The sequence below is a fragment of the Polypterus senegalus genome, chromosome 1, assembly GCF_016835505.1.
Source record: "Polypterus senegalus isolate Bchr_013 chromosome 1, ASM1683550v1, whole genome shotgun sequence".
Classification (NCBI taxonomy): Eukaryota; Metazoa; Chordata; class Cladistia; order Polypteriformes; family Polypteridae; genus Polypterus; species Polypterus senegalus.
Window position 1 is genome coordinate 104,995,905 of NC_053154.1, and position 1,153,433 is coordinate 106,149,337.

General features: G+C 38.0%; 5 protein-coding genes across 13 annotated transcripts; all 5 read left to right on the forward strand.

Moving 5' to 3' along the window:
- Positions 1-202,864: 202,864 nt before the first annotated feature.
- On the forward strand, positions 202,865-725,043 carry syt7a (synaptotagmin VIIa). The gene is given in 14 exon segments (XM_039755414.1): positions 202,865-203,195; positions 509,246-509,349; positions 611,339-611,418; positions 626,260-626,391; positions 635,697-635,924; positions 647,823-648,091; positions 648,094-648,211; positions 668,783-668,905; positions 688,397-688,532; positions 705,832-706,102; positions 706,192-706,361; positions 707,466-707,580; positions 707,766-707,965; positions 718,884-725,043. Coding segments are annotated over 14 exon segments (2,082 nt in total). The 5' UTR covers positions 202,865-203,164; the 3' UTR covers positions 718,989-725,043.
- Positions 725,044-769,081: 44,038 nt separating this feature from the next.
- Positions 769,082-833,615, forward strand: LOC120530819 (transmembrane protein 216-like). Of its 4 annotated transcripts, none has more exons than XM_039755484.1 (9): positions 769,082-769,136; positions 769,394-769,410; positions 769,985-770,078; positions 779,666-779,758; positions 781,834-782,035; positions 783,283-783,363; positions 783,463-783,519; positions 818,735-818,926; positions 833,425-833,615. In XM_039755484.1, the coding sequence occupies exons 3-6, from the start codon at positions 770,063-770,065 to the stop codon at positions 783,296-783,298; spliced, it is 327 nt and encodes a 108-aa protein (XP_039611418.1). In that variant the 5' UTR covers positions 769,082-769,136; positions 769,394-769,410; positions 769,985-770,062; the 3' UTR covers positions 783,299-783,363; positions 783,463-783,519; positions 818,735-818,926; positions 833,425-833,615. The 4 variants fall into 4 exon arrangements, with proteins under 4 accessions (XP_039611418.1, XP_039611400.1, XP_039611391.1 ...); XM_039755466.1 differs by having other exon boundaries at positions 769,116-769,159; positions 783,445-783,519; XM_039755457.1 differs by having other exon boundaries at positions 769,116-769,159.
- On the forward strand, positions 818,938-855,940 carry LOC120530802 (G-protein coupled receptor 35-like). 3 transcript variants are annotated; one of them, XM_039755444.1, is made up of 3 exons: positions 819,490-819,747; positions 852,352-852,487; positions 852,654-855,940. In XM_039755444.1, the coding sequence occupies exon 3, from the start codon at positions 852,675-852,677 to the stop codon at positions 853,623-853,625; it is 951 nt and encodes a 316-aa protein (XP_039611378.1). In that variant the 5' UTR covers positions 819,490-819,747; positions 852,352-852,487; positions 852,654-852,674; the 3' UTR covers positions 853,626-855,940. The 3 variants fall into 3 exon arrangements, with proteins under 3 accessions (XP_039611368.1, XP_039611361.1, XP_039611378.1); XM_039755434.1 differs by lacking the exons at positions 819,490-819,747; positions 852,352-852,487 and adding an exon at positions 818,938-819,313; XM_039755427.1 differs by lacking the exon at positions 852,352-852,487 and having other exon boundaries at positions 819,489-819,747.
- A 43,183-nt stretch (positions 855,941-899,123) lies between these two features.
- LOC120530836 (G-protein coupled receptor 55) lies at positions 899,124-1,014,102 on the forward strand. Of its 4 annotated transcripts, none has more exons than XM_039755517.1 (3): positions 899,124-899,297; positions 1,004,921-1,005,017; positions 1,007,660-1,014,102. In XM_039755517.1, exon 3 carries the CDS (start codon positions 1,007,667-1,007,669, stop codon positions 1,008,570-1,008,572), a length of 906 nt encoding a protein of 301 aa, XP_039611451.1. In that variant the 5' UTR covers positions 899,124-899,297; positions 1,004,921-1,005,017; positions 1,007,660-1,007,666; the 3' UTR covers positions 1,008,573-1,014,102. The 4 variants fall into 4 exon arrangements, with proteins under 4 accessions (XP_039611451.1, XP_039611459.1, XP_039611433.1 ...); XM_039755509.1 differs by lacking the exon at positions 899,124-899,297 and adding an exon at positions 984,877-985,357; XM_039755525.1 differs by lacking the exon at positions 1,004,921-1,005,017.
- Positions 1,014,103-1,142,522: 128,420 nt separating this feature from the next.
- On the forward strand, positions 1,142,523-1,152,346 carry LOC120530854 (lysophosphatidic acid receptor 6-like). Its single transcript, XM_039755536.1, has 2 exons — positions 1,142,523-1,142,675; positions 1,148,724-1,152,346. The coding sequence occupies exon 2, from the start codon at positions 1,148,731-1,148,733 to the stop codon at positions 1,149,694-1,149,696; it is 966 nt and encodes a 321-aa protein (XP_039611470.1). The 5' UTR covers positions 1,142,523-1,142,675; positions 1,148,724-1,148,730; the 3' UTR covers positions 1,149,697-1,152,346.
- Positions 1,152,347-1,153,433: the final 1,087 nt, after the last annotated feature.

Consider the following 1,153,433-nt stretch of genomic DNA (forward strand, 5'->3'; position numbering starts at 1 on the left):
GTTGACCGTTATGACCGTTACGCGTAGAATTTCGAAATGAAACATGCTTAACTTTTGTAAGTAAGCTGTAAGGAATGAGCCTGCCAAATTTCAGCCTTCTACCTACACGGGAAGTTGGAGAATTAGTGACGTTGGAAAATTCAATATGACGGTTTAGCGCAGGGAAGCCACCTACCAAATTTCGTGAAGATGGGGTCAGCCTTCTACCTACACGGGAAGTTGGAAAATTAGTGACGTTGGAAAGTTCAATATGGCGGCCGACAATGGCATGATAGCATCGAAATAAGTACGTACATCGGTTTCGGTTAGCGCAGGGAAGCCGCCTACCAAATTTCGTGAAGATGGGGCCATAAATAAGAAAGTTCAACATGGCAGACATTGTTGACCGTTATGACCGTTATATGTAGAATTTCGCTTGTTATATGTAAAATTTTAGCTGTAAGGAATAAGCCTGCCAAATTTCAGCCTTCTACCTACATGGGAAGTTGGAGAATTAGTGAGTGAGTGAGTGAGTGAGTGAGTGAGTGAGTCAGTGAGTGAGTGAGTCAGTGAGGGCTTTGCCTTTTATTAGTATAGATAATATAATTTAAGATTTGGTCATTTACATGTTGCAATAAAATTATTCATAGCAAATTACTGAAGCAAACTATTTAAATCTTAATATTATGTACAGTATGCTGTTTTTTCCCCTGATTTCTGTATTTTTTTTATTCCAGCTGATGAAAAAAAAAAACATGTGTCTGTTTTTGCTTGTTGCAGCATCCCGGGTGGAACCACCTTTGGCAAATATATCAAGCAATCTGAAAAGGAAAGTAAAAAATGAAAACTAGTTGCTTTATTTATTTGTATAGAAAGATGTTTCCTGAAGCTTTAAACACAACATAGGTTTTTAAACAGTGGCAATGTTGACCTCAGCTGGGTAGAAAATAATATTTATGTAATCTTAAAAAATTGAAAACATACATCGTTTACAAGGAAGGTCTGAACTGTCATCAAGCTGTCTGCTATATTCTAATATACTGCCAAGATGATGAGAGAGTCAACGACTTCTAAACAGCTTTTGCAAATTACAGTCTTATTTTGCTATTTCGTCTTTATGTACAGTAGTTAGCATTTATCAACTGATCTTGACATCACATTACTTCAATATTGTCATCATACATTTTTCTCTCCAAAGGTTTTTATGGGTTACTGGGAACATTTATATTATTAAATAGTAGAAATCCTGGACAGCTAATTTGCATAAGTTTTTAGGCAATAAATGTACTGCTCTCACAAGGCCAGGCCATGATACCATGCACCACGGTCCCAGGGAATGGTATTTTGTACCACTGTATGCTGCAATACTGTGTATGGATGGTATGACAATAAAGCCACTTGACTTACAGTATTTCACTTGATTTGATGTCAGTGCTAGTGTCTGCTTTGTGCACTTTACTGAGGGGATTATGTATAGGGTGTAGGGAGGCTCTTAGGTGGTACTGGATGCTATGAAAAGAATGGGTGTCACCCAAAAAGCTACTGCAGGGAGAAGAGGACAAAGAGTTGTAGGACAAAATGAGTGAACCAGGAAAATGCCTTTTTAACCAGAGATAATAATGATGATGATAATGATGCCACATGGATGCAATGCCTGGTTGTTGCCTGTACAGAATTCATACCTTCTCCCTGTGATCTTGTTTTCTTGCCACATCTCAAAGATGTGATAGATTAATTGACAATGTTAAATTGTCCCTAAGTAAATAGATGCTCTAAAAAAGAGCAGATGAAAAATGTGTTCAGGACAAATGCCTAAAGAAAAAATTCACGCAGCAAAAAATGCAGCTGCTCATGGAAAAAAATGCAGGAATGGTGAAGATGGATAAAAATGACAAATCCATTGGGAGCTAAAATGTTATTAGCTTTAAGTTTAGTGACTTGTGATGACATTCCAGCTGGTTTTGAAGATCTTCTGAATACCTTAAAATTTAAAACATATTATATCACAAAATGTACAAATCTTAATTGAAAAAGAAATAGGTAGTATTGTTTTTCTCAGTGTATTACTGTCTTAAAAGCAATGTATTGCTTTGTTTCTGATCTGTGTGTAGGTTAAAAATACTCCTCTGGATGTGCAGTGGTAATGTTACCTGGGGTCTTTGGGTGTTTTATGTCTTTTAACATCATAGACCCTCACCCAAGTGACCCAGCTGGGGTAGATCAGACCCTAAACTCCATCTCAGCAGCAACAACCCACAGATTAGTACTATTAATCCAAAGCCGTGTAGTGACTTTCTCTGTGGCTTCTGACATAGATTTTATGGCTGTCCAGTTTGCAGCACTGTGTAATACCCAACAGGCTTAAAGCTCTACAAAGTGAGCATCCTGCGAAGTCCTGACTACCCACCTCTATCGGCTCTACCAGTTTCTAGTACTTGGCATGGTTTGTTTAGTTTGATTTCTCAATGCGCTTTCCTTGGTTACTGTGAGCTCCATCATGATCAGTTGTTTGGTAGCTAAGCAGGGGACAAACCTAAAACACACATCCCAGGCTTTTGAAAAACCTGAATTGAGAGAAATGTGTAAAATGTACAGTTTTGAGTTGAGTTTATCGCTGCAAGAAATAATCAATGTCATCAACAATAACTTATGATAAAAATTGCCAATAAATGTTATTATTTATTTGTTGATGTATGACTTTATTGACCACAAGTAGGTTTAATAACATTTGGAGATATGGCAGAGATGGAAGATTTAAATAGAGTGGCAGGCTAAAGAACTCAAAAGCATGGAGTCATTTCAACTTTACATCTGTGTCTTGCAAGAGCTGTAAACATGAGTTCAGTTGTTACACAACTTGAGAAGAAAACACATCTGAGCAATGCCGATTCTTCTCTCAATCACATTTAGGGATCCCCCAGAGTCACTCTCAGTGTAAACTTTCTTCTGGTTAACTTCTGGCTTTTCAGTACTCATGTTTTACTTAGATGTAATTTATAAACCTTTTTGTAGTATTGTTATGAAGGAGAGCATTGCGCAAAGAATAAAATTTGTTTATTTTCAAGTATAATGACTGCAATTTTGCATCAACATTGCAGTTAAAAAAATCAATTAAACAAAATAATAATCGGCCAATCGATTAATTAGCAAAACAAATGTTATTTGCATTCCTAGTTAAGTAAGACCATGCTTTGGACATTAGAACATTAGAACAATCTAGACGAGAACAGGCCATTCAGCCTAACAAAGCTCGTCCTATCCACTTGTATCCTCCAAGAAAACATCAAGTCGAGTTTTGAAAGTCCCTAACGTCTTACTGTCTACCACACTACTTGGTAGCTTATTCCAAGTGTCTATCGTTCTTTGTGTAAAGAAAAACTTCCTAATGTTTGTGCGAAATTTGCCCTTAACAAGTTTCCAACTGTGTCCCCGTGTTCTTGATGAACTCATTTTAAAATACAAGTCTCGATCCACTGTACTAATTCCCTTCATAATTTTAAACACTTCAATCATGTCACCTCTTACTCTTCTTTTGCTTAAACTGTAAAGGCTCAGCTCTTTTAATCTTTCCTCATAATTCAACCCCTGTAGCCCTGGAATCAGCCTAGTCGCTCTTCTCTGGACCTTTTCTAGTGCTGCTATGTTCTTTTTTGTAGCCTGGAGACCAAAACTGCACACAGTACTCAAGATGAGGCCTCACCAGTGCATTATAAAGTTTGAGCATAACCTCCTTGGACTTGTACTCCACAGATCGTGCTATATAACCTAATATTCTGTTAGCCTTCTTAATGGCTTCTGAACACTGTTGGGAATTTGATAGCTTGAAGTCCACTATGACTCCTAAATCCTTCTCATAAGGTGTACTCTCGATTTTCTGACCGCCCATTGTGTATTCAAACCTAATATTTTTACTTCCTATGTGTAATACTTTACATTTACTGACATTAAATTTCATTTGCCACAAATCTGCCCAAGCCTGTATGTTATCCAAGTCCTTCTGTAATGATATAACGGATTCCAAATTATCTGCTAATCCACCTATCTTGGTATCATCTGCAAACTTAACCAGCTTGTTACTTATATACCTATCCAAATCATTTATATATATTAAAAATAGCAGCGGCCCTAGCACTGACCCCTGAGGGACACTACTCTTAACATCGGCCAGTTCTGATGAGGTTCCTCACACCATCACCCTCTGCTTCCTGTGTTTCAGCCAATTCTGCACCCATCTAAAAACATCACCCTGAACTCCCACTTCTTTTAACTTGATGCCCATGACATTTCTGACATGTTCAGGAAAAGTATAGTTTATCTAGAGCTATCTTCTATTCACTATATGAATGTCTTATTACAATTTCCTGTCCCCAGTACTGTCTCAGATTATTTACTGATGTGTGCAATTAGAAAAAGTAATGAGGTTTCTATTAAAAAAGCATCTCATATATCATGAGATAAAAACGTTTTAAGAGCGGTTATTTTTGCAACACAAATGTAAATAATATTGTCAATATGTAAATCTCTAGAGGTCCCAATACCAAGCTTACTTCATATGTTAAATATTGTGTATTTTAGGAATAGCTATTTTTCTGATTGTCTTGGAAGGGTGCATTTCACAGTGATATCTCTACCTACTGCTATTTCCTGCACTGGCACCATATTCTAAATGGATATTAAACCACTGTATTTCTATTTAGTTGGCAGTAATTTATGATAGCTGGTGCACAAAGCAGAGCATATAGAGATGTTCTCTACATGACTAACAAGCAGGTACACTTTCATTTCTGAATATCCCTTTGATAATCTCAAAGTATGTATATTTGCAGTCCATTAGAGAACTGTCTGTGCTGCCATCTTCTTTAGATATCACTGAAGAACTGGTATTTATATCTGAGGCCTCTTTGCATCAATTAATTTTTATTTCTAGATGTTATTGATGATCTATATTGTAATGCACTGAAAGACACAGTTTTTGCAGATTATTCATTTCAAAAATATTAGCAGGTATAAGTGGTCGATGAAGTATTTTTAAAAAGTTTCATCTGGTAATTAAAGTTAAATTCAAATATGTCTGTAATTATGTTAATTGAAGTGAGACGCTAAAGAAAAATGATAACATTTAAGCTAAAGTGAGAGGAACAGGAAACAGGAAAATAAGATGAAATAATATGATTTTATTCAAAGAAATCTTGAACCATGAAATATTATACAAGTCCTGTAATACATTTATCAAATATGGAAGGAATAAGTAGAGATCAGCAATGCAGAGTGGCATGTTATCTCCAAAAAGATACATTTTCAAGTGTTTCCCTTACAATTCCAAAATCTCTGATTATTTACACAAGTAGATGGCGAGAAGTTCAATGGCAAATAAAATTAGCAATGAACAAAGTCTTTTTCTAGTTTCTTGTTCTAAATCAAAGAAATCAAAATGAATGTTATTTAAACAAATTGAAGCATTTTCACTTGTGTACAAGAGTTTATTTTATGCAGATGCAGCATATTGGAGCCAAACTCGAATCTATGGTGATTAAGCAGTCTCTCTGGACCCTGTCAAAGGCTTTTTCTGCATGTAAAATTAGCAGGTCCTTGGGGAATTCTGTTACTGTCGAGGTATTATATTATGTTGAGCATACATTAGAGATTTGATAGCAGTTGTCAGCATTTAACAGATCCAGTTTGATCTTGTGATATAATCAAATCAGCATGTTATTTATTTATTTATTAATTTATTTTTCTCTGTTTGGTCAGAACCCTTTGCCAGAATTATAATACTGATAGTTAGTAGGAAAAGTGGACAGGATTGTTCTTCTTAGAAAACAAAGAATTTGAAATATATATAGTTTTAGGTAGATTCTTTCCTGTTAAACTGTAATAGTAACAAATCTAAATTAATAAAAAGGTATCTGTTTAAATTCTGCTGGATAGCAACCTGAGACTGTAGCTTTTCTTTTGTGATTTATACTGAGATAACAAAAAATCAAAATTTGTGCCCAAGAGAATGCTAAATTGAATCAGTTCATTCATTTAACAAATTTAATTCAAAATTCAAATTACCAAAATTCTAGATTATATGTTAGTTGAGTTAAGTAGTTTTTCATTTAAATACTGTGTTACATCAGATATACTGTATATGTAAATGAAAGACCTGTGTGTGTGTGTGTGTAGTCCTCTCTGCTCATGCTCGACCACAATCACTAGATGGCACATGCCTAATCTTTGAAATTTTTTCAGCAGTTGTATGCATCTTAGTTCCCACTATGAAAGATGTGTGTGTGTAAGTGGAGCAGTCCGTTCTGTTCACACTTAACCACAGCCAAAGGAGTTGGTGTGAATGCTACGGAAGATACAGAAGCTTATACAAGTGTGACTTGCACTCGGTGAGATGGCACAGGCGCACATTTTTACATTTTTTCAGCACTTTCATGCTCCTCATGTCTTGTTCAACCAAAGCAGTCAAACTCAGCTTTGTGATACATTCAAGTTGTACGTTCACACAACGTGCTACAATATGTTTGCCAGAGACAGGTTCCAGCCTGTCCCACTTAATTTGTGCCAAAGCTGCACTCGAAAAGATATGACCTATCCCGTCCCACTTAGCTGATGCCTTAGCAAGTTCATCAATGTAATAAAACTGGTAGGGAGTCTTTGGGTTGTTTTTTATCCTGAAGACCACATACAGCTAGTGTGCATATAATCTTTAGTTCTAGTGTTTCTTCCACAAGCAGGAGTAAAGAACGCATCAGGAAAATGTGTGTTTATTATAAAATAAAATGCAGTCTTGTATTCTATTTTAATGCATTTTTGTTTGTCATAGTATTGGAGAATGTACATTTGTTGCATAATGAATATACATACAAGAATACAGTGATCCCCCGCCTATCACGGAAGTTACATTCCAGACTCATCAGCAATAGGTGAAAATCTGCGATATAGAATGAAAAGAATTAAGTACTTCAAAAATCAAAACCAGAAAATAATAGAACTATTAAAAATAAAAAGGAGGCTCAAAAGGAAAACACAGGAAAGCAATAAATTCAAAAACTGAAAGAAATTATAACAATATACACTCACCTAAAGGATTATTAGGAACACCTGTTCAATTTCTCATTAATGCAATTATCTAATCAACCAATCACATGGCAGTTGCTTCAATGCATTTAGGGGTGTGGTCCTGGTCAAGACAATCTCCTGAACTCCAAACTGAATGTCAGAATGGGAAAGAAAGCTGATTTAAGCAATTTTTAGCGTGGCATGGTTGTTGGTGCCAGACGGGCCAGTCTGAGTATTTCACAATCTGCTCAGGTACTGGGATTTTCACGCACAACCATTTCTAGGGTTTACTAAGAATGATGTGAAAAGGGAAAAACATCCAGTAGGCGGCAGTCCTGTGGGCGAAAATGCCTTGTTGATGCTAGAGGTCAAAGGAGAATGGGCCGAATGATTCAAGCTGATAGAAGAGCAACTTTGACTGAAATAACCACTCATTACAACCAAGGTATGCAGCAAAGCATTTGTGAAGCCACAACACACACAACCTTGAGGCGGATGGGCTACAACAGCAGAAGACCCCACCAGGTACCATTCATCTCCACTACAAATAGGAAAAAGAGGCTACAATTTGCACGAGCTCACCAAATTGGACAGTTGAAGACTGGAAAAATGTTGCCTGGTCTGATGAGTCTCGATTTCTGTTGAGACATTCAAATGGTAGAGTCAGAATTTGGCGTAAACAGAATGAGAACATGGATCCATCATGCCTTGTTACCACTGTGCAGGCTGGTGGTGGTGGTGGTGTAATGGTGTGGGGGATGTTTTCTTGGCACACTTTAGGCCCCTTAGTGCCAATTGGGCATCGTTTAAATGCCACGGGCTACCTGAGCATTGTTTCTGACCATGTCCATCCCTTCATGACCACCATGTACCCATCCTCTGATGGCTACTTCCAGCAGGATAATGCACCATGTCACAAAGCTCGAATCATTTCAAATTGGTTTCTTGAACATGACAATGAGTTCACTGTACTAAAATGGCCCCCACAGTCACCAGATCTCAACCCAATAGAGCATCTTTGGGATGTGGTGGAACGGGAGCTTCGTGCCCTGGATGTGCATCCCACAAATCTCCACCAACTGCAAGATGCTATCCTATCAATATGGGCCAACATTTCTAAAGAATGCTTTCAGCACCTTGTTGAATCAATGTCACGTAGAATTAAGGCAGTTCTAAAGGCGAAAGGGGATCAAACACAGTATTAGTATGGTGTTCCTAATAAACCTTTAGGTGAGTGTAGATAAGAGTAGATTCCCAAAACCAAATACTAAATCAGAAAAGCAAGTGTCAAGTTGTTGTAATTTTCTGGCCATTCAAAAATAAAATATAAAAAACTCCAAAGCCTTGTTTCCAAAAATCTATCCTAAAATCAAAAATGGGCTTTTCCCCCAAACTATTATTAGGCTTTGGCCTACACAGGTACAAAGCAGAGGAAAGGAGATAAAACAGAAAATCTGAAGATTTTATTACCAAAATATATGAAAATAAAAACCACAAAACAGACAAAGCCAAGTGAAAAGAAAAGTAAACAAACCCACTCCAAAGTCAAATATCACAAATATTCACAAAATTCAAAGCAAATAATAATAATAGTAATAATAATCATAATCATCATAATAATTAAAAAAAAAGAAAACCCACAAAGGTACTCATAACACTGATGTTTCCGTTACAATTCTCAATGATACTCTGGAGAACACCCGATCACAATATTTTCTTAGGCAGAGGGCAATTCTCAGTGTGATATGTCAAGGTAGTCCCACCTCCTGAGGCTCCACATAAAGAGAGCAGGGTACATAACAGAAAATCCATACGTACACTTCAAACATTAATAATAGATAACTGTTACACAAAACAAATTTTAAAAATAGGAACACAAATAGAATAAAATATTAATCAATAACATAATATACACAAAAATAAAATTTAAATAACACATATAGCAAATTAAAAGAACATAAAAATATAACTCTAAATCAGCGTTTCTCAACCTTTAAGTATTTGTGACCCGAGTTTTCATAACAGTTTTAATCGCGCCCCCCTTAACATATATTTTATTATACCTACTTAATTTTTATCAACATTTATCTAACTCTATATTTATTGTTCTAGTATCAGAATGTACTGTAGTTTAAGTTAATTTGTTTTGGTTTCAACAGATTTTTTTTCATATTTTTGATTCTTGTTTTCTTTTTTTCACATCTTTGCCTTTTTATTACTTCGCACTTCCCTTCCCACAGGTTGAGAACCACTGCTCTAAATAAACCACAACACCAATAGCCAAAAAAATTAAATAAAAAATTCTCAGTAATCCTATCAATTAAAAAAAATCAGAGTTCAAAAACAAAAAGAGAGATGCACAAAATGGAACCGAAAGACACATTTGTAAGCAACTAATGTGACAGAGAACTGTGTGACATGCTGTAGGCTTACATAGGACTCTCAGGTAACTGCTGTTTGAATTGATGCAGCTCCTGAAATTGGCAAAGGTTGGACTAAGGGAGAGTAGTAAAAAGACAACACAGAAAGGAAATGAAGACAAAACAAATGCAAGGTAGCAGGCAAAAAATGATTAAGCACAAAAAAGTCGAAATCCTAATATTTTCTACTATAAAATCATCCATGATCTCCAAAATTGTTAAAGATTTGTTTATCCATGATTCCTAGTATACATGATTCTGTTTTATTGAAAAAAATAATTAGCATCACTTTTATTACAATTCAGCAAATTATGCATTATATAAATATTGTAGCAGCCTTCAGAGGAACCATGAAAAATCCCAGACAAGTCTTCTAGTGAAAGCCACAACTCCTTACTTTATTAATTCAATGCAATCCCTGCTGCAGTTACTCGTCAGCCCCATGTTAAGGTCCCATGCACAGAATACAAACTAGAAAATCACAACTGCATGCAGCCTGACTGACTGATCTAGCTAGTGATGTTTTCCAGTCTTTATTGTATACTATTCCATTCCTCCTATCCTCCTGAATCTCCCAGGGTTCTGCTCCCTCTCAGTTGCCATTTATTTTGTCCTGTCCCTGACATGTTGCGCTCCCAAATGTGTTTCTTCCACTCCTGAGAGAAGATACCAGTCATTGTTACAATATCTTAAAAAATTACCTGTGATGTCACATGTTTCTGTGCTCATAAGATGACTAGACTCTCCCAGACTTAATGCTGGATGGGGACTGGGGGATTGGTTCTAATATTAGTTTTAGGTAGCATAAATGAAACCTTAACTCTGCTTCCACATTTAACAAATCCACAGGACACTATAACCATCCATCCATTTTCCAACCCGCTGAATCCTAACTACAGGGTCACAGGGGTCTGCTGGAGCAAATCCCAGGGCACAAGGCAGGAACCAATCCTGGGCAGGGTGCCAACCCACCGCAGGACACACACAAACACACCCAGGTCAATTTAGAATCGCCAATCCACCTAACCTGCATGTCTTTGGACTGTTGGAGGAAACCAGAGTGCCCGGAGGAAACCCACACAGGCACGGGGAGAACATGCAAACTCCACGCAGAGAGGACCTGGGAAGCGAACCCAGGTCTCCTAACTGCGAGGCAGCAGCGCTACCACTGCGCCACCATGCCGCCCATGACACTATAACCTCAAATTATTATTTTTTAAATCAAAAACATGAAACACAGCATTATTACTAACAGAATTTCTGACAGATACCTGAAGGTAGAAAGCAGCTTATCTCAGAGGCTGCATTTTAACTCAAGCAATCTTCCACAGTGACCAAGCTGGCTTCTTGTACTTTGTGTAAAACAAGAAGGAGACACAGAAAAAGGTTTGTGGCATGTCTGTGACCCTGCATAATGAAAATAAATAAAAAAGGCAAACATCTTTTTACCAACATAAAGTAGATGTCTGATAATGAACTGACTCAAAGATGGCTAAACTGCTGGCCATAGGGGTTCCAGGCAGGTGGGCACATACCGGAAGTGACATAAATCTGTCAATCTTCCATTCTGTACAGGAACAAAGAAAGAAAGCATTAACTACACAGTGCCAACCCCTGGTTTGGTGGGTAACTATCTTCACCAGAAACCTTAAGCTGCCTCCCAAGCACACGCCCGTGATAGTTGATAAAGATATGAGTTTCACAACCACAGATCTTGTCCATGTGACTGGTGAAAAAATGTAATGCACTGTTGTACAGCTAGCAAAGTGCAGTACGTGCAAAATTGCTCATGGTGCAATGTCTACCTAAGTTACTACACTGTGAAACTGACCATGGATTTTTAAAGAATACAGGGCTTTTCAAAATGAAACAGCAGATTTCAAAAATGTATTTCAAACAAACTGTCTAAGACAGAAACACATTGCACACATCACTGGATAGAGGAAAGTTCAAAGTTTGGTCCTATGGTCCTTGAGGTTGAATGCACTCAACAAGAGCACCACGTGTAGTGCGACAAACATCCAAACGGTAGACCATTTCTTGCCACACCCCAGTCAACTGGTCCCGAGTTACTGAATTCACAGCCTCCTCAATGCGATGTCGCAAATCTTGAAGATTAGTGGGCATAGGTGGAACAAACACTCCTTCTTTAATGTACCCCCATAGATAAAAATCACAGAGGGTAAGGTCTGGAGACCTGGGAGGCTATAGATGATGTGCAAGATCTTGTTGTCCAGCTCTTCCAATCCATCGTCCTGGAATGGTGTCGTTCAGGTAACGCCGGACTTCCAAAATGATTTCTTTTGTGGTGTTGTCGCCATTTTGCTATAAAAGAGAAACTGCGCTCAGTGCCATTCACTGGTACTTTTAGGCAGGCTTTTAAACTTTGAACTTTCCTCTATCCAGTGATGTGCGGAATGTGTTTCTGTTTTATACAATTTGTTTGAAATAAATTTTTGAAATCTGCTCTTTCATTTTGAATAGCCTGGTACTTAGGGATATAACTGTTTTGAAAAATATGTGCTCTGGTCAATCTAGTTGATACTGTTCTGAGGTTATTTTTAATGAGGTGACATGGGATATGACACAAATTGTATATATTCTGGAATTTTGCATACTTATTTAGTAACATGGGAAAAATAAGACATTTAAAATAGTTTTCAATTAAAACAGTTTGATATATAGTTTGTCTGGTGGTTTTGAGAGTTTCAGAGCATACAAATGTAACTCAAGCAAAATTGTTCTTGCTGTCTTATATCAATTGTGTGTACATTTTGTTCTGTGTTTCCAGAGGCAATTCTATCCTCTGTCAATACATGTCCCTGAAGCTAAGAGAAAACAATTTCAATGAAAAACTTAGTATAGAATACTTAAAAGGAAATGTTATATCTTAGGCAAGAAAAGTTCCTGAATACTGTCAGAAACAAACTAAAAAGTTGAATGGCTGTCATTACAAATCTTTGGCTCATGCAGCTTCTTGCAGTGATGAGTTTTATTTATTGAAAAATAAGCTGAATTGAAGGATATTTGTTGCCTGTCTCAGATGGAAGATAAGCATTTTAGAATAATATGATATGCCTTACAGATGAAGACTCTGCAGATTCTACAGCATCATTTGCTCAGGGTGTGGACAAGAGTTGCATGTTAATCATGAAATCAGTAATAAGGACATTAAAGAACAGAATGCCAGAAAACAGAAAATAGTTTCAGGAATATACACATATATAAACCAAATTATAAGTGAATGAAAATACATAATGCTAATTTTCAGTTTTATTACTCAGATTATAGATTTGCTTGAATTATTTACTGCACTCATCATTCTCAGGTTAATACATGGAAAGAAGCCTCTAGTGTGTAAACCACAGAAGCCCCTAATTGCCTTATGTAATATAACATAGTTGTTCCAAGGTAAGATTAATAATCTGTGCTAAGTACAATTCTTATTACTGTATTTAGTCTTCTTTACAGAAATAAGACTGAGTTTAATTACTGATTTACAAACAGAAAACAGCAGCAGGAAATACATTTCATGTGTATAATATAGTCACATATTTGGCCATATAAAGTAATACATTTATAAAATGCAAACTACTATAAACTTTTTTATTATTACTATTCCAAAGAGAAAAAGTAAAAAGTCATACAGTAAATCAGGATAAGAGAAAGGAATGAAGATATTGAAGTTGGCTGTGGAATAAAGGAAATAAACCTCTCCAACTGACAGTGCCGAAATGAAAATAAACCTCTGGGGCTTCACATTCCTTCAACCACCTGGCTACTTCCACCCTCACAACGGCCTACAGATACACTGTGGCGTGCGTTTGTATCCACACTGAGAATTGATTGGGGTAGTGTAGTCAGAATGCATCAGTTTGTACATGTAGTCAGTTCAGTCAGTGTAGTCATGTACATGTAGTCAGAATTTGTTTTTTGTTTGCTCTCAGTTCAATAAAGTCAGTCATGTCTACTCCTTGCCTTTACAAGCTGAAGGTATTTTATCAAAATCATGGTATACATGAATTTGTCATAGGGAATTGTGTGCTTAAATAAAACATTTTTTTATACTTTTTAACAGATACTTTGCGGTTTAAAATGAGGTGTATGGGGCATTAATGCAAATGTGAAGAAAGTCTTAAAACCTTTTCAAGCAGCAAAGGTTTTAGTGACATGCCTTTGCATTGACAACAAGTGAACACTAATTATCGATTCTGCATTTCCTGGGTTAGGGACACATTCCTGTTCAGTCATCAGTTTACAGATAGTCTCGTGGGGGGAGTTTCTATGTAAATAAGGACGTGAAACAGCACAAAGGCACATATGTATGTGAAGGTGTTTAGCTCAGGGATAAAGGGAGCCATACTGGATTAGCAATGGAAATGCTGTTTACTAATACACTGACTACCGTACAGATGTATTGCTCTTATGTAGGGTAGGAGGCTTACAATGATGCTTCACAGACTTTTCAACCTGTTCACGGGGTGTTTGCATGTTTTTTCCAAGTGAGATTTTCTTCCTCATCCTCATATATATGCAGGCTAGGTGAGTTGGCAATTCCAGATTAGCATGAGTATGGATTGGTGTATGTGTAAGTGAATATAAAATGACAATGTACTTGCTTTTGAAAACAGGTTATGAAACTGTACAAGAGCAATGAAGTAAGGCTAATGTCAGACAAGCAAAGCTGAGAAACCGCACATACTTTCATCAGAGACAAAGGAGAATCAAAAAAATCAAAGTCAAAAGGTAAGCTAAGGCTCGATTTGCTAGACAATCTTAAAAACACGCACAGTACTACAAACTTGGACAAGTTACAACTTACAAGAGGCAGCCTTGCAAAGGGACACAGAGATAACATGACTTCCAGGGACAAGCCCCTAGCAACACAGCAAAGAATCAGAATAAGTAATACACAAAATGGCACTCTTATGTAAAACAATATGGGGCTATGGGATAATTAACAAAAATAAAACAGTAAAAACAGAGTAATAATTACAATAAAATAACTTTTAATAACAAAATAATGATATTTTGCAAATTTTGTATGTTGAAAAATGCATATTAGTATTAACACTTATACAAACAAATATTTACTGGACTAAAAATACATTTTCAAATTTAGAATAAAATCACAACAAACAGTAGAAGGGGCAAACTTGAACTCATCAGTAGAGGAGTTTGGGAGCTGAATCACTGAAGTAGCCGTGACAAAAATGTCCATTCAGGAAGATTCTTCAGGCCAGATTTTGGTCTGTCACATTTCATATTTTTTGACAAACTGTAATTTTTATTCAGTTGATTATTAGTATAGAATACACATATATTGAAAGCATATACTGTATATACTGTATATTTAGGATGTTGATAGGGACAATCTTGTTTCGATAGGCACTGGCTGTTCCCGAAGTGCTCCAATCCCTCTTACCTGAAAGTCAATTGTAGGACTAAGAAAATGCGTCATGAACCATTTCCAAGGATGAAAGATTAGGGAATGTATTTTAAAATGACGGAATCTCACAAAAATATGTATTTGTTTCTGAAAATAACATGGATAAATTGCTTTACAATATGGGTGCAATCTCAAGATGTGGAACAATGCATTCTTGCCTTGAAAAAGAATGTATTCCATAAGTTTTAATGTATTTCTTTTAAGTGATAGCCCATAAACTTCTTGTTAAACCACGAAAACAAGCAAGATATATTTTTAATTTATTAAAAAATGCTTCACTTAGGAACACAAAATATCTGTGGCAAGTTAATATACAGTATAACATGGTTATGAAAAAAATAAGTGACTTGAAAATTACCGAACATATTCTTTAAGCCAGTGAAAATACAATAGTACCGAATGAGAAAGGGTAGTGAACAGTTTGCAGAATGCCTTGAGATGGGTTGCCGTGAATAAGGAGAAACTGTCACCACCTGCCCTGGATGACAAGATGATAGATGGGGTTTCTCCAAGGCCAAGGGACGACTATCGGCAGCAATTCTACATGGGGAATGATAATCGTTAGCAATTATACAAGAGGGATGGATCTTCTGGATGATATTACATGGCTGTTCTACAGGGGGAAGCATACCATGGATGATGCTGCACGGAGATTGAAAATTGTGAAGACACACAAAAGGCAACATTGGGTCACAAGAAAAAAATGCTTAAGAACAACTCTATTAGAGCCCCACTAATAATATTGGGCACTAATATATTGGTCGGATATTTGGTCTGTACATTTGCATCAGCATTGACTGAACCTACACCGATATTATGATGCTGAAACTCTTCCAAGAAAGCAAATTTATTATATTATTTTTCTATTGTAAACGGTCTGTTTGAATCTTCTTCTGACAGCTTCTTTTTTATGTTAGGCACTGTGCAACATTGTGAACTTGAGCTTGTTTCTCCCGACACGCTATGTCACTTGATCAACTTCCTTTTCTTGTTTATTCCACTGTATAAACCAACAAATAGTACGTTTTTCTTTGCCTCCACTTGGTATTCACTGAAATTCTTCTATTTTCCCTCTTGCTCTTCCCATTGCCTTTTCACAGAAAATGGAGCTTAAGGTCTATTTATATTGATTTGTGTATTCAAAGAGGCATAATTCTGTGAGGAAACAGGGCGGGAAAGAAGGCACGTGCACGTGCGTTGCTTTTCACGCTGACCGGGATTTATGTAGCGGAAGAATGTGGAAGTTGAATTACGCACAGATTCCTGCATCTGAATTTTTCTGTGCGTAAGCACATTTCAGCGTTTGTGCTTACGTCATGTTATTGTGCAAATTCTACACACTGCGTTATGCATGAGGCCCCAGGAGATTACATGAAAGAAGAGCCACCAACAACATCATGGAAGCTGCAGAGAAAGCGTCAGCGTAGTATGCTATGTGGATACAAACTGGGGACTGATCATCCCAGGCTGGGTCACCCATGTGTGGTTGCCTGATGATTAAAACAATCCATGATCCTGGGTTCATTATTGATGATGTGTCCATGCTGCACCATCCAGTGTATTAGGAAACTTACTGTGGTTGATCAAATGCTTTTAGAACAGCCACACAGAGATCTCATACTTCAAGAGCTCATTCCAATTCTGCTCATTCTACGCACTTAAAATTCTGCCAGTTTAGCCGGGCAAATGAAGGAACCTATTAAAACATCATTTGATCTTCAGGAATTAGGCTGTTTAATGTTGAAGTTGAGTTTAATAAGAACTGTAATGGATTCCATGCATATTGGGGATAAGTGAACATTTTTAATGTTCTGCATATTTTATCCCTCTCAGTTTTTTCTCTTTTTTTTCTTGTTGTTAGCCACTAATGTTTCGAGATTTTAAAGTTTACCTTTGCCTTCACCTTGAAAGAAGAGTTAAAAGAATTATCACAGTACTATAAAATATGAGAAAGGAGACAAGAGTTAAGGAGGTAAGTTTATGATGATGGAAAAAGAGATTTGATAGAAGAATTTGAAATTCTGAAGAGATGAAGTTTCAGCAGCTGAAGTCTTCTAAAGGGTAAACTGAAGTCGGATGTTAGAAAATATTTCTTTATTCAGACAGTTTTAATATATACAGTAGAAGCAGTTGCCTAGCACTGTAATTGAAAAATAACAGAAAATAACACCTTAGGGACCTTTAAATCTTCATATTGTTTTGGAAGCACTAGGCAAATGAGGAGATCATCAGCTGGGCCTCAAACGCAGTCGGAGTGCTTGGTAATCATTCAGCTGCCATTGTATTCAATGAATCATCTGCATGTGTTAAGATGTTGACAATGAGAGTAGCAACGTATTCCATATTGATTAGAACATGTAAGTAAGAATTTAACTGTATTTGGTGCGCATGACAATAAAGATTCTATAAGCATATAATGATTTTTTAAAAGATAAACAGAAATATAAACCAGAATTGTTTTATTTTCTATTTTTTCTCCTTTTCACTGCAGTTATTTGTGAATTTCCCCTTGGTATTAATAAAGTATCTATCTATCTATCTATCTATCTATCTATCTATCTATCTATCTATCTATCTATCTATCTATCTATCTATCTATCTATCTATTAAAAATTATTTGGAATAAAATACATTCCTATAAATCAAGCTGGCAGTAGATTCCTGCTTAATACCTCATACTTACTATTGCATGTTTTCTTAGTAAGAAGTCAAGTAAAATGACACATGTTATTGGCTAACTAAAAAAGATTACAATATGCAAGCTTTTGAGGCAACTCAGACCCCTTCTTCAAGCAAGATGTAATACAGAAGCTGGAGTTCCCTGTGTTTATATAGACACCAGGACAGATGCAACATTGGAAAACCTTTAAGTGAGACATCTTAAATGTAAAAAAATAATAGACCTCTTCAGGCTAAGATTCATTAAGCATGAGAGGAGAATAGTGCATAGTCAAGATCTTTGGATAAGATAACTGTCCAACAAAGTTTTGAAGTTTCTGATGAGTTTTTCAATACAAAGTGGGTCTGTAGACAGGTTGTCTGTGTCAGTCCGGGAGATGCAAACAATCCTTATATCTGGCCATAAAACACTTGCCTCTATTCAAACCATGTTTTAATGTGTTAAATTTTAGCATGGCTTTAACTTCCCATTCTTTTCTCTCTTGCTGTGTTCTGAAGTTGCCCATAAGCACTGTGACTCTCACAGTGTCCATAACTGTTGAAGTGAGCTGCTACAGGAACATCTGTGTTGCCATGTTTAATGTGGAACCTGTGTAAATTAATTTTCTGGCGGAGTGTTTGTCCAGTTTTCCCCACATAGAGTGCAGTGTCAGACCATTTCATACAGAGAATGAGGTAGACCAAATTAGATGATCTGCAGGAAAATTTTCCCTTTATGAGATTTTCTAGTCAGCAGTGTGGTATAACTACACGGTCTGTATATTACACGTGAGCACAAGTTTTACATTTTTTCTATAGGCAGGGAGTTGTGCCATTTTCTGTTGGTTCACTTAGGGAGCTTCAGACAGTTAGTTGCTGCAGGTTTGGTGGTTGTCAGTATGCCTGGAAGGGAGGTTCTGGAAATACATTTTTCAGTGTTTCATCATTGTATAGCATTGGCTGAAGTAAATTTTTTGAAGTGCTTCAAGAAGTGGGTTATAGGTGACAACAAAGGGGATACGGTTTTGTTGTCTTTGCTTCAACAACTTGGCTGTTGAAAAACGTTTCTTACGAGACGCCATTACGAGGGTAAGGCTGCGGCCTGAAGCCTATACTGTTGCTTGAATAACGATCGGGACAAATTGTGTTAGCACTTTTACAGCCAGAGTAATCCTCGGGTCAAGATGAATTTATATAGTTGCCTGAGTGACTCTGAGAAATAACACTTTTAACACTGTTTTCACAGTCCAAGTGAAGGAGGTTGAAAGTGTTAGGGAGGAAAAAGCAGTTCACAACAAACTGAAGAGAAAAATTGATAATGCACACAAATATAACTTCATGCTTCTAATGTTTCAGTTTCATGGGAGGCTGTCTTTCTCTCGAATTTCCCTCTGCCTGTCTTGTCAACATGGGTCCTGAGATCATTTTGATCCTTTAACAAAATGTAGATCAAAGGTTAATTTTTATTTGCTAACTGAAATGGAGAATTGACAAGGAAAACAGGAAGGAATGACAGCTTTTTTGCTCCACAGAACTGTTCAACAACCAAAATAAAGACAAAAGTCAAACTCCTATTCAAGTCAAGTCAAGTCAAGTTGGGGAGCATGCACTGGTAAAGTGAGTTGCTGCACCCACTACATGACAAAACAACTCGGAAGCCCGGTTGGCAACCCCCCAGGCAGACACTCAGTCCAGTCCCACCCTCCGGAAATGACCCTCTATCTGCCGCAGCCAGGTGTTACGTGGGCGACCCCTTGGCCTGGTCCAGCCACTCAGGTCCCCAACAATGAGGATCTTATGAGCTGTATCACCCTCGGGGAAATGCACCACATGGCCATAGGGCCATAACTGATGTTCCCTCACAATGCAGGTAATGTGCCTGATTTGGGACCTATGAGCAACCGCTTATTCTGCACAAAGTCAAACCAACGGTACCCAAGGATTTTCTGGAGAGACACAGTACCAAAGGAGTCCAGTCTTCATCTCAGGTCACTGGGTAGCGTCCATGTCTTGCAAACATATAGCAAGACAGGAAGCACCAGGACTCTAAAGACTTGGACCTTCGTCCTTTTGCATAGATATCGGGAGCGCCACACACCCCTTTCCAGTGACCTCATGACCCCCCTTGCTCTCCCAATCCGTCTACTGACTTCAAAGGAATAGTCACCAGAGACATGAATGTCACTGCCAAGGTAAGTAAACCTCTCAACATGGTCAACACTCTCTCCACAAACAGACACACTGCTGAAGGCTGTGCCCAAGAGGTCATTAAAGGTCTGGATCTTGGTTTTTATCCAGGGCACTCACAAGCCCAGACACTCAGACTCCTTGCTCAGTCTCTTGAGCGCCCCGATCAGAGCCTCCATTGATTCCACGAAGATCACAGCATTGTCAGCAAAGTCAAGATCCGTGAATCTTTCTTCACCAACAGATGCCCTACAGCCACTGGACCCCATGACCTTGCCCAACACCCAGTTCATACAAGCATTGAACAGAGTAGGAGCAAGAACATACCCCTGATGAACCTCAGAATCAACTGGGAAAAACTCAAAGGTTCTGCCTCCACTCTGCACAGCACTCACAGTACCAGTGTACAGGCCGGCCATGATATCCAGCAACATAGAGGGGATCCTGCAAACCCATGGGATGTCCCACAGGGCAGCTCAATCAACTGAGTCAAAAGCTTTATGAAAATCGACAAAAGCTGCAAAGAAACTCTGCCGATAATTCATGTTTGCACTCCATGAGAACATTCAGTGCCAGGATGCGGTTGATGGTAGACTTCTTAGGCATAAAACCAGACTGTTCTGGTTGCTGGTAGGTGAGCAAGTGCTAACAGATCCTATTGAGGACGACCCTAGCAAGGACCTTACCCAGCACCGAGAGCAATGTTATCCCCCTGTAGTTGCTGCAATCCAGGTGATCACCCTTCCCTTTCCAGATAGGGACAACAAGTCCTGTTTTCCAGTCAGTTGGGTTGATGCCAGTCTCCCAAATGGAAGCAACAATTGCTTAAATTGCCAGGAGGACATCCTTACCTCCAGCCTGGAGAAGTTCACCCTGAATACCACAGATCACTGCAGTCTTTCCCCCCTTCAGCTAGTTCACCACCTGTGTAATCTCAGTGAGATTGGGTGGTTCACAGCTATTCGGAGGATCAGCCTCAAGAACCGTGAACCCAGAGATATCCAACGTCCTAGCCCTCCTGCTTTGAACAGGAGGATCAGCTTCAAACTCCTCTTCAAAAAAAATAAAATTTAAAAACAAGTCATCCTTAAACAAGTTGGCTACGAAATCCATATGATCACACTCCATTGATATGTAATATAGAACATACCCCCAGCAATTGCTGGTGACATAGCAACCAAATACTAAGATGGCAATGCATGATGACATTGCTAACACACAACTAATAAATGTGAAAAACAAATAAAACTTTCAAACAAAAGAACAAAACATTAACATAAAGCTTTCCTATCATGACACACCCTGTCTATGTTACTGTGTGCCGTTCCATGGCACAGACTGGAACTGGAATAAAACCAGTTAGGTAGAATACTGAATTATTGTTATCAAAAACAAAATCCAGAGGGCTAAACCATAAGCAAAAGTTTCCAGGAGTCATTACCAAAATTATAAGAATGTCATCAGAATCAAAATGCTAAGACTATGAGCTGAATTTGGAAGTGTGAAGCTATGAGTCCTTAAACACAATACCTAACACAATGAGTTTACATCTGTAATCTTGGACAGAGAAATGAAGTGCTGTGCCGAGATGTATGGCAGACCTTTGTGATGTGATCACCTCTTGAGTGGTATTTATTAGCAATTCACCAACAAAATGCTAAAACTCTTAAATGAAAGCATGATGCACTTAAAGTTGAATAACAAAATTATTAATATCTTTGTCAAAAGAATTTATTCAAAACATATGTGCAAATAGCCATGTTACTTGAAAATAAAGCTTTACTTACATTCAAAAACAATTGGTCAGAGAAAATGTATCTGAGAAAAAAAAATCTGTCTGAGGTTTTATTGATACTTAGAAATGATGTATTCACTGTCATGATGTTCTGCATGTGATTTCTTTTGATGAGCCCAACAACCAGTCATGCTCTGGTCATGCTTACTGCATCCCATGAGGGATAACTCAGCATTGTGTCCATAAGGAGATGGTGGTTCTTTCTTATTGATCTCCTCTTTTGTCCATTGTTTCTTCACAATAAACACTCCTATTTTGCTATCTTAGATTAGTGGAAATGCTATTCTGGGTGTAGAGAGAAGCTAAAATGAGTGTGCTTTGGTGCTCCTAAATATGCACATACTGTATCTGATACACTGTATATTTTAAGGGAGTGCCAGATGGCAAAAGGTTACAGGGACAGGGGTCACTACTCAGTTGGCACAGCCATGAGCCAAGTCCTAAAGAAACTATTTGGTGGACACTTTGGCAGCAGCAGTTGTTTTGCACTTGCCATTTTAGGCATGCAGGGGACTGCTAAAAGGTGGTAAGCCCTGTCCTTGACTAGGGAGAAAGGGAGAGAGAAAAGAAGCCTGGAGGAAGAAGGAAAGTGACATAACTGCTGGAAGAGATGTGTGATCCTTTCCTAATGGAGAGAGCAAGGTCAAAAGGTATGAATTCCAAAAATGGAAATGTCTCCTGGCCACTGGAGGGGTCCCAAAACTGTATTTTGCTTCTCTTTCAGATAGTGCAGCCAGCTTTAGGAGTCTTATTGATTACTTTCAAACAGAATACCAGGATCTAAACTGAAAAAGAGAGAAGCATACAGGGATAGAGAGTGGGCAAAGGGAGTGCTTGGTGCGGCCCTGTGGTGTTCTCTCACCTGAATGACAGATGTTCAAGCCTGCTGGCAAGATTTTGGGTGCTCTGTTTAAAGTTACTGTGTAACTAACACATGTGGTAAAGTCAGGTCCACGGCTGTTTGCCATTTTAAATAAATAATTGTCACACTCGTGGCTTAAGGATTCGGTGTGGTAGTGTGGCAGGAGCGGTTCCAGAGCGAATTGCGAAAGTTATGAAGAAGAAGGGTCTGTGCTAAATGTGATGTATTTTCCAATAAAAGCCTTTAAAACTTATGAAATGTTTATAATTGTTCTTCAGTATACCATTGAAACATGTAAAAAATAATCTGAAAATGCTGCAGCAGCAAAGTTTAAAAAACACAACATGTGTGTCACTACCAAAACCTTTGGCCACTACTGTACAGTGTATAAATACATATATGAACAAATGATGAAGATGAAGCAAAAGTAACAGATGAGTCCCTTTAAATATCTCATTATATTCCCGATTTGAAGGGAGAATCTCATTTTCACAGGTCACATTAGAGCCCCCTTACATTTTATTACCAGTTAGACTTTTTACCTTTTTTAAATGCTTATCTGCTTCATTTGCTGGAAATGAAGAATGTAGTGTGAAATGAAGCAGTTTATTACTTAAAAGCATAATTTGTAGGAGGAAATCAAATTTTCACAGGTGTCACAGCTGTGAAATTGGTGTCTCTTTACATTTTGGCAGTGCTTTAAAATATTATTTACTTAATTTGAAGAGAAAACAGAAGATAATGAGATAGATTATATAAAATAATATTAGTGTAAATAATGAAATTTTCACTACCTTAGCACATCTGTGAAAATTAATACACTTCAATTTTTTTTAGAATTGCCACATCTTTATTTTTTTATGCTTATTCACTTTTTCATACTTTACAGTGAAATCCATCAGTCACATTTTAGGATTTTGTTTGGCTTGGCAAGCTTTTGTTTAAAGCAACTTATTGCTGGCTAGTAGGCAAGTGGGCCAGCCACCCTGCTGGGCAGAAGGAGGCTGAAAACCTGCATAATGAGACCCGGAGGGGCAGCAAGGGTTTCTTTTCTGTTGATTCATTTGCTTCTTGCATTCTCATGTAGTTTCTTTCTCTACTGACTATTTTACTTCAATACACCATTTTTTACAAACAGGTTACTTCTTGTGAACGTCTTTTTGGGGTTAAGGCTGCACACAGAGGTGCCTCCTTTTAAAATATATTAACACATGTACATCAAGAGCACTGTATTGTATAAAGTTTTACCATTGAAAGAAATATTTGTGTTTTTTTTCCTCCAAAGGATTAGTTAAAAAAATAGGTTGCTGTGGAGGGTTACACATCTGATGAAGGATTTCCTGGTGGTAACATATCACCATAGTGGTGCAGGACAACAGGTGGTCCCACCCAGTGTCTCAGAAAGCTCTTCACACTGTTGTCTAGAATGCCATAGGCTCTTAATATGCTATGAGTGCCCCAGAAATGATCTTTTTGATGCCACTAAAGTGCGAGAGGCTCTGGAGGACTGGAAGCCAGCCAGTACAATTCCTTTGGGCTGTCAGCTGGCAGTGGAATCATTTTGGTCTTAGCAGACACCGATCAGCACAGTAGTACCGTTAAAGTCTGGTCTCTAAGGGAGTTTAGTTATCATACTGGATCTTACCACATTCCATTGTATGCTACATACACAATACACACATCAGACCCAGTAATGACTTGAATGAAACCTTAAAGCTACACTCGACTCAATGGGACTTAGAGTCCAGATTATAGCAAGAAGGTGAAGACTGATGTACTGCTCTAATGGAGACGTAATACGAGAGGAAGAAAGAGAGTGAGCTTAATGTGAGTTTTGCATGTGAGAAAGTCGATAATCCATCCACCAGGCCATTCTGAACCTCAGCACGTTCAGGAAATCCCTAGTTGGGCAGGAGGATTACCATTGATGTTTTTTGTCAGTCCCATCACTACTTTGCATTCTTTCAATAGCAGTTTCTCCTTAATGTAATTGTTAAATGTAGTCATATTGAATAAACTTTCACACTCTTTTTTGGTATTTTTAGTTCAGCTTAGACTATCTCCTTGTATTCATACACTTTTATTATTGATGCCATTCAAAGAAACAATTCAATTTCAACAGAATCCCAGCACTGTTCATAAAATACACAAAAGCAATGCAATTTCAGAAAGAGTTCACTACTTGCAGTGCATGGCTACCTACCTCCGTAATGGCAACATACACGAGGAAATTGCACAAAGATGACAATGGAAATCAGGATAGGCAAATTGTATTGCCTGCTTTAAAAATGATGTTTAGATCAGATTTGAAGGTGGCAATGGAATTACTCTTCTCAGAAGACCAGTCTATAATGCAAGAAAATGCATTGATGTGGCATTTAGATAGCAGCATCTCCCAGGGACTCAATGCTACAGGCAATGATTTAGTCCACAGGCCCTTGGGGTAAAGTCACTAAATCAAGGGGCAAATTCTATAATAGTCTCTAACCTTGTGAGAAACAATTAAGGGGCTGCAGCCATCCAGAATGCCTGAAATGGCACCTTGATCTGTCTGACAAAAGTTCTTCTTCTGCTGCTCTTATTATTATTGTTTTTTTTGCCAATTTGAAGTAAATAAAGTCAATCATCGTGCATTAATAGCAAGGCCAAGCCTGGTCTTCTGAGATAAAATGGTGTGAGGCGTTAAAGAGGCAGTTAAAACAAAAGGGATCTTAAATGGATTTGGCTGGTCTGAAAGCAAAAGAGGTGGCAGGATATACAGGAAAGCAGAAGGAGAATTAGAAGAAACAATAATGACTAGGGGCTGAGTTCCAGCTCTCCTCTGCCTTGTGGGATGCAAATTCTTAATCTATCTGCGTAGGGGTATCTACAGACTGGGATTGGGTGGTGCTGTCAGAGATGCCATTGTGACAGCAAGTCCTGCCCACATCCTTTCTCAGACCCTGGATCAGCAAAGCCTCTGTTAATCAAATAAGACATGAAGATTATGCGCCTTGGGGCATGTCGCCCACACCTTTTTCTTCCTATTCATTAAAGATTATTTTTACAGGTACAAGTCTGCCCCACCACCCCCGCTGCCACTTCCTTCCAGATATACACCAGAACAGAGTCAGCAAAAGTCAAGTAGGCCCTCTGCTCTTAGAGAATGGGTCTGGCTATCACACGTGTCATGCCAGACAAGGTAATGTGTTGCAGAGGGCCCATTGCTGGCTGGGATTGGTCCTGGCTTTTGCAACACTGGGTGAAAGTCAGACTTATGGTTGCAATCTCCTCTGTAGCATATTACATTTAATGCATAATATACAAGGTATATCTACATATATAAAATGCTAAGGGTTGTGTCTGTCTGTCATGTTGTTACTCGTGAAACCCAGTGATCTTGGTCTTAATTGAAAGCTTATGAATTGATACACACTAGTGAAACACATCATTTGGGTAGTGGCAGCCTCCACAAAGTCATCAGGGTTTGTATCTTTCTTACGACAAACTGCCCAAGAGAGTGACATGGCACAAAGTATAAGAACAGTGGCCACATCTGCTGACCATGAACCACATTTATGAGACTGATCATAGGAAAAAGAAAAAGCTGCCGAGTGTCAAGTATGGGAAACAGACACGAGACAAACACAGACAAATGCATGTACATGTCAGGATGTGCTCCTGCCTTCACACCACACTGATCGTGATGATTGCAAACTGTGCCGTGAAGCATTAGTGCTACACACTACACACCATGATGGTGTGAAAAAGAACATCTTCTGAATGTCAAACCAAACACAGCAGGTACTTCAGTGATGAAGAACAACTAGACGTAAGCCTGAATGCAGCGCCATTGAACAGCAGGCTACTACTATAACTCATTGGCAGACAAATACCTGTGAAAATTGACCTGTGCTGAAAATTGATTATTATGATTGCAAAATACGGAGCTACACACCATCACAGCTTGATAAAGGATTCCTGAGGCGACATCTCCTTAGTGTCAAGCTAAATTCAGGAACATGAGGCTGTATAATACTGTGGCTCTTTGACAGGCCACACATACTCCAGGATAAAGAATGCAAGAATGACGAAAGACAGAGAAATGCATTCCGAATGAGTAGATCATCAAATACTCACAACTTTTGTACATAAGCAAACATTAATTTTACATCATACGTTTGCTTGTAGAGCACCACTTACAAAGGTTAAGCATCGGTGATGTGCTCACTGTGGGCACAGAGAACAAAATAAATGTTCAGCTTGCTCCACATGAACCACCGTTATTTGATGAGTGTAAGTCTGAGTGTTTCCTAATAAATAAAGATTTTAGATTATACATTACTATGGGCAGCAGATGAGGTAAATGGATGGTGACCTCAGCACACAGCAAAACAAAATAAAATCTAAGCAAGTGAAAATTATTTACTGTATACCGTGAAATTTTATCTTGATTTCCTTTTTGACTTATCAAAAAATTTGTACTTACGATTATTTAGCTTACTTTACAAAATCTTGTCAAGTAAACTTTGTGTACCTCCTTTTTTTTTGCTAAATAAAAACAAAACAACTACCAATTAAAGTTTTTTCTGTCTAGGTTTTGCATATAACTTTTTTTGCAGAGCATAATTTAAGAAAGCGTAACAGGAATGGGCACACTCCCACATCCAGAATGATACCACAAGAATTAAAAGAATGTATGTTATGGAGCACCTAGAAAATCTAGACTTAGACTTAGAATTAGAATATTTAAAAGCACAAAGGGTTAGTCAAAATACAAGCAGGCGTTAGTAAAACTGGGATGTTAAAAAATATAAGTAACAAAGAAAAATCATGGAATAAGCTAAAAGGTCCAAAATACAAAGCAAAAGGTCTGTACCAAACTAGGAAGAAAAATAGGCGCGACCAAAGCTGCCATGAAAGATGTTTCTAGAATTATTACAAAGCCAGGATGCCAGAAGCTGCACACTACCAACCTAAATAGCTGGAATGCAATGATGTAATAAATCATAGCAGATATAAACAAAATGGCTGCTGCCACAAAGGCAAGAGGCACAAAATGGCAGTGTTTTTATGACTGAAAGAGAAAACAAAACAGTGATGCGATGAACTAAGAACATTTTTGTGAAAAACAAGAAACAAATGAATAAGAATAAAATAATAAGAAATGTGTAAAAATGAATTGTTTATCCTTCAAAAATGCATTATGACAATGGGTGCTTGTCTTCTTTAAAAGACAAGAGAGGGATAGCAAAGGCATGCAAACTAGAAATGAAAGCAAAGATGAAATAAATGCTGATGTTCCTCCAGGTTTTCCTTTCCTTTCCTTTCATGTGTTATTTGATTTTAATGAAGCTCATAAAAACTAAGCTTCCCTTCATGAACAGTCGCTGGTCATTCATGTGGCATGGCTTTCCATCTTGCCCACCTTACATGTACAAGGTCAAAGCAATCCCTTCTCCAATTCTTTCTGTCTTTGCTCCAAACTCTTGACCCCACCCTCCAAATGTTTCCGAATGTGCAACTCATTCTACAACTGAACACTGGACTTCCTAACAGATTGACCAAAGATGGCAAATTTACCTAACAAAAGTTAATTCAAGGAGGTCTTTAATAGTGGTGCCCCTCCAGGCATTTGTCATACCCTATACACTACTCCTTTTTCATCATAGCTGGACAGACTAATAAAGTTATCACTCCAGCATCAAATTTGCTAACATCATAATACCAACAAGGTTGATTAACATCACAGGTGAGTCTGCATACAGACAAGAGGCTGCAGATCAGACAATAGGAAAAATGATCCTGATGTGAATGTCACTAAAACAAAAGTGACACAGAGAGAAAGAAAGCAATGTTTCATTCAGAGTGGATGGGGCAAAAGTGGAAGCTACATAAGATTATGACAATACTGAGGTCATACTGAAAAAGCAACCTGCATGCCCTTATTTCTTTGAGGTGTTTGAGCAAATATAGGATGAATACACAAAAAAAAGAATAAAATAAATTTGAACAGTAGTTAAACCACAGGGGAAAGAAAGGCCATCAGGAGGGGTATGGTGTCTATTCAAAAAGTCATAAGATCTGATTTATCTGCAGCAGAAGTCATTCAAATGAATGCCATGGCAACCAAAGCCTGTGCCACAAGAGGCTTTGCCATAACAGGACACAAGCTCTTCAAACCAGTGCAGTTTGGCAGACAGTACTGTGGTATCAAAGCTAAGAGCACCAGGCTTAGAAACAGATTTCACTCCCAAGCATTATGTGACATGAATTTTTAAAAGGACTCACTGACTTGAGTATGCTCTGTTATGTTTGAAATTGTATGGCATTTGTACTATGTTGGGAGCTGTTGATTATGATGCTGTTTTCTATACTGTGTTAATAAATACAATTTCTAGTATCTATCTATCTATCTATCTATCTATCTATCTATCTATCTATCTATCTATCTATCTATCTATCTATCTATCTATCTGTCTATCTATTGTGGCTTCTAGGGATGGTGGCACTAAGCCCCTAACCCCAGACACAATCACACAGATAAATCCCAGGTTCACAATCAATGTTTATTTAACAAGGTATCTTTCCATTGTCTCTGTTTGTTCCCTTTCTACTATTTGCTCTTCCACTCCTCCCAGACAAGTGTTGCCCTTCTCCTTTCTCAAATCTGATTCCTTGGACCAAGTGGAAGGCTCTCTTTTAACTCTGGACCTGGGAGTACTTCCCTCAAGGAAGCACTTCCGGGTCAAGCAGGACCCCAAATGTCCTTGTGACAGTAGTATGCAAAAGATCCCCCACTGAACCTGGAAGGGCAGGCTTTTGAGACCACATCTCCCATACTGTTTTGTGGGTGTCCATGTTTGGGCTCACTAGCTGGGATGCTGGCACGCAATGTATGGGGGATGCTCTGCCCATAGTAGGCAGTCACCTACTGTCCTGACTTTCCAGGTACCCAAGCCCTGGGTATAGCTACTGCCATATCATTTTTCTGTGTCCATGTCCGGGCACATTAGGGGAGTACTACCACTCCTTTGCTGGCCTTTCTTTCTCATGGACTCCTGGGGCCTCATGTATAACGCCATGCGTAGAACTCGCACTATAACATGGCGTAAGCACAAAAGCCGAAATGTGCTTACGCACAGAAAAATCCAGATGCAGGAATCTGTGCGTACTCCAACTTCCACGTTCTTCTGTTACATAAATCCCGATCAGCGTGAAAACTAACGCTCGTGCACGCGCATTATGTAACGCCCCAAATCCTCCCAGAATTACGCCTATTTGAATATGCAAATCAATATAAATCGCCCTTAAGCGCAGCCTTCTGTGAAAAGACAATGGGAAAAGCACGGGAAAATATAAGAATTTCAGCGAATACCAAGTGGAGGCAAAGGAAAAACATACTATTTGTTCAAATAAACCGTGGTATAATCAACAAAAGGAAGTAGATCGAGTGACATAGCGTGTTGGAGAAACTTGAAAGCTCACATTCACAAAATCGCACAGTGCCGGAAATAAAAAAAGTCACATATCAAAGTTGCCGTGAAAAGAAGAGTTGTAAGCCCACTGTCTGAGTGTCATATGAAAGCTTATTAGGGTACAGAGAAAAAAGGCACACGGTGGGGAAAAAGCACGAAATGTCAACTTTAATCTCGAATTTTCCACTTTAATCACGTAGTTTATTTTGTCATTAAAGTAGAACATCATAAACTTCATCTTAAAATCGTTTAATTAACCAGTTTCTAAAATCACATCGTAATTAAAGTAGCACGTTAAATGCTTTGTTTTGTATTTGATTTTCTATGTGCTCTATGTGTGTGAATCACTACTTGCTTCTTAAACTGGCTCTCTTCCTCCAACTGGACACAGAGTCCATTACATTCATGATATTACAGCTCTCTGAATAACTAAAATACTGAGATGTATACGTGATGTCATTTTCATGATGATAGGAGTTAAAGAACGTTTGTGCTCATGACACAAGCATTTAACTTTTGCCGAAATTTGTCGCTGCATTTTTAGCTGTGTTGTTATTTTATCTTTCTGTTTTATATTCAATATATATTGGCGTAGCCATCACTGCAGTCAGTGCTTTTCTTTCCCCAAGTAACCGATCAGTAAAATACAATCAGCTCTGTAATAGAAGTTAAGCCATCTGTAGGCTTAGCGCCGATTCTTCAAAACGTTTAAAGAACATTGAAATATCTTCGTAGTACATGTTTAATTATTCTATCCTTCAAGACACTCCCAGTGAAGAATATAGATTATTTAAATGAAGTTAAAGTTTTATGTGTATAATTTAACAAACATATTTTGCTGCATTTCACCTTAAAAATGATATCGTCATCATATGTAAATCGCGCTTTATAAAGTGGTTCAGGTTGTGAGATATTATAACTATAGTGCAAGTTTACAGTGGGGTGATTGTACTTATAAGTACAAACCGTTCTACAAGGAGCACTTGATTGGCTGCATTTAAAGTTCTTGGGATTAAACTGTTTCTGAACCGTGAGGTCCGTACAGGAAAGGCTTTAAAACGTTTTGCCGTGGCTGAGACAGCGTGTCCTTAATGCCGTATACCGATAATTCTCTTTCCGATCAGCTGCTGCTGTGATTCACACTCAGATACAGTGATATAAATACTCCGAGTGGTGCAGTGAGAGAAATATGGAAAATGATGATCCGCTGTGGCAACTCCTAACGGGAGGAGCTGAAAGAAGAAGAAGAAGAAGAAGAAGAAGAAGAAGAAGAAGTGAGAGTAACAACGCTAAAGCAGTTATGGCATTTGGAATACTATGGCTGTTCCCTGGACCATTATATTGTTACGAGTTAATTACAATCAGATGCATTACACTAATAAACAATATGCGGTTAGTTTCTGTGTATTTATAAAGCCGCGTCATGAAAATAATGAGTAATCACACAAGAACAGTACCATTGCTTTGATGCTGGGTGCCGCCAGTTTGCAAAACCGAGCGGAGAACTTGCGTACGACAAGGCATGAGGTACCGTGGAAAAGTGCGTGGCTTTACGCCAAGTGTAGGTTTTATACATTGCAATTTGAACGTGGAAAAGTTCTTACGCAACATTTCTGTGCGTACGCACCATTTATACATGAGGCCCCTGGCCAAGCAAGGGAGCATGATCCATTCCCACAGGGACGCTGGTTGGCCCCTCACCATATCATATAGTGCCTTTTTTTTATCTATCTATGAACTTGAACTTAGAGAAGAACTTTGAACATAAAGAAGACATACAGTAGATATGGTTTGGCTTATAAATAATTAATGCCTTTTTGGTGGTTCATTGATTAATCTTTTGCATAAACAGTGAAAAAGACTTATTTTATTGCAATCTCCATTTCTTAGTGGCAGTTTATGGCTATATAGTATCTTATTTCAAACAGCAATGCATTGTCCTTGTCAGCTGTTAGTGAGGGCAATAGAAACACAAACCTTCATGCTAAAATGCACACAAAAAAATCTTTGAAATGTGATTGGAGACCCATGGTGTACTGAAATGCGTCCCACTTTTCTTGAATCTTAACTACTGTCATTGTCTTTGTTAAATTTATTTGCCATATCTGGAATGGATCCTGTTTTGTATAGTACCTGAGAATGATGGGATAGGCGCAGTTAGAAGGCTCCCTTCCAACTTATCAGAATAAGAAGGTTTGTAAATGGTGTGTCAGAAATCAATTGGCAATATATTAAAGAAAGAAGCGTTGTCCTCAACTTAGACCTCTTTGAGTCAGGAACTAGGCAGGAAGAAGATCTCATCAAGAAGAGGGACATGGCATGGTCACAAAGTAAAAACAGAGAGTTATATTTATAGATAACTGAATTTACTAACAGTGCTGAATATAATGCTTATTCTGATTTTTTCACTTGCCTGCATTCACTCTGATTGGCTAAAAGCCATGAGATGGTTATTAACCATCTTACATACCCCAGAATAAAAGTGTTATTTCTACTACATTCTTGGTCCTTACAATACTTTTTAATACTTCTTTAGTTTCCGTGTGTGTGATATCTGTCAGGTGTTACTGGGTATATGATAGCCAGTCAACATCTTGATCCATCGCCTAGAACCTTCTTGTTCTTTGTTGTTCACTTGTCCTGTATCATATTTCATATGCTTGAACAAGTTTCTGACTTTTATTAACCCTTTTATATTACTTCTAAGATAGGTGTTATATTTTAATGTGAAAAGCACACTAAAACACTTTATGAACAATAACAATATTACCTCAAAATGACTATGTGACCCCCTAAGTCTCATTTTTCTCTCACAATGAGTACATCTGCACACTCAGCCATTAAACCTAATGATATTTTAAAGTTTGTCTGTAAAAAGTGTGAGTTCTTTTTAAGTTTCAATAGAAGGAAGGATTATTTTTCCTGTTAAGGTTAAACTATCGCCCTGAAAGATAAAGAAAGACTGCCTTTCCATACCCACGTCTGGTACTTTAAATGGATGCCTAGTGTTACAAAAACTGATACTTTCAGAAGGCAGCTCAGACCGTGTTAGCAGAGGACCTTTTCATGATTTGAAAAACCAGTTTTCCTTGCAATCAATTAGATAGCCAAAGGCTAATGCTCCTTCCCAGCTGAATCCCTGATTTAATAATAGGCCTTGCTTTCTGTTTTCTACATTCAGTCAACATGTTCAATATTTACCTGCAGGTGAAAATTTGTCAAAAGTGTATCATTATTGTGACTTTTAATGTGCAGCATGCCGAAACTTTATGTGGGCAAATGCAATAATATGAAGGATATTTAGGTACTTGTGCAGAATTATGCTTTATTTTGTATGAAACATTGATTTTTTCTTTAAATAAATGTTACATTCTTTCTCATGCTCACTTCAAAGATGCTTCCTAATATATAAAATATGTTATAATAATATATAATGTATTAATCTATAGCCCATGACACCTAACTAGCTTGTGAATTACCATCAAACAACTGTAGATTCTGATTTTTTATCTTCTTGGAAGTTGTTTTGCATGGCTCTTCTCTAGTGGTTTCACAAATGGAGGTAGGATGTGTACAGTTTCTCTCCACTTTCTAAACAACTTGTGTGTTTTAATGTTTGTTGAATTATTGAAATCAAATGTTAGGTCAGTCAGTCAATCTATAACTCCCTTATTTCAATTCACAGGGTCACAATGAATGGCTGTGATGATGGAAAATTATTTAGCAGATCGGGCTGATCCTAGTATCATTGAGTGCAAGACAGGAACCAACCCTGGACAGGATGCAATGCAATAACAGCACCCACTCACACGCACAATGACTCTCACCCTCAAATAGGGAAAACTCTGAATTGTCAATCAACCTGATGTGCATTATTTGGGAGATAAACATGAGAGCCTGAATTTAACATAGAGAAAAATGTTCAAGCTTCACACAGAAAATAGAGTGAAATTCAAACCCAGGACCCTTGATCAATGCAGCAGTACTAATCGCTGCACTGGAAAATACAGAATTTGATACATTTTAAAATCTGCATTAACATAACATGTAAGGGAATTTCATCACTGTCCAAGGTTGGTCCCTGTCTTGCACCCCATGCTGTCTGGATTCTAGACCCCTGTTGTTATAGTCAAGCCGGGGCTCTTCCCTCACTTATGTTTCATTTGCTTCTTTTTGTCTTATTTGTTCACTTTTTATTGTTGTTCATTGTTAACAATTTTTTATATATTTTCTATTCGTTTATTATTTGTCTAGTACAGGTAGTCATCAACTTACCAGCTATGCATTGTGAAGGACAGTCTGGTCCCATGCCCGACAGGGACGCCCCTGCTGCTTATGTTCCAAGGGAGCCACCATGGGCAGTCCAATATCTCCCGCGGGATGCTTGGTGGCAGCATCCCTGGCCGGCAATTCCCCAACCACCCGCAGGGCTCCATGGGAGATGGAGTCCTCCACAGCTTGGTTGGGGCCCGGGGTGGCCGCTAGGGTGGGCTGTCTGCTTCCAACAGCCCGGCTGGACAAGTCTTCAGCACCACCAATGCTTCCGGGTGGGCTATAAAAGGGCCCAGCCACCACCACTCGAGGAGCCAGAGTTGGGAGGAAGGAGATGAAGCTTGAGAAGGAGTGGTGGTAGAAGAAGAAAAGTGTGTTGTGGTTTCAGTGTGTGCTTTGGGACTGCGTTTGGGCTGTGTGGCACGTTGAAGACGTGTCCCACAGCTGAAGAAAAATAAAAGTCTTTGTACTTTTTATACGTGCCTCCGTGTCTTTCTGTGTCGGTTCAGGCGCCTATATAGCGCCTTTGTTACAGCGTCTTACGACCATTCCACTTACCGCTGCTACCGCATCTCACGGGCAAATGACAGTTTGTGCCATGGCAGCTCTGTATGCTGTGACCCATTCATCTCAATCTCAGTTTATTACCTGCAGTGGTTTTGACTACATTCAGTTACATTTGTCTTACAATTGCTGGAAAAAAAGGCAATTGATCTTGACAGAATAATGAAGATGATCAAGAAGTATGAAGGAGGAAAGAAAGTGAATGTGATCCCATTTGATTTTAAGTTATCGTATTGTAACTGATTTTCACTGCATGGTCTGGACTGTCTTTGAATCCAGTTAACCTCCAAAGCTTCTGCATTGTGACTCACAATGTGCCACTTCATTTGAACTACCACAAAGGGGTAATGAAACCATATGAACTCCTTTAACTGTTAATGTTTGTTATTAACAGGCTGAAATGTTAAAACAGAAAACATATGAGTGCTCAAACTCTGCCAGTACAACTTCCCCCTCCTCTCACAGTTAACACAATGAACACTTGGAGAAGATCACGCTGATCACATAACATAACACAGACAAAGAAAATGTTCATGAAGCTGTTAAAGGTTTGGCATCCATGCGAGCAACAGTAATAATAAAACAAAATAATAAAATGTGGACGAAGGTTCGAGGCAAACAGCAGGCAGACAGCAGATGTAAAGTAAAAAGCAATTTCTTTATTCTTGGTGGCAGAGAGACCACTCCAGCCCTGTCAGCTAGTGTCGTTGACAGTCACCAGCAATAGCCCAATCTTGGGGGGGTGAGTTTCCTTTTTATAACAGAAATTTTTACGGATATAGCCTATCACAAGACAATTTACACAATTCTTTGGGGGGGATTCAGTAATATACCCAAAAATTACAACACATTTGTTCAACCACTAAAGATGAAGTGAAAAAGTCTGTTGCTGTTGATTTTACAATCCTACATGTTTGTTAAGATTAACAGTTTCCTGAGTACAGACTAAAAGGTCAGCAGTTTGACAGAAATATTGCAAGTTTGTTTTTTCAGCTTTGCGTACACACTTAATTTTTATATGTCAGTCTTATTAATAAACAATTAATCCATACCCTACCAATACAAACTAGTAATATACTTATTTTGTTAAGATGATTATACAGGTAATGGTTTTCCTCTTTTAACAATCTTAATGCATTCATATAGTTAACACAAAGAACTCTTATACTCACAAATATATATACATATACATTTTCGTAACATAAGCTGGTTTGCATAATAACACATTTTCTTTCCACCCAAATGCACACAGATAGTAATCATCAAGGCATTTTAGACTTGTTTATCTAAGTTCAAAAATTTCATTGCACTAAGGCATAGTCACAAAATCTTCTTCCCCTTCTTTGGACTAGGTCAAAAGGTCCTCAGCCCAAGATTCTTTGTTCAACTATTATTTAATACTAGCCAACCCGCGGTGTACCATATGCCGCATAATCAGGCCGGTTTTTTAATGATTTTTAAGCACAGGGAGAAAATTAACATTTGAAAAATCGGTAATGTAATAAATCAGCAAGAAAAGCAACATTGTAACAATGCACGGAACGAACCAACAATCGTCCATGACTGAAAACTGGCGGACCGCAATCGCGCCTTCTCTTGCCAGACGGAAGGATGGGGGTGCACGGCGCGGAGTGTGGAACGGGAGGAGAGGAGAAGGACGTCCACTCCGCTCCCTCCGTCATGCTAGTCTGCTGATTTCTCGTCCAGTATGCACTGCCTTCTCATGTGCCCACCTCCAACTCGTCACTCGAGTCGTTGTCGTCTTTGTACAGTCCAGATGTACCTGTGACTGATGAAAGTTTTCATTGCTCTGTGCGGTTTTGGCTGCCTTTCTATATATAATCAACCAAGACACCCGACCACGGTAGTAGCGAGGTGGGAGGGGGGTGTGTACAAAGTGCAGGAGCATCTAAGAAGATGCATGTTTGTCACGGATGCGAATTGCTGTATGTAAAACAGTTTGCTATGGTGCACGCGGTCGTGCGTCGTAACCGAAAACTCTGTTTTTATAGACTGCTTACTTTATTGTGTATATGACTGTAGGTAAATGAAAAGATGTAACTCTGGAGAGGGCAACATACAATACAGCGTTTTACACGCTGCATACATCGATTCACATTCGCGACAAATTGTTTTACACGCTGCATACAGCGATTCACACCCGCAACAAATATGAATCTTCTTAGAGGGTACTGTCGCGTCCACCCATGCTCTCGAAGCACACACACTGCCTGGTCATGTGCCCGCTTGCAAGAGCAACTAACAGAGACTCGCCCACCAACTGTAAGACCATGGGATACCCCTTGCAAACTGCTCTACACACCGCATACAGCGATTCACATCTGCGACAAACAAACTGTTTTACACACTGCGTACAGCGATTCACATCCGTGACATGATTTTTCTTAGATGGTCCTGTCGCGTCCACCCTCGCACTCGAAGCATATACACTGCCTGGTCATGTGCCCGGTCGCAAGAGCAACTGACAGAGACCCGGCCACCAAGTCTAAAACCATGGGAAGCCCCTCGGAAACTGTTTTACACGCTGCATACAACGATTCACATCCGCGACAAACAAACTGTTTTACACGCCGCATACAGTGATTTACAAATGTGACAAACATGCCTCTTCTTAGATAGTCCTGCTGCGTCGTGTGGTGACTCTGTGTGAACCGGTCAGGCACAGAGGTGGTCAGCTGCTGAGAGAGCGTCTCAACTGTTGCAGGGCCTGCATTGGTGAAGCAGGTGATACGGTAATGAAACAGAGACACAGGGCTTATTGGTTTTTAAAGACTGCTTCGTTCATTGTGTTTTAACCTCAGTTTTAAAGGATTGTTTTAAGGATCCCATGGGATACCCCTCGCAAACCGTTTTACATGCTGCATATGGCGATTCACCTCCGCGAGAAACATGCCTCTATGAACAGTCAACGTGGCTCAGAGCTGCATGTGGACTCTACGACAGACGAACATAAATGACGCCGTTTTTCCTGTGTCGTCGTGTCCGAGTTGGTGGGCGTGATTCTGCGAGTTGTTGTCGTATCCAATGGTCTTAGAGTTGGTGGGCGTGGCTCCTTCCTGCGTGCGCCATGGGCATCTTACTTGTCGGCGGCTTAGTGAATCCACGCCCCTTCCGGCGTGCTTTCCATGGGTGTCTTGCCTTAGTGAATTATATATATAGATATTGATTACAATTTTTTTTATTCCACAAAAATTAAAAATAATTTACGAAAAAAAATTATAGAAAATCTACACAATGTGCTAAGAATAATGACAAAAAAAGATATAAAACAAACAATATGACTTAAATGACTTATTATACAGTACCATATATTTTGTATACATATACCGGTCTGTCTTCTGTCCAGAACAACCTACAACAGTTCTGTCAGAACCAAACGTAGTCACAAGTCAACAACTACCTGTATTATCTGTTAATTTTATTTTACTGTATGTAGTTATTATGTATTGTCTGTGTGTGTTTTGTGGTGCTTTTATGTTCCTTGTATTTTTCGGGTGGTTCCCCAGGAGGTGGGGCCACACATCTACCTGTCATAACAGACCACCCCCAGGCCTATAAAGGCAGGCTGGGAACTGAAGTCCAGGGTGGTGGATTTTGCTTGAGATTTGTGAGCTTTGTATTGTCTTTGATTTTCATCTCTGGCTTCTGACTATTTTTTGCTTCTGTTACTTTAATTTTCTTGTGGATTTTGTATTGGAGATTATTTGCTTTGCATTGCCTGTTATTTAAGCCCTTGTATTTTTTGCTAGATTGCCTGTTAGTTAAGTCCTTGCTATTTTTTGCTACAACTATTTTGTTGATTTTTTCCTACTTCTCCAATAAGTCCTTCTTTTATAAAGTTTCTTTGTTGCCATGTTCTGTACAAGTCAGGGTTTAACAATAGTGTCATCCTTTGTGAGGCATTTTGACTGTTTTTCAGGACATTTCATGGGATATTTTTTGAACTTTGATTTTGAAGCACATTTTGGCATGGTGTACACTAAAGCCAGCCACTCTAATGAAAACTAGGCTGGCTTCTCATACATCTCCTCTGGGCAGGCTGGTGGATTCAGGCCAGTTTCCCTGACTGTTTTTGAAGGCCTCAAACCAGTTTAGTCAGTTTGTGAGATAAATCATAACATGTGTGAACATGTAATTGGAGTAAGTAATATTTGATAATGGATAAGTCAATAAATACTTATTGCATATACTTTAATAATTCAACATTGTGTGGAGTAAGGTGACAGAGTCTCTAGATTGGTAAACTGAGGTGGTGGTCTCTTAAGAAAAGGGACCGGAGGGTGTGTTCCAGCTTTAGGGGGATTCCTCAGCCTTCCTAGGAAGTCCTATGCCAGGGTTCTGAAAAGGAGGAACTTGCTATTGGTTGAATCTCAGATACACAAGGAACAATATGTATTTTGTCTTAGAAAAACATTTTACTTTCACAAGGATTCTGGAGGGTTCATAGGAGTATGCCCAACCAATTTTTTTGTGGACTTGGAAATGGTATACAACCACATCTCTTGAGGTTTCCTGTGGGGAGGTACTTCAGACGTATGGGGTACCAGGCCTGCTATTGCAGGCTATAAAGTCCCTGTACAATGAGAGTGAAAGATTGGTTCATAGTGCTAGCAATAAATCAGACTGTTGTATATGGTACTCCATCAGGTCTTCCCTTTGTCACCAATTCTGTTCAAATTATTTATGGACAGAATTTCTATGCACAGCAAAGGATAGCAGGTGTGCAGTTTGGCGACCTCAGACTTTCATCTCTGTTTTTTTCATTTCCTGGTGGTTGTGAAACTCCTCTATGGCTGTACTTTGTCATTGGTTCTGTAATAATTTTTGGACAGAATTTCTAGGCACAGCCAAGGAATAACGTGTGTCCAATTTAGTGACCTCAGGATTGCATCTTTGCATTTTGTGGATGAGGTGCTGCCTCAACCTGCGGAGTTTAAGTAGTTCAAGGTCTTCTTCATGGGTGAAGGAAGAAGGGAGCAGGACTTCAACAGGAAGAACTGAGCAGCACCTTCAGTCATAAGAATATTGTACCAGTCAGTTGTGGTAAAGAGAGAACTGAGCCAGGTAAACCTCTAGATTTACCAGTCAATCTGCATTCCCATTTTCACCTATGGTCAGGAGCTGTGGATAGTGACTGAAAGAACAGATACAAGTGGCAGGGTGACAGGGCCCAACCTTAGAGATGAGGAGTGCAGACATTTAATAATAATAATTCTTTGCATTTATATAGCGCTTTTCTCACTACTCAAAGCGCTCAGCACTTGCAGGTTAAGGGCAATGCTCAAGGGCCCAACAGAGCAGAGTCCCTTTTGGCATTTACGGGATTCGAACTGGCAACCTTCCAATTGCCAGTGCAGATCCCTAGCCTCAAAGCCACCACTCCGTGTAGGAGGAGCATAAAGCAGAGCTGCTGCTCCACTACATCGAGAAGAGCCAGTTGTGGTGGTTTGGGCATCTAATTGGAATGCCTCCTGGATACCTCCCTGGAGAGGTATTTTGGGCATATTCAACTAGGAGAAGACCACAGGACAGACTCAGAACATCTTGGAGAGATTAAATCTCAAAGCTGGCCTGGTAACTCCTTGGTATCCCAATGAAGAGCTGGAGGAGGCAAAGGGACATCTAGGTGGCTTTGCTTAGACTGCTGTCCCCATGACCAGGACTCAGAAAAGCAGCAGAAAATGGAAGGATGGACTTGCCACATCTGGTTGAACAACATTGCCATCAGTCAAACCATCTGAACCGGCAGTTCTCTAGCTGGAGCTGTTTTCCCCATTCCAGTGTCATTGATACAACTTAATTAAAAATCCTATTTTTCCAAATAGTCCAAGTCTTCTCTGTTTCATATACTCACATGGGAAACTGGCTGTGAACTTGGGGTCTAAAAATCAGCTTGTCTGGTTGAGCTAAAGCAGAACTCCCTCATCCCAATCATCAAATGGGTTCCTAGCATCTGACAATGCTTCTTTCATAGTGGCAGCCCCCATTGTACTTGCAGCCCCCCAAGCAAATTTGAGTCTCATCAACATGTATCTCTGCAGAGGAGTTCACTCAGAGTAATAATCCCATCTCAACTTAGATGTTCTTTCTGAGATGGCACCAGTGAAACACTGTTGCACATACTGAGGGGACTCTCATTTTACATTATGTCCTGCCACTTGTCATCCCACTCCAACTATATAGGTTTGTGTGGATATTTGGTCAAAGGAAAATTTTGAATGAATCTTCCAGTAAAGTTAAAAAATCTGAAATCTTATATTTTTTTACAATCAATTTGCATTTAAATCCTACATTTAATACTCAGATTCTGCCGAGTTGTGTTTGGGCTGTGTTAGCAATCATTAATAAAATGAACAAGTACATGGAAAGTTCTCACAGCCAGCACATGAAGACGCACATGCTATTGTAACAAAGGCTCGATATGAAGAGCTTGGACCACCTGTATTGCTACAGTCTGTCAGGGACGAGCTGCCATCAGGTACCAGCATGTTGCATTAGACAGAGAGACGGATAACTGCTGAAGGTCGTTACTTGTAAAAAGTGAGCGCGCTGTCACTGGTTCAATGCCAATAAATAAATAAAAAGGCTGGCAGATCATTAGGTTACCAAATTAGAAAAGAACGATTAGTCATCTACATTTTTAAACCTTTAATTAATCATTTTCTTTCTTCATGCCCTTTATGATCTATTAAAAATATTAAAATTTAATAAAACATTCTGTTGAGAATCTAATTATCTGAAGGGTAATGCGTCACTTTAATGGAGGTGGGGGTCACATGGGCATCATCTGACCCACCCACTTGGTAACCTTGCATTTTCTTTTCTTCTGATTTTAGCCTAACTGTCTTTACTTCAGTTTTACACTGCTCATATTACAGACCTCCGTGTTGACCCACTGGTCGTCACGCTAGAGTTTTTCAGGATGACAGATTGCAGCACCACATGGAGCTGTGAACATGAAACAGTGCTGGTCTTATTTGTAACCTGCTGTCATGGTGTAATATTCAGAAAATACTTCTCTTCTTGGATGTCACACAGACTTCCAGCATATCAAAGGAGTAGCTTGTAATTGAGTGGGCATACCAGGACAAAGCAGGGTGTGAGGTGAGAGAAATGATTAGAAATCAAACAGGAGTGCTGGGAGCAGAAGGTTGCCCAGAATAAAGGAGTTGGTGCATCAGAGCAATCTTTACGTGCCTCCCTGGTAACATTCACAGGCTCAGTTGAGCACTGGGAGGCACAACAACAGCTGACTTGTTTGTAGTCCAAAGAGAGCAGGCAATCAGTAGGAAGCAAAGTAAAAAGAACAAGAAACAGAAGAGAAAGATGATGAAGGGGTGGAAACTACAACCTGCATACACAAGATAAGTCAGTTTGTGCTTGTTTTGCCACTGTAACAATACACTAGGTCTTGAGAGTTCATCACGCTCTGAGGGGCAATTTGGCAGCATTTGGATGGAAATAGGTGGATTTAATTGAGTAAAAAAAAGAGAAAGGGCTGGAAGATATTTCTGCCAGTCTAAATAGCCTTAAAATATGGACTTTCCGATAATAATTATATTCTAAAACTGAATTTTTCAATATTCAGAGAGTTAAGCACAAAGATCTGGTGAGGCAACTTTCTGTTTCTATGCATCAAACATCTGGAATACTTTACTGTTAGATATGTGCCGGGCCAGTACAGTTAAACTCTTTCCAAAAACTTCTAAAAACCCACCTCTTTAATCTGCCCTTCTTGACCACTTAAGCAATTCCTAGCATCACTAGCACTGAGGACAGGAAGAAATTAGTACTTCAAATAAAATACAGTTCAATTTGTTAAATGAAAGGGTGGTCACTAATCACAATTTTGGTGTGTTTTCTCTTTTTTTTTTTTGGTACTCAATGGTCACTATCCTCAGTGTAAAAATACTGTAGCTACCTGAGATGTTGGGAAGATGAAGAGAGCTCCACAAGAGTATCCGGTGAGTAGTGACACATTCATGGATTTTAGAATGTCCAGGGGGGGCTGGGTGGTCTTTTGTCCTTGGAACCCCCACTCAGGGGGGCACAAAGTCTCCTCAGCTCTCTGCTTACCTGGGCTGCTGTAATTGTGGGTTGTTAAAGTTGAAGAAATATCTTCACTCCCCCACTTTGTCAATGTATATTGGCTTTTATATGTAAAGCTGGTATTCACTTTACCACGGTGTGCTGACATCATCTTTGTCTGAGAGCTTCAATTTCTGCAAATGTTTTTTTTTCCATTTCTAACTTTTAAGAGGCTTTCCAAGTATTTTAAAGATTACTTACAAGGTTTTTTCATCTGTATATGAGAGTCTGACACATGGCAAAACCAATAATTCTCTAGGAGGATTTATTACTTGGTGGAAAGAGATACTACATGGGTGAAGTCACAGGTCTAAAATACTGTTGGGCAAAACAGGTACATAGCCAGATGCTTTTCAATATTTGTCCAGCTGTTCATTTTCTGTATTTACTCATGTCTCTCCTGTAGCCTCAAACACAATGCAGCATTCATCCCAAGAAAAGGGCACAGCCACAAACAACCGCTCTACAGTGACCATCACCACTTGTCTGAGCCATGGAATCACCATCCTGCTAATAAGCATTTTCTCCTACTCGAGGCTGAATAGGATTATTGGCACAATGTGGCCCTCCTTTGAGAAGAAATACACCTTGCCATACCTCTCTCCCACTTTAAGTAGGGAGGGGTGGGTTAGGGTTGATTTCACCATGCAGTATTTTTAGTCGACCAATGAGGAACATGTGTACCAAGTTTCATGAAAATCGCTCAAGCCATTTGGAAGTGATGCTGGAATATACATACTGTGCACACACATATACTGTACATTGGCTTTTATATTTACAGATAAAATTCCATTACAACGAACTCCCAGGGAGCTAAAAAACATTTCGTTATAGTGAAAATTTTGTTGTAATGAGATTCTGTATTTGTTATTATAGTGCTTTCTTTAACTTGTGCCCAGGCATTTGTAATCATTTCAATAGCTTCTTTTGTGTTAATTATAATCTCCTTCTGCATACAAGTTATGTTGACGAGAATTTTTCTCAGCATTTCCTTGCGATAATACACTTTCCAGAAGCGCAATTGCAGCATCTGTGGAAGATTGTTTGTCCGTTGCCGGGGCAGGGCAAAAACAGGCTCATAGCGCTGCAGTGAAGTGACACAGAAGCAAATCATAAAAGATCGGGGTCTCACTATAAGTCCCAGCCTTGCACCCCAAAACACAAGGCTGAGTCTCAGTACTTTAGGAAAAACAAATTTATTCAGCTTGAAACAGCAATGGCACACTTATTTATTGTAGCGTGATCTGCCACTCTGCTATACACAGATACAGCAGTCAGACTGCATCACCCATCAATATCTTTTCTGTTTGCTTTGGCTTTGAGACACAGCATAGCTGAGAAACGCAGAATATCTTTGATCCAGCTGTTGCCCCAGCAACAGATAAACAGACATCTGACTTTGCGACTCTCTTCGGCGTGTCGTCCAGTTGTGAGAGGTCCCAAGAGAGTTTAAAAACCTCACATTTTCTTGAATGAGTGCCACATTGATAGGAATGTTTCTTGAACAAGCATCACTGATCCACATAAAAACTGCTTTTTTGACGTCTTCAAATGCAGCAGTTCACATACGTTTGCAGCCCAAGATTTTTTTTCTTTGATTGCTCAGTCTTTCAAGAAAGTTGACAGTGTCGATGGCAAAATTCCGAATTCAATGGCAATGTCTTTATTTTTTTTTTTCTGCAATCGAGAGCTGCAAAAATGTAAAGTTTTTTCTTTTCTAATATGAACTGTTATCATTTTTTCGTGTCTGCCATTTCTATAGGAGTATGACAATGAGTTAAATTCCAATGGATGTTTCTTAAATGTTGATGAGCAATAAGCAAAAGGTATCACTGAAAACCGCAGGAAACAAAAAAGACAAAAAAAAAAAAAACAGTACAAGGAAAGGTCAAAGAAAGAAAAAAAATTTGCAATGTCTCTGTTTGGGAATCGTTGTGCACAACTGAGCTGTGGCCACTGAACTAGCTGCTCTGCAGATGATTCATTCAGGCATTCATTTGAGCACTACGTTATAATGAAAGTATCTGCTGAATGTACTTCGTAGTAACGAGATTTCTATAGACTCGCGTCATATGGGGAAACTGTCGGGACCATAAAAATACTTTGTTCTTATGAAAATTTCATTGTAAAGATATTCATTATAACAGAATTTTACCAGTATAGATGAAAAACGTAATTACCTTCTAGCAACCCCTTACTTTTCCACCCTGGTATGTCAAGCTACTCTCTTCTTGTTCGTGTTGGCTTAAAGATTTCATGGGGAGTTCCCTTCTGCCTGTCAAATATGCACCTGACAATATTAATTCCTTAAGTTGTTTGAATTTGGACCTGAACTTGAGGAGGTAAATTCTGTCCATGTGCAGGGTTTGGCTCAGTGATGAGAATGTTTTCTTTTAAATGGCAGTTTGGTGGAATTGTGAAAAGATGTACAGTACCCAAAATGAGCCCACCTGTACCCATTCTCACCCTAAACTTGCACACCTTTGATTACATATTGTTCCAGACAATCATTCTTTTTACCTCATTACTCTTTATTATAAATTAATATGACTGTATGCAACATTCATTGATATGTTAATCCTTCCCTTTTATATTTTGTCATACTTCAATATTTTTAGATAAGAATGAACACTAAATGAAGCACAATTCCATAGCAGACTGCAGTGATGCATACACCCAGAATGTCAAGTTATGCCCTATTTTCTATATACAATCAATGTATCATGTATATAATCTCTATCAGATGAACTATTTTTCTACACTTCATTTACCATTTTTACACCAGGCATGGCTCACTTGAAAATAAAAAGCACACTGTGTATCATGTGAAAAACCAACAAGCTTTCATGCGTGCCACGTTGACTGTTTTTTTTATCTGTAACAGCACACCATCTGTCTGACTGTTGCACTTGTAATTCAGAGAATTGCAGTAAGTTCCATATTAATATTTGACATTTAAAGCCTCCTCTTCTTTAATGTAGCAAAAGTCCTTCAAAAGAATGAACTATTTAGATAGGGAATATTTCATTATTTTCACTCGTATGGTACAAATTGCTCACAACATCTTTTCACAAGCTCAACATCACCCCTAACCAGTACCTACAAGGCTGTGGACATCTTCCTACTGATACTTGTTCATGCCATGTCCCTTTCTTTTTTTGACTCTCATTCACTTCACTATTAATTTTTGTCCTTTGACTCTCTCATGTTTTGATTTTTAAACATTGTGCAAATGGTGAATTTGTGATATTATATTTGGATGATGAATGCATTCCTTTGGGACATACAGCCCATCATCTAAGGCACTGCACTGTTTGCCTAGGCCGACTGCTATTTCACACTGACTAAGCACTCACAGCAGGGCCCTTAAGAAAATTCTGACCGACAAGCATCCTCCACCGGAATAAGGCAATATCTGGATGTGAACTGTGTAATCCTGCTGTGTATCTTTCCATCTGCAGTGAGCCTTGTATAGTCCAGGTTTATCATAAATAATACAGAATATGAAACCTTTATACTAATTAATGTGCACAAATGGAAAGCTGAAGTCATTGTATAACATGATAATGATGAAAATAGCACCCACCAAAAGAGCAAGAATAGAAATAGTAATACCCTAAAATACCCTAAAAATCTAAGAACTGTTTGCTTTAAGTCTAGAAATATTAAAAATTTGCTGTTCTTTTCAATTGAAGTGCACATTTAAAATCATTGTAATGACAGATGATTGTTATTTAGAAAAGACACCATCAAGAAGGTGAAACAGTCATCATACACAGTATGATACTTAAAAAAGTATTTAATTACAAGGCTAGGAAAAGAAAAACATGTTAGTGAGGATATGTTTGATTGTAGAAGGCTGTCAAGAGGCATATTTTTAGTACATAAAAATTATTTGGTTATGTTTGCAAATCATACCAAAGTAGGTGGATTGGCTGATAATCTGGAATCCATCAAATCATTACAGAGGGATTTGGACAGTATACAGGTTTGGGCAGATTTGTGGCAGATGAAATTTAATGTCAGTAAATGTAAAGTATGACATGCAAGAAGTAAAAAAAAAAGTTAGGTTTGAAAGCACTGTGTGCAGTTTTGGTCTTCAGGCTACACAAAGGACATAGCAGCACTAGAAAAAATCCAGAGAAGAAGGACCAGGCTGATTCCATGGTTATAGGGGACGAATTCTGAGGAAAGGTGAAAAGAGCTGAGCCTTTTCAGTTAAAGCAAAAGAAGATTAAGAGGAGACATGACTGAAGTATTTAAAATTATGAATGGAATTAGTACAGTGGATTGAGAATGTTACTTTAAAACAGAACATGGGAACAGAGCTGGAAACTTGTTAAGGGTTGTGATGGGCTGCCTCGGCCATTACCCAGCCTGGATGCCACCTGGATGGAAGGACCAAGGGAGAGAGCATCTGCAGGGGACTACTTCCCCTGGGACACTAGATGGCAGCCCTCCTGGGTGGCTGTGGCACCATGGATTCCAACAGGGCACGCCGGTACTTGGAGTATGGTAAAGTCCTGTTGGGTTCCATGGGGGCCACCAGGGGGAGCTGCAGAGCCATTGAATGGATTTTCTCACTATACCTGGGAGTAATTCCAAGTAATCCTGATGAACCACCTGGAGCACTCCCAGGTGTTGAATAAAAGGAGCCACCTCACTCCATTTGGGGAGCCAGAGTTGGGAGGAGGTGGATGAATTTTGTTGGGAGAGGAGTGGAGGTGGCAGAGAAAAAGTGAAGGAAGAAGAGGATTGAGCTTTCTGTGCTTTGTGTGATTTGTGCTTCATATAATGTATTGAGACGGGGAGTGAAGGAAAAGCTGTCCCCTAAGAAATAAACATGTGTTGCTTTGGACTCGTATCTCTGTGCCTGCCTGTGTCCGAGTTGGGTAGCTGTATGCCACTGGTATTCCACAGGGTAAATTTTGAACAAACATTTGAAATTTGAACCATAGACACATGGAATATGTTACCTGGTAGTGTGGCAGCAGTAAGACTTTAGGGTTTTTCAAAAGTTGACTTAATGTTGTTTTAGAAGAATTCAGTGGATAGGACTAGCAAGCTTAATGTTCATCCACTTAGATTTTAACCAGGGTGGACAGCAATGCCAATACAGTAAATAACGTTATAATAATATAGAGTGAGTTTAGTTGAAGACAATAATGAGTGACATTAAACATCAATAATATACCCTAAGGTAACCTAAAAATCAGCAGAACACGTGACCAGAAAGTCATTAATGCGATAAATGTTTTATAAGGTCAACAATTTTGAGCCATAACAGGTATGTCAGATGTAAACAGCCAGGTCACCCCTCTGGCCTACGTGTAAAACTTGTTATATCTTTGGTACCATACCATTTCAAAAGAGAATAATACTGTCACATTATCTAGATTCAATAACACACCCAGCAACAGTAGGTGGAAAGGAAGTCCTTCTTCTTTATTTGATTACTTACAATAGTAAGGATATTTTAAGAGAAATCAAGTGCCAAAGGTAGAGATAGTAAAAGATTTACCAACAGATGAAATACTATAATGGAGAATGATAGTGCAATCAAGGGTCAGACAAAAGGTCAAAATACCAGGAAAAAACAGAACTACCTGTCATGAGAACCAGAAAAATTAGAACCCAAAATCGATACAAAATTTTTCCCTGACTAAACCTTTACCTGCAAGATTTGCTTTTGCGGTTTTTGTCTGAAAACTAGAACGTCACATCTACCTTGACACTATGTTAAATTGCCAGTAGCTGTAATAACATGAGCCACTTGCCTGGCAATGGACTCAGTTGTTATACACAATACGGCCGTGCCTTTGGTATACCTTTGCTAATGTTAAATCTATATCAACTTTGTTTGACTCAAAGTATCTGGCTTTTCATTCATTCACCTCTCAGACCTTGCAGCTTTACTTGATGTGCCACCTTCATCATTCATATTATACATCCTTTCAACCAGTAACTGATTACGTGTCATGCATACCTTTATTCCTTTAATGATAAAATAGCTCCTTTAGAATCGTAAATGAAGGACAGCTCCTTTAACTATTAGACACATTTGCCTTTGCCATAAGTTCAACTGCACTTATAATTTTAGCAAAATCCTCTCCAGGAGAACGTCTTTGCCACTTTTGTGGTTATGTGGTTCCTCACAGAGCCATTGCTTGACAAATCACTGTTTCATTCTGGGAAGAGTTCTTTGCATGCAAAGCTGGTTTTTGTGCTTTGAAAAATGTCCTAATATGTAGAAAAAAGTTGAAATATTTAATGTATGATAGGCTAGCTAGCAGGACGTTACCAGATTAAGAAAACCTGAACAGAGCCTGTGTTGTATGCAACGCGAGTCATTTTAAAATCTTGCGCCACTGGTATTTCATAAATCAGGTGTCATCTGTTTGTGGTTATTTACTGTTGCAGATCTAAATAAATTAAGTTTCTTTCAGGAACCTTGAAGTGGTTGGGCCTTTTGGGAACCAAGAAAGATTCAACTATAACAAAGCTCAGAGAAACCACTCTGGCACCTTTATTTTTAAGAGAAAAGTATACACTGAAAAGAGTTCTTCTCATGATGTAGATCTAATTCTTTCACTTCTACTCCTCTTCCTTCAGACACATTCTTGGTGTTTTCTGTATTCACCCTCAAACCTAAGATCATACAGTTAGTTTCCATTTCTTTCTGTTTTCTTTGGGTCTGCTTTCACTTTTGTTATTGGCACCTGAGCAAAGAACCTTATGGAGCCTTTGAGGAGGCCAGCATTCAAGTGTTCATTAGGTGGCAGTGATTACAGATATACTGTTATAAGTTAGTAGGAATGATCTGAAGATGATACAATATCATGCAGGGAGCCCGTGTTGCAGAGCCAGTGCTCTTTGTCTTTGCCAGACTTCTGACAGAAGCATCAATGCCATTATTGTAACTAGTGTGGTAGTTCAGCCTGGACACAAACAGATGGACACTGAATGCTTAATTAGAAAGTCCAGCACACAACACAGTGCCCATGCACTAAGCACTTTTGTTTTGTTTGGTTCTCTCCCTTTTGGACTTCTCCTGCTGCCTTTCCACCTCTCCTCCCAAGCGTTGCCTTCTTCCTCCCGACTCCGGCCCATCTACTCTTTTACAGCCACCTGGATGTGCTCTAGGTGCTCTGTGAAGGTCTTCCGGCAGCACTTCCTGGTGTGGTGGAAGTGCCGCATGAGCACCCGGAAACACTACGGATGTCCCTGGAATTCCTTCCGGCAGCACTTCTGGGAGTGGCGGAAGTGCTGACATCCAAGGCTCTCCAATCTTCCAGGCACCCCCCTGTGGTGGCCATGAGCCCCAATGGGGTTGAGCTTCTATGCTCAGTTCCCGTGGTCCCCATACCGACCAGGGCGGCTGCCCTCTCGTGGTCCAGTGGAGGTATAGTCCTTCTCTTGGTTCTTCTAGGCATCCCGGTCATCCGTCACACTTGTTTCACCTTGACCTTAGAACTCCCAATATCATCATCCACCATCCTGACCATCATTCACTCTTCCTCATACTCCGATACTACATCATTTGAGGCTCTAGCTGTTCACTCTCAACTCACTTTCTTTCCAATGGTTTTCCTGTTTGTAAAAATATGCAATACACCTTTTTTCCATTTGCCTGCTGTTGTCAGGAAGCCAAACTGCTTTACTTTTCATTTGATTGTAATACTTCGTTGGCATAAAAGTTCATTCACTCCTGAACAGCTACCCTTCAGTGCATAACCATTTCTTTTATGAGCACAATATTTTTTTCAGTCTACCAGAATTAGTCTTTCCTTCACAACTGATCTTCTCTGGTTTGTCAGCCATTCTAAACAACAGGGTAATATATAGGGTGTCCATAAAGTCCATGTGCAATTATTTGTAACTTTGTAAGTATATGTGATAGAAAGAATCTGTAAAAAGAATTAGAAAGAAGAAACACTTACATTTTTTATTGTTCTTGTTAATTTTCAACATGTCCACCATCATTACTAATAAAAAGGGTAATACGATCCTGTAGTTCTCGGAAAACATTTTCAAGCTCATTTTCAGTAATACCAGCAATCACATCAGTTATCCTAGCTTGCAAGTCTTCTAAAGATCGAGGTTTGGTTGAATAAGCATTAGTTTTTACATGTCCTCATAAAAAGAAATCCAATGGAGTCAAACCTGGCGAACGTGGAGGCCAAGAAGATGGTCCACCTCTTCCAATCCATCTGTTAGGGAATTTCTCTTGTACAGTGGAAACTGTCTAACACACAAAACAAAGTGACAAGGAGCACCATCTTGTTGAAACACTGTATTCTCTATCAGTCCTAATTGTTCAAGTTGAGGAATAAAGTCACTTTGCAGCATTTCTAAATAGTTATCATCATTAACAACGCACCCTGCAAAAAAGAATGGCCCTATGACTCGAGCTTTTCCTAAAGCACACCACACATTAACTTTGGGAGAATCTCTTACATGTTCAACAGACTCATGTGGATTTTCAGTCCCCCAAATACGGCAAAAATAAAACTTCTAAAGATAAAAAAAAAACAAAAAACTACATACATCAAGCCTTCTAATCCTTTTTACAAATTCTTTCAATCATATATACTTACAAAGTTACAACTATTTTAAATTGCACACAGACTTTGTGGACACCCTGTATAAATACTACACAGACCAAATATTTTATTAAAAACATAAAAGAGGTATAGTTTATGCAAACTACTTTGTTGATGGAAATTGTTAACTAAACAGCTAATATAAATAACTTATTTAATATAACATTCTTAAAACTGTTTAATCCAGTTCAGGGTCATTAAGGACAAAGCCTTTCTCATCTATGAGATTTTATATTAAAAAAAAGACTTGACTTTTTAAAAAAGTGCATATATTTAGAAAATTTTGCAGTCTAACTTACATCCTTATTACTTCTTTTATCATTTCCTATATTACCGACTTCTGCTGCATATTGCATACTTAATGTAACAGTGATTGCATCATTTTTTATTGATGTCAGCATTGCCAAATTTAGAATAATTATCCCAGATAGAAGATTTAAGATCTGATTGCCAGAAGAGTAGCTCTATGAATAAAATGAAAAAAGAACTGTTGTAATTTGAAAATACGGTATAGGATAAATTATAGTGGGGTAATTTTGGACCCCCACCTGAAGCAATACCTTTCAGAGGTCCAGTTGTATTGACTGATTAATTAATTTAATTTCACTCTTCTACTTCACAGACATTGTAAGAAAAGTCACCATGTTATGCCCTTAACCTGTGTACCATATTAACATGAAAAAAGACAGAAACCAAACATTTCAGAACTACAGTTGTGTTAAGCAAGAAACACCAGGGAGGGATGTACTGCACAATAGAAAGAAATAAGTTTACTATTTAGTAAACAGCACAAAACCCAAACCTTTCCCACTGGTCCTCATTAGCTGGTGGGGTGCTGTTCTCACTTTCCACATTTCAACAGTAACGAAAAGAAAAGGAAAGAAAAAAATAAGAATTGAACGAGTCAGACTCTTAGGTGCCCTCTAGTGGTACAAGGGGCTGCAAGTAATGCTTTGCCAGTTCTCTACAAACCTGGCTCTCAGGTTCAACCCCTGTATCATTTTAGCTTTCTGCATTTAATTAGCTAGTCTTTTATTTTTCCTCTCTTGTTCTGCAGTCAGAAAAATGCAGTAGTGTTAGATATACATTTATGGTAAATTTTGAAATATGTGTATACATTTTTAACTCTTTTGTCATTTTCCTATGAATTCACCTTTTCTGTCCCTTAATGAGAAGCAGAGGAGACACAAGGACAAGCAGCACTGACTGTTAATCGCTGGTGTCCCTTCAGTGCACTGCTCATTAGTAAATAATGGCTGAAAAGAGAAAAGAAAATCAGGATTGTGATGAAAATCATACAAATTTAGATATAAAAATATTCAATTATATCTATGAATTATATAGAAATACTTGCTACATTTCAAATTTAACAAACCCAGTTTTGTAATTTCTACTTAGAAACTGGGAAACTGGTAGGAGTTCAATTAAAAAGAAAAACTGGTAGCTACAGAATGTTATGATATGGAACTTTTGTGAATTTGTTTCTCTGCCTGTGTGATTTTAAAATAAATAATATAATCTGCACCTTTATTTTTCTATTGTAACGTTGTTTCATATTCATTCATTTTGTTTCCTTTGATAATTTCATTCTCCCTTGAATCCCTTTTGTTTTTCATTTTTGTGCTGCAATTGTGGACATCCATTGCCACGATACTTGGTCCCGTTGATTCATGTGATGTCGCAGGTGCAACCAGGGCGTGAGACAGAGACACATAAGTGTTGGTACTCTCTGTTTTTGTCAGCTTCTTGGTCCTTCTCCTGATGCTTTGCAAATTTTCTTAATTGGCCACAATGTTTTATGAACATTTTATCTGAGAGTGGTGGGGTGGTGGCTTCTTCTAGGGAGTTTTGCGTCACTTTGTGGCATTCAAGACTTGTTACCCCCTTTTTGGGTAACAAATCTTTGGCAATGACTTTAGTACTGTATTTCAGGTTAGGTTTTTCAATGATGTTCAAAATTATTTGCTTTTGAACTTTGCACATTTTTATTCCAAGTCGACATCACCTCGTGGTTCTAGGTGCTTTAGGTTCTGTTTTGTCTCTTCCCTTTTTTTTAGCAGAGCACATACTTTATCCTGCTGTCCTTTGAGAACATCCTTCTACATCAGACTCTGTCACTGCATGGTTTAGTGTTCCAGGATGAAGAGACATTTGAAGCATATTTTAGCACCTTGTCATGCCATGCTCTCTTTTTCCTTCATTTGTTTAATGATTTGTTTTATTACTTTTCCTTCTTTGTTCTGTTGGTAATTTGGTATGAATGACATTACATTCATATAACATGATGGGTGCCATGTAATAATAGCAATGCAGCAAGCTGAGCACCATTGCTGTTGTTGTGTTATTTTTTTCTTTGAAGAAATCAGGATTGATAATACCTAATACCTAAAAACAAAACAAGAATAAAACGTAAAGATATATTTGTTCTGTTGTTGTGCAGCAAAATACTTTGCCTTTGCTGGGTGTGTTTTTTCATATTTTAAGTTCTTTTTGTTTTATTTTATTTTCAGGTTATAGACTGGAACATAGACCTGCTCTTTTGTTATTTTATTTGATTGTATTTTGTCTATTCTTTGGCCTGTCATCTCACTTTAAGCAGCTGCTGTTCTGTTCCTGTGTGCTGACCTGTGTACGGACCTGTGTGTTTCTGAGCAAGTGCCACCTGTTTTGTGTTTGTTCCTAAAGTGACACCTGTCTTGGAGGACAATGACTGTGAAGTCCGTTTGAAGTCACCTGAGTCTTACTAGTTTATAGCTGTCAGAAGGGGACCTTGTTTTTCGATTTTTTGGATAATCCAGTTACTGATTGTGTCAGGGTTGTCTGCAGGGTGTAGGTATTGCTGTCCGGCAAAGGAGTCACTGTTTTGAAGTCTGGCTGGTTGAGTATACAAACAATACAAAGTTGTGATAATAGACCTGCTCCTTCCTTGGAGGATGTGTGTATTTACCTGACTTGGATATTACATGTCTGATGATATTGGTTTCTAATCAGCGTATCTGTACTTATTCATGTTTGGTAACAATACATTTTGTTAACTTGTGTTTTCATTAATTGTTAAACCCAGGAAATGTAGATGTGCTATTGTTTAATCTGATTGTCCAGAACTGATAATAGCAAGGACTGAAAGAGATTTAAGCTTCTGGGCAGCAGATGGCAAGGAGAGGGACAGTCCACTGAGAAAACTGCCAAGACTCGAAGAGAGCACAAGGGGCTCACTGGCAGACTGGGGTACGAGGCTGGTGCGACGTGAGGGACCCCGAGGGAGGAAGAGACAGTTCCACAATAAGACGGTTGTGGGTCCAGCGAGCGAGCGAAGCTGCATGAAAGGACCAAGCAAAGTTGGCAGACGAGAAGTGAGGCGTGCCTAGGTCACAGCAACACAAGGAGCCCAGAGTGGAGAAAAAGAACTACGAGGAGACGCTGATCAGGATTCAACAATTTGACAAAACTTCTGTTGGGTAACGAGTGCCTGGTGAACAGAGTGTATCCATGGACAGTTGAACAATTAAGTGTTGGGGTAACACGGAGAACAAACTGGATTCTGCACCATTAAAGGTTGTATCCTCCAATTCTGTTTTTGATGGACTTTTAGAGTGTGGACTGTGTGCTTTCCTTTCTAAACAAAGAATGTTCTTCCTGATACTGTTAGATTTTGTTTATGTTCATTCATCTTTTTCATGTACTTATTATTGTCTTGTGTAATATAAGTTACTGTTGCTTTTCCTGAAATTACTGTTGTGTTTTTCATTGTGTGTTTACTCACCGCCCAATTTGAAGTCACCTGTGTGCTATTATCGGTAAATTTCAGGAGTTCCCAGTCTCTTGATAAAACTGGGTGGCGTAGTCTGATAATTAAATGGTGTCTAAGTTAGATTACCTGTAAGTGTGACCAGACACCTGTCACATAGCTCTCTAGGTCTATTGAGCAGGAGGGAATTTTTTGCTTTCGCGTGGTTTTCACTTCAGTTGAGCAGCAACTGTCATGTACTTTATCCAGATGAATGTTATATTTTGTATGAGGCAGCAGGACTGAAAAAGCCAGCTGGACCTAGAAATGAAGTTCCAAAACTTTAGTTAAAGTCAGAAGTCACTCTAAATCAAAACATGAAAAGAAAACTACTAATCAGAAGTTTTATTATTTTAGACTGAAAGCCTATATTGCTTATGAAAATGCACTAATAAGATTTGTTTTAATTTTAGAAATTTGGACAATGTGAGTGATGACATCACGTATCTGTGACTCAATGATCACATGACCACAATGCTGCACCTTTGCAAACAACAAAATAGTGGCTGCCATTGGGGCATGCACAAGATGGTGGTGACTGCATCCAAAACATTTAAAACAAAATGGTGGTGAAATGATGTTTAAAAATATGAGTTTTTTTAGTTTATTAAATAATACTATTTTAGATAAAATGTAGCTTTTTGAGTCAATAAACTGTGTGATCAAGATTATGGCTATACTATAGGACTTATAAGGGAGAACTAAGCCTGCTTTTAATCGTGTGCATTTAGCTGAGAGTTTAGTATAAAGGTGAGGATAAAGATAAATGCAGGCACAGGGCAAGAAGTGCTGACAAGTAGGTAAATTAGCTCAGTGATGACATTGTAATGTCAGAGACAGCCAGGGAAGGCTGGGGGTTGGATTTAAAATACAGGTAGGTGAAGACAGGTATTCAAGGGGCTAGTGCAGCATTTCTCAACCTTTAAGTATTCGCGACCTGAGTTTTCATAATATTTTAAAACGCGCCCCCCTAATGTTTTTTTGAAACCCTAATAAAATGTATTCCTATATTTTTTGCTACCGATACACCGCTACAAGTTTTATTATACCTACTTAACTTTTATTGACATTTATCTAATTCTATATTTATTTTTCTACTGTAGTATCAGAATGTAGTTTAAGTTAATTTGTTTTGGTTTCAATAGATGTATTCTTCATATTTTTGATTCTTGTTTTCTTTTTTTCAATACTTCGAGTCCCCTTTTTTGTTACTTCGCCCCACAGGTTCAGAACCACCAGGCTAGTGGGAAGGATCAAGTTTTAGAGCCAAGCATGAGAGACGTTTAGAAAAGGTATCCACTAGATCTGTTAATCTTCTGAACCGTTAGCTATACAAATTGATGGGAATTAAAATGCATCTTAACAAAGCATTGACATTGGCAAAAAAAAAAAAAACATATTAATAAAGAGAATTCAGGTAGAAATATGCAGGTATACAGCAAACATGTATTCTGTTATGTTTGAGCTCAGATAAACTAACCAGTGTGTATATGCCTGTAAAATTGTGAAATGGTGGCTTTTGGTTAACTTTGCCATTTAACCTGAATTTGTAATTAGCTTAAAATAACTTCAAGTTCAAAGGTAAATTCTCAATCATACAATTTTTCGCTAATGCCAGTTACTAAAAACAGCCATCAAGTCACAGTATTAAAAAAGCATCAGTTGGAGTGAGGCAGACATATAGCCATCTCTGGAGAGAGATAGACGTGAGGCATACAACATGCCTGCTTTCAAAATGGAGGAATGATGCAGGTGTTAATATGAGATCACATTGGTTGCTATGAAAAGGCAGGTTCTGAAGATGCACTGAAAATGACATGCTGTCTAAGGAGCAAAGTGCAGTGCCAGCTATGAAGGGAAAATGGAGGCAGACGAAGTCTTCTTCATTATGGTGCCTCTTTTTAAGAAACTTCTTAAAACAGACTCTTTAAATTACACAGGCATATCTCTCTTCTGGTTATGCTCAAGTGAAGCTTGATGTATGGACACTCTTCTTCTACTTTTGATTTCTAGTATTAATTGCCAGGTGTCTCTTCAAATAAACATAAGTAGTGACTAAATTAAAGGTTGAATAATTTCTCACTGAAACTTGCCTTGTTGATTGATATAATTTGCCCTAGTGTGCTTGTTTGAGGGCTTTGTTACTTGTTTAGCTCTTTCAAAGATCTGATCTTGTTGGAGTCTTTTATGTTTGTTCAGGTGTGTGCCATGCTTGTTCTGTTAAACTTGCGCAGCCCTTTTGGGGATAACAATTGAAGGGATGAAAGATATAGGTGTCTCTCCGGACCCTGGGAAGGTATTTTGAAGCTGAGGTTGCCAGCCTCAATTGCTCTGTTTGATTTATGCAGCCCTTTCAAACGTAGTTTATCTGGTGAGTCTCAGCAGGAGCACAGCTCTTGAAGTGGCTCTGTTTCTTTGCTAAGGTTTTTTTTGAAGTGTTGCCCTTTCAGAGGAAGTGCCCAGGGTCAGGGATCCCTTGGCTCCTGTAAAGGTATTCTTGCTTGCTCTGCTTTGAAGCTGAGGTCTCCAGCCTTGGCCATATTACATGATTTGATTTGTGCGTTTGAGATAAGAGTGATAATTGAATGTCAACTTGGTAAGTAATGCATGGTGTACATGTTTATCAAGACTAATACTTTAGGTATTACCTGTAGTAACTTGTCCAACAATATGAAAAAACCCTGGAGGTTAAAGTACCTTATGTGGACACTTTTAAACTGCAAAACAGGTGGCATGGAACGTAATAAAGATAATGATAACATTTTTAATAGCAACAAACTAAAAGCCAAAGTAACACAATTATTCAGAGTATAATTATACATGTTACAAGACCCTAAATTCATGATACTGTGCACCAAACAAATGTGGTTGTGGTTGTCTCTGAGTCTGCAAACCCACCACCAATCACAATCTACTTTGTCTGTTTCCTTATATAAACATAAGGAGTGTCCCATGGGTACTGGCAAAACAAAGGAATGGGGGTAGGATGGTGTACAGCTATTATTATGCTTGTATCTGTTTCAGTACTTAGAATGGAGGTGAAGCCACCAGAAGATGCCCAACCTCACTTCTGCCCAATGGCACAAGCTCTACCCCTTCTGATTCATTTCTTATATAAACCCACAGGCCACAAGAAGGTGGAATTCATTCTGGACCCTGCTTGCACTGAGGACAAAGCTCTGACTTCAGACAATCACCTTCAAAACCTTCATGTCTAGTGTGATGTGCCTTTTTATTGATTATTTGTTTTCCTGTCATTTTAACATCCAGGACATTAAATTAGGGATCCTCAGGAACCCCAACACTTTGTCTGCTTTCTTCACTTTATTTTACAATGTTCATATGCAGACTTATACTTATTTACTGCATCTGGTGGGGTCTTCTTGTTTTCATGTAAGAATTTGTGATTTTAGGCATGGCATATACTTTGATCTTGTTTCCAGCTTCAACCTGTTCAGCATTACTCCTTACTTACCTCTGACTCTTTTTGTGGTGTCACAGTTTGGTTGACATAGAAGAAAAGCATCAGGTGGCACACCAAGTTATCTAATTTGTTTCAGCAACAGATGGGTGTGACTATCTAACAGCACAGAACCAATCAAACAGCTTGCTTCACTTTCCTAATTCTATGTGTTTATTTGATTCTATGTGTTGATCTTCTCCAAAAAAACCCACAAACTTCCTGTGAGCTGCAAGGACTGTTAAGGAGGTACTCAGTGATTTGGAGAATGTAGAGAGAGGTTCTCTGGGATAAAAGTAATTCTGAAATCAAATAAATATGCAGAACCAAATAACTTGCTCAAGTTAATTAGTGATTTTATATAATAACTAGACATTAAGCCTGTTACAATAACGGGCGCTAGAACAGTAGTGCATAAACATTAGCAGGAACAATCTATATTAAATGGCAAGGGACCTTGTATTTGGCTGTAATATGCGTCACTGTATTGTGTGCCTTTAATTTTCTCTCAGTAATACTGGTTTATATTTCCATAAAATGCCTGTATTTTTGTCTGACGGTAATACAGTGGAACCTCGGCTCACGAGCATAATTCATTCCAAAACTTTGGTTGTAACCCGATTTGGTCGTGAACCGAAGTAATTTCCCCCATACGATTGTATGTAAATACAATTAATCCGTTCCGGACCGTATGAACTGTATGTAAATAAATGTTTTTTTAAGTTTTTAAGCACAAATATAGTTAATCATACCATCGAATGCACAGCGTAATAGTAAACTAAATGTAAAACTCGCTAAAAACTCTTTTTTTAATGAGTTTTAAGCACAGGGAAAAAAATGAACATTTGAAAAATCCGTAATTTAATAAACAACCAAGAAAAATAACATTGCAACAATTCACGCGCGCCTTTGTGTGTGTGTGCGTGCGTACGTGTCTGTCTCTTGCGCGGGCCTGGGTGTCTGTCTGTCTGTCTGTCTCTCGCGCGCACACACCTGTGTGTGTGTCTCTCTCTCTCTGCACAGGGAATGCACAGGAAGAGACTGAACACATGCCGTGTAGCGCCGCACATGCGCACTTCACCACAAGACACACACACGGACACCTGGACGCACACAGGGGTTTTATTAAAGAGGATAATAATAACTACAAAACTGCATTTCACAGTGTACCATGCACAATACTAGTACAGATATCACACTAAAGGGACACTAGAGAACCACACAACATGTACGTATGAACAAAAATCAATACACACGGACTCAATAAAAATAAGATGCTGCCTGGATCTCAACCCATTATTAAACAGGTTCAATGACACAATAGGAGTATAAAGCAAAAACAATCACCAGCAATACACCCTATCAAATCTATTTTATATGGACGACATAAAGATATATTCAGGATTAAATAAATAACTACAACAGTTACAAGAAATAATCAACACTTATTCATAAGGCATGGAGTTTGGATGTAACAAATGTAAAACAATTAATGTAGAAATGGGCATCCTTACAGAATGCGGGTATACCTACAGAAATGGCAACTGAGCTGTGATCTTGGTAGATTATAAACTATGCAAATAACTTGTGTTCCAACAGGACAAAGCACAACAGCACAAGCAAAAGCATTATCATGTCTTTTACGAATACTCAAAACACACCTATATCCATCCATCCATCCATTTCCTAACCCGCCAAATCCGAATAGGGTCACGGGGGTCTGCTGGAGCCAATCCCAGCCAACACAGGGCACAAGGCAGGAACCAATCCCGGGCAGGGTGCCAACCCACCGCAGGACAACACCTATATGCACACCACACAATTAAAGCCATTAACAAATACACCATACCAATATTTATGTAATCCTTCATAGTTATAAGTTAGTCAGAAATAGATCAACAGCATCTCCAAAGGAAAACATGAGCACGACTCCCAAAATACAAACACCACCACCCCAAAGCAACTACAGAACAACTCACTCTTCCACGTGCAGAGGGAAGAAAGGGTCTCATAGATATAAATAATTTCAAACACACCACTTAACCTACATACCACAGACACCATAACATAACAACCACATAACTTGGAACAAAAGCATGGACCCAGGAAACATTGTATGGCAGATGTCCACATGAACTTCATCAGTCTTGTATGGATAAGATTGTATCAAATAGCTGGCTTGAGATGTGGTAATCTGTTTGGTGAGACAGAAGAGTTTATGTTAACCATATACTGTACAGTCAAGCTATAAACACAAGAAAATACTAAAAATATATTTTTAAGGATGCTAACATTACAGAGAGTACATGCAAGGAGCAAAAAACAACGTAATACATCACATCAGACTGTAAACTAGTGACACAGACACAATGGCAAACATTAGACATCAAGAACTAGCAGTACAACACACACTTGTAGATACATGCAAACCATATTACAAGTAAACCCCAAACACACTACTAGACAATGCCGCACGTAAACTATACTGGGACAGATACTAACAGACAAAACTATCCACCATAACACACCAGACATAACACTAGTAGACACACACAATTAAACGACATATATTATTGACATTGTCATACCAAAAACACAGAACTTAGAAATACACACACAAATAAATACAGAAGTACAGAGAATTGACTGAAGACTCTTGCCACTTATGGACAATGGACAAGGTCATCATTGTGCTCATTGCTGTATCTATCACTGGGGTCATCCCACATAAGAGGTAAGTCCAAAAAGAAACCAAACTTCTTCAATAGGGTGCCATTGAGCCAAGACAGCAGACTCGTGATAGTATTGGTTTGTAGTGGTCCTTGAGCTTTAGCCTGTTACTTACTCAATCAGTCTGTCATTGAGTACATGCAGTAGAGTGAACTTGTCTCCTGTTCTCCTCAAAATCGATCATGTGCTTTTATGTATGAAGCCTCCTTGGTGACCCTAATGTCAGCAATCTGTTATACTCCATACATACAATATCACAGAATCACAGATATAGCTTTAGCTTACTAGTTTCATAAGCAGATGTGTAACCATGCAAGATTCTTCCAATTAGTTCACATTTGTCTTGTTGTATTTAAAAAAAAATTACGCAAGACAACAATAAACTGAAAACTAGCAAGTTAAATTCGACATGTACAATTTTCCCTGATATAAGTATGTGTGACGCTATAATAACTCAAAATAAAATGAGATAATGGAAAGGTACAGACAGGAAAATCACTTTACACGTGTGACAGAAATGAAACTAACTTCAATATCCCAGTGGATTCCCTTTCTATTAATTTTCAATTCATTATTGAATGGGGAATTTTAACTAACCTTAACTCCTTTCTCTCTGACAATGCCTACCATATGTTTGTTCGATCCTATTCCAATTAAATTGATTTTAAGAAATCCCTTCTGGTCTTTTCTATGCTTTTCTTTAATATCATTTAAAAAATTGCATTAGTGTGCATTGTCCTTCACCACTTCAAAGTGGTTATTGTTTGACTTTCACTCAAAAAAGAAATCTAACCTTTACCCTAATGTTCTTAAGAGCTATTGATCGGTGTCAAACCTCTTTTCTCTGTAAAATCTTACAAAAACTGCAGCACCACTACTGTAGGCTTATTTAAACACATTTAATTCATTATAAAACAGTCCGGTCCAGCTTTTACCGTGTTCACAGCACAAAAGCAGGCTTAGCAAGAAATTTGAATGTTGCATTGCTGTCCTCTGTTAAAATACCAGAATATCATGGTCTTAGAGTTAAGCTCCTCTTCAGATACAAAATATCACAGCATGCTAATTCAAGGCTTTCTAATGTCGGCAGTTTTAATGGGCAGCAGTGATGAAATGGTCTATTCAACATGATTAAAATCACATTATTAAAACTACCAAGTCTACTGTAGCCTTAAAAACCAAAATTGTCCTTCAGAATTTTTTAAAAAGATGATGAGCAATGCCTCTATCATGATTTTCTGAAACAGTGATTAACCTCATGATTTTTGTGATGTATTTGTAATTAGGTGTATACATATGTAAATAAACTGCTTAAAAAAATTAAAGGAACACTTTGAAAACACATCAGATCTCAATGGCAAAAACATCCTGCTGGATATCTTTACTGATATGGACTGTGTAATGTGTTAGGAATGAAAGGATGGCACACCATTTTAGGAAATGAAAATTATTAACCTAAAGAGGGCTGAATTCATAGACACCCCGAAAATCAAAGTGAAAATATGATGCAACAGGCTATTCCATTTTGCCGAAATTTTATTGCAGCAATTCAAAATCACACTCAGTAGTTTGTTTGGCCCCCACATGCTTGTATGCATGGCTGACAATGTCAGGGCATGCTCCTAATAAGTCAACAGATGGTGTCCTGGGGGATCTCCTTTCAGATATGGACAGTCTGAGGAGCAACCTGGCAGCGTCGGATGGACCGAAACATAATGTCCCAGAGGTGTTCTAATAGATTTGCTTCAGACGAGCATTGGGGTCAGTCAAAGGTGTCAATTTCTTTAACCTCCAGAAACTGCCTGCATACTCTTGCCACATGTGGCTGGGCATTGTTGTGCACTAGAAGGAACTCAGAACCCACTGCACCAGCGTAGGGTCTGAAAATGGGTCATTCTGATACCTAATGGCAGTCAAGGTGCTGTTGTCAAGCCAGGTCTGTGTGTCCCTCTATGGATATGCCTCCCCAGACCATCACTGACCCACCACCAAATCGGTTAGGCTGAACAATGTTACAGGCAGCATCACATTCTCCACAGCTTCTCCAGACCCTTTCACGTGCCATTGGTGGACCTGCCAATTCTGGTTTTCTATGTCAAATGCCAATCGAGCTCCACGGTTCTGGGCAGTGAGCACAGGGCCCACTAGAGAATGTCTGGTCCTCAGGCCACCCTCATGAAGTCCGTTTCTGATTGTTTGGTCAGAGTCATTCACACCAGTGGCCTGCTGGAGGTCATTTTGTAGGGCTCTGGCAGTGCTCATCCTGTTCTTCCTTGCCTAAAGGAGTAGATACTGGTCCTGCTAATGGGTTAAGGACCTTCTACGGCCATGTCCAGCTCTCCTAGAGTAACTGCTTGTCTCCTGGAATCTTCTCCATGCCACGTATTGATGTGCCATCCTGGAGAAGTTGGACTTCCTGTGCAACCTCTGTAGGGTCCAGGTATCGCCTCATGCTACCAGTAGTGACACTGACTGTAGCAAAATGCAAAATGAGCGAAAAAACAGATGAGGAGGGAAAAATGTCAGTGGCCTCCACCTGTTAAACCATTCCTGTTTTGGGGGTCGTCTCATTGTTGCCCCTCTATTGCACCTGTTGTTAATTTTATTAACACCAAAGCAGCTGAAACTGATTAACAATCCCCTCTGCTACTTAACTGATCAGATCAATAGCCCAGAAGTTTCATTGACTTGATGCTATACTCTGATTAAAAAGTCTCCTTTAATTTATTTAGCAGTATATATACAACTCTTGTATGTTTAAGCTTATTGTGCCTTTTTATCTGGGTGTTAATTCATTAGTTGTCCTGTTTCTCACTCTCAAACCTCTCTCACACCCTTTCCCACTTCCTTATGTAGAAACTGAGAGGATCTGGACGATTCCATACATAAATCTTTCCATCCCAGATGTTAGAAAATCCCAGAGGGCTTCCTTAAAATAAAACATCACAGAAAGCATTCTGCTCTTTTTAGGGATGGAGTCTGGTCATTTTTTTGTTTCAAGCTACAAATCTACACCATGGCTGCTATTCTGTTGTTAGTAATGCCCAAAAAGAGTGATCAGTAACTGGCAAAAGACCCAAATCACCGTTATGGAATTCTTTTGAACATTTTAGTTTTTTATGTGGAAAAGATTTATATTTTATTCCATTTATTGTGCTCTCTGAAGAAAGTTCTTTTAAGCCAAGACTATTGTCATTACTCCATAACCAAGACTGATAGCAGCCAAAGATAAAATGAGCCGTCATCTGAATGAAATCTTTCCCATCCAAAAGTCCTTTCTGACATATTTGAGCCCATAGTTTATAACCTATAGTATGACATGTCCATCCATTCATTTGTCACATACATAATTTCATTCACAAGGAGCTGGTACCCAGAATCAATTTTAAGGCAAGAATATGCAACATAAAATTCTGAAACGCAGTTTTTCCAGTGGAGTTTCATGGCCACCCAGACCCCTCTTAAAGCCTTGGTGATAAGGCATGAACTAACCCTGGACTGGGTGCAGGTATATTGGAGGGTACCTTAATGCATGGATACACATTTATATTCAAACAAGACCCAAACAATTTTTAACCCACAATGCTACAAAACATATCTGACTCCTTTCCTGATTTCCTCTATTTTTGCTTATTTTTAACTCCTATTTGTTTCTGATTTCCAAACTAATTCAGTGTAATACAAAAGACAACCTGAGAAAACAAAAACACAGTTTCTATGTCACCTTGTGAAAAAGCAATTGCCCCTTCCACTTAAAACTTGATTGTGCACAAACAACGGCAACTGAATGTGTCCGGTAACAGGAAATCAGTCAGGTATTTTGGCCTGCTCTTCTTTACAGAATTGTTTTAATTCAGCCACACTGTAAATCACACTTGTTTAGGGTGTGAGAATTAAACCAGTGCATGTTGGAAAAAGGCCACACAGACATGGGAAGAAACCAGTACATTCCACCCAGACATAGACATATTCACAGGCCTATCTGAATCTGTGAGGTATAACAATGACGTAGGAATTTGATCTGAAGTATACAGTACATATCATTGGAAACTGAAATGCCTGTGCTTACAGAGTGATGCTTATATAATTACTTTCCACCCACATTCATTTGTAGATAAGTTACTTTTTGCTTTTTTTGTGTTCATAAGAATTATTTATAAGCACTTTGAAATCATTTTCATTTTTTTTTGCTCATGACTCGCCAGTATGAAAAAAAAAACCCCAGACATAATATGTTGTTTGTCTTGTCTTTATGTCTAGTGTTAAACACGTGTGCATAGGAGACAGCTAAAAGGACCAAAAGAAGGTAATTCCACACCAGGCCAAACATATTCTGCATGTTTCCAATGATGTCACTTCCGGTTCTGCCCTGATAACATCACTTCTGTCTCCAGGACCAAGAATGCCACCTTCAGTTCCAGCCCCAAGAACGTCACTTCCATTTGATGCTCCAGATGACATCACTTCCACAGACCAGCCATAAAAGAAACCCAACCACCTCTTTGCAGTTAGTTCTATTTGTGGACTCAACCTGTACACTTCTGTGCATCAAAAACCTAAAATTTGCAGCCTGAATAAAGTATACATGTGGCTGCCCCAAATCTCTTTTTGGTGTCAAGGTCGATTTATTTAACTCTAGTTATGAAAGACGTCAAGCTGTTTGGGGTTCCTCACTATTTTAGGCCCTCTTGACTTGAAAGACCATCAGTTTTAGGCCATTTTAAAACAAATTTTTTTTATAAAATATATATTTTTTTATATATATTTTTTATATAATCCTACCTGACAGGGAGAAAATTTTTTGTTAGTTGTGGGAATTACAACTCGAAGACACATGATATCTGATATGGTGTTCCACAAGGCTCTATCCTGGGTCCGCTGCTCTTCTCAATCTACATGCTTCCGTTAGGTCAGATTATCTCAGGGCACAACGTGAGCTACCACAGCTATGCTGATGACACACAGCTGTACTTATCAATAGCACCTGATGACCCCGATTCTCTTGATTCGCTAACACAATGTCTGACCTGTATCTCAGAATGGATGAATAGTAACTTTCTCAAGTTAAATAAAGAAAAAACTGAAATTTTAGTGATCAGCAATAATGGATACAATGAGGCTATTAGAAATAAACTGGATACATTAGGATTAAAAGTCAAGACGGAGGTAAAAAGCTTAGGGGTGATTGTTGACTGTAATCTGAATTTTAAATCACATATTAATCAGATCATTAGGACAGCATTTTTTCACGTAAGAAACATAAGTAAAGTTAGACCGCTTATATCACTGAAAGATGCTGAGAAATTAGTTCACGCGTTTGTTTTCAGTCGACTAAATTACTGTAACGCAATCCTCTCTGGACTACCCAAAAAAGATATAAATCGTTTGCAACTAGTGCAGAATGCAGCTGCTAGAATCCTAACTAGGAAAAGAAAATCCGAACACATTTCTCCAGTTTTGATGTCACTACACTGGTTACCTGTGTCATTCTGGATTGACTTTAAAATTCTGCTTATGGTTTATAAAGCCTTAAATAATCTCGCCCCATCTTATATATCGGAAGGTCTGACACCTTATATTCCAAATCGTAACCTCAGATCCTCAAATGAGTGTCTCCTTAGAATTCCAAGAACAAAACTTAAAAGAAGTGGTGAGGCGGCCTTCTGCTGCTATGCAGCTAAAATCTGGAATAGCCTGCCAATAGGAATTCGCCAGGCTGATACAGTAGAGCAGTTTAAAACACTGCTGAACACATTACTTTAACATGGCCTTTCTATAACTTCAATTTAACTTAATTTAACTTAATCCTGATACTCTATATGTTCAATTTCCTCAAAACAACTATTCATGGTGGCTCTAAAATCGGTACTGACCCCTACTCTCTTTTCTGTTTCTTTTTCCGGTTTCTTTGTGGTGGTGGCCTGCGCCACTACCACCTACTCAAAGCTTCATGATGCTCAAACAATGATGGACGGATTAAAAGGCAGAAGTCTACGTGACCATCATCATCATCAAGCCCTTCCGTGAGAATCCTAAATCCAAAGAGGACTGTTTCATTTATATTAGGTAGAATGCCCAGAGGGGACTGGGCGGTCTCATGGTCTGGAATCCCTACAGATTTTATTTTTCTCCAGCCGTCTGGAGTTTTTGTTTTTCTGTCCCCCCTGGCCATTGAACCTTACTCTTATTCGATGTTAATTAATGTTGATTTATTTTGTTTTATAATTGTGTCTTTCATTTTTCTATTCTTTAATATGTAAAGCACTTTGAGCTACTGTTTGTATGAAAATGTGCTATATAAATAAATGTTGTTGTTGTTGTTGTTATAGGAAACGACATCCTTATGATAAAGAGTAAACCAATAGGAGTGTTTGGCAAAAATAATTAGAAGTTGTTCACAGCCAACCCCATGGGTTCACCCACAAGGGGATACGAGGGGTCAAAGTTACTTATTTTCACAAAAATTAACAAAAACAGAAATCAGTAATATTGTGACACCCCATGTAGTATGAAAGATGGCACCAGGTTACACACTGAGCGTCTTATAGTTTGGAACTGATTGGGATCAGAATTGACAGCTGGTAGACATTGAGACAGAGACACAAAAAGATGGTGTTACAAATCAAAGTGAGTTTTTATTTACAGGTAATTGGAAAACAGTATCAGGCAGGGTTTTTATGCAGTCCTCACCGCAAGTGATACACAAAACTCAAGGAGCAATGTCTCAAAAAATAGTGAAACTGTATAGTATTTACAATGTGCATTGCAAGTCCCCAAATGAAAAGAAAAAGAGAAACAATAAATGTATAAACACAAATATTTGACAGTCTTCCTAAAGAAGAATCCAATAAGAAAGATACTGAATTAAAAAAAAACAAAAAACACAGTCCCTCCAATAATACAATCCACAAAAAAATATTTACAGAGACAAATCAGTATAGGGTCACGGGGGTCTGCTGGAGCCAATCCTAGCCAACACAGGGCACAAGGCAGGAACCAATCCTGAGCAGGGTGCCAACTCACCGCAGGACACACACAAACACACCCACCACACACTAGGGCCAATTTAGAATCACCAATCCACCTAACCTGCAAGTCTTTGGATTGTGGGAGGAAACCGGAGCACCTGGAGGAAACCCACACAGACATGGGGAGAGCATGCAAACTCCACACAGGGAGGACCCAGGAAGTGAACCCGGGTCTCCTAACTGCGAGGCAGCAGCGCTACCACTGCGCCACCGTGCCGCCCACAGTATATACAATAAGACAAAAACAACAACAACAACAACATTTATTTATATAGCACATTTTCATACAAACAGTAGCTTCATGTGCTTTACATAATAAAGAATAGAAAAATAAAAGACACAATAAGAAAACAAAATAAATCAACATTAATTAACATCGAATAAAAGTAAGGTTCAATGGCCAGGGGGGACAGAAAAAACAAAAAACTCCAGACAGCTGGAGAAAAAATAAAAATAAAAAATGTGTAAAAAAAAGTGTAACACAAACCCAAATCATATAAATACCTCCACCAAAACTGCACTATAGTTAGGAGGTTATTTAAGTCTCTATGTATAAAAAGAAAATACTGTATATACAGAATAAGGTACAAGCCACTTTGCGTGATGTACTGTGAAGATTAAGCTACACCAAATTCACTCACCACCCCGTTTTTTATTTCTGTGTTAAACTAAAAGTTTTGCTCCTCGTTTCTTTTACTTCAGAGGAGGGTGGCCATGAGTTGCTGGCAAGGAACTGGCCTGCACATGGAGCCACATAGGCCTCCGTGTCTCTCTGAAACAGGAATGGACCACAATATGTAGCGTTGCCCCAATGAAGCAGCATGGAAATGTTAGCAAAAGTATTGTCTTGCCTTGTTTTCTGCTACACAACAGAGGTAATTGCTGTTCTTTTTTCAGTACTCCACCCCTTTCAATAAGCAGATACCTAAAAATTTTTATTTTTTCTCTTTGGTAATGCCCAGGCTAGCAGATCAACACAAATATGGTCATGTTAAGTGTCGTTTTATACTATTTTGAGGTTGCTGATCAAGAATACTGTAATATTTTTGATATTTGATTTTTTACTGGTGGTCTGAGCCCATTAAGGGCCTCTCCCTAAATGTTAATAATGACCAATTTCAGACACAAACATATGGGGTATGGTTTTAGACTATAGGTCAGTGATTATGAATATGTTGTAATTTTTGATTTCTGCTCCTTTATTGGGATCTAGCCCCCTATAGGCCTCCATCAGAGGAAGAAAAATCACATATTTCTATTACAATCAAGACTATTTTGACATTAAATGTTTGAATTGTGCTCCTCCCATGGGGCCTTATGTATAAATGTTGCGTATTCTCGTTTCCACGCTCAAATCGCGTTGTATAAAACCTAAACTTGGTGTAAAGCCACGCACATTTCCACGATAGCTCAAACCCTGACATACATTAGTTCTCTGCTCGGTTTTGCACCCAGCATCAAAGCAGTGCTACTGTTCCAGTGTGGTTTCCCTTTCTTTTTTAGATCCACAACCCTGACGTGGCTTTATCATATACACTGAAATTAATTGCATATCGTTTATTAGTTTAATGCATCTGATTGTAATTAACCTGTAACAATATAATGGTCTACAGAATGGTCAAACTATTACAAATATCATAGCTGCTTTAGCGTTATTACTCTCACTGCACCTTCTTCTTCTTCTTTCAGCCGCTCCCGTTAGGGGTTGCCACAGCGGATCATCTTTTTCCATATTACTCTCACTGCACCACTCAGAGTATTTATATCATTGTGTCTGAGTGGTGAATCACAGCTCTACAGCAGGTGATCGGAAAGAGAATTATCGTTATACAGCATCAAGCAGATGCCTCAGCCATGCTACCTATTTGAACTGCTCTCATATGGCAAATGCTTCAGAGCCTTTCCTATACTGACCTCGCGGTTCATAAACAGTTTCATTCCAAGAACTATAAACGCAATCAATCAGTCCAGCAAGTACTCCTTATACAACTGTTTGTACTTATAAGTACAATTACCTTACTGTAAACTTGCACTACAGTTATAATATTACACAACCTGAGCCACTTTATAAAGTGCATATTTATATATGATGACAATATAATTTTTAAGATGAAATGCAGCAAAATATGTTTATGATATTATACAGATAAAACTTTAACTTCATTTAAATAATCTATATTGTTGATAATTAAACATGTGAGGACACGGTGTTGCAGCGCAGGGCTGGCGAGACACTGCAATAATAGATGGATAGAATAATTAAACACGTACTATGAAGATATTTCAATATTCCTTAAAAGTTTTGAAGAATCACCATTCTCAGCTTACAGATGGCTTAACGTCTATTACAGAGCTGATTGTGTGGCAATTGGGTATTTGGAGAAAGAAACGGAAGGACAGGAATTGGGGGTTAGTACATTTGAAAGAGACAGTACTGCTGCAATAAATTATTTCATCGCTTGTTTTGCACAGCGCAGCAAGCATCTTGCGTGAGGCATGAACAATCTCTGGACAGTGAGCCAGCTTGTCTCTATCCCATGCTTAATGCATGCTTTAATTCCTATCATCATGAAAATTATATCAGGCATACATCTCAGTATTTCATGAATATCAAATAATAATATTATGAATGTAATGGATTCTGTGTCCTGTCGGAGGAAAAGAAAGCCCGTTTAAGGATGGCGTAGTAATTCACACACGTAGAGCACATAGAAGAACACATAGAAAACAAAACAAAGCACTTTACGTGCTACTTTAGTTACAATTGGATTTGAGAAAGTAGTAAATTAAATGATTTTAAGATGAAGTTTATGATGTTCTACTTAAATGACAAAATAAACTATGTGATTAAAGTGGAAATTTCAAGATTAAAGTTGACATTTCGAGCTTTTTTCCCACTATGTCCCTATTTTTTTGTCTTTTCTCTGTACCATAATAAGCTTTCATATGACACTCAGACGGTGGGCTACGACTCGCTTTTTCACAACAACTTTGATATCTGATAACTTTTTTTTTATTTTGGGCACTGTGCGACTTTGTGAACGTGAGCTTTCGAGTTTCTCCGACAACTTCCTTTTGTTGTTTATACCACTGTTTACACCAACAAATAGTATGTTTTTCCTTGCCTCCACTTGGTATTTGCTGAAATTATTCAATTTCCCCCTTGCTTTTGCAATTGCCTTTTCACAGAATTCTGAGATTAAAGGCTATTTATGTTGATTTTCATAGTCAAAGAGGTGTAATTCCAGGAGGAGTTTGGGGAGTGGCAGCAGGCGTGTGTATGCGCATTACTTTCACTCTGACCGGGATTTATGGAGCAGAAGAACAAGGAAGTTGTTGAATACACAGATTTAAACATCTGGATTTACAAACGTACAAACGTACAAACATTTCCGCTTTTGTCCATACGCCATGTTTTAGTGTGAATTCTACGCATGGCATTATGCATGAGGACAATGGTGTTTAACTAACTTGTATGGGTGATCCATTTTGCCATCAGCAGCAGGTACTGGAAGAGTGAAAGAGGAAAATATGCAAGTTGAAGTAACCACTTTCAAGTTAAATTTGAAACAGTAAGTCATTGTTGAAGTCACAAATACTGTAATGTTTAGCTGTTTTAAGACAGACAAGTTTGAAAATTTACCAATGCTTTCTAATATGATATTTTAAAATTCCAGAACTTTCTAATTTGTGTTATATTCAAGGTAATTCAATGATAACATAACTTTTACAAAATAATTAGTTGATGAATAAATGTACCAAGTTTCAACAGAACTGGTCCACTGGGAGCCAAGCAATGAAATGCTTCATGTGAACAGACAGGTAAACAAGACAATGACAGTGCAGGAATTTAAATAAGTGTAAAAAATAAAAACCCACAGAAACAGCATAAAATAAAAAAGTGTGCATTAAATTAACATTGAAATATTAGTGCATAAAATTATTAAATAATGCAAATGCAAAGTAAATGAAACACTGTGAAACATAATAAAAAGTCATTACATAAAATTAAAAATCAGTGTAAAATAAAGAAATACCACATTAAAGTATGAGGAAATGATGGAATGGCATTAACACCAAGAAACAAGCATGACTCTGAATTGTATTAATGCCATTCTATTAGGTGTTTTTGAGAGTATTATGTTATTTAAAGTTCATTTGCAAGTTTTGTTAGGATTAAAAATATTACAGTGTATTGCACTGTTGATGTATTAAAAAGAAGTAACTGTGACTGTAGGAGGCACCCAAAACAGAACAAGGATGGTTATTCAAAAATAAATCACACAAGGAAATGGTAATCACAGGGAGAACACAAATCAAAAAATAAACAGAAAGAAAACAAATTCATGCCAAATGTACCACGCAGGAAAGCAAAACCTTGGAGCTATAGGACAGTAACACCTTCAGCACAGAATGAAATGAATTTACCATCATCAGTTATTCTTCCATATGAAATTAATTTTTATATTGGAAGTTGAATTATTTTTAGTGATATTCTCATGCTGCCCTTTTATTTACTGGTTTCCTCTGAGCTTCCATTTTAGTTTGATTTAATGGGTACCCTCATTTTGTTTCTAGTAATGTGACAAAGATGTGGTGCGACATGTGGTATCAACACACTACCACCCTTCCTAACTTGATTAGGTTTAAGGAGCATTAAATAAACTTTAAGGAACATAAAAAACAAATACAGGTAGAGTATTCCTAATCCAAAATTTCTAAATTCAAAATGCTCCAAATTCTGCAAGTTTTTGGGACCAACATGATACCACAAGTGGAACATTTCAGACCAGCGGTCTCTTTTATAAAGCTTTGCTTGGATTGGATGATGAAAATAGTGAAAAAAGTGGATGTGAATAACATACAAAATGGATTTTTTCTTTCAGATTGAGATGGGAGTATGGGGTCCCCTGTGAAGATTACAGAACCACAAATCAAAGACACAAGACCGATAATCTGGGAGTGAGTAGGGGTGGCTTCCACCAAACATCAAGGACTACCAAGGATATGGCACCCAATCGATGATGGCAGGGGGGTAACACCGTGAAGCATTAGGCGCCGCTAACGAAACACAGTCTACAAGTTTATACCCATTTAGGGGTGGCATAATAACACATACACAGCTGTTCAAAAGTGTTGTATGGTATGTTTAAAATTGCACATGACTTGTGTATGAATGGAATGTCACTGCTTATGGTTAACAAGAGCAGCTTCATTTTCACCAGGAGCCCTTATTACAATATGAACTTGGTAAATTGTTCCAGTTATGCTAGGAAAACCATACACTTGTATGATAGCAATTCTTTTATGTTGGTAAAAATATATTATGTTTTATACATGTGTCACCTACACCATATAAAAACTGAATGTAGTGCCATGTTTCTTGGTTAATAGCTTCCAGCATAGCAGGCATCAAAGAGTGAAGGTTGACTGAGATATTCTTGACCTGTAAGTCAGTTCCCTGAGAAGTTACAATAGATAGCCGATATAAACTGATGAAAAAAAAAAAAAGTTCCTTAGTGCAAATATGAAGCACTGGCCTCTTGAAGGGTAACTAAAATACAGCTTATACATCATATTCATTACTTCTGAGGTTTAATGTGTTTGTTACATCAATGCACATTATAATAATGGCCCGGGGATATGAATTATTATACGTGTAATTCATTTAGCTAGTTTTGTTGCATTTCCCTACTTGATCAAGATATCTCCTAAGTGTATATGGAAAAATTCTAAAAAATTCAAAAATGTTCCAAAAATTGGAATTGCTTCTGGTCCCAGGTATTTTGGGTTATGGGTACTTAAATTGTATCTTGGAAAGGCCTGGGGGATTTTTAAAGTCTTTATTTACCTTTTTATTTTTGGTGCTTTGCCATTAAACATTTCTCTGCTTTGACTCTTGCAACAATCATCTTTTCCTTATTTGTTAAAGACAGACTTCATGCTATAAGTAATATTCAATCGAATTGACCGTCTCTCTTAACAATGAGTTTTGCAGTTCTGCAACACGATGTGTGAAACAGACCTTCTCACAATTAAGTGATGTATGCAAAAGATGGTGTTCCTTTTAGCTATGATGAAGACAAACACAGGAACAGACTAACCAATGCACATCTGGGCTGGCTACCAAAAACTGCTAGGACAAATACCGCTGAGGAGTATACGCACATCCACTTATATCACTTAATAATATTGTAAGTGGTCTTAGCTGCCCTAAGCTGTCTATTTCATGTTCTCATTCCAGTGTGGCTCCTCTGAAAAAACTTATGACGACTGCTTATCTTGACCCTTTGCTTTGTTTCTTGCCTCGCGTTCATCCAGGCTCTTGTCCTGATTCTGTGCTCAGTTTGTTTCTGACCATAAATATTCATCAAAGATCATACTGCCCAGTTCTGCCCGTGACCAGGGGCCTCATGTATAACGCCGTGCGTAGAACTCGCACTATAACATGGCGTAAGCACAAAAGCCGAAATGTGCTTACGCACAGAAAAATCTAGATGCAGGAATCTGTGCGTACTCCAACTTCCACGTTCTTCCGTTACATAAATCCCGATCAGCGTGAAAACTAACGCCGTGCACGCCAAGATTATGTAACGCCCCAAATCCTCCCAGAATTACGCCTATTTGAATATGCAAATCAATATAAATCGCCCTTAAGCGCAGCCTTCTGTGAAAAGACAATGGGAAAAGCATGGGGGAAAATATAAGAATTTCAGCGAATACCAAGTGGAGGCAAAGGAAAAACATACTATTTGTTCAAATAAGCCGTGGTATAATCAACAAAAGGAAGTTGATCGAGTGATATAGCGTGTTGGAGAAACATGAAAGCTCACATCCACAAAATCGCACAGTGCCGGAAATAAAAAAGAAGTCACATATCAAAGTCGCCGTGGAAAGCCGAGTTGTAAGCCCACTGTCTGAGTGTCATATGAAAGCTTATTAGGGTACAGAGAAAAAGCCACACGGTGGGGAAAAAGCACGAAATGTCCACTTCAATCTCGACATTTCCACTTTAATCACGTAGTTTATTTTGTCATTAAAGTAGAACATCATAAAATTCATCTTAAAATTGTTTAATTAACCAGTTTCTAAAATCACATCGTAATTAAATGCTTTGTTTTGTATTTGATTTTCTATGTGCTCTATGTGTGTGAATCACTACTTGCTTCTTAAACCGGCTCTCTTCCTCCAACTGGACACAGAATCCATTACATTCGTGATATTACAGCTCTCTGAATAACTAAAATACTGAGATGTATACGTGATGTCATTTTCATGATGATAGGAGTTAAAGCACGTTATTAAACATGTTTCACTTCGATGAAATAATTTATTGCAGCAGTACTCAGGGCGCTCTAAGCTTGTGGTGGCACTGGGCAGAGGAAGAATCGGCTGGCTCCTTCGCCGCCAATGTCAGTAAAGTATCTTATGCACGGTGGATGGCCACGTATGTTGCAGACACTAGCCGCCTCGTGCTCATGACACAAGCATTTAACTTTTGCCGAAATTTGTCGCTGCGTTTTTAGCTGTGTTGTTATTTTATCTTTCTGTTTTATATTCAATATATATTGGCGTAGCCGTCACTGCAGTCAGTGCTTTTCTTTCCCCAAGTAACCGATCGCCACACAATCAGCTCTGTAATAGACGTTAAGCCATCTGTAAGCTTAGCTCCCGATTCTTCAAAACGCTTAAAGAACATTGAAATATCTTCGTAGTACATGTTTAATTATTCTATCCTTAAAGACACTCCCAGTGAAGAATATAGATTATTTAAATGAAGTTAAAGTTTTATCTGTATAATTTAACAAACATATTTTGCTGCATTTCACCTTAAAAATGATATTGTCATCATATGTAAATACGCGCTTTATAAAGTGGCTCAGGTTGTGAGATATTATAACTGTAGTGCAAGTTTACAGTGGGGTGATTGTACTTATAAGTACAAACAGTTCTACAAGGAGCACTTGATTGGCTGCATTTAAAGTTCTTGGGATTAAACTGTTTTGAACCGCGAGGTCCGTACAGGAAAGGCTTTGAAACGTTTTGCCGTGGCAGAGACAGCGTGTGCTTAATGCCGTATACCGATAATTCTCTTTCCGATCAGCTGCTGCTGTGATTCACACTCAGATACAGTGATATAAATACTCCGAGTGGTGCAGTGAGAGAAATATGGAAAAGATGATCCGCTGTGGCAACTCCTAACGGGAGGAGCTGAAAGAAGAAGAAGAAGAAGAAGAAGTAGAAGTGAGAGTAACAACGCTAAAGCAGTTATGGCATTTGGAATACTATGGCTGTTCCCTGGACCATTATATTGTTACGAGTTAATTACAATCAGATGCATTACACTAATAAACAATATGCGGTTAGTTTCTGTGTATTTATAAAGCCGCGTCATGAAAATAATGAGTAATCACACAAGAACAGTAGCACTGCTTTGACGCTGGGTGCCGCCAGTTTGCAAAACCGAGCGGAGAACTTGCGTACGACAAGACATGAGGTACCGTGGAAAAGTACGTGGCTTTACGACAAGTGTAGGTTTTATACATCGCTATTTGAACGTGGAAAAGTTCTTACGCAACATTTCTGTGCGTACGCACCGTTTATACATGAGGCCCCAGGTGTATATCTAAAAAATCTTGTGGCCTTCATGGTACAATGCACTCTGATTGCTCCTGAGAATACTGCATCTTTGTATTATGGAAAAATTGGATAGAAAAGTGGCCAGTTCAAAGTGACAAAAGGAAAGGACAAGTAGATGAATAACCTGAGGGCAAACCAAAAGAACTGTAATTTTTCCAAGTAGAGGTCAGAGCCAAAGTATGAAAAGACCTATGACCAATGCTGTGCTCAGATGCACCAAAATGATGTTAGGCCTTTAAAGAAAACAAACAGTCCCAAACTATCTGACAAATATGCACTAGAGGCAAGGAAACTGTCAAATCCTGGATAGTCATGAAAGGGCAAACACAAGGTCTGTGCTAATAAAAAAAAAATATATTATCAAAAAATACTCAGTGGCATAAAAAATAACCTTAGAGGAGCACAGAGGTAAAAGGAATTGATTGAAACAATAAGGCAATAGAGAGGCCGAATACATAAATCCCAAGAATGGTCAAACAACAGAACACAGAAGTCAAAATCCAGTAATTCAATACTCAAAAAGAAGCTTTAAGTTATCAGAGAACTCACCAAAGCGAGCACATTCAATGAACTGCAAAGGACTGCTTGTTTTCCTAGCCTTCATAGGGCCCTTGACAGTGACTGGTAGGTGGCCCAGCATCTTGGGGGACCTCTCAGAAAATACATGGAACATATTAAAAAACACATAGTGTCACTCATGAGTGCATGGAGAGCAGCTTAAGGACCCGACGTGTAACATGACAAGTCATGCCAGAGGACACTGCTAGCACCACCGCCAAAATCTCACCTGGACGACTCAAAGAACCACAACACTTCCGGGTCCCTTTCTACCCTCAGGTCCCCGTTTGATGATGTCAGCTACCCATCCATTAACACGGTTTTCCCAGCATCCCACTGTTTAATTTCCGGTCCGGCCCTATAAGTTTTCCGTCTACCTGCCCTTATGTGTCTGATGATTTTGTTGAAAATTACTGACCGTGTTTTGTTTACAGTATACGGGGCTAAAAACACTAAACCTTGCAAACGTGTCCTTTGTATTTATTACAATAGATACAAAGAAATCAAATGATCAACAATATTAGCAAAAGCAGAAGAATAAAAAATTAACAAAAAAGACATAAAAAAAAGGAATTTCAAACCCAGGGGAAACATTAGGCAAAAATAAAAAAAACTTACAAAGAATATGATTAAAAATAAATAACTTGCAAAACTCACCAAAAGTGTTTAAAAAACAAAAATATATTTTTTTAACAAATAAAGCTGTTTTCGGCAGTGATCGTGTTTGTCAAATATTTTCCTAAAAATCTGCAGTCAGCTTCGAGTAACATTCTTTTCCCAGTGCCCCATAGTGCTTTGTGAAGCCAACGTGACATCGCAGAGCTATAGCAGTTTTTGTGCAGAACATTTTGAAGCATGCAGACTGCAAGATCACTGCCTAATCTGTTTCACAAACGTGTGGTGTTACAATTAACTGATACAATAGCCAGATTTTCCCCCCATTTGTGTTAAAAAAAACTTGCATCACTTTCATTTTAAGGGTATTTTATCTAACCATAGTGAGGATATTATGAGTACTGCCACTGATCCCTGTGAACTCGCTCACTCTGATGGTGCAATTATACCCCAAGAGGTGGACCCACCATGATGTAAGAGACCTCCCTCAACCTTTATATGCAGATATGTGCAGAGTGTTCTTTGCAAGAATTTTCTTAATTTTTTCTGGATTATTGTGGATTTGTATACTGTCTTTGGTTACTAATGACTGAATTGTAGATTGAACTTGATAGACTTAGGGTTACATTTTTAGGCATAGCCTTTTTGCTTTTTTTACATTTCCTTAAAATTTTTATTCCTCTGTTGTTTATTATTATGTGCCTTTGTTTTCTCATGTATGAATTTCAACAATTATCCACTCCCTTGAAGGATTTTTTTTGTGTATTTTGAGAGTTTTGAACTTTTAAAAGCCTGTGCCACAGTTTGGGCCTGTGCACGCCTCCAAGGCTGTTTTTTAAGTTTGGGGCCAGGTTACCTAGGATGAGGTCAGTTTTTGAGAAGTCCTAGTTTTGTTTTAGTTTATTTAAAAACCTGTTTTACTGTTTTTGTGCAGCTATATCACAACACTCAGTAGTGGGTGTCTACATTGGCACCTTTGCTAGTCATCACTGAATGGATATCTGCACCAAAGCCAGTGGGCATTCCATTATGGGCCATTACTATCTTGTTGTCCAGGTCCCAGAAAGACCCATTTCTGAGTCCAAAACCATGCATGTAGAAGGAGACATTTCTGAGTCCAGTGGAAGACATTAGGCTATAGCAGGTGTTCCATTAAGAGGGTTTGCATTTAAGCCTGTGTCCCAACCTGCAGAAGTTCCAGATTTATCTTCCCTGTCTCTTATAGGGACTAATATACATTTTGAATTCCTATTATTTGGACTTCATATGTTGTTACTGGGTGCCCGGAATCCAACTGATAAAGAGTGAGTTGTGTTTAGATTTTCTTTGTGTCGCGTAGACTTTTTCATTTTTTGTTCTTTTTACTGTTTTACCAGCTCCTGTTTGTTCATTGTATTTGTATTTTATGTCATATATACAAGTGCTGGTCATAAAATTAGATGTTAGAAGTTGATGTATTTCAGTAATTCCATTCAAAAAGTGAAACTTGTATATTAGATTCATTCATTACACACAGACTGATGTATTTCAAATGTTTATTTCTTTTAATTTTGATGATTATAACTGACAACTAATGAAAGTCCCAAATTCAGTATCTTGGAAAATTAGAATATCAATTAAGACCAATGCAAAAAAAGGATTTTTAGAAATGTTGGCCAACTGAAAGGTATGAACATGAAAAGTATGAGCATGTACAGCACTTGATATTTAGTTGGGGCTCCTTTGGCCTGGATTACTGCAGCAATGCGGCGTGGCATGGAGTCGATCAGTCTGTGGCACTGCTCAGGTGTTATGAGAGCCCATGTTGCTCTGATAGTGGCCTTCAGCTCTTCTGAATTGTTGGGTCTGGTGTATTGCATCTTCCTCTTCACAATACCCCATAGATTTTCTATGGGGTTAAGGTCAGGCGAGTTTGCTGGCCAATCAAGAACAGGGATACCATGGTCCTTAAACCAGGTACTGGTAGTTTTGGCACTTTGTGCAGGTGCCAGGTCCTGTTGGAAAATGAAATCTGCATCTCCATAAAGTACGTCAGCAGCAGGAAGCATGAAGTGCTCTAAAACTTCCTGGTAAATGGCTGCGTTGACCTTGGACCTCAGAAAACACAATGGACCAACACCAGCAGATGACATGGCACCCCAAACCATCACTGACTGTGGAAACTTTACACTGGACCTCAAGCAACGTGGATTCTGTGCCTCTCCTCTCTTCCTCCAGACTCTGGGACCTTGATTTCCAAAGGAAATGCAAAATTTACTTTCATCAGAGAACATAACTTTGGACCACTCAGCAGCAGTTTTGTCTTTAGCCCAGGCGAAACGCTTCTGACGCTGTCTCTTGTTCAAGAGTGGCTTGACACAAGGAATGCGACAGCTGAAGCCCATGTCTTGCATGCGTCTGTGCGTGGTGGTTCTTGAAGCACTGACTCCAGCTGCAGTCCACTCTTTGTGAATCTCCCCCACAGTTTTGAATGGGTTTTGTTTCACAATCCTCTCCAGGGTGCGGTTATCCCTATTGCTTGTACACTTTTTCTACCACATCTTGTCCTTCCCTTCGCCTCTCTATTAATGTGCTTGGACACAGAGCTCTGTGAACAGCCAGCCTCTTTAGCAATGACCTTTTGTGTCTTGCCCTCCTTGTGCAAGGTGTCAATGGTCGTCTTTTGGACAACTGTCAAGTCAGCAGTCTTCCCCATGATTGTGTAGCCTACAGAACTAGACTGAGAGACCATTTAAAGGCTTTTGCAGGTGTTTTGAGTTAATTAGCTGATTAGAGTGTGGGACCAGGTGTCTTCAATATTGAACCTTTTCACAATATTCAAATTTTCCAAGATACTGAATTTGGGCCTTTCGTTAGTTGTCACTTATAATCATCAAAATTAAAAGAAATAAACATTTGAAATACATCAGTCTGTGTGTAATGAATGAATCTAATGTACAAGTTTCACTTTTTGAATGGAATTACTGAAATAAATCAACTTTGTCATGATATTCTAATTTTATGACCAGCACCTGTAATTTTCTTGTAATTTAGATGTAACATGAAAAACCTAAACATTCTGTTTTATATACCCTTTCCCTTTTTTTGCTGTTCAGGCACTTATTGTGATTTTTCCTTTATTTTAAATTTTGGTAGTTTTTTGACCATTTGTTATTCTGACTCTCTGTTTTTTTGTTGCACTATTAGCTTTGATTCATGGTTACCTTTTTTGGTTTAATGGACTTGTTTTGGTAACGTAGAATTACTTTAAGCTTTATTAAATTCAGTTAGTAGCTTTACATTTGCTATGTTGAGTTATAGTTTTGTTAGAGAATTTTGGCTTTATGTTTGGATTTTGAAATTGGAAATCTGGAGGCTGGCAATTCTCTTTTTGGGGCTTTGTCTATTTAGGCATTTTGAATTGTTTTTAGGCTTTGTCCCTTTTTAAGAGTATAAACTTTACTTGTTTCTGAAGTATTTAAGCCGATTTGAAGTTTGTAGGCCAGAAATCTTAGAAGACTTTAGTGTTAGGACTTTATAAAATGACATACTGTAGTAGTGCTAGAAAAGGTCCAGAGAAGAACGACTGGGCTGATTCCTGGGATACAGGGGATGAATCATGAAGAAAGATTAAAAGAGCTGGGCCTTTTCAGTTTAAGCAAAAGAAGATTAAGATGTGACATGATTGAAGTGTTTAAAATCATGAAAGGAATTAGTACAGTGGATAAAAACAATACAAATGGGTTCATCAAGAACATGCGGACACTGTTGGAAACTTGTTAAGGGTAAATTTCACACAAAAATTAGGAAGTTTTTCTTTACACAAAGAACGATAGACACTTGGAATAAGCTACCAAGTAGTGTGGTAGACAGGAAGACTTTAGGGACTTTCAAAACTAAACTTGGTTTTTTTGGAAGAAATAATTGGATATGACAGGTGAGCTTTGTTTTGCTGAACGGCCTGTTCTCGTCTAGATTGTTTTAATGTTCTAATAATGAAATATACAAGAAGATGTAACGGGGTTGGAGTACCAGCCGATAACACAGTTTAATGACTGATAGAAAAGGCAAAATAAATAGCACACAAGCAGCGCTGGCTCAAGGGTACGTGGTGTCCTTGTGCTGTTTTTGGGGGAAAGCTCCCCCAGTTCTTGACATCAAAGAGAAGGTGAGGTGTCCCCCTTAGAGACTGGTTCACTCACAGCTGTAAATTAAATCAAGGGGGCGGGGTGAGGGGCTTCAGAATTGGGTGTACTAAATCTTCCTTAAAGATCACTGCATATCAGCTGAGAAGTGGAAGGAGGGCCCCTGGATGGACAATAGTGCCCCCTAATTCATGGCTTCCCTAGACTGTTGCCTCTTCGGACCTGTAGGCAAGGATGATAAAGATTTCTTCATAAGCCTCACAAAGAAACTAGGAGGAGAATTGATCCATCCAGCTCTAATGTCCTGGTGGCTGTTGGGTTATTATATTGCCAAACTGGAAGGAGTTGAAGGAAGTAAGTGGAAACTGAGTCACTGGTCTCCCAGCTGACAAGCATCTGAACTGCAGATGAAATACAAAAAAGTGTTAATCAGAGTGTCTCCTCTCAGTGCTGGGTGTTAATTCTCACAATTTGGGAGCCTCGAAGATGTTCCCCATACGTGTGTGTGTGTGTGTGTGTGTGACAGCTTCTTGCGGTGTTCTTTTTATTATGATTCTGGTTACTCTTCTGGTTTGGTTACAACTCTACCTTGGTGCTTGAAATTGTATCTGTCTCACTCTTTTTGGTCACAAACAACCGTAGTCTCATTTTTTCTTTCCACATCCAAAATCGTGACACCTATTCTTTGCTCATGCCCAGATGGTCTGACATTCAGTAATGTGCCCACCAGGATTGTAGAGGGATATTGCCCAGTTCCTCTCACACTGCAGTTCTCTTTTTCTCTTTATCTAGTCTTTATGGAAGGCCATTCTCTGTCTCCCTTTTCTCCATTGTAACACCTTACAAACCCACTGCACAATGTACATAGATCAAAAATGTATAGTTTTATAACGGTAGATAAAAAGAGGAACAAATATACAAATAACAAGAATTAATAGGTATTAGGTAAAGTAATATATACTCGTGTGTAAGTCGGGTCTTGAAACTCAAAAAATCAATCATAAAATCAGACCCCGACTTATACGTCCGTTCAAAAATACAATTTTTTTTTTACATCTTCTTGCTTCCTCCAATCTTGCACCAGTTTCTCAGACACATCGAATTCTGTTGCAGCAGCGCAGTTACCAATTTCTTTCGCCACTTCAATGACTTTTAATTTTAAACCAGCTTCATATTGTCTTCTGAATGACCGCTCCATCATAGATAAGGGATGCTCTTACGATAAACGTGTATGAGGGTGTGAGATACAAAAAACACAAATCAGTGCAAACATCATTTCAGAATAGTTTGGGTATTAACGTGTGGTCACGTAGGCACAATACATAGAAAAAGAGGGAGTGTGCTCCGTGGTTACTCTGTCTGGTGGGCGTTAGCCTATCATAATCTCTTGAACCAATAGCATGTTTGCATAAAATCGCATTCGACTTATATGACTGACATTATAAAATACTAGAAATTATATGGTAAAATCAAGCCCCGACTTATCCACAAGAGAACTTAAACGTGAGTTTATATGGTAATATAATCTTAAGTATGTTAACAAGGTACAAATACACATATAAGAAGAATTATCTATAAGTATATTAACAAAGTGTATGTATTTACTAAGTGTAAAGTGGTCACAGTTGCACATGGTTATCAGTTACAGTTTCACAGTTTGGGATGTCAGTCATTGGCACAGTATATTGCAAACAGCATCACTTAGTGGTGTCTTAGGGTTGCTTCCAGTGCTTTAGCCCCGATCTCCAAGATTTTCCAACCCCATCACATAATCTGCAGCATCCAAGCCCTGATCTTTAAGAGCCCTCCATTTTATATTCCAACATGCCTGAATGACTGCTTGAAAACCCATGGTAAATCCTACATTGTGTGAAAACCCAATGGGGACCCAACTACCTCTTTTCAAACTAACACGTGTAGGACTATCAACATTAATAGAGGAAGGGTTAAACCATAATAAGTGCTGAAGCTAGTGACACCGATGGCATCATTGTCTGTAAAGATGTCCCCACTTTATCACTTTCACGTCTTCATCATCAATGAGAACAGAGTGGGAGAAAAGTGGGTTTGACCTACCTGAAGACTTACTGATGTCTAGATGCAAGTGTTCAGATTGCACCATTCAACCAAGTCCTTCACTAGTGTCCTGTATTCATTTCTCCTGCCCACCACTGTCACACCCCAACTATATAGCTGTGTCATTGGAACATTTCTGCAGTTGACATGATTCAGTATTGAATCTACTATGTATGTAGTGATTAACTGTCAGCTACAAATGTCACAGATTTAATTTTTAAGCAGCTGAGGGATATAATTTACAAGTTTCATGTTTAAATATACAATCTGTAAAGACCCCAGTATACAGAAATGTATCAGCTAAAATATCTGCACTTGATGGCTTTGTGTCAGCTCAGTTTTGCAACGTGTTTATATCTGGCTTGTTGCAGTCACAGGATTTTCCCAATGCTGTAGTACAAGGAAATAGCAGCATTTTAAAGTCTTTTCCTGCTTGTAATAAATTTAATGTCAAGAGAAAATTTCAGTCCCCAAAGAGTGTATTGGCAGTTTTAATAGAAACAGAGCAATATTTTGATTGTTTACTGCAGTTTCAGTAGTGGTGATTTCCTTGATTTTTACATATTAAAATGTAGTGTAAGCTGCACTGTCAAATGACTTGCAAATGACAAAGACTTATGGCCCCAAGCAGGTTCCCTGTGATTTTCTCTTTTGTCTTTCTCTGTCTCTGTGCCCTCCTGCATAGAACCTCCCAGGCTGTTACACTACTGCTTTAGTATTAGTCACTTTTATGCATATATTTTTGTCTGTTTCAGGTTTTAGCCCCTTGTTGCCTAAATGTATTTACAATTATATAAAAAAAGAAATTATTTGTGTTTTGCTGCTAAACTGGAGATTGTTAATCTGAATATGGCGTGAACGGCCACACCAACACTTGGCTTCCATCAAGTTGATGTAGTTTCCACTAGGACTGCTAGATAGATAGATAGATAGATAGATAGATAGATAGATAGATAGATAGATAGATAGATAGATAGATAGATACTTTATTAATCCCAAGGGGAAATTCACATACTCCAGCAGCAGCATACTGTTAAAGAACAATATTAAATTAAAGAGTGATAAAAATGCAGGTATAACAGACAAAAATTTTGTATAATGTTAAAGTTTACCATGGGTGGAATTGAAACTGTGTGTGACCAGTGCTTCCTTGGTTCAAATATGCATAAACTGGCATTGGCAGGATACATACGCCAACTTGGCTGCATTCTGGCTGGAAGCGGTTTGAATCAATTTCACATAAATCGTCATTTCTGATATTAATTTCATGTCTGGTTTTGAATTTACAAATTTGCTTTTTGCTATTGTTTTATCTGTTTTGTTTACACAATTCCATCTTGGTACCCGTTCCATAGACTATGATCGTTGCCACAGATGACATCGGATATGATCACATAAATATGGCAGTGATAGTGCACTGCTTTATCATTTAGTGGATTTAACAACCATCATAAAAACATACTGGTAGTTAGTTTTACTCCAAGTAGTGTTAGGATTCTTTGTTTGCTTTTGACTGCTTTTTTGACTTGGACCTTTCAGTTTCTGGTTGATCAATTCTGATGGCCCTCTTATTTTCCCTGACTATGTCTTTCGGCATCCTTGTCATTCCCTAGTCTTTTGCTCTCCACAGTAATCTCAGGCACACTGTCTTGTCATTAAGAATTGTTGAATTGATGCAAAAGATTTAGTAAATGAACCAGTGGGCAGAGTCAGGGCTAGCATTAAATCCCTGCATCTTCCAGGGTCTTGATGTTGGGACTACTGAAATGTTGCATTTCTGGTGTGAGGTGGTGGTGCCGCCTTTGAATCTTTCTTCTTCAAAGTGTGTGTTTTTCTCTGGATGTTCAAGTTTTCCTCACACATCCAAAGTTAAGTCAATCAGTGGTGCTAAACTGCCACAGTATGTGTGCATGTTTATCAGTAGGCCCTGTGATGAACTGGCACCCCGCCGAGGATGGTTTCTGCCCTCTGCTCAATGCTAAGCTTAGGTCCCTCTGACACAGTTGGTTTAAGTGGATTGGAGAATGCTATGTTACTTCGTAGCAAAATGAGTTACAGACTCGTTGACCCTTCAAGCTTTCTCATTCTGCCATTATTGGATCTCTTACAAACTGTTTGCAAATAACTAAGAGTCAAGTGATCTGACTGCTGAGGTTAACGTCCACAGGCTGAGGCTAAAAACAGCTCTGTTTCAGGAAAGTCATATGAGGCACAGTAATGTAAAAACTGAAATTTAAATGCTCTTAATATAATTCCAGAGACATTTTTCTCTTTTATTAGATTAATGACCTTCTTCAATCGAACACATTGCAATTTGAAGAGCGTCTTTACTTTGCCAAGCATTGTCTCTGGTGCAGCATGCAGGCTTGTCTGCTTCAGATGAACATCGTTCATCTGTTTTCTGTTGCACAAGCACCCATCGTTGGTCAGCAAACCTTCAAATAGACATCTGCTAGAAACACAATGGAGTTTAGTGTACATTTAAGATACGCATTCAGACACACACCCAAGGATTTCATTTCAGTGCCCGATTAAACAGCAGCTGTATAAGACATCATAAAAGCACACAAAGTACAAACCATTAAAGATCAACATAAAATAAAGTTACTTAAAACAGAATAATACTGTATATAAATATATACAATGACTGAAATGAAGATATCTAAGCAGAATTAAATACTTGTTCATGTAAAATAGCCCTAAGTCTCAGCTTGAACATGTCTAAACACTGGCAACTTCTAATGCTTGGCTGTGAATTCCAGAGTTTAAGAGCATAACTTCATTCAATTATTTATTATTTATTTTCTGTGATAATTGTGCCTGTTCTGGGTACACTCATAGACATACTGACTCGAGCTCATAGATTCACCAATTAATCTGATGTCCATGTCTGTGGGATGGAATAATGGAAGACAACCCACACAGGGAGAGGTAAGGAGAACATGCAAACTGCAGAAAGGCAATCAAAGTGGCTTGAATTTGAACTCTGGGATTGTGTGCCCGTGATAAGAGGTTTGTGGCAATGTGCAGTTTTTAAATAAATATTCATGCCCCAGAGAGTGTAGGCTGCAATCAGATGTTGGTGTGCGCAAGCACGCATCACTCCAGGGTTGATTGGGTTGCTTGGCTGATCGGGCAAATGGGAATGGATCAGTCAGGTCCCAATCAGGCATGATAAAGGGGAGCCTGCACAGCAGAGAAGGAAATCAGATCAGAAAAGGAACAGAAAAAGAACGAAAAAGGAAGGAATAGAGCTTAAAGAAAAGAAGGATAGAGAAAATGGTAGTCACAGGATGGGAGGCAGTGTGATTGCGAGGGAATGAAGACAGATGGGAAAATGAGTTCGAGAGAAGAACTTGGCCAATGCAAGATCTAGACAGAAAAACTTGAAATGGGAACTGTTTTGCTTGTTATTTGGCAAACATATCTGCCAATTGGGTAAGCAAAATTGACTTGTAAAGGTTTCTTAAAGTAAGCTAAATAATCATCAATACAATTTTTTTTGATAAGTCAATAATTCTTACAATAAGGAAAACAGGTTTTAATGTCATGATGCAAATACTTTTCCACTTGCTTAGATTTCATTTTTTGCAGTGCATTCCTGATCAGCATTAATGGAGAAGGAGCAACCAAGTGCTCTGGGAGGCTTGCACAAAAGCGCAATGGACTGTGGTGTGTGGGAATCAAGGGGCAAAGCTTGTCATGGCACCCTGTAAACATGGTCAGACTGGCAACAGGGGCCTGGAAGCTGGTAGAATCCAAAAGGGGCAAGAGGAGGAGATATCGGATTTTAAAAGGAAGCAGCAAAGCTCATGGTTTTAAAAGAGATACTCACCCTTGATTTTTTTTTAACCTTGTTTTAATTAAATTATTAATCTGAAATTTTAACCTCCACATTCACTTATTTTATGGATTATTTAGTTATTGAAGATTTGTTTTTACACTGCACTGGATTTTGATTGTAATAAAAGCACTGAACACTTTTACACCAAGGCCTTGCTGAATGTATGTATCCTCTTTTGCCCAGCTCATCTCACTCTATGACTGTCAATGGTTACGGGCTGAAGAGGCTCCTGGAAGCAACCAGGGAACTTGGAGCCAACTTGGGCCATCAGCGTGCCACCCTCCTTTCACTTTAGTGTGCCATCTAAGCGGAGAGGTGTCTCTGAGGCTAGGGTTCTGCACTGGCAATCGGAAAGTTGCCGGTTCGAATCCTGTAAATGCCAAAAGGGACTCTGCTTTGTTGGGCCCTTGAGCATGGCCCGTAACCTGCAATTGCTGAGCGCTTTGAGTAGTGAGAAAAGCGCTATATAAATGCAAAGAATTATTATTTTTATCTGTCTTCAGGTCAGGGACATGATGTCTGAAGTTTACCTCTGCTCATACCACATGTAGACATTGAACAGGACGGGATTCACTCCCAGGACTCTGGAGCTGAAAGACAGCAGCACAAACCACTATACTACCATTTTTCCCATCTTTTAAGTTTAGTTGATTCTTAATTCCAGGTTAAAACTGCATAATATCAGATGAATGTATTTAAATTAAAAATGCTTATTCTATTTAACATCATAATCAACATTCATCTTAATCTCACCCTGACTGTCAATATAATTTTAATGTAACTAAACAGAGTAACAGCCTCATGTCATAAATGCGATTACAATCTACATGTTATGTATATGTGGTTATTGATGATGTGCAGTAACTCAGCATAATGTTCAAAAATCTGAGAAGAGAGAAACATTTAAACAAAATGTAGATGGTCTCAAAATATTGACTTTTCAGGTGGTTGCCACAGAGGAAAAACACAGAAGAGCAAAACAAAGGCTGTTAAGTCACTGGACCAAAGTCCTTCATGGTGTGCCTCTGTAATGACTCACTCAAGAGGAATTATTCTACTCCTCCAACCCAAACTGTGCCCCCTCCTAGCTGCAAGCGTAGCTTGGACAGGTGTGCATTTTATGGTTAAATTTACTTATGCTTACTTGATTTTCAAAATAAAGATTATGAATCATCCATGCTGGCACGGCACTTTCTAGACATCCTGAGCTCTCTTTCAACTGGCCTCTTGTATTGTTTCTGGCCCAGTAATTAGCTGCCCACTTGTAAGTTTGGACATATTTGATGGTGCTACTCTATTTGCATTGGCACCTAATATTTGACTAAGATATGCAAGCTGAATGAAGTGCTTTATTTTTAACAAGAAAACATCAAAAATCAAACACTAGGAATTCTGTCTCTGGACTAATAAACTTGTAAGAGCAAACTCCAGAGTGATTTCTACCTCTGGGATCAATAGGGAGAGGCAGCAGACTTTGTTTTCTTTTTCTCTGTGATTAAAGGGAAATTGCTTCAAGTGGTTTAAGTGAAAATGAATGGGCTTTGCTGAGCAATTCAGTAATGAGTCAATGGCTGGGCTCAGTTACAAGCAGACAGTGCTGCTGCTGAGAGCCAGGGAGGGAGAGCATTAAGTGTCACTCAGAGTTTGTGGCGAGGGTGCCAGGCGGGTAATGGAAGCCATACACTTTCCTCGTTAGCCTGAATGCTTATGCAAATTAAGCTATTCAGTTTTTTAGCTTCACTTTCAGCTCGTTTAATATGAAGTTGATAGCTATAGGCTGTTATTCTGTACATGTGAGCAACATGTGAGGAAAACGGTCTGCTCTCACTACATATGTAGCACAGAAGGTGAATGACCTGGCCTGCAATTGGGTATCAAAAGCCAACTGATAATATATAGGTAGGTAGTTGTAATATAGTTAAATACGATACAAGAGATAGATAGATAGATAGATAGATAGATAGATAGATAGATAGATAGATAGATAGATAGATAGATGTGGACAACATATGGTCACAGTTTTTAGCACTGAAGTCTCACAGTACTACAGTCCTGGTGTAGGTGGGGTTTTTACCTTCTCTGTGTGTGCTCATGTGTGGTTTTTCTCAGTGTTTCCCAGTTTTCCTGCCAACTCACAAAGATGTGCATGTTAGGTTATTTTGCATCTGTATATTCATCCCATTTGAGTAAATGTTAGTGTAGTAATAATAGTAATGGTAGACATATTTTCAGGCATACAGAGAATAGTATTTATTGCTGGGGTAGAACTGTGTTCTATAATTCAAGTAATTGTTTTCATATTTCCAGCCACAATGGAGCTAGTTAAGTAAGTTTTAATTATAATTATCAATATATGTTTGGCTGATAATTTTACCCATGGCACCTACAGCTGGAGCAAAGACAGGTTAAGGGACTTGCTCAGAATCACACATTTATGGCCAGGTCACATTACATGCCTTTTCCAGCAATTTTCAGCCATTCACTTCATTTACACAATTACAGTAATAGTAGTGTAATACGGTGTAGTCATGATTCTCCCGTGACCATCAGTTGTTTAGTCTGACATTCCCAGTGACTCAGTCCAACTATAACAGGTCTGATTTTGTCTTAGGTTGCATAAGTGGGCTCTGTATGCATGAGAGCTGATGACCAATGAGCACTCACCTTCACGTACAATGCATACTGTTTAATACAGCAACAAGGAATATGGAATGAAAGTGTTTTGGACATCAAAGAGGCTCATCTGTCTGATGTATTTTGTTTTGTGTACAACAACAGATTGGAAAAAATAAAAAATATGCTAAGATTGAGGATGAGCATTCCATACCTGTAAAGTATTTACATGGCCACTGGTCATTGGCTGTAAGAAAAAGGTCTGAGGTTGTGATACTTTGGAAATGTGAAACTGTGGTGAAAAGTCATCATACAGTCATGTAATTTGAACATTCCCAGCCATTTCTAGTTGTCCAAATTGACATCCTCGATCGATGAAGTCAGTAGAAGTTTGGTATCCCCTACAATTAGAAGTTGAGTAATGTGACATTATAAGTAAAAAAATTCACCAACTTGTGTTTTCAGGTTCAGCCGCTAACCGCTACACTAATTTAGAAAGAAACGGTAATTCAATACCTACAATAGATGATTAGATTTACATATCATACTAGCCACATTAACTGTTAAAAATAGGTAATCGAATAAATGTAAAATATTTGATTTATGATATCTCTTGATTTCTGTGTGCCATCCTACACCTTTCTTTAGTATCCTCATAAGTCTGAAGCTGTCTTGGCCGACATATCCTCTTTCGATTGCATTTCCTTAAAGTCTGCTCTCAGTCTCTGTCATTTCAAGACTCCTCGCTCACCTCCTGTCTACTTTTTGACTACCACCAATGGCAGATGTGCCCCTGTTACCCACTATGAAAGCATCATTCATATACTTCCAAATACTTCACGTCTCTGAGAGTGACTCTGTCAGCATGCCTCCTACTCCTTTTCTTAGCATCTTTGCGTGTCTCAACCTTTCTTATCAAGACTTCCTCTATCAATCATGTCACCTAAACCAAACTGATTAAATGGATGAATGCCAAACTGACCAGTCAGATTGTTTGAGGGGACCAGGGTCACGCACAGTCACAGAAAGTAGTGTTTTATTATGTAGTAGTAAAGGATAAAAAAGAAAAAATGGCTCAGATTAAGCCTTTGTGCCATCTGGGACTGGACACGAGCACCCCTATTATAAAGGAAAATTCAAGCATAATTACTTCCAAAATACACTTTGGCAAGCAGGATCAAGATAGAGAATATATATAGATTAGGCATCTGTGTCTCATGTCTCAGTAATTCTAATTTCTACTTAATAAATATCGATAAAGCAAAATAAACTCTGTCCGTTGCAGCCATTAAAAATGAACTTTTGGAACCATGCCTGAAAAAGGAGTAGTGATTCTCATATGCCTGGAAACCAAGCACACCTTCCTCTGGTCCTCTCAGTGATTAAAAACAACTTTATTAATGCAAGTTCAAGTGAATAGTTTAGTGTATCATATCATTACCTTTTTATTTCTTACTCTAATTTTTTTCTTTTTTGTCAAGGATTTGTTTAATGATAATGTGAATCAGGCCATTGATGGAGATCTTTTATTGAATTTTTCAAACAATGATGGTAGGAAGCCCTTGATAAAATACAGGTGCTGGTCATAAAATTAGAATATCATGACAAAGTTGATTTATTTCAGTAATTCCATTCAAAAAGTGAAACTTGTATATTAGATTAATTCATTACACACAGACTGATGTATTTCAAATGTTTATTTCTTTTAATTTTAATGATTATAACTGACAACTAATGAAAGTCTCAAATTCAGTATCTCGGAAAATTAGAATATCAATTAAGACCAATGCAAAAAAAGGATTTTTAGAAAAGTTGGCCAACTGAAATATATGAACATGAAAAGTATGAGCACGTACAGCACTCAATATTTAGTTGGGGCTCCTTTGGCCTGGATTACTGCAGCAGTGTGGCGTGGCATGGAGTCGATCAGTCTGTGGCACTGCTCAGGTGTTATGAGAGCCCATGTTGCTCTGATAGTGGCCTTCAGCTCTTCTGAATTGTTGGGTCTGGCGTATTGCATCTTCATCTTCACAATACCCCATAGATTTTCTATGGGGTTAAGGTCAGGCGAGTTTGCTGACCAATCAAGAACAGGGATACCATGGTCCTTAAACCAGGTACTGGTAGTTTTGGCACTGTGTGCAGGTGCCAGGTCCTGTTGGAAAATGAAATCTGCATCTCCATAAAGTTCGTCAGCAGCAGGAAGCATGAAGTGCTCTAAAACTTCCTGGTAGATGGCTGCGTTGACCTTGGACCTCAGGAAACACAATGGACCAACACCAGCAGATGACATGGCACCCCAAACCATCACTGACTGTGTAAACTTTACACTGGACTTCAAGCAACATGGATTCTGCGCCTCTCCTTTCTTCCTCCAGACTCTGGGACCTTGATTTCCAAAGGAAATACAAAATTTACTTTCATCAGAGAACATAACGGTGGACCACTCAGCAGTAATTTTGTCTTTAGCCCAGGTGAGACGCTTCTGACGCTGTCTCTTGTTCAAGAGTGGCTTGACACAAGGAATGCGACAGCTGAAACCCATGTTTTACATACGTCTGTGCGTGGTGGTTCTTGAAGCACTGACTCCAGCTGCAGTCCACTCTTTGTGAATCTCCCCCACAGTTTTGAATGGGTTTTGTTTCACAATCCTCTCCAGGGTGCGGTTATCCCTATTGCTTGTACACTTTTTTCTACCACATCTTGTCCTTCTCTTCGCCTCTCTATTAATGTGCTTGGACACTTGGAAATGTGCTGTGAACAGCCAGCCTCTTTAGCAATGACCTTTTGTGTCTTGCCCTCCTTGTGCATCAATGGTCAGGAGTCTTCCCAATGATTGTGTAGCCTACAGAACTAGACTGAGAGACCACTTATAGGCTTTTGCAGGTGTTTTGAGTTAATTAGCTGATTAGAGTGTGGCACCAGGTGTCTTCAATATTGAACCTTTTCACAATATTCTAATTTTCCGAGATACTGAATTTGGGTCTTTCATTAGTTGTCAGTTATAATCATCAAAATTAAAAGAAATAAACATTTGAAATACATCAGTCTGTGTGTAATGAATGACTCTAATATACAAGTTTCACTTTTTGAATGGAATTACTGAAATAAATCAACTTTGTCATGATATGCTAATTTTATGACCAGCACCTGTACATCCTTCATAAATGTGGGCAAAATGAGGTGAAAGTAAATTCAAACTGTACACCACACACATCTTCTTAACTTAGATTTTCATAATTATATCTGGGTCAAGACCCTATTTGTGAACAAAGTCACTGAAGCCTCCTGTTTCGGAAAGGCCCCTAATTGCTTATTGCTTATTAATCAGTCTTCCATTCACAATACTCCCTGTTTCTTCAACAGTTCTATATGGAGCAACGCCCAATGAGACATTGTAATTTACAGATTAGTCTACTGTGATAAACTAACACTGCGCCGCTAGCAGGCCTTCTAATTTTGCTAAATTGGAAGAATCTTAGCCCACCTACCTCAACATAATAGAAAATGTATTATTTTACTTAAAATTAGAAAACAAAATTCAGTTCATGAGCAACAGTTTCAATATTTTTTCAGAATCAGTCAGTCAAGTGTTGTCCTTGATTGACTGAGCATGTTGAACCCTTCTTAACCTTTCCAATATTTTTTTATCCTTGAGTAAATACCTCATATTAAGTCTTTGGAAATGTCTGTGCTCTGTACAGCTAGGTTAGGGGATTTTAAATAAGATGTAATATTGTATGTTTTGTGAACTTGTAATTTACTTATTGTAATAGTAAAATATGATGTTTCTCGGATGAACAGACAGAGTACATAAACTAACTCTTCACTAGAGCTGATATGCTACATGGGAAATCTAATAGCAGATTAGCAAAAAATCAAAAGGAGGGAGTTTCATCAGGACACCTGCGCTCTATAACTTTATTCTGGCTAAACCTAAGATGCTTGTTTTTACAGTTCTTACTATCCTTATGCATCTTTCAGTGCACATATGTCAGCTTGCATCAGCTCCCTGTGGTATTGCAAGTTCACAAGTTTAGATGAAACAGGATTAAGGCCTATCAAGATCTCAGTGGAAAAGGCACAGTTTTTCTTGTCACAAATCTCTGTCACTTTGAGTCTACAGTGAAAGGACCAATTGGTCATCTAACAGTAAGGAGCATTGACTATCAGGTCATAAGGAATTGAAAATGCTGAGTGGCTTCTACTTTCTCTGATTGATACCAGCATTTGTACATTTTTATTTTTGAGATCATCTATACACTCACTGAGCCAGTTCTTAAGACCATGTAAATAAAGCAATCAGATAGCATAACGGTTTGAGGTTTGTCTGGCCCCGTTAACTGTACAGCTTTGCAAAAGCAGAAATCAGGTCAGAAATATTATACAACATTTCAGACAGTTAAGATGGCGGAGTGGGAACGGAACTGACAGAGGAATGCTGGGAAGGAACAGAGGTGGTAGATGGGAGTCATGATGTCATCAGAGATAGACGGAAGGGAGGGAATAAATGCAGAAGTAGCAGACATGTTTACGGAACCTGTGCATTTTCATGGCAGTGTTGCTTCTTTCTTTCTGTGGGAAATAAAGAGAGAAAGGTTAGTACCCCGCTTTTCCACTTTGGCTGGAGTTTTCTCACTACCGTTCAGGTCTTTATGTGGCTCCCTATGCGCGCATGCGTGACAACCACTACATTAATATTGGATAGGACCTCCTTTTTTATTCAAAATTGCCTCAGTTCTTTGTGGCATCGATTCCATGGTATGTTGGAGACATTCCTTTGTGATCCTGGTCCATGTTTACATGATTGTGTCACACGTTTTCAGCAGATTTACCAGCTGCACACCATGTTGCTACTCTCCAAATCTCAAAGATGTTCTATTGGATATAAATCTGGGAAGTTAACTGAAAAACATTGAACTCATTGTCACATTCATGAAACCAGAGATGACTTTTGCTTTACGACATGGTGCTTTATCATGCTAGATGTAGCCATTATAAGATGGATATATTGTGGTCATGAAGGGATGCAGACGGTCAGCAACAACGTTCAAATAAGCTGTGGCATTCAAATGATCATTGATTGGTATTAATGGGCAGAAAGTGTGTGAAGAAAAAAATCCCCACACCATTACACCACCACCAACAGAGTGGACTGTAGACAAAAGGAAAGCTGGGGCATGGGTTCGTGATGTTGTGCCAAATTCTGACACTATGATCTGTGATTCTCAGAATAAGGCAAATATATGTTTTTTCAGTCATCAACTGTCTAGTTTTTAGTGAGACTGTGCTCACCGTAGCCTCAGCTTTCTGTTCTTGGCTGACAGGAGTGGAACCCGATGTGGTTTTGCTTTTGTAGCTCATCAGCCTCAAGGTTCAACATGCTGCTCAGTCCACAGTTGTACAGAGTGGTTATCTTACATACTGTAGTCTTCCTGTCAGCTTTTTTTGTATCATTCTGAGTAAACTTTAGAGACTGTTGTCCCAAAGGATCAACTATTACAGAAATACTCAAACCAGTCAGTCTGACACCAACTATCAAGCCATACTCAAAATCACTGGTGTTTGATGTGAACATTAAACTCAAGGTCCTGACCTGTATCTGCATGAGTTTATTAATTTATCTTGCAGCCACATTAGTTTATTAGATAATAGCTTAAATAAGCGAGTGTACCGATGTTCCTAATAATTTACTCAGTGTCTAATAGTTCACATCAAGTTGTGAGGCCGGGGTACTTTGAATTTGAATCTAAGGAAGAAAAGAAGTTGCTTTGTTGCTCATGTGATTATTCATAGTTAAAGGATTCTCTCACTCTCTTTCTCTGCAGCCATTTTCAGGGTTTGGTTGAGTCTTAAATTTTGGACCAGATGTTTTTATGGCTGATGCCCCTCCTGACACCAACCAACAATATGCATTGTATATTTTATTATAACTTTAGATCACAGATGCACATGAAAGGATTAACAAAAGCAATTGTTATTTTGTATTCATGAATGTCAGCTTTAAAATGCAGGAATGAGCATTGTTAAGTATTGAATTATACTACATAATATCCCTCATTATTAAACATAAAACTGTGATTCATAACAGCTTGAAGAGTTCTGTTATTTTTATGTGAAACTGAGCAATTCCATGCAGAAGTATTGTAAATGGTAATTAGGTACACACTAAATAAATGCTCACATTTGGGATTTGCATTTTAACGACAGCATACACAAGGTGTGCAAGTCTACCAGGCTCCTTCATTAGGACTCAGATGTGAGGTTTTGGACGGACTGAGCAGCATTACCACTTCAGAGTCTGCTGTGCACTTTGCCAGTTGTCAATTTGGATTGTAAGCTGTGTTGCAGACTCTCAGCTTTTAATCTAGTAGACCCTTGATGAAACTAAGTCATTACTGTGTGAACTGGAAAAAGCAGCACCAATGCTCAAAGGTGTTATGAATGCCTGGCAAAAACAGGTGCTCAGAGGAGTAAATAGTAGAAGGCGTCAGGCATGCGCAATTAGGAGGGACTCTGCTAAAAATGTCATGTGTATTCCAGACCAAGAGAGGATACAGTTAGTGACTTCTCCCTTAGTGACTGTAGACATGATCAGGAGGCAACAGAACAGCAGTGACGTAACTTCCTCTGCAATCCCAGAAAGCCCTACCTTTTCCATCTCCTCAGCCATATACTGTAGTAAAACCATAATCCAACCTGGACAACAGCTTTCACTTCAGAACCCACATCTATATGAGACACATCTACTAATCAGGAGCGTTCTTTAAAACAATGTATCCCCTGGTCCATGTGCTTCACTTTGGGTCCAACTCTAGTGTAACTTTTCATTTCATCTTTAAACATTGTAGTAGAGGTAACTCCTCAACTCTTTATCTTATTCCTCTTCTTTTTTTACTAAGGGAAATGGCTAGCAGATGGAAAACACGAAAGGAGCTGTCAGTTTTGTTCTCCAGGCATGGGCAGGGGTCAAAAAGCCAAAGAAAGAAGAAAACCTCATCGCTGGAGTCAAGAACACCAAAGCAAAAGGGTCCTAACATTAATATGTTATGGAAGAGCCTTTGAGATTCCACTATGCTCAGAGTTAATTACACTTTTGTAATGTGAAATTCATCCAATGCTTCTATAACTGGTATTGCAGACCACAATCCATTATGAAAGCAATTTTATGACATCATGATGCTGATGGACACACGGCACACAATGGGGATCGCATCAGTAAACAACATGATCATGGCTATTAGAATGAATATAACACAGTGGTGAACTCTCCAAAATTATGATGTCTCCATCAGAATGACAAAAATAAACAACAGTAAAAAATTCATGTTCATGATTCCCAAAAATAGTTCAAAATTACTTGTACTTAAATTTAGAATCTTTACTAATGTGTGGCACCATTGTGTTAATTATAAGTAGTTGACAGACAACAATTAAACTTTATCTTAATCAACCAGTGTGAGAAGATACAGCTTATACTGAATGCGATTGGTTGAATTTGTGTACAAAGAGGACTGGCCAATCCCTAAGAAATGCAGCTTATCCACAGTTATAAAGGGTGTGCATGCCTGTAAACAACATGCTGCATTAGGCGAGACCCTTTGCTTCTATGAATAGGCAACAAATGCAAAAAGCAAAGGGCCTGCTCTGCTGATGCTAGCAATGGGCTTCTCTTGGTTGCTGATAATTGGAAGTGTTGGCTATTCGCATGAAAGAACCTGCAACCCAGTGTCCTGTCATATCCTTCCTCTCTCTAGGGCAGCTGAGCTAGAATGCTCAGGAAAGAATATTTGTCAAGGGAGACTGCAAAGGAAGTATGAGGGCAGCATCTGCATAATACTGAGGTAGCCATCTGCTTCTTATAAACTCTGGATAGCACAGAGATGGAAGCCTACTTGCCATATTCAGCAGGCATGTAAGAACAAAGATAAATGAATAAATTAAATATTGAAATGCACTGAATGTGCTGCAAACTCGGATGATTTTAGCAGCAGCAGGGAGGCTACATGCAAAAAATAGCATGAAGTTTAAAACTTATAAAAGCCTGAAAAATGGAGCTAATTATGTGAGTGTTATGATCAAATTCTCATGGATTGACTTTTGTGCACAGTCCCTACATAGACAGATGTGAGTGCCTTTGTAAACATAAACTGGCTTCTAGAGAGCAATAAAAATGAACAGGAGAGTACTGATGAAAGAAAAACAGCCTTAAACAGGAAACAAGCGTCAGCACTAAAAAGGAAAATCTGGTAAAAAAATACTGGAGAAATTAATTTCCAGAATCGCAGACACAAATGGAGGACAGGAATTCAAAGGTTAAACCAGTCTATCAGTTACGAAAAGATCAGAAGAGCTGCTACTCCACGTCTTCCTTTAAACTGGAGAAAAATGTTTATCAAGGTCACATGGCCAAACCCACATGACATCATACACTGCGCACAAAATTCGATTACACGCCTCCAACGTCATATCCAGCAGCCATCTTGATCACTACCCACAGAATTGCTCTTCACCATTAGGACATTTTGTTAAGGCACAAGCAGGGGTTAGAAAGCTAAAGGAACTGCCTCCTGGGCTTATCAATATATTGCTGAATATTTGAGCATTTATTGCTTGAGGGCAGGTTCAGAATTGGTGAGTCACAGAGAAATTGAGATCATTAGGCTTCATTTTGATTAAAACAGCAAAGCAGAAATAAAAAAGCTCAAAGACAGACAAAGTTGTTTAAAAATGAAAATGAAATATGTGCCACTTGCTTTGAAAATGAAAATGACAATGACTTTGCTGAGGAGTTGTGGCTTCATGACATCAACCGAACAGACACAGTGTTGAGGATAAAACTGAAGAAGAGACCTCAAGAACAAATCCCACATCAGGACATTAGGCTTCTGACTTCAGGCATTTGTTTCAGTTTATGCAACTAAACCTACTAGTGTACCAAAAATGCAGATTCTGTGTTGGTTCAATGGTTGCTATGGCAGTGACTAGACAGAAACCCAATTTTTACACTTTTAATGATTTTTTTTTCTTCAATTCACATTGGGTGTACTGAATATTTTCATAATTGAATGCAGAAAAGAGATAATCTTATTCATTTTTGAGCTATCTAGTTTGCGCTTCTTCTTCTAGGTTGACACATTCAATAAATTAACGTAATGCAGATAATTTGGACTTCGCTTTTCTTACACTTCTGTAATTGCACATATGCTGTACCAGTAGCTGAGAAATCCTCACAAGAAAAAAAAAATTGCTCTGGAAATCATGGACCTTGTCATTCACCCCTTATATCACTGTGCAAGCAGAAACTGAATGGTTCATTATTAGTTGTTTTCTAAATTAAGCCATTGCTTAAATTCACATTCATTTCTCTACCGACTTAGGAAGTGATGTTTACATGATCATTCATAGCCTTCTGTGTTTGACAAGATCTCACTTCCTCAGTCGAAAAGAAAATAGGGCCCAAAATAACACTTGGGTATTAACATATTCCCTTACTCATTATGACACTTTCACACATTTCCAGGTTTGCATCCACGCGAGCTTTCACAGCACCTTTTTCTGTCTTATTTGTGTCGGAAGCCGTCAGAAATCTCTTTCAGGAGACTGCCTCAAACTAAAAAGAAAGTGAAAAAGAGTGAGATTGTCATCTTTGGTGCCTTCAAAAAGCTCTCAAGACATTTGCAACTTCCCGAGCACAACACTTAAGTTCTAACTTATCCTGCTGTCTCTGGGCTACATTGATGTTTGACATTAGTAAGCAAGGTATAGGCTTAAAAAGAGTGGAAGATTGGGAGAGATAGATCGAGAGAGAGAGCGGGAGAGAAAATCAAAGGAGGGAATAAGAAGTCTGTGTTTATAACTGGGGAAATATAAGGTCACTGTATTTATAAGGTTTTCAGCTGTTCAGACTGTTTTATATGAAACTGATCTGCAGTGGAAAACACATTTTTTTCTCAAGTCTTAACATTCATGTGGCCATACAACTAGAGGACAAACCTGAAGCAAATTTTAATGACAGATGGTTTTACCGCCTTTTATTAATATTTCCATCTTGTTTTGTAATGCTTTAAATCACACTTTTCTATTATAATATAGTATGTTTGGAGATCCTTCTTTGACTTCTGAGTTTAAAAGTGCCCATGCTATCATCAAGAAAGACATCTTGGAAACATCACTGTGATATGAAAATTGTATGTTTATATAAATGAATTACTGTTCATTTTTATATTTCCATGACAACATCTACTTTTTGTTACGGGCCATTTTGTGCAAGAAAGTGTATCCAATTTGCTAGGTAGCGGAGACTGAAGGTTATATTCAGTGATGTTAATTAAACCGGCTCCTCAGTACATTCACTGTCTGAACTTCACCATGCTATTTGAAATGTTTCAGGTTTTAAATTTTGTGATCTCACAGATTTATGACTTTAATTTGGGTTTATATGTTGGGTTTTGATGTTTATTAAGCTTTCCTTCCTGGGTTTGACAAAATTTGCTTATTTGCTTAATGTTTATTTTCTGACCCATTTTCAATTTTTTCTCTGTCGTCTGCCATCTTCCTTCTCTTGACAGAACACACTGTGCATGCTCATGTGTGAGTGTGAATCATTGTAGTGGCCATTTTTAGTTTTGCCAGGGATACCAAGACACAGTGTGATTGTTACTATTCTGGTGTATTTTTGTGCTCATTAGAATATAGTTCATGTAGGCAAACACTCATGACTACATAGGGTCAGGTTATCATACCCAGCCCTTGCAGACTCTACAATATGGTTATAGTTCAACCATATGCCATGTTTTGTTAAAGTTTCCTTGCCATTGCCAAGCACCCTGTTGCACAATTTTGTGTTCTCCATTTTTTTCCTTCTTTTTTCTGTGCCTACTGTCGTGCATGTGTGTCAATGCATTGCCTTCCACTCTGTCTTCCACTCTCTATGTAGTACACCCCAAAGTGAGATGGGGTGCTGTTGCTAATATTGTCACCTGTTTCTACCTCCACAGCTCAAAGAAAGTGTCCACTGAGGATGACGTCTGACTTTGACCAAAGCTAGCTACGTATACAAACCTCTATAGAGAAGGTGGAACCACTTGAATGAGCAGCATTTACTTTAAAAAAGACAAAAGTCAACCGCCTATGTGTTCAGTGTGCAGTGCTATCGCTCATCATTTTAATTTCTGTCTGACATTTCTTACTTGACCCCAGGTTTCACTATCATTCGACCACACTACTTAGTCTTGTCATTAAACACTCCCACCAAACTCCATCCCCTTTTATGCACTGCTGTGATATCTCATCCAAAATTAATTAATTCTAAATTATTTTCTCTAAATATTTCTGCTTATCCAGTGTCAGGTTTATTTACTAAAATTGCACATCTGTTAAAGCATGACTGCTTCTTGTGAAGTGTTTGACACAACATAACAAGCAGCTGGATTTATTTATTTTTTTCTGGGTCTGCCATTTAAAATACAAGAAAATTTAAAAAGCAAATATCAATCCAGCTGTTCATCTATCCATTTAGTTTGAAATTTGTAAGTGCAGGCTCTTAAGGGAATGAAACCTGAGAATCATCAGTGTAAGATAGAGAGTAATCTTGAATGGGGTGCCAGACGATCTGAGGGCACACACATGCAAACATACACACTGGGCCAGTTTACAGTTAATAATTTAAATAGCATTTTTTTTTATATATATAGGTGGACAGAAAAACCTGCACAGACACTGGGAGAATGTATAGACTCCACTGAGACAGTGACCAGATGTAAGAGTCCAGCCCAGTCTCCTGCAGTTACAAGCATCAACCTCATACATCATTTACAGATTTAACTTAATTCTTTTTAAAGTGTCCTGATTTAATGTAGCATTCACAGACTTAATTTGATTCTGGATCGTGGGGAGCCAGAGTCTATTCAGTCAGCATTACTTATAAAGCAGTTCATCAAAGGACACACTCACTCAAGAACACGGCCAGTTTAGGATCACTACTGAACGTGCAATACATTTTAGATATAGAAATAACTATCACAGGTAAAGCGACAAGTTTGATTAAAGATTATGTTTTCTGTGTAGTGTCAGCAATTCAAATGGTTCACTGAAATTTTAAACTACTGAAGTGAATATGGATTGAGTGAAGGCCTTGGTCCAAGTAATCTGTTTGTCAGGTCATTTCCCTACCTGATTGTTCTTGGCAGCAGTGAAGCTCCAGCTGATGGGAGCACAAATGAGGTATGACAAAACAGCAGTGATGCACAGCTGATGGTCATCTGTGACATCTGAAACATTGATTACTGGTAATCCAGTGGCTGAACACATTGCTTTTTACTGGCTCTTTAGGGTCATCATGATCTAAGTCACACATACAAAGTGCTTATCTCTGGATGGAATCAATCAGTGAAGGGCCCACCAGTCTCCACAGGATAAAAATACCACTTGCCTAACTGAAACATATTCTTGTGTACGGGAATAATATGAACATACCTGCAGGAAACATCAAGCACAAACTCCAGGTGGAACCCAGAACACTGGATCCTTGAGGCTGACATGACAACCAATGCACAATCCTATCCCAATTTATAAAACTTAATTTGATGTTTAAAAGAAATTCATATGAAAACAAGTACAGCTATATAAATTTAGATTTTTCAACTTTCCATATACTGTACATCAAAGGTGACACATGAATTTAATCTAACATGACATACTCAACCCTGCTAAGAACCCCCCCATAAACACGATAGAAGCAACCCACTGCAAGGGATCTGAAATTAAACAAGCTGGTTTACCTGCCTCAACAGTCAAGAGTTTGGAGGAGGTGGATGTGACTGTCAGGGAGGTGTGGAAGGCGAAGAAAACCTGTTATTGTAGTGTGCTGTCTGGAGATGAGGATTTGGAAGCCTGTTAAGGTAATCTTTTAAAAGAAAAAAAGATCTGGTATTTGAACCCTGAGACTTTTTGTGTGGTTGTGTACATTTTGCTCACACCATGTAGAAATTACAACACACATACATGGTCCATGCATATCAGGGCATCATAATGTATCACATCTCCACATCACCGAGCCAGTCTGCAGTGAGACTAAGCAAGGAAACAAGAAGCAGGTTAGGACCTTTAGAAACTGCATGGCAGTGGAGGTGAGAGAAGGCAAAGAGTGGTCACGTCGAATGTTGAGTACTTTTTTTGTTTTTTTATCTTTGTTTACTGCACTTTCTAGGCAGCTTACTGATTAATAAAAACTATTCATGCCATTATATTTATTTGAAAACATTCAAAGCATTCCTGCTTTACAGCATTTTTTCTTACGTGACATACCACAAGCACTTCAGAACAGGTCATTCACCAGAAGCCGAGCATATTTGCACCCATACTTGGATGAGAGACCATCTAGGAAAAGCATGGTTTCCTGCTGGAAGAGGTGTTGGTGAGGGCAGCACGGGGGGCTTACTCTGTCGTCTGAATGTGGATCCCAATACCCCAGTGGAGTGACACTGTGTTACAGTGACAGTAATAATGGCACTGTCCTTTGGATGAGACTTAAAATCGAGGTCCTGACTCTCTGTGGTCATAAAAGATCACTGGGCATCCTTCAGAAATAGCAGGGTGTATCTCGATGTCCATGTTAAATTGCCATCCATGGATTAATCATTCTGGCCCCCTCATCCCCTGTCTCTAATTGGCTCTCTCTCACCCCATCACCACCTAACAGTTAATTGTATTGTGTGGTGAGCGTACTGGTGAAAAAATGGCTACTGTTGCATCATCCAGCTGGATATTGCGCATCAGTGGTGGTTGAAGTGGCTCCCAGGTCTATAAAGCGTCTTGAGTAGTGAGAAAAGCACTATATAAATGTAAAAAATTACCATATTATTATTATTAAATATACAGAAAACACTTGCTCAGTGGTAAAACTGCAAACCTCAGAGAGCACTATTATACAGTCACACATACATTTAAGAATATAGATGAAAATGGTAAAAAAATAGAGAACAAAAGAGTATAAATAAAATTAGAATGCCATCTCGAAATATAATTTAGAATTTAATTAATCAGAAATCAATTAATCTAACTTGCCTATCTTTGGGGGTATGGGAGGAAAACCTGAATTTCGGGAAGAAAACCCATGGAAAGAAAATGTAAGCTCAACACAGACCAAGAATGGATGTTGAATTCAAAATAAGGATGTTGGACCTGTGTCAAGAATGGAAGTTCCAAAGCGCGTAAGTTCCAAAAGCTTTTTCAAGAATGCCAACTGGGGTAGAGTAGTGTTAAGGATCCTGTCAAAAGCACAGGCAGGATATATGAAGAGTCATGCAGAATCTTTACAAAATTAAAAAGGTTTATTTTCCTTTAACAGCTGGGAGGCACAAAAGTAAGCTCTGTGGAGCACAAAGGGCAAAACGTAATTGCCTGTAAAACAAAGGCATTCAAAAGCAAACAAGTTCCAAAACAGATTCAACAGTAAAACAGAACAGAAGCTCACCAAAATCTGGAGTTTAACAAAAAGCACAAAGCACAGTGAAAGAACCACAAACTCTCCAACTTCAGAGCGCATTCACAATGAACCACCAGGAATTGTGGGAAACCCTCCAGATTTATAGGTGGAGTGAAACTCCTGGTGGCGTCTGGCAGGTGCCCTTTCTCTTGGGAGACTGCCCACATCATCCATGAAACATGACCAAGGTACTGAAAAATAAAAACAACCAAAAGCATATAAACATTAATAAAATTAATACATACAAAAGAATAAAAAAATGAACAAAGATGACATAAAACATGAATTTGAACCATAACCAGGGGATGAACCCTGAATAAGATATAATACTGTGAGCTGGCTGTGCTACTCTTCCACCATGCCACTAAACACCGAGTTTGAATATTTCAAAGTAAATTCTCCTATCTATATATATATATAATTCACTAAGGCAAGACATCCATGGAAAGCACGCCGGAAGGGGCGTGGTTTCACTAAGCAGCCAACAAGTAAGACACCTATGGTGTACGCAGGAAGGAGCCACACCCACCAACTCCAAGACCATTGGATATGACGACAAGTTGCAGAGCCACGGCCACCAACTCGGACAGAAAAAACGCCGTCATTTATCATCTGTCGTAGAGGCCACATGCACCTCCGAGCGACATTGACTGTTCATAGAGGCAAATTTCTCGCGGAGGTGAATCGCCATATGCAGAGTGTAAAACGGTTTGCGAGGGGTATCCCATGGGATCCTTAAAACAATCCTTCACAACTGAGGTTAAAACACAATGAAGTAAGCAGTCTTTAAAAACCAAGTTTTCGGTTACGACGCACGACCTTGTGCACCATAGCAAACTGTTTTTTACACACTACATACAGCAATTTGCGCTACTACCGTGGTCGGGTGTCTTGGTGGATTATATATAGAAAAGCAGCCAACAGCGCACAGAGCAATGAAAAGTCTACGTGGGTCACAGGTGCCTGTGGACTGTGCAAAGACGACAACGACTCAAGTGACGAGTTGGAGGTGGGCACATGAGCAGGCAGGGTGCAATGGCGGTCCACCAGTTTTCAGTCACGGACGATTGTGTGTTGGTTCGTTCCGTGCATTGTTACAATGTTGCATTTCTTGCTGATTTATTACATTTCCGATTTTTCAAATGTTACTTTTCTCCCTGTGCTTAAAAATCATTAAAAAACCGGCCTGATTATGCGGCGTATGGTATGTCGCGGGTTGGCTAGTCCAAAATATTTCAATAATACTACATCAAAAATTTTAAAGACATTTAGTGAGTAAACACACTTGAATGCTGTTAAAACTCTATTATTTAATCTAGCGAAGTCCAAAGAGACATGGTCAAGTATCCTGACAAATAAAATTTATAACTCTGTTTTTTTAGGTTGCATGTCACATTTGTGTTTGATACTTTATGAATGTCAACTTAATTGGTTATTTAACAACAGAGCATGAGTGATGCCTTAAACCTAAGGATTCTGACTAAAGACTATAATATTTTACATTACAATGATTAAATATATGTTATACTACAGTGAGCAAATAGCTGTTTTTTTTTGCTATTTTATAATAATAATAATAATAAATTTTATTTGTATTGCACTTTATATTTTAGCAATCTCAAAGTGCTACAGAGTCAAAAATAAGAGTCTATTAAAATACTTTAACAAAAAGTCTTTCTAAAGAGATGAATTTTTAGGTTTTGTTTAAAAACATCAGTTGACTGTGGGGCTCTCAGGTAATCAGGGAGGGAATTCTAAAGCTTCAGCACCACAGATGAAAAAGCCCTATCACCCATGCTGCTGAGCTTAGTTCTGGGGACTTGGAGGGTGTTTATGTGTACAGAGCGGAGTGTACGTGAGGAAGTATAAGGAGTGTGAAGTTTCTGTAGGTAAAGAGGGGCATGTCCATAAATGCACTGATGGGTGAGAAGGGAGACCATGTACTCTATTCTGAGCTGGACAGGGAGCCAATGAAAAGTTTTCAGGATGGGGATGATGTGATCGTGCTTTCGCACCCTCATCAGGATCCTGGCAGCGGTGTTCTGAATATACTGAAGTCTCTGGATACTCTTACCGGGAATCCAGATGAGGAGTGCATTACAGTAATCCAGCCTGGAAGAGACAAATTCATGGACGAGCTTCTCTACATCTACCTGGGTGAGTGTTGGGCGTAGTTTGGCGATGTTCTTAAGGTGGTAAAAAGATGACTTACAGAGGTGTTTGATATGGGTGTCAAAGGTGAGTTGTGAGTCCATTTTAATACCCAAATTGGTAACAGATGTGGATAGAGGGATATTTTGACCAGAGAAAGTGATACTGGTGATAGTAGAAGAATGGAGATGGTGCAGTGTACCAACTAAGATGGCTTCTGTTTTTGATCTGTTTAGCTGAAGGAAGTTGAGCCTCATCCAAGGCTCTATCTCCTCCAGACAGGTAGTCAGTGTAGATATTGGTGGAGGAGCAATAGAGGAGGTTGGGGTAGTCCTGAGGTAAAGATGAGTGTCATCGGCATAGCAATGGAAAGATAAACCATGTCTGCTAATGACAATTCCAAGGGGGAGAATGTAGATGGTGAAAAGGATGGGGCCTAGCACAGAGCCCTGTGGGACACCACAGGTGACGTTATGGGTGTGAGATTTTGTGTTGCCCAAGGCGACATGCTCAGTTCTGCCAGTCAGGTATGATGTGAACCAGTTGTAAACATTTCCTGAGAGTCCAATAGTGTATTGCAGGTGGTGAAGGAGGATGTTATGGTCTATTGTGTCTAAAGCAGCTGTCAGATCAAAGAGAACGAGTAGAGAAGGGGAACCAGTATCTTCTGTCATCAGAAGGTCATTGGTAACCCTGACCTAGGCTGTTTTGGTGCTATGGCCAGGGCGGAAACCAGACTGAAACTTTTGGCTAATTGTGGCACTGTTATACCTTAAGAACTATGATTCGATGATTAAGCAGCAGTGGAAAATAACAAACATTTTTATAGACAAGTTATTTTAGTTCTGTATCCAATTTCTCAACTATCCACTTATGCCCACAGCACTAAAATTATATCTTACGCTACAAAGAATGAAATAAGGCCGGCAAAACTACCACTATATGCAGGTCAACAGGGCAGGACTGAATTGACAGGAAGACACAGCACTCTTCTATTAAGTCACACAAAGGTATACTTTTACAAATATGTATCTTCCTACATGATATATTTAAAAAAAAACAACAACAAAGTTTTACATACACAGACATACACACACACACACAGGGTTTGGATGCTAATATAAGACCTTGCAATTTCAACTTTCTATATACAGAAGATTAACAAAATATTCAGACCCCTTCGCTTTCAGCTATAACTTGTGTTTTAGATTTAATTTTAAAAGGATAAATTTACCATTTTTTCCCATCATTCTACATTCAAAAACCCATAATGGCAAACTGAAAGCATGCTTTTAGAAAGGTCTGCAAATTTATTGAACATTAAAAACTCAGGCCATTTGCTCTAGCACTCTGAATTGTGGTCATCCTGTTTGGTTTAATTTTCTTTGAGATATGTCTAGAACTTGATTGGAGTCCACCTGTGGCAAACTGATTTGATTGGACATTGTTTAGAAAGGCATATCCTTGTGCCTCATAATTCACACTGCATGTCAGAACTAAAAACTAATCGATGAAATCCAAGGAACTCTCTGTAGACCCCCATCATCAAATTGTGGTGAAGCATAGATCAGGACAAGCGTATAAAGCCTGAAGATTTCTAAAGCTGCTTCTAGAAGCACAGTGGCTTCAATAATTGTGCAATTGAAAAGGTTTGGAACTACCAGGACTCTGCCTAGAGTTGACCATATGGCCAAAGTTAGTAATCATTCAGGGAGGTGACCAAAAACTCAAGTGTCTCTCTAACAGAGCTTCAGATGCCCTTTGCTGAGATGGGAGAACCTGTTGGATTGATGGCTATCTCAGCAGCACTCCATCAATTAGGAATGTATGGTAGAATGGCCATACAACCAGCAAACTAGGGATTATCTTTGACTATAGTATGCCATTGAAAGCTCACATTACAAAGTTGTCTAAATCATGTTTTTTAAAAATGCTGGGAAATTAAGGTGTTTTCTAAACATGGATTCTAAGCGGGATTCTGAGAAATTAATTTATGCATGTATTTCTAGTAGAATTCATTACTGCAATTCAGTGTTCACTGGATGTTCAAGCTGTTCTTTATACAGATTCCAGTTAATCCAAAATACTGCTGCAAGAATTGTTACAAGAACAAGAAAATACGAACACATAACTCCAGTTCTTAAATCCTTACACTGGCTCTCAGTTAAGTTTAGAGCAGATTTCAAAATCCTCCTTTTAACATATAAAGCCTTAAATGGCCACGGTTGCCGGCTTAATTGTCTGAACTTATCATGACTTCCAAACCAGAGCGCACATTAAGATCTCAAGATGCCAGTCTGCTTATGATTCCAAGGATTAATAAAATAAGAGTGGGAGGTTGAGATTTTAGTTACAGGGCCCCTAAATTGTGGAATCGTCTGCCTGCTACTATAAGAGATGCCCCTTCGGTCTCAGCCTTCAGGTCCTGGCTGAAGACTCACTACTTCAGTTTAGCATACCCTGACTAGAGCTGTTGATTAACTGTGCATACTGCATCTCTGTTGTTGGTCATTAGCACTAAAACATAAGTAATATCATAGTTATAATTTGTTACTATTAGCTACTCTGTTTCTCTTCTCGGTACTCACATATGGCACTTGGTGCCACTGCTCTATTGCCTTGTTGTTTTGCCAGCCTAAGGTAAAGCCATCTCTGATGGGGGATCGCAGGAATCGTCAGGCAGAGAGGTCTTTCATTGGACTGACAGCCCCAGCACTGATTCAGCTGTGGAATGGCCAATAAGGGGAGGCAGCTTGATGGCCGAGGTCTCCAGGACTCTGAACATATCCGATTCATTTTGTGTGGTATCATCTACTGTTGAATTTTGCTCTGTACTAGCAATATTTCTTTTTTTTTTTTTTTATTTTATTAATTTTATTACAATCCATACATAGCAATCAAGTTTTTACAAAAAAAAGAATTATGTTAAGAACAGATCGATCCCCACCCTGAGAGAGAGAGCAAGCCAAACAGTGTAAAATTTAAGGCTTGTAAACATACCTAAATTAATAAATTCTCTGTGCTTTATAAACTTATTTTAAAATATTACTGATTAGATCCTGCCATGTTTTAAAAAAGTCTGTACAGATCCTCTAACTGAGTATTTCATTTTTTCCAATTTTAAATAATATAACACATCAGTTTCCCACTGACTTAAAGAGGAGAGTTTGGGTTCTTCCAGTTTATCAGAATAAGTCTGCGTGCCAACAGTGTAGTGAATGCAATCACAATTTGTTTGTCTTTCTCCACTTTAAGCCCTCTGGAAGAACCCCAAACACAGCTGTTAATGGGTTAGGAGGGATTGTGAGTCCAAGGCTGTCTGAGAGGTAATTAAAAATTTTGTCCAGAATAATGTTAATTTGGTGCAGGCCCAGAACATGTGACCTAGTGAGGCTGGGGCTTGGTTGCAACGTTCGCAGGTTGGATCATGCCCTGGAAACATTTTGGAGAGTTTTAGTGAGACAGATGTGCTCGATATATAATTTTGAGTTGTATAATTGTATGCTTTGCGCATATGGAGCTCAAGTGAATTCTCTGCATTGCTACTTTCCACTCCTTTTCTGATATATTAATTGAGAGATCTTTTTTCCCAGTGTCCTCTTGGATCTTTGAAAGGAAGGGATTGTAAAATGATTTTATATATTGTAGAGATGGAGTCTAATCCTTGAAATTGAGCAATATTTTTCCAGCGTGGATGAGGGTGCAAGATGAGGAAAATCTGGAAGGTTCTGTTTAACAAAGTTCCTGATTTGAAGATAGTGAAAGAAATGTGTAGCTGGAATGTTAAATTTGGAATGTAATTGTTCATAGGATGCAAAGACGTTGTCTATATAAAGATCTCTAAGCAAGTTAATTCCAAATTTTTCCAGATATTAAAACTGCATATGTTTGTGAAGGTTGAAAGAGGTGGTTCTCTTGCAGGAGTGCCACAGATAGAAGCTTCTCCGTCTTAAAATGCTTTCTACATTGGTTCCAGATTCTAAGTGAGTGGAGCACAATTGGGTTATTAGTGTATTGCCGATAACGTGTGTTTATTGGAGCGCAGAGCAAGGAATACAAAGAAGTACTGCAGGATTTTACTTCTATTGCGGTCCAAGCCTGTGTATGTTCTTCTATTTGTGTCCAGGTTCTTATCGCTGTATATTTGCGCCCAGTAATAAAACTGGAAGTTAGGTAGAGCCATGCCGCCTTCTGCCTTTTGTCTTTGTAGGGTCGCTCTTTTGATGCGTGGATGTTTTGAATTCCAAATAAATGAGGTTATTGTTGAATCTAATTGCTTAAAGAATGATTTATTAATGTATATTGGTATGTTTTGAAATAAAAAAAGGAGCTTAGGAAGAATATTCATCTTAACAGTGTTAATTCTTCCAGCTAGTGTGAGATGAAGGGTTGACCATCTATGCAAGTCTTGTTTAATTTTTTCCATGCAGACGACGAAATTTTGTTGATAAAGAGCTTTATGTTTACTTGTGATGTTTACCCCTAGGTATTTAAACTGTTCTGCAATGATAAAAGGTAGGGTGTCTAATCTAATATTATATGCTTGAGAATTCACTGGAAAGAGTACACTTTTATTCAGATTAATTCTGAGACCAGAGAGCTTTTGAAATTCTGTGAGTGCTGCTAAGACTGCAGGCACAGAATTTTCTGGGTCCGATATATACAGTACCATGTCATCTGCATATAATGAGATTTTCTGTTCCAGTCCTTCTCTGCTAATCCCCTTTATCTGATCAGTATTTCGACAATGTATTGCCAGTGGTTCAATGGCAATCAAACAGCAGCGGTGACAAGGGCATCCTTGTCTTGTGCCACGCTCTAGTTTAAAGTAGTCTGAGCAAATGTTATTGATGCAAACTGAAGCTTCTGGGTTAGTATACAGTAATTTAATCCATGCACAAACCCAAACTTCTCCAGTATAGTAAAAAGGTATTTCCATTCAATCATGTCGAATGCTTTTTCTGCATCCAATGATAATAATATTTCTGGGGTGTTTGATTTAGTTGGTGAGTATATTACATTAAACAGGCGTCGAAGATTTGAAGATAAGTGTCGGCCCCTAATAAATCCAGTTTGGTCTTGTGATATTACTGAGGGTGCACTTTCTCCATCCTTCTAGCTATGATTTTAGAGAGTATTTTAACGTGTTATTCAGAAGTGAAATTGGTCTGTATGATGCACATTGTAATAAGTCCTTATTTTGTTTTGGAAAGACAGTGATTAGTGCTTGGCGAAAGGTTTGTGGAAGAGATTGGTTATCTCTGGCTTCTGTAAATGTTGCTAATAGGAGGGAGCTAGCTGAGCGGAGAATTTCTTGTAAAACTCTGCAGGGTAGCCGTCAGGGCCTGCTGCTTTTCCACCTTGGAGTGACTTTATAGCATCTAGTAATTCTGATAATGCAGAGGTTTATCAAGTTCCTCCACACTAAAAGCGTCAATTTGTGGTATCTGTAATGTATCCAGAAATGCATTAGATTGTATATTGTCTTCTTTAAACTCAGTAGTATATAGGGATTTATAGTAGTCTCTGAAAGTGTGCATTATATTTTTGTGTTCGATGATTTTATCTCCGTTAGTGTTAGTGATTACCGAGATTGCGTTGCATATCTTGCTTGTGAATTTGTTGCGCTAAAAGCTTATTAGCTTTCTCTCCATGTTCATAGTAATGATGTCTGGATTTGTAAATTAGTTGTTCAGTTTCTTTAGTTGTCAAGAGGTTTAATTCTGAATGTAGAGCCTGCCTCCTCTTATGTAGAGTCTCGCTTGGTAGTCTGGCATGTTCTTCATCTATTTTAGTAATTTCGCTTTTTATCTCTGCTACTTTCTTCGCTTCGGATTTATTTCTGTGGGAAAGATATGAGATAATCTGTCCTCTTAAGAAGGCCTTAAGAGTTTCCCAGAGTATTCCTGCAGAGATCTCAGGGGATGTATTTGTCTCTAGAAAGAATTTGATTTGTTTGGATATAAATTCAGTACAATTCTCGTCAGCTAATAGAAGCGGTTGAGGCCATCTGCGGGGTGAGTGTATGGGGCTTAGTAATTTCAGCTCCAAGATCATAGGTGCATGGTCCGAAATAACAATAGCATCGTATTTACAAGATTTAATCTTAGGCAAGAAGTTATTATCTATAAAGAAGTAATCAATCCTTGAGTAGCAATGATGTACTGGTTAGTAGAAAGAATATGTTCTTGAATTTGGGTTTAAAAACCTCCAGGGATCTGATAAGTTGTGATCAGTTATAAACTTTGCAATATTTCTATTGTAATATTATATTGCATTGAGGATTACTTCTGTTCTGTGTATTGTATTGTATTTATACCCTTTTTTGACACCCACTGCAAGCCCAACCTACTTGGAAAGGGGTCTTTCTTTGAACTGCCTAGGTATCTTCCACTTTTTCCCCACAAGGGTTTTTTTGGGAGTTTTTCCTTGTCTTCTTAGGGAGTCAAGGCTGGGGGGCTGTCAAAAGGCAGGGCATGTTAAAGCTTATTGCGGTACTTCTTATGTGATTTTGGGCAATACAGAAATAAATTGTATTGTATTGTATTGTAACTCCAAGAACTGTGTCTGCTGAAGCCCAGGCACAACCATTCACTTTTCTAATACCATTTCTATGGTGAAGCTTGATGGTGGCAGCATCATGTTATAGGGGTGCTTCTCAATAGCAGGGGCATGGAGACTGGTCAGAATTGAGGGAAGGATGAATGCAAGCAAATATAGTGAGGTCCTTAAGAGAACCTGCTTCAGAGTACATGAGCCCTTAGCCCGGGGCAACGGTTCACCATTTAGCATGACAATGACCTGAAGCATATACTGTAGTTGTGACAATACTGGAGTTTCTACAGGACAAGTCTCTGACTGTTCTTGAGTGGCCCAGGCAAAGCCCAGACTTGGACATCTGTGGAGATACACTCCCTCTCCAATGTAATGGAGCTTAAGAGGATCAGCCAGGAAGAATGGGATGAACTGCCCATATCCAGGGGTAAAAGGCTAGAAGAATCCAAGAAGACTCAAAGCAGTGATTGCTGCCAAAGGGGCTTCTACAAAATACTAAATTAAGGGTGTAAATACTTCTATGAACGAGAGATTTCAGCTTTTGATTTTTAATAAATTTGCAAACCTTTCTGAAAACATGCTTTCACTTTGTCATTATGGGTTATTGAGTGTAAATTGATGAACACAAATGGCAAATTCATCCACTTAAAATTAAATATACAACAGAAAGTGATGTGAAATGAACACTTTCTGAATCCACCATATACAGAAAGCTGAAACTGCAATGTATCATATTGGCATCCATACTGTGAGGGTGTAAATAGGAGTCCTGTATAAGCTGATAAAAAACACAGCATGCTTTCAGATTTATGCTAAGTGCAATGAGAGGGACAATCTTTTGAACCAAAACAAAAAGAATTATTTGGAGAAAAAAAGGCAAATGTAATGTAAAAATGTAAAGAAGCCAACTAAAAAACATTTTGCTGTCAACTAAGAACATTTCAATGTTCTTTTCTTTATTAAGAAAGGAGGCTTTTATGGAAGTGACTGAGCTCCAAGAACTTTGTTGAATAGCTCATTGCCTTTGGTTGTTGACCTTCAGCTTAGATCTGTCTGTTTTAAGAGACCTCAGTTTTGACAGATATTTCTTGTTTTGACCTTGTTTTGTATTTGTACTTTCAATGAGTTTCTTTAGCAGTCAGGTTACCTAACCTCTGCTGTTGAAATATTAACAGTGATCTACACATCCTTAAAAAATATTATTTTGACTTTTTAGGTGATTGTCGGTGGTTACAGATGATAGCTGACCTTGAAGAGAACATGAATTGACAAGCAGAAGATTTTCTGCAATTGTCTATCGATTTCCATGCAAGAAGTGTTTCCACATCCCAGCTTTTGCAAAATGCTGCTGCTGGATTGCTGACACTGTGAGGTTCAGAACAGCTGGGCTAGCAGGGACTATATTAGCTAGGGGGTCTCTCTAGTGTACAAACCCTTGTGAGGTTTCAGGGACGACAGGCTTTAGTACAGTAGGTGCAGTTCTGAACTGATATTCCCTTTTAAGAAACAATCTGACCCCTGGCCTAGAAGTGATTTCTTTCTGACAGGAAGTGTTCGTCACCTTGAACTTCACATACTTGAATGTGAAGAGTTGACTGTTTAGACAAGTGCTCAAACGATTGGAAATGGTGAAAGGAGGCATCAGATGATGGCTGAGGAGAGCAAGGCAAGACCAGTGGTGAGTAAGTGCTCTGGAGAGAATTGACATCTTCTTGTCTAGTTAGACTCTATAGGGAGAGAGGTGTTTGGTTTATTCTTCATTACTTTTTACTATTGTTGTATCTACTATGTAGATAGATAGATAGATAGATAGATAGATAGATAGATAGATAGATAGATAGATAGATAGATAGATAGATTTAGTAATAGCTTGAGAAGCAACAAAAAGGATTGGGAAACAAACTTAACTATGGTTAGATGAAAACTGTGAAAATACATAGCACACATGGTGCTAATAACAACAAAACAGAAGGAAGCCATACTAAGTGATCCACTCATTCTCAGGGAATCTGCAGAATGAATTACACCTTTTGGTGCAGGGTGGAATTAAAGAAATGATCTTGGCCCAGAAGTATCACCATTCATCATCCAGCTGCCATCCCTCTGAACTGCAGATGGAATAAAATGGTGTGTTAGCAAGGATGCCCCCTCTTGTTCCAGAGTGGTATTGCTTACTCATCTGTACCCACGAAGATGTATCCTACTCACACTGGCTTCACTATAGACAGCACTTTATCTGTCCCCAGGATGAAATTTGATCTTTTTCAGAATATATGTATAGGAAATACCTTTGTTAATTATATTACATGAGTGTTGGGTCACCGTGAGCCCTTAAAGGTTTAGGTTTAGGTTTAGTTTATTTATATAGCACATTTACAACAGCCACACGACTGACCAAAGTGCTGTACATTTAGAAACATCAACATAAAATAGAAATATACGATTTAGCCAAAAGAAGCACAGCAAAAACACATAAAAATAATTTGTATAAATATATCTATACATATACATATATCTACACATACATGCATCTAGGTAGGCAAAATAAAGCCTAGTACGCCAGAGAAAACAGATGTGTTTTTAAAATAGATTTAAAAATAGTCAGACTAGGAGCCATTCGGATTTCAATAGGCAGATCATTCCAAAGACGAGGCCCAATTACCGAGAAAGCACGGTCACCTCTATGCTTGAGTCTGGAGTGTGGAATTAAAAGAAGGTTCTGATCACAGGATCTCAAACTTCTCAGGGGGGTATATTGGTGAAGCAATTCAGATAAATAGATGGGTGCTTGTTGGTGTAGTGTTTTAAAAACAAATAATAAGATTTTAAAATGTATTCTGAATTGAACAGGCAACCAATGAAGGGACTTCAGAAGCGGAGTCACATGATCCATTTTTTTCTTTTTTAAAAGAAATTTAGAAGCTACATTCTGGACCAATTGAAGACGGGCAATTTGGGATTTGGAGATGCCATAATAAAGAGAGTTGCAATAGTCGGGGCGAGATGTAATAAAAGCATGTATGGCCATCTCCAGGGTCTTGTCAGTGAGATAAGGTTTAATTTTTGCAAGCGTGCGAAGCTGATAAAAGCTCGATCCGATCACGGCAGAGACTTGTTTGTCAAGTTTTAATGAGTCATCTAACAGGACACCCAGATTCCGAACCTGTGAAGACCTGAAAGCTGATAAAGGTTCCCAGGTCAAATTCCGGGGCCTTCATATGTTCAGAAGGGCCGAAGACTATCACCTCAGTCTTCTCTTCATTTAAAGATAAGAAGTTTTGGGATAGCCAAGATTTAACTTCATCTAAACAAGATAACAAGGCATTCATAGCCAGGGGATCATTTTTCTTAAAAGGTAAATCAATTTGTGTGTCATCAGCATAAAGGTGAAATGATACCCCATGATTTCTAAAAATAAAGCCTAGAGGTAGCATATACAGAGAAAATAAAGTGGGAGACAACAGAGCCTTGAGGAAGACCACAGGAGAGAGAGGACGTCGAGGAGGAGAAGTCTCCTAGCCTAACCATGTATTTCCTATCAGATAAAAATGACTGAAACCATTTTAAAACTGTGCCAGAAAGACCCACCCAGGACTCTAGTCTATTTAGTAATATCGAATGATTAATAGTGTCGAAAGCAGCTGATAAATCTAATAGAACAAGGACCACAGAATCCCCCGTATCAGTGGCTACAAAGATGTCATTTAACACCCTCAAGAGGGCTGATTCGGTACTGTGGGCCGCCTTGAAACCAGATTGAAAATGCTCAAACAAATTGTTTAAAGCAAGAAAAGATTGAAGTTGGAAAAACACAATCTTTTCCAAAACCTTAGAAAGAAACGGTAGGACCGAGATAGGGCGATAGTTTTTTAAAACTGACAAATCGAGTGAAGGCTTCTTGAGGAGGGGAGTAACAGTAGCCACTTTCAAATTAGAAGGAACCACGCCTGTTGAGAGACACTTATTAAAAAAGGACGCTAAGCCCGGTCCGATCAAATCAATGATTTGTATTAAAAATCTAGGATGGATAGCGTCATATGGAGAGGAGGATGGCTTCAGTTTAACAATAGTATCTTTGAGTGACTGTATAGAGACTGGTTTAAAAGTATCCCAAGACATAGACAACGGCAGAGGAGCAGGCTGCTTGGTAGAGAAGATATGGGCTCCCAGACCAGGTTTACTTACTTTGTCTTTAAAAAATCCCGAGAAGCTTTCACAAAGGGCAACAGAAGCAACTCACCCAGTGTGTACCGGAGGATTGACAACAGAATTAATAACAGAAAACATGACCTTAGGTCTAGACTGATTATGCAAAATTAAATTAGAAAAATAGGTTGCCTTAGCTAATTTGGCAGCTCTCTGATAAGCCGATAGACTATCTTTGAACAGCTGTAGAGAAATGTGTAACCTGTCTTTTTTCCACTTACGCTCAGCCTTTCTACAAATCTGCCTTAGTAGCCGAGTCTCTGCAGAATGCCACACTTCAGATTTAGGTTTGAGCTTAAGAGGTTTAAAAGGAACAGTTTCATTCATTATATCAAGCCAGGCATTTTGTAACAGACTGAGGTGTTCGTCTGCATCCAAGTCTGATAATGGAGAATCCAACAGTAGATGAGAGCAAAGCTTTGTAAAACACTGACTAAAATTAACACTAAACTGAGGTGAGTATACCCTAGTCAGAGATGTCACTTTAGAAGAAACATAAGGAAGGCTAGGAAGACACATGGAAAATAAAACAGGCTTGTGATCAGAGAGCATATAGTTAGAGACAATAACATCAGGAATATCAACTCCATAAGAGAGGATGAGGTCAAGAGTATGTCCATGAATACAAGTGGGACTTTTAACCCACTGTGTCAGGTTAAAAGCCTCAATTAGATTAACAAATTCCCTCGAGAGAGGGTTTGACTGACAACAAACATGAACGTTAAAATCGCCCGTCAATAAAAAGCGATCAAATTTAGTAACAATATTACCAATAAAGTCAGTGAATTGCTGAAGAAAGTCCTTATCTGAGTGAGGAGGACGGTAAATCAGCCCTAGGCTGATAGGACCGTTCCAGTCGAGGTGAATAAATTGAGCTTCAAAGCTGGTATAAATATCCGGAGAGATCGAGGAACAAGGCGCACGGTGAGAGTTTTTCAAAACAGTCGCTAGCCCACCCCCACGTCCGTTTTGGCGGGGGGAATTAAAAAATGTACAGTCTACCGGGACCAACTCAGCGAAGGGGGTAAGATCACCACATTTAATCCATGACTCAGTAAAATCCAGATTTTGCGAGGAGAAAAAATCATTCAACAGAAATGTCTTGTTTACTGCTGGGCGAGCATTAATTAAAACCATTTTAGGTGAAGGAACAGCGTCGGGTAAGAGAGAGACTCTACACAGCGGTCAACTCCAGATCTGCGGAGATAGTGGCCGATCCGAGGGAGTCCAAGCCGGGGGTTAGAGGGTGAGGACAGGGGAAGAGCAGGTCGAAGCCACCGGTGCGCCTGATCCACGAGACGCCAAATCACAGAGCCACCTTGTAGCGGCTCGGAAAACGGGCTTGTAATACAGCCCGCATGCAGGCGGGCTTTCAACTTGATCGCGAATCCTCCCCTGCATCCACGTTTCCTCCTGCGTTTTCTCCGAAGAATGTTTAAAGGCCAGCGGCGAATACAGTCCGGAATGACAATTTTGAAATTCTCATGTCTGTTAAAAACACACTCCATCTCCGACTTGTGAAAATTAAAAAGAGTTGATCGAATATTCAAGATACACTGACGATCATAGATTATAAGGGCACTACAGTTTGAATACAGTGCACTCAACCAAACTATCAGGCAGGAGAGCAGTAGACGGCATGCCGACACAGGCGCCATTTTTCACTGGACTTTTTCAAGAGTGTTTTTAAAAAGTTTTTAAAAGAGTGTATTGTGCACCGCATCAGAGGTTATACAGCTGTTTGCATCTTTACCAGAGGGTGAAGCCTCATCCTTCCATGGGAGATTGCATTGTTTGGTATTTTGATGATGATGGTGATAACTTTACCCACAAAGGTCAATTGTTCAGTACAATAAGTTGTTTAGGTAACAGCACCTGACCACCTTGTGTCTCTCAGTGAAGTTCTTGGTGGTTTGCCCTCATGGAGATTATCCATTTCACCTTAGAAATGTGTTCTCAAATGATCACAACATGCCTTTCTGTTGTCCCTTCTGTCTTAACTGAATGCATGGATGTTTATGCTGTCATCCGCAGTAGCTTTTCATGCTCTTGTCACTTTACCCAATGCACTTCAGGAAACATCAGAAAGATTAGTAGTCAATGGCAAAGGTCTTATCAAACATGCTTCATCAATCATCCCTTCACTGAGAGTCTTTGATCTCATCTTCTTGTAAGCCATCTTAACAAGCATTTCACTCTGCCCCAATTTTTATACATGATCTGAAGCATGGCATGATATTAACTGCTTAATTAATTCAATGTCCACACACTATGAGACTGCAAACTAAAGAAAATTTCTAGCCTGCTTTAGAGATAAGGCACAATGCAATCAAGAATTTCTTTGTATTCCATACACATCACAAGAGATAACACTTTATTTGTACCCAGAAGGAAATTCAATCAATAAGTAATATTATATTATAACAAAAAACAAACACCTTCTCAAATATGCACCAGAATGACTAACAAGAAAGAAAACTTCTGACTTGGCAAAAGATAAAAAGACCAGTCACAGTCACTGTTGGCTTCATTGGCATTTTCTGGATTTGTGCTGATCTTCATTGATTATATTCAGAATGATATCAGCAAACTAGCTAGTGTTTATAATTTTAAGTGCAAAGTCTGAAATCATAAACCCCATGATACTTAACCATTCTCTTTAATCTATAAAAATCTAAGGCTGTTAAATAACTCTTTCGATTTTTGAAATCATTCTTACTGCCCTGAAGAAACTATTTTTTGATGTTTGCAAAATAACTTCAGTTGCAACAAGCATTCAGATTTAGGCTGTAGCTTTCTTTTTTTTGTACATTCCAAAGATGACTTTAATGCACAGATTTGTAGTGTTGACTTCAAAGTGAGGATTTGGCCTACTTATTATATGGCGTGAATACATTTTGAGCTTGTACCTGAGAGGGGCAGTCTGTGGTGCTGATTTCATACATAGACAAAATTTACTTCCTCTTCAACAAAATATCTGCATTACAGTTTTATAGCATTTGTGGTTTATTGTGTATTCTTATTCTTTTAGTCTACATAGATGCAAAAAAGTATAAAATGAAGAAGAGTGTTGTCATTACATTTCTAACACTGGAGAAGAAGATGCCTTTGGAGATTCATTCTCACTTAGTCCATGTGTACCATGTTTCTCAATCAAGTGATAAACTACAGAATTCCATCAAGACCAGATGTTTCTTGAAGCCAACTTAAAATATGGCCATACTTGGACATTGGCAATAGAAGAAAATGTTTCCAAATTATAATGTTGGATCAAAGAAGAATAATGAGAGAGATAGCTATAAACCACTATGTCGATGTGTTATGGAACAACTAAACATGAAGAAGGCCTGTGCATACTGGGTGTTTTTATTAATGTTGGAGAATACAGACACACCTTGCATTATGTAAAATTTCTGAAATTTATAAAAAGTTCAAATTGACCCACCCACCACTACGTAATCACATCCATCAGGATCTGCAAAAATGTAGAGTGCATGTGTATGTCAGTGGACATGTTTAGGATGTAATTTCTGTTGGTTTCTTTCTTATGAAGCATACATAGACAATTAAGTTTAATAATTGTTAATACAATGCACCACAAATAGAAAAAAAAATCTAACTTACAGTGATCTATGTCAATTAACATGTTTTACAGATTATTTCTGTCTGATTTTATAATAATATGACCACAGACAACATAATGTAACATCAATATAAAAATATTCACAGTAATTTACGTCAACACCATTTACATTGTTCCTAATACTGTTTTAATTCATTGTAGGCAGCATTTTAATCATGATTGACAAAGGATGTAGGTGCTAGTGCAGAAGAAGGATATGTAGTAAGATGTGACACATCATCAGGATCATCAGATGGTGCAGCACTTGGAAGGTGTAGCTACTAGACTCAGAGCCAGGTCAGCCACAATTTTTTTTATTGTGGGAAAGCCTTCATGGAATTGTTTCCCACTGCACAAGCATACATACAATAAGTACAGCAAGAACATAGCAACTCTTTGCCTCTTCCTCTCTCTATTTGTCACTGCTTCTTCCACTGCTCCCAGCAAGCTTTGCTTCCTTCCTCCCGACTCTAGCTTCACAAGTTGAGGCAGAGGGCTAAGCTAAGAAACAAAATGGCTTGTACCTTTTGACGGAAAAACATCAGGACTTATTATTTTTGTGGTATGAGGAAGCTTATTTTGGACTGTGTAGGTGGCCCAGTGATAATGGATCAGCAGGCAATGTAGTACTTTCTTCACCAAAGTGCTTCAACATTCCGAGGCAGGCGTGTGTTCATGTTAGTAATTCTAATCACTGTTTACTGTGCTTGTATCATGATGGAGCTGCATCAGGTTCTTTCCTTGGTCTTTGAAGTATAAGGTGTGCTTTGCTTGGCTAAGTGTGTAGCTGTTCAGCTAGCTGATGAGACCTGGACCAAGAGAAAAAGATTGTCTGGAAAGGGGAAAAAATGTTTCCAGTAACCACAGCTGTGTGAGTAGCATAACTAACCTATCATATTGAATATTTCTAATTAAATGCAATAAAAATGCATTTATAGGTATTTAAACTGATCTGCAATGATAAAAGGTAGGGTCTCCAATCTATTATTATATGTTTGAGAATTCACTGGAAAGAGTACACTTTTATTCAAATTAATTCTTAGACCAGAGATTTTTTGAAATTGTAAGTGCTGTTAAGACTGCAGGCACATAATTTTGTGGGTCTGATATATACAGTACCATATCATCTGCATATAGAGAAATTTTCTGTTCCAGTCCTTCTTTGAAAATCCCCTTTATCTGATAAGAATTTCGACAGTGAACCACAAGTGGTTCAATGGCGATTGCAAATAGCAGTGGTGACAGGGGGCATCCTTGTCTGGTTCTAGTTTAAAGTAGTCTTAACAAATGTTGTTAATACAAACTGAAGCTTCTGGATTGGTATACAGTAGTTTGATCCATGCACAAATGTTCGGCCCAAACCCAAATTTCTCTAATGTAGTGAAAAGGTATTTCCATTCAATCATGTCAAATGCTTTTTCTGCATCTAATGATAATAATATTTCTGGGGTGTTTGACTTTGTTGGTGAGTATATTACATTAAACAGGTTTCGAAGATTGGAAGATAAGTGTCGACCCTTGATAAATCCAGTTTGATCTTGTGATATTACCGAAGACAGCACTTTCTCTATCCTTCTAGCTGTGATTTTTGAGAGTATCTTAACATCATTATTCAGAAGTGAAATTGGTCTGTATGATGCACATTGTAATAAGTCCTTATTTTGTTTAGGAAAGACAGTGATTAATGCTTGGCAAAAAGTTTGAGGTAGAATTTGATTGTCTCTAGCTTCTGTAAATGTTGCTAATAGGAGGGGAGCTAGCTGAGCGGAGAATTTCTTATAAAATTCTGCAGGTTAGCCATCAGGGCCTGCTGCTTTCCTGCCTTGAAGTGACTTTACAGCATCTAGTAATATTCTGATAGTGGCAGAGGTTTATCCAGTTCCTCCATACTAAAAGTATCTATTTGTGGCATCTGTAATGTATCCAGAAATGCCTTAGATTGTGTATTGTCTTCTATAAACTCAGTAGAACATAAGAACTTGTAATAATCTCTAAATGTGTGCATTATATTTTTATGGTCAATGATTTCATCTCCATTAATGTTGGTGATTACTGGGATTGCATTGCAACCTTCTTGCTTGTGGATTAGTTGGTTATCTGTTGGCTCACTTCACATCTTAGTTTTGTTTGGCTGCTATTTATGGAAAAATGAAACAATTCAGTGGTCAGAATCTTAAAAACAAAGAAATTAAAATGATGGGAAAAGAAGTCAATTAACAGCAGAAATTGGTCACTGATGAAGAAAGTGGCAGGAAGGAAAACCTGGAACCACTGTAGACCTCCACGATCGGAATTAGACACCCCTAATATATGTATATGATTTATGCTTAGCTTGTATGTATCATGTATTTTTACTCCTCTTTAAGTCTCAACCATAAAACTCTCAGAGTTCGTATTGGGTGGCTCTACCTCCTTCCTGCCTGGATAAGTGCCACCCGGTTTTTTACACAGCTTTGTACTTGGTCTAAGCTTATGCAATGTCTTTGAAATGTTTAGAATAAAAACTGCATAATTTCCAGAAATCACAGACGGTTAAATGATAATAGCAATCACCATCTGTTTTTAAGTCATTTGCAAGCAATGCCCTTTGAAGTCCATTAACACAATTTGCTCCATCAACTTGATGATCAAAGTGATGTTGGGAGATTGGAACACAATTTTACCATTTCAATGAAAATTATCCATTGGCAGAATGACCAGGAGGTCTTTGAAAATAAGCAAAATCTTGAACAGAAGGTTTTTTTCACTGACAATATTTTTCAGCTGGATTTGAATGATAATAAATGTCAAGAATCACTTACTGATACCCTCCAATGCACACTGAGTTTTTTGAATTACTACCAGCATTATGGTTTCAGCTTAAAAGCAGCAGATTCAGTCTGTTTTTTTTAAAGCTTTGAGTCTTGCCAGGGCTTTTTCTTCATGAGAAATGCTTGTGCAAGATATTAGTTTTTATTTTACCAGAATAATCCAGTTTCATTTTCGTAAAAATTTGTTGCTGCAAATAACCTCCTCCTTCAATCACTTCTTTCAACACAGCAGGAAACTTTTCAGTTGCTCTTGCATCACCTCTAACAGCCTCACCTCTCACTTTAACACTCTGAAGACCAGCACAATTCTTAAAATGATTAAACCAACCCATACTCACCGCAAAGGATTGAAAAGCATTTGATATTTTCATCTAATACTTTCATAAAGGCTTCTAACCCTTGCTTGAATAATCATTAGACTTAATGGGGTGTACGTCTTTGGACATGGTCTACTTTCCACGGTGTTAATAATGTTTCCATTTCATTAATAGCATTGGGACACTCATTGTTATTATTCCTAATTTTAAAGTGGCACATTTTTCATGTGTTCTTTGACATGGGTAGCATCCTTTACAATTCTATGTATTTCTAGTTTTGGGCAATGTACTTCATGTGTTATTGGTGATAAGTTTTGACTACTGTCATATTCTTTTTTAATCATTTTCATCTCTAAATCAGCAATCGTGTTGATTGCAGTCTTACACTTAACATTTGTTTAACTCTTTCCAGGTTGTTGTGATGTGAGATTTTGCATATAACTTGATAAATGTTTTGTATGTGTTTATTTGTAATCTAGGCAAAGCAATGTAATTTAGTGTTACTTTGGTTAGAGGTAGTCGTGTCTAACCCCCCGTTTACGACTAGTTTTATGACAGGATTTGGGGGGATGTGTTTTAAACCAGTTTGGCGAGTGTTTATTTGCTTAAGTCTTTCAACCCCCCTGCAAGGAAGCCAGGATGTTTAACATATGGCTTGGGGGGTTGCAGGTGTTAAGATGTACTATTTCCCCCATTGGTCTGAGATATGGCTGTCTGGATTGGCTGTAGGGGTTGGAGAGAAAATATATAAATGTACGTGCTTAACCTCACATTCTCTCTCTCTAACCAACATATGATAAAGAAGCATCTCTCTTGCTAACCTGTGATGATGTAGAAGTATCTTTTTCTTGCTAACAACTGAAGAAGACCATCACACCATGAACTGAAGACAACACAATGAGGAGCACAGCTTCAGCCATTTTGAACAGACATGTGGCTAAAAGCTGAGCACCAATGATGCCTTAACTAGAGACATTAAGTAACTACAAGTCTGTGTGCCACCTGAATTACACATCACCATTTTATCAGGTTGTGTGGTTGCCAGTATTCAAATGTACTTTGCATTTTGTTATTATTTATGAATATTGTCAGTAATACATAATTTTATGTGTAACTTAACTCCTGCTTGGGTTTTTACTACATCTAATTGCCTGAGGTTATAGATATAGAAGGGAAGGTGGGGATAAGTTATATACAGTGGTAAGTCTGTGAGATTAGGCATTCTAAAGGCTACATATTAATAATACAATAGGGGAAAGCAGAGCAATTTATATATTACTCTACCAAGATAAAACACAGGTATGATTACAATATAAATGACATCACAAACACAAAAAAGGTTTCTAAAAGGTAAAGTAAGTCAAATAAAAGCAAAACTGAAGGTAGTGGGAGACAGAAAGAGACAGAGAGTGCACAATGTAAGCATAGCTTATGGAAGCCTCATGTAGATGAGTAATGCAAATTCTTCACAAATCTGAATTTTTCATAATAACTAGGGGGTATTCGCTCCACTGCTCGCTTCGCTTGCCAACCCCTGTTTTTGGTTTTCCGGAGACATGCTTTTAAGATTTTTTTTTCTTTGAATTGTTGCTATTTCATTAGTTTCATTTTATTTTCAGTAAAAACAATATTTGGAATCTTTCGAGTCCCAATATGCTGAATCATTTAAATGAGGTCCTTGAGACATGTGTTTAATGACTTTCTACCATAATTCAGGATAGGTTTCTCTGTTTGGAATTTCAGCACAAACAAAGTGACCTACACCATCAGCAGTTAATAATTTTTTTTTACAAAGTAACCAATAAATTCATGTGAGGTAAATCCTGTTTTTGAAATTCTCTGATTTAAACTTCGAAGCCTTACAATATTTACATACTTCTGACATATCACATATGTCCATATATTCGATCTCTATGAGCCTTTTCGTTATTTCTCCGAGTAATAATTTCTCTTTGTTTGCGCTAATGTGATGTTTACTTACTTTGTTTTGACACTTTCATTTTTTTCTGCTTTCATATTCTGTATCTTGCTCTGCATTTGTTTCACGCCTACGTTTTTTAACCTCTTTATGACGTTTTACTTTGTTTTCTACTCTGTCTTTTATTTCTTACTTCACTTTGTCATGCTTTTTTTCAATGACACCTGGTCTGTGGTGATTATTTTCCCTTTTTTGAGTAATAATTTCCATTTGTTTGCGCTACTGTGATCTTTACTTTCTTGTTTTTATACTTCCTAATTTTCCTACTTTCATATTCTTTAACTTTCTCCACATGTGTATCTCGTCGTTTTTTTTTTGAGCCTTTCGAATTCCGCTGCTTCATAATCTCTAACCTGCTCGGCATTTGTATAGCGCAAACGTTTGTGAACGTCTTTATGAAGTTCTACTTTGTCTTTTACTCTCTGTCTTTTAATTCTGAGCCAAATACTTTCCTTATTTTCTGAATTTGCACCTAGATTATTCTTTTTCTTTTTTTTCTCTCCAACGCCTTTGAGCCTCTTTTCTCCGCGCTGCTTTCTTCTTCGCTTAGTTGTCTACATTTCATTTATAATGTATTGTCCTTATTCACTTTATATGTGCTGAGAGCCCTGGATCTGTGTGTGCTCAAAGCCTTTACACGACTGAGTGTTTTGCTGCCTGTGGTCTTATTTGATATTGGTTGTAATTAGGGTGTGTCTTGCAAGAATTTCATGTTCTACATTCCTGCGAGACGGTCCTGGATTAATCTCTTGGCACACAGTCTCATGTTTAAGGTCCCCGCGAGGCGCTCCATGGCCAATCTCTTTCGTCTCGCGGGTCTTTTAAGGGTGTTCCGTGAAGATCACGTCTTGTATCCCTAGTGTTTCTCTCCTGGACTTTTTTTTTTACAATAGAGAGATATGAATAAGTCCAAGATTATATAAGTTGCATAACCCAAGTGTATCTATAAAACATCCCTGCATACAATGTTCTTAGTAGAATCTGGAGAAATTCAGACTGAAGAAATTTAAGAAGTGCTTCATAACTGGAGATACATCACTATAACCAGACTCCCAACCAAAATGAAAACTTGGTGATTGTCTAGCATCAAACAAACTGAAAGTCCAGGCTGGTTCTGTCAAGTAACCTTGTTCTTTATTTTTCTATGTTGTTGAGGATGTAATCCATATTGATTTCGAGTTTATGGAGTCAATAAGAGAAGAGTGATGAAGAATGCTGTTTACCATTAACCTTTTCATTTTACAGCAGTGCCTTTGTTTGTATTGCATGGGTTGAAAAGGCTGCTCTACAGAACTGTTTCTCCAGACAAGGCTTTTGCATACCCCCAGGCCTAAACTACTACTTATGTAGGATGCTGTATGAAAAAGATAAAGATGTCACTTACATAACAAAGGCAAAACATTTTATTGGAGAGGCATAAAATGGTTTTATTAATGTTATCACCAGTGTATTAGTAGTCCCAGGGTGGACTGGCTTTTTTCTGGTGATTTTCTTAATAAATTAGGCTTAATTGTTTATGATCGACCCCCGTAAATGCATTGTGCCTTACATTGGGTAACAGTTCAGACTAGGGCTGTCTACATGCATTTATTAGTTGGTTACTGCTATAAACCAAGACCTTAAAAACATTTGCTTAGTCTTAATATTACTTAAAAAGCACCAATGACAAACTGGTTCTAGTAGTCTCTTATTTCTACATTGTGTTACATAGCAATACATAACTAATAGGTACACAGCACAGCATATTCATTTCAAAGAGTAAATACTTAAAATGTATCTTTCCTTAATTTAATATATCAAGATCCTTCACATCCATTTTGAAGCACAACCCAACTGACTTGGGATATGGAGTTGTCTTATCGGAAACATCTCTTGATCCGTGTACTGTACTGTGATTACTTATGATGTTGGTAGAAGAAAAATAGAAACATTTTCTTCAGGTAAAATTTTCTTTGGTTGGGAAGATCAAGTCATCCATTTATGGTCTCCATGGATTAGAAAAGCAGATGTTACTAGAAATCAACCATAATGAATGAATTCCAGTCAGACATAATCAGCCTGGTTCTTCAATTTTTATTTTTATTTTCTGAGGAGGACATATTACATTTCGTTTTTTGAATACTCTTTTTTATCCAATAGTTTCATACTAGTCTTCAGTATATCTGCTTTGTAAGTAGTGGATAACATTTTTGTGTAGCTACTCCTCCTGGGAGTCTGGGAACACTGGAGAAACATGATAAAGAGATGAGGATCTCCTAATGCCTCCTAACATGTTCTCCCTTTTTACCAGATGAAACCAGCCACAAAAAACCAAGACTGCCCACTGAGGTCAGTATGGCCTGTAGATGGTCCATGAAGTAGAGACTGTCCTTAAAAAGGATAGTTGAAAGTTCAACAGTCACATTGCCTCTCACCAGCCAGAGATATGAAACTCTACTCTGCTGGCAACTTTGTTTCTAAAGAAGCTGCTAGATAGACACTGTAAATAATACATATTTTGTCCCCAAGGGGGAATCTGGATTTTTACAGAAGCTCTTTAAGTAAATAAATATATAAATGCATATACACGCACACTATGATCACATGATTAAATGATTAAAAAGGAAGAAAATTAAAAAGACTCTGACCTACCAGTCCCAGTGAGGCATTATGCAGGTGTATTGCCGTTGGTATAAAGGAGCCCCAGTAGCGTTTCTTGACACATTTCTGCTGAAAAATTTGTTGGCTGAAAGTGCTCAGTGTTAGTGTGTCATGGAGAGGATTAGCCTGCTCTTCCCTTTCTTATATAGTTCCCCTGTGTCATGAGACCAGTCTAGCCTGTCATTAATGTGGAGCCCCAAGGACTTATAGGAGTGGCCAACTTCTACATCCATTTCATGCATAGTGACCAGACATAGAGGCTTTGCAGCAAAGGACAACAACAACATATATTACAAATGATGTAGCTCAAAGTGCTTCACAAGATGAAGAAAGAAAAAAGAAAAAAATATATACAAATTAGGCAATACTAATTAACAAAGGATAAAATTATGTTCGATGGCCAGGGGGGACAGAAAAAAATAAACAAAAAAAAAAACTCCAGAGGGCTGGAGAAAAAAAATCAAAATCTGCAGGGGTTCCTAGGCCACGAGACCACCCAGCTCCCATGAGGCAATAACAAGTTCTTTGGTTTTGCTGATGTTTAGTTGCCGACAAATCTTTTCTTCACCTTCCTCCTAAACTCTGTCTCATCCTCCTTTGGATTACATTCCTAAACTCCTTCATAAGGAGAGTTTTTCTGGGATAAGAACTTTACTTGGAAAAAGTCTACAAGAGGCTTGGTGAGTCCAGTGGTATAGACAGTTCAGATAATAACTCTCACAATTTTGTCATTGGTATACTAAATTTTCAAAGACTATTTTAAGATTAAAAACTTTTTGAGGAAAAAATAGAGTCATTTTGTTGTTTTTATAATAAACTAGTTTAAGTGTGAGTTCCTGCAATGGTCAACCATGCACCCCACTGTGGTCACAGCATGAGGAGAAGAAATTACTTTGCTTTTATCATGCTGTGGCAAGAATTGTTTTTCTTGTACTTTGCAAAACTATGGTGCTGAAGACTCTTTACTGTTTTCCTCGCTGAACTCACATGCATTTGTTCTTTTACAGCATATACCTTACCTAAGCATTTTCTAAGCAAGCCAGGGCATAGTTTGTTCAGGGAAGGTTTGTCATGCTGTACAGCATCTTTATCAGCACCATCACAGTGTATTTTCATATATAAAGATATAGCAACATTTTTTTTTTTTTTTTTTCTTCGCTTTATACCAAAATATCTCACATGTAGTGTTATACATCAAAGTGACTTTAAACCCCCAATATTAAACCTCAGGAATGTCAATTAGAAAAGAGTTATCAAAGCAAGGAACTGTAGGCATTTTGTTTTATTCTTCCACTACCTCTTGTTTTGATGCAGCAATGTATGACCTTAACCAATATGACTATATAAGGGCCTAAATGTTATTGCTGAAAGTATCAGGTTTTCGGTCTGTTACATGAATGCTGGGGACTGCATCTTTAAAGTTGTCTCATTGCATGACATTGCATTGTGAAACGGGTTGTGTCTTCAGGAACTTCACTCAGTATGCTGAGGGTAAAGATGCTTTAATTTGTTCTTTTTAAATGAAGTTTATTTTGAATCAAACTGCCTTCTTTGTCTATGTAACACCATTTGGAAATCCACCTTAGATTGTGTCAGGGTTAACATCATGGAAGTGACGGTATTTAAACATGGCCTGTATTAACCCTGTAATAAAGACACAAAGTCTCATAAAGGTTTGGGGTTTCCGCCCCAGTATACTGTACAGATATTCCAACAAAGCAAATAATATGGTCAGTGATATGACTTTCTTTCATCACAACAGACATCTTGCATGTGGTGAAGGGACCATTTATGGGGTGGGACCGGAAATTGGTGAATGGAATGCTGGGAAGGAACTGAGGTGCTGTATGGGAGCCATGACATCATCAAGATGGGACCAGAGTAAGGGATGGAATGCGGTAGTGGTAGCGCATGGTTTAGGGAATCGGGGCAAAGTTACGGCGGTGTTGTTTCTGTCTTTATGTGGGAATAAAAGAAAGAAAGGTTAGTACCCCGCCTTTGTCCCCTGGCACGATATGTTACATTGCTCATCGGGTCTTTACGCTGTTCCCTATGCGTGCATGCGTGACACCCCCAATGAACAACATTTTTCTGTACTGTAGTTAGTTTCTAATTCAAGTAGGCCCTAGAGCTAGGTTTGTTGTTTCTGCTTTGGACTTCATTTTGCTCCTGTTTTACAATTAATATCTTTTTTTAACCCTTGCTTTGTTAGACCACATCTCTGTTTTGTGTTAACCATCTCCTGGTTTATTTATTCTCACAATTATGCTAGAACATAAGAAATTTGACAAACAACAGGAGATCATTCAGTCCATCAATCCCGTTTGTTTAGGTAAGCTGTTCCAGTATCTCATCCAAATTTTTCTTAAAGGTTGTCAAAGATTCTGCATCAACTGCAAGTCTCGGTAGTTTGTTTCAGAGTCCCACAACTCTTTTCATAAAGAAGTTCTTCCTGTCTTTAGTTTTAAATGCACTTCCCCTTCATTTCCACTGATGTCCTCAAGTACATGATTCACCTTTAAGCTGAAAGAATGTTGCTGGATCTACTTTATCAATGCCTTTCAGGATTTTAAATGCCTGGATTAGCTCCCCACGCAGTCTCCTCTGCTCGAGACTAAACAGGTTTCATTCTCTGTGTCTGTCAGAGTAGGACATGTCCTTAAGTCCCAGGATGCACTTGGTTTCTCTTCTCTGCACAGCTCCAAGTGCTGCTATGTCTTTCTTGTACTGAGGTGACCAGAACTGCACATTATACTCCATGCGTGGTCTTACTAGTGTATTATATAGTTTGAGCAGAACATCCCTTGACTTAAATTCAACAGTTTTCATTTTATATCCTAACATTTTATTTGCCTTTTTAATTGCTTCTCTGTATTTCTTAGTTGATGAAAATATTAAGTCAACATATAACTCCTGAATCCTTTTCAGAGGTTGCTTTCTGTAGACAATGTCTCCATCTTGTATTTAAAATTCATGTTCCTTTTGCTCCTGTGTAGCACTTTGCACTATTCCACATTAAACTACACTTTCCAGATGTTCACCCAGTTCTGAAGGTTGTCTATGTCTTTTTGATGCCTCCTCAGTGTTTGCTATTCCTTCAGTTTTAATGTCAGCTGTGAATTTGACAAGTGTACTAACTATACCAGAATCAATGTCATTAATATAAATCAGAAAAAGTAATGGTCCAAGGATAGACCCCTGAGGGACTCCACTGAAGACCTTGCTCCATGTGGGGCATTCTCCACTTACCTGGACACTTTGTCTCCTGCTGGTTAATCAACTAGATATCCAGTTTGTCTCTGATGCCTACAGTTTCTAGCTGTAGTGTTCCTCTGACACCTTCTGTGTTTCAGCAACTACCCACTTTGTTTGGTTGATTGCATGAAACACATGGGAAGAGAGGTTTTTCATAGACCTCTTGGCATTACAGTGATGGAGGAGCCATGAGCAAAATCAAGAGTCATAAAATGTTAAAAAAATATCTATGTATGTTTGTTTTTATGAGTTGTTTTGATGTCATTTTGTCACCATTTTTTGTACGTCTTTTTGCATGACTGCTGTCACTTCACAGTTCTAAATAACATGAGTTTATGTGTCTAATCACTGTGATGGTGCATTGCTGCTGTGCATGTGATCCACGTGTCTTGTGAGCCATTATGCTGCGATGGCCACAATATATATGATTACCATTAACATTAAAGAGTGTTCAAACTTAAAGCAGTTAAGCACCTTGTTAAAGACTTGAGCTTACAAATAATTTAGGGAAAGAGTCAGGTTTTGATGAACTGTTGTTTCATTTCATACTTTAGTTTGGATTTTGTCCTTAAAATGTTTTGAACTTTCAAACAAGGTTTGTGTGTTCAGCCTTTGCAAATGACCATGATAGACTTCTTGCTTTGCTCTTAAAGAGAGACCTTACTGATTTCTCCCATTTGTTATGCAAAATCTGATTGACAAGCCATGCAATATGTTCTATTTGAATACAACGCCTCTTATCAAAAGAATGACGTAAGTGCAGGTAGAAGTTCAAAACACAATAAGGCAGCCTCAAATCAAAAAGCAAGAGAAAAATCTCAAACTAAAAAACAGTAAATGACAGTGTAGGCACACAGAAATCAATCTGTATGAAGTGGTAGGCACCATGAGAGGACAGAGCCCAAGTGTGAGTGATCCCTTTCATTGTCAACCCTGTCATAACTGACTATTTCATATATTTAGATGGTAAGCAATACAACTTGATGTGCAAGGTTAAGAACAAGGAGCATATAAAGCAATGGGTCAGGAGCAGAGTCTGCCAAAGCCAATCTATTTTTATTTTAAAAATCAATGAACTGTATCTTACTGTAAAATCCTGACAAAGACATGTAATACTTTATATGTTCAATAGGCTGAAAATTCAGATTGATAATTTTTGAGGTTAATATATTATTTTTAAAGTGCATTGATGTAAATGAATGTGTGGTTGAAAGTGCATTGTAGTCCGGTTATACCATAAACCCCTCGCTTGAGCCCTACATATGGAAGTCGCATGTAATCTACAGTGACATTAGATAGGTAATCCTGTTTATTGTATAAAATCAATTCGATGAATGTTGATAAATTCTGGACCTCTCTCTGATCTTTTGTTCCAAGAGCCATGTACAGCACGTACATAAATCGAGAAACCTGTAGGTTGTCCTTTTTATACTCAGACTCCAAAAAAACATCCTTAATATCCCACAACAGCATATCATACAAAAGTACATACATCAGCAGTCAGACTACTATGTTTTGACATCAAAGTCATATTTGTTATTTCCTCTAGTACCTCATAAATCTGCCATCATCACTGATGCTGGATGACTCCTTATGTATCTGTCACATCAATTACATCAGGGCTACCCAACTCCTGTCCAAGAGGGGGATGCAGTGGCTGCAGGTTTTCATTCTAACCCTTTTCTTAATTAATGACCTGCTTTTGCTGCTAATTAACTTCTTTTGAATTAATTTTAATTGACTTGCTCTTGAAGACTCAGACTACTTGTTTCTTTTTCCTTAATTAGCAGCCAAACAATAATGAGGTACAAGATGAGCCAAAACAGGACCGGCAAATGGTGTCCATCATACAATATCTGAAAATAAAGAAAGATGAAGGTCTCAGGAACGTTGATCTGCTCAGGTCCCCAAAACATTTTAACAGTGCTCTTAGAAAAGAGAAAATAAATGATTTTGGAAATATGTGCTATTGCACAATGAGAGCAGCAACAAGCCATGGAATTAAAGAACGGGTTTAATTAACAAAAATCTGTGCCTAATTAGGCAACTGTTTGGAGTGAAACTGGTTGAAATTTGAGGCCCTGACTTAGCTGGTTTTCTGTTGGCTCACATTTTACTTCTGTATGGGTGCCACTTAAAGAAAGAAATGAAGCAATTCAGAGGTGAACAAATCTTAAAGAAGTCAATTAAAATGAAAAGAAAAAGAGTTAATTAGCAGCAAAAACTGGTCACCAATTAAGAAAATTGTTAGAATGAAAACTTGCTGCCACTGCAGCCCCCCAGGGCTGGAGTTTGAGACCACTGATTTACATTAAATGGTCACATGTGTTAATGACAATGCAAATTCACTTCAATTAAATTAATTGATGAAGGGTAGTGCTATACAAATGAGGACTGGCAAAATATTTTACAGCATAGAAGAGATAAAGCATTTCAGAAGGCAGAAAAGTAGGCAAAAACCAAAACAATGAGAAAATAAGCATCAGAATAGAAATCAAAGGTGAAACAAATCAAAATCATAAAATAGCAAGGGGTGTGTTGGATTGATTTGTATCATATAAGTTGATAAATATTTGGTTTGTCTTTATTTGCAATGAGAAGTCAAGCAAAATTACACCTTTTATTGGCTAACTAAAAAGATTACAATATGCAGGCTTTCGAGGCAACTCAGGCCCCTTCTTCAGGCAAGATAGGCAAAGCAAATGTAATATTAGATGGTGTTTCAGGAGGCATGTTTTACTTCATTGATGAGACGAGTGGTGCTTTGATGCTTATTTAACCAACCCCCAGTATTTAGGATGAGGAATTTATACGAGGGGGGACCCAAAAATAACCAGAATTTTGCTGTTGTTAGGTTGGTACTTGTAGTACGTGGTTGGGCCGCTAGGGCGATCTAGTTACACTCCTCACAAGTCAGTCTGCCAAGTGCCATCAGTCTGGAAGGTTGTGCTTGTGTTCAGTGAATTTTGTAAAAGTAGTTTTGTGCAAGCATTTTAATTTTTTTATGATGGCCGATTATCGTAAGCAACGCGCGGCAGTGAAATTTTGTTTTCTTTTTGAAAAAAGTGTTGCAGAAACTATTGTTATTGAAACGGTATGACAACCCTGAACCACCCACCCTACTCACCGGATTTGGCTCCGTGTGATTTCTTTTTGTTCCCTCGGATGAAAAAAGACTTGAAAGGAAGGCGTTTTGCTGACGTCGAAGAGGTAAAACAAGAAACGACCAGAGCATTAATGGGCATTACTTCAGACGAATTTAAAAAATGTTTTGAATAATGGAACAAACGGTTAGATAAGTGTATTTCCGCCAATGGAGAGTACTTTGAAGGAGACTAATTGTAGTTTGTACAGAAAATTAAATTAAACACGTTTTAAAAATATTTCCGGTTATTTTTGGGTCCCCCCTCATATATATGGAGCATCAGAACGGCTTAGCAGGGGGGACAATGCCTATAAGCCATCCACCACCAGAAGGCCTTAAATTGACTGAGTGCTTTCATTGGTAACTAGTCAGGAAGGGCCTGGAAAAGTACTCCTATTGGTCTAAAATATGGCTGTTTATGATTGGTTTTGAATCAGAGGTAATTCTGTACTACAACACCCATATTGATTTGTGTTTTGTGGTAAGAATGGTATAAACTTAGTCACCTTGCCTTTACTTCTCTCTCTCTCATCATCTGGCCATGAAAAGAAGAAAATGATGAAGACAACTTTATCTTGGCAGCCATACTGAGACAGGCATGTGACCTGATTCAATTCTCCATTGAAAGGCCATGTGGTGGCAAAGCAAGCTAGACTTGAGATAAGCCGAGAGTCACCTATGGCCATAAAAATATGGTTTACCAGTATTCACATAGGATTCTGCTTCCTTAATATTTTGGGCATTTTAATCAATAATATATAATTAAATGTGTAACTTAAATCCTGCTGGTTTCTTTGCTCTGTCTAATTGCCGGAGTTTACCGATGTAGAAGGGAAGGGGCAAGAAGTATTAAATGCCTGGGATTTTAGACATTTTATTAAAGTCTACATAATAAAGAGTATAAAAGGGGAAAATAGGATTACCATGGGATCTTACATGATAAAACAAGGGGCAACACCATAAATACTATTAAGAAATGACTTTTAAGAATAAATTCATTTGACAAAAAGGGGGTTTGGAAATACTCAAAAGGACAACCTTTTAACCCGTCTCATGTAATTAGGAGAGCATGACCTTCAAGGATGACATGCCCCAAACAATGAGGGTTGGTGACGTAACAATGGAAGGAACAAATAATGGCATCCATATACTGTATAAGCAAAATGATGGTGAAGACAGTGCAAAGCAATTTATAACAAAAAATAAGTCATGATTCAAAAATCAAAATTAGATTTGTTGCCTTCAAAGCTCTCTAAAAGCAGTGTAAGAGCGTGCAATTCACTACACAAACACCTATAAAAAATATGAAACAACCCAATTCATCCCAGGAAGATTATATAACTAATCTTTGTCTTAACTTAACATTTTATGTATTTATACATTTTTAATGAATTTTCCCAGTTGGTCACTATGAATTTTGTATTAATACAAAGATGAAAAGTGAAACTATAATGCAGTAGAAAGCACCTGTACCCATACTGTATCTGAAGTTATGTGTCCAGTAGCTCTTGGTGTGAACCCGTCCTACATGTTATGCCTACTAATGCACGTATAATGAATACTGGAATTTTCATAAAATGACCATAAAGCACATTTTGTTAATAAATTTCATTTTTTATTCTTCTACCTTTTGCAAATGACAAAGTTATTCTAGTAGTCCATGACATTTAATGTGTCCTGCAGGTGTTTTTAACTATTTTTATAATGTGTTTTTAAATGGAAACCCATCTCTTTGCCTACCTTTAAAGTGATAGCTTTTCTGTTTGCCTAGTGTGATGTCTTATAATTCTCAACACACATGCCACAAAGCTTAATTCTGCACATTTGTTCTGAATACCCCTGCCATTTGGGCTTATTTCCTCAATTAGTTAATTGATTGCTCTGTTTTTGCTGTGTGTGTGGCTCTTCAAATATTTAATAAAAAAATATTATAAATAACACCAATCTCGACATGGTGAAAGTAAAGCAGCATGGAATTAGTGTGAGTGTGGGTGTGTAAATGAATCCAGCAATGGTTTGGTGCTCTGTTTGGTGTCGGGCCAGCCTTATATCTGGTGCCGTATGGAGGATTTGATTCTGTGGCACTGAAGTACCCAAGTAAGCAGACTTGAGGATGCTATGACATGATATGTTATGTTGTATGTGACTGGACCTCCATGCCCAAATTCTCTCAATACCATCATTTTGAAAGAGTGAACCCCTTTGCTTGTTTCAAATCCTCAAGGCTATAAGCTGGTTCTTTCTAAATACAATGGCTCTAAATAGACAGTATTTCATTTGGAGCTTGAAAGAGGATTCACTCAGTGATTACTGTTATTATCACGTCACACAGATTAAATGAGTACAAATTAGAATATAAAGTGTTCATAAAGACTTCATGAATTTACTTTCTATTCCAGACCACTATCTGAGGGAAAACCTGGAAGGAGCAAGATGGCTTATGACAGATACATATTTTTGAAGAGGTCTCGTAGTTAATCTTAGGTTAGTGCCATTCACTTTGAATTTCACTAGCTGACAGTTTAAATGAATAAAATCTTGCAGGACATGGAGTTAGAGCTCTACAGATTCATCTACAATATCACATGCTATAGATGCCTGATTAAAGCTACATAGGATTCTTCATCTGCACCTCCTACCTTGTCCCACTTTGATTTAATGTTTCCATTCTTCATACACTGCATATTTTAGGGTTACTGTTTTTCTGGCTCAATCCTGCATTCAAACATGTTACTCATAAGAGTGTGTGCATACTATTGATCTTAATAAAAGGATAAATGTCTGCGTATCTGTCTGTCTCTGTGTCTGTCCAGTTGCTATGTCTGTGTCATTCTGACAGATGACACATCACAAAAATTTTTAGTAATGAAATGCTTTGCATTTGTTATTTCCATACATGGAGCATCACAAACATTAGCACTGATTTTACAAGATTACATATTACATATAAATTACATATAACTCTGTACATATACATTGCATTGTCATCCCAGCAGATGGCATATCGCAAATATTTGTAGTAATGCATTTTATTACTTTATTTGTGATGTGCCATCTGTTGGAAAGACAAATGTGATAGTTTATTAAGACATGCAGTTAATTCTAATAGATGGTGCACTGCAAACATTAATGCTGAGGTCATCATTGCTTATTTAGATTTCAACTCATCTTAAACAGGTAGCACAGGTAGTACTTACGCCCACACACAGAATGCATAACTGACTGAACTTCCTCAGTAAACTGACACTAAATTTGTTGAGGACCACAATACAAAATAATTCACTTTTGCCCATTTAATTTTTCCTCTCATCAGTACATCCATTTACTGAACCTCTGAACTGCAATAGGCATATCAAAATGATTTAATATAGAAATACATCTACAGTAAGTATCTGAAAAAACAATAAATACAGTGTTCTATTATAGATGGTAATATTTCAGAGACTTGCTGTTATAGGGCTAGAAAATGTTAGCTTTTACAGTAGCATTTAAATAATTCAGTTCAGGCTCAACGCATCAAATCATAATTGCGCAAGCCTCACCTAAGCAAATGCTTAGCTAAATGGTGCTAAAAGCAATTACTGTACTGACTGATAATAAACTCAGCGTATGGTGGATAATGACTGACTAATATGCTACTGATGTTCATCATTACTTCTTTAACTTTAATCAGATTATCAGTTCCTCTGTCAATGCTGTTTGCCATATTCAGATAAAAATGAATTGTGTAACATTCAACAATTGTCTTGTCTTGAGAAGCTGCCCAGGTGGCCAAATGTTTCTGTTCACAAACTGAGTGACAAATGATATTGATATCACACAGTATTATTAATAATCGTATATTAACATTTCTTTTCAGCATTTGTGCTATTCTGGAAATGTATGGCCTCATTTTTTTTCCAGGGCCCTTTCTTTGAATGTTAAAAATGTTATTTATGTAGCACATTTAACTGCAATTTAAATTAAAAAATGTGATGATAAAAATGGCCAGAACATGGTTTAACTCTCTGTTGTGCCCTTTAAATGTCCCATTTCATTTTGTACAGTGCAACGGATGACCCAGTAGATTTGACTACTGTCCCATACGCAAGTGAAAAGATCTCTTACCTACGTAAAAGTATTCCGTACATATGAGATGTTTTCACGTATATAAGGGGTTATCCAATAATTTTTTTCATTGAGTGGTTCAGAGCTTCTGTAATATGTAGATATATAAATATATATGTTTGCCAAGTGGCCGACCAACCACAAGCATTATCTGGTAGGTGACCACCTAAAGAATGAGATTGTGATTTAGTCCTTATGAATATATAAAATATATAGAAAAAACACATAAAAATGATTTCCTTTACAACACCCACTCTCTTGCTAGTCTGCTCATTGATAACTTTTTGTTGGCCTGTTCATCGGTTACTCATTCACTGTCTTTCTTACTCATTCACTTGCTTGCCTGCTCACCACTCACATTCTTGCTTGCCTTCTCATTCATTCCACTCATTCACTTACTCTGTTGCTTTTCTGGTCACCACTCACTCACTTGCTTGTTTGCTTGTAGTTTAGTTTCTTGCTTGCCTGTTCATTACTAACTTCCTTGGTCATCCCTCACTTCCTTTTTCACTAACCAGCTTACTCTCATTCCCTCATTTGCTGTCCTGCTCATCACTTACTCACTCACTTTTTTTCTTGCCTGCTTATTTCACACTCACTCACTCACTCACTCACTCACTCACTCTTTTTTCTACTTGATGTATTCCTTCTCCTAATTGTAAAGAACTCTGCCTGACATAAGATTTTGCAATATTCCAAAAATAATGAATATTGTATATTAGACACCAGTGTCCTCTTTTGAACACTCATTTTTTGCAGGTCGTGCCAACAGACTAAATAAATTGATTGAAAAGTGTGTTTAATCATGGGAGTCATGCTGAATGTACTGGATAAAGTGTTAGGTCACTCAGTAAGTTGTTTGTTATCATGGACAATGACTTCTATTCTCTTGTATGAAGTATTATCAAAACAGAGAACCACATTCAGTAATGTGGTGGTGGTGCGGTGGGTAGCACTGCTGCCTCGCAGTTAGGAGACCTGGGTTCGCTTCCCGGGTCCTCCCTACGTGGAGTTTGCATGTTCTCCCCATGTCTGTGTGAGTTTGCTCCGGTTTCCTTCCAAAGACTTGAAGGTTAGGTGCATTGGCGATTCTAAATTGTCCTTAGTGTGTGTGTGTGTGCCCTGCGGTGGGCTGGCGCCTTACCTGGGGTTTGTTTCCTGCCCTGTGTTGGCTGGGATTGGCTCTAGCAGACCCCCGTGCACCTGTAGTTAGGATATAGCGGGTTGGATAATGGATGGATGAGTTGGATGGTGGATGGATGGACTTTCAGTAACATACTGAGACAACTGGGTGGCTCCAAAGAGCTCTATGTGAGGTCATCTGTACCATAAGCAAGCAGCCTATGTGACAATTTTCTGAACCTGCACAGTACCAGAGCCAATCCGAGCAGCATCACGCTCAAGTCAGGAACTAACCCTGGACAGAAGAAGAAAAGTACCCGTAGGAAAGCTGACACAGAGTCAAATTGTAACCCCACATACTGCATATGGTGACTGGGTGAGGGGTCTCTGATTTGGTCCTGGAGGGCTGCAATGGCTGAAGAGTTTTGTTCCAACCCAGCAGGTTATATGCACACTCTCTTACGCATTCCACATTTCCACATCAGCCAGCTTCTACATTTCCTCTGCTCATATCAAAACAGACTAGTAATGGCGTTTTTCACCCGATTGCTTCAAGATGTGCTCAGACTTACGGTAAATGATGTAAGTTGCATTATTCAAACATCGTGCCAAACATAGGAGCTAAAAAGGAGAACGGCTTCAAGCTATATGTTTCAAACTACATCCCCAATTATGAAGGTAATATCCGGACGTATTAATGAACTTACATGGGACAAATATGTGATTACATTAGACCTTTTAAAAAAAAAAACAGAATTTCAATAATTAGTCATCAAACTTATTTGGGGACAGGTGAACATGTATGTTAGCTTAATACATAATAACATGAGTCTGCTGAACATCTTACCCTGTAAAAAGCGAATGTCTGTTGTCTGAGCCAGGAAAATGCTGAATGCCAAACTACTGCTTCATTGTAAGGGTCTCAGTTTGTTACTTCTGTTGGAGGATCTCCTCTCTGAGAGACACATTTTCATCAAATTCTACGTTGACAACTGCTGCAGTTGTGTTCTTGTGTCATCCTCTATCGGTTGCTTTCTCCTTTCCCAAATCCCAAGTCTTGAAAGTGTTCCTTTCAAACAACGCAAGGAACAGCTTCCTTCTTCAACAGTCTACACCCTTTCTCAGAGCTTGACTTGCAAAAATCATCTTTTTTAAAATGCTGGCTACAAACTCGGATATGGGAACTAACCATAAAGCCCTCTCTTCAGATAGTGACGATCCATTTAGATCGGATTTCCACATCAGAGGGAAATGTATGAAAACTAAGAACTTTATTGCACTTACTGGAAGCTCAACATAAAGGTACATAACAATGTTCAGCTGTAGAAGCTATCTGTAGATAGATAGATAGATACTTTATTAATCCCAAGGGGAAATTCACATAATCCAGCAGCAGTATACTGATACAAAATAAAAAAACAATACTTAATTAAAGAGTAATAAAAATGCATGTAAAAACAGACAATAACTTTGAATAATTTTAGCATTTAGGGGGTGGAATTGAAGAGTCGCATAGTGTGGGGGAGGAACAATCTCCTCAGTCTGTCAGTGGAGCAGGACAGTGACAGCAGTCAGTCGCTGAAGCTGCTCCTCTGTCTAAAGATGATCCTGTTCAGTGGATGCAGTGGATTCTTCATAATTGACAGGAGTTTGCTTAGTGCCCATCGCTCTGCCACAGATGTTAAACTGTCCAGCTTTATTCCTACAATAGAGCCTATCTTCCTAACAAGTTTGTCCAGGCGTTACATGTTACTATATGTTATGTAGGCTGAAACTGAAACTTCTTTTTCTCAAACATTCTCTCCACTAAACAAAAATCATAACTGCAGTATGGACTACGGAAGTGACTGTGTAGGCTGAAATTTCATCGGAAGTATGTCAGCACCACCGTTTGCATACAGCCTATTAATTTATTAAAAGCCAGTCCTTGCCGATAACAACTTATTTCATTTTATGCCTTGTTAAATTTTAAAATCTGCCACCTCAGGTCATTTTTTTATTTCAGATTGCCCCATTCCAATGATTTCATTCAGATGATTTGTGCCTTGGAAATAATTAGTAAGTAATAATTTTCAGTCCTATACTTTTTTCTCTTCCATTTCTTTCCAAATACTTCTTGCTGAACACACACAGGTGTAAATGGAACCAACTTGAACTGCTGATTTCTTTGTCATTTGCATCTGATTGTTAATTGGTAGTTGTTTAAGATGACAAGGAGCAATCAAAAGCAATTAATGGAGTGCATTGAGTAAAAGAAGAAATTAAGGTTTGAGAAACTTAATAATATAGATGACTAACATAAAACAAATTATCTTCTAGTTAAAACGCTATATTAGAACAAAAGCCTGCAACTACTGTCAACTTCCAGGACCAAACCTGAGGACTGTTTTAGAGCCCCTTGAGTATTTTTTTCATTTGCAAATCTCGATTTACACCATGTCTTTTTGATCTTCACTTCCTGAAACCTTTTCAGTCCTCTTCAATACTTTTGTCAATTCCATAATGCTCCAGGCATTTCCTATATTTTGGAAATTCCTTCTTTATCACTGTCATGTTTTATCTAGGATCTCAACTCTGGCTTAAATGTAGTTTCATTTATTGTGTTCTTTTTGTTGTTATTTAAAATGTCTTTATTATCTACATTATGTTTTCTGTCCATTTTTGAGTATGTTTTTTTTATTATTAATTATTTCTTGCTTTCTGTTTTCTTCTTATTAATTATTGTCTTGTTTCTTGTGTTAGTGGGCTTAGTTTTAAGCCCTTTCCCTTTAAAATGGAATTTTAGGGGACAGGGCCATCGTGAGTACATTTGGAGGACTGCCACCAGTGTTAAGGTCATAGATATCTGCATTGACTGATGTTTGGTAAACATTCTTGATTGGCTAAATACTTATTGGATCTCTGGTTTTGTTAATTATTAATTATTGGATAGTTGACTCCATTTTGTTTGTTCTAGGTTGCCTTTTAGATGTACTCTTTTTGCTTCTTTATAGATACATATGTATATTTTTCTTTATAAATAAATATTCACTCTTTTTATAAAACCAAAGTTTGTCATGGTTGTCTCTCACTTGTTCATTTTTGGGACAGAAGATTATAAAGCTTATTTTCCTGCTGGGCTTTCCCATTTTTGGGTCTATGCAGACAGTTTAGGTTTCGAAGAAATCTATTTAGAAAAGTAGGCCTTGTAGTATTAAACTACTGTTATACGTAAAACTTTTGCATTTTTTAAGAGTTTTAACTTAAGGATTACATTTTTATGATTTATTTTAGATTTTAATCTTGTTTGGGAAATTTTACTTTATTTACTGTTCTGTTTATGTAGTGCTTCTGCGTGTGGGGAATTCTGGGATCAATCATTGCAATGATGGTGTCACAGAGATGATGTTGAAAAAACACAATGCCTTTATTATTTGTTATTCTTTGTTGAATTTGTAACGTCTTGTTTCTTTAGCGCAGTTAGCTTAGTTTTTAAGTAGGCCCTAGCTTAAGTTTTGTTTTCTAGTTCCTGACTTTCATTTTGCCTTCAACTCTTGAGTATCATCTTGCAGTTTGATTTTGTTTACTGTTTAAAAAGTCTGAAATCGCTGTTTTAACCTTTAACTTTCCCTGACTGTGTCTCTAGCTAAGAAATCAACTCTCTGGACCTCATGTATAAACCTTGATTGTGCTCAGAAACGTGCATAAGCCATTTCTTATGGAAAACTCCAGATTTATAAAGTGCAAAGTTTCACCCATCTATAAGTTCTACAGCGCTTTTTGGTTTTGGCATTTTAAGGACTCCAGGTGGCAAGACAATGAAGAGAACAGAAAATATTGTTTGATTGCACATTTCAACGAGACATCAATAACATTCTGATGTTCTTGAACTAATTATCCATCCATCCTTTCAATTTCTAAACTCGCTTTATTCTGAGAACAGTTAACTGACTTGTTCTCTCAATATAGCTGTTTCTATGTTGGCAATAATGCCTAATGCATACGCTTATTGTTAATTGCTTTAGTTTGTAGCCTCTTTATTTTTGTCTATGAAAAGGGTGTGCCGTGTGTTGTGTAGCATAATCGACAATGTGTTACCAAGAAGAACCATCACACACAGCATGACCCTGAAGTCTGCTTCCCACACTACTCTTTTGATCTGACCCCAACTATATGGAAATTGGATGTCTCTGGGTAGCATGTTAATTATACCATCCCATACAAATGGCCTGAAAAATGTGAAATGAATACCCTTGACACACACAAAAAGGTTTGGGGTAGCCACTAGGGAATCCAATTCCGGCCTCCCGTTTACTGGGAGCCCGGGATTCCCGAACATTTTTCATTCCCACATTCCCGGGAATGAAACTGCTGTAATTCCCAGGAAACCGGGAATGGCCAAGTTCGCATATATACCGTGTAAAAGTGTAAAAATTGATCAAGAAATAACAGAGTTATAGTTGAAAACTGAAGACTTCATTGACGTCTGTCAGACAACAGCTTTGAACAGCAACTTGAAATTGCAATGCGTCAGTCTGTTGCATCCGCTTTATCTGTGCCAAGAAACTTGCCATCACAAAATGATGACAAGAAACTGGATGCATCAGTAACAGCTGAAATGGTGGTGTTTCACAGCAATGGCAAGCACGGGTGTTGTTTAGAACAAGTGTATCTGTATTTGATGACTGTGCTGTCTACTTCAATGGAGGCAAAGCGTGGTTTCTCAGTGGCTGGAGTACTCTGCACGAAGTACGCTCTCGCCTGGATGAGCGCACGCTGGACATGTTATGCTTTCTACGCTTTTTTTACCGCAACTAACTAGATCGGGGTGCCCACAGTTTGTCGGCTTGCAAGCTACTTTTAAAATAACCAGGTCGAAATGATCTACTTACATTAAAAAGTATATATATATATATATATGCGCTTTCTGAGAACTTTTATCTAAGCCCTACGATGGCTCCTAAACGTGCTGCTTTTTCTAAGCCTTCTGACAATAAAACTAAGTGCTGGAGGAAGATGCTTACTATCCAGGAGAAGGTGAAACTCTTGGATATGATTAAAGATGGCAATACCCTACAAAAGCCTCCTCACGCATATGAAAAGACAGCGCCAGCAACTGCCTATCAAGATGTTCTTCAGCCGCGCACCCAGTCACCCACTGCCTACTCCTAGTACTTCTTCACTGAAGACAACAACGCACCTGCTGAAGATACTGCACCACCTCTGAAGACTCTCCTACTGAGGTCGTGCCTTCATAGGTTAGTGGTTGTGTGCAATTAAATGTACAGTACAATAATCTACTATATAAAAGCGTTCAGGATTGCCCTTCCGTCCCGTCAGTGAAAAGCGTAGCGGTATTCCGCTTATTACAGACTTACTATTTGCGGCTTGAGGTACGAAGCAACGCGATGTGAGCAGAGTTCTGGTGCTCTCATCGTTCCCTTGCTTTTGTGCGCGATGCGCTGGAAAAATAGACAAAATTATGTCTCTGGAAATAATTAATGTTGGTGGAGTACAAATGCCTCACCGCATAGTAAATATCAGGGGAGATGGTGCTTGCTTATTCTCATCTATAGCTTATTTAGTGCACGAAACTCCGTCTTTAGCAGTACAGATTTGGGCTGACATTGTACGACTTTGGACAGGCACTTGAGAGGATAAAAATAAACTTAGGTTTTCGGGAGATGTTATGAATGGGCACTTTAATGCTCTCATTCCCTACACTTACATGCCTGATGTACACATGGAGCACACAAAAATTGAGGATAAAAGTCAGTCGCCTTAAAAGGCGAGTGCGCCTAGTAACATGATATTTGTAACGTCTAATATGTCTTATTTTCTCTTATTTTGTCTAATATATTGGGTAATACGAGTGTAATGGTGACTAAAGGGTGTTATTTCATGTCTAGAGGGCTCTAATAATGTTAAAAAAACGTATTTAGAAGGTCGTAAACAGGTTTTCTATACTCTAACTGCAAAAATATTCGATTTATAAATAAAGAATCCTACTTCGCGATTAACCGTGATAAACGAGGGTTCACTGTGTGTATATATATATATATATATATATATATATATTGTCGCAGGTGGCTGGGTGTGGTCACCAATCAGCCACCTACTTAAGGAGCCACCGCCCTGCAATCAAGGCTGGAGTCGGGTGAGAAGGAGGACAAGGTCGTGGCAGTGGAGGCAAGGAGAGGCCCATGTGTTTTGTGTGAAGACAGGGGCTAGTGAGAGCCTGGACTGTGTGAAGAAAGTGGCTATTGAGAGCCTAGACTTTGGGGGTTGGTGGGGTGCACTTAGCTTTTATAAATAGTTGTACATAGTGTAAATAAACGTGGGTGATGGCTAAACCGGTGTCTGCCTGTGTGTGTCCGGGCGCTATACTTCACAATATATATATATATATATATATATATATATATATATATATATATATACACAGTATATATATATGCACATGCATAACTGAATGACCTTTATGGGACAATAACAATTCAATACATTTATGGTCACTACAGTATTTCGATTTAATAATCTTTATGTGGGAAAAGACTGACTCTCATAAATAAGTAGAGCCGAATAATGCAGTCAAGGAGATTTTGAATTCAGCTGAGTGAAAAATGACGGCTGTCCAATTAACTGCGATTTTAGTTCCCTCTCCTTTCTCTTTCTCAAATCGCTTTTCAGAAGGAAGTCAGTTTTGTAGTTTTTATGAACAGTTCTAAAGTGCCTTTCCACATTTTCCTTCTTTGGAATAACAATGGTAGATTGACAGATCAGACAAACACACTTCGATTGTGACATTGTGAGAAAAAAATCCTCTTCTAATTACACATAAAGCCCATACCCTCCCCAAACAATTTTTTTTAAATCCCTTCTTTAGTCAATATAAATTGGAAGGCAAACTAGATCACAGCCTGAGTTTTGCATTAGCTCGCGCGTTTGATCGTGCGTGCGGGATGACCAGTGTCTTAGAAGAAAGGAGATCTCAGATTGGCTGTCCTGTATGTCAATCAAGTTGCAAATGCCATGGGGAGGATATATGAGACTAACGTTTAAAAAAAAATTTTTTTTGAATGCAACGCGATCTACCTGCACTACCTTTGCGATCTACCGGTTGATCGTGATCGACACACTGGGCTCAACTGAACTATATACATGTACTTATATGACAGCATAAACTGCTTGTAGATAAGGTTAGTCTTTTATTGGTCTCAACATACTGCAGTAGTTTTATTAAAAGTAAGTGTCGGTCGTTCTAAAACCATTCACATGGGAGATGCCCGTGCACTGTGTCATCCCGGGAAGCCGGGGATTCCCGGGAATGACATTCAAGATTCCAGAATTCCCGGGAATTGATAAACCCGTCCGGGAATGGATTCCCTAGCAGCCACCCATATATTGTCCCTGGCTGCAAACAATTTTTTCTACAACACTCATGTGCATTCTTTTGAGTTCTCTACTGAACTGACTGGTGGAGGAAAGATGGTGGCTTTATAAGCTGAAAAGGCAGAAGTGATGTCAGTCTGGGGGCCGGAACCGGAAGTGTCATTGAATCAGGCAGTTTTTCCCGTTTTTGGCCTGTAGAGATAACAGAGGTAGGTTTAGTGCACCCTGCCACCCCCTGGCCTGGTGGGTAATTACCTCCACTTGGTTCACTCAGCTCACTCCTAGTCACACGTGTGTGACACAAAGTTCAGTGATGTCTGTCAAGATTCCAGACTGGTCACTCAGTTCACACTGAAAGTGCTCATCATCAAATACCTTACGGTTGTTAAAACCTGTAATGCAATAGGGATCAAATGATTTCTGTGTGATGGTCTCTGTAAGAAAGGCTCCAATTCACTATGAAAATAACTGTAGGAAGTCTAATTCAGCTTCCATATAAGCCAGTCATCATCATAATCTTATATATAAATATCTACGTGTGGAAGTGTGTGCGTCTGTCTGTCTGGCCTGGAAGTGTGAGGCAACCCGGAAATGCGAGGCTACAGCATAAAGCTGAAAGAGACGACAAGGCAGCCCCAATTTAACGAGTTGGAAGAAGAAAGAAGTACGAGGCTACAGCATGAAACTGAAAGAAAGCGTCTGTGTTGCCAAAGTGAAACCGCCGATGAAAGACAAACGAGAGAAATTCGCTTAGCCACTGATAGACAAGGAGGATGAGCTCATCTGCAAAACGAAATCGCCGACTCTGCATTTCAAGTTTTTTTCTGACGATTTCAATAGTTTCTAGGAGCCTAGGTTTTTACAGCATGGGCTTACACAGCCAGTATAAATAGAAAGAATTATTATTATATGACCAAAATATTTATTTTATTTCAGAAGGGAAACCAATGTTATTGCTGATACTGTGCACTCTTTTTTTTATGGATTTTTGTGCCTAGGTCAGTGGAAAAAAGTGGAAATAAAAGTATTGCTACTACCTCAGGTTCTGTTCAGTAATAGCTTTTTTATTTTGTTTTTTTAATGCACTTCTTGATATTCCACTGTCAGATCTGACAAAATTTAAAAGTGAAACAATGACTAAACATTACTTGTTTTTCAATACATTCAGTTTAAAATATATCATAACCTGCTGCATGCTGGCTGCTGAAAATGTGTGGCCCAGCTAAATTTCTTGGTTTGAAAATCTGGCTGAACTGAATTTGTAATTGAATAGTCCTGTATTACAATTTTAACATTTACTTATATAGAGATTTTTTTACAAGTTCAATGAGATTGTTCTTATTATCAGTTCTGCACATATAGCCTGTGTCAATTCATGCTGTGCCAGTGCTGGTCAAAGCCCCTATGGCATTCCCCCTGGATGTCCTGAGTGGGTCCCTCTCTTATATTTTAATTCTTCAGTTCTCATTTCATGTCTTGTTTATTTTCTTGAAAAAATATCTAAGATTTTTTTTTTTATACTTTTCCACTTTACCTCTGAATGTGGATTTTCATGGAATGGAGTGGAGTTTAATTTTGCTTCCTGTCATTCCAATTCATTTCTAGTTCTGTGTACTTAGAGCTGAGTGCAATTTCAGTTCCAATTCCAACTCCAGAAATTGAACTTGAATTTTCCATGCATTCTCAATTCAATTCATGAATGACTCCAACCCTGCAGAGAGGCTGAGGGAATTAGATGTCTTAATTCTTGTGCAGAGAAGGCTATGGTGGGGACCTCAGTTATGTCTTCAAAAGTCTCCATTGTAGTAGTAAAATTGATACGTCAGAATTCTTTCAGTTTAGAAACACTCAGATACTGTATTATAGGACATCAGTGAAATTAAGGGGAAGTAAATTTAAGATAGGAGGCAGAAAGGATTTCTTCACAGAAAGGGTTGTAGGAATCTGGAGCAAAATAATAAGCCATGAAGATGTTGGGGAAACCTTTAAAAGATATCTGGGTGAGAAACAGGGACAACTTAGCAAATAGGAACACAAATAAGCTTGATGGATTGAATGGCTTCTTCTAGTCTGTCAAACTACTAATGTAAGTGGTGCTTAACTGGCATATGCTTTTTGAATTACCTCACCTTTTCTATGCAGAATTTAATAACAACTGAATTAAGCCACATTGTCATGTCTTCCCTCCACTCCCTTCATTTTACAGTTTTCATATTCTTGTTTTAGGTTTTTAATATTTTTTCCTCCAGCTTACTATGCCAGGTTCTTCCTGTTTCATGGATATTTACCTGCAAACTTTTTTGTCAGAAGTTTCTAACTTGCAATGCATCAGCACATGAATTATGTCAGGTGAAGGGAATGGAGAAGTTTAGGATTATTAGGTATAATTATTACGCCTGATGTAAGTTAAATGTAAAACTGTGTATGGTTCTTCTAAAAGTAAGAAGACAAAACAAAAAAAAAATCAGAAATAGAAGTAGAACAGGTGAGAAGGCTGCATAACAGAAATGCTTAAACTGACATATGTCTGAAAGATATTAACTAATATACTGGAATATGTCAAACTGAATTGCTTCAAGAGCAAGCCTGGTGTCTCCCTTTCTGAGATGTTCCCGTTAGCTTGTATTGATAGAGAGTGTGCTAACAATTCAATTTTAATGTTATATTTGATTTTATGAAAAAAGAATTCTACAGTGAAATTATAATCTACAAACACGATCATAAGGGATCAAGAATTTTAAAAAAGCTTGCTGGAGCAGGCATAGATACTTTTCACAAAATAAAAAGTCAATGGTTGTAACAGATCCACCACTGTTTTTATATACCAATCCTAATTATGAATCTTGGCTTTGCTCCTAGTGGTAGCACAGAGATCCAGTTGTTGCTGAAGCTTTTCTTGTTATCAAGGACAGCCAGTACAGCAACAAATAAATATGTCAATTTCTAGTCTATTCTTACTGAAATTACTGACAAGGTGAATCTGATTCATCTGTTTTCTGTTGTTCCTGGAAAAACATCAGAGCTTTTTGAGATTGTCATTCTCTTTTAATTAATCAAACTCAATCTCTGACATTATGAAGAAGAGATTTAAAAGGTACATAATGTTACATTTTTAAAAATTGGGCTTAAAAAACCTGATACAAAATTTGAAATTATAACTTTTTATCTGCAGGTGTAGATGATTTTGTATGAATTTATGTGAAATAATAAGTCATTTAAATGGGGATTTTGTGGGCTTTTTCTTGCACTTCCTGGTTTGTGATGTCAGAGGCTAACTTCAAAGATGATTGGTTGAGGTTGCTCCAGAAACAATTGAAACCACATGATATCAGAATACCTGTCTTGAACAGAATTATTTCTAATGGCAACAAGAGAAATTGCAGACTGCCTAATGTTGACTTCCTCTGAATTAAACAGAAGAAATTTGTAGGGTATTGGAAAAATGAATAGGAACAATAGACAGGCTTTTTTTACTACATTGAAGAAGACCAAACAGGAATAACCATCCATTAATATAATGCATAACCTACAGATCAACTTTACAACAATAATTTTAGGAGCAGTGGCCTAATTCATAAAGTTTATGTATTCACAAAAAAAGGGTTGAAATGTGCATATGCATCTTCCCACGTAAACATCATAAACTTGATGGAGGAGCTGTTGCTTGATGGGGGAGCTGTTCTATTGCTGTTGGTATAAAGGAGCTCCCATAGCATTTTTTGACACACTTCTGCTGAGTAATCACTGTGTGAAAGTACTCAGTGTCAGTGTGTCAGAGGATGTGCAACATTTTTCATAATGGCGCTCAGTTTTGTTTTAAGTCTCTTCTTTGCTAAGACCTCCTGGGGGTCCAGAGTACATTCTATATCTGAACCTGCCCTTTTTATTATCTTGTTAATTTAGTGGGCATCTCTTGAAGTGATGTTACCATCCCAGAACACCACAGTGTAGAAAACTGCACTGGCAAACTTATAGAAGATGTGAAGGCTGTGACTTCTCACATTAAAGTCTCCTAAGAGAAAGAGAACTGCCTCCTCCCTTTCTTGTATTAGTTCCTCTGTATTATAAGACCAGTCCAATTTGCTTCTGATATGTGCCCCCAAATACCTGTAGGAGTGGACCACCTCTACATCCACTCCCTTAATAGTGACTGGCCATAGAGGCCCTTTGTTGTGGCAAAAGCTGATGTGAAGTTGCAGACAATTCTCTTTGCACCATGAAACTCAGTTCTCCACTTGACTAATATACTCTCGCTCATCCCCCTATTAATACACCCTTTAAGTTCAGAATAGTAGGAAAATTCCTGCAAGTGACGCAACATGGTGTTCCATTTATAGTCTGAAGTGTACTGAGTAAAGACAAAACAGATAGGACTGCTTCTTGTGGTGTTCCAGTGTTGCTCATATCCAGGACACTATAGGCACATCCACCTGCTACATTCAGCTCTAACAGGAATGGCTGGATAGTATTGAAGGCAGTGGAGAAATAAAAAATACACTCTTCACAGTGCTCACAGCTCTGTTCAGGTGAGAATAAGCCTTGTGGAGCAGATAGATAATTGCAACCTCTATTCTAATCTTTGTCTAAAAGGCAAAGTGCAGTGGGTCCAGCTGGCCTACCACAAGAGAACTCATACAGTCCAGGACTAGTCTCTCAAAGGTCTTCATGATATGAGACGTAAGTGCCATTACTCTGTGGTCATTAGGTCTTCTTTGAAACAGAAACAATGCAGGATGTTTTTCCACAGAAGTGGCAGTTTCTGCAGCTTTTGGGACAGACTGAACAGGTGACAGAGGACACCACAAACTTGGTCAACACAGGCCTTTAAGAACTCAAGGCCTGACTCCACATGATCCAGTGGCCTTTCTTGTGTGAGGCTTCCTCAGTTGGTCTTCAGTTATGGACAGCTATTAATGATGGTCAGAGGTGGAACCATCATTAGCTATTCCAGTAAAAGTGGCAGGAAGTTGCTGATGTAGTAGGAACTGTTTGAAGAGTATCATCATTCGAAGAAGGTGGAAGTGAGATGGCAAATCTATTAAAAAATTGGTTCAGGGCATTAGTTTTGTCCACATCCCCTTTTAGTACCTGAGCCCTGGATTGCTTGTGTCCAGTAATTATGCCTAGTCCATTCAAGACATCTTTGAGTGAATTTGCTTTCTATTTTAGTTTCTTAAGCTTTCTTCACTCAGCTTTTTCTTTGGCACTCGCTGTGCGTCCTTCAGAGCCTCTTTATCTTCAGATCTGAATGCTCTCTTTTGCTCATTCAGGAGACCTTTTAGCTCTTTACTAATCCAGGTCTTGTTGTATGAAAAACAATGCACTGTCTTTGAGGGTACTACAGTGTCAACACCAAGTTAATACAGTCTGAGTCCCTCAGTATCATCAATATTATCCCCATGAGTAGCAACTGGATTTCTTTTGAGTACATTGATAAAACAAGTGCAAGTTATGAATGGAATATGTCCATTTTTGGATTTTATGTTGTGTTTTACATGTATTCTTATTAACTCAGGTCAATTTGGTTTTTTTTTGCCTTATTTTTAGGTGTTGATATCAATTAATTGCTTGCAATTTGGTGAGTTAAGCCTGTATTTAATGTAATTATTATATTTTCCAATTCTTTTATTTATATATGCATATGTTAGCCAGACAGCCTTGAATATTGATAATATGTTGTTGGGGCTGTGTACTTTTTTTTCCCTAACGGCTTGCCTTGGCTCTGAAGAAAGAAGGTTTCCGGAAATGTGCCAGCCAGATTGCCCAGCCAATCTGTTCAAATGGGTATCCAGCTACTTGCTGGACATTGCATCACTACTCTGGGATTTTGCTTTAAAAGCACATGGACATTGCCTAATTTGGCTTTTAAGCATTTATTATTTGTACTTTTGTCACCTAAATTTTTGTATATTTTCACATTGGTGGTTACATTGGTTTTGTGATAGTCTGAGTTGATTAGTAAAAGTTTTAATTTAAAATAATTTGGTTGAAATCAATCACTTAAGTGAAACAATAAGCTGCTCCTTAAATCAGTTTAAAGATGACAAAAAAGCCAAATGTGAAAAGAATACACGAAAAATACCAAAGATAAAACAATTTTGATAGATAGATAGATAGATAGATAGATAGATAGATAGATAGATAGATAGATAGATAGATAGATAGATAGATAGGCATTTAAAAAGCAATATCAGTTTGGATAGTGATATGTGATTAAAGATCTTCCAGGTTAGTTGAATATGGCAAGCCTTCCCAGTCCAGGCTTGTAATGATGTTAAGGTAGGTTAAAATGTGAGAAAAAGAATTTCTGCCTGAGCTTGTAAAGGATCATAAAGGTCTTCCTAATGCAACAGGGCTGTTTAGCACAGCTTGTAATGGCTAAATGTCAGGACCTCGCAGTCTGCTAGTTGAACCCACTCCAATGTCCCCTGTTAGAGTTATGTGTCACCACTAAGACTGAGTTAAATAAATGAAAACAGAGAGCCAAACAAAGACAGGTCTCAGTTTGGTTCAAGTATCCCCTTGTTCTAACTTTACTAGGAAAGATAGTTGAATAATAAGTGCAAAGAGCATAGCTGCCTGACTTGACAGATCCTTTCCCATCACCTAGCAACAAGCTGTGAATGCCAGTCTCCTCACTGGCAAGGGTTTCTTAATAGCACAACATCCAGCTGGCTGACTGGTGACACCCTCTGCATGCAGATTGATGGAAATGACCAAGTCTAAGGTCCTTGCAGAAACACCCTAATGCTTCTTACCCAGTGTAACACTTCTTAAACATTAGCTCACATGATTTATTTCTTAAATCAAGTGTACTGAATTGCCTATCAGAGGCTCCAGGCTTCTGCTTTTAACTCTTCTTCAGACCCTTTTTATACACCTATTTCTATTGCCTCACTTTTCTTCTCTGACTTATGTCAGTCTACTATATGCCTTTCTGTTTCTAAACTTACTTAAGTTTTTAATCCCATTAATCATGTTTAGGCCTATTCCAGTCCATGTGACACTCCCTTTTGGTTGCATGTGCTGTTTCACTTCAAGTCTTTTAGGTCACTTTGTTTGTAGTTTTCCTTTCATGATCCCTGAATTGATCCTCTTTGAGTTTGTCGGTCACCCTTTCTCTGTGTGGTTCACTCTCCTCCTGGTATAAACCATTTTTGTGTATACGCTTGTTCTTTGTGTATATTCTCTCTGCATCACTCACATCGTTATGGTGTCCTACTCATCTGGTTCTCACTCCTCAGGATGAACTATACCAAGTGTACTCTTTGCTTTGTCTTTATTCCATTCTCACTTGCTAGTTTCTTTCCTGTTTGCTGAAATATAACTAGTGCATTTTAATGTAGCTTTTTTACTACAAATATAAACAACTTACAAAATTTGTAAGTTTTATTTACTTATCTGACAACTCTATCCAAAGTTACTTACAGATTACACTATTAAAATTATTTATTGAATAGACAGTAGGTTATTCTCTGCTCAAATGATAGTGTGTCAATTCAAACCTGCATCCTTATGTATTAAAATTTCAGCACCCTAGCAGCTGCACTTCTGCATGAAACAAAATAATTAATCCGGCAGAGAGGCACATTTCCAAGAAGGAGCCATATATTTACATCTTAACTTTGCATTGTGTATTGTATCTGAGGTACCTGTTTGTTTAGCAAACATACAAGTAATTACACAGAGGCCATGTACATAGATTGCCAAATGTCTCCAGTTAGTCACGTGTTCAAGCAGATGGAGTGGCGCTCAAATCCCTGCCTACACTTAATGTTGCTAGAATGTAAGAGGGGAAGTTTGAGGGAAAAAGTCAGAAATGCATCCAGCCTTAAAAATGATCTTTGACATCACCACTGATCTATTCTTTGCACTTGAATGGGCACAGGAATTTGTGTGATTGCTTAGCTTTGGCACAGTAAGCTGTGACACACATTTTGCCAGTCTTGGGTGTACAAAGTTCAACCTGGGCTAACAGCCCAAATGTAACAGGGGAGCAGCTTGCCTCCTATAACCTTCGACCCTCAAGACAGCCTCGCTTTGATCCTGTGCACAATGAAAGGATAATAAAAATCATCAAACCCTACAAGAGGAAGGCTTATTGTGGTTCAGTGGAGACTTGAAATTTACTATAATGCTGTTTTAGTCAGTGTTGAGGGCTGTAAATAAAATAAATAATGGATAGGTGATTTAGCTACTCATCTAAACTCTTTAAAGAGTTTCATTTTTCACTATACATTATGAACGTTCATATTACTTCCAAAAAGAATTATTCATAATTTTAATTCAGATTGAATATTTCCAGAAATTTTGCAGGGACTCAGAAATGAGTATACTAAAATGTATAGTGGAAGATGCCAGGAAGACTATGTCAGTTCTGCACTTGAGATGATGAGCTCTCCATCACAGGGACTCCACAGAGAGAGAGATTAAAATTTCAGGAAAAGGAGAGGTTTAGGTTATACACCACATAAGTAATCTACCGTAATTTACCTAATTTAATGATTAAATAAGTGGGAAGTAAACACACCATATAAAAAGTGTACAGTACAGAATAGGCCAGCCAGTCAAAGAGCTGATATCTTATTTTGTAAAGGGAGAGCAGTGTAATACTTGTCAAGATGCTGGATACAACAAAATAAGATCATAGAAATTCCAAAATACTAAGGCAAACACAAGGATATACCAAAGACAGAATACAGTATATTAAAAATGATTTAATGTATGCAAAGAAAAAAGACATAACAAAAGCTAAAAACAGACAGTTAGATAGATAAATAGAAAACAAATTATCTATCTATCTATCTATCTATCTATCTATCTATCTATCTATCTATCTATCTATCTGTTTTTCTACTTTAGGAGTAAGGAGTACAGGGTTGAAGATTCAGATTCTGAGTGCCATGCAAATGACCAGCATTTTGAAAACAGTTGTTTAAAATAAATGGTTTACAATTCAAAAAGACATAGTACTGCATAAGCATTTATACTAAATTCAACAACATACGTATATTAAGCAGAAATAAGTCATTTTTGTAAGCATATAAGTGCTTACAGTAACATGACATTTAAGGTTTGATACATTTTGATATGCTGAGTTATAACATCATAACGGTATTAGGATAATTTTCAGAAATCTGAAGGACCTTATACAATGGGTCATGGTAACACAGACTGAATGACGGAGTATGTAGTTTTTGAAGTGACTCAGTAATTACAGTAAAAATAAAAAGGTATAAATTATGCATGAGCTATCATTTTCGGGACTACATACCATAGCTCACCTCCTCCTTCTTCTTCTTCCTCTTCATCTTTTCCCACTTTGCTGTGGGATCAATGTGTCTAACCAATGTTCTCTATACAGCTCGGTCCTGCACCTCCTTCTCAGTCACACACATTTCCTTCACATCTTCTTTTACTTTATTCATCCACCTCTGCTTTGGCCTCCCTCATTTCTCTTCCACTGTATTTCCATTCCCATCACTCTTTTGCCAACATATTCAGTGTCTCTCCACATCACATGTCCATACCACTTACATGTCTCGCCCACTTCTGTTGTAGTTCTAATTTTTGCATTTCAGTTCTGTCCTTTTTTTGTATCTCATCACATCTGTCTCAACATTTTCATTTCTGTCACATCTAGCTTTTGCTCCTGTGCTCCCTTTACTGCTACGTACATCATTGCTAGTCTTACCACTTTCTTAAATAATAATAATAATAATTCTTTGCATTTATATAGCACTTTTCTCATTAGTCAAAGTGCTCAGCAATTGCAGGTTATGGGTCTTGTTCAAGGGCCCAACAGAGCAGAGTCCCATTTTGGCATTTACAGGATTTGAACCGACAACCTTCCGATTGCCAGTGCAGATCCCTAAACCATACCTTTAACCTTCTCCTTAATTCTTCAATCACACAATACTCCTGATACCTTCTTCCAATTGTTCTATATATGCTGCACTCCGATTTTGCAACAACATGTCAGTGACTGTTTTGCATTTCAATCTGAGAGAGAAGACGGGAACAAAAACGTGCAGTAAACTGGCTAAACCTCTTCTTTCTTGATAAATAAAAAGCTACCTGTACATTTTGTGAATATGAAAAGAAAAGAAGTATTTAGTATTGGCATTTCTTTGAAAATGAAACTTTGAAATATTGACAATTTTGTCCACTCAATGAAGGCCTAATAAACTGGACAGTGCTGGACAAGCCTCAAAGGGCTCAATGGCCTACTGTCATCTCACAATCAGACATTACACTACCTGCCTTGGTTTAAAATGGCTGAGTCACTGGTGACTATTGTTTTGCGCTGAATGGTTTAACAGTGGTGGGCAAAGTCATTCCTGGAGGGCCGCAGTGGCTGCAGGTTTTTGTTCCAACCCAGTTGCTTAATTAAAAAAAATCCTTGTCAATTATTTAATTTCAGGTCTCGTAATGCGTTAACTCTGCCATGTCAGGTCATTCTCATATCCTAGATATTTTTTCCTTTCTAAGGATATCATCCAAATGATTTGAATTCTAAAACAGATGAGTAATTCTCAGTCATTCACTTTTTTCTCTTTATTTTCTTTCCAAGTATTTAATTAAACCAAATAGTGCACGATAAACACACGCAGGTGTAAATGGAAACAAGCTGAATGGTTGTCATTTGTATCTGATTGCTAATAAGGGGTGATTAAAAACAAAGACTACAGCTGTTTAAGACTAAAATAAAAAAAATAAGCAATAAGGGATCAAAATCTAAACGAGTGAGACAACTAAAGTGAAGCAGAAGTGTTACTTGAGCAATAAGGGCTTCTTATGAAGCAGCTGGGTTGGAACAAAAACCTGCAGCCACTGCGGCCCTCCAGGAATGACTTTGCCCACCCCTGGCTTACAATGAAGGCACAGCTCACTCTGCTTTCTGGAGAATCTGAAAGGAAAAATACAGAGCTTGAGATAAAAACTACATGAGAATAATCCATCTATTTGGCATTACAGCAAAAAAAAAAAAAAAAATTTAAATATTTCCAAGTAATGATGCTAACCACAGTGTCACGCATTATGTCTCAAAACTTCAATTAAATATTTATATTGAAAGTACTGCTTACTGGTTATTGGTAGTTTCAAACCAAGCATGAAAAGCTTGACAAGCTGTAAAGTTTTACAAATCCCTGGCTCTTCCCCATTTTATCTCTTGTATTAATATCTGAACAGTGACAATGACACCTCTGTTTTCTGGGGGATCTGTTAAGAACTGTGTGGTAAATAAATGTTGATGCAGCATGTCAAAAAAGGAGCACTCATGGAAAGAAAGAAAAGAGAAGTGGGCTAGCTTTATAGAAAGAGCAAAAATAAGATACCCCCCACAGTGAAATAAAAATAAAACCACTTATGGAAAGATCATGCAAAAGCATGAAAGGTTATTATTTCCCTTTGAAACCTAAAATTTCTATTTATGTAATGTGATGACTTTTTTCATTGTTTCTAAAAAAAAGTTGCCTATCTTTTGAATAGATTTTTAAATTCCAGATGCTATGAGATGTTACACACAGAGAGAGCATCTTTAGGAGTCTTCAAATGCAAATGCCTCCAAGCTGAAGTGAACAAAAGAGCAACAGGTAGGCTGCAGTCATTCCTGCTAAATAGGGTGTCACCAGTTATTGAATGAAAGCGTGCAATTATTTTGTCCAAAAAAAAAGCAGTCAAAATTGAGTTGATTTAATCAATGAAAACAGGAAAAGTACTGTTTGCTTGATTTTTCATTGTTTCTTTTTAGCTGTTAATATTAGGTGAAGACCAGATACATTTTACCTAAAAGCAATCATAAGATCATAAATAATTGCAAAGGGGTCTCATAAAAAGTAGAGGATGGCCCTTTGGACAATCTTTTGAAAGTTCTGAATAAGATTAATGCATGGTTTGGAAAAAATATTCAATATTAAATTCTATTTTGGCCCTAGAGCCTGGTTTTAATTACAGTTTGTTGACTGTTTTGCCATACTCTAATATATCTGGTCTGAGCTGGATTGGAGGGTATGTAAATAATTTATTAATAACTCTTAAATGTTCAAATTTCTACTCAGTATAAGATTAAAGACATGAAAAATGGAGTGGAAGAGTGTTTTTATCCAAACTGACTCTCTTCTGATTTGTGGTACATGAAATATATAAATGTTAGCGTACCAACACTAAAAGAAGTGGAAGTTCAGGGTGATGTTTTTAGATGGGTGCAAAATTGGCTCAGACACAGGAAACAGAGGGCGATGGTGCGATGAACCTCATCAGAACTGGGTGATGTTAAGAGTAGTGTCCCTCAGGGGTCAGTGCTAGGGCCGCTGCTGTTTTTAATATGCAGTATATAAACGATCTGGATAGAAATATAAATAACAAGCTGAGAAAGTTTGCAGATGATACCAAGTTAGGTAGATTGGCAGATAATCAGAAATCTGTTAAGTCATTACAGAGGGACTTGGACAGCATACTGGCTTGGGCAGATTTGTGGCAGATGAAATTTAATGTCAGTAAATGTGAAGTATTACATGTAGGAAGTAAAAATGTTAGGTTTAAATGCACAATGGGATGTCTGAAAATTGAGAGTACACCTTATGACAAGGATTTAGGAATCGTAATGGACTCTAAGCTATCGACTTCCCAACAGTGTTCAGAAACCATTAAGAAGGCAAACAGAATGTTCAGTTATATTACAGAATGTGTGGAGTACAAGTCCAAAGATGTTATGCTCAGGCTTTATAATGCACTGGTGAGGTCGTATCTGGAATACTGTGTTCAGTTTTGGTCTCCAGGCTACACAAAGGACATAGCAGCACTAGAAAAGGTACAGAGAAGAGCGACTACACTCATTCCAGGGCTACAGGAGATGAATTATGAAGAAAGATTAAAAGAGCTGAGCCTTTTCAGTTTAAGCAAAAGACACAGTTGGAAACTTGTTAAGGGCAAATTTTGTACAAACATTAGGAAGTTTTTCTTCACACAGAGGACCACAGACACATAAAATAAGCTACTAAGTAATGTAGTAGACAGTAGGACTTTAGGAAATTTCAAAACTTGACTTGATGTTATTTTTTGAAAAATTAAGTGGAAAGGACTGGTGAGCTTTGTTGGGCTGAATGGCCTGTTCTCGTCTAGATTGTTCTTATATCCTATATATATTCTAATAAGCTGTCAAGGAATGGCCTGGTGGCGTAATGGCTTGCACTGCTGCCTTACCGCTCAGTCCACAGGTTCATACTCAAGTCCTAAACACATGTAGTGTTTCTTCTTCTGTCTATGCAGATTTTCCCCCAGATCCTGTGGTTTCCCTCTCATATCCCAAAGATTTGAATTCCACATTAATTGTCCACCTTGAACTGACCCTGCATGAATGAGCATTGGTGTGTATATATGACTGGCAACAAAACCAGGATTCCTTCATAATTCAGCCCTGGACAGTATTGAGTGGCTTGAAAAATGGAAGCATCAATGAATATAAGCTCTCAGACAACTTGTAGAAAGCATAGTGTTTTTTTAATTCTTCATACTTCAAGCATATGCGATATGACATGGTGCATACCTCTTTTCTTCAACAGGTTTAAAATTGTGGAAAGATTAGATCAAAGTAATGAAGTTTTATATCAAAGCATTAAAAGGTCTCGAAAGAAGGTATATTATTGGACAATGCTGAAGAAAAAGGATTTGAAGGCTGATTACCCACACATGGCAGACCAAGGCAGATATCAGCTTTCTTTTGTTGCCTTTTTAAGCATACAATTCAAAGATACATGTGATTACATTTTAATGATGATACACTATACTGTACAACATAAGAAAAAAATAGATTTGAACTTTTATATTTTAGATTCTTGCACTAGGAATGTTGTGGCACACACCAGCTTCTTTTTGATAAATTTTAAAACACAGAAACCAGAGATCTTTGCTCAATAAATTAATAATAATACACTCAAATTCATAGGAGGGTGTTTCACTCCGCTATGCCTATTAGTGATGCCAACAACAGAGAAGATGTGTCACTCAGTTTTTTTATTTAAAATTTCTGGCATGTTAGTTTGTAGATCTAATCAAAAAAATAAGAAAACTTCATAAATTAAGGATTAGTTACACTAATACAACACAAGAATAAGCGGCCAAACTAAAAAAATCATACCTATATTGAAAACACTTATAAAGCAATTCCACACTCTGATTTGAAAGAATGTAAATATCTGCCACAGGCAGTTACAACAAGGGAAAAAGAACAAACAATAAGCAACCACCAGTAAACTGTTGTCTGATCAATAATGACTGTTGGTGCCAAACTAGTGCCAAATTTTACCAATTATTGTAGTTGTTGGTATGGGAGCGAGGCACAGGCATTCTGTGACAAGCACAAATTAAACCCAAGTGCCTCACTGTTTTAAAAAAATAATTTGACAAAAGAGTATGCACTGAATTCTTTGAATATTTATCTGCCGTGCCACACAGACATTGAATGACTTGCCTTTGGCCCCATCCTGAGAAATACTTTGCTTATCACATTACAAGAGTTCACTATTGGGATTAAGGGCCTGAATGCAAAAATTTGTCATTTTAAGTGCATTACGTAAGTAAAAGAAATTCTGACTCTGTCAAATTAAACTAATGGTTTCCCAGACTTTATTCTTCTCTGTTCTGTAGATAAGGTGGGTATCTGATCTGACTTGAATGAGATGTAGTAATGCAGTTATGATCTCCCCAAAAAAGGGAGTTAAAATCTTTTATAAAAATCCTGCAAATTATACTACATTAAAGTGGAAGAAATTAAATCTTCTCTGCTGGAGATGAGTAAAGCATTCTTACAATTTGGCTAGAATTCATCAATCCTGTTATATATATATGAGGAACCACATTAAAATGTTTGTCAAGTACAGTAGGTTAGGAGACACAGGCTGTGTGTTCAGTTCTTTTAAATCTTTTTTGGAACATAATGATTGTTTTTAGTGTATTGTTTTCAAGGATATAATATAAAAATCCTCCAAATACTCCACTAAACTATCGACATATGTACAGTTTATATATTGTGACACCACCAGGGCGTGTACCGCCGCCCTAACCCAGAAAACACACAGGCAGGACACAGGTTCAACACAACACCCGGTTTTTTTACAGTTTTAAAGTGCACAAACCACCAACACCGCAATGAACAGTTCAATTCCTTCCTTGCCAGCAGTCCATCTGCCTCCACTCCTCCTAAGGCTTTGTCCTCTGCCACCCGACTCCAGCTCCCTGAATGGTGTGAGGCGGCCTCTTTTATTGTGCTCCATGTGCTCCATAATGATCTTCTGACAACACTTCCTGGTGTGGCAGAAGTGCTGCAGTCCATGGTTCTGTAACCACTTGGGTGCCACAGGCCCCAACAGTGTTGAGCTTTTAAGCTCTGATCCCATGACCCTGATGCAAACCAGGGAGGCTGCTCTCTTGTGTCCTGGGGAGGTATTGTCCTTCTCCGGTCCTTCCATCCTCCAGGTGTCCCGGCTGGGCAGGAGACCCTGCCATCCACCACAATATATATATATATATATATATATATATATATATATATATATATATATATATATATATTTATTTTTTTAACAGCAGAGAGTAATCCTAAACAGAAATATTAACATACAAACAGTCAGTTAGTCATTATCCAACCTGCTAAATCCTAACACAGGGTCATGGAGGTCTGCTGGAGACAATCCCAGCCAACACAGAGCACAAGGCAGGAACAAACCGTGGGCAGGGCGCCAGTCCACCGCAGGGTGCACACACCAATCACACACACTAGGGGCAATTTATAAAACATACAAACAGGAAACACAATTTTAATATATACTGTCCTTAAACTATGATCTTTTTATTTGATATACTTTATTAATCCCCAAGGGGAAATTGTCTTTTCAAGTGAGCCTTGGTGGTCAGATGGTAGGGTCAGCCATTGTACAGTGACCCAGAGCAATTTTCAGATTAAGGGCCTAGCTCAAGGATGCACTAAAGAAATATAAAATAAATATTTAACTTCTACTAAGGGAGAACCCTAATAAACTATTACTATTAAGATCTTCTAATAATTCTTAGCCTTGAAAACCCCACATCTAATTCTCAAGGCAAAAACTGTGTCCTGAAGCACAATGAGGAGCAATGGGAGGAAGGTGTCTTTAATAGGCTTTTCAGGTAACTGCAGTCTTAATTACTTCAGTACCTGGGAAAATGAATATGACATTCAGCCACTGCTAATTCAGAACCTAATTGACAAGATTTGTCATTGGAAAAAAACAGAAACACCAAGGAATATGAAGACAGGCACAAAAGTAGTCCTGACAACTGTTATGTCTTACTATTTTCCAATTTACTTCTTGTAATACAAGCCACAAAATCAATAAAATGTATTTACAAAAAATCATTATATTCATAGTTGTTTACATCCTTGCCCAGACAGAAGCCAGGATGACCTCCAGTTCCTTACAGGAAAGTGGACGGGTTTTATATTTCCCTTTAGAGACAAATAAAGTATATCTAATCTAATCTAATCTATCCTAATCTAATCTAATGGGTGGGTGATCTGTTGACATTTGTGACCTAAATATGATGTTAAAAATTGTGGTACTGTAATTGTGTTATATGATAAATGTTTGAGTATTTTTGTTTTGAACCCCCTATGGGGAAGGAGCGAAACCTTTAGATTCATCAAACATTTCAATGTCGGGATTTCAACAGAGCTTGATGTTTTAGTGTCCCCTGATACTGAAAACTTTGATATTTCGATGATGGGCGTGTGTAGTGTGTGTCTGTCTGTCTTTCTGTCTGTCTGTATATCACAGTTTCTTGAGGACTGTCTAGAGGTAAAACAGCTGAATGGGAAATTAACCAAACTCAAAATTTAGGCCTGTTATGAGATGACAATGTGCTGATTAGTTTTTGAGCCAAATCGTGCAAGAGAAAAAGGCACTCTTGTGGAACCCTCAAATACTGTAATTCTTCAATTAATTATTAATTTTTCTTGTGAATTGCTATTGTAAAGACTTATTTTATTTTCTATCAGAAAGATAAGCATCAGAGCGGTAAATAATTACTGAATTATTATAAAATAGTTTGTACTTTGGTTCCTAGGGAGCAAAGCCTACTGATGCTCACATCCAATTTTTTTGTTTTGCTTTTTACATTTACAAGGTTTTCTTGTGCCTTGTGAATTTATAAAAATAATGCCACAGATCCTAACATATAATTTAAAAAACAGGCCACTCTCAGTCTCTTACCCACTGTAATAATGAAATATCATACCTTAAAAATGTTCACTGCTGGCACCTGTTGTACTGGTGGAACTCCTACAGCACCAAAAGTGGACAATTCTAGGATCCAACCATGACTACATTTTTATTGTTACATTGCTTTAAACTCTAAGTTTAGACTCGAACTTTAGACTTAACTAATTAACTTTAGACTCAAAGTTTAGAGATTGAGTGACAAAGTTTAAAAGTGCCATGCTTAATCACCAACCATTAAATAGGCAGAAGTTAACTACTTGTTGGAACTTTCCTTAAAGGGCAAAACATAATTCCTTTGTTTCCTTTATTTATTTTATAATTTTTACTGTTAATGTTGTAGTGCATGGGTGATGTCATTTTTTATGGGTGCATACTCTTTATGGTTGTGAGAGCTGTTGACAGTCACTGATATGAGATATTATCATGCTATTTAAGATGAGGCACACAACAGTTAGGAAGGGTTAGGAAAGGATTTTCAGACTAGAGCTTTTCCTTTGGCTTTTGACTTTGACTATGGCTTTTTGCTGTATGTGTTGGAAACATGCATGTGTTTATTTGCTATAGTTTTAAAACAATTTTATATATTAATTTATAAATTATAACGTGTATTTATATATTTACATTCTGCTGACATTATTTTTTATAAGGTCACCTCCATTTTTATATCTAATTTTGCATGGCAGTGGCAATACTGTTTATAGTTGTTATACTCATTACTTGTTGCATGAAGCAGAGCTCACATGAAATGCTGTGTCATTATCCTCTGTCTATATAAGATGGTGGCACCCAGCAGCATGCAGCCGAGTATCAGATTCTCTTCACAAATTAGGACTTTTAGCTATTATTAAGGAAAATGTTAAGCATCACATGTCAACATGAGTTCAGATAGGGGAGATTATATTTCAGAAAAATGCTGGAACAAAAGTAAGCAGCCATAAAGTTGAAAATTATATTATTTATCTTGATTTTAGAAAACTTTTGATAATGCTCAAAGAGAAATATATAGGTGGGTGCAAAATTCACTTGAACACCAGTAAAAAGGATCATGAAGAGGGGAACTTTTTAAGGATTGGCTGATATTAAAAATGGTATACCTCAGGGATCATTCTTCTTTCCAATTATTCTTTCCAATATATATAAATAATCACTGCATAGGAATCTGGACAGCATACAGGCTTGGGCAGATCTGTGGTTGATTAAATTTACATAAGTAAATGTTAGGTATTACACATAGGAAGTAGAAATGTTAGATTTGAATACACAATAGTAGATGTGAAACTTGAAAGTACCGCTTATGAGACAAACCTAGGAGTTGTAGTGGACATGCAGACAGTGTTCATAAGCCATCAAGAAGGCTAACAGAATGTTAGGTTATATAGCACGATGTGTGGAGTACAAGTCCATGGAGGTTGTGCTCAAGCTTTATAACTCACTGGTGAAGCCTCATCTGGAGTACTGTGTACAATTTTTGTTTGCATATTGCAAGAAAGGCATCCTGCACTGTTTGAGTAGAGAAGAAAAATTGAAGGGTGTAAACCTTCTCTGTACGGGCAAACAGAGATTAGGAGGCGACATGACAGGACTGTTTAAATTTATGAAGGGAATTAGTACAGTGGATCACAGTTATTTCTTTAAATTAAGTTCTTCAAGTAAAATATGGAGACAGGAACATGTTAAGGGTAGATTCTGCACAAATGTCAGAAAGTTTTTCTTTATACAGAGAACCATAAATACATGGAATAAATTAGTATTTAGTGTGGTAGAGAGTAGCACTTTATGAACTTTCAGAACTTGACTTGATGTTCTGTTATAGTAAAATTAGGGAAATAGGATTAGCAAACATTTTTGGATTGAGTGGCCTGTTTTTGTCAAAATTGTTCTGTTTTATTTGACTATGACTTTCAGCTTGAGCAGTTACTGTAGAGTTTATTGTTCATTTGCCTGCTCTTTTAGGTGCTTTCACCTCCTGAGTTTATTTCTTTGCCTTAGAGGTTGGGTAGTATGTCAGTGGTCTTAATGCTTTTTATTCCTGTTTTATACCTTGACAATTGCTTCTCTTGTGTAACGTTTTGAATCTGACCTCAGAATGGGTTCTGATTACAATTCTACTAGTCCCTTCAAGAAAGACCTTAATTTTCTGATGAGTAAATATTAGAAAATATTTTGGCATGACATTACTTTTCTCTCATGGCCATGATAATTCCTATTTTTTTATTTAATTCAATCTACACAAACGACAAATTAAATGATGATAGCCATGTCCCCAATTAACACGCAGTGGAGACCTCAGGAAACAAGCACAATAATTCAAATACAGATGACTCCATGAAAAATGAAAAAAATAATGCAAAAACATAACCAAAAAATAACCATGTTGAATCCTAAATGAGAAACATAATCGATAATGTGGTAAAATGGTTTTACACATCTGTACTTGTAGATCCTAACATTTGTTTTGGTTCTAGCAAGACTTCTTTAGTTACCCCATCTGAACTGGCTTAATGGTGAGGACTACAGAGGACATCATTGCTGTGCTATAGCGCCACCTCTTGCTTTGAACACTGGTCTTAACCTGGCATACCTTTATACTGTCTTTAACATAATAATTTTATTATTGTAAATGTGGAATTAATAACTGGAGAAAATTCTATAAGTGTTACCATAAAGTCTCATTCAAACAAATTCCTCCTGCTGATCGTAAAGGTGCCCTTGGCAAGCAGTCTTGATGTTCTCAGAATTAAATCAAAGTATCTTCAGCACCTGCATTGAGAACAGTTTGTGACTATCAGCAGTTTCACCTGATTTCATGGAATGAGATTATGCTAAGGCAAACATGCTCATCCATTACATTAATACTGAGCAATACATTGTGTTTGTAATAAATTATATTTGGAGAGAGCAGAAGGAGAGCTTGCCAAGCAATAACGGAAGTCAGAAGCCAAGAATGAAAAACTCACAGGACTGAGATCAACAGCGGCCGAGTGCAGCATTCTGTGACATGAATTAGCAGTTGTAGCACGGCATCTCCAAGCTGGGAGCCAGCGTTTCAGTGAACAAGATCATTGCCCATGCTGCAAAAAGCTACTGATTCAGTGTCGCATGGCAGGTACATGTTCGCTACAGAAACTCAGCATTCTGTGAATTTTGAATTAAACAGAAGTCTCTGTTTTATTATGCTGTTGGAGGCTGAAGTAAGACTTCTGTTATGTTCAGATCAGCCTTTCCCACAGTGCAAACAGCTTTGCCTGCCATAAAACCACCATCCATTCACTTTTTGTACTTCCTTCATCCAGTACATCATGGCACTAAGATGGAGCTTGTCCTGTTTGGAATTTTAACACCATATACTGTTAAATTTTCTCAGTCTCCCTGCCCAACCATAGAGAGCAATCCATGTAACTCAGTGTCATTTTTAGTCTTTTTTTTTTTTTTTATGAACTTGGTCAAATAAAGCCCGCACAGACACAGTGGTGAAATGCAAACCATACAGAGAGAGGCCAGTAATTGAACCAAAGAACTTGTAACTATGAGACAGCAGCGATGACCACAGCATCACTACTTACCCTACTAAGAACAATGTAGCATTTGGAGAGAAAAAAACAACAACTGGAAGACAGCATTCAGATATTAAACAGGCAAAAAAGTGCTATTACCTTCTTCTGTTTTAGATCGGACAGACAGTTCAACAAGTTTAGTTTTTCTGGTGCCCGCTAGTGAAACTTTATTAAAGATATGTTGTCAGGACCTACATACTGTAGATCTAACATTACAGTATGATTTCTTAATGACTTTTTTAAACTCTATCCAATTTTATATCGTTTATATCGCAATCAAGTATGTTTTTCTTAATACTCTTCTTTCATTAAATATGGATGAACTAATCTTAAAGTATTCTGCTTAAATACTTGATGACTCTGTGTCATATTTTTTTGTTTGCACTTATTTTATTTTTTGTGTAACAATCATAGCTTTATGTAGATTGTTACAGTATGTCTCAGCTCCCATTGCCATACATATGCAGATGCAATCATTTGGCTATTTATAACATCATGGTTGAAAAGTTAGTTTGTGAGCACAACATAATTACTGGTTACTGTTGTTTTGTGAAGAAATCAAATTAATTTGTTTTGATCTATAGATTAATGACTGAAACCCTGGACTGAGCAGGAGTTCCAGCTTAAATGGTTAAGTATTTTTTTTTAATTATTTTTGGTTACTATTCAGGTAATTATGTCTCCACGAGTGGCAACTCCTGTTTTCATTTGAATCAACCATGCTGTGCCTGAATTGTGGCTACTATTGGATTTTGCTTTCCAGAGGTTAACTGCATTTTACTAAGAAGCACCCATCTACTCTGTCTGAAATTGTCTATATAGAGAGAACAGAGGCTGTCTTGTCCTGTGGAAAAATCCAAACATCTTTCCCGCAGCTCTTTTATTTTTTTTCTGTTACTTATCCAGCAAGGTAGTGACATTTTGTGTTACTTTTTTCTGGCTGAGCTTCGGTAGCTGTGCATCTGTTTGCTTGGGTTGCTGCCAACCACCATGAATTGGTTGAATCCTTGTATCTGTTCTTTCTTCATTTTTTTTTGGTTTAGCCACCTTTGCACACCCAGCCAACATCTGCTTTTTTTTGTCTTGACTTTGCATTTTGCTGGTCCTCAACAAACGGGCAGGTGCCTTTTCTGGCTTGATTGCACAGCTGGCCTGTTCACTTAGGTGTCAACTGCCTAGTGTGCCATTCTGCTTGCCCTCTACTCCACATAAACAGCCACTATTAAGCTGTTTTGTCCTGTAGCACTATTTCTACAGCTTCACAGAGATCTATTTTCAATTCTGCCTTTGAACGCTCCCTGAATTTTATGTACTGTTTATTCTGAGCTATGTTTTTTTCTAGTCACTAGTTTTGGTTCTGTCTTTAAATATGTGTTTCTGATACTTTCCATTTACAAAAACTGTTTTGTCTTCTTTTTAGTTGACGACTTTCACTCACACATTACAACAATTACCATTATAACTTATTTTTTGAATGGCACTCTTCAATGACTGCAGGCACAAAGTGCTGTGAATAAATTTCAGTTTACAATTACAGATTATACTAATTACTAAATACAAAACTGGCACACATATAAATACAGATTTTTTAAAACACACAAAGAACAAGATAGATATTGATTAAACATAAATGGAAACCAACAGTTTCTGTCCCCTAATTCAATGATGAACTATGGCCTTTTGACAATGAAGGAGTTTAAGAGAAAGTCAAAAATAAAATTCACAGTCCTGGAGATCTCGGCCAACTGACTGCCAAACTCCCCCTGGGTTTTCCATAGTGGAGTCTGTGCTGGCCATTCAATCTGATGACACACTTTTTCCATCCAATGATTCCATTGCTCCTTTTTCCAAAATTACATTTGCATATGCAGGAGAGCAGCATGGCATTGCATCAGTGGCTCCAAGTAATGGTTTATAAAAATTGTATTACTTATATTTCTATACAAATGACTAAAAAACAGAGATGCAGTAGGCACAGCTAATCAACAGCTCTAGTCAGGGTATCCTTCACTAAAGTAGTAAGTCTTCAGCCTGGATTTAATATCTGAGACTGAAAGGGCATCTCTTATATTAGCAGGCAGAATATTCTACAGCTTCAAGGCCCTGTAACTAAAAGCTCCACCTCCCATTATTATTTTACTTATCATCAGCAAGCTGGCATCTTGAGATCTCAATGTGTGCTCTGGTTTATAAGTAATGATATGTTCAGATAAATAAGCAGAGCCTTGGACATTTAAGGCTTTATATGTTAAAAGGAGGATTTCGAAAACAGCCCTAAGCTTAACAAGGAGCCATTGTAAGGGCTTGAGTAATGGAGTTCTAATTCGTATAACAATGCTTGCAGCATAAAACCACCACATATAAAAGTAGAAATACAACAGGCCTATAAACAAATAGTTTTTCTTTATTTAGTTACTTCTTGGCAGAACTGTGACACACAAGAGGTTGGGCAGAATGTTTCCCAGGCTAACCCTAACAACTATAAGATAATGTCGAATTTCTTTTAAGGTATCATCCATCCATCCATTTTCTAACCCGCTGAATCCGAATACAGGGTCACGGGGGTCTGCTGGAGCCAATCCCAGCCAACACAGGGCACAAGGCAGGAACCAATCCTGGGCAGGGTGCCAACCCACTGCAGGACACACACAAACACACCCACACACCAAGCCCAATTTAGAATCGCCAATCCACCTAACCTGCATGTCTTTGGATTGTGGGAGGAAACCGGAGCGCCCGGAGGAAACCCACGCAGACACGGGAGAACATGCAAACTCCACGCAGGGAGGACCCGGGAAGCGAACCCGGGTCTCCTAACTGCGAGGCAGCAGCGCTACCACTGCGCCACCGTGCCGCCCCTTAAGGTATCATTGACATGTGAAAGTAACACTTTGAAGATCTCCCAAGATTAGTGCAGAAGGACTCATAGTAGGAGAAGGAAGTGCTGGAAACATCCATTGTGTCCATGATGAGATCTATCCAGAAATGTAGGAGTGTCTTGATTAAATGCATTTCTTCACTGTTTCATGGAAGCTGGGGACAGTATCTTGAGACTGACAGGCCTGACATATGGTCCCCATACATAAAAGCTGTGATCCAATTTCCAATGAGTTGTATGTCTTATCTTCCCTGGGAAAGCTCATGTGGGGAGACTGGATTGGACACTCCTGCTGATATCCAGGTGAAACAATGTGGATTGCACATTGGCCATGGAACGTTAAACCACTTTGTCATCTTTGCATGGTAATTTAAGATATTTTTGTAGTATCCCGATCATTATATAGTTTTAGTAGACTCAGAAAAGATTAATGCCACAGACGTATAGGGTTCAGGGGTTTCTATTATTATAAATGTGTGGGGTATACTTGAAATGAAGTCATGACCATTAGAAGTAGACACAGGATTTTGCCATGGGTGCTTGTTGCCATTTCTCCTTTTTGTAAGGGCAGTGGACAAAATATTAAGATACAGAAGAGGCTCAGAGGTTATTTTACATTCTGGACCTGATGGTGTTGTCTTTGCTAATTATGGATAATGTCGTCTTCTTGCTTCTTTTGCCTCTTATCTCTAGTTCACACTTGAGTAGTTTGCAGCACACAACTGGCATTGCATTCACTGCCTCTAAATTTATGATCTCTTTCTCTCTTTTCCTGCCAGTGAGGAATAGAGTAATTGCAGAGAAAAGAGTGTTTAAGTACCTTGCGGTAGTTTTATGACTGAGGTTAAAGGTAATCATGAGATTGACAGTTCAGTGCAGTAGCATGGATACTGTAGACATGGAAATGAGAATGAAATGAGACATATCTTTCATTTACCAGTACATCTACATCTTCACCTTCAAGTACAATCATAAGCTTTGGATGAGGGAAAAAAATGAATCACAGGTATAAGTGGCAGAAGTTAGGTTACTGTGCAGGCTGAGGTGGCTCAGGTGGCTCAGAACATGCTGGAGAGATTGTATTTCACAGCCGGACCATGTGGAAATTGACAAGGAGAAGCAGAATTGTGGCTGTGATTAGGCCAGTCAAACTAACAGGCTGTTACATCTGTCGTCCACAAAAGGAAAAGCAAATTTAAATGAAGTATAAGGTATTAAGTGCTTATTTTGTTCAGATCATTGTTATCCAGATCAGTCCACGGTATTATAGCCAATTTTTTCTGGGTCTAGTATATAAACAGAAAGCCCTCAGACTGATTATGCCTAATTAGTTCATTCATCTCCTAAGTTTAAAATAAAGCAAGTATATCAGTATTCAGGGAATTATTTCTGCTAAATTTTTTGAGTAAGAACAATGTACGGTAGGGAGTGTGAACAGGCTTTTCAAAGTTGGGCAAAATCAGCCTACAGTAAAACATGCCTGCTGTCCTGTGGGAGCGAATTAAACTGGTTTGTAAGGAGTTTTTTCTATGATGTTTCTGCAGGTGTTTCAGATCTGGCAAGATCAGTCTCTAGGGAGCAAGCTCTGAAGTGTCTCTGAGATCTGACAAAAATCTGTCTACAGGGAGGCATGTCATCAAAGAGAAATGATTGATATCTAGTGTTGAATCATGCTGAAATAATCCTGCCAACAACACTTGAAAGCGCAGATTGCATTCTTTATATCGCTCTGCACACATCCAGTACCATTTTCAAATGTTGGTGACCCGTTAAGTCTGGCTGCAAGCACCACGCAGTGAGCTGAGATAATCAGGCCAAGACTGGGCTTCAGTAGAGCTTCTGTGCATTGAGAACAGACAAATGGCACCCTGACAAAACACAAGGAAAAGCAATGCCACTGCAGATTGCAAGTTCGGATTAGGCTGGGGTACTAGATGTTTCTCTTGGCTTGTCAAATATAGTAAGAATTAATGAATCTTACAAATACAGATAGAGTTTGGACTTAGAAGTAGCGTGAGGTCATTCCCCCAGAGTAAACTGCATAGCATCACTAAAAATTCAAATAGAGAAAAAAAAAAAATGCCTGCTTGCTTCTTATTATTGGAGTGACAGAAAGACATCATAAATGTACTACAAGATCTAAGCTAAAGAAGAACCTTACAAATCTATATTTAATAAACAACAAATATCTGAGGCACCTATGAAAGTTAAACAGCCTGACTTCTCCACAAAAATGATGCCATTGAAGTCATCCCAAAAATGAATCTCACAATTTGTTTGTGCAGCATTTATTAAAACACCACCAGGAAGTCTGGCCAGAGTGAAAGTCGCACCAGTGGTTGAGTAGTTAGGAAGGGAGTGTGAAGAACAGATTTGAATCTCTGACAATTGAGAGTCCCTAAACCTTATTTAAACTTAAGCTAATTACATTTTTAAGGCAGTGGTGGATGTATCAAATTCAGAAATACCAAAGAGAAACGTAAAGGAGAAGAGAAAGCCCATGGCAGGAATTCTGGATCTAATGAAAGAAACACAGAAAATCATGCCAAAGAACAGTGACAAATATAAACCCTTGAACAAGTACATCAAACAAACATACACAGAAGGGAAAGAACAATGGAAAAGTGGAGAATGCAATGATGCAGAGAAATTGAAAAAGTTTTATGGAAGCAAAATGTTATGCATCTAGTAGGTGTTTATTGACAAAATATGGATCAATGCTAATGGAAAAGCATATTTCCTGACTAGCTGGTCTAAACACATTACTGACTTGTTTGAAGAAATAACAGAGGAGAAGCCAATAATTACTAAAATCATGGATGGCCAACCGATCATGAAATCAGACAATCAGCAGTTAGAGAATGAAAAAGAATTACAGGCATTAGGACCAGATGGCATTGCAATAGAAAAGAAATGATTCAAGTGATGGAAGAATTTAGGATTGAAAGATTGACAGACATGCTTAATTAAATATATGAAGGTGGAGAGATACCTACTGAAAACCTGGAGCTATTATCATTTTACCAGAACTCCATACCTCGCTTACTTATGTTATTATTTTTGCTTTGCTCTGAAACCCATCATAACCTATCGTTTATAGAGGAGGAGCGAAAGAAGTAGATTTGTCAAAAATTTCGCTTCCCGGGTCCTCCCTGCGTGGAGTTTGCATGTTCTCCCCGTGTCTGCGTGGGTTTCCTCCGGGTGCTCCAGTTTCCTCCCACAGTCCAAAGACATTCAGTTTAGGTGCATTGCCGATCCTAAATTGTCCCTATTGTTGTGCTTGGTGTGTGGGTGTGTGTGCCCTGTGTTGACTGGGATTGGCTCCAGCACACAGCCGTGACCCTGTGTTAGGATATAGCGGGTTGGATAATGGATAGATGGATGGTTTTCAATGGATCTCAATGTTTAAGGGTCCCCTGATACCGAAAACATTGATATCTCGATAAAGAGTGTGTGTGTGTCTGTGTTCTGTGTATCACAGTTTCTTGAGAACAGTCTAGAGCTAAAACAGCTGGATGGAAAAATACCAAACTGGAAAGTTATGCCTGTCATGAGGGAATGTTGTGCTGATTAGTTTTGACCCAAATCATGCAAAATTAAGAGGCATTCTAGAGGAACCCTCAAATACCGTAATTCTGCAATTAATTATGAAGTCTTTTTGTCAATTGCTATTGTAATGACCTATTTTATAATCATAAAGATTAGGATCAGAGAGGTAAATAATTACTGAAATGTTATAGAATAGTTCAAGTAACTTGGTTTCTAGGTGCAAAACCTACTGATACTCACATCCAAATTTTTTTGTTGACAAACCTGTTGTATTTTGTGTTTTTGATTAAGTGTTTCTTTAAATTATTTTCTGTTATTTAGGAAAGTTAATCTTGTTTGCAATTTGATTACTGTTCTTGTGTTTTAAATATTGAACCAAATGGGAAGGGACTGTCACCGGTGGCCAGTAATGTGAATGGAGACGCATTACCTACTCATATTGTTCAGTTCCCATTATTTGATATTTGGATTTTGTGAGTTTTAGTTTTGATTATCTGGTTTTGACCTCTCTGTTCTTGCTCAAGGATTTGCTATTGGAGTTTGGATTTGGATTTGCTTATTTTTTCAATGTCCTTAGTTTGAAGCAACCTTCTATATTTTGAATACGTTCTGATTCTTTTGGGATTAACCTTTCATTACCACATAATGAAACAAACATCACAAATCACATATCTATGGATCTACCAGTACTTCATAACAGGAACCACAGAAATTACAGTCAAAATTCCACCAGGTTATACTTTTGAGTTCAGCCTGAAGAAAGCAATTTTTTTTTTTTTGTGGGTATATATTCACAGAAAAATATCAAACTTAAACATTTTAAATTTTGAAAAATACAAGATTATAATTAGCATCTGGGAAACTATGTCCAGTAAACAATCTTGATTATGAGATTACTCTATTTTTCTTTTAAATTTCAATTATTTGTACATGCAAGATTCATCATTTTTATGTCCACATATCTGATTTAGGTTCAACAGGTAAGCAGCAAAGACAGAAAAAGCAACCATTTTGAAAGGGATTTGAGCTCTTACAGAGCACAAAAGAACTCTTTGACATACACTCACCTAAAGGATTATTAGGAACACCATACTAATACGGTGTTTCACCCCCTTTCTCCTTCAGAACTGCCTTAATTCTGCGTGGCATTGATTCAACAAGGTGCTGAAAGCATTCTTTAGAATTGCTGGCCCATATTGATAGGATAGCATCTTGCAGTTGATGGAGATTTGTGGGATGCACATCCAGGGAACGAAGCTCCCGTTCCACCACATCCCAAAGATGCTCTATTGGGTTGATATCTGGTGACTGTGGGGGCCATTTTAGTACAGTGAACTCATTGTCATGTTCAAGAAACCAATTTGAAACGATTCGAGCTTTGTGACATGGTGCATTATCCTGCTGGAAGTAGCCATCAGAGGTTGGGTACATGGTGGTCATGAGGGGATGGACATGGTCAGAAACAATGCTCAGGTAGCCTGTGGCATTTAAACAATGCCCAATTGGCACTAAAGGGCCTAAAGTGTGCCAAGAAAACATTCCCCACACCATTACACCACCACCACCAGCCTGCACAATGGTAACAAGGCATGATGGATCCATGTTCTTATTCTGTTTACGCCAAATTCTGACTCTACCATTTGAATGTCTCAACAGAAATCGAGACTCATCAGACCAGGCAACATTTTTCCAGTCTTCAACTGTCCAATTTTGGTGAGCTCGTGCAAATTGTAGCCCATCCGCCGCAAGGTTTTGCGTGTGTTGCCTTCACAAATGCTTTGCTGCATACCTCGGTTGTAACGAGTGGTTATTTCAGTCAAAGTTGCTCTTCTATCAGCTTGAATCAGTCGGCCCATTCTCCTCTGACCTCTAGCATCAACAAGGCATTTTCGCCCACAGGACTGCCGCATACTGGATGTTTTTCCCTTTTCACACCATTCTTTGTAAACCCTAGAAATGGTTGTGCGTGAAAATCCCAGTAACTGAGCAGATTGTGAAATTCTCAGACCGGCCCGTCTGGCACCAACAACCATGCCACGCTCAAAATTGCTTAAATCACCTTTCTTTCCCATTCTGACATTCAGTTTGGAGTTCAGGAGATTGTCTTGCCCAGGACCACACCCCTAAATTCATTGAAGCAACTGCCATGTGATTGGTTGATTAGATAATTGCATTAATGAGAAATTGAACAGGTGTTCCTAATAATCCTTTAGGTGAGTGTACTCACTCATCTATACTAATAAAAGGCAAAGCCCTCACTCACTCACTCACTGACTCACTGACTCACTCACTGACTCATCACTAATTCTCCAACTTCCCGTGTGGGTGGAAGGCTGAAATTTGGCAGGTTCATTCCTTACAGCTTCCTTACAAAAGTTGGACAGGTTTCATTTCGATATTCTACGCGTAATGGTCATAACTGGAAGCAGTTTTTCTCCATTTACTGTAATGGAGATGAGCTTCAACGCCGTGGGGGTGGAGTTTTGTGTGACATCATCACGCCTCCCACGTAATCACGCAGTACATAGAAAACCAGGAAGACCTCAAAAAAGCGCTGAAGAAAACATGCATTATATAATTGAGAAGGCAGCGAAACAATAAGAAGCGAGCGAGTGACATATACAACCATATTCATGAGTTCTGCTACTGAAACAAAGCACGATGTAAACCTACACTTTAAATTAAGTTCATAGACAGGCCTGCCGCTGGCGTTTGTAATTTAGTGCCTGCCCATATAAGGCCGTCCGTCAGCGGCAATCCAATAGCAAACTCCCACTAAATATTCACGGGTGAACGACTGTGCTTATGGAGAGGAAGATGAGATGGTCAGGGTGGTGTTTGACACAAACTCAGCGAAACTGCGAAAGTTTTAAGTGCCAGGACTAAGGTAACATTAAATACAGCCATGGACATAGCACGAGATGGCACCAGCACAGCTGGGAACCTTCGATGCATGTACACCGAGTGGCTCACGTGAACTGACGCAGTGCACAGATAAAAGCAACAGTTCCAAAGAGCGCTGAACAAAACCGAATTACACAATTGAAAAGGCAGCAAAAATATGAAGCGCCTGTACATACAAGCATATTCATAAATCCAACTACTGCAGAAACAAAGCACACGTTGGAAAAAGTCAATGTCCCGCTAAAGGAAGACAGTGTAAAAACCCGTGCATGCAGTGTGTCAGGTCTCAGATAAAGAAGAAGACAAGCTGTTTATTGATGCAGTAAGAAACGAATCGATGAATGAAACCTGTCATCTTTACAACGATTGACAAACACGGAATGTAACTTGAACACAACACATCCTACAAATACGAACCTGATTGAAAGAAATAATGATAATCAAATCCTTGATGACAGCAACACTCAGTAACACTCACAAAACAAATACTGTATATTGACAGTCATGTTACGTTATTTTTAAAATGTTCCCTTTTCTTTTTCTAGCTTTTTTAACACACTACTTCTCCGCTGCGATACGCGGGTATATATATATGTATATATATATCACGATCTACATACTCGAATAATGGATACTTTATTCGCCATCAATGATTGTTTTGGTAAAGCCATACTCAGTGTATTCATTAGATGAACGGTAAAAAGTAAGAGCGAGGGGAGGATGACTTATTGAGGCATGCAGGCTGTAGTGCTGCCAACTCTATCTGAATTGCGCGATCACATTTGAAAAATATATCTTTTCAAGTTCTATTTAGTCCATATGTGTCAAACTCAAGGGCATACATCCGCCCGGCGTAATTATATCCGCCCGAGATCATTTTATATACTGTATTATTGTTATTAATGGCCCGGTATATGAAGCGCTGGTAACACAATAAACTACAGATCCCATAATGCAGCGCTTCAGCTGCCTTGCCGAACACTTACCGCGTTAATCAAGTCTACCTTATGATGCTGCAAGTTATTGCGAAGCTAGCTCACACGATGCTGGAGAGAAAAGTTGATTCTGAAAATAGAGCCTTTAAAAACCGATGGGAGGCTGAGTATATGTTTACTGAACCCGTGTGTCTCATTTGTGGAGCTAATGTGGCTGTAATTACAGAATTTAATCTAAACGGCACTATGAGACAAAACATCAGGGTAACCTGAATGCAATGCAGAAGATACAGAAAGCAGAATAATTAAATAAGAATCTGACACTTCAGCGGACGTTTTACCGTGCACAATCACAAAGTGATTTCAAGTGAAGCTGCTTTTATGGGAGACACAAATGCACCAGTGCACCTTGCCCCACTTTCCCTGTTGCCAAGTAATGTTAAACCAAGTCATCACTACGGTGTTCCCAAATACGCACTTTGCTGATAAACTGAGCGCACTGAGTTTGCACGGCGCTTTGGTGACTTTGAAGAACAAAAAAAGTCCGTCTACATGCGGCTCGAACCTTGTGCATGTTTGGTAGCACATATCTGTGTGAGAAGCTCTTCTCAGTGATAAAGACTAACAAAACAGCACACAGGAGTCGCCTCACTGATGAGCACCTGCAATCCATCCTGAGAATCTCCACAACACAGAACCTCACACCAAACAGAAACGAACCTGTGGCCAAAAAAAGATGCCAGGCGTCCAGCTCTAAAATGACATATGAGCAAAGACAACTGAATGATTTGATTTGTTATTGCTGAAAGGAACACATTTTATTTATATTTCTAGGTTTTGTTATGCAGCATGTTCATATTTGAATTTGTATAATTTTGACAGGATATATTTTTATGGAGAGCAAAATCTTTTGGGATATTTAAAATCTAAGTTTATTTTTATATAAAATTACATAAGAGTAAAGAAATTTGAATGTTTGTTCTTTTAACGTTTACTTTATTTCTAACTTGTATAATTTAGACAGGATATATTTTTATGGAGAGCAAAATATTATAAGTTGTTTAAGGTTTGAGTTGATTTATTCACGAATAATATTCCTGTCTGTTTTTACCATTCCTACCAAAGATATTTCTGTCGACTAAATAAAAATTCCTTCTATTTAAAATTTAAATAGAACTTGAACAAATACGATAGTTCATAATATCCACGCAGACTTGCACGTAAGAGCGGGAGTTATCCGTTTTAACAAGCAGCGTATTGCACTGATACGAAATAGCTGTGTGTGTATATATGTAGATATGTATGTATATGTATATATGTTTATATATGTGTGTGTATGTATATATATATATATATATGTATTTGTGTGTATATATGTAGATATATATATATATGTATGTATATATGTGTGTGTGTATATTTATGTGTATATGTATAGATATGTATATATATATGTTTATGTGTGTGTGTGTGTGTGTTAATATATATATATGACAGCAACACTCATCACTCACAACAGTGACAAAACAATTACATTGACAATCATGTTACGTTATTTTCAAAATGTTTCCTTTTCTTTTTCATTGCTTCTTTAACACACTACTTCTCCGCTGCGAAGCGCGGGTATTTTGCTAGTACCAGTATAAATTGCAAATGCAAGTTTATTCACTATTATGTTTTAGGATTGTAGTTGAAAACCAGACAACCATGAAGAATACCAGAAACCACAATATGCACACACTCCATATAGAAAACACATTTGCTTGGGACCATATCGGATTCTGTGAGACATCAAAACACACTCACTCTCATACTTACAATTATTCACACGAGGCTAATTTAGTGTTTCAGTCTGAACTTGGGAGATATTCAGAGTATGCACAGAAACCTCATGTGGGCATGGGGAAAATTAACAAATGCCACATGGACAGTGAGTGGGCCAGATCCCTGGCACCGTGAACAAACAGTAGCCACTATCCTTTTCACATATTTGCCATTTTCAATTGCATTTATTTTGTTTTATTCTGTGCAATTAAAATCTCATTTTTGCACACAGGATGGCTACTAGGACTAGTTTCCTTCTACACATGGCAAGTTTTATAATTCCATTTACAGCACTTACAAACATTATATTAAGCAAGTGTATCCAAATAGCACCTTTGGCAAAGTTTTCTTACAATACAATATGAGCACCTGCATCTTAGGCATTTATGAAAGGTCATGTTGGCAGAGTGGTCGACTTGATTCTCAGCTTAGCCATTCTCTCTCTCATCAAGCAGGCTGTCTCTGAGCATTTTATTGTCCTTCCATGTCATAAAGGCATGCATATTAGGTTGATTGGCAACTTTAAATTGTACCAATGATGTTGTGAAAGGCTTTCTGATATTTCAGTAGAAAAAACAGACTTAGAAAATGGTTGGGTAGATGGACTGATTTTTGAATGTGGACAATGAATGATGGGAGATGTATAAAAAAATCTTTTTGGTGAGGAAAAGAGTAATTCTTGGCAAATAAAGTAGGTCCTAAAAAACACAATGCTTGAAGAGAAATAAGACAGATTGCCTGAAATATGGTGCTTTGTTATCATATTTAGAAATTCCTTTAACAATATTTAACAAAAATATAATAGCATCACCCCCTTCAATTTTAAATAGCATATCAATGTGTGTAGTTGGCCTTTATAAAAGTTCATGGATTAATGGGTTTTCTGTTGGAGTCAGGGCCTTTACATATAGGGCCTGGCAAAGTCTATATGAGGATCTTCGACAGATGAAATGCAGATGTGTGCTGTCGTTGAAACTTACCCATGTTTAATGTCTTTAAAAATGCTTCTGCTCTTTCATTTATAAGTCCCAGACATCAATTGTTACACAGGTTGATATCTTGGAAGTGAGACAATAATAACCTGGCATGGCAGGGATTCCAAGTTGACTGAAGTACACTAGGAGATGCAAGAAAAGATGTTTGTCCCCCATGATGAAAGGAGGCAATTGGAGGGTGCAGAGCAGATGAGGTTTCAGGAAGGCCTGCGGCCATGGTGGGTCTAGGAATATGGCCGCAGGAGTTTTACAAAGTAAAGTCAGCCTCTGAAATGCTACCCAAGTTGACACTGAAGGCCAAATTCACTCCTGGAGTTTAAAAAGGACTTCTGACCTGCAGGTTGATGAGCTGGAAGTGAAGTGTGGAGTGTTGGAAAGGGCTTGCTTGGAAGGGAGGAAGATAGGCCAGTGAGATTCAAGAGTGAGGTGTGAGAAGTAGAAACAAGGGTTTAACAAGTGTTTATGTAAGAAGGAAATTAGATTACTTAGCCCTTAGAAAAATAGGCATTTAATTGTAACAGGTAGGTCAAAAAAGCATCGGCTGTTAGCTTGTATGTATTCTCCATTACTATGAACTTCTGCAGAAAATGTCACAGGGTGACAAATTTACTGCAAGCCACAAAATTAAAGAATGTTCATAAAAAACCAACAGAACTAAAAACAAAAAATGGCAAACAATGTATTTGAGTAACAGTGTTAGAAAATAACAGCTATTTTTTTTATTTTAAAAGAATTTTTTACAATAAGTATTTCAGTTAGAGATGCTGACTATGAGGTTGAAGAGAGAAAACTATAATGTGCATGTGTAACAGGCGTTCACGACATGCACTTTGCCACTGCGCTCATTGGCACTGACTCAGATCTGAACATCTGAAGTGTCTGCGTTTTGCTTCACGATATGCCTCAATGTGAAAACCATCACGAAGAAACATTGGTGGTTACTGTGTAATTTTCCAATTGCCTTTTGGACCTTTTGATTTAACCTCATATCACTACAACATTTTAAAATCATAGTCAAAGGTAATGGAATTGGTGGGAGGTTTTCTGTTCCTCAGTCACCAAATTAATTAACATGTGAAAGTATTACTTTATAAAAAGAAAGAAGGAGGCCAAACAGAAGGTTTTATGGATGTGGTGAGGGAGGACATGAAGGCAGTCGGTGTGGCAGAAAATGATGTAATAAACAGAGATAGATGGGGACAGATAATCCGCTGTGGAGACCCTTAAATGGGAGAAGCCGAAAGAAGAAAAAGAAAAGATTATTTTAAAATGTTTCTTTGATGTGTATCAGTTAGTACAATCCAGATACAAGTACTGTACAGGCATTGTTTAAGGATGGAGTAACTATAATCCATCTGCTAATTCTTAACTATTTAAACCCACATTGCAATTATTAAAATTTTGCAATTCTACCTTCTGTCCCATCTACCCTCCAAGACTCAGCCATGCCTGATTATCTCCACCGCAAGCAAGCCTTCCATCCTTCTGAACATTCAGGCACTCATTGTCCCTTGAACTACACTGCTAACGAAATGCTAAAAATTTCTCACACGCAGGTAAAGAGTATATAAATCTCTCTCTCCCTCCATTCTTCTCCCTTCTTTCTTTCAGCCCCAGGTTTTTGTATGTATACAGTACTTCTGCTGGTTAGTCTGTATGCCCTTTGCCAACACACTAAAGCCCATCTCTCTCTTACTTTGTTTACCCGTTCATAGCTCAACAATGATCAAATCCCAAGTATTATTTTTCTCTGAAAAGGCTTTCAACACTGTGAGACTTGGTTTTGTTAAATAAACACAAGCTATATAATGGCTCATTAAGTAGGGATTATTTCAGGATAATTAAAGCACCGCGATGTGTCCATGCCACACCTTTGTATTTCTACCTGTTTGACTCCACTAATGGTGGAAACTTGGCCCAGTTAGGCAAACAATACTCCCTTTTCTATATTCTTTTGTCATGATTGTAATAGTAGTTTAAACAGAACAGTATGTGCTACATGTATGTTTTTGTATTGTCAAATCAATCTCAGTAATATAAATATTTGTTTTACATGGCACCTTTCATACTGAGAACATTATAAATCACTTTATAAGATTATGGTACAAGAAAAATCAATCCTTTTCACCATTTTCCCATACTTGATTTTCCATTGCATAGTCCAGGAGTCTATATATTTTCTATTGGCATAGAGAATGCAGTTAAAATCGACACAGATGTACATTGACACGGCATGAGCAAATACTCAGGAGTAAATCTTGTATAGAAAAGTCAAGACAAGAATTTCAATTTCAAGAATTATAGCGAAAAAGGTAGGTGTTTAAACTTTATTTAAAAATTGCTTCCAAAAACTCTTCTTGGAACAATTTTTCCTACCTGCAAAAATTGACATGTATCCAATAATTTCTTATCAGACTCTTTCAATCCAATTTGAGGTCACAAGAACTGGAACATTTTCAGGCAGCATCATCAGGTAGTAAACCTGGGCACAGTGCCAGCCTATCACAGGACACAGTCTTACACGTACCTACTCCCTTTAATTCTGGGCCAATTTACACAGACCTGTCATTACAGGATGCCTGTCTATTAATCATTTTTAATGAGAACAAAATACTCCTTTGTATTAAAAAAGCAGTATATACTTCTGAATTCACAAAGAGTTAAATAGGCTTTTTTTTTTGATGGACAGGTATCCTTCTAGTGAATATAATTATGTTTCATTCTCGGATTGTGCTGTTGGTCACTCAACATTACCTTAAGAGCTTGTACATCTGCCCCAAAGTCACCAATGAAGATTATTGATAATTACATAGGCAACATAATTTTTTTAAAATAAAGAAGCACTATGGATATTTGAAAATTTACTGACCTCTTGTTATAAACCATCTCTTCAAACCAGTGCTTAATAGACTAGTGCATCAGTGTCACTGCAGTTCATTTAATCTGAATTGTTTTGACTTCAATGCTTTATTCAAATAGTTCTCAGATTAATTAGATTTTATATTAGAAATCCATTTTGACTAGTGCCCACCCAAAGAAATTCAAATACCTGCCTTAACATTTGTTTTGAGTGATGGGTCTGAATTTGTAATGATCAATTAACCTACAATGTGTGTCTTGTGACAGAGGAAATATATGTGATGTGAGTGGAAAACCAGAATAACCCATGCAATCATGGGCTAACCATGCAGACCACACGCAGATATTGGCTGGGCCAGGACAGGGCACACTGTGGGACTAACCACTGTGTTACCATGCTTCCCTCAAAATTTACATTAGGATTAATTCAGTATTTTAATAGAGTTGTTGCTTCATCACTCCTTACTCATGGGGTTCCTGCTTATATGGGAAAACCCTCATCCAAAAGATAACCAGGCCAGGCTGATTAACTCTAGCACCATTTTAGTGTGTGTGTGCCAAATGATCCTGTTCAAAAACTGGTTCTTATCTTGCCCTTTGTTCTGCAAGAATTAGATCCAGTCCTACTAGGTTATGGAATGGAAATAATGCATTTGAATGACTGAATGAATAAATGAGTGTTCTGGGGCTATTATGAAAATAGTTATATGGAAACTAAAACAGGTTTATATATCTAGCTGTCAACTGTGACTAACCTTAGAGTTGTAGTCTGACCTTTGCCCAGCTGCATACAAAGCTCTACCTCCTTACTTTTCCAGCCACTTAAACCTTCTTAGCTGGCCTATTCTCATTATTTTGTTAATGGTCTTCCTGCTAAGTATTAAACAGTGTAACAAAAGGCACTATATCGGTGCCTGGCCCAACACAGATGGACACGGAGGCACGCATAAAATAAATTAACTTTTATTTTTCTGTGGGGCACGTCTTTCCTGTAATCCCTACAGGCACAACACAGTCCAAAGTGCACAAACACCAAATTAAACTCACTGCAAAGCACTCTTTTTCTTCCTCCACCCCTCCTCTCAGGCAACCTCGTTTTCCTTCTCTCGATTCTGGCCCCTGAGTGGTGGTTGCTGGGCCCTTTTATAGTCCACCCGGAAGGGCTCCAGGTGGTTGATTGCCGAGTTCCGGCTGCACTTCTGGGTGTGGCGAATACGCTGCCCATACGGGCTCAGGAGTCCCATCTACAGCACCCCCTGGCGGTGCCTGCGGGACCCAACAGGGCTGCACCCAACTCCAATTCCCATGGAGCCCTGTGGGAAACTGAGGCACTGCTCCAACTCAGGGGGGCGGCCATCTATTGTACGGGGGAGGTACTGCACCGCCCAGGGCTGCTCCCCCTGAATACAGAGTGAAGGGGCGTCCCGGCCGGGCATGGACCCTGGCCGTCTGCCACATTGCCCCGTTGGGCTCAGCGGAACGTCCCGCGAGGGCTGATCTTCTCCAGGACGGGGAGATGGTATCATCCAGTATGTGGGCCTGTCTAGTGGAAACAAAACTGCGAAATCGGGCAGAGTCGTCCCAACGTCCACATACTTTGGACGTCCTCCAGGGACAACCGCTCCAGCCGTGACCACAGTGGCCGCATTCGTAGCAACGCCGCTCCCCTTTAGTTACAACAGTTACACTGTAACAGGTTCAGAATGCTGTTGTTGTCAGATCTTGCGCCAAACCTAATACTGTGACCACATTGCTCTCATATGGTCTGTCTGCAGTAACTTCCTGTCAGATATTTTATTACTATTTGCTACAGTATAAACCTGTTAGTCAGCTCATCCTTTCTGAAGTTGGCTGTCTTACTGTTTCTAAAGTCTCATTGTGCAATTCTCTTTCACTTTCTGGAACCTTCTTCCTAGGTCAGCTTACAAGTGTCCGTTTCTCTCAAGATGCAGACTGAAGATCCCATGTTTTTTCTTTTTGGCTTTGCTCTTCTTTTACCGTGTACTCCATGGTTATTCAAAGTCATGGTGCAGCCACTAAGGGTTCGTCCACACTACTACATTGCAGTTTAAAAATGTAGACTTTAGTCTCCATTTTCACTAGCCCAGCATTTTTAGCCACCTAAAGTGCCAGCTCTGTGTTGCAGTGTGGATGGGTGAAAACAAAGAGCTTTGAAAAAGCAGACTCTAATTGGTTTATGGTTACATATAATATGATCGGTCTCTGAGTGGATTCTTCTCATTACAGTTTCTCAGCCACTTTTCTCACCTTATAATTATGAGTTACTCTCACTAACAATTCCACCTCATTGTCAATTCAAACAAAACAATGTTTTTTTTTTTTTCATTTTCACCTTTCCTATTCTCTGTGTAGAAATCAGTCAGTCAGCCATTTTCCAACCCGCTATATCCTAACACAGGGTCACGGGGTTTGTGTAGAAATGAAAGTTGCAAATAAATGTCTAGCATGCAGGACATTTCCTGTTTCCACTGATGTACGCATGCACAGTGTAAGAGAATCCATCCATCTATCCATTTTCCAACCCGCTGAATCCGAACACAGGGTAACGGGGGTCTGCTGGAGCCAATCCCAGCCAACACAGGAACCAATCCTGGGCAGGGTGCCAACCCACCGCAGGACACACACAAACACCAAGCACACACTAGGGCCAATTTAGAATCGCCAATCCACCTAACCGGCATGTCTTTGGACTGTGGGAGGAAACCGGAGCGCCCGGAGGAAACCCACACAGACACGGGGGGAACATGCAAACTCCACGCAGGGAAGACCCGGGAAGCGAACCCGGGCCTCCTAACTGCGAGGCAGCAGCGCTACCAATGCGCCACCCCGTGTAAGAGAATGACAACATCATATGTGCTTCTGTTATTTTAATGTGGGTGGAGATAATTTCATAAACAATGTGAAAAGGCTGGAGTAGATGGGAATCGTTTTCATTTAAAAATTTAGAAGTGTGGACATAACCTTAATTACTCCACAGTACAAATCTGACCTGATGGTATTTATTGAGGGCTCTTCAACTTAATTAATCAGTCTTTTGTTCCCTTTTTTGTAATTTTATTCACCAGCATTACTTCATTTCCTTTAGTCTATCTATTATTGTATTTGTTATGACTATTTTTAATACATTTTACTCATCAGTCTGGTAGACTTCCACAGTCATCCCAGTGTCCAGTTGCGTATTATTCAAATTGTGCTGGGGAATTTTGCATTTCACACTTTACTGTAATCTTTTTTATCCTGTGAAGAGCTTTGAGATACTGTTAGTGGTGCTATAAAATAAATATTTGTTGACTTGTAAAATAGGTTTGTCTCCTCAAAGTGAGTTTTAAATGAGAATAATTTCACAGGAAACACTTTAGTGAATGTTGTGAGCTGAATATGAATCCAAACAGAGGCTTTTCGGTCAAAAGACAATCTCAGGTGTTAGAATAAAAAGTTTAGGCAAGCAACATGAAAGGATTTAAAAACAGGCCTTTTCAAAGACAGACAATCATCTTGAGGAAATCATTTCAGAAATTTTACAATCCTTTTATGTGGCGAGAAGCTGCAGGTGGAATTGCGAGAAATTATGTCCAGTAGGTCTTCTAAAAAAATGTAGGGAAATAGGTTAGTTATATACTTTGTTAAGAACACAGAATATATGAAGTCTGAGTAACCAGAAGAAACCGTTTAACCCATTTGTTTAGTTGATAGTTATAGCCAGGTCCATAAGTATTTGGACAGTGACAAAATTTTCATATTTCTGGCTCTGTACACCAGCACAATGGATTTAAATAAAGCAATTATCATGTAACTGAATTATACTCTTTCAGCTTTAATTTAAGGGTTTTACCAAAAATATTGCATGAGCCATTTAGGAACAACAGTAATTTTTCTGCATAGCCCCCCCACCATTTCCCCTGAAAGTCTACACTTCAATCACATAATGATTGCTTTATTCCAAATCTATTGTGGTGGTGTACAAAGCAACAATTATGAAAATTGCGTCATTGTCCAAATGCTTATGGACCTAACTGTAAATCTTCTGAATGTCACATCCAGATTTCTTAGGCGTACCTATTTGTGCTCTGTTCACAAATACATAACAGCTGAGCACCCATTGCCAATGACTGAAAGAGAGAAAAAAAAACATATTATCTGTTCAGTTAGATTACTTGAATGCAGGGATCCACCTCAACATGAGAAGAAGTTTGTGTTATACTATTGAGGAAGAGAACACCTAGGACCTATAGTAAAAAAAATGTAATTAAGAGCCAAACTGCTTTCCCAAACAGTCCACTTTGCTTTCCGGAGTGTGATGAATAGAAAACCTATATCATAGCCAGTCCAGCCTCCTCACATCACACTGTTGCTTGCCTCAAAGTCATGCCTTCCTGACCCCTTCCCTTAGATCAGTGTTTCTCAGACTTTTTGGTTATGTGACCCAATTTTTACCATGTAATTGTCTTCACAACTCATCCAGGTGGGAAACGTTGTCCTCGTTGGTATTTCCAGTACATTCATCTGATGTGGGTGTGGTTAGAAGGGGGTTAACGCAATGCCCTACATTGTATATTTAATTTCTATAATACTAATTGTCCTCTTCTAACCCCTTCCCACTTGTTTCTCTTGCCTGTGGTACTATTTTGACCAAGTAAATTGTTCGTCCATATCACCTAATTAACATTTTTCATCTATTAGGCTTCACATTATACACCCTGATGCCCATCCATCCATCCATCCATCCATTTTCTAACCCGCTGAATCCGAATACAGGGTCACGGGGGTCTGCTGGAGCCAATCCCAGCCAACACAGGGCACAAGGCAGGAACCAACCCTGGGCAGGGTGCCACCAAGCACACACTAGGGCCAATTTAGAATCGCCAATTCACCTAACCTGCATGTCTTGGGATTGTGGTAGGAAACCGGAGCGCCCGGAGGAAACCCACGCAGACACGGGGAGAACATGCAAACTCCACGCAGGGAGGACCCGGGAAGTGAACCCGGGTCTACACCCTGATGTCATTTATTTTTACTCCTTTTTACAATAAGTGATCATCAGAAACCTTCATTTTAGAAGCAATTGGAAGTAGTAATGCTTTTTATAGCCCACACAGGGTGCTAGCAGTACAGTCCAGTGTAGTGAAAATCCAGAAATAAACAAAATATACTTTTATTAGTTCTGTTGCTCTTCCCCAAACAAGTAGAGAGCAAAATGTTGCAGCCTCTCAAGGGTACTGGGGACTATGGATTAGTCTTGTCACCATTAGGAAGTAGGATGGAACACCTGCTACCACTAGGGAGCTCTACACAGATAGCCAAAGGAACTCTGTGCTGTTACTAGAGTATTAGAGTAGAGTAGAGTAGAATAGAGTATGTTACTTGAGTGTTTTTATCATACAGTACCCACAAGGGCCTAGGCTTCATAGCTCCTTCCAATCACAAGGCCTGGAGAGCATGATTTTGACTTTGGTTTTGACCGTCACTTTGCTCCTTGACTGTGTCTTTAACTCCGATCAGTTTCTCCCAATGCTCACCCAGCTACAGCAGTGTACAAAGATTTTGTTAATTCATCCTTCTCTGTGTCATACCCTTACCCTAATGTAATTATTCCTTCTCTCTCCCAATAAATCTACTTTTCATTGGCATCTTAGTCTCCAATGAACAGAGTTTGGGTTCAGCTTACAAGTGCCCTCTAAAGTCCACTACACTTTATTCTTGATTCTTTTCTCATTTCATCATAGTCCTTGAAAAGTTAAACAGATTACTTTTGCATTTATATTCAATCTACATACAGTAGACTCACACAGTCTGACCTAGCGTTAAAGGTGTGTGTGTGCGTATGCTAGAGACTGAGAGAACGTACGAACTGCTCGCTTTCCAGGGACTTGTCCTGGGAGACAAAACAGAGCTGCTGTCAATATGGCGGAGAGAAGAAGAAGGGAGGTGGGGAAGGGGGAGAGAAGGGGTATTTGATATGATAAAGAGGCAGCAGATAAATCCATTCCCTGAGCAATGAGTGTGAGATCAGAGAGAATGGAAGAGCAGACTGGGGACTGCCGAGTCCCATCCAAACAAATTACCACAACAAGAAGTGAAATCTCTGAGCAGTTCTCTGGTAGGAATTGAGAGCTCAGCAGTGGCACAAGAAGCTAAAAAGCTACATAGCTAACCAAATACACCTTTCTAAGTACAATTAATATTTGAATAATTTTGGATCGATCAATCATTATCTTTTAATTTTTAAATTTTTATTTTAAGCAGTATCAAAATTAATTAATGGTAATCCAAAATTAATAAAACATTGTGAAATTATGACTATACATTAAGTTGTAACTTCAGCTTTGACAGGTGGGGGCCTCTTTACCCACTAGGGACGATGGGGGCTATTTGTACACTGACTCTCTTTTTATGTAACTGTTTGATGTTTGTGTTAGGTTAATCAGCAGTTTTAAATTGGTATTTTAGAAGTGTGCTCCATGATGAACTGTCACTCTTTGCAAGTTCTAACCTTAAGTCATGAAGCCATGATGTGCCTCACTCCACGAAGACTCTTAATAAGTGGAATAGAAAATCAATGGAAGTATTTATTTGCTGCAGTAGACTGGTACACAACCCAGGGGTGATCTGTTAGGATAGACGCTGAACTCCCCATAGCCTTGAATTGAATTAAGCAGGTTTGAAAATATATGTATAGGTATACAGCGTTTTCAGAAAGTATTCAAAGCCCTTCACTTTTTACACATTTTGCTATGTTGAAGACTTTGCTAAAGTCATTTAAATTATGTTTTCCTTCATCAGGCCACACTCAATAACCCAGAATGACAAAGCAAAAACAAAATTGTATGCATTTTTGCAAATTTATTAAAAATAAAAAAACTGAAATGTCATATTGACACAAGTATCACAAGTATCTTTACTCAATACTTAGTTGAAGGACCTTTGATAGCATTTACAGTTTGGAGTCTTCTTTGGTCTGACTCAACAAGCTTTGCACATCTTGGTTGGGGGGATTTTCTACCGCTCTTCTCTGTGGACTTTCTAAAGCTCTGTTATGACTATCATATTCTATCAGTAGGCAACTAGCTTTGGTCTCTCTAGAGATGTTCCTTTGAGTTCAAATCTGAGCTGTGCCACTGAAAAACATTCACAGAGTTGACTCTCCACTCCTTTGGTGTCTTTGCTTTATGCTTGCGGTCACTGTCCTGTTGGCAGGTGAACCTTCGGTCCAGTCTGAGGTCCGGATCACTCTGGAGCAGGATTTCATTAAGGATATCTCTCTTCTTTGCTCCATTCATGTGCCCCTTAACCCTGACTAGTCTCCCAGTCTCTTCCACTGAAAATCAAACCCATATCATAATCCTACCACCACTATGCTTCACTGTTGGAATGAAATTGTGTGGGTGATGAGAGGTGCCTGGTTTTTTCCAGATGTGACACTTAGAACTGAGGCCAAACATTTTAATGTTTTTTATCAGACTGAATAATCTTGTTTCTTACAATCTGTGAGTTCTTTAGGTGCCTCTTTGAAAACTTTAGGAGAGCTTTCATGTGTCATCTAGACACTCTGCAATAAAACTCAGATTAGCGGAGTGTTGAAGTGGTGGTTCTCCTTCTGGAAGTTTCTCCCATCTCCACACAGGACCTAGAGCTCATACAAAGTGACCAGTAACTTCTATTATCATGGCCCATCTCCCATGATTACTCAGTTTGGCCGAGTAGTCAAAAGTAGTCAAAACTATGATGAGTCAAATTTGTTCCAAGCTTCTTCATTTTGAAAATTATGCATGGTACTGTGCTCTTGGAACTGTTCAGTGTTAAAGTCATTTTTGAAACCTTCCTCATATCTGTTCCATGACACAATCCTGTCTGTAAGTTTTGCAGGAAACTCTTCTGTCTTCATGACTTGGTATTTCCTCTGCTGGAGGTGGCGAGCTGCACTAACTTTCTCTCTCCGTCCTCTGCAGACTATCTCTGGGTAATGCCACTAGGTGCCGCTGCTATTGAAGATGTCACTTCTGGTCCAGAAGACAGCACTTCCGGTTCTGGAGCTATGGATGACAACGTTTCTGGTCTCAATTGGCGCTTTTCCAATGCATAGTCGGCACAGCACGGTTCAGTACAGCTTACCTTGGTTCGGCTCAGTTCGGCTCGGTTTGCGTTTCGAATGCAGTTTAGTATAGCTTTAGAGTGGGCGGGATTATTCATGTGTCGTTATAGTTGCGCCGCCTCTACTGCTCGCTCTTCATTTTTTTTAACTTGTCCCTACACTGTTTGTAAGTCCGATGGTAGCCATGTGTGACCAAGAGCTTAGCGACCTCCTGAAAAACTTTTTCATTCCGCGTCTCCCCACCCAGCTCTCGCTGGATCCGCTCCTCGGCTACCAACGAGAGGAACGTCTGTACTTCCTCAATAGACCACGAAACAGCCATTTTTGGTTAAAACAAAATGGTGCGTCCGAACCTTCGCTGGCTGTGCTAAAAATCTAGCGGGTCTGTTGTGTCTCGTGTCGCAAGTTCAGTGACGCAGTAATGACGATTTTCTCCGGCCAATCAGTGACCAGCAGAGTTTACACGTCACTTTTGGTAACGGTTCGCGCGCTTGGAACCTCGGCTGAGGTGGTACTAAAAAAAGGACCAGGTACCAGGTACTGTTCCCAGTGGAAAACCCCCCAAAAGTGAGCTGAACTGAACCGTGTCGTGCCGTACTATGCAGTGGAAAAGCGCCTAATGACATCACTTCCGGTTCCGATCCAGATGATATCACTTCCTGTCATGGTAATCAAACCAAAATCAGTTCTGTTTTGGGCTTTAACCTGAAACAACTCACCAAAATTAACCTTTTGCAGCCAGGGCACAATATATGGGTGGCTGCCCCAAACCTTTTTTGATGTACTCATGTCTTTCTTGTTACAATGTCCAACAAATTATATTGACCACAGGTGAACACTAAACTAGGTGTAGAAACAACGATGATCAATAGTATGGGATGCACCTGAGCCATATTTCAAGTTTCACAGCAAAGGACCAAAATACGTGTAGTGTTTCAGTTTTTTTTATTTTGAATGAATGTGTAAAAATTCCAAAAATCCTGTTTTTGATTTATCATTCTGGGGTAGTAAATGTTGTTTGACAAGGGAAGAAAATAATTCAAGTGGTTTTAGAGTAAGCGTGCTACATAAGAAAATTTGAAAAAAGTGAAGAGGTCTGAATAATTACTGAAGGCACTATAATTGCTTAAAGGCAGAATGTGACTGGTACTACTGCCTCACACCTCTTCAGTCACTAGGTGCTTAAAGGTTCCCATTATAGCTTTCCTGATACCAACAGATTTGAATTTCACGTTGACTGGTGACTGTAGTTGCTCTGATGTGAAACGGGCAAATGTGCCCTATGATGGTCTACCACCCTGCACACTGTGTGTTTTTGCTATTCATCATAGTTTGCAGACTTGCTCTGGCCCACTGCTATGTTGAACTGAGCTAAGCAGGTTTGAGAATACATTTATGTTATTTACTTGATTTTCTTGCTGAGCATGGGAACTCCAATCCATTCTGGATGAAGAGGATTTCTGGGGGAAGTAAAAGCATGTACAAGAATTCTGAATCTTACCTTAAAGCCAGTGCAATACATATTCAAAAGTCTTTCAAGCTTGTGGCACACTAAGTATTTTCTTTTTCAAAATTATGAGTGCCAAGTGCCAAACTTTTAAATACTCCCAGAGAAGGTTTTAAAATTCATTTTTTTTAAGGTAAGCACAGATACATGAAGTGACTCAAAGGCATCCAACGACTCAAAACCAAGAAATGAACCAGCAGCTTTGGACTTTAAAGTCCAGTGCCTTAGCCACATGATCTCCAAAGATAAAAGAAGAGCTTCAACATGATATTAATGTTTTGCATAAAAATATCTTCTAAAAACAATTTCAGCAATTAAAAAAAAAACATAGTCAAGAGAAAAGTAAAGTACGTCACCATTTAAGATGCCCTGTACCCTCCCAATATTTTATAAATGTTACAATAAGGTTTTAGAACTTTTTCTGTATAAGATTTGATCTCAGATTCTCTCATTTTCTTCACTCTTACTGTATAGTGAATTAAACGATCCCTCACTCCAACCAGTAGCTGATGTTAATGCTAAATGGACATGAACACACATACTGGCAGCTCATGTAACCCCAAGCCACTCTTGTTGTGAATTTGATTATTTTTTAATGCTTCGATTTCTGCATTATGTTTATGAGTTCATTTTTGTGCCATTTTGAATTATTTTTATTGGTATTATGGTGTGTCACACACGTGCGAGTTGGAGGCAGTCAAAGAGCCTAAAGGTAAGTGAAATCTCGCGAGACAAGGGTTTATCACGTTGTGCTTACCTGACTCTCTTTCTATCTACAGAAAACCGGAAGACAAGTAAAACAGTCTCAAAATCACAAATCCAAAATGGCCGCGATGACGTCGCTTCCGGTTTCCATCTGATGACGTCACTTCCGGTTCCAACTCGATTACTTCAGTCTGCTCCTGGTGACGTTGGTTCCGAGGTCCCGCCTCCAAACGTCACTTCCTGCCAACCATTTCCTCCCATCATCCCATCCTCTATATAAACGCCATTTTGTTACAGCATTTCATTCATTTGTGTACTGAAAAAGGTCATATTTGGATCATTCTTTTCATTTTGTCTGGACGACAATATACGGGGATAAAACCCCAAAAACTTTTTCTATTTTGATGACTCGTTATTTATTACAGGTGACATCACCACTGTACTATCTTGGTTGAGTTCCTTTTGCAATTGTTGCTATTCATGTGTTTCTGACGATGACATCCTTTGTTATTTACAGGTTTGGACATTGTGGTGACATTTAAGAGCATTACCCCTACCTAAGCTGGTAGTTGTGCAATATACACATCTTTACATTCGAATGAAGATCTCTCAGAATTAATCTTTATGTTTAGCATTAGAGGAAGTCTCAAGATACTCAATGTGTAGCTTTGTTGTTTGATAATATAGCGTCATGTAATTTTTTTTCTTGTGCTTTAATAGATGACATTTCATGATGTTAAACTGTAAGTTCTGTTCTTTTTATCTGATGTCTTTAAAAGCAGTAAGTTTCAAGCACAGAAAGAGGAAATGTTAGTAGAGACAGAAGACATTCTTACAGAGAGAAAGTGAATTTTCACTGTCAGAGTTGCAGACCGACAGCTTTTGCTGCAGGATTTAAAGAAAACTCGTAATATTAAACATAGCAAAATTTTACTTTTAGAAAGAAGAATTATTAATATTCATTTTCTAGACTTTCTACATGCATAAAATGTGACCCCATTTGTGCATGCACTCCTTGTAAACATGTGCTTATATGGTCTTTGAAAATGACACTAGACAGAGAGAGGCCAGGGATGTTCACCTTGGCCCTGACAAGCTTTAAAAAGTCAGCAGCTTCAAGCAACAATGGGGAGAATCAGGATGAAGAAGAAGAAGCAGGAAGAGTATAGCCACCAAGAACACCCATGTCATGAGAATCAGCAATGCAACCTTGAGTCTCGATGCTGACACTCATTGGCTTTGTCAGCCAGCATCGTCTATGACAACACTGAACTATCCATTTTGTCTGGTTGCACATTCATTTGCTTTTGACTTCTGCCTTTGGCACATTTAAGCATTTTGATGCTAAAGACTATAATAACTGAATAAAAATGAAAACATGCTACTTTCCTGCCTTGCTGCTGAGGAATAGAGAATAGGAAGAGGTGTCCCCCAATACTGAAAGTAAAACACATTATCAGTCAGTTCTGGGAGTAGAATGGGCCCAGGTACAAGTGTATTGAGGCTGTGGGCTGTGTCTCCTTACAGTTCAAGTGATTGCAAGGATAAGAAAACAAGAACTGGAGTGGAGGACATGTGTTTGGATCTACTGTACTTAACAAAGAATCTGGTAATGGGAATAAAAGAATCCATGTCTTAGGATAGGGTTGATCCCAAAACCTTTCCACAATAAAACAGAGACCTATCATCTCCACCTTTTCAAATCCACTGTCTTCTCTACTCTTAAAACAAAATCCATTGCCCAGTCTTCCTTTTGCACTACTTATAATGTCTGCTGCTCCAACCACACTAGGACACAAATTGTAGCTTTTACAAACATATAATAATTAGTGGCTAAAGTGTAAAGGCTAACATTAATAGCTACTTCTGAAAAAGACTTGTCTGGTATAATAAGATCAAAGGAGACAGCACAAGTGTTGGGGCAACCAGGGGCAAACCTTGTGTAATTGAAAATGACTGACCAAGAGGGCGCTTCTTCTGGTCATATGGCCGGCAGGGAGAAAGAGGCAGTTCCAGGTGGGCAGAAAATGGAAGTGACATTGTTGGACGAGAGCTGCCAATCTTACGATCTGCATAGGGAGGAGAAGAGAGAGTGTAATCACACAGTGCCTTTGCCTTGATTGGTAGAGAAGTTCTATCACCTGAGCTCTTAAACTCTCTCCCATGCACACGAGCATGACACTGGTGAGAAGGAGAACTCTCAACAGGCATATTTATGACACAGAATACAGGCCTTTGAAGTGAAACTATTCAAATCAATCCATTTGCCCATTTGTTGCCATTTAGTCCAGTTCAGGGTCACAAAGACTGCAGCCTATCTTGGCAGCACTGGGTAAGGTGCTGCCCTGGACTCCACTCAATTCAAATACACACCCACAATCACTCATGTGAACCTGGTTTAGTGTAACCAATTACTCTTGCGGGATGCAACAGATTAGCCTGAAATATACCCATGCGCTCAATGGGAGAATATCCAAACTCCTCACTGAAAATAGGACGTCTACACTGCTGCCCTGACACAGTTCATACTTGTTAAGTTCCTTAGGAAACAAACTGTAGGATCATTTTATCTTCACCGAGAGCAGGGGTTTTCAACCCAAGGTAAGTTAATCCATAGGGGGTAAATTTCACCTACTCAGGGGGTACATTTTCATAAAAAAGATGAAGTTGTGACAATCTCAGTTAGTTCCCAAAGATAACATGAGACTTGTTCTTTCAACAACTGCACCAAGAATATCCAAAACCGTAGGTGAAAAGCAAGAACAAGCGTCTTACTGATTGATGTGTCCTCATCAACTCAGTGTGTTTTGTTTTGGAATATTAGAATCTGCTCATCATTAGTTTTTCCTAGATATGTGAAATAACATTATTTTGTGTTATTTTAATTGTTATTTGAACTTAAAAAAAATGTTAAAAACAGTAAGCTTAAACGTTCCCCTTTGTCGATCGTTTTAGTATGGTACAACTGAACAAAACAGGGTGGGGTTAAAAAAGTTGCCACTGGGTAAACTGGACACAAAAAAGGTTGGGATCCCCTGACCAAGGAGAAACATTACAAATCAAGAAATAGCCTTTATTTAAACATGATAACAAAAAAGGCCTATACCTATACTGTGACTTTCTAAGATAGCATTGTGACATAATTAACAACATTAAAGTCACATTCTCAATGCATTTAAGTGTCAGACAGTGTGGCTTGAATGACTATAAGGTGCAAGCATTCTAAAGATTTTTTCCACCAATTTAACTCATTTTGTGAGAGAAAATGAGGCAAAATGCTTGTGTTTCTAGTATTGGTTGCTGTGTTGCACTCAGGATTACCAGAGGAGCCTACCATAAACAAATAATGGAATAAATGGGTAAAGACCATGAATGGATGGGTGGATGGATGAATGGATGTTTAACAGACTGAATTATTTGATTGCACTGCACAAGTTATTTAAAGAAGCATGAACCATATTCAGATTCTAGAAGTAAGTGGGTCAGTGAAACCAAGTTATTCAAATGTCCACCTCCTGACCCGGGAAACCACTGGGAATCAGTTTCTTAAAATCTCTCCTCAAACACACCTCCTCATGCTGGAAACCTGTGAACATGAGGCACACAGAACACACCCATCCGCCTCCGCTCCCTGTCATAATAATGGCACCCACATGTAATTAGCTCTTGTGTGGGTTTCGTGGCTCCACAGTGAGAGCCCAAGGACTCCCCGCAGGAGGCCATTTGTTTTGTGTAATTACAGGGCTTCTGGGTTCATCTTGTTTTGTCACCAGCCAGCTGACATCCGACAGACTTCAATGCCAGTATCTTGTTTTCTTCAGCTGGATCTCTCTCTCCCTCTGCCTTTCTCTGGCTCCATTATTGAAAACCTGAGAGCGGAACGTGAGCTGAAGGATGGCATGGACAAAGAGAGTTTAGGAGCTTTGCTCCTGTTTCAGTGGAGGATTTCTTTGAACGCAGTCCCTCTGTAAATGAGTCAAATATTGTTGGATGAAAAAAAGCACCAGGCATGCCTGCAAGAAAAAAATCTTCCCACAACATCTGAAGAAGCAATTACAGACAAGAAGCCGGCAAAGGGGCTTGAAAGATATGAAATTGAGACTAAAAGGGACATGTGCACAATGGCATTTTGTTGTTCTTCCTATCCTTTAGCGAACATTTTTATCTAGAAATGAAATATAACAAGCACTCTGACATATTTACTCTCGCTTAAGCCAAAAGAATAAGAAGTCAGAGCAATGGCTTCCTTTAAATAAAGTATGTCTTAATCACATTCTGCTTGTGAAACTAAATAAAAGACATCAGTTTTAATAGCCATGCCTAACTTTTTTCCATTTATTGAATTAGAATTTCCCCCCTTTTTTTAATCAATGCGTAGTATGAAGACTGAATAAGAATGTTAATTCACCTCAGGGCACCCCCTCACACTTTGACCAGTTTATCCAAAAGCCAACATTATTTGTGGACGCAAGCCCAACTTTCTGAAGTAAATCCTTGCATTTCAGGGTAAAGAATTCTCAAAAGCCAAGTAGCAACAAGGGAAACCTCTATGCCGTCAACCTTTCCCAGCAAAAAAAATAAAATTTGTAATTGTCATTTTGTAATAGCAAAGTCATTATTAAACATCATTGCTTTTGACTGCTTACATTAGGATTGGAAATGGTCTGATGAGTAACAGATCTTCGAAATATCTATAACCAGCACTACTGAAAATGGGAATCATTAGAAACAAAGGTCGGTACTGACTTCATAAAAGGAGACATGAAGAACAGACAGTCTATTAGAACAGAAAAACACACAATGTGTGCCGTTTTCAGAGTCTGCATAGAATTTAATTAACTATCCATCACACATGCCACAAGCAGGCTTTTGATGAAGATAACATCATTACCAAATCACCTTGATGATTAGAAAACGAAAGGTCACTGGTGACTTTACAACACAAAAAAGGGCACCATCAATGTTACAATAGTTACCAAATATTTTCTCGAGATAGCCATTTTCCAAGCCTGTTGTATACCAATTGGGGAGGTAAGGCAAGACAGCCACATCCCACCCTGGCAGTAAATGATATACTATATGCCAGAAAGTCCTTCACAGGGGACACGTTTTTTGACAGTTAGAAGAAGTAGAGTACTTCAGGTAAATCCCTACACTGTTAAGCAGAAAGTGTGAGTTGAACATATCACATCCAGTATCATAACTTAAGACCCAAACATGGTGAGATGACAATGTTACTTGGGGTTAAAATAAAGAATAATACTGTGTGACTGTAAACAAAGAAAAGTGTCCAAACCTGTATAAAAACATTTTAGATTTTTAAGAGAAATGTAACATACAGTACATTTTAAAATACCATAGCCAGGAAAGTGCTTCTGGGTTTTATAACAAATGAGGGTCACGATGGCTCTGAAAATGCCTAATAGACACAAAGCCACAAGTCGCGTTGCTGTCAGAGTCTGCTTTGCCTTTATTGCATTACAACACCCTGTAGGTTCATGAAAATGGACTGCTGCTTCAGAAAATGTCATCAAGTATTAATATTGTTTTTACATAAGCACTTAGGCTAACACCTTTAGCACTATTTGTTTTCTGTAGTGTTAGACATCTGACAGCTTTCAAGCCTAGTATGGAACTGGTCACCTTGACAGGATCAGTCATTTCTTCTTTAGCATTGTGATTGAAAAAGGAGGTGATGAAGTGATATTGAAACCAGGTTAGGAAGTGAAGTGGGGAATTTCTTCTGTACTAAAGAAACATGCAGCTCTATTGGTAATATATGGTGGAGCAACTGGGGGAATTTGAAGCTGAACTGCACTCTTAAAAATAATGGTTCATTAATGGCACTGTATGATTCATTACTGGGTTGTGTAGTTCCACATAGGACTAGCGCTTGAAAAAATTCAGTTTCATTCATAAGGATTATTTGCATATGAAGTTTGTTCTTTGTGTATTGAAAAACTTCCTAATATGTGGAAAAATCTGTAATGCAATGGTAGGCTGCCTCCCAGGACACCAATAGAAGAAGAAAATCTGGACGTAGCCCGTGCTACTGCTGTATGCAGCAAGAATCCTTTTAAAATCATAAGCCATTGATATGTCACAAATCTGTTACCATCTATATAGGGTTATTTACTCCATGAATCCTTTTATGGATTTAAATAAATAGTTTTCTGGAACCTTCATGTGGATGGGTCTTTTGGAAACCAAAAACTTTCTCCTATGGCATCGCCCTTGAAGAACCTCTCTTTATTTTTAAAAGTGTTCATGGATATGGATACAAATTTCCCCTGCCAGCATTAAACAATATAAAATGTCCAACTTTGCAAAGTTTCCCATAGTCCATTCTAGCAATTCTGAGCATGTCTAAGTCACAAATGTAAGGGAGATGAACAATGTGCAATAAATATTCCAACAGCCTTCCTCATTTTCAATCTATATTGTGCCTTGTTAGAAAAAAAGCCCACGCAGCGGTGCCGAAGTGGCTTAAGATAGCAAGATAGTCCCATGAATAGGTGTGAGACAGAGTGATGAAGTGAGTATAAAATTATGTGAAGATGTGCGTGTAAAGCGGATTGATGGGCTGACAGCAATTATCAGTGTAAAGCGCAGCACCAATACGCTGCGGTGCGCTCAGTACCTATGTGAGCCGCTGGGGGCGCTCGCCAGCTGTGCAACAGGAGATGCGAGGCAGCACGCTCTTTCCAGAAAGGAGAGAATGCGAGCGGGCAGTTTTCGGACACACCTGAAGGAGCGCCCCTGACCTAAACGCTCCACACACCCTAGCCACTGACCCCATCCCATTTGGCCCGTTTGCCTTTAGGCATCTCGCCAATCGTCATCTTTTGAATGTCATTTTTACAATACTGAGCCTGGCCAAGAGCTACCGGGTTCTCATCCCGTGTCCAAATCTTCTTTTTCAGTCAGTTAGTCTTGTGCGTAGAGAGCGTGCCCTGTCATTTATGTTTCCGATAAATGGAGGGAGGAAAATGGAAAGTGAGAGAGCGAATGAAATAAAAGGAGATGGACTCGAATAAAAAGCGAAGATGATGACTTGCTGTGTCTAATAGCATGACAAACACAGATACCCCTGAATCCCGAAGCTCTCTCTCTCTATCTCTCTCCCTCCCTCTCCCTCTCTCTCTCTCTCTCTCTTCGTCTCTCTTTTTTGCTCTCTTTGCGCCCCCCCTTACTCAAACACACACTCTCACGCGCGCGCACACACGCACACATACACACACGCGCACACAACCAGCAAGGAACGCACGGAAACCTGGGGGGCGAGATATTAAACAGACCAGGAGAGACCGCCACCACCCCACCCCCAAAACAGAAGAAGAAGGAAAACTACAATAAAGAAAGACTTTGCATAACGCAGAAGGAGCAAGCGTTCATCTATATAAAAGACACATAAATAAAAGGAAACAAAGACAGCGATGTACATCAACACAGAGAATGACAACAAAGGTAGGAGGTTTGTTTCCTTTCGCAGTCTGCACTTGTTTCGCATGTTACGTTATTTGATTGCATTTTACCAATCATTTGCCATTCGCTTAATTTATTGTCCTTTACTCCCTTGATGTTGTCGAAGTGGTCAATTTAAAATTTTGGGAGAGGATATCCTCTGTATCGCTTTTTCAAAGATCACTTAGACCTGTTGTTGGCGCTTGAGGATGGCATTCCAACTAAGTGAGCGGACTAACAAGGTCAAACCGTCATCGACAAACCCCAGCGCGGCAGTCTTGGGGTGCACACTTAATCTCTTTACAGATTTGGAGAACTACCATGGTTTCTTGAGAAATACTTCTTTGCTAGTTGCATTTTGGCATTCTAATTCAATTGAATCTATACGTGAGTGCGTGTGACTCTGCCCCTGTGTGGCATACTCGTGATGGGGAGTCATTTCTTAACGGTAACATACTTTTGCGTTTTTACCTTCTTAATTTGCAGCTATTTGATGGACTTCAGTAAAAACAAGCTTCTATTTCCTTGAATACGATGACATGACTGTTAAAGACAAGAGTGTGGACGTTGTCTGGATGCCTCCTTACGTGCTGCTCGTGGTTTGTGCACGCGGGCTCCGCGGCTATTATCTATAATTGATGCACATGGTCTTGCATAACAGAAGAGATCTGCCTGGCCGAGGATGCCATGGGCCCGAACCCCCACCCCCCCCAAACGGTGCCAACTTTGCGCGTAAAACGCGGTGCTTGATCGTTGCCCTTTGCTTCACCTCGGCTGTGCGGTCTCTACACCTGTTTTTTTATTTTCAATTCATCGCGCGTCTTCTGCGCTCAACAGTACCAGAGGGTGTAAATCGCTACTCGCGGTGTACTGAGTGCCCAGTGGTTCTCGACTGGTGTCACGATGCGCGCTTTCTGGCAGGGGCATAAAGCATCTCACTTAAATTTTGTGTGTCAGGCTTTCCGGAGATCGCGCATAATTTTGGAATGTAATGAAAGCCGGCGCCTGACTTTATTCGTGCCAATCATGGTCCCATCGAGACGCTGGCGGATTTTAGCTTTTGATAGTAAGTGGGGTTACCCTCCGCTGAGTTCCTGAGTTTTGTTTCACTCAAACCACAATGGTTAGAGAAGCGTTGTCAGGCGATCAGCGTTGCTTTTCGATGCGACTACACATACTAATTCTCAGCCCTCATTTCTTTCCTCTTTCTGCTTCATATCCACAATTCGTTGTGATCATGATCGCAATATGTTAGCAAAGATGTATTTTGCTTTTCTCGACACCCCCACTCTTATATCACAGTATATTGAATCCTTCCTATTGATCTAATAGGTGGCGGCGGTGTGTGTGTGTATGGATGGGGAGGTGGGTGGGTGGTGAGGAGTAATTTGTTGGGTTGTGGCAGTGCCTGTCTTTAGAGATTCGAACGTTTACTGTTCGGTTTCTTCTTATTATCTACCATACGTGTGTATGGGATTACTTTAGTCATCGTTGCTCTGATTGTGCGTGCTTGCATAACTAATACATTATTTACTCATGTGGCAGACGATGGGTAGTCAAACATTATTTATTAAGGGCTTAAAGTTTGTTCTTCAAAAGAGTTAAGTAATCTTAACATATATTACAGATACCGCATACATTACCAATAACGCTTAAGTAAAGAACGTTGTGCTTAATTTATATGTGTGTATTTTTAGAACAGACCTTTATATCACGCATATTTTGAGGAGATGTTTGGGTAATCAATTAAACGTATATAGTAAAGCGTAATCCTGTATGCTTCGATGTAGTTAACCACGATTTCACTTTTCCATGTTATTATTCGCTTGTACTTGTCACGTAAATTGAATGAATTAAATGCATTAATAATGCGCGAACGTGATAAAAATGAAAAGCATTTTAAAGAGTCCGATTGTGAGAACAGGTGTGTGTGTGTGATACTGTTGCGGAACTATTCTTTCATTTCATACAAAAGCAAGAGTGGTGATATTTTAAATAGGTATTTTACTGCTACTAATGAATGCGGGTAATCATATATATCCACCCATCCATTACCCATCCTTCCTTCTCTATTAATATACAGCGATGAGGGATGGATATAACTTACATGTAATTTTTGTGTAGTTTGCGCGCTGTACCAAGGGTAATTTTCAGTATATACCGATATTTCCGTTATATTCGGCGGCATGCTCAGTTTATATGTACTGTAGTTTGATATGCAGGTAATGCTGTAATCAGTATCCAGAGAGAATAACAGAGGTAGATTTAAAAAAATGGACAGTGTCATGTTGCTGTATTATGTATGGAAAAACATGACCTTGATTGAAAGGACGGTTCAGAATACTTCTGTCCCTTTATTTCATTGCTGTTTTAACTTGCGGAGTGTGCGATCGGCTTTGCAAGAGCGCTGTCCAAGCAGGTGGTTACTAGAAAGCCAAGTGTCCTCGCTTTCTGCTTTCCAAGGTCACTCAGCAATCGGAGCGCCGTCCGAGATTTCTGAAGGAGAGTACTGTAACATTGTAGTTGAATTCGCCCACTTTCTAGATGGTGTTATTATATTACAAAACACTGGTAGAATGCGAGGCGAAGACAAAAAAAGAACCGAGCTTTGAGTTTTTGTTTTTACGTAAAAAAAAGTCAGTCGCCTGGAGAGAGCGCTCCTGGTGGAGCAGAGCGGGCAGTGTGTGGTACCTCAAGGTTTTGCAGACACGGTTAGGTGCGAACTGCGTCCGTCAAGGTCGGGATGGCCAAGTGAGCATCACGCTGTTTGTAACAGGCGTTTGAACTGGATTTGTACATTCACAAAAACTTTTGTCTGATCCACTAACATGTACAAAAACTATATGTGTAAAAAAGATTTGGGATGACATATGGAATATAACAAATTAAACGCTTACGAGAGCATTTGCGTATTTAGAATGTTTAAAGGACAGTGTTATGTTGCAACACTAACAGACCTTTAACCGTTAATCTCAGTTTTTATGTTTTGTGCATGCCAAATTTGAACAAAGTGCTACTGCAAATGCATACAGTCGAGAGAAATACATAAAGTTGTTTTTGTTTATATACATAATGCCACACAACAAGGAGAGTAGGGTTCAAGCCCCTGGTGCTGCCTGTGTGAAGTTTGCATGTTCTCCCCATATTAATGTGTTTCTCCTGGGGTTCCAGTTTTCTAACACAGGTCCTAAGACATGCAGTTTAGGTGGACTGGTGTTGCTAAACTGGCTTGACTGTGTGTGGATGTTCATCTTGTGATGGGCTGGTGACATGTTCAGCTGTTGATCCTGCCCTGTGCCTGATGATTGTTAGAATAGGCTCTTGTGACACTGCCCTGAATGAGTGGGTTAGGAAGATGGTTATATACAGTATACAGGGTATAACTATATATATATATATATAGTTATATACAGTATAAATGCAGTAGTACTGTATATATATATATATTAATATACAGCTCAAAAAATTAAAGGAGCACTTTTTAATCAGAGTATAGCATCAAGTCAATGAAACGTCTGGGCTATTGATCTGGTCAGTTACGTAGCAGAGGGGGTTGTTAATCAGTTTCAGCTGCTTTGGTGTTAAAGAAATTATCAATAGGTGCACTAGAGGGGCAACAATGAGATGACCCCCAAAACAGGAACGGTTTAACAGGTGGAGGCCACTTTTCCCTCCTCATTTTTTCTGGCTGTTTTCTTTTTCTAGTTTTGCATTTGGCTACAGTCAGCGTCACTACTGGTATCATGAGGCAATACCTGAACCCTACAAAGGTTGCATAGGTAGTCCAGCTTCTCCAGGATGGCAGGCACATCAATATGTGCCACTGCCAGAAGTTCTGCTGTGTCTCCCAGCATAGTCACAAGAGCATGGAGGAGATTCCAGGAGACAGCCAGTTACTCTAGGAGAGCTGGACAGGGCTGTAGAAGGTCCTTAACCTATCATCAGGAATGGTATCTGCTCCATTGGGCAAGGAGGAACAGGATGAGCACTGCCAGAGCCCTCCAAAATGACCTCCAGCAGGCCACTGGCGTGAATGTCTTTGACCAAACAATTAGAAACAGGGTGGCATGAGGGCCTGAAAATCTTTAGTGGGCCCTGTGCTCACTGCCCGGTACTGTGGAGTTTGATTGGCATTCGCCATAGAACACCAGAATTGGCAGGTCCACCACTGGTGCCCTGTGCTTTTCACAGATGAGAGCAGGTTCACCCAGTGACAGACAGTCACATGTGACAGACATGAAAGTGTTTTTGGAGAAGCCGTGGAGAATGTTATGCTGCCTGTAACATCGTTCAGCATGACTGGCTTGGTGGTGGGTCAGTGATGGTCTGGGGAGGCATATCCATGGAGGGATGCACAGACCTCTACAGGCTAGACAATGACACCTTGACTACCATTAGATATCAGGATGAAATCCTTGGACCCATTGTCAGACCCTGTGCTGGTGCAGTGGGTCCTGGGTTCCTCCTGGTTCACGACAATGCCCGGCCTCAGGTGGCGAGAGTATGCAGGCTGTTCCTGGAGGATGAATGAATTGATACCATTGACTGGCCTCATGCTCGCCTGACCTAAATCCGATAGAACACCTCTGGGGCATTATATTTCTGTCCATTTGACACCGCCAGGTTGCACCTCAGATTATCCAGGAGCTCAGTGATGCCCTGGTCCAGATCTGGGAGGAGATCCCCCAGGACACCATCCATCGTCTCAACAGGAGCATGCCCAGATGTTGTCAGGAATGCATACAAACACATGGGGGCCATACAAACTATTGAGTATGATTTTAGAGTTGCTGCAATGAAATTTCGGCAAAATGAACTAGCCTGCTGCCTAATTTTTTCACTTTGATTTTTGGGGTGTCTTTCAATTCAGCCCTCTGTAGGTTAATAATTTTCATTTCCATCAAGCGATGTGGCATCCTTTCATTCCTAACACATTACCCAGTCCATATCAGTATAGATATCCAGCATGATTTGTTTTACCATTGAGAGCTGATGTCTTTTCAAAGTGTACCTTTATAATTTTTTTGAGCAGTTTTTATATAGATACATATACAATGGGTACGGAAAGTATTCAGACCCCCTTCAATTTTTCACTCTTTGTTATATTGCAACCATTTGCTAAAATCATTTAAATTAATTTTTTTCCTCATTAATGTACACACAGCACCCCATATTGACAGACAAAAAAAAAGAATTTTTGAAATTGTTGCAGATTTATTAAAAAAGAAAAACTGAAATATAACATGGTCCTAAGTATTCAGACCCTTTGCTCAGTATTTAGTAGAAGCACTTTTTTGAGCTAATACAGCCATGAGTCTTCTTGGGAAAGATGCAAAAAGTTTTTCACACCTGGATTTGGGGATCCTCTTCCATTCCTCCTTGCAGATCCTCTCCAGTTCTGTCAGGTTCTGATGGTAAACGTTGGTGGACAGCCATTTTTAGGTCTCTCCAGAGATGCTCAATTGGGTTTAAGTCAGGGCTCTGACTGGGCCATTCAAGAACAGTCTCAGAGTTGTTGTGAAGCCACTCCTTCGTTATTTTAGCTGTGTGCTTAGGGTCATTGTCTTGTTGGAAGGTAAACCTTCGGCCCAGTCTGAGGTCCTTAGCACTCTGGAGAAGGTTTTTGTCCAGGATATCCCTGTACTTGGTCGCATTCATCTTTCCCTCGATTGCAACCAGTCGTCCTGTCCCTGCAGCTGAAAAACACCCCCACAGCATGATGCTGCCACCGCCATGCTTCACTGTGGGGACTGTATTGGACAAGTGATGAGCAGTGCCTGTTTGTCTCCACACACTGAGGAGAGGCAAGACACATAACAGCCCGCATAGAGTTTGCTAAAAGACACCTGAAGGACTCTGAGATGGTGAGAAATAAGATTCTTTGGTCGGATGAGACCAAGATAGAACTTTTTGGCCTTAATTCTAAGCGGTATGTGTGGAGCTCTGACTTAAACCCAATTGAGTATCTCTGGAGAGACCTAAAAATGGCTGTCCACCAACGTTTACCATCCAACCTGACAGAACTGGAGAGGATCTGCAAGGAGGAATGGCAAAGGATCCCCAAATCCAGGTGTGAAAAACTTGTTGCATCTTTCCCAAGAAGACTCATGGCTGTATTAGCTCAAAAGGGTGCTTCTACTAAATACTGAGCAAAGGGTCTGAATACTTAGGACCATGTGATATTTCAGTTTTTCTTTTTTAATAAATCTGCAACAATTTCAAAAATTCTTTTTTTTGTCTGTCAATATGGGGTGCTGTGTGTACATTAATGAGGAAAAAAAATAATTTAAATGATTATAGCAAATGGCAGCAATATAACAAAGAATGAAAAATTGAAGGGGGTCTGAATACTTTCCACACCCACTGTATATTTCCATTTCCATTATAGAACCTGCTCAGCCAAGTTCAGGATCATAGTGGGCAGAATCCATCTACTCAGGACCAACACAAGGCTTAACCAGCACTGGACAGGAGCACCAGCTCATTACAGAGCATGCTCATGCTGACATATATGGTTAATTTAAAAGTACTAATGAGTCTAGCTCATTATGTATGTGGTATTTGGTGGGAAAACTAAGACTACAGAGAAAGAGAGAGATCGATCCATCCAGACACAAGGAGAAAAACAAAAACATTTAGTGCCAATGCCAGGAATTAAACCAAGGAGTCTAGAAATATGAGGCAGTATGAATAGTCATTACAGTCTATGACACATGCTGGGGGAGGTGTGGATGTGTTATTATTTTTAAAATGTTGTCATTGTGAAGTAAACAACTATATAATCCCCCAATGAGGTCACATACTACATGTAAATTCCAATCTAAAGTGCATTTTAATCTGTGTTTTTATCCATATTCTGTATGCCCATGTATTTGTTTCTTGTCTACTGGGAGGTGGATTCACAAGTCAGTGTCTTTGCACAAGTAAATGAGATGCAGTGACTGACATATCAGTGTTTGTCTGGGTAGTGAAAAGCCTAGACACCTTCTAGTTGCCTTGTGTTCGAGTTATAATGCAGTTGTGTGCATGTGGGTATATTTCTTGGGAAGGTATACTGTAGTTGGGAGAGTACAGGAACAGAAACCCACATTATTGTTCTTTGAAAAGGTACTTTATTGTGGTTATGTAACAAGGAAGAACTGTGGATTATTATAAATGATTTTAATGGGCCAGGGTTCATATGGCTCTTGCCTTTACGTCCAGAAGAATTGCTGGTCAATGGTCACCTTGAAAAAAGTGAGCTATCCGTGATTATAATCCACCAGGGAGTGACATCCTCCATACCAAAAAAATAACAGGTGTGCATCAGGGTGTGCTGATTAATTTTGTGCATTAGGGGAAACTGCAGGCAACGCATTTAAGTGGAAATATACACAGTATGCAACAGAAGTGTCTGTAAAATGCAGCATAAATATATACTTACATTAAAATGACATAATTGTGGGCATTTAACAGATTGCCCAGGGCCCACATGTCGTTGTAAAATGGCACTTAAAATCATTAACAGGTCTCTCCCTCACAGCCATTTAGGCTTGTACTAAACTACTTATGGTGCAGCCTGCCTCAATGAGCATCTGCTTTATCAACTTTGCTGGCTTGCTTGTGGGTACAACATGTCTTCAAGATAATCGAGGAATCATAATATCTTCTCTGCCTGTAGAGTGCTGCTGAGAGTCTTGACTCTGTGGCTACAGGTAAGCAGGAGTGAGCAGCACCCAACCAAAAGGGTTATCTGGCTTATTTTAAATGTCAATAAAAATAAATATTTATTTTTTTCTGTCATTTAGTTTCCTCTTCTACATATCCACATGTCCACTTCTGGATGATATCCTATTAATACCAGTCTACTGATGTTCCATGTAGGGGTCCAAGGTGACTTGTTAAGGATACTTCTAGAATTAGGTACTGTATGGTGTTCATGAAGATTAACATGATGTACCTAGTTTATAACAGAACGTTTGGAGTTTTCCAGCCTTATATAGCTTGTGGCCCACATGAATAACCAACAAAAATGTCAGATTTGAACAAAAAAATAAGCTAATATTCAGACACAGTTATTTAGAAAATATAGTCTTTAACATCTTTATGAAGACATTTTAGGCCAGTGTCACAGTATGTGAGTTCGATTTGGAGAACAAGGTACTCTTACTGGATCTACTGCAGTTACCTTGAGGATGTCAGGTCAGTCAAGGAAGAAAGGGGATGATGACTGCTTCATGACTTCTCAGTACAGTTTCAGTTTTCTTGTTGAGCTGCAACATAATCAGACCTGTCCACTCATGGGCACATGCCAAAATTGTCCATAACTCACTAAGATTATCAAAATGGATACAACCAATAAGTGCTGGAATAGTAATGTGGTATGACAGGGGCTTTAATGAAGACAACAAGAACAGCCATATCAGTACCATGTAAATGGAACTTATATTTAACTCAAGTACCAGAAAGTGGCACTCTCCAAAAGTATGAAAAACTACTTTTAATAGGACTGTGTTTGGTTATTGCTGGTCAAGGTGTATATTGTTTTTCAGTGAGGGATCATACCTTGTGATTTCTTTACATTCTGTGTATGGTAAAATACAAAGTGAGTGTTTTAACTCCCCTGCGAGTGTGTTTATAATCAGTAAACCAATAAATAAAATCAACAGACTCATTATTATCAGGGGTTCTCAGTCACGGAACTGGAGGGCTGCAGTGGCTGCAGGTTTTTGCTCCAACCCAGTTGCTTAATAAGAAGCTCTTATTGCTCGAATAACATTTCTTCATCACTTTAGTTGGCTCGCTCCTTAAGATTTTGAACCCTTATTGCTCATTTTAGTCTTAAACAGCTGTATTCTTGGTTTTTAATTGTTCCTAATTAGCAATAAGATGCAAATGACAAAAGAGACCAGCAATTCTCCATTTAGCTTGTTACCATGTACACCTGTGTGTATTTATCATGCACTATTGGGTTTAATTAAATTCTTGGAAGGAAAGTTAAGAGAAAAAAGTGAAGGACTGAGAATTAGTCATCCTTTTTAGCCTTCAAAACATTTGGATGATATCCTTAGAAAGTGGAAGAAAATCTAGGATATGAGAACTAATAAGCCATGAAGTTAAATTAGTGGCAAGAATTTCTTTCTTATTAAGCAACCAGGTTAAAATAAAAACCTGCACCCACTGCAGCCCTCCAGGACTGTGACTGAGGACCACTGCAATATATGAACAATCCAGAATCAGATTCAGACTCCAATCCCACTTCTCCACACTGTGCCACCCCTCACCAACTTTTTCTGTGCTGCTAGGGTAATCTTAAATGAGTCTTTTGTGTCTTATAGTCAGCGTGCCTTCAGTCAGTCACTGGAATTTCAATGCAGAACATTTTTCATCTTGGAGAGAAGGTAGAATTTTAAAACCACATTCACTGAAGCCAACACAGTTCAGTTCCAATAAAGTCTAGGAAGGACAGGAAACCTCAACGAGTCAGTTTTCCCTTCCTCACCTAGCCAGTCTTCCTTTATTCTCCCTCTGTGTAAACACTGAGTTCCAGTGTCAGATTTTGTGTCCTACATTGGTCAGACATTTCTGAATAGCCCCAAAAGCCTTGCTTGCTTTTGCTGTTGTCAGGCTCCTACATTAATGAGAAATGATTTGAGTCCATAATAAACCAGTGCATCCCCTGTCTCTGCCATCTCTCAAGCATGTGCTGCTCATGTAGCCCTTTGACAGCAACAGCTGCCCAATGTATGGATTCATTCAGAGGCCAGCTACACCTTCCTCATTCTTTTATTTCTTTATTTTTTCACAGCATTGGCAGGCAGACATGTCATTTGTGCAGTAATAATACAAATAATAAAAACAATCATACTCCTGACTCTCCAATTTAGCTATGTATTTTTATGCTTTGTTCGAGTCGGCAAAATTTCCCATGGTTCTAGTATCAATTTAGATTGCTACCTGTATATAAATAATTTCTGTAAGGCTTGGCTGCACAAGTTCACTGAAGGATTTTGGGACGCATGTCATTTGTTCCAAGAAGAAACCTTTGCATTTCTTTGAAAAAAGCCTTTGCCAGATAAAAGGCTGAATTGTATACAGTGTGTGTAGCAGGAAGCTTTCTGTCAATTCTTCCAAGGTGACTTGTGACTATCCGAGAAATGAGCCCGAGAAGGCTGACTGACGACAAGTACAGCATTTTTTCTTTTTTTTTTTTTAATTAAAGTAGTTAGATGAAGTAATGCTCCGGTTTTTTATATTTGATTTTTTTTTCTCTCTAATGCCATTACATTCTAGTCAGAGTCCATACTTGTACCAGGCAGGTTGTGTCTGCATTGCTGATCTCTTTGTAGATAATCTCGAGGTCTCCCAGCTCCCAGAACAGATGCAATAAAAAAGCTTTCTTGTCAGTAAAGGGAAATTGATGTGGAAAATTTTGAGAAAATGAGTTAATGGTAAACGTTAAGCAGAGGGCATCTAACCATTATATAAGATTTGGAAGAATGTTTTAGTATTATGTACACAACTTTACCCCAGCCTGTCTGACACCTTTCACATTTTTTTCTGAGACGCTGCCTTCAATATTTGCAACATACCATGGGGTTGAGGTATCAGCTGTCTTACTTTGACATGTTCTGTAATGGCAACAAATTTGAAGTCCACAGGTCAATGACCGAATCTTTAATGACTCTTGTACCCCAAACTACACCTATTAGAGACCAGCTTCACATGTCCGTGTGTCCAAGGCCACAAAACTGTTTTACTGCAAGAATCTGAGTATGTTTTTCATCGTTTAAGAAATGATTTATACAATAAGTTACAATCTGCTTACAAACCAGTCCACTTCCGACTGCATAGTACTTTGGCAGGTGCCATTAAAAAGATGTAAATCTAAATGTCCAGATTATTTGATGTACTGGTATATTACTGACATAATGGCCTGTATAGACTGTTCCCTCAGGAAACAATCCTGGAAAAATGCTTTTCTTCCCAAGAGAACAGAAACACGAGTGTTACCACTTAGTACACTGGTCTGGAAGGTCAGCACCAGATCTCTATAACAATTTTATCACCAGCAGTGGATTATTAAACTGAAAAAACATAGCCAGCCAATCTCACAGGCAATGGTCAGAAAAATGTAGCACTAGGCAAATTCTTGCTGAATATTTCATGGCTGCACCTCTATAGCTGTAAATGAGATTTTGATTTTGAAAGTGTTAGCTTTGCCTTTTAAAAGGATATTTCTATTTTCCTACTGCTGTTTCACACACTGCTGTCATACTGTGTTCCTCTCATTGATGTTTCCTGAACAAGTACTGTAGTAGAGTAGAGCTTGTGGCTTCCACATATTGGACAAGTATTGTAAAGCTATTAGCTGTTTTCTCAGAATCTAAATTGCCCCTAAATGAGCGAAGTTGGATGTATAAGTGAGTGTGAGCTGTGATGCAGTAAACTGGCTCCGGAAATGCTGCTAGAATGGGTTTTGGGTCCCTGTGATGGGTGAAAAATGGATGGGTGAAATATTGGTTTCACCGAGCAATGCCTGTTTTCAATTTAAACAAATATGCTCCATAGTACAGTGGTGTGAAAAACTATTTGCCCCCTTCCTGATTTCTTATTCTTTTGCATGTTTGTCACACAAAATGTTTCTGATCATCAAACACATTTAACCATTAGTCAAATATAACACAAGTAAACACAAAATGCAGTTTTTAAATGATGGTTTTTATTATTTAGGAAGAAAAAAAATCCAAACCTACATGGCCCTGTGTGAAAATGTAATTGCCCCCTGAACCTAATAACTGGTTGGGCCACCCTTAGCAGCAATAACTGCAATCAAGCATTTGCGATAACTTGCAATGAGTCTTTTACAGCACTCTGGAGGAATTTTGGCCCACTCATCTTTGCAGAATTGCTGTAATTCAGCTTTATTTGAGGGTTTTCTAGCATGAACCGCCTTTTTAAGGTCATACCATAGCATCGCATTTGGATTCAGGTCAGGACTTTGACTAGGCCTCTCCAAAGTCTTCATTTTGTTTTTCTTCAGCCATTCAGAGGTGGATTTGCTGGTGTGTTTTGGGTCATTGTCCTGTTGCAGCACCCAAGATCGCTTCAGCTTGAGTTGACGAACAGATGGCCGGACATTCTCCTTCAGGATTTTTGGTAGACAGTAGAATTCATGGTTCCATCTATCACAGCAAGCCTTCCAGGTCCTGAAGCAGCAAAACAACCCCAGACCATCACACTACCACCACCATATTTTACTGTTGGTATGATGTTCTTTTTCTGAAATGCTGTGTTCCTTTTACGCCAGATGTAACGGACATTTGCCTTCCAAAAGTTCAACTTTTGTCTCATCAGTCCACAAGGTATTTTCCCAAAAGTCTTGGCAATCATTGAGATGTTTCTTAGCAAAATTGAGACGAGCCCTAATGTTCTTTTTGCTTAACAGTTTTGCGTCTTGGAAATCTGCCATGCAGGCCGTTTTGCCCAGTCTCTTTCTTATGGTGGAGTCGTGAACACTGACCTTAATTGAGGCAAGTGAGGCCTGCAGTTCTTTAGACGTTGTCCTGGGGTCTTTTGTGACCTCTCGGATGAGTCGCCTCGCTCTTGGGGTAATTTTGGTTGGCGGCCACTCCTGGGAAGGTTCACCACTGTTCCATGTTTTTGCCATTTGTGGATAATGGCTCTCACTGTGGTTTGCTGGAGTCCCAAAGCTTTAGAAATGGCTTTATAACCTTTACCAGACTGATAGATCTCAATTACTTCTGTTCTCATTTGTTCCTGAATTTCTTTGGATCTTGGCATGATGTCTAGCTTTTGAGGTGCTTTTGGTCTACTTCTCTGTGTCAGGCAGCTCCTATTTAAGTGATTTCTTGATTGATACAGGTGTGGCAGTAATCAGGCCTGGGGGTGGCAACGGAAATTGAACTCAGGTCTGATACACCACAGGTAGGTTATTTTTAACAAGGGGCAATTACTTTTCACACAGGGCCATGTAGGTTTGGATTTTTTTTTCTCCCTAAATAATAAAAAAATCATTTAAAAACTGCATTTTGTGTTTACTTGTGTTATATTTGACTAATGGTTAAATGTGTTTAATGATCAGAAACATTTTGTGTGACAAACATGCAAAAGAATAAGAAATCAGGAAGGGGGCAAATAGTTTTTCACACCACTGTATACTCCATTCATCAACTTGCCTGCCTGGCTGGCATCTGTGTCTGCCACTCAGTAAACTTGGCTCTGTCTCTCACTCCTCCTCCTTTGACTGTATCAAGTGAAAGAGAACATAACATTAACTGAAGAGAAACATTATTGAGGGGAGTAAGGTGTTATGTGAGGGGAAACCCTAATATCAAAGACAGAAGGATGCCAAATGATAGGTAAATGGATAATGAGGTATCAGAAACATTGGGTACAAAAAGAGAGGTAGAGCATTAAATGAAGAGCAGCAGGTGAGAGATAATAGGCCCTTGACTGTTTTATACAAGGAATGCTATTGATTCATTAATGTGCTAATCACGGATCATAATACATTTACATACGTGTGTTATATATTCATATGATTTATATGACTTACACCATTTATAATGTTTCCTAATTTTGTGTTTGCATATGCAGTATGTGTTTCTTCTTGTTTGTGAATTGTCTGAAAGATGTGTGCTGGTATTTATTTGATAACATTCACCAGCATTGTAAGTACTGGCTGGGCAACTTGTAAATTTTTTTCATTGTTCTTAAAAAGTTCAACTTCTTTCTTTATGGTATAGACAGGAGCTTTACAAAGTCAATGCCATCTAAGAATGTGAAAGCGAGTGCTTAAAATTCTGAGGAAGAGGGTGCTATTTTGGTGGAAATGGAGGCCACAGAAACTTTAATTTTATTTTCAGTTCCAATAAAGAGTAGTAACATCTTCCTATAAAATTTGCTATTATAAAATCACAAAATTTTATGTTTCAATAATTGATATTTATTGATATTTTATCCTATGGCTAACCTCAGATCCCTAAGTAAAATGGCTGTACAGTATATTTGACTTCCTCCAGTAGTCTCAGCAGATTAATAACTCACTAAGTCAAATAATTTTTACAGTAAATGTTAATATATCCTTTGTTTAAATTAAGAAGCTCAACTCACATGCTAAATGAAGGAAATAAAAAACACAAAATGAAAATAAAAGTAAGGCAGTTTAAACCTGTAACTGATGACGCAAACATTGAGTAATTCAAATTAAAGAAAATTATAAAGGCTGCTGTTTTATTCTTGCTTGTAATATCAGAGATGCTGTGAAATGGACAGATGAGGGCTTATGCTTTGAGAATGTGTAACTTCTATTGTGTGATGTGCATTACCGGTTAGTGTAGTTACCTGACCATTGACAAAGTATAAGTATTTTGAAAGTGCAAGTTAAGTAGGCGGGCTTGTGCTTTAAAATACTATAAGTCACTGCAGATGTTTTCTCTTTCTACCTGCTGCTTCTCCATGCAGAAAACAGAAAAGATTATGGAACTTTGCGTAGCAGTGTTTGGTGAGAGAGGACATTGCATACACTAGACATACCTGGATGGCCTCTTTATATACAGTAATGTGTTTTAACTGTAGATACTGTATTGTTTGACCTATCAACCAAGATGAAACCAAACAATTTGCAATTTTGTGGCAGAGCTAACCCCTTATTCTGATCTTCTCTCCAATTTGTTCTTATGCTCATCATGGTCAGGTAAATGGGCGGCGTTGATGCAGTCATGGTTAGAAAGAGTGCTAGAGATTTGACAGATTATGTATGTTCAAAGGAAGTAGTGGTTGGTTGGTTGGTTAGGAGCATGCACTGATCCAGCACGTTGCTTCATCCACCACATGGTGAACCACCTCATGTTCCAAAATTAGGACCCGAGTATAGCCGTGCAACGGGTGACACCTTAGAACCAACACTAGTCCGAATAGAGTGGAAAAGTGATGAAAAATCAGCATCACAATATTAGCTTCTGCATACTGATTCCTGGAATCAAATCAAAAAGTATGTATATTGCACAGCTCTACAGGTGAGCCTTACTGTTTGGTTAAGATAGGTTACAGTGGTAGTGCGGGTAACACTATAATATAAGTAACGTACAAAGCAAACAAGCATGTACAATTTGTGGAAGGAGAGTGGGATATTGGAGTGGCATGTTAGCACAATGGCAGGCACTACAAATTCACAGTTCCAGAGTCCTAGACTGTGTGAATTGCTCACAGTCTTCCGGTATCTGTGTTGCTTTGTTGCCATTTACTCTAGATTTCTTTCCACAATTCAAAAACACGTGTCTGTGTTATTGGTGACTCTATGTTGGCGCCATGTAGACATGTGCATAAATGTGCCTCTTGATTTGCCTGATACCCGTACACTTAGTGATATCCTCCATTACCCTGAGCAGAATAAGTAGGTTAGAAAGATATGGATGAAGGACTCAGTATCTTGAGTTCAGGGTGTAAGATGTCACATGATGAAAGTGAGTATGCGCAATTTTACCTCCCTTGAGCTGCAAAGCAATTCAAAATCAGATGACATCACTGACCATAGCTGGCCTTAGTGGCACATTCTACACATTTCTAAAGCCATGTGCACCTGGACATAAGGGGCATTTATGGAGAAAGTGATATTCCACTTGGCACAATATCTAGTAAGGTTTCATATATTGGGTAAAGCTGCATTTGGTAAAGCTGCTAAGCTCAGTGATGTAATGTTACATAAAAAGAGTTAATCATACTGTAGGTCTTTTGGGACCCTTGTGTGCCGTGCATTGTACTCAGATCCAATAGCTGGGGCCACAGTCTCAGTCTGAAACATATCTATGCTGCATCAATATCTGTTCTTACAAAAAAGGAACTGAACACAGATCGAATACACTGAATGTTCCTCAGGAAATCAATAGGGGAATAATAATTAGCCTTGGGTGCTTTAAACAGAATTAAAAGATTTCAGCATGGGGTGCTGTGTGTTCATCTCTTATGCCATGCGAGACAATGTGCTGCAGAATATCAGTCAAAGTGTGGAAATGAGTCTGCTTTTGTGTATCTCATTTTGTTCTACCTCCGGAGGATAGAGTCGTCTGAATAACAAAAGGAAGAATTCCTCCTGATTATAAAATGATTCCCTGCAGGGAGACCTATAATCATCTGTAGACAGATGTCATATTAATAGTGATACCTAGAGGATACAGACATGACCCCAGTGCTCACTAGGGATGGAACCTCTCAGTTATAAAATGGCTTTTTATATTTTACAAAAGGTCCTGATTATTTGATGAAAGTGCACAGTGATTGTGAATATGAGTATTAGAGGAAGCAGTAAACAGATTTTAAAGGGAGTCAGGTCTGGTGTGCTTGCTCATAAGTAGGCTTCTGAACCTGATTGTAAGGCCTAGGGGCAGCATGAGTAATGCTGAACTTTGTGCAGGGCAACAGGTTGTCTGATCCTACACGCAGCAGACAAGGAAGGGTTAATCTGCTGTGTTGTTCAAGTTAAGTTTGGTGTGTGATTGGACCTTCTCCTTGAAGCTGCAGCCTGTTTTTAATATTGTAAAGGTACCCCTGTCAGGGTGTCTGGTGTTAGCAAGCTCGAGTAGCTGACAGTCCAGGAGTAACTTGTGAGGACAGAGGGAATAGAACTGGAAAAGAGTTTTGGACATCCCAATAGGCACCCCAACAATTACAGTAACTTTATGAAAATTTATGCCTCTGTACAGTATCCATTAGCTCTTACACAAGACAAATTATAAGGGGAGCACTGGGACCCTAGTGTGATTTTAGATTGAGGTCCTGCTGTAAGGATTTATATGCTCCTTCATTTTTTTAGTGTGATTTGTTTTAAATGGTGAGCTTTAAAAGAAGAACAGAGACCTGACCTTGATGATTCATATGTTAGAAATGCATCATTGACTGATGATAAATACACTGTAAATGGAAGTAATACTGTAATAATATTTGATAGGAATTATTATAGTCACTATAAAAAGTAAAAAAAATATGATATCCTCACCCAGCATAATGCAATTCAGGTTTGCAGTGGGCTGAGGTCTGTCCCGGTAGCATTAAACATAAGGGGGGAACCACTTATCAACTTGCAGAGCACAATCGACTATTAACCTAACACACACACACACACACACCATCTGCAATAAAACTGGAGGTCCCTGCAAAGAACCCATGCAGACATGGGGAGTCATGTAAACCCCACAAAGGCAACAGCTAAGCATGGAATTAGAACTCTGGATGGTGAGTATCTGAGACAGCAGCACTAATCATTGCATCACTGTATCGCCCTTCTGAAATATATTTTTGAAATGATTGTTTAGAAAAGACAAAAAAAAACTTTCCGGCTCCCCAAAGTTTAGATAGGGCTGATTTTGGGCTGATTCATCTCTTCTCATTGTTTTCTTGTTTTCTGATAACATTATATCACACTCAACAACTGTCAACACTCCAGCTCTTGGGTTTCCCATCTTCTTTACAGTAGTGATTCATTCACATCCAGAATGCAAAACGTGCCAAAGATACACACACAATCCAATTCTTCTAGTGATTCATGTTGTGAATATTAACAATATAACACTATCCTTACTAACATGGAAACAGATCTTCAAGGAACCACCCGGTGTTGCTATTGAGTACTGAGTGGTCAGTATCTAACTGTTCTCCTTAGCACTCCTAGGCTGGGCATTGATTTGGTCTCACGCATGTCTTCTAGTTCTAGCAAACCATAGAAACTCAGAGACGAAGAATAGCCTGCCAGTGCTCCTCCCGTTGCAGACCCAGTGTGTTAAAGGTAAATCCAGTGAGATGAATTATGTGAAATACAAGACAATAGTGTCTTCAAGATACATTTATTTTATCTAGCTTTGCTTTAGCAGTCAGTGACAGAATATATCCATTCCTGAATTCTGTTAATGCAGTTCAATGTTGGGGGTGGGGGGATGGAGTCCAGCTCAGCGGGTTTTGACATGAGACAGAAACCAGTTGTGAATGGAGGGCAAATGTATTGCAGGGCACACTCTCACGCACACAAACACACACTTAACAGGCCCCTTTTTAATATGTAATTAATCTAGCATGTACACACTTCTTGAGGACCTGGTAAACCCTACACATCCAGTGGCTGAGCCTGTGTTTAAAACTAGAAGTTTGTGTCTATGAGGCCACAGAGTTAACCCTCAATGCAACAGGTACTGTATATTTATTTTCAGTGTTAATGGCACTTATTTTGTACACCCTTGTCTCAATAATGCTTCTAGCTCAGGGAAAATTTCAAGAATGGATTGAATTAAACAAATGAAATGTGTCAAGTTTCTTTTTTTCCTGAAAGACTATAGAGTGAAAGTTGTATCAGTCAAACATGTGCATGTGTATTCTTGAATTCTTATTATAATTGTAAATCTACAGATTATGATACCTTCCTCGACTATTATTTATTTATTTATTTATTATTCTTTTAGAATATTGCCATGCAGTTAGTGCATTTTCTTCAAATGCTTTTGTGAAAGCATGCTGATGGCATTCATCACATAATGTTTCTCTAAAGTAACACAATAATAGCTTACTGGTTCTGATTGGATTAAGGTGGATAATATTTCCTGGTTAAGATCAAAAATGAAAAAGAAACCTCCTACTGAAAGCATGTGGTTTGACTACTACATGTACTATATACGTCACGTGTGATATACTATCCCAGACCGAGATATTTAGTTGATATGAAATTAAGCAATTTCTGCTATGGCATCAGGCCATTTGTTGTTACTGGTTCATCCTGTTCTAAACTTCTGTCTTCTTGGCCCCTCAGGTAGAAATGAGTTGCTGTTCTTCCATTAAAGGCCTATTATCTCTCACCTGCTCTAGAGCACCTGCTGCTCTTCATTTAATGCTCTACCTCTCTTTTTGTACCCAATGTTTCTGATACCTCATTTTCCATTTACCTATCATTTGACATCCTTCTGTCTATGATATTAGGGTTTCCCCTCACATGACACCTTAACCCCCCTCAATGATGTTGCTCTTCAGTTAATTCTATGTTCTCTTTCACTTGATACAGTATCATGCTTCTCTTCAGTTGATGTTCTCCTCCTAACCTCAGTGTTGTTGCTCTTCTGTACATCACTTGCTCCCATGTTTAACTTCATTTGACCCTAATCTGTCATTCAGTAGATGTGCTGTTGCTCATCTGCCAATGTTGTTGCAATGACTGATTTCTTTGGACATCTTGCTTCCCTCCCTAGATGTTTTGCTGTCTTGCTGCCTGTGATTTGAAGTTGTGTTACCTTTCACTTGATAGCTTGCTGTTGTTGCTGTTCCCTGTCCCCATCATTTGATTCCTTGCTGTTCCTCAATTGAATCATTTTCTACTTTGCTTCAGACCCTTTAGCTCTTTATATGTTGATCTACTGTTTTTAATTTGATGCATGTACACCAGCTCTTGGCAAGTGTTTTTTCATTTGTGTCACCTTGCATTGTTCTTCACGTGATGAGCTATTTTTATGTTTATAATTAAGGAAAAACAATGAAGCTTTGTTCCTGAGGCTGTTTCACAAGATATAGAGTAGCTACTTACTCATGGATGTGTAACTTCAGCATTCTGATAGCTTACCATGATAAGTTTAAATTTTCAACAAAGAAAACTTATTGCAGATAGAGTTCTTTATTTTTCCACTGCATCTGATTTACAGTTTATGCAAAATTAAGTAGATTGATTTGAAATCACTTGGTTGATATGGGCAACCTTGCATCAAAAAGTGTTATATCAGAAATGAAGTCAAGCTGCTCCATTTGAGGGGTCACAGGCCTTTAATGAATGCCAATGAGTCTGCTGACTCTGTGGTTGCAGCATGAAAGTAAATCATGCCAGTCGTCGGCTAGCTCTTCAGCTGAAGTGGCCCAAGAAGATTACAGAAAAAAGGGTTTTATTGTTCTGGTGCTCGGTTAAGGGAAAGGCACTATTTGTAGCTCAAATCATCAAGATGTACTTCATAATAATCAACATCCTCATCACTCAGGGTAAAAAATAAACTTGAGGATATAAACAGCTATAGTGCTTTCTGTGTACAGGGTTATTAAGTCAACTGGTCCTGATTGGATGAGTGGTTTGATAATATGGGAAGACCTCAGGATAAACCTACTGATTCACCAAACTCAGTGGAGCCAGCTGAAGGAGTTGATCCAGTAGAAGGATGCTGCCTGGGCTTCTCCCTCAGGAGACCCATTGGAAGCAGGTCCAGGAGCACACCCACCGCTTGCTGGAGAGCTTATATCCAAGATGTAGCTGGAGACTGTTGCTGGAAGTGTTATGGTGAGGTCGGTTCAGCCCTCACCAAGAAAATCAAAGAGAACATTTTATGAAATTCAAGGTATAGTTTGACAAGTAGCAGTCATGCCAGAACTGCACCTGTTCAGGTCAGGACTTTTTGTTAATAAGACTGCTTGCTGATGATACCAAAGGAAAGTGATGCACAGAACATGTATGTCTGTGCCAGGGCATTGTGGGTAGACACTTGTCCATGCGGTTAAAGGGATGGATGTGCCTTGTTGAAGATCAGGTTGCACTTGAAGCTGGATAATCAAGTCAAATAAAGAAAGTCATGTCAACAAAAAGTGACTATGTGTTGGAAAGTGTGAAATTCAAGTCAAAATGAGAACGATCCATGTAATATTCTTTTGTCCAGAAGTCCATCATTGCTTAAGTCAGATGGAATTTTTTTTACTGCCCACGTGAAACAAGTTACTGAAAATCAGAGAGTTTTGATGGAAGATCTAGGCAAATGGGGAGATGGTAGCAATATTCAGCCAGTTGTCCCTGCAGAGACGCCTGTTGTTTGGTGTACGTCTAAAAAGTGCATACTGACATGTAGCTCTTTACTAAAAACAGAAGTGAGACGGATTTAAATTACACCTCTGTCTCATTAAAATTCAAATAATGTGACTAAAACTCTCATTTTTCTCTCATTTCTGTCCCAGAAGAAAGCGGTGCTTCCATCTGCAGACAAAGCTTCAAACTCCCACGCATTCCTCTTGCAACTTCAACCAGCTGATCTTTGTTAATTATCTGAGGATCAAAAGAGATGCCTAAGCCAGGAGCTGCCCAGGATTTTCTGCTTGTACTATGTGAGGGGGATGCAGGATGGGGACCTTTGTGCATTTGTGTTTGTGAGTTAGCCTGCTGACACCCAAGAGTACTACACAGCCTGTGGTTATATTTAGTGCGGTGACTCGCAGAGGATAATTCCAGCTGACAGGAATTATACTCAGTGGAATAAGCAAGGCTTGTGGTAGTTTCTATAAGAAATGGATGGGGGTGGGGGGTTTCAGGAGGGTCTACTGTGTGCCCCAGCATTCCCACTCTCTTCATATTAGAAAGTGAGTGGACATAAAGTCAACTCACCAGAAAGGTCACAGGATGAGATGGCTTTCGTTTATAAAATCGAGTTTTCTCGATTGAGCCACATTCCACAGCAGTTCCAGTAGTTCTTTAGCTGTCCTAACAGAAGCATAAGTGTTGTGAAAGGAGTGGGAAATTTTATACAGTAGTATAACTTGTTTCTTACGGTTGGATAGCTGAGTTAGTTGAGATGTCTTAAAGAAGGCAGAGTGTAATTAATCCTCCTCTTGTAACACTTTCAAATTTCTTTTTAAACCTGTTTTCCCTGGTTGGACTAGTCAGACTGTATAATATGTATGTGGGTATGCAAAATTAAGATTGTCTAAATGATCAGAAATCTCAGCTTTCTGTTTTTATGTTATACCTGAGACACAACTTTCTGCAACTGTAAGAGAGCAGTATCCGTAGGGTGTAGCTGGCAAGAAGTATAAATGCACTGATGAGTTGAAATGTACAGGATGAGACAAAATTTGAATGGCGGAAACAATTTATTCACAAAACATACTTCATATGTGCAAGATAATTCACAGGAATGGCTCAATCTGTTCTCCATCATGTTCAACACATGTACCATATGTAGCACATAAATTGTCCACAAAATTTTATATAAGTATATACATAGCAATACCATTAGTGTTAACATAATTTTGACTCACCCTGTATTTTTATTCTTTAATTTTGTATATCACCTCCTAATTCTTTCTGCCATCTCTGTGTAAGGAGGGGAGCTAATAGTGACATTGGTGGTCTGATTATTACATATCTTTAGAGAACAGGGCATTGATCTGTTATCCACAAGGATGATTCTCCATCATGGTGCTACACATATTGTATATACTAGTTAATGATAAATAAATCTCTCCTTCTTTGTTGTGTTTGTCATTTTATTTTGCCAGTATGAGGAGCTCTTTACTTTGTATTTGAACAATAACTTAGAAGCCCAATTTTCATTCTGGGATGTTCATTTCTGGCCATTGAGAAGTCACTTGCTCAGCATTTTACATTTTACTTTTAGTTACAGGTTCGGTTCCCGGGTCCTCCCTGCGTGGAGTTTGCATGTTCCTCTGGGTGCTCCGGTTTCCTCCCACAGTCCAAAGGCATGCAGGTTAGGTGCATTGGCGATCCTAAATTGTCCCTAGTGTGTACTTGGTGTGTGGGTGTGTGTGTGTGCCCTGCGGTGAGCTGGCGCCCCGCCTTGCGCCCTGTGTTGGCTGGGATTGGCTCCAGGAGACCCCCGTGACCTTGTAGTTAGGATATAGCGGGTTGGACGATGACTGACTTTTAGTTTTTTGTAGCTTTGTTAGCCTAACCCTGGGTGACCAAGTGCAGGCTTTCAATCTATCCAAGTACCAACTTGAGTTTGAACTGGAGGCAAGCTATCATATTTAACTGAAACATTTGCATAGTTAAATCTACTCTTTTTGCCTTTTTTCTTATTGAGATCTCTGCTTTCATTTGCACATCTCAAAGACATACAGGTTAAGTTAATTGGTGACTTTAAATTGACCCTGTAACAGTGAGTGATGTGGACTGCTGGCCCTTTTTGATGTTGGTTCCTGTCTTGTTCCCAATGGTGCTGAGGTCGATTCCCACTCTCTGCAACCTTGAAGTGGGTAAGTAGGTTCGTTTTGGAATTAAATGATGTATAGGGGTGTGCAATTGCTGTCTAGCTTGCTTTTACTATATTGTCTTACCAAATGAAAAATGGGAAGCATGGTCTGTAGTGGTTTAGAAAACTCTGGGAGGCTGGGTTTCAAATCCATGTCTGGCATCTGTCAATGGAAGATTATACATGCACACCTGGACTTTTTTCAGGTTTGTTTTCTTCCAAATGCCAGATATCCTCAAGGTTTGGGTACCTTTCTGTGTATTACATTTTTGCAGATTATGAGCAGCATATTTTGTTCCCTTTGGTGATATTCTGTTTATTTTTTTATTATCCTTCTTCATGGAGAATTACAAAATCCTGTTTTTGTTATGTGGGAAATACATCTTGTGTGTTACTGCTTAGTGTACAGTATTTTGAGTTGCATCTGACAATAAACAACTTTGTTTTTTTGGACTTCATTAAACTGGTGTTAAATCCATCTAAAAGTAAAGTTCATCTGTCTTCTTTCTCTATCACAGTTAACTTCACTCTGTTCTATTATAAAATGATAGCTCTTGGCTTTTAAGGAACTTTTGTACATCCTTTTAACTTTGAGTATAAAGAGCTCTCTTTTGGATTATATTTGGGACAGAAATTGTATTCAAGACCCAAGAGTTTTACTGACACTCAGTTGCTTGCTCAGGGGACTTTGTGCCGCTGATCTCCAGATAAGCTGGAGGATGACCCTACTTAATTGAAAAGTAGCTACCTTCCATAAAAAATTCCATATCTTGCAAGATACCTGAAACAATCTATAGGTCTTTCTCCAATTGGCTAACATCACATCCTTGGAATTCTTACTTTACTCTGTATGCATTAAATCCTAGACATCAGGCTCCAGTTCCTCCCAACATTGTACTAGAAGAATCAAGTTTTGAGATGGGAAGGACTGAGAAATTCATATCATATTTGGGTTAAAGTCAGAAAAAAAAAACATAGTTTGTAGTTTGTTTAATACAGTTCAGGGCATGTGTGAGTGGCCTCTTCCAGAAGGGCCAAGCTCCAGCTATTAATGGCCACTTGTACTTGGCCAGTTTAGAGGCACTGGACAACCTAACACACACATGTTTAGGATGCTTGAGGAAAACCACAGTTTGTGAAAAATACCTTTGGCAGATGTCGTGCCAACTCCACACAAATAAGCACTGGTCTAGAATTTAGAATCAGTTTTTTGGAGCTGTGAGGCAGCAGTGCTAACCACAGTGCTGCTCAGAGGTAAAACTGTCCTCATAATATTTTTGTCAGCTTTCCTAAACTTAACTGTGCAGTGAAAATTAGTACCCATGTAGTTCCTTTGAATAGGATGGTTCTTAGGAAACAGAAAAACTTTTTTTCTGACTTGTATACCTTGTTAATGCTGAAGGCAAACAAGATGATCACTTAATGGTTCCCACTAACCTTAAAAATGACTATTCTTTTAACAGCAGTAATACAACTAAATGAATGACTGCTATCAAGGTCTTTGTTGGACTGACTTCCCAACTCCTACTTAATCATGCAAAATGTCATCCCATATCTACTCACTCCCAGAGAGCTTTAAACATGCTCTTGCCTGTTATCCCAGAGCAATATTTTTATTATGAAGATAAATAATGGCATTTTTTTTATTGGGGTAAACTTAAAGTGGACTATCATGTCTTAAGTTAATTGTTCTACTGTAGATATAGAAAGAATGTCAGTCAGTCATTTCTCCACCCACTATATCCCAACACAGGGTCATGGTAGACTGCTGGAGCCAATCCCAGCCAGCACAGGGCGTAAGGCAGGGACAAATCCTGGGCAGTGCGCCAGCCCACCACAGGGCAAACATATACCCACACACCAAGCACACACTAGGGACAATTTATAACCGCCAATGCACCTAGCCTGCACATCTTTGGACTGTGGGAGGAAACCAGAGCACCCAGAGAAAACCTACGCAGACACGGGGAGAACATGCAAAAAAGTCCACGCAGGGAGGACCTGGGAAGCAAACCCGGGCAGCTACCACTGCACCACCATGCTGCCCAGAAAGAATGTTACTTTTTAAAAAAAAAAAACCATTGGAAATCATGTGTCTTATTAGAGTAAATCTAATATGGAAGTGTATGTAACACAATAAGGTTGTCTCTTTATAACTTCACATTCAGTGCTGTGTATTAACGTTAAGCTCTCTATCTCAACAAATAAAATCTGTGGGTTTTTTCACTGTTTCCTTAGAGGATTTCAGGTGCTTTTGAACTTTGAAAATTACAGCTTAGTTTCTAATGCTTTCAAGTTTAACTGAAAAAAACTATGCCTAGATTCATGCTTTACCATAAATTCTTTTGGCAACCATGTAGCCCCCACATTTAAGCATGTTTTCGCCAACATAAAGATTCCGTTTTATGATTGAGAATTGAAATGCTAAAAAATATTCTCACATGTTTTTATCCATTTTAGTAATAATAAATACAATATAATACAATACAGTACAATTTATTTTTATAAAGCACAAAATCACAAAAGATGTGCCGCAATGGGCTTTAACAGGCCCTGCCTTTTGACAGCCTCCCAGCCTTGACTTTCTAAGAAGACAAGAAAATACTCCCAAAAAACCCTTGTAGGGAAAGAAAATGGAAGAAACCTTGGGAAAGGCAGTTCAAAAGGGTAGGTTGGCCATGCATGGGTGTCAAAAAAGGGGGTAAATGCAATACAATACACAGAACAGAACACAAGTAATCCTCAATACAATTTAATAGTGCAATAGAAATATGACAAGTACAGAGCAGATACAGAACAGTAGATGATATCACATAATACGATTTGGATTTGTTCAGAGTCCTGGAGACCTTGGCCATCAAGCTGCCTCTCCCTATTGGCCAATTCACAGCACTGGGCCAGCCAATCTGAAGAAACAACCCCTCCACCTGATGATTCCTGCAATCCTCCATCAGTAATGACTTTTCCTTAGGCAGGCAAAACAACTTGGTAAGTGGGTAGTTACACCAAGTGAAATATTTGAGTACCGAGTAAATAAACAGAATAGGTGAAGGTTAGTAACAAATTATAACTATGATATTACTTATGTTTTAGTGCTAATAACTAACAACAGAGATGCAGTCTGTACAGTTAATCAGCGGCTCTAGTTAGGATATGCTAAACTAAAGTAGTGAGTCTTCAGCCGGGATATGAAATCTGAGACTGAAGGGGCATCTCTTATAGTAGCAGGCAGACCATTCCACAGTTTAGGGGCCCTCTAACTAAAAGCCCGACCTCCCACTGTGATTTTATTAATTCTTGGAATCATAAGCAGTCCGGAATCTTGAGATCTTAATGTACATTCTGCTTTATAAGTCATGATAAGTTTAGACAAGTAAACTGGATCGTGGCCATTTAAGGCTTTGTAAGTTAAAAGGAGGATTTTGAAATCTGCCCTAAACTTAACCGGGAGCCAGTGTAAGGATTTAAGAACTGGAGTTATGTGTTCGTATTTTCTTGTTCTTGTAACAATTCGTAATAATAAACTGGAGTTTAAACTTTAATTTGTATTGTATGCTCTCACAATTGGATAAGCACCTTCAAAAATATAATGAATGGATGTACTATATGCCCTCTTTTGTGGTTTAATATAGTAAAGTGGCATAGTAATAGTAGTATAGTATAGTAAATACCGTGTCAGGGCAAGTCTGTGTCCCATACTAAATTGGAAAAATGTTTGTCTAAAACAGGTTCTTGATGAAAAGGGAGTCCTTTATTTACAAACATGACACACTAGTGATGGAAGATAAGAGAAGAACAGAAAGCAGTCAACCAAATAACAGCTAGTAAACCATAGTAACCATACTACACTTACATCCCTTGGTTTAAGGTAAGATGTCTTGCCACAAGCACGGAAAACATTCTCCTAATTATCTCTTAAACATTTCTCTCTCCACGTTTCTGGAACTGCCTTCTTGCTAGTTGGCGTCTGCCCAGCTTATCTCCTGACTACAAGCTCAAAGGGTCACTGAAGGATGAAGTGACTTTATAACCCTACATTTGTCGCAACCCCTGAAGGAATTCCAGTGTCGCTGGGCTTCACTCCTAAGTTAAAGGGTCCAAACACCCATTATAGCTCAACTACTGTTTTCCACATAAAACAAGCAACATGTCTTAATATCTTCCGTGCAGGTGCCCATTGCTGCCATTCAATGAAATGAGGGACTCTCATGACCATCTGTCTGCCTCCCACTTTAATCTAGTACCCATAGTGCAGTTGCTTCTGGGGCACGCTATAAATTCAAAGAGCACATTATCATCTAGTAGCAGAATATGCTCATTATACATTTTGTGGTTCCCTTAACCTCAAAACTTTGAGGTATGCAATCTTCTAGAATCTTCTTACCTTCTTTACTCTCATTGTGGGCAGTTCTGATGAAGAGCAGATCTGTCTCCTATTGTCTGTCCAAGTTCCTTAGCTAGCCTGGCAACCTGTCATAAGAAGGTATTCTTTAGTGCAGTCTGTTCAAAGGTTAGTTTAATACTGAAGCATAAAAAGTTTCCTGATTTTTTATAACTTGTAGACTAAAGTATGTTTTTTGTCATGCAACTTCAGTTTTCTAACTGTTCACACAACTGGATGCAGCCCTGACTGATCATCATTTTTGACAATGTTTCAATGCCTTTCTTCATAAATGCAAAATGAAACCTCAAAAAATTCAAACACCATCATGGGAATTTTATACCATTCAAAGCTAAATGCTGTTGATGAATTATGAAGTGTTTGTCCGTCACATTAGCAAATAATTTATTCAGACCTCTTCTCTTTAGCTCAGACTCAAATCCAAACTGTATGGACAGATTTGCAGATTGGTTTTTAAGACGCACTACTGTGTGGGCTGAGATAAACTCCTCTGGTTCAGCCCTCTCCATACTGTCTAGATTTTAAATGAATCTCGCCTCCTTGTCAGGTCAGAGTGACAAATAGTTGCTTTGTTTCCAAGAGGGGAATCAATCTAGTGCCATCCTGTGAAGCTGACATCTTAATGTTGCATTGATAGCAAAGCACGTTACCCTTACCTCCACCCACCTGTCAAGTATGGGCCATGCTTAGGAAACACAGTATATCAAAATAGAAGCTCTTTGACCACAAGCTGACATCACGTTACTAATACTCAGGGTGGGTCGTTCTTCTTTCAGGTTAGTTCCTGTTAATGCTAGTAAACTCTTTTCCAAACAAAAGATTTGTCTTCCCTGAAGGCACAGAGTGCTTATTTCTCATGAGAGTAGAAGCGGCTGATATTACGTGAATTGGGAAAAAAGGGGGAATCACTATGTCCATGAATGCAAGTGGAGACATGGAGGGCACATGAGTTATGGAAATCACTTGTCAGATATCATGACACTGTTACACAATCAGGAGGAGTTGAGCAGTTAATGAATTAAAGGAGAAATAACTAACGTGGGAGGAAATTTAATAAAAAGGAATCAGATTGTAAAAATAACTCAAATATGCTGAGCTCATTGTCATGTAACTAGTATGTCAAGTGGGCAAGGCCAAAATTAACAAGCATCGGCCTTTAAATTTACAGTATAGTATTCCAGGTCTCGTGAGACTGTTTAATCATTTGATTAAACAATTGAACGAATCACTTGAAATTTAGTTTTCATATGTTCAAGTATTGAGTATAATATGTGCTGTGAAAGAGCGCATGCATATTTTTAGTGCAGGTTGTGTATTTCATTCTGTAGTTGTTATCTTTATGATATAGTGTATTGTGTGCTTTATTAACTAAAAGAATTTACAGTTCTCCCTATATTTGTGTGGGTTTTCTCTTGGTGTTCTAGATATTTCACATATCTAATACTTGGGGGATTGGTGACTTGAAATTAGTTCAATATTACTGAGATTTGGCACGTGTGTGTGTGTGTGTGTTAGTTGACTCCAACCAATGCTACTGCAAGAGTTACTTGACCCCGCCACCACTATATACTGTAACAGGATTAAGCAGATTTGAAAATCGATGAATGGAATTTTAAGTTGCATTTCCCCAACTTTTTGTGTGTATTTAATAAATAAATGTATAGTGAAACATTTCCCCAATTCATCCTTTTGCCCATATTAGTTTTTTTTTTAATATGCAGGGTCTGCACGTCTGTCCTTCAACACAATATGTACTTTTAATGATATTATTTGCAGCACCGCTTCCTAAATACTGTATGGAAACTTTAAGCATCACACAAATAATATGAAAAAAAAAACCTTACACCTATTTTTAAGAAGAATATATTGTGTATTTGTGAACCTTGGTGTATGTGTGTGTGTGTGTGTGAGTGGAAACTGAAATGGAAGATGCCTTATTTAGTCCTTTTTCCTGCTGTGTGCCCAGTGTTGCCAGAATAGCTTACAAGGTTCACAACTCTGAATTGGATTAAGTTAGTTTGAGAATGTTATGTTAATTTACCTAAATAAACTGTAAACATCAGAAGTAGAATTTCTATTTTTACCTTACTTTATTTTCTGTACCCATCTTTTCCACAACTGGGTTACAAAAAGTTGCAGAGTTTCACTACTACTATGGCAGAGCTAACGCTGCGTAGGACAGCATTCAGTTGAAGGGCACACTCTGTGGTCTGGGCCACTTTAACGTTGTCTGTTGACCCAACATTGCGATTGTTTAGAAGTGTCAAAGACATAGAGTACCCTTAGAAAATCCACAGAGACCCAGGGAGAGCATGCAAGTTGCACACACAACCAGTGGCCTGGCCTGGGGTCAAACATAGCTTCCAGGACTCATGAGGCAGAAGAGCTATCCACTGTGCCACTGTGTAACCCACAGAATTATAGAGTTTGTACAATATGGGATTGTTAATAATTTAATTCTTTTTTGTCATTCACATCATATGCATCCTATTTTCAAAATAAGTAGTCTAGAATTACAATTACTTTATTTGTTTCCACACTCCTACTACTTTTAAAAAATGTGTATCCCATCTATTATCTGCAGGATTATGTGTATTTAGAAAATAAATTGCTAATATTCTAAACTGTTATCCTCTCCTGTGTTAATAGCATTAGATGGTTGCAGTTTGTGCCCCCTGTTGCTGTAATTAGTTCTGAGACAAACTGAACTAACAATGAGCAAATAGGCAATTTAGTTCTCTCTTAATGATTATTTAAAAAGAAAAAGAAAAAAAATAAAGAACGGCAGCTCATTTCTCTTTTTCTTAAAATAGTTTTAGTCTAATTTCTGTTGGCTTGGTTAATATTGCTATCCTGAGTGAAAAGTGAGAAGTGTGAAGATGCATAGCACCAGGCCGGGTCGCAGGTGCCCTTCATTATCCCACCAACAGTCAGTTTTCCATTCACCTTATCCACCTCTGCAGCGCATAACACTTTAGTGCACCAGGCCCTAATTCCTAACTCATCTGTGATTTCGATGCTTCAATTTTGCTGAAACGTCTGCTTACAATAAATATTATTTTCACCCTCTTTGTGGCCACTTAACTCACTGCCTTAGGCCTTTCCTGGTGTGCAGCTTTCAGGTTCAGCTGCTTTGCATAAAATTACCGCCACAGTCACTGGGTTCGTTTTCTAATAAGACTGTGTGGCTATGTGATAGAAAAACAAAGAGATGCTGAAAAAGTTTAGTAATTCAAAGCAATTCTTAGCAAAATTGCAATAGAACCTGAGGAGCCTTGCTAGATGCTTCTTTATCTTTTGTTGTCTGGGGGTGGAGTGGGATGCCTTTGTTTATTCTATTGGATGGAAAACAGCAGCTTCAGACTGTCTATTTTGATAGAGTCACAGTTGAAAAGTAGACAGAAATCATCAGATTTTATATAGACAAAAGATTGGTGGTGCTTGTGGTTCCAGATCTAATGAGTGTCTAACCTCTAGAAACTTAGCTACAGTCTTTAAAATCTGAAACACTGGACATCCTACTGGTATCTGTTTGAATCCTATTAAGTGAAACAGGACATCTAGTGACATTGCAGGTAATCCAAACTAGCCACAAAACCTGTTGAATAGAAAATAATCTCCCTGAAGATCCTGAGGATTGCTCTAGTGGCCATTTAAATCAGCTAGTTCTTTTTACAGGGGACACAGTGCTATGCATGTTTTGCTTTACCTCCTCAAGCTTTTTAGGGGTTTTCCCTCAGGAGTCATAATTTCTTTTCATTTCTTCCTTCCATGAATGCATAAAGTATTTGGTTGAAGCTTTAGAAAAACTTTACACTTTTTATAATCGCTAAAAACCTGACAGCTCCGTTTACTTGGGGTTGATTCCTGGCCTAGTTAGTGAACCTGTGGCATTTGCATGCTCTTCCCTGGTACAGTCAGGTTTTCTCCAGATTCTTTAGGTTCTTTCCTCATTCCAAAGATGTGCACATTGGTGGCTGTATATCATCTCAGTGGGTGAGTGCACCATGCGATGAACTGACAACCCATAAACAGCTGACTCCTTCATTGTTCCTTTTGGTATCAGGATGAGTTCCATCACCTTGCAAACCTCTCATTGAAACAATGAGTTCAGGAAGTGGATGAATGAATGGATTGTTGATTTAACAGAATGCAGACCAGAAGAAATGCAGGCCAGAAGATGTTTTTGCTCCTAGTGTCTCATTAACTATTGATATGTGTATTTTTTTTATCCTGGTTATTCTAAATCTTAATAACTTTATGGGTGAAAAATTCAAAAGGAGGGAATTGTGTCACTTTATAAAGGGAGAAATAACAGTATGGTTTTATTTTTGTACACATAATATACTATCGAAGTATTGTTGGTTTTGCAAAGTATCTTGTCATGCTGTGTGCTGTTAGTGGACCTTTTTGCTTTCAAGGGACAAACCACTGTCTCACAAAATTATCCTTTAAACTTCTGGGTGGGTTTGGGAATGGCTGAAGCAGTCGAACATTGAGTGCAATGTAGATTCCGGAGTTCACCTACTTGATTGAGTAAGTAGAGGTCTTAAAGAGAGACAGTGTGTTTTATGAAAACAATAAAAAGCTTTCCATCAGAAGAATCTGAAGGAGGGTCTGGATTAGGAAGGGCTATTGTACATGGAGGAGACATGGTTTTATTTTTTTTGTTGTATTGTGTATCCTTTGTAAATTAACCATTACTGGGTTTTGTTATAAAACCCATATTGAACAAGTTGATTAGAAAAGTGAACGAATGGCAGTGAATGACTGCAGTGTGCCTTGAGAAGTGCCTTGTGACATTGCTAGCTGTATAAAATATTGATTGGTCATGGTAATGCCCGAGTCCCTGCCTTGCACCTTGTGTTGCTGGGAAACTGTAAGTTGGTTAGAAAAAGAATGGTTGAATGGAAAATTATAATACATTTTAATTTTTAACATGCCCTGTTTTTAATACTCTAGTGGTTCCCCCTCACACTGCCTTAAAATAATCCTTCTGTTTGTTTTGCTGTCATCTGAATCATCAGTCAATTTCTCTTTATTCTGGAATCGCTTTCTTCTCAAAAAAACAGGCTGCAGCTCATATTCTGGTTTAAAAGCATGAAAAAACCATGCACAAACATTACTCCTTTATTAAACCCCTAATCACAAAAGATGAAAGACCACAAGGTGATCATAGCATCAAGTAAACAAAATCTTATAGTATCTCTGGGCTTGACTCATGAGTTTTGAACTCCTGTCTGCCTGGTGGGTCAGCCTCTCCTCTTACCTGCTGGATTATGGCACACAGATCACTCCCTCCTGATTTCAGATTCAGTGACCCTCTGGTCACCACATCATGTGGTCAGAATCACCTTTGGAGTCAAAGGCATCACCACATTTGCTGGCTAGTAGTCCCTCCTGTTGCCCTTAGAGTCTCTTTACCAATAATGCTTTAGTTGCCCTTAAATGATTACTATTCCAGGGCAGCCACCATTCTGCCTGTTCAGCTACCTTGGACTTTGTGCATTCTATATTGTTTCCTCACTGGCCTAACATTTTCTTTGGACAGAAGGCCAGGTATCCCTACCAACTGCTGGCTCAAATACTTTCTAGCAGCTTGGGGAGTATTGCATCTTTTCAGTCTGTTTAATTTCATTATAGGGCATGCAGCACCCATATAGACCTCACTAACCCTTAGTAGTCTGTGTGTTTCCACATTGGCATGTGTGGGACCTCTGCTACTGCCACAGTCTCACGCTTTCTTCTCTGAAGCCATTCTCCAGGACATAACCCTACCATTTACTACCCTGGTGGTGCCATACATAAGTTAACCTGTTCATCAACAAGGCACTCCATCACAAGAAAGAAACTAGAAGAATTGTTTATATACTTAGGGCAAGTCTGTTTGACTGGGTGAAATGTAAAGAATCTACAGTGTGAAACTAAAGAATTAAAGCATAATTTTTTGGAAAACTTTAGTTAATGAAAAACATAACAATGAACAAGAAAAAGGCTTAAACTTTCAGTTGAAATTTAGTGATTCTGCATTTAGAATACAACACAGGAAATGAAGGTTAATTTTTACTGTCAATTGCACCCTTACAAGATAATCAATATTTCCACTATCCCTAAAGTACTGTACACAGTATTAATATGTGAAATATGATCAGTAATGGGACCTCATAATATTTATATTTGCCTCCTTTAAACAACTGCTTCAGGTATAGCATCCTTATAGCATTTCCTTCATTACATACTAGATAGAGACACCTTGCAAACATTTCTGACTTCCCCCATTTAACTAAGGCATAAATTATAATTTCTATTTGCAATGAAGATATGGATAGAATCTCCAAACTTAAATTAGAATTTCAGATAGGTGCAAATTAGCTATCAATAAAATACTCTCTTTCTTTAATCTTCCATAATTTAGGTGAAACAAGATCTACCTTAGCTCAAAATTATGCATCTCACAGATCTTTGTTGACTGCCTCCATGTATTCAGTTCAAGAAACTAATTGTGAGGTATGTTGTGGACACCTGCTCTGTTGGGGCCCATTTTAGGATTGTCCTGTATAGAGTAACAAGCCAATGGGACTTTGCTGCTTAATGAACAACTTACTGTGATAATCTACATGATACTACTATTATGACATCTTATTTTGCTCAGCTGGAAGAACCTAAACCACTTACCACCACACAATAGGAAATGGATGTTCTGTTTACTTAAAATTTAACAAAATTCCAGTTGCTTTGTGAGGAACAATTTAAAAGTTCTTCAGAATTTGATGTGCAGTTATTAATATTGTTCTCCTTTAATTAAACATGCTCAATGATTGCTACCCTTTTGGATATTTCAATATTTTTGAGTGATTACTACTTATTAAACCTTTTGTTTTATCTGATCTCTAGATAGGTAGGTGAGGGGATAACTGATATATCTGAAAAAGATGTAGTGGCATGTGTCTTTTTGATTTATAATTTACTCATTATAATGCATTCCCTAAAATCAATAATCAGAATCAATTGCAGGCCTCTTGCTGGTGTCCATAATGGTAGTAATCATCCAAAGCAGTCAGGTCTTCCACTGGTTTCTAGTCCTGCATTTTGTCAGATGTATTTTTTGTTGTTTTTTTCCAAGCCAATAGCACCTCTGCTTTGTCTTTTGCAGTATTTTTGAATTCTCTCTATGATCCTTTTCATCGCTTACGGCCTACCTTCTGATGTTTTCTGTTTAATCAGATTGTCCTCTGCTCTTTTTTTTTTTACCTTCTTACAGAATTCTGCTTCATCAGTTTTTTCCTGGCGAGCATCCACTGTTTTGTGCTTGATTGTGTGAAGTGGGATTCATCCTCCTCTGCTTTATCTGCTTTCTTTTAGTGTCTTCTTCTTCACTTAGTATGGTTCAAAGAGATTTAACTTGCATACAATAGCATGACAGTCTTGGACCATCTTTATTTAGTTCAGAATTGTTGAAAAGATCTGTTACTTCTAACAGAAAGGACCACTTTGTACCTTTTTGCAGAGTAGAAAGTTTTCTTTTTTGTCTTTATGCAGCCCCAAAAGCACCAGCTCCTGCATCTTTTGCAGTTCACAAAAAACTGAGTCTTGTTTTATTCTCTTTTCAGTCCACTGAGGTGTTCTTTAGCTTAGCTAAATTTCCTGAGATTTGTTCTTCATCTCTTTCCACACTGACACTTTCTTTGATTTCTTGGTGCGGTGAATTGTTGTCTTATTTTGTTGAACAGAACAATGACAGGTCACAGGATGGCGGGGCCTGTGTCTTGTTTGCATAGTGAGTCTTGGTTTTGCAAATAGTAGAAAGGTTTGTTCTTACTGTTGAAATTTGTTAAAAGGTTTTGGGATAAAGGTGAAAGGTGAAGAAAGAATTATCTTAGTACAAAATAAAGTAAACCAAAATCCTGATGTCACTTTGGGCCTACCTCAACAGATTAGTTTCCCTGTCTTTCTGGAAGAGTGGCCAGTCAATGCTCCCACCTATAGTAAGTGCCACACAAATGTCAACCCCCCATTTCTTCTCTCTCTATGTCTGCACTTTGACCTCATGCTAAGCTTTCTTCCAAACTCTACAATCAACAGAGTTGTTCTGACACTGAATTGTTTTTAATTCACTTTCTGTGGTCACTTCCAGCTTTACTTCAGAATCACTACTGGTGTCAAGGCAGTTCTGTAACTGTAACATGGACATCATACTGGTGGTCATTATAACACCCTTGACCCCTTTCTGTACCTTAAAGGGCCAAGTCTCCAAAGCATTTCCTGGCTTTCATTACATTCAGAGAGACAGAATGGTCCCATACATATTCTCTGAGAGTGTGATGCTCTAATAGCCATTTCCTTTCTATAATTTAGATGCCATCACTTGAAGTCCATCTGTTGTTCTGGCACTGGTATTATAACTTGCAGTGCCATTGCCAGTGCCTGTTCATGTCACGCTCTCAGGGTCTTGTAAGGCCCTGTTCTGTAACATCATAAGGTCCTTGCAGTTCTTTAAGAGTAAGTCTCTATAGATGGGTGAGCACACAATCCACTTGACAGGTTTTGCCCATAGTGTCAAAGATGCCATGGTTATCTCTGTTGCCTTGTAGCTCCAGGAATCTTGGTTCAGTACCTGGCCTGATTACGATCTGTTTGGAGTTTAAAAGGTTTCCCTGCATGTGTTCTTGTCATTCTCTGGTTTTGTCCCCACATCTCAAAGGGTTGCAGGTTAGATCGACTGGTGAATCTAAATTGGCCCAGTGTGAGTTAGTGTGCCCTGGAATTGACTGAAATCCCATCATGTCATTTTCTAAATCTTAGACATCTCTGGATTAGTTAATTCCTGGCTTTACCAGTCATTCCAAGACTATAATAATAAAAATATTGGATGGAATATGTTGAAAAGTTACATTGAAAGCCTGATTGTCTGAAGTAAATTAACATTTGTAGAGGCTGGTAAGCTTAATATTGATTTATTGTACAGTACTTTTAGTTCAGTACTGTTTGAATAGTGTCTTCCCTGACATACTCAAAATTAATAAGCAAAAACATTGCATGGTTGTTTTTATTAATCATATGCCATTCGTGACACAGTTGTATTTTATTAGACTACATTCAATGTAAACAACAGAAAACAGTTTAGAAATATGTTGAATGGCTTATGGAACCTCATATGCTCTAGAGAGGAGAAGAATGAGGGTCAGTAAAAACAAGACAGAGTACATGTGTGTGAATGAGAGGGAGGTCAGTGGAATGGTGAGGATGCAGGGAGTAGAGTTGACGAAGGTGGATAAGTTTAATTACTTGGGATCAACAATTCAGAGTAATGGGGATTGTGGAAGAGAGGTGAAGAAGAGAGTGCTGGCAGGGTGGAATGGGTGGAGAAGAGTGTCAGGAGTAATTTGTGACAGACGGGTATCAGCAAGAGTGAAAGGGAAGGTCTACAGGACAGTAGTGAGACCAGCTATGTTATATGGGTTGGAGACGGTGACACTGACCAGTAGGCAGGAGAGAGAGCTGGAGGTGGCAGAGTTAAAGATGCTAAGATTTTTATTTGGTGTGACGAGGATGGACAAGATTAGAAATGAGTACATTGGAGGGTTGGCTCAGGTTGGATGGCTGGGAGACAAAGTCAGAGAGGTGAGATTGCGTTGGTTTGGACATATGCAGAGGAGAGATGCTGGGTATATTGGGAGAGGCATGTTAAGGATAGAGATGCCAGGGAAGAGGAAAAGAGGAAGGCCTAAGCGAAGGTTTATGGATGTGGTGAGAGAGGACATGCAGGTGATGGGTGTAACAAGCAAGATGCAGAAGACAGGACGATATGGAAAAAGATGATCCGCTGTGGCAACCCCTAAAAGGGGCAGCCGGAAAAAGAAGAAGAGGTGGATGGGGTTGTGTATTGCATTATCCATTTGTTTTCTAATCTGCTTAATCCAGTTTTATGAAGCAGGAAGATAAAGCATCACTAGTAAGTGAGGATACGTAAATAAATTCAACAAAGTTCCTCAGAATACAAAATATCAGAAAAATATGGACTTTACAAATTTTCAATAGTGCATCTATTAGACACTTATTGCTATGCAACACAAATAATGCCTTAACAAAGGTGGTTACAGAGCAGTAAATGACTAATAAATGCACTATAGGTAGCATATTTAGTGTAAAGTGTTGTCACTGGTGCGTTGCAAGTCCTATTAAGACCCAAAAAAAGATTTCATGAATGTCTTGTCACATAGCAAGAACAAAATAATAGGTACACTTTTGTATCCACTATTCTAAAATGTTATAAAAACTCACTTATCACAGTGAAGCACCATCGTCCAGCACCGTTGGTTTGTGACAAATTAATAATTTAGACCCACAACAAATTGACACAGTGAAGCATGTTGAAAACTCACATCAGCCTACAGGCATGACGGCCTGTTGTGTAAACCCTGTGCAGCTTTCTATTCAGGCTGGCAAATTTGAGTGTCTGTTTCTTTCTGGCTTCTATAATTTTCCACTAGAAGTCCCAGAGGTCCCTTTGCATGCATGAAAGCACTCCCCCTCCCAGTCCCCTCCTCTCTAACTAGTGCTAAATGCATCACGCTGGTATCTCTGACAGCCTGACCGCTGTCAAGTGTAACCCTGGAGGCCCGATACCTGGTTCAGGCCCACAATTCCTTGGGTTAATTCACTTATGGACTACTTCTGATGCATCTATCTAGTCCTGGCCCTAGGACTGCTGTTTGAAGGTTAGTCTAGCATGAAAACAAATGATCCATTAAGTCAATAATATAAATAACAGTAAAGAGGGAGCAGCACATTTAAAGAGGCTTATGACTAACAGGACAAACATAAGGCAATGGATTAAAAATCACTTTGCTTTTATTGGCTAACAAAAAATCATTTTCTGAACTTAGATTGGAATTGGGCCAGACCTCTTCTGTGTGTGCATGTGTGTAGATGCGCGGCAGGAGTGGCACTCTTTAGAAACTATGGAAGAAGCATATGAGTGCTTTCCACACAGTCTTACCCTATCTATCAATCTTTCTGTGCTTTTGATTGAAAGAAGAACTCTCAGTGTAGTTCACAGTGAGTCACCTTGCATGCATTTTAGAAAAAAAACTTTGGCAGTGGTGCCAGCCAAGTCCACACCCTCCCTCTCCTGATGCTGTTGGAAGAGTGACAAAGAGGTTCAAACATGAGGAAATGCACAGTAAATAATTGTGTTTCCTTCTCTACATCCTGTTAGCATTCTTTCTGAGTATGCCTATACCACAGACACTTGCACACGGACACACCTGGGAAGTAACACTCACACGTTGGCCTTCACTATTTATATGCACGCACATCCCAATAGATTTTCTTTGTGCCCCAAGGATGTCAGTTTCCTCACACACATACACGCTCATGTGCCAATCATCTTCTGTCTCGTGAGTCTAAGAATTGGTATGCACACACTTTGACCTAACATATAGTACATCCAGTAGGTGGTAATACACACTGATGTGCACATAAAGAGAAGTTATAACTGAGACACACAAACGCACCTTCTCTGTGGGACTCTCACGCACACACTCAGGCAGGTGTCTGGGGGCACTCAGGCTGGCGTACTGACGCACGCAAACAGGTATCTGGGACAGTATAATGAGGAGCAGAGATGCACTGTCTGCCTCTGCTGTGCATCCAAGAAGGTAATCTGGGGCGCCGCTGAGAGAATATCCCACGCGTTTACTGTCACACATTTACACAAACTACACAACACATCGGTGAGGCTTCATTTTATTTAGTATGTACATATAGTCAGATAAACTGTGTGGCACTGAACAGCTCCATGATTTTATATTCATTTCCAGCAGATCAAATCTGTGTTAATGTGACACTCTGAGGTAAAAGCCGGGGAATTCTTGTAGTTGGAGACCAAACTGTGAGTTTGGGATGCAGATTGCAATATTCTAGAGGAGCTTCACAATAATGATACCTAAAGAAAAACATGAAAGCTGTATCAGCTTACAGTACTTAAAATGCAGTACTGCACCTTTCATTTGACCCCAGAGTCAGTCATTTAATTCATATCCTGTTCATTATAATGTTTTGAACAAATAGAAATCCTGATGTCACCCACTTGCCCTAGTGAATCAAATATGTGTTATGATGACTGGAACTGCTGAAGACAATAGGTTCTGGTATGAACTGGCCCAAGCATCAGCCATTTAGTGCATGTTAATATGGCAAAACATATGTGCAATCATGCGAGTGGTGATAGTGAAAAATTGAGGAGGGTCACCTCGGAAAAAAACTCAACTGAAATGTTCTCTGGTGTCTATGCTGGTATCCTACTTAATCTTCTTCGATACTTGTAGCCTTTGTGGTGTTTTCAAGTCAGAAAAGAGACAAAGGAAATTTGTCAGAATATAAGGAAAATGTTAATACCACTGGGTTGCTCAGTAGTGCATCTATCCATCCATGTCCTAAGTATTGATTTACCAGTTCAAATCTGCCAGTGAGTATCCAAGTAGAATACACTTCTGGCAGGCTTAACTCTAATAGGCACACACCTAGGTCAGTATGGACATGCCAGTCTTGCCTTTGAGTTGAATAAAGGAAACTCAAGGAAATTCCAAATAAGAGCCTTCTGAAGTAGTCAGATAGTGGCACCATTCACTGTGCCACCTTGCTGCCCCTTCATTCAATAGTAAATGGAATGCAGTTCATTATATTTCTAAACTTCACCAAAGACAGGCTTGGGGCTCTCACACAGATTTAAAGATATGAAACAGCAAGAGAAATGGGCAAAGCCATTTTATGTCAATAAACACACTTATCTGTTCATATTCCTATAATAGAGAGATGCCTAAAAAATGTATAGTAATCTTAAAGACATATTGCTGAGTTGTAAGCAAAAATGTCTCTCCTTCCAGTTTTGGCTCTATTGTTTTCATTATAGGCTCATGAGTTGCCAGACCATCTCATGAAAACATTTAGAAAACAGGAGTTAACCCAGCACTGGATGCCAGGAGGATTCAAAAAAAACTTCTGAGCCATTAGTAAATCTAGTAAGTACATCTTTGGAATGTGAGACAAAACCGTAGTTTTCAGAAAACGAACCATTAACCTAGGGAGAACAAAGTAAGCGAGAGGTTTTTAAACTGAATGCAGCCTCCTTGATTGGTAAGGTATATGAACTACTCTACTGTTCTGCCTTACACCCAATACATTTACTAAAAACATTTTTTGTGCATTTCTCAAAGGAGGCTTATCAAGATTTGTGATAACAGTTGTATCAATATATTGGATTGCAAATGCAGTAGGTGGGGTTAAGCATAGAAGGCAGCATTCTCAGTCAAGTGTCATGTCCTGTGTTTGCCCATTCTTCCTGTCTGGTAAGGTCCTGTAAAGGGCAACCTTGTTTTAATGTTCTACACACACCCACTTCTGCTTAGCATCTGGCTTCTCAGATGTCTCTCACTTGTTTTATCTCATTGTCCAGCATAGTGTCGCTGGTCTGTATGATGTTTATTAGAGGAGGCCGTTAGGTTTTTGATATACGATCTGACCTGCTCAGCCCTAACCAAAATGAAAATGGCACAGAAGTGTAAAGGACGATTTCATTTGTTACAATCCATATAAATACACAGTTACGTTGCCAGATATATAGATTCAAGCCAAACTAAATGTTCCTGTGACCATCAGGTGCTATTGTTTAACATGTGAGTCTGAAAAGCATGTGGCACATCTGCTTTTAGATGACAGTGCACCTACCTGTAATGTCCTGAGCTTTTTTTGACTTAGGTTTGGAGGAAATGTATCTCGGCTAGTGGAAATGTGGCATTCCTGTTTCAGCTGGACAGCAATGTGTCAGCCAAAGACCAGTTATGCAAGATGTGTGTAGGTGTGAAGTGACCTGTAACACATTGCCTAGGGAACTAAATATGGCCAATTGCTAAGTACATTTGAGAATGGCAGGCAATCCAACAAGTAATACTTGACTTGTATTCCTTGTTGACTGTTTGGTAATGCAGAAAATGAGTGGTGTTAGTGGCGACAGTGATAGCATCGAAGTGACTGGCGTGTTGTGTAACATGAGAGAGACTTTAGTGCTGCCTGGCTGAGGCAGGCACTGGGAATTTGCAACAGGAAAGTGCTTTTTAAACACAGAGTGCATGTTATGAACAGGCAAACACATGTTTTATTAATTTTGTTGTTGGATGTGACGTATAAACTCTACTCAAGTAGAGGCCACTATAGATTGAAATCTCAGAAAATTGCTGTACTCCTCCTCCTGTGTGGTTTTGTCTTCCCAGACGCACTGCCTATTGTTCTTACTTTTGTATGCTTCCTCTCCACTAACCCGATCTTTTATTTATTCCTGTTTTAGGGTGTAAATGGGTGAAATGTGCATCTTTAAAACAACCCAAACACTACACAATAAGTATTTTTGGCACTAAAGAAATGCGCCTTTTTTTTTTCTTTGATCTCCTTAGTTGTCATCGTCTAACTGTTAACAAGCAGAGTGCATATTAAAACTGAAGATGCTATCTTCACATGTATCCATCCATACTTAACATTTTCTGAAGCAATGGCAATTGGGTGATTAGAGTCATTCCTGGCAGCACAGGACAGGGTGCCAGCATATCACAGGCCAAGCTCATTCATACACTGATGCTCAATTATGCCAGGCCAATCCAGACTCAACAACCAAGATAGGTGCAAAGGGAAAAGTAATGCAATATGCCCGGGTATCATAGGTTGATTGGTGGCTCAGAATTAGCATTACTAACTCACACCAGATGCCTATTCAGAGCTAACAGTTAATCTAACAAGCATATGTTTGTGATGTGAGAGAAAACCAGTGTTTCAGAGAAAAAAACAAGCACAAGGAGAACAAAAAGATTCTGGCACATGCTGTGACTGCCTGAATTTGAACCTGGAACTGTGTACCTGTCTTGCAGCAGCACTTACTGTACCTCTGTGCTACAGGGGATATAATATATAATGCATCAACTCTTTGGCAGTCATCCATGCCCTGTGTGGATCCAGACACCAAACACATTACAATTATTAAAGTGTATTTCTTGTCTCCTTAAGTGTGTCACAAACAAGTGTCAAAGAAAGAATAAAGGAAGAGCGAGCAGCACAAGCACATTCTTATATGCACACAACTTCTAGGGATACTCAGACTCTCAGTGACAGATGACACATAGTTAGTTTCTGTTTTAAAGTTTTTCATCTTTCTCTTTTTGTTTCTTTCCTTCCTGTATTCTTCCTCTCATTTCTCTAATACATATTCCTTACGCTTAGGGATAGTGTTATGTTGCATCACATTCTTAAACCCAATTAATACAATGCAGGGATTATTTAAGTTTGAAGGCTGTCCAGGCAGCATTGTGGACAAGGCAGGAAACAGTTCAGTACAGAGTGACAATCCATTGCAGTGCCCACTCAATTACACACCTACACTCACTTTGTCTTATCTATCGATCTATCGATCTATCTATCTATCTATCTACCTATTGTGGTCCTCCAGGGGGTGTACCACTTCCTAAACCCCAACACAGACATGCTGAGACTCAAGTTCAAAACAGCACACCTTTATTCTTAAGTGAGGAAGAGTCTTTCTCTTGCTCCCCACTTCGCAACACAGTACACAGCACCAAATATAAATAAATACAGTATTTTCTTCTCCTTCTTCTTCTCTCTCTCTATATCTCTCTACTTTGCCTCTTCTCCTCTCCTCCTCACAAGCGTTGTCCTCCACCACCTGGGTCTGGCTCCTTGATTGGTGGCGAGGCATACCCGGAAGTGCTCCAGGTGTTTCTCGACCTTCTTCTGGCTTAAGGACCCAGCAGCACTTGCAGCACCACCTGGTGGCACCCATGGAGCCCAAACTACAAATTCTGACATCCCTGCGGGGATCCGTGGTGCTGTAGCAACTCAGGGATGCTGCCCTCTAGTGACTTGAGGGAGATTATGCCCTGAATACAGTCTTTCCATTGGTCCTTCTACCCAGCCGGCATCCCGGCCAGGTAATGCTCCTGGCCATCCGTCACACTCTCTATCTCTCTATCTATCTATCTATCTATCTATCTATCTATCTATCTATCTATCTATCTATCTATCTATCTATCTATCTATCTATCTATCTGAAATAGCCAGTTAACCCAAACTGTGCATATTAGTTCATCAAAATGCTTTGATCCCAAATGACAAGAGATTCATGGCTGAGTATAGTAGAGACCCTTGAAGTCCAAAGAGTCTCCATATAAATAAACCAGGCAATTAGCAGCAGTCTCATCATCAGCTCTCTTGACAAATGAAATTTATAATCTTCCACGTTATTGTTGCTCATTGTTATACAGTTGGCAAAATTTCAATCCAGAGGTCACCTGTTCACTGCAGCTTTCATAGCTCATCACAATCTATTCCATTCTCAGATGTATGGTATCAAGACTACTAATGAGCTCAAATACACACCCATTGTTTTCCTTTTCTTATCCAGCCTTGTAGCACAAACAACTAAGCTCCTATCTTACATGCTCATTGATCCAAAAAAAAAAAAGAAACCATCTTTCTTAAGTCATTCTTAAAAATGTGCAGCTCTTCATCCTTAGTTATCCCCACTGAGTGATTTACATGTTATTGAACTGCCATATTTTCAACTCTCCACCCTGTCAACCGATCTGTTTATTTTTTTGGCATGCTGTGCTGAGCCAAGAATGGCACCAACATAAGTCACTCTGTTTTCAACTACTTTCACAATACTTTTACATTTAGGGGAAAAAGTCAGCCACCCAGGCCCCACATTATACCTGGAACCAGCCTAAATAAAGAGGACCAAGAGCACTGATTAATGGTATATACTTCTGTGAGTCTGATGACAGAAATGTTTGCTTAAATCTGAAGTGTACAGTTTGCCAGCCATGTTTAAAATCAGTCCAGACAAACATCGTGTTTGATAGCCTTGCTGTTTGTGCATTTAAGTGATTTGGGTGAGTACCATTTCTCATAACTTGTACATTGTGCTCACTACTCCAAGTTCATCTGTCCATACTACACTCCTCCTCACTTCTGGACTCGGACATATTTATTTGTGCTAATTACCTGCTGAATGAATACCATACTGCATCATTGTGTACGTTTTTCCTGCGTCTCTGCTTATTTGTAAAAGCAGTAACAACTGTGATTATGCTACCTTATGCAGAGGGTGATTGCGTGGAAGGAAATTTATCTTCACATCACACCACCTACTCTGTACCTTAAGTATGTGAAACAGGTATTGTCAACTAAGTTGGAAAAGCAATGCTGAGCCTAATTGAGCCATACCAGCCCAGATGATGTAGATACAGTGAGCCAGTAAAGCTTTCAGCATAGTTCTGTTCAGTTGTTTTTTGGAGAAGAATAATATTGTTGGAGCACCTCCAAGAAAAGCCCTCACAACATTTATCCTTGTCTCTCAGGTGCATGAGCGTTTGGTTTGGCAGCATGCGGGAGGTAGTGAAAGGACTGGAAATGGAAGGTGATGCATTGACCTGGGCTTTTATCATCCACATGGGTGCCAGAGGTGACAGTAGGGTTCTCAGCACCCCTAGTAATTGCCTGTGACATCGAGTCACATCTCTTCATGAGACCAAAGGGCTTTTCAAGCTGGACTGTAATACCACAAAACGTTTAGAACACTTATCAGCTTGTGGGCTACTTCCAGACTCATCCTGTCTTTGTTTTTATGACCTATATACAGTAGGTGCATCTTTGTCGGTTTTATTTTTGCAAGTCATTGAAGTCCACAGATTTATGAATCTTTCTTTCGTAATTGGCTTTTTCAGCAGGCCATCCCAGAGCTTTGCTTTTCGTGCTCTCTCTGTCCTTGTACTGTTTTGTTCTGGCTCACGTTCTGTTATTCCCATTCTTCCTCAGATTCAAACAATCCATGCCCACCCCCACGTCTTTCTCCTCTGAAAGCTGGTGCTGACATGTATGGGTCTCTTCAAGCACTGACAAACTAATTTACTTGCCTTAGTTTCTACTAATGTACTAATCAGCTACAGGTTTCTTCTTCCTTAAGTAATCCACTAGTCAAGTTGTTACTAAAATCTGAATCTTGACAGAAAATGGATTGGTTGATAGACAGAAACATCAGGGAATGGAAAGAGATGCCACTTCACCCACAACAGCTTCACTGAAGGTTAAAAGCCCCTTCTGCCTCATTGCACTCTTCATATTTATTGTGACCCTATTCTGCTGTGGAGAGTCACGGGAGATTTTTTTGTCTTATTACCCATTTTTGAGGACGCAAGGAAGGACTGCATGTATCTAATCTTCTGGGAGGTAATTCAGAGTAACCACTTTGATAGATAACCATCCATGGGCACAGGGGAGACATGCTTTCTATAGCTGGTTTCTTTATAACAAACCATCTGTAAGTAAGATGCCCTATACTTTTGCTTAAGTAGAAATTATTTTTTTTACATTTGGCTGATGCTTTTATGCAAGGCAGCTTACAAAATCAGGATGTAATATAAATGCTTACGTGTATTTTTTTACAATTGGAACCCGGGTAGGTTCACTGTCTTGCTCAGGATCACACTGGGCGTTATATATGGGAATTGAACTGGTAGCCTCTTGGTTTGAAGTTGATTGTCTAAGGCACTAATCCACCCTGTCCATGAAAAATGCCTAGGAAGTCAGTTTGAAAAGCAGGACAGGGAATGAGAAAACAAATAATACCATAATGCAGGAAGCATATTTAGACTCCACAGGTCCTTATCATGCACTGCTTAGAAGATGAATAAGTAACTATATTCATCGTTCTTTTTAAGCCAGTATCCAGTGGAAGATAAAGACCTTTTCTATATTATATGCAATCCTATTGTATGACTTGAAAGGTAAATGAAAACAGAATGAGACAAATTCTTCTAATTGTTATGTATCTTGCTTTCGGAAACCATTTTCTTCATGATAGTGTCACAGTGAGGTATTGCATTGCACGCAAACCGACGTGGACAAGCTCTCACTTGTGAATTTCTGTTTCAGAATGGTTTTATGTGAATGTGTGGATGTGGAGTAATGTACAACACATTCTACGTCTCAAAAAAATCCCAGTCCCTGTTTCAAAAGAGAATCCTCCATTCCCAGCAGCATGAAGCCTATTAAAACTGGGAGCACAGACAGCCACATAAAGTTTTATGACCTGCTTCTACAGAATGATTTGGAAAGTCGAAAATATTAATTTCACAGCAAGGCTGAAAATAGCCGCCGATGTCACTGGGGGCAAGCTGGAGACAGCAGCACGGCGCATCTTCACAGAACAGCTGCTTTTACGCAACAAGCTTGCAGCGCTTTCACTCTCCTCTTCCTTTCTTCCGTGTTTCTTTTCATGATGAAAAAAGGTGAGATCAGAGAAATATCCAGATGATAACTGGATTAACTCATTCAGGGACTAAACTCAATAAACATGCATACAGTATCCAATAGCATCACCTATTAATGAAGGCCATGATCACCTTAAGATCTTATTGGCAACCTATATGACACCACCCTATTGCATTATTTCTTGGTGAAAATGTTTGTGTGGTCATAAATGTGATAGAGAAGTCTGACTTTAATTTCTAAATTGGCTTTCACTGCCCACAACCTCAAAATGGAATAAACAGGTTTAGAAAATGGATGAATGGATGGCTCAAGTAGTGGAAACCACTCCCGATAGAACACCATTAACTGGCTCATAAAAGATTTTGATGCCGAAGTGATCACTGTTGTGGGAACACTTCCTACAAAACATTTACTGAACTGGGAATTATGATTCAGTGTCCACCACAAGATGGCATTTGCTCACAGTGACCTGATTGTTATTCCTTCACTGCAGCAAGCGTATCTCGTGCAAGTGTGAATCTTGTTAACCCGTGTCGTCAGACTGTTGACAGACAAGCAGTTTCTGATGTAGGTTGTGAAATTCCCAAAGGCTGTCACTTTTCCATGGTGTCCTACATCACAAATAGGCAGACTCGGTTTGAAAGTGTAACGTTATAATAAAAAACTGTTACAGAAACTGATCATATGATCAGGTTTATAAACTCATCAAGTCTTTCTGAGATTTTTTGAATATACTCTACAATATATTACTTCAAAAACCTTAACATATTATATTCTCCTTCTTTTCAAGTGAACCTTTGCTTGATTGTATCTCCAATCCACAAATGATTCATGAACTGTTCCGACTGAACTGTGGCAGCTTGCGTTCTCTTGAGGGCTATTATGGCTTTCTTATAATAAGAAGTCTGTCATAGTAATGCACAGTATTACAGAAATTGTCTAAAAAGTGCACTGTTTAACTTAACATAACCTCTGAAGACTTGTAAACCACACAACCCCATATATAACCAGGCCTCCTGTTTCTTTTCATTATTTGTGCTGTACACAGTGAGGAGTTTTGTTGATGATGATGTCACAGCTAAGTGGAGACAGCACGTTGTTCCCTATTTCTCTTATAAATTAATTAATTATGAGAAGGCAGCACAGTGGTAGCGCTGCTGCCTTGCAGTTAGGAGACCCGGGTTTGCTTCCTGGGTCCTCCCTACGTGGAGTTTGCATGTTCTCCCCGTGTCTGCGTGGATTTCCTCTGGGTACTCCGGTTTCCTCCCACAGTCCAAAGACATACAGGTTAGATGCATTGGTGATCCTAAATTGCCTCTAGTGTGTGCTTGGTGTGTGTGTGCCCTGCGGTGGGCTGGTGCCCAGCCCGAGGTTAATTTCCTGCCTTGCACCCTGTGTTGGCTGGGATTGGCTCCAGCAGACCCCCATGACCCTGTAGTTAGGATATAGCAGATTGGATAATGGATGGATGGATGGATTAATTCTAAGAGTTGTATCTATCAATTTTATTGTCTTATTGCTTATTTTATTTTGTACTTTATTATTCTTTGTTGTTCAGCACTTTGACCAGCTCTAGTTGATTTAAAATATTTTATATAGATAAATTTGACATTGGTATTGATATTATAAATGGTTTTAATAAAATTTAGTTTCATGTAATTAGTATACATATATATATTGTGACAGATTGAGGTCCTCTTGACCTCTTGAACCCTCAGACCACTCATCAGACACCAGGTAAAAGTCCAATAATTATTTATTATAATAATAAAGTGCACAAAGCACGCTCCTCTCCACAATTCTCATATAAATCAAACCTATAAACAATCCTCCAATCTCCCAGACACTTAGCCACCCTGCCTCCCAACTCAGCTCATCTGTCTGGGATCTCCCACAGTCCTTTATAGTCCTCAACCCGGAAGTGTTTCTGAGCCCTCAGTCCATGTGATTATCCAACACTTCCGGGTCAGGTAAAAACTTCTGTTTTTCTTTAGCCCGGAAGTATATCATTTCTTCTGTTCCCATGACTTGGAAATACTCCCGGGCTATACAGGAAATATAAATCCCTGGGCCTCCCTGCAGTGACTCCTGGTGGCCCCCTTGGTATCCAGCAGGGCTGTACATTATAATCCCACTGTCCATAATTCCCTGCTGGAATTCGGGGTACCTCTATGCTGCAAGGAGGGCTCCATCTGGCGGCCTGGGGGTATTGGCCGGGATGAATGGCTGGCCATTTCTCACAATATATATACATATGCTAGCTGTACCCTGCAGCTCTGCACATGTAGTCGTGAAACAGGACAAACTTTAAAAATCAACAAACAAACAGTATCGCTAGCTAAGCAGAGTCAAGGTACACTTGAACACATGGTGAAGTACACGGACTCAAACAGAGGCTGGCGCGTGAGTGAGTGAGGAGGGCCCCATCTGGCTCCACCCTCCTGATGTCACGCTTCCACCTCCCCTTGGTCTGCAGCCTCTGTCTCGAATTAAAGAGAATAAATTGCTGCCCCAAGCGAACTATGATATTAATGTAATGAGAGAAGTCGCAAAATCACCCAGAATCTTCAAATTACAGAAAAAAACCCAATCTAAACCCAATCTCTTGTGAAAAGTGGACGGACTTACAGACAGACAGACATTGGATTATATATATATATATATATACATATATACATATGTATTTTTTATATATATCTTTATATATACTTTGTATATACAGTATATTGTGGGAAAAGAATGGACATCCTGGCCAGGGAAGAGCATGATTTATTACCTGGACAAGAGCCCTAAGAAGAAAGACAGATGCATTAGCTGGCTGGATGAAAAGATAATATACTTTTTCCAGTATAAAATAATGGATGAACCAACAGAAGCTGGGACTTGGAAGAAGTTCCATCCCCCGCATGTTAGGAGGCAGCGGTCCTCACATGATAATCCAGTTGGGACACCCGCAGGGGTACTTTTGGGGGAACACCTCCCTACTTTCATTATGGTCTGTAAGTGCTTCCCAGAAGACATGGTGAGGCCCCTGAAGCATTCCTGGGTCCACCATAAAAGGTAACTAGTTGCCACACATGGATAATTAAGAGTCGGGAGGCTGCAGGCAATAGTAGTAGAGAATGAGGAAGAATTGTGAGAATTGTTTGACTTTTTGTAAATTTTTTACTTACTCCTGGAGAGAGGATTTGGAAGAAGTGCCTGGAGAGAATAATAAGCCTTTTTGCTGATTCTAATAATATGTGGTGCTTAAATGTGTCTGTGGTTTTGGGGCTCCCTGGCTCCTCCTGATGTCCACAATATATTCAGTATATATATAGGGTGGGCTGGCACCCTGCCTGGGGTTTGTTTCCTGCCTTGCGCCTTGTGTTGGCTGGGATTAGCTCCAGCAGACCCCCGTGACCCTGTAGTTAGGATATAGCAGGTTGGATAATGGATGGATGCATATAGGGTGAGGTGGCTGGGGTGGAGGTCCTTGCTTATACAGGGTTACAGTTCTCCCGCTTGGCCATTAACTTTATAGTTGAAGAGGAAAAAGAGAGGGATGTGGGTCATTGTGGATCCACCAAATCTTTCCTCTGTGGCCCCAGAAAATTAGACCCTATAGAGATATTGAATAAAAAAAGACTGTTGCAAGTTATAGCGAAGTGGTACAATGGTTAATGTTGCTCACCTACAAGAGATAGGTTCAGATTCTGTCTTCACTGTTATATTGGTATGGAGTCTGAACATTCTCATCACGTCTGTGTGGGGTTAAATCCTGGTAGCATGCATTTTCTATGTGTGTTAGTAACTTTACAGCTGTAAGCTGACTGAATGAGCAGATTTGTATGTGTATGTATGCCTTGTGATAGACTGGCATCCAGAGTTGGGTCGTGCTATAAGATATTCAGAAAATATTTGAAGTACAGCACAACTGTTCCTTAACTGATATTACATGATGCGCTTTGAAAACACAGGTTATGGAATAAAGCATTGCAACTAAAATTATTATTTCGTTTTGGAAGAACTGTAAAAGATGCCTTTCTTATGTATGATGTGTTCTAGACTTGGCTTCTGCTGCAGAGTGCTATACATTACATTTTAGAGTGTTATTCAACATAGGTAACACCATATTTACAGATCCTAAATATTGTAATACAGTATCAGATTAAAACTCATGAGTAGATACAATAAAATGTTTGAAAGTAATGCTCTGCTGTATTGTATGAGCTGCTCACCGCATGCATCATGCTAGTCTAATGCATTATGCATGTTATGCCCAAAGTCTATCTCCCATAGGCTAGAAAATCCATTGACATACATTGTTTAATAAATTGTCCTGTAAGGCATGCTCAAAATGCTGTCAAAAACAAGATGAACATCAGAACTTGCTCACTACAGATATTTTTTATGGGTTTATGAAACATTAAGAAAAACATTACAACACAGAACACAAACAAATAATTTTATATTTGGGTTTTGAAATAGCTCTACTAAACATTATATTCTTTTATGTTCTTGTACTAGCAACTGGGAGCCCAATTGAATTGGGCTACAAATTCTACATTTGTAAAATCCATACTTTCTCTGCAAAGAATTATTTATTTTTTTTAAGGCCTTGAAATGATTTTATCATGGCACTGATTTGTGCTTAAAATAGACCTTTTCGGCCGATGTAATGAAGAGCTTCCTGTTTAAATGGGGCTGCGAGACGTGAACTCAGCTCTTTGGCGCACCTCATTTGATTTTTTCTGGCAAACAAATTTTCAAAACAAACCGTATTTTACGACTCTAACCAGAGTCGGAGTAATAATTATGTTGACGTGGTCATTTTTAGATCTGAAATTGGCTAAAATTTAAACAATGACCGTTGTTAATACCCAGCCGTCATTACTCAGTTTGCCAATAGCTGTCAGAAGGACAGATGCCAAAACCGAACTGCCCAAAGATAGATTTGGACGTACCAAGCAAATGGCGATACGTTCTAAATTACTTATGGTTCCGGACCTGTCGAAGAGTTTAAGTCAGTCGACGATGTTAGTCTTGGAAAATACGCCCCACCAAACCAACGTTCCAAAAAGCAACCAAACTTACTGTTATCTGCTCGAACCAACACCGACTTACTATACTCGGCCGTCCAGCGGCGTCACTGAAGCATTCGAACATTCTTGGCCAATCATGCAATACTGCGTCCGCGTTTGCCACGTTATGTTCTAACTACAGAGGCAGAGTCCCATTGCATGGTTCTAAGTTGTTTTGAGTCGAGGTATTGACGCGAACACCATACATATGGGGTAGTGACGAGAACACCATACATACGATGTATTGACGCGAACACCATACATATGGATAGTATCAAATTATATATAAGGATACATAATCTTACACTTAATGAGCAGTACTGTATTTTTCTGAAGTTGTATACTTCACCCATTCAGGGTTGCTTGCAGTTTATGTTATTTTTTGCTGCTATGGAAAATACATCTGTTGGTACGTAGAATGTTACTCCAGCAGTGGCCACTGATGTCTCATACCTTCAGGGACTCAGTTTGATTTCCAGTGAAGTAAAGGGTTTTCTGAAGTGTACATATTTTTTCCTTGTGTCTGCATGGCTTTCTCCATGTGCTCCAGTTTCCATTCATTTGCCAAAGATTGTATACTAAGTTCAAGGTTCATGGTTCAAGGTTGCTTTATTTAGTCACACAAGAAAACATGAAATTTGCCTTCTCAGTTCCATCTAATAACAAGACAAAAAGAAATGAAACAAAACACATAGAGACAAGGCAGGTTAATGTAAGGCAGTTTGATAATGCATATTTACACAAAAAGTATTACAGGATACATATCAAACCTTAATCATATTCTCTGATATTCCTTATTAAAAAGTCATTTGGCACTAGTAAGAAAGTAATTTCTGGAGCAATTTGTGTGGGTTTTCAAAGTGATTATCCTTCCTGATTTACTGAAGTTAAGTTCTACATGTAATGGATGTCTGTCGTCAGTTGAGATTATTTCTAATTTCTTTGGCATTGTCCTCTGATAAACACTTGCTAGATCACCTACATCAGTCCCAGTAACTTTAGTTACATGTTTAGTAATCTGCTGGAGCCTTTTTAAATTTTGGTTTGTTAGACCACGAAACCAGGCAATGAAACTGAAAGTGATAACAGGCTGAATCATACTGCGAAAGGACATGAGGACCTTGTCTATTTTAAATAGTTTTAGTTTACAAAGGAGAAATAAATATTTCCATTCCAGTTAAGACTGTTATCTAAGTTAGTTCCTAAGTATTTATATTGATTTGCTATTTCTCCCTCCTCCAGATTAGTTGATATGAGTGTACGTGTGAATGTGCCATTCTGTTGATTGGTCCTCTGTCTGTAGCTTATTTCTGCCTCACTCTCAGTAGTACCAGAGTACGACCATCATGAATTGGAAAGGCTAGGCACTCTGATCATCTGTTTGAACTCAGATAACTCTCATAGACATATATGAGATGAAGCATTTTGTTTATTTAAGATCAGCTTCAGGTTTACTGCCATTTGAACATAACACAATGAAATTCATGCTTGTTCAAGTCCTTGGAATAGTTGTTGTTATACTATACTAACAGAAAGACACAAAAAACCCAGCATACATAGAATGTACTTTAGTTATACAATCTTATATATAAACGTCTACGCGTGGAAGTGTGTGTGTGTGTCTGTCTGTCTGTCTGTCCAGCCCAGAAGTGCGAGGCTACAACATGAAGCTCAAAGAGCTGGCAAGACGGCCCCAAGTAAATGAGTCAGAAGAAGAAAGAAGTACGAGGGTACAGCATGAAGCTGAAAGAAAGCATCTCCATCACCAAAGTGAAACCACCACTGAAAGACAAACGAGAGAGAAACTCACTTAGCTGCTGGTATAAAAGGGGGGTGAGCACGTTCGTAAAACGAAACTGCCGACTCTGCATTTCAACTTTTTTTTTCTGATGATTTCAATAGTTTCTAGGAGCCTGGGCTTTTTATAGCATGGGCTTACACAGCTAGTTATATATAATATATCCAAGAACACATACAGTATTTATTAATATCACTAACTGTTCAGTAACGAACCTTCCTCTAAATGTACTGGTGCATGTGCCCTGTACAATTTGCCAGAAAGGAGGAGTAAGAAGAGGTCTTTAATTACACTGTTTGCCTTTATAAGACAACATATGTTATTTATGTCCTGAAGAGAAGGCAGCTGGATGCCAGTACTATTCACAACCTTCTGCAGTGCTTTATCTTCTTGAGCTGAGTAGTTTCTGTTCCAAGATGTTATGCATTCACTATGGATGGACTCTACTGTGCATCTGTAGAAGTTAATGAGAACACAAGGAGACATTTGTGTATTTTTCAGATGTCTGTAGGGTGAGCCTTCTTGACTAATGCCAAAAAGTGTTGTGTTCATTTCAGTGTATCAGTAGTGGCATTCTAAAAAATATTTAATCTGATCACCTTTCAGTAGAGATGGGCCTGCTGTCTATTTCCTGAATTCTACAATGCACTCATTGATTTTTCTGACAATAGGAAAGAAATTGTTGCCCTGGCCCCACTGTGTCAGCAGGTGGACCTCTTCACTGTAGGTCGTCTCATTCTTGTTGCTGTTAAATCCTTTGATGGTGTTATCATGGGCTACTTTATCCCTGGATTTGGACCTGTCTGGCCACACAGTGATCAAGTAGTACAGAAGTGAGCTCAGCACACTACACTGTGTAGCTCCTGTATTGAGGGTTAGCTTGGACAATGTAATGCTGTCAGTCCACACATGCTGAGGTCTGTTGGTTAGGAAGTCCTAAATCTAGTGGAACCACATTTCCCATTGAGAAGCTTGGTGGGCACTTTTAGTGGCTTAATGAGTAAAATGGAGAGTTGTCATCAATAAACAGGACTCTGAAAAGGTAGGTTTTATTATTTGGTATATTCTGTTTCATTCTTTTTCATCTTTTTCCCACACTAGTCTCTCAAAGTGCTTCATCATAACTGGAATGAGTACCACTCTTCAGTAGTTATTCAGACAGTCCATTTTTATTATCTTAGGCACAGAGAGGGATAATTGTTGTCCTTTTAAAGCAGATGGGGACCTCTCATTCTCTCAGCAAAATGTTAAAATGTCACTGATGTCATCAGCTGTTAGGTTGCTATAGGTTTTTGAAACATACACATAAATTCCTTTTGGATCCGATGCCCTACAAACACTAACTCTTTTAAAAATCCTCCTTTCCTTATGCACAACAACAAAGAAAGATTAATCAAGTTATATGGTGCTGGAGGCCATTGATTTGTGGGTTGCTTGCTATCACAGTCCAAGTGAGCTTATGAGAAATTAAGTTTATCAGGGAGAGAAAATGTGGATGAGATTTCCTTTTTATTTCATAATAAGAATCTCTAAACCATGACAAAGTTTATGTAATTCACTACTGCTTGTATATTTCGTTTCCGGTTTATCCCTGTATTGAGGTTTAGCCACTTTAATTGCTTTTCTGAGCTCATACCTGAATTTCTTGTGTTTCCTTATTGCTGTATCAAAGTGCATTGCTGTGTGCCTTCAGTCAATTCCTGATATTACCGGTGATCCACAGTATCTTTTAGGAAATATGCAGATTGTTTTGTAAGCATACAGTTGTCCACACATTTTTTGATGAATACTGTTACTTTTGCATATTTGTCCAAATCTGATGAAGAGTCTCTAAACATGTCCCACTTTATACAATAAAAGCAGTCCTACAGTTTTTTTATCTGCCTGTTTAATCCCACCCTAAACAATTATGAACTTTAAACTATTACTAGAAAGGTCACCGATTCAGTCCCCACATCTGATTTATTGTGAGAACTGGTGGAAAATATTTATTCTGTCAAAGGGCTAGTTCTGAAGTTTACCTTTAACAACAACAACAACATTTATTTATATAGCATGTTTTCATACAAATGATATAGCTCAAAGAGCTTTACAAGAGGAAGACAGAAAAAAGAAAAAATATAAAAATAAAATTAATCGAGTGCGGAAGTGCAACTAGGCAATAACAATTAACAAATAATAAAGTAAGGTCTGATGGCCAGGGAGGACAGAAAAAACTAGAAGAAAAAAAAACTCCAGTGGGCGTTTAGAAAAAAACAAAATCTGCAGGGGTTCTGAGGCCACGAGACCACCCAGCCCCCTCTAGGCAATCTACCTAACATAAATGATCTCAATCAGGCTTCACATGGAAGAATTCCGATGATGGTCATGTGTACCTCTAGCCTTCAATCCATTAATGTAGCAACTGCACGGTGCTTTGATCAGGTGGTGGTGGCGCAGTTCAACACGACAGAAAAACAGAAAAAGAACAGCAGAGAAAGTAGGCATTAGTTTGGATTTCTGAGCCATGAAAAAAAAAGATAATTAAATACATATACAGAATATGAGGGTTACACTAAAATGAAGTTATAAGAAAGCCATTCTAAAGTAGTGAGCTTTTAGCAGTTTGTTTTTTTTAAGTGCTCCACCATATTAGCCTGGCAAAGTTCTATTGGTAAGCTACACCAGATTTTAGGTGCATAACAGCAGAAGGCTGCCTCCCCACTTCTTTTAAGTTTAGCTCTTGGAATTATAAGCAGAGACTCATTTGAAGATCTAAGGTTACAATTTGGAGTGTAAGATGAAAGGCATTCTGAAATATAGGATGAAGCGAGATTATTTAATGCTTTGTAAACCATAAGCAGTATTTTAAAGTCAATTCAAAATGGCACAGATAACCAATGTAGTGACATCAAAACTGGAGAGATGTGCTTGGACTTACTTTTCTTAGTTAAGATTCTAGCAGCTTCATTCTGCACTAGTTACAGTTGACTGATGTCTTTCTTAGGTAGTCCTGAGAGGAGTGTGTTACAGTAATCTAGTCAACTAAAAACAAAGTGTGAACTAATTTTTCAGCATATTGCAAAGTTATAAGGGACCTAACTTCTGATTTATTTCTTAAGTGAAAAAATGCTGTCCTAGTAATCTGATTAATATGTAATTTAAAATTTATGTCAGAGTCAATAATTACCCCTAAATTTAAAGTAGGTGAAACTCTCTGTCAATATGCAATAAAATCTGTGTGTGAGTCCGCTAGAATTCCCCAAGTATTATTTGAGCGTTGAGCCCCACTTTGTTTATAATGCATACTGCAAATCTAATATTTTCTTTCCTCTATCTGGAACATTTGCTTTCCTTAATGTCAGAGTTCATCTGCCACATACCAAAGTTACCAAAATGCAGTCTTGTTCATAACGCTGTTAGGTTTTATTTTCTAAAATTAGGCTGAGTGTTAATACACAAACATAGTGGTTGTTGGCCCTACTTTTATTTTTAGAAATCTTTTCCAAAATGAGATATCTAGTATCATTTCAAAAATGAAAACATCTACGATAGTCCTTAGTGAGGTTTTGAAATCTACTTTTCAGTTGTGAATTCTTTTCAAGTCTGTCTTTAGACATTTATCTGATTCAAGGTATCTGCTGATCCACATAAGCAGGGTCTTCTTCAAGTTTAATTGTCCTGTTTATTGCATTTTTCTCTAAATCATTTCTATAAATTAATTTCAATAAATCAGTGTCTGCCCCTGCACTGATTCAGTGAGGACCAGGTTTTGCGATATAATATTAAAAAAAAAACCGTCACATCATAATCCATTTGCACACCTTGTCTTTAATCCCTGCTACTTAGTTTTATAATTGGTTTTTCTCAAGGCCCCTTATCAAAGACCTTGTTAAATTATGGTAGATGATATCAAACACACTACTGCTATCCCATACTTTAGTTGTTTCCCACTGAAGTTGTGGCATATAATATTAACAAGCTCTTTGGCATTTATCACATTTTGTTTATAGTCACATTCTTTTTTCAGGTGGGTGGAGTATCAGAGTACAGAATGCTGCCCTGTACCTTTGTGGATCCCTTCTTTTTCCCTTTGTACTATTTGCAAATCCAGGTCTAGAGCTGCTAATCAGGGCTGTGGCTACTGGGAGCAGAGTCAATCTTTCACTAAGCACACAGTGGCTAATCAAAACAGTAAACAGGTTGGCCCTGCTTCCTGCATCTGCTGTAGGCTTATCTGACAGTTAATAAATAATTAGCATTCAAAGTACTTGTGCAGTCCCGGAGGTTTCTTCTAGTTATTAACACTAGAATTACCAGAGCCTACAAAAACACTCGTAGATCCGGCCCAACTTTAATTCCATTCGCACCTCTCCCCCAGCATCTTTTGTCCTGTAAATGTGCCGATAAAGACAAGCAGCAAGCAGCCTACTATTCCATTCCCCCACAGCTGCAGAACGTGCACAAAGTTCTCCCAGCTCATGCCTTGATTGATTATCTGGGAGTGAAGTGCTGGAGTTTTAGAGTGGAAATAATAGATCATTTTTTGGAACACATGCATTTCATGTGTGTCCCATTTCTACAATAATGTGTAAACACATTTTTAAAACAGAAATGCTTTTCATATTTTAGTAGTAAATGACAAAATGTAGGCATAAACTATATAATGTATGAAGCCTGAAGTCTAAAGATCAAATAAACACTTTCACAAAAGGTTCAAGCATGATACAACAGCTTCCATGGTGTAGCGGTAAGATTTGCTGACTTGTAATCAATAGACCCCGGTTCGATCCCGACTGCCTCTTATATTTGCCATTTTCAGCAGTGAGCTGCTCTTATTGTTAATATTATACAGTACACATATACACTGGGTATGCGTCTGTAACAGATGGTGTACATTTATAGGACTTGTAAAAGTTACCGTTTTTTTTTTCACTTTTATTCTCTCAGTCATGATCACAATACATACTACCACCCTAGGGGTCTAGCACTGTTAGTTTTTATCTGAAACTGGGAATAACTGTAGATGTGAGTGGTGTTTTGAGGCAATGGAACTGGACATTCTCTGATCTGGAGGGATAAAAGCTGACACACAAACACTGGTGAATCTGCCTTCTTCGTATCTCACCATCACTTGATTTTTTTTATTCAGTTTTCCTGCTCACAATGAATTAGTATGCGCCTTAGGGTCCATGCAAAAATAAAAAAACAGACATAGGTATATATGATATGTGGAATTATTCATTTTATGACCTGTATAGTACATTTCAGAAAACATTGTGGCACGGATGCAACATTATTCTTATTATTCATATTCATTCACATAACATCTTTGGCTTGTAATCAGTGACTGTGTATGTTTTTTTTTTCCCGATCTTGCCAGTCCCCACATGTTGGTGTATGTTGCTGTTTCTTTTGTACTCCAGGACATGCCGAGGAAATAATAGTACAGAGAGGTCTGTTCAGCACTATATGCAATCATCAAACAAATGCTCATAGTTCCACGCACGCAAGGATCGTCGACTAATCACTGCAGCCCGAGTTGTAATGACTTTAGATATTTACAAATTTGGATTTCTAGCTCCTAACCTCCATTACTCACTATTAAGGTTCTGTCTACATGTCTTAATTCTGCTATTCCTCCCTTTTTAGCTATGTAAATACAGTACACAGCATCTGGTTGAGACTGTTGAGTGGTTTAATTTCCCTGTGTTGTTAGAGGAGGTGTTCCTGATTAAAATGGAAATTCTTTTTTTTCAGGCTAACCATCCCATTGAAAATGAGATAATTTCGTCTTATTGAACACAGGATTTTAACATCCTTACCGTCATTATGTTTGAATTTTATGGTGTCATGTCCGCTCCAACCAATCCCGCCTTCAGTGTCTGTATCACTTTACCAAACAAGCTGCTGTTATGTAAAAGATGGGTAGACATGTGAGAAGTAGCATGATGTTGACTAGAATTCAGGCCAATTAACAGCAAGTCAAAAACACTAACACTAAAACTAAGGAAAAACAAACAGTAAAACACAATCAAAAAAATCAAAATTACAAAATTTGTAGAAGACGGCTGATTGTTCTGTCTAAATGGGGACTGTACTTTCTCTGGTCCTGTTCAATCTATATACATCAGACTTCCAATATGACTCGGAGTCCTGTCACGTGCAAAAGTTCGCTGATGACACTGCTCTTGTGGGCTGCATCAGGAGTGGACAGGAGGAGGAGTACAGAAAGTTAATCAAAGACTTTGTTAAATGGTGCGACTCAAACCACTTACACCTGAACACCAGCAAGACCAAGGAGCTGGTGGTGGATTTTAGGAGGCCTAGGCCCCTCATGGACCCTGTGATCATCAGAGGTGACTGTGTGAAGAGGGTGCAGACCTTTAAATATCTGGGACTGGACTGCCAATACTGATGCTCTATGTAAGAAAGGTCAGAGCAGACTATACTTTCTGAGAAGGTTGGCATCCTTCAACATCTGCAGTAAGATGCTGCAGATGTTCTACCAGGCGGTTGTGGCGAGTGCCCTCTTCTACGCGGTGGTGTGCTGGGGTGGCAGCATAAAGATGAAAGACGCCTCACGCCTGGACAAACTTGTTAAGAAGGCAGGCTCTATTGTAGGAGTAAAGTTGGACAGTTTAACATCTGTGGCAGAGAGACGGGCACTAAGCAAACTCCTGTCAATCATGAATAATCCACTGCATCCACTTAACAGTGTTATCTCCAGACAGAGGAGTAGCTTCAGTGACAGACTTTTGTCACTCCTGCTCCACTGACAGACTGAGGAGATCGTTCCTCCCCCACACTATGCGACTCTTCAATTCCACCCGGGGGAGTAAATGCTAACATTAATTTTATTTTAATTTTTTCATTTTTTCATTTTATTACTATTTAATTTAATATTGTTTCTTTGTATCAGTATACTGCTGCTGGATTATGTGAATTTCCCCTTGGGATTAATAAAGTATCTATCTATCTATCTATCTATCTATCTATCTATCTATCTATCTATCTATCTATCTATCTAAATGGAGGTACTGAGCATCAGATTTAGGTGACTGCGGTAGGGTTTAACTGCACATGAAAAAAATGCTCATGGGTAGAATTCAGGCCTAGTACTAACAAAACAGAGTGTAAATTGACAGGGAAACTACTGGTAGATCTCAGGCCTGATCACCAGTTTTGCACATTCAGATACTGATAAGTAAAAATTTTAGATTTTCAAGTAGCCTATTTTGGATATCCATACCGTTAGAAATTTTTACTGGGATCATGTGACTCAATCAGACTTCATTCCTGTGTATGATGTGTGTAGTTTACAACAGCACATCTGTTTTGTGTTTAGGTGGCTCCTTCAACTACTTTCAAGTGCCAAACTCCATTGACTGGTGACAGACCTCTTTAAGTATATACTAAGGGGATTTGTGCAAAGCTAATGCCCTGAACCAATTTTTTTTATTGATTTTTCCCTTCCACTGCCACCATCTTCCAATGACCAGTCTCCCCACACCATTCCTACTACCTCAACATATCCTATCTTTTAGCCATCTGTATGGGCTTTCCATAACTGAGGACCAAGTAAGGAGACAACTGTGGAAGCTACACACAGGAAAAGCTGCTGACCAACTTTGTGGTGTCCTTTGTTACCTTTTCATTCTATCTTTAAAGCTCCAGAGAGTGCCGCTTCTGTGGAAAACATCCTGCATTGTTCCTATTCCAAAGAATGAAGGTACCTCTTCACCTAATGACTACAGACCAGTGGCACTTAGGTCTCATTTCATGAAGACCTTGGAGAGATTGGTCATGGACTATATGAGTTGCTTTTGGGTAGACCACCTAGACACACTGCAGTTTGCCTATTGGACAAAGATTGTAGTGGAGGAATCAATCTATCTATGTGCTCCATAAGGCTGCTTCTCACCTGGACAAAGTTGGCAGCACTGTGGGGATCATGTTTTTAGATTCCTCCAGTGCATTCAGTATCATTCAGCCATTCCTGTTAAGTTGTAAATGCAGAGATATGCAGGTGGATGAGCCAATAATGTCCAGGATAATAGACTATCTGTCCAGCCAATCACAGTTTGTGAGACTCAAGGATTGGTTTTCTGATACAGATGTGAGCAACACTGGATCACCACAAGGAACTGCCCTGTCTCCTACTATCCTTAATCTATATACGTCCAACTATAAGTATAACACCAGGTCATGTCACTTGCAGAAATTCTTAGATGTTGCTGCATGGGTTGTACTGATAAAATGCATGGTACAGAGCGTAGGAGTCAGGCAGAGAACTTTGTTTCTTGGTGCAAAGAGAATTGCCTTAACATCTGCAAAACCCAAACAAGCAGTTAATGAACTTTGCCACACCAAGTAATTTCTATGTGTGGTCACTATTCAGGGAATGGATGTAGAGGTGGTGTGTTTCTAAAAGTACTTGGTGATCCACATTAATGACAGGCTGGACTACTCTCAAAACACAGGCAAACTATATTAGAAAGGGCAGAGCAATCTTAGGAAATTGAGTTCCTTTAATGTGGAAAACGACATCCTTCACATCTTCTACAGCTCTGTGATGGTAAATGTAATTTTCTATGCTATGGTGTGCTGGGCTGGTAACTTCACTTCAAGAGAGTCCCTCTGAATCAACAAGCTAATTAAAGGGGCAGGCTCAGCTATAGGACACACTCTGGACCTACTGGAGGATGTAACAGAGGAGAATATTCATACAGAGGAGAATATTCATACAAAACTGACTATCATTATGAACAATACTGCACATCCTCTCTCTGACACACTAACACTGAGGACTTTCAGCCAATTAATTATTTGGCACAAGTGTATCAACAAATGCTACAGGGGCTCATTTTTACCAACATCAATTTGCCTCAAAATGGCTCAAGTCAGAAATTTTCTTTCTTTTTTTTTTTATTTTCTTGCCTTTTTAGACATTCTGGTGTGTGTGTCCTGGCCATGGCATGAATGTATATTTATTTATCTAAAGAGCTTCGTAAAAAGACAGATTTTCACCCAAGGGACAAATACAGATTATCTATCTATCTATCTATCTATTTATCTATCTATCTAATCTGTCAGATGAGTTATTGCATTCAGACTTTCAATTTTCTTTCAAGAGCTAAAGCATATATTTCAAAATGATTGGTTGTGTTTCCTCCTACCTTTTCAATATGGCCACCTAAAAGCACCATCTAACAATTTGATCCACCAGTGAAACTCTAGGCCGTGTAGTGAGCATAAGCAATGTGGCTCTTGCCCTCACCAACATTGTTGCTGCATTGCAGTGGAGACTGAAATGAGTTAACCTTTCTGCCATAATAGAAGCACCTAGAGATGAGATTGGTTTACGTGTGGGTTACTATATTAATGAATACACATTTCATTGATGGAGTAATATGTGCCTCTTTGAAAGATCAATCATTAACAGGATGATTAATATCCAGCAAGTTCTCTTGAGTATTTCTTTTTGTTTGCCTGAAGCCTCAGGGTAAATTTTTATATGTACAAGAAACCCATTTCAGCCTGTTGGCTTCTGTCTCTGACTGTCCCCAGTGCCCTTCGTTTGTAAAGAAAAAAAAGGAGGGTGGCAGTCCCAGCTGTAAAGTGCTCTTCTGGGAACTTGAGCCGAACATCCTATTAGGGTGATTAAACTGAAAAGTAATTAACAAGCTCCTCCCTGGAATCCATCACAAGATCTTAATCTTTTTAACTGCACCCAAAATGATAGTACATAGTACGACCTGCTTTTTTATCTTTTTGTTTCTCTCTGTTTGGAATTGAGTGCCTGCCAAGAATCTTAGTGTCTTTCGTTTAGCATATGATTTTTACAGCATTGTTGTTTTAGAAAATAAGGAGATTAATAAATCAAGAGTATTATGGATGCTCAGCCTGAACTTTGTTTTTATTTCATTATGAGGTAGAGTCCTGCTTGTAAATCCCATTGTGGACATTGGTTTGCAAACTTTGCATGTTCTTCCTGTGTCATCATGGGTTTTTTCTGGCTTCTCTGGATTGCCTCCAAATGTTAAAGATGTGCAGGCTTAAATTAGTTGATGGCTCTGAATTTACCTGGTGTTGTTGTTTGCCTGAGAGTTCTTGCATCCACTGCTGCAGGCATACGTTTCAGCCCCACACAGTCGCTATTGAAAGACAATTTAGAAAACGTAGGTGTGAATGAAGCATTTTTAATATTTAAACTGGGAATATTTTGATGATTTCTTATTTATAGTAACATTTACACCACATTGATTTGGCTTTTATCGCAGTGGCTCTTGCAATACAGTGATAGCTTGGAATCCGAACTTAATCCGTTCCCAGAACCCTGTTCAAGTTGTAAGACAATTTTTCCCCTTTAAAATAATAGAAACTGGATTAATCCATTCCTGAGTCCCACAAACTCCAGTAAATACACTGGATTTTAAGGTAAAATATTAACAAATAATAATATTTGAATAAAAATGTAAATTAATAAAATTAAAAATATAAAAACCTGCATTTACCTTAAAAATGAATGATGATGGCATATGTGGAAGTTGGAGGTGGAGGAGCAGGAGCGAGATTATTGTTTGTTTTCCTCTTAATCTTAATTTCCTCATTACACTTTTTAGGACCCATGGTGAATACACTAAGTTGTTATTATATAAAAAAATAACACAAAACAGGCACAAAAGCATAGAATTAGCAGCCAAAATAGCAGTGAAAATCACACAAGATGCTTTCACTACAGCTTCCGAGAACGAACTGAACGACAAAGCGTATGGGTGGCCTGAGTGCTGGGTGTTCGGATTCCAAAGCAGCATTCGGATTCCGGGGCAAAATTTGCTAGAAGTTTTTGTTCGGATTCCAAGTTGTTCGAGTTCTGGGGCGTTCAGATTCCGGGGGCAATACTGTATGTGAATTCCATCTTGTTGACTTCTGGATTTAGCACACTGATTATATAGACTGTTGATTGATATATTTTCACTTATTTTCATACTGGGAGGTGTTGTAATCTTCAGTAAACAAAAAATTCAAGCACATTCTTTGAGATTGACTATGTATTCAGTGAGCATTCAGGCCCCTTCAATGTTTTCACATTTGGTTATATTACAGCGATTTGATAAAATCGTTTATATTAATTTTTTCACTCATAACACAACACTCAATCCTTCACAACGACAAACAGAAAATATGATTTTATAATTTTTTGCAAATTTATTAAGAATGCACAGAAATATCACATTGACTCAAGTATTCAGACCCTTTTGCCAAGACACTTGAAACTTGGCTCTCATTCTACTAATCATCACTGAGATGTTTCTACACTTTGCTTGTGATAAATTCAATTGATTGGACATGATTATGAAAGGAACACACGTTTCTTCAAAAGGTTCCAGCTTTGAGCCAAAAATAAGTCATGAAGTCAGAGGAAGTGCCTGCAGAGCTTAGAGACAGAATTATATTGAGATCTGCAGAAGGCTAAAAAATTCTACAGTGTTGAAGGTTCCCAAAAACACAGTGGCCTCCATAACTTATAAATAACTCTTAAATGAAATAAGTCTGAAACAACTACAAATCATCCCAGAGTTGTCCGTCTAGCCATACTGAGCAAATGGGGAGAAGTGCCTGATCACTCTGACTGAGCTCCAGAAAACATGTGTGGAGACTTGAAACTTCCAGAAGGACAAACCATCACTGAAACAATCCACTGATCTGAGCTTTATGACATAGTGGTCAGATGGAGATTTGCAAAAAGGCACTAAAGAACTCTCAGACTGTGAGAAACAAGATTCTCTGGTCTAATGAAACCAAGATTGAACTGTTAGGCTTCAGTTCTAAGCATCATGTCTGGAGGAAACTGGGCTGTGCCCATCCCCTTAGAAAAACATATTCCAACAGTGAAGAATGGTGGGGGCAGAATTATGGTTTGGGGTTGTTTTTAAGTGGCAGAGACTGTGAGACTAGATGGGGTTGAGAGAAAGCTAAATGGAGCAAAATACAGAGATATCATCAATGAAAACCTGTTGCAGACCTCTCTTGACCTCAGACTGGGCTAATGGTTCATCTTCCAAAAGGACAATGATCCTAAGCACAAAGCAAAGACAACTCTGTGAATGTCCTTGAGTTGCCAGCCAGAGCCTGGACTTGAATCCAAAATGAACATCTCTCTAAAGAGATGAGAACAGCTGTTCACCGATGCTCTCCATCCATCCTGGGATCTGGAGGGAATAATGATAGAAAATCCCCAAACCCAGGTATGTGAATCTTGTTGCATCTAACCAAACAAGACTCTAGGCAGTCATTTCTGCCAATGGTGATCAATTTAGTAGTGAGTAAAGGGCCTGAATGCTTGATCAATGTGCCATTTAAGTTTTTAATTTTATTTGTAAGAAAATTCTAGAATCGTGTTTTTACTTTGTCAGTCTGGGGTATTGAGTGTTGAATGATGAGAGAAAAAGTGTAATTTAAACAATATTAGCAAAGGACTGCAACGTAGCAAAATGTGAAAAAAGTAAATGTGACCGAATACTTCCTGAATGTGCTGTATGTATTTGCTTACCTGTTTATCTGCTTTGTGAATGGTCTTTTCCCACGACAGGGGAGGAAGGAGTTTGTACCCTGCCTCAGACACTTCCAATCAAGGCCCTCACACTCACACCTATACTCACTCAAACCCACTCACTTTGGAGATTTCAGTTAAATAAACCTGCATGTGTTTGAAATGTGGAAGAAACTTGATTACCTGGAGAAAAGATGGACATGGAGAATGTGAAAACTCCTCTCCGACAGTGACCAGCCTGGTTCTTGCAGCTGATAGACAGTAGTCAGTGCTACTATTTATTTATTTATTTTTCTGTGCAATTTTTCTCCTCTCAGGGTAACCCATAAATCCAATCTATTGCATTTTATTCTTATTATGCTTAATTTTATTTTACTGACCTTTTTCATTTATGTTGTTTTATGGCATGCTAGGAAATTATGTAATCGGTCTTTTAACAATATGTCTCATGAATATATTATTAGGAAGAAATGGTAAAAGCAACACAGAAATGAATAACCAGATAACAAGATACAGATCGCCCTCAAATATTATTCACTGACTAATGCACAGCATATTGGAGGATGGACTCTCATCTGACAGTGCGTCCTGCAAGTCATTAATTACATGTGGTTCAGAAAGCAGGTCATATTTTATCACATTTCCTTCACTTGTAAACAGAGTTCAGTTTTTTCCACTCTCTTCTGTCTCTGCTGCTTGGGCTAAAAATAACTGCGCCTGAATTGCATTAGCCACGTTACAGCATCACACTTCTAGTCAGCTGTGTGCATGTTCTCAGTGGCCGCTTCTCCTGCTGTTTCCCCTTATCTTAATCACACTTGCTGTGGCTCAGGATGTGGTGATAGAGTGGTGGGAGTGGGAGTCTTGGGAGGCTGTTGGAGTCCCACCAGCAGTACTCACTGTCTGTAGTGCAGCTTAGCTTTGGGACTTTCATAACTGTGTATAGTATATGCCCAGACTCTTGAAATGCCGTTACTATCAAGTTTAAGCTAGATGTGCTGATACATCTCTCCCTTTCGTTTGAAATCTGTTTACTAAAGTGTTTGTGCTAATTCTGCTTTTAGCAGGAAGATGACATCTAATACACACCCCCTTGGCTCTGCATTTTGCTTTAGACACCCTTAATACTTAGCAGTATACAAAATAGAACAGGGATTGCACAGCTTCTGTCCTTTTCCCTAATTCCTTTACAGAACATCATTCACCATCCACACTCTCAGACACAGAATATTGTACAGAATTGGAAAAAGAAATATTTTTACTTAACAAAGAATTGGAAAAAGAAATATTTTTACTCAACAAAGTGTTGGGAAACAATACACTCTTCAAATATTTAGCACTGTCTATTTCCACAGAAATACTATGTCTTCAAAGACTCAGTCGTTTCTTCTGCTTTTGCCCATTTAAAAATCAGTCAGGGTACCACAAACTGTAGGGTAATCTTATTTACTGTAACTCTTGCAGACATCATTCATCAACTGGAAGAAACAAGTGAAAGGCTTAGAGACCATTTTAGAGGGCACTTCAGACTTGTCAAAATCTAAGCTGATTTTCATGTACTTCACATCTCTATACTATAGTTAGGCTGATCTGATTATATACATTCAAAAGATTTCAGTGCTTCATGTTAAAAACAGCTGAAATCAAACTAATTTTCAAGCCTCTTTGCAACATTACATGAGTGACTAATTGTATACTTGCATCTCCTTTAATTTTCAGTCTTTCACATTTGTTCTGGTCTAAGATATTTTCATTTCTCCTGAATGGCTTTTTGTTAACTTTCACCTCATTTTCTTCAGCCTTTGTATAAAGTAAAATCCATGATTGTCCCAACAATAATTTAATAGGTAAAGGTAAAGTACATTTCTCCGATGATCAATTCCTACTGTGTTCTTCAAGATTATCAACCAGATCTGTTTGCTTTAATAAGTAAAAATCATTTCTCTACTTTTAGCTTGACATATTTTACTTCTGTTTCAATTTGAGATGATTACTTTTCACTTTCATTAACTGGTCCCTTCTCAGAATTTGATTCTTTGACATTTATTCTGTCATCTTTTGCTCATTACCCATACATGCGATGTGTTCTTTCAGTCTGCCAATGTTCCTGCTGACCTCAAGGTCTTCTCTTTTCTTACCTATTTTTTTTACAACTCTCGAATGTTTTGTTTCCAGTAAGTCTTTTCAAAACCTATCTGACAAAGTTCTGTTTGAATCCCTCTTGTCTGGATTATAGCCCTGAAACAACACTCGTTCAAATAATACCTTATTGAAACTTTTGATAACTTTGACACTCTTAACCAAAACACTTTCATGAAACACCTACTGTGCTATGCTAGACATTCTGGACATACTCTACCTTCCTTCAGTGGTTTATGTTTGCTATAAAATCCACTTCTTTGAATTCTTTGTATTCTGTGATATTGAGTTCAGTTCAATATCTAAACATTTTCACAGAAATCACTGATAAAACAACACAACCAGTTCTATATGAAAATCACTTTTGGGTTAATATTGCTCATAGTCAGTGACATTATCTAATAACTACTGACTTTCTAGAGTTGAATGGTAATTGCTATTGAGGGGAGGGGGTGGGAGGTAGATGTTCATTTCAGATCCAGAAAGTTGATATCTTCTCACTTATTCTAGAATTTCGTTAACTTATTCTTTCTTCCTCCGTTCTTTGAATGTCACATCTTGGCTATTATCATAACTTCCTGTCATACTTAAAATTTTGTCAGATTCTGGGCACAGCCTCTCCTCTTGTGCCGTAGACATATGCAGCCATACCTCTCAGTTGGATTGCTGCTATTCTCTTTTTAATGGTCTTTCTACACAAAATATGAATAGATTAGAGCAGGTTGGAAATGCTGCTGCTGAGTCTTCACACAGACTCAATGAACACATCACCTCTCATCTGGTTTGACTGCATTGCCTCACCCTCTGACATCCAATCATGTTCAGAATTCTGCCACTGACTTAAAAAGCTGTGAGTTTCAAAACCTCAGGCTACCTTTTATCACTGCTTGCCAGACCTGCCAAATATCTGCATCCTTCTAATGCTGTCTTCTTACAATTCCAAGGCCCCATGATGCCTCTCTCTATGAATTCTCCTTTAGCTCTGAGGCGCTTACTTTGTAGAAATCTTTTGCTATACCCATCAGTGAGATGCTGTCATTTATAAGCTCTAATCACTTTTGGAAATCTGTTTTCCCCTCTTGTATTTTAAAATGGGCCACATAGTGGAATAGTGTTTAGCATTTCTGCCTTACAGCTCCAGAGTTCTGATTTCAAATCCTGGTCCAGACATTCCTTGAGTGGATGTTTGAATGTTTTTTCGCAAATGATGTGCATGTTATGTTAATTGGCAACACTAATTTGGCCCTGTATAAGTGAGTGTGGCTGCACACATGAAGAACTGGCACACCACCTAGGGATGTGCACTACTGTACATTGCACTCAATATTGTTGGAATAGCTCCCCATGACCAAAAACATATAAGCAGGTTAAAAAATGGATGTCTCTTATATCTGTGTTTGCTTTAGTTTCACATCTGTACTGAGCATATTAATGTTTTTTTTATAACATTGAAATGTTAATCTACTGTTTTCAGTTCCATCCATCCATCCATTATCCAACCCGCTATATCCTAACTACAGGCTCACAGGGGTCTGCTGGAGCCAATCCCAGCCAACACAGGGCTCAAGGCAGGAAACAAACCCTGGGCAGGGCGCCAGCCCACCACAGGGCACACACACACACATCTACACACCAAGCACACACTAGGGACAATATAGAATCGCCAATGCACCTAACCTGCATGTCTTTGGACTATGGGAGGAAACCCACGCAGACACGGGGAGAACGTGCAAACTCCACGCAGGGAGGACCCGGGAAGCGAACCCAGGTGTTTTCAGTTCATTTTTATTTTTTTATTTTTATTTGAACATTTGGGTTCTCATATCCTCTGTCTGATTATTCCTCTGTGACCTACTGTATTATGTGTTTAAGTTGTATTCTATAGTAATTTGTAATCCTATGGCTTTCAACACCTTTGAAAACTCAGGACTAAGGATGATAAAGCTGAAGTCAAATGGTAAAAAAATGCATCATTTATAGCATAAAGGTTAAGTAGTTGTAATAGTCTCCTTTTTATAATTCAGGATCTCATCTCTTACAAATCTTCATTAAGACTAAAATGCTTCTGCCAGAATACTTATCTAAGAAAGAAAATCAAAATCCTGTGCTTGCTTCTCAATATTTTTAACCAGTAAAATTTAAAAATTGTGTAAGATCTGTCTTCTGACCTATGAAATCTTAAACAGCCTAGTCCCAGAACATTTGCAAAGATTTTATCATCCTATTAGCAGCGTCTCAAATCCTTGGCTCATGGGATGCTTCCTACAGCATGTTAAGGATCCTAGGCTTAGTAAATCAATCATACAAGGAGGAGTCTTCCTATACAGAGCCCTGTAGATCTCTCAGGAAACTGCTACTTAAGACTCTAGCCTAATTTTTTTTTTAGTATATTCTGTTTCTAACATTGCTCAATATTTTTTATGTATTGTGACTTGTTTTTACTGTCCAGTACTCTTGTTTTTAATTTTATTACACTATTTTGCTACATTGTATTCCTATAGCCTTTAACATGTCACTTTATTTACCTGAAAAGGGTTATGCATTTTTAAAATCCACGTCACTAGAGAGAATTTGAATTGCATTGTTGTATGATTTGGATTTGGAAAGCACCTTGTGATACGTACTCTGTAAAAGGTTTTGTGTTAAAAACATATTGCTTGATTAAGTGTGACGTCTGTTTTTAACATACAGAAAGTGGATAAAGATCTACAGTATTATAGACGGAAAACACTTTTTTCCATCATATGCCTTAATGTATTAAATCTAAACCAGAAAGGTCAGATCCACTATTGCAAGAGAAAGCTTGAGATGATAATTTCATGATTTATAACAGGCAGGGATCTATAGAATTTATTTTCTCTGCTTTTGTGTGAGCAAAGTTGTAAAACTTATGAGTCAAGCTCACACAATGTTGAGAAAATCTTGTATAAGGCACAGTGACCCAAATATATTAGAATGAGTAAAACAACCCATGATTTACATAAGTTTAGGTCTGGCATGATAGTTTTCAGAAAGTTATTTGTATTTTTCTTTTGTAATGTTATATTTATGAAAACAGATATATTCTGACATATGAAAAGAGTCTGCAGAATACAAAGTTAACTTACTCACTCACACATTCATCAACAAAAATACTATTTACTCTTTTTAAAAAGCTGAAATTTGGCAGGATGGTACATTTAGTACACTAGTCATCCACTAAGAAAGGACAATTTGATATACAAAAACTAAATACCCCAAAATCTCAAAAATGCTTTTGACTTTTTTGGTAAATATTTTGTGAAGCAATAGAAAAAAAATTATTAGCTGACCTGTTATTTTTTGTATTATTATTATTTTTCAATATTTGATGTACTGCACTGTACACTGTAGATGTAGCTTGTAGGACATTCTAACTCACTACATCCCCTTTCTGCCTCAGTGCTGATAAGCAATCCGGCAAATAAATGGGATGTGCTGATTTATGCAAATAGACCTTCTGCAAAAGCCAACTGAAAGGAGGAAAGTTTGACGAAGCTTACAGAACATAAGACATGGTTAGAAAGTGTGCTATAACCCACAAGTGCATGCCAGTCACTGTGGCTGTGAGCATAGCTGAGAAGGAGAACGAGAGAAGTAGACGATGAATTGCCTCCATTGGATACAACAAGCAGTGCTTGATGCTGAATTTTACCAGTGCATAAACTTGTGTTTTTGAAAAAGTCAACACTGTTGTCTACCTGAATATTGTTATTAAGTTTGCAATACCAGTCAGTGATTAACATTAACATTACAAATTAACCGATTGAACAAGCCAAGCCAAGATTGAACAGCATGAAGCACAATTTTTTTGATAGCAGATACAGATGCTGAGTTACAGATAAAAACAGATCAAGGATTGTGCTTTTGAGTGAGTAAAAGTAAATTAGTATGCTTTGTTTTTTTGTTGGAAGACATTTATTCAAACCTACTATATACAGAGGCAGAACTAATTTTAGGCTTTGATGTGAAAGCAAAGTCGAGATTTTTTGCAGGTTTTAGCTTTGAATCAAGTTTAAATCTCTAGGTAATGTCCTTTAATGCAGAGTTCTGCTACAATCTCTTCTATAACAACATTAACATGCTGTGCCTTCGCCCCCCCCCCAATGGTGATTGCGTTCCACAGTCCATTGCTGTGCATAGTTCACAATATAATTTCTGTTCACCTGTTCTTTTCTGTACAGTGCTTAAAATGTTCAATACTATACATGGGCCACATAAGGATGCAGCCTGTAAACACAATTTCTGTTTGTAATAGGTTAAAGTAAAACAATTTAGTTTTAGAACTTTATTGTCTAGTTATTGCTATGGAAAAAATAAAAACTTACAACTGACACAAAACATAAAAAGAAATGCTAGAGTGAATGACATAAATGACAATCATAGACATCTAGTAATGATGATAATATATAGTTAACATTTTAATTATTATTAATGGTTACCCATTTTAATTCAAATGAACGCGGTTTCATGTGAAATTCTGCTTTGCAATAAGCAACAACAAAATCCAAGGTCAGAGATTTTACTCATGTTAAATTGTATATAACATGTTCAAGAGTAAAAAACTCCAGTAAACTAATAATATCAGGCCCTGGTAAAAAAATACAAATATTGTATACTAGCTGTCCCCCATTGCTCTGCCCCAGTAGTAGTGAAACAGGACAGTGAGGAGGGCCCTCCCCGGCTCCCCACTCCTGACATCATGCTCCCCCCTCCCCTTGGCCCGCTGTGTGTCTTTTGATTTTACGCAAATAAATCAGTACCACAAACGAACTATGATACATAGTGCAATGAGAGAAGTTGCAAAATCAACCAGAATGTTCAAACAAATTATAGAAAAAAGACCCGTAAGTAGTTCTCTTGTTTGCTAGCTAAGCAGAGGTAAGGTATGCCCTGAGGCTGGCGTGTGAGTGAGGAGGGTCCTTCCCCCTCCCCTTGGTCTGCTGCATCTCTCTCGGATTCACACAAATAAATCGGTACTGCAAGCAAACTATGATACTTAGCGCAATGAGAGAGGTCACACAGACGTTGGACTTTATATATATAGAGATAGAAAAGTACCTATTTAGTTCCATAGTACTTCTGATACATACTGCTAACTGACAAAACTATAACTGTGGCCAGGCCCGGTCTTAGGTATTATGGAGCCCTAGGCGAAAGGGGGGTCCAGGGGCTCCCTAAAGTGGGGCGGAGCCCCCGGAAGCTCTGCGAAATGCGTGAAAATTAGACCAAGGAGACGTTTTCTAGTAACGTTACGAGGTCATCACCCTGCGTCCCTTTTTCGCCTGGAGTAGTTAGCTGCGAGGTAGAAGGATTTATGAGATCTTGACTTCTTCGACGAATGATGATGAGGGCTGATTCACTGATGTGAACGTTCGACCCATACAGATTTTGACTCAAACTGCTTCACTTTTATAGAAAGCCACCCACGTGGACACGCCCCCGCTGGCCCACGTGATTTAAACATGCGAGGGGCGGGCCGGGGGCCTGGCTGCCGTCGATCCAGGGCCCTAGGCGGTCGCCTACTTCATCTATGCCTAAGGCCGGGCCTGCTGTGGCCCATTGTGGCAGAAAATTTCTCAGGCAAAGCCAGGTAACATCTAGTTTTAGTTTTATGAACTTTAAAAAGAGTAGCATTTAAAATGAATAGATGTATATACAGAATAACAATATACCTGTTTTCAGCTGTTGTTTCTTCTGCTACTTTTGAGCTTTGCTTATGTTCTTATTCCAGATGTGGGCACACTAACATTACTCTTATATACTCCAAGAGGGTAATGGTTATTTTCAAGGCCAGGGGACATACTATTTGAGGTATTATCTGAGGCTGTAGTCTGTGTCTAATCTAATCTGAATGGAGAAGAGCAAACTTTTAACTAGAGGATCGTACCCTTTTGCAGCAGAAAACTCAGTATTTTGAGCAGAGAAGATTATTTAGCTGTGTTTATGCACTGACAAAGTGAATCTCGCTCTTTGCTGCGGAAAGAAGGAGAAGCTCATTCAAGAGAGAAAATAAAGCGGATCATTATACAGTGAATGGTAGTAAATGTAGTGGCCATATTTACAGTTGCACAAACTCTGTATCACTTGATCACTATTTTTTCACCATAACTTTATTAGACCATGGCCATAAGTGAGTTCTCACTTTAAGTAGACCTATCTTACACTCCTCCAAACTCCAGAAAGTCTAATTCATTTCAGAATTAACAGCCCTTGCTTCAACAACTGTTACTAACTACTTGCCTGTAAGGCAGGACAAAAGTGTCTCTCAGTGTATCACATCTAATTATTGCACAGCTGTTACTGTACATTATTTTGTTGCCATTACTTCATCTCTAATTACATAGAGCACATATTGCAGCGCTTTTCTAAGTACATTGTCACAATACCAGTCTAGACTTGTGAGCTCTAAGCACAACACAGAAATATTTACATGCCTTCACTTTCAGCATGCTTCCTCAGCTCTGTCCAGCATCCCTTTGCTGCCCAGGGACTCCCCAGCTGTCAGGAGGGTTTTATTGAGCAAATTTGGTTAATTACACTATTGCATCTGTTATTCAGTGGCCATTCTTACATTATTAATATAAACCGTAATTAACATTGCTTCTTTAGGAGTAACCAACAATGAGCCTCCAAGTTACATATAAGATGAAAGTGACCAGACAGTTGGGAGACAACCAGAAGAATGGTTCTGGTCGTTTTGACTTACCTTTGAGGTGCCTGCACAATCATTCAAGAGCAAATATGACAGCAGGTCATAACTTGAACAAATTCAAAATTTCACATGGTAGTTTAATGCTCTTTTACTGGTGCCTTTCCACTGGCATAATTCAGGCTAAAGTGTGTGACTATAATGTGTAAGGTGAGTCTGACATCTTGTAATCATATTACTTTATTGAACTGGAGTGCTTGGTTAAGTTGACAGTACAAGATGACAAATCATGATAATGAAAGACTCCTCTAAAGTAGCGTGTGTCAGGCCGTGTTGACCAAGTACAGTGCAGCACTGGTCACTTGCTAAAATGCAGCATTGTGGGACATTACAGGCACATTAGGCTACCTTCATCACATGTTCATGAAATATTGCTTATTGAGTTTTTTATTATTTCATTTATACCTATTTGTTCAGCAGAATGACAAATATCATAATTAATCATTTTTTTATTAGAATACATATACAAAATGAATGGAACTTAAAAGGTTTTTCAGGTATTCTTTACAATCTGACAAAATGTCTGTTCTTTAAAAAATACAGACATATCATTGTATCATGCATTTAAATTTTTTTTCTTCTGCCAAATATTTATTTCATTGTAATGAAAAGTGTGTTACATTGAATGTATTTTATTGTTTTACTGATTTGAAATTCAACTAAAAAAACTTCCAGCCCTTATAACCAATCTACACATAATACGGTTGTTGGATTCTATGGACATTTGAGTGACTTTGTGCGTTTTGGTTTCCTTGTTATAATTCACTTCCTCTTTTTCATTTTCTGTAAGCATGGCTGAAGGTCTTAAATTGTGTTAGGGATGCAAAACAGCACAAAAATAATGATGTCTCCTGGCTATGCAACATGATGGGCTTGGAATGCCATTTGCTTAATTTGCTTAATTTGAAATTGATAGACCTCATCTTTTGGTGTAATTTTCCATATTTCTTAACTTTGCTTCTGTTGTCTTCAGGCTTGTTTGTGTTGTGCTTTTTTATTTTTTTGTTTTCAGCATTGTTGTAGCAGTTCACGTTAAGGCTAAACTAATATAGACGGACCAATGCACTAACATCACAGGGGCAGTTGCATCAAGTAAACTCTTCCTAATTTGTAGAAATTGTCAAGAATCTTATTATTTTGCAGTTCTCTATTGTGTATGCCTATTTATGAAAATCATTTTTCATTTTTTTTCAAGCATTTATTCTTATTGTTATGACAGTGATGTTATTTTGCTGCTGTTTTTTGTTTTTTTTTTTAATAGTGTTGTCATGTTGTTTATAGTTGTCATACTTGATGGCAGTTACATAGCACTGGGGGAGTTGGGGGGTACTGAATCAACATCATTCCTTATCTGTACAGGATAATGATGGGCAATTCACTGTTTTCTTCAGTGAATCATATAAGTTATGGTGGCACAGTGGTAGTACTGCTGCCTCGCAGTTAGGAGACTCGGGTTCGCTTCCTGGGTCCTCCCTGCGTGGAGTTTGCATGTTCTCCCCGTTTCTGTGTGGGTTTCCTCTGGGTACTCTGGTTTCCTCCCACAGTCCAAAGACATGCAGGTTAGGTAAATTGACAATCCTAAATTGTGCTTGGTGTGTGTGTGCGTGCGTGCCCTGTGGTGGGCTGGCGCCCTGCCCGGGGTTTGTTTCCTGCTTTGCACCCTGTGCTGTTTGGGAATGGCTCCAGAAGACTCCCGTGACCCTGTAGTTAGGATATAGCAGGTTGGATAATGGATGGATAGATCATATAAGTTGATTTGTGAGTATGAACAAAATCGATTCAATGGGAGCGCTAAAGCGCATGAATGTCTTACTTGATATTTTGGAGGGTGTCTTTCATTTCACGTACACTGATAGATATTTAAAGCACATGCGCAAGAACCGCCTCAATTATGAGTCTGAACTCATTTGATATGTGAACAATTCACTCCTTGAGAACCATTCTATTAATTGTCTTTCATTTAATTTATGAACATGTCACTACATGAGAATCAGTCTAACGATTCTTGTTCATTTGATTTGTAAAGTAATCATAATGAGCTGCAAAATTCTAATTGACCTGTGATTCTGAAAGGAAACTTACTTTAATTATACATCTTAAAGTTGTTCTCATGCTTTTTGTTTGGAAACTATATAAATATACTAAACTAGCCAACCCACGGCGCACCATACGCTGCATAATCAGGCTGGTTTTTTAATGATTTTTAAGCACAGGGAGAAAATTAACATTTGAAAAATCGGTAATAAATCAGCTAGAAAAGCAACATTGTAACAATGCACGGAACGAACCAACACACAATCGTCCATGAATGAAAACTGGCGGACCACCATCGCTCATGTGCCCACCTCCAACTCGTCACTTGAGTTGTTGTCATCTTTGCAGTCCAGATGCACCTGTGACTCACGTAGACTTTCCGTGTTCCTGCAGGAGCATCCAAGAAGTCGCATGTTTGTCGCGGATGCGAATTGCTGTATGTAGCGTATAAAACAGTTTGCTATGGTGCACGCGGTCGTGCGTTGTAACCGAAAACTCGGTTTTTAAAGACTGCTTAATTCATTGTGTTTTAACCTCAGTTGTAAAGGATTGTTTTAGGGATCCCAAGGGATACCCCTCGCAAACCGTTTTACATGCTGCATATGGCGATTCACCTCTGCGAGAAACATGCCTCTATGAACAGACAACGTGGCTCGGAGGTGCCAGGAGTTGGTGGCCGTGGCTCCTTCCTGCGTGCGCCATAGGTGTCTTACTTGTTGGCGGCTCAGTGAATCCACGCCCCGTCCGGCGTGCTTTCCATGGTTATCTTGCCTTAGTGAATTATATATATAGATATATAACAAATTATATATACAGCAAATGAATAAACAATTATTTATATATTTATATGCACACATACATATATACCGTATAGCAAAATAATAATAATTATTATTATTATTATTATTACATTTTATATTTGTATGACGATCAGAGAGGACATCCCGCCACCCGCAGACTTTCCATATACAACAGACTTTAAATTAATCAAATTTTTTAAATTATCAAAAGAATTGATTCAGTTAAATAGGTAGTTAGAAAGAATCAAATCAGTAAAATGAACTGAAATGCCCAATACCAACACAAGATAGCCCCTTGAAATACTCAGTGTACTGTATATATGCTTTTGGATATTGAACAGACACATTTCTGTCTTGGTTTCTTTTTTGGATTAGGGAATTTTGTTTTGTTTGTTTGACCCTCCTATTTGATTTAAGATTCAGCCTAACTTTTTTTCTGGTCAAAAATGTCTTTCTTTTTTCATCTCCTGGTACTGTTTTTCCTAACTTCTAGTTTACATTCTGACATCATCTAAGTGTATCACAATTTTCATCATCTCCCTTCCTCAGGTAAGCAATAAGGGCATTCCTTTAAACAAAACTTGCTGTTACATTTTTGTCTCTCTGTAAATTCCTGGCGACTTAGCAGAACATTTAATACTTGCTTTAATTTTTTATGTGCCTTTGGGATATGATAACAGTAAAAGATCTAATTAAAATGACATAACATTCTCAAACCTGCTTAATTCCAACTACTTTAAGCAGCAGTGGGTGCATCCATGACACAAGGGGCCAATTTAGACTCAGCAGTTAACCTAACAGACATGTCTTTGGGGATGTGAGATGAAAACTGGAGTACCCTGGGAAAAAAAAAGCCATGGGAAAAGCCTGCAAATTCCAGATGTACAGTGACAAGGTGTCAGAGTTGAACCCAGGATACTGGATTCAGCTGGAAGCAGCCCTATACATTGCTTCATTTTCCTGCTCAATGAACTATCTAAACTTTTAATAAAGTATTAAGCAATTCAAACCAAATATGTGTGTTTCTGACTACCTGTTGTTTAATTTTTCTACTTTCCATCCTGATAAAACGTCACTCTCTGAAATCTTGAACTTTCCTGGAAGACCCCCAATAACATGTTTTTAACAATTCTGCTTCTATGTTATATATCATAAAAGGAAAAGAAATAACTAACAACAAAAAATAAAATAAATAATGGAGTTCATCAAATGTACATGTAGAGTAATACTACATTTTTTTTTGGAATTTACATGTATTAAAGGGAGAAAGGCATAATTTATTGACAAGTGATGCCTTAAACCCAAAGATCACTAAAAGCAATTTTAACACCCATTGCTGTCAAACTTGCTGTTTTTGCCCTGATGTAAAAAAATCTGTTAATTTAAAAGAATCATAGTTTCTGTATGTAAAATCAAATTAATTAACTTCATCTCATGTTTATACATTTACTAGTTTAATTAAAACTGTCCAAAAATAATAAACATTTAAAGTGATTGTGGGTGTGTAGGTGAGTGTGCCTTGTGAAAACACTGGCACGCCATCCAGGTTTACTTTGTGCTTTGTGTTCAGTGATACCAGGATCGATGCCAGCTCCATGGCCGTGAACTGGATAAAAGAGTTAGAAGATATGTGGTGTTGGATTGACAATCAACTTTTCATATTCTGTTGTAAATTTCTTGGTTGTTAACTTGTTTATCTAGCTTTCAAACATCAGAAGCTCTTGCTGTTTAGCAAGGGAAAGAGGAGTGCAGCAAAGGCTGATTCCACATATGTTTCTTTTTTATAGCCTTTTTAAAACGATTAAGACGACTGATTTTTGCCTTGTTATACTCTCCTGTATTTTTATCCACAATAGGCTACAAGTAAAACGAACAATTTAAAACTAAAATGGAAGGTAAAAGGTCAAATAAAGCAATTTTCTGGAGTCACACCACCCACATATGCACAATTTAGGAAATAAATATAAAATCATGCTATTTATTTGAATAAAATACATTATGGAGAGCTGGTATGACTGTAGATTCTCTTGTAGTCAATTTTCTCAGCTGATGCCACTGAGATGGCCTTGACTCGCTGTGACGCTAAAATTGGATTAATCAGGCCCAGTAAATGGATAGATTTACCTTTCCCTGCATTTAATGTTTTAAACAGCTGGAATTTTGGTTTAAAAGACATTAAGGATATATTTAAATTATGCATGAAACTATAGAAGAGCATAAGGCCCAGTAAAATCTGTCAGTCCTCAAGACTGATTTTGCCTTGTTTTATGCTGATCATGCAATACATTTTGAGTGAGGGTTGCAGAGTTTATGAAAACACAGTGTGCTGTGTTACTGTGTACTAAATATAAAAGAATAACAAAATTAACCTTAATACATGAAATTTTAAAGAATGCCTGATGAAAATATGAAATAAGTAAGTTTGGGCGATGGTGAATTTCCATTCACTACCTAAAGCTTGACTGGTATGTTCATTATAAAATCTTTGAATTCTAAAATATCTGGACCTGTTACTTTCATACAGATGACAAATAGTAATCCCTACCTGAGTACAAGGGATATTCCTAAAATATCTCATGAAGGATTTCCTGAAGGAGTTTAATTCTTGCTATAAGAGAGTTAGGTATGATTGGCAGTATACAGTAGGAAAGAATTTAAACTGTAATTCTTCTTTTTTTAACATAGCATAAATCATATTTTTTTAGCACACAACAAAAGCTGAATATTGCCAGAACAAGAATAAGAGTGAACTGAATTACTTAGTTACTTACAATGATGGAAAGATATTTATCTTTTTTTGATGTTTTCATGCATAATTTGAACTGTTTCAGCTTTCTCATATCCTCATCACAATTGCTTTGAGAGAAGGGAATCATAATTCATGGAGCATTTGTATAACATTTATGAAACTGCTCCTTAGTGACTTATACTTTGGTTGCAGTTCATTGAGAGATTAAAAAAGTGATCTTTGTTTTTAAAAGTTTGTTTCTGAAAGTATGTGATAGCTGGCATGATGGCACAGTAATTGCTGTTGTTGGCTTTAAATGGCTCCAGCAGTCTGGGTTTGAAGTTTGGACACATCACTGTCTCTTGCCATCTATATAATTTTCTTATATCTCAGGTTTCCTCTGCAGTACCAGAGACGTGCAGGTTAGGGTAACTGGCGATTCTAAATCAATGCAGTCTGCTCGAGAGCGGGTGTGTGAATCAGCATGCCCCAACATGGACTGACAGACATATCATATCATATGCAGCTAAGAAGGCCTCTAGCACTGCAGTTTCAGTGAATCAACGGAATGAGGAAATAGAGAGTAGATTAATGGCTGAATGACACATAAATGTAACTATTTAGTATTATTTCCAGTTTGAGTTGTATCTTGAACTCTAATATTTTCCTGTTTATCAACTTGCCAACAATGTGTCAACAGTGGACCATTGTTGCACTCAGAATGCTGACATTTGAACCAATTGAAGTTTACTACCTAGCAAAGGTCATCTTCTTGACTTAAGGCAATCTGTTGGTTGAGTGCCATACGTTTGATCAGCTTGCTGTGTCCAACAAAGCCCTAATTTAAATTTTCCACCTCATTACAAAGAAAGAACTTTATTTTTTGTTTTAAATATTAACCTCTCGGCTAATTTGTTCTTTTGGAATTTACAGTTAATGTACTGTTCATTAATACATACACAACGTGATCAAAGACATATAGATTTCTACTTTCCCCAAATAAGTTGTTCTATGGAAACAATGTCCTCTTTTAGAATCATGTTTTTTATTTCAAGTTAACCTGAATTAAGCTGTAAATAAACATAGAAGAAGATACAGTCATGTACACCTCTCATGTCCCACCAGACATACTGTCATGCATTACCAGTGAAAGCCAGACATACTGTACTTACCAGTGTAAAATCAACCAACCTGTTCTTAATGCCTGCATGAATGGTCTAAGTAGGAACAATTATGTAGCAAATATATTGGAATGATACAGAGAAGATTAGCAAGAATTTAGAAACAGAACCTACATGCCCAATAAAGCGATAGCAGCAGGAATTAGATGTTTCCTCAAAATGGGGCATAAGTGTGAATTTAAATTAAATTTGTGTTTGTTTGAATGTTTTATCTAATTTATTTTAATCAAATATAGAATATCAACAGATGATAAAAGGAAAAATGCTGCCATAAAATAAACAACCCAACTCATTCCATCTAAACCTGCATCTGTGGTAGAAATTGTACGATAAAGGTGAGGATAAACAATTTGGAGAAAAATAACTGATATACCAAGGGGACACAAATGGTAGAGGTGTTGGGGGTAAGGCCTACCCCGTAGCTTTGGAGTGAGGTGAAGTCTTTTATATTGTGTCCTGGGTTAGAGAAGAAAAGACAGTTTGGTCAAAGAACAGATTTTGATTCGCGTGGGTAAATGGAGCTTAACCTCTAGCCATCCATCCCCATAAAGCATCTTTCCATTCTTTCCCTAGTTAAGATTCTAGCAGCTGCATTCTGCACTAGTTGCAGTCGATTGATGTCTTTTTTGGGTAGTCCAGAGAGGAGTGCATTACAGTAATCTAGCTGATATAATACTTATAAATCTAGTCAGTAATTTGTATATCTGTAAGAAGAGGATAATATGCCATCAGTTTTCCTCTTTAGCTTTACCATACATGTGATAGGAGAAAGGATTGCAAGGGGTTTAAATTTCATCTTCATGTTCGTAGGGTTTCAGGTAAAAATTTTCAAAAAGTATGGGCATTTTACATATGAATTCCGAATTTACTGCGTGGTGGCTGTTTTTATATTGTGTTTCATTTATTTACTAGTCACAGACAGTTACATGTCTATGACAGTTAATAGAATACATGTTAAAGACAGTTAATAGAATATTTTAAAAAATCTTTTATATCTGTTGGCCTACGTGTACCATCAGTGCCTTTCCTCTGTATCCACATGTTTCTGAACTTCTCCTGACTTGCGCTTGATAACTCTGTCGATGCTTTACCTGTGGCTGCGGACGTTAACACATTTGCAGGTGAAACTAGTGCAGTGGACATACGTCAACTACAAATTTCTTCACTGTAACTTTATTAAGGGCTTACATGGCCACATAACCAGGTTACTCAGAGACCAATAGCCTGGTTTCTCTGAACAGAAAAGGGGTTGCATTTTTAGAAACCAAGTTTCTGTGAATAACCGTGTAATTGAATGTGCATGTAAACACACTGATAGTTACTTTATGCAGTTTATATAGCAATCTGCTATTCTCTGTGACCATAATAATTTTATATAACTTCTTACTGTAGTATGTTGTATAGATGCTTCTAGCAACTCCTTTGCAATTCTGACAGGCTGTTGTTAAAAAATGTTTCTTTACCTGCTTGGTTGATTTTGGAACAAAGGACTCTAAAAACTATAAAAAACAGATTGTACATACTGAAGAAAGCTGGAAGCATGCCAGCAGACCAGGAAACATGTCATGCTGCTCTAATAATGAAAGACCTTTTGCTGTGCTGAAGAGAAATATATTGTTTCTTCATGGGCTACTTTCATCGGCTCTTATTGCCCATCCATATTACAACAAACAAATTCTATCTTTCCATATAATTTTCCTTTCTACAATGAGATGTTGAATCCCACCTAGATGTTGTCCATTTGGAGTCTGCACATTCTCTGTATGTCTGCATGGGTTTTCCTCCCACATTTCTAAACATTTGCAGGTTACGTGAACTAGTGATTCCAAACTTCCCAAATTGCACTTGTGTGTGTAAGAGTAAGAGAGTGTGATGGGTAGGCTACCCATGTACCTATATGGTCATTTTCTGCTTTGCTCCCAGTACTTTCAGGATATGCTTTATCCCAAACCTGAAAATGGATTGAGTTGGTTTTACAATCTTATAGTATGTTACTATAGTAAGAAAGGAATGAATTTCTCGATAGTTCTGAAAGATCTGAATGTGCTTTTCAATTTAATGTAAAGTGATTTGGCACAGTTGTCCTCAAAAAAGACAGGTGATGTTCAAAATAATTGTTTTCTAAAGTTACTTGATTATGAACTTAGTTTTTACTCAAAAAACTTAACAAATGACTGTTGTGATAGACAGCTGCACAGTTAGGATGCCTGGGACGTGGAAGTACCGGGAAAGCAAGAATACCTCCCCCGGGACACGAGAGGGCGACCACCCTGGGGTGCAGAGGAGTCACAGGATCGGAGCTTGAAGGCTCCACCCAGTTTGGGTACGTGGTCCCCGCCAGGGGACACCCAAACATTCCAGGGAACATGGACTGCAGCACTTCTGCCACAACAAGAAGTGCTGCTAAGCCCAAAGGCAAATACACCCGGTGTGCTTCCGGGTGCACATGCAGCAGTTCCGCCACACCTGGAAGTGCTGCAGGAAGCTTGTAAGGAAACACCTGGAGCACATCTGAGTACTGGATAAAAGGGGCTGCCTCACTCCAGCCAGAGTTGGGAGGTAGTGTGACGGAGCTTTGCGAGAGGGGAGTGGAGGCAGCAGGAGAAGAAAGTAGTAAGGACTGTGAGCAATTTGTGCTGTACTGGAAGAAGGACAATAAAAGAGTGTGTTTTTGTCGAAGCTGTTTTGGTGTCTGTTTGTGGTTGAGGCTGGTCTTTCACACTATACATAAAGAAATCATTTTAAGATCTATTTATTAATCATAATACTGAATATTAACGTCATTTAAGGAGCCAACAGTGCCTGCCTTCTTTAAAAACTTGGCTTAAAGAATGTTTCAAATGTGTTCAAATATTTTTCTCTGTCTATTATACAGATTAACCATGAAAAGACTTATTTTGTTTTATTTTTGAAAAGCAGAATAGTACAACAGCATACTCAATCAAGCAAGTAATAATATAACAGATACAACTATTTACTTTAAAATCAATACAGAGAAAACAAAAGAAAGGTAGAATTACGAAGGAAAGAAAGCCAAACAAGATTCAAAGACTCAATTTTTAAACTAACCAAAATCCAGCTAGCATATAACTGAAATCCCTAAATCACCCTGTTAATAGATTTTAAATAGGAATGAATGGGAAATCAATGAGTCTATTACATCTCTAAATGTAATGGCAGTTAAAGTAACTGACTTCATGACAAAATGTACTGTAAAGCCGGTGAGAATAACATAAACATTTACGAGTAAGCAAGAAACATAAAGATCTGGTTTCCAAACATTGGCAAAAGACTGACATGGCAGCTGTATTGGTAGGTCCAGTACTGTGTGAACTTCATAAAGCTAGAAAAATTGAACAAATGCAAATTCATCTCAGTAAAGCCTCAAGATTGGATTATCTTCTCTTCTCTTCTCTTGTCTTGTCTTGTCTTCTCTTCCCTTCATATGTTTCTGGCTGTGAAGTGATTTTAGCCCTACTTAATTGCCATTATTACAAGTCTCATAAAAGTCGACTTTAGTAATTAGAATTGGCAAAGCCAGTCCATGTCGTGTTAATTTATGAATGACTCGTAAATGGCTTAGACATCAAATGGAAAGTAAAGGGCAGCTCATGCTGGCAGGATTGTTTTAGTTATTTTTTTTTCAGTTTGATGAAAGGTAAGCTTCTGAGAGTTAACAGGGTTGGCTCTGGGTCCTAATGAGGTTTTCAGGAAGCAATCCCTGAAACTAATTATTAGAACGCAACCAAAAATATTTATTAAAAGGCATAACCAGAAGCCTTAGAGCAAGATCTCATTAAACACTATAGAAACCACTTCTAATTGTCATCCTCAACAGCTGAACTTCATCAGAATGAAATAAAGGCATTGAGATTCATTACGCAGAAGAGAATGATACATACTGTATATCCGTTTATCCATTTTCTAGCGTGCTTATTCAGTTCAGGCTCACATTGAGATGATGCCATTAATTAAGGAACCAACCCTGGCTTGAGTACCAGCTCATCACAGGATATATATAACTCTTATTTAAATAAATGCTCCAGTCATGTCTTTTTAATCTAAAACATTTCCTCATTAGGCTGATAGAGAGACTTGTCTCTGTTTCTAGCAATTAACCTTCTTATGTATAAGCAGGTTATCTCTTTTTCCTCAGCAGGTAAGCAGATCAATCCATTTATAATGATTGCCCTCACAAGTGGACAAGCCATTGTCTTGATATTGAGTACCTTTCTTGCAATGGAATAGGACTGACAAACCTGTTGTTTTTATTATGTCCAGAAGTTATAGCAGAGCAGACATGCAGGTAACATGCTCTTGCATAAAAGTGAACAGGTGAAATCCCTTCATTCCTCTGACCTGTTTAGAACATGATAACACAGGTCAATTATAAATGATATATTACGAGAGAGAGAGAGAGACTTTGGCTCTTCATGACTGACTGTGATGCCAAAAGATGACCTCCTTGAGCCTGAGAGAAGGCCTTTTTATAAACAGGAAATAAAAGAATAACTTTATCTAGCCCTCTTTTAATTGGTTTACCTAAGAACAGCAGCAATGATCAGAAGAGCTGAAACAAGTGAGTTGGCATTGCTGGTGTAGGTGTCAGGGTGTTAATTATTCCAAAAATACTTTGACTCCAGTGGCACATTCTGCTGTGCTGGTTCACGGCATGTAGGCAGAGCTGCTGGAGCAAAGTCATAAATTGCTGGGAAATAAATAATTAAGTAATAAAAAGGATGATAGTGGCATTATGAGAAAATGGTAGTTCTGGGCACATCTAATATACCTCTGAAAATCACCAGAGGTACCTGCACTACTAGCATCATTCTTGGGAGACAAAGTATACGAGTAACATTACTTCTGTTCTGTTGTAGACATCAGTTAGCTTACTTAGGATGAGTATAAAATGAGAGGATAATAGGCAGAGTTGAATATTGTATGCCAGATTTGTATTAGAAAGATCCCTTATTGATGTCACAGAATGCTTGGTATTTTTTTTTTCCCATTATTGTGATGACTGCTGAGACCAAACTTCTATAAGTGCTCATTGTTAGTCTGTGTTACTTAAACTATACTGTGTGATCTATGTTTGTGTAACACATAATTAATTGGTGACTGCTAGCCTTTTCTCATAGATTAATGAATATCTGGAAGCACACTGACTGAATTCAAACTCTCTGCTACGTAGCATGTCCACAGTAATGCACTAAAATGAAATTTGACAGTTTTTGGTCATAGACTGTTTATACTGCACTGCTTCATTAGGATTTTGTATCAGTTGTATATGTTAGCAGCAATGTGTAAAAAGCAAGTATTGCATAGAATGCCTAGGAAATCTATAGAATGTGTGACATTTTTAGGCACTATATAATGTATATAATACCTAGGCATTATACAGAGTGCCAAATGTTATTTCGGCAAAGTATGAAGGGTGAGTAATGAAAAGGCCTTTATTGAAAAAATATGTATGAAAATGAAAAAAGAAATACAAAATAAAGTACAGGGCTTTCTTACTGAAAAACTACTTGTGGCAACAAGGAAGGATTGAATGGCATTTTAAATTGCACTTAATTGTCTTTTTCACACAAAAGCACTTCATATTTGAACACTTTTGACACTTGTTCTTGCTCATACACCTACAAAACCTTGACCGCTTCCTGTGAACTGAGCTATAGCAGCTGATCAAAGAGGTATTTCGTGATCAGGAGCACCTTCATCTGTGAGTAAAGCATAAACTTGGCTAAAAATTTCTTGAGCAGTTCCAAATTGGTTGCACTCATAACAACTGTCAGCAGATTGCACAAAATGTGTTCCTTGTCGATGTCAGGAATAGGAATTTACACAGTGGTCCCCAAAGTCGCAGGAGTAAATTTTTTGTCAGTGTCCATTTTTGTATAATTTTGCATGAAATTGCACATTGTATGTTACTTCCCATGCTCGGATAAACCAATATTAACTACTAAAACAACAATGATATTGTGCATATTTAATTTTGTCATAAAAATATTTTGCAAAATTACATAATTATTCAGCGCACCTATGAAAATAATTAGAGGAAACATTGGTCACTAGCAGTAGTATTTTATACTTTGCCGGTTTGCCTAGGAAATGTTTGAAATTTTTAATCGTTTCATATTTTGATGCCCCATTTTCAGCATTCTATAGATTTCCTAAGGTTTTTAAAGGCCTAATCTTATACACTGACGGTAACATATACAAAAGAAGAAATCCTGGGAACACATTTTGCTGAATGATGATCATGATTACTGCTGTACATTATTGCTTACACTTTTATAACCTTCTTAATTCATTGTTAATTTAAATAGGAAAGTAAATAGCAGTATTCTGAAACATTTGTTCTTTCTTTAACAAACCACAATAGTACAAGAAAAATCATTTGCAGCAAAACAATCATACAATTTAAAAAAATAATTTAATATGTATTTTATAACAATTATTGGGTAATCAGTCAGTTAATCTTAAAGAACTTAGTTTTCTACCTAAGGCACTTCAGACACAGCCAGTTAAGTCTCAGGCATTGAATAATGATGATGCTAATCATAAACAAAAGTTAATTGCAAAAGTTGTTTTTTAATAGGCGACAGAGTCAAATTTCATATGTGAGCCCCACTTTGAAAAGAAAGAAAAGCAGACTTTGTTGAGGTTCAAAAATGTAAAAGCTGTGGTGTAAATTTAGTAAAGATTGAACCACACTAAGAACTGCCTATCTGATGTAACACTCATCACACATATTAAATGGCTTTTTATTCTAGACACTGTCACTATATCGTTTTGATATTCTCAAAAAGTCTTCTCATGAGTTGCATCTTTGATACTAAACTCCTGATGCCTTTCTGTTTTAAGATTGCCTCAGGCATCCATTGCTTGAAACTTTCCTGGAGACATATCTAGTAAAACGTCAGCTGCAACAACAAAATTCCATTTCTTCCATCAGCCTTGCCCAATGCTAAGTTGTCCAGCTGATTTTACTTAGTACCCATCTTACTTGAGACCCAAATACATGTTTTGAATTTTCTTCTAAGCACCCAGGTAAGATATTGAGAAACCTGAGGAAGATATCACATCAACACTTCGATATATGTAGTACTGTGAAGGTGAGAACCATTGTACCATGATCATTGATCATCCTTAGAGTGTAATGGAAAGAATGTAGGAAAATATTTTGAAATTCATCAAAAATTATTCACGTGCTTACTGGTAAGACTGTGAGTGGAATTGCTAGGGCTGAATCCATGGCAAACAGAGAGGAATTGTTTGCATGAGTCTGAAAACTTGTTTTTTTTTTTGCAAGCTGATTTAATAAAGGTGGCACAGTAGCGCAGTGGGTAGCGCTGCTGCCTCGCAGTTAGGGGGCCAGAGTTTGTATGTTCTTCCTGTGTTTGCGTGAGTTTCCTCCAGGTGCTCTGGTTTCCTTCCACAGCCCAAAGACATGCAGGTTAGGTGCATTGGCGATTCTAAAATTGTCCCTAGTGTGTGCTTGGTGTGTGGTTGTGTGTGCGTCCTGCCCGGGGTTTGTTTGCTGCTTTGCGCCCTGTGTTAGCTGGGATTGGCTCCAGCAGACCCCCATGACCCTGTAGTTAGAATATAGTGGGTTAGATAATGGATGGATGGATGGATAATTTAATAAACATTATAGAAAACCTTGAACGACCTTAAGATTGAACCTTAAAACTGAAGTGTATGAATCAAATTAATATATTTTTCAAATCCAAATGTATCCAGAACTGTTTAAATTGTATACAATAGAATATGGTAAACTTTGGGAAAATAAAAAGTGTTTCTATGACAGTAATAGAGAATACTTTTTAAGTGTCTCACTCTGTGACCCTGAATTGGATTTAGTAGGTTTGACAGTATAATGTTCACAATAGAGCATCATGGTAGAAATTACTTTATTATAGGGTTTATAATTACTTGGAGTTTGGGGAAAAACTTTTAAAAAGACCAGTTTGGAACTGGATCATTAAAAATCATTAAATCAGTCTGATTTCTTCATGGTTGTGTGATCCTTAGTCCTATTCCATAAATCAACCAGTCTGATAACAAATGCAAGCTAATTTATTTGACCTGACAAAGTGGTGAAACTGGAATTTTATTGTGGGCCTTCAGAATAATTTTTGATAGTAGTAAAATCAAACAAAACTTCAGATCAGTATGGACAAGGAAACGTTGTGTTATTACTACCATATTTCACTGGTGAAATTATTTCTCTCTATTATAAAAAAAATCTTGGGAGGGATGGAGACTAGGAAAATGAGACGTGATCTTCTCGGAAGACAGGTTGATGGCCCGCGAGAGACACTTTAACGTCACGCGAGACATGGCAGTGAGACAAAATTTAAAACAAGTTCACGGACATCTAACCGAGCAGTTGCTGGAATGCTTTTGGCAGACACCCTTCATGTGCTCCAAGCTCTTAAAACAACAACAAGTGACAAGTAGAACACGCAACTCGCCAGCAGCAGCAAGCCAGCAGATGATCCGACCACTTCTCCTTAGCATGCGTTCAACCCCCAATTCATAGCACGAGCGGCAGAGACGCAAAGTGGCAAAAGAACAGCTGCTGTACAGGTTTTTAAATGATCAACGAGCAGTGCGACAAGCAGAACACGCAGCGCGCCAGCAGCAGCAAGACAGCAGATGATCCAACCGCTTCTCCTTAGTGTGAGTTCAAACCAACACAACAGGAGCAGCGTTATACGTTCTGTGAGAAAGAGATTTAACCACGCCTGGGGCCGGAAATAAAGGACAAGTATTGTTTTTACAAAAGTTTTAAAGTAAAAGTGAAAATAATGCATATGTAACAATTCCCATGAAAACAACAATCTCTTTAAATTGTATATCCGGTAAACCAAACACAGGGGTGAGCGAGCGGAGCACGCAGGGGGCAGAGCCCCCTATTATCCATAAAGAACTGAATTATGAGATGTAGAAAAACGTATGAAGTTTAAATAATTTTACTAGCCCTCAATAAATATCTATATTTGAATTAAAGATAGGAGTTATAGAAGTCTCTGTTTAAACTATATTCTACTGCAAAATGACATGTATTTATACAATGCTGAGAAAAGGTTTTAATGTCATGCTGTCATGCAGGATCTAGATAACAAAAATTATAATATAAAACAAGCCAATGGTGATCAATACTGTACAGTGGCAAACAATGTGAAAAAAATCCACAGAAAAGAGAATACAAAAATTTGTATTACTTGTCACAGATTTCAAAATGTTAGTTATCTAGTTGTTTGCTCACAATATGGTTAAATAGATACTTCTGGAAAAACAAGTGTGCATCATAAACAGGAAATTCAAGTCCCATTGGGATTTCATTTTTGAACTGAAGATAAGACTCTTGACCAATGAATGAGGGAAAGAGGTGGAATTTTGCACAGAACATTTGAGATATACCTTAGAGATTGACAACTGGGGCAACACATCTATTTGGAAATATATGAGGTTGATGGACTGGATGGTCCCCTGTCTTTTGTCAGACTTCCTATGCTCAGGAGTAATACATTTGTAAGATGCCCAAAATCAAACATTTCAGTTGAAAAGCTACTGGGCAGTGAGTGAGTCAAGACCCCAACTGTGCGACGCAGCCATAAAGCACTTAACCTTAGGGGCATCACAATGTGATTTTATACTCTTCCAAAGCATTCTTTCCTCATTTAAAAAACTGAAGGTGTAATTAATTACCCTCTAAAAAGATCACATTACTTAATTTCAGCAATAACCATTTTGACTACATTACTTAATTTCAGCAATGATCATTTTGCCTTTGCCACTGGCATGTTTCCAGTGACCATTGAGCTAAAGTCTAACTGTAAAATATTTTGTAGTGTTATGTAGATTACATAAGGTAATAAGATGATGACCTTATCATATATCATGTTTAACATTAAAGATCTTATCTTATATGTTTGTTATTATAAAACTCAAATTTGGAACAGACTATTGGTATTTATTGGTTATCCTGTACAATTATAGATAGATAGAACTGTATTTGTCCCCAGGGGGAAATTTAGCTTTTTACAGAAGTTCTTTAAATAAACTAAAACAAAATAAGTAAATAAACAAAGTTTGGTCTAAACACACTCCAGATTGATTATAAAGCAAGAAAATTAAAAAGAAAGATAAGAAAAGTTCTAACTTTCCCATCAAAGTCATTATGCAGGAGTATTGCTGTTAGTATAAAGGAGCCCCCAGTCGCAGTTCTTGATGCACTTCTGCTGAATGATTTGTTAGCTAAAAGTCCTAAGAGTTAGTGTGTCAGAGAGAGGATGTGCAGCATTGTTCATAATGGCACTCAGCTTTGATTTAATTTTCTTCATTGCTACTATCTCCAGGGGGTCTAGAGTGTGTACCATAATTGAGCACTCCATTTTAATTAGTTTGTTAATTCAGTGGGCCTCACATGAAGTGATGTTGCCAGCTCGGCACACCACAGTGTTGAAAATTGCACTGATCAGACTTGTAAAAGATGTGAAGGATGTCACTTCCCACATTAAAAGAACGAAGTCTCCTGAGGAGGAACAGCCTGTTCTGCCCTTTCTTGCATAGTTACTCTGTCTTCCGCGACCAGTCCAACCTATCATTAATATGGACTCCCAAGTACTTGTAGGAGTGGATCATCTCTACATCCCCTCCCTGAATAGTGACTGGACTTAGAAGCTTTTTGATGCAGTGAAAGTCAATAACCAATTCCTTGGTCTTGCTTGTGTAAAGATGCAGAAAATTCTCTTTGCATCAAGAAACAAAGTTCTCTCCCTGACTCCTAAACTCTGTCTCATGCCCTTTATTAAATTATGGGTAAATAGAGGAAAACATTTTTCATATGGAAATATTTCAGGAATTGTATAGAAAGGCAATATTATGCATCTGAATTCAACACATTAAATTAACTCGCAAAAGCATCATGAAAGACATGATGCCAGTTTGAAATATGGAACTAATCAAGAAAATATTACAAAAGAAAATATCAGAGACCCATGTGCGTGTGCGCTCAAAGACTCATCAAAAGGACGCTCTCAAAGCATTCATGTCACATCGGCTAGAGAAGAAACAAAAGTCATATATTAACAAAGGGAAATCAGAAAACATTCTTTAATTCAGCATGACTTTTGTGCACAGAATGTCTGAAGAATACTTCATATCAAATTAAGCCTTAGACTCAGATAAGCCTAGAAAACGTCTACAATAAGAATAAGGTTCCAAGGAGCTTGACTCTTCCTAAAGTCAGTTATGGCCATTGATGTTCAATATTTGAAAAGTGCACTTTTGCACCAATAAAGTGAAATCATTAATGTAAATGGAACTAATATGTCAGCCAGATGTAAAGTTAGATTAACTAACTATATTTTAGTTATTTTCTTCACAACGTGATCTCAACCTGATGGATAAAGTTATTAGCCATAGATACAATGATGGGCCTAACTGGGATCTGAAAATACTCTGTTACATTAAGATGATGAGATTTCTTCCTCTGAATCTTCTGGAGCTTTTTTGTTCATTAGGAATGAGTGAAAAAGAAGAAACAGACCCTAGTGATGATAAAATAAAGTTTTTACACCATCAGTATTATTCTAGTACTACTAGGATATTTTGGCTGATTTTTTTTTTAAATAACTAGAACGATTTTGTTAAAAACATGTTTTTGTTTAATTTTTATTTTATATCTCGGGTTGCTGAACATTACAAGTATGTCATTAGAGATTTCTTATTTTAAAAAAAAGCAAAGGTCTTTGTGGTAGTGTAATTAAGGCATTCTTTATAAATAAAAATGCAAGATGCCTTACAAAAAAGATTAGTATGCAAGAAACAGGACTTGTATGTAATCAAGAAAATTTCTTTTTGGGCCAGTTACCAAAATGTATTGTGTTAGGCATGGAGCATTAATGCATATTTTAAGTCTCTTACACAAGAAGCCCTTCAGCTTGAAGTACAAATTTCAATAAAAGGAAGAAGCTTGCTAAACTAATATCTGATGATGCTTGTGCAGAAATGTTTTTCTGTGAAGTTTTGGCTTGTAATCAGTTGCTTAAGATAATATTTAAAGGAATTATTTCCATCATGATTAACAATGGCAACTGTAAAGGTCAGCAGAAATCCTTCTGTACTGCAACTTTGTCTATTTTCCTCAAAGCAATAATGATTTTATGCAAAATTTGAAAAAACAATCGAAATAATTCTTAATTGTGCTTTACTTTACAGTATATTAGAGAAACAGCAGGAATTCCAATTAAGATATAATGTGACATTCGCAAACTCACTTAATCCAGTTCAGGATTATCAAGAGGTCTTCACTTAGACAAACATAGAAAGGGTGCCACTCTCTCTCTCTCTCTCTCTCTCTGTCACACACACACATAACACGCACACAATTATAAAGACACAGGACCACTTTGGAATTGGGTTTCATAAAACATACATTTTTGGAAAAGCAAACTTTATGAAGACGCAGGCTTAGCATGTAATCTTAACACAGATGGCAACCAGGCTGGAATTCTAACACAGGACTTAGAATCCCATTTTTGATGCAGTAACTGACAATTGTTTTTTATTTTGTTCATTTATGGTATCAAAGGTAAAAGTTCGACCACCTGGGGTCATATTCATAAATTTTTAAACAGTTGAATCTGTCACAATTGAAACCTGACATGCTTTTTAAAGACTGTTTATGTATACAATAAGAATGATTTTTTTTTTCATTGATTTGAGATCTCAGTGTAAATGATCACCCCCTAAGGACTGTCAAATTTGATTAATTTGGCTGATTTTTAACACCATACCTGAACTATGGACATTTAAAATCAAAGAAAATCAAAAATCACTTACAATTTATAATTGTTCTTTCTAGCTTTATAAGGCATTTGCCAACATGTCATGTGAAGAGTCTCTTTATCATGGTTTATTATCAGCATAAAGTCACACAGGAAGGCCAGTTGAGGACATGCGTAAGGAAAGTTTAAGTGAAAATGATGTTTGTCAGTTTGGGCAAGGTTTGTGGTCATCATCCACTTAAGCTTTGTGCTTCTTTTTTGTTGTCTTGTACACCATCTTGTATATCTTGTTTTAAAATTGCATAGATCTGTGACTGACTCAGAATGCTTAAAAGAAAATAGTTTGAGAAGTTTTAGGATGATGATAAACACCTTCCCTCCATTCTAACTGGAGACTATTGAAGGGCAAGTTAAAGCAGCACTAAAAAACTATTTCACTCACTCACAGTTTCACACAGCCTACATAATATTGTCATTAAGGACAGGCTATATAAACTCTAGCAGACATGAAAATGCTCTCCAAAAGTGATTTTCTTTATGAGTATGAGATATGTTTTTTTCTGCTTTATACATTTGGCAAAAAAAAATCACTACATGTGTGGTATCTGAATTAGTGTCAATCAATGCAGTGCATTGAATAACAAAGCTGAAGAGCTCCACACAGCAGCTATGGTACAGAAAGAACAAAAAGGTCCAAAGAAACAGTACAAGAACTGAGACTGTAATGTAGAGGGTTCAAATGGACTGAGTCTACTTTGAAAAAGAGACACTGTTTCAGTCAGTCGACCGATTAGCCAGTTAAGCTCACAGAATACTCCTAAGACTGTTGTAATCTACAGTTTCTGTTGGATGTGCACCAAAGCTTACATTATGGGAGCCCATTGGAGATGAACTATAAAGCGAGCATCTCTTAATGGCAGAAAACCTGATTAATTTGATGCTGTGGCTTAGATTTGTGAAAGAGAGTGTGATAAGCACTATGCCACATAGTGTGAGATAAGGTTCTGTGAAGGGGGAATGTAGTGGAGATCAAATGAAATTAGGGTCCCTGTGAACAAGACAAACCCTTACAGTTAGTGATCGATTAGTCATTTCAGCCAGTGGAGCTCTCCATTAGCCAAATCGGTCAGGACAGTTGTTTTCTGTGTTTGTGACCTGGGTGCTCAGTGGGAATGCGTTGTGAAGATAGTGCTGCTCTAGCAAAGAGAACCAGGTCACAGACAGACGAGATAATCTGAATCAGAGTAATTAATTAGAGTAAAGTAAACGTTACTTGCACAATAATAAATGCTTAGTTTAAATCCTAAATATGAAAGGGTGAGAAAATAAATATATTGCTAATTAATTTAATTTTCAATTATTTTTAGCATGCATCTATCCAACAACAACATTTATTTATACAGCACATTATCATACAAATAATGTAGCTCAAAGTGCTTTACATGATGAAAGAAGAGAAAAAAGACAAAGTAAGAATTAAAATAAGAAAACACTAATTAACATAGAATAAAAGTAAGGTCCGATGGCCAGGGAGGACAGAAAAAACCAAAAAGAATAAAACTCCAGACGGCTGAACAAAAAAAAAATAAAATCTGCAGGGGTTTCAGACCATGAGACCGTCCAGCCCCCTCTGGGCATTCTACATAACATAAATGATCAGTCCTCATGGTATTCAGGGTTCTCATGGAAGGACTTGATGATGATGATCACGTGGACTTCTGGCCTTTAATCCATCAATGTAGGGACATCACGGTGTTTTGATTAGGTGATGGTGGCACAGGTCGCCAGCACAGAAAACCGGAAAAAGAACAGAAGAGAGAATAGGGGTTGGTACAGATTTTGGAGCCACCATGGATAGTAATGATAATTAATTGAATATACGGAGCATCAGGATTAAACTAAGATGAAGCTATGAGAAAGCCATGTTAAAGTTATGTGTTTTCAGCAGTGTTTTAAAGTGCTCCACTGTATTAGCCTGACGAAATTCTATTGGCAGGCTATTCCAGATTTTAGGTGCATAACAGCAGAAGGCCGCCTTACCACTTCTTTTACGTTTAGCTCTTGGAATTCTAAGCAAACACTCATTTGAAGATCTAAGGTTATGATTTGGAGTGTAAAGTGTAAGACATTCTGATATATAAGATGGAGTGAGACTATATGGTTTATATCCAGGTTAAAACCATATAGTCTAATTCAGGTTTACTTAGATTTTTTTATAACTGATCTTCATATTTCGCTGTCTGCAGTGCCTTGGCAAAGCACAGGTATTGGAGACCAGGTTGCAAATTAAAGACAGTTATATACCTCTTGCCAACTTTATGTGAACACTCCCAGTGACATCCAATGCCAGGGGAAAAAAAAAAAAATATATATATATAAATATATATATATATATATATATATATATATATAAATATATATGTGTTCATTAAATACAAGTTGCATCACAATGGCACATGTTTTTTTTTTATCCATGGAATTAAAGGACAGTTTTAACTTACAGGAAATTAATTTTCAGCGGCAGTATTGCACAAACACTTAAAGTACACATTATGTGTATTTCATAATATTGCAGCCTACAATGCTTTCAATCAAAGTCCAATGACTGAGATTTTTGCAATATGCAATGAACAATAAATTCATAAAATTGTAATTGTGCACTATCCTTAAAGACTTTTCTGCTTGATGAGTATGATGTGAAATGTTCATAACTTCAGATTATTGATAAAAATATTGCTTCAGAATGATGTTCACTAAGCACTTCTAATTGTTTCTGATAACAAACAATAAACATATATAGAGTAAGCATGTATTTATATGTACTATACAGTTCAATTTTACTCAGTTTATTTTTGTATAACACCCTTTACTGAGTGCAGTTAATTGTTGAACTACAGCCAGTTATCAACAGAGGAGATGAAAACTAACACTCCACTGAGCAGCATCCTTGAAGAAAGTAAACTTCTGATTGGTCAACGGTTAAATATAATTTTGAAAGTCAAAGGCACATTCGGACGTGGTTACAGTCCTGGCGACCTCGGCCAACTGGACATCTAATCTGATGACAGAATCTTTACATCCATTGATTCCAAGGTTCCCAGTATCTCAGATGTCTTCCCTTGCAGGAAAACAGCTTTGATGTAGAGTAGTGGTACTGAGAAAGAAACAGAGCAGAGGAGAATTAGTAATGGCTTATAATTATTATATTTTACTACAATGGTTAACAAACAGAGATGAAATATGCACAACTAATTGGCAGCTCTAATCAGAGTATGCTAGACTAAAGCAGTGAACCTTCAGGCTGGATCTAAGAGATGAAATTGATGGGACATCTTTTTTGTAAGCAGGCAGACTGTTCCACAGCTTTTGTGGCCTTATAACTAAAAAACTGACCTCCCACTGCTATTTTATTAGCCCTTTAGTAGGTTGACATCTTGTAATCTCAATATGCGATTTGGTTTGTAAGTAATAATCAGTTTGTAAGTACTTTGTAATAACCAGTTCAGATAAGTAAAAAGGGCCTTGGCCATTTAAGTCTTTTTATGTTAAAAGAAGGATTAGCTCAACCGGAAACCTATGACAAGACTTATGAACTGGTGTTATGTGGTCATACTTTCTAGTTCTTGTAGGAATTCCTCCAACTGCATTTTAACTTAACTGAAAGCTGCATGTAGAATGATTTGAACAACCAGTAAATAACGCATTACGCTAGTCAACTCTATTAGAAATAAATGAAAAACAGTATCTATACTAATAAAAGGCAAAGCCCTCACTCACACACTCACTCACTCACTCACTCACTCACTCACTCACTCACTCATCACTAATTCTCCAAGTTCCCGTGTAGGTAAAAGGCTGAAATTTGGCAGGCTTATTCCTTACAGCTTACTTACAAAAGTTAAGCAGGTTTCATTTCGAAATTCTACACGTAACGGTCATAACGGTCGATAACGGTCGACAACGTCCGCCATGTTGAAATTTCTTATTTATGGCCCCATCTTCACGAAATTTGGTAGGCGGCTTCCCTGCGCTAACCGAAACCAATGTACGTACTTATGTCGATGTTATGACGCCACTGTCGGCCGCCATATTGAACTTTCCAACTTCACTAATTTTCCAACTTCCCGTGTAGGTAGAAGGCTGACCCCATCTTTGCGAAATTTGGTAGGTGGCTTCCCTGCACTAACCAAAACTGATGTACGTACTTATTTTGGTGGTATGATGCCACTGTCGGCCACCATATTGAACTTTCCAACGTCACTAATTCTCCAACTTCCCGTGTAGGTAGAAGGCTGAAATTTGGCAGGCCCAGTCCTTACAGCTTACTTACAAAAGTTAAGCAAGTTTCCTTTCGTAATTCTACGCATAACGGTCATAACAGTCAACAACGTCTGCCATGTTGAACTTTCTTATTCATGGCCCAATCTTCATGAAATTTGGTAGGCGGCTTCCAATGTACGTACTTATTTCGGTGGTATGACACCACTGTCAGCCGCCATATTGAACTTTCCAACGTCACTAATTCTCCAACTTCCCGTGTAAGTAGAAGGCTGAAATTTGGTACTTAATTCGGTGGTATGATGCCACTGTCGGCCGCCATATTGAACTTTTCAACAGTCTTTGTTACTTATGGGCCCATCTTCAAGCAATTTGGTACACGGGTTCCCAACGCTAACTGAATCCTACTTACGTACATATATACGTCCATAGCCTGTAGCTCGGTCACCGTGTGAGGCGGCGTTGGGTCCCCCATCCCAACGCCTCCCACGTTGTTGACTGCCTGCCTATATAAGGCCATCCGTCGCTCCAGTCTCTACATTCCCTTCCCTGCTTCGCCACGGGATTAACGTCTCCCTGCTGATAACTACAGCCTTTTTATTTAATCCACGGCTTCTCCGCTGTTTTATTGTTCATTTATTACGATTATAGTTATTGTGTAGGTATTTTAGACTTACTTTACATTGTTCAGGTACCCAATTCCTTTATCATTCCAACCGTACCCCCATTAACATGTCTATTGAGGTGGTTACCATCGATCAAAGAACTGTCACTTACCGAGTGGTTTCCATGCCCGGAGATGGGACCTATCTTTTCCATTCTCTTTGTTACATATTGCATGGCCATATCAGGCTCACTCTTGATATCAGGAGGAACATTGTGTCTTATGTATTGAATGACTGGGACAGGTTCAAGGTGTGGACTGATGACGGTACAGGAGATAATTATACTACACAGGAGCACTGTAAGAGTGAAATGCTTAAGCCCTTCACCTATGGTTCTGCATATGAGTTGATGGCTGCTGGTGATTTGTTCGGTTGTCGCTTTCAAGTGTACCGAAATGGACAAATATTTTACACCTTTCAACAACCGCCAATGCCTCTTAAACATCTTAGATTGACAGGTGACGATTTCAGTAGTGGACACTTTGTTGTTTATGAATGTTTAAACTCTCAAAAGCTGGATGTGAAGTTATCGATGAAACCGGTTGTATAATTAAAACGCTTGACAGATGCCAAATGTCTCTTCAACACAAGTCCTACAAATACTGTCGTAATTGAAACAAACCATGAAACTCAAACCGATTATGACAGCAGCAATCCAAGCTGTGAGATTTGAAACAAGATTACTATTCACATGGCCAACTGTACGTTACATGCTCAAGAGTAAGCTCAGCACACAGCTTGGTCATATTACAACCGGAGGGCCGAACTCACAATGTGGTATACAAAGAGATCCTTAACAAATAATTATTGGTATATTTTCCCTCAGTTTAAAAAAGTTTAATTTTCTTTTTAATAAAAATTTTAAGGCAGTACTTCGCCACTGCGAAGCGCGGGTATTTTGCTAGTTCTTCATATTTAGAAAGCTTAGTTTTCCAATATTTAAAAGATGGAAATAAACAGGTTTTAGATAGTTTTGTAATGTGTGTTTTAAAAGACATACTGGTGTCAAAGATAACATCCTAAGTTGTTAGCCAATTCAGTAAAACTAATGGTTAGTGCAACCTAGTTAAATTACAGGTACTACTACAGATAACATTATTAGTGAATGAAATCAACCACACTAGTATTCATTAGTATGCGATAGTATGCATATCCATACAGCAGCAGTGTAACATTTTTTGAACATTGACTGAGCCTTAGTAACACGAGGATACATTAGTTTTTAATTAATTTCAGTTATTTTAGTGTTGTGAATTTCTAAATGTTTTTAATACATTACCTGTATTTAGAAGTAGAACTTCTTTTCTGGTGTCATCCCATACTGTTTCATTTAGTTTTTAATCAAGGTTTGTTGTGAAAATGCATAACTGGCCAAATGCAGCAACAACAAAAACTGCAGCCAGTCCCCTTTCTCATCCCTTGTCATACCTCACTGTATATTTTAGTATAGCAAGGCATTACTATACAACAAGAATGATATGCAGCAATTTTCCAGTTTATGAGTGACTGAGTTAAAGATATTCATACTTATGGCCAAGGGCCACTGGAAAACAATAGGGTTGTAATGTTCTAGAAATTGCCACAACCAGCCGTAGTAATAAATCTTTTATTATTATTATAATTATTATAACAATAATAATAATTGTTATTAGTATTATTATTATTTCGCAGGGTCTCATATGTTTTCTGACTCTCGGAAGGCCCTTTAAAGTTTAGATCAGTATTGCTCCACATGGCTAATTCTTATGCATTTGAACTGTACCACCTACCTTACACCAGTGTTTCTCAAACTCTAGTTTTGTGTTTTTAAATTCATGGACGACCCACTAGCAGTGATCGAAAACCATTCCCTTGGTGAAATGCACTCACTTAGAAACAGAGAAGAATATTATGCAGCGCTGCCGATTGCTTAGTCAACCCACTGTGACCCAACCCCGAACCAACGATGGCAACACACCAGTGGTTGAGAAATGGTAGCTCTCACAAACCACCACTACCCACTTGTGAACCAGTCTCAGCAATCTGCAACCCATTGCTGGTTAAGAGACACTGCCTTACACAAACCTGGCATATGCACACTGAGACTTGAAGTTTCGTTTTTTGCTACTCCAGAACAACAGAGCTACAGGTACAATCATCTGTATACTTTGTCACTGACATACAGCCAGTTTGACATATAGTGAAATGGCCATTGCCAAATTGAGCCATAGGTTGGCACATGACTGTACATGAATAAATGTGTACAGTGAAATACCTGAGCCTATAAAAGTATTTTTTTTTGCTCATAAATCCATAACTCTCTCAGCCAAGACAGAAAATTTAGATGCTTCTCTTGTGCCCATACAGGGACATGATGGAATGCATGAAATTCACCATTTTCTGCTCCTTAACTTTAAGTCATCTTAAACATGATTCACTCTGTATTTAAGACTCACTGTTTCGTTGAGATCTACAAGTGAAAGCTGTCATGCCTGAAATTAAGTCTAATTGGTCTAAGTGCTTCAAGGTGGTACTGCTACCAGTTATGACACTGTGTTGAACTTTTAGTTTTGTTATCATTATTCTTTAATATGCTTATTTATTATTTAACAAAAAGTCCTTTGCAATATTAGAATGAGCTGTGACCCCCATGGAGCCCGTTACTGGGCAAATTAAGTATACACACCACAAGCACATGTACTGTAAAATAGAATCACTTTTACAGCCATCAACAAAATTGCATGTTATGTGGCTGTTAATGATGGACAACTGGGGCTCCTAATTGTAAATACCTTCTTTATTTTGAACTGGCACATTGCCAGCATAATTCACTGCATATTAAAAAGTTTAGGAGAAACTGCAATCCAGCCTGGAGATCAAAACTGATGTGGTGGAGGCCGTTTTATACTGGTGTCAGAGAGGTGGGCTAAGAGGTGGAGACAGATTGGGGTCATTGTTTCTCTTATGTGCCAACATATTTCATATTGTGAAGAGAACAGAGACACCTGGCATCTACAAACTAATATCCTTTTGTGTCACCTTTTATTTAGTCTCCACAATCTCAGGCCAATGGTCATAGTCTTTTAAATGGAAATAAACAATAAGAAGTCATTCTCCTCTTTGATGATAAAAACAATTAGCAGAATACAAACATATGTGCAAGGTCATGGACATCAAGTGTTTGCTTACAAACTTAAGCGACCATTAAAGAAGCATATTTGGGCCATTAAGAGATTCAGTGTAGGACTTAAGTCAACTTTAAAGTCTCTATATTAATGCATTAAGAAAGGTGGAGCAAGTCTAACACAATATACAGTATCACAAAATGCTGACACTATGAATAACGTAGAATTTATCCATTTAGATGTGAATAGTTTCAGGAGGAAGTTCTTTATGTCCTTGAGTTATAAACAAATAATCATCAAACTTTAAAAAGGATGCATATTTAATTGTATTTTTATATCCAATCTAAAGTAAATCTAGTACAGTATTAAAAATGATAATATTTTCTGCCTAATAGCATGTCATAAGACCGTGGGAGGAAATTAAAAAAAAAAGTTATCTACATGAGTAACTGCTTGGCAATAAACAGTATAAGAGTAATATGTAAAGTAATTATGGAACCAATTACGGCATACATGATTCTGTGATTCACTGTTACACTAATATTTGATTTAATTACCATTTTCCTACAATTGTTCTGTATTTTTCTGTCCTTGGAGTGTGAAAAATTGTAAACAACTATGATTTATACCCCATTCTTCTCTGCCAGCAATGTAAATCACCAATATCAGCTACTTTCTTCTCAAAATGTTTTAGGAAAGCTTACATCCCAATCTTCCCTCCACCCACATTGAAGTACCCTGAAAAACAACACAGACCAGAGCCATGTTAAAAATGACACAAAATCAATGCATATTATTGTGTTCTCATCCTTATTGAATTGGATTTCTTAACAGTCTGTCTGCAGTCATGGCTAAACTCCCCATTTAGGAGTGGGGACTTTCATGAACAGGATACTGTACTTAGCTGTGACTAGGGGGTGTGGATGGTTGGTAACTTTTAAACAGCTGACAGCTGGAAGATGGACAAGTGGACAATAGCTAATCATCAAATATAAACAAATAGAAAGACCAGAGGTGTTTCCAAGTAAGGTAAGCGCAAGCAAAATATTTGGATGAAATATAATTGAAAAACTACTTATGATAAGTGTAGCAGAATGCATAGTACATGTTGTATGTGTGTCGATGAACAAAGTGCTCATGTCAGCTTGGCGGGTAACATGTTACTGAAGGAGTGTGAGGTATGGCATGACAGTCACCCAAAAACCTGCCGTCCCCTGGACAGGAGATTCTTCTGAAACCATGGAGAAGCTGATGGACACATTTTAATTTGAACCTTTCTAAAATAATAGTCTGTGCCAGTGGTTTTATAGTATATATTGTATTACCTATTAGGAATGTAGTCGACTGCTTTGTCAAATACTCTTAAGTCTGTAATTTCGCAGTGTTTTTATGAGTCCTAAATTACAGTGTGATATTAAACTATAAAATCACCCTGCTTTATGGGAAGGCCTGTGGACCTTGGCTCTTGAATTTGCCTTTTTGATGTGGCTTTCATTCCAATCAAGATCTTAATCAGGTGAAAACTTCTTGCATTATTTGGATGGCCTGCTTAATGAAAAAGTAATTTGTTTTCATAATTATTATGTTATACCAGAAATATCAAGCTATTAATATCCAATTCAGATGAACTGTGAGTGCTACGTTTTATTTGATTTGTGATGAAAGAAACATGCAACAGTATGATGTAATAAACTATCAGTATGGATTTCAATATTTTTGGTCCCTAATTCAGATTACAGTCTGCCAAGGTGGGGACATCAATGGATAATATAATTATGCAATTAACAGTCATGTATAGTACAGATGAAAACCTAAACAGTTACATATTACAGTTGCTCTGTTATGCTGTACAAAGCAATAAAATGACATATATGGCATTCTTAAACACATTTAATTCAATACAAAGCCACTTGTGACCAGAACCTATCCTGATAGCTTAGAGCCCAATGCAGACACCAGCCTTGGGTGGTGTGTAAAATTATCATAGAGACCACTCATTCACACACAGACAGACTATTTAGAATAGTCAATTAAAGTAGCTTGCACCTTTATGTGGATGTGGGAGGAAAACCAGAGTAAATTGTTATTGACGGCCGGGACCCATGCCTGGCAGGGACGCCCCTTTGACACTGGGGCCGGGGGAGAAGCCATGGGATGCACACTACGTTCGCCAGAATGCATGGTGGCAGCCCTCCTGGATTACATTAGGGCCACAGGCGTGGGACTTCTGGGCTCAGACCTGTTGGGCTCCGTTGCCACCACCGGGAGGAGCTGCACGGCTTAACGAGCCCGTGTGGGCTGGAATGCAGCTACACCTGGAAGTGCAGCCTAATTAGGCCAATTACCACCTGGAGCACTTCCGGGAGGGCTATAAAAGAAGCCTGCGGCCACTACTCGGGGCGCTACAGTTGGGAGGAGGACGACGACAACAAGGACCAGGACAAGGACAAGGACAAAAAAGCTTCCTTGGAGGAGTGGAGGAGAAAGAAGATTGAGTTTTTTTGGGTGTTTTTCTTTTGGTGTGTTTTTGGGACTGTGTAGGGCTTGTGGGACATGGGGAAGACGTGCCCCACAGTTGAAGACAAAATAAAATCTTTTTGTTTATTTTTACCTGTGCCAACATCGAGATTAAGGCAGAAGCCGGTACTGGGTGGCGCTTCAGTCCTATTCAGGGCCTATTTACACTCACACTGACCATCTCTAACAGTACACCACGGCAATTTACTTGTAGAATCACCTAGTAACCTAAGCTTTGTGTGGGTGGTAAACTAGAAGCCAGCCTCCTAGATCATCGAGACTGAAGAATTAACTAATGTACCAATGTGCCACCCAAGAAGTCAAATATTTGAAATATAAATCAAAATAACTGCATAATATTTAAAGGTGATTTTATGCATATACAGTATGTTTCCTTTTCTGTATAAACTCTTATGTGTTCCGGTTTTTATTTGAAGCAGATCTGACCTCCTGACCAATACTTGACAGGTGGCTCCACTTCTTGACTCTTTTCCACAAGGGTCTGTTTACAGTCACTTATGTGAGGAATGGACTGTGATAACTGAATGATGGCCTCTCTTCTTCAGAATCCTCTTCAAGAGGCTGATACTTTTACAGTACTAAGTTGTCGACACTGTAATCAAAATGGGATTTACAGTAAGAAGTGTAGGTAGATCTTCAAAAAATGAATGAAAAAGCACCTCTTCTTCAATGTCATTGTTGCGTGCTCTTTTAAAGCTTAAGGGTTTCACCTCACGTTTTCCAGCTATTCCATCTTCCATATACAGATTTAAAGTATGCCATTATGCCTGCTTACACGGAGAGAGACAACTATGCACTCTCACTGTTTTCCTGTTTGTAGTGTCACCCTACAAACACTCTTGTGCATGTACATGTCAATCAGATGCACATTTACACACCCATACAGAGGTTATGTAATGGGAGAGCAATTAACAACAGTTTGTAAATGCTAACTTCAGATGATACCACCACTTCTTTTACCCCCTCGCATACCACTGATCACCATGTACAAGTTTTCAGAATGGGCCCTCTGTCAGCTTGTATTAATTATAACATGGTATTCTGTTTAATCAAATTTGGAACTTAACTATAATGATTTACGTAAGCCTTATATAGTGGGGTCAAGTGAAGGAACTGCAAGTCCCTGTTTAATTCCAATCAAACTATTCAGTTTAGAACAAACAAAAAGTAGGGCTGCTATGCATGCCAACAGAAAATCTTCTAAAGAAGGTTGTTGAAAGGCTATGTAATAGCAAAGTTCTTGCTGAGAAGTTGTGTTCTGTTTAAGACTGAACACCTTCTCCTATTAACAGTGGGATTTTTAGCTCAGGGACCTGAAGGGGGCAGAATTCGTTTCTCTCACTGGACTTCTTCTTTGTGCTGCGTTGGGAACAAGTGAGTAAAATGTTAGTGCCAGTGCTCCCTCTCGACCTGAAGCATTGTTACATACCTGTGGTGAGCCCAGAGAGTGGTCCACAGACACACATGCTTAACAACAGTATAATATAACAAAATAGAGAAATTAAATAAGCAGTGAAGAGAGTGTAACAAGAACAGTCATACTCTTTGAAACAACTAGGAAATGTAGAGTTTTATAGATAATAAGATCTCAGTTTTGTCAATATGAAAAAGATAATGCCTGTTATATCTATTGGTAATGCCTTCTAATGGTAATGGATGAAACAGTATTTCCTAACATAGCATAATATTTTCAAACCTGCTTATTTCCATTCAGGATCACAGGGACCGTCACCTATCCTGGCAGTCCTGAGTGCAGTAAATGTTCCTGGACAGGGCACCAGTGACCAAATGTACACATATACTGTAATTTATACCAGTCAAGGTCATAAAATCATCATTTTTCACAGGTAATAGTACATCATTTTTATAAGGCATTCATCTTAAAATGAATACCCAGAATGGCCTTATTTTAAAAAATACCTACGCCTATCCTCTCAGTTTACTGGGCTCCATCTTTCCTTGACAAAGTCATTCCATCTCCATCCTTGGGTCCTCTGATTCTTTGTATGTGTCTGCTTATTTTACTACCTCACCCATCACCAGCAGCCTTTCTTCTTACTTCATTATACAGTAGAGTGACAGATTAGTTTCCTTACATTAGGGTGCTAAAATGCAGAAGAACTTCACATACACCGTTCCCCTGCTAGAAAGATTGCAGCCTCATACGGGTGCAGCCTGCCATCAGAGATAAGCACACAACAGCTTGCAGGATGATTATGTTCCTGAGAAAATTACTATTTGTGAAGCACTTTCTAGGGGAAATTTTATCTCGGAAAAATGAGAAATGCCTGGCCTTCTGATGATCCTCTCTACAAGCATGCAGGATACCCAGAGATTGATTAGATTCCATGGACACAGATTGAACTGACCTGCCAGAAAATTTCTCTAGTTTGCGCTTTTTTAAACTGGTGAATGAAATCATGATGCTGCAGTGGGAGTGTAAATGCAACTACTTTATACATATTGCACATTGAACAAGACAACCAGGCAATTTTCTGTTCTGAAGGCATTTATTTTCAGTACTAAACATGACATGGGAAGGCTTTTGGTAAGTCATCATGAAAACTCTCAATAAGAAACTCCTGTGGGGCTTTTCTCACAACCTATCTAAGATAAAATTCTTTCCAGCGTGCCAATTTTTGTTTATAGTAGCCTAGATTCTTAAATCGCAAACACTATTTTTTGTCTTTATGTCTTAGTTCCAGAATATGTCTAACATATCAGTTAAGCTTTCTGATGGTTACTGGTTTGACTAGTCTTTAAGTCCTAATGGATTTTTGAAAGGTGCATCACTCATGAATGTTTTTATCATCTGAATATGGAAACCCAGGTTTTGGCAAGTAATCCTGTAAAACCATATTATATAAAGAAGCTTCGCCTCTGACGCTGACGTCCGAGGTTCGATTCTCCGAGAGGGGGTGCAGTGAGTGTATATGCCCGATGATTCCAGAATTAGGGCAAAACACGTGTCGCGTACTCTTTGCATTATTTGACAGTAAAACTATTCAACCATATATATATGGTTGCATATATATATATATATAGATATATTGTGAACGATTGGGGGCGCTCTCGCTCCCTTGAACCCCTGTCCACGACTCCAGACACCAGGTAAAAGTCCTCAAGTTGACTTTATTTTGTCGCCACAGTGCACAAAGCACACTCTCCACCACAATACTCATTAACAAACAATAAACCACAATAATACAATCCTCCAGCTCCCAGACGCGTTGCCACCCTTCCACCCAGCTCAGCTCATTTTCTGTGAGTTCCTATAGTCCTTTTATAATCCCTGACCCAGAAGTGTTCTCAATCCCCAGTCCATGTGATCCTCAATCACTTCCGGGTCAGGTAAAAGTTCTTTTCTTCAACCCGGAAGTCCATCGCTTTTCCTATGACGAACCTCCTGGTCACAGGGCACGAAGAAGCCCTCGGTCCTCCCTGCAGCTCCCTCCTGTGGTCCCCACGGCATCCAGCAGGGCTTTGCATAAAAACTCCATTGTCCATGATGCCCTGCTGGTCTTCTGGGGACCTCCACGCTGCAAGGAGGGCTCCACCTGGCGGCTTGGGGGTATTGGCCGGGATAAATGGCCAGCCATCCTTCACAATATATATATGTTTACATATGCAATATGTAGACACACATGCACATATACATAGACTATATTTCACATATACTGTATGTGCATGTAAATAAACACATATGATATGACAGTCAATTGCAGGAAAAATTTAAAAGATATGGAACACTAACTAACAGTTCCAGTTATCATATGCCAGGATATGCAAATATATGTACTTTCAGGAAAACTGCTAGCAGGCACCTGGACTCCCTCTCTGCACATTAGATCAATGATCGCTCTCTCTGTCTTTGATCTAGTCAGACTACCATCAATTGATTGGGAAGGGGCTTCTTCTTTAGTGTTGCTGTTATGGGGGCAAGGTAAGACCTTCTCATTCAGGTATGAAGCCTTCTTGCAGTGGAGAGAGCAAACACATCATTCTTCCTGTGCAAATTTATGTATCCTCTTAAAAACCCTCTTCAGCCTAGGTAGTAATATGATTACATTCTTCACAGTAAAAACTACCTCATTAATTTATATATTAGGGGTCATTTCATTTTAATATTTGTGTCTGCTCAATTATCTTTTGATAATTGTAAATAAAAAAAAAAATACCACTAGGCCTGGATTGTGGTAGAGAAATGGTTATGATTTTTTCCTGCTATCCAAAACTCAATATGATGGAATGCCTCACCTATAAGGAGCACAGGACACAGTGCAGGCCACACTGCACACAGTGGATCAAAGGCCTTTAATGTCAAAATTCCCAGAAAAAGAAACAGAGAAAAACTGAAAAAAAAAAAATCTCTGGCTCAAAAAACAAGGACAATAATCCTTTAAATAAGAAAAGATTTCTTAACAAAAACAGAGAAACTTCAAAAATAAAACTAAATAAATGATCTCAAAAAATGGGTTTGCTCACAAGAGGCAAATATAATAGTAAGAAAATCAGTCCAGAATCACCAAATCAGTACGTTAATCAGGGCCAAAATGTCAGTAAAGCAAAGGAGCTGTTGAAATTCACATAAATCTAAAAAAACAAGCAGAAACAATGAAACATTAACAATAACATTTCTGAAGCAGCCCTTTGCGGCTCTTAAATATAAATATGAATATACTGTATAAACAAAAGACATTAATTACTAAACAAAGTAATATGTATAAAAAATATATATTTAAAAACAAAATATACAAACTAATAATTGAAGGTCAGCATACAAATAAAAAATATGCTCAATGACTACTTAAGCGAGGCTATTACATAACTTGCTGTTCACCAGGTAAGCTGGAGCTCTTGCATATGAACTGAATTAACATTTTACTTTGGCATTGTGAAGTAATCTCACCCAGGCACCATTATATTATTTTAGTTTTAGGCCTCATTGGTATCATAGATGAGCTGCTGAGCTGATTTTTTTAATGCATTGTTCTCATGTGGTATTTGAAGTTGCTGTTGATATTTGATTCTTTACCAGTGGTCCTAGCCCTCTACTCCCTGAAGGTTAAAGTGACAAATCTCAAATATAAACATGTAGAGTATCATTTTAGACTAATTCAATGTCAGTGATTACAAATCATGGTGTTATTTTTGATTTTAGATCCTTAACTAGAGATGTAGCCCTCTATGAACCTCCATCAGATGGTGAAACATGACAGATTTCTATAACAATTGAGAATATTTAGAATTAAAAGATTTAAACTGAAGCTCATGTTTTAATATTTCAAATATTTACTCTTCTTGTTTATTCTACCTCATTAAATACCCTGAATTAGGGCAGCTTACAGTAATTCAGATTGTTTCTAATTATATTCTTTAAACTAACATATATAAAATTGAAGCTCAGTTTAAATCTGTGAGCTTAGTGCTTCAGATATTAAAACTAAGTGTTCTGGCACAAGGCCTCTGACTATCAATTAAAACTTCCAATCTCCTGGCCACTATGCTGTGTGCTTCAGAATCTGTCTGGCACTTTTCGAAGTGAAGACAGTGTCAGTCCACTTGACCTACAAAATGTCAAGTGCTCAGCCCATCCACTTGATGAAACAGAATTAAAGACTTCCATTGTTTCTTGTGCTGAGGAGTAGGTTCTATAACTTCGGTTTTGCTGTATAAGAAATGCAGATGCTGTGTCAGCCAAGTTGTACACTTGGAGGACCTGATTACAAAATGAAATGACAGATGTGATCGTTTAGTATTTAAAGTTCGAATTTTATTGTACATGATGCTGTACATCAGGGGTCCTCAATCACAGTCCTGGAGGGCTGCAGTTTTTTGTTCTCACCTGGTTGCATAATTAGAAGGCAATTCTTGCCAATAATTTAATGTCATGGCTTGTAAGTGCCTTAACTCTGCTATGTCAGGTAATTCTCATATCTTAGATTCTCTTCCCCTTTCTAAAGATATCATCCAAATTATTTGAAGGCTAAATGGATGAGTAATTCTCAGTCCTTCACTTTTTCCCTTCACTTTCCTTCCAAGTATTTAATTAAACCCAAGCAGGTGAAAGAAGAAGAAGAAGTGCATGATAAATACACAGGTGTAAATGGTAACAAGCTAAATGGAGAAATGCTTCATTTGCATCTTATTGCTTAAAAACCTAGAATGCAGCTGTTTAAGACTAAAATAAGCAATAAGGGTTCAAAATCTTAATGAGCGAGACAACTGCAATGAAGCAGAAGTGTTACTTGAGCAATAAGTGCTTCTTATTAAGCAATTGGTTTGGAGCAAAAACCTGCAGCCACTGTGGCCCTACAGGACCATGATTGAGGACCCCCACTGTACATCATGTTTTACTAAAACTCAAACACAACACAAAATAGAATTACAATTTGCGGTGTTTTTTTTGGTTACGTGCAGCATACATATTCTTTAGTATTTCAGTTACCACAGGTCAGTTATTTTATTTTTTGTCATTAGCAACACATACACTAAACTGACACACTTTTTAAAAATGTAATGCTTAGTTTACCCTTTTTGATTATAGTTCACTATTTATTGCTCTTTGCATTATTATGTTAAGCAATATTTCTTCTAGAAAAATGTTTTTATTAAGCATGTACAACTAACCATATCCTAATAAAATGGTAGAATGTCTGAGTGTTAGGAAGGTTTCATTGCATTGAAATGAACAAAGAGATAACAATTGTCATAAAAACTTTGCAGCTGTCACCTGATATGCTTGACAGCAGATGTGATATGTGGCCTCACAACTACAAGACTTATTGAGCCTGGAGACAAATTGTGGAAAACGTTAACATTTTATTATACAGTCCTTACAATAGTAAAGCAGTGCAACAAACAGGATCATATTTCCAGGCCTTGTTTTTGCCATTCACTGACTTATACTGAACCTTTTAACCATTTTTTTTTAAAGATGCTACTTTAAAATATATTTTAATGTAACTATTTTCCATACAACAACAACATCTTCAATAATAACAATGTATCACTTATATATCCCAAAGTCATACAAGGAAGTTCTTGTTTATTGACAGCCCCCAAGCCTTGACTCTGTAAGAAGAGAACCCCCAAATAAACAAAAAAAAACCTCATACATATTGCACTCCGGATGACGACTATGAACTGGATTGATCAGGTTCAATAATGGATGAATTAATATGCAGTTCAGGGTTGGTTTTGACCTTGCATGCAATGCTGCTATGATAGACTGTAAGTCCCACAACCCTTGGATTACACCTGTTTGAGAATATTGTGTTATTTACTTTAAATATTTTCCTTTGTCCATTTTGAAGATCTTGCTTGAAAGCAGGTACCCTAGCTTTTCCTTTTGTGATGTTTCCTACAACTGTCATTTCTCATTCTAATTTTTTTTTTTTTTTTGCTTAGGCTGACAATATCAAACTCCTGTAATGTGCATACTTACTGTTCATTCTGCCCAAGAATAAATAGTCCTCATTGTCAGTTAAAAGACCGCATAGAGTTTCATGTGGGGTTTTGCATTACTCATTTGAAGAAAATGGACATTAAAACCCAGGATCTTCAATTTGCATTATTTGGTGGTATGTTTTTTTGCTTGTAGCCATAGCTGAGTAATCTCAAAATTTTGGGATTTCTGACAGCGTTTTTTTTTTTTCTTCAACATTTTAACCCATTTTAATATTTTTTGTCCATTTATTTGCCTTGTTGTCCTTTGTTCCTTTTATGTTTTGACACTAATGATGTTGTGTCAAAACATCATTAACATAATCTGGTGCAAGGTCAAAAACAACTTAAATTTAAGTTTTATTATCTTTGAAGAATAAATTTAGCTGGTCATTTGTGTTATAGCTGAATAACAAAAATATGAGACAAAAAGAACCTGAAACCATAAAGAGTGTTCTACACTTTGTCCTGATCTGTGTTCTAAATTGTTACGAACCAAAGAATTTACCTAGCTAAAAATAGACAAATTGCATGATTAATTTTGAAACAATCTATCGCAGTGTACTGCCAGACTAGAATGAAGTCAAGTTGTCCTAAAAAAAGCAGAAAAAGGATCAGACAATGAAACGATAGTCAACAATTAGCTGGTGAAAAAAGCCAAAAAGTAACCAGGAACTGGTTGTTGGAGCCCAACGATTACATCAAAATGGTTGTCTTTAAAACATGCCTTCTTCTGAAAATAGGCTGTTGCAGAATTAGTTGAAAATGATGACATAAGCTCAGATGTTTCCTCCATCTTACACAATGATAAACTGTTGACTATAAGATGCAATTTGTAGAAGTCATGTGATGACAACAGGTGACACAAAATGGTAAACAAATAACTACCAAAAATAAATAAGTCCAAAAATGAAAAAAAAAAAACATTGAGACCAAGATTGCATTCTATAAGTTCCTAATAAATGATAACAATCTGTGTTTTTGCAAATTTCATGCCCAAGATAACCATAAATTTAGCAGACAGAGCCATTACAGTTGATATGCAGATACTGTCTAAAATAAGTTTGATAAAATACACCCGATTATCCACAGCACTGGATATGACATATTAACAGCATAAAAATGGTAGAATCATATTAGAAAGAATAAAAACAATATGATGTAAAAGATTATTCATACTTTCAAATATTGACTTATTTATAGCAAGAACTAACAAGATCAGTAAAGGATTCCATACTTTTTATAAGCAAATGTTTTTATTTTATCACTGTATAATAAACAGTAATTAAAGTTTTACAAGTTTTATTTTCTTTTGTCTGATATATTTTTTATTCCAGTGTAATGCATATGACCAGCTAATTTGACAAAACTAATTCGGAAGAAATACCATACAGTTTAACTTTATCTTGGACATTCATGTTTAAAAAAAAATGCAGATCCAAAACATGGAACATGCGTAACACTTGCAAAAGGTATTGAGTAACATTCAAAAGACATTTATTTTATGCTACCAAAGGAACCTGTAATTATTTCCATGTCATGTTTTTAGTACATCAGCCCATTAGCAGAGCAGTTCACAACTGGAGGAGAAACAAAACTATCAGTTTTAATTCCTTTAACAGTTAAATATACAGTAGTGTGTATATATTTAATGTTTTAGTGGAATTAATTAGTTTTATTGTATTGCATAACTGCAAATATTCTTACTTCTTCCTGAATTTCCAAATTGTCTGTTTAGCACAAAAACAGGCCACTGTTAATGGATTAGGAAGGAGTGTGACACCAAGGCTGTCTGATAGGCATTTAAACATTTTTGTCCAGAATAATGCTAATTTGGTGCAGGCCCAAAACGTGCCTAGTGAGGCTGGAGCTCGATTGCAACATTCACAGGTTGGACCTTGCCCTGGTAACATTTTAGATAATTTTAAACAAGATAGACATGCTTGATAAAAGGTTTTAAGTGGAATAATTGAATGCTTTGCGTATATGGAGCTAGAGGGAATTCTGTGCATGGCTGCCTAGAAGCTCTACTATTTGTTTTGATATGACGAATCAACACAACTTGGAATTGCTTTGGGTTACAAACATCTGTGTAGTGCTTCCCTGCCAAGATGAATTGAAGTCAATAGCAGACCACAGCTTTTAGCGACCAACAATGGACCAGCAAAGTCGAAACTTTCAGTGCATAGTGGCATCAGATGGCTTACCTTATAGGTTAACTCAAAGTTAGGATAATTATTGGTAAGATCTTTATTTAGTCATGTATTCTTTTCTTCTGAAACAGTGTTTTAAGAAAATGTCAACTAGACAAATGCATAAATTGCTTATAGTTAAGTTGCTGTTTGCTCAAAAAATATTCATTTGACTATGCACAGAAATTCATCTTCATTTGTTCAGTCTTACATTATTATGTTTAAAATGTCTAGATTTAATAATAATAATGATAATACATTTTATTTATACAAGACACCTTTTTGAGAACTCAAGGACACCGAACAAACAATAAATAAATAAATAAATAAAAAGACATATTATAAACAACTTAAAACATCAGAAAATACAGAAGATATAAAAATTAAAACAAAACAAAGCCACTGTAATCATAAAGAAAAATACATTTTAAACAGATGTGTTTTAAGTTTACATTTGAAGGTTGAAAATGATTTGATATTTCTAAGTTCAGTATGGAATGAAGTCCAGAGCTTGGGAGCAGAACGGCTGAATGCTCTGCTCCCCGTGGAGGTTAGATGGGCGAGAGGGATGGTCAAGTGATTGGAGGAAGAGGATCTAAGGTTACGGGAGGGAATGGCAACATGAAGAAGGTTGGACAGGTGATGTTTTTGTTTTTTCCCAACTTTTTAAAGCAAGATCAAACCAGACAAAATTGTAACAGACTAGGAACCATATATCCACCTTTGAATACATATGGAAAAGAGACAATAGACTCTACAAAAATGTGAAAGCAAGTAGATTGATTCCTCTTTCATTCTACAGTATCTTCTGAATCATCTTTTTCAAATGAAACAGAATATCCTCTTTGGCTAAGCCATACATTAAACAGGAGCCAGCTCTGGATGGTTCCCAATATTGCCCAGTGCTTTAGAGGGCAAATGTGGATGTATGCAATGTATGCAAAATGGTGAAAAAGGTGTAAGACCTTGAAAAGGGATCCAGACCAGGGGCCTCATGTATAAACGGTGCATACGCACAGAAATGTAGCGTAAGAACTTTTCCACGTTCAAATCGCGATGTATAAAACCCACTTTTATGGCGTAAAGCCACGCACTTTTCCACGGTACCTAATACCTTGTCGTACGCAAGTTCTCCACTCGGTTTTGCAGAATGGCGGTACCCAGCGTCAAAGCAATGCTACTGTTCCTGTGTGGTTACACCTTATTTTCCTGACGCGGCTTTTTAAATACACTGAAACTAACCGCATATTGTTTATTAGTGTAACGCATCTGATTGTAATTAACTTGTAACAATATAATGGTCCAAGGAATAGCCATAGTATTCCAAATACCATAACTGCTTTAGCGTTGTTACTCTCACTGCACCTTCTTCTTCTTCTTCTTTCAGCTCCTTCCGTTAGGAGTTGCCACAGCGGATCATTTTTTTACATATTACTCTCACTGCACCACTTGGAGTATTTATATCACTGTATCTGAGTGTGAATCACAGCAGCAGCTGATCGGAAAGAGAATTATCGGTATACAGCTTCAAGGACACGTTGCCTCAGCCACTGCAAAACGTTTCAAAGCCTTTCCTGACCTCGCGGTTCAGGAGCAGTTGCATCCCAAGAACTATAAACGCACTCAATCAATTGCACCTTGTAGAACTGTTTGTACTTATAAGTACAATCACCTCACTGCAAACTTACACTACAATTATAATATCGCACAACCTGAGCCACTTTATAAAGCGTGTATTTACATATGATGATGATATCATTTTTAAGGTGAAATGCAGCAAAATACGTTTATTATATTCTAGAGATAAAACTTTAACTTCATTTAAATAATCTATATTTTACACTGGGAGTGTCGTGAAGGATAGAATAATTAAACATGTACTACAAAGATATTTCAATGTTCCTTAAACATTTTGAAGAATCGGTGCTAAGCTTACAGATGGTTTAACTTCTATTACAGAGCTGATTGTGTGGTGATTGGGTATTTGGAAAAAGAAAAGCAAGGACAGCAGTGGTGGCTACGCCAATATATATTGAATATAAAACAGAAAGTGAAAATAACAACACAGCTAAAAACACAGCGACAAATTTCGGCAAAAGTTAAATGCTTGTGTCATGAGCACAAGGTGGCTATGCAGTGTCTGCAACGGACGTGGCCATCCACCGTGCATAAGCTACCTTACTGACATTGGCAGGAGAAGGAGCCACCGATTCTTCCTCTTCCCAGTGCCACCATAAGCCTACAGCCGCCCCTGAGTACTGCTGCAATAAATTATTTCATTGAAGGCTGCACACAATCACTGCGCCGTGAAACTCATGTTTAATAACGTGCTTTAACTCCTATCATCATAAAAATGATATCACGTATACATCTCAGTATTTTAGTTATTCAGAGAGCTGTAATATCACGAATGTAATGGATTCTGTGTCCAGTTGGAGGAAGAGAGCCGGTTTAAGAAGCAAGTAGTGATTCACACACATAGAGCACATAGAAGATCAAATACAAAACAAAGCATTTAACGTGCTACTTTAATTACGATGTGATTTGAGAAACTGGTTAATTAAACGATTTTAGATGAAATTTATGATGTTCTACTTTAATGACAAAATAAACTACGTGGTTAAAGTGGAAATGTCGAGATTGAAGTTGACATTTCGTGCTTTTTCCCCACTGTGTGCGTTTTTTCTCTGTACCCTAATAAGCTTTCTTATGACACTAAGACAGTGGGCTACAACTCGCCTTTTCAGGGCGACTTTGATATGTGACTTCTTTTTTATTTCCGGCACTGTGCGATTTTGTGAACGTGAGCTTTCAAGTTTCTCCAACACGCTATGTCACTCGATCAACTTCCTTTTGTTGATTATACCACGGATTATTTGAACAAATAGTATGTTTTTCCTTTGCCTCCACTTGGTATTCGCTGAAATTCTTAGATATTTCCCCCGTGCTTTGCCCATTGTCTTTTCACAGAAGGCTGAGCTTAAGGGCGATTTATATTCATTTGCATATTCAAAGAGGCGTAATTCTGGGAGGAGTTGGGGCGTTACATAAAGGCGCATGCACGAGCGTTACTTTTCATGCTGATCGGGATTTATGTAGCGGAAGAACGCAGAAGTTGGCGAACGCACAGATTCCTGCATCTGGATTTTTCTGTGCGTAAGCACATTTCGGCTTTTGTGCTTACGCCGTTATACATGAGGCCCAAGATCAATACCTTCACCAGACTATTTTGAGACAGGCCTTTCTCTAGGCAGCCTGACCCCAAACTCAATTGGCAGGCTTCAAGACCTCTGGTAACAATAAACCTAACACAGGGAACAAACCCTAGTTGTAGCATTCTTTTAAAACTCATTGGGCTAAGGAATACAAATGCTTAAAACCCTACCCTCATCTGGGGCATAACGCTGTGCGTTGAATCCACACTATAACATGACGTAAGCACAGAAGCCGAAATGTGCTTAAGCACAGAAAAATCTAGATGCAGGAATCTGTGCGTACTCCAATTTCCACGTACTTCTGCTACATAAATCCCGGTCAGCGTGAGAAGTAACAGTCATCCATGCGCCTTCTGTCCCGCCCCAACTCCTCCCAGAATTACGCCTCTTTGAATATGCAAATCAATATAAACAGCCCTTAAGCTCAGTCTTCTGTGAAAAGATAATGGGAAAAGCACGGGGGGAAATATAAGAATTTCAGCGAATATCAAGTGGAGGCAAGGAAAAACGTACTATTTGTTGGTTTAAACAGTGGTATAATCAACAAAAGGAAGTTGATCGAGTGACAGAGTGTCAGAGAAACTCAAAATCTCAAGTCCACAAAGTCGCACAGTACCCGAAATAAAAAAGAAGTTGTCACATATCCAAGTCGCCGTGAAAAGGCGAGTTGTAGCCCAACATCTGTGTGTCGTATGAAAGCTTATTAGGGTACAGAGAAAAAAAAATAGGCACACAGAGGGGAAAAAATCAGGAAATGTCAACTTTAATCTCTAAATTCCCACTTTAATCACATAGTTTATTTTGTCATTAAAGAAGAACATCATAAACTTCATCTTAAAATTGATTAATTTACTAGTTTCTCAAATCCCATTGTAACTAAAGCAACACGTTAAATACTTTGTTTTGTACGTATTTGATCTTCTGTGTGCTCTGTGCTGGGCCGGGTCTAGACAGGCATATTTAAGGGGGCAGACAGAAATGTGAAGGGGACACATGGTGGCGATGGAGGCTGGAAAGGGGCGGGGTGCTCTGGATAACTGTTTTTGTCATGTCATTGGATTGCACTTCATCAGGCCTCTACCCTAAGACCGGTCCAACTTGGGTGTCCCACCTGAAGGTTAAGCTTCTGCTGGTGTAGCTCTTAGGGTCACTGAGGCACGCAAACCCCTTGACCATGATAAGGTGGTAATCCCTCAGGAGGAAAACATACAAATAAAACAACAAAAAATAAAATATTCCTCATCAGATTATAACAACTAAAAACATGACATTTACCTTAATTGGATGGCCTATATCAAATATATTAGAACCCAACAATAACACTTCTCACTATTGCCAATATTAACAAAACTAAAAAGGGTAGGCCAAGTTATAAAAAAATCAATTCACCAAGTCTTGAAAAATAAAACTGAAAAATAGAATAAAAAATAAAATAAAATAAAGAATAAAATAAAATATCTATCCAGCTCTTTACAACCAACAACATAAAATTTATCTTTATTGGATGGCCTAATTCTCAAATAAATTTGCAAAATAAAGTAAGAAGAAAATAAGACCTCTCAATATAGCCAATATTTACAAAACTAAAAAGGGTTGGCATAGTAATTTAAAAAAAAACAACTCACCATGTCTTTCCCTACAATTCTCAAACTAATTTGTAGAACACAACAGATTTAGAACAGAACATTTTAACTTTTTTCTTCTTTTTTTGTCTTTTTGTCTTGTTTTAAGCTTGTTTGTTTTGTAAGCAACTGAACTCTCCATTTGCAACTAAACAGCTCCGCTCTCCTTTCTCCTCAATCCACTCTACAACAACAGTCTCATGTTTCCCTTTGCAAACACTCTTACAAATTCATCCACATCCAAGTTATTTGTTATGGACTTCTCATGGGCCAAGATCACCAAATTCCTGTTTCTTTTATGTAACATGGTGTGACAATAGGGGGTTAGGACCCGTGACAAAGTGGAGAAGGAACTCTCACACGATGCTAAAGAAACACCAATTACCAGGGCTGTTACATACAATTTATGCAACTCAGGAAAGGCTTCCTTGTACTCCTGCAGTTTACACAAAGTGGACAGGTCTGTTTCCTTTGAAAATTTTTGAGAAGCATCTGTTTTGCAACAAGAACTTCATTTTTCAGACTTACAACATCTGCTACAGTGCCAGCCATCACAGCCAGAGGGTGCAACAGGATGGGATCTAGAAATGCACTAGATTTGGGTGCAAGACTAGATATGGCTCTCATCAGGTCAATCTTCTTGTGTGAAAATCTAGTTTCCATTTCTGAAATGGCCCTGTCAAGGATTTTGAGCAGGGATCTTTTCAGAGACTGATGGGGGGGAAATGGTAGGGTCACCAGAGTCGGTATGACCCAAAGTTGAGAGCACAACACTTTGACCTAGGTGTTTGCTCATTGTTCTCCTTCTCTTTGTTGGATGTGACTCATCCTCAGCAGGAGGTGACACTCCCCAACAGTTATCCTCATGGATGTTTTTTAAGGAGTCCCATGCTGCACTAACAACCTCAGAAGCACTGCACAGATCAACTGACTGAGACTGTAGAATAGCATTTGCTGGTTTCAAGACACCAAGCACCCACACTGGGAACTTTCCAATCTCAAAGAAGTGATGCCTCTTAATTTGGCATAGCAGGCCTGATTCCTTGGTGCACAGGTCAACTGCAGCATCATCATCCTCTGTCATCTCAGATAGGATACTAAGGATTTGTTCTTGATTGTCCACAGTGCACCTTGTCACCTCACCTCATAGTGACTTGTCCATCTGATCTCAAGCAGCCTTTTTAGACAAGGTGCATCATGTTGAGCACATAGTGGTGGTGAAAAAAGTGGTAGAGTGAACTAGATCTCAGAGGTGATGTAGTCTGCATCGAGTTGTTACAAGTCAAGCAACCCAATAAGATGCTCCTCTGGCATGGAATTTCTGACAAACCGTGTTATTACAGACACATTTTCCACATTGCACCTATCCCTGGTCCCATCACTTTTGAGGCAAAACCCTGCAGAATCAGCACATTCATATTTTTTCCTGACCTCTCCAAGCACCATGTGAGCCAGTGTCTGGATAATTTCATTTTGGATATCCTTAGATGTGCATTTTGCATTTTTTGGGGATACCCTTAGGAATGCTTGCTAGCTTCTCATCCTTCTCTAAGGTATATTCCATCAGTTTTAGAAAAATACCTGAAGCAATGTCATCATCATTACCCGCTGCATCATGTCTCAAGGTTTATGCAGTCCCACGGACCCCCAACTCATTTACACGGAGAAACCTTATAGCACTACCAATACTCTTGACATAGTAATGGTTTTTTTCAAGTTGTGTTTTACCAGCCAACATTGAATCCACAGTCCCCACGGTGGCCTTTCTTCTTTTATGCTCAGTCCAGATGGTTGAAGCATGCACATGGTTGTGGCTGGACACATGCCTCTGTAGCCCCTTGTCTCGATCAAGTGCTGCTTTCCAGTTGTTAAAACCAGTTAAGGTAAAAACTACATCCATCTCATTAACAGTGCTGCCATATTTCCGACAGGGGAACAGAAGCATGCGTCCCGCACAACAGAGTTCTCCAGCCATGGTTGTGTGCGGTACCAGGCAGGATTGAATGATCTTAATGTTGTACCACCTAATTCACGTTTGGAGTAACTAGCCAGTATTGGCTGGGATGGCGTATTGCCATTGAAGTCACTGGGTAGCTGAGCGGGTTGCTTTGGGGCGGCAATTGTTGGCAGAGGTACAGGAGAAGCAGTGCCTGTTGATACCACAGGAGTAGACATGCTAGTTGCTGTCTCTGATCATTGCTACTGCTATTGGTACAGCCAGGAACAGTGCCACACTTTTTAAAAGCTTGGGAAAAAGGATGCATCTCACAGCATTAACTTTCCCTTTGTGAACTGCTGGAAGCTGGGGAGGAAAGTAATTAAGCTTTACTAAAATCGCTGTGATATCATCAGTATATGAAACGAGAAAACTGTTGAGTGCAGAGTTGAAAGCTGGGGCGGGGCTTTGTGTCAGGGTCTGACAAACAGACACAGGTCCTCCAGTCGGCACTGTGCATCAGATAGGCTCACAGTGGTGCTTGTGGGATCGAGAAAGAAACACTTCTCTACCAGACTGAAACTGTGAGAAGAACAATGGACTAGTCCCCCATTGACTGTACAAATATAGATGTATTTTTTAGTTGTTGTTAATTATTTCACGAGTCGCTATGATTTTGACGACAGAGATTTGCTGCTTCCTCAAAGCCTCCTGCAATTGACAAGCTCATTTCGCTCTGCCCTGCCTACTGAGAAACCTGACATCGGGTCATTTGCATACTAACAGTGATTGGATGTTTAGCTAGGGGGCGGGTGAGTGGGGGATCTGCTGTGTGAGCCTGTGCTCAAGCGCTCAAACAGAGCACGGAGGGAAAGAGCGAACAAGAGGTGAAACCTATCATCTCATTTGTGCCTTTTCCAGTGGATTTTTCAGCTACTGTAGTAAATCTTGTCCATATTCAGTTTGTGGGTAATCTATTATTTTCTTTCTCAACCTCTAAAAGTTTGATCTAAGGGAGCAGGACTTTTGTTTAAGGGGGCATTGCCCCCTCTTGCCCCAGCTTAGAGCTGGCCCCGGCTCTGTGTGTGAATCACTGCGTGGTTCTTAAAGCGGCTTTCTCTTCCTCTGACAGGACACAGAATCCATTACATTTGTGATATTACAGCTGTCTGAATAATTAAAATACTGAGATGTATATGTGATATCTTTTTCATGATGATAGGCATGAAAGCATGTTATTAAACATGGGAACACGGTAGTGGTACTGTCTCTTTTAAACATACTAACTTCTAATTCCTGTCCTTACTTTTCTTTCTCCAAATACCCAATAACCACACAATCAGCTCTGTAATAGATGTTAAGCCATCTGTAAGCTTACATCGACGATTCTTCAAAACTCTTAAGGAACATTGAAATATCTTTATAGTATGTGTTTAATTATTCTATTCATCTATCCCTCCAGCATACAGCAATCAATCAGGATCAATCTGTGAACTAGCAAGCACTGTGGCACTGTGTCCTCACATGTTTAATTATTAACAATACAGATTATTTAAATGAAGTTAGTTTTATCTGTATAATATAATCAACATATTTTGCTGCATTTCATCTTAAAAATGATATTGTCATCATATGTAAATACTCGCTTTATAAAGTGCTGCAGGTTGTGCAATATTATAACTGAAGTGCAAGTTTACAGTGAGGTAATTGTACTTATAAGTACAAACAGTTCTACAAGGAGCAATTGATTGAGTGCGTTTATAGTTCTTGGGATGAAAGTGTTTCTGAACCGTGAGGTCCATACAGGAATGACTTTAAAGCGTTTTGCTATGGCTGAGGCAGCGTATGCTTGATGCTGTATACCGATAATTCTCTTTCCGATCAGCTGCTGCTGTGATTCACACTCAGATACAGTGATATAAATACTCCGAGTGGTGCAGTGAGAGTAATATGGAAAAAGATGATCCGCTGTGGCAACCCCTAACAGGAGCAGCTGAAAGCAGAAAAAGAAGGTGCAGTGAGAGTAACAACGCTAAAGCAGTTATGGTATTTAGAATACTATGGCTATTCTCTGGACCATTATATTGTTACAGGTTAATTACAATCAGATGCATTTAAACTAATAAACAATATGCAGTTAGTTTCTGTGTATTTATAAAGCAGCGTCAGAATGTGCATCTAAGTAAGAAAGGGTAACCACACAGGAACAGTAGCTCTGCTTTGATGCTGGTTGCTGCCAGTCTGCAAAACCGAGTGGAGAACTTGCGTATGACAGGGTATGAGGTACCGTGGAAATGTGCATGGCTTTACGCCAAGTTAAGGTTTAATACATCGCGATTTGAACGTGGAAACGTTCGTACGCAACATTTCTGTGCGTAGGCACCGTTTATACATGAGGCCCCAGATGAATCTCGGGATCTCCTGGTTTACCTGATGAGATTATCAAATTTTGTGAAAAACCCAATGAGCCCATGAATGTATCCTGCTGAATGGTCTGCTGGGGTTAGTGGTGCATTGGGGATGGGGTTTTTACATTAATCATTTTAGTCCATTCTATTTTACATTTTTGTTTAACATTATTTATTGGTGAATACATATGTTGGATGCTGTTGTTGCAGTAGTTGTAATATGTCTGTGCACTTTAAGTCCAATAACCAAACAAAGGTACTACACAAAAAATAAATGTTACTTGAAATTTACATTTTCGTGGCCCACAGAATTATTTCTGAATGCAGCATATTATCTGAATATTATTAAAAATGAGGTACATTCTTTAATGACACCCAAAACCCATTTTTAATAGTCTTTTTCAACAGGATAATGGTTTATGCCATGAAGCTTTAGAAAGTACAGGAATGCTTACAGGAAAAATAATGTGAATTCAGTCTAAAACAGTGGCATCCACAGTGACTAGTTGTCAATTCAATTTGTGAGATTAAGTGAAACTAGATATTCAGAATAGTAATCCTTTACCAGCTTCTTTGCAGTATCTGTGGCACACTTTGGAGTTAAAAGGACCAGTATCCTTGCCATTCATCCAGCACCTTGTTGGGTCCATGGCCTGACAAATTGAATCTATTCTGAATAAAAATAGTGTATACAGTAGTCAGGTCATGAGTCAATATACAGTAGATACTTCTATATTATTTCTGTAAATAATAATCTGTGGACATAGGTATTATTTCAGGCTGTGAATAATATAGTTTTTAAAGCTGTGCACTGGCTGAATGACAGCACTTCTTATCAATTGTGAGGCTGTCTGCAGTTTTGAATGCCAGGTCTAGGCATTTAAAGTTTTCTAGGGTCATTATTGTCACATAGTTTTTTGCTTCTGGTCCATTTAATCCTGTTTAAGATGCTATTTTATATTTTTATTTCATTCTCGTTCTCCTATTATTTTAAAAATAGTAAGTTAAGGGGTTTTGAAAGGTTTTATAACATTACTTTCAATTAGACTACAACATTTCTTTTTATATAAAGAAGTGTCTTTCCGCAGCTGTGTGAAATTCGCCATAAACCAGCTTCCAGATATGTTTCTGTACAACACATATAGTATAATATATTTATATTTACTGCAGTTTTATTTAGCCTGTGTCTGTGAATCTGCTATTTGTAATAACTCAAAACGTGGTGGGAAGCTTTATACAATATTCTGTACTTCTGTGCACTGTACAAGCAGCAGCCTTTTACAGTGCCAAATTTCTCAGTGGGGACAAATAAAGGCCTATCTATCTATCTATCTATCTATCTATCTATCTATCTATCTATCTATCTATCTATCTATCTATCTATCTATCTATCTATATCTACCTTTAGAATACTCAGGTAAAATCACTCTTGGTCAGTTGCATATTCAAGCATCTTTCTTTATGCCTGGTTTCTCCCTGCAGCTTTATTTTTCATTGTTGTACTGAGAGACATGTAACTTGGCCTGAAGACCATAATCAGTAATAAATTTACTTACAAGAAGACCAACCACAGAGCAAAAATTGTACCCCCTCAAAGCAGCTACATTACTTTCCTAATACAACTCTATATATGTTATATATCATTGGGTAAAGTAGCATCCATGCACTATGATATTGACAAAGAACATTTCATTAAAGCTGTTCATATAAAGATCTGCTAAAGTTTTTGTAACACATTATGAAGTTTTCAGCTAAAGAAATGCTAAGTTGTAATAATAGGTGAATACAGTACATGAGATACATAGCTGATTAAGTGAAACTTGGCTTCCTTAGACAATGCCCTTTCACAAAGACTTGTTTTAGTAAACGTTTCCACCCCCGGGTATGCTGTCGCTCCTTTTATTTTGATTGGTCTTGGTGTCGAATGCTGCTTTAATAACTGTTTAACCTGCAATTCATACAGTGTGCCATACGTTACAGAACAGTAACACAAGAAAGTGACAAGATAATTAAGTGTTTGCTGTGCAAGTGAATGAGACTATTTGAATCACCAATAATTAAAATAAATAATTCTAAGTAATCACTTTATTAAAAGAACAACACTTAATAGATATTGCTTAAGGACATCCCTGTGTTTCTATACTATATTATGCATTTATAACTGTAAATGTAATGATAAGCCACAATAGTTTGCATTCCAGCTGTCATGCTTTTTAAATCATAGATCAGCTATTGTAATTTTTAGTTCTCCACTGGTGAGGTTTAGTTGACAGTTAACAGGAAAATAATATATTTTATCCATATCAGACAAATAACAGAAATTAATTTACACCGAAACAGATAGCCAGTTAATGGTCAATGGACCTAATAAATGTGCAGTAATTACAGATGTGCTCAAAGGCAAATGAAAAATTATAGGCCAAAGCCATTTCCTCCACAGTTATTTGCTCTTAATGGAATATGTTTTATTGTGTAAACAAAACATTTGGAATATTATATTGACAACAATGATCATTATAAAACTGTAATGTGTGACAGCATATTGCTCATTATAAAAATAATCCAACAGCGATAGTAATCATCATCATCATCATAACAGGTAATATGTGTAATATTATTTAGCATTATTATAATCATTGCAATAATAGAAATCATGAAACACCAATTATCACCATCACAATAATAATAAAAACAAGAACCCGTAGTCTGAGCTCATTTTCCGTACAGCTTTTCTTGGTGAGGGTCACAGCAGTAACAGTCTCAGCAGGGCAGGCCAGACTTTTCTTTCCCTAGCAACAATCTCCAGCTCCTCCTGCTGGGGAATTCCCAGGTGCTCCCAGGCCAGCTGAGAAATATAATCCCTCTACTCTGTATAGGCTATGCCCTTGGGTCTTCTCCCAGTTGGGCATTTATGGTACAACTGCCCAGGGGAGCCACCTCAATAAATTGCAAACCACTTCAGCATTTTTCTCTCAGTGCGACACAGCAGTGAATCACTCCAGATTGTCTGGCTCTTCATTCTAGCATGGAAAATAAGACCTGCAATCAGTCAAAGGATTCTCATTTTGGCTACTTCTATCCTCAGTAGTATTCTTTCAGTCACAACTCACAGCTTGTGACTATTGATGAAAATAAGGACATAAAATGACTAGTAAATGAATGGCATAATCTGGAAATGTGTCTTGCATCAGGCAGTATCACACTTTGTAGTATAGTGGCTAAGACAGTTGGCCTTAAACCACAAGGTTATCATTTGAATTTGGCTCACTGTGACCCTAAGCAAGTCACTAACTTGTCTGTGATCCAATAATAAAAATTATATTTTAAATTATTATACCATATCCTGACTTTGTAAGTTACCTTGCTTGAAAGTATTGGGAAATATACAGAAATTATAATCTCTTTGAATTACCAAGTTAAAAATGGTGTAATTAATGTCTTTGTTATATTTTAGGTGTGATTGCCATGGATAAGCCATCATCAAAATATTTAGCAACAATGGTAAAATAATGATCTCACACCTCACCACTAATGTTCAGTACAATACCTGCAATATTTCTGCTGCTGTGTCATTTGGTAGATTAGTCTCTCAATACACTTTTCATTAACTCAAAATAAGTTTGTACTCAAATTCTTCCTTCTTATTTTATCTGCCAACTATCACCTGCAAGCCACTGTTTTCTAAGAGTAAACTATGACATTATATTTGGAGATGCCAATACTAATCTTGGTCAGATAGTTCTTAGTGGCAGGATCAGATTCTACGTCTGATACTAGATTGTTCTTTGTATTAAGATTCCCACACCACTAGTTTTCTTTGTATAGCTGGAGTAAAATATTTGGCCAATTCAATCTTTTTGCACCCGAAACTGGTCCTTATTTATTAAGTGAGTCTCCAAATTAGCATTGGCATTTAGACCTGTTTGGTGAGAAAATACTTTTTTCTCTTTAGATCATGATTGAGACCTTTGACATTCCAGTTCTCAAAGTTCACTGGTCAGAGAGATATTGCTTCTGAACTTTTGAGAACATTTTTTAAACTTTAGTAAAAGTAGTATGTTGTTTCATTCAATAGCTTTAACTTTGAGCTCCATGTTGTTGCCGTGTATTGTGACTTTGGAGCCTATTATCATGTTGGCGCTTATAGTTGTTGGGGTAAAAAGGATTAATAAGAAGTTACTTGCTATCTTTTTCCCCCCATAGCACCCTCCAATAATATTGTAAATAATAAACATAAATAACAGTACTAATATAAACAAAGGAATCAAACATGAACAAAAAAGACATAAATAATGAATTGGAAAGAATCCGGGGGAGGAACTCTAGCAGAAACATAAGAATGACAACTTTTATAAATATGTTTACTTGCAGATGGTTTTCTTTATCACTAGAATCCCTGCATTTTGCAAATGTGTCACTCAGCACAGGCAGCAAGCAGCCTACTATGCAATTCCCTCCACTGACACAGCTGAAGTTCTACCTGTCTGTTTATCTTGGTGTGAGGTGCATGGAGTTGTATAGGGTTAATAATATATCATTTTTTGGAATACATACATTTCATGTGTGTTTCATGTCTACAACGATCTGGGTAAATGTAGGATGACCGGAAACGCGAGACAAGAAATGTTGAAAGCATAACAAAAACAGTAACTTTTTTTATGTATAATTGACAAAATGTTGAAAATGTATAGTGTGTGAAAGCATCAGATTCAGATATTAAATATATACTTTCACAAAAGGTATAACAAAATAAGTGCACTTTTATTCAAGAGTATAACAAAAAAAAAATAAATTATTCAATTTACATGGTATTGTCAATACGTAAAAAGCAAAGCCCATTTATCAATCACATGGCTGAGTTAGAGGTAAGAACGGCAGCTTCTAAATAAGACTTTGTGAAATCGATCCGGGGACTTCCCCACATTTTGAATAGTGAGCTGTTATTATTATTACTTGTATATAATAAAAACATACATTTGATTTGAGTTTAAGTTAATGTACACTCTTGTAAGGGCTGATAAAGTGAAGGGAGACTTAGAATCAGAGATGAAAAGTGACTTTTTGAATCTGGCATGGGATGCAAACATGAAGCAAGTGGTTTGACAGTGGTGGGTAAAATAGGATAGCTTTGTCTAGTATCATAACCTAGTCCAAAAGTGGATTTTGTTTTGACAGAATGCTAAATGGCACACGTTATAATAGATCATGAAACCAATCTAATATTTATTTATTTACATTTTGTGAGGCATTATTGCTTTGTGCCCTCCTACACAATCACCTATCTCTTATGGGGAAGGAGAGAAAGCTTTAGTTTTGTCAAAAATTTCATTCTCTGGTTTTTGACATATTTCAATGTTTTAGAGTCCACTGATACCAAAATCATTGATCTCTTGATGATGGGTGTCTGTCTGTCTGTGTATGAATGTGTTTGTGTGTCACAGTTTTTATGAGATGTTATGTTATGAGATGACGATGTGCTGATTAGTTTTTGAGCCAAATCGTGCAAGAGAAGTAGGCACTGAAATGCTGTAATTCTGTAATTAATCATGAATTCTTCTCATCAATTGCTATCGTAATGACCTATTTTATGATTAGAAAGATTATAGGGTGCAAAGCCTACTGACGCTCATGTCCAAATTTTTTCATTGTGATCTATTAGTGACATAATGGTGGCTATTTCAGCTACTGTGTTTATGTGTGGTTGATCATAGTTATCCTTGGCAGTAAAATATTTCACTATATTTCAATGAATTTATGAACAGCCTGTTCCTGATGTCCTAACTGTAATTTAATACATTTTTTTATTTAGATTTTTGGTCTTGTTACAACTGTTTTGCCTTTGGATAATTCTGAAAAGAAACTACTCCATTCTTTTTACTTGTAATATTGTATATTACACAAATATGAAAGATGTACATAAATCAGCTGTCCAAAATGAGTTGTAACACCAAGACAGCGAAAGAGCAATAACTTAAAAATGCAGACAATTGATGGGAGGGTCATTGGCAATATAAAATAGATTGGAAAAATCACTAGCTATTATTTTATTAAAGATGTTTAACATAATCAATGGTCTAAAATCCAAAATAATTATACTACCTTAATAAGCACTACATTTTACTTAATGAAATATGGAATATGAATCATTGCTGCATTACTAAATTTAACCTAACGTAACATTCTACAACTCACTTAATCCAATTTATTGCTGCCTCAAAGCAACATTAGACTTAAGGCAGGAACCAAAATTGAAGTGTGTGCAAGTCCACCACATTGCGTGTTCATGAATGTATCCAGAGAGGGAATATATATTAATTCCTTGGAGATATGGAAGGAAAACTGGAACAAAACAATTGCAGACATGCACAGACTGTGCATACCCCACACAGATGGTTACCAGGCACAGGATTCAAACTCAGGACACTAGAACTGAAAGGCAACAGTGTTAACCTGGGAAGCCAGTCATAGTTCACAATATTGAAGCTTAATTTTGAATCAATACAGTAAAAGCTTGATTATCCATCATGGGTTGGGACAGGGGCCATGATGGATAAGAGAAAAGATGAATAACAGAAGAACTACTTTAAAAATGATAAACTGTAGATTAGCGAATAGTTATATTTATTTACAAAACAAAATATAATATAGTATTAACAAAATTAATTTATTCATATAACGACCAGGAAACACAAAAGGGGCCTCATGCATAATACCGTGCGTAGTACTCACACTAAAACATGCTGTACAGACAAAAGTGGAAATGTACGTACTCACAAAAAAATTCAGATACACAAAACCGTGCGTAAGCCAACCTTCACACACTTCACCTCCATAAATCCCAGTCAGGGTGAAATGTAACGCATGCGCCTGTCGCCCCACCCTGACTCCTCCCATAATTTTGCATATTTTAAGGGTACAGAGAAAAGACAAAAACTAAAGACACAGTTAAGAAAAAGGTTGAAATGTCTGCTTTGATCTTGTAGTTTATTTTGTCGTTAAAGTACATTGTAAACTTCATCTTAAAATCAATATGAAATTTACTAGAGTTTCTTAGATCCCATTGTACCTAAAGTAGCACATAGAATATAAAGCATTTAATGTGTTCTTCTATGTGGTCTATGTGTGTGAATCACTACGTGCTTCTTAAACAGGCTTTCTTATTAACAGTGTACATTATTTAAATGAAGTTAAAAATGTATAACTGTATAATATATATACTTTAATGCATTTCATCTTAAAAATTATATCAAGAGCTCCTAGAAGACAGCTCTTGGAAATCTAAATTGACTTGGAAGCCATGTCATCATCATCTGTAAATATGCACTCTCTTTTATTGCATTGAATTAAATTTCTTCATTTTTATTGTATGGTATAATGAGATTCAATATGCAAATCCTCCATAAACTTATTTTCCTATAAAATGATAAAATAACAATAATACTAATAAAAATAATATAATAAAAAAGCAATGAAAAATATACAATATGAAAGCATAAGTACAATATACATGTACATATAGTGCAAATAGTGCTAATGGTTCATAAAGTGGCTCAGGTTGTGCAATATTATACCTGTAGTGAAAGTTTACAGTGAGGGTCCTTATAAGTACAAACTTTTCTACCAGAGCACTTGATGGACTGATTGAGTGCATTTATAGCTCTTGGGATGAAACTGTTTCTGAACCTTATGGTTTGTGCAGTAAATGCTCTGAAGTGTTTGCCAGATGGGAGACATTTAAATAGACTGTGCGCATGGCTGATGCAGTGCGTGCTATAAATGTTTTCCAGGGTAGATGCTGTATCCCGATAGATCTCTGTGCTCTCAACACAACCTGCCATAGAGCTTTCCGATCAGCTGCTATGCAGCTGTGATTCCACACTCAGATACTGTGGGATAAAATACTCTGAGTGGCGCACTGAGAGTAAGAATGCTAAAGCAGCTATAGTATTTGGAATACTTTGGCCATTCTGTGCACCATTATATTGTTACAGGTTGATTACAATCAGGTGCCTTAAATTTATAAACAATATGCAGTTAATCTAAAAAAGAATGGGAAATCACACAGGAACAGTAGCACTGTTTTAACGCTTGGTGCTGCCAGTTTGCAAATGTGAGTGGAAACTTGTGTACGCAGAGGGTAGGGCTGGCGTGAGAAGGTGTGTGGGTTTATGCCAAGTTTAGTTTTTATACATTACGATGTCAGCGTGGAAACAGGTGTATGCAACATTTTTGTTTATATATGAGACACATGGATTTTTCCACATTTTACTTGGAGTCTTCTTTCAGTAGCTAACGGCACCCTGTCTCATACTCCATTTTCTGGATTATGGAGCACATGTCCAAAACAATAAAAGAAAGCTTTCCCTACCAATCAGTTTATCTTCTGCCACTCACATTCCTTTTTTCTGTATAATACAAACACTCCTGCTTATTGTCTCCTGACTCTCAACTCAAAACTTCCTTCCGCCACACCTTTCTTTTTCTCCTAACTTCTCCTGTCACTCATCTCTTAACTTATGTGTCTGTTCCTTAAAGAACAGAGGCCCTTCACCCAGTTCTTATTATTTACAGCATTCATTCCACCCTTTCTGCTCTCCATCAGCACATCACAAGCTGCCTGCATGTCACAATATATTAATAAAACATAATATAACACAATTTAAAAAGAAAATTATAATACAGGAGAACATTAACATTACTGTCAGTGGTTTCCATTTTCAACATGTTTTTCAATTTTGTCAGCATCACGCTTTATATCAATCATTGTTGTTCTTACTACTTTGTAAACTGAAGCAATACTTGAAGCACTTTTTCTGTTTTGTTAACTTTTGATTAGTTCAGTTTTTTTGTGACAATTCCAACACCACACACTGACATTTATCAGCCACAACAATGCATAGTTGATTAATTATAATAAAAGAGAAAACCTACGAAACACTATTAAAACTTAAGATATGTAACTGACACTGTGATTTCAAAATGCAGCCTGACACATGTTGCTGGGGAAAGAACACTACGCGCTATAGCAGAAAGGAGAGTCCTTCCGACATGCAGAGCTCGCAGGATACCGTATGGCAGTAGTAGTATAGTTAAAGGTAGTTGCTGCCGTGAGCTCCTTTTTTTTTTTTTGGCCATGATGGTTAATTGAGTGATAGATAATCAAGGTTTTACTGTACAGTGATCCCTCGCTATATCGCGCTTCGACTTTCGCGGCTTCACTCTATCGCAGATTTTAAATGTAAGCATATCTAAATATATATCACGGATTTTTCGCTGGTTCGCGGATTTCTTTGGACAATAGGTCTTTTAATTTATGGTACATGCTTCCTCAGTTTGTTTGCCCAGTTGATACAAGGGACGCTATAGGCGGATGGCTGAGAAGCTACCCAATCAGAGCACGTATTACGTATTAAATAAAACTCCTCAATGATATAAGATATGCTTTTAACAGCCCGTATTGATTTTTGATTGTTTGCTTTTCTGTGTCTCTCTCACTCTCTCTGACATTCTCTGCTCCTGACGGAGGGGGTGTGAGCGGAGGGGCTGTTTGCACAGTTGCTGTTTGCTTAGAAGATACGGACATGCCTTTAAAAAATGCTGAAAACAACCTTCACATTGATCCCTTCATTGCGGCCGCTTTATCCTGTACTTCCCATACTTAAAAGCCAAACAGCCCTATTGATTTTTGCTTGTTTACTTTTCTCTCTCTCTCTGACATTCTCTGCTCCTGATGCGCTCACTCCTTTGAAGAAGATTTTTGCATTATTTTAATTGTGAGAAAGAACTGTCATCTGTTGTCATGGAGCACAGTTTAAACTTTTGACTAAAGGGTGTTATTTCATGTCTAGAGGGCTCTAATAATGTTATAAAATGTATTTAGAAAGTCGTAAACAGGTTTTCTATGCTCTAACTGCAAAAATATTAGATTTATAAATAAAGAATCCTACTTCGTGGAAATTCATCTATCTGCAGCGGATTAACCGCGATAAACGAGGGTTTACTGTATAACTGTGCAGAGAATATTTATAAACAGTGTGGGAGATTTTCTAAGGGCTTAAAATATATAAAAATAACCATACAAACATATGGTTTCTACTTCGCGGATTTTCACCTATCGCGGGGGGTTCTGGAGCGCAACCCCGCGATTGAGGAGGGATTACTGTATTGATAATTCTAAATTTTGTTATTGGTTGATGCACCCCATGAGTAAGACAAGAACTTAGTACTTGAATCTCAGTTAAACTTAAAGACATTTCTGGCAAGACAAAAAGATATATAAAGTATCATGCCCAATATTTCATAGCCAGAATACTGTACAGAAATTCCAATCCGGCAGATCTGTATTCTTTATTTACTGTGAGCATGTAGAGGATACTTATGTCTATGTTCAGCCATCATACAAAATAGTTTATACATGCATACTGCCAGAACTAAAATAAGTTTAAAGTGTTTCAGCACTGAAGCTGTCAAAGTCTACATTTATGGACCGATTTCTATTTCAGCAAAGAGGCAAATGAAGAATCGGGCAGCATGTTATCTCTGCTATAGATTTTTTGCAATTTCGGTGATGAGCTAGAACCCATGGACATATTATTATAGAGGAAAACTGGAAACCTTTTTTACAGTTCAATTATTTCAATTTGTATTATGTTTGCTGCAACAATTACTGATGAAATGGAATTGTGATTGGAGTCAGACAGGGGATGAGCCTTCTTGTTCTTGCTTGCTTTTTTGGTCCATGTGTTTTCAGATAGGAATGAAGTTCAGTACATCATTTGAGATAACATGTTCTGAGATTAAGCAACACATTGGTGTAAAGGTAGAACCGCTGCCTTGCAGTAAGGAGACCAGGGTTTGCGTACCAGGTCCTTCTGTTTTCATTGGTAAGGGTGTCTCTTATTTTGTCAAAGGCTCATGCTAATGCTATGGGGTAGAAAACAGGGTATGCATTAAAAGAGGAAAATAGTTTAATGTTATTTTCTGGTTAAAAAAAATATGTAAAATACGTAATTGAACCATTATCACATTCAATACATAACTCAATCAGCCACAACATTTAAACCACTGACAGGTGAAGTGAATAACATTGATTATATAATTACAATAGCACCTGTCAAGGGGTGGATTTTATTAGGCAGCAAGTGAACAGTCAATTCTTGAAGGTCACGAAGGTCAAAAATTGAGATCGCTAGATGACTGATTTAAAGCATCTCCAAAATAGCAGGGGCCTCATGTATAAACAGTGCGTACGTACAAAAATGTTGCATAAAAACGTTTTAACGTTCAAATCGCGATGTACAAAACATAAACTTGCCGTAAAGCCACGCACATTTCCACAGTACCTAATACCCTGGCGTACGCAAGTTCTCCACTCAGTTTTGCAGACTGGCGGCACCCAGCATCAAAGCAGTGCTGCTGTTCCTGTGTGGTTACCCTTTCTTTTTCAGATCCACAACCTTGACGCGGCTTTATTAATACACTGAAATTAGCCTCATACTGTTTGTTAGTTTAATACATCTAATTGTAATTAACCAGTAACAATATAATGGTCCACGGAATGGACAAACTATTCTAAATACAATAGCTGCTTTAGCGTTGTTACTCTCACTGCACTTTCTTCTTCTTTCAGCTGCTCCCGTTAGGGGTTGCCACAGCGGATCATCTTTTTCCATATTACTCTCACTGCATTATTCAGAGTATTTATATCACTGTGTCTGAGTGGGGAATCAAAGATCTACAGAAGCTGAGAAAGAGAATTATCGGTATACAACATCAAGCATACGCTGCCTCAGCCATGCTGTCTATTGAACTGCTCTCACACGGCAAACGTTTCAAAGCCTTTCCTGTATGGACCTCATGGTTCAGAAACAGTTTCATCCCAAGAACTATAAACATACTCAATCAGTCCATTAAGTGCTCCATGTAGAACTGTTTGTACTTATAAGTACGAATGTAATGGATTCTGTGTCCTGTCGGAGGAAGAGAAAGCCCGGAAGCACATAGTGATTCAGACACATAAGGCACATAGAAGAGCAAATACAAAACAAAGCATTTAACTTGCTACTTTAGTTACGATGGGATTTGAGAAACTAGTAAATGAAATGATTTTAAGATGAAGTTTATGATGTTCTACTTTAATGACAAAATAAACTACGTGATTAAAGTGGAAATTTTGAGATTAAAGTTGACATTTCATGCTTTTTTCACACTGTGTGCCTATTTTTTTTTCTCTGTACCCTAATAAGCTTTCATCAGACTGTGGGCTACAACTCGCCTTTTCACGGCAACTTTGATATGTGATAACTTCTTTTTTATTTCCGTCACTGTGTGACTTTGTAAACTTGAGCTTTCAAGTTTCTCCAACACTGTTACTCGATCAACTTCCTTTTGTTGATTATATCACTGTATAAACCAACAAATAGTAAGTTTTTCCTTGCCTCCACTTGGTATTCGCTGAAATTCTTCTATTTTCCCCTGTGCTTTTCCCATTATCTTTTCACAGAAGGCTGAGCTTAAGGGCTATTTATATTGATTAGCATATTCAAAGAGGCGTAATTCTGGAAGGAGTTGGGGTGGGACAGAAGGCGCGTGCACGTGCGTTACTTTTCACATTGACCGGGATTTATGTAGAACGTCGAAACGTGGAAGTTTGCCTACGCACAGATTTATACATCTGAAATTTTTGTGTGTATGCACATTTCCGCTTTTGTCCGTACGCCATGTTATAGTGTGAATTCTACGCACGGCATTATACATGAGGCCCCTGATCTTGTAATGTGTTCCCAGGGTGTGCATTAGTTAGTACCTATGAAAAGTGGTCCAAGGAATGACAACCATTGAACTGATGACAGGATCATGGGTGCCCAGGGTTATTGATGCACGTAGGGAACAAAGGCTAACCAGTCTGGTCTGATCCCACAGAAGAGCTTTTGTACCACAGATTGCAAAAATACTTAATGCTGGCCATGAGACAAAGGTGTCAGAACACCCAGTGTATCAGTGTATGGGCTGCGCAGCCGTAACTGGACAGAGTGCCCATGCTGATCCCTATTTTCTGCTCATGAGGACAGCTGGGTATATGTGTATGTGTCATTCACCTGGTGAAGAGATGGCAGCAGGAGGCACTATGAGAAAAAGGCAAGTCGGCTGAAGCAGTGTCCTGGTCAATGTTCTGCTGAGAAATCTTGCATCCTAGAATTCATGTAGATGTTATTTTGACAAATACAGTACCACCTATCTATAGATTGTTGCAGACCACATACACCCGTTCATTGCAATGATATTCCAATGTGGCAGTGGCCTCTTTCACAATGATGAGGTGCCGTGCAGTAGTGCAAAAATTGTTCTGAAATGGTTTGAGAAACACGACAGAGAGTACACGGTGTTGACTTCTAGTGTGTTTGTGCCAGATACCACAGGGCACTTTCAGAGGTCTTGTGGAGTCCATGCCTTGACAAGTCAGAGCGGGTTTGGTGGCACAAGGGAGACTTACACAACATTAGGCAGGTGTTTTAATTATGTGGCTGATAGGTGTACACATTCAAAATGGTTTCCTTTTGATTTAAATTAGTCTTTAGTAATTTTATCTTTAATGCTGCTGAATACAAACTTGTGTAACATAGTGTGGTGGAGTTCATTTAGATACTAAATAAGGCCAAAAATTGCATAACAATTGCCTTTTTGTCATTTAAAAATATGTAACACTAAAGTAGAGTAGCATTCATTCATGCATTTACTTTTCATAGATAACAATTTCTGTTTATAGAGTGAAGGTGAAGGATTATTTACTTAGCAGTAATTATGAAATGCCAGTTGTTAAATTACAACCCAAAAGAAAGACTTACAAGTTTGTTTTTTTTTTTCTTCATCTCATTCTTAATCCAATTCGGGGCTACAGAGGCCAGTGCCTATCGAGACAGCACTGATGATGTAGGAGGAGATTCCAGGTAGAGAGTGTGCAAGCACAACATGGCCCAGGATTTAAACTCAGGACACTGGATCCATGAGGTGGCAGCAAAATCTGCTGTGCCACTGTGATCCCAGCTTACAAGGTTTTTGTTCAAGAGATATTAATCTGACAGAAAAAATAACTACCTACCAACTCCTGAAAATTGACAGATCATGTAAAAAAGTCTACAAAAGGATTATTAGAAGGGCATTTGCCACAGCTCTCCAGTAATTTTTCTAACACCTTCTTTCGAGGTAGTTAAAGTGGGTCCCCTATTGTCTATATAAAACTAGAAAAGTACAATATAAATATAATGAATTATTATTATTATTATAACTAGTATGCAAGGAAAAAGCAATGACTGCATCCCACATGTGATAAACAATGTCAAAGCACTGTCTGTTTTAAAAAAGAGAAATTTGAAATTTGAAATCCAGATTTGGCATTCACTCAGAATTATAGGATTCAGAGGTGGAAAAATGTTGGAACAGGTGCATGGAGTGCAGCATGAATTAAAATGTGTTATTTTAAATCTCATGTCTTGCATGATTTAATAGTGCATCTATTTATGGCTACATATCTTTGCACTTTAAGAGCTCTGTTAAAGACATGCTTTATGTGCCGAATGTTGTTTAGTCTCTCCGGAATATTCCGAGACATTTTCAATATTTCAATAAATGTTTGGGATGTGTGTTGGCAACAGAAAACAGTGAGATTAGCCATGCAGGTAATTGATATGATTAGTAAGACCAATTGTCTGTATCTATGATGTTCTTTTTTAATTCTTTTTTAAATACCCAGGGTTATCACATACGATACTTCTCATAAATTGGAAGATGGAAAACTCTTGTTATCATTACCGTTACCAGTTAAACACCATGCCATGTCTACATTCTCTGTACAGCATTCATTCTCTAATTCTGTTTAACTTAACTTTATTACTAATGAGAGTTTAGCTAATCATGGCATTTATTGGTTACAAAGCAGACATCCAGACACGTACTGGGTTAGTGCAGAGTCAGTAAAATGCCGACTGTTAAAATGTGTTAGAAAATAGAAGTATCTACAGAAAAACCAACATATTACATATGGAGAATACAAAGTTCATGCATATGGTATGAAGTTGAAATTCACACCCACATTGTCAGAATTGTAAGGCAATGGTGCTAGTGATTTCATTAACTAGGTTCTGTTGATGTCTATGAACTACTGATAATGATTACTATTAGGTATTCTCAGTGTTGTTTTCAAATCAACTTAAAATTAACAAAAACAGTTTACTACCTTGGGAATACGTTTAGGAATGTAATAAAGATTAATAATAAATTAATATCATCAATAAAAATACTCTTATAAAGCATGAAAAACAAGAAACTTGATGCTTGTTTCACTCAATGATCTGGGCTCTGTTCCTATCTTTCTCCACTGTGCTTTAGTTGGTAGCAGGCACTGGACTGCTGGTTCGCTAGTCTAATTACTATATATTCCCTTAATGTTATTTTCAATTTCTATATCTTAATTCCTATTTGAGAGTTTGTTGAAAAGAATTTTAGTCCAGGGCTAGTTCTTGCCAGAGCTGTCAGGATGATCTCTGGCCCTTCCATGACCCTAAATTTGAGTTAGATAGTTTGAAAACGGCTGAATGGATGAATGAATAAATGATATTTACTCAGGCATTAAGCCATTAATAGAAGATAGAGATTTAGGGAGGTATTTCTCCATGAAAGCCTCTATTGCCAGAGTGTCTAGTTCTGTTTCATCCACTTTTAATGGACAGATTGTGGTTACCCAGCCAATAATTTTATGGCTTTTTAGATTTTTATGAAATATGATGTCAATTAACATTCTGTCTAGAAACATGGTTGCAACTGTGGTTAGCATACGTGCCTGTGTGTATGTGTGTGACTGTACATTGCAATTCACTAGAGCCTCGTTCAGTGCTGGTTACTGCCTTGCCCTCTACGCTGTGTCACAGGTTTGGTGAAGCTTTTACTCTGACCACTTTTAAGGTATATGGAATGAGAGGGGGTGCTGTCGCTAATGGTCTTGTCTGCTTTTTCCCTCACAGCCTTGAGAAACTGCCCCTTGAGGGCAACAAAGCCTAGGAACCCCTGCCCCTTATGGTCCACTCAGTAGAAAAGGGAGACACTCCCAGAAGATGATGTCTCATTTTGGACCTGACAACACTAGACTAAGAGAAAAAATGTGCCTTATTGAACAGACCACTCTGACAGGGGAACATTCTCAATGCCATGGCGCCATGGAGTGCATGTTTTTGTTTAAATGTTTGTATTTTTGTTGTGATTAAACAGGGCTTTGTACGATTGGCACACAAATCATTCCAAATTTGCCCTGCGTCATCATTCACCCCAGTACACTGTTTACGTTAACGTAGGAACAGCAGCCAGAAGTTTTCTGCCGTCAATTCCCATCTCTGCCGCTCCTTCCTAGCCAGAATAAAATGGACGCTTGACCACCAGAAGCCACTATTTGACTGTAAGCATTAACTGAACAGACACTCTTGCGCTTCACCCTTTGACTCCACTAGTGATTTCCCAAAATTACCTCTTCATTGAAATTCCATCGCTTGCCATGTGTTAAGAACACATTAAACAGGAATATCACCAATGGAGCCTCAAAATCTTTTTTGTTGCGAAGCTGTCTCCTATTTTCACCTGGCAAAATGGGCATGTACTCCTTGTGACTCTGAACTAGATTAGCCAGTTATTTGAGTGAATACAAGCTCATTGTGTTTATTCTTAGCCCAATTAATATTATGTCTTTTTTTTTAAATAACATCTCTTTTTTTATTTGAAATCATTTTATTTACTCAGCTTTTTATCAGATGTTAAAAATAAAATGTTTCCATTGTGAAAAAATTGGGATCTCACTTTGAAAAACTGATAACAAGACAATTCTAGCACTGTTTTTATTCATTTCAGATGCAATAAGGCAAAATACCCTGTAACTCATTGAGTGCTTAATGCCTGTGTGAATGTTACTCTGGTTTTAGGTTTATTGTTCAACCCTGATAAATTGATTAACTTTTAGTGAATGCCCATCTCCTGTATTGTTTTTTGAGAGGCAGAGTAAGAAGTTTGCTTTCATATTTGCCAAATGGATGAAGGTTTGGCTTTTAGTTTGTGCGTATGACATTATTGTTAGAACCTAGCCATGTACAGGATTATTTGTTCAGCAATATTGAGTAAAAATTAATTGTAGTTACATACCAGCTTGTTTCTGAAAGAATGATCTTGAAATAATATACATAGATCAGCAAGTAATAGCAACATTTTCTTTCAAAAATATGATTGACTTAAGAAGGTTGACAAATTCGGTCCCATCAAGTTCATTTGTGAAAGAGATTATTTCCTGTCATTTTTTAAAAAATTAAATCGGGTTTATGTCATTTGCGTATTGATAGCACACTGAACTGGATAAGCAGCTTAGAAAATGAATGTGTGGATGGATTCTGCTTAAGTGTTTCTTTGACTGAGTAAACAAGCATTGGATGCACTTCTTTTTAAATAAAGATGAATCCTTTTCAGAGGAGAAAAATTAAAAATATTGAAGTATTCTTATATGAATACCATAAGAGATAAATCTGAAGAAAAAAATTAAAATCAAAGCCTGCCGACCCAAAAAAAAAAAACCTGAAAAAAGGCTAAAGCTATTTGTAAAAAATAATGCATAAATTTGGACTAAAACTTGAACTGATGAAGAAGCTTGTGGCCAAAACATATATCAGTAGATCTAAAGATAGACCCAGTAAAGTTTAGAGTCAGGGGGGTTGAAGCCTTTCATAATGTCATAAGGCATAAGGAAGGAACCAATCCTGGGCAGAACACCCACCAAACAGAGGCTGCACAAAAATGCACCAGCAAAAAAATCATATTGAAAATATGTTCATCACTCAAAATGGTTTACAAATTACACATATATGTACCGTTTGTGGGACAACTTTCAAAGACTCATAAAAACAGTCAACTTCAGTCATGTTTTGTCTTCACGGGGTGTATCTCCCCATGGCATTATATGCAGTCCTGTTCAAAATAGGAAGACTGAATACAATATTTAAACAAGGAAGTAAAATAAAGAATCTGCAAAAGTAAATGTATCCTGGCCTTAGGAATAGATAATACAGTCAAACCAGGGCTAGTGCAGTTGCTTCCAAAAAGAACAAAGTATAAGCAAATAAATTCAAGCGATTAAAGATGGATTTTAAGGACATTTCAATAGAATTTACTTCAGGAGAATTCTCCACAGAGGTGCAACCACAAAGTTCACTAAGACCTTCCTGACTGGTCTTTGGAATGGCAATAAGGCTGTCATGCATCACAGGATAAAATGTGTCTGGTAAGTCAGAGTTTGTGGTGGTGAGGTGCTCTGTAAAGTTGGGAGTAGCAGGTGTTTTATTTAGTAAGAGAGTTTTGAAGGTAATTTGATAAACTGGAAGCCAACTTCATCAACCCCAACTGAGGTAATGCGTTTATTACACTGGGTTTGTGTTAGTACTCTGGCAATACCATTTGAACTTATAATCTATGGATACATCATGCAGGAAGACCAGTCAAAAGTGAGCTGCAGGAATTAAAACCACAGGTAGTGCAGTTATGACAGAAGAAAGTGTGAACTCAGAAAATTATAATTTATTTATTTTTAATAACATATCTCCATTTTTGAAACCAAATTAACTGAATGATAGGACTTTTAGAAACCCATCTCCAAAAATTCAACAGTCAATATATATGAACAGTTAAATGAAATGCTATTCAAATAAATGAATATAACACACCATGGGACCATTGTCATACTGCTGCAGAAAAAATATACAGTGGTACACTATTGCTGTAATATTTATATTTTATATAAAACTAGGGGGCTCTGCCCCCTGCTCGCTTCGCTCACCAACCCCTGTGCGGGCCCTACGTGCAAGTCATTTCCAAGCATGTGCTGCTTGCGATGAATCGTGCTGTGCTTTTGGATAAATACGAATGTCAACTCTGTCTTTGATTTCTCCATCTTTCAAAACTATTATGTTTGTTTATTATATATGTGAGCATGATCTTGTTTTTCAGATAAATTTTGTGTAAAGTGCGATAATTTTGGACGTATGGATTTGTATCCAGTATTGGCTGTAGAATTTCTAATACGTCCGATCGTTTAACTCTTTAGATTCTATGTTGCATCACATCTCCATAATCATAAGTATGAACCTGACTTGTAGGAACTAAGCTCCTAAACTTGTAGGAGCTTTAATTGTTGCGGGACCACAGATTCTCATAGTGTATGGTATGTATATTGTATGAAGCGATCGTGAACAGATTATTGTAGATTCAGATATTTTGCCTGTAGTCTTTGTGGATTTCACTTTCATCAAATAACAAATCTTTTATTTCTCACGGATACGCCTCTTCATTGGGAAGAAACACTACTCTTCCCTGATGGCAACACCAATTCGATGATCTACAAGTCTCTGACTTAAACTTTAAAACTGAACAATATCTACATACTTCTGTCATATCACCTATGTCCATATATTCAATCTTTTTTTGCTATTCAGTTATTTCACAGAGTAATAATTTGTTAGCACTAATGTGATCTTTATCGGTTTTTTGAGATTTTTGAATTTTAGTACTTTAATAATCTCTAACCTGCTCCACAAATGTATAGCGCCAATTTTTTTGAACCTCTTAAGATGTTCTACTTTGTCTTCTACTCTTTGTCTTTTCTTCTTCTACTGTTTGAGTTTTATGTCCGCCCACACTTGGACCCGTTAGGATTTCAATTCATCTCTTGTCACAAAGTCTCGTCTTGCGGGACTTGAAATTATCTCTCTGAAAATTTCTCGTCTCATCTATCTGAAAAATTCTCATCTCATCCCAAGATTTTTTTATATAATAGAGAGATAAAATATGCCAGATTGAGTGGACTCTCTAAATTGAGATTTTCTGGGTGTTATGGTTGTACATGGCAATGCACTGAAGCCTCATCCAGTGTTAGCTACTACCCTCTCCATTGTGTTGCCAGGTTTGGCATGGACTCCCAGTAAATCTAAACAGGATTAGCTAGTTTAAATAAGATGACAAGTTAGAGATAACCAGTATGAATGCCCCAGTGAGGGAAACCACTTTTAAATACTGTAGATAGTAGTAGGGTGTTATACCATATTAGCCATTATGAATGAAATGAGAAGTCAAGCAAAATTAAACCTTTTATTGGCTAACTAAAAAGATTACAATATATAAGTTTTTGGGGCAACTCAGGCCCCTTCTAATATCTTGCCTGAAGAAGGGGCCTTAGTTGCCTTTGAAAGCTTGGATATTGTAATATTTTTAGTGAGCCAAAAAGGTGTCATTTTGCTAGACTTCAAATTATATGCTGTAGATAAAAGGACAAAAAACAAAAAATCACAAAAGCCTTATATGCCTATTTTTAAGTCAGCTCCTTTTTCGAGGAGGCATACTCCATGTAGCTGCTACTTCTGAATGAATACCAGCTTCCGATAGCCATGTTTCTTTTATAAGGTGTTTTGCACAAGAGATGAGCCTTAAGATGCAGGGTGGAAGTGACATCATGCGCCTTTAGAGGCATCATTTTCTACTCTAGGAGTGACAGAAGAAGACAGGTTAAAGCCACGTCACCGTTCTTTTTCAACTAAAAAGACCTTCATAATATATTCCCCGGACTCACGTTAGACACCAGCTACATGTCCATGATGTAGTTTTCAGCTGTGTTTATTACAGTATGTTCAAAAAAAAAAAATCAAATATGTATAATGTGGAATATTTAACTTATATACAGTATATTTAATAATAATATGTTTCACTCTGAAATCATTTTATTGTTCAGTGCAGTCAAATGTTAAAAATAAAATGCTTCCATTGTGAAAAAATAGGGTTCTCACTTCAAAAAGCTGCTAGACAAGGCACACTCTAGCACTGTCTTTAATCATTTCAGTTTGAATCAGGCAAAATAAATGTTTGGGCACATGTTACTCAGGTTTGAGGTTAGTTCTTTACTTTTATTGATAAAATTCAAGTGTTAGCTGTTTAAATTTTAGTCAATGTCCATCTACTGTGTTGTTTTTGAGAGGCCAATCAAGAGGTTGCTTTCGTGTTTGCCAAATGGATAAAGATGTAAGTTTTAGTTTGTGTCTTTCTCTTTATTGCCAAAATCTAATTAAGTGCAGTTTTATTTTTCATCAGTATGGACGTCAAGTGAAGTTTATTAAAAATTGTACAGGCATTTATACTGGCCTGTGTTCTGAAAGAAAGATTTTCAAACATTAATGAGAATCTGCTAGTAATAGCAACATTTTCTTTTGGAAATATGATCAACTTAATACTTTTGACTATTCGGTTCAATCAAGCTCATTTATAAAAGCATTTATTTTCTGTCATATTTTAAAAAATTAATTTAGGTTATGTCATTTGTGTATTGATAACACAGGGCAGCATGAAACTGACAATCTGCAGCCAATTACTGTCTCTTTCGCATTTTCAGGTTATCTTTCGGCATCTCTCCCAGGCTCTTCCAGATTTCTCCTACTTCTCACAAGCTTTATATGACACAGAGTTGACTCTGTATGAGTCAGGATGCGCTGATTTTTCTGTAGCATTCCAAAGAAATGCAGCTTAGGTTGACTTGTCTTGTCCTTCTATGAATGAATGTGCTCTGTAGTGGAGTGGGATTCTTGCCATGCACCTGATGAATCTATCCTTTTTTGAAGCTGCTTGTTCTAGTGCAGAGTCATGGGGAAAGGAGTCTAAACCAGCAACAGTGGGTGCCTGGCCTGATAACCACAGGGCATGCTCATCCTTGGAGAAAATGCAGATAAACATGACTAAAACATGTAAACTCCAGTTAGTCCGACTGAGCACAAAGAGAAGCACACGTAAAGCAACCTCATAATATAAAAGGGCCTCATTTTTACACATACTTTAATAATAGGACTTGAATGAAGACTCAAAAACTTACATTTTAATTTCTGCCAACATTACTTGAGTCTTGACTAAAAGGTGAGAACTGGTGACATAAATGTTAGCTTGTTCCCATGTCTAGAATCATTTATAGTTATTGATCTTGCCTGCATCTACTATAAGTCTGTATGTGTGTGTTTGTATATGTGTGTGCGTGTGCTTGTGCATGTGTGTGTGCATGTACACGTGTGTGTCTGTCTCATCTGTTACAGTTTCATCCCCTAAATGGTAAGCTGACCTTGTTTCCTGCTGTCAGTCTCCTGTCAGTTCTGGCTACCATGTTAATGGTGTCAGTTTCTCATGAAACCGAGAGATGCTTCTAACTTGGTTTTTACACTTCATTGTCTTTTGATTGAGTGACATTTATGGAGAGCATGACTACAGGACATGTCATCAGAGTGTTTATAAGTGTAAGGTAAAAAAAGGAAAAACTGGGAGCATTAATATAATTGCAATTTTAAACCTCCTTTTGATACAGATTGTGACCAAAGTGTTTTTGAAATAAATAGCATAATAGTCTGTGAGATTTAAGATATGGAACCAGAAACCCCTCAATCACTAATGAGTGGGTTAGGAGATTCCCAAAGTCCTTAAAGTCTGGAATTTTCAAACTCCCGCAGTCTCTAAAGAATAGATTGTGAGACCCCTACAGACAATGAGTATTGTAACTATGATACACTTAAGAGTGCTATAAACTGTAATGAATGCATTTGCTGTTATGTGCAAAGGTGTTAAAGTTGGGTGATCAATATCAGTGATTTGTTTTCTTAAAAAAATGTATGCATATTTTTAAAGCTGACACATGTTTCCTTCTGCAAGGCATGGAGGTCAAGGCCATAAGTCTTTTATCTGTATTCCCATTTTCAGAGATAATCACTTAGGTCCACATTTAAGTGAAATACATTTTCTTAATATTGCCAGCACAAATCATTTTTTATTGCCAGCCTGGATATTTACAGGGTGCTTTGAGGAGAACTTGCTGCCGTTCCAATAAATAAAACAGAAGTTAAACAAAACAATGTGTTGTTTAAATTTGCCAGAGGAGGGTGACATCTATGTAGTTACTGTGTGTCTGCCTTCTTACAGCTTTCTTTCTATTTTGTTTAACACAGGTTTAATTTATATTTGCAGCTTATTTATATAAGATTATAAAAAAGAATTTGATTTGTAGAAATCATTGAGCCCAATCTACTTGTCAATCTGTATTAACTTAATGTTTTCAAAATATCATTGACTTAAGATTTGAGTGAGAAAGAAAGTACTATTATTTACTGAACTGCTTCATAACTTGCTTAGTTTGTATGAAAAAATATTTTCTACCATTCATGTGAAATTTACTCTAACCCTGCTTCCATTTCTGACTTTATGTTGTTGAAGATCTAATTTTAAAGTAACAGCTGCCATGTACCATACTAATTCCCTTCAATTTTTTTAACACTTTTCTCATATTGCCTCTTCATCTCCATCTGCTTAAACTGAAAATATTCTGCTTCTTGAGTCATTCTTCCCATTTCATAACTCACAGCCTGGAATATGACTAGTGGCTTGTCTCTGGGTTTTCTATTGTGCTAGCTGTCTGTTTGTTTTATGTAGTCCAGAACTACACATGGTATTTCAGCAGAGGCCTCAGCAGTGTGTTGTATAGCTTAAGAATAACCTGGCTTGATTTAAGGTATATTAACTCAATCTTTCTTTGAAAATGTTTCATTGATTGTATTTTTGATTGGACTGTGTTTTATGTATTATAATGTGACCTTTATACCATTGTAAGGCTGATTGCTTAGTTATAAGTCTTTTATTGTAATGCATATATATATTGTAAAAAGACTTGAAAACAATCAGAAAGGTTTGGAGAGTTTCACCCCATATATTTGAAAATCTGGTTCCAAATGATAAAAGTCTTTACAGACTTGAGTTTAATATGGAACTGAATGGGAGAATTAAGACAGCAAATTTATAGGTAAGAAACAATAAGAGGGGGATCTTCTGGGACTGGAACCGGAAGTGATGTCATCAAGCTGGCAAGATACAGCAAGTAGATTACTATTCATCTTGGATAGATGACAATTTCCAATAGCTTTAGCATTTGCTATAACTAGAAATAAATCTCAGGGCAAGAGTTTTGACCATGTTGGAATATGCCCATGGACCTATAGCGAGAGAGGCGAGCTATTGAGGGGGGAGGGTTGTGTGTGTGTGTGTGTATATATATATATATATATATATATATATATATATATATATATATATATATATACTGTATATTGTGTGTATATATATATATATATATATATATACCGTATATATATATAATGAAAAAGGATGACCTCCCTTGATCTGAACTCATTGTGCCCTACTATTCCATTTGCCTTGTTAATTGCTTCTATACAATGTCTGAATGTAGACAATAATACGTCCATTAAGACTTCAATGTCATCTTGAGTTATCTTTTCAAAGTTCCCACTATCCCTATGCAATAGATACATAGCCTTTATTGTTACTTCCTACATGTGCAATTGTATACTCAGTTACATTAATCTTCATCTGCCACATATTTTTTCCACTCCATCTGTATGGTATGGCCACTAGGGGATGATTCAAACCACAGACAAACACACAGCCCCAGATTTAAATAAATTAGTTTTATTTTACAAAGTACCTTTGCAGGCTTCCTCCAGTCAGTCCATCACAGCACAATACAATTTAATATGTTCCAATCCTTCCCTTTTCTCTCCTTCCACTCCTCCCAGGCAAGCATTGCCTACCTCTACCTGACTCAAGCTACTTGGATGAGGCACGTTATCTCCTTTTATGCTGGTCTTAGGAGTACATGCAGTGCCACAGTTTTGCCCTCTGGAAGCATTTCCAGATCAGGCTGAGCAGCCATAAAGTAGTTGATACCTACTCTGGAAGCACCCCTTAGCAGCCACTGGGCCACCCAACAGTTTTCGGACTACAGCTCAATTAAACCTCTTTAGGTTACCAAACTAGGCAGTGAAGCACCTCCACCTAGTCCACTGGACAACTTTCTGCCCCATGGAGAAGTCTCCTATTGTCTTTCTATCCATTATCCCTAGAAGGGAGCAGCACTTACCCTAGCTGGGATGCCCATCCATCTCGATACTTCCTCCAGCATGGTGTCATTCTGGCCGGGCAAGGTGTGACCTTCCAATACTGGCAGGTGGGTCAGTCCACCTGTGTATATTACAATGGATTCTAGTGACTCAAGAGAACCTGCTGTTCCAGCGGTACCCACTTTTAACGTTCCCCAATTTGAAAAGAAGTTATTGCATTATATCTTCATTTTTTCCTTCCTGGTCCCTTGAACTCCCACAGCTTTACTTGACTTGTGTTTCTTGTTTTTCCGTCAAAAATTGCTTCCATCAAACTTCCCTGTAATGTACATTAATTTAACTGATTCATAGCTACTATGGTCAGTCCATTCACCGTTTCTACAAAGTGGCACACTATTTATCAGTTTTCAGTCCCTGGCATGCAGTAGGTTTGTGAAGAATGTATGTCAAAGGGTTTACAGTATATACAGTGTAATGGATAATAACTATCTTCCTGAAGCACTCTTGGTTAAATGTTATTAGCTTCCAATGATTTGACAAATTTTTTTTTTTTAATCTAGCAGCATGTTTTTCACTCTGAAATCCAAAACAACTGGGAAATTTCCATGTTAGGGCCTGATTTATACTTCACATATATCATGGCCTGATGTGGGCTGGCGCCCTGCCCGGGGTTTATTTCCTGCCTTGCGCCCTGTGTTGGCTGGGATTAGCTCCAGCAGACCCCCGTGACCCTGTAGTTAGGATATAGAAGGTTGGATAATGGATGGATGGATATATCATAGCTACCATGTGTTCCCAGAGTTCATTTGATGCGTTTAGAGATCCTACAGGATCAATGTGCATGCTTCAATGTTTGATGGATGGTTTGCTGCGGTGAAGCAAATCATCAAACTTAAATGCTTTTTTTCTTCTATTTCTCACATAGGCAATATAAGTGTTGCATGTTTCCCTTTGTAATGATGTGATACATTTTAAAGGTCTCACATTTCATCTTCTGTGCCGTCTCTTTTTTTGCACCTTCGCAACAGCATCAGTATGTACAGAAGCGTATTTGAGCTACAGAGAAAAACAATTAAGGACACAGTGAAGTTAAAACAGATCTATTTCATGATTAAAGTGGATTAAAGTAGAATGACCCAATTATTAATCACTACGTGCTTCTGGGGCACCCTTCTGTGCTGACAGCAGCGACAGGCAGTGATTGCCGCACAGAACACATTAAATTTATGATTTATGATATTCCAGGTCTCTGCACATTTAGAATCCTTAGATTTATACTTGATATCACTTTCATGATGAAATGTGTTAAAACATGTATATTACATTCTACAGATGAATTGTTAACTTCATTTAAATAACTAATATTATTAATAATTACAAATGTGGAGGTGGCACAGTGGCAGAGCGGTACTGCTGGTCCCTGGTGTTCCCTGCCTGGAGTTTGCATGTTTTCTATGGGAGTTTCCACAGTGTGCTCCAGTTTCCTTCCAGGGACATACAAGTTTGGGGATTTGGTGATGCTAAAACGACGCTAGTGTATGTGTGTGCTGTATTCACCTTGCGATGAGCTGATGCCCTATCCAGGGATTGTTTCTGCCTCGCGTCCAGTGCTTGCTGTAATGATTGATAGATGTAGTGATTAAATATCCTTCCTTTTCAGAGATATTGTGGCAAGGTGTTATGGATGTTTCAGTCAATTCACAAAAAAACAAAGCTGAACATTGTTTTCTCACCATTATGATATCTCACACTGCCACCTGGTGGAATCCTTCAGATTTACATAAAGTATAAACAGTGCACAGCTTGCGTAACAGTAGCATCCGCAGGCGCACATGTCATGTCGCGTGAAGTATAAACCTGGCCTTACATATACATAAAAAACCTCACACTCTTCCACTCCATCTGAACTAGTGTGGTGCTGAGGTGTCATCTGTTGCATGGCTGCACTTGGGTCCTAATCTGGTTCCTGAGTTGGATTGTCATGTGGTGGGTGCGGCAATGCACTGTATCAGCACGTGCTCCTAACCTCTCCTCTCTCTCCTTACATATAAAGGCTGCAGAGCTGTTCTATCAGTTTCAAAGAGTTGAGCTTATTAATCACTTGCCCAACATAAGTCCACACAGGCAAGGGGAGAATGTACCAACACCATGCAGATAAGACTGCTTGATTATGAATGCTCAGTTTTCTCAGTTGTAGTGATGAGGAAGCATTGGCAATCACATTGCCACCATGTTAGTCAAATGATAGATAGACAAATTAATTGCAATACCATGTGCTGTAACAAGTACTTTACAAAATGGCATTCTGTGTAGTTTTATTTAAATTTTTTTGGCATTGAAGAATGTTATCCTGTCCACCTTTTTATTAATCAATCTAATTATAGTTAAGAAAACTGTAAACTATTTATGGTAAGTGTGAATTCTAAATTCAGTTTGTAGTGTTCTTGTATTATTAGGATGTCTCGAATTATGTGGCTTCTCTTACCTGTATAATGCAGGAGTCTATTTCTGTCTTAATGTTGGTAAATGCACAGTGCTAGGAATGCTAGTGAGCATGCAGTGACAGAATGGACGGAAAGGTCAGCATTTAGACAGAGACCCCCTACTACCACAGCTCTAGGCCCAAACAGCTACATTTAGAACTCTGTGGGTGGAAAGCCACATGGAGATCCTCAGCCTTTCAAGTTTATATCTACCTAGAGGTACATTTAATAATTTCCACAAAGAGAACACAACAATTCACATTGGATTAGATTGCCTGTATGCCCACACCTCTGAAAGGACAGATGCTATCTTTTTTATCAAAGTAGACAATTATCACTTGCTTTTTGCTCATCACATGTGTTGATAGCTTTCTCATACAAATTCTAATCTTGACAGTGTGTGGAGGGCTGCCTCTTGTGGAATTATAGATTTGGTAGTAATAAACCTGTGAAGTGCAATAATTGTGTGTGAAATATTTTTCTGTCCATTAGATATTCAAATTCATTGAGCGCAGCTGTAGGCTAAATTCTATTCCAGAATACAGAACATGTAGCTAGGCGTAAACTCTCACTCACTGCAAATTACAAATGAAAAAAATTCCCCATCCACATTATTGTAGTTAGCAAGTCAACAGTCTTATATGTCAACCTTAACCGGCTACCTGATGTAAAAGATTTAACATTGGATCCACTTTATGGAACATTTCATATAAACTAAGTCTGTATCAGCGTGACTGTGAAGATTATAGAAATAAACTAATGGAATGGTTGACAATTAAAAGAAAGTAAGCCCAACCATTTGGGATGGGAAACTTTTGGGACAAAAGCACCATTGAAAAATAGTGTGATAACTCAGAGTGGTTGCCTCAGAGGTGACATATGCAGGTTAAACATGTGCATACTTAGAATTCTAAGAAAACTTCAAGAAACAGGTCTAAGAATGGGTTTGACTCCTTTTATTTTCTATTCATTGACCTCTAGCAAAGGAAACAAAAAGTGGTATGGTTATGATCCGGAAGTTACAATATACTAGGCTCGGAGATGTCTTCTTTGGGAAGAAACATGTTTGCACCTATATATAGTATGTGATAAACAGATGATTGCATTGGTGTAATTAAATGGTCCAGATACAAGCCTTAGGAATCCATTAACATCCCTCTTATTATATCCTTCACCACCCAAACTTTTCTGCTAATGGAAGTCTCTTCTTTGACTAACCATTTCAAGTCCACTTTTTCACTGTTCCTGGGCTGCCTTACCAGGTCAGACCTTGGGGACTTAATGTGATTTTGTTCTCTAAACATTGACATTGACTTCTTTTGAGCTAGAAGCTGATCTCTTGCAAAAACAAAATTAACGATTATCCCTTCCCACCACCATTTTACTCTCTTCTATGTACCCTTAAACATACTGAGCTTCTGTCAGGTCCTTCTTTTATTTTGTTATATGCATTTCCTATAATACAATTCTGTCCTTTTTCGCATAGTTTCACCATTCATATCAGATGCAACAAGATCCACCAGATTTTTTTTTATGTTGCAGTATCCACTTATAGAGTATATTTATTTTTTTATAGTAAGATGTACTACTTAGAATGGAGAGATTTTTTAAACCAATTGTGTTGAATTTGCTTTTTTAAATCACAAGCTTTTCATATTCTTTCATACTGAATAACATAATTTTATTCAAAGAAAACAGCATTTTCCAAAAGATTGAAGATTGTTTGATGACATTTATATCAAACAGGCTCAGGTCAGCTAGTTACACCACCTGTAAGTGTTGTTTTACAGTTGACAATCGGGGAGAATATGTAAGGATTATCTGGTTTTAATGACATTTTCTGTCATGATAGATGCATTTTTTTGTAGAAGCATACTATCTGACTCAAAAAACCTGTCCCTTCTATTTTTGCGGATTTTCTTCTTAGGCACTCTTTATGATTTTGTTTCCTGTGGTGGCCATTGTTTCATCTGCTGTATAGACAGAACAGACAGATGTGTTAAACTTCTGCCATGAGACCCCAATGCTTACCGCTTCAATAGTCACAAAAAAAGACAGCAGACAAAACTGTCAAGCCAAGCGTCCAAGAGTACGTTGATGATATGTGTAGTAAAGAAGCACCTGCAGCTCTTCATTCAATAGAGTTGCTACTTCTCCTAATTTCTTCTAGAGTGTGCCCCAATGCTAAGATAAGAAACGTAGCTGAAGTTAATCAGACACACTAAAGATACAGGAGAAAACTAAAATATATTTAAACCCAGCAGAAGTAATGATTAACTAGACAAAATACATAGTTAAGGTAGTTTGAGCATCCTAAATGGTAAGAGCAGTATAACACCACTCACATTTACTGATAGATCACTTCAAGTTTAGGCTATGGCCTCTGCCACTTACTCTCATTTCCTTATCTTTGGAAATATATAGATGATATCCTGCCTTATGATAAATTACCCAGTATCCAGGGTTGTTTTTTTATGTCTAATGTTGCTGAAGTAGACTTTGGCTCATTCCAGTCCTAAAATTGTCTTAAGTTGGTTCAAAGCTTGAATATATAGAGTCACCCTATCAGTCCTTAGAACAAACCTGGGGCAGGCTCAGCAGTTTTTTTTTGTCTTTTTTTTTAACATAGCAGAACTATGGAGTGAGCTTGCCTGGTATTTCAGTTTTTAGTTAACAGTTCAGAATCTTGTTTGACAATGAGAAAATAATTCATGACTGAAAGCCATATGGCAGATTCAAAAAATGATTTATGCCTTGGCACCCATAAAACGTTAGGATATTTGGTTTATATGCACAATTGGTCTATAAATATAATGGTTATTAGTGAGGTAGTGTCATGAAGTGGCTAAGAGTCCTTACAACTACTCATTCAATCCCCACCTCCATCTTGCTGTGTGACCCTAATCAAGTTACTTAACCTGCCTCTGCTACGACTGTAAAAAATATATACTGCTCAAAAAAATTAAAAGAACATTTTTTAATCAGAGTATATCATCAAGTCAATGAAACTTTTGGGATATTGATCTGGTCAGTTAAGTAGCAGAGGGCGTTGTTAATCAGTTTCAGCTGCTTTGGTGTTAATGACATTAATAACAGGTGCACTAAAGGGGCAACAATGAGATGACCCCCAAAATAGGAATGGTTTAAGAGGTGGGGGCCACTGACATTTTTCTCTCCTTATCTTTTCTGTTTTTTCACTTGTTTTGCATTTGGCTACCTTCAGTGTCACTACTGGTAGCATGAGGTGATACCTGGACCCTACAGAGGTTGCACAAGTAGTCCAACTTCTCCAGGATGGCACATCAATATGTTCCATTGCCAGAAGGTTTGCTGTGTCTCCCAGCACAGTCTCAAGGGCATGGAGGATTTTCCAGGAGACAGGCAGTTACTGTAGGAGAACTGGACAGGGCCGTAGAAGGTCCTTAACACATCAGCAGAACTGGTATCTGCTCCTTTGGGCAAGGAGGAACAGGATGAGCACTGCCAAAGCCCTACAAAATGACCTCCAGCAGGCCATTGGTGTGAATGTCTCTGACCAGACAATCAGAAACAGACTTCATGAGGGTGGCCTGAGGGCCCAACATCCTCTAGTAGGCCCTGTGTTCACTGCCTGGCACCATGGAGCTTGATTGGCATTTGCCATAGAATACCAGAATAGGTAGGTCCACCACTGGTGCCTTGTTTTTTTCACACATGAGAGCAGGTTCACCCTGACCACATGTGACAGATGTGACAGGGTCTGGAGAAGCCGTGGAGAACATTATCCTGCCTGTAGCATTGTTCAGCATGACCAGTTTGGTGGTGGGTCAGTGATGGTCTGTGGAAGCATATCTATGGACGGACGCACAGACCTCTACAGGCTAGACAACGGTACCTTGACTGCCATTAGGTAGTCCTTGGACACATTGTCAGACCCTGTGCTGGTGCAGTGGGTTCTGGGTTCCTCCTGGTGCACGACAATGCCTGACCTCATGTGGCGAGAGTATGCAGGCAGTTCCTAGAGGATGAAGGAATTGATACTATTGACTGGCCACCAAGCTCGCCTGACCTAAATCCAGTAGAACACCTCTGGGACATTATGTTTCGGTCCATCCAACACTGCCAGGTTGCACCTCACCGTGGTCCAGATCTGTGATGAAATCCCCCAGGACACCATCCATCGTCTCATTATGAGCTTGCCCGACATTGTCAGCCATTCATAAAAGCATGTGGGGGCCATAAAAAGTACTGAGAATGATTTGGAGTTGCTGCAATAAAATTTCAGCAAAATGGAGTAGCCTGACGCATCATTTTTGTACTTTGATTTTCAGAGTGTCTTTGAATTCAGCCTTCTGTAGATGGATAATTTTCATTTCTATCAAACGATGTGGCATCCTTTTGTTCCTAACACATTACCCAGTCCATAATAGTATAGATATCCAGCATGATTTTTTTCCATTGAGATCTGATTTGTTTTCAAAGTGTTCCTTTCATTTTTTAAGCAGTTTATATATATATATATATATATATATATATATATATATATATATATATATATATATATATGAACAGTTGTAATTCAGATCTGCACTAGTAAAGTGACTATGTGTGATTATTATTGCGATCAATGTATTAAAACACTACTTAAGTGAAAGTTGCTTGTTAGAAAAATTTGCAAGAACAGCATAAAACATGATTCCTTGATAACACAGATGTAGTTTTCATACTTTGGTCCATTAAGGTAATCATTCAAAGAAGAGGACCATTTTTAAGGTTTTTAAAATATATTCTTAAGATGTGTTTGTGCTGGTTGTTTGCAAAATTTTGGGATGTCCTTTACATTTAGATTTTTTAGTTCCTCGATACTTTTGGGAGCTGCAGTGGTAAGGTTAGTGCAGTGGCTACATGTTGGTGATTCCTCATGTTCTTAGTTGGCATGCAGAAAGCAAACAAGAAGGACCAGGGAATGAGAACAAAGTCACAAAGCAATGGTCAAAACCAGAAACTGAACCAACCTTTCATCAAGGTAAAAAAGGGAAATCAAAAATTCAACGTCAAAAGAACTTAATGTCAGGTCATTGCCAGCAAATTATTTAGAAAAGTGTAACAGAATATTCATTGAATACCCACACACTTGGGCAGTAAGAATCCTGCAGAGCTGGCTTATAAACTGTCATCTGATGTGACTTCCAGAGACACAGCCCCCCTGGCCACACCCACCTACTGCATGTCCCAACAACAGGACCATAAAATGTCAATGAAATAAAATGTTGGTTATTATAAACTAGCTGTATAAGGCCATGCTGTAAAAAGCCCGGGCTCCTAGAAACTATTGAAATCGTCAGAAAAAAAATTGAAAGGAACTACTCTGGGCATCTCTCTACAAGGAGGTTTCGTTTTGCTGATGTGCTTGCATCACTTGTGCATTAGTGGCTAAGCGAGTGTGTCTTTCTACTGAAGTTTCATTTTGCCGACATGCTGGCCTTGCTTAAGTATTAGCAGCAGGAGGAAAAGTAAAAGGGATACCGCTTTGCCTAGGTTAGCAGCTAAGTGACATGGTCTTTCTTCTGATGTTTCCTTTTGCCGATGTGCCTGCATCACTTGTGCATTAGTGGCTAAGTGAGGGTATCTTTCTTTTGAGGTTTCGTTTTGCTGACATGCTGGCCTCGCTTGTGTATTAGGGGCAAGAGGAAAAGTAAAAGGGATACAGTTTTGCCGATGTTAACAGCTAAGCGACTTTGTCTTTCTTCTGACGTTTCATTTTGCTGATGTGCTGGCCTCGCTTGCGTATCCTCACAGGTGGAGCCCTTACCCAGACTCCACCTCTGTCTTCCGGGCTGGACAGACAGACACACACACACTTCCACGCGTAGATGTTTATATATAAGATTGGTACCAAATTTCAAGTATTAGAAAGCACAACTTTAAATCCACAAACTCACATTTAGTTTGAATTTCTGTTTTTCAAAAAGTTTACAAACATTTAAATCATATTGAAATCCCTGAGACCTCACCACAATTGTAGTCTAGTTTTTCCCCATATCACAAAGATTAGGCCTATTGAGCCTAGGGTATGGAGTTAGGCTTTGCCTGTACATACATACCCTGAAAGCTACCGTTATCATAGAGTGTTGTTCTACAAAATTTAATATTGGCTTTAGGTTATATTTTCTACTTCTGCTTTGCCGATGTTATGCCATGAAAACGGTATTGGACCAACGTGAGTGATATTACCATTTTCTGGTGATACGGTGCTAGTGTTGGAGATAAATTGGGCTGGTGTTTACATCATAATATATAACATGGATTGTTGAAACTTCTTGTTTTCAAGTCATTCCAGTATTTTTCATCTTCATCAGGACAGCTGCCTGTCCTTCAAGAGCATTTTAAAACCAAAGCAGATAATTTTGAAAGATTGGAAATGATGTGGTGTTACCGAAGAAATGACAAGAAAATCAAGTAGCAATAATGCTGTTGGCATTGCTAAAGTCTTAAGATTATTTTGCTTAATGCCACACCTATAACCAGATGGAAGATACCTGTTTTTTATTATTATGTTTATAGGTGTGAATGTTTGAAAATGCTGTGGGTGTCACTGCTCCAGGGACTCAGTGTATGCTGGCCTTGGTTTTCTACCATTCTCTCATCCAAAACACAACCACATAAGATTGTTTAACACTGTGATAGTAAAATGGATGTGATTAGAGTATGTCATGTGATGTTCATACCATGCACCCGATGCTTTTTTTTTCCATAATGGAAAAAGCAGGCACTGAAAATTGTGGAATGAAAATTTAATCCAGGATGAATGTGGTGTTTTGGAAGACTAATGCTAGTGCTTCATATTTTAAAATACTATCATATTAGATCAGCAGATCAGAAAATAATGTTGTTAGAGCCAGCTGACTGTGGTGACATCCTTTGATAAATTACGTGTGCTGGATTCTTGTGTGACTAGCTTTAATGTATTTCATGCCCGATCATCTTTTCAATAATTTATCAGTGATACCCGTAGCAGAGGCTGTCTGAGCAATTAGCTGGGAGATGCAGGGAGATGTTTGCCTGCCCTGAGTTTAGCAGAAGTGGCAGCCTTGGAATAAAAGTATTTTTTCAAGTTTATAATGATCACCAGATGCAATTGAGACATCAAACCTTCATTAGATTTTATGCATAGTGTTTGGAAAGCATTGGAGCGTGCAGTTTCATTGTATAACTTCTTTGGGGAGCATAATGGGATCTTTAACGTAACCAAATCACCGAGGCCCTTGGCTATGCTATCATAAATGAAGTGCGGAGCAGTTTGCAGTGTTGGGAGCCTGCTGCTTGCAAATGGGAAGATGGTGAGAAGCCCCATGTTTTGTTGTAACAAGCTGTCGTTTGAGGTGGCATGGTGATGCAGTTGTCGGGAATTCTTCCTCACATTTTCGGAGATGCAAGATTGAGCCTGGCATGGTCACTGTCTGTGTTGCATTCAACATTCACACTGTGTGTCAGGGTCTTCTGTTTTGAATAATATGTAAATATTTGCCTCTATTGAACCCTTCGGCTTCATTTTTTCTTGAATTACATGTTTTATTTAGGTTGTTTTATAGCCGCCATTTTAATAGCATTATAGGCGATTCCTGTTGACAGGACCGTTCTGAAGTGGATGTGTCCTCAGAGGTTGTTGGCACGGTCAATCATGACACAATGAGATAAAAGGTCATCGAAGGGTATACTTCCTCACATGCTTGCACTGATTCCAAAACTTTTCAAACCTTTCAAACAATGTTCTTTGTTTTGTTTCTCTGGTTTATGAATTTTATTCAGTTATTCTTAACTATAAGTTTGTCCTGGCTTGGGTTGCTGATAGTTTTTCTCCTGGTTCTGCCTCTCACTTCAGTTGTTCGACTACATCCTTTTCTTCCAGTCACCCTTTGAAATCTTGTGCCCGCTGGGCATGACGCTGTATGCGTAGGTTTTCCTCTGATTACTATTTTTTTTCCTCCCACATTTTAAAACTGGGCAAGTTAGATTCACTGACTATTACCTTGTCTGATGTTACTTAATATGTTGCTACCCCTTAACTGTAAACTGTAATAAGCGAATCAAAAAATGGATGGAAGCTGTCATTTTGTAAACTTTTTGTACCTTTCAATGAAATGGAAGGCAAAATTCTCAGAGATCATACAACACTTACTGTGCTTCAATTTGAGCTACTTTAAAATAGAATTGTTTAAAGAAATAAATATAATAAAATGAAATTAAATGTGTAACGTAGCATGTTCCATGCTTTGATCATGTTCATAGATAGTGCATGTATGCTGCATGCTTTAAATGTATATATTTAAGAAAACCAACATTTGTGCTAACTTGTGAAGAATAAACTTGGTATAAGTCTTAAATATATGAGATTAAAGCTGAATGGGATATCATTAAGTAGACATGTTAAGATTTATTGCTGGTGATTTCATGTTCTCCTACCAGTTTGGGGGATTTTTCTTCTGTTGGCCCATTTTTCCTTTAATCCATCCATCCATTTTCCAACCCGCTGAATCCGAACACATGGTCACGGGGGTCTGCTGGAGCCAATCCCAGCCAACACAGGGCACAAGGCAGGAGCCAATCCCGGGCAGGGTGCCAACCCACCGCAGTTTCCTTTAATCCCCTTAGGATATTCAGGACAGTTTAATGGACAATTGTGAAGTGACTCAGTAAAACTGAGTGTGAATGTGTGCCCACAATGGACTGGCACCCCAAGCAGGTTTGGACTTGGCCTTCTTTACATCCTTTCCAGGATATGTTTTGGCACCTACTGTATGACACAGAACTCTGGGTACAGAAAAAAGGATGCATTAAACTTACTGGGTCTTTTAGTGGAAAATTATTTTTGTAATTATTAAACTTGTAGATCCCATGAACAGAATATTTTCATTTGCACAAATTTGTAGCCCTTGAGAATCCCCTAGCGTGCAGGGTCCTTATTGTCACGTGTACAGAGTGCAGTGAAATTCTTACTTGCATGTGGTAACAAACACGCAACTCAACACAACTCTTCAACACTATGTTTGAGTACAAATAGGTCATCCTTTCCAACATATTAATATACTTTCTCTTGTATGAAAAAAAAATAGTTTTATGGTTATTCTTAAATCCATCCTAGTCATGTTTATGCTTTTCTTATTATTCAGCATTGGTTGGGGTGAGCTGTTTCTCATAGAATGACTTTAGTCTGGGAGCAGAGCAGAAAAGTGTAATTTTGAAATAGACGAAACACAAACAGTGGGCCCCACCATGTCGGCCTGTGTTCTAGTCCGTCACTGACTGAATGGTCGTAGGCTAATACCGCTTGCCCCAACACTGGTCACACAGAGTAAGAAAATCTTAACTTTAAAGTCATTTGCCCAATTAACAGATGGCAGTTGGTGCAATGAATGGCGTGAGCTCCACACAGGAGATAATGGCAAAATTGACTATACCTTGAGTTCACATCACATTACACCCCAAACCAAGAGAAAATACAGTACATTATCTTTCAAATCTAGTCCTCTGGGATTCCAAACAGGCTGTCAAAATGCAATGTGAACCTAATTGTTCAGTTAATTAGAAACATCTTGCACTTCTGCAGGCAAAAAAAAAAAATGGTGTAGAAAGAGTACATCGTGACTTCAGAATATATCTAAATTATTCACTGCAGATGATGCTGAAAAACAAATAAGATATATTAAGCACATCAGATCATGAGATCACATTTAATTTAGGCACAGAAGACCAGTACAAGAAGACAGAACAGCCTCTTGAGAACTAGAACTTTTGTGCCTAAGTAGGACTTGCTTCAATCCATCCCACAGGCTTTGCTGTCTCCTATAAATTTAGAGCATTCTTTACCATTTCATGCTGCAATATTACAATCACACAGTACGTTTACCTTTTACTTGTACCATGAGTACTGTATTTTGCACATTTATTTTAACCATTCACTGACTGGAACTAATACACATAGGGTGCACGGAGGCTTATAAAAATGAATTGTGTCATTTGGAAAGAAAAACTGTGTTTGCTGTCTGTATTCAGATTCTGGGTTTTGTCTCCTTTTCATTCATTCTGTAGTAAGCATGTATCTATGTGACTGAAGCAAAGAAGTCTAAAATAATGGAGATGTCATCTCCAGGGAAGCGAAGAGTATGCAAAAGAGGAAGGCAGTTTCTTTCCTACAGGCTTTAGTGAAGAGTGTTCTGCATGTGTGTGTGGGAGTTGCAAAATATGAAGTGTGATTTTACCAACAGGAACATACTAAACACATCAGCCAGTCCAAAATGACTTGTCCTATTCCTGTTCATATATATTATCATCTCTGTCACATTGTTTTTTTTTTCTTAAAAACAATGATAATTAAAATATAAGCAGATATATAGATAGACAGACAGACAGACAGACAGATGTGTTAATATACTCATTCTTTTTTTTAATTCTAAAGATATTCCCTTTCTACACAAGTATATTCTACCCATTATGAATGATACAGTTATGACAACTGTTTCTCACTTTGATTGTTTTTTCTTTTTCTGTTATATTCTCCAAACATATACTTTATAAATATTTTTAATCTGGTTTCTTGGCTGTTGCCACTAAAGTGGAATTGTATACTGTAGGTAATCAGTTAAGCAGTTTTAAACAAAAAGCAATAAAAGCTCTGCTTCTGTTTGAACAATTTTATCTTAATCTGCTGATTCCAATGAACGTAGTGCTTCAAAGTGGAAAATCAAGTGCCACCTGCCTATGGAGAATGGCCTTATTTAGTGTCAGGTATCACCTGATGAAGTGTCCTACAGAGTGCACCACCCTGCTGTGTCTCAGATGCTGACTTGAGATGTGAGTTATGTCATCTCTATTTTTGATGCAGAATACAATGTGAATGTTCACTGGGAACTTCTGTAGACTGCATAATTTGTAGCTGATGTTGAAATTGGTAATGTAGAGGATGAAGAGACAGGTAGATAGGGCACTTGTCTGTGGCGCCCCTGTGTTGCCTACTATCATCACTAAAATATTCATTTGGAACTCATAAGCTGTAGTCTGTCATTTAGATAGTTCATGTCTACCTCCATTGCCTTGAGCTCATTTCACCAAGGGGAGGCTGGATAGTGTTAAAGGTAATGAAAAAATCACAATATCCTGAATGTAGTGACTAGACCTTAGTGTTTGACATGTAGATTAAAGAGTATTCAACTTCTCTATTTCCCAGATTGGTGACCTGAAGGTGGTCTTCAGACATCTTCTTGATGTGTGATGTGAGACCTACTGGCTTTAAGAGCGATGTTACAAGCTGTGAGCCACAAGGAATATTCTAAGATGAACTGACTTACAGTATATTCATTAAAAATGAATAATAGAATTATTTAATGTTAACTTTTGAAACAATTCTTGAAACCATTGTTTTGTCAATTTTGTAGTGTACAACAAATATAATAAACTGTTGGTACAGAAATGCATGCCTTAATTGGTCATGCAGACATACTGTATACCTGATTTTTTTGTTATAATTGCATATTTACACACAGATTTAGTATGTATGTAATAAGTATTTTAGCATGGACATAGTGTATTATACATCATATGTAGTTCTGAACAAGATTAATTTCAAATTTAAATATACAGTTTGAAACTATAAAGCAAAATTAGTAGTAAGATTAGTACAGCTAAGAACTTGTTGGATTGTTCTGTTTACAAAGGGAAAGAGAACGGGAAGTGAAGATGCATGGTGTGGAACTTTATTTTTTATAAGGTTGAAACAAAGTGTACTTTATTTTTGTGAGTTTGTAGTGTAATGTGAATTTAACATCTGAGAGCTGTTTTGCATCAATTTATGTAGCTTTCCTGCTTTTCAACATTTTCTCCAAACCAAGCCACATGGACACAGCTGTTGAACCAGAGACTTCTGTTTAATAATATTAATGTGCTTCTATAACAGCTGTTTGCTTTACTTACCGATATTAAAAGTCAAGCTATGTGCTATTCATATGTAATGTGTGTTTTCTGGTTTATGTCTGTTTTGAGGTGTTTGTGGCTACTTTTGGGTGAGCATTTGTCTTTTAGGTAGAGCAACCCACTTTTTCAGAGCATATGGCCCCTGCAAATATTTCAATACATGTTTAGCAAAATAGTGCTGTTGTTTTAAATTTGTAAAACTACTGGAATGAAAGATTCTGTTCTTTCAAGGTAGAGGACATCTGATCAATAGTACAGTTAAGGTAGAGAGTCTATGTCAAAGAACGTCCTTTGGGTGTATAAATGGGGATGAGCATGTTCCAGGAACCTGATGCTTATCGGAACAACAAAACTCCAATTCAACTGTTTAGCTCAGATAAGGGAATCTGAATTTCATGTTACTGTTTGAGCGACATTACAAAATAGTTACAGACTGATGTCCTCTTTGCCTCAATTAATGTCAGAGTAAATGTATCCACACAGCACAGAGAAGGTGGGAACATTTTGTATCGGGGTAGCAAGTCAAGAAGTATTATGCTCTAAATATTAAGATAAAAAAGGCTGTGATAAGTCTATTGTGTGGCCGAATTGGATGCATGGCTGTAGACAATTTGTGTATCTATGTTGGGTTGTGTTTTCTAACTGATCTGTCTTAGCAAGTGTGGTTAAAGTGTAAACGCAGTTATAGTCTCCATGAAAGTTTCAATAGTTTTATATATTGGTGTCTTGTGAACAACATATTTATAAAAATTTGGGTATATGAAGACAATTATTAATACCCTTTCTTGTCTTATGAACCACAATGATGCCTGTTTTTGCAGTAACAGAGACCGAGTGCGGACTGATTGCAGAAAGCATCTTTCTGTAGCCTGTGTTACCAACATCCAGCCACACACCAGGCCTTCAACTCCACTCCTTTCCGCAAGATGCAGTGAAGCATACGTACAGAAAGGGGCTGGATGTTTGAGCCGGGGCTGAATATTGGTGACACACAATCTCTCACAGCTACTAAGTGCAGCCAGCTTCTCCCATATGTTGCTCTGGTGTATTCTCGCATTACCTTGAGCACTCTGGCTCCTTCAAAGTTTAATAAAAGCCTAAGAATGGCCAGTCCTCTAAATGTGAAACTTGAAGTGACAGTGTGTGTTAACAACCTTATTAAACAACACTATATGATTGGAAAAGGATTAGGCTTTGTATTGTTGTTATTATTAAACTAAGTCACTCAGTTTTCATCTGTTTTATTTGAGCAAAAATAGATGTTATTGTTTGAGGCAAAGGAATACTTAAAATTTAAACTAAGTATGTGTTCATATTATAAAAACTCATCATATGATGAAGTTTTACAGAAGTGATTAGCTACACAAGGTTGAGGAAGCCTGTTGTACTTGTATGTAGAAGCTATTAATTATTTTCATGGTCTGTCCAGCTGTCCATTGTTCAACCTGGTTTTCCATTCCTCAGTCATGATGACCATTGTCTTTTCAAGTAGCACAGGGAACAATTGGCTTACAACAAGGCTGCTTTGAAGTCTCCAGATAATCCAGCACACTCATCTTAAGGATGGGGGTTGGGGGGGGCGGGGGGAACCCTGGGGTGAGGAGAACTTCCAAAACATATCCATTCTTAGTGGACACAGTTTGTTCCTGTGAATTTTGATAAATTTAGATTCGTTGATCAGTATATTTTTGTTATTAGGAAAATACCTATATTTTTTCTCGCAATAAAAAAGCATTAAATTACAGGTGCAGACACAAGGCTAAGAACTGACTGCTCTACTCATATGAAATGACTTCAATGATGTTCTTGAGGAGCCTTCACACACCACAGTGTGCACTTCAAAGCTGGTGTATATTTGCCGATGTCCCCGATGGTTGCTTGAAGGATTTTAATAGATAGCTGAAGCAAATGAGAATGAACAGAATTATTAGAAGCTGAATATTCTGGTGGCATCGCTCTTAGCTTCGCCTCTGAGAAAAATCTAAATCTTTCTGAAATTCTCTATTTGTCCTCAACTTTGTTCATGATTTTCAAGATGAATTAAATGTAGATTACAAACATAAGAAATTTCCAAACTGGTATATAGTACCGCAATCAGTAACCAGTTTGAGTTGTGCCATTTCTAGTCTCATCTGCAAAATGAGTTTAAATTATCATCATATATACCAGTTTCTATCCTAAATGGTAAGGAATAGACTGTTAACCATGAAAACAAGACTAAATTGGCTTGTTTCACTTTGCAAATTTATGTACAACTAGTTGTCCCCCACAGCTTCGCCCACATATTAGTGAAACAGGACAGCAAGGAGGGCCCCGCCTGGCTCCCTACTCCCTCCCCTCAGCCAGCAGCCTCTGTCTCGGACTAGAGTGAATATATTGCTCCTGCAGTCAAACTATGATTCTTAGCATGATGAGTGAGGTCGTAAAATCAACCGGAATGTTCAAGCAAATTCTAGAAAAAAAGCAGATCTAAATCTGTTAAGTAGTTCTCTCATTCTCTAGCTAAGTGGATGTAAGATACATCCCAAGGCTGGCAAGTCAGTGAGGAGGACCCCAACCCTGTCCCCTCGGCCTGCTGCGTCTCTCTCAGATTTGTGCAAATAAATCGGTATGGCATCCGAACTATGATGCTTAGCTCGATGAGAGAGGTTGCAAAATCAACCAGAATGTTCAAGCAAATTATAGAAAAAAGCTGATCTAAATCCATTAAGTAGTTCTGTTGTCAAAAGAGGACAGACATACAGGCAGGTGGACAGACATATGTTGGATTTTATATATATAGAGATGAATGTACAATGTATGTCCAATACCTGCAAGATGAGTGCATTTGCTTATTAACTTTCAGACCAAAATTCATGTAACCTCGTGGTTACCTCCAACTACTTGTGTAGGACCTGAGTAAAGTCATTTATAAACATATATTAAAACAATTGTTTTCTGGTTTTACACATCATAGTGTTCAATATGAAAATGTGTGTGTAGATAATAAAGACTTTCATTGCTCTCATTGTTGCATAAACATACTGAAAGCCTCACATGGCAGCACATTCACGCTTTTTTCCTAGGGGATAACCACTATAGTATCTACCTGAAAATCTCTCTCTGTTCTCAGACAGATTTTGGAAGTACAGCAGAGGCCAAGACAATGCAATTTCAACTCTGAGCTCTGAGAAGAAAAGGAAATTATGTGTCCCAGCAGGACTTAAACTGAGACCCCTTGATACCGCCCTGGTGCATTGTCAACTAAAATATGTGGTCATGCATTCTTTTTTTAGCTTCAGCCTTTCTTCTTTTTCAAAGTACTGCCTACCTTGCAGTCCTGCTGAATTAAATACTATGCATGCAAAACTACATCTGTTTTTCAATATTATAGGTGGATATAAGGTGAAGGTTGCAAAGGTTCAGGTCAGAATCATGAGAGGATCTATTCTGGCCATAATAAATTTAAAAATATGTATGCAATGGAGACAAAATCCCAGAGAAAGTAAAAGGCACAATGAGAAATAAAAAGAGGTGTGTTCTGAAATTTCAGGTACTGTCTAAAACTCAGAAAATAATGTTAGAAGACCACTTTCTTCCTCAATAGGGATGTAATTTATATCTTTTTTTTTACAGTTACCTCTTAATGTTAACCATTCTGAGAAGGATTCATTCTAATTAAATCCATTTGGGTGTCTTTAAGTAATGGATTTTTTTAAATATTAAAAGCTGAGATTCCTTTGCATGGACATGACATCCCCATACCCAAACTCATACCAGGGAGACCAAAATATAACAAAATTAGATTTATTTCATACAATAATAAGAGGAAGGGCTGACAAAGGGACAGTTTTTACCATTGGGATTCAATATAATATTACTTTGACTGTCCATCTGTAAGGGTTGTATGGTGTACCGGTAATGAAAAAGTATCAAAAAAACAAATTTTAGAATAGTATGTCCAAGCATTTTGGGATTTTTCGGTACCACAAGTAAACATAAGCTTTTCCTCTCAATCCCCTGCTCGTCCTACTCCCTCGACATAATGCTATTGCAGGTTTGAAAAAATGTCAGTTTTTGAGAGTTCATGAAACAAAACTGTGAGCTTCAACTCAACTACAACTTCAAAAGAATCCACCCCCACTTATTGCTTACAGGGGACAAATTATCATTTCAGTGCAATCAGGACCTCACAGGGGACCCCTCTCTTATTGTGTTGATGCAATCGGGACTTCAGGGCTATCAAGAGGAAAGTGGTGCAGAGTGCAGCACAATTGTACAGGGCGCCTGGGAGATGATGCAATTGTGAAGCCACCAGGGAGGCTTCAGTAAGACAGGGGTCTTTGTTTTGGAACTGTGTTGGTACTGGTACTGTGGGTTGAAAGCTGGTATCGATACTAAAGTTAACATTTTATTCATTTTAGTCTTCTTACAGGTCTCCTGTTATATAACACACAAGCACATTTCACTTTTAATTATTTCTTTTATTCCTTAAGAAGAAGAAGATTTCTTCATATCTCTGACTATAATGAGGAAGAGTGGGCTTTACACCCCAAAATGGGGTCACTTCCAGGGCAGTAGTGAGTATTGCTTGCCAAGTCACAAGTGTGCTTTGGAAGATGTATGGTCATCCTCTGAGAACTTCCTCATTTGTCCCCAGGTGGTCATACAGTTCCAAGTATCTTAAAGGAAACCCCTAGATCCCAAGTGTAAGTGAAACAGAGGTTCACATACAGCACCGTCTTACTGACCTCTGTGGGTCTGGGGTGTTTGTAATAAGTTACCTGTCTTCTACTGTCATTTTCTTACATATGTTCCTTTTTACTTTTAAGGGTACACACTGTATATATGGGAATTACTGCCCCCAGCTATATTCTGCCTTGTGAACACATAAAGACATGTGGGAATCTAATTTAGGCTTTCAGATTTCTCAGAGGTATCTCTAAAATTTATTTAGCAGAACATTGCCAATCAAATAGTGAATCATGTCTTTGAAGACACCAATTAAAATTAAGGGGAGGCATATCTATGATGAAAAGCAGTACGCACTTCTACGTGCATAGGCTCCTGGAAATCCAGAACCAACTGCAGGATCACATTGATGATGCAAAAAAACTGGAAAACTTTTAAATGTGTCTGGATGAGATGTTAGGATAAATTAGTTGTAAGCTAAGCAAATTATTCTCATTTGTAAAATTTCTTTTGTTTTTTGGTTTCTTATTTTCTGGTCTTAAGACATTCTTTAATATTGATTTTCATGAGCTTTCTTCCATTAACAGCATTGCTTTTCATCAGAATATACAAGTACTGTACACGTGTCAAGGAATTGCATGTAATACATAAATTAGAAAAATAATATCTACAGTAATTTGATTGGGAATTTTATGCACATTCACACACACACACAGAGATTCAATTTGTTACAAATAAATGTGTACATCTTACTAATTATGGAAGACCCTCATGATGACAATTAGGATGTGTAATCACCACACAGACACAAACTCCAAACTTGAGAAGCAACAGCAGCCACTGTGTATCCATTTTGGATAATCTGTATTTATATTATGTGTTACTAGAGGGACATAATGTCACAGCTTGTAATATTGTCACCTCACTGAATCGAGAGCCCAGCTGGACCATTTGTTGGAGGACCTTTGGTTTGCAGTTTATATGGTAGAGGTACAGCTGGTGTCTTTCAAGAAGTGTATGATTATATGTCTAATTCGGCATTACTGTATATTGACTACTGACAGCTTTGATTCTGGCACAATTCTAAAAGTTCTATGCAAATGGTTTGGTAGATCCTCGAATGACAAAATCTAGAAGGATCATGATTACCTGATTATTAAAAAGAAAGATGCATCAGTAAATTACTATGCACAACACTGAGCCATTTACAAATAGTCTGTGAGGTGCTAGTAATAGTTGTAGTAGTATTGTCAAGTATTATTCAGAATATGGAAGCTCCTAGATTTCCAGCATAGATCTAAATAATGAAGGTTAGGTGGCAGTGTGGTTGGTGAAATGCAAACACCAAAGAACTTTGTTTTGAATCCTGATTGTTTCAATTAACCTCTAAAGAATTTTCCACTCTTCTGCTCCTACATGTTATGTTTCAGCCAGGGTTTATAAGGTTATGGTATCGGTCGATTTTCTGTTTCATTGTGTTTTTGAATTATTGTTTTTCATCTCTTTACATAATTTCCATTAGGTTTGTTAATCATTTGTTATTTATGTACTGTTTCTTTAAATGTCCCATGATTCTTTGTGTTTTGTGAGTGGTGCCCCAGAAGTCAGGGCCATCCTAACATCACTGCTGCTGGTCCCCCTTCTGCCTTTATAATTAAGGTCAGAGAGTGGAACCCATCAGTGTTACATTGAGTGATTCATGTGTCAGTCTTGTAAGTATTGATATTGGGGTTTTTTTGCTAATTTCTTTTTGATGTTTCACTTTTTCTTGATTTACTGCATCTGCATTTTGCATTGGGACTAATTCACCTAATCGTTTTTGCATTCTTTTTTCTAATATGGTGCCTTGTTTTTCATTTTCAGTAGTACATTTTTTATTTATAATTGCTTTTTTGGACTTCTAGCCTGTAATTTTATGGTTCCCCTATTTTGATGGTCATTTTTCTGAATTTTTGAACATTTAAAGTATATTTTGAAGTTTTAAAGCCAGAGTCCCATTGTAGTTCTATCTAGGCAGAAGCCTGTCTGTGATGGTTGGGGACTGGCTGTTTGGGGTGAGGCAATATCTGGGCAGGTTGGTGAAGGTCCTGTCTTGGTTTGTGGGGCTTTTAGGAGACCGTACACCCTTTTTCACCAAATTACAGCACTCCATGTCTCATATTGTACATGTATACTGCAAATTAATCAATGGCCAGTACTTCTGAATCAGTGGAGCACATCTGTGCAAGAAAACAAAATAGAGAAACATTTTGAAGCGTTTGAGGGGTGAAGTCGCTACCACTTTTTTGTGTTACCAATTCAAAGACTTTCTACTAAAGGGGAACCAGAATGTAATCTAGATACCATCTCCAAGATGTGTTCCTCAAATATTCTGTCAGTATAACTAATCATCGGGTTATTTAACAAAGAAAAAGCACAAGTGTACTTACCATAATGGGCCTCCCCCAACTGTGTGTAGATCAATCAGAATGATTAGCAGATTAGCAGTAGTGCTCCACAGGTCATGCATGTTAATGGGCTTATGTCTTCACAGAAGCAGATTGATATCATAACGTATTTACATAGAATTTATTTTTTGGCTGTTGTATAGTCATAACACAATGTAAAAATAATCAGAATTGGAAAATGGGTTGAACTAAAGTGCATTTGTAGAATATTATAGAATAAACAGGTAAATGACAAATGAAAGTCACACAGCGTCTGGACATGTCATCTTTTATCCCCTTTGATTTAATTGACAAATGAAAGGCAATTGACAAATGAATGTCACACGACTTCTGGACTTGTCATCATTTATCCTGTTCGAATTATATAGTGCACAAGGCATGGCAAAGGTTGATCATCATAGTAACATATTATCTTTTGATGATGTGCAAGTTTTAAAGCTGTCATCTTGTTTAAAATACAACTCCAGTGATTTCCGCACCCAATCTGAGAAGCACAAAGAGTGAATATCTCAGTCTAATTAGCACAACATTGCAAATCTCTTCTTACTGGCAATTCGCCACCAGTATATCCTTACAAAAACACTTCCCTCTCTGCTATTGGACTTGTTATCTTCAGTAGACTGACTCTTTGGTCTTAACCATTTCCTCATATGGCTGGATGTTCTAGTTCAGTTCATAGGTTAATAAATGTTTGTAAGGTTAAACAGGGAAGCAGAATCCATGTGATGAATCTCAAAGAATGATGCATAATAATTATTTAAAAAGTGTTGAAGATATATCCATGGAATCCCTGGCATAAACTGTACCCATGCAATGCTCATTCGCTCCTACACAACCTTTTCTCCTCCTTGACCTATTTTCTTCTATTTGCGTCACTTTGTTTATCAGATGCACTATGCAAGGACTGTAGTGAATGAGGGAAAGAAAAATAAGTGCAATAATTAATATTGACCCAATTTTTTCCTTTTTCTTCTCTTCCTTTGTCATTCTCTCTCTTTTGCTCATACTCCCTTGCTTATGGCAGAATGAACTTTAAAAACAAGACAGTGTGCATCCTATTTTCTCTGGGGGATCCACTAGAAAATGAGATGCTCAGATTATCAGTAGGCCTTTCCTGAGGATGTGTGGATATTATGTGCTCTAAAGCAGCTTTATTTCTTTCAGTGATGGCCATTAAGGCCAGCTTTTGAAATTTGCACTAATAACTATATCAGAAGTGGCAGTAACACTCCCAAGTGACTTGCACAAATTCAGGGACTCCTCGGAGCAGATACTAGTCATCTAACCAGATGTAGTGGTCTGTAGAATCTGATAACCTAAGGGAGTGCTCTGGAGCACCTTGATAAAAGAAAAAGAACAGTGGATATTTAAAAAAGAAGATAAAAAGACACATCACTTGTAAGATGAAATGAGAAATCTTTCTACTAAGTGTGCAAGATAACATGGAATATACTTAGTGAAACTACCTTGATTATAGTGTAGCAAAGAGCATTCTAACAGAACACATGGAGCGATCAGAAAGTAGAAACTTTAAACAAGCGCCTTACCAAATTGTGTCAACATAGGAACACAGTTTTATAAATGTTCACATTATCTCTGATATAGCCTGTACAATATGTTAACAAAAAATGCTTAGATAGCTTGTGAAAATTACTACAAATACAGTAAGGTAACTAGAAACACAAAAACATTCATATTTTTGGGGCATACATACTAATTACATCTATCTTTGGTTAATTGATTGGGAATATGACATTAGTGGATAGATTTTATTCCAATGTCCATCAACTCTGATTTGGATTGCGTAGGTTTAAGAATGTTCCAAAATAGTTAAATATAATAATATTGTTAAATACACTTAATCCAATTCTGGGTCTCCCACAACATAAGGTGCAAAGTAAGGAAACAGCATTGGAAAGGGCGTTAGTCCATCATATGGTCCACTCTAACAAATTAAGCCCAGTTAATTTGAAATCACCAGTTAACCAGAAACAGCATGTCTTTGGGAATGTAGGAGTGAATATATATATAAGTATCCAGAAGAAAACCTAAGCAAACACTGGAATAATGTGCCCATTCCTTTCAGATGTTTGAGCACAAGGCTGCTCAAACCTAAGACACTTTTGTTGTGTTCTATCATGTTTGCAAACAGAAAGTGACCAAAAACAGAAATGGCATCTACAACACGGCTGAATGGAGTGAGCCAGGAGCAAAAAATTCACCCTTGCTGTCAAAAGCTCAAATAGACACATGAGCTGAAGGACTTTTTTTTTGTTTGACAAAGAGGAGGACTTCAGATCATCTGCTAGCTCTGGGTGTAAGCAACTTATGGCTGGAGTACTGACTACATGAATAGAGAGCTGGTAACACATGCAAGCAATACTGCTTTAGCATATGCTGCAGCATGGCTAACATGGTGGCTAACGTCACCACACGAGAATCACTGAGCCCTATCAAAATCAATCAATTTTTATTTTATATGTGATATTTCAGAGTAGATCCCCATGAAATGATTAGCAATTCACAATAACAAGATGACAACAACCAGTGACTTTAATTCCACTGCATGATAGATTACTAAGAAATTTTCAAAAACACAGAACAGCCTGCAATGATCACAACAAAATGAACCAAATGAACAAATAATAAAACATAACCTCTTAAAATAATTATCATATATGTTACCTAAAGATCTTCTGAGTACCTTTATGTCCAAAAAATGCCACAATGAGGATCAAAAATGTCAGTAGATAAGGTATGGATATTGTATTTTTGACATTCTTAATAAGCATCTGGTAGCTAAAATGGTGGATATCATTTTTTAATGCAAGTTGGGATGGATGAATGAGTGGTATCCAAGTCAAGCACTAGATGGCAGCATTTCTCAATCTCATTTTGAGATTCCGTTAGTGTGAGCATGACAGCAAAACTCCAGGAAACCAAACTGACAAATTAATTTTAAAACATTTTGGCCGTTTAAATTACCTTTTCATTTGCAAAATCAATATATGAGCTGTTTTTATGCCATCCGTTCACTCAACTCAATAATCCAAATAATTGTGAGTATGGAAATTACCAGTTATGTTAACTAGAAATTGTCCGTTATGAAGTATAAGCTGTAACTTGCAAGTCTAAATGACCGAACTCAGATCACCTGAGAAATGCATAGGTGTCTGTCACAGTTGTCATCAAACATTCCAAGATCTGAATTGTCTTCAGGTTTCATTCATGAAAAGTTTGTTTTGTCTAGGTTTGTCTTGATGTTGTTCATGATGTTAAATTGCAGTAATTACACATGTTAGTCAAGCATAAATATGGATATTGGGAAAGCTTACAGATATTCATCTAAAATAGCTAAAATGTTTGTAATTAAAAGCCTGTGCAAGTTTCTTTTTCTTTTTATATTTAGAATGCAGTCTACTGGGTGACTTTAACATAGGTAAAAATCAAAAGCAAAACAATAAAGTGTGTTTAACCCCTTAAGCATTTTTAAAATTACATGTGATTCATATTTGCATTAAGAAACCCTTGGTGGCCACTTTATTAGATAAGACTTTCACGTATTAGCAAGGATCCCCATTTATGTTTAGAATAGTCTGAATTCGCCAAGGTGTGAACTCATCAAGGTCCTGGAAACTTTCCTTAGGCCTTTTCATCCATGCTGACATAATAATACCAAGCGGTTCCTGCAGATTTTTGGCTATGCACTCATAACGTGAACCTCATGCTCCATTTCATCTCAAAGGTGCTCTATTGGATTGAGAATCTGAGGACTGCAGAGGCCATTGTAGTAAACTGACGTTACTGTCACGTTTGTTAAATAACTTGAGGTTGTGTGTGCATGGTCACACGTTGCAGCGTTTTTCTGGAATATCCATTTGAAACTGGATAGAGTGGCCATAAAGAGAAGCACATGGTGAGCAGCGATGCTTCGGCATACTGTGTTATTCAAATTACTTTATTTAATATTTGGTGGTTCAATGTGTGCCAAGAAGGCCTTATCAACATCATATGGTACTACCACCAGCTTGTGCTGTTGACACAAGGCAGGATGCATTCTTGGAATTATGCTGTTTACACCAAGTTCCGACCTTACCATCTGCGTAACACAAACAAAGATTTGTCAGACTAGAGAATACTTTGCCTGTCTTCATTCATTCAATTTTAGTGATCATGTGTTTACTGTAGCCTCATATTCTTGTTTTATCTCATAGGAATGGTAACTGGCTTGGTCTTCAGGGCCTGATGAGAGTGTTACAGCATATTCAGAACTTCCCTTTTTCACACCAGATTTGTAAAGACTGTATTAGACTATTTCTGGATTTCCTGTTAACATGAATGAGTCTGGCCATTCTCCTCTGAACTGTTTTACTAACAACAGTTTCTTTTCTGCAGGCTGGTATTTACTACATGTTTTTGGTTTATCACATTTTTCTCTGTAAACTCTAGAGACTACAGTGCATGAAAATCTCAGCTGTTTCTGAGATGTTGGAGGTCTGGCACCAATAATGATACCATGGTCAAAGTCGCAGTCACATGATCAGTGGTTTGGAGGAGCAGGCTGTTTGTGCTAATGATCCGGTGTACCTAATAAAGTTTTTACTGGGTATATATTTTCATGGTATTTAATTATATTCTTATTAGTTAAATAAGTTATCAAAGTGGAACTTTTCACTTGTAAAATAGTTCTGAACTATAAAGTCTTGGTTGTTTCTTAATCCCCTTTGTGATTTAAGTTTCCTGTCATATTTTTATCAGTAATTTTTAAATAGACTGTTGTTAGACAACTGTGTGTGCCAGTATGCCTTACAGGGCACAGAAGTCTATTTCAAGGCTGAATCGCACTTTGTTTCCTTTGCTGATAGAATTGGTTCCATCATCCCATGACCCAGCAGTCCGGGTAACTCAAAGACGACCAGATCTTGACGAGATACACATTCATTCATGTTCTACTCCAGACTGAACTCAGGTGCAAAAAAATTGATCTGTGGCCTCTTAATATCCTAAATGAAGCCCAGCTCTTGCTTCTTCCATTTTTTACTTTGTATAAAAAGAAATTAGCCAATGTATGTGAAGTCTAACTTTTGAAATTTTACCGTAAAGACTAAGGTGCTGTCAATATAATTTAATTCATGATATATCTGTGATAAATCATCAAAGGAGAATGAGTTTAAAAAATCTGGCATATTGAAAGCTCACAAGACTATAATCAGGTCCATTACTGAGAAAGAATAAAGCAAGTTGTCCATGTCCAGATGAAGCAATCAGACATAAAGAACATTGTTGGTAGAAGTGACTAAGACCCCAAAAACCCCTTGACATATGCTGTCAATGGAAGGGAAGAGGGACTTTTCTATAGGGTTAAAATATTTGCACCTGTTTTGATACTAAAGCACAGAATGATCAGAGGAAATGGAGGCCGCAAAATACGCAAAGATGTCGGACCAGGAGCTCACTAGAATGCCCCAAAATAAACCTCACCCAGGCAGCTTGATTCCACACTCAAAAGTCAGACATTAAGGTCTGCAGAGGCCCAAAATGGGGCACTGATTTAAAAGTAGAAAATACTTGTAATTGTCATAAATAGACAAAAATGCCTTTCATGGGAGAGGAAACTATAAAACATTTTGCTTAATAGGACAAAAGCAAACAAACAATCTTTATAAAGAATTTATTGACTACAAACAAGAAATGAAAGAAAAACAATGAAAAGGCATAAAATACGTGAAAAGGAGAATGAGTCCAAAACACAATCCAAGGACAAAAATCCATAAAAAGCCAAACCCATGATGCTGTGCTGGAACCATCCGCTCCACTTCAATGTAAAAGGTGAGGGTAGTCCCACAGTAGTAATATCATGGTGGCCCTGTCCCTTTGGGTTCCACCCACAAAACACAAGGAATGTTTATATATGTAAAATAATATTTACATACAGCACTATTTACAATGGAAACCACATAAAATAGTAAACAACAAAAATAACAATAAAAAGCAAATTACACATAAGACCAGGAACAAACTATGGGTGTAACATAACAGCATTTCATACATTTATCCTCTGTGGTTGAGTGGCTCAATGAAAAAGCAATACATAACATGTAGAGGTTGCATGAAGACAATTTTACTTTGTGAATTAAAGGCAAAAATAGTAGTAGTAGTAGTAGGATTGTCATGTATACAGAGTATATTTAAGTTTTTGGTGAATAAATACACTGACTTGTGATTATATCAGTCCTAAACTAGCAATGTTTTTCTTGCCCAATGTGAAAATGTCACAATGCCTGGCACTATAATACCTTTTTTAAAAATGGAAATGAATTTTAAAATCACAATTATAGACGCTAGTAACCTATGCTAATTATAGGACCATATCCACATTCTTGTGTATCATGGCACCAAAGGTTGGCAGTGTATTACATGTTGCTTACTGAGTCAGATTATGGCAATTGATGTTTATATGCCTGGTTTGATTTAATAAGCAGTGGCATATTTTCTCTGGTCCTCTTCAGTCCTGTATTATGATCATTCCACTTGTGATAATGTTTAAAAAACATTAATGAAGTGACCTAGTGCACTTCAGTCAGGCTTTGGTGTAGGCATATTTAAAAATGGACACAGTGGCTATAAATGATGTGTTGGTTGAGTTTTTTATATATGTTCAAATAAAATTTGTTATCTAGACATCTCTGGATTTTCTTCTTCTTATACTGTAGTTACTATTTTCTTTAATTATATTTCTTATGAGTTTCTGCATCAGTGTGGAGTTTTAAGGAGACTTAAATAATAGGGAGACAGTTTTAAACACACTGGAATTTGATGTCCCTCCCTCAAAATTTAATGAATATCTAGAGTATACAGAATTATAGGGTTGTAAAAGAGAGCCTCAGGTACGAGTTTGATAGCAGGTGTCTAACCAGTCCTCAGTTCATAAGAATAATCATAACAGACAAGTGTATGATTAGTTATGTTTCTCTGGGGCCATTCATTTTACTTGTCTTTGTTCACCTTTTGTTGTTCTTTTTGTTTTCTTGTTTGTGGTATGATGTCAAGTGCAAACTAAATTTAATTTTATACAGTTTACATTCTTGAACATAAATAATGAAATTCTATGGTTTTATTCCAGTTATTAATGTAACTAACAGCTGTTTTCGTTTAAAGTCTAGAGTCTTTGACACAAGCTTGTATGGGAAGAAGACTTTAAACTGGTGACAAGTACCTCTGTAAGGCATTTATTTAACTACAGGATGTTATTATTCAAAGCATTTTGTCATGCATATAAGTAAGACAGTGAACCCTTTTTGGTAGCACAGAGGTATAATATTTTGGTTGGGGGATTAAATTTCAATTAGCATAATGAGCTGTCAGATTGTTTGTCTGGATTAGTTTCTTGGATCCCATTAGCATTAATTCTGCTATGTTTTAATGCTGCTTTGTATGTAACCGGAATGTGAATGCTCAACATTGTTTGCAAATTAGTGTTTGTGGCCAGGTTTAAGTGCCTTTGCAATTAGACAAAATGCAGATGCTTTTCCTGTTTTAAACTTGGTGGCTGATGGCCAAGAACGAGGCAGCGCTTTGGCTTTCCTACCAAACAGAGGGTACTAACGCTCCCAGAAACATTGGCCTGCAGTTCAGTATTCACATTTTTAACTACAAACTACAAAATGTGTTAAAGATTTGATGATCAGCCTACTGTTCTGGTGGTTTCTTGAGAGACAACTGAGAACTTTCTTTATTCTTTTCCATAAGGACATCAAAGAAGGCCGTTGTCCTTTTTGTTACTAGATCCACCATCTTCAGCTGTTCAGATTAATTTGTTAGCTTTTCCTTTGTTTCTTCTGAGAGTATTTCTTTAAAAATGGCTAAGCATGTCAGATATTCAGGCATTAAACAGAGGTGCCTGAAAAATGCTGCACATGCATTACTGGCAACAGACTGGTTTTGGCAATTCTTAAGAACGGTGTGACATAAACACGACTGACAAACTGCAAACTCTGCGAAAATCTTGGGTTTACATGTGGTCATCCTGTTCTAAAACTTAAAAAGGAATATTTTCAATGCATAAATGTGTTTTCCTATTCTCCTGGCATGATGCGTCGGACCTGGAGCTCAAAATAACTCACTAATAACTCATACTAAGAAGCAAGAGAGACAAACATAGACATGTGGTTAGTAGTCAAACACTTCATTGTAGTTTGCACATTACTGGGTCCTCAAACAGGTCATCAGTAGCCACAGCATACACATCTTAATTTATTGATGGCTATTCCGTCAGAAGTTGCTAGAACAGCGGAGTTGGTGGGTGTTCTTTTTAACCTAATATAAAAGACGTTTGATAGCACTTCTTCCATGTTATGATGGCATCTAATTGTAGTTCCTAGAGGATGTTCAATTGTAATGCATGCTCCTTTTTAAAAGCACTGGGTTGCTGATGTTGTATGTGTAATGAGTTACCAGTTGTGAACTTTTCAACACTTTAGACAGGCAACTGTTGTTACCAGATGCTTCTAAAAAGTTCAGTGTAGACTGTGCGTTCGGTTCCTAATATGGGATCCTGAAGTTGTTTGTCAAGTGGTGGGTGCAGCAACGCATCAGTGCTTGCTCCCAACCTCTTTCTGTCACTCTCTGAGAATAAAACAGAAAAATAGAAACTGTTATTTACAACCAGAATGTTCTTGAATCTCCTACTTTATACTATTCTGGAAACTTCTACTTACTACTAGAATGTTCTTAGAGCTCCTCCTAAATACTGGCTCACAGCTGCATGTGAACTGTAGCACAGACCAAAGAGAGTGAGGATGTGTTTGGTGATGTGTTGGGGGCGGGCACATGAGCAGTGTGCGTGCCTCGAGAGCGAGGCTGGACACGGGAGGAGGGTGAGAGTTGGCAGGTGGGGCTCTGTCGTGTGTTCCCCATGACGCGGCAGGAGGGTTAGAGTGGGCAGTTGGGGCTCTGGTCAGGCGACTTGGTCGATTATATATACAGTGGAACCTCGGTTCACGACCATAATGCGTTCCAAAACTCTGGTCATAAACCAATTTGGTTGTGAACTGAAGTAATTTCCCCCATAGGATTGTATGTAAATACAATTAATCCATTCCAGACCGTACAAACTGTATGTAAATGTATATTTGTTTAGTTTTTAAGCACAAATATAGTTGATTATACCACAGAATGCACAGCGTAATAGTGCAGCCTGTGTGTGTGTCTCTCTCTCGTGCGCCTGTGTGTGTGTGTGTCTCTCTCTCGTGAGCCTGTGTGTGTGTGTCTCTCTCTCGCGCGCCTTTGTATTTGTCTCTCTCTCACGCGCCTGTGTGTGTGTGTCTCTCTCTCTCACGCGCCTTTGTATTTGTCTCCCTCGCGTGCCTGTTTGTGTCTCTATCATGTGGACTGTAGCACAGACGAAAGCAACAGGCTGTGTTTCATGAGTTGTTGCGTGCGGGCACATGAGCAGGCAGTGCACATGCCTCGAGAACGACGGTGGACGCAGGAGGAGGGTTACAGTTGGTGGGCGGGGCTCTGTCATGCGTATCCCATGACGCGGGAGGAGGGTTAGAGTTGGCAAGCGAGGCTCTGTCGAGCGTATCCCATGGTCTTAGAGTTCGCGGGCGGGGCTCTGTGTCTTGCTTGCGCTCTCTGTCTTGCGTGCCCTTAGTGAATTATATATACTAGCCAACCCGCAGCGTAGCATACGCCACATAATTATTTATTGAAGTGTGAACACCTCCTGAAAGACACAGTTGTCCAAATTGGGAGGGTTTGAGGATACAAATGTCAGTGAATGAAAAGATGGAACTCTGGAGAGAGCAACATACAATTATCCGTGACTGAAAACAGGTTTTGGCAGATACAGGCATATTTTTTTGAAAGTTTGGCCCTGTGCCTTATTAATTGTCATTGCAAACGTCAATCTAACAGGAAATTGTCTGCGTGTAAAAGTAAAAGGCAAATTTGAATCTGATGGGGTCAGTGAAATCCAAGGAATAAGGACAGTTTGTGAGGTAGCAGATGTGATAGTCTTACACTCCAGTACATTGCGGTGAATGCTGGTAACAGAAAGTCTAGTGCCATTACAGAGATGGATCTCCATGTGCAAATTCATTCAACACAAACATTTGTCTGCAGCCACGCTGATGTGACGTCACCTTCCCACTATCCTCTTACTAAAAAACATTTACAAACGCATTTCACACCGGAATTTCAATGCAACATTTGCTCAAAAACCTTCACGCTCCAGAAATATCTCAAAGCACATTTAAACACACACTCCACTGAACAAGTGCATTCTATACAGGTCTTTCAATGCACTATTTGTTCGAAAACGTTACTTTTTGTATGAAAATTTCCTATATAAATAAATGTTGTTGTTGTTGTTTTAGTTGACTGCAGAGATATCTCAACGCACATTTAAAATCACACTCCACTGAATGAATTATGCAATGTGAACATTGCCAGCAATGTTTCAAAACAACTCATGCTCTCAAGAAGCAATTACAAATTCCTAATTCTTTCATTGTCAACTCGCAAACCCCATGCACAGTCATCGCATTCAGTTTTACACTGCTTTTCAAGAAGACTGCCATTCCCGTCCAAGAACATAACATTGGCCTATCTACCGTAGTATGTACTTCTTGTAATGCTCTTCATTGGCCATGAGAGGAGTTGGCGGACCTGGCCCTGTCGTGTGTATCCCATGGTATCCCATGGTCTTACAGTTGGCTGGCGGGGCTCTGTGAGTTGCCGGGTGTGGCTCACTGTCTTGCGTGCATCTCGCTTGCCCTTAGTGAATTATATATATAGATAGATGTTCTGGAAAATCCTACTTACTACTAGAATGTTGTTAGAGCTCCTCCTTAATTCTAGAATGTTCTATGTTTCATTTTTTAGTTTACTAATCATTTCACCAGCACAAGAGTACATACATAGTAGCAATACAAATGAAAGCTTCAGAATGGAGCAACCTGTTTCACAATTAAACCCAAAGTTTCACAGGTAGGAAAGCTATCTTTAATGGACAAAAATAAGCCTTGTGGGGAAATGAATCCACAAATATCAACTCTTTGCATTGGTTTGTGGACCACCCTAATAAGCACATATATCAAAACACACTGAAATTGTTTTCAGTAATAATAAAATAATCACAATACATTTTTTTATGTAGTGCCTTTCCCGTGCTCAAGGTGCCAAACAGTAGTGAACAAATTATAATCAATATAAAGCCCTGCTGGCATAAGAATTGAGGTAATGACCTGTTAACAGTGGAGCAGAAGACATCAACAATTTCTGTTTATAGCATTTCCTCAGAAAAAGTATGTTTTGAAAGGTCCATAGTCATTTGTAACTGGATATGCTTCCTCCTCAGGATGTTCTTCAATATTCTACAATATAAACAATTATTAAAAATAAATTGAAAACATTGTACGACTAAATACAAGGGACCTAAATGTATAGTTTTCTGCATTTGTATTCTTTCTAAAAAGCTGCTTGAAGCTTAATATTAACCAAACTTCACTAACTGGAAATGCAACGATTGAAATGCACAGCATCTTCTGGTGTTACCCTGGCACAGCAATCTCCTCCTTGGCTAAAATAAAGAGGAGTTTCTGTATTGTAGAGTCCATTCAATTTCCAGACACTTTTTAAATGACATATCACCTCAAACCTCCTTAATCCAATTCAGGGTGACAAGTACCGGAAGCTATTCTGCCTTTGCAGCATCCTCTCACAAAATCCCACGCACATTCAGCCAGTTTTAGAATTGCCAATTAACCTAAAATGCATGACTTTGGGATGCAGCAGAAAGGCAAAAACAGGCACAAGGAAGAACCTGCCAACTATATACAGTTAGAGAACTGGCAGAGGATTTGCACATAGGATGGGAAGATCTGAGAGGCAGTGGCACTAGCTACTTTGCCACCAAGAAAAGGAATGTTACACTTTGTATTCACTGAAAAGAGATGAACATTCAAAATGAAGGATACTGAGAATGAAGGAAATTTAATTTATGTATGATTTTCGCAGCATTACTGTTTTTGAGGAAATATGAAAATATACTATTTGTAGCTAGAAAACATAGAGACTTAAAATGGCAACATTTTAAAACTATCAGTTTAAATAGCCTGATGTCAATTTGATGCACAATTTTGAATTGTCATAGACAGCATAGCTCTATTTTAGTAGGCTATCAAAACAGTTTGAATTGAATATAAATATAAAATATGCTGCACATAAGCAGACTTGAGCAAAGAGGTCTTTCTGTAACAGTAACTTGTGGGATTCTAATGAGGTATTATTAATTATTAGCTATTGTGGTTATCCTGTTTGACAAAAAGAATGACCCTAGGTAGTAGCTTAGGGCATTGTACAGTCTAAATGCAAAATGAACAAATAATTACAACAGTCTACATATATTGTACTGTTTGACTCTGGGGCTGGTTGTTTCTGGAACGACAGTTATTTCCTGAAATATACAGTATATGAAGTAACTTGGCTAATGCAGTAGCAGGCAATCTCCTTTGAAAATGGAATTGGACTTCAAACAAACAAAAAAATGTATAGCACAGCCTCAGGGTTCCTGAATAGAATAGCTATAGACTCTACTTTTGTTTCCTTTAGATGAGAGGGATCAGAAATATATACTGTACAAGCTGTGGAGTGAAACCAGAAAAGAATACTCAAAATACCATAAAACCAACAGACAATTATTATTATCTTATGATTAACATTAATGAACATTAATCATCCTCAATTAAAAATGGAACTGCTAGCCTTCCACACTGTGACAGCTAGGAGATGTATCAGGCCCTCAAACCCCAGCTAGAACTGAACTCACAACTGCCTCAGGTTCAAAAGACTCATTTTTATTTTCTTTTGTACCTTATAAAAAAGTCTTCTCCTACTCAATCACAAGTTTAGTCAAACATGATTGTCTTCCTTTCCTTCTTCTTTTTGTCTTTCACTTCTCCCTGGCAAGATTTGTACTTCTCTTCTAACTCCTTTTTAAGCCAAACCTGAGAGTACATCTGGCTCGTCAGTACTGTAGCCACAAAACTCTTCTGGATCAGGCAGAATCTCCATGTGACAAAAGAGCTTACCCTCAGCAGCTCCCTCCAGCAGCACCCAAGGGACTCAAAAGGGCTGCCCACAAGAACTACAACTGTCTTGTAGCCTTACTGGTGTTCAAACAGGATCCAGACCATTGGGATGCTGTCATCCAGCGTACTGGAGGAATGCATGACCATGGGAAGCAGGTTCCCTCTGTCTTTATTCCTCCTAGTCCCAACTAGGATGCCAGTCCAAATCTGCCTTCTATAGCAACAACATGGTCTTCAGTACTCTATAATAATAATAATAATAATACATTTTATTTGTATAGCACCCTTCCCATGCTCAAGGAACTTCACAGAGTTTAAGAAAGAACTGCAGGGTATACAGAATATAGCCTTGTACTAAAGTAAGATAGCAAATTCAGAGAAAAGCCTAACAGACAACATAAGAAATAAGACACTGGCTCCCTGTAAGACACAGGGAGCCAGTGAAGGCGAAGCAGGATGGGTGTGATGTGCTCGCTGCTGCTGGTTCGAGTAAGGACTCTTGCAGCTGAGTTTTAAATAAGCTAGAGCTGTGATATAAGATTAGAGGGGGCACCTGCCAGTAGGGAATTACAATAATCAATGCGGAATGTGATAAAAGCATGGACAAGTTTCTAAGCATTAGAAAAGGAGAGGAAGGAGCGAACACGGGATATGTTACGGAGGTGAAAATAAGAACGTTTCTTAAGGTGATTTAGGTGGGCAGAATAAGAAAGGGAGGAATCAAAAATGACACCAAGATTCTTTGCAGTAGAGGCAGGTCTGATGAGATCACCGTCAAGATTGACTGGGAAGGAGCTCATTTTATTAAGTTGCACTTAAGTCCCAATTTGCAGGAGTTCAGTTTTGTTGCAATTTAATTTTAAAGAGTTCTGCTCCTTCCAGGTTTTAATTTCACTGAGGCAAGTTGTGAGCTGAGAAAGCTGTGATGAAGTTCCACTTTTAACATTGAAATAGAGTTGAGTATCGTCTGCATTAAAATGATAACCCAGTCCAAAGCTATGAATAATATGGCCAAGGGGAAGCATATAAATACAGAAGAGAAGAGGGCCGAGGACAGAGCCCTGAGGAATTACCTGTGTGACTGGAGCTGTGCTGGACTTGCTGTTGCCAAGACTAACAAACTTTTGCCTATCAGTCTACTCTATCTATCCCTAGTGTCTCCCTCAATGCCAGTGAAAACTCCTTCTCTGCTCAATTTAATTACCTTTTTGGTGTTGTGGCCATTTAAACCTCAATAGAGGGCTCATTTTCAGGTCAAAGGAAGACTTATATTTAAGCAGATGTGCTGATCTAGAGCATCTTGAGATGGTAGTGTAGGTCAGCAGGCACAGCGGTCAGACCTTTACTTTCACCTTTAATTATTGCCTGCTTTAAATACGTAGTTCACCAAACCTTGGGCCAAATAGCAAGGGATTTCACATTTTCCTGACTCTTAAAGCAAAGCTATGAAAAGATGTTTCTATGATAGTGTGCCCCATTGACTTTCTTAAGGATTTTGATATAAAATATTTTACAAAGTCTGTATAAGCATATTTTATCAACATGGACGTAGGTGGATCTAGTAATGTATTTTTAATTGTTTTTGATGTACGTTCTGCCACCTATTATTGTATATGCAGATTTTTTCACATCACACCATTTGACAAATGAAACAAAATCTCCTGCTTTTACAGCTTATTTTTCATTTTGGACCCATACATTTTCAATATTGCCCTTATGTCCTGTATTTGCTGATTGCAAAGTTAATAATATACAATAAAGCAAATCAGATTATTATGGAAGGAACAATATTTCCATCCAGATAGCCAGCCTCACAGATAAAATGAAGCATTTTGTTGGAAATAGACAATGTTAGGTGGCCACTCAGGGTTTTTCACATAGTACAGTTTCAAAATCCTCTGTGCAAATAGAAATACGAGCGCCCTGTTTTTCTGTTGTGAATGCATTAAGCCAAAATGTTGAAAGGATATTTTCTACCTACCATTTCACATCATATGTTTTTTGCTAGTGCAGATAGGAATGAAAAGTAACAAGAGTGAGTCTGTTAAGCACTCACTTGGTGTCATCATGAATCATTTTGTACTATTTTTGGATATGTTATTTTTGTGTCTTCATCATATCGCCATTTTGTTTGCTGTTTTTATATGTGTTCTACCATTTTGTGAGTTGGTGTTGTGATTGCTACAATATTGTTTCTAACAATGACCTAATCAATTGTTATGTAACTTGTGACCTATGATGCTATTGTATTTCCACTAGGAGATATTATTGAAACATTTAGTAGCTTATTCACTTAAGAACTGGCATTGGTTATAAAATAAATAGTACAAGGGAGAGGTGGTTTAATGTCAGTGCAAGTGAAACAACTTGTATTTGCAAACATTCATCCATCTTGCTAACCCAGTTCCCCAATGCAGTGTCGAGGGGCAGCTGGAGTCTGTCCTAGCAAGCAATCCCTGGCCAGAGTGGCAGCCCATCATATGATGAACACACACAAACACAAGCACACACACACACACACACACACACACATACAGTAGAGCCAATTTAGCAATTCCAAGCCTCCTACCCTGCAGATCTTTGGACATTGGGAGGAAATCAATGTGGACCACGGGAGAACATGCAAACGTGCAAACCCTGCTTTATTTATTGTGAGACAGCAGTGCTATCACTGCACCACCATGCCACCCAGAGAAAGTATGGTTGGCAAGACTGAGGTTTGGAGATACTGCTTTAAGTTCAACTTTGGCCATTACATGCAAGGATGATAATGGTATGTGTGGCTGTTGTAAGTTGCCAGAAATGATGGGACATGTGATAATGCTCTATCATTAACACTGTATGGAACATACAATATAAGAATGTTCAAGTGTATAATGAAGAGTGAGGTACAATTTGGAGACAAAGAAATTGCTAGAAGTAATTGATGCAGTTGAATTTTTAGCTAAAACAGGGTGGAAGAATCTCATTAGCATACCTACTTCACACTCCTATTCAGTAAGTGGTGATAATGTTCTTTTGGCTGTGATCTGTGCTTATTTTCAAAATTATCTGATGTTATTTTGCTCTTTTTCTGTTCTCGATTTTTCCTTTTGGGGTTTTTGCTTATATAGCATTTGATTCTATTATTTATTTATGGATAGAAGATTTATTTAAGATTGTTAGAAATTTTTCATGTCTTTTCAGGATGCCATATATCTTTTGTTCATAGACACCCACCATTTTGGATCTTATTGCTTATAGCGCTTCTATGGATGGATGACTGGATGTTATCCTGATAAAACAATGAAAAGAAAACCTCTTGTTGGCGGGCAACTTATTTTGTTTTGTGGTTCAGCTAATAACAGACTTTGTGCTTCGAATTTAGCCCATGATTTTTGCCCTTTCTTTCTGTTTTTGGTAAAGGATAGGACAGAGTGTTTGATTATCACTTTGGCTGGGTTTTCAACTTCATCACTTCTTTTGGCACATTTTAAACATAATCTACTTTGTCATCAGGCATAATACCTTACTGTGTAATGTTTGTCCAGTCTTTGGAATGAAGACCTTGAAATAAACAAAACATTACTGTTAGTTAGGGAAAGAATAACCAGTTAGAATTATGGGTTTGACTTTTGAATTGTTTTTTTGGTTTTTGTTTTTCCCTGTATTAATAAATGTGCACTGACATCTGCCTGCCATTGTACTCATCTCCTGGATTAAAAGCATGACACTTCCTGGTTGATACCTTTAGCAGAAGACCCTTTTCTGCCTTTTGGCTTCTTCTTTTTGGGAAAGCTGGGAAACCTGGAAGGAGATCTATACGTCCCCCGGGCCACAAGGGGGCAACCGCCCTGGATAGCAAGGGGACCACGGGGAAGTAGCAGGAATGCTTAAACCTGTGGGGTCCTGTGGTTACCCCCAGGGGGCGCCCGAAGCCTCATAAAGCCCGGGAGATCTATACTTCCTCCACACCTGGGAGGGTGGAAGAAGGACCTTCCAGCAATGCCCGGAGTGCTTCCGGGTGCTCTTGCGGCACTTCCGCCACACCAGGTAGTGCCGCCGGAAGAACGTCAGCGAACACCTGAAGCACGTCCGGGTGACTATAAAGGGGGCTGCCTTCCTACAGTCGAGGAGCTAGAGTCGGGAGCTGGAGGTGGACGAAACTCCAGCGACAGGAGGAAGAAAGGCGGCCCATGGATATTGCAGAAGCCCGTGTGTAGGGGTGTTTGGTGCTGGAAGCACTGTGTGTGTGTGGGACTTCTGTCTTGGGGGAATTGGTCTTTATTAAACGTGTCTGCTTTAAGAACTGCTGGTGTCGGTCTGTTTGTGTCTGGGCTGAAGATCTCACACTATGCATTATCTATTCTCATATTAGTGTAGGGACCTGTACACTGGCATCTGCTGGAGTGCTGTTGAACTGCAGAGTGTTTAATAATGGGCTAGGTGTGATCTTTGCTACAGACCAAGCAGGGAGCCCAAAGTAAGTGAATACATCCGAAACAGCTTTTTTTTTATCAAACAGTATTTGTTTAAATTATGTAATTAAACAATATTTTTGCAATTAAATTAATAAGAGAGGGAGAGGTTGGGAGCATGCACTGATTACAGCTTGTTGCCGCCCCAACCACACGACAAACCACCCGAATTGAGATCTGAGTACAGCCGTGCAACGGGTTACACCTCATCACCACACTGAAGAGTGTGAGGTTTTTTACAGTGGATGGAATGCCAATCTTCCCACCAACCCCCAGGTTTTCCCTGCAAGTTGGAGGACTTGCTTGCAGGGCTGGATGCAGATTAAGGTCAAACCCATGACAATTAATAAATTAATAAATAATGTGGAGAATAATAAAATAAATAAAACATTACAGTTTCTTCCCTTTTGTGCATAGCAGGCTACCAGTACAACAAATGACAAAGCTAAAATAGAACAACTGAAAGTCATAACATTTTTATATAGTTAAATTCACCTTAAATGCTGTACTCCTTTTTCTCAATGTAGTTATGCATCTCTTTCATAATGACGGTCAGTATAACATACTCCCAGTGTACAGTAACAGTCCAACAAACAATCTTGTAAATACTAAGATGTGTACAGAGTTCCTAGACAGAGTACCCAGAGGTATTTGTGCTCTTAGGGAACCTCATTTGTTTGTTGAGCAGCTCTCATTCCACAGTGAGGGTGGGAGTTGTTCACCGCTATACAATCTGGTAAGTAATTAGAAAACACAAAATTTATCCCAGGATGGAAATTTGTGTGAATAAATGAAAAAAGAATTTTATATGTGCCAACATGGACCTGGCCTAACTACAAAGCCTTGGTGAACTGAGCTAAATTGGGCACCAAATACTCTTACACACTGTATCAACCAATTAAAAAAACATTTTCTTGTAGCATCTTTTTTTTTATAATAAGCCTTTATAAAGCTGAAGATGTGAAAACAAGACATGACTGACTAAACTCCAGGCTGGTGCAGCCTCCAACACAATATCATGTGAACAGCACATGGCATGGATTCAATTCAATTTGGAAGACATCTCTCTGCTTTGTAGTTTCATTCCTTATCGTGAATTCTGCAGGTACATTAAAGCCAAATGCTTGCGTTTTAAAGTCTTTTTTCCTTGTTGTACTGTTTAGCTACTTGCCGTATAGAATATCTTGCTGTTTTGTATTCATTGTGATAGCAACGCAAGGTATTTTTTGCTTTTTAGAGAAGTTTTAATAGGTTTGTTAGATTAAATTAGCTTGCCACCTTCTTCTTTAGCTCTTTCATTATTCCCCAGTATACCAGCCAAGAAACATGAATGTTGTATTTTTAAACATCAGCAGAAAGCTGAGTAAAGAAATAATATTTTTAGATTTATGTAGCTGATATATACTGTAATACTGACACACTCACCGAGAGCCAGCCTAACTTTGCCTTTACCCATTAGGTACAGGAAAAGCCTACAGAATAAACTGAGGCCAAGCAAATGTGTTTTTAATGGCTCATGAGAAGAGCACAGAAAAGAGAATGTTCAGAAAAGCTAGAAAGGAGGTCATTGGCTGGTTGAAGGAATAAAACCTCCATACAGTACAATCACAAAATCAGTTTAGCAGAAGATGACAGTGCTGCCATGTAAATTACGATGACATCTTATACGGCATACTGAGCAGAGCTGAAATGCAATAGCATTTGTACTGAATTGTTCTGTCTGTGGAAGTACAGGGTATAATGTGGCCTTGTTTTCACTTTTGAGGTGAGTGTGATACAGCTGTGTATCCGCATGTTTGTGGACTAGTAATCACACCTATACACATTACATATACAAAGAAACAGGGCCAGATTTATTCACAAACACTCCTTCACATATGGTACACATAGAGTCCTAAGTAAAATTCTAAATGCAGCCCTTCAAAATGACGTTGTAAAATGGACACCAGCTGTTCCTTTAAATAATAATAATAAAAATAAAATGCAGTAACAATGCAATGCAATGAAAAGGATATTAACCCTTAATGGCAATGCATTTTGTTTTAAATTGATATAACCACCTAAATATAATTTATGAATTTTAAAATCGTTTTTTATGGTTTCTGGAGAGAAGATATTTTGAACTGCTGCTGATGAATACTTCTGTTAACTTGATTTGTCTTTTTCTTCATTTATTTGATGGATGCTTTTAGAGCCATTGAGACAAAATATGCAGATTGTTTTATTACTGTATTAGAGTGTATTTAAGTGAATATTTACATTTATGGGATGGTTTGCATTGCTGCTTTATTGCACTAAAATTAAGATTTTTTATTTCTTCTTAGCCATTATTTTTGTAACTTTATATATAAGGTGGGGAGTATAAGCAGCATAAATGAATGAGCTTTCTTCGCAGGGTGGCTGGGCTATCCCTTAGAGACAGGGTGAGAAGCGCAGATATCTGTGAGAGGCTCAGAGTAGAACCACTGACCCCCCGCATTGAGAGGAGCCAATTGAAGTGGTTTGGACATCTGCAAGTTTTATGGGTATGACAAACTGGGAGGAGACCCCAGGGGAGATCTAGGGCTAGCTAGGAAGATTATATCCCAAAGATAGCCTGGGAGCACCTTGGGTTCTCACAGTATTTGTTGGCAAGTGTGGCTGGCTAAAGGGACATATGGACCTCACTGCTAAGACAATTGCTTCTGTGACTAGGTAGGAAAATGAATGAACGAATGTATGTTCTCCCTGTGTCAGTGTGGGCTATCCTCTTCAATTATCAATATATATAACATTTTGCTTAGATAGTGTTTGGTTCAAAATATATAAACAGATCCTTTGTTGAAGCAATGAGATGTTGCAGTAGCCTACACAAAAACCTACACACTTAAATCTAAAGAGTAAATTCAATAAATATGGTTTGTCCATATTCATTTTAAAATGAACATATTAAAAAGCCAGTAAGACACATAGTGTAGTCAGATAACATATGGTAACATCTGATGGGTGAAAAGTCCCCCCAATAGCAGACCCTGAAACACCATGGTAGAAGCAGACACTGACCAGAGTCATGCAGTATGTGTGGGACATTTTTCATGAAAGACCCTTCTCAGCCCACATCCTTTGCTCATCTCTTGTCTCCAGGGTGTCCAGATAAGTTCCCAGAACAGAGATTGCCTTCTGGATGAGCTTCTTAAGCCTGTTGTTATTTCCTCATACCTCTATATACTCCTGCATAAAACAGCACATTTAAAATAACACTAATTTGACATACTGTATGCAGAAATGTTTGTGCATGCCAAAGGTGCACAGCCTCCTCAAGAAATAAAGTTGAATTTGGCCATTTTTGTATATGTTACTGTGTTTGTTAGTGAGTGTGTACGGTGTGTGCGTCTGAAGCTGTTGGAACAGACCTTATCCTCCTGTGAACCCATATTTGAATATGCACGTCTGAAGTATGAATGTGTATCTTCTAATTTATACACATATTAAATTGCTTTACACATTATGTCTACTGCTTCTTTGCAGCCTGTTGCAGGGCTTTCTCATTCTTACACTCACCCTCACCCTTATACAACCTATTGAATATAATCTGCACAAATGTTCCATTAGCATTTTAGCAGAAGGGTTATTAATACTGTTAGTCAATAAGAAGATGTTTTATGAGTTTGGATTCAATTATTCAGCAATACTGATCATCTGTATTTTTCTGATTTTGTCAAAGATTTTTCTTATATGTGTATGCTTTTTAATTTGCACAATTAAACAAGCAAAAGTGAGGTTGCAGTTTCAGTCTCTGAGAGTGTAGGAAGCAAGTCACCATGGGAGGTAGTGCTTTTCAATCAGATATTCACAGGAGCCTTATTGAATGCAAGCACAAGGGCAACTGTTTTGAAAGTAAAGCCTAAAAATGTTTGTTTGTGATCAAATGTAGAGAGAAATTAATGACAATAATCTTTAATTCATTTCACTTCTGTTTATTTGTGTGTAATGCACAGTAGGTTGGCTGAAAAAGCTGTGGTGCACACATCTTCCAAATTCAAAATAGCAGAAAATTGCTAGTTTGTAATGAAATAATAATTAATAATGCCATAAGCATACCAAAAATAAATCTGTTGTGGCCATTGATCCATCACAGACCCTGCTGAATCCATTTCAGTGTCACAGTGCCTACAACATTGGTCACCTGAGAGGTGGTGGCCATCCATTACAGGGCACATTATTAAACAAAGGGTGCATTCAGATTTGCCAGTTCACCAGGGCATCTTTGGGACGTGAGAAGAAAATCAGAGCCCCAGGGATGGGGAGTACATTCACAGATAGCACCCACATTTAAACCCTGGATTATCGAGCTGTGACGCAGCAGGGCAATCCACCTATGCTGTCACCTGAAGCTATCAAGTGCTCTTCTCAGTCATTATACTCATTGACTGAAGTGCTTTGTCTAGTATTTAGTGCCTCCCCAAGCTTCTGCACACTTCTCATGCTTTTGACTTTCCCTCATGTTTGCAGACCCAAATTGTTGCTTGGTCTTTTTACTTTTGTTTTTGACTGAAAGGTGCTATGGCATTTAATAATCTTGACTGCGTCGTTGCCTACTTCATTCGCTCCATGATTAGTTGGAATGACTTATTTAGGTTCAATGTACATAAGGAATAGGCCAATCCTAGTGGGTGCAGAACAGGTACACAAGTACATAATAAATTTGGCAATAAAGAGGAGACCATTCAAGCCCATTTGTTTAGCTAATAGCTATGCTGTCTCAATATCTTAAGGAAATATTCCTTCTTCATCAGAGGCCACACAAACACCTCACATTTCACATAGGTTTAATTGAGAGTAGTCAGTCAACATCATCTGCCTATTTCTGGAGATGTAAGAGGAAACTTGGAGTAACTGGAGGAAAACCAGCACAGACAATGGGAGATCAGATAAACTTCCACCCAGATGGGGAGCGGATTTCCAATCCAGTATACTTGGTCTGGAAGGCGGCTGGTATAACCACTGGGCCTTTTGCAAGCAAGTAAAACACCTACTTAAATAATTACAGTTTCTAAAAATGTAATACTAGAAGTAAGCGAGATAAATCTTCTAACATGGTAAAACTCTTGCAGGATGTCTTATTTATTATAAGCAGAGTACTACAATCTGAAGAATATATGAAACGTTAACAAATACTGTGAAAAGGTCTCTCATTGCAAAAAGTGTACATAGAGCCACCAAAATATTTAAAAGTTTATTTGAATTTCTTCAACTAAGTACTGTACATATTTTGAATTTTAGGTTTCAGTAATTGCTGGACTACAGTACCTGTAATATTACTCTGGAGATCAAAGGTCTACACATCCTTATGTAAATTGCAGCTTTTTTTGATGTAAGGGCTGAAATCAATTCAAATCAGGCCAAATCTTTTTCAATCTTTATTAATATTTTGTAACCAATGATATTTATCGTGAAGAATATGGAGAATTATAGTGGATTTATAGAACTGCCAATAAACAGATATATCAAGTTTTTTTTTTATTAAATTAGTCAAAAGACACACAAAGTAAAAGAGTTATTCTGAACTTTTTGGTACTATCAATGCTATTACAATGTAATTCTCCATTTGTGCTTAAGTCTGTGATATTTTAATTTAATCTACAATTCAAGGCAGCGGGGGACATGGCCCCACAATGGCAGTACTGGTTTCAAGGTGGTAAACAGCTCTCTGTCAGGCCATCCCAAGGTCCATTCAAACTCCTACACTCACACCAGGCCAGTTTGGAGTCACCAGTTAAACTAAGTCAAATATTCAAACTCTGAACAGGCATCTAAATTTATGAAGCAACACCACTGGTAATTTTGCCTCTGAGTCACCCATGTTTTAAATAAACGTTTTTAAAATTTAAAAGAAGATGCCATAGTTAAAAGGCTGAAGTCATAGAATTGAACCTCCTTTAAACCACCACTACTGTCATAAATTCAAGGATTAAACAAACATATAAGCAGAAAAGTGATTATAGGGACATAGAAAGATAAATGCTGGAATCAGCCTCCATGAAAAGAATCCGTTGGATTGAGAAATGCTAGAAACACCTTCAAAAAATCAGTTATTAACCATTCACTGTTTACTGCAACAGTTGGCCCAAGTCAGGAACTAACCCCAGACAGGGGAGTCCGTCTATCAGGAGCCAAATTGCACATTCTGTATACCCACATAGACTGTCATAGGGACAGTTTAGAGCTGCTGTGCAACACGATCTTCGGGATCTGGGAGGAAACTGGAGTCCCAGACTACACGGAAACAGGGATGGCTATGCAGCTTCTGTTCTGGCCTAGCTGTCAATCATTTTTCCCTTTTACAGTTGATTGTCATTGTTGGTGTCACATGCTTAACTCTTTTGTGCTCTAGTTGAGCAACTATGTCCAGTAAACTGTCTCATTATCTATCAAGTTTTTATTTCATGTTCATTTCTTAATTTTGCTGTCACTTTTATGTCGCTTTTTAAATTCAGCAGTATTTTACAGTTATTTACATATTTCATTTTTTACAGCTGAAGCATTGATAAATTAAGTCATTTGCTCATAGTCAAAATAGCAAGTCAGACTTGAGAACTGAATGGCAGCCCTGAAGTGTAACACCCAGCAGCTGCTAGTCCACACTGCATGCTGTTATCCCGTCTATCATGGTGAATGGCACTTTAAATGTTTTTTGTGACCACAGTTTCACAGATGTTTCACATTTCACTGCTCTTCCATGATTATTTCCCAATTTCCAAGAGCATGATGCCAGCATGTGGTACATTATGCATGACCTGACATGAATACCTTTGTCCTCTACAAGGAAAGTGAAGTTTGACTATTTGGTGGGTGTCTGCTGCGAACTATTGACATTACATTGGTAAAATAAAAAATGGACATTTTAGAGATGTTCTGTCTTTATTAAATTATTTTATTTATTTTTAAAAAGCTGTTTTAAGGAAAGGAGTTACAAATGTTAGGTTTAGCACACATTTGTTTCACAGTAGACAAATTTTATGAATTTAATTTAATTAGGCATCCCTGCCTTTAATTTGAGGCTCATAGGTTCAGCTCTAACTCTGTGGGACGCTCACCAGGCATAGACAGGTTTCACAAATGAGGGAAAGTCTTCATAAATGCAATATAATGTTTCAGACTCGTAAAGTTATCTATATAGGTGCATGTCATGTGATACGATATCCTGCATGTATATTACGTGCAGTGAGGCCCTAGAGAGAGATGATGTAGGGGTGGGGAGGGCCACTGTTAAACTACTCAGCGGAGTGTTCTCGTTGGCCATTCTGTCCTTGGCTCAATGACAGCATACTGCTTCAGCTTCTCATTTCTGTGCAGACACCTTGTTGTCTATATGTAGATATGCAGAAGGTACCTTTGTACGAAACCTCTATCTGCATTCAAGGCAATCAGGAGATTTCTGTCCTCTTTCTCTTCCTTGAGCTGGTGAGAGGAGGCTGTGAAAGCACGAATGAGTAAAGATATGAAGAGCTTTGATGAAGTAAACAAAGAGAGGGAGAGGACATGAAGCAATGAAACAAGGAGGGTGATATGAGGGCTGCAGGCAGTTTGTTAAGCAAGCTAATTCAATAAAGGCGCCTGAGAGTGGGAGCATCGGGGCACCACCTGCCTCCGTATTTTATCCTACTCCACTGAGAGATGGCATGACCAGTTGACACTACAGTATTTTGCAAGCTAATTACAACAGCGACTAATAGACAATTAAAGCCAAACAACTTACACAATTACAACTGTAATAAGCTCTATAATAGCCGCCCAGCTCCAGCTATTTAAACAGGCCTCCTTGTCATAAATCAAAGATGCCATTGAAGGAGGAAAATCTAGAATATTCTAAAGCTTTTGAATATCCTAATTGTCCTGTGTATATTTTCTCCAGTCTGGCCTCTTCCTTTTTAATTTGCTGCTGAGAAGCGGCCTGGTGGACTTCTATGTGGATTATAGAGCCTCTGGCTGTTTCACTTACCAACAAGTAAGTGCTTCCTGAAATAGGTGGACTAATGGGAGTATCGTTAATCTTAAATTTTCTCTTGTGGGGTCAGTGGACTTATTAAAGTAGAACATGCTCATCTCATACAAGTGTCCCTGAAAACAGTAAGGTAAGCAGCAATTGTAAATGTGGAAATCTTCCTGGACTAACAAGGTCATTGAAAAGTATAGAGAAAAAAAATTAAAAACCTACAGTCTTAGATACTACTGGTGTTTAATGGTGTTCCTTATCCAGAATTATGTGACACAGTCCTAGTGTGTTGTGAAAAGACAATTCCTTGTATGTTATGCTGTGTTTGTAGTTGCCATTTCAGAATGTAAAGGGAAGAGAAAGAGAGACAGAGAGGACTCAAAGGAAAAAACAAAGAGCTGCCCAGATGAGCCATATATGATTGATATCTCAAATTTTTCTGATGTGAGTATCTTGGGATGTGTATATATATATAGGTATAGGTATATATATATATATGTGTATATGTATATATATATATATATATATATACAGTATATATAGCTATGTATGCTTGTGCTGTAAAAAGCCCGGGCTCCTAAAAACTTTTGAAATCGTCAAAAAAAAATTGAAATGCAGAGTCGGCGGTTTCGTTTTGCGGATGTACTCGTCCCCCCATGTCAAGCAGCGGCTAAGCAAGTTTCTATCTCCTCTGAGGTTTCGTTTTGTTGATGTGCTTGCCTCGCTTGTGTATTAGCGGATAAGCGAGTTTGTCTTTCGTCGGCGGTTTCACTTTGGCAATGGAGTCGCTTTCTTTCAGCTTCATGCTCCAGCATCGCACTTCTGGGCCAGACAGACAGACACACACACTTCCACGCGTAGATGTTTATATACAGGATATATATATACACATAGCAGCTGAAGTACCAGACATTGCCGGTATAAATTAACAGTTGAGACAACCCATAGTGAGACTAAAAGACGTACTCTTAGACAAAAATGTAATCCAGCAAGTTCATGAAACTGTTACCTAAATTAGTTGAGAAGAAAACAAAATACTATGTGTACCTGTGGTCTTTGTGAATGTGCTTTTGCCTATAGAAAACTTTGTGGGGACTGATGACAACATCCTCCATCAGCCATTGATGGGATTTTCAGTCCCTGAATCACCAGTGATTTTTGGGATGCCCACTGCCTATATAATCCAACTATCCAATGTGACATTGCCTTTTTTTAGTAAGTCAGACTGGCAAGGCAAATGCAACATTGTATGTGATTAGCGAACAAACAAATATAAAAATGGCTTTTGATTTTATTTATATATATATATATATATATACACATCTGAGCATTAATCAATACATTTCTTCTACTGCAGGTACAATTCTTAATATGGCAGGAAACAGTTTATAAAAGGAAATACATTTTGGAAATTCTGAAAGTGTAAAATTAACTTCAGAATTTTCAGCATGTAATTCCACCCAGAAGAGGGAATCTCCTTTAGATGTTTTTTCTTCCTCTATACTGGCCATTTGAGGCATGTAACATTTTGAATTACAAGAACAAAATGTACCTCTCTATTAAAATTTGATTCATTCACTCATTCCTTAGGTCATGTGAATAAAGGGATATAATGTGTTTTGATGCTGTGTTGAAGATTCACACACAAACTTAGGCTGCCAAGAGAACCATATGTTATGAAACATTCCTAAAATCTAGCCAACAGTGTCACTATCAAAGCCTTCGGTAACAAGCATCTACCTTCATCTGAGAACCAGAAGCACATATGTACTGTTTAATACAAACACACACTATTTAAGCAGTCTATTTCAAAAGTCCATCTTATATTTGCTGTAAGGTTTTTAATAGCATGGGGGGAAGTGAAAGGTTTGGGGGTCACACACAGGGTATTTTTTGTTTCTCTTTCTCTTCTACATTTGACATCAGGTGAAAAAGGTGAGATAACAAATAAAAACAGATGGTTTCAACCAAATTGCTCAATCAAGGATAATAGTTGAGAGGATGACGTTGACATGCTGAATTGTTCTAGCCTGGATGTGAGGGACGTGTGCCCATCTGGCATCATTTATAGGGTTGGATCCTGAAGCTGACATCCTGTGATGTTACAATAAGAGAAAATGACAAGAAAACATTTTGTCTCTTAAACTGCCAAGAGCCAAAGTTTAAATAGAGGCCTTTTATTATGAGCATAGTGACCACAGGGAATTGCCACTGTGGCTGTCTTTGGTGAAGCTCAAAGTTATGATGTCTTCCTAATATTGATAAGAACACTAAATTTATTTCCTAGTTATTGATGTTAATCTTCTGTTTACCTTATTATAATTCTGAAGTCTTTCTGTTCTCGATAAGTTCATTCTGCCCATTATAAGTGATAATGTTTTGAGCACTTTTGGAATTTTCAGTGTTTTGTTTCTGTTACATTCTTAAACTAGACATAGCTTTCTCTTTATATAGTGAATTTGGTATTTTGGCTGACGCCACTCCAGTGCAGTAGATACAAACAGTGAGCAATAAGAGTTCCTCTTGTATCTGAAAAATGTTATTCCATTCTGCTGATTTTACCACAACCTTCATCTAGAGAATGGCCTCATTTAGTTCGAGGTAACACCTGATGAAGTGTCCTACAGAGTACACAGTCCTGCTGTCTTTGAAGTGCTGCCCTTGAGACCTGAGCTATCAGGTCTGCCACCTGCACCTGTTTATACTGAAAATTATCGATCAACTCTGAGGAATGGGAACAGCTCAGCAGCAGGCTTTGCTGGTGTAGCCAATGTTTAGTAGCAGTAGCAAGTCTCCTGACAGCCCGTCCATCTAAAATGTGGTGAATAAGTCATTCATATTTGTGTATAGAACTTAAAGAATGTATGACAGAAGCAGGTGTGCCGTAGAACCACATTACATACTCTGGACTTGTCTGATGATACACAAGGGCATAATTAAATTAATGAGAGATGCAAGAAGAAAAATGTTTTATATCTTTACTAACTGTGGTATGGCTTAGTTGTGACACACTAATAAGCCTAGTCTCCTTTTAATGTATAGTGTCCCTAAAGAAATATTGTCCCAATACCAATGTGTTATAGCTAGCTAGAGTATGGAGAAGCATGATAAAAGAATTAAGTATATAGTCTTACAGTAGGCTAAAAACAGCCTAATAGCTCTCCGTAGTACAGTGCAGTAGACTAAGGCAGTGGCTAAAGGACAATGTGTAATGGAGAGGATGATCTGCATTAGTCACAATGTCTTCTGATTATTCCATTACCTGTCACTGCCAGTGAGAGCAGGCTAACGTTGGATCGGTACTAAAAGTTTGACTTTGCTTTTCAATACCTGCTTTCAGACTGCAGTACTGTTACCATAATGTTTCAGAAGAAATTAACTCTAAAACATCCCGATATACTCCAGCTTTCCAGAAGGCCTCCCTCCATGAAGTCCCAATCATGTCAAAGTCAAGATTGCTTCAAAGAAATAGGGAAGTTTTCCTTATGAATTCCAGATTACGCTGAAGCAATTGGGGGAAGGTGGGTGGGGGTGTCACCTGTGAAGTTCTGATTGCAGTGACATTTTTCCACAACTGTAATAGTGAATGTCAGGGTCTTATTGGAAAGAGTGCTGTTGTTTACTTATGATACCAAAAATCCTGAAGTGCTGGTACCATTCCATTTTAAAATGTGTGGTAATCCAGGCCCAGAACTGTAATGCAGCTGACATGCCCAGTCTCTTATTCAGATACCTGAGTGGCCCAGAGGCGATGGTACACCCTAAAAACAACACAGTGTAGGATTTGACAAAGCTTGTTTTTAAAAATGTTGTACAAATGAAAAGGGTAGTACAGGAATTTGTACTGCTGCCTTCTATCCAAAATTGTCTGCCTGTGTGCTTTTATCTCTAAGCACTCAGGTTTTCCTGTCACATCTTATTGTCGTGTGTGTTGAGTTCTTTGTTTTCTGTAAATTAGATATGTATGGATGAGCGTAAGTTTGTCCATGAATGTGCACAGTGGTTAACTGGCCTGCGGTGAAGAGTGGGTTCTCTCTTTGTACTTTTCCAGAATTTGTATTGAGTCATTTCAGAAAAGTAATGAATGGATAGATGGATGAATATAGAAAAAAAACTTGAGTGAGTTGATTAAACTCTTAAATGTCAGTCTCTTCCTTGGCTAACTGTGTATCTTTGAGTAGATCTCATAACCAGTTAACAATATGTCCAATTAATAAATGCTAAAGTTTCTTTTTCAGCATCCACACAGCACATTTTGGAGGGCTTTCAACATGAAAACATTATAAACAAGTCAAAACTGATTGATTAAGGCAGTCAGAGGAGACATGACCAAAGGCTGACTAAACTAATTCTAGACAACTTGGGGACACAGGTATGTTAGCCCTGGACACAATGAAGGAAAGAGGATTCATGAAGAATGGTGAGGGCCACTTGTTCTTAATGTAGTCCCACTGAAGGCTATGTACCACTTCAGTAGTGACAGTTAATTTGAAGCTAGTGAGGTAACCCTAATGTGCCAAAGGGAGCTGCTGTGCACCCCGACACTGTCTCAGAGGCATTCAGCTTGCCACTGTCTGGCTCCGAAAAGTGTGTCATGTAAAGTCCCTCATCTGTGTAATTGAAATCCAGCTTTACTTTGTACTGTAGCCTTCAGCCACTTTGAAAATCATGTCTGCCCAGCTTGATTCACACTCACACCCACATATTTCTTGAAGTCCTCCATGCTTTCTCCCTCAGGTGCCAAATCAACAAACATCCATCTCATCTTATAACATTGCCCTCTGCCTGTTTTTTACCTTCATATTTTTGGAAACACTGTATTTGTTTTCTTATAAGGGCTTGATGTAACTGGTAAAATGCAGCGCACTTGTTTCCTTTTGCTTTTACACTGTCAGATATTTTTGATGAGTTAATGAAAATGATGACATATAGTATTACCTCAGGTTTATTAAAGTACTAATAGCGCTAGTAAAAAAAAAAAAAAGAAGTTTCTTTTAGACTTCCTACTGCTGTGTTTTTAATAACGACTTGCTACCATGTTGACCATGTCTACTATGCTGACCTATGCCCTCCACAATGCTTTAAACCCTCATCATCTGATAAGTGATTGCATTATGTGATCTAGATCAACTGCCATGTTTTTATATTTCTTTTCTTGGATTTGATTATACCAGTACAAGTTCACAAAGAACAAGAGCCTCTCCCTGATAACACTGCACAAGGCAGGAAGCCAAAATGGACAGAGTACCAGTCGACACACTATTGTTTTGTCAGATTGTGTTTTCTCATGATTCGGCAATACTGCATGTCATGCCTAAACAAATGTGAACTTATTAACTTCTAATCTTTGTAACTCACAATCCTTGTAAACCAAAGTTCCACAGGTACCTAAATCAAATTCAGTGGGAGATTTAGAACATCACTCAAAGATGTGGGAGGTTTCACAATTGTTTTCAAATTCCTATACTTTTACTGAGAATCTGACTCCCCTGTGACTTCGGCCAAAATCAAAACAAGAAAAGCTGAAGTGAAGACTTCGAGCGCAATGGGCACCACAGGCCTCAAATCAGAATTTTCTTTAAAAGGTTAACACACAATAACTCTAATGTAAAATGACTGCATGAACAGAATCACAAAGCTATGACAGAGATTAAGAAACATAATATCACTGAAGTTATGACTCAGTTGCTTGTTAAACCAGGGCGTGACAAATTATTGAGACGTTTGGAGCCGGTTATCTCTTCATATCACTTCATACTTGACAGCTTCACCTCCTTGCTCGAATGCACTCGGGGATATTTGTATACTTCCTTTAAGTAAAATCTGTGTGAGTTAGGCTCAGGAAATACTGGCCAGTGCCAACAATTGATTTTACAGCCGCCTTACACACTTTAGCAAACTTAATGCTGAGAAATATTCAGAGAGCAGCAGGCAAGCTGTCAGATGAAAAATTGTACCACCCCCACCAAAAAATCAAAAAAAGCAGTCTGCACTTCAATTTAGAGACCGAAGTATTTTAAGCTATAAATCCTACATCCACCCATACATCTTTTAACTTGGTTATGCTGTAGAGGACCACAGGGAGCCTGTGTTGATGCCAGCAGCATTAGTTTCAAAGAACCAACCAATCTTTATTTTATACTAGCTATCTAAGCCAGTGCTTGGTCCTAGAAGCTATTGAGATCGTCTGAAAAAAAATTGAGATGTTGAAATGTCAGGTAATTGAAAGTTTCTTCAGAGATTTTGTTTTGCCGGCGTTCTCACCTTGCTTTTGTATTAGCGGCAGGCGGAAAAGTAAAAAGGATACTATTTGCCGATGTGCTCACCTTGCTCCTGTATTAGCTGCTAAGCGAGTGACTTTTTCTTCTGAGGTTTCACTTTGCTGATGTGCTGGCCTCACTTGCGTATCCTTGGAGGTGGAACCCTTACCCGGACTCCACCTCTCACTCCTGTGCTGGACAGACACACACACTTCCATGCGTAGACGTTTATATATAAGATAGTATCTTTCTGTGGTGAGCATGTCACTTGATATGTTTCGATATACTGTACAGTTCAATTGTCATTTCCAAACACCATAACAAAGATCATGTTGTATGAGTGGTGATGAGATGGTTTTGATGCAAGTAAGGAAAACACTCAGAAAAGAATAACCACAGAGAAACCAACCGAAACTGTAGAACTAGTGTGCAGCTTGTGAGTCAATCCCAGCCAACACAGGGCATGAGAGATGGACAGCAAAATTAAGACCCAAGCCAGGAACAGAAAATCACACAAATCCAAAAGGCTGGTAAAGTGTCACAAACACCAACACAGTCTTTTTTTCCCAAAAAATCACCGTATGCAGCTGTGTTCAGTAGTGGGCTCTGAGAAAATGGCACCCATCTGCAGTCTTACAAACTGAGGAATAGTTGCACAAGCGACTCAATTACAGAAAAGAAACGGTATGACTAAAGTAATCAGTTAGAGGAGAAATGGGCAGAGTGGTGGCTCTCTGGCTAAAGGATCTGGGCTGGTAACTCAAAGTTTAGAATCCTGGCAGTGACAGAAGGAATGCTACTCTGTTGGACCTTTGAGCAATTGGGCCCTTAACCTGCAATTGGGCCATTTTTGAGAATTGCCCCTATCCTCTGTTCCCAAAACTTTCTGGAACTTGTATATGGAGAATAAAGGATTAAGAATCACTTAAATAAAATAGATTTCAGCAATAATCAAATACAAGTATTTTTTTTACAATTTGAATGCTGTCAGGTAAAGTCACAAGATCAGACTCTTGCTGCATGAGTTAAGTGTAGACTGAGCAAGCAAGCATGAAGTTTAAAGTTTAGGGAGATGGCCACTGCACTGCATTACCAAACCTAGGTCAAAGGAAGAACAGGACAACAGCTTATTAAAGTACACACATCTGGAAGTCAGTGGCTGTCAGCTACAAGTGCTCCATGGTACAGTGCTATATGAGTAAGAGCTTTTCATTCTTTTGCAGTTCCCACTTTAGAGAGCTTTTTATTTTCATCCCTGTATAAAGTAAACCGCGTACTTTATTAAAATAGTCAGTACTCAATATGAAATGTATGCCACTGTCAAAAGAAGAAAATAAGAGTGGCGTAAATCAATCAACAGTATATCTTAAAACAAAAAAACATACAGTAGTGGCCAAATATTTTGGCATTGACATAAATGTGTTTTGCAAACTTTGCTATTTCAGCATTTTCAGATTATTTTCTACATGTTTCTATGGTATACTGAAGAACAATTATAAACATTTCATAAGTTTCAAATGCTTCCATTGGCAAATTCCAGAGTCAATATTTACAGTGTTAGCCCTTCTTCATAACTTCTGCAATTTGCTCTGACATGCTGGATATCAGCTTCTGGACCAAATCCTAAATGATGGTGATCCATTCTTGCCTTTTTAGTGCTTGGAGTTGATTAAAATTTGTGGACTTCTGCTTGTCCACCCACTTTTTGAGAAATTACCACAGGTTCTCAATGGGATTAAGATCTGGAGAGTTTCCTGGCCACAGGTCCAAACTTTCAATCTTATGATCTCAAAGCCACTTTGTTATCACTTTTGGTTTGTGCAATGGTGCTCCATCATCACCAAATTGTGCCTGGATTGTTGGAAGAAGTTGCTCTTGGAGGATGTTTTGATCCCATTCTTTGTTTAGGGCTGTGTCCTTGGGCAGAATTGTGAGTGAGCACACTCCCTTGGATGAGAAGCAACCTCACACATGGATTGTCTTCACTGTTGGCATGACACAGGACTCATGGTAGTGTTCACCTGTTCCTTCTCTGAACAGTTGATTTTCCAGATGTCCCAAACAGTCGGAAGGAGGATTCAATCAAAAAAGTAACTTAGCACCAGTCTTCTGCTGTTCAGTCCTTGTACTTCCTGCAGAATTTCAGTTTGTCCTTGATGTGTTTCTTGGAAAGAAGTGGCTTCTTTGCTGATCTTCTTGACACAAGGCTGTTTTCCAAAAGACTTCTCCTCACTATGTGTGCGGATGCACTCACACCCACCTGCTGCCAGTACTGAGCAAGCTCCGCACTGGTGGCAACACAATACAGTAGCTGACTCCTCAGGAGGAGGCAATCCTGGCACTTGCTGGACACTTTTAGCTGATCATTTTGTGTCAGGGCCAAAATATGTGAAAATGGGTTCGTGATAAAGTTAACTTTTTATGCTATTAAAGTTCTTTACAATGAATTAATATGCATCTGATCACTCTGTACAATAATATAAAAACATTGTGAACTGCCACCACAAAAACTGAAGCTGCAAATTTTGCAAACACAACATTTGTGTCATTGCCAAAGCCTTTGGCCACTATGGTAGTTTCCAATTAAGTACATCATGTTCCTTGATATCACCTTACTTTGTTCTCAATAGATGCATTGATTACAAACCAAGCTTTATATTAAACTTGGACAAATTTTTTCATTAATAAATCAACTCCAAAATGAAGTACAGGTAAAATTCCTTTACAACGAATATCTTTACAACGAAATTTTCATTATAACAAAGTATTTTTATGGTCCTGACAGTGACGTGAGTCTATAGAAATCTCGTTACTACGAAGTACATTCAGCAGATGCTTTCATTACAACGAAGTGACCTTGAAATGCTTGAATGAATCTTCCACAGAGCAGTTAGTTCTGTGGTCGCAGCTCAGTTGTGCACAATGGTTCCCAAACAGAAACATTGTTAAAAAATGTTCTTTCTTCAAACTTTCCTGTTTTTTTTTTTTAAACTACTGTTTTTTTATTTATTTTTTGCTGTGTTTGTTTTTGGTGGTTTTCAGTGATACCTATTGCTTATTGCTCGTCAACATTTGAAAAACATCCATTGGAATTTAACTCATTGTCACCCTCCAATAGAAACGAAAAAACACTAACAGTTCATATTAGAAAAAAAACTTTACATTTTTGTAGCTTTTGATTGCGGCAAAAAGAAAAAAGACGTTGCCAGTGAATTCAGAATTTCACCATTGACACTGTCAACTTTCTTGAAAGACCGAGCAAAAAAAGAAGAAAAATCTCAGGTTGCAAATGTATGCGAACTGCTGCATTTGAAGACGCCAAAAAAGCCGTTTTTATGTGGTTCAGTGATGCTCGTTCAAGAAACTTTCCTATTAATGCGGCAGTCATTCAAGAAAATGTGAGGTCCCCCAACTAGACAACATGCTGAATAGCGTCCCGAAGTGCAATCACAGCATCTGTGGAAGACTGTTTATCTGTTGCTGGGGCAACAGTAGGCTCACAGCTCTGCTGCGGCTCTTCACAGAAGCAAACAGAAAAGATTTCGATGGGTGATGCAAGGAACATTGTAAATGCAGGGAACAGTATTACTTGGCTACTAACCTGGCCACAACCCTGTCTGATTGCTGTGTCCGTTTATAGGAGAGTGGCATATCCTGCTACAATAAATAACCATGCTGTTCCTGTTTCAAGCTGAATAAAGCTGGTTTTGCTATAGTGCTGAAACTCAGCCTCGTGTTTTGTGGTGTTTAAGACAGGGACTTATAGCGCAACTCTGATCTTGTAGGATTCACTTCTCTGGTGCCTCACTGCACCGATGTGAGCCTGCTGTTGCCCTGCCCTGGCAATGGACAAACAATCTTCCACAGAGGCAGCAATCGCACCTCGGGACACACTTCAGCGTGACGTTCCCATTTTTGGGGGGGAATCTCAAAAGAATTCAGAAACCTCACAATATGAAGAAGAAAAGGATGATTCAGCTCCTGATTGATAACTGTGCTGCCCCCAACATGCTTTCACATTTAGATAATGTTCGTGTTGAATTCCTCCCACCCAATTGCAAAGCAGTGCTTAAGCCATTGGATTTGGGCATTATTCGCACCCTGAAAATTTATTATCACAAGGAAATGCTGAGAAAAATTCTTGTCAGCATAACTTGTAGACAGAAGATTAAAATTAATGCGAAAGAAGCTATTGAAATGATTGCAAATGCCTGGACACAAGTTAAAGAAAGCACTATAGCAACAAATACAGAATCTGTCTTCATTACAACAAAATATTATTTAGGTCCCTGACAGCTCGTTGTAGTGGAATTTTACCTGTATATAAGTAAGGGGAAATATACTATTGTATTATAATAAGCTTGTCCAAAAGATGGCTTTGATGTATAAATGGTTAAACTATGGTTATTATAAATTTACACCTATTTAGTAGACATATTTATGTAATATTTTTAGTATTTATGAAAAGGGTGAAAATGTGAACAAAATTTAAATAAAAAAGGAAAAAACAAAACCTAATGAAACATAATATTATCAAGCTAAACTGTGTCACACACGTGTGATTAGGAGGCAGCTAAAGGGCCTGAATAATAGTAGTACCACGCCAGACCAGGAGGTGACGAGGTGCTTTGACTTTCTCTCTCAATCTTCTGCATACCATCCATGGGAAATCTTCTTCTGCTTCTGGAGCCTATGATGATGTCACTACCATTACTGGTCCTGATGATGTCACTTCCTGTTTCGGCCATATTTCTCATCCTAAGTCAGTTTTGGATGTAAACCTGTCAAGAACTCAGTACGATTTACGCATTTGCAGCCAGGGCACAATATATGGGTGGCTGCCCCAAACCTTTTTGATGTCTTTGGACTATTCTTGTGACAACTGATTCACATCAGGACTGCGGAAGGTGGGTGTCTGTCCACCTCAGAGCCCCCAGACATACACACACATAGATTAAATTTGGAATTGGCAGTTAACACACACACCTTTAATGTTGTGGTGTGTGTGTAACCCACATAAACATGGGGAGAACATACTGTATAAACTCCTTATGGACATCCACCGGGCACAGATTTCATACCCAGAATGCAGAATTTTTGAGGTAAAAATGTAATCCAGTGTTCCACCATGACACAACTAATAAAATGAAAATGATCATGCAGGGAATATTCAGATGGGAAGACAAAAATGAAAAGCATCACTAAAAGGCAAAGAGTTCAAATCAGTCACTGCATACTCAACATCAAATGAAAGGAATAAAAGCTTTTGATGAATGTATTCAACAAAGAGAACACAAAGTAGTAAAGGTAAAAAGCAATAGAAAAAATATAAGCCATAAAAAGTATTCAATTGAAATGAATAATTGTTACTACCAAAAATGTAAAAATAAGGCTATATCCCAAATGAGAGGCCCCGGATTCATATCCAGCTGGTTCCCTGTCTGTTCAGAGTTGCATGCTTTCCCTTGTTTGCAAGGTGCAAATGGTTTCCTTCCACGTTCCAAAGAAGAGCTTCTTAAGTGAAATGGTGTCTCTATATGTTCTCACTGCGACTGAGTGCGCTGTGCAAATTCTGATACTCTTGGTGGGATGGCTCATGCCTTAGCATCCAGTGCTAGCAGTATAGGTTCCATCACTTCCACAACCCTGTAATGGAGGAAAATGGTTTGGCAAAAGAAAAGATGGAATAATATGTGAAAAAAAAATCTTTCATGAGGAAATTCAATTTGAATCAAATTTGTAGTTTGCAAATAAATTGATCCAATCCTGTGCATAATATTATGAGAGGATTAATAATATGAGAGAAAAAAACATTTTTACAAGTAAGGATAATGACTGCTACAGAGATGTACTGTATTTTACTTTACTTTGTGAAGATATTTCATCCACTCTCTGAATACACATTAAAGTGTAAACTGTTGAAAGATAATTAGAGGGAAAAGCAAAAAGTAGCGTAAAAGCTATCCAGTAGTCAAATGAATAAATTAAACTGTCTAAGATAACAAAAAAAAAAAATCACTCATATTAAATTGGAATGAAATTTTAAATTATAGACCATAGACTTTGTTTGAATAAAGGCAAATACTGAATATAAATTAAGTAATCAGATCAAGAATGTTTTTTTCTAGGATTCTGGTATGTTAATCCAATTCCTGATCCCTATATGTGACTGATGAGATGTTAATGTCTTTTCTGAAACACATTGTTCAATATACTGTACTTTAAAGACAGGGGTTTGGGTTGCCCATGCTTGGCTCACATTCTGATCACTTACATCACCCCATGTTATAGTCAGCACAGAAGAACACATGTTGAATCTCCTTTAAAAGAGTTATGGAAGCGTCCATTATGGAAAAAGCTAAAGTAACACCTCAGAGACTAGGAATATACCCAAGCAGCACTGGGAATAAGGCAGGAACTAATCCAGAACAGGCAACCAAGGGGTATCTTATAAATCTAATACAGAATAAGAAACATACAGTACATATTAATCTGCAAAAAAATGATTACTGACATCTATGTGCCTGTGGTAGGTGCAAGTGAGAGAACTGCAATGGACTGGTTGATTCCTGCCTTGTGGCTCCTTGTTACAAATGTAAATGTTGATTAATAGACAGATAAATTTGCTCTATTAATAAAATATTAACAAAGTGAAAACACCCAGTCAGTGCAAAGTAATGAAAATACTGTGTTACAATAACAAACCACTAATAAGCAAACAAGATTAATGAGACTTCTGGGAAGCTTTATGGACATTCTTTACAGAAAGAGACTGGCTTATGACCAGTGCCTGCTGTCAGTGTGGGGACTGGAAGGCAACAGCCTTGGACAGTTATGTCACCTCTTCCTGCCATTTGCAGCAGAAATTAAACCATTGTCACTAAGACAGTCAATGTGAAGTGACTATCAGGAGGACAGCATTAAAAATAGCCTGATTACGTATCTCTCCTGCGGCCTATCTTGCTGCTCTAACAAGCAGAGAGCGAGAGGAGGGCCCTTGGCTGCGCTGTGTTGCTCCCTAATGGGTTTGTGCCTTTACATTTCTGGATGGCAGAGAACGCAAAGCATTTTGGATAAGGTATTCCCAAAAGGCTTGGTAGAACTCTGCTATTTATTCATTTAAATCCTTTATTGCGTATGCTTTAGTTTTGTAGTGGAAAATTGAAAAACTTGAGGGTGACCCGTATTCCTGATTATAAACAGATGAAGGCATTTTCCCTACTGGGACAGCTGGGTAACAATTATCTGCTGCAATATTACACTTGCTGTCGACTTTAGCAGAGGATTTGGCAGACCTGGAACACTGCTGGGAATGTTACGTTTTGGAAGACATCACTGGGATAGAATAAAGTCATTCAAAGATGACTCGTTCTCTACCGCAAGATACAAACTAATTAATAATCAGAGAAATTTACAGAACTGAGCTTAAATTTAAAGCAAGTTAGACATAGCTATCCTGTAGTTTAGAGGGTTTACATGCTGCTCTCCTAGCATTCAAAGGCAGTGTAATGATATTCTACACCGCTGGAGAGCTACGTATGCTGTCCACCTGTAGTCCAAATGTCAGACAGTTGTTTTGTACTGTAAATGTCACATAGTTTATGTTGTTATGTTATAGTTCAAAGGTCATATATCCAGTACTGTGAACTGGTGGCCAGTAGCAGTTCAGTCTGTAGGTCATACAATTGTATCCTGCTGGAGCTGAAAGGTTAGGGAGCATTGTCCTGACATTTTATGTAGCATCTTTGTTTAATTCACTTACTGCATGTATTTTGCATACAGAAAAACAAGTACCCTGCAAGATGAATCAAGAAATGTACTGATGTAATAAATATAGCATGGAGGGAATCTATTCAGCATAGTGTTGACTAAGCAGGCTTAGATACTGTAAATGAGATTATTGAAAAGATTTTAAAAGTGAGTGTATCCCATTAAGGATGAAAGTTTACATTTTTGAAAGCAGTCAAGTTCAGAATTCAAATATGCAAAGCAAAAGACTTCTGATGAGTGATAAAGTGTATAACTGCTTCATGCCTGCAGGTCAGTGGCACACATCATGTTGTGAGAGTTACAGTATTACGATTTTTTTTTAGTTTAATTCTGAGGTCATAGCTACTTTTGTTGTACTCAGCTTATCTCTCCCATATATTTGTCATTTTTGCCTTTTGCTCTTTTGTTCCAGCATAGACTCCAGCTTTCCATGCGCCTACATAGAAGCAAATGGGTAAAGTCAATTGATAGACAAGGAATCACCTGTAGTACAAAGCACCACTTCTAGAAACCTCAAATATCATTGACTGCAGCAGTGCTCCTAATGAAGCACACTTTTCTGTTAAAAATGAGTCATTAATTCATATTTTTCAATTTATTTATTAATCTACATAAGATCATTTATGAAAAGATCAAGCAATTCAGCCAAACATAGCTCGTCAGTCTCAATTTATGTAACTTTTCCAAAATACATTCAGCCTAGTTTTGAAGGTCCTTAAACACCTACTATCTAACATTCTAGTTGACAGTTTATTCCATGTACCTATAGTTCTCAGTATACAGAAAAACTTTCTAATGTTTGTGGGAAATTTTCACTCAACCAGCTCCCATCTTTTTTATTGATGGACTTATCTTAAAGTAGCAGCGTGATTCATTGTACAAATGTTCTTCCTACTTTTTAAACATTTAAATCATGTCACCTCTTAACTTCTGAAAAGGTTCAGCTCCTTCGGTCTTTTCTTACAGTTCATAGCTCATAGTCATGGAATCAGGCTAGTTAACTCTTTTGTGGACTTTCTATAATGCTCCTACATCTAGACCCAGATTGCCTACTTTATCCCAGAGTAGACCTCACAAGTTCATTGAATATCTTAAGAATAAACCATCTTTATTTTTGCTTAAAATAATATATTATTTAACCTAATGTACTAATAACCTTCTTAATCACTTCTGTACAGTGCATTTTAAGACCTTAAGTAAAAAAATATATATATATACTGTAGTTATCTGTAAATACCTTCTATATACTGTGATGATATCACTGAACACACCCCACCAAAGCTTCTGCTCCCAGTGAGTTCTGGAAGTTCTGTTCAGTGTTTATCGAATGATGCCTTGGTGCCATAGTGTTTGAGTCACTTGGACATGTCCAAAATAACAATACAGTAGCTCTGTTTGTCTCTCACTCCTCTCCCTCACTATTCATGTTGTTTGTCAGCATAGGAATGAAGCTGTCACATGTATTTCTTTTCTAGTCTTGCCTATTTTAATGTTTTTTCTCAAAATTGCCAGCTGGGGTATGGTTTTGTGATTGGGGCAAGAAAACTAAAAGGGGGAACCGAGTTTTCCTTCCCTTGTTTAGTATTGTGCTTGACTGGCTTTGCCACATTCCCTAGTTGAGATTCTGTAATGCTTTTTTGAATGCTGAGCTGTTGACCATTTGCTCTAATGTGCAGATTCAATTTCCCCTTGTTTCTTTTTAATTACTTTACCCTGCGTTGCCCTTTAATGTCCTCCTGCTTGTTTAATATTTAACTGCTGTTCGGCTTATTGACTTAAATAGCCATATTGTTTTCAAATGCCCATCATGCCTCTCATTCTGTTGGCTCATTCAGGTCCTGCACTTTGAAGCCACTGCACTGAGACGGTAACCACTTTCAGAAGAGTTATAATACAGAATGTGTGCTTCTACCCTGCTGTGCTCTTCAAACTCCACATTAATGGTGCCATTGTTGGCATTTGGACTGTGAAGCATCACTATGCCATTGAGTTATTTTTTAAACACCAAATTCTGTTAGCATGTCAGTGCTGAAATATACTGGTAGAATTTTGCCCAACAATATTATATTTTGTACCATTATAGCATGTGTTGCATCTATCTCTTGTAGTTAAAGGTTTAATATCATGTATTTTGTAATTTTATTTGGTGGGTGCCCTGTTTACTGATGGTTTGACTTACTTATGTATAATGTCTAATTGTAACTTACATTGGGGTCTTTTGTGACCTTTTCTTCATTCTTCCCATACAAACCTGTCCACAGTTTTTTCTGTCACTTATCTTAATTAATGCAGCAGGCATTTACTTCATATTTTAATGACAGAAATCCATTTCTCCACATGTTGAATTGCCAGTGGATCTATTTGCTACAACCACAACCCTAAATCCAACCTTTACTTCAAAGCCCAGTACCTGTACTATATATGAATCTTTCTGGTATGACATTAACTGCCACATGGACCCTACTTTGCCTTCTACTCAAAGGCCGTGCCATTCTTGTGTTCTCAGTCTTTTCTATCTGTTAATGTCCATCCATCCATTTTCCAATCCGCTGAATCCGAACACAGGGTCACGGGGGTCTGCTGGAGCCAATCCCAGCCAACACAGGGCACAAGGCAGGAACCAATCCCAGGCAGGGTGCCAACCCACTGCAGGACACACACCCACACACCAAGGCCAATTTAGAATCGCCAATCCACCTAACCTGCATATCTTTGGACTGTGGGAGGAAACCGGAGCGCCCGGAGGAAACCCACGCAGACACGGGGAGAACATGCAAACTCCACGCAGGTAGGACCCGGGAAGCGAACCCGGGTCCCCTAACTGCGAGGCAGCAGCGCTACCACTGCGCCACCGTGCATCCCTCTGTTAATGTCACTCAATGTATTTATTTCAGTTTTTCTCTTAAGACTGTAAAAAGTCTTATGCTCTTATCTATTGTAGCACAACTAGTTGGATATATTCATTCATTCTCAGACCACGTAGTCCAGCTAAGAGAACCTAAAGCCAGGCTCTATGAGGCTCCATTTCCAAAGATTATGTTTAGAAGGGGAAAATAACCAGGTGATGATTACGTGAGCTTAGAAATGTTTAAAGAGAACAAACAGGTCAGGGTGTAAAGAGGCAAACAAAACACGAGGACAAAAGCTGAAGGCAAAAAACCTGACACTGGGGCTTACTTGTTTGTACGCTAGCACTATAATTGATTTTATTCAACTGAGAGGTAAGACATGTTTAAATCACTGCCACACTTATACCATCCCATCCTGTGATGTAATCGACAAGACAATCAAAGTCACATTGAAAAAAGAATGAGACAAGTAATAAAAAATAAAACATTCTCAAAATAAATTGAAATGAAAAGAACACATTTAATACACAATCTGCCCAAAACAAAACTATAAAACATATCAAAATATACATCTACAATGCCTTAAATATTTATTATAAGCCCATACCAGCAAAACTAGACACAAGACAGGGAACAGCCCTGGACAAGGTGACAGTCCATTGCAGGCTTTACCCAAACATCAAGTTACATGGGGCCAGTCTCACATGACCCATTTATCTAACCTGCTGCACATCTTTGGGGATATCACAGGAAAACCCAGCATTTCCTTACAGAATTTTCATACACTACATGAACTGCACACTGGAGTCAAACAAATGAGCTACCCTAGTCAGATATGTTGGTCATGCTTTAATACAGGACTGTCTTCATTTCTTCAATGTCTTCAAGTTTCATGCAGTGTTTGACATTATTATTATTATATAATTAAGATCATTTTACTGCTGTTCTTGAGTATTTCCCAGAGCTGAAATGCTAGTTTTTTTAATTCTTGGCCACTTTCACTTTGACTTAAATTTTGCAGTTCTAGTGCATATTTTATTAACTAGTCCTACTTTCTCTTAACAATTTCAACCTCTACAGTAAGATGAGTCATGTTCTGAAAGCAAAATATCCCCATTTTTAGAGACTAATGAATAACAAGGCAAAACATGTCACATTCTCAGTTCTAAAAGTCTTATTAGAGAGCTGGTGTACTCCACATATTTGTATCACAATATAAATAGCAGACTTAATTTTTTTTAATTGTCTTTTGTTTGATCTCAGAGGTGGGTTTACCATTGTATTGTCCATATCATATTCTTCATGGAGTTGTGAATCTTAAAATAATACTCCAGGGAAGGTGCCAAAAGTTAAAGAGATAGCCGCAAAATGCATACTAAGGAAATCATGAGGCTTATCATTCATTGGGGCTAAAAGTAAATTTTTTACACACTTTAAGAAAATGTAGTATTTATTCACCACACGTTTCAAGAGACCCTCATTGTTTCACCACATTTAAAGGCAAACACCACATAAACCAAAGGTCAGTTTGCTCTAAAACTTTTGAAGAGAAAGAATTTTGATCACCACAAAAAAGTGTAATAAAAACATGTCCCATAAATCCACTTTCACAAGATATTGGATGAAGATTATAAATAACTGCACATAAATAGAACACTGATCAACATGAGAAAAATCTTCTTTGTTTTTGTCATAAGGGTGAAAGTACCTGAATCTTATAATATTTTATGTGGTTAATCCAAGAATGTTTTAAGAGTTCTTCTTTCAATTAAGATTTTTGAGTTGGTTGCAACTTATATTTGAAAATATTGTATATTTACATGCTTATTAAAGTGACAAATTATAATCTAAAACCTAGTTATTTTTGATTTTATAATGTATTTCACCTGAAAAACGTCTGTCTTAAAAGCTCAGCAGTAGTCAAGCAGCATACTGGGACTCCACTTACCTTGGTAATGTCTTGTCCTGATGAAATTGCTTGCCATGTTCTTCACTGACCACACCAAGGTTTTCAAGAAAAAAGTCCAAGTGATAGTTCAAGAATTGAATCTTGAATGTTGCACCTCAGTGTTTTATATGACTTACGAAGGTCATTCTCAATTTCAGGATAGTTTTCAACCTTACGGTTTACCAAAAAGTTTGTTCAAACACCTCAACTTTCATTCATCTCTTCTAAAAATGAATGCTCTCTTTGCACTTATATGATCTGAACAAAATGGATTCCTTAATGTTAGCATCACTAATGGGGGGAAATGTATTCATCAAGTTGAAGTTTAATATGCAGAGAAAATAGGCAAACTTTCTCTTGGTCAACAAATCGACTATTGACCACATTGTTTTTTCCTTGAACAAGTGAGACAAGTTTTGACCACATTTTCTAAACACAGAGGTTCTTCTTCTCTTTATTGTCCCACTTACACAAAAATACAATAGTATTTGTTGTAACCAAGCTCTAGACCAAGTAAAAGTGCAACCATCTTTAGATCTTCGTAGATATTCCACTTATACTTCTGATACTGAATAGTGATGAGCAAAGTTCCCCGAAATCATGGAAATGTTCATGGTATTTTCCGAACTTGTCAAACGGCATTAAAGTCAAAGGGGAAGGACTAACTGAACTAGATTTGACTTGATTATAATGGTGCAGTTGTCTTTAAAGTGTCCCAGAGGGCTACGGAAACGTCTGACAACTATACTAGACTGATTATTGATGCCAAAAGGTGACCTGAGCTTTGCAGCAGAAACTACTGTACCACCATGCCTCCATGAGATCAAAGAAGAAAGAATGCAGTCAGAGACGTGCAATCATACAGTATATTTCATCAAAAAAAGTGGGAATGCTGAAATTGTTGTCAAAAGTCAGAAAAAATATGTAGGTCTTTTAGAGGCAGAAAACTCAAAGTGGCATGTTATGATTGAAACCGCTGGCTCTTTCTATTTTTTGAAATCACGCTGAAGGCTCTCTGAACTGCCTGTGCTGATGCTTTGCACTTTTTATTCTATCAAAAAGATAGATACATCTTGTAAGTAGTAATAAATCTTTTGTTATTATTATTTCATAGAATCTCCTTTGTTGGGGGGTGGGGAGGGCATCCAGCTCCTTTTTTTGTTTTCACTCTTGCTGCAAATTCACTGCGAATAATGCTTTCGCTGATCAACACAAGTACAGAATATTTTCTAAAAGTAACTTTTTGTTCTTATATGACCTTTTTATGTTAGTAGCATGTTCTATAGGTACAGAAGGGAATTGTTTCTGTTATGGAGAAGGACAGTTTTTAAACTAACTTTTGAGAAATCAGTGAACAATTCTAAACAGATGATTTTAAAAAAACAATACTGATTAATATTTAAAAAACATACAATGCTCAAAAAAATTAAGGGAACACTTAATCATCTCAGACTAACACCAGTTCAATTAAGTTTCAGGGATATCAGTCTGTCCAGTTAGGAAACGTAAGTGATTGTGAATTAACTTCATCTGCTTTGGTGCAAATTTAAGTGATAACAGGTACACTGGTGGGGCAACAGCAAGACAGCCTCCAATAACGGAATGGTTTTACTTGTGTTGGCCACAGACAATTGCTCTCTCCTTATCCTTTCTGACTGATTTCTCTCTAGTTTTGCATCTTGTTATTGTCCTTGTCACTACTGGTAGCATGAGGCAGTACCAGCAGCGGATTCAGGTAGTCCAACTTCTCCAGGATGGCCCATCTCAACGTGTCAACTCACAGTTTGCTGTGTCTCAAAGCACAGTCTCCAGAACATGGAAGAAATACCAGAAGATAGACTGTTACACATGGAGAGCAGGACAAGGCCATAGGAGGGCATCAACCCAGTAACAGGACCGGTATCTGCTCCTTTATGCAAGGAGGAACAGGAGGCGCACTGTGAGAGCCATTTAAAAATGTCCTTCAGCTGGCTACTGGTATGCGTGTTACTACATGAGGGTGAAATGTGAGCCCGACGTCCTCTAGTGGGACCTGTGCTTGCAGCCCATCACCTTGTAACTCAATTGGCATTCAACAGTTGGAATGAATGTCTCTATTATATGCCATTTGGTATAAAATTCTTAAAAGCATTGTTAATGTTTATGATGTGCCCTCTGTTACAATGATTGTGACATAGCAACTGGGCAGATACACAGACAGTTATCCTTTTATTAAGGTGACTATTTTTATCCCAAAATAGCTTTAAATTATGAAAATATGAAGATGGTGTCCCAAGAAAACTAATCCCGCTAGAAAAAAATTGGTGTCATATTTGGATTCAGCATTATAAAGTACTAGCAGACCACATGTGCTTCGCTGCAGTCGCTGTATAGTTGGAATAATTATGTATCTACATGCGACTTATAGAGCTTCTTTATATACAACATTTTTGGTTTGTCCTCATGGAGCCAAAATATATACATTTTCTCTATGACTAATTCGTGAACATGCTACATAAAAAATAGAAACGGGAAAAATGGCAACACTGCCGGGAACAACAGTAAATGAGATAAAGTAAAAGTCTACCAAACACTAAATGAGAAAAAGTAAAAAAAGGGAAACAGCGCCGGGAACAACAGTAAAAAACAACAGTAAATGAGATAAAGTAAAAGTCTACTAAACAATAAAGTACAAAAACAAAGTAGAAAGTAACAGTAAACCGCAACACCGCTGGGAACACCGGCAAACCGCGTCTACTAAACACTAAGAAACACTAAGTAGAAACACTAAAGGAAAAAATACTATTCAGTAAGTACTGCGTCTAGTAAACAGTAAATCAGTAAAGGAGAGAGGACTAAACACTAAGGAAAAAGAACGGCAAGACCGCGTCAGCTGCGGAGCTCAGCTCGGAGCGAAATGAAGTGAATGAAATGACGTGAATGGGAGGGGAGATGATCACGTGACTCCCCCACCCGCCTTAACTCTCCATCCCTCCACAAACACACAAACACAGTCTCTCGGATCCCAACTCTCCTTTATAGATGATTAGAACTCCTTTAACAATTGCTGGGATAAAATTGCTATTGACCTACAAATTCCAAAGTCTCCCACACTCATGGAACTAAAGGAGTACCAGTACGACAGATGATGAAATGCTCATCAACAACAACAACAACAACAACATTTATTTATATAGCACATTTTCATACAAACAGTTCACTATTGATGAAGTGGCTGCTTCTGAATAGGTTGTGTATGTAATGTGAATTTCTGAACAAAATTCACACAGACAGAGCCTACAAATGCTAGCAGCTCCAGAACGGAGGAAGAGGAGGAGGAGGAGGAGTAATTGGTAGAAATAACAGAGTCAACTTGACTAACAATCCCTTCTTAAATTGATTGATTTTAAAGAAGCCAGCTGCTCCATAAGAGAGACTCTGTGCATATAAGTTCAATTGATTAACACTTCATTCTTTTAAGAACAGCAACCGTTTGTATTCATTAATACTGCAGTGACAGACTTCCTTTGGGTACAGCTGATCAGACCCTGCCGTTTGTTGTAATAACCGCTATAGTGTTAAAAGTGAACAAGCCTCTGATGGCATCCTATAGATATTGCTTCCTCTCAATATGTTTCAAGTGATGATCTTCACATAGAATGTTATGAAATTGATTTAATGCTTCTTTGTTGTTTGTAGTTGATAAAGTATTTGACCCTTATGGAAAGTGTAAAAGATAACAGTTTGTCCAAGGGATATCATCCTTTCCTTTTCAAAGTCTTGGGCACCAGATCAACAGAAATGTTCTGGAACTGTCAAAATTATTGTTTCAGAAAGCACCCCAACTCACAAAAATCTGTGTTTGCGGATCAAAAATTAACAAAGAAACAAATAAGATGTGTGCATGAAAGTGTGTCCCTTCACATCAAAGGGTAATAGAAGCAGCTTGCCTAATTTTCTTTCAGGTTCTAAGATTGTCTGTTTACTTCTTGATTGCTTTTTCTCTCTTTATTTCTGTAGAGTGGTCCCCTTCTTTCTGTCTGAATCTCATCATCCACATAACAATTGCAAGCTTAAGAGCTCATATGCTAATAGCAGAGGGCAATCATTTATACCCCATACTAGCATCATGTCCACTGCAAACGCAGAATAACATCCATCATTAATTGTCATTTGCAAGTTGCCAAGGACATCAAGTCACACCTCTTCCTGGAGGTCTCGTGGCTCATTACACCCCTGATCTCTGACGTTCAGTGTTTAAACCATCACTCACCCAGATTGGCTGCTGAGATGCCTGCTTTTTCAAGTGATAACAGTGTTTCAGTAGACTCCAGGCCTCCACAACAGTGAACAAAGAGGAGGCGTCCTTGATCATCCCAGCTCTTTTACCTAGCCTAGGTGCTCAGGAAACCAGGTCACATGATATATTACTTTTGCTACCTTGTAGAGCTATATCTAGATAGATAGATAGATAGATAAAGCACTATAAAGTAGATTAACCAATATTAGATAGATAGATAGATAGATAGATAGATAAAGCACTATAAAGTAGATTAACCAATATTAGATAGATAGATAGATAGATAGATAGATAGATAGATAGATAGATACTTTATTAATCCCAAGTGGAAATTCACATCTAATCGAAACATCATGTGCTGGGAATTTTTTTTCCACCCTGTGTCTGAAAAGAACCAATCAGGGTTCACACCCTTGGGATGAACTTTTTAGGTGCTGAATCTCATACTTGGATCACCAGACAACAAATTCATACACAGGTATAGCAGACAAACATTCATCATGGCAGCTGAAAACATTTGACATAACTAGTATAAGCCATTTTTTCATCAGTGTCAAAATATTATAGCTTAGTAGTTTCACATAAGTTTCTATTTACAACTTGCAAATGTACCAAATTGTAGTTGCATTTAACCAAAATTACCAAAGATCAACAGCTCTAATTTGCTTCATGGGATTCTGGCAAAAGCTTGATGCGTTAAAATGATTCAACAGACAAAATATCTTTGTTTTAAAAACTTTAGTAAAAATTCAAAGTAAAACAGTTCACACAAAAATAGAGAAAAAATCGATATAGCAAAGAAAAGTTCTGTTTAAGGCTTATATCTTGTTTGTTTCTTTAGGTTCACTCATACAGCTGAACCATTTCTAAATGTTCAGAAAACTGTATGCTTATGCCATTTTCATATTGTAAATGGGTTTTTCAGTCCCTGCTAGCACTGGGACCTATTCTAAACATCAACTGACTCAGTTAACACACTGTATTGCAGATTATAGCAAGAAAGTTCTATCTCTTATTAATTTACAGGGGGCAAAAGGCTATACCATTATTGTCTAGGGCTATGAAAGAAAATGATATTCATTCTATTCAAATTAAGCAAACACTAATATTAGTTTAACTTAAAGCTTTAACTTTCTAAGATTGGCACTTATATAAACGATACATACAGTATATAAATATACTTTTTGACTCTTTACATATCACTAGGTAACAATAATTATGTGGTACTGCACCTTTCATGTGTGCCCAGTCAAAATGTGAGCATCTCCAACCGATGTAGAACAAAAAGCATGCAGTGTTAATTTTGTATAAGGCATGCATTGTTTCAGTGAAGAGGATCCTGAGTTAAGATGAAAGTGTAACAACATAGTGCTTGGAAGAAGTGTTGGTAAGGGAGCGGCGTGAGGCAGAAATGGGTGACAGTAATGCTCCCTAGTATAAAAGACACTTCCCGTCTATAGGAAGTAGAGAGCAAGGTAGTAAGGTGTGCTTAGTTCTTTTGTTACTTTTGGGGGTATTTTGTAAACCATCCATTATTTGAACACGGGACTGTGTTTGGGGCTTGGGGCTGGCTGACGGCCCAGTTCCAGTACTGCATATATATATATATATATATATACATATATATATATATATATATATATATATATATATATATATATATAAATAATTGCACTATATACAGTGTGTGTATATATATATATATATATATATATATATATACAGGTATATATATATATATATATAGTGAGGGACAGCCAGCATTCTTACCTGGCTGGTAGGGACATAGGGAAACAGCTTACACAGGGCTTTGTATCCCCCAGGACACTAAATGGCAGTAAGCCCAGGCTCAGATCCCCTTATGGGTCCTGCAGGGCATGTTGGGTATTGTAGTTCCCGGGAGACAGTCCTGTTGGGTCTTGCGGGAGCTGGCAGGGGGCGCTGCAGGATTTGCGAGTCCCTGTTGCATGGGGCTCCAACTTCACTCGGAAGTGCTTCGGAGCTGCAGTATTATATCACCGGAAGCATTTCCGGGTGATTAGATAAAAGGAGCTGCCTGCCTCATATCAGGGAGCCAGAGTCAGGAGCGGGAGGACAAAGCTTGCGTGGATAAAGACGCTTGTGCATAGAACTTGTGTCCTGAGCTGTTGGGTGTTTGGGGAGCTCTGATACATTTAATTATACAGTAGATATCTCCCAGTAATAGTGAAGATTTGGTGGAGGTATTTACAGTATATTGATTGCGTTTTGGTGCACTTTTTGTATACATACTTGACTTTTCTTTTTCTAAATATTTTTGTGGATTTTTTTTGTGGCTGTGAATTGTTTCGTGCTTTAAGGAATAACGTCTTGAACAGTATATTAATTGAGGAAGACTGCCTTTCGTGGTGTACATACAGCACATTTTTCATTTTGATTTGGGGACATAGAATTTCACTGTAATTACTGTAGATAATCACTATTTTTTTCTTTCTTGATTTTTGTGTGTCATTGTCTTTAGAATCTGTTATAATGCCGGCATTTTTTTTTTTTCTGTACATTTGTAAATAAATTGCACCATTGTGTTATATTATATATTTTTATCTGTAGCTCCTTACCCAGTGTGTAGTTTGGTGTCCACATTCCCAGTACAAATGTGAACTGAATATAATGGCCAGACGCACAGAGAACTAAAACTAAGAGATACTAAAGTATTTTTCTGTCGACTTTCTTTGGGTCATGATGGTGTTATTCTTTAAACCTAATTTAAATGGAGAATGGATTTAGAATGAAATAGTGAATTTTTATGTCTGTCATCTGTTTCCTTGTATAGGAAATAATCTACCAGTGATGTTTCCTTATTGCTCAGGCTCTGAATTAATAACTTTGTAGTCCTGTTGAATTTTAAGGTTTTTGTCAGCAAGATGGGGGGTTGCCACTGAGTGTTTACTTGCAGACAAATGTGCATCTTTCTGCCGTTATTGATATGATCAGTGAAGCATGTAGTTACAGGAGATAGCAATGGTGTATTCTCTGCGGGTGTGTACAGAGGGAAGGAGGAGAGCTGGAAGGGAGTGATTGAGAGGTAAACAGTAAGTGTCACATTTTGTATTCAGAAATACCAAACACCTCTAAAGGCAATGAAGATGCAGTCCTGCAAAGTGAAAAGAAACATCAAATGGTAATGAGTACATCTCCCATGGCAAGAGCATAATGTAAGTTACGTGTTTAAAAATAATCATGGTTTTGCCTATTAATCAATCCATCGGTTTATAGGTAGTATACTGTAGCACATTTTATGCAAAAAAAAACATATAATATTGTGAAATGCTCAAAACTATTATTCTTAGATATTATGATTTCTGGGGAAATTGTACACTTTCATAAAGTACGCATTTATTTGTTCACTGTCAGGGCTAGGTGGTACAGTTCATTGATGTGGGGGGCTAAAGTCTTTTGCAGCAGCATTGGGTGGAAGGCAGGAAGCAGCAAAGTCTGAATGAAATGAGTACAGTCTATGAAACAGTGCAGTGCATGAGGATAACAAAATGTTACAGGTGAAAGATGACAGTGTCAGTTACATACATTGTAGTCTTGTGACACACAATTTGCCTTATTGTATAAACTTGAATGATTCGTATCAAACACTGTGATTACATTTTGTTGTGCCTTTTGCAATGCTAATTTTTTCAGCTGTAATTCTTGAAACATGCAAATCAAACCGTCAACCAGAATATAATTCCATTATCTGTAATCAGTTTTATTGTCAACATAGCGCTTTATGTGGCAAAAATGTAATTCAAAGCACTTGACATTATCATCCATAGTGAAGCGTCGAGATGAATACCTTTTTTTCCGCAGGTTTATTTTTCAAACCCAAAATCCCTCAGGGTACCTCACAATTTAAATAATTCTCAATTGCAGAACTTTGAATATAACACTAAAATATTAAATGTTTTTCCTTGTTTATGTCATTTTACATTGCAAAATACCCCCAAGGTGCTTCTCAAGATAAACGATTTTCAGTAGTACTCAGGCATTGAGGATTAGGTAACAACCTAGAGAGTAATTTCTCTGTTCCTTTGTTTATAATTTGTTGACGTGACACCTTTCTTACCTTGCCAATGAATAGGCACTAAAATGGAAATCATTGCTAAAAGATTTATTTTATTCTTCCTTTTCTTTGTTGCTATTTATTTCATTGTTATTGATTTATTTTGAAAGCTCTCATTCATTTCCTAGCTAGTGCTCTTTTTAGGAGCTTCATAAGATATTACACAGTACAATAAACTGTGTAATTTTGTTTTTTAATGCACTGCTAGTTTTTTTCTAAGGTATATCACAAGACAAGCAATTTACACTTGATAAATAACATCCATCCATCCATCCATTATCCAACCCACTATATCCTAACTACAGGGTCACGGGGGTCTGCTGGAGCCAATCCCAGCCAAAACAGGGAGCAAGGCTGACAAATACCAATTAAATAAAAGAATTCATTATAAAAAAAATTATTTTTTCTTCCTTTTTTGGGACAGTCACAAACTAATATATTATAGACTGCAGAAACATGCGCATTTATTTAAATTTTTGCTTTACATTCACAAATTGTTTTTTTTTTAAATCAAAATTTTCTCCACCTTAGGAGCTCTAAAGGGCATGTCTAACAAAATCACAGAGAATAAAGGGATGGATACGCTGTAGAGACTGTAATAAGTACTGGGAGATCCTTAAACAAGTCACTTATTCATTTGTTTTATTTTATGTGTTTCAATCTGATATAATTTTCATAGCAAAAAAAGTTATATGTTGATCATTAGTCTGGTACCACCACTTCTTCTGTAGCACCATTGGTGTACTATACGTCGCAGCTTTGAAAGTAATGAGAACATACCAAGGAACAATAATGTTACCACAGGCATGGGAAGTGGCATGATGAGGCTACTGATTCCTGCAGGCCGCCAGCCTTTCGGATGAATGATAGATTATCAATATACAGTCCCACTTTCTAACAAAAGCCTTAAAAATTTCTCTACACCTATGTGAATGGTACATATGCAGTGTTGATGAGCAGTTTGCAAAGCAGGGTAGTGTGGCTGACTCTGTCTTCAAGTCTTGTGTGAAATGTAAATGTTATACTTATGTTAGCATGCTGGTGCTGTTGTTTTACTTGTTGTCCAAGTTTGCACATCAAATCAGTTTAGAATCACCAAGGAACAAAGTCATATGTTAGGGATGAAAGATGAAACAGAAAAACTCACATGCTAACATAAGGATAACGTTTCAGTACCATACAAATTAGGAGAAATATGGACAGGAGTCATGTTCAGAGTTGATTACTGACTGACTGGGATTGGCATGATCCTTCCTAAAATCCTTTAATATAATTGTATTTGAATCCCAAGCTGAATGGTAATACTAATTTGTTCAAAAATAGAAGTTTCCTTCTTTTGTAAAGAGACAAGAGCACAAGATAAAGGGTCTAGGGCACCCGGAGGCAAACCCCATATAATAAAGTTACACAAACGGTGTAAAAATAAAAGGTGTGGTATAGCGCAAAGTTGAGACGTCTTTGAAAATCAATCGGTCTGCCCAAGGTGGCGTTATTTCCTCTTATGATGGATTCTGGGAGGAAGAGGCAGGTCCAGGTGGTCTGACCTCGTAAGAGGTGTCACAGTTGGAGAGGTGTCAATGTTCCTTTCTGAAGGATGTGACTCTTTCTTTCTTTCTTTTCTTTCTTTCTTTCTTTCTTTCTTTCTTTCTTTCTTTCTTTCTTTCTTTCTTTCTTTCTTTCTTTTTACCACAACTAGGAAGGTGCCTTTGTACAATTGTGTGCTAAAATGTTTAAATGTAAAGTACTTTGAAATTTTCTTTCTATCACCACTACTAGGAAGGTGTCTTTGTACAATTGTGTGCTATTGTTTAAATGTAAAGTGCTTTGAGATTGCATAAAATTAATTATTTATTCACCCAGGATAATTCTCATTAATGGTTTATTCAAACAGAACATCTGAATAACAAGACCTTGGCAAAATCCGTGCTGCATTATAGGCTTTATAGTTCTTCTTCTTCTCTCCTTCCTACTGTCTTATTTGTGCCTATTTTCTCTCTCCCTGAGTGCAACAGACTCCTGTCAGCAACATTCGTTGGTGATTATCATCTAACAATGCTCAGCAATTCCAAGAACACTTCATTTCCAACTTGACCTAATTTTAAAGGGTTTGATTTACACTGTACAGTACGTCTCATTACACTACATCTCGCTGTGGCTCCCAATGGGAAGCAGGTGTAAATGAGATGCAGATGTCCAGTGTACTTTCCTTAAAACATGGTCAATCAGTCTGTTTTCTGAAACATATTTTCCAGTGTACATTATTCATACATTTTATTTATGGAGAAAAAAGTGAAAGCCAGCCTAGGAGAAGATGTAAAAGCTACAGGCTGCTCAGTAATTCAGTTGACATGACTCACCATGGAATATGAAGTAGGCAGTAATAAGGCTGGATAGCAATGCAGTATAACCAGAAAAAGCTGTTGTGAAAAGAGCAGGCACTCATTTTAGGACAAAACTGAAACACTTCATGGCAGTGGGGCCTTTAGTTGCATTAAGTTGTAAATAGATGCTTGTTTATTTTATTTTCTGCAAGAGTGAAAAAACTGCAAACACATGTTCTCTCCATAACAGGATACAGAAAGACACTTCAATCGCCGAGTAACTCATATAGCAACGTGTCTTTTCTTAACAAATGACTTTCACCTTCAATAAAACATCTTCCTTTATTGATGCAAAGGAGTATTAATAACCTAAGTTGTGAAATAGTTTGAATATTGAATTGATTTTCCAGAATGGAATCTATTTCAAATCAAATTTCAAATTCAAATAGGTATTTTCCAGCCTCTTTGTTCAAGATACTGTTTTGTCAGCCCCAGTAGGAAGCCTTAAGAACAAACTGAAACAATGAGATAACATTTGAGGAAGTGGGCCTTACACAGGGTGGGTGTTCAAGGAGAAATATTTGGTGCCACACCCAGAAAAGAATCAGATTAAACTGGAAGACAATTTTGGTTTTGGTTGGAAAGGGTTTCTATAGTCTATCTCATGTGAATTGTCTTTATCTGTGCATTTATTATCACACCTCCTCATTCCAGCTAAGGATTATAAAAGCTGTTGAGTCTCTCGGTAGCAACAGCACTCCTAGATGGGGTGACAATATCTTATTATTTTTTTTTTACTGTTTTTCATTCTTTATAGTTTTCAGCCCAAGCTGGCTTTTATCTTTTTATATAATACTCTACCATGGCTGTCCATTTGTCTGTCCAGGATTTTAAATCATCTGTAGCTCGTAAACCGTTTGACCTATTAACTTGAAATTTGGTACACATATACTACGTGACGTCTACTGTCCACTTTCATGGTGAAGATTTTTATTCCTCATTTTATTTTTATTTTATTTTATTGTAGAATCAACTCTTGGCAGTGCGCAACGGGGGGCCGTGCGGCGCAAGCATACAGGTGCCATTCTCGTCCCTACCACCTTTACCGTCACTTCCTCTACCTCTTCATATCTTAAATCATTCTTGAGGCAGATTGAAGACTTAAGTGCCAGCTTATTTGAAAAATTAAGTAAAACCTACTAAGTAATTGTAACACAAAAACTAACTTAATCAGTTTTAACATGAAAAGGTGTTGACGGAAGAAGAAGAGAAGCAGCGGGCCGCTAGGGTGGAGAAAAGAAGAGCTGCTCAGGAAGCATCAACCTCTGAGCAAATGAATGCTAAACGTACAGAGAAAGAGGATGAAAATGATAAGTCAAGTGTATTCACTGCACGTTATCGTGCAGTACGCTGTTACTGGTACTTTATAATTTAGCATTTATTTTTTTACATCTGAAATTTGACTTACTTCACAAAGTGAAGTTATGGATAGCTTGTATGACATTCCAAACTACATTGATATTCCTAATGTAACTTAATAGAATATTTCAAACTAGACATCATTTTTGTAATCTCAATAAAAAGTTCTTTCTTTTACCATGGGATGGCTTGTGTAAACCGTTGCCACAGTAGGAGACAAACGTTAAGTGGGTTATAGTTGCCTCCCATGCTGTACTTAATTCACAACTCCCTTTTATATACAAACAAAGCATCCATTTCTGTCTGGTTTGCTTACTTTGGCTAAGCAGTCTTTCTAAAGATTATTTTATGAGCATAAATGCTAAGTGTTTGTTGTGCAAATCAACTGAATGGCAGCAGCTGTGAGCTTTTAAAACGATGCTTGAAATGAAAAAAAAGGTCTGATCATGACTTCAGCTGAAACTGTGAAAGTTTTTCTTCAGTCGTGCTTATGCCAGTCCTCTGCCATCTGTGACATTGAGCCCTGAGATGAGCAGCTGAATTATTGTGTTTATCATCTATTCAGTAATCTCTGACTTTCAGTGAGCTGATTGACGGTACCTCTCCGGGTTTTGCTGTCAGTTAAAATGTCTTTCAGTTCTTCAGGTTGCATTTCAACATGTTCTCTGAAGGTACTGTATCAGTTCATTACATCTTCTGTCTTCCCCGTCATCTTAGAGATTGGACTTTGCCAAACAGTGGCACCTTTACTTGTGAGCCTCATCACGGTGTCAGATCCCAATATTGTTTTTTCAGTTTCAGTACTTTTTCTGTTGGGCAAATAGATTTTAATATGAATTGAAAAAGACTGTTTTTTTGTTCATTCACTAGATTCTGTGTCCGTGCAGTATTCTTCTCCGGCTTTCTTGATGATTCAGTTTTCACACCAATATGTTGCTACTGGCAAGAACAACATTTTACATTTAAGATTTTTCCTTTTCATGTGACATCTTTGAATTTCCTTAGACTGCATGTTTGTTACAATTTAAGAAAATGTAGCATTTGACGACTGCAGATTACATTTGTGTGGTTTGTTGAACACAAGTGCACAAAATCTTTAACAGTCTAAATGATCATGTTTTCCATCTTCCATTTTTAGTGGCTCTCCCAGATATGTGTTTTAAACTTAGTTGGGGAACATCTGCTTTCTACCTGTCTAGTTTATTTTATAAAGTCTATAATATTTTTATTGTTGTTTTAATTTAACAATATTTTCCTGATGTCATGCTAGCCCAATTTTGTGACTTTTTTATTCATTGGCACCGCTTTTTACTCTGTATTTCAATGCCAGTGTCTATATTGTTTGCGGTTTCCATGTTCCTTGTCGGACATCTGATCAGATGCTGATGTATAATCACACATTTCCTACTTAGGATGTTGGTTCACACATCTTGGTATACATGTATTTAGATTTTTCTAAAAATCAAATTTCCTTATCAAAAGGTACTATCTTGGGTTCTTGTTATGTTGACTATGATTTTTGATTAATGTTTTAGTTTGTTCACTGTTGATTTAGTCCTGTTCTTGGTCACAGATCCATGCCTGTTTTTATAACTGTTCTTGGAATTGTACCTACAAACCATTTCCTTCTTACCACATTCTATGTTTAAATGTGTCCTTTTGGACCAGCCAGTTTTCATCCTGACTATCCATCCATCCATTTTCCAACCCGCTCAATCCAAACACAGGGTCACGGGGGTCTGCTGGAGCCAATCCCAGGTAACACAGGGCACAATGCAGGAAACAAACCCCATGCAGGCCGCCAGCCCACCCGAGGGCACACACACACACAACAAGCACATACTAGGGACAATTTAGAATCGCCAATGCTCCTAACCTGCATGTCTTTGGACTGTGGGAGGAAACCGGAGTAACCAGAGGAAACCCACGCAGACACGGGGAGAACATGCAAACTCCACGCAGGGAGGACCTGAGAAGCGAACCCGGGTCTCCTAACTGCGAGGCAGCAGCACTACCACTGCGCCATCCTGACTATAATAAAATTAATTCAATCAATTTCCCAAACATATTCAAATGGATGGAGACATCACTAGTGTCTTCTGAAAAAAAAACCCTTTATTAACAAAACACTGTCTAATGGCTGATTTGTATTTACTGTATATAACTACAAATAATTATCCAGAATTCCCAGAACCATTCTAACACAATCCAAGGTCCCCTAAACATGGCATGAACCCTTCACGTACCTCTCTTTGTCAGCTTCTAACGTTTGTTAATATAAACAGCCCCTGTAATGAGAAGACAATATCATTTGCAGCTAAATTTTTATTTGATCTCCTCAGAGATTACTATATACTGGTGAAGGGCATCAAATTTGTTTTCTACTAACTCTTTACTGTTTGCTTTGCATTTGTATTTAAAGGTGGGCGAAGAAACATGTTTCTTTTATAAATTTCCTATTCTAATCAATGGCTAATTATGACATTACTTTAGCACAGATGGCTCAGTTATGGATGGACAGAAAGGTGATGATCTTTACCACCATGCAGTACTGGGTCTATAAAATCAACACTGAATTTGCATAATAATGCAGAGTTGCAATAACAAGTTAGTGATTTGTGCTGCTCTTAAAACTTTCAAAATCAGATGAATAAACTAATACATGTACACCTACTTAAACAACTAAATTAACAGTAGCAGTCATTAATGTGGAACATTCTTTTTAAGTTTAAAGACAGACATGCACTTAAAATGCTTGCAACTCTCTACAGTAATTTTAAGGTCACTATTATACATTACGTACATAACTGAATTTCAGTGCAAAATTGCATATTATATTTCATATCAATATATTAAATGCTGGTCAGCTTTCGTCATAATATATGCAATAACTAGGGGGAACTGCTTATATGCAATTTATATGAGATTATGTGTATAGCAGGACAGACAGGTGATAACTAAACGTTATGCCTCAATTTCAATGATGGAGGACCCCAGAGAAGCATGCAGGGGCATGAAGGTATATAACAAGGAGAAACAGAGACAGTCGAAACAACTCAAATATAAACATGCAGTTATCTACAATTAATAGTACAAGTGCTTACTTTTCTGATGCAGCATCAGTATCAGTGCAATGTATTTCAAAGTATTGTGCTGTTTCAAAGATCTTTGCTCTGCAGAAACATTGTGTAGAAGGGCATGTCTATTCTATTATATGAGAAAGCATATCATATCTGGATAACGTGAGAGGGTTGTGTACTTTTGTTAGTTTATATACACTGTTTTAATTGCTCTAAATGTTTAGGTCTGCTTACCGCATCTCAACTTCATGCAGCTCACCAGGGAACTGGTTGTAGAAAAATTGTAGAAGTTTTGGCAGATCAAAGGACATTACCTTAAACTGAAGCAGTCCAACAACAATCCATAATGAAATGTTCATTATTGAATTTCTTTTCAGAGACACATTTTAACAACCCTTTTATGCAGTCTAATAGTAGTAATGAAGCTTACTGGCAACACCTAAACAATCCATCGTGGTAGGGTATTGTGTAGGCGTTGAACTGGTAGACTACATTGACATTATGGAAGTTCACGTAAAGCTCATTCCATTACAGTAATACAGGGCTGGGTTACACCTGTCATTGAAAGATGGCTATAAAAGGCTGACATTACACTCACTCTTCTGGTGCAAAAGCCTCCCATAGTATGCCCACAATTGCCAGTGTAGTATAAATATCCTCCCAAAACTTTACCTTCCTAAGTAGAGGTAGCTAGTCACATACAAATGTGTGTCACAGTGGCACGATGGTAACCACTGTTATCTAACAGAAACAAAGCTCCAAACTAAGATTTTCCACTCATTTATTTTTTGTGCAGAGCGAGCATTTTCTTCCCTTGTCCAGCAAATCACAAAGACGTGTGTGTGAAGTTACAGTAAGTGGTGTATGCAAGAGCGTGCCCTTCAACTGACTGACGCTCTGATTAGTGTTTGTTTCTACCTTGCGCCCCATGCTGCAGGGATAGGCAAAGGTTCTCTACAACTCCAAAATGTCTAAGTTGGGGAGTACGTGGCTGCTATTGAAAAAAAATAATAAAAAATACATCTGTAAATGGAAGAATACACATTTAGGACAAAATAATTAGCAAGGTCTTTAAAATAGTTCTGGCCAAAACACAAGGAAACCCCAAGAAAACAGGGAGACAAAAACTGTCAAAAGTACTAATTAAAGATCTAAAATTAATTTTCCTTAATAACTTAAGTAGATTTTTCAATTTGCATTTAAGCGAATTCAAAGATTAGTTGTGGTTTAATAATATAATCATACATCACATCTGCATGATCAGCAATTGGTGTTGGCACGAACTACATGACTGTGTCCATCCAAATTGCCAGAAAATGGTGTCATCTGTTAGAAGGACTCCAAAATGGCTACATAGTAACATTAATAATAGAAAGAGCACAATGAAATAATTTTACTATGATAAATAACACTAGATGCTAGAACACACTTGTGACAGATGTATACTTACATGCAATCCAGGTTATATATCACTAATATCTATAATATCAGTAATGAATCATTTTCTATCAGCAACAAATCAGATTGCAAAAATTTAAATTTTCAAGTGAATCTCAAAACAAAATTAGGGATTATAAATCAAAGTAATAGCACAGGATTAGGAGAAATTGTATTTAACCCATGAATGCAACTGTGCATAAGAATGTGCAAAATGAAGGAGGAAACCTATGATAACCTCTGATTCAAGCAGAGACACACAAGAAGAACAAAATGAGACATACTGTATGCAAACACATCCAATTTCTAAGTGCTAGCATTAGTTAATTTCCACAAATTATTATATTTTATGTTTTAGTAACAGGCGTCACGGTGGTGCAGTGGGTAGCGCTGCTGCCTTGCAGTTAGGAGACCCGGGTTCGCTTCCCGGGTCCTCCCTGCATGGAGCTTGCATGTTCTCCCTGTGTCTGCGTGGGTTTCCTCTGGTTACTCTGGTTTCCTCCCACAGTCCAAAGACATGCAGGTTAGGAGCATTGGCGATTCTAAATTGTCCCTAGTGTGTGCTTGGTGTGTGGGTGTGTGCCCTCGGGTGGGCTGGCGGCCTGCATGGGGTTTGTTTCCTGCATTGTGCCCTGTGTTACCTGGGATTGGCTCCAGCAGACCCCTGTGACCCTGAAGTTAGGATATAGTGGGTTGGATAATGGATGGATGTTTTAGTAATGGGCGGCATGGTGGCGCAGTGGGTACCCGGGTTCGCTTTCCCGGTCCTCCCTGCGTGGAGTTTGCATGTTCTCCCCGTGTCTGCGTGGGTTTCCTCCCACAGTCCAAAGACATGCAGGTTAGGTGCATTGGCGAGCCTGAATTGTCCCTAGTGTGTGCTTGGTGTGTGTGTGTGTGTGTGTGTGCCCTGTGGAGGTGTGGTGCCCAGCCCGAGGTTTGTTTCCTGCCTTGTGCCCTGTGTTGGCTGGGATTGGCTCCAGCAGACCTCCATGACCCTGTAGTTAGGATATAACGGGTTGGATAATGGATGGATGGATGTTTTAGTATACCTTGCCTCCAGAAGAAATACTGCAGGTAGACTGTTGTTGCACATTCATGTGGAATTCACTGAATGATAAGTATATCAGGCGAATAACTGCAGCGTTGTAGGCAGTACTTACAATGAATGAGACTGAGATTGAAATGTCTGGTAAGCACAGAAAATGAGTGAGTGAGTAAGCACTGCTCGAGGCCAGTGATGTTTTTAGTCTGACATATGCTGCTGACCCAGGGACAGATTTTGAAAGAAATACAGGACTTTCAGTGAAATTATATGTAATGAATGTAAATAACTGCTCTAGAGGCAACAGCTTTTGACATGAGTTGTAGGAACATAGCCATGCATAGTTGGCTGTGGTCAGCCCAACAAGGACCTGCAGGGTTAGATAAGGCTGCCAAGAAACACCAATGGAGTTTTTGGCAAGCGAGAAGACAAGAGGTTTCTTTGAGTGAATTAAATGAGATAAACAGCCTCAAGTTGAAAAATCTCTTCCAGGAAGGAAAATAAATGAAAAAAGGCAATCTGAGCTGCAAACACAATGCAAAATTGTAAGCACAGTTAGCATAAGAAAACACCTATCACTCATTACTAATCATTCTCAGGGCACAAGATATGCTCGTCTACAAAGAAAACAGGTCCCTTTGTACAAGGTCAGAGTGGTTTGCAATTTAGTCTAAAGAAACCATTTTCTAGGACCTTAGGGTTGAAGTCTCCTAAACATTGTATTTTTTAAATCTCTGTTGATTCAATTCATTAACTGTTTTTGCTTTTTTACTCCACTTTTGTAAATGGAGGTCAGGCATCAATCTTTGTGTCTAGCACTATCATGCTGAGCTGCTTGCTGGCTTCCTTCCCAGCCTAACCTATTTTCAAAGGACAGACCCCGTCCCCTTTGTGCAAAGTGACCATTCCACTACTTTCAGCTTAGGATACTTAATCTAATTTATCATATCTGGCATGAAAATGACCCCTAGCAAGGCAATATTATGGTCATTTTACATTGAAAATCTAGTGAGTGGGCTTTTATCACAGAAACTTCAGTAAAACCCATTATACTGTAACTCCCACTGTGACAATACAATTTACAGGGACAAGAATGCACAGCAAAGCATGCACATTTTCCAGGATAACATAAAAAAAGACGAGATATGTTCTTGTAGTTGAGCTCAATTTATTTACTGTACATGCAGGCATTATGTTCTTTGTTTGTTCATCACATATTATACAATTTCATGCACCTAATCAAGGATGACAAGCTTGTCTGTATCAGGAAGTGATTCCTCCATCTTGCTTAGTCTGTCATAGCACTATACTATATGCTAAGTTCACCTCAGATTTTTACATGTCTCTGGGATTTGTGGTTAATCCATCTCTGAGAACAGTATTTTTTGTGAGCATGGAAACATTTGTTTTACTTGAGAGGACTAAAGCAGTAGGCAGTATTAAAAGTTGAACAATGAAGTGTGGTTTGTACATCTAGAGAACGAAGGAGAAAGCTTGAGCAAAAAAGGGTTAGTGAGGTGATCAGGGTGAAAACGGGAGCAAAGGAGCAGGCAAAGACTTGTCTAAAACAGGCTGAAAAAGGTCTAAACTGAAGTGGACTAAATAGCAAAAGAGAAAGGTTAAAATCATGAACGCTCAATAATTCCACCATGTATGCATAGTATAACATTCAGGAGGATTCTGGGAGCTAACTGTTTAAAAAGTTGTATTGTTTTTAATTTTTGTTTTTTTGATCCTTTAAAGACACAGACATCACTTTTTTGTTTAGTATTAAACATAAAATAATGTGTCATACTTAGTAGTGATAATATAATGTGTAAATACATATATAAGTAGATAATAAAATACATGTTTTTAATAGTATTTTATAATGTCATGTAATTAAAAACTGAGCCTAAACAGTGCTGGTGCCTGACATTGCCTTCATAGGCATCCAGTTATAAACCAGGTTAGATCATAATGGCATGTTGGTGTGGATGGACTATGGCTAATGGTAGTTTATATTTAGTAAATATAAATTTTAATTAGTAATTTTTCTGTTTCAGTGCTATAGAAATTTGCCAGTGCTTTTTAAAAGAGAGATTTTGAAATTTAAAAATAGGTACAACGAACGCTATCCTTTTTAATTAAAATGTAACTTACTTAACAAATTTCTTTGAAGAATGAGTGTACAACAAAATTCAACAAAATTGAGAACAGAGTTGCTTCATATGGACAGACATAAAGACGCTTTTGCATTTTGTGGGGTGCATGTCAATGTTGAGGTGAAGCGCACAGCCTGTCAGTCTCCCTAATCTCACAAAAATGGGTGTTTTTTTCCCGATCAGTAAATGATATGTACTGTATATACTGTTTTGCAATATGTGTGCAATCTCAAGATGTGGATCAGTAACTCTCTTTGCTTAAAAATGAATGTATTCAGTAAATTTCAAGGCTTTTTTTTACTTCTATTTTAAAGCGCAAAAACAGGCCAGGCAGTTTTTAAGATTTATAAAAATTCTGTCACTTTGGAATGCAATATCATATGGCAAGTTAATATATACAGTACCATGATTGTAGAGAAATAACTTATTTGAACTTATCCTTTAATTGTATTTCTCCCTAATTTCTTTTGTGTCCTCAAATGCTAATTGATACTGATACTGATTCACTAATTAACTGAACAACTACTGGGCGTCGAGCAGTACGTCAAATACGTCAAATGAATGCTGAGTAAAGGCAAATAGCATGTAGAGCAGTATTTCTCAACCACTGGGTCTAGGGCTGCTGCCGGTGGGTCACAAGTTGCTATTGTTCATAAAGCTAGTGGGTCACAAATTGGGTTGTGCTGATGATTATACTCGGTTCACTGATGGGAAGCTCTGATGATAAGGTAGAAGTACAGAAGGAGGGCTATTACACCCCACCCCACTCTGACAATCAAACTTGACTCACCAAGGAGAGTTATATTGGAAAAAGATAAGATAAGTGAGATGGTGTTGTATGACTGTGCCCTTTTAAACTGTTTATATTGTGTGGAAAGCCAGCCCCCGGACACAGACAGACAGACAGACAGACAGACAGACAGACAGACAGACAGACAGACAGACAGACAGACAGACAGACATAGAATGTCCAAAACACATACGTTTATTATTCTTTAAGCACCACAATACCTTATCACCAACAACTGTCTCTTGTCTGTCTTTCTCCTTCACTGACCTCCACTCCCCTCCCAACTCCGGCTCATTTACTTGAGGGAGGCAGCCCCTTTTATAACAACCCGGATGGGCTTCAGGTGCTCTGTCTGATGACACTTCATCATGTGGCGGAAGTGTCAGAGGACCACCTGGAAGAACTCCGGGTGCGCGTGGGATTTATTCCAGCAGCACTTCCTGGTATGGCGGAAGTGCTGCCATCCAGGGTTCCGTAACTGTCCAGGCGCCCTCTGGCGGTGGCCACGTCCTCCCATAGGGACGAGCTTCCCAGCTTTGTTCCAGTGACCCCCAAGCAGACCAGGGCAGCTGTCCTCACAGTGTTCCAGGGAAGGTATCGTCCCTCTCGTGGACCGTCCTGGCGTTCCGGTTGGGTAGGGTACCCAGCCGCCTCTCACAATTGTTATTCGTCAACCAGAAAATAGATCTCAACATCAGCTGCAGTGCTGGCTAATTCTAGTCTAATAGCCTGCCAAGCTCCAGCAAGTATCCTGTTTGCTGTCTTAAGCAGAGAACACTTTGTGGTAGTCTTTTTGAAGCCAGATACATAATATACAGTATATGTCTGCAGGCAACCATGAGTAAATTTTGCTAAAATTGGTTGGGAACAATTAGATAGCTCACTGAGTGTCAAATTTCCAAACCAGTTCAACACCTTATAAAGGTGGTGTTCAAAGTAGGGGTGGTGTGGACCACCCAGGCTGGCACCGCCACCTGAACCCGACACAGACAAGCGTGGGACACAAGTTGAAGGCACACACTGACTTTTTATTTTATTTTTACCTTGTGTGAAATTACAAGTACAACACAGTCTCAGCACAAGCACAGCACAATACATTTCCTTCTCTCTCTTTCTTTTCTTTCTCCCCCACTCCTCTGGTCAGGCTTTGTTCTACCTCCTCCCGACTTTGGCTCCCCAAGTAGTGTCTACTGGCTCCTTTTATACTGCCCCCGGAAGTGCTCCAGGTGCTTGATGACCTAGCTTCCGGCAGCACTTCCGGGTGTGGCGAAAGAACTGCCCAAAAGGGCTCAGCAGTGCCCTCAGATTCCAACACCGGAAAAAAAACTCCAACTCCCATGAAGCCCAGCTGGAGTCTGAGGCACTGCTGCAGCCCAAGGGGGCTGCCATCTAGCATCCCAGGGGAAGTAACGCTCTGTCACGCTTGTCTCCCTGGTCCTTCCAGCGTGGAGGCCCTCGGCCACACACTACAGTGGTTATTTTGAACTGCAAAGATTAGAGGTGTTCTCGTTAAATGCTTCGACAGGCAACACGCATCTGTATATGATGAACCACCTACAGTTAAAAAGTCTAGTTAAAGTAAACTATTAGACATACAAATGTGTGTCGCATGTGCAGAGAGTACATTACACATTTAAAAATAAACATAACCTATTCTAAAAATAAACAATCTGCTGCAAAGGAAAAACCTTTTTGTAGCATCAGTTTATACATTGGCATTCAATGGCATCAATAGACAAATGGTAATTGTGAACGATATGTTAGCACAGGTGCTGTGTGTGCTCTATGTTGTTCAGTGTCAGACGATAGTGTGGAAGTCAATGTAAGCTTGAAAGAACTGGCAGCTACAGTATTTTCATGAAAATAAGTGAACGGTGTGCTACACTCCCATCAAAAGGACTGCCATTAAGAAAGCTGATAATGAAGAGCCACAGGAGATGCAGATTTCAGTACTCAAAACACCCAAATCAATAAATCTGTCTAACAACACCAGGAGATGCAGAGGCTGCACAACATACAGTATACCTTCTAACAAGACATCTAAATGAATGACTAAAGAAATTTATCATTACTGTCTAATTGGGAATGCAAACATGACAAGGCAAAATAGCTGCAGCGTTTTAAGATGTTGTGCTATATCCAAAGAACACGATTCTTATCTAAACTGTGTTTGCTGTTAGTCAAAATGACAGAAAGATATTATAGCAGACTGAGACATTTCTCAAATATGTGGAACCCTGTACCGGCGGTGATCAATGTGTGCGTGTATGTCTGTCTGTCTCGTCTGTCTCGCAGCACTCATTACAATGTGCAAATTCATTATTGAGCTTCAGTTACCTGAATGGATACAAGCAATTTTAGCTTTTTATTTTCTTTCAGTATCAAGTCTTTTGTTACTATCGTTTGCTCTATTCCTGAAACCCCGACAACAGTTTAAAAGGCATGAACTAGAGAAACTGGGGGAAGTGTTTTAGGAAAAAGCCCTGTGGGTATAGCCTTTGCAGTGCAGGATTTCAACGCATTTCACTAAACACTTTTTAACAGGTTGTCCCCAGACGTCTATTCTCATTTGAGAATCATGTTTGGACCTAGCTTTGAGGAAGCCAAATCCAGGTCATTTAGAATTTACAATATAATACAATACAACTTCTTTTTTGTATAGTGCTCTTCACTGAGTGCTGGCACAGAGTGCTGTAAACAATTTTCACTTACAAGACCAATTGAGATCAACAGAAACCTAAAACAAGAAAAGAGGAGGAACTTATTCATGCATGGGAAATGAGTAAAAAAATTTATAAAAGTGGGAGAAGAGAGAGACTGATACGTTTTCAGCATGGAAAGTGAATATTATCATGCAGAGTATAATGGCATTGTAGATGATACAAAGATCTTTTCCAGGTATAAAATGAGCTACCAGTACAATTTGTCTTGAGCCACCTGAACTGAATGATCTCTTTCTCGTGTTCTTAGCTTTGTTTGTCTTCCTGCTCTATTGTATAAAAACATTTTAAGAGAATGAACTGTAATACTGATGGTGTCAGAGTATTTTTAAAGCTACTTTCCTCAGGTGCTAGTTCTGGCTATAAAGCTCACACACACAGGGCCTGGGTGACGTGCTTCTGTCTTGACTGTAGCTGAGGCTGAGTGGGGGGGTTCTTTGCTCACAATGTTTCCACCCTTTCTCCACACCTGTGGTGCCATGTTTCCTCAGTGTTAATTAAGAGCAGGTTTTAGTGTGAACATGTATAAAATGAGATATCACACATCCGTTGCTAAATATAACATCACCAATAATATTTACAAGAAATAAAGGAAGCCTGTTTTGTTGACAGCCCAATAAATGTGTATTAGTATACTGGAGGATGGTGAACTTTGGATCAGACATGAAATTTTTCATCTATGCCTCTGCTTTGTTATTACTCTCACTGGAGTTTATAATTATATAGCAGCTCAAGGTCACACAGTAATTTTCTGCCTTCTGCCCATAATGCTTGTCACTCACCACTGTGTCAAGTTTGATGGGTGGAGAAGACATAGAAGTGCAAGCTGAGAATGCCTGCTGAAGGTTTATGTGGAATTTGTATGAAAACTTCTAACCATATGTGTCACTTAATGGCATGATCATTTTATGGTTATAATTTTAGAATCAATACAGATAAAAGGGAGAATTTTTAAGATGCAGGAGAAAAAATTGAAGGTGCATCCTTTAGGTTAATGGTAGCAGTATGGTGTTACAGCAGACTTCCTGTTCAAAAAATAATACATTTTTTTTTATACTTTATTAATATCCAATGGGACATTGCCTTGTTGTATGACCTTTGCCGATCAGAGAATAGCACAACATTCTCAAACTCTCTTAGTCAATTTCAGCATCCCAGGGAGCCAGAATGTATCCGATACACAGCAGGAACCAACTCTGGCCCGGGGCACACATAAGTGCAGACATTCACATGGGGCCAATTTCAGATCTCCAGTTAACCTAACATGTTTAGGATGTGAGAGAAAAATAAAGACTATCCAGAGAAAAGGCATACAGACATGGGGAGAACTACATTGAAACAATGAGTGATGTGGCACAGGATTCAAACCCAGGATGCCAGATCCATTAGTCAGCAGCATTAACCTTTATATTGCCCCCCCACCCCAAAAAAAAAGTAGATATTTAAATTTCTGCAGTATTTCTGCATTTTTATCCACTTTTAATAGGTCAAAGCTTATAAAACTGACTCATCTCTATCAGATTTTATGGTCTAAATTCATTTATGCTGTGGAGTTTAGATATTCAAAAAACTGGTAAAAGAACCCTTTTATAAGGAGAAAAAATATAGTTGGGTTGTTGATGCTGTTCTTAAAGCAATGCAGCTTCTAGGGAGAATGGAGAAGAGATAGTTTCAGACTCGCTTAATCAAATACCAGGGTCTGGACTTTACCCTGAGGGTCGGATTTCCCATAAGGTCAACCTAGGCCATGGCCTAGGGTGCAGCAGTCGGGGCATATATACAGAAGAAATAACAACTAAATATTTACATATTTGTCAGTTTTATTTTGAAAAGGCAATATAAAATGCTATTTTTTAAATTTACATCCATATACATTAAATAAATTGAGTGGTATATTTACATTGCCCATTGCTACAGCTTGCGCTGTCTTGCTCAGTCACACTTTTTGAGAGGGGAGAGGGGTCACAGAATTATGTGCTTTGGCCTAGGGTGTAGAAATGTGTAAATCTGGCCCTGCTAAGAACAGTATGTATACTGTAAGAAGGAAACCAGACCTGGGCTGTGTGCTGATCCATCATAGGGAACAGTCACACACATACTAATGTTCACTTAAGATGGGAAAGTAAATTATCAGGCATGCTTTTGGAATGTTGGGGAAAAGTTAGAGTAATTGGGTAAAACTTGGGGAGGACGATCTTCTGAGATATATCAATAGTGGTGATGGCTGCCATAAAGGTTAAAAAATATGACCTGCTATTAATCATGATATGGACAGTATTCCTATGGAGAAACATGCCCTCAAGCCATATGTATACCCATTAGTGGGAAGATTTTCTTTTAAAAGTTGTGATGGTCAGCTGGAACTTCTTCTTAAGGGAAGGGCCGGGGGAAGAAGCTTGCACGGGGCAATACCTCCCCCAGGATGACAGAGGGTACCCTCCTGGCTTGCTACGGTGCCAGGGGTTTGGAGCAAGGAAGCTCAACACTGCTGGGGCCCATGGCCACTGCCAGGGGGCGCAGGGGGAATGGCTGAGCCCTCCTTAGTAGGACTGCTGTCACACCTGGAAGTATGCCCGGAAGGAGATCACAGGACACCTGGGGCACTTCTGAGTGTTCTATAAAAGAAGCCACCTCACTCCATTCAGTAGTCAGAGTCAGGAGGTGGAGGACAAAGCTTGCCGGAGGAGGAGTGGAGGCAGAGAAGAGAGAGAGAGAGAGATAGAGAGAGGAAGAGACTGCTTGTGCTTTTTATACTGTGTTGCACAGATGGGAAATGAGACAAAAGCTTTTCCCACAGCTAAATAAACATGTGTTGTGCTGAACTTGTTTCCTGGTGTCTGTTGTGTCGAGTGTTTCGGGAGCTGTGCACCCCCTGGTCTCCGCAAAGTAAAGAAAATACACCATTCAATACACTGACTCTTCCTTTGGGAGAGCTCATTATAATAATTCCTGTCGTCATTTTCACTCTTATCCTCAATGTCCTTATTATTTACTCTGTAGTCAGGAGTGCTTAACATACAGTAAAAGGCACATTCCATCCATCTTCATCTTGTTGGTTTTCCTTTTTGTTTCACACAGGGAGCCTTTCCAAGTAGGTTATTGGTGGGGTGTGCTGATTGGACTTCTGTCATAAATGGTGGGCAGAAAGCCAACCTCATATCTCATTTGTGTGTCACTATGCAATTTGCCCAGCCTTGGTCCCCTTGACAAAACTATGTGTGTCGTTCTGAATGACCAAACTCAACTGGTCCAGAGTTGCTAATGTATGTTTGAGATGAGTGTGACTTAATGTATGCTTCCTTGTTTTTATTGATCGTGTACTATTGTCTTGTACTCATTGTAGGTTCCTTCAAAACAAATCAGTTTAGGATGTATGTTTTTAATATTAACATACATTACTCTACTATACTGTATACCACACACCTGGTTGCTGTCTTTGTGGAGTTTGCTTTTTGTTCTCATGTTAACATAATAATAATAAGCAGGAATAAAATAAAGATTGTATATGAAAGAATAATTTTTCATACATAGGTTATGTGTATGAGTACAGCAGCTTCTTAAATACACAGACCACATTAATATATTGGATATCGATTGAACTTCACCACTGCACCTCTTCACTACTATAAATACCAATAATTCATATTTACTATGTTGTACTATCTATAGTAATAAATGTTTCCCTGTTGCCTGTTTTAGCTGACCTCATTTAAGCTGTGAAACTCTTTACTTTCCTTAGTATTTGAATAGGTAGCCCATTACCTGCAACTCGTCCTGTCTAAATGCAGTACATTATGTGTCTTTGCACTGTAAAGTGTTTTTCTGGTGCTAAGGAACTTTGAAGCAGAACACAACAGTGTTTCTAAAAAAATATGCAGTATTACAGTTCTAATATAAACTGCAACAATAGACAATCAGGACAAAAATATGTTTGTGATAGAAATTCAAACAATTGTACAATTATTTATAATACAGGTGGTGTCAGTTTATTTGAATTTCAATGGGTGGTTATTTTTGGCCAGCTAGCAGCACTCAAAACAATACATTTTAGGTTTAGTACCTTAATTAGGAAAAGATTAGCTATGTGTTGACTAGCTAAATAATGCTAAAAGTATTAACTGAGGGATTTGCGGCACAAGGAGAAAAACTAGCATTAATAGGCAACTGATTTGTGTTTTGACTACTGTGACCGACACAGAATTTTATCTTCAGCATTACTCCTTATCAAGTCTTTATTAAACAGGTCTAGTGTTGCTTATTGTATTCATTGCAGTGATGCCATGTAATGCTATCCATCTAAGCAGCTTTTCCTACTTCTCCCCTGACTGGCATGGAGTACCGTCCACAACAATATTGTGATTTCATTTCCATCTGTTTGTCTTGCGAGAATAAACCAGTGTTTCTTTGCAGGAGCATCTACTGTGAATGTTAACATGATATGACCCACTTTAGCCAGCCAGTTACTTACGAGCTGAAAATATGGAAAAGCAAGCATCTGCAGTAGGAGTAGCCTTAGCTGTTTATATAGTTAAATATATAAGCTTTCAATGTAATTCTCATTAATTTGCTTGTGAAATAGTACAAAGGAAAAAAGGTTAAGCTAGAATGTTGCACAAAATGTTCAAAGGAGGTCATGATGCTAAAAAAGGCATTTGTAGATAGATAGATAGATAGATTAAGCCCAAAAAATAGATGAAGATAGATAGATAGATAGATAGATAGATAGATAGATAGATAGATAGATAGATAGGTTAAGCCCTAAAATAGATTAAGCACTATTAAATAGATAGATAGATAGTTAGTCAGTCAGTCTACTGGTTTATCTCTTGTTTGTATCTATCTTAACAGGATAATTTGTTCACATTTTGATTCGGCAAGAGGACAAAAGATTGGTGCACTCCAGCCTCAAATGTTCCAATTGTTTAATGCCCTTTTTGCTTTTGTCCAAACCATAGAGTGGAATGGTATTTGTGACAATATGAAAATGTGTAATATCAAACAGGCCAGGATGTGACCAAAATAGAGCAACTGTTAAATAAAATATGACAGTGTCTTAGAATTTCTGGTGTTGCATAAAAAGCAGGTTATCATGAAATACTTTTTTTCTGAAGACACAGAACATCATAAGGAAAATAGAAGCAAAAATCAAAATACTGCCAAAAAATAAGAACTATAAATATATCACAGAATTGTTAAACAAAAGCACATGTAACAGTTAAAAAGAAATCCCCACGTGTCTGGGATGATAATTGTAAAGAATGGCTGAGATAGTGAGAAGAGATCCATTCATAAATTACAGAGAATGGCTTTTCACAGAGCACAGCCCACATGCAGATAGGATACATGCAACATACACTAATAGCCAGCAGTGACTGCAGAAAGCAAAAAGTGCTGCTAGGAAGGCCTGGTGTCACCTTCACCCACTACAATCCAAAGAGTAAATTATCTAACTGGCAGGTTTGAATGGCATAGCTCAGAATCACCACTAGAAAATCATCTCACAGATAGATGACACTGCTAGCAAATTCTTTCCTGAAAATGATGCAATTACATTTTCCCTTTGCTGGCAGCAAAAGTGCAAAGGAAGACTGCCATCTTCATTCCTTGATGGAATGCCAATAAGAGAAAGGGATTTCACTTGCTTGTTACAACAACATTAAAACTGTGAAAGGTTTAAACAGCATAGCTCGGGGTTGACATCAGAGTGACATTATACAGATACATTAGACTCAGTTCATTGCTATTGGATAGACATTAAACAACCATAATGCATAAGCTATGATGCCTATGTGGAGCCCACAGCAGGTACAACTCACATGTTATATCTCAAATGGCCTAGATGTATTTTTTGTTTTTAACAGTGAAGAAACAAAAGTAAAACATAAGTAAAATGCCAAAAGGATGGCTACATAAACTATTGTTCAATTAATAACTTCCTATACTTTCATCATGGTTGCCTTACCATGTTTTGATACCTGATGGATTTTGTCTCCTAGATGTAGAATCTGAGATTTCAGACTATCTTTCTAAAGTAAGATAGATAGATAATCTTTATTTGTCCCTTGGGTGAAAATCTGTCTTTTTATGAAGCTCTTTAAATATATAAATATACATACATGCCATGGCCAGGACACACACGCCAGAATGACTAAAAAAGGCAAGAAAATTAAAAAAAAAAAAAAAAAAAAAGAAAGAAAATTTCTGACTTGAGCCATTTTGAGGCAAATTGATGTTGGTAAAAATGAGCCCTAGCATTTGTTGATACACTTCTGCCAAATAATTCATTGGCTGAAAGTCCTCAGTGTTAGTGTGTCAGAGAGAGGATGTGCAGTATTGTTCATAATGACAGTCAGTTTTGTATGCATATTCTCCTCTGTTACATCCTCCAGTAGGTCCAGAGTGTGTCCCATAGCTGAGCCTGCCCCTTTAATTAGCTTGTTGATTCAGAGGGGCTCTCTTGAAGTGATGTTGCCAGCCCAGCACACCATAGCATAGAAAATTACATTTACCATCACAGAGCTGTAGAAGATGTGAAGGATGTCGTTTTCCACATTAAAGGAACTCAGTCTCCTAAGATTGCTCTGCCCTTTCTTATATAGTTTGCCTGTGTTTTGAGAGTAGTCCAGCCTGTCATTAATGTGGATCACCAAGAACGTTTAGAAACACACCACCTCTACATCCATTACCAGAATAGTGACCACACATAGAAATTATTTGGTGTGGCAAAGTTCATTAACTGAACTAAACTAAATGACTGAAAAGGAAGAACATCAAAAAGAAAGAAAACGTCTGACTTGGCAGTCCCAGTCACAGTGAGGCATTATGTAGACGTGTTGCCCCAGTAGTGTTTCTTGACACACTTCTGTATAATAATTTATTGGATGAAAGTCTTCAATGTTAGTGTGTCAGAGAGTGGATGTGTAGCATTGTTAATTAATTCTCTCTTTTGTTACTACCTCTAGGGGGTCCAGAGTATATCCCATAACTGAAAAATGCCCTTTTAATTAGCTTGATGATTTGGTGGGCCTCTCCTGAAATGATGTTACCAGCCCATCTATTGCTAGTTAGATAAACGTTGAGAAATGTGGCCCCACCACTACCTCCATTAAGTTCTTTAGTCCTTCACATACCATATACACATACAATCATAAAGCTTGTCATCACAATAAAAAAATCAACTTTTGGTTGCTAGAGTTTCCTGAAAACACTACTAATAAACAATGGAGGAAAGAATGCAGCCAGTTCCTTTCTAATTCAGCCTAATCCTCTGTGTTTGAGTGTGTTCAGTGAGTGTAGCCTTCTGTGCTTGACTGCTTTAATAGTTCTAGAGACAATTCTTTGCCTTTTCTTACAGTTCTTTGCTCGTAATTGTGGAACTGCACTCACCTTGGCAATGAAATGGAATATTGTAAAATCCAGCAGCTTTTATTCATGGACTTAGTGCTGCCCAAACACTGTGCGATTAGAGCTATAGAGGGAATTATCCAAGATTACACTCTATTTTGGTAAAAAGTGAGCATTTTAAAAACCTAGCTACTTGCCATCAGCTTTGTTTTTTTAATTATCAATGTTCCTTATTTCTCCTTTCTTTTACAGTTATCATTTTCCCTTCAACCTTTGAAGAATGCCTGACTTTGTCTTTTTCTTTTAAAACTCTATCTCTAATCCCACATTCCAGGTATTTCCCCTTCTAGTGTGATCTTCATGGATCTCTTAAATCTCCCACTGCTGATTCAGTAAAATATCTTATTTTTTTCTTCCTGAAGATGTAATCCTACTGAACGAAATGAACCTCGTGACTGAAAAGGGAGGAATCAATATAGATTGCCCTGAGGAATGAAGGAAACTTCTATGATAATTGCGGATAAATGCCTTAAAGTTATTAGTAAGCTCTCTTAAAGGACATGTTGTCATTATGTTGACAGAGGTAGTTTTTCTTTCCATTTGTCGATCTAATGAATATTTGTATCTTCTGATTAACAGACTTAAGAGACTTAAGTTAATGCACCTAGTGTTATGTCTTCAAGTTGGACAGTTTTGTGAAATCTTAGGGTAGACCCTGTTGTACTATCATGATCTGTTGCACTTCTTCAGAAGATTAACCCATAATCCATGTATCTCACACCTTAGTAGAGCTTAGTGTGACCTCAAAGAACACTCAACATGTTCCTGGGATTTCTATCACTGTTAAGTGTGAGATAGTTGACTTCATTATCCATCTCACAGCCTATTCCTTCTGAGCTTTATGTTTTTATCCAAGGAGATCATTGTTAACTCTACGGTGTCCGTAGCCGAAAGCTCTTAATGTATAAAACTAATACAAAAAAGATTCTGATGAGCCTCCCTACAGATGAAAACAGGAACCTGAAAGCACATTCTGTTGAAGTCAAAAACAATCAACTAGCCTTTTGACCTAAAGGAACATCCATTTAACCAATGAGGCTTCTGTTGCTGTCAACTGCAGGGATATTAATGTCAATTGGATCTCTTGACATAAGCCTTCTACAAAAACTAGACAGCTCTATATTGAAGCCTTCCTTACTGCCCTAGACTTGAACGTCTAGAACTGTATTCTCTTTAGTTGAAAGTATAAGTGAAACCTAGCTCTGTGAAAGCACCATGAAACCACCCAATGAAGCATTTAGCATCTCTGTTGTTATAAAAACAGGACCTACAAACATTAGAAGAGAAAGATTCAGGGGATTTCAAGAAAATTAATTGAAGTATAGAAGGAGAAAGATATGGGGTGATGAAGGGATATTAACAGATAATACTAAGGAAAGAGTCAGAGACAAAGAGCCAGAAGGGAGAGAAGTGTAGGCAGTACCAAAACATATGGAGAAAAGTAACAGTGGTGTTTAGAAAATAGAAATGGCAGGAGAGGTGACTTGACAAATTAATGATATAAAATTTTGGGTGTATACAAACTTTAACTGAATTGTAAGGTACTGTTCTTCAGTAAAGGAGCAGAAAATAAGAGCTCATATTTCCAAACTGTGTGTAGTGGTTAAGGCCTGTATGCAGCTAAACATGAAGTGGTCATGAGCAGTCTTCAAATGAGGGGGGAGTGAGAGAGAAACAGATAACAAGAGAAATCAAGAAGAAGACATGAGGGAAGAGGATAAGACAGGGGACCACTTTATGTCTTAAAGACTAACCTCAGCGTAAGGTAAAAGAAGAAAGAAGAGTTGGGGTTCCTAAATCTTAACTTCACCCACAGGACACCCCAAACCTAGACTGCATGTCCCAAATCCAGAGTCGTCAAAAAATGCTTTGCATCATGCCAAAGACCTGATAGGCCCAGAACAGAAAGAAGATGATTACATTTTGGAGATTTTCTGCTGAAACACTTCTGAACATTATCATGAAATTATGTATTGCTCCTTTAGCAGCATTTCATATATCATTTACAAAACCAAAGGTAATAGAAATAAATTCTTTTAGTTTAGAAGAATGTTTCTTGCAAAGGTGGTCATTATGCGAAGGAGAAAAACTAAACTAACAATGAATGGGGGGGCATGAAGTTGTGTAAGGAGATATTCATGGTCAAAAAATGATGCAGATGCAAGAGAAGCACTTGTAGTCAGGGCTGCATGGACTGGGACAGGGAATCATATGTCAAAAAGTTCAAAGCCCACCTGTTTTAAATATGTGAAGTTGTAGGTGCATTATAAAGAGAAGGAGAGGGCTCCCAGTTTTTGTGGGTTACAGCTGTTAGAACTGAGAATACTTATAGTCAGTATGGGACTGGGAAGCCTATCACACAAATTGTTTGAATGTTTAGGGATGTATCCTTTAGTAAAAGGGGTATGAAAATAGTCTTTACAGGATTGTCAGACAAGGACGTATTAGTCAGGGGTACTAATGGAAGATGGAAAGGTGGGATTCCTCTATCTAAGGTAGAATTCATGTTGAATGACAAAAGAATATCTTTTTATTCAAATGAGGGTGACAATATAAAGATATCAATACAATGATGCTTACTTGTTCTAATAGTCTACGATATGAAAGATATATTTTCTAAAAACAAAAACTAGACACATCCATCACTTTCAAAGATTAAATATGACCGTTGTAATAAGGCTTGCTGAAGAGCATCAAGATTTGGGGAATTACATACACAATCTTTATAGACTCAAGTTCAAATTGATATATAGAATGTAAGATGGTGGGGTGAAAGAGGAGGAATCTTGCAGGGACCAGAACAAGAAGTGATGTCATCAGGAGGCACAAGGAGGTATCTTGTGGGGACTGGAAGAGGAAATGATGTCATCAGGCTATGCAAGCTTGAGAATCAGAAGTGACCCCATTAGGAGCCGGGCTCTGGAAAAGGTCTGCAAAGGGAAAAAAGGAGAAAATATCAGTGGACAGTGCCAACCCCTGGCTCGGCTGAGAAACACTTGTATTTGAGCTTGTAAACCGCCTCCCATGCGCATGTTTTTGACACCATCATAAAGAACTTAAAGTCTTAAACTATGGCTCTGTGTTATTTACGAGCCTTTCAAATCAATTTCCCTCTTTAACCCATTTCTGCTTATTCACCAAGTAATTAATATGTCACAACATAACTACCATCATAAATGTTAGTGCTTACAGGTAAAGTTTCATTCTGTTTCATTGCCAGCCTGGTCATTACCTTAGTAATGTTTATATAGGGTTTTTCTCCACATCACACAGATGCAGATGTTTCATTAACTGGTGTGTTAAAACTAATTCCACACTGAGTGAGAATGAGTGTGAGTATGTGTGTATTTGTGTGTGTGTGCCCTGTCTGTCCAGGATTCTTTGCAGTTGATAGTGGTATAATAGACTCCAGCTCCCTGCCTTCCTGTAACATAGAAAAAGAGCTGGGAAAATGAATGAATGGGTGATAGGATGAATAGAAAATTGTTATTATTTAAAAGAATAGCACACTTCCAAAACAAGAAGGTTGACTAGTGATTCCACACTGGTCAGTGTTAGTGAGGGTATGCATGTGAATAGACAATGTGATGGAATGGTGTGCCACCCAGGGTTGGTTCATGCAATGAGCTTGCTCTGTTAGGATAGAGTTCAACTCCATCAAGACCCCAGACTGATCCAAGCAGATGTCAGAATGTTATGTTATGCTAAGAATTAGGCAAAGTGTTTAATGCATAGAATTGTTATTCAAAGATGTCAGACTAAAACAAAGGATTGAAATTAGTTTTATAGTCAAAATAAGCTTATACAGTATATATGTGTTGGCACAGCTGCACTTTTACACATACACTGTGCTTGTCTTTTCATAATGACTTTGGAGTTTCAGCCATTTTATTGGCATTCTAAGCACATCATATTGAAGAATGTCACGTTCTACTCACAAACTAAATATGTGTAAATGAAAGAATATAAAGCCAGTTTTAGTACAATAAATCAACATATGGTAATGGGCTTTGTGATGTCTGTTTGAGCATATGAGCATTTATTGTTTCAAAAGGAGAATGATGCTGAAAATGAAAATGAAAGAATTTTCATAAATATTTTAACAGGAATGCTTTGCCAGATTATACCTTATTATACTTGAGGATTAATTAAAAGAGAGAATGAAAGATGTTATTCCTTGTTTTTGTACTGCCCATGAGATATGAGCAGTGAAACTGAAAGAAAGGACCAGGAAATGAAACACAGACAACAAACATGCTGGGGTCAAATCTGGAAAGTCAAAACCTAGTATTAAACCCAAATCACTAAACTAGGACTGAAGTCATAAAACATTGTGTAAAGTCTTTATTAATTCAAGCAAGAAAGTGCCTAGTGCCAAATGACAAAACAAAGACAAATTTGACGAATACACAGCAACATTTTTTTTTGTTGAAATGAGAAAAAGAAAGCAAAAGCTGTGGTTGTAATTATCCAAAGTCTTGGACAACTAGGATGTGCCCAAAGCTGACCTTTATACCATCATGTGTCACACTGTCCTGGTCACCCTTTCTAACAATGGCATAGCAAACATTGTGAACACACTGGAAATCTTTCACATACTGACTTTCTGGGAATTCAGGACAAAGACATCTCAATTAGGTTAAATAGGGTAGCCACACAGGACATTGTAGGTTGGGGGACCATTCCAGAATCCACAATCCATCTTAATGCAAGCATAAAAATAATCAATACTGTATTTGAATGTTAACTTATTTTATTAAAGCAAAATACAAAACCCATTATTTTTACTCAGTATGAAAGTTAAATTTAGAGGGACAGCAGGTGCAGTATTCAGAAATGGAGGCACATCTGCTGCTAACTAGCTACATCATTAGTTACAAGCTAAAGTTATTGCTGAATGCAGAATAACTCAACTAGGCTGGGAAACAAAATTCATCAGTGAAAGCACACACATAGGGGAAATTTACTACAGTGGAAGTGAGGGAAAAAAGAAAAGAGAAAAGGGAGAATTTTGTTTTGGCACCTAAAGGGTTTTTTTGAAACATTCATTGTAAAAATGAGAAGTGAAGAAGAATAAAAAGACAAGAGTGGTGATCATGATAACAAGGTTGCTGCTGAAGCACATAAAGGCCTCGATTGCCTTAGCAACAACTGTGCAAGCCCATTAGATAGCTGTTTCATCACCCCAGCATTATACCCAGTTGTCACCACTCCACACAATAACCCCATAACACTTGTCCAGTAGCAGACACAATCGTCATCAATCCATCTCTGACAACACTCCAACACTCAACGGGCCCAGTTCTCCAGTTGAGATGGCCCTGATTAAGGGATATGTGTTATCCTGGAGAGTTTGGAGGTCTTACCATTAATTTGACAAAGGTTAACAAGATGAGGCTAAGGTCCACAAGACCAGGTAATGTCTACCTTTATGTGTGCTACATTCCATTATGAATACATATCAATTTGTTTCAGTACAAGGATGTAGGGCCAATCAAAATGAGTGTAACATATGCACAAGTCAGCTCCTCCAATCATAGTGCACCACTTAGACACTCAAAGAAGTTTTTAAGTATGTAAATAATTCATTTCTTAAGGTTGATGAGGAGAACTTTTCTGTTAACTCCCAAAAGTAGGTTTTCTCAGTTGTAATTGAACATCTTGTACTTTTCAGCCTTGGCTGACTCCGGACTTTTTATGCATTCACTTCTGAAGAGCCAAATTATAACAGCTTCCTAATTTCTCAGAATAAAAAAAGGCTCTGAAGACTATTTTTAAAATATAGTGCACGCTGTTTATTGTGTCTCTACCCTTGGTGTTAGCATTTTTTTTAGTTGAGTAGATGTTTTCTGCTGTTGACACAATCACGAACTGTCTGTGAATGCACAGATGAGACTGTCATTTTTAAACATTTATTTTCAGAACTTTTTAATTAAATTCAGGGACATCGAGAACTGGTATCAGCAGTGGACAAGATGCCAGGATACTGTAAGGCAAGCTTACACAGCACACTCACTCATTAGCGGTGGTCAGTCAACATAACCTGCACATGTTAAAACTCAGGAGAAACGAAATACATTGGCCAGAAACAATGTGTTATGTTTGATCTTAAAACTAGTCACTCTGCCCTCTTCTTTTATTTGCGGCTTTTATTCTTCATTATTGTTGGTCTCGTTATAAATTTGTCTCCATCCATCCATCTATCCATCCATTTTCAAACCTAGTTATTCAGTACAGAATCACAAGGTCTCATATACCTGTCCCAGCAACACTGAGTACAAAGGGAGAAACAACTCTGAACAAGACATCAGTCCATTACAAGGCACTGATTCAATCATAGCCGTAGTCACTCAAAACCAAGACAATTTAGTGTAAGATGTTAACCAAACATACTTATCTTTGGTCTTTTTACTTGTAATCATGCTGCCTATCTGCATACTTCCTCACATTGTCTTACAGGCTCTGCGTTGTTCCTTACTTCTGAGTGCCAGTCTCTATTCCTGCCTCACTACCTCTTTGCTTTTTAGTTCAGTAGGCAAGTGGTTATGCATATGTTGCTGAGTGTGTGGGCCATGAGGGAACAACTCCGTGGTTTCATTACATGAAGCTTAGTGAATGGAAAATGACATGGGCTTTACTCTGTATGAGCAGCTAGTATTCTAGTGTTCTCGTGAAGGCTACAATTTAGGAAAATGCAAACATTGATAATAGTTTGAAGAGACAGATGTTGGTGGGTATTTCTCATCTTTTCGTATGATGATCATTAGTCAGTGTTTTGTGATGGAGGTTGTTTGTTTGACAGGGCAGCTAACTGCACTCTAGTAAGGGAGGGGTGTGGTGTTGGAGCAAACCATGTGAGAACATGGGGGTGTGCAGTAACATTCGACTAATAATAAATCGTTTATCTTGGAAGTTTGCGCATGCAGAAAGAATGGAGGACTGCCGACAGCTGCAGTTTGTAATGATGTGATTAAGCTAATCGTCTAATTCGCACTAATTGGCTGATCTGGGAAAGCTTATTAGCAATACAGGCCCTCGCTCACTTTCTCTCAAGACACAGAAAAAAGAAATGAATGAATTATTAATAGAGTTTTTCATTTCATCTTCTCCGAGTTCATGCTTTGCAACCTTCTAAGCCTGATGATTTGATCTGCCAGTATGTGATATTTTTAAGGCTTTTAAGAGTTTTAGAATTTCTAAATATGCCTAGTTCAGCTGAAAGAGCTGAAACTGTCTGAGAAAGGGGATTTAGGATAGACTCTCAATGAATGAAGCCTATATGCACAAATTAACATACATTTTGTCATATGGAATTTTATCTGTTATCTTTTCTTACTTTAGATTTCAAAACATTTTTTGTTTATACTATCAAGTGGTTTTTTAATGAACTTTTTCTTCCACATGTTCATTGGGATATAGATACCTTCCCACCAGTCCTGGGTCCAAGGTAAGAATAAACACTGCATGTGTCACAAGCCTAGATTAACTGTCTGGTTTCTTCTGGCACATGTCTTATTTTTGTGACTTCTTCCTCATCACATTACTGCTTCATTGAAGCTCCTTATTTTCTTATTAGTAGCATGTCCCTGTTTATCAGAATTCTCAACCACCTATTGCACAACACTGATTCACTGACCTAAACGTCTGTCCCTGAAAAGCTTATTAACAGTGGTGGAACAAATTTCCATGGACATTATTTAAATGAGAGAATTAAATTTACCAAGCAGACCATAAGTTAATGTAATGGTCAGTGAGAATACCGCAAAGAGACTACCAGGTCTGACATAAATGGCACAATATTTTCACCCTGTTATAGTTTTAGTGAGGGGCAACAAGGAGGAAAACAGAGAAAAAGAGAAAGTCTGCTGCATAGTATGACACCCTCACAAGTGGAGTTAGAAGTCAGAAGCCCCTTTACTTACTGAGCAGGGGCAGTCCCATTTAGCTCAAGTGACCAAGCGGCTGCTTTGTGACTTGATGGGACCAACTCTCTGTGCGAGGACATTAAGTAAAGAAGGCTAGCAGTAACACCGAGTCCTTCCATTCGTGGAAAGAAGGCTACAGTATTACAGTAAGGAATACACTGTGCTTATGGCTGTAAACTCAAAAGGATCAGAAAATGGATCAATAACTTGTATGCTTACATGCTACAATGTATTCTTGTATGTGTAAATGATTGTTGTATATATACTTGTATGCTTATGTAATTCCTTATTGAATTAAATAACATTTAAATAAAAGGAGGATTTAAAATTAGAAAAATCAGATGTTATTCAAGCCCTCAGTACACTGCAGACTAATAAAACCTCCAGACCTGATGGGATTGTACTTAAAGAAATGAAAGACATTAGTTATATACCTTTACTAGCAAAATACCTGCGTTTCGCAGCAGAGAAGTAGTGTGTTAAAGAAGTTATGAAAAATAAAAGGAAACATTTTAAAAATAACGTAACATGATTGTCAATTTAATTGTTTTGTCACTGTTATTATGAGTGTTGCTGTCATCAAGGATTTGATTATCATTATTTCTTTCAATCAGGTTCGTATTTGGAGGATGTGTTGTGTTCAAGTTACATTCCGTGTTTGTAAAGATAACAGGTTTCATTCATCGAACTGTTTACTACCCAAATCGCTACTCGTGAATCTAAGATGTTTAACAGGCATTCCTGATATTAACTTGTGGATTTGCCTGTGAATATTTAGCGGCAGCGTGTCTATGAACTTGTGGAATTGCCTGCGAGTATTTAGCGACAGCGTTTCTATGAACTTGTGGATTTGCCTGCTAGTATTTAGCGACAGCGTGTCTATTAACTTGTGGATTTTTCTGCGAGTATTTGGCGGCAGCGTCACAAAGTTTTTTCCGTCTAGCTGCATCAGAAAATGTACCACGACGTCTGACATGCCTCCTTTTTACTGTTTTCTCACAGCTTGGATTGCTGCTGTCATAATTGGTTTGAGTTTCATGGTTTGTTTCAATTAAGTTAGTATTTGCAGGACTTGTGTTGAAGTGACATTTGGGATCTGTCAAGCGTTGTAAGCATACAACTGGCTTCATTGATAACTTTGCATCCAGCTTTTGAGAGTTGAAACATTCATAAACATCAAAGTGTCCACTACTCAAATCGTCACCTGTGAATCTAAGATGTTTAAGAGGCATTGGCGGTTCTCCAAAGGTTTAAAATATTTGGCCATTTCAGTACACTTGAAAGCGATAACCAAACAATTCAGCGGCAGCCATCAACTCACATGCAGAAGCATAGGTGAAGGGCTTAAGCATTTCACTCTTCTAGTGCTCCTGTGTAGTATAATTATCTCCTGTACCGTCATCAGTCCACAACTTGAACCTGTCCCAGTCATTCAATACATACAGTAAGACACAATGTTCCTCCAGATATTAAGATTGAGCCTGATATGGCCGTGCAATATGTAACACAGAGAATGTAAAAAGCAGGTGGCATCTCCGGGCATGGAAACCACTCAGTAAGTGACAGTTCTTTGATCGATGGTGATCACCTTGATAGACATGTTAATGGGGGTACGGTTGGAATGATAAAAAAAATGGGTACCTGAACAATGTAAACTAAGTCTAAAATACCTACACAATAACTGTAAGCGTAATAAACTAACAATAAAACAGTGGAGAAGCCATGAATTAAATAAAAAGGCTGCAGTTATCAGCACAATAAAACAGCAGAGAAGCCGTGGATTAAATTAAAGGCTGCAGTTATCAGCAAGGAGACATGAATACCGTGGCAAAACAAGGGAGGGAATGAAGAGACCGGAGTGACGGAGGGCCTTATATGGGCAGACTCCCAGCTACGTGGGAGGTGTGGGATGGGGGACACAACTCCGCCTCACATGACGACCGAGTTGCAGGCTATGGACGTATATATATACATAAGTAGGATTCAGTTATGACCGTTACGTGTAGAATTTCAAAATGAAACCTTTGTAAGTAACCAGTAAGGAATGAGCCTGCCTAATTTCAGTCTTCTACCAACACTGACTGACTGAGTCACTCACTCACTCACTGACTCACTCATCACTAATTCTCCAACTTCAACTTTCATTTTGAAATTCTACACATAACGGTCATAACGGTCGACAACGTCCGCCATGTTGAACTTTCTTTTTTATTGCCACATCTTCATGAAATTTGGTAGGCAGCTTCCCTGCACTAGCCGAAACCGATGTACATACTTATTTCGGTGGTATGACGCCACTGTTAGCCACCATATTGAACTTTCCAACGTCACTAATTCTTCAACTTCCCGTGTAGGTAGAATGCTGACCCTTTCTTCACGAAATTTGGTAGGCGGCTTCCCTGCGTTAACCGAAACCAATGTACTTACTTATTTCGGTGGTATGATGCCACTGTCGGCCGCCATATTGAACTTTTCAACGATCTTTGTTACTTATGGGCCCATCTTCAAGAAATTTGGTACGCGGGTTCCAAACGCTAACTGAATCCTACTTACATACATATATATGTCCATAGCCTGCAGCTCGGTCACCGTGTGAGGCAACGTTGGTTCCCCCATCCCATAAGGCCGTCCGTCACTCCAATCTCTCCATTCCCTTCCTTGCTTCGCCACAGGATTCACGTCTCCCTTTTGATAACTTCAGCCTTTTTATTTAATCCACGGCTTCTCCGCTGTTTACTGTTCGTTTATTACGATTATAGTTATTGTGTAGGTATTTTAGACTTACTTTACATTGTTCAGGTACCAATTTCCTTTACCATTCCAACCATAACCCCATTAACATGTCTATCGAGGTGATCACCATCGATCAAAGAACTGTCACTTACCGAGTGGTTTCCATGCCCGGAGATGGCACCTGCCAATTGTTCGGTTGTCGCTTTCAAGTGTACCGAAATGGCCAAATATTTTACTCCTTTCAATAACCGCCAATGCCTCTTAAACATCTTAGATTCACAGGTGACGATTTGAGTAGTGGACACTTTGATGTTTATGAATGTTTAAACTCTCAAAAGCTGGATGTGAAGTTATCGATGAAACCGGTTGTATGCTTACAACGCTTGACAGATGCAGAATGTCACTTCAACACAAGTCCTGCAAATACTCTCGTAATTGAAACAAACCATAAAACTCAAACCAATTATGACAGCAGCAATTCAAGCTGTGAGATTTCAGACAAGATTACTGTTCACATGGCCAACTGTACGTTGCATGCTCAAGAGTAAGCTCAGCGCACAGCTTGGTCATTATAACCGGAGGGCCGAACTGACAATGTGGTATACAAAGAGATCCTTAACAAATAATTATTGGTATATTTTCCCTCAGTTTAAAAGGTTTAATTTTCTTCTTAATAAAAATTTTAAGGCAGTACTTTGCCGCTGCAAAGCGCGGGTATTTTGCTAGTATGATATAAATTAGAAAAGTACCTGTATGAAAATACTTTGTTAAAATTAAAGCAAGCATGGACTTATTAGAGGAAGATCTTACCAAACCAATCTATTAGGCAGTTGACAAAAACAAAGCCCATGACTTTATTGACCCAGGGTGAAACAGTACATTTTTATAATGTAGAGGAACCAGGAAATATACATAGTCAAAATTCAAGCTAAAGTAAGAACTGAAACAGAAGTCAATCCTAGAGTATCTTTCAAAGACATTGGAAATGTAAATCAAAAATCAGTAGTGAGAAACATCAGCAAGAAATCAATAAAGCAACTAGCTAAAAGGAATAAAAGGTTTCAAAAGGTTTGAGCATAAGTACTATCCGTGAAAAATGTGGACACTCTGGAGATGTTTGAAACAACCTTTACACTGTTGCGTCGATAATGTCACAGGTGGTGTACCATCTGCGGAATTTTTTGGAAAATGTTGTTACAGTAAAGACAGTGAAACTTATTTTACTTTATTTTCCTATTTCTTTAAATAAATCCTTTATTTATAAAGATGCTTTGTTGCCTTTTTTTGTGCACAAGCCAGAGATTGGCAGGGACTCTACTTCCTTGTGGGATTTTTACTATATTTTTGAACATTTGTTGTTATCTTGTTTGGGGTGTGCTAGACTTGGAGCCTGTAGTTAGCAGTTTTAAAGCTTGCTGGATTTAGGGTGAGTCTCCTTGGGAAGACTTGTTATGTTATAACCCTGCCTTTATGGTTCTTACAGGAAGCCTCACACCCCATTTTGCTATATTTGTGACACCTAATCACAACACTGGCACCAGAAGTAAATGACAAAATTGTATCTTAAGCTGGTTAAAAGGCAGGTGACAGAGTACAGATAAAATGAAAATACGCCACGTGGGGTGAGGTTATCAGTGAAGTCTGTCCTTGGACGGCTACTATTTCCATTTTATATTTATGACATAGGTTCTGGTGTAATTAGTAAACTTGTGAAATTTCCATATAATACTAAAATTAGATGGAGAGCAGATACTATGAAGGCAGCAAAACAATTCACAAACAGTTGGACCATCTTCAGAACTGGGCAGACACATGGAAAGTGCTGTTTAACATATTAAAATGCAAAATGATACACATGGGATGGCAGTTATAAATACAGTATGGTAGGCACTGTCTAACAGGAAGCAACCTCTGAAAAGGATCTAAGCAATGTCTAAGTGTGTTATCGTCTATTTACCCTTTTCTTTGTCAAGTTCGTTATTGGATTGGTCTACTCCTGCACCCTAAATAATAACACACATGCATACATAGATACACATACACTCAGACCCTAACCACAACAGTGCCCTATAAATTACATAAACACAGTTGTCTAACTTTTAGCACCTAAAAAACCACATAAATGCTTTAGGTATAACACAACTTGTCACTCTCTCAGCACATCAAGAGACTTATTTATTATCGGCACGAACAACATACAATGTTTTAAATAGACCTCAGACCTAAATATTACTTTTGGTCTCCAAGAAAATATTAAAACATACAAAGAGTATCCTTGACTATAGGCCATTTATCAGCCAAGAACACCTTCTTTTCGTACGGTCCCTAACTATTGAGTCGCGCCCTCACTCTCAGCCTTAAAATCCCGGAGCACAGAGCTAAATGACAAAATCTCTGGCTACTTCAGGTGCTGTTAAAAATCTACCTTATTACTTCAATCACTCTAGACATTAAGACAAAGCATAGAAAGATGAAAACAAGTTACTATTTATTAAAGAACAATAATAAGTAATAGAAAATAAGTTTGATAGTAAAGTCTGGATAAAATAGTCTTTAAAAAAGCTTACTGAAAGAAATCAGTGATGTCAATGATGAAAGTCCCAGGCGGCATTTGATTTAGCAATCGATGTTCATGAGAATGCTGTTAACTGACAATCGGATGAAAACTGGTGACACGTGTCTTTGTTTTATTCTCTGACGTTGCTCTTCCATCGTCACTGTTTCTCTTCTTGTTCTGCTTCTGACATTTCTTTCAAAATGAGGCATATTTACTATAAAGTTTCATGCCGTGGTTTCACAACACATGAATGTTCCATGCACCTGATTGGCTGGCTGTCAATATGATGGATGAAATTTTGCTCCCCAGGTAATAAAGTTCTTTGATATTGCCTCAGTTTTTCCTTTCCCAGGCTGTTAACCCAATTGATGTCCCAGATGTACATCCTTAAAGTAATCAATAGCCTGAGGTATCAGCTCAGGCTTCCTCTCCCAGGCTGTAAACCAAATTAGCACTAAGCTATGAACAACTGTTATATAAAAGTGAGGTATAAGGAAGAGGACATGTCTTTATTATAATGCCGCCTACATCTGAATTAATCTTACAGAATAAGATGTAGATTTTATACACCATAACACTAAGCAATGTGCAGAAGTGACTAAAAAGGCAAATTAAGTGTTAGGTTATATTGTATTGAGTATAAAAATAAATCAAAGGTCATTATGATCAGACTCATGAGTAATGCTGTGCGTGGAATTCACACAAAAAAAATGGCATATGGACAGAACTGGAAAAATGCATTTGTACAAAAAACTCAGGTGCATAAAACTGTGCGTAAGCAGAGTTCCACACACTTCCCCATTATAAATCCCAATCAACATGAATTTTAACACACCTGCACACACCTACAGCCCCTCCCTGACTCCTCCCAGAATTATATCTATTTGAATATCCAAATCAATATAAATAGCCCCTTCTGTTCAGTGTTTTGTTAAAAGACAATAGCAAAAGCATGTTTATAAAAAGAAGAATTTCAACCAATGTGAAATGGAAGTCATGCTCAGTGAAGTAGAGACGTGGAAAAATGTACTATTTGGTGGTTTAAGCAGTGGTATAAACAACAAAAGGAAATTGATGGAGTGGTACAGCATGGCAGAGGCACTCAAAAGTTCAAGTTCAGAACTTTTATTTCAGTGCCTGAAATAAAAAAAGATGTGGCCAGATATCAAAGTCACTGCGAAAAGACGAGTCACAGCCCAGACTGTGACGCTGAGACAATTATATAAGATTGGATGTTGAACAAACTAAACTAAGATTCAGACTTTGCTTAAAGATAATAGAAGTTAAATGTGGCAGCACATCCAGTTTATTTCAACACTTTAAACAGAAACAGCAGAATAGAACCAGTGTGAGAAAACCTCCAGAGCATTCTTTGCCCTGCCTCAACATGGACCGCACAAGGCATGATTATGCTAGAAATGGAGCATGCCTTGTCTGGGGCCAGGGGACGAATATTCCAGAGCAATCTATCATGCTTTCTTAGCCTGCAGCTGTGACTAGGCTACGGTGGGAGAGAAGAGTGAGCAGGCTGTCTACAACGGGTGGTCAAAGGGCTATCAAAGTGCACTTGGAGGAAGGGACTTCTCTACAGGCGATTCACTCCAGAGACCTGTAATTGTAGCAGAGGGTAAAAGCTGGCTGGTGTGAACTACAAGCTAAACTGTTTGTTTAAAGAAAAGTAAAGTCACCTGTGATATAGTGAAAGGCTTGTCCTGCGTATAAGGAAGAGATGAGAGAGCTGCCAAAAAACAAAAACGTTTGAAGAAAACTGTGCAGTTTAAGAAAAGATCCGTGTAGGTGATATGAAAGGAATGTGGAGGCCACAGGTAAGAAGAATGTGTGCTGCAAATGCTAAAACAAACTATGAAAAGAAAAAAAAGTATAGAAAAGTCTGCACAGAAAGAAGTTTTCTTCTTTTACACCTTTTTTGATAGAGAAACCCACACTTGAATAGACCTTAATGTATGTTTTTATATTGCAAGAAGATAGTTATTTTTTAATTTAAAAAACGAGAACAACCTACTCATTTTGTGATTTTTTTCCTCAAGAATTGTTGAAAGTGGTTTCTAGTTTGAAACCTTTAAAATCTGTAAAACATCCAAACATTTTAAGAAAATCAAGGTTTTTTTTTTTTTGCTGAATCACGCCATATATAAAAATTGTGATGATACAGACCAAAAATATATAAAGTTAGCTGAAAGATGACAATGAAGGAAATTGTCATCAATAATCTGTGTCTGTGTATCTACATACAGTGCTCATGCACTGTCATGGGCTTAATTGTCAGGAACTGGACCTCTTACACAGGGTGTTGGTTAAAATGCTGCACATCTACAACAGCAGAAGTGAACCATTCTAAATAAAATCTATAGAGAAACAAGGCAAATCGTTTTATTTGTGCCAGTTTAAAGACTTTTACAGTTTTCTGTTAAAATTATATCTGTAGCTACCATGTTATGAGTCATAGAATAAGAAGAGCCAATCATTCCAATTCTCAAGTGATTTGAAAGAAATTTTAGGAAGTTTTTTAATTTATCCTACTAGTGACATATTTACAGTGTTACATTTACCATTCTGCAAGTATAATTTCGGTAGAATATTTGGGCTTTGCACAGCTGATTTGTATGGCCCTTCCACTAATGTTTCATGATTGATTGTATAGACAATTTTAGAGGTCCTGCTTTAAGGAGGATAAGCAGCGCATCCTAATGCCTTAACAATGCTCTTGTTTAGTACACAGCATTAATTGTTAACAGCGCCTTTCTGAAATGCTTTCATAATTAAGAGTAATCATAGGGCAAGATGGTTTTTCTTTGTTGTTACTTAACATTACATTTCCATTGAGTTTCTAATACTTGTCTTTGTAGCCCAAGTGACATTATATCTTCACTTTGTTTAAAAGACCACAGTTTGTCTTAGTTTTACATCTGGTGACATTTTGCTCACTTCTTGCCATAACCTTTACTTGCTTGTCTGTTATATTCAGATCAGTACTAACCATGCCACAAACAACAATCATAATCTGTATGTTCAGATAACTTCTGATAGTTATGCACATGTTTAAGGCACCCCTTGTTTTATCTTATAAAAATTAGGACTGAAGAATTAATGCTTCTATTGATGTCTGCAATCTGGCCTCCAGTAAACTAAGAGTCATTGGATAATTTTATATCATGTGATAAATCACAACCATAATGTCCTATGATTATAATATACATACTGTAAGATTAATGGATCTATCAACATCCATGAAAAACTAGCAGGAAAGCCTAGTAATCAGAGTTAAGGAAGCCAAGGTCACCTTATGTTGTTCCAAGTCAAATCCTCTATCACAGTGGGTGTAATCATTTGTTAGGAGTTTTTAAGTAGTGTTTTTTTGTCCTATATGAAGTGTGATGCACAATTTATTTACCCCGATTAATTCTGTTCATCCTGATATTTGAACAAAATTAAGAGTAAAAGAAAATTGAGGTATTGGTGTGGGTTATAGTATAACTGTAGTTTTTGATCTCCACACATATGTTTGCTTAACTTGATAGCTGCTAAGATGTGTATTCCCTATTATGATATTTGAGGAAAAAAATGAAGTCTGACAGAAAAAAGCGGTGTCACGTAATTGGTACATGTATCAGGAAATTCTTTGAATCCAGATTTTCAGAGCTGTCTGTGAAGTGGAGCCTATCACATGTACAGTAGGACATCATGGTGGCTGGTTGGTTAGCACAGCTACTTGATAGCTCCAAGAGGCTAGATTTGATTCCTGGCTTGGTCATTGGCATATCGAGAGGTTCTTTCGCCATTTTGACTTTCTCCCACATGCCAAACATCTGTGTTTTACGTTAACTAGCATCTTTAAACATTGGTGTGTCTATGTAAGTGTGCCCCAAAAATAAAATGATACACAATTCCAGCTCTGTGTCTGATGTTGCCAGGTTAGGCTTCAATATCCTGTAATACAGAAAATCGAATAGAAAAAATGGGAGAATTGAAGTAATATCATAGATGAGTACATATTGATGGATGAATGTAATACATTTTTGCACAGCTCACTATGTACTGCACCATCTGAACTGAGCCATCTATGAAGGTCAAAAAATCAAGCTTTCTTTAAATTCTGACCAAAATGGATTTTTACACCTCTATGATAATAGGAGTATGGAAGATGCCATAAGAAAATTTATATTAAGTATGTTTTGACTTTATTAATAAAAATGTGATCACAAAAGAAGGAAAACATTGATGTTTTCTGTTTAATTAATGGTGTTATGTTAAACTGCATGGTTATCCTTTTCTAAAGACATTTGAATTTGTGAATGTCAACTGCGGCTTGGTGTACAGCTATTTGCATTCCTTCTCTATTAGCAGCTGTCCTCTTAATGTGTGTTAGTGATTTAGCTTAGATGTTAAACCTGTTATACATTTATAGACAGAGATCTTTGTCTACTCAGTTTAGGCAGAATCTTATTAGATTTCTAATATTCTCTTCATTTTCTGTCCAGTGTAAAACATTTGGTATAAATGCTGTACCAGATTTTTGTGTTTAGCTAAAATATTAGTCATTCTAATGCTTCTGGAGAAGCATTTTTTAAAAAACAGTTTAGAAACACATTTGCTTGTTTGACCGTCAGGCAGTAGCAGTTCTGTTCACCTTTAATAATGAGAGGGGAAGAGTTGTTCTCTTTGCCTGCTTCACTGTGTGAAGGGCTCTCTCTGCAGGTGATCCTAACCAGTAAGTGGAAGTTCATGCTCATCTTAATAGCAATTAACTGTTGTATGTGAGTCAACTACAGGGGCTCACCAGTGGGTTCTTGACCCCAGGATTTGACTAGTGTTCCACATGTCAGTGGGAAAGGCATAGAAGCCAATTCCCTTGGTTTTGTAGTCATTTCTTTCTTCTTGTATAGACGCACCCAAGCACATTTTTCTCATGGGTTTACAGCACCAGCAGTAGCAAAAAGCTAAAAATAAGAGAAAGCTGTTTTGGTTCCTCTGAAACCCCCAATGCTATCTAGGCCTGTTCTTATTGGATAACAAAACATAATTTAATTACCTTAGACTTATGGCACAACAAAGTATGAAATGTTGTTTACACATCTTAGGAATGTACTGTGCCTTCCCTTTGTCATTTGTTTCATAGTTCCAGTATTTCAGGTGAGTATGTCATTTTCTGCAAGAGGTTAGCTGGGTATCACAGAGTTCAAATGTGTTTTAAGGAAGGGCAATTTAGTTACCGAACATCCTGCAGATAGAGGGAGACTCCAAGGGGAGAATACACATATATATAGGAGGAATATATAAAGCAGCTGAATTTCAATATGGAAGCCATTGATGTTTCATCTTCTTGTTGACTCCAGAACTAAACAAATACAGTATATGCATTTCTGAGGCCAGCTGGGTACCAACTAGTTTTTACCAGCTGGATCTACCTTATATAGTGTATACTGTATTGTAAGGGGGTGCCCAGCTCATAAGACATTGTTGGGTGCAAGTACACAGGCTAGTTGAAGTAAGAAAGATGATTGTGGACATCATTGTTGAAGCACCTTTCATACCTTTGTAGAAAGGCCTGACAGATGACTTCTGCCTTCCTGGCTAGTGAATGTTTGAACATTGAAAAACATTTCACAGGAACAAGCCATTCAGTCCTACAAAGCTTGCAAATCCTATCCACTTAAGCTCTCTAAAAATGTGGAAACACTGTAATTTGAATGGGTGTTCTGTATATAATACTGGATGTGAAAAATGTAATAAAGCAAAATGTTTAATATACAGAATTTTAATAAACCAGCAATCTGTATTAGCTGCCATTTTCTAAGACCACTAAGTGCATAATGTTACTGGATTAACAAGGTTGCCTGGATATGTGCAAAATGTGATTCCCTATTTGGGAACTTTTACTTATTTCCTTCCCAAATAATCAATTTCAATTTCTCCTAATTAATGCAGTAACAGAATCAAATCATAACAGTCCCAAACCCATGCACTTTAGAGTCATGGTGAGCTGGGGCCTACTTCATACAGTATTATGGCCCTCTTTCCAGGGGTGATTCTTGGCTTCTATCCTATGTTTGATCCTGCCTCATGATAATATGTGAATGTTTCTAATGAGCCTTGATTTTTGACAGAATGGAAGTGCTGAAAGAATTTATGGTAGAGGTTCACTCATCTCTAACTAGAGGTGTTCAGATCACTTTGACCCTGTACACTATACTGAGGGAAAGAGGTGACACACATGAGGGGGATGAGTAAATAGTGTTGGGGGGTGCAAACCAGAATCAGCAACACAGGTGTTTTGGTGGAGTGAAATGAGTGCAATATTGTGAAGACCTATGACCTCAGGCATGAAGAGGCTGCACTTTTCCTTGTTTATACCTTTGAATAAATAATGACCGCCTGTGCATCCCATTCAAGTGAAAAAGCTACTGTGTTTTTGTTATCAGTCACAATATTACGAGCAAAACATGAAGTGCTTGACAAATATTTTAAAATGAAACAGCCATTTGTAACCTCTTTAGAATTCCAGGTATTTGGAATGAAATCGATCTTCTCACATCAATAGCTTAACAGCTGGAGCCTGTCTAATTTATAGTCATTTGTTTTATGCTAAATGTCTTTAGCATTATAAGAAGTTATTTTTGGTTTATTAGTGAGTTTATGAAGACATTTTCTTAACACAATAAGGTACACAACAGATGTGAAGTACTGCCTGTTAAGACCCAAAGGTGCCAAATATCACAGTTTACTCTGTTTGGGTATTGAGACTTGGGAAGAGTTTGAATGGAACATGTGATCTTGAATGTATGGATCACTGTCAAATTCAATCAGCTCTAAATCTTAAACTGACAACATGAAAAGGAAAGGAATATTAACATTATTGACAGCTTTGAGCTGAAAATCTCTTAATATGAACATCGTCACAGCTGTAACATATAAAGACAGAACGCCAAAAGAGTTAATCCATGCTGTCAGATAGAGAGTGAGCTGCCTGGCAAGACGTACTTTCTCTCTTCAGTTACTAACATCCATTTGTCTGTAGGTGTACCTCCTTTAATTTAATGCCATTTCAGTGTTAAATACACCTTCACTAAGGGTATGTGGGGGTGATAATAAAGGCAGCTGATATTTATAGGAATGCACAGCTTTTGTTTGCTTAAACTGAAGCCCTTGATTATGAGGTTATAAGGTTATTTTTTGTATATGCATACATAATTAATATCTGTGAGGGTGAGCGTGAGCGTGTTTATGTCCATGTATATGTATTAGAGAACAAAGCTTGAATATCATTAAGAACAAGCACTGAAAAGTTTACATTATCTTTATTTTCAGCGCATGAATCATTTGTCTTTTTTCTTCATTTTGCAATATAATTTGCATAGCTTCATAAATATTCATAGAAGTTTTATATTTTGGTCTTTATTTTCTTCCAGCAACTTTTCTTGATAGTTTATTTTCCTATCTGAATCTAGCAAAGTGGGTTGGTAGATGAAGGTTTTCTGGGGCAAGGCCACCACCAAGTTGACAAAAGTTGACTATAGGCCATCACTAAATTGAGAGACCCATACTGGCAAGATGATGTATGACGTTCTGTCTAGACAGAGAGAGAGAACAGGGGCAGCATGGAAATTTGGCAATATGGCCTGAAGGTTGCAGATAAGTATGGATTTAAAACTTCCCCAGGCCAGATAATTTACTAAGTACGAATTATGGAATAGAGCAGCTGTTTATTCTCATTGAGGAGAGAGTGGTGCGAATGGAAAATGCTTTGGTATAGTATCTGGGAGTTGTGCAGGTGGGTGAATGAATATACAGGGGTTCAAGTCTACATAGCCTTGGCATTATTCTATGTGTGGATAAATGCCTCAACAGCATCCAGTCCCTTTACTATTTCTATATATGCTGCACTAGTAGGAGTTTCCAGCAATGCCTGAGGTGGGGGCAACAACTAGGGGTAAAATATTGCCTATGGTCCTCCCTGTAATAGTGGGGAACCTGTTCAAGATTTGGTGGAGATATGTTCAACGGTGTGGATTTACATTCCAGGTGAACAAACACACATGAAGCTGTATACAGTATAAGGAACATTTAATGGAGAACACAAACTACAAACAAACAGACCTAAGGAAAGTATAGTTCTACTATCCAACTTGGCCTGCTTGTACAGCTTTGGACCTGCTGTTTCCCAAAGTGGTCTGGATTGTTCACTTGTCCTTCTACCCCCTATCACACTCTTCTGATTTCTGCATCATCTCTCTGACTCATATGTAATCCAGGTCTCTTCTTCCTGCCATTGAACCTTCACCACAGTGTTGCTCCACTGGTACAGCATTAAATCTTCATTGTGAATTTTTTGGGTCTTTAAGAACATTCGGGTAAGACTCTCTCTAGCAACTTGGTTGTAAAGACAAGTGATATTTGCAGGCTTTGTCTCTCATGCTATTTGCAGGTTCTCTGCTCCCTTAACAAAGTACATGGTTCCTCTCCTCTAAGTCAGTGACTATGCTGCTCTGTAGCAGTTAGGCTGGAGACCACAGACTACTTGGTATTCCACCTTTATGTCACAGTTGAATTTCAATCTAGTGTCTTAATACTTAGCTAGTGACTCAACCACTGATCATCCAGGAAGTCTAGGTCCTTTAGCCGATTCTCCCTGGATTTTCTGCCTCTCTTTTTAAGAGCAGTGTCAGGCAGCTCTAGCATCTTCTGGGCTGTCTAACTTCTAGCATCTTGGAGGACCATGTTGCTTATCTATTTCTTGTACATGCTGCACTGGGTACTAATAGCCTTTTGGACTTTGGTTTACCCTGTGCTGTTCTGATAGAGTCCTTGCCCTCGGCTGTCTATTTGAATGTGTGACTAAACTGTTGGCAGGGGCTGGTGAGAATAGTGATATTATCTTGATGATAATTAACCTTAACACCAAAATGACACTGATGCATACAACTGCTGTTTTAAATTAATTATATTGAGATGAGCTGGATGGAAAAACCACAGACAATGTCAAAATAGTTTTCAGAGAAAGACTTTCATCAAACCATCTAAAGATCAGAAAATCTCAGTGTCGCCATGCTAACAGCTCACCAAATTCTTATGTGTATTCAATTTTATATTGTGATTAGGGATGATAATGATTAACTGTTGTTCATTTAGGCTCCATTAAGAGTGTAAATTGAATGGACGGTTAATCTAAACTTGTATGTAATGATAATACAATAGATATTGTAGCTGCTAATTTGGCCACCCCTGTGAACCAAGCCTTGGCATCACATTTTACTCGTTGGCTGCAAGGCACAGTCAATGACCAGTTTAAGATACAGTGTATCTTAATAATGGCAAAAGACTAAAGACATGCTAAAGAGTATGCCTGAACAAAAATGCTTACAGAGCATCTGTTTTTTTCGGCTGCTTTTGTGAGAGCAAATTCTTACTTTTTGCATCTATACTTATACAAGCTTTCAAAGTGACTTCAATGTGGATGACCCCAGTCATCCAGATTGGTGTCCATATGAGCCCCTTTTTTGTTTCACTGTTGACTGTACATGTGCTGCAATAAACAATTTTGAAGAGCAGCAGAAACATACATGTGCCAACTCTGCTCAACCGCATCCATAAATCTGAGCTGACAATTTTATATGTATTGCTTTAATACAATTACAGCAGCAAGTGACAGGGAAAATAAAACATATATTTATATCATGCCATTAATGCTCGAATAATACACTGCTTGCATTATTACTCAAATGTAATGTAGGTATAATGAATCGTTCTTGTAAGTCACCTTGGACAGAGGTGTCTTGTAAATAAAGAACAATGATATTACATAAATAATAACAAACTCCATATCACAGCATAACCAGATTGTGTTCTAAAGTGTAATAAAAGGGGACAAAAGAATATGGTGCACATAACTAAGGATAACTATAGTGTTCTCAGCTATCTGTAAGATTAAATGGATTAAATGCTTATTTCCCTCTGAGAATGTATCATGTACGTCCCAAGATGTAACTTACTCAGGGGACATATACATACTATAGTGTTTAAAGTAGCATATTTGGTCTGATACAAAATATAATTTAAAATTCCTAAAAAGAGTGCAAATATTACCATTTATAAAAATCCTTCCACTCAAAATTAAAACTGCCAAAATGACACAAACAATTAAGTCAATCTGTAATCTCTCGAAACATAAAGAAAAAAGTAAATATGGAGTGAAAGTTTATGCACATTCTGACTTTGAAAATCTTGAAAATACCCTGAAGCAATTAATCCATGATTAATCAACTCAAGTCATCAACTAGTCTATAGTAAGGCTCTGTTTTGGCAGCTGCCCTTGTGGCCCTTCAAATCTCATACGTGTTTAAGCTACTGCATGTAGGGCAGAATGAGCTGTTTTCCTTATTTCCTTACACTAAATATTTTATTTCTTTTTTTTTTTCTTTTGAGTCAGGGGGATGAGAAATTTTAGGGTACAAAATCAAAATACTTCATAACCTTAAGATGTGCTTTAACTATGATTTTCTTTTTTTTATATGCTTTTGCTTATATATATACTGTATATATATACTGTATATATATATATATATACTGTATATATATATATATATATACAGTATATTTGCTTTTCTTTTTAAATTGTTTCCTTATGAGTCTTGTCTCTACTGTCAGAATATCTTCCTAATATTTTCTGAACACCAATAACAAAGGCGGGACAATATAAAATACTGGAGTTTCCCTGAGAAACATGTGTAATAGCCACAATACTAAAGTACATCTCTCTATCATAAAAAAAAATCTTGGTTGAAGTGAGACCAGGGACATGAGACGTGATCTTCTCAGAAGACACTTAAAAAACCTGTGAGATGAAAGAGATTGGCCACGGAGCGTCTCGCGGGGACTTTAAACATGAGACTTGGTGCCAAGAGATTGCAGTTTAATGTCATGTGAGAGCCACTTTAACGTCAAGCAAGACAGGGCAGTGAGACATTTTAAACAAAGTTCACGGACATCTAAGCTAGCAGTTGTTGGAATGCTTTTGGCAGGCAGACATCATGTGCTCCCAGTTCTTAAAACAACGACAAACAACAAGCAGAATACGCCAGCAGCAGCAGCAGGAAGCCAGCAGATGATCCATCTACTTCTCCTTAGCAAGTGTTCATGCCGCACCCCCCCAGACCCCACCCCCTCTCCGTTCACAACTCGAGCAGGGTTATACGTCCTGTGAGAAAGAGATTTAACCACACCCGGGGCCGGAAATAAAGGACAAGTATTGTTTTTACAAAAGTTTTAAAGTGAAAGTGAAAATAATGCAAATGTATGTAACATGAAAATAATCTCTTTACATTGTATATCTAGTAAACCAAACCCAGGGGTGGGCAAGCGAAGCGAGCAGGAGGTGGAGCCCCCTGGTTAGTTAAAAACAAAAAAGACTTTCAATAAGTCTAATGTGGCTCTGGCATTTATGGGTCTGAATACTGACTTCTGGCAAGATCTGTTCTTTTATATGATTGGGGCTGGTAGAGGCGGGACTTCCGGGCTAGTTTGGAAGTGAGGTCAATGGTCTTCTGTGGGCTGCTTCTCCGTTGTGGGTTAGGAAAAGGAGGAGCGGTTAATGTGGTAAAGAGCATCAGAGGTCAGTGGCAGTGTGAGCTTTAAAATAAAAACAGTGCAGTCAGGTTCTCTGGTTGTGGATGTATGCTGTTGTAAAGCTGTCGAGGAGGTGAGGAAGCGAGACGATTTTTTGTTAACATGCAAGTGCAATCAGCTCCACTGTTTCCCATTGATGCTCCATGGATCATAATCAAGGTACCTGCACTTACAAGAATTTAAAATAATCCTGAGTAGGTCAGAGAAGGAGAGATCAAAAGGGAAGAGAATCAGATCAAGAACAAAAGAAGAGAGAAATAAAGCAAAGTTGAGTATTTTGTCTACAGGAGTGACAGAAAATACAATTAAGTGAGCAAGCCTGTATGATGAATAGGAGGCTTGGCAGTCGGGTGTATGCCCTGTGATGTGCAAGAGGTAAGATACTCACAAGGTAGGGTCGCTCCTGCTGAGCATCTGGGGAGGAGATTGTATTATAGACATCAGTAAGAGATGGTGGTGGGGCAATGGACCTAGGCTTGTGCACCCCAGCAGGGACTTGCCTGAGGCAGCAGGGGCACAAACCATTTTTTGAACGTTGGCCCTGCTTGCCAGTGATTCAGGTCCTGGCATGACTGAGAAAAATACCAAAGATAAAATAAAAGACCATTTCATTTGTTACTGGAAGAGTCCTGCAAATTCCTCTTTCTTAAATGAAAATACAGCAGATTCAATGAGCAAACCAAAAATCCATTGCTATTCTGTGAAAGTGCTTTATCCATGAAAGTGTTCCTTGGAGCTAGTACTTACTGTATCATGGATGGGATGACACCACATGACTAAGCATGCTAACTTAAATAGTAAACTGAGGAAATTTTAGACAACATTTAACCTAACAGATACTCCCACATAAACGTCTTTGTGAAGGAGAAGAGAACTAGCGCAGCCTGAGAAAACCACCACAGATTTTGAGATTTTGGAAATATCCCAGATGGATGGGAATTGAACTCTGTTTCTAGGAGTTGTAAGGTAACAGCTCTAATAACTGTATCATCTTGACTTGTTCTCATCATAGTGCAGACTCTTCACTGGGAATCAAAACCATGTTTGGGGAGCTGCAAGTTGGCAGTTTTAATCCCTAAACAAGTGCCCCACCCAATAGCTAAGGTGTTCACTCAGAAATTGATTTGTGTATGTACCAGCACATAGCTAGAAGCTGGGATTATTGGACAGGTCAATCTATGTGGTAGAACAACTGTGGCAGCTTGTAGAAAGACACCAGTTTCCCAGCAGTGTCCATTTTGATGCAGCAGACTAACATGCCATTATGAGATGCATGAACTTGCATTATACTTGAGGGTAGTGATTTGTCATCTCCCATGAATCATTATACAACCATAACTACCTGGTCTGCACACACTCGATCAGGGAGAGGAGGTAAGATGATGTGACAGAATCACTGCATATCAATAACCTCTGCAGTCACAGTCATCAAGTACCCTACTGTCACTGAGCTAGGAAATCCTGTCTGCCTCATTTTGGCAGAGATCTTTGCCTGCTCTCAGTTTCCAGTAATCACCCTTGGTTTAATTCAATAGAAGTCAAGAGACACACATTTGAAAGAGCAAGGACTAGAATAGTAGGTACAAAAGAAATATTCCTGAACCCATTGTGAGTAAAGAATCTCAGAAAATGTCTTCAGATGACTTGACAGTTAACTAAACATACTGAAGCTTATTAAGTCGTATTCATGGGGCTCTTCCCAAACAGCACTGAGTCAGTATTGAATGGCTGTAATGTTACATAATTGATTTGTAATTCTCAGTGAAATGTACTCTTAACCAGCATCAATTTATGTTGCCCAGTCCTCAGTGAAAAGCTTATTTTAAAATAGCCACTGCCGTCAGTTTTACTTGTTGCATCCTAATTTAAAATATTTCCTGGTTTCTCCTCTCATTCAGCATTAGCATTCCTTTTTCCGCGCATTTCTTCTCATGCCCTCTGGTCCTAAAATAATTTATGTAGCTCTCCAGCGAATGTTCACTACTACTGTTATGACAAACACTGCACATGATATACTGTACCAGAGGTAGCCTAACAATTGCAGTGCCTAATTATGCCTTACCTCAGGTGACATCTTTGCTATTGTGCCCCACTTTCTGCTTGACTTTTTAAGTACTTTTATACCCTCTCCACTTCAGTTTTTCGTGCTTTCTGCTTTTTTGTAGTTCTGATCCTGCAGCCAGGTGCAAACACGTTGCTGAGAACCTTCAGTGTCTAAAGCAGGTACTGGTCTTTCAAAGATGAACTGGTATATAAAGCTAGCCCTTTAATGGCCCACTGACTAGCACACCTCAAGTCACTCAATGTTAGAGCAACAGTTCTAAAAATTGCAAGACTTGGGCTAGTAATACAAGGACACATCATCTGTCCACCATTAATCAGAAACCTCATTCGTGCACATGATTCACTGCCAAAGAAAGTCTCATTTAATATGATAAAATGACAGAAGTGTCACACTAAATGCTGTAATGTGCACGACCATCCTCTTCACCCTTCCCCTGAGTATGCTGCCTTTGCTTGCAAGTGAAAATTACCTACCTCTGCCAACCCTCCACTCTGGGCTACACATCGATCGTTGGCTTAGAGCAATGCAAGGTCACTGAGACCTCTTATTCAATTAGAAGAAAGTGATCAATTTTCAGGAGGGCCTGAAGTAAAAATTCCGTTGGTCTGTCCTCTGTTTGTGTGTGTGTGTGAAGACAGGCGGATGTCACACTTCAAAGGTTTGTCAGAAAGGAGCAGAACAGGGCACCTCTATAGAGACTTGCTTAAATGGACTGCTGTTACGTCAGCAGTAAGGGTGCAAAGGTTCCCACATGTCCCAACATCCTGTGCTAAAGTGCCTGGTAAATAGAGAGCCAGTACTTTGGTTCCAGTCCATGCTCTGTAACCTGAGGGAGATGCGGAAAAGGCAGAAAAACTGTGTGTGTATGTGTGTGCACACGTGCGCATATTCCTGAGCTAAGTGCTCAGGGGAATTGTGTCACTAGCTGTTAATGTCTCTGCTCAGTCACCTCTAGACCGAGAAAGACAAGAACGCTGTGATCAGTTTAACTCGATTGGAGACATGTTTCATTCTCCCCTGTACAAAATGCGGAAAGACATGTTCTCTGGATGTCACAAACCGCAAAAGGCCCCCTAGCTGCAGATTGAAGGGAAATAAACAAATAATGTGTCATTTTCAGTATGGCGTGGGGTGGGGAGTAGAATTGGCTTCTTGTCACATATCTTTCATAACACTTTGGCTGAAGAACTGATCATCGTCTGCTTTGCCTTCTTGTTCACAGATTACCTTTCTCTCTTTGGACTGTTGTTTGCTGTATAAAGATGGACACTGTGTACAGCCACAAATGGTTTGCTGATTGATCAATTGATTGACTGTCCAGGGACCTACGGGTGACATGTCACCTGTTGGTAGTCGTCTTGTGTAACACAGGCCACAACAACAGCTCAATCACACTATAGAGTCTGAGGAAATGAGTAACTTTCTGATGACATTCTGTGTATGCAGATATTTGTTTTGTTATTACAGTACACAGGAACAGAAGCTACTGTATATACTGTAAAATGAAAAATGTCTTCAACTTTATGCAATTGCACAGTGTTTCCCAACCCTTTTGGTGTCGCGCCCACTTTGTCCTATAGAAGTGTCTTAGCGACCTTCCAAGAGGAAGAATGGGGTCCCCCTTGGTTAGTCGAGCATAATCTTCAGAATGGCGGAAGGCGATTGAGCATGATCATCAGAGTAGCGAATCTGCATGACTCACTACCGTTATAAACAAATAGCACCTTGCGACCAAATGGCAGCAGCCCGTGTCCCAAACGCTGGCCCCAACCCAGTGTTTAAGAAGCACTGCAATGGCATATTGAGACTAGTAATCTCACTGGTGGACTGTGTACACTGGGTAAACTCTTCTATTGGTGCTCTTGTGCATGGTGCCTCCCTTGTCCTGTGCTTTCCAAATGAGGCAGACCTCGGAAATAAAAGCTTAATCAAATCAAAGTCTGATTCTGTGCCTTCACTCCCTTGGTAGAATTTCAGTGAGAATAAGGCTGACTTTTTTGTGTAGACCTATCAAGATGATCTGTCCAAGTCAGTGACCCTTTATATAGCATACTACTCTGTAGCATTTAGGTGCCCTGTGGCCTCTATGGCATTTGTAGGCATGCTGTTGCTGAGATACATCCTCATTTTTAAACTTTATTAGTCACAGAAGGCACAAAACGTAAATGTTCTTTTTGAAGGTTTCCAGTTTCCAGCTTGGCAACTGAGGGTGTGCTCTAAATACTCTTTATGATCTGCTCTTTTTTAAAGTCAGTAATTTTTATCTCATTAACATTTTTTTTTTAATCTTTTTGTCATTTCACATCAGGTGCTTCCTTGTTGTCTCAGCAGCTCTTTCTGTACAGGGCTCCAAGGTCTTCTTTGTCTTTCTTTTGTTGGTACTTATAAAGAGTTGCACTCAGCAGTAAACTTCAACATTTCAAATTCAGGCTAATTTCAGAAAAGCTTTATTGGCATTACAAGGCAGAGCATTGTGCCAGGACAATTACATTGGGGCAGAGACAGGAACATTAAACATTACCATTAATTATACACCCTGCTGCCGCTCCACTGTATTGCAAAGTGACTTTGATAGCCTTGACCATGGGGATGCTCAATGACTAACACAGCAAAACGTTTATCTCCTGTTTTGTGTAGCCCTTAGCTCTACACTCTGTTTAGTAGCAGTATATGGCACATTACCTTCTGCTCATACTGTTATATCTTTGCCTCATATTTATTCTTAAATAGTTAACAACACAAAGCTTCTGTTTAATACATCCTAACACAACATGAGATTTAGATGTCACTCAGAATCCAAGGCAGAAAGTGTGCTAATATATCTCTCACCTGCTGGATCTGAATAACCCAAACGTAGGACAGAAATGATCCCTGGACTGGACACTAGTCCATCATAGGAAGTCACATACACACACACACACGCACACACACACATACACACTCACACGCACACACACACACACACATCCATCAGTCTCTTAATCCCACACACAGTCGTTGGAAGTTGGTATTTTTTTCAGCAGCAGTGGCTGCAGGAAAGCTATCTGCTCTGGGTAGCATAAACATATAAAATCTATAAATTACAGTGCATACTTACATACCTAGCTAGGTCTGCTCATCCATCCATCCATCTTTTTGCTTTTTCTAAATCCATTCATAATAATACTGGGACACAGGGAATTAGTGAACAATAACTGTAGCAATGAGTGTTTTTATTCCTTTTATTTTGCCTGAAAATTCATTTTGGATTATTTTTGCACACATTTATTACACATTTAAAATAGATGATTATTTTGCATCATTTTTTTGGCAATAGCATTTTGTGATTTGTTCTTTTTATGGTTGCCACCATTTTGTGAGTTTCCTATTGGTTACAGTTGCTACACTTTTTCCTGATCATGTGATGCGGATGTCATATAGCATGTTATGTCATCAGACTTGCCTATAAAAGGGTTGGTATGCTAGCTTTGTAATAATTTTCGAATAATTTTCCTGTTTCTAAAATTAGGTTTTTGTTAGGGAAATATCTTCTCTTGTTTGATCTTTTTTGAGTTTTGCTAAAGTTTTTGGGCTTGCTATTATGGCCAATGTTCATTGTTAATTTTCTGTACATTTTCTCAGACCTATTCAGGTTTAGCTTATATGCAAACATACATTTTTTGAGGGGGGCAGCAGAATTCAATTCTGACATTGTTTTCAGATTGTTAAAAATATTTTGCATCTCTTTCCAATATCATCTTGATATTCATGCATGCCTCCACTTTGAACTGTGCAAGATCACCTGAAGATGCACGGTGCTGATGTCATTATCACAACAGAATAAAAGGTCGGCACTGTGCACTTCCTGGTCATTTGAGTTTGCAAGTATAAAACAAAGACTTCTTAATGCGGATGTGGTTAGTAGTTAGAATGTACTTTTTTGGTTTAGACATCTTATTTCCTTCAAAATGGCCGTGGTTTTTGGTTAGCATTTTGGTATGATGATAGTTTGGACAAACCCTAAATTAACAACCTTATTAGTTAGTATTCTCAACATTTCTTCTCCTGGCCATCTCCATCTCTTTCCTATTGCCTAAAATCTTGATAGGCATAACACTAGCCATTGCAGTTTAGTTTTGATTCTGATGCCTGTCTTTTGATCTTCCTGCTTACAGACTATTGACTGCCATTTGACTATATTTTGCCTGCTCCTTTTGGTTTCTCACCTCTTGGGTGTTTTCTTTCTAACTTATAGGCATGTTATCTTCTTAGGTGTTTCACTTGTGGAAGATGACCCGGACACAGACAGGCAGACATGTTTGAATCAGCCTACACACGTTTATTACAGTACTCCATATTTACAAAATTGCACACCAAACCCCTAAAGTCCCGGCCAACCAACTATGCATCACTTCTTCAGGCAGCCTCCTTGTCTCTCCTCCCAGACCTTGTCCTCTCTTCTCTCCCGACTCTAGCCTCAATATGAAAGGAGGCGGCCCCTTTTATATTCCCCTGGATGTGCTCCAGGTGTGTTCCGGCAATCTTTCACCGACACGCCCCAGTATTATATTGAGGAATGAGCCCCAGACACAGACAGGCAGACATGTTCTAGATCACCACCACATGTTTATTTACAGTCCATTTACAAGTAAAGTGCCACCCAAACTCCCCCAAAGTCCAGGCCTCACACTCTTGCCTTGTCTCTTCAGGCCGCCTCCACTCCACGCCTTCCAGCTTTGTCCTTCTTCCACCTGACTCAAGCCCTGAATGAAGGGAGGCGGCCCCTTTTATAATCACCCGGATGTGCTCCAGGTGTTTCCCAGCAATCTTCCACCGACACGCCCCATTGTGGCGGAAGTGCCGACTGCATCCCCGGAAGCACTCCGGGTGTCCCTGCTCCTCTTCCCCCCACCACTTACTTAGGTCCAGGGCTCCAAAGCATATAGGCGCCCCCTGGTACCAGGGCGGTTGCCCCCACATGGTCTGGGGAAGGCGTAAGCCCTCCTCTGGTCCTCCTGGGTGTCCTGGCCGGGTCGCCCCCCCAGCCATCTCCGACACACTATAATAGGCTCCTCTTTCACACATGCTCACAAGGTGGAATCTTAACAATAGGTGCAAGAATGAAACCAACCCTGGATGGAACTTCATGCGACATATTTGCTTACACACACAGACTCACTCACTCACCTATTCTTTCAGCCACCAATCCATCCATTTTTATGAACCTGCTTTTGCTAAGGCTGGGGCACAGGATTTTGGAGCCTATCCTGACACCTTGGGGTAGGAAACCAGGAATTGTGGATGTGATGCACAAACAGTATAAAGCTAGTTTAGTAATGAGTCAACTTAACATGCATGTCTTTGGGATGTGAGGGGAAGTCAACTTGCTGGTACAAAGAACCGGAAATTGGTGACACATGCAAGTAACACTTGCAGCTGGCAATAATCCCAGTTAGATTCAGGAATTCAGTCACCATATATATCTTCTTATATAATAGTCTACCGTGGCTGTCCATTTGTCTGTCCAGGATTTTAAATCACCTGTAGCTTGCAAAGCATTTGACCAATTGACCTGAAATTTGGCACACATATATTATGTGACGTGTACTATCAGCTTTCGGGGTGATGATTGACCTCCAAGGTTTTTCTTCTTTTTATTTTATTTTATTGTGGAATCATCTCTCGGCAGCGGCCAGCAGGGCACCCATGTGGCACATGTGTATAGGCGCCCTTCTCATCCCTACCACCTTCGCCGTCACTTCCCCTACCTCTTCATATCTTAAATCATTCTTGAGGCAGATTGAACACCTAAGTGCCAGGTTAAGTGAAACATAAAGGAAAATGTACTAATTGCAACACAAACAGTGACTTAATCAGTTTTAACATGAAAAGATGCAGATGAAAGAAGAGAAGCAGCGGGCCGCTAGGGTGGAGAAAAGAAGAGCTGGTCATGAAGCAGCAAGTGCATCAACCTCTGAGCAAATGAATGCTAGATGTACAGAGAAAGAGTATGAAAACTATGAATGCTCCAGTCAAGTGTAACGTGCAGTGCACCGTTACTGGTCTTATATATATTCATCCTTCCATCCAGTTGTAGAAGCTTTTACTTTTCCTCCAGCTTTGACTAGAAGTCAGAATCCCACCACTGTGTTTTTTATAATAACCAGCTAACAACAAAAAAGCACACGCCTTAAAAGAAGCAATTGAAGAATAAAGTCTCAGCCATTGCAGTAAAATAGCACTTTGCTAGACTTTTAATTCTGAGCCCTTTTTCTATCTTATATAAATGTCTACGTGTGAAAGTGTGTGTGTCTGTCCGGCCCGGAAGTGAGAGGAAACAGAAAACTCGCTTGGCCGGTAATAATACAAGCAAGGCCAGCACGTCAGCAAAACGAAGCCTCAGAAGAAAGACAAAGTCACTTAGTGGCTAACATTGGCAAAACAGTATCCCTTTTACTTTTCCTCCCGCCGCTTAAGCACAAGCAATGCTTGCACATCGGCAAAACGAATCCTCCTAGGAGAGAGATGCCCAAAGTAGTTCCTTCAATTACCTGACAGCTGTACATTTCAATTTTTTTTCTGACGATTTCAATAGTTTCTAGGACCCCGTGCTTTTTACAGCACAAGCTTACAAAGCTAGTATATATATAAAATCCAACGTCTCTCTGTCTGTCTGTATGTCTGTCCGCTTTTCAGGAGAGAACTACTTAACGGATTTAGATTGGGTTTTTTTCCATAATTTCCTTGAACTTTCCTCTTGACTTCTCTCATCGTGCTAAGTATCATAGATTGCTTGCAGGAGCAATATATTCATGCTAATCTGAGACAGAGGCTGCGGGCTAATGGTAGGGGGAAGCATGACATCAGGGGTGGGGAGCCAGGCAGGGCCCTTCTTACTCATGCTCCAGCGACTGTTTGAGTCGGTCTCCCTGTCGCCACGTTTTGTTTATTGATGTTTAAAGTTTGCCCTGTTTCACTACTACGCGGGCGGGTTTAGGGCAGCCACCTGTATACTTGAGCTCTGGATGCAAAAAGCAAATAAATTTGCAAAGATATGTATAGGTTTGACACTAGAAACAGGAAGTGGTGTGGGTTTTAAGGTGACCACCAGGAAGTGACGTTTTCAGGGCCGGAGCCAGAATCAGGCATAATTTCCCATTTTTGATCTGCAGAGATAACAAAGAAAGTATTAGCGTGCCCCGCCACCCCCTGGCCTGGCATGAAATTACATTCATTTGGTCCTTTTTGCTGCCTCCTAATCGCATTTATGTGACATTATAAAGTAATATAAACCATTTTAGTTGTCTCTTAACTGGAACATCCTGAAAAATACTAATTAAAAAAAACTATAATATAAAGAAATCTTGTATCTGTTGTTCAGCTTTACCTGTTTTCTTGCATTTAATATCTGAATGATTACACTTAATAGGACTTTTTTAATTCCTCCCTGGCTGCTTAATGTCATTCGTAGGTAGCATCTCCAAATAACTCCAAATAAAAACCCTTTTCTAGTACAAGATCAATTCTTCTGTACTTGTACAGTAGGTAAAAGTAAGCTAAATTTATATGTAAATGTACAACTGTAACCAAAAACCGAGTATAAACAAAGTATATGTTGTGATGGAAACCTGGACGTCAGCAAGCCCAAACACCAACACAAACACAGAAGCACAGTCCCTGGTTCAAATAATGGTTGGTTATTAACCAAATTTCCTCAAAATATGCCACAATAAGCACAAAATACAGGTTTCTCTCTCTACTATAATTCTCTAACCACCGCATTGCCCTCCTCCAGTCAAGTGTTTCCACTCTGCATCCCAGCTCCGACTCGCCTAGATAAGGGAGTACGGTCCCTTTTATTACAGACCCGGGAGTAATTCCGCTGCCCGATGGAAGCCTTTTCAGGTTATATTATAACAGGGAGCTTGTCTCCCTGCAGCGCCCTCTCCTGGCACCCAGTGACCCCAGCAGGACTACATTTCCCGGCATGCCCTACTGGCTTCCCAGTGGGCACGGATATCCAGGACTGCTGCTATCTAACGTGCTGGGGGAATAAAAACTCCCCAGCGATATCTTTTCTTTTACATAGGCTGTCTGTCCAGCTTCTTGTTTCCTTCCCAGCCGGGATGGCCGGGATGCCCGGGATGCCCTTCCAGCCCATATGGCATCTACAATGTATAGTAACAGTATTCAGCATGTGAGTACTATAACAACACCTTGCATGCACATAACAGCAATGCTGACCATATAAAATACAGAGGTTCTTTTTAGCTAAACCAGTTGGGATTTTGTGTCCAGATGTGAGCTGTTAGCATGTGGGCCAATGTTCCGACATGGGTAAGTGACAAGCTATGGCAGGTGCTAAGAGCAAACCCAATGTGAGTTAGCATATACAGTATAAAGTATATTGAAAAACTCTTTTTTTTGTAAAGCATTTTGTGATGGTGTCCTCAGTGAAAAGCATATAAAATAAAGGTTAATTTACCTGACCTGTAATGCACTTCTGTTGGGCAATATATGCTTCAGCTGCAGCTTGTTCAAAAATACTGAATGAATAAAAATTTGATCATATTTATTAGTATCTTAGCATTGGCTACCTCTTTCTTTTAAGGTTAATTTTAAAACATGTCTAATTATTGTTTATAAGGTTCTCAGCAATATTATTTTGCAAGGCTTGTCTCCACACGTTCTCAGATCTTTGAGCACTGCCTTGCTCTGTGTTCCGAGAGTGAAACAAAAAAGAACTGTTGAGGCAGCCTCTTACTTTTATGCATTTCAAATTTGGAATAACTTACCAATAGAGATGTGTGAGGCTAGCAATGCTGAACATTTCAGCAAACTGCTTAAAAAGCACTTTTTAAATATGTCCTTCTCATAATTTATTCATAATGCATCTGTTGTAAAAGATTAAAACTAATACTGCATAATCACATTTTTTGGGCTTTGTATTTGTTTACAGCAAGAAGTATGACTTTTCAGAGATTACACCTTTATGATACTAGTAACTTTGTTTTTTCCTAACTTCTAACTTCCAAAGTACTGCTGGAAAGGTTGAATAGTATTACTGATATGATGAACTTGCAAAGCTACAGTGACTAGTGTTTATTTAAACACAGAAGATACTCGAAAACTTGATCACATGAAAGTACTGTAGAATGACCAGATGATGCCAGGTGGTCTTTTGACCTTCAGTCCCTTTAAGTTTTATTTTCTCTAGCACCTACCAAACCAGCTAGGTAATTAAAAGGACAGGCTCTCCATATGTATCCTTGCCAGCTGCAGTTTTTGTTTTCTTCTTGTCACTGGCCATCTGACTGTAAGAAATGTTATCAAATCTGAGATTTTAGCCATGTTCACCATTACAGCCTAAAAACCAGGAATGCTTCTATTTTACCTTGGGAACACCAGGGGGCACACCAGCTCCCCAAAACTCCGACAAGACACAAGTCCCAGCACAACAGGCAGCACGTCAGAGTGTATTTTGCATTTCTTTTCCATCCTTCTGCCGCCACCAATCTTCCTCAGGTAAAGTTTGTCCTCTCCCTCCCAACTCTGGTTGTCTGAATGGAGTGAGGCAGCTCCGTTTATAGAGCAGCTGGAAGTGCTCCAAGTGTCCCGTGATTTCCTTCCAGCGGCACTTCCAGGTATGGCTGAAGTGCTGCAATAAAGGGCTCCACAGTTCTCCATGTTTCCTCATTCAGTGACGACAGACCCCAACAGGTCTGAGCTTCCAAGCTCCAAGCCTGTGGCACTGTGCCAAGCCAGTGGTGGTACCCTCTGTTGTTCCGGGGGAAGGTAATGTCCCATACAAGATCTCTCCGGTGGTCCTTCCATCAGCATGGCATCCCGGCCAGGTAAGAACCCCAGCCGTCCATCATAACCTCTTTTATACTTTAATTTTCCTTTTCTACTTGTAAAAAAATTTAAGCTACAGCTATGTATGCAAATGTGCTATATAAATAAATGCTGATATTGTTTCTGTTGTTGATTAATTGAGTTCTTAAATAAAGATAAAAATAAAGAAGCAAGATCAATATCCAAGCACAGGCCACACATGTGTATATGTACACACACTTGGGATGCTTTAGTAATTTCATAGCTCCACAATTTTAAAACGTTGATTACATATTGTATTTGATTTGTTACAGTGAAGTTGTTAGGAAAATGATGTTAAGTCAATTTAATATTGCCTGCAGCTCTACCACACTAGTATTCAAAATGCTCATTGTTCTACAGTGGATTTAACTTCAAAATATTTCAGTATTGTCCATGAAAAATCTGTTATATTTTTTACAAAAATTGGAACAACTTTGTAATTGCCTCAGTATATTTTATTGTTTTCCACGGGAAATCTATTATATGTATTACAAAAACTGTAATAAATGTGTAATTGCTGCAAAATATTTCAGTATTGTCAATGCAATATTTATTACATAAATTATGATAATAGTGTAATTTAGAAGTCAGCTTAAAATATTCATGTACATGATTACACCAAAAATATATAAAAATATATATTATTGATAGTATTAACAGAAAGTTATGGTTGATGCTTAAAGGCCAGCCAAAGGTTAGCCACTGTCTTAGTAAAGAAAGCCCTAACTGAATAGGTCTTCAGACAATAACTAATTGATAATCAACTCAGGTATTAGAAAGCCACTGATATTTATCAATGTCTGTGATACTGACCCCATTCTTAGTTTGTCTTTATTAGATCTTCCACCAAAGTTGTTTATGACGTTCTTAACTGTAACTATCCCTGTCATCTTCTAACGCCATCCAGGTGGACAGCTACTTACATGACAACCAGGAACCAAAAGTATTCACTGACTGTTTTACCAAGCAGTGCACGTCCAGAGTTTGTACAAGTAATAACCTCCTTCATCTCAATAAACACAAGATTAGCTTCACTAACAATGATTTTTTAGGTACTTCAGAAACTCTGCCAACAAGACAACAAATGAAGGGTGAATTTGTATTCAGACATATGGATATGAAGAGGCCTCCAAACAACACTCCTACACGGGCCATATGGGACATATCTGGAGATTAATTACATCCATCACTGCACTTTTCATCAACAACACAAAACAGCCTAATAGTGAAAATGGTCTTATTGTTGCAACTTTTTTCCCAATATCTGCAAACCTAACAGACCTGGACACCTTATTTATTCTGCGTGTAACTGTGATGACTTTTATTACAGGTCATTTGGGGACATCCTTTCCTTTGCAACTACACTTTGTATCTGTGTGTTAGTTTTCATTTTCAGCTTTTTGTTCACTCCGGAGATAAATATGTTGTCATTCCCCATGATGAAGTCATTAGAATACTCTGAAATGCCCTAGCAAACATCAAGTACCTAACCCTTCCCCACACACCCTCAACAGACTGACTGACATCCAAAACAGAGTACTGAATGTTCAACATTTTTTTGGTGAGAGGATATTGCTTTTCAATTCTTGATAAAGCTATCAGCCAAACAATAAACAGAAACTGCAACATACAGGCCAAGAAAAGTCAAAACTGCAGTTTTTCTCTCCTGTTTCCTCTTACACTGTGTTACCACCTATATTGACATTTTTGCTGCAATAGGAGTCATTTACCCACCTGACCTTATGTTTTTAACAAATCAGTCTGATGTGGTGCTTCTGAGTTTATAGCCTCACACAGTAACCCTCTTGATAAAAACCTTCTTTTCCCTTTCTTTATTTGTTACAAAAGGGGCCCAGCTGTTTATATAAGTGAAACAAAGAGACATCCCGAAAGTTCCTTCAGGAACAAACTCTAGTGTGGCACATTTCATGTTTCATGATCTACTCCATAGTTATGTTTCTTTTTATGTTATGTCACAGTTTGGTCAGTGATGTTCTGGGGAGGCATATCCATGAGGGTCACACAGGCCTCCACGTGCTAGGCAATGGTAACCTGAGTGCTGTTGGGTACCAGCATAAAATCCTCAGAGCCATTGTCAGACTTTATGCTGGTGCAGTGTGCCCTGGGTTCCTCCTGGTGCAGAACAATACCTGGCCTCATGTGGCCAGAGTGTGTAGGCATTTCCTAGATGACAAAGGCATTGATGCCATTGACTGGCCTGCACATTCGCCAAACCTGAATCCAATTAAGAACCTCTGAGACGTTATGTTGCATCCAACACCATCTCTCCAGAAGCTCATTGATGCCCTGATCCAGGTCCTGGAGGAGCTCCCTCCGGACACCATCCTCTACCTTATCAGGGCCATGCCCAGATGTTGTTGGGAGTGGATACAGGAGTGGGGGCCATACACACTACTGCATCACATTATGAGTTGCTGTGCTGATTCTGTCATGCAAGTTAGATCGGCCAATGATTTAAATTTTTGATTTTTGTGTGGTGCTGAATCCGTCCCTCAGTGGGTTGGTGATGTTGGTTTCCATTGACTGTGGTTACATCTTTTTGTTCTCAACGGATTACAAAGTAATACTCAGTAAAAATTTTCCACTTCAGTGTTTTGTTCATTGAGATCTGATGTGTGATTTAAACGTTCCCTTAATTTGTTTCTGCCCCAGCACCTTCATTGGATGACTTAATTAAGCTATTCAGCTACCGTCCAGGCTGAATATAATATGTAAAAATAAGCACAACTAGTGTATTAGCAAACTTATCTGGCTTTAGGGCCCTCTTGCAGTACACTTGGTTTACTCACTTACAGATAAGTAAATCAGTAAGAAAAAACTAATCAATGTGAAAAATATGGCATATGTCTGCATTGATATAATACATCATCTAATACATCATCCTCAGTTTTTTTCCTTTTCTTCTTTGACATCATCTAATTTATATTAGAAAAAAGCACCACACAAAATGAGATTATACCAATGTATGGATATGCTCCAAATAACTCTGAAATGGTCAAGTGTTCACCAGATGTCGGCACGGTACAGTGTAATCTGTTGCTTTGGTAGCTTTCTGTATTAACAGCATACAATAACTCGTGATTAGATGAACAATGATTGCACCTGGTAACTATTTCACAAGCCATACATTCATATTAAAATAAATAATTCATTATACACTTGATTCAGTATACATCTGTGATGGTATGCTTTAGAGAATGAATATTGTATATATAGTGAATTTAAATTGTGTTTATTCAGTGTTTTCATGCTTCGGAGCACAGTGGCAGAGCATAAGAATTAGACTTGAGGGGAAAACAAACAGAAGACGTACACATGCTCATTGTGAGCAAATAAACAAATGATTATTGGTCCTAAGAAAAGTTCCCTGTCAACTCTGCCTTCAAGTGAGGTTATACACCCAGTTTAATAATATTAGTTATCATGTATGTCATACTCGTGTGTAAGGCTATTTTCCAGCGTTTATAATCATACATTTAAAGTTAGATTGCTAGAAAGATAGAAGGTGCATCTTACTGCCATGCATTTTACACTTATGGTTCAGTCTATGGATTATTTTGTTTACTCACCTGGTTTTGCTTTTTTATGTAAAGCACTTGATATTATAGAATTAAAGGATGTTTAATGGGACTCCATTATATCCCGGGGAACAAGTTATTTTATAATCAGAACTGAAATCCCTTCCCCCTTCCTTCACACAACTTCCATCTGGCAGAGAAATGAGCTTGAGCACTAAATAGAAAGTACCACACATAGAAAGTACCACACTCAGCTTGTTACCATAAACTTGCTGTAATAAGAATATAAGTTTAATGTCACTATGTTCTGTAAAAAAATTATTTTATAAAACCATTCACATGTACAGGCCAGGCCAAAGTTAGCACACAGGGGCTCTCAGCATTTAGAAGTGCTGGACCAAGCATAGGACAAGATAGACAAAGACAGCTGGAGGAATGTATAGTCAGCCTAAAAACAGGTGTATACTATTTTGTCATCTGTTAACAGTCAGCACAAAATCTTCTTTCCTTGTTTGGAAATGGACTATTTACCTAAGTAAGGGCCTGCACGTGGAGAAGACAGTATAAAAAGACTTGGACAGCAGCCAAACACTTTGAAGCTGACGGACAAAAGGGGTGATATCGTCATCCATCCTGAAAAACCTTCCAGCGCAGCGACGAAAAATGGCAAACTGTATAGATCAAGATCCCACCTTGGTATTGTCTTGCTATTGGCTTCCCGTCTGTACTGCCGCGTAAATCGTCAGTAAAGAAAGCTAAGTTATTTTCTCTTATGTGATTTTTACCGCCGTATCACTATGGGAGAGATATCACCTTTTAATATCATATCTATATAGTTTTCGGTTACTTAAAAGCCACAATTAAAAAAGAACTTATTCCAACTAGGGAGCTATCACCCCTAAAAGGAAACACTTGCTTACTTTCTCAAGTACAGATTGCTGAAAGAGATACATGAAGCAGCAAGGCATCATCATGAGAGTTTCTGTTTACTTTCTAAGAAAGCAGGAAATGATCTTTCGTATCACAGTAGCAACAGGGCCACTTGTCTTCTGGGCTCACCTGCTGACTGACTACTTGTTCATCCCAGGTTACGGGAGTTATATAATAACTTTCATTCAGTTCTCAATTTTCAATTCAGTCATAAAATTCAAATCCTAAAGCCTTGACAAGAAATACTAACCTTGTATATTACAGAAATGCTAAGCAAAATACACTTGCGTACACTATACCTTTCTATCTGCTGTCTCGAATAACCAGACAGCACTTAAGTCCATCTGAGCGTAGTGTTGTGGTTAGAAAGACAAAATGTCAGAATCTTCGCAAAACAATATGACTTTGGGAAAAGACACAAAAATATTTTAACTCTATCAAAAACATTTTTTTTACTTGAAAATGATTATGAATTAAGATTCTACATATTTCAAAACCCCAAATGTTAAAGAAAACTTTTATACAAACATAAAAGTGTACGAAAAATTGGCCACTTTCTCTCTTATCTATTGATTACAAACAAAACAAATAACTGTGTTTTTAGCTTATTCACCCCCACTTTATGTTGGCAGCTTCCATATTTGACAAAGGAAAGCTTTACTTTTGCCACAATATGCTAGAGATTTAAAGTGACTGGAATTTTAGAATAGTTTTTTAGATCTGTACTAGGGAATTTAAAGCATCTTTAGAGAATAGAAAAGGTTGTAGTAAGATGACAGTTTAGAAGTTTGAATACCATATAATACTAAAGCAAACCTAAGAAACCAAAACAAGAATGCATACCAGAAATGAAGGTTTTAAACAAAAATGACTGAAGGGCCTAACCTAACTGGAATGTTTTTTTTTCCCTGAATGTTAAGTCACATACTTTGTTTGTTGTAATCAGGGATATAGAAGTTGTATGCCACCATCTTTTATAGGAGGGGTAGGATGACTCACAGAGTCACATGACCTCAATGTCACATATGTCAATGGCCATAGCAGCCAGAACAATAAGGCAACAAAATGGTTGCAAACATTACAAAATGGTGGAAATCAGCGGTATAAAGTTAAAATGTAGAAATAATATAGAATAAAAGGATTAGTATAATTTTACAAATGCAACTTAACAACTTTCAGGAAAACCATAACAGAAATTTATGACACAATTTTTTGAAATGTCCTTATTCCATCTCAGATTTTCATTTACTTATTTGGCTGACGCCTTTATCCAAGGCAACTTACAAAATTTATGATACAATCGGTTTACATTTCTTTTTTTTTTTTTTTGGAGCATTGGTAGGTCAAGAGACTTGCTCAGGGTCACACTGTGTGAGTAGCAGGATTTGGACCCACAACCTCAGGGTTTGAAATCCTTAACCTACCCTCACTGGCTGATTTGATGTGTTCAATACCATTGTTGCTGATTTTTTTCCCTATATTTTGTTATTAATGTATTCTGATTTTTTTTTTTATTATTGTGGGTATTATGCCAATTGGTAGCAGGCATGTTTTAATTGTTATGTTGATTGATGGGCACACTGCTGCTATTTGCATTTGTACATGTTCTGGTTACATTAGGGTTAGTGTTATTATTAGGAAACTTTTATATAAAGGGGTAGCTTTTATTACTCATCTGAACTTTAAAAATGTAAAGACATGTTGAAAAAATAAAGTCTTAAATAAAATTAAGAACTTGCCCTTCACTCTTGTTTCTGCACTCTGGATACCAGATTGAGAGACTATTATTATCTTTGCTATTCTCAACTATAATATTGTCTTCTTTGCGGCACTTCTGCTTCTTGGAAAAATATTCTTTCCAGAGCACTACCTTCTTTGTTTCTTTGGAGATGCATATTTGCTTGCAACACTAATATTTCTTTGTTCTTTTGTCTCTCTTTCCTGCTTTTGCTGTTGCTAACTCCCACTCATCCCATTATATCACATACTCTCTTAGTTCAAATAACATGCTAATTGTTATAGAAAATTAAACACTTGTTATGCATAGTATAAATGTGTTTTTACATAAGGTAAATGTACAGCTTTCATATAGATGCATTAAGAGCATATAATGTGTGTATGTTAAGAAATCTGGAACACAATTCACCGCAATGTATTGTTGATGGCTTATTTGTCACCAAAAGCTGAGGTCACAAACACAGCTGACACTAGCAAGGGGTAAACATGTAATGTGAGTTTTACAGATTAGACAATACTGAGGACTTGTACAATTGCAGTAAAACATGTGTCTGGAAATAGGCCATTCAGTGAACATTATATCATCCATTCAGTTTCCTAATGTGCCTTGAATGACGTTCAAGATTTGAAGGTTCCCATGGTGCTTCTTTTAATTACTTTGCTAGATTGCTTGTATCTACAGCTGCCTGCATCAAGAAATGTTTTGTGTGAAATGTATGCTTAACCAGCTTTCATTAGTGCACCTGCAGCCTCATTGAAGAATTCATTTTAAAATAACAGTAGTAATTTACATTATTTATTTTCTTTATAACATTACACAGTGTTTTAGTAATTTACATTATTTATTTTCTTTATAACATTACCCAGTGTTTTCAGGGCTTCTCTGAATGTCTGCTTTGCTAAGGCTGTGAAGGACTTTATTTCATCAATCTTTCCACATAGCTCAACCCTGTAACGTATCTCTGGTAGCTCTGTTGTGTTGGGAGCTGCTAGTAAGCTAAGCAGCCTTCATTACTAAATGGGAGATTTTCATGAGCTCTTGTAAAGAAGCTCATTGAAACTTTTAGCTCCATACTGCAGATGTTTCCCGGTTTTGTTTACATCTTTTCTCTGAGGGGTTGTGTGTGTAAGAAGATTGACTGACTAAACTAACACCCTTTTAATGGATCATTTAATCATCAAAGTACAACTGCTGCATGTTTTGTCTTCCTTGTACACTTTATTCCATTTAACTTTATATTTGTTACTTATCACTGAACAAGTAGAAGTGTGAAATCTCCAGCACGAAAGAAGGACCAGATGTCCTTGAGTGCATATATTATCAACACACAATGAAAAAGACAGGACATGTAATATTTCTTTCTGGATGATGTCACTGAGTCAGGGAATGCACATGACAGATAACTCAAAATACTTGGATGTGATTGATAAAAATAAAATGCAGTCATCATTTTAAACACCTTGAAGACATGTTACATGCTGGTGAGGAGCTATCACTCTGTTTACCAACAGTCATACCACCTACACTTCAGAACAGGATATCCACCTGAAGCTAACCAAGTTTGTGCCCAACCAGTAGTTGGATTGGAGTGCAACATGGAAAAGCTTGGGTTGGTTGTTTTTGGAAGAGATGTTGGTGAGGCCAGCAGAAGGTGCTTACTCTGTGGTCTGTGTGTAGATCCCAATGCCCTAAGTGAAGTTACTAGGCCATTGTGTTGTAAAAATGATGCTGTCCTTCAGATGAGATGTAAAACCAATATCCTGACTCTCTGTGGTCATAAAAGATCCCTAGGCATCCTTTGTAAAGAGTAGGGTATTTCCCAATGTCCTGGCTAAATTGCCAAACATGACCTAGTCATTCTGGCCTCTAATCATCCCCTGTCTATAATTGGCTATCTCTCTTACCCCTTCACCACCTAATGTGTATTAAGCGTAGTGGTACAAAATGGCTGCCGTTGTATTATCCTGGTGGATACTGCACACAAGTGGTTGAAGTGGCTTCCTACCCACTATGTAAAGTGCTTTGAGTAGTAAAGAAAGTGCTATATAAATCTAAAGAATTATTATTATTTAATGATAAACGAGGATAAAACACAAATGCTCTATAGATACTGTAAAATGCCTGCTTTATTTTTAGCTCTCAATTGCTATGTACTTCTTTTTAAAAGTTCCCAACATTAATGGTTAGATTTTAAATGCAAGCAGCAGGTATGCTACTGAACTTTTTTTAAAAAACAGAATAAACACAGAACTTCTATTTCGTTTTGATCCGAGTCCTACTTGTATACTAAAATTGCTTTTGACTTACTTTCCATCTTTCTTTGCAAAACACTTCTGCAATGTGTGATGACAATGTTCATCTTGCTAGCCAGCATTGACATGTCTTGTCTGGCCAGTATACTAGCTGCCCTTTAGACTCTTGTTAAATATTAAGTTATTAATTTTGATGGGTGTATGTGATCTGTTGGCATTTTTTTTAAACAATAATCCAGGTGTCCATGCTATAGATAATGTCCAGTCTGTGTAGAGTTTCAGTGGGACACAATGTTTGCTGAACCCTGTAGACCTGACTCTGTGCACAAATGGTCCTTGTATGAGCAAAGTTTCAGAATTCTGCACTCATTCTTGGCCTGGCTTTTGTAATGCACATTCTTTTTCAAAGAGGTGATATTTAACCACTTATGCAGTGTGTATAAGAAAAAAATCAACACTTTATACTATCCCACATTTTATGGTATGACAATATGAACTCATAATACTATACACATTTAATTGTGACTTTTGGCCAAGATGAATAGATATCACCTTTTAAATGTTTATTACAGCTTGTATCACTGTTTGCATCTTAGACACTTTTTATATTCAGGCTTTTCATTGACATTGTACAATTTTGCGTGTTTGGCACTAGAATGTGGTAACATCCTTAGTATTCACATTATTTGCAAGTGGAGCTTTAATGGGCTATTTACATATAAATGTATTACAATCCTGCATTTTAACACAACAAAATGTGAAAAAATCCAACAGGGTACTTTAATGTTAGCATCAATGTAGCTGTAAGGATCATTTAATACAGTACTGTCAGTATAAATTGAAGTTCTAAGCAAATAACCCATCCCCACCACAGTCACTCCCGACAAAGAGCTGCAGCATCAGTGAAGAAGGATGATCATACTTGCTCATTTTCAGAAGGAAAATCCGATTTTTTCTGTCCATTAATGTTTTGTCTGACCTGTTTCATCTACTTCAGAGTCATAGAGTCCTGAGACTTTCCTGGCACAAGACAGAAACCAATCCTTGATGTGAAGCAAGTATCTGATTAACTTGAAAGTGAAAATATAGAAGAATGGGCGTGTTGACAGCTTTCATTTCTTTGGATTTTTCCTATAGAAGGTCTGCTAGTGAGCAGTTTTCCCATCTTTTCCAAGAAATAAGAGATTACATGTACAGTAGATACTATTGGATAGAGGTGCTGTTTATGTTGTTTCCTTAGAAAGGAATCTAATGAAAGGCACTATATTAACTGAAAATTGAAAAGTAAATACTTTTATGATCACTGTCTTTTTCTTTTCTTTTCACAACTTTTGTATATGCATAAACTAACACTGCTTAGTCTCCTGGGAATTAATTACAAAAGTGAAGAAGAAAATAGCTGATTAAGAAAGTTCTGTCTTTGAGCATCATAACATCAGTTGTAGTTTCACTCTTACCAGAGATGTGATTAGACTTGAACGGAGGGATGTTTGCTTGTGCCTGCAGCAAAAGAGAGACAGAGAGCTAGACAGAAAGAATGAGAGGGACACTCTTCTCAACATGTTAGACTTAAATCTCAACCAGATGGGCTAAATCAGCATAATAGAGTTTCACATCACTTCAAAGAACGAAACAATAACCAGAAAAATGAAAGAAATCAAATTGAGTCTAGTAGCATACTGTAGAGATCCTTGGATCATAGTAAATAAAAATTAGGCTATAAAGTAGCAGAAAACATTAAAAAAATAAAAAATAAAATAAAACATTGAATTAATACAGATTTTAGAACAATAGCCTTGTCTTCCAAGAGACCTACCTATCTATCCGTTACTTTTTTATTGTAATGTGAATCTCCATCCATGTATTAATTTACTGAAAACAACTAATTTTTAAGCCCAATACCACTTTTTTCTGCATGTTATCCCAATCTTTTGCCATAAAAAATGTATTATGAGGGACGTTCAAAAAGTTTCTGCACTTTTTATATTTTTGTTGGAAACGGTGACGGTGGGAGGAGAAAGAAGTCCAACCTTTTTCAGTCCCTGTTATCTTTAATTTCAGTAGTTGTTTTTTCTATGTAAAAAATGTAGCTGCTGATTTTTTTTTTTTGACTATTGTTGATTTTTTTTCTATGATCTTGAACTGGGTAAGCAGTTTAGAAAAATATTTGGATGATCATTATTTTGGCATTTGTACATTACAAGAAAACAGAATATTAAGTGCAAGTGGGATTTTATTATTCGAGGACATGCAGGATAGTCATTGTGATTTGCCTGTATAATTGTGAGCAACAAACCTCCAAGCAATTCTTACTCAGGATTTGATCTCATGCCTGCAATGCAGATTGGGTCCTAGAGCAGCAAGTATCTTTAAATGGCCTGTTGATGAGGCTGGGACAACTGAAGAATTCTGAAAGGAAATATGTAGTTTTATTGTAGTGCAGTAAAGCACAATAGGAATTACTGTTATTGTTACAAAATTAAGAGTAGTGAAATGGTTTGACAAAAATATGCCAATGAAAATAGAAAAGAAAAAGTTCATTAAGAATTATGAATTCTCAAACATGTAAAACAAGTCATTTGGGGTCTCTAGCAAGCAACCAAGGGTTTTAACAATTTAACACATGATTTCTTTACTCAATGCAATTTTTCTTAATACTAACTTGGGGTTACATACCCTGTCTTGGTGAGGTAATGCCTGACCTACAAGCTCCTGCAATTGCCAGAATTATAGAACTACAGAAAATGTTCAAGCAATAATTGGGGTTTCACTCTCTTGTTTTAGTGATTTGAGTTCATCTATTAACTGCAAAGCTATTCATTCTCACATATCTTGTATAATAATATGTGGACCCCACTGAATTTGCTTTGTGTTTGGTTAAATGCAGAAATGTTCAGGAATTTCAATGAATTCTGCAAAATGCCCTGATGTTAGTGGAGATAGAGAAACCAAACTAGTTTAGTATTTTTCAAGTCAAAATTCCTTAATCTCAAACATGGTATAAAGGTATTTGGAAGGCAAAATTGTGTTACAATGTTAAGTGTTTTCTATGGATTTCAAAAAATATCTTTCTTGCACTGGTGTCTTACAATGGAGGCTATGGGGCACCACCTGAAAATAAAATGTTAGGTGAAGTACTCATACGGTATGAATGCATAAAATTTGGGTGCATGCACAATGCTAATCAGGCAGATAGAGCAGATCAGGTAGTGACATCTCCATCCAACATGAAGATGCTGGCCTTGCAAAGCATCATGGGACATAGGGAAAAAACCCTGTCTAAGCCAGCTGTACAGTGTTTTCTGAGAAATATTGGGCCAATAAAGTCATTGGTGAACTCAGAAAATTTTCAGAATGCTTTGGTGAATTTTTCCAATTAACACTAATCTTGTAGTACTGCATTGAAATTAAATGTATGAGAAATGAAATACAGTAGTATTGAAATCAGTATACACTATTCCTAAGCAGGTTGCTATAACTATAATATAGTTCAGAAGAAAATGGGTAACTACAGGGTGTATAGAATATCACCACAAGTAAAGATACAGCATGTGAATACAAATATCTTTTCCAAAAACCTCAGAGACACTGCAAATCGAGAATACACCATTGTGTATTTTGTGTATACCTTCTTAAAAAAAAATTCACTATAACAGGAGCTCAGTTGAGAAATGAGATGGCTACTTAGAACTAAATACTGTAGTATGTCTTTGTGTATGATGAGTACCTGCGATTTATGTTAGATTTGTACTTTACGCATCACCTAATCTGGCCAATGTAAGAGCCTTGAAGGCTGCGACTATTTAAACTGTACTCCACTCTGGGCAACAATATTTTAAAGAGAATATAATTATAACATACATATTGTATTTTAAATGTAAATATAAAATCAATTGTAATACAAATTAGTTTGATTAAAAAAACAAAGTCATTTACTTGTGACTTTTCCACATTCATACGTGAATGCTTTGCTCATGCTACACTGAAATAGTGTTGAAATTAAATTCAAATGAATAATATTCACTTTATACTTATACAGCGCTCTTTAATGAAGACAGGGTCACGCTTATACAGGCTTAAAAAAACAAAATAATGGCAGAATAGGACATAGCTATGTATATCTAATCACAGAGATCTCATAAACGGTAACAATAGTAATAGAAGGTCTGGCTAACAGAAGATCTTTCTGGATGGCAGTGGAGGAGGTGAAATCAAAAGCTCCAGTTAATAACATTCTTGGAGAACATAAACATCTATGTGGGGTCCACATATTATCAAAGTAAAACTAAACAAAGTTGCCTTCTTCTTGAATAGGATCTTTTTAAAGAAGGGAGGTTGTTTTATGGGAGGAGGAAGTTTCACCATTTATTATTTAGCATAACACAGGGTAGGTTTGTTCCTGCCTTGTGCCCTATGCTAGCTGGGATATGTTCCTAAAACCGACACCACCTGTGACTCTTTTCAGGATTAAGCAGGTTAAAAAAATGACTGACTTACTGACATTTCAATACTGCGCTGACCATGGTGCCTTTCTTCCCCAGTTTTTCGCTGTGTAATTTACAGTTGCATCATTTCTTCACGTGGCATGGAAACATCAGTGCAAATTCACTCTGTGTTGATTTTTATTTTCCACTTTCCCAATGGAAATGTTTAATTTCTTTTGTACTTTATATGATTTTGAACAGCTCCTAGCTCCTCTGGCTAGAAACTCCATGCCTCCTGTTGCAGTAAGATGGAGTGGAAGGACGAGGATTTGACATGAGCTTTACAGTGGTGGCACTGACAAATTTTACTTGATTTAACTTGATTTAATGGATGTATATAAGCAGTTGACAGAGCATAGCTAATGGTCAAATTAATCAAAAGTGTTGTGTCATCTTTAAAATTTTAATGGCAAGATCATCTATTAAAGGTTAGAGAATGATGTCAGGTGTCATTTTAAAATGAGCAATACCTAAAAGAATGAGTGTTAATACCCTTCAATGGCAGTGGAGTACAAACAACCTCCTGGCCCACCTATAAAGCAAATATACTATACCACCAATGTTGCATCAACTCCACTAAAGCTAAACTCACTCTTAACAATTGTCATTTTGTTCCCAGTCTAACAGAGTTAATTTGTCTATAGCAGGCTTGAAGTGACAAGAGTCCTATTGCTGTGCGGCTACTTCACAACTTTTTGAAAGCCTGCTGAAAAGACACTTTATTCATTAAATTATCAAATGGCCTGTGGGAAAACAGTTTGGTTGTCAGATCATCTTGTGCTATATGTTGCACTAATTAAACAGGAAAGAAATCCGAACACTTAATAAAGAACAATGACTCTAATTACGTGGTTAGGTGTGAAAGCCTCATCCATGATGGTTAACAATCTTACTGCAATTAATCTAGACTCAAGTTTTTAAAATCCTGTGAGCCCTGTGAAATAATAAATTCCAAGTTTAAGAAGGCAACATCAGCCGGGCTCTCATTGAAATGCTTGTCTTTTCTTCTGAAAAATAAGTGCTAAGCACTTATTTTAAAATAAGTTCTTGTCACTAAGCATGCATCTGCCTTGCTTTTTTCTGACTTTTCAGTCTGGTTTAAGAAAAGAGGTCTTACTTTTTTTTTCTCTACAACAACAACAACATTTATTTATATAGCACATTTTCATAGAAATAATGTAGCTCAAAGTGCATTGTCGATTGTAAATTGTCCCTAGTGTGTGCTTGGTGTGTGGGTGTGTTTGTGTGCGTGCACACTGCGGTGGGCTGGCGCCCTGTCCGGGGTTTGTTTCCTGCCTTCTGCCCTCTGTTGGCTGGGATTGGCTCCAGCAGACCCCCGTAACCCTGTAGTTAGGATATAGCAGGTTGGATAATGAATGGATGAAAATGCTTTACATGATGAAAAAGAGAGAAAAAAAGACAAAGTAAGAATTAAAATAAGACAACACTAATTAACATAGAATAAGAGTAAGGTCCAATGGCCAGGGAGGACAGAAAAAAAACTCCAGACGGCTGGAGAGAAAAAATAAAATCTGCAGGGGTTCCAGACCATGAGACCGCCCAGCCCCCTCTGGGCCATGGCTACAAACACTGTTTGTCTTGATGAGATTTGACAGGCAGTTTTCAATCAGCAGTTGGCAACCGCTTCAAGACAGTCAGACAGATTCCTTTTTTCATGGTATTGTCACATATGTAACAATAGGGTATGAAAGGATTCAGACCACACAGCAAAAAGGTTTGAGGGCAGCCACCCATAAACTTGAAATAAGCTGTCAAAAAAAGCAGGTTAGTTCGTTAGGTCTTAACAGACATTAGTCCAAAACAGAACTGGCAAGACAGACAAAACATGGCGGTTTTAAAGCCAGGCAGGTGAAATGACGTCTTTCGGTAGGAAATGGAAATGATGTCCTCTGGGCCGGAACTGGAAGTAATGTCATTGTGCCGGAAGTGTTTAGCCCAGGCGGAATTTCCCGTGGTTGGACTGCAGAGGAAAAAGAGAAAAAGGATCAGTGCACTCTGCCACCCCCTGGTCCAGCATAGAATTATCCTTTTTTAAACCCTTGAGCTTGCCTCCCATGCACATGTGCATGACAAGGGCAATGATAGGGTGACACTGTATATTTTTGATGGCTCTGTGTGGAATTTTCAGTTATGCTGTTCAGTGTACTTAACTCAAACATATTTCTTTAAGTGTTCTCATATTGTATAGCATTTCTAATCCATCACCAGTGTAACGGACCAAACATGACTCTCAAGCATTTTACCCTAAGGATTGTACTGTCACAATGTAATTTATTGGCTGTCTTTTGTCCACCTTTGTCTCAAGGATGTGGTCATTGTCTGTTGATTTCATACTCTGTTCTCAATACTTTTTCATCTGTATCATTTTCATGAGTACTGATGTGAATGTTGCATTTTAAACTGTTTAGCTTAGTATAGCTAAACTGTAAAGCTGTTTAGCTTAGTATATTTTTGTCTCCAAATAAGTCACTGCTTTTTCATTCTGTGTTACAGCCATAAATAGTTTGTGAGTGGATAGTGAAATGAACAAGTGACTGTTGTGATTCTGTACTAAACTAATGCCGGAAATGTGGCACTCAATTATAGAATAATTTATGATATATCTTTCTCTTTTGATCTGTTGGGTGTTGTCCTCACATGCTTGGCTATAATAAACTAAATAAAAAAAGTTATGGCCTTCCTCTTTAAACATTTGACTTATACAAACCTATTTTCAGTTGATGGGATGCCTGTTTGTGAGATGAACCAGTTGTCATACCTATGATGCCAGCTCCCCTGTGCACTTCCATGCTTTTGTTTAGCTGAAGCCAGGCGGGTGTAGTTACCCATCATGCTCATGCTGAATTGCAGCACCATACTACTGGACATTCAACTGTTTGGTCAATGGTTTAGATGACAAAAATGTTGCTTTATTACTTATTTGTTTAAATGATTGCATGGCTTTGGGTCTGGACAGTACAATGTTCAAAGCCACAAAGACTCATCAGAGATTTGTACTTGTGGTGCAGATACAGATTGATGGATGATTACACAAGACGTGTTCTTTTTTTTTCTGATTTTCTAGAGCGCATCTCATTTAGTCATTCTGATGTCATTTTTGTGTTGCTAACGAGACTTTTCTAATTCATCCTAATTTGTTTCTGTAGAGGATAATGAGCTGTGTGCTTGTGTTAATGCTTGTAATGAAATGCAGATGCTAATTATCGCTAACAAAGACCATTTCCAATGTCTGTAAAACCTCACACACAACTCCGTGGTAGATTTCTGTGTGCATCCTGTCATTATTGATTTTCTTATTTGTTTAATTTAATTTTTTATAGTGCCCTTAATAGCATGAACAATCACAAGACACTTTACGGAGCAAACAAGACATCAATACACTGTGGAATTAACAAACTCAGGAGCAGCATAAAGCACAGAGTTGGAAGCAATATTAACAAAAGGAGTGCATGTGGAAATTGACAAAGATCTGACATTGATGATAATGAGTAATGCACTGTGGCAGAGAAGCTATTCAGTTTAACACAGTAGAGTCTATTTTGGAGATGCAAGAACAACATTTCTAGAAAGCGAGACTGAGGAGGGAAGCCGAAGAAATTACACTTGTTATTGCACTCCAGTTTATTTTATTATAAAATAATAGTAAGAGGAATCCTGAGTAGGACTATATCATGACACATTGCTGACCAGAATTTGTTATTTTTCTAGGTTTTCCATAAACATATTACGCAAACTGTTTTACAAAATAACAAAATTGTGTGGAAGATTGAGTATACAGTATATGGTTTATGTTAATGGACAGACATGCTTGCAGGATTAAGCTAGAAAAAAAGGAGTACCAGAAAAAGACAGGTGTAAAATCTAAAATATCTCTCTGAGTTGTAGACCAGCAATGACAGATAATTAACTTACACTAAAATTATTATTTTCTCTCAGTCCACCTCCTCTAACTCTATGTCTAGAGCTAGACATATTGTCCACTCTCATCTAGCAATCTATTATTGATATGCTTGCTTGCTGTTTTCTTGTGTTAACTAAGAATTTTGTGCATTATTTATGCATCTCTTCATTTGGTGTTGGTACATCTGATATGAGTCTAAGGGCAGTGTTCATTATTGGACTTTGTTTCTTATACTTCTATTGAATATATGTGAAGTTCTTAGAGCATGGGTAAGGTTCTGTGTAACTAAATTGTGTTATTATTATTGTTGTCATTATTATTATTATTATATTTTCTCAATGTAAAAATATTGAAAAGTTCATATTTAAGATGTGGGCTATAATGGCAATCCAGAATGGACCTTTGCTTTATCCAGGTTTAACTCCAAACTGTTTGCTGCCATACTAGGTTTGCTTTCCTGTGACACCATACTGGATGGATTCATTAGGTAAAGAACACAGATAATTGGCTGTGTTAGATAAATAATATTGCAATACAAATATACAGATTTTAATGAGTCGTCAAGATGCACCCTGCTCTGTCCAGAAGAGTTCCCATTTAGCTACTCTACGATTGGGCTGGAGTTCTTAGAATAAAACTTTTTTTTACTAACACTCTCAATGAAATGTTAATATAGCTGAAAAATAAAAAAAGTCTGCAGGAAAGTACCTTATTTGTTGTGTTGAATAACAGCATGCATCTAAAAAATGTATAAAAATCATCACTGCAATCTTTAAAACACTTTGGTTGGAAAGACAGAAATAAAAATTAATACTAAGACCAGAAAATGTCATGAAAGCGTTGTCATTGGTACATTTTTATGAAAATAATTTTTCACACTAGTCATACAAAATTAACAACAATTTAAGAATAGTTTAAATTACAAAATGCATGTTATATCTCATAAAAGACTGTTGTTTCAATGAGAGCGTTGCTGCCTCGCAGTTAGGAGACCCAGGTTCGCTTCCCAGGTGCCCCCTGCGTGGAGTTTGCATGTTCTCCCCGTGTATGCCTGGGTTTACTCCAGGTACTCTGGTTTCCTCCCACAGTCTAAAGACAGGCTGGTTTAGGTACATTAGCCATCCTAAATTGTCCCTAGTGTGTGCTTGGTGTGTGTGTGTGTGTGCGTGCCATGCGGTGGGCTGGCACCTGCCCGGGGTTTGTTTCCTGCCTTGCGCCCTGTGTTGGCTGGGATTGGCTCCAGCAAACCCCCATGACCCTGTAGTTAGGATATACCAGGTTGGAAAATGGATGGATGGATGTTTCAATGAGTCAAATTTCTTCATAAGCTCTTTTCTCATTTTTCTGCTTGTCAATGTAGTCTCCACATACTATAGGAGGGACCTGTGTCACTCCTTCTTTTTTCCCAATATTTATTAGAATATTTAGAGAGTTTTGATCAAAGCAGACCATCTGTTTACCTAATCCAAAATAACACCACATTGGGTTTTGGAGGACCCTAAAGTCCTGCCCTGTACCACATTATTTAGTAATTATTCCATACATTTATGATTCTGTATATGAAGAAGCATTTTCTATCATTTATTTATCTTTAACAAGGTTTCAGTGTTTACAAACTCTTTATAAAATATCCATACTTGTTCCCTATATAATTTTGAATACCACAATCATATCACCTCCTGATCTCTGTGTATTTAAACTGAAAAAGATTCAGCTTTTCAACTTTTTCTCACAGCTCATACGTTGCAGTCATGGAATCAGCCTGGTCACTATCCTTTGGACTTTGTCTTGCCTTGTTATGTTTTTTTAGTTATTTTCCCAGCATCCATTCTTTCTCTTGCAACAGTGTACTTGTGACCACTCTCCTACTTTCATCACTTCATTTTCTTTCACTCCATTGACTTTTTTTTTAATGACATCACCATATTCGGATGCTGTTTGTATTATGCAATCCCATATCATGTTGGTGTCATTAGTAGCTGTCACCTTTTATCTTCTTCACCACAAACCTTCTTTTTCCACTGTGGTGTTATTTCTAGAAACCCTGACAGTGGTTGCTGCTACTTCTTCATAATTGTCACCATTGAAGTGACAGAATGTTCTTCATATGGTACATTTCTCTTTTTTGGTAACTGCTACCTTTAAATGTGGGTATATTCTGTTATCCAGACGGTACTCCGGTGTTCAGCGTCCCTTCTTTACCAATTTGAGTACTTTTTTGATTCATTGCACGTAATATATCTTGTCATTCATTTACTGGTTGTTAGCTGCATATTATTATAGTATACTATTTATATTCATGTTTATTTATTGATGCATGTGTGAACTTGCAAATCACACTTCATTTCACTGTATATTTTTGTGTGCTGTGTATTTCTTTGATGTTCATACATTCATATTTTTTGTATCATTGCTATTTTATTTACTGTGCTCTGGTGTCTTCATTTTTTGTATTCTTTAATCTACATTTTTTATCTTACATTTCCTAAGCCGAAGATTTTTGTCAAATATGATTTTCCCATACCCGTGTGAGTTTCTAACTTCATTGGTAATATTTATTCAAGAATTATTGTAAGTGCATGAGAATGTTTCAAAAAAACTTTGGAAAGAGCTTGTGTATCTTTCACGTTTTATGCTGCATGGAAACCTGCTCAGTGTACTTCTAGGCAAAGAGTGCTATGGAAAATCTGTTGTAATATCCTACACCTCACTGCTTACACAAAGACTAAGTTTGTTTACCTGGAACAATCCCAATCTACTGAATTTTATTGAGAACTTGGCAATAACTCATTAATATCATGTAATATAAGTAAACATATGTGGTCTGTACTTACCTATTTGCTCTTTTATACTATACAAAGAACATATTTTAGATGTAGCTCTGTATTTTCATTGCTCGCTTCATGCATTAGGGGGCAATGCTAATTTTTTTTTTGGATTGCTTTTAAAGCATACTGTTGTACTTGCGATAGATAGATAGATAGATAGATAGATAGATAGATAGATAGATAGATAGATAGATAGATAGATAGATAGATAGATAGATAGATAGATAGATAGATACTTTATTAATCCCAAGGGGAAATTCACATAATCCAGCAGCAGTATACTGATACAAAAAACAATATTAAATTAAAGAGTAATAAAAATATATTAATGTCATTTGTTTGATAGAGTTGTATGTGTGTGATGGAAAGCCAGAACCATTACCCAGCTGGCATGGCAACCGGGTGGAAAGTCTGAGGGTGAGAGCATAGTTAGGACATTATCTCCCCTGAGACACTAGAGGGCAGCCCCGCTGGGTTGCTACAGCACCATGGATCACCGCAGGGCATGCTTGTAGTTTGGAACAGCCTTGTTGGGTTCCATGAGTGCCTCCAGGGGCATGCTGCAGGTACGGCTGAGACATTTGTCGCACCACTTCCACCACACCCGGAAGGTCTGGGAACACCTGGAACACTTCTGGATGCACTACAAAAGGAGCCACCTCACCCGAGTCGAGAAACCAGAGTTGGGAGGAGGTGGACATAGCTTGCAGGAGGAGGAGTGGAGACTGAGAAAGAAAGAGAGAGGAAGAGACGAAGAAGGAGGAAGAATTGAGATTATTTGTAATTTTGGTGCTTTGTACTGTGCTACTGTGGGGAGCTAAAGAAAAGCAGTTCACCACTAAAGGTGTGCTGAGTGACAAAGACCTAGGCTCTGTGTCTGTTGTGTCCAGGGGTTTGGTTGCTGTGCTCCCCCTGGTTGTCAACACCAGTTATAATGTCCTGTTTCCAAATACAAAAACAGTTGCATCTCTGGTATTACAGTAAAGTAATTGATACTGCCATTGGCAAATAAAAATCAGTAAGGGATAATTTCAGTGTTTTCTTTAAAACTGTGGACAAGAAAATGGTTTTCCCTGTTGCTCTGTTTTGAATGTTATTTTCCTGTCATCTTCCACCCCTCTTGTCGACTCACTCTGACTTTAAGTTCTCCTTCATTCCAAACGGTTTTCTGGACCTTACTCTACTCTTCTGCACAGAACCTGCCATTCTGTTGTTTTGCACCTTTCATTGTGAACTTCCAATCTGCCTCCTCATTTTGGTTTATGTAATTTGCCCCTGTATTGAAGACAGCAATGCTCAATTCATGTGTTGTCTTTAACATTAATCCCATCCAAGATTTCCCATTCCATTTAAAAAATAATCCAATTTAATTTGCATTTCAATCAGCATTTGGCAGTCTATCATCTCCTTTTGTGATTTTTGACGACATCTTAATAAGGAAAATGACCTCTGTTTATTTCTTAATTGACCCCTTGGGTTTTGCTTCTTTATCTGGACCTTACTGCTGCTTTTGCAATGAAATGACATATAGAAAATAAAATGAGTGTTTGACCTTAGCACTATCAGTCTTGAACTGTGTAAATACCAGTTGGCTCAGCAGAGAATAGACTCATGGTTAGAGGTCTGTGCAAACGTGAAGACTGGAATGTTCATCTTCAGGTCTGGTCAACTGCATAGTTGTGCTCTTGGTAGTACTTCATTTTGCTTTACAGCTTTCGAGCTTATTTAGCTGTGCATTTAGTTTTCAAATGTTGCTCTTCTAAGCTGTTATTTTAAGTCAATGACAATATTTGGGTGTTCTTCCACAAGTGACAAACATGTTGATCAAGAGAATCCTTCAGTTACTTTAGGTAAAATGTCCTATTGTGGAAATGCTGTATATGTGGTGTGAATTGCAGCGTACTAGTTTCCAATGACTGATGTTTAGAAGTGAGACAACATTACTTGGCCAAACATTCCATGCTCCTGGCAGAAAAAAAAATGAATATGTGTAGGAAGAGGTGCACTGTGTCAAGTCCAAGAGCTAAATGGATCAAATCCAGCACCTGGTGCTGTCATGTGCAAAACGTTTAATCACAGAGACAGATTTGTAACACATGTCACAAGGTCACAGGGAAGCCAGTAAGTGAGGGAAGGAGGTTGTCAGAAATAATCAAACATGTTTACTGCACAGGCAGCTCTTCCTTCCAGCCAAATCGTGACACAGCTACCTCTGTGGGGGAGATAAGGTGCCAAAAACCAAGACTCTCATGGCTTTCCTTCCAAACAGTACATTTAGTTTTCTACTCAAAGAAAGCTTCTGCTAGGATTGCTAGGATTTCTTTGTTTTGTTTTTTCAAACTTGTTCCCAAATTTGGTAAGAGCACTGATTCATAACCTCTCAGAGCAGCGTGGGGTTTATCTGTTCCTCTTCTTTTGTGCTTTACTTCCACAATCAATAATGTAAAAATAATCCAGCAAAGGTTGGAATCAGCAAATAGATGACGCATAGAGGTTAAAGCTGCATATTTGAATTCTGTTTCCCTGCTTTGGCAGAATCTAGTGGCAGATAAGGACTAGCAGTTTTCAAAGGCATCGCCTCTCTGCAGAGTTTCAGTCCAAGGCGAATTAGACACCTCACCCTGGCCCTTATTCAGTCAGTGTCTTTTCATCATTTTTAGTGTTTGGAACACTTTCTATTCACATAGTATGTGCACATAATACATAAGTGTGATCTTACTGACAGAGTGGATGTATCTGAAATTACTCTTTAAGATTTTAATGAATAAATTAAAATTCATGTGAAGTTGCCAGAAAACTGCTTATCACTAAGCCAGTGTGGAAACAATCATTTGGAATGCTATAGCATGGCCTCACTTTTTGCCATGGGGCTTTGTCAACAGAATATGAAAACTACAATAGAATCCTTAGATAATGTGAATATAATATATGCCTGCTGTCCTGGATCATACAAACAAGCTAGAAAGAAACGGTGCAGTATTTCTACACACATAACAGGTCACTGTGATCTTAGAGATGATGGTTATCAGCTTTATATTATACCCACTTATTCATTTTAGATGTATGGCCTGCTGAGCTCTCATGCTGAAGGTAATAGCCAGATTTTATAGTAGAGATGAGCATTCATATTAGGTATGTAATGTAGCTTCCTAATTAGAGGAGTCCTGAAGAAGATTCTGACAAACAGCGAGGGGACTCCTTCTTATAAGGCACGCCATCATTGCATTTTGCATAAGTAACATGTCTTTTTTAACTTGGGCATGAGTCCATGCATTTTAGGAGAATTTAAAAAGATCCCATTCCAAGGTTCCTAATATACCCAAGCTTCTTAGAGTAAAGATAGAAAAGAAACAGAAAAAAAAAACAGGAAGGAGAAAGGAGATGTGATTTGTATCTGTGCGAATGTTTTCTGCATGTCCAACTGACATTTTATTCATTAATTGCATTCTGAATTAAGTTGAGTCTAATTTGTAGTGGTCTGGGGTTCCTTTAATGTATTTATTGGTAATGAGGGCATGTTTATTAGATTTTATAATAGTGTGGCACAGGAGTCTCCAACTCCAGTCCTGGAAAGCTAATGTGGCTGCAGGTTTTCATTTTAACCCTTTTCTTAATTAGTGACCAGATTCTGCTGCTAATTAACTCTTTACTTTAATTTTAATTGATGCACAACTTAAGACTCAGGCCCCTTAATTATTTCTTTTTTCCTTAATTAGGAACCAAACAATATTAAAACACAAATAGTTCATTAGCAGCAAAAACTGGTGAACCCTGCATAGGAATATTACCATACCCTAGACTGGTTTTTGCATTGTACTCAATGCTGCCAGGAGTAGACTGCAGCCCACTGTAACCCTGAATTAAATGAAAGGGTTTTGAGAATGTTATGTCATGTTTGTTGTAAGTTTTTAATATACTTCTAATTCTGTGAACATGTTAGAATATGAAAAGAAATAAGCATTTTGCAACATTTTGGGTGACTCAGTCCTTCTCTATCTTTTCGTCCCATCAGGCACAGAGTCTATCAGTGTGATCCTGATCTCCCTTGCTGTGACTGTCTGTGCTGCAGCCATGGTTGTAATGTGCGGGATCTGCCAGTGGTGCCAAAGGAAGCTGGTAGGTTTCACATTTTCTTATCTTCTATAATTGGTATAGACCTTGAGGAAGAGAGTGAAAAATCACTCCGAGTAAGTCTTTATCTTATTTAGTACCTGTTCCAGTGCATAATCACACAAATCATTTAGGGAAATAACCTCTTTATTCAAAGCTCTTTTTATTTCTTTTTTTATACTTTATACACCATAGTGTAATGGCATCCTGCTGTTCACTTTATAGCGAGATATGCTGTGTGTTAGACTGATGGATCTGAGGCACGACTGAGGTCAGGAAGTTTAAGCGAAGATAGAAAAAATCTTTAGGTATAGAGATGAAGAATTTTCTTTGTGACCTTTTACACATTTCTTATCTATAATTCCTCATGTACCTGCTCCTGTACCTAGCTTTATGTCCTCTTTGGTACAGACATTAGTGCCACCACATCACATCACTAGAGTTTGGGTTCTGATTGATGTCTGTGTACAGTTTGGTGGTTCTCTCTCTATCTGCGTTTGTAATTCTCCAGAAATGGATTGGTGTGAACAAGTGTATGCTTATGGGAGCATACTCTGTATCCCATAAAGGGTACCTTGCTCTACCTATTAATTTGGCTTAAACCTTTGACACACCATCACATCCATTCTTTTACAGTTATCATAATAATTTAAACCAAAGAGTCCAAAAGCAAGACTGATTACTTCTTCATAAAAACACAATGTGACTCCATAGTGGGAGAATGATATTAAAGGACAAACACTTTTATTATATATATATATTGTGGAACGAGCCCCGGACACAGACAGGCAGACATGTTCTAGATCATCACCACACGTTTATTTACAGTATATTTACAAGTAAAGTGCCACACAACCCCAAACTCCCCCAAAGTCCAGGCCTCACACTCATGCCTTGTCTCTTCAGGCCGCCTCCACTCCTCGCCTTCCAGCTTTGTCCTTCTTCCACCTGACTCAAGCCCGGAATGAAGGGAGGCGGCCCCTTTTATAATCACCCGGATGTGCTCCAGGTGCTTCCCGGCAATCTTCCACCGACACGCCGCAGTGTGGCAGAAGTGCCGGCTGCATCCCGAAGCACTCCAGGTGTCCCTGCTCTTCTTCCCCCCAGCACCTCTGAGTGTGGCAGAAGCGCTGAGGTCCAGGGTCCCTGGCGGTGACCACGGGCCCCTATTGGGTTGAGCTTCAAAGCCCTGTACCCGTGGCCACCAAAGGCACCAGGGTGGTCGCCCCCACATGGTCTGAGGGAGGCGCAAGCCCTCCTCCAGTCCTCCAAGGCGTCCCGACTGGGTCGCCCCCCCAGCCATCTGCGACAATATATATATGCGACAGTAATATATATTGCAACTTCTGAATGCAGTGATTTCAGTTCTTCATTGCTCCAAATTGAACTAGGCAGGTTTAATAAATGGTTCAATGTTCAGTTATATTATTATATACAATATATAATAATTTAGATATTTGATTACTTTTTTCTGTTTTCCTCCTTACTTCATTTTTGTGCTAATATTAGGAAATAAACAACTAAAGAGAAAAGATCTAAAATTGTGAGAAAAACTGTGTCCGAAACAGTCTGGCATAGCTAGGTTAAATACCTTGAAGTAAATCTTTTTTTGCAGTTTCAGATCTAAATTATCATGCTGTAAAGGATGATGTAGAGTTCCTCTGATTCAGCAAAATTTTCTAAGATTACTACATTGAAATAAATAAGAACTATAAGATCTATCAAGGATAATTCCAAAAGAGAACATTAAAAGTGAGTCTGTCACAGTGCCTGACTCCTCCCACAACTGGTCTCTTCATATGACAGGCCGTTTCCCTTCACTTAGGTCCGGCATCTCCTTGGTGGAGCCAGCTCCGAGACAGAATGCACTCATAATGAGCATGCTCTCCACACATGGGAAATAAAAACTATCTGTGAAGCGTTTCCTACAGGAAGCAGTTTTTTGTATTCCCAAAAGGTGCTCGCAAGAGACAGAGTGCTGAAAAAAGTTAATATGTGATACTACGGCACTTCTTGGCTTTTCAAAAACGTGCATTTGTAATCTCCAGCTTCTCCCAGTAGCTGCTTTGCGAACCTGTGCCTCCTTCTCTTTGTGTTGTAATTGCACTCATTTCATTCTTTGCTAAACGACTCTGAAGGTTTAATTACAGTTCTCCTATGATATGGAAATTAGCACTCAGATGAAGGCATTCATTTATTACTGTGCCTTTTGACGTTTATAAATTTCCTCTATGCTGAATATTTGACAACATCCTTTTGGCTGAATACAAGCTGCAGAGTCAGCCACCTGCACAACTAAAAAAAGCACATTCTTAACTGTTAAGTCTCCCACTGAGACCATTTCACTTTGAGACTGTCATACACTGAACCCAAAGTGCTGCAAGGCAGCCAAACACAGGGGCTAGTTAGCATTTAGAGCGGCAGGCAAAGTGAGAACTCGAACACACTGTTCACTCACTGATGTTAACTAAATGGACGGTGTTCTGTGAGAAAGCTACAGCAAGACAGCAGACACTGAGTTCATAGCACACTAAGTGCACCTGACAACAGGCAAGTATTACCAAGCGTTGACAGAGCAGGATGTGTTGTGACTCCTGGGAGTTTGTGTGCCTATGTTAGTTAAAGAATGAGTGTGATTAAGGTTCAGAGACAGGAGAAACCTGAGGCCAGGTAGGCAAGGATGTAGAAATGAAAAGCTACCCCTCTGAGTGCCAATGTAGTGGCCATTCAGATTTGATTAATTGGCCTAGAGCATAATAGAGAACTGTCACCCTTTGTGCCAGTGCATTACAGAACTTGAATTGCTGATTTAATTCTCCAGGCTCACCGTTTTGCTGGCAGATGTGTTTCTGCAAACCTCCTTGTGTGTGTTTGTTTGGCAGTGTTTTTGTAGCCTGGTATGTGTGCTGGTTTTACTAATGAGCAGGTCAGCAGTTTGACACCTGCAGAACAACCTTGGATGGGTCAACACCCACTTAAGGATGGGGGTAGCTCTCTTCCCGTTGCCACACTATTATTGGTGGAGGGCAGGGCAAGGGCAGATATACCTGCCAACGTGTCTGAGCCTAGATGAGGTGGGCACATGTACAGACAAGGGTGAGCACCTAATAAAATGAATTGACCTGCTTCAATCACCTTCTCACTCCCCTGGAACCCTTTCTGAAAATTCCAGTGGCAGATTCTGTTTGCTTCTTTCAGACAAGTGACATTCCCTATTCAGTATCCAGACCATGCACATACTCACATATACACCCAAACAAACATTTAAAGTAAATAAATAAGGCTTTTTAAGTGCATAATCAGTGCTTTGCTTGTGTTTAACATTGAGTTTTCTTCGGTTCTGACTTGTCAACTTTCTTCACTGCTTACAGATTTGCTGCGAGTAATGTTTGCTGGGGTCTCTACCCACTTCCCCCGGCCCTTCTTGTAGAAACAGATAGCTAACCCGAAGCAAGGTGGCTTCTATGTAAAAGCCAGTGTTTTTTTTTTTTTGTTTTTTTTCCTCATTCATTTCAATCCAGCAGCAATAGGAAGGTCATATTAATAACCGAGTATACTGTGCTTCTTTGCTATTATAATGTTGAATTCCTTGAAAGCCTGTTTGTAATAGCACACTCCATTTTAAATCATTTTTCATATATTTGTTATTGAGTCTATAAACCAATAAAGCAGAAGACTTAGTTTGAAGTATTTACTCAAAGATATTGGGGCATCCTAGAGGTTCGATGTGCTTAGTTCATCAAGGACAACATTAATACATGTCTACCAAAAGTGTTGAACAGTTTCTAATGAAGTGAATTTAACTTTTTGAAATGTTTAACTAAAATGGGATAACCCTTTTCCATTGTATCATGGTAAGTAGTTATGATTCTTCAAACTGAGTAAGATTATAGTGATGTGCTAGCAATGTAAAGTAGATTTTTATATTTGCCTTTTTGAAAATTTGGACTCTTAAAGTATTAATTTTGATTATAAGGCTGTTTCATAAATAAGCAAAAATTGTATTCCAAGAAGGTCATTGTGTAGAAAATTAGCAGACATTTACTACTGGACATTTTCAATAATTTTTCAATGTGGTAATTGTTTGTAAATGTGTACAGTTTTAAACTGAGATAAATCATGCCTTGTACAAATTGATGATGAGTGTACTTTATTGGTAGCTGCCAACAATTCATTGTCTTAAATTCTAATTGAATAGTTTCATTACTAACACTGACCCTAATTATCTAGAGGCAAACCCTTTTGAAAGAAAATATAGTAATGTTCGGAGATACCACCTGTATACCAGGCAATATAGTATAGTTTTCATAGAAAATATTGAAGAAAGGTTAGGAACAATGACCAGGATTTTGTAAAGTCTTCGATTTGTGGGTAGCAAAAGAAACGTGTTGATGAAAGGTTGAATTCAAAGTACTTTTGTTCAAAGTATAAAACATATGCACAGTATAAACAACTGTAGTGAGTTCAATACCAATCACATTCCTTAAATTAAAAGTTGGTAGTTTTGAGGTGGTGTGAATATATGATTGTCTTGTACACTTTCAGTTCAAAGTAATATTTCAGCCAGGATGCAAGTTTGCTCATTTGGATTGAAGACCCACACAGCAACCCCCCATTCATTGGTCAAGAATCCTGGTTTCACTTCAAAAGTGCAAGCACGTGTGAATGGGCTTCCTGTTTGTGGATTACTTTTTTTTAAAGAGTCATTTTGGAATATTTTAGCAAATAATGCAGGAGTTATGCACTTTGTGAAGATATAACTGGATGACTTGTCTTGCAGATTCTGCAATACAGGTAATGAAAGATTTTTGATGGATGTCTTTAATATTGTTTGCTGTTTTCCACAGCTGGTCATCATAGCCTCCCATTCTATCAGAAACATTGTTATCTCCATTCTCCACAAAAAAAACATTTTTTTTTCTTCTCAGCCTTCACTACAAACTAAATTGGTTAAGTAATATATAAAAAAAAACAATTTTGGATGGAGAATTCCTTTTAGTGGTCACTGGTGTACCTACTAAGGCATTCAGTGAAGAATTAAGTCATTAATTTCCATTAGTTTCCATTAATTGTCTCAGAAGCTGCCGCATAACTCCAGACAACTGGATTTGATATATTACATTTTCTAGGCAGAGTTTGAATGTTTTCCCCATGTCCATATTAAAAAAGTATTATAAGCGCATGAGAAAAGTAGACACTATATTTTACTAAGTATTAATATGTAAGAGTTAGGATTGAAAAGGCATATTCCTACATATTTTTTATTATTCTGTATGAGCTAGAAACAAACAATAGTTTATTAAGCCAAATGTTAGACGTGCAAGAGAGCCAAAAGGACACCCCCAAACGCTTAGAAAGGAAATGTGAACTCTTTGGTTGTAAATTATGGTAGCAAGCACTGAGATAGTAGGGGGAGAGAATAGTCCTTATCAAACAAATAAGATGGACATTGCTGGGTTTGACTCCCTCTCAACTAAGAATTATTGGTGGAATTAATTAGAGGCAGGACTGAAGCAGTGGAATGCTAGAAGTCAGATGAGGAAGAATAATGGCTTAAATTATAAGAATTGTAGTAAAAGTGAAAGTTACCAATGGCTGATCGCTCATTGTTCCATCTAAGTTGAGTCTGTATGTGTGCTGTACAATAAAGTCTTATTCTGCAACCTGTCCTGAGAGTCCGAGTTTTTTTGGGGGCTGTGAGTGCTCCTGTCATGTCTGCCTGCTTCAACACCAGCATATCTCTAAACCAGTCCAGTCTGAATGTGTGCATGACTATGCCCTAGAACAATTCACATTTTTTCCATGGTTAGTTTCAGATTCTGCTAAATGAGGTTCCGGCTTTGTGAAATCCAGAGAAAAAGTTGAACAAATTAGTGGATGATATATACAGTTTGTATATACTAGCTTTAATACCTGTCAAAGATATGCAATAGAATAAATAAAAAAATATTTGCTATCTCTTGCTCTATGTACACCTTAGGCACCATTCCTCTGTATTTGTGTGCATGAACACCTATTCACTGGCACTCCCTCTCTCCAGTGTGCCCCTGTAAAGCCTGCTTCTCAAACTCTGTCATTATTTTTGAAGCACCTTTCACAACAGAACAATTCCTTAAGCCATCTGTCCAGTTTCTATACTTATGCCACGGCTGAAACATTGCTCGATGAAAGGACCCTCTTTCCCATGATTCCTGTGATCCTCCATCAGGGATGACTTGGCAGGTGGGCGTGGCACCAATGGCCACATTTGGGTACCGAGAAAAGAAACAGAATAGGTGAGGGTTAGTATTCAAATATAATTATCATGTTACTTATGTTATAGTGCTAATGACTAACAACAGAGATGCAGTATGTACAGTTAATCAGCAGCTCTAGTCAGGATATGCTAAACTGAAGTAGTGAGTCTTCAGCCGGGATTTAAAGGCTGAGACCGAGGGGCATCTCTTATGGAAGCAGGAAGACCATTCCACAGTTTAGGGGCCCTGTAACTAAAAGCTCGACCTCCCACTGTTATTTTATTAATCCTTGGAATCCTAAGCAGACCGGCATCTTGAGATCTTAATGTGCTCAGGTTTGTAAGTCATGATAAGTTCAGACAAGTCTTTAATGCTTTATATGTTAAAAGGAGGATTTTGAAATCTGCCCTAAATTTAACTGGGAGCCAGTGTAAAGATTTAAGAACTGGGGTTATGTGTTCATATTTTCTTGTTCTGCAGCGGCATTTTGGATTAACTGGAGGCTGTATAGAGAACAGTTTGAACAGCCAGTGAACACCGCATTGCAGTAGTCAATCCTACTAGAGATAAATGCATGAATTAATTTCTCACAATCCTGTTTATTTAGAAAGCGCCTTAATTTCCTAATATTTTTAAGATGGAAAAACATGTTTTGGACGACTTTGTAATATAAATGACATGCTAGAGTCAAAGATAACTCCTAGATTGCGGGCTGATTCAGTAAAATTAATTGGGATTCCAACTGAGTTAAATGACTTAACATCTCTGTTTTATCTGTATTTAAAGACAAGTAGTTCTCATTCATCCATTCCTTTAATTCACTAACACAACTAATTAAAGACAACATCGGAGAAACTTCATTTGATTTAAATGAAAGGTATAACTGGGTGTCATCTGCATACGAGTGAAAATTAACATTATGTTTCCTAATGAGAGATCCCAGTGGAAGCATGTAAAGTGAAAACAGTAAAGGTCCCAGTACTGAGCCCTGCGGACACCATATTGAACTTCTGTGTATAATGATGGAGTACTGTCAGCACATTTCTGTACATACTGGAATCGATTTGATAAATAAGAACTGAACCAAGCGAGCACGGGCCTGTAAGCCCAACATCGTTTTCTAGCTCTGTCAGTGTGAGCCATTAATCCTCCTTGTGCGTCTCACACTTGCTGTTTTTTTGTTGTCACATCACCAAAGCCAAACTGACCAATCACATTGCTCAGGAGGATTGCACATACAGACCTTACTGTTTTATTATATAGTAGATGTGTGTGTGGATGCACCAGGAATAGGGCAGCTATTAAGACTCAAATAATAATATATTTAAACTTTAACAGGCAAATTCTATATTTCCAGTGAGGCACATCACAGCACCCCCATTTGTTTCCTCCAATTTCATGGTAATCTAGCTATTTTTCTTATTTTAATACAAAATTACTATTTTCCTCAACGCTGCCCATGCCTGGAAGCATTGATTTGAATGATGACAATAAACAGGTTCTGAAAATGGATTGAAGAGTGGATGGATTAACAAATATCTGTCAGATTGCTCCACAAGATAAATTTTCACACTCCATGAAACCCCATTTTGCCAGTGTACTGTTTAAGGGGGATTACATTAGAGAAGCCACATTTCATCTCTGTTCAGAACTAAGTGATATTGCTGAAGAGCTGTTGCCAAGGCAGTTTCTCACCTTTTCACATTAGAGCCTTGTATGTTGGTGCCTAGATTTCACATTCTGTATTGAAATTGTTTGTGGGAAACACAGAACAACTCCCATTCATGTTACCAAGCAGTCGCTTGATGTGAGGAAATTTATGGTTCACATAGTGCCTCTGCAGAAGCCCCTGTTCAGGTTCTTAAAGTGTCTAATATTTTCCTTAAACCCTCCATTCTAGATCTTCTAATGTCTCATGTGTGTAGACTTAATTTGGGTTATGACCTTTTGCCTGCTTATTGGATTACTTTTTTGTCTATTGTATTTTTACATTACATTTTTTGTGTATGACCTACTGTCTGTTTTTGACTATTCTCTTGGATTATGGACTTTGAATTATATAGTTTGTTTTATAACATCTTGACATGTCTCTTAAATTTTTGATTTGCCCTGATCTGTTTTCTCACAATGAAAAGTACTTCCTAATGAGCTTGACAGGGTGCCACTTCTCTCAGTGTTCTCAGTGTGTGGCTCATCCTCTTGGACACCACAGCTGGAACAAAGCCCTGATAGGGTGACAGCCCCTGAAGGCACATCCAAGTGTTGTGTGTCTCACAAAAACTTGAACCAGGATTAGCCTGTTTCTGAATGGAAAATGAAGCCAGTGATAAAATAACGTTAATAAAAACGAGATAAATTATGACCAAAAGTGAAAGATTATCTATATTGAAAATCTATAGGCCCTACAGGGCTTAAATAAATAAGCCTGTTTAGAGACAAACTAGAAACTGCTAGAGATTATGTAATTAGATCACTGGGTGACGTGATTTGTTCATGTTCAGGAATTTTTTCAGGTGCCCTTTCAAGATGAGAGTAGAGATTTTGCTGAATAAATGTGTTGCATGAAACATTGCAGTTTTATTTAGGATTCTATTATCTACTACCAGTTTTTTACTTTCTTGTATGCAAAGTATAGGGAAAGTATTGGAATCCTCCAAAATTCTATTTCCAGATTTTGATGAATCTCGGCAATGGCTAAAGATTTTTTGCAATGTTATCTTTCACAAAGATTTTTGAGTTTATGTTTAGTATTGATGCTTGTTTTGATCACTATTTTGTTTTAGACTTTGACAAGTTTTTTTTTTTTACTGGTTCTGTCTTTCTCTTGTCATTTTATGACAGTACTCCTGCATGAAATTCACATAGCAGAAAAGATCACTGGGACCTCTCTACCCTCCATCAAAGACATCTTTTTCTTTAAGCATTACATCCACAAAGTCTACAGTGTTGTGGGGGTCTGCTCCCACCCTTCTCATGATCTCTGTGTCCCATTTCCATGTGGTAGCATCCAAACCAGTTCTGCCAGGTTCTGCAACAGCTATTGACTGTCCAGACTCTGAACTCTGTGCCTCCTCCTGCCCACACATCTGCTTCTAGTAGTTTATTTATATACAATATATCTGTTAGTACTGTTGCTTTTATTATTTGGTTTTTTTTTTACTATTGATTTATTTGTTTGTTTGTTTATTTATTACTGTCTATTTCAATTCATCAATATCTGTTCATAACCTATTATTTATTTATTTATCACTTATTTATAGTTTAGTTCTTTACTTGTCTTGCACTTGTCCTGTGAACGTTTATTTCAGACCACTGTATGCTGCAATACTGTGTATGGATGGTATTACAATAAAGCCACTTACTTTGACTTGATTTTCCATCTCCCTTTTAGAACAATTCAGGTCATCATAATATCCTAATTGCAGCCTGACTCACTTATCTTCTTCCTAGCACATTTTTCCTGGATTGTTTTTTTTGCCAAGATAATGATGTCTGTTTAATAAGTATTTCTATAACACCTTTAACAGCAAACAACATGCCATAACACTTGACATTAATTGAAAAAGTCAGTTGCCTGGACATTCAGTGACTTGATGAGAAAAGGTGCCACTAGGCATTCTATGTGATTACTAGTAATCATGATGCACAAGTCTCACGGTGTGTGTGGTGTAATGCTTTGTTTCTTCACACTGTTCATAATCAGTGCATTGAAAAAGAACACACTCTATATTTCAAACATACACATCCCTGTTTTAACTTTTATGCACTTTGATAGAAAAGTAAACAAAACTCTCTGCTTAAGCATTCTCTTTTTTCTCTTAAAAATCAATTCATAATTTAATGCTTATCTATAACTAACTGATAGTGAGGGTGAGCAGATTGAATATTGAAGTAAAAGGAAGGGTTTTGCTTCAGGTTTGAACATTGTGATGATTATTCTATCTGTATTTTTTTCAGTCAGAACAGAAAAAATGCTTGTTCTTTTGTCTTAATATTATTTTAACCTTAATATGTGTGGAAGTATGACACCCCCTTTTGACTCGAACAAAAATAAAAAAAGAAGCACAAAAAGCTAATTTTTTCAAGACCTTGGGTCACACCAATAGAAGCGTTGTGAGAACAATTGAAGAATGAGTCTCCACCACAAGCAACTTGTTCTCAAAAGTTGTAGCATTTGAGTAGGCAGAGGGTTAGAGCCCATCTGACACCATTAACTGAATAGGCGTCTGCAGATCGGAGGCAGGCACTTGCATAACAAATGTGGTTTTAACTTCCCAGTCTAATCCACAGTTTTCAATAGAGTAATTGTTTTATGCTACATTGATGAAAAAAAGAAACAGTATGTGGGTGTTTTTAAAGACTTCTGGCAATATATTACTGTCAGTTCCATGCATTATTTGTATGTTTTATTTAGATTAGCATACTTTCAAAAGGAAACAAGAAACTGAAAATTCAAAAGCATCACCTTTTTGGCAGGTGGTTGCAAGGTCAAGTTCCTGCACCATTCACTGTTAAATCTTTGATAATGTAAACTACCTCAGGTAAGCAGTGAGAATTGATAACATTCCTTTGAGACTGTTGTTGCTAGATTTCTTATTATACATCAACTGAAAATGACTAGCAGACTGCAAAATAAAAAAAACTGAATTATGTCTATAGCCACAAAGATAGAATCCATCACTCTAAATTAGTGATAACTTGAATTATTGAATTATTCAAAATGGGAAAAACAGAATACTATATATATGACATACTCTGAATGAATCATTTTCTGCACATTATGGAATAATTGTTAAACTCTATAAACTTTCTTACTGGTGTAATGTAAGATTTGAAATGTTTCCTAATGCATTATTGTCAAGTATTGATTAATTATCATGTCTTTGTGAAAAGTATACATGTGGCATATTTATCAGGAAAATGCTTTCAAGATCAACCAAGCTATGTGAAATTTATATTCAAAAAGATTTTTTTTCGGATGGTAATTATTAAGTTTATAATAAATAATATTTCAAAATTAGATATAATGAGAGAAATAAGTCAATTATAAAATGACAGTGTTTATATCCTTTAAATGTCTGAAAACAGTTCTTGTTTTGTGTGATATGAAGCATTTAAATTTATTTTTTACATATTACTTCCACTGGAATATTCTTTAAACAGAATAATAACTCTGGGATATACCTGAGTTTTTGGTGCTTTAAAAAGGATAGGAAAAAGAGCATTTCTGTCACCTACACCAAACATCATCTTAAACTACAAAATATTCCAAGCTCTTCAAGCCATGGTCCCTGAGTTTATATTTAATCAACATCTATCTATCTATCTATCTATCTATCTATCTATCTATCTATCTATCTATCTATCTATCTATCTATCTATCTATCTATTTATATTTAGCCTTGTAGACTAAGAGAATGAAAAATTGCGTAACCAATTACAATTAAAGCACAAGTAACCTGAATTTTGAGTTGCTGGAGGTGGGCTTGTAGCCTTATTACTGTACCTGTATATTCAAAGGTAGTTTATAACATGACATTGTGCTTGCAGTGTACATCCCCTACTCAGAAGACGCAGCAATCACAACAGATACAGTATATTCTGTGGTAAGCAGAATAACCATGTTTTTTACTCTCCTCCACCCTCACCAATTTTTTACCAGGTTGTGGACTGTAGAAGTAAGGGAAAACAGAATCTTATGTCAAAGAGAAACATTGAGAACATGGAATGTGATGTGCTACAGTATGTGAGTCACATTGTGAAGATGCTGAGGGACTCAGCCACTTGAGTGGATAACACAGTCCCCACAAACAGTGCTTTTTTTCCCCAATAGCAAACCATGGATCATAAAGGACCTGAAAGCTTTAATGAATAAGAAGAATAGGGCTTTCAGGTCTGGAGATAAGGAGGAAATCAAGATGGTGAAGTCAGGACTGAGGAAGCAGCTCTTTTTGGGAAAAGCATGCTACTGAGATAAAAGTGAGCACAAGTTACTCTACTCATTAGTCAGTAAGCATAAAAGTCCATTGTACTGAGTTTCTTGCCAGCAACAGAGTTGGCCGTAGATGGATCTGTTTGTGGAATTCCAAAGTAATACCCATCTTCGCCTTGCCAAAAGATTAGTGGGTACTGAAGGGCATCATACGACCTGTGTGTGTCTGCCACATGCCGAAGACTTCTGTTCCTTTTCTCAATGATAATGTCCCGCTTCCCAAAATCATTGCCTACCATTACAATGGCAACTTCATCAAGCGTTGGAGCATTGAATCGTTGGTGATGCTCTCCCTGTGGCATTTTGTAAGCTCTTATGACAACTTTATGATTATCTGTTGACATACGTTGAAGAGCAGTCTTGAAAAGGGTGACATAATGCGTTGTTCTAAATCCATCATAATGTCCAGTCTCACGTTTGGTATTCTGCTGTGTCTATGATGCACTGTTGTGGAAATATCTCCCATGACGTAGATCTAAAGGAACTCAATTCCCATGGAAGTAATGATCCTGTATGGTAAACTTGACCTTGCACTTTGAATGTGTGCATGAACCAATCCTCTCGTATTTGTTTAGTTGCACCAAAAGAAGTCATTTGAGAACAGGAATTGTACTTCTTGATGTTGTTCAAGAAATGCTTTGAAATTGGTGTTGATCCTGACATCAAAGAATGTAAAGGTTCAGGTGGACGAAGTTGCTCACCTTCCCATTTGAGCAACAGAATCCCAGTGACTCTCCTTTCCATTTTAGAGCTCTACAATGAACACAGATATGATCCATTCGGCCAATAACAGTGACAGGCTGTTCATGATATGCAACCTGTCGGTTATATGCAAAAGCCATATTTTTTAAATCGTGCTGCATTTGTCAACGTGTTGCATCAGCAGCCCTTCGCCTGTTGGCAGACAGACTGGTTTCCCTTTCTTGAGATGTTTCATTCACTCTTGCATCAGACATTTTTCCCAACCTAACATACCCTATGACCTCCTCCTGGTTACAAAGGAGCCCCATGCCCAGTTTGGTGGCGATCGGATACCCGGTGCAGATTTGTATGGCAGACAAACAAACATACATCGACTACAGCCTCCCTTCCCTTTCTTCAGATGTTTCATCCGGTCTTGCATCAGCAGCCCTTCTCCTGTTGGTTTCCCTTTCTTGAGATGATTCATCTGATCTTGCATCGGCAGCCCTTTTCCTGTTGGCAGTATGGGGACGTGTGCAGAACTGTCGGTGAAAAGGTGCCCTGCGCTTCACCCCACACATTTTTCCCAACCAAACATACCCCATGACCTCCTCCTGGTCACAAATGAGCCCCATGCCCAGTTTGGTGGCGATTGAAGGCCAGTACAGATTTGTATAGCGGAGACTCTGCTTTATATATTAGATGATTCATTCTTGTCAGTCCAGCCCTCCACCATCACATCTAGCCTCTGTGTCCAAACTGAGACAGTTATGGAATCCTGCCATATCCACCCTACATGACCTCCCCCGACAATGACATTGTGCCTATAGTCTCCAGTCCCATTTCACTTCGAGGACTGTCTTTTTTTGCTGATCAAGCCACTAGTGAGCTGGGGAAACTGCACAAACAAGGCTGCAGGGCTGGATGGACTAAGCCTCAGGGTGCTGAAAAAATGTGCCAGCCAGCTCTGTAGGGACTTTTTAGCACCTGTTCTCACTTTCCCTAATTTTGCAGATGTGAAAAACATCCTCTGTGGTTCCAGTGCCAAAGAAAGATCATTCCAGTGATCCCAGTTCATCTTACATCAGACCAGTTCCTTTTACTTCATATATCATGAAGACTTTTGAGAGGATGGTCCTGAAACAACTCTAACCCCTGGTTTTCGAACATCTTGATCCTCTGCAGATTGCCTATCTGGCACATATAGGTGTGGAGGATGCTTTAATTTGTATGCTCCACAAATCCTAGTTCATCTTGGACAAAACCAGTACCACAGTCAGGGTACTGTTCTTTGATTGTTCCAGTGTCTTTAACACCATTCTGCCTCATTGACTGGGAAACAGTTTAAGGCTTTGCACCTTGATGTTCCCACAATCTCCTGAATCATTTACTATTTGACCAACAGACAGCAGTTTGTAAGGCTCAAGAACTGTGGGGCAGAAATGATGGCGTGCAATACTGGAGCAAGGAACTGTTTTGTCTTACTTCCTCTTTACCTTCTACACAACAGACTTCCAGTACCATTCCAGCACTTGCCATCTATAGAAATTCTCAGATGAGTCCATCATAAGCTTCTTCAAAAATGGGGACGAGTCAGAGTACAGGGTGCTTGTGGAGGACTGTGTCTTATGGTGCAAGGAGAACCTCCTGCAGCTCTACAATAGGAAAATATAATACTGTAGTTGATGGTGAGATTTTGATGTGCCAAAGAGCCTCTAAGACCACAATTCATTAGCAAGTTGTACGTGTGGTGCACAGCTACAAGTGTCTTGTGGTTCACTTAAAACAGCAAACTGGACTGGTCTGACAACACAGTAGAGCTGTACAAGAAGTTCATGAGCAGACTGTACATCTTAAGGAGACTCAGGTCTGTTGATGCATATAGCAAGCTGCTGGAAATGTTTGAATTGTTGTAGCCAGTGTGTTATTCTATGCTGTGGTCTTCTGGGCAAGGAACTTGAGTTTAAAAGATGCTCAATGCCTAACTAAAGTTATCAGGAAAGCATGATCCATCACAGGGATTACACTAGACACACTGGAAGCTATTGTGGAAAAAAGAATGGTGGCAAAACCAGATGTCATCCTAAACTAATCCCCTCCACCCCTTCCAGGATTTACTTTCTTAGAGCACTTTTAGCCACAGGCTCAACTCTGTATGATGTTTTAAGAAGCACCTGTGGGGATCTTTCTGCCAGCTGCTATCAGGCAATTCAGGGCTTCCTCCTGGTGTCACTCTTTAATCTGCTATTTCTGCAAAAAATATCCATCCATCCAACCCGCTATATCCTAACTACAGGGTCATGGGAGTCTGCTGGAGCCAATCCCAGCCAACACAGGGTGCAAGGCAGGAAACAAACCCCGGGTAGGGCGCCAGCCCGCCACAGGGCGTACACACACACACCAAGCACACAGTAGGGACTATTTAGGATCACCAATGCACCTAACCTGCATGTCGTTGCACTGTGGGAGGAAACCGGAGTACCCGGAGGAAACCCACACAGACACGGGGAGATCATGCAAACTCCACCCAGGGAGGACCCAGGAGTCGAACCCAGGTCTCCTAACTGTGAGGCAGCAGTGCTACCGCCACTGTGCCGCCCCCCTGCACAAATATTCTTCATTTATTTATTTATTGATTGATTGATTCTATAATTTGTCCTGTGTATCTTTGCTTTGTATGTTTTGCTGCTGTAAGCATCTAAATTTTCCTCTGGGATTAATAAAGTTTATCTAATCTAATCTAAAATCTAACAAAATACTAAAATAGCCATTTCTGAATTACTGGTACTGCTGTTTCAATATTAACAAAAGGTACTGGATCCTATGTCTGAGGTGTTTATTTATCTCCTCCTTTCTGGAATACCCTGTACAACTTTTTCGTGGGCTAGGAACTTTTTCTGCTTCAACAAGTGGCTTTTTTGTTGCTTAGCAATGTGTCACTGTGGGCTTATGCACCAGCTGTGCTTTCAAAATTGTCTAAGCTTTTTTAAGCACACTTCAGCTTATTTCTTCTCTTGTACTTAATGTCTTGTGCTATCTTGCAAATTTTATGTTAAAGGCTTGACCTATCCTTTGGGTGGTCACACCCTTTTATGGATGTTCCTACTGTGTTCTGAGTCTTGCTTGTACTGAAGATAGTCCCCTTTTCTAATGTTGCTTTTCCACTAACATAAGGAAACATCATGAGCCAGAACCAAGATGACAGCATATATCAAAAATGTACGCATGCATAAAATCTTCAGCTTTTGCTGATATACAGTTGAACTCTAAACAAAACATTTTCACCTATATTAAGATCTTTTAACCAAAGATTCTTAAATAAAAAAAGTTACACTGTTTGGGGAAATTTATTAAAAATGAAAAAGGTTCTCATGCCTTAATTACAAAAAAAGTGTACATCCTTTAAATAATTTTGTACAGTATGTGGCTTCATTTAAAGCAGTCCCAGGTTTTCATGGCTTTCCCCTATTAAATAATCGGGAGTGGTCTCCCCTAGACTCTCTCGCATACGCAGATATGGGGATGGATATTTGAGTTGTAAACCACAAGACAATGATTATATTTTTATATTATGTACATTAACGAACCATCAACAATAAATCAAATCAAATTAATAATATATTGAACAATTAGTATAAAAGTATAGTTGAATAAATCGGACTCTGCAGCTGCATGAAAAAAAGGTAAAGTACCACTTCCAGTTAACGGAAATAGCCCAAAAGTTGATCTACGTTTTGTAGCTGTGGCGAATGCCTGGGGGTGGTACCCAGCCAGGACGCCCAAAAGGACTGGAGGAGGGCTTGCGCCTCCTCCAGACCACGACAGGGCGGCTGCCCTGGTTGCTTTAGGGACCACGGGTTGGGAGCTTGGAAGCTCATCCCTTTAGGGGTAGTCACCGCCAGGGGGCGCCCCAATGCCTACAGAGCCCTGGACCTCAGCACTTCCGCCACACCCGGAAGTGCTGGGGGGAAGAGGATCAGGGACACCCGGAGTGCTTCCGGGTGCGCAGCCGGCACTTCCGCCACACTGGGGAGTGCCGGTGGAAGATAGCCGGGAAGCACCTGGAGCACATCCAGGTAACTATAAAAGGGGCCGGCTCCCTTCATTCAAGGCTGGAGTCGGGTGAGAAGAGGACTAAGCTTGGTGAAGAGAGTGGAGGTGGTCTGAAGAGTGAGGCAAGAGTGTGAAAGGCCTGGACTTTGGGGTAAAGTGGGTTGTGTGGCACTTTATTATTATTGTAAATAAACATGTGGTGGTGCTTAAAAACATGTCTACCTGTCTGTGTCCAGGGCTTAGTCCACATAACTAATACTTGTGTGCAATATTTGGTTGACCTAAGTGAAAGTGTACTCAAATTATCGTGTTCACATACACAAACATACAGACAGACACAGAGACATAATTACAAAAATAGTATTTTTGAACTCAGGGAGGTCTAAAACATCAAGATTCATCAAAATCTTAAAATAGAGTTTTTGGAGGATTCTAATACTTTCCTATACTTCGTATGAGAGAAAGTCAGGGGTTCATCAAAATTGCGACATCTGATCTTTGGATGATTACAATACTTTCCCTATACTTTGTACACGAGAAAGTAAGATGAATCAAACCACTAAATTTCACAGAGGATTCCTATAATCTTTGAGACAGGAAAGGAAGTGAAATTTAAAGCAGTACATGCTATGTCTGAATGGAGATGGAAAAGTGGCATGCATGGGCAGTCTGTCTGTGTTACACAATGCCCAGCTATCTTTAATCGTTCAACATGTGCTACTAATATTTCCTGGCAAGAAATATTAATAACAGAAAATTAACTGATAATAAACATTGGTTAATCTACACTGCAAAAACATTACTTTCAATGTCTTTTTTTCTTCCCTCTCTTTAATTCGTACATCATTGAACTTTGGGCTGACTAAATATTTCTAGTTTTGTGCTAAAAAGTGAAAGATTTTTAGTAGAAGATGCCTAAATCTTTGAACTGACAGAGAACACAAAACCCAGCCTGAAATTTTAGCCCCCATTACTCCCTGCATTTTTTCAAAAGAATCGTCTACTGTAGTGATTTGTTCATTTACATTTCTCTGAAGGTCACCTGTGCTAATACACATAAAAATCCTGGAGGAAACATTGATGAAGTGTGCAAGAGATCATCCGCTTGGCAAAAGATTCACTTTCCAAGTAGATAGTGACCTAAGACTTAGCCAAAGCCTCAACTGATATGCTGATATCTACAGCATTCTAGTGAGAACTCAAACCTTAGTCCATTCGAAAATAGAAAGCAGCTAAATATTTCTGTTCAAAACGGGTTCTTTTTAAAATTGAGGGAGCTTGATGATGCAAAGCTTGCAAAAATGTTTCCTAGAAGACTAACTGTAAAGAGGTGAGTGCTTACATTTAAGTTATTGTTGCTGTTTTCTATTTATCGTTAAATTGTTTCTTTTTGATTATTATACTGGTTTATTCTGTTCATCAATGTTATAAAAATCTGAATTAAATACATTTAAATTCTAAAGTGTAACACAGTAAAATGTGCGAAAGTATAGGCTTTAGGAAAATGTTTCTTATACTGCATGTGTCACTTTTTTTTTAATTCTTTTATTTAAAGTGACTTATATACAGTGCAATGTTACATGTACAATTCTTATATACTTCAACAGTTGGAACACTGGCAGGTTAAGCTGCTTACGCGAGGTGACACTTTGTGTCATTTGTGGGGATTGAACCGTTGACTTTATGGTTTTAATTCTAATGCCTTAGTTAGCAGCACTGCTTGCTTCCCAGATGCTGGGTGATGATTCTAAAGTCTAGGGACCCCATTACTAAAGACTTTACCACCTGCAGTGATAAAATTTATCCTAGCAATTATAAAATAGCCAACGTTTTGTGATCACCGAGCACACTCTGGAGTATAAGCATTAATAAGTTCAGCAAGGTACAGGGGAGCTAAACCATTTGCAGCTTTATAAGCCAAAAGAGGATTTTTAAGTCCTAAACCTAAATGAAAGCCAACAAAAAGATTTAAGAACTAAAAGGATCTGATCACATTTCTCCTTATTATAATCCACACTGCTGCATCTTGGATTAACTTTAGGGTGTAACACATGAACAAAGAGTTTTGCCTGAAAGTGAAGTTTTACAATGTTCTGTCCAGGGTTGATTCCTTCCTTACTCCCAGTGTGGCCAGGATGTTATGTGGCCCATGCACCCTTGCTGAAGTGAGGTTTGGTAATGGATGGATAAAGGAAGTTTTTAAAATAGCTAATTTTGTGAAATGTATGTTCAACTGTATGGGACCCTTTTTGTTTTTGTATTGTATACACTAGAGAAAGTGAAATATTAATTTAAAAATATTTTATTTCTCTGTTACTGTCCCTAATATCCTGCAAGTCTTTCTTGAAAATTCTGTTGCTATAAAAATGCTGAAATGACATCCTAAGGTCATTTACAGTGCATTATTAGCCATTACTATTATTTACCTGGTTTTTATCATTTCCAATTTTCCTTTAGCTCTCAGGTAGTCCTAATCCCTAGGGTTAGTGCTGAAATTCTGTAAGTGTTGTAATGATACCTTTCGTAAGCTTATGCTATTGTGTCACTACCTTTTAACTAAAAATGGAGTGAGACAATGCAGGGCTGTTGGGAAGCTATGGTTCCTCTGTCCAGTAGGCTGCATCTCACAGTTCCTAACTGGGAATGAAAGAACCAGTTACCCCATAAGAGCTGAGGGGCAAGTTGAAAGACAGGACTTTTAAAGCAGGCAGGTATGGATAGCAAATAGTTCCTGCCTAAAATAAATGGCAGTGTTTCCCTTTTAATAAAGGAGAATGAAATGAGGTGCCTTGGAAAACTGGCCATTTATTAACTAATCTGGGCTCAGAGGTGCAAGGAAACTAAAGAAAGAGCTCCTACCAAGTGGCTCTATAGCCAGAAATGGCCACCCCTCATCTCAAAACTGATTCCACATTTTGACATGCAAGCGACCTCAGGATGCCCCTTACTGGGTGAAACAGAAAGCACAGACTGGTTAGTTTGAACATGAAAGATGAACAGAAAATAAACAGAAAGTGCTAGTTTACAAGAAAATGAGTGAACTTGCTTCACCATTGAATAAGGACCAGTAAAATGTTGAGGCAGTTTTCAAGATGGTACCCTCTTAAGGCTAACTCTGCTATTGGCTATACAGCACTTCATCATTCTGAAAATGTGTGTATTATACACCAGAGAAAATTTTCTAAATGTCAAACATTATTTTGTTACTAATGCTTTACTTAACTCAACAGATTCCACCACATGTTTCCCTTGTGTAGGTTTCCCCGTCATGGTGTCTGTTTCCGATGGGAGTGTTAGCTCTGTGGAAATATGTTCTTTTATATTGCGGCGTTTTAATAAACCTTTCTTTAAATAATTATAAATTATAACGGCGATATCCCTCTTTTCGGCGTTAGGCGGCGACAATGTCACAGAAAAGACAGAATATACTTAGCTTGTTTAATGCGGCTTATGTTGCTATAAAACCAGGGAAGACCGGCGAATTTCATCTGTAAACCTTGGGGTTTCGGTCGTGTAGAAATTGCTTTTTTCTGTCACAACGGAGGTGGCTTGGAGTTTATGGCTTCCACTCCCTCAGGTCCTCAAAGCTTGGCAAGGTTCCAGCGTTTCTTATATTGTATCCACACGACCAAATCCCCCAGTACATTGCCAAACAAGGTAGACAAACTTGAGCTAAGCATCAGACAGTCAGATCATATAACACGTAGGCCTTTTAGGGCTGACAACAGCTGTTCTTGTCTGTCTTTATGCTTTGCTTGGCCCAGAAATTCTGAAAGCTGACACTCTGTGCTAAAGCTGGCTCAGCTCTTCACGACATGTTACACAGAAAATAGAATGAAAAATACATTTAAAAAGATCTAAAACAGATACAGTGACACAATTCTTAATATTATAACAAACCTATTATAACAGTGTCCCTGTCCTTTTTTCGTTCTGTGTTGTAGGTGCCAATGTGAAGTGCTACACTATATTGCCAAAAGTATTGGGACACCCCTCCAAATCATTGAATTCAGGTGTTCCAATCACTTCCATGGCCACAGGTGTATAAACTCAAGCATCTAGGAATGCAGACCGCTTCTACAAACATTTGTGAAAGAATGCGTCTCTCTTGGGAGCTCAGTGAATTCAAGCGTGGTAACGTGATAGGATGCCACCTGTGCAATAAGTCGGTTCATATAATTTCCTCGCTACTAAATATTCCACGGTCAACTGTTAGTGGTATTATAATATAGTGGAAGCAATTGGGAATAACAGCAACTCAGCCACAAAGTGGTAGGCCATGTAAAATCACAGAGAGTGAACAGCGCATGCTGAGGCGCACAATGTGCAAAAGTCACCAACTTTCTGCAGAATCAATAACTACATACCTCCAAAAGCTCAAGAACAGTGCGTAGAGAGCTTAATGGAATGGGTTTCCATGGCTGAGCAGCTCTATCCAAGCCTTACATCACCAAGTGCAACGCAAAGCGTCAGATGCAGTGATGTAAAGCACACTAACTCTGGAATCTAGAGCAGTGGAGATGTGTACTCTAGCGTGATGAATCACGCTTCTCTGTCTGGAAATCTGATGGACAAGTCTGGGTTTGTGCAGTTGCCAGGAGAACGGTACTTGCCTGACTGCATTGTGCCAAATGTAAAGATTGGTGGAGGGGGATTATGGTGTAGGATTGTTTTTCAGGGGTTAGGCTTGGCCCCTTAGTTCCAGTGAAAGGAACTCTTAATGCTTCAGCTTGCAAAAACCATTTTGGGCAATTTCATGCTCCCAACTTTGTGGGAACTGTTTGGGAATGGCCTCATCCTGTTCTAACATGACTGCACACTAGTGCACAAAGCAAAGTCTATAAAGACATGGATGAGCGAGTCTGGTGTGGGGGAACTTGACTGGCCTGCACAAAGCCCTGAACTCAACCCGATGGTAGGAGACTGTGAGTGAGCCAGGCCTTCTCATCCAACATCAGTGCCTGACCTCACAAACGCTCTCCTGGAACAATGGTCAAAAATTCCCATAAACACACTCCAACACCTTGTGGAAAACCTTCCCAGAAGAGTTGAAGCTGTTATAGCTGCAAAGGGTGGGCCAACTCCATACTAAAGCCTATGTATTAAGAATGGGATATCATTAAAACTGATGTGTGTGTAAAGTAAAGGCAGGCATCCCAATACTTTTGGCAGTACAGTGCTATATTTATCACTTTCCCCAATGTTGCTCCAACATCATCGGCTGCAAGCTCATCTTTAATTTCCAAGCAAACACTTCTTCTCTTATTTGTTTGTCTACCACTGTTCTTTTATTTTTTCTACTTTACCTTGTATTTGTCTTAAGTCCTGAAAAATTCAGTTCTTCTCTGGGTCACTCATTTTTCTTGTTTGTTCCTAGATTTTGTTTTATCTGTCATTTTTTCAGGTGTGTTCAACATATCTTAGGCAATGCAAAATGGCTTTTTTACTTCATGACAACACCCTGATCGGATCCAGACAAAGAGAAGCATGTAGACAGAGGTTCAAATTGCTGTATACCACAACTAACCAGACCCAGGGGTTTATATACCTTAAATATACATTTTAAACGTGACCGAAACCAGACATAAAGGGGTGTCTACGTGAGATATATGGGGTGCATTGTATTGAAAAGCTTATTATGGGATGTATGTGCTTTACATGATTTTCATAGACATTTATAACATCACTATGAGGGTGGAACGTGACTGACAGTTGTGTTAATAAATGACAAGACAAAGGGGGAGCATGGTTCAACAAATAACAGTAACAATTAACAGCTTGTGTTAACCGTACAATAACCAAAAATTAAAAGATGTTCACCCCAGAGAGCCCACACTGAAGTGTTGACTGTAGGAATCCCAAATCTCTGACTCTGCATTGAATGCAGCATGGGGTTATAAGGCTAAGCATCCTAGACATGGCACAAAGTGCCTTCTGGGAGGCAGCCCCTAAAATGGTGCAGTGCATACATTCGCAAAATCCAGGAGCTGCAAAATAACGATATGATGTACTGCAAGGAGTGGCAGCAGCTTTGAGAAGAATTGGCATCAGGAGATGTTGCTAAGTCAAAAACGTCAAGCCAAGCGTCAGAACCAATAAGATTAATAGTTAAGCAAACAGTGCTCAGGATGTGTTTCAAAAAGTATAGTATGGAAACAGTGTGGAAAAGTTTGGCAACCAGAAATAAAAATGAACATGTAACCAGAGCCACAATCATAAATCGCAGTCAAACAGGTGGGCAAATACTGTATATTCATGTCATTTTCTGTCCTGCTTAATTCAGAGTAGGGTTGCAAGGAGGGCTGGAGCCTGTCCTAGCTAGACTAAGGGGCAAAGCAGCAACAAACCCTAGAGAGAGCATCAGTCCATCGCAGGGCGAGCACACATCAGGGCCAATTTAGGACTGCCAATACAGTGGGAGGAAACCGGAGCACCCAGAGGTCACCTACAGAGACATGGGGAGAACATGCACACTCCACACAGGGAGGACCCTGGACACAAACCCAGGTCTCCTTAGTGCAAGGCAGCAGTGCTACCACTGCATAATCATGCTGCCCAGGAAAAAATATTCATACCCAAGAATTCAAAAGCACAAAGATCTTTTGGGTTAAATCTAGTCAGAGACAACCAGGAAGTGCATGAGGCAACCAACAGAAATAATACGTGTCACACACTTCCGGTTCACCTAGCAACAGCATAGCAACCATTCACAAATACTTTTCAAAGAGACAGTGCCCATAAGAAAAACAAAATTGCGTCACAGGAGAGTGCTGCTTATTTTCAACAACAGCTTACTTTCAGATAAAAGGTTAAACCATAAATAAAAATTGTATTGTATATTTTAAGTTAGATGAAATTTAATGTCTGCACCTACCACATTATTATCCACTAGTATATAGTGGACAATAAATATAGATTTTATTTTCACACAAACAAAAAAATATATATATATATATATATATATATATATATATATATATATATATATATATATACATAATCGACCAAGTCGCCCAACCATGGGAAGCACGGCCATGGAGTATGCACGACGGAGCCCTGTCCTCCTACTCTAACCCTCCTCCCGCACCCACCCTTGGTAATGAGGCATGCACACTATCCATGCTAATGTGCCCGCCCCCAACAGCTCACCAAACACATGTTTACACGCTGCATACAGCCATTCCCATCCGCGACAAAAATGCTTCTTCTTAGATGGTCCTGCAGGAACAGGGAAAACCGTTGTCTACAAAACCCTGATTCATACCATCAGAGCTAGGGGAGACATTCCTACAATCGTAGCATCTACAGGAATAGCTGCAACATTGGTACCAGGTGGACATACTACACATTCTGTTTTTAAAATACCATTGAAGCTGACTACTACTTCCACATGGAACATCAATCCTATCTCACCACATACTCAACATCTTCTGCAATCCAAACTGATAATATGGAACGAGGCGCCAATGACACATGCATACGCATTCCAGGCAGTTGACAGGTTATTACCTGACCTCACAGGTGACATGCAGCCATTTGGAGGGAAAACAAATACTCCCCGTCGTTATGCGTGGCTCCCGAGCACTTACTGTCGCCAGTTGCATTAACAAGCAACCTTTGTGGCGTCACATGCATGCACTTACACTGACGACAAATATGAGAGCTCTTCCTCATGAACAACATTTCGCAAAATGGCTCCTCGATGTTGGAGGCGGGAAAAACAGAACAGCTATAACATTACCTTCACATTGTTTTCCTTTTAATTCTGATCCCATTCAACAACTATATGGCAACATCGACTTCTCACCTGTCACTCCGGAACAACTCAGTACGCGAGCTATATTAAGCGTCACCAACGAAGACTCACTACACCTTAATGAACAAGTACTGAAACTTATCCCTACCAACGAAGTAACTTTCACCAGCGTTGACTCCATCGTCACAGACGATCCCGCAGATCAACTTTCATTTCCCGAAGTATTTCTTAACAGTCTTACTCCCACTGGCATGCCTCCGCATAAACTCAAAATTAAAATTGGTTCAGTCGTCATGCTTCTCAGAAACCTCATGCCAGCAAGAGGTCTCTGTAATGGCACCAGATTGACAGTTACCAGCATTCAGTGCAATGTACTGGAGTGTAAAACTATCGCAGCTCCTACCTCACAAACTGTCCTTATTCCCCAGATTTCCCTGACCCCATCAGATTCAAATTTGCCGTTTACTTTTACACGCAGACAATTTCCTATTAGATTAGCCTTTGCAATGACAATTAATAAGGCACAGGGCCAAACTTTCAAAAAGATATGCCTGTATCTGCCAAAACCAGTTTTCAGTCATGGACAATTGTGTGTTGCTCTCTCCAGAGTTCCATCTTTTCATTCACTCACAGTCGTATCCTCAAATCAACCCCATTTGGACAACTGTGTCTTTCAGGAAGTGTTCACCCATGAATGAATAATTATGCAGCATATGCTACGCCGCGGGTCGGCTAGTATATATTATTTAATGTAAAATTTGATATTGGCATAGTCAGCACACAAAAGAATATTTTCAACTTGTAGCTTTGTGCAATAGTTAAAGCCTTTCATGTACTCTGTGTTACAGCTTACATAACACCAGCCATTATGGCAGCATTAACTGCAAAGACATAATATCCATGTAATTGCTTTTCTGTGGAAAATATACTTTACATTAATTTTCCTGATAATGAATTAATATGTATTAATAGTATGATTATTACCCAATACTGTAGCTCTCAAAACAACTTTACATTGCAATGATTCATGCATGAAACAGCCAGTGAAGCAGACATGATTAAGTAGGGTTATTCCATACAACTGTTGTGACGGTAGCACTTTCTGCCTCCTTCAATTTATTATTCACATGCTAGGACATTCTTGGCAGTGTAATCCAGACGTTGACTTGACTTTGCATCATATAATTCTGGATAGACTCGCTTAATCCAAATACTTTACCTTCAGCTGTTAAAAATGGCAGCATTATCTATAAGGATTATGACTTCTTCAGTAATAGCATAATAAAAACACATGACAGAATTTGGCAGTGTAATAAAAACATATTGAGGAAATGCCTCACAAGACACAGAAAAATAAAAAAGCCTCAAGGGACCAGGGTTGAATATTAATTTTTTTGATTTAGCAAATCCACAGCGATAAAGGATGGTTTTTAAATTAACTTTAAAAGTAGACAGTATTGAAAAAGCCCTAAAAGATTCATGAAGCTAACTCCAATCAGGGCGGAATACTTTGTAACAGTCACTCAAGTTTAAATGGACTTGCAGCTGTTTAGCAATAATCTTTCCAAACACTTCAAACAAAAACGGTAACTTAGATATCAATGATAATGTGATGTAATAAAGGTTTTATAGCAGTAAGGATAAAGGATGTATGCTACATTTTAATGATATTTGTAAATGTAGTGTAAACTGTTCTGAGGCATGTGTTTTAGATCATAGATAAAATAGGGTGAATGGAAAATTGTAAAATCTTTGCTTGTAAATAGTTAAGAAAATTTACAAGTCACCATGGGGAGCCACCAAAACTGATTATCTTGGGTTAAATAAATTAATGGTGGTGGAAAATAGATGCTTAGGATTGTGTGTTACAAACATTTCAAAGCCCCAGTTTGCCACTGTGGTGGTAGCTAAGTAGGGGAATTCACTGGCACCGTATGCCACATATTTTTCACATTACCCACCAGTCCCCTTTGATTTGCTTATCAGTTAAGATGCTCCATCTCTAATGGCAGCATTGGTCTGCTCTCACTGCTACAGCATGTTAATATGAGTTCCTCGTGGAATTTATTAATGATTGTGTCTAATCTAGTCATGCCTTTTGATTTAACACATGCTAGATTCTATCTTAATTGCCAGCATTGTGCACACACATTTGCATGTTTAGCTTTTAAGTGCACCTGCTCACCTTCACTGCCATTAATCTATGCTTTTTTTGAATCCTATTCTGATACTGCACTGCTTTAATCGAGAAAGCAGTAGCATTCTTGTTTGTTGAATAAAGTGTCCATATTTTTATGAAAAGCCATTTGTATATGTATGTAAAGAAAAGTGCAATCTTTGTTTTTTATTATCTCTGTTTTTTCATTGATGTAGTTTAATGTTGTTTTTTCACGCTGTGACCTAAGAAACTATCACTCATAATGCAGAGGACTTTTTTTTTTATGTTTTATATGTCTGTCATAACAATGATGCTGGTGTAGTTGTTATAGCAGGGCTGCTATACTTAAGGTACAGTCATGTACACAATTTTTAATTAGAACTGTGCATAAAAGTTTACATTTTCTTTCTCTTTTCTATTGAACTCTGTCCTAATGTAAATTCAATTAAGCCTTCAAACTATCCTTTCTCTTATAGCATAAGGACAAACATATTTTGTTGTTTTGGATAATTGTTTAAGTATTTTCTCATAAAGTTTGCATTACCTTTACTCTCCACTCAATTATTTATTCTTGAAATATTACATGCATTTACAGTGCACTCTATATACAATCGAGCACTTCCTGAAAATCACACCCAAGAGTCCATTTTGTTAGAAACAGCCCACACTTTATAGATGTTTTAAGCACATGCAATATTTATTACAGGAACAGATTGTAGGTCATTTGTACAGATGTATATTTCTCACATTGTATAACCAAAAGATAATTAATTACAATACAGCCATACCCAGGATTTTGAGAAAAGCAAACACACCACAGATTCAGCTGTTTTGGGCAAATTTATATTTGACGGTGTGTAGGTTTATGATACGCACCAAAAGCTTTTAGGGATTGCAAATTTTAATCTGTGCTTTAAAATGTTAATTCTTTATAATGTTTAAATTAGTGGGGTCAGTAATGAAAAAGAGTTAGCTTTCAGATTTGCTTTTTTCAGTATAGAGTCTCCATTCAGATTAATCAGCACACAAAATAGAAAAGAGGTGTGAGACCTCTAAAAGACCAACCAAACAAGGCCAGGGCTTTTCCTAGCCTACCTAGAATAGACCTTACACTAGGCAGCATGAAAAGGCCTCAAAAATGGGCAACAGGCTTTTAGGAGTCAAAATACTTAAAAAAGTCCCAAAATTAAAAAGCCTCTCAAGAGAAAGGCAAACCATAAAAATATACAGAATCTCTTTACCACTAGAATCCCCGAAGCTTACGATTTTTTTAGTTGTCCCTGACCGCCTTAAATTTTCCTAACACATGCCAAGAAGCGCGCTGCTTTGTATCACTGCGCTGTTAGCCGGCTTTTTTTTTGCAAATGTGTGGATTAGCAGAACACAGCCATTACACCCCCCCAAACCCCCATTCAGTCAGATAAAGGCTTTGCCCTGCTGAAATCTTCACAGCTGACAATGTGTTTGCAAGGAATTATATAGGTAATGAAATATTGTTATTTGAAATACATACATTTCCTGTGGGTTCCGTGTCTACAACTATCTGTGTAAATAAAGAATGACAGAGGAAATGTGAGGCAAGAAATGCTGAACACACTGCTAAAAGAGAAAATGTTTTCATATGTTTTAGTAATAATGGCATAATTTTGATGGGAAGTGTAGAAAGGTGAAGCCCAAATATCAAAAGTTGTAACAAAACAAGTATGCTTTTATTCAAAAATAAAACCGAAGAAAAAGAAGTTGCTGAATTGACATGTTGGTGAAGCCCAGCTATCAGTCGGGACAAAGTAAAAGATGTTCACATGCGTGCGTGTTTATACATTTCATTTTTAACCAGCTGTCACATTAGTAACACCACTCCCACAAGGGTCTGTGCAAATGGTATAGTGAATAAGCTATCGTTTAGCAATGTCAAAATAACAGGTTCACATCCCGCATCAGCTCTGCATTTAGCTCTCTGAGTATTGAGCTGCTTATTATTATTTTTATCATATAACAAAAACATATATTTGATGTAAGCATGTGACATCCCGAGCAAATTTATGGTACTTCTATAGGATGTTACTTTTCCTCGCACACGGACATTCATATCAACAAGTCATGTGAACATTTTTTTTTATTCAGTTTTATTCATGGATTCTTGAATAAAACTGAATTTGAGTTATTTTTTTATTCAGTTTTATTCTTGGACTCTTCTACAAAAAAAATCAATCAAATGACATTTTGATGTGAATTCCGTGTGCGAGGAAAAGAAACATCCATCATAGACATTGCGGTGTCTGTTTGCTCAACTAGTCACCCACAAGAAATGATTGAGCTGTGTTTGTGTGTCTCCTTTTATTCCTTTAGCGCTAACTTTACAAGTCCCATAAATTTACGCTGGCCATTACAGACTCAAATAAAATGTATGTTTTTATTATACGATAGTAACAATACCAGCAACTCACTACTCAAAACGGTAAATGCGAGGATAACCCGGGATCACACCCACAAACTCTTGATTATTAGGCAGTAGTCTTTAGCTTTGCACCAACTAAACTGACATGGCTACCACCTATTGAGAGTTGGACTTCACTTTTTACACATTGCCAGTAACTAGTAAATTGAACATTTTTTTTTTTTTTTGTTATATTCTTGAATAAAAGTGCACTTGTTTTGTTTTACTTTTTGTGAAAGTGTTTATTTGATATTTGGACTTCAGTCTTTAAATATTATACACTTCATGTCAACAATTTGTCAATTATTACTACAACATGAAAAAAGTTTGTTTTAGCTATGTATTCAACATTTCTTGCCTCACATTTCCTGTCATCCTATATACACATACTGTATCATTGTAGACACGGAACACATGAAATACATGTATTACCAATAACGACCTATTATTTACCCTATACAATTCCAGACACCTAACTCCCAAATAAAGAGACCTGGGGCCTCATGTATAACGCTGTGCGTAGAACTCGCACTATAACATGGCGTAAGCACAAAAGCCGAAATGTGCTTACGCACAGAAAAATCAAGATGCAGGAATCTGTGCATACTCCAACTTCCACGTTCTTCCGCTACATAAATCCCGATCAGCGTGAAAAGTAACGCTCGTGCACATGCTATATGTAACGCTTCAACTTCTCCCAGAAGTACGCCTCTTTGAATATGCAAATAAATATAAATCGCCCTTAAGCTCAGCCTTCTGTGAAAAGACAATGGGAAAATCACGGGGGAAAATATAAGAATTTCAGCGAATACCAAGTGGAGGCAAAGGAAAAACATACTATTTGTTCAAATAAACTGTGGTATAATCAACAAAATGAAGTTCATCGAGTGACATAGCGTGTTGGAGAAACTTGAAAGCTCATGTTCACAAAATCGCACAGTGTCGGAAATAAAAAAGAAGTCACATATCAAAGTTGCCGTGAAAAGGCGAGTTGTAGCCCACTGTCTGAGTGTCATATGAAAGCTTATTAGGGTACAGAGAAAAAAGGCACACAGTGGGGAAAAAGCACGAAATGTCAACTTCAATCTCAACATTTCCACTTTAATCATGTAGTTTATTTTGTCATTAAAGTAGAACATCATAAACTTCATCTTAAAATCGTTTAATTAACCAGTTTCTCAAATCATATTGTAATTAAAGTAGCACATTAAATGCTTTGTTTTGTATTTGATCTTCTATGTGCTCTATGTGTGTGAATTACTACTTGTTTCTTAAACCGGCTCTCTTCCTCCAACTGGACACAGAATCCATTACATTCGTGATATTACATCTCTCTGAATAACTAAAATACTGAGATATATACGTGATATCATTTTTATGATGATAGGAGTTAAAGCACGTTATTAAACATGAGTTTCACGGCGCAGTGATTGTGTGCGACCTTCGATGAAATAATTTATTGCAGCAGTACTCAGGGGCGGCTCTAGGCTTGTGGTGGCACTAGGCAGAGGAAAAATCAGTGGCTCCTTCGCCCGCCAATGTCAGTAAGGTAGCTTATGCACGGTGGATGGCCACATCTGTTGCAGACACTGCATAGCCGCCTCGTGCTCATGACACAAGCATTTAACTTTTGCCGAAATTTGTCGCTGTGTTTTTAGCTGTGTTGTTATTTTTTCTTTCTATTTTATATTCAACTAGCAAAATACCCGCCAGCGTGGTACTGCATTAAAATTTTTATTAAGAAAAAAATTTAACCTTTTTAAACTGAGGGAAAATATGGCAATAATTATTTGTTAAGGATCTCTTTGTATACCATGTTGTCAGTTCGGCCCTCCGGTTGTAACATGACCAAGCTGTGCGCTAAGCTTACTTTTGGGCATGCAACTTACAGTTGGCCATGTGAACAGTAATCTTGTCTCAAATCTCACAGCTTGGATTGCTGCTGTCATAATCGGTTTGAGTTTCATGGTTTGTTTCAATTATGACAGTATTTGCAGGATTGGTTGTAGTGAAGTGACATTCGCCATCTGTCAAGCGTTGTAAGCACACAACCAGTTTCAGCGATAAAATCACATCCAGCTTTTGAGAGTTTAAACATTCATAAACATCAAAGTGTCCACTACTGAAATCGTAACCTGTGAATCTAAGATGTTTAAGAGGCATTGGCGGTTGTCGAAAGGTGCTTTAATCGAGAAAGCAGTAGCATTCTTGTTTGTTGAATAAAGTGCCCATATTTTTATGAAAAGCCATTTGTAAATGTATGTAAAGAAAAGTGCAATCTTTGTTTTTTCTTATCTCTGTTTTTTCATTGATGTAGTTTAATGTTGTTTTTTCACGCTGTGACCTAAGATAAAACTATCACTCATAATGCGAAGGACTTTTTTTTTATGTTTTATCTGTCTGTCATAATAATGATACTGGTGTAGTTGTTATAACAGGGCTGCTATACTTAAGGTACAGTCATGTACACAATTTTTAATTAGAACTGTGCATAAAATTTTACATTTTCTTTCTCTTTTCTATTGAACTCTGTCCTAATGTAAATTCAATTAAGCCGTCAAACTATCCTTTCTCTTATAGCATAAGGACAAACATATTTTGTTGTTTTGGATAATTGTTTAAGTATTTTCTCATAAAGTTTGCATTGCCTTTACTCTCCACTCAATTATTTATTCTTGAAATATTACATGCATCTACGGTACACTCTATATACAATTGAGCACTAAGAATCTAAGATGTTTAAGAGGCATTGGCGGTTGTCGAAAGGTGTAAAATATGTGGCCATTCCGGTACACTTGAAAGCGACAACCGAACAATTCAGCGGCAGCCATCAACTCACAAGCAGAACCATAGGTGAAGGGCTTAAGCATTTCACTCTTATAGTGCTCCTGTGTAGTATAATTATCTCCTGTACCGTCATCAGTCCACACCTTGAACCTGTCCCTGTCATTCAATACATAAGACACAATGTTCCTCCGGATATTAAGAGTGAGCCTGATATGGCCGTGCAATATGTAACAAAGAGAATGGAAAAGGGTAGGTGGTATCTCCTGGCATGGAAACCACTCGGTAAGTGATAGTTCTTAGATTGATAGTGATCATCTCGATTGTAATAAACAAACAATAAAACAGTGGAGAAGCCGTGGATTAAACAAAAAGGCTGTAGTTATCAGTAGGGAGACGTGAATCCCGTGGCGAAGCAAGGAAGGGAATGTAGAGACTGTAGCGACAGACAGCCTTATATAGGCAGGCAGCCAACAACGTAGGAGGTGTTGGGATGGGGGACCCAACGCCGCCTCACACGGTGACCGAGCTGCAGGCTATGGACGTATATATGTACGTAAGTAGGATTCAGTTAGCATTGGGAACCCATGTACCAAATTTCTTGAAGATGGGCCCATAAGTAACAAAGACTGTTGAAAAGTTCAATATGGCGGCTGACAGTGGTGTCATACCAACGAGATAAGTACCAAATTTCAGCCTTCTACCTACACAGGAAGTTGGAGAGTTATTGACGTTGGAAAGTTCAAAATGGCGGCTGACAGTGGTGTCATACCACCGAAATAAGTATGTACATTGGTTTCGGTTAGCACAGGGAAGCCGCCTACCAAATTTCGTGAAGATGGGGTCAGCCTTCTCCCTACACGGGAAGTTTGAAAATTGGTGACGTTGGAAAGTTCAATATGGCAGCCGACGGTGGCATCATACCATTGAAATAAGTAAGTACATCGGTTTCGGTTAGCGCAGGGAAACCGCCTACCAAATTTCTTGAAGATGGGGCTATAAATAATAAAGTTCATCATGGCGGACGTTGTCAACCGTTATCGACCGTTACGACCGTTACGTGTAGAATTTCGAAATGAAACCTGCTTAACTTTTGTAAGTAAGCTGTAAGGAATAAGCCTGCCAAATTTCAGCTTTCTACCTACATGGGAAGTTGGAGAATTAGTGATCAGTCAGTCAGTCAGTGAGTCAGTCAGTCAGTCAGTGAGGGCTTTGCCTTTTATTATTATAGATATATATTGGTGTAGCCGCCACTGCAGTCCTTGCTTTTCTTTCTCCAAGTAACTGATCACCACACAATCAGCTCTGTAATAGAAGTTAAGCCATATGTAAGCTTAGAGCGCCGATTCTTCAAAACGTTTAAGGAACATTGAAATATCTTCGTAGTACATGATTAATTATTCTATCCTTCACGACACTCCCAGTGAAGAATATAGATTATTTAAATGAAGTTAAAGTTTTATCTGTATAATATAATAAACATATTTTGCTGCATTTCATCTTAAAAATTATATTGTATGTAAATACGCACTTTATAAAGTGCCGCAGGTTGTGTAATATTATAACTGTAGTGCAAGTTTACAGTGAGGTAATTGTACTTATAAGTACAAGCAGTTCTACAAGGAGCAATTGATTGACTGTGTTTAAAGTTCTTGGGATGAAACTGTTTTTGAACCGCGAGGTCCGTACAGGAAAGTCTCTGAAGCGTTTTGCTGTGGCTGTGGCAGTGTGTGTTTGATGCTGTATACCGATAATTCTCTTTTCGATCAGCTGCTGCTGTGATTTCCCACTCAGATACAGTAATAGAAATACTCCGAGTGGTGCAGTGAGAGTAATATGGAAAAAGATGATCCGCTGTGGCAACTCCTAACGGGAGCAGCTGAAAGAAGAAGAAGGTGCAGTGAGAGTAACAACGCTAAAGCAGTAATGGAATTTGGAATACTATGGCTATTCCCTGGACCATTATATTGTTACAAGTTAATTACAATTAGATGCGTTACACTAATAAACAATATGCGGTTAGTTTCAGTGTATTTATAAAGCCGCGTCAGGAAAATAAGGAGTAACCACACAGGAACAGTAGCACTGCTTTGACGCTGGGTGCCGCCAGTCTGCAAAACCGAGCGGAGAACTTGCATACAACAAGGTATGAGGTACCGTGGAAAAGTGCGTGGCTTTACAGCAAGTGTAGGTTTTATACATCGCAATTTGAACGTGGAAAAGTTCTTACGCATCATTTCTGTGCGTACGCACCGTTTATACATGAGGCCCCTGAGCTGTGAGAATTTTGATTTTAGCTTTGTCAGGGATGCAATAGCAGACTACCTGCTTCCAGTGGTGATCGACACATTTGCAAAACAAAGATGATGATGAGGAGCTGTGAAGGAATTTAAGGTGGCCCGGCATTATGACTTTTTTCATAGGCTTCAGGGATTCTAGTATTAAAAGATTCATTTATTAATATAGATAAGTAAAAGAGGAATGAAAAATGGGAAAAAAGGAAAAATCAGGCAATTCCTAAAACAAGAGCAAAATCCAGAAATACAAGCAATAATATAAAATAGTCATCAGAAAAAGCAATACAAAAAAGCATATCCAAACATCAATGAACCACTGAAGTGTCCACTCTCAAGCTCTGCAATATATTGAGTTACATAAATGGCAGCCCTAAGTTTCCAGAATGCATATTTAGTATTATTAGACTTAGATGACCAGGGGAGATCCCTGTCGTTGTCAAATGTGTGTCCACCATCAGTTATATAAATGGTGCCCCTTGGTGTCCCTAGCACACACTGAGTATTGTTAAACTTCAATACCCAATCAGCGTTCAGATGACATGCACCTTAAGTTACCAAAGCAGCACCCCTTGTTGTCCATAGTTCAATGTGGGGGAGGATTTTGGAGCACCCACCCTTTAACATTCATAAATGGTGCCCCTCAGGTGTTAGCCCTCTAGGCAGCAGCTTATGTTAACTAATGGATGGACAGGCTCAGCTCTTAAGTCCTTCTAATATAACAATGTAATTTCACATTTTAGACCTAACATCATACTGTATATTCAAATCTAACCTTTTTATCTCATACATGTAATACTTTGCATTTGTTTGTATTCAATTATAGCTACCACATACTTACCCAAGTCTGAATTCTATCAAGCGCTACTTGTAATGAGAATTCTGCCCAGATCCTCCTGTAATGTTTCTACTGTGGGGTAACTGCCATTCCACCTAGTTTAATGTCATCAGGAAGCCTAATCAGTTTTTTTATTTATATTTTCATGAAGATGATTTATATCTTTTAGGAAGTGAAATGGCCCCAACACTAAGACCCAAAGGACACCACTTTTAATGTCATCTAATTTGGAAAAAGGTCAATTTACTATAATCTTTTTTGAGCCAGTTTTACACTCATCCACACAATTGTCCTTTAACCCAAATTTATTTTAGATAGATCACTAGCTTCTCGCATGGTACCATTATGGATTTTTTTAAAATAAAGATAAATAATATTATATGAAATCATCTGATGAACTGTTTAACAGAATTCTAGCCTATTAATTAAATACAGTCTTCCCTGTCCAAACCCATGTTGACTGTTTGCTAATACACCGGTACTTGACCTGTGGTGCTCAGGCTTTTCTTTAATGACTGGCTGGGCTTTATTAACCCATAAGCTTACTGCCATCTTTTTTAATATATATATATTTTATATAATATAAAAGAGCAACATTTGCTAGCTTCCAGTCTTTAGACGTGACAACAGTATGTGTGTGGTATCTGAAAAAGGTTTATATATGTTATCACTAATAACCTTGCGCATTCTCAGATAAATGTCATACAGTGCTATTCAGGCATTATGTTTGATTTCAGCCATTTTAATCTTTCACATGTAAAAACTTCAAAACAATTTGAATTTAGAGGAGATGCTATTTCCATTTCCGTTTATTTAATTACACCCTAACTTTTTTCTAATTCATTTTATCATCTCTTTGAAAGTTTTGTACAACTAAAATGTAGACAGGACCTCTTTGAATCAATTTTTCACACTGCTCCGCTCTATCTCACTTTGTGGTTTTCTAATAGCCTTTTTAACCATTTGCCCTTATGTCCTCATAAGCCCTATGGTTAATGCTGGAGTTAATTGCCTTGTAAGTTAATTGTCTTGTGCCATAGCCGCTGAAGGTAATATTGCCTTTATATTTATTTATTTAACTGTATTTCTTTTCAGCATAAGAGTCAGGAATTCTGTCAGGTAAAGCAGACTATTTCTCATTTACTCCCTGTGGTAACACTAAACTGTTACATGTTGCTATCTAGCCTTAAGCATCTCCTACTTTCTCCAGAGCCCTCAAGATCTGTCTTTTTGTGAGTATGAAACCACCCATGAGGGTAAAGAACTCATCAATGTATTAGGCTTATTTGGATGTGTGGTTATATTAGCAAAAACGAGTTCCCCAGTCATAAATATAGAGGGATTTGAGGTACAAAAATTGTAACAAGAGAAGACAAATTTATTCTTGAGTAATAGACATGTCATTAGCTCATGTGAACTTGAACTAAAAAAACAATTATAAAGCACAGGATGATTCCAAAAGAGGCTAAAATCAGAATGCAAGAATCAAGACAAGTAAAAGTACTGCCTAAATTTCAATGCTTGTTAATACTGTAAAAAGAATACCTATTAAAGCAGCAACTTGACTACCAAGCCTTCACCAAGGTTGAAAAATATATATAACAAGGTTTAGAGGAATAAGTGCAGATGAGATAAATACATGATGTTATGGCAGCATATCCTGGATCCTAAATTAAATGACAGAGGTGGGTCATTGCATTTGACTTTTTCACTGATTGATTTTTATTTAATATTAAAAAGAATAATTAACTACAAATTTGCAAGCGCATTTGCCTGAGAGCCGTGAAGTTTCAATAAATTATTTTATATAGTGGCCTTTGCAGAGCACCTGAGCCCAAGAGATTTTATAAAGCATCCAACCTGCTATTTCCTAACTGCAGGGTCACGTGGGTCTGCTGGAGCCAATCCCAGCCAACACAGGGCGCAAGGCAGGAAACAAACCCTGGGCAGGGCACCAGCCCACCGCAGGGCACACACACACCCCAACCATACACTAGGGGCAATTTAGAATTTCCAATGCACCTAACCTGCACGTCTTTGGACTGTGGGATGAAACTGGAGCACCCGGAGGAAACCCATGCAGACACGGGGTGAACATGAAAGCTCCACGCAGGGAGGACCTGGGAAGAGAACCCGGGTCTCCTAACTGCGAGGGAGCAGCGCTACCCAATTTAAATCAGATTGTGGAGGAGATCATTCAGTAATTTCAAAATCAGGTTCCGATTTATTGTTATTTGTATATTTTGCAATTAGCTGGTTTAATTATATATAACGATATATACATACTAGTTTAGTTAATTAATTTTTACTGTTTCAATGTTTTTAATTGTAAAGATCTTGTTGCAATAGGTAAACGTGACGTATTGAAAAATGCAGTCAATAGAACATGTGGAGGACTGCCGGCTTCCCATGCCGGTCCTCACCCCCAGGCTGCCAGGAGGAGCTCTCCCGACAGCAGGATCGTGCCCGGAGGTCCAGCAGGGCCTTATGGACTTTGTAGTGTTTATACACAGCCCTGCTGGATACCTTGGGGACCACCAGGAGTCGCTGTGGGGGGACTTATGGGCTCTGTGATGCTGTGTGCCCGGGAGTACGTCACGGTCACGTGACAGGAAGAAATGTCGTGCCCCCGGGTTGAAGTAAAGGACTAATTGCCCTGACCCGGAAGGAATAAGGAACTGTGGACTGTTGGGACAGAAACACCTCCGGGTCAGGGGCTATAAAAGGGCGGTGCCTCGCTCCAGACAACGAGCTGAGCTGGGAGGTAGAGGAGCAAGTGTCTGGGCGAGGAGGAGAGTTTGTTTGAAAGAGTTTATTATATATGAGTAGTGTGGAAGGTGCTTGGTGCACTGTAAAAAATAATAAAGAGTCATGGACTTTTCCCTGGTGTCTGGAGTTGTACCTGAGGGTTCAAGGGAGCACTAGCGCCCCCTACTGCCACAAACATTTCCAAACAACAGTTAAAATGCCTTAAATCATAATCAACATGTATAGCCCTACACTACCCATGTCAGAACACTATGTAAACAAAAGAACTATAATAAAATAATGAGTCAATAAATACCTTACTGATTTATTTAGTTGATACTTGTAGTGTGTGCTAGTATCTCGCAGCAAATTGCAAAAATCTTTCCTAGACAATAATATTACTAATTTACATTTCTTGATAGTAATTCAGGGTTAAACAACCACTTTGAAATGTTAGATATTCATTAATGTTATGATTAGGCCACTCTAAAAGGCCTAAATTCTTAAAGTAGGCCTAAGATAAAACTCAACTTATTCACTGTCAGCATTCACAGTTATTTGATTCAGTTCTTTAACATTTTATACCAAGTTATACAAATTAAAGATTCTATATCATAATGCCATGAGGCCTCATGTATAAATGGTTTATACACCCATGTATAAATACTAAAGGCATGCACATTTTCACGGCAGCCTCACATTATGCGTGTACACTTACACTTTTCTGCTTGATTTTGCAAACTGGTTGAACCAAGCGTCAAAGCACTGCTACTGTTTCTGTAGTCTTTCATTTTTAGATTCATATTCCTGACACTGGCTGTATCAAATGCACCAAAATTAATTTATTGTTTACAAATTTAAGGCACTTGATTGTTATCATTCTGTAACAATATAATGATGCACCGAATGACCAAGTTATGCCAAGTACCATAGCTGCTTTAGCATTGTTACTCTCATGTGCACCAAAGAGAGTATTTTAACCTTTATTTTATTTGTATGTTGTATCACAGCTACACAGGTTGTGTCGGAGCACAGAGGATTATCGGGATACAGTTTTCAGTCCTGGAGGACATTTATAGCACACGTTACCTCAGGAAACCACCAACATCTTCATGGATTCCACTCAGCCAACCCATAGTCTTTTCTCACTTCTCTAATCCGGCAAACACTTCAGAGCCTTTCCTTCATGGACCTTGAGGCTCAGAAACAGTTTCATCCCAAGAGCTATAAACACACTCAATCAGTCCATTTAGTGCTCCTGGTACAACTGTTTGAAATTAAAATTCCAATTGTAATACCGTTACAACTGTAACGTTGTATATATTTGTTATTTTTTTATCATTTTATAGAAAATACGTTTGTGGAGGAGTTGCATATTGAATCTCATTGTACCATATAATGAAAATAAAGGAATTCAATTCAATAGAAAACAGTACATATTTACAGATGATTATGATTTGCTTCTAAGTCGATTTACATTTTCAAGAGCTATCCTCTTGGAGCTGTGTGCTGTTAGAATACTAAGATGCATACTTGACATCATTTTTATAATAAAATGCAATAAAGTATGTATATTACATTTTACAAATAAATTGTTAATTTAATTTAAACAATGTATGCTGTTAATAATTAAACATGTTGGGGCACGGTGGAGCAGTGGTAGCGATAAGCTGGAACCTTGTCCAGGGTTTGTTCCTGCCTTTGACTCTATGATTGCTGGAACTGGTGTGACCTTGGATGGATGGATAGATGGATGGAAAAGTTAAATATGTATAATGAAGATTTCTGAATGTTCCTTAAATGTTTGGAAGAATCAGCGTTTTAACCTTGTAGCTGGTTTTTCATTTATTACAGATGCTTATTGTACGCCGATTGGTTATGTTGTGAAAGAAAACAGAAGAATAGGAATTGGGGGTTGGTTCATTTGAGAGACAGTACTGCTGTAATAGATTATTCTATCCAGGGTCACACACAGACCAGCAAGCATTTTGCTGGAGACAGGAACAATCAATGGACAGGGCATCAGATCATCACTACCGCTGCGCCACCATGCCCCCATATGTTTAATGCATGCTTTAATGCATTTCTTCATGAAAACCGATATCAAGTATACATCTTAGTATTCTAAAATGTTCAGACAGCTGTAATATCATGAATGTAACATATTATGTGTAGCAATCACTGCTTGCACGCTCCTGTCACCGTATGGGACTGCCTGTTTAAGGTAATTAACGACTTAATCGGAGAACACATGGAATACAAAGCATTTAACGTGGTATTTTAGTTACGATGGGATCTGAGAAACTCTTGTAAATTAAACATCCATTTTAAGATGAAGTTTATGATGTTCTACTTTAATGACAAAATAAACTATGACATTAAAGTGGAAATTTCAAATTTAATCTTGACATAGACCTTTGTTTTCTTCACTGTGCCCCTATTTTTTTTTTCTTCTCTGTGGCCGTAATATGCTTCCTTAAGACACTTGAGACACTCTCATTTTTATGTCGACTTCGACATCTGACAACTTCCTTTATGAAATTCTTCATTTTATATATGCTTTTATCATTGTCTTTTAACAAAACATTGAACGGAAGAGGATAATTATATTGATTTGCATATTCAAAAATGTAGAATTCTGGGGAAAGTCGAACTGGGACTGTAGGCACATTCATGTGTGTTAAAATTCATGTTGACTGGGTTTCATCAAGGGGAAGCACATGGAACTTTGCTTACACACAGTTTTATGCATCTCATTTTTTTTGTGCACACGCACATTTCTGTTTTTGTCCATACGCCATGTTTTAATGTGAATTCTATGCACGGTGTTATATATGAGACCAATAATCTTTATCTGGCCCAACTGTAGAATGGATGAACCTAATTGTTCAATCACTGCATTATTATTTAAATTAAAAACATTTTTTTAGTGTGATACAGGAAACACCTGTAGTCAATGACATTAGAAAGAAAAAAACTTATTATGAAAGAATAGATTTACTTTTTCTATGATATAAGCCATTAAAAACAGAGCTACTTAAATGGATGGCTGGTGGCATTTGTCTGCTTTTTTCTGATTCCTTTTTCTATTTGTGTACAGAAAGAAAGAAAGAAAGAACATTTTAGACTGACAACAAATTTTATACAAAAGGTTATTTATGCACTTATGTGCATCGTTCAAATCTTAAGTCATGACTTTGTATCACCTGCAATAAAAATATCACTGAAGATTCTAGTCTCATGTCTATTTAGACTTTTCCTTATCCAAATAAAACATATTTTTGCTTTACTTGATCATATTTGTAAAGATGTATTGTTCCTATAGCCACACATTTCTTAGAATACAGCTTATTTATTCACTTGTATGATAATGATAAGTGTATTATAATCTGTGCCAGGAGACTCTCACACCTAAGTTGCATTGTGTTGCACATGATATTTGTTGTATTTCTGTGCTTCTGTAACAGAATGAATTAAATCATCCATCCATATTTAGACCCTAACGAATGGCTGAATGCACATTTTTATATTCTGCATCTTGTAATCTTTGGATAGTAAATAATTCATAAGAATACATTATCAATGTGTCCTCTAGCAGGTGAAAACTGATTCAAATTTACTTGCATCATTTTAGGTTTTGCTTTTTATAGCTTCCCTGTGGTGCAGTTTCAGTATCACAGAACTTTGGACAGGACTGTCTAGACCAGTCCAATTAATGTCACCCTTTCCTGTTTATACTGTGAACTTGAAAAATAAACAATTGGATTTAAACAGTGTTATAATATCACTGTGGATTATATAGGGCCTATCTAGATTAACATTGATATTTCCAATTTAAGAAAAGTATCTTTGTATAAAATGTACAATTATTTCCAGTTTGTACTTCAGATCTTGTACTTTCTTTCAAAGAAAGAGAAAGGGTATTTTTTTATTATCTGCCCTTTTTACATTTGCAGATAATAACTTCAGTGGTTTTCCATTTTAAATATGCAATAAATATGTATTTGGCTTGAGGGGAAAAGAACAGCATAGCTTTTATAATTATGGTTTAATATTTTAGCACAATGCTTTATTTTTAATCTTGTAAAAGATGTACCATTTTTGATAAAGCAATACAGAAAGCCTACATTATCATCTGTGTCCCTGAAGAGAACCCAGTGCCTAGGTTATGCAGAGTGGCAGCTGCTTAGTTTCGCTGTGCCAAAATATGACTGGGCAAATACTGTAGGTGGCATGAGGTTGAAGAATGACCTCCTGGAAAGTGTTTGCCTTGTGTCTCAATAAGAGTGAGTGAGGTTTTTGCAATCCCCTCTTCAGTTTCCTCTTTGAAATTGTTTCTTCCTAACTAAGAGGTTGCTGCCAATGATGGAAAAAAATTAATGCCAAATCTGAAAGCATCCTGAATGCTGTTGTGCTATCACTCTTGAAGAAGTTTGTTAACAAGTGGGTTAGGCAGGTGCACTGGATGCTCACAGGTATTCTTTGATTGTTGGATTAAAAATTAAGTTTTTATCTCTGGATAATGCTTGTTTAAATAAAGTTATAAAGTTATAAGTTATAAAGTTTTTCTGAGCATCAAAGGGTAAAGTACTTGCCCCTGTTCTACTGGATACATACAGTGCATCTGGAAAGTATTCACAGCGCATCACTTTTTCCACATTTTGTTATGTTACAGCCTTATTCCAAAATGGATTAAATTCATTTTTTCCTCAGAATTCTACACACAACACCCCATAATGACAACGTGAAAAAAGTATACTGTAATTGAGGTTTTTGCAAATTTATTAAAAATAAAAAAACTGAGAAATCACATGTACATAAGTATTCACAGCCTTTGCACAATACTTTGTCGATGCACCTTTTGCAGCAATTACAGTCTCAAATCTTTTTGAATATGATGCCACAAGCTCGGCACGCCTATCCTTGGCCAGTTTTGCCCATTCCTCTTTGCAGCACCTCTCAAGCTCCATCAGGTTGGATGTGAAGCATCGGTGCACAGCCATTTTAAGATCTCTCCAGAGATGTTCAATCGGATTTAAGTCTGGGCTCTGGCTGGGCCACTCAAGGACATTCACAGAGTTGTCCTGAAGCCACTCCTTTGATATCTTGGCTGTGTGCTTAGGGTCGTTGTCCTGCTGAAAGGTGAACCGTCGCCCCAGTCTGAGGTCAAGAGCGCTCTGGAGCAGCATTTTCATCCAGGATGTCTCTGTATATTGCTGCAGTCATCTTTCCCTTTATCCTGTCTAGTCTCCCAGTACCTGCCGCTGAAAAACATCCCCACAGCATAATGCTGCCACCACCATGCTTCACTGTAGGGATGGTATTGGCCTGGTGATGAGCGGTGCCTGGTTTCCTCCAAACGTTACGCCTGGTATTCACACCAAATAGTTCAATCTTTGTCTCATCAGACCAGAGAATTTTGTTTCTCATGGTCTGAGAGTCCTTCAGGTGCCTTTTGGCAAACTCCTGATTGGTGAATTGCTGCAGAGATGGTTGGCCTTCTGGAAGGTTCTCCTCTCTCCACAGAGGACCTCTGGAGCTCTGACAGAGTGACCTTATATAGACAGGTGTGTGCCTTTCCAAATCATGTCCAATCAACTGAATTTACCACAGGTGGACTCCAATTAAGCTGCAGAAACATCTCAAGGATGATCAGGGGAAACAGGATGCACCTGAGCTCAATTTTGAGCTTCATGGCAAAGGCTATGAATACTTATGTACATGTGCTTTCTCAATTTTTTTATTTTTAATAAATTTGCAAAAATCTCAAGTAAACTTTTTACACGTTGTCATTATGGGGTGAAATTATTCATCCATTTGGGAATAAGACTGTAACATAACAAAATGTGGAAAAAGTGATGCTCTTTGAATACTTTCCAGATGCACTGTATTTATAAGCAAGTAGTAACTCGGGGCTGGATTAAGACCTCTACAGGCCCTAGGATGTCGAAGCTGAAAAGTCCCTTCTGCACTCCAAATTACTACCCGCCCACTAGGCACACAAATATACTGACAAATTATGAATTATGAATATGCCTCAAAAATAAATGATATACAATACAGCATGTGATGTTAAATAAATAATAAAAGTAATAAAAAAGTATAGTACAAAATGTTGTACTGGGTGAATTTTACCTTCCCTTTGTTCTTTAGTGTATTGCAATGAATGTAAGAACCTAATTAATGAGTGCAATATCACGTCTGTGGGAACTGGACTGCACATAGATTCTAAAGTTTCTAAAAGTGGTGACATCAGCCCTCTCCTGACTCTCTCTGTAAGGTCACTTTCATTAGTCTCAACTGTAGTATTTACAGGAAAACCTTTTTTTTTCATTTTTTTATCTAATCTACTCTAATCTAATTTTCAGTGGGCTCTCATTTTGAATGACCATCCACCATTGTCTCTTTTGCAGCACAGTAACACATCAAATGTCTGATCTCTTTAAAGTGACCTATGTGACACCTGTTCTGGCAGTGGCCACCCACATTAACCAAACAGGGCTCATATTTTTCTTTGAAATGCTTTTTATTTAGGTCTGATTGGATACATTTCTAATTGTGAGGATCGAAGTGGGGTCACAGTGTGTGCTGGAGAGCAGTTTACTGTGAGTGTCTATATTGTTAATAAAAACTTTGACTTATTAGGCATTTCCCTTGAATATGCTTAAGGTCTGCAGGGCTCCAGAGTGTGCAACTAAGTCACCCTACCTGACCATACCTACCTACTCTACCTGATGGTAGATCTAACCATGTAGTAAACTTTACAATCATTTAAAGTTTCACTATACTGTGCAGCTGTAGTACTTAACATAATATACATTAGATATGCAGTATATCTGCTGATCTACCTTACTACCTAAGGTGCAAGGCAGCCCAATTAATATTAAAATACCAAAGCAAGAGCTGCTTCCCAGAAGCCTTACACCTGCAGGAAAAGCAATGTATTTCAACAACAACAACAATATTTATTTATATAGCACATTTTCATACAAACAGTAGCTCAAAGTGCTTTACATATTAAAGAATAGAAAAATGAAAGATACAATTATAAAACAAAATAAATCAACATTAACATCGAATAAGAGTAAGGTTCAATGGCCAGGGGGGACAGAAAAAACAAAAAAAAACTCCAGATGGCTGGAGAAAAAAAAATAAAATCTGTAGGGATTCCAGACCATGAGACCGCCCAGTCCCCTCTGGGCATCCTACCTAATATAAATGAAACAGTCCTCTTTGGATTTAGGATTCTCACGGAAGGGCTTGATGATGATGATGGTCACGTAGACTTCTGCCTTTTAATCCGTCCATCATTGTTGGAGCATCATGAAGCTTTGAGTAGGTGGTGGCCTGCGCCACCACCACAAAGAAACCGGAAAAAGAAACAGAAAAGAGAGTAGGGGTCAGTACCGATTTTAGAGCCACCATGAATAGTTATTGAACATATAGAGTATCAGGATTAAGTTAAATTACGATTAAAATGAAGTTATAAAAAGGCCATGTTAAAGTAATGTGTTTTCAGCAGTGTTTTAAACTGCTCTACTGTATCAGCCTGGCGAATTCCTATTGGCAGGCTATTCCAGATTTTAGGTGCATAACAGCAGAAGGCCGCCTCACCACTTCTTTTAAGTTTTGTTCTTGGAATTCTAAGGAGACACTCATTTGAGGATCTGAGGTTACGATTTGGAATATAAGGTGTCAGACATTCCGATATATAAGATGGGGCGAGATTATTTAAGGCTTTATAAACCATAAGCAGAATTTTAAAGTCAATCCTGAATGACACAGGTAACCAGTGTAGTGACATTAAAACTGGAGAAATGTGTTCGGATTTTCTTTTCCTAGTTAGGATTCTAGCAGCTGCATTCTGCACTAGTTGCAAATGATTTATATCTTTTTTGGGTAGTCCTGAGAGGAGTGCGTTACAGTAATCTAGTCGACTGAAAACAAACGCGAACTAATTTCTCAGCATCTTTCAGTGATATAAGCGGTCTAACTTTACTTATGTTTCTTAAGTGAAAAAATGCTGTCCTAATGATCTGATTAATATGTGATTTAAAATTCAGATTACAGTCAACAATCACCCCTAAGCTTTTACCTCCGTCTTGACTTTTAATCCTAATGTATCCAGTTTATTTCTAATAGCCTCATTGTATCCATTATTGCCAATCACTAAGATTTCAGTTTTCTCTTTATTTAACTTGAGAAAATTACTATTCATCCATTCTGAGATACAAGTCAGACATTGTGTTAGTGAATCAAGAGAATCGGGGTCATCAGGTGCTATTGATAAGTACAGCTGTGTGTCATCAGCATAGCTGTGGTAGCTCACGTTGTGCCCTGAGATAATCTGACCTAACGGAAGCATGTAGATTGAGAATAACAGCGGACCCAGGATAGAGCCTTGTGGAATACCATATCGGATATCATGTGTCTTGGAGTTGTAATTCCCACAACTAACAAAAAATTTTCTCCCTGTCAGGTGGGATTCAAACCAATTTAAGACACTGCCAGAGAGGCCCACCCATTGACTAAGGCGATTTCTAAGAATGTTGTGATCAATGGTGTCAAATGCAGCACTCAGATCTAAGAGGATGAGAACAGATAAATGGCCTCTGTCTGCATTTACCCGCAAGTCATTTACTACTTTAACGAGTGCAGTTTCTGTGCTGTGATTTGTTCTAAAACCCGACTGAAATTTATCAAGAATAGCATGTTTATTGAGGTGGTCATTTAGCTGCATAATGATTGCCTTCTCCAGAACTTTACTTAAGAAAGGCAGGTTAGAGGTGGGTCTAAAATTTTCAAGAGCTGAGGGGTCGAGATTATGTTTCTTAAGTAGGGGTTTAACTACAGCAGTCTTAAGACAGTCTGGGAAGATCCCAGTATCTAGTGACGAATTTACTATGTCCAGAACATTATCAATTAGCACGCCTGATACTTCTTTGAAAAACCTTGTTGATATCGGGTCAAGGACGCAGGTGGAGGGTTTTAATTGAGAGATTATTTTCTTTAAATCAGGTAAATCTATCCTAGTATACAAAGTATACTAGTATACAAAGTCAATGAAAACCAGTAGTGTAGCATGCCCAAATTCACAAAAACATGCTTACTGTCTGGCAGTGTTCCCCATGTGAGCTACAACAATGTGGAATGTTTTTTTAGAAATTAAAAAAATATATACTTTTATAACTACTCTAATGTCTTAATCAAGTTTTCTTTTTCTTTAATGACTAATGAAAACCCTAAGCTAGATCCAAAGGTAAATTTGAGGTTTTAGTATGGAATCTGTTGTGCAGCTCTCAAGGCTATTTGTAGTCAATAAATGTTTACATTCATTTCTTTAATCAGAAACATAGGCTTATCTCAAGTAATAAATATAAAAAAGTACGGCAGAGGACTGCCTTCTGTCACCGCCAAACAGGTGGTTAGTAGTGGACTTACTGGGGTGTTGTTTAATTAAGCTCAAGCGAGCAATCAGATTGAATGGCCCTGTCATGTTCTTATTTTTAAGGGTTGTTTGTTAAGACATAGCTCACACTTATCTTGCCTTGTTCATGTTTCTCTCCAACAGGACATACCTACATAACTAGTAAATTCAGAGACTTACTAGTTGATAGGCTCCTGTAACAGCAGACATACAGGCTGACTGTTGTTGCTGAAATTTAAAGTCAATCTCTAGGTGAGGGTGGGCATTAAGTGTGGTTTATGATCACACATCTTAATTGGTCCTGTGATATACAGTATGGGTTTGATTGTATTTCTCACTTAAGAAACTTTAAAAAGTTATGTTTGGTCATATTGTATCCCTTCTTTTGTAATGGAAGTTTCTGAAATAAACAAAACAAAAGATAAGTTTAAAGAAATTAAATGTACTCCTAATTTCTGGAATGTGATAGACATTACCATCCATATGCTTTTCTATATATGGGTTACTTTATCACTAAAAGAGTTAATTTAACACTGGTCATTTTGTTATGTATTTTTCTATTTAATTGATATTTAAGGGAGATGTTTATTAAAATGCACATCAGTGTATAAATGTTTGAAATAATTCAATAATTTTCATATTTTTGATGTTCATTTTTTTTTTTTATCAGGGTAACTTTAAACTGATTTAAATGTTTAATCAAGACATTACTTATGTTGCAGACTACTATTGTTGCTTGCTATTACTTAATTATAAATTATTATTCATGTGTAACTGCAATGCCCCATTATCAGGAGCCACTACTACACTATCATAATGGTGAACTCTTTTAGCTCATCTGCAATTATTAATCTTTAAATGCTGGTTATTAGAGAACATTTCCGTAACTACAATGTACACCACACCACACAGTCCAACTCACAACCACAGCTCACAAAACTACCGCTTGTGTAAAATGTATAGCAACTAGTGCTTCGGATTAATTATAACTCATTTTAAGTATAGTCAATATTTTTAATGACTAAAAATGAATTTTCCCATGCTGCCACGAAAGCACCGAAAGATAAGTTTCATGAAAAATTGAAATACTTGTCATGGCCTCTAGAGCTTTGTGATGTGTTAGAAGGAGCAGTTCTTCACTTGCTCAATTTTATGTTAACCATTTGTTCACAAAGAACTGTTTTGTCTCAACATACACCTTCTATACTACAGTCGAATTTCTTCAATCTATAATGTGTTTAATAAGTTTTGCACCAATGGCAAGTTTTGCACGAAGAGAAAGAGAAGAGCATGCTGTACGTTGTGCTCTGAAAACATGTCATCAATTGCACTGTGCAATGGCCTGTGCTGCTCCGTCTCACCATTATCCTTGTATCTTTTTGTGCCTTTGGCCACTTGCGTACTTGCTCTTCTTGATTATGAGTGACTGCTTTGAGGATGCAGTATGCTGGTATCACTGACAGTTTGTTACAGCTCAATAAATTTGGTCATATACTGAAGTTTACAGTCACAGTAACACTTGCAGAAAGTTCCAGATGTAGCATTTTTTAAGACCTTTTGTCTTTTTCTCTATAGTATGTTTCCTGGGGCAGTGTCAACTACTTGTATAAGCTGTGCCAGTTTTGTGCCACTGTTGATCTTCTTACAGGAGTAGCAAAATACTGTGTTGGTTGTGTTGATTCTTACCCTAAAACAGGCAGGCAAGGTTTGATGTGATTGTTTTTTTCAACACCTTGGTCATCAAGAAGGTTTAACTGTAGCCTGCAGATGACCAGATTGAAATTTTTACAGGTTAAGTCTACTCCGTCTTAAACAGTAAAATCTCTATGGCTGGAACCAGTGTGGGCACTTCTATTGCTGACTTGCTGTGCATTCCATGTTAACACTGAAAGTTTCAGTGATACCTCAGTGGCAAATGAAAACATAACTGCTAGCTCTGCTGGCAACAGTACTACCGAGCGTGCTTAAAAATCTAGAAGTATTCCACTGCCAAATCAGCCACGGTCACAGATTTACTTGATACATGACAACAATTTTACACAAGAAGCAATACTTTTCTAGATAATTAAATACATTGATCATATTATAGAAAAATTAAAAAAGAAAATGCTTAAAAAGACAAAGGTGAGAGCTGTTCTAAACATTTTAGTAATACATTAAATTACTATGGAAGAACATTTATTACTTGTTTTCCAGAAGATGTAGTAGGGCTGTGCCTCACTGGCCCATGTATTTCGAGACACCAGTGGAGTTACATGTTTAAAACTGGTGCTCAAACTTAGTCCCCTGGTTAATACCAAATGCCTATCCTTTCAAATTGTTCTACCATTTGTCCAGATCTTTTATGCCCAGGTGTAACCAGGTGGAAAGAACAAACTTATGGTTTTTTTTAGTCCCAGATATAGTCATTACCAGAATTGGAAAAGGTACTTAAAAAAGAGAAAGAAATTTACTCAAGTAAAAGTATATAACATGGAAACTAATAAAGTAAAATTAATAAAGTAAGCCTGCAAAAATTACTCAAGTGAAAGTTACTTTACATAAAAATAGTATAAATTGCCAAATATCATCAAATCTTCATCCATTCTTCCACTTGAACTCCCTCACAATTTACTTAAGCTCAAAAGCAGTAAAACTGAATTACTGATCATAGGCTGTAAATCAGTACTTGCTAAGTACAAGAGATTTACCTTCTCCTTTGAGGACTGCACCATACTCATTTCCATTCAGAATAATAATACCCTCGGTATAATCATGGATGGCACCCCCTCCTTTGCCCCACATATAAATAATGCCTCCTGGATTGCCTTCTACCACATTCGTAATATTACTAGAATTCACCCTGAAGTGCTAGTGTTTTAGTTAACTCATTGACTAATGTAATAGCATTTTTTCTAACACCCAGAATAAACTCCCTCACAGATTACAGCTCATTTAAAGCTCTGCTAGCCAACCATATTACACGTCAACTCCACTGGCTCCCTGTGGCATTCCAGATTTACTTCAAAATGCCTCTCCTCAGATTTAAAGGTTTACATAACCTGGCCCCAGCTACATCACTGACCACTTCCAACTTTATAGTCCTGTTCATTCCCTGTGATCCTCATCTGTAGGTTTATCAACAGTCCCAACTGTCAGTTCTATGGGTGTTAAAGGCTTTTCTGTTGCTGCCCTCCAGACCTTGGAACACTTTACCCTCCCACATCCTAAGTCTGGACTCCATTACAATTTTAAAAACTCTTTATGTACTTTGGTATTCCCACAAGTCTTTGCACTGTAGCCAACTGTTCTTTAGGATATTTACTAATTAAAGTTTCCATTATAGCTTAGTTCATGCAGATTTCACTATTGATTGTTTACTTATTGTTTTGATTTTTACTTTTGTTATTCAGTATATACATGGATTTTACTACTGGTCTGTTTTACTCTGCGAGGTGAGCTTAAGTGTCATGAAAGATGGTTTAAATAAAATGTATTATTATTAACAATAGTAATATGCTTAAAGAGCCAAGCTGTGCATTTGAAGTATAAACAGAATGCACATAGATAGATAGATAGATAGATAGATAGATAGATAGATAGATAGATAGATAGATAGATAGGAGTGAATAATATATTGTATGTTATAGGTAATTACATTTCAAGCAAATTTTGCCTGAACTTGTCTACGAAATACTAAAAAAACATTTCTAAAAGAATCTAAAAAAAGCGCACGACTGACTTCTTGATTTCAACTTGTAGTTATTATTGTATACTTTTGTCAAAAGGAGCCCTTTGTAAAATTGCAAAGCACACTGTACTCCCCTCAACTGAAATGAGATTTAACGGTATGGAAACAGACCACATATTTTCTGCTAGAAGTTTACAGTGATCATTTAAATATAAATTCAATAAAATTACTATGTTCTTTATTAAGATTTTCTTTAAAAAATGCTTTTAAGTATTATAGATGAACTCAGTAGAAAAACTTTCATGCAAAACTGCAACTGTTAATTTTTCTGTTAAATGTCAGAGATTAACTGATTAAATGAAAAAAAAAAATTCAAGCAAATATGACAGGAGGATCCAAATGCAGTCTCTTTGTTTGGAGCTTTCTACTAAATTTCAACATATAAAACCATTTTTATTTTTAAACCAGAATGCAAATAAACAGCACAGCTGCTGCAGTGGTTTCAAACTGTAATTATTATTATCTACTTCTAGGAAACTGGGTCCTTCATCAACTAGAAAGTGCGTCATACTCCCACCCCGGAATGAGATTTAAACTTATGAAAACAAGTCAATATATTTTATTACTACTTGTGCACTATACAAATTACAATTTGAAATCAATAAGGCTGCTATATTATTTAGTTTGTTATTAAAAAGTTATTGATGATACTTATCTCGGCCTATTGAACTAATAGTACACATCTCTGAAGTAACCTGTATATTTCAAATACTAAAATATGCACAAAAAATGACATCTTGGCATCAAGATCTTGGCATCCTCTGTAAATATCAGATGACAGTGCAAAATGTAGTTATCATTATAAAGTATAATTTAAGACAGCAAAGACTCCAGTAAAGAAAAACACTTTTCCAAATAAAGTGCATTACCAGGATTACATTATGCAAGTACAATCTGCATAAAACCAGCATAAAGAAGCAAATTTTAAAAACTCAAACCATGGTTAATAAGTTATCTCTAAAAAGCTAAGCAGTGAACAAGCTTCAGGAAAAATTTTGTGATTGTGCCACATGCCTTTAAACTACATAAATGTTGAATCTTCTTCTTCTTTTGGCTGTTCCCGTTAGGGGTCGCTACAGCGGATCATCTTCTTCCTTATCTTTCTGTCATCTGCATCTTGTTCTGTTACACCCATCACCTGCATGTCCTCTCTCACCACATCCATAAACCTCCTCTTAGGTCTTCCTCTTTTCCTCTTCCCTGGCAGCTCTATCCTTAGCATCCTTTTCCCAATATACTCAGCATCTCTCCTCTGCACATGTCCAAACCAACCCAATATCACCTCTCTGACTTTGTTTCCCAACCATCCGACTTGAGCGGACCCTCTAATGTACTCATTTCTAAACCTGTCCATCCTTGTCACACCCACTGCAAATCTTAACATCTTTAACTCTGCTACCTCCTGTTTTTTGGTCAGTGTCACCGTCTTCAACCCATAAAACATAACTGGTCTCGCTACCATCTTGTAGACCTTCCCTTTCACTCTTGCTGATACTGAAGTAAAATAAAAAAAAGCATGTAGACAGGTGTTCCAGGAGTTAACAGGTGATAAGCTGAACTACTTCTATTTTTTTTATTTTATATTTATTTTATACTTATTTTTTTTCTATTAACTGTTCAGTTGAAATGTGAGCTTAGACAAATACAACATGAGTCGTCTTCAATATAATGTCAAAGGAGTTTTATTTCTAAGCCCTTTGTGTGACTGATTCTTGGATATTGCATGTGCTGTGAAAGGCAGTCGCTGTAGACTCATCATTACCAATCTCAGTGTTAAGCTTTATGAAACCAAGCAATTTGCAAGAGACTTCATTGTTATACAGAAAAGTACAGGGAAATATTATAAATTATTCTAAACTTATCAATACACATTACGCTTGTTTAAGAAATGTGCTCAACACACCTCATATTACACACTGAAGTGGAACATCTTTTTAAAATGATGCCGCCTGTCATACTAGCTTATCCTTTTGGTTAACTGGGCACTGCTTTATTTGTATCAGTAAGTGGTTATCAGAAACTTACTGTGAACTTTTTCAGTGCAATTAACTATGATCTTTTTCAATTGTTTATGCTGTATTTTAAACACCTCACGAGTTTAAAAATCAATGTCCATGAATTTTTGTTAAAATTTGAGGAATAGTTCTTGTATACAGGTAGCTTCACAGCTTTTGGGATTTAGTTTACATCTCACAATGAAGTTGTTTGGTATTATGTCCTTGAGTCTGAACAACTCCTCTAAATGTGACCAGTGATATAAAATACCATCTCCTTTTTTAAACAGAGTGTTGCTGCTACCACTACACAGAGACCTTTATGCTGCATCTTCCATTGCACAGCTACAGTATCTCCACATACAGCACTGGAGACAACAGGTGGGATCAGGGCCACCGTAGCCAATAAACTGGACCTGTGATATACTGAGATGCATCCACTTACCGAGTCAGAGAACACCACATTGCCATTTTATCATTTACTAAAATACTTTGCGATTCCAGACCATGACCTTCTCTACAATCCACAACATTTTCTCATATAGTGTTATTTTTAATTAGCTGCTGTGAGCTCTGGATTGTTACTAAATAAATATACTTTTTAAAGACTAAAAGTATTTAGATTTGAAAATACTTTAAAAGGTACAAAATAGCTACAAAATCTACTCAAGTTTAGTCGCGAAAGTAAATCCAGTTTGTTACTTTCCACGATTGGTCAGTACATATACTGTATAAGAGTGCATTTACTTTTTCTAAGTTCTCTTAGCCTGAAAAGCTGGTGAAATAATCAATAACGGCACTGCAACATCTTTTTGGTGGTGCCTTTCGTACAGTAAATGTCAGCTTTAGAGTGTGAAATAGACCATCAAAGACATTATCAACCAGCGTAGAAGGTCAATTAAGCATACAAAATGCAAACTAAACCACATATTAAATTCCAAAAGCTTTCTTGTCATAAACAAATAAAAGAGAATCAAGGGTTTAACACAATGCAAATTATAAAAAAAAAACGCAAATTCCTATGGGCTTCTGGTCCATTCATCAAGTAAGGCTCTTGGCAAACCTACTGTAAGTGGCCACCTGGTCTCCCAGCTGCTCCTTGGTCATTTATAAGATGTGCAGAGGAAACTATACAGGAGGTTTCAAGGTTAGAACTGTGACCTGTGAAGCAACAGATTAGGTCCAGCTCTGTATTCAATTTTTTTGTTTGTTTGTTTTTATGCTGTTGCTCCTCCCATCTGTTACGAAGTCACATTCCACAGCTATAAGCTGAAACTTGGAGTTAGCCATATTTATTAAATGAAAACGTACTGTGAAGGATAATGTCTGATTTTCATATGCTTGTTTTGTATTTTAAAAAGGTAAGCATTTGATAGCAAAAAAAAAGATGAATGGCAAGATGGTTCATTGGTTGTTGCTGCTGCTTCACTGCTCTAGAGTCTTGGGTTCAAATTTTGGCCTTCCCACTTTTCGTATGGAGTCTTCACAGCTTCCCAAGGTCTGTGTGGGATTTCACCAAGTATACCAGTTTTCTCCCATGTTCCAATCACCTGTAAGTTAGAGTGACGGATATTTCTAAATTAATCTGATGTAAGTAAGGGTGTGTTTAAGTATGCCTCCCTTCAGAAAGGGTGGGAATGGGGCAGCAGATTAATTAGTAAAAAGAACAGAAATGTAATGCTGATATTATATTATTGCCCATTCTGGAATCAATTTAATAAAGAAAGCATAAACCATCTAACAGTGATACCTGAGTGCACAGCATAATTACTTAGCCTGTGCAGTAAAGTCACTTGGTCTTGATAGCCTATGAACATATTAACTTTTAACTTTTACTGCACTGGGCAATGCTAATGCATTATTAATAACTTGGGTTAAAGTTTATTTTGTGCCATGTCCACTATTAATGCCAAAGTAAAGATTTTCAAATATATATTGAGCGTGTTTAAACCCCTTTTTCCTCTCATTAATTCCCAACAGTATTAAAAGTTAAGTCTATCTACTTGGAGTAAACATATAACAGCAGGAAGTCTGAAGGAATCATGAGTAACACTTACTAAAATAAAAGTAATAATTGAAATGTGCAGTGGCTCAATAATTATAACAGAGGTGATTTTTAACCGTTTTATTGGCTCTAATGGACAAACTGATCGTCTTTTCTTGGGAATTAAAGTCAAATTCCCTACTCTGTAATTAATTGAAAGATACTAAAATACTTTTTGTGTGAGGTAATCTATTGAGTTCCATTATGTTCAAATATGGAAGCTGAGTGCTTTGTTTGCATACTTACAAAGCTAATCTTCTATTGACATGATCTATGAAGCCACGTCTTCTAATGTTTTAGTTGACATTTTACCTTTGCGAGCCTTATTTCTTTAAAAAAAACGTTAACTAATGTCTCATATGAAAAGTAAAGACTTTTAATTTTTAAAAAGTTTACATTTAGAAGAATAAGGAAGTAAAACTGGTGTTCTGTACAGTTTGATGTTATCAGTCCATTAAGACAAGTAAAACAACAATGGTTATGCAGTTCCTGTGTTCTGCTTTGTACTATTCAATTGTATTATGTACAGTTTAAGAAAATGTGGGTAATGTAGAACTAGGTTTAGAACCTATTAGTTGTCACTGTCTTTATGTTAAGAACAGAAATTTTATAACATTTTGAAATTGTGTTGTTATTGTTTAAGATGTTAATAACACAAAATACACAGTTAAAATGATGGGTTCTGAGAAGAGTTCGGAAGACTTGGTAGTTTTAAGAATTCTACTAATCTTTGAATGTAATTTAAATATAAAACATTAAAACTGGAGAGAGAATCACATTTGAGATGTTACCACCTTAATTAGTAATCCATCATATGACTATGTAAGTGTTTTCAAAGACATATAGTTGTCAGCCAGGGACAAAAAAATCATTATTGTTATGGTTTATATTTTCTAACCTGTTTACAAACTTTTCCATTCTGTTCTTTTGTTGCTATAATACTACACTCTATGTTACTACTGCCCACCCTCAAGTCTCTGATTCCACTCTACAGAAGCTGAATTAGGAGGGTCTCTAATTGAGGCAAGGTTTTTTATACATTAGTAACATAATTTATGGACTGCACAAATGCATGTTTGTTAACTAGCAGTTTATTAATATTTTTTATTTGTTTTAAGTTGCAACACTTGAACATTTGTGAACTTGCAGTCCAAACATAAACTTAATGTACAGTACGTTGTTTGCTTTATATTAATTTCTTATTTTCACACATGTATATCATAGAACACATTTATTCTAAAGTAGCCTTTTTCAGTGATGAGCAAGCCATGCCACAATTAATCTTAGATTAGATAGATAGATAGATAGATAGATAGATAGATAGATAGATAGATAGATAGATAGATAGATAGATAGATAGACTGCGGTGGGCTGGCGCCCTGCCCGGTGTTTGTTTCCTGCCTTGCACCCTAAGTTGGCTGGGATTGGTTCCAGCAGACCCCTGTGACCCAGTAGTTAGGTATAGCAGGTTGGATAATGGATTGTTGGATAGATAGATAGATCTATCTATATTACATTAGATATTAATATTAATATCTATATTATATTATGTATTAATTAGATAGATAGATAGATAGATAGATAGATAGATAGATAGATAGATAGATAGATAGATAGATAGATAGATAGATAAACACTTTTGTGTGAACACACACCAGAATGACTATATAGCAAGAATGAATGTCACAGTTACAGTGAGGCATTCTGCAGTTGTATTGCTGTTGCTATAAAGGAGCCCCAGTAGTTCATATAGTCCACGACCTGTCTCTCAGAGGTCTTCATGATGTGAAAACATGTTACACTGGTGGACTGCACAGGACCAATTTTTTATACCTACTTTCTTGCTGCCCACTCCTGCACATAACCAACCTCACTCACACTTCTTCCCACCCACAAACTAAACATTTGGTCCTGCTTCCCTCCATATGCTAACTGTATCATCCCACTTCTCTCTGCTCTTGAACATGAGGTGCTTGATTTACGGCTAATCCATGCTTTAACTCTTCAAAATCTATCATAGCAAGCAGGTGGAAGCTTGTTTCCTTTTTTTATCAATGATAAAGGAAATAAACGACATTTGTCTGGTTTTCTTTTTTTCATTTCACTGCTCTTTAATTTCCTATTTTAAGAGCATTTTGAAATGGTGGTGCTTGTTTGACCTGCCACAGCCAACACACAGATGCACACAAATTTAGACATGGCTGCTGATAAGACATGCACATTTTCTGCTGTCTATATTCACACACATTTTCTATATTAAGCAATAAGAACAATGATTTAGGTCTCTTCAAACACATTTATGCAACATAAAACAGACATTTTAAAGAATAAAATTATTTTAGTTTTGTACTTTAGTCCTTGACTACTCAAAGAAAAACTTTCCTTCCAACCCCATAACATGTTGTCAGGTTCCATGAATCCCTCTGTGAATTTATCTTATATTCTTTACCTTGCACTTTTCTAGTTACCATTACTCCACCACCAACAGCATTCTTACCCCTCAGATATTTTATGACGGCTTTCATGATATTTCTAGTCTCTGGTTACCTAACACAATTTCTTAGTGATTAAAACAATTCTTCTTCAAGATTTCTAGTATACTGCATACTACTTACATACTCTGTCAAAGGTACTCTACACAAAAAAAAAACAACAAAAACAGGGAAATGCTTTAGGTGCTGCAGAAATGCATCTATTACTTATTTACTGTTATGTAACAACACATTAAAAATTGATTATTTTTTCTTAATTACACTTATAAACCATCAGTGAATGTGTAGTGTGGTATATTAAAAGCCTTTGATACACTGATAAAAATTACTTGTAAATATAAAGGATTCTCAGACCTTATATTAAAGTATGAAATATCGTGAGGAATTTGTCTCACTCAAGCCACCTCTAACCATTTCAAAGTGAAATTATTTACTAGTCCATATTGCACAGATGAATAACCACATTACTAAAGCCTTGTAAGTGTTATTAACACCAAATTAAATCTTTGCTATGGTCTTGTTACAAATGAGTAAAGGAGTAATAGACACATTTTACCAAACCAAAAATGTTACCAAAAACTAATGGCCAAGCAAAATGAGGTTCTTTAAATCTGAAGTGTACTAACTTTATTTAGTTTAGTATTGGCAAATCAAATTGCAGTCTACGGTTAATTTTCATTTGGTTTCTTCATTTATATATTTTTGGTTTTACAGTGTAAATACTAAAGAATTTTGCTTTACGAATAAGTGCTTTCAGGTAAGTTTCTTTTTTACCTGATAAGCAACTGGACCAGTGGAATAAAATAATGGTTCATCACAACCTTACTACACCAGTGTTTCCCAACCTTTTTTCAGTGGTGGCATATTTTCTGTAACCTAAAACATCCAAAGCACACCACTGTTCTAGTAACCAATAACATGTCTCGTATACATCCTCAACCGCCCACCAGAGAAACAACATATGCCTTTCAGAAAGTCCAGTAGAAAACAGCTTAGAGATCAGCTTTCGCAGGAATGGCACTTAGTGAGCACTTTGGGTGCATTTCCTAGCTGCCTCAGAAGCAACTCGTATGCCCACTATCCACCAGCACTGTGAGACTTGCTGGTGAGCACACACTATGCCAGATGGACTCTAGCAGTCAGGAGACGCTGTCCTCTAAGTGCTATGTCTGCAACATAGCAATCGTGGAACTGCTCAGTTTCTCCAGATAGATCTGTCCTCCTCTGACAGGTCTCAATCATCTTAGGGGTGACTACCTTATCACTTGTCCATCTCAGGCTCAGAACCAGGTGTGCCACACTATTATTTCCATGGCACACCTTAAATAAACTATTCTGTGAATGGCTTGGCAAAAGCGCTCAAACCAGATCAAGCTTTTGAACTGAAGAACTCTATTTCTGGGTAAAGTGTTCGTTCAAGCATCTTGGATATGAACATATACAAGACTGTATACTGTACTTGATACCTGATCGCTTTCTAGTTGTTAAACTTTCTCAGAACACACTCTGCATTGCTGATATTACGTGAAGTGCCATGGTTGGTAGCCAATAAATGAATTATTAGTGGGCAGGACTTATGACCAATGAATGAGAAGGAAGGGTGTCAGTTGAAAAGATCATTGCCCTTTAAACATCCCCCCAAGCCATACACAAGAATTATTTTTTGCAAGTGGTTTATTTAAGAATGTTTTACCCAAACAACATGTTTGCGATGTTGTGGGTGTATGACTGTGACATGAGCATTGGTGCCCATAGGAGACTTTTAATATGTCAGGAACCTTGCTATCTCCATTCTCTATAAAAACAAGAGATTAAAATTTTCTCTCAGCCATTACTACACAAAACACAGGGTAAATAATATACATTTTTCAGTGGTATATTTTTTAATATGTGAAAAATGTGTAATTAATGAAAATGCCATATCAGGATATATTGAATGTTTATGTAGTCACTATTTCCAAATTTTTTTAATATCCATGGATGTAGTTGTCTTAATGATGGAGGCAAGCTGGGACACCAGTTACAGTGAGTAAACTTCTGTTGGGACCATCTGTCTCTCTTTAAAAAAACAACTAAGACTTACGTAAAATGTAAGCAGATGGTACTTTAAGCTACCCAAAACCCTGATTGTTTGAGAAGTAATGAACACAGCAGCCATTGTAAAAATAGGGTGAGATGAGCTGCAACGAAGAGACAAGAAAATCCACCATGCTTAGCTAGAAAAACAAAGCAATATTTTAATTAGCTGAAAAGTGACATCTACAGTGTTTTCTTGATTTATGAAATAATCTCTAGCTAGAACAGCAGGTTGTCCAGTGGATGAAGAATTATTAGGTTTGATAAGGAACATTGTATAATAGAGGCCATTGAAGAAACAGAACCATCCAGCTGTACTGTATTGGTTGACCAAAAACCACAATCTATGCATAACATCTAAGCCATAAATGGCAGATTTGTCAAATAAAGTGTAAGCAGCAAAAACACTGTGTAGACACCTTAAAAATAATGGCAGTAAAATAATGTTTGGAGACATTCACTAATTATTCATATTTCAAAAATGTTAGTTTAACGTTTAAATTCAGTTAATATTGCAAATATTCATCATTTGTTCGTCAATGTTTATCATTTGAAAATGTGCCAGGTTTGTTCATCAATATTGAGACCTGCTTAATGCAGGTAGTAGTCAGTTAGGATGAAAACTATTAAGTGTGTAGCATCAGACACAATCCTGGAACCAGTACACACTTGCTTCTTTACTAAGTCATATTGGGCTACTTTAGTGTAGACAGCTTATGAGCGGAAAACTAGAGTGATAAACCTCACAGATATGGTGATAATGTACATACTCCACACAGAGTGTATGTACTAGGACTTGAACCCAGGACTTTGGCACCGTGATGCAGCAATCCTAATAACAATGATATCATGCCACCCATATCTGGAGGCCATATCAATAAATCATAAAATTATATTTTCTACTAGTCAGACGGCTGTGAAGGTTATCAGTGTAATTTGTTTTAGATCTCCTGTTACTAGATTTGATGTTACAGTTTTCTCAAGTGAATCTGCCTTGTCAAAAAGCCTGGCTATTCTTTTTTATCCTGAGAATTTGTCCTCTTTGAAAGAGATAGTTACTGGATCCCTTGTTTGCTGATATACTAACAGGTGGCTGTAATAAATCATACTGGGTAGAGTATGTGTCGTTGTGTTTATTTCTTCAGTTACTTCAGTTTCATTCCTCATTCCAAAGACGTTTGTTAGTTGAATTGGTGACTCTGAATTGAGCCAGTGTCGGTATGTATGGCTGCCCTCTAACTGAGGATTACTTACCACCTTGCACACAGAGTTGTATGGAGATGTAGTAGCCCCTTGCACACACAAAATGTATGATGGATGGATAAACTTGCCATAATCAAACAAATTCCTTCATGCAGCATTTATATTTCTGCAAACAGCTAATAAGTAAATTAGAAAAATTCTTTTCAACAGCTCTGATGAAGACCTCACATTTTGTAATAGTTTGTTAGCCTCAGGCTACTCTGTATCATTCAAGTGTTCATCTGCCATTGAGCAAAAATGTTCCCAGTTTTTATTTTTTATTTCTTTTTTTTTTGTACATGCACATCAGTGCTTCATTAAGTACATACTCTTCTTGATGCAGAAAGCTTTCTGCCTGGTCTGATTTCCCTTGAAACTTATTGTGGTACAGACAGCTTCATTGGCCTGTGTCTCTATAGCAACCAAGAACATAGTCCCCAAATGCATAATTAAAATTTGCAACTCAATAAGAAATGTCTGCCATGAAGCATTAAACTGTTGTATGTACATTGAACCCCTCAGAAAACAAAAGGACATGGGTCACTAATACAAATGCAACACATGATCTACAGTACCATTCTGGCAGGCTAAAATTTGTAAACAGTAGAAAGAGCCTGAGCATGAAGAACACAGGTGAGGAACCCCATGGTGGTAAAATGTAGTGGAGAGAGCTAAGAAGTTTAAAAGGTAAATACAATTTGTTATTTTACAGAACTAGTTGTAATGGAGAGAGTAGAAACAACGTGAGGTGAAGCCTGGTGATCAAAATGCAAATGCTGTATAGTGGTTAGCACAGTGCTCCTAGAAATTTACATTTAGTTACTGCATTTTTCTAATAATGTACTTCCAACTTCATGTATTATCATAACCTAAAAGTTGAAATGCATGCTGCACACACATCTTACCCAATGCATTTTTTTCTCGTTCATTTTTCCTGTCTAACTTTTCATCTTCTTGATATCGGTTTTGCCCTGTTACTACTTGTACATTGTTCTTCTCTTGTGGCCTACGATATTAGTGTCATAGATTAGTGGATATAAGTGGCAAAGCAGGACTTCAGAGGACACTTAATTGACATTTGTAGAAGGAACACAAGCAGATAACTAGAAAGCAAAGGTTTGAGTTTTGCCTCTTAAAAACTAGAAGAATAGAAAATAATATACAGTGGCATAAAATAATGAATTATATTTACTACCGTTACTGTACTTCAGTAGACTATGTAGGGAATTTACCTATTAAACTCTTTTTAAGCTCCAATGCATTTATGTTTAAAAAAAGCATGTTATTTAGTAACGGTCATTTTGTAACCTGTTTAAGGTCATTACAAAGTACAAGTGATAGTCTATGATTAAAATCTGGAGTGAGATTATAGTGGCAAATTAAAAGAAAACTGTATACAGAAAGTCTTGGAATTATTGGTCATAGTCTTGGAATACAAAGTATTTTAGTAAAAAGAACAATAATTATGCTGTTCTTTCCTGCCGTATAAGTGGGCACATCTCAATACATAACAATTTAATGGTCCAGTGCATTGGACAGCATTTGCTGTAGAATCTTCCGCCGTAAATCTAGTCTGCAGTAACTTTAGGCAAATAAGAGCTGCTCAGAGCACTTGGTAGGTGTAGGGTGGACTGAGACGGTCTGAAAACTCACAGTGCAAGCAGTACACGTATGAAACAGGCCAATGAGACTTTAAAAGCTAAAGAAGTGATGTTTAATTGTGATCCCAATTTGTTATGAAACTTCAATCAGATGTATGACTGTTTTAAGAAGTTAGCAAACTACAGAGTAGGACAGGGAAAAAACACCAAACAGATTACAGTGGTGATGTAAGTGCAATAAACAAGTCAGAGGACCATACCCACTCCTGCCTCTCTCTTATTACAAAATACTGAGGCTAGTCTTTGATTAGTGGATTAAAGGAAAGTGCAAGAGCAGTATTCAAGGCTGTGATCAATTGTTTTCAAAGCAAGTATAGGCTGTATTCAAAACTGAGCTGTATACATACATACAAACAGACACCACCTCTATGGAGATTATAATTTTAATTGTGTACTAAATTATATGTTTATATTTTGGAGTTCCCACATAATTTCTATAGTGTCTGTCACAATGCAAAGCACTACAATCACCAACACATTGTTGTAACTCAGCTACTTTCTTTGCACAGGATGTTAATCTAGTGAGATATGAAAGCATTTTTTAAATCCTATTTTTTCATGAGAGTACTATGAATAACAATAGTTCCTTATGCTTTCAGTTCCTTGAATTTTTTTTCTATATACAAAAATGGTTTGTATTTGTCAATTTAACAACAATCTTTCTGAATCAGTTTAAATTTTTTGACTGTCCTTTATTGTTCATTTTGAAACTGAAATATGTCCAAACTGCAGATGAAATAATACCTATATTGAGTGTCACTTCTTTTTATTATTCTAATGTAAGGTCACTAACAGGGCAGCATTTTTTCACCAAGGTGCCAAAACACTATAAGTAAGGACTAAAACTGTCCAGTCATCAGAATGTTATCCAGTAAAATCAATTTTTGCTCTTCAAAGGGTGCAAAGAATGAGCACAACTTGGCTGGTTCATCCTTGCAGTGTCAGTGATGCCTATAGTTTGTTTACTGTTGACGTGGATGTGAATTCTTTATACCCCCTCTTTTGTATGAAATAAACATTTTAAAACCTACTTCTTGGTTCCATTTTACCAATGTTGAGATCTCTAATTAAATTAATTGTTAAAATTCTACCAATAAAATACAACAAAGAAAATAGCAATAAGTGAGATTTTACGCTAATAAGAGGCATGTCAACATGGTGAACAGTTAGCTACGTACTGCCAGAATTTAAATAGTATAGTGGAAAGAAGAATATAAAGAAAAAAATGAAAAATATACAACATGCAGTGCATATTTTAAAGCTATTTGTGAAAATCAGCTGGTGTGAAATAGTTCTTGACACTCCTTCAGCTTATGCAGTTACATTATGTTAGAACTTTAACTGTAGATGTTAACTTGTCTCAAACTCAACAACTGTGATCTGATGACATAATCATCACATTATCGAGTAACCAGCCGTCTAGCCTCTAGTCTGTCAGGTCCAGCAAACACTTGGCTGCACAGCAGTTAGCCCAGCTACCAGACAACCCCGAAGTGTACTGTTCTATCAAGGTAAGCAGAGGGATGGGTGGATCAAGAGGTAAAGACATAGTCTTTATGGGTTTAAACAGGTGGAAACCAGGAAATCAGTTTTAACATGCGTCTAAGCTAGATCCCTAAGTCAAGCACAAAAGTAACAGTTTGTGTTATTCGTGAACTGGAGCGCTATAGAAAGTGCAAGCACAGTAACAGCTTAGGGAAGTATCCACAATCATAAACGAGGCAGACATGATACTGGCTTAAATTGTGTTGCACTAGTGATATCACATGATGCAACTTCTGGGTTTGCTAGGACATGAACTAGTAGCCTGGAGTCGGGATCAGTTTCCTGGCAACTGCTAATCAAATTGGTGTCACCTATAGAAAAAATAAAAATGCCATTGTGGAAATTTGAAAACATAATGCTGAAATAAAACAATAACTGTAAACAAATGTTATCAATAGGAAATGAAGATATGATTGGTTTACTGATATTTTCATAAAATAACAAAATACAGAACAATCTATTCAGCCAAAAAAATTAAAGTAACAAAACTTAATCTAGCATAGAGTGTTGCGGGTGAGTTATGCAGTACATGTGTAGTCTGCATGTTCTTTCCATGCTGTTGTTGCTTGTCCTTTTTCACCTTAAAGCCATTCACATCTGAGTTGTTACTTTTTTTTATTTTAGCCAGTTCTTAGGCAATGTAATATATTTTTCTGACAGCAGGTGGTTGCAAGTCTAGCAGTTTGTTTAAAATTTAAATCTGTAGTGCTATATTTTGACAGATGATAATGATACCAGAGATTATCACAATATTTTGATCCCAACTGAGAAAGACCAGGTGCCAGCGTTCCAATTCTCGACTAATTTTTTGTAATGTGAATTTTATGTAAATTTGAATATCTTTTTTTTCATTTGCAAAAATGGTTACAGATATCATTAGATAGGCATGTTAATATGTTAACATTACAGAAGTCTGCACATGTAAAGGAAAATTCTGATATGGTCCAATGAGAATTTACATGCTAAAAACATCACTACACACTAGGCAATGATTTTATTTAGACAGCTTGCTAGGACACTTGATATATAGGAAAAGTCACTTGATTTAACTTTAGAATGTACAGAATGGTTTAGAAGTGTATAAATTGGAGGCCTAGGTTTGAAAAGAAGTAGGTGTGCAATCAGCTTCTTTGATAAGTTTTTCTGCAATATGTTCTAAAAATAAACTCACTAACTATTTCATAATGCTAATCAGCCTTTGAAAAGGTAAATGTGGAATAGAACAGTGAAAACATATTAGGTATTGGCTCTCAATTGTATTAAAAATGTTTGAATATTATTAGATATAATGTATTGTTAATAAGCATATCAGTGTACTTTTTATCTTTAAAAACACCTAAGTACAACTGTTTTATTAATAATATTTTGATTTGTGGATTGATATTAACTGTTGTCTTGTATAGATGGGCTGCTGTCAACTGCTGCAATCCACTACTAAATTATTTGGTTATTCATTTTTATACAAAATTCATTGTCCCTCAGAAGGAGAGGCTGTGTTTTTATGTTTAAGTCATCCTTAAATATCATATAGTTGAGTGCAGATGTTAATTTTATTGTATTTGTTTATATTGAACTGGTTATCTTCCTACAAGCATCAAGGTTTTTTGTCATGTACTCGGTAGAAGCATGCTTTCTTTTAAATTAATTCTTCTCCTTTTAATCTGCATTATGGTTATCTACAGATTGATTAATTATAATAGCAATTTTAATTTCCTTCATTGCCATGTAGGGCGGATTTTATGAATTATTGTTTTCTGTTAATAGTGCATATGTTAAACTGTTGACTCTCTGACTCGTGTCAAAGGCAGTAATCTTGATTTAGTCATGATGAATAATGTGAAGGTTTGAGGTCTTCTTTTTTCCAGCATAAAATTTAGATATGTATGTATACTCATTGGTTAAATATAAAGTTTAACATTTCAAGCCAGATTGATTTCATTTTAAATGTGAAGTAAGATATCGACATTATGAATATCTAAAATCTGACTAACTTTAAAGTCATGAAATACTTCTTTAAGGTGTTGGCTTACAGTAAACTGATGTGTCAATTTCTACAAAACCTATTGACTTAGTTTTATTAGTGGAAATTCGAAATTTGTGTTATTAAAAATAAAATACATTCTCTCAAGGTTTGCATACATGCATACATTTACTTTTTTACAGAAACTCTGTACTTGTAGCTGTTTATCTTTTTTTCTCAACTAACTTATTAGTTACTAGTCTTATTTTAAATTACAATTGACATTGCTTCTGACTTGTCACAGATAGTAGACATTCGAAATCGGATAAATGGATTTTAAATTTACAGATGAACTGCAAAGCATGTAGACTCAGGTACTGCCTTGTTATGACTGAACTTCAAACAGGCTTTAAACTTGGATGGAGTCAAGAAGAGAACCGGAAGGCTGCCTTTTATCTGCAACACCTGAAACAGTAAATACTCTGAGAAAATGAAAGTAGGGTATATTAAATACTCTTGTAATCAGCTACTTGCACTGCAATCGCAAACACCTAAGCAGCCCAGTTATACATTAACGTCATTGTTGTTATTGTTTACATCCCCCCTCGAGTGAACGCGGAGATAGTGAGTGACGTCATCCATTCCGCAGTTGCTAAATTACAAACGCAGCACCCTTAGGCGCTTGTGCTAATCTCTGGAGACTTTAACCATGTAACGCTGGACAAAACATTACCTGCCTTCTCCCAGTATGTGGACTGTAATACCCAGGGAAATAGGACTATTGACCTATTATTATATTGACTGTATGCAAACGTTAAAGACGTTTTTGCCTGCGCTTGGGAAGGTAGATCATAACCTGGTTCTGCTTCATCCTCACTACAAACCAAGAGTGAGGGAGCTACCTACAACCACACGCTCATTCAGGAAGTGGTCCCCTGAGGCAGAGCAAGCTCTGAGAGACTGCTTTGGAACTACAGGCAGGGATATCCTGCAGGGATCATATAGTGAGAACATTGAGGAGGTTGTTGACTACACAACTAATTACATCAACTTCTGTATGGACATTGTAGTTCCAGTAAGAACAGAACACTGCTATGCTAACAACAAATCATTGATTACAAGTGACATCAAGGGCCTTTTGAACCAGAAGAAAAGGGCTTTTAAGGTGGTGATCAGCATGAGCTCAAGCGCGTGCAGAAGGAACTCTGAGTCCAGCTCAGGGCAGCGAAGGAGCAGTACAGGAGAAAGCTGGAGCAGAAGTTGCAGAATAACAGCATCAAGGAAGTGTGGGATGGGCATCACTGGCTGCAGCTCGAAGCGGGGTGCCACCATCGAGAGCGATCTGGAGAGAGCAACCAAATGAACAACTTCTTTAACAGGTTTGACCACTCTAACCCACTCTCACCTCGGAGTACTGTATCCTCCAACCATCCTTCTGCTGATACCATCATAGGAGAGACATCCCCACCCACAATTACAGCAGCGCAGGTGAGCAGAGAGCTGAGAGACTTCGTGCCAGCAAAGCAGTGGGTCCAGATGCAGTATTGCATTGCACGACTGCTGAAGGCCTGTGTGCTGGAACTGGGGAGTCCTCTAATGCGCATCTTCAACCTGAGCCTGGAACAGGGGAGAATCCCGAGGCTTTGGACAACATCTTGTATCACCCCAGTCCCAAAGGTATCACGTCCTAATGAGCTGAATGACTTCCGACCTGTTACTCTGAAGTCACATGTGATGAAGACCATGGAGCAGCTGCTGCTTCCCTACCTGAGGCCTCAGGTCCGCCACACCCTCGACCCTTTGCAGTTCGCATACCTGGAGAAGGTGGGAGCGGAGGATGCCATCATCTATATGCTACATCGATCCCTGTCCCACTTGGACAGAGGCAGTGGTGCTGTAAGAATTATGTTTTTGGACTTCTCTAGCGCCTTCAACACCATCCAACCTCGGCTCCTTAGGGACAAGCTGACAGAGATGGGAGTAGATTCACACCTGGTGGCATGGATCATGGACTGTCTTACAGACAGACCTCAGTATGTGTGTCTTAGGAACTGCAGGTCTGACATTGTAGTCAGCAACACAGGAGCGCCGCAGGGGACTGTACTTTCTCCGGTCCTGTCATGCCACGTGCAAAAGTTCACTGATGACACAGCTAATGTGGGCTGCATCAGTAGTGGGCAGGAGGAGGAGTTTTGGAAGCTAATCAAAGACTTTGTTAAATGGTGTGACTCAAACCACTTACACCTGAACACCAGCAAAACCAAGGAACTGGTGGTGGATTTTAGGAGGCCCAGACCCCTCATGGACCCCGTGATCATCAGAGGAGACTATGTGCAGAGGGTACAGACCTATAAATACTTGGGAGTGCAGCTGGATGACAAATTGGACTGGACTGCCAATACTGATGCTCTGTGTAAGAAAGGTCAGAGCCGACTATACTTCCTTAGAGGTCCTTCACCATCTGCAATAAGACGGTGCAGATTTTCTACCAGACGGTTGTGGCGAGTGACCTCTTCTACACGGTGGTGTGCTGGGGAGGCAGCATAAAGAAGAACGACGCCTCACATCTGGACAAACTTGTGAGGAAGGCAGGCTCTATTGTAGGAATGAAGCTGGACAGTTTAACATCTATGGCAGAGCGACGGGCGCTGAGCAGGCTCATGTCAATCATGGAGAATCCACTGAACAGGATCATCTCCAGGCAGAGGAGCAGCTTCAGCGACAGACTGCTATCACTGTCCTGCTGCACTGACAGACTGAGGAGATCATTCCTCCCCCACACTATGCGACTCTTCAGTTCCACCCGGGGGGGTAAACGATAACCTTATTCAAAGTTATTGTCTATTTTTACCTGCATTTTTATTACTCTTTAATATTGTTTTTTGTATCAGTATGGTGCTGCTGGATTATGTGAATTTTCCCTTGGGATTAATAAAGTATCTATCTATCTATCTATCTATCTATCTATCTATCTATCTATCTATCTATCTATCTATCTATCTATCTATCTATCTATCTATCTAAAAGGTATCCTGAATGAGAAAAACAGCATTCAAATCCAGTGTTAAAGAGGCTTTGAAAGACATACAGTGTTTTCTAAAGAAAAAGCTGAGTGAAGGAATGGATGCTTACAAAGCTAAAACAGAAAACAAACTCATTCATAACAACATGAAGGATGTCTGGAATGGACTAGGTATGATTATGGGAGTCAAGCAATCCAGGGCTCAGGTGCTAGAAGGGGATGTGGACAAAGCTAATGCCCTGAACCAATTTTTTAGATATTCCCTCCCACTGCCACCTTCTTGCATTGACCAGATTCCCCACACCATCCCTACTACATCAACAATCCCTACCACTTAAACTGGAATGGCCAGCGACATGTCCTTGTTTGACCATCAGTGTGGACTGTCCATAACTGAAGACCAAGTAAGAAGACAACTGAGGAAGCTACACACATGAAAAGCTGCAGGACTCTGTGGTCTCCTCCTGTCACCTGTTCAATCTATCCCTAAGGCTTCAGAAAGTGCCACTGCTGTGGGAAACATCCCGCATTGTTCCTGTTCCAAAAAAAGCAGGTACCTCTTTACCTAATGACTACAGACCAGTGGCACTTATGTCTCATATCATGAAGACCTTTGAGTGACTGTGTACCGGACTATATTAGTCCTCTTGTGGTAGACCACCCAGACCCAATCCAGTTTGCCTATCGAACAATGATTGGAGTGGTGTATGCAATTAACTATCTGCTCCACAAGGCTTATTCTCACCTGGGCAAAGCTGGCAGCACTATGAGCATTATGTTTTTTGATTTCTCCAGCACTTTCAATACCATCCAGCCAAGGGGTATATTAAGAGATATGCAGGTAGATGAGCCTATGGTGTCCTGGATAATGGACTATCTGTTGGGCAGACCACAGTTTGTGAGACTCAATGACTTTGTTTCTAACACTGGAGCACCAGAATAAACCGTTTTGTCTCATTTTCTCTTCACTCTGTACACCAGCAACTACAAACATAATACCAGGTCATGTCACTTGCAGGACTTCTTAGATGATTTTGCACTTACGGAGTGTATTGATAAAGGGGATGAAACAGAGTATAGGAGTCAGGTGCAAAAGTTTGTTTCTTGGTAAGAGGAGAATTGCCTGCATCTTAATATCAGCAAAGCCAAGGAAGGAAAGACTAATTTTCTTGAGACCAATGAGGAAAGACTCTCTACCAATGAAAACGTTGGATTACAATCATGTGATTTAAATGTTTCGACTGCATGATTTAAACCGCAGATGTTGTTGATTTGTGAAAAAAATTATATTGTGTACATGAAGCTCAGTAAAAATGAAATCTAGGGATTATTAATTGTAGGGACGATAATCACTTTCTCAAAGATGTAACATACTGGTGAGATAGAAGTATAATGTAGAAACAAAAAGCAAGCAAATCAGGCAAAGGAATTGCTATCACTTTTTCTTTACCTGCTTTGCATGGATAGTCAGCAATATGTGATACAGAAGCCTTTCTAATTAATTTTGTAGATTTTCCTGTTGTAGTTGTGAACTAGAATTCTAATAAAGTTTACCTTTAAACCTTATTAACCCTTGTTATACATTGCCATTGTATTTAATATTTTTCTTCACTGCAATTGGCTAGTGCTCCATATAGACTTTGTTTCTGTCTTTACACACTTGCCTTGAGTGGGATAAGAAAATGAATGGATGTGTTTTCTCAAGTTGATAGAAAGGGATGGGTGGAAAAGTGACTGGGCAGGATGGCTAAGCACTTTAATAAGGCAGTTTGCCTTTCAAACTCAGCTTGTATTACACTGTTCATGCCCTGAACAAAAGGGAGCTGTGCACCAGCTGAACCAGAATGTAATGCACCAGTGAAGGTTGACTCTGTTGTACAACCATAGAACAAATACAATTTTGATAATCAAATATTCATGTGACTATTAGAATAATTCATTGGCTTAACTAAAAATGATGGCATATACATTACACCAGGAGCTCTATTTATTGCTTATTGTGATAGTGTGTATTACTCAAGATAACTAAAATGAATATAATATTAGTGATACTGAACCTGCTCATAAAATTAGCAAAAGCAGGATTTTTCAAGTCAAATTATTTCTTCAAAATCATGGCATATATTAATTTGAAACATAAAATTGCATTCTAAAGTAAAGAATTTTTAAAAAAAATTTAAAAATATGTTGTTTTTTTCTTGTACCTTACAATGGGGCTTAAAGATACATAAGTCCATAGGTGAATGAAAAAGCCTTAAAACCTCACCAATACATCCACATTGAAGTAACAAAGGTTTTGATTTAAGTAAACATGCTTTCTGTGTTTATGAGGCATCCTTGTGATAACAATAGGAAACTAGAAATAGTTATTTTATCACAGATTCTTGGAAATAATTTTCTTGAGGTAAGTAAACTCATGTCTGCTCACAGCCTCTGGCATGGGTTGGAGTTTTGACTGCACAAAAGCCTCCAGTGCCAAGTTATGTTATGCTTATTATCTTATTTTTACTTCAGCAATTCTGTTTCTGCCGTGGTTATGTTCTGCCGTGGCTTGTAACAACGGACAGATGGGCACAAAAATAATATAATAGTGAATTGCCCCTGCTAAATTGACCTGTGCGTGTGTTTGTGTGTGTTCACCCTGGGATGAACTGGTACCTGTCCAGGTGCTGTTCCTACATTGTGCCCTATGATGTCTGACATAGGCTCCAGCTGCCCCATGACCCTGTCATAGATAAGTCAGTTAGTAGATGGATGGATTATTATTATTGTTATTGTGCCAGTAGCAAAGAAAAATATATGAATAGATTAATCTTCTTCTAGTGTTTTTCCTGCGCTGACGCAGGGTCGCTTTTCAGCTCATCACTTTCCATTTGTTCTGACCCAGGGCATCTTCAAGGGGTGGTGTTGACTTTCAGTAAATCATCATTCAACCAATTGAGCCAGTAAGTTTATGGGCTCCCGCAGGGCCACTTTTTCTGTGAACTGAGGGACAAGGCTGTGTTTGTAATCGACTCCTCATTGCTGCACCTCAAGTAACCATACTATCAGAGGCACACAATTCTATTAGAATAGGATAATGGATACGAGATATTGAAGATAATAATAATAATAATGATTACTACTGCTACTACTACTACTACTACTACTAATAATAATAATAATAATAATGGGTGGTAAGGTGGCTGCTTTCTCACAGTGAATGAGACGGGTTCATGTGTGCTTGGAGTTTACATGTTTTTCTCACATGTTCTGGTCTCCTGCAAGAAGTGTTTGCCCTTCCAGGGATTCTTTCTGCCTTGTGTCAGATACTTTCTGGAATAAGCTCCAACTGCTCCACCATACTGCCCTGAATAAGTGGGTTAAGAAGATGGATGGATGAGTAAATAGATGCTTACCTGTTCAGTTCTTGTCACCTGATTACATACTATGTGCCTACTAAATATTCTTTCTCAGGGAAGGACATATTTGCATGATCATTCTAGCAACAGTAGGCAATCTTTTTGACATAAATAAATAACCTTCTGTATAGTTAAAGAATAAAAGTGATCACAATGTGTGTTTTTTCATTTATTAATGTATAGTTGTCTACAGAACTGATACAGAAATTCACATCTTCATATCAACATTGAATAATGTCAATAATAGACATTTGACATTTTGTTTCTGAGGTGAAATCCGTGACGAATGCAATAGTTGGAGAAGTGAAATGTATGGCTAGTCTCCTTTTAAAATGGCTTAATTTTTTACAACAATACATTGCTTTTTACATTTTTACTTTTTTAAAACAGCATGAATGTGTTCTTCTTTTACAACATATGTGTAATCTCAAGATGAAGATTAATACACTAACACTTTTGGCTTGAAAAATTGACATATTTATTAATTTTTAAGGCTTTTAAATTCACCTATGGACTCTTGTACACTTAAGCTCCATGGTAAGCTGCAAGATAGGAAGTTATTTTTAAGATTTATAAAAAAAAAACACTTCACTGTACAATGCGATTTTATGTGGGAAATGAATATATCCCATAGTTGTGAAGAAATAACTTTGACTTGGAAAGTACTGAACTTAATCTTTAAATATTGGACCTACTGGACCAATGGGTATTTAAATTTTTATATAAATAAGATTGTGATTTCTCCATTCATTGCAAAAAAATAATCAATTTGTACTTTTTATTCTTTTTAACATTTTATTGAGTTTTTTAAAATCAAATAATATTCCATACAAGCAAGTCCAATTTTACAAATCTAGGTCTGAATCAAATCAACCCCATCCATGAAATTTTTACTTTATAATGCAAAGAAATGCAAACTCATTTCATGTTTGTAAAGTTTCTTAGCTGTACATCTGCAAGGAGGTTTGCATGTTTTTTGAGGAGATGACTTGCTAAATACTAGTAATCTAGACACTGTTGTGGAAAAAAACAAAGTCTTGTGGTATAATGGATAAAAATCTAAGACTTTGCAGAATGAAAATATATTATCTTTTAACGAAGTTGTGTCTCTTGCTGAATGTTATTCCTCTACCAAGGTTATGCATAATGCCATATTGTCAATCATTAAGCTGTTTCTAACTGGCAACATAGTGTTAGTGAGTGTGGTAGGTTGTGTCCAAGATCCCTGCAATGAACATCAAGCCTGTACATAGCTGTTTCACATTTTGCCAGATTCCGAGCTCAATGAAAATCATAGTCCCTTGTAATTTCTGTGCACTTTTTGGTGCTCTGAATTTTACATTACACCCAGTATAGGCTTCTGCTAGTGAATAGGGCAAAGTATATGCCAAAGATGGATGAATTTCTGTCACACATGTGATTCATAGTTCACAGTTTACTTCATAATTAATTCAGCCATTGCCCAGTTATATTTCTGCAGAATATGTTAGCTATTTACTAAAATGTTAAAATATCACAAATTTAATTTGGATATTTCAGGAAAGGCATTTGTATCTGAACAGTCACAGAATATTAAAGACTGGGTGCTGATTTCTTATTCTGCTTCATTTTTATCGAAGTGCTCAAGCAGCATTCAAACACTTAACATTCCAGAACAAGAGCACAACGTCTCACTGACTGATCCTTTTAATTATACCCATTCAAATTTCTCCATTATGGGCCTGTGGGACAGAGTCCTCTCACTTGCGTGGAAAATAAGTAGTAAGCTTTCCTCAGTAATGTTTATAACAACCCTCATGTTTGTCTTCTTAAGCATTTTTTTCCAATTTTTCCATTTGTGAAGTGTCTTTTTCCAGGCCTGCAGTGGCTTTTCCTTCTTCAATGTAGGTATTTCGTAGCCAATATATTTTCCTGGCAGTAAGTGATTGTGAGGTTTTCAGTTTACTTAACATCTAAACGTATATTTCTAAATTTTGTCAGATGATGATGTTACAGGGTATTACAATAATCTGATACTAGTCGAGACAGACCCGACACCAGCATCCCATTGTTGGATTCATTTTTTGTGATGCAAACATGAACTTGCACGTCTCACAAGTCATTAGCAAAAGAGGGAGAGATATTGTATTATTAATTAGATGTGTTAATGTTAACACTACAGAAGTCTGCACACATAAAGGAAGACTCTGGTGAGGCCCCACCAGAATTTTCATGATAATAAAAAAGATTTGCTGATCAAATTCAAATAACCTAATGTAAATTATTTTTATAATTCTCTTAATATACTGCCCACACTTCACAACTTTGAGTGACACTGCATTTCTAACATCTTAGCTCCTCTTCAAAAAGAATGAGCTTAAAAATATCAGTCCTGCACAAACTACTAGTTTTAGGTTTGTTTAAATTTGTATATGAATGGCCAACAATAGACGAGAAATAGAATGTCAAAATAAAGAATTATCAACAAATTTTTATTGCTTGTATAATATCATCCCTACATACGATTTTCCTAGACATCTGAGGAGATAAATGAAAGTCTTCTTCACAATAGCAGATTTGTTGTGTCTACTTTAGGTTTCAATGGTTTTGACTTTATGAAATTAAAGATACTTGCCTTGACCACTACAACTCCACTGATGTACAGTATTTGGGACTGTGGTCTTCTTCCTCCTTACCAAAATCTACGGCTAGCTTTAGAGCCTCCCAATTAATAATGTATTAATCATGATTACAATTACAGCTGCCACAATATACTAATCACAAAAAGTGGTAATTACCTAATTCTTCCCATTTAATACTCCTTGTCTGTCAGAGATGGAACCTTCCTAGTTAAAGACTACTCTGAAAAGGAAGTGAATGTTTAAACTGATCACAGATACATTCACCAAGTGCAAGTGCTTTGGCGAAGCCACGTGCTACCATGATTTAACATTTCAGGTGACTATGCTGAATACACTTTTAGGAGTCTCATTCCTAAAAATGTTTTTATTAAAAGGTGTGAATTTCTTTTTCTTCTGTTTTCAGCAACCGCCAGAATGATTTTGAATTGTAAATAATGTTAAACTTATATCATCTGACATTTTTTATTACTAAAATAAAGAGAATCATCCATAATATTGAATTATTTTGTTGGTAATGAGGTTGATAAGAAGAGTATACTGTGCAAACTGTTGAACACTGCACTCAAATATTTACAATGATGTGAAGTTCAAACACATACGAGTAGCTCACAAGAGTGCAGAAACTTAAGCAAGCAGCACCAAGTCCCTGTAACATTAGATCTAAGACAAATGTTAGTGATGTTAGGCCTGCGACACAGATGAGCACTCTATTAAAACCAAATTCAGGTAACCTAAGTCATCACGTTTTAGCCATCAAAAGACAAGGCTCTGATAAAAACTGAGCAACAAAACATTTTTAAAAATGATCAACACCCCCGGGGTAAGAAATGCATCATCCCCTACCGTGATTATTCTTTCAATGTTGCATTTATTTTATACCAAGTGGCTGACAGAAAATTAAATGGATCTGAAACAAGTGCCACTTTATGAAACTACAGGTCTAGAACTATGGAAGCATGCCTTAGCATAATGGTTCATTATATTGATGAGGGATTTATGCTGAAAAGCAGATGCAAGTAAAGAGAATACTTTCCACAAGAAAGGGAGTGCAAGGACCAAGAGTCAAACTGGCCACCTGGGACTTGAATGATCATAGATAACGTGGTCAACTTAGTGAATGCTTTTGCCATCAATGACTGGAGCAGACTCACAAGCTTTAGTCACAGGCTGTGCTTACCGATAGGTTGAGTATATCTTGACTTTTATGGTAAACCTAAACACTGTGCATACTATTGTATCTGTGCTGTTGCAATATTGTCATATCTCGTGTAGTATAATTCATTGCCTGACATAGGAATGAATATGAGAGAATTATAACTGTGTTAATTAATTATCCGTTTTGCCTTAGACAATGCCAGTGATTTGTTAAATTATTTTGTAAACCTACTTTGTTTTCCTGATCTTTCTCTGTAGGAGTTGATTCCTGCCATTAGACACTTATTTTAAGGCAACTGAAGCACACTCATTTTAAAAATCAGAGTAATAAAATGTATTGATAAACACAAGGATTATAGAAACTTGATAACTGCACATATATATCAACATAGAATATGGGACACAAGACAGACATGGCAAACAAACGTATAACGCAGAAGTAGCTGGCTGTTTATTAGTTAAGATTTTAATTTATCTTGGCACGGATATTCAGTTTTACAATACCAGTCTTTAATAATTTTGCTTGATGTCGTGTTTAGTTGTTGCCTTTGTTCGTGGTGTGCTGTGCGTTTCTCAGCTCGCTGTAAGGATCAGCGTCGTGTCTTCTGCAGCTTCATAGGGATAAACATAACTCTTTCTGGCACAAGAGCTATGTGTCTGAAGTTGCCTTCTTGATGTTTTGACTGTTTCTCAGTCTTCACAGACAGGGCTCAGTCACTGGCACAGAGCTTTAGCTTGGTAGGGTGGATCTCAGCTCCCAGGTCCATAAAGAGAAGACATTGTCAGTTTTCAGCTCTCCAAAGAGAGAGTATCACGTCAGTTTTTAGGTTTCAGAGAAAGAGAACAGTTTTTAGAAAGAGCTTTCAGAGAGAGGCAGAAAAGACGAGTGCAGCTAGTTTTTGAAGGAAGGTGTGACCTCTGGTGATTGGATCAAGGTCACTTCCAGTTACTGAACTAGTGCTTTCTCATAGACACATAATTTTGTCAGTCACATATAGAAACAGGTCAGTTTTCAGTAACAAGCCTAAGAAGGTTGTCAGTTTAGGCACCTTCATATATGAGAGAGCCTCTGCAAAGGTGTCAGCTCAACTCTGATTTTCACCTTTGATATCAGAGAAAGTACAAGGCTGATAATAGTATGAACTGCAACTCAGCCACATACTCTGGAATGCAAGTTGGATGTGCAGCTGTATTTCTGCATATGTGATAAATCTGCTGTCTTACCAGGCTTTGTATGCCACAACAGCCTAGCACAAGCATCTCCGACTCCAGTCCTGGAGAGCTACTGTGGCTACAAGTATTCATTCTAACTCTTTTCTTAATTAGTGACCAGATTTTCTATTTATTTTAATTGACTTTTCTTGAGACTCTGACCACTGCATTGATTCTTTATTCCTTAAATGAGCCAACAGATGTCCAACTAAGTTGGGGCCTCCAACCAACTTCACTTCATTCAGTTTGTTAATCTGAAGCCAATACTCGTTTCTATTTAAACCTGTTTTTTAATTACATTGCGCTCATTCTGCCATGGCAGACATTTCCAAAACTTCGTTTTTTAAGAGCACACTCAAAATGTTTTGTGGACCTGAGCAGATCAACATTACTGAGGCCTTCACCTTTCTTTTTTTTTTAGTTATTGTGTGATGGACACAGGTTGTTGTTTATGTGTTGGTTGGTCTGGTTGCTAATTAAAGAAAAAAGAAATAATTAAGGGGCCTGAGTCTTAAGTTGTGCATCAATTAAAATTAAGACAAAGAGTTAATTAGGAGCAAAATCTGGTCACTAATTAAGAAAAGGGTTAGAATGAATCCCTGCAGCCACACAGTAGCTCTCCAGGACTGGAGTTGGAGACCCCTGGGCTAGCAGATGCCCACTTTATCCTACACTGGTAATGTGTAAATAATGTGTAAGCATGTAGTGAACTCTTAAAGTAATGTTTTTTTTTATATGATTGTTCTATATGTGTATTCTAGTACTTTATATAAATGACACAATGGCAGCAGAAATGTGTTACTATCTAAGTACGTTATGAGTTTGCAATATATTAATATTTAATACATTTTCATATCAGGACAGTAGAACTATCAGGCTATGTTTACATTAACTTCTTAATCTTTCACTACTGCCTTTTAAGATTTTAGTCTGTGCTTTCATTTTACATACACATTCATCTTTTGTTTTCTTCCATCAAAATTCCAATGTAAAATTCCCACATTTCTACATTTTACATTTTTGAGTGGTAAGGGGTGCTGGTGGCTGATGTTTCAGAAAGAAAATTTGATTTGGAAAAAAGATGTCTGCGTTATACTTCCAATTCATTTCATAATTGTTTGAATATCAGTAATTTACTGTATTAAGCATATTACAAAAATATGACATTCATATAGTTTTTATGTTTCCTGTATCTTTGTTCTAAACAATTTCAAAAGAAACAAAATTTAAAAATTCAACTAATCCAGCAATTAGCAATTTCACATCAACAATTTTTTAAGTGGCTTCTTAGGAAACTGCTAAATAGAGGCTCTGCTCTACTGCGTGTAGACAGAATGCAGTATATGTAATTGGCAACACAAAAAACATTTCATTGTAGTGCTGGTAATCAAATTTATATTAGCAATTATAATATCAAGAATAATAAACATTAATTATGAATGTTGTGTTAACCGTGCACCACTATTTAGCTTCTTGGTTTTCCTCAAGTTAAGGAGGAGACTGTGTCCTAGCACTGCAGTGTTAGAAGGCAGAACTCTTCTCTGTAAGTTCAGCTTATGATTTTTGGTGATCAATCTGATCAGTATTGTCATTAGTAAATTTTATGATGGAGCTGGAGGGCCATTGTTTGAAGATCAGTGTAGAAGATATGTTGTTGCCAGTTAGGAAGTCCGAAATCTAATTGCCAAGGGTAGCACAAAGTACCAAGTGTAGTTTGGAGATCTGCTTTAATGATAAAAAAAAAGTTTTAAGTGAGCTACTGAATAGTCTATAGAGAGTAATCTGACAAAGCAGTTTTGTTATTCAGGTGTGCCACCCTGACAAAGTGCAAGGGGTGTAGTGCCCTTTGTGCAGCATGTTATGATGATATGCGAACTGGAGGTTGTCCGCACTCTCTGGAATGTTACATTTAAGGTGTTAAAGCTAATTTTTTAAAAACATTTCAGTACAGTGGTAGTGAGGGCTACATGTCTGAGGTCACTTATGCTATGAAAATGAATGGCTAGTAATTATTAACTGCAAAATTGGCTGAACTAATCAATTTCTTTATCTCCTTTGCCATTCCTCTAATTTATATTTGTTTTTATGTAGGATTTTGATGTGTCGAGTTGTAAACATAGCAGTGACAGTTCCTATTTGACAAATTGATTAACTTATTTTTGGTATCTGAATGAATCGCTGAGATAGTTCACTGCCACAATCTAACAGTTGTTAAATGTATACTTTGAAATATAGTCTCCATTGGCTCTTGTTGTTGGAGGACTAAAGTATTTGAAAGGTATTATTTTATAAGTTCAATTCTGAAGTGTCATCCATCCATTTAATTTGTAAACTTACTTTAAGCAGGTCAAGTCTATTCCAGCAGTAATAGGAAAAAAGCTAGATTGGGCAGGGCATGTTGCCAGTCCTTAACTGGACACACTCCCATCCTAGTTCCAGTTTAGCCAATATTAACTCACTAATAAACCTAGCATAAGTGTTAAGATTGTGGGGTGAAAGTAGAGTTCTTGGGGACATCCAGCATGAACTCCATAAAGATGGACTCTGAACTGAGAATTAAACAGGTGTTCCACCTCTGCCTGGAGACAATTCTAATTACTAGTGTTAAACTAAGTGTTTTTGCAGTGAATATGCTGTGTTTGCTGGAGACAGTGTTTACTGAACATTTTCCTGGAAATTTGTTGTGTGACCTGCTTAGGTAAACATTTTTTTTCAATCACACCATGATGCATTGTGAGGTAAGCATGACATCATATAGCTGTAGCAGCCATGAACACAATTTTCACTCATGCCTACTATAAGAACATTGCCTATGTGACCATGAGTGGATCGTAAGCACACAAGAAAAAAAAATGCTCTTTCAACTACGAAGATGCTCTGAAACCTTTGACCGAAGCACTTGACATGTGATATTTTATTATTGTTTTGAACTCGCAGTAATTTCAACCCCAGGGTTGGCTCTGAGGCTAAGGATCTGTGCTGGTTTCCAGAAGATTGCCGGTTCAAATCCCCGTCACTGCCAAAAGAGATCCTACTCTGCTGGGCCCTTGAGCAAGGCCCTTAACCTTCAATTGCTTCAGGGGCGCTGTACAATAGCTGACCCTGCTCTCTGACCCCAAGGGGCATACGAAACTGACAAATTCGTAATACAAGAAATTGAGTAAGGTGAAATTAAGAAAAAAAAAGGGTTCCTTAGTTGCTGTATGGGAGTCATCAGTGAACTTAAAAAGGCGATAATGGGTTACTGAAGCCACAAAGATTTGGAAACACTGCTAGACACACAATTTTGCCTAACAACACAGCCATGAATAAAGAATGGTAAAAAACATCCTCCAAGAGCAACTTCCCCTAACCATCCAAGAATGGTTTGGTGACCAACAATGCCTTTTCCAGCATGACGGAGCACTGTGCCATAAGGGAAAAGTGATAACTAAGTGGCTCGATGAACAAAACATCAAAATTTTGCGTCCTTGGCCAGGAAACTCTCCAGATCTTAATCTCATTGAGAACTTTTGGTCAATCCTCAAAAGGCAGGTGGACAAACAAAAACCCACAAATTCTGACAAACTCCAAGCATTATACAGTCAGGATTTGGCCCAGAAGTCAATTAACAGCATGTCAGGGTGAATTGCAGAAGTCTTGAAAGAGAAGGGCCAATGCTGCAAATATTGACTCTTTTCATAAACCTAATGTATAATTGTCAATAAAAGCCTTTGAAACTTATGAAATGCTTGTAATTATACTTCAGCATACCATAGAAACATCTGATAAAAAGATCTAAAAATAACGAAGCAGCAAACTTTGTGAAAACCAATACTTGTGTTTTTTTTTCAAAACATTTAGCCATGACTGTAATGCTGATTTTTGTGCAGCATTACAGGGCTATGTTTTGCATGCAAATTAGCCATGTGCCCAGCAAGGATCTCAAGACCAGCCTTTAAGGAGTGCTTTCCCTCCCCCTCCCCTCATCAGAAAACACAGGACACGCTGTGGTATAATAAAAATAAAAGATTTAATATTATTTGCAAGGAGTTTCTTACTTCCTGTTGGGAGAAGAAAGTGCAAAGCATCTGCACAAATACATGAGAAACAAAAAAAATGTTTTTGCTGTGCCTGGAGCCAAGGAATTGAAACAATAGAACAAACTAGTACCACGATGGCACTTTGTTACCCGGCCAATGTGTGCTCCATGATTGGAGCTCAATAAGTGGAATGATCTATATTTTATTTACTTCTTGCTATAGTGAAACTGTTTGTTGCATTTTGTCCGTCTGCATCTTATGTTGTCTGAGGCATGGTAATGCAGTGGCTAGCACTCCTGCCTCACAGCTCATATCACATATTTGTCCATAATAACTGGTGCAACATAGCTGGCAGACTTTTCCCTAGCCCTTAGGGACACTTAAAATACAATTGCACCATTATAATCCACTCAAAACTAGTTCTGTGCCTACTTCTTCGTTAACTTCAGTCCATTTTGAAGAGTTCAGAGAAGTTTGCAAACATTTTATGATTTTGCTGAAATCAAGACAAAGTGAATTCATCTTAGCTCATCAGTACTATTTACTGTGCCTACCAATAACATCTTCTAATATATAACGATAATGAATGGACTTAGAGAATCCATATTTGGCAACTGACATATAACTACAATAATTACAAGAATGCTTTACGATTACTTCCTCTGTTATTTTGTATTTTAGACTTTTATTTGTATGGATGTTTCGCATATGTGTAGAAAGCTGAAAGTTTTCTACTGCTAAATATTCAGAACTGTGCAGAGTATTTTCTGATTGGTTTTACTTGTAGCAATACCACATAAAATAAGTGTATAAAATTACATTGCAAAGCATTTTTTGAGGTTAACTCATAGCTGGGTTTCATAATGTTGAAGTTATTCTGTATTTGTGAAATGAATGACTGTTCCATTTTCTCATATATCAGCTATCGGAGCTAGCGGGGTGGTGACTCTGTGGCTAAGGAACTGTGCTGGTATCTGGAATGTTGCCTGTTCACATCCCAGTACTGCAAGGAAGGGATCTTACTCTTTTGGTCTCTTGAGCAAGGCCGTTAGCCTGAAAATTGCTCCAGGGGTGCTGTACAATGGCTAAACCTGTGCTCTGACCCCCCCAAAGGTCATGTGAAAACACAATTTCCCCTCGGGGATTAATAAAATATATCATCATCATCATCAATGTAAGTCTCATAAAGATCTTATGTACTGTATGAAGGTGAAAACAAGTTAAATTCTTTATTTTAGAAAATGAGCCTGAATGTAATTTATCATACATAGACAAGGATTGTTCTGTACCTGAAGTTACTAGTGTCACTTTAACAATAATCTATATTTTATTATATAAATAAATACACAATACAATTTATTTTTGTATAGCCCAAAATCACACAAGGAGTGCCGCAATGGGCTTTAACAGGCTCTGCCTCTTGACAGCTCCCCATCCTTGACTCTCTAAGAAGACAAGGAAAACTCCCAAAAACCTTGTAGGGAAAAATGGAAGAAACCTGGGAAAGGCAGTTCAAAGAGAGATCCCTTTCCAGGTAAGTTGGGCGTGCAGTGGGTGTCAAAAAGAAGGGGTTCAATACAATATAATACACAGAACAGAACAAATCAACAATACAGTATAAAAATAAAAATTTTAGAAGTACAGAGAAGAATTTAACAGTGGATGATATCACATAATAGATTTGGATTTTTTTAGAGTCCTGGAGACCTCATCCATCAAGCTGCCTCCCCATTTGGCCATTCCACAGCTGAAACAGTCTGCCAGCCAATCCGATGAAAGGACCCTCTTTCCCATGATTCCTGTGATCCTCCATCAGGGATGACTTTACCATAGGCAGGCAAACAACTTGGCAGGTGGGCCATGGCACCAAGTTCCACATTTGAGCACCAAGAATAGAAACAGAATAAGTGAGGGTTAGTATCAAATTATAACTATCATGTTACTTATGTTTTAGTGCTAATGACTAACAACAGAGATGCAGTATGTACAGTTAATCAGCAGCTCTAGTCAGGATATGCTAAACTGAAGTAGTGAGTCTTCAGCCGGGATTTAAAGCTGAGACCGAAGGGGCATCTCTTCTGTAGCAGGCAGACCATTCCACAGTTTAGGGGCCCTGTAACTAAAAGCTCGACCTCCCACTGTTATTTTATTAATCCTTGGAATCCTAAGCAGACCGGCATCTTGAGATCTTAATGTGCTCAGGTTTGTAAGTCATGATAAGTTCAGACAAGTAAGCGGACCTTGGCCATTTAATGCTTTATATGTTAAAAGGAGGATTTTGAAATCTGCCCTAAACTTAACTGGGAGCCAGTGTAAGGATTTAAGAACTGGAGTTATGTGTTCATATTTTCTTGTTCTTGTAATAATTCTTGCAGCGCATTTTGGATTAACTGGAGGCTGTATAAAGAACAGTTTGAACAGCCAGTGAACACCGCATTGCAGTAGTCAATCCTACTAGAGATAAATGCATGAATTAATTTCTCAGAATCCTGTTTATTTAGAAAGCCTTAATTTCCTAACATTTTTAAGATGGAAGAAACATGTTTTGGACACTTTGTAATATGTGCTTTAAATGACATGCTAGAGTCAAAGATAACTCCTAGATTGGGCTGATTCAGTAAAATTAATGGGATTCCAAAGATGACAAAATATTGCTGTGATCAGCGTCATTCCCTCCAACAATTAACATCTCTGTTTTATCTGTATTTAAAGACAAGTAGTTCTCATTCATCCATTCCTTTAATTCACTAACACAACTAATTAAAGACAACATCGGAGAAACTTCATTTGATTTAAATGAAAGGTATAACTGGGTGTCATCTGCATACAGTGAAAATTAACATTATGTTTCCTAATGAGAGATCCCAGTGGAAGCATGTAAAGTGAAAACAGTAAAGGTCCCAGTACTGAGCCCTGCGGACACCATATTGAACTTCTGTGTATAATGATGGAGTACTGTCAGCACATTTCTGTACATATTGGAATCGATTTGATAAATAAGAACTAAACCAAGCGAGCACGGGCCTGTAAGCCCAACATCATTTTCTAGCCTGTGCAGTAAAATAGAATGGTCAATGGTGTCAAATGCTGCACTTAAGTCCAACAACATAATTACAGTGGAGTTTCCTTCATCAGAGGATATCAGAATGTCATTTACAACCCGTGTTAGTGCGTTTCTGTACTATGACCAGTGCGAAACCAGACTGGAATTTCTCAAATAAATTGTAATGCGTAAGGTGTGACTGAAGCTGACTGGCACTACTTTTCTAGTATTTTAGAGAGAAATGGTAAATTTGAAATAGGCCTATAATTATTTAGTATGTGTGGGTCTAGGTCTGACTTTTTAAGTAATGGTTTAATGCCTGACACTTTTAGTGCATCAGGTACTGTGCCATGCAATAATGAACTATTGATAATGTTTAGAATAGGCTGCAAGAACATCCATTGCACTTTTACTAGTTTTGTTGGCACTGGATCTAGGGAACAAGTAGTGGGCTTCATTTTAGAAATTAAAGTTAAGACTTCCTGCTCAGTTACAGGATTAAAATTACTAAAGTGCTGAATGCAATGTGACAGGGTCTGCTAAGCTAGTATTTGGTTTGTACTGTGATGCTGAGATCTGGGATCTTATATTTTTAATTTTCTCATTGAAGAAGTTCATAAAGTCTGTACTGCTAATATCTGTTGGTATTTTGCACTGTTGATCTGAATTCCCATTTGTTAATTTAGCCACTGTTCTAAACAGTACCCAAGGATTTTTATTATTGCTATCTATTATTGTAGAATAGTATTCTGAGCGAGCTTTAAAGAGGGCTTTTTATATTTATTAACACTCTCTGTCCATGCAATTTGAAAGACATGTAGCTTTGTTGTTCTCCATCTGCGCTCCAGTTTTGACACTCTAATTTAAGAGCTCGAGTGTTTTCATTAAACCAGGGAGAGTTTCTATGTGCTTTGATCACTTTTGTTTTAGGGAGCCACTGTGTCCAGAGCATCTCTCAAGGTCACATTATAATGTGATGTTAGCTGATCTAAATTGTTTTCCACAATTACACTCGACTTACTCAAAGCATCTACAAATTTTGAAGCAGAATTACAATCTAGATGTCGCACTGTCTTTGTTTTAATCTTTGAGTGTGTTGGCAAGGGCAGAACTAAATCAAATGTAATTAAGTAGTGATCGGAAATAACTTCATTTAATGGAGTAATATTTAAATTTTGAATTTCAACTTTGTAAGTTATAATTAAATCTAATGTGTGGTTATGATTATGAGTTGGACCTTTGACAATCTGACAAAATCCTACTGAATTTAACAAATAAGTAAAACATTTGCTAAAAGTGTCAGTTTCCACATCAATGTGTACATTAAAATCCCCCATCAGTACTACGTGATCATAATTTATAGCCAAATCAGATAGAAGGTTGCTAAATTCAGTCATGAACAATGAATATGGCCCTGGTGGTCTGTAGACTAGCACTATAATTGTGTTGGAATCTGTTTTAATATTTAAAATGAATGCCTCAAAGGATGTAAAGTTGCCTAAATTTTTAGGAGTGATTTGCATTTTGTTACAATGAATTATTCCAAGGCCTCCTCCTCGACCAGAATCTCTAGACTTATGAAGGAACTTGTATCCATCTGGTGATGCCTCAGCTAGGGGAACAGTGTCACATTTACTAAGCCAGGTTTCAGTGAGAAGACACAGATCAGATTTTGTACTTAATATATATCATTTACCAAAACAGCTTTAGTGCCAAGAGAGCGAATGTTCAATAAACAGCATTTAAAACTGCATGGTTCTTTCTGAACTGCTGATATATTTTTGTTTTAATTTGAAGTAAATTTCTATTACAGATGCCCCTGGTGGAGGGTCTGGTTTTATCCCTTGGTCTAATTATACACCTTATTTTTTGGTTATCAATTAATTTAAGGTTTGTATCAAGACTAAATTTACTGGATGCCCCACAACAGGGATTATGGGTAACAGCTTCAGGAAAATAACAGGTGGGATAAACAACAGCCTGTGATTTAAGATCACATGACTGCAGCCTGGATGGTGCTCTGATCAGTCAACCACTCCGTTTTGCTGCCATATTTTGGGATAATACATAAGATCCCCTCCAGTTAGGATGAAGACCATCTCTTTTGAAAAATCCAGGCCTTTCCCAAAAATCATCCCAATTGTTCACAAATGCTATGCTTTTATTTGCACACCAGGTTTCTAGCCAGCAGTGAAGGAAATGCAATCTGCTATAAATCACATCCCCTCTATATAATCTTGGTAAGGGACCAGATACAATTAAATTCCAACATTTTCTTTTAGCTTTGGTGCATAGAGAGATGAAGTTCCACTTTAATACCTCAGATTGCTGTAAATAAATATCATTAGTGCCGACATGCAGCAATAAGGTAGATACTTCATCGTCGGCGACACTGTCCAATGCGGTCTCTATACCAGAAATCTTGGCCTCTGCAAGGCATTTAACATTAACTGCTGGTTTAACATAGTTTGGAATTCTAACATTCCACACTATGGAATCGCCAATTATGAGCACTTTCTTATTCTCAGTTTCCACAGGCACGCTGCAGAGTGCTGAGAATCTGTTCTGGGGACGAATTGGTGACCTGAGTGCTGGGGGAGTACATTTTGGCTTCTTAGACCCCCGTCTTACTATTACCCACTTGCCCTGTGGTTGAATTGGTGCCGCTGACTTCGGTCGTGTACTGACTACAGTGGGTCAGTAGTAGCCGAATTGTCTAAACAAACCGAGTCGATCCAATTTTCCGTTTGCCTAATTATATGTATAACATATATACTGTGTATGTTGTTTTTTGCATGCACACCTAATCTATGTGTTGCATAAAGGATTTCAAAAGTTGAAAAATGCTGTGAGTCTGAAAAGAAAAGATAGCTCTGTGTAAAAAATACAACTAAAAGACCCAAATGTCCTGAGTGTAGAAGAAAATCTATTCAACATTTGGACAGTGTGGTTAAAGACGTTTGAGTTACATCTAATCGCAGCAAGGAAAACAAAGTGGGCCACATTTCTGTACATGATGGGGAAAGAAGTATACATCCATCCATCCATTATCCAACCCGCTATATCCTAACACAGGGTCACGGGGGTCTGCTGGAGCCAATCCCAGTCAATACAGGGTACAAGGCAGGAACAAATCCCGGGCAGGGCACCAGCCCACCACAGAAGAAGGATACAGATATTTTTTATCTTAGACTTTAACAACTGTGTTAATAGTTTGAACACATTGAAAGAGCTATTCTAAAAAAATCTGTGAATCAAGAAAATGCATAATATTCCATGGGCATTGATTGTCCTTAACATAAATTAATCTTTTGATGCTTATGTCATGAAGTAAAAAAGAAAAAGCCAATGACATTAAACAGCCAGATGACTATTTTAATAAGGACCAGCATCACGTGAAGCTTTTCAAATTAATTGTTATATGGCTTACTCCTCAAATGGGGGTAATCTCACATAAACCTGACCAATAGAGCTTTTCATGCTAGTGATATATGACTGAGCTGGGTGACAATGTTTCATGTTGAAGCAGAAGATCTGGCTTGTAAGTGACTCATTATAAAATAGTTTTGTTTTTCAAAAGCAAAAGGAGAAAGTCTGCTCTGACTCTAGAAAGTCACAAGAGGATTGTGAAAGACACGGATACATTCATGAGTCAAAAAATGTCTTGCACTTAATCAGTGTTCCAAAGCTTGTCACAGAGAAAATCATTACCCTAAGAATTACATGACACGTGAGCCAACCGACAATCAATACAAGATTCACAGAACAAAGAGTGCAATGATAGAACATGTTAATTGAAACTACTGAGGTGAAACAGGATGAAAAGCATCACGTAACACCTCTAAGATACATAAAATAAAAGCAAAGGGGAATAAATATTAAATGAACAATTGAGTGTATTACTTAAAGTCCTGAAACTTGTTAGCTTGGTACTGGTGCCAGATTTCATGTGATATCAATAAGAGATTTTAGTGTGCTGAAAGTAAGCCAAAAAAACACATTTTTTAGAAATTGTCCTGTAAAAGAGTGTTTTTTTGGCGGCAAGAAGTCTCTGAATCGAAAGATATCTCTTTCATACCAATACATACAGAATGACAAAGAGATTCAGCTAACGGAAAAATAAGTACATATAATACTTAGATGATCCGATTACACAAAATTAAACATCTGAGACAATTTCAAAGTATAGTAATCAATTCTCAGGGCTTGGCTTTGTTCCAGAAGTGCATCACACGCAATGTTATCCCAAGGTCACATCAGCGATATACACCATTCAAAAATTACTCACTTGGAATATTCTTCTCAGACAGCAGAATGAAGAAGCTGTAAATCAACTTTGAACAATTACTTAAAATAAACAAGCTGTATTATGTAGAAATTATTCAACACGATGTATTAAACCTCTGGCCACGGGGAGGTCATAATTAATGTCTCCTTACATTAAAATACCAAAAATGTGATCTCACTTAAGCTTTTAACTCAGGTTTAAAAGCTAAACTGGAAAGAAAACTATGTGTCCTAACTTTTTCATTTTTTTATTACTTTTATCCAGATGCTTTGTAAGCTAGTTATTGTTTATGTATATATTTATATAAGTTCATAATTACAAGTTGGCAGAAAACACTTTGAAGTTAGGTTTAGCATTTTACTGTTTATCTTGTTTAACCTTTTCTTATCTCCAACCATTATTGCACAAGCCTATACACTTATATCTCCCAAATTTGTAACTGTACTAAATTATGAAATTTTGAAAAATATCCACTTCAATAGTAAGCTTTATCAACAGAAGACAGGTGGTGAAGGCTGGAATGCAAGGTTCTTTAGCCCAGTGGGAGCTCACATAATCAACATCAACCACTTGTTTGTAATTTAATGGTCACACAGAAAAGCTACATGGTAAAGAACCTGTTAGAGAAAATAGTAGATAATGATGGAGATCCCTGTTCTTTAACGTAGAATGATGGCCTCAGGTAGAGTAAATCTTATGCTGACACATCTACTAATAAGTAGAGCCAATGGCCTTTAAGTGTTAAGGGCCAAATTGACCACTGCTCCACCAGCTACTGTGGAAAAAAACTAATAATCAGTTCAATTCGGTTTATTTTATATTGCACACTAAATGCAACTAATAATAATAATAATAGTAATTTAACTTACCATTAAAATATTTATAGCAACCGTCAAGTTTGTCATCTTAAAATTTTTTTTCCAATTTTTCAACATATGCTCATTGTAATCTCTTATGTTGAAAATATTGCTTTTGGCAGTATGTGAAATTGTCTTTGCTTCTAGAGCTGCAGGCCTGTTTCCTTCTTATGGGGCTAGGTCCATTGGCCCTGCAGTGTTCCAGGTTGACCCTTAGGTATACGTGCACATTTATACAACCTTAGTATTCAATTTCAGCAATGTGCTTAAAGGCTAGAGCACATACCTTGAAAGGCATGAAAAGTGCCGTACCATTTGCGCCCTTAAACATGGCCGCAGTAATTGGGAACAAAAGCAGCAAATCAATAACTGGAATTCATCAAGTTCAATGCATTATGGTAATCAGTATTTTGATCTTCACTTGTCATTGAGGAGGATCACCCAATGGCACTAAATTTGAAAAAGCCACCAAGGGAGCCATTATGCTTGCTGCTTCTACCATGTCGAAGAGAAGCCGGCAGTATGATGCCCCGTTTAAAAGAAGTGCTGAGTCCTAGTACAGAAATAGCAACTAATTAGATTTTTTTTTATCATAAGAGTGAAGAAAGTAGAGAAAAATGAAGATTCTATTGTCACATGGAACATATGATCTGCTAAGGCTTTACAAAGTACCAATTACACAATCTTCTGGGCAAACCAAAGAAACCACAAATCTGGCAACATAGTAGGTGATGGCAGCCGTCATATATTTACATTCCATCAGTGGGAAAATAGCCTGAAAAGACAGACAAAAAGTCTCTGCCACCCATATTGCTGAAACATTGAACGGGATTTTTTTTTTTAAACATAGACAGCCCTTTGACAATATTTAGCAGTTTAAAAAAACGAGAATTCATATACATACTGTAAAGACTAAATGGCTACTGATGATTTGGCATGTCTTGGTACTGAAGCAATTTAAACAATACATTGTTCATTAAATAGAATTGTTTTAAAATCTATCTATATTCAACAAAAAAAATTGCCCTGGGTGTATGCAACTTTCTCAGTACATGGATCACATTCCTTGGCAGTACACCTATGATGCATCATCCAAATTTATAAAAATAAAACTAACATTAATGCTCACTTGATAGAAGTAAACACCAGAAGAAATGTTTACTCACCAGTAAAAATGTTTGATGAGTACAGGAGACTGAAGATGAATAACTAAGTGGATAGGTCAGGTCTTCTTGTTAGTGATTTGTTACTTCTTTCATTGCTCAAAAAAGTTATGTATTTCCAAAATCTGTCTAAAATACAGTAGATATAAATTATTTATTCCCAAATACTTTCACAAATAATAATGCTTCAGGGCTACAGATGACAAACTTTTCTCAATGATGCAAACAAAATTGCCGGAGAACAGAGAAGGATGGAAAAAATGAAAAATGATTTGAATGAAATGCGTAGACCTTTTTCTTTTTCTTCAAGTTTTATTTGATGTGTTTTTTTTTTCTTTCAGGGTCACTTCCGTTAGCAAAAATGAAGTTATATTCAGTAAAATGTTCAAAAATCACTAGCATTCATGCAGAGTGAAATCGATTGCAGTTGGCCAGTCTGTTTATAGTTCATTTGTGCCAGAAAGATAGGAACACAGAAATTACTTAAAGATAGCCAAATGCATTACAAGGAATAATGCTTTCAGCGAGTTCTATACGTTAGGAAGAAGTTCTGGAAATTGTTTCTAAATTAATATGAAAGACATTAAAGAAACTTCAGAATTGGTATAAGTTTTGATCCAGTTCAGGATCATTGCTAGCTAAAGCCTATCCCAGCACTACTTGGCGAAATAACTAACTCTGGGCAGGGCACCAATTAGGTGTTATCAGCATGTACCCCTGAAAATACACAAATACACTCATACAGGGGTGGTTTGGAGTTGCTCATTAACCTAGAGTGCACATTATGGTATGGGATAACATTTATTGCTGTAAAAAGCAAAGTTTGAGAAGTTCAAGTAATTTTTTCTTCCCTCTATATATATAATGCAACATTGACAATAGTGACTGAAATTAAAGAAATACGACAGTAGTGTACGGCCTTTAATAGTACCTTGAACCCTGACCTGGGAACTGTCTTTGTACATTAGATGTATGTGTTAATGTAGTTGGGTTAGACATTCTAAATAGGTCTATTGTGAGAAAAAGTTTGCCCTGAAATGAACAAATCCCCCATTCATATTTGGTTTCTGTTTTGAATCAGGTAGTTCTGTAAAAAGTTTCTGCTTCCCATAAGAGAATAAAAAAATGATAATTTTAGTATATTGATATTTGTGAATATTTTTACAAACTGTGTATATGTTGTTTGCAGTATGACTGTTTTTTATTGTATGGAGTTTGTTATTTTCATCCAGTGTAAATGTGTTTCATTTAAGTTGTACATTTACAAATGTTTGTAGTAGTCTGAGCTAGACTAGCAATGGAAAATGCAATTGTTTGAAATAGAAGTTAATCAGATTGAATGGAGTTAAGTGGCACAGTGTTTCATTGGTTAGTCCTGATGTTACCACCCATTAACAGATTAATAGTCTTTGTTGAGTTTGTATTTTCGCCCAGTTTCCTATGACATCACAGTGATGTTTCTTTTAGCCCAATAGTTAATTTTCAGTTGTGCTGGTGTTACTTGGGTGCAAATAATTTTGACTTAGATGGGTTTGCGTTGTATTTAGGACTGTTTCCTTGATCCAGTGGTTTTGGGATACACTGGCTTCCTATGACCTCATAATTAATAAAGTACTGCCTGGTAGGATGATTTTATTTTTCAATAAATAGTGGCTGTTTAAATAGGGCTAAAGTATTGATACAACAGTTTATAGCAGGAAATATGCACTGTACTGAAATATGAAAATGTATTGAGTAAGTTAATAGCAGCATCTGAAGTACTACAATTTTTTTTGCTTCGTGCCCTTCCCCTCCGTCTATGGGGGAGGAGTGAAAGCTGTCTTCTTCTTCTTTTGGCTGCTCCCGTTAGGGGTTGCCACAGTGGATCATCTTCCATATCTTTCTGTCCTCTGAATCTTGTTCTGTTGCACCCATCACCTGAATGTCCTCTCTCACCACATCCATAAACCTTTGCTTAGGCCTTCCTCTTTTCCTCTTCCCTGGCAGCTCTATCCTTAGCATCCTTCTCCCAATATACCCAGTATCTCTCCTCTGAATATGTCCAAACCAACGCAATCTCGCCTCTCTGACTGTGTCTTCCAACCGTCTAACTTGAGCTGACCCTCTAATGTGCTCATTTCTAATCCTATCCATCCTTGTCACACCCAATGCAAATCTTAGCATCTTTAACTCTGCCACCTCCAGCTCTGTCTCCTGCTTTCTGGTCAGTGCCACCGTCTCCAACCCATATAACATATCTGGTCTCACTACCATCCTGTAGACCTTCCCTTTCACTCTTGCTGACACCCGTCTGTCACAAATTACTCATGACACTCTTCTCCACCCATTCCACCCTGCCTGCACTCTGTACTGTTGATCCCAAGTATTTACACACGTGTATTCTGTATTGTTCCTACTGACCTTCATTCCTCTCCTCTCTAAAGCATATCTCCACCTCTCCAGGGTCTCCTTAACCTGCTCCCTACTATCGCTATAGATCACAATGTCATCAGCAAACATCATAGTCCACGGGGACTTATGTCTAATCTCGTCTGTCAACCTGTCCATCACCATTGCAAATAAGAAAGAGCTCAGAGCCAATCCCTGATGTAATCCCACCTCCAACTTGAATGCATTCGTCACTCCTACCACAGACCTCGTCACTGTTACACTTCCCTCGTACATATCCTGTACATCTCTTACGTACTTCTCTGCCACTCCCGACTTCCTCATACAATACCACAACTCCTCTCGAGGCACCCTGTCATATACTTTCTCCAAGTCCACAAAGACGCAATGCAACTCCTTCTGGCCTTCTCTAAACTTTTCCATCAACATCCTCAGAACAAACAATGCATCTGTGGTGCTCTTTCGTGGCATGAAACCATACTGTTGCCCAATAACCATCACCTCACTTCTTAACCTAGCTTCCACTACTCTTTACCATAACTTCATGCTGTGGCTCATCAATTTTATTCCCCTGTTGTTACTGCAGTCCTGCACATCTCCCTTTTTCTTAAATATAGGCACCAGTACACTTCTTCTGCACTCCTCAGGCATCATCTCACTTTCCAAGATTCCATTGAACAATCTGGTTATTAACTCCACTGCCATCTCTCCTAAACGCCTCCATGCTTCCATAGGTATGTCATCTGGACCAACGGCCTTTCCATTTTTCATCCTCTTCATAGCTGTTCTTACTTCCTCCTTGCTAATCGGTTGCACTTCCTGATTCACTATCTCCACATCATTCAACTTCTCCTCTCTCTCGTTCTCTTCATTCATCAGCCTCTCAAAGTACTCTTTCCATCTGCTCAACACACTCTCGTCGCTTGTGAGTATGTTTCCATCTTTATCCTTTATCACCGTAACCTGCTGCACATCTTTCCCAGCTTGGTTCATCTGTCTAGCCAATCGGTACAGGTCCTTTTCTCCCTCCTTAGTGTCCAACCTCTCATACAACTCATCATACACCTTTTCTTTAGCCTTCACCAACTCTCTCTTCACCTTGCACCTTATCTCCTTGTACTCTTGTCTACTTTCTGCATCTCTCTGACTAATCCCATTTCTTCTTTGCCATCCTCTTCCTCTGTATACTCTCCTGTATTTCCTCATTCCACCACCAGGTTTCCTTTTCCTCCTTCCTCTTTCCAGATGTCACGCCAAGCACCCTTCTTGCTGTCACCCTTACTACATCTGCTGTAGTTTCCCAGCTGTCTGGTAATTCTTCACAGCCACCCAGTGCCTGTCTTACCTCCTTCCTAAACTCAACCTTGCAGTCTCCCTTTTTCAACTTCCACCATTTGATCCTTGGCTCTGCCCTCACTGTCTTCCTCTTCTTGATCTCCAACATCATCCTTCAGACCACCATCCTATGCTGCTTAACTACACTTTCCCCTGCCACTACTTTGCAGTCTTCAATCTCCTTCAGATCAACTCTTCTGCATAGGATGTAATCTACCTGTGTGCATCTTCCTCCACACTTGTACGTAACCCTATGTTCCTCCCTTTTCTTAAAATACATATTCACCACAGCCATGTCCATCCTTTTGGCAAAATCCACTATCCTCTAACCTTCTTCATTCCTCTCCTTGACACCATACCTACCCATCACCTCCTTGTCTCCACTGTTCCCTTCACCAACATTCCCATTGAAATCCGCTCCAATTACCACTTTCTGTCCCTTGGGTACACTGTTCATCACTTCATCCAACTCGCTCCAAAAATCTTCTTTCTCACTCATTGCACACCCAACTTGCGGTGCATATACACTAGCAACATCCATTATCACACCTCCAATTTCCAGCTTCATAATCATTACTCTGCCTGACACTTTTCACCTCGAAAACACTCTTGACATACTGTTCCTTCAGAATAACTCCTACCCCATTTCTCCTCCTATCCACACCATGATAGAACAATTTGAATCCACCTCCAATCCACCTGGCCTTACTCCCCTTCCATTTAGTCTCTTGCAATATATCAACCTTCCTTCTCTCCATCATATCTGCTAACTCTCTCCCCTTACCAGTCATACTGCCAACATTCAAAGTTCCTACCCTCGGTTGCACTCTCTTTACTTAACTCCTCTCCTCCTACCTCCAGACACGCCTCCCCCATCTTCTTCTCCTTCTTCTTCTTCGGCCAACAGTAGCCCAATTTCCGCCAGCACTCTGTTGGCTAACAGTACTGGTGGCGGTCATTGTTAACCCAGGGCTCGACCGAGCCGGTATGGAAATTTGTATAGTTGTCTGCATATTGATTTGGCAAAATTTTACACCAGATGCTTTAGATTTGTCAAAAATTTCGATCTCCGGTCTTCAACAGATCTTGATGTTTTAGGGTCCCCTGATGCAGAAAACCTTGATATCTCGATGAAGGGTGTGTGGTCTGCCTGTGTGTCACAGTTTCTTGAGGACGGTCTAGAACTAAAATGATTGGACAGAAAAATACCAAACTTGAAACTTAAGCCTGTTATAAGATGACGATCTGCTGATTAGTTTTTGAACCAAATCGTGCAAGAGGCACTCTAGAGAAACCCTGAAATACTGTAATTCTGCAATTAATTAGGAATTATTCTTATCAGTTGCTATTGTAATGACCTATTTTATGATCAGAAAGATCAGCAACAGAGCAGTAAATAATTACAGAAATGTTATAGAATAGTTTGGGTAACTTGGTTCATAGGGTGCAAAGCCTACTGATGCTCATATTTGAATTCTTTGATTATTTAGACTTGGCAGAAACAAAACAGAAGAACATAATTTTATTTTCTTAAGAGACTAACTCTAAAATGATAGTATTTGATCTGCAGTTTAGCCAAATTATTTGCCTAATTTAGTGTAATTGTTCTCTGCCTTTTCATACACTACTGAGATATTTGCCTTCTAAAGATCACTGCTTTTGTTAATTCTCTTCATAATTTCACTCTTTAACTTGTTAAAGTCTTAGATCAGGTGGCCTAAAATTAAAATTGAGAGACTGCCTTTTCGGCGTGTTCGCAACAATTATAACACCAATCTGAAACAAAATAAACTTTTTTGCCAGATCTCATAAACCTTCAGATTCAAAAGGCAAATTACATCTATATTTTGTGTTCTTTTTTTTTTATCTTACTTCTTCTTTTTTAATGGTTGTTTAATATATTTAGGTGTTGCTCATTAGAGGCAAGGCACTTCCCAATTCACAAATAACATTTATTTCTATAGTACATTTTGATACAAAGAATTTAGCTCAAGGTGCTTTACAAGATCATCTTTTAAGATCTTTTAGCTACACATAAAATAAGTACATACAAAGAAAAACAAATTAAAATTAGATAATAGTAATAATAATACTATTTTTCACATAATATAGTTTAAGGAAGTACTCTTCTTCATATTGTGGTTATAGCAAGCCTGCAAATACCCCGTGCCAGAGGTATTTGTGTGAACAACATGTTTTGTATTAAGTGTGAAGGCAATATGTTGTGTGGAAACCGATAAGAACGAGATTTTCACTAGTTAAAAGTTTTCTGGCTACTACTTCCTAACGAATCAGTATTTCTAGGGCCACTTGGGTTTTGGTAGAACTGCGTGAAGTTCTCCAGTAAAAACTTTTCAGACCTCTGCTCTTCTGCGTTGCATCTGCCGTAACTTTTTCCAAACAGCACATTTCTGTAAAAGTTGTGAGGAGGACAGAGGCTGTGAGCTCTATAGCAGTTCCAGAGTCATAAAAAATAAATTTCAGAAAATCAATAACACTGCAGTGCAAATGATTTGGGGCAAGAATTCTATACGAAAGAAAATAAAAACTTCTCCTGCGCAATTATTTGTTGTTGACCTGATATGAAGAGCAATCCAAAAGGCACCCTGGCACTATTTTTTATTCAGCAGTGTTTGAAAGCTAGGGCAGGGGCCATCACATGCCTGTGGACCAGCTGCTGTACTCTTCTTCTTTTTAGTCTCTAGGGCAGCATATATGATCATAACTTGTGCCTCGTGAACATGCAAACAGGTTCCAAGCCTCATCTTACAGACATCTAAGACAGACATTTTTTCTTTACAGGTGTCATATACACATTCAGGCAGCCTCACTGACTTGATTGCATGCACACACAGCAGAATCATGCTGGCTTGACACAGGCAGTCCCCTGACATTAATTACTGACTCATGGATCATCTGAATGCACATATACAGTAATGTAGACATCTGTACAATCACATATGTAGTCATGCACAGTCAAAAGGCTGTCCTCCAAGTAACCTAGACAATTTTCTGTCCTTGTGAGTCCTTCTGCTGGCAGCCTGCATGTCTATTAATGCATACCCTATTGTACAATGTTACTTTTTCTGGGTTGCTTTAGGCCAGGTACTCTCTGCCCCCAATTTAGCTTTACTGTACTCCCTGTGATGGTCCAAATGCTACATAATTACTGATGTGCAGTTATGAATAGTTGTTTAGCATTCTAATGGCAATTCCTGAAATAATCTTTTTCGGTAGGGAGGTCAATATTGGATTATTCTAAAACCTTTAAAGGAACACAGTGATTAATAGTACTGCTTCCAAAATATTGTAATCTGGGTTTGAATAGCAGGTCCATTTTTTTAGTGTATGGTTTACACGTTCTCAGAGATGTGCTGTCCATATACTACAGTTATATTCCAAATACATGTGTGTTAATTGGTAACTGTAATTTGACATGTAAGAGAGAGGGGGCTTTGCGATGGACTGTAACTCTGTCCAGGATTTCTTCCTGCCATGCACCTGATGTTTCCTGGAGTCCAAGACTCTGCAATGGATTAAGATGGCTAAAGAATATTGTGTTACACTAAGTTTACATACCTTTCAGTCAAATTTGCTGGTTCCTGAAGGGCCTATGATGGACACAATTAGGAAGATCTTTAAGTCGTTTTCTATTATCTCTTGCAGATTTCATATCTCATGGTCATTTATTTTTTTGGGGTCAATACTTTGTCATTGTATTCCCAATGTTTACTTTTCTGTGTCAACTTACTTACTTGTTTGTAGCCATCCTGTATTGGGTTTTCTGGATAGCGGATGTGCACCTCAGATGTGAGTGTCAGTTTCTACTAATCTGTGAAAGTTGGCTTTACTGAGTCATGAGTGTCAACTTGGATCAGTTGTTATATGGTATGCCAGTTCTGCTGAGTTGTGTCTATCAGCTCGGCTAAGATGTGTATAACATGTCCACTAAGTTGTGTACGTCAGCTCTGCTAATTTGTGTACTGCATGTCAAGACCACTAAATTCTGCATGTCAGCTCAGCTGAGTTATTTATCACAGTTCTTTCTGAGCTGTACATGTCAGCTGTGCAAAATTGTGAATAATCTCTTTTTGTTTATTTCATCTTAGTCATGTTGCTACCCTGCAGAATGATAATTTAGTGTCGAGGATAGAAAAATGGCCCAAGGGTTGGTTTCGAAAATTTATATTCAATAAATTATACATCCTGGTCTTACTTCACAACATTTCCTTTTTAGGTCCCAGGCTCTGTGTGAATGATATACTGCTACCATTTTCTTTCTCTGTTTGCTGTATGACATCAATATTTTCAGCATAGCTGCTTCCACTTTTTGAAACACCCCCAGTTTGTTCATGTCAGCTCTCTAACGAAGAACAAAGTATGTTGTCTATGAAGGCTCTGTACTTTTCGCTTTGCACTGTGGTATATATGAGGGCTGCCAGAAGTGAAACCAATACATTATCTGCAACAGTAGGATAGACACAGGCAGAAATGATGTTTAGCTGGTTAGTTTCCTTCTATGTTTACAGATATTGTTAATCCCCAAGCATGAAAAAGTTCCAAACAATGTCATTGTAGTAGCTATTGTAAAGACATCCAAGTTCTCAGTGGCTACAGGCCAAGGTTGTTATCCTTAATGTACATTGTACAGTGACAAAAATGAGTAAGAAAGCATTTTTAAATGAAATAAAAATGACACTAAAAGCTAAGTGGAACAAAATAACTGAAATGTGTACCTTTTAATAATAGAAAGTACTCAGTTTCAGGTAGGTGCTTAAAAACTTAAGAATCAATGTGGTGATTAGGGGTCAGACTGGCTGAGTCTTTGGATTTGAGTTCTTCCCCCAGCCCATTGCTATACCAGTGATGCCACCAATCTACTCTTTTCTGGCAATGTATACAAATACAGCTTCCTTGGTTCATGCTCAGAGCTCCCACATGAAATAGAGTACATTTTCCTATTGAAAGGTAGAAAAAATATGACTGGCCCCAGTTAAACAAACACATCATTTTAATAAATACATTTTCAAGTGTGTTCTGTAATGTATAAAAATGTCACATTATTATATATGCATACATATTTTATTGCTTTATAGTAAGTAGTACTCACAAGGTAACATAATTGAAAATCTTTGTTCACAAGGACACATTTTGGCTCACTTTGCATGGCCCTTGGAGGGAACTTTGCTCTTGACTGTTCCTCACTTACACTAATTGGCTATGTAGTGTGACAGCAGGGGTCGCTGTTGTCCCATGAAACCCAAGGACGACACGTCCAGACACCCGATAAAATTATAAGAAATTAAATTTAATTTTCCCAGAATGTGCACAAAGCACCTCCACTATACTTAATAATAATCACAATAACAATAAATCAATAATAATATGCAATCAGTAATCCTCCTCTCCACCCAGCAGCTCTGTCGCACTTCCTCCCAACTCCAGCTCAGTCTGCTGGGGTTTCCCAGAGTCCTTTAATCTTCCTCGACCCAGATGGAAACTCTCCTTTTTCTTCAGCCCGGGCTATAATAAAAATCATCGTGTCTCCCTGCAGCGTCCCATGGCAGCACCCTTGGTATCCAGCAGGCCTGTGAAGTCAAACTCCAATGTCCATGGTGCCCTGTGGGAACTTGGGGCACCTCCATGTTGCAGGAAGCACTCCATCTGGCGGCATGGGGGTGTTGGCCGGCCATCTCTCACAGTAGACTCACTGACAAAACAGTTTTCAGCGGGGGTACTAAATCAATGACACAACTGTCTAGTATGTGGAACTCAATTAAGGAAAAACTGCTGAATTTAAAAACACTTTTAGCCTGCTTTCATAACGAAATTGACAAAAGGTTGAATACAAAATAATAAAATACATTAATCAACACATTTTCACCTTTTCCCTGCAGAAAGCTGACATCCAGTCACCTCAATCAATAAAATGCAAAAAAGAGAAAAACAGCAGTAATACAACTATGTAAAGAATATCTGAATTACAGTGTGAATTGCCTGCCTTCCAAAGGTATAGTGAAGTGAACAGTCTGCTCCTTGAACAGATGGATGCTGTTACAATGCTTGTGGCACACTGTCTGTTTTCATGACTGGAGTAAAAAGAACCTCAATGAGTGTTTTATGGGACAATCTCAATGTTTCTACATTCTCTTTGCTATCTAAACACAGTATGGACTCAATCTTTACCAATCAGCCATTTTTTAAACTAATGTAAAAACTAAAATGAAATTATTTTCTTAAAATAAAAGCTAATGGAGGTATGACCAAAAATAAAAAGTAAAATTGAAATTGTCTAAAGTTAATAAAAGCAAACTAAAGCTAAACTGAAAATTAACTGCTTGGTGAAAATTGTATAGCAGTAGGAACTAATTAAAAGGTGCAAGTACAATAACATTGCTACAGTCCTGGCTGTCTCCTTGACATAGTCTGTCATAATGTGTACTTGGTTCCTTACTAATTTGTATATCGGCAAATAGATTAGTGGAGGATACAGTGTCCTGGAGGTTTTTGACATTTCTGAGCAAATGTATGTAGATTCTCTTGACTAGCATTTTGCTTTTAACACACTTATTCCTGCAAGCTTTTTAATAAACTGACAGGCACAGGTATCATCTACTTAATTTTGTGCTATTGGCTACTAGATTTTCTTTCTGACACTAAGCAGGTGGTACATCTCAAAGAAATGAACCCTAGGCACGGGTGGCATACCGAATGGTACCTTAACAAAATTTCTTTATTCATTGTACATAAAGTGCATTTCACATCCATATTCCATTTGAACTAGCCATATTTTCTAATGACGTTATCCTTATTTACTTCATCACAAATTATAAAAATCCATCATACAGAAGGTAACACAATTGGTCAAAAGATTAACTCTTATAATCTTGAATTAATCTTCAATAAAACCATTTTTGATAGAGATTGAGCAACTCTCACCTCATCAACAGCACAGACTGTAGAGGCAGTGGAGAATTTGAAATGCCTGGGCATGGTATAGTATGGCCTCCTTATTAAATTATTATAGACATCTCTGATGGTCAAGATTTTGTTTATACTTTTAGCCTATCTTGAAAATAGCTACTTATATGAAAACTAGTTGTCCTAATCTTGACTAATTTAAGCTTTTTAGTGGCGACCAATGATTTTAGAAACAGTGCACATCCCTAAATTTGCTTTTGTTAAACTGGTTATTTGTGGGCCAATAATGAATAATTATTAAATTTGTCCTTATGGTCTATGTTTTTATTGACTTTTTATTTGTATGGGCTTTGCCAAATTAAATTATATGAAACTGACATTGTTAAATGAATAACATATTTACTTATTTTTTTCCTCAGGGCAAACGGAACAAACCAACACTGGAGATGGTGGGGACCCCAGATTCTAGCAGGGCACGCAGTGAATCAAAAGCTATCAAGTAGGTGGTTGGGGAGAGGGTTGGGAGGGCAGCAGAATATCTGAGCTTATAGGACTTCGGTACACAGTACCAAAAACAGAGCTGGAAGAGGATAACGAATTATTTTAAAAACGATAAGAGCATCCAGAGGGGAGAAGCACAGCAGAATACACTTTACAGCCTGCTAGACATGATCTCTTAATCTATGGAAGGTGGCCATGAAGACTGTCCATATTAATGCCAGTCTTAGTCCCTGTGTCAGGATGGTGTGAACTAGATTTGGTTTAGTATACTTTGTTGTCAGTGACTGGCAAAGATTTATCAAACTAAGACAAAATATGAGGTCTTTGAAGTGGAGTGCCCAGTACCGAGACCACAAGATCACTATGGTTACACCCTTAACGGTTTCACTTGAACCCAGTTAGCAGCAACTGATAGTCTAATGTGAGGAGGCCAGTTGTAGCTAAAATGAATCTTTCTGTATTTCAAAATAATAATGGACTTAGAACTAAAAACATTTCACATTAGAATGACTCAGAGATCCCGATGCATCCATCATTGTCTATAGCCAATATGAAAGTCATGGTTAATAGTATGCTACATTATATAATTTGCTATGTAGAGTAAAAATAAGGATTTTGCATAAATTGTAGAATACACTTATGATGTCTCAGCTGGAATATTGTGTATAGTTTTAGTATGCATATTATACAAAGGATATAAAGCAACAGCCCCAGACAAAGTATGTGTAAGATGAAAATAAGGTATATTAGTAAAAGAAACTCAAAAGAATATGATAGGCACATTTGCAAATCATGAAGTGCTTAATAAGGATAAATGCTTTTACATGAACATTTCACACCATACTGTACATCAGTGGAAACTTTAAGTACTAATATTGCAAAAATAATAGAAAATCAAGTGACGGTACCACCTTAGAAACTTTTCAGCCTTGCCCTGGGCCTGGATTCACCAAGTTATGTATAGCTGAGTGGCAAATTCTACTAAAAACATGTTTATCTTGTGCATATGACCCCAGTTGCAGAACATACATTAACAATTCAAGTGTCAGTTAAGTCCTTATCGCCCTTCTTATGATGCAGATGTTGGCAGAACAGATTGTAAGCTTTGATTTGGCAAATTTTGTAAAGTTTTTATATCTCAAACAAAACAATAAGACATAACTGTAAAATAGGGTGTCAGATTAAAAAATAAGTGATCCTCAGCCCTGTTCAGCAGCAGCCCTAAATTAGCTGAAAGAAAAGTGCATTAGCAAAGATGATTAGAATGTAAATATTTTTGCAGCATTTTTAGCCTTCAGATCGTTGGCACATCTTGGTGCCAGCTGTTATTAAGAAAGATGTAACAGATGTCTCCTCAAAATTCACTAACTATGGGTGTCATCTGCTATTTAATACAGTGATCATCCCTTTTCATGTGACTAGTGGCACACTGTTAAGATTGTGCAGGCAAAAATGAAGTAGAGATGGAAAGAATAACTAAACTTGATAAAGGGAGAGGGGAACTATTAAAAACCCTTGTCCTAAATAACAAAAACTAAGCTTCTTTATGGTATAAGATTGTTTTAGCAAAAAAATAGAAAGCAAATTAATAGTAAAAAAGGGAATAAAAAAAGATACGCCTAAAAGATAAAAGTTAAAACAAACAACTCCAAGTTAGTAAATCGAAAATTCAAATCCATAAGCAAGAGCAAAGATTAAATAACCAGAAGATACGACATAACAAATCTAAAATTTAATAATTAATCAGAAGATCAAACAATAGTCCTTGCAATATACCATACCATACTATTTTCTAAGCTTGATTAATCCAGAGGAGGGTCACAGAGACTTACAATATACAAAATCCAAAATTCTAGAGTGAGCCAAACAAAAGAAGGTTTCACTAATGCCACAGCACAAGCACTGAGGCTTACTCAGACCTATATCTTCCTGGAAGATGTCACACAGCTATAGCATTATGGGGCCCTGCCTGCTTAGCGTCTACATGCACGATAACAAACAGAATAAACTAATTTGTAATTCTTAAACTATACATAAAAATAATGAAATACACAAAAGGAGAAGACATAAACCTTCCCCAAAATGTAAATTACAAACAAGTACACAAGACACAAAATAAAAGCAAAAGACAGGACACTTGGGTCAGGCAATAATATAAAACACACATCTTATCATAGAACCATCCTCTTTGCACTGTGATATGTAAACTAACTAAAAGTTGATAACCTGTATAAATTTTTTAACATTGCTTATCACATTTCTGACTTTACAGGAAAAATTCACTGGGCATTCATTTGGGAAATGAGATATAAAACATCTGTAACCAGGGATATGTCTGAAACAAACATAGAACAGTGGGGTTGCACCGCTTCCTGTCTTTTATGTCAGTCTATTGTTCTGTGAGAACAATCAGAGGATTAGTTGCAAAATGTTCAGATAGAAAATTGACAGCCCTGGGCAAGTGGAGACACATGTATCCCTGGAGGAAAGAGAGCCACCGAATAAAACAGGAAGATATTAAAACAAGAAAATGGTCTTAATACAGGTGAAATACTAGAAAAACAGGAGTGAAAGATTTACAAATCGAGAAGATACATAAAAAAGGGAAGTAAGAAATATTCTGTCAGTAGTTAATTCCAAATATATTAATTTGTTTTTTAGCCAGTGCAACCTGATTAGCAGTACAGAAATGCAATATATGCAAGGATAGAACAAGAGTGTACACGAACACAGCCACCCACACACTACATAAAGGGCAATTAAGTGAGGCCAATATATGTAATGTTAATAATTTATTATCACTTTTTCACCTACTTTTTATTTTCATTGTCAGGTATGCAACTGTTACGATATTTCATGTCATGTCTGTGATTTTGTCTTTATGTTATTTGTATTTGTGATTATCTAAGGGATGCTGCTCAATTGACAAGAATGAAAATGTCTCTGCTCATGCTTTCACTTACAGTATTCTTGATGTCTTTACTATACAGTAGCTACTCAAATAACATTTGAGGTTGAAGCCATAGTAGCACATATCAGCATTTTAATAATACTTGTATTTTGCTAGTTTTCACTGTTATAGTGTCTGTAGTAAATAATTACTGTTTGGATTTCTTTCAAACTTTTAAAATTATTTCCAAAAGCTTATGGTTGGTGGCAGGATTAGCACTCCAGCCACTGTAAAAAAAAACCTCACACTAGAGGTATCACCTGCTGCACTCGGGTCCCACTCCAGATGGTTCGTCCTGTGGTGGGTGCTGCAACATGCCATCAGTACATGGTTTCAGCCCCTCCTTGTATGAAGGCTTAACACTTGAATCTAATTTAAACAACTCAAATACACTTTCCTAAATAAATTATGAGTTGCAGCAGTACGAAGACCTGTCCTAGTAGATCCAATCCGGAACAGGATTTACAAAGCATGTGCACGCACATAAACACTTGCATTCACCTATACCGGGCCATTTTAGAGCCTCCTGATGTTTACATCTTTAGAACATGGAAAGAAACAGAAGCATAGAAATTAAATGACACAAACCCCATAGACTATAATTCTTTGAAATGTGAGGCAGCAGTGTGGTTTACTTCAACACTGCACTGCTTGAATAAATTAATTTGCTTAGCCTTTCAGTTTCTAAACTTAAGTTTATACTTGCAAGTGCCCAGACCTTATCTCAACAGTATTTGGCAAAAGACAGAAAAAACCATGGCACACCTATTTACACAGGCACCTCAGTTTACAGCCATGGAAAGAACATGAAAACTCCACATATACAGTGTAGCTGCGTTTACCCAGTATTACCAAAGTTTGGCAGCTTCAGTACGTTTCATGGGATTCTGGCAAAAAGCTTGACATGTTGAAATTATTCCACAGACAAAATAACATTGTTTTAAAAACTTTAGTAAAAATTCAAAGTAGAACAGTTCACACAGAAATAGAGAAAAAATTGGCATTGCAAGAAAAGAAAAGTTCTGTTTAAGGCTTATATCTTTCTTGCTTCTTTAAGTTCTCTTATACAGATGAATCATTTCTAAATGGTCAGAAAACTGTATGCCTATCCCATTTTCATGCTGTAAATGGGTCTTTCAGTCACTGCTAGCAGAGGAACCTATTCTAAACTATCGTACTGTATATACTCACGTATAAGTCGGGTCTTGAAACCCGAAAAATTGATTATAAAATCAGACTCCGACTTATACGCCTGTTCAAAAATACGACACTTAATTTCTTTTTTTTTTTTACATCTTCTTGCCTTCTCCAGTCTCTCATCGGTTTCTCAAATGCATCGAATTTTGTTGCAGCAGCACAGTTACCAATTTCTTTCGCTACTTCAACGACGTTTAATCTGAAACCAGCTTCATATTTACTTCTGATCGAATGCTCCATCATAGATAAGGGATGCTCTTACGATAAAGGTGATTGAGGGTGTGAAACACACAAAACAGTGCAAACGTTGCTTCGGAATAGTTCGGATATTACCGTGTGGTGTGATGCCACACCCACATAAAAAAGGCAGTGTGCTTCGTGGTTACTCTCTCAGATGGGCGTTAGCATATCATATTCTCTTCGACCAATAGCGTGAGTTTTCCGCATTCGACTTATACGACCAACATTATAAAATACCAGAAATTATATGATAAAATCAAGTCCCGACTTATCCACGGGAGAACTTATTCGTGAGTATATATGGTACAAGTGAAACTATTTAAACACTGTATCTCACATATAACAAGTTAGCTGTATCTCATATTAACCTACAGGGGGTAAAAGACTATACCATTGTCAATATCTATTCAAAGAAAATGTTATTCTATTCCAATTGTTAACATACTAATATGTGTTTAACTTAAAACATTAACTTTCTAAGATTGGCTCTTACAGACAGTAACTCAGTCTTCTTTAGCTATAAGGCACCAGTCCTAAGCAGGGCACATCAAAAAATTCAGGGCATTTTAAAACAAAAATATATGTTATTTCTCATTATATTTGTTGTAAATGCATCTGTTACTACATTTTGTTGTATTTGTTGTAATTGCATTGCTCTTTTTTGCTGTGCTCCTACCTTTAAGAGTATTTAATTGTATGTTATGTTACCAATAGGGTAGCATAGTGGTACAGTATTCATTCTGCTACCTCACAGCTGTTGGGACTCAGATCTGAATCGCTTTGAGGTGGTTGTCATTATGGAGTTTGTCTCCCCATGTTTGAATGAGTTTTTTTCAGGCACTCTGCATTAATTCTCATATTTCAGTATGAATAAGTGTGCCTTGTGACAGACCAGTGCCCCATCCGGAGCTTTGTAGCCTAGTCTGCCAAGAATGTCACCAGCTCATAGCAATACTATAATGGAGAAATAGGATTTAGAAAAGGATTAAATGGAAGGATGATTTGGTTCTTCTTTGAGAAGGGCACTCAGGGAAAAAGGCCACAGTTGAGCCTTTTGGCTTCTATTCTAGTTGTATAACAATTAACCATCAATAAAAGAAAGAAAGAAAGAAAGAAAAACCATTTGTGAAGATATGTGAGATAAACTCTTTGGAGTATTAGCCATATTAACACTTTAATTTAAAAGTACAGTTAAAGTGGTTCAAAACTAAATGCAATGAAACAGAGTATTTCTCTTTTCTGAACAAACAAAGATGATCAATGAAACCTGAATCTTCAGCATGATGAAAGGTAATGTATCATTTCTTTTCCTCTAGGCCATGTTGTTCATGTTTTATAATATCATCTTTATTTCAAGGAAGTCCATGCTGTGTGGAGGCCACATATTTTAATAAATCACATTCTAATAGTCTACTATCTCAAAGTCTGCTATTTACAGCAGTTGTAAGATATTAAAACACTTAAGATATCCAGAATATAGCTAAGTTTGTTTATAGTAAATATTCTTCAATTCCACAGTGTACATTAAACAGATGTTTTAATTGCAAAAAGGTGTGGTATCTAATGTGTTGCATTTAATAATGTGATATAGTAATATTATTTTGAGTGCTGATAGATCGGCAGTTATTTTCCACAAAAATTAGAAGCATGCCTTTAGGTTCATATGATTTAAATTTTATGAAGCATGTGCTATTGATTATGAACTATTTATCATTATACTGTACACTATAGGTTTTTTATGATTTCCTTTTCTTTAAGTCAAAAGCTGCTAGTCTGGTGCAGCCTGCAAACTTATTCACACACCCTCAAGGGTGCCAGAGGAAACAGAAAAATATACCTCAGTTTTTTACTCAAAGTGGACTGTAGAAATAAATCAGTGTTAAAAATATTGAGTTTTGAGTATTGAGTATCATAGTCCATAAAAAAACACATTTTTAAAATATTTATTGCTTCCCTTTATGTATATTTTTTCAAGTTAGGCCTTCAACTACAAAGATCATGATTTTTTTTCACTATTTTTAGTCCAGTCAATATCATTTTACTCCTCGATGTTTTAATGTTCCTTTTATGTTAATCATTACTTTGTATGCCTGTCATGTTTCTGTCATCGTTCCCTGTAGTTGCTGATGTGCTGTATGTAATAACAATCTCTTATGAAGAGCCCTGAGATTACTCTGTTATTTATTAGTAAAATATTTTAAACTTTGCATGTAGTTCATTTCTTACCATGATAACTTATTGGCCATCTTTCCTTGAAGATTTCATCAAATTTCTATCAGAATGCCATTTTCAGTTTTAATCCTTGATGCACTTATTTTTCAAGGAAATTTGTCGGGAAAGTTCAATTTTTGTTAAGACATCTTGAAAAGAGCATGCTGTACGCACTCACCTATCTTAAAACAAAGAAAAACATCTGTGTGACTTCAGTTGCAGATTGGTTTACTTTTTCAAATTTACCTTAAACGAGATCACTTCAAATTATAAATTTTGTATATTTTCTGCTCTTTTATTCCTCCAACTGCCGCACCTGCCGGCAAAACGAATCCTAAAACAAATTACTCAAATACTGGGACAGTGACGTGTTCAAACAGTGGTACTCTCGCTTACTTCTCCTGTTACTTAAAGGTAAGTTAACCTTCAAAGTTAAAAAAAGCAAAACTCACTTATCTAGAAGTGAATGTAAGAGGAGAGGAATTATGCAAGTGTTGTCCTACAAGCATACTGTAGATAAATACGTACTCAGTGTTTACATAACACCAAAGATAACCCATCAGCTGCTCTTTCTGTACATTATAATGACTCAGTGTTTTACAGACACTATAATTTATTAGCAAACCATCAGACCTTCTCTCCATCATGGTCTGAAGCAGTCAACAGTTTTACCTTTAGACTTCAACAAAGATTTTAACTCTCAATTAGGTACTTCTTTTAAAAATGTTATGTTTAAGAATGTTGTCATAAAACCAATACACTCAACAACTAACAATAGGAATTCTATCTATGCATTTTTTACATCAGTTGAATTGGAATCTGCTTCCTTTAAAAGCTATTAAATCACCACAAGCCTTAGTTGGGCTGCCTTTGTAACTACATGACATTGTGCTGTTAAAAAAGCATGTTTTTAATGTAGTCTTCTAACATATGTAATTGCATTTGATTATCACAGTTATTTTTAAATATGACTCACTGTTATAAAAATACTTCACAAATATTTGATAACCGACTCTTTGAAGAAGTTACTAAAAATTAAAATGCTTAAACTTTTAAATTAATTAACTAAGTCCCCAAACATACCTGCATGTTACCAGAAATAAAATAAATAAATTAGCTAACATTCTGTGGATTCAAGCAAATGATGACCCAAAGATACTTTCAATATTTTGATAGTAAAAGACCAGTCAAAGAGGAGGTGAAGAATATTAGGAACAGTAAAGGTGAGCTTGAATATAGAGGCAGTGTATGGCAAGCCGAATTAACATTTAGAGATATCTCCAAATAAATTTGAGCTATCTTAAAATGTAATTTACTTGTTAAGATATCTGAAACTCACTTTGAGATATCTTAAAATAATTTCCTGCACATTTTAAGATATCTTCAATACATTTTCAGATATCTCAAATGCATTTTAAGATATCTCAAATACATTTTCAGATATCTCAAAATAATTGTGTCTGTATTTCAAGATATCTCAAATGAATTTTCAGATATCTTAAATTGACCTTTCATGCATTTTAAGATATCTGAAATGCATTTCAAGATATCTTAAAATCATTTCCTGTAAAACTGCGTATTATTTCAATGGGACTTCTTGTTTATTATAAGATATCTGAAAATGTATTTTAGATACCTGAAAATGAACAGGAAGCTGTTTTGAGATATCTGGAAATGTATTTCAGATATCTTAAATTGTATTGTAGATATCTGAAAATGGTATTGAGATATCTTGAAATAATTTAGTGTCCTTTTAAAGATATATTAAAATGCATTTTAGATATCTTGAAATACAATTGGAGATATCTTGAAATACATTGTTAGATATCTGAAATGGAGCAGAGACCCATTTTAAGATATCATGTAATTAATTTAAGATATCTAAAAATGTATTTTAGATATCTCAAACAACAGTGCATTTTAAGTTATCTTAAATGTTTTTTGAGATATCTTAATTATTTTTTGAGATATCCTAAAATAACTTCCCAATCATTTTAAGATATCTCAAATTTATTTTGAGATATCCGAAATGCATTTTCAGATATCTCAACATAACTTCCTGCACATTTTAAGATATCACAAATACATTTTCAGATATCTTAAAATAACTTCCTGTGTATTTCAAGATATCTCAAATTTATTTTGAGATATCTCGAAATAGACAGGAAGTCCCATTGAAAGAATAGGAAATGTTACAGGAAGTGATTTCGAGATTTCTCGAAATGTATTTGCGATATCTCAAAATGCACAGGAACCTATTTCAAGATATCTCGAATTGCATTTAAGATATCTTAAAATGCATTTCAGATATTTCAAAATGTACAGCATATCATTTCAAGATATCTTGAAATCTATTTAAGATATCATAAAATGCTTTTTAAATATCTTAAAATAGATGCATTTTTAGATATCTGTAATTCAATTTGAGATATCTAAAATGCATTTCCAGATATCTTAAAATCCATTTTGAGATATTTCTAAATGTTAATTCGGCTTGCCATAGGCAGTGACATAGCAAATGTCTTAAATGTGCTTCCCAGTGGTAACAGAGACTTTGGAGGTACTTAGGTATTCAGAAATTGTTCAGGAAGAGGTATTGTTTGGATCAAATAGGCTGAAATCTTGCAGTTCACCAGGAGCTGATAACATTTCTACTCGATTGCTTAATGAAGTTTGTGAATGCTTATATAAACCCTTGGAACATATGTTTAGAAATAATGGGAAATTCCTGAAGACTTGAGGCTAGTGAATATTATCCGATTGTATAAAGAGGGTAATAGGGCTGATCCCAGTAGCTTTACACCATTAAGCTGTAACATGCATCACAGGTAAATCAATGGAAGCAATTATTAAGAAGAATATTGAGCAGCACATAGCAAGAAACAAAGGATACAATCTGAGCAGTGAATATGATATTATTTATTTCGCAGAAATTAAAAAAAAAATTCTTCACACAAAGAACCATAGAATGACTAACTATTGTCATGAAAAGTAAGACTTTAGGGACCTTCAAATATCAGCTTGTTGGGCAATCTAATTGAACAGGATGGACTAGCTAGGGCTGAATGGCCGGTTCTCACCATATTTCTTCTAGTATTCTAATAAAGACTACACTTTGATGAAAGATACAGTGGGTATTTGTAACCCAAGGACAAGACTTTGCTCTGAAATAAAAAGGAAAAATCATTCTTGGAAACTTATCTGGTGGACTAATTTGAGGGAAACATAAACCAAGATACTTTCAAAATTCTCTAAGTTAACTTCCCTACAGACACAGATGTCATTAGTTTGAAGCAATCGGCAGTAGACTGAGGTAGATTAGCTTTCCTTCCTTTCCTTGGACTAAATCCTGCATTTGAAAACATGTAGACTGTACATTTCACTGATAATGCCACTCATAGATAATATGAAAGAATTTTCCCCTCTTAGGGCACATGGGTCACCAATCTCTAAAATGAGCTACTTAAAATTAAGTACAGATAGACACATCACCACCTAAGGATGTCAGAAACGAGATAGTAAGAGGCAGGGCACCCTTGTGGAGCAATTTCAAAATTACTTTGACTAAAAAGCACAATGTACTGACACAAAATGAAGGAACAGTCTTGCTGTTTGGTGGTTAAATGGGACAAACCTTTTCCTTTGTGACACTTGGGTTTGGATGAGCAATTGAGTCAGGAAGACAAGGGGCTGCAAATCAGGATAGTATAAAACGTAAATGAATGTATAGGTGTTGTTGAAGTAATCCATTTAAAAGTTATGACACTCTTTGACAGCAAAAGACAACAGTGCATCAAAATAGACCTGTGTTAGGCTTGTTTTACGATGTTAGTTTTCACTGGACAGCGCCTTTGTTTTCAGCATTTTACTAGATGGTTTGTCATTGCAATATACATCAGAATGGTCATGTGGTTGTTAGGCAGTGTGACTGGATATGGGAGCATTCACTAAGCCAAGATAAAACATAGTTTTAGTAAAGACTCAATGCCTAGGTTGTGGGATACTTTTATTAACACCAGGAAAAGAAGCTTTGACCCTCTGGAGTTGAATCCTTTTAACAAAGGTGACCTCCTTTTAAACAATAACTCCTAGCCTTTCTCTTTTTTTTTTTTAAGTATACCAATTCGTTTCTCTTCAGCAATAAACAAGTTTAGTTTCTACCCTAGTTTCCAGGGAAGGCTGTACTACCCTCACCTGTTGTGGCAGAGTTCATTTTTACTTGGTGACAGGAAATAAACTGTCCCCCTCTAGACATGTCCCTATTTTATAGTGGCCAAGGTTCAGGTGACTGTAAGAGGCAGCACTCCCGTTTCTGCCCTTATTAGGTGTGAAAGTTTTGCTTGGATATTCATTTCTTTCCCCAGCCCACCCAAAAAAAAATAGGTAAAAAGTTGCTTTGAGTCATCCAGAGCTCCACATTATCTCCACAGGTTTTCTCTGTATTCCTGGCTAGGTCATTGTGGGATGGCACAGCAAACTCTACAGCAACTAGAGTTTCGCATTTCACTCTACAGTATTCACTGTCCTCTCATCCACGGGCACATGGCCACTGTTTGTAATTTACTGTTCATGTGTTAATTACAGTTGTTGTATTAACTTTTTAGTTTTATGTGTTTTACACTTTGTCAACATGAGAACCTAATAAGACAACCAATTGTAGGTTTCATGTGTTAATTACAGTTGTTATATTAACTTATTCGCTTTTTGGGTTTTTTTTTATTGATTTTATTGTAATCGCACAACTTTCCATACAGATAGATGAATTTTTACTAAATAAGATTAAAAACAAATCAAACCACCCGTGAGAAAGAGAGCATGGCCAGCAGAGTAAAACTTAAAGCTAGTAAAAATAAGTACATCGATGAATTTTGTAAGCGGATAAAGATAAATGGAGAAGAAAAAGAAATGGTGAGAGAATCTGCTTCTTCACTGCTTTAAGAGCTTATTCTAAAATGTTATTAATTAGATCCTGCCAGGTTTTGAAAAAGTTCTGCACAGTTCTTCTAAGTGAGAATTTGATTTATACCAATTTCAAATAGTATAAAACATCAGTTACCCACTGACTTAAAAGAGGAGAGTTAGGATTCTCTCAGTTGAGCAAAGAGAAGTCTATGTGCCAATAGTGTAGTAAAGGCAATGACAGTTTGTTTATTCTTCTCAACATTAAGCCCATCTGGAAGTACACCAAACACAGCTGTTAATGGGTTAGGAGGGATTGTGACGCCAAGGCATTTAAAGATTTTGGTCCAGAATGATGTTAATTTGGCGCACGCCCAAAACATTTGGCTCGATGAGGCTGGAGTTTTATGTGTTTTAATCTTTGTCAACATAATAACTTAGTAAGACAACCAATTGTAGACTGCATTCTTTAATAAAGAAAAAAATTGAAAATGAAATTAAAATACTTTTAAGAGTGCATATGTTTAGGTGGAGCTAATAAAGAAGATATCAAGTGTAGGTGGAATTATACTCATATGTTAGTGCAGTGAATTCTTAACGCATCGTTTTGATTTTTAGGATCTCTTTGGATGCAGTTAAGGAATAGTTTGTAGAAAAAGCAAGATTATTAGGTTAATATGAAAATAGTACTATTTCACCTGTTAATGACAGTACACCTAAATTATTTGGTGGCAGAATATTTTTTATCCTCAAAGCTAATTTTAATTGTGTATATACCTTTTAATAGAGCATCAGTTTAAAAAGAGAGAGAGAGAGTGACTTCCACTGTCCTATCCAGGGCAGACTGTGAGAAATATGAAGGCAAGCACATCCTAGATTCATCTCTGGACGAATGCTGTGTTATTCTCATAACATGACTCTTCTAGAAGCGAAAACGTTTGAAACTATGCTTTTAGCATTTAAATTTTCTGCTTCACATGACTGGCAAGAAGATTGTTTTCCATTAAGTGAAGTCACTCACTCCTCTTACAGTGCATCAGTGCATACACAGCCATTGATCTGTTATTTGAACTTTTTCATCCATCCAAATGTTAAAAAGCTGCTAATCTACACTCATGCCAATTATTGCCCTGCTTGGCAGGCATCTTGAAATTGCTGAGTGAAACACTTTTAACACTAACAACTGAATGTCATGGAAGAACAGGACAGAGGGCACTTTATCTGTGCAATGAGGCCTTATTGGCTTGTACTCACAGTTTCTGTATGCTAAAGACGTATCATTGCAGTATATCCACATACTTAGATAAGGAGATATTTCTCCTGTCTAAACTGAAATTTAGGGTGTCTGTAATAGAACAGATTATTTACAAGGACTGTCTTCTTGAATATGGAATTCTTGCATTCTTAGTGTGTTTAGACATTACTTGTTAATAAGTCTATGCATGTTCACATTTGCTGTGACTCTAGTCAGCCTCAAAGGATTGGATTAATTTGGTCCAGCATAGGGCCTCCCTTTCTTACCTGTAATCACTATTAAAATTAAACGGTACTGGTAGCAGTGGTAAAATAACTTTGTATGGCTTAATGGTTTGTGGGGGGCAACAACAAACAGAGATACCTTGTTGAATATTTGTACGCTATTTTTCATTGAAGCTGTTTTCTAAAACACTTAATCTGTTTACCACTCCATCACGATTAGTAATAGCTGTCATTAGAGGTATAAGTGGCGATGGTTTATTCCATGGGCTTCAGTTAGTGGCTTTCCTTTGTCCTGTGTTGGAAAAAATGGGTTTAGATAACAGGTGGATGGGAGAACATTTGCCTTATATATATCAGGTAACCTCTTACCAGACATTATTGTTAATTATTTGTTTAGGTAGTGTAGTGGAATAGCTGTTTATTTTCATGACTTCTAAAAACACTATACCAAAATTTCCTTCTTGGTAAACTATGGGCACTCCTCATAAAAGACCTCTGACCTTGACAAAAGTTACCTGTTGGACCTAAATTGTTCTAATTGCTACTTTTTAGAGACTGCATAGCAAAAAAATGCATATTCTTAAATAGATATTAGGTAATGGTATTCCATTCAAGTAAACCAAACTATATCTGGTTCCATTTGAAGTGAACAGCAGACTAAGAAAATACAACTAGAGGATCTGTGTTTACTGCTAAAAGAGGGACTTCTACAGTACTTGATTTGCTGTTTTCACTTATAAAGATCAGCTTGCCTTCTTGATGTCCTCTCCAGAGGCATAGGTTAAATAATAGCACAAACTAGATTTCTTGATGAGTGTGAAACATCCTGTATAGAAATTACTAATTTAAAAGAAGTGATTGTTTCTTAAAATGCACCATAAAGCACTGTTGTCAAAAGACTACTCATAAAAGGTGAAACATTTCTGCACAACTGAGAACAGTGCTCTTGAGAGTCTTCTTACTAGAAACAGGGTATGCATTGCTGACTCCTTGATCTGCTAGCATTCTCTTCTCTACTTTTCACAGGCAAATGCTGACCTATGAAGTCTTTACTGATATGTACATCGGCCTTTTTGCTACACATGTCCTGGCCTTCCTTCTGTACTTGTAAATTCCAGGCAAAATGGGTGACCACTCTAATTTCCTGAGTCTTCAGTTTATGCTATATTTCAATTACAACTGTCATATTTGCTGTTTTGAGTCATAAGGTTAAATGCCCTGGTTGATGGTCATACTTTGTATTGCTTTTTTTTTCTACTTCAGCAGTATGAATACATGGATTCCATAGAGTGTTTATTTTGATCTTTGGGCTTAGCAAAGCCCTCATTTGATATTAATTGACAAAATAATTGATTTTCACTACTTAAAAGTCAGTCTCCCACAGTGCTTTCAACAACATGCTTTGTTCTATTTTCTGTTTCACTTCATTCCTTCTTTGCAGGAGCTGTAACTCTCATCCAGATGCAAGCTGAAGTCTTTTTTTCTTAATGGTGCTTCTTTTTTTCCTCAACTAGCATCCCCCATTCCCCTAACACTTTGATAAATAATTCCCTCTTCATCATTACAGGCAACCTTAAACCTAATAAAGGAATGAAAGGATAGGAGTGGAGCTCCTTCCTATGTTGTACCTCAGGTGGCTGCTGCAATTTCTGAAAACACAGTTTCTTTTAAGTTCATTATTGTTCTTTAACTTGATATCCTTTTTTTCTCTTTCCATACTTTGCCTGATCATATTGTCAGGTAGCCTTAGGCATGTCTTACTGCAGTCACATAGAGTCACTTGGCCAACAATGCCCCCACACTAGTACAGTTGTCACTTTGTTGGTCTCTTGCTTTGATGTGTTTTTCTCTCTGCTGCTGTAGTGATCTAGACAGAGACTTTTGGAATAACAATGAAAGCACAGTGCACCAGAAATGGAGTTCCTATCCTCCCAAGGAGTTCGTTCTAAATATTTCACCCTATGCTCCATACGGCGACCCACGCCTGACCCTCAAGTGAGTCTTGTTGTCCAGCTGGTAAGAGTCGTAGTGTGGCAGTAGGGCTGTAACGAAGGAAAGCAGGTTTGTTCTTGTACACTGGTACATTATGTGTGCAATTCCTGCTCTGAGCACTTACTGTAGGTAAAGGAGAACAAATAATTCCACCAGAATAAACAAAGGGAAGTCAAATAATTTTTAACTGTTACAAGAAACTAGGCAGATGAGAGACTGTCTCAATATGTGATCCAAATTTGCATGAACACCACTATAGAAGATGTTAGTGGTAGATATGTCACTTAGATTCCTGAAAGCTGTGAATTTGTAGAATTCATGAAAATAGTATCTTATTTCTGATATAACAGAGAGGCTCTTGAAGAACTTTCATCTGGTTAAAATCTCCCTGGTTTCAGAAGCTAAATGACACTAAGCTGTATTTATTAATAAGACTGATTAATGCTTGTTTAGTGCACCTGTTATTAAACTGCACACAAGGAGAGGCTGGCATTTACATTGCTAAGGATGACTGTATCAATTTAATAATAATTATTATTTATTTCTGTTTTCAATCCTTTGACATATAACAGTCTGGAGCCATAGATTAATACTCATGGATCATCTGGTAGTAAAAAGTAATATATATCTTTAAAGGTATACAGTAGCTAGAAAGAAAAATGTCACAAGATAGAATACTAAGTTTTTAAAAAGTTGAATTACTCGAGAAGTGAAAAGAGGAAGACCTACAAGAATATGTTTTGACAACATTGCTAAATTATATGACATGATATGAATAATTATTGAGACATAAAGTCAGGGAAGGCAGAGAAAATGCAGAAGTGGAGAAGCATAATGGCTAACACTTGTACAGAGCTACAGCTGATGAAGATGATGGGGTTTACAGTTGACGCAATCACTTCCACTAATCAATCCATGCAAACCTTAAAAATATATCCAAGCTGTGATCAATCTAACTCGAGTCCATGCTGATGCAAACAAGGAAATTTAGCTACTGAGCACCATGTAGTTCAGTTTAGAAGCATCACATATACAACTACACTGTAACACACATCTACAACAACAACATTTATTTATATAGCACATTTTCATACAAAAAATGTAGCTCAAAGTGCTTTACATAATGAAGAATAGAAAAATAAAAGACACAGTTAGAAAATAAAACAAGTCAACATTAATTAACGTAGAATAAGAGTAAGGTCCGAGGCCAGGGTGGACAGAAAAAAAAAAACTCCAGACGGCTGGAGAAAAAAAAATAAAATCTCCAGGGATGCCGGACCATGAGACCGTCTAGTCCCCTCTGGGCATTCTACCTAACATAAGTGAAACAGTCTAAAACAATGAACCAGGTCAGCTGCTACGCTCAATTTAATATCTGATTGAAACAATTTGATGGCAAGCTAACACCAAACCCTACAGTTGTCCCTTTAAAAACTTTCCATTATTAAAACAAAGTCATCCAAACATACATCACTTTGCTGTAGCATTTACCTGTTATACTGCCAGTGTCAGGAAACATATTCTCACTCACACCTCTGCACCTGCTTGTCAGAAGTATCACACCAGTCAATTCATGTCAGATTGGTTTGAGCAAAATCTGTTCAAAGTCAGGTCTTCTTGTTCTTCAGGCTATCCCCATTACATGTCAGGTCTGCCTCCAAAATTAAGTGAGTGTAAAATAATTCATTAAATATGAAGGAACAAAGAATGATAACCATATTGTTAAAGGGTAAATTAAGTTTTGTAAAAAAGAGAGGTAGATGATATGGACCTATAGCTGTACATTTGGAGAAGTGAACATGGTCAAAACAAAATTCTTACAAGACATATAGTACCATATGGAACAACTAGACAAAAAGCAAAAGTTTTTTTTTTTAATGAACAAGTAACAAAATATTCTTTTGTCCATCCTACATTTTTAATGCCTGTTGATCACACTTCCTATTACCCCACTCATTTTCAAGATATTTTTTTAATTGGTCATATCATTCAAACAGACTTATAATTGACTTATTTACTGTGCTCTTTAATTTAGTTTGTTGAATATTTTTAAGTGTATTATTCTTATTTTATTTTTTATTCTTTTTTTTGCTTTTGAGTATTTTTGTGTTCCTGTATTTAGCCAGACACCTCTTTCTCTATTTTTTTCTGTTTTTTTTTTTCATTAACTTTATTTCCTTGTTTTTTATGCCATCAACTTCTGATGTTTTATTCTTCTAACCATGTTTTCATGTTTGATGGATATCATCATAGTCACTAAACTGAATTATCTTTTAAAAAAATGCCAGTTTCCCACACTTATCTATAGGGGAACTTGTCCTCACTGTCACTGAATGGCACATGTGGTTTATGCTGGATACACATGTCAAGGTAAAGACCAAATGCAGGATGATGACTTGAACATGACTGGACTAAATTAACTGCAGTCAAGGCCAAATGGCTTCAAGAGCTGTCAGATTGGCAAAGCATGGGTTTAAGTTTAGTAAAACGTAAGGAAGGAAAGGGAAAGGCTAGAGATAAGTCTTGGCTATTTGTTCTGTAAGTGTGTATCAAAGAACACTAAGTTTGTTTAACTAAAAAACAGTTTCACATTGTTCTTATTCCCTTAAATCCCACAGTGTTGTTCCTTTTTCTGCAAAAGCAAAATATGAGTAGGTCTGTTACACCAAATCTCGGACATTGTCAGATAAATTATGTACTATGGTATGCGCAAATGCATACCACTTGTTACCTGCCATGCTGCCAAAGTTCTAGTTTGCTGGTTTTATTTTTTTACCATTAATTCTTCTTGAGAACCGGATACGTCTAGAAACAAGGCAGCCTATTTTGTTGTTGAACCACAGTAATAAATGGAAGACACTCTTGTGTGTGAACAACTCAGCAAAGATGTCAGTGTCCCTGCATTTCAAGGTACTTAAGGTGCAATGTCTGTCCATTCATGTAATGAACTGCACAAACATCTAATAGACCCGAGTAACTGATTACTAGATTTGTATCACAATTTCATTCAAATCATGGTAAAGAGTATTTGAGTGGGTTTAATGTAAGGGTGGCTGAGTGAATTATACTACATGACATTATCGCGTATTACATAACTGGTCACTTATTGTTGCTTCTTTTAATGGAAATTGAATATAGAACCAGGATCAGAACTGCTGCTGAAGAGCTAACAAAAGCATTGATATTTACCAAAGAGAAAATTGCACTTCTGAAATACTGTGTAGAGGCCATATGTCAGAAAACAATTTATTAGCGGAATGATGAATGTGTATTAACAAAACAAGAAGAGGTAGATTTATTGTATGGTTAAAAATTACAAGGAAATAAAAATATCAAAACAAGACATCATTTAAAACATGAACTACAAATATATCAATCAATCAACATTTATTTATATAGCACATATTCATACAAAAAAATGTAGCTCAAAGTGCTTTACAAAATGAATAGAAAAATAGAAGACACAATAAAAAATAAACATAAGTCAACATTAATTAACATAGAATAAGAGTAAGGTCCGATGGCCAGGGTGGACAGAAAAAACAAAAAAAAACTCCAAAGGCTGGAGAAAAAAATAAAATCTGTAGGGGTTCCAGACCACGAGACCGCCCAGTCCCCTCTGGGCAATCTACCTAACATAAATCAAACAGTCCTCTTTGTATTTAGGGTTTTCATGGAAGGACCTGATGATGATGGTCACGTAGACTTCTGGCTTTCAGTCCATCAATGTTGGTGCATCATGATGCTTTGAGTAGGTGGTTGGTGGTGGCGCAGGCCGCCACCACAAAGAAACCGGAAAAAGAAACAGAAGAGAGAGTAGGGGTCAGTACAGATTTTGGAGCCACTGTGAATAGTTATTATGAAGAATTGAACATACAGAGTATCAGGATTAAGTTAAAGTGAAGTTATAAAAAGGCCATGTTAAAGTAATGTGTTTTCAGCAGTGTTTTAAAGTGCTCTACTGTATTTGCCTGGCGAATTCCTATTGGCAGGCTATTCCAGATTTTATAATTTTATATATATAATTTTATATTTTATATAAAATATACATATTTTGCATTGCAAGTATTGAATATATTTTGTTTATAATGATTTTATTGTTTAATTATTGTTTTAATTATTGTAATCACCTGAAGGATGCAAGAAGTCCACAAGTAACAGATGGAGTACCATCCAGGCAACCTTATTTAATAGGAGGCAAAAAAAGATCAAGGGCACAACAGAATTCATCCTTCAACACAAAAAGTTTAGATCAATCAGAAAGTCCGTGCACTACCAGGCAGAGGTCTAAACTGAGACAACTCTTTCCTGGCATGTCCCTTTTTATGACAAGCCAACTAGATGGGGCAGGGCCTAATGACCTCACATGATGTCTTCTCAGAACTGCAGACATAAGAGAAACGATAGTGACAGCTCCTCACCTTGGTTCAAAATGCATTGATTACTTCTATCAAGCCCTGAAGGTGTTTTTCCCAGGCACACATAGGTGGCATTATATATTATTATTACAAGGTTTATTCTTCAATGAGCAGAAATTTTCATGCTATCTTCATTATAACATCTTTAGCAAGGAAGGTGACAATTTGCATCCCGGTGATCTCAATGTCACTCTACTTTAATCTCTAAATAAATTTATAGAATTTGAATCAAATGTTAAAAATAATGCTAGTCTTTTCAAAACATCCTATATTTCATCAAAAGCTATGTGTTCTAATTTATTAAAGAATTTGATATTAAGTGTAGCACCAAATGAATCCACTGGTATCGTCTGCTATATAAATTAAATTAATGGATACAAATATATTTGGGGTATCCCAGTCCTAAAAAGCATTCATCTGGTTGTCAGACAATGGCATTCTAACCAAAGTGTTCAATTTAGGTTTGGCAGGAATGCTTTGTCGCAGTATTCACAACATGATAAATTAGCAAAGCGAATCTTATATCATTAGGTGGCAAAGATTTCCTTTTACAAAAATGTGCACTTTACAATGAACAAATATTTTGTTTGAAACATATGTCTGGTTGTGAAGATATTGTATATGATGTGTGTTTTTTAAATGTAAAGTAGTGTAATGTGGAGTAGTAACACTTTTTTCAATTATGTCTATAAACATTGCATTAAATATAATATTGACAATTAAATTGCTAAAAACAGTAAGCCTCTAGGAATATATTACTACTATTTATTAACATGATAAAAATAGTATAATGTGCTTTATGATAGAAAATAACATACTCTGTAGTACATATGGTCACTTTTAATATCTTGTCTTTGAAATATGTATTTGAGTTTAATTATACATTTATTTGATGTCCATTCCCAGATGCGAGGAACAAAACCACACTGACAGTTTGCTGTGCAGAAATCAAACAGGTATATTTCTAACAACAAAAACACTCAAAGAAACAATAACCCAATTAGCAATTACAGTATTTGCAAACCTCCTATTGTTACAGCCTTTCACTTAGATCCTTACTATTTCCTTTTATTTATGTGACTTATGCTTTCAGTCTCCTGTTTCAAAGTCATAGCAGTCTACATGTCGCTGTTCCAAAGGCTTCGTTCACTGTCCTGCATACAGCCTAGTTTGTGACGGTGTCACCATTCAAATTGAAAAGCATGGCTGGTCACCTTAGCACCCATTTTCATCTCCAATTCCCACCCCTCGCCATCTTGTTTGCTGCTTTGCTTTGAGAGTGGGCTGATGCAGCTCAGCTCTACATGACCCCTCTCCACAGCACTCTGAGCACCCCTATTTCCATGCCACTTGTTAGGAAGGACATACCTTGCTTCATGGAGATTTTCGGCCAGATCGTTACAATATGTTTTTTAACTGTGCACACATGATCAGCTGATTATTTTAAGGTGTTTGCCAGAGTGCTTAACTGTATCATTTGGTAAAAGTAAGAAAAGAAAAAAATCATGATTTTCATGTCTGAATATTATTTTATGGCATTAATATTGTCTAGCCCTAGTTTCTGCCACACCATGCATTGTGGTCTTTTGCAGGCTGAAATGTCTTCTGATTGTTGACTTTCAACAAGAGTGGTTTCATCACTACAACATGCCCTACAAGACATTTACTTTGTATGTTTATAGTATTTACTTTATTGCTGTATGACTCTGCCAGATGCTGAGCAAGTACTTCAATGGATTTCCTTCTGTCCTTTGAAGACGTAACTTTTAGGTATTGTACATTAGAGGCATGCAGATGATTTTGATCTTCTAATTAATTTTCTTTTTCTGTTTTTTTCAAATTTCGTTATGGCACATTGAACACCACATCATGAACATTTTAGTTTGGTACGCTATTACTCATTAGCTGTAGCCTGTACAAGAGATTCAGTCTTGAGACTTGAGATAAACACACCCTCTGGCCAAGTCTGGAATATCTTCTGAAATGTGTGGAATGTTTTTAAGTCTTGGTTGCCATCAAACCAAAATACTTTATGATAGCTCTGAGACCAATACTATCTTGAGTTTTTTATAGCTCCTAAAGAACTAGTTACGTCAGCAGCTTCTGGATACTGCCATCTAATTGATTGCAGGGTAACTACTAACCTCCAAGCAAACCCCTCAGACTCCAACATCAAAAGGGTAACATCGTTCCATATCTGGACTATATATTCCCAGGTGGTCTATCAGGTGAAAGATGTTCTGCCTTTTTTCCATATTTCAATTGTTTCATTCTCTTGTTCTGGGAAGGGTCAAGCATCCTTGGTTCCTGCTGAGTTGCCCTGTGCCTTCTTAGCCAAACATTGCATGTTTTTCTTAAATTACACTTCTCTCTGCCTCTTTTTCACAGACCTCTTTCTTTAGCTTTAGCATAATGTCATGCATTGCTTCTGCCTGAATGTGATCTCTCTCTTTTTCTCACTCCCTTTCTAAGAACCTTGCTGAGCCTTGTCACTCTCCTGTTCCAACTTTTCCCTGCCTTATAACCACCTCCTCATGAGTAAGCCAGTCACAGCATATTTTCATTTGCATATTTTGAAAAAATATATTGTCAGTGATCATATAAAGTAAAGTTCTTTGGAAAAGTATATTGTCAGTGATCATATAAAGTAAAGTTCTTTGGAAAAGTATATTGTCAGTGATCATATAAAGTAAAGTTGACAAACATATTCTGAAACCACTTTGTAAATCACATGGCAGGATTCAGGTGTAGCACATTGGAAAAGTCATTGGGTTTTGCACGTGCTTCCTGTGTCTGTGTGGGTTTTTCTCTGTGTACTCCGGTTTACCTTTTATACCCAAAAGGCAACCAGGTTAAGTAAATTACAGATTCTAAACTAGCCTGGTGTGATTGACTATAGGAATACTGAGGATGGCCTGCCCAGGGTTAATTCCTGCCTTGCACTTTAACCCTATGGTGATAGACTCATGCTACAATGCCTTTTAGATTAATTAAATGTTTTGGTAATTGAGTGAAAGATAAAGGGATGGATTGAATTTGGCTCAGAGCAAACATTATTGGCTTCAATCACCCCAAGATGTGACTTTACATTTATTTATTTAACTGAAGCCTTTATCCAAGGTGATTACAACATTTGAGATGTGAGAGGTTACATTTCTTTTGTTTTTGCAATTTTAAGTACAGGGAGGTAAGGTGACTTGATCATGGCCACAGAGTGTCAGTAGGAAGGATTTGCACCCACAGGCTGAGGTCCAAAGCCTTAATTCTTATGCCACACTACCTCCCTACTATTTCACCATGCCTGCTTTTACTTTTTAGAAAATGACTTGTGTTTGATGATGTAACTGCTCATTCATGTATTATCCAAGTATTTTCCATAGGAGGGTTAACATAATATGTATAATCAAATACTAATTAAATTCAAAAGTATGCTTTCAGTGTGTTTGCTATCACTTATTAATCTCATACAGAGTATGTTATACTGTAATATGTCATAAAACACATTATATTGTCAACAATATCCTCCAGATGTTTATTCACTTCAATGGTTGCTTATATTTCTCAATAGCATCATTAATATACCTTTGCTGACAGATTGCAACAGGGATCTAGGTTTTAATTCCAGCTCTGTCACTGTTTGTTTGGAGTTGTCCCAGTATCTGTAGATTTCATCCAAGCATCTCAGTTTGATCACCCGTTCTAACAATGTTCCACTGAGGCTGATTAAAGTCTCTAAATTAGCCTGGGTGGAGTGGGCATGAATATCTTAAAATGATATTTTTTATGGGGTTGCCTGATACTACTGTGCTCTATAACAATGTGTTATGGTAATTCAGAAAATAAGTGGATGGATTGGTCATTGTAATGTTTATAGACTGTTAGCGATCACAAAACATAACCATAAACGTAAGTGAGGCTTAATAAATTTGTTACTTCAAGATTATGTTTAGCTCAGTTACATAAGTAAATTATGCTGATATGGTAGAATAATAATAAAAAACAAACAGGCACACTTATTGTACATTGCATTTCAGTTAAACTATGATCAGCGATTATAAGCTCAAGGTTTTTGATTCCCTTTGTTTTTATGATGGAATTTGCTTGCTTATCCTCCAGTCTATTTAGAATTTATAAACATTTCTCTTATAGATTCAAATATTTATCACTGATTGCTACAGAAATGAAAGCTTGTTTAGGTTCAACCTTCCTTACAGCCCTGCCAGTCAGTTAATCTGTGACATCCACTATATCCCCACCCCACCCTCCCTATCTTTCTCTTCCTAATCTCCAACCCTTCACCTCCAGCCCATGGGGTGCTGAACCATGGAGACGGACAACCCTCGGTTACACTACTATTGCTTTCCCAACCCTCTCGCTATTCCGCATCTTCCCGCAAACGTCAACCCTTCCAAGCAACGAAAACAAGTTCTCTGTTTCTCCCGGCATAATTTTCCGAGACTAAAAGAGTGCAACACTAACACTTTCCTGACTGCATATCCTGCTCCTGTAACTCTGGCATGCGCATGCACACACACCCCCCGTGCAGAGGGTTGCTCGTTTTATTTGGGTGTGGTGTAAGCGTGTTCCTTTTTGTTGCACTGTGTGGTATATCTCACTAACATTTAAGCTTCTTCTTTTCCTTGAATGTGGCTCCTAATATTTTGGTGGTGGTTCTCCTACCAGTTCTCAGTGTGATCCCCATTGTTGTAATTTTCGATTGCTGTGAACTGTTAACACCTGCTCTGGTAATGACCTTTTTTATTTTGTCTTCCTGTCTGCTGTCCTGTCTGTTTTTTCGTTCTCTATCTCTCTCTCTCTTTCTCTCTATCTTTCTCCCACTCTCTCTTTCACTCCCTACTCTCTCTTCCTTTTCCCACCCTGTTCCCCTAGTGGCTCAGTCCCAGGGGGTCACAAAGCTGCGGCGTCTGGAGTGGGTCCTCCTGGGGGTGATAAGGAAGGAGGCCGCTCTCTAGGACAGCCCATGCGTAGCAACAGTGTGAAAAGCAGCAGTTCTGGAGTCAGCAGCCGCAGCGAGGTGCTCAATGGCAGGGCTGGGAAGGCTGGGCGCTGGCAAACTGTACAGAGCCACATGCAGTCGGGCAAGCTACGGCCGGCCAAGTGAGTGTTGGAAAAAGTGACCAGTGGATTGGTGGTGGTTGTGTTGGTGGGAGGAAGGGATAACCATGACTGTTTTTTCAAAGATTTGTTTTTGGTCAATCTTCTAATATTAAAAACAAAAAACACTAGGAGATTTTTAAATGACCATATTTCAAATGTTATAGGGGTCTATTACACACAAATATGTATACCATTTTTGTCCTTTTTTTTGTTATTTTAATACTATTTTTACTTTAAACATTAAACTGAGTCTACCCTTAGTTGTGTTGTAAGAAATACGAAGTACACATGTGGTTTTGCATTAATTAAAACAATACTTAGAGTTAATTATTAAAAGAATACTCAACCCTGTGTTGTTTGTAGTAGTGGCCAAGAAAAAAAAAATCTAATTTTCTATGGAGAAAATTCCTAGCACAACAGGCTTCAATGGAGAGTTATGCCGAACAATCAGCAAACAATATCAAAACGTCCATGAAAATAAAATCTCCAGTCACGGGTGTTACATAATCCATATGTCAAATATCCAATTATGTCACGATGTCCCAATTTGTTTGTGCTAAAAATAAATCACTACAGGAAATCATTTTATGAGTGACAGCAGAGCAAGTGCAAACAGGGTCAAACTTTTGACTTGAAGACAGTCTCTCCTCTCGTTGGTTGGCCATTAATCCAAAATGCAGTATTTGTAAGTTTTTCAATGGTAGCTTGTGAGTTTGACTGCACTGCTGAATTGACCTTCTGATTGTTGAACCACTTCGGATATGCAAAAGTACAATTCTGACAATTTTTTTATTTGCTTTTCTTTAACCTTTAATCTCTACTTGTACTCCTGTTTTAGACCATGTTCTGCAATAGTGATATGATTTGAGCAGAGAGGTAGCCAATGAATTCATTTTCATTAGGCAGGACTCCTTACCAATGAATGAGTGGAGAGTCAGATCTTAAATTCAAAAGATCATTCTCTTTTCAGTGGAAGGATTTTACAGTTGTTTGTTTTTCATTATTTTAGCAAAAATGCACAAATTTGGATCATTGTGATATCTGACATATGGATTATGCAACACAAGTAAATGGAGATTTTTTCATGGACATTTTGATGTTGTTTACTGTTTGTTTAGCATTGGACCATACTGAAGCCTGTTTTGTCCAGAACTTTGTTCTATCCATTCTCTCCATCTGCCGTCACTACAGACAACAAAGGGTAAGTAACATATTCAAAAAAATTATCTTTTTTTTTGTAGTGTCTATTTAAACCCATATTATGTTCCAGCAAAAATAATACCATGTCATTCCTTTCTAATTCAACAAACGGCCTTAGCATTACCATTTTTGACTTTGTTTAAATTGTGCAATATGAATTATACATGCCTTCCAGTGTTCAGAAATACTTTTTTTATTCCCCTTGAGATATATACACTTTTCTTCACATTCATCAGTAAGCTCAAAATCTCTCACTTTTTTAATTCTCTTATTTCATACAAACAGTCTAAAGTGTAAATATGTTATATTTTTTGCTGGTTTGTTACAATGAGAAATGTCTGGACCTGTTGGTGATTGCATTTAGGTTGACTTGACACTTCCAGTCATGCTGTACTAGCAAGGCTTCAACAGGTGTGTGCAGGTTTCAGTTCAATTGGGATTTTCACAAAAAATTTTAAATTACAGTAGACAATCAATTGCAATCCCCTTTCTTATCACAAAAAAAGGAGATCACAGAAAAAAGTGTTGGTTTGTCTGACATGAATCCTACCTTGAATCTAATTCCTGTGCACCAAGTGTTTAAGTAAGACTCAGAAAATTACAGTAGAAAATAAACATGATGACATTAATGAGCATGAATTGTTTTTGGTGTTTTGTTTGTAAAATCAGCCAAATTATCAACAGATACCTAATTATCTACTTTCAAAAAAAGTTACCAAAATTGAAATAGAAATAGTTGCTTGTAGATTAAGTAAATCATTTGACCTTGAGATTGTTGCCACCAATGAAGAGGATTGAAAGAGAGTGAGATAAGTATTGTTCAGGTGAATTTTTTAAACGTATATGAATAACAACACAATGTTTCTTTTGTTATAAAGCAGGTAAATGGTACTTCTTTGCTATTAAGTGAAAAAACTACCCCCAAATCCACTCCCAACAACACCAGACCACCACAACCACCGCATGCCTTTTTTGAGGCTCAAAAGCTCAGTTTTTTGCCAATCTTAACACTTATTTGATGGTTATCTCATGAAGTGCACAAAGTAACAGGTCAGTTTTTTAAATATAGGTAGTACACTGCAAAAAATAAAATTTAAGCAAGTGAAAAGTAATTTATTTGCTGACATTTAATCTTGTTTTCCTTATTATAAGAATTTTTGACTTACCCAAAATTTTGCATTTTTGCTTACTTTAAAAAATCTTGTAAAGTAAATTTTGCTTACTCCATAGGGGGATGTTTTTGCTAAATAAAAGCAAAACAATTCCCATTTACATTTTTTTTGTCTGATTTTTGCAAATGCGTTTTTTGCAGTGTTCTAAAGGCATATGTATTTCAGTATAAAAACTGACTTCTTACTCCAAGGCCAGACTTGTTTTTTAATAACCAAATATAGTAAAAAAAAAATACAGTTTGCAAGATGAATTTAAACTTTGAAAAAATAATACTAGACTTTTGCAAAAAATACATTTGAGCATACCTTCCAAAGGTAATCTTTCCAATAAGCTATAAGTGAGCCATTTACCATAAAGAAGAAAAGTAAAAAGGTTACAGCTAAAAAGAAAACACTCTAAATTTTCAATTTAATCTGTTCCATGGTGAAGAAAAGTATAGGGTGGTCCAGAACTAATTATGCAACTTTTAATGCAATGTAGGAAAACAATGCAAGACAAAAGAACTGTTCAAAATATTTTGTAAATAAATGAAAATGGACTTACATTGAATGAATTCACTGATTTTCCATGTAATGTCCCACTTGTCCTCCATTCAGTTGTGAATTCTCAATGTAATAAACTTAATAAGTTATAGCATAATGAAAATTGCATAATTAGATCTGGACCACCCTGTACATTTATCTCAAGGAGATTTTTTTAAAAGGTAACAAAAAATATTGCTGAGCTCTGGAAGGTAAATGTAATTTATAAGCCAAGTTTCATTAAAATTAAAAATGTTGATGCAAAACACCATTGACCCTTCAGGTCTAAAATCTCCCCTGAAATGCTTCTATTTTAGCTATCCTGTTATTCTGTCATGCCCATCTGCTTCATACAAGTTACATACTGGTCAAATTCTTTCTCTTGAAATACAGCAAACCTTCAGGTTCTCTTTCTAGCTACATACAGCTTGGTTATATTCATTGATTGAATTATCTGCACAGCAGCACATATCTGATGCTTTGTTTTCTGTCATTTAAAAAGGATATATTTTTAATAAATTCCAGTTTAACTGATATTCTTTGCAGAACTTGTTCATGTCTTGGCAGTGGCTCTAGCTTCTTGCAAACATGTTCAACATGCTTATTATAAAATATTAGGACTTTATATTATGATGTTGACTCTGACTTTATATTCTCCATTTAGTACATCATCATTAACAAAATGAATATTTTGTACTGATGTTAATCAGTTATTGCTGTGACAGCAGCAAATTTTACATTGATATGAACATATTGTAAACATTAAAAAACTTTTAAGGCGACACAGTGGTATACACTTCTGCCTCATAGTTCCACAGTTATGTGTTTAAATCTTGGTATAGGCACTGTCTTCATGAAGTTGTTATCCTCGTCCTTTCAGCACTCCAGTTTCCTGATCCTCTGATATACCTACAGTTTAGGTCAACTGGTTATTATAAAATTAATCTACTCTGGGTATGTAAAATGCTTTACCCTATCTAGGATTTCTTTCTGCCTTGCCCTTGACTCTGGTATGGACTACATTCCCCAGTGACCCTATTTTTATAAATGTGGGTTCAGATAATAAATTAATAATTAATGAAGGTACCTTCTGTGTTTATACCCAGAGCCATAAGTCATCTCCATCATGAGAAAATAACCAGGTGGCATCTCATGCTAGAATGTCTTCCAGGTATGCCGTTGCTTGTAATGTTTATGGTTTCTCTCACAGAATAAGGTGTCAAGCACACTTGGTAACCTCCAAGTAACCTAAAGTACTCACAAAACACACCTCCTGTCTCTGACAATGTTTCTATGTCAATCTCCAGATGAGATTTACCCCAACTCCAGCTCACCTTCTTACTGTATAGTCAGAAATCCTTACTTTTTGTTTTGAGGATAGCCCTATATTTACTAGCAGAACACCAGGCTAGAGCATTCTTTGTTTAAAAATGTGCAGAGGTCATCTCCCCAGATCACCATTTGGTGGTCCCCAAGTATCCCTGACATCGATTGCCAAGTTAAAGTGTCAAGTGCCCCTGATGTGCCAACATTACCTGATGTCCATAATGGATTTTCGAGTCCTTGTCTCTGCCACATGAGAGCCCTATACTGCCATCTGATGTCCTTGGGGAGTTCTTGGCACCTTCTGCCCATTCCTCCAAAGCCTCACTGATAGTCTAGTACTCATAGAGGAATTAATTTACAAGCCATACAGCCATCTAGTCACTACATACATATATACTACCATTGACGTGCGTCCTAGAGCCACTTTATCTTCTTTATCAATCCTTACATTCCTTACTTTCTCCTTTAAATACTAAAGAAGATCATTTTTGGATTAATCAACTATTGACACTACAAATAAACAATTATTACCATAATTTAAAGAGTATACGCACTGTTCTAATATTATAATCAATTAAATCAGTGTTTACTTTTTCCACTTTATCTTTTGGATCCAAAAGCACTATTAAAGCTTTAAACAAGTGTTTCTCAGCCTGTGAGTCAATGAAAACTCTAGTTAGCTGATTAAATTAAGAATAAATAAATAAATAAATGTGCTATCACTTTCATGTTTTACTGGGCTACTAATTGCAGCTTTATGTTCTATTCCCAAAGAGAAATTTTGTTCTTGCATACTGCAGAATTGACGAGAGATTAAAAACTATTATACACTGTACACATCAATAAAGAAAGCCAATGAACTTGGATAGCTTCCTCAAATGCCGCATAGAACCATCTACTCCGGCCTCTTCCAATTATACGTCAGCTTAAAAAGACGAATCCTGTAAACCTGATCTAAACAAGAAAGTTTATCATACAACCCAGATTTTTTGCTGTATGGATTTCCTTTTACTGTGAAGTGTGGTGAGCAAAAGCTATTGTGTGCTATCTGTGTTGAGGTACTTGCAAATTAAAGCATTAAGCCTATAGCAAACTATTAAGACATTTGTAAAAAATGCATGCCACTTACAGAAGGAAATCATTAGACTTTTTTGCAAAAGGCTTTTATGCATGTTTATATAACAAGATTTGAATTGCTAACAATAAGAAAGCTCATACAATTGTAGAACAGCTCACCTTTCTTTGTGCACTAGGTATGTGCATCGAAATTCTAGATAAGTCACATTCTAACAAACTAAAACCGAGTCATCTCTGCATTCTTTGTGAAAAACAGTTAAGGCCAGATCTTCCATTAATAAGACAAATGGTCACTAAATTTAATTCAATATTAAACAGTCCAGTGACAGGTTATTTCTGTATTTCATTATGTACACTTATTTAATAGTTAAATACATATTTACTGTTATTTGTTAATGTGTTCCATTAAGGGGGAAATGTTCTCTAGTTTACATTAAACGTACTGCAGAGTAAGGGTCCTTACTGAGGAAAATAGGATGAAAATGAGTTTTAATGCCAAAAAAGTTGATAACCACAGCTTTAAATGTCCTAAGGCCAACAAGCTTTTGGACTTTATACTTTATGTCCTAAGGCCAACAAGCTTTTGGACTTTATACTTTTACATTATATTCATCCTTCTGCAGAATGTTGCTAGGTACCGTATAAAGCCTTCAAAAAGTCACTAATAAATTTTGTTAGCCATCATGCAGCTTTTGCCACTTTACAGTGCAGTCTATTAAAATAATACTTGCCAAGCAGTTCTCACTCTCAAAAGATGGTTTAAGCATTTGAATTGATGTAGTACTCTTAAGTTTCTTCATTTGTCTAATTTGCAAGTTTCCTGTAGCTGTTGTGATTTTTTGTTATTGTATTAAACTTGACATTTGATAACTTGCAATGCATTTGGTCAGACATAAGCTGACTAAAAATACTTAAGAGCCCACTGAGGACAGCCTAGTCATTTAGGGCTTGTCAATCCCTCATGAATTCCAAATTATTTCCCTGTGAGCTGATCTGCATTGTTTCAAATGTTTTTAATTTCAAAATCCTCAAACATCCCTGAGGTACCACTTCCAATAGTGTCAAAATGCAATATGTGATATTAAGAAAGTTCTTAATTTACAATAAAATAAGAGGTCAAATAAATGTTTGATGGACAACTGGATTTCATGCTCTAGGTTCATTAATGCTTTATAGAGATACAATGTCAATTATTGTAAGCCTTCCATGTTAATAATTTCTTTACAACATTGTCATTTAGAGATTAAACAGGACAAGCAGGAAATAGCAAAGGAAACATGGTTACTATTTTTTTGGGTTAGAACTAGAACTTCAGGTATAGACACTGTCTGACAGATCAAAGGAATAGTAGATTGCCCCTCTCACATTAAATATAGAAGGAAAAGAAGCACTCTGATTAGATGAAAGAGAAGTAGCAAAAAGGAACTCAATGAAAGGTGCACATATCAAGAGTTTAAGGGGCTTTCTTACTAGATCTGAGTAAAAATGCCATCTGAGAGAAGGGTAAAGAAAGGAGTAGATACTGTCTCGGAGAGAGAGAGAGAGAGAGTGGAAGGAGAAAGCATCTCTTTTCTGAGTGGCAGATTCTTGGAAGATCAATGTAAATACTTTGAAAACTTGATACTGAGAGAGATGAATAGAGTTTCATATAAAGTGATTTAGACCTCATTTATAAGTACACTCTAAATTAATGACATCTCACAAGTAAATATTTACTAAAGTAGAAATGTGCCTTACACAAAAGCGCACACATAAAGGCCACTAAGTTGTACTTAAAACAACACAAATACACTAAGATGGGGGTTAATTTTGTAAGAAAATTCATCTTCTTTGAGTGCTTGATCCTGTCATGGTAACACTAGGTACAAGAATGCTTATTAATAATTAGCCATCCTCTGCAGCTCTGCCCCAATAATAGTGAAACAGGACAGTAAGGAGGGCCCTGCTCGGCTCCCCACTCCTGACGTCACGCTTCCCCCTGCCCTCTGCACACAGCCTCTGTCTCAGATTAGTGCGAATATATCACTCTTGCAAGCAAACTGTGATTCTTAGCGCCATGAGAGAAGTCGCATAATCAACCGATATGTTCAAGCAAGTAATAGAAAAAAACCCAATCTAAATCTGTTAAGTAGTTCTGTCGTTCACTAGCTAAGTGGAGGTAAGGTACACATCCCTAGGCTGGTGTGTGAGTGAGGAGGACCTTGCCCCCCTCCCCTAGGCCCGCTGCGTGTCTCTCAGATTTACACAAATAAATCAGTACCAGAAGCGAACTATGAATGTTGAAGCAAATTATAAAAGAAATAGATCTAAATCTGTTAAGCAGTTCTCTTGTGAAAAGCGGACAGACAGACAGACGTTGGATTTTATATATATATATATATATATATATATATATATATATATATATAGATATAGATAAGGGATACTTACTCCCACTTTGTCAGGGTGTAATTGAAAATTAATCACACTTCTTTGGAACAAAAATTTGTACTCCCTGGAAAAAACCTGTAAGGACATTTCAGATTTCCACAACTAAATGTGGAATGTAACTCAGTTATGTGCTACACCGCTCAACTCAGAGACAGTGCAGAAAAAAACTTCAGTCTTTTGATTGTTGTCAAGGATCAGCCTGAAAAAAAGAAACAGAGAAGTCTTTGGTCAGATTCATACAAACTTACAGTATGTGCATTGTTTTTATAAAGGCATCTTCTTTAAAAGCAAGTGGAAAGTGTCCCAAGGTTCTAACTTCTGTGAATCAATTTCTCATCCCAATTCATTTACACAAAGCAAACTTTGCTAGAGAGTATGATGCATATTTTGCAAATTTGATTTCAGTGCTGTAGGGGCAAACAGTAGATTGCCTGTACTTTCTATAGTTCACTTCGGCCTAGTTGCACTATTAAGTTGTTTTTTTTTAATGGCAAGTGTGAGTGGTGCTCACTAAATTACTTGGCTAAATATTGGATTCTTGGGAAAGCTAGTCAATGATCAGAATGGGTTTTCTCTTTTTATTTAAAGGTGCATGTACTGTATATAAAATTCCTCTATTTTACTGTTTTATTTGAACACGGTTATGCAAAAAAACACGTGTTATCTAATTAATAGTTCTTTAGTTTGATTTAATTAAGTAGTAAATACAGCTGTTGATTATGCATTCTGAAAAAAACAAACAGTCACTCTGTCCATCTGTTTTTTGAACCTGCTTCTTCCAATTCAGGACTGCACAGGCCACGACCAGTAGCACAGAGTATAAGGTATGAAGCAAACGTTGGTATGTGGCAAGTCCATAAGACCTACACACTATGTTTACCTACATTGGGAGTTTTAGAGTTGCCGACTAATGTAACATGAATGTCTTTGAGTTGTGGGAGGAAAACCAGAGAACTTCATGAAAAATATAAAGTCCGCACTCACTGGGATAGGATTCAAACTCTTGGTGCTGGGCCTGTGAGGCAGCAGCCATAACCACAGTTTCAGCCTTTTTTATAGTATAATAGCATGAGTCCATAGTAAGCAGGGTTTTATTAGAAGTATTTCGAAGGATCGACTGCAAATACTGATAACTGGATAAGCACTAATCAACATTATACCTGTGCTCCCATTTTAGAGTCTATCTAGTCCTCCTGCATTTTATGAAATGCTAATTTTAGTTAAGGATTGAAAAGTCTACCTAATACAACTAAAAAAATGAATGAATAAATGCTTTATTGCAATGCAATTGGCTGGCTAAAATGTATATTGATGTAGCAGCTATTAAGTTTAATAATAGTAATTTAAAAGCAGATACACAGTATCTGAACTTAATGCATCACTAGAAAACAACAATAAAGTTGATTTGCTTGAAGTGATGAGAAGGGTATATCAAATTTAACATGATTCCACTAATCAGTGTTAGCTTACAAAGCACTCTGTGCTCCGTGCACTATCATCTGGTGCTATAAAGCAACTTTATTCTTCACCTTTTTCTTCATCTATGAGTATCACTGCTCATGTACACCATTGTTTGTCACAGTAAAGTTTTACTTTATTTTTACGATAAGATGCACCACAGGATGTGTGTAAACTTATTTTTTAATTTGAGTCACGCTCTTTCTACCTATGACCTTTGTGGGTATATCTTTGTTCTTCCTATAAAGGATTTCTTATGACTATGTTCGTCTTTTCATAAATTGCTTTCCACATTAAAAAATGAAACATTAAGAGATCACTGATCAGATAACTAATTTCACACTTTCAGGTGGTACAGTGGTTAGCCTCACAATTTTGGGTCCAAATTTAGGCCAAGGTACTATATACGAAGAGCCAGCATGTTCTCTCTGTATCTATTGGTTTGACTGAAGACTTTATTATTACTTGATATTTTTCTGCTGCTTTCATCTAATACGTTTTGTAATGCCCAATAATGTCAAACCTTTTAGTAGATGTTTTTACAGTTGGAACACAAATAAGTTAAGTGACTAGCTCAGGGTCACAAAATGAGGCAGGAATTGAATCAGCAGCCATGTGGTTTCAGGTCGAGTGTCTTAGCCATTGCACCATACCACCTGCTGGATATCAGTGATAGGCTGGTGTCCTTACATGGTTGATTGTTGCCTTATAATCAATGCTGCTGGGACAGGCTCTGACTTCCCAACCTTATACTGGAGTAAGAAGGTTTGAAAAACTAATGGATGCATGCTTACCTTTTCATACTGAAGGTTGTAAGGTTGTAATAATTAGAGTTAAGAAAGGTGGGAATTGTTTGGACCCAAAGTTTGCTTTCACATTACCAACTAATGAATATATTGAACAGAGAAGGGTGAAGCACACAGCACTATAAGTGAGAGAAAGATATTAATCATAGATATGCCTAACCAGTATTTTGAGAGTTTAATCCCAATCTCCAAGTTGTTGTTCAAATTTGAAGAAGAAAGTTGCAACTGTAAACAGGAAGTCTGTGACAAACGATCCCCCTTTTCATATGTTGGGAGTTAAAAAAAAACAAAAAAAAACATAATTTTAATGCGCTTGAATAAGCAGTTAATCAGCAATACATTTTAGAAAAAAAAATGCCATAATTCTTCGATACTAAATCTACACTACCTCAGGTTTATGCTGTTAATCCAGGAAGTCTCTCCGATGTATAAAAAGAAAAGCATGTTTTCATTTGCAGCAATCAGAACTCAAAGAAATCAACCTTGTTCAGGGAGTATCAATACAGTTTCTCTAGCCTTTCCCATTACAAATATGTCCATAATCCAGATATCAGACTTGGTGCTTGCTTTTTAGGAACCTAATTCCTGATCAATTAGCCTGCTAAGAATATTCAATTAAACTGTGTTATAACCCTTAAATTCCCATTTTATAACAAGACCCGTAAATCCATTTCACTGCAGTAATTTCTCATCTCCATCGATATTTCATTTCATTAATCAGTTGGTATGGATACATAATGGTAGTCAGATGAACTGTAAATTACTCATCCATTAATCCACTTCCTGAACACTTGGTGTATTCATTACCAAGCTTTGGGGTCCAGGAGTCTTTTCTGGCGATATTAAAGGTAAAACACATCTTGATGATATACCAGTACACTAAAAGGGTCCATCACTCCCTCTTACTCTGCTGTTTATGACAAAGTAACAAGCATAGCATAGTGAAATTAAACAAAACCAAACTGAGAAAAACCCTATACAGACATAATTAATCTTAATAAAAATTTAAACTCATTTCCATGGACCTATGAGGCATCAGTGCTACCCACTGCTAGACTGTGTAGTGAAAAAAAAATTACTCAAAACTCAATGCCACTCTTGTAAATCCTGCACTTCTTCCCCAGAAACGTTCTCCTTGCACTGAATATACACAACATGTAAGTACACATCTGAAATGTTAATTAAAAGACACATTTCTTATAACAGACAACCTCAGAAAAGGGGTCCTTTATCAGAAAGCATCTATGACAATAACCTCCTAAGAAATAAATAAGATGGACCTCCTGCGAAAGAATTAGGAGAGACATCTACCCAAGTCAAAACTATTCTTTTATTTTTTTTTCCAAAATAATAGCAAGAATCACCCATGCTGATAAATCACTTAACGAAGCTAAAAAAAGTAAATTACTATTTTTGTTGGCATCACCCTATACATAGATTAGTTCCTGTTTGGTGTGGGTCTTGACTGAGGCCCTTGAGGACTTTATTATAATGAGCTGAAGAAGAAAAAGAGGAAATGCTGTTGAGAGAACTGGGTGTCATCTCAGAGAGGGAGGTGTGGGTGGACAAAAGCATTTGTCATTCTCCCTGGAGTTATTCTTCTAAAAGTGAGAATAGGCTTCCAGCTAATTGGAGCTGACTGCACAGGAAATCACAAAGGTTTTTAATTCATTTGTCAAAAAGTGATGAGCAAATCAGGGAAAAACAGAAAGCCTGACGACTCTACTGCAACTCCCCAGCTAGCAGATGTGTCCTTTGATGGCTCCTTTCTTCTATACAGCCTTGGCCTCATGCTGTCCTTTTCTTCTGTTCTCTTCTCTCCATACCTTCCTGTTCTCCCCTCCTTACCTTCTCATTCACCCATTCCCTAATCCCGTCTTTTTCTCCTACTCCATCCTTATCCACAGCTTTGATGATCCCTCCCTCTCAGCTGCATCAACACTGGAGCATATCTCCTCAACAGCTTCAGGGGGCTGCCAGCGTCCCCGGACTCTTGTCCGGCAGCAGAGTCTGCAGCAGCCGCTGAGCCATGCGCCACCCCCTAGCCTGGGCGACCTTCCTCCCACCAGTCAAAGCCTGGGACAGTTGCACCAACAGCCTCCCTCAAGTGCCAGCAGTTCCAGTGGGGTGGGGGGAGGAGGAAGGGCAAGCCGGGGGAGTGCACAAACACGGCAGGGGTCTCGGCGGGTAGCTCACGGTACCGAGCCACAGGGGGGCGCTCACGCTCTAATCCTGGCAGCTGGGACCACGTCATGGGGCAGATCCGCAATCGTGGGCTGGACATGAAGTCTTTTCTGTAAGTTTTTTGCTTTTCTCTTTTCATATGCTAATATTATATGTGAATGATTTTGAAGTTTTAGAGGTCATCTTTTCTCCCTTTTCCTCACTTATGTCACCACTTTTTTATTGTCTTTTGTAGTCTTTTTTGTTCTCCTTTGTACACTCCCCTCCCACACCATTATCAGTGCCTTAAAATGTGTCACTATTTAAGGCTGATATGTATTGACTATTAATGTATTTTGTTATCTATGATATGCTGATATGACTGTTCACCATTGCTATGCTGAATATCTCCTCCAGAAAATGAATGATAAGACAAGAAGGTGTAAAAAGACAGAGACTGAGACCACAGATTAGACATTTAGGAAGTGTAAGCAGAAACCATTTTTTTCTCATCTGTTGAAAAATCTGACTATCTGACAAGCATCTTCAAGTTCTCAATCAACACACTTTAGATAGATAGATAGATAGATAGATAGATAGATAGATAGATAGATAGATAGATGTGTTGGTCAGGACAAGTTGCACAGAACCATGGCCCAATCTCATTCTTGAACCTCCGGCATGATAGCGGTTTCCCTTACTAATATATTATCGTGTCAAGGTAGTGTAAGATTTTCCCAATATGGGAAGAAATTTATGGTGACTACATAATAAAGTACTTTGAATTCTTTGCCACAACTGAAAGAGGACTCCAAGATCCATTTGCATATGTATTTACTCCTACAATTGCTAACCTTTGGCTGTTTCACCAGGTTGAAATGGCTCAAGACTGTAAATTCATTTTTGGTATCATCATAGATAAAAGTTCCCTGACTGAAGGTGGTCAGATCAAAGGACTGTATTGAACTAGTTGACAGTTGGAAGACATCTGGAATGGTGGTTAGAACAGATATTGTGGGGATCTCAAGATAAACATGCATAAATGGGGCTTCTGCAAAGATAGATTATTTGGGTGAGATTTAGAAAGGGTGCTTAAAGACTGGATAAAAGTGTGGCAGTAAGAGGCACCTTCATTAACCCATCATGCATATAAAAAGTGTCACTCTAGGAAAAATTGAACACTGAACACATTGAGTTTACAAGATAAGGAAACAAAAGTAGAAGTTTGATTGCAGAATAGTCAGATGGATAGATCCCTGTTTTGTCTGGTAGCTGGATTTATTACCAGCAGAAGGCATCTATTAACCTCTGCCTTCAGAGGTAATTCATTTCAATTGGAGCTGCCATTGATTTTCTGTCTCCTGCATCATTAGTGTAGTTATAAATGGCATTCTAGCAGACACAAACATGTATAAATTCATTATTATTTACAGCATATAATCTAAAATAACATATAAGAGAGTGAATGGAAGATTATTGTGGAACAGTGTTGGGACCTAAAGTGAACAGAAAGACAGTTTCCATGTGGCATCTTTTATTTTTCCCTGCTTGACTTCTATTGGTGTCTGTCAATCACCTTTTGTCCAGTGTACTGTCTGGCTTCAGCTTGGCATTGGTGAATGTCTATTGTTACCTCTAGTACTGGAGAGTATATGTGTGTCTTGTTTACCTATTGACTTAAAATTCCTAGAGCATGCCTATAGTTGAATGCTGAGTACTGTAAATTATATCATGTCATGGGGATGGGGATTCCCTAAGAGTTTCTTTGGATGAGATACTATATGTTGTAATGGTGTGTCAGGGGAAAGCAATGCCAATCTCCAGGCTATTTATGTTAAATTTTCTCATTTTACCTGACACACAGCAAATATTTTCTATTTTTACAAGATTTAATTGAGTATCATCCAATGTTGGCACCTGGAGTTAAAGAGACAACCAGATATTTTATGAAGTGTTCCGTCTCTCTGGACAGCTTTACATAAAAGAAAAAAAGATCACAAAGCAATGTTCTAATTTGGTTATTCTTCCCTTAACTTTTAATTAATGTGGTTAAGCCTTACTTTAGAAAATAAGACACATTTTTGATGTATGATACCCAGTCATTGCTTTTTTCCACTTCAGAGTGCTGTATCAATGATAACATATGTCTGATATTCCTCCTTCTTGTTTATTTCCATTGAGCACACAGTGTTTCAATAAGGGCTACTGTTTCAAACAGAACATATGGAAATTTAGTAGTGCTGCATGTAAAGGCAGATAGGAATATACATGTAATACACACAAATAAAAAATCACTTGTTTAATTTGCTGCTCAATCTTTTGTGAGCTGTGCTAGTAAAATCCTGAGCAGAATAAATGATATTCTTTATATTCCCTGGTTTAGTCTTTTACACTTTCTGGGAGATTCCCAGGTGTTCCTAAACCACCACAAAATGCAATCTCTGTGCTTGTTTCATGTGGAGAGTATACACAGAGCATACTGACTTGTGACATATAGCAGTAGCAGCATTTTCCTTAGATTCTGCTGGATTGCTGAGCCCTTTACTTTGACACAAAGCATGAACACAGCAACCAGACTGAGAAACTTAGTCACAGGTAACTGTGATGTTATCCTTTTGGATCCATAGCTTGTGACTTTTTTAAGGAATTAAACTGAGCAAAAAATGCAGTTATTATTACTGAACTGTGACTAGATGGCACCACAAGAGAAGCAACACAAAAACTCCTGTCAGCAGAATCCCTGGTAAAAATAAACCTCTGGAGGGTTCATTGTCAGTTATAACACAAAGTCATAGACCAAGTCAAACAAAGGCACAGCTCTGGAGACCAAGGCCAACTGGCCACACATCCCCTCCTGAGCATTCTACAGGCGAGTCTGTATTGAGCAACAGAATTTTTCCATCCATTGATTCCACGGTTCACAGTATCTTTCCATAGGCAGGAAAACAACTTGGAAGTAGAGTAGTGGCACCAAGTGCCACACCAAGACACTAATAAAAGAAACAGAACAGAGAAGGGTTAGTAATGGTTTATAATTAATATATTGCATATATTTTTTATACAAATGACTAACATATAAGCTAATTAGCAGCTCTAATCAGGGTATGCTAGACTATAGTGAGCCTTCAACATGAAAGGGGCATCGCTTATATAAGAAGTCTGATGATTTCACAGCTTTGGGGCCCTGTAGCTAAAACCTTGAACTCCCACAGTTTTCCTTTATTTTTTGTCAATCTTTTGAATCATGAGTAGGCCTTCATTTCGAGATCTCAATGTACACTTCAGTCTGTCAATAAACTCCTCTTTTGGAGAGGTGATTAACTTCTGAGCAGCTCAGAAGATTTTGGGTATAGAATCATGATTGCAGATTATCATCACCACTGTTGTGACATTAAGGTTTCCAGACTGGATATTCATCAAGCCTTAGTTATGCCTTGATATCCTATCCAAAGAAGGTATAAACAGTAGGAGAAGCAAGACTCAACCCCTGGTGGAATCTTACATTTTAAAAATACTTATTATAATCACAAGCAATAAATAAATTAATAAAAATAAAAAATGTTTTGAATAAAAACAGGTAACTTAGTCCAAAGTGGTTCATCAATCTTTATTCACCTCACTATTTTAAAAAATCTTCATGTCCGAACATGAAGGTCTCCAAAAAACTGTTTATTATGCTGTTTGGTAACTTATTTCATATAAATATAACAAAAAATGTTCTGAGAGGACTTGAGGATCACTGCAGCTTTCAGAATCCACTGTTGCCCACAGTATATGTTCCACTAACCCAGTTTATGCTTCCCTTGGAGTTTAAAGAGATTCTGTTCAAATTTTAATTTGGTTGCTGCAAAAATGTGTCTTTTATTCATTTATTCTTATGCAACATTTCTTTTGGTCTTCATAACATTTATAAAACATGAGTAGATAGATTATTAATCTCTGTGCAGTGAGACATATTGACATGCTGATGATAAAATTACTTGTTAAAATGTAGGTGTGACCTATAGGGGGGACCTCTGAGCCCCAAACACAACAGATCTACCACAAGTCCTGGATTCAATAATAGTAATTTATTTTAGCAAATATTTTCACAGGATATTCATAAACATAACATAATTCCTCCTTCTCTCTCTTCCTTTCTCTCCTTCTTCCTCTTCTTTCTTTCTTCCAGCTGAGTGTTGTCTAGCTCCTCTCTTGACACCGACTTGCCTAAATGAGGTCATTCAGATTCCTTTATGCCAGACTTGGGAGTACTTCTGGTGTTCTCACACTATAAGATCGAAGCACTTCCAGGTCAGGCGGAAATCCCTTAAAGTAGAACAGTCTGTCCCAGCAGCTCTCCCTGCTGGCACTCATGGAACCCAGCAGTCTAATCCATGCAGGCCCTGTAGCCCTGCCGTATATTGTATCGGGGGTGCAGCTAGTCCATGTGATTGGTCTCCCCCGCCCTTCCATTAAACTGGCAACCTGACAGGTTAAGGAATCTTGAACCATCCTGACTGGAATGCCAGCTCATGCCTGGTGTCCATTACAAAGGATTCTCAGGTCTTCTGCTAAATGTGTAATATCAAGAGGCATGTGTCTCAGTTAAGCCACCTTAGACCACTCCAATGTGAAGTTTTGATAGTAGGTCACATTCTAGAGATGGATATACACTTTGCAAGTGTTATGAAGACCCAAAGAAGTGTTTGTTACCTAATAGTAAATGAGTAATGGATGCATTTTTGCACTACCTAAACTAAAGTGTTACCATGATTCCTGTATAATTTGAATGCACTCTCATTTTGGAGAAAGGGGGGCTGCAGCTACAGTCTGCCAAACTAGGCATTCCGTCCCTTCTTTCATGTATCATTGAAAGGGCACCTCTACTAATTTAATCTTAGAAGTGATTTTAAATGCAGAAATCCACCTAGTCCTATTAGATCTTCCAGCACTGCCTCCTTTCCAAAAGGTGTATCTTCTACGTTAATTAATTCCTTGTAATACTCCTTTCACTTCACCACATTCCAGTCCAAATCAGTGTGTCCTCTTCCTTGCTGAGAAAACTCCAGCATCATCCAGTATCTTCCCTTAGCAAACAAAAGTCAATCTTTAAGGTCTCAAAGAAACCCTTCCATTGTCAGTCATTTGCTATGACAACTAATTTAAGTACAGTACAATCCTAAATTTCACTCAGATCTAGAGACACATCTAACATTGTACATAACACCTTTTTTCTTTTAACTTGTCAGTTCCTTTGATGTTTAGTATCTACCAATGTTGTGTTGATGTCACAGCATATACCAACTACATTGCTGATTAAGAGAATCTCTTCTAGAAGGTATAGTTGCACTCATTATGGACAATTACTTCTATTTGCCATTTACTGCTCATATGATCATCTGGGCCTGTTTATTTGCTAAAACAGTTGTCTGACCCAGCTAAGCAGTGATTATTTGACAACTGAGTAATTATTTTTACTTGAATGTTCACAAACTATGACAGAACTACAAAGTATGACTTTAAGCCCATGATGCTTAACAGGTGTTGTAATGAGCACCCTGGTGTTCAAAAATGTGATCATTATGGATAATCCATGACTAGCACAAAAGCCAATAGGAATTCATCATTTACATTCAGGCGATTCCTCCCAATCACACCCCTCCAGGTATCTCTGTCATTCCCTATGTGAGAGTTGAAGACTTCCAACTGTGTGACACCCAGCCGGGGGCTTGTGAGTACTCCCATGCCCACTCAGAACCTATCCTGCAGGGCATCTCCAGAGAAGGAAAGAGAGACCATTTGTGATAGAGAAGCCTACTTTCAGAATGTTGAGGTAAGTTCAACTACTGTATATCTATACAAGTACTTTTCGACCATTCACTCAAGCTCCACACTCCTCTCCCAATAGTGACATGATACTGTACATTAAGAGAGACCATTTTGATTCACAAGGTGTACTTTATATGGACGATTCCATTTCACACCTCCTTACCCAATTGGCATTACTCCTAACCCAATCCATTTGCCTTTTATACAGCTAGTCTATAAAGTGGTATGAATCAATTTTTCATGCAGAGCCTGATGAAAGGATTCTGTTGAACATTACCAGCTGATCTCCAGTGAACATTGCCATCAGGTCTGCCCATATGCTTCTTTTAATTTAAAATGTTTGAAAGATAAATCAGGATGTTACATAATTTATCCTGTGTGCATCCATTTTGTTTCCTGATACTTACATGAGTCCAGTTAAATTACATAGTAAGATCGCTCCAACTAGGATGATTCCTGTTTTAACTTATGTAGCCAAATCAGGCTCAAAAAAGGTGTTTTGAAATGCTACTATAAAAGACGCTATACAGGGTGGTCCAGATCTAATTATGCAGATCCACATCGTCTGGATGATTTTGATTTATGCGGGGACGATTCCAGTTTGGTGTGAAGACGATTCTTCATGTCGTCAGTTTGCACACTTCTTGATGGTCTGGGATTTTTCTGGTGATTTTCTATGTAATAAACATAATAAGTTATGGCGTAATGAAAATTGCATAATTAGATCTGGACCACCCTATAGAGTCCCCTTAGCGGATAACAGGGTGCATGCATGCTTTAGATGCTCTAGTATCATAATAATCTTACTTTAATGCCAATTGGAGTTGGCTTAAATGTTGTGAAACTCTTAAAAGGAAAGCTGTAAACTGAAAAATGGGCACAGTAATTTTCTCCGAAGTGTAGGTCTTTTTACAAATTTGTGATGTAAGCGTATGATACCATAGAAGACACTGGCTTTAAGAGCAAAAGATACTGATAAAAACTGGATTTCTTTCCTGCTTTTGCCATACAACACCATTGTTTACCTCCCATAATCATGTTACATTATTTTGCTAGTAATGGATATGCCTCCTGCTTACCTGTTAGACATTGACCGTACTCAACTACCAAGTTTACACTCAGAAGGCATATTTAATGGCGGTCAGTCTCTTACACCCCATGAAGATTAGCAAATCGAGGTCAACATCAGGTATCATTCTAAAAGGGTTGAAATTGCCTCTTGATCACTAAAGCTACAACTTACCTCTTAATAGTGACTAAAATTCACTATTAAAAAGTCAAGCAACATGAATCAAAAATCAGGCAGTCTGTTTCAGTGGGTGTCTAATATACTTGACAAGTAAAAGGGAGCCCGCTGTTTCTCTTGAAACAGGATAATTTAAGATCATCTGTGCAGTGAGGGTTGAGTCTAGATCAGTGGTTTTCAAAGTGTTTTGGACGCAGGACCACTTTGTCAAAGTCAAAGGTATGGAGGACCACTTATAGTCGCCAGCCGAATCACATTCTGTTTTTTTCACACATACATGTACAAAATATTGTAATGACCCAAGGTAACAAGAAGAGTAGCTGTCATAAAAATTCAAGTAGTGAGTTAGTAGGCTGTTTATTGGAAAGCACCTCCTTAATTTAAGTGCCTGTAGTTCTCCTGCTGTTATGCCTTAGGAGGTTGCCATAGGAAACACAACAAAAAAGGCCAACACAAACAGAAGTCGGTTGAATTTGAATTGCTCCTCATTCTTTTTCTATGCTGCAGGCTAATTCTGATACTCTGTGAGCTACCAAGCTGGCTCCTCTTTGTTGGTTTTACCCTGCAGGTCTTCATCTGTTGTTTTCTCCAAGGTCTGTGTGGCATACACTGTCCCTATCTGAATCTCTTCCATACTAAATTCTGCTCCCTGTCCACCTGAAATAAAAGTCTCCATTACAAAATTAGCACTTCTAAATTTACATTTCAAAGTCCCAGATTTTAGTTTTCGATTTTTAGATCAGAAGTAGTGCACATCAGTGTAGTGTCCTTGTGTAGTTGGCTCTTTGGGTGGACGTCAAGGTAGATTTAAGGTGTTTTCACACTTTTTTTTTTTTAATATTTCATTTAGGGAGACCTGAACATGTCAGTCACACTCAGATGTAGACTAAAAGATCCGAACCAAGACCCTCTGAGGTATCAAATGGTATGGTGAGGTATCGAGCGAATCATGAAATGGTTCACATAACATCTGAATGTGACGTGACATAGGACTGATGTAAATACCGAAAATACTGTGCATTATGGGTGAAACTGTACATGCTGTGGTAGTCTCATTCAGAGGATAATGGGTTGATGGTTAACATGGAGCCTTAAAAACCAATAAAAAGGTAAAGAATGAACACACACATTGGTGTAAATGTGATGCAATTCACATAAAGCATTTTGCATAATTACCAATCAATCAGAGCATGCCAAGCACCTGATACATGCCTCATGTGCACATACATGCAGCAGATGAAATAGAAACAGAAGTGTAAATTCACTTTAGAGTAGGTTTGCAGCATCATACAGTTAAGCAAACCTCACTTGATATGTTAACTGACATAAAAACTAAAGCATGTCAGTGTGTGCCCTCAGTACAGCTTGCCTTTTTTCTTACTTTTACCAAAATGAAAAGCGTCCTTATTCTACAATGCGTGGTGGTATAATTTTCAATTAGTCAGTTGTTCAATAGTCACTTTGTTCATAGCTGTATTTGGTAAATAAATCACATAATTACAGAAAATGTAGCAGTGCACAAACACAACTTTGGGTGACCCTTCATGATATTGTGATGGTGAGGGGGAAATGTTTATGCTGATTACTGATATGTTTAGATCACTTGAAAGCTTGCAATGTGAAATACTACCAAACAAACTGGAAATTGAATCAAAGTAACAGATTACACCCTGTTTCAGAGCATATAAAGTAAATTAAAATAGACCGTGTAATGAAGGAGTGACTACAAGTTTGAAGAAAAGTGAGAAGTGAGCATTCACTACAACCATACAGGATCAAAGTAGGAAGGAGTGATGTAGAAGTAAAATATGTTATCTTTTTCAAAAAAGGACGCTCTGTGTTTGGTGCCACTTTATTAGCAAGAAAGCTTTTTTAAGAATCGTGACCAAGGCGGCCCACGGACTACCTGGCACATGCTCAAGGACCACAAGAGGTCCACGGACCACAGTTTGAGAACCACTGGTCTAGATTCACAACCCTATAAATCTAAAGTAGAACATTGTCCACTTAGCATGCATCCTATTTTAGAACACTGCACCTCCACCAACCCACAAAATACTTTTAATTTTATAAATTTTTTTATAATGTTATTGTTCTGTTATCATAATTTGAGCATCAGCATCCCAGGACCATTATTCCTATATTAATGACTGCTGCTAGTCAGTGGTGAAAACGAGAATGTAGTCAAGTTGTTAACTTTAAAAATTTACGAACTGCTTGTCTAAGAATAGATATGATTGTGCTTCTATAAACATTTCTAAGATCATCTAAGTGTGTTGCTTAATTAGATATGCCTGGGTAGGCATATGCAATACTACAGAGCCTTAGATCAATTTTTCCCTTTTCTCAAAAAAAAAACCAGTCACTTCCTTTTATATCCATTTATATAAAAAGTGTGGACGTAGCTTATTTTTATAATCCCAAGTTATTTAGTCACTTCCCAGTGAGACTGCATTTCTAATATAAATTAACAAATCAGTTTATTATGGAGAGAGTGAACTTCATTACCTACATTTGTAAACTGTGTACAGTGCAAGGTTGACTCTTAAACTCCAGATCTGGTAGGAGATAGCATTTTCTTGATTTCATTCCAGAGAAGCTCTTATTGTTTAACTTTATTGACTGCTATTAATCTATTTATCATTATATTCTATCATTATGTAGAGACTGAAGATATTTTAAAGGTGTCTACTTAATCATTTAGAACTAATTCACTAATAGAGAGCAGCAATGTAAAGGTCTAACGGTTTTTAAGGAGTGGAGTTTCTGACCTTAATGTATACAGTATAACATTTAAAATGGCCAGTGTCTGAGAATTAGTTTGTTGTTCATTGTTAAATTTGATTATTTATCATAAAACTGGTGAAAATTTGAACATTGTATTTGGGAACAGAGGTAATTTATTTTTTCTTAGTATACTGACTGTACATTTGCTTTGAACACACTACCAAGATTAAATTATAATTATCTCTATTAGGAAAAAGAAAGTGGTTCAACATTGTTGTAGAACTCAGACGTATAAAATATCTGTCCATGAGTGTATGAAAGTGACTGATCTATGTGTTAGAAGGCATGCTTTATTCCTCTGTATATTATTAATGTCAAATATAGCCATTTAGGTCATTGTTTCGGTGTTTTGTCTATGATAATGCAATGTTGTACTGTTGTTCTACAAACAATAGAGGATTGAATAAGCTAAGTGACCTTTTGTGGAAGTGAATAAAGCCGAGTATGGCTTTAGAAGTGTTACTGGAAGGTAACGTGATGGTTCTCATACTTAATTAATCCCCTGATGTCCTAGGAGAATATGACTTTTGTGGATGCATTTCCAGCAGTATAAAAGTCTAATAGTATCAGCAATTAGTGGGGTGTCGTTTATTTTGCCTAGCTCAATTTGTTCTGGATGCCACTACAATGTTCTTTCTATGTTTTATCACTATGTTTTTCGTGTACACTGTATATTTTAGTAACTTAACTTAATGGAATCATCATCATGGAGAAAAAATATATGCCAACACAGTTCCTTAACAAGACAGCTAACAAACTTCGTTTGAATTCACAAAATTTAATTAGAAAAGAGAGTCCACCAGAGCTTACCATCTATGATTCATTACAAGATACATTACAAGAATACCTTAAAGGAAGGGGTGTCACAGCATAAATGACCTGGGATTATTTCAGTTTGTTTAATCTGTGGACATTGTTTACCACCCTGTTTTCTTGGCAGGGCAGACACACAATAAATGATGGTGGAAATGTCTACATTTATCAAAAACATTTTTCTGGGTAACTAGTGTTCAATTCCTATACCTGCAGGAATCAACAATAAAAAGTTTTGTGGACTTTGTAAATAAGGGAGAGTTTAGGAAAGTAGTCACCAAGGAAATACTGTTAGAAAAAAAATTAAAAGACTGCCACTTAATCAGACGGAACACCAAAAATAGAACTTTCCGAAATACAAAGACAAGAATTGCTTGATGATTCTACAGCAAAAAGTGGAGGAGGTATCTTTTCCATTTGCAGCTGAACAGCAGTCATTGTATACCCAATAACTACAACTGTAGGGAAATCAATGCAGCAAACAATCCTATCAGCTTTATAAACCCAAGTGACAGTTACTAATAATATATTGTAAGAATCGTTTAGTAATTTACCTCAGTGCTTTTTTATATAGGTGTTTTTTTCATTGTGTTGTTTTTTTCCTTTAAATCTATAATGATTGAATTTTAATTACATCAGAAAATTAAGTAAGCTAGTATGAGAGTTGGAAAACGCCATTTATTTGCCAAAAAAGTATGCCATTAGGTGTCATTCATAACAAAGTTTCTGAAAAAAGCTGCTTTTAGCACCTTAGGCCATGTTCTCCAGTGTACTGTGCAGTGCTAACTACTTTTAAATATCTTCTACATACTGTACATACAGTACATGTAGAACTTTATACATGGAATTTTATTTGTCCCCAGGAGGAAATCTGGCTTTTTACAGAAGCTCTTTAAATAAATAAATACATAAATAAATGTACATTGTAATAAGAAAACAAAAATTATAAAGGGTCTGGGGAACCCTGAAGGCTAACCCCATATATTGAAATAGCGCAAAAGGAACAAAAAGAACCATGTGCTTGCTGCAAATTAGTTGAAACTTTGTTGTACACTCGCAGAGTCTGTTCAAGGTGGCTGCACTTCTGGTTTTAATGGTTCATAGGAGGAAGAGGCGGGTCCAGGTGGAGTGACCTCGGAAGTGATGTCATGGCGAAGAGAAATCGTTATTGCTTAGTGCCCTCATTTGTTCCAGGGGAGAAATACTGTCAACCAAGTCCTTAACTTGTTCCCCAAGTGCATGTGTGTGACTATATATATATATATAAATATATGTTTATATATATATATATGTTTATATACATTATACATGCAGACACACATATATTATGGTTTGAACACAAACCAGAGTGATTAAAGAGATTTGGCAGTCCCTGTCCCATTGAGGCATTATGCAGACGTGTTGTTGTTGGAGTCCCAGTAGTGTTTCTTCACACACTTCTGCTGAATCATTTATTGGCTGAAAGTACTCAGTGTTAATGTGTCAGAGAGAGGATGTGCAGCACTGTTCATAATGACGCTCAGTTTTGTATAAATTCTCTCCTTTGCTACTAACTCCAGGGTGCCCAGAGTGTGTCCCATAACTGAGCCTGCCCTTTTATTTGCCATGATGATTTCGTGGACCTCTCTTGAAGTGATTTTACAAGTTCATCACAGTTTTTAAAATCACACTGGCCAACACAGACTTGTAGAAGATGTGAAAGATGTCGCTTCCCATATTAAAGGAATGCTGTCTCCTAAGAAATAACTTGTACTTATAAGACTGTACCACCTATACCACTCTCTGAATAGTGACCTGACATAGATGCTCTTTAGTGTGGTTAAAGTCTATAACCAGTTCCTTGGTTTTGCTATTGTTAAGGCGTAGACAATTCTTTCACCAAGAAGCAAAGTTCTCCACCTGGCTCCTATACTCCTTCTCATCCCACATATCAATACATCCTATAAACGCAGAATTATTTGAGAATTTCTGCAAGTGACATAACTTGGTGTTATATTTGTAGTCCAAGGTATACAGAGTGAAGAGAAAAAAAGACAGAACTGTTCCTTGTCTTGCTCCAGTGTTGTTCACATGTGTATCAGAAACACAGTCCTTGATACTCACAAACTATGGCCTGTCTGACAGATAGTCCTTTACACAGGACTTCATAGGCTCTTCCACATGCATATTTCTCAGCTTGCTCTTTAATAGGGATGGCAAGATGGAATTGAAAGCACTCACATTCGCACACATGTGCACTATCCAGTCCCTCTCCCATGTTGCTGATCTAAAAAGCCAACTCACCCTTGTATGAACAGGAAAGATATTTCAGTGGAAAAATTAGGATTGCAAATTATATTTATTTATCCAAAACCTTATTAGCTTAAATTTCATGTTCTTCACACTAAAGGACTTTGAATCCATTTGAATAGTGATAAATTCTATGAAATGTTTATCTGCTAATAATAGGGAGTTAGGATGCCAGTTGCAAGTTGAGTATGTAAGTTCAGAATCATATTTAAAATAATTGATAGTTGTCAAGAAATTGTTAGCATTGAAGGAATAGTCAATTCTTGAAATTCTTGAATAACAATGTTATACGGACAAGAAGAAGAAATAATCTCATGAGGTTGAATATAAAAATAGCCATGGATCTGATAAATTGTGATCCAAGTTGAACTTCAAAATTATCTTTGCTGTTTTATATTTTATAGTTGCTGAACTTGAGGACCTATCCAATGATTTTAAAACACACTGAAAATCTCCAGCAATATGAGGGTTCATATTAGAGACCTGTGAACAAAGTTTTGCATAAATTCTCAGTCTTCCACATTGAGTGCATATATAGTATTTTTACCAGATATTTTTACCTTTGAACTGAATAATTCCACCATCACCATAACATAGTGTCCTTAAGTATCAGACATTACATTGGTTGGTACAAGTTTGATTTCTTTACAGATTATAATCCCCACTCCTCTTTTTTATAATAGTTGGAATGAAAGGTTTACAAAATCCAGTTTCTTTTTAGTCAAAATTGGTTTTTACTTTTTACGTGAGTCCCCTGTAAATATGCTGTCTTGACCTTTAAGTCTATGAGATGGGAGAATAACTTTTTTCTCTTTAGGTCCTGATTGGGACCTTTGACATTCCAAGTTACAATGTTCAGCGATTGATCAAAAATATACTACTTCTGAGCATTAGGGGATAATTTTGAATTCTTCAGCAGAAGCAGTGAGTAATTATAAATTTCAGCTTTAACACTAATTTTAATTGACAGGTGTTAAAATTAGTAAGATAGCACATAAATTGTAATTTGTAATTTTTGGGGGTAAAAGAAATACAGAGATAATAATTTGCATTCTTGGCTTGGATTTTCAGAGAAGTGTGCTTTCCCAGTGACTTCTCTAGCACATCATATTAGACTGGATAACTATTTCTGCCTAATATAAAAACAGTTTAAATATTAAGTTTAGTTATGTGGAGATAGCCATCACAAGAAAATATACAGATATCTTTCAGTATAATTTTGTACTTTAGATAAAATCAAACAAAATGCTAACAGATGGTCCATCCTCCATCTCACCTTAGCAGGGAGAATTCATACTGCCAAAATCAGTATTCTCCTTAAGCTTCCATGTCTATTTCAGAGTATCCTCTGAATCCTATTTATAAACAAATCATTCTTTAATAACTTTCACTCAATTATAACATTCATTTGGAATTTGAAATGCTCATGCATTCAAAAAGCCACTCTTCAAAGATTCAAAGCAGAAGGTGGCATGGCGCTACATAACTTCAAATTTTACTAAATATACGCACAATTACATTTTGGAACTGCAGAAGTTCATGAATTCACATCATCTTGGTTTGCAATGAAGAACAAATCCTGTTCTAATCTTCCTTGCTTACCCTACCTTGAGCTCCATTTAATACTAACTATTGTCAATTTACCAGTAATCTAACTGTCTAGCAATTACTTAAAATAGGAAACCAATGCAGGATATATTTCAATTTAGTAATTTATAGTAATTTTGTTTGTCTTCCCTATATATACAGTATACATAGAATATAACTGAATCACTATTTAAATGCATTAAATTAAAATCCTGCATTCCTATCTTCCATTTCTGTGGTGTTCTGGAAAATAAATGAGGGAGAAAAAGATAAATTACACAAATCTCAAGATCAAAAAAGGTATCTCTTTGTGCACTTTTGATCAAAATAGTTTTATTCTTACAGCATGATTTAGCCACCATGTAATATGAATACCTAAATGGACTGAAAGTAATTCTATTTATGTTCACTACAAATTAAAAAAAAAATCAATAGGCACGCATTATGATGCAATTACAGTGCTATACCTTTCCTTATTTCATAATTGACCACTTACATGAAAATTTATTAAATAAAAGAAAATACATAAATATACAAAAAAGAAAGCTTGAAATGTAGACTTATATAAATGGGTACTGTTTACTTTGATAAACAGAATACACATTTCTTTAATGATTAGTTTTTCCCTTATAGAGTAACTGTTACACATTTGCACCAAAACTACAGGTTGTCATCAAGTTCAGTAGAGTTTTAAGGATGTGTGATGATCAGAACTTCAAGTAAGGCAGTAGATGTATTTATATTTTTTTTTACAAATCCTCTGGATTTTTAAATCTTAAATTTAAGATAAAGGGACAATTTGAGTGTAATCCAGTCTTGAATTTATGCCAGTTCCCTGAAGGATGAGCAAGTCTAAGATTGTTAGCGCCAATCAGCCACAAAGAGCTTCTGGCAGTCTTAATGTGTCTTGTTTTGTTTTTGTTTGAAAGAACACAGCTGTATTTAAGACAAATCAAGCATTTTCTTACATTCCAACAATAATGCATTGTTTAAGTCTGAAAGCTCCAGAATGCATACAAAAATAATTTGGTTTTGAAACTTTATTTCTTTACTTTGCTGTGGCGTGTTCAATTATATGTTTCCATATATGAGGAGCTACTCCCCAAAATTGGACAGATCCAGTGTAAACAATGTAAATACGCGGATATAATGTAAATGTTCTTTTACACCAATATGAGATTTAATTAGGCAAACCGATTACCAGAAAATGTATTTTGCAACACACCACTTAATAAAATTATTTCTTCAAAGGACTTTAAGCAAGAACATGAAAGTTTTAATGTTAGTTAAATACACAATATAAACAATAAAAACGTAGAGTGTTGAAGAAAAATTTGAATGAGGAAAGAAAAATGATGAATAAGAGGTGACAAATGAGTTGATGAGTGCATAATAAACATACAAGTGAAATTTGACATGATTAAGAAACGACACATGCATTTATCGTAAAAAAAAAGGATATCTATGATTATAAATAATGAAATAATTTGATTCACAAGAATTGCAGGTAATACATGATTTTAGAATCAAATGACAACTACTGAGTAACATTAAACTAAGAGAACGGTGAGCAATAAATAAGGTGGGGACTGACAGGTGAAATATAGAAGTAATTATACTTAACAGCAGAAATAACAAAAGGCAATATTCTAAATTGGATATCTTGTGTGCATGACAAAAATTACATAAAAGTAAATCTCTAGTTCACTCATCTAATTTAGGTAGGCTCTGTTTATAGAAAGACTTCTGTGTGTTTGAATGGAGTAATATTTTTGGTAAAGAAAGAAGTCAGCTTACATGCCATACAATTAACAAATCTTATCAACACATTCAACGGGTTAATACTGTAAAACAAGGCAGATCTAATTTTATTTCATTTGTCACTTTAACCAATCTTAATCATCAGTACCAAAGATCATTTCTCTGTGTGCCATAGATGAAGGATAGCTCTGGGGAATGGCGGAGACCAGAGTTAAAGTATGATTCTTTGTAAATATAATTTCCTTATCAAAGGGTAAGAGGCTAAAAGACTTGATAAGTCAGTGACTTCACCAGTATCCTAATTCATGCTCTCTCATAAAACTGAGGCTGAATTGTTATCAAATGTAGCTATTAAAATATGCTATGTATTGCAAAATTTACCCATTCTTCTGTCATATAGGTAAACACATAAGAGGGTACCATGTACTTCCAAAGCTATTAATGTCTTCTAGATTAGAGCAGTAGTGCAGGCAGTCGTAGAGTGGATGAAGGGTGCCATAACCAGATATCATTTAAGGTTTTTTTATTTTGGATTTTTTAGTAAACAATACATGCTCAATGGTTCTTGGACTATGGGCAAATGAACATTTAAAGATACCTCAAAATGTATTTCAAGATCTCTTAAAGTAAATTATAGACATCGTTTATGATAATGTTTCAGGATTTATGAAATGCATTTCAGGATATATTAAAAATGATATTTTGGCCACTTTGATATATCTAAAATACATTCTACGATAATGTAATTAAAATAAATTACCTTGCACTTTCAGATATCTCCAAATACATTTTGAGAGATTTGAAATACAAGAGATCTCAAAATGACTTCCTTAATATTTTCAATAGGACTTTCTGTCATTGTATGATATTTTGAAATGCAGTACATATGAGATAACTTAAATTGCACATGAAACTATTTTAAGATACCTCAAAATGCATTTGAAATATCTCTGAATGTTATTGTTTAGATAACTTAAAAGATAATGAAGATATCCTAAAAGCAACTTGTGATACAGTATAATCATAAGGACATGTGTCTGAAATATCTAAAAATCATTTTATATCTTTCAGATTAATTTTCTGATGCCTTAAAAATGATTTATTCTTCATTTGATTTATATTACAATGTATATGAAAACACATCAGAAGTATTGTAATTATAGAATATTAGAAGTGCATTTTATCTTTCAAATTGAATTTGCACCAGCTTTAACACATATCATTTTTTGATATTCTATAATTAAAGATATCACAAATTTAGGAAATCTCAAATTCCAAAACTGACATTGAGATATATCAGACTCAGTTCAATTCAGTTTACGTTTATAACAAGCACACAGGTAAATGCAATTAATTACAAACTTAAAATATTACTAATTATATAAATATTACATATAAAGAAACAGATTTGTTCAAATAGCCAGGAAAACAGAATAGTTGGAAATGGTTAAACATAAATGTAACATAATAATATCTGTCTATTAAATAAATGTTGAACTGTATTTAGTTGACAACAGAGAAGAGAAAAACAAAAGCTCCAGACAGGAGCGTCCTTGATGTAAATAAACCTCTGGAGAGCCATGCTCAGTTATAGCAGACAACATCAAAGCAAAAATCAAACACAGTCAGAATTTTTGAGACCTCAGCCAGCTGGCCACTCACCCTCTCCTGGGCATTTTATTGCAGAGTCTACACTGAGGCATCTAATATGATGACTGAATCTTTTCATTCGTTGATTTTATGCTCCTTGTAGCTCAGATGTCCTTACATGAGCACGAAAGCAGCTTGGAAGCAGAGAGTGGTACCAACTAAGGTAGCAGGGTACCAAGAAGAGAAACAGAATGGAGGGAGGGTTAGTAGTGGTTTGTAATTATTGTATTAATTATTTTTTAGACAAGTGACGAAAACAGAGATACAATATGCACAGCTAATCAGGAGTTCTAATCAGGGTATGCTAGACTAAAGTAGTGCATGTTTGCCTTGATTGAAAGCTGCGACTGAAGGGACATCTCTTATATAAGCAGGCAGATGATTCCACAGTTTTGGGGCCCTGTAGCTACAAGATAGACTTTTCACTGTTATTTTTTTAATCCTTGGAATTTTTAGTAGGCCAGAATCTTCAGATTCAAATGTGCGCTCTGGTTTGTAAGCAGTGATAAATTCTGATAGTTGAGTAGGGGCCGTAGCCATTTAAGGCATTAAAAATATTGAGAAGAATTTTAAAATCAGCCTTAAGCTTAACTGGAAGCCAGTGTAAAGACTTAAGAACTGGAGTTATGTGTTTGTACTTTCTAGTTTTGCAGCAGCACTTTGACTTTACTGAAATCTGCATATAGTGTAGAATGGTTTAAAATCTTTGAATAATGTAGTAGTCAGTCCTACTAATAATTAATTAATTTATCACTATTCTCCATATTTAGAAACTTTATTAAATCCCCAATAATTTTAAGTTGGAAACAAAGTTTTAGTTTTGTATTATTTTTGTTAAAAGGTGTCAAAGATAATGTATAAATTACATGCTGATTCGGTGAAACTAATGATTAGTCCGAATGAGTCCAAAAGTGATAGAGTATTGCTGCTGTTTGCATCATTCCCCCCAATTAATAGCATTTCAGTTTTTTTCTGTATTAAGAGAAAGTAGTTATCCTCCATTCCTTTAACTCTCTGACACAAATAATTAAGGCCACTATTGGAGAATTGACATTTGGTCTAAATGAAAGAAATAGCTGGGTATATCGAGTGAAAATGAATGTTATGTTTTCTAATGATAATTCCTAATGGAAGCATGTAAAGTGAAAACAGTAAAGTTCTGAGTGCTGAGCCCTGCGTGATAAATTTTGAGTACATTTCTGCACATACTGACATCTAATATGAATTTGATAAATATGAACTAAACCAAGAACTGGGCCTAAGAGCCCAACTATGTAGCCTATGTAACAAAATAGTGTGGTCAGTGGTATGAAAGGCTGAGTTTAAACCTAACAATATAATTATTGTGGACATTCCTTCATCAGAGAACATTAGCTTGTCATTAACAACATGCTGTTTCTGTTCTATGACTGGTGAAGAAGTAAGACTGGAATTACTCAAGTAAATTACAATGTGTCAAGTGGAATTGAAGCTCTGTGGCAAGTAACTTTTCAAGTATTTTAAGAAATGGTATATATGAAATAGGTTTGTAATTGCTACGTGTATGTGTATCTAGCTTTAGATTTTTCAGTGATGGTTTAATGTCTAACACTTTTAATGCATTAGAAATGATGACACTCAGTAGTAAACTATTGATAATGCTAAGACAGGGGGCTGCAAGAATAGCCATTTAGCTTTTAAATCAATATGAAATACAAGGCTTAGGAAGTCATTCTGAATATCTAAAAATGTATTTGAGATATTTGGAAATGCAAAGTTGTTTTTGAAATATTTGAAAATATATTTGTGAGATTTTTAAAGGCATTTTGGATATCTTAAAATGTAGCGTAGATATTTTAAAATATAGGACAACTCTTTTTAAAATATCTTGAAATAATTTTCAGGTACCTAGAAAGTTGAGCTGCATTTTAATATTTGTAAATTTATTTTGAGATATTCTGAATGCTAATTTGACATTCCATACTAGAACTTCTTGTATGATCTTGTCATTTAGGTTAAAGTTTGTTGGGCTTGTTAAAACCAAATCAATTAGGAAATTGAGAAAAGAAAGACCATTGAACCACATTGAACTAAAACTATTGGATTTTTGTGTATGTGTCAAGCATGTAACAGAGCTTCCAAAAGATGCAGCTGACTTCACAACTTAATGTCAGTTTAGGGACAGATTCTATTGAAAAGAAACTTACCTAGAAGTGTATCTGTTTAGATGTTGAACTTTATGCATGTTCACAGTATGTGTGTAATTATGTGTGCTCCATTTATCCCATTTTGTGTTAGTTATATAAACATATTTGCATTTTGCATGCATTTAGATTGATGTATGTCTGTATACTTTGATATATTTACTAGTGCCTAACACCGCCATTTTGTACGTTTGAGTTTAAACAGAGAACCACCATGAATTATGTGAAATCTGTTAGTTACAAAAGAATTGAAGTGTTATTTTTTAAAATTTCATTAGTTGTATCCTTTGTTTGTTTAAGAAAATTGGGATTCCTACTTTTTGTGCCTTACTAAAGTGTTCTAAATCTTAGAATTTAAACTCCATTCTGGTACCACTTGAATTTCTTTGATGATCTGCGTCTGTCTCTCCTCACCTTTCTCCCCTCCCTTTGTTACCCTTTCCTTCGTGTTCTGTCTGTTTTACTACTTATAAAATGGCCCCCCTCCGTTTCTGTCTCTCTCTCTCTTCTTTCTCTCTCACCTTCTTTCTACATGGTGACCAATCTCTCTCTGTCATGGGATGGCCGAATCCTCCAGAGAAGGCCGCATGGTGGTGCTATCACTCGTTCTTGGTCTCTCAGAGCAGGATGATTTTGCCAATATTCCCGACTTGCAGACTGCACCAGGCCAGCAAAACCAGAACGCCCCACCGGACAAGAGGTATGGCCTGTTCATGGTACCACTGGATCAAGCTTGAAACAGGGAACTAAAGTTGGAGACTAACGTAGAGTACAGTGAAAGGTGGACTAGGAATAAGGGTAGAGGACAGCATTTTGGGATGGAATAATTGATGTTATGGGGAAAATGCAACCTAACAATTATTGGCTTAATTCAATGAATGCATATAAGTTTACACCAGACCTGGGAGTATTTACAGTTAAAATGAAACAAAAAGCTGGCAAGGAGGGCTGTACAATCTCTTCTTGTCATTTTTGAATAAATTAATGTAGTATTAAGAAAGAGTATATGTGGGAAAGGGTAGAGGCCATATAAGTTAACTAAAGCCAGATATCTATTATAATTTGATGTTGAATATGTTGAAGTGGAGCTACGTTTGAAAATGTATTTTGAATATTAAGAATTGTTAATTGAGAGATTGACAAAAGATATTGCCTTGATGTATTAAATAGCCCATAGCCATGATATATAACCTTTGCATAACTATGAAATAAAAGAGATTTCCATAAACTGCTAAATTCTCTGCAGTAACTCTATACAAGATGTGATAAATGGAAATACTGAGCCGGTGATCTTTCTAACACTGCAGAAACTACAAATGAGGCACAGTCCCATAATCTTATGTAAACTAGCAAGTGGTTGTAGAAAGAATTTGACTTCTAAAGTTATAAACAATTGCTAACTATTAAACTGAGCCATTTGATTATAGGGGAACTTCCTATGTTAAAACTCAGCTACAAAGGCCAGCTCATCTAATTACTTCAGTAGAATAATACATTTAGAGGATAGATTGTATCTGTAATTAAGAAGAAAAATTTGAATGTCATTGTTTGCTAAGGTTCTGCTATGCCATGCAAATTTTGTAGGTTGTCAGTTGAAAAAATACCAGCCATCACTTCCTTGTCTCATGCATCAGCAAGGAAATAATTATTAAATACTGTTGTTTGAGCCTTCTAATTAAGTGATTAATAGTGACATAAAAATTAAGTTAGGCTGACAGTTATGGAGCTTTGTGTGCATATAAAAAACTATAATGGTATTTTTTGTAATATTCATTAAATTACACTGAATTAATCAATGGGATTTATTTTGTGTTAAAAGGCCATAATTTTACAGGATAAGTGATTAAAAATATTAGAAGAGGTCATTGATATAAAATATTTCTCTGAAGCAAACAACTGACCAATTAATGCTGTCAGATAGTGAGAGAACATATGCACACAATACAGTACATAAAATCTCAGCATCTGTGCTTCATCCAGGATACAGATATTAATTTTGAAACCTGAAACATGAAATTCATAAATAAGTTTTCATCAGTTTCTGAAACCTGTCACCCTCTAAAAGTATTTGACATTCATTCTCTTTTTTCCAGATATTAGATCACAATTGCTCAAATAAGTTGGGCCTTTAAAGTCGCAAAGATCAGTGATGCAAGTTTGTTTTCTGTTTAATCCACTAAATCTTCAACTACAGTCATCATCTTTGTGATTCACCTACAGAGGTTTCTAAAGTCATTGGCACCCAACCCTCACAAGCACCTGTTTCAATTTTTAAAATTATATACTGCTTACCTAAAATCATTCTTGGTCAAGGTTGATTAGTTTTTTTTGTAACTGCCATAATGCATGTATCTTTAGCTAGTTTATTTTCATATTAGGCATTACAGTTTTTGATAACTTATTTTAAAAGTATGGATGTTCATTGCTTTGCTGTGTCAAGTTACATTGTGGTTGGAGAGAACTGAGAGAGAGAGACTCCTTGCCTTTTTCTGTTTCATCTTTCTAATGTAAGATGTACATCTATGCCAGACAAAGAAATCTCCATCACCATAATTTAGCATCCCTTATATTTGTATTGTTTGACATGATAACTGATGTTAGAACGGGGAAGAGTGATTGAATATTGTTGAGGAACAGAAAGGTATTTCATCAGGGAATTACAAGAAATGTAGGATTTCACCCACCCTTATCAAGCCCATCATGACCAGAATAGTTTTTGCTGTCATAATTCATCTGAAATACCAGGATTGATAAAAATAACACTTTCTTTTTGTTTTACTGTCATCTTGGTGATGTCACAATCATTGGCATTTTGGAGAGGTTAATTGACATCATGCTGTTAGTTGGGGTTGAAAAAAAAGATTGTTAGGTACATAACAGTTCTACTCTACGTTGATTCACAAAATTTCATAATCTGATTTTTATATGTGCTTATGAATGAATTTAAAAATATGCACAGTACAAAATGTTTCAGAATAAAAAAGGTACAATGTAAATAAAAGGATAAAAAGAACAAATAATAGAGTCTATCCTCAGAGTGGACTTGGGGAACAAAGGACAGAAAGTTAGAAGAATATACAGTATTATATATGAATTAGTTTTCTTATAGTTAGAAAAAAATGTGGAAAGAATTTAAAAAGATAAGATTAAACACAGCAAAACACACAGTATACATAAAAAAACAGTACATATGTATAAATAAATATACATACATATAGTATATAAGGCATTACACATAGTTTGCATAAGTATAATTCTGTCAGAGCAAGAATAATGCCTTATTTAGAGCCTTCTTTTGTCATGATTGGTATCACAGGTGACAACATTTTTAAAAATGGTGTAAAATCAGATGTAAATGGGTTGATCAAACCACATAAGGAAATGGTGAGAAAAAAAGCAGTGATTTGTTCTGAGCCAATAATTGCAACCGACTAAATCAAAATCCCCAGTCCAACAGCACGAGTAATGCATGCAGGTAGGGGATCTTCTTAGTGGTTGATTGATTTTGCTAAGGTAACTCATTTTTTCCCATTGAAAAGGCATTGTACTGCTCAAAAGTTGTAATACTGAAATATTTTGTTTATATAGTCTTCCAACATTAGTTGTGTGAGATCATGAACTAGTTTGTTTGGTGTTTATTCAAAACTTGGAATAAAATTTATTTAGCATCTGGGTACCATCTTAAGCTCAATGGGACCATAAAAAGTGTAAATTGGGAATAAGAGAAATATTTAATGTAAAATACTAATGATTTCCTGTCAAAGTAGAAATCAGTCCTTCCGTTTGCTAAATATTCCAGAATTATTCATAAGTCTAGTAGATCTGGCATATCTCATTTTGAGTGTTTAATTGGTTTTAAATCTCCCTCATTATCTGTATCTTGCCCCTGTGCTTCAGTTCCCAGTGTTTCAGATTTTTTAAACAACCTATTATATGCAAAGAATAGACTACAGAAAAGCTTAAAGTAACCTGACACCACTATGAAGAAAGTAGCTGATCATTGATGTAAAGAACATTTCAAATATTGAGTGGGACGAAATGTGTGGCTAGTCACATGAGACCTCAAGTTCAGATATAGCTCCCAAAGTTAGCCCCTAAGTACATACAGTGCATTATATAAACAGGATGTATAAATTAGTACTATCAGCTAACTTTAGGATTAATTTTCCTTTAATATGTCCTGTTTAAAATAAGTTTATTTTTTCCAGTCCCTGCTGCTAAAGATGTTCGTAGCCTTACATTACTTCAACAGTGTCTTCAGAGTTACCCTGTAATACCTCATAGCCATTGATGCCCACAGCTTTTTGGGCTGTGTCAGGGCTAAGAAAGTAATGGTTTGTTTTTTATTTTGTTTTGTTTATATTTTACTGTTATTGCACTCTTTAGAAGTGGTGATGTAATATTTTTACAGCATCACAACCCAACCAAAACAAAAACTAATGGAAAAAAAGTTTCCAAATCCCCCCAAGATCCTAACATTTACATTTTTTTGAGTACGTTTCCTCTCATAGAACATAAAACAAAATTCACTGTCCTATCATTCATTTTGTATCTTTTGGCATTTTTGTCCTGCTCCCAATTTAATTGTTCATTTCTTCTCTTTTTCTTGACGAATGTAATTAGTTTTGGCATTGATGCCAAATCCTTTACCTGACTGTCTTTTCCACCCAACTTGCAAATCTCACAGTTGCAGAGCTTTTTAAACATTTTACCAACAACTACTGTATGTCTTTCGCAGTGGTAATGTGTTTTGGCCTCTGAGGTAAACTTTATAACCATCTTGTATCAACTATGTATTTGTTTCCTTTTCTCTGCTGCAGTGTCTGTCAGTTGCTAGCGTCCATCAATGGTGATACCTGATCACTAAATCAAACTTTCCCTTGCACTACTAAGCACTCCAGTGCCAAAAAAAAAGAAATTTAACACCAGTTTTTTTACCACCTCACAGTGGGTTTTAAGGAGTAGATCTCTAATTCTGGCTCACTCTATGTAGTAAATTTAGTGTTCTTCCAAAATTCAAAATTTCACAAACATTTTAATATTTTGAAAAATATCTAAAGATAAAAGGCATCAACAGTTTTTAGTTTAATCATTTTTATCAGCTGAATTGTTTGTTATATTTAGTGAATATACCTTATTAACACTTATCAGACCAATAGCAATAGGCCAGTAGCTACATCCCGAGCTGAGTGGGAAATTTAAGAGGTTCATTATCAGTGATTATATGACTGATAAAGAATTGGCTCATTCACTTTTGCTTTTCCCTGTGTTATTTCCATAGCCAGATAATGCAGGTAATCCATAGCAAACAAGGAAAATCAATTATATTGTATAATTCCTATTCATATCATAGTAGAGGAGCACAATGCATTTTTTAAAAACATCACATGTTGGGTGTTTTCCTCACTTAGACACATAAAAAACACGCCATACCAGATGTTGCTGCCATGTTGCTAAGCTATCGACTTTGAAATATATGTTCAGGTCATGGGTGTAAAAGTCATGAGAAACACTTCCTGTTCAATCGAGTTTAGGGTTATATCAAAATAAATCTGTGTTGTTATTAGTGCTGTCCTGCGGTGGGTTGGCACCCTGCCCGGGATTGGTTCCTGCCTTGTGCCCTGTGTTGGCTGGGATTGGCTCGAACAGACCCCCGTGAACCTGTGTTCAGATTCAGCGGGTTGGAAAATGGATGGATGGATGTTATTAGTGCTATTTTTTGAATGAGGTCTTTTTTGATGAAAAGTAGACCTGACTCCCAAGAACGATCTTTTCTTTGTATTATTTTATGGTTTCTTCTTTGGGTCACATGATTATTTAACATTTTACTTTTTTTTGGCTGATATAACAACAGCCACATGTGAATACCCAAAAAAAAAAAAAAAAAGCCGGTATGTGCAAACATAGGAAGCGTATTATATTTAATACAGTTCACCCCATGATATCTCAGTGGTGACATAGCTACACATCACATCTTTTTTTCCACACAGGTACTCTTTTATTTGACTAAAGTTTAAATGCCTATTTCTATTACACCAAATAACAAAAAAATTGCTCATTTATCACAAATATTTTGGCACAGTAATGCTAGAAACATTTAATTAGTGAAAATATGAAATACGTCAACATATTGTCTAAATATAGCCCTGAGCTATTCTTTGAGAGATGAGACATCATATTTTTTACTAGAGCTGTCAAATAATAAGAGTAGAATGTTTCAAAACTAAAAAAAAATGTTAAAATATAGAAATGTTCGTGAGGAACATGTAGACCATTTTCAGGCTATTTAAATAAAAAAAAAAGGTTTACGTTTCATACATAACCAAAATATGTTGAACAATGCTGAGAAATGTTTCATGTTAATTTATTCCAGCAACCCATTGGTTATGTGTCATTTTTTTCCTATGTGTTTATTACATTATTAAAAATGATTCACATTCTCTCTTTGCGCTGTCTGTTTTGCTAATGAGTTTCGAGGCTAGAATACCTGAAGTGTGTGACACGTGACGCCATTGCTGTGACTGGTTAAAGTTCAGCACCATGCACTTCCTGGTTAATGAAAATTTTTCTTAATATTAACATTTCTTAATACCTGTATTAATTTTATGTTTTCTCATGAGAACTTTATCTGCCCTCTCATCACAAATTACATGTTTCATGTTTTGCTTTTCTTTTCAAACATAAATTCAATAAACTATCACTTCAACCTCCTGTCTTTAAACCAGAACTTTAAGAAGCATGTTCATCTGTGAAGAAAGGTTTAAAAAGGCAGGCCATCTTAAGGTATGCTTCTGAGCATATATCTTCCATCCTTGATTATAACTATACTCTTGACATTTCTCTTTATTTAGATGGTAGACTTTTAATGTAGCAATCTAAGTGACATTCTTTGTGATTGTAAGTGTTTTAATGTTTTCCGAAGTATTTTTGTGATTAATTTATTGAGATCAGCCCTGCTTCTCACACCACATGTCTTCAGCTACTGTAGCTTCCATAATAGCATACCTGAGACGTTCTCATATATTTTACACCCAGACCTACTTCATTTGTCATCTGCATATGCATGGATTAATTGAAGCAAAGCAAGTTCTCTCTTTCTCTCTTTTCAGTAAGCAGAGCATGGGTTTCTATATGTTATTAATGCCTTTCAGGTCAGTCAATTTAGCATATATTTCCACGTCTTGGGTTTGTCCATCTTCCATGAATTTGTAGCTATCTGGCTAGTTATGCCTCTTTTATGATTTCCTCCCAGGTTTATTACTGCAAAGAGAGTAAAGCAAAAAAAATGGCAAAAAGGTAAACATTTTTTTGGTAAAACCATTCTTGATTTATATTCTATAGAAAAAGAGATCTATAATTAAACATCCCATTAACCTTATTAATAACCTTATTAACCCTACTGTATATGCCTGGGTGTGGACAGTGACAAGGCAATAGCAAAAAGTGCTGTAATATTTTAACAAAAATATTTTCATATTTTATTTCCTCTATTTAAAGCATTAAATTGTACATTATGAGATTTAAATTAATCAGAGTATGCCTGATGCCATAACTTGTTTATTGGCTGCATTATTTTTGTAATTGCTTTAAATAAATAATATACTTAAAAGAAGACAGATCTTGGTACTTATTCATATTGGATCTCACGCCATTTTACTTCAGAAAAAAAAACTAAGCAAAGAAAGACAGTAAAAACTGCACACACAGGAAAATTTGTTTATTGAAGTCAATAGCTGAACAAAATACCTTGATACCATTGAAATTAAAGAAATATATCCATCAATTGCCTAAATTCACCAATTCCAATTTAAGATAACAGAAGCAAAGCAAAAGTCAGTCCTGGATGATACATTAGTCTATAATAGGTCAAACATAAACATGCTATGGGGGGATTGAGGGGCCAGGTCTCCCCAGTCAGGAGCCAGGCCCCTTCTTAACGTTTTCATTTCATTTATGTTAATCATCAATTGTCCATCATTTTAACTGCTCACCACCAAGGAGGAACCCTTGGACCTAAGAACGATCATGAATAAAACAAGTCTCCCTAAACTTCAAGGGGAAATCCCCAACCTGAGAAGGCTTACTGCTTATCTAGTTGTTTAAAAGCCCACCTACTTTGCAATTTCTGACTTCACTATTGGTCCACGCTATATCATACAGTGCAATTTCATGTGTTGCCATATGGTGCAAATGTGCAACAGGTCACAGATGTTTACCAAGCTTACATTTGTAAGAGTTATTTTAGACCTGTAAGACAGTAGCACTAATCACTGAGCAAAAATGCTATTTTTGTGCAAAATTATCACTAGAATACTCTGCAGTAAATAGTTTCACCAAATTTAATTTAACATGACCCCAACAGTAAATAGGCAATGCAATATTCCAAAATCACTTTAATGGTCTAGATTCTAATGAATCTTAGCTGACCAAAATAGCCCTCTGCTGTTGATGGAAGCACGTTGACCTCTAAAACATTCATCATCTGATTTCTTGTTTTTATACTAGATCACTTTTTTAAATGCTACTGTAAATCCTTCTAACCCCATCTTAATTTTGTGTCCTCTATTTGTATCTGCATCAATGTCTTTGATAATGTATTGTAAAATTTTATTTTCAATAATTTTACTAATTAAGTAATCCGTTCATTTCTAGAGAACCCGTAAAGGGTTTTTATTTCTTACTTTAACAATATTCTCATACTTCTTCATTTTCATTCAAAAAATTTTAAAAAGAAAAAATGGCTGGTCGTTTATCATAAGGAACATTGCATATTACCTAGTCAGGAACTAAATGCAAAAGAAAATGTTATTAATTTGCAGTAGGATAATTGTGAAGGAGAAATAAAATATACATGAAGAATTATAGAGGGAAGTCACAGTAACGGTAGTTGAAGATCATTGAGAATTGTGGCACAGAATGCAGAGAGAGGATCGCATTCAGCAATAAAGAAAGTAATCACCACAAATCAGAAAAAGGAGGACATCAGAACTGTTAGAAATCTTAATGAGGTGGACATAATTTAATAAATAAATTTAATAAAATAATATAAAAACTGTGCTGTGTATTGCAACCACATGCAAAATATAGCTGTCTAAAAAGTGAAAAATATGTTACAAAGCCAACCTAGTAGATAATGTAATACTATATAGTACTGTTATCTATTGATTTAGGTGAGGAAGTCACAGTTTTAACGTGAATGTGTGTCAAAGAAGAAACCGAACAGTGTATTTAGCAAAACATTGCTCATGTTCAAAAAGAGTGAGCTGTCCTTTAAATTTGAGGAAAGTCTTACAAATATCACAGGCTAAATTGTGGTGTAATGGTTTTACTGCTGCCTTACAGCTCCAGAATACTGAGTTTGAATCTGCTCTATTGCTGCTTGCGCACTGTCATCATCCTTTTCTTTACACTTTTCCTGGTGAGGTTAAAAGTCATTAGATCAAAATTAATTGAAATTCACTCAAAAAGATGAAATTGGGGTTTTATGTGCCTGTTCCTACTGTATCTGCAGAACTGCCTTAGGTCAAGGCCACTGTAACCCAAGATCTGTCTGTACAGATGGAAGCAATTTCACAGAACTAGAAGAAAAACATTTTATATGATATTTTTTATTCTCAAACAACTGGAGCTCTGCCTATCCATTTTATAATTTTGCCTTTTTGAGGGTAAGAAAATTCAAAACACGTATGGGCTTTTTTAAAAAAGTCTTCATTTCTGTGATATTCCACCTTATGTTTGTTTTTAACAAAAGTATAAACACATCCTCGAGTGTGTATACTGAGAACATACAATGCTCTGTTATTCTCTTGCCTTTGCAAATTGTCATAGAGTATCTGCCGCAAGATGGGTTAAGCAAGCCATGATAAGACTATGGCCTTTCTAATTTATTATTTACTACCTGTCAGCAGGCAGCATGATTGATTTTTTTTTGGAGGAGACATTTGTTGTGTAAACAAGTGTTCTGTCAGGTACTGCAGAGGTGGGATGGTCTTTTTTATAACAATGCAGATTAATTGAGAAAGTTCAGCCAAGTGGAAAGAAGGTAACATAATTTTGTTACATTTCATTATTTTTATATAGCACTCTTCAGTGACTAAAGGTTTATATCTCTTATAGATGTTGGCAGTTATAATAAGATATTAAATAAGCCCTAAACTATATAACCTCTTTAACATTTACATACAGTATATAAATATGTATAAATGATTATACATAACATAATCATGCTAATGTAAAGTTTAGTTAATTTAAGATTTTAGATATGGCCAGTTAACAATGGAAAACAAAAACTCCAGGTGTCAGCATTCCTAGAGAAAATAAACCATGGTGGTTGGGAGCCTCACCTATGTCAGCTGGCTACCCTCTCTCTCCTAGGAATTCTATAATATTTTGAACATAAACTGAGATATTCAACAGTATAAACTCAAGTAAAATGAAAAGGTCTGGTGTTGCTTTAGTACTATATAATGACCTGGACAGGACAGGTGCTTCCAAACCTTACTGTATATCAGCCAATATTGTGCAAGTCGCTGGTAAGTCATATTGTTGTACTTTTTGTTAATAATACATAGTGTTTAATTATTTTTGACCAAACTCGTCAATAGGATAATATTCATATAATGATATGTTAGCCCACCTTTTGACTGAGCTGAAGTTAGACTACCAAATTATATTCTGAAATATGATTTGGAAATGTGGGTGGAATATGTACATATTTTTTAAAAAGATGGTCCCCGCTGCAACCCGTAATATGCATGGAACAAAAATCTACTGAAGAAAGGAACCAAAAATTAAACAAAATTCAATTAATTAGGTAAAAAAAAGTGTTTGGCTCAAATTAATTTTGTTAGTTTGTATAGTAAAGTGTTTTTGATGGTATATTATGTGATATGCACTGTGCATAGATACAAATGTATGATTGCTTCATTTGGCATTTGAAAATTAAAACTTGGCTATTTTTTAACTAGCATTATTTTTTATTTTCACCTTTGGGATTCTTGCCCTAGAGTAAAAATGTTGTTAAGTTAAGGTAAAAAATGTATAATCTAATCAATCTATTTTGTCCGCCTGCTTGATCCAATTTCAGAATCACAGGTGGCCAAAGCCTTACACCCATTTGCTGAAAGCAAAGTGGCCTTTCTTGAAAAACGGAGTCACATTGTCTGTGCACATGCTCTGTGACCTGTAAATGTCATAGCAGAACCTCTTCTTTTACTTCGTCAATTGTCTCGCTAATCTTTGGAATCGCTTGTAATGTAGTACATAATGAGCAAGTTGGTCAACAGAACAGAACAATTCAGTGCAATCAAACAGACCATAAAGTGATCTTCAAAGCAGGTTTGTCAGACTACAACAGCAAAGCAGTGCTTCAGTTCTGAGGACCATGAGTCATATCAAATATCTAGATGAGAGACAAGTAAAGCAAAAGCCTTCACTGAAGAGAACCCCACGATGAATCTGTTTACACATCCAGTTAAGAGACCTCAACATAGTCGACCAGCCAGAACCTTGCAGGGAGATTTCAGAAGGGAAGACTGGTCATGGCCAGTAATGTTTGCTTCTGTGATGTCAGTTGTATATTACTTAACAGACAAAAAATATAATGTCTTTTTTTGTGTTTAATGCAGTGTAATGAATCTGAGATCTTTACATAAAAGTTTAAATTGTTCTCTCTTCTGTTTCAACCTTAGTAGTGCTGATCAGTTTAGCAGACCTTTTTGAGTAGGAGCTGCTCAGTCTGGATACATTTCCATCTTTCAGGAGGCTGGTGTTACTGAGTTGCAATTGATAAGTGTTTCGTCTTCTGTTTCTCCTCTACCTGACTTAACCAGCTTGTCTAAAGGTTTATTGAGTAGTCTCCTTTTTCTTCTTTATCTTGTAACAGGTCCAGATAGTCTAGCTGAGCGCTAATTTTGACATATCAGTCTGGCTGAGGTGTAGCTGGAAAGTTTGGCCTTTTCTGTAAAACAATGTAGTATAAGAGTCCAGTTTGTGTAAACTATAAATTAAATGCTTGTCTGTTGCTGGTTGCCCTGCAGCTGTATTGGCTGAGATGAAACGAGACATATAACTAAAAAAAATTTGATCTCCTGCAAATCAAATGGCTAAAGTATTTTAAGTATAACTGAGGTGTTTTTCTTTCCTATTTCTCCAGATGAGGAGCTGGCTAGTTTGGTTTATTTGTAATTTAGAAGACGTTTGTGTTCTTGTTCTCATTGTAGCTAAGCTTAACAGTCAATGTGGGATGTAACTGGGAGATTTAAGTCACTTTCAAATCAGTAGCCTATTACACTGTATAATCAACCATATGTTGATTCAATTCAAGTACATTAATAAGGCAAAAAATGTGAATATCACTTACAAGTTGTTAATAAAAATGTGAATATATATAGGAATGCTATTTAGAAACAAAACGCTTTGCAGGGACGGAGAAACAAAACATCATATGGTATAACAGCTCTGAGCAGCCCTATTACTACCCAGGAAAAAGTAGTTAATAATGAAGTACCTACCATATTAGCAGCTTAATTTACTCACCAGACCCTGCACAGCCCTGAACAAAAGAGGAATAAGGAACAAAATTGGTGCTAGTATTGTAAAAATAGTGTGCAAAGTATTGTCACTTAGGTTTAAACAATAATTATGATAACTGAATCAAAAACACATTGTCTGGCTGTTATGAAAAGCTTGGGGAGTGCAGATGATCCACTGTTCATGACTGCATTTATCATGGGGTGAATGCTGGCCACATATCCATACCTGATGACATTGTTATGTGGTGGCCATCTTTAAGCCATGGAACAATCAAATATCACTAGCCAAACAACACTTTGTAATGTGGTGTGGTTCCAAATCTGTGCTGATGGTTCACATTTAAACCAGCTGACCAAAGCTCACCAAAGCTCACTTTTTCCAAAGTCCACAGAAGTACTAAGGCAACAAGTGCATTTCACTGTCTTCTCATGAAGTCACCCAGCTGAGCACAAAACCTGTGAACTATGGTCATCATGTGTGCCCACAACATCTGGACAAGTAAAAGCCAGGAATGGTACAAGAATACTGCTGAAATTATTTAATCCATCCTTAAGGACATCGCAACATTGTAAAAGATTCTACATTATTAAAAGGGGAGCTTAACAGATTGTCAAATACTGGTAAATTTTACTATGTATTACAATTTGACATATTTTACAAATAGTGTAATTCTTGTGTCAAGGCTTCAAAAGAATTTTAAAGAAATGCTATGTTTTTCTCTTCAGTTTCTAACTCTTTCTCTCCAACAATATTGTTTTTAATACATTATTTTTTTTACTTTAATGCCCTTTATGAATTCTGGCAATGTTTTTATAATATAAATATTTTGAGAAATTTTTTAAAGTATCAAAACATTTTTTTCTCAGCCATCCCCTACTTGGAAGTCTTTTTTCATCTTTTTCCCTGTAGCTAAGCCAATACATGGTCCAATAGAACAACATCACATTCATGGTTCTTGGAATGTCTGCTGCTGCTTGCAAGTGTTCGACTGTACATTCCTGAAGATTGCACAAGACAGACTATTACTAGATGCTTCATGCATACCATACATTTGTGGAATCTATAAGGAGAACTGCTCGGGAACTGCTCATTTGTGTTATAACAGACATATGAGCTACTACCCTCAGCTGCATTGCCTGGTATAGACACAGCCTTCACATTGCTATTGGTGAGATTTGTCATTATTATTATTATTATTATTATTATTATTATTATTATTATTATATATTATTATAGTTGCAATGTTACTTTTAGAAGTATTATTGGTTGTAACTCTTCCTATTACTGTATAGACCCATTGTTAGACAGTATTTTTAATTTATTTAGATGAAGGTTAGTAATTCTTAAAGTATGTCATATTTTAATATATATTTTTATTTTATTGTGTCTAGGCTGAATAATAACAGATGCCAGGATTAATAGGGCGTATACGACAGTAATAACAACAAAAAATGATGTGGGATCTTTCTTATACTTGACTTGCCAGAAGAAGAGAACAGCATTTGTAGCTACAGGCTGACCTTATTCTTCCTACTTCAAAATCACTACATTACCAACCTGTCGGGCTTGAGCCAGTAAATGATTGGCCTGGTACGTCACTGAAATTTTGGAGTCTGTGGCTAAAGCACTTGAGCCACTGGTTACTTCACTGATGTTCTGTATAGAATGGAGTGTGTCATTGTCTCTTATATGAAGCCTGTATTAAAGAAACTTGCCAAAAATGTTATGATGGTCGAAGATGAGGACATTTTTCATAAAAAACAACAAATAAGACCAACCGGGATTATAGAAAATGCATATGCTCAGATAAAGAATGGGACTAGAAGAATCAAAGACAAAGAATGTACTTGATGTGGCAAATCTGCATGACCCATATTTCTAAGCCTCAGAAGTAAGAATAGTTCACCAATCACTATGGAGCAACTACTGCATTGGACATGTCTGAATTAATTCCTCAAGCTGAAGGAGCTGAAGAATCAGAATAAAGGCCAGAAAAGACAACATAGAATAGAATTAAAAGTTGCTTCAAAGCATTGAAACACTACAGCCAGGCCTTTTGCACAAGGAAGCAATTGAAACAGAACCAAGAAACCTGTTTGTCACTGTAAGAAGAAGTTAGTGATGCATATCCTCTTAATAACAGGAAAACAATGGAATCAGCAACCTAGAAATGGATCAATTTGCAGTGAAATATCACATTCTGTCATCCTCCACAGTGAGCATTTAGTACCTTGTACCCTGTCGTTGGGTTGCACTGAAATCTAGCTCAACTAACAGATGAAAAGTATTACTATCATATAATATGAAGTAACATCTTACTCACTGGTAATGGTTTTTGTTTTGTTTTTGTACATGTTTGTTCTTTATCTCATGTATACATACATGCACAATAAAGCATATGATTTGGGTTTTGGCTGTCAGGTTCAGCAGATTACTTCCTAAAGCCCGTATCTTATCTCCTAACAATATATTATTTAAACAAGACTCATAAATTCTCATATAAGAAGCTGAGAGTTTGCTTACACCTTAATAGTTTTATCCTAAGCAATTTAAGAATTTTTGAAAACAACATAATTGTTTTTGACTGTATTACCTCTGCCCCTTCCAGGGGTGTTCTCCTTACATTTGTCCCAGTAGCTGAGCTGGCCTGTCAGTCTGAGTTGTAACGGGAAGGTACTTCCTTAACAGTTCCTTCTTATCTTTAAGTAGTAAGTTGTAACAGAGGTATTGTCTCTCTTGTATATTATCTGCCTGAACTGAGCAGACTGGTAGAGTTTAAACTGGAACACTTGCCTGCTTCTGTTTCATTTACACTTAAAACTAACCATGTTGTAACTTGGATGAGTTGTCCTGTTTCTCTCCGTACCTAACCTAGGTGTAGTTTTGAGATATTACTAAACAGTCTGTTGACAGACAGGGTTGTGCCTTTTCTGCTACTTCTCCCTCACTCTATACTTGTGCAGTCTATTTTGTTAAAGTTGTGCAGTATGTTCAGGATGTAGCAAAGTGTAGACTGAAAACGCTTTGACGTCCCAGCCTATATTACAAGTTTATTTGTATATCACTGCTGCCTGGCATTGAAATATCTGCCAACTATAAACATTATTTGTTGAAAGTTTAATTTCATTGTTTCAAAAGCTAGACAAAGTCTGTATAGACAGTAAAGTTAGTCTCTTAAGAATTTGTACTTGAGAAGCCTAGATCACAATAGTGTATTGTACTTGAAAGTCTAGCTATAAACTCAGCAGTCAAAACAATGAGAATGGTCCTGAATGGAAACGGTCAAATGTTACGCTTGGGGAAAATAGTGTTGGTGAAAAGTCAGGGAATGAGAAAGGGTAAGTAATGTTCTGAGTTGTGGGCTATCTCTGTTTAGTTTCTCTTTAGTCCTGCAGCTGAAATCCCTGCACACACCCTGATGCGGAGGTTGGCTCCATAGGATAGCGCTCTGGGTAAGATAAAGAGGATAGTATCACAGGTCATGGTGAAATACTGCTCCTGTCTGTCTGTCTCTGTGTCTTTCTGTTCGTCTTTCTCTTTTTTATGATAGTCTCACCTGTACCTGTCATATATCCTGTTTCTGCTGCTTGCCTTAAATGGTCATGATTGTCTTGGAAAGTGTCTGTTTGCTGTTTGTTCTCATATTCCCTGCCCCTGCTTAAACCCTTATCCACCCCTCTTCCACCACTGGGCATAGTAAACTTGGGGTTTGTGGGGAATGTGGGTGGTGGTTTGGGCACTTACTAGTATTATGCAATTTGAGGCCATGCCAGGTCAGACTGACCTCATTTTCATTCATCTGGAAGTTGGGTGGGATTGAGGATATTGTTTTATTACCAAAGGTGGTGTATGAGGAGGTCCTGCTAAATGAAGGCAGGCTCGACTAAGTTCTGTGAAACTGCCCCCTCTTCCTCAGTCTTGTACTTGCTCCTAATGTCTACTGTAGCTGTAGAAATAATCACATAATGGCTGTTTCTCCATCTCTCTCTCTCTCTCTCTTTCTCCAGAACAATTTTTGGCATCCACATTGTAATGCTACTAAGCCATTTTGCTTGAGTAGTACCTTTTTCATTCAGTTCAATAGCAGTAAATGACAAACCTGATTTCTATTGTTCCACTCAAGGGAGCTGTCACAGCTTACCTTTGGTCTTTCTTCTGCCCAACCTATTATTCTCTTTCAAGTTTTCGATGTCTCCTGCTTCTTCTGACTGTGTCTTGACCTTTCTTAGCAGGATGTCATTCAGACAATCCATAGTTTGCATTTCTCTGTCGGTTTCTGCTTAAATATTCTCATTTGAGGCTTAGGAAAAATGCAAATAGTGAAATGCAAAAAAAAAACTGGCTAGGCACAAAATCCAACAGATTGTAGTTACTCAGACTTTAGGGTACATGAGAGAAAGATATAGTGAATCTTTTAAAAATTTATATACAAATTAAGTAGTGGAGTTTAAAAAGGGCAAAAACAAATCATTGTCTAATGTCAGAAATGAGAATGGGATTATGACAGAGACTATCAAATGCTAAGACCATGACCATATGAAACATCAAGTCTGAGCAAAGGTAAGTTGTGGTAGCTGACATAAATAATGTTGTAATAAATATCAGAATTAACAGAAAACGTCTTGCTAGGCATCTAAGGATGTTCCTAGCTGAAATGAATAAAAAAGTCACTGTTCAATGAAAACAGCTTAAAAGCATTACTTTTTTGGAGAACAGGAGGTACCTTAGACCCTGACTTTTTTCGTCAGGTGAAGCAATCCTGCGCTAAGTTCAGAACTGTGATGGCCATGTGGTTATAACCATTTTCACATTCATGCTTGATTGTACGGTTGTTTAACAGACATGGTTGTATATATATATATCTTTGATAAATTAAGTTCCTAAGATTACAGATGTCAGCCTAGCTTGGCTCCAGAGTGCCTCAGTTACTCTGTGTATTGGTAGTCTGGTGGTTATAACGAAAAAATAAGACTCCTGCCATGCTTTAGGACTGTCTTTTATTCCCACCACACTGCAGCTACAATTTTTGTACAGACTTTGGTGTCATACCATAAACATACTAGCGGAGGTAGTAGAGTGGGGTCTATTTTAACTGATGTCATAATAGGGCTGAAGGTGCATTTCTTTATTTGAATTAGTAACTACATAAGCAAGTTAGATTGAAGTATTTACTGAGAATTCCGGAACCTCCTCTCCACTCACTCTATAAGATGCTCCTTTCATGCTATATGGGATCACTCTAGACAGAACTTCTGTATCTTTATCTCACTCTCTCTTTATCTGTCTCTTTCTATCTCTCGCTCTTTCACTCTCTCTCTGTCTGTTTAATGAAGGCAAAATTCTTTGTTATTACGCAAATTGGGTGTTGAACCCTTGTAATATTTTTTGGTATCAATCACTAAACCTTTTTGTCTCCTTTTTTTGTTTGCAGCATTGCTCCCACCTTTTACATCTTTCTCACTCTCCCTTGCAGTTCGTGTCTATGTCAGAGTCACTCTTCCAGGACCTCTTTCTGTTTTTCTGTCTCTTTCATTCTCTCTGTCTTTCTAACTTTCTTTCACTCATTTCTACAGTCCTGCTGTTTCTTCTTCTCTATATCCCTGGAGGTGAATCGCTCAGTTGTTTTCTTGATTTTATGTTGTTAAAATGCTTCTTGTGTCTCCAATCTTATTGTTGTTTGTGTCTTTCTTTAGACTGACCAGAAAGGTGTTTTTGCTTTTCTAGGCTTATGTAGCTAATCCCAGAACTTTTTTCAGATCAGCGAACTAATGTTATTGTCTCTCACTCTTTCACTCTTTTTCCTCTCTCTTTCCTCTCTCTGTTGTTTTCTGTCACAGATTTCTTTGGTCTTTTTTACATATTCTATAGGTTATAATTTCTTCATTTGTTCATTTTTTCAGTTTCCTTACCTCTCCCTATTCCACAAACGAGTCAATGCCTAAAATGGTGCTTACCATATATTTCTTCCCTTGCTCCTGCTTACATTACTTTTTGTCTTCTTTTGTTTATTTTTGCTTTTTTCCTCTTTCTGTTATTGCTCTCTGCATTTTTTTCTTCATTGTTTTGCTTTTCCTACATCACTTTTACTCAACTTCCTTTTCTTATTTCTTCCAGTGGTTCACCAGTTTCTACTTTTTCTTTTTTCATTACTTTCTCTTTTCTTTCCATTTTTGTCACTTTCTTCCTCTTTCATTTTTTTTTCCTGATATTAAGATCCTTTCTTTTTGGCTTCAATTTTCTATCATCATTTTTTTTTCTTTTTGCATTTCCATGGCTTCTGTTCTGATGATTACTTCTCATTATTCTTCTATAATTGAAAAACTGCTGCAGCTTCTGTGTATGCCTCGTTTGTTGACTTTTTGTGTCTGATCATTGTCCCTCTGCCCCCTTGACTTGCCTCTGTTGTACAGCAGTGACTCAGCTACCTCTGCAGTGTAATGTTTAGTGCCTCAAAGCTCATCATTTTGTCTTGCCTCTCAATGTGCCTTTTCAGTCTGCTCCACATCCAGTCACGGGCTTTGCACACCAGGTGTTTTAGCTCCCTTTCCTCAGCTTGGTGGGAGCTGGGTTTCATCATTACTGGGTTTTGTGGGAGAAAAAATGAATGATTACGATGCTCTTGTGTTGATACTTAAAGAATGACAATTTGGTTACATATATATGACTGGCAGGCACCTCTCAGGGCCTAATCAACAGTCTGCCAGCATTAAAAGGTGTTCAATCATTCAGGCCTTTATTGATACAAATTTGTTATTTTGCTTCTTGTACAGTATGTAGGAATATATATGTACAAACCTCTTGCAGCCTGGCATAGGCAAGAAAATAATTTTATGAAGCTGTGACTCAAGACTTTCTCATATTTGCTGTTTGACACCTTTTCTTTGGTACCAGGTATTACAGTAGGCAATCAAAAGTAATAAGTGTAATGTGTAAGTGGTTAGCAAATCTGAAAAAGTAACTGAAACACTATGTCATGTTTGAGGTCTTCAAATTTTACAAGTAATGGGTTTTTGTGAGTGGATCCAATTCAACTCCTCTAGGTTTGTCCAATATATTTCTTAGCAATGCTGAATATGCCTTTAGGCCCAGATGTTCAAAAAGAAATTCAAACAAGACTATGTTGATTGTACATTTAAAGCTTGAGAGAAATTTGAATCTAACTGTATTTAGGTGAACTATAAAAAAAACTATATCCATCCTGGAAACAAAGAAAGGTTGGGATCTTAGACTTGTCCTGCTGTACAAATGTGCTCTGTGCAGAATTTCTGATTTTTAAATCAACAGAGAAGGTAACAAATGCTATGATTATGATAAAGATAATTGACTTTTTTTAAAATAAAGTACATGTACCAGTGTTAACCATAGTGAGTAATCTTAAGGTAAGTCTGAACCTTGGAGTCTCGCATCTAGTCACACAAGCAAATTGTCTCTTCACCTTTTCTTACAGATAATTCAATTATCAGTCATTTTACTCCAATTGTTTCATTATGTACAGTACCACTCAGTAATGTAGGTTGTATGGGTTACTTAACCTTTGCCCTGCAGGGTATACTTATAATGTTTGGATTTCTTTTTTTTTTTTTTGTGCTTACAAGGTGAAGTGCCCTAATTAAGAAGAGATGGAGTGAGAAACTGAAATGTTTATCTGTGCTTGCAGGTTACCCGCAGGCAGTAAGGCAGTAAACACTACTCCTGTGCAGGGACAGCTGCCCCAGGATGATTTGGACCGCCGCACAGACACCAGATCTTCCGTTTCTGACCTTGTCAATTCTCTCACCAGTGAGATGTTAATGGTAGGAAAACATTTTATTGATGATCCTGCAACTAACATAGACAATTGGTCTATTACATTGATTTTGAGAAGAAATACAGATCATTACTTTTTTAAGGGTTAATTTAGCTTTTCCAGGGTATATCTTGTTAGCCCTGACTTTAAGAGACTTTCGCCAGCAAATTACTGAGAAAAGAAGATACAGACACTCAGGTTTATGCATATTTACACATATACATATTGGTACTTACTTGTTCTTAGCTATCAATCATTTAAGTGGCCTATATGCAGTACATGTGTAAGTTCCTAAGCCTAAGGATTTCTGGTTTAAGTAAATTATGCTATACTGATGATTTTTGTGTCTAATTGAATTCATATGTACTGTAACTCTGCAAAAATAAAGTTCACACAAATGCACTATGTGATTCACATACTTGTGATTAAACATAACCTGAAATTCTCAAAACAAGATTAACCCAATTAAGGGTTGATGAACTTTATTTGATTGAGTATATATAGAATTCCTTGTTGACAGACAGTGATGGTCCCAAAAGTTCTTTGCTGCTGTGTTTCCTCAGCCTATTGCCACCATGTTGCTTGGAAATAGAGAAGGACCAACTTCACCAACCAAGCAGACATATATATATATATATATATATATATATATATATATATATATATATATATATATATATATATATATATATATATATATGTGTGTGTGTGTGTGTATGTATATATCCCAATTTGTTTTACTTTGGTTAAATTCTAGAAAAAAGCACACTTGTTTTGTTGTATCTGTGTCTTTTGTGAAAGTGTTTATTTGATATTTGGACTTCATTCTTCACACATTATACACTTCAAGTCAGCATTTTGCCAATTATTAGAAGAACATGATAAAGGTTTCTGTTCTAGTTATGTGTTCAACATTTCTTGCCTCGCATTTCCTGTCATCCTACATTTACACAGATTGTTGTGTTCACAGAACACACATGAAATGTATGTATTCCAAATAACAATAAATTATTTACCCTATACAATTCAAGGCATCTCACACCCAGATAAAAAGACTAAAGCTGGGGGATTGGAGGATGGGATAGCAGGGTGCTTACTGCCGGTGCTGATTGACATATTTTCAAAACAAAAGAAGTTGATGAGGAGGTGCGAGGGAATTTAAGGTTGCCCAGGATTACGAGTTTTTCCGTAGGCTTCTGGGATTATAGTGCTAGGGCAGCTTCTGTGAAGTGGCTAAAGATCGAGAGTCCTTTGCCTTGATCCTTCCCCACATTACTCCAGGCAACAAAGTAGGTATGCATTACCCATAGTCTGTCTGCTCCCCAAGAATTTTCTATTCTTATTGCTGCACTTCTCTTCCCATTCTTGTGGTATAACAGTCTTGTATTATGGAAACTTTTATGTAGCTATGTCTTAGTGTTTTGACTACTGCAATGCTGAATGAACAGATCCCTGCCAAACACATGGCCAAGCATCCTGCCAGTTACGCCGGTTGTGGCCTTCAGAGGGCATCTCACAACCCTAAAACTTTGACACAGTTACTACAAGCATGGTTCCATGTTAAAATAAAGTATTTCATTAGATAAATACCTTCTTACAAGTATTTTCTTTTAAATAGTTATCTTTTTTTCTTCCTAAAATACCAATGATTCTTTCTTGCGTTTTATTTTCTCCTCTACACCTCCCAAGTGAGCTTTGCGCAGCTCCACAGCTGACTCTGACTCAACTGGAGAAGGTGAAGTATTTCTTTTTAACCTGGAGCTGAGAGTACAACAAGATTCCCCTGTGAAAGCACTTCAAGGTTAGATAGGACCACTCCCTGACAGGGGAGCTTTTCCCCAGCAGCTTCCCATAGTAGCACCAACAGGCCCAATGGCTTCTTGACCAGGAAAGAAGCCATTAACTGACCCAGCTGGGACAATTGTCTGTCCACACCTTCATCTGGTGATGATACACTGGATTAAATGATAAATCACCAGAATTTACAGGATAATAACATGTTTGTTTCTTCATATTTTTTTCAGAGTAATAACTTTTATTTTCTCAGTGTGTGTACAAGCACTGAACAAAAAGCTACAATTTAATGGTGCTGCCTTCAATCTTATTTCTTGTTATCTCTGTATCTATCAATCCATATATTTAAAATTCTCAGTGCAAAGGACATCCTAATACTAATTAAAAATCTTACCTCAAAAAACTAAAAAAATGTATCATTGACACACATTACAGCATAATTTTAAACAAATGGGGATCAAGAGATAACAGTTTAAAATTATAAAGGGAAATGGTACCGTGAATAGTACAGTGAATCCCACTTGTTGCTTTAAAATAAATTTTTCAACAGGAACAAGAGGACACAGCTAAAGCCAGATTACACACAATTGTTAAAAGGGTTTTCTTCACAAAAATAACCATAGATACATAGAGTAAATTTCCAAGTAATGTGGTGGAGAGTAATAATAATGATACATTTTATTTATAGGACTCTAGGGCCCTTCAGATCTTGACATGAAGCAATTTTGGACAATCTAGGTGAATAGGATAGCCAAACTTGTTAGGGTGTATTGTTCTCATCACTATTTTTCTAATGTTATTATCTGAAACCTAACATCATTAAATTAGAGTAATGTACACTATAAAAAGTGAAATCAACTGAAACCAAGAGGAGCTATAGATATAGCAATGGATAGTAATGTCAGTTTCAGCTGGCATAAGTAGAGGACATTGAAAGCAAGAGTGTAAAGGTGGATCTTCAATGTTTCTTTGAAAAGATTAATCACAGACTTTGGCAGAGAGTGTCATAAACTATGAGAGTCACATTTACATCATTCTTCAAGTTCTTTTGGCCTGTGTATATCCTTAGTTCTCTTGGGTCATCTGTGTACCAGAGTCAAGATGGATTCTATGGAAGTACAGTTTCTGACTAGGCTAAGAAGGTTTGTAATATAATATAAACTTTGAAAAGGAAAAGAAACCAATAGGCTAAATACTCTGAGGTTGAAGGTTTGTTTACCTCTCCTCAATGATATAGCTGTATAGTAAAATATGTAAAATATTTTGTAAAATAAGCAGTAGTTTCTTTGTGGTTTTTGTACTGCACTTTGGAAAATTGGTTACTCAATTACCCTATTAGAAGACTATAAGGCAGTGAACAGAGTTGTAAACAAATCCATTTTTTTATTCCATCCCTCGTTCATACTTTAAAAAAAGAGCTTCAGAGAGTTATGTTTCTTTCTTGTTTAGTATTATACTTACAAGTACTTTGTTGAGAGCAAGAATTCACAGCTCAAAAATAGTTACCCCTGCTGTGCTTTAGAGTCTTAAAAGTGTTGCCCACCCACACTGGGAAAACTGTTTTCCTATCCAAATGATGGCCCTGCTGGAAATTAACAATTCTTATTATGTGTTCATAGTGTGAGTTGATTGTTGGAGTTTGTACTGGAGAGCAGATTTATGTTTCAACATCAGTTCCAGTTACCATTAGCAGTGATGCTCTGTTCTGGCCTGTATAAAATTTGGAAATTTAAAGAGCAGGGAGTTAAGAAAATGTTTTTTTTCTTTAATATGTGTGTGGCAGGCGGCCGGATCCCATTCCCGGCTAGGACTCCCCTTCTACACATGTTCCGGGGGAGCAATCATCGACTGCTCAATACCTCCCCCGGGACACTTGGTGGCAGCCTCCCTGGCTGACGATGGTGCCTCAGTTTCCCGCAGGGCTCCATGGGAGATGGAGTTCTTGGGGTGGCCGCCAGGGGGTGCTGCATGTGTCCCTGATCCGGCCTAAACAACTATAGCCCTGCCCGGAAGTGCAATCAGAAGCAGGTGATCAAGCACCTGGAGCACTTCCAGGTGGGCTTTAAAAAGGGCCAGCAGCCACCACTCAGGGCCAGAATCGGGAGGAGTGCCTGGGAGGAGTGGTGGTGCCAGAGGAAAGATTGTGTTGTGTGGAGTTAAGTGCTTTTGAGACTGTGTTGTGGCTGGAGGGTTCACGGGGAAGAAATGCATTCCAGCTGAAGAAAAATAAAAAGCCTGTGTCTTTTTACATGTGCCTCAGTGTGAATCTGTGCCGGGTTGGGCGCTATATGGTGTCTAATTCATAATGTGTTATATGGAAAAATAAAACTGCACAAAAAGAAAATAAGCACACAATTCTCAAAGTAAAATGTGCAAAAGAATTGAGAAATTGTAAGGCTGAGGCTGGCTGATTGCTTGAGCACAGGGGCCTTAGGCTGCGGTAGCCTGTGTTTATTAGATACTTTCACAAAATTGGTCATCATTGGGCATGAGCCTGGGATTAGTTGTTTGTCTAAAGCTGACATTTAAAGGTGCTGCAAGCTGAAGTTGGTAATAAAGCATGTCCAATTCCCCATGGCATTCTATAGCAAGATTGTATTTAAAAATAATTAGAAAAATTAGAGAGAGAAATGTTTACCTGATTTCCATTTTTGTCCCATTTTCTAATTTTCTGATTATTGGAGGCACGTGCAGACAATTTTTGTATCTTTTTATATATTCCAGTTATTGGTTTAACTAGCATACAGTATGCTTTCTAAAAAAGATGTTTACATGAGCATTCTCGAAACAGGAATACTTTAGAATTCTACATAACAGCTTAGTATCTAGGTGAATGTAAATAAGCTTGTAATGAAGACTCAGCTCGACTACTTTGCCATTACCTAAATAATGTTGTCTAATGAAAGCTGTTTGATGATGTGAAAAACATAGCCCAATACATTTATTTACTGAATTACCTCTTTCAGATCAGTCTCTTTTCTTTGCAGGAAATTCCGCAATTTGTAATCCAATTATATAGTTGAAATGTTTATGTGGGTCTTCTATCATTTTGCACAAAATATAAGTTTTCCAGCAGAGCTAGGATATTAACTCATCATATCCCATTTGACAAGACAATTAACATAACCTGCCTGCCTTTGGATGTCTTTCTTGCATTCATGGCCTCAATATTTGATATTCAAAATACAGCATGTTTGTATAATTTATACCAATATATAAGAGCGGGTTGGAAAATGGATGGATGGATATAAGAGTAGTGAGATACCACTCTATGTAAACTAGCTATGAAGACAATGTGTAAGAGCAAATTGTAAAAAACAAAGCTTACAAGGAAAACGTTTAATTAAGTAAAAAACAAAAATCAAACAGTGTGTATCCCAGAGTACAATAAAGATGATAAATTGTATGTTGAGGTGAACACTTTATTATTCCATTTGTTAATTTGTCATTTGTCAAGTCTAGTCTTGAATGTAAGGTACAGCATAACTTACTTAAACTGATTAATGAAATTCAGGGTAATGGGAGGCCGGCTCCACAACCTTATTGACCACAAGGCACAATGGTGTGCCCAAGAATTATTGTGAGCACGAGGAAGCCAGGAAATGATAATGCAGCCAAAGAATGTGGTCAGAGAAAAGCAGTAGGTCAATACACTGGCGGGGGGGTCATTAAAAACCGAGAATCAAGACAATGAAAGGGCAAACCAAATGTGAAGGTCAAAGTCAAAAGGAGGTAAAACCAAAATACACAATCCTACTGCTACTTATTTGCCTTCAGGCAGCTACAGTACTTATTCACATAGCTTCTGCAAACCAGTTACAGTGCTTATTCAGTATTACTGATTTAAATAATCTCTGCAATGTATCGATTCATTTACTTCATTAACACTTACCCACTATTTGAAAACCTCAACATTCCACATTTTGGACTTGCACGGGTACAAATGTTAATTTACATAGTTTGATGACAAGAGAGATGCCTTTCTTTAATTGCAGTTGAGTTTTGCCCAACCCAGGTATATGGGTCAGATTAACTGGAAACCTTTGCACACTCCCATGTCTAAAACCTGTGAAAATTAGAGTAGTCCGATACCATTTAACCCTTTACAGTGCCCTTTAAACATCACAGTAAAGCACATCCATTAAATATGGGAGCATGCCAAATTCACCCATCAATTTGGCCCATGTACCCGTGTTGGTAAAGGCAAATCTCAACTGCAAATTAACAAAGGCATCTGTCTTTTGCAAAACTGGCCCAATTGCAGAATGCCATTTAACCCACTACATGGCTCATTAAACATTATAGTCCAATATTTGAGTAGGCCAACTTTGCAAATTTTTCAAAGAATGAATCAATATTAATGATGCAAATTAATATATACATTGCAGGATTTTCTGTCTTGCTGTGAACATTGAATGAGTAGCTGGTGTGCATAAGCTGTGAGAATAAATGTCTGGTTTCAAGCGAATAAGTAGCTAGGAGCATATACTGTAAGTAGCCAGCTGAGTAAGTAGCTCCAAATAAATATCAAATTCAGCCTTGTGCTTTACTTCTTGTTTGTATCTGAGGCTACAGCAATGGAATAAATTGTTTTATAATGGAAAGCTTGACATCAGAATTGCCTAAAACTCAATAGACATCAAAGAGGTGTTTGAATGGAAACCTGCTTTCAGCACTGCAGTGTTTAATTATGAGTACTTAGTCATGCCATTTGGATTAGCTAATGTTTCTGCAGTGTCTTCATCATTTGTAAACAATACATACTGTATATTTTGCAAGCATATTCTATATTAGCGACATTTCTGTATTTTGTTCTGAAGAATATGTAATACATGTTAAGAAAAAGCCTTCCTTGATTTAGAAGAAATGCTTTAAACAGTAAACATATGAACTGAAAATTTCATGTTCATTCAGTGACACATTTAGGCTGTCAAACACCTGAGCAAGCCTTAGTCATGAATTCAGTGAAAACATTTTTCTAATAAGTTGGCCTGCCTTCACTTCATTTCAGCAAGCTCAAAGAATGATGGTATTTTCTAATTAATGCAGAAGATTTATGGCATTTTGCACTGCTACTGATACTAATACAGGTGCAACAAAAAATGCCCCTTTAAATGGTGAAATTAGGCATAAGATTGTTTTCGTTATTTTTGAACCTACAGTATAAGAAACATACAGTGGTTTGATAAACAATGGCATCTATGTGCTTTATTTCCTAGGAAACCTCTTTAGCTGAGAGTATAAAGAAAATACATTCATCAATCACTTTATTAGCTACACCCACATAACAGTGAGCAGATCCTGATTTGTCCTCAAAAAGGCTGCAGTTTTTCAGGGCATGGACCCAAAAAGGTTTAAAAAGTGTGGTGTAGGGATGCTGGCTCTTGTTGACTCTGCTGTGTCCCAGAGATAATGTATATTAGCCAGTGCTGGATCTCCACTCAAAGAGGATGTTTCATCTTATCTCACAGACCTTTAAATAACACTAAAATCAAAGTCATATTTCTGAAACAAGACTTTCATAGCTAAATATAATGAAGCATCGCCCTACTGAAAAAGGCAGCTTGCCAAAGAGTACACTGCTGCTATGAAGAAGAATGCTGTATTGATTGCAGTGTTCAAGTAATATGTGGGTCCACTCAGCTGCGATGAAAAATACAATTTTTCTATTACATTTCTTCTAAATTTAAAATATCTTTTATGAACAATCTGGCTATGTACAAATACATTTATATGAAAATCACAGGCTGTAATATATGCTATTCCATCCATCCATTTCCTAACCCGCTGAATCCGAATACTGGGTCACGGGGGTCTGCCGGAGCCAATCCCAGCCAACACAGGGCACAAGGCAGGAACCAATCCTGGGCAGGGTGCCAACCCACCGCAGTATATGCTATTCCCCACAATGTTTATGACAATAACTGAAAATTTAAAATTCTGTTTTGCATACACATCGACACTTACATGCAAATGACAGCTGTGCCACACTGCATTCTAGGATGACATAATCTTTTCCATTAAAGAAAAATGCAGATATTGGTTGATATAGCTTGTGTAACGTAATAGCTGGGCTACATTTGGTCAGCTTAAAGTAGAATATAATCAGTATGGTGTTCCCACCACCTAACCAATTTAATGACCTGCTAATGAAAAATACGAAGGTGCAAATGCAAAAGCAAAGGAAGATCAACACAGGACTCAAAGTATTTGTTAGTGCTGAAAACCTAGCTTCATCATAATACAAGAAATTGAGTAATAAATAAACAATTTGGGCTATTGCTTACTTTAAAAATATTTAAAAAATGGGAGCATGCATATTTCTATATGGTGTATATGTGTCAACAAAGTGGTATGCTGCTCCTAAAGGGATGTCAGACCTCTGATATATACCTCTCTATATATATAAAATCCAATGTCTGTCTGTCTGTCTGCTTTTCACAAGAGAACAGATTTAGATCATAGGATAAGTATCATAGTTTGTTTGTGGTACCGATTTATTTGCAGTTGCAAGGCGTCAGCGCGTACCTTACCTCCTTTTATCTAGCGAATGAGAGAATTACTTAACGGATTTAGATCGGGTTTTTTGTCTATAATTTGGTTGAACATTCTGGTTGATTCTGCAACTTCTCATGGCGCTACGAAGCATAGTTTGCTTGTGTCAGTGATATATCCATGCTAAATCAAGGCAGAAGCTGCGGGCCGAGGGGAGGGGAAAGCGTGATGTCAGGACTGGGGAGCCGGGCAAGGCCCTCCTCACTGTCCTGTTTCACTAGTACGCAGGCAGAGCCGCGGGGGACAGCTAGTATACTAGAAGTTATTTGATAAGCACACTACCCAGCAGCTAAATTCTACTAAACGTTTCATAGATGACAAGTTCAAGGTTGTTGTAAATATTTTTACTTGCATGTCTTCTCAGAATATGAAATAATATCAATTATATGTTCTTTGTTTTCTTCATGCTTTCTTTTTCCTATATAGTTCTCGATCATCTTACTACAGAGTTTGACTAAGTATCATCAGCATTTCAATAACTTGTATCTTGAGATGTTCAAAACCTTACACATATTAGAAGCAATAACAGATCAGAAGCAAAGAACAGCCTTCTGTCAGAGACAGTGGCAAATGATCATCCAGGCTGTATTTTTAAAGAATGTTCATTGTGCCATTTAAACTACATGTCAATACATTTTAGCAGAATTTTAAACACAAACAGAGCATTTGAATTCTATTATAGTTGCTCATTGTATAGCCCAAACAACCTGAGCAACACATGAAAAGCCGATTAAAAATTAAATCAGCATAGCTTTGCCACCTCCATCCTCTCTGGGCTCCTCATTGCAATAACTACTGTAGTTTTAGATAGATGAAATGTAAACTGAGAGTAATCTTAGCCTCCTTTATGTTTTATTATCTTATGTAATACGCACCCCCACATGTCAAGAATAAGAAGAAAGAAGACAATGCTTAATGAAAGCAGCCGTGTACCAGATAGGAGTGGCAGAGCTGATGACAGATCCACAAGAAAAGCGGAGGAGTAAGAGAAAGAGAGCAGGAAAGCATGATAGCTTTAAATTAGAGTGAAGGGACAGAGTTTATGCCTCCAGCAAAAATTAATGTGGGGGTGTTCCTCGGCAAAGATGAAACACAATTACAGCATAAATGAATTTGCAGACTGGTCATATAAGCAAAGCTTTTTTGAAATCTGTGATACCATCAATTTAAATTGTGCTGGATTGAGTACACACATGTCATTGGAAGCATTTCACATCAGCAAATTGATTTAACTAAATTCAGGTTAGGTAATATTTGAAGGCCCTGAAGAAGATGCAGTTTAAGTGTGTTTTCCCCATATTTTTCTTGTTATGGAGTTGGCGCTAATACAGGCAAATGAAAGTCAGAAAATACAGGGTAGAAAACATGCAGTAGTGTGAATATAGATTAAAAAATAACAGGAAAGTAAATGCATAATTTTAAAGAGAGTACCTAATAGAGGGCAATGGGAAATGAGAAAAAAGACTCAATGGTACAGAATAAAAATATCAGACACCAGTTAAGACTAATGTTTGATAGACAGGTTTCAGTAGTATCAAACGGACCTGATGTTTTTAAGTTGCTGATTCTGTTTTACAATTCAATTGGAACAAAAGAAACCCACAGGAAACACAAGACATGCCACTGCCTTACTTGGAAAGTTTAGTATCAACAGAGAAAAATGGGCAGCATTTACACCATCATGTTTTAATGCTCAAATTGGAACTGGTGAAGAACTCTGAACCAGTGTCTGTGGTGTTTATATTACACGGCTTGAATGTTTAGTTTATGTGGAATGTATGCAATGCACATGCGCTGTGATGTGACATAGGTAAAGTTTAAACAAGCATCCCTGCAAGTTTTTTTCTGCTGATGTACTTTTGTTTTGTACTGTGACTGATAGGGGGCGCTGTCGTCCCCTTGAAACTTCAGATCAGATTCCAGACACCAGATAAAAGTCCAAGAAATTGTTTTATTTATACAATAAAGTGCACGAAGCACCTCCACTATACTCAATAAACAATCAATAATCCAATACACAATAATCAAATCCTCCACACTTCCCAGCAGCTCAGTCTCCCTTCCTCCCAACTCAGCCCACTGCTGGGATCTCCCACAGTCCTTTTATACTTCTTGACCCGGAAGTGTTTCTGTCCCTCAGTCCATGTGACTTTATAACACTTCCAGGTCAGGAAAACTCCTTTTCTTCAGTTCGGAAGTACGTCATTTCCTCTGTCCCCTCGACTGGGAAGTACTTTGTGGCTATAAGACAAATAGAAGTCCCTGGGCCTCCCTGCAGCGTACTCTGGCAGCCCCCATGGTATCCAGCAGGGCTGTGCATTAAAACTCCAAGGTCAATGAGGCCCTGCTGGAATTTGGGGCACCTCCATGTTGCAGGGAGGGCTCCATTTGGCGGCCTGGGGGTATTGGTCGAGATATCCTGCCAGCCATATACCACAGTTCCTCCCCCTCAATAAAGCCCAGTGGGGCAAAGCATCCAGTCCCGCGAGGGTCGTCTTTTTCCCGGAGGAGCCTCTGGCTGTGGTCGGTCCTTGGCTTTGCTCTGGAAAATACTCCTGGGAGAACCTAGGGGGGACATTATAAACAAATGACAAATGAGTTCTCTGTGGACAATCCCGCCATACGTGGCCTGGCCGACGGCATTCATAACAGAGCTGTCTTCCTCCAAGTTGTCTCCCCTTGCGAGACTGAAAGCAGTGTGAATATTCTTGCCCTGCCCCTTTTTCCACCAAGGAGAAGTTATCTGCCGCATCTGAGCTCTCAGCTCCCTTCTCTACTTTATCAGGATACCCCCGTTTCTCTTTTGGGATCTCATTTTTAATCTGGGGCATGTCCACAGTTTGGGTCTCTCTATGGGAAAGAGAGAGAGCCCTTTTACTGTCTTCACTCCCTTCGATTTATAAATGACCGGAGGCAGCGTCTTCAGAACCACATTGCTCCGGGAGATAGCACTATTCAGCAGCTCCAGTTCGATCGATTCTTCCCCCGCAAACTCGGTCATTATACCCACGTCTTTTGTAGGGTTCGCGGAGAATTGACACCCGCTACTAATCAATCGCGGTCCCGTTTCAATCTGCGTCCCTGCCCTACCTTCCGGCCTGGAGCCAATGAGCACACCAGCATCTAGCATGTGCTCTGTTGGGTTGTGCACAGGCTTCGTGGAATTGGAGTTTTCTTTTTCAGAGGACCGGGTCACCATCTTTGGCTGACTGTAATCCGCCTGCATTAATTTGTTGGCAGACCGATCAGTCATTTCCCGGCCCTCCTTACCTTTTCATGGGGTGAGCAGTACTTCGCTCGCCTCCCCCTTTGGAAAGTCCAAGTCCATCATTTCTTGGGCAAAGCCATAAGCAGTAGGACGCGGATCTTCTCCTTCCCACAATCCTTCGGGTTTGATCACGTGTCCCTTACCGGCACCCAACATGCGGAAGTCCGTCTCACTCGTATGCTCGAACAGGAGCACACCACCGTTTTCGGGATTTTCTCCTGCCTTTTGCACAGCCTCCGGATGGCCTTCTCCGAGGTATGTGCACGGGACAAAATGAGTCATTTTAAATATGTTTTCAATTAAATCCCCAGCACATACTTCGTGGCAGTCGTCTTTCTCCGGAGGCCTTTCCCGACCCATGTAGCCACTCTGTAGCTCATCCTGAGCATCGGCAATGATGAGCGTGGAACTTTCGCTGGTGCTGTCGCTCTGCTTGATGTTCTTTTTCCCCATGACGTACTTGTAAAAACGGGTTTGTGGCAATTTTTCTGCGAGTCTTCTTGGGGTTTTCTGTCCACAGAAATTTTTCTCAGGTCCTCTACCAAACCGATGGGCAGGGAATCCTGCTGGCTACGCCACTGTGACAGATAGGGGGTGCTGTCGTCCCCTTGAACCCTCAGATCAGACGCTAGACACCAGATAAAAGTCCAAGAAATTGTTTTATTTATACAATAAAGTGCACGAAGCACCTCCACCTCCACTATATTCAATAAACAATCAATAATCCAATACACAAAAATCAAATCCTCCACACCTCCCAGCAGCTCAGTCACCCTTCCTCCCAACTCGGCCCACTGCTGGGATCTCCCACAGTCCTTTTATACTTCTTGACCTTGAAGTGTTTCCGTCCCTCAGGCCATGTGACTTTATAACACTTCGGGAAAACTCCTTTTCTTCAGTACGGAAGTACGTCATTTCCTCTGTCCCCTCGACTGGGAAGTACTTCCGGGCTATAAGGCAAATAGAAGTCCCTGGGCCTCACTGCAGTGTCCCCTGGCGGCCCCCATGGTATCCAGCAGGGCTGTGCATTAAAACTCCAAGGTTCATGAGGCCCTGCTGGAATCGGGGCACCTCCATGTTGCAGGGAGGGTTCCATCTGGCGACCTGGGGGTATTGTTCAGGATGACCTGCCGGCCATATACCACACTACATTTTAGAATTAGAAATAATTTTCTGGTATATTTCAAACTATAAATTTATTTTCATATTTGTTTACTTGCGGTACCACTTACAATTCAAATTGCGTCCTCCAGATTCACACGAATTACACAATTAAGCCATAACTTTGAGGGGAAATCTGATCTGACTGGTTAAACTCAGATTAGATATAAAAAGTCAGATCTAAATCGAAATTCAGTACAATGATTGAAAGCACACTGTATCCAGTCTCATAACTTCAAATACCATATGGTTTTAGTTTTTATTCCAAAATGGCATTATGTCAGATATATGGAAAAAATGAAATCAGATCACATTAGAATGGTAGTGTAAGTGCAATCTAAAGAAAACAGCACAAGAAGCATACATTTTAGTAGTCTCTAAGCTAAATGTGTAACAGAATCCTTAAAGCAGAGCCTGCAAGCACTCCTTAAGTTGTCAAATGGAAAGAAGAAAACAAAATAAAGAAAAGATTATCAAGACTCTTTTAAAATGTCCCACTTGCCTCCTGTTTTATTTTCCTTACTAGTCCTTTTACTAGTTCAGTAGCATTTACCTTTATCAGATCTAAGTTTCCTCTCTGTTCTGAATTAAGCTAATTACTACAAATGATGGATTGGGTCTTGATTTAACATAACTGTATACTAAATGTTCTTTTGTTTTGCACGTTTTCTTAATCTGCATATTTTCTTTTATTGGTATTACAGTGTCATGAGATTCCTTCTAGATGTGATGAGAGGGAAATCTAAAAGATAGATAAATTGGTGACACAAACATTCAAAATAAAGAATGTCTTTCAGGCTAAAGAAAAATATGCCCAGAGCCTGGTGCTTTAGAGGAAATGTATCCCCAGTAGAAACAGCTCAAGCCTATGTTGTGTTTGAAAGTGAGCATTGGCTCTTTAATAGCATTTGGACATTTTTGACACAAAGTTCTCAGGAGCCATCAGCAGTTATTTTTGCCAGGATGGCTGCAGTCTAACAGTTTATGAATGATTTGCCGGTAACAGAAGCAGACAGTATAGTGCATAGAAAGGCAGATAAATGTGCCAGCTTAGTCAGCAGGGTTGTATTTTTGGATACTTTCCTTTTTTAACCATTCTGTAAAGTCTGCGTTGTTATGGTAAACATTGCTTGTTTAAATCATTTAAATTATTTAGGTTGTTTCTTGATGAGTCCTACTGATATGGCCCCAGAATTAACTATTGTAAATACAAGACTGAAGCCTCTAAGGTCAGTGCCCTGAAAACAGTCACTCACTGACCATCTATGAGACACTCAATATTCTATGCAGTCTCTCCCTACTCATTATCTGCCACCGCTCTTCTTTCATCTAGCTCTACAGGCTCAGCACTTTGTACAGAAAACAAAGTAGATCTTTCATTTCCTTGGCCCTGGGGTTAACCATATTCTCATACATATAAACACATAAAGAACATGAGATTAACAAATGGTAAATAGTGTATAGTAAAATCCAAACACCAATAGGCCACCATGCATTCAGTGAGATGCGTAAGAAAGATGAATGTGAAGGTCAAAGACTATTCCATAAAACCAGTTCCAATTTCATCCTATCCATTACCATGATCAAGGAGAGATGGCCTAGCTGGGCTAACCCAGCCCTTAGCCAGAAGGTGCCTGAATCAAAGTAGTGTTAAGGCAGATGTAATAATTCATCACGACTATCAGCTGTTTGGAGAACAGCACAAATGAAAAGACACATTTAATTTCTTTGAGCCCATGAACATAACCTCCCTTTTAATTCCATTATTATTCAACAGTTATTTATTAAGGCAAATTTTTCATTAAAAATTCACTTCTTATAATGATGTACTCATACATACTGTATATCACAATCAACTGAAGTTAACTTTATTTTTATAATGAAAAAACTTTGCCTTCACTTACTTTGATTTGTATATGATACCTTTACCGAACCACAAATGGAGCAGACAATTATATAATTCAGGGAAACTGAAATGCTAATTGGTGTTTCAGTTCTATTTATATTTATTTAATGTTATTATTTTTCAAAAGGTTCAGTGAGTCGAGATATAGTGTACTTTAATTAAAATATGTGACTTCTGTGCAATAAAGTGGCATAGTTGTTAATGGAACTAGATAGATAGATAGATAGATAGATAGATAGATAGATAGATAGATAGATAGATAGATAGATAGATAGATAGATAGATAGATAGATACTTTATTAATCCCAAGGGGAAATTCACAACTATTTGAACTATATAAACTATTTGACAGGTCCAGGGACTTAAGTTAATTTCTTGTTCCAGTGTTGTTTGTATCCCAAAGATGTGCATGTTAGGTGAATTGGTATCTCTAAACTACACTGCTATGAGTAACACTATGTGTGTAAATAAAATGGCCCTGTGATCGACAGATGTCCTATCCCAGGTTGGTTCCTGCCTTGCACTAGATACTGCTGGGATACCGTCTGGCTTTTCATGACATTGTTATGAAAATCACAGCTCCAGAAAAATGTTGGATAGATGAAATTGACTAGTTGATGTTAGAATTAGATGAGTCTATTATTCTCGAACAGCAAAAGCCATTTTGCCATATACTTGTCTTTTTTATTTTTTAATTAACTGATTGTGTTTATTTTATTTTGTGGTGCCTGCATGCCCTATAGGTCAGGATATAACAAAGACATAGTGCTGGATGGATCTACATTTGCATAACACATTTCACCCCCACAATAATAAATCAGGATAACCAAATTTGGTATCTGGATTCTCTGTGGCCCCATGCTTTCATACCAACTTGTTTGTTAAATAGAAACCAAGTTTGTGGTTAGCAGAACACACTATTTTAATTAGGATTCCTACACCTTGTTTACATTATTTGTTCTGTTGTGGTAGAAATCATTACTGGATTGTATTTTATTTTTCAGAGAAAATCAATATAATGTTTCATACACTGGAGAGGATTAGAGCTTTATTAGAAGGGACACTTAATGATGAACTCCCACACATAAAAGTGAAATGGCATCACTTGTAGTGTGAATTTCAAAGATATAAAAGTAGCTCTGTTATTAATTACTTATTTTGAGGAGAGCTGTATCAAATTATGTAACTAATTTTAAGGACTGATACCAAATTAAGAGTAAATGTAAAAATAAATATGTGACTATAGAGAAAGATACATAATTAAACATAAAACACAATAAAGTATACATTGGAAAGAAAAACATTGTCAAGGCACCATCTTAATTAAATACTTTGAAAACTTATTTTACTCTTTTCCTTCTCTTAGGAAATATTACAGCAAACAGACAACATACTTTTAGGTTGCTGAAAACATAAAAAAAAATTATGCTGCCTTATCTATCTTGGCAACAATATCAAAAAAGAGGAATTTTGAAATATCAAATAGTAAGAATGTGAAAGGTCTTCTATCTGATTTAAAGTTTTTTAACAAAGGTGTAGGGTGTGAATTAGGAATATGAATAAAAATGTTTAAACGTTTATCCAGTTTAAAGATGAAAATCATTTAGGAAATTAAATGAAAATATTCATTACCTAAGCCCCAATTCCTAAACCTGCCTAGAATTTACAATGTGCTTTTCAGAGAAGACAAGATTACAGTATAGCATCAATATGCAATTTGACTAGCAAGCGATAAATCTAATGTGCATAACTGAATTAATTTAAGTATTATAAGAACACAACCTGATAGACCCAGGTAAAATGGGTTGTGGAAACCTTCCTTGCCAGTCCACACGTAATTAGAACTCATAAATAGAATAAGTGTTCCCACACTGACACCTTTTATAACACAGTATGGAAACAAAAGTGAGTTTATAGTCACGCAGTGACCAAACAAAGTAGAGAGAAATGTTATGTTATGTTATTTTATGTTATGTTATGTTATGGTAGCTTAATTTTCATGTTCTGGAAGGAAGCAAGAAATATTATTAGATAGTGGAAGAGGGTAAGCTGAGGTAGGGAGCACCCTGTTACTTTATGCACATAAACAGTCGCTAGAGGGAAGCCATGTGAAAAAGTACTGTTTTTGAGTTAGTGCACAAATAAATGTTAGCTTTATTTAATTGACACACTTTTTTTGCATTAACATTTAAAATCACTAGCTTTAAATTTAGTTGAATTGAAACCATAATCAATACAGTATAAAGACACTGGCTGTCTTATCATAAAACTTTAGCTTTCCTCTAATATCCTGCAGTTAACCAATTATATAATTGAGAGGCAGTAAGTGACTTAAGAGAGCAAGCAACACTATAGCCATATTCAGCAACATTGCAGTAACCTCAAATCAGGTGTTACTTCTCGCTTTCTGTGGTGTTAAATGTGATAGGAAAATCTGAGTAAATGACAAAAAGTTATTTCCTCAGTTCCACAGCAGTGTTACGTTCTCCAAGAAATCAATCAGATTAGTCTGAAAAGATCAATCTTTTATATTTCAGTGAATGTGTCACCTTCTGATGCCATGTTAGCCCTGTTGTACCTCATTCTTTTGTATTTAAAAACTCTTTTTTCTTACTTACATAGTTATCACCAGGATCAGAAGATGATGACTCACATGATATGCCTGGTCGGGAGAATTTGGGCCGTATCCAGTTTAGTGTTGGATACAACTTCCATGAGTCTACACTCACAGTGAAGATCCTTAAAGCTCAGGAACTGCCAGCAAAAGACTTTAGCGGAACCAGTGACCCATTTGTCAAAATCTATTTGTTGCCTGATAAGAAACACAAGTTAGAAACCAAAGTGAAAAGAAAGAACTTAAACCCACACTGGAATGAAACCTTCCTGTTTGAAGGTGAGTGATTCAGAATAAGTGTTCATTGGAATTAGAACCTTTGCTCTTTCTTTCCATCATCAAAGTTAATCATGTTTTTTCTTTATTAGGTTTTCCATATGAGAAAGTTGTCCAGAGAACGCTATATTTACAAGTATTAGACTATGACCGATTTAGTAGAAATGATCCAATTGGAGAGGTTTCAATCCCACTCAACAAGGTGGACTTGGCCCACATGCAGACATTTTGGAAAGAGCTCAAACCCTGCAGCGATGGCAGTGTAAGTGCAAATAGGACATTCTAGCACTTTGTGCTATAGTGTTTTGGTAACAGTATCTTTTTTCATCCCCAACTCTGATCTGGAGCTTTGATAAGTGACTGTAAGGTTCCAGTAATTGTTAGGATGAATCAGCTAGAGCATTGCTTATAACCAGCTATAAATTTATAACAGTTAAGGATCTATATCTAAGCCATGTTCACCCAAATTCATTTTGTCCTGGCATTAACTTGAGAACCAGTCCTGCCCATCCAATTCAGTATGCAAATAGACATCAAAAGTTTGAAGGATTGAAAATACAGTATAATTAGCATTCAATTCATTATTCATACTCAAATTTAGTGTAATCAGAGTAATCATTTGACCAAATACAGCAAAGGCATTCCTACAAACCTACATCACTTTTATTAGCACTTTTGGGAGAAGGTCCTCCTGAGTACACAGGTACATCCAATGGGAATATCGCCTACTGGAAGGGCATTTCTAATTTCTGTGTTGTTATTTCAGCCAGTGCTCATGTCCCTCTTTAAGGAAGAACACTGCTGAGCAATAATCCTTTCAGATATCACACATAACCTTTCAGGTCTACACTTCAACCAATCACCACACAGCTCATTTTAGTTTTTACTAAGGTAACCTTAGGCTGGCAAGGTAGCACTATGGTGTATATTTTCTCACAGTTCTAGACTGTCATTGTATTTTTTCCTCTGAATATTCTGGTTTCCTGCTACATCCGTATACAGTAGATGTACAGGTTTGGTCGACTTGTGCCTTGTACACTACACTGCTAGGATGGTATCCAATCCCTTATCATGCTGCAGTTGGAATAAGTGAGTTTTCATGGTGAATGATATTAGCTGTTATGTATTCACTTTTTATGTACATCAGTCTTGAATAAATTAGTTAACTTATTTTTAGATTGGACCTTTCCAACTATTGTTTCACATGATCTTTTTTAGTCATTTGTCTATGTCGGCATTTAAGATATACATTAGGCAACATCTATTTTATACCACAGCTAGGAATTCATAGTTTGTTTTCTATAGTACTGAAAGAAAGTGTATTCAATAAACACAGTCCATTATTAATCTCACATTTGGTTTGCAGGGAAGTCGAGGGGAGCTTCTACTTTCTCTTTGCTATAACCCGACAGCCAACACCATCACTGTGAATATCATTAAAGCACGAAACCTCAAAGCCATGGATATTGGAGGCACCTCAGGTAATAACTCCCTTATCTGGCTTTTTTGGTTATTGGATTCTTAAGAATGTGTCATTTGATGTTTTCTAAATACTGTAGAAAAAGGCCAAGTTATTAAGGTAAATGTGCAGGGGTTCAGCTTTGGCAGTATTCATCTAAAAATTACCTTTTCTTTTATAATTCCACACTTTTTCACTTGTTCCCAGATCCCTATGTCAAAGTGTGGCTAATGCACAAGGATAAGCGAGTAGAGAAGAAAAAAACAGTGGTTATGAAACGCTGCCTTAATCCAGTTTTTAATGAATCCTTTCCCTTTGACATTCCAACGGAGCGACTTCGAGAAACTACTATTATCATCACTGTCATGGACAAGGACAGACTCAGCCGTAATGATGTCATTGGAAAGGTAATTATTTACAACTCACTGTTTTTGCCTAAGTTAGTTAACCACATTTATCCTGTACAAAAGTATAAGTTTACAATATTACTTGACATACAATGAATCTCATTTAATTACCTTCCATTTGAGAGATAATGCAACCATGAAATAAAGAGTTTTGGGACAGTGTCTCACTGGTTTTGGAGCCACCTCCTCCATTTAAAAATATAAGTAAAAAATATGCATAAACACGATCAAAATCAATGTATTGTTGCATTAACTTAACATTGTTATTCATAACATCATCAATGAAAATTCAGTTTCTAACTTTGTTAGTTTTATTGGTACCTTAGGTAGTATATACACTGTAATTTGCATTGGGGTTATAAAACCTCAGAGATCCACTTTACATAACCACCAGTTAAGTCTAAGAGAAGCATTCTGAGAGTATGAGGTGTTGCTAACTAGGTGTTACAGGCTTTAAGTTTAATGCATGTATGCATTTATGGGCTATGGTCACCTCCACCCTACAGCTGCTTCACATAAAGCCTTCTTCAATATATGGTTGAGTTTTCGGGAACCATAGGAAGACAAGATGTGCCTGGCTAAAAATGATAGTTTTACATAAATGCTGCAGTTGAAGAATTCCCTCTGTGGCAGCTGCTGGTCAAGTGCCCTTACTGAGCCATGCTGACTTTAAACTTACAAAACCACAAGGGAGTATAGCATTATGGAGAGCAATAGGAGATATGCAATTCTCCATTGATAGGACTGTTCATAGCTTTAAGTGGCACACCTCTGTGTTTGTGGCATCAGGCTCTCTCTGTGCTTCTGAAAGGTTACACAGCACTTTGATTTTTGAGGTTTGTGATATTTTTTTGCACATGTTAAATGCTTTATTTACTAAATAAATGCTTAATTTAACATTCAGTTGTCAGAAAATTATATCTCATTTAGAGAGGTAGTGCAAAAGCAATAAAAAAAGATTTACCCCCATAGTGTTAAAGACTCAAGACTGATTTACTCACTAAATCTGCTAAATTTTATCAAATTTTTGTTTATAAAATAAAATTTTTAATTTCTGTACTTTAGAGGGGAACAGTAAAGCGGTGCTAAGGGGTGCTCCCTCTCGGCTATAGGGACCCTATTCTATCTGTACAGTATCCTAAGTTAGTGTGACATTTTAGGACCCACCTCCCAAACTCGTTTGGTGGAAATAATTTGAATGAACCATTTGAGGTCACGTAAGTAAATGTGCATTGTGATTCACTAGTTTTCCTTCTGTGTTAGTACCATACCATATTTCACATTTCTAACTTGGGTGAAAATTCTAGCACATTACAAAATACCAAAATAAAAAATACAACATACCAAATTACTAGTGTTAAGTCTGAGGTTATGAGATGATGATTATGAAATAAGACCTGCATAGATTGCAGTTCATTATTGGAATGGTCAAGTATGGAGAATGTGTGGTTATTTATTTTATTAATTATTAACAAAAAATACATTTTATTATTATTATAAGTTTATTATATTATTATTAAACATGCTTTAACATTTGACCTTCGAAGAGTAGTTTTGCAACCATAATATTAGCAAAATAAGTGCACAGTCGATTTAATCAATTTACGAGTCGATCTACGTTCCTACCCTCACCTATGATCATGAGCTATGGGTAGTGACCGAAAGAACGAGATCGCAAATACAAGCAGCTGAAATGAGTTTCTTCCGCAGGGTGTCTGGGCTTTCCCTTAAAGATAGGGTGAGAAGCTCAGTCATCCGGGAGAGGCTCAAAGTAGAGCCGCTGCTCCTCCGCATCGAGAGGAGTCAGATGGGGTGGCTCGGGCATCTGATCAGGATGCCTCCTGGACACCACCCTGGTGAGGTGTTCCTGGCACGTCCAACCGGGAGGAGGCCCCGGGGAAGACCCAGGACATGCTGGAGGGACTATGTCTCCCAGCAGGCCTGGGAACGCCTTGGGATTCTCCCGGAAGAGCTAGAAGAAGTGGCCAGGGAGAGAGAAGTCTGGGCCTCTCTGTTCAAGCTGCTGCCCCTGCGACCTGACCTCGAATAAGTGGAAGAGGATGGATGGATGGATGGATGGATATTTTCTGAACGCCTAGTTACATGAAAGATGTAATCTACATCTGGCATTTACTTTTTCATTGTTAGAAAGAATATTATTCAGTAGTGGGTATTGGTGTGACTTGTTCTTTGCCTTTAAATCCATTTAGAAATGATAAAAATAGCAAATTAAACCCAGTAATGTGTTGATTGCCATCTCTTGTTAGCTTTATCTAATTCTTCAAGTTACAGAGGACTAGATGATGTAAGTTATGTCCTAATATGTGTAGTATTAGGGGCATCTTTGTATACCCCCATAACTCATAGATAAACTCTAAGGAAATATGTATTATACCACTAGGGATAGAAGAGGATAATATGGGGAAAACTATGACATGACATGAAAACAAACCAGCTACAAAGTGTAACTAACCAGCTTGTCATGCCATCCACAATATCATGGCACATGCACAAAACAATTCTCCATTCACTTTCCAAACCTTCTCTTTTTCCTTCCCTCCACATTTTGGCCGCACTGCCTCCCTGACAGTCCAGTTTTTTTCTCACAAGTTGCTTCCAAATCCAATTCACAAAAGAAGAAATGATGACATGCAATTGTCTGTGATGTTGTGGAGTATCTTTTTTTTTTATTTCAAATTAATCATTCCAGGTACTGTGCAAATCCATAGCAACTTATGTGTCAAACGTGCTGTGATTACTGATTGGAATACTTTTTTTTTTCCCTTTTCCTTCATATATGTATCAACTTATTTTCTTCTGGAAGGGGTTAGTGACATATTATGCTTTGCTGGGGCCGGCTCACATCATGCCTTGTGTTTGTGTGAATAGCGCTTATTTTAAATGCTTCTCTTAGCTGCACTAATGCCTGTGCAAGCATATCTATCTTTCTAAAAGGGTGACCAGATTTTGATTTTCAGGGGCAGAAATCTAATCAAAACTTTACATTTATTTTCATGTAAAATGAAACTTTATTATCAAACATCTTTATTTATATTCAGCTTCTTAGTAAACATTTAAAAAAATTTCAGGGATGTTATTTCTATTTCATAATAGCAAAAAGGGAAAAAGAGAAAAATATAATCCTATTTTAATATTAAACATTTTACTATTATTAGCACAACAGGAGTCTTAACAGCTGAGTCACAGATGTAGACAGCTATGTGCATCATAACTTAGGAAAAGTCTTTATTGGTTTTATAAATGATCAGTTTCAATGAAACATTTTAAAACATAATGATATAATCCTTACCAAATAGTCTATCACTTACTCATAAGTTGGTGTTGAATAGTAATGTGGCTCTGCTGAGTCCTCCATGCTGATACCTGGGTCAAGCTGCTAAACAAGTACTACACCACACCCAAGTTTAAAAAATATACCTGTCTTAAATGGAACACACAAAATATATAGTTGCGCTGTTTGTTTACGCAGTCTGAGTAACGATCAAGAAAAAATCCCAAAAAATGTTATGGATTGTATAAATACCAGCCAGACTGCTATTTTAGTTCTCAAAAAGAGCTGACAATGCACGTGAGGCTAGCAAGAGTAAGTAGACAATATCTCTGTGAAATAACACATTACATTTGCAAACAGATGCAGTAACAATTGATAAATAACTCAATACTTTATAGAAATAACACTGTACTCTTGTGAAATAGCACAACATAATTGTGAAATAACGCAATATTTTTGCACAATCATGCAAAAATTTGTGAAATAACAATTATTTTGACTGATAGGAAAAAGCCCTCTAGTTTTTAAATTTATAAGAAGATCACTGACCCCCAAGGATGACTCCTACAGTTGCAAATTCAATAAATGGACAAGAAGGACCTTAGTCAGAGACTAAGAGTACATCCCGAGATTTTGATGTTTTCTGTAGAATATTTTTCACAGAGGCTCATGAAGAATACATTTTCCATAGCTTGAGAAAGGTTCTGTGAATCTATTCAAAAGCTCATGAGTGGTAGGTGTGATATTGCCTAGGCTGTTTCAGCAAGGGTAGAAAAATATTTACCTCAACTAGGGATACTGTGAAGAAGTGATAGGTACACTGTAAGAAAACTTCCAAACTGGTTGACATTTGCTTTTCAGAGGAAACAGTGCTAGAAGTATTAGTTGGGATTGGGTCTGGTACAGCTGTAAACCATGTCTCATCATAGCATGGATATTCAAAGGTTAAAGGGAATTTACCAGGTCCTTCTGTATGTGTTTTGTGGATGTAGGGAAGCTTTTGTGACAGTGCACCCCGGAGCATCTTCTGGAAGGTGCTTCAGACATACAAGGTTCTTGGGTCCCTGTCCCTGTATTTGTGGAACAAACTCCATTTAACATATGTGTTGGACTCCACTAATATTTTTTATGGACAGGATAACAAGGTTAGCAAGGTATCCAATTTGAGAAATCTTTATAGGTTGCATAGCTGTTGTTTGCCAATAATTTTGTCATCTTTAGATCATCAGTTTGAATCAGATCAGTTTGATAAGAGATATCAGCTCTTACGAAACTGAGGTTGTGTTCCTTTCCTGACAATGGATGGTCAGATAACTTAAAGTGTTTTCAATATTGCACATAATTTTAAAAATTCAGACATCTGATTATTGCTGTGTTTCTGTCAGGAATCAATGAAGCTGTTTCTTAACAGGCTGATGTTTTTCTGACATCACTCAGCCCCTTTTCTATCCTTAAACTGAAGTGGAGAAAGAAATAATGTATACACGAAGAGCAGTACTACTAATGCTTCAAAACTGTAGATGTAAAAAATGTAGAGTATTTTACAGAAAAATAGAGTATGAGCTATGGTGTTTTGATACATCTTAGTATAAATGATACGTAACACTCATATTTGTTTATCTGTAACATATAAACTATTGAGACTGTTCCTTTAAAATGTATTTTAGTGATTTAGCACATAAGCATTCATAAAATTAAGTTGATCTAATGAATTAATTAAAATGTCTTTTTCGCACAAAGCTCTAGCAGCTTGTGAATAAATGAAGGTCTAGGCATTTTTTAGCCTGGGGGCTTTATGCGGGTAATAGAAATATGTAGGGCTTATGTTTTTCATTAATATGAGTGGAAACAGGCAGATATTGAGAAGTCTGGAGCAAAATATTTTTAAAAAGATAAAATCAGCTTTAATTATGAAATAAAAATCAAAAGGATCAATTCTTTAAACAATTTTTGCTTTTCCTCCCTGTGAAGCAAGTTTATTTTTCAAGTACCCATTTCAAGATAATTCACATAAGAGCTCATTGTTTCTGTTAGAAGTTATCTATTTGCTAAATTAGGAAACAAAACCTAAATTTTATACCTCATCAGATATGTTTCAGATATGCGACTTTACATAGCATTTTCTCTGAAGATAAATTCACATTTATACGTAGAAAAGAACAAACAAATAATAACAGCTGTATATCACAAATGTTTATTTAAATATGAGATAAAAATTAGGCTTTTCGCACATTTTAGTAATATAATATCCCCAGTTATGACTCAAAAATATTCTGTCTTGGAATCTGACTTACAAACATCTTCTTATTTAATACGCTACCGTTCGCTTACCTGTAGCTTGCAAACCATTTGACCTATTGATCTGAAATTTGGCACACATATACAACGTGACGTTTACTGTCCACTTTCAGGATGATTAACCTCCAAGCTCGTTCATCTTTTTATTTTATTTTATTGAAGAATCAACTCTTGGCAGCGGCCAGCAATGTTGGCCATGTAGCGCATGTGTACGAGCGCTGTTCTCATCCCTACCACCTTCGCCGTCACTTCCCCTACCTCTTCATATCTTAAATCATTGTTGAGGCAGATTGAAGACTTAAGTGCCAGCTTAAATGAAAAAATAAGGAAAATGTACTAAGTAATTGCAACATAAATACTGACATAATCAGTTTTAACGTGAAAAGATGCCCACAAAAAATTGAAAGAATCGGGCCGCTAGTGTGGAGAAAAGAAGAGCTGCTCAGGAAGCAGCAAGCACATCAACCTCTGAGGAAATGAATGCTAAACGTACAGAGAAAAAGTGTGAAAACTAGGAATGCTCAAGTCAACTGTATTCGCTGTGTGCAGTGTGCCGTTACTGGTATAACATTATTGCAAGTCATCGTTGGCTATTGCCCCTTAGCAAAACAGTCTGATTTGACTTTGACTTTGTAGTAGTGTGGCTGATTTTCATTTTGGAATTGGAACTGTTAAATCTTACTCTATTATTGATACTCAAATACATTTACACATATAGATTTCCTGTTAACTGTTTTGTGTAGAAAGAAATGATGATTTTTGGTAATCGGTAACTATTAGCTATTAAAATGCTCCTAAAGAATGATCATGTTTCCTAGAGTGAGCTATTCACTTCTTCAAAGCTTCTATAAACAAAAAGAAACACTCTTATTTACAGACTACAAAATGACAATAACTCAGTCCAACTTGGTTTTTTTTTTTCTCAATTTAATGTTATGATTTCTAGATATAAAAATAGAGAGGTAGATGCTGTTGCTGTCAATTTATTTTTCACACAATTTTAAACATTTTACTCCTCATGGATGTGCTTTTTTGTGGCTTTTCCTAAGATGAGTAAAGTATAATCTGAATGTTTTAGTAAAATAAGCTTTTGAGTTTTTTCTTTTCTGGTGTTCAATAATCCATGTCTTTTCAGAAGGTGATGCTTGGTCAAGTATCTTCATGAATTTTATTGTTGGCTTTTTAACATCTAAAGGTCATCATGTTGTTATTACTGTTGCTCATTTATTATCTAAAGCTTTGCAATTTGTTCCTTTAAAGAAACTGCCTTCTGCCTTTGATATCATTAACATTTTATCAGCATGTGTTTACATTGCATGGTTTCTCCGGTTGAGGGTCACAGGTCATTTCTTGTTTATAGACAGAATTATGTTTGTGTATTTGCATTTCCATTCAACAATCTTCCATTGATTATGTTTAATCAAATAGTCATAACCAAACACCCATGTAGGGATTTAATAACATATCTTTTTTGTCCATGTTTTGACTTTCTAAGATATTTGATATAAGTTGCCAGTTGTAAAGTTAGGCACTAGACCTTCTTTATTGAACATATTAACAGTGTATCTTTAAAGCTTAAGTAACTTTCAGGTGTGAATACCTTAGCTGCTGACTTGAAGATAATCTGAACTGAATGAGTGATTCGTTTAAATATTATACTGAAAAAAAGAACACACAGTAATTAATATGGCAGGCCATTTTAACATTAATGCATGACACTCATTTTTCTTTGTGCACCGATACCTGCAAATATATTTTAACTAAAATTGTAACTTGTGGTGCGTTGGCATCTAACCTCAAAAAATATTGTACTCCATTACTTGTTGTGCAAATGCTTCTTTTCTGGAAAAGCAATACATTTAAGACTGTGGATTGAGGTTATGATTTTAATCACAAGACAAATGTTTCAGGTGATCTCTTATCTGGTTTTTACTGGCTATTTTTATGTTTTACTCATGTTATTTTTGACGCCATCCATTGAGCATATTTGTTTATTGATCACTTCACCCAATAGAACAGCTGTATCTTACAGATTATGCGCAAGCAGCTGGAGGTAAAACGAAACGTTAATTTTCAAAGGGGTGCAACCATCTCTTCCGTTTGTTGACTCTGAATATATATCATAATTTTTTAACTGCGATTTCATTACGGGAATGCATTATATATTTTATGTTTTATTTTCTAAAACCATCCAAAAACACATTATCCTTATCTGGTCCAATAATTGAGAGAATAAGATTGCTTAGTTGCCTGCTTGCTTCTGCTATGTTTCTTCATTCTAATGTCTACTGATTTGTGTGATTTGAAAGTAGCTATTGTGGACGCTAGAGGCGCTGTTGCCCCGTTGAACCCGTTAGACAGATGTCCCAGACACATGTGTAGAAGCACAGAAGAATAATCTTTAATACTTCTTTAATAAAGTGCCCAAAGCACCGCACCTCCACAATTCTCAATAATAATCAATACAATAAATACACAACAATCAATCCTCCACTCCCAGCAGCTTCGTCCTCTACCACCCAACTCTGACTCGCTCTGCTGGAGTTTCCCAGTGTCCTTTTAAAGTCTCTGACCCAGAAGTATTTCTTCTCTGGGTCACCAACACATCTTCTTTTATCAACCGTCCCGGAAGTACTGCAGACTTCCGTCCTCGTGACCCCGAAGTACTTCCAGGTTGACGTCCTCATAATATCCCCCTGGATCTTGGTGAGCTCCCCCTGGCGGCACCCACGGTACCCAACAGGGCTGAGGACATGGACTCCATGTCCCATGCTGCCCAGTGGGAACCCGAGGAGCCATTTCCATCCAGGGGAGCTGCCATCTAGCGTTCCGGGGGATGTAGTGTCTTGAAAAGGCTATTTTTCTTGGTTGAGGGACGTCCCGGCCATCATACTATTCATCCATGCCCTTATATGGGTCTGAGGAACTTTTCATATATCTGTTTCAAAGCTTTAGAGAATAACATTTCACCATTGCATAGAAAGCAGATCTCTTGATATCCTTGACAAATGGGTGTCAGCTCAGGTTACCGATACATGCATAAAAAATTGCATCTAGTGCGCTATCAGCTGTGAGAGTGAGCTATGCAAAACACTAGGTTTGGGAGCAGATACATACTAAAAAAGCACAACTGCAACTTAATTTGTTTTTATTGGACTAGCTTACTGGCTCTGAGCAGCACTTACTCTCAAGCCAGTTATCAATACTTGCTTTTTTTAAAGTCAGATGCATTTAATAGTTCCTTATTTAATTCTAAATCCACCGTTAATTGGAAGACTGGAAACTCAAAATATAAAAAAATCATACAGGTTGCATACAACATATTGTGAACATCAATCTCCATAACCCTTTTGACATGGGATCTGTTGAGAATCAGGTGTGAAAAACATTTTAATAAATGTTTTTATTAAATAAAATAAAGCATAGATGAGTAGTTTTACATTGAAGATAGTTTGGACTTACTAAGACACAGAGATTTTTTGTAGCAAAAAGGAGTATAAGTGATATTTCAGTTTTTACTGTATAATGCTTACACGTTATTCTTCTTATTCTCTAGTAGATGAGTAATTATAAGGTGTGCTAAATAATTAATACATTTTTAGTGAACTGGAAAGAATAAAATTTTACTGTAACCTGGATTCAAATAAGTTCACCGTTCCTCTTGTGTGTCATACTAAGTGACCAAAAGAGTTTGATCAGGCAGGGCAGGCATTCAGTCTTAAAATCTTATGCTTCAATACACCATTGATTATTAAAGTAAAAGTTTTTACCCCAAGAGATGCTGGTCACCACAAATAGTGGAGGAAATTGATTTGGTGAACAATGATTTAATCTTGGTAAACCCTAAAATAGCCATTAAACTGGTGATGAAGAGTTTAGTATATGGGCAGGCATCCAGACTTAAAATTTTCTACTCCAGCAGACCCTTGATTATAAAAGTAAAGGTTTCACCCTGAAAGACGCTGGGTGCCACAGAGAGAGGAGGAAACTGATTTGGCAGGCATTTAACCTGGTAAACACTAAAACAGCCATTAAACTTGGACGATGAAGAAGATGGAAAGATGTGAGATTCAGCATTGAAGGTCACTCAGGATATGAATGTTAAAGTCAGGGAGATTGCAGAAGATTTTATCCTTTTTTGGATATAATTAAGAAAAAAAAACTGAGATAACTCTTTATTTACATATACAATTACAGTACATCATAATATAAGGTCAGAGAATAGTGGACCAGTTCTTCCTGCGTCCATGGATTATTAAGGAGTAACCTTCAGTGACTGTAACTCCAGAATGTATTTGAGTGTACCTTGGTGGCTCACAGGCACATGGGAAGATGATTGGTATAACCATTCTGAGGACATTATACCTTCTGAGGAAAGATTGGCTTATTCTTGGCAGGTGAGTAGCTATCCCAAGTAGAGGAGATGAAGTATCTTGGGATCTTGAGTGAAAGTGAAAGAGAACAGACCAATGGAAAAATACAGCAGTTAAATGAGTCAAAATTTCACAAGGCATAGAGGTCCATCCATCATGAGGCTAAATTTGAAAACCTCAATTAGTGAGTCAATCTTTATTTTAATATAATTTCTTTCAAAAAACATGATAGGAAGAAGTGTCTCAGACATGAAAAAATGTCTCAAGACTGCAGCAGGGTACAGGAAGACCCTGACAGACTAGATGAAGTAATGCCTGGTAGTAACAACACATGTTGTTATGTCAAAGGTGAAGGCACAGCATTGCTTGGGCAGTATTACCAGTATACATGCTGGGCTCCTCAGAAGGGTACTAGGCAGAGGCATCAGTCAGAGAGAGAGCTGTGCAGTGGGAGAGCAGAACAATAAAACCAGTAGCTTATTATTTTTTTACCCTTCAAACTTAAGAACTCATTTAAAGGTGGATTTGACCAAGTTTAATATGTAGCCCTACTTAAACTGTTTGATTACTGTCTCAAGATAAGATATATTTGTACTATTTGGATTATGTAATCTGTGTAACTGATGTATATGATTATTAAACAAGTATATGCTATAGATAGTTTTTAATGTAATATATAATATTTAAATATATGGTCAATGAAACATAAAGATAATGCCGTTGCGTTAGTTTTGTAAGCTTCATTATATGTACAGTTTACAAGTTCCAGCTGCATATGTTTTAGCTTTAATAAATAATAAATAAGGAAACTACATTTCTTTACTGATAAATAAAAGCTACTTATGTCATACAGGTTTTTATTTATCAATAATGCCTTAGCATGTATAGCAGTGCATTAAGGCTGTTCAACCTGTTTTATTTCTATTGGACTATGTTTTTGTTTCTTTTTTTACAGATTTATTTGTCTTGGAAGAGTGGCCCAGGAGAAGTCAAACACTGGAAGGACATGATTGCAAGGCCACGCCAGGCTGTGGCTCAGTGGCACCAACTGAAGGCGTGAGGCTTGAACACCTTCTTCTCTCTGTCAACCACTTGAGCAACGCAACGCGGAATCTGCTAAGAATTACAAGCAATCAAAATGAGGAATTGAAATAGAATCTCATCAACTGGGGAAGGGATTGGTTGCCTATGAAATCAGTTAAAGACCCCCTATTTTATATGCACAAAAGAAGCACTGAGAGCTCGTTGGCAGCCAATTCGCTAAACGGGTACAACTTCAGCCATCTATCTATCTATCTATCTATCTATCTATCTATCTCTATCTATCTATCTATCTATCTATCTATCTATCTATCTATCTATTTTCAAGCAGTAATGGAGTTATTGATGACCTGTGTGTCCAGGGGTCCACCCCCTACAGCCTAGCTGAGAGTCCTTCTTTGTGAACCTCTGCTGTCGCTGTTTCTTTTAAAAAAGAACTTTTTTTCTGGCACTGGCACAAACGAAATCCATTAATAATTTGTTGTCTGTTCCTACGGTGTGTGGTGTGCTGTAGCTCCTGACTTAGAGGTAAAAAAGAAGAATATAGCTTTCTATATGAATCCCTTAGAAGTCACAAAAAGACAATGAGACAGACTTTTCAGTCTTTGAATGAGAAACCCCTGAACCCCCCAGTTGGGATTGATCATTGACCCTTCGTTTTCACATCCATGGCCTATATTGCCAACAGACATTTCCAAAAAGATCAAGGGGGCCTATCCAATGGAATGGAGGGGTTGATTATGGATAAAAAGTGAGGTTGGGGGGGTTTGGCCAAGGCATCTCTCACACGCAATTGTGTTTGTTGGTGTGTGCGTGTGTTTGTGTTTTCCCTGTAAAGAACAGTAAACAAAAGAGCTGTTGTGCTCACATTTTGAGTTTTTATGCTGTTTGTTTAATTTATTTATTTATTTTTTGATGCTGGCCACAGAGTGTGTGGCTCAGTATAAACATTAATCTGCACTTTTGTTTAACAAAATGCAAGCATTTAATAATTAAATGAACATTTAAAGGGAGGGATAATGAGTTAAGGGCTGGTTTGATTTAGAAGAGGCAGAGCTGAGAGCTGGCTGATGGGATTCCTGCCTGCCGCCTTGCACACAAGGTACAACACCAGGATCTCTTGAATATCCTAGGCGGCAGCACTGTTTCCTCTGTTTCTTCTCTCACTTGTGGTTGGTTGTCTCTCCTTCATAACATATCTTTTCAAATTCTATTTTAAACAGCAAAGACGTTCAGAGGCATCATTACAGTACGTTTCAACCAGTAAAGCCATGCCCACACATCCCTATTTGTTGTATAACTGTCAAAATCACTTTACTTGAAAAGAGATGTGGTGGATATGTAATAATTAAACATCCAGTCTGCCAGCCTTCTTTCATCCAAGCCAGCCAATGTTGTGTTTCTGCAGAGGCAAGGAGGCATTGGGATAACTTAAAAACTTTGGTGGATGGGATAATTTCATACAATATATTGGTTGCTTATGATTGAGTATTCCTAAAAGTTTTATCATACTATTAGTTTCTGGTTGCAGAAAGTATTTTTCTCATAAATATGTTTACATGTTGACAATATTAACTGAGGACAAAATATTGTTGCTAGGTAATACCTTATTTCAGCCTTGGAGTGTGTCAGCTTTCCCATCGCTACAACAGGGTGCCACTGGTTAGTCTTCTTGTTCTTACTTTAGAGATAATGTAGGTTATGACTGTGACCATAATATCCTACTTTTTCTTTTTCCTCTTTGTCTTTTCCCACTTATATGTTGGATCGATGTGCTTGATCAACCTTCTCTGTACAGAACAACCTTAGCTATATAGCTCAGTCCTGCACCTATTCCTCAGTCAAACAATTTTCCTTCAAATCCTTTTTTACTTTATCCATCCACCTTCACTTTGGCCCTTCTCGTTTTCTCTTCTTCTTTACTTCCATTCTCATCAGTCTTTTGTCCACATATTCATTGTCTCTCCTTATCACATGTCCATACCACGTCAACCTACTTTCCTCTACTTTCTTAGTTTTCTCTCCCACTTTTGTTGTACATCTGATTGTCTTATTTCAGTTCTGTCCTTTTTTGTAACTACACACATCTATCTCAACATTATCACTTCTGCCACATCTAACATTTTCTCCTGTGTCCCCTTTACCCCTCCATACATCATTACTGGTCTTTCACTGTCTTGAAAACCTTTCCTTTAAACTTCACCTCAGTTCTTCAACCACACAATACTCCTGATGCATTCTTCCAATTGTTCCTTCCACACTGCACTCTATAGGTTAATTCTGCATCTAAATTTCCATCTTGGGCTACACCTGATCAGAGATATTTAAATGTATCAACTCTTTTCAATACCTCACCCTTTAAGCTAACTTATGAATCCTGATCATTATTAAACCTCATATATTCTGTCTTCTTCCTGTTTATCTTCAGCCCTCTATCCAAAGCCCTTCTCCATTCTTCCAACTTCTTCTTCACTTCACCTTTTCTGGCGCTACACAACACAAAATCATCAGGAAAAATCATGCAACAGGGTGATTGGACTTTTTATCCCATGACCATGGGGGCAAACTAGACACAACTTGGTGCCAGTCCCAAACCAGATAAATAGAGGGGGTTAGTGTCAGAAAGGGTACCCAGCTGTTAAACTTAGCCAAAACCTTAATTCTGGAATCAATCCAATCAACTTTGAAAAATGTGACATTTTCATTAATGTCAAATATACAGGTATACCATTATTACAGAGCTAATTGTACAAGTTTTTTTTTTCAAATCTGGTAAATATTAAATTGTTGCAATATATTTAAACTCATTTCCACATTCAATTTTTCGTCATACTCGCTGACATTTTTGACATGAAAATTCTGGCCAGAATTAGGCTCTCTCAGTTGGCATCAGGACATTGTGATACCCTCTGACATTATCATCATCTGATAAAATACAACTATATAGATCCAAATGATAAGTAAAGTGAGAGCCTTGCCACCACCCACTGTAATATATTGGTTATGAACTCCATAAATTGAAAGAGCAATACCTAAATTTAAGAGTCACTCAGCTTTGAAGTGAAAAAGAAAACACAAACAACTGAAAAAACTATTTTTTGAATATGTGTTATTTCCACACAAGGACTAAATACTTCCTTGAAATAGAGCTTCAACGAGAAAACACGAGGCTTTCTTCATGGCATTTTAAAACTAAGATGGGGTGAAGATCAAAATGTCTCTTTGCCCAATCAAGGCAGCAAATGGTATTGGATTTTTCATACTTTTCATTAGAGTTGTTAGAAACATATCAATAATTTATTACGCTACTAAAGGAAGCTTATACTCATTAGGGTTGTTAAAAAAATTTCAATATTAAGTTATGAAACTGAAGGAGGCTTATGCCACTGGTCATACTCTGCTTCAAAGAGCATTAATATCACCCAGTCCCATCCAAAAGTTTTCTAAAAAATAAAACCTCTAATTTGTCTTTATATTCAAAAGTTTGGAAGCAACAATTACACTTGCAAGAAGCAAAAAACTTTGCTTTCAGCTGTTTAAAATACAGAAGAGTGTCTTTTAAAAATATTTGAGTTGTATTCTATTAATAATTAATCATGAACAAGTGTATGTAAGCACAATGATAAAAAGATAAAATCAGGTGACATCTATAAACATACAGAATGTGTCCTACTTCATTTTTTAATGGGTACGTTGTATTATTTTGGTGGCTGGTTTTACAAAAGTGTAAAGATAGAAATGCAAATTGGATCAAGTCATTGATTGGTAAGGAGCACGCAGCTCCACAGACAAAATGAATGACAATATAATCACAGTTGTAAATGGTGCACATCTTGGAAGTTTTACATTATATTCTCTAGTACGGTTAGTCATTTCAGATATGGATTCAAAAATATAGAATGGGGTAGTGGATAGTACTCCACCACATGGATTCAGCTACTAGGTTTAAATCCTGTGGCTGGCCCTCAGATCTGTCCCTATGGACTATGCATATTCTTTCTGCTTTTCCACGGGTTTTCCTTCAGGTACTTTGCTTTTCCTCCCTCACCCCCAAAGATGAGCTTGTTAGGTTGGTTGATGGTTCTAAATTAGCCCTGTGCGGGTGTGTGTATGAGTGGACAACTGGTGCTTCATTCAGTTTGTTCCTGATTTGCACTCAGTGCTGCCAGGATAGGCTCTGCCCTCCATAACCCTGAACCAGATCGAGCAGGTTTAAGAACACAATATTAATAGCAATTATTCGTGATTTATTTATATAATTAAATGCAATATTTATTTTTTGTAAACTAATAAGACATTGTTGAAATATTAACTTAAATTTGAAATTGTGGAAAAGTTTCAAGTAAATGTAGCATAGAGTATATTATATTATTTAGTTGAACACTAGTTCTGTTCAGCAAACAATTTTTTTTTCTCTTGTTAACATGAAATTGTTCAAAAGTAACTTAACATTCTCAAACCCACTTAATCAAATTTAGGGTAACATAAGATAAATACGGTTGGGAATATGATCAGGCCAGAAATGATTTTTATCATGATAGAATGGTATGTACAATTTATTATTTCTTTAGCAGAATGTTATTGTTAGGGGAAAAATAGTGTTGTTCCAAGTTGCACTTTCAGTGGTATGCACGGTCAGTTAACATCATTTATATAGAATCACTTATGGCACAACAACATAACCTGTTTAATCCCCTTCAGTGTAATGTTGGGACAGGTGCTGCACTGGGCACCCACGACGAAACTTTCCTAGAGTAGGGTAGGGTATGTAGGGTACCAGTCCATCTCGGGGCCTGCTTGCATACACACACACACACTTGTATGGGGCCAGTTTTGGAGAAGATTGTTTAGTATGAGAAATTGGGGGGCAGAGAGTGACCTGCAGTGTCATGACGTCCCCTCCAGATCTGGCTCCAAATTTGTGCTCAGTTACTAGGCTTTATCCTCATGCACGTTTGGTGACTAATGGACTGACGGATAGATGAACGGTTATCCATAAATTAATTGTCAATATATATAGTGTGTGTAAACATACTGTGTGTATATATATATATATAAATATGCTAAAATTAAGGTTAGTTATTTCCATCTCTGCAGCAACTTCTGTAGTTTAAATGCCACTAAAAATGCCCAGCTTTAATGTTGTAAGAAAAATCTTTCTCAAAACTTTTCAGACTAATATCTCTAATATATATAAGTATATAGTTATATATATGTATATATGCAGTATGTTTGTGTACCTAAGAACCATTGATAAGGTCATTGCACCTAAATTATTTGAAGACATTTGTGGTTTGCACAGCTCTACATCATTTTGACAGGCGACTACATAAAAGTGAACAATGCCATGGTGAAGCAATATTTCAGTCCTATACGAGCCATGCATGCAGAAAGCCAGATTTATACTTTTAATATGCTTTATCTAAAATGTATTTTTGCATTAATAATGGTTAAGTATTATATAATATTTAAAAAGCATATTATTAACATTATCAATCTTTTTAGGAGATAATATGGTGGCACATGTCTTGCTGCCTTTTAGGACAAGAGTTTTTTTCTTTTGATTATCACATGCTGAGACTTGTAAGTAAAATGCATAGTGTTCTTTCAGTTTATGAGCCATCTTTTATTACTCTACAGCTCTGAATGGTGTTCATTTTATATGGTAATTCAACATTATGCTTTTTGAATTTTCCTGCAAAAATTAAGTTCTCTATTTCCATCTCTGCAGCAGCTGCTGTTGTTTAAATGCCACTAAAAATGCCCAGCTTTAATGTTGTAAGAAAAATCTTTCTAAAAACTTTTCAGAGTAATATCTCAAAGCAAAACATTCTAAGATTCAGTACTACATTAAGTTTATGTAGCAATCCATTTGGTCCCATTCTTTTGTCATTCATCATTTTAAGTTTAATCTTAACTAATATTTCTTCTGGGTATTTGCAGACATGCAAATGGTTAAAATTCAATGTTTAATACAATTGAAATAGCTTGCTTTGATTTAGGTTTAGGACTTTAGTTTGAGGGCGGCACGGTGGCGCAGTGGTAGCGCTGCTGCCTCGCAGTAAGGAGACCCAGGTTCACTTCCCGGGTCCTCCCTGCATGGAGTTTGCATGATCTCCCCATGTCTGCTTGGGTTTCCTCCCACAATCCAAAGACATGCAGGTTAGGTGGATTGGCGATTCTAAATTGGCCCTAGTGTGTGCTTGGTGTGTTTGTGTGTGTCCTATGGTGGGTTGGCACCCTGCCCAGGATTGGTTCCTGCCTTGTGTCCTGTGTTGGCTGGGTTTGGCTCCAGCAGACCCCCGTGACCCTGTATTCGGCTTCAGTGGGTTAGAGAATGGATGGATGGATAATTCAGTTTTAAATTTAAACTAAAGTACTGTCACTGAAAAATAACATTGGTCAGGGTATCCGTCTGTTCCTGACTACTTATAATCTTTCGGAAAGCCTCCTCAGGTAATTGTACTGTTTGCACTAACTCTGAGCAAATATTTGTACTGGAGGAGAATTGAGATCTTCTGTATGCCCCATATTTGTTAATCAGCTATCAGTAATCAGTTATTATGCCCGAAATCTTGGATCAAGGTAGAATCAGGAAGGAAAGCTATTCCTGGTACCTTTTTCAGAAACACACAAATCTAAACTCTGCTCTCCGTTGCAGAATGTGTATTTCAAGGCCCAAGCATTGATAGATGGGTATCAGTCCAGCAGGTTATCATCTGCTGATGATGGATTGCCTGAAGACCTTTTGTGAAAAAATTTCAAATGGAAACCTAAATTTAATATAGAATGTAAAGAAACAATATAATAATCACTGGAATTACATTCATCTTCAAGGTAACTTTCTTTCTGCAAAATCTTGGTTTACTATATCCTGGGATAGTTACAGATACTCATGTTTTTCTTAATATGTGTTATGAACTCATGAATAGCTATAGTGAATTCCAGAGTAGATGAAACGTCCAAAATACATCGATTCAAAAACCACAAAAGTTTTATATACCAGCTAGTGCAGTGTTCCAAACTTCAGTCATTTCTAGAAGGCCACCGAGCAAGTCATTTGAAGAGCATTATTAACAGAAGTTGCGAGTTATCTTGAAAATCAATGTACGGTGTTTTTACAGTGTGCTAAAGTGGCCCAAGAGATGGGTGGCATTGTCGTGGATTTCTTAGCATTCCAGGAGTGCTCCTTTTCCTAATAACTTTGATGATTTCAGTGTTGTGCATGAGAATCTTCTGGACAATTAGGCTCTTCTCTTCATATGCACAAATATAAATAATAATAATAACAAAGCAAACAGCCTATTTGTAATATTCTTAGGATGTTTATTGCTTTGTTTCAGAAATTAATATCAGTGCCCCATGGCATTACAGTAGGATATCCCAGTTTTAGTATTTTGTAGGGACTCACCCTCTAAGACCTTGGTGACACTTCAGAATAGGGGCTTGGACACTTACTGCTGTGTATAATACAGTTTTTGTTATTTTTTTTTTTTTTTTGTTACACAGCAGTAAGTGACTAAGTGACAAACAGTAAGTAGGTAAAAGTGTATAAAGTGTAATTGTTGCTTCAGTCTTAACATGACTGAACAGAGTGTTGATAAAAGGTAGTAACTGACTAGGAGATTCAACTCTGCTACCACTATTCTTATGTAACCAAATTCTCTGATGTGGTCAGTTTAAAACAGATGCTTCGCTAGATTTAACTTCTTCAGATTTATTTTTTATCTTCATGAAAAGAAAAAGAAAAATTGCAGTTTGCAAGAAGATGTCACAGAGGATTAATGTTCCCATTTGTTGTTTTATATTTTAGCTGGAAATCTTTGTTTTCCATTCTATAAAGTCAACTGCTAGCAGCCTCATAGTGGCAATAAACTATTAAGTGAGCACCTATTGTGTAAAATCGGTAGAAAAGCGGACACAATGCAGCTGGGGGCGGATGCAAGGAAGCAGGTGTCCTTCTGAATTTTCAAAGCAGTTTTAGCTGTTGATCAGTTAGACTGCAATGACCTCTAGTGGGGATAACTTTCAACTACATGGTGCTAAGAACACAAGCCGGCCAGCAATGTGTCCTTTTGCTCTCAAGCTAATGCCTGCATGGCTCTGCCCTTCTGAAAAGACCAAGACTCTTACATTTTTTTAAGCATCTGTCGTGTACAGGTGTAGAACCCCTCCCAGTCAGGGTTTAACAATGCATTATTCTTAGTATCAGTAATAATATAAATAATAATAATCATTTTATGTTATGTCGTGTGTGCTTGTTGTTTTTCTTATGATCTATCTGCAGAAACAAAAAGGCATTGTGAATTTTCCAGACTAAATGTACAGATTGTTTAAATATTTGTTGTATACAGATTTTTTTGTTATTATAAGAAAAGAGGGAAAAAAACTGCAGATTGTCCTCCTTGAATAAGGACATTTGATTTTTGAGGTATTCATGTTGGTGTCACAAAGCCCTGGGAGTGACAGAAAAAAAGAGTGTTTCCTCAGGTACCTCCTCCCCTGAAAAGTCCTGCTCCATTCCAAACAATCATATTTGTTATTCATGCGTTCTTATGTTTTAAAGCCAAATGGTCTTCTTTCATGTTTATTTGTTGTTTAATAACATTGCAGAAGCATGATAGTGTACAAAACTTGTAAATTACTTTACTTTAAGGCTTACATTTATCTAAGACAGTGCTTTTGGCAACATTTCATTTAATGCTTCTGGCATATAGTGGAAGATAGATAGATAGATAGATAGATAGATAGATAGATAGATAGATAGATAGATAGATAGATAGATAGATAGATAGATAGATAGATAGATAGATTCAATATTAAAAATGTTAAACAAAATACTTGGATAAAAGGGTAAAGTCAGCACAATAGTGTGCCATTTTAGAAATCCCCAACCTACTCTCCTTCAAGATTAGTAGACATATACCTATTTTTTGATGTTTCTGTTTCTGCAATGATATTAAATATTTTTTTTAAATATATATATTTTTTTATTTTGAAAAATAGAAAAAAAGAAAAGTGACAGTTGGGCAAAAGACTTGTCTGTCATGTTTTCATTAATGTTTCATCGCAATACTTTGGGACTGCACTGTGCACAAAATGTTACTATTGTCTCCCCTTTTCAGCAGAATACAGCATGCTGGGGCTGCAGATAAACATGGGATGGGGAGACGGGATATAACACTCTTATTTTTAGATCTGTGCAATAAAATAAAGCCAAAAACTTTGTAGGAACCGACCAAAAACCTTTTGTGGTTCCTATTTATGTCTGGCTAAACATACATGTGTATGTGTTTGTGTATATATATATATATATATATATATATATATATATATATATATATATATATATATACTCATATACATATATGTATGATTTTTTGTATCATTTGTTTAATATTATATTAGACTTAACTGAATAAAAGTCTTATACATGAATTGAGAGGAGAAGAGTTTCTTCTTTATCTCTTTGTCCCTCCCAGGATATCGTCACCCAACAAGAGTGTTGATGTTAACACATAATTGTGATCATTTATTGCCAACTTTCTAAAGTGTGTATGTGTGTGTGTGTGTGTGTATGTATAGGTGTGTATGCATACACTTTATATGTATACATATATATATACTGTATATGTATATATACATATATTTTTTTTCCAAGGGTAGAGATATAACTAAAGATATGTATACAGTATATTTAATGGACATTATTTTCCTTAAGAGGGTTTCAAAATATTAAATACTAATTAACAACAACAAAAAAACCCTTAAATGTCATGAGAAATATGTTTAATGTATCAAAGGATTATCCAAGGTTGTCAAGGTTAATGTTTGAGCAATGCAGCTGAATTCACAAATGTTACTTTATGCACTGAATGGCTAAGTTGCAATGTGTGCTGCTCCCTCTGTATGAGTTGTCTTGTTGTGGTGGGATTTCAGTCAAATGCTAAGCTGTTGTGGAGACCAATTCTTGCAATGAGAAGCCACTGTCTCTTCTTTATTTTGGTCCCGGGTGGGTCTTTTTCTCATTACTCAGTTGAGCGATGGACAAAGCTGTGACTGGTTGGCTCATCTGATCGGCCAGGATGCTGGCAGACAGACTGTAGAACTGAGTACCAATCACCTGGGTTAACGCTGTTTTTTTATATACTTGTATACTAACTGAAGTTGTGTCTGGGGAGAGGGCATTTCTTCTTGTTGAGTACATTGTGTTTACTGCCTGTGCGCTGAATAGAAGACTTGGAGAAACAGTCCCACTTATGGCGTATTACCCTGCCATACAGCATCTATAGTAACCTGGCATGGAAGAAATGGATCAAGGTTTTACTGACCAGCTATACAATGAATTCAAGCCTTTGCCTCTTGTAATAGTTTTAAACTGAGAATATCATCTTAGATATGCCAAAAGGCCATTTTGTTAAGTGAATGAGCCATATCCCACACAGTAGAGTTGCAGGAAGCTGAATAATATTGAACTATTGAACTTTTCAGTGCCACTGTAAGCTTCTCTCAACAAACATTTAGGAGTCGATTCAGAAGAGCTGGTATTGGGACCCTTAAAATGATGAGAGGTTATTAAAGAGACATTCATACCAGGATGTTCAAAAAATTACCAAGAGACATGTTGACACCGGATAATCATGCTCATTTATTTGTAGGCTGACATCTTTGTAATCTTTTAATAAAAAGTAAGAAGACGTCTGCCTCTGTGATATTGTGGCGAACATGTAACACAGAAGGAGCTGGAATGACTCTGTAAGCTGTACCATGGCAAAGGGAACTTGGAGAAATGTCAGCTAATATATGGCAATGGCTCCCTATTAACAACATTGTGAATCCCAGTGTTTCGATTTTTAACTCCTTCTTTTTAATGAATTATTGCACCGAACAAGTGCTGCTACATTTATAAGAGCATAACTGCTGTTTCTTTCACACTCTCCACTCCAGATAGACATCTAGAGAAACTACACTGTTTCAGTGGTCCCCAGCTGCTTTGTCGTCAGTAGTATCAGCAGCCTCGATAGTGAGCACCAATGTTTTTACTGCTACAGACACCTGATTATTTGCTACATGTCATTTTTAACCCAATATTGATAGTACACCAGCCACACTTTTTCTTTCCAGCACCGCTGATTATTTAGCTGCACATCTCCTACAAGTCTAAAAACCGTTTCACTGTTATTTCACTCACACTCTTGATTCCTTTATGGTGTCAGTTTGGTTTTTGTACAATGAAAAGATGTTTTATGTTTCTTACACCATTTTTTAAAAAAAATGCCATATTTATGTCTAGAGTGAAAGATATGCAGCAATTTATTTCAGTGCTCTTAACTAATAAAAAAAATACAGACTGGAGCAAAATATGTGGCCCTGTTGCCAGTGGCACTACTTGCATTCCATACAAAACATGTCTGCCGTGTTTCATTTTATGTAATAGTAGGTTTGTTCGCAGAATTGAGGGAGCAGTAGAGAGCAAGCAAGAGAGAGAGAAACTCAAACACACTTGCCATGAAACAATTTCTATGATCCCAAAGCCATAAAGTGTAGATGCAAGGTAGAGATGCATGGTCACAAAATGCCAGACTGTTCAAAGAAGTGGCTCCAACAGTCAAGAAGACACCTCTAATCAACAGAAACAGGGACTTCATTTCTTTCCAAGCCATTTGTGGTCTTCTCCAGTAAGTCTTTGTTGTTTGAGACTGTCCCACTTTACTAACCCGGGTATTTTTATGTCTTTTACTCTGTAAAAAGCAATCTGTTGGGGAGGGAGGGGAGGGTTAGTCATATGAGTAAGGGACAGTTCAGCGCTCAGAGTGTCATTTCCATGTTGTTTAACAAATATAATGATAGCACTGTAACTTCATGAAAACAAATGTAAATTATTTTGTAAGAAAACATAAAAAAACTTCATCTATATTATGTATATGGTAGAATATTTCTTTCTGAGAAGATATATTTTGAGATTTTACTCTTTTTGTCGAGAAAGTCCAAGTTCTAATAAAGAGTAGTAAACTTCCTTTGGCTCTGTCCTTCAGTCATACTCTTATGAAACCAGCTCGACATAAAGTGCTTAACTGACAACAACCCTCAAGGTGTTACAGAGAGCCTGGAGGTCATACTGACTATTGTGTCCTGCCCAATGAAGGGTTAGTATCAATGAAAGGTGTACAAGTCTTCACAACCACCAAAGCTGCTGAGGTGTTTTTGAAAAACCACAGTTCAGAGAACCAGAATGCTGTGACTGGATATATTAACACCAAGGTATAAAACATAACAGCTTTGGTTTGCTTACACATATTGGTTTTCCTTTTATTTGTTAACTAGCTGTCCCCCGGTACTCTGCCCAGTTAGTAGTAAAACAGGACAAACTTTAAAAATCAATAATAAAAAAATTAATAATTTGTATTGAGAAGAATTTATATTGATAGCTTTCGTATCCGAGGGCCTCTTGATATACAATATTTCTGGTTTTATTATCAGGGGTGAAAATGCAGCTGTTATCTCTTTGCCAAAAATGACAAAAATTGGGAAGGTATCTCTGGCCAAGCGGAAGGTAGGTGCGCTCCAACATCAAACGTTGCCACTGTATTTGATCGTGTTCAGCTCTGACGGAAGTGAGTCCTCCGTGTGGGGAGAAGAACATGTGGCCATGATATCTTTGCCAATGACCAGCTACCCTCTAAAACACATGTAGTTGAGATCTCTGTCTCAAAAACATCAAACGTTACTCTTTAACAATCCCTAGATGATGATGTCTGCTGAATAAACAGGTATTGCTAGCTAAGTGGAGGCAAGGTACGCTCCAACACGTGGTGAGAAGTAGAGCGACTCGAATGGAGGCTGGCTTGTGAGTGAGGAAGACCCCATCCAGCTTCCTAATTTGGCCTGCAGTCTTTCTCTTGGATTCATGTGAATAAATCAGTGGCGTAACCGAACTATGCTACTTAGTGCAATGAGAGAAGTCTCAAAATCAACCGGAATGTTCAAGCAAATTATAGAAAAAAACCTGATCTAAATTCGTTAAGTAGTTCTCTCGTGAAAAGCAAACAGACATACAGACGGACGTTGGATTTTATAGAAATAATGGCTTGTTAATAAGACTATTAATTGAGATATTTGCATATTCATTTGCATATTTATTGTATTATTGACACATATGTTTGTATTTAATTATTTTTTGTTCCCCATTATTTCCATCAGTGATAGCGGCAATAGTAGTTCAACATCAGTCACTGTTGGCCTAACTTTTGCAAATGATACATTAACTGTTTTTTCTATTAAAATTAGCAAAAACACAAAAAGTAAGTACATCCTCCTTCTATTCTATGATTTTATACATTAGATGATGACTTGCAACCATCTATTCCTTATCATGCCTTAAAATTAGATAACTCGAATCTCAGGTAAGAAGCCATGCGTCAAAGAGTAAATTCACCCCTTGACACAGTAGCTTGTAAAAGTGAGTTTTTCAAGAATTACTTGAAGTAATGATTTTCTGTATGCATTTAACAGTCATTTACACCATAATATGACACTTTGTCCCACTCTTCTTTATAAAAGTGTGCGAATTCATTGATGGCAGAAGCCACTTCTTTACATGTATGTGAAGCTTACTTAATGTCTTGATGCAATATCTACTCGTAGATAAAGGTGAAGTTTGTACTTTGATTTCTCCATTCCAAACCTTTTCTCTGTTCTCTTTTAACCGCTCAGTTGTAAATTTACTAATGTGCTTATGATCTAATTTCAGCATAGCTTTAACTTTTGCATAGACAAACTAACTTTTCCACCTAAAAACTCTTAACAGAGAGTCATGACAAACTTGGCAAAGCAACTGAGTTTTGTGGCTGCAAAACACATGGTTGAAGGTTGGTATGAGATTCTTGTGGTGATACTGCATGTTTGGTGTTCACCAAACATGGAATTGCAAGATAATGAAAAATATTTTATCATGCCCATCCTGATAGAAATCCTTTAGTTTGTTCTAATGCAACTATGCAGTGTAAGCCATCCATCTACTGTATGTTCTTTTTGAAGAACAGATACTTTCTACTGGATACCCTTCTACCAAGGAACAGAGTAATTGAATCTAATATTTACCATGTTCACCTGTAGATTTTTGGATATCACTTTGTGTTTTTCACATACATTCCATTATTTGAATTTGCTGGGAAATCTCCTCCAAAGAAGATTAAAAGTTGAATGTTCTCCTTTTGTAAATAAAAAGTGCAGCAGCTTTGGGAGAGATCTTTAAATTGCTCAAAGACTTCATGAAGAGATTCATGTTGATTTGATCCAACAATCAGTGATTTTCACACAGAAAAAACATAACCGTCATTTTGAAGGCCTTCCAATCAGTGAGCTGGAAAGATGGGAGAAGCTTGAGTTTTGATTTGTAAATTATTCTGTTCTTGATGCTAATTACTATTAAGGTTGGCTTTCTTTCTCTTATATGCATGTATATGATTGCATTTGAAATAGGAAATTTAGTAAAGGCTGAGGTTATGTCAGAAGGAAAGCAGTGGTGGAGCCAGCTAGGAGTTTGGAGGCATTCACCATGGGCCTCACACTAATGGGGGCCCCACAAACATTACAAAAAACTATATATAAAATCTACTCAACAAGATTATAGTAGATCCTATTATAAAGAGTCATATCAATAGTATTACAGAGTATACACCACGTTGGCACAAGACAACAACCACATCCTGCTAGGAAATGGGAAGCACAAGTCAAAATTGTTGGAGCACAAAAAGTAGCATGAAGAGCTTTACTTGAACTTTGTTTCCATTCACACACTTCTTTTCTTTAAGACCAGTGACTCTACCTGGCAAAGCTACAATGATAAAGTGCACAATGAAGAGCAAATTGTCGAAAGAGGGAGAGACACAGTTCATCCAATGAAAAAAGTGACAGCGGAAATAACAGAAAAATATGAGAGGAAGCAGGACATCTCAAATGATGAAAAAGAAGTGACATTGAAATTATAAAAACTAGAGAGATGAACATGCAGCATGTGATGACTATGACCGTGTCAATGGCCCATTACAATTTACTAGTGCTGACAATGTTAACTCCGCACTCTTGCTCAGGCTTAACAATGAAGAAAGCAACTCCACCAATCTCCAACAATCAGATGCTCACTCCTGATGTCATAATAGTTCATCTCAGTCATTTGCCCTTGAAATACATGTGTGGTTTGTCCTGGGTGGGCATTAGCATGTGTGGGGGAGGAGGAAATTTTGCAAGTTCTTAGGGGTATCACTAAGTGGCTTGCCCCCCCTATTAAAAATCCTTTATCTGTCAGAAAGAAGAGCTTTTAGTCTGTCACACTTAGCCTTTCCTATTCAGTTTAGAAGAACAAAAAACCTATAAGGGTTAAAGATTTATCCATTACAAACTCATTACTCCTTTCTGTTTAGGGTAGCCTGTATTATTAATAATTACAAGGGTTAGCTCATTTGTTAGCCTTGTATCTAACTTTTATTTTATTGTTAGATTTAGTTTCAGTATCCTAGTTCCAGTCGTCTCAGAGGCTGGATATAATCCTAAAGTATGTCCTGAAGCTTCTCGTGTCTCATGGAAAGACTTTACAGATAGACTGCGTTGACTGCACAAGACAGCATCAAAATTTAGTCAGAAATGGATCTGGGAGATTGTGACAAAATTGTAATGGAATAGAAAGATGGAAATCAAAAACCAATAAACACACACTTAACCAGAGACAAAACATTAATCATAGTCAAACATCACAGTTAGAATTCATTAACTAGAAATAATTCAAAACTACTAAATAATTTGTTTTAGTTACTTAGTTTTAAGGTTTGGGTTGAATCCAATGAAGGGAAATAAGGAAGTGCACAACACAATCTTCACACTCTTGATTCGGATAAGTTATGTGCTGCACACTTCAGGTGAATCTTGCCTAGAAACAACATATAGTAACTCTTCCGTTCCCACAGATTCACTATTCTGCTATTATAAATGTGTAACCAACTTCATAACACATGTAGTCTAATCACTTCTGTTCGTGGATAAGGTCCTTCTGTACGATGGAGCAGGGCTGAACATCATGGGGTTGTATCTGAGGCCATGCACAGCCAGAAAAAAAATCAAAGAGGCCTATTATACATTAGTAACACGTGATATTTAGCAATAGCAGGTCTGCGATGTCCTTAGATGACTGGGACTGCATGTGCACTACAGTACACTAAATGGATCAGCCTTGTCTACCCAGCGCTGAGAGGTGTAAGTAAACTGTTGAACCACATTCATGATGGAAACCACAGCATTCAATTTTTCCCCATGAATAATGAATTTCCAGTAAGTGCTGGTAAAAAGCTTGCACTAATTAAATCCCTGCACTTTGTACACACTGTCCATCACTACTACCTACTGGATGGTTTAGTCAGGTCCTGGGATTCACCCTGCTGTGATCCCTCAGGCACAGTGCCTAGAAGATGATTGTAGGACAAAGTGGGAATGGCCCATTCTGCTAGGCTTTAGTGGCACATCAGGCCTATTAAGGGAGCAGCTTTAACAGACATACAGCTGCTCAAATCCTGTACTTAAAATACCAACTAAGTGACTGAACTCTAGCTTGTACCAGGATCTGCCCGAACTTCATCTGGTAACAAAGGTGAAAATCAGAGTTGAACTGTCATCTTTGCAGGGACTTCTTGAGCCAGAAGGCACAAATGGTTCTCAAGCAGAAATAAAAACCTATAATTCAAGGAATGACATCTATGATAGACAGAAGAACATGCCTAAGAGGAGACACTGATTTTGTAACTTGAAGTGACTTTAATTTAATCACAAGAGGCTAGAACTCCTTCTTAAAAACTAAGTGTACCCACACATTCTCATGGAGAGAGGAACATACTGATTGACTTTGCAGAAGAATTCTGTGAGAACTCTGAGGAAACTCTATCTCAGAAATTAAAAGCTGATGAGCTGCAACCTCTTTGGGAAGGTTAAACTGACAATATTTTCTCTGTGTGGACCAGAAGGCTGAGATCCTGTCTGCCAAGCCAAAGCTTTGTGCCAGTAATCTGAAAAGGCTCAGATGCAGCCATTATTTCAAGAAAGGAATTTCAACATCCAAACTCTTGTTCCAAAAAAGTAGTTCTTTTCCCTATGATGTTCCAGATGACACAGCAAAGGACCTAAACAACATAAAGGAAGCTGAGAAAGCAGCCTCACAGAACACCACAAACAAAGGATCATGCAGGAAAGAAAAGAGTGCACTCCAATGCAAGAAAAATTCTCCACTTGAACCCAGAGCAGTAACAAAAGCAAAAACTCCACACAGCATTAGACATCACCTTTAAACACTTTGTATCATAAAACTATCTGTGCCAAGATAAATTAGAACTCTAAGTAGCAAATGAACAGTCAGCTTCTCTGCGTTATATGTTTGTCTGTCTGCATTCTGTCTTATACGTCATATATATATATATATATATATATATATATATATATATACTGTATATATATATATATATATTTGGTTGTCAAATTTCTATAACCCTTGTGCTTATCAATAAATTGTATAATCCTCTTTCTTAAAATGTGCGATATAAGTTTATTTATTTTTTATTTTTTTTATTTTATTAATTTTATTACAATCAATACATAGCAATCACATTTTTACAAAAAAAAAAAAAAAGAATTATGCTAAGAACAGATCGATCCCCACCCTTGAGAGAGAGAGCAAGCCAAACGGTGTAAAATTTAAGGCTTTTAAAAATACCTAAATCAACAAATTCTCTGTGCTTTATAAATCATTTCAAAATATTACTGATTAGATCCTGCCATGTTTTGAAAAAGTCTGCACAGATCCTCTAACTGAGTATTTGATTTTTCCAATTTTAAATAATATAACACATCAGTTTCCCACTGACTTAAAAGAGGAGAGTTTGGGTTCTTCCAGTTTATCAGAATAAGTCTGCGTGCCAACAGTGTAGTGAATGCAATCACAATTTGTTTGTCTTTCTCCACTTTAAGACCCTCTGGAAGAACCCCAAACACAGCTGTTAATGGGTTAGGAGGGATTGTGAGTCCAAGACTGTCTGAGAGGTAATTAAAAATTTTTGTCCAGAATAATGTTAATTTGGTGCAGGCCCAGAACATGTGACCTAGTGAGGCTGGGGCTTTTGCAGCGTTCACAGGTTGGATCATGCCCTGGAAACATTTTGAGAGTTTTAGTCGAGACAGATGTGCTCGATATATAATTTTGAGTTGTATAATTGTATGCTTTGCACATATGGAGCTTGAGTGAATTCTCTGCATTGCTACTTTCCACTCCTTTTCTGATATATTAATTGAGAGGTCATTTTCCCAGTGTCCTCTTGGATCTTTGAAAGGAAGGGATTGTAAAAGGATTTTATATATTGTAGAGATGGAGTCTAACTCCTTGAAATTGAGCAATAATTTTTCCAGCGTGGATGAGGGTGCAAGATGAGGAAAATCTGGAAGGTTCTGTTTAACAAAGTTCCTGATTTGAAGATAGTGAAAGAAATTTGTAGCTGGAATGTTAAATTTGGAATGTAATTGTTCATAGGATGCAAAGACGTTGTCTATATAAAGATCTCTAAGCAAGTTAATTCCAAATTTTTCCAGATATTAAAACTGCATATGTTTGTGAGGGTTGAAAGAGGTGGTTCTTTTGCAGGGTGCCACAGAAAGAAGCTTCTCCGTCTTAAAATGCTTTCTACATTGGTTCCAGATTCTAAGTGAGTGGAGCACAATTGGGTTATTAGTGTATTGCCGATAACGTGTGTTTATTGGAGCACAAAGCAAGGAATACAAAGAAGTACTGCAGGATTTTACTTCTATTGCGGTCCATGCCTGTGTATGTTCTTCTATTTGTGTCCAGGTTCTTATCGACTGTATATTTGCCCCCAGTAATAAAACTGGAAGTTAGGTAGAGCCATGCCGCCTTCTGCCTTTTGTCTTTGTAGGGTCGCTCTTTTGATGCGTGGATGTTTAGAATTCCAAATAAATGAGGTTATTGTTGAATCTAATTGCTTAAAGAACGATTTATTAATGTATATTGGTATGTTTTGAAATAAAAAAAGGAGCTTAGGAAGAATATTCATCTTAACAGTGTTAATTCTTCCAGCTAGTGTGAGATGAAGGGTTGACCATCTATGCAAGTCTTGTTTAATTTTTTCCATGCAGACGACGAAATTTTGTTGATAAAGAGCTTTATGTTTACTTGTGATGTTTACCCCGAGGTATTTAAACTGTTCTGCAATGATAAAAGGAAGGGTGTCTAATCTAATATTATATGCTTGCGAATTCACCGGAAAGAGTACACTTTTATTCAGATTAATTCTGAGACCAGAGAGCTTTTGAAATTCTGTGAGTGCTGCTAAGACTGCAGGCACAGAATTTTCTGGGTCCGATATATACAGTACCATGTCATCTGCATATAATGAGATTTTCTGTTCCAGTCCTTCTCTGCTAATCCCCTTTATCTGATCAGTATTTCGACAATGTATTGCCAGTGGTTCAATGGCAATTGCAAACAGCAGTGGTGACAAAGGGCATCCTTGTCTTGTGCCACGTTCTAGTTTAAAGTAGTCTGAGCAAATGTTATTGATGCAAACTGAAGCTTCTGGGTTAGTATACAGTAATTTAATCCATGCACAAATGTTGGGCCAAACCCAAACTTCTCCAAAATAGTAAAAGGTATTTCCATTCAATCATGTCGAATGCTTTTTCTGCATCCAATGATAATAATATTTCTGGGGTGTTTGATTTAGTTGGTGAGTATATTACATTAAACAGGCGTCGAAGATTTGAAGATAAGTGTCGGCCCCTAATAAATCCAGTTTGGTCTTGTGATATTACTGAGGGAGCACTTTCTCCATCCTTCTAGCTATGATTTTAGAGAGTATTTTAACGTCGTTATTCAGAAGTGAAATTGGTCTGTATGATGCACATTGTAATAAGTCCTTATTTTGTTTTGGAAAGACAGTGATTAGTGCTTGGCGAAAGGTTTGTGGAAGAGATTGGTTATCTCTGGCTTCTGTAAATGTTGCTAATAGGAGGGGAGCTAGCTGAGCGGAGAATTTCTTGTAAAACTCTGCAGGGTAGCCGTCAGGGCCTGCTGCTTTTCCACCTTGGAGTGACTTTATAGCATCCAGTAATTCTGATAATGACAGAGGTTTATCGAGCTCCTCCACACTAATAGCGTCAATTTGTGGTATCTGTAATTTATCCAGAAATGCATTAGATTGTATATTGTCTTCTTTAAACTCAGTAGTATATAGGGATTTATAGTAGTCTCTAAAAGTGTACATTATATTTTTGTGTTCGATGATTTTATCTCCGTTTGTGTTAGTAATTACGAGATTGCGTTGCATATCTTGCTTGTGAATTTGTTGCGCTAAAAGCTTATTAGCTTTCTCCATGTTCATAATAATGATGTCTGGATTTGTAAATTAGTTGTTCGGTTTCTTTAGTTGTCAAGAGGTTTAATTCTGAATGTAGAGCCTGCCTCCTCTTATGTAGAGTCTCGCTTGGTAGTCTGGCATGTTCTTCATCTATTTTAGTAATTTCGCTTTTTATCTCTGCTACTTTCTTCGCTTCGGATTTATTTCTGTGGGAAAGATATGAGATAATCTGTCCTCTTAAGAAGGCCTTAAGAGTTTCCCAGAGTATTCCTGCAGAGATCTCAGGGGATGTATTTGTCTCTAGAAAGAATTCAATTTGTTTGGATATAAATTCAGTACAATTCTCGTCAGCTAATAGAAGCGGATTGAGACGCCATCTGCGGGGTGAGTGTATGGGGCTTAGTAATTTCAGCTCCAAGATCATCGGAGCATGGTCTGAAATAACAATAGCATCGTATTTACAAGATTTAATCTTAGGCAAGAAGTTATTATCTATAAAGAAGTAATCAATCCTTGAGTAGCAATGATGTACTGGTGAGTAGAAAGAATATGTTCTTGAATTTGGGTTTAAAAACCTCCAGGGATCTGATAAGTTGTGATCAGTTATAAACTTTGTAATTATCTTTGCGGTGTTAGTTGCCGCTCCCCTGTGGAGGAAGTCTTATCTAAAAGTGGATTTAGAACACAATTAAAGCCCCCAGCCATTATAAGTTTATGAGTGTTCAGATTGGGAATGGATGCAAATAAATTTTGTATAAATTCCTTATCATCAACATTAGGTGCATAAACATTTATCAAAATCATTTTACAGTTAGATAAGTCTCCCATGACCATCACATATCTCCCTTCAGGATCCAATACTACATCTGATGCTACAAATGGTACTGTTCTATGTATGAGAATTCCCACCCCTCTAGTTTTCTTTGTAAAACTAGAATGGAACATTTGGCCAGTCCAGTCTTTTGCAGCCGGAACTGATCCTTACTTAGTAAGTGGGTTTCCTGTAAAAATACTATTTTAGCATTTAGACCTGTTAGGTGAGAAAGTACTTTCTTTCTCTTTAATTCGTGATTCAGGCCTTTAACATTCCAGCTTACGAAGTTAACTGTCCCATCATGGAGACACTGATTCTGAGTTTTTGGTGTCATATTATAGTCTTAACTGGAAGTGAAATAGTTTAGGTCTTAATTTCCTATTCCCCAAGGTTGTTGCCATGCAGCTTATTATTACGTTGATAGTTATAATTATAAAGATTGAGATGATAGATTAGATATAGATCAAGCCTGCTCTCTTTCTCTTCCCCCCTTAACCCCCCACCCTCCCTTTTTGCCTCCCCAGGTGAGGCTAAAACCCACTTCATGCAGTCCCAGTCCTCTGACATACCCAGAGACAGAGCACGTCCAAAGCACATCAAGCCCCCATGCAGTGGCGCTTTAAGGTTAAAAGATAGAGATATCTGTTACCAATATAGTCTTTAAAAGAGGAAAAAAAAAAAAAAAAAAAAAAAAGAAAAGAATTTTGCACTTAATATATATACATATATTATATTATTATTATATACATATATGCGATATAAGTTTAAAGACAAGAGACTACTTTATACAACAGAGAAAGGTAAGGCCGATACAATAGGAGCCATATCGAATTTAATCAATTACTGGAATTGCTGAAGCCCAGACGAATAATTGATAAAAAAGAGTTAAACCTTTCCTCCTTCCCACTCTATTATGACTGTCCCTGGATGGGCAAGGTAAAAAATGATTGTTTTTCCTACTCAACCAAACTTGACTATAGAGAAAGTTAAAACTGGAGGACCAATGGGGTTAGGGGAATGGGGTTGGGCAGATGCACTGACCCTCCTATTTTTTGCGCTTGAGGCTTGGTAATAATCCTTCCATTTTCCCCTTAGGATCGATGCTTCAGTATCAATGTTTACTGAATCTATGTGGTTTTTCAGGAATGTAAACCCCGCAGATAACGAGAACTGACTGTAAGACATAGTCAACAGGAAAATCAAAATGGAGTCACATGAGAATGCTAATTATTTTCAACACTGTTAAGCATCAAAATAAATGCGATCATGAGATTATTTGGCTTCTAATGCCTCAGAAACAAGGTCTAAATAATGTTTAGAGGCCAAGGAGATACTGACAAAAAATCAGAAAAACGAGCCTGACTGTGACATATATTTGAAAGCGAAGCACTCTACGTTTAAAGTTGTGCAGGCTCCACTGCTTTTTGTCACAACTTTTGGCTTCATTTTTCATTTATAGGTATTCAAGGTCTTGCACAGTCATCTCTTTTTGCTAGTATAAAACAGTCTGCTGAAGGCTAGTGAACAACCAATCCTTTTCTGAGTTGAAAGTGTTGCTTTTCCATTCATTCTTTGTGTCTTGTGTACTTCACTTTCCTTCAGGCTGAATTCACCTTTAATCGAACACCCAAACTCTGCTTTGAGGCGAGGGAGTGTTTTACTCTTTAATTCTGAGCTGTGTCACTGACAAACAGAAAATATAAATTAGAGCACCTACAGCAAAGGACAGATGCAGCAGAAAGTAGAGAACATCAATTGTTCAATGACTTGACCTTTAAAGGATGAGGTAGACATTTTTTAAAGGATTCTTGTCCATTTCTTAGCCCTTCTGGATGAGGATTTTCCATGAAAACTTGTAACCTTACGTTTTCAGTCACTGCTGACCAGTGCATGAGAAATTATCAATAGGCACCTCCACGACCGAGAGTGTCAAATTCTCTTGATTAATAGCACTTTAATCAGTTAGTGAGAACAGCTTAGTCATCAGATGTTGATCTGCACTAACGTCTACATACTAAGTGGCAAATGTTAACAGTCCTCCACAAATGAAATAACCCTTTTAAATTCTTAAAGAATTCCGTTTGACCTTACCTTGAAAGTGAAAGTTTCAGATTTGTACTGATCACTTCAAAAATCTCAATAATTTTACATCCATTTCAATGCTAATATTACATATTCAAACATATAACTAATTTAGAGACCACCCAGCCTATACTCTTTATTTATGGCTGAATTTAGCAAATTATAATATAGTAGGTATGCTGGGTGCTTCAGATATTCTCATTGATGGGGAAGCAGGCAGACACCTCTAGCAAACATTTCTTATTACTCCTTAGCTAACACGTTTGCATTCACAATCATGCATTGAATTATTTCTCATGTTGTTGACTTTGATAAAGGGATTCATTTACAGTACATCTAAATTAAGTAATGTCAGATTATTAATTAATAATTATGGTATTTCTGACCTGCCTTTGCCATTGCAAATTTTTACACAGGTTAAAATAACTCACTTTATTATTGCAATTAATGTTCAGTATATTAAATTGCAAAGGGCTGTAAGCTATCTCTACATCTTTAGATACAGTAGCACTTCTCAAATGAAATGCAGTTAAAACACAATTAAACTTGACATATTTTAGCAGTTCCTCACATTCTCTTAAACCAGTAAAGTCAGTAAAGTAGAGGAAGAGCCGGCACTTCAGGTTTATCACTCAGCGCTACTCCAAACAAGGTGGCTCTTTATACAGCTTGTCCTGAATTCTCCGATACGGATTGCCACAGAAATCTGTTACTTCCATTTGGCAGAATAGCTGATTTGACAAATGACAGAGTTGATCTGCCATGGAAGAATTCCCACAGCATTAAGCAGCACAGATCCGATGACCTTTCCAACCTGAAACTAGACAAAATGAGACCACAAATTAACAGACCTGCTCCAAAATGTAGTGTTCTGGGGTTCAATTCTATCTCTCATTGTACTCACGTTCTTTGTCATTTTAATTTATCAATAAAGCAAGTAATTCTACTTGATCTTTCCAATTAAAACAACCATCTCTTCCAGTTTTGTATCAGATGAATTAGTTCAACCATCCATTTTAGAAATTGTTCTTTCAGTTCCAGGGCAGAAACCAATAGTTGTTGGGGTGCAAGACCACCTCAGGGCACACACAGACTGTGCCAGTTGAGATTTACCAGTTAACCTAACACTCACCCCTTCGGAATTTAGGAAGAAAACTGAAGTCGCCATAGAAACCCACAAAGACAAGGGGAGAACTTCACCAAGACAGTGACCAGACTGGGATTGAATCACAGAACTCTGGGGCATGTTGCTTACCATGGCAGACTGCCATACATGGAGTATCGATTCCTACATTTTTTAACAAATCATTTAGGTATGAGTAACAATCCTGAGGTTTCAAAGCAATGCCCATGTTTGATATGTTTCACTGATCAGGGCACAGGGGAGTGCTGCCATATGTTGCATGTTAAATCGCACATACAAGTAAGAATTTCACTGCACTATGTTCACATTACAATAAACCTAAACTGAATTAATCTTACTATTGCATACATATTGACAGACAGTGTCTCTGATGCCTCAGATGTACCATTTATTTGTCAGATTCGGATCCAGAATGTATGTAATAATAAAAATAACAATTTCAAACATACCAAACATATTTCATAAGTCTTCAGTGGTGAAAATTCATCTCACCATAAACAATTTACACTACTGGAAATGTGTTAGCCAGCCTTTTGCCAGAAATGAGAGGAACTTGTGTTGTTGGTGACATTCTAATATGCCCTATCATCCTGCTGTTAGATGCAATAACACCACAATAACCAATGGAAGAAACTCGACACACATAGAAAAAGGTTTGGGGCAGCCACCAGTATAATATTCCTAGCTGCAAAGGATTCTTTTAAGTTCAAATAGAGTTTTGATAGTATGGAGTCCAAAACAGAACTGATCAAGGATGGAAAAGATGGCAGTTTTAATTGGTCAGACAGGAAGTGATGTAGGGTCACGGAAAGTGATGTTCTCCTGGTATTAGTCTGGGCGCCAGAACCAGGAGTGACGTTCTTCTGGGCGCCGGAACCGGAAGTGATGTTCTTCTGGGCGCTGGTAACTGGAAGTGTCATTCTTGGTTCAGATAGGTTTTCCCGCGGCTGGTCTGAAGAGATAACAGGAGCTCTGCCCAACCCGGCCTGGCGTGGAATTACCTTTACTTGGTCCACACAACGTCCCCCTACTCGCACGTGTATGACACCAGGCACACAATTAGCACAAAAACAGAACAAAGCATCGTAGCCTGCACTGCCTCATCAATAACTTTAAGTAAGCTCAGATAAACGGTCTGGCTTTGGTCAGCTTTATAGCTCCCTGGCTGGAAAGGGCGGGATCAGTTCCTCATTGTGCGGCTTCTCTGAGCTGTGGATGGAGAAAGAGATGGCACGTGTCAGTGAGTGTCTTCTTCTGTCCCTGGATGGTATTGCTTATCTCAGATGACCCTGGAAGGTGACCCTTGCAATGATAACGTGTTTCCAATTTTTTATCTAACTAGAAGTTGATTTTAACACTGGATAAGTGATTACTACTTTTCCTTAAAAAAGAAGAAACATTATAATTATTTGTGGAAACCCTGCAGAGATTTACAAGATGGTTAAGTCCTTATCTCAAAGGGCTTGAATATTAGTATTGCCAGTATGCAGTTTATATATTTTTAACACTGATGTATGCTTTACCACTCAATTTACTGCATTAAAAAAGTTTTATTTCTTCCAGCTGAGAAATTAGGGAAACTTAACTTGTTTTCTCACAAAGGGTATAGGAAAAATTCACTCACCACTCACTTTATTGGGTATACATTTTGCCTTCAGAACTTCTGGAATTCTTTGTCGTATGGACTTAACAAGGTGCTGGAAACATTCCTGAGGGATTTTGGTCCATATTGAAATTAAAGGATCAAAAAGTTGCTGCAGATTTTTCGGCTGCACATCCATGATAAGAATCTCCCATTCCACCATATCCCAAACGTGCTCTCTTGTATTGAGACCTGGAGATTGTGGCGGCCATTTGAGTACAGTGAACTGATTGTCATGTTCAAGAAACCAGTTTGAGATGATTTGAGCTTTGTGACATGGTGCATTATCCTGCTGGAAGTAAAGATATTTGTTACTGCTCATATGCTTCTGGCATTAAAAATGGCTGCACAAAGTAATAGGCATCAGAACTTTAAGAAATTTTAAAAGAAGACACTGCTTAAGTAGCTAAAAGATTAATTAGGTGCAACAATTCTAGGTCGGCTCTCTTTTGATTTTGACAGTGATCTGGTGAATAGTCTGACGACACTCTAGTTAGTCATCTAAGGAAACTTACAGAGATCATCAACATTCCCTTTAAAAATGTCGAATGCCTGAATTTTTCCTTCAGGTACAATTTGATCATCACATTAATGGCTTTGCTCCTGTATGCCTTCTTAAAATTCCAAGTATAAGGTAGAGGAGCTTTAATATGATTTCTTTTTCTTACCATTTTGCCAAAAGCAATCATTTCTTAATTTTTTTTTTTTCTTCAATCGTATATTTATTGTTGAAATGGAAGATGAAATATAAAAATAGAAAATACATCTGATGGAGCACAAATCTAAAATTATTAAAAGTACCCTTCCCCATTTGATATTCACACAGTCCCGTAAGTAAGGAAGAGGAAATCAAAAAGTCACTGTTTCTTGTCCTATCAGTCATTGACAATGACACCAGATGTCCCAGTGATCTAGGATGCCAAGAGTTCCAAAACATCTAAAAGGAGGGATTCCAGAACTTAAGAATAAGAGAAGTAGTTGACTTCCTTGGAGAAGTAAATTTTGCTGCTATAGTGCCTAAGGAGAAAAGTGTATATACAGTAGATGAAATAGATAATGCAAATAGATCCAGGTGCAGGAAAGTATAATGTAACAAAGTAATACTGAAAGACAGAATCTTATAAAAAAGAGTTAAAGACCAAAGGTCAGAGATTACACAAGGGGCTAGCAGCAATTCTCTTGGCCAAAGACTTTCAGTCACATAATATATAAACAATGTATGACTTTAAACTAATGTGTTGATGGTTAGAATCTTTGGAGACCAGACAGGTATTCTTTGATATTCTCGATAGCAGAGGAGCAGAGAGATGGTTTAATGGCCAAATAGAGCAAACAGAGAGGGCTGAAGGAAAGCTGTCAGGATGGGCAAACACACATCCTCCATCCTTACCCTGAGCACTGGTGTGCCGCAAGGATGAGTACTAAGTACCCTTCTCTATGCACTCTTCACCCATGACTGTCAACCCATCCACCAATCAAACATTATTGTTAAATTTGCAGATGATACGACTGTCATTGGGCTTGTAACAGAGAACAATGTAGCTTCATATAGGGAAGAGGTTCAGAATTTGACAGCATGGTGCAACACCAACAACCTGATCTTAAATAACAAAAAGACCAAAGAAGTTATTTTGGACCTTAGGACCATAGAAAAGACCAATCACAGTTTGATAACAATCAATGCAGATGCTGTGGAGAGAGTTTCCAACTTTAAGTTTCTAGGAGTCACCGTCTCAGAGGACCTGTCTTGGGCTAACAACAACTTGGCTATAATAGGTAAAGCACAACAACGCCTCTATTTTTTAAGGAAGCTAAGGAGAGCTGACCTCCCCAGAAGCTGCTGGTTAATTTCTATAGATGCACTATAGAGAGCATCTTAACTAACTGCATGATGTCCTGGTATAACAGCTGCACCAAGGCTGCTAAAAAAGCCCTGCAGCGGGTCATAAAAACAGCAGAGGCCATTATTGGGACTGAACTGCCATCACTGAAACCCTTGTATAAGACTTGCTATGTGAGAAGGGCCAAAAACATTCTCAAAGACAAAACTTATCCTGGAAATTCTTTGTTTGAGCTCCTCTCGTCAGGAAGACGATTTAGGTCAATCTGTGTACATACAAACAGACTAAAATCTCCAGACAGAGGAGTAGCTTCAGTGACAGACTTTTGTCACTGTCCTGTTCCACTGACAGACTAAAGAGATCGTTCCTCCCCCACACTATGCGACTCTTCAATTCCACCCGGGGGAGTAAATGCGAACATTAATTTTATTTTAATTCTTTTCATTTTTATTACTATTTAATTTAATATTGTTTCTTTGTATCAGTATACTGCTGCTGGATTATGTGAATTTCCCCTTGGGATTAATAAAGTATCTATCTATCTATCTATCTATCTATCTATCTATCTATCTATCTATCTATCTATCTATCTATCTAAAAAAATAGCTTTTTCCCATCTGCCATAAACTTTCTGAACTCTGAATCTCCTCAGTCTGAGATCATTTTTAACTGAACATGTACAATAAGGTATATTGCTAATGTGCAATATACTAACGTATTACAATATAGAATATGTAATGTACTATTCATTAACAGGTGCAATAACAATTTATGCTGCTGTACTTTGAGCAATAATAATTCGCTCTGGTTACTTGATCACTTAACACTGTATACAACATATTTGGAATTATTTGACTTTTCTTTAAATGGACCTTGGGGCTGTCACAAAAAGTAATTTCATTGTGATACACAATGGCAATAAAGATTAGATGTTGAGCCAAAGTGCAAAATTTGAGGGACAGAGACAGAGGGAGCATAGCACTAACAGAATTTAAGCACAGATCAATGTTAATTTTAATGATTGTCAATCAAGACTGAAAATCTAAAGGAAGAGTTGTTCAGAAGTTAAGATACTCTCTAACCTCTTCAAAAAATGGTGGTATTTGGATATGGCAATATTTTGTGCCAAGGTGGACATTACAATACTCAGGTATTAAAATTAAGTTGTCAACAGGATGGACAAAAAAGAGTGGCCTGTTGGGATAAGTGATTCAGTACAAACAGCAGATCTGGCTTGATTCATTTTATATTCATCCAGTGACTCAAAATGATAAAATGAATAAAGAGATTAAGACCATAGAAAAGATCGGATGGGGCATTGCCTAAGTAAAGCAGAATATTTTTAGTTTAGGAGGAGCTTTTCTGGTGTTTATATAATAAAACCAGCCTGCTTGGGTTGAATCAATTTATGAACCACTCTCTTTAGGTGGCACACAAGGACCTTTGCCAGAAATTTAATGACTAAATTCATGAGTGATTGAGGATGATAGAACATTTAGAAGGTTCCTTATCTGGTTTTGAGAAGTGCAATTAATGCTCAGTTAATACAGGAGTTCAGTTGTAATCTTAGATATGATATAATTAAAATTTGATATAATGTATCAAATATCAGATTCCATAATAAGAATAAAAGTTCTGGAGGCACTCCATCAGGACCAGGAGCTTTCCCCAGAACTCATGGAATCCAAAGTATCTCTAAGCTCTGAGAGAGAAATTGGGATATCTGAAATAGAAGGTTTCTCACTTGATAAACTGGGAAGGGTAAGATTACCTAAAAAGGACCTAATATCCGAAGAAGTGACATTAAACTTTTCAGCAAATAATTCAAGAATACCACTATAAGAAACTTTTATTCATCTCAGAGCAATTATTATTTAATAGTCCTTGCTTGTTTTTAATTGTAGAATTGGCAGGAAAGCAGTGATTTCGGTAAAGCCTTAGAGTCAGCTGTTTACTGGGCTTGGCATTGCATACAGAATATGGAGGCCCTCATGTGGTTTATCTGAATCTCAGCATGTCTGAGGAAGAAAGGAATTCAGTTCCATCTTAGTGTGTGCTATTAATAGCTAAATTAGGGTGGGATTCTTTAAAGATGTGAGTGAAGATTCTAGCTTTGAACTTTTAAGATTTAACTCCATATGCCAATTTATCGCTCTGTGTTTTTCATATTTTATTTAATTTATTTGGACATAAACTAGAGTGGCTACATTAACTGCTGAATTTTTCTTTTTCAGTTAAATATCTACAGAAAATGGTTTGTTTTGACTTTAGAAATATATTGCTACAGTATAAGTGTTGACATTGAAAACACTGAATGGATAAATATGTGTACAAATCTTTTGTCATGCAGAAAATTATGATAACTTTCATAGGGATTTAATACTTTTGCTAGCCACTGTATAACAGAAAGCAAACAAGCCAAGAAGAACTCACAATTCGGTCTCCACCTGACAAAGCAATTTAAATGCAGAGCCCCATCTTTGTATAGTGTGAAGAAGCTAAAGGAACTCATAGAGAAATTGATTTTGAACAGATTCTTGAAAATATAATTTGTTTCCAGTTTAAGATAATATAGAGCATCATTCTGAGATACAGAAAATGAACTGAGATCCTTCAAGTTGAGTGGTATATTATATTGCAACTGATTTTTCACAGCACATTACTAAGCCATCTCCTAATATTGCAAATTAATGTAAATACTTCTATTAAGGCATTAGAAGTGATTTCAAATCCAAGGATATCCAAGAGATAAGCAAAAATGTTTGCCCAAAATGGTGTAAATGTGTAAATGTAGGGTAACCCAAAACTTGCAACCTGGGCACCTAAATGCACAGCTGACAAGTTGGATCTCATCCTGAGTACATTTTAAACACCTTTAAATGGAATCGATAAGAGTGTTGGAAAATGTTTAGTTAAATTATGCAATGTTTGGCACATTTTGAACAGAATGCATTTAATGAATGTCAAAACTCCATTCCTTTTCTGAGATTTTAATTGAAAAATCTCAGATTTTATTTTATTATTATCACAACTTACTTCTCCCTACAAGATCATTTTCACAAAAAAAATTATAATCAGTTTATTCAGTCAATGACAAAATTTTCACATATTGTACAGTCACTGGTTCCTGGTCCTTGAACTGACTTCATACTTGATAAGCTGTACAGGCAGGTTCAGTACATAGGAAGGAAATCCACTTACATGAAACATCAAATAATTATCAGTTCTAAGAGCCCTGGGAATTTCCACAGTGCATTTTGTTTTATAAGATGATCATCAGATATTTGGAAGGCACCTGAAAGTCTATCATTGCCTAGGATCTGATAGTCAGGATATGACACCTCAATGACTTAGATCAAGAAGAAAGTTCTAAAAACATTAAAGTTTGGGCAGGCACTAACACCATTTAATGCCTTAATAATTATACCTAAGAGCGGATCTACCATCAGGGCGTTCTGGGTACACACTGTGGGCAAGAGGTCTTTTCACCAAATCAATGCTAGATAAATGGACTGAATATCTGTGAATCATAATGACCAAGGAGATACCTCACCCTTCTCAATGAAATGATTTCATATACATTAATTGGAATGACCAAGAGGGCCCATCACCCCACTTGATGTAATAATTAAGTATTCATGAACCATGATTTTGCACCCACATTCCCAATGGCTGGATGAACTGGTGACCTTAAACTGAGGTTGACTATGATTGTGGGTGTGTGCCATGCAATAGACTGGCACCTTTATCAGAGTTGGGTCTTGCCTTGTGAAAGGCTCTGTCCACCCATGATACTGAACTGTATCATGTGGGTTCACAAATGACATATTTAAAAAGCTTATTAAGAGATTTAAACAGTATTTGTCATGTCTGAGTAGGGCAATAGGAAAATTTTAAAAAAGAAAATGCAGCTTAGTGACATTTATAAGCATATGAAGTGTTAACTGCCTAAAGACAGAATTACTGGCAAAAATAAATAGAAATGCTGGTGGGGGAAAATTATATTAATCATGCAAAAATGATACATAAAGTTTTTTTTTGAATTTTAATAGTATGAGAACAAATCAAGGAAGATGTGAATTTGAAGGTAAATTATGTAAATAGCATGCATTGATAAGAAAATTTTGAAATGCATGAATGCAGCTATTTCCGACAGTTGTTGCTAGGCAACAATATCCTGCTGCAAAGTTAAGTTTTACGGCACGCTATCTAGCAAGAGGAAATATCTGAATGTTCTTGTTTGTATGAACTCATTCTGCACAGCTGGACAGTTTTTTTTCAGAAATGTAGGTGATTATTAGAGAGCAGCTATCATTGCCTTGAAGATGCATTTTTCTGAAATGCAAGTCACTAATTTTATTCACTTGTATATTGATAATTTCTAAAGGGCTGGCACTTTATGGAAATTTGTGATTTCATCAGATGAAAATTTTTCAAAATTTGCTCATGGAAAAAAATCTAATTTGTAAGCCCATAGAATGTCACTGCAAGAATTAGAAAATTGAACACTGAAACACACATTCACTTGTTTCATACACTTATAAAGCAGATCACAGTGTGTCTTCTGCTAACGCTGACTTTCAACTGTTGAGTCAGACCAACATTGATCCTATAGGGATTGTCTGGCTCCTGCTTCATTATGGCACCAGGTTTTGCAGTTTCATGTCTCTTAAATTCATTCAGTAATTTCCTGGGTCTTTAACACTTTACGGAGGTGAGGTTCTTTCTGACAACTATGGTTCAAACCAAGGAACAGATGTGACTGGTCAAATTTGTTGATCTATGGTGGCCTTTCCATTTTCACCTCTCAGTTTTGCTATATTCTGTTAACTTGCCTGTTATACATCTGCTTTACAATGTGTGATGCCACTTATGGTCCAAAATGGATGCCATGGTATGGTGTCAAGATATTGTGACTGCGATCTGAAAGGTGTGGTCGCATAGTTGGCATGTGATGTCACAAATCATGATCACTTAGCGTTTTTTTTCTCCATTATAATAGGAAAGTCTTGCAATGTGGTAAATTCATCAGATTTTCTGTTTTATGGATATGTTGAAACTTTGAAGTACTTTTTCCTCCTGCACCAATACATTTAGAACACTAATTTCTGCATTTTAATGTTTAGGTTTAATTTGCATATTTTAGTTAAATATCTAATTTAACATCTCTTCTTTAGATATAAAATCCTTTTTAAGTAATCTATTCCACTCCAGTTTATCAAGTGAGGAGCATTCTACATTGGACACACCACTTTCCCTGTCTGAGAGAAGAGAAACTTAGGTTTTGGGGAAAGCCCCTGGTCCTGATGTGTTGCCTTCAGAACTTTTAGTCACATGATATCAACTGCTTAATTCAGTGGTGTCTAAGACTAAATTGAACACTTGTATTAACCTGTTTTAACTACACATCTTCTCATATCAGGCAAGAAACCTTTAAAATGTTTCAGTTGTCACCCTCTATCGCCGCTGGCAAAGCTCCTTAAGTGTGGCCAACAGAGACTGATTCATAAATTAGTGCATTCTGATCAGGTTTCTTTTATTAGGTTTTGCCTTGTCTTGTCTTCTGTATTTTCTTAGTTTCTTTAATAATTTCAAGTCATTGCATGAATTTAAAATCTGCTGTTCTCCCCTTGAACTTCTCATGCGAGTAGATCGCTCTTCATCTGTCCATTTGGACAGTATATTGAATATCTGGAGAAAAACCCTCTGCTCTGAGGCACAGGTAAAATGTGAAAGGCATTGACCCGATTGAGATTTGAACCCATAACTCCACAGCCATGTGGCAGTAGCCCTAACCAACGTACCACACTGCCCCAAATAACACAAAGAAAAAAATCCAATAATCAGTAAAATAAGATCTGTGTCTTTATAGTAGTGTTCATCCAAATATATGAAGAGCACAGGGTTTTGCAATCCAGTGCTGCAATGCTAAAAATAACACATGGGCGGTCATCCTTTTTAAATATCAGGTCACTGCTTCTTTTGGATTAAAAAAATAAATTAAGTGAGGGAAAATGTGCAAAATGTTCAGCCATCCGCGTGACAACAAGCAAATTTCACACTGCCTGCTTTCTTGGGATGGGCTGGGTTGGCAAAATCCTGGAACAAGCTGCATCAAGGACAAGGTCAGGGCTTCAGCCAGCACTGTAATAAATCTTTCAGGCTTGCTGTCCATCTTCTTAAGGAGAGCTTGCACTCAATTATTTGCTGATGGATTTTCTCTGCATGTCGTATGTTATCAGGAAGAGGGCCATACCATTTGTATTCCTCGTGCGACGTCCTCTGGATAACTGTGGTGCAGAGTGTTGTATGGCATGGCGGCCTCATCGACCTGAACAAGGCATTGCTTTCAAGGATTATTTTTATTTAAGTGGAAACATAATGTTTTCTATTACTTTAGGTGCTGCAAGGAGGGATGACATCATCCGAAACAGGTCTTCATAACAACAAGAATCAGAAACTTGTTATTCACGGATCACATTTACAAAAATCAATACAAATGTAGTAAAGATGCATTGACTTAAGAACATCAACTCTTTGACTATGCACCAGTTTATGGCTTCCATGAATTTTGTGCTCTGTTAGATAGAGACATATAAGGAGTGTATGACATTAGTGAAGGACAACATTTCCCAAAAGAACCCGGAGACATGATCAAAATGCTGGGATGTGAACCTTAAAAAATGAAGTACTTTAGTTGCATACTAATGTTAGTGACAGTGCTGTAATAAATATTGATAAACCTAAATATTGAAATATTCATGAAAATGATATTTGTTTGAGATTTTCTTGGCTTCTTTCTTTTCTGAGTCATTCCACATCCACCAACAGACAGGCTGACAGGGGTATCTGAATATTTGCTTTTTACCTCTTTACCCACTGACACACAAAGATTGACTTGAAGGACATATTTAATTAATCAGTCTTCATTTTGGAGCCATTCAAAAAAAAAGAAAGCAAACACATTTTACAATGAAAAACATGCTGTGAGTGTAAAGGCAGACAGTGCCATTTGTGTGTTAAGGGCCAGTGGAGATCAGCCTATTAAGGTGATGTGCAAAATAAGGTTACGTCAGTAATTGAAATAACTCTCAGGTTTGTCTTCTTAAGAATATTATCTCATTTGTCCATCATATGCTCAATTTAATTACTTCTATGCAAAAATGTTGATTCTTGTAGCATGTAAAATTGTCTTCATGCCAGTTGCTGCAAACATGTATCCTGGACCAACTGGCCCTACAGTGTTCCTTATACCTTTGGATGTGTGTTCGCATGTGGAAAACCTTAACTTTTCAGTTCTGTAATGGGGCTAGAAGGTGACAGCCCCTTTACTCTCAGCAATTAAAATGTGGACTTACTTAGCACTGCTACTGTTCAAGTCGTGCAGTGTGTATAGACCTGTGTTTTCTTTCCTTTTTCACTTCAAAGTTATTTGGTTCTAAAATTGAAGTGTTGACATTTCAATGTTAGCAATTTGTAACCAATAGATTTTACAGAACTTCGGGTGGTTCTGAAGCTCTCATTTTACTTAACATTTAAACCTCTGTGGCTGTGTTTTGTCAGATGATGACGATGTCAGAGGCCAACACAGTCACGTAATGCCAGTGGAGACAAACCAGACATCAGCTTTCATTTGTCTGAGTGATGTTTTGTGATTTGGAAGTTACATGGATTTACATGTCATTTAGCAAGAGAGGGGCAGATACCACTAGTTAGATAAATTCATTTTATGAGGGGGAGTCAAGCTGAAGTTAGAAAATGGGATTTATCAAAACAAAACTGGTAGTGTCATTTCTCAATGTAGTCTCCACCCTTTTCAATGCACATGCACTACCTGCCTGGAAGTCCCTGGATTCCAGCAGAATAAAATGTCTTGTAAATTCCTCTTAACTTCTCGTGCACCGCTTTCTTCTCGTCATCATCTGTCTTGAATCGACATCCAACCAGATGTTTTTTTAGCAGTCCAGAAAAGTGGAAATCACACGGTGCAAATCTGGTGGATAAGTAGGATGTGGTAATACCTCAAACTTCAGTTTCTCCGGGTAAGCCTTGGCGTTCTTAGCAGTGTGTGGGCAGGCATTTTCTTGCAGCAAAAGGACTCCTGGAGTCCCCACTGCTTGGATCGAAGAGCAGGCTTCACATTGGTCTCCAGCAAGTCACAGTAACTTGTGCTAGTGATTGTAGTACCCCTCGGCATGTAGTGTTCGACAATAACTCAGGTGCATGAGTGGTTGTGAGGATAAAGACAAAACCTTTTATTCTACTGTAATCCGGGCAGGTGGTGCAAGTGCATTGAGAAGTGTGGAGACTACCTTGAGGAATGACATTATCAGTTTTGTTAAGGTTTGTTCCATTTTATAATAAATCCCATTTTCTAACTTTAGTTTGACTCCCCCTTGTATTTTGGAGATGTCTGTACACATACACGAGAATTTGTATGTGGCCCCAACAGAATTTTCAAGCCAAAAATGCCATTGATTGTTAGGTGACAAGGAAATGCACGGAGTAGGACGAGGGATATGAAATCTGAAACATTACAGCTTCAAGGTGCAGGTCCTTCACCACCAGACAGAAGGCACTAAGGGTAGATGGCATGAACCGAAATGCGGCTAGCTCATCTCCTACTGAACAGTTTTTTTCTTGACAAAAATTGGCTTCTTATCCTACAAAACCACACTAAGCTCTAAATGTTAACTTTGAATATTTTTTATTGCATTCCAGAAGTCATGGCTGATATCTTAAAGCTCTCAAATCTCTTTTCCCTAGAACTAGCAGCAGGAGATCAGATCAGCTGTATTCCCATAAAATGCAGAATCCTTTATATTTTTCAATAGAAATACACAATAATGCAAAAGCAGATAACTAGCATCCTTTGAAGAGACTTTTATCTGGGGGATTTTGTAATTCTGTCATGGCTGGATGCACGTTAAAAAATCTGTTGTTGTGTCAAGGGGAACAAACCAACAAGCAATAAAGGAGAGAAACTTTATGAGCTGTTGGGAATTGCATCCTCAGGGCTCTTAAATTTACATGTGCCTTGGGGCCGCATTACACTGCCAAGTGCTTACACTTAATCTGTCACATTCATTGCAGGCAGTAGATGTACAAGTAGCAGTTTGAAGATGTTGATATTATATAGTGCTGGGGTGTGATGTTATAGAAGCAGAGTACCATCACTGATTAAAGTATGTCATCAACATAACGTAAGAAGTTACCTTCACCCAGTGATCACAACATTCTTTTCTTTTTTAACTCTCATTTTTATGGCCATGGTTTTCTTAAACAGTGGTTGCTCTGCTTTAAACAGTTTCTTTCTAATTGATTTACAAATTCTAGACAAATGCAAACCTCTACATATCGATATTCAACTTACTGCTTATGCGTATTTTTCCCTTTATAGGTAATATAATTCTTCTCATTATTTTTATTAATGCAATTAAAAACAGTCCAGACTAGCCCTGCACATCTGGATAATAGCATCTGCTATGCCAGGGTCCTGTTTATAAACTACAGCTCAGCATTAACACTCCTGTGCCATCAAACTGCTCACCCAGATTCTAAACCAGTATTACCATGAATAACTATGTTTGGGACTGGCATTGAGACTTCCTCCATGCTGGCCCTCATTACAGGCACTCCACAGGGTAATGTCTTCTGTAATCCTTGATCATTTCTGACTGTGTGGCCAGACATAGCTTCAACTTCATCGCTGATTATGCTGAGGACACAACCATCATAGGCCTGATCACCAACAATAATTGAATGGCTAAAGAGAATAAGTTTATCTACTGAATCAGTTGTATCAGAACAACAATCTCATTCTTAATTGCAGTAAAACCAAGGAGATGGTCATAGACTTCAGGAAACACAAGGCCGACATACTGTACTTCTGCCAACATCATAGGGGATGCTGTAAAAAAGGCCACGAGGGGGCAACCACCCTGGTTGTGTTGGGGGCCACGGGTAGAATGCTTGGAAGCCCAACCCTGTAGGGGCCCGTGGCCACCGCCAGGAGGCGTCTCGGAGCTTGAAGAACCCTGGACCTCAGCACTTCCGCCACACCAGGAAGTGCTGGGGGGAAGAAGACTGGGGACACCCGGAGGGCTTCCGCCACACAGGGGCGTGTCCGCGGAGGAGTGCCGGGAAGCAGCTGGAGCCCATCTGGGCTGGTATAAAAGGGGCCACCTCCCTTCATTCGGAGTCAGGAGTCGGGTGGAAGAGGACGAGAGACGAGAGACGAGAGAGAGACAGGAGTGGAGGCGGCCAGAAGGAAGGCACTGTGAAGAGACACCTGGACTTTGGGGAATCGGTGCTGGAGGAATTGGGTTTGTGCACTAACCAAATTTTAAATGTTATAAATAAATAATGTGTCTGTTGGGTGATAAACCGTTGTCCGGTTCACGTTCCACACCCCCTTAAACAGAAAAGATGTCTTGTAGGCATTTTGCATAACTGTCCACCACTATCTAGCATCAACTGGGTGAAAATATTGACCTCTCCTCCATGCAAAGTTCCTTCAGTTGCACGATGTTTGTGGGTTTTCTTGCATGTACTTGCATGTATTTTCAATCCCCCACAGCATTTCAATTGGATTCATAACAGGACTCTGACTAGGCCAGTCCATAACCCTCCATTTCTACTTTTTGGGCCATTCCTTTGTGGATTTGCTAGTGTGTTTCAGATCTTTTTGAAAGGTCAATTTTCAGTTCAACTTCTGCTTTTGGACAGATGGCCTCATCAGCACACTTTAACTTGATGACTTTATGCTAACTAGGTCCCAAGGAGGCAAAGCAACCCCAAACCATAACATTTCAACCACATTGCCTCACAGTTGGTATGAGGTTCTTCTCCTGACATGCTGTCTTCAGGTTGCACCAAACATGTCTTCTGTTACTGTGGCGATTCAACAATACCTTTGATTCATCTATCCCGAGAACAAGAAGACCAGTTCTTTGACTATATGATCAACAACAAACTGTAGTCTTACTCTGTTCTTTTCAGACAGCAAAGGCTTTTTCCTGGCACACCTCACAGGAAGGTCAAATTTGTGCAGTCTCTCTCTGCTTGTAGGTGCATGCACTTTGACACCAAGATTTGGCAGACTCACCTGCAGTTCCCACACTCATATTTTGGTGATCTTGGAGACTTCCATTAGTATCAAACTGTCATCTCTTGATCTAAATTTTCTGGGTCAACCAATTCTGGGCAAATTACCAGTCATTTGAATTCTGTGCCACTTGAAGAGGATTTTCCTTATAGTGTAATGATTGATTTAAAATAATTTGCTACTCTTTTTAAATCCCTTGCCAAACTCATAGGCATCCACATCTTTCTTTCTGAGGGCCTTAGAAAAGTCTTTTGATTTTGTAAGTGCCTTGAGCATGGGGAAGGTGCTATATAAGTAAAAATGTATTATTATTATTATTATTATTGGCATGATGATATGACATGGTCAATAGCAAAGAGAACACCACATCCTAGAAATCTGCAGTTTAAATAAGACAGGGTCCAACTGCATACTCATCTAATCTGGAAGGCCTGATACTAATTTTATGAATTTGAAATTATGATGAATGTGATGGTGTACTTACTTTTTCCATGTCACAAACCTGATTTTATGTTAATTTAGCTTATAAGAATGAATACATGTTTGAGTATATCATCTTTATCTGTAGGTACTGTTTGCATGAAGATCTAATGTTGGCCTGTTCAGATATATAGAAGAAGTCAACAGTTTCCGTGAGGCGCACATGAATATACAGTATGTTGCATTCTGCATGTGGTTTTGTCTTCATTTTCCAAAATCAGTAAAGTCATAGCATCCAGAATACTTAAATTGTCCATCATGGCCAAAATATTTTAAGACAACTGCCCTTTCATCAGCGTGAGACAACTGGGACCTAAAGATTCAAATAGGAGACTTACAATTAATTAAAGTTTTTCCAGGACATGTAAATATATGCTAAGGATGGTATACTTACATTAAAGCATTATCAACAATCAAATATGTCGCACTCATTTTGAACACTCCTAAGGCAAACAACTGACTTTCATTCACCAATCCATCCATCCATTTTCTAACCCGCTGAATCGGAATACAGGATTTTAAAAGTTTTATTTTAAATGCTATGGGTTTACTGACTTTGCGCATTTTCACATTTAACACCATGAAGCTACAGTAAAGACAAATGGCCTGCTCTGCCTATGTTTAAAATATTTTATGGAAGCCTTTGGGCTTTATGAAAATATGGCAGGTTTCTGGCCTTGTTCCACGGTCACACAGAGCTCTGCATGAGCTCGCAGCAGACGGCCAGTTGTCCACTGCCTTCACAGTATAGCTTGGCTCAGGAGAAAGCTGGTACCTTGGGCCTGTCATTTGAATGTGGTCAACCAAGCATTATTTTGGTTAAGAACAGAAATTTCTTATACATTGTCATGTCTACACTGAAATTAGCTAAGGGCATATGGCACACATAGGTTGTCAGCTTGTTCTTTAAGCATTAATACATTGCATTAGGAGTTTCCAATATATGATATATTTTTTTCTCTAAACTCAATTTTCAATTACAGAGTCATGGAAAAACTATTTTGGCATTAATGGTCACAAGACAGTACAGGAATGAAGAAAAGGAAGGCAGTCCTTTATAGGTCATAGTGCGAGTACTCATACCCCTAAGTTTAGAACTAGCAAATTAATCTAAAATATACATCTTTTGGATGTGGGACAAAACCAGACATGCAGGAAAAACTGAGAAAAAGAGAATGTGCCAGTTCAACACAGACAAACAATTGTGCTACAAGTAACCTCCTCCTGTGAGGATGCTGTAGCCTGCTAGTGACTGATGTGCTTCATTCCTTCTGCAGGTGCTCTTCTGTAGAGCAGAATGCACTTTACTTTCATAAAACACACATCCCATTACATCTCTCGAGGTTCAGCTTGCATCCACTCAACTCAGTTAATCATCTGGGGTATCTAATTTGCCAACAGAGTGGTATTTCATGCTGAAAATTAAAATTCACATCTGTATGTGAAGATCCCTGAGGAATGATCCTTAGCTATGGACTAGCGTATCTCAAGCTTCAAAAATCTTCAGATGATGAAGTTACAGGATGTTAATTGGCAGCTGTATGCTTGGCTAAAGATGAATGAGCACTGCTTTGTGCAGGAGAGCCCTGTGGTGGACTGACCCTCCATCTAACCTTTTTACCCATTGTGTGCCAACGTGATCAGAAAGGCCCCCACAAGCACCTTGAATATTGAGAATATGAAATTAATGAATGTGTGATATGTTGCCGTTTTCTCCACTGCACCAACAGCTCTGCAGGAAAAGCCACTGTACATCAAATGATTTGTGTTAAGGCTCATTTTGAACGACCTGTGGGACATTCCATGCATTTGATGTCATTAATTTCCAGTGTTTAGGGTCCCAGGCTCTATCTTCTATTGTAACTTAGTACATCTTTAGAATTAATATTAAAATACTTTTAATAATCCTGTAAGTTACCTTGAAATCTTTGTGTCTGCTGATTAAAGGGTAATATTATATTATAAAAAATGAACTTTGTCACTTTAAACTGCTGCCACTGTTTTGAACATATTGGAAAAAGCAACCGACAGTGCCTAATAGTCTAATATATTTCTCAAATGTACAAAGTAAAATATTGTGGTCAATTGCTTCATAATAATACATTTATTTATGTACCACATTTCATACATTGAATGAAGCTCAATATGCTTTACAAAAAATGAAAAATGACATTGATCACCGGCTGTGCTTACATCTAATAACTGCAGAACTTACAGTGGAGGAGAGCTATCCATCATTAGTCACTTTGTTTCTGTGTTCTGACCCTGTGCTAAAGCCTTGATTTTTAAAACAAATCAAAAAATAGGCTTCAAAATTTAATGTTAGAGTTTTTTTCTTTTTAGTCAACAGAAAAAATGGATTTCAAAACTGCTCCATAATTTAAAAGGTAATAAGTTTATATTACATTTGAGTGTAAAGTCAGCACCTTTCAAGAAATCAGGAACAACGCTTACAAATAAGACGTTAAATAGAAAAATCACATTACCAGGAACAACACAGGGGGATTTTAGCAGTTTTCCTAAATCTAATGGAAAACATTTAGGTTTTATTTTGGAGATCGTAATTATTAAAAAATTCAGTTAATCAGATATTCATGGAAATAGATTTTGTCAATGTTTTGCCTTATCCTACTGTCAGACAAGGAAGCTGATTGCACACTCTGTATCCTAGCTTTTGAAATTTGTAATTTAAGAAATCTAAAATGTTGGCAAAAAAAATATTTTTTATTACTCAGATTAGCAAGTGGACTGAGTTGTTTAATGGGCCTTCCTGTCCTTCTCAATGTTATAAGTCAAGCAGACTGGTCAACTTATTTTTAAGGAACTCAAATAAAAGGGAATGTTGGACCACCTGTAAACTTCAACTACATTTGATTTAACTGGAGCCACTTTACTCGTGGTTACTAAGAAGATGATCAAAGCTGGTTGCACAGTGTGAGCACTAAAGGAAGTCTCGGACCTCGCAATCCCCAGACACAACTGCACTCCATGTAAGTGCTGGGTTCAGAAGATGTTTTTGTATGAAGAAAATCCTTCTATCAGGCTTGTTCTTTAAACCAGCACAAACACAATTCATTTTTCTTATTTCTCCACCCCCAGCCCCAGGTGAGCTTTATCTTGCTCATTTTCTAACTCTGACTTGCCTGGGTGAAGTGGAATGGCTTTTATTCATTAGATCCAGAGGGTACATTTGTTGCGACAGCATTCCACACAGGAAGCACATCTGATTCATGCCAAACCTCTGCAAAATAGGGTAGTCCTTTCCAGCAGCACCCTCTTGTGGTACTCAAGGACCCCAGTAACAGTGTCCTCCAGAACTACAACTCTCATGCACTCATGCAGGTGTCCAAACACTGGGGGAATACCTGGCTTGGAAGGCAGTCTCCCTCTGTTCATCCGATATCCCTGCCTCCTAATTAAGGCAGGAAACAGCACCAATTGCAGTTGGCTATCCATCAATTATAATGCCCTCTCAGCCTAGTTTGGGATGCCAGTCCATCCATGTCCTCCATCACAACAGCTAGAGGTAGAATGCTGAAATATGAAAAAAAATAAAAAACAGAAACAACAGGCCGGTTAAACTGTATAGTAAATACCTAAAAAGAATGATTAATTTTAGATGCTGAAACAATACAAATAATTTAATAATATGAACAAACATATACAATTAAAGAAAATCTCCACCAAAAGTTACATTTTTCATATGTTTCTGAAAACATCAGACAAACTGTATTATGCATGTCAAACCCAAAAATAAGCCAACACTTAAGTGTCTCAAAAAACAAAAAATCTGCTGAAATTTGAGTGATCCTGACCAAGTCACTTAACCCACCTCTGGACCCAGGGCTGACTTAATGTATTGGAAATGGCCAGGGGTCCCAGGTGCATAGGGGCCCACATTGTTTCTGATGCCTATGTATGTTTCTGTTTTGCTACCAAAACAGAGGCCCCAGTGCACTGCTTTGCCTTGGGGCCTATGATGCTGTTAGGATGACTCCACTTGACCAATTTAAAAACACTATATGTAAAGGACTGCACTGCCATCTGTTCTTGTTATTCTCCATGGATGAATGTATCAACCAAATATATGAAACCAAACCAATGAAGTCAAAACCAGAGATTCATTCACAATTTACATTTGAACTAACAAATGCTCTTCTTCAGCCATCGACAAACGAGTGAACTCAAGACAAGCACATTTCAGCTCTTCTGCACATCATTTTCACATTTTTTCACATCCACAGAGCAGCAAAGCGTGTACTGTTTGTAGAGAGATAGCCAAAGCATGCAGCCTGATTAAACACTGTTTTACAATAATAGAAGCAATGGACTTCCACTGAACAGACAGACTGGAATGAAAATCTACAGCAAGAGTGGCTCTCTGGGAGATGAGACTCTGACTCATACAGTATAAATAAATGAATTATGTACCAATAGTATAAATATCAGAGTACTACTCTATTATACCTTTAAAATGTATTGGGCCATTTTGCTTCAACTATAAATTTCTGATGTTTTTCATCTAAGTCTGTTTCCCAGTGGATCATCAAGGGGGGCTATCTATTGATGGACAAGATATTCTCATCTCTTCTTTTTTGCCAGATCTCACTGCTGATTTATCCATCCATCCATCCATCCATTATCAAGCCTGTTTAATTCAGCTGAGTAACAGAGAGCATGAATTTTACTTTATAGCCATTGGAAAATTAATGGCTTACTTTAATATAAATATTCCAGGCTGGGACAGTGGGCCACACTGCTGCCTCTTAGATCCAGTACCCTGTAATCAAATCTCACTACTTACATAAACATTGATAGACATATTACTTTTTCATCATTGTTGTTGCTGCTTTAGAACATACTACATTCAGTCTTATGATAAAACTACAAAGTCAGTTACAAATCCTTGTGGTTCTGGTTACAAGTAAAATTAAATGGTTCCTGCCATTTGAAAAAGTGCTAGTGCTCCATACATTCATAATGTTTGAACATCTGCCTTTTAAAAACTATTTTTAAAAGTTATGGCAACTATCCCTCCAATAAACTGAGTGAAGCATTGATTGTTTCTACACTACGAAAGCTCTAAATAAAATTAAATTTAAGTGACTATTTGACTGCAACCATCCAGGTATCTTTGTCATTCATAATGTGAGCAGTGAAGTATCAAAATCAAAATAAAAAGTCAGCCTGCACTAGCCCACTAAACAGAGTCTCAGATCCTTCCAGAAAGCAGAATTAACCTTTAGTCAGAAAGGAAAAAACAGAAAGTTGTTAATCTCTTAAATTTACAGTGACACTAACATAACCCAGTGACTGAAGCAAAGTTCAACTCTGTAATACCCAAAAAGGGAATCTCACAAGGCACACTATCAAAACAAGAATCTACAAACCCTAATCAGAAAAAGTTGGGAGATGTACAGAAAAATGCAAAAAAACTCTTAAATTTATTTGACTTTTATTTCATTGCAGACAGTATGAACCCACTATATTTCATGTTTTGTCTGGTGAGCTTCAATTTATATGTTAATACAGATCTATTCCTTCATTTCGGGCCTGCAATACATTTAAAAAAAAATGGGAGGAAATTAGGGCCTGTAATGAGGTAAACAAATTAAATAATTATATGATTTCATACAGCTGATGTCAGCAGGTGATTGTAATCGTGATTTGATACAAAAGCAGTATCCATGGAACGCTGAGTCTTTGAAGAGCAAAATGGGTAGATGACCTCCAGTTTGTCAACAAATGTGTGAGAAAATTATTGAAATGTTTAAAAACAATGTTTCTCAAAGAAAGATTGGAAGGGATTGGTTATATTTCTCCCTCCTCAGTGCCTAGTATTATTATATGATTCAAGGAATCTGAAGGAATTTTAGTGCATACAGCTCCGATCTCTCAGACAGCACTGCATGAAGAACCATCATTCGTCAATATCTGATATAGCCACGTAGCCAAGGGATTACTTTGGCAAACCTTTCTCAAGGACTACAGTACAAAATGACATTCACAAATGCCACTTAAAACTTCACTGGGCAAAAAAGAAGACTTATGCTAAGCATGTCCAGAAACAGCGTCAACTTCTCTGGGTTCAGAGGCATCTGGGATGGACCATCACACAGTGGCTTGTGGTTACACAAATCAGTATTCCAGATCTTCTTTGGAAGAAATGGATGCTGTGTGCTCCAAACCATCCAGACTCTTATCAGCAACAAGTCCAAAAGACAGGGTCTGTCATGGTATGGGGTAGTATCAGTGCCCTTGGAAAAGGTAATTTATACTACTGTGATGGCAGCATTAAGGCAGAAAAGTACATTGAGATTTTAGTGCAATGTATGCTGCTTTCAAGACAACATCCTTTCAACGAGAAAATGAAAAAGCACATTCTGCACACATCACAAAGGCATGACTGTGGAAGAAGAGGGTAAGGGTACTGGACTGGCCTGCCTGCAGTCCTGACCTGTTTCCAATCGAGAATGCATGGAGAATTTTGGAATGTAAAATGTGACAATGATGACCCCATATTGTTGCACACCTTAAGATGTGCTTGCAGGATGAATGGGACAAAATAACACCTGAGACGCTTCATTGTTTAATATCCTCAGTCCCAAAACATCTTTCAAGTGTTGTGAGAAGGAATGGCAACATTAGAAAGCGTTGAATGCTTTACTGTCCCGATTTTTTGGAATGTATTGCAAGCTTGAAATGCAGTAATGGAAGTGTATTAAGAAATGAAATGAAGTTGACCAGACAAAACATGAAATACCTTGGGTTCATACTTTCTGCAATTAAGTCAAATTAAATTAAAGAATCACTGCATTTTTATTTGCATTTTCCATACCATCCAAACTTTTTCTGATTTGGGATTGTAGAACAAATGATTTATGTAGATGATAATTTTCTTATCTGTCCAAGTGAATTGACACTCCCACAATACCAAAAAATAGCTTCTATTGTTAGGGACTTTGTGTCTGATTATATCTATAGAAAACAGTTTTGCAGCCATCCCCCAAATTTCATGATGTAAGCGGTGAAAATACTTGGCATGATGAAACTTACAGAAATTACCAACATGCTGTCACACTATATCTAGATTTCGAGGTTTCGGGCAAGGCCTCGTGAGATTCAGTTGTGGATCACTTTTATTTTCATGATAGAATGGCTTGTGTGTTCCAAGTAGCCTAAGAGAGATACAAAAGCAACTTGCAGAAAAGACCACATTAATTGAGTAAATATCAGCCTGGGGGACTCTTTCGAAACAAGTGTTGTAGGAAAAGGTTATAAAATTGACTACCATAAGTTAAGAGCTATGAACAAAAAATCCTCAGTTACATAAGCCTAATATCACTTAAACAAAATTCATCAAACAACGGAGCCTTTAAACGTTTCTTAAAAACATTGTGGGAGTCATAAGGTCAAAAGAAGGCCGGCAGGTCATTCCACTACCAATGAGCTTCATGTGAAAAGAGTCTGGATTGAAATTTGATGCCACCAAATGCCACTCATCAGAAGACCAGGGTGAGCAAAACGCAGCACAGAACCTCACAAGTGTACAAATTAGTTGGTACCCTTGCAGCTCTTTAAAAAAAGTGCTGAATGCCTTCAAGTATTCACTCTTGAAAAGTGATTAAATGAATAGTAGTTATCCCATGTATACCTGCATGCATATGATATATCATCAAGAAAAGCTAAGCAAATGTTAAAAGAGAAAAATTATTGCTTATTGTACAAGGATCTTCTAAAATGGCCTAGACACATTTGTTGGTACTGCTAGAAAATATCATAAACAACTGCATTAAAGCAAGATAGATACTTTATTAATCCCCAAGGGGAAATTCACATACTCCAGCAGCAGCATACTGATAAAAACAATATTAATTAAAGAGTGATAAAAATGCAATGCAAGCTAAAAAATGCAAGGAGAGAGTGCAAGGCAGGTATAACTGTCTATAATATCTTGTATAGTGTTAAAGTTTAAGGTGGAATTAAAGAGCCGCATAGTGTGGTGGAGGAACGATCTCTTCAGTCTGTCAGTGGAGCAGGACAGTGACACCAGTCTGTCACTGAAGCTGCCACTCTGTCTAGAGATGATACTGTTCAGTGGATGCAGTGTATTCTCCATGATTAGCAGGAGCCTGCTCAGCGCCTGTTGCTCTGCCACAGATGTCAAACTGTCCAGCTCTGTGCCTACAATAGAGCCTGCCTTCCTCACCAGTTTGTCCAGGCGTGAGGCGTCCCTCTTCTTTATGCTGCCTCCCTAGCACACCACCGTGTAGAAGAGGGTGCTCGCCACAACTGTCTGATAGAATATCTGCAGCATCTTATTGCAGATGTTGAAGGACGCCAGCCTTCTAAGCAAGTATAGTCGGCTCTGTCCTCTTGCACAGAGCATCAGTATTGGCACTCCCAGGTATTTATAAGTCTGTACTCTCTGTGCACAGTCACCTCTGATAAGCACGGGGTCCGGGAGGGGCCTGGGCCTCCTAAAATCCACCACCAGCTCCTTGGTTTAGCTGGTGTTCATTTGTAAGTGGTTTGAGTCACACCATTTAACAAAGTCCTTGATTAGGTCCCTATACTTCTCCTCCTGCCCACTCCTGATGCAGCCCACAATAGCAGTGTCGTCAGTGAACTTTTGCACGTGGCAGGACTCTGTGTTGTATTGGAAGTCCAATGTATATAGGCTGAACAGGACCGGAGAAAGTACAGTCCCCTGTGGCGCTCCTGTGCTGCTGACCACAATGTCAGACCTATAGTTCCCGAGAAGCACATACTGAGGTCTGTCTGTAAGATAGTCCACAATCCATGCCACCATGTATGAATCTACTCCCATCTCTGTCAGCTTGTCCCTAAGGAGCCGAGGTTGGATGGTGTTGAAGGCGCTAGAGAAGTCCAGAAACATAATTCTTACAGCACCACTGCCTCTGTCCAAGTGGGAGAGGGATTGGTGTAGCATATAGATGATGGCTTCCTCCACTCCCACCTTCTCCTGGTATGCGAACTGCAGATTGTTGAGGGCGTAGCGGACCTGTGGCCTCAGGTGGTGAAGCAGCAGCCGCTCCATGGTCTTCATCACATGTGACGTCAGAGCGACAGGCCGGAAGTCATTCAGCTCACCAGGACGTGATAACTTTGGGACTGGGGTGATGCAAGATGTTTTTCAAATCCTCGGGACTCTCCCCTGTTCCAGGCTCAGGTTGAAGATGCGCTGTAGGGGACTCCCCAGCTCCAACACACAGGCCTTCAACAGTCATGGCGATACTCTGTCTGGACCCACTGCTTTGCTGGCACGAAGTCTCCTCAGCTCTCTGCTTACCTGGACTGCTGTAATTGTGGGTGGGGGGAAACTCTCTCCTATTGCTGGTATCAGCAGATGTCTCACTGAGAGCTACAGGAATTGTTGGTGTGCAGTGACTTTCTCTAAATGTTATGCAACAGAATATTAGATTAAGGATCCCCTCATTTCTATCCATGCCATTTATATTTGTGTTATTATTTGAAATATTTTTTTGAAACAAAACTCTAAAGCAAAGTCTGATTTGTGTTAAATACGGAATAAACAACCATGGGTACCAAATATTTCTGTCAGTTTCAGTTTTAGTTTTGACAATTGTGGGTACTTCTTTTTTCGTGGAGGGGTACCAACATATTATATTACACAGGTGCTGCTCCATTGAATATTCTGTAGGCAAGCAACAAGGATTTGAACTTAATATGTGCCACTACAGAAGCCAAAGTAGTGATCTGAAAAGAGTAGTGATGTGCCTGGCTCGGCTAGTTGAACACCAGACGTGCCGCTGCATTTTTAATCATCTGTAGTGGCCAATAAGCATTCTTTTACTAAATGTAGTTCTATAATAATGACTAATTGGTTAGTGGAGTGAAGAAGAACAGGAAGACTTAACTATTAAAATGATACCAGAACACTACAGACTGCAAAAGATTTGGATATATTCAAATTGACCACTAGAGGGCAATGTAACAGTAGAACATACACATAAATGGAACAGAATGGAAATCCTGTGAACGAAACAAAAATTAAATAAACCTTGATTGGGTATTTTCAGTCTAATTGTTTTTTTCAGTTCCTGAAGGTATTAAAATGAAAATATGGAGTCTCCTTTACTATCAGACCCACTATGATTTAAGCTCCCTGTCACTCTCCTGTCTTGAAAATAAAAGATTTTAGTAAAACTTACAAAAGCGTTAGTATAAAGCACCTTTCGATCCTCCTTACTCTGCTATTTAATCGTTTACCTGCAAACTAGGTGTATTAGCCAATTCGTCCGCAGCATGTTGCTGTCAGAATCATTCCGCGTTAGTAATGCATAACTGTACGACAACTGTTCGTTTATTTTACCAGATTTAAAGATCGCACTCTTACATCTCAAACACTTTTTCCGGCTACAAAAGTTAAAAAAGAATAGCTTCATTAAACTGACACTTAGTTTTGGCATGTAATGAAGGAAAGAGAAAATGAAATACGATAATAAAAAAAAATTAACTGCTAGCCTGCATCGCAGTAAAACCGAGTAGTTGTATCCAAGCGATTGACAACAAATTCGAGGAAGATGAACAGCTTCGGGCGTCAGACACGCCCATTTTAAAGAACGCGCTACCGGAAGTGATTCGTGGTTGCTGGAGAAGCCGTTTCCATGGTGAGTAAAAATGGCGGCTCGAGGTAAGAAAGTAGCTCTTAACGGCTTTGCACTAGTTTTGTGGTTTTATACACAGAGTATGTAGGCGGGAGGGAGATAGAGATAGAGAGAGAGAGAGAAGGACAGTATGCTTTTCAACACTTAATTCAATTATGTGAATATGTGTTTGAATTTGTTACAGTGTATCTGTGTTATTTCAAATGTATGTATGGTATTTACTGTTAGAATATAACGTTGAATTGTATTATTTTTTTCAGGGAAGGGCATTCCAATTGTATCCTTTCATATGATTAAATACTTTATTGTGATTTTCTTTGTAGAATATATGCCTAATTAGAAATCAGTGTTTGTTGGTCTGTTCATAAAAAGGATTATCTCACACTTTGCCATATGTGGAATATCGTCCGGTTTACGGCGACCCTAAAATATCAGCCTTGTCACAACGTCAGGATGCTGTTGTACTCGCTCATCCACAGCTGTGTGCCATCTTTCACTGATAACGTTCAATTGGCAGCGCTGCTTGTGTCAATTCTTTGCCAGCTTTTGTAGACAGCCTTGCATAGATAATAAGCTGCTGGGCTCGACAATCTCCCAAACCGATTCGTAGCGCTGTTTAACCTGTGGATATTCCAGGTGTTGAAACATGTAAAGAACTGTACGGTGGCAGTGATCTGGCAATAAGCGTCAGGTAATAAAAATATAATCGCAGATCATCTGGGTACCTACTCCTGCCTGTTATAGGATTCTGTATTATTCATTTAGCTGCAGATTGCTTTTTATAAATCAGAAATTGCAGTGCTGCATTGTACAGTATACGAGATCGTCTTTTCCTTACATATGTCCAACAGTTATCTTCAGCGCCATTGGAGTTTTTGTTCTTTCTCAATACCTGGTATTTCACCTGCTACTTCATTGCTGAGATACTGATGTTTATTTACAAAGGTAATTAAGTTTAAAAATGTGGTATAATATGGGAATACTTAAACTGCATTAAACTATTTCCAACAATGTTTAGAAACTCACTTTTCCATTTACATGTAATTGCTAAAATCTGCATCAAGGGTTCAAGTCCAACACCCAGTTGTGTTGAGCCCATGTGGAGCGTGCTTGTTCACTACATGGGTTTTCTTGTTGCATATCCAAAGACATTAAAGTTAGGTTATTTGGTGATTCCATTTTGTCCTTGTATGAGTATATGCATGTGTGGACCCTGTAAAGGACTGGCACCATCTAGAGATGTTTCCTGTCTTGCTCCCAGTGCTGCTTGGGTGGGCTACAGATGGTTTGAGAATCTTCTTGCTTATTATTGTGCTGGAGAGTGGCAACATTTTGCCTGTTTTTTGGACATGCAAATGACAATTTCACTGTACTACTAGTACTGTATGTTAAGCTGTTTGCAGTGTTAATGGTTATATTGGAATTTTGAAACTGTAGTTTATGCATGCTCATTATAGGTAGGTGTGCAAGTGTATCCAGTTACACAGGTCAAATGGCACAGATTTATCACAGAGACACTATTTCTTGATTTATGTAATGTCAAAAGGCTGTAAAATGCGTTGTATTACAAAAATACTGGAAATGTGCTGTTATAGTTGTTGTATGATATACAGCACAGATGATTCTGATTTTAAAATGTTCCCAAAAGTGTAATTTTATTACTTGCATAATAAAATATGCATATATTTACAAAGTAGTTGTTTTTATAACTTTTGTTTTATGAACAAAATTGTAGAAAGTAAATTTACCTTCAGTTTTGTTATATTTATAAATATGTGAAGAGTGTTATACAAGAATAAACTACATTTTAAATACTGGATTTGCATTGTGCACCTTCCACTGTAATGAAAAAGATTTAATTTTATGATATGACTTAGTAAGGGTCCTTCTGCTTTGTTTCTTGCCTATAGATGTCAGAAGGCAACATAGCAGGGCTACCAATCATTCAAGTCTGTATACAAATTCATTATATTGTTGCTGTATTTTTCCTCCATGAAGTGATAAAGCAGTGCTCTTGTTGTGCAGATCAAAACTATTTTCTACTGAACCTATTCCAATCCCTCAAAATAGGCAATTTGTTTAAAAGAGGATTTTATTTTAATGAAAAAAACAACAGCCTTTTGTATCTGTGCCATCAAAGTATTGTGCAAGTTGCACCAAGTCTTTACCAACCACATTACAGAGACTACACTCTTTACACACAAGTGTAATACATTTAACTGTTTGTCCTTGCTTAGTAGCCGTTGGGATCACATCCAGCTTGCTTTACTTTGAGGCACAGTTTCATTTAGCCGAGGGGATTAAACACAAGTGACATCCACACAAGCTTTTGTCCTGACAAATTGTAATATCAGTCAAATAAGCCTATGCTTATATTTTCCCCATGTTTCTCCATTGTCTGGTTGGAGAGTGGAGCATTCATACACACATTTGTCTTGTATCTTTTGCTTTTGTTTTCAGCTTTAGCAGCATTTTCTGATAATGAATTTTGATACATTTCTGCAGCATATGTATCACTGTCTGTGAAGACAGCAGACACTGTATGATTAGCCTTGTACAGCTTGTATAGCTAAAATGGCAGAACAGGATATGTTGTACTTAATTTATGTCCAATGTACCTTGCTGTATTTGTCAGCACTCAGATAGATGAAATCCTTTTCATCTGTGTATTTAAAAACAGCAAAAACCAGACCCATTTGTCTTTTTTTTTACTGTGCTCTTCTGGACAGTTTTGATTACACTTTGGTCATTTGCTAACTCCATTTTTTAAATATGCTTTTAGTCGCTGGTTCATATAAACAACATCATTCAGTAAGTAATGGCATTTTAAATGGATTTTTAATAGAGAAACAAAACATTACTTTCAAAATGTAAAGTTTTATGTTCATAATTAAAGGGCCAGGATATTCAAATGGGGTTTTATTGAACATTATAGAGAATTTGCCATCCTACATTTGTCCAGTGATCTCAGTTCTGGCCCCCCATTACCACAGCTTTCATGTTAGGTCCTACAGTTTGTTAATCCCAATGTACAGCCCTGCTCACCTTAAAATTGGTTGTATTCTAATTATTGCACATGGCATACATTTTACAGTATACTGTATATTAAAAGTAAAACAATTAGACTATAAACAATTCAAACCAACCAAATCCAATTTAAGGTCACAGGGGCTAAGAACCTATACTGTGTAAGAAATAGCCCGACCACAGACAGACATGACAACGCAGTATCCACAACACACACATTTATTTACAATAAATACTTACATGTATTTACACAGTCCAGTCCTTGGTTCTCCTGGCCCCCTCCACTCCTGTCTTGCTATCTCCATCCTTTTTCCACCTGACTGCAGCTCCTTGATTGGAGTGAGGCGGCCCCATTTATCCCATTCCAGATGTGCTCCAGGTGCGTGATGATGGATGTCCGGCAGCACTCCCCAGTGTGGTGGAAGTGCTGCCCTTGCACCGAGAAGCACTCCGGGCATAAACCATCCCTGCTCTGTCAGCACTTCCTGGTGTCCCAGAAGTGTTGTCCCCCAGGGTTCCCGGGTACCCAGGGAAAAGAAGTGCCGCTCTCCTGGTTCCTCCTTCCTCCAGGTGTCCCGGTGGGGCAGGGTTCCTGGCCGTCTATCACAACTGACAGCATTGGACACAAAGTAGGAGCCAGCCTACTTTTTTCAAAGATGTTGTGTCAGTAATTTTTTTTTAATTCCGTGGTTTCCCAATCTTCCCACCCTATGTCTAATTCTGTTGACAAGAGCATTAGTTTTATGAGGCAACAGTGACATCAAGTGACAACAAGTTTATTCTGGTGCTTTGCTACTATTGTGTTTTGTATATGATAATCTCTTTTGTATTTGATAATAAAATGATTATTTTGTATACTTTGGACTTCACTGGTGTAAATCTGGGTATAGAGAGTCAGTATGAACCCATAAACACCACCATGTATTATTGCATGACTCTGCAAATCTGCACTGCTTTATTTGAAAATATGGAAAGGCCCATTTAGTGGTATCAGTGGTAGCCTGAGATCAGTGGGAGCCTGTATGAAGAATATTGTGTAATCAAAGAATTAAGGCAAAGGTTAAAGGTAAAGTTTTAAAGATAGTATTAAATCCAGCAATGATGCATTTAGCAGAGACATCGGCAGTAAAGGGATTGCAGGAGTTAGCTGTGTCATTTAAGTTAGCTATGTCAGAAATGAGAATGTGGAGCTGGATATGTGGAGTTAGTAAAAAGAACAGAATAAGAAATGAGATAATCAGAGGTACAACAAACGTGGGAGAAATATCTAGGACAGTACAGGAATGTAGGTTGAAGTGGTATGGATAAGTCATGAGGAGAGACAAATAATAAATAAATAAATGTTGGCAAATGAGTGATGGAAATTGAAAGTGCAGGGGAAAAGAAAGCAAGGGATGTCAAGGTGGAGGTGGATGGATAAATGAAAAGAAGAATGAAAAGGGCCTGACTGGCAAGAAGGTGCATGACCAAGCTGTTTGGAGAAGGTTGATCGAGCACAATGACCCCAAATAGAAGTGGGAAAAGATGAAGAAGAAGAAGTGAAAAGAAAATTTGCTGTGCATTTGCTAGGCAATTCAAGTATTTTGTGAATGTTTTTCTATTCTGTACACCTAATATATTATTGAAATGTTTATACAGCTTGTAGTCTGACCTTGATTTGCAGTTTTGTTGACATTAGTTATGAATATTAATGATATGTGAAAGTAACCACATATGGTCTCACACATTTATTGTTCTTCTTAACTACAATATTTGATTTGTATACATTTTACAAACAGTTCTGATAAAGGCTAGCATAAGAAAGAATAAAATTACTATGAGAGTACAGTTTGTTTAAACACGAACCAAAAGTATAGTAGCACTAGGCAACGTATGTTGGTTCTAAGCAAAACTATGTCATATTTCTATAATCGGTCGACAGTTCGTTAAAAAAAGAGATACTGGTCTTCTCTGAACATATTTGCACGTTAGCTTAAGGAGATCTTAATATTTGTATTTACAGTACATTCTTAAAGCTCCTGCTTCAGAAGAAATTAAAATAGTAAGATCAAATCATATGTGCCTTGATAAGTCTGAATTATCTGACTGTCTCACACACCAATATGTGTTTTTTACGAGATTATGAAATCTTATTCATGGAGAACATTTTGCATTTCTATATGAATTTATTGATTTCCTGCTATTAGAAGAGTGCAGTTTATAACTTTGTAAGTACTGTATGTCTTCATCCATCCATCTCCTAAACCCACTTCATTCTGAGAAGATTTGGGGAAAGCTGGAGCCTATCTTAGCAAACCTGGGATGCAAGGCAAGAAAAATGTCTTGACATTGTGCCAGTTTATTGCAGAGTAAACAAAAGACACACACACACTATAGGGCCAATTTAACTTCACCAATCCATCTAACCTGCATGCTTTTGGACTGTGGGAAGAAACCGGACCAGCAGGAGGAAACCCAGGTGGACATGAGAAGAACATGGAAACTCCAAACAGGGCTGACCGAGTACATGAACCATGGCCTCCTTGATGCAAGGCAGCAATACTATCACTGCATCCTATTATATGTCTTTTTTTCCTCAAGCATAAAGTTTCTCTTGTTAAGCAAGCTAGAAAACCCTCTAGTGGTTCCTAGTGTCCCTGCATCTTTAATCCTACAATTGCACTTAAAGGTCCTGGTCCTTCAATGCAACTCCCCAGCTGCCTAATCTGACAGAGAAAGAGAGAGAGTTCATGTACACTCTATTGGCACCTGGAGAGGTTATCATCTCTGGTGTTTCTTCTTTGGTCTCACTATCTTTTCAATGAGAGATGTAAGGTATCCTGACATGTGGCTGGCATCTAGAGACTGAATTGTAAATTTACTCTCAGGCCATAAATCTCTCTGCTTGGTACCCTTCCAAGGCATGCAGCACACATACAGGGCATATGTACCCCAGACTGCCCCTGTATTGCCACACTGACTTTTCCTCTTTCAGTGGCAATTTCTCTCTGTTTGTCTCTCTCTCAGTCATATAGTTGGGCCAAGCCCTGCTTTATGACATCCTGGTGGTCTGATGACCCCTTGCCAGCCAGATCACAGAAGGCCTGTACTGGAAATTAGTGTATAGCATGCTTACCTTATAAATGGAAGTGAACTTAACACAAAGAATTGAATTTAATAAAAAATGTAAATCTGTAAAACAAAAGGCCTAAAGGTAAATATAGGCAAAACAAGGTGATAGTATTCATAGCATATTTATCTGACATATTGCAAACTGCAGTCAGCGACGTGTATCTTAATAGTGTGGCAAAAGCATGCTGGATACATCAACTCTGTATTCTTGTTTTGTGGTCTGACGTGCTGCAGTGACCGATACATTTTAATATGTCATGGTTTTCAAACAAAATGCATAACATGCTTTTCATTAATGTAAAGAGACAGTTTGTGATATGTTTCCTACTTAATGTTAACTTGTTACACATATTGTTTAATATAAAAATAAAATATTTTCTATTAGTTTATTTTGGTTTTCTTAACCAGGGTGTCTTATTTTAATGACTGTTTAATCAATCATATGAGGTTGACTAGCTAGTACATCAGTGTATTGGCACACAGGATTCTATGTGTTGAATGTATTGGTTTAATTTTCCTTTTAAGAATGTATTTTTTTGAAAAGCTACCTGTAAACATTAGATTCAAAAATCATGTATTGGTTCAAAGATAATTTCTTTTCATCTAGACTAACCCTTAAATACAACTAAATTCATATTTCTGATTTTGGGTAGCTTTGTGCAATGAGAATTTCATAGTAACTGATAGTAAATTATCAAACCATGTTAACCCAATTCCTGGCAACATACCTACCCACCTCCATTTCCTCCCCCTCTGTTTAGGGGTTATACACGTAGATAGCTTTTAATGGTTTATTGAGCAGAGACCGTTGCTGTTAATGGCTTGTTTTTGACTGGGAGGAATTTTTTATTTTTATGTATTGCTGCAAGTTTGCATTTATATAACTGTATGTTAACCTTGTATTTTTTTTTTTAACTTGCACTGCTTTTTTATTGCTGTTTAATTAATATTGTTTTTATCAGTATGCTGCTGCTGGAGTATGTGAATTTCCCATTGGGGATTAATAAAGTTTATCTATCTATCTATCTATCTATCTATCTATCTATCTATCTATCTATCTATCTATCTATCTATCTATCTATCTATCTATCTATCTATCTATCTATCTATCTATCTATCTATCTATCTATCTATCTATCTAATGTATGACAGGTAAATTGTTATTGAAAAGGTTACCTACACTGCAAAAAAATTAAATCTAATCCAAGTAAAAGTATTTAAATAATTACATTAAATCTAGTTTCCTTATTTTAAGAATTATTGGCTTATCCAAAAATTTGTGTTTATGATTATATAGCTTACTTTAATAAATCTTGTCAAGTAAATTTTACTTACCCTTTGGGCAGATTTTTTTTTAGCTTAATAAAGTATAGAAGCAAAACAACTCCCATTTAAAGGTTTTTGTATATGCATGTTTTGCAGTGTAGGGCGTTTAAGGACTGCTTGTATTCTTGCAAAAACTTGATCAGGGTCCATCTCATGGCCAGTATAAACTGCAAGTACAATGTATGAAAAGCCAGTGTTGTTCAGATTACACCTTTCTGCTTTTCACCAATTTGATTAATTATTACAATCATTAAACAACTGTTCAATTCATACCACACAACCTAAATAAAGCTGCCAGTAAAATATTGCAGGAATAAACTGGAAGTATCATATCTTGCTAAAAAAAGAGTATACCCTCCTTCTCAACTGTGCTGAAGAGGATTAATATTTTAATGAGTGTAAATCTATTGAAGTGCATTTACAAGGGTGATAATATTGTGTAGCTGTATTCACACTGATTTATTTTTGATTATGTCCAGAGACACACATTCTGACACCCAGATCATAATACCAGTCAAATCATGTTGACAGATGACTAAAATTTGTAAATCAACCAAATGGAACCAAAATTTTGACCATATCGCAATACTTTCTGATCTGTGATGGACTGGGATCAGGGTCTGTTCCTGTCTTGCACCCTATGCTAGCTGGGATAGCCTCCAGCACCCGCAAGCAAACCCTGTTCAGGATTAAGCATGTTAGAAATTGACTGACTGAGAGTACTTTTCTTAATGTATGTGGCAGGGGTAATGTTTGAATCAAACAAAGAAGAAACCCTCTTTGGCATCTACATGCATCTACACCCAGTCTAGCCCTGAGCATCGTCAAATAGTTTGTTTATTGTAGACATTGGGAAAGAAAGCTTAAAAATAATTCTTGATTAGATGAGTATAAATTAAACAAGTAAATATGCAAACTAAATCTACAAGTTAAATGAATATGTGAGTCTACTGTAATTACTGCCAAAAGTAGGCCCTTGATTAATATACTGGCTGTATATATGGAGGATCATTATTTGTTAAGAGGGTTGATCAGTTTTGAAAAATTGATTCAGTTGATAGCCTTGCTTTAGGTTAAAAGTAGTCATATTATTAGGGATCTTCATAAGCATGATTTATGGCTCGCTGTATTAGAAAGGGTTATAAATGGTATTTTCGAGTATGAGGAAATTTCATGTAAGTTTTGTTCTAGAGATGGCTTCACATTATTGATACATCTTATAAAGTACAGTAGCAAATTATGACTTAATAGATTTTTCTAATTTCTTAAGTCGATAAAATACTTAGAGAAACAAAATGCGGTTTTTCTGTTGATACTTGATTGATTTAGGGTGTAGCCTTCATAGCATCATATTTACTCCCAGAAAAATGAGCCAAAAGCACAAATTTTTTTTAGCAACAAAAAATGTATGTAACCCGCTATATCCTAACTACAGGGTCACAGGAGCCAATCCAGCCAACACAGGGCACAAGACAGTAAACAAACCCTGGACAGTACCTGGAGGAAACCCACGCAGACACGGGGAGAACATGCAAACTCCACGCAGGGAGGACCTGGGAAGCGAACCCAGGTCTCCTAACTGCGAGGCAGCAGTGCTACCCACTGCGCCACTGTGTGTAACAGAAACATGTAAATATCAAAATATTAACATTATCACAATATAATGCTACAGTATATCTAGTGCCCACTGCTGTATTGATGCAGAATTAATATTTCTTCTTCCTATGATATGTTTTGAAAAATTCACCAATGCACATAGGCATTGTTTGGGTAGATGTTGAGAAATATTTTTGTATTATTTTTTCTGTTGCTTGTTTATGAGGTCTTATTTCAGTGTCTTAGTGTCTTCAGTGTCTTATTTCCATGCACCCCTTGTGTTATTGTAGGCTACCACAATGCAAGGCTGAATGACTTGCACATTTCCCCTGATATTTAAATTGACAGTTCCCGCATTGTGAACAGTACTTGGGGGTGTTAACATCTTTTCTGTTCTTCCACTTGATTGCAGTATTTATGTCACAATTGGGAATGTACACCTTCTGCATATTTTTGATGATATACATACCACAGTTTGCATATTTTCAGTGCTGTATGATTGGCTTCATCATAGTCATTATTAGTGAAATGCAGGTATTTCATAATGACTCATAATTCTGTTAGAAATGGGTGTCTGCAACAATCAATCAATCAATCAACTGGTTTGTGGACCTATACCATCTCTGGACTGATTTACCCACTATGCTTTGCAGTATCAGTAGACTGAAAAACACCCACATGTTGTCTGCAGTAACAAGCAAGTTATTCACTGTTACACTTCCAACACTGCTCACCATAGTGGTCCATTTCAACAACTATTTTCTCCAGCAGACTATCATCAATAAATCGTAAATAATCCAGATAATCATGACAAAACAGACACCTGTAGATCAGGGCTACCCATAAACAGGCAACAAGGAGGTGCAGGATTGTCAGCACCAAACATGAACATCACTGAAACTTGCAGGGCAGAATCTACTGGACAGGTGTCAGTTTTACTGTTTATGTCAGTGTCAGATTAGCAATTCATATTGTCATTACTATTGCTCGATTTGAGCAATAGTTCAGTTTCAGTTTGATCTAAAAGTTTGCCATGGTGTTTTTGTTTGAAAGCTCCACTCTTCTCATGAATATTGGTAAGTTGAGTTATGATAAACTAGGAGAAAGCTTAGAAATATTAATGATTTTTTGCAGCACCATGTCATTTCATCCACTAGATGTGCATCAGTATTCTGCCCAAGAGTTATTTGAGCTTAACGCTATAGAGGGGATCATTACACATCGCCTCAAATATAATTCTGGAATAAACATTTTTGCATAGAATTTCAAGTCTGAGTCATACTCGGGGCTAACACCAAAAAGGTTAAGGAAACCTAAATTGGGAACATCTGACCTATACAATTTAACAATAATTTACAGACAAAGTGTTTGCATGGCAACATGCTTTACATGCTTTAACTCAAGCAATTCTGCAGAAATCTATTAAGTATATATGCATATTCTTGCTAAATGAATATTTGTTTATCTTCAAGGTCTGGTGCTCCCGTATTCTCCAGCTAACCTCACCCTTGATCTTGTTATGCTTTTCCTCTATCTCGGTGTGGAGATACTCCGTCTCTTCTTTGGTGAGTTAATTGCAGAGTTGCAACATCTCTTGCCCAAACAATAAAATGGGAAAGTAAGGTAACATTTACATATTTAGGCTTCAAAGTAATGAACTGACACTTTATTTATGATATTAGTGGGAAGAATGAACTGTGACTTTATTGGTAATGGTAGTAGGTTATAGGCTTGATGCACTTATTGTGTTCAAGTAACTTCACATTAAGTTAATTTGTACCAATATTTACAATATATTCACCACAAATAAGGTGATGCAAGTATAGTAAATATATTGACTTAACTGAATAAATGTAAAATGTATTAAATAGGGAGGAAATTGATCCATTCATCCTTCCATCAGTTTTCTAAACCTCGTATCCAGAGCAGAATCACTGAAAAGCTAGAGCCTATCTCAGCTAGTATCGGGTTCAAGACAGGAAAATGACCTGGGCAAGGCTCCAGCCCATCGCATGGTGAACACACACACACACACGCACACACACTCACACGTATATATCAGAAGCCAATTTACTGTCGTCAATCCACCTAATCCACATGTCTTAGAACTGTGGGAGGAAACTTGTGAATCTGGAGGAAACCCAAACAGACCCAAGGAGCACTGGGACATGAACCCTGGTGTACTTGCTTCAAGGCAGCAGTCCTTCCACTTTGCTGTTATGCCACCTGCTATGTGTTGATATTACTATAAACTACTTATTAAATATAATAACACTTTTTATGAATAAGATTCTTTTAAAATATTAATTTAATCTCAGACGTCAGAAACTTTATTGTTAAATAACAAAACATTCTCAAGTCAACTTTATATTTCAGTATATGTCAAGGTCAGGGGATGTGGGGGATATTGGAGCTACAGCTTGTCCCAGCAGGACTGGGCACAAGTCAGGAAACAGCTGCAGAAAAAGGTGCCAGTCCATCATAGAATCCCTTCATGCACATACCCACTGAGTCAATTTTGAATAGCTAATTAACCTATCGAACAAATCTTTTGGGGATGTGGAAGGAAAATCAGAGTACCCAAATGAAAAACTGTTCAGACTGGGAGAATGTCCAAACTCAACTCAGACAGCAGCTAGGTGCGAGATTAAAACACAGGATTCTGGAACTTTAAGGTGGTTCGTTTACTGTAATACTTTTATATTAATTTGGAAGAATATATAGTACTAAATATTTAGTTGTATTTTAACAGTTATAGGCTGTACTAATGAGCATGTAAAAGCAAGTACCCAGAATAAAACAGGCAGGTAATAAAGCATTAGGGGGCATTTCATTTATTAAAAACCCAGAATTCATACAAAGCTGAGTTAAAATTTCAAGAAATAAAACAGAACCACTACATATCATACGATTAACTCTCAAACATTTCTTAAGTACTCCTTCAGCAAATTAGTATTTCTGTACAGTCATGCCCATTAATGCCCTTTGCACACAACTTTAAAAACAAACCAATTACATCTTTGATGCATATTGCTTAAGGAAGTTTGTTCCTGTAAAATATGACTATTTGGAGCACACCTTCACAACAGTAAGCTCTCTCTGTATGCCATTTGATTTTTGAAAAGTTCAAACCAGAAAAACACAGGTCAGTACATACATTTGAGACTCTTTTAAGTCATACTTTTGACACCTTGTGTTAAAGATGGAGCTTCTTACTGTACCAAAGTAGTACACAGCAGTGCTAAAGTACTACACACATTCCCAAAGACTTTCATGATAGGTCAATGGGCAACTCTAAATTGACCTTTGTGTAGTATGTACTGTATATCAGGTGGCTCAGGCCAGGGGTGGGCCCTGCCTTTCATCCAGTAAGGCTTGGATAGATTTCAGCCCCCGTATTACTAAACTAGACAAACGAAATTAAACAGTGTTTTGCTTTTAATTTTTCATACATTCTAAATATAATTTAGATGTCTAGTCTAATTTGTTTTTGTTTTTTCTTTCATTTTGTTTTTTAGGACTGATTTAAGTTTAAGTTAAGTTTATTTCTAAAATAGGTAGGATGTTGTTTTACCTTATTAAGCTTGTAACATAATGTGTGCTTTAGTATGATTTTATTATTATAATGCTATGTTTTTAGGCTCCAAAGGCAACCTCACGCAACGTTCTTTGCCTCTGGCAGTCTCTCTGATTCTCACTTTGCCCTGTGCCATGATGGCTGTTTACTACTTGCTACTGCAGACCTACGTCCTGCGTGTCGAAGTCATCCTAAATGCTATTCTTCTGGTTTTCTGCCTGTTTGAAATTGTTCTGGAACTTGCAACACTGGCAGCATTCTCCAGGTACTGAGATACAGTTTTTGGAACATATGTTAACTACAGGTATATTCTAATTTACTGCAGGATTTTTATACCAAACTAAATTAATTACTGTGATTCATTTAAGTATATATTGTCAAATGCGAAGTTTTGGGAGAAAACTTTGATTGTATATACCTATTTAAAGCACTTTGAGCTACATTTTTTGTATGAAAATGTGCTATATAAATAAATGTTGTTTTTGATGTTATTTGACACAACCTTAGAAGCTCATATAGTACCTATACAAAGAAAAAATAAAAAAGGCATATAAGACACTCATTTTTCACCTGAAACACAGAGAAAGTCTACATACATTTTCAAAATGCTAACTTTCTTTAATTGAATGAAAGTAAGAATATTAAATACAACTTCTGTATTTATTTGTACAGTAGTACAAGTACACAAATATTTCAAAATTGCTTAAACATGAAAAAGCAGAAACTTGGGTTAAGTACAGTCATATGAAAAAGTTTGGAAACCCCTCTCAGCCTGCATAATAATTTACTCTACTTTCAACAAAAAGATAACAGTGGTATGTCTTTCATGTCCTAGGATAAAAATCACAGAAAAATACTACCAGGAGGTGAATGTAAAAAAATCAAGCATCAAAGGCTTTAAAATATCCCTTGGAACATAAATCCATATTAAGAAGTAACAGGCATACTGCACAATTGCCTTGATTGTATTTTTGTCAGTAAAAAAAAAGCATAACCACAGAAGAAAGCCCACACACTGTTGGTAGTACATGTACATAAATTGAATACAATGACACACACACATGAGCAGCTACCTACACTGTATAAACACTAAAGCCACTTGTCTTACTTATCGGTATAATGTTCAAGTCAACGTAGTACTTTCTTTATTTTTACAAGGACCCTTGTTCCTGTTTGTGCAATTTTTATTTGTACTTCACATTAAACTGACAGTTCAGTTCTTGCCCCTGCCTCACTATGTCACCCTGAGCAAGTCACTTAGCTTCCCTAGGGTCAAATGTAAAAAGAAAATGTATACAGTTGCAAAGTACCCAGATATTTGTTGTTGCCTTGGATAAAGGTGTCAGCTAATTATGTCATGATAATAATATTAGTAATAGCAATTAAATGATTAATCCTGTAGTTGGTCTTCTAGTGCTGGACCTGCTGGGCACTTATCTCATCCTAAAAAGTATACATAGAACTTGGATAATGATGTAAACTGATTTTATTTTTGTCTTTCTTTTTCCACAGAGCAAAAATGTATTAAACCAGCTTTGAAGTTGTCAGCAAATACATTTGGTGTTGCACAGATAATTATCCATTTTTTTCAAAGTATGTATATATGTAAATAAAATTTCATATGCTTGTTTGCAATTTAGTTCATTCTGTATTTTTTATATAACTGTTGCATAGTTGCACTTTATTTCCTAGGTCAGACCACCAACTGAATTAACACAGTAAGCAGATCCTTGAAAGACACCACTCAAGGTACTGTATGTTGTAGTGCCGCACTGCCCATATACTTACTGTATACACCAAGTGATGTACTAAGGCTTTATTGAGTAGCTTAAATTGTTTGCAATTTCCCAGCTTCGCTAAAATATTAGAATGTAAACTGGAATGAATTACTATTTGAGCAAAATCAGTTTAAAAAAATGGAAATACATGCTTGATCTTTAAAAGGATGCCCTTTTACTATACATTTAATATATTCAGTAAGTCAAATCACTTATTATACTTTGTAAAAAAAATTGATTTACTTTTATTTTTAATAGAATTATCTAAAACAAAATGTACTTATTTTCTATACCCCTATGTCCATTTCAAAGATCAGTCTGAAGATAAACACTGTGAAGAATTTGCTGAATGCTAGCAGCCACTTGCTGTGCTTATTCAGCTTAACATTTGATTCTGTTATAGTAGCAGTAGTCCTCATCTTGTCTGAGGAGTATACAACAGAAGGCTAAAGCTAAAATTACATGCTTAAAAAAACAGTTATCTTTAACAATGTTTTACTGTGTATACCTTAAATATATCATACGTAATTCAAAATACAAATTCAGAATCATACTGGACTGGCTTAAATTAAAGTTTTTGTCAAAGCCTGAAACTAAATTAAAATGAGATTATTTGACAGGTGTTTAAAGTAGTTATTCATTAAACACTTATAAGGACTTATTTAAAGACTTTTCCTTTTATCAAACATTTCCTTAGGAAAATGAATACTTATAGAGTCTGATGTTTGATAAAACTTAACACAGATGAGCCTTTTTTTTAATAACTTTGACGGTGCTTTAGATTAATCAATGACATAAATATCCAATAAATATATTAACATTTCATACTATAAAAAAATAAGTGATTTAATTTTGAACACCAAATCCTATTCAATCACAAATACACAGTGTTCTCACTATTAAAAAGTCAAAATATCTATAGCCCAAGAGCTGAGTACTGAAGGCCCGAGTGTTGGCCTGTTGCTTAAGGTCAATAAACCTAACCCTGAGTGGCCACCTTGGAGGTTTTGATCACAAAAATGTTTCTATAAGACGTGTCCTATTTCAGTTCTGATAGATAATAATAATCTGTCAGCACTGTGCAAAAATGTGCCTTTGGCCATATTCCCATGATCTTATTCAGTATAGAGGTAATAGTACATTCAGCAAGGTAAGGGTGATGTAAATTATTCCCAGCTTTTTAATCCTCAGAAAAGTTTTGAAATCGGTTAAAAAATTGATGGCAAGTGTATGTGGCATCTTGGTTTCGTGTCAGCCTACTTTAAAAACTCCAATAAAGTTTAACTTGTTACAGTACTAAATCATTAGGTCATCTTGATTAACTGGAAAAGCCCAACCCACTGTGCTGCACTATAAAAAAAAAAAAGATTTATTAGCATTTATTGGCCTTTTAGCAATATGATTCTCACCAATACACCTTACAATACTGTCTTCAAGGTCCTCAGAGGAAATTAAAAGGAGGTGCTTTCAAGATGGAGGCCACAAAAGGTCATAGGAACATGGAACAAACTACCTAGTTGTTTACTTGAAGCAGAAACTTTCACAACTTTCACAAAATATCTGGATGACAGTTTGAGACAACTCTGGTATTAGCTAACCAAAACAACCCTTACAGACTAAATGATCTCTCCTCGTTTGTCAAGAGTATGTTCTTACTCCATGTTCTGATGTGGAAAATCTTCAGGTTGTGAACTGTAGACTGTTTATATTAAATTTCAATTATTTTGCTAAAATAAACTAGGATTAACTGAATTTACAGGATTTTTATTACAGGCATTGCAAGCATCCTTTCTTGCACATTCTTCCTTTATAGTACCTGTAATCTATGCATCTGTTCCCACCTGTTTTAATTAATTTATAACCTGCAAACATATGGATGCCATAGGACTAGAAATTACAGTATTAGTTTACAGATCAAGAATGAAAGGAGTGCGGAGGTGTGTAAAAGATCAAACAATTTGATCAGGACAAGATAGCCATTCAAATGTGTGCAATGTTGCATGTCTCGTAAACCCCACGTGTGCCTTTTAACATAAATATTGCTTGTCTGAGGGACCAAAAAAATAGAAGAGGGAGACAATGACAAAGCAACATTGGAGATCAAGAGATGTGAATCATCTGATGTCAGGAAACATAACATATGAGTATTGCTGATTGCTAAACCAAAAAGCCACCTAGGATGTCACCTCTTGGCACTTCTAATTTTTACTAAGCTGGTTATATGCATACTTTGCTATCTATTTAATTTTCTATTATATTTTTTTTTTCTATTTGATATTGTTTTACAATAATAAATACTACATTGCTTTTATATTTTACCAGAGTGATTGAAATAATAAATGGGTACCAAGCGTGAGTTAGATTTCTACTTTCTTATTCACTAGAGTGTATCAAGGCTATTGAGGTTGCTCATCAATAATTACAGCAACTGCGGCAAAAACAAGACATAGTTTGGTTAGTAAATAGCATAAAACCAAAAGAGTTGAGATGTTATGTTGTTGCAGTGACACAGTGCTAGTACATGCAATGCTAGTGATAGTGAATCCTGATAGAAAAAATCTTAATGCAGAATTCTGAAGACTGACTGGCAATAGGTACCACTCGAGACTTCGTCTGGCTTGGACCTCTATACTGTATGTATGCGTATGTAGCTGGGCCCTGCGTGAAATACTGCAGAGTGACTGAAAACTGGCACCGTTCGAGATTTTTTCTGGATGGTGTATGTACCTGGCAAGTGTCACAAAATTCATGACAGTATACTCCATCTCCCGAAAAAGTTTAGCTGGCTTACTAGAATGTAAATTAGCTAGGATCATCATGGGTTTCTTTCTTTCATGTTCATTTTTGGGTATGTACAGGGGCTCCAAATGAGACAAATGTACTATACCAAAATATAAATGTGATCTGTGACTTTAATATAATGCATTGTACTAGTTTGCCTAAAAAACGATAACGAAACAAAAATATAAATAGAGGAACTTCCCTCCCACCATATATCTTCTACCACTTTGAAGAAACATGCTGTGCCAACAGTACTCCATTCCTGACTCTCCGTTTTGGAAATGCCACTCCTAGTCCTCTAGTACACCCAGATTAGCAGCCAAATAAAGATAATGAGTTAAAAATGAAGGAAGAAATAATGCCACCAGCACAGAGAAGCTTAGCTGTCCCTACTTCTTACAAGGTGAGGTCATATTTTATGTGACCCTGAATTGGCGTAGTATGAATGTATGCCCTGTGCTGGGCCGGTGTCACGCCCTGGTCTGCTTCCCACCTTAGGTCTAGGGCTGGCAGGAGAGACAATGGCTCTGGACTGACAGATTTCCTATGCTTGAGGCTGACATTATTAATATTTCCTGTATAAAATTATACATGGATTAGGAAATAAACACATAAATGTCTGTTCCATCTTGAGACCAATAACATATTAGAAGAAACTTTGTGTGAAAAGAAGGATATCTAGGATTAAAGTAAACAATGTACACATCTAATATAGTTAACATATGGTGAAGAAAAGAAGCCTTTGCATCTTTCTGGAAGTTTCCATCCTACACAGGAACAGAAGGAGCTGTAGTGAACCACATCTTTTAGTACCTGTGAGGTGTCACAGTAATTAGAAAGACAAAGTAAGATTGCAGCCAATCATGGTTAAACTTTTGCGGAAAGGTTTCTAAGATGCCATTTCAACACTCAATGTAAGAAGGAAATCATGTGAGCCAAAACACATGTAAGAAGACAGATAAAAGAACATGGAGTAATGAAACATGGTGTTTGCTAGGGGAACAAGAAACAGCACAAAGGGTGAGGGGGAAGTCTCAAATGACACATGCCCCTTGAACTTTGAGAAGAAAGCAGAGCTGCCAAAGAAAAGAATGAGGATGGAGATATTTGAAATACACGAGCAGGTCCCGAAGGCTGCTCAATGCAATGTTCTCAGAGAAAAGTTTGCCTTAGCAGTGCCAAATGGGGCAACTGAACTGTTGAGAAATTCTGATAGATGGATGATTTCTTGCGGCATCTTCAGATCACAGATTTTTTAGTTTACAAATAAGATTTGCCAAGGTGTCACATGTGCCTACAGTATATTAATTCCATAAACATTTAAAGAGGATTTGTAAAATGATTAGTGTCATGTCTAGAAATATTTCAGAAAGTGAGATACCTAAAATGATAGTTTGAAAGGAGCACTGAACAGGAATCTCAAATGAGAGCACAAACCATGAATTAAGAATGCAACCTTCATTTTCTTCAAATTTATCTTGATGAACCAAATGGTGTGGGATGCTTGTTCAATAGTACCTTTATCGATTATAAACATGTACAAGCAAGGAAATGCTAAACATGTGATGTTACTAAAACTTTTCATTTTAGTTTTGCTCAATCTCCAGATACTTTTGGCATCTCAATGAGTGGCAGGCTCTAGTAATAAAATGGTCTGATTTTAAACAAAAATATCTCCCATATTAAACCTGTGTTTTACTACAAATAAATAATTTATGTCACAGAACCATTCAAACCTCAGAATGACTTGGTGAGAATGAATTTATGACTTTGGTGAATTGCCCCATTTTTATAAACATTTTAGATTGTGTATTTATAATTAGAAAACACCTACCACATAAATTTGTCATGATAATATGGGAAGTCTGTCATTATCAGTGGAAAAAGACAGTATCAATTTTAAAGAGAGTCTATGACGTCAGTACTGTTATGAATATGCAAACTGTGAAAGGGATTGATAAAGAAGATAAGGATGTGGAGTGTAAGACATAAAAGATAACATGTTATACTGTACATATTTCACTGGAGCAGCACAATATCACTCTTAAAAATAATGGTTCTTTTAATGGGTTATACTGGGTTGTGTGGTTCCTCACAGAAATACTGCTTGACAAAGAACCAGTACATTCCAAGAAGGGTTCTTTACATATGAAATTGACTCTTTGGGCTTTTAAAAGTTTTCTAATATGTGGACAAAACTGAAATCTTTAATATGTAGTAGGCATCCTAGCAGGATACAGAGAATCAAGAAAACCTGAACGTAGCTTGTGTTACTGCATGCAGCAAGAGTCCTTTTAAAATCATAACCCATTGGTATTTCACAAATCTGTTATCATCTATCCACGGCTATTTATGGAATCTGTTACAACACTATAGGAGGTTCACTCTGGAGCCTTCCTGTGGATGGTTCTTTTCGGAACCAAAAATGTTTCCCCTATGGTATTGCTCTGAAGAACTACTTTGGCATCTTTATTTTTAAAAATGTAGTGCAATAGTTTGCTGCTGCTTCACAGATCTAGTGTCCAGTATTTGAACCCTGGGTCTGGTTACTGTTTGTGTGGGCTGTGCATGTTCTTCCAACATCTGTGTTGGTTTTCCTCTTGTAGCCCCAACAATGTACAGATTAGGTAAACAGATGGTGTGTGAGTGAGTGTCACCTAGGAGACAGAAGGTCGGAATGTGTATAAGGAAATCCATAGTGGTGCACCATACATAGCTACATATATTTATATTGACACACACACACACACAACACAGCTGAGTGGAAAGTTTTGAAACTTAAAAAGGTCCATACATCCTGTGTGTGCAGCAACTGCATTGTGGTTTGCGCATTAATGAGGCCTTCTTTGCAAAAGCAGTATGGCATACAGACCAACTTTTTTTTTTCATTCTCTTTAGAAGTATGAAATAATTGCAGGTTAGCACACAAACAAAAATCTTCAAAAAGAAAGAAAGAGAATTGGTGATGATAAAAAGAAAAGGTAAGATGTTTATACTCCGTGCCAGTGCTAGGTTATTTTGCGCCCTAGACCAAGCTTATTAGTGCGCTAACTCAATGTTTGGTAGCTAATCCATGTGGCTGGGTTTTTTCCCCCTGATGTGCTGCGCCATAGGCGAATGCCTAATTCGCCTTAATGGTGGGGTCAGCCCTGCTTATATTGCCAAATGGAATTCATGATTTTCCTTCATGCTGACTGTGATCTCATTTATTGTTCTAACATTACATTGTACTTATAATGACTCACTGTCAATTTTGCACTTGTGTGACTTAGCTGATATTGTACATGTGCAATTGAGACGTGAGGAGAAAAAAAAATAATTTTCTTCTGATAAAACTACATTTTCCATAATTTAATATAAACATCTACTGTATGCGTGGAAGTGTGTGTGTCTGTCTATCCGGCCCAGAAGTGAGAGATGGAGTCGGGGTAAAGGCTCCACCTCCAAGGAAGCAGAAACTCGCTTAGCCGCTAATACACAAGCAAAGTGAGCACATCGGCAAAACGAAACCGCCAAGGAGAGAGATGTCCAGAGTAGCTCCTCTCCACATTTCAATTTTTTTTCCGACGATTTCAACAGTTTCTAGGACTGTGGGCTTTTTACAGCACAAGCTTACACAGCTAATTATATATAATTATCAAATATAAAGGCAGGAACTTGGGCCATTTGTAGTTCCTGGTACTTCTTTTTAGCTCTTACTCCAGGCTACTCATGGATGGGGCTCGAGTGATGAATTGTGCAGATTTGTTGACCACAACCACTGGTGCCATCTTACAAATCTGTTAGTAGTCTGGACTGTGGAGCGTTATCAGTGTAGATGGAGTACTGCACTTCGAAAAATTTCACTCTTCATAGCTGCCTCCCTAGTGCGTCATGCCACATACTGCATCAAAGCTATAAATTCCCAAACGTCCCTCACTTCATCACTCTTTTTTGCACATTACACAATATTTGCATAAAGGTTACAATTCCTGCTAAAGTTGACTGGCAGGGTGTGTGGTCATTGCTGAGCATTGGGGTTGGACCCTGGCCTTGGGTCGGCATAAGGAATAGATGGAAGAGTGGCAGACATTGCCTCTTACCAAGGGTGAGCAGCGTAAGGCATGGCTGGTTGGCAACAAAAGAAACTAACAGTCATTTTAAGGGCCTGTTGCCATTCCTCTGTCTCTTACACACTCTGGTCATTACAGTATTTATAAATGTTAATGAAAGATGAACGAGCCATACATGGAATACACTGTACTATTTTAAGAAACTCAATTTACTTACTAAACAAATGGTCCAGATTCAAAATGAAAACTAAAAAAAAAAAAATAGTGGAAAAAAGATCAAGTGTCGGTAATGCCTTGAAGTAACTTTCTGTCCAATTTGATACTGCAACAGCACTGGATAAGTTACATCAGCCAGAGATAAGTCACCAAACGAATAAGCTGTCATTACGTTATCAATAGCCGGAGCCCCTATTAAAACGGCAACTCTGCACAGTCGCACGTGCTTTTCGAATTGGTGTGGTAAAAGGTAAGCAGTCCTTTAAAGGATAGCAAGTCACCTCAAAAGATCCATGTAAAGAGCAGATAATCGACCTGTTGCGGTCCCCAGCGCTGACACTACAATATTTTTAAATTACATGATAAAATAGACTACGATGGGCTGGTGCCGTACCCAGGACACTTTTTCCTGCACTGCACCTAATGCTGCCTTATCTAGCTCGGCGACTTTATGAATAATATGACACAATAGAGGTTAAACAATTTTATTTTCTTGTGAAGCTCTTTTAGTGAATTATGAGTTAAACTAGGAAAAATCATAAACAGGCACCACTCCGGTTTTAAAAGATGCATTTTAAAACATATTGAGCTAAAATGTTGAAAAACATGGTTGTATCATTTTTAAATGCTTTCTGTAAATGGCGTCTGAAATTAAAAGATACTGCAAGACGTAAGCAAGATCATGATAATGTTAAAAACGTGCAAGTTACGATATTAGTGGCAGCCCCTTACGTGTGCCTCCATTGGCCTTCACCATCAATGATAGAGTGATAAGCAGCTTCTCGGTTTGCTTTAGTTTCTTAGGCCTGAATTTAAAGTATGCGGTTTCTCGTCAGTTTCTGTAACTCGCTATGTTTTTGTGATTCCATATGCAGTTGAAGTGGAATTGAATTTCAGCATAGCCGCTGTACCCTTTTGGAGTTTGCATGATCTCCCTGTGTAGCGCGACTTAACTGTTAACGTAAAACTCTCATAACATTCCAGTTTCGAAATGACGCGGACCTCGCCTGTCCTGTTTTGTGTACTTACCCCATAAGGTAAAGTCAAGCGGCATTGAGTTGCCAAGCTTTCCATATAATTGCTGAATCACCTTTTTCCATTACTGGGTTCACGGATTTAAAGCAAGAGCTTACCCAGCCTGTGACGCGGGTCAACGATTGGACACACACATTCACCTCGGATCAGGTTATTAATAACAAAACATAATGTGCAATGACCGTAAATGGTCGAAGACCATTGTTGGAAACATACAGGTAGAACGTGCATCTTCCACGTACTGTAAGCGACGGGCTCCAGTCGGCAACAAAACGGAGATCCCTGAATCGAACAAAATGTAAACTCTTGTCTATTGATAACATGGTGGGTTGTAAATACATTCATATACGGTGAATCGTCTGTCTGCGTGTGTTTTCGTAAGAAAACAATGATGGAACATCAGGAATCGTGACTTTCCCATTCCTTTGTCGTGAAACAAATGTTCATTTTTGATTTCCGTTTTTCAAATCAGGACCTTCTCCCCATTTTGTGGTCACCGGCGCTGTAATTGCACTGGCATGCACACAACCTGACTAACCTGTGAACAGCCAACCGCTTGCTGCTCCGCTCCCGCTCTGAGCACGTGCTGCTCACATTACTATGCGTTTCCTCGGTGAAAGTGTATTACTGTCAAGCGCAATGCTAGGATTTCTCAACCAACCAGGAACAGAATGTTAGGACCACTGCGACTACGTCATCCATCAGCTGTGCTTCTGTATACAGTAATTAATTGTAGCCTGAATCGGACTTTTCATTTTCTAGGGAGGATTTTCATTCGACTGTGTTCAGCTACTTTAAACATTCGTACTTCATTCCATGCCTTGAATCTTTATTGTGACAGTAGGACTTTTGACACTTAGACGTTTTGCTCCTTCCGTGTAATAAGCGAGGAGGACCCGAGACCCAGCGCCTTAAATCCATCGATAAAGTAGGCTGTACGATCTCGGGTTAGCTGACAATGCAGAAACACCTCGAGTACAGCTTCTTTTTTACTTCAACTAATGAATACAATGCAGCTTACACTGCACGAGTGAAGACGACTGATCCAAGCTGTGCTCACATTATTAGCAGGGACAAGAACAATCGCGTTTCCAGTGATGATGTGCACAATCCTCCTCTTCTTTCTCAGAAAAGCTGTTTCAAGCTCTTTTCAGGATGCTACAATTCCCAGGAGATACCAACTGATAAACAAATGCGCCATTGTAGTACTGAGAGGTTTGGAGAAAAGCGGTGCTGTATGGGTGCTGGTCGACTACAGTTGATAGCAATGCCATGTATTTTCATATTATATGGTATTTATGAATATTTGAACCTCAATTACTTTTGTACATCAGCATTAGTATTTGAACAATACCAGGTATTGAGAAAGAGCAAAAACTCCAGTGGCCTGTTTGATAGACACCATGGTCACTCCATTGTAAATTAGTGACCACTTAAGTGAGATTCTAGACTGGAATCTGGTGCAGTGTTATCCTACACCATCACCAAAGCATCAAATGGTGGATTTTTTATAGGACGAATAACCCCCTTCACCTCCCTCCATTATAGTTCCATACTATTGCCATATTGAGGCAATGTAGATTTTATCATTTTCCTGGAATATTGTCTAATCACAGTGACATTCATTGCTTTGATTTTGACAATTTTACAGCACCATAGAACAGGGTAAAACCCTTAAGTTTCTGCTTGCAAGTTATCATTAGTGATCAAAGGCTTGTTTTGTTTTTTTAAGCACTGCTGAGGTGGTTAAGTGTTTAGAGCAGCAATTCGACCAGTGCACTAGTTTATAGTTGCACTAAAAAATATAAAAATAAATTTACTAGAGAGCACGCGCTGATACAGCACATTGCCACAACCACCACATGACAAACCAACTCAGGATCCCAGATTAGGACCCAAGTGCAGCCATGCAAAGAGTGACACCGCAGTACCACACTAGTTCAGATGGAATGGAACAGTGTGAGGTTTTTTGGTGGCTGGAGTGCCAATTCTGCCACCAACCCACAGGTTTTTCCCTGCAGGTACTAAAGAAACACAGGTAATAAACCTGAGTACATAATAAGTCCACTGCAGAATACTTAATAGATTTGGTGAGCAAAACTCGGCATTACCTTGGATAGGTAACTGGAATCTCATCTAGATTGTCACTGTGCATGCATTACATAACAGGAAGCATAATGAAACAGTGTTTTTTTTTTAAACAAGGATATCAGATTATTTTCTCTGCCACATATTACAAATATCTATTGGCATGACCGGATTGAGCTGTAGCAGGCTTGGCATCTATTTCTAATTCTCTCAGGTCCCAATCCAGGTGGTTCAGCATGTTTTGGGTGGGGCAACACACTATCAGTCCATGCTCCCAACCTCTCTCCTCCTCTGGAGACTACAACTTAATGTCTCTGCCATATGATATATGTGAGAAAGGGTGAGAGGAAATATCTTCATTTCCTTAATTCATAATGACTGCTATTTAAACTTTTTAGGTCCTCTGAGAAAGCAGGAGCTAAAGAGTGGCTGCTTCAAGGATCGTGATGATGCCAAAAGTCCTCAAGACAATGTCATATTTTCCTTTGATATTTCAGGAGTACACACGTGATTCAGGGAGAAGAAATGTTGTTTTTTGGTGTCACATCTAGGGTTGGTTCCTGCTTTGCACCCAGTGCTGTCAAAATAGACACCAGGGGCCTCATGTATAAACGGTGCGTACGCACAGAAATGTTGCGTAAGAACTTTTCCACGTTCAAATCGCGATGTATAAAACCTACACTTGGCGTAAAGCCACGCACTTTTCCACGGTACCTCATGCCTTGTCGTACGCAAGTTCTCCGCTCGGTTTTGCAAACTGGCGGCACCCAGCGTCAAAGCAATGGTACTGTTCTTGTGTGATTACTCATTATTTTCATGACGCGGCTTTATAAATACACAGAAACTAACCGCATATTGTTTATTAGTGTAATGCATCTGATTGTAATTAACTTGTAACAATATAATGGTCCAGGGAACAGCCATAGTATTCCAAATACCATAACTGCTTTAGCGTTGTTACTCTCACTTCTTTTCTTCTTCTTCTTCTTCTTTCAGCTCCTCCCGTTAGGAGTTGCCACAGCGGATCATCTTTTTCCATATTACTCTCACTGCACGACTCGGAGTATTTATATCACTGTATCTGAGTGTGAATCACAGCAGCAGCTGATCGGAAAGAGAATTATCGGTATACAGCATCAGGCACACGCTACCTCAGCCACTGCAAAACGTTTTAAAGCCTTTCCTGTACAGACCTCGCGGTTCAGAAACAGTTTAATCCCAAGAACTTTAAATGCACTCAATCAATTGCTCCTTGTAGAACGGTTTGTACTTATAAGTACAATCACCCCACTGTAAACTTGCACTACAGTTATAATATCTCACAACCTGGGCCACTTTATAAAGCGCGTATTTACATATGATGACGATATCATTTTTAAGGTGAAATGCAGCAAAATATGTTTGTTAAATTATACACATAAAACTTTAACTTCATTTAAATAATCTATATTCTTCACTGGGAGTGTCGTGAAGGATAGAATAATTAAACATGTACTACGAAGATATTTCAATGTTCTTTAAACGTTTTGAAGAATCGGCGCTAAGCTTACAGATGGCTTAACTTCTATTACAGAGCTGATTGTATGGCGATCGGTTACTTGGGGAAAGAAAAGCAAGGACTCTTGGGGGCCTACGCCAATATATATTGAATATAAAACAGAAAGAGAAATAACAACACAGCTAAAAACGCAGCGACAAATTTCGACAAAAGATAAATGCTTGTCATGAGCACGAGGCTCATGAAACACATGTTTAATAATGTGCTTTAGCTCCTATCATCATGAAAATGACATCACGTATACATCTCAGTATTTTAGTTATTCAGAGAGCTGTAATATCACAAATGTAATGGACTCTGTGTCCAGTTGGAGGAAGAGAGCCAGTTTAAGAAGCAAGTAGTGATTCACACACATAGATCACATACGAGTAGAAGATCAAATACAAAACAAAGCATTTAACGTGCTACTTTAATTACGATGTGATTTGAGAAACTGGTTAATTAAACGATTTTAAGATGAAGTTTATAATGTTCTACTAAATGACAAAATAAACTACGTGATTAAAGTGGATTGAAGTTGACATTTCGTGCTTTTTCCTCACTGTGTGCCTTTTTTCTCTGTACCCTAATAAGCTTTCACATGACACTCAGACAGTGGGCTTACAACTCTTCTTTTCACGGCAACTTTGATATGTGACTTCTTTTTATTTCCGGCACTGTGCGATTTTGTGAATGTGAGCTTTCAAGTTTCTCCAACACGCTATGTCACTCGATCAACTTCATTTTGTTGATTATACCACGGTTTATTTGAACAAATAGTATGTTTTTCCTTTGCCTCCACTTGGTATTCGCTGAAATTCTTATATTTTCTCCGTGCTTTTCCCATTGTCTTTTCACAGAAGGCTGCGCTTAAGGGCGATTTATATTGATTTGCATATTCAAATAGGCGTAATTCTGGGAGGATTTGGGGCGTTACAAAATGCGCGTGCACGAGCGTTAGTTTTCACGCTGATCGGGATTTATGTAGCGGAAGAACGTGGAAGTTGGAGTACGCACAGATTCCTGCATCTGGATTTTTCTGTGCGTAAGCACATTTCGGCTTTTGTGCTTACGCCATGTTATAGTGCGAGTTCTACGCACGGCGTTATACGTGAGGCCCCAGCTCATTGTGAATATGAACAAGGAGAATGGACTGTAAAATGGATAACTGAATTTATATTTTGGGGTGCCACAGTATTTAACATTGCAGCTTCTCTGCCACAGTTATGGGTCCTGGGTGAGTGTCAGTGTGTAGTCTGCATGTTCTCCCTGTCTGCATGGTCTTCTTCAATATGACTTCAGTTTTCCTCTTAAAGATGTGCCTGTTAAGTGGACTGGTGATTCTTAAATTGTCCCATATTTTTGTAAATGTGTTCTACAATTGACTGATACCCCCTCCAAGGTTGGTTCCTGCCTTACACCTAGCGCTGCTGGCTTAAGACCTGAGCCAGTATCCTGAATTTGATTAAACAGGTTTGGTGACAGATCAGCAGGGGCCTCATGTATAACGCCGTGCGTAGAACTCGCACTATAACATGGCGTAAGCACAAAAGCCGAAATGTGCTTACGCACAGAAAAATCCAGATGCAGGAATCTGTGCGCATCAACTTCCACGTTCTTTCGTTACATAAATCCCGATCAGCGTGAAAACTAACGCCGTGCACGCCGATTTTGTAACGCCCCAAATCCTCCCAGAATTACGCCTATTTGAATATGCAAATCAATATAAATCGCCCTTAAGCGCACCCTTCTGTGAAAAGACAATGGGAAAAGCACGGGGAAAATATAAGAATTTCAGCGAATACCAAGTAGAGGCAAAGGAAAAACATACTATTTGTTCAAATAAACCGTGGTATAATCAACAAAATAAAGTTTTGTTATCTATCTGTTTTGTCAAAACCCTTAAAAGACCAAATATTGGGCTAAAGATGGCCTATATCACACCTTAGCTTGCCAGTTTCAAAGTGAGAACACTCTAGTATCATTATACTGGTGGCATTTAGCTATAGAAAAACAAATTGTTACTTCCCAGGGATTTACAGTACATTGCAACAGTACGGAACTGGTAGTTTTTCAACCACAATATAGGATTGTGGTACTTTTATTTCACAGAGTTTGTGAAAAGGTATAGGGATAACAGTGTAGTTGGATGCCATTAATAATGATAATTGAGGGAGGGGCAGAAATTTCTCATAATGAGAGTGTAGTACAGTGGGGACACAGGGCAGAGTTGGGGGTTTCAGGAATTTGGCCCATAAAGACAATGTGTGGCAGTGTGGATACATGGCAGCAAGGACATAGTTCTTATTTACAACGTCTCTGAAGAACAAATCAGATAGTACAAGTATCAGAGTACTCAGGTTCATGTCTTCTTATTTAATACTCTGTTTGCCTGTGCGGATCCACTCCATTTTACCTTAGTGATCCCTGCTGCTTTAATGCCATATAAACATGCTCTTTAAATGCTTTCTGTAATTCACTCTTCAAGACGGAGCGTGTGCACATTCTCTTCATTTTTAAAGAGGGTTTGTATTGCTGTGTTCTGGAAGGCACACCAATCAAGTTTTTTTTTTTGGCATTTTCAAAAATGTCAGCTTAGTTTGTTGTAATACCCTGACTAACTGAGGTATAGAGTTAATTTTGTGGAACCCATCCAAGAATTAAAGACTTCTGAAGTATTAATAACAAAAGACGTGACAATTTTCAAGTGCTATACTTCCTCAAAAACATCAATTGTATTGTATTGTAAAGTTTCATTTGTATCACTCTGTATTGGTAATATAGAGTAGTGTACAAAGACCAAATATTTATAGGGCCATTATTGTCACATCTACAGAGTACAGCAAAATTCTTATTTGTATGTGCTAATCAACATATATGACATCACCACTCACCGGCCCCATGATCATTTTACTACTCTGCCTTGAAACGTCTGTCTTCCTTAAATGCGAGGAGTATCATTGTGACAGATCTTTGGCATTTTAGTAATGTGTTTGGAAGCTTTTCTTAATTATTAAAGAAGATCAAATCAAGAAATTTGCATGAGATGGACAAATGAAACGGTGGGGGTGATGTGTAATTTCTGTCTTCATTAAAGTTATCTACCTTAACATTCCTTTCTTCTAGTACTGTACTCAATACACGGGTTTACAACTATTTTTCTTTTTGTTTTGTAAAGATACAAAAATAAAATATTTTTGATGAAATGATTCAAAAATCATTTTAAAATTTTCAATATTATGGAAATATTTGAAAATATAGTGCTGTGATACAATGACAACTGTCCAGTGCTTCCAGGATAAGCACCAGCTCCCAGCTGCCATGAATCAAATGAGCTGGATACAAAATAGATGGCTCAATCTATCTGAGATTATTGTTTAGTGCTACTAGTATATTTATATTGCATTACATACAATATATGACAATAAAGATGCTATAAGCCTGCCATTAGACACCAAACAGCAGAAGCTGCCCTTAAATACTGTAGGGCACAGTTCCAAAGGGTTTTGTTAGAACCTGTTCTTAATCATCAAAGGGTGGATTTATGAATTACCAGTATTTTATTCAATATGTTAGATACATTATTATTATGGTTGGTTATAGATCGTTCCTCCCCCACACTATGCGACTCTTCAATTCCACCCGGGGGAGTAAATGCGAACATTAATTTTATTTTAATTCTTTTCATTTTTATTACTATTTAATTTAATATTGTTTCTTTGTATCAGTATACTGCTGCTGGATTATGTGAATTTCCCCTTGGGATTAATAAAGTATCTATCTATCTATCTATCTATCTATCTATCTATCTATCTATCTATCTATCTATCTATCTATCTATCTATCTATCTATCTATCTATCTATTTTCTTATCAGGTATTATGGGTATATTATATCATATATTGAACTCTGTATAACCCATTTTTAACTAAAAGATGACTATCAGCACACTGGTGTTTTTTCTGCATGCACCATGCTCCACGACCTTTCACATCACCTGTTGTCTGATGTGTGAGTTGTACATATATATATATATACATCTTATACCACTATGTGCAAAACCAGTTTATTTGTATTAAAGGCCATGTGACAGCAATCCTTATATGTTACAGATTCTGCCATACTTTGTTAGTGTAGATCCTTTCATAGTATTTGAGCTTTTGCTTAAAGAAATCTCAACTGAACACCACATATGTGCAATCTGAATGTATAAGGAGGGCAAATGAGCCATGATTGGCAAATCCATTTAATCCAGTAAAGAATTAGCGGGACCTGCATCATCACCAATAAGGCAGGACACATCTCTGGACTGGAGTGGTGCAATCTGTTAGTCTCCATGTTCATTGCTTTCTGTGCTTTTCTGTCATTCTCTATGCAAGCACCTTTTGCAGATATGTAGTATTTTTTCTTTATTTAGCAGTCACAGTTTCTCTCCATGATAGCTAGCTGGTCTGCCATAGGAACCTAGAATAGTCTAAAATTTTCCAGAATGTGGTTTTAGCAAGGTATCAAATGTGGAGCATAGGCTTAGTGGCCCTTAGTGATACCAATGTCTTGCATAGCATTCGCAAAATAGCCGATTATGAATTGCTGCCTTGTTTAGCATGTTCATTTTCACTGCAATGATGGTTAGAGCGGCCACTAGGGGGGGCACTAGCTCCCCAACCCTGACTCATACTGACATGGAGACAAGTTCAGCACACACTCTTTTTTTCCCCCCTCAGTGGGGAACACATTTCCCACCTGCACAGCGCAGTTCCAAACACAATAAACACAGCACACACCAATGTCTTTTCTTCTCTCTTCTTCTCCTCTCTCTCTCACTCAGTCAGTTAGTTAGTCAGTCAGTCCACCTCCACTTCTCCTGGCAAGCTTTGTCCTCGACCTCTTGGCTCTGGCGCCTGGAATGAAGGTGGGAGGCTCCTTTTATGTTGCACCTGGGAGTACTCCAGGTGGATCATTCGTGACATTTCAATGCCCGACAAAATAGGGCTCATCAGTTCCTCCTGGTGGTGGCACCCACAGAACTCAACAGGCCTCTCCCAAACTCCCAAGTCCCATGTTGCCCTGTGAGAATCCTGGTCACCACTGCTACCCAGGGGGACTGCCATGTAGCAGCCCGAGGGAACTACTATCTTGTGTTTGTTCTCCACCAGTTCTTCCAGTACATAGGCGTCCTGGCCGGGTAAGGGCTCTGGCCATCCACCACATCAGTTAAAATGAAATCTGTTTAATGTTCTAAGATCATTTCCAGATTGCCTCACTTATAACATTATCATTATGATATGTTGTTCCAAAGTCCTTTGTGCAGATATTTACACTGCTGCTTCAAAAAGAAATGGGGAGAGTATCTGCTTCTTCACTGCTTTAAAAACGTATTCTAAAATGTTATCGATTACATCGTGCCAGGTTTTGAAAAATTTCTGCAAAGATCCTCTAAGTGAAAATTAGATTAGATAATATATAACATCAGTTACCCACTGACTTAGAAAAGGAGAGTTAGGATTCTCTTGGCATTCTCTCGATGAGCTTCAACAGGTAGTCACAGGTAGTCACCTGAAATGGTTTTCACTTCACAGGTGTTAAGAGAGAATGCCAAGAGAGAGTAAAAAAGTAATCCGAGCAAAGAGTGGCTATTTTGAAGAAACTAGAAAATAAAACATGTTTTCAGTTATTTCACCTTTTTTTGTTAAGTACATAACTCCACATGTGTTCATTCATAGTTTTGATGCCTTCAGTGAGAATCTACCAATGTAAATGGTCATGAAAATAAAGAAAACACATTGAATGAGAAGGTGTGTCCAAACTTTTGGCCTGTACTGTATGTGTGTGTATCAGCAAGGGCAGATGGACTTCATAGTGCTGGGGAAAAAGCTGTCTTTCAGTCTGCTGGTACATGTTTTTATGTTTCTGTACCGCTTTCCTGAAGGCAGTGGTACAAACAGTCCATTTCCTGGATGGGTGAGATCCGCAGCTATACATTTGGCTTTCTTCTGCACCCTTCCAGCATATACAGAGCCTATGTCTAGGAGAGGACTACCCACGATCTCCTGTGCTGTTCTCTCCACCCGTGCTAAGTCCTTCCTATCCTGTGCTGTGCAGCTGCAGTACCACACTGCCATACTGTGACAGAGAATGCTTTCTATAGCGAATCTGTAGAAGTTTGTGAGCAGCTGAGAGGAGAATCCAGCACGTCTCATCTTCCAGAAGAAGAAGAGTCTTTGTTGGGCCTTCTTTACCAGGTGAGATGTGTTCAAAGACCAGGGGGGTATTCCAGAAAGCAGGTTATGTGACATACCCGGGTAAGTTTAAGGGTAAGTTAGTGGATAACCTCAACTTTCGGTTCCAAAAACGGAGGTAACTTTCTGGGTATGTATGTAACCATAGCAGCTTACTCTCTGAAGATAACCTGCCACCGAGCAGGTTATGTTCCAGGGTAAGTTTGTTTCAGAAGGTTACTGAGCATGGCGTGCCCTTTTGATGACGATCCTGTGGACGTGGAAGCACAAATTATCCGAGGTTTTTTCCGCCGGGAGAGAGTAATAAGACCGCGTATTGATGTCTTTTAATTTCCAAATGATTTTTTAAAAGAGCGTTATCGGTTTTCAAAAGAATCGTTAATTTACTTGACCCATCTCTTGGCACCGCATATTGCACATGTCACAAACCGCGGGTCTGCGCTTAGCACAGAAAACATTCTGTGCATAGCACTTCGGTTTTTTGCCTCAGGGCATTTTTTGTATAATGTGGGCGAGGCAGAGCATGTGGGAAAGGCAACTGTGTGTAGAGCCGTTCGCACAGTATGTCTGGCACTGAAACACTTCTTACACACGTTTGTACAGTTCCCTGGTCATAAACCTCTGCGTGTAATTAAAGAGGAATTCCACAGAGTGGCAGGTTTGTCCTTTGTAGTAAAATTCATGACGCATATTTAATATGTAGTCATACTATTTATATCTATAGATGTATTCATCCTGCACACACACTTGATACTTCCCTATATGACTTTCTATTTCAGGGTTTCCAAATGTAATTGGGTGCATTGACGGCACCCACATTCCTATTAAAGCTCCTTCAATGAATGAGGGAGACTATGTTAATAGGAAATCTATTCATAGTATCAATGTGCAGGTAAGAACTGGATTTTGTGTTCAATAAAGTTCAATAAAGTCAGCCTGCATAAAAACATTAAGCATGTTGAAGAAGCCTTTAAGTGACAGAGATAGTAATTTATTAAGTCATATAATGAAAACAAATCATAGTGGTAAACTTACATTTCACCATGCTACTTGTGGTGCATGGTGTGTGTGACGAAGTGCCCCCTGGAATGCCAGCAACCACTGGTCGCCCTTTATTAAGGGACAGAGCCAGCTCCTCAGATGGGGTGAGGGAGGTGGTGGTGGGCCCCGCCAGTTAGACGGGCTTCAGCTTGCTTTCTATTAGCTACATGACAGACAGAATATACTAAATCGTGTTTAATCAATAGTTCAGTGATCGTGTAATCAACTATTACCTTTTTGCAGTATGTTTTTATGTTTCATTTTGACTTGGCTCAAAGTTCTTCTGCATCCAGACGGATTACACCTTATTAAATAAGAAACCATATATTCCTAGTCAATACACATTGTTATTTTAACCTAAAGAAATGAATGGCAGGAAAAGTGAATGCATTCAAAGTGATTTAACAGTGAAAAGGGTGTGGAAGGGTGTTTCATTATTTTACAGTATAATAAAAGGGAGGCGATGTCAATTTTGCAATTTAATACACTCACGCATTTACTCTGTCCGTTATTTTTTGCCAAGCCAACTCTCTTTCTTTAGCCGATGCAGCCGTATTACTTTTTTTCATTATGATAGGCTTGAATTCTTCAAACGCCTGCATTAACACCTCCAATTCCACCTCTGTGAAATATGCTGCTCGCTTTTTTTCTCCTTGATCTTCCGTTTTGACTCGTGAAATCGGCGATCCTTTGAAAACGTCTTTATGTATGCACGGTGCACGCGCATTAACTCTGGGTAACCAGTAGGAGGTTGATTGAACTTACTCTTCTCAGGTGTTTTGGAACCGACATACTCATGGTATGCGGGTTTGGGGTAAATCAACCCAGAGGTTATGATTTACCAAATGGTAAGTTAACCAAGCTTTCTGGAATACCCCCCAGGTCAGATCCGACGTGATGTGGACACCCAAGAACTTGATATTGTCCACACACATTACAGCCTCCTCATGTATGAATATAGTAGTATATTCTGTTCTTCTGGACCTCCTATAGTCCACAATGATCTCTTTGGTCTTGCTGGTGTTCAAGATGAGGTTGTTGGCTGAGCACCATAGTGCTAGATGCTGTATCTCCTCTCTGTAGTGAGTCTCATCATTGTCTGATATGAGACCCACCACTGTCGTATCATGTGCAAACTTCACAACCATATTTGTGGCATGAATGGCAGTGCAATCGTGCGTAAATAACGTGAAGAGTGCTGGGCTGAGCACACAACCCTGTGGCGTGCCTGTGTTCAGAACCAGTATGGCTGATGTACGATCTCCAATTCTAACCACCTGAGGCCTGTTGGTGAGAAAGTCCCTGATCCAGAGACACAACAATGTGGACAGACCCAGATTATGAAAGTTTTGTACCATCTTGTCTGAGATTACAGTGTTAAATGCAGAACTAAGATTGACGAATAGCATTCTCCTATATCCGGCGCTGCCGCAAGTGCCAGCCATTCCAGCAGCTCCGTATGACTTTATCTTTTTACCTTTTTTTCTCTATTTTTCTCTATTTCACTGATCATTTCTACCACTTTCTTTTAAATGCTAACATTATTCAACTCTTTAATTTAATATTGTTTTTTTGTATCAGTATACTGCTGCTGGATTATGTGAATTCCCCCTTGGGATTAATAAAGTATCTATCTATTTAGATATCTATCTATCTAACATAAGTGTTATGCACTGCAGATGAGTCAGGGCTGTGTGAAGTACTATTGAGACAGCATTCTCTGTCAATCTGTTCCTTCTGCAGGCGAACTGATGGTTATCAAATCCAGCAGGGATGGCATCTTTGATGTACTTTAGGAGGATTCTCTCAAAGCACTTCATTATTACTGGGGTCAGAGCCACAGGGCGGTAATTGTTAAGCCAGGTGACTGCTGATTCTTAAGGCACTGGCACATTAGTGGAGGATTTGAGGCAGTCAGGGACCATTGCAATTTGTAGAGAAAGGTTGAAAATGTCCAGAAAGATTCCTGCCAATTGATCAGCACATATTTTCGGTGTCTTACCTGACACCCTGTCCGGTCCTGCAGCTTTGTTGGTGTTGATCCTCCTTAGGGTGGACCTCACAGTAGTTGCAGGACTATACAGTAAGGCTGATGCTGTTCCTCCAGCCAAGGAAGATGTACAGTCTCCCTGCTGCTACATACATCAAAGTGTGCAAAGAAACTGCTCAAGGTGTCAGGGAGACAAGGGTCATGGTCTTTAAGCCTCTCCTCATGCTCCGTGGGTTGTTGTTATCAAAATACTCCTCGATACAGTGTTTGTATCTGTAATTTGCCAGGTTTATTCCTTTTTTTAGTTCTTTTTGGGCTTTGCTGTATGCCAGCCTGTCGCCTAACCTATATGCAGCATCCCGAGCTTTAAGCAGGGACCTCACTGTACTGTCCAGCCAGTTTCTGATTTGGAAACACCCTAAAGGTCTTCGTGGGCAGGACAGCATCAGTACAGAACTGCACATAGGATGGTATGTGGGGCATAATGATTTTAGCTCCAAGATCAGAGGGGCATGGTCGGAAATAACAATAGCATCGTACTTGCAGGATTTAATCATAGGCAAGAAATGTTTATTTACAAAGAAATAATCAGATCTTGAGTAGCAGTGATGCACTGGTGAGTAGAAGGAATATGTTCTTGTGATTGGGTTTAGAAATGTCCAGGAGTTTGATAAGTTGTGGTCAGTTACAAACTGCTGGAGCCCAGCCGGGACGCCCAGGAGGACCAGAGGAGGGCTTGTGCCTCCTCCAGACCGCGAGGGGGCGTCCGTCCTGGTTATGTTGGGGGCCTCGGGTACAGGGCTTGGAAGCCCAGCCCTGTAGGGACCCGTGGCCACCGCCAGGCGGTGCCCCGATGCCGGAATATCCCGTGTGGTCCCCGGCCAATGCCCAGGAGGACCAGAGGAGGGCTTGTGCCTCCTCCAGACCGTGAGGGGGCGGCGCCCCGGTGCCTGAGGAACCCTGGAGCCCAGCACTTCCGCCACACCAGGAAGTGCTGGGTAGAAGAAGACAGGAGACACCCGGACGGCTTCCGGGTGCACAGCCGGCACTTCTGCCACACAGGGGTGTGTCCAAGAGGGAGTGCCAGGAAGCAGCTGGAGCCCATCCGGGTTCCCATATAAGGGGCCGCCTCCCTTCAGTTGATAGTGGATGTCGGGTGGAAGAGGACAGAGCTGGAGAGAGGACGGGAGGCGGTCAAGAGAGAGGCAGAGAGACTGAGAGGCCTGGACTTTGGGGGATCGGTGCTGGAGGCACTGGGGTTTGTGCACTGTAAATACTGTGAAATAAACGTGTGTTGGGTGAGATATGATGTCCGTCTGTCTGTGTCCGGGTGAAGGTTCACACTGTGTAATTGTCTTTGCAGTGTTAGATGTCATCGCCTCAGTGACAGGAGACCTATCTAGGTCTGGATTTAAAACACAGTTAATTTTATGAGTGTTCACATTGGGAATGGATGCAAATACATTTTGGATGAAGTCCCTATCATCCATATTGGGTGCATAAACATTTATCAAAATCACATTACAATTAAATAAATTACCCATGACAATCGTGTATCTCCCTTCAGGATCAGATACAACATCTGATACTACAAGTGAGACTGTTCTATGGATAAGAATTACCACACCTCTAATTTTTTTGTAAAGCTGGAATGGAACATTTGGCCAGTCCAGTCTTTTTGCAGCCAGAACTGACCCTTGCTTAATAAGTGGGTCTCCTGTAAAAATACTATTTTAGCGTTTAGACCTGTTAGATGAGAGAATACTTTCTTTCTTTTTAATTTGTGATTCAGGCCTTTAATATTCCAGCTCACAAAGTTAAACTGCCCCGTCTTGGAAACATTGATTCTGAATTTTTGATGTCATTTTGTAGTCTTAACCAAAAGTGAGACAGCTTTGACCTTAATTTCCAATTTTCCCAGGGGTTATTGCCATGCAGTCTATTGTTACATTGGTAATTATAATTATAAGGATTAAAAGGATAGATAGCTTGCTCTCTTTCTCTTGCCCCCTAGTCCATATATTTCAATTGCTTTTGTCATATTCTGTTCAGTGAAAACCAGAAGGAGCCAGGAATCACAGCACTAGGAAATGTTCTTCCATTCCTCCAATGGAATTACTATTTGTTCTCTTTACCTCCTGTAAACATGCCTTTAATTTTTTCCCCTGATAGGAGTGGGACCCTGTATCCATACCTGACTAGCACAAGTTACAACAGGTTCTGAAATGTGAAATTTTGGAACCACTGATATACTAGGCTCCTGGTTGGCAGTGGCTTATTAGTGACACTACCAAATTTGCGTCAGCCCCTGCCTGCCCATTTTGTAAGCAAGGATAGTGTTGAGCAGGATTTTGTTTTTTTTATTCTTAATTTTCCCATGACACTGTCATGTACGAAAACCTCCTGTAAGACTGCTGTTTCTTGTCCAAACATGTCAGCAGTTTGGGCAGATCAAACACACTACTTTATCCATCCATCCATCCATCCATCCACCCTCTTCCACTTATCCAAGATGGGTTGCAGGGTCAGCAGCTTGAGCAGAGATGCCCAGACTTCCCTCTCCCCAGCCACTTCTTCTAGCCCTTCCAGGGGAATCCCGAGGCATTCCCATGCCAGCTGGGAGACATAGTCCCTCCAGCGTGTCCTGGGTCTTCCCCGGGGCCTCCTCCCGGTTAGAGGTGCCAAGAACACCTCACCAGGGAGGCGTCCAGGAGGCATCCTGATCAGATGCCCGAGCCAATTCATCTGACTCCTCTCGATGTGGAGGAGCAGCAGCTCTACTCTGAGCCTCTCCCGGATGACTGAGCTTCTCACCCTATCTTTAAGATAAAGCCCAGACACCCAGCGGAGGAAACTCATTTTAGCTGCTTGTATTCGCGATCTTGTTTTTTCGGTCACTACCTATAGCTCATGACCATATTTGAGGGTAGAAATATAGATCGACTGGTAAATTAAGACTTTTGCCTTATGACTCAGCTCCTTTTTCACCACAATAGAGCGATGCAGAGCCCACATCACTACGGATGGTACACCAATCCATCTGTCGATCTCACGCTCCATTCTTCCCTAACTCATGAACAAGACCCTGAGATATTTGAACTCCTCCACTTGGGGCAGGATCTCACTCGCAACCCTGAGAGGCCACTATCTCCTTTTCCGGCTGAGGAACATGGTCTCGGATTTGGAGGTGCTGATTCCCATCCCAGCCGCTTCACACTCGGCTGCAAACCGATCCATAGAGAGCTGATGATCACAGCCTGATGAAGCAAACAGGACAACATCATCTGCAAAAAGCAGTGACCCAATCCTGAATCCACCAAACCGGATCCCCTCAACACCCTGGCTGTGCCTAGAAATTCTGTCCATAAAAGTTATGAACAGAATTGGTGACAAAGGGCAGCCCTGGCGGAGTCCAACTGTCACTGGAAACGGGTTCGACTTAACTACCAGCAATGCAGACAAAGCTCTGACACTGGCTGTACAGAGACCAAACATCCCTTATAGGGGGGTCCGGTACCCCATACTCTCGGAGTACCCACCACAGGATTCCCTGAGGTACATGGTCGAATGCCTTTTCCAAGTCCACAAAACACATGTAGACTGGTTGGGCAAACTCCCACGCATCCTCCAGGACCCTGTTAAGGGTGTAGAGCTGGTCCACTGTTCCGTGCCAGGACGAAAACCACACTGTTCCTCTTGAATCCGAGGTTCGACCATCTGACTGACCCTCCTCTCCAGGACCCCTGAACAGACTTCCAGGGAGGCTGAGAAGTGTGATCCCTCTGTAGTTGGAACACACACTCGGGTCCCCCTTCTTTAAGAGGGGGACCACCACCCCGGTCTGCCAATCCAGAGGCACTGTCCCCTATGTCCATGCAATGTTGCAGCGGCATGTCAACCAAGACAGTCCTACAACATCCATAGCCTTGAGGAACTCCGGGCATATCTTATCCACCCCTGGTGCCCTGCCACCAAGGAGTTTTTTGACCACCTTGGTGACCTCAGTCCCAGAGATGGGGGAGCCCACCTCCGAGTCCCCAGGCTCTGCTTCCTCATTGGAAGGCATGCTAGTGGGATTGAGGAGGTCTTTGAAGTACTCCCCACCAACCCACAACGTCCTGAGTCGAGGTCAGCAGCGCACCATCTCCACCATATACAGTGTTGACACTGCACTGCTTCCCCCTCCTGAGACGCTGGATGGTGGACCAGAATCTCCTCGAACCGCCACCTTATCGTGGTGGAGAGGTTTGCGTGTCCCAATGATCCTAGGACCTCTGTTGTCTGGGGCTTTATGCCCGGGTAGGGCCACCCAAGGCAAACTGGTCCTAGGTGAGGGATGAGACAAACAGAGGTTCAACAAACCTCCTATGAAGAACAAAAAATTTGGACGGCGTTTTCCCTTGCCTGAACGCGGGTTACCAGGGCCCCCCTCTGGAGCCAGGCCAGGAAGTGGGGGTTTGATGGCGAGCGCCTTGTGGCCAGGCCTGCATCCATGGGGCTCGGCCAGGCACAGCCCGAAGAGGCAACATGGATCCCCCTTCCCATGGGCTCACCACCTATGGGAGGGGCCAAGGAGGTTGGGTGCAGTGTGAGTTGGGTGGTGGCTGAAGGCGGGGACCTTGATGGTCTGATCCTCGGCTACAGAAGCTGGCTCTTGGGACGTGGAATGTCACCTCTCTGAAGGGGAAGGAGCATGAGCTAGTGCGCAAGGTCGAGGGGTTCAGGCTAGATATAGTCGGACTCACCTCGACGCACAGCTTGGACTCTGGAACCAATCTCCTTGAGAGGGGCTGGACTCTCTACCACTCTGGAGTTGTCCCCGGTGAGAGGCGCTGAGCGGGTGTGGGCATACTTATTGCCCCCCGACTTGAAGCCTGTTCATTGGGGTTTACCCTGGTGGACGACAGGGTAGCCTCCCTCCGCCTTCGGGTGGGGGGATGTGTCCTAACTGTTCTTTGTGCATATGCGCCGAATGGCAGTTTGGAGTATCCACCCTTTTTGGAGTCCTTGGATGGGGTGCTAGACAGCATACCTTCTGGGGACTCCCTCGTACTGCTGGGAGACTTCAATGCTCACGTGGGCAATGACAGTGAGACCTGGAAGGGCGTGATTGGGAGGAATGCCGCCCCCGATCTGAACACGAGCGATGTTTTGTTATTGGACTTCTGTGCTTGTCACGGATTGTCCATAATGAACACCATGTTCAAGCATAGGGGTGTTCATATGTGCACCTCAGTTCGATGATCGACTTTGTGGTTGTGTCGTTGGACTTGCGACCACGTGTCTTGGACACTCGGGTAAAGAGAGGGGCGGAGCTGTCAACTGATCACCACCTGGTGGTGAGTAGGCTTCGATGGTGGGGGAGGATGCCGGTCAGGCCTGGTAGGCCCAAATGTGTTGTGAGGGTCTGCTGGGAACATCTGGCAGAATCCCCTGTCAGAAGTAGCTTCAACTCCAACCTCTGGCAGAACTTCGACAATGTCCCGAGGGAGGTGGGGGAAATTGAGTCCGAATGGGCCATGTTCTGTGCCTCTATTGTTGAGGCGGCTGACCGGAGCTGTGGCCTTAAGGTGGTTGCAATCCCTGAACCTATTGGTGGACACCGGTGGTGATGGATGCCGTCAAGCTGAAGAAGGAGTCCTACAAGACCCTTTTGTCCTGTGGGACTTTGGAGGCAGCTAAGTCAAAAACTTGGGCGTGGGAGGTGTTTGGGGAGTCCATGGAGAACGACACTACTTTCTATGCAATGTAAATCTTTAATTTAAACCAATACACATGCACACTAAATGACTGTATCCATTTACTTGCCTGTTTGCCTTCATCAAGCATTTTATACCTGTGTGATATTGTAAATTGCTGAGAATGTGTGCCTAAGCGGTGCTCACTCCATGAAACCTTTTTGGTTTCATGCCTATAAACTATAATGGCTTAGCTGAGTAAATCATTGATTTGGGTGAGGTTGATCTTGTTAAAGTATTTGCATGTATTATGTAATATGATTATATCATTTGCTTGCATTTAACTAGTGAACTGTTCTTCTGTAAATACACTGCTGATTCTTGACTCATATATGAATCTGACTTGAGTACACTTACAGAAAACAACGTAAAAATACTTTATTGTGCGTACTTTGATAGTGCAATCTCTAATTTCTATGGCAGTGCAGTGTGTCAATTCAATGCTTTTTTAATCCAGTCATTTTTGATGGCAGAATACCAACAAACACAGCATGTCAGGGTGGCTGATGTGTGCCCTCGTATTCTGTTAATTCAGTTGATTTTGTGAGTTTTTTTGATGTTAATGTTTTTATTATTCTTTTAATATTTTGTTTTTCTTTATTGCTCTTTCAAATTATTTTTTTTTATTGCTAATTTTGTTTAATTCTATTTATACTTGTATTAGTTCATGTGTTGAACCTAAGAGACAGGGCCTCCAGATGCTGCTTCTGTGTAGCTACCTCCGGATGATTTAATGGCTCAGCATGGTAACTAAATTAAGTTTGTAACTTCTGTTCTTCACTTGACTCTCCTCAATGTCCAGCTTTGTTGATTTTTATGCTTCTTTTTTGACTTTTTATTATATTTACTGGCTTTTGACTTTTTTCTATTGTATATACAAGTAAGTATTGTGGATATTGGAGTTAACGCCTTTTTATTTCTAAAGGAGTTCTTGCAATTTCACAATTTCCCCAAATGTCAGTTTCATTTACTTAGATGTGAACAAACTAATCACACTCTGGTGTAGCCCAAAACAAACAAACCAAGACCCTTTTGGAAATAGTGGTCTTTGTCTGGTACCAAGTGAACCATGGAGCAGTTCACATGAGGTATGAATGTGATCCAACATGGGACCAATTCAACTACATCAAATATTGTCCATTATGAGTGAAATTGTGTGTGCTGTGGTAGTTACGCTAAGCTAGGAATCTCATTCACACCGTAATTAGTTGAGTGTGAACACAGAGCACTAAAAATAATAAAAAGATAAAAATAAATGTACATACATAGGTACAAATGTAACACAATCTACGTAAAACATCTTGCATGATTACCAGTCAATCAGAGCAGCCTAGCACCTGATTTGGGCTCATAGCCTTGTACACCCAATCAGACTGCAATTAGGAGGTGTAAGTGCACTTGTGATTGGGTCAATCAAAATATGTAAAGAGGAGGTGAGAAAGCACTGTCCTATGAGATCAATGATTAAACACCTAATTTTACACCATGAAAGTGATGCGTAAAGGTGGGATGTCCTCTCAATGCTTTTGCTTTTCAGGTCTGATCCAGATACAGAGGCACCTAAACTTTGACATAAGTAGTGTAATAGCCCCGATGGATTAGCCTCCCAAGTGGGATGGATAATGGACCCTTACCTGGTTTTGTGGCCACTCTTTCTAGTTGGCAGCCTCCCCAAGTTTATCTGCTATTTTCCTTTGTTGACTGGGAAAGTGAGTAGCAGCCATTAAATCTGGGAAACGCATCCACCTTCAATGCCCTTCTATACTGGCCATCCCACCTGGTAAGGGTCCAACCTCCATGCCAGTCCGGATGTCAGGCCATCCATTAAGGCTATGGCAATATAGAGAGAATAATATTTTTCAAAAATTTTCTCACAGGTTCATCTATTTTCTGACTGCCTACCCACAGCCACATGAGTAAAGTTTACTGCCTGCATCCAATCACAATTCTAAAATTTTAGTCCCACGCTCAAAAACCTTGAATAGGGTTCCACAGTAATGTTTACCTCTACTACAAACTTAAAATATCTTTGAGGAAGCAAAAAATACAAAAGAGACAGGGAGCTGCTTAAAAAAACCCTTCATCAACAGGACTGTTTCATTTATGTTAGGTAGAATGCCCAGAGGGGACTGGGCGGTCTCATGGTCAAGCCAGTTTTAATACACAAATTATTTTTAACCATAGTATGTATTTGACTATTTTACATTTTTAACTTTGGTATTGGTCAGACTTTGTGAGTTTACCATTGTCTTTGCATTTTTATTTACTTTTTTTTTTTTGTTTGTGTGTGGTTTACTTTTTTGTGATTTTTCCCTTTCCCTTTTTCACATTCTCTGGTCTTGAGAAATGCAGTTTCATCCCAATGAATTTTAGCTATGGTTGGAATGATAAATAAACTGAACAAGAACTTGACTTGAATTTGATGTAGTAAGCAAACCTACAGTAATTTTTTTATCGTATACAGTCAAATCACAAAAATGCACATACCATTATTCTTCACACACAACAACCAAGACTCTACATAAAGCTTAGGTTTCAACTTGGTTGGCTTTTTAAAAAAAACTTGTTCAATTACAATCAAACTGACATGAACTGGAATAGTAAAGCACCTTAATACAGAAAGTGCAGTTTGCTAAATTATTCATACATAATAAATAGCACTTCACAATGTATGAAAGGAGTCCCCTGTGAATGGCCTGTAGTTTGAACAAACAATGGAGGAAAGGGGCAGAGAGAGTGTGTGGAAGGTAGGAACTGCTATGGACAAATGGAGAGGGTGAAGAAAAAGGACCAGGAGCCATGAAATTTAATACCATGGTGCCAGAAGATATTACCTATTGGGGAGATATAAATGATAAAAAGAAGGAGCCCCAAAACTCCCTGAGTAACGACTACGTTCTGTGAAGTGAGGTAGCAAAAAATCCACTGGAGGACAAGGCCACAAACCCCAAAACCAGCTAGTCATTTCAAAAGTATCTGATGAGATATGGTGTCAGATGCAGTGCGGAGGTCAGGAAGCACAAGAATTGATAAAAGTCCCATGTCAGCTGCCCGGAGAAGATCACTTGTGATTTTGACCTGGGCAGTTTCTGTGCTGTGTTTAGGGTGAAACCCAGATTGAAACTGTTCAAAAAGGTTATTTTTTGAAAGATGGGACTGGAGTTGGGAGGCAACTATGTTTTAGATATGAAAGGAACATTTGAGATAGGCCGATAATTGTTAAGGATATTTGGGTCTGAACCACGTTTTATCAGAATTGGAGTAATTGTTACTGTTTTTAGTGAGAGGGGATCTGTGCCTGTAGTAAGGGAAGAGTTAACTATAGCAGTTATCATGGGGGAAATATGTGACAGACAGGACTTAACAAAGCTTGTAGGTATTGGATCTAACTTGCATGTGGAAGAATTAGATTTTGTTATAAGTTCTGAGATATTTTTTTCATCTGGTAAACTGAAATCTGAGAATAGGGTGGTTGGTAAGGGAATGTGGGTGATAGTGGAGAAATAGAGGAAGCAAGTTGCTGGTGCATTTTTTCAATGTTTGAGTTGAAAAAATCCAAAAAAGTGCAGCAGTATTTAACAAAGAGGTTATGGTAAGCAACATTTTCTGGTGGTGTAATTAGCCTTTTCATTGTAGAAAAAAGAGCTCTAGTATTTTTCCCTCCTGTATTGATAATGTTAGAATAGTATACAATTTTGGCAGCAGAGACAGCATTTTTGTATTCTAAGATATGATTTGAGTACATTTCTTTGTGTACAACAAGACGCATCTTTTTAGCTAGGCACTCCAACTGTTGGCCCGTGGCTTTGAGCTGACAGAGTTCAGATGTAACCCAGGGAGCAGTGTGAATAAATGAAACAGCCCGTGTTTTTAAGGGAGCTAGCATTGTAATGGTCTACTAATTCTGATGGTGTGGTAGCAGAAGGAGAAACAGGCTGGGATTGCAATACATGTATAAGGGTTTCTGGGTTTACATGCTTGACATTATGAAATGAAATTACACGCTGAACCTTTTATTTACTGAGAGGTAACCTAACATCAAATGTGATCATTTTGTGATCTGAGATGGGTAATTCAGTAGGAATAAGATTGTGAGGTGTGATACCAGAGCAGCAAAGTAAGTCTAAAATATGACCCTTGTTATGAGTTGAAAAGTTGACATATTGAATTAAATTAAAACAGTCAAGGATTTCATTAAAATCATTTGTCAGTGCAACAGCTGGCACATCAAAGTGTATGTTAAAATCACCCATGAGGTTGATATTAGAAGACATTGCACATAAAGTTGTTAAAACAGTAAAAAGTTCTGTAATAAAAACACTTGATAGTTTAGGAGGTCTATATAAAACAACAATTATTGGTGAAGGTCCGCAGAGTTTGTCAGCTAACAGTTCAAAGTATGGATACGCTGGAAGAGGTATTGGTGATAATTTTAAGTCTTTACGGTGTATTATTGTGAGACCGCCTACTCTCCCCGAAGAACGAGATTTAGAGATGCAGACAAACTCTGGACGGAGCTCTTGATTTAGATGAAAATAATCACCCAGTGGACAGCATGGTGGTGAAGTGGGTAGCGCTGCTGCCTCGCAGTTAGGGGACCAGGGTTCGCATCCCGGTCCTCCTTGCACGGAGTTTGCATGTTCTCCCCATATCTGTGTAGGTTTCCTCCCACAGTCCAAAGATATGCAGGTTAGCTGCATTGCAGATCCTAAATTGTCCTAGTGTGTGTGTGTGTGTGTGTGCGCACGCGCTTGTGGCCTGCCTGGTTTGTTTCCTGCCTTGTGCCCTGTGTTGACTGAGATTGGTTCCAGCAGACCCCCATGAGCCTGTAGTTAAGATATGGCGGGTTGGATAATGGATGGATGGATAATCACCCGGTTACTGCCAAGTCTCCATAAGACATAAACAGTCCATCTTAGTGTCTATGACATCAATCAACAGAGCTTTGTTAGAGATAGATCGAGTATTAAATAACCCAAACTTCAAAGCATCAATGGACGTATATTCCGGTGATGTTACCAAAGGAATCAGCATGTTATGATTAACACATCACTCAAAAATACGTGGACAAGTGTGTCCTGCAGACCAAAGTGAAGGAATAGACCCGCTGCTACTCCTGCTGAGGCAAAAACAACAAGAGCCCCGGTGAATGTACTTTGGTCGTCGGAGAATGCCGCGGTGTAGCCGGAGATCAGCAGGCAATTCATAGTATGTTCGAAATCGATACAAATCTGGTGAATATTTTAGTTTTTAAGACGTGACTTCATTAGATAGCAAAGTAGAAATAATAATCCATGAAAACCAATTGAGGTTTATCATAGTAGATTTCCAGAAATCCCCCAAGCAAATTCCAGATTGGAAGCAAAGCAATGTACCCCTTGTGTACCTACTTGGCCCAATTAAAATAACACATTAGCCAATAGACCGTCACTACTGGGATTTCTAAATATTCATCAAAATTAGTTACTTGAGCAGAGAATCAGTGAGAACGTTTCCACTTACCCACACAGGTTGCAGCCAGCAAAGAACAGTTCTATAAGGGCTTCTGTTAAGGCCGAAGGAGGCAAGGGACACAAATGCGTGTTATCCGTTTTTAATCCAATGCAAAGGCAAAGGAAGATCTGATGCAAAAGGCAAAAAACGAGTTAAAAACAACTAGTAAAAGTACACAAACAGAGCACCGGCAAGCAGCGGCAGACAGCAATGCCAACGTTCACTTCCAGTTCCGGTCACAGTTGATTTACCCCTCTGTTCCACAGTTTAAAATTACAAATCAAATAATTCAGACATGATTAAAATACACATTGCAGACTTTCATTTAAGGGTATTTTCATACTTTTCAGTTACACAATGTAATAATTACAACACCTTTCAGTGTCCCCGCTATTCTGAGGCACCATAATGTTTCATATATATATATACACACACACACACATACATGTGTATCTTATGTCTCTTATATAAAAAGAGATTGTGCATATGTCTTTAAAGTCATAATAAACACACACATATGTTACTGGCTTATATTTGTACTGTACTTTCTATCATTATTTTAATGTGAACTTTGCCTGCTTACAAATAAAAAATGTACCGTATTACAGTAACACTTTGACTCATAGGCAGCAGCAGCAACACCCTGTCTCATGCACTGTGCATCTCTTAAATGTTGAAGTGTCATCTTTCTCTTTAATTTCCTTTCAAATATATTATTGTGAATTATATCATGGCTACCTATGCTGAAATGTACAGTATCTTGGCTACTTAGTCAATACAGGTACACTTAAGTATCCTATTTTGCTAACATCTTTTTTCACAGAACTTATTGTGGATGTTAAGTGATGCATACCTATATATGTATGAGTTTATTCATGTAGTCATGAATGCTCATCAGAGGATTACCTTCTGAGCTCATCTGAGCTATGTAACGCCACTCCAGGATAAGAGGGGACACTGTTGCTAAATGGGTTGTGTTAATTTTACTCTGCAGTTCTGAGAGGAAGCTCAGTGAGAGAAACTGACTCAGCCCCTTCTGGTCAGACCCCTATAAATCCTGGACAACCCCAGCAGGAAGTGTCTATTTGTGGGCAAATTAGACCCCAGGACAGAGCTCCTACTATATCTGACAATCTCAAGAGAGCAGACTAATCCAGCCTTGAAAGGCTATGTTTTGTTATGTGTTTTATTTGTTCCTTTTTCGCAACAGCTTGCGCTCGTTGAGACCACTGCTGTTAATTGGGATGACCTAGTTGCTACCTCAATGTTTCTTTTTGACTCTTCTTCACCTGACCACAATATGTATATATTACACACATCAGCCAATGCTGCTTATACAGATGTCAGCAATATCTTCAATAAACCAACAGCAACTCATGTAAAGAAATTTTAAATTGTAAATTATACTATACACACAGAACCCAGCATAAATTCAAGCCAGTCGTATGCTGATACTATAAAAGCTAATAGCAACATACCAGAACATAAGCTAATAGTACACAGCCAATAATTATAGCTCCAAATGCAAAGTGATAGCCTAAGAACATAAAGCTCATCAAAATACCCCACACATTAACTAAAAGAATACAAATATGCAAACTACCATATAAATCCGTACAATGCACAGTTATGTGTGAAAATGTATGGACAACAAGCACACAGCACACTATACCTCTTAGGCTTAGTAGTGAAAACATGTGCCAGCCAGCTCTCTGGGTCCTTCAGCACCCATTCACCTTTTGCCTGAATTTCCACTGTGGTGGTCCCAGTGCCAAAGAAACTTCATTCCAGTGATGCCAAGGACTTCAGAACAGTTGCTCTTACTTCATACATCTTGAAGACCTTTGAAAGGCTGGTTCTAAAACAGCTCTGACCCCTTGTTTCCGAACATTTTGATTCTCTGCAGTTTGCCTACAGTAGGTATTGTGGATGCTCAGACCTACATGCACCACAGAGCCTAATCCCCTTGGGCAAAGGCGGCACCACGATCAGAATAATGCTCTTTAGTTTTTTAGTGCTTTTGACACCATTCTGTCTCATCTAGTGGGGGCAATTAATTTTGATGCTCTCCTGGATCATGAAGTACCTGACCAAAAGACAGCAGTTTCTGATGCTCCAGGACTGTGTAGCAAAAATGGTAGTGTGTAATACTGGAGCACCTCAGGGAACTGTCCTATCTGTTTATCCTTTTCACAGCTGACTTCAAGTATAATATAGTGCTTGTCATCTACAGAAATTCTCAAATGACTCCTCCATCATATGCTGCATTAATAAAGGAGATCAATTGGAATACCGGAGGCTTGTGGAGGACTGTGTCTTGAGGTGCAGTGACAACCACCTGCAGCTTAACATCTGCCTGGGGATTCACATAAACATCAACCTGGACTGGTCTGACAACACAGTGGATCTATACAAGAAGGGCCAGAGCAGATTGTATTTCATAAGGAGAATCGGGTCTTTTGAAGTAGGCAGAAAGCTGCTGGAAATGTCTTACCAGTGTGTGGTAGCCAGTGTACTGTTCTATGCTTAGGTCTCCTAGAGAAGCAACTTGAGTTCAAAAGACACACAATGTTTGAAGAAACTTATCAGGAATGTCTGATTCAATACAAGGCTAACCCAGGTAGCTATTGTAGAAAAGCAGATAGCGACAAAGTAGGAATGCTTTCATGAAAAATCTCCTATATTGTTTAATGAGGCGCGGTCTTGGAGCCACAGGCTCATTCCACCCGGTTGTGCTAAGAAGCACCTCTGGGTCTTTTCTGCCAGCTGCTATTAGGCAAGTTAAAGCTTCTTCCCAACATTCCGCACTAAGTGCACATACTGTTTAAATTTATTTTTCTACTTTTGCAAAATATGTTAGTTTATTTATTGATTGATTGATTGCATTATTTGTCCTGTTATTCTGCATCTTTATCTTTTTATGTATCTGTTGCGTTTATCTAATTTAATGTACATTTAAAATGTACGGATCCCTAGGTGCTCCCAAGCCAGCAGAGACATATAATCTCTCCAGCCTGTTCTGGGTTTGCTCCGACTCTACTGGGTTCTCCCCGCAGTTGGATGTGCCCGAAACACCTCCTCAGAGTGGCGTCCAGATGGAAGCTCATTTCTGCCGCTTGTATCCACGACTCAGAGGTTTCCATCACTGCCCAAAGCACGTGACCACAGGTGAGGGTAGGAACTTTGATCCAGAGTATGCGTGCAATTGTTTTGATACCGAAATTGATAAACTCTGTGATTAACAACGGATGAATGCAAGCCTTCAGTAAATTAACAAAAACAAAAAATAATACGAACATCTATAAATAACAATACAATAAACCAATAGTATGAATGCGGAAGATTGGAAATCAACACATTACAAACAACTATATCCCTTTTACTTCTTTTTGCTTGCACGGAATGAAAGTTTTTTTTTTTTTTTTTTTTAAATCTTGCCGGATGTACTCGGCTGCTCGTCGCTCATTTCTACACCTCCTTGACGAAATTCGACACTACTACATGAGGCTCTCCCGTGTTTAAGTCCGCGACTTGCCTCTCTGAATCGTCAACTGGGTAAGTTGTATTGTGTCCAAATAATTTATTTTCAGCATAAGAATTAACTGCATATGCGATTAAAAACTTAACCACCAAAAGAAATATTTCAGGCATTGTCGAAAAGGCGTCAGTTTGACTAGGGCAGTATTAATGCGCCAACAATCAAAGTGCTGGTTGCATTACGAGCTAATTTTCATTTTTAAATATTATGCATTTTGATGCTGTAATCTAGTTTTACGCGGTGACGAATATCGGATAAATTCGGATGACATTTCTTACTTTGCATTTTGAAAGATTTTACCACACCCTAAGACACGCCCGCAGAGAGAGAGAGAGATAAATACAAGTGATTAACTTTGTTTGCAGATAAATATAATTCCTTGCTACTCTGCGGGCACGTTTGGACGATTTGAACTGTCGGTGATTATGTTTGAATGTGTATAAACATCAAGGTAAAAGTCTTAAATTATGCTCCAGATGAATTTATTCCCTGGCGAATGCTTTTGTTTAAAAAAAAAACAACTCAAAGGTGTGTTTACCTTTATCTTAGGGTTTCTGCAGTGGTTTATTAATCGTCTATATTGTTATAGACACGCAGTTAACTACCGCCTTACCCCGAAGCCTACGCAAATCGTAGTGAACTGATAGTGGTACCGGCTATCAGTTTTGGGTAGGGATGGGCAATACCACAGTTTTTGAAATCGATACCAATACAAGTATTTTATGTGTCAGATTTTCGATACTGATACCAATACTGAGTATTTTTAAAAAAGCATAGGAATTTGTTTTCAAATGATGATAGTGTTTAGAATAGCTAATATTAATGGGCCAGTCTGCATTTAAATTAACTAATATCACAACACAGCATTAAGGTTACCATAACAAGTTTATTGCAAAATTTATATTAATAGAATGAGCATGGCATGTAATTTTCTAATCTGTTTACTCCAGACCAGGACTATGGGAGGGTGCTGGAGCCTGTCCCAGCTGCCATAGGGTGCAAGGCAGGAGCAAATTCAGGGCAGGGTGTCCATCCATTACAGGGCAAACACACACTATGGTCAAGTTACCTTTGCCAGTTCACCTAACCTGTGCATCTTTGGACTGTGGGAGGAAATTTACACAGCCATAGGGACAGCATGCAAACTCCACACAGGAAGGATCCAGGTAGCAAAGAATGAACATACAAATGTAATAACGATAATATTAACTTTTACATTTTCATAAAGATTTGGTTATTCATGGATGTACTTAAACTGATCCCCTTAAAACACTAACATTTACAAAAAAAAAATATTCCCACATTTGCATTTTCTATTATATTCTGCCCTTCTGTTATATTGAGAAAACTTTTGTCATATTAGCTTTACATTTAGTTAAGTTTCATATTTGTATTTAGAAAAAATAATGCTGACATTTTTGAACTGTGGGAGGAAACAGGAGCACAATACAATTTTAACAATACAAAATTAAACAAACATTATTTTATTGCACTAGATGCTGTTACTAATGCAATTAAAGTACTTTTAAATCCACTAAACTTGCAAAATAATTAATATATTAACATTTACTCAGGCACTTATTTTTCGGAAAGAAAAACTACTTTTAGTGAAAGTTTTAATCTTCAAATTAGGTATAGCTAGTAAGTATTTTGCATAGTGTTAAGACGTTTTAACATTCTTATGTACTGTATATTTGTTGTACTGTACCCTTCATTTTAGTTAGCAGAAAAACAAAATGGACACAACTCATGGCAAAATGCTCTGACAGTTATGCTTCACTATTATGAGTCCTCCATTATGCTAACAACATGCTTTACATTTCATAAGTATCAATGATTGATAAACGGTAAAATATTTTACTAAACTAAGTCTTCAGTAAATTCCCTTCTGCATAATCCTGCTAGCAGCGGAGTTACTTGAGTAACGTCTCGTGCATCTTTGAAAACTTTCTGCAACCTTCCTTATCCTGCACTGATTGCAGCTAAATCGCCAGACTTCAGACTTGCATTGTTTTGATGTTTTACAAACGTCTTTCTGTTGAACAGCATGTGTGCTTTTTAACTGTTTAAATGGGTTGATTGTTTTGCCACTATACTGCTGATTCTTCTCACAAATATTGAATTGGGCGGCTGTATTCTTTTTCCATCTGTAAAAAGTAGCAGCATACAACTAAGCTCTCTTTCTCCCATTGGCCTACAGTCTGCGCTTGTGCAAGGGGTGTGGGTTTATGACGCTGTTGCGTGGCAGCGCGTCTGCTCATTTCAGTACGTGAGCGCGGAATGTGTGTTAATACTGTACATTCTACGTCTTTTGCATGATCCTTGCTACTATATCTTACAGAAAAAAGTAGTAATTGATATATTTGAATGGTACTCAATACCAAATGAGTACAGTTTGAGTATCGAAGTATCGATTACTGTGGTATCGATCTTCCCATCCCTAGTTTTGGGTCGTATGGTCTCATCCATCCCACTGCAAACACTAGTTTGCAAGGAGCACCAAGATGGAAAAGAGACCACCACTACAAATTAGTAATTCGTCTCTTATTTAACAGTTCAGCTGCCACGACCAACTGTGGTTCTAGAATTCTGTATTCATTTAAACAAGTTTTCGCATTGGTTTACGTGCAACACTGCATCTGCTTTCTAAATGTACTTTGGATTTGGGGGGGGCAGCGACACAGTTGTAAGAATGGATCAACTCTGATCATGGTGGGCCACAGTTGTAACCATTTGTTTAATTAGTAACCAGGTATTGCTGTTTTTCAGGACACTCGCAAGATCCAGGCCTTTAATGACCTCTTGGGCACGGCCATCAGCAGTGTGTCTTTTTGTGGAGAGATTGTCGACCTTGTTGAGAGGTTTACTTACCTTGGCAATGTTATTCATGTCTCTGGTGACTCTTCCTATGAAGTCAGTAGACAGATTGGGAGAGCATGGGGGGTCATGAGGTCGATGGAAAGGGGTGTGTGGCACTCCCGATATCTATGCAAAAGAATGAAGGTCCAAGTCTTTAGAGTCCTGGTGCTTCTTGTCTTGCGATACGGTTGTGAGACATGGACACTATCCAGTGACCTGAGACAAAGACTGGACTCCTTCAGTACTGTGTCCCTCTGGAGAATCCTTGAGCACCACTGGTTTGACTTTGTGTCAAATGAGCGGTTGCTCATGGAGTCCTAAATGAGGCGCCTGCATTGTGAGGGAGCATCAGTTACGGCACTACGGCCATGTGGCTTGTTTCCCTGAGGGTGATCCGGCTTGTCAGATCCTCATTGTTATGGACCCGATTGGCTGGACCAGGTCAAGGGGTCACCCACGTAACACCTGGCTGCGGCAGATAGAGGGTCATTTCCAGAGGGTGGGACTGGACTGCGTGTCTGCCTGGGGGGTTACCAACCGGCATTCCGAGTTGTTTTGTTGGGTAGTTGGTGCGGCAATGCACTGTACCAATTTATGCTCCCCAGCTTGACTTGATTTGTATTACTGCTAATAGAATGTGTGTGCGTACAGTATTATGGAGTACATTTGATTGCTGCCAAGTGCTGCTGCAAGACGTGAACCAGCTTGATCGTTGGACAGCCCTGTGTCTATCCTGCTCCCATTGATGCAGGGACAGGTGCTGGCTCTTCACAACCCTGACTCTGGACAGATTTTGAATAAATCAATGCCAACTTTTATGAGCTATTTTATTGTGATGGATTAGAACAATCTATGGCTGGTTCCATCACTGTGCTCCATACAGGGATAGGCTCCAGCATCAACACCAACTGAATTGCAGGCCCATTTAATCCTGGTTTGGTTTAAAAAAAAAAAATCAATCCACCACAGGCCAGTTTCTAAACTGAGCCAGGATTGAACAAATACTTAAGCTGACTTGTTTAAACCCCTTTTTCCCTCTCAGTTGTTCTAACACATATTTTAATGTTAGGTACTTGTTTTATGACATACAACAAATCAGTGTATGTAAGAATATATTCTCTTTCCGTATTGCAAATAGTTTACATGGTGTGTTTCTGTTTCTTTTTTTTTTTTTTTTTTTTTAACCTTTTGGATTCTATACTAGCAGCCATTTGAAGCTAAGCATGCTCAGGTCTCACCATTACTTGGATGGGGGACCATCTAGGAAAGCTTGGATTGCTGCTAGAAGAGGTGTTGGTGAGGCCAGCAGGGGGTGCTTACCCTGTGGTCTGAATGTTTGTCCCAATGCTCCAGTGCAGTGATAGGGACACTGTGCTGTAAAAATGGCACTGTCCTTCGGATAAGACGTAAAACTGAGGTCCTGACTCTCTGTGGTCATATAAGATCCCTGGGCATCCTTGGAGAGCAGGGAGTATCTTGATGTCCAGGGTAAATTGTCCACTACAGCCTAGTCAATCTGCCCCCTCTAATCATCCCCTGTCTGTAATTGGCTATCCAGGGCTCTAGACTAACTTTTTGCACTGGTGCGCCTAACTTTTTTTCTTAGGTGCACCAGCACAAAAGTTAGGTGCACCAAAATTTTTAACCGCATCACATTTAACACCACAGTTTTACACGTTCACTTTATTTATTTGTTTTTTTTTTTTTAATCGCTGTCCATATAGGCAATATTGACTTGTAAATGATTAACTAACAATCTGGTCAATATAAAGTTCTTTATTTGAAGGCAAGCACAATTCTACAAGAAAGGTAACTTACTGAAAAAGTGTTGGTGCTTAAAGTGCTTTACTGAGCTGAAATTTAAACTTAAAAAATCTCAAGATAAATTAACTATAAAGAAAATCTAAATTAAGTGTTTTAAGGGCTTCAAACTGAACATCTCATGGCTCAATGTCTTATGGACTATCCTCCTTTGCAGTCACATGCCCCTCAGATGGCCTACTCCTGTAGTTTGGCCTTCTTGATCTTTGGCCTTGACTAAATCAGCTGGCCACACTCTCTCTAGCATCAAAATCTTCCAGACTTGGGCATGAGCATGCTCGACCTCAATGTGTCCAATAAGTATATTCACCGGTCTTCCTCTCCGCAAGATATGACCGTACACAATGACGCATTCCTTTGTGGCGATATCTGTGTCTCCGTCGATCAGGAATGCCATGTACGCACTGTTCGCAATTTGCACAGACGTCTTTTTTTTCAATGTATCTGCGATGACTCCTATAAATTGGGCGCACGCGACATTATTGCTGTACGTCGGGTTTACGTTCAAGCCATTTTTCTTCATAAGAATTATTTCGGACTTGAATTTAGTGAAGGGAAGTTCTTCTTTTGCAATATTGTAGGCAACGTTAAACTTAATTATCATCTCGGCCTCGTCCTGATGATCTGTTTGTTGCTGCCTGCCGCTGAAAGGCAGCGGGGTGAGGGACACTTGAGCAGTGCATTTATCGCGGCATGTAATGTGTTTTATAGATGCATTGTGCTTTTTCAGCGTTTCAATTCTAAATGTATTAGAACCAGTCACAAATGCACTACTGCCGGCCATGGTCTTCCCACACTCTTTACAGTAAATACAGTGCATTATATTATCGGCTCCACTGTATCTTAGCCAGGGAAATTGGTCAAGCCACTCTTTTCGAAATGTATACACTTTACCCCTTTTAATTTCAGTGGGCTCGGACTCGATCGTATGTGGCTCATTATCTAATGCCGTCTCCGGAACAGGGCTTGCTATAACTTGGGAGGTGGTTTGCTCTGTGTCAGAGCATTGGTTATGATTTTCGGACGGATCAGGCCCTAACTTAACATTCTTAACGAAAAAGCTGTCAATCGTTCTTTTCATCTTCTCTCATAATCCGCGGCTACATCCACTGTTTACCTGATGGGCTACTCAGCCCACCTCTCTCTGTCTGACTGCATCACATGCATTTTCAAACGTACACACACGTACAGGAATATCTGGACCACGGCCAATCAGAGTGGGGCGGGATCCGCCCTTCACTATCTCTGATTGGTTTAGACCACGATATGGGCCTAATGTGTGTCTGTTGTTGAACAACAGGGAGACTTTAAGAGTCACGGAGTTTCGTTTTTTTTTCCCTCGAACGGCTGGTCGCACCGGTGCAACCTTTGACTTTTTTTAGTCGCACCATTGAGAAATTAGGTCACACATGCGACCAAATTGGTCGCACTCTAGAGCCCTGCTATCTCTCTCACACTTTCACCACTTGACAGCTAATGTGTGGTGAGTGTACTGGAGCAAAAATGGCTGCTGTCGCATCATCCAGGTGAATACTGCAGTTTAGTGGTAGTTGAAGTGGCTCCCCACTCACTGAAGTGCTTTGAGAATCGGGAAAAGCACTATATACTGTAAATAGAATTATTATCAATGTTCAATTCCCTTTATTTCCATGAAGTTTTGCATTAATCTTAATTGTCTGATTGTGTATGTTATTTAAAATCTCCCTTTGTAGTGTTGCACGGCTGTGCTCTGGTTCTATTTTGGGATCCTGAGGTGGTCATTGTGTGGTGGGTGCAGCAAAGTGCTGTATCAGTGCTTGATCCCAACCTCTCCTCCTCCTTAGTTACATTTCTGCTTGTATTACTGTTTGTTCTTTGAACTGTATATAGTGACTAGCTGAAATACCTGGCATTGCCCAGGAGGAAAATCTTTTTTTTTTTTTTTTAATTGTTTGAGAAAAATATAATTAAAAAACCACAACTTTAAAAATAAATTAACAAACAATGAAGACTACTAATGTGTTTGTCTTGCGGTCTTGTATGTATGTTATAATCTAGGTGATGCTCAGAACCAGTCAACTCTATTTAATTTCCAAAGCAACAGGGGCGCGGTGGTGCTCAAACATCAAGAATGCCGGCAGTTGCCTCCTGTTCGCCCTCTGGTGGTCATTCCGAGTGTCAACTGGATGATAACACGCACACATACAAGATCACCCCCATCGCACCCAGAAGGGGGTGGTTTAGTTTTGATTTCACCCTACAGTATTTTAAGTCGACCAGTGAGAAATATGTGTACCAAGTGTCATGAAAATTGGTCCATCCGTTCGGAAGTGATGCAGAAACATACTTACATATACATACACACACACACACACACACTTAATGAAAGAGGACAAACTTTAAAAATCAATTGACGTTTGCACTGTATCTGATTGTGTTCAACTCTGACGGAAAAGTGTTCCCTGCGTGGGGAGAAAAGCACATGCCTGTGATGTCTCTGCCAATCGGCAGCGACCCTGTAAAACACATGTAGCTCTGATCTCTCTCTCAAAAACATCAAACGTTACTCCTTAACAATCTGTAGATGATAATGTCTGTTGAACAAACAGGTATCGCTAGCTAAGCGGAGGCAGGGTGCACTGCAACACATGGTGAGACGTAGACTAACTCGAACAGGGGTTGGCGAGGGAATGAGGAAGGCCCTGACCCCCTGCTCTCAGCCCACAGACATTCTGTTGGATTTGCATAAATACATCGGTACTGCAAGCGAACTATGGTTCTTAGCGTGATGAGAGAAGTCACAAAATTAACCGGAAAGTTCAAGCAAATTATAGAAAACAACCAGATCTAAATCCGTTAAGTAATTCTCTCATGAAAAGCGGACAGATGTACAGACCGAACACGCTTGGACCACAAAATTTTTAAAACTGTTTCTTAGCGAGTACCTATGAGCCAAGGGTAACCTCCATTCCAAACTTCAAGTCCTCATGGTTCGGGAGATTTTGTGATGAGTGAGTCAGTGGTATTTGGCTTTTTCATATATATATACACACACACACTAACAGCAGCACGGGATCCTAGAAAGTATTGAAATCATCAGAACTACTCTGGGCATCTCTCTCATAGGAGGATTTGTGTTGCCGACGTACTCGCATCATTTGTGCATTACCAGCTAAGCAACTGCTTTGCTTCAGAGGTTTCGTTTTGCTGGTGTGCTGGCCTCACTTGGGTATCTTCGGAGCTGGAGCCCTCACCCCGACTCTACGTGTCACTTCCGGGCCAGACAGACACACACACTTCCACGCGTAGAACTCTATTTAATTTCAAAAGCAACAGTGGCGCAGTGGTGGTCAAACATAAGGAATGGTGGCAGTCGCCTCCAGTTCACCTTCTGGTGGTCGTTCCAAGTGTCAACTAAATGATAACATGCATACAAGACTGCAAGATCATCCCCCCCACCCTACCCAGAAGGGGGTGGGCTACGGCTGATTTCACCCTACAGTGTTTTTAGTCGACCAATGAGGAACATGTGTACCAAGTTTCATGAAAATCGCTCCAGCCGTTCGGACGTGATGCTGGAACATACATACACACATTGACTTTTATATATACTGTACTGTATATAGATAATGTTTACAATAGATTATACAGCAGTTCTAACACTTTTCAGGTTTTTAGCATTCTAAAGGTTGTTGTGATTGAATTAAAGAAATAACTAATAAACTTGTTTAAATTTGGAATGAGCATGTTTTGAAAGTGGCAAATTGTTTTTTATAATCTTAAGAATCTTACTCCATTATTGTTCCACATTCAAGAAAAAAATGTTCTGTTGTCAAGGCAATCCAGTCATGTTCTGTATTAGAAAGGACGCTCACATGTGTGTTTACTCGGAATTATATTGAGATGTTCTAGCTAAGTAAATTATATCCACATAATATCATCTGCCATTACTTACAACTTCCTAAATGTGTGGTTTTGGTTAAGCCATTACTTGTAACATCCTACATATGTGTTTTTGATTACATTTATGTAGTATATTTGAGTGAAATAATGAACATTTAGTTTTATTGTCATATAAATGTTTTTTAGGCAGCAGAGGTGTAGTACTTAGTGCTGTTGTCACACAGCTCCAGCCCAATCATTATCTGGGTGGAGTCTGCACATTCTCCCCGTGTTCATGTGTTTTCTGATTCCTTTGGTTTATCCCCTAAAATATACCAGCTAGGTTTATTCATACTGTACTGGCCTCATGTTTGAGCTGGGGTGTCCTGTGAGAGATGGGTGACACTCCAGGGTTCAATTCTTCCCTATATAAATGATGCTTCCTGTAACTCTGAACTACACCCTTAAAAATAAAGGTGCCAGAGCGGTTCTTCAGAACAATTCCACAGGGTGGTTCCCAAAAGTCCCATCCACATGAAGGCCTGAGAAAGAACTTTTATTTATTAAGATATGAAACAGGCTCATACAGTAAATAATGAATAGATGATAACAGATTTGTGAAATACCAGAAATCATGATATTAAAAGGACTTTTGCTGCATATGTACATTAACAAAGGCTATGTTAAGGTTTTCTTAATCTGTTCGTGTCCTGTGAGGTAGCCTACCATACATTAAAGATTTCAATGTTCATTCTACATATCAGGATGTTTTTCAAAGCACAAAGAATCAACTTCATATGCAAAGAACCCTTCCCAGAATGAAATGGTACTTTGTCAAGCAATAGATTTGTGATGAACCACACAACCCAATAAAAAGTGTAGATTAAGCAGGATCTATATTGGATGCATTCCAGTGAATCTTGAACCTTTTTATTTATATTTATACTAGCAAAATACCCACGCTTCTCAGCGGAGAAGTAGTGTGTTAAAGAATTTATGAAAAAGAAAAGGAAACATTTTAAAAATAACGTAACATGATTGTCAATGTAATTGTTTTGTCACTGTTATGAGTGTTGCTGTTATATATATATATATATATATATATTACACACACACATAAACATATCTACATATACACATCTACACATACACACACACACACATATATATATATATATATATATATATATATACACAGATAAATATACATATGTATACACATCAACATATATAAACATACATACATACAGATAAATATACATATATACACACATACACACACACATATATATATATATATATACACACACAGACACATATATACATTTGAGGCATTTGAATTGAAATGGGAGATCAGAGGGTATAACAGGGATGCGAGGAATACATTCAGAGTGTGGCGCTCTGCTGTTTTTTTGTGTAGCTGTCTTCACACCGCTTCTCCGCTGCTTTATAAATGAACGCCACATAAGGCCGTCGTTTCTCCTTGCTTTGCGGTTCTGTACTGTTTTATTGTTCGTTTATTACGATTCTTATAGTTATTGTGTAGCTATTCGGGACTTACTGTACTGTTCAGGTACCCATTTCCTTTATTTAATCCGCGGCTTGTATGCTATTTTTTGTTCGTTTATCACGATTAGAGATATTTATTGATTCCCTTCTTTAGCTGACTGCCTGCTCATATAAGGCGCTCCGCTGGCTTTGTGTGAAGCAGCCTTTACACAGCTTCTCCGCTGTTTTATAAATGAACGACATATAAAGCCATCCTCTTTCCTCGCTTTGCCAAGGAAGCTGCATTTTTATTTAATCCACGGCTTTTCCGCTGTTTTATTGTTCGTTTATTACGATTATTATAGTTCTGTTTATATATCACGTTGTCAGTTCAGCACTCTGGTTGTAATATGATGAAGCTGCGCGAGCTCACTCTTGAGAATGCAACGTATAGTTGTCCAGGAGAAAAGCAATCTTGCCTGAAATCAAATACAACCTTTTGTTGGGTCTGTCCCTGAGACTTCTTACTTCTCATCGCGAAGCAGAGCCTTACTGGAAATTGGAGGCATCTGAATTGAAATGGGAGATCAGAGGGTGTAACGGGGATGCGAGGAATACATTGAGTGTGGAGAAACTCTAGAGACAGCGTGTGTATTAACTTGTGGATTTTTCTGTGAGTATTTGGTGGCAGCGTGACGAAGATGCTTCCGCAAGACCGCGTTAGCTGTGGAGCTCAGCTCAGAGCACATTCTTTTCCCACCTTGTCAATTGTGTAATGCGTTTTTTGAACAGGTTTGATGCATGGAAGTGATCACTCATACTGTGGTCAGTCATTTCACGTGAGCTGCTCTCTTGTGTGATGTTGCTATGTCCACGGCTTTATTTAATGTTAGCTAAGACCCGGCACTTAAAAGTTTCTCGCTACAGCAATTTTAACTCCGTTACAAAGTGATCCAAAGTCTCATTTATACCTCGTGTCTTCTCATTAAACTTGTATCTGGCGAATAAAGTATTCAGCGTTTTTCTTCAGCGTTTTGGGAGCTCGCTCTTCTTTTCCACGTACTGCGGTCACAATCAGTTCACGTGATTACGTGGGAGGCGTGATGATGTTACACGTAGCTTCGCCCCCCCACGTCCATCGAGCCAACGTCCATTACAGTATATGGAGAAAAATAGGTTCCAGTTATGACCATTACGCGTAGAATTTCGAATAATGAAACCTGCCTAACTTTTGTAAGTAAGCTGTAAGGAATGAGCCTGCCAAATTTCAGCTTTCTACCTACACGGGAAGTTGGAGAATTAGTGATGAGTGAGTCAGTGAGTGAGGGCTTTGCCTTTTATTAGTATAGATTTCTTTCTTTGACTTCAAGTACTTACATTCTACTTAAAGCAATATATGCTTAATTCCAGTAAATGTGTGATTTTTAGTGAAACTAGAGCATCTTCTGCTGTCAAATCTTTATGAACAGAGAAGTCCATGCTGTTTTAGAGGGAATTGTCACTATGTACTAATGCTGTTTGCAGCTTCTCGTTTTGGTTTTATTTGTGCATTCTCTGTTACAGTATGTCATTTGTTTTTTCTCATGGATTTTTGCCTATATTTTTGTCATCAAACATCAAATGCATAAATGTGTGATCTCACTGAAAGGTTAGGCACTTGAACACCATTTAACAATCTGAATGTGAAAGTTTTAGCAGCATTATACACCACCACAGCTAAGTCAAGTTTTTAAGTTCATATTTAAACACCTTTTGTGTAAACTCCCATCATTTATGTTGGAAAATCTATCTTCAGCTTTAATAATTCAATACTTAAAAGTTAAGTTTGTTATGCTGATCAAGTTTTTTTACTTGTTTGCCGATATGTGAACTGTATTAGTTTCATCTGTGGTTTTGTCCAGTTAAAGCATTTGTATGTTATATGTTTCACAGAAACCTGAAAAGTCACGATCATTTTGTGTCTTGGAATAGCAGATAAGCTAAAGGTTCAGTTACAACTGTTTCTTTCACCACACAATTCAGATAACATAAACAATACTGTTATATATGTTTGACAGTTTGACCACTTGTTGGTTTTTTTTTTGAGACCTAAAGAAAATAAACTTGATTTCACAAGTGGAAGATTGTGTTTTTAAGTAAATCTTCAGTGAAGTAATGTAAACTGGCAAGAAAATGCAGTGTATTTAATATTCTTTGCTCAAAACCTCAATGGAAATATGTGAATGAATATGGTCATTAATGCAAGTGTGGGCAAACTTTTTTTTGGTGGTGTGACAAATTGTCAATAATGAATCTAAGTAATCAAAAACATGTATCAATCACCAACATAAACTTTAAAAATAGTTGCTGTAGGATATTTTTTGATTATAAAACTTTTTGATTAAAGCTTTTAAGACTCTTCTCAAACACCGATGAGTGTAATTTTAAAGAGCTCATATTTCATTATGACCTTGCTTCAGTCATGAACATGAAACTGCTTGCTGCTGCTCAGCCAAGCTTCTATACTTGCTTGAAGTAATTTTCATTTATCAAAACAGTTGCTTGCAACTGTAGGTGCTACTAAATGATGATGCCAAATGCATAGAACACAGAACAGAACACACAAAGCCTTGGGAACAAATCCTGAGTAATGTGCTATTTGTAGAATTCAAGCAAGGCAACTTTGGAAGCTTACATTTTATTTCACTGTTGTACTAGAGTTTAGTTGCTTTCAGCTGCAAGAGTTCTGAAGCACTGTCCACATCAGCAGTAAAGAAAGATAGATGAAAAGGTGCGACATTTATATTAAGATGCCTATAGTCTTAAAAACAAGATTCAAATTCAGCTCCATTAAGTCCTTACTTATGTCAATTTTAAATTGGGAAAATGAACAGGTTTTGCTCATTGCTGCTGACTCAGGTTATGGTAAAGTTTCAAGAATAGAGAAACTAATAAAGTAACAGCACTATACCAAAACTGCAATGAGCTCATCTGACAAACTATTAATTATCTTCCTTGTCTGGCTCAGTGATAGTGTCTGAAAACTGCACAAATTGCCTGAAGGCACAGTTGGGATGCTGCTGTTTCTAAGTGCGTTTTATGCCTTGTTTCACCAAACACACTGAAATATAGGAATAATCTGTTTTGTTCAATCAGCTACCACAAAAGTTTTCTTCTAACTTCCTTCTTTCACATTTCTAAACCGTGGTCTTCATTCTGCTTTGTGCAAAGATTAGGAAGTGCACCTGAAACTTTGACTTCAAGAATGCCACTTCCAATTAAATTAGTTGCTGACAAAAATGAGCGCATGTTTGACTTTCTGGTTTAAATATCTTAAACATGATTATTGTGCAGACATAATGTAAGATGAGTTCACCGATAAATGCTGTTTTTATGTACATTAAATTACTACTTTTTTTGCAAGTAAACTTTTATGAACTCTCTCTGTAGTCCCTGCAAAAAAACATGGCAGCCTGTGTTACATCGCCTTCTTTATTTAAAGGAATCTAAACCAAATACATGAGTTTTGTAATGAAGATTAAAATTCTGTTCAGAAAAGGAGAGAAATTATCTGTGTTATATCTTTCATTTTGTTTTTGTTTATTTGTAATACTAGGGGGCTTTGCGCTTCGCTTGCCCACCCCCTGCCCCCCTCGGGGCGCTCTATGCGCCAGCCACTTCTCATCTCTGCCTCTTGTGATGTGAAGAGAGGGGCTGAACGCACGCTAAGGAGATGCGGTCGCTTCTCCGAAAATGCCCTCTTAAACAGTGATACAATGGGAAACAAATACATTTTTTTTTTTTTTACCTCCTCTATGCTCGATCAGCTGGCTTGCTGCTACTGCTGCTCATGCCGTGCTGCGTGATCTGGATGTCTCGCAGCAAATCAAACATTTAAAAGCCTGTACAGCAGCTGTCCTTCTTGTCTCGCAGGACATTAAAGTGTGTCGGAGAAAACAACGTCTCGACCAAAGATTTTTTTTTATATTATAGAGAGATCTAGCAGACCTACAAATTTCATATACTTTTTTTTATTAAACAAAATACCTTCTTTAAGAACTCACAATAACCAAATCTTTCTTCTTTTTTTCTTCCTTCCTTCTTACCTTCACTCCTCCAGGCAATTGTTGTCCTCTTCTGCCCAACTCTGACTCCCTGAATGATATGAGACAGTACCTTTTATGCAGAACAGCCATTCCCTGCATCTCCACTCGTCGGCACCCACAGAGCCCAGCAGAGCTGTCTTTCAAGAAAGTTGACAGTGTGCATGGTGAAATTCCAAATTCACTGGCAACGTCTTTTTTCTTTTTGCTGCAAAAAAATAAAGTTTTTTTTATTTACTAATATGAACTGTTATCATTTTTTCGTTTCTGCCGTTTTCTATAGGAGGGTGACAATGAGTTAAATTCCAAAGGATGTTTTTCAAATGTTGACGAGAAATAAGCAAAAGGTATCACTGAAAATCGCAGGAAACAAAAAGGAGGAAAGTGGAAACTGACGTCACATGTACTTTAATTTCAACTGAAAATGAATAAACCAGTACAATATAATATCTGTTCTTTAAAGCCCCGTAGTATGTAGCTTTCTAATGAAATGACTGCTTTTTAAACACTGAAAACCAAATGAAATGACGTTTTGCACCCCCTTTCTGTAAGTAAAAGCTTAGCAACTTCACTGTCGATTGATTAAATGACTCACAGTATGGGACCGTGCAATCAGCTGACTTGGCGCAGTCCTCCAGGGTGTGGGCGGTCCACAGGATATGCACAAGGGAATCCCCGATGTCCACCATCTGACGTAATTTTGGAATGACCCCATTGTAAATTCCAATGCTGACAGCGGGTCAGTCAGTGCATACTGAGACCGGCTTCATCTTCCACTCCTGAATTGTCCGTTCCTGGACACAGAGACAATGTACACAATTTCCTGCTCCATTTTTGTTATCTTCTGATCCATCGAAGAAGACACCCCAAAATTCGGCTGATTTTCAGTTTTTTTTACTCAAATCTGAAGTTATTGTCTATGCGATGCACTAAATGATACGCCCCCGCCTTCTCGAGAATAAGCGTTCCTGACGTTAACTCCAAGCCTCTTGAGAAGCAGAATACAATAATCCCTCCTCGATCGCGGGGGTTGTGTTCCAGAACCCCCTGCGATAGGTGAAAATTCGCGAAGTAGAAACCATATGTTTGTATGGTTATTTTTATATATTTTAAGCTCAGATAAACTCTCCCACGCTGTTAACATTATTAGAGCCATCTAGACATGAAATAACACCCTTTAGTCAAAAGTTTAAACTGTGCTCCATGACAAGACAGAGATGACAGTTCTTTCTCACAATGAAAAGAATGCAAATATATCTTCTCTTCAAAGGAATGCGTGTCAGGAGCAGAGAATGTCTAGAGAGAGAGCGCGAAAGAAAAGCAAACCATCAAAAAATCAATACGTGCTGTTGGGCTTTTAAGTATGCGCACCGCGATAAAGTAGCCGCAAAGAAGGGAGCAATGTGAAGGTAGTCTTTCAGCATTTTTTAGAGTAGTGTCCGTATCATCTAGGCAAACAGCCCCTCTGCTCACACCCCCTCCGTCAGGCGCAGAGAATGTCAGAGAGAGTGAGAGAGACCGAGAAAAGCAAACAATCAAGCACCGCTCGGGAAGCATCGTATATCGTATATCATTGAGGAGTTTTATTTAATACGTAATACGTGCTCTGATTGGGTAGCTTCTAAGCCATCCGCCAATAGCGTCCCTTGTATGAAATCAACTGGGCAAAAAAACTGAGGAAGCATGTACCATAAATTAAAAGACCCATTGTCCGCAGAAATCCACGAACCAGTGAAAAATCTGTGATATATATTTAGATATGCTTAAATTTAAAATCCACAATGGAGTGAAGCCGCAAAAGTCGAAGCGCGATACAGAGAGGGATTACTGTATCCTCCTCATATGAACACATAGGACGTGCATGTTTCGCTTTAAGGCCAACAAAAAACGTTACTCAGTGCTTGATGCTGTTCTTCAGTCAGCTTTTCTTGCAATCTTTCGATCAGACCACTGGGCCTCTGGTCTTGGCTGTGCTTGTTATCAACCACTTGCACTACTTTCTGGTGTTCTCTACTATTCACATGCTTATCAAAAGCTGGATGATTGAAGTTTTTAGTACCTGTATAAAAGGTGCCACAGTGGGATTTTCACGGCATAGTTTGCACCACATTTCAGTGTTGGCGTCATTCGTTTGGAGCCAGCTGACCTCCTGCAGCCATTTTTCTGAGAACACACGCTTCTTTTGCGGTTCAGGTTCAGCTGGCATTTCTTTGGAGGTGGAGGAACACCAAAGTAATTGTTTAATCCTCTTTAATAAAACCCTTGTGTGCATCCAGGTGTCCGTGTGTGTGTGTCTTCTGGCGAAGTGCGCATGCGCGGGGCCAAACAGCACATGTTCAGTCTCTTCCTGTGCAGAGGGAGAGACAGATATACACACATGCTCACTCACACACACACAGGCGCGTGTGCGTGTCACACACACACACACACACACACACACACACAGGCGAGAGATAGACAGACACACACACAGACATAGAGGCGCGCGCTTAAGAGACACACACGCAGGCCCGCGAGAGAGAGAGACACATACACACACAGGCGCGCGCGTGCATTGTTGAAATGTTACTCTTCTTGGTTGTTTATTAAATTACAGATTTTTTAAATGTTAATTTTTTCCCCTGTGCTTAAAACTCATTAAAAAAAGAGTTTTTAGCGAGCGGGTCATAAGGCAGTGTTAGTTTTCTCTGTTGTTCAAGGTTTTTAGTGTTATTCAATGTTTTTACATTTAGTTTACTATTACGCTGTGCTTTCTATGGTATAGTTAACTATATTTGTGCTTAAAAAATTTAAAAAAATATATATTTACATAAAGTTCATACAGTCTGGAACGGATTAATTGTATTTACATACAATCCTATGGGGGAAATTACTTTGGTTCACGACCAAATCGGGTTACAACCAGAGTTTTGGAACGAATTATGGTCGTGAACCGAGGTTCCACTGTATCAGACAAAATTACAGGCATTTTACGGAAATACAAACCAGTATTACTGAGAGAGAAAATTAAAGGCACGCAATACAGTGACACATATTACAGCCACATACAAGGTCCCTTGCCATTTAATATAGACTGTTCATCCCAATGTTTATGCACTACTGTTCTAGCGCCCGTTATTTTAACGGGCTTAATGTCTAGTAATATATATATATTGTGACAGAGGGGGTGCTGTCGTCCCCTTGAACTTACGGATCAGACACCAGGTTAAAGTCCAAATATTGACTTTATTAACACAATAATGTGCACAAAGCACCCTTCACTATATTCATAAACAATAACAATAATCAATCCTCCACTCTCCCAGACACATTGTCACCCTGCCATCCGCCTCGGCTCAACCCTGGGATCTCCCACAGTCCTTTTTATAGTCCTTGACCTGGAAGTGTTTCTCTCTTCATCCATGTGACTGATAACAGGGTCAGATAAAAGCTCCTTTTCTTCAACCCAGAAGCACGTTATTTCTTCTGTCCATGTGACTAGGACACACTTCCGGGTTGTAGGGAAAACAATCACCGTTCCTCCCTGCAGCGCCTTCTAGCGCCCCCCCATGGTATCCAGCAGGGCTGTGGATAAAAACTGCATTGTCCATAATTCCCTGCTGGCATTCGGGGCACCTCCATTCTGCAGGGAGGGCTCCATCTGGGGGTATTGGCTGGGTCAACTGGCTGGCCATATATCACAGTATTTACATGTATTTACATGTATGCATATGTGTATATATATATATATATATATATATATATATATACAGTAATCCCTCCTCGATCGCGGGGTTATGTTCCAGAACCCCCGCGATAGACGAAAATCCGCGAAGTAAAAACCATATGTTTGTGTAGTTATTTTTATATATTTTAAGCCCTTATAAACTCTCCCACACTGTTAACATTATTAGAGCCCTCTAGACATGACATAACACCCTTTAGTCAAACGTTTAAACTGTCCTTCATGACAAGACAGAGATGACAGTTCTTTCTCACAATTAAAAGAATGCAAATAGATCTTCTTCTCTTCAGGGGCAGAGAATTTCAGAGAGAGAGAGAGCGCTCGCAAAGAAAAGCAAACAATCAAAAAATCAATACTTGTGCTTTTAAGTTTGCCGCGCATTTTTTAGAGGAGTGTTAGTATCTTCTAAGCAAACAGCCTCTGTGCAAACAGCCCCTCTGCTCACATCTCCTCCGTCAGGCGCAGAGAACGTCAGAGAGAGAGAGCGAGATTAAAGCAACAATCAAAAAATCAATACGTGTGCTTTTAAATATGCCGAGCACCGCAATAAAGCGGCATTTTTTTAGAGGAGCGTCAGTATCTTTTAAGCAAACAGCACCTCTGCTCACAGCCCCTCCGTCAGGCGCAGAGAATGTCAGAGAGGGTGAGAGAGAGGCAGAGACAAGCAAACAATCAAGCTCCACGGGATGCATATCTTATAGCATTGAGGAGTTTTAGCTAATATGTAATACATGCTCTGATTGGGTAGCTTCTAAGCCATCCGCCAATAGCGTCCCTTGTATGAAATCAACAGGGCAAACAAACTGAGGAAGCGTGTAGCATAAATTAAAAGACCCATTGTCTGCAGAAATCCGTGAACCAGCGAAAAATCTGTGATATATATTTAGATGTGCTTACATTTAAAATCCGCGATAGAGTGAAACCGCGAAAGTCAAAGCGCGATATAGCGAGGGATTACTGTGTATATATATAAAATGTGTGTGTGTGTGTATGTATATGTATATATTGATTGCTAAGAGAAAATAAATGGGCCCAATTGGCTTTCTGTTTCGGTCTATATATTAAGAGTCTGAAAACGTAAAATAAGGTCACCCTTTGACCATACCAAGATATAACCATGTGGTAAAGATCAGAACTGGCATTATGTAAATTACAGATGAAAACACTGGGATTTTTATTTGAAGACAAGGTGGCAAGCATAATTTAAAAAGTAGTAATTTTTATGGATTTAGAATGCCATGAATCACTCTGCTTAAGAGGTGAGTTTTTATTGTTTAAAGGTGGCAGAAGAAAAAATCGATAAAACCATGAAAATATCTACATAGTCAAAGTTTGTAGTTGTCTGGTGCCGCTCCGATTCATACCGTCAAACGGATGGTGATTTATTTATTTTTTTGGTGGGGACTCCAGCCTTAGTTAGACCCACACTTACAGACAGAGACACAAAATCCAATAAATCAAATAAATGAATGAATAATATATTAAATGGAATTTAAATATAAGAAACAAATAATCAGATAACCCTTCCCTTCCCCTACGGTAATAACAAATACAACACACAACAATAAACACCTACGACAGCATTCCTGAATCAGGCCCATGTAACAGTTGCAAATTAATCCTTTGTGTCAAATCTTGTGAACTGTAGAGGTGAATACAAAGTTTGTCCCACCATTTCTGAAGCATTTTGGGATGAGATGTGTGGGAGCAACCCCTCCGACAAAGACTATGAAGATGGGCATGAGACGAAACTTGAATCCAGTATGACAGCAATGCAGGACAGCCATTTAATATCCACACAAGCAAAACGGCGTCAGCGCTGACAAACAAACAATGGTGTTCCATTCTCTCTTTAGCCGGCTCCCTTTTAAAGTTCCCTCCAGCCCTTCTTGTCCCCAGCAGCCCCTGCACCCGTTGCAATCGTCCAATCAGGGGAACACCCTGGGAAATGGAGTCCATCTAGTTGTAGCATTGCTACAAGTTTCTGGGACTGATCTATAACCCCTCTAATCAGCAAGTTGGAAAGGAGCCATAAAGTCTGGGGGGTAAAAAAATCATAAAAGAAGTGCAAGTGTGAAATACAGTCAGATGAATTAAGGGATGCCCAAATTTTCATACTGTATGAAATGAATTATATTTTAAAAATACCATTGCTAACACTGGATTGGCCAGAAAACTCAGGTTTAATAGTTGTATTTTTTAGGAACTGGGATACCAGTTCCTTGGAAAGTTCAGTGCAGTTTCTAATCACAACCCCTACATTGCACGACATTGTGGTGGGATATTTTAACTGTGCAGTACCAGTCCAACATAGCTTGTTTAATTCCTATTCACATGTCCTTTGAAAATTATCATCAAACTGTTGTCTTGAAAATATGAGTATTTATTGCACTGTTTTGTAACTTTTTCCATGTATCTTTGATTCTCCGTGTGAAGAAATACTTTTTAACACTGATGTGAAATTTACCCTTATTCATTTTTCACGTCATCTTCTTCTTGTGGAATGATTAGTTTCATACTAACAACTGACATCTAGCATGCCAATTTCTTTTGTAATTTTTGACACTTTTGACTTAACATCAACAAATCTTTTTGCTTAAACTGAAAATACTGAAGTCCTTTGGTCTTACTTTGCAGTCCTTTAACGGCTTTTCTCTAGATTTTCTCCAGCACTCATAATATAGAAGATGAAGCATTGTAGATCAGGTTTTACAAGTGAGTTATACAGATGAAGCATACAGTCCCTCGACTTGTGCCCAACACAGTGCACTGTGTAACCTGATGTCCCATTTTCCACCTTAGTCACTTCAATATTGTTGTCTGGATGAGTATAGTGATGAGTCCACTTGAACACTTAACCATAAAACTTCCTTCAACTCTACAATAGTTTTTTAGATTTTGTTTTACATTAAACTTCATCTGCTGCATAATTAAGTTTGAACTCTATCTAGATATGCCAACAATGACTTGCTGATGCAGCTTTTAAACCAAGATAAGAAATGAAAATATAATTAAATGCATCTGTTGCTTCCTTTTAGCACAAGATTTCCCCTTCTATACCCACATTCATTGTTCACTGTACTCATATTTGATATCTGTTACTTTTTTTTGTTTTCTTTAACTACGTCAAGTATTTTTCTAGGAATACATGCTGAGTTAAACTATAGTTTCTGGGTGGTCCAATGTCCTTTTTTAGATGTGTTTGTATAAACTGCCAAAACATTTTTGTTGGCATTATATTGGTATTCTGTCTGCATGAAACAACTCAGATCCAAGTGGACTTATTTGACTGAAATTGGGGGTACTTATTCTTCATGAAACTTTGATAGGAAAATTGAATTGTCCTTGATATTTTGGATAGAGCATTGCAAGGAGGAGAAAAAAGTGCATCAAAGTGTTGGGGCACCTCCCTGGTGACCCCATATAACTGAAATAAGGCAACAATGAAAAACACGCAATAAGCTGAAAATGATGTCCTTTAAGACGGGAGCTCAGAATTGAACTGACTCAAAATGGCCAAAATTCCAGTCATATGTGTTCCAGACAGGAAGGACCAGTTCCAGGAGGGCAGATAACGGAAACAACATCACTAGTGGAATGGCCATCAGTTTTTCATCCTGCAGAGGGTGGAAGAGAGAAGGCATTAGAAGACAGCACTAAACCCTGGTTTGGCTGATAATTACTATCACCAGGGTACGTAAGCTGTCTGCCATGAGCATGCATGTGACCGCATACTGTGAAAATTGTTTGAAATTCAAAACCTCACATTTAGAAAACTGGCAAATATTTGAACTTATGTCTCTTAGTGCAGAGAAACATTTCTTATGACCATCATTATTTATTTATTTGTTCTTTCCAATTTAACTTGAGAGAGGTGGTTTCAAATTGTGTGTTTTCTTCTTTAAATGGCAAGGCAACTTTTAGCAGATTCATTTCAAAAAGCTCTCAGTACATGGACCTATTCTTCATTCCTTCAATTACATGAAGTCTGCCTGTTCCATGACGTGAGAAACGGGCCCACACCATGATGCCTCCAGCTCAAAATTTCACTGTTGATATAGTGTTTTTTTGGGTGATGTGCAGTGTCATTCTTCCTGTAAACCTATCGTGTGACATGACAACCAAAAAGTTAAATTTTGGTCTCATCTGACCAGACTACATTCTCCAAGTATTTCATAGGCTTGCCCACATGTTGTGTAGCAAATTTTAAACAAGCTTCAACATTTCTGTTCTTCAGTAATGCAGTCTTGTGGGGTGAGCACGCATAGAGGCCATCCCGGTGGAGGTTTTTCTGTAACAATTATACCTGCTTCCTCTAAGTCTTTCTGGAGCTCATTCTGAGTGGTCCTTGGCTGTTGGGCCTTCTGACTTTCTGGTCAGTAATCCTGCAAGTAGCTCCTGTCTGTGGCTGGTCGATGGTGGAGTGATGTTCTTTCCACTTGCAGATAATGGCACCATTGGTGGTTACTGGAGGTTTCAGAAGTTTTACAATACGTCTGTAACCAGTTCCATTGATATGGTTTGCAACAATCAGGTTGCAAAGATCTTGGGAGAGTTCTTTGCTTTTACCCATTGTGAGATGTTTCTTGGGAGCAAAACATCTTTTTATAAAGAATCAATATGTACTAACCCAGCTGATATCGATCTGCACAGATAGACTTACTTTCTAACTACTTACATATTCCAGCTGGTGTTTTGCCTTTCCTTACCTTGGTGTACTGCTTTTTCTTAGCATTTTCAATACTTTTCCCTGTGTCATTCCACATTATTACTCATATTTTTATCAGTATTGTTGTCTGCTACCTTATACGAGCTTTTCATCTTGAGCTGTCCTAAGCTCCCTGCTTATCCATTCCATATTTTAAATAGTCCTCACCAAACTTGTATGCCTTTTTGATTTATATCTACCCAACTGATTCAAACTGAACTCATCTAGGTTGTATAGATTTCATCAGTTTCATAAACGTATACCCCTGTCTTCTACCCAAAGACCTGAGCTATATGATGAATCTTATAATCTTATCTTTTTTTTTTTTTTTTTGTTATTGGCATATAGCACAAACACAGCACCAAAGCTTTCCATTTATTTTTCGGAACCGGCAGCCTTTTTCTTCACTCTGTCATCTGGGTCTATTCTTGTTGTGAATCCATACAAGGAGCCTATCCATATGACCAAGGTGGTTTTAAAATGAGTACAGGAGAATATTTTGTGAAAAATGTGACTATGTTTGGTTTTCTCCCCGTAAATTTATTGTAATAACCTTTTCATTAGTGCATGAAAGAAGATGTGACAGTTTCAGATGCAGATATCCAAGTGAAGATGTTTTTATTAAGGAGTGAGTCTCAAAATAGGAGAGAAGTAAGGATTGTACAGAAAATATCAGGTCCAAAGAAATATACTATATGCAGTGTCCAGCCCTTCTGTCCTGAGGTTGTGGAGGGGCATGTGAACTGAGTTTCACTAACATTAAAACTTTTTCTTTGAACAAAATAACACCTACGGTCACTGAAAGCTACCATGGTTGAGCTTTGCTTAACTTTGTTTCATCCACTTCACAGCTCATTTTCCATTTAGTACATCACCAAGTCTCTTTTACTGTGCAGGGCACGTCGTCTTCTTCATATGGCATCGGCTCCCTTTATTTCCACAATTACAACCAAAGCTTGGTCAGTGGCACTCTTGAGCTGACAGTGTTCATTTGCATGAGCTACAGGGCTAAGTTTACAGTGTTATTACTTTTTAGGGTTGAGCCAAGGCTAAAAATGGCTCACTTGCAATAGCCTTATTAACAACAAATTCAAATCAAATCAAGCAAGATTTTGGGATATGTAGTTTTCTATTGTAGGGTGGAAAGAGTTTATTTCTAAATATATTGAATTGTCCTTTCTTAGCAGATGCCTACTGTACTACATGTACTATCCTGCCAAATTTCAGCTTTTTAACTAAACAGGAAATAGTGTTTTTGTTGGTAAATTAGTGAGCGATTCAGACAGTCAACCTTGCGTTATATAAAACTGCTCAAAAAAATTAAAGGAACACTTTGAAAACACATCAGATCTCAATAGGAAAAAAAATCATGCTGGATATCTATACTGATATGGACTGGGTAATGTGTTAGGAATGAAAGGATGCCACATCATTTGATGGAAAAGAAAATTATCAACCTACATCCCGAAAATCATAGTAAAAAAATGATGTAGCAGGGTAGTCCATTTTGCCGAAATTTCATTGCAGCAACTCTAAATCATACTTAGTAGTTTGTATGGCATCCACATGTTTGTATGCATGCCTGACAACGTCAGGGCATGGTCCTAATGAGGCGAAGGATGGTGTCGTAGGAAATCTCCTCCCAGATCTGGACCAGGGCATCACTGGGCGCCTGGACAGTCTGAGGTGCAACCTGGCGACGTCAGATGAACTGAAACATAATGTCCCAGAGGTGTTCTATTGGATTTACATCAGTTGAGCGTAGGGGCCAGTCAATGGTTATCGGTTCCTTCATCCTCCAGGAACTGCCTGCATACTCTCGCCATATGAGGCCGGGCATTCTTGTGCACCAGAAGGAACCCAGGACCCACTGCACCAGCACAGGGTCTGACAATGGGTCCAAGGATTTCATCCCAATACCTAATGCCAGTCAAGGTGCCATTGTCTAGCCTTTAGAGGTCTGTTCGTCCCTCCATGGATATGCCTCCACAGACCATCGCTGACCCACCACCAAACCTATCATGCTGAAAGATGTTACAGGCTGCACGGCTTCTCCAGATCCTTTCATGTCTGTCACATGGTAAGGGTGAACCTGCTGTCATCTGTGAAAACCACAATGTGCCAGTGGTGGACCTGCCAATTCTAGTACTCTATGGCAAATACCAATCGAGCTCCACAGTGTCTGGGTAGAGGATGTTGGGCCCTCAGGTCACCCTCATGAAGTCTGTTTCTGATTGTTTGGTCATAGACATTCACACCAGTGGCCTGCTGGTGGTCATTTTGTAGGGCTCTGGCAGTGCTCCTCCTGTTCCTCCTTGCCCAAAGGAGCAGATACTGGCCCAGTTGATGGGTTAAGGACCTACTACGGCCCTGTCCAGCTCTCCTTGAGTAACTGCCTGTCTCCTGGAATCTCCTCCATGCTCTTGAGACTGTGCTGGGAGACACACCAAACCTTCTGGCAATGGCACGTATTGATATGCCATCCTGGAGAAGTTGGACTACCTGTGCAACCTCTGTAGGGTCCAGGAATCACCTCATGCTACCAGTAGTGACACGGACAGCAGCCAGATGCAAAACTAGTGAAGTAACAGTCAGAAAAGATGAGGAGGGAAAAATGTCAATGGCCTTCACCTGTTAAACCATTCCTGTTTTGGGAGTCGTCTCATTGTTGCCCCTCTAGTGCATCTGTTGTTAATTTAATTAACGCCAAAGCAGCTGAAACTGATTAACATCCCCCTCTGCTACTTACCTGACCAGATTAATATCCCAGAAGTTTCATTGACTTGATGCTATACTCTGACTAAAAAGTGTTCCTTTAATTTTTTTGAGGAGTATATATATAGATTAATTCATGGTTCAGTATTGTGAGTTTGAACATCTCTTCTTCTTATGGCTTATTTCTATGCTCTTACAAGTACATTTTTTCTTAAAAATATACAGTATATTGCTCACTTTGAGTGACATAGGTTTTAATCTCTAAACGATGTATTAAAGCCAAATGACAGTTGGTTTTGATCAATCTAAGATACTTCTAGTTAGAAACAAAACAAAAATGGTGGTGTCATCTAAATAGTTGAGAACCATCAATTCTTCAAAAGTACCTTTCATTTTTTTATGAGTTTGAGGCTTTTCTTTATTTTTATATAAAGTTTGAATGGGCTATATCTGCATTCTTCCCCTTTCCTAGTGCAGATACAACATTGCAACCATCAGTAATGCAATAAAAATAACATGCAGTGTTCACTAATACTTAATTCCAAAGAATTATTGGGTTAAAAGAAATTCTAAACTTGATAGAAGTATTTCAAACACCTGTTGATGCTACCTCCTCAGAGGTACAATGAGGTCCATGAAAGTTCTTAATTATTTTTTATTTTTTTAATCAGTTTATTATTTCACTTGAATATTCTTGATTACAAGATTTCACTATACAGTGTGACACCTCAACAGACACTTGTGATGATTTGTCTTGATTGTACTTCTTACACCATCAAAAATTGAAATATCAGTAAGTCTGTATACTTTAAAGTATTGATATCCACTTTGCATGTTTATTAATATACAATTGCCTGATGGGAGGGGGGGTCAAAATGTTTTGAGCCTGACCTATTAGGAGAAATTCCTGTAAAACCAAACAAATTTTAACATACTATATTTATAGTGAGCACTAATACACCTGTTATGATGTTTCAACTCATAGAACCACTGTTCTATAGATAACTTGACATCTTTATCACAGAAAATGTCTCATGGAGGTAGGCCATCAGATTAGGAAAAAGATGGTCTGAAGAATTGGGGGGGTGTGCCATCTTTTCATATTCACAGTTTCATAAAGCAGTCTTTGCAGTCCTTCATTGTGAACAGAAATATTGTCATGAAGCAGAAAGGAGAGACTGCTGACCCATTTCCTCACATCTTTTCTATTACTGACAGCTGCAAATGCCAAAGTAATTCAGTGTATGTACTGATGTAATATGTACTACACTATTGACATCTTCACAAATTATGCACATAAACTAGCTCTGTCTCAGCTTGGCCCTTGAATCTCTTTGGTGTTGGTGATTCATGGTTTCAATTATTCTTTGAACTGTAGGTCATAGTGAAGAAACTCTTTGTAAATTCCTCCCAGTCTAATTTCATTATCTTGAGATTCTTCTTAAAACATTACATGCATTGTTTCCAGGGCCCAGTATTCTTGGTACCCAGTGTGCCCAGACCTTGCTGTTGTTTACGTTTTCATACAGAATAGATTAAACTGACCTTAAACTAATTCATATAATGTAGGTTTTGCTATCTCGTGTACATTCGCTCTTTAAATCTCCCTTACCATTGGTGGCAAAATTTTCTTCTGTCATTAGTTTTAAAGGATAGCCAGACTTTGACATCTTCAAGCGATATCTTGGCACAGCAAAGCTTGGCATTTATTTCTTGACCGAGTCTTTTGAAGGGACTGGTTCTGGTACTCCCTGGCTAGGAAAGAATGGATCTCTGAGGGTTTAATGTCCTCTAGTAGAAATTTAATAACAGTTTGATACTCGACTTTTCGGTTTTTGGCATCCATGTTAATTTGGTTCTTAAATAAGTAACATACAAGATAAACCACAAATGCTACAAACTTCTAATTCAGATTTTTTACACAGGACATAATCTTTTACCACTTACAAAATCAGCACCATAGAATACCATTTATAGCTTTAGGGTCAAAATATTTTAGTCATTATTTGAGAGCTCTACATTCAGCCTAACCATATATCTTTACTGATATGTTTTTATTTTTACATTGTAGTATTTTTCCCATTCATATTTGTAAAATTGCATATGCTTCCTTAAGTTGGATGAACAGCAAGCACCTTTGTTGAGATGTTTTTGGAATAATGTGACACATTATGCTTTTGCCAAACATTGTGCTAAATGATTAAACCAACTGAGGCAAACACATACACTCATTTACAAATCCACAACAGGAGTCAGAAATATATAAAGGCATTTATGGGCATGACTGATCTTGCAATACTTACCTAAAGACTTGTCTAATTACTGTGCCAGGAAACCTCTTGGGATAAGCAGCCTAAAGGGACCAATTGTGTCAATATTTTCTTCAATAAAGACAAAGAAGTAAAATGAACACACAGTAATCTGAAGCACAAATTATATAAACTGTTGTTACACAGTGCCAATTCTTCTTGGACAAGCTCTGCATGCAAATCTTTGTCTGGTGGCTTAATGGCCATTTTCTAGGTTAACCCAGGTTCGCTTGTTGGACCTCAGTTCTTATGGATATTGGAACAGTGATTTTTATGGCAGGATGCTCATCCTAAGGCCAACCTCCTTTATGTACTGATAAGGTAGTCAGTAATGATGCTCCAATCGATTGGCTGCTGCTTAAAATCATCCAATTTTCATCCCAAATGACTCGAATAATGATTGATAAATTATTCAAACAACAATGATTTCAATACTTTTTTTAACCAAATGCATTCCAGAATGACAAAAGCTGAGAATCTTTACAAACACATGGTGAACTTGGCAACACCACACAGTGTCCAGCCTGAATTCAAGGCTCTGGATCTGAGAGGCAGCAGTGTTAACCACAGTGCCACAAAATGCCAACTTAAACTAAATGTCTTTCCACTATTCTCTTGGTTTTGGAATTCACATCATGAAAGATGGTGGGTAACTGGGAACAATAATGGCAGCAATGGCTGGAAGGCTGAACAGCTCTTAATGAGATGATTTTCCATTGTATGGCACTTTTGTGCACACATCATAATCTATTCCAATTTATAGACCTATAACACACCTTACCTGAACATCTGAATTGTGAGGAGACACCCAGAACTGTGGGAGAAGCATGATGCAGACTTGTTACAATGGCAGCTCAAATGCTATTCCACCTCCTAATACATTAATAGCAATAAAATTGGTTTTACAAATGCCCCATGAGTAAAGGGATAGATTGTGGTTGTTTTGCTCATCAATGCCCATTTCAAGACTGAAAGCTCTAATGATGGAGAATTCCAGTTTTACGCAGAAGAAAGCCACAGCAGGTGGAGTGTGCACTTCCAAATTGTACTGTACCGTTTAATAGTGTGATGAAAGCAAGTGTGGTGTTTTATCCTCATTATTATCCTCATTATTCCTGCTCTGTCAAAACAGAACGCACACTGACAGACGTGAGACACCACTGCCAGTATCATGATCGGCAGCTTTCATTTCCCCTGTTGTCTTTGTACACAGTGGTAGCATTATGCCATTTGATCAATCACACAAGCCTTCCAATGGCTATCCACAGGTCTAAAGAAACCCCAGCAGACTGATAAGCAGAGACATATTTTATTATAATAATTCAGCCTGTTATGTGGCATTGAAGTAACTGGTCCTAACCATGCGAGCAGTGCCAGTATTTTTGGCTTCAAGAGATCTTCTTTAATATTTCCAATTAGGTTAAATTTGGAGGGTTAAATAAATACTCAGCCCAAGTGGGATATGAGCCCCTGCAGGCACCAATGCTGAGCCCAGTCTCGGTAACAACACTTGTGGTAATGTGCTGTCAGCTTGTAGGCATGTCCTTATCACTCTGCAGTTAAACATGGCTCAGTTTGTAATACATGCCATGCATGATGTGACAACATATGTAATTAGCATTCCTCTGTTTAAACAAGTTTAGTTAGCTCCTTGGTAAATAAAGAAAAACATAGAGAAACCACAAAGCTAAATGAGCGTTTACCAAGAGTTGTGAAATGAATCTCTAATGCTGAACTTTGTAATATTGCAATGTATCACAGCTTTATTGCATGTTGCTAAGATGTAATAATCAGTAATCAGTAATTCGGGTATTGAAATTAACAACTTTGTAAACATAAATGATTTTTAAATAAAATCTCATTCTATAAAGTTAGTTAGCGTAGCTGAGCCAGATGAAAGGAGATGGGATTATTACATTTGTTCAGAGCCAGGATCCTGGCAGCAGCTTTGTTTATTCACTAGCTGTGCTTACCTGTTGAACACAGGTGGTAGAATAAATTTAAAAATAGCATTCCTCCTGTGTCTCTTTTCCGTATCTTTATGTGAAATCTTCATCACTTGCCCTGTGTGTACCTGGAGCATTTCTCCTATGCTTCCTCTTGGTATTCTTGTGTCTCAACCTCTGCTGTTCTACCCTCATCACTGCTCCTACACCTTTCCTTGGTATCCTCCTGTGTCTAACATCTCTTGCTTAGTGCTTCCTTTCTTGATCGTGTTCCCATAAAAGTCTGCTTCTCAGGCTCTGTCACTTTGAGGCACCTTGTGAAATAAGGAGTGCACTCACCAAAGTAATAACAAGTAAAGGTTTTTGTGCAATTGCATCTTGATATTCGCTTTCTGCTTTAATCCACATAATAAAGGTATGCCTGCATGTGTTTTAGCATGATTGGCAAGTCTAAATTGCTCAGAATACTGCTCAGATAAACAGAAAATGTTGTTTAGAATAGACATTGATTATTTATTACTCTGTAATATAAAGGCCATGCCAAGAGCAAGGAGCCTATTTTATATACTATTAAAATGTGTAGTGCCATAATTAGTAGTTCCATCTGGTGTCTTATCCCTGAATGAAAAATGATGTCATCCACCCCCAGTTGTGTGTTCATAATTCAATGCAAGAAAAATGAGGAAAGGGTCGTGGTATTTCAGGAATATTAATGCAATTTCTGCAGAAGGTTGACATTCACACATAACTTAAGCGTTCACATGGGAGATACTTGTATGCGCTCTAGTAGTATCAGATGATAAGCAGAGCACTTTAAAGACGGAAACACAGACATTGCTGATCAGCACTCTAGCAGTCTCCTGTGAACTGCCAAAGAAAAAACGGGGTCACACCCTATGCAACTGTGTTTGATCTTATTCATGAAAGATCATAGTCGCCCAACGGGAGAAAGACTTTCCGAAACTAAGGTGATAAAGTTTATAAAACTGTTTTTGGACAAAGGCAGAACTGTAACAACAGTTGCGTGGAACTTCCACCTGCAGCTAAAGTCACCTCAGTACACATGCACTTAGTGAACATGCCTGTGTCGATCAAACAGAGGAAGCTCTTTAGTATAATTGTGACTTTACATTGTAAAAAGGTAAGTAAATAAGTATAGGTAAATAACATTCAGTCTGGCTTTTATATAGGTAACATTTACATGGTTTTCATATAAAGACCATCACAAAACAATCACAAACAGGACTTTGCATGATACCTTGATAAGCTCTGTAAGCCGTGCTGTTTTGTTGAAGAACAGGTGTGGGGCAGACTGACTGGCAAGATGACACCCGACCTGTTGCTGCATCCAAATGGTGCCATCTTTCACCTTTATGACTGGTGCAGCTGCATTGTTCTTATACTGTATGTGAGTGGACGTTTTTTGCAGGGAGGGCTTCTGTTCTCTTCCTCTGATGTAGAACCCTTATACTTCTCTGAATTCACGTCTGCTATAGCACATCTTTATTTGAAAACGGAAATGTCAAATAGAGAGAATAAAACTGAATAAAAAAAAGGAATGCTAATCTTTACAAGTACCATGCATTTCCACCAGCTGTTACAGTCTCAAAGCAAATATATGTTTTTATTTTATAATAATAAGAATAAGAGCAACTCGCTACTCAAAACAGAGGCTTCTAGGATCGAACCAGCAAATTTTAATTACCAGCCAGAAATTCTTACCGCCGTGCCACCAAAGCAGTCATAGTAAGGACATATCAATGTCACACCCTAACGCAAGTTCTTTTTCTGCGGTTCTATTCTTGAATAAAAGCGTGCTTGTTTTGTTATACTTGTACCTTTTGTGAAAGTGTTTATTTGATATTTGAACTTCAGGCTTCACACATTATACACTTCATGTCTACATTTTGTCAATTAATTACTAAAACATGAAAAATGCTCCTGTCTTAACAATATGTTTACATAGATTGTTGTAGACATGGAACACACATGAAATGCTTGTGTTCCAAATAACAATATATTATTTACTCTATACAACTCCCTGCAACTCACATGCAGGTAAAAAGACTTTCTGCCTTTTCTGCGTTTTTGGGGGAATGGGATAGCAAGCTGCTTGCTATTTGTGTTGATCAACACATTTACAGCACAAAAGTCGCTGACGGAGAGGTGCAAACAGATTTAAGGTGGGCCAGGATTACGAGTTTTTTCGTATGCTTTGGTAATTCTAGTGTTAAAGAGAATTACCATGTGGATACTGGAACAGGGTACTCTGCTGTCCAGCCATTTATGCATACAAGCAGAGAATATTCAGACCTGGTAAAATGGTAGTAAGAGCCAGTTAGGGTAAGGATAAAGCTTAGGGTTTATGATCAATCAGTCAAAATTATTATCAGTTTTACCTTCAGCGTAACTCCCTTTGTGTATCCAATGCCTCACATTAATGCTTTGCATTATGAGATCACACTTTCTTATTCCCAAGTGCATGCCGTTAATATACTGACTGAATCATAATAATTGTTTTCTCACAGTCAACGAAAGACAATAACAAACAACACAAAACTAAAAGTTATGAAACGTTAGTTCACTTTTTTCTCCTATAAAAAAAAAAAAGGCACATAACCTAGGAATTATAATTTTTCAATTCAATTGTTCAGGATGTATAAGTTCTTTAGTTGGTTACAAAGCTTCTATTTCCTGCAAGTGTTATTCATTTACTCGCAGCTATCTTCTGCGCTGTGTTTACATGCCCACATATGTAGAATGTATCTCCCTTTTATATATGTGTGTGTGTGTGTGTGTGTGTGTGAGTAAGCATCTGTGAAATGCTGCTCTGCACTTTCTGACTTGATTTAGGAAGAATGCTATAACACTTTGGTAGAACTTCTCTTTCACAAAGTTGTTATCTTTCAGTCACTTGTGACACAAGTTCCATATTACATTAGCTGACTTTGTTCTATCTATTAAATTACGGTTACTAGTTCTCTGAATCATAGTACCACTACCACTTATGGTTTCAGAGGAGAGATGCTTTTTTTCCTTTCTTGGTTGGTTTTCTTCAGACACATGAGAGTATTTTGAGCACAATTTATTTGTTCAGGATGCCCCATAATAAGGCAAACAAGTGGTCTCTTCTATATGGTCTTCATCTGCTCAGACACTTGTTATCTTTAGCAAGGTTTGGATTACTGGAACCACTTGTCCAAACTCCTGTTATGGATCGTCTTCTATTTTTTTCAGTGCTTTAACCTTTATAATGGCCACACCGTAAGCCCTGGCATGTCTGCTATACAGCAGAGGTTATGACCAAGGTGAGAAGTAAGCTTGATAAAGAAAAAATGAGCTGAATTCTTAGAAGGGTTTTTAAAGAATAGTGGTCTTGCCATTGATTTCCTGAGTGCACATAAACCCTTCCTCTTGGATGACAACTTAAGCAAAATTCTATCTATTACTCATCCTTGATTGATGATCCTTTGTTCAGAACTAGGGTGTCCAGCTTGTGCCTTCAAGAGATGTCCCTGCAGTTGTTTCAATTATCTTAGCAGATAAGCCACAGAAGCAACATTTTAAAAGGAGGCCTGAGGCTAGCAGCGGCTTACCAAATCAGGACCTGGGTTCTAGCCTTGCAAAATGGATAAAGCCACTCTATCACAGAGGGACTTCGGATTGATATAAGCAAAGGTGCATACATTTTTATTAACATACTGTATAGTAATTTCCTATTCCTATCAATATAGAGTCATAAAGTTGGCTTGTTATGTTTGGTGTGATCTTTGTAAATAGGCTTTGGACACTCATTTTATGACCAAAAAAAGATTTCAATTCAATGTATTTTTTTTCATTTCAGATCTTTCTGGCAAAGAAAAAGATGAACACCAGCAACTGTAACCTTACACTTACTGATGGAGTCCATCTTTTCCAAATGGTGTTCTATATACCCGTTTTCATCCTGGGACTTATATTCAACATTTCAGCTTTGGTTATGTTCTTCTGGAAACAGAAGAATTGGACTGACACTCTAATCTACCTAACAAATCTGTCCATTTCAGACTGCATTCTGTTGTTTGCCTTGCCATTCAAGATGCATTCATACAACACAGAATGGGAGGCGACCACGCTTTCATTTTGTCAGTTTTTGGTTTCAAGTTACTACGTCAATATGTATGTGAGCATCTTGACTGTAACTGTCATAAGTATTGTTCGATATGTGGCAATAAAGTTTCCTTTTAAGGCCAAGACTATCCAGTCCCGCAGAAAAGCTATTATCGTCTGCATTTTGCTGTGGTTGACTGTGTGCTCCTTAAGTGCTGTTTTTCACATGGTGGACACTCCAGAGAAGAACACCACCCAGATTAAATGTTTTCAGAAGAATACTTCTAAACCCCTTCCTCTGTCTTTCATTTTGGTTCTGGAGATTGTTGGCTTTTTTGTGCCTTTTCTCATCATTACCTTCTGCTCAGTCCAAATTATCTGCACTCTAGCCAAGTACAATGCTATGAGCTCTGGAAGAGAACGCAGCAAAAGCATTCGCATCATTACTGCCAATTTTGTGGTGTTTTTAGTTTGCTTTGCGCCTTTTCATCTTGGGTTTCTTTTCAAATTCTTAGTGGAAACTCTAAGACCTAATAATTGCCAGCTTCTGCAAGGCTTCCATACTTTTGTTCACATTGCAAGCTGCATTGCCAACGCAAACTGTTGTTTAGATGTATTTTGCTATTACTTTATTCTTAAGGACTTCCGGATTACCTCTACAGCTCAATCACCCTTAAGTGACAAATTTAACATGAAGAAAATTTCCATCCAATCTGGAGTGCTGTAGATTAGAATGCAATGCTGCATAGTTGGGGATGTCAAGTTTATATTTTTCCCCATACACAATGGATTATCTCCAGGACTATATATTCTTTGATCATATGGATGTTGTGGTTGTATAGAAGCTACCTTATGCCTCCTTCTCAATGGTGGTGACTTACCGTTTGCCTATTCCCATATGCAAGTGGTGGCTTCAGAATAACACAAGACCAAGGCTGAGTTGATGAACAAATGAAAGCTGAACATATTGCAATCTGGCCCAGGGTGGTCCAACATTTCCTTCTAAGTAATACATTTTAGGTAAAGAACTGATGGTTGGATTAGAGTAATATATCTACTGTAGATTCAGCATAGGAGAAGATGACTTAAAACTAGAAGTATAAACAGTTCTCATTGATTAATAGTTGATAAATATGGACACATTTAGCAAGAAAAGAATGGCAACATCTTACAATGTGTGAGACTTTTAAATAATGAACTGTAAAACTATATTTAACTAATGAGCCTATCAGATAATAAAGGAAAGAAAATCCTTTACCCAGAAAGCAAGAGTCCAGGTCTAGATCTACTACAGCTAGAGTAAGCTTGCATTAGTTTTGATCCTTGACAACAGTAAAATAAACCTTTTTTTAACTTATAAATTTAAAGAATCAATCAGTTGTGTATAAAACATTGAAAAACTCAGTGAAAACACTGTATGGTCATTTTAGTTGTAGTGTTCAGGACATTCAACTATCTTTCATTTTATAGCTGCTAAAATAACCCTTCCAGTATACCGTCTGGGTGGCGCAGTGGTAGTGCTGCTGCCTCAAAGTATGGAGACCAGGGTTCATGTCCTAGATCCTCCCTGTGTGATATTTGCATGTTGTCCCCATGTCTGTGTGGGTTTCCTCCCACAGTCTACAGACATGCAAGTTAGGTAGTTTGGTGATACTAATTTGTCCCTAGCATGTGTATGTGTTCATCCTGTGATGGACTGGCCAGGGTTTGTTCCTGCCTTGTGCGCTATACTGGCTGGATTCAGCTCCTGCACCCCCTGTGATCATGTTTAGGATTAGGTGGGTTAGAAAATGTTGGACTATGTATACCTGCTTTACTGTATTTGCAATGCTCACTATAAGGTGTGCAGTGCTACCTCATAGCTCCAATGACTTGGGTTCACCTCCCAACACATTTATCATCTGATCTCTTCATCAATCTGCCATGCGGTTTATTAGCAACTTGAAACTGGACCAATAGTAGTGAATGTGGTGTGCATGAGTGTGGTGGTTAGTATTACTGGGATAAGCTCCAGTTGCTCGTAATCATGTAAGAAATGAAGTAGTTTCTGCAAATAAATGAGAGTATTGTAAGACTGAAAAGAAATTTATGAGAGCTTGCACACCCAGTTAATGACCTAACTACTATAGGGTACAGCTATATATCCTCAATTAGCACAGTTTCTTCATCGCTGGGCACTCAAGCATACCAGGTGAATACCGATAAACATAACGTTCATAAGAACATAAGGAGAAGTTTCACAAAGGAGACCTTGTTAGGATGGCTGTAAGCTAAATTGTCTTAAGATCTCATTCACATTCTTTTCAGGTACAATTGCATAAAATCCAAAAGCACATATTATTCTTATCATGTCTGCCTGTCCACATGAAACAACTTGGCTGCCAGAGAGATAAGTATGTTTGAAATTTGATATAATTATTCTGCTGAAAAATCTGACAAAGTTTAAGGTTTAATGAGATCTCTCAAATAGGCCCTAGTGTACAAATGTTTAAAACTTCAATGCCATTTTTTTAATTGACTGTCTTAAAGTACATAGATAAAACTTTAGTTGTCCCAAGAGAAGCGTTTGGCTCTTTACAGATGCTCTTCAAATAAATACATATACACATCCTAAAGACTAAAAAGAAAGAAAACTAAAATGACAGAAAAACTTATGACTTGGCAGTCACAATGAGACATTCTGCAGGAGTATTGCTGTCAGTATGAAGGAGACCCCAGTTGCATTTCTTGACACACTTTTGACACAGGGTGTGTAGCATTGCTCATAATGGCACTCAGTTTTGTTTTAATTCTGTCCTTTGCTACTCCCTCCTGTGTGTCCAGAGTGCTTCCTATAAATGAGCTTGCGCATTTAATTAGCTTGTTGATTCAGTGGGCCTCTCTTGTAGCGATGTCACCTGCCCAGCACACCACAGTGTACAAAATTGCACTGGCCACCACAGTGTTGTAGATGATATGAAGGATTCCACTACCCACATTAAAGGAATGTAGTCTCCTAAGGAAAAATAGCCTGCCCTTTCTTATGTAATTCCTTTGTGTTCTGAGACCACTCCAGCCTGTCATTGATATGGACCCCCAAGTACTTGTAGCAATGCACCACCTCTACATCCACTCCATAAATAGTGACCAGACTTAGAAGCTCTATTGTGCAGCAAAAGCAATAACCCATTCTTTGGTTTTGTTGATGTTAACTTGTTGACAAAGAAAAGTTCTCCACCTGACTCCTCTGGTTTCTACTCTGTTTCATTCCCCCTTATCAATCAGTACACCCCATAAGTGAAGAACCACCAGAAAATTTCTAACAATGACATAACATCATGTTTTATTTAAAGTACTGGGTGTACAGAGAAAAGCAGACTGTTCCTTGTTGCTGCTCATTGCAGAAACACAGTGATAATACTGACCCTATAAACCCTATGAAACCGACAACCACTCTGTGCAACCACAAGTGCTGATTATTTTATTCTTTCGAATTTACTTAGGGAGAGGTTATTTTATCTTGTATGTTTTCCTCTTTTACACTTCCAATAGCCAGTACTGACAGCAAAACAAATCCCACAATACAGATTTTAACTCTCCAATGGGATCCCTTTTCAGAAATGTTTAAGAAATATGAACTACTATTAGTCACAGATTCTTTACAAGTAATGATAATACAAAAAATGCTAATTTTGAATAGCTTGACTTGGACTGTGCTTTCTGTGAAAGCTCTTTCAGCCAAATAAAGGCCTATTTAGTCTCAGTTTTTAGCTACTGCAAAATGATATTAAAAATGTGTGTATTAACTGCTTTACTAATAAACATTATTACATTGTATTATCATGTATTCTGTAATATGACACATTGCTATAAACTATGTCATAAACCATCAGCAATAAAGTAAATTTCAAAAATTATAAAAGCTCCAAGTTTAAAAATAGTAAACCAAGTCTCTGTATGCACCTCAATGTTACACCATGGGTACAAATTCTAACTTGTTGAAATTTCTTAAGGTTTCTGCTTCAACTGCATGCCTCAGTAGTTATTTTCTCAGATTCCCTTGACTCTTTGTGGAGAGATGTCTTCTTGAGCCATTTGTACTGCAACAATTAAATCAAACTAGATACCGCTTCTTCTTTAAAAAGGGATTTTTAAAGGCACAACTGAAACTTGCAGGTTGGCAAAATTCTAATTACAAACAGAATCTCCAACTTAGAAATGTTTTAATAGGCTTGTTTTTTTTTTTATAACAAATGTATTAAAGTGACTGTATATATTGTAATGGGTGTTACATTCTATTAGTAAAATGACTGAGTTGCCTTCAGGGCACATCACAGAGCAACGGCAGCCTCTGGGGCAGATGACATCAAGAATGGAGCTACACTTCTTTCTTTCTTTCTTTTTCTTTCTTAATAAAACTAAAATCAAGGTACCATACAGTTTATTTGGTGATTGCATCCCCTTATGAGGAAGTAGCTATTGAAAAGAGACATACAAGTTTATCAAACAAAAGCAAAGATGGTCCACTTTCAGGAAGCGAAAACAAGAGTCCTCCAACGTGCAGGGAAAACTCGTAAGGGAGTACAGTTCATCTCTGTAAACTATCATGTGCACAACCAATCTAATCCAATCCAGTGTTGCAGTCCACCACAGAACTATCGGGGGCAAGGCAGAAAGAAACTTAAATGGAGCACTTAGAATGGGCCATTACCCTAATAAGCAAAACACCTAAGAAGCAAAAGTACGTGAAATAAACCTAGAGAGACAGAGGAATTGCCTGCAGGATTTGAACCCTTGATACTGAAACCATGAGGCAGCAAGGCTGGTAGTGGTGCAGCTCCAAGGTGAAAAAATAAATGGCAATTGTGCAATGAAAATGAGTATTAGTAGCAAAAATTGATGGGACCCAATGACATGTTGTTATTCTGATTCTTGGATAATGATACAATAGTGAGATTTACTGTGTTTTGAAATACAGTATATTAAGATATTGTGATCAAGTATGTGATCTTAACTTTTTAATTTAAATAAAGTCAAAGTTAAAATCATATTCCTAGATACCTAACAGTTAATTTGTTACACATAATCAGAGAACTCTTGACTTAATCTATCTCACTTATTTATTTATTTTTTAATAATGGAAATGGATTTCAAGTATCTCTGCATTGTCAATAGTAAGACAGAATACTCTTGTCACACTACAAAACACAAATGTTGGTACATAATGTCACCTTCATAATGGGTAAGATCTTGTAAGATTAAAAAGCCCCTAGCAAGTTCAGGGCCATCTGCCCACTTACATTTTTCTTATGAAGTTCAAATAATTAAACATTGTAACATGGCTGGGAAAGCAGACTAGGGTATGCTGGTAAAAGAATGGGGAACCAGCCGGATCACCTCTTTTAATAGTAACAAATGTAACAGCAGTGCAGCAGCAAAGAGCAAAGGAAATATAGATAGTGTCAGCCTTTAAATAAATGAAGTGGTCAGAGCTCTGTCCTTTTCGAATTTCGGGTCTAATACTGGCACCACCTTCCCTGGGTGCTTCCTTTTTTATACTGTAGGTGCCAGACGGGGCAAAGTTTTTTTGGAGCATTGTGGGTGGAGCAAGGCATCCTCCTTGGGTGGCTTATCAGTGCTACTGGGGAAAAAGAAGATACTGTTAGTATTAATGCCCCCTCCTGTCCCAGAGTGGCACTGCTTACCTCACCAGAGCCAGGAAGATGGTCTCCATGTGCACATGTGTGACACTCTATACTAAAACGTTTTTCAGTATCTCACAAAGAATCAAAAGTATTATGTTTATTGCTCATATCACATAAGGGAGGAACAGGGGACAGGAAAACACATAGCATCAAAGCAAACAACTGTGCAGTTTGTTGTAATGAAAACACACACAAAGAAAAAAGGTTCAGGATCCACCCTGTACATTGTAAGGATTTGGTATGGTAAAGAGCTGGGCAATACTCCACTGAGTAGTGCATTGAAACTGAGTCACCAAAGAGGACTGACTGCAGAGCAAAGGTGGTATGCTTTTATAGATGAGGGAAAGGAAGAGGTGGGTCATCTTGTGAAAAAATGGAAGTGATGTCATTAAAGGGTGTTATCTGAAGCTGCATTAGTACACCTGATTACTCCCTATACCTGTATTTCAGCATTAGCTAGACCCTCCTGCTGCCTCCCATGCGCGCGTGTGTGACAAAGTATATACCTGTAAACAAAATTGTTCTCTCTTTTGATTGTTTGTTTGTTTGTTCACTAATCATGCAAAAACAGCCACATGGATTTTCCAAATGTTTCTCATGTGTATTGTCTTTGGTCCAGTCAGTCAGTCAGTCAGTCATTGTCCACCCCGCTATATCCTAACACAGGGTCACAGGGGTCTGCTGGAGCCAATCCCAGCCAGTACAGGGCGAAAGGCAGGATCAAACACCGGGCAGGGTGCCAGCCCACCGCACGGCACACACATACACATCACCCAAACACCATGCACACACTAAAAAAATAGCATATATGGTGCATGAGTGAGATGGGTTGTAAACCAGCACCAACATGGGGACTGCAGTCCTCATAAGGTGGTAGTTGAGGCTGATGAGAGAACACCATTTTCACAGGATACACAGTTTTGCAATTGGCCTGTATTATCGTGATATTCCCCTCTACTTACCCTTTACCTGTTTTCTTGAAGGGTAAGTGTGCTCGTCAAGTTTGTTACTGGGTTGGTCAACTGTTGCACTTTAAGATTAACACATACATATAAATAGCTATATGCTTACACACAGAAACACAACCATGCCCTATGAATGACAAACACACAGCTGGTTAATTACTAGCACTTTAAACCACATAAGTGCCTTATGAATAACACAACTTGTTACTCTCCTAGGACTTCATGAGACTTACATACACACTGACCCTAACCACAACAGTGCCCCATGAATGACACACACAGCTGGTTAACCTCTAGCACTTTAAACCACACAAGTGCCTTAGGAATAACATAGCCTGTCACTCTCTCAGCACTGCAAGAGACTTACTTATTATCGGTAGGAACAACATACAATGTTTTAATGATATTTGAGACCTAAATATTACTTTTGGTCTACAAGAATAAGTTTAAACATACAAAGGCTCAGCCCTCTTGACTATAGGCCATTTATCAGCCAGGAATGCCTTACTTTACTTACTGTTCCCTACTATGGGGTGGAGCTCTCACCTGCAGCCTTAATAAACCTCGCACCACAGTGGTAATGGCAAACCTCTGGCTGCACCAGGCGCTCAAAGAAATCAACCTTACTTCAATCTCTCTACACTTTAAGATAAAGCATAGAAAAGTTAAAAGCAGTGTGATATTTATTACAAGAATAATAATACCAGTAGAACAAAAGAATAATAGAAAATAGGTCTGATAGTAAAGTCTGGATGTATATAGTCTTTAGAAAAAGTTTACGAAAAAGGAAAGATGACAAGGATGAATGTTGCAGGTGGCAGTTTTTGATCTAGCACTCGTTTGTTCATGATGCTTTTCTGACAACCAGATGGAAATGGACGCATGTTGCCATCGCTCTGTTCTCTTCGGATGTATTTGTCCCTTCTTCTTCCTCTCTTCTTCCAATATCGCTCTTCAGACGAGGCATATTTATTCTAAGATTCAACCGGGGGGTTTTGAATGATGTGATTGCTAGATATTCTGATTGGCTGGCTGTCAATATGATGAATGAATTCACTGTCCGTTTTCTCAAACAATAAAACTTTTTTATGTTCTCTGAGGTTTCCCAGGCTGTAAAATAATTAGATGTCCATCCTTTTTCAGGTTATAAAGTAGCCTGAGTCACCAGCATGTCTTCCTTTCTTTGTTGGAACAGCTGTTTTAAAAGTGAAGTATAACTAGGAAGAAGACATGCTTTGATTTGTCCTGAATGTAGATCATCTGTTATCTTGTCTTGAACAAAATATAATGGAAATATAAACCAAAATGTACAGATGTTGTGGGCCAAAGCAGGATATCATCAAAGACCACAGGTAAATTTTCCACACAACTAACAGTTTTATTGTCTGACTACACCTTTTGTCTAAGATCATGTCATGTCATTTTGTCTTTTCTAATTTGAGGCTTTTATGCCAATACAGCACATGTTGTTTGTTGCAGCTTTAAATCAATGCTGAATGAATCAGCTTTGAATTGTCTTTATAACATTTTCAAATAACTAACACTACTGGTGCTATCTCTTGTAATAACACAGCATTGCTTCCGAACCTCTGTTTCCCCTGGCCCCTGATACTGTAGATGCATCCTGCTGTCCATGGATTCAGTTATTTAACAATCTGTTCATGAAACCTTACAAAACCAGGAAATATAAAAATGTTTTATTTCCTGGTGGTAAACCAGCAAATATGGAATCCATTCATAGACAAATGAAACAAATTGTCAACTCATGAGAGCAAAGAAATTGATAGTTGTAAGAAAAGTAGTGTAAACCAGAAAAGGAAGACTATTATATCAGCCAGCAATGACAAAATGGTCAAAATTAAAATGAAACATAAATATGTTTGTTTTCTTAGTTTAATCCATTATGAAAATATACCTGCAGAATGCTGGGTTTGAAGTTGGCTTCAAATGAGTGGGTGGGTGTGAGTGTGCTGTGCAACTGACCAGCACCATCCTGGGTGGATTTCCATTTGATCCATTAAGTTCAGATAAAGGATGAATGGACAGACTTGAAAATGAATGAATACTTTTTTTGGCGGACTCACACCATTCACGAATAATCAAGTTCTCTTTAGACGAATACTTGGTATATTATCGTTGTGTTCTGCGAACATGACTGTCATAAAATTGGAATTTTTATAAGGGCTTGGATAAGAGCCTGGTCCCTAATAATCTCTGTGGCAGTTACATGAATCTTTGTTTATGGAAGGACAAATACATTTCAGCATGATTTTCTTCACAATGAAGTATATAAGACTGCTCGATGAATACAAGGTGTGGCAGAAAAGTAATGAGACTTATTTTTTATTTACCAAAGTTTTTATTTTTTTCAAACATCAATGTTATCCCCTTCAAAGTAGTTCCCTTGGGCAGCTACACACCGATGGAGACGTCGTTCCCACTGTTGGTAGCAGCGCTGGAAGTCTTCAACCGGTATGGTCTTCAGCATGTGCGTTACACTCTTTTGGATGTTTTCTAAAGTCCCGAAATGACATCCTTTGAGGACATTTTTCAGTTTAGGAAAAAGGAAAAAGTCACACGGACTGAGGATCAGGTGAATAAGGTGGCTGGGGAACCACAGGAATGCCTTTTGAGGTCAAAAATTCTGTTATGGAGAGGGCAGTGTGACATGGGGCGTTGTCATGATGAAGCATCCATTTGTCTGCAATGTCTGGTCTCACGCGAATGACCCTTTTTCTGAGCCTTTCAAAGAAGTCTTTATAAAAAAAACTTGGTTGACAGTTTGTCCTGAGGACCAAATTCTTTGTGGACGATTCCCCTTTTGTGAGGCACAACCAAAAACAAACTTCGCTAATACCAGTCACAAAAATCACGTAGTTAACGGAAGGAGTTGAAACTCGCACTGAGCTATGGGAGGGTACTGATACACGTGCTCTATCAAGGACAACAGCGCAGCGTTGCCAGATCACTTGCAGTGTTGCCAGTCTCATTACTTTTCTGCCACACCTCGTATATGGGTGCCAAGGTGAAATGTATTAGTGCTCCACCTGACTAGAGTCACATATTCTTGACTTTGTGTCAGAGAAAAAGCCCACATACTTCCCCAGCTTCTAATCTGAATACCACTTTTGAAGGAAAGCATTCCCCTCTACCTGTAAGAAGAACTATAAACAAAGAGAGATGGATTCATCTAGATTTTGTGCCGAGGACAAATTGCTCTCTTCTGACTCCCATAATAAAGGCTGTGTGTGGCGCTGCGCTAGACTGGTCTTGTACTTGAGGCCGTGCAGCTTCTGGGCATCGAGCCCAGAAACAGCAGGCTAATTTCGAATTTAGCCGAGAGCACAGATAAGAATCGCGCGGAGAAACATCCGCTCTCGTTGTTTGGGCGATGCAACGAAACCACTTTAAGGGGGTCGAAGGCTAAAGTGGTGCCCCGTAAAGACAGTGGCAAGTCAATCCAATGTATTTTATTACGAAGCGCTTGCTCTATCTTACATTCTTACCGACTGTATCGCAGATGTCAGAATTTCCTGTAAACTGACAAGTGGGAAACGAGATAAGAATTTTATTGATTACTTTCATTTAGTGCCAAAAACGACCCACCTAGACTCCCAGCGATGTTGTCTGAGTAAGCGGCACATTCTGACACGACGATCCCCTCTGCCTTCACCTTCTACTTGCGTGAAGAGGCCGGCGTGTCCTCTCGGCTTCCCGTGTAGAGTGCCGTCTGCTCTCAGGGCTTACTTTGTGAACAGATTGAGTAATTCATATACCCTGTCCTCGCGTATACAACACATCCATTATACTAAGTGAAACTACGTGTGTGTGTGTGTTAAGCCAAGACTATCATAAAATGTTAGCAATCCATCCATTATCCAACCCGCCATATCCTAACTACAGGGTCACGGGGGTCTGCTGGAGCAATTTAATCGCAAAAAATGAGCATTTTCCTCACTTAAAAGGACGGACAAATGTTATAAATACCAGTATCTGTAACTATTCTAGTACATTTACTTCTTTTGTTCGGTTTAAATGACAACAACAACAGTTGTCATTAACGTGGTGGTGGAGAGATACACCGGCAGAATGCAGAACAAGAGGCAGATACTTCCGCGATGAAACTGAGAATATTTTGTTTGATTTGACACACCTGCGCCACACTCCATTCAGTATAAGGATTGTTGCGTACGTGAGGTGACTAAACAACTAAACCTGTTCATGAAATTATAGCTGGCATATCGCCACCGCAGTAGTGCGTCTGCGCGTTCTCGTTGGGGAGGCGGAGGGTATCGCAGCGGCGACGTGATGAACGTGCGCGAAGATCACTAAGTAGGTGAACGAGTCGTGCTGAGTGCTTTTTACGTTTCAGAAGCTCCAGCACAGAAACTGCTGTAAGTCGATGGGAGCTGAAGGGACTAAGGAGAAACACAGTAAGCAAGCATCTGTATGTTTAGGGACGGCAGCCGTCAGTCAGCAGCTCCTCAGCGGGGTGATTGAGGGGACAGCAGCAAGCAGACAGGGTTTTCAACCTGTGGCCCACTGTGGCCTACTGGTCGCTCGGTAGTTAGCGGCTCTTCCGCCAATCGCGGTAGCTAGAACGCTACTGATAGCCATCCAGCGGGTTAACATTGGTCCTCTGGTGGCTAGCCGAACACTTTTATATCTGCTGGACCCGCGGTGGTCCGCTGTCAGCATTCATTTATTGCAAGGTCAACACACTACATGTTAATTGATCATGGGCTGCTTAATTCCCAGACAAACAGCCGTATTCCTACATTTTATCCTACTCTACCTAAGGTGAATATGCAAAGAAAAACAGCTAAAGAGGTAATTTAGTCAGAATTACTCTGAATAAAAACAAAACATCTATGCAATTTAGGCCGGCATGTTCCACCTATAAGGGTGTATTAAGACAAAATGATTAATGTCAGACTCCTGCCTTGAAGAATGTAGACAGCTGGAGTGTTTTGTTATGAAAAAATTTCATTTTTTCCCCTCGGAAGTACAGTGTCCATGTACTCACAATAATTATAAAGTGCACAAATACATACATTAACGAGCTCCAAGCCCATAAGGAAAGCTCTCCGCTGTTAGGGAATGAGGGAGAATGTCTCTAAAACAACAAATTCCTAGACCGGGACATGTGCATTAATAACTGACCATGCTCACTTGTGGTCAGTAGTAGGCGATCCCCTATCTAACACTTGGATTCTCTGCGCCCCATCTGCATCCTCTGGTCTGCCACATGCAATCTACTGTATAATAAAACTGTGCAGCTTTTCATCCCGTACTCCAGTATTTTGTCCTTCTAGTCTCCTTCCCTTCCAGGGGTTGGGGGGTTAGGGGTTTGCTCCTAAAAACACACATCCTGCCGAGGTAAGCTCCTGCCATTCACGACACTCTCATTCGAGTCCATGGGCATGGCACACAGCCTCATTACATGTTGTGCAAAGTAAGTCATAAGCTTTCCTCGGTATTTTATCTTATTACTAAACTATTCAGAACATCTCTCAGCTTTGTCTTCTTAGTCAGTTCTAATATCTGCTAAAGGCAGTTACTCATCTAGAAAATTTTGCTTCTTGCAGTATGTGAAATTGTCTTCCTGGCAGGTGCTGAGAGTCTGTATCTGGCTGAGGTGCTGGATCAACTGTGCCTGCAGTGTTCTGTACATCAATGGGTGTGTGTGCACTTGTGCAAGCTGAACTTTCCAGTTTAGCGATTGGGCACTAAGGTCATCACCCATATTAAAAAGATCACCTGTTTTTTTTTTTTTTTGTTATTTATTCTGCATGTAAATTTCCACTTCCCAGAAACATACGCCAGTGGAGAGGTGTAAACAGTCCAGCGAGACGAGACTTTGTGCCAAGAGATTTAACCACACCCGGGTCCGGAAATAAAAGTCAAAGAGTTGATGACAAAGTAGAACATCGTAAAGATTTAAAAAATGTTGGCGTGGTACACATGCAGAGCAGGTTAGAGATAATGAAAGTACTAAAATTCGAAAGTCTGAAAAAAATGATAGTAAAGATCGCATTAGCGCAAACAAATGGAAATTATTACTCAGTGAAATAATGGAACAGCGAAAAGAAACAGAATATATTGTTCAGATTTAAACTTTAAGTCAGAGACTTGTAGATCGTGTTGCTATCAGGGAAAAGTAGTGTTTCTTCCCAATGAAGAGGCATATCCGCGAGAATGAAAAGATTTGTTGTTTGGTGAAAGTGAAATCCACATATGCGAGCGGCAGAGACACGAAGTGGCTGGAGTGTAGCGCAGGCCCGGGGATGGGTTGGTGAGCGAAGCAAGTAGTAGTAAGTACTACTACTTACTATTTAGTAAATAAATAAAGGAGATCCATATCAGGAACTCATCATTCGTAAAACATTACAATTCATCGTGATTTTCAGCCAAGACTGAGGACCAGCATGCTAAATATGAAAAAGCTACCAAGGAAACCCAAGTGCGTGGCTTCCATTTTGTGGAAAAGAAGCCAGCTATGTGATGCTTCTGCTTCAACGAAGTGCAAAATCCTTCTGCAGAAAGCAGATTTATGTGTATAGAAAATAGTTTTTATTTTTTTTCAATTGTTATGAACAGTAAACATCTGACCAAATGGCAGTTAGTGCTTTTACTAGATGTGCAATGTGCATTTTGAGTCCTGCAGTGTGTGGTGTCTGTGTGTTATCTGTACTGTATTACCATGGCTTGTCCTTTTCTACCTCAGAGCCGTTTGATTTTACACTTGAGGACAGTTCATAGCAAATATAATTTCCTGCCAGTAGGTGGCAGCAGGGGTCTCATTTTTTTGTGGTGTTTAAATTTATATTATTGTATTTTGTAAAATGATGAAAATTTCAGAGGATATCACAAAAATCTGATCCAATGAAGACAGACCAGGCAATAGCATCCCATTGTTTGATTTTTTTTGTGATGTGAAAGGTGTGTGAACTTGCATATTTTGCTGGTCATTAGTATAAGAGGAACATATGTTATTAGTTATATAATTGAATGTTCATTTTAGAAGCATCTACACCTATATAGGAAAATTCTTATATAGCCACCAGAATATTCATGCCAAAATGCAACTGTTTAAGCCTCCTATCCCATCGGTTATCCACTCCCCAGCCTATATGGAGCAGTCCGCTCTGCTTACACTCAACCACAGCCACTAGATGGAGAATGCATAGACTTTAAAATTTTTTAGCACTTGCATGCATTTCAGTTCTCACTACGAAAAGATGCGTATGTGTGTATGGAGGAGTCTGCTCTGCTCACGTTCAACAACAGCCATAGGAGATAATGTGAATTCTATGGAAGACGTAAAAGTTTATACAAGTGTGACTTGCACTTGGTGAGATGGCGAATGCATGCACTTTAACATTTTTTCGGCTCTTGCATACACCTCACTTCTCATTCAACCCAGGCAGACAAACTCAGCTTAGTGGTACGAGGGATGTCCAAAAAATTTCCACACTTTTTTTTACAAGCTCTATTTATTAAGAATTTCAATAACAAATGACATCACTTTTGTACGGTCACCTTAATTTGCGATGCAATTTTCCCGGCGTCGTATCAGCTTTTTAATGTCCAATCACTACTCCTCCTGCCTTCACTGTTTCTAACGAATATATAAAAGTGTGGAAATTTTATGAACGTCCCTCGTACATTCATGTTGTACATTCACACAAGCTGCCACATGTTTGCCAGAGGCAGGTTCCAGCCTGTCCCGCTCCATTTGTGCCACAGCTGCACTCGACTACACGTCCATCTCAGATAAGATACAACCTGTCCCGGCCTTCTTGGCTGACGCCTCTACAAGTTCACCAATATACTAAAACTGGTAGGGAGTCATCTGGTTGTTTTTGTCTTGAAGACCACATGTAGCTAGTTATTCTATATGTCGTATAAATCTTTTACATAAAATGAGGTATAAAACAGATCCCTTATCTCCAATACCTAACACAGGTAAAGAAAATGCATCAAGTCAGTAAAGTGATTACAAATTAGCTGAATGTGAAACTTCATAAACTCCTTTCTTCTAGATTTAATCTTTTACAAAGACTTTCACCACACCTGATTTTTGCTCACATCCTTCCTGCTGTGACAGTGTTTCTCCACTTGTCTTCTCCCTCTTCCCATACTCTGCATATGGTTTCAGTTCCATTGATGTTATCTCACTTCTTTTGCTTTCTTCCACTTTTATATCTGTTCTGCTTCTTACGGGCATTAATCATTTTCTTGATACTTTGTTCAAAAAATGGCATTTTTCTTGAGTTTTGACATTCAGTCTATCTTAGTCTTTCACAAATGATTCATTCTATCTTTTCAACAATGGCTCTAATAGACTGATCTGCATCCATTTACATTTTTTGTTATGTGTTTCTGCTATTGTGGTTCCTGTATGCACTTACGATACATATGTTTAGGATCATTGCTCATATAAGGCAAAATTCAATTAATATTTCTCTCGTTTTTTGTGTGTTACTTGTCATTCATCCAACCATTGTTGTCTACATATTGACAAAGAAAATTTAATAACATTACTCAGGTGTTAGTCTGTTAAGCACATGAGCCTGCCTGTGGAGTGTCTCATAGGTATTGGTACAGGGAATTATGGGAGCAAGATTGAGTGCGAAACACAACCACTAACCCAGTTTTCATTTCCTTTAGAGTGGTAAAGAATGCCCCAGAAAACACCTGACATCACAAACCACAAGCCCTGGCTCATGCAGAAGATCCAGTGTATAAACTGTTGCCTTTCAGGAGTTCACTGTACATTTTGGGATCTCTTCCTGAAGAAATGGAGCTCCACCTTTGGAAGGCACTTTTCCCTCGGATACTGATGAGAGACGTCAAAATGGCTTTTTCTTCATCTTTTAATTTTTTGTTTTTAACTGGAAATTAAGTGGGGTGTGCCCTTGTGCTCCAACCCTTTTTGTGTTTTTACATTTCTTTTACAACTCCTATACAACCCAAATACAGATATTTAAAGAAAGTAAGAATAAAGATAAAGAGTTTAATCGGCAGGTTCACGTTTACAGAAACAGATGCACTCGCTCCATGAATAGGCTTTCAAATTAAATAACTAGATAACCAGTACTGAATAAATAACAAGATTATAATAAACCACAAATCAAAGAAATACATATGCTGAGTGCTGAGTAAAGTGCTGCAAATTGTAGCAGGTTTTTAAATGAAAAAAATCATATGTAGACACATGGCATTCATTAAATGAAAAGCCACAAAAAGAATAAAGACAGATTACAAAAAAAGGCAACAAGTATGCTGTTACAGGATACGTGACAGATGTGACAATAAAGGAACCTTTGCTGGAGTCAAGAGACAGTTAAAGAACAATATTTTTGGTAGTAAATTGCACAACAAATTCTAATGTGTACTAATGATAGATTTATTAAGCCAAAAGCTGCAGTGCAATCAAAATAAAAACTACGGGTGGAAAAGCAAAAATGCGTCAGCTTTTGCCAAAAATCCTTTTTGTTTATAGTCAGTTAGGCTTATGAAGAATATTAGCCATAAATGGGGAAAAAAATCTATTTCTAAACCTGCTGCTTTACTTTTCATTATTGTCCATAAATGGTTACAGGAGATTTGTGCAGCAAGTATTGTGCATCACACTCTGTCTCCAGCGGTGCAATATTTGAAAGTCCCCTAGAAAAAGGAATTTAAATTCCCTTACCAGTGTTTACATCAGACAACCTTCATTTGCACATCAGACACTGAAAATCTGACTCTGCAGGAATCTGGGGGTGCCGCCCATGCCCCTAGGTCCAACTGGTAAGAATAATTGCCAACAGTCATTTTTAGCTTGTTATTTTACAACAATAGCAGAGTGCTTTCCTTTACGTGACAGTTTTGCCAAACTAAACATGTTTTAGGACATTTCTACTGTGTTATATCAAAATTGGCATAGTTTGGCATAGTATAGTTTTATATATTTGAAAGGGGAGAGTAAAGAATGCAGCTTTTCCGTTTCCAAGTGAGAACTCTTGTTGATGTTTAAAACATTTTTTTTTGCTTTCCACCCATATCTATCACTCTATCTACATCTGTATATCTATATCTATATCTACATCTACATTGCTCAAAGAAAGTAAGGGAACACTTAAATCACACATTGGATCTTGATGAACAAAGTGGAAAATCTTTACTGAGTAATTCTGTGCAGGTCATTGAAAACAAAATGTTATCAACCCATTGAGGGCTGGAAAAGTCAAAAATTGAAATCACAGGCTGATCCATCTTGCATGGATTTCATCATGGCAGCTCATAAAATGATATGATATGATATGATATAGTAATGTGTGTCCCCCTGATGTACCATATGCACTCCTGACAATATCTGGGCATATTCCTGATGAGATGGTGCATAGCGTTTTTTTCGTCTCCTCCCAGACCTGGATCAGGACATCAGGGAACTCCTGGACACACTATGGTGCTACTTGGCAGTGTCTGATGCACCGATATATAATGTCCCAGAGGCTCTCAGGTGAATTCAGGTCTGGGATACATGCGGGCCAGTCATTGGCATCAATGTCTTTGTCGTCCAAGAACTGCCTACAAACTCTGGCCACATGAGGTGGGACATTGTCCTGAACAACAAGGAACTCAGGGCACACTGGACCAGCATAAGGTCTGACAATGGCTCGGGTACCAAACAACAGTCAGGGTACCATAGACTAGCACTTGGAGGTCTGTGTGACCCAGACCATCACTGACCCAACACCAAACTGGTCATGCTGGATGATGTTGCAGGGTGCATCTCCACAGCATCTCCAGACTCTTTCATGTCTGTCACATGGGCTTAGTGTGAGCCTGCTCTCATCTGTGAAGTCAACAGGCCACCAATGAAAGAGCTGGCAATTGTGTATTTTCTGGCGAATGCCATTCAAGCTGTTGGATGGGCTGTGAGCACAGATCCCACTAGAGGCCACCATCATAGAGTCTGTTTCTGAAAGTTTGGTTAGAAACATGCACACCAGTACTCAACTGGATGTCATTCTGTAGGGCTCTGGCTGTGCTCCTCCTGTTCCTCCTCACACAAAGGAGCACATAACAGTCCTGCAACTGAGTTTATGGCCTTCTACGGCCCTATCCAGCTCTCCTTGTGTACTGGACCATCTCCTGGTATCTTTTCCATGCTCCTGACACTGTGCTGGGAGACACATCTAAACATTTTGCGATGGCCATGCATGGATGTGCCATCCTGGAGAAGATTCACTAACTGTGCAACCTGAATCTGCTGCAGGTACTGCCTCATGCTACCAGTAGAGAAAAAGGGCACAAGCAGAAAACAATCAGTCCGGAAATATAAGGAGAGAGCAATTGTTTGTGGCCTCCACCTGCAAAACCATTCCATTTTTAAGGGTTGTCTTGCTGTTGCCTCTCCAGTGTACCTATTGTCATTTTAATTTGCACCAAAGCAGATGAAGTTGATTCACAATTGCTTATGCTTCTTAGCTGGACACATTGACATCCCTGAAGCTTAATTGACTTGGTATTAGGTTGTGATGATTAAGTCTTCCTTTCATTTTTTGAGCAGTGTATATTTATATTTCTTTATTAAACATACATTTATAATTATGCTAACTTGCTATTCCTTAGCCTTTTATAATGTGTGGCTATAATACAGTATAACACTTTGGATTGTTTCTATATTACCCAACTCAAAATAGAGTTGGTGTTGTAGTTCTTACAGTTTTTCTCTGTTGCATACATACTAATACTGAAACAATTTGTAAGATGTCCTTAATATTAAATTCTACTCTCAAAATAAAAACACATTTTCCTGGGCTATAAATGCTATGCACACATTTTCAGTCTTGTTGCAGATCAGCTGCACCATTCAACAGAACTTTACTCACATCCTCCTCTTCCTAAAGCGCCGGCTGTACTCAATCAAAAGGCACCAGTATATTTTAAAGCTTTCAGTATAATTAACTCAGCCTGCTTTCATTTAATAAGGTGCAAACACTAAGCTATATAATTGTTCACACATGACTAAGAACTGCAGAATGAATAAAAACAACTATGTTTGTTTACTGCAATCCAAAAATAGACTGCATCAGTGCCACAAGACAAAAGAGAGCTCAAAAAGGAAGAGGAATGGCAGAAGAATGGCTATATCAGATGGTAGACTATTTCCTTGTCCATGGAATGGCAATAAGAGAAGCTGGGCTAGGAGTGAAAAGAGAACCAATAATTTATTGCTTTCTGCTGTAAACAGGAAAGGGCGATTACAGTATTCACTGGATAGTTTTGTACTCGGTTTTCATTTATGCACTATAATGTTGCGTAACTGTGCCATTGCTTTTTATTGTATACACTGCACTATAAATCCAATTCATACAAAATATAAAAATATATATGACAACACGGAGGAGACTATGCATTTTTACTGTATGTATGTGCTTATCATATAATGTTATAGTACTGTATGACATTAATACTAATATGTAAAAACAATGATTATTGTCCATGATGAAGTAACAGTAAATATTGTACTGTATTTTCAGAGAAATGAGAGGTAGCCTCATAATGGAGGCAGACAACAGCTCTTGTTGGACAAACGAGAAATAGCAATCATGAACATAGTCAACGCCAACAACATTTTTTGGTTATGAAAGATTTAGAGGAAGATTCATATGAAAACAGGATAGCTTCTTGGGTATTCATCAAATTAACAACCATTGACCACATTTTTCATTCAAACTTGTTGTGAATGAAACAAGCATTATGAGTTCATTTTGAGAGAAATTCAGATTAAAGAACTTCACAGTACAGACAAATTTAATCCAGCATTTAAAATAAGCAATTCATCTTTCTGTACTCTTTTGCAATATACAAGAATCTATAATGTGTTTGACTGTAAAGTATTTGAGTACTTTACAGTATGTAACTGTATACTATAATCCAGTTATATATGCCTCCTTTCTTAAAAGTGCATTTTTGAGCTTCATACCACAGAAACATTACCTGAATAAGTCTTAATTGATGAGGGAGAGTCCATCCTCACTAAAAGGAGTGTCATTGTGGAAGTCCCTAGTCAGAGTGGAGGCAATGTTATAATGTGCACAGCCTTCAGTCATCTTGGGGTTCTCGATCACCTACGTGGACAAAGGGAGCCATGATGGTTACAGTAGTAACTTTATGTTGTCATTTTGAACATTGTAAAATTTCCAGCGTGGTGCACCATTATGCAACTGCTCTAATATTGGTTCAAATATACAAAATATCAAATGAAGATTTCTACAATCAGAATTATAGGTTACCAAGTAAATACTCAGATACCTAGCAGTCTTAAGCTTTATGGTTTGTTTTAAAGTTCCACTATGTGCCTGTTTGATTTAATTTTTTTCTTTTCAGTGTTAAACTGGTTGGCCAGGTTGGCACCTCAACATATTTTGAAAGTCATCCTGCTTTTTTCACTTGTGCCACACTACATATGTAGTTGCTAAAAATAAGCAAATACTGGTAATTTTTTGTTATTCAATTTATCCCTGGAGAAGGTATGTTTTTTTTAATGAAGGAGCAGCAGCTGTTTCTGAAACACAGATACACCATTGTGAATTAGAACATGACCACTTGATTATTTTATTCTTAATTATTGGTTTGCTGCCCTGAAATGGGAATTTAAGCAACAGTCAATCTGCATGACATTTAAAATATCAATGTATAGTTCATGTAAAATAGCATCAAATACTAGATAGATAGATAGATAGATAGATAGATAGATAGATAGATAGATAGATAGATAGATAGATAGATAGATAATTCACATACTCCAGCAGCAGCATACTGATAAAGAACAATATTAAATTAAAGAGTGATAAAAAAAGCAGATATAACAGACAATAACTTTGTATAATGTTAACGTTTACCCCGCCAGGTAGAATTGACGAGCCGCATAGTGTGGGGGAGGAATGATCTCCTCAGTCTGTCAGTGGAGCAGGACAGTGACAGAAGTCTGTTGCTGAAGTTGCTTCTCTGTCTGGAGATGATACTGTTCAGTGGATGCAATGGATTCTCCATGATTGACAGGAGCCTGCTCAGCGCCTGTTGCTCTGCCACAGAATGTCAAATTGTCCAGCTCCATGCCTACAATAGAGTCTGCCTTCCTCACCAGTTTGTCCAGGCGTGAGGCGTCCCTCTTCTTTATGCCTCCTCCCCAGCACACCACTGTGTAGAAGAGTGCGCTTGCCACAACCATCTGATAGAATGTCTGCTGCATCTTATTGCAGATGTTGAAAGATGTCAGCCTTCTAAGGAAGTATAGTTGACTCTGTCCTCTCTTGCACAGAGCATCAGTATTGTCAGTCCAGTCCAATTTATCATCCAGCTGCACTCCCAGGTATTTATAGGTCTGCACCTTCTGCACACAGTCACCTCTGATGATCATGGGGTCCATGAGGGGCCTGGGCCTCCTAAAATCCACCACCATCTCCTTGGTTTTGCTGGTGTTCAGTTGTAGGTGGTTTGAGTCGCACCATTTAACAAAGTTCTTGATTAGGCTCCTATACTCCTCCTCATGCCCACTTCTGATGCAGTCCACGATAGCAGTGTACTAGGTATTTAATAAGACCTGAAGTAAACACAGAAATGACCTACCAGCAGGAAAAGCCCTGCAAATATCAATGTAGGAACACAGGGAATGCATAGGGTGAGAGGGGGGCTTATGGAGAAGTTACTCTAGTAGGGAATGTAAAGTGGTCTCACAAGAGTTATGACTACTCCAAAAGTCCAAAACTGACAAAAACCTTCCGAACTTAATATTAAACTGAATGAATTTATCAAATAATTACATTATATCAATAATTAAAAATTCATTAAAGAACCAATAGCAATGATGCATGAACTAGACGATTAAATAACAAAAAAAATAATTCTTCAAATAAGAACTAAACAAAAAATAAAACAAACAAATACTCCAAACATAAAGTAAAAGAAATAAACTATAAACCTGAAACTGAATGAAACACAATTGACAATAATGTATGGAGGAAAATAAAAAATAAATAAATAAATGAAATACAGCCAAGAAAAATGAGAGGGAGTGGGGGAATGGAAAAATAAAAACAGGAGTTAGTTAATCCTGACAAAAACTAGGGATTTCTAGAGCAGAGCTGGGAGGAGAGTGGGCAAACAAGAAGGGGGGCCATAGTCGAGAGAGAGAGAGAGAGAGAGAGAGAGAGAGAGAGAGAGAGAGCAAAAGGAGGTGATAAAGAAAGTGGTCTGTGTAGAACTAAAGGGAGCAGTTGAACAACTAGACTGGTGTATTATGAGTTGGCATGTTTATTGATTTGTCATTGTTGATTGGTATGCCCCCCATGTTCATTCCAGTCTTCAAGTTTACTTTTATTGGTGAAGGTGCCATTCTGTTAACCCGTTTCCTACTTGGTCATTGTATAGTGGGCTTCCACAAAGCCTATTCCTATCAACAACAACAACAACATTTATTTATATAGCACATTTTCATACAAATAATGTAGCTCAAAGCGATTTACATAATGAAGAAAAGAAAAAAAAAAGACAAAGTAAGAATTAAAATAAGACAACACTAATTAACATAGAATAAGAGTAAGGTCCGATGGCCAGGGAGCACAGAAAAAACAAAAACTCCAGATGGCTGGAGAGAAAAAAAAATAAAATCTGCAGGGGTTCCAGACCATGAGACTAAGAATAAAATTTGTGAAAAATTCTCAGAAATGAGATCAAACACAAAAACGTTTGATAAGTAACAGTCAACCCAAATTTGAATTCAATAATTTGTGCATACTAATAAATTACAAAAGCTGGAAAACATTTCAAAGAAAAAAGTCTACTAATGCTTACCCAATTAGGCACAAAAATATTTACTTTCATACTTTATTAATTTGTCTTTTCTGTTATTTAATTTGCCATCATCATCATCATCATCATCAACTTTTTCATTCAGCTTTTCTTGTTGAGGTTCTCAGGAGCAACAAGGCTTCCTCCTCAGCAAATTGTTCTAGCCGTTCTTGTCGAATACTCAGTCATCCTCAGGAAAGTAAACAGATGTATCACCTCTTCCTCTTGGTCTTCACCCAATAGAGCATGCCTTGTACACCTCATGAGGTGAGTTATCGTGATATTTCCCTCTACTTACCCTTTATGTAGGGGTAAGTGTACCCATCAGGTTCGTTACTGGGTTGGTCTACTGTTGCACCTTAAGATTAACACATGCATACATAAATATACACATACAGTGAACCCTCGTTTATCACGGTTAATCCGTTCCAGACTCTACCGTGATAAATGAATCTTCGCGAAGTAGGATTCTTTATTTATAAATCGAATATTTTTGCAGTTAGACTATAGAAAACCTGTTTACGACCTTCTAAATATGTTTTTTAACATTATTAGAGCCCTCTAGACATGAAATAACACACTTTAGTCACCATTACACTCGTATTACCCAAAATATTAGACAAAATAAGAGAAAATAAGACATATTAGACGTTACAAATATATTATTACTAGGCTCACCCGCCTTTTAAGGTGATTGACTTTTATCCTCAATTTGTGTGTGCTCCATGTGTACATCAGGCATGTAAGTGTAGGGAATGAGAGCATTAAAGTGCCCATTCATAACATCTACCGAAAACCTACGTTTTTTTATCCCCTCGAGTGCCTGTCCAAAGTCGTACAATGTCAGCCCAAATCTGTACCCCTAAAGACGGAGTTTCATGCACTAAATAAGCTATAGAAGAGAATAAGCAAGCACCATCTCCCCTGATATTTACTACGCGGTGAAGCATTTGTACTCCATCAACATTAATTATTTCCAGAGACATAATTTTGTCTATTTTTCCAGCGCATCGCGCACAAAAGCAAGGGGAAAATGGGAGCATCAGAACTCTGCTCACATCGCATCGCTTCGTACCGCAAGCCGCAAGTAGTAAGTCTGTGATAAGCGGAATACCGCTACGCTTTGCACTCACAGGACAGAAGGACAATGCCGACCGCTTTTATATAGTAGATTATTGTACTGTACATTTAATTACACACACGCACAGTTCTTACACACAACCACTAACCTATAAAGGCACAACCTCAGTAGGTGAGTTTTCAGGTGGTGCAGTATCTTCAGCAGGTGCATCGTTGTCTTCTTCCGCTGAAGGAGTACTAAGAGTAGGCAGTGGGTACGTGGCTGAAGAACATCTTGATAGGCAGTTTCTGGCGCTGTCTTTTCATATGCATGAGGAGGCTTTTGTAGGGTATTGCCATCTTTTTTCATATCCAAGAGATTCACCTTCTCCTGGATAGTAAGCATCTTCCTCCGGCACTTAGTTTTATTGTCAGAAGGCTTAGAAAAAGCAGCACGTTTAGGAGCCATCATGGGGCTTAGATAAAAGTAGTGATGTAAGTGTGTATGAGAAAAAATCGCGATAGAGTGAAGCTGCGAAAGTCGAAGCGTGATATAGCGAGGGATATGTTCTATATTTAAGTTCATCTAGTGTTGTCTTGAGCAAAATATAATAAAAATATACAGGGTAGACAAAAATCTGCAGATTTTGCACACCACAATGTGATGTAAGTGCTGAATGGACATTTTTAGCACATTCTCAGACTACCTCAACTGGCTCCTCTTGACCTAAAGAAGTAGTGGTTCTATGACTAGGTCTTCCAGTATTGCTAAAGTTCTCACACTTTTTCAGAGAAATATCTAAATATTTGCTTGCACTCCTAATATCATTCTTTCAGTCACATCTCAGAGCTGTGACCATAGGTAAGCATGTAGTTTTGGACCAACCAATAAATCAATAGATGCTTTACTCTGCTACAGCATTCATAAAACTGCTACCGCCTCACCAATTCATTACCAATCTCATTATCACCTGGTATCTTTAATGTTTTAGCATCTAACATGAAATATACCAACTAACATTTTAGGTTCTTTTCTTAATGATGTATAGGAAGAAATGTCAAAACCAGCTAGATAATTATTGACTGAAACCAGTTAACTGTATCAATGTCCATATTATACCTCACATATTCAACCTTAGGGACCTCTAGTGGCAGGCTGCTTGCTGACTGGGACTATCTTTTGTTTCCAAACCAGCGGTACCACCAATAGAGGGCTTTTCAAAAGTGTCCTCTTGAGCCCCTAAGGACTGCAAATAGACAAGGACTGGACAAAGTAACCCTCTTCTCGCTAGTAATAATAGGCAAAAGCATGGACTTCTACGCTTTTACTTGAAAATTATATTTATTTGCATCAAAACATTAATAGCTAGTAAGCATGGGTGCTTTAAATCCTCATTCTGTCAAAGAAGAAGTATTAAGATGCTTCCATTCCCAGGTGTCTTCTTTTTTTGGCAGGTGATCTGTTCTTAAATAAAAAAAAATATATACTGTACAAGTCGTGCCTTGGTTTGTGAGCATAATTCGTTCCTAAACATGCTTGTAATCAAAAGCACTCATATATCAAAGAGAATTTCCCCATAAAAAATAATGGAAACTCAGATGATTCATTCCACAACCCATAAATATTCATATAAAAATGATTAATACAAAATATAAAATAAAAATACATAAAACAAATTAACTTGCACGTTACCTTTGAAAAGAATCGTGGCTGTTGTGAGAGAGAGGAGTGGAGGAGGAGAGTCATTGTGTAGGATAACATTCACTATAACTAATGGAATCATTGCTATCTGTTGGCTCCCTGGAATTTTGTTTTGTGACTTTAACAAGTAACCTATCCAATGACAGTTGCTTTTGCCTCCTTTTGAGGATTACACGGAAATGTGACATTTCATTGTCGTTAAACAGTCACCATTTGCACTGCTACAGCCTTATTTGGGTTGTGGTTTTCTACAAAATTTTGCATTCTTTCCCAAATTTTACACATCTCCCTAATCTAGTACAGCTACTAAAGAACAGTAACTACACTTTGACACAAAATAAAAATAATGCTTTATGCACACACACAAGTGAGGAATGCCGACTGAGACCAAGAATGAGAGATGATTACCCACAATCTCTCAGCAAGAAAGAGGCTCAGTTGTGATCACATGGCGCTCGGCAGACAAAGCGTATATGGACTACTCGTATTGCAAGACCTAACTCGTTCATCAAGTTAAAATTTATAAAAAATTTTTGCTCGTCTTGCAGACCAAGTTACTCGCAATCCAATGTTTTACTGTATAGTAAGTAATAGAGAACTCCAATTTAACAAATCAGCTTTTGTTTTTTTTTTTGTTTTGTTTTTTTGGGTGGGAGCTACTCCGGTATCAAAACCAAATAGTAAAAAACACACCTGGGTGCCAGAGCATGTTAACATTTTCTTTTGCAGTTTCTCACAGCACATAAAATGTTTCAAACAAGGTTATTAGAAGGCTTATGGTTAGTTCTTCAACAATCCAAGCTAAGTAAACAAATGTATAATATAGTAAGAAAACTCAACTTCTACTTCATGTTCTGACTCCCTAGCATACATTGCACTTCTGTTCAGCTTGGCAGTATTTCAGACTAGTAGCAAATGGCCTCTTACAGGAACAGTTTAAAATGTCTGCTGTACATGAACCCTACCCTCAGTTGTGAATAATAGCCCAGAAAACTTGAACTTTTCCATTTAGGGCAGTTGCTTACCCATTACCTTTCAGCAAAAAAACGCTTTTTTGGGAGAGGCCCACAGCCACAGATTTGAAGGCCAGGGTCCTAATATGCATCACACTCAGCTTTGAATACTTCCAGTGAGCAATTGATATCATCTATGCTAATAAAAGGCAAAGCCCTCACTGACTCACTCACTCATTCACTCACTCACTGACTGACTCACTGACTCATCACTAATTCTCCACTTCCCGTATAGGTAGAAGGCTGAAATTTGGCAGGCTCATTCCTTACAGCTTACTTACAAAAGTTAGGCAGGTTTCATTTCGAAATTCTACGCGTAATGGTCATAACTGGAACCTATTTTTTCGTCCATATACTATAATAGACTTCTGCTCGATGGCCATGGGAGGCGGAGTTACGCCTCCCACCTAATTTAGTGCCTGCCCATATAAGGCTGTCCGTCAGCGGTAATCCAATAGAAACACTGCCGCTAAATATTCACGGGTGAAGGACTGTGCTTATGCAGATGAAGATGAGATGGTCAGGGTGGTGTTTGGCACAAACTTAGCGAAACTGCGAGAGAAACTTTTAAGTGCCGGGTCTTAGCTAACATTAAATACAGCCGTGGACATCGCACGAGATGGCACAGCACAGCTGGGAACCTTCGATGCATGTACACTGAGCGGCTCACGTGAACTGACGCAGTGCACAGACAAAAGCAACAGTTCCGAAGAGTGCTGAACAAAAACCGAATTACACAATTGAGAAGGCAGCAAAAAAATATGAAGCGTGTGACACATACAAGCATATTCATAAATGCAACTACTGTGGAAACAAAGCACACAGTGGAAAAAGTCAATGTCCCGCTAAAGGAAGACAGTGTAAAAAAAAAACCGTGCATGCAGTGTGTCACGTCTCAGATAAAGAGGAAGACAAGCTGTTTATTGATGCAGTAAGAAACGAATCGATGAATGAAACCTGTTATCTTTACAACGATTGACAAACCAAAACAAATTAACTTAAACTACATTCTGATACTATAACAATAAATATAGAGTTAGATAAATGTCGATAAAAGTTAAGTAGGTATAATAAAATATGCATCTACATTTCCAAAAAATGTTAGGGGGTGCGCGATTAAAACTGTTATGAAAACTCGGGTCGCAAATACTTAAAGGTTGAGAAATGCTGTAATATGCCTTTCAATTTCATAAGCACATTTATGCATGATTGGAAAACTCCAATGACACTTCAAGTATCTGTTTAAGAGGTGGTCCATTGTTTAATGGCCAGGATGGAATCAAGGTAGCTTCTTCCAAATCTGAGTTTCAACTGTTAAACGGAGTCTCCATTCCAGTACTCCGGCATAGACTTTATTAGTGAAGCTAAGAAGTCATCAGTTGGTAACTGGAACATACACTTGGTCCCCTTTTTGAAAATGGGAACATGCTCCGACCAATGGTTCTGTCATCATTCTTTGAGGATGGTATATTCACAAAGATTAGGAGTTCCTCAAAGTGCTCTTTCTACCTCTCAACTCTCCAGTGTATCACCATTTAAGGCCAACATTTACCTATCCTTGTTGAGAACAGCCTGGGCAATTCTAGGTCTATTTAACACTATACACTTAAATTCTCCACTGGATTTAAGGATCACAAATTTTAGGCAGACCTTTTGGTGTTCCTTACTTAATAAATCTACACATATTTTGTTTACAATTTTATAAAATTAACTTTCATTTTAAACTCTAGGAAGTGCTGCAACTTTAGTGTTGAGATTCCAGAAGGTGAAAAAATAACTATGAGCTTTCTGTACAGCAGGTCAAGGGTGGAAATGCTTTACTTCTCAAAGTTTTTTTTTTCATCTATACACTCCATAAGGTGGACATTTATCAACAACTGAATTGAGGACTATATCAAGCTGAGCTCCCTATGTGGACATTCACACCCAGACTTATTTTTATTTGCTTTTGTTTGACATTCTGTATGCTATCTAAAAACATCCGAATTTTGAAGTATTACCAAAATGTAATGTTTAGAAAATAAGCAAGTCAGAAAGCAGAAATAAAATATATGAGAAAAGACTTGCTTAGGGCAAAGATCAAATTAGAGTAAGCACCAATGCTCACTCATTCAGTCAAATCCTGCCAGTTTGGTAGAGTCCTTGGCAGCATCATAGCAAGATTCACCTTCATCCAGACTTTGTTCTCTCACTCTAAGTAAACACCAGAAGCTGAGCCGAGTGAAGACCAGAATTAGGTGAGATAATAAATAAGTTACAGAATTTATTTGTATAACAGCAAGCACAATGCTTTGCCCTGCCATTCTTTAGAACAAGAAAAAGTCTCTTAATTTTATACTATGTAATGACTGTGGACAATATTTAAGTCTTAACAAGAAATCTTGCTGGCAAATAGATGTAGTATTTCTTGTTCTTCCTATTAAAAAATAACATTGTAACAATGTGCAGGGTGTGGTGTAATATCAGAAACACCACATAAAGTGTTTAGGATTAAAGTAATTAAATGACAATTACAAATGCATCTGCATAAGTGAGTCATATCATGTTGATCGCCAAATATAGCAATATGTGAGGTTTTTAAAGAGATCTGATAATTAGCTCATTGATATGTGAGTTTTTAAAACAACAAAAGCCAACTGAAAGAGTCCTAACTATCTAAACCTTGGCTGTGCCTTTATTATTATAAATAGGAGAAGAGACAAGACACACCTTTAGCAGAGACCAACTCCCACAATGAAAAGTCTTGAAGTAATACCAAGTATGCAAGTGCAATTCTAGTTACCCATATACATGGACTGAATGGCATGCAGCAGCAACCCCAGAAACCCATATGCATTTAGTGTCTTTTTGCAAGTTACCATAATATACACACTTCTTCAAAGTCCACAAAGCACACATGATTGGCACACTCCCATGACCCCTCAAGTAACTCTGAAAGATTTAATTCACTGTTTCACAGCTAGGATGGAATCCACATTGCTCCTCCTGAATTTTTTTTTCAGTTTTTGGATTGAATCTCCTTTCAAGTGCCGTGGCATTGAGATAAAGCGCTATATTGGCACCGACCTGACACAGACTGACACCAGAGGCTTGGGTAAAATAAACACAAATGATTTCTTTTTTCTTCAACCATGGGATGTCTTCCCCATGTCCCACTGGCTCTAACACAGTCCCAAAAATACCCCAAAGTAAATCACACCCCAAATCACACTCTACTCTTCCTCCACTCCTACCAGGGCAGCTTCGTCCTCCTCCTCCTGACTCTGGCACCCTGAGTATTGGCTGCAGGCTCCCTTTATATTCCACCTGGAAGTACTTCAGGTGGTAATTAACCTCAATTAGACTGCACTATCGGGTGTGGCTGCGTTGCCGTCAATACGGGCTCAGGAAGCCTTGCAGCTCTGCCTGGCGGTGGCCACGGAGCCCAAATAGGATGAGCTCCGGTGTTCCATGCTATGGGCCCCCAATGCAACCCAGGGGGGCCATCACCAAGTGTCCTGGGGGACGTAGAGTGCATCCCATGGCTGCTCCTCCGGATCCAGTGTTGAAGGGGTGTCCCGGCTGGGTATGGGTCCTGACCGTCCACCACAGTGCCCTTCTCTCAGCTGGGCCCCGTGGGGCACAGCGACTCGTCCTGCGAGGGCTGGTCTCCTCCAGGATGGGGAGTCAGTGTCCTCTTGTCCACAGCACTGTCCTAAAATGAAATAATCACAAGACCAGGAGGTACCGCCCCGACGCCCGTGTCATCCGGGCATCCTCTATGGACAAGCCCTCCATCTGTGGCCACAGTGGTTGTAGTCATAGTAACACCGCTGCCCTCTGCCAGCCTTGCTACTACTTAGGCTTCTAATCAAAACAGGGACCTCCAATGCCTCTAGCATGCTACCTCTGGGGAGAATACATTCAACAGGTTTAGGAGTTAACAATATTCTAACCCTTGCTGAAAACAGCCTGAGGCCCACCTCAACTGCCTTTCCGAGAGTAATGGAATGGCTTTCAAGTACTGGACCAGTCTGAAACTGCCCAAAGGTCATTCTGCATGGCCTCACCAAACTCCACCCATACACTGGTGTTTACCTCAGCAGCTGCTGGCATTTCTCAGTTAAATCTGAAGACCATCTAGCTAAAACTGGAGAGAAGACCCTATCTTTAACTTGACAGCTTCTCTTGTCATTTGTATCCATCAACAGGTCCTAGAATTGCTGCCATGGCAGCCACTAACAGCCTTTTGGCTACAGCTCCTTGAAAGCTAGCTCCATTACAAAGAACTTGGATATAGTCCATTTGGACTCTATGTCTCTGAACTCTCCTGAGATGCAGAAGAAACTCTACTGGACCTGAGAGATGGACTCATCCTGAACAGTGGAACCTGCTAATCATTTCCATGACACACTCACCCACTTCATTGTCTGTTCAACAGATGCTCCATCTATCTGTGTTGAGATAAGATGAGATCCAACTGTGAGAGAGCTCTTGGAACGCATGGAATGCAACATCTACTTGATTTGTGTGGTGAGAAAATATGGAAGAAGCAGCTTTGCAACCTTCAGAGCTTCAGCATAATAATTCAAGATGATGTTTGAGCAAAAAGTGAGAACCCTCACTTTTTGGAATTTAATGGAATTTAATGAAAGTGCTGAGGATTGAGGTGTGAGGGCTTGCCGACGTGTACTTTGCAAATGTTAGAGGCAGCTGAGGGTTTTTGGTGTTTTCTGTGGTGTGAGAGTTAAATAAAAAAAATACATTTTCCTCTTAAAAGCATGGGTTTTGGTTGCCACTAAGGAAACGTGCAAGGAATTTTTAAGGCTTTTTTCCCTTTAGAAGGGTTTTTTGCTTTGTGTCGCCAGCACAAGAGCAAAATTAGCTGGGTGTTTGGAGGTGTGCATTTAAAAGGTACTGTACTTGTACATGTACTTGTTCTTGGTATCTGTATCTGAACTAGCATCGAGGAGGTAGGGTAGAAAGCAGCAGTAACTGATATCGGCATTTGTAAACAGATAACAGTGTTGTAAGATAACAGTGATCCTTAGTTTAAAAGAAAAAAAGAAAAAAAAGCCTGCGGCTGACTTCATATTTCTAAAGGGGAAGGCTCAGCGGTGTGCAGGTAAGCAGCCAATCAGCACACGGATCTGTAGGAGCAGATAAGGTAGTAAAGTTTTATTTATTTTTTTGTTTTAGATTGAACTGTTCTTAGCAGTCCAGAGGAAGAACAGTTAAGCGGGCGACAGCGTAAGGGTTCATTAATACGGGATAATACAAACAGAGGAGCACAAAGTTAGGAGAAGAGATAGAGAAAAGTTAATTTAACCTCCTAAAAGGACAAACAGCAGCCAGCTGAGAGGGAGAACAGTACAGGAGCTTAAAGGGACAGAAGATGTAAAATAACCGTAGCAGTTCTTAGTGTTATCATTTAAGTTAAATCATTTAATTTTAAGAAAAAGAAAAGTTAAGGCAGTTTTACTAATCCTAAATCAAATTTTAATAATGATGCCAGTGCAATGCAAGTCCTGTTGGATGTTGGACTTTTTAGATGATGGTTTGGAAGAGCCAGTTGTCTATGAGGGCTACATCTGCAGGAGATGCCAACTGATCCAGCACCTCAAGCTCAGGGTCGCTGAACTGGAGGAGGATTTGGCTGGCCTTCATTGTAGTAGAAAATTGGCAGACCTGGCCCAGGTGTCCTTTAGAGAGATAATGTGCACCACAAAGGTGGCACGAGAGGAGATTCCACACCAGACAGGTAGAAATAGGTGGGTTATGATCACAAGATGTAAGGTAAAGGGTGCACACTGTCCAGGGGCATCAACCCTAGAATTAGTAGAGTCAAACTGTTATCACGTCTTTGCAGAGCTGGATGGCGTCTCTGATGATTCTGAGGTGGTGTGGTGTTATGGGTCCACAGCTCGCTGAGCAAAGGCCGTTTTTCTAAATAAATAATCACCGCACTCGTGGCGGCTTAGTGAGGGGGCGTGGTGGCCATAGCAAGCCACAGGGTGATCTGCGGTGTGGGCATTTCTCACCTAGTGCACAGGTGAGGAACTGCCCACATCCGTGATTGTTCCCATGGCTAATGTGCTGCATGCAGCTGCTATGGCCCCTCGAAATATAAAAGAAGCGCAAGTCGGTTGGGAGAGATCAAGAAAGATCAGAGAAAAAAGCAAACAAAAAGGACGGAGGTTACAGGGAGTGAGAGAGCGAGCAAGTCGGTGCAGAGTTGAGAGAGAGGCAGCTGCGAGGAAGCTGGGTATTAGGCCGACACCCAGGAGTTGGAGTTGAAGTCGCTCCAGCTGAGTGATCAGGTAGCAGGTGTGACCAGGGAAAGGCGACTGGCCGCGGAAGGCTGGAAATGCTTGGTGGTGGATTACCCAAAGTGAGCGTCCTGGCCGTTGGATGTGAACCAAGTCTCGGGAGTGGGATGAGTGCCAGACCGAAGCCAGGGATTGGGAGGTCTCCAGACTCGTGTGGATGTGATATGGTAAAGGGCAGCTGCAGAGAGTGTCTCGCCTGCTGCAAAGCCCAGTCGGGAGAAGCAGGTTAGACGCTAGCATAGAAGAGCACCAGGCTTGTCAATGGTTTTTAGAAGACTGCTTCCAGCGTCATTTGAACCCCATTGATTTTAAAAGATTGTTTTTTCTATTATTTTTACCTCCATGTGTTTCTTATGGATTATTTGTTGAACTTTGAATCACTGCTCTTTATGGACACTTTGTTTTTGTTGACTATTTTAATAAAAGCACTTTGCACCTTTTGAACCATCCCCTTGCTCAATTGTTATTGCCTCCACTGTCTAGCTCATGTCGGTTATAACTATCGACGGTGTTTGATTCAAGGGCTGCCAAACTGCTGATGGGAGCATGGATCTGAACCCGCATCATCACAAGTGGTAGGTGCCACAACAGGCCACCCCAAAACCAGTTCCCAGAAAGAGAGAGGTTGTGATAGTTGAGGACTCAATTATTAGGGGGATTGAAGCGCAGGTGTGCTCCGGAGACAGAGAGTCTCGCATAGTGTGTTGCCTTCCGGGTGCAGAGGTGGGGTACCTCCCTGGAAGGGTGGAAAGGCTCTTGGCCAGAGTGGGGGTGGATCCAGTTGTCATTGTCCATGTTAGAACAAATGACATACATAAGGGTAGTCTGTCAATTCTGCAATCCAAATTCAAAGAGTTAGATGCCAAGATGAGGAAGCAGAACTGAAAATGTAGTCTTCTCAGAAGTTCTGCCTGTGCCACACACCAGTCCAGGTAAGACTGAGGAGATTAGAAGGCTTAATGCATGGTTCAAATCTTGGTTCGGGTTAGAATGGTATAGGTTAATGGGGCATTGGGACTCCTTTTGGAACAGATGAGACCTGTTCCGCCATGACGGGTTACATCTGAACTGGAGGGGCACCAATGTATCGGGGAGGCGTATGAGTAGGCTAGTCGAGGATTGTTTAAACTAGGGAATGGGGGGGCAGGGAGTTTAGGACAGGCCAGGTTTAGATCTATACATTTAGGAACAAACAACAGTGTAGAAATAAAAATATCTAGTAATGCATATTCTAAGAAAACATTTAAATGTAGAAGGAGTTACACATTAAAAATAGCTTGCCTTAATGCTAGAAGTATCAAAAATAAGGTAAATGAGTTGTAGCTGCATGTAGCAGAGCATAATTATCAAAGATGGGGATGAGTGTAACATAGAGGGATACACATTTTTAGGAAGGATAGACAGAACAGAAAAGTAGGTGGGGTTGCTGTTTATGCCAAACAGGGTTTAAATGTAAGTTATCTTCAGTTGGATGATGAGCCCCATCTTAGTGAGGACATGTGGCTTCGCCTGGAAAATATTAGGGAAAGAGGTCTTATTTTAGGAGTGTGTTATAGACCACCCAATTCAGACAGTAATTTCAATAAACATCTTTTTAGTAATATCAAAAAGGCAAGTTTACAGGGGGATATTATAGTCATGGGGGACTTTAATTATCCAAATATTAACTGGGATAACCTTGCAGATGGAGGAGCACAAGAGTTTTTAGAAGTAATCAGCGACTGTTTTTTAACACAGCATGTTAAAGCACCAACAAGGGGTGAAGCCTGTCTGGATTTAGTATTCTGTAATAATCAGGATAGAATTGAGGGTGTAGAGGTGATTGAACCACTAGGGTCAAGTGACCATAATTTAATACAATTCAAAGTATTTTTCAGATGGAAAGACTAAAATTGTTAAGTTGAACTTTGGTAGGGCTAATTTTGAGCAGATGCGACAAAGTCTAAGTAGGATAGACTGGGATAAGCTTTTAAAGTGTGGAGACAGTCGAGGAGCAGTGGAACAGGTTTAAAAATGTTTTACATGTAATGCAGGACAGATACATACCTAAAGTAATGCAGGACAGATACATTCCTAAAATTGGAATTCGTAGGAAATTAAAAAAAAAACTCCACAGTGGATTATTAAAGAGTTAATAAAAAAGAAGCTGCAAAGGGAAAAAAACTGCTTTATAAGGTACATAAGAATAATGATTGCAAAGTGAATTGTAGAACATATGAGAACATGAGGGCAACCATTAAGAAGGATTTCAGAGAGGCTAAAAGACAATATCAGGAGAGGAATATAGTGGGTAAGGCGAAAGAAGTCCCTAAGAGATTATTTCAGTATTTTAGTAGTAAAAAACAGTTAAGGAGGAGGTCAAGTACACCAGAAATAATAAAGGGCAATTAAAAGATAAAGACAATAAAATAGCAGATGCCCTAAACTTACATTTTTCTGAGGTGTTCACAAGTGAGCAAGTGGATAACCTCCCAGAGATAAACACGACAACTAAGGAGGTACTGAGAGATTTGGAAATTGTAGAGTGAGAAGTGCTGCTCAAATTAAATAAACTGAAATGAAAGAAATCACTAGGGCCAGATAATATTTACCCTCAAGTTCTTAAGGAGGCTAGCGAGTACATATATAAACCCTTGACACATATTTTTAGGAAGTCACTGTGCACTGAAGAGATTCCAAAGGACTGGAAAATGGCAAATATCATCCCATTATATAAAAAGGGTGACAGGGCAGATCCAAGCAACTATAGGCCAGTAAGCTTAACATGCATTACAGGAACATTAATGGAAGGAAATATTAAGGATAAGATTGAGCAACACATGGAAAGAACAGAAGTTATTCTGAACAGTCAGCATGGGTTCACAAGAGGGAGGTCGTGTTTTACAAACATGCCAGAATTCCATGAGGAGGCCACAAAAGGATATGGTCAAAGTGGAGCATATGATATTTATCTTGACTTTCATTTGATAAGGTTCCACATGAGAGGTTGGGCATCAAACTAAAAGAAGTGGGAGTTCAAGGTGATGTTTATAGATGGGTGCAGAATTGGCTCAGACACAGGAAGCAGAGGGTGATGGTGCGAGGAACCTCATCAGAACTAGCCGATGTTAAGAGTGGTGTTCCACAGGGGTCAGTGCTAGGGCCATTGCTATTTTTATTATATATAAATGATTTAGATAGGAATATAAGTAACAAGCTGGTTAAGTTTGCTGATGATACCAAGACAGGACTTGGACAGCATACAGGCTTGGGCAGATTTGTGGCAGATGAAATTTAATGTCAGTAAATGTAAAGTATTACACATAGGAATTAAAAATGTTAGGTTTGAATACACAATGGGCGGTCGGAAAATCGAGAGTACACCTTGTGAGAAGGATTTAGGAGTTGTAGTGGACTCTAAGCTAAAGACTTCCCGACAGTGTTCAGAAGCCATTAAGAAGGCTAACAGAATGTTAGGTTATATAGCATGAAGTGTGGAGTACAAGTCCAAGGAGGTTTTTTTGCTCAACCTTTATAAAGCACTGGTGAGGGTTCATCTGGAATACATTGTGCAGTTTTTGTCTCCAGGCTACAAAAAGGACATAGCAGCATTAGAAAAGGTCTGGAGAAGAGCAAGTAGGCTGAATCCGGGGCTACAGGAGATGAATTATGAGGAAGATTAAAAGAGCTGATGCTTTTCAGTTTAAGCAAAAGAAGATTAAGAGGTGACATGATTAAAGTGTTTAAAATTATGAAGGGAATTAGTACAGTGAATCGAGACTGTTATTTTAAAATGAGTTCATCTAGAACACATGGACAAAGTTAGAAACTTGTTAAGGGTAAATTTCTCACAAACATTAGGAAGTTTTCCATTACACAAAGAATGATAGACACTTGGAATAACCTACCTAGTAGTGTGGTAGACAGTCAGACTTTAGAGCATTCAAAACTCGACTTGATGTTTTTTTGGAAGAAATAAGTGGATAGGACTGGCGAGCTTTGTTGGACTGAATAGCCTGTTCTTGTCTAAATAGTTCTATTGTTCTAATCTTGAAACGTGTCAGAAATTCATAACAATTTCCTTAAAAGGTTTACGTCTAATGTTTCAGGTAAACATTTTTTTGTTTGTTTTGATTTTGACTTGCTTACTTCAGTTTAAAAGTTTTGGAGATGAAAATGTATCCCAGCAGCGCTGGGGGCAATTTTGAGTAGAATGCTGGTAAATCTCAGGTCACACAGACGCTGGCCTTAACTGTGCATTTTTTGGAAGCTAGAGAAGATAGGAGTACTCAGAAAAACCCACACAGACACTAGGAGATCTAGTAAGCAGACAGTGAATAAACTGGAATTCAAGCCTAATCTCCCGGAAGTGTGAGCTAACAGTAATTACCACAATTACGCTGTGCCACCCTACTGATAAGACAATGCAATAAATTTACATCTAAGGCTTCTCTTGCACAATTATTGAATGAGAGACAAATTCAATATAGATTTTGTATATTATTTAAACCTTTTTTGTTTAGGTGATCAAATACAATACTGAGGAAAAAGTCTGATAGATGATCATTTAATTGTTCATAAAATCCCTTATTGTCCAAAAGAAACAGAAGATCAGAGATATATACATGGCATTGGGAATTAAAACCTGGGAATTAATCACAATAACAAAAAACAGCTTATTCTCAGGTTTGCAATGTAAGTTTTATCATCTTAATCAGTTAAAACTTATTAATTTATGAAAAACACTTTACACCTAATGTCAAGAAATATGAATAAATAAAGTAATAATTCAGTTAGAGAAACCTTTACTTTTTTCACTTTTGAATGTGATCCTTGTTAAGTGATGGAATAGATACTGGATCTTAATAGAGATTAGTATTTGATTGGATTGGTGATGTACAAACCTAATTAATTATGTTTCTCAGGAAGACAGTTTTGTTGTAGCACATTGCTTCTTGATGCTGGGTTTCACTAATAGGTCATTATTTAGAAATTCATTGCTAAGCTTGCAATTATTCCTTACCAGAGTGCAATTGTGATGTGCAGCTTCACTCAAATGTATAGTGTCTCTATTTGCATTCAAGGTCTGTTTATTCTTTTCTTCTTAGTTAATTTCTATTTTTTGTGTGTCAGCTTTACCTGCTATGATTATACAATAATCCTCTTTAATAAAGCCCCTGTGTGCATCCAGGTGTCTGTGTGTGTCTTTTGGTGAAGTGCGCATGCGCGAGGCTCTGTGCGACACGCACGACCGGTGTTCTAATGAAACATCATACCCATCAAAATGATCTACTCACTGATACTACGCATGCGCAGACCAAAATTACGCAACTTAGCCTTACTACATTAATGCATTTATTACAGTTTACTGCATAGGTATTTACTGTCAACATTTTATAAGTTGTATATTTTGCACATGTGACTTTTAATCTTGTACAGGCCATTGTATTCATGCACGAGTAATGACCGTCTTGTGAAATCTTTGCATCAGGCTGTGTCTCTTTCAGGCATTAAATGATGCATATAGAATAAATTGAGAAATGTTAACATTTCCACAAATTTAATAGATGACTTCTAAATACAACATGTTAAATGATGACATGGTATAACGTTATAAGTTTAATGTTACGACATACAATAAACTACGGTAGGATACTTCAACAAAGTAGAACAAATCCTCAGAACACCGGCATTGTGGACGCACACACATTGGAAGCTGAGCACACAGTGAATGGCGTAGCCGTGGCCGCACATGATAAGCAAATAAAGGACAGCATTGCTGGGGAGAGTGCTGATTGGGTAGTCGCGGCCGCGCACATAAAATCCATTGCTGGGGAGACGCCACACATACTGCCCCGTGCATGTTTACTAACTAAATATCTACTAACAACATGCCACCAAAAAAAAGGACACGTCAAGTAGGACAAAAGACACAGACACTCAAATCGTATATAAGCAACATCTCCTGGAAGAACAGTCAGCTCAGCAAGTAAACATCAACAAAAGAAAGGCTGAAAGACAAAGAATAATACGAGCAAATAGATCGATTGTAAAAAAGAAAATGAGCATCAGAATATTCCCCGTATTGATTTGGCTCTATCCTCTACTAATTTACCCTTTACCATAAGAAGGCGACAATTTTCAGTTACATTAGTCTTTGCCATAACAATTAATAAAGCTCAAGGGCAAACCTGCCCAGCCACGGTCAGTTATATATTGCATTATCAAGAGTTAGACGTTTTACAGATGTTGTTGTCAACGTTGTAGATGGTCCTGAACAAGAGTGTTTACAAAAGATGTTTTCTATAATGAAATTTTATTGAAAAATTTCCTGAGGTAAAAAAATAAAAACATTTTCCTAAATATCTTCTTCAGATATTGTGTATTACAGATTGTTATAAAGTTTTACACCAAGGCAATATTAATTATACTTACTGTATTGTCAGATACGTTTCTATTTTTTTCTATTTTATTTTTAATATTATTTTACTTTAGGCTTCTTGCAAAAATATTTTTAACAAAAAAATTAAGACAACAAACAGAATGAGGTCAAGGTCCCATGCCATTTAATATACAGTAGACTGTTCCTACTAATGTTTATGCAATACTATTCTAGCGCCTGTTATTGTAACGGGCTTAATGTCTAGTCTTGTAATAATTGTCTATCTGTGATTCCAGACCCGTTTAAAGCCATGCCACCGAGGATTTACTTTCTTTGCAGGATTTAATCAGAAGCTTGTACTTACTAAGAATCTGTGTGCACCACAGGTGCACTAACAGTACTAACAGTAATAAACAGCAATAAGGCTTAGCATTTTCATTATACTTTTTGGGGAGTGTTATTTAATAAATATACACACAAAGTTCACACAAAATGTTATTAAAATTGATATGCAAAAGAAGTGATGGAGCTTTAGTGTTGCACTGATGTGTTGTCCAAAATATTCCAAAGTCAGAAGGAACTCTTCTTCTGTGTAGCATGTCAAAGATAGAGGTGTTTGACTACAGGAAGACATTTTCACCTATGAACTACACAAGATGGACATGAAATTTAACCCATTAAGCAGGCATTCACCCCACATACTTATTTTAATGTGGGTATTTGATTAATGAAGCATTCTGTATGCTAACTGGTAAATAAGTAAGTAAGGTCACAAATGACATCAACATTCAACTTTTAGAAAACAAGCTAAGGTCAGAAAGCAGAAATATTACTTAAGACTTATTGGGACTGACTTATACGGAACAACTGGGAAGGATTTGGAGGTTACACTGATATTCATGTGTTATTCTGTTTTGTTTCTACAGGACGATGATGACCTGGAATGGCCCCTCTGATCTCACCTTGGGCCTTCAGCTGACTCATTTCTTTTAGTCTGCAGGGTGTAAAGTCCAGAAGACGTCACAAATGGCTATTGATTTAGACCAGCACCTGTGAACAAGGAGGCTTTGGTAGATCCCAGACTCTCTTTGTACCTTTCTCCTGTATTCGTTCTATACATCCCTGCTCACTCACTTCCAGGGTAGGTGGAATTCTTGGTAGGAAGAAACCTAACCTGCTAGAACTTTTGGGTACAGCTATAAAAAAGCGCAAGGAGACTATAATGAGAGGTTGACAAATAAGAAACAATGTTCTCCATAACAACAATCTAGTCATATTATGGAAATGTCTTGCTGTAGAACAAGGAAATAAATATTTATTTTTCACATTCCTGTTCTTGACCTAAATATAGGAAATGATTGCTGGCAAATGGACAATCATGGTAGCATTTTTATACTTCCTGTTGGAAATACAGTTTACAGTATACTGTATACAATAACATGTCTGACTGTCTTCTGGATACTATTCAAATACTATTCTAATATTTGTGGTACACATCAGTTGTCACATGTAATTTAAATTTCCACAGAGTCTAAAGTATGGTATTTGAGCATACCAATGTCCCTGACAACCTTTACAGTTAAGAAAGCCCTGCTAGTGGTGATAACAATTAAAATGGAAGCTTAAAAGAAATAAGCAGAGGGTCTTAACATTTGCAGATATGTATTGGCTCCTTTTCACTGGCTCTGTGTTAGCAGCAGGGAGAATCAGATTGTGAGTATAAGCAGCACCATGGAATCAAGGGTGGGATTAAATGATCTGATGAACACAGCAGTTCTCACTACTGAAGCAATGCCAGTCAGACTCATGCTAACAAAGTAAGGAAGGCAGCAGAATGAGTGCTCTCAGAGCCACAACACTGCAAAAAATAGATAGAGACAAGGGTGGAATCTGGTTAGCAAAACTGCCTGACAACTCCCACCAGGTGAACACAAATGGTAATGTGCAATTACCGTGCAGCTCACAGTGATAGCCAAAAGTGACAGTAGAAGAGCTGCATAAAGCACTGTCCATTGTTAGTGAGCATTAATGATAGAGGCTAATCCAAGAGGTTAGTATAATAAGACAGTGGTATCATTAAACTGCCCACTGATTTCCACTGCTGAGGTGCACCTGGTGCCATGCAATATAAATATAATGTACTATATATATATTGTACAGTTGATTTAGCAAACTAGGGTTCTTCACCCCCTGCTCGCTTCGCTTGCCAACCCCCCTGACCTGTGCTACGCACCAGCCACTTCGTGTCTCTGCTGCTCGCGTATGTGGATTTCACTTTCACCAAACAACAAATCTTTTAATTCTTGCGGATAGGCCTCTTCATTAGGAAGAAATATTACTTTTCCCTGATGGCAACACGAGTTAGACGAACTACAAGTCTCCGTCTTAAAGTTTAAATATGAACAATATATTTGATCTCTTTTCGCTGTTCTCTTATTTCACCAAGTAATAATTTCCATTTGTTTGCGCTAATGCGATCTTTACTATCATTTTTTTGAGACTTTCAAATTTTAGTACTTTCGTCATCTCTAACCTGCTCTGCATGTGTATCACACCAACGTTTTTGAATTCTTTACGATGTTCTATTTTGTCATCTACTCTTTGTCTTTTATTTGCGTCCTCGAGCGTGGTTAAATCTCTTGGCACAAAGTCTCATGTTGCGGGATGTTAAAGTATCTTATTGAAAAAGTCATGTCTTGTCCCAGGCTAAAAATTCTTGTCTCGTCCCAGGATATTTTTATTTTAATACAGATATAAGTTTATAGAGACATACCCAAGTAGACTTGAGACTATAATTAATTCCAAAGGGATTTCTACAAAGTACTGAATTAAGGGTCTTATTACTTCTCTAACTGAGATTTCATATTTAGATTTTTTTTAAATTTAAAAAACCTTTCTGAAAACTTGTTCTCCATTTCCCATTATGAGTTATTGAGTTTAGGTTGGTGGGAAGAAATGGCAAATCCATTTAAAATTAAACCTACAACACAATAAAGTGTGCAGAAAGTGAAGGGGTTTGAATATGTTCCAAATCCATCTTTTAGATAATTTTTCTTAGAAAAATTAGAATACAACACAGTACAACTGTGTACATACCTTTTTATTGCAAATAGCAAACATAGAATAGATGTTTTTTAAGTAACAGGGTACAAAGTTAGTCAAAGGTGCACATTGAGCCAATCACTTTATGGTTTAATGTCCAAAGTCTTAGCCACTACACTGCTGCTTTACCATGGTATCAAGTGCTGGACATGTCACCGATTACAGCTACAGTAACATAGGAAAAGTTATGTGTTGGCAAAGTGTTTCAAAAACACATTAAATCGGAAGATTAAGTCCAGCCACTGCTATAGACCTGTGGATTAGGTAAAAATGGATCAATTACAAGAAAGTCACACTGAATTTAGATTACATTTTTGTTATGTTACACAACGGAATTGAGTGATTCATGAGTGTCATGTTATCAACAATTTCTCTACAAACTGCAATTTCACAGTCCACAACATAAGTTTAACACTATAGATATGTTTCGTAATGTTTCTCCATCTTATTTTCCACTTCCGGGTGCTTGTGTGTTCCAGTTTAATCACTTTGAGTTGATCAGTGAGCGTTATGATTAACATTAGGTACACAAAGGATTACATCTCCCTGCAACAAATGTACTGTATCTAAAATCAATGACTGAGATTTAGGGATTAGATAGATTTATGGTCATAAGATAAGGATTAGTTGGTTATCGGTAAAATGCACTCTTCTTTTAAGTTTTGATAACAATCCTAGACAATAAGCAAAAGATCTGAAATAAGTTGAAGTTTGCTTAGTTCTAAAAATCAGCTACAAAACGGTTGTTAAAGTTAAAATAATGACTGCTGCCTACAGTCTGACTTATCTAATGGTGACCAAGGACAGAGTGGCACTCGGTAGCTGATTGCTGCTAAGTAAAAGACCTGCCAGACAGAGCATTAACACTGTGGGAGTGTTATTAATGCAAATTTCTATCTTATGGATCATGGTGGAATCAATTTTAAACGGTTTGTTTGAAAGTAATGGTGGCAATGTGGATCAGTGGTTAGTGCTGGTGTCTAAGTACCATTTGTGGAAACCCCTTTCCCAATTTTTGGATGTATGGAAATTGTACGCTCTTATAATGTTTATGTGGCTTTTCCTCTAGGTGCCACAGTTCTCTTTCCACATCTTCAAAGATGTGCCTATTAGGCTAGTTGGTGGTCCTGAATTGGTTCTACAGTATATACTTGTGTTTGTGGCTGTGTTAAGAAGTGGTGTCCTGATCAGGGCTGGTTCCCTGCTTTGTACACAGTATTGCCGGGATAGACTCCAGACCATTGTGAACCTGAATTATATTGTCTGGATTAAGAATTAAATTGAATGATTGCAAGGGTTTATCTTGAAGTAGCTGTGGACAGCACATGTAAGTCTAATGATAAAGGTTGGTAAGCGATGCGTAGAAGTCGTTGTTACAAACTGAAATGATGTATGCCTGTTTTGAATACATCACCTTTGCCCATTTGTCTGTGAATATTTATGATATACTTTGTTTCTTCTGTTTGTACATACAGTGTGTTGTTTTCAGCTGTGGAGAATGGCTGGCATTTCAGTCTGGTCGGGACGTCCCTCCAAGGAAGGAAACAACCTTTTCAGAACACTAATTCCCCCAGAACACTAGATGGCAGCTCCCCTGGATGGAAATGGCTCCTCGGATTCCCGCAGGGCAGCATGGGACATGGAGACCGTATCCTCAGCCCTGTTCGGTGCTGTGGGTGCCGCCAGGGGGAGCTCACCAAGATTCAGGGGGACATTATGAGGACGTCAACCCGGAAGTGCTTCGGGGTCACGAGGACGGAAGCCCAGAGTACTTCCGGGACAATTAATAAAGGAATATGTGATGGTGACCCTGAGAAGAAATACTTCCGGGTCACAAAGTATAAAAGGACTATGGGAAACCCCAGCAGACCAAGCTGGAGTTGGGTGAGAGTGTAACAGAGCTGCTGGGAGTGGAGGATTGGATTATTGTTTATTATTGTATTGATTATTGTTATTATTGAAGGAATTGTGGAAGTGCGGTGTTTTGGGCACTTTATTGAAGAAGTATTAATAAAATCTTCTTGGTGCTTTTAAACGTGTGCCTGGGACGTCTGTCTGACGGGTTCAACGGGGCAACAGCGACTCCTAGCGTCCACACAGCTTATTTTTGTCACTTTGTGATATCCTTTGTCTCAAGGCTTCTTATGAAGTATGCTATAAAAACCACATACTGATTGATTAGCTAATCCTTTTCTAAGTATATTATTCATCCATCCATGATCCAACCCGCTATAACCCAACTACAGGGTCACGGGGGTCTGCTGGAGCCAACCCCAGCCAACACAGGGCACAAGGCAGGAAACAAGCCCTGGCCAGGGTGCCAGCCCACTGCAGTTAAGTACATTATTGAAAAATTGAATTAAAATGTTTAGATTCCATACATTGTATCCATTGAAGGCAACTGGTGATTTTCTAATAATTGGATTCTTCTATGCCTGAAAGAAGAATTATTTATGAGCACTTTGAAATCACTTCAATTTTTTATTGTCTGGAGACTCCTGACTCACTATTATGAGAAAACCCTCACATATAACTTTCAACTCGCCTTGATGTCTACTTATGGAAGATGACAAACTTTTCCGCGATCCCACCTATTTTTGACCTGAAAAACTTTAATTTTAAACCCATTTTTGGACCATATTTTGTGCAGGAAATTACACCTTTATGATAAAGAGTAAACCAATTGGTGTCTACAGCAAAAATGATCAGAAGGACATGAAAATGCTCATGCCACATCAATGGACCTCAAAGGTTCACCACCAAATGGGATGCGAGGGGTCAAAGCTACTCCTTTTCTCAAAACTTTGAAGCAATGGGGATCATAAATACAGACATATGGAGTGTCATTTTATTCTATTTTGTGGTTGCTGATCACAAATATGAATCAGATATCAAAAATATATTTTTTTGATATCATATTTTTTACTGGTGGTCCTAGACTGCTAAGAGTCACATCATGAAGGTTAAAAAAGACAGACTTCAAACATAAGAGTGTGCAGTATTGTTTTATACTATTTCAATGTTAGAAATTATGATTATGTTATTTTTGACTTTTTATCCTTTACTAAGGATCAAGCAGTCTATGGACATCTAATAGAGAGTGAAAATTACCGTTTCTATTCAAATTGGGAATATTTTGACTTTATAAATTTAAATTAAAGCACACAATTTGATATTTGCAACTATTCATATTTATTATGTCCTTCTACCTCATAAAATAAATCGTTACATTTCTTATGAAGACCCCGAATTAAGATGGCTTTTGCTGATTCAGACTTTTTGCTCCCTGCATGCAGCCATTGTGTTAGTATACCATTTTGTCCTGTTCTGGTGAATCTAAGTTTCATACTGTAAGTCATTGGAACAATTGGTTCACAATCCTGCATTTATGGGCAAACATTCTGTATACTTCTATTTTGTAGAAATGGTACCTCCATGGAAATGGAAGCAAAGCACAGTATAATACTAATAAAATATCTTTCATTTACGTAGTACCTTAAAATATTATTTAGCAGTTAGACAGACCCTAGATGTGATAACAGCAAACCAAATGGTACATAATAAGAAACCCTGAAGTTGATTGTATAGGAAGGCATTTTTCATTTTTAAATAGAATTTTACTTTTATACATCTTTACAAGGACAGATTTGTGAAAGAATAAGAAAATGACACCCTGCCTCAGTATTTATGCTTTTAAATTATCTTAAAAAGGATGGCTATTATGTAACAGTTCAACCTCAAAAAACCTGGGGCCTGGATTAGACACCAAAACAAAATATCTACACCTTCTTCTCCAGTTTCACCCCACATCCCATGGGCACACAGTATATGTTCAGATATTTCAAAACGGACCCAGCATCAGAGTGCCTAGTTATGACTCCTAACATGTGTCTAATGCTGCTGGATTATAGCCTGTAAAGGATACATTGGACTTAGAAAATGCATGGATGAGTGAAAAGAGGACTTCTCTAAATGTTCCAGCTGAGCAGCTTTTTTTTAACTGTTTCAAATACTTGCCAGTGTAGTTTTTTTGTTTCATTTCACTGGCAAGGTGAACCAACAAAGAAAGAAGAGAAGTTGACCTTTTTTTAATGCAAATTAAAGAAGCCCTAGGTTATTAGGCAAACAAATAAAAAAAGGGTGCCATATGTGTTAAAACGGCTGGCTTGTTCTACATGCAGCAGGCAAATCAGGCACAGGCATAGGTAAAACAGAAAAGAAAAGTCTATTTAATACAAAATAAAAATCATAATGTGTTTATAAAGTAGAAATATAAGTCGTCTTGTGCATGTAACAGGAGTATTTGTTGGAATTCAGCACAATTAGTTGCATCTTTTGAACTGCTTGGTAATTCAGGTAAGAGCTGCTCTTATTGTCTTCTATGTGACTTTTGAAGCCTGCATGTCAAAGACAAATCCGTGTATATTTTCCTTTTAATGAATGGACTGCAAACAAATAATTATATTCAAATTTTAGTTGAAAGTTTGCACATGCTTTTCCTTGTATCTGTGCAAATTTTATTTTCCTTGTAGTCCCTCATCCTATAAATGTGCAGGTTGGACTCAATAACAACACCAAATTAGCCCTGTATGAGTGAGTGAGGGTGCCGTGTAATGAAATGTCGTGCAACACTGAGTGAGCAGGTATGCAAAATAAGTGAATGAATGAATTATATATACTGTTAATCCTTTACTAATTAAATGTATTTATTTTTTTTTATTTTGTTCTTTATGTGAACATTTTGAAAATGTCTTCTCATATACAGCATTAACCAGTTAATCAACCTATAAGGCCAATGAAAAAACTTACTTTTTCTGAAACGTCATGAAATTGTTTGGAAAGATTAGCTTCCAGTTTGTAATGTAGATGAGATGAGCCTGGCATTCTGGATTACTTAATGAAATCCTAGCTTGATCGCCATCATATCAAGAGAATTTAAATAGAATGTGCACAGCTTAAGCATTCTGCTTTACAAGAATGATAAAAATGACAAGGTTTTTGTCAAAACTGCTGCTGTCTGAAGATGGCGCCTTTAATGAGACATGACATTGTTTGGTACAAGTGATAATTCTTTCAGAATTCTTTTGTATTCAGTTGCTTCATACTTTTTAGTGTAGACATCTGTTGTTTCTAGAGCTTGTGGCTGAGTGTTTGACAGTTCCACATACAGTGAGTTCTTATTCTGGCTCTGTTTAACATGTCACATGATACTGTAGTTTGATGCCCATAATTTATTGCTACTAGCTTGTCAAAACAAGAGCTTAATTTGAACTGTTTACATCCTAACATGAGCATAAAATTAATGAGTATATGCAAAAAGACTTGAATTTCATGTGGAATATGCCTTATGTATGCACAAATTGCATGATAATTACCCTGGGTGATACATTTCAGCAGCTAAATTATTATACTGTATGTTTTTGTGCATTAAAGATGGGGCTTGTGGGATTAAAGTAAAGAGAATGCTTAAACAACAAAAGTGTGTTTAAGTTAAAGGACTCCTGGCTTTAGGTGAGGCACTTATTAAAATATTTCTTTTATTATGAATGTGCAGTTCCAAATAATTATTGTTTTTTGTGATCAATATTTTAGTGAACCTTAATCACAATATAATGAGGTGAAAAATAAATAAGCAAAGGTAAAAGCACAACCCACCCCACTCATACCACACATACCCAGTAATCGCAATGTCTACAGCATACTTCAGTCCCCATAATAAGGGGGCCTAAAGAGTCTCAGATTTTGAGTAACTGATCAAAGTTGTTGCAGGCTTACTATTTATCTGTGACATGAAGAGCTCAAAGAAGATACTTTATTGCCATATCAACATAAACATACAACCGAGGGACAACATTCTCATTCCAACAGCCACGAAACAAACAATTTAAAACTTAGACATAGTCATAAAAAATGGTCAAGATTTTAACCTCATTCTTCTTGACCTCTGTGGGCACTGTATGTACTTTTATGAATCCTGGTAATCCTGAGTGGGTAAAGGCAGACATAACTGTATGTAGAACAGCATGTAGAGTGAAGGCACAGTGGCAGAATTGTAAATCAAACAAATTATAACTTACAATTTCATTTTATTAAAGCTCCTTAATTGATAAATTAATTATTAACTTACTGTACCAATGGAAAAATCACTGAAAGATTGACAGGGCCAGCGTCGGGAATATTTTACTGAAATTTACAGATTAGAAAGTTTAAAATTAATTCATATGAAGTTGTATAAGAGTTCTACATTCATTTATCCATTTTATCTCTGTGCAAAGTCTTCATGCAGTAAAACAATAAAAGCCAAAATTAGGCACAGTATGAAGAGAGAATATGAGGTTTATTTGGCATGTGGTTTTATAAATGTTAAATAATATGTAGTAAATACTGATATAATGTAATATTAGATACAATATAAAGAGAGGGCTATGGGTTGTACAGTCTATTATGAGGACATGTGCACCAGATCAAAGAGTTAGATGACTATGTCACATACTCAGAAAAGACAGGAGGTGTAGGTGTTGTCTTTTTGTTTCTGATTGTGTTATTTGAATTTTAGAAAGAATTTAATAAGCCATATTTAGAAACGAAAATAATGCAATTGTCTGACTTTTTCTGTTTTATTTTAATGTATTGGTCCTGTCACTGTTGTAATATTGAAAATGAAATATAGTGTAGCGCTGTACTTTGGCCACTAGAGGGCATTGCAACTGTAATAATTATTAAAGAAGGACGGTGATTGTTTTAAAAATAATTTTCTCCGCATAAACACCAGGAGGCGTTAATTAAAATGAAATGATGGCTTCCACTGCACCCTGTTGGATGAGAATTCAAGGTGCACCTGCTTGGCTAAGTGCCAACTCATTTAATCTGAAGGTCAGAAAAGCAAATCCAGCAATAGTTTCATGCTGTGTGATCCAGATGTGTCTTCATGTTGCTATTCATATTACTATCTCGCTCTAAACGTCAGGATTTAACCAGAAACAGCATGTGCACACAATATGCTGAAGAAGTAAAGGTGATGATTTGCTGTTCTTCAGTCTGCCTTGTTATCAAAATTCTTCTGCTATTTCTTCAAATCCTTTAACTTCTGTATACAAGGATCAGAAGTAGCTAGGCTTTTCAATATCGCTATTCTTAGGTGTTGAATTCCAAATCATCTTAAGTATATTTTGCCAAAGATTTGTTATGTATCTTCCTTGGACACTCTTTGCCAAATCCTTGTTCACACACTCCACTTGCTTTTACCTCACAGTTACAGTAACCTGTAGTTAATTAAGCTCTTGCTGACTTTATTTAACCCAATACCCTACCTAACCATCATTCAGTCGTTGACTTTTTCATTTCTTTGTTTCTAATGCTTTTTCTTATACTTAAATCTTTACTCTCTGACTACTGCTAAAATGGCTCAGAAAGAGCAAAATACACAAAAAGGAGCACACAAAAATACAAGGGATGGGAGAATCATGGAGAATACAAGGTGTGACAGCAAATAAGTGTGTATTTGTGCAAAAGGTAGACGTAAATTCAACATGAAAAAAGAATGTCAAGAACTTATCTGTTACTCACTTCATAGTGTAAATAGAAATGGCAGGCAGGTGAACTAACAAAAGCCCACAGGACAACTGCATGTCGTTAGAAATGCACTTGGTAATGCTTAGACATTAAAGGTAAGGTAAATCTCCGTTGATATTATTAAATGTTTAAGGTTTTGTGTAAAGTACACATATAATTTCAATTATGATATACAGTACAAGTTTCTCTTGGATTGTGATAAAAAATAAAATGCAGCAAAACTACACACAATCTGAAGAGACAAACTTTATGCCAATAGAGAAAAACAAAACTATTTAAGTAAAATGATAACTGTGTACCATTCAACCTATAGCTCCATATTATATGTAATCCCTTGGAACAAACCTAAAAGAAGCACCCGCCGATTTGTTGATATTAACTGCTGCAGGCGGCTATTACGCTGCACATCTCTCGATTTGGAAGCCACCATGCACTCAATAATGTTTAAACATTAAAGGCAAGGTAAATCTCTTTTGAAATTATTAAACATTTAGCATCATCACAAAGCATAAAACAGGAACCTAATAAAATTCTAATGTGCAGAAATTATTTTTGATCGTTTTTATAAGTATCCGTTGAATTTAATTTTTACACTTTTCTCCACAGTAACTATCCTAGGTGGAAAATCAATTCACTAGTTATGCTGCAGGGAAGGCAGCTTTGCATCCTTACTGGCAAACATGACTTGCAGAAAAGATGAGGTTATATCTTGAAGGTGAATGTATTTGTCAATATTAATTTTTGTCAACGTGCTTTTGTCCTGCATACTTTAGTTGTGCCGTAGGACAGGTAAAAAAACGCTAAATTAAAATAGAATGCTAATTGGTGGAGTGATTTGTCAGTCACTCTTCAGGGTTTTGCTGCAGATAGATAGATAGATAGATAGATAGATAGATAGATAGATAGATAGATAGATAGATAAGGCACTATATAATAGATTAGGCACTATAGATAGATAGATTAGATAGATGATAGATAGATAGATAGATAGATAGATAGATAGATAGATAGATAGATAGATAAAGCACTATATGATAGATAGATAGATAGATAGATAGATAGATAGATAGATAGATAGATAGATAGATAATGTCAATGCTGAATGAAATTGCATGGTTACCACAGCAGTGAAAAAAGGCACTAATATACAGTTAACAATTATTATAGTTTTACATTTTTACCAAAGTAGAAATCCACATATAAAATGAATGAACTATAAATATTATGAGCCCATGCATGCTGTTCTTTACAATGTATTAACAAAGTTTATATACTTTCTAAGTGTAAAGTGATTAGAATTGCACATAATGAGAACTGCGTATACTTAGAAGTTACAATGGCACAGTCTTTGGCATAGCACAGTATGTTGTACTTAGCGTCATTGTATGTTAAAAGGTCTACTAAACCAGCTCATTATCATTCAGCACACCAGGAACAATATCACCTTGACCAAGGGATGACTCATTATAGAGCTTGATGACTGACGGTAGAAATGACCTTGCATGTGCTCATTACAGCAAAGTGGTTGCTTCAGTCTATTATGAAATGTGTTGCTACGTTGACCTCATACAGTACATGAGAGTCATTGTCCGGGATATTAAGTAGCTTCCTGAGTGACCACTTCCTCCAGTATGTCCAGCTTGACTCCTAACACTGAACTAGCCTTTTTAATCAGTTTGTTTGATCTGTTGGCATTACATCCACTAATACCTTTTACTAATACACTGCTGAATAGAAAATTACACTAACCACTACAGACTGGTAGAAGTGGCCTACATATGCCAAATGACCTCAGCCTTATCAGGATATAGAGATGACTGTGACCTTTCTTGTACACAGTCTCTGTATTGGTGTAAGAGCACCCATTAACACTCACATTCAAAAGCCTGAATGAACAGTTGAGTGAAGGCACTTCTCCTTGACTCAGCTGACTAAGCTTTTATTGCTCATGCTCTGTGATGAGCACAGTTTACAAATTCACATCTTGCTCCATATTTTGCTCAAAGAGTCCTTGCTGTGGTGCCAGCCATATAAAATGAGACCTGATGCACATACCCACTGAGTTTAGATACTAGCGTGATTTTCCTCTATGCCAACTTTGCTTGTGTCCTCCATGCTCAAGTTTGTTTACATTCAGAGATGATTGTTTTCTTCTGCATGCTTAGAGATTGTAGACTGCCACAATGTAGGTGAGATTATGTAAATTTGTGTGATGGTGATTTGTCCAGGGTCAGTTTCTACCTTACTTTTGCCTCTCTCCACCCTTAGATACAAACATCAATGTTTGTTAATTTCTCTTGATTGTTCAGTGGTGGGTTTGGAAAGGCTTTAATGCACACAATCACTGGAAGTGAGAGCTGGTCATAGCATACATCAGACAATATACCGGGGTGCTTGATTTTTACACAGTTCTTTTTTACTACAACTGCACCACTGGAGCTGGAGATTGTTTTGAAAGTAATATTTGTTAATGACATGTATTATGATTCACATTGTGTTTCCTGGACACACTTTAGAGTGTAGTAAAATTTAATACAACTAGTATATATGTATCTAAATTTAAAATGTAAACAGAGCTGCATTAGCTTTCTCAATCTTTGCATGCCACTATCACTAGCATTTTTCACTTTGGAGAGAATGATCATTCTTTTCATCAGCCTTTAGGAAATAAATAAATTGATATGCTTCTATGATAAAAATAAAGGACTAAAGAGCATCATTAAAGATAAACATGGGTTACAATTCTACATAACAATCTAAGGCTAGTAATCGCTTACAATGACAGAGCTCTCTCGGTCTCACTCCTTTCTTTGTTTTAAGTTGGCAGGTCAGGGTATGGCTATCTTTAGCCCTTCATATATCTCCTTTGTTCATTCTAAAAAAGTGAGACACATAAGCTATGGTGCCGTTAATTAATGATTGCTCTACTTTGATTCCAAATGCTAAAGCATAGAAGTCCTTGGCCTGCTAATCTGAATCAGCAACTTGATAGTACATTTCCTAACAAGCAAGCTGCTTATAGCAAAGATAAGCGATAAGGCATCACCCTGACTAATTTTAGACATCTTCAAATCTTTTCTCTCAACCTCATACTCCTCTTATTCTTGGACTTAATGTGAAGCCAAATATGGTAAATAAATGTTATCATATTGCACAGTGGCGCAGTGGGTAGCACTGCTGCCTTGCAGGTAGGAGACCCGGGTTTGCTTCCTGGGTCCTCTCTGCGTGGAATTTGCATGTTCTCCCCGTGTCTGCATGGGTTTCCTCCCACAGTCCAAAGACATACAGGTTAGGTGCATTGGTGATCCTAAATTGTCCCTAGTTTGTGCTAGGTGTGTGCGTACCCTGTGGTGGACTGGCGTCCTGCCTGGGGTTTGTTTCCTGCCTTGTGCCCTGTGTTGGCTGGGACTGGCTCCTGTGACCCTGTAGTTAGGATATAGCGGGTTGGATAATGGATGGATGTTATCATATTTGCGCAATATAACACAGCCATATGGCTTTGAACTTATTCTGGATCCACGTAGAGAGTTTGAGAGAAAAGGGCACAAGGCACATGTTATGTACTTGGTTTGTAGAGATTTAAAAACATGGCTTATACGCAACTATCAGATAATTCTGAAAAAGGCATGGAAATTAATTTTTTTTTTGAAGCACATGAGGAAATGAGGTATAAGTAAGTAAGTATAGAATTCTCACTTTTGTTCTATATTAAGCACTTTTATAGTCAGTATCATTATGTAGTATGGTAGCATAATCTCACAAAACACCATTCAGAGGTTGGTGACATTTACTCAAAAATTATAGCACCAACATTACCATATAATGCATACAGAGACGGTAGAGATGTACTTCAAAAGTTCCCGAGATAAGATAAGACCTGTGTCAGATTTGCAAGACTGCTCTCTTATACCACCAAAACTGTTTTATATGTAATATGGAACATTGTATTTTATGTTATCAATTGTTGCTTAACAATGCATTTAATTTAAGGCTGCTATACATAAACACACACTGAAATACAGAAGTCTGTTAATATCCCGGGGTCAGATTTGTAAAACTTATCTATGCTCAAAAAGAAGGTCAAAATATGTGTACTCAACTTTCAATGCAAAAGCCGGAATTTATAAAGAAAACTCTGTGGCAGAGTTTGCATACATTTATGGCAACTTTGATCCATACATTGACAACATTTTGGAGAAACTGGGAAATAGGGAAATGCATCAAAACCAGCTTAATGACAACTCACATGTGATTCATATTATTATAATGTATGTTGACATAACAGACATATTATACGTCAATGATGCACACACTCTAATTTAGTTCCCTTTAAAAAGGGCCAATGATGCGTATTTGCACAGAAGAAGCTTTCTCATCAATTTATATCAACTACCTGTTGTCAGTTCTTATGGAAACTACATGACAGATGAGGAATATTTCATCCAATCTTCACTCCATCATGTCTGCAGTGCTGGGAGCCATTAATCGAACCGGTGAGGTGCTATATCCAGTTTTTGTATGCTCTGAGCGTATATACAGTGCATAAAACATAAGATATTAAAAAGTTCATAAAACATAACAGGTTAAAAGGGCAATTTGCAGCAGTGTACTCTTTTCCTACTATAATTGGCAATTGACTGCGCTCAAATTGCAATAAGGGCACCGAACGAGCAGTTACATTTCAATGACGCACAACACAATATGAAACTGAATGTCATGGTTAGGTGGTCCGGGTCAACTCTTAATTCATGTACTTTGAATAGCATTGGAAGACAACTTGCTGACAGTACTAAATTTAAAGCCTGGCTTGTTGATAATGTAATTGGATGAACCCTCTGTGTTTCATATAGCCAATACTATTCATTGTAATAGAAATGAGGTCATTACAAGCTGCTGTATCTCTACCAAAGGTCAGTGGCAGGCCTACTTCATCCTACAGGTCCACCACCAGATTAAGGCTCTTTCTAATGCACTGAGTCTTTGGTAACTATAAAACAACCTATATCAGAAAGCCTCTATGTCAGTTCTCTTCAGTTAAGAACTTATGTTGCCCTATCTCCCACCTTTTGCAAACATGTCTTAGACCAGATCTTTTTCTGGTGACCCATTCTGTCCTCGCCTTCTGTAGTTTCTGACCACATTTAATTGCTCATACATTGCTTTGTTAATTTATATGACCACACTGGTTCATGTTTTCTTCCATTTTGAGGGCCTCTGCTGGTGTCAGGATTGAAACCCTTCTGAAGAAATCCCCTGTATTTTTTTTTCCTTTGGATTTTGTTTTATGGTAATGATATCATATTTATACAATTTGTGCAGTTTGTGTTTTTTCTAGTGTCTGAAGCTGTGCTGTTGCTAACAATATGATTACCAAAAATGACTGCACAAAAAGTTACAATCATGGGCATATTTAGGATTGTGGCAAATTGTTCAGTTTGTGGATACATTTTCAAACATTTTCACATATAGTTGGTAGAAACAAATCTCTTTCATCTGTAAAGATTTTGGCTAGACTTTTATTTGTGATTTTTGGTTTGTGTATTGGACTTTGACAAAACAATTTCATTGAAGTTCTGGTTTAAACCCTTTTTGTTTCATGATATATGACTTCTCTCATTCTGTGCCTGCTTATTAATACCTTTTGGTTTGCCACTTTTCAACTTGGCAGAATATTGGAACTCTGTCCCCCTGCTGTATCACCTTTCCCTGCTTGAATTCCCATAATGATTTAAAATAAAATTGTCCAAAATTGTGATTGATTAAATAGTAACTCTGTTAACTTCCTGTGGTTATTCGTTTAGATGTGCAGTCGGAAGGTAGAAGTTGTGCATCGTCATCTTTGCACCTACTGGTGCTGTTTGGCAGATTTCTTGATTCAAGTGTTTTGTGTACTGAAATCTGCATCTTCTGTGACTCTTTATTATCAACTGTCTAAAAGCAGTCCTTTTCACCCCCTTTTGTCAGGGTGTGGCACACGTTTACTTCAAATGCATGTCTTGCAATTTATATTTTCACAAACATAGCTACTAGATCTTTCAACCTTATGCAGACTCTGTACTGTCATCATAACTGAACAAAAGAGAGCACTAATGGCACTTGCGACAATGCATCATTCACTTTCACCACTAGTCCATTGATGTCTTCAAACTTCAATATATAATCTGATTTTTAGAAAGGTTTACCCTTGCAACAGATTATGCTTATTTTTCACACACGCAATGTACTTGTTACACATACAACAAACATTTTTAAGGTCAATAAGGGTCTTTCTAGGAGACGTTTCAGTTGTAAACAGTTCATTGCATTCTGTGGGATCAGGTTAACAGGAGTATTATTACTCTTTGCAGTTCAACATCACTGCCCGCACCGTTCTTAATATGCCCAGGATAGCCTCTCCATCTTGTTTTAAGCAATGAATGGGCAAATAGTGTGCTATTTGTGTGTATAATTCATGTCAATTTGATCCACCTGGAATGGTTAGACATTTTTCTATTATATTAAATCATTGATGCAGGGAAAAACAGATTCTTGAAATTTTTTTGTTAAATGTGGCTGAGAGTTTAGTAGTCTACAAAACACCTTGAAGCCTTCTGAGACCTTCAGCAACTCATTTAACCTGCCTGTGCTCCAAGAGCTACAAAAAATGTTAATAGTACTATAGATCTGCAGTGGTCAAATAACATTAGATCATAGTCACAATCAGCAAGTACTACATACGTAAAATAAAGGATGGTTGTTTAAATGAAAGACATTTGTTTCATCTCCCTGCCACCACTCTGTCATATGCAAATGTCTCTTACTGATCTTTTCTTTTCACTGCCACCAACTGTCACACATTTATTTCTGTAATAATAAATAATAAATATAATTTGAGTGTACTTGTTACAAATGTCAGCCTTTGAAACTTAATGTACACAGTGTTGCTGAGATATTCCCAGATTGCCTGTGTGTTTATTTCTTGAGTCTTGCTAAAGGTTCTGCAGTTCAGATGTCCATTTGGATAACTTGATACAAGAAGGAAATCAACAGGCTGCTCCCTGCTCACTGCATGGACCATCCTTCACACTACAGCACTACAGTTCCTGCCTCTGACTATGGACCCAGTGCAAGTTACTTACCCTGGCTTGGTTCAAGTTGTAAGACATACCTATAAATATTATACCATATATCTGTTCTCATAAAGCACAATGGGATAGGGGTAAACATGATATACAAATGATATGTTGTTTAAGGGACTTTTTTAGACCTTCTGATACAAAATACTTGGAAAATGCAACTTTAATGTGTGCTGTGGAAGAATTCACATAGCGTAGTTGTGCATGGAAGTGCAAGCAATATTTATTATATATAGAACCACTAACAGAATGAAAACATCATGCATCATCACACAGCTCCTCACAGGGCTAACAAGAACACATTAACATCAAAAAGTGACACTTCATGTAGTTTCAGACTAGAGCCCAGCATGTGCATTTAACATTCTGAAAAAGAATAACAAGAACGAGCAACATACAAGCAACTGTGACTGGAGCCATAGAGTTAAAGTTACATAAAAAGCCAGCAAATGTCATATGCATATGTATTTTTAAATGTCCCCTGTAACAATGTAATAAGATTTTGTTGAAGTTTTCTCACATAGGAATAAGTAACTATGGACAGTAGTTATTGGTACTTTGGAAGTCAGAAGTCCAAACATTGTGCTTGCGAAAGCCTCATTATATAGCAGTAACTGGTTAACCCCTACAATGTCTTTAAATGTTGACTGCATGCTGTGCCTTTTGCAAGTCTTTTCTGACCTGATTCTGTCACCCCTTTTTAGGTGTCCTGGACTTCAGGTTGTACACCTCAAACCCATTTTATATTGATTGGCCATCCTAACCTATAATATTGATGATCCTACGCTTTAGAGCAGAGTAAAATCCACTAGTGTATATGGTGGGTCAAAATTGACCTTAAGGATGTGTCAAATTTTGCTTCAGATTTACAAAATTGTGACATTTGGTCACTTCACTATAAGCGTTCATATTGCTGAGCTGAAAATATGCCATTTAAGATGGTTTTATGAGTTCTGAAGAAACAAACTACCCTAAACACAAGTGAAAACCCATTAAAGTCAATGGTGGGTCGATACTGTTTATTAATTTAGGGAAAAACAGGAAATGTCCTGAAAAAAATGCAATTTAAGGTGTTTTCAAGCAAAAAACCCAAACCTAATTTGACCTGGAGGTGATACAACTTACAATACAATTTATTTTTGTATCACGCTCTTCACTGACTGCAGGCACAGAATGCAGTGAACAATTCTCAGTGAAAATACAAATATAGATTATACAAGTACTAATTACTAAATGCAGAATTGGTAGACATATAAATGCAGATTTGATAAAAACACACAAAGAACAAGACAGAAACTGATTAAACATAAATAGAAACCAACAATATTTGCTCCTTAATTAATTGTTGAACTATGGCCAGTTGACAACGGGGTGATTAAAACTGTAAAAGAGAAAGACAAGCACAAAGTCACAGCCCTGAAGACCTCAGCCAACTGGTCGTCTACCGACTCCTGGGTTTTGTATAATGGCGTCTGTGCTGGCCATCTAAATTGAAGAGAGAATTTTTCCATCCAGTGATTCCAACACTCTATTAACCAACAAGATGAGTTTTCTATATACAGGAGAGCAGCCTGGCAGTTGAGCAGTGGCACCAACTGCCACATCCAAATACAGAAAAGAGAAACAAAATAGATTAGGTTTAGTAATAGTTTAAAAATATTGTGATTCTTATATTTCTGCACGAATGACTAAGAAACAGGAAAACCAATATACACAGCTAAAAGAAGGTCAGCTCTATCTGGGGTATGCTAGACTAAAGTAGCGAGAGTTCAGCTTGAATTTAAAGGCTGAGACTGAAGGGGCATCTCCCTTCATTAGCAGGCAGACCATTTCAAAGCCTCAGGGCCCAGTAACTAAATGCTTGACCTTCTACTGTTATTTTATTGATCCTCAGAATATTAAAAAGGCAAGATCTTGAGATCTCAGTGGGCACTCTGGTTTGGCTATTTAAAGCTTTATTTGTTAAAAGGAGGATTTCGAATCAGTTCTAGGCTTAGCTAGCAGCCAGTGTAAGGTCTTGCGAACTGGAATTGTGTTAATATTTTCTGGTTTGTGTGATAATTCTTGCAGCAGCATTTTCAATTAACTGAAAGCTGCAGAATTTTAGCAGACAAGTAAATAATTACAGATTGTTATAAGTGTCCATGACTCCTTTTGTTTTCAAAATCCACTAATTTCATTTGTTCTCACAGGAATTTTGCTTCAGAGTTGCCCTGTTTTCAGAAAGTCTCCAGGCAAGGGGGTAGTACAACTTAAAAACGACACAGTTGTGCCTTTTTGGAATAGTCAAATAATAAAAACAGCTTTAAGGAAATTACTGTTCTGCACTGTTGTTGGCAAGCAATCTCTGCTGGTGTGCCCAGTGAACTTTTGCTACTTTTGGTCAGTTGGACTTTAGTACATGTAGTCTCACTCAAAAATAGATAACAGCCTTTGACCTATTGACCATTGGCAATGGTACTTTGAATGGTCAAACATAGCAAAACATACATATTTCTGAAAGTGTTTTGCTACTATATAATACATTATTTAACTTTTAGATGATGCTTTGTCTTTTTTTATTCTGGGAGGGACCCTTCAGAATCCTTTGAGGAGTGTAAAGCCCATGTGTCATCAGTGGGTGATGCTACTGTTCACAGTGTCACAAGGCAGCCATCACACAGTTAGTCCTGCAACAGCAGCTTTCGTGCATTTGTCTTTCACAGCATATTTGAGTTTAGCATCAGAGCTTCATGAGCTGCAACATTCAGCAAAATCAGCAAATAAAGCAAAAACCCAGGGCCACGTGCTTCAGCTAAACCAAAACCATCTGTGATTTGGGCGAGGCACACACTTTGTTGCCAGAATGAGAAGCAAGCAGATGTATACATTTAAGGTCACATTCTGAAAACCACATTTCTAAAGGAGGACATTATTTAAACCCTAGACCATGTAACTTCAGCCAAGTGAAACTAAGCGTTTGGGGCATGGGCCCATTACTAAGCTTGTTTGTTTGAAGTGGCTTTCCTGTTCCAGGAAGAGTGTCAAAATGACCCAAATGGTGTGTGGGTAGGGGGGTGGGGGTGGGATTGAGTAGAGAAAGTTGCTGTTTTTAGGGGAGAAGATTTAGAGATGAATGCATATTAATACTATATTATGTTAAAAAATAATTGCTTGATTACGAGAGCTCTAACACAGAGCCCATTTAAGAGGTCCTTGCCTCTCTCACTAATTATATGCTGCCTCTGCATCACTACAAGCCTGAATTCAAAGCATACGGCAAAAGACAACTCACAAAGAGGGGATCTTCACAAGTACCCATAGAGTAGACAAGATCAACTATTCAAATCAATCTTGAAAGGGAAAAAAACTCTTTAATAAATTTGTTAGAGGTCATCAATCCAAAATTACGGATCTATAGGTGCTGATTGTGGTTCACATTGATGTCTCTCCGCTCAAAGAGCCAGGGAGCAGTTACTGAATTTTATATTCTCTTCTCTTGTGTATCTGGGTTTTCTCCACCTCTTCCGTTTTCTCTCATATCTCAAAGACATGCATTCTTGGAGGCAGGATGGGTGTGTGAATGAGCTTGGCCTATTATGGACTGGTTTCTTATCCAGGGCTACTACCTGACAGAAACGGCTGCAGTTTCTTACAACCCTTTAAAGAATTAAGGAAGATTAGAAAATGGATGAATGGATGGTTTCTGCATAGGTTAGAGCTCCTTTTCTACTTCAGCATCTTACCACCTGTTCCTAATAGAAGATCCTGTGGTTGATCTCTCACTTGGAATCCCAAGAAACCATCAAGCTGCAGTGAATAGTACCGTATATACTCACGTTTAAGTTCTCCCACGGATAAGTCGGGACTTGATTTTACCATATAATTTCCGGTATTTTATTATGTCGGTCATATAAGTCAAATGCAGAAAACTCACGCAATTGGTCCAAGAGATTATGATATGCTAACGCCCATCTGAGAGAGTAACCACGGAGCACACTGCCTTTTTTTTTTCTTCTATGTATTGTGCCTATGTGACCACATTCTAATACCCAAATTATTCTGAAGCGATGTTTGCACTGTTTTGTGATTTTTGTATCTCATACCCTCATACATCTTTATCGTAAGAGCATCCTTTATTTACCATGGAGCATTCAATCAGAAGAAAATATGAAGCTGGTTTTGAATTAAAAGTCGTTGAAGTAGTGAAAGAAATTGGTAACTGCGCTGCTGCAATAAAATTCAATGTGTATGAGAAACTGGTGTGAGATTGGAGGAAGCAAGAAGATGTAAAAAAAAAAATGAATTAAGTGTCACATTTTTGAATGGGCATATAAGTCAGGGTCTGATTTTATGATCAATTTTTTGTTTTTCAAGAACCCGATTTATACGCGAGTATATACGGTTAATATCATCAATTAAAACATCACTGTGATTTGTACTTTAAATGGTTTGAAGTCATATTATAAGAGTATATATTCACACACACATACAAAGGTGTTTTCGTGGGTAAACAACTACAACACAAGATAGAGATACAGCTCAAATAAAATCATTTTCATGAAGAAGGACATACTGAGATTTTAAGGTACCAATTAAAAGAAATGAATAGACAATACATTTAGGGCAACAGTATAATTTATAGGACTCATTTTTCTAAATCTACAGTATTTTAATCAGATAATGAAAGGGGTGGTTGAAACACCCTTCTGTTTGCAACCTGTTCTAAAGTTTTGAGATTGATCCGCTATTTAGAAATAGCCTTTGGATTTCAGAAATGAAGCCTTTGGATGTCGTAACTCTGAATCAAGACAAACACGCAGAGCTGAAGAGTAGAACCACAGCAACAGAAAAGAAATTTACTCATATTCTTGAGATTCTTGTGTAGATAATTGTGAAGATTTAATTTGCTCCATGTCTGTTTGTAAGGTGCCTTTAAAAGGTATGTTTTTTATAATTCTAATTGATTTAGATCATTTTGCATAGTGATCAGTTTTTATTTAATAATAAAAAGTGTTTTGTCTTTTAATCATTGTAAAAATAAAGTCCACCACAGTGTCTTTACCGCGTTTATTTTATTCAGAATTACTGTAGGTATGAGTGTTAATATACTCTTAACCAGTACAAACAGTAAACATTTTCACAGTAGACTATGCATTCATACATCTATCGGCTGATCTAATCACCTTGTCCGATTCAGGATTGTGAAGAGACTGAGTCTACCTGGTAATAGTCTCGTATGGCCTAATATGATATGAGAAAACGCGTCTCGTGTAATTCGTTAAACAGTTTGTAGTAAATAGTGGTGAAATCTGCTGCTAAAGTGGCAACTTCTTAAGACTTCTTCCTAAGGCATGCACTCCCAATTCCTTCAGTCCATGTCATTTAAACCACCAAGGTTTAAGGGAGAGAGCAAATGAAACTAAACATAAGATTTGACGCTGAGAAAAAATAAAAAGCTAAAATACCTGTTATCAATTCAGGAGCTCAGTAGCATAATGTAAATGAATCTTAATGATTTGTTTCTACATTGAAATGACAGAACAGACAGAGAGACACACATATAGACCAGTGCAACTGCTTGGCTCCATGCATTAGAGAAGTGCTTCTGTGCCACTACTATATCGTTCTGTCATTTTGTCTATTGTATTAGTATATGGCATAACAGCAACAAATCGAGTGTAAATAAGCATTGTATTCTATGGATGTATACAACTATATTCTATCATGGCATGTTTGCATTTCCAGTTAAACAGCAATGTTAAATTCCTGTGGTTACTCATTTAGATGTGCAGTCAGAAGATGGATGTTGCACGGGCTCATCTGTGCACCTACTGGTGTTGTTAGGCAGATTTCCTGATTCAGGTGTTTTGCGTACTGAAAGCTGCATCTCCTGTGGCTCTTCTTTATCAACTCATTTAACAGCAGTCCTTTTTACCTCCTTTGACAGGGTGTGGCACACTCTTTACTTGAAATTCAGTTTCACAAAGCAATTCATATTTTCACAAACATAGCTGCCAAATCTTTCAACCTTACACAGACCCAATACTGTCATTGTAACTGAACAAGAGTACAAATGGCATTTGTGACAATGCATCATTCACTTTCAACTTTAGCCCATTGATGTCTTTGAACATCAATATATAATCTGAGTTTCCAGAACAGTTTCTCCCTTGCAACAAGTTATGTTTATCTATACTAATAAAAGGCAAAGCCCTCACTGACTGACTGACTGACTGACTCACTAATTCTCCAACTTCCCGTGTAGGTGGAAGGCTGAAATTTGGCAGGCTCATTCCTTACAGCTTACTTACAAAAGTTAGGCAGGTTTCATTTCAAAATTATACGCGTAACGGTCATAACTGGAGCCTACTTTCGTCCATATACTGTATACGGCCATAGCCAGCAGCTCGGTCGCCGTGTGAGGCGGAGTTGCATCTCACCTCATTATGCCTCCCACGTAATTGAGTGCCTGCCCATATAAGGTAAATATTCGCAGGTGAAGGGCTGTGCTCAGCATATTTATAAGTGCAGCTACTGCGGAAACCCTCCCTCAGCGAAAGTGCGAGAGAAACTTTTAAGTGCCGAGTCTGAGCTAAAATTAAATAAAGCGGTGGACATCGCAAGATCGCACGAGATATTTGTGAAATACAAGTTTAATGAGAAGAGGCAAGGTATAAAGCCTCGATGCTAAAGACCTGGCGAAGTCATGGAGAGCATGGAAGGACGAGTTCACATTATACACAGAACTTGCAATGCCGGAGGCAGAGGAAAACACTAAGGTCAGATTATTCCGTTATCTGATTGGAGAGAGCAGCAGAGAATTGTGTCAGGCGCTGACCGGTGATGTAAGACCTGATGAGTTAACCATGACCTTGAGTGGTGGGCTGTCAGGGCCTGCAAGGCCTTCTCTGCTGGCCTAAAATTATATCTGAATCACAAACTGATGTTAATTATATTTTGTCCATGAATACTTATTAAATAATTCCAAATACGTTGGTCTCGTCCGATGCGAGAGATGGACGTCTGAAGTGGAGCTCCGCTAGCAGTGGTGCTATTTTTCATATTATTTGCTTATTATTCTGAGATATCCTGTATTTATTCAACCCGAGAGGGACCGCTACAGTATATGTAAACACATATAAACATGGCCAACAAGAAGGGGGGTCCGAAAGAATCGAAGACTAAAGCTACATCCAAGCTGCGATCAGCAAGCCCTAGTTCGAGATACGGCCTCTCAGAGACAGACCTGGATCAGATGGGCGAAAGTACAGACTCCTCGGGACCACGGTCCGCTACATCGCCGCCGCTGAGAGCGAAAAGGGGAGCGAAGGTGCGATCGTGAGTGCAGATGTGGATAGCTCGCCGATTGGAGAGGATTACCTGAAACTGGAAAAGGCCGGGAGGTCCGCGGCTTCAGTTATGCAATCACGCGGGACTGGAGCAGCGGGGACACCGGCTTCAGCAGAGTCTGCTGCTTCATCTACGGTACAAGAAGGCACATTTGAGCTATCTGAACTGAAAGTGTTGCTCGCTGACCTCAGGCAAGATATAAAGAAAAGCGAAGGCTAATGAGAAAGCAACGGCAAAGGCACATGAGAGACTGAAACAGGAGATGAAACAGGCCAATGAATGTCTGCGACAGGAAATCCAACAGGCAAATGAAAGGCTTCGTCAAGAGGTACAGCTTGAACTTCGACAGGTGCTGGGTAAAATTGAAGAGCGCATTGAGAAAAACTCGCTAAACTGAGCACGCTTGCTGATCGATTGGAGCATCTTAGTGAGACATTCACGAATCGGATCGAAATAGCCGAACATCTAGCTGCCAGTGCCGAGGAAAGAGCAGTAAATGTCAGTTCGGAATGTAAAAAACTCGGAGAAAAACTTGGAGACAGACTGGCTGCGTTTAGAAGATGGGAATAGAAGGTATAATGTCAGAATTGAAGGCTTGCCGGAGAATCGAGAAAGTTTAAACCCGGTGAAATTCGCAACTGAACTTTTTCTAAAATAATCGGGGGCGACTTTAAAGCAGAATCTGAGATAGCAGCGGCTTACAGCGACGCTGATCAAACACCGTCAGACCCCGACCAAGATCTTTTATAGTCCGTTTTGAACGATTATCATTTAAGTTAGAGGTGATGGAACTCCTCAGGAAAAAAAAGGAAGATATTATATATGAAGATTGCCAAATTCGCGTCTTCCCTGACTTCTCTCCAGCAACAGCTATCAAACGCCGCCTTCTATAATATTAAACAGCTGCTACGGCAAGCCAATGTCAAATACGGCCTCCTGTATCCGCAAAACTGAAAGTGGAATGGCAGGGCATTTCTATGTTTTCGCTAGCAAGGAGGAGGCAGAAAATGAGTTAAGAAAGCTGATCCCGGACTATTCTGATACATAATTGTGAGTCATGGCGGTAAATGATAAAGCTAGGATTAATAATCTACTGTCTGATCTATTTGTTTTAAAATACGGGTTTTTATCAGCATATATTCTCATATTCTTATATTATTATTACTTACTTATTACTTATCATTACTTAGTATTACTAGGGCTAAATGTTTGTGTTTTATTGTGCTTAATTACGTTTTCCTCCTCTTTTTTTTTTTCTTTTCTAATTATTTCATGTGTACCCTAAATGAGACTGTTCAATATCATACCCTTGGTTTGCTGTTATTGCTATTACTGCATTAAGACTTGTTATGCTTGTTTTGGACACATCTTTAACACCATCACCTGGGTTTATTATCTGGGGATATCATCTTAATGCACTAAAATTGATGAAGATTATATGTATGTATGTATGTATATATATATATATATGTATATGTATATATATATATATATATATTAAGTGCAAAATTCTTTTCTTTCTTTTTCCTCTTTTAAAGACTATATTGGTAACAGATATCTCTATCTTTTAACCTTAAAGCGCCACTGCATGGGGGCTTGATGTGCTTTGGACGTGCTCTGTCTCTGGGTATGTCAGAGGACTGGGACTGCATGAAGTGGGTTTTAGCCTCACCTGGGGAGGCAAAAAGGGAGGGTGGGGGTTAAGGGGGGAAGAGAAAGAGAGCAGGCTTGATCTATATCTAATCTATCATCTCAATCTTTATAATTATAACTATCAACGTAATAATAAGCTGCATGGCAACAACTCTTGGGGGAATAGGAAATTAAGACCTAAACTATTTCACTTCCAGTTAAGACTATAATATGACACCAAAAACTCAGAATCAGTGTCTCCATGATGGGACAGTTAACTTCGTAAGCTGGAATGTTAAAGGCCTGAATCACGAATTAAAGAGAAAGAAAGTACTTTCTCACCTAACAGGTCTAAATGCTAAAATAGTATTTTTACAGGAAACCCACTTACTAAGTAAGGATCAGTTCCGCTGCAAAAGACTGGACTGGCCAAATGTTCCATTCTAGTTTTACAAAGAAAACTAGAGGGGTGGGAATTCTCATACATAGAACAGTACCATTTGTAGCATCAGATGTAGTATTGGATCCTGAAGGGAGATATGTGATGGTCATGGGAGACTTATCTAACTGTAAAATGATTTTGATAAATGTTTATGCACCTAATGTTGATGATAAGGAATTTATACAAAATTTATTTGCATCCATTCCCAATCTGAACACTCATAAACTTATAATGGCTGGGGACTTTAATTGTGTTCTAAATCCACTTTTAGATAAGACTTCCTCCACAGGGGAACGCAACTAACACCGCAAAGATAATTACAAAGTTTATAACTGATCACAACTTATCAGATCCCTGGAGGTTTTTAAACCCAAATTCAAGAACATATTCTTTCTACTCACCAGTACATCATTGCTACTCAAGGATTGATTACTTCTTTATAGATAATAACTTCTTGCCTAAGATTAAATCTTGTAAATACGATGCTATTGTTATTTCAGACCATGCTCCGATGATCTTGGAGCTGAAATTACTAAGCCCCATACACTCACCCCGAGATGGCGTCTCAATCCGCTTCTATTAGCTGACGAGAATTGTACTGAATTTATATCCAAACAAATTGAATTCTTTCTAGAGACAAATACATCCCCTGAGATCTCTGCAGGAACACTCTGGGAAACTCTTAAGGCCTTCTTAAGAGGACAGATTATCTCATATCTTTCCCACAGAAATAAATCCGAAGCGAAGAAAGTAGCAGAGATAAAAAGCGAAATTACTAAAATAGATGAAGAACATGCCAGACTACCAAGCGAGACTCTACATAAGAGGAGGCAGGCTCTACATTCAGAATTAAACCTCTTGACAACTAAAGAAACCGAACAACTAATTTACAAATCCAGACATCATTATTATGAACATGGAGAGAAAGCTAATAAGCTTTTAGCAACAAATTCACAAGCAAGAAGTGCAACGCAATCTCGTAATTACTAACACGAATGGAGATAAAATCATCGAACACAAAAATATAATGTGCACTTTTAGAGACTACTATAAATCCCTATATACTACTGAGTTTAAAGAAGACAATATACAATCTAATGCATTTCTGGATAAATTACAGATACCACAAATTGACGCTATTAGTGTGGAGGAGCTCGATAAACCTCTGTCATTATCAGAATTACTGGATGCTATAAAGTCACTCCAAGGTGGAAAAGCAGCAGGCCCTGATGGCTACCCTGCAGAGTTTTACAAGAAATTCTCCGCTCAGCTAGCTCCCTCCTATTAGCAACATTTACAGAAGCCAGAGATAACCAATCTCTTCCACAAACCTTTCGCCAAGCACTAATCACTGTCTTTCCAAAACAAAATAAGGACTTATTACAATGTGCATCATACAGACCAATTTCACTTCTGAATAACGACGTTAAAATACTCTCTAAAATCATAGCTAGAAGGATGGAGAAAGTGCTCCCTCAATAATATCACAAGACCAAACTGGATTTATTAGGGGCCGACACTTATCTTCAAATCTTCGACGCCTGTTTAATGTAATATACTCACCAACTAAATCAAACACCCCAGAAATATTATTATCATTGGATGCAGAAAAGCATTCGACATGATTGAATGGAAATACCTTTTTACTATTTTGGAGAAGTTTGGGTTTGGCCCGAACATTTGTGCATGGATTAAATTACTGTATACTAACCCAGAAGCTTCAGTTTGCATCAATAACATTTGCTCAGACTACTTTAAACTAGAACGTGGCACAAGACAAGGATGCCCTTTGTCACCACTGCTGTTTGCAATTGCCATTGAACCACTGGCAATACATTGTCGAAATACTGATCAGATAAAGGGGATTAGCAGAGAAGGACTGGAACAGAAAATCTCATTATATGCAGATGACATGGTACTGTATATATCGGATCCAGAAAATTCTGTGCCTGCAGTCTTAGCAGCACTCACAGAATTTCAAAAGCTCTCTGGTCTCAGAATTAATCTGAATAAAAGTGTACTCTTTCCGTGAATTCGCAAGCATATAATATTAGATTAGACACCCTTCCTTTTATCATTGCAGAACAGTTTAAATACCTCGTAAACATCACAAGTAAACATAAAGCTCTTTATCAAAAAATTTCGTCGCCTGTATGGAAAAAATTAAACAAGACTTGCATAGATGGTCAACCCTTCATCTCACACTAGCTGGAAGAATTAACACTGTTAAGATGAATATTCTTCCTAAGCTCCTTTTTATTTCAAAACATACCAATATACATTAATAAATCGTTCTTTAAGCAATTAGATTCAACAATAACCTCATTTATTTGGAATTCTAAACATCCACGCATCAAAAGAGCGACCCTACAAAGACAAAAGGCAGAAGGCGGCATGGCTCTACCTAACTTCCAGTTTTATTACTGGGCGCAAATATACAGTCGATAAGAACCTGGACACAAATAGAAGAACATACACAGGCATGGACCGCAATAGAAGTAAAATCCTGCAGTACTTCTTTGTATTCCTTGCTTTGTGCTCCAATAAACACACGCTATCGGCAATACACTAATAACCCAATTGTGCTCCACTCACTTAGAATCTGGAACCAATGTAGAAAGCATTTTAAGACGGAGAAGCTTCTTTCTGTGGCACCCCTGCAAAAGAACCACCTCTTTCAACCCTCACAAACATATGCAGTTTTAATATCTGGAAAAATTTGGAATTAACTTGCTTAGAGATCTTTATATAGACAACGCCTTTGCATCCTATGAACAATTACGTTCCAAATTTAACATTCCAGCTACAAATTTCTTTCACTATCTTCAAATCAGGAACTTTGTTAAACAGAACCTTCCAGATTTTCCTCATCTTGCACCCTCATCCACGCTGGAAAAATTATTGCTCAATTTCAAGGAGTTAGACTCCATCTCTACAATATATAAAATCCTTTTACAATCCCTTCCTTTCAAAGATCCAAGAGGACACTGGGAAAATGACCTCTCAATTAATATATCAGAAAAGGAGTGGAAAGTAGCAATGCAGAGAATTCACTCAAGCTCCATATGCGCAAAGCATACAATTATACAACTCAAAATTATATATCGAGCACATCTGTCTCACTAAAACTCTCCAAAATGTTTCCAGGGCATGATCCAACCTGCGAACGTTGCAACCAAGCCCCAGCCTCACTAGGTCACATGTTCTGGGCCTGCTCCAAATTAACATTATTCTGGACAAAAATTTTAATTACCTCTCAGACAGTCTTGGACTCACAATCCCTCCTAACCCATTAACAGCTGTGTTTGGGGTTCTTCCAGAGGGTCTTAAAGTGGAGAAAGACAAACAAACTGTGATTGCATTCACTACACTGTTGGCACGCAGACTTATTCTGATAAACTGGAAGAACCCAAACTCTCCTCTTTAAGTCAGTGGGAAACTGATGTGTTATATTATTTAAAATTGGAAAAATCAAATACTCAGTTAGAGGATCTGTGCAGACTTTTTCAAAACATGGCAGGATCTAATCAGTAATATTTTGAAATGATTTTATAAAGCACAGAGAATTTGTTGATTTAGGTATTTTTAAAAGCCTTAAATTTTACACCGTTTGGCTTGCTCTCTCTCTCAAGGGTGGGGATCGATCTGTTCTTAGCATAATTTTTTTTTTTTGTTAAAACTTGATTGCTATGTATTGATTGTAATAAAATTAATAAATAAATAAATAAATAAATAAATAAATAAATAATTCCAAATAGTCTGTCTGCTTCCTTTCATAGCTTTTCCGATGGTTGTGCTGCTTCTAGACATGTATTTTCGTATTAAAGCATCTAACCAATCACATTTCAGCCATCATTTGTTGACAGGCAGAGAGGCCTTCACAATCCGTTCTGCAGGCCCTCTAACACAGAATAAATGTCGATTAAATTGTTGCTTCAACCAATCAGATTTTGAGTTGGTGTCTGTAGGGCTCTCTAGCAGGCGTACGGCAACGTCACTGTATTCAGACCCATTGATTGGATAGAAGCCGATATGAGGAACTCTACAAGGCCACTGAATGCACCGCAGGCGCTCCGAGCGCAAGATCCTCGCGTGCACTACTGCCTACTCCATGGCAGGATTCTGGACAATATTATTTGCCAGACACAGACCAGATTTCAAGACTATGAAAAACTGATGTTTGTCATGCTCCTCGACCCCCAGAAGTTTTGGGAATACAAGAAATATTTCCCGCATGCAACCTTCTCCATATATATATGACTGACTTGCAAAGATTCTTGCACTTCTTTCAACCAGAAGCAGTAAAGCTACAATTGAGACCATGCATTACTTAATAAAGTTCTTGACTTTAATGTGACATTGAGTCTGTCAAAAAGCAATTCAACTTCAGTTTTAACAATGAACACAACATGCAAGGGCTTTACAGCTTAGCCATCTGCCAGTAAGCAGTTTAACTTTTTAAGTATTCTCATTGTTACACTGGCTACCAAGTCCTGTGCAAACCCTGTTCCTCAATTTACAGCAACAACTTGAAGAGGCTTGTGATTTTTTTCTTCATTTTCACACTGTTCAGAGAATGTCTGTTTATCTGATTATGGTTGTTCACATACATCACTTTACATGTGTATGGCCTGAAAGCGGGCTCCAAAAGAAGTGTAGTTAGCAGGATTTATTAGTGGCATGCTTCATAAGTAGCAGATTTTACAATGAATACTCATCGGCCTACATGCTCAACGTTAGTCTCATCAGACTATAGAACCTTTTCCCAGTTGTCTTCTGGGCAACTTTTACTTAGCTGTCTTGCACATTTGTTCTAATAGTAGCTTATTCTTTTTAACTCTCCCATAAAGCTAAGCACCAAGGCAACAGTTGTTGCATACACAGTCCAAAAATCTCATCCACATCCACTATGTGAGTTCACATAGGTCTCTTTGCAGCCTCCTTCAAAAGTGTTCTTCTTGTATGATCAATCTATTTTTGTGGACAGCCTTCTTTAGGCCGACTTACAGCTGTGCCATGCTCTTCCCATGTCTTATTAATTGATTTAACTGAACTCCATGGGATATTTAGTGACTTGGATATTTTCTTGTACCCATTCCTGACATGAGCTTTTCAATTCACATTTGTTGGAGTTGGTTGGAGTGTTCCTTTTCTCTTCATTGTGTAGGTGATGCCATGCTACTGACTCACCAAAAGTCAGGCCTTCCACTAATAGGAGCATTTAGATTACAATTAACTGAAGCCCCTTGATGACAGACAGGTGGTCTACACTTAACTAATTGTGTGATTTTTAAAGCCAATTGATTGGACCGGTGAGGTGTGTCACCTTAAAGGAGATTAATACAGTACTTTGCAGAGATCTGTTTTCACTTTAACATTAGAGTCATTTCTGTAGATTAGTGTCAAAAAGGCCAAGTAGAGTATAATGTGTTTCAATGTTGTTTAACAATAAAGTGTGATAACTTACAACAGGGTGAATACTTTTTATAGGCACCGTATATGCAAACTTACACCAGTGTTAAAAGTCAGGCTAAGTGCTATTTACCTTATGTTTCAGTGTTTGTCCTTCTGATCATACCATCAGACGTATCTTTAAAACCTTAAAAAATAAACCATTTATAAGGACTCTACTTTTCTATGTTATGTATGTGCATATTGATTTGTTCTTATTTATTACTTTGGTATGGCATTTATTCATTCTTATTTTTTCTATTTCTAATTTTTTCTTGTATTTTTTTTCTTTGAGATCGTGTAAAGCCCTTTAAGCCACACCCTTTGTATGAAAATACTCTTTAGAAATAAATGTTGTTGCTGTTGATATCTGTTTTGAGGTTTTTCTGTTCACATTTGTGGCCTGAAAATTAGGTACAAATTTAAAAAAGAAAATTCAAGGTGTACACAGAAACCACATTTTATACCGTGATCTTGGACTCACCCATGAACTTGAATGGAGACACCAGGTGCAAGAGAGCACATCTTGAACAAAGGGAGCAAACAACTTTTATCTGATGTTAAGCTCCAACAGGTGTGTTGAGCAAAATGGTCCAGAGGCACTCTCCTCAGAGCTACAGCAAGAGCTGTCCAGTGTTGCCAAGCCCTGGGGGAATGATGGTGGTGTTTTTTGTTATTCTTCTTTCTCTTTCTCCTCCTGCTCCTCCCCATACTCCTCATATCCCTGTCCTTTCCTACGTCATTTGCATGACTTTAATCCCTGCTTTACATGGTTCCTGAGACACCATTGCATAGGTTGGCAAATAAATTATTCTGTTAATATTTGTTTAGCTAAACTCATAAAGAGCCAGATAACTGACACTGTATTATCTACATTTTCTTATAAATTAAAACATTGACATTTCTAATTTTGCTAAGTATGAAACTAGAGTTAAATGACACACACACTAAAATTCGCAAAAAAACACTAAATGTCATATATATATAGATAGATAGATAGATAGATAGATAGATAGATACTTTATTAATCCCAAGGGGAAATTCACATTATATATGGTAATCTTCAATCAGGAGCAACAAAGGAACTAAGAAAATTTGAGCAATCAAACAAACCATGATTCTTATGGGAGAGAAAACAGCATGTAATCTTCAGAGGTGTGTGCCTGGAGCTTATAAAAAGAAAGCATTTCCATGCACAGAAAAATCCCACCCATTCATCCATCTCTTTTACAGTGTGGTCCATGGCCGGGCCATTCATCCCGGCCAATACCACCAGACCGCCAGAGGGAGCCCTTCCTGCAACATGGAGATGCCCCAAATTCCAGCAGGGCATCATGGACTATGGAGTTTTCCCGTATAGCCCTGCTGGATAACGTCGGGACCACCAGGGGTCGCTGCAGGAAGACCCAGGGACTACTATTTGCCCTACGCCCCGGAAGTACGTACGAGTCAAATGGACAGGAGGAATGACGTATGTCCGGGGTGAAGAAAAGGACTTTTTATCTGACCCGGAAGTGATAAGGAATCATGGACTGAAGGATGGGAAACACTTCCGGGTCAGGAACTATAAAAGGACTCTGGGAACTCCCAGACGATGAGCTGAGCTGGGTGGAAGGGTGGCAACGCGTCTGGGAGTGGAGGATTGTATTGATTAGTGTATTGTGAATTGATTAATGAGTATTGTGGAGAGGAGGGTGCTTTGTGCACTGCTGTTAATTAATAAAGTCAACTGTTGGACTTTTATCTGGTGTCTGGCATCTTGAACAAGGGTTTAAGGGAGCGATAGTGCCTCCTATCTGTCACAACAGGCAATAGGCACAGGGAAGAAAGCCACACATTGGCATACAAGAGTCTCACACAGGAAAACACACACAAACCTTCATGAGGCCAAAATTAAATTAACAATAAACCTATCAGGTTTCATTTGCACTGTGATTGGGCAATCTAAACAAAAGGCACTACACTTAATGAAACTTTACTGGGTGGTGTAGTTCTATTTAGCTCCACTGTTTGATAAAGGACTTTTTAAATCTGGGAAGAGTTATTTGCATATGTACTTGGTTCTTAGGGGCTTTGAAAAGGTTCCTAATACAGTATGTGGAAAAAACAGAAATGTTTAAAGTATAGCAAGATAGCTAGAGCTCAATATTAACTGATCCAGAAAACCTGAAGTTATCCTGTGTTATTGCATGTAGTGAGAATCCTTTTAAAATCATGAACCCATTGGTATTTCACAAATCTATTACCATCTGTTTATTACATTACCTTTGTAATGAAGCACAAAGAAGGCAGAAAAAGGTTTGTGGAACTGCCCCCTATATTGTACAGAGTACAAATCAAACTATATCAGACTTTCAAGAGATGGCTCCTGAGCAACGTCTGGATCCGTGACCAAAACAGAGACAACTAAAGACAAAAGAAGTTGGACTTTTATAATAGCCAGGGAGGAAAAGGTAGGGGTCCAATAATTGAAGCCTGGACGTGACCTCGGCAGGGGGCGTGGTTATGCAAGGGAAAAAGGAAGTACTTTATGTTGGTTTCCCTTTGGGGGATCTGTAGGAGAAGGTTCTTGTTTTCCACCCTCGGTTAAGCCCTTAGCCTGCCTCCCAAGTGCACGTGTGTGACACTGTTATGGATCTAAATAAATAAAGGTTCATTCTGGAACTTTCTTGTGGATGGTTCCTTTGGAAACTAAAATGGTTCTTCTATAGCATTGCTCTGAAGAACTAATTTGGCACCTTTATTTTTAAGAGTGTAGGAAATGAACACGGGTTCACGTGATAGGAGATTGCAAAACTGCCAGCTACTTTACAGTACAACCACAAAGAAGAGGCTTACTTTAATGGCAAATGCAGAGACCAACGTCCACAGAGAAGATTTCTAAACTTTTGGATTTTATGGTATGAAGTGTTTTAAATTCCCTTTAATCCTATAAATTGACCCTGTCTGAACTTGTTGCTTCTTTCATGCCTGTGACTTTTGGAATTATCCCTGCAGGGCGCTACTTGAATTGCAATATGTCTTTAGTGGTTCTCCAAAAACCACCAAACTGAATTGGCTCTCAGGTGACTTGCTGACTGATATATTATTTGTGCTAGCAGCATACTGTAACCGTTACCAATTGATCTTAAGTTTCTGACATCTTTTTATCCATCCATTTCCTTCCATTTATTGAACTTGCTTGTTTTATTACAGAATTGTCTGGAGTTGACTCAATCCTAATTGCACTGAACAAGGGGCAGGAACTGACTCTGGATGAGATACCAGGCCATCACAATTTGCATGCACATACATGTGTTGAATATCCCAGCAACAGCTGCAGCAAGGCGAACACCAAACCTTTATTCTGAATTGCTCAGTGTTACTACACTCTCATCAGTTGTGGGCACACATGAATTGTGCATCCATCCACCTATTGGCTGATCTAATTACCTTGTCCAGTTCAGGATTTTGGGGAGATGGACCCTACCCAGTAAACTCAGGCACAAAATGCGACCCAACCCCTGATGGTGTGACTGTCCATTACATTTCACATTCATACACTGATACCAGGCCACATTTAACGTCACTAGCTAACCCAACACATTTTTTGAATTTGGGAGCAAAATCTGAGTAGCAGGAGAAACATTTCAACAGATGCATGTAGAAGGTGAAAAGTGGAATTTAAACCTACGACTCTTCATCTGTGAGGCTGTGGTACTAAGCACTGCTTCACCCCACTGCCCACATGAGATATGCTTTAAAAAGTGAGCTATATAGACTTTTGAAAAGAAGGCAATTGTCACAAAGAAATGATCCTGCTGACACTGTCATCATAAGACTGGTTTTGAGAAAAAACAGTTCATTCCCATATGATTTCCTGAAGCTAATCCTTTATGTCCAGCATTGCCACAGGCCTGCATGGTAATAACGTAAATGCTCATGCATTGTGTGTACAAATCTCTACTGATCAAGGGATTTTTCAAAATAAGGCTTTGATTACTGGGTAGTAAAATGCCTGACAAACACAATAAATACAATTTGTTGGAAGACTGACTTGCAAGGATTCTCAGGCTTCTTTCATCTTGAAGAAGCAAAGTTTCAATGTTGAGACAGCAAAGTACTTGATATAGGTGTTGAATTTAATGTGACATCGAGCCTAGCAAAAAACAAGTCATCTTTAGTTGTAACAATGACCACAACATGCCATCTGCAGTTTACCTTTATAAGTTTTCTCATTGTTACTCTAGCTATCAGGTTCTGTGCCAGTGGCTTGCCAGCCCTGTTCCTTTTATACAGTAAAATTTTGTAGGGACTTTTTGGGGTCTCCTTACCCTCACACTGTCCAGAGAATGTCTGTTCATTTGATTATGGTTATTTCCATACATCACTTTCATGTGTATGTCCTGCATGTGACATCTCAGCTAAAATAAAGTTGGATTAGAGTTCTAGTGTGACCATACATTCAACCAAACTATGGGGTCAAAAAAGCCAAACACATGTTTTGATCAGGTACCAATCCACATAGGTGGTTCTTTTTTCACATCGAATGAATGTAAATTGAGTTTCCTGATTTAGCAAAAAAAAAAAAGATGTATAAGCTCTAAAAAAAAGTTCACTTGGAAGTACTGTATACATTAGTGACATTCTTCAAAAGCAACAGATTTGAAAATGAATATTCATTGATTACTGTCAGCATGTTGTAAATGGGTGGCACACATGGATTTGCATCCATACTGATGCTGAACAAAGATCCTTACCTGGCTGAGAGGCCAGTGCAATGGAAAGTCTAGGGGAGATGAACATCGTTGAACATTTTCTCCCCAAATACACCAGATGGAAGAATCCTTGGTTTGGGATTCTCATACAGACACCCACAGGGCATGCTGGGATCTGTAGTTTCACACTGCAGACCAGTTGAGTTACGATAGGGCCACTATCTGCTGGGATTTATAGTCCCTACTTTCATGAATTTCTGGTCGATCTGGAAGTGCTTCCAATGGGCTCTAGCACCGGAAGTACTTCCACTTCATAAATAAAAGAAGCTGCTCGATTTCAGTCAGGTGATTTGGAGTTGGGAGAAGAGCTAAACAACACTCACTCACTTGGGAGGGGTTGAAGAGAAAGGAGAAGAAAATATGTGTTTTGCTGTGCTGTATTGGAGTGCATTAAATGGAAGAGACCTGTTTAAGGTATTTTTGGTAAATAAAAAGCATTTATTTGCACCCATTACTGTTTTTTATTTCCTTTCCCATTGTCTCACTCATTGTATACACTCATTGTAGACTGGGTATAGAAGCACTTCAGAGTTAATTGTCTGTTCATCCATTGTGTAACTCAGCTCAGGTCTGGTTAATGCCCCCTAACAGACATAAATGTTATACTTTCATACAAAATCATTCAGAGTGGACCTACGCAAACGGAAACCTGGAGAAGACTTAGCAGTCAACCAATTGCAATTTAAACTTTAACTATAATGTTTTCTTTAATATAATAGATTGAACAATTACTGATGTAATTTAGTCTGTGTTCCCGTGGCAAAAATGTGACATGACTTCCATTCTTGCTAGATTTCCCTTTCTGCTTTTCACTCTGGTAGTGCTCTAATCTCATGTAAAAAGAATTTTGAGAGTACGTACAAAAAACATTTACACATTATAAAGTGTATATTAACAAAAAGCCAACCTTTCCCATGTTTTAAAAAAATTTCCATTGGACAATGATGCATATTTGCTCCTTTTATATTATTAAATTTAAAAAGATTAAATGTAGAAAGTAAGAGCAGGACTTATTTAATCTAGTCTAGGGTCATGGAGGCTGAAAGTCACAGTCATGATCTTTCTGAAACCCACCTAATCCATGTCAGGGTTTTGGGGACTGGAGTTTATCCCAGCAGTTCAGGAAACAGGTTTAGATAGAGGTATCAGTCCATCACCGTCCCATACTGGGGTCAATTTGAAATCACCGATCAACTTAAATTGTATGTTTAAGGGGATGTGGGAGAAAAAAATAGAAGAATCTGGAGGAAAACCTGAACAGACCTGCTTACTGAAAGGGTACAGTAAATGAACTACTGCTTTCATTTTCCCTGGTCAGTCATTATTTTTCATAGTGGAGCTGCAAGTACTGAGCGCATACACTTTTCCATTATATTTTCTTTATAGAGAGATCTTTTATAAAATAAAATATGCCAGTTTTCAAGAAAAGACAAAGTTTAGCTGTTTTCAAATTATGAGTATAAAGCCAAGTTTGCCTATATTAGAAATTCTTAAGAAATAGGAAATAATATTGAACAGAAACATGACAGTCTCAAAGGAAAGAACTGTTAGGAATGATAATAGCAAACCCTTCATTTTTCTGCAGTTTTAAAATCCACTACAAGCTGATGGGCAGCCAAAGTGTATCTCATCTGCATCACACTTAGGCAGGAATACAACCCAATTGGGATCCAAGTCAATCACTGGGTAACCACCAACACTTACCTACCCTTGACCCACATCAACACAGCAAGCAAGTCTTTGGAACACGAAAGTAAAACAGAATATCTAGTTAAAAGCTGATACAGACATGGACAGGAAGTGCAAACTCTACACAGACAATGCCTAGGCCAGGAACTAAACTCAATCTTTGGGAACTTTGAGGCACCATGCTAGTCTCTGTCCTGCCACAGCTGGAAAATGGCACAAAACAAAGTATAAATCCAAAAAGTGAAGTGGGCATTGTGGTTTCACAAAGGGATCTTATTGACGTGAAACTCCTCACACTTAAGTCCCTGCATAGCACAGTCTAATGCACGGCAGCGTCACACAAAAAATGACCACAGGTTTAGCAAAAACATGTTCACAGCAGTGGTTTTCAATGTTTCTTTGGTCTGACCAATTCTCCAGCCAACATCTGAAACTTACTTTATTTTTGTTACTAGCTTCAGAGAAGTGAACAAGTGCACCCCACAATAAAATTCTGCTTCTGCAAATGCAAGCGAAGAACTGGTATTGTTCCACTAATAGGGATTAATGAAAGTATCCAACAGTTTTTTTTTAATTCAGTGTGTTGATAAACTAAAATTCCTATCTTTCTGAATCTGATATTAAGAGAAATTAACATAATCAATTTCATCCATCCATTTAATCGTACTTATTCCAATGCTAGTCTCTTAGGAGCATGAATGTATCTTATGAAAATGGGCTTAAAGAAAGTGAATATAAACACCTACACTAACATCCCCTCAGACAGGGGCAGAGCAACAAATGGGACCTCAATACTTGCAGCTGTAAGACAGCAGGTCTAACCATTGTGCCACCACACTACCTTCTAAGAATTATGGCTGCAGGTCCAGTCACTTGCCAAGAACACCTCCTAAATGGGGCACCATCTGTAAGAATGACAGAATCTGGAAATCACTCTAAGGGGTTGTTATTTGTTAAATAAACTGCAAACAGATTGACACTATAGCTTTGGAAATAAACAATGTAAAGAAATAGTATTTATTTACTATTCATATGTGTGGACTCCACGTTTAAATTTTAGCAAAGCAGAGTCATTGCTATGTATTTCCTTTACCAAGTGACTAATAATTTTGCAGGGGTCTGACCTGCAATTCTAACATTCAAGCTTTTTTTTTTTTAATTTAAAAATAAACAGAGCGTACAATCAGCTTTTAAGAGTGAATGCTTCTTTGAAAAAGCGGATGTGGTAAACCCAGCTTTAGAGAAATAATTTTACTGACTGCAGTCTTTCCTATTGGGCACAGGATGCTTCAGCTAACATTCTTGTTTCTCAGTTTTGCCTACATTCATCTTTGCAAATGTTTATTATTATCTGATTTGGCGTACACCGTTAAAAATATTGGTTCATTATTTGTACATTATTGCATTGTGCTGATCCTCATTAAGCTATTGGTTGACAAAGAACCATTTCACTCTGGGAAAGGATATTTATTGATTAAATTGGTTCTTTAAGCTTTGAATCAGGCTACTTAGCAGGATACAACAGATCAAAGAAAACTGAACTTATCCTTTTTTATAATATGCAGTAAGAGTTTTTAAAACTAACGAACCCACTGACGTTTCACAAATCTGTTATCTATTTGTGGTTACTTATGAAGCCTGCTATGGATCTAAATAAATAAAGGTTCTTTCTGGAACATTTATGGGGATAGTTCTTTTGGGAACCAAAAATGGTTCCTCTGTAGCATCTCCCTCTTTGACACCTTTATTTTTAAGAGTGTAGATATTAACTTATTTGCTTAATTCATTCTGTGTAAGTCCAATAAAGGTAATCTACTGTGATAACCAGTTCTTATTGGCTACATATTGTAAGTAGTTGTCATCTCAGACAGATAAGTAGCTTTGAATTGTATAAGAACGAAGTATAATAATATTGAAATTTCATTGTTGCTCCTAAATAAGGTTTATACTGGGTGTCACTGTAGCCTGATGGGTCCAGAGTGCTGGCTACTGCCTGATCATCATGTGTATACAGTTTGCATGTTCTCAGGTTTCCTCCCACATCTCAGTTTTGTGCAGGTTAGACTGATTTGTAACTTTAAACTGTCAGGATATGAATGGGCGTATTCTGCAATGGGATAGTATCCCAGCCTTGGTTGATTCCTGCTGGCAGAACAGGCTCTGTCTACCTAGTCTTGATTTTCAAACAAGCAGTCATGGCTCAGGACAACTCATTAAAACGTGTGTAGTAAGAAGCGGCATAATCCTGCACTCAAAGGCTACACCTGCAGCATTTCTTCCTAAAGTATTTGCCACCAGTTCTGCCAGTCCATGAATTTTAAACCACTGGGATTTCATGGAGTGAGAAAATACATTGCATCTCCAATTAGACAGTAATGTTAATCTCATGAAGTCACTTGTTTAGACATGCAGTCAGAAAGTGAATGCTGTACAGCCTTGTCCGTGCTTTACTGGTGTTGTTAAGCAGATATGTTGATATGGATATTTAGCGTACTGAAATCTGCATCTCCTGTGACTCTCTGTTATCAGCTCTATTAACAGCACTCGTTTTGATGGAGTGTGACACATCATTTACTTCAAATGCATATTTTGCAGTTCATATTCTTTCAATTCTTACAATTCTTTCAACTTTACATCAACCCCTACACTATCATTATAACTGAACAACAGTGAGGACATACATCACCCCTATTTTGAGTGCTGCATTCATGAGGAGTTGGATTGGTTTAGAAATGTAACACTCAGTGAGCTAATTGTTCCACCCAGCAAAATTCACTCATGGTTGTCTCCAGACGTATATATTGTACGTCTAGCTTGCAAGACTACTGGCTGCCTGTAAATCTTTACAGGAATTACCAAATGCAGACTGGACGTTTGATATTTGCTGGCATAGCAGAGTGTGTCTATTTCTTTGTATCCTAAAAGCCATCAATGATATGGCCATGCACCAGTCACTTTGTATTTTATATCACACATTCCACAATCAGCACTATCCAGAAGTGCACATTTAAATATTTTATTAAAATTTACACATACTGTATAACCTTTTCAATATTTCACATAAATATATTCACACTAAACTCAAACTGGCCCAGTTAAATGATATTATGAGTTAATTAAAAAGACCCAGGGGATTGTAGGTAGAACCCAGCATTATGTAATTAAAATAAAATTAACAAAGGAGCCAATAGGCATTTAAGCACAGGAAATTTTACTATTTACGTTGTTACGGATGTTTGAACTATGGTACCCTAGTAACACATCTAAATGTTTTGTAAAATGTCATTTTGTTTTGGATTCCCTTTTTCTTGAAGAGGCAGTTGCTGGTATCTATCCTTGGCTAAAGTAGAAGAATGAGTGCTTTTAGAAACATTTGGTTGGCTTTAGGAAAAGCAAGAAAGTATGTGCTGGAATATTTTAGGTGCTTTATGAGCTAATTGGTAACTTGTATAACCGCGTTATCCATGGTGATTTTAAGGATCAGGATACATTACCAATATAGTACCTATTCACCTCCTTGGAAGTTTTCACCTTTTATTATTATACAATGTGGGAAAAATAGTGCAATAAATTTGGCTTTTAAACACTAATCAATAGAAAAACACTGTCTGAGTTAATTACAGATATAAAATAAAAAAAATAGATCACAAAAATATTCGTCCACTTCAAAAATATTCATCCACATCCACAATTTATGATATAGCAGATGCACCTTTAGCAGCCATGACAGCTTTGAGTCTGTGTGGACAGGTCTCTCTCTCTCTCTCTCTATCAGTTTTGCTCATCTGCAATGCCTTTTTCCTCAACTCTTCTTTTTAAAACTGCTCAACTCCTGTCAGATTGCACAGAGGTCATGAGTGAACAGCCTTCTTCAAGTCCAGCCACAAATTCTCAGTTGGATTGAAATCTGTACACTACAACTCTTCCGTATTATTCTTTGTAAAACTTCTCAAGCTCTGTCAGGTTTCACAGGTATCATGCGGCCTTTTTTCACGTTCAGCCGCAAATTCTCGATTGGATTGAGATCTGGACTCTGACTCAAGCCACTCCAGGACATTGAAATTGCTGTTTATAAGCCATTCAGATGTCTGTAACTTTGAATTTATGGTTATATACTCCTAGTGCTGAGGAACTGGATAAACCTCTGGCGCTATCAGAATTACTAGATGCTATAAAGTCACTTCAGAGTGGGAAAGCAGCAGGCCCTGATGGCTACCCTGTTGAATTTTATAAGGATTCTCCACTCAGCTAGCCATCTTCTTATTAGCAACATTTACAGAAGCTAGAGACAATCAAATTCTACCTCAAACTTTTCACCAAGCATTAATCACAGTCTTTCCTAAACAAAAAAAGGACTCATTACAATGTGCATCATACGGACCAATTTCACTTCTGAATAATGATGTTAAGATACTGTCCAAAGTCCTAGCTAAAAGGATGGAGAAAGTGCTGCCTTCGGTAATATCACAAGATCAAACTGGATTTATTAAAGGCCGACACTTAGCTTCCAATCTTCAATGCCTGTTTAATGTAATATATTCACCAGCAAAGTCACACACCCAAGAGATATTATTATCGTTGGATGCAGAAAAAGCATTTGACATGATTGAATGGAACTACCTTTTCACTACATTAGAGAAATTTGGGTTTGGCCCAAACATTTGTGCATGGATCAAACTACTGTATACCAATCCAGAAGCTTCAGTTTGTATTAACAACATTTGTTCAGACTACTTTAAATTAGAACGTGGTACCAGACAAGGATGCCCCTTGTCACCACTGCTATTTGCAATCGCCATTGAACCACTGGCAGTTCACTGTCAAAATGCTTATCAGATTAAGGGGATTATCAGAGAAGGACTTGAACAGAAAATTTCTCTATATGCAGATGATAGGGTACTGTACAGTATATATCAGACCCACAAAATACTGTGCCTGCAGTCTTAACAGCACTTACAGAATTTCAAATGATCTCTGGTCTCAGAATTAATTTGAATAAAAGTGTGCTCTTTTCAGTGAATTCACAAGCATACAATATTAGATTGGATACCTTCCCTTTTATCATTGCAGATCAGTTTAAATACCTAGGGGTAAATATCACAAGTAAACATAAAGCTCTTTATCAACAAAATTTTGCCGTCTTTATGGAAAAAATTAAGCAAGACTTGTATAGATGATCAATCCTTCATCTCACTCTAGCTGGAAGAACTAATGTTGTTAAGATGAATATCCTTCCTAAGCTTCTATTTTTATTTGAAAACATTCCAATATACATCAATAAATAGTTTTTTAAGCAATTAGATTCAACCACAACCTCATTTATTTTGAACTGAAAACATCCACTTATTCAAAGAGCGACCCTACAAAGACCTAAGGCAGAAGGTGGCATGGCTCTACTCAACTTTCAGTTTTATTACTGGGCAGCAAACATACAAGCTATAAAAACCTGGACACAAATAGATGAACATACACAGGCTTGGTCAGCAATAGAAATAAAATCCTGCAGTATCTCTTTATATTCCCTGGTTTGTGCCACTATTAATGCAAGTTATCGCCGATATACTAATAACCCAATTGTGCTTCACTCACTCAGAATATTGAACCAATGTACAGAGCATTTTAAAATCTTTTATCTGTGGCACCTCTGCATGAGAACCACCTTTTTCAACCCTCGCAAACATATGCAGTTTTTAATATCTGGAAAACATCTGGGATTAAATTACTTAGAGATCTTTATATCGACAACATCCTATGATATATTACATTCCAAATTTAACTTTTCAGCAACACATTTCTTTCACTATCTTCAAATTAGAAACTTTGTTAAACAGAACCTGTCCGATTTTCCTCATTTCCCACCTTCATCTATGCTGGAAAAAATATTGCTCAGTTTCGAGGACTCAGACAGCATTTCTGCAATGTATAAAATTATTTTACAGACCCTCCATTTCAAAAATACAAGAGGACAATGGGAAAAAGATCTCTCAGTCAACATATCAGAAAAGAAGTGGAAGGTAGCAATGTAGAGAATTCACGCGAGCTCCATATAATTATTCAACTAAAAATTATATATTGAGCACATCCGTCTCGCTTAAAACTGTCCAAAATGTTTCCAGGGCAAGATCCAACCTGCGAACGTTGCAATCAAGTTCCAGCCTCACTGGGTCACATGTTTTGGGCCTGCACCAAATTAACATCATTCTGGACCAAAAGTTTTAAGTGCCTCTCAGACAGCCTTGGTGTCACAATCCCTCCTAATCCACTAACAGCTGTGTTTGGTGTTCTTCCAGATAGGCTTAAAGTGGAGAAGGACAAACAAACTGTGATTGCCTTTACTACACTATTGGCACGTAGACTTATTTTGCTAAACTGAAAGCATCCAAAACTCTCCTCTTTTAAGTCAGTGGGTAACTGATATTTTATATTGTTTGAAATTGGAAAAAATCTAATTCTCACTTAGAGGATCTGTGTAAATCTTTTTCAAAACCTGGCAGGATCTAATCAATAATATTTTAGAATAAGCTCTTAAAGCATTGAGGAAGTAGATTCTCTTCCCATTTCTTTTTCTTCTCCATTTATCGTTATCCACCTCATCAAATTCATCAACTTATTTATTTTTACTAGCTTTAAGTTTTACTCTGTTGGCCATGCTCTCTTTCTCAGTGGTGGGTGTTGATTTGTTTTCAATCCTATTTTTTTTTGTAAAAGGTGATCTATTTGTATGGAATGATTACAATAAAATCAATAAAATAAAAAAAAAATGTATCTATTGTCTTGATGGACAACAAATCTTCACTCATGTTGTGAGATTCTTGCAGACTGCATCAAGCTTTCCTTCAGGATTACTCTGTATTTTGCTGAATTAATTTCACCCTCTACACTCAAAACTATGCAGGACCTGTTGCAGAGAGGCATTCCTACAGCTTGATGCTGCAACCACCATACTTCATCATGGGGATGGTGTATTCTTCATAATGTGCAGTGTTTTGCTTAAACTAAACACAGAATTTAGTGTGATAGCAAGATTGCTTGATTAGGTCTTCTCTAACCATAGAATCATCTTCCAGGTGACTCCAGAGTCCCTCTGCCTTCTGTCAAACTCTAGACAAGACGTCATGTGTGTTTTATTTTAATTGTGGCTTTCTCTTTGCTACTTCAACTGGTGAAGCACATGGGTAACCGTTGCTGTCTGCACAGTCTCTCCAATCTCAGCCACTATAGCTTGCAACTCCTTCAGAGTTCTCGTTGATCTCTTGATGTCCTCACTCACTAGTCTTCTTCTAGTATGATCACTCAGTTTTTGTGGAGAGGATGCACCAGGCAGCTGCGCCACACTCTTTCCATTTCTTAATGATTGATTTAACTGGGCTCCAAAAGATGTCCAATTACCTGGATATTTTCTTGTTTGTCTCTGACCTGAGCTTTTCATTTACCTTTTCATGGAGTTGCTTGGAGCAGCGTTTCTCAACTTTTAAGTATTTGCAACCCAAGATTTCATAACAGTTTTAATTGTGCCCCCCCCCAACATTTTTTTGAAATGTTGATGTATATTTTATTATACCTACTTAACTTTTATCGACATTTATCTAACTCTATATTTATTGTTCTAGTATCAGAATGTAGTTTAAGTTAATATGTTTTGGTTTCAACAGATTTTTTTTTCACATTTTTGATTCTTGTTTTCTTTTTTCACATCTTCGCACCACCCTTTTTGTTACTTTGCGCCCCCCTAGGGGGCCCGCCCCACAGGTTGAGAACAACTGGCTTGGAGTGTTGTTTTTGCCTTCATGACGTACTTTAGGCCACAATACAGAATCACCAAAAACTGGACCTTACATATACAGAAGCATTTATACTACAATCATCTGAAAGCTTTTGACTGAAGACAGGTGATCTCCATTGAAACACTTAGGTGACATCTAAAGCCAATTGACTAAACCAGTGATGATTAAATGTGTTGTGTTAAAGGGGAGAATAGTTATGTGATCAATTATTCTGTGTTTTATATTTGTAATTTTAGAACACTTTGTAGAGATCTGTTTTCACTTTGATGTTAAAAGCTGTTTTTCTGTTGATCAGTGTGAAAAAAACCCACTAAAATCCACTGTGATTCAATTTCGTAAAACAATAAAATGTAAAAAAGAGGGTGAATATTTTTTAAAGGCACATTTTGCGCAGGAATTTGTTACAGCTAGAGTATAGACAAGCTCAGTGACTTCTTTAGGGTTGCACACTGAGTCATGCATGCAGATTGTCCTCCAACGCCTTTAGTTCTGGTCCTAGGCAGATTTTTGGTTGCTAGAGTTCTCACAATGATTCTCTATTTAATAGGGGGCTAATGTGGGGGAATGATACTGTCTGAGTTGTGAGCTGGCTACACGCATTTTAAGTCTATTGTGATCAGTTCACACTTCACCCACAAAGATAACTGATTAGAGACTTGTAGTAAAAAAGTTGTATTTCAGCTTCAGAGATGAAGAGGTAGTAACACAATCCTGACATTTTTTAATATTCAAAGTTCAGAATATCATCAGGACAACTCCAAGGCAGAAAAAACGTGTTGAGATGTTATGATGGCAAAAATAGAAATTTTGTGCTTAAATTGAGCTAGAGGTCACTAGAGGCCACATTTATTTTTGAAACATGCAAAGGGATCTCCCACCCTTCTTTTCCTCCACCAAGTATGAAGCATCTTCATTTGAAGACTCTGGATTTGATTACTTATCATTTGTATCAAATAAGCAAAGCTCGCTTTGTGCATTTTATATGTTTTTTTTGCGCAGCACAACATACAATAGCTAAAACACTTTTTTTTTTTCTGGGTCAGTCTATCACTTCACATAGCTTTTAACACCTTTGCTTCTTTAATGTCTTCCGGTTTGAAACAAAAAATGTTGACATGTTAAATCTTTTACTTCCACTTAATCACACTGTCTTGAAAGAGCACATAAAAGACAAGCAATGCAGAAAGTGTTCACAGTAAACTGTACTTACAGTCATACTGTGAAGTCTAATTTCTCTAGTGCAAAACATTTGTCCTATTTGGATTGAATCTAATAAAATCACACCTAAGAATTTGACAAATAATGTAGTTTCCAATGCACATGCTGAAACAGATGCTGCTCTTTCACTGTTCCTGAAAGAAGAATCTGTTATCCCCTCAAGGATGGGATATCGCTTTGTGTCTTTGCATATGAGTCAAGAGTTTGTTGACTTTATCTGAAAATGTATTTTCAAAATATTGAGAAAAAGATTAGGGTGAAAGGTTCAACTGAAAAATAACAGTACAGTACAGTACCTGCCACTGATGAGTGATAAACACAAGCTATGAAAATTTTTGGAATTCAGTAATAGAAATTGAACCATTTTCACACCTACATTTCTAGTTAATTTATATTATTTTTTTACTTCCTCACAAATTCCACTGTCTTCCTATTCCAAGATCAGTCAAACAATGCCTCCTTTGACTTATCTCTCACAAAGTGTACTTCCAAGAGTATGCTTCATTCTCAAATAAAGATTAAAATACTGGGCACTACTGGGAATTGCTGTTTTTTCAGTTTTCTAAGAACAGCCATCTACTTTCAACAATGACTAATATCTTGCATATTAAATTAAAATCAAAATAAATTATATTTGTCACATACAAACTGTACATACAGTACCATATGCAGTGAAATGCTTAGTTACTCAACTTCAATTGAATGTGCCTTGAGATGAATATAGAGGGACAATAACAATAAGTAACTTTATAAGTTCAAAAATCATTACTAGAAGTATACATACTGCAAGTAATAAATAATAATAATGACTAATTATTAATATATAATACTAATACCTGAATAGATGAGTTACATAACATAATGTGAGAGAGTTAACAATAAGGTATCATGTATTTCTAGACACTTTCCTTATTTAACATGCAGATAGACTGTGGGAAAAAGCATCTCCTCAGTCTCTCTGAGCTGGACTTTAGGCAGTGGAAGTGTTTTAGTGAAAGTTCAGGTCAGGTTGGGGAGCATGCACTGGTACAGCGTGTTGCTCTACCCACCACACAACAAAACAGCTCAGGATCCCAGTTGGCAATCCCCCAGGCAGATACGTGGTCCAGTCCCACCCTCTGAAAATGACCATTTATCTGTCACAGCCAGGTGTTATGTGGGCGTTCCCTTGGCCTGGTCCAGCCACTCGATTCTTCAATAGTCACATCACCCTTGGGGATTGGTAACTCATGGCCATAGTGCCATAGCAGAAACTCCCTTACAGATAATGCAGGTAATGTGTCTTATTTGGGAGGTCGTCAGCAACTGCTCATTCAACACAAAGTCAATACAGTGGTACACAAGGGTTCTCCAAAGAGACACAGTACTGAAGGAGTCCAGTCTTTGTCTCAGGTCACTGGATAGCATCCATGTCTCGCAGCCATACAGCACCAGGACTCTAAAAACTTAGACCTTTGTCCTTTTACACAGATACTGGGAGCCCCACACACCGAGAGCAGTGTTATCCCCCTGCAACTGTCACAATTCAGTCATTCACCCTTCCCTTTTCAGATAGGGACGACAAGTCCTGTTTTCCAGTCAGTTAGGATGATGCTCATATCCCAAATTGAAGCAAAGATTACTTGTAATGCCGTGAGGACAGCCTTACCACCAGCCTGGAGAAGTTCACCCCAGATACCACAGATCCCTGCAGCCTTCCCTACCCTCAGCTGGTTCACCATCTGTGCAATCTCAGTGAGATTAGGTTGTTCACAGCTAATTGGAGGATAAGCCTCAAAAACTGTGGACCCAGAGATGTTCAACATCCTAGCTGGAGGATCAGCTTTAAACAGCTGCTCAAAGTAGCCAGCCCAGGGGGTCACAACTGCGGCATGATCTGTTAGGACCATTCCATCACCTGCCCTGACTGTAACTTTCCAAGAATCTCATTCAGATATGCATAATGCTTCAATTCCTCTGTAAGCAGGACACGGGTCACTAGAACATAAATAGTGTGTCATAGGACGTGGCGGGTCACTAGACCATAGATGGTGTGTCTCACAGATTCCTCTAACCAATGCCTCCTTATTTGCCCTCAGAGACCCTGCAGCCATCCTTCTCAGTTCATGGTACAGACCAGAGCTGCCATCAAGCTGTGTGCTGTGACTCCTCTCAATGAAATCTAGGTTGCTCTGCGAAACGAAACACCTTCTTCTGGGAACACTGGCAACACCAACACAACCCTCAGCAACCTTCAGGGCCAGATATGATTAATATCAGAATTTCCAAGCTGGATAGGTTCCTAATGAACATATCACCCTTCATAAACTTGAGCTGTTCTATAAGTGGGTCTTAGAATTATTGGAGAGATAATTAAACCTGATAAGCTCTATGGTGAGTGCTCCATTGTGCATCCTTTATCTCTTAACACCCTCTGCTTGTATGCTCTGATTGGCCAATACAGGCCATTTATTCTTAATGTTTTCATTGGTTCTCATAATTTGCTCTGAAAACCAAGGTTACATTATATACTTGTGAAATATTGTGAAATATTCACCTCCAGATGCCATAACTAAAAAATACATTTTGTTAGCGTTCTTGTCAAAATGTGTTAGAATGATAAATCTGAACTAATGAATCATTATTGATAAAAATGTGGTGAAACTGTCAGATGTGGAATGAATCATTAATTTATAAAGACACAAGCAAGTTATCAGAGACAGAAACATCCCATAGGTATAAAAAATCAAAAAAGAGTTGTCCTTAATATGTTTTTTGGTTTCTCCGAGACAACAATGAAATGAGAACAAAATAAAATGACGTTTTGTTTTGTCTCAATGCTTTGCAGATTTTTCTCCAGTAAAAAAAAAACTGAGAGCCTCACAAGTGTCTCTTTTTGTGGAGAGATCTTAGCAAAGTCACACTATGGGTTCAGATCTACCACATAGTGTCTTGACATTTATTTTTAACAATTTGAAAGTATTTGTATTGTGTGACAGTTGTTTGTGGTAACAGTACACTTTATTATGATTACAAAACAGTAGTCCTTGCTTCTGAATAATACTATTAGTTGTTCTAATGTATACTGCTGTGCTCCAATTAGATCATAGTCACTCTGGAAGAAAATGCAGACAGTGGTTAATACTTTGGACTTCAAACCCTGAGGTTATGGGTTCAAATCCTACTACTGACACCACTGCATGACCCCAAGCAAGTCACTTCATCTGCCTGTGCTCCAACTTGAAAAACAAAATGCAACTGATTGCATGTCAGATGTTGTAAGTCACCTTGTAAAAAGGCATTAGTACAAGTACAATAATAAGAAAAAATATGAAATCTTGAAAAAGATGAAACCAAGACTAAAAAGAGATATCACAAAACCTAACATACTCCTCAAACCTACCATACTCTTCTCAATTCTGACTACTTTTATCTCAGTTGTATCTCATGTCTCCTTTTTGTCTGAAGCTATGTCTCCTAAGGAATTTTAGGTGAAATATCTGTGACGACATTGATTCGTAAATGAAGTGTGGATGAAAATCTATTTAAAGTTTCACGAGTCATTAAAGATCAACTTTTGAGCAGTAAAGATTTCCTATGGGATAGCTGTACGGTTACTGTATATGTGCCGGTCATTTCTGTAACTTTGCACTAGCATGAAGTTTAAAAGAACAAGTCAAGGATCAAAGGTTGCACCTTTAGACAAAGTGTGTTGGCTCCTGAAGAGTACTACAGACTCTGCTTATAAGACCTTATTAAGGCCTCCAGCTCTATTTTAACTTTTCTGATCACTTTTAATCTTAAACAGATAGAGACTAAGATTTGATATTATCAAAGGGTTTAAAATTATGAAGGAAATTAATACAGTGGGACACAGGTGTTTCTTTAAAATTAGTTATTCAAGAAGTATGGAATAAGATTGTAACTTGTTAAGGACACATTTCATACAAATGTTTGAAAAAGTTTTCTTCATACAGAGAACCATAGAGAGAGACGTGGAATTAAAATATCAAGTTGTGTGGTGGGTAACAGGACTTTAAGAAACTAGATGGATAGGATTTGTGACCTTGTTGGGCTGAATGGCCTGTTCTTATCAACACTGTTGTAATCTTCTATGTTGGCAGCATCAGATTTCAAATATACAGCACTGGGTCATTGCAGTGCACATTCATGTGACCAGTGTCACCAACTAACCCAGGCCATAGGTCATTAGGATGCTGGAGGAAAATGGAACCTCTGGGACAAACATCCGCACACACACACACACACACACACAGAAAACATGAAAACTCCTAGTGGACAGCATCAAAACAAGAAATTCAGAGCTTTGGGGTAGCAGTGTTAACCACTACACTGCTCCTAATCCATGATGTTATAAAATTTTTATCATTAATAAGAAAGGACTTTCAATGTTCTTGGAAGAAACAAGATGAGTTAGTCATTTTGTTGCAAAACACAAAATTGTTACCTTTTAGTATTTTCACAGAGGACCCAGACTCAGCCACCTATGCCACTTCCTCTTTGGGGAAATTCACTTAGACAAATCAAAATGAGAAGTGGCAAACTGTAATCTGGTTCAATCAGGAAGATGTTTTTGAAAGTTTTTTAAAGACACCATAATGTTAGGCCTCTTCTGACATTAACATGTTTGGGTCTCTGCAGTGAATACCACTGATGCCTTACAGAACAGAGGACTTGGGTTGAATTCCTGGCATAGTATCTGAGTTTGTGTGCTCTTTAAGCATCTATTTTCCCCTCTAGTCCTAAAAGATGTACATTTAAGGTTCATTTGCAAATCTGATTTAGTCCCATAAGACAACAGAGTAAGTGTGCTCTGTGGATGCCTGCCTTGATGTTGTCAGGACTAGGCTAGTTATGAAGATACAGTAGATGTACTGTTTGTATGAACTCATGAATGTCTTTAGACATTTTAGGTGACTTATTGGCCTATGAAAGCTTATGTTTAATGTACAGACTGCAGCTGCAGAGCTAGCAATTTGATGTTTAAAGTATATGTTGGTGCCAATATTCTTCTCATAAAATCATTTACATCCCAAATGAAATCGGTTCGCAGCTGAGTGTGAAGCGGCTGGGATAGGAATCAGCACCTCCAAATCCAAGACAATGGTCCTCAGCCTGAAAAGGGTGGAGTGCTCTCTCAGGGTTGGGGGAGAGATCCTGCCCCAAGTGGAGGAGTTCAATTATCTCTGGGTCTTGTTCACGAGTGAGGGAAGAATGGAGTGTGAGATCAACAGGCGGATCATTGTGGCGTCTGCAGTGATGCGGGCTCTGCATCGGTCTGTCGTGAAAAAGGAGCTGAGCCGTAAGGCAACGCTCTCAATTTAACAGTTGATCTATGTTCCAACCCTCACCTATGGTCATGAGCTATGGGTAGTGACCGAAAGAACGAGATTGCGAATACAAGCAGCTGAAATGAGTTTCCTCCGCAGGATGTCTGGGCTTTCCCTTAAAGACAGGGTTTGAAGCTCACTCATCTGGGAGGAGCTCAGAGTAGAGCCGCTGCTAAACCGCATTGAGAGGAGTCAGATGAGGTGGCTTGGGCATCTGATCAGGATGCCTCCTGGACGAATCCCTGGTGAGTTGTTCCGGGCACGTCCAACTGGGAGGAGGCCCCGGGGAAGACCCAGGACATGCTGGAGGGACTATGTCTTCCGACTGGCCTGGGAACACCTCGGGATTCTCCAGGAAGAGCTAGAAGAAGTGGCCAGGGAGAGGGAAGTCTGGGCCTCTCTGCTCAAGTTGCTGCCCCCGCAACCCAACCTCAGATAGGCGAAAGAGGATGGATGGATGGATGGATCCCAAATGATGCCTGACTCAAATAGTGAAAAAAATTTTCATCCTAATGTGTTTTCTTATCACAGGCTTTTACTTATATGTTTATAAAACCTTAATTATTAAAGTAAATGTTGCCACATGCCTGTCTGGAGTGTATGTTTTAGTTTCAAATAATGCCCCTGCTTACATCTTGGGGTCACCTGCTATGTTTTACATGGCAGGTTTTACATGTCAGCTCTCCTTGATTTATCTGAGGCACTTTGAAACAGTCGTATTGGGATACACATTAGTTATTACACATTAACCTTTAAACACCACATTAAGCACCATTCATTATCTCTCTTTGATTTACAAACCCGCCTTTGCATCACATTTCCAAATTGGTTAAAATCATTACGCAGTTTGGGATCACTATTCAGGTATAAGACATAAGCCATCTGAAAGGATGTGTGCATCACTTTGTGTTGTAACCACCACTTAATGAATGTACCTGACCTCATTAATCAATCAATCAAAAATCTTTATTGTCATTGTAGCAATGAGACATTGTACAACGAAATGTTTAGTCACTCCTTGTTCAATTTTTGCACATCTTTGGATATTAAGAGTCCTTAATTCATCAATATTTGAGATTCCATACTGCTTTAGAAGAACATCAGGCATTCCTCTTAATACCTTGTCATGCATTATTCACTGGCCTTTCTTGAATTATACGTTAGGTATCATATTTATTTGAATCTTCTGTCATGCATTGGGGGAAGCTCTTCTAATATCTGGTGTCAGCCCTCCTTAAGACGTATGTTACGTGTCACTTACTTACACTCTTAAAAATAAAGGTGCCAAAGTGGTTCTTCAGAGCCATGTCAACCACATGAAGGTTCCAGAAAGAACCATTTAATTTAGTTAGTTAGTTCCATATATAAGCATGAATAGATGATAACAGATTTGTGAAATACCAATGGGTTCATGATTTTAAAAGGGTTCTCACTAGATAACAATAACAGGCTGAGTTCAGATTTTATTGATCTCTTAGTATCCTGCAATGTAGCCTGCAAGACCTTTGTTTTGACCAAATATTAAGACTCTTTTCAAAGCCTAAAAAACACCAACTTCATATGCAAAGAACCCTTCCCAGAATAAAATAGCAAGGAATGGTTCTGTCAGGAACTACACAATCCAGTAAAACACAATACAATACAACACAATAAAATACAATGTATTTTTCTATAGCCCCAAATCACACAAAAAGTGGCACAATGGGCTGTAACACGCCCTGCCTCTTAACAGCCCCCCAGCCTTGACGCTTTAAGAAGACTTGAAAATACTCCCAAAAAACCCTTGTGGGGTAAAAAAGGAAGAAACCTTGGGAAAGGCAATTCAAAGAGAGACCCCTTTCCAGGTAGGTTGGGTGTGCAGTGGGTGTCAAAAAAAGGGGGTCAATACAATACACAGCACAGAACACAAGTAATCCTCAATACAATATAATTGTGCAATAGAAATATTATAAGTACAGAGCAGAATTTAAACAGTAGATGCAGTTTAGAACTATTGTTGTTAAAAGTGTACCGTTCTTGAGTTAGGCAGCGGGTATATCTTATCAGTCCTCTTTGAGCAGGGCATTAGGCACAGCTCAAGAGCCCTGCTTGGGTCACACATCAGTTATTTTACTCCAGTTCTTCTTAATGTTTTCAATTCAGGATTCTTCCTGTCTGGAATTCAGTTATATTGAATTTTTATGTGTAAAATTAGTGTTATAATTATAATGTGATAACCTTTAGTTCTCAGTTTTGGACGTTCTGTACACTTTTACTCTAATGACACCATTTTAAGGTTCTTAAATTTGGATGGTTACTGCCATGTAGAGACTAATTCTAAGTCTGTTTGGCTGCAGCTATATTGTTTACTATTTGTATGCCTATTTCTAGTGATGTGACATGTCTTCTTATCTTTGTTCTTCCCAGAAAAGATACTGGCATTCATATCTGCTTATAGGATCACATTACCAAATATCTCTGCCTTTCTCAATATTGTTAATCAAAGCTGAAAGATGCTGTTAGCATTAAGTCATTTTTGACAATGTATTTCATCTTAAATCTATCTTGTTGTTTCAGAACTTTTTGCTCTCACAGTGCTTTGACCTTCTCTTCTTTTTCAACTCTGGTTTGACATAATCTAAATTTGGTTATTTCCTGATTTTAACCTTCTATTCATCAAGATTATAACTCTTAATTTGTACAACAGTTTTTGCTGTGACTCTTGTTAAAACTCATTTTCCACTGGGTGAGCATTACATTCTTAACAATAAAATGGTACTCATGCATTTGTTATTTTCCATGTTACTGATTACTTGCTTTAAGTGATTGAGTATGAAAGGGTGTAGCATTAAACAGGAAAATTGTTGTATGTCCTGTGGTGTTTTAGTAGAAATGGCACACTTTTATATTTCTTTCTCATTGTGCAATTAGTAGGTGGTGTGAGAGAGTCATTTATTAATTACCCTGAACGTTCACACTGCTACAATTTTTAAAAACTTATTAATGTGATTTTGCAGTTAGAATGTTAATACATTATTAATTTCAAAGCTTTTAAAGTCAATTCGAAAGTGAAAAAGAGAATTGAAAGTTCTGAAATTTTTTACTTTCCATTCTTGAAAACCTTAAGTGTTATGATGTATCTTGTATTCAGGTCCCTCCAGATAATGATAATCTAATCACTCCAGACTGATAGAATCCTAAACACCATCAACCCTATTCTTTTTTTTCTTTTCAGTCACCTGTAACTCCTGTTTTTCTAGAAATCAACTCTTAAATGTTTCACTTTATCACCTGCCTACTCTGAAGTCTACCTTTCTGCTTTTGTACTTTAATGGGCCACACATTATACCATGCAGATCAAGAGAAAATCCATTTTGCAGACAGTTGGCTTTCATATTTGGATGGAAGTGAAACCTAAAAAGAGATACGCAGTTTCGATCACAGTCTGGTCATGTGATGTAAAGATGAAGCTTTTTTTTAACTGATTAGTATCACATCCAAACATTACCCTTCCTTCACCTTGTGGATGGAGAACTCCTTAAATATATCCAGGAGGCATCTGCAGAGTGTCACTGTGGTTTGGGATGTATTGATGTTTGTAAGGCCAGGTGGTCAGCACGTGTTAACTACACAGATAGGATAGTGGGAAAAGTTTAAAAGTTTAAGTTGAAACACCTGTCAGGAAGGATAATGGAAGGCCACAAGTAAAAACACTCTGGGGGGACCCATGTACTTTACAGGACTTACATGAATATCTCTACAAAGTGGAGGTACTCTTGGATTGCCAGGTAATGCCTGTGGTCATAGTTGAACAACCAAAAAGAAATTCCTTTCACAGAAAGCATAATGTCTGCCAGTATGACATTTAATTAAATTGGATTTGTGCGCAAGCAGCAATTACTTTTGTGGACTAGTTTGATTATTGCTAGTTACTAGGACAGTGGATAGGGGCCCACTGCATGGTCACAATTGGTGTAGCTGGCAGGATTTCTGCTTGGCTGAAGACCAGTTTTTAAAAAAAAATCATTGTGGTTGAAACCACAGACATAGTAATTCACCAGATGTTGAATGAATAAAATAAATGATTTTTATTTCATCAAAGCATGTTCCTCAAACATCTCTCCAGTAATAAGCCACAAATAAACAGTAAATCACAATCATTCTTCCTACTTCTTTCCTCCACTGAGTGTTGCCCGCTGTCAACCGACTCTGACTCCAATGCGTGGCTACATGTGACATATAAAGGAATGCTTCCTGGTATGTCTGGAGCCATGACATGCCCAGGAACACTTTATGACCATAAGTATAGTAGGGAGGTCCTCCCCCAACAGCACCTCCTCTTGACCCCCAGGCAGCCCAAAACAGTTGCCTTACCAGACCAAAGTTATTTCCTCATCCAGCAAGCCATCCCATCTGTCTTTCCATTTTGGCCTCTCATCCAGGTAATAACATATTATCCTTCTTGGCCGGGATGCCCGTTCTCCTCCTACAGTATATATATACAGTAAGAGGTGACTGGGCAGGCAGACAACTTGGAGAAGCCATAAAAGGATGGGCTACTACTCTGATTTATATGCTGAGAACCAGAAGGGCCAGGGTTTTTCTGAGATGGTGGGCAGGGTCAGTCTTTCTTGGGCACTTTTTCTGTGGAGAAGGAATGGCGAAGACAATGTTAGTATCAGCAGCCCCTCTCATCTCAGGAACGTATTGTTTACCTCATTAGATCCAGAAAGGTGGTCCCCAGACGGCATACATGTTAACAGGCATCCAGCTATTTTTTTCCTGGATTTCTGATACATTAGCAAATTGCCTTCCATTCAGTCTCAATTTTAATTTCGCGATCAAAAAATGTCACAGGGAATGGGATGTTGTTGATCAAAAATTCTTTAACTGATGTATGCAGGTATGATGTCATGGTGCAAAATGTATTTTTACATCCACCACTCCACCAGATGTTTTTTTCTTGATGCTTTTCCACAGACACCTCAGCAGTTTAATGTAATGTCACGGATTAGCAGTCTGATCACAGGGAAAGTCTTTATTAACAAGGCCATTAATTTTAGAAAACACAATCATTATTGTTTTCATGTTTGATATGACCCAACAAAACTTTGACTTAGACAAAACAATATCATCATAGTCATGTGCATGACTGTAGAATAAATGTCTGAAACATGAATCTCGATCATATCAACACAATTCCTCTCACAGGACTGATTAACAAGACTGTAGGCATTTGAATCCTTAATGGCATAGCTGATAACTACACCTACTGGTGTGTGCTATTGACCAATTACAGGAACTTTTGGGTCAACCCTTGTGTGTATATATAAATATATGTACACAAGGGTTGAGAGAGAGAGAGAGGGAAGTTCAGTAGTTCAAGGAGTTGGTCTTCTTGGGCTTGTTGAACACTTTATTTGCAAATGAAATTCTTGAAAGTCAGACGTAACTTTTAACAGCACACCATGAGAAGAGTGTTTTGTGTTGTTGATTTTATTTTCCACTATACTTTTTTTTGCCAGCTCAGATTTGGGCCATTTTCTAATAGGGCTATGCCAGGTGACACACCACTTTCATCTTCTGGAAATGTTTATGTGACTTTTTTCCAGAATCTGCTCTGCTCCCTGTAGGTGGATAATGCTTACTGTATTTAGGTATGCCACATGATCCTTTTGTGTGCCTGTAAAACTCCAGACCTGATCGGATTGCTTTTTCCATTATCAACCAATTGTTGTAATTGAGAACTAATAACCACTATGTGTAGAGCTGGACTGGAACAATAATTAGTTTCTTTCATTTTGTTTAGGAATCATTTGTTGCTCAAGTGGTGCTTGCATCAAATGCCTGCTTTCGTGCAAATTGGACTATAATTTCTAGATACAAATATTTATTTGTCACTAAATGTATATTGAAAATAAAATACTTGCAGCACAATGCATGACGAAAAAAATGTTGGTGTTCTCAGAAGGCTACCAAGGAAATTAGCAAATACCTGTGTTGTCAATGCCCTCATCACTATGAATACTGGGTCAATGACACTGTGAGTGTACTGAAAATAAAAAGTTCAATAAATATGGTGACCATTAGAACTGCTTAAGACATGAAATCTGCTATGGTCACACCTTTCCAAAGCATTACTAAAGTAAGGTAAGGACATTTTGAACTCCAGTTGATAACATACCAGTAGAATTCTAGAGTCAACTGTCCCTAAATAAAATGTCACTGACCTAAGCCAACTGACCATCTAGCCCCTACCTGGACATTGCACAATATAGCAACAGTTTAGGTTGTGCAGTCAAACGATGTTCCGATGCTAGGTCAATTTAGTCAGTCAGTCCTAACTACAGGTCAGGGGGGTTTGCTGGAGCCAATCCCATCCAACACAGGGCACAACACAGGAACAAATCCCATGCAGGGCGCAAGCCCACCGCAGGGTACGCACACACACACACACACGCACACACAAACACCAAGCACACACTAGGGACAATTTAGGATCAGCAATGCACCTAATCTGCATGTCTTTGGACTATGGGGGGAAAACGGAGCACTCGGTGGAAACCCACGCAGACATGGGGAGAACATGCAAACTCCACGCAGAGAGGACCTGGGAAGCAAACCCAGGTCTCCTAACTGCGAGGCAGCAGTGCTACCACTAGGTCAATTTAAATCAACACAAAAATGTTCAGAGAAAAAAACAATGTAAACAATAAAAAAATAAAACATGGTCCCTGTAACCCTGAACTGAGTTTGAAAATTAACAAATGGAATACTTTTTGATTTCCACCAGGTTTTTACCAATCATTCACTTCTCATTTCAAATGCTTCAGCTTACTTTTGTAAAGGCTCTCCTTTGTTGTTTGATTCTCTGGCTTTTGATTGGTAGTTCTGTATTAGGATCATGGGGTTTTGGATATTTTGGTCTGTTGGAATTCATTCCATTTGCTTGTATTTTTGTTACTTAATTTGTGTTGTTTGTTTTTCCTGTTAAATATTCTAAAGCAGTATTAAAGTTAGTTAGTTTTCCTAGTTTAGTTAATATTTAATTTATTTTATTAATATTTCCAGCCCTTTTAAGTTAAAAATGAATATAATTGAGTATTGTACTAGGAATGTTTTCTGGCAGTTTTACCCTTCCTGTTCCAACAGCATATAATGGGGCTACTAACATCATGTGACCACTTACTGCCATATAACAAGACCTTTACTAAGGCTTTGTGTTATACAACAGTAAGTGACTAATAGATACATTATAGAAAGCCTTTCCATCCCTCAGTTAGTGAAACATGACTTTTAGGTCACTTCTTGGCTGCTATTTTCTCTAAAGTCCTGACGTGAAACTATATATGTAATAGAGTCTGTACACAAAATGGTACTTAAAAAAAATAAATCAAAACAAAACAAAAACAAAAAAAACAAAACAAAGAATGACCTAGATCTGAGACTTTTGGAATTCATTGAGGATTTTGGGGTATTGAAAGCCACAATGACTACATCTTTATGTGCTTTTCAGGGGATTCCTTGTCCAATAAACTCATGGTATACACTTTTACCTGCACACTACTTCAAAGATATGTCCTTGATGTTCTTTCAAGTTACGTTTTATATACCTAATGTCACACAGTGCATTTTGTCATCAACAAGGTGCTTTATTAAAACTTTAATTTGACTTGCTATGGCAGCCCTGTTTTTGTAAGCCCATAGTGTTTTCAATCACATGTAATTTTATTATTTTAAATAGCTATATTTTATGTATTGTTTAGTATAGTATTTAAAATAATATAAATATAAAATCCTTAGAGTACTTCAAAAATTTGAAGATTCTTCAAATAGTTTGGGTCTTATAGAAAATATAAGATTTAGATGGATAAAATAGCTGAAAACATTCACCTACAGACAGAGTAAAAGAGACAATAAGAGGAAGGACATTTGAAAGAGATTGTGCAATTAGACAAGTGCTATCGTGTAGAGATGTTAGTAAGATTAGAACAAAGGGAATAAGGAGGGAAGTTATTAAAACTTAATATACTGTACTCTGAGTGATTACTTTATTTAGGATACCTAATGGTGAGCCTCCCCCTGTTTGCTATCTAAACAGCCTGATATATCTTGCTAATACCTCTCATATGTGTTGCTGCTGGTGTTCCAAACATTTTGTTTCATCCCACAAAACCTCAATTAAATTAAATGGTTCTAACTATAAAGGAATGTTCTTTAAACTGTCATATATATTGTATACCTTCATATTCTCTGAACAATCCAAGAACTTTCCTAGCCTGCTGCTATTAGGCGATGTACATGATAGTTACAAATATACAGGTATTCTGTGGCATTTAAGAGTTCTCTACTCTTTCAATAAAATGTATCCCACAGAAATGAAAGAATTAGTATCTCAGTCGATGTATCTTAGATGTTTTCCTCTAGTATCCTATGCTTGGCTCCTTAGCCCACTGTAGCTACACTTTTTATTTTTACCTGACCACAACATTGCTTTGGTTACACACTGCCACACTACATCTCTGAGAAGGCACAATGAGCAGTGCATTGATATGCCAGTTTAGGCCACCTCTACTATACTTCACTGTGAGGTGAATGATTGTTAAGACATCTGTTATTCACTCAATGAACTTTGCCAACTGTCCGATAACTCCTTTAATCAACAGTCTGCTTTTGAAGCAACACAGGAGTCCTTTTTGCATAGTCCAGTAGAACTGTCTTGTATGAAAACCCAAGCAGTGCTGTTGACCACATTTAACTCATGTTGACACATCAGAAACCACCATAATACCATAACCCATCACAATAAAATCTGTGACCATATTCATTATGTAGATTATGTAGACTTTGCTGGTCTTAGAGAGCTAGATGTATGAAATATAAGCCTGTAGACAACCATAAATGAATGTGGCTTACAAGTTGGTAAAGACAATTAGACAGCTCATTCAGTTTGAAATGCTTTAAACTAATCCAATGCATAGTGGGACAGAGCTCATAGGAGCGATGGTGATTTAAAAAAGCATAGAGCAATGGTGCTCTTGTTAACCTAGTCTGACAGACTACAAGCCTGTGGTCATGATGGATAAAATCTTTGTCAATCATGTTGGGGAGCACCTTCCAGACATTTCAGAAGTATGTCATACCACCCAAGACGAGAGGAGGTGCTGTCACTGTCATCTCCTTTTCCCTCCAGAGTTTTCCGGAGAAACCCCATGAGGTTGCCTAACTCCACCCCTCCCAGTCGGCGTGCTATAAAACCTGGACTCCCCAGAGAGCCTATTACTAGACTGAGCTGGCTGAAGGATAGAGCTCTATTCGAAACAAGACAACCTCCAAAAGATGGCTAAATCTCACCTTCCAGGGCTGTTTTCTTTGTACCCAAAATGTGAAGTGTTGTTCGCACCATCAACCACTATTTTTGTTATCATTTTGTTAGAATGAAACAGCATGACCTGGCTGGCATCCCATCTCTTGGTAGTGTAGTTCTCCCACTCGTTGACACCTTCTGTGGCTCAAATCTATATATATAAAAGTCAATGTGTATAGGTATGTATGTTCCAGCATCACGTCCAAATGGCTGGAGCGATTTTCATGAGACTTGTTACTCATGTTTCTCAAAGGTCGACTAAAAATACTGTAGGGTGAAATCAGCCCTAACACACCCCCTTCTGGGTAGGGTGGGGGTAATCTTATGGTCTTGTATGCATGTTACTATTCAGTTGACATTCGGAACGACCACCAGAGGGCGAACTGGAGGTGATTGCCAGCATTCTTTATATTTGAGCAACACCACGCCCCTGTTGCTTCTGAAATTAAACAGAGTTCTACGTGTGCAAGTGTGTGTGTCTGTCCAGCTTGGAAGTGAGACGTAGAGTCTAGTGAGGGCTCCAGCTCCGAGGATGCGCAAGCAAGGCCAGCACACCAGCAAAATGAAACCTTCTAAGAAAGAGAGTCGCTTAGCTGCTAATACACAAATGATGTGAGCACGTCGGCATCACGAATCCTCATAGCAGAGATATGCGCAAAGTAGTTCTGACGATTTCAATACTTTCTAGAATCCCGTGTGGCTTACACAGTTAGTACCGTATATAGCAGGTGACTTCCAGCATTCTTTATGTTTAAGCAGCACTGAGTCCCTGTTGCTTTTCAAATTAAATACAGTTGGCCGGTTCCGAGAGTCAACTGGATGATAACATACATACAAGACCGCAAGACAAGGACATTAGTAAGTCTACATTGTTTATTTTTAAAGATGTGTTTTTTTTTAAATTATGTTTTTCTCAAACAATTAAAAAAAAACAACTTTATTTTCCTCCCGAGCAACGCTGGGTATTTCAGCTAGTGTCTCCTAAAAAGACGCCTGCTAAACATATAAATGTGTGTTGTGTGTGTGGAGAGCACAGTACATACTGTATGTTAAAAATAAACATAATGTGTTGCAAAGTAAAAAAACAGAGGATAATTTGGCATTCAAAGACATCACTGGGCTAGTGGTAAACACGACCAATACAATGCTGCTGGCTGAGTGTGGCGTCTGTCACTCAAGGTTATGGTACAGTGACAGCTGATGTGAGGCTGAAAGAAATGACAGTTACATCCATGAAAAAATAAACTGTACAATACATAATTGAATGAAACAGTGTACCATCACACCCAGTAAAAAGGTGGCGAAAAGAACTGTCATTAAGTGAGCTGTTAAAGAAGAGCCAAAAGAAATGTAACTTTTAGTACACCTGAAACAATAAATGGGCCTCATGACACTGAAAGGACTCCACAAATGAGAAAAAACCTCAGACGAGGCTGCACAGCACCCAGTGTCTCACTGCTCTCTAAACAAATGTCTAAATTACTCTAATAATCATCATCATCATCATCTAACTGGAAATTTCAAACTTGCCATACCTGAATGTCATTACAGAGTTTTAACATGTAGCATATACACAATACTTCTCTAAATACTCTGCTGCTGTTATGCAATATAGTGATGCAATAGTCAAAATGTCAGCAAGATATTTAAATTACTCATTAAGTTACTGAGCTCTTGAATTGACAAGAGCAATTTTACTTTTATATTTTCTCTCAGTGTCAAATGTTTTGTTCAGTTTCTTTTTCTTTGCATTTCCATAGTTATTTTACATATTTGTCTAATACAGGAGGAGAAATGGAACACTGCCCTGAATGTTTAAAGTGCACAGACTGGAGGAAATTGGGGGCGGGATTTTAGGAAGAAACCCTGTGAACAGAGCCTTTTCAGAGGCAGATTTGCCTCTGCGAGTTGCCCCTAGAGTTACATTGAGACTAAGACTATGCAATTTCCTGTCTCTGACTTCTCCTCATTATCTGAATATTGCTGGTGTTTAGTGAGCTTGAGCAGACAGTAACTGACTGTAGGTCATTTTTTATCTAGGTGATGGCACAATGAAAGCTTATTGTCATTGTATTTGGAATGTATGGAAATTATACACAAATAGTGACCCTGGTGAGAACTGAGCCAAGACCTCATAGACATAAGACTGAGGTGTTCACAGCTGCTCCATAATACCATTCATCATTAATTGTGATTGGTTTATATGTAATTAAGTTGCATTTTAATTGTCTGTGTATTTACTATGTTTTTATTTTCATGCCTAGTCATTCAGGTCAGGGTTATGCAGATCATGTGTCTGCCCTGACAACAATAGCACAACACACACTTTTAAAATGAATCAGGTTCTTCCATTTAAATTAAAACATATCCTTCACCTGCTGCCTCACCTCTCCTGAGTTGTCTGTGTGAATGTTTGATGCTTTGTTTGTTCATTGACTCTATATCTTGAAGTGGACTGAAGTCCTATCCTTAGCTGATTCCATGTTTGCATCCATTGCGGCTAGGATAAGCTCCAACATACAAGGCAATGACGGATGGATTTTTTATTTCTAACACTGCTAGTCTTCTAACTTTCTTTACTGTACAGCAAAGCTCGAATTCTATTGATGCTGAGCTTGCACCCATTAAAATGCCTTCATTTGAATAAATCACCTTGTGGTTAACAAAACAAAAGTTTGATCTGAGATTGCTGGAATAAACTCTGATTTGGCATTTCAAGCTGAACGTTACTTCTGAACAGGAAACCCAGCTTTTGCAGAAGCTGAGCTCTTCAGCTAGCAGAATGAATCACAGCCACTTTCGTCTGGTTTTTCTTCAGGTCTGAAAACTTAGTGGGAAAGTAGCTACGAGAAGCGGGGCAAATGTCATTAATGTAATGCAGTCACCTCCCCTCCGTCAGGTAAACGGTGCTTTCCTTGAACTTTATTTTCTAGCCGCGCTATCGTTTGTAACTCTCAGAAAGAAAAAGAATCAAAGGGTAACCTCACTCTGCACAGGAAGACCTGCACTACGCACATACCGACTGTGTTTAAACATTTACCCATTTGACATAAAAGGAAAAAAGATCTACGATAAAGCCCATCATTCAGCTGCACAACACCCACACTGAATCACACACAAGAGTGATTATCAAAATTGCTCCACTTATAAGAAGTAACCTTGGGGATCCTGGAATTATTTACAATATAATAAAATGCTACTGTCTGTATGTGTGTGTGTGTCAGATTGGTCATTTTGGTTTTGGTCTGATTGGTCAGCTTTGGCTTTGGTTGCTAAGAGGTGGGAATGTTCAAACAATACTTGATGGAGACTGTTTTTTTTTATTTTTACAAAAAAGGATTAAAAAACGGAGCGGTTCAATGACAACAAAGCAAATAACTGGGTGATTTGCAACCTGAGTTGCCTTGAAAGACAGGAAGCATTCGCAGGAATACAAAGATGTTTTCACAGTGGGTATTGGGAGTTTGTCTAAAATTGGTGGTAGTCAAAAAAGCAGACAGAAGGCAAACAAGGTGTATTGAAACGTCAGAGTCCTAGAAGCAAGCTTTAAGGTAACGTGATTGAGAGAGGAAACACCCCGAAGAGAAACAGAGACACACGAGGATACAGAGGAAAGGTGCAGGATGAGTGCTGAGGGGATACATATGGTACGAGAGGCTGAGACATGCAAGAATACCAAGTACAGCCATGACAGAAAGGTGCAGGTACACGTAGGACTCGACAGGTTGAGACAAGTGAATATACCAAGCAGATGCAAAGGACAAGACACTATTTTTAAATTTATTCTATTACCTGTCCTCAACAGGAAAGCATAGCTAGTGAAATTATAAATCAGAAAGAGAGATTTTGTAGATGTAAAGTATGGATAGAAGGTGAAGAGGAGAAGCATGAAAAACCCACGTTTATTTTTAAGGTATCCACAAGTGGCTTTGTTAGGGCCCCTAAAAGTATTTGAATCAGTTTTCAGTTCATGTTCCCAAAAAAAAACACAGCAAGAAAAGCATAATCAACACATTTCATATTGGCTGGATGTCCTTCTCTATTTTTTTTTTTGGTAAATAACAAAAATGTGTTTTTTTTTTTGTTTGTGAAGTGTCTTTTGCTGGGCTGAAGACACCTTTGATACTAAGAATCTAGGAAAAGGTAGTCGAGGATCCGGAATCCTGGGATTGTTTGTGTAGATTTTTCTCTAGGTACTCAACTCTCAAGTCTTCAAAATATGTGTATCTTAAGCTGATTCAACCCTGAGTGGACTAAGTGGTTTTGATAATGTTATGTTATTGAAACATTAGGGTAAGGCACTACAAAAAAAGGCAAAGGACCCCTTTGTTTTTGACAGAGCCTTTAAATAAGGAACATCATCCTACAGCACTTTACAGGTACTGGGTTCTAGTACATTTGTTTCTATTATTTGTTGTATTTGAGTACAGACAGGTTAAGTGGCTCACACCTTAAGTTGGAGACCAAACCAGTGGTCTTATGGTTTACAGTCCAAATCCTCAACCTGTAAGACCCGTGTACAGTCACGTACAGTTAAATAAGTTGTCTCTTTTTTAGTTTTTAAAACTTGACACTCATCCATGTGAAGCTGAACTTTCTAGTTTTTTAATGCACTTCCACAACCATGAAGTAGACACTCCTAGAATTTAAAACATGATAAGCTTTTAAGAATGCCTGACTAAAATTATGTTTTGTCTATTTTGTTGACTTTCACATTTTGTGCGTCCTCTGTTGTGTATGTGCATTACTACACAGTTTTGTCAAGAAAGGAAACAATAAGCAATGGTGTAATTCTACCTGGAATGTGTTTTTGCTGAGATGGAGATTGTCATTGTTGCCATCCCATTCCTGTAGGTGAGCAACTGCATAAATGAAAATTGCCTTGCAGAAAGATAGAAAGTGCAGGCTGTCAAAAGCTTCAGTTCTGTTCTATTTCAGTCTGCTTGTTGACAAGTTTGGAGAACTCATCCTGTCACTGATTGTCTTCTTCTTGCTGGCATGCAACCAGTGCTCCCATGTGGATCAGAAAATAGGACCTACTAATCACAGGTACAGACATACAGGGTGTTCTAGGCTCACTTAATTTCTGCAGTAATTACAATTAAAGTCACAACTTTCGCACCACTCACCAAGATACAGAGATGAACTGGCAAAAAAAAAAGAGTACATAAAAATAATACATTTAATGCTGGGAAGAATTTAGAGCTTCAGTACAGATAGGATAGTTATGTTAGCAAACAAACTTTTAGATATAAATACATACATGCATAAAAGCGATGCCCACACCTCCTCTGCTTCACTGTGCGTCTTTTGAATCAAAGTCTTTCTTTGTACTATTTTTCCCAGGCGAAGGGAAGGTTTAACACAAACATCATCATTGCAGGATGTGAAAAATGACAAGGCAGCCTACTGACTTAATGTGCGCCTTCATAATGCTCTTTTCTTGAAATGATGCTATTTACATAATCAGTTTCAAAATAAATCATACGATTGTTACACCGTGGGAACTGTCAGCACATGAAAGAAGAAGATTCTTCAGCTTTGACAGGCATGTAGTAAAAAGGCCACCACACTCTGCTAACTAGAAAGTACAGAAGTGTCCAGTAGTAAATCAGGTTTGCATGTCTACTGTAGAGTACAGATTCAGTGTTTCTGTGTCACCAGCTCCATGGACCTGGGTTTGTTTCTTGTCCCAGCCACTACCTTTGTGGAGTCTGCACAGTCTTAGTGTTCATAAAGGTCCTCACTGAATGATTCCATTATCTTTGCACATTCCACAGATATATACAAAGGTAAATTACACAACAGAAGTTAGTACTCTTAACCAAAGAAGAATCAAGTGCAATGCAGGAACCAACCTTAGGTGTGGCACCAATACATTGAAGGGCTCACAAACACACTCACCTAAGCATACTTCCACAGTAGCAATTTGAAGTCCTGTATTTGCTTGGTTCTGTGTGGAAGTTAAGCATTCCTAGAGAAAAACCCACATGCCCTACAGGAGAATGTGAAAACTTAACACAGTGGCCCAACATTATGTCCAAACCCAGGTTATTGGGTCTGTGAAGCACTAGTGCCAACCACTACATCATGGTATAACCTTCCAGGCAAATTACTTTGACTTAGTGTGAATGAATAGGTGTTACTATTATTGTCTGTGAGAAGTTAGCATGGTCTCTCTATGTCTATATGGTTTTTTTTATCAAATGCTTCAGTTTCCAGCCAAATCTTGCTGAAGTGCATAATAAATAAATTGCTGCCTCAAAACTACCTCAACCTTGATTTGACTGAAGCCTGATCATAGCACCAGTGGAGATTCAAATTAACTTTGATATGTTCTCTTTGGGTATTTAATCTGCCTTCTAAAGTATTTTGTAGGGTCAAAAGTAGTCTAATGAAGGTTTGTGAATGATGATCATGTCAAAGGCTGCTCTGCCATCCAGAGTTAGTTCATTCCTTGTGCACAATTATAACCCAGGGTTGGATCAACACTTAAACCTAGTCCTTCATGCGACTTCCTGCATTCTCAGTTGAAAAAAAGCAAGTAAAATGCAATATAGTATGTCAACAGCTAAATAAATCAGTATTTTTTTTTTTTTTAATGGAAGAACAGTGACAGTGCTGTTGCCTTCCAAAGACATGTAGGTGTGAAGTGACCCTACAGTGTGTGTGTTCAACCTGTGATGGACTGGTGCCCTGTCCAGTTGTAATTCCTGTCTTGTGCCCATGGATTGTGGGGGTAAGCTCCAGGTGTTATGCAGCCCTGCCCTAGATAGATGGATTAAGAAAGTGGATGAATGCTTTTGAATATTTGGTTTTAAATATCTAGAGAGTTGTGCGCGAACATTCTGCAAACCGTTCATCGAGATGTCATCGTTATGTGCAGGGGCAAGGCACATTTCCATTTGAATGGTTGCGTAAATAAGCAAAACGTTAGCTATTGGGCTGAAACCAACCTTTGTGAACTTCATCAGACAACCCTGCACAATGAGTGGATTACAGTTTGGTATGCCGTTGTAGAATTTGGCATTGTAGGCTCTTACTTTAATGAGGAGGGGCGAGCAATGGTCATTGTCACTTCAGAATGTTACACTGAAATGCTAGAGAACTTTTTGCGGCCCCAGTTGGAAGAAATGGATGTGATGGATGCCTAGTTTCAACATGATGGAGCAACAGCTCATATGACGCAAGTTTTGTGGGATGTGTTTCTGGGGAAGCTGATCTCCCTGAGTGGCGATGTTGGGTGGCCTTCACGTTCCCCTGATCTTGCTCCGTACGATTTCTTCTTGTGGGGCTATCTCAAGTCAAAGGTATATACCAACAGACGTCAAACCCTTGAAGCTTTCAAGGACACTATTCACCACAAAATCATCACTATTCCCCTTGAAATGGCCGAGCAAGTCATGTGAACGTTCAGAAATCATCTCGAAGAGTGTATCGCTAATGATGGCCACCACCTTGAAGACATCATTTTTAAAACACATTGAAAAAAATCTAATTGGTATACCTTTTCTTGTGTCGTAATGAAATTTATTTTATTTAGTAGCGTTTTTGTAGAATAAACGTTTGAAATGTAGTACTACTTCTTGACTCACCTTAGTACTACACTTAGCAATTTATTCCATAGATATGTGATTCTCTGTTTTAAGAAAAAGGTTGGTAACACTTTACATTAAGTGTCCATAATTACACTGTAACTACTTTGTAATTACCTGTATAAGTACAGTGTAACTATGAGTTATTACTCTGTACCTACTGTGTAATACAAAGTAACGCTATAGTTAATTACTCAGTTGTCATTGTTATTCCACAGTTAATATAATTACAATGTAACAATTTATCACTGATCCAAAAACAAGTGTACTTTACATAGTTACAATGTATCTGTTCTTTCAAAATGTAATTAAAACATTAGGGTATGTAACTACAACTATGTAACACATGTTCCATGGTCTTGGCAATTTTAATGGAGAATTGCAGTGATAACTGCATAGGCTTTCGATGATATTTCAAGATCTTTTTTAAAAGGTGGAAACACCTTTGCAAAATAGTTAATGCTACTATACTATTTCTGGATCAGATTAGTCTCTCTTATATTTGAGTCTCCACTATTACTACTTCCCTCTTTCTGTCTGAAAGCTTGGTTTTTGGGCATGCTCATTCCTGTCACCTTCCAGTTCTGCAAGGTCCTAAAAATCATTGAACGCCTCCAGCTAGGTACTTGAAGCCCTTGGAAAATGTGAACCTCCTATGTATCACATATATCTGACTGTAACTCACCTATCTCTACCTGTTTGGTCTGAAGTCTCTTCTTCATACACAGCATTTTCGTAAAAGACATCTGGGCAAAATCTGATGATTATCTGCTACAACACAGTCTACCTGCTTCCTCTTTCATTTAAGGGAAACTGAACAGTAAATAGTTGGATTAACATCTCCTGTATATGTAGGCATCCTGGAAGAAGGCGACTTTGAAGCAAGCCTCTAAAAAGTCGAAGATCAAAAAGGACTTGACCGCAAATTAAAAATTTGAAGTGTATATTACTTGAACTTAATTTCTAAATTAAATATAAGCTAAGAAGTACCACAATACACACTGCATAATACCTGCTAAACCTCTGTACATGCTGCTAAAGATGCCTCCTTCCTGCTGCTTGTCGTTAAATCTAAGCCACCTTATAAATATGTCTTTATTTGTAGAGAACTTTACCTTACTTCTGTCAGCTTCCCCAGGTTTGTTTGTTTGTTTCTTTCTTTCTCTCTTGCCCCCTTCTACCATCTGACATTTGAATGTGCTCTTTACACTTGTTTTCCTTTTCGCATGAACATGCCTAGCACTTAGTATAAGTTGAATATTAAATAATTACTTATCATCAAACTATTGATGCTGAAAGGTTAAGTCTATTTTTCAAGTCAGTTATTTCTTCATAAACATGGTATATACTGTATACATTGGCCACATGTAATTATGTTCTAAAGTTAAACTTTTCTATACATTTTTAAAAACACAATTATTTTTTTTATAAACAGAACTCTATCGAGCTCGGGGCACCACTGGAAAATAAAAGTGTAAAAACTTAAAAAATACATTCTCTTTGAAATGGCAAAATTTCTGATATTAGAAAACATGCCTTCTGTGTTTCTAGCGCATATTTGTGACAACAAAAGGAATCTGGAAATAATCATTTTATTGCATTTTCCTGAACCTATTTTTCTCAAAGTAAGGATTTGTATTCTGTTTGCTTGTGTAATAGAAGTGGCCTTCCTGGGAGGAGTTCTCACATAAATACATAAGTAAATCAACATGATATGAAGCACATGGCACAGTTTAGTGTGATTTTGTCTTTTTGAGAAGAAATCTCAACCTTGGGGGTGAAAGGTTATTGCAAAGGAATACAAGCTCTGATTTAGTGTGTACAGCTGCTCTTATTTTAAAATGGCTGAATTTCATAATATTGGTATTATTTTATTGGAAAATTACACGTATAAGCTATTTTACAATGCGTGTTATGTTAAGACATGGATTAATGCTCGACAACTTTTTGGTAAATTTTTAGGCTTTTGTTTTCCTAGCGTACTTTGCCCCAAAGCATCCATTACAAAACAACAAGATTGGCGATGCATGTTTTCTAATTTATGGAAAACACTTAACTTGAGAACACAATTTTGCATAGCAAATAACATATATACCATGTTTGTGAAGAAATACTTTGGACTTGAAAAATACAGAACTCATCCTTTAAATCAACTTGTGCTTCTTTGCATTACCCCTTCACCCACAAAGTTCATCTAATTATTCCTGTACAGTAGAAAAAGGCAGAAAAAAACTTCTATATAGAATAAAGTACTGCATGTGGTGACAAAAACAAACAAAATTGCACATACTTGCATCCTGCACAAGGCTGGTGAAATCTGAGTGTCAAGGTGTTTCTACTGGGTTAATGAAGGACGGAGTAAGACACTCATCCCTAGAGTAGGGAGGAACACAAAGACACTGGGCAGTTAAAGACCTTAAGCAAATCCCAGACAGCATTCTTGCAGCCCCTAACTTCCAGCCAAAATAGGAGTTCTAAAAGTATGAAGGTATGTGTAATCAGAAACATATGGAAGATAAATGTAAATGTATTCATTTTTTATTCTTTATTGAAGAAATCATATATTTTATTTGCTTTAATATCATTGTTCAATCGATCCTGTCTGCTGCTGGAATCCTCTTTCATTTAAAAGCCAGGTCTAAAAGAAAGTGTTACTGTCTTATGATGTCTCTCTTTATTTATGAGATAAACAAGCTTAATGTTAGGAACCAGACCAAACTCTTTTACTTTTGTTAAAATGGTGTGTGTTTTTAGTCGAATTGTCCATGACCCTAGCATTCATTCAGCGGATGTACGATCTTACAGCTAGTCTTTAACAAGATCAAATTACAGTATTTTTCTAAACAGACGTTATGATTATTTTACCCTGGTCAGTAAACATAGGCAAGATCTGTCTAATTCCAATATTTTGGCAAAGCAGATTATTTTCTCTATATGCAAAAACAGCAGTAAGAAACAAATAATATGACCTTGGAAAAAGAAACGAGATCCAGCTTTACATCTTTGATTCAATACGCTTCTGATTCTCACAGTCTGACTCATCATTAATGCTCTGATGTGAGTCCCAGTGACAAAAGGATTTTTCCATGTCGTTCTCTGTATAACAAAGTTTCACTTGCAAAGAATGACAAATGTGATACAGTAAGGAGATGGCATTTCTGTACAGACAAGGCTTGACAGATGCAACAGAAATAAAACCATAATGTTCTTTAAAACTTGATATCATATGTCATTTATTTGTGCATCCTAGTCAATGGTTTGCCCTTTTTCTCACCCACCTTTATAGCCCCCTGAAGAATCTGACCTTGCTTCACCATTTTCACTTCAGGGGTATTCTGTTCAACTATCTAAAGTCTAAAATCTCCAAGTTCTCATCAGAACCTGTCTTTTTACATGGCATCAAAATGTGGAACCTTGTTTGAAACATTCGTTGCACCATCTGAATGATGGCATGTTCTCACTTCCATATTCCTCAACCCTGCTTTCTCATAGGTGACTGTCTAAGCAATATACAGAGTTTAGTGCACACAAAAAATCTACCTGACAGCTCCAGGCTCAGGTGTTTCAAATTATACAAAATTATTAAAATTTTTGTAGTATGACTTTTTTACCCAACCTACATCTGAGATCATTGCTCAGGATGTGTGGGGTTTTACTAACTGCCCCTGCACAAACTCGCCACTCTGCTCTCTATCTTATTATTTCTCAGCCACTCTCTTTTCATTACTTTATAAAGCATCTTACTAATCTCTCACCTTGATTTCACTTTCTTCCAGAGACCTTTCTACTCCACTATCTTACAGGATGTTTTATTCCTCAATGCTGTGTATTGCCCCAGAAACACCAAATACCAGTACATTTGATTTAAAATCATCAAAAGAATGCCATTGATATCTCCTTGATAAATCTGGCACTTTCCTCCAGCTGTTCTTGCACTGTTCTCTTGTTTTCTTCTTTTGGTCTTGCATACAACAATCTTTATCTTCTTTTGTTACTTTAAATATTCCACTGTTACATCAAACCTTTCTTCTTTTAGAGATCTCTTTGTTATTCTGGCAATTGAACTGTTTCTTGTTCCTTGCTGGAAAGCATCCAAGCTCATTACTTGGGACAATAAGAAGTACTCCATTTACAATATAATTCGCCCAGAATTGTTTGTATCATGGATTGATTGCAGGAATCATCGGATAGAAGGTTCCATTCTGTTATGTCCAGAAATGAACCATGTGTTTCTTTAAGAGTTTTGTACATAGTTGATTTCATAAAAGACAAGTTGCAGGATGGGAATAAGGGGGTGTGGTGAACTGGGGGTTTGTGGGAAAAAAGAAAAAGAATAAAAGGAATAAAAACATTTGGGCAAAACTTGTGTGTAACAAGTTTTTTTTGTCCGGATATAACACTTTCATCGGATTGGCTGGCCAAGCGCTGTCTCAGCATTGGAATGACCAACGAGGGGAGGCAGCTTGATGGCTAAGGTCTCCAGGACCCTGAACAAATCCATATCATATTATGTGATATCATCTACTGTTAAATTCTGCTCTGTACTTATAATATTTCTATTGTACCATTACATTGTATTGAGTATTACTTGTATTTTGTTCTGTGTATTGAATTGTTTTGTATTTACCTCCTTTTTTTGATACCCACTGCGCACCCAACCTACCTGGAAAGGGGTTTCTCTTTGAATTGCCTTTCCTGAGGTTTCTTCCATTTTTTTCCTATAAGGGTTTTTTTGGGAGTTTCTCCTTGTCTTCTTAGAGAGTAAAGGCTGGGGGGCTGTCAAAAGGCAGGGCCTGTTAAAGCCCATTGCGGCACTTGTGTGATTTTGGGCTATACAAAAATAAATTGTATTGTATTGTATCCTGCAATTAAAGTGAACTGGACTACATTTACTCCATTGCTCTTAGTCCGAGTTTACTGTTGCCCTCAATACTCCTTTCTTTTGCTAAATAACTTTTATTTTAGTGGGTTTGATCGTTGACCCTTACCCTTTTACTCCATGTCTCATGCTGGGTTGTTTCTTTCTTTCATGGTTTTGTTTCTTCTTATATTTGCTGATGTTATTCTGGTTTTGATTTAATTAAAAAACAGATCACAACCCATCTTTGCACATTCAGGCCATGTTTAGCCAATTATTCTGTTATCCAAACAAGAGTAACTGTGCTTTGAGACCATTTATGCAGGAATACAGAAGGGTCAAGATTCTTCAGGTTGCACCTTCATGTACAGATAAGAAATTATATCTGATTGATAAAAGAAGTAAGAATGTTTGACGCCACAAATTAATCTATATTTTACCTTTCAATGGATGTAATATAAGTAAAGTTAAATGAAGCGCTTTAGCACAATCTATCTTTTAACAACTCTCTTTGAATTGTATAATTATCAAATGACTTGGATTACCATTGCCTCAGTCACTTGATTAATGTGGTCGGTGATGTCTGATGATTTCAAACAACAGAATTAATCTGAGTCTACACTGTTTTTGTTAAACAAAAAAATCAAAACTTTGTTATGATTGTGTACCATAGGGCCTGCATTCATTCTAAGACCAGTTTTAATGTGTGGAGAATTTGCATGTTCTTCCATGGTCTGTGAGATATGTACTGGTACCCTTATATCCTCCTTCATCCCAAAGACATGCAGATGAAGTTCTGGAGTTAGCAGGAGTAACCTGACACCCCAAATGGGGCTACGCTGTAAGAAAAAATGGGGGTTTGGAGAATGAAGAGTTGGAAATAGCATTTAAATAATTATTTTTAAAATAAACCACTTAACTTTGGATTGATTCCGTAAACCAATGACCATTCATTAAAATTAAATCACAAAAAAAGAAAACAAGAAACATAATCACTATAAACAAGACAAGAAAGGAAAAATCACAAGAATAAAACCTGCAGAAGCAAACTCTTAACATAAATGAAACGTTCAGTCAGACAATAAGCCGCTGGTCAGCAAGCTCCTTCTATCTAATCTCAGTAATGTAAGAACTGAGCCACATCAGATGTAAACCTCTGAAAAGCATTGTCTCAAGATGAAAAAAATGATTCTGTCTGCTGCTTGCATGTTCAAGTGCTTTTCAAAGTAAAGGTTTACAGGTAAAACCAATGCTAGCAAAGTGACAACTTCAACTAAATGTGTGAAAGCTATCAAGCAAAGCTACGGTAAACAAAATGCAATGGGGTCTGAAAAATATAAGACATCCGTTTAAGAGTAAGAGATGTGTGTGTATTTGTAATATGTGAAATGTATTTTGCCCTGACCAGAGTTTTGTCCTGTATTGCACCCAGTGCTGTTGGGATAGGGTCTGGCCCCACATTATCCATAAGTGATGACCAAGTGAGTAGACAACAGAAGAGGCTAAAGACAGGGAAAGCTGTGGAACTGGGTGTACTCAGTCCTTGAGTTTATAAGGGATCTGCTGACAAATTTTGTGGGGTCCTCTGTCACCCATTCAGTCTTTCACTAAGAATCCAGAAAGTTATTCTTCTATGGAACATCCTGCATTGTTCCCATTCCAAAGAAGGTAGGCACCTTTTCACCTAATGAATACAGACCAGTAGGCCATTATGTCCCATAGCAAGAAGTCCTTCAAGAGGCAGATCCTGGATTATATGAGTTCAGTTGTGAAAGACCACCTGGACCCACTAAAATTTGCCTAGTGGAAAAAGTTTGGAATGGAAGACGCAATTATGTATCTGTCCACAAGGCTTATTCCTACCTGGATAAATCAGGCACCACAGCTGACAACATAGTTTTTGATTTCTCCAGTGCCTTCAGTACAATCCAGCAATGCCTGTTAAGGAGTAAACTCAGAGATATGCAGGTGGATTAGCCTTTGGTGTCCTGGGTAATGGACTACTTGTTGGGCGGACCACAGTTTGTGAAACTCAAGGTCTGTGCTTCTGATGTGGATGTAAGCAACACTGGGGCACCACAAGGAACAGGTCTGTCTTATTTTCTCTTCATTCTATATACCTCAGACTATAAATATAACACCAGGCCATGTCACTTGCAGAAATTCTCAAGTGATTCTATGCTTATGAGATGCATTTACAACGAGGATGAGACAGACTATAGAACTCAGGTGGAGAATTTTGTTTCTTGGTGCAAAGAGAACTGAATCTGCAACTTGCTGTTACCACAACCAGGGAACTAGTTATTGATTTTTACAGTACCAAAGGTTCTTTACGCCCAATCACTATTCAGGGAGGGAATATGGAGGTGATGCATTACTAGTGGTATATGGGGGTCAACATCAATGACAGGCTTGACTGGTCTAATGCACAGAGGAACTATATAAGAAAGGGCAGAGCAGACTCATTTATTCTTTGGAGATTGCATTCCTTAAATGTGGGTGGTGACATCCTTTAGATGTTTTGCAACTTTGTGATGGCCACTGCGATTTTCTATGCTGCAGTGTGCTGGTACAGTAATACCATTTCAAAAGAGAACCATCAAATTAACAAGCTAATAAAGAAGCCATGCTCAGTTATGGGACACCCTTTTAACCCACTGAGGTAGTAGCTGATGAGAGAAAGAAGATAGAACTGAGTGCCATTATGAACAATGCAGCACATCCTCTCCATGACACACATTGACTTTCAGTCAATTAATTTTTCAGCAAAAGTGTGTCAAGAAATGCTACTGCTGCTCCTTTACATGAACAGCAATACGCCTACATAATGCCATACTGTGACAGGGATGGCGACTACTCTTTTTACTTTTGGCCAGGTCAGAAGTTCTCTTTCTTTTTAGTAATTCTTGTGTGAATTTGTTTGTTATACCATTTATGTATTTAATTATTTATTGAACTTCAGTAAAAAAGTCAAATTTCCCCTTTGGCACTAATGAATGACACCTTTTATTGGCTAACTAAAAAGATTACAATATGCAATATGCACTCAGATTACATGTTGCCTGAAGAAGGGGCCTGAGTTGCCTCGAAAGCTTGCATATTGTAATCTTTTTAGTTAGCCAATAAAAGGTGTCATTTTGCTTGGCTTTTCTCTACATTCATAATGGCTAACACAGTACACCACCCTAGTTATACTGCTGTAAAAACTACTTAAGGGTGACTCATTTACGAAATGCTGCCATTATTTTGAAGAAGTTATTTAAAGAAAACCACCTAAAAACTGCAATTAAGGAGGAAGAAGGAAGAAAAGTATAATACAATAAATAACCACAGTTTCGTAACATTTTGTAATTGTCCAACATATTAGACAGCATTAGAGATAAAAAGGAAATTCAATAACAAGTATACACGCACAATGACTTTAGAGATCATTCATTGGTTAGTCAGACTAGAGACATAATTTCCAGTTGGTGAATGATCATGCAAATAACTTGGAAATGAGCAACTTGCTACCACCAACCTAGTGGCAAATGCATGTGCCTGACGTGAGCATGCTGGCTCCAACCTAACAGTCAGCACTTCGTGATTTTCTTATGTCTGACCTGAGATGGTGAAATTCATGAAAAGTAATCATTACTCGAAAACTACCACTGAGGTGAGAACATGCCCAAAAATCTCCTGTGTGTTTTTCCGGATTTAATTATTTATTAATTATTTGTGCTTTATATACCAACAAGGTTTTTCAAAGAAGTATCAGGCGTGCTAATTGATAATGTTCTGGACATAGTAAATTCATCATTAGATACGGGGGTCTTCCCAGATTGTCTTAAGACTGCTGTAGTTAAACCCTTTCTTAAGAAACATAATCTTGACCCCTCAGCTCTTGCAAATTTTAGACCCATCTCTAACCTGCCTTTCTTAAGTAAAGTTCTAGAGAAGGCAGTCATTATGCAGTTAAATGACCACCTCAATAAACATGCTATTCTTGATAAATTTCAGTCGGGTTTTAGAACAAATCACAGCACAGAAACTGCACTCGTTAAAGTAGTAAATGATTTGCGAGTGAATGCAGACAGAGGCCATTTATCTGTTCTCATCCTCTTAGATCTGAGTGCTGCATTTGACACCATTGATCATAATATTCTTAGAAATCGCCTTAGTCAATGGGTGGGCCTCTCTGGCAGTGTCTTAAATTGGTTTGAATCCTACCTGACAGGGAGAAAATTTTTTGTTAGTTGTGGGAATTACAACTCGAAGACACATGATATCCGATATGGTGTTCCACAAGGCTCTATCCTGGGTCCGCTGCTCTTCTCAATCTACATGCTTCCATTAGGTCAGATTATCTCAGGGCACAACGTGAGCTACCACAGCTATGCTGATGACACACAGCTGTACTTATCAATAGCTCCTGATGACCCTGATTCTATTGATTCACTAACAGAATGTCTGACTAGTATCTCAGAATGGATGATTAGTAATTTTCTCAAGTTAAATAAAGAGAAAACTGAAATCTTAGTGATTAGCAATAATGGATACAATGAGGCTATTAGAAATAAACTGATACATTAGGATTAAAAGTCAAGACGGAGGTAAAAAGCTTAGGGGTAATTGTTGACTGTAATCTGAATTTTAAATCGCATATTAATCAGATCATTAGGACAGCATTTTTTCACTTAAGAAACATAAGTAAAGTTAGACCTCTTATATCACTGAAAGATGCTGAGAAATTAGTTCACGCGTTTGTTTTCAGTCGACTAGATTACTGTAACGCACTCCTCCCAGGACTACCCAAAAAAGACATAAATCATTTGCAACTAGTGCAGAATGCAGCTGCTAGAATCCTAACTAGGAAAAGAAAATCTGAGCACATTTCTCCAGTCTTAGCGTCACTACATTGGTTACCTGTGTCATTCAGGATTGACTTTAAAATTCTGCTTATGGTTTATAAAGCCTTAAATAATCTCGCCCCATCTTATATATCGGAATGTTTGACACCTTATATTCCAAATTGTAACCTCAGATCCTCAAATGAGTGTCTCCTTAGAATTCCAAGAACAAAACTTAAAAGAAGTGGTGAGGCGGCCTTCTGCTGTTATGCACCTAAAATCTGGAATAGCCTGCCAATAGGAATTCGCCAGGCTAATACAGTAGAGCACTTTAAAACACTGCTGAAAACACATTACTTTAGCATGGCCTTTTTATAACTTCACTTTAACTTAATCCTGATACTCTATATGTTCAATTTCCTCATAATAACTATTCATGGTGTCTCTAAAATTTGTACTGACCCCTACTCTCTTTTCTGTTTCTTTTTCCGGTTTCTTTGTGGTGGTGGCCTGCGCCACCTCCACCTACTCAAAGCTTCATGATGCTCCAACAATGATGGATGGATTAAAAGCCACAATTCTACGTGACCATCTTCATCAAGTCCTTCTGTGAGAACCCTAAATCCAAAGAGGACTGTTTCATTTATGTTAGGTAGAATGCCCAGAGGGGGCTGGGCGGTCTCATGGTCTGGAATCCCTACAGATTTTATTTATTTCTCCAGCCGTCTGGAGTTTTTTTGTTTTTTCTGTCCCCCCTGGCCATTGAACCTTACTCTTATTCGATGTTAATTAATGTTGATTTATTTTGTTTTCTTATTGTGTCTTTTATTTTTCTATTTCTTTATTATGTAAAGCACTTTGAGCTACTGTTTGTATGAAAATGTGTTATATAAATAAATGTTGTTGTTGTTGATGTGTGCGTGTCCAGGGTGGGATGAGGCAAGTTTCCTTACCTAGATGGGAGGCCAGCCCACTGGAAGCACAAGAAGAAAGGAAGAGGGTTCCCTGCCTTAGCCAGGGAGATGTCAGAAGATGCCAGTTTGGAACTGAGTATGCTGGCATTTTGGCAGGGCGTAATTGAGGAACAATACCCAGCCAGGATGCCAGTGTGACAGAAGAATGGTGGGAGACAACTGGTCAAGGCTACATGTTTCCTGGTGGCAGCATTTCTGGGTGGCACTACCAGTATGGACACCCAGAAGGTAGGCTAGAAACTCTAGTCCCTTGGAGCAGCTTTGTTGGGTTCTAGGGTTGCTGCCAGAGGGTGCTGTGAGGATTTGTGTTCCTTACTCTTGAGGTCTTCCACTTGACCCAGAAGTGCTTTCTTAAACTACTCCCAGGTCTAAGATAAAGGAGACCACTTGACCTCTTCAAGGAGAGTTAGAGTCAGTAGATGAGAGAGGCAATACTCACCTGGGAGAAGTGAAGGAATAAAAGAGAGAGGCATGAATATTTGTGATTGCATAACTTGTAAGACCCTTATTGTAAGGTACTTTGTTTAATAAGCTTGTTTTATTTTATTTGAAATACCCAGGACTTGTGTATCTTGTGGTTATGTTTGGGTGCCGAAACCCTCCCAATGGTCACAAAAAACTCCTGATGGTCCATTCATTAACTGAACCTACATCTATCCATCCATCCATCTTCCATACTCGCTTTATCCTGAGCAGGGTCGGTGCATAATCCAATTTATTGTTCTTATCTTTTGTACTATTAATCTTTTTAGAGTACTGTTTAATTGTACTCCAGTGACTAGTCAATACATCTCTAATAACATTTATATTTTTTATAGTATGTTAAAGAGGGTTGACCAGAGTTAGTGCTGCTACCTCAGAGATGGCTGTCATGGTAGTTGCTGTCTGTGTTCAGTTTGCTTGTTTTCCCCTGTCTGTGTAGGTCTTTCTGAATTTCCTCCATGAATGTTATTTGAATCAGTAACTCTTAATTGGTGCTATGTTAGTATGTGCCCTGAAACAGACTTGAACCCTGGTGCATACTGACACCTGCCTTATACCCAGTGCTGCCAGGACAGGCATCAGCCCAGCCACTGCCCTGAACTACTTTAAGGGGGTTTGAGAACGCATGTATGTATATCAAAGGGTTGAAGCAAAACAGTGCCTCAGTAGCTGGGCAGGGTCCTGAGTTTGAATCATGTGTAGAACTTGTGCTTTATCCTTGTGTCTATGCATGTTTCTCCTGGTACTCTAATTTCCCCACACATCCCAAAGACAAACAGGTTAAATTACTTCTTTATTTTAAAATGGCTTGGTGAATGAGGCAGTGTGAGTGTGTGCCTGAGGTCACCCTGTAATGACCTAGAGTCCCATCAAAAGCTTGTACTTGCCTCCCTACAGATTTTATTTTTTCTCCAGCCGTCTGGAGTTTTTTTTGTTTTTTCTGTCCCCCCTGGCCATTGAACCTTACTCTTATTTGATGTTAATGTTGATTTATTTTGTTTTATAATTGTGTCTTTCATTTTTCTATTTTTTAATATGTAAAGCACTTTGAGCTACTGTTTGTATGAAAATGTGCTATATAAATAAATGTTGTTGTTGTTGTTGTATTTGATGTTTCTTGAAAAGCTCAGAACATCGGAAACCCTGCATTGGAATAAACTTCAAGAACTTGAAATTTGGCAGGATGGATTATATAGATTGAAATACAAAAGGAGTTTTTAGTGCGGTGCCATGGACTATTGAAACTCACAGATTTGCTCCTGCCTTACTAAGTCAATATAATATTAAAAATGTCAACTTAATGACTAAGCACCAGTTGGCAATGGATTTTCCCACTTCCACCGTGACATCTTTCTCGAGTGATTTTCCCATACATTGTAAAACATCCGTCAAGATTACATAATGAAAAAAGATCACAAGTTGTTGTGCTCAAAAAAGTTTTGAAAATGCCAATAAAAGAGAGGAAGTGGCAATGAGTCAAGCTAGAGTGATTTTCCTAACAAGCAAGGGTTGCGATAAACAAAAAATGAAGTTTACCCTCACCTCTACTCTGTTGAGTTTTATTTTTAGCTCACCTTCTTATTTTTGCCTAATTGGAATAACTGTACTTGTGTACAGTTAACTTCAGTGCCTCTTAATTCATTTAAATTAAGCTTTTTTTCTTATTTTTTTCTAAACTGTTTAGGGTTGGTTTATAGAATCAAATGCAGAGCAAATCAATATGTGTTGATAAACTGGAAATTCATGGATAAGGATAAATAATATGTGGCAATATTAAAATATTAAAAGTCAGAATTAATTCAAAAACATACAGTATATTCATGTATGCAAAATGAAAATTAAATTAAAAAATTGAAAAGAAATAACTAACTTTTCTATGAAAAAGGCATCGTCTAAAACATTGAATCTCTCTTATTATTGATCCATTATTGATTATTTGCTGGACAGCTTTTTTGGAAGAAGAGATGTTTATTATCTTGCAGTGTTCAGGCACCTTATTCATGGTTACCAATGCTAATGTTATCGACTCTAAGTCTCTAAAATTAAATTTGACAGGTTCGAAAAATTGAAGGGCACTCACTGACTGTGATTCTCTGCACTTTTTAAAATAGAAAACAAAACAGATCCAATAAAATAACTTTAATGATACTGCTCATTTGAACAATGACATGACATGAAGGATAAAACCTGTAAATAATCTAGCAAAATTTTGTGAACAGACCACTGAACATCAAATAAGAAGAAAAAAGAAACAAAAAACTTCAGCAAAGTGTTTGGCCGTAGATACTTGCTGTATTTGTTTTTGTGCCGATGAACAGTCGGATGGCTGAACACTGACTTTGCTTTAGTTCCAAATAACAGGAAGACTTTATTAAAGGTAGTTCTCATTTTAACATCACTTTTTTAAAGCTGTAAAATGCTTCTCCTTGAGTAAACTGTAATTTGAAAACAACAATGACTACACAGAACTGTAGATTCATGTAACCATTCATTCTGTCATCCCAGTACTTCTTCTCCAAAGGAAACAACACAATAGGCATTCATAACTTCTTGTATTTATTGCTTTGAATCAGCTTTGTTCAAAACAATCATGACATCTACTTACTGTCAATCTATAACAGTTTTTAACACTTAAATTTAAAATGTAATTTTTTGCATTTTCATAACATGTGTAACCACTTAGTATAAAAGCCATGTAGCTCACTCTGGTTGAACGGGAGCAAATTTGGACTTTCAGCACTTTCATTTTGATTACCAGGGTTACCCGGCACTGCCTTTCGTAGAATAAAGGGCAGGTGTGGTCACTAACTAAAGTTCCCCAAGAGTAAAAAGTTCAGAACAAAACATAGCCTATGATCTTGTACAAATTGAGAGTCTATGGAATAATTTGGCACTGACATGCTCAATAGTGTGAATGTGCACACTGGACAAACACACATCCAACTTTATACATTAGGAAGACTGAGGAATGCACTAAGTGTAATGCTCACGTGTTTAAATATGTTTCAGAATAACAAATTGTTAAATGAATCAGAGTGAAACAGAGCCGTATTCAGAATTAAAAAGAGGCATAGTTTTGGAGCTCACAGAGAACAGTGTGTACGCTAAAAGTTGTCTAAACCTTAGCACAAGATTCCTTAAATTACAATTACTGACAATGAAAGCTGTTGAAATGAGCAATTTAGATTAACTACCGAGAAACAGTAAATTGTAAAGGTTAGATATCTACTAAGGTAAAATTATAACTTTCAATGCATATTTTGAACAAACCTCATCACCAATCAACACGCTTTCAACAAAATTTGATACTGAACTGACTATAAAATTTCAGTTCAGTGGATTGAGAAGCAGGAATAGTGGCAATAACTATAAAATAAGACAAAAAAGGGAAGTAAAAAATGCAGTATCGATCAGGTGTTTTGAACTGCACACACAACAACTGAGCCAGAACAATTTATTTCTTATTTAGCCAAAAATCACACAAGGAATGCCTCAATGAGCTTTAACAGGATCTGTATTTTGACAGCACCCCAGCTTTGACTACCATAAAAAACAAGAAAAAACTCCCTAAAAATACCAGTGCAGGAAAAAAAAATCTTGGGGAAGGCGATTCAGAGAGAGACCTCCTTCCAGGTAGGTTGGGCATGCAATAGGTGATAAAAATCAATAAAAAAAGGCATTGCATTAAAATCCATCAGACTAGCTTATGTCACCCTTTAAAGTGTGTGTTTTGTATTTCAGTAAAACATTTGACAAAATAAAATTGCATGACAACAAATGTGATTTTTAAAGTTTAAAATTCTGCTTCACAGATTTAGATAGCTAAGATAACAAATATCTTATGAGAAGGCCTATTGCTGCCATTTGCACATTCTCTTTATGTCTCTGTGTTTAAGCCTCTTTCCTGCCACTGACTGGCAACTATAAATTGGCTTGATATCAGTTTTGGTGAATTGAGTGTCCCCTGTGATACGGGCGGCACATTTTTTGAGGCGGCATTATTGGCCAATAGACTCAGCAAAATTTGTGTATAAGCAGCAGGGTTCAGAAAAATATCACTCATGAATGAAATTCTCTGAATTTTATCCACAAATGCTTCAAAAATAATTTTCAGACTGTCCTTCTGTGCCAGCATCAGACACAGCAGTTGAAATTTATGAGGCAATAACTAAAACATTTCACCAATAGTAATTTCTAGGAAGATTAACAACTAATGTACAATTTGTAATTTCATTTTGTTATCAATCCGAATGCGTTCTTGCTTTGCGCAGAAAACATCCTCACCTAACATTTGTACAATACACTGGATCTGGCTTTCACAGCGTAATTATATTAAACTAATAATTAGAACATGGCTTATCAGTGCATCTATGCTATATTCTTGTCTAGTTGATGCTTATAAATTATTATATGTGAAAAATTATTGCTGTTCCTCTACATATGAATACATCTATGCAAAATGTATCTTAATTTTTCTCTATACGTCATTTTAGTTTTCTATTTAAATAGGTTAACATATTCAGATATATTGGAGGGTGGCAAATTGAAGCACCATCCCGCCCCAAGCGGCACAAACTCTAGCTACGCCACTGTTCCTAACTTGAGCCATACTGGTTCTAGTTAAGGCTGAAGAACCCTGATTATTGAAACAATAAAAATGTTATGGGATAGAAACTTACTTTATTGTATACACATGTTGTTGTGATATGAAATACTTTGGAAGTGTTTACTGCTTTGGTTACATTTTTCTAGTATGTGCATTATAATTTTTGAAGGTTTGGCTAATCAAAAACCATTGGGGTGTGATTATACTGTTCCTATTTAGGTCCTCCAATTATGTAAATATTTTTCTTGTTATTTTTTTGTTTTACTGCAACACCATTTTTTTTTTCTGGTAGAACTGTTGTCACCATGCGTTACTAAGTTGCTAGAGGTTTGGGTTCTGTAAGTCGTGTGGCGTAATGTCACTAGCACAACACTTTAAATAACTGATATCATGTGTCTTATGTATCCAAGATTGTGGATATTTTTTTTTTAACTTATGGTGTTAGAAGGTGTTGTTTGTGCTTAATGGTTTAAGAAATTAGTGTTCCATATTCGACTATGACTTAGGTTACATATTGGACTCTGCTAATTAGCTGCATTGTTACTTTTGGAATTTGGAGCCCTGGTTAATTTCTATGATTTTTTGGTTGCTCCATTTCCTGATCCTTTCGATATTATTTTTCTGCCTCACCTCTGTCAGGCACTACACATGTATATAACATGGGGATTTCCCATATTTATAGAATCAAGCAATAATTTTAAATATTTCACTAAACATCAACATGCAAAGCAGATGTCTGCTGTTTACTTCTGAAAGCTGAACACTTAAACCACACCTAGAACTTCTCGTTTCAGGGCTAACAGACAATAGATGCTTTTCTAATGAGAGCAATGCACCAAGGTTGACGTGTGCTATTCAACTTCAAAGAATGCTACGGTCTGCATAGAATTATCAACAAAATGTATTTCCTTTTGAATTCCACACCTCCAAGTTAAAATTCTGCCAGGGTAAGCAAAGATTAAGAACTGGTCTTCTTAAAACCCAACTTCTCTGCTGCTAGGTAAGTGGGAGTCAAGATCTGCATTAGGCAAGATTAGTTACTTTTGATGGTGTTATCTCAAAAGAGAACAGAAGCTTTCTGCTCTTTTCTCTCATGTCCTGTTCAAATGTGGAAAAAATCATGAACAATGAAGTCAAATCACTGCTTATACCTGTATATTCAATTTGGAAGTACTTGTATTGATCAAATTTCAGATGTAGCCAAGTAAGTGGGTAAAGTATATTTGATTTTTAGAATTAAAATTTGTTTAATTTTTTTCATCAAACAGGGCCACAACTATATTAAAACTATATTTTTATATTCTGCAATTGTGATTTATCATTGTCTATTCTGACAGCAAAATGCACAAGGCACAAATACATTCAGAAAGTACAGACACTAGCAGACAAATCATTAACGTTAGAGAGATTCGTATTGGTAAGTAAATTAACTGCATGGAAAAACTCGAAGTAGCATAGTCTAGTGGACAAAACCATGAATCTTAAAGGGGAAGGCTTCAGGCCAGTCCCTGTCATTTGCTCACCCTGTAATCCTTAGCAAGTCACTTCCACTGTCTGTTCTATAGCTCTAAAGGGGGGAATAATTGTTCTAGATCTATGCTTCAATTGGCTTGAAATGATATTTGGTATACGAAGGTCCATCAACTCATGTAGTGTTTATTTTACTACGGAATCACAGATGTAAGGCTAGAAATAGCACAGGATAGGAAACAAGACCATTGCAAGGGCACACACACGCAAAAACACTCACACACTGTAAAAGAGTTAACGGGCATATCTTACAATTGGGAGTGAAAGCCAGACTGCCTAGAGAAAATCAATACAGGCACAGAGAAAATATGAAATTAATAACGACAAATGATAGAGCAGTGAGGTAACAGTACCAAGCCCTGGCTCAATCCCTTTACCATACTTCAAAATAAAATTATTTGTTTGAACTATTCTAATCTACATAGTCTTATTCAAAGAGACTGGAGCCTATCCCAGTACCACTGGGCTCAAAACAGCAAATGACCTTACCCAAGATACCAAAGGGCTTACTTATTCTTACACACTCACAACAATATACAAATTACACTTAGTACCACAAATTATTTTAGCATGCTTGTCTTTAAAACAAACAGAAAAATCTACATGCACTTTACAAAAACACAAGGACTGGACAAACTGTGACCAGGCTCAGACATGAACCCAACTTCCTGGAGGTGTGAGTGCTCGTGATTTTAACGTTAAGTTAAAAAAAAAAAAGACAGTGGATACCGAAAGGTGACATTAGCTAGCAAAAGACTTGGCTTTAGGTGCTTCGGGGTTGAAACTAAGACTCTCATAATTGGCTTTTGTTTTTACTTTTATATTATCACCTGTAATGGCCACCTAATCTTATGGGACTCACAACTGCGCATCATCTTCTCAACATTAAATAAGCAAAACAGGCAGTTAACAGGTTTTTTTTTATATTAGACTGCCAGCTGGCAGATGAATTTTATTAAGAGTATTTTAAAACTTTCAAGTGGAAAGAGAAGGAAATAGCATATAATGTAGTAAATGTTCAATTAAACTAAAGCTAAGATTAATTTAATTTAGTTTTAATGTTTTTGAGATTGTGCTCTAAAATGGACTGGCACCCTGGCTGTTCTATATGCTTCACCATGAAACGTTGGTTGTGATGTTGTGATGAGCATATGTTGGAACTCATTTAATATGTGCACGTGGACAACGAGTATGTCACAATGGAAACAGTTAAAAACCTCTGAGTGACACATAATGTGCCTTTGAATGTTGTATTTTCTCAGTGTAGCTCTTAAAGGGGAACTGCTTTTGAGTCACCCTACAAGGTTATAATGGCATATTATTTGCCATATACTTTTTACAGTTTAAGAAATATAATACATTTATGATCAACACTTTCCATCACAGATACATAGAAAATTGTACTTTGCTTTTATTACATTACAATTAGGTAAAAGCTATTAGTCTTCCAGTGCAAGTCGAATTGGTTCAGTTGGGCACTTCTCGTTCAACAGAATCAAGAATTTGTATTGGACAGACATCAAATGTTGCATTGATTTCAAGATTTCATAAATTGTTATTCTGCACAATGTCTACTGCTTGATCTTGATATGCCTGGCTGACGTTTAAGAATGGTTAATTTCTATTGGCCTTATAATTTCATTTGTATGGTCTGCTGACTTAATAAATTCTTTAAAAATTGCTGAGAATTCCCACATTTTTCAGGTGTTTCCTTGCTTAAGCATTGTATTCATGTGTTTTGCTTGTTTTGTACCTAGTTCTGCTATCATATTTAAAACATAACTCCATCCAGACAGCTAAAGGATTCCCAACTCCATATTGATTTACCTTCACGTGCAAGTTTCAACAATGTTGTTACTACCATTGTATGATAGCTTTAAAAGTTCAATGTCCATAATTAATCAGTTTACTCTGTTCTATTCCTGATTACTATTCTTTGCATTTCAATACTGTACTTGTCATTGATTAATGTTACTTCTTTTGGATCTGTAGAGAAAGTACTGTATATAGTGAGCTGGAGTCATAGATTAGGCCTGCAAATGTTCACTCTTGAATTGTTTTACTTTATATAACTGTAGGGGGCTCCATGTTATTATTTTTAATCTTGTCAGACAGCATTTAAAAAGACACTACAATAGCACAACTTACTGAAAGAAAGACATGTTTACTTTCAGACCCTGCTGCCTGGGTAAGTCTCCAGTCCACCCATAACTCACCTGTTTAACTAAGAGGGGTACAGCTGCAATGGACAGGCACACGTGTCTGGGAGGTAAAGGGTATGAGAGATGCAACAACACCACCAGATCATTTTACTTATCTGGAACGTGATAAAGGGGGCCTCCTGAAATACAAGGGCCATATGTGTTTCCAAGGACAGCTACTTTCAACATCATAAAAATTGCATGATTTCTGGTCAAGACACAGATTAAAATCACAAGATTAGTCACTATGCTAGTACATTCATTTTGTGTTTATGAATCCTGATTTTCTAGATCTAACTAATTTTCAGTTGAAAGATAAATTAAATGTGATTCTATACAAGTTACTGCTTCCGCGTCAGCTACATGTTTTGTGGTATTCTTGTTTTAGACATTTTAGAAATGATAGTAGTACAGTACAAAAAAGTTTGATTAATAGTGTGTATTGTCATACCTGTCTAATGGATGCAAAATCTGCCCCTAATTGTTGATTGCATAAATCTGTAATGTCTAGACACTAGATTGCAATTATACATTTCCATACAGGATGCTGATGAAAGATTAAAAATAAAATACATTTCTTGATTGTTCTCTGTTGCCACCCTATACCTTAATGAACTAAGCAGCCACCTCATTAAAGAGCCATGTACTGGCCCTTAATGCTTTTCTGGTGATCAGTCTAATCTTATCTTTTGTGAATGTTGTAATTATTTGATCTATCTATCTATCTATCTATCTATCTATCTATCTATCTATCTATCTATCTATCTATCTATCTATCTATCTATCTATCTATCTATGTAGATTGCTGTTTTCTTTTTTTAATCATTATGGTGAGTAGCACAATAGTGTACTGGACAAGTAAGTTAGAAAATTGATTAATGGATGGATAAAGTATTATTTATACAAGAGACATTTAAAAAGATTCTGCACTTTAATATTTTTGTTGGAAACAGAGAAGGTGGGAGGAGTAGTAATTGGGCATTAATAGTTGGTTTTTGAAATTCTTAATAAACAGAGTTAAAAAAAGTGCAGAAACCTCTTGAAAGTCCCTTGTACTTTTTACTGGATTAGTTGCCCATATGCTTTTAAAATAGATTATTGACAACTGGATTAATAAACAGTAATAGTCATCCTGTATCCAGATTTAATCTGCACCTTTTCAAATTTTCAATATGTTGCAATTTCCTCTGTGTCTGAAATTTATAATAATCATAATCATAATAATAATAATAATAATAATAATAATAATAAAGTAAGCAGGGAGGCACAGTAGATAATGCTGTTCCCTAATGGATCCAGTGTCCAGCATTTGAATCTTGCATTTTTTTGGAATTTACATGTACCCTCCTCATCTGTGAACATTTTTCTTTGTATACTCGTGGGTTGGCTCCTTATTTGTGCTTGATGCATGCTGAAACAGGCTCTGGCACAGGATGACCCCAAATTGGGTAAAGCAGGTTTAGAATATTTTTCTTTTATAATTAATTATTAAGAGTCATGTACTGGATATAACGGCCCCCAATGTTTTTGTACTGTTCAGTCTAATCTTTTCTTTTGTGACTCTTATAATTGTTTGATCTATCTATCTATCTATCTATCTATCTATCTATCTATCTATCTATCTATCTATCTATCTATCTATCTATCTGAATGCTTTTATCTTTTTAAATTATTATTATTGTTATTATTAGCAGTTATTAGTATTATTGTAATACTGGCAATATTTCATTTTCTTTTACTTATACCAGCTTGTGTGTGGGATAGGCACATTTACTTTTCTTGCATGTTGTAATGTTATGCAATTCTCCATGGAAACTAAAGCTAAATATACCACACAAAGCAAAAGATTCAGGTTGCCTGAAAGATGTTTCATTTTTTGTCAAATTTAATTTTTGTTTAATCATCAGTCCACAAAAATGTTATATTTATCTATATTTTATCTATTTGATTCTCTGATGATTTAAGCTTAATAGGAATTGAAATACGTTACTTTGCAAATTCAAGACAATTCCATTTATATGCAAATACTCCACATACAATATACTTATGAAGGTGTATTTAAAGAATATTTACATATGCCCGATCTGTAAATGGGGCTTTAGTATAACATTTCATTTTAAGAGACTGATAGAGTTTAAGTAAGAACAAGCGCAGTGAAATGGGCACATGTGTCATAAGCAGTGTAATAAACCATCATAAAGGTCCACAGTAGTGTAATAAGTAGTATCAAGTCTTCCACCTCTCAGTGCCCTCTACTTGCCATACAAAATGTATGAAAATTTATTTATAGGCACTGTTTGAGTATCTGAAAAAGATTATGTCAAAAACAAATAAAAAATAATTTGGAAACAAGCATAAATAAAGTAATCAATCAACAAATTCGTGTACTTTTATAATAATCTGATTACAGGCTTAACACTAGTTGGGTTAAATTAGTTAAGTTTAGGGAAAAAGTTAAATGTTTCTGTCAGATTTTCCAATGGTTTCCTCCTGCCCCTTGTATCACAAGGTCCAGATATTTTTAGCCTTAAATGATTAGGCAAAAAGACTAGTTAAAGAAGAATATCTAAACAAATAATAACTAACCAAAATTAAAACTGCTTATTAAAATATTTTAAGATGTGTTCACCCAGATTTTATTTTAAAGCTACACTTAATTGCTTTCATGGCTGTTTAGTAAAAAAATGTAATAAAGGTAATCATATTTTAAATTTAGTCAACACACCTGAAAATGAATAAAAGGAATATTAAAATGATGCCAATATAATAGAAAACAGCCTATCTTTCCCTATTGTATTTTAAACATTTTACAAGCAATAACAATTCCAGGAGACACAACTAAATGTACATTAATTATAAATATTAGTGAGCATTACCTCTCATTAAATATACTAAGAATGAAATTAATTGTCCACACATTCTAAAACAGTCTTTTTAAGGAATGCTACAGTTAATAACACTTTTTATGAATATTTTTGAAATCTCTTATGATTACTTACAGTTTAAAAAATACTGATGTATCCTGTATATTTTTGTGCCATGTTAAATATATTTATACAGTATATATAAGGCAAACTTAAGTACAAAACCTTCTTTTATTTAGGTTTTGCTGAGGTTTCCTCTAGCAGATCTGCCTTTTTATCTCTTTGGTTAAGAAGGCAGTATAGTGACAGTATACATATTGACTTTAGGGATGAGAATGAGTGTGCTGTATTCTGCATGCCAGTTTCATTCTTACATCGACACCCACTGAAACAAATTATTTTAACCACACACTAGAATCTGTCACGCAACATATTTTAAAAGAGGTTCCTGAAGAAAGAGAAGCTTTAATGTAGTAGCTTCTTGTAAATTTGTCACTTTATCCAAAAGAAAAAGCTGAGTTTCATCTCTCTGCATAAGCTGAAAATGAATGATTGCTTATTTAGAATTTGGACTGCAGATTCCTATTGTCACTGTAAAGTTAAATTCTGCACAATCTGATCAGAACAAACAAACAAAAAACAAGACAGAAGCCTGCTGTTGCACACTTTGGGGCGTTGGGGCGTCCAGAATTTCATCACTGTTTGAGGAAGCGGCATTGGCCAAGTTCAAAGAAGCCACTTGACTTATCTCGTACATGCAGCAGTGTAAAAGCGAAGCATAAACATCAGACATGTCGGCAAACAACAGGTATGGAGCAATACTAATTTTTCAATGTTTCCTTTTTTGTTATTATTTATGCTTTAGGCAGATTGATTTACTGATGGATGGGAATTTATTTTCAAACTGACAGTGGGAAATTTTGCTTTACTTTTGCTTTACGGAGTTAACGCTGTTGTGTTTTTGAGAAGAAGCATGTAATTAAACTGACTACTACTCTTTGGCTTTTAAAACAAAAGAAGATTAAATTATTGTTATCATAATTATCTAATGTGCTGGTGAATTTGTATTAATCTGATGTTAAAGACAAAAAAAAATGCTTACAATAAGGGAAAGCTGTGACATTTTACTATCAAATGCTAGAAAGTCAGTTGACAAGTTAAAAAATCCTACACAAAGTGTAAATTTAAAAACCCCATTTTTCAAAATGACTGTGCAGACGATCAGGATAAATTTATGTAATGAAAAACTTCAATGCTACTTCCAAAAGTGCTACAATTGCTACTGATAACATAAACACACAGGCTGAACATAATAACTTCATGTAACTCCTAAAATAACAAGGCTGTAGAAAACCACATTTCGCTTAGTCTTTGCAGCTTTTGACCAAAGCTGTCATCTTCACATGAGACAGGGGGCTTATTATCTTCTGAAATACTTTTTAGATCTGTGTAACTTAAGAAAATGTTCACTCATTTTCAGATGTGCAATGCATAAACAGCCTGTATGTATGTTTGCTGATGTTTTGCAGCATTTAGGCAGCATCGCTTTGACTTGTCTCGGTTATATTCACTAAGTGTGTTGTCATTTTTATATTATGAATTCCTTTTTCCAACATGGTCATCTCGCTACTGTCCTTATTCCATTACTAAATATTGCCAGCATTACTAACACCATGTTTCCATGACTTCTTTACCATTTTAAATATTTCATTTTATTTGAAAAGCAAACTATAGGTTGTATAGCTTTGGTCCTGAAGAGCTTTTAGTGTTTTTTCAATTGAACTTATCTTAAAAGCACATCAGTGCAATCATAGTCGTCAATACAAAAATAGAAAAATGCATAATTTTTACCATATAACAGAAGTATGCCATGTACTGCTGGAGAAGAAACTAAACCTAAACAGTGATATGCAATTAAAACTAAATAAACCTTCTTGTATGGAGGCCATAACATTTATGAGAAAATTTCCAGTGCAGAGTCGGAAGCTGTCTAGGCAGTGGTGGTCTGATGTCATTTAAAAGGGTTCAGGTAAACTGATGGTAGTGCCATTCCATCCATTCACTGCTGTGGCTTGTTGCTAAAAGAGGCCACTAGACTTAAGTGTGGGTAGGAGAACAAAAAAAAATCAAATGTAAAAGTTCAGAAACTACTGAACTACTGTATGTAATGCCCACCATGATAATAAGTGCAAAAAATGTAACGCATATAGCAATACCTGTAGCTCTAGCCTAAACAGGTTGTACTAATACAACTAACTGAGCATCCCTCAAATTTTACTGAAAATGATAAACTTGTACACCTTTCATACTTTCACCACTTTTTAAAAATACCTTTAATCTGCTTGAATGAGAAGGTTTACTGAAATAAAGAAATGATAATGTATTTAAGTGTTAACATGTGATCCACACTTTATATCATTGTTGGGCCCTTGAAATAACTGGATTAACAAACAATTTTGGACTTTTGGACACAGGAATGAATATACTGCTACATAGAAACTGTTAAAGTTTCACTCAAATGAAGACAGAACTGGCAACCAAATATTGTGCTGTGATCACATAGGCCATCCTGTGTTTCCCAGAGTGAGAGTCAGGCTTGCGTTCCTAAAGTTTTTTAATTAAAGATATTGATATTATGGTTTGGTATAATAAACAAATAAGCAAGTGCATTGCGTTCTCATGGATATTTGATGATAGATTGTTCAGATTTTGCTTTTTTCCTGCAATATAGTTAAATATAGAACTTCCTGTGACCTTAAACAGGATAATCTGGGAAGGAAAATGAATGAATGAAAAGCAGTGAGCTCTTTCTGTGCCCTTTACACATCCAGTGAGGCAGGCACCTCAATCATCTTCTTTGCTGTTGGAGATGAACCCCCAGCCTCTTTCACATTATCTGCAGCTTTGTTATTAAAACAGGCTCATTAATTTGATAAGCTTCTAAATGAAGGTGTTAATGGCTGCAGTGAATCTTTTAACCTGGAGTTAGTTTGGGTCTTGTCTTGAACACCAAGTCAGTGAACAAACATTCTGAAACATCTGAAGAAAATAAGACAGGTTTAGGATATATAGTTAGTTAGTTTATGACAGTTTCAAAGTTTATAAAAAAGCTGTGTGCAATCCATTTTAGGTTTTAGTTAAACCTGTGCAAGCTCATTGTAAACTGCCATCATTTTTAAATCCATTTTGGTTAAAAATATATTAAAATTAAACACGCAGATTAGACAGTAAATCTACAACTGTACTAAACATCAAATGAAATTCATTGTGTATCTATACTCCTCACTACAAACACTGCACTCTAACACATTCATGCAGTACTGTTGTGATAAATTCCAACCCTCTCTGCAACCTCAAAATTGAATTGAGTGGGTTCAGTAAATGTCTGGATGGAAATAAATACAAAATGCGTGTAACCATCCTGTCCTCACCAGCACTCCTTGGTGATAGCAAACCTCATTTATGAGGCTCTAGCCATTCTGTTCAGCTCCTTCTCTTACTCTTTGCCTTCAGGATTCTGCGGTTTGAAGGATTGAAAATGTCGAGAAATACACATCGATGATTATGAGGATGATTTTTTTCTCCAGGGTCACACTAATGATCTTAGTGTACTCAGATTTAGAAATCAGCTAAACCCTGTAAATGTACACTTTTAAAAATATGTAACCTTTACAGAGTTTGGATTTCTGGCTAATTGAATCACACAAATCTGCGTATTTTAAAGATATCTCAATAAGTTTATTAAACTAGCAGATTAAACATGATGAGATATCTTACTCTATGTATCTTGCGTTCTATTTTTCATCTTTCATAAGTGCTAAAACATAGGAAGAGATCAATAATTAATTAAAGGCAGTTTTGTTAAGGGTGTCGCAGTGGTAGGGCTTCTGCCTCGCAGTAAGGAGACCAGGGTTTGCATCCCAGGTTGTCCATACGTGGAGTTAGCATGTTCTCCCCATGTCTGCATGGGTTTCCTCTGGGTGCTCTGGTTTCCCCCCACAGTCCAAATACATGCTGGTTAGGTGGATTGGCGATACTAAATTGTCCCTAGTGTGTGGTGTGTGTGTGTGTGTGTGTACACGTCTCTGTGTGTGTGTTTGCCCTGCAATGGACTGGTACCCTGTCCATGGTTTGATCCTGCCTTGCTCTCTGTGCTGGATGGGATAAACTCTGGCACCCCCTGCAACCCTGTTCAGAACTAAGCAGTTAAGAAAACGACTGACAGTTTTGTTAAATGCAGAAAACAAGCAACAGCTACTCATCCTATGGTTGCAATACTGCTCTCTTAGTGTGCCCTAATATTTAATTACATTTTATTAAACTTCCAATAACCTAGCACCTCTATGTGAGGAAACAAGCAAGCTGATATTTTTACAACTTCACTAACCTTTTGAAGTTGCTTTTGTTGGGAAGGGCATTTGCAAATCTAGCCTGTGAAGCATTTTAGAATGTCTGTTCCATTTATTTCAGGCACAGAAATAACTTTCTGTAAAAGTTATTTTTTTATTATTTCTGTAATTATGTATGCAATTTGTGTCTAGAAATTACAGTTTTCTATATGGCAAATCATCTTTCATTTGACCCATTTTTTTATATAATGTTTGTTAACTTTGTAAATTGCCAAGGTTGTAACCCACATGTATTGGCCTATTCATTACATTTTTGCTGGCTTGTATTTATTCACAGCTAGTGTCTCACGCACATTTTGCCCAACCTTTTTAGACAGATTATAATCAGTTCTGCCCTTCTTTGTCACTGGTCGTCATGTGTGTATGTGCAGAAGGAAGGGAACTTCCTCAAACATTAGACATGACACCATGTCTGGTTAGATGGAAAGTAACAATGTGTGAAATAATACTAAAACACATGACCTTTTTTCCCATATACTGCCTTGGGGAAGCATCTGAAAATGACTAATAGGCCACTAATAATTAGATTGTGAGATAAACACTTACCAACAGCTTCACTTCTACGAGGAACCTTATTTAGACTGCAGTTCACATGATCTGAGACAATCGGTAAAGTGGGCACACTGAGACAACACTACAGGCCTGCTCTGTCCTAGCTGGAGCCCCAAGGTGAGTAGATCAAAGGCGGGCTCAGAGAAAGAACGCAACACCCCACCGCAAGTGGACAGCCTGTTCTACCATACCTGTTGTGCACAGTCCAGTAGACGCCTACTATATACTAGCCAGAGTAAGCACACTGAGACAAAATGACAATCCAGCTGTACCTTAGCTTGAAAGACAGTCCGACACAAAAGAACAGGCATTCTCTAACATAGCTGCAGTGGACACAATGAGACAACACGGCAAATCCCCTGCAACCTAACTAGAGAATTACACAATGCCAGGTTGCTATACTATACTCAAAATTACTTTCTTGCAAATAGTTTTGTGGATCTACTCATTTTAAATTCATTTAAATAAAAAAAAAAACAGTGAGGAGAAGGCAAAGAACAGATGCTTCAATTCTGCAATATGAATACATTTGATTACAAAAATAGAAAGCGGTGTCTATTGTGACAGTAATGCTCAAGTTACACATTTCCTGTTATTTCTCAGGGTAACATCTGGCAAATTACCATAGATTACAAATGACTATTTTATAGTTAACCTCACCTAATAATATAGCTAATATAATAAACATAAAGTACAAGCAAATGTGCGCCTTCAAACTAATTTAAACTATTGCATTAACCATAATTCTGCTCAACATTTTGACATGTGCCATCTCTGTAAGAGCCCACTTCCAACACAAAAAAAGCTGTATTAAAACAATAATTCCACACAAACAGGAGTTCTAACAATTTCCAGATTTCACTTTTGTTAATATGTGAACAAAATGCTTAAATCTGAATATACCCAATTTAACTTTAGTTTAGTTATTCTCCATTTTCATCTTCATCTTCTGAAAGGTCTCTTCTTCTGCCTCCATTTAACCTTCTTACTCTTATTTGACTCACTGTTTTTTACCATCTTACTCTACTAACTTGAATTACTTTCCATTTATGTATTACTCCCCTTACTCCACAATCCTACTGTGTTCTCTCTGCTTATGCTAATGACACTGCTGCACATTCCACTCCACACTTCTATCCCGCCTTACTCCACTTTACTGTGTTTTCTTTCCTTAAACCATTAGCACAGATTACTTTCAGTTTCCTTATACTGCTGACTCACATTACTTTCCATAATTATGTTACTGTTCATGCTGTCACAGCTGGGCTTTCTATTCATGAAACTAACCCATGCTGCTCTTCTCACCCTCCTTACCCTACTTGCAGACCCCCTACTTAAGCTACTAAAATGCAATACTCCCATCAATTTCTTTAGTCACCTCACTTTACTTGCCTTCATTTCTCTCCTTACATCTATCTCTAATTTGCATTACTTGCATTAATCTGCACACTATCTTTATTCTTATTCTGTTGACTGTTACTTAGTTCTCTCCACTTATTCCTTTTATTCTAAATTACTAACTAACGGTTTCTTTACTTTTCTTATTGCACTTGCTCTACTGGCATTTCACACCTTAAGGCTATAATACATTACATGAATTTTCCAATGATTTTCAGCCTTCATTTGCGTAATCCTACTGAATCAGAGGTAGTCAGAGAAGCGAGTTGTGTAATGTGACATACAAAGTGACTCATTCCAACTAGTCTGTGACTTACTCTAATAAAATCAAACAGGTTTGATTTTTGTCTTTAGTCATAGAGGCTGGCTGTTTGTGCATGAGAGCTGGCAACCAAAGAATGTTCATCTGGAAGTACGTTGCATTGAATGCAGTGACAAGGAATAAGGAACAAAAGTGTTTTGGACCCCACAAACAGAACATAAACTAATCTGTCTGTTGTCATATGTATTATGTACCAAGACAGAATGGGAAAAATTGGCAGAGATTGCAACTTAACTCGCTGTACCTGTTTACTCATTATACAGCACGGGCTACATCAGGCAGAATTCTTTTAGTTCTCAATAGAGGCAAGTACAACTGTGCTGGAAGGGTGGCACTCACTCAGTAAAGGTGACATGAGCAGCAAATTTCAGTTGCTTAACTTGACATGGTCTGGTGACAAGATCAGCAACCGCAGTCAGCAAATCTTACATACCCCACGACGAGGAGTTGCATAATGAAACGTCAGTTTTATCAAATTCTGTCCATAGCAAACAATCCTCAAGAACCCGTGTGGAATTTCCAAATGTTCACAGACCAACAGTGTAGTACAGAATATCCTAGCTGGCCCCAGGATCTCCCACAAAATAGAATGTTCCTGATATAAATTAGCATAATTGTCATCTGTTGGGGAGATTTACAAACCGTTCAACTAGCTCCTCTGGATCTGGAATTGTTATTGTTGAGCTCTTTACCGTAATCTCATTTCAGCTACTTATGAAGATCCTATGCTTTATGTTCTTTCAAATAATAGATGAGAATAATGATTTAGATTAACTGTTGAATTGAAAGCATTATCAAAGGACTAAATTCTTACTTTTCCATAACAGTCTGTTGCATTGCTTGCAAAATTATGGTCAGTGATTTGATTCTTTGATCCATCTCTTGATCAGCACTGTGTTTCCCAATAAAAAAGGACTCCAAGATATTTAGACTTATAATTTACACAGTACATTTGTTTACTTGCACAAAGCAAGCCACTGTTTTCTAGGTGTGAATTATGTCTTCAGATTTCAAGGTGCTGTTTTTTCTCTAAACCAGTTTACCTTGGCCACAAACTACCCCAGTTACATGTAGAAGATTACAGTCTGATATGGTCAAGAGGAAAATAACATCTATCAATTTCACAGCAGTGCCACAACTGTCAGGACTGAATACTATCCAAGTCTCACTTGTGCCTTAATATCCTGTTCTGAAAAATGACAAGCTGAAGAAGAGACAATGGGCTGCGGTCACACCAAAAAAAAATTCAACTCAACTTAACATCAAGTATGCAAGCATGATTTTCACTCAGCAAACACAGGGAGCAAATGGCACTTTGCGGCATCCCTGGAGTTAAGACACTAAGTGATTACTCATCAACTGAAACATACCCTGTAGATTCAGCTTACTAAAGGTTATTACCACTTGCATATCCTCAAAGCAGAGTTTCAGCCTCCCATATAACACTTTGTTGAATAAGACACTCCCACAAAATGAAGCACTTTCAGCATTTTCTGATTGAATCGCACCCACTGCGGTAACCTTGCCACAAGAATTTTTTTAGTATGTCTCTCTGCCTTCAGTTACAGAAATTGACCAGGTTACCACATTTAAACTGTAAACTAAATGGAATATACTCTGAAGGGTTCCATTCACTTTTTAAGGATATCACTAAATGTTCCCACACAAAAAATGGGGAAAAACCCGGCAGTATTTGTCTGTACTTGATGAGCCATCTGCTATTACACGAAAGGTATCTTTCTTTAATTTAAATGGGTTTTGGTACCTTTGTTCTCCACCAATACATCCCAAGGTTAATGTATTGATATGCCAACAACATTTTGGCAACAACTCTTTGAAGAACTGGAAATTACAGAGATTTTCAGCAAGGTCTATAACTAATTCATCTTCCTCCAAGATACAGGAGAAGATCTTCTAGATACAAGAGTTGAAGTCTCCATCAAGGAGTAGCAGACAAGCACCTCTCCCTAACCGAGTGTCCAGAATACGACGTATATGACCTCAGGTCACTTTGCATGACTAAAAATCGGTCACCTCATCCTATAATGCATTAGTAACAGATACAGTCAGCAGTCTTGTGTCTGAACATGATGTTTATTATGTAGACAATACCTTGAGTTTCACAATAAAATAACAATTGATTATTCACATTTAGAATCGGTAGGCACTTCCAAACCATACTCCTCCTGGAAGTACTTTCTCTTTTAAGATTTTTTTAAGAAGCACTATCTAGAGAAGGCTGAATACCTTGAAAAGCTATTAAGTGCATATGCAAAAACAATAGTCAAAATGAGTTCTGCCAGTAGCTTGTGATTACCCCTGCAACAATCTTGGGCCTTTTCTGTGGTGCCACTTGAGATTTGGAGAGTGACTTGATTGCACCAAGTTTAGAACTCTGGTTTCAGAGCTAATGCTGTATTGTAAAGGTAAATACAACTAACTTTTGACAGTAGATTTCTCCTTCTTCCACAAACTATGGCTTCTTTCCTACGAGTGAAACAGTGTTCCACATACTAAAAGTCAGTTTACAGGAACTAAGACTGTATCGAAAGCTGATGTGCACATACAGTATTTATCACACCTCTGCCATTACAGATGACTCCACTACCGGATATGAGAAAACATGGCAGCTCCACGTTATTTCTTCACACTAAGCCTTAATTAGGTTAAGTAAATCATTCTGTCATTGGGTACTTGACTGCAAAAGGCAGCCAGCAGCATTTGTGTCTTGGGTGTTATTTTCTAATTTGTTGCTAGAACTATTATGGGAAGACTTAAATTCGGTATTGTTTTTTTAATTGAAATTTATTGTGAAATACAGAGGTTACCATATAAACCATACTCAGATAATTACATTAATTATTAATGCACAGCAAAAAGTTTTAAGATTCCATATCAAAAAAAGGAAAGAAAAAATATATAAGCAGGGTATGGTGATATGTTTAACATACAAGTCAAAAAATAAAAAGATAAGAATAAATAAATAAATAAAAAATGTTCCAATTTAGATTTTAAGTTAAATATGGTCATTTTAGTATGTATAGACAAGTCCAATAAAGTACAGATTATAGCATACTGCTGCAGTTTACAAACCCTGTTGCATTATTTCTATTATATTTTCTGTTTGGCTTGTATATAGAGACATTAACTGTATTTCAAGGGGTAAATTACACCCCATCACCTATAGGCACCCCATCCCCTGTGTGTGATCCAATTATGAATTAACAACAATTAAGTAAAAATCATAAACAAGACATGCACTTTTATCCTCTAGAACCCTGCGCATAGGACAGCAATAAGAGAGACAAATGTTCTTACCTTTTAAGAAGAATATTAATCGCACCTCAGTTATCAAAATCTTCCCACTGAGACCAGAAGGTAACTGTCCCTTGAGTGGAGCCATTAATCCTTGAAGCAGTAGAGCACACTGAAAAAATTAGGTTGTTTCCATTTCGATATTAAAATTAGCTTAACAGCATTTGCAGCTAAAGAAAGTATTTTTTGTGTGTGAATGGGACAACTGTGTAGAGGAGAAATATAACAGAAGTCACAACTGAGGAGATGGAATGATAATATTATTATTTCTAAAAAGCAATCATAGTTTGAACAATCAGTTTTAAGTATTTGTTTATTTCAAGATGTAACTTGAAAATATGAATACAAGATTCAAAATTTTTATTTTGAAAAAGTATATGGGTGGTGGGTAAGCCCACTAAGATGTTTTAACTTGGGAGTAATATATATTCTTATATATTTTATATATTACTTATATTTTACCATCTGGGGATTTGGTTTTTGGATGTCTTCTTAATGCTAGAAAACACCATGTCCCAACTTGGTAAATTTACATCTGTAAAATCAGATTGGCAACTCAATAATACTGCAGAAGGTTCCATTTCATTTAGAAACATGTAGCACATTTATCCATCACTAGTTTGGGGAGCAAGGGCTATCATAAAACTATATACAGTTAGGTTCATAAATATTTGGACAATGACACCATTTTCATAATTTTGGCTCTGTATGCCACCACAATGGATTTGAAATAAATTAATAATTACATGATTGAAGTGTAGACTTTCACCATTAATTAAAAGTGTTTAACAGAAATATAGTTTGAGTGATCTAGGAATGATAGTCATTTTTATACATAGTCCCCCCCATTTTTAGGGACTCAAAATAATTTTGACAATTGACTGACAAGCTGTTCCATAGCTGGGTGTCAACAAGTCCCACATTATTACATTAACTATTCGAGCAGGTAGAATGTCTGGAGTTGATTCCAAGTGTGGAATTTGCATTTGGAAGCTGTCACTGTGAACTCTCAATATGGGGTCCAAAGAGCTGTCCCTGCAAGTAAAAACAAGCCATCATTAGGCCGAGAAAACAAAACAAATCCATCCAACGAATAGCAGAAACACCAGGAGTGGTCAAATCAACCATCTGGCACATTTTTAAACAGAAGGAGCACACTGGTGGGCTCAGTAACATCAGAAGGCCTGGACAATCATGGAAGACAACTGTGCTGGATGACTTCTGTCCGTGATGAGGAAAAAACCATTCACGCCATTTAGTCAAACCATGAACACTCTCCGAAATGTAGGTCTATCATTGTCAAAGTCTACAATCAGAAGAGAAGACTTTATGACTTTATGAAAGTAAATACATAGGGTTTACCACAAGGTGCAAACCACTGGTAAGCCTCAAGCATAGGAAGGACAGATTACCAGAAAATATTTTTAAAAAACCAATCCAGTTTTGGGACAGTTTTCTTTGGACAAATGAAACTAAGGTCAATATATACAGAATGATGTCTGGAGAAGAGTATGGAGAAGAGAAGGAATTGTGTGTGAAACATGATGGGGGCAATGTTATGGCATGTGCATCTGTTACTCCCAATGGAAGTGGGTCACTGGTGTTTACTGATGATATGACTATGGACAAAAGTTGCAGGATGATGCAGGAAGTCCAGTGAACAAGCAGCACCTTAAGAGTAGGGTGGAAATCCAGCACGAGGCCATGGGCTCCAGACTTCAGGCAATCATTGATCGAAAAAGACTTTCAACTAAATATTGAAAATGATCATTATATTCATGATTATGTTGACTTGTCCAAATACTGAAAATCTGAGCCCCTGGGTCTTTTTTAAATGGCTCATACAATGTGTGTGCTAAATTCCTTGAATTAAAACTGTAAGTTTACATTTCAATCACATCTTGATTGCTTCATTTCAAATCCATTGTGGTGGTTCAGAGAGCCAAAATTATAAATATCGTATCACTGTCCAAATATGTATGGACCTAACTGTAACAGTTGTAAAAGAGCAGACAGGTTTGTATTGATGGCTTTAAGTAGCAAAAAAAAGGATAGTGATGGGATATTCTTTGTGAATATTATGAAATGATTTCCTTCCTATAGGTCCAAAAATATCCCCTACTAAAAGAATTCTGTTTTGTCCCCAACCTGCAAAATAGATAGAATGTTCCCCAACATTAACTGAGATAATGTAAAACAGTAACAATATAATCTCTAACTTTAGAGCATCATGCTTAATTGATTGTAATTAACTGTAATTGTATCAATCTATGGCTAACATGGTAGAACACTCTACTGCTATAATTAAAGAGGGAAACTTTGAAAGCACTGTTTGGGATTTGAAGTGGTAAAATGAGGGGGAAGTGAGCATTTGTGACAAAGCACCTTTATTTTGTAGCAGGTGCCAAGGAGGTAAAAAGGTGGGCATTCATCCTTTTCCAAACTGAGTGGAGATCAAATGATATAATTCATGATAAAGTTCAAGGTCTGAAAGTTTGACCCGGCCTTCATTCCATGCTCTGATTAAGGACTTGTGTTTTACCCAAGGGTGCTTTTTGTACGAAAAAAATGAGGATAGGACGCTGCCCAACTCCTGCCAATGACAAATTGGGGGGTTGAAACAGAATCATAGTGCTAACTTAGTTAATCTGAGGAAGTAGTGACATTTTAATTATTGATAAGTGGGAGAGGTAGGATAAGAGCAAAGATTCAAAGGAGGAGGTAGAATGTATGATAGACATTACAATCTGACAATAATTCAAAGCAAAACATTCAATTAATGAGGATGTAATATCAATACCTAAATATTTAAACCATTTCACAATAATAGAGTAAGATATCATATAGGCAGTTTTGTTTAACTGCAATGATTGCTATTTGGTGTAGTTGATTTTGTGACCTGAAATGAATGATTAAATCTAAACAAGTCTAGTACTGAAAGTATACATATGTAGAATGGGACATTTCCGAGAAACAGTAAAATGTCATCATCATATAGAGAAATGTTGTGTTTTGTGTTGTATAATGTAATTGGTTTAATATCTGATACTTTCTGTAGAACTTCTGTTGTAGGTATCAGTGAGAGAATGTAAAGAAGTGATGAGATTGGACAGCCTTGGTGAACCACACAACATAACAAAAACAGAGAAGACAGATCTGAATTTATTATCACAGAGAAACTAGGTGATGAGTAAAGTACTCCAATAAGTTTTAAAAAATATATTCCAAAACCAAATTGTTCCAACGTCTTCCACAAGAAAGTTCTGTTTGTCAAGAAAGTTGAGTTTGTCAAATGCTTTCTCTGCTTCTAAAGAAAACAGAGCTGCAGGTACTTCTGCTTTCAAGCTCCATTCTAACACATGCTAAACACATTGAACGCTATCTGCACTGCACACGATAGGGGCAAAACTAGTTTGATCAGGGTAAATTAATTTACTGATGATCATCTGTTGAGGAATATCTAATAATTTTGCAAATATTTTAATATCCATACTTATTAAAGAAATTGGACATTCATCAGCTAGTTTTTCATGCTTCACAATTAGTGTAATGGCCATGTTATTTAAAGATAGGTGTAGGTGCCCAAATGCTGCTGCTTGTGTTAACATATTATATAGTGGTCACATAAGTTTATCCTAAAGGTTCAAATAGACATCTGTCCCAATCCTGTCTGGACTGAGATGTTTACTCTTTTAAGGGGTTGTAGAGATTCTAATAATTCAGTAATTGAGAAAGGTGCTTTAAATTGTTCACATTTTTCTTTTGAAAATTTAGGAAGTTGAGCATATTTCAGAAAATCATTAATGTCCTCTGTATATTTGTCCTGTTGTGATGTGTACAATTCTGCAAAGAACATGAACATTGCTTTATTTATTTCTCACGATTTAATAGGTTATTTTAAAGATGTTATTTTGACAGATGTGATAGTGGCCCGGGATTCACATTTTTTTAAGCCCAACAGCAAGTAAGAAGCTAGTATTTTGATACTGAGCCATAATATAGTGGTCTTGTTTTATGTATTTGTATTTCAGTCTGCCATAGGAGAAGAGAGTTAAAATGTGTTCTTGAGTTAATGATTTCTTTCCCTAGGTTAACATCAGCTGACTTATGTCAAGAAATTTCTAGCAAATTTGAGTTTTGTTCATTCTCTCTCATTGTTTTTTGTTGTGCTTTTTCGATGCGATGTTTGTGAAATATCTTTTTTCTTTGTTAACCCTTTAGTGGCTAGCAGACAAACATGGCATTTGAGGTCGATCCATTCATTATATTTATAAATTCTTAAAGGTGAAACAAAATTCTTTATCCACCAAAAACAAGTTATTTTGGGTTATCTTTGAAAACCTTTCTAATAGAACTACAAAGCTCTTGGTGAAATAACTCTCACTGGATTGCACAACTACCTCTTACCATTCCAAGGTCATGATCCAAGGAGACAGTTCACTTCTAGGAATATGCTTGTGTATTGGTTCACAATATTTACAGTATCACAAAGCTGTACCTCAGAGTGATGTGGATTAAATACTTAATCCTGAATTGTTATGAGAATGAAAATGCAATGGTTATAAATATATAAATTAATAGAACTAGATCTCTGACATTGGATTTGAACTTCAAATGAGAGCAGTGAGGCTGCAAATAATAATTTTTGTCCCATATCTTTCTTGCAAAGAATTTCTAAATCCTTCTAATGAGCAAATTGAAATAAGTCATTAATTCTAGAGTTCTAAATTAAATATGAAAAGCAAATGAAAAACCTCCAAAGAAGTGGAGGTGAAATAACAAGATCAGAGAAAGCTGAGGCACACTTCAAATCAAAGATAATAGACTGAAACAATGCTTTTGTTTGGCAGAATGAGATTTCTCCATTCCTCTTACTTAGCTGTCCTGTGGCAATTGGTAGATATGCCAATGCCAGGCTTGCATTATACTGTAAGCAACTGGGAAGGAAGGCAACAGGCAGGAGAACCGAGAAAGAGCCATGCAGAGAAAAAGGGGGACTGCAACAAGTTTGTGTGGAATGGGACCAAGCAGCCAAGAGCTGGACTGAGAGATGACTTAGTTTCTGGGAAAAAATGTGAATGCTTAATATTAATCTGCTTAGTGTAATTCCATAAAACATAAACAAGGGAAAGCAGCAGTTAATTCATAGGTTAAAAAAAGATAGGAACGCCTCAAAGCTGTTGATTTTTCATCACATGTATGTCTGTTAATGTATGAAAATGGCAAAGGACAGCCATCAGGAGTTACAGGCAAATATTAGAAAGTTAGTTGGTCAATTGGTGCTCCAGGAATATGTTTAGCTTGTGGTTTACTTGAGAAGGTGTCTTTCATACCCTGTCCAAAGACACACACTCTGACACATCTGTGTGACTATAATCAAAAGGCACAAAATGCTCTACAATAGACTTGGTGAGGTCTTTGATGCAGAAGGCTGGCATATGGTCCCAAAAAAATCCTCAAGCCTTTTGCCTGATTCTTCTGTATAGATAGCAGAAAACCTTTTACAAGAAGAATAACAAATAAGAATGTTTCCACAAGCAGGATGTTGACTGTATAAAAAGAAAACTTTAAAATGGGAGGTGAAATGCTAGAATAGTTTAATTTCTGGAATTTTTTTTTAATATTTCTGTATCTAAATTTTTTGATTCTTTGACATAAACATTTTTGACGTATCTCTTTTCTCAGCTTGTAGAAATCAGGACCAAAAACAGAATTTTCCATTAAATTTCATTCCAGATGAATTTTGAAAGTTGAACAGGCCATTAATTTCAGTTCTAGGAAACCTAAGTCAGGCTGTCAAGTTTAAGTAGAACTAATGGCTGCCTTCACCCATTTAGGCTCATGTGCAAATGTATATACAACTGGATTGCATGTGATTGACAGGCACTATATTAAATTAAATTAGAGGACTCCTTTTTTGTCCGTTTCATGATTTGAATCATTGTTCTTTCTATGTGTTAGTTTATTCTATTCATCCTAACTGTTCCTTGAGTTCACAGTAAAAGGAGCTAACTCAGTGTGGCCAGTACTTGGTGTGAGGCAGGTAACTGTCCTGTAGGTGCCATGGGTGGTAACATCTAAGTGGTGACATCCACACGCTATTACTCACAAATGAACATTTAGAGCTGTCAGCATGTTTTTGGACTTTAGTGGGTTAGTAGGGTTCCATAATGAAATCCATGTGGACATGGGAAGAACATGAACATTTCAGACATTAATATCTCAGTCAGTTTCACCTCCACCTGCTGCGACGTTTTTTTTAAATCACATTGGACATTTAGTTTTTCTTATTCCTTACTAGGAAGCACGAGAAAAACCTAGAAGTAATCTTCTCACTTATTTATAGATGTAAAGGTGAATAATAAATCAAATGGAAACAGGTCATCCACTCAGATTACACAGAGCTTTCTTTTTATTGTGAAAGAAAAAGTATGCCCTAAGAGAAAGCACTAAGCCTCACATTTGCAACTGTTGCATGAATCTAACTGTCGGCCTGAAAGAGTAATAGATAATAGAGAATACTGACGCTTCACTAAAATTCTTGTGATTAAATCCTGCCAAATCTGATGACATATTTTTGACATCTTCAATGCAAATAAAGCAATGATAAAATCTGCCATTGTAGTGACATATTCAATATTGTTTATCTGTTTTTTCTTCATTTTTAAATATCTTAATGTTTTCTCAGCATTAATTACTTGAGTAAAACAAAGTGTGCTTGATGTGAAATAAAAAAATAAAAACAATAGTGAAAAGCATGCCTGATAATGGTGAAATGAGTATAAATCTTTTCAGTCATTTAAAAAAAATAATTGAGTCATTATTGAAATGTTAATGTGAACAAAGTGACTGTTCTTTTATTACTAAAATACTGAAACATTCTCTTTGGCTCAACTTTTAAATTTTCTGTGTTATTTCTCTCCCACTGCCTTTTAGGTTCCCTTAGGTTACACTCATAAGCCACACAGTTAATTAGCCCTGGAGTTACTAGTTTTATAGGCCTTATAAAATAGTTTTTTCCTTGTAACTTTTAGCTCTTTTAGCTCAAACAGACGGTTTTATATTGTACCTTTCATAAAGCAAATCTTCACTAGGTACTTCTCAAAGCATACAAAATGGGTTTGAGCCTATTTAGGGCATACACAGTGTAAAATGACACAAAGAACACAGACAAAGATTTGGGGTACCACCTTGGTAACCCTGTATAATTTGACAGTTTCAATAGAATAAACACACAGCTGATATCTTTACAGTCATGCTCCAAACGGAACCCAAGTAGGTAACTGGTTTGCTAACTTATGAAAGAAATGGTAAGAAGGGGCAGGTCCAGAAGGACATACACCGGAGAAGACATCAGTGATGGTAGGGTCATCAATCACCAGGTCTGCAAAGAAGGAAGGGATCAGAGAACAGTGCCAACCTCTTGCTCAGCAGATCATTACATTTACTACAGACTGCAAGTTGTCCCCCATGTGCATGTGCATAACATCGGTAAGGGAGTTAAGGTAAGGTAAGGTAGAGGTAAGGAACAGAAAAGCTAAATTTCAGATTAATGCCATTCTGTAGGAAGTGATACAATCTCGACTCAACACTTATCTCACTATTTAAGTCACAGCTATATGCAAGTATTGAGGTCATTGCTCTTACATGGTCACTGCTCAGCTACTGCATAATGTAATAGAACATTTGCAATCTTGCATCAGCTCACCACAGACCCCACCCACACAAACCCACATCGGGCCAATCTGGAATTGTCAATTAACATGCACACATCAGATAAGCAGGAGAAAAAGTACAACATCTATAGAAAACCAGTGTAGATATGGGGAGAATATGGAAAACTCCATAAAGATAGCAAACAGGCAGAGAATTAGAAACCAAGAGAGGAGAAGAAGCAGCAGAGCTAACAACAGCATGCTGTGCTCCATGTAAAAATAAAGTGGTAGTCAATGCCAATAAATAAATTCTAAATTCATTAATGCTGATGGGGCCTTATGCACAGACTGAGGAAAGTAATTGATTTAACTGAAAACCTTAAAGCTAAATAAACATTCAGCAGAAATCAAATGCTAACTCTTCAGTATAGGTAAGATGTCACCATTCAAAGATCGCAGGTGTCAGAGTGATGGGTACAGAACAAGCAGTGAGGAGGCTGCAATGAAGTGATGTAGTGTATATTTGTTTTGTAAACCAGTTACAGTAACTTGAAGACAATTGTGTATTATACCAGAACTACAGTTAGTTTGTTTAGTGCAGGAATTCTTAAACTTTTTAATCTGAGTAACCAAATAAAAAAATAGTACTATGTTGGTAACCAAGAATAGGATTATTGTCATAATGACAGAATAGCCATATTAATACAAATGACAATGGTCCTATAATAAAAATAGTGAACACTTTGTTTCCATTCAAGCATATTTCCTACACGGATATCACTAAAAGAGAAAAGTGGAGAGCAAACCACCAAATACAGAATAGATTGTTGAGACATATCATTGCCAGTGCAAATGCTTAGAGTAAAGTTTAATAAATCTGAGAGAAATATATATTTTTTTAAATATTAGAACATAAAGGGATAGTCTGAATATTCATTTGACTCACAGAACCAGAAGGTGGTGATGTGTTGCATATCCTTTCTTGTAGACATCTTGGTTGTACTGAGGCAGATAAGAAATAAAGCAGTCAAAAAATAATTAAACAATATAGTTTATTTAACTTGTCTTAAATAATGTTATTTGAAAAAAAAAATATATGTTTCAGATGAGTCAACCATTAATAATGCATTGATCCACATGAATTCACATACCATTCACTATATCCCCATTTTAATTTAACAATTTAATAAACTAAGTGCATAAGCTGAATTGGGTAGCTAAAATTTTCATAAAACATTTACTCACTGTTTGGATTTTATATGGGTTAAATTTTGATGAAGAATTTGGCGAGCAGTCCAATTTGAAATGTTTAATCCCACCCTCAGCATTGTGCTGAATTGAAGAGAGACGGGCTCTACAGTTCACCTCACCCTTTGGATATTTTCTGGTGTTTTCAATAGTCCAACAAACATGTCCTCCATACTCCTAGTAGACTGAAATGCAATAAACCACTTTTAAAAATTTGGACAAGAAGAAATTCGGTCTCCCCAAGGCATGTAAACTTAATACAGAATTTTCTTTGCACCTTAGCTACAGATTTATATTCAATGTATGAAGCACCAACCACTTGCCAGTGGCCTCATCAACAGCATTTATCTTATTGCACTGCCACAGAACTATACTATATATACCTCCACTCTATAGATTCACGCTGCATAAAACCCTGAAATTGTCACATCCTACTGCCACACCTGTTATTTTCATTTCGACATTTCAAACTAGTCATGTGGTCTCATCAATACAAAAGCGTGTCTGTGTGATTCCCTCCTCTTTCCCCATTTCTTAGTTGTATTTTTCCTTGTCAGTCATCTCAGATTGATTATTTCATGGGCTGAAAGAGTGGTGAGGCTGTCATGATTTTAAGGTCACAGAAACAAAACCTCTTGATTAACTAATGATGTTGTTTATAGAATAGCAAAATAGTGTGCTAAATAGATAGTGGTATATCTTTCACTGCAGAATTCACTAATTTTACTATACAATCATGTGCAAACCAATCACAAACATATCAGACACCCAATATGGTTCACAACCCTTAGCTTAACAAACACTGGTTAAGTTCCCTTCAAGTCTGCATTTTAGGATTACCAGTTTCACTCCTTGCAGAAGTACTGAAAAGAGAACTATGGTAATCTAGTAGAAATGTAATGAAGGTGCAATTCTGATGACCTGTTGGGTTCATCACTTAGCTAAGTGCATTCGCTCATCATTTTTATCCCTATCACTTTACCTAGCTTGAATTATCCTGTCTTCCAAGGCTCCAAGACAGCATATTTTACACATCACCACAATGATCATCATACTTGCCAACATCAAAGAATAAATACATTGCACTGGGCATAAGATCATGGTGGTCATCATTTACTATGAAAGTAATTTGAATACATAGGAAAAATGGTCAGTTTTTGGATTGTTTGTTTACCTATCTGACTTTGACTTTTTCCTCTGTTAGTTCAAGGCCAGCTGTTTTCTTTGCTGGTGTATTTTGCACAATAGTTTCTAAACTTTTTCTTTTTTTTTTTGCTTGTGATCCCCTGCCGTTTGTGCTCTCTAGGAGCTAGCTGGAGAGTTAAGCTCTCATGCATAGTGTCAGGTGAGCAAAGTAAATGTTTGCAGACTCCTCAATGAAACCATCACACCAGTTTTTCTTTAGGGCAAGCATCTATTACCATTAGAAAATCACATCTTTTTTTCTTTCTTTTTTCTTTCTTTTATGCCAGCTGAGTGTTGTCATAAAGATTTGTAGAAGAGAGACTGCAGCCTTATAGTGAGAGTCAAACTTCAGAGTACTGTTGAGACATATTCCAAGGCAAAAAGGTGAGAATAATAAGATACATTTGCTGGAGCTCCGGTTCAATGTGAAGTTTGATTCATAAATATGAACTGGTGAGCCTCAAAGAAGTGGTTCAGTTTTCTTAATGTTTAATCATAGGATGTTAGCATATATCCATGCAGAGCTATAATATCTCTGAATGTTCTTCATAAAAAATTGGAAATTATTCTCATGCAAATTGATCACTGAATCATAGCAGTAAATCAAGAATATATTCAGACATTGAACTGAATAGAATCCAGCAACAATCCATGAGAGACACACAAAAGAAAGGCTCCAGAGGACTGCATTTTAATGTGTCATGAAATACTACTGACTACATACATCCAGATAGGTAGAAGCTCATCTAGAATAGGCACATTCTACTGTGACTAAGTCTACAAGAAACGGCTATTAATTAACTGAAATCATGTACTTAAAAGAGTCTCTGATCAACAGAATACAAAACATATAACCAAAAATAACCAGATTTTAAAAATCAGTAACAGATGAAAATAGAGAGGCCATGCTTATTATATAACTAATTTATATGAACATTTTAAAAATGAAAGAATGATGAATAATGATTAATAGCTGTAGTTTGTAACATTTTCTACATAGAACATGTTTTTTTTTTTTTTTTTACAAATGTTCCTAGTTAAAAATATGTTTTGAATTCCAATCAGGAAAAAAATCACGGGTGAAATAATTTCTCACCCTTACTTAAAAAAAACATCCAGGAAAATAAAAAGATGTGAAGAAATATTAAACTGACTGCACTGTGCAACATGCAACTTTAAAACACTTGAAGAATAGGGAGAAGGTTAGGGAGCGTCCACAACCCACCCACTAGTTTCAATAAAAGGAAAAACGCAAGTGATACAGGTTCTACAAAAACCATGCCATTGCATATTTTTAATCAATTTTATTATCATGTCCATTTTCTAAACTACTTAGTACAATCTGGGAGAAAAAAAGACTATGGTACCTGAAGGAAAAGCCCATACAGACATGAGAAAAACTAGCAAAGACGATTACGCTTAGGGCCCCAGTTTGGCTAGGGGGTGGCACTGAAATTTGCGGTAAGGTATTTTGTCACTGTTTGGGTAGCACTGTTCTGTGTAGCCACTAGGGATGAGGAAAGTGATTTGTGAGAAATTTGTTTTGCAACAAATCTCAGTGTTTTGTTTTGCAAAGAAAAATTGCAAAAGAAAAGCATTTTGCTATCAGAAATTCATGTCATTTATATATGAAGATAAGTGTTTAGCCCCTGTTTGGAAACATGCTTATGCATTAATTCTTTATGTATTTATCTTTTCAGTTAGCATATAAATCACAATATCTACTGAAAAAACAATGTGACTCTTTTTTTGTCATGTGTATACATTTTGTCAAACCGTCACCCATGCACTGTGATTGTTCTTGCAGTACAATGCCCCCTTTGCCAATTATGATGACAATCTGGACAATTATAATACTAAAGATGCTTTGTAAAAAGGAGTGTTTGGAATTTGCATATCGTGAATAAGAGGCATAAATAAATTTGATTTTCCTGGTGTACTAAGAATTACAGGTTTACTCTAAAATTAATATCTTTGTAATTACGAAAAATAGACATTTTTTGTGGGTTATGTGTCTGGCAAATATGAAATAACTTGAAAAACAAATTTTTTGCCTGTTTTGCTAAGCATTGGCAGCCATCTTTGCAATACAGATGTTGTCATTGGGGGAGCAGCAGTGGACATGTCAAGTCAAGTGAAGTTGGGGAGCATGCACTGGTACAGTGCGTTGCCGCACCCACTTCAAGACAAAACAACTCAGGATCCAGTTTGCAACTCCCCAGTCAGACACGTGGTCCAGTCCAGACCCTCTATCTGCCGCAGCCAGGTGTTACGTGGGCGACCCCTTGGCCTGGTCCAGCTACTCGGGTCCCCAACAATGAGGATCTTACAAGCCGTATCACCCTCAGGGAAACGCACCACATGGCCGAAGTGCCGTAACTGATGCTCCCTCACAATGCAGATAATGTGCCTCATTCAGGACTCCATGAGCAACCGCTCATTCGACACAAAGTCAAAACAATGGTACCCAAGGATTTTCCGGAGAGACACAGTATCAAAGGAGTCCAGTCTTCATCTCAGGTCATTGGATAGCGTCCATGTCTCGCAACCATATAGCAAGACAGGAAGCACCAGGAATCTAAAGACTTGGACCTTCGTCCTTTTGCATAGATATGTATAATATATTAACTGTGTTGCTGTGATGGATATACAGTGCAGTGCATTTATTTCACCAACATCTCTTACCTCTGTCTTGATGGTCATTAAACCCCTTTATAAAAGTTTTCTGCCTACAGTTATTTCTTTCTTTAAATGCAATATATAGTAGTCTGTAACCCAAAATGGTTAAGAAGTGAATAGTTAATCAAAACTATAAAAGTAATTCAGGACAGAAAACCTAAAGACAGTAGTTTTTGAAGAATTTCTTCATAGGAAATGGGATTGCATACCTAGTTTTTGACAGATGCCAATAATTCGGTTACACAATTTTTTCTTTTATGCTATCACTTTTAGGAAAAATAAAAGAAACAACTTATTTTATTATCTGCCTGTTCAGATTGTTGTGACACTGTTGTTTTGTCTTTCAGATCCAAAATGGATTGTGACATGGAAGTGGTGAAAGAATGGGTCAATACAATTCAGTTAATAATTTACATTCCAACATTCATCGTTGGTGTGTTCTTGAACAGCATTGCCTTGTTTATTTTTATTTTCAAAATGCGGACAGAATCCACAATCTACATGACTAACTTGGCAATAATGGACATTTTTCTGCTGATCCCTCTTCCTTTCAGAATGTATGCTGCCAAAAATAGATGGATACTGAGCAAGTCATCTTGCTCAGTATTTGAGGCTTTATATTTTGTGGGTGTTTACGGAAGCATACTCACCATCACATTCATCAGCATTGACAGATACTTTTCTATAAAGCATCCTTTCAAAGCAAAAGTCTTAAGATCACCCAGGAATGTCTGTATTGCGTGCATTGGAATTTGGATCATGCTTCTGGTGGGTGTCCTGCCCGTATTTACCTTTCACACGAATACAAATACTACTGAAGACTTCAGATGTTTTCACAATTTCTCTGATGATTCCTGGCAGCCAAAAGTTGTCATTCCATTGGAAGTCTTTGGATTCCTCATTCCAGTATCCATTCTGCTTTTCTGTTCAATCCGGATTATCAATGCCCTGAAGAAACTGCAAAGTAATGACAAGACTAGTTTAAGAATTGTTTATGCAAACCTATTTGTTTTTCTTATTTCTTTCACTCCAAGTCATTTGGGGATTTTTTTGCAGTTCTTGGTTCGAAACAAAATCCTTATTGACTGTTCCACAAAAATGGGTATCAGTTTTTATGTCCAGATTTCAATGTGTTTTTCTAACATTACATGCTGCCTAGATGCAATTTGCTATTATTTTGTGGCAAGTGAGTTTCGTTCAAGAGGCATTCCCAGGAGGTTAAGTTCAAGAAATCCTAATACTTCAGTGACTGAGATCTAAAATAATAACAAAACCTTCTTATTTGACAGAAACCATTGAGAAGTCAAACAAATGACCGGGACACTTGTTTTAAAACATGGGCTGGCTGATTGATACTATTAAATGGAATGTTCAGACAACAGAAAATTAAACAACATAAAATGCTAATGTGTCAACAAAAAGAATGGAGTTGTGGGCACAAAGTGACTTACAGGCAAGATGGTGAACTACATTTAGACAGCTTCATGCTACTTAAGCAGGACATGTACTGCTTTAAACAATCTTGGTCAATTCTGTGGGACTAATGGTTTATTTAAAACTTTTCAATGACGTCTCTTACAAAGAACACTATTTACTTTATAAAATATTATAAAGACCAAAGAGGTTGCCTTTTTAATTTTATCCAATAAAGGACTTAAAGGGAAAAGGCACATATGGCATTAGTCTCTGAAGGAGGGAAGACATCTATTGAAGGTACACCACAGGTCCATTTAAAAATGTCCAGTTTTTCTTCACCCTCCTATATCCTGACCATGAATCCCTTGAGTTAATATCCATCCTCCATGAAATACTTCAGTAGTTTCTTTATTCAGTATCTGCTTCTCTATACCTTGTCACTTTACGTGCTGGATGGCTCTCAGTTTTTGTACAGAAACCTTTTGTACATTTTATCTTATTAACACAATTCATGGAATTTAAAAACTGCTGCCCAGTCCAAGACTAAATCCTACCTAACCTCAAATTCTCCTAGGATGGGTAATGGTTCCCTAAGACAATCTAATGAATAAGGGAAGCTCACACGAACATAAATACATTGGTTAGACCATTGTTCATCTTCTGACATAGTTTAGATTCATTGTCTCAACTTTTTCACTCAAGTACATGAAAATAGTTTTTATTACTTGCATTTAGAGTGTTAGCATCACTCCTACAGCAAAAAATGAACTAGGCACAGCAGACTTAGTATTAATCACGAACTAAATAAAACCAGTCCTGCGAGTCTGACAGAAACAACCTGTCATAAAGCGTTGCTCCTTTACCTTAGGATTGCTGCATTCAATATATCCATATTATTCAGTGTGGTCTTGTCTCCTCTATTTCAGTGAAAACAGGCATTCTAGTGCAGCAGGAAGACTACTGGCTTTTAATTCTCAAGGATGTTGATTCAATCCCTGCCTCTAAGTCAGTTAAGAGGAGTCCAATTCTCTAAACGTACATCTAGACAGCAACAACATTTAAATATTTCAATTCAATAATGAGTGGCACTTTCATTATCAGCCATGTAAGCAGCCAAACATTTCATGTTGTTCCCTATGAGCCTCTCACATTTGCTTCAAGACATTCTTCTCTGTAAAACTGATTTGTCTTCTTGGGTGTGTTTAATGAACACTCTTCTTCAGGTTGGGCCACAAGATGTTCTTTGGGCCACTGTCAGAATTGTGTCATTCAAAACAACAAAATATCCTCCTCTTAATTTATTCTTTGGAAGATATTTTGCAATTTTTGGATCATTGTCATACCTAAAAGTTGATTTAAGGCTCACATTTATCTTTAATATTTTAGGACAATTGTAAACTCTTACTACCCTTTATGTAATTTTGGTCTAAACAGCTAAATGCTAAAAAGCATTCTAAAAAGCATTCTAAATCCATGGCACCTCTGCCAAAATTGCTGCCTGATAAGTTTTATAATTAGCAGTGCAAGGTTGTCATTATAATACAAACGTATCACTCCACAGAATGTTCTACCAAACATCTGCAGGATTGCCCTTATAAAACTATGCAAATTTAGCTTGAGCAGTTATGACCATAATTAAGGCTAAAGAATTTGTCATGGCCATCTTCTTATGAATTTAACTGGAAATCATCTGCAGCAGTAGAGGTCTGGAGATTCTTAGATGTGATCAAGAGGTACTTAATCATAGGAAGCTTTATTGTGGCCAAAGATTGCAATACTGAAAGAGGCCCACATTTAGGTAAAAACATACAACGCATATGCCTATTATTTGTCATACAGTACACTGAAGAACTTCAAAAAGTTTCCCTTTGGTGGTAAAACTCTCTTCAGATAGACAAGCACTTCCAGGTCATCCAAGATATATTATATATATAATATATACCTTACCCTTTACCGGTAAGACCAGACTGTTTAGGTTCCACATACTGATAGTTGAAGGCTTTTGTAAATTCATACTGGTGATTAGTTCTTTGATTGATTAACTTTCTATCTCATGATTTTACCACTAAGCTGTATGACTTTATTCAAGTGCAGAAGTAAGTGAACCTCAAGATTACATTTTCCAATTGCATTCTCACATATCTCGTAAACAATACACAAACTGTTTCTTTCTGCCCATTCTATTTAACAAAAGCAAGAAGACTGAAAAAGGGTATTATAGCAAAAATGTAATGTTTGAAGATGAAAAATAGGAGTTCAACACTTTCTTAGCAGCACTGTACATACACATCTATACACACATATTAATCATTATAAAATTTATTGTGGTTCTTTCAGCTCTTCAGGTTTTAAGATTTTAAATTACAGTATCATAATGCAGGTAAGCAATAAAGTAATGTAAATTAGACAAAGATTTATTTTAAATTAGCTGTACTCATCCTGTGTTAAACAATATAGATAACAGTGTTTTCCAGTATAACTAGTTCATTGAAATCCATTAAATTATTTTTTTCCATTTTTGTTTGTTCATTTTGTTTTTGCTCATCTGAAACTGATTTTTGGATTTGGCTTAGTGAAACTTGCCATTAGTTTGCTAAAAATCCTGTGGTGAAGAGAGGATGGTGGTCCCATTGGTTAGGTGAATCTTACTCTGGTTGGATGAAATACACAATAAATTAAGTATATAGAGAGAATGACATTACTTAGGATATGGCTATCTTAAGTTGACAAAATGTATTACACATGGAAATGCGCTCTGCAAACAAAAGATATGCCCCCTTGTACTTTTTACCAGCATCACACAGAACAGCCACTTTTCAAAACTTATTGGGCACTTGGAGGCTGTGAATGAAAGACTGCTGCTATTTGACTCTCATTCTTTCTTTATGAACACCTAGTCCTTTTCAAGTATTTGCTGATAAAGACCTCCTCGATTTGGCCCTGGTTGCTATGACTCTGTACACGGACATATTTTAGTGTGTTTATTTAAGTATTTTTATTAACTATAGGGTTTTTATGTGCTGAATCTGCATTGAATTTGAGGAGTTTTGGTGGCCTTTGTCTTTTTTCTGGATGCTGCCTTGTTGTATTGTCATCATCATGACACATTGACATTTGCTATGGTATGTAGTCTTGTAAGCAATGTGGTTGATGTAATCAAAGCAGCACTACAAAGTCATTATGCCAGATGTGTCACTAACTATATCAAACAAAAGCCTTTGTATTTGTCTTAGTTGTGTTATTATGATTTTCAAATTCTAAATACTGCTTTGATTTCAATTATTACGATTTTCAAGTTTAGATTTAGAAACTGATGTTGGTTTCGTTTTAGCTTTCTGCTTGTTTTCTTTTCCTCTCCTGGTCATCTGTTGAAATTTTCATAGTCTTTCCTGTTCAAGGCCTACTCCTCTTGACTGCTGGAACTTGAAGTCCATAGAAATATCCAGTAGAAATGTCACAGGTTCATCTAAAAAACAGGCTTGCTTGTGAGACTGATGACTTAAATTTTTACATTTTTATGAGCCATTTTTTAAATACAAAAAAGTATATTTTCTTTTAAAAAATCATCAATGGACTGGCCTTGCAATTTGAACTGAGGCCTAACCAGGACAACAGATCCACTCTGTTTTGAGAGAGTTATTTAGAGCAGGATGGATTTAGTTATTGTGTTTGTTTATTATGAACATGTTGATATTAGTTGCAGCCTTACAATGTTCAATGATATTTGAGAAATCTTTATTTCAGATTTATTGTAATAACATAACACATGCTTTCTTTCAAAGTACCCAGGCCTATGTTTAAACTCTGTTCATGCCTGAGGAACTTGTCACTGTTGCTATTGACTTTACTAAACTAAATTTAAGACAGATCATTACAATGTCACTTGTATCACACATGGATAAAAGAACACTTACCTCTGGCTAACCTGCTCTGACCTTGAACAGTCAGGCCATCATTCTTTTCTCCTACTTCCAACTTATAGAAAAATTAATAAAATGTACAACGCCACCAAGAAAAGTGGTCCAGGGCCGGAAAAAATAGGCGTGGAGGCAAAACTGCAGGATGTTTTCATTAAAACATTGAGAAATTTATAGAGATTTTTAGGTAATTTCTCAATAAGAAGCTGTGGGTCAATAGCTGACATCTAAAATTTACTGAAGGCTCACAGTCATACATTTCAGGTTGATGTCATGGAAACATAAAAAAAGCCATGACCTCAAGCAAACAATTACATTTGGTAAACATGAGTACGGGTATAAGCTGAGTATAGTAACAGTCATGATGATGTAAGAGAGATATTTTAAATGAGTCAGCATTAACATCAATAAGGCATCAGGTCCAGATAGAATTTCAGAATATTTTTCAAATCCTTTTTGTGACAGACTACTTTAATCTAACTTTAGGAATATGTGTGCCTTTCCTCAAAAAAAAGGGAAAAAACATGGAGTATGTGAATAAGTACAGATTAGTGCCGCTCACTATGATTGTTTGACACATATATCCCACAGTGTAGTGTGGTGAAATCCCTGCTTTCACTCTGTAGCCACTCACATCCTAAATTTGCTGATGACACCACTCATCCCCTGCTTGATCACAAGCAGTGATGGAAGCAGGAGGCAGACTACACTTTCATCCATATCAGAGGGGATTTTATTGAAAGGGACAACATCTTGAACTGTCTTAAGAGTTTCCATCACTGATAATCTGAAGTGAGAACAACACATCTCAGCTATAGTCAAGAAGGATTTCAAACACTTTTACTTTGTAATACTGTATGTCTGAAGAAAGCCCAGATGTCTAAAGGTACACAGGAAATCTTTACTCACTGGCTGCAAAACATTCAGCTACAGGATCTTCCTAGCTCACAACTGAAAAGCAATGCAGATAGTGGTAACCTTGCCACAGATTATTTCAGGTATACAGGTATTTTTTTTCATATGGTGCTTTAGAAAGGTAAACTGTATTATTAGATTCTTTGGCCACCTTCCACAGCCACATTTGCACTCTCCCCTTTTAGCAAAAGATATAGGATCATTAGTACTCACACTAGAAAATACAGAAACAGAAATATCCCCAGGCAATGTTACTCTTCTGCCACTAATACTGACAAAATAATTGCTGCATATGTTGCATACTGTATAATATATATATGTTGTATTCAATGTATGATGCTTCTCTTTTTTGTCTGTTTTCAGTATAGTATTAACATCACTAGTCTGTGTGAGACATAAAAGCATTTATCTTTAATGTGACATGGCTTGATTTGACCATTCAAATCTTCTGCATTTTACTAGTATTTTCATTAACTGGAATCACATAGTCTTCAATTGTTTTGGAAACATCATATATTGTGGTAGTAAAAAAAATAAAATAAACTTTTGTTCTCTATTATAATTTATGTGATTGTCAGAGAAAAAATTAATAGCAAACTTGGTTTGAAAACACATGAATGAACCCACACAAAGGCTGCCCCACTGGTCTAAAAAAGTAATGGGCATTCAGTGTCAGCTGCACTGAAGATGAGTTGATGTTATTTTGGACAGCATTATGTTTTAGAGGACCTTCAAGGGTTGTCATGTGTCTTAACAAATATGTTATAGGTTACATTTGCAATTCCAGAATTGGTTCTAATATAAAGCACTAACTTGTTCTGTCACTCAGATGATATAAGGCTACTCTTTCTAGTTCCAGCAGGTTCTGCTTCTAAACTATTAACTTATTATCACAGCTCCAGGTGGTTCCAAACTCTGCTGCAATAGTCCTAACACAAACCAGCAAAAGCAAGCACATAACATCCATTCTGCTTTGACTATGCCTTACAGGAATGAATACAAAATCTTGTTGTGTCTCACGCTAACCTGCACTCTTTGGGTGACGGGGCCTACAGTTTTATAGAGCCCAGACTTTGGAATGACCTCCCTAAATTAGTTAGATTAATTACACTCAATTCATTCTTTTAAAAAACAATTAAAAACCCATCTGTTTAGGTAGGTGAGGTCAGGTCGGGGAGGATGCACTTGTATAGCATGTTTCTGCACTCACCACATGATGAAACAGCTCAGGATCCTGGTTGGCAACCCCACAAGCAGATACGTGGTTCAGTCCCACCCTCTGGAAACGACCATCTAACTGCCACAACCAGGTGTTACATGGGCATCCCCTTGGCCTGGTCCAGCCACTCGGGTCCGCAACAATGAGTATCCTGCAAGCTGGATCACCCTTCGGGAATCTCTCCAAGTGGCCGTAGTGCCATAACTGATGCTCCCTCACAATGCAGGTAATAGGCCTCATTCGGTACTCAGTGGGAAACTGCTCATTCGACACAAGTCAAACTAACGGTACCCCAGGATTCTCCAAAGAGAATTAAAGTAGTCCAGTCTTCATCTCAAGTCACTGGATAACGTCAATGTCTCACAACCATATAGCAAAACAGGAAGTACCTGGACTCTAAAGACTTGGACCTTCGTCCTTTTGCATAGATATTGGGAGTGCCACACACCCCTTTCCAGTGACCTCATGACTCCCCATGCTCTCCCAAATGTCTGCTGACTTCATAGGAAGAGACACCAGAGACATAAATGCCACTGCCAAGGTAAGTAAACCTCTTGACAAGGTTGACACTTTCTCCACAGACAGACACAGTGTCTGCTGATGGCAGTGCCTAAAAGGTCATTAAAGGTCTGGATCTTAGTTTATGTCCAGGACACTTGCAAGTCCAGACACTCAGACTCCTTGCTCAGTCTCTCTAAGGCCCCAATCAGAGCTTCCATTGACTCTGCGAAGATCACAGCATCATCAACAAATTCAAGATCAGTAAATCATTCTTCACCAACAGATGCCCCAAAGCCGGTGGACCTCACAAACTTGCCCAATACCTAGTCCATGCAAGTAGAAAAAAGAACACACCCCTGATATTCTCCAGAATCAACTGGGAAAGACGCAGAGTTTCTGCTTCCCTTCTACACAGCACTCACAGTACCAGTGTAAATGCAGGCCATGATATCCAGCAACCTTAAGGGGATTCCGCAAAGTCTCAGGATGTCCCAAAGGGCAGCTCTATCAAGTCGAGTGTCAAACATTTTATGGAAATCAACAAAGGCTGCAAAGAAACTCTGCTGATATTCTTGTTTGTGCACTATGAGAACCCTCAGTGCGAGAATGCTGTTGATAGTACTGTAGAATTTTAGGCATAAAATCAGACTGCTCCAGTCGCTGGTACATGAGCAGGTGATCACGGATCCTATTAAGGATGACCCTAAAAAGGACTTTACCAGGCACAGAGAGCAGTGTTATCCCCCTGTATTTGACCCAATCCAGACGATCATCCTTCCTTTTCCTGATAGGGATGATAAGTCCCGTTTTCCAGTCATAACGTCTGTCCCCCAAATGGAAGCAAAGATTGCTTGCAATGCCAGGAGGACAGCCTTACCACCAGGCTAGAGAAGTTAACCCTGTATACAACAGATCCCTGCAGCTTTCCTTACCCTTAGCTGGTTAACCACTTCTGCAATCTCAGTGAGATTGGGTGGTTCACAGCTAATTGGAGGATCAGCCTGAAGAACAATGGACACAGAGATATCCAATGTCCTACCAGGATTAGCTTTAAACAGCTGCTCAAAGTAACCAGCTCAGTGGGTCACAACTGCAGTGTCATCTGTAAGGACCTTTCCATCATCTGCCTTGACTGTGACTCTCTGAAGAACAGATTGGGATGTGCTTAATGCTTCAATTCCTCTGTAAGCAGGACATGGGTCAACAGAACATAGATAGTGTGTCACTTGCTCACAGAATCCTCTAACAAACTCATCCTTATCTGCCCTCAGAGACCTCACAGCCGCTCTTCTCAGTTCCCAGTACAGACCATCAAGTTATGTGCTTTGACGTCTCTCTATGATATCCAGAGTGCCATGCGAGATGAGAAACCTCCTTCTGGGAACACTGGTAACACCAACACAACCCTCAGAAACTTTCAGGGTTTTGTCATGGAAAGTCTCCCACATCACATTAGAATTAGCTGTCACATCCAAATCTGTAAGTTCCTCACACAAACCAGTGCAAACTCATCAGAAACAGCCTGACCTGGGAGTCTGGCCAGGTCCAGCCTCATTTTCCTTTTAGGTGGTAGCCTAGTGGACCTAAGCTGGATCTTCAGAGTGGCAACAACAAGTCTGTAGTCAGAATTCACAAACTTCTGCCCATGAGGATGTGATTGATCTCCTTCACTGCACCACCTGTAATGGAAAACCAAGCACAACGATGTGGCTCAGGGTGCTGGAACCAGGATCCAGCAATTCACAGCCCCTGACCTTTTACAAAGTCAAAGAACATGGAGCCAATTTCAGAATAGTCACTAGACCCACAGGGACCAACACAATCCTCATAGCCAAACCTGTCAGTGCCAGTGGTTGCACTGAAGTCACCCATTACCAGAGGAGTGTAACCTTGCGGGGATCCACCAACCACTGAGAGAAGTTGCAATTAAAATGTCTCCCTCACTGAGACATCACTCACCATGGTTGGAGCATAAACTGAGACAACAGACAAGGCTAATGAGCCTCATGATACGTTTGTTGAAAGGAGTGACATCGGACACCATCAGAAGGAGCTGATCCTCCACAGCAACAGATACTCCCTGAGTATGACAGCCATCAACCAGACTAATAAAAGGTGTACTCACCTACAGAGATCTGGCCCGTCCCAGGTCTGCAAACCTCAGAGAATGTGGCCACTTAAGTGCAGAGTTTACGACGCTCCTCTGACAGCAGAAGAAGATGATCATCATGATGAAGAGACAAGATGTTCCACACACCTATCCGGATGGGCCGCCTCAAATTGAGACCCAAGTGCTGCCATGCAATGGGCGACGCCTCAGCACCACTCCAGTTCTGATACCCAACAGGCCTGACCCCATTGGCTCTCTGACTGTTTTGACTATTCCAGGGATGGGGCACCCGAGAGCTCTCCCCATCCCCTTCATAATGCGAGCATCCTCCCTACAGGCGGCAGTAAGAGAGCTACTCCCACGGAGAGCTGAAAGGAGCCCTGTCTGTCATCTCAGAATTGCATGAAGTTTTTTTTACGGCGGCTGGAGTAGCAATCCTGACATTTATCCCCATGTTTTCCCCTGCAAGTTGGAGGACTGCTTGGAGGGCCAGATGCAGTGTAATGTCATACCCAGGAAGGCTTTTAACTGAACATAACATTCTGCCCTTCTATCAGTTTACCTCTCTTTCCAGATACTCTGGAAACTTTGTGTGTGTGTCACCAATTATGTTATTTGTTCAGGCTTGTCTTGCATTTGGTATTTTACCCTAGATTATCGGCTTTTATTCGATTTAATGCTTTTATTATCCCATATTTATCTGTTTTTAGTGTTCTATGTGGAAATTATTTGTTTCCAATGTTATATATATCCATCCTGCTGTTCATTCTGAGACTTAGTGAGTGCCTTGAGAATGGGAAAGGCATTAAACAAATAAAATGTATTATTATTATCCACCCATCCATCCATTTTCTAACCCGCTGAATCCGAATACAGGGTCACGGGGGTCCGCTGGAGCCAATCCCAGGGCACAAGGCAGGAACCAATCCCAGGCAGGGTGCCAACCCACCGCAGGACACACACAAACACACCAAGCACACACTAGGGCCAATTTAGAGTCGCCAATCCACCTAACCTGCATGTCTTTGGATTGTGGGAGGAAACCGGAGTGCCCGGAGGAAACCCACGCAGACACGGGGAGAACATGCAAACTCCACGCAGGGAGGACCTGGGAAGCGAACCCGGGTCCCCTAACTGCGAGGCAGCAGCGCTACCACTGCGCCACCGTGCCGCCCGTATTATTATTATTATTATTTTTATTATCAATAAAGATCACTTAATTGGTGTTTAGGCACTTAACAAAAGGTAGCATAGTACGGAGTTCCATTTATATGGTGCCTTTGAATACATAAATGAAAGCAAATTTTGGGCTTCATTTAGGACTAAGAAAGGAAACAGTGACATAAAAATAAAGCAGTAAGAAACTTGTCAGCATGTTTCACTTACAAAACACTCACAATTATAGAAATGCCAAGCCAAGGACTATTAAATCTTGCCAACAGTCCATGTTGATTAACTTTTGTCAATCTACACTGAGGCCTTAACACTAATCTCTGTAACATGAAAAATGTTAGTGCTCATCAAAAGCATTCAATCAGGCTTTCATACTGCATTGTCATGGAGAACCTAGCAAGAGAAACATGTTTATACAAGTGCCAAGAAGCCACACAATCAGCAGGATTTAGGTTGCTGATGTTAATTTGGTATTTTCAGTAGACACGAGCACTTCCTTTACCAAACCCATGTGGTTACACAGCAGACACATTAGTACTCTTGCTTACAGTATGTCAGTTGAAATCTGCTATCAGTGTTTCTTCTGCATAACAATAAAAAAGCAAAGTGTAAAAAAATGTCAAGTTTAGAAGGACATACTTTTCTCAATAAAAAAGGGAAAGTAAGTTTTTTTGGTGGATGTAACGCAATTCACTTATGTACAGGGCTACAGGTTTACAGGGGACAAAGGATGGAAGATTGCATCTTTAGGATGTGATGACCGAGGAATGTCAAAGCCTCCCAATAATAACTGCTGGCAGCTAAACCCTTTTAGTACATGAAAGGTTGCAAAGGCACTACGGCAACTCAGTTTTCAAGGATGTTTAGACTTCATTTTCGATTGCTAACGGTCATGTTGAATTTGACTGTGTAATATGCAACAGCTCAGATCCTTTTTAATAAAGAGATATGATTGCATTCTTGTGCTAAGCCCTTGTTCAAAGGAGCGGTTAACATACTGTGCCTACTATATTCTTAACTTTTTCCTGTTTTGTTATCAGGCTTAGCAGAGAAGGACACAGCTTATACTCACTGTAAAACCAAAAATGAACAAATAAGAGGTGAGCCTTCAAGTACAAAAGCAATCTGCCAACTTTCTTATAAAATGATCTTCTTATATAATACGCTCCTGTGGCTGTTCGTTTGTCTGTCCACGATTTGAAATCACCTGTAACTTGCAAACCGTTTCACCTATTGACTTGAAATTTGGTACACATACACTACGTGACGTCTACTATCCGGGTTGATGATTTTTATTACCCTTTTTATTTTTATTTTATTTTATTGTAGAATCAACTCTCATCAGAGAGCAGCAGAGCAGCCGTGCAGCACATGCGTATGAGCGCCATTCTCATTCCCTACCACCTTCACTAATCATTTTTGAGGCAGATTGAAGACTTAAGTGCCAGCTTAAGTGAAAAATTAAAGAAAACGTACTAAGTAATTGCAACACAAACACTTACTTAATCAGTTTTAACGCAAAAAGATGCAGACAAAAGAAGAGAAGAAGTGGACCGCTAGGGTGAAGAAAAGAAGATCTGCTCAGGAAGCAGCAAGCGCATCAACCTCTGAGCAAACAAATGCTAAACAGAGACAGAGAAAGAGAATGAAAACTAGGACTGCTCAAGTCAAGTGTATTCACTGCACATTATCGTGCAGTACAACAACAACAACAACATTTATTTATATAGCACATTTTCATACAAACAGTAGCTCAAAGTGCTTTACATAATAAAGAATAGAAAAATAAAAGACACAATAAAAAAACAAAATAAATCAACATTAATTAACATGAATAAGAGTAAGGTCCAATGGCCAGGGGGAACAGAAAAAACAAAAAACTCCAGACGGCTGGAGAAAAAAAATAAAATCTGTAGGGATTCCAGACCATTAGACTGCCCAGTCCCCTCTGGGCATTCTACCTAACATAAATGAAACAGTCCTCTTTGGATTTAGGGTTCTCACGGAAGGGCTTGATGATGACGGTCATGTAGACTTCTGCCTTTTAATCCATCCATCATTGTTGGAGCATCATGAAGCTTTGAGTAGGTCAGCAGGCCACCACCACAAAGACACCGGAAAAAGAAACAGAAAAAGAGAGTAGGGGTCAGTACAGATTTTAGAGCCACCATGAGTAGTTATTATGAGGAAATTGAACATACAGAGTATCAGGATTAAGTTAAATTAAGTTAAATTGAAGTTATAAAAAGACCATGTTAAAGTAATGTGTTTTCAGCAGTGTTTTAAACTGCTCTACTGTATCAGCCTGGCGAATTCCTATTGGCAGGCTATTCCAGATTTTAGGTGCATAGCAGCAGAAGGCCGCCTCACCACTTCTTTTAAGTTTTGTTCTTGGAATTCTAAGGAGACACTCATTTGAGGATCTGAGGTTACGATTTGGAATATAAGGTGTCAGACATTCCGATATATAAGATGGGGCGAGATTATTTAAGGCTTTATAAACCATAAGCAGAATTTTAAAGTCAATCCTGAATGACACAGGTAACCAGTGTAGTGACATCAAAACTGGAGAGATGTGCTCGGATTTTCTTTTCCTAGTTAGGATTCTAGCAGCTGCATTCTGCACTAGTTGCAAATGATTTATGTCTTTCTTGGGTAGTCCTGAGAGGAGTAAAATAGTCGATTGAAAACAAATGCGTGAACTAATTTCTCAGCATCTTTCAGTGATATAAGAGGTCTAACTTGAGCTATGTTTCTTAAGTGAAGAAATGCTGTCCTAGTGATCTGATTAATATGCAATTTAAAATTCAGATTACAGTCAACAATTACCCCTAAACTTTTTATCTCCGTCTTGACTTTTAATCCTAATGTATCCAGTTTATTTCTAATAGCCTCATTGTATCCGTTATTGCTAATCACTAAGATTTCAGTTTTCTCTTTATTTAACTTTATTTAACTTGAGAAAGTTACTATTCATTCTGAGATACCAGTCAGACATTGTGCTAGTGAATCAAGAGAATCGGGGTCATCAGGTGCTATTGATACGTACAGCTGTGTGTCATCAGCATAGCTGTGGTAGCTCATGTTGTTTCCTGAGATAATCTGACCTAACGGAACCATGTAGATTGAGAAGAGCAGCGGACCCAGGATAGAGCCTTGTGAAACACCATATCGGATATAATGTGTACGCCGTTACTGGTACTATAATAATAGATAAAGCCTAAGTGAAAATTTATAATTACAGAAACAGACAGGTAAATTGTTGCATATTGATTTTTATTATTTCTAAAAAACGTTTTGTTGAGAAAATCAACCTTTTCACCCCGACTGGATGTCTGACAATGCCATTACTGCACTACACTAAATGCTCAGCTGCCATTTCACAGTTCACCTACTGCATTCATAACTAAAACACCTCAGCCCATTTCCAGTATTCATATTGGGATGAAGACCCAACTTTTCTGACTTTTTTGAATTTTTGTTGCTTAATGCTTCTGCTGTGCTCTATTTATAATTATCTGTTTAAGCTACTATAATAATATATATCACTCAGAATAATTAATTGTGATTAATTTTTTCAATCACTAATCATTTCTTTTGTATATTCCATTTCTAAGCATTTCTTCCTGTATTACTGTCATTAAAAATGAGCAACATTTCAGTTTAGTTGGTCAATATTTGAAGTGATGCCCTGAGGACAAAATGACCCAGCAGTTAGCCCTTTTGACTCACAGCTGCAAGGAAGCTGGTTTCATTTATTAGCCTCAGAATTGTCTAATTCTCCCATATACATGTGGGGTTGTCTTCACGGTGTATTCCAAATTACTCTGATGGTAAGTTGGTGATTGAGTGTATGCCAGGTGATGGGACAGCATTCCAGGGACGAGGTCTTCCTTACACTCATTGTTGCCTGTATGGGCTCCAACACCACCTAATCTTACAATGAAAAAATTAGCTTAGAAAATGGATGAATTCCCTGATACAAATGACTTTCATTTGGGAGTTGTTTTGGATAAAATAGGAAAATGCATATTTTTTGAGTTAGTATATATTTGTCATATACAAAGAAAATATGTTCATTTAGAAAGAACTGTTGATGTCTTTTGATGTTTTCTACAGAAAAATGTCCATAAAGTGGGACTAAAATGTTGTATCAACAGTTCTTGAGAGAGCTACTGGTATATTTCAAAACAGAATTCTTTTACAAACAGAAACTCTTCTTCAGACATGGTGTAATCACTGGAAAAACTGTTAAAAACACAGAAAGTATTATCAATAGTTGGTATCCCTTCTAGGGTCTTTTGCTTGGGACATGATGTATGTTCATAGATTGCCCTGCCAAGGCTGTCTGTGTGTTTCTGTAGAGATTACTATTTACTAATTTTTCCCCCTCTTCATGAGAGTGTTCCATAGAGCTCACTTATTTCTTGCCACATTTACTAAACTTCACGTTACCGTGGCCATCCTCTTAATGTTTAAATACTCAAAGGTCCTCTTTGGTTCTCTTTCGCATTTTTAGTGATGTTTTTTTTTTTAACTGCTCTTTGGCCTCTCTAATTTGCGTCTCATGTGGTCATAAGCCCTACGTTTAACACGGGGGTTATTTCTGCTCTACATGCAAAAGTTTTTTTTTTTTTGTTTTTCAGTTTCTTTGTTGTCTCAGTAATCTTTTTCTGAGCATTTTTAGTTCAGCATTGCTTCTCTATTTTGGAATTAACTTCTTCTACATTGTATGAAGTATAGTTTTATATGTACCCCATTGCTCCTCATCAGAATTTTATAATAGGTTATTCTTTTAATGTTTATTTTACCCTTTTCAGACTTTGGCTTACTATAAATAAATATAACAATTTTACTTAGGTGGATTTATTCTGTTAAAATGTATTGTTACATTCAATGGATTAATTGGATTCTAGCAGCTCTTTAAACTCTTATTTGTTATAGAATATTAAGTAATGATGAGTGGTTTGAGATGAGTGCTGCTGGAGGTTTTAGTCTTCCTCTACTTCCCATTGAGGTGAACAAGAATATAATATTGTCCTCTGACTTTAGATATTAAAACTATGAATTGCAATGTAAGTTAAAGTATTTTTAACTCCATTAGGCATTCTTCCATTAATATATTTGTTTGTGTTCATTTGTTTTGTTAATTATTGATATTTTTAAGGTAGAATAGTTTGAATTATACTTCAAACTTTTCACCAAGCATCAATTGCTGTTTTTCCTAAAACAGAGAAGTAAGGATTTTCTACAATATGCATCATACAGACCCATCTCACTTCTGAATAATGATGTTAAGATACTCTCCTAGCTAGCTAGAAGGATTGAGAAAGTGTTTCCTTCAGTAATATCACAAGACCAAACTGTATTTATTAAAGGTAGACATATGGCTTCCAATCTTCAACACCTATTTAATGAAATATATTCACCCATAAAGTATAACACTTCGGAGATCGTATTATCTTTGGATGCAGAAAAGCATTTGATATGGTTGAATTGGATTACCTATTCACTAGTAAATAAATTTGGTATTGGCCCGAACATATGTGCATGAATCAAACTACTGTATACCAGTGCAGAAGTTTCAGTTTGTATTAACAAAATTATTTCAGACTACTTCAAACTAGAATGTGGTACTAGACAAGGATGCCCCCTGTCACTACTGCTATTTGCAATTGCCATTGAGTCATTGGCTGTTCACTTTTGAAATGCTTTTGAGATAAAGAGGATTTTCAGAGAAGTACTTGCACAGAAAATATCACTATATGCAGATGATATGGTACTGTATATATTAGACACACAAAATTATGTACCTGTAGCCCTAACTGTACTAGCAGAATTTCAAAAGACATCTGGTCTCAAAATGAATTAGAACAAAAGTGCTTTTCCAGTAAATCCCCTAGAAAACAACATTAGATTGGACACCTTCCCTTTTATCATTGCAGATCAGTTTAAATATCAGGGGAAAAAATCACAAGAAAATATAAAAGTCTTTTTCAACCAAATTTTTCTGTTTGCATGGACAAAATTAAAGAAGATGTACATAGATGGACTACTCTCCATCTTACTTTAACAGTTATAATTAACACTACCAGGATGAATATCCTCCCTAAGCTTCTGTTTCTATTTCAAAACATCCCCATGTACATTAACAAATCATTTTTAAGAAATTATATTCAATCTTAACCTCGTATTTGGAATTTGAAATATCCACACACTCAAAGGGCAACTCTACAATGACCTAAATCAGAAGGCGGCATGGCTCTACCTAATTTTCAATTTTATTACTGGGTGGTAAACATACAAGCTATAAAACCTGGACATTGACACAAATAGATAAACACACATTAGCTTGGTCTGCAATAGAAATGAAACTCTACAGTACTTCCTTATATTCCTTGCTTTGTACACCAGTAAATAAAAGGTATTGTCAATATACTAACAACCCAGTTGTCCTTCATTCACTCAGAATATGGAACCAATGTAGGAAGCACTTCAAGTCAGAGAATATTTTATCTGTGGCACCTCTACTTGATAATAAACTTTTCCCACCCTTTCAAACTTACACAGTTTTCAAAGTTTGGAAAACATATGGGATTAAATAATTTAGAGATTTGTATATAAATAATGTCTTTGCATCCTATGAATAATTACACTCCAAATTTAGTTTCCCATCAACACAATTTTTCCACTATCTCCAAATTAGAAACTTTGCTAAACAAAATCTGCTCGATTTTCCTCATCTCTCACCTATTTCTATTCCAGAAGAAATATTCATCAGTCTTGAAGACTCAGACGGCATTTCTATAATATATAAAACCATTTTAAAGTCCCTTCCTTTTAAACATCCCAGAGTACACTGGAAACAGGATCTCTTACTCAACATTTTAGAAAATGAGTGGAAGCCGGCCAGGCACAGAATTCACTCTAGCTCCATATGCGCAAAGAATTCAATTATTCAACTTAAAATTTTTAATTGAGAACGTTGCAATCAAGCTCCAGCTTCACTAGGCCACGTGTTTTGGGCATGTACCAAATTAACATCACTCTGGACAAAAAATTTTAAATGCCTATCAGAAAGCCTTGGTGTCACAATCACTCCCAGCTGGGCTTAAAGTGGAGAAGTACAAACAAAGTGTAATTGCCTTTACTTCATTATTAGCACGTAGACTTATCTTGCTCAACTGGAAGAATCCTAACCCACCTCTTTGAAGTCAGTGGGTAACTGATGTTATATGCTGTTTGAAAATCAAATTCTGACTTAGAGGATCTGTTCAAATCTTTTTTAAACCTTGGCACGGTCTAATCAGTAAGATTTTAGAATAAGCATCTATATTTGGGAGAAAGACTCCATTTTCTCTTTACTACTCTCGAAAGTTTTACTTTGCCTGTTGACCTTTCACTCTTTCTCACAGGTAGGGATTAAACTGAATTTAGTTTTCTTAAGTTTGACTTTATTTTGTGGAGTGTTTTTTAATATAATTGCTTTTAATAAATTCAATTAAAGATTAAAAAAATATTATTAATATTTTATTTCTCTAATTCTATCTTTTACTTTTTGTTACACACTTTGAACTACACTTGTATGAAAATGCATTATACAAATAAATGTTGCTGTAGTTAGGTACAATACAATACTATACAATTTATTTTTTTGTATAGCCCAAAATCACACAAGAAGTGCCACAATGGGCTTTAACAGGCCCTGCCTCTTGACAGCCCCCCAGCCTTGACCCCCTAAGAAGACAAACTCCCAAAAAAAAACACAGTAGGGAAAAAATGGAAGAAACATTTAGAAAGGCAGTTCAAACAGAGACCCTAAGGTACCAAGTTTGAAAGTTATAAGCTATCACATTGTTAAGACTGTGTTTTGAACAAATTCATTACTATTTTTGTCTAATAGCTTAGATGAGCCATTAAACATGGCCTGTTTAACTAATCTCCCTGCTCTTCCCTGAACTGACCTGTGCACATACCTTGCCAATGCATCAGTGCATCGGTTCCACTTCTCCAAGAACCAATTATCCTGAAAGCAGCTCCAAAATTTCATAAATCTGGGACCCCTCTCCCTAGACTAAAGTTCTTGTGGTATCTTAAGCTTTCAGACCTCTTCGGTCTTATATGAACTGCTGCATGGCATAGACTGAGCTTCCATAAATAGGAGCTTGTCAGTTTTGCTTCTAAGATTAGGACTCAGGCTCTGTAAATAATTCTAGCAGATCTGACAACTTACTATTAACTACACAGTTTGCTGCAATGCCATCAATGACAAGGGAATCCGTTCCAACTTTGTCCAGGACCTCATGCACACCTAATGTGTCTTCCTGTGTATTAGAAAGAAAACACACCATAGGTGACTTCCCAGGGAAAAACCAGTATGTGCATCCCCCTGAAAACGGACTTACTTATGATTAGGACTTTCCTGTTTTTGAAAGTGGATATAGTAACATTAGTGTCACTGTTCAGCTCTTCAGGAAGCACTCTGCATTTCTACAATGTTGATGTTTTCATAGCAATGTATGCTCCCTTTGGTTGGTGTGTTGCATCACTGTCACTATTGTGAGGACACATGCAAGTAAAAATAGCATTGTACTATACAAACACAATAATAAAGTTGAACCTAATTCTGGTGTTGATTACTCTGGACAAAGTGATTCTCCTACCCTCCATTTATAAACTGTAGTGACCTAGAGTGACATCTTACACCACCTTTGATGTTCACAATATTTCCTCAAAGGCCATATCACACTACATATCCTTTCCAATGATTTTCAGTCTTAGACTTCATTTACATAATATTTTGCAAACAGTCAAGAGGCTCATTTGTTAAATGTCTTATATTTTATCTATGTACATATACTCTATCTATATTTTATCTAATAGCAGTAAGATTAGCAATTGCAGTCATCCATTTTGATATCCCCTCTAACTAGAAGTTATGTAACATAACATCAAGTTTAAGGACATCTGCAAAAGATCCATCATTTGTGCATTGCATCACAGACCAACTACCTCTTTCTCATGTCTTGAACATAAGGTGCAGAATTAGCTGGCCTCTCTTGCGCATGTAGGCCTACAGGAACTCAAATATTAGGCAAAATTATTTTTAGCCTGCTTTTTCTGAAGAATACAGAACTTTACCAGAAGTAACACAACTCAGACTTCCACCCCTCCTTTTTACACCCATTACACCTATACTGTACTTCCATAACAATACACATTTGAAAAAATCTCACAGTCATATTTTCAGAAAACAAATAAAAATCATCTATAGGTAAAATACACTCTTCCTCAGTTTAAGCATATCTAAATTGAATAAAATGTACATGGCTGCATATTTTTGTTATGTTCTGAGCTCATACTCTGTTATCATCCATCCATCCATCCATTTTCTAACCCGCTGAATCTGAATACAGGGTCACGGCGGTCTGCTGGAGCCATTCCCAGCCAACACAGGGCACAAGGCAGGAACCAATCCTGGGCAGGGTGCCAACCCACCACAGGACCTCTGTTATCATATTTACCTAATTATTGAAGGCTAACCTACATTGATACCTTGAAAACGGTATCTTCTGCATAGGACCAAATGAAATGCCATTGCACTATAAACACTTTTAATTGAAGCTTTCCCGCACTCTTTTCTTTTCTATTTTTCATCTTGATTAACTGGAAGAACTGTAACTATTTTTCAAAGGGGATTTCATAGAAAAAACTATTTAAAATTAGGCTGGAAAAAACCACTCATTGAGACACTACACCATCCATCTGTTATCCAACCTGCTGAATCCTAACACAGGATCAACCAATGCACCTAACCTGCATGTCTTTGCCATATTTGTTAAATGCTTTGAGGCCCATAATCAGCACCTAGCATCTTAAGTAGTACACTTTATATTAGGCAGAGATCATTTGTAATAACTCTTATTTCTCTGTCCTCTAACTTTCTTTTTCTTATTTTTTTCTTGTCTTCTGTAAGGCTAACAGATTTAATTGGGATTAATGCATGTACCACAATGTATTTAGAATATATAATTAACTTTAAGTAATTAATTGGGGAAAACCAAAAAAGGAGAATAATATAGATTTCATTTGATTTAAACTTTTCTTTTTGCTCTTGTGTTTTTTGCTAATTAAATTGTATGGTTACGATTTGTTTCATGTTTCTGGCTAAAGCACAATTTATCAGCTCTCCTAAGGTCACTACTCAGCACAGTCTAGCTCACCAATACAAGCTTTTAACTTGTGGATAAAAGCATTTACACTTTTACGGCACATCATCATTTTTATCCATCTACTTGCAGGTTAAACTCTCAGAATGACTATACACTTACTCTGCTTGTCATTTCTTTACATGCTTTTATTATTGACAACCACTCTCTGCTTCATTTTCCATGACTTCTCCCAGTTAATCATAAATTAAACCAAAAACCTCTTTAGGTATCCATTTTCTTCTTCCTAGATTTCAGTTGTTGATCTTGACTACTTTCAGTAATATAAATTTAAATGAAAGTGAATTAATTAACTGATGAATGTGCCACCATTATGTATGACTCGTTTCCTTTTTTTTAGTTTTAATAAAACACATCCATTAGTACAGCTGATATGAACATTGTACAGAATGTTCTAAATGGAAAAAATAAAAATCTCCCCATAATTTGTTATTGGCAAACATGATACAATTTGTTGGAGTAAATATAAGATGAAATAAAGCCACATACAAGAGAAGTAAACAAGAATCAATAACCTTGGTTTAGAAGTTAAATCCAGAAGTTTACCTCAAACCCAAAATACTAGCCATAATACAAGAACAAAAAAAAAAACAATCCAAAATATCTAGACCCACAGAGAAACAAAACAGAAAGGTAGGAATAACAAACAATACAAAACTGAAGAGGGATGGTAAGGAAATTGAGAAGATTGGTGATAAGAGCATGCAGTCTATAGCTGACCACAAAACAGTCACACAACGTAGCTGTGACTCTCATAACTTACCATTGTCAGCCCAGTGGGATTCCCACTCATTAAAGAGTGCTTTATGCATCAAGTCACATGAATTGCACCAGTCACTGTTGATTCAGTATCATGTGATCTGAGGCTTAGATGTATTGAAAAATCATTTGAAGTTTTGAAAGCTTCCCATTAAGTAAGTATCATTTTTGTTAAAGTCATTTCCACAAGACATGCTTATTTCCCACTGATACTGTTCTGAGCACCCTAGACATTACCCAATATAAACAAATAGAATACAAATATAGAGTAAAATACAAATATATTCACATATACAAGAATGAAATATCAGGATTCATACAGCAGGCAAATTAGATTACTTAGTGTCAGTGAGTAAATGTGATTGAGAAGCACGCTTAACATAGAGATTGTGAGAAAATAAAGAAAATGCCTTTCTGTAACAGGAACTAGATAATCAGATTTGCATTCAATGTGCTAAGTCTGATCTGAGTTGATTCTCCTGTTTCACAACATGATGCATGCAATTCCTATATTATTTTTAGCACCTAGCAATGCTGTCTTTTTGTTTCTATTTATCTCTTTTTCTTGCATACATGACTTTTTAAAATTCAATATTTTGTTGTAATTTTATTTGCTTTTTAATGTGCTTCTGAACTATCCATATATGTCAAGTTCTTGCGATTTTCCATTTTTGATAAACCCACAGTTTATTACAACACCGTTTAAAAAGATAATGTCTTCTTCTTTTTGGTCTTGTCTATTGCGAGACTGGAAGCAGTATTATTTAGCTTTTTTATCTATGTGAGATATCCTATATTTAGTATATTAAAAGCATGAGAAGGAGATCAAGTGATGAGAAACAAAAGGAAAAGGTAGCTAAAGTTACATCAAAGTCAAAGCCAGTCTCAAGTTCATATTGTGGCCTGCCACTGACTGAGTTGGAAGAGGCAGGCAAAAGAATGGATCAGCCTGGACCTTGCGCTGCAGCAGCTGCTCTAGCCAACAGTGAATGTGGGAGCAAAACTCTGAATGAGGCAAGAAACAGGAATTCACCAATCTCAGGTGGGCTATCGGATCTATGTATGGCCTTTTTATCCCTACTGTCAATTACGACCAACACTCCCTGTGAGTCAACTGCATCAGCTCCAATTTGAGACGTAGTTCTGCCTTTGGAGTACAGAGAAGACAGAAACAAGCAGAAGAAACTGATTACCACACTTGGAGTAAAAATAAATGATGCAAAAGAAAATATAAAGAAGGATATAAAAAGGAGAACAGACAGAACAGACAAGTTGCTTCAGGATATATAAGACCAGGAGGTATGTTTAAGCAATAAGTTTGATGTAACCCTTAAAAAAAATTAGCAAGAATTGATGAAAAAATACAGAACAATATGAGTAAAACAATAAGAATACTTGGTGCTCACCTGGACGACATTAAGCAAACATCTACAACTTGTACTGAAGAAACTGAACAATTGACATCCGCTACTGACGAAAAAGCAACTGCTGTATAATTGGAATGCAAAGTGCTTGGTGGTTAAAAAAAAAAAACTGCAATTGAAGATAGATAAGAAGGAAAAACATCAAAATCGAGGGTCTCCCTGAAACACCATGAAAGCCCGAACCTAGTGAAATTCATAGCTGAATTACTTTCTAAAATAATCAGTTAGGACCTAAATCAGACACTGATATCTTAGCAGCTTATCACATATGTAAATTAAATGCCTCAAAACCATAAAGTCTGATTGTTCAATTCGATAAACTATGGATCAAAGAAAATATAATGTTGATTCTCAGGCAGAAAGAGGAGAAAATAACTGCATTCATATTTTTCCCCCAAGTTCTCTGCTTCAACTGCTGCCAAATGTGCTGCATTTTACAGCATTAAACAGCACTTACGCAAAGCTGAAATCAGATACAGCCTCTTGTTTCCTGCTAATCTGAAAGTGATTGTTGATGGCCAATTCTACATCTTTAGCGCTCCTGAAGAAGCACAAAAAGAGATAAAAAGACTAATCCTGACATTATCTAAAATATGAACATGAGTCATATTGTGTCCTGATAATGCAAAGAAGATTCTACTCGCAAATTGGTCTATGTGTAATGTAACATTTGCATTACGCATTCAGTTTCCTTTTTGGATCACTTGTTTCATTTACTATATTGAAATGTATTCTGTTAAATATATTTATATTTTGATAAAACTACAAATTAAAGTGTCATTTGGCTTAAAATTTTCTCCCCCTTTCCCTTCTGTAAGGTGACTGTTTAAAATCATTCCCTATATTTATTTTATCTGGACTGTACTATCATAAGACATCTCAGGTTTAATCCTTTAGTCCTTTCTACACTGCTGCTGGGAGATTGTTTTGTTTTGGATATGTGCTATCAGAAGACTGGGGCTCTCTGTAGTGTGGTCTAGTCTCACTTGGGGAGGCAAAATGGGGAGGGGTGAAAGAGAAGAAGTTACTTCTTATTCTTTTTCATCCCAACAACTGTTAATTGCCAACATAATAATAGGCTACTTAGCCGTAATACCTGACATAAATATGAAAATATTTTACAATATGAAACTATATATATATAAAAGCTACTTTATTAAAAAAAAAACTATCTTCTTTACTGCCCTCAAAAGTAAACTTTGCAAGCTGGAATGTCAAAGGTCTCAATCATGATCTAAAGAGAAAAAAAATTACTCTCTCAAATAACAGGCCTTAATGCCAGAATAGAATTTTTACAGGAGACTCATGTAATAAGTAAGAACCAGTTTCAACTGCAAAAATATTGGATTGGCCAAATTTTTCAGTCTAGCTATACAAAGAAAATTAGACATGTGGAAATCTTAATACATAAAAATCTGATCCAGAAGAACGATATGTCATTGTGATAAGCATTTTTTTTTTTAATCTAAAGTAATTTTGATGAATATCTATGCACCGAATGTGAATAATAATTTTATCCAAAATATATTTACATCTATTCCCAATACGAACACTCATAAAATTATAATAGCTGGAGACTTTAATTTTGTTTTAAATCTAGACCTGCATAGGTCTTCAACTACAGTGGTGATAACATCTAATACTACAAAAGCAATCACACAGTTTCTAACTTATCAGACCCATGAAGATTCTTAAATCCAAACTCAAGAGTATATTCCTTTTTCTCACCAGTACATCATAGATACTCAAGAATTTATTATTTCTTTACTGATTGTCCACTATCAATTCTTGCAAGTACAACATTATTGTTCTCTCCGATCTTGGAGCTTGAGTCAGTATGCCCTACACACTTATTTCGTAGGTGGCTACTTAACCCCCTGTTATTAGTGGATGAGACCTTTACAGAATTCACCCCCAAATAAATTATTTTTTTAGAGACAAATGCATCCTTAGAAGTCTCTGGAGGAATACTCTGGAAAACTCTGAAGGCTTATTTAACAGGACAGATTATCTCATATCATTCCCATAAAAATAAACTGGAGACCAAGAAGGTTAATCAATGAAATTATAAGAATAAACAAAGAATATGCCAGGTCTCCAACTGAGGCACTTTATAAGCAAAGACAGGTTCTGCAATCAGAATATAACCTCTTGATAACAAAAGAAATATAACTGCTCATCTTTAAATTGTGACAGCATTAGTATGAACACAGAGAGGAGGTTAATAAAATATGACCTCAGCAAATCCAAAAACAGGAAATTCACACTGCAATTACATACATTACCAACAGAGAGATGGAGATAAAATCATTGACCATAAAAATATTAACCCACACAGAGAAAGACACTGAGAAAGTCCTTCCTTCTGTAAAATCACAGGACCAAACTAGATTTATTTATTTTTTAAAGGCAGACACTTAGTTTCTAATTTTCGGCGTTTGTTTAATGTAATATACTCACCCATAAAGTTGAACACACCAGAGATCTTACAACCTTTGGACGCAGAAAAAGCATTTGACATGGTTGAATAGGACTACCTATTCACCATATTTTTCAAGTTTGGGTTTATCCCAAATATATGTGCATGGATAAAAATATTTTATACCAGTCCAGACGTCTGTGTTTGTAAAAAAAAACATTATTTTAAACTATGTCAAACTAGAATGTGGTATGTGGTACTCGACAAGGATGCCCCCATCACTATTGCTTTTTGCATATTCCATTGAGCTTTTAGCCATTAACTTTTCAAGTACATTAAAAATAAAGGGGATTATCAGAGAATGAATTGAACAGAAAATATCAGTATATGCAGATGATATAGTACTGTATATATCAGACCCAAAAAAATCCTTACCAGTAGTCCTTAATGCACTAGGAGAATTTCAAAAAATATCCGGACTGAAAATGAACTAGGATAAAAGTGTACTTTTCCAGTGAACTCTCTAGCACACAAAACTAGTACCTTAAATTGGTTTGAGACTTATTTGACTGGTAGAAAATTCTTTGTTAGTTGTGGTAATTATTCTTCAAAGACACATGTTCCACAAGGATCTATCCTGGGTCCACTGCTCTTTTCGATCTATATGCTTCCATTAGGTCAGATTATCTCAAGGCATAACGTAAGCTACCACAGCGATGCTGATGATATACAACTCAGGGATGTGGGAGGCAGGTGAGGCTCAACATGAAAAGTAAAAAAACTAATAATGATAGCATAAAATAAATGTGTCCACTGGTCTGTGCTATAAATTTGTTTTTTTGTATGATTCCAATAATTTTTATAGTCAAAATCATGGAATTTGCACATTTCCTGTTCAAATACAGACGAGAAACGCGAGGTGACAGCGACGAGCCTCACCTCACCTCGGACTGCATTCTCCCTTACACACTGGGCTTATGCATGCAATTGGCGCATGCCTGTTGCTGCCTCTCTGTATGTCGCCAATATAATGTTTACAGACGCATTTATTATACACCCTTACTTTCTACAGTCTGGCTAATATCTTTAATGAATGTGTGTGACATTCAGTCTTGCTGATTGGACATAAAACTGCAGTGAAAAGGCACAAGGTCAGGCAGACAAGTACCATGCTGCACCGAAGGGGGCGCGTGTGAACCCAACAGTTGCTTATTTCTGCTGCTCTTCTACGCAGAGGCTATTGACGCCAATAAGTTAGTGATATCAGAAAGTCAAGTGCATTGCAGCGGTCCGTTTATTTTTATTTTTTGTTCTGACTGTCTGCCAAAATGGAAGATTACAATTTTTAAAATGAAATGAAAATAAGGAGGACTTTTACAAGAAAGTGACAAAGATCTTTGTGGAGAAGGTTAGGCACATGGACTTAATTTACAAATAAAGCTAAGATCATAAACAGTTTTCAATTTTATAAAAAAAAAATGGGATTAAACTAAGAAAAAAAAATCCAACATTTAAAAAATAATGTTTGACCTTAAATAAAATATTTTGTTTTTCTTGTTATCCTTTTGTTCTTTGTTGAATAGTCTCTATCAAAATTGATTAAAACATCAGAATAAAAAGCTTTAAAAAAAACAACTAAATATTTTAATTAAGGTCAAACTTGAAATTTATTTTTTTTTTGTATACTGCGCTATACTTTCATTTAAATAAGTATGAATTGTGGAATTACATCAGTAAATTTAGAACACATGGAGGGTGCAGAGCAAATGTGCTCTTTCCACTCTCTCTTGCTGCTATAAATGTAACGATCTTTCTTATCCAAATATGTACCTTTCCTATGTGTGTGTAAAGAATGCTGATGAGACATGAAACATAACCAGTAGTCAATGTGCATGCTGCCAGCTGAATATTGAATAAGCTACTCTTTTCGGTTCATATATTTGTAAATCTCATTCTGAAGGACTCAGTGCCAGCCATGAACCTCACCGTACATCACTGGCATAACTGTAATTATCAATAGCACCTGATGACCCTTGTGTTTCTGAATGGATGAGTAGTAATTTTTTAAACTAAATATGGAGAAATCAGAAATCTTAGTGATTGGCAAAAATGGATATTATGAGGGTATTAGAAATAAACTCGATCCATTAGGTTTAAAAGTCAAGACAGAGGTAAAATTTTAATTTAATTTAATTTATTTGATAAAGCTTGCGTCATGGATGTGAATCTAAAAAAAAAGGTAAACCACACAGGAACAGTTGCACTGGTTTTATGCTGGGTGCCACCAGTTTGCAAAACTGAGTAGAAACGTTTGTACGCAAAGGGGGATCAGCCATGAGAATGTTTAGTTTTTACACATCTTGATGTGAGTGTGGAAACGGGCATACACAAAGTTTTTGTGCTTGTGCACCTTTTATACATGAGGCCCCTGGACATTGACACAAATTGATAGATATATACAAGCCTGGTCAGCAATAGAAATAAATCTGGCTGTACTTCTTTATACGCCATGCTTTGGAAAATCTCAAATTCTCACTTAGAGGATCTGTTCAAAACTTTTCTTTAAATATGGCAGGATCTAATTAATAATATTTTAGAATAATTGTTTATATCAGGGAAAAGGATGTTCTCCCTTCTTTGTTGTTTTTAAAGTTTTACTGCTGTTTTCTCTACTCACTTTTTCTTGGGTGGTAGTTGAATTCTGTTTTGATGAGTTTGATTTGATTGTATGTAATGTTGTTTGTTGTACAGGTTAGACTTGACCATATGGAATGTTAATTTTTTTCCAGAAAAAAAAAGTATGTGTTGACAGAAATACTGTAGTTTGCTTTACACTGAGTTCTCTTTCTGCCCACTCATTTCTTGGAAGTCCCATCCTTGACATACGGTAGCTTTGCTTTTCTTTCTGATTGTAATTCATAGCTAATAAAGTATAAAAAATAAAATGAAATACTCCTTCCTTGCTCATGATACAATCCCTGCTAAAAATGTAGCTGATGCATTAAACCCAACAAAATCCACTTTTACAAGAAGTCATAATTCTTTAGTGAGAGCTCACCTTTGCATTAGGTCTTATGCTAAAGACAGAAGCAATGAATTAAATGTCAGCATAAAGCATGGCACTATAAACCTTGAAATTGATGCTCTTTGCTGCTGAGAATGTGCAATCATATAGTGGAAATTCATGACCAGATTTTTTTGGTGGAGAATTGCATGTGCTAAGAGTCCTGACCTTTCTGGCATATCACGACAGGTTGGTGAGCACAGCCTTGAGGTCAAAGCACTATATTGTACAGTAAATCACTGCCAGTTAAGGAAATGGAAAAGACTGGAAGTAATCTTTGTCTAATAATCTTACTGGAAGCACAGACTACTTCTATTAAATGAAATCAGGTGCCACAAAGCAGGGAAAGGTCAGGTGTGCTGAGGTCAGGGGCAGGGAGGGCTGGTGCCACCATTAAGGCGAATTACAAATTTACAGATCATTAAAGAGGGTGGAGGTGGGAGACCCAGCTGCATGGATTAGCTACCAAACAGTGTGTTGGCCTTACGTGTCATTTTTTGATAGGCAACTGTTGTTTGTTTTCTGCAGTTGTCTGTATTTATAATTATTTATAAACTGATGATTACAAAATAAGAAAATAAAATTAAATGAGACAGAGTGAGAAAAGTATACATTTGCACTTTGTACTTCAGATGTCGCAGCTAGCTCTCATTGTGCGTACAAAACATTTTAAGGGTTTCATATCTCCGTTTTCTATCTTTTCTGCACAATCCGACTGCGCAGATGTCTCATCTGTCTGTAGATTTTCCAACAATTTCAATTGAGTATGACCTAGCTTCAACACTGAACTTGAAGGATTTAGTGAAAAATTTTGTGTAGGAGAAGGCAAGAAAAACAAAATTTTGATTATGTTAACTATGTGTATATTTTTGTGCAATAATAATATGTCGATTTAAATCATTGTTTCCTTTTTCTGTAATTTCAATTTTTAAAAAAGTAACTTATTTGTAAAACAAGGGAAATGCTACTAAGCTTGGCCTAGGGTGCAAAATAAAATAGCAGTGGCACGAGGGACAAAACCAGGAATAACTAAGAAATGCTGATCCTTAGTTTGAAAACTAGGATGCCAAACATCCTGAAATGCCATCTTAAATTAAAATACTGTGATGATGGCAGCAAAGTAGAGCTGCTGCTCCTCTGCATTGAAATGAGCCATTTGAGGTGATTTGGGCATCTGATTAGAATGCTTCCCAGATGGATCCCTGTGCAGGTGTTTCAAGCATGTCCAACTGGGAGGAGACCTTAACACAGACCTAGAATATGCTGAAGAGATTATATCTCTCAGCTGGTCTGCGAATACCTCAGCCCTGGGGAAAAAGTAATAAGGAAAAGGGCCATCTAGGCATCTTTACTTAGACTGCTGCCCCTGTGTTAGTGGCCAAAAATGGGTTGAATGAATTGTCGGTTCAGGGGACACTCTTTTTTTGTAGCTCCATCAATTTTTCCACTCAAAAGAATGCAATCAGGGCACTTGAATCAGACATCTCTCAAACTTTTTTTTCCTTCTCATTTTGTATTTAGTACCCTGACCTCCAATTGTCGACCAATCAGTACAGTTACTTAGAGCAGTTTAGAAAAACCCATCCTTGAAAGGTAATGGTGTCAATCACCACCTGCACATTCTCAGTTCTGGGATGAAGAAAGCTTCCACATATTAAATATGTGAAAGCTCAGGTAGTAACCAACAGTGCACACAAGTCTTGTACTTATACAGTATGTTTAGGTGGACAGAGCTACACTACTACTACAGGTAAAATACTTGGATTTGTTTGGAGCTGCTTCATTAACAATGTGTGAAGTGCAGTCAAATTAAACAGATATCATTAACACTTGAGTTGTGTAAAAAAAAATATTATTTTTGGCAGTTAATCAGCATCCCAATTAAAAGGAAATGAGACATGAAAAAATGAATCGCAAATGGCAAAAAAGGCCAAGAAGATAAAAGGCTAACATGCTTAACAAAGTTACATGTAACATAGACACATTTGGCTATTATGCTAAAAAGCCTTTTGTTTACTAAGCAGAGAGTGTAAATTATTCTTTAATTGTTCATTTTCTAATTAAAAATATTAGCTGCTCTACTAAACACAAGCTTGCTCACCATCCTCACTCACAAGGAGTGACCATTTTAATTACAGGAAAAAAATGAACATAAAATTAAAAGAAACTTGTTTTGTTTTTTTTCATTTCTGCTGAAGACTCTAATGGCAGCCGGGTGGCAACTTTCAGCTGTGATACCTGATTGACAGCTAATGACATGTGCTGACCTATCTGAGTGTGATAAAATATAAAGCACACTTAGGACAACAGGTCCATCCTAATATGCAGTTGCTAACTTTTAAATTATTTTATTAGGTAAACCACACAAGAGATTTGTCCACACCATGGAATACTCCACGAGAAAAGCGGCATCTCACTTTGCATGAAAGAGAACTGGTCTGGAAATTATTCAACTAAATAATCATTTGGAAATCTCTGTGAGGGACGACTTGCTGTGTGTGAGAAACAAAATAAGGTTAGATTTGTTAATACCTGTATCTTATTTAAAAAATAAAAACCAATAATAATAATAATAATAATTAGTGTTCCCCCTCTGACTTACCTATATGTGAAGTCTGCTGCATTTTCCCTTGACACAGGCCCTTCAAGTTCACTGTTCAATCATTGATTGCTTCAAGAGAAAGGGATTTCTGAAACAGCATATAGAATACGTTGAAAGTGGCACCAGCACCTACACAAGCTGCCTTGGCAAAATGATTAGCTCATTAATTCCATAAGAGAGAAGATAATTAGAGCATATAGTGAATGATATCAATCAGTCCAAATATCGCTCCCTTATTTTGGATTGCACATCTGATATTAGTTATGAAGAGCTAAAAACACTAATTATATGAATCGTCACACTGGAAGAAGTAACCAAGATTCAAGAGCACTTTATGGCATTCCTTCCAGCAACAGAGACAACAAGAGAAATTTGTCTTCTCTCTTTTTTTGGAAGTGAGGACTGCAAGAATGAGGGCTGCAGATTTAACAGCAAATTGCAAAAAAAAAGGTACAGAAAAGTCTACACAGAAAGATGTATTATTTGGCACATTTTATTCTGTATTTTTGGGTTTTTAGTATGCCATTTGAAGACAATCTTCTCATTTTATGTGTGTGTGTGTGTTTTTTCAAAAATAGTCGAAAATGATTTCTGTGATGAAATAATTAAATAAATCATGAATCATCCTTAAGTCTGCCTGTCCCTGCCATTGAAAAGTACTGTAGGAAGGATGTAGGACATGATGTTCGGTCCAGAGAATTCCATTTTTATACAGTATATAATGTGCCCAGAGAATCTTTTCTTCATGCTCTTAAAGTCCAATAAACTGTCATACACCTTCTGTGTAGCCACTTCGTACCATAAACAGCTGATTGATGAAGTTCTGCCGTAATGATCATCCTTCCTACAAATCTCCCTCCTAAGTAGAGGACTACTAATGCTTTGTTAGAGCGACCACTGGGTTCTTGCTCCCCTCTGTGACCAAGGCTCTTCTTGGCTGATTATTCAGTAGAGCTGGAAAGCCAACTCTAGGAAGTGTCCAGTTGATTCAGTACTTCATCTGTTACACAACTATTGTGTCCCTGGGAATACTCTGGGCTTTAGAAATGGTGTTATGCTCATGCCATGATCTATGCCTCACCATGACTTGAGATCTACAGAGGTATCCATGAACTTCATGGCTTGGTTTTTGTCCTGACATGCAGTGTGAGTTGTAGTGTCTTATATGTGCTGGCGTGTGCCTTTCTTAACTATGTCCAGTCAATTTTGTTTGCCACAGGGGTACACCAATCAACTTCCAGACACGTGTTAAAGACAATTAAAGCAGAGAGGATGACCGCAGCAAAGGGTCTCAATACTTGTATAAATAAAAGATTTCAGTTTTGGACTTTTAATAAATGTGTAAACCTTTCTGAAAACATGTTGTGGGGTACAGCCTGGTGTAAAGAAAGAAGACAACACAGCATCAAGGGTTGGGGTTTCCGGCCCCGTACACTGTAACAAACTTAAATTCTTGTTGTACAAAATAAGGTCAAAGAGATAAACAAAAACTTTGCTTATGCGCCGACGCCTTCACTTGCGCCGGCGGCCATTTTTATATAGGAGGAGCCGGAGTTGGAGGAATGCTGGGAAGGAGGCGTGAGGGATGACGGGATTCGTGACGTCAGGGAAGATGGCGGAGGAAGGGCGGAAGTGGACGTGGTGCGGTCAGTTTATGATGGCGGAGCGTCTTTTTTCCTGAAAGAGAGAGCAGAAAGGTTAGTCCCCGCCATTCCCTACCAACAAACGTCCTTCGAAGCGATTTCGGGTCCGCCCGCGGCCTCCTACTCGCACATGCGTGACACGACCCCCCCCTCAGCCCAAGACCATCCGGTCGGGCGGACCTAACCGAGAGGTCGTGAACGCGGGAGTGGGCATCGGCGTTGGCCTGAAGGCCGCGGCGGCGATAAGTGACCGTAAACTTATAGGGCTGTAAGTCCAGGAACCACCTGGTGACCCGCGGATTCGACTCTTTGTGCAGGGACATCCACTGAAGCGCAGGGTGGTCAGTCACCAGAGTGAATTCGCGACCCAACAGGTAATACCGGAGATAAGTCACGGCCCACTTAATAGCCAGGGCTTCCCTCTCCACCGCCGCGTACCTGGTCTCTCGGTCCAACAATTTCCGGCTTAGGTACATCACGGGGTGTTCGACACCATCAACGCTTTGGCTCAACACGGCGCCGAGGCCTGTGTCCGAAGCGTCGGTCTGGAGGACAAAGGGTAGCCCAAAATCTGGGGTCCGCAATACAGGTGCCGACGTAAGGGCCTGTTTTAGGTCACTAAATGCGTGTTCTGCTTTGTCGTTCCATACCACATGCAGGGGAGCGCCCTTCTTTGTCAAGCTAGTCAAGGGTGCTGCCCTTTCGGAGAAACGGGCACGAACGGCGGTAGTACCCGCTAGCCCCAAGAAAGCCTGCACCTGTCTCTTGGTATTCGGACGGGGCCATTCCAGGATGTCTTTGACTTTGGAACACTGGGGTCTCACCTGTCCTCGTCCCACAAGGTAGCCTAAATACTTGGCCTCCTTCAAGCCAAAGAAACATTTACGGGGGTTAATACGGAGGCCGGCTTTAGCCAGTGTCGCGAGGACAGCAGAGAGGTGCAATAGATGTTCCTCCCAGGTGCCGGAATAGATGACGACGTCATCCAGGTAGGCGGCACTATAGGACTGGTGGGGCTTCAGCACTCTATCCACCAGGCGTTGAAAGGTCGCAGGGGCCCCGTGCAGCCCAAATGGGAGGACCTTGTATTGCCAATGTCCACTAGGGGTGCTAAAGGCAGTTTTTTCTTTTGCAGATGCCGTTAAGGGAATTTGCCAATACCCTTTTGTCATATCAAGAGTAGTCAGATATCGAGCCGCACCCAGCCGCTCGAGGAGGTCGTCAATGCGGGGCATAGGGTAGGCATCGAACTTGGAGACCTGGTTCAGACGTCTAAAGTCGTTACAGAATCTCCAAGACCCGTCCGGCTTAGGAACGAGGACAATCGGACTGGACCAGGGGCTGTGGATTTCCTCGATGATGTCCGAGTCCAGCATCCGCTGTACCTCCAGTTCCACCTCGGTGCGTTTTGCCTCCGGGAGTCTGTATGGCCTCTCCGGACGACTACTCCGGGTTCCGTGACTATATCGTGGGCAATCAGCGCAGTCTGGTCTGGGGACTCACTCACCACCTCGGGGATGGCGAAGATGGCCTGGGCAATCTCCCGCCGTTGTACGGGCGTTAGCTCGTCGCCGAGGTTAAGGGCAACCGTGCTAGTGAACAGGGAGAGGGATCTATGTGTTTCGGGAGTCTCCTCCCGGTCCTTCCATGGCTTTAACAAATTAACGTGATAGATCCTCTCGCTCGGTCGACGATTAGGTTGCTTGACTAAATAGTCGACGAGCCCCTTTCTTTCCTTAACCTCGTATGGCCCCAGCCAGTGAGCTAGTAACTTGGAGTGGGAGGTGGGAACGAGTACCATCACTCGATCCCCCGGGTGGAACTCCCGGAGGACAGAGTTGCGGTTGTAGCACCGGGCCTGCGCTGCCTGCGCACGAGTCACGTGTTCTTTGAGGAGAGGCCTGATTTTGGTGAGCCTGTCGCGCAGTTGCGCTACATACTCCAATATATTAGAGGAGGGAAGGGCCTCGGCCTCCCAGCCTTCTTTTAGGATATCCAACAGTCCCCGGGGTTGTCGCCCATATAGCAGTGCAAAAGGGGAGAAGCCCGTAGAGGCCTGGGGCACCTCCCGGTAGGCAAAGAGCACGAGCGGGAGGAGTTGGTCCCAATTCCTGCCATCAGCGTTGACTACCTTGCGAAGCATCTGTTTAAGCGTCTGGTTAAAACGTTCTACCAGACCGTCTGTTTGGGGGTGGTAGACAGACGTCTTCAGGTGCTTTATTCTCAGTAATCTGGCAACCTCCTGAACGCATCTGAAGTGAAGGGAGTACCCTGGTCCGTGAGGACTTCTTTAGGGATACCCACTCGCGAGAAGAGGTTGACAAGTTCCCGTGCAATGTTTTTGGTGGTAGCGGAGCGCAGGGGAACCGCCTCTGGGTATCGGGTGGCATAATCAACCATGACCAATATATATTTATGGCCACGGTTGGAGGGCTCCAGAGATCCTACTAAGTCGACCCCTATCCGGTCAAAGGGAACATCTATCAGGGGTATCGGGACGAGAGGAGCACGGTCCCTCCTAGGAATCTGGCGAATCTGGCAGTCCGGACAGGACTGACAGAAGCGCCGGACCTCCTCGTTGATCCCGGGCCAGTAAAACCGGAGCTTGATCCTCTCCAGTGTTTTCTCGGCCCCGAGGTGGGCGCCTAAGAGGTGTGCATGAGCCAGCTCGCATACCTCCCGCCGGAAGGTACGCGGAACTAGCAGCAGCTTCCGCACCTCGCCCTCGTGAGTTGCCACCCGATACAACAGATCATTTTCCAAGACAAAGAAGGGGCCACGTGGTATGGAACCATCCGCTTGTGAGCTGCCTGGCAGAACAATCGCATTCCTGGCAAACCGCAGGGAGTCGTCATTCCATTGTTCTCTCTTAAACGAGGCAGGCGTGGAGCGAAACTGGTGGTCCAGGCCGCTCAGGGGATCTAACGAAGGGCTGGGGGGATGTGCTCCTTGGCTCGTCCCTTCGCCGGTGGGAGGTCCCGGCTCAGAGCGCGTGGCCGGAGAAACCACCCCCCTTGTGCCTGCGCCATTGTGGCTTGCCTCAGTGCATGGCGTGGAGACCGCGGGAAGGGTGCCTTGTCCCTCCATAACCAGACCCAGTGAGGCCCCAGGAGCGGTGCGTGCCTTACCGCTTTTTCTTTGTGACCAGTCTTGTCCCAGGATCACTGGAAAGGGGGGTTCGGGCAACACCGCGACCATCAGTTTGGACAATTCCCCCCTCCAGGAAAGATAGCATGCTGCGGAACGGTAAGCCCTGGTCTCTCCGTGTACACAAGTGACTCGTACATGTTTGTTTAGCCACTGTCGCGGTAAGACATAACGGCGAGCGACAATAGTTATGTTGCTGCGGTCGAAGAGAGCCACCACCGAGTGCCCGTTTACTAACACCGCTCCCGTGTTCGGACTTGCCAAGGGGTGCGGCGGAGTACAGTACCTTTCGCCGAGGTCCAGGTGCAGTCCATCGGCTCCATGGGGGTGTTCAGCGGGCAGGTTGGTAGCAGGTGGCCGGTCTCCCCACACTTGTAACAGCGCGGAGAGGCCGGCTTTTCTCGGGCTCTGGGAGGTGCTTCTGCAGCGTCGAGAGGGCTCGGGGTGCCCGCCCGTCCCGGCCGGTTCCCGCGAGCTTGCCTTTCTGCCCCCCCGGCTCGGAAAACCGCGAGCTGGCGCTCCAGGACTTCCAGGAGTCCTGGCATGTCCGTATAGGGGTGGCGCCGAACCTGCTGGGCGAGGGGGCCGGGCAGTGCGTTGACCAGGCCCTCACAGGCCACCTGTTCAACGACCTTCCGGCTTGGGGTCCTCGGGCGTAGCCACCGCCCATTTTGCCCCAGAAGTCGAAGGCCTGTGCTCGGGCGGCTTCGGGTCAAACTGCCAGCCCGCCATTCACTCGCCTGCTGGCTCGGCGTAATGCCGTGGCGTGCCAGAATCTCCTGTTTCAGGAGCTTATAGTCCGCGGCCTCCTCCTCAGGGAGGTCATAATAGGCTCGCTGCGGGGCCCCTTTAGGTAGGGTGCCAGAAGGGACGCCCACTCGGACCGCTGCCACTCGTTCATGCCCTGCAGCACGGTGTTGAGGTCCTGCCTTTCGGTCATAATTTCGTTTCTTCAGTGCAGTTATCCTGCCGACTACGCCACTGTAAACAAAGAAGACAACACAGCATCAAGGGTTGGGGTTTCCGGCCCCGTATACTGTAACAAACTTAAATTCTTGTTGTACAAAATAAGGTCAAAGAGATAAACAAAAACTTTGCTTATGCGCCGACGCCTTCACTTGCGCCGGCGGCCATTTTTATATAGGAGGAGCCGGAAGTGGAGGAATGCTGGGAAGGAGGCGTGAGGGATGACGGGATTCGTGACGTCAGGGAAGATGGCGGAGGAAGGGCGGAAGTGGACGTGGTGCGGTCAGGTTATGATGGCGGGCCGCCTTTTTCCTGAAAGAGAGAGCAGAAAGGTTAGTACCCCGCCATTCCCTACCGACAAACGTCCTTCGAAGCGATTTCGGGTCCGCCCGCGGCCTCCTACTCGCACATGCGTGACACTGGACACAGACAGGCAGACATGTTGTTTCACCACACACGTGTTTATTTACAATATTTACAATATTAGTAAAGTGCACTACCCAGTGCCGCAGCACCAATCACCCCTTAAAGTCCTGGCCGCACAACAATGCCTTGCTCAGTCCTCAGACCGCCTCCACTCCTCTCCTCCGAGCTCTGTCCACTTCCATCCGAATCTTGCTATCGACTGGAGGAAGAAAGCCCCTTTTATGCACGCCCGGATGGGCTCCAGGTGCTTCCTGAGGAGCTTCCGCCAACACACCACCGTTTGGCGGAAGCACCAACTGTGTAGCCGGAAGTCCTCCGGGTGTTCTTGCTCCTCTTCCCCCCCAGCACTTCCTGGTGTGGCGGAAGTGCTGAGGTCCAGGGCTCACAAGGCACCGGGGCACCCCCTGGCAGTGACCACGGGCCCCTAAAGGGTTGGGCTTCCAAGCCCCCAACCCGTGGCCTCCAAAGCAACCAGGGTGGCGGCCCCCACGTGATCCCAGATGGGCGCTTGCCCACTTCCGGTCCCTCAAGGCGTCCTGGCCGGGTCATCACCCCTGGCATCCTTGGCAATGTATTCACTTTGTCATAATGGGTTTTTGAGTATAAACTGATGTACAAATATGGTTCATTTATCCATTTAAAGTTAAATCTACAAGACAATAAAATGTGCGGAAAGTGAAGGGGTTTGAATATTTTTTCTATTCATTGTAAATATTTATTAATGGAGTAACAAAGAATAAAGACATAGATAACAAAAATCACTAGTTCAACAAGAAATCTAAATTTATGTAAAAAACAAATAATGCAAGATGAAATGCATTTATACTGAAAAGCGCAAACAAGACTGTAATTGCAGCACAAAAAACCTGCATAACTGGGGCTATCTGGAGGCCATAAGCACATAGGCTCAGACCTTAAAAGGAAAAATAAAGAAATTTAACTAACAATTAATTGAAAAAGGAAGAAAACCCTAAAGGGAGAAAGTGTTAAGTCATTGTGGAGCTCCAGCAGTGACATAACAAAAAAACATCAGATAAACAAATAAATGTGAATAAAAAGAACTGATAACAGAAAAGTGTTGCTATTGTTGTGAGCTCTTTCAAAAACTGTCGGCATTTGAAAGGCTTCTCCTTAAATGAGCTTCTTGTACTGTGTTACATAACCTAGCAGCTCAACATCTGACTACATTGCCTGCACACAAACCCACCAAGGTTGAAGGGTTCATGGGAAAAACAGCCATGCAACAAAGACTGACAAAGCAGGCTGATATGGTAAAGCAGCACTAACCCTGGTTATATACTGCAAAATGTGACAATGTACTTATTGCAACGACTTTTGTGTGTGTATCCTCACTACAACTCCCCCTGATGATGACGCCAACGCTTTAACCACTTCCTTGCTTCTTTCAGTCTGTGCCCTTTTTAAGATATCTATCTACCAAGAAGATATACTTTTGTAAAATGCAATGTTAAATTTCAAAAACAATTTTAAGACATTTAATATATTTAATATATAATAATAATGTAATAATTTTTATAATTACAGTATTTATATTTAATATATTTAATATTTAATATAAGTCAGCAACCATACCACATGTGGTTCAGAACAGGTCATCCTCCTGAAGCTAAGAATGTCTGGGCCTGGCCAGTACTTGGAAAGGAGACCAACCAGGCAAAGCTTGGGTTACTGCTGGAAGAGGTGTTGGTGAGGCCAGCAGGAGGCGCTTACCTTGTGGTCTGAATGTACAGGGTGGGCCATTTATATGGATACACCTTAATAAAATGGGAATGGTTGGTGATATTAACTTCCTGTTTGTGGCACATTAGTATATGTGAGGGGGGAAACTTTTCAAGATGGGTGGTGACCATGGAAGGCCATTTTGGATCCAACTTTTGTTTTTCAATAGGAAGAGGGTCATTTGACACATCAAACTTATTGGGAATTTCACAAGAAAAACAATGGTGTGCTTGGTTTTAACGTAACTTTATTCTTTCATGAGTTATTTACAAGTTTCTCTTTGTGTACAGCCATTGACATGTCGCAGAGGTTAACACGTAAGGAGTGGATAGAATTGTGTTGATGTCTGGTGAACGCAGTAACCGGGTCATTGCAGCAGATTTCAATGCAAGACACCCTACGAGACCACCCATCTCCCATGCTACAGTTAGCAAACTGCTTGCTAAGTTTCGTGAAACTGGTTCAGTGTTGGATTTGCCAAAATGTGGACGCATGAAAACTGTCACTAATGAAGAAACATCAGTGGCTGTCCTAGCTTCATTCAGCAAGAGCCCACAGCGTAGCACTTGCCGCATGTCACTGGAGAGTGGCATTAGTCGAACATCCCTTCGGAGGATATTAGCTACTCACAAATGGCACCCTTACAAACTCCAGCTACTGCAGCATCTCAACGAGGATGACCCAGATCGGTGCACTGAATTTGCAGAATGGGCAAAACAAAAATTGGAACAGGACCCTCAGTTTACGAGAAGATTTTGTTCAGTGATGAGGCAAACTTTTATGTGAATGGTGAAGTTAACAAACAAAACCACCGCTATTGGTCTGACACTAACCCACATTGGATAGATCCCTCCAAGACTGTTGGAACAAAAAAATTGATGGTATGGTGTGGTATATGGGGTACAAAGATAGTGGGGCCATTCTTCATCAATGGAAACCTCAAGGCCACTGGATATGCGAAATTGCTACATGATGATGTGTTTCCCTCTTTATGCACTGAAGCTGGCACGTTCCCTGAGTTTTTCCAGCAAGATGGTGCACCACCACATTATGGGTGTCAGGTCCGAGCATTCCTAGATGAACAGTTTCCTGGAAAGTGGATTGGTCATCGTGGGCCAGTTGAATGGCCCCCAAGGTCTCCTGATCTGACCCCTTAGACTTTTATCTTTGGGGTCATCTGAAGGCAATTGTCTATGCTGTGAAGATACGAGATGTGCAGCACCTGAAACTACGGATACTGGAAGCCTGTGCTAGCATTTCTCCTGCGGTGTTGCTATCAGTGTGTGAAGAGTGGGAGAAGAGGGTTGCATTGACAATCCAACACAATGGGCAGCACATTGAACACATTTTATAAGTGGTCAGAAACTTGTAAATAACTCATGAAAGAATAAAGTTACGTTAAAACCAAGCACACCATTGTTTTTTCTTGTGAAATACCCAATAAGTTTGATGTGTCACATGACCCTCTTCCTATTGAAAAACAAAAGTTGGATCCAAAATGGCCGACTTCAAATGGCCACCATGGTCACCACCCATTTTGAAAAGTTTCCCCTCACATATACTAATGTGCCACAAACAGGAAGTTAATATCACCAACCATTCCCATTTTATTAAGGTGTATCCATATAAATGGCCCACCCTGTAGATTCCAATGCCCCAGTGCAGTAACAGAGAAGACACTATGCTGAAAAATGGTGCTGTCATTTGGATGGATCCTGACTCTCTGTGGTCATAAAAAAACCCCTGGGCATCTTTGTAAAGAGTGGAGTGTATCTTGATATCCAGGCTAAAACTGCCCACCATTGCCTAGTCATTCTGGCCCACTAATCATCCCGTGTCTCTAATTGGCTATCTCTCTTACCATTTCATCATCTAATAGCTAATGTGTGTTGAACATATTGGTGCAGAGTGGCTGCCGTCGCATCATTCAGGTGGATGCGGCATATTGGTGATGGCTAAAGTGTCTTCCCACTCACTGTAGCACTTTGAGTAGCTAGAAAAGAGCTTTAGAAATGTAGTGAATTATTATTATTATTATTATTATTATTGAATTTATCGTTTTCATTTGTGCTATATGTTATTCACAGCTTAGAATTCATGTGAATTTGCCTTTGGCAAAGCCCTGAAATCTTTTCTTAAAGTGCTGAACTAAAGCCAACAGAACACAGTCCTAATTATTCCATTGCTTTTTCCACGAGCCTTGTTGATGCCATGCCACATGGTACACATCCAAACTGATACGCAGTCAAAGCAGGCTACCTTCTTGCTACTATTTTATTGTCATTGGGAACGTTTTGTGCAAGCTCACCAACAACTTCCCTATTTTCAAGATGCTTCCTTTTCAAAAGTCAGGATTGCTTTATGTCACAGACCAGTTCCTGTCACAGTCAACTATCAATAAATACTGTATCTTTGAGTTCTCTGAAAAGTTCTCCCAGGTTATTCTCAATAAACATTATGATATGTTGCATACATGTTTAATATCAATTTTACAATCAAAAAGAGATCTGCTTGCAGACTTCTTTTCATGTTCTCTTTTAAGGGTATTTACAACAACAAAAACAACAATATTTATTTATATAGCACATTTTCATACAAAAAGTAGCTCAAAGTGCTTTACATAATGAAGAATAGAAAAATAAAAGACACAGTAAGAAAATAAAATAAGTCAACATTAATTAACATAGAATAAGAGTAAGGTCCAATGGCCAGGGTGGACAGAAAAACAAAAAAAATCTTCAGACGGCTGGAGAAAAAAATAAAATCTGTAGTGATTCCAGACCATTAGACTGCCCAGTCCCCTCTGGGCATTCTACCTAACATAAATGATTTAGGGTTCTCACGGAAGGACTTGATGATGATGGTCACGTAGAGCATCATGATGTTTTGAGTAGGTGGTGGTGGCACAGGCCACCACCACAAAGAAACCGGAAAAAGAAACAGAAGAGAGAGTAGGGGTCAGTACAGATTTTGGAGCCACTGTGAATAGTTATTATGAAGAATTGAACATACAGAGTATCAGTATTAAGTTAAAGTGAAGTTATAAAAAGGCCATGTTAAAGTAATGTGTTTTCAGCAGTGTTTTAAAGTGCTCTACTGTATTAGCCTGGCGAATTCCTATTGGCAGGCTATTCCAGATTTTAGGTGCATAGCAGCAGAAGGCCGCCTCACCACTTCTTTTAAGTTTTGTTCTTGGAATTCTAAGGAGACACTCATTTGAGGATCTAAGGTTACGATTTGGAATATAAGGTGTCAGACATTCCGATATATAAGATGGGGCGAGATTATTTAAGGCTTTATAAACCATAAGCAGAATTTTAAAGTCAATCCTGAATGACACAGGTAACCAGTGTAGTGACATCAAAACTGGAGAAATGTGTTCGGATTTTCTTTTCCTAGTTAGGATTCTAGCAGCTGCATTCTGCACTAGTTGCAAATGATTTATGTCTTTTTTGGGTAGTCCTGAGAGGAGTGCGTTACAGTAATCTAGTCGACTGAAAACAAACGTGAACTAATTTCTCAGCATCTTTCAGTGATATAAGAGGTCTAACTTTAGCTATGTTTCTTAAGTGAAAAAAATGCTGTCCTAGTGATCTGATTAATATGCATTTAAAATTCAGATTACAGTCAACAATTACCCCTAAGCTTTTTACCTCCGTCTTGACTTTTAATCCTAATGTATCCAGTTTATTTCTAATAGCCTCATTGTATCCATTATTGCCAATCACTAAGATTTCAGTTTTCTCTTTATTTAACTTGAGAAAGTTACTATTCATCCATTCTGAGATACAAGTCAGACATTGTGTTAGTGAATCAAGAGAATCAGGGTCATCAGGTGCTATTGATAAGTACAGCTGTGTGTCATCAGCATAGCTGTGGTAGCTCACGTTGTGCCCTGAGATAATCTGACCTAACGGAAGCATGTAGATTGAGAAGAGCAGCAGACCCAGGATAGAGCCTTGTGGAACACCATATGGATATCATGTGTCTTTGAGTTGTAATTACCACAACTAACAAAAATTTTCTCCCTGTCAGGTAGGATTCAAACCAATTTAAGACACTGCCAGAGAGGCCCACCCATTGACTAAGGCGATTTCTAAGAATGTTGTGATCAATGGTGTCAAATGCAGCACTCAGATCTAAGAGGATGAGAACAGATAAATGGCCTCTGTCTGCATTCACACAAGTCATTTACTACTTTAACGAGTGCAGTTTCTGTGCTGTGATTTGTTCTAAAACCTGACTGAAATTTATCAAGAATAGCATGTTTATTTAGGTGGTCATTTAACTGCATAATGACTGCCTTCTCCAGAACTTTACTTAAGAAAGGCAGGTTAGAGATGGGTCTAAAATTTTCAAGAGCGAGGGTCAAGATTATGTTTCTTAAGAAGGGGTTTAACTACAGCAGTCTTAAGACAGTCTGGGAAGGCCCCCGTATCTAATGACGAATTTACTATGTCCAGAACATTATCAATTAGCACGCTTGATACTTCTTTGAAATAATTTGTTGGTATTGGATCAAGGACACAGGTGGAGGGTTTTAATTGAGATATTATTTTTTGTAAATCAGGTAAATTTATTCTAGTGAAAGAGTTTAATTTGTTTATAACAGAATGCTGGGGTTTAGGAGGATCCTTAGTGTTGGGGAGATATACTATGTTATTTCTAATATCATTAATTTTTTGATTGAAAAATACAGCGATAGCCTCACAGGGTTTACTGGAAGTACTTAGGAGGCATTCCTTTGAGTTATCTGGATTTAGCAAACGATCAATTGTAGAGAATAAGACTCTGGGATTACTAGCATTGTTATTTATAATCTTAGAGAAATAGCAGCGCCTCTCAAGACGGGCAGTGTTATTGTATTCTGTTATTGTAACTTTTAATATTTCATAGTGGATAGTTAGTTTAGTCTTCCTCCATTTACGCTCATTACGCATCATTATTTATTTATTTATTAATTATTATTTACTATTGTAGCTATACAACTCTAGAACCTTTTGCACTGTTTGTTTTTGCAGGGTTATAAATGTAATTAAACTGAGCAATAAGGTGCTCAGTCAGCTGTTTTTAAATGTTACATTTCAAAGTGCTATAACATGGAGTGTAATTGACACAAACTTTACTGCCAAAAATGAAATAATTTTCTGTGTAGCAAGCCCATGACACACTGAAACATTGACAACTGTTAACTGTTTCCTTCAGCAGAGTTCATTTTTTCTCGTGACAATTTCTTTTTCCACCTTCACAATCAGAATTGTATATTATATTGTTATTATGACATAAGAAAGCCAGGTTAGGTAGATTGGCCATGTCATATTGGTCTTGTTGTGTATGTGTGTGTGTGCCTCTATGTTCGCCTTGTGATTGACTGGCACCCTGTTCAGGGATCTTTCCTACGTTTGCTTGGATAGGCTACAGCTCCCCTCAGCCCTCTTCTTCTTCTTTTGGCTGCTCCCATTAGGGGTCCCCACAGTGGATCACCTTTTTCCATAGCTTCCTATGTTATGTTTAATATATGACAGATTTGTGTAATGTTTCAAATGATAAATAGTGCATTCAAATCAAAAGGAACGTAGGTATTTGTGAGCACAATCCCAGGCACTCCAAGGAGCTTGCCCAGTGCTGAGATAAACATATGCCAAATCATATCAACCAATTTTTGTAACCATTTGGCATTCTAGTAGTTATATGCAGTGAAAAGAAGAGCATCAACACACACAAAAAGGTTTGGGGAAGGGCATTCTCCCTGGCTGCAAATGGGTTTTTGTAACGCCCTCAGGTGCATTGTTTCGAGTCCTGAATTGAACTGATGTGTTGAAGAAATGATGGCAGCTTTAAAGGACAAAACCGGAAGTGTCATTGTCTATGGTTGGAACCGGAAGTGACATTGTCTGTGGCCCATGACCCAGAAGTGACTACGTTGGTGGTGCATCTGGTAGGTTTTCCCAAATTTGGCCTGCAGAGATAACAGAAGTGGGATTAGTGCACCCTGACACCCCCTGGCCTGGCGGGGAATTACCTTGACTTGGTCTACTCAGCTTTCTCCTACTCACACATGTGTGACAATGCATTTGGAGACATCCTAAAATTATAGAATGGAGCTCATTAAGTGCTTAAACCCTGACAGTTTTGAAAATTAATCTGTAAATACTATAGCACTCTGCTGTCACTCATTGGTAGTGTGAATGTACTATACTGTGTCATTTTCTGTATTGTTTTATTGCTTGTACAATTTGAACAATATAAATATAATTTCATTATCGTTTTCCTTCCTTTTTTCCATTCAGATAGCTTTGTCCTCATTTAGTTAAATATGCAGGTAACATTGTTGCATTTATCTTTGTATTCATAGCAAATAAACCTTTGGTCAAACCTGCCTTATTTACCCTCAAGTATCATAGCTGTCCATCCATCCAACCATTTTCAAAACAGCTTCATCCTGAGTAGGGTCATGGGGAAGCTGGAGCCTATCACAGCAAGCAGAGGGTGCAAGGCAGGAAACCATCCCTGCACAGGGTGACAGAAATAAACTGAATTTGGGTAAGAACATTTTTGCATGTAATGAAATGACACCCTGAAGAAAAAGCACACCACAAACAGTTGTAGAAATGTGTTTAATTAGTAGGTACTTGAATATATAAAACATTACATTCACACAATGAATCAGCTGCCTTTAAAAATCTCTAACTGGGTCCTATTACAGAATCAAAGGAACCAACATCAGCTACAAAATAATGTGCTCCTCACCAAATTCTACGACAGCACCAGTCCAAACTGAAATATTTTCAATGAACAGCACTTTTGCAAGGAAAATATATTTTCATCTGTACAGTATGTAACAACTTCACTTAAAATTTTTTGATGAATGACCTAGAGATGTGCCTGGTCCATTAAATAAAAAACTGCTAAACACAGAGCTCAAAGCCTCAGGAACCAGGTATTCTGCATTATCTAGAACCTATTCAATTTCATAAATACTTCTTTAGAAAAACAGTGAGAAGAGTCACACTATCAAACAGCAGCTCTTTCTGTAAAATCTAAAAACATCTTGATGAATGTGTGTGAATCTTTATCAAATACATTTTAGATAAGTCAAACAAATTGCTTGTGTGGTATAATTCCAAATCTGAAGTTAAAGATCACGTGTGGTTCTATTATACATCTCCAGAGGTAGGGAGGATTCTGCTATAATGGGACATTAGGTAATAGGTGACAATTTAGTTTCTATTTTCATCTAATTCTTTCTCATGTACTTCTCTTAGTTGAGTAAAATAAAATACCAAACACACTCTAAGTAGGACATTTAGTTGTTGAATCAATGAATGTGTTTTATCATTGACGGTCTCTGCTATATAATCTAAATATGGCCACATATTACATAATGTTCCTAAGTATAGGGTAGTCCAGATCTAATTATGCAATTTTCATTACGCTATAACTTATTAAGTTTAGTACATAGAAAATCACCCAAAAAATCCCAGACCATTGAGAAGTGTGCAAACTGATGACATGAAGAATTGTCTTCGCGCCGAACTGGAATCATCCCTGCATAAATCAAAGTCATCCAGACGATCTGGATCTGTGTAATTAGATCTGGACCACCCTGTACTTGGTTCCACACTGCCAAACCCTGGAATAGTGACATAAAAGAGAAGAAAAAGAACACCTGAAATTTCACATTTTGTGCAATGTGTATGCCTACAATATACCCATTGCAAAGCAATTGCCAGACAGAATGCAGTTGAATTCTGTACGAAACACAAGATATAAATTAAAGGTTCATGGCAACTCAAGAACAGCTCCACAAGTATGAGCTACAGGACTTCGACTAACACTGGACCAATTATTGAATGTTGCTTCAATTTTGTCTTTTCACATAACATTTGAGCCTGTGCAAAATCTCAAGAAGCTCTCAAGTCTTCTCTGGTCTACACTTTGCAAATAGTGAAGTAAATGATTTAAGACCACTTGCTCATGCTGGCTCAAGAATTCTTTTGATGGTTTCAGAATGTGTGCTACTTTCCTGTTTGTTGCCTTCTTTGACTCATACAGCTTCAGTATGCTTTCTTTATTTATCAGATTACAGTGCATGACTGCTCTAACAGGTATGAAGCAATCAATGTTGAATTTTGGCTCTTGCAATAAAACTTTGTGTGCCATTGTCAGTTGCAGACTGCATATTATCTTGTGGAGGCAGGATGTAAGATCTCATTCTTGTGAAGAGGTGAATTAAGTCTTCCTTATTAATTTCCTGCATATTGCCCTGTAGTGCCTTCTCAATGCATTCTTGCTCTGCAGAAGACAAGTATTTAACAAAGGATGACATCAATAGGCTTTCATTCACTGCATCAATTCCCTGAATAAAGGCAAAGACAAACACTTGTGAAAGTCTGACAGGTATAAAACCATGGTCCACATAACCTTTACTCCATATTCTACCAACAGTTTGCCATTCCTTCTCCGAATATTCTGGCCTGAGTGTGGAGACCCGTTCCTCCTCTCCTTCACACTGTTCCATAAACTCCTCCCAAAAGGTTTTGTAGGCTTCACTAGATACTCCATTATCATCTAATGCCTTCTCATAGACAAACTCAATTTGCAACATTTATATCCAGAACTTTGGGTTCCTTGAAAACATTTAACATATCCTGAATTATATTTATACATCTTATTTTTATTTTCTGGACCTCTTTTACATTTGCATCTCTAGCAGGTTATGAACTCCTGCAAGACAAATATTGTATTAGACCTGATATGACACACTACAGAATAAGTGCAAAGCCTAAATGGTAAAACACATCAAATATGGCAACAAATATTTTGTGTTCTCTGTTTACTACTGGGGCATTTCTTAATTTTATTGTAAAAATATAAGTGTACATGTTTTAATGTGGTAGAGTTCACTGTTACTTTTTTCAGATTGTCTCACTGCATTGTCCAAACCAGGATCATCCTGAGTTAATGTTAGTATTTTGAAATTATACAGCTGTGGGCCTTTTATTTTATTTTTTCTGGGGTTAGGCAGTACAAATGTATTATAAACAATCTATATATATAATTCACTAAGGCAAGACACCCATGGAAAGCACGCCGGAAGGGGCGTGGATTCACTAAGCCGCCGACAAGTAAGACACCTATAGCGCATGCAGGAAGGAGCCACGCCGGAGGTGAATCGCCATATGTAGCGTGTAAAACGGTTTGCAAGGGGTATCCAATGGGATCCTTAAAACGATCCTTTACAACTGAGGTTAAAACACAATGAAGTAAGCAGTCTTTAAAAACCGAGTTTTCGGTTACGACACATGACCGCGTGCACCTTAGCAAACTGTTTTACACGCTACATACAGCAATTCGCATCCGCGACAAACATGCGTCTTCCTTAGATGATCCTGCAGGAACACGGAAAGTCTACGCGAGTCACAGGTGCATCTGGACTGTGCAAAGACGACAACGACTCAAGTGACGAGTTGGAGGTGGGCACATGAGCGATGGCGGTCCGTCAGTTTTCAGTCACGGATGATTGTGTGTTGGTTCATTCCGTGCATGGTTACAATGTTGCTTTTCTTGCTGATTTATTACATTACCGATTTTTCAAATGTTAATTTTCTCCCTGTGCTGAAAAATCATTAATAAACCGGTCTGATTATGCGGCGTATGGTACGCCGCAGGTTGGCTAGTATTAAAGAAGTTTTTCTGAAGCTCAAGAAGGGAAACCTACATACCTGATTTTGGAAATGCCATGAAAGTGTGGACATAAGAGCACTCTCACTGTTCTCATACCTGTTGCCAAACTGAATCTCAGGATCTTCTAGTGATGTGTCAATAGCAAGTGCGATTTCGAATTTGTCAGAATTGGTAATAAGTGAGATGAATACAAACTGCACAGACACATATAAAACATATTTTACTCTCATATTATGTAAACTAATAATATCCTGTTTCCAAATCAATAGTGACAACAATTAGAGGCAAGGCTTTGGGTTACACAGGGTACAGAATCCTAGAAAAAGAGAACTTGATGTTCCTGTTCTGACCATACCACAAATGTAAATTGTTCAAAAATGAAACCTGACTATACCTTACCTTATGCTGCTTATGTGGGCATTCATCATGGTCAGGATCTGAAGATATGCTTCCATGACTACTGCCGTCATCATAATCTTCATGCACTGTATTTTCTGTCCGCTTTATCTTTCTTCCTGACTTCCTTTGTACTGTAGTGACCTATTCAAAAGGGTACAAATAACCCTCTTAATTACAATGTACTTCCACAATGTAAAGCTACAGAACAAAGCTTAAAATCAGAGTATACATCTTACAAAGCATAAAGCTTAGAGATCATATTACATATTAGTGGCTGAACTGGAGATATGTAAATCTGAAGAAGGTTCAATGATAACCTACTATGTATGTGTACTGCACTCTGCTCTTTGTGTTGTGACTCATACATTTCAGGATCTGAAGCTATGTTAACGTGGGAAAGACCACATCAATCTTTTCATTAACTCTAACATAACTCTGCTTTCTTGGTTTTGATTTTCTTTTGATTATACTGGCCTTTTAAGAAAATGCGTTAGCTCTAAGTATTTAGCATTGTGAAAGCACTTTTAAGAATATGTATTGTAGTACTATCCCATTATTTTTCACAAAAACTTCCAAGATAATTTGGGCCCAAGTCTTGTGATAAAAGTTTAGAATATAGGGTCTACTGCATACTGTACCTTTCGTGACTTGATCTGTTTTGACCCATCAGGCAGAAAGTCAGAATCTGTATCTGAGGAAATGACAAGGGCTAGCCACTCCTCAACATCTGTTTTGTTTGAACAAAGATATAGACGTAACATTTGTAATTTACTCTGTTCATAAAGCTGGCACAGTGTGACCTCTGGCTACACTAGATTTTGACCAAAATTTCAAAAACAAATTCATCTGCAGACCCTTCTGAAAAAATGCCTTTTGGAAAAAAATAACTCCTTGCCACCACCAAGAAGTTCTTCAACTGTTTTATTTTTTTTTTGGCAGCCTGGTGTTCTTGTTCCTCCTCCATTTTTTGTTAATCCTTTTTCTATATCCTGGAAATGCAACCACACTATTTCCAGATGTGGGTTATCTTTTGATACAGATTTATTTCCAAAGGCAAATGATCTTTTAGATATATATTGTTATCAATTACCTCTCTATCTGCTTTTTTTAAACATTAACTTTAATCAGTACAGGATCAATGATTTTGCAGTTGATTCTTCCCCAGTGGCATACAGAGCAGTTTTTTGATGACAAAAAGCTCTCAGTGCAATACAATTTTCATATTTGGGGATATATGCTCTGAGTTCTTCGTCAGTCATGACGGTTATGACACTAGTGTGAATCTGCAACGAGAAAAAATTCATGAAAACACATATCTTGCTACAGTTACTTGGTGTTTAAAGGTCATTTTCTTCTAAAGACTCATTGTTTTAAAGATCTCTTTGTCCCATTTCAATCTGGCAGAAGGTACTGCAGCATCCAAACCTGTTCTTCCAGATACTACAACAGATTCTACCCCTTGGGGGTCCAGACACTGAACTCTGTGATGGCCCCTTGCCCTCAAATCTGCTTCTAGTAGCTTATTTATATGCAGTACATTTATTACTTGCTGTAAATTATTACTGTCTATTCACTTACTTATTATTTATTATTTGTGTATTGATGATATGACAATAAAGCCAGTTGACTTGACTTGAATAGTGTATGCCATGAACAATTCACAGTAGGATATTGCTGCAGCCTACGTTTTCTGATATTCTGTCTTATCTATCTATCTCTCAGCAGCCACTTTTTACAAACACCTACTCTGCACCTCAGATTAGAATATACCACACTTGCTGCATGAATAATTTGTGGTAGCCATCCTCAAGGCCCCATCAAAATTTGTGTCTCACCACAGGACCACTGTTGGCAGAGTATTTAAGGTGGCAGGACAAAACAGCGGTTACACCAATGCTGTTGTTCCTAATACAACTTGTATTAAAACCACATCTACTACCATAAAACTATGTCAGTGCCACTGAAGTAATTTCATCCTCTCAAAAGTCCAGCAGTTAAGGCTAGCAACCTTAGAATAAAGCAAATAAATGACATCTGCATTCCTTCAAGTGGAAGGTTTAGGGGTGTACTCCACTAGAAGAAGCTAATGTAATGCAAAGGTTCACACACACAAACCACTAACTAACCCACTCACTGTACAGAATCTGAAGTTCCTTCATTAAGCCAGTGTTGCAACAAGTCCATCCATTGTGGACACTGGCCCGGACACACACAGACGGACATCGTAAGTTCCACCACACACTCTTTATTCACACAATATTTACAGTTTTAACGTGCTCTCAAACCCCAGTGCCTCTTGCACCGATCCCCCAAAGTCCAGGCCTCACAGTTCTCCGTGCTTCTCTCCTGGCCGCCTCCAGTCCTCACTCTAGCTCCGTCCTCTTCCACCCGACATCCACCAATGACTGGAGGGAGGCAGCCCCTTAAATAGGAACCCGGATGGGCTCCAGCTGCTTCCCGGCATTCCTCTGAAGACACGCCCCAGTGTGGCGGAAATGCCGGCTGCGCACCCGGAAGCCCTCCGGGTGTCCCCTGTCTTCTTCCCCCCAGCACTTCCTGGTGTGGCGGAAGTGCTGGGCTCCAGACTTCTACAGGCACCAGGGCGCCGCCTGGCGGTGGCCACGGGTCCCTACAGGGCTGGGCTTCCAAGCCCTTTACCCGAGGCCCCCAACATAACCAGGGCGGACACCCCCTCGCGGTCTGGAGGAGGCACAAGCCCTCCTCCGGTCCTCCTGGGTGTCCCGGCCAGGCTCCAGCCCCGGCCGGATGCCACACCATCCATCCATTATCCAACCCGCTATATCCTAACTACAGGGTCACGGGGGTCTGCCGGAGCCAATCCCAGCCAAAACAGGGCACACACACCAAGCACACACTAGGGACAATTTAGAATCGCCAATGCACCTAACCTGCATGTCCCACCACCATTTTATTGGATTCAGTGGGTTGAACAAAATAACAAATGAGCTGTTTGTCAAAAACACTATATCCATAATATCCAAATTAGAATACATTAAAGAGAACACAGTGCTCCAGATCCTAATTTCACCATGTTACTGTAACTGTCCTGAGCGAAAGTGTCTAAATGATAACATCCAGATAATTTTTGGTATCTGTCTACACTTGCATTTTAACAAGTATACAACTACAAAGCTATAGTACTGTTTAATGTGCTGTATTTGTTAAAAAGAAACAAGAATAGAAGATTTTCTGAATGCTGAAAATATGTCATTAATTTCTCTTATTGTCAAAATACAGTTATTCCTACCTTCGGACCTATTACTATATTCAAAAACTTTAATGTTGCAATGGGCCAGTAATGATCTCAGCAGCACTAATAGCAACATACAATAAAAAGCAAACCTGATGGATGAAGCACCATTGCACACGAGCAGAAAATACATCGGGGAGTTATGGGTAACCACTATTACTATTACTATTACTGTCATACCAGAAAAATTCTCAGAAAAAAAAATACACAATGTCCCCACATTACCATTATTACCATAAATAACGTATCAGTTTAGTTTTTATACTGTCATTTAGTAGTAATAACATTTAGAAATGGGGCGACCTCATGGCTAAGTGCCTAACATTTTTGCCTCAAATCTTCAGGAGCAGACAGCACAGTGGCGCAGAGGTAGTTCTGCTTCCTCGCAGTAAGGAGAACAGAGTTTATGTCCTTGGAGCTCCCTGTGTGGAGTTTTCATGATCTCCCTGAGTTCATATGGATTTTTTCTGAGTGCTCCGGTTTCCTACCACAGTCCAGAGACATGAAGGTTGCATTGACTGATGATGTTAAATTAGCCCTGGTGTGTCTAATTTAGGGATTGTTCCTGCCTTGCACAATAATTTCTGGGATAGGCTCCAGTTTCCCAGCACCCTTGCTTTGGATAAGCAGGTTCAGAAGATGGATGGATCTTCAGGAGCTTAAGCTTAATTCTGACCTTGTCACTGGCTGTGTTTGCAATGTGTGAACCTATACAGGGGCTGTTTACTGTTCAAGGCACTGTGCTGCGGGCATAGCAAGCAATAGCACTGCAGATGAGTAAATGTCAGTGCTATGTGAGAACAGACACATGTAAACAAAATTGTGAGATATGATTATAGGAACAAAGATGCACTGTTTTTGATACAAATGTGCTTGTTGAAATGCACTATATATGCATTTATCGCAAATATTTCTTCTACATTTGATGTTAACAAATTTCAGAATGAGGCTGACAACTTGCATTCAGGTATGTTTTTACTTTATAAGCAAGAAGTTATATTATAAATAGGATGTTTCATGAACTACATTAAATTCCAGTGACAGTTATTTATATACTTATCCACATACTGTAGAAGATATTAAGGGAGTAGCTGTGATGCTAATTGTTTTTTATTAATATTTAAGTAAAAAAATTACACGACATAAACTAAAACAAATTCATTCAAGAGGTACAATATTCCAGAAAATGAATCTTCTCAGACCTGCTTATTCCAGTTTAGGGTCACGGGAGACTAGAGCCACTCCAATTCAAACATCATTTCTCAAAGTGGAAAATTGCCCAGGTAAGGTGTCACTTCACTGCAGGGCCCACTCTCATACAAACACACACACACACTCACACGCACACATATGGGCCAGTTCTGAGTAACCAATTAAAGAAAAACTGCATATCTTCAGAAATGTGGAGGAATACAAACAAACCCATAGTAAGGCTCATGCAGATAAGTGCAAAGTCCACATGGACAGCAACTGGGGATTCAAACCGAGGGCACTGAATTTATAAGAAAAGTGTGCCACCACCCCTCCAGAAAAAAATAACATATGCTAAAACTATAGTCAACACTTAATTCCCCATCTCTACCCAGTTCAGAGAGCCATACTGACAATAAATCCAGATCACTTCTCATTAGAGCAATCTAGATGAGAACAGGCCAACCAGCCTGAAAAAGCTCACCATTACTATCCACTTAATTTCTCCAAAAAACAAGTCTAGTTTTGAAAATCCCTAAAGTCCTCCTATCTACCACACTACTTGGTAGCTTATTCCAAATGTCTATAGTTCTCTGTGTAAAGAAAAACTTCCTAATCTTTATAAGAGATTTACCTTTAACAAGTTTCCAACAATGTCCCCTTGTTCTTGATGAACTCATTTTAAATTTACAATCTACTAATTCCCTTTGTGGTTTTAAACACTTTTAAAGACTAATGTATATGAAGAGCTCAAAAGATAACAATACAAAGGCAATTGGCAGAGTTATGTAGGCTGGGTAAGGATTCTTCTTGTTAACAAAGATAAGTCAGTGTGTGAGCACTGTATTAGTGAAGATGGGTTCCAGCCATCAATAATGGTCACCAATTCACTGGCAATCCAGCTGTGCATCATTGACTTAAAATATGGAACCAGTGTAAGGAACTCTTTAAGGAAGAGGTGCTGCTCTCTGCAGCTCCAATTTTTAATATAGTGATTACTGGTAGGTCTTGGGTAGCCTGACCTTTAGAAGCCTCTGCATTAACAATGTGCTTATGTCCTTTGAGCAGCTGTGAGTCTCATACAGACCTCCATGCTGTACTACTGTTTGTGTTCACATCTTTGATATTCATGTGTACACCAGGGGATCCCCTGAGCCCCAGAGACACAGTAAATCCCAACACATTTCTAGGATAAAATAACAGTTGTTTATTCATCCACAAGCATGTTCACATTTCACCATTCCAAAAAAATCAGCCACAATAACAATATATTAAACCAAATCCTCCAGCTGAATGTTGCCTCACATCAATGAGTCAGAATCTGAAGGCAGTGGGCTCCTTTTCAAGCCGGACCCAGGAATATTTGTGGTGCTACACTGTGTCTTTCTGGAAACACTTCTGGCCCATACAGAATGTAAAAAGCCCTCTGAAAAAAACAGATCCCTCCATCTGCACCCAGGGACCGCGACAAGTTTGTTCTTCTGGACTCCAACTTTCAGGGCCCCCTGTGGGAGTACCGACTGGGCTGCCACACAACAACCATTGCCACCTGGCATATGGGAAATGGAACTGCTTCCAACTCTCGGCTTCTGCAGCTCCTTCCATTATATTATTTCAGTTGGACACAAAGTTATTTTCTTGTTCTGCTGGCTAATATCTTTGTCCTTCCACTCTGGCTTCCAGACCAAGTATGAAACCATCCTCCTTCCCAACCAGGATACCTGTTCTTCTTTTACAAATGTCAATATGTACTTGCAGTCCAGTACACTTGCAATTCTATTTCACACAGAAACAAGTATTTCACAAAATAAAAGAAAATTAAAATAATTAAACTGAGTGCTTAAAAACTGAACACAATTCTGAAAACACTGGAGTAGTGGCTTTTAATTTGTACGAAGACGTTGGTTGAAACCAATCAAATACACAATCAATGGCACAGCAGCCCCTTGAGTGCTGCCCCTCATTCCTTTGAGCATATTCCCCATAAGGCAGTTCAATCACTCATTTAACTATACAAATCCAAATAATGTTAAAGGAATTATAATGGATGTAGCCTGGGATTACATTAATTACATAAATTAAACATTTTGGCTCATAAATGGGTGGCTTACTCACAAGATAAGCAGGGATAGGCAAGTCCAGAGAGGCTTGCAAACTTTTTTTTTATTTCAGTCTACTTGTACTTTATGTTCTCCTGTATTCATATTTCCCTCGAGCATTTTTATCCATAAAAGACCATGTTTGTTTCTCTTTTGCCTCCTTGGTGTTTGTCTAGGTTTTGGAGGGCTGTCACAAGGTTTGTTTCTTATCACAACAATGTGACTGTCAGTAGGAGCCTTGCATCCCTTGAATTCTTTTAGCACAGCCGAAAACAAGTGACTCCCTTTCTGTACATTTTATTTCTTCTTTAGGAACCTGAATATCTATTAAATTGAGAAAACACGTGGTAAACATTTCCCACAGAAGCCTTAAAAGAGAAGTGGTGCATGTGTGAGTTCCGTGAATCCTGCTCAGCTGGACTTACAACTTGACAGTACGTCACATGCAGACTTTTGTGTCTTCACAGACTGATGGCTAGCATTCACGATGAGTCACTTAATACAGCCTAACTTAATTTAGATTCTTTTTATAGCCAAGTGATTTTGCCTTTCTTACTTCTATTTTTAATCAAATGCTTATTTTATCATTTTTGATAAAGTCTCTTGTGGGTGCAGACATATGCCTTAATGTTTATCATAAAGGGGAATTTTCACATTATTTGTATTGAGATTCAAAAATATCCAGATTATCACAAAGAAACTGACACAAATAGAGAACTGGAGTTTAAAATATTGTACTTAAAAAAAGATGAAACAGAAGATAGCAGAAGTGAGCTGGCCACTGAAACTAAGAACCTATTTAATTTGCTAAAGTGGTAATAACATTAAAACATTTGGCCAACCCAGTGCTAGGCTATGTTTACAAAGTGGTCTTTAGTAAATACTATTGCCTACTGATAGTCATAGGCCTCTCTGTAGCTTCCCGAGTGTAACTCACATGGGCCTCTGGCCACTCTTGAATTTGAAACAAACACACCTTCAGGTTTCAGAATGAAAACAGAGAGAAAACAACCAGTCAGGAAATCCACTGAGGTGCATAACAACTGCAAAAAAGGGCTGCTGTGTTTTCTTGGCGGGACTAATGAAAGAAGCCATCTACTTTAATGTCTTTTCCTTTCAGTGTTACAAATGAAAGACCTGTGCTTGAAAAAAGCTTGAAAACAAATATGGATCAGCCACATACACCCAGAAACTCCTTAAACTCCTTAATCTTTTCCTTTTTAGCATTGAAATTTGAAATTGTAATAAAAGCAAAACACATAATATTACAGCAGATTCTTATAACTGTTGTTGCACTTCATATTATTAGTTGGACTTTCAGAAGAAAACTTTACTGACATCAAGTTGTCAAAATTGAAGATGTTAGCTAGACAAACATGAGAAGACATGTACATTTGTCTGGAAAATAAGAGGCCATGCAAAGGGCCTTTGTGGCTACTTTGTAGATTATTATAGTAAACAAACATACAGTATACTACTGCACTTAAATGAAATACCATGGTGATAATAAAATCACTAGCATCAGAGAATAGCAGTACTGCGTCCAACATACAGACGACAGGGGGTACAAAGGAGGTCCTTCTTTATTGAATTACTTCACGGTATTGACTGCCGAGTTAACCAGCACCCATATATTTTGTACAACAGCCTGACAGATAATGCCACACTGAGCATTTCAAAATAATAGACACCCTTTTACAGATCACTTCAAAATACTAGTTGCCTCAAATAATAACAGTGCGTTTAGAATGTCATACCTGACATGAGCTAGGAGTGACAACTATAATGAAAATATTTCATAGATGTTGAGTTATTTTAATTATTATTATTATTATTATGATTATTACCACTCTTATTTTAACTTCACCTGTTGGTTGTCTGGTACAAATCTTGTAATTGATATTTAACACACTTCCTATTGCCCAAATTACTTCCGATGACAATACATGATAATTAATAATCAGTTTCACTAATTGGTCAATTAATCCATGTTAATTAACAAATGATATTTATATATGAAGAATAGTTGAAGATTTCACCAATAGATGGCGCTAGTAACAGATAGAAATATTAAAGGAAGAGTTAAAATATTGATTGCAAAATTATACTAAAACAAACAAAAGACTAAAAATTTGAAAATAATATATATTAACTTTTTAAAAAAATCACGCTTATATTAAGTTAAAAAGTGTACTAAAAAGTAAAAAATAAGTCTCATACGTCACTCGTGGGTGCTTTTCATCAATCAACATTCAAAAACACTTCTTAAAATCTCAGCAAAAGTGCCCACCTTTTATTTTACGAGTGATGTATGAGACTTATTTTTTACTTTTTAGTACCCTTTTTTAACTTAATATACGGCTGGTTTTTAAAAAGTATTATATATATATATATATATATATATACACACACATATATAATATATACACTATATATATACACACACACACGCACACACACACATATATATATATATATATATATACTAGCAAAATACCTGCGCGTCGCAGCGGAGAAGTAGTGTATTAAAGACGTTATGAAAAAGAAAAGGAAACATTTAAAAAATAACATAACCTGTTTATCAATGTAATTGTTTTGTGACTGTTATGAGTGTTGTTGTCATCAAGGATTTGATTATGATTATTTCTTTAAATCAGGTTCATATTTGGAGGACGTGTTGTTTTGAAGTTACATTCCGTGTTTGTCAACCGCTGTAAAGATAACAGGTTTCATTCATCGAAGTGTTCACTACAAATCGCTACTTGTGAATGTAAAATGTTTAACAGGCATTCCTGGTATTAACTTGTGCTAAACGTTTCATGGTGTGACGTAAGGGGAGCTGACTGTAAAAAGGCAAGGAGGTGCATATTTTGAACGAAAAGGGAAAAGACAGTGAAGGAGCGGAAAAGCGACAAGGAAAACTGTTTGAATAAAGAGCTAGGAAGGTGAATGGAAAGAAGCAGCCAGCGGTAAAGCAAGGAAGACTTCATAATAAGGACGGTTGGGTGCACATAGAAGGTGTAACAATAAGATTGTTAAGCCTTATGATAATGTTCTCGCATGGAGGGTTTAGAGAAGTATACTGGGAGCACTGGGAGAAGTATAATCTGAACCTCTCTACAGTTTCTTTTATTTTCAGATTTTAATGTTCATCAAATTTACGTATCATCTCCAGTGGCGGCCAGTGCATTTCACACCTAGGCCTTCAGTAGTGCTCCGTCTGAATCAACCCGCCCCTCAAAAACTAATTTATGGTTATAAAAACCATCTTAATATGCAGAAATACAGTATAAAGAGCCGCTGCATCGCAGATAGATAACTCCTGTAGCCACAATAAATGCCTTTATTGAATAGACAAACTAGGGGTGAATAAGCTCCTTTCTACTGCAGCCATAGCCGTGACACACTTAAAAAACATCAATAATAACTCATAAACTTGCAATATTATTTAGGAAAATCGCAACATTTTACTCACCAAAAATTCAGATTATTTGTAAACAAAATCCATCCTCCTCTCTTTCCTCAAAAACAGTTCAATTACTCTGTTGTACAGATTATCCGTGTGCTTCAGTTCCATCAAAAAGTCCCTTTCTATCGCCATTGAAGCTAATGCTGAAAGTCGAACCTGCCCTGTCGTATTTCTGGCATAAGTTTTAATTCGCTTTAGAGCTGAAAATGTCCGCTCGACAGAAGCAGTGGGCACGGGAATGGTCACCGCCAAATATACCAATGTGAACAGCTGCCCCATGCTCTCATTTAAATTTTTCTGACGAAGGAAGTCAAGGAGATCAGTGGGAGATTTTCCTGCAAAATCATCCATGGCATACATTACAGTCAGTTCTGTTTTTAGCCGAGACAGATCAGAAAAAGCACTCCGTGGCTCTTGTGTTAAATTGGAGAAGGCTGCATGTGGGAAATTTTTCTTGTATTCCCAAAACTTCTGGGGGTTGAGGAGCATGACAAACTTTAGTTTTTCGTGGTCTTGAAATCTGGTCTGTGTCTGGCAAATAATATTGTCCAGAATCCTGCCATGGAGTTGGCCGTAGTGCGCACGAGGATCTTGCGCTCGGAGTGCCTGCAGTGCATTCAGTGGCCTCGTAGAGTTCCTCATATCGACTTCTATCCAATCAATGGGTCTGAATATGGTGACGTTGCCGTACGCCTGCTAGAGGGCCCTACTGACACCAACTCAAAATCTGATTGGTTGAAGCAACAGTTTAATCAACATTTATTTTGTGTTAGAGGGCCTGCAGAACAGATTGTGAAGGCCTCTCTGCCTGGCAACAAATGATGGCTGAAATGTGATTGAATGCTTTAATACAAAAATACATGTCTGGAAGCACAACCATCGGAAAAGCTATAAAAGGAAGCGGATAGATTATTTGGAATTATTTAATAAGTATTTATGAACAAAATATAATTAACATCAGTTTGTGATTCAATTTTTTTTTAGGCCAGCAGAGAAGGCCTTGCAAGCCCTGACGGCCCACCACTCAAGCTCATGGTTAACTCATCAGGTCTTACATCACCAGTCAGCGCCTGACACAATTCTCTGCCACTCTCTACAATAAGTTAACTGAATAATCTGACTTTAGTGTTTTCCTCTGCCTCTGACATTGCAAGTTCTGTGTATAATGTGAACTTGTCCTTCCATGTTCTCCATGACTTCGCTAGGTCTTTAACATCGAGGCTTTATACCCTGCGTCTTCTCATTAAACTTGTATCTCGAGACTATCTCGTGCGATCTTGCGATGTCCACGGCTTTATTTAATTTTAGCTCAGACCCGGCACTTAAAAGTTTCTCTTGCACTTTCACTGAGTTTGTGCCAAACACTATTCTATCCCTGACCATCTCATCTTCGTTTGTATAAGCACAGCCCTTCACCAGCAATTTTAATTCACTTATGAATATACTTGTATGCGTCACTCGCTTCATATTGTTTTGCTGCCTTCTCAATTGTGTAATGCGTTTTTTGAACAGGTTTCATTTATCAAAGTGATCACTACCCAAATCGGTACTCGTGAATCTAAGATGTTTTAATAGGCATTCCCGGTATTAAGTTGTGGATTTGCCTGCGAATCTTTATCGGCAGCGTGTCTATGAACCTAATTTAAACTTAAGCTTTACACCTTGCTTTCCTATTGAAATATGTACAAAGGCTTGTTCAGCGTCAGAGGGTTGCAGCTGCACTTATGAATATGCTAAGCACAGTCCTTCACCTGCGAATATTTACCTTATATGGGCAGGCAACCAATTATGTGGGAGGCGTGATGATGCAAGACGCAACTCCGCCTCACACGGCGACCGAGCTGCAGGCTATGGCCGTATACAGTATATGGACGAAAGTAGGTTTCAGTTATGACCGTTACGGGTAGAATTTCGAAATTAAACCTGCCTAACTTTTGTAAAAAAGAAGCTGTAAGGAATGAGCCTGCCAAATTTCAGCCTTCAAACCTACACAGGAAGTTAGAGAATTAGTGATGAGTGAGTGAGTGAGTGAGTCAGTCAGTGAGGGCTTTGCCTTTTATTAGTATAGAAGATTATATGAGAATTTTAATTATGAAATCATAATTTTCTCTGAGGAATTGCTGTATTTGGAACCACTCTATAACTCTTTACAATAACAGATTTCTTTAATAAAAGTACAATAATGGCAATTATGAAGAAAACAGACACAAGGCCTGTTGATAAAGATCGTATCTAGTACTAGACTTACTGTTGATAGTGAGGTTATCACCCTAAAAATAATCAGCTATCTTAAACTGGTCTTGAGAGGCAGGTGGACGGTCTCGTTTTAGAACTTACAAAAATAACATATCATTAAATTAAATAGTAAGAGGAGGAAGATGTTGTAATCCACTTTTTTACAATCTCATGTTCTCTAGTTTATTATTGAAGAAATTGATATGCTTACTGTTACTGAAGATTTAGGTGGAATTTTTGCAGACAGTCCCAATCCCATTGGAATAAAAAATCAAAAAAATAAATCTTTTTAATAATGTTTTGGTTTCTCTTAGACAACAATATGATCAGAAAGAAGTAAAATGGATAAATTTTCTTTTGAATAATGCTTCTCAGATTTTTCTCCTGAGATGAAAATACCCTGGTGTTCTCACGAGTGTCTCCCCTTGAATTTCAGCAAAGATCTCAGCAAAGTCACACAATGGGCACAAATTTTCCAAGAACTGTCTTGACATCTTATTTGCATTGCATGCTCAGTAATATCTGGTGAAATGTATGGACAGTAGTAATAAAATACTTACTTCTGATTAAAAAACTGTAGTCCTTGCTTCTGAATAATACTATAGTATTAGTTGCCCTATTTTATATTGTTATGCTCCATTTAGATCATACTCATTCTAGATGAAAAAGAAGGCAGGGTGGCATATTGTTTAAGTGACTGGACCTCAAACCACGAGACTGGGGGTTCACGTTCTGCTACTGACACTATGTGACCTCTAGCAAGTCACTTCACCTGCCTGTGCTCCAGTTGGAAAAACCAAATAAACATAATCGTATTTCAAATGTTGCATGTCACCTTGGATAAATGCATCAGCCCAATAATATGCAAAAATATGAAGTCTTGAAAGTGATTTAACAAGAATAAAGAGAGAGCTCACAAAATATAACATTCTTTTCAAAGCAAATTCTACATTTTGACTCCTTTTATATCAGATGTATCACATGTCTCGTTTTAGTCTGAAGGTATTTCTGCTAAGAAATTTCAGGAGAAAATTTTGTGACAAAGTTGCTTTGTAAATGAAACATTAATGAGATTCTCTCTTAAGCCTCATGCACCATCAATGATCAACGGTACAATTTTCCTATGAGATGTATTATTTCTTACATTAGGTATTCTTTTAGATGGAGTATTAGGTTAAATAATATAAATCATATTAACACTTGTTGAGACAGTCCTTATAATGGTTTATAACATCCTTTAAGTTTAGGCAGATTAGAATAATTTTCAACTTCGTTATTCTCCATTTAGACCTCTTTTTGGTATTCCTGTTTAAGAGAGTCAAGGTACGAATAAACCATAATGGATCTCTTTTCACTTTATTTACCCTTCTCTCAAGAAGAGCTGCTTCACCTAAAGCAAGTTTTACATAAATAGTTGCACTTCTTAGTATATGTGGTATGCTAATCTACATAACCAATAGTTTTGTTGTTTAAAGTGTTCACAAGAGCATTAAATCTTGAAATACCTCTATTATTTCAATGTCTCCCAGTTCTGCTCCTTAACTGAAAATGTACTGGCAAAGGCAGGAGCAGATCGAAAGAAAACAGGAATCTGAAAACATCCATCTACTAACCCACTGAATCCGAACACAGGGAGCCAATCCCAGCCAACACAGGGCACAAGGTAGGAACCAATCCTGGGCAGGGTGCCAACCCACCGCAGGACACACACACACCAAGCACACACTTGGGACAATTTAGAATCACCAATCCACCTAACCTGCATGTCTTTGGATTGTGGGAGGAAACCGGAGCAAACCCACACAGACACGGGGAGAACATGCAGACTCCACGCAGGGAGGACCTGGGAAGCGAACCCAGATCTCCTAACTGCGAGGCAGCAGCACTACCACTGCACCACCATGCCGCCCCTGGAATCTGAAAACATTTTATAATAAATAAATATAGTAATGATATTATGAATATCACATCATAAGTGATAATTAGATCAAAAACCCAGTGACATGGGGATGCACAAACCAGTGTGTTTCTCCGTGCCAGCCCCAAGCCTGGATAAATGGGGAGGGTTACGTCAGGAAGGGCATCCGGTGTAAAATTTTTCCTGATCAATATGCGGACACAGACGAGTATCAGCAAGAGTGAAAGGGAAGGTCTACAGGACGGTAGTGAGACCAGCTATGTTATATGGGTTGGAGATTGTGGTACTGACCAGAAAGCAGGAGACAGAGCTGGAGGTGGCAGAGTTAAATATGCTAAGATTTGCATTGGGTTTGATGAGTATGGACAGGATTAGAAATGAGTACATTAGCGGGTCAGCTCAAGTTGGACGGTTGGGAGACAAAGTCAGAGAGGCGAGATTGCGTTGGTTTGGACATGTGCAAAGGAGAGATGCTGAGGATATTGGGAAAAGGATGGTAAGGATAGAGCTGCCAGGGAAGAGGAAAAGAGGAAAGCCTAAGAGAAGGTTTATGGATGTGGTGAGAGAGGACATGCAGGTGGTGGGTGTACAAGAGCAAGATGCAGAAGACAGGACGGTATGGAAGAAGATGATCCTTTGTGGTGACCCCTAACGGGAGCAGCCAAAAGAAGAAAAAGAAGAAGTGATAATTAGATCAAAACATCAGGAGTAAAAAACCTCCTTGGACAGCATCCATTTTCAGATCTACCCAAACAGTAAAATGATCAAGGCACACCATCCATCCATCTATTATATGCGCCCAGTTTAGGGTCAAATGGGCTGCTGTCTATGCTGGCAGCATAGAGCACAAAACAGGAGCCAATCCTGGATGAAGTGCCACTCCTTCACAGGGCTCATTGATGCACACATTCACTCAAACTTGGCCAATACACGCTAAAATTACTATAGCTTCTTGCACACACAAGATCAGGAGTAAAGTGAAATTGGGGTTGGGACTGGAGACACCCATTTACCATTCTATGTGAATGATTTGGAGCTCCTTTTTATCCAACTGCCAGTTACTGAAGCAGACGCCGATAAGGTGTATGTTTCCAATGTCTCACCCAGAATGCTCTGAAATTAATCACTGTAAGTGATCACAGGGTAACTAAGAATGACGTTCCTATGTTTACAGCAGTGTGTGGCCTTATTTCTTGAAAAGTTGTTATAAACTGTAATTAATGTTACTCTGCCCTCCATTTACATAATACAGAGCATAGGGTTGAGGACTAGCACAATGTGAGTATGAAGATGATTACGATAAACAGTTATTATCTTAACATCGAAATAAAATCAATTATTTTTTATTATTTTTACATACCCTTTCCCATACCCAAAGTGATTAAACTGTGCACATTCGGGTTTACTCACGATGTCAGAGCGAGGAATGAATATTTCTTTAAATGACATGCAACAAGTATACCGATGAAATATTTCAGGACCCTTCACGCTCCGTTATTGTCTTTGCTGCACAATATTCAAAAGTTAGTTTTCATTTCACTGTGCCTCATAAATCATCAAGCATTTTATAAAAAAAAGTAAATACAGTTCTTAGCCTATTCAGCCTCATGTCTGTAGGAAGCAATATGGTCAGACACAGTAGAACATGTAAACTTCACACAGAAGTCACCCTAGATCCACGTCAAATCTAGATTCAAAGAATTATGAGGCAACAACACTGACGACTGCGTATATTAAAGACTTAATGCAGAGAGTAAGACTTGATAAATTATAATTCCTAATAATCTAGCATCTGTGATGTTATGCATCAGCTCTTAAATTTTTTGATAGCAGCCTAGATCACCCTCGTAAGACGTTCTCAAGTACTGTATAATCCATTGAACATTCTCACAGAGACAAGCCTGGATGAAAGCAACAGTTACGATTTCCATTTCTTCTATACCGTGCTTAGAGGCCACAGGGAAATCCCAAATTGAAAAGTTACTCAGACCTTTCTGCCATGGCACATATCTGCCATCTAGTGGAGACAGCAACATACAGTACAGCAACGACCAATATCATGTTAGCTTTTTGGCACCATAAAAACCAACATGCTGTATTGAGTAATGTCAAAATCTAAATGATCTGAAATAAAAATCTTAAACTGATACTCATGTTCGCTTTTCATGGTGGCTTCATTCAGTGAAAACAGTGAGTTGAAGTGCAGTGAATGAACAGGAGAGGTGTAAAATTAGGTTAAACATTTAAGGAGAATTTCCTAAGAAAAGTAATTTTTGCATAATGAAGATTTTAGATTTTGCATTGGTGAACATGTTGTGCATTGTTGCACTATTTAAATGTAACTTTTTAAATGTTATCCATCCACCCATCCATTTTCCAACCCGCTGAATCTGAACACAGGGTCACGGGGGTCTGCTGGAGCCAATCCCAGCCAACACAGGGCACAAGGCAGGAACCAATCCTGGGCAGGGTGCCAACCCACCACAGTTTTTAAATGTTATTTAAAGCTTTATACAGTATATACAGTGCCTATACAAAGTAATTAATTTTTCTTTGCAAAACTGTTTACATTATGTCTCCATTGAATTGAGATCTGGACTCGGATTTAACCACATTAACATTGTTCTTTTTAGGTTATTTCTGTGTAGCTACTACTTTCTATTTGGGGATGTTCTCTTGCTGGAACACCAATCTTCTCCAAGGATGCCAGTTTCTTGCAGATGGCATAGGTTTTTTTCTCGCATTTCTTTGTAGTTTGCTGCTTTTATTTTACCACTCCACCCTCACAAGCCTTCCAGGGCCTGCTGCAGAGATGTATTCCCTCAGCCTGATGCTGCCACCACCACAGTTCAAGTTGAGGATGGTGGTTTTTGATAATGTGCAGTTTTTGGCTTACGCCAAATGTGGCATTTAGTCTGGTGACCAAACAAGCACAACTTTGGTGTCATCAGACCATCAAACCTTCCAGCTGACTTTGGGGACTTCGATATGCCTGTTGCATGTCATATGTGTTTTTTAACAGTGGCTTTTTCTTTGCCACTTTCCCATGAAGCTGTGGCTAGTGAAGCACTTGGGCCACAGCTGCTGTCTGTGGCCAGTCTAATCTCAGACATTGTAGCGTGATACTCCTTTTGAGTTATTATAGGTCTCTTGGTGGGCTCCCTCACTAGTCTTCCTCTTGTACTGCCACTCAGTTTTTGTGGACAGCCCATCATAGACAGATTTACAGCTGTGCCATACTTTTTCCATTAATGATTGATTTAACTGGACTCTATATGGATATTCTGTGATTTGGATATTTTTTGTCTCCATCCTCTGAATTGTGCTTTTTCAACCACCTTTTCACAGAGTTGATTGAGTGTTCTTTTTGTCTGCATTGTGTCAGTCTGGCCACCATACTGACTTATCACAAGTTGGATCTTCTAGATAAGGTGTATTTATACTTAAGAAACCCCTTTACTACATACAGGTCATCTCAAAGTGATGTTAGGAGGGTCATTGAAATACACAGAGGGGACTGGTTGTTGATTTGCTCTTGTGACAATTGGAGGATGGGCACTGTAAGAAAATGATAGTAGGAAAAGTTTGGATTTTGGAGAAGCAACTGGTCTTGTGTGTTTTTGTGTAGCAGACACAACACTCCACTGAACGTAAAAGATTATTTCCAAAACCAAATGGCAGCACCAGTGATGGTTTAAGTGTGTCAACTTAAAATGGTAAATACTTATGTGATCATGTTATATATTTGTAATTAATTCAGACCATGTTTCAGAGATCTGTTTTCACTATGACATTAAGGAGTCTTTTTTGTTGATCAATTTTAAAAAGCCAATAGAAATCCACTGTGATTCAAAATTATATAATAATAAAATGTGAAAATAAAGACTAAATGTTTTTTCTAGGCACTGTATATGTATAGTTTGAAATAGCCTCGTCCATACTTAACTGCCTGAACTTATGATTACTTACTACTCAAAGTTAGCATAAAGAACCCAGGATATGGATCTACTAGAGATTCCAAAGATTAACAAATAACGGTAGAAAGTTGAGCTTTTCCCTGCCTAGTCACAAAGATATGGAATGATCTGACTGCTAATATACAGTAAGAGATGCCCCTTCAGTCTCAGCTTTTTAATCCAGGCTGAAGACTCACGACTCACTAGTCTAGCATGATGAGAGCTGCTGATTAGCTGTGCATACTGCGTATCTGATTGTTAGGTGTAAGCATATGTATATATGTTGTAATAGATGGCATACATTTACTGGCATCAAGGCCAGGATTGAACAAAGATCCTTACCCAGCTGGAATGCCAGTGCAACAGAAAGTCTGGGGGAATTGAGCACACCTGAATATTTTCTTCCCCAATACACTAGAGGGCAGCATCCTTGAGTCTGGATTCCCACATACAAACATTGCTAATGTGCATTCAGACAACACTGAAGCCTTTAAACCCTTTCCGGTCCTCCACCTTAGACAATCAAATCACCTCTCCCTGCTCCTCATCCCTAAATAAAATACACACCACTTATCAGATGCATGAGGATGGTGAAAGTCTGGACTGAAGAGGTAGACTCTAATATACAACAGACGTTTCAGTAAACGGACTTAGCTTGTTTGCCACCAATGTCACTCAGGACTTGGAAGCGGACATTGAAAGGTATGTATCTTCTGTCCTAGATTACATCAATACAAGCATTAATGAAAACCACAATGCACAAACAGATTAAGACCTTCCCAAACCAGAAGCCTTGGATGAATAGAGAGGTTAGATTCCTGCTAAAAGCTTGTAACACAGCTTTCAGATCTGGTGACACTGAGAGCTACAGCACACCCTGGGCCAACCTGAAAAAGGGCATCAGGAGAGCCGATCAGAAATATAAGCAACAAATTGAAGATAATTCCAAAACTCCGACCCCAGGCATATGTGGCCAGGCACCCAGACTATCACAGAATACAGGAAGGTGAATACGACCTCAACAAAAAATAATGTCTCTTATCCTGATTAGCTAAAAAATCTTTTATGCTCGTTTGGATCAGGATAATAAAATACTTGCAACTAAAATGGCCCCACCCTAGACAACTAGCCCTTCAGACTTACCACCTCCGCTGTACAATCTGCACTGAGCAAAGTGTGTGCATGCAGGGCTGCTGGTGTGTTTAAGGCCAGCACTTGACAACTGTCTGAGGTCTTCAGTAACATCTTCAATCTGTCTTTGGTCCAGGCTGTCTTCCTTTCATGCCTTAAGTCCACAGTGATTGTACTGGTGCTTAAACTATACTCTCCAGGGAGCCTGAATAACTATCTCCCTGCTGCACTCACCCCATCATCACCAAGTGCTTTGAGAAAATGGTTCTGGCCCAAATCAAATCCAGTCTACCTCCCACACTAGATCCCTACCAGTTTGCCTATCCATCTCAATAGATCAATAGAGAATGGCATATCCTCTACTCTTCACTCTGCCTTGACACACATGGATAACAATAACTCCTACATCAGGATGTTATTTGTTGATTTTAGGTCTGCATTCAACACTTCCAAGCCCTACAATCTCATAAATAAATTCAGCAACCTTGGCATCAGCATTAGTCTTTGGAATTGGACAAAGGACTTTCTAACTAACAGACCCCAGTCTGTCAGGTTAAATAACAACACATCCACTACCCTGATTCTGAATACTGGTGATTCGCAGGACTGTTAACTCAGGCTACTCCTCTACTCCCTCTTCAGTCATGACATTGTCTCTTTTTATGCATCTCCAAATCCATCATAATGTCTTCAGATAACACCACGGTAATAAGACTGATCAGTAACAGAAACGAGTCAGCCTACAGAAAGGAGGTTCAGTACATAGCAACAAGGTGTGCTTACAATAACCTCACCCACAAAACCAAAAAGACCAAGGAGCTCATTGTGGATTACCAGAAAGCTAAAGGAAAAATATAGGCTTCAATCCACATAAATGGGGCTAAGGTGGAGTGTGTGTCCAGCTTCAAATTCTTAGATGTACATATCTCTGAAGACCTTTCTTGGGCAATAAATACTTCAAGCCTAGTTAAAAACACACAACGGCGACTTTACATTCAGCGGAGGCTCAAGAAAGCCTACCTATCTTCTCAGACTCTGTTTAACCTTTACTGCTGCACTGAGAAGAGCAGATTGACTAACTGCATTAAAATGTGGTATGGCAACTGCTCCATAGCTGACAGAAAGGCCCTGTAAAGAGGGGTGAAAACTGCCCAACACATCATTGGCATCCTGCTGCTGACTATTTCTGACCTGCAGCATATATAGTGTCTGTGAGGGGCTCACAGCATCATCAAAGATAAATCACAAATCAGGCATGGACTGTTTCCCCTTCTCTCATTAGGGAGGCGCTACAGAAGCCTTTGGTCCCATACCAGTAAACTCAGAAACAATTTCTTTCATAACACTATCAACATTCTATACTCTAAACCCTGACCACTCAATAGCTGACCAGGTTTCCTTATCTCAAGCAAAAACACAAGCGATCATCCACAATGCATTTATCCATCCATCCATCCATCCTCTTCTGCTTATCCGAGGTCGGGTTGCGGGGGCAGCAGCTTAAGCAGAGAGGCCCAGACTTCCCTCTCCCCGGCCACTTCTTCCAGCTCTTCGGGAGAATCCCAAAGGCGTTCCCCGGGCCAGCCGGGAGACATAGTCCCTCCAGCGTGTCCTGGGTCTTCCCGGGGCCTCCTCCCAGTTGGGCGTGCCCGGAACACCTCACCAGGGAGGCGTCCAGGAGGCATCCTGATCAGATGCCCGAGCCACCTCATCTGACTCCTCTCGATGCGGAGGAGCAGCGGCTCTACTCTGAGCCCCTCCCGGATGACTGAGCTTCTCACCCTATCTTTAAGGGAAAGCCCAGACACCCTGCGGAGGAAACTCATTTCAGCCGCTTGTATTCGCGATCTCGTTCTTTCGGTCACTACCCATAGCTCATGACCATAGGTGAGGGTAGGAGCGTAGATCGACTGGTAAATTGAGAGCTTTGCCTTACGGCTCAGCTCCTTTTCACCAACAGACCGATGCAGAGCCGCATCACTGCGGATGCCGCCCCGATCCGCCTGTCAATCTCACGCTCCATTCTTCCCTCACTCGTGAACAAGACCCCAAGATACTTGAACTCCTCCACTTGGGGCAGGATCTCTCCCCCAACCCTGAGAGGGCACTCCACCCTTTTCCGGCTGAGGACCATGCTCTCGGATTTGGAGGTGCTGATTCTCATCCCAGCCGCTTCACACTCAGCTGCGAACCGATCCAGAGAGCTGAAGATCACGGCCTGATGAAGCAAACAGGACAACATCATCTGCAAAAAGCAGTGACCCAATCCTGAGTCCACCAAACCGGACCCCTTCAACCCCCTGGCTGCGCCTAGAAATTCTGTCCATAAAAGTTATGAACAGAATCGGTGACAAAGGGCAGCCCTGGCGGAGTCCAACTCTCACTGGAAGCGGGCTCGACTTACTGCGGCAATGCGGACCAAGCTCTGACACGGTTGTACAGAGACCGAACAGCTCTTATCAGGGGTCCGGTACCCCATACTCCCGAGCACCCCCACAGGATTCCCGAGGGACACGGTCGAATGCCTTTTCCAAGTCCACAAAACACATGTAGACCGGTCGGGCAAACTCCCATGCACCCTCAGGACTCTGCTCAGGGTGAAGAGCTGGTCCACTGTTCCGCGACCAGGATAAAACCACACTGTTCCTCCTGAATCCGAGGTTCACTATCCGGCGGACCCTCCTCTCCAGAACCCCAATAGACTTTTCCAGGGAGGCTGAGGAGTGTGATCCCTCTATAGTTGGAACACACCCTCCGGTCCCCTTTTAAAGAGGGGACCACCACCCGGTCTGCCAATCCAGAGGCACTGTCCCGATGTCCATGCGATGTTGCAGAGGCGTGTCAACCAAGACAGTCCTACAACATCCAGAGCCTTAAGGAACTCCGGCGATCTCATCCACCCCGGGCCCTGCCACCAAGGAGTTTTTGACCACCTCGGTGACTTCAGTCCCAGAGATGGGAGAGCCCACCTCAGAGTCCCCAGGCTCTGCTTCCTCGTGGAAGGCATGTTAGTGGGATTGAGGAGGTCTTGAAGTACTCCTCCCACCGACCCACAGCGTCCGAGTGAGGTCAGCAGCGCACCATCCCCACCATATACGGTGTTGACACTGTACTGCTTCCCCCTCCTGAGACGCCGGACGGTGGACCAGAATCTCCTCGCCGTCCAAAGTCGTTCTCCATGGCCTCTCCAAACTCCTCCCATGCCCGAGTTTTGCCTCAGCAACAACGAAGCCGCTTCGCTTGGCCTGCGGTACCTATCAGCTGCCTCCAGAGACCCACAGGACAAAAAGTCCTATAGGACTCCTTCTTCAGCTTGACGGCATCCCTCACGCGGTGTCCACCAACGGGTTGGGGATTGCCGCCACGACAGGCACCGACCACCTTGCGGCCACAGCTCCGGTCAGCCGCCTCAACAATAGAGGCACGGAACATGGCCCATTCGGACTCAATGTCCCCACCTCCCTCGGGGCGGGTTGAAGTTCTGCCGGAGGTGGGAGTTGAAGCTACTTCTGACAGGGGACTCTGCCAGCCGTTCCCAGCAGACCCTCACAACACGCTTGGGCCTACCAGGTCTGACCGGCATCTTCCCCACCATCGAAGCCAACTCACCACCAGGTGGTGATCAGTTGACAGCTCCGCCCCTCTCTTCACCCGAGTGTCCAAGACATATGGCCGCAAGTCCGACGACACGACCACAAAGTCGATCATCGACCTGAGGCCTAGGGTGTCCTGGTGCCAAGTGCACATATGAACACCCTTATGCTTGAACATGGTGTTCGTTATGGACAATCCATGACGAGCACAGAAGTCCAATAACAAAACACCGCTCGGGTTCAGATCGGGGGGGCCATTCCTCCCAATCACGCCCTTCCAGGTCTCACTGTCATTGCCCACGTGAGCATTGAAGTCTCCCAGCAAAACAGGGAATCCCAGAAGGTATGCCCTCTAGCAACCCCTCAGAGACTCCAAAAGGGTGGATACTCCAAACTGCTGTTCGGCGCATACGCACAAACAACAGTCAGGACCCTTCCCCCCACCCGAAGGCGGAGGGAGGCCACCCTCTCGTCCACCGGGGTAAACCCCAATGCACAATTCTCCTCCTTGAACCGTCACCTTATCGTGGTGGAGGGGTTTGCGTGTCCCAATGATCCTAGGAGCTATGTTGTCTGGGGCTTTATGACCCTGGTAGGGCCACCCAAGGCAAACTGGTCCTAGGTGAGGGATGAGACAAAGAGCGGTTCAATAAACCTCTGATGAAGAATAAAAACCTTGGACGACGTTTTCCCTTGCCCGGACGCGGGTCACCGGGGCCCCCCTCTGGAGCCAGGCCTGGAGGTGGGGCTCGATGGCAAGCGCCTGGTGGCCGGGCCTGCACCCATTGGGCTCGGCCGGGCACAGCCGGAAGAGGTAACGTGGGTCCTCCTCCCCATGGGCTCACCAGCTATGGGAGGGGCCAAGGAGGTTGGGTGCAGTGTGAGTTGGGTGGTGGCCGAAGGCGGGGACCTTGGCGGTCTGATCCTCGGCTACAGAAACAATGCATTTATATTCTATCAAAGTCTCTTAAATCTTCTTAGATTCAGGTATGGTGACTTTGCTTTCAGTTCAGATTATGTACGTACAGAAGAGAAGAGCACAGTACCTTGCAGTAGCTCAGTTCTTTTTCTTTCATTGACGAGACCTTAGAAGGTAATTTCCAGTTTGACAGTTTTCTGATGAAAAATATACCTGCGTCTTTTCTAAAATTACTCAAGTTCTCCAGCTTTTAGTCTGTTTCATTGGATGACTCAAGCACCAGTGTGAAGCATGTTCAAATAAATTAAAGACAAAATATCTTTGTTTGAAAAGCTTTAGTGAAACGGCAAAGCAATACAGTTTACACAAACACAAAGGAAAAATTGGTATTAAAGAAGGAAAAGCTCTGTTTAAGGCATATATCTTTTGTTTCATTATTTAAATTTGGTCATACAGTTGTACTTGAGGCAAGTTAAGCACGCTAAGCATGTTAGACACAATAAACACGGTCAGAAAACTGTTTGCCATCTCCTATTCTATTTGCAAACATATCTGACAGTCCATGCTAGCAGTAGCACTATTTCCTCACTGGCTTAATTAACACTCTGTTCTACAGATATAGCTAAAAAAAGTCCTATCTCATGTTAATTTACATGGGGTTAAAGGTTATGCCACATTCTAGGTATCTATAAGAAACTGCTATTCTATAGAAATTAAGCAAACATATGACTTTAACATTAAACATTAACTTTCTAAGACTAGCTCATACACTAACATTTAAGAGAGTGGTTTAAGGCAAACATTTTATAAAGGAAGAAAGTTTAGCAAGGATTAAAACTGGAAATATATTTAAATTTTCCATTGGAATAATGATGAAGTCAATAGTGATGACATGAACCAAAATAAAAAGACACAAGGCAATAATCCAGCCAGTAGTAGTATATTGAACATACAATATATTGTGATTCTGATTATAAAGAAAGAACGTTAACTTGTGGTTTTTGTACAAAATGCCTCAAGACAGATTTGTTAACAGTGAAAGAAAATGGCAAATTATTTTATGACTGGCACCTGTAAAAAGAATTATGAGAACATGGAATCTTACATTACTGCTCTTGACAAGGGAAAAGGACTGGGGTTGGAATGGTGCAAATAGATCAAGACTTACCAAGAGTAGAGGTGCAAAGAACTAAAATAAGATGGTTCGATTCAGTGAAAGATGATACTAACAATGAGGAGTTATTTCTGGAGAGAAAAGATGCAAAGGAGGAAGCAAGCTGGCAGGGCAAAAGACTGGTTTCAGTTTGAGATGCTACCTTAGTGAAAAGTTTAGTAAGTAAGGTAAGTCTTATGTCTGTATTTGGGTCAATAATGTGTACAAAGCAGACATCAATTCTGAGTAGGTCACCAGATCTTTGCCTGTCACATGTACATAGACACTCATGCACAAACAGGCCTAGGTCATGGTGTTCAATAAGCCTGACATGTACATGTTTGGGATGCAGGAGGTGTATTTGGAGAAGCAGAACACAGATACACAGAGACTATGCAGACTCTATACAGACTGTGAGTTAGAAACTAAACCCAAGATCTTAGTTACTAGTAGCTAGTAGCATTATCTATTGTGATGCCATACCATTCAGAATGATTTTTTGTCAGAGAATGCTTGCAACATTGTAAACCTCAAAACATTATTACAATATGTTTCTGTCTGCCCCTGGTAGGAACACCATTAAAGTGCTTAAATTTAAGAACCCTATCTCTTTAGAAAGAATATATAGCATTCATCATGGTCGTCAATTAAAGGGGCATGGAAAGCAATTTTCTGCTACATTGCCACTTTTATTGCAAGCAGCCGAGCTGAAACAATTGATTGATAACAGTAGTTTCAGATATAGAAAAAGTGAACAAATGGCATAAGTGCACTTTTACAGTTACTGATAAATATCAGTATTAGCTAATCTTGAGACATGTAAAGCCTTAAATAATGGAGTGCAAGCTATACCTCTAGCACTATGCTGAGAAGCACCTTATTCATGTTTGCCTTATTTGTCATCTGATTTAAGTATGTCTCTTCTTCCTAGCATTACATTGTAGACCAATATACAGTAGATAGGCTCAGGCATAGATTTCTCTGTGTTTAACTGCCCAAGCTGGTGATTCATTGCAAGGGTATCACAATGCCCTTAATTCTGGTGCTGCAGTGCTATCTTTGGAACACTGACCTTGCCATTCTGCAGAAAACAGTTGGTAACATGGTAATATTCCAGTAACTGATTACTCTCTTGTACAACTTTGATTGCAGACTGAAATCAATGGAGTGAACTTTGCTCATTCCAGAGGCAATGTGGATTTGCAATAGCCATTAAGGAATTGTGTGCTTCATTACATATTCATCAACTGGGTTTGGTATTTACAAATTTGTAAAAAAAAAAATTTATACTTACTGCCTATTTCAGCTTAGAATCAACGACTACTAATATAATTATAGATCAACAGTTGCATGGTCTAATTAGTATCAGAGTAACAAACACCATATGGACACAGTGGCTTTCTCTTTTTGCATTTCGTTTGAATTCAGAAGCTGGCTTCATTATCCTTTTTTTTTGACTGAAAAGAAAGATGGATAATCAGTTTAGTTAAACAAAAGTATCATGAACAAGTTGGGACATGAAGCACAGGATCCACACTTTTCACGGACTAGTCCACCATGCTCCTTCTCCCAAATGACATCCGTCTATCTATGCATTTCCTGAACTCCATTATTGCAGTATGGGATCCTGTAGGAAAGAAAGTCTAACTCCTTGGTACTGATCACAAAGCAAGAATTAGTCTTAGTTACTTTAGGAAGCCAAATTATTGCAGGTGCCACTCATGGAACCTCATTTACATTTTCAGCACCATCAACTGAAATAACAGATATTTTGTGCATAAGGCAGGAAGCATGTCTCAACAGGGCACCTGACCGCTGATGGGCCTGAAATAAAATTGTTTAAAAAATCAGAGATTTGATGTGAAACGTGACAGCATCGGGATGAATTATTGATTAAATTATCCTTGGAAAGCAGAATATTTATTATTATAGTTTATTTTTTATGTTCATTTCATGGTAATGAAACAACCAAAATTGATAATTCTAAAATTATTTTGTTTTTACTTACTGTCTTTGCAGCACTTGTGGACCTGGATGAAAGTTTTCCATTCATTTCATTTCAATTATGTTAAGCTAATTTCAATTTATTCTTCTTAGCGCACTTTCACTTTTGAGTATAGTGCACTATACAATAATCACAAATGCAGCATGACAAGAGAATGTATATACCCAAAATATAATGTTGAGACATCCAAGAAATATCATCTAATTACTGCTGAAGTACAAAAACTACAGGACATCCAGATTTACTAATTTTTCAATAGGATTCTTTATGAAACTTAAATTTACGAAATAACAGTTACATGTGCATTACCTACATTTACACACTGTGAAAGGATCAGACTCGACACACTTAAAAAGGTTTGGGGCAGCCACCCATATATTATCTCTGGCTGCAATGGGTTTGTTTTGTAGAGAGATGTGTCTCTGTTGGAGTCCATACGTGAACTGATGAAGGTTTAGAAAGATGGCGGTTTTTAGTGGTAAGACCGGAAGTGACCTTCTTCTGACATCAGTCTAGGAGCTGGAACTGGAAGTGACATCATCCTAGGTGCCGGACCTGGAAGTGACATTTTCAATGCTGAATCAGACAGGTTTTCCTGCGGCTGGTCTGCAGAGATAACAGGAGAAGGTTTAGTGCACCTTGCCACCCCCTGGCCTGGCGTAGAATTATCTTCGCATGGTCCATACAACGTCCTCCTACTCACACGTGCGTGACAACATATAAATATATAATCAATAAATTTTAGAGTCAAATTGCTAAAACTTATAATATGCAATAATATTTAACAATTATTTTATTACTCAATGACAAATATGTAGTGACATTTTTCAGGTATGGGTGATGGAAGCTTTGAAGTAAAGTAAAGTAGTACTTTCCACTAAAATGTTTTTGAAGAGTGTCAGTGTGTTGCATGTTGATTACCACATACAAGTAACAATTTCACTGCACTTTGTGAACCTATTAATCTATTTGGGATTTAGGAAGACCCCTGAGAAGACAACAACAACAATTATTTCTGTACAAAACATATGGCTTAATGCTTTAAAGAAAACATTGCAAGTAAAACGAAAAATAAAATGTCAGAAACCAATAAGTATAAAAAAATTAAATAAGCAAGATAGTTTATTGGATGAAACTCCTTTTACTTTCTCTCTGTGATCTCAGTTTTCTTCTTATGTAAAATATTGTATTGTGATCTTTTCCTGAGCATGGCCATTTACATATGTATTAATCTGCTATTCACTTGTATTCAAGGTCTTCTAAAAGAGGAAAAGACTCATTGTGCTCAATGAAACAATGAATTAGACTCCATCCATTCTCTTCTTGGTGCTGACTCATAATATACTCTATACTGTTAGATCAATATAGACAGGACTTACAGAGGCATCAACCTGTCCCTATGCAGAGCTATTAGGATTGTAATAGATATTTGGCCAGGAAGGCTCAGCTGGCAGGTCAACAACTACTACAACATTTTGTGAGGAGCTCATGTTAGCAGTGTTTATTTATGTAATGCTAACAACATTGGACAAAATGCTTAGTTTACATAATTTTACAAAACCAAAGTTAGTGAGCAAGGCTTTATGTTTTCTCTTTAACATTATTGTTGATTTAAAAACATAAAAGAGATAATAAGGAATTTCATCATTTGAAATTGTAGGTAGTGCTGTCACCTCTCACATGCTTGTTTCCAAATCCCTGACTTAGATATCTGCAGTGTATAATCTGTACATTCTCCACTTGTCTTTATGGGTTTCCCATGGGTACTCCTAGTTTTTTCCCATATTTCTAAATGGCGGGAACCCTTCCATAAATAAATCACAAAAAGGGAGCAAGTCTCCCCATAATCCCACATATAAAGGCCTGACCAACTCTGAATCAGGCCTGGGCCCAAAAATAGGAGAAGCCTCAAACTCAACAGGCAAGCTTCAGTCTGCACAGGGCAAGAATTGGGCTTGGCTTTCAAAGTAACAAAATGACGTGATATGGAGAAAGAGAAATCATAAAACTTCTAAGCCCAGAATAAACAAAAACAAAGTTCATTTAAATTTCAAGAATTTATTCAAGAGTTCAAAAAAGGCTCAAGAAAGGGTAGGGAAATGAAAAAAGAAGCAATGGCAGGTTTTGCCTATGTGAGAACAGCAAATTCTCATTTATACTAGTGAGATAGACTCCCAGTTGCATCAGGTGGTCCCACATCCCTGGCCTTCACTTTAAGGAGCACATAAGTAAAACTAAACCACTGAATATTAACATAATGCAAAATGGTAAAGTAATTAATAAAACCAATATTTCTAAAATCCATAAAATGACACAAACAAAAACAGAATCATTAACAAAACATGCAAAACTTTTTGCTTTTAAATAACAACAAAAAAGGCAAAAAGGGCAAGCAGGTAAAGTGAACTAGCAAACCTAAACTGGTCCTTGTGAGAGTGTCAGTGACAGTGTGTGTGTGTGAACAGTCCCTGCAAAGAACTGGTGATCTGTCCAAGGCTGTTTCCTGTATTGCACCCAGTGCTACCCAGATGAACTTCAGCCCCAGGACCTTGAGTTACATTAAGCAGGTTTGATGATTACATGAATATGACCCATGACGTTTTGCTTTTTCTGTAAACCATAAACAACTAATCAAAACCAACTTGAAGGTTTGTGTGATTCCGACCTAAAGAATGTGTTTTTGGCAGAGCCGCTACTGCATCTGCTACAAGCTAATGCACACATAGCATAACTGAAATGGAAAAGTCATCCACATCTAAAGCAAAAAATAACATTAATAATTATTTTATTTTTAAAAATTAGGGTTATAAAAAAATTACATTTTGGAAATTGATCATTTTAATTATAATAGAAACTTAGACCTTGATAAAAAAAAAACTTTTAGTGAATGGCAAATGGGTTTTCTGTTTTAGTTTGACTCTCTAAAAGTTGATTTCTGTGCTTTGAAATTTTGAATACATTTTTGGTTACTGATTTTTGGCTTTGTTAACGAAAATGCAGACTTCTTAGTATCAAAGTTCACCTTGATAAGTGGTTATTTGTCATGTTCTAGTCCCTTTCAATACAAACTGCATTCTCTCTGTTCTGGACAGAGGTAAACAAGTTCCATCCATCCATTATCCAACCCGCTATATATCCTAACTACAGGGTCACGGGGGTCTGCAGGAGCCAATCTCAGCCCACCTCAGTGCACACACATACATACACACACCCACACACCAAGCAAACACTAGGGACAATTTAGGATCGGCAATTCACCTAACCTGCATGTCTTTGGACTTTGGGAGGAAACCAGAACACCCGGAGGAAACCACACGCAGACACAGGGAGAACATGTGTTCTATGCAGGAAGGACCCGGGAACCCTTACTGCGAGGCATCAGCGCTACCACTGCGCTACCACACCAACTTGCTGATTGTAAAACTGCTTAGAAAAAAGAGGAATCCCTGGACTGCACCAGAGAGAAACTGGTCTAAATTGGTCCCACTTAGAACATTTAATCCTCATACGCCACTGCTGGAGGACTTCTTTTGTTTTGGACGTGCTCTGTCTCTAGGGATGTCAGAGGACTGGGACTTTGTGAAGTGGGGTCCAGCCTCAAGTGGGGAAGCAAAATGGGGGTGTTGGGGGATTGGGGGGGGAGAGACAGAGAGCAAGCTATATCTAATCTATCCTTTTAATCCCTATAATGATAAGTGCCAACGTAACAATAGGCTTCATGTCAATAAGGTCAAAGCTGTCTCACTTTCAGTTAAGACTACAAAATTACATCAAAAATTCAGAATCAGTGTCTCCATGACGGGACAGTTATCTTTGTGAGCTGGAATGTTAAAGGCCTGAATCATGTATTAAAGAGAAAGAAAGTATTCTCTCACCTAACAGTTTTAAACGCTAAAATAGTATTTTTACAGAAGACCCACTTATTAATAATTAAGGATCGGGTCTGGCTGCAAAAAAACTGGACTGGCCAAATGTTCCATTCCAGCTTTACATAGAAAACTAGAGGTGTGGGAATTCTCATACATAGAAGAGTCTCATTTGTGGTATCAGATGTAGTATGTGATCCTGAAGGGAGATATGTGATTGTCATGGGCAATTTATTTAACTGTAAAGTGATTTTGATAAATATTTATGCACCATAATGTGGATGATAGGGAATTTATGCCAAATGTATTGGCATCCATTCCCAATATGAACACTCATAAAATTATAATGGCTGGGGACTTTAATTGTGTTTTAAATCTAGACCTAGATAGGTCTCCTGTCACAGGGGTGATTACATCTAACACTGCTAGGACAATTACACAGTTTGTAACTGATCACAACCTATCAGACCCCTGGATATTTCTAAACCCAAACTCAAGAGCATATTCCTTCTATTCACCAGTGCATCATTGCTACTCAAGAATTGATTATTTCTTTGTAGATAACAATTTCCTGCCATGAATAAATCTTGCAAGTATGACGCTATTGTTATTTTCGACCATGTCCCATTGATCTCAGAGCTAAAATCATTATGCCCCACATACCCATCTCGCAGATGGCATCTTAACTCACTTTTGTTAGCAGCCGAGAACTGTACAGAATTTATATCAAAACAAATCAGTTTTTTTCTAGAGACAAATACATCCTCAGAGGTCTCAGCAGGAACACACTGAGAAACCCTGAAGGCCTTCTTAAGAGGACAGGTTATTTCATATCTTTCCCACAGAAATAAATTGGAAACTAAAAAGGTATCAGAGCTAACCAGCGAAATTACTAGAATAGATCAAGAACATACCAGGTGTGCGAGTGATGCTCTTCATAGGAAAAGGCAGGCGGCTCTGCATTTAGAGCTCAACCTCATGACAACTAAAGAAACTGAACAAATGATTTTTAAATCAAGACATCATTGCTATGAACATGGAAAGAAAGCTAATAAGATCTTAGCTCAACAAATCCACAAGCAAGAAGTTCGCAATGCAATCCCAGCAATCACCAACACAAACAGAGACAAAATCATTGACTATAAAAATATAATGCACACATTTAGAGACTGCTACAAGTTCTTATATTCTGCTGAATTTAAAGAAGACAAGACACAATCTAATGCATTTCTGGATGCATTACAGATACCACAAATAGATTCTCTTAGTGCAGAAGAATTGGATAAATCGTTATCACTATCATAATAACTAAACGCTATAAAGTCACTTCAGAGTGGGAAAGCAGCAGGCCCTGATGGCTACCCTGTCGTATTTTATAAGAAACTCTCCACTCAGCTAGCTCCCCTTTTATTAGCAACATTCACAGAAGCTAGAGACAATAAAGTTCTACCTCAAACTTTTCGCCAAGCATTATTTAACCGTCTTTCCTAAACAAAATAAGGACTTATTACAATGTGCATCATACAGACCAATTTCACTTCTGATAATGATACTCTCCAAAGTCCTAGCTAAAAGGATGGAGAAAGTGCTGCCTTCAGTAATATCACAAGATCAAACTGGATTTATTAAAGGCTGACACTTAGCTTCCAATCTTCGATGCCTGTGTAATACAGTATATTCAACCGCAAAGTCAAACACCCCAGAGATATTATTATCCATGAATGAAGAAAAAGCATTTGATATGATTGAATGGAACTACCTTTTCACTACATTGGAGAAATTTGGGTTTGGCCCGAACATTTGTGCATGGATCAAACTACTGTATACCAATCCAGAAGCTACTTTTTGCACATTTTGCTATATGCAGATGATATGGTACTTTATACATCAGACCCACAAAATACTGTGCCTGCAGTCCTAACAGCACTAGCAGAATTTCAAAAGATTTCTGGTCTCAAAATTAATTTGACTAAAAGTGTGCTCTTTCTAGTGAATTCTCAAGCACACAATATTAGATTGTACACTTTCCCTTTTATTATTGCAGATCAGTTTAAATATCTAGGGGTAAACATCACAAGTAAACATAAAGCTCTTTATCAACAAAATTTCCCCGCCTGTATGGAAAAAATTAAGCTTTGCATAGATGGTCAACCCTTCATCTCACTTTAGCTGGAAGAATTAACATTGTTAAGATGAATATCCTTCCTATGCTTCTTTTTTATTTCAAAACATTCCAATATTCATGAATAAATCATTTTTTATGAAATTAGAGTCAACCATAACCTAATTGATTTGGAATTCAAAACATCCACGTATCCAAAGAACGACCCTACAAAGACCTAAGGCAGAAGGTGGCATGACTCTACCTAACTTTCAGTTTTATTACTGGGCAGGAAATATAAAAGCTATAAAAACCTGGAGACAAACACAAATAGATACATAGATAAATACATAGGCTTGGTCCACAATAGAAATAAAATCCTGAAGTACTTCTTTATATTCCTTGCTTTGTGCACCAGTAAATGCAAGTTATCGCCAGTATACTAACAAACCAATGGTGCTTCACTCACTCAGAATATGGAACCAATGTAGGAAGCATTTTAAGATAGAGAAGCTTTTATCTGTGGCACCTCTGCAGGAGAACCACCTTTTTCCACCCTCTCAAACATATGCAGTTTTTAATATCTGGAAAACATTTAGGATTAAATCACTTACAGATCTGTACATACACAACGTCTTTGCATCCTACGAACAATTACATTCTAAATGTAACTTTTCAGCAGCACATTTCTTTCACTACCTTCAAATTTTAAACTTTGTTGAACAGAACCTGCCCAATGTTCCTCACCTCCCACCTCCCTCTATGCTGGAAAAAATATTGATCAGTCTTGAGGACTCAGACAGCATTTCTGTAATATATAAAACCATTTTACAGTCCCTCCTTTTCAAAGATTCAAGAGGACATTGGGAAAAGGATCTCTCACTCAACATTTCAGAATAGGAGTGGAAGGTAGCAATGCAGAGAATTCACTCAAGCTCCATATGTGCAAAGCATAAAATTTTTCAATTCAAAATTATATATTGAGCACATCTGTCTTGTTTAAAATTGTCTAAAATGTTTCCAGGGCAAGATCCAGCCTGCAAACGCTGCAATCAAGTTGCAGCCTCACTGGGTCACATGTTTTGGACCTGCACCAAATAACATCATTCTGGACCAAAATCTTCAAATGTCTTTCAGACAGCCTTGGTGTCACAATCCCTCCTTAACCCATTACTAGCTGTGTTTGGTGTACTCCCAGATTGACTTAAAGTGGAGAAGGACAAACAAACTGTCATTGCTTTTAGTACGCTATTGGCACGGAGGCTTATCTTGCTGAACTGGAAGAATCCTAACTCTCCTCTGTTAAGTCAGTGGGTAACTGATGCTATATTTGAAACTGGAAAAAATCAAATTCGCACTTAAAGGATCTGTGCAGAACTTTTTCAAAACCTGGCAGGATTTAATCAATATCATTTTAGAATAAGCATTAAATTAAGAAAGCGGGTTCTCTCCCTATTTCTTTTTCTTCTCCATTTATATTTATTTACTTATTAATTCATCTATTTATTTATTTTTAATGCTCTCTTTCTCAGGGGTGGGGGTTGATTTATTTTTAATCCTATTTTTGTAAAAATTGATCTATTTGGATTGTTATGATTACAATCTTATATCTATATATATAAAAATTTTTTCGCGTTTGAAATTATGTATGACCACGCGAAACAGAAATTACGTATGACCACAAAACATATTATAATACAGGAACTAATTAATTCGTTTGTGGATGCCATTTTTATATCATCTTTACGAATTGTTATTATTTGTGTAGGAGTTATTTTACTGATATTGAAAAGAAGTAAACACAAACACGCCGATCTATCCCATAGAAGTGCACCCTGCGTCGCCTTCCACTGTGGATTCCAGCGATGAGCCATCCACCGCCAGGCGCATTCTGACAGAGAAGTTTTATTTATTCGTCCACGTGACTGTCGTGGAAACTTCCATATTCTTTTTTTTAATTGGCAGCACTTGATAGTAGAAGAGATGAGGATAACAGCTTAGTGTCTTTCTACTTTTTAACTGCGCCGAGCTGTAAACAATGTGAAGATGACACCGCCTTCAGCGGTGAGGGGTCGTGAGAACAAAGTGGACCCTGGGAGGCTCGGAATGTTGGCCTGCTCCGCTGGGTTGAGAGCTTCGCAGTTTCAGGCAGCGTCCTCTCTTCTCTCACTGTTTGTGACACGTCGAGTCCCCCTCGGCTCCTGGGAGAGTGGAAATCTTTCCGAATGAGTGTGATCAGTGCCATCGAAGCAAAATCCTCTTTGTAAATTGCGCTGCACGACTACTTACTGTCCCTTAAGGTGATTTCAAGTCACTAAAACCCCAAGTTTTGGACTTGGGAATTGTTTGGACCTTTTGCCTGTTAAGCACAGAAGGGCAGCGTCCACATTTCTCAGAATAATTTTTCTCTTAAATCACAGGCACGTAGTGCAAGGTCATCAGGCAGAAATTTGCAGGATCGCATAGAAAATGTAATTTCTATACCACAGCGGTCGTGTACCGCCTTTCACAAGGGATCTGCTACCGAAAGATGATCCAAATACATTTAAGCTGGTGTTAGTGCTACTTACCTGTTGTGTTATAGTACATTTAAAATGTACTTTACCCAAAAGCACTACAGTACAGCTCAATGTATCTGTACTTCTTACATGTTAATGTTTTACTGTTTAATAATTTATATACTACATTTTGTTTTTTTCCCTTGCACTCAGTGAGCGAAGCCACTGGGTAATCAGCTAGTAAAATTATAAAAAAAGAACATTAAAAGCAAAATTTGATGAGAACAATCCAATGTAGCCTAACAAATAACAAAGCTCGATAATCACATAATCTAATGCAAGTTTTGTTTATCTCTGCTGTCCTACTGTCCACCCCACTATTTGGGAACCTATTGCATGAGTCTGTGGTCCTCTGCATAAAGAAAAACTTTCTAAGGTTTGTGCAAATTTTATCCGCAACAAGTTTCCAACTGTGCCACGAGATTCTTGATTAACTTACTTTAAAGCAGCGGTTCTCAAACTATCGTATTTTGCGCCCCAACCACTCCCATTTTTCTATCTGGAATAATTCTGTGCCCAATGCATAATATAAGATAGATGAGAATAACCTATGATGCAACTAACAAAGGTACGATACTCGTGTGGTGTTGCGGTATCCAATCATTTTTTACTTCCATAAGATTTGCATGTGTTCGGCTAACTTTGATGAAATATTTCCAATTTATTTTTTTAAAGTACTTTAATAACTGTTAAAATGCCTTGTGTGGTTATTGGTAGTAATTCTAATCCCAAAGACAAAGAATAAATTATTTATTCTTATTTAGTTATTTTTTTTAATGTAAAGAAAAGATTAAATATGTTTTAATTTTTAAAACTCTCGTAAACGAGGACACCGATAAAGTCAATCTGCGAGAGATGAACGTATTTCGTCCGACAAATATTATACCACTGTTAGTTGTATCATGAAAATAACCCAATACGCAGTAAATTATTTAACTCAATTTGGCAATATTGGCTATACTGCTAACGTGGTGCAGTTGCACCACATTATCGTCTGATCTACTGTTACACGAATGTTTGCTACAGATATCGATACGTCTCAAACTTTCTGGATTGAAAATACGCGTCTATAAAAGCAGCAGCAGTGGCGCCGCTTGTCATAGAAACAAACTTCAAATAGGAAAGGAGCTCAGAGTGTCTATCTCGAATATCAAACCAAACCTGGAAAGGCTGTGTAATTTAAAGCAGGCAAATATTAGTCATTATATCTATGCCTTAGAAATGTTTTATTTTAATTTTAGTTATAATGCATTCGTTGTGATTATATGCTAGCAAATTTAAATTTGAAATAAAAATATAAAAAATTAATTTTGATGTCTTGTTCATTTATTTGATGCCCCCCTTGTACCCCCAGAGTTTGAGAACCGCTGCTTTAAAATGACAATCTTTACAACTGTGTGTGCCTGTCAGTTTGGTATGGCTAAATAAAAGCACTAACAGGGATTAGAATTAAATAGAATGTTATGGGCAATAACTGGCTTCTAATTAAATGGCTGGGTTGAAACAAAAATCTATTCCTTCCTTATGCACTTCTTTTCATTTGTTGTGATCGCCATTTTTCTTTCTGTTGCTTGACAACAATATGGGCCACTTCTGCTGTTTCTGTACTTTCATTCTGTCTGCTGTCATACTGTTTTCATGATAAATTTATAGCTCACTGGCTGAATTCTGGGGCTGTTTTCTGTGATGCCTCCTGTTTCCCATTACTGCCTGGACAGCCTCTATTACTGGGTCAAGAAAGATCCCCCCGAAGTCGCCAAATGTTTAAGCCCTCATACATCCTGCACCACTGTTACCCATCACATTTGAGGTCTAAATGTATTAAATTCATATTTACATATAGTATATATTGACATTTGAGAAACAGGTGCACAATAAGGACAATTTTAATGACAATCACATACAGTAAGTCTAGAATAATACATTTAAATTAATTTATTATTTTAGCCATATGTACTCATCAGTATTGTGTTATCAAAGAGGAAAGAAAGAAATATGAGAAAGTCATCAGCTACTTTGGAACATCTTAAATATCTGCTGTATAGATGAATGCATCAACAGTATAAAGTTAACAGCAGACTGTATACATTTACACATTTAGCCCACTCTTATATAAAATAACTTGTCAATTTGGTTCTGTGCTTCTAGTGTTTGATCACTGGTTGGACACACTCAGAGTCATAGAGTTTGTGGTGGCAAGAATTAACTGCCAAACCTGTGGTTGCCATTTTAATACCTTACCCACATGGTCTCACCACAAATGCAATGGCTTTGGGTGCCAACAATAGGTAGAGCAGCTGAAACATAAAGAAAATACTTCTACATATAAATGAGGCATGTTGACCTGTTGCAATACTGAGATCAAGGAGGTCCTCTACTACAAAACCTAATGCGACTCATGCAAGTATAGACTGGATGGAGAATATATATCTTGTCTAAAATCTGCAGAGTAAAAATACTCATATCTGTATTCCTTTACTTTTCCCTTATGATTCTTCTCCTTGATCTATACTTGAGACTGCCTAATTTTTGCATTCACTGCTTCAGCTCAGTCATTCCATCTTTATTACACATCCTGCCAACTGCAATTTCATAGTTTCACGCTCTTGGCTTGAAATCCCAGCAAAGTATTTTACTGTTTCATCGTAAAACAGTTGCTTTCCTATCATTAACTGGATGCATTTAGCCATCTTGGATTGGAAACAAACATGCATATGATGCTTTTGGGTATCCTGCCAAGCTGCTTCCAAAATAAATAAAAATAAAAAACACAAATGAACTGACATACTTAAAGGACATGAAAGGGACTGTACTTCATGCTAAAAGAAACATTATGTGATTGCCCATTCAATATAGTTTTACATTTAGAAGGCTTACCTAGCAGTTTCATTTTTCTTTTCTCTAGGCAAACATGTTTTATTACCAATTTCAAAAATATGCTGACATGGATAGGTAGAGATATGTTTTATTTCTATGATGTTTAGATTTCTGAAACAACTTATTGAGATTCTTGGTCATCCAGGTAATGCAGGCTATCCAAGCTGCATCAGGCAGAAACTATGCCTGGATTGGGGAGCCATTAGTGATTTCTTTACACAAATGGTTAATTAAATAATCACCTTAAATATTGTAAAATATTCCAAATTAGCCCATAAGGGAGGGTATCTGAGTCAAGTAATGCTTGCAGCAAAAGTATAAAAGATAGTCATAAGCTAAATGTCAAGCAGTACTGCTTCTTAATGAGATTGCCATTTAATTACTGTCTCCTCACATTGCCTGGCATGGATGCCTCTTACCCAACATCTAGTTGTCACTGACAAGTTGTGTTTTCTACTCTGTCAAAGGGTTGTTAAATAAGCCATCTCCGATTTCACGGTTAGCTTAAAAGGAAGCGTGTTCTAAACAGCTTTTGCTTCAAATTTAGCCTCAATTTACCAGCTCATTTAGTTGTGTTTTTAGAGTGTGTTTTGTAGTTTCTGAAATGTGTTTCTCTTAAACTGTATAAGCATTTTGGAAACTGCTGTTACTTTTGTTGGGAAATCCTTAATTGATTATAGCTTAATGAACATTTACTGACTTAATCAATGATTCCAATTTTGTGAGGTACTGTAGGTTTGACTTACTACGTAACACCGGGGTAACACAACTTGGCTGGTGCCAAATGACTGTTGGTGCTTCTTAGTGTGTATCAATGTTATATATTATCTTATCATTATAATAAAGCCATCTGAATACTTAGAAAAGCTCATTTGATCAATTAAGTGTAAGGTTTTATAGGTTTACATAAGCCCCGTTAAAGTGTAATCTGTGTTTTAGTTCATTTATCTATTTACCAAAGTTGTGTTGTCCTATACCTGGCTGTGGGTTACAGCTTATCAGTTCATCACAGTTCACACAAAAATCAGGCCAAAGTGCAATCATCAGTTTATGTCACAAGCTATTTGGAGCACCCAGAGATTACCACAAAAAAGCACTGAAAAAAACACACAGGTAGTACACAGATAGTGATTGAGATGGGACTTGAACCTAAGTCTACAGAGCTGAGGGAGAACAGTGTAAATGATCCCAGTGTTTTAACCTAACTAAAATGTAATGTTTTTGATGGCACGATCTGGGGATAGCAATATCAGTCCTGGAGAGCAGTAGTTTCTGCAGTTTTTTATACCAACCCAGTTTCTTAATGAAAAATCAATAATTGTTGTTAAAGCACTTATTGTTCATGCAACATTTGTATGCCACATTTCAGTTTACACTTACATTTACTTGCTTAGCAGACACTTTTATCAAAAGCAACGTACTAAATCCATCCATCCATTATCCAACCCGCTATATCCTAACTACAGGGTCACGGGGGTCTGCTGGAGCCTATCCCAGCCAACACAGGACGCAAGGCATAATCTAGTAACATCAGTCCAGGGATCTTTCAGGAACTGGTGGAATAGTAGCTGTCTTGCCTGTTAAGGTTCCCACTCTTAATTGCTTATTTTAGTCTTAAACAGTTAAGACTAAAGACAAAGAAGTGAAGGGCCGAGAATTAAATCAGCTTCAGGCTACATATCATTTGACTGATATCTTTGAGAAGGAAAAAATGTAAGATATAAGTCATGGCAGAATGAAAATACTAATAAATCAGAAAGTTTAATAAGATCTGTTATTACCAAGGATTGGCTTCTAATTCAGTAATTGAGTTGGAACAAAAACCTGTAGGAGTGACTTTGCAGACATCTGATCTAGGATAAAAATACCACTGAACTATTACAGATTAGCCTTAGATATTTTAATATCTATCAAATTGCAATTTCTTGTCTAGCAGGCTCTATCTAAAGAATGCCTGCATCACATCTGAAATACACTGCTATAAATTGGGGCTTCCTTCCTTCTTTCCTTTCATTCTTATAAGATGCACATTTAAAGCACGTAGAGGTTACATTTTCAAACAGGACTCTATAGCTGCTATAGCTTTCCTCCTTAAGATAATTATTCTTCCACTCACACTTTATAGTATGAAGGTAAGTAAATTCTTTTGAAAGATCTCCTAAATACCCTGTAGGTGATTGAGTCTTAAAACTTCACTTTATCACTGATCATAATTAACTTGATTAATCATGTCCAGCATAGAGTCACAATTCACAAAATTATGTAATGATATTTTGGATTTTCGTCTTCTTTGCAATCTTTGATTTTCAAAAATGAGCACTCAGTCTATGCAGAGAATTCATCAGGTCATTGCAAAAGTGTTGTGTGCATCCAAGAAGGGGGTTCACTTTAAGTACAGGAGGAGGAAGAACACATATGACGTTAACTATATCTTTGAATATGCATATATGCTTGTGAACAAGTGTAGTATAAATTAATACATAATGTACAATATGGCCGCTCAGTCACAACAAAGTTTAATTAATGTTTAAAGATGAGTGACACTTGCACACTCACTGAGAAAGAAAAATGAGAGTTCCAATCACTTGTCACTCCATGGATGCAGGAGAAAGAGCCCTTAAGGCAACTGTTCAACAGTTAAAATGGATGACTTGGGCTAAAGTTCAGCACAAGGTTTAGAAGCAGAACAACAGAGCAGATAAAAATACATCAGTGACTAGGTTAACAATCTCATCTGGATCATTTAAAAAGAGTGAGGCAGTGCTCATGGAACAAAAGGAAGTAAGTGTCATCATATAGATGAAAAGGGTATGCAGCTATGCATGCTAGACACAAGAGAGAAGGCAATACAGCAAGGGGAAAATATAGGTCACTGCAAAAAAGACATTCACTGTCATGAATTGGACATAGAATATAAGAATGGGGTTTGATGCCCCCAACAGATTTTACTGATCTGCCCAGGCCTCCTATGTTTGCCTGAAAAAGGCCTTACCCCTAAAGGCGTAATCCAAGATCCACTGGGCAGCCTCAGGCCTTGCAGGCCCAAAAGGGATTTAAACCTCAAAAATATACTGTCCCAAAATATAAAAATGTAAGGGAAAGGAAATTGGCTTGCAGAAATTAATCCACAAAATAATCTTTATAAATGAAGAATATTTATTAGTAAATGAAAAGTGAAACAATAATGCTCCAATAGCAAAAAATACGGCAAAAGCAGTTGCCTAACAGGCAATCCAATAGCTCTCAAGTTCTAATATTTCTCTAGCAGCTTTGTAATGCATGTTTTTGACTCAGTGCAGTTAACCCTTGTCAGCATTAACTTCATTGCTGATAATGCATACTTCCCATGTCTTTTATTTTGAAATATTTGGACAGATGTTTTTTGTCCTGATTCATCTTGTCCAATGTAATTATCAAATCATTCATATAGACAGCCATAAGTGATAGCTCTTTTGTTTTTCAAATGAACACATGAGTCCAAGTTGCTCGTTCCAAATCCCATCAATTGCAAGTACTCTCACAAAACCTTTCCTTCCAGCATTGAGGTGCTTGCTTGAGTCCATACAGTGATTTTTTTCAATTTACACACCACATCTTCTTGAACCTGTTGAACATATCCTGATGGCTGTTGCTTATAGATTTCTTCAGTCAGCTCACTATTCAGGAATGCAGTGACCACATCCATCTGATGGATTATCATAGCCTTCTGAACAGCATATGCTAGAAGAACTCTGATTGATGAGAATCTAACCACAGACGAGAAGGTTTCATCATAGTCAGTTCCATATTTCTGAGAGTAGCCTTTTGCCACAAATTGACCTTTGAAGCATTCTGTCCATCCTTCATGGTTACATTTGACTTTGAACAGTCACTTACAATTTATTGCTTTTCATCCCTCTAGGTGTTTCTCCAGATCTCAGGTATAATTTTCTATCAGTGATGCATACTCAGACACTGCAGCTTCTTTCCACTCCTTTCTATAACTACTGCTTAATGCTTCCTCAACTGAAACCAGTTCATAAACTTCGCAACATGCAAATCAAAGTGTTTTCTCTTGCTACATCAGCGTATTCATCATAGCTCAAGCATATTGGAGGCCTTAGCACCCACTGTGGTCGAATTTGTCTGGATGGTTATCTTTGCTCTAGCTGTTTCACATCTTCTTCCGAGTTATCAAGATTCATGCCTTTTAACTGTGGGGCATTTTCTTCATTTTCTCCTTTTTATTTCCAGTTGACCAAGGTCAGGTTCATTGAATTTCACATCGTACTGAATGACAACTTTCTGGGCTTTTTTCATTCGATAATCTGATGCCCTTTTGCCTCTCACTCTATCAGACAAACTTCAGCTTCACAGCCTTTTCTCAAGCATCACTGTAGCTGATGTGTTAATTTGATTTCTAATTTGAGCTACATTTTTTCTTGTATGAAAATGTGCTATATAAATAAATGTTGTTGTTGCTGTTGTTGTTCTCCCATTGGCTTATGACATTTACGATGCATTTTCCATTTAACACATCCTATACTGGGGTTCATTAGGGTTGTGTTCTTGCTCCTACTCTGTTCAATGCTTGCATGGACTGGGTGTTGGACAAGGTTATGGGGTCCATCGGCTGTGGGACATCTGTTGGTGATGAAAGATTCATTGATCTTGACTTTGCTGACGATGCTGTGATCTTTGTGGAGCCAATGGAGGCTCTGATCGGGGCTGTTGAGAGACTGAGCGAGGAGTCTGAGTGTCTGGGCTTGTCACTGTCCTCGAATAAAATCAAGATCCAGGCCTTCAATGACCTCTTGGACACAGCCATCAGCAGTGTATCTTTCTATGGAGAGAGTGTTGACCTTGTCAAGAGGTTTACTTACCTTGACAATGACATTCATGTCTCTGGAGACTCTTCCTATGAAGTCAGTAGACAGATTGAGAGAGTTTGGAGGGGTCACGAGATCGCTGGAAAGGGGCATGTTGCACTCCCAATATTAATGCCAAAGGACGAAGGTCCAAGTCTTTAGAGTCTTGGTGCTTCCTGTCTTGCTATATGTTTGCAAAACATGGACGCTATCCAGTGACCTGAGATGAAGACTGGACTCCTTGACTACTGTGTTTCTTCGGAGAATTCTTGGGTACCACTGGTTTGACTTTGTGTCAAATGAGGTACATTACCTGCATTGTAAGGGAGCATCCAAATCTATGACCAAGAGTGCGAAAATTTAAAGGTTGGGAACATTCTGCAACATCTCGCTCTCCTATACACATTGTGAAAGCCACAGTGAAGTTCAGGTTGCCAAACCTGGACACAGACAGGCACAGAGACACACAAGTGCAAAACACCAGACTATTTATTTCTTTGTGGGGCAGCTCTATTTTCCACTCTCCACTTCAGAGCACATTACTTAATTATCCAGCACAACAATACTGCTCAGTCCCTTCTCTCTCTCTTCCTTCTCTTTTTCTTTGCCGTCTCTACTCCTCTCCCAGCAAACTTTGTCCTGAGTTCAATTTTACAGCTAGAGGTGACATCATTCATTCTCAAACTCCTATTCTTTGCTAGGAGTGGATCCTAGGGCAGGATAAAATCTTATCCTAGTTAGAATTTTAGTGAAAATCCTAGAGGTAAATCTGAGACATCGATAAACATGGGCATAGAATTACTAAAAAAGAAGGAAAATACTTGATGTGGCTAAAGATAAAAGAGCAGACCCAGTCACAGTGAAACATTACAAAGGCATATTGGCTGTAGCTATGAAGGAGCCCCAGTAGCTTTTTTTGGCACACTTCTTCTGAATAATTTGTTGCTTGAAAGCGCTGAATAGTAAGTAGTGCGTCAAAAACAGGACATGCAGTATTGATCATAATGTCTATCTGCACAATAACATTAAAACCTAAAAGTTGTGCATATATTTTGTGATAAAATAAATGTACAAATTATAACATGAAAATATGTTGTGACAAGTGAGTATCCACATAATTCTGCTTCACAATTTAGGTCGAATAACACAGGCAGTAGAATTTAAATTTTCCACAGGCACAATCAATGTTAGGGATGTCCAGGCCTTAAAGCAGACATCTAAATGAGGTATTAGTATGACATACTTTGCTAAATTTCTATGTCATCAGGAGTCTTACAGTCTGCCTGGCCTAATTTTAATATTAACGAGGAGTCCAAATTTAAATGATGTATCATGAGACAGTTTAATGGGTGGTCAAGAACGTCTTATAGAACTGTTTAAAATTAAAGTGATCCTTGATATCTACTTGTTACTGAATGTCATGTTGTTCAGATATTCATATACAACCCATGGCCATACATATGTTTATTTTTTTAAGATAAATATCACATCAGCTCAAAGAGGATACTTAACTGCACATCAGTCTGAGTAGGTAATGATGCAGCCTTTCACAACTTTGTGGCGTTGGTATATTCACTTGTGTGTAAGCACTGTCCTTTAGCTAGAGGTTAAAAAATATGTGACTTGCAAGTCAACCACTTTCCAAAAAGGTTACCAGCTACATATGCAGACGGAACTATTGTTTTTTTCTCTAAACCATAACATAATAAGGACTGGGATTGTCAAAACACAAGCACACTTCTATATTTCTCTTCTGGGTTGCAGGTGAAGTCACAGTTAAGCCATACCTTCTGTCAGGCGGCTGCTCCTAGACTAGACTTAGACTTTGAAGAAAGAGAAAATGATTTGTGTCATTAAGGTGTCTCTTAGATCTGGATATCATAGTGTAGTATTTCTAAATATAAGGAGATGGCAAACTGTTAACTTTCTTTATGATGGCATTTGTGAGCATTCCCCAAGTCTGCACCACAAATACAAGTCATGGTCAATTAATATTAACGGTTCTTGGTATAACATTGAGCACAGTGAAGTCTTTACTCTTAAGAAATTCTGTAAAGCCTTTAAGAAGTTATACTGTATCTAGCTATGAAATGTGAGTGTCAGAAAGAGACAGATACAGTTTTAATGGTGACTGCCACTCCCCACATCATCTGCCTGGAACATCCAAACCATCCCCAAAAGGTTTGGTTAAATTTGTCAAGGTTTGTTAATGTTCTGTCGTGGATGATGGTTCAGATAGAATATTAGTCTTCCACCATTTGTTCAACATCTTCAACAAGTGAAAGAACTAAAGACCCCCTGATTTCTTATTGCCTGTAATAAAATACTTGACATCTAGGGGGCATTAATCTCTAAAGAATTTGGATCCTAATAACAGATAGAGTCATCAAACAAACTGAAAAAGCAATCCATTAAAGTACTGCTACCCACTGGCTCAGGTTGTTCCATCAGTACATACTACTGCTACTACTACTAATAATAATAATAATTATTATAATAATAATAAAAATGTAACAGTTTTATTTTTTTAACAGGACAGCTATCTGCCTACACCCTTTACATTTATAACTCCAGAACATTTTTAGGGTTAACAGCACAATCTGATATTTTGTGTTATAAAGATGAGCTGTCATTTTGCATATTGTGGCTGGAGTGGGTGCTTTACAGGTGAAGATTTGCATTGAATACAGCCAGGAAGTTCAGCTTTTCTGTTGTGACAAAGTGCTAGCAACTGTTTCGATGGTATACCTTGCCTTCAGATATACGGATGTGGTAGGACCTAATTATTTATATTAGCTGGTTGGATGGCAGTTTCTAGTTTTTATTGTTGTTGTTCTTAAACTCTAAAAAAGTCACCATCACTCAGATGTGGTACTGGCTTGATTGACCTATCCTCTCATTCCCTCTGTTAGTGTTTCTTCTGTGCATGTCACGCCCAAACAACTTTCTGACTATTTACCTTTGGTTGCAGTTTTTTATCAGTATATGGATGGCTATGTAGAGTTTTTTGCTCATGAGATGTTGTGCTGGTGATTTAAGATTATCCACAGGTGTATTTCCATACTCTAAAAGACTGATGGAAGGTTTGTTTTTCCAGTATTTTCTTTGTCAATCATAATTTTGCTACACACATTTTCTGTTCTGTGGAAAGAAATCTTCTGTTTTTACGAAGACCCTGATCAACTCTGAGCTGTACTGTAGCCCATTATATGACATGAATTCCATATCTGGCACAGTTAGGTTTCAGTGTTTGGATTACAGCAGCAGAGGCTATTTCTGCTGATCTTGTCTAGTTTAATGTACCTGCTTAGATAATCAACTGTGAAAATGACACTTTGGCTATTCCTTGTGAACAGATTGGTTGCTACAACTTACCATAATTTGTTTGGAATATGGTGTGCTACTATTGGTTCTTTAGTATTAGATACTGTATGTGACAGTCAAAGTCAGTGCTGAACTTTACAATCATGACTTCAATCTGCTTATGCAGAACTGGCCAGTATAGGATGTCATAACCTCTCTATTTACTTTTCTCCTTCCCCATTTGGCCAGCAAGGATGTGCAGAAATAAATCTTTTCTTAAGGGTTTTGGATTTTACTATGTTCTCTCCCTTAAAGACATTGGGCCTCATGTATGAACAGTGCTTACGCACAAAAATGTTGCATACACCCATGCATACACCCATTTCCACGCTCTCTTTGTGATGTACAAAAACTAAACTTGGTGTAAAGCCACACACTCACTTTTATTGCAGCCTCACACCTTGCATATGCACTTTTCTGCTCAATTTTACAAACTGGTGGCACCCAGCATCAAAGCAGTGCTACTGTTTCTGTGCCGTTTACCTTTCTTTTTCATATTTGCATCCATGACACAGGCTTTATGAAAAACACTGAAATGAATTGCATATCATTTAAAAATTTCACTTGATTGTAATCATTATGTAACAATATTATGGTGGATGGAATGATCTAACAATTCTAACTACCATAGCTGCTTTAGCGTTGTTAGGAGACATTGCAAATGGAAGATTTAGAACAGTGGCATATTAATAGATGATGATGACTGGCTTCTAAGTTAATTTATGTTTCCAACAGCTATCTTCTTGGAGCTGTGTACTGAACTGACGCTGGCTTTACAAAGGCCAACTCTAAGTAATTGTGCTTTACCTGCTTCTTTGTAATTTCTGTGCACTCTTAGGTCTATAGCCACAGGACCTTTTCAACGTGAACTTAACTGAATTGCGCCATGCCAGCCATATAGGATTGTATGATCCCCTTGCCATCCAGATATATACAGTATAACTTCTTTACTCTATAGTTGAACAGGCAAACATCAAAGTGCACTTTACAGTAATGTTTGGTTTTCCAAATGTAGTCAGAGTGATTGACTGCACACACATTACTATTGCAATAGCACCGGACAAGTTACATCAGCCAGGGATTAATCACCAAAAGAATGAGCTGGCAATACATTATCTATAGCAGAAGAGCCTATAAAAATTGCAACTCCATCCAGTCACAATGGATCCACAATGGATCAATCTGCTCTTTACATGTCTTCTTGAGGTGACCCAAAGGATTGCTTGCCTTTTGCCTCTAACAGTACACTATAAAGTAGACTTCAGACAATAAACTTGCTTACGTAAATAGAAAGCAATTCCGCTCTAGTAATGTGCTGCTCTATAGTGCACAGAAAGTGTGTTGCATTGTGCAAGCATGTAGCGTCCTGCATAATGTGGCACATAATTGTGGCTTGCCCATACCTAAAGAGATGCAATATGATGAACATGACCCAGACCCACCAAATTATCAGCCAAATCGGACAGCACTACAACTTTGTTTGAATGTAATTATCAGACTGTAAAAACAGGTAGTCAGATGCAGCATTTATTTTTTAATCAATTAATGTAGTTTGTAGTGAATATGACATAGTACAGCCCTTATATTCCTTGGTTCATTGGCCGCATCTCTTACAGCATTCACTACTGCAATATGTGACTCTAGATCAGCGTCCGTCAACAAATAGCCAGATGGTCGTCCAGTGGTTTCCAAGGCAGAGGTATGTGTGCAACCAACGTCTGAAGATGTGGTGGGCACAGCAGCACCTGGGGCCTAATGCATAACGCTGTGCGTAGAATTCGCACTATAACATGACGTAAGCACAAAAGAGGGAATGTGCTTACGCACAAAAAAATCCAGATGCATAAATCTGTGTGTTCGCCAACTTCCATAGTCTTCAGCTACATAAATCCCGGTCAGCATGAAAAGTAATGCACGTGATGCGCCTGCTGTCCCCCCCCCGTCTCCTCCCAGAATTACGCCTCTTTGAATATGTAAATTAATATAAATAGCCCTTAAGCTCAGCGTTCTGTGAAAAGACAATGGCAAAACCATGAGGAAAAATAGAACAATTTCAGCGAATACCAAGTGGAGGCAAAGAAAAATGTACTATTTGTTGGTCTAAACAGTAGTATAAACAACAAAAGGAAGCTGATCGAGTGACATAGTGTGTCGGAGAAACGTGAAAGCTCAAGTTCACAAAGTCGCACAGTGCCCGAAATAAAAAAGAAGTTGTTACATATCAAAGTCGCCATGAAAAGGCGAGTCGTAGCCCACCGTCTCAGTGTCATATGAAAGCTTATTAGGGTACAAAAAAAAAAGGCACACAGTGGGAAAAAAGCACGAAATGTCAACTTTAATCTTGAAATGTCTACTTCAATCATGTAGTTTTGTCATTAAAACAGAACATCATAAACTTCATCTTAAAATCGTTTAATTTACTAGTTTCTCAAATCCCATCGTAACTAAAGTAGCATGTTAAATGCTTTGTTTTGTATTTGATCTTCTATTTCCTCTATGTGTGTGAATCACTATGTGCTTCCGTGCTTTCTCTTCCTCCGACAGGATACAGAATCCATTACATTCATAATATTATAGCTCTCTGAATAATTAAAATACTGAGATGTATACTTGATATAATTTTCATGATAATAGGAGTTAAAGCATGTTATTAAACATGGGAACATGGTGGCACAGTGATTGTGCGCTACCTTCGTTGAAATAATTTATTGCAGTAGTACTGTCTCTTTCAAACATACCAACCCCCAATTCCTGTCCTTACCTTTCTTTCTCCAAATACCCAATCGCCACAAAATCAGCTCCGTAATAGACGTTAAGCCATCTGTAAGCTTATAATGCTGATTCTTCAAAACTTTTAAGGAACACTGAAATATCTTCGTAATACATGTTTAATTATTCTATCCTTCATGACAGTCCCAGTGAAGCATACAGTGCGAGGCAGGAACAATCCATGAACAAAGCGCCAGATCCTTGCTAGCATAGCGACACCGTGTCCTTTAATTATTAACAATATAGATTATTTAAATGAAGTTAAAGCTTTATCTGTATAATATAATAAACATATTTTGCTGCATTTCATCTTTAAAATTATATTGTCATCATATGTAAATACGTGCTTTATAAAGTGGCTCAGGTTGTGTAATATTATAACTGTAGTGCAAGTTTATAGTGAGGTGATTGTACTTATAAGTACAAACAGTTCCACATGGAGCACTTGATGGCCTGATGGAGTACGTTAAGAGCTCTTGGGATGAAACTTTTTCTGAACTGCGAGGTCCGTACAGGAAAGGTTTTGAAGCGTTTGCCGTGTGAGAAGCAGTTCAAATAGGAAGCATGGCTGAGGCAGCGTGTGCTTGATGCTGTATACCGATAATTCTCTTTCCGATCAGCTTCTTCGAGTGGTGCAGTGAGAGTAGTATGGAAAAAGATGATCCACTGTGGCAACCCCTAATGGAAGCAGCTGAAAAAAAAAAAAGAAGGTGCAGTGAGAGTAACAACGCTAAAGCAGCTATGGTATTTGGAATAGTTTGGCCATTCAGTGGACCATTATATTGTTACAGGTTAATTACAATCAGATGCCTTAAACTAATAAACAATATGCTGTTCATATCAGTGTATTTATAAAGCCGCGTCAGGGATGTGGATCTGAAAAAGAAAGATAAACCACACAGGAACAGTAGCACTGCTTTGACGCTGGGTGCCGCAGTCTGCAAAACTGAGTGGAGAATTTGCATACGACAGGGTATGAGGTACAGTGGAAAAATGCGTGGCTTTACGCCTAGTTTAGGTTTTATAGATCACGATTTGAACATGGAAACGTTCTTATGCCACATTTCTGTGTGTACGCACCGTTTATACATGAGCCCCCTGGAGTCATGACCTCAGCAAAGGGGTCAGCTTTTGTAATATTGTCTGAAACAGAATAAACAGATAGTGGGCTGCAACTCACTTTTCATGTTGACTTTGATATCTCACAACTTCTTTTTTTATTTTGGGCACTGTGCAACTTTCTGAACTTGAACTTTTGAGTGTCTCCACCACATTGTATCATTCCATCAACTTCCTTTTGTTGCTTATAGCACGGCTTAAGCCAACAAATAGTAAATTTTTCCTTGCCTCCACTTCGCATTTGTCCATTTTTGCCATTGTCTTTTAACAAAACACTGAATAGAAGGGTATTTGCATATTCAAATATGCAAAATTCTGGGAAGAGTTGAGGTGGGGCTGTGGGTGTGTGTACGTGTGTTACATTTCTCGCTCATTGGGATTTATAAACTTTGTATACGCACATTTTTATACATCTGGATTTTTTTGTGCATACGCATATTTCTCATTTTGTCCGTAAACCATATTTTAGTGTGAATTCTATGCACGCCGTTATACATGAGGCCCAATATCATCGATCTGGTACAGGTAATTTCACTATTGTAAAATGTCTTGTGGAAATGTTGGTCTTTTCTAAGGCAAGCCTTCCTGAATTTTTTCTTAAAGGTAATCAGCTGTATGTATTTGGGGGTTTCTGCCTGGATCTCCTTTAACTTACCGTCACTCACAGGAAAGTTGTTATAGACCATGTGGACTTAGAGGTTCGTGCCTTCACTGAGATTGCTGTCTGGGTCTACCAGTGACTTATTGGAGAGTGCATCTGTAAGAGGTATGCCTTTCCCAGCCCTAAGAATAATGATGATGACTTACCTTTGTAGTTGCACAATCATTCCGGGTGGTGCTGCTGTTAGCAGTTTCTTCAATTCTTCCAATGTTTTATGTTCAGATTCCACAATCACCTAGGAATCATAAATGTAATGATGAAAATGTGTGTGTATATACAAAGAGTGTGATATGCAGCTGCTCCTTGGTTTTTGCATAGTTGCATTTTGCTTCACTAAGTGATTTGTAGGCATAGTCTGTTCACTAGCCTTCTTGCAGAACAACCACACCTAGTCCATATTTTGATGCATTGACGTGCAAAAATTCTTTGTCAGGATTAAAGTATACCAGTACGGCCTGGTCAATGTTTCCATTTCTGTACAGTTCCTTGGAGGTTTTATGTCAGGAGGAAGCATTGAATTGCTTGATAGCAGTGGGCAGAAAAGACCCTCAGAGGCTCTTCTTAGCACACTGTGGTGAAAAGAGCTTGAGGCTAAAAGTGCTCCAAGACAGCACCTCCTGGAGATGATGGAGGGGATTTTTTTTTTTATTCGTTTCCACAGCAGATTCCTTTTGTATCCAGGATACAGGCTGCAGGCTTTTTTAGTAAGTTTGTTCAGGCATTGTGCTTCTTTTGACCTTGTTATTTCCCCACGAGACTGCAATGTAGAATGACACACTGGCTACTATGGACTGACAGAACATTTCACTTTCTTTTCAGCTTAGCCTGAGCATTGCAATTATGTTCTTACCATTGTCACAGATGGCTGGGGGGCAACCCGGCCGGGACTCCCCGGAGGACCGGAAGAGAGCTTACGCCTCCCCCAGACCACATGGGGGCGACTGCCCTAGTGCCTATGGGGACCATGGGTACAGAGCTTTGAAGCTCAGCCCTGTAGGGACCCGTGGTCACCACCAGGGGGTGCCCCAATGCCTTGGGAACCCTAGACCTCAGCACTTCCACCACACCCAGAAGTGCTGGGGGGAAAAGGATCGGGGACACCCGGAATGCTTCCGGGTGCGCAGCTGGTAGTTCCGCCACACTGGAGAGTGCTGGCGGAAGATTGTCGAAATGCACCTGGAGCACATCCGGGTGATTATAAAAGGGGCCACCTCCCTCCATACAATGACTTGAGTCGGGTAGAAGAAGGACGAGGTCTTGGAGAAGAGGAGTGGAGGTGGCCTGAAAAGAAGTGAAGCATTTGATTGGTGGCCTGGACTTTTGGGGTGTGTTGCACTATTGTAAATATGGCAAATAAACGTGTGTTGGGTGACTTAGATGTGTCTGCCTGTCTGTGTCCGTGCCGGCTTCCACACCATATATGTGGATATCATCAAAAATATTCCCACTCCCCATTTGATGCCTTCAAATATTTCACCTGTCTTTCACTGAAGTTCATTTTGAGCAGAATTAGTCCAAAAGACAGATGGAGGAATCTGTGACAGCCTAACACTGTGCTGAAGGCTGTCATTTTTGAAGACTCCTCCGTAAGCTTGTTTGCCCAGTTTTCAGACCTGACATTTGTTACCGGCCTCAAGTCTAGGGGAACCTGGGCCAGATACAAGCCACTGTTGCTACAGGGTGTAGCCACAGCAATATGGTGAACAGCATAAAAGAAACAGGCAGCAGTCCCGAGTCTCAGACCATACTTCTCTTTTCTGTTTTATTCTCCTTTACCCAGAAATATACAGTATATATATGCTTCAATTTCTACATAGTCAGCATGGAAAACAGTGAAATAATGGTGCAGGCCAATTTCGTCTGTATAACAAATAGTGTAAACACATTTAGTTTGAGTACTTGATTAGAAACCAATGTCACCAGAACTTGTTAATTTTCAAAGGAAGCAGACAATTCTGTATCCCCACGTTGTGTGTAGATAAGATATTTATTCAAAGCAGTCTGACTATTTAGCAAGGCAGGTAAATATTTATGTGCTGTAGATAGACATCAACAATAACCTGTAGCAAAATTTTCCAGAAATTCTGCCTTTTCTTTAAAACATTGTTTTATAGCCCATTAAACTAAGCAACACACAGAAATGTCATTTTCTTTAGAATACTGAATTCTAGCCCATTACACATTCATCACACTGAAATATCAAAATAAGCTTTGCCACAATCTCATCAAATTGATGAAGTGTCCCGAAGCGGAGATCTGGAATACCAGCTTGTAGCCTAACCTATAGGGGAAAGACAACCAAGAAACCTCTACCTCTGCAGCTCCATTCAAGGAGATACTCCAGCCCAGATACAACAGTCAGAAATCATGGAAAACTTTCCCATGCAGATATACCTGGATGTTCAGCACAATAAATAAAATGAGGAAATAGCAGCAACTCACCTAGGGGATGACATTAGATGGAGAAGTGGATGGCACATTACTAAATATACCCTTGCAGCACCACTGAGACTGTGCATCAGTTGAGGTTTGGGTGGAGGGAAAAGGTAGGACACTCTAGGATGGTCCGTTTGCTAAGAAAAGGAATGGCAATGAGGTGATCATCTAGAAAAAAAACACATTTTCTTTGTGTAGAAATGTGCAAGGCCTCTTCAGAATTTGGCAAGTGAGCTCTCTGTTAAACTCCTGTTGTGGTAATTAATATGTAGTTGTATAACACAGTGGGCCTGCTTTTATTACAAATTAGCTCTCTGTGCTGGGCGAGGGTAGGCGTTTTAGTGTGGTTTATGTTTACAGCTCTTAATAGTTCCTTTTCTGCCACTGCTATTGCATAGCTTGCAAACTCAACAGACAGTTAAACAAGGTCAAAAAATGAAGAGGTAAGTGTTGAGCAAATTTCACTTGAATGTCTTGTTCCATATTAAAATCACCAATAGTGTGAAACTGTGAAAACATACATAAAATCAAATTAAAGCAGCATTACAAAGGAAGTGCAATTAATCATATTAACTAAAATGTCTCAAAATGTATCAAATAAAGAATCAATCACATAACTGTTTCTTTAACTTGTTGCACCAAACAGAACAACCCAAGATAATAAGTATTGATTTGGCTGTGCTACTTTAACACAAAACATACACAAATATATATTACAAGGTTCAAACATTAATTCTGTGAAACTCCTTACAAGCAATGCTTTCTGAAGGTTCGGTGTAGACTGGAGGAATGAAACATACATTGATGCTTTTGAAGTTCAGCGTGACAGGACGGAATGAGATAGCACTGCTGAAGACAGAATGTTAGGGCATCATTAAGGATGACTTGAGATTACATCGTTACAGAAGAGGCTGCAAAGCCATGACAGTTTCAGTGATATATGGGGTCAGTTGTATTTTTGATTGAGCCGGCTTTTTACATCTTCTAATTTTGTTTTACTGAAATTTATGTCTGATTGTCATATGCGGTTTTGGAAAAGAAAAAAAAAAGAAAATGTAGTTTGATCAGATTTCATTACTTATTTATAATGTGGACACATTATTGTACCTCTGTGGCTAAAATGACTAAACTCCAGCTTACAGCCCCAACTGGAAGACTGCTCTTACCATCACAGATATCCAGGAAGTGGTTCAGCTGAACAAGAGCATTGCAGTGTTTAGATTTTTTTTTCTTTTTTGTGTGCAATGCAAACAGCCCTGACACTGACAGAGTTTGACATTTAAGCTTGGCAGACCAGAAAAACCATAAAAAAACAACTTTATTATTGCAGAATCTCAACTGTACTGAAACATATTCACACCACTTCTCATATCAAATATGGTAAACTATTTATAATTTAAATTTATAGTATAAATAAATCTTATTTACATAAACACATTTAAGACTTTGAAATTAGGTAGCAGTACACAAATACCATCATGTTATTTAAATCGCAAGAATCATTGCTTTTTCAAGTTGTTTTTTTTAACTGTGGCAAAACCTTTCTTATTTTAACAAAACCTTTCTTATTTTAACAAGTTAGAAAATGCACCCACAGCATAACATTCATGAGATTTCATTAACCCATTTGAAAGATGGAGAGTTTCCTGTTATTTGCTTGCTTCATTAAAAAAAAAAGTATCACATTTTCCAAGCCGCTATATCCTAACACAGGAACAGAGTCAATCCTAGCCAGCACAGGGTGCAAGGCAGGAACAAATCCCTGGGCAGGGTGCCACCGCAGGGCACACACACACACACACACACACACACACACACCAAGCACACACTAGGGACAATTTAGAATTGCCAATGCGCCTAACCTGCATGTCTTTGGACTGTGGGAGGAAACTGGAGTACCTGGAGGAAACTCACGCACACACGGGGAATAACATGCAAACCTAGGTCTCCTTACAGCAAGGCAGCAGAGCTACCACTTCACCACCATGCCGCCCATATGACATTTTTGTTTTGTAAATATTTTGGTACAGTGGCACGTATGATGTGTGCTGGAGATTTGGCTTACAGCGCCACCCCACTGTCTGTGCAGGTAGTTAGTTGTAAGTGCTGGTATCGTTTCAGTCTGATTACTGAGGATTTGTTTTTCCAACAGGAGCGGCTATCAGACGTATAAATGAGGAAATCACTGTTGATAAAATCTTCAAGTTGAAATTAATTTAAATCTGAAACAATAAACTAATGTGTAATTGAAATTATACAGAAAATGTTCTCTACCTGTTTTAAAGATAGGCGATGTGCAAGAAAAAAAAGAGTCGACCCACCGGTTCCCTAAACCTGCTTAGTTATGGGGGCAGCTGGAGTCCATCTTATCAAGCAATGGGCGCAGACAGAAACAATCCGGTACATGGCGCCAGCCTAATCGCAGGTTGAACACACACACACACACACACACACACACACACACACAAACACATCAGAGTTAAGCATCGAAAGTTCACTTAACATACATGTCTTTAGATAAACACATGTGGATTCTTATACATGCTGTATGCACTCAACGTGCAAACCTCGGACCCATTACTACAAGGCAGCAGCACTATCACTATGTGACTGTACGCCATATTCATTGATTATTAGCATATTTACGTTAACTGTAGCCTTAAAAATTGAGGAAAACATAATCTGAGACCTGTTTTAGTAACATAGTGCATACGTTGCCCTTAAGCCAGTGCCCGTTGTGGGATAATGTGTTTATCTCTTATCTATATATTTCTCCCCTGGTTCGTCCTGCTTCCACTTCAAAACCGGTCCCGCCCACACGCAGCCGACACGGCATTTCTCGATTCCTATTCGTCCTCTTCCAAACCCTTCACTCATGCTGCCTGCGGCCTCCCATAAACCCCCACGCCGCTTTTCTTAATTCCTATTCCTCCTTCGGACTACCGCGTTCCTTCCTCTTCAAAACTGGTCCCGCCCCACACGCAGCCGACACGGAATTTCGCGATTCCTATTCGTCCTCTTCCAAACCCTTCCCCACGCTGCCTGTGGCCTCCCATACGCCTTGCTATTTTTGTTATACTGCGACGGTTGTTTCGTAAACCTTTGTTAGAATTTGAACAACAGTATCTTCTCTGTCAATGGGTTTTTGTACAACGTCATCTCTATTCCTGGATCCAGCAACTGCCTCTCTTATATATATATTTCTCTTCTGGTTCATCCTGCTTCCTCTTCAAAACCAGTCCCGCCCACACGCAGCTGACACAGCATTTCTTGATTCCTATTCGTCCTCTTCCAAACCCTTCCCCACGCTGCCTGTGGCCTCCCATACACCTTACTATTTTCGTTATACTGCGGCGGTTGTTTCCTAAGCCTTTGTTATAAAATAAATGACAGTATCTTCTCTGTCGACGGGTTTTTGTACAATGTCATCTCTATTCCGGGATCCGGCAACTGCCTGTTCCTATCAGTGGATTATTTCTTGACACAAACAGTTGACGAAGGCAATGCACTCTCACTATAACATAGGGCAGTAGATTTCGTTGGGACAGATTTTGAGACATTCTTCCTGTTGTTCTTTCCAACGCAAATCAAGTTATCACAACAAGTCAGGAGTACTATCAATACATGGCAACATCTGGAGTTTATGGTGGTGAAGCTGAAATTCAAGCTCTTTCAGAGATTCTCCATGCTACCATTGTCATTTAATTCAAACACGACCCCAACATCCCGCCTTGCATTTACAATTCTGGAAATACTCTCTTCATTTACCTTCTGTACTCAGGACAACTGGACAATGGCCACTATGAAGCCCTTCTACCGATTCCGATCATGTCTCCACAGCAGCATATAATGTCTGATAATGCCAACACATCAGTCCTCAGTCATTCTTCTCTTCCACAAAGCACTACAGTTTCATCTACTGGTACAACCTTCCTTTGCGATAAATTGTAGTAAACCTTTCAAAACAAAACCCAGCCTTGCCAAACACAAGAAAATTCACTGCAGCGACAAATTGTTTCAGTGCCACACTTGCTCAAAACATTTCACAACACAGAACTATCTTCACAAACACACAAAAATTAATTCCGCGGAAAACTTACCTGACTCCCACACTCCAGTAACACATTCTTCCACTGCGATTCCTGCAACAAAACTTTTCAAAAGCGAACCTCACTTGCTAAACACAAGAAAAGGAATTCTTCCCAACAACTATATGAGTGCCAGAAATGCAATAAGAAGTTCACTACACAGGATTGTCTGACTAAACACAACAAAACTCATTCACTAGTCGTGTAATGCGACATCTGCAAAGCAATGTTTCCAAACCAATGCAGTCTCAGCAGACATACACACAATCATCTTCCCGTTACCACAGGTACTTCTTCACCTCATTCCTGTCTTCCCGTCTAAGAGTACAACATTGGGACTCCAGACCAGCAGTGCAAACACTGTCATGCACTATACTGGCCTGCTGAGCGTAATACATCCAACAAGTACTCGAGGTGCTGCCACGACGGTAAAGTAGCTTTACCACCTTTGCGGGAGCCACCTGTGTCTTTACAACAGCTTCTCATACAGCAAACATCAGAAGGTAAAATTATTGTGAATGCATTTGAGAATACATCTCTTTTCTAGATTTTGCTTCTATGGGTGCACAGATAACTCAACCTCCTGACTATGGACCATACTGTTTTAAAATACACGGGCAAATTTATCACCAAATCTCTCCACTATATGCTAACACTTCTACCTCTCCAGGATATAGACAGTTGTGTGTTTTTGACACAGCGAAAGTTACTGAAATACGCTTACAAAATAAAGCTGCATGTAGTGAAAATATACTTCTCCAGCTAGATTCCAAGCACAGAACCATCAACCACTTCGCTAAATCATACAAACACATGCATGAAATCGCTCATCCAAACCAGTCCAATCCAACAGCATCTGTACGAATGGTTTTCAAAGAAAACCCTGGGCAGGATTTACGACGATACAATGCCCCAACATATCACACTGATGTTGCAGCGATTTTCGTTGGAGAAGATGGCGAAACCCCTCCCGAAAGGGACATTTCCATCTATCCCAGAGGCAACTCCTGTAAACAGATTTCCACGCTCAATATGAATTGCGATCCTATGGTTTACCCACAACAACAAGACCCAGTTGCTCAACTTTACGGTGATATTAATTTCTTGACTATGACTCCCCAAGAACTTGCTGCAAGAGCAATACTGAGCATCATAAATGATGATTCTCTATATATTAACAACAAAATTCTTGATCTTATACAGGGGGAAAAAAAGTGACCTTCAAGAGTGAAGATATAGTAGTTGGTAACGATCCTAATGATCAACTAACGTACCCACAGGAGTTTTTACACACCCTCACACCAACTGGCATGCCTCCCCATATCCTTCATCTAAAGGTGGGAGCCGTAGTTATGCTCCTTCGAAATATTATGCCATCAAAAGGTCTTTGAAATGGAACAAGACTCATCGTTACCTGAATACATACAAATATTATTGAGAGCAAACTGATTGGTATCCAAAATTCTGAAACAATCTTCATTCTCAGAATCTCTCTCCTTCCTTCTGACACCAATCTCCCTTTTAAATTTAAATGCACACAATTCCCACTCAGACTCGCCATCTCCATGACTATCAACAAGTCCTAAGGACAAACGTTTGCTAGATTTGTGTTAATCTACAACAACCTTCTTCAGCCATGGTCAGTTGTATGTGGCTTTTTCTAAGGTTAGATCTTTCGATTCATTATCTGTTGTCTCCAGCAAAACACTTATTCACAACTGCGTCTTTCAAGAAGTATTTCTTTCTTCTTGATTTCTGAATTCCTTTCTCACCATTTTCCATTCCTATTCTTACACCACCGTATGATACAGGGGGCGTCGGCTAGTAATTGTTTAAAATGATGTGGGAGTGTAAAATAGGCTGCAGGAGGAGGAGGAATGCTGGGAACCGGAATAGAGGAACACACGGGGACCTGGGAAGGACAAGAAATTCTTTGTCTATAAGACTGTTTGTTAAATACTGTTATAAATTTCCCACAGCAGAGTATCAAACTCACTTGCAAAACAAGACACCCATGAGCTTTGATACACTTCTAACCTCAATTAATGTCTTTTCTTCATTTAAAGAAGTAGTAAACTGCAATTGGGTCTGCCCTACCTACTTTGCCTGTGCCATTCGCTAGTAAAATAATGTATGAAGTTGAGTGTGGGAAGGGTAATGGGGGGGGCACAAAAATTACTCTAAATTGAGAGAAAAATAAATAACTTTATTATTCAGCTTACATCATTTTCCATTTTAGTCATCGTTGCGATGCAATACAGCTGTCCCTGCGTTTGTTCCATTCCTGGAAACATTTCCTATACTCCTCTTTGTTACTATGTCTAGTTCTTCCTGCGATATTTTCTCCATTTATAATACAGCAGCAAATCGTCTTCCCTTCAGTCTCACTTTTCATTTCGGGAGCAAAAAGGAGTCACAGGGAGCGGGATCTAAAGAATTCGTCAGATGCAAAGCAGTGTTTTTGGTTCAGAAACTCTGTGACCGACTACACGATACGTTCAGGTGAGCGGTCAAGGTGGAGCGATGTGTGCAAACTGCAACTTTGCGTGCGGCACTGCTCCTGATACTTTTCAGCAGGACAGTGCAATGTCACTGATTAATAGTCTGTTCATGGGAAAACGTTTTATAAACAAGTGTATTAATGCAGAAAACCAAAATCATCGTTATCCTGGATATGACCTGACATTTTTACCGATTGAAAAAAGTCGCCAAAGTCACATGCACAATTGTAGAATAAATGTCAGAAAAACGCATCTCGATCAACTTCGTAAAATAGCCGCTTTCCCACCGCAGGAAACTTAAGGACGACGGACTTTTTAGAAACTCGGCACCTTGTGTAGCATTCCCACCGCAGGAACATGGGCCATTTGTAATTCTTGGCAAATAGTAGTTCCTGGTGCCTCTATTAGGTTCTACTTAAGGGTAGGTACTTTTCGACCAATAAGGAACTATCGTGGTTGGGGCTCGGGCTAGGGATTACGCTTGTTTACAAATCTGTTAGTGATTTGGAATAGAGTTCTCAATGAAGATGGAGTGCTGCACTTTACACCGCATCACTCTATCGCTACGTCCCTGATGCACTGTGCCATGAACCGCAGCAATAAGCTCCCCGATGAACTGCTGAACGTGCATCACCTATAGCACCGCGTCACTCTTCTTTGCATGTCACATATTTTGCACGGAAGGTTACCGTTCCTGTTGTGTGGTGGGAGCACAGCACACGAAAGTAGCCAGGGACTGTCTCGTTTATCTAATCAACCACACGGACGTCGCCTATTGAAACAACGTTGCTATTTATTGTTAACACAAGTGTTTCTAGTTACATCATGACATCTTCCTTTTTTAAATAACGTAATTATATTTATCGCCCCCAACGTTTTCATATGCAACAAGCTGTGACGATGCGGGTTCGACTCCATCCTCCTATTGCTGTTCAGGAGCCCTTGAACCCAACACCGTCGATAATGTCACCGAGATGAGCTGACAGATAGGGACAAATCTCTCAAGGCCAGGGGATATTCCATAAAGTGCTTTTATTCAAAAACAAAAAGTGCAAAAGTGCAGCGTCAAAGTTCAATAAATAAATCCATAAAAATCAAGTGTCCAGTGGGGTTAAAACCATCGACAATAAATAAATCCTTTAAAATCTGAGGTAAAAATGTAGAAGTTAAAAACGCAGTCTCACACCCTTCTTATTCTTTGGCCCACCTCCATCACTCTCTCCCCGGCTCACCATTACTTGCAGCCGCGGAGACCCAACAGTCACGAGCTCCTTCTGTCAACCTCCGTCTTGGCCTCCAAACGGAAGTCACTGCCAGACCGACGAGGCTGGCTCTCCTCCCGTGATCTTTCGCGCACCCGTAGTCGCTCCTCAGATCCAGCGGGATGACACCTCTCCTGCTCACCCCACTCGCTAGTTGTCAGTGGGGCGAACTAACCCCCTAGAGCGCACTCCATCTAACGCTCCTTCGCGGGGCCCCCGCTCGTTCTGTCGCTCTCTCTTAAGGTGGCCAGATCATCCAGCCTAGACTGCCATTGCCGTACTTTAATCTCCTCCTCACATCGTTCTACCTCCTTCCATTTCTTTTCCCGATTTATCTCTTTTTTTTCCCCACGATTCCTGATTTATCCCCCTCTCTGATGCACCATCGCTTAAATATAATCCATATACACCTCTCTCTGCCTCCGTGGATACAGCGTCTTAATTACACACCGCAGGAAGCCAATGAGGCAAACAAGAGCGACCGCACCCTCACGTGCAGGTGCGACTCGCTCCAATCACCCCATTAACTCCCCGCGGTTGTGCAATCGCGAACGACACGGCTACACGGATTTAAAAAAAACTGACTTTTTTGGGAAGCTGCGGACCCGCTATACTACACAAGTTTTTTTTTTATTTTGCTGGGTTTTTTTTTTCACAATTTCACTTGAAGTTTTATTTTGTGATTTAGTTGTTATAGCTAGTAGAATCTCCGTGTCATCCGTTTCTTTCAGAGCATTCGATGACTCGTGCTGTGCTTATTATTTATTGCTGGTTGCCACTTTTCATCAGGATTTTCAATTGTTTCTGTTGCTTGACTAAATTGTTAATTTGTCTACCTAATACACTTTCTGTTTCTTCTGGTGACAATTTCTTGTTTCCAAAATGTATGATCTAGGCTGTTCTGCCACCTCTTTAACAATAGCAGGATTCCATCCCGGTTCTTGCTGTATGCATAATTTGGAGAGGACTATAGCAGATAAGGTGAAAGAAGACCCTAAGAGATTCTTTCAGTATTTTAGTTAAAGAATAGTCAAGGAGGAGGTGAAGTGCATCAGGAATAGTAAAGGGGAATTAAAAGATACAAACAATGAAATAGCGGATGCCCTAAACTTGCATTTCTCTGCGGTCTTCACAATTGAGGAATTGAATAACCTCCCAGAGGTAAACATGACTACTAAAGAAGTACTGAGGGATTTGGAAATTGTAGAGGGAGAAGTGCTGCTCAGATTAAATAAGATAAAATCAAACAAATCACCAGGACCAGATAATATTTAACCCTTGAATTCTTAAGGAGCCCGGTTGAGTATGTATATAAACCCATGACACATATTTTTAGGAAGTCACAGCACACTAGAGAGATTCCGAAGGACTGGAAAATGGCAAATATCATCCCATTATATTAAAAAAAATAATGGAAGGAATTATTAAGGATAAGATTGAGCAACACTTGGCAAGAACAGGAGTTTTTTGGAACAGTCAGCATGGGTTCAGAAGAGGGAGGTCGTATTTTACTAACATGCTGGAATTCTGGATATGATCAAAGTGGAGCTTATGATATTATTTATCTTGACATTCAGAAAGCATTTGATAAGGTGCCGCATGAGAGGTTGGGCATCAAATTAAAAGATTTTCAGAAGTGTTCAGGGTGATGTTTTTAGATGGGTGCAGAATTGGCTCAGACACGGGAAGCAGAGGGTGATAGGTGAGGAACCTCATCAGAACTGGCCGATGTTAAGAGTGGTGTTCCACAGGGGTCAGTGTTAGGGCCGCTGCTATTTTTAATATATGTACAGTAAATGATTTAGAAAAGAATATAAGTAACAATAAGTAATAAGTTTGCTGATGATACCAAGATAGGTGGATTAGCAGATAATTTGGAATCTGTTATATCATTACAGAAGGACTTCAACAGCACACAGGCTTGGGCAGATTTGCATCAGTAAATGTCAAGTATTACACATAGGAAGTAAAAATGTTAGGTCTGAATATACAATGGGAAATCTTAAAATCGAGAGTACACCTTATGAGAAGGATTTAGGAGTCATAGTGGACTCTACGCAATCAACTTCCCAACAGGGTTCAGAGGCCATTAAGAAGGCTAACAGAATGTTGAGGCCTCATCTAGAGTACTGTGTGCAGTTTTGGTCTCCAGGCTACCAAACGGACATAGCAGCACTAGAAAAGGTCCGGAGAAGAGCAACTAGGCTGATTCCAGGGCTACGGGGATGAATTTTTAGGAAAGATTAAATGAGCTAAGCCTTTTCAGTTTAAGCAAAGAAGATTAAGAGGTGACATGATTGAAGTGTTTAAAATTATGAAGTAAATTAGTGCAGCGGATTTAGATTGTTATTTTAAAATGAGTTCACCAAGATTATGGGGACACAGTTGGAAACTTGTTAAGGGTAAATTTCACACAACAACAAGAAAATGTGTTTCTAAAGGACTAAAAGTTGATATAAAGCAGGTTATTGATATGGGCCTATCAGACCATTTTCTTCTACTTTTTAGTTTAGAAATAATGATAGAAAAACACTCATGAGAAGCATATTGTTAAAAAACGCTTCTTTGACTCATTAGCAGCTTTAAAACTTACAAACATTCTAAGCAATCAGTCCATATTTAGTGACAACTATAATAGCGAGAATAATGTAAATAATAAGGTGGAAAGATTTAATACTAAAGTGAGAGCTGCTGTTGACATAGTTGCACCTGAAAAGACAGTTAAAAAATCTTCTAGCATTGTTATACCATGGAAGACCCAAAGAGTGTATGATTTAAAGAGAACATGCTGTAGAGCTGAGCATAAATGGAGGAAGACTAAACTAACTATCCACTATGAAATATTAAAAGTTAAAATAACAGAATACAATAACACTGTCTATCTTGAGAGGCGCTGCTATTTCTCTAAGATTATAAATAACAATGCTAGTAATCCCAGAGTCTTATTCTCTACAATTGATCGTTTGCTAAACTCAGGTAACTCAAAGGAATGCCTCCTAAGTACTTCCAGTAAAACCTGTGAGGCTATCGCTGTATTTTTCAATCAAAAAATTAATGATATTAGAAATAACATAGTATATCTCCCCAACACTAAGGATCCTCCTAAACCCTAGTACTTCATTATAAACAAATTAAACTCTTTCACTAGGATAGATTTACCTGATTTATATAAAATAATTTCTGAACTGAAACCCTCCACCTGCGTCCTTGACCCAATACCAACAAATTTTTTCAAAGAAGTATCGGCGTGCTAATTGATAATATTCTTGACATAGTAAATTCGTCATTAGATGTGGGAGTCTTCCCAGACTGTCTTAAGACTGCTGTAGTTAAACCCCTACTTAAGAAAAATAATCTTGACCCTTCTGCTCTTGAACATTTTAGACCCATCTCTAACCTGCCTTTCTTAAGTAAAATTCTAGAGAAGGCAGTCATTATGCAGTTAAATGACCACCTCAATAAACATGCTATTCTTGATAAATTTCAGTCGGGTTTTAGAACAAATCACAGCACAGAAACTGCACTCGTTAAAGTAGTAAATGACTTGCGGGTAAATGCAGACAGAGGCCATTTATCTGTTCTCATCCTCTTAGATCTGAGTGCTATTTTTGACACCATTGATCATAATATTCTTAGAAATTGCCTTAGTCAATGGGTAGGCCTCTGTGGTAGTGTCTTAAATTGGTTTGAATCCTACCTGGCAGGGACAAAAATTCTTTGTTAGTTGTGGTAATTACATCTCAAAGACACATGATATCCTATATGGTGTTCCACAAGGCTCTATCCTGGGTCTGCTGTTATTCTCAATCTACACAACATGAGCTACCACAGCTATGCTGATGACACACAGCTGTATTTCTCAATAGCACCTGATGACGCCGATTCTCTTGATTCACTAACACAATGTCTGACTTGTATTTCTGAATGGAATAGTAACTTTCTCAAGCTAAATAAAGAGAAAACTGAAATCTTAGTGATTGGCAATAACGGATACAATGAGGCTATTAGAAATAAACTGGATACATTAGGATTTAAAAGTCAAGACGGAGGTAAAAAGCTTAGGGGTAACTGTAGACTGTAATCTGAATTTTAAATCGCATATTAATCAGATCACTAGGACAGCATTTTTTCACTTAAGAAACATAAGTAAAGTTAGACCTCTTATATCACTGAAAGATGCTGAGAAATTAGTTCACGCATTTGTTTTCAGTCGACTAGATTACTGTAACGCAATCCTCTCAGGAATACCCAAAAAAGACATAAATCATTTGCAACTAGTGCAGAATGCAGCTGCTAGAATCCTAACTTGGAAAAGAAAATCCGAGCACATCTCTCCAGTTTTGATGTCACTACACTGGTTACCTGTGTCATTCAGGATTGACTTTAAAATTCTGCTTATGGTTTATAAAGCCTTAAATAATCTCACCCCATCTTATATATCGGAATCTCTGACACCTTATATTCCAAATCGTAACCTCAGATCCTCAAATGAGTGTCTCCTTAGAATTCCAAGAACAAAACTTAAAAGAAGTGGTGAGGCGGCCTTCTGCTGCTATGCACCTAAAATCTGGAATAACCTGCCAATAGGAATTCGCCAGGCTAAAACAGTGGAGCACTTCAACAAACTGCTGAAAACACATTACTTTAACATGGCCTTCTCATAACTTCACTGTAATTTAATCCTGATACTCTGTATATCCAATTCATTATAATAACTATTCATGGTGACTCTAAAATCTGTACTAACCCCTACTCTCTCTTCTGTTTCTTTTTCTGGTGTCCTTTCGGTGGTGGCGCAAGCCACCACCATCTACTCAAATCACCGTTATGTTCCAACAGTGATGAATTAAAAACCAGAAGTCTGCATGACCATCATCATCAAGTCCTTCCGTGAGAACACTAAATACAAAGAGGACTGTTTCAAATATGTTAGGTAGAATGCCCAGAGGGGACTTGGCGGTCTCGTGTCCTGGAACCCCTGCAGATTTTATTTTTTTCTCCAGCTGTCTGGATTTTTTTTTGTTTTTTTCTGTCCTCCCTGGCCATCGGACCTTACTCTTTTTCTATGTGTACTAATGCTGTCTTATTTTAATTTCTTATTTTGTCTTTTATTTTTCTTCATTATATAAAGCACTTTGAGCTACTTTTTTGTATGAAAATGTGCTATATAAATAAATGTTGTTGTTGTTGTTGTTCTATAGCATGTTTTCATGCAAATGGTGAATCTCAAAGTGCTTTGTAAAATGTAGAAATTTACTAATTGATAAGAATTCTCTTAACAAAGTATCTGCAATGTGCATTTCTTTTCCAGGTTTATATCTTTCACTTGGTATTTCTACAGACACATAAGCAGATGTTATATTCTTAATGGTTCAGTACTAACAGGCTTTTTAAATATTGCTTCTAATGGTTTATGATCAATTTCCACTTCAACTTCTTTTCCATACACAAATTGGTGAAAGCGCTGTATCCCCCAAAAAATTGCCAAAATTTATTTTCCACTTTGTGCTTATCATTGCTGTGTTTCTATCATAGCTTTTGACACATAAGCTATTGGGGCATCATCCTGTAAAATTACAGCTCCCAATTCATTTTTTGAAGCATCAAAAGAAAATTTGACAGCCTGGCCAACATCATAATATTTCTGCAATGGGACCCCAGTCAAAAATGTCTTCAGGACCATTAATGTTGTATTTTTCTTCCCAGTGCCATGATACATCCTCATGTGAGAGCTCTCAAAGTAATTTAAGACATATTTAGAATAAATTTTCCAAGATAGGTTACCATTCCTAAGAATCTTTTTAGATATTTCTTGCAATTTGGTAGTGGCATATATATTATTGCCATTACTTTGTCTAGATCTGGTTTAATTCCTACACCAGTCAGTATAAGCCCCAGATACTTAATTTCTTGGAAGCCTATTTTGCACTTTTCCTTTTTCAGTTTTAAGTTATTTTGCTAGTACTTGGCCCAGCCTATTGTTGTGTCCATCTTTGGTAGGCCTCCAGACAAGCATATCATCAATATAGGTTTCTACATCTTCCATGCCATCAAAAATGTCTTTCTCAGTTCTATAGATTATGTTTGGAGCTGAGTTCATACCAAATGGTAGACGTACAAACCAGAAATGTCCAAAGGGTGTATTAAATGTGCAAGAACTTTTTTCATCCATTTTAATTTGCCAGAATCTTGAACTTGCATCCAATACTGAATAGTACTTTGCATTGGAGAGTTTGCTTGTTATTTCTTCCACTATTTAAAACTGATAATATTTCCTTTGGATTGCCTGATTCACATCTTGAGGCTCAAGGCAGACCTTCATGTTTCCATCTCTTTTTTCCACAATTACTATTGGAATAACCCACTCAGTTGGCTCTTAAATTTTCTTTATTACTTTATTATTTTACATTCTGTCTAGCTCCTTTTTGAGTCTGTCCCTTAGCATTACTAGACGTTTTCTAGGTGTGTGTACTTTAGGTGTCACCATTTCAGCAATCTTAATGGAGTATTCCCCTTTCAGACAACCAATTCCTTCAAATATAAAAAATTTGTATTCATTCAGACTATCATCTTGTGCTACTGACACTATTCTCTTGATTAGTCTGAAGCTTTCATGTGCTTTTATTCCAATATAGGTGATACTCTTTTTATTCACCACAAAAAATGGAAGTTCTCGGGATTTACTTTTGTAATTTACCCTCAACACACATTTACCCAGTATAGCTATGCTTTCACCAGTATACGTGAAAAGTTTCACTTTTGTTTGTTCCAACGGTTTATCTTTACTTATTTTGTTATACACAGTCAAAGGAATTATATCAGCTTGTGCACCTGTATCAAGTTTAAATTCCAGATGATTATCTGCTTTTGTAACATTGATTTTCCATTCATCCTTTTTATTTCTGGCCTTTACTGCACCAGTAAAAAGTTCATCCTCTGTGTCTTCTTCAACTGTATACACTTTTTTAGATCTGCACATCTTTTTAAAATGATTTAATTTACCGCAGTTTCTACACTGCTTTCCATAAACTGGACAATTATGTGGTAAGTGCTGGAAGCCACATTTGTCACATTGAGATGTTTTCTCTAAATTTATAATCTTCTGGAATTTTCTGTTTTTTTCTTTCATTTGTCTTTTTCTCTCACTATCCACGTGCTTTACCGTGTGGGACTTTTCATCCACTGAAATTTGCGTCAACTGGCTCCTTGTAAATTTAGTTTCTCTGAATATATGTATTGTTTTTTCGAGCATCAGAGCGTTTCTCTCTGTGATTTGGCTGAAACTCTGCAAACAGTCCTAACATGGATTAGTAACTCCTCCAGCTCTCCAAATTCACAAGATTTGGCCAACTTTCTCAAGTCAGTTAAATATTGCGTTATGCTTTCACTTTCTTGAGCACATGTGAAAAATGTGTATCTTTCATATATTATATTTTTCTTGGCATTATTGTATTTCTCAGATTTCTTTATAATTTCTTCTAAATTTTTCCTATGTTCCTCTCTTTCAAATAAACGTATTGTACACTTTTAAGGCTTCCGTGCCGGCAACATGAAGAAAGATTGAGGATTTTACTTGCATGTCTTTCCTGTCACAACCAGTTGCCATGAAGTACAACTCAAAGCACTGCCGAAATCTCCTCTAGTTTTCCGCCAAGTTTCCTTCAAATCTCAACACATCTGGTGGTTTAAAAACCTCTATTGCGTCCCACAACAAGCTATGGAGCCTTGGATGATTTAGCACCGCGTTTTTGCGTACGACTGTTTTGTCAAGAACAACCAATCTATTACCGCAATTCAGCGTGAGTTTCGTTGCCATTTCAATATACACAGAAATAAAGCTGTTCCCGTTTGTAATACTATCCTACGTTGGGTTAAAGCACTTCGTACACGAGGTACACTACTGAACAAAAGACCGCCGGCGGCTACACGAACGGAACGTACCCCTGAAAATGTGAAAAGCGTACGACTAGCCCTGCTGCGCAGTCCAAGTCGATCTGCTCGGAAGCATTCTTCTGAACTAGGCCTCAGTAATCGTTCGGTAAGGCGTATTTTGCATTTAGACCTGCATTTCCATCCCTACAAATTGTCAAATGCTATTTCAATGTGAACTTACGGAAGCTCTGAACCGCACAGTGAAAAAAATTATGGGATAACCTTATCTCGTACGTACGTGAAAATATCTCGTACGTACAAGATACTTACACGTACGTACGAGATACTTTCACGTACGTACAAGATAAAGTTTACATTTAAATATTACAAATTTGCGCTTCGGGGCTGCCTAATTACGACCTTACCAAGGCTACGACGCATCAGTTTGACGTCACTTCTATCGCGCTGATATAAAACGCAGACAGGTCGGCTTTTATTTATTAGGAGTGTGGGATGGTTTTGGTAGGTGCGTTTTGTTTACAGTTATCAGTCTGCACGTTCGTGATACAGTTTCAGTTATTTTGCATATCTTTGTTTTCCCGTCGTGTAATAAGGTGGCATAGTCTAATTTCGAGCCTCTACTTAACCTGGCCGCATCTGGCTCAGGGCAGGAACAACCTGCGGCACAAAAGAGACCACTCGCCTACAAATATGCACATACAATACGTCCTTTAAAGACAAAGCTCATGTCTGTGGAATAGAAGGGGACGGGGCTCGCCGGAGAGAAGTCCGGGAGGGCAGGGCGCTTCATTAGATAGGCTTTTGTCCACCAAATGCGTACAGTTTACAGAAAGCAACGTACAGGCAGCGTGCAGTCGATTTTACGCGGCGTCTGTACACCGTGCACAGCTGTGCTGGAGGCGGCTTTTAATCGTATTATCTCAGAATGAGGCATTAGCGCCGTGAACATCGTTGATCTTTGTGCCATCCTAAAGACGTGTGTTCATTTACAACGATTACGTCCTGCACCCAAGAGGCGTTCTTGTTAGGTTGCTATGTGTGCCCAATTCAGGCAGTTAGGGTTTGGGATGTCTTTCGGTCTAGGTTGGCCTTTATATTTTACCTGTACGCCCTTGCGTCTCGGTTGGCAGACTCAGAAAATGAGTAAATGCTTTAGAACACAAAGCTTGAGAGATTTACACGTTCACTTTTTGCGGGAAGTGTTACTTGTTTAACTCCGTTACACTGATCTAAACACTCGCGTTTTTATAAATACTGTGCTTCTTGAGATATTGCATGGTCCTAAGCCGATATCTTAATTCCAAAAAGTTATATATAAAAGCACATTGGCATTGCCACAGCATTCCTATGTTGTTTTAAATGTGCTATATAAGTAAATTGACATATATATAATGTGTGTGTGTGTGTATATTTACTATACACACACACACACACACACATATATATATATATATATATATATATATATATATATATATATATATATATATATATATATATATATATATATTTAGTTATATATATATATATATATAGTTTAGTTATATATAGTTATATATATATATATATATATAGTTATATATATATATATATATAGTTATATATATATAAACTACTCAAAAAAATTAAAGGAACACTTTGAAAACACATCAGATCTCAATGGAAAAAAGAAATCCTCCTGGATATCCATACTGATATAGACTGGGTAATGTGTTAGGAACGAAAGGATGCCACATCGTTTGATGGAAATGAAAATTATCAACCTACAGAGCCCTGAATTCAAAGACGCCCCAAAATCAGAGTGAAAAATTATGTGGCAGGCTAGTCCATTTTGCCAAAATTTAATTGCAGCAACTCAAAATTGCACGCAGCACTTTGTATGGCCCCTGTGTTCTTGTATACATGCCTGACAACATCGGTGCATGCTTCTAATGAGATGACAGATGGTGTTGTGGGGATCTCCTCCCAGATCTGGACCAGGGCATCACTGAGCTCCTGGACAGTCTGAGGTGCAACCTGGTGGCATTGGATGGACCAAAACATAATGTCCCAGAGGTGTTCTATTGGATTTAGGTCAGGAAAGTGTGGTGGCCAGTCAATGGTATCAATTCCTTCATCCTCCAGGAACTGCCTGCATACTCTCACCACATGAGGCCAGGAATTGTCGTGCACCAGGAGCCACTGTACCAGCATAGGGTCTGACAATGAGTCCAAGGATTTCATTCTGATACCTAATGGCAGCCAAGGTGCCTTTGTCAAGCCTGTAGCGGTCCGTGTGACCCTCCATGGATATGCCACCCCAGACAATCATTAACCCACCACCAAACTGCTCATGCTGAATGATGTTACAGGCAGCATAATGTTCTCCATGGCTTCTCCAGACCCTTTCACTTCTGTCACGTGCTCAGAGTGAACCTGCTCTCATCTGTAAAAAGCACAGGGCACCAGTGGTGCATCTGCCAATTCTGGTATTCTATGGCAAATGCCAATCGAGCTGCATGCTGCTGGGCAGTGAGCTCAGGGCCCATTAGAGGACATGGGGCCCTTGGGTCACCCTCATGAAGTCTTTCTGGTTGTTTGGTCAGAGACATTCACACCAGTGGCCTGCTGGAGGTCATTTTGTAGGGCTCTGGCAGTGCTCATCCTGTTCCTCCTTGCCCAAAGGAGCAGATACTGGTCCTGCTGATGGGTTATGGACCTTCGCTTGTCTCCTAGAATCTCCTCCATGCCCTTGAGACTGTGCAGGGAGACACAGCAAACCTTCTGGCAATGACACGTATTGATGTGCCATCCTGGAGAAGTTGGACTACCTGTGCAACCTCTGTAGGGTCCAGGTATCGCCTCATGCTACCAGTAGTGACACTGACTGTAGCCAAATGCAAAACTAGTGAAGAAACAGTCAGAAAAGATGAGGAGGGAAAAATGTCAGTGGCCTCCACCTGTTAAACCATTCCTGTTTTGGGGGTCATCTCATTGTTGCCCCTCTAGTGCATCTGTTGTTAATTTCATTAACACCACAGTAGCTGAAACTGATTAACAACCCCCTCTGCTACTTAACTGACCAGATTAATATCCCATAAGTTTCATTGACTTTATGCTATACTCTGATTAAAAAGTGTTCCTTTAATTCTTTTGAGCAGTATATATATATATATATATATATATATATATATATATATATATATATATATATATATATATATATACAAACCGGATTCCAAAAAAGTTGGGACACTATACAAATCGTGAATAAAAACTGAATGCAATGATGTGGAGGTGCCAACTTCTAATATTTTATTCAGAATAGAACATAAATCACGGAACAAAAGTTTAAACTGAGAAAATGTATCATTTTAAGGGAAAAATATGTTGATTCAGAATTTCATGGTGTCAACAAATCCCAAAAAAGTTGGGACAAGGCCATTTTCACCACTGTGTGGCATCTCCCCTTCTTCTTACAACACTCAACAGACGTCTGGGGACCGAGGAGACCAGTTTCTCAAGTTTAGAAATAGGAATGCTCTCCCATTCTTGTCTAATACAGGCCTCTAACTGTTCAATCGTCTTGGGCCTTCTTTGTCGCACCTTCCTCTTTATGATGCGCCAAATGTTCTCTATAGGTGAAAGATCTGGACTGCAGACTGGCCATTTCAGTACCCGGATCCTTCTCCTACGCAGCCATGATGTTGTGATTGATGCAGAATGTGGTCTGGCATTATCTTGTTGAAAATGCAGGGTCTTCCCTGAAAGAGATGACGTCTGGATGGGAGCATATGTTGTTCTAGAACCTGAATATATTTTTCTGCATTGATGGTGCCTTTCCAGACATGCAAGCTGCCCATGCCACACGCACTCATGCAACCCCATACCATCAGAGATGCAGGCTTCTGAACTGAGCGTTGATAACAACTTGGGTTGTCCTTGTCCTCTTTGGTCCGGATGACATGGCGCCCCAGATTTCCAAAAAGAACTTGAATCGTGACTCGTCTGACCACAGAACAGTCTTCCATTTTGCCACACTCCATTTTAAATGATCCCTGGCCCAGTGACAACACCTGAGCTTGTGGATCTTGCTTAGAAATGGCTTCTTCTTTGCACTGTAGAGTTTCAGCTGGCAACGGCGGATGGCACGGTGGATTGTGTTCACTGACAATGGTTTCTGGAAGTATTCCTGAGCCCATTCTGTGATTTCCTTTACAGTAGCATTCCTGTTTGTGGTGCAGTGTCGTTTAAGGGCCCTGAGATCACGGGCATCCAGTATGGTTTTACGGCCTTGACCCTTACGCACAGAGATTGTTCCAGATTCTCTGAATCTTCGGATGATGTTATGCACAGTTGATGATGATAGATGCAAAGTCTTTGCAATTTTTCGCTGGGTAACACCTTTCTGATATTGCTCCACTATCTTTCTGCGCAACATTGTGGGAATTGGTGATCCTCTACCCATCTTGGCTTCTGAGAGACACTGCCACTCTGAGAAGCTCTTTTTATACCCAATCATGTTGCCAATTGACCTAATTAGTGTTAATTGCTCTTCGTTATGCTCAAATTTACTTTTTCCAGCCTCTTATTGCTACTTGTCCCAACTTTTTTGGGATTTGTTGACACCATGAAATTTTGAATCAACATATTTTTCCTTTAAAATGATACATTTACTCGGATTAAACGTTTGATCTGTCATCTACATTCTATTACAAATAAAATATTGACATTTGCCATCTCAACATCATTGCATTCAGTTTTTATTCACAATTTGTTTAGTGTCCCAACTTTTTTGGAATCCGGTTTGTATATAGTTATATACTGTATATGTGGCATTTGTTTAGTATTACATATTAAGTAGCTTCATAATAGTGATAGGATTTTCAACAGGAGCATGATTCACATGGATCATTGTTACTAGTATCTAAAGTTTTAGATAGTTTCTCCATCATTATCAAAGGATACCTGTATAATTAGTGGATATGCAGCGTTTAGTCAGTAGTCATTGATGATAATTTCTTTTCCTTTACAATATTGATTATTGGCAAATTTTAAGTGCCAACAATTATTCTTTCAATCTTCTTTAATTCCAACATACTGAAAACAATACTTTAAAGAAAATAGTGTCCATTTGTGGTGAAATGTTCATTTTTAAGTCACCTTATATTGTGTTTGCTGAGAACAGAACTATCTTAAGAACTATTTAATGAATAATTCTGAAGCTGTTCTCCTAAATGTAGTATTGTGGTAATATTTTGTCACCTTCCTCCAACCATATAATTTAAAACAACCTTTTCAGATGTATATTCAGGTATGTCAGTATTGAGTGTATAAGGAATATTGTTTTGTATTTATTTTAAGAAATGGCAACTCAAATGGATATGTACACCTTTCTTTTTGATTGTGGGGTTCCAGGAGTAGTAATCAAGGACATGAAAAATGACATGGTATGGAGTGATTTTATGGCATTGTTTCTTGTAATGTCTTAAAATACCTAAAACCATTTTAACAGTGTAACGGCATACTGTTACAAAGTGGTATCACCACACAGAAAATATTAGTAGAATTGTTATATAGTAATAGCTGCCCAACTGCACTTCAGATTTTATTAATGTCAATACTGTCAATAATGTCTTAATTTAAATCACACTTCTCCTGACTTGGTCAAATCACCATAACTTTCGAAATGAAGCAGAACACATAACACACAGAAAATTGGGGGAACACATGTATTGCATACATACATTAATTAAAGGCAGCATTTAAAACCTGTAGTTGTTGTGCAGCAGCCAAATTCAAATTAAGATTTACAGTATAAGAACTGCACCTTAAATAATAACAAAGCATTATACAGAATGGCACAGAATAGGGTAACTGCCAGTTTGGGTTAATTGCTACATTCTATTCTTTTATCCATCCATCCTCCAACCCGTTGAATCCAAACACAGGGTCATGGGGGTCTGCTGGAGCCAATCCCAGCCAACATGGGGCACAAGGCAGGAACCAATCCCGGGCAGGGTGCCAACCCACCGCAGGACACACACACAAACATACCCACACACCAAGCACACACTAGGGACAATTTAGAATCACTAATGCACCTAACCTGCATGTCTTTGGACTGTGGGAGGAAACCCACATAGACACGGGGAGAACATGCAAACTCCACGCAGGGTGGACCCGGGAAGCGAACCCAGGTCTCTTTACTGTGAGGCAGCAGCGCTACCACTGCGCCACCGTGCTGCCCCTATTCTTTTATTACTTATGCAAATACAGTATGTAAACACAGTTAAAGCAAATTAAAATCGTATATTTTTATGGTTTTATTTCACATATATAGATTGAGGCTTTAACTGTTCTGCTGATGGAGGAAGACAGCTTGATAAAATACCTACCAGCTCTTGGTGACAGAGTTGCCTTGAAGCATTACTGCAGAAATGTTACGGAGAACCAGGCAGTACAAGATAAGACACACACTCTTCTTGAGAAACTCGGAAGTAAAATGAAAATGAAAAATGCTTTGCATGTCACTGACGATTCTAGTAATGATGATGTTCCTGGTTGTAGCAAGAGAAGTAAAGGAAACAAATATGCTGCAAAGCCTACTAGAAGAATAGAGATTGGATGGATATACAATGGTAAACAAGTCCGTGCTCCAGGTGGTGGGGGAAACTAGAAAACTTTCTGTTTCTAAAGATCTTGACTATGCAGGACTTTTAAAGCTTGGTAAAGAACTCTTTTTTCCAAATGGTGAATCAAAAAAAAGGAAAAGAAAACCAATTTAAATTTGAATTATGGGACTTTAAAGAAAATGTATTACCACAGGATATGACTATTGGAAGTGTATATGAAAAAGTGAAAATGGGTATTGTGCGTTTTTATGTAGCTTCTGTAGAATCTAAGTTGGATGAAAGTGGTAGTGAGGTGGAGGATAATGAAGGGCCTCTGTCCAATTGCTGCATTTTGATTGACAGTGAGCCAGGGGCTTTAATTGCTGAGCAAACATCTGATAGTCTCGTTGATGAGACAGTAATAACATTTGGACCAGCTTCTGACAATAATGAAATATTTGATGAGACCCTACTATGGGCCACACAGTTTGCTTTAGAATCAGACAAGGAAGTGACATCCTCGTCACCTCAACAAAATTGTCCAGTAATGCAAGAAGCTTCTGTAGAGGAAAATCCTTATCTACCACTTTCTTTAGAGCATAATGATGATGCTAGCTGTACATCAGTATGCACGTCATCACATCAGTCTGATGTATACATTTTAACTGTACGTCGAGTTAACATATTGCAAGATATGCTGTTAGAATTTAAAGATGCACATATTTTGAATGCCACACTGAATGTAAGATTCCTAAATGAACTTGGTGTTGATGTTTCTGGTGTGCCCAGAGATGCTTATGCAGCATTCTGGACATCTTTTTTTAAAAGCTTTGCAGAAGGGAAGTTTGAACGTGTTCCCACATTATGTCCTGAATTTGGGAAAGAAGAGTGGCAAGCAACTGGAAGAATACTACTTAAAGGTTATGTGGAGCAGTCTTACTTTCCACTGCAGCTGTCATTTGCATTTGCAGTTGGTTTAATCTATGGTGAGTCTGCAGTAACTCCAGATATACTGCTGTCCTCGTTATTAAATTATGTTGCATCATTTGAAAGAGATATTCTCAAAGCAGCTTTGGATGGAAAGGTTGTAGCAGAGCAACAGGACGAACTTCTCGACATTCTTTACAGAATGAACTGCCATGCAGTTCCTTCACCCAATAACTTGAAGGAAGTAATAGTGCAGGTGGCACATAAACAGCTCATACAAAAGCCAAAGTATGCCTTAGAGATAATGTCAGACATAACACAAGATGTACTTCAAATGATGCTTCCAGCAGTGTCTGATTTAGAAGTACTCTATAAAACAAAGAAACCAACTGCAAAAAGTGTGTTAAGCATGATTACTGCTGATATTACAAATATTGCACAAAACACAACTATTGATTATTTAAGGCAGTTTATTCGATCACTGGATGATGAAAGACTGCAGAAATTTATGCGGTTTGTTACAGGTGCAAATGTGATTTGTGTGAACAAAATTGAAATTGAGTTCACAAATCTGAGAGGTCTTCAAAGAAGACCTGTGGCACATACACTGTGTGCACAATTATTAGGCAAGTTGTATTTTTGAGGATTAATTTTAATATGGAACAAACACAGTGCTATCAGTCAATCCAAAATGTTAATAAACCTGAAACCTGAAAGTTTCACATCGGAAATGTGAGTGTGAACATCATCAGGGGAATACATATGTGCGCACAATTATTAGGCAACTATTAGTGTGCAGATTTATTATGCAACTAAAGGAAAAATGAAAATTTTCCCATCTCACGTGTTTATTTTCATCTGTTATAGTGAGAATAATAAACAAACACCTCCAAATTTACAAATAAACATCTCTGACATTTCAAAAAAAATAAATCAATCAATCAATGACCAATATAGCCACCCTTCTTTCCAATAACAGTCATAAGCCTTTCCATTCATGTAGTCTGTCAGTTTCTTGATCTGTTGACGATCAGCTTTTTGTGGAGCAGTGACTACAGCCTCCCAGACACTCTTCAGAGAGGTGTATTGTTTTTCTCCCCCGTAAATCTAGCGTTTAAGAAGTGCCCACAAGTTCTCGATAGGGTTTAGGTCAGATGAGGAAGGGGGGCCATGTCATTATTCCTTCATCTTTAAGGCCTTTACTGGCTGGCCACGCAGTGGAGAACTTCGATGCAAGTGATGGAGCATTGGCCTGCATAAAAATCATGGTCTTTTTCCTGTATCACTGTTTGAAGAAAGTGTCTTCGAAAAACTGGCAGTAGGTTTGGGAGTTGATTTTGAGTTCATCTTCAATGCAAAAGGTCCAACTAGCTCATCTTTAAAAATACCAGCTCATACCAGTACCCCACCTCCACGTTGGAGTGGAGCTCTGTGCCCATTACTGATCCACAGGTCCATCCATCTGGTCCATCAAGAGTCACTCTCATCTCATCGGTCCATAAAACCTTTGAAAAAAATCTGTCTTCAGATATTTCTTGTCCCAGTTTTGACATTTCAACTTATGTTTCTTGTTCAGTGGTGGTTGGGTTTCAGCCCTCCTTACCTTGGCCATGTCTTTGAGCACTGAACACCTTGTACTTCTGGGCACTCCAGGTAGGTTGCAGCTCTGGAATATGAAAGTACTGGAGGATAATGGGTTCCTGGTAGCTTCACGTTTGATTCTTCTCAAATCTTTGGCAGCTAATTTGCATCTTTTGTTCTCAACACGTTTCTTGCGACCCTGTTGACTATTTGCAACAAAATGTTTGATGGTTCTGTGATCACACACCAATATCTTAGCAATTCCAAAAGTGCTGCATCCCTCTGAAAGACTTTTTACAATTTTGACTTTTCAGAGTCAGTTAAATCTCTTTTTTGGCCCGTTTTGCCCGAGGAAAACTAGCTGCCTAATAATTCTGCACACCTTGATATAGGGTGTTGATCTCCTTAGGCCACACCCTCCCTCATTACACAAATACACATCACCTGACGTGCTTAAATCCAATAAGCATTCAAGTTAATACAGCTTGGAGTTGGAATATACGCATAAAAATGATGATATGGTCAAAATACTCACTTGCCTAATAATTGTGCACACAGTGTACTTGTGGGCCGCTATTGAAAATTCCTTGCACATATAATTCTTACACTGATTTCAGAAGTGAGTTTTATGCTGTTCTAGATGGCAATGATTATAGTATGACTATACTTTGATATGTATGAGGTACAAAAAATCAAGATTTAAAAACATGTTTTTCATTCATTTTTCTGACCAAGTCACTGTAACATACAGAGCATGTGTGTAGCTTTCAAAGCACATTGTTTTGTTCATTTTTGAATAACTGTGGGGACCAGTTATGTATAGGGTCTTATTAAAAGCTTGGTAATATCTAGCCAACAAAATTAAAGTGCATTTAGTTTTATTAAATTCCAGCTTATGTTAAAAATGTATTCATTACATTTACTAATGAGATTGTTCATTAAACTTTAATGTTGTAATTTTAGTCAAAAGTTTGGAATGTTTTATGGTTGCATCATGAAGGCTTTTGTTGCTGGAATTTGACAGAGACTCAGCTGTTTAAAGTTTATATAGTTAATATATTCCCACATTTAAGAAAGAAAAATCAATGTGTATTCTACTACTTTGCAAATGGACTAAGCTATTGTTGTTATACTCCATTTAAGGTGCAGTGTTTCATACAGGTTTTTACAAAAGAATGTTTCAAGTCTGTCAACAATATGATTGTTAATATTTTTGTCACTTATTAAACTTAAAAAAAATTAAAACCATGTTATAATTGTTAAAGTTGTTTCCACAGTTGTAATTTGTTTATGGATTTTTCTCCGGCCACCACTGTAAATATAATAATTACATATTCAGGACTTTAGCAATTAATGTAACTGTTTGGTACCCAGTAAAGAAAAGTATATTCTTAAAGTTGATGACTTGCATATATTCAAAGAGAATCATGAGTATATATGAAAATAAACATTATATCTTAGTGCACGTTAGTATAGTAAGGGTTAAATCACAAAAAGACTTCTGCCTGTATATCTTTTTATTTTTCTTAGCAAGCTGGAAACTACCAATATTTTCGGAGGCACGGTCAGGTATATAGAGGTTGACAGACAAACCCGAACCAGAAGACCCCTACCTCCCAAAATAATCTCTCCCTGTCCAGGTGGTGAATGCGAACTGAGAACTAAAGACCATGGTGGCAAAAACTGGACAGGTTCAAGGTGGCCTGTCAGGTGGCCATGATGGATAAGACAAAGTGCTATGCTCATTAGGCTGGGTAATATTGGTGTACATTTTTGGAGGCAAGATCTAAGGCAATGGGAAATTGGAGTTGGATAGTGAGTGAAGTAAGCTTTTGATAAGGACTATAATAAATGAAAGAGAACTGAGTTGTTCAGTTCATCTGAACTCAGACTGTGTGCACATCACACAATAAAACTTGATTCTGCCTGCACAACCTGAGGTCTCCGAGTGCCTTCTTTGAGCAGCGTTTATCTGCCACAACACCAGTACCAATGAAAAGAACAAAAATGTTTGCATTTTTTTTTCACTAAAACATGTTATTATGAAAGGAAATGATATACACGAAGTGCACAGGTTGTTTAAGAAATAATTGAATTTACAATGTTTATTTAAAACAATATCTTGATATTTTCACATTGCTATTTACATATGCACTATACACATACAAAGGTTTTAATATTTGTAATAAGCCTACTAAAACCAATGCTTCTTGCTGAATGCAGGCACACTTGATATAAGATATAAGAAGGCAATAGACTTTGTATTAGAATTGCTTGCTATCTGAAATAAAGCAAATAAAAGTGTTTATGCAATGGCAAAAGTCCAATAAAGATTTTAATTATTTATACTAAAAATGTTTTATACATGTTTCCACTAATCATGTAGAGATCACTGCTACTTTTTCCTAGATCTAAGGCCTTGGATTTACAATTCAGACTTAGAGTGAACTACGTATTTGTTCTCTTAATGAAATATAAAGATATGTGGCTTCTTTTGCTTTATCAGGAGAATCTAATTGAAGTTCAGTCATCAGTAGGCAGCACAGTTCAAATACTGTCTGATCACATGGGTATTGTCTTGTCTGGCATTCCTCTTCACAAACCTCAATATCCTGTACACTGCAAGGACAGAAATTGTCTTCAGCACCATAGAGATGTGGAACAGTATACATGATAAAAGGTTTACCATGGGGGGAATTGCTGTTTCGCTGAGGTCTAATGCGATGCATGTTCCATAAGCGAGACACACAATTTAGTTCCTCCTAAAATAAATTATGAAAAAAAATGTCTAGTTAAACTTATACCTGATCAGTAGTCACTACTTAAATGTGCCATCTTAAATTATTTTTATGTCGATATTTTCTGGTAAGTGCTTCATTCACATCTATGAGTAGTTTAGTTTTGTCATTCAACCGAGCAATTATATTTATGGATGGAAATAATGGTCCTTACAATAAGAACACAGTTTAATAGAGGAGTACAGGCTCTGTAAACAATGACAAACATTTGCAAGTAGCTCAGTGCTTCTTAATATAAAAGAGTACATTTTTATAAGTTGCACACTGACTCCCTTCAAGTTATATAAAATGACTATGATATAAAGAACAATTTTTAATATCCACATAAGTGGTTTAAATAAACAAGCCTGTAGCAGTTTCATGAAGCAAAACTGAAGAAGTGACTTGTCTAGAAAATCACCTGTGTATTGGTCTTCTTCTTTCAGTTTCTGGAAATGATTAATCCAGAATTGGATACACTCCTTTCTTACTAAACCCCAAAAGCTTTCTATTCTTTGGTTATGGTTACTTGAACCATACAGGAAACTTTGATTGTCTGCAAATTGATCAGTACCATTTCTTCTAAGAAACTCTTGCATTTGCTTCACATAAATGTTTTCTGTACCTCGATCTGCTCGTACTCTTTTTGGACATCCAAGTTGTGTTTTTACAGCTTCAACAAAATATCCAGCAATGACACTTGGATTACTGTTGGTGGAGTTTACCTGAAGCCAGATAACATAATGAGAGAAGCCATCCACACACCCATTAATGCATAGGCCATAAGGCTTAAGTTTATCATAAGAGTCAAGGTGCCACATAAAATTAGGCCCTAGACTATAGTACCTTCGCCGCCTGAGTCGTCTGATTGTTCGATACTTTACACCAACTGGGTCAAATATTTCTAACAGTAGTCTAACTGTTTCACGTTTAACTACAAACCCTTGCTGAATACATTTTAAATGCATTAGCCTGTACCCAAGAAGCTGTCCAGAAGACTCTATTTCCTCTAGGATGTAACATGCTACGTCAGTGTAATCTGAATAATGCTTCCTTCTGTACAAATTATTGGTCTGCAAATATTTTTGGAGTGTTCGGAGACTTAAAATTATGCCATGATGACCTCCAAGGACTGCCAAAATTTCCTTTTGTTGCAGGCCTAAATGGAAATATAGTTGAACTAAGCTTCCAAGGTGTGCCATTTTCTTTTACTGTCAAACAGCAAATCCTATAATGAAATAAACAATAACTATGTCAAAAAAATGTATGCATAATAATATATACATAATTATGTAATACTTCACAGAAATTAGCTATAAAAATGTGTGGTATAAATCCAAATACATGTAATATGGCAATTTTGGATTGTTCTAAAGGAATTTAAGAAAAAAATACATTGTCCCAATTTTAAATTAGAGTTGGATAATTTTGATAAGACTTTTAATTTTGTACAACATAATGAACATGCAGAAATGTTTAAAAAAAAATGCAGTCGATGCAATCATTTTCATAACACACCTGTTATTCTTGAACCACACATCTTCTAAACACAGTTATCCAGAGCAAAGTCATGGGAAAGCTGGATTCTATACCAGTAAGCAGTAGGTGCAAGGCAGAAACAATCCCCAGAGAGGCTGTAAGTCCAGACCAATAATAATTTTTTTAAAACTCCACCACAAATGGACACTATTTTCTTTAAAGTATTGTTTTCAGTATGTTGGAATTAAGGAAGATTGAAAGAATAATTGTTGGCACTTAAAATTTGCCAATAATCAATATTGTAAAGGAAAAGAAATTATCATCAATGACTACTGACTGATCTTCTGATAATGATGGAGAAACTATCTAAAACTTTAGATACTAGTAACAATGATCCATGTGAATCATGCTCCTGTTGAAAATCCTATCACTATTATGAAGCTACTTAATATGTAATACTAAACAAATGCCACATATACAGTATATAACTATATATATATATATATATATATATATATATATATATATATATATATATATATATATATATATATATATATATATATATATATATATATATATAGGCCTATATATAGATCTATATCTATATGTATGTATACACACACACACATTACATATATATGTCAATTTACTTATATAGCACAATTAAAACAACATAGGAATGCTGTGGCCAAGGTGCTTTTATATATAACTTTTTGGAATTAAGATATCGGCTTAGGACCATGCAATATCTCAAGAAGCACAGTATTTATAAAAACGCGAGTGTTTAGATCAGTGTAACGGAGTTAAACAAGTAACACTTCCCGCAAAAAGTGAACGTGTAAATCTCTCAAGCTTTGTGTTCTAAAGCATTTACTCATTTTCTGAGTCTGCCAACCGAGACGCAAATGCGTACAGGTAAAATATAAAGGTCAACCTAGACCGAAAGACATCCCAAACCCTAACTGCCTGAATTGGGCACACATAGCAACCTAACAAGAACGCCTCTTGGGTGCAGGACGTAATCGTTGTAAATGAACACACGTCTTTAGGATGGCACAAAGATCAACGATGTTCACGGCGCTAATGCCTCATTCTGAGATAATACGATTAAAAGCCGCCTCCAGCACAGCTGTGCACGGTGTACAGACGCCGCGTAAAATCGACTGCACGCTGCCTGTACGTTGCTTTCTGTAAACTGTACGCATTTGGTGGACAAAAGCCTATCTAATGAAGCGCCCTGCCCTCCCGGACTTCTCTCCGGCGAGCCCCGTCCCCTTCTATTCCACAGACATGAGCTTTATCTTTAAAGGACGTACTGTATGTGCATGAAGGCGTATTTGTAGGCGAGTGGCCTCTTTTGTGCCACAGGTTGTTCCTGCCTTGAGCCAGATGCGGCCAGGTTAAGTAGAGGCTCGAAATTAGACTATGCCCGTCTACGTCCGTCCTTTCTGCCTCACCCTGTATGAGGAACGTGAACTTAATACATGCTAGTACAGGTACACAATGTAGTGCTATCTGAAAAAATAGTGACCTGTATTTGCACTGGATGGTTTGAATCATCCACAGCTGCTGGGTGACACAAGCTGGTATTGCTGCCAGCAGAGAGTTGCAATAGTCAGGACAGGTCCGCCTTAATGCATGGGAACGCTGGACAGCTACCTGGGGGCCCCACGAGCATGTTATGTATGTTGTGACTTGCTGTCAATACATAAATACTATACAATACTAAACTATAAATATTTATTATTGTGTTACAAGTAGACATTGGCATTCGCCCCTGATTTAGTATCACGGTCACCTCAGCAGCCTCACATATATGTATGTGTATGGATCTCATACACAACATAACGTAAAAGCTTATACGTTAACGTCACTTCAGCTCTATTCTCTGCAAAGAAATTTCTCAAATGTTTGTGTTGAACACTTAATTACTAATAAGTAATTCATAGTAATTTCATTCTGTGCCATCTCTGTGTGTATGGTTTACCAATTGAGTATCATTTATGTGTTTTTCAAGGCTCATGTTATATTGTTCAAAGGTTTGTGTTGATTAATCTTTGCTGTACAGTGTGTGTTTATTTTAATGTTTTAAAAAAAATTGTTGGAAGTGCCAATAAAATAAATGCATGTTTAATTTTATTGACCATTTACATTTTTATTCCTGTGAGTGGTTGTGTAGGTTGGGGCCCCAGTGCACTGCTTTGCCAGGGTGGCCTATAATGCTTTTAAGATGGCCCTGAGTCAGGAGATGACAGGCTCAAAACCTGGTCAGGAGGCTGTGCTGCATTTGGTCTGATCTTGTTGATACTGTATAATGTTAATCTGCAAGACTGAGAGATCAATGTGGGCAGTGAAAGACTGGCGGTTTTTACTCAAATGTCATGTAATATATTTTATTCTATCAGATAATAAAATTCTTTTGTTCTCATACATCCCATGCACAGTCAATGCCATTAAGTTAAGTAATAGGCAGATGCTACAAAGCCTGCCTGATTTCATTATAGGAATTTATGATAAATTACAGATATATAAACCCATAATATTTTAATATTAAGCACCTGTGCACTAAGCTTACGGAAGTAACTTTTGAAGTACTGTGGAATAAACAGGACTCTTCTTCTATATGGTTTCATGTGCACGAGCTTCAATTTTTATAACTTATCTGTTATGCAATGCTTACTTCCCTTTTAATTTCAAAAGCTGTAATGAATTGTAAGCAACAAAAAAAGTTACTTCTGTTAAAAGTTCTTGAACAGGAGTAAAGGAAACGAAACCGTGCGTGATCATGTTAGCGGATGTGCGAGAGCTGTCAATTCTATCGAAGGTCGCCTTAGATGCGCTCAGCTTAGCACTGGCTGATGCGATTCAGCGCCAACGTGTTATGCTGGAGGATGGACTGCTGATCAATCCGCAGTACAAACCACCTTGGAGCCGATAGACGGCGTTGTGGCTGCGCTGGGCACCAAGTAAGTCTTTCTACTTTATTTTCTTTCTAATTCTATCCGTTTTGTGAGCCTAAGTTTAGAACATTTCCATTTGATGTGTTAGACGGTCTTGTTTAAAAAGCTGACTTTACTATGTGTGTTGCAATTCGTCACTGCAGTTTTACCCTGGATGACCGAAGTCCCGTTCTGCTCTACTACTCGTGTGAGTTTGTTCCGACTGCCATTTTTCACAGACATTGTTTTTCTTCCTACATGGTATCCATGCAGTTATTGAAGTTACGCTGAGAAAGGCGTCTATTAATTGTGGGCTTGATCAACGTGTTTTAAAAACAACTTTTAAACTTTATATTCAATGCTTAAGTTGAAAGTTCTTTTAAAAATCATACTTTTATCTTGTTGCTTTGCACTGATCTTTCCAAAAGCACTATATCGTGCTTTGTGAAAGTCGCCATATATAGGCAATCATAATTAATTAAACGCCGTATGGTATGAATTCCTGCCTCGCACTCATAAATTCTCATTTAATTTTCAAGGGACAGTTCCTAGTAAGTCCTGTAGTTAAAATGGGTTATTAAAGGCGAATCTGAACAGCCGTATTTTACGAGGCAGTGTGTTTTTAAAAAGAGGCGATCATATAACAAGGAGGCGCACACTCGAGAACGGGCTCTCCTGGAAAATCATCACGAATGTGTAAAATACTGGAAAAAAAATCGGACATGCGCTCATGGTGATTTCAAGTGCACTCAAAAAACTTTAATTTCACATTATATGCATTTACAAGTGCTGTCCTTTCAAAGAGTATAAAATTAGCTCCGTTAAATCCAACGCAAAGTGTATGCTTTCACCCTTACAAACTGTGATCATTGTCTGCTTATGAAATCACTTCACGACTTTTTATAAATTCATTATTTTTAATTAAGTGATATTAAATGTTATCCGTTCTTTTTAACCATACACACTACGTGGCAATTAAATAGTATACAAAAAAATGAAGTATTTGGGATTAAATTAATTTGTGGAGAATTTAATACACGATTTTGCAAAAATTAAACAAATATTGTTCTGGTGAAGTGCTGCCAGGGTGCGCTGGCACATTGTGGAAGTTCTATAACTATAATCACGTGGATACTGATGTATGATAAACACATTTTCTTTTATACCACCCTAGATTACAAAAACATCTTTTTCTTTGTCGTCTGTATTACAGAGTTGACAACGTTAAGGTTACATGGAAGGTGTTATCACTCAGAATAAATGAAAACTGGAATGGCCTTCCATATTTATATTAATGCAGTGCAAATAACCACTTGAATATTATTGATTGAATGGAAATGTGTGGCATGATGAATATAAGTTCATTCAGTAAGATATTTTTTGTTTTAAATAAACCTTTTTCTTAAACGTGTGTATCTAAAGGTTAATTTCAACTGTATAAATCAGAGGAACAAGGTGTATTTTAAGATTACGCAATGCACATTAATTTACGTGTAAATGTTACAAAATATTACAAACAGAACCAAATATTTCTTTAAATGCAGAAACATTAATTAACATATGTGAACATTTTAAAGTTAATGAAACAAAGCACACTAAGCAACTTTTCTTTCAGCGGTATTATGCTTTGTATCACTGTTTTTGTTCAATTTTAAAATCTAAATTATTTCATTTGTAGAATTCAGAGAAAATAAAATGTATTTTAAGTTTATTTGATTTAGTTTCATCATTTGTCATACAATTGAAATGTGTAAATCTTAAAAACTGCATCCAGATATGTTTCACAATTCATGGCCTCCATTTTGACTTTCTTTTTTACTATCTTAAGTCAGTCAGTCATTCTCCAACCCGCTATATCCTAACACAGGGTCACGAGGGTCTGCTGGAGCCAATCCCAGCCAACATCAGGAGGCAAGCCAGGAACAAATTCCGGGCAGGGCGCAAGCCCACCGCAGGGCACACACACACCCATACACCAAGCACACACTATAGGGACAATTTAGGATCGTCAATGCACCTAATCTGCGTGTGTTTGGACTGTGGGAGGAAACACACGGAGAGAACATGCAAACTCCATGCAGGGAGGACATGGAAAGCGAACCACTGCGTCGCTGTGCTGCCCACTATCTTAAGTATGAAACCTAATTAAAGTTAATGCATTATAACATTTTAAGGGAAAGTTAGTGGTGCAGTGTCACACATCTAGCATCATTGTTTCCTCTGTTGAATCTGAAGGTTCTTTCCATGTTTCTGTTGGTTTCCTTCACACACCCCATCAATGGCATAGAGGTTGGCTACAATTTGAAATTAGAAAGGGAAGTCTGGGCATCTCAGCTCAAGCTGCTGCCCCCACAACCCGACCTCAGATTAACGGAAGAGGATGGATGGTGACTGAAGAGGTATGTGTGTTTGTATGTGTGTGTATAGGTGCTGTAATAGACTGTCCACAGATGGTTCCTTCCTTGCACCTAAGGCTGCCTGGATAGGCTCAGTCAGTGCAACCCTGAAATAGATTAGGTGGGCTTGAGGAATATTATGATCAGTGACTGAAAGCTACTGTGCAGATGGCAGGGGCTCACTTCTGTCAGATTGTGAAATACAAAACAGATTAAAGTCCTGCACAAAATTTAGGATCCTTAGCAAAATTGACTTTCCATTATTCGGTCATATTTCATTATTCAGAGACATGTTTGCAACATTACAGTCTAAATCCTTGTGCCTAGACCAACAAATGGTTGTCAGCCCAACACCCATGCCTGGAACTGACCCTGAATGAAATGGCAGCATACAGCAGAGCACTAACTCCGCCAATTTCTTCCTTCCACTGTGTAAAGACATACAGTCATGGCTGAAATTATCGGCACCCCTGGAATTTTCCCAGAAAATGCACCATTTCTCCCAGAAAATTGTTGCAATTCCAAATGTTTTGGTATACACATGTTTATTTCCTTTATGTGCATTGGAACAACACAAAAAAACAGAGAAGAAAAGCCAAATCTGACATCATGTCACACAGAACTCCAAAAATGGGCCAGACAAAATTATTGACACCTTTTTAAAATTGTGGGTAAATCGTTTTATTTCAAGCATATGATGCTCATTTGAACTCACCTGTGGCAAGAAACAGGTGCTGGCAATATAGCAATCACACCTGAAGCCAGTTAAAATGGAGATAAGTTGACTCAACCTTTCTGTTGTGTGTCTGAGTGTGCCACACTAAGCATGGAGAACAGAAAGTAGAGCAGAGAATTTTCTGAGTACTTGAGAACAAAAATTGTGGAAATTTATCAACCATCTCAAGGCTACAAGTCCATCTCCAGAGATCTCCATGTTCCTTTGTCCACTGTGCGCAACATAATCAAGAAGTTCACGACACATGGCACTGTAGCTAATCTCCCTGGACGTGGATGGAAGAGAAAAATTGATAAAAGACTGCAACGAAGGATGGTCTGAATGGTGGATAAACAGCCCCAATCAACCTCAAAACTTATTCAAGCTGTTCTGCAGACTCAGGGTGCAACAGAGTCAGCTTGAACTATCTGTCGACATCTGAACAAAATGAAATGCTATGGCAGGAGAGCCAGGAGGACCCCACTACTGACACAGAAACATAAAAAAGCCAGACTGGAGTTTGCCAAAATGTACTTGAGGAAGCCAAAATCCTTCTGGGCGAACATCTTGTGGACAGATGAGACCAAGGTAGAGCTTTTTAGTAAAGCTCATCATTCTACTGTTTACAGAAAACAGAATGAGGCCCACGAAGAAAAGAACACCGTACCTACAGTCAAACATGGTGGAGGTTCTAAGATGTTTTGGGGATATTTTGCTGCCTCTGGTACTGGATGCCTTGACTGTGTGCAAGGCATCATGAAATCTGAAGACTACCAAAAGATATTGGGGCGCAATGTAGGGCCCAGTGTCAGAAAGCTGGATCTGCATCAGAGGTCATGGGTGTTCCAGCAGGACAATGACCCCAAACATAGCTCTAAAAGCACCCAGAAATGGTTTAAGACAAAGTGCTGGAGAGTTCTGAAGTGGCCAGCAATGAGTCCGGATCTAAATCCAATTGAGCACTAATGGAGAGATCTCAAAATTGCTGTTGGGAGAAGGCGCCCTTCAAATCTGAGAGACCTTGAGCAGTTTGCAAAAGAAGAGTGGTCGGAAATTCCAGTTGAGAGGTGTAACAAGCTTGTTGATGGTTATAGGAAGCGCTTGATTTCAGTTATTTTTACCAAAGCACGAGCAATCAAATATTAAGTTGAGGGTGCCAATAATTTTGTCCAGCCCGGTTTTTGAGTTTTGTTTGAAATGATGTTAGATTTGGCTTTTTTTTCTCAGTTTTTTTGTGTTGTTCCAATGTGCATAAAGTAAATAAACGTGCATACCAAAACATTTGTAATTGTAATAATTTTCTGGGAGAAATGGTGCATTTTCTGGGAAAATTCCAGAGATGCCAATAATTTTGGCCATGACTGTAAAGACATGTAGGTTAGGTGAACTAGCAATGCAACGTTGGCCCCAGTATGTGTTTGGTTTGTGTGTGTGTGTGTGTGTGTGTGTACGCGTTCACCCTGAAATGGATTTGTTCCTGCCTTGTGCCCTATGGTTCAGCACCCCAGCACCCCTTGCAGCCCGTTAGAAAATGATGTGACCTAACACAGGTTTGCAGAGCACTTGGAGATGACATGGAGAGGCCATGCAGACTCCACATAGACAGTTCAAAACGAGGAGGCAGCAGCATTTGCTGATTTGCTGCAGTACCTGTTGTATATCTATATTGGCATTAAATATAAAAATTAATTTGTTATAATATCTGCCTAATGGACAGTCCCTTTTACACTTTATTTCTGGGAGAAATCATTTAAAAAAATTGTTTGATTTTAGTACATCCATCCATTATCCAACCCGCTATATACTATCTACAGGGTCGTGGGGGTCTGCTGGAGCCAATCCCAGCCAACACAGGGCACAAGGCAGGAAACAAACCCAGGGCACGGTGCCAGCCCACCACAGGGCGCGCACACACACACACACACCCACCAAGCACACAGTAGGGACAATTTAGAATCGCCAATGCACATAACCTGCATGTCTTTGGACTGTGGGAGGAAACTGGAGTACCTGGAGGAAACCCACGTAGACGTGGGGAAAACATGCAAACTCCATGCAGGGAGGACCTGGGAAGCAAACCCGGGTCTCCTAACTGAGAGGCAGCAGCGCTACCCAGCGTGCCACCATACCGTCATTTTAGTACATGAGGATGCTTATTTTAGCAACTGTGCATTTTAAAACCACGGGAAAGTGGCGGCGATAAGGTGTATGTAACCAGCTGGTGAAAAATAGTTGTTTTCTTTTTTTTAAGGGTTCAAGCAGAGCCCGTCTAGCAAGATGGATGTAAGGTTTTGTTAGAACTCCTCAAGAAATGTTCTCGCTGCGTGATTGAAAGTGAAATGTAGTGAAGATGGTATAGCTCTTGTGGTGGATGGCTGGGGGGTCCTGCCCAGTCAGGTCACCTGGAGGGACCGGGAGAGGAGCAATACCTTACCCGTGCCATGAGAGGGCAGCCACTCTGGTCTGCGTTGGGGCCACAGGAGCAGAGCTTGGAAACTCATCTCGGTTGGGGTCTGTGGTCACCACCAGGGGGCACCCAGATACTTATGGAGCCCTGGAAGGCAGCACTTCCACCATACTAGGAAGTGCTGCCGGAAGATAATTCCAGGTACGCCGGGAGTGCTTCCTGGTGTGGCGGAAGTGCTGGTGGGAGAAGATCATGAAGCACCTGAAGCACATCCGGGGAGGTATAAAAGAGGCCGCCTCACTCCAGCATGGGGGCCGGAGTTGGGTGGAAGTGGACAGAGATTGCCTGGGAGGAGTTGGAGGTGATAGAGACAAGTAGGAAGTCTAAAGGACTGTGTGTTGGTGATTACTGCACTGGGTGTTGGGTTTGTAAATAGTGGTTGCAATTAAACGCGTGTATTTTAAGACATTCTGTGTCTGCCTGTGTGTGTCGGGTCTGAGTATTTTCCTCACTCTTTAACTATGAGTAACTTTTATTTTGCCTTTTTTCTCTTGCAGAAACACAATGAATAGGAGCGTAAATGGGAGCATAAGTCGCCCAATACAAATATTCCAGATAGTTGTCTACACTCCGACTTTTATATTTGGATTTATCCTTAATATCTGTGCCATATGGATTCTCCTGACCAAGATAAAAAAATGGACCACACTGACCATATACCTGGTAAACCTCATCCTAAACGACTGCCTGTTACTCTTCACTCTACCATTTAAAATCCATGCATATAAGGTGGGGATGTGGAGCCTTGGGAGGCTTTTCTGCTCGTTTCTAGAGAGTCTGCACTTTGTGAACATATATGGGAGCATCTTGATCATAACATGCATCGCTTTTGACCGCTATTTAGCTATCAGACATCCCTTTTCAGCAAGAGCTCTTCGTTCACCATTGAAAGCAGCACTTGTCTGTGGAGTTGTGTGGATAATACTTTTTTCTGCAAGCACAGAGTCTTACAAGAACACCAGTAACAGAACTTCTTGTTTCTATGGCTTTTCCCATGAATTGTGGAAAAAGCTGTGGCTTGTTTTGATAATAGAAGTTGTCTTTGTTGGCAGCGCAATCATCATGACTTTCTGTTCTGTAGAAATAATACGCACTCTGACCAACAGGAATACCAAACTGGACTGGCACAAACTACGTAATAGTAAATCAATTAAAATTGTCCTGGCAAACCTTCTTACATTCTTGGTCTGCTTCATACCCTATCATGTTGCTGTTTTTTTGTATTTTCTAGTAAAAAACAAATTAATCACCACTAATTCTGACACTCCACGCAACATTGTAATTGTTACCATGTGCATCAGCTCCATAAACTGCTTACTGGATGCCCTTTGCTATTATTTCATTTTAAAGGAACATTGGAAAATCAATAGCAAAGATGCGACAGCTGAAAGAGAGGTTCATTCAAAGCTTTTTGCTAGTATCCTCAGGAAACCAAAGGATGAACCTGCAGAAGGGATTAGTCTCCACTGAGAGCATACCTCATAAAAATCACCAGCTACACGAAATCAAGAAGCTCGAATTGTACATTTAAAAGCCTTCTGACCTGTGTTGTAAGAGTGAATGTGTTTGCTTCATTTCATGAGTAAGATGTTTTTCATTGAATTGGAATACATCTGCTAAGATAATAGAGGAGTGTTTGAATAATTGACATATTCAACAGCATGACTAGGGGTCTCGTCTGCTTAGAAATTGTCACCTTGTCAAGCAATTGTATCAACCACAATATTCCTTTTAGAATATTGTTAAACGGAAGCTTTAAAGAATAGGTTTTGTGTTTTTCAAGTTAATTATTTATTCACAAACAAGGTATATGTGTCTTTGCCTTGCAAAATTGTGTTCTAAAGTTAAGCATTCTGCATAAATAAAATAAAATTTAAGAAAAACACAGCCTGTTCTGGCTTTTTTGTAACAGAAGCCAAGATGAACAACCCAAAAAACAAAAGCCTAAACTGAATATAACTCCTCTGAAGTGGCAGAAGTTTTGATATAAGAAACCTGAATTGCATGTTTCCAGTGCATGTCTTTAACAAAAAAGCGACATGGAAATTCATCATTTTATGGTATATTATCTTGATATGCACTATGCATTTTCTGTTCACTTGTGTGATAGCAGTAGCCTTTTTGGAGTTCCCAGGTTTTCCTGAGGCTAGAAAATTCATCCTGATGTTTTAGGAGCTTTAAAATCCAACAAGTCCAATTCTGCTTTCAGAATATTACTTAAGAGCTTCCATTTGGAAGTTGATTAATCATTACCATCTTTTCCAATGGCATTCTTCTTTGACAATGGGTGCCACCATTTAGAGATATTTGTGTCATCTGGTTCCATGGGGATTCTCCCATGATGCACAGGGGCTGCACCAGTTGTGGTGCACCACTATAAAAATTCCCCCAAAACAATACCTTCTATCCAAGATTGCACCAGACCTTGTGACTTTCCTTAACACTGTGGTTGACATTGATTATTTAGAATTCAGAAGATATTCAGACACCTTCATTTACTGCACACATTATTGTGTTATTATCCATAATGATAAAGTGAAAACATGTTTTCAGAAAGGTTTGAAAATGTATTAAAGATAAAAAACTGAAATCTCTTATGTATATTAATATATATTGCACTAATATGTTTATAACAATCAGGCTTTTGATGTGGAACTGAAAATTGTGGTCCCATGCATCCTGTTTGCTTTAATTATTCTTGATGTATCTAGAACTTGGTTGGAGTCCACCTTTGGCAAAATTAATTGATTAGACATTGTTTAGAAAGGCAGACCCCTGTTTATAGAAGATCCCAAAATTCACACTCTGTGTCAGAACAAAAGACAATCCAAGAAACTCTCTGTGATCAAAATTGTGATGAGGCATAGATCAGGACAAGGATATAAAAGGTATAAAACCATTTCTAAAGTTTTGATTGTTCCCAAAAACAGTTTGGCATAAATAATTGAGAAATGGAAGAAATGAGTAACCACCAGGTCTCTTCCTAGAGTTTGCCATTTGGTGAGATTGAGTAGCAGGGAAAGAAGGGCCTTGGTCATGGAGCTGGCCAAGAACACAATCGTTACTCTAACAGAGCTTCAGAAATCCTCTGCTTAGACAGAGTAATTTCTTGGAAGGACAACTATCTCAGCAGCAATCCATCAATCAGGAGTTTATGGTAAAGTAGCTAGATAGAAGCCACTCTTGAGTGAAAGGAAGAGACAGTTTAAATCACTCTGAGAACACGACGAGAAAGATTCTCTAGTCTGATGAGGCAAAAATTGAATCCTTTTGGCAAAACTCTAAGCACTTCACATGAAAGACCTCACATGATGAAGCACCATCACATAATAGGAGTGTTTCTTAGCAGCAGGGACAGGGCTATTGGTCAGAATTAAGGGAACAATCAATGCAGCCAAATACATAGAGGTCCTTCAAGAAAATCTGCTCCAGAGTGGACATGACTTCAGATTGGGGCAAAGGTTTTACAACAGTGACTGGAAGATAGATCCAAGACAAAGACATAGCTTTGGGACAAGTGTGTAGCTGTCCTTGAGCGGGACAGCCAAAGCCCAGATACTAACCCATAAAACATTTGTGGAGAGAGACCCGAAGATGGCAATTGACAGACACTTACTATCCTGTCTAATGGAGTTTGTGAGGATCTGCCAGGAAGGATGGGATAAATTGCTCAAATCCATGTGTGGAATTATTTTTTAAGAATGAATGATAATTTGCCTGAAAGAGAAAAAAAAAAAGACGTTTTGTATTTTTCCTGTCAGTGGGATTTTTGTTTCATGTAAAAAAAAAAACTTTTAGTGCAATTTCTATCTATTCTATTTTCCCAAAAGTCAGTATTATGAAAAAGCAGATTTCTTAAAATTCTGTTTTTATTTGATTTGTTTAATTTCTGCCATGGTGGATGACACCATCTTTCACAAACCTAAGATTGGGTTTGAATTGTGTGTGTGCAGATTGGGGTTTCCTACTACATTCCAAAGCCTTTACCATTCTGTTTTATTTTCTGTCTTGCATCCAAAGTTGTGACTTAAAGCTGAAATAATAACATTTGTAAGGTTGGATTTTAGGTGAAGTATTTGTTTCCATGTGAGTGTAATAAATATACTTGGCTACACTTTAACTTGTTCCTTTGTGATTTCAGCTGTTCCTCCTGTCTCAGTACTACCATCGTAAATACACTGTTTGAGTGCTCTGCGTCCCTCGGTATTGCACTCGGCCTTTCTGCAATACATTATCACCTTTAAGAGGTATCCACATACACTTGTTTTTTTTTTTCTTTGGAAACTCACAATTTCAACATGTTTTTCAACATCTTTATAAAATATAATTTGAGCTTCCTCCTTTTAATTATTAATATTCCAGAAAAGTTATGCACCATGTTGATTGAAACACCAGCTTGTGTAACCTAGGAGGATGACAATGAACAAGGGTTAATGTAATAAAATTCTGAAACATTTTTACTGTATCGTTGGAATGAGATTATTTTGGAAGCTATAATAACTGAAATAACATGAAACAAGTTTGTGCAAAACATTTTATGCTATAAATAATACAAGAAACACATTTTCAATGATCACATTCTACAGACATAAAGAATACATCCCATGAATGCTTCCTGTTATCCTGACATGAGCAATGGAATAACTAAATTTGAAAAAAAGCAGCGTGTTCATTCTTAGTAAAACTGTAAACAATAAACAACTTTTAAGTGCTTTGTTTTTTTTTTAAACAGCTATTAAAATAGACAGGAAGGCAACCCCATACATGAAGAACAGAATGGCAGCAGATGACTGCAGATTAATCAAATTAGGGAATTAGTAGAATTAAAAAATCAAGTTAGCATTAATCCCTCATACAAGTCAACAGCACAGTCAATGTCATTAATTAATGTATTGGAAGATATCATTCCATACAATCAAGTCAAACTTAAGCACAGTCAATGTCAGAAGCACAGTTTTGTCAGCTGACAGCTTTTTACACAAGTCAGTGAGTGGTTTTAGTTTTTAGTGAATTGCAGGTTATACCATACGAAAAATATGGCAGTATGTTTTTTGTTGTTTCAAACGTGGTGACTATTGCTCCCAGCCATATTGATATAAACCAGAGAACACAAATAGCCGCCCTGTGCATTTGATGCAGTATCAATTGTTTATCTATCCCATACTGTAGCTTTCTTAGACAAATGGTGTATAAACAAGCACTGTGTT

What these genes read in the sequence shown, in the direction of transcription:
- LOC120530819 (XM_039755466.1), top strand. An exon ending in ACTGATGTTTATTTACAAAG is followed by an intron (nt 770,079 to 779,665) that starts GTAATTAAGTTT and finishes TTTATCTTCAAG; the next exon opens with GTCTGGTGCTCCCGTATTCT. An exon ending in GATACTCCGTCTCTTCTTTG is followed by an intron (nt 779,759 to 781,833) that starts GTGAGTTAATTG and finishes CTATGTTTTTAG; the next exon opens with GCTCCAAAGGCAACCTCACG.
- LOC120530854 (XM_039755536.1), top strand. Translation starts at nt 1,148,731, where the DNA reads ATGAATAGGAGCGTAAATGGGAGCATAAGTCGCCCAATACAAATATTC.